Source organism: Leptinotarsa decemlineata, unplaced genomic scaffold, assembly GCF_025532065.1.
Source record: "Leptinotarsa decemlineata unplaced genomic scaffold, Ldec_3_MD MMD2_tig00002974_RagTag_RagTag, whole genome shotgun sequence".
Taxonomy (NCBI): domain Eukaryota; kingdom Metazoa; phylum Arthropoda; class Insecta; order Coleoptera; family Chrysomelidae; genus Leptinotarsa; species Leptinotarsa decemlineata.
Genome location: NW_027412578.1, coordinates 13665159 through 14678650, shown reverse-complemented (window position 1 = coordinate 14678650; position 1013492 = coordinate 13665159). Strand labels below are relative to the sequence as shown.

At 35.8% G+C, this 1013492-nt stretch overlaps 30 protein-coding genes, 5 long non-coding RNA genes, 1 other non-coding gene and 1 pseudogene across 74 annotated transcripts; 19 read left to right on the top strand and 18 right to left on the bottom strand.

Annotated features, from left to right (window-relative positions):
- Positions 1–1062: 1062 nt before the first annotated feature.
- Positions 1063–3333, top strand: LOC141483150 (uncharacterized). The gene is made up of 2 exons (XR_012465936.1): positions 1063–1264; positions 1327–3333. It is a non-coding gene; the product is annotated as an uncharacterized lncRNA (long non-coding RNA).
- A 2637-nt stretch (positions 3334–5970) lies between these two features.
- On the bottom strand, positions 5971–18177 carry LOC141483148 (uncharacterized). Of its 5 annotated transcripts, XM_074177597.1 has the most exons (10): positions 11729–11900; positions 11560–11643; positions 11223–11476; positions 10873–11135; positions 10193–10335; positions 9921–10095; positions 9242–9460; positions 7280–7429; positions 6794–6905; positions 5971–6307 (listed from the first exon to the last, which is right to left on the bottom strand). In XM_074177597.1, exons 5-10 carry the CDS (start codon positions 10223–10225, stop codon positions 5986–5988), a joined length of 1011 nt encoding a protein of 336 aa, XP_074033698.1. In that variant the 5' UTR covers positions 10226–10335; positions 10873–11135; positions 11223–11476; positions 11560–11643; positions 11729–11900; the 3' UTR covers positions 5971–5985. The 5 variants fall into 5 exon arrangements, with proteins under 5 accessions (XP_074033698.1, XP_074033697.1, XP_074033696.1 ...); XM_074177596.1 differs by lacking the exons at positions 11560–11643; positions 11729–11900 and adding an exon at positions 16887–18177; XM_074177595.1 differs by having other exon boundaries at positions 11560–11900.
- LOC141483149 (MICOS complex subunit Mic60-like) lies at positions 12265–21411 on the top strand. Its single transcript, XM_074177600.1, has 3 exons — positions 12265–12399; positions 15570–15783; positions 20994–21411. Exons 2-3 carry the CDS (start codon positions 15758–15760, stop codon positions 21169–21171), a joined length of 204 nt encoding a protein of 67 aa, XP_074033701.1. The 5' UTR covers positions 12265–12399; positions 15570–15757; the 3' UTR covers positions 21172–21411.
- Positions 21412–22899: 1488 nt separating this feature from the next.
- Positions 22900–24132, top strand: LOC141483151 (uncharacterized). The gene is made up of 2 exons (XR_012465937.1): positions 22900–23120; positions 23199–24132. It is a non-coding gene; the product is annotated as an uncharacterized lncRNA (long non-coding RNA).
- A 3995-nt stretch (positions 24133–28127) lies between these two features.
- Positions 28128–29494, top strand: LOC141483146 (uncharacterized). Its single transcript, XR_012465934.1, has 2 exons — positions 28128–28481; positions 28560–29494. It is a non-coding gene; the product is annotated as an uncharacterized lncRNA (long non-coding RNA).
- A 13864-nt stretch (positions 29495–43358) lies between these two features.
- On the top strand, positions 43359–44800 carry LOC141483145 (uncharacterized). Its single transcript, XR_012465933.1, has 2 exons — positions 43359–43774; positions 43853–44800. It is a non-coding gene; the product is annotated as an uncharacterized lncRNA (long non-coding RNA).
- A 10153-nt stretch (positions 44801–54953) lies between these two features.
- Positions 54954–64756, top strand: betaCOP (coatomer subunit beta). The gene is made up of 9 exons (XM_023157857.2): positions 54954–55242; positions 55298–56526; positions 57596–57867; positions 58152–58348; positions 58568–58903; positions 59496–59734; positions 61940–62125; positions 62181–62423; positions 64585–64756. Exons 1-9 carry the CDS (start codon positions 55152–55154, stop codon positions 64657–64659), a joined length of 2868 nt encoding a protein of 955 aa, XP_023013625.1. The 5' UTR covers positions 54954–55151; the 3' UTR covers positions 64660–64756.
- A 744-nt stretch (positions 64757–65500) lies between these two features.
- On the bottom strand, positions 65501–85208 carry LOC111503529 (fatty acid synthase). 2 transcript variants are annotated; one of them, XM_023157858.2, is made up of 21 exons: positions 84949–85208; positions 83534–83722; positions 82913–83476; positions 81830–82068; positions 80065–80342; positions 79656–80002; positions 77836–78484; positions 77216–77468; positions 76125–76390; positions 75797–76068; positions 72953–73516; positions 72319–72745; positions 71257–71542; positions 70996–71194; positions 70650–70937; positions 70044–70487; positions 69078–69400; positions 68794–68980; positions 66837–67489; positions 65731–65967; positions 65501–65670 (listed from the first exon to the last, which is right to left on the bottom strand). In XM_023157858.2, exons 1-21 carry the CDS (start codon positions 85082–85084, stop codon positions 65563–65565), a joined length of 6909 nt encoding a protein of 2302 aa, XP_023013626.2. In that variant the 5' UTR covers positions 85085–85208; the 3' UTR covers positions 65501–65562. The 2 variants fall into 2 exon arrangements, with proteins under 2 accessions (XP_023013626.2, XP_074033685.1); XM_074177584.1 differs by having other exon boundaries at positions 83534–83885; positions 84949–85087.
- Positions 85209–85824: 616 nt separating this feature from the next.
- TpnT (Troponin T, skeletal muscle) lies at positions 85825–96403 on the bottom strand. 5 transcript variants are annotated; one of them, XM_074177593.1, is made up of 11 exons: positions 96297–96403; positions 94695–94742; positions 94491–94526; positions 93798–93827; positions 91176–91551; positions 89323–89541; positions 89172–89264; positions 88961–89041; positions 88281–88359; positions 86098–86320; positions 85825–86000 (listed from the first exon to the last, which is right to left on the bottom strand). In XM_074177593.1, the coding sequence occupies exons 2-10, from the start codon at positions 94718–94720 to the stop codon at positions 86106–86108; spliced, it is 1155 nt and encodes a 384-aa protein (XP_074033694.1). In that variant the 5' UTR covers positions 94721–94742; positions 96297–96403; the 3' UTR covers positions 85825–86000; positions 86098–86105. The 5 variants fall into 5 exon arrangements, with proteins under 5 accessions (XP_074033694.1, XP_023013632.1, XP_023013633.1 ...); XM_023157864.2 differs by lacking the exon at positions 88281–88359 and adding an exon at positions 88005–88083 and having other exon boundaries at positions 96297–96401; XM_023157865.2 differs by lacking the exons at positions 88281–88359; positions 93798–93827 and adding an exon at positions 88005–88083 and having other exon boundaries at positions 96297–96402.
- A 111-nt stretch (positions 96404–96514) lies between these two features.
- LOC141483144 (uncharacterized) lies at positions 96515–98340 on the top strand. Its single transcript, XR_012465932.1, has 2 exons — positions 96515–96643; positions 96701–98340. It is a non-coding gene; the product is annotated as an uncharacterized lncRNA (long non-coding RNA).
- Positions 98341–98531: 191 nt separating this feature from the next.
- LOC111503530 (aminopeptidase N) lies at positions 98532–111308 on the bottom strand. Of its 2 annotated transcripts, none has more exons than XM_074177589.1 (13): positions 111150–111308; positions 107851–108051; positions 105164–105439; positions 104115–104572; positions 103714–103869; positions 103344–103655; positions 102741–102924; positions 101686–101924; positions 101228–101595; positions 100142–100619; positions 99253–99423; positions 98978–99194; positions 98532–98815 (listed from the first exon to the last, which is right to left on the bottom strand). In XM_074177589.1, the coding sequence occupies exons 2-13, from the start codon at positions 108040–108042 to the stop codon at positions 98666–98668; spliced, it is 3201 nt and encodes a 1066-aa protein (XP_074033690.1). In that variant the 5' UTR covers positions 108043–108051; positions 111150–111308; the 3' UTR covers positions 98532–98665. The 2 variants fall into 2 exon arrangements, with proteins under 2 accessions (XP_074033690.1, XP_074033691.1); XM_074177590.1 differs by lacking the exon at positions 111150–111308 and adding an exon at positions 108421–108556.
- On the bottom strand, positions 111150–120862 carry LOC111503532 (adhesion G-protein coupled receptor G4). Its single transcript, XM_023157868.2, has 2 exons — positions 120619–120862; positions 111150–118685 (listed from the first exon to the last, which is right to left on the bottom strand). Exons 1-2 carry the CDS (start codon positions 120724–120726, stop codon positions 115302–115304), a joined length of 3492 nt encoding a protein of 1163 aa, XP_023013636.2. The 5' UTR covers positions 120727–120862; the 3' UTR covers positions 111150–115301.
- On the top strand, positions 114129–135807 carry LOC111503533 (aminopeptidase N). Its single transcript, XM_023157870.2, has 14 exons — positions 114129–115192; positions 121708–121762; positions 121851–122119; positions 124757–125137; positions 125208–125329; positions 126608–126803; positions 126856–127006; positions 128675–128883; positions 128950–129133; positions 129997–130198; positions 130256–130533; positions 132879–133078; positions 133150–133464; positions 135451–135807. The coding sequence occupies exons 2-14, from the start codon at positions 121718–121720 to the stop codon at positions 135701–135703; spliced, it is 2805 nt and encodes a 934-aa protein (XP_023013638.2). The 5' UTR covers positions 114129–115192; positions 121708–121717; the 3' UTR covers positions 135704–135807.
- Positions 135808–136738: 931 nt separating this feature from the next.
- LOC111503534 (uncharacterized) lies at positions 136739–139638 on the bottom strand. The gene has a single exon (XM_023157871.2). It carries the CDS (start codon positions 138032–138034, stop codon positions 136784–136786), a length of 1251 nt encoding a protein of 416 aa, XP_023013639.2. The 5' UTR covers positions 138035–139638; the 3' UTR covers positions 136739–136783.
- Positions 139639–139973: 335 nt separating this feature from the next.
- Positions 139974–161748, top strand: Nrx-IV (neurexin-4). Of its 4 annotated transcripts, none has more exons than XM_074177585.1 (17): positions 139974–140162; positions 140690–140794; positions 146799–146998; positions 148507–148648; positions 148709–148912; positions 148972–149138; positions 149377–149553; positions 149612–149773; positions 151283–151741; positions 151872–152254; positions 153844–154007; positions 154512–154860; positions 156411–156746; positions 157569–157744; positions 157801–158211; positions 158274–158411; positions 160911–161748. In XM_074177585.1, exons 1-17 carry the CDS (start codon positions 140105–140107, stop codon positions 161099–161101), a joined length of 3822 nt encoding a protein of 1273 aa, XP_074033686.1. In that variant the 5' UTR covers positions 139974–140104; the 3' UTR covers positions 161102–161748. The 4 variants fall into 4 exon arrangements, with proteins under 4 accessions (XP_074033686.1, XP_074033687.1, XP_074033689.1 ...); XM_074177586.1 differs by lacking the exon at positions 146799–146998 and adding an exon at positions 143862–144058; XM_074177588.1 differs by lacking the exon at positions 146799–146998 and having other exon boundaries at positions 139985–140162.
- On the top strand, positions 141220–142881 carry LOC141483143 (L-aminoadipate-semialdehyde dehydrogenase-phosphopantetheinyl transferase). The gene is made up of 2 exons (XM_074177594.1): positions 141220–141820; positions 142158–142881. Exons 1-2 carry the CDS (start codon positions 141333–141335, stop codon positions 142513–142515), a joined length of 846 nt encoding a protein of 281 aa, XP_074033695.1. The 5' UTR covers positions 141220–141332; the 3' UTR covers positions 142516–142881.
- A 2142-nt stretch (positions 161749–163890) lies between the features above and the next one.
- LOC111503535 (valacyclovir hydrolase) lies at positions 163891–167140 on the bottom strand. The gene is made up of 5 exons (XM_023157872.2): positions 166896–167140; positions 166573–166830; positions 164504–164657; positions 164181–164436; positions 163891–164130 (listed from the first exon to the last, which is right to left on the bottom strand). Exons 1-5 carry the CDS (start codon positions 166977–166979, stop codon positions 164040–164042), a joined length of 843 nt encoding a protein of 280 aa, XP_023013640.1. The 5' UTR covers positions 166980–167140; the 3' UTR covers positions 163891–164039.
- Positions 167141–170288: 3148 nt separating this feature from the next.
- Positions 170289–171522, bottom strand: LOC111503524 (valacyclovir hydrolase). 2 transcript variants are annotated; one of them, XM_023157853.2, is made up of 5 exons: positions 171368–171522; positions 171051–171308; positions 170849–170993; positions 170546–170798; positions 170289–170410 (listed from the first exon to the last, which is right to left on the bottom strand). In XM_023157853.2, the coding sequence occupies exons 1-5, from the start codon at positions 171380–171382 to the stop codon at positions 170320–170322; spliced, it is 762 nt and encodes a 253-aa protein (XP_023013621.2). In that variant the 5' UTR covers positions 171383–171522; the 3' UTR covers positions 170289–170319. The 2 variants fall into 2 exon arrangements, with proteins under 2 accessions (XP_023013621.2, XP_023013620.2); XM_023157852.2 differs by having other exon boundaries at positions 170849–171002; positions 171368–171521.
- Positions 171523–172718: 1196 nt separating this feature from the next.
- On the bottom strand, positions 172719–180038 carry CCT1 (Chaperonin containing TCP1 subunit 1). The gene is made up of 7 exons (XM_074177591.1): positions 179879–180038; positions 179529–179770; positions 177945–178126; positions 177602–177866; positions 174179–174522; positions 173689–174068; positions 172719–173035 (listed from the first exon to the last, which is right to left on the bottom strand). The coding sequence occupies exons 1-7, from the start codon at positions 179949–179951 to the stop codon at positions 172848–172850; spliced, it is 1674 nt and encodes a 557-aa protein (XP_074033692.1). The 5' UTR covers positions 179952–180038; the 3' UTR covers positions 172719–172847.
- On the top strand, positions 174857–177343 carry LOC111503526 (uncharacterized). Its single transcript, XM_074177592.1, has 3 exons — positions 174857–175339; positions 176120–176639; positions 176696–177343. The coding sequence occupies exons 1-3, from the start codon at positions 174916–174918 to the stop codon at positions 177066–177068; spliced, it is 1317 nt and encodes a 438-aa protein (XP_074033693.1). The 5' UTR covers positions 174857–174915; the 3' UTR covers positions 177069–177343.
- Positions 180039–181521: 1483 nt separating the features above from the next.
- Positions 181522–183037, top strand: LOC111503538 (uncharacterized). 2 transcript variants are annotated; one of them, XM_023157876.2, is made up of 5 exons: positions 181522–181835; positions 181896–182010; positions 182509–182607; positions 182665–182766; positions 182816–183037. In XM_023157876.2, the coding sequence occupies exons 1-5, from the start codon at positions 181805–181807 to the stop codon at positions 182901–182903; spliced, it is 435 nt and encodes a 144-aa protein (XP_023013644.2). In that variant the 5' UTR covers positions 181522–181804; the 3' UTR covers positions 182904–183037. The 2 variants fall into 2 exon arrangements, with proteins under 2 accessions (XP_023013644.2, XP_023013643.2); XM_023157875.2 differs by having other exon boundaries at positions 181892–182010.
- Positions 182934–185083, bottom strand: mRpL32 (mitochondrial ribosomal protein L32). The gene is made up of 3 exons (XM_023157878.2): positions 184948–185083; positions 184620–184862; positions 182934–183346 (listed from the first exon to the last, which is right to left on the bottom strand). Exons 1-3 carry the CDS (start codon positions 185030–185032, stop codon positions 183084–183086), a joined length of 591 nt encoding a protein of 196 aa, XP_023013646.2. The 5' UTR covers positions 185033–185083; the 3' UTR covers positions 182934–183083.
- A 96-nt stretch (positions 185084–185179) lies between these two features.
- qless (decaprenyl diphosphate synthase subunit 1 qless) lies at positions 185180–245341 on the top strand. Of its 2 annotated transcripts, XM_074177583.1 has the most exons (9): positions 185180–185335; positions 223476–223694; positions 227184–227323; positions 234623–234764; positions 242296–242385; positions 242532–242663; positions 242737–242931; positions 242987–243224; positions 243716–245341. In XM_074177583.1, exons 1-8 carry the CDS (start codon positions 185180–185182, stop codon positions 243206–243208), a joined length of 1296 nt encoding a protein of 431 aa, XP_074033684.1. In that variant the 3' UTR covers positions 243209–243224; positions 243716–245341. The 2 variants fall into 2 exon arrangements, with proteins under 2 accessions (XP_074033684.1, XP_023013642.1); XM_023157874.2 differs by having other exon boundaries at positions 242987–245341.
- A 3252-nt stretch (positions 245342–248593) lies between these two features.
- Positions 248594–256493, bottom strand: LOC141483051 (uncharacterized). The gene is made up of 5 exons (XM_074177229.1): positions 256263–256493; positions 252896–253053; positions 249916–250009; positions 249550–249742; positions 248594–249279 (listed from the first exon to the last, which is right to left on the bottom strand). The coding sequence occupies exons 2-5, from the start codon at positions 253044–253046 to the stop codon at positions 249166–249168; spliced, it is 552 nt and encodes a 183-aa protein (XP_074033330.1). The 5' UTR covers positions 253047–253053; positions 256263–256493; the 3' UTR covers positions 248594–249165.
- Positions 256494–264106: 7613 nt separating this feature from the next.
- Positions 264107–276960, bottom strand: LOC111503541 (inward rectifier potassium channel 2). Its single transcript, XM_074177582.1, has 4 exons — positions 276811–276960; positions 274605–274745; positions 273541–273881; positions 264107–268431 (listed from the first exon to the last, which is right to left on the bottom strand). The coding sequence occupies exons 2-4, from the start codon at positions 274742–274744 to the stop codon at positions 267743–267745; spliced, it is 1170 nt and encodes a 389-aa protein (XP_074033683.1). The 5' UTR covers position 274745; positions 276811–276960; the 3' UTR covers positions 264107–267742.
- On the top strand, positions 268440–269539 carry LOC111503523 (translationally-controlled tumor protein homolog; annotated as a pseudogene).
- Positions 276961–279268: 2308 nt separating the features above from the next.
- LOC111503527 (venom acid phosphatase Acph-1) lies at positions 279269–283420 on the top strand. 2 transcript variants are annotated; one of them, XM_023157856.2, is made up of 6 exons: positions 279269–279480; positions 280923–281027; positions 281207–281446; positions 282312–282624; positions 282803–283020; positions 283092–283420. In XM_023157856.2, the coding sequence occupies exons 1-6, from the start codon at positions 279391–279393 to the stop codon at positions 283245–283247; spliced, it is 1122 nt and encodes a 373-aa protein (XP_023013624.2). In that variant the 5' UTR covers positions 279269–279390; the 3' UTR covers positions 283248–283420. The 2 variants fall into 2 exon arrangements, with proteins under 2 accessions (XP_023013624.2, XP_074033682.1); XM_074177581.1 differs by lacking the exon at positions 279269–279480 and adding an exon at positions 280665–280804.
- Positions 283421–284729: 1309 nt separating this feature from the next.
- Positions 284730–622292, top strand: Csgalnact (Chondroitin sulfate N-acetylgalactosaminyltransferase). 6 transcript variants are annotated; one of them, XM_074177577.1, is made up of 10 exons: positions 284730–284952; positions 285010–285115; positions 306856–307006; positions 392559–392622; positions 426122–426184; positions 457037–457218; positions 563714–563917; positions 600044–601103; positions 608289–608436; positions 619678–622292. In XM_074177577.1, exons 3-10 carry the CDS (start codon positions 306859–306861, stop codon positions 619888–619890), a joined length of 2082 nt encoding a protein of 693 aa, XP_074033678.1. In that variant the 5' UTR covers positions 284730–284952; positions 285010–285115; positions 306856–306858; the 3' UTR covers positions 619891–622292. The 6 variants fall into 6 exon arrangements, with proteins under 6 accessions (XP_074033678.1, XP_074033677.1, XP_074033676.1 ...); XM_074177576.1 differs by lacking the exons at positions 284730–284952; positions 285010–285115 and adding an exon at positions 304040–304152; XM_074177575.1 differs by lacking the exons at positions 284730–284952; positions 285010–285115 and adding an exon at positions 306137–306730.
- Positions 285147–304885, bottom strand: LOC111503543 (uncharacterized). Of its 3 annotated transcripts, none has more exons than XM_023157881.2 (10): positions 304722–304885; positions 304327–304637; positions 303834–304103; positions 297965–298113; positions 292548–292887; positions 289562–289722; positions 289252–289503; positions 287221–287457; positions 285609–286008; positions 285147–285441 (listed from the first exon to the last, which is right to left on the bottom strand). In XM_023157881.2, exons 2-10 carry the CDS (start codon positions 304607–304609, stop codon positions 285206–285208), a joined length of 2328 nt encoding a protein of 775 aa, XP_023013649.2. In that variant the 5' UTR covers positions 304610–304637; positions 304722–304885; the 3' UTR covers positions 285147–285205. The 3 variants fall into 3 exon arrangements, with proteins under 3 accessions (XP_023013649.2, XP_023013650.2, XP_023013651.2); XM_023157882.2 differs by having other exon boundaries at positions 304426–304637; XM_023157883.2 differs by lacking the exons at positions 303834–304103; positions 304327–304637; positions 304722–304885 and adding an exon at positions 299609–299765.
- Positions 498795–522738, bottom strand: LOC111514847 (uncharacterized). Its single transcript, XM_074177233.1, has 7 exons — positions 522613–522738; positions 520955–521012; positions 518815–519612; positions 506647–506856; positions 505600–505806; positions 501946–502212; positions 498795–499052 (listed from the first exon to the last, which is right to left on the bottom strand). The coding sequence occupies exons 1-7, from the start codon at positions 522664–522666 to the stop codon at positions 498820–498822; spliced, it is 1827 nt and encodes a 608-aa protein (XP_074033334.1). The 5' UTR covers positions 522667–522738; the 3' UTR covers positions 498795–498819.
- Positions 531073–550337, bottom strand: LOC111514846 (uncharacterized). Its single transcript, XM_074177574.1, has 8 exons — positions 550197–550337; positions 545842–545899; positions 540576–540755; positions 539471–540316; positions 537286–537468; positions 536281–536481; positions 532444–532710; positions 531073–531337 (listed from the first exon to the last, which is right to left on the bottom strand). Exons 1-8 carry the CDS (start codon positions 550248–550250, stop codon positions 531105–531107), a joined length of 2022 nt encoding a protein of 673 aa, XP_074033675.1. The 5' UTR covers positions 550251–550337; the 3' UTR covers positions 531073–531104.
- On the bottom strand, positions 563100–563171 carry TRNAG-UCC (transfer RNA glycine (anticodon UCC)). Its single transcript has one exon. It is a non-coding gene; the product is annotated as a tRNA-Gly (tRNA).
- A 6147-nt stretch (positions 622293–628439) lies between the features above and the next one.
- On the bottom strand, positions 628440–660877 carry LOC111503129 (uncharacterized). Its single transcript, XM_074177573.1, has 4 exons — positions 660682–660877; positions 656010–656344; positions 655492–655953; positions 628440–629078 (listed from the first exon to the last, which is right to left on the bottom strand). Exons 1-4 carry the CDS (start codon positions 660694–660696, stop codon positions 628928–628930), a joined length of 963 nt encoding a protein of 320 aa, XP_074033674.1. The 5' UTR covers positions 660697–660877; the 3' UTR covers positions 628440–628927.
- Positions 660878–674878: 14001 nt separating this feature from the next.
- On the top strand, positions 674879–675455 carry LOC111503126 (ferritin heavy chain-like). The gene has a single exon (XM_074177228.1). It carries the CDS (start codon positions 674886–674888, stop codon positions 675453–675455), a length of 570 nt encoding a protein of 189 aa, XP_074033329.1. The 5' UTR covers positions 674879–674885.
- Positions 675456–819737: 144282 nt separating this feature from the next.
- Positions 819738–820981, top strand: LOC141483139 (uncharacterized). The gene is made up of 2 exons (XM_074177555.1): positions 819738–820070; positions 820134–820981. Exons 1-2 carry the CDS (start codon positions 819916–819918, stop codon positions 820837–820839), a joined length of 861 nt encoding a protein of 286 aa, XP_074033656.1. The 5' UTR covers positions 819738–819915; the 3' UTR covers positions 820840–820981.
- Positions 820982–842442: 21461 nt separating this feature from the next.
- Positions 842443–1000592, top strand: CAP (Cbl-associated protein). Of its 15 annotated transcripts, none has more exons than XM_074177557.1 (27): positions 842443–842743; positions 849851–850140; positions 873400–873551; positions 875419–875492; positions 875546–875659; positions 904665–904769; positions 906070–906174; positions 913096–916425; positions 938151–938359; positions 940694–940898; positions 948284–948379; positions 949826–949959; positions 950801–950876; positions 953278–953313; positions 954355–954517; positions 954953–955067; positions 958005–958037; positions 958499–958564; positions 958860–958912; positions 958966–959138; positions 964320–964376; positions 987851–988029; positions 988347–988479; positions 991876–992042; positions 995017–995197; positions 997935–998232; positions 999439–1000592. In XM_074177557.1, the coding sequence occupies exons 2-27, from the start codon at positions 850045–850047 to the stop codon at positions 999605–999607; spliced, it is 6519 nt and encodes a 2172-aa protein (XP_074033658.1). In that variant the 5' UTR covers positions 842443–842743; positions 849851–850044; the 3' UTR covers positions 999608–1000592. The 15 variants fall into 15 exon arrangements, with proteins under 15 accessions (XP_074033658.1, XP_074033657.1, XP_074033661.1 ...); XM_074177556.1 differs by having other exon boundaries at positions 948281–948379; XM_074177559.1 differs by having other exon boundaries at positions 842444–842743; positions 948281–948379; positions 987851–988011.
- LOC141483140 (zinc finger MYM-type protein 1-like) lies at positions 976711–980753 on the bottom strand. The gene is made up of 2 exons (XM_074177572.1): positions 980233–980753; positions 976711–979816 (listed from the first exon to the last, which is right to left on the bottom strand). The coding sequence occupies exon 2, from the start codon at positions 979801–979803 to the stop codon at positions 976879–976881; it is 2925 nt and encodes a 974-aa protein (XP_074033673.1). The 5' UTR covers positions 979804–979816; positions 980233–980753; the 3' UTR covers positions 976711–976878.
- Positions 1000593–1013492: the final 12900 nt, after the last annotated feature.

Here is a 1013492-nt window from a genome sequence, read left to right as displayed (position 1 = left end):
CCCCCTCCTCCCCCTCCTCCCCCCTCCTCCCACCTCCTCCCCCCTCTCCCCCTACCCCACCCCTCCCTACCCTACCCTACCCTATCCTATCTTATCCTAGCTTGCCTACGATGGTTGATTTCTCATATATATAGTTAAATTCCATGAGCTAGTATCCGCGAGATGTAAAAGGAAGTCAACCCAATACTTTAGTCTCGTCACTACTAGATGGCGCCACTATGAATATTACTTTAGTCTTTCACTCTTAACTAGTGAATCTTCTGAAAAAGAAACGGCGCCACCAAAGAAATCGAGAAATTACAAAAACAAATATCATTTTTTTGTTTATTGAATACAATTTACTCACAGTTTTCAAATCGACAGAAAATACCTTCAACAATAAATCTGTACATGTCGTCGTCAACGTCATTAAAGAGAGCCGCTATCGAGCAATAGATGGCGGAAAGATCAGAAATTAAGAAACATCATCTTATATTACTAAATGCTGCTACCATATATTCATCCATATTTCATCAAAAATAATCATATTTTCCACTTCCAACTCCGTCAGTCTTTATAAAAAGCTTATTTTTGATGTTCTTTTGGGTGATCACCCTCGAACCAAACTGCTCAGATTACTTTTACAAAACGAACTATAGATTGCGTCACCGTACATAATTGGTGTCGTTTTTCGATGATGATGTTCAAGGTAGTCAACCCTAACCCAAAATACCGGAATTAATGGGTAGCGATTTTAAATGGATTTATTTCTCAGATGGTCATCCTTACACATCTTTTTTTTCAAAAAATTAATTATATATTGTGGCGGCATCTATTTGTTGGTAACGTACTAGTTTTCTATCGTGACTCCATTTCATTTTTTACAGTGGTATTGTAGCGTAACTTCCCTACCGCTCATGATTTCATAATGTAATATGTTTTCGTTTTTAGTTTGTCCTCCGACGTTAACCTATTTTTCATTTCATTCCGGTGTAAATGCTAGGGATTAGGGATCTGTATTGACAGAATTATCAACATACTTTGGCTTGGCCTATTCGCGCGGAGATGGCGCTGTCAGTAGCTTTCTCGGTATAATTAGAACTCGTTTTTCTTACACATTTCTTTATTTGAAAAAGTATTGTGGTAAAAAGTTTAGGAACGTTGGATCCATCTGCAAGTGGACTCGTTCTAGTTGATTTCGTCTATTGGAACTGCAAATAAGTTTTTCTGGAACCTTAGCGGTATTTGGAAAGGAAATTAATTTGAACTTTTCTGCCTGGTCTAGGTATGTAATATATCGAGCTAAACTTTAAGCATATTATTTATATTCTTCATTTTATTTTATAGAAACTTAGTCGTATTTTCAACGCAATCTGTCATACAACCGATCAACTGGGAATAAAACCTTTTTAACCCGAATTATTCTCCATGGTGTACGAACTTATTTTTCCCACCCCACTTCAGTATTAACTGTTAAAAGTTCACGAAGGACGTAACTGGGCGAGATGGAGAATTTGCCCAAAAGTATGAAGAAAAATTTAATGAAAATATCGGAAATACTGTCATTATTGAAACCTGAACAAGTTGAGAGTAAAAATGCATTTTTTAACTAACAATATTAAATAAATACACAAATTTACATTGATGTACATAAATGTATAGTAATACTCTTCTGAAAACAATACTTTGAGTATATCATCTACTTTATCACAAATAAAATATAAAACATATCATATATTTGGAGGCTTCTGATGAATTGTAAATTGAATAGCAATCAAAATATTCAGTAGAAAAATGCTAGCAAGCAGATGTCAAAGACACACACCATATTTCTTACATTTATGACCCCCTGTTTTTCAAAAATATATTGCCCCCTATTTGCAGTTATAAAATATATAGTGTTTTGAATAGACCCAAAGTAGGAGATATTAGCCTTCTATAAGTATACTGTGCCCGTCTATCCTACACGGTCCTTCAGGAAGAAATATAAATGTTCACAGGAGTCATAATTTTTTATTCATTTCAATTCAAAACATGGCATATTTACACTAGTACCTACATGCTACGAATCTACGATATCACATGCATTTATCAAATATAAGGAAATATACTTTGGAATGCACAATAATGCACATGTATATTGTCTACAGATGCCTGTGTACAACTTTTATTCCTATATTCGGACAATGGTTGGTTATAAAAATAATATCATTAGAGGAGTCACTTTTATAATAGAGTGGGAATAATGCAAGAAATACTTTGGAAGTATTTTAGATAAAATTAACTTTTGGAAGATACCAAATTAAACGTACAGATTAAAATTCTATAGGAACTGAAAATTAAAATGTTTTAAATTTTTATATAAATCTGAATTATAGTTGTACCCTTTTATGACATATTTATAGCTGAATACTTTAATCCAGTGAGTTTTATTATCAATCAGAATACTATTTTTTGTGATAAATAGTTAATAAAATATATGACTATATAAATATATGAATAATTCATTCAAACTCTTTCTCGCATTAAACCAACTCTATCATTGCACAAGCATTCTAACTTTTTATTTTCAAACCACTCGCAAGCAACAAACGTTATTGTTCTAAAGACATATTGCTCTGTATAAATTAATACTTGAAGAGAACAAGCTAAAGTAGAGAAGAAAAATGATTTTCATCGTCAAGTTCAAGTTGGACTAATATTTCTCATCACGAATATTGGAACTCCAGTTGTTCTGAAATTCCAAATCTTAACTCAGTTTAAACTTCATTTGTATAGATATTACACATTTATATTTTCAAAGGTCCCCATGTCCTTTTGTTTGAGAATCTGGTGCTCAACTTATCAGTTTTCTAATTTATTATGAAATCATTAAAAATACATTTTTAATGTATTACATGAAATATTGATAACAACAATTTTTAGTAATCCATTTTAGAAAATATTACACCAGACATCATACTCAAAAATATCATTATTTGAATGGATTTTTTTGAGACAAGAAGGATTTCATGAATATTCAAGAGAGGGCAGGTATATTCATTCTTTGCAAAGATTTAATGAGTTTTTTGTTAAAATCAACAGCCAATAAATAAGAAAAATAAATAATTTTTGGTAACATGTGCTTATAGTCTAAGAGCTTACAATGAAAATAATGATATGATGCAACAAATGAAACTCTCCTTATTACTTGAAAAGCAATCATACAAATTCATTCTTGGAGAATAAAGCGCCACCTAGCCAGTTCAGCTGAATACATTTCCACAGACTTCAAGTCAGGAATTGAAAATTTTCCGATGTCAGTGAAGTTGTATTTCATAAAAATTTGTTCAATGACAAAGAAAAACTTTGAATTTTTTCAAAAATATTATTTATCACCCAATGAAACCATATTTTTTTAATACAGATATGGATTTTGACGTATTGGCCATCTATTTTTGAATTCTTCATCAATCAAGTGACTACTTTTCCAAGTTTTATATTTTGTCAAAATATCAATTTTTTTTTAATGGCTTTCAAGTTTTGCTGTGATCTCCAAACGTTTCAAGTGCAACTGTGGCAGTCATCTTCAGTGGCTTTGTCGTTGTCAACTGAAACTCACGTCAAAAAGAGTACTTCGACCGCGCCACTGAACACTTTAATGAATTGAATAAAAACACTTTTGTCTAATTACCATTAATTAATTTCATTTATACAACCGGTTTCGAGTTCAAACCCCCCATATCAAGTATAAAACTGAAATGTGAACTTTAAAAACTCGGTTATATCGTGAGTTTTTCTGTTTATCTGTTTAAAATCTGTTTTTCCGTTAACCAGCTGTCGCACCCCTACGAACGACAACCCTCAGAAGTCGAAACTTGTGCGAGCTAAGGATTAACGAGGTCTTACCTTTTAACGTGTGATTCCTAACACGGTAGGTAAGAAGGAAGGACAGGTAGTTGAACGAACCAGGGTGCCATCTTTAAAATTCAACACTGAAGATAATAGGGGTTGTTGAACTTATAAATTCAAGAGTGGAGACTTACATATATCGAGTTGCTCGTTGCTCTGATTTTTAATTGATTTGTTAATTTCTATGGCTTCCAACAAATTTATTTTTTTCCCTTCATTACATATGTGTAGGATTTTGAGGTAATCTTTACTTATCTTGTGTTTTGATTCTTGAAGATGTTTATACATTGTAGATTTTTTGTCCAAATAGACGTGTTCACGGAGCTTTTCTTCAAAATTTCTACCGGTTTGTCCTGCAGAGCAGGGTTCACATTTCAGTTCTATACTTGATAATGGGGTTAACCCGAAATTGGTCGTATAAATAAAATTACCTAGTGGTAATTAGACAAAAGTGTTTTTATTCATTTCATTAAAGTGATCATGAATTACCACAAAATAAACAAGTCATCAATCACACCTATCACGCCACTGAAGATGACTGCCGCAGTTACAGTTGAAACGTTTGGAGATTATAACCAAAGAAGATCACGGCAGAACCCGGAAGCCAATCAAAACATTGACGCCAGCCGTGAAAGCCTACATTCCTATGTCAAATATCTGTTCTCTTAATAGTTGAACGAACGTGACAAGTTTTTTTGAAAAATAAAGGTTTCTACTTCGACAACTTCTAGCAGTATTCTCGTTTTTCAGCCATCCTTTGTCTTCTGATAATTTATATCAATATTTTTAAAGATATAAAATTGCTAAAACGGTACTTAATGCTAGTCACCCAGTAAGAGGAGTTTTCATATAAAAATGTTCAGTGCATCTTATCTTTTTTATTTTCTCTTGCTAGCTTTCACTTTTTTGCAACGCAGTAATCAACTAGTTTTAAATACTTGTACACACTAGACAATCACATGATTATAAAAATTAATGATATAAAACATAAAAAGAATTGTATAATAATAAAAATTATTGTTTTAAAACAGTATTTCAAACATTAATAATAAAAAACATATTTCATAAAAGTATTCAACAACAAATTCGAGAAAAAACGAAACAATTATAAATAGGTTTACCGATACATGCTATAAAAATTTACATTGGTATCTATACAGACTCGTGTATTACAAGTAATACACATAATATCATAATTATTCAAATCAATGAAAGTCTATCAATTGAAAATATATTTGATAAACCTCATTCTTTAACGGTTGATAAAACAATTTTTCAATAATAAAAATTCCAAATTACAGTTTTGTGTAAAAATTCTGAGTCAATAATATTTTTGGTAAATTTTCGTTATGTGGACACCCGGCGATTTTGAAAAAATGTTTGACTGTACTTACGTATTTTGATGCGTTGATTACGAATCCGAAAGAAAAAAAGCGGCGCTCTCCCTCATTTAGAAAGTTACGGCCCTTCAAAGTTCAGAAAAGGGCAACTTTTCAGCCTTCTTTTTCACTAAATAAACTATTTAAAAACACAAGCATTTATTCACTAGGTCACCTTTACACCTTATTCCTCCTTCTTTAACACTTTTCACTTCAATAATCAACATTTTTCTTATAAAAAACTTAATTTAAAAACTCATGCTTCTCCTGGTGACTTTATTCTATTTTTAGGTTAGTTACTAGTGACATTTCAGAAAAAAGCGGTTGTTATTTACCGTCGCCTACTATTTCAAATTCGTAATACACCACCAAAAATCAATTTACGAAGAATGAAGGTAAAAAAACATTTGAATTACTTCAGGAATATGGACTGCATCAGTCGTACCAACCATATCATTAATCTTAAAAACGTAAAATACAGTGATATGTAACCAAAAAGCAGCTCCGTACATTTTTTAACATTTTTATAAGAAAAATGTTGATTATTGAAGTGAAAAGTGTTAAAGAAGGAGGAATAAGGTGTAAAGGTGACCTAGTGAATAAATGCTTGTGTTTTTAAATAGTTTATTTAGTGAAAAAGAAGCTGAAAAGTTGCCCTTTTCTGAACTTTGTAGGGCCGTAACTTTTTAAATAAGGGAGAGCGCCGCTTTTTTCTTTCGGATTCGTAATCTACGCATCAAAATACGTAAGTACAATCAAAAATTTTTTCAAAATCGCCGGTGTCCACATAACGAAAATTTACCCAGACTCTAACTGGCTTCAGTATGCGTAAACGAGATATTTCACATTCAAATTTGCTGCACTTTGAACAGAATACCTGTCGGCAATTCCTACAATGGTGCTTTCTCTCATATATTGTGAATTTATTGCTGCATCCAGCACAGTAATCCGCCCCTTCGTCTTTCAACCAATGTTCGGCAGCTCTTCCCGGGATGTCACAAACACTCCAAGAAAATACTCTACCTTGAGTATCACCCACGTACACGCAACAGTGATCTCTAAAAATAAATAATAATCGAATAATTATATACAGAAACATACCCCCTACAAGACTGAAGTTCAGGGGCTATGGTACCAACATAACAATTAAAATTGTGGCAGCAGGTGCAACTTATATAACACTTTCACAACTACTATAAGAAAAACCTTTAGAGGAACTGATACAAATTTCATTTTTGAAGATATATTCAAGTGATGTTGGTAATTTTATGACAAGAGCAAAAAGACCTTAGTCAAAAATCGGTTGAACACATTTCATAGAAATGTATCGGTATCTCAAGAGTGTGCACATTATTCAGATAAATTAATTGATGCTATAAAATTATTCTACCGAGTACCAGATTTCTCAAATATATTAACATGAAAGGCCAAACTCTTGAAACAATGGGACATTTTCATCACCTCTCAAGTGATTGTATCATCAAAAAATATCTGTCTCTGAAATTGAGAGTATGTTATACAATTAGCAAAACAGTTTTACTTACTTTGATACTGCCAAAGCTGTCACAGAAGCAGGTTCGACATTATATTTTCTGTCGTAAGCTGTGTGCATGGTGAGTTTACTTTTGAATACCAACTGTCTCTGCCATTTGAAACCTGAAATGTTTAAATAAAACAATACACTGCTTCTAACAAATTTTTGCTTCAAGGTACTCTCGTACTTCAAGGTACTCTTGTAAGGACAGGAACATCTTTTCTTTTTTCCCTATATGTAAATAGATAATTTATTGATTATGAAGTAATCAATACAAAGCAGGATTGTTTACGTTTAGATTTTCCTACTGATGAATTTTCCTACTGAAAATAGTTCAATATTGTCAGCCTACATTAATAATTTGTTGAATTTTGGTTAATTTCAAACATATTTTCAGTAGAATCGATTGATGTACCATCACAATCTTTTCAATTTATGACAGATAAATATGAAAGTGTGATCAAAAATCGAATGAGCAGAAATAAAGTATCCTTACCGGGTCTAAGAGAGTTCAATGGATTAATTGGTTTCTTTTTGGCTTCAGAAATCTTAACAAAAGAATCTGTGAGGCTTGTATCTGATTTGCTAGTTCTCATTCCTGATCCATCATCCACGTCAATGCTGGCACACTCGGCGCTATTACCGCCTGAATAAAAAAAAATTAAAATTCAATTTTTGTCAACCTCGAAAAAAAGGAGTTTATCAATTTGACATATATGGTATGTAATATCATTGACACTACGATATTTTCACATTTACTTCGATAGTATTCAATGCCAGGTATGAAATAATAAATAAATAAATAAATAAATATATATTGTTATGATAAGTTTTTTATAAGATTATTCTGTTTTCAAAGTTAAAGATTTTCATATTTTAATTAGTTGAATGTTAAAAGTTTGCATTTATTTTAGTAGTTAAAAGTTAAAAGTTTGTATTTATTTTGATAGTTCGATGTTAAAAGTTTTTCATATTATTATTAATTTGATGTTAAAAGTTCACATATTTTGTTAGTTCACTGTTGAAAGTTTGTGAAAATCAAAGTTATTCTTAGATGTTCAATTTTATTAGAAAGCCAGATACTTTACCTTTATTCAAATTCTTATCTGTATAATTGGAGTAATGTTCATGCCCAGATCAGGCAAAGTTGTGACTTATCAGTATTAGAGTATTTCAGATCATTTCCAAACAGCACAACTAACCAGAAACCATCAATCATCGGGATAAATACACTGAAAACAGTAAAGACATTAATACAACATAATAACATACAATAAAACAGATTTACACTACAAATTAATAACAAAAATTCAATTAACACTGACATTAGGAATTTTATCTGAAAAATGGTAAGAACACTCAGTACATGATTTGGATGCAAGTAAAGAGTAGCCAATCAGATTGATGAATTGAAAAGGAGGTGTTAACTTCTGAAAAATGATGAATTTTGGATTCAAAATTAGAAAAATTCAAAACAAAATTATTAGTATTAGTGAAAATTGGGTAACAGAAATCGTAGATATAATATGTGTGAACAGTAAAAAGTGTCAAAATTGAAGAAATTTCAAAATTATTGTCATGAAGAGTAGCAGGCAGGAAAATTTTGTCTGGTTGCCAGGGGTGAATCAATAATGAGGAAGAGAGAAGCTTTTGAATTGTCCAGACGCGAATTTTTTTGAAGAGCTGTTAGAAATAAAAAGGGAAAAGAAAGAGACACGGCCGTTTTGCATGTTTTTATCAATATAAAACCATCAATAGGAGCCAGAGTATAAATAATAATAACGAGAAAGGATACTTACTGGAGATTTTAGAGTGTCTGGAAGAATTCAAAATTCCAATCAGGGGAAAACCAATCCAGGGAAGCTGTACCAGTTTTGAGGTATTACAATATCATTTATAATTCCCAATCCATAAGCAGAATACATTTTGAAAATCTTGAACAATTCATAACCTCCAAATCGAATCAAAAGTTTTCCAGTCACAAGGAACTTCCAGTGTGAAAATCACAACTTCTGAACTTCTATTTATCAACGAACTTCATCATTTTATTTACAAGAACTATTATTGGATTTAATATTAGGAAAATTTGAAAAATTCACTGACATTTAGCACATATATTTTAGATATTTTTAGAATCGTTTCCCACGCACGAACCACAGACATCTTAAGTTTTCAAGTAACTAATTTGCCGTTACACGTAAATTTAACTGTACGGAACACAATTCTAAGAATATTTTTGTTTCAAATTTAACATTTACTGGAACATTTCTCAGCATAAGGTATTTTTTTTAACTTTGAGACTAAGTTTTATTTTCAAAAACATAGACATACAAAATTTTATTCATAACACCTTTCCAAGAACTCTACTCTGAGAAAGAGAGCTGCATGAGCAAAATTAAAATGTCTGTTTTCAAACTGGCTTCGGCCGCGGCGAGACAATTGTTTTTCCTACTCCTACCTTCACTTTTTCTGAAACCACCATGCACCCTCGATCTTCTCCGCCTCGCAGGAGCTACAGGAGGTGCACACTCTTCGGTATCACTGCAAGTTTCCTTTTCATCTTGCTGTTCACTTCTCCATTCCTTGGTGCTGCTATCGTTACTTTTTTGCCTATCCATAGAACTTTTAACATTTTCTTCGGATAAACTGCTCTCAGAACCTGATTTCATGAGACTACCTAGAATAGGAAATTTAATGGAAACTTATAATTTGGAAATTCGTGGGAAATATTCTACATGCATATCACAATTTACAGATTTCACCATAGATTATTTTTGTATCAACTTAAAAAACGAGCGGGGGATATTTCTTGTGAAATTCTTTCTTCTACATTAATAGATTATAAAAAGGGTGTTCCAACTAAAACTTGACCATCCTTTGTGTCAGTATTGGACGTGTGATTGAAAATTTTAAAGAAGTCAATTTTCATTTCACCGGTAAAAGTCACTCTTTTTGGCGACACTTCACTAATATATCACCACAGCCGTTTAAGTAGTATGTCCTAGTGTTTACGTTTTTTTCCAAGTTAACCCCCCTTTTTGATCCAAAATGAAGAGAAATTTAGATTCCTGCAGTTTTTAACCATTCACTCAATTAAAAAAAATGTTATAATGAACTGAAACAATAAAATTACTCACTCATAGATCCAGTACTGGAAACGTTGATTTGCTTGACAAGTCGATGGTGTATGGGAGAAGGTTTAGTTGCAGTTTCCTTACAAGGTTTCGATGATTTAGACTCTACCACAGGTTTACAAGAAGTTGTAATGATTCTTTCTTCCTCAGGAACTTGAACATAATCTATTGACCACATCTATAAGTAAATGTTTAGTATATCAAGACCTACATTATTTGCCTAAATAATTATTTCTTGAAGCAAAGAAAACAAAATATATTTTACAAATTCTCACTCGAGTCACTCCATCAGTTGAACCAGTCATCATTACATTCAAGTGTACAAGCTACACACAAAATTTGTTGCATTCTATCAGCTCTTCCTACGCATGTGTTTACATTTGATAATTCATCGCCATTTATACTCCAGACATGCAAACTGAAAAAAAGATAAAAATAAAAGGTAGCATTAGAGCAATATTCATTTCAGCAATGATTTTTTTATACATATTCACACAAATAATCCATACTGTTAAAGAACACAAATGAAAAGTGAAAAAAGCAAAAAAGATATCATCATATTACAAATCGAAAATAAAGAAATTGGAAAAAAAAACTAAAAGAACCTGGAACAGAATGAATAGTGAATCAAATATAGAAAAGATGAAATCATAATTCAGCACGACATTATTATTTTTGGTTTAGTTAAATAGTATAAACAAGGGTGACAAGTTTTGTGATTTATCAACAGCAGTTACCAGCAAATTTATTGTGCTAAAAATCTACAAGAGTGGTAAGTTATGAAAGTATGATGAAGATTCCTATACAAATGCTACTTAGTCAATGCTATCAATCCTATGTAACCGCATTTTCTTGAAAGGACCCAACATCAAAATAACCCTGCATGAAATGAAGTAAAATTGAAATCAGCAGAGTAAACAGAAATTTTAGGTATACACACATGTATAGAACTAACCAAGTGGCAGCACAGGTTGCTATGTCTCCAGTTAAATCATTGATTGCGACTGCCGCCACTGGTCCTGCGTGACCTCTGAGCTGCCTGACAAAAACTCCTCGAGACAAGTCCCATATGATCGCCGTGCAATCTCTCGAACCAGATATGATGACGTTGTAAGCCGGACTAGCTGCGAGGCAAGTAATGGCATCAGTATGGGCATACAAATTATGTTTGATGCTCAGATTCTTCTACCTTGATTCATATTCCCACACTGTCACAACCTGTTTTCCAAAAATTATTGTTGAAATTAAATATTTTCGTAGTCGACACAAATATTTCAGGATTAAACAAAAAAAACTGTTGCTTACCGAACTGGTACCTGCTGTAACAATCAACTTGGGAGACGGACAAACGCAAGCTAAAATCTCCCCGTTATTTTGTATCACACTTTCTGATACAAAAACAGCTTTGTCACTTTCGTAGTTTCCTATCCTTAATGAATGGTCTGCGAAGCCCCAGGCCACATATTTGTTGAATAAAGGAGGCATCAACACCTTAGTTTGTTCGACTGCCAGGACAGTTCGTTCTATATGTAATATTTGACCTACAGATCTCTTCACTTCTGCAATGAAAATCTGAATCAGTATGGAATATTTTTCAACATTTTGTAAAAGTTATGGAAAATGAGAAATTTTCCGTAGTTACCATAGAATTATTCCCCATTTCGCGGTGTTGAAGGCATTTTTGACATCTATTAGATATATTACATCTAACCTAACCTAACGTAACCTAAAACAGTTACCGATATCAATAACGAACGTAGTTTCGAATGTTGAATTTAGAAAAAGTTTTCATTCTGAACTTCCAACCTGACCTTCAATTCAGAACGAACGTATTTTCGAATATTTCATTTAAAAAAATATTCATTTCAACATTTGACAGAGCAGATTATCCGTCACGACCTACTTTCAAGAGTGGATACATCTTAAATGTAACTGTTGTCCCGCCATCTGAAATGAAGTAGCCGAAGCTTTGGCTCCTAACACAGAAACCGTTGTTCAAAAAGAAATAAAACAGTCTGCTTTTCATGTTATTGACGTATGTTGGCATTCTCTGAAAAGAATATTTTTTTTGACATAGATGAACGTTATTAAACTCTTTCTCTTTCTATTTTAGTCAACTAGTGAACCCGAGGTCAAGCGATGAGAAATTGTTTTTCATTTTACGTTTAAGCGAATACAACGATCTTTCATATCACCTCATCCTGTTGGTTTTTCCATGTGTAAAACAATTATCAACAGGGAATTCATGAAAATTCAAGGGAGGAATAGGTTAAAGTCGGATATGCCAAGGTCACTACCACTGACGCCTTGCATCACAACGATAACACACCCATATTATCTACAAATACTTAATAATCCGATAAAACGTTCGCGTACTTTCGGCTCATCAATTCATAATTATCGTAACAGATAGGTATTCAAATGAAAGTTAATTAAGCTCAAACTGCAGACCCACTAGAAAGAAGAGTCGTTAGTTATTAAGGTAATAAAAAGAAAAATATTCGGCACATTTCTCTCCTACATTCGTTTTCTTTAAACCGGTTACCTGCCTGCATTATGTGTTTCCCGATTTCAGTCAATTCAGTGCTTGGTTGCGTGTAGGACTTGATTGTCTCTCGTACAATATTTATCTTATCATCCATCACAAACGCAACAGTTTCGTTTGTTGTAATTTTTATTTAATTCTTGAAATCATTTTATCATGAGTGCGACAATTCCGATAACATCGTTAAAATTTAATCTTCAACTTTAGAGTCAAAATCAATTTTTTAACTTTCAGTTTCGATTTTAAACTCAACATTTCGGTTTGGGCGACAAAATCAGGATTTTCATTCTCAATTTCAATATTGATATTTTGACTTCAAGCTCGTAATCTGTCGAGTATTTGGGTCGAAATTTCATCTTTAAACTTGTATTTTCGACTTCATACTCAATATTTCGACTTTCAACTCTTAATTCAAATTTCTAGTTTAAACACAATTATGTCATCAAAATCTAATTTTTTTTCTACTTCTGACTAATTGGCCCAAGGTTTTGACTCAAATATTCCACACTCAAACGAGGAGCAAAAATTTGATCAGTGAGGTAGTAAAGCAACTTATTGATTTAAAGAAGATCACATGGAGCCCAAAATAAGCATAAAATGATGACGTAGCCTGATTCAACAAAATGTTATTTCCATCAAATGAAGAGAAAAATTTGAGAACAGTAAAAAATTAGCCTGAAACTATGCTGATATTATTTCTTGAAAATAATTGCAAAAATCCAAAGTCGTTCTGCTAGCTTAAAAGATGTGTTTCTAATGGAGTTCTCATGTAAGTTTCAGTATAGTCGGCAACAAAACATAATTCCGTGACAGTTTCACGTTACTCGTGTTCTAGCGAAAATAGTATCATTAGTTCAAAATTGGAAGTAGGTACACTTTAATAAACTATTGTTGATGCTTTAAAACTGGATCAGGCTACAATTCGATATAATATTTCATCAGTCTTGAAAATTATTAGTGTGAACATAATCTTAATTTCATTGAAAGATCATATTGTCAAATGAAATGAAAACGTTTTTTTGACTATTTGATTTGAAATGATCAATCAATTCCAATTGAAAACTTTCTGAATTATCGTTAACAAAATACTCATTACATTATCATTTAGATAAATATTTCGCAATGTATTTTTTGTTGTTGTTCATCAAAAATAATAATTATGATATACGAATACTAAAATCGCATGACTTCTTCAATTTGGTATGCATGTTTGATAACAATTGATATTGAATATCTTGCATTTGTTGTTTTGAAGTTTCTATTTTCACACGACAAGAACAAATGTTGCATAACATAACGGAAAGCAGAACCGTTCTTAATCTTGATCTGGGGCTGAAGCCCTAGGCAAGACCCTATAAAGCTGTAATATGTTCAATGTTTTTAGAGATATGCCAAATTGACATTTAAAGGATTGATGATAAAATTAGCAGGTGGAAACTCGACAGAAATTATATCAGACATTTTCGATTGTTGCAATTTGTGCATATAATTTTTTTATGTTGATTCGTTTACAAGTGAAAGTATTACAAACTGAAATTTTCATAGAAATTTGAACTTTTTCCACAATGTAATGATATTCATTTTGAAATATATAAATTTACCAACCAAAATAAATATTTTAAATAGGTACGGGTAGGTACAGGTGAACTTGCCGGTAATATCAATAATAATATTTGAAAGTCTTCGCACCGTGCTGTGTTTACAATCTTCAACAAAAACGTCAATTCGGTATATCTTTGAAAGGATACTATATTTTTTCTAACTGAAATTTCCTTTCCTTTCTATCGATCTCATTCAAGATTTCTCAAAACAATAGGCTTTCGTACTAGAGTAGTACCACTGAATAAGATGTATTTCTGATCGAAACATCGCTACTCATCATTAGAATATTAAAATACCAATGCAGTGTATCCGAGTTCTATTTTCAGATAGTTCACTGTCATTGAGATGGTTAAAATAGTCATGAATTCGCTTCATCCTTATATTTCTCGTTTAAGACAGAGATTTAGGTTTAGGAACACTCTTTGCAATTGTTTCTGATGAATAATTTATCAGTGAATCATCACTTTGTAGATATTGTAACCTTTCGTGTTTTCGAATTGTTTTGTTACTTTTTTCAGATTCCACCATTCCTGAAAAAACTATTTTGTCAAAATGACCATTTTTTCTAATAATCACAAAACAATCAGAGATAAAGAATTTTTTCACTGAAATACCGAGATGAAGAAAATTTTTCCCATTTTTAATTTTTCTGCGAAAATGGGTATTTTTTCAAAACTTCATTCGTTTCAGACTCATCTGAAAATCAGTTTTTTCACTACCGAGGTTTGAACTCAATGATGAAAGTTAAATCTGTTCTGTTTTTGGTTCAGGCACAATATTTCATCATAAATAGCGGCGGACACTTTTTGAAACACATTATGGGGGTAGTAGGTTCCTTTGAAAATTTTATATTACCTATAACTCTTTTCATTCAAAAGTAATCAGTAATCTATGAAGAGAAGAGTTGAAATTGTTACTTTTCCCTGGGACGCAGATGAAAACCCAACGTAACTGGCAGCGACAGTACAAAGTCATAATGAACGTATTTTTTTGTATAAAATCTTTCGTAATTATATTTTAATAGTATTGAACTGAATTGTCTCTCGCCATTTCTCTCGGCTATATATTTTTTCATTGTGAAATTTTAATTTTTTTCACATTAAACGAATTAATGGATATCTCAGTAACTACAGATAAGTCTACTAATGCTTCACTCATGAAAAAATTTGACTCCAGTGAGAAAGTCATAGTTTTCGAGTTGTTTTTAAAAAGAAAAAAATGATAAACTTACTTAATAAATATTCTACAGCAGTAATATTTTTGGTATGTTTTAACTACAACTTCTGATATTTCTATTATTGTTCAAAATATTTTAGAACATTTCAGTGTTATAATGATTATAGATATAGACAAAAAATTTATATCTGTCTTAAACTGTAAAGAGTATAGCGGTAACAAACTAAGAAATACAATCTGACCCTGTCTGTTTCAAGACTATAATACCATGGAAGTATTTCCTCTCAGAAGACCAAAAATATTTTCAACTCTATATCTTTTTTTTTCAGAATAGCAGAAGGTAAATCGGTAACACCTCTCAACAAAGTTGAACTTTTATCCCCTATTACCAATCCAGACAAAGTTGCCTGTGTGGGACTTAATTATAGTGGACATTGTGAGGAGCAAAATATACCACTACCTCAAGAACCAATGATCTTCAGTAAATTCTCTTCTTGTATCGTTGGACCTTTCAGCAATGTCGAGATACCACCAATCACAAACGTAAGAATTTTTTATGCACCAAAGTCGAAACCGTCAGGCCAATATGTATATTCATTTCATATGCTGCCACCGATATTGGAATAGAATATTTGGTAAATTTTCGTTATCTGGACACCCGGCGATTTTGAAAAAATTTTTGACTGTACTTACGTATTTTGATGCGTAGATTACGAATCCGAAAGAAAAAAGCGGCGCTCTCCCTTATTTAAAAAGTTATGGCCCTTCAAAGTTCAGAAAAGGGCAACTTTTCAGCCTTCTTTTTCACTAAATAAACTATTTAAAAACACAAGCATTTATTCACTAGGTCACCTTTACACCTTATGCCTCCTTCTTTAACACTTTTCACTTCAATAATCAACATTTTTCTTATAAAAATATTAAAAAATGTACGGAGCTGCTTTTTGGTTACATATCACTGTATTTTACGTTTTTAAGGTTAATGATATGGTTGGTACGACTGATGCAGTCCATATTCCTGAAGTAAAGTTTTTCATAAGAAAAATGTTGATTATTGAAGTGAAAAGTGTTAAAGAAGGAGGAATAAGGTGTAAAGGTGACCTAGTGAATAAATGCTTGTGTTTTTAAACAGTTTTATTTAGTGAAAAAGAAGGCTGAAAAGTTGCCCTTTTCTGAACTTTGAAGGGCCGTAACTTTTTAAATAAGGGAGAGCGCCGCTTTTTTCTTTCGAATTCGTAATCTACGCATCAAAATACGTAAGTACAGTCAAAAATTTTTTCAAAATCGCCGGGTGTCCACATAACGAAAATTTACCGAATATTTGTTATTAACATTTGTTGGGTATTGAGCCAATAATGGAATTACACTTTCAAGCGATATATATTCATTCAAATGATGCGTTCAATATCTACCCCAGAATGATATAACATTATCTATGTTTGAATCAAAATGAAATCAATACTGATGTTTTTTAAACTATAACCTTAGAATGATCTCAGAAGTTTAATCCCTGTGTCAAATGTTCCTACATATATATGAATAATATAACACCAAGAATGCATGCATAAATTGTCATGGTGTGGAACTCAATTTGTACATGAGATTGTCGGAAGCGAATATCTACTTTATAAGTAATAAATTCTTACCTTCGTTTTTTCAAGTTTCACAACACATCCACTTACTAACAACTAACAAATAACCTAAAAATTTAATACACATGTCAACCATAAAAAGGTAACTGCTGTGAAGAACAGAAGAAGGAAGATCGGCGTTGGCGTGGTTGCGGTGTTGTATTTCCGTGGTGCATTCTCATTGTCTGTTTTGCCAACTTCTCGCTCACTTTCCCAATATTGGATTCCTAATATTTACCAACTTATAAATCATCTTAATAAGTGAATTAATCACATTTGAGAATTAGTAAGTCCACATTTCCAGATTCATTTCGAATATAATAATTATAATAATAATGGTTGTTATTATCATGAAAGAAAACAGAAAAATGAAATTAGTAATTACAATATCCGTATCTTACGTCACGTTTAAGGGCAGTCATATTATAGAATTTTCTCTGGATGTTTCGCCATCACCAATCAAATCAATATCAATGTTGTTTAAAGAATATTCACTCATCATCCATATATACTATGATTTGAAACTGGATAAATCAGCAATATATTCAGTGACTACATTTACTAGATTGGAAAGATATGAAAATAACTACCTATATAATTTTTAGGACTTATATTGGCTCAATATGTTTCTCATAATTTCAATATTTCTCTAATGGCCCAATAGGGAATTCATACTGTGGCCAATGTAGTGTGCTACTTTTGGGTTCTAAGTGGTCTACGATGTAGGCTTGTAAGACATTCATCTAGTAGTTTAACAATTGGATTTATTGTACGTATGTATACGTATGTATTTATATGTTCCATTCTTACCTGTTAGTTTTTTATTGTATTGTAATACAATAAAAAAAATAATACAAGGAACACAGGTACCGTTCTTGAATATTCTTTTGTGAATTGTTTTTTGTGTACTCGATATTTCAAAACAGTACGTGCTCAAAGTACTTGGACATGGTACAGAAATTATTTTTTTATAACAGAAAAAAATGACGCTGATCAAACTTCCAAACAAGCTCAAGTCTTGTGGAGCGCTTGTCAGGCTCTGCTCAGAGCAATAAAAGCAGGATGTCCAGGATTGCCTTGGAAAGACCAAATCAGACCTCTGGAACCAGAAATTGCAGCAGTTGAAAAGGCAGCAGGCGAGTTTCATCATCATTTTAATAAACAGCTATATACAGGCTGATTCACGGTGGATGGCACATTAGACGTTTCTGGTGAACCAGACAACGGATCACTTTGAAAATTTAATGGAGGGCATATTCGGACATTCTCTAGCCAACTAAAATATTTTCGACAATGCGGTGTTGCCGCTTCTATTAGAAAGCAGTAGCAACTTTGATTTTTCAAATGGAACACTCTGTATATAATATTATTTTTGGAATCTCCAACAATTGCCCGACAACTTTTCTTGATATTTCCCTATACCTATCTGTTACCGTTTTCGAAATAAAAATTAATTTCAATTTTTTTCTTCGAAAATCATGACTTCTAAAAATGCCGATATCTTTTAGTTAAGAAGTACTATGATATCGAAATTTGGTTTGGAGTTAGGTGATACTTGGACACTTCCCACACGTCAGCCTAATCTCCGTTACTTCAATACAGGGTGGTAAAAAAATACAGTTTTTTCGTTTGCTTGAAAAAGTTGCTGAAATTTGATTATTTTAAATGGAACACCCTGTATATTATTGAAAATTCGGAAAGCTGCTGAAATTTGCTTTCTTTCTATGTATATCATACCTATACCTAACTAGTCAAGTTTCGGACTTATGAACATTTATTTGTGAAAATGTCCCTTCAGAATGGTATTTCCATTCGGTATTTGGTAAGCAGGCCATGATTACTATTTGACAGTAGCGTTGTGACATTCTCCTAATAATATCGACATTTTCGTCACTTCAGAAGTTGCAAATACCTTCAAAACGATGGAACAAAACTATTCAAACGAAGTTCTTATGAATTTGTTTATTATTTTTGGACAGTGTGACAAAATTATCAGCAGAACATGTAGAAAGTTCAATGAAATGTATATATATATATATATATATATATATATATAATATATATATATATATATATATATATATATATATATATATATATATATATACACATCGGAAAAGTCTAGGGATATTTTTATAACATACTAAATATCATAAAAATGAATGCATGAGGTCGTTTAATTTCGATTAAATTGGTACACTCGACCACCCAGAACAAAGCCTGCAAAAACAGTAAGTAATCTTTTATCAAGTTTTTTACAAACTGTAGGTTTTCGGCTAAAATGAATAATCTGAAAGTATCGAGTTTGTACATTCTATGCAGTTCTTGCTCAGCAATTAAACTGGAAATATTGTGCTTTAACATGAAACGCCATCACTTACCATTGGCTGAGATGAATAGAGCTGTAGGGCTTCTTCAAGGTGGCATGCGACAAAATGATGTAGCTCTTCGTTTGGAGGTCTCCCAAAGTGTTATTAGTCGATTGTGGCGGCGTTTCCGTGAAACTAGCAGTCCAGCCGAACAACATCCAGGGCGAGGACGCGCTAGAACTGCAGTTCAAGACCGATTTTTGGTCTTAACCGCGAGAAGACAACCGACAATCACAGCACCTGAGTTGGTTAACGTGTTGCAACAAACGCACCAGGTAACCATTGGTCGTGATACTGTCAGAAATCGACTGCATGAAGCAGATCTCCACAACAGAAGGCCACTTAGATGTCCACCTTTGTCGAGAGGCAATCGCGGTAGAAGATTAGAGTGGTGTCAAGAACATCAAAACTGGGGTGCAAATGATTGGGCCACAGTTTTGTTTACAGACGAATCCAGATTTGGATTTCATCCAGATTCTCGTCGAGTAAGACTGTGGAGACGACCTGGAAATAATGAACGTTTGAGACACGTCCAGGAAGTCCACACATACAGAGATGGTACAGTAATGCTATGGGGCGGAATCATGATCGGCGGCAGAACCGATCTCGTTTTTCCAAATTGCTCCCTCACAGCTCGACAGTACCTCGACACCATTCTTCTATCTATCGTCCGTCCGTTTGCTGGTGCTGCTGGTGAAAACTTCCACCTAATGCACGATAATGCTCGTCCACATGTCGCGCGTCTAGTGACTGACTGGCTCACCAACGAAGGAGTTGATGTATTGCCATGGCCAGCACAATCACCGGACCTGAATCCCATCGAGCATGTGTGGGACATGCTTCAACGAAGAATTACTCCGCATATGGGGAACATTCACACAACGTTTCAATTGAGAGAGCTTTTAATCGCTGAATGGGCAAATGTACCTCAACAAGACATTGACAATCTCATTTTGTCGATGCACGATAGATGTAGGGCCGTAATAAACCAGCGTGGAGGCCATACTTTGTACTGATTCCAATTTTTTTTGTATTATGATTTTTTTTTCGGGGTGCCAAAGAAGAGCCATTTAATAAATTTTGTTGTAAGTTACATTCGTTTAATAATCACCCGTCACCTTTTTTTTCCCAAAAGCGATCTAAAAAAAATTATTGCCATTTTTAAAAATATCCCTAGACTTTTCCGATAAATATGAAAGTTATTGAGTGTCTTGATATAGAAACAGAAGTTAATATCGGACATAGCACTCAAGAAAGTGGCAAACCATAGACACGTGTTTCGGGCTTTTGGCCCATCATCCAGATGGGCCCATCATCCAGAGCTCATCCAGAAAAACAAAGATTTTGTATTTATATGATTCTATGAACTCGACTGCATGTTTTATATAATCCACTCATTTGAATTATTCTGTTTATTACGAACTAGAAAAGTTTCTTGCTAGCCCCTTCTGTGGGCTATTCGTCAAAAATAAGGCTCTGTTTTGTAGAAAAGGCAATAAATTATTGAGTTGGTGGCACCGTAAACAATTATTGCAGTAGACAACAAATATTCTCCTATTCCTACCGTTATAAGAAGAAATTACAACAGTTTTTCTTTATAAAGAATGATCCAAATATCTAAAAATTTGTATTTCAAAAGTACTTTGAAATATACAAATGAATTTTGTCTTATATGGTTATCGAGCATGCATTAACTTTTGGGTATTCTGATTTGAATTGTGCAATTTTCTCTCATAAAAATGATCTTGCACAGATACTGGTTGGATCGTGGAGACTTCGCGCAAACATTGAGGTACATGAACCTCCTGAAGGGTGCTCCGAGGTGCGTAGCGAAGCAGTGGATGGATGAGACGAGGATCCTGCTGGAAACGCAGCAGGCGGCCAACACTTTGATGGCGCACGCCGCCTCCAGCGGTTTGGCGTATCTGTGATCTTCCAAATTGACTAGTACTTCAGACTGTTGAATTATTTAATTGTCACGTTGTGATCCAGACTCAATATCAGATGTGTCGTAATCAAATATTATTTATTTTTGATCAGGAATTTTTTTAAATACATTTTACTTGTATTTTCAGCAGATGTTTTTTCGTCATTCTCGTTTTTGGTTGTCCGATTTTCCCGCTGTACCATTTTACTGAGGTTATAAATAAAACCAATTGTTGATTATTTTTTATGCTCGTTTTATTTGGTGGATGTATTACTAATGAGAGAATAAAAAGGGAGTCCAAGGCAAGATGGAAAATAATAATTATTTTCACGAATTGTTGCACAATAATCCACTTTTTTAATTTATCACTGACATAAATTTACATTTATAGTTGTCAAGTATCAATCTGAACCTGAACATTTATTATTTATCATGTCTCTTCGGGCGTCAATGACTTTTCTTTGGGTTTGGAATGCTGTTTTTTCAATTGAAAAATTATTTGAATTACCATTCATTTTGAAAAACAATTAGATAATTAATATTTTGACAATGATCTCATCTTGAAATTTAATAACATTTCTGTTATAGAAAAAAATTAGAATACTTGATAGTGACTCTTCTACTGTGCTGAAATAATTAAGAGTTAGGAGACGGAGTTTTGTTACAGTATAGTTTAACATTATTCCGTATAATTTGGTTTGGTAATCGAGATGTGATTGCCAAAAAAAATTAGGAAAAACATAATTTGACATCTCTTCTGCCATCCGTTTGTCAAGGTATGAACTATATAACTCAACATAAAAACACTCTACTGCCACAAAGATTTCTACATTTCCATTGAATCTTTATTCCGATAAGTTCAGCTGCTGAACACTAGATGGCGTCCTGGTAAACTTCATCGTCAACTAATTAGTATTTAGACTTACAACTTAATAACATTATCAACTGAATATTTCTCTATTTTAGAAATGAAAGATGATACAAGCCAGTGAAAGCATATCATTCGGTAAACGAACCAATTAGAATACTTGATAGGAATCCCATTTTCCTCAGTTACTCTTCTACAAAAAGTTGAGAGGAAGGAGAGTGAGTTTTGTTAAAGTATAGTTCCATAATTATCCATATATTGTGGTTTGGGTACCCAGATGTGATTTCCAAAGGAAAAGCCATGGGAAAAATAATTTAGCACCTTTCCTGCCTGTTTCTAAAGGTATGAGCTATATATTCCGACATACAAATATTCCACTGCCACAAAGATTTTTACATTTCTATTGGATCTTTATTCCAATAAGTCTAGTATTTCAATAAGTTCAGCTAGTGAACACTAGGTGGCGTCCGCGTGAACTTCACTTTTAACAAAATAAAATTTAGACTAGATAGAGAGAGATCATAGCTCCCAGGGTAGGCCGCCAGCTGTTTAACAGTGAAGAAGGGCGTGGATAAGATGGAGGGTAGAGCGCCACCCGCTTGATCAACCCTGGAGCTTATATAGCATACGAAACAAAAACGGGAAATTAACTGTAAACGGTAACCGATCGAATCAAACTCGAATCCAGTTAAAATATTCATAATTCCTTTCCCTAACATCTACACCTTTCTCAGTTGATTCCAAATTTGTTAACAAATCCCTTGATTTATCTGTCAGTTTATAAATTTTATTCAACCGTCATTATAGGACTCCCCCTATAATACTGGCAGGGCAAGGAGCCTTGAGCTCCTGAGGCCACAAAGTTTCAAATGTGAGAAGATTTCACTTTTCTAATTGTAAACAATACCAAAATGTTCATAAGATATAAATTATATTACACCTATAGCACAAATGTTTCAATTCTAAGGGGACTTTAATGAACCCAGGCTCCCCAAGGAAAAAAGGAGGATGTCTCTTCGATACTTGAGACGTCGCTGTTTTGAAGTTATACTTTACCTTAGATATAGCCATATCGCCAGCTTACAGTAGGTTGAGAGAATGAATTCATCTACGTAGGCATAAAAGCATATATCCTACACTAATATTCTTCCCCTTTTGGGCAGGTTTGAAGAACATAAACCGACCGTCAACATCAAAGACTATGCCCCAGAGAGATGATGTGGAACCACCACATAAGAGACACAAAATGGACTTCCACAATGAATGTTATTCTGAATGCAGCTCAAAGCCCCCAAAACGAGGAAGAAAAATAATATATGAAAAATATTCCGTACAGAGAAGCATGTTTTTAGCGGTTGTCACTCGTCCAGATATATCATTCTCAGTGAGCAGAGTTAGCAGATATTTGGAAAATCCAGGAAAGCAGCACTGGAAAGCAGTCAAACGTATTTTCAGATACCTAAAGGGTACTAAAAGTTATGGAATTCTATACAATGGTGGGAGCAACGAATATTTAAAAGCGTATTCAGATGCAGATTTTGCAGGAGACATTGATACTAGATATTCAACAACTGGCTATGTTACTTTATTATCGGGTTGTCCAGTTACATGGACATCTCAACGACAAAAGTGTTGCAACATCCACGACAGAATCTGAATATATTGCAGCTTGGGATGCCGCACAAGAAATAATATGGTTGAGAAGGTTGCTTAAAGAAATTGATGTTGACGTTTCGAATCCAACGGAACTTTTTGTTGATAATAGAAGTGCTATAAACTTGATGAGCTATGATGATCATCACAAACGAAAAAAATATCACTGTTGTTTACACCCAATCAGAAAACCAGTTGGCAGATATTTTAACCAAACCCTTACCACGAGAAAAATTTCAAGAAATCGACAAGGTCTGTGGGTAACGTCTTCGAAGTGAACAAACAGTGGGAGTGTTGAAGTAATCCATGTTCACTTCATTTCGATTGATCTTGTTTTTATGATTCCTTGGAAATCGTTGTTGATTGAATGAGTTTTAATGTCATTGTTAATACATAAAATGTATCGTTTGTATATTCATGATTAAAACCTGGTTCAGTAGAGTTTACAGTTCGATTTCCTACAAATTACAACACAGTTAATACTGCTGGACGATTCTATCTCTAACGCTCAATTCCTTCTACAGCAAATTGTCCTCTCCATTTCTCCATGAAAGCCATTTTCAATACATTCCTTTCCCGAATATTCTGAGGGAATACTATACATTCTGCACCCATCACTTCAACTATTCGAATTGATACTTCATGTATTGCTCGATGAACTGCAGTTCGACTCAAACTGCAAAAAAGTTTCCTCACCATCACCCCTTTATAGCTATATCGCCAGCTTACAGTAGGTCGAGAGAATGAATTCATCTACATAGGCATAAAAGCATATATCCTACACTAATATTCTTCCCCTTTTGGGCAGGTTTGAAGAACATAAATATTTGTTGAGATAATAGATCAAGCATCAAAAATCTAGTCTCTGATAAGTTATTTGTCCCTATCTTAATAACTGAGCTTATATGTGTGTGTGTGTGTGTGTGTGTCTCCCTCAAGGTGGCTTGCAGAACAAGAATGGTTTTAGAGTTACAAACTTAGGTCTGCAGTGCTCTGTCCGTACAACAATTGTGATCGGTACAACAGCGGTTAACTACTAACTACTGCTACTACTGTATTAGGCATTCATGCAAGGATGTCTAGTCTTATAGCAATACTAACACGAGGAAGCGGTATTCAGATGAAAGAAAGCCTAAAATGAAACAATTCATATTAGATGGAAACGGTTCACTGGAAGTGATGTCCGGGACGATACGTCTGGAGTCTGGACAGAATGATCAAGCTCATTCTCTGAATATATGAGTTGTCTCGTTGATAAATATCAACTCGCCTGTAGTGTCGTGTGGCCTATAGGTTTACTTTTGTCCCAAGAAGCCAAAATTCAAATCAGTAAGATTCTGTTCTCCATAAGCAATGGAATCCAACAAGTGAGTTGAATGTTTTACCAGCATCCAAATGCCAAGAATAAAAATTTCCTATTCTTATAAAAGATGATCATACTTGGATAATCCGAAAAATCGAGAAGTTTAGACATAAACTCGAAAATTAGCAAATGGCTACCAAAAGTATCACAACAAAATTTGAATTCGGCGGCAAGACATTCACGGAACCAAAGTCGTCAATTCACCGTTCCGTGTTCCGTCGGAGCACGGAATCCTTAAAGGGATTCGAATATGTGTTCGAATATAATTAATGCGTTCGAATATATCCTTGTATAGTTGTTTGCAAAAACGGGAAATTAACTGTAAACGGTAACCGATCGAATCAAACTCGAATCCAGTTAAAATATTCATAATTCCTTTCCCTAACATCTACACCTTTCTCAGTTGATTCCAAATTTGTTAACAAATCCCTTGATTTATCTGTCAGTTTATAAATTTTATTCAACCGTCATTATAGGACTCCCCCTATAATACTGGCAGGGCAAGGAGCCTTGAGCTCCTGAGGCCACAAAGTTTCAAATGTGAGAAGATTTCACTTTTCTAATTGTAAACAATACCAAAATGTTCATAAGATATAAATTATATTACACCTATAGCACAAATGTTTCAATTCTAAGGGGACTTTAATGAACCCAGGCTCCCCAAGGAAAAAAGGAGGATGTCTCTTCGATACTTGAGACGTCGCTGTTTTGAAGTTATACTTTACCTTAGATATAGCTATATCGCCAGCTTACAGTAGGTTGAGAGAATGAATTCATCTACATAGGCATAAAAGCATATATCCTACACTAATATTCTTCCCCTTTTGGGCAGGTTTGAAGAACATAAACCAACCGTCAACATCAAAGACTATGCCCCAGAGAGATGATGTGGAACCACCACATAAGAGACACAAAATGGACTTCCACAATGAATGTTATTCTGAATGCAGCTCAAAGCCCCCAAAACGAGGAAGAAAAATAATATATGAAAAATATTCCGTACAGAGAAGCATGTTTTTAGCGGTTGTCACTCGTCCAGATATATCATTCTCAGTGAGCAGAGTTAGCAGATATTTGGAAAATCCAGGAAAGCAGCACTGGAAAGCAGTCAAACGTATTTTCAGATACCTAAAGGGTACTAAAAGTTATGGAATTCTATACAATGGTGGGAGCAACGAATATTTAAAAGCGTATTCAGATGCAGATTTTGCAGGAGACATTGATACTAGATATTCAACAACTGGCTATGTTACTTTATTATCAGGTTGTCCAGTTACATGGACATCTCAACGACAAAAGTGTTGCAACATCCACGACAGAATCTGAATATATTGCAGCTTGGGATGCCGCACGAGAAATAATATGGTTGAGAAGGTTGCTTAAAGAAATTGATGTTGACGTTTCAAATCCAACGGAACTTTTTGTTGATAATAGAAGTGCTATAAACTTGATGAGCTATAATGATCATCACAAACGAAAAAAATATCACTGTTGTTTACACCCAATCAGAAAACCAGTTGGCAGATATTTTAACCAAACCCTTACCACGAGAAAAATTTTCAACAAATCGACAAGGTCTGTGGGTAACGTCTTCGAAGTGAACAAAGAGTGGGAGTGTTGAAGTAATCCATGTTCACTTCATTTCGATTGATCTTGTTGTTTTTATGATTCCTTGGAAATCGTTGTTGATTGAATGAGTTTTAATGTCATTGTTAATACATATAAAATGTATCGTTTGTATATTCATGATTAAAACCTGGTTCAGTAGAGTTTACAGTTCGATTTCCTACAAATTACAAACAGGTAATACTGCTAGACAATTCTATCTCTAACCCTCATTCCTTCTACAGCAAATTGTCCTCTCCATTTCTCCATGAAAGCCATTTTCAATACATTCCTTTCCCGAATATTCTGAGGGAATACTATACATTCTGCACCCATCACTTCAACTATTCGAATTGATACTTCATGTATTGCTCGATGAACTGCAGTTCGACTCAAACTGCAAAAAAGTTTCCTCACCAACACCCCTTTATAGCTATATCGCCAGCTTACAGTAGGTCGAGAGAATGAATTCATCTACATAGGCATAAAAGCATATATCCTACACTAATATTCTTCCCCTTTTGGGCAGGTTTGAAGAACATAAATCTTTGTTGAGATAATAGATCAAGCATCAAAAATCTAGTCTCTGATAAGTTATTTGTCCCTATCTTAATAACTAAGCTTATATGTGTGTGTCTCCCTCAAGGTGGCTTGCAGAACAAGAATGGTTTTAGAGTTACAAACTTAGGTCTGCAGTGCTCTGTCCGTACAACAATTGTGATCGGTACAACAGCGGTAAACTACTAACTACTGCTACTACTGTATTAGGCATTCATGCAAGGATGTCTAGTCTTATAGCAATACTAACACGAGGAAGCGGTATTCAGATGAAAGAAAGCCTAAAATGAAACAATTCATATTAGATGGAAACGGTTCACTGGAAGTGATGTCCGGGACGATACGTCTGGAGTCTGGACAGAATGATCAAGCTCATTCTCTGAATATATGAGTTGTCTCGTTGATAAATATCAACTCGCCTGTAGTGTCGTGTGGCCTATAGGTTTACTTTTGTCCCAAGAAGCCAAAATTCAAATCAGTAAGATTCTGTTCTCCATAAGCAATTGAATCCAACAAGTGAGTTGAATGTTTTACCAGCATCCAAATGCCAAGAATAAAAATTTCCTATTCTTATAAAAGATGATCATACTTGATTAATCCGAAAAATCGAGAAGTTTAGACATAAACTCGAAAATTAGCAAATGGCTACCAAAAGTATCACAACAAATTTTGAATTTCGGCGGCAAGACATTCACGGAACCAAAGTCGTCAATTCACCGTTCCGTGTTCCGTCGGAGCACGGAATCCTTAAAGGGATTCGAATATGTGTTCGAATATAATTAATGCGTTCGAATATATCCTTGTATAGTTGTTTGCAAAAACGGGAAATTAACTGTAAACGGTAACCGATCGAATCAAACTCGAATCCAGTTAAAATATTCATAATTCCTTTCCCTAACATCTACACCTTTCTCAGTTGATTCCAAATTTGTTAACAAATCCCTTGATTTATCTGTCAGTTTATAAATTTTATTCAACCGTCATTATAGGACTCCCCCTATAATACTGGCAGGGCAAGGAGCCTTGAGCTCCTGAGGCCACAAAGTTTCAAATGTGAGAAGATTTCACTTTTCTAATTGTAAACAATACCAAAATGTTCATAAGATATAAATTATATTACACCTATAGCACAAATGTTTCAATTCTAAGGGGACTTTAATGAACCCAGGCTCCCCAAGGAAAAAAGGAGGATGTCTCTTCGATACTTGAGACGTCGCTGTTTTGAAGTTATACTTTACCTTTGATATAGCCATATCGCCAGCTTACAGTAGGTTGAGAGAATGAATTCATCTACATAGGCATAAAAGCATATATCCTACACTAATATTCTTCCCCTTTTGGGCAGGTTTGAAGAACATAAACCAACCGTCAACATCAAAGACTATGCCCCAGAGAGATGATGTGGAACCACCACATAAGAGACACAAAATGGACTTCCACAATGAATGTTATTCTGAATGCAGCTCAAAGCCCCCAAAACGAGGAAGAAAAATAATATATGAAAAATATTCCGTACAGAGAAGCATGTTTTTAGCGGTTGTCACTCGTCCAGATATATCATTCTCAGTGAGCAGAGTTAGCAGATATTTGGAAAATCCAGGAAAGCAGCACTGGGAAGCAGTCAAACGTATTTTCAGATACCTAAAGGGTACTAAAAGTTATGGAATTCTATACAATGGTGGGAGCAACGAATATTTAAAAGCGTATTCAGATGCAGATTTTGCAGGAGACATTGATACTAGATATTCAACAACTGGCTATGTTACTTTATTATCAGGTTGTCCAGTTACATGGACATCTCAACGACAAAAGTGTTGCAACATCCACGACAGAATCTGAATATATTGCAGCTTGGGATGCCGCACGAGAAATAATATGGTTGAGAAGGTTGCTTAAAGAAATTGATGTTGACGTTTCGAATCCAACGGAACTTTTTGTTGATAATAGAAGTGCTATAAACTTGATGAGCTATAATGATCATCACAAACGAAAAAAATATCACTGTTGTTTACACCCAATCAGAAAACCAGTTGGCAGATATTTTAACCAAACCCTTACCACGAGAAAAATTTTCAACAAATCGACAAGGTCTGTGGGTAACGTCTTCGAAGTGAACAAAGAGTGGGAGTGTTGAAGTAATCCATGTTCACTTCATTTCGATTGATCTTGTTTTTATGATTCCTTGGAAATCGTTGTTGATTGAATGAGTTTTAATGTCATTGTTAATACATAAAATGTATCGTTTGTATATTCATGATTAAAACCTGGTTCAGTAGAGTTTACAGTTCGATTTCCTACAAATTACAACACAGGTAATACTGCTAGACAATTCTATCTCTAACCCTCATTCCTTCTACAGCAAATTGTCCTCTCCATTTCTCCATGAAAGCCATTTTCAATACATTCCTTTCCCGAATATTCTGAGGGAATACTATACATTCTGCACCCATCACTTCAACTATTCGAATTGATACTTCATGTATTGCTCGATGAACTGCAGTTCGACTCAAACTGCAAAAAAGTTTCCTCACCAACACCCCTTTATAGCTATATCGCCAGCTTACAGTAGGTCGAGAGAATGAATTCATCTACATAGGCATAAAAGCATATATCCTACACTAATATTCTTCCCCTTTTGGGCAGGTTTGAAGAACATAAATCTTTGTTGAGATAATAGATCAAGCATCAAAAATCTAGTCTCTGATAAGTTATTTGTCCCTATCTTAATAACTAAGCTTATATGTGTGTGTGTGTGTGTCTCCCTCAAGGTGGCTTGCAGAACAAGAATGGTTTTAGAGTTACAAACTTAGGTCTGCAGTGCTCTGTCCGTACAACAATTGTGATCGGTACAACAGCGGTTAACTACTAACTACTGCTACTACTGTATTAGGCATTCATGCAAGGATGTCTAGTCTTATAGCAATACTAACACGAGGAAGCGGTATTCAGATGAAAGAAAGCCTAAAATGAAACAATTCATATTAGATGGAAACGGTTCACTGGAAGTGATGTCCGGGACGATACGTCTGGAGTCTGGACAGAATGATCAAGCTCATTCTCTGAATATATGAGTTGTCTCGTTGATAAATATCAACTCGCCTGTAGTGTCGTGTGGCCTATAGGTTTACTTTTGTCCCAAGAAGCCAAAATTCAAATCAGTAAGATTCTGTTCTCCATAAGCAATTGAATCCAACAAGTGAGTTGAATGTTTTACCAGCATCCAAATGCCAAGAATAAAAATTTCCTATTCTTATAAAAGATGATCATACTTGATTAATCCGAAAAATCGAGAAGTTTAGACATAAACTCGAAAATTAGCAAATGGCTACCAAAAGTATCACAACAAAATTTGAATTTCGGCGGCAAGACATTCACGGAACCAAAGTCGTCAATTCACCGTTCCGTGTTCCGTCGGAGCACGGAATCCTTAAAGGGATTCGAATATGTGTTCGAATATAATTAATGCGTTCGAATATATCCTTGTATAGTTGTTTGCAAAAACGGGAAATTAACTGTAAACGGTAACCGATCGAATCAAACTCGAATCCAGTTAAAATATTCATAATTCCTTTCCCTAACATCTACACCTTTCTCAGTTGATTCCAAATTTGTTAACAAATCCCTTGATTTATCTGTCAGTTTATAAATTTTATTCAACCGTCATTATAGGACTCCCCCTATAATACTGGCAGGGCAAGGAGCCTTGAGCTCCTGAGGCCACAAAGTTTCAAATGTGAGAAGATTTCACTTTTCTAATTGTAAACAATACCAAAATGTTCATAAGATATAAATTATATTACACCTATAGCACAAATGTTTCAATTCTAAGGGGACTTTAATGAACCCAGGCTCCCCAAGGAAAAAAGGAGGATGTCTCTTCGATACTTGAGACGTCGCTGTTTTGAAGTTATACTTTACCTTAGATATAGCCATATCGCCAGCTTACAGTAGGTTGAGAGAATGAATTCATCTACATAGGCATAAAAGCATATATCCTACACTAATATTCTTCCCCTTTTGGGCAGGTTTGAAGAACATAAACCAACCGTCAACATCAAAGACTATGCCCCAGAGAGATGATGTGGAACCACCACATAAGAGACACAAAATGGACTTCCACAATGAATGTTATTCTGAATGCAGCTCAAAGCCCCCAAAACGAGGAAGAAAAATAATATATGAAAAATATTCCGTACAGAGAAGCATGTTTTTAGCGGTTGTCACTCGTCCAGATATATCATTCTCAGTGAGCAGAGTTAGCAGATATTTGGAAAATCCAGGAAAGCAGCACTGGAAAGCAGTCAAACGTATTTTCAGATACCTAAAGGGTACTAAAAGTTATGGAATTCTATACAATGGTGGGAGCAACGAATATTTAAAAGCGTATTCAGATGCAGATTTTGCAGGAGACATTGATACTAGATATTCAACAACTGGCTATGTTACTTTATTATCAGGTTGTCCAGTTACATGGACATCTCAACGACAAAAGTGTTGCAACATCCACGACAGAATCTGAATATATTGCAGCTTGGGATGCCGCACGAGAAATAATATGGTTGAGAAGGTTGCTTAAAGAAATTGATGTTGACGTTTCAAATCCAACGGAACTTTTTGTTGATAATAGAAGTGCTATAAACTTGATGAGCTATAATGATCATCACAAACGAAAAAAATATCACTGTTGTTTACACCCAATCAGAAAACCAGTTGGCAGATATTTTAACCAAACCCTTACCACGAGAAAAATTTTCAACAAATCGACAAGGTCTGTGGGTAACGTCTTCGAAGTGAACAAAGAGTGGGAGTGTTGAAGTAATCCATGTTCACTTCATTTCGATTGATCTTGTTGTTTTTATGATTCCTTGGAAATCGTTGTTGATTGAATGAGTTTTAATGTCATTGTTAATACATATAAAATGTATCGTTTGTATATTCATGATTAAAACCTGGTTCAGTAGAGTTTACAGTTCGATTTCCTACAAATTACAACAGGTAATACTGCTAGACAATTCTATCTCTAACCCTCATTCCTTCTACAGCAAATTGTCCTCTCCATTTCTCCATGAAAGCCATTTTCAATACATTCCTTTCCCGAATATTCTGAGGGAATACTATACATTCTGCACCCATCACTTCAACTATTCGAATTGATACTTCATGTATTGCTCGATGAACTGCAGTTCGACTCAAACTGCAAAAAAGTTTCCTCACCAACACCCCTTTATAGCTATATCGCCAGCTTACAGTAGGTCGAGAGAATGAATTCATCTACATAGGCATAAAAGCATATATCCTACACTAATATTCTTCCCCTTTTGGGCAGGTTTGAAGAACATAAATCTTTGTTGAGATAATAGATCAAGCATCAAAAATCTAGTCTCTGATAAGTTATTTGTCCCTATCTTAATAACTAAGCTTATATGTGTGTGTCTCCCTCAAGGTGGCTTGCAGAACAAGAATGGTTTTAGAGTTACAAACTTAGGTCTGCAGTGCTCTGTCCGTACAACAATTGTGATCGGTACAACAGCGGTAAACTACTAACTACTGCTACTACTGTATTAGGCATTCATGCAAGGATGTCTAGTCTTATAGCAATACTAACACGAGGAAGCGGTATTCAGATGAAAGAAAGCCTAAAATGAAACAATTCATATTAGATGGAAACGGTTCACTGGAAGTGATGTCCGGGACGATACGTCTGGAGTCTGGACAGAATGATCAAGCTCATTCTCTGAATATATGAGTTGTCCCGTTGATAAATATCAACTCGCCTGTAGTGTCGTGTGGCCTATAGGTTTACTTTTGTCCCAAGAAGCCAAAATTCAAATCAGTAAGATTCTGTTCTCCATAAGCAATGGAATCCAACAAGTGAGTTGAATGTTTTACCAGCATCCAAATGCCAAGAATAAAAATTTCCTATTCTTATAAAAGATGATCATACTTGATTAATCCGAAAAATCGAGAAGTTTAGACATAAACTCGAAAATTAGCAAATGGCTACCAAAAGTATCACAACAAATTTTGAATTTCGGCGGCAAGACATTCACGGAACCAAAGTCGTCAATTCACCGTTCCGTGTTCCGTCGGAGCACGGAATCCTTAAAGGGATTCGAATATGTGTTCGAATATAATTAATGCGTTCGAATATATCCTTGTATAGTTGTTTGCAAAAACGGGAAATTAACTGTAAACGGTAACCGATCGAATCAAACTCGAATCCAGTTAAAATATTCATAATTCCTTTCCCTAACATCTACACCTTTCTCAGTTGATTCCAAATTTGTTAACAAATCCCTTGATTTATCTGTCAGTTTATAAATTTTATTCAACCGTTATTATAGGACTCCCCCTATAATACTGGCAGGGCAGGGAGCCTTGAGCTCCTGAGGCCACAAAGTTTCAAATGTGAGAAGATTTCACTTTTCTAATTGTAAACAATACCAAAATGTTCATAAGATATAAATTATATTACACCTATAGCACAAATGTTTCAATTCTAAGGGGACTTTAATGAACCCAGGCTCCCCGAGGAAAAAAGGAGGATGTCTCTTCGATACTTGAGACGTCGCTGTTTTGAAGTTATACTTTACCTTTGATATAGCTATATAGCCAGCTTACAGTAGGTTGAGAGAATGAATTCATCTACATAGGCATAAAAGCATATATCCTACACTAATATTCTTCCCCTTTTGGGCAGGTTTGAAGAACATAAACCAACCGTCAACATCAAAGACTATGCCCCAGAGAGATGATGTGGAACCACCACATAAGAGACACAAAATGGACTTCCACAATGAATGTTATTCTGAATGCAGCTCAAAGCCCCCAAAACGAGGAAGAAAAATAATATATGAAAAATATTCCGTACAGAGAAGCATGTTTTTAGCGGTTGTCACTCGTCCAGATATATCATTCTCAGTGAGCAGAGTTAGCAGATATTTGGAAAATCCAGGAAAGCAGCACTGGGAAGCAGTCAAACGTATTTTCAGATACCTAAAGGGTACTAAAAGTTATGGAATTCTATACAATGGTGGGAGCAACGAATATTTAAAAGCGTATTCAGATGCAGATTTTGCAGGAGACATTGATACTAGATATTCAACAACTGGTTATGTTACTTTATTATCGGGTTGTCCAGTTACATGGACATCTCAACGACAAAAGTGTTGCAACATCCACGACAGAATCTGAATATATTGCAGCTTGGGATGCCGCACAAGAAATAATATGGTTGAGAAGGTTGCTTAAAGAAATTGATGTTGACGTTTCGAATCCAACGGAACTTTTTGTTGATAATAGAAGTGCTATAAACTTGATGAGCTATGATGATCATCACAAACGAAAAAAATATCACTGTTGTTTACACCCAATCAGAAAACCAGTTGGCAGATATTTTAACCAAACCCTTACCACGAGAAAAAATTTCAAGAAATCGACAAGGTCTGTGGGTAACGTCTTCGAAGTGAACAAACAGTGGGAGTGTTGAAGTAATCCATGTTCACTTCATTTCGATTGATCTTGTTTTTATGATTCCTTGGAAATCGTTGTTGATTGAATGAGTTTTAATGTTAATACATAAAATGTATCGTTTGTATATTCATGATTAAAACCTGGTTCAGTAGAGTTTACAGTTCGATTTCCTACAAATTACAACACAGGTAATACTGCTGGACGATTCTATCCCTAACGCTCAATTCCTTCTACAGCAAATTGTCCTCTCCATTTCTCCATGAAAGCCATTTTCAATACATTCCTTTCCCGAATATTCTGAGGGAATACTATACATTCTGCACCCATCACTTCAACTATTCGAATTGATACTTCATGTATTGCTCGATGAACTGCAGTTCGACTCAAACTGCAAAAAAGTTTCCTCACCATCACCCCTTTATAGCTATATCGCCAGCTTACAGTAGGTCGAGAGAATGAATTCATCTACATAGGCATAAAAGCATATATCCTACACTAATATTCTTCCCCTTTTGGGCAGGTTTGAAGAACATAAATATTTGTTGAGATAATAGATCAAGCATCAAAAATCTAGTCTCTGATAAGTTATTTGTCCCTATCTTAATAACTGAGCTTATATGTGTGTGTGTGTGTGTGTGTGTGTCTCCCTCAAGGTGGCTTGCAGAACAAGAATGGTTTTGGAGTTACAAACTTAGGTCTGCAGTGCTCTGTCCGTACAACAATTGTGATCGGTACAACAGCGGTTAACTACTAACTACTGCTACTACTGTATTAGGCATTCATGCAAGGATGTCTAGTCTTATAGCAATACTAACACGAGGAAGCGGTATTCAGATGAAAGAAAGCCTAAAATGAAACAATTCATATTAGATGGAAACGGTTCACTGGAAGTGATGTCCGGGACGATACGTCTAGAGTCTGGACAGAATGATCAAGCTCATTCTCTGAATATATGAGTTGTCTCGTTGATAAATATCAACTCGCCTGTAGTGTCGTGTGGCCTATAGGTTTACTTTTGTCCCAAGAAGCCAAAATTCAAATCAGTAAGATTCTGTTCTCCATCAGCAATCGAATCCAACAAGTGAGTTGAATGTTTTACCAGCATCCAAATGCCAAGAATAAAAATTTCCTATTCTCATAAAAGATGATCATACTTGGTTAATCCGAAAAATCGAGAAGTTTAGACATAAACTCGAAAATTAGCAAATGGCTACCAAAAGTATCACAACAAAATTTGAATCTCGGCGGCAAGACATTCACGGAACCAAAGTCGTCAATTCACCGTTCCGTGTTCCGTCAGAGCACGGAATCCTTAAAGGGATTCGAATATGTGTTCGAATATAATTAATGCGTTCGAATATATCCTTGTATAGTTGTTTGTCAGTGAATGAGAACTAAACGAATGACGAGGTATTAAAATATCCCAAAACTTTCAAGGAAGTATTCATTTCAGGTTTAAATAGTCGTCGACCTCAAAACAGAATAAATGACAAAATGAAACCGTAACACCGTATAGGATGAAACTGCAGTAACGTTAGTTACAAATAAAAGCGGTAAAAACATAAAGAGTTTCATTTCTCTTTTTTTCATTATGATTTCCTACCACGCAGTGACGGCTACATCCACCAATTTATCAATGATTCAATATCCATCTCATTCAGGAATAAACGATGATACGAGCCAGTGAATAGCATATCATTTGGGACCCGTCAGCACCCGCCACAGTTGAAACACGATTCCTGCAACAGTTCAAACTGGTCTTTTTCCTCAGTTGAAACTGAGCTCCCGTCAAAATTGAAACCCGTCATCCTTCACAGTCGAAACTTGGCTCCTGAGACAGTTGAAACTTAGATCACATCACAGTTTAAACTCGGCTCTGGTCACCGATCTACCATATTTTGGGGAGAATGACTGGAATATTTAATTACAGAATTATTACAATGTGTTAAAACAACGATAAAAATAAAATAAATACAACAATAAAAATTCATTGGCGCTCCGGGGCGACTTCATTGATTCCAGTGGCGCATTTGCTTTTTCAGCTGCAGGAAAACCCGGAAAAACCTGCAGCACCACATCATCTGAGAATTATTCCTGACATTTATTTTGTTGTATATCATTTCACAATGATTTTGATTTCTTCATTTTATTCAATGACTTCAATCTCGATTTTCTGACTTTAGACTTTGAATAACATGGGATCATTATCGATTATGAAAGTAATCATGATTTTTTGTGGGTTTTGTAAAATTACGTCCGAGTTCAGACGAAATAACTTTATGAAAAGTAAAGCTTCAGTCTCATACAAGTAAAAGAAGAGAATCAACATAGATGTACTTCTGTTGTATGTATGTAGTTCAATTATGAACTATTCGAAATTTATAAAGTATATAGTCATGTGAACCCATTTACATTGATCTGGTATCAAAATAGATTGAGAAAAAAATTAAAATGAGCTATTTTATATTACATGCGTATGACCTATTGGACCTCCTTTGCCATCTATCTGTGAAGGCGTGAACTATATAACCTCGACATGAAAACATTCCATAGGCACAAAAATTTCTACATTTCCATTGGATCTTCATTCCAGTAAGTTCTGCTAGTCAACTCTAGGTGGCGTCCGCGTAAACTTTTCTATCAACGAATCTTATTTTAAAATTCAATAACATTGTCAACTTGATATCTATCTGTTTCAGAAATGAACGATAATACAAGCCGTTGAATAGCATATCATTTCGTAAACGAACCAATTAGAATACTCGATAGGAATACTCGGTTTCTACAATGACTCTTCTGTACTAAAAAAATTCAAGGGTTAGGAGAGGGAGTTGCGTCACAGTATAGTTTCATAATGATACCCAATGCTTTGAGTAATGTAATCGGATGTAATTTCCAAAAACGAAATCACGGAAAGAAAAAAATTGATTTGGCACCTTTTTTGCCATCTGTTTGTGAGGGTACGAACTATGTAACCCCGACAATGAAACATTCCATAGCCAGAAAAATTTCTACATTTCTATTGGATCCGTATTCCAATAAGTTCAGCTAGTGAACACTAGGTGGCGTCCGCGTGAACTTCACTTTTAACAAAATAAAATTTAGACTAGATAGAGAGAGATCATAGCTCCCAGGGTAGGCCGCCAGCTGTTTAACAGTGAAGAAGGGCGTGGATAAGATGGAGGGTAGAGCGCCACCCGCTTGATCAACCCTGGAGCTTATATAGCGTACGAAACAAAAACGGGAAATTAACTGTAAACGGTAACCGATCGAATCAAACTCGAATCCAGTTAAAATATTCATAATTCCTTTCCCTAACATCTACACCTTTCTCAGTTGATTCCAAATTTGTTAACAAATCCCTTGATTTATCTGTCAGTTTATAAATTTTATTCAACCGTCATTATAGGACTCCCCCTATAATACTGGCAGGGCAAGGAGCCTTGAGCTCCTGAGGCCACAAAGTTTCAAATGTGAGAAGATTTCACTTTTCTAATTGTCAACAATACCAAAATGTTCATAAGATATAAATTATATTACACCTATAGCACAAATGTTTCAATTCTAAGGGGACTTTAATGAACCCAGGCTCCCCGAGGAAAAAAGGAGGATGTCTCTTCGATACTTGAGACGTCGCTGTTTTGAAGTTATACTTTACCTTAGATATAGCCATATCGCCAGCTTACAGTAGGTTGAGAGAATGAATTCATCTACATAGGCATAAAAGCATATATCCTACACTAATATTCTTCCCCTTTTGGGCAGGTTTGAAGAACATAAACCAACCGTCAACATCAAAGACTATGCCCCAGAGAGATGATGTGGAACCACCACATAAGAGACACAAAATGGACTTCCACAATGAATGTTATTCTGAATGCAGCTCAAAGCCCCCAAAACGAGGAAGAAAAATGATATATGAAAAATATTCCGTACAGAGAAGCTATAGGAGGTCTCATGTTTTTAGCGGTTGTCACTCGTCCAGATATATCATTCTCAGTGAGCAGAGTTAGCAGATATTTGGAAAATCCAGGAAAGCAGCACTGGGAAGCAGTCAAACGTATTTTCAGATACCTAAAGGGTACTAAAAGTTATGGAATTCTATACAATGGTGGGAGCAACGAATATTTAAAAGCGTATTCAGATGCAGATTTTGCAGGAGACATTGATACTAGATATTCAACAACTGGCTATGTTACTTTATTATCGGGTTGTCCAGTTACATGGACATCTCAACGACAAAAGTGTTGCAACATCCACGACAGAATCTGAATATATTGCAGCTTGGGATGCCGCACAAGAAATAATATGGTTGAGAAGGTTGCTTAAAGAAATTGATGTTGACGTTTCGAATCCAACGGAACTTTTTGTTGATAATAGAAGTGCTATAAACTTGATGAGCTATGATGATCATCACAAACGAAAAAAATATCACTGTTGTTTACACCCAATCAGAAAACCAGTTGGCAGATATTTTAACCAAACCCTTACCACGAGAAAAAATATCAAGAAATCGACAAGGTCTGTGGGTAACGTCTTCGAAGTGAACAAACAGTGGGAGTGTTGAAGTAATCCATGTTCACTTCATTTCGATTGATCTTGTTTTTATGATTCCTTGGAAATCGTTGTTGATTGAATGAGTTTTAATGTCATTGTTAATACATAAAATGTATCGTTTGTATATTCATGATTAAAACCTGGTTCAGTAGAGTTTACAGTTCGATTTCCTACAAATTACAACACAGGTAATACTGCTGGACGATTCTATCTCTAACGCTCAATTCCTTCTACAGCAAATTGTCCTCTCCATTTCTCCATGAAAGCCATTTTCAATACATTCCTTTCCCGAATATTCTGAGGGAATACTATACATTCTGCACCCATCACTTCAACTATTCGAATTGATACTTCATGTATTGCTCGATGAACTGCAGTTCGACTCAAACTGCAAAAAAGTTTCCTCACCATCACCCCTTTATAGCTATATCGCCAGCTTACAGTAGGTCGAGAGAATGAATTCATCTACATAGGCATAAAAGCATATATCCTACACTAATATTCTTCCCCTTTTGGGCAGGTTTGAAGAACATAAATATTTGTTGAGATAATAGATCAAGCATCAAAAATCTAGTCTCTGATAAGTTATTTGTCCCTATCTTAATAACTGAGCTTATATGTGTGTGTGTGTGTGTGTGTGTGTGTGTCTCCCTCAAGGTGGCTTGCAGAACAAGAATGGTTTTGGAGTTACAAACTTAGGTCTGCAGTGCTCTGTCCGTACAACAATTGTGATCGGTACAACAGCGGTTAACTACTAACTACTGCTACTACTGTATTAGGCATTCATGCAAGGATGTCTAGTCTTATAGCAATACTAACACGAGGAAGCGGTATTCAGATGAAAGAAAGCCTAAAATGAAACAATTCATATTAGATGGAAACGGTTCACTGGAAGTGATGTCCAGGACGATACGTCTGGAGTCTGGACAGAATGATCAAGCTCATTCTCTGAATATATGAGTTGTCTCGTTGATAAATATCAACTCGCCTGTAGTGTCGTGTGGCCTATAGGTTTACTTTTGTCCCAAGAAGCCAAAATTCAAATCAGTAAGATTCTGTTCTCCATCAGCAATCGAATCCAACAAGTGAGTTGAATGTTTTACCAGCATCCAAATGCCAAGAATAAAAATTTCCTATTCTTATAAAAGATGATCATACTTGGTTAATCCGAAAAATCGAGAAGTTTAGACATAAACTCGAAAATTAGCAAATGGCTACCAAAAGTATCACAACAAAATTTGAATCTCGGCGGCAAGACATTCACGGAACCAAAGTCGTCAATTCACCGTTCCGTGTTCCGTCAGAGCACGGAATCCTTAAAGGGATTCGAATATGTGTTCGAATATAATTAATGCGTTCGAATATATCCTTGTAGAGTTGTTTGCAAAAACGGGAAATTAACTGTAAACGGTAACCGATCGAATCAAACTCGAATCCAGTTAAAATATTCATAATTCCTTTCCCTAACATCTACACCTTTCTCAGTTGATTCCAAATTTGTTAACAAATCCCTTGATTTATCTGTCAGTTTATAAATTTTATTCAACCGTTATTATAGGACTCCCCCTATAATACTGGCAGGGCAGGGAGCCTTGAGCTCCTGAGGCCACAAAGTTTCAAATGTGAGAAGATTTCACTTTTCTAATTGTAAACAATACCAAAATGTTCATAAGATATAAATTATATTACACCTATAGCACAAATGTTTCAATTCTAAGGGGACTTTAATGAACCCAGGCTCCCCGAGGAAAAAAGGAGGATGTCTCTTCGATACTTGAGACGTCGCTGTTTTGAAGTTATACTTTACCTTTGATATAGCTATATAGCCAGCTTACAGTAGGTTGAGAGAATGAATTCATCTACATAGGCATAAAAGCATATATCCTACACTAATATTCTTCCCCTTTTGGGCAGGTTTGAAGAACATAAACCAACCGTCAACATCAAAGACTATGCCCCAGAGAGATGATGTGGAACCACCACATAAGAGACACAAAATGGACTTCCACAATGAATGTTATTCTGAATGCAGCTCAAAGCCCCCAAAACGAGGAAGAAAAATGATATATGAAAAATATTCCGTACAGAGAAGCTATAGGAGGTCTCATGTTTTTAGCGGTTGTCACTCGTCCAGATATATCATTCTCAGTGAGCAGAGTTAGCAGATATTTGGAAAATCCAGGAAAGCAGCACTGGGAAGCAGTCAAACGTATTTTCAGATACCTAAAGGGTACTAAAAGTTATGGAATTCTATACAATGGTGGGAGCAACGAATATTTAAAAGCGTATTCAGATGCAGATTTTGCAGGAGACATTGATACTAGATATTCAACAACTGGCTATGTTACTTTATTATCGGGTTGTCCAGTTACATGGACATCTCAACGACAAAAGTGTTGCAACATCCACGACAGAATCTGAATATATTGCAGCTTGGGATGCCGCACAAGAAATAATATGGTTGAGAAGGTCGCTTAAAGAAATTGATGTTGACGTTTCGAATCCAACGGAACTTTTTGTTGATAATAGAAGTGCTATAAACTTGATGAGCTATGATGATCATCACAAACGAAAAAAATATCACTGTTGTTTACACCCAATCAGAAAACCAGTTGGCAGATATTTTAACCAAACCCTTACCACGAGAAAAAATTTCAAGAAATCGACAAGGTCTGTGGGTAACGTCTTCGAAGTGAACAAACAGTGGGAGTGTTGAAGTAATCCATGTTCACTTCATTTCGATTGATCTTGTTTTTATGATTCCTTGGAAATCGTTGTTGATTGAATGAGTTTTAATGTCATGGTTAATACATAAAATGTATCGTTTGTATATTCATGATTAAAACCTGGTTCAGTAGAGTTTACAGTTCGATTTCCTACAAATTACAACACAGGTAATACTGCTGGACGATTCTATCTCTAACGCTCAATTCCTTCTACAGCAAATTGTCCTCTCCATTTCTCCATGAAAGCCATTTTCAATACATTCCTTTCCCGAATATTCTGAGGGAATACTATACATTCTGCACCCATCACTTCAACTATTCGAATTGATACTTCATGTATTGCTCGATGAACTGCAGTTCGACTCAAACTGCAAAAAAGTTTCCTCACCATCACCCCTTTATAGCTATATCGCCAGCTTACAGTAGGTCGAGAGAATGAATTCATCTACATAAGCATAAAAGCATATATCCTACACTAATATTCTTCCCCTTTTGGGCAGGTTTGAAGAACATAAATATTTGTTGAGATAATAGATCAAGCATCAAAAATCTAGTCTCTGATAAGTTATTTGTCCCTATCTTAATAACTGAGCTTATATGTGTGTGTGTGTGTGTGTGTCTCCCTCAAGGTGGCTTGCAGAACAAGAATGGTTTTGGAGTTACAAACTTAGGTCTGCAGTGCTCTGTCCGTACAACAATTGTGATCGGTACAACAGCGGTAAACTACTAACTACTGCTACTACTGTATTAGGCATTCATGCAAGGATGTCTAGTCTTATAGCAATACTAACACGAGGAAGCGGTATTCAGATGAAAGAAAGCCTAAAATGAAACAATTCATATTAGATGGAAACGGTTCACTGGAAGTGATGTCCAGGACGATACGTCTGGAGTCTGGACAGAATGATCAAGCTCATTCTCTGAATATATGAGTTGTCCCGTTGATAAATATCAACTCGCCTGTAGTGTCGTGTGGCCTATAGGTTTACTTTTGTCCCAAGAAGCCAAAATTCAAATCAGTAAGATTCTGTTCTCTATAAGCAATGGAATCCAACAAGTGAGTTGAATGTTTTACCAGCATCCAAATGCCAAGAATAAAAATTCTTCTTATAAAAGATGATCATACTTGATTAATCCGAAAAATCGAGAAGTTTAGACATAAACTCGAAAATTAGCAAATGGCTACCAAAAGTATCACAACAAATTTTGAATTTCGGCGGCAAGACATTCACGGAACCAAAGTCGTCAATTCACCGTTCCGTGTTCCGTCGGAGCACGGAATCCTTAAAGGGATTCGAATATGTGTTCGAATATAATTAATGCGTTCGAATAGATCCTTGTATAGTTGTTTGCAAAAACGGGAAATTAACTGTAAACGGTAACCGATCGAATCAAACTCGAATCCAGTTAAAATATTCATAATTCCTTTCCCTAACATCTACACCTTTCTCAGTTGATTCCAAATTTGTTAACAAATCCCTTGATTTATCTGTCAGTTTATAAATTTTATTCAACCGTTATTATAGGACTCCCCCTATAATACTGGCAGGGCAGGGAGCCTTGAGCTCCTGAGGCCACAAAGTTTCAAATGTGAGAAGATTTCACTTTTCTAATTGTAAACAATACCAAAATGTTCATAAGATATAAATTATATTACACCTATAGCACAAATGTTTCAATTCTAAGGGGACTTTAATGAACCCAGGCTCCCCGAGGAAAAAAGGAGGATGTCTCTTCGATACTTGAGACGTCGCTGTTTTGAAGTTATACTTTACCTTTGATATAGCTATATAGCCAGCTTACAGTAGGTTGAGAGAATGAATTCATCTACATAGGCATAAAAGCATATATCCTACACTAATATTCTTCCCCTTTTGGGCAGGTTTGAAGAACATAAACCAACCGTCAACATCAAAGACTATGCCCCAGAGAGATGATGTGGAACCACCACATAAGAGACACAAAATGGACTTCCACAATGAATGTTATTCTGAATGCAGCTCAAAGCCCCCAAAACGAGGAAGAAAAATGATATATGAAAAATATTCCGTACAGAGAAGCTATAGGAGGTCTCATGTTTTTAGCGGTTGTCACTCGTCCAGATATATCATTCTCAGTGAGCAGAGTTAGCAGATATTTGGAAAATCCAGGAAAGCAGCACTGGGAAGCAGTCAAACGTATTTTCAGATACCTAAAGGGTACTAAAAGTTATGGAATTCTATACAATGGTGGGAGCAACGAATATTTAAAAGCGTATTCAGATGCAGATTTTGCAGGAGACATTGATACTAGATATTCAACAACTGGCTATGTTACTTTATTATCGGGTTGTCCAGTTACATGGACATCTCAACGACAAAAGTGTTGCAACATCCACGACAGAATCTGAATATATTGCAGCTTGGGATGCCGCACAAGAAATAATATGGTTGAGAAGGTTGCTTAAAGAAATTGATGTTGACGTTTCGAATCCAACGGAACTTTTTGTTGATAATAGAAGTGCTATAAACTTGATGAGCTATGATGATCATCACAAACGAAAAAAATATCACTGTTGTTTACACCCAATCAGAAAACCAGTTGGCAGATATTTTAACCAAACCCTTACCACGAGAAAAAATTTCAAGAAATCGACAAGGTCTGTGGGTAACGTCTTCGAAGTGAACAAACAGTGGGAGTGTTGAAGTAATCCATGTTCACTTCATTTCGATTGATCTTGTTTTTATGATTCCTTGGAAATCGTTGTTGATTGAATGAGTTTTAATGTCATTGTTAATACATAAAATGTATCGTTTGTATATTCATGATTAAAACCTGGTTCAGTAGAGTTTACAGTTCGATTTCCTACAAATTACAACAGGTAATACTGCTAGACAATTCTATCTCTAACCCTCATTCCTTCTACAGCAAATTGTCCTCTCCATTTCTCCATGAAAGCCATTTTCAATACATTCCTTTCCCGAATATTCTGAGGGAATACTATACATTCTGCACCCATCACTTCAACTATTCGAATTGATACTTCATGTATTGCTCGATGAACTGCAGTTCGACTCAAACTGCAAAAAAGTTTCCTCACCAACACCCCTTTATAGCTATATCGCCAGCTTACAGTAGGTCGAGAGAATGAATTCATCTACATAGGCATAAAAGCATATATCCTACACTAATATTCTTCCCCTTTTGGGCAGGTTTGAAGAACATAAATCTTTGTTGAGATAATAGATCAAGCATCAAAAATCTAGTCTCTGATAAGTTATTTGTCCCTATCTTAATAACTAAGCTTATATGTGTGTGTCTCCCTCAAGGTGGCTTGCAGAACAAGAATGGTTTTAGAGTTACAAACTTAGGTCTGCAGTGCTCTGTCCGTACAACAATTGTGATCGGTACAACAGCGGTTAACTACTAACTACTGCTACTACTGTATTAGGCATTCATGCAAGGATGTCTAGTCTTATAGCAATACTAACACGAGGAAGCGGTATTCAGATGAAAGAAAGCCTAAAATGAAACAATTCATATTAGATGGAAACGGTTCACTGGAAGTGATGTCCAGGACGATACGTCTGGAGTCTGGACAGAATGATCAAGCTCATTCTCTGAATATATGAGTTGTCTCGTTGATAAATATCAACTCGCCTGTAGTGTCGTGTGGCCTATAGGTTTACTTTTGTCCCAAGAAGCCAAAATTCAAATCAGTAAGATTCTGTTCTCCATCAGCAATCGAATCCAACAAGTGAGTTGAATGTTTTACCAGCATCCAAATGCCAAGAATAAAAATTTCCTATTCTTATAAAAGATGATCATACTTGGTTAATCCGAAAAATCGAGAAGTTTAGACATAAACTCGAAAATTAGCAAATGGCTACCAAAAGTATCACAACAAAATTTGAATCTCGGCGGCAAGACATTCACGGAACCAAAGTCGTCAATTCCGTGCTCCGACGGAACACGGAATCCTTAAAGGGATTCGAATATGTGTTCGAATATAATTAATGCGTTCGAATATATCCTTGTATAGTTGTTTGCAAAAACGGGAAATTAACTGTAAACGGTAACCGATCGAATCAAACTCGAATCCAGTTAAAATATTCATAATTCCTTTCCCTAACATCTACACCTTTCTCAGTTGATTCCAAATTTGTTGACAAATCCCTTGATTTATCTGTCAGTTTATAAATTTTATTCAACCGTCATTATAGGACTCCCCCTATAATACTGGCAGGGCAAGGAGCCTTGAGCTCCTGAGGCCACAAAGTTTCAAATGTGAGAAGATTTCACTTTTCTAATTGTAAACAATACCAAAATGTTCATAAGATATAAATTATATTACACCTATAGCACAAATGTTTCAATTCTAAGGGGACTTTAATGAACCCAGGCTCCCCGAGGAAAAAAGGAGGATGTCTCTTCGATACTTGAGACGTCGCTGTTTTGAAGTTATACTTTACCTTAGATATAGCCATATCGCCAGCTTACAGTAGGTTGAGAGAATGAATTCATCTACATAGGCATAAAAGCATATATCCTACACTAATATTCTTCCCCTTTTGGGCAGGTTTGAAGAACATAAACCAACCGTCAACATCAAAGACTATGCCCCAGAGAGATGATGTGGAACCACCACATAAGAGACACAAAATGGACTTCCACAATGAATGTTATTCTGAATGCAGCTCAAAGCTCCCAAAACGAGGAAGAAAAATGATATATGAAAAATATTCCGTACAGAGAAGCTATAGGAGGTCTCATGTTTTTAGCGGTTGTCACTCGTCCAGATATATCATTCTCAGTGAGCAGAGTTAGCAGATATTTGGAAAATCCAGGAAAGCAGCACTGGGAAGCAGTCAAACGTATTTTCAGATACCTAAAGGGTACTAAAAGTTATGGAATTCTATACAATGGTGGGAGCAACGAATATTTAAAAGCGTATTCAGATGCAGATTTTGCAGGAGACATTGATACTAGATATTCAACAACTGGCTATGTTACTTTATTATCGGGTTGTCCAGTTACATGGACATCTCAACGACAAAAGTGTTGCAAAATCCACGACAGAATCTGAATATATTGCAGCTTGGGATGCCGCACAAGAAATAATATGGTTGAGAAGGTTGCTTAAAGAAATTGATGTTGACGTTTCGAATCCAACGGAACTTTTTGTTGATAATAGAAGTGCTATAAACTTGATGAGCTATGATGATCATCACAAACGAAAAAAATATCACTGTTGTTTACACCCAATCAGAAAACCAGTTGGCAGATATTTTAACCAAACCCTTACCACGAGAAAAATTTTCAACAAATCGACAAGGTCTGTGGGTAACGTCTTCGAAGTGAACAAAGAGTGGGAGTGTTGAAGTAATCCATGTTCACTTCATTTCGATTGATCTTGTTTTTATGATTCCTTGGAAATCGTTGTTGATTGAATGAGTTTTAATGTCATTGTTAATACATAAAATGTATCGTTTGTATATTCATGATTAAAACCTGGTTCAGTAGAGTTTACAGTTCGATTTCCTACAAATTACAACACAGGTAATACTGCTGGACGATTCTATCTCTAACGCTCAATTCCTTCTACAGCAAATTGTCCTCTCCATTTCTCCATGAAAGCCATTTTCAATACATTCCTTTCCCGAATATTCTGAGGGAATACTATACATTCTGCACCCATCACTTCAACTATTCGAATTGATACTTCATGTATTGCTCGATGAACTGCAGTTCGACTCAAACTGCAAAAAAGTTTCCTCACCAACACCCCTTTATAGCTATATCGCCAGCTTACAGTAGGTCGAGAGAATGAATTCATCTACATAGGCATAAAAGCATATATCCTACACTAATATTCTTCCCCTTTTGGGCAGGTTTGAAGAACATAAATATTTGTTGAGATAATAGATCAAGCATCAAAAATCTAGTCTCTGATAAGTTATTTGTCCCTATCTTAATAACTGAGCTTATATGTGTGTGTGTGTGTCTCCCTCAAGGTGGCTTGCAGAACAAGAATGGTTTTGGAGTTACAAACTTAGGTCTGCAGTGCTCTGTCAGTACAACAATTGTGATCGGTACAACAGCGGTTAACTACTAACTACTGCTACTACTGTATTAGGCATTCATGCAAGGATGTCTAGTCTTATAGCAATACTAACACGAGGAAGCGGTATTCAGATGAAAGAAAGCCTAAAATGAAACAATTCATATTAGATGGAAACGGTTCACTGGAAGTGATGTCCAGGACGATACGTCTGGAGTCTGGACAGAATGATCAAGCTCATTCTCTGAATATATGAGTTGTCTCGTTGATAAATATCAACTCGCCTGTAGTGTCGTGTGGCCTATAGGTTTACTTTTGTCCCAAGAAGCCAAAATTCAAATCAGTAAGATTCTGTTCTCCATCAGCAATCGAATCCAACAAGTGAGTTGAATGTTTTACCAGCATCCAAATGCCAAGAATAAAAATTTCCTATTCTCATAAAAGATGATCATACTTGGTTAATCCGAAAAATCGAGAAGTTTAGACATAAACTCGAAAATTAGCAAATGGCTACCAAAAGTATCACAACAAAATTTGAATCTCGGCGGCAAGACATTCACGGAACCAAAGTCGTCAATTCACCGTTCCGTGTTCCGTCAGAGCACGGAATCCTTAAAGAGATTCGAATATGTGTTCGAATATAATTAATGCGTTCGAATATATCCTTGTATAGTTGTTTGTCAGTGAATGAGAACTAAACGAATGACGAGGTATTAAAATATCCCAAAACTTTCAAGGAAGTATTCATTTCAGGTTTAAATAGTCGTCGACCTCAAAAACAGAACAAATGACAGAATGAAACCGTAACACTGTATAGGATGAAACTGATAGCATACAAAACAAAAACGGGAAATTAACTCTAAACGGTAACCGATCGAATCAAACTCGAATCCAGTTAAAATATTCATAATTCATTTCCCTAACATCTACACCTTTCTCAGTTGATTCCAAATTTGTTAACAAATCTCTTGATTTATCTGTCAGTTTATAAATTTTATTCAACCGTTATTATAGGACTCCCCCTATAATACTGGCAGGGAGCCTTGAGCTCCTGAGGCCTCAAAGTTTCAAATGTGAGAAGATTTCACTTTTCTAATTGTAAACAATACCAAAATGTTCATAAGATATAAATTATATTACACCTATAGCACAAATGTTTCAATTCTAAGGGGACTTTAATGAACCCAGGCTCCCCAAGGAAAAAAGGAGGATGTCTCTTCAATACTTGAGACGTCGCTGTTTTGAAGTTATACTTTACCTTAGATATAGCTATATCGCCAGCTTACAGTAGGTTGAGAGAATGAATTCATCTACATAGGCGTAAAAGCATATATCCTGCACTAATATTCTTCCCCTTTTGGGCAGGTTTGAAGAACATAAACCAACCGTCAACATCGAAGACACCTTCAACATCAAAGACTATGCCCCAGAGAGATGATGTGGAACCACCACATAAGAGACACAAAATGGACTTCCACAATGAATGTTATTCTGAATGCAGCTCAAAGCCCCCAAAACGAGGAAGAAAAATGATATATGAAAAATATTCCGTACAGAGAAGCTATAGGAGGTCTCATGTTTTTAGCGGTTGTCACTCGTCCAGATATATCATTCTCAGTGAGCAGAGTTAGCAGATATTTGGAAAATCCAGGAAAGCAGCACTGGGAAGCAGTCAAACGTATTTTCAGATACCTAAAGGGTACTAAAAGTTATGGAATTCTATACAATGGTGGGAGCAACGAATATTTAAAAGCGTATTCAGATGCAGATTTTGCAGGAGACATTGATACTAGATATTCAACAACTGGCTATGTTACTTTATTATCAGGTTGTCCAGTTACGTGGACATCTCAACGACAAAAGTGTTGCAACATCCACGACAGAATCTGAATATATTGCAGCTTGGGATGCCGCACAAGAAATAATATGGTTGAGAAGGTTGCTTAAAGAAATTGATGTTGACGTTTCAAATCCAACGGAACTTTTTGTTGATAATAGAAGTGCTATAAACTTGGTGAGCAATAATGATCATCACAAACGAAAAAAATATCACTGTTGTTTACACCCAATCAGAAAACCAGTTGGCAGATATTTTAACCAAACCCTTACCACGAGAAAAATTTTCAAGAAATCGACAAGGTCTGTGGGTAACGTCTTCGAAGTGAACAAAGAGTGGGAGTGTTGAAGTAATCCATGTTCGCTTCATTTTGATTGATCTTGTTTTTATGATTCCTTGGAAATCGTTGTTGATTGAATGAGTTTTAATGACATTGTTAATACATAAAATGTATCGTTTGTATATTCATGATTAAAACCTGGTTCAGTAGAGTTTACAGTTCGATTTCCTACAAATTACAACAGGTAATACTGCTGGACAATTCTATCTCTAACCCTCATTCCTTCTACAGCAAATTGTCCTCTCCATTTCTCCATGAAAGCCATTTTCAATACATTCCTTTCCCGAATATTCTGAGGGAATACTATACATTCTGCACCCATCACTTCAACTATTCGAATTGATACTTCATGTATTGCTCGATGAACTGCAGTTCGACTCAAACTGCAAAAAAGTTTCCTCACCAACACCCCTTTATAGCTATATCGCCAGCTTACAGTAGGTTGAGAGAATGAATTCATCTACATAGGCATAAAAGCATATATCCTACACTAATATTCTTCCCCTTTTGGGCGGGTTTGAAGAACATAAATCTTTGTTGAGATAATAGATCAAGCATCAAAAATCTAGTCTCTGATAAGTTATTTGTCCCTATCTTAATAACTAAGCTTATCTGTGTGTGTGTGTCTCCCTCAAGGTGGTTTGCAGAACAAGAATGGTTTTAGAGTTACAAACTTAGGTCTGCAGTGCTCTGTCCGTACAACAATTGTGATCGGTACAACAGCGGTTAACTACTAACTACTGCTACTACTGTATTAGGCATTCATGCAAGGATGTCTAGTCTTATAGCAATACTAACACGAGGAAGCGGTATTCAGATGAAAGAAAGCCTAAAATGAAACAATTCATATTAGATGGAAACGGTTCACTGGAAGTGATGTCCAGGACGATACGTCTGGAGTCTGGACAGAATGATCAAGCTCATTCTATGAATATATGAGTTGTCTCGTTGATAAATATCAACTCGCCTGTAGTGTCGTGTGGCCTATAGGTTTACTTTTCTCCCAAGAAGCCTAAATTCAAATCAGTAAGATTCTGTTCTCCAAAAGCAATTGAATCCAACAAGTGAGTTGAATGTTTTACCAGCATCCAAATGCCAAGAATAAAAATTTCCTATTCTTATAATAGATGATCATACTTGGTTAATCCGAAAAATCGAGAAGTTTAGACATAAACTCGAAAATTAGCAAATGGCTACCAAAAGTATCGCAACAAATTTTGAATCTCGGCGGCAAGACATTCACGGAACCAAAGTCGTCAATTCACCGTTCCGTGTTCCGTCAGAGCACAGAATCCTTAAAGGGATTCGAATATGTGTTCGAATATAATTAATGCGTTCGAATATATCCTTGTATAGTTGTTTGTCAGTGAATGAGAACTAAACGAATGACGAGGTATTAAAATATCCCAAAACTTTCAAGGAAGTATTCATTTCAGGTTTGAATAGTCGTCGACCTCAAAACAGAACAAATGACAAAATGAAACCGTAACACCGTATAGGATGAAACTGCAGTAACGTTAGTTACAAATAAAAGCGGTAAAAACATAAACAATTTCATTTCTCTTTTCTTCATTATGATTTCCCACCACGTAGTAACGGCTACATCCACCAATTTATTAATGATTCAATATCCATCTCTTTCAGGAATAAACGATGATACGAGCCAGTGAATAGCATATCATTTAGGACCCGTCAGCACTCTTCACAGTTGAAACTCAGCTCCGTTCACAGTTGAAACTCAGCACCCACCACAGTTGAAACTTAGCTCCCTTCACAGTTGATACTCAGCTCTCTCATCAGTTGAAACTCATTTCCTGTGGCAGTTGGAACTTGGCTTCCATCACAGTTGGAACCGGCTTCACGTCACAGTTGAAACTTTGCTCTCATCACAGTTGGAATTCAGCTCGCGTCACATCTGTAACCTGGCTCCCGCCACCGATTTACCATATTTGGAAAAAACACTCACGAAATCCTAACCTAATCCGACCTAACCTAACCTAACCCCTCCCCTGATGAATAATTCGGTAGTTTTTGTAACGAAACTTGGTCATGCCTAACCCAAACTGCCGAAATAAGTTTCAGAAAACAAATTATAGTCGGCGTCACCGCCTAAAATAGTGCCGTTATCGTTCTTGAATATTTCTTTCGAAAGAGTCAAGTCGGCTCTAATCCCTTTCCTGGTTATCCCCAGGTAATTACATTTTTTAATGAATCTAAAGTAGCGTTTAGGAAGTGAAAACGAAAGAAGTAGGCCCTCCTCTTGCTTGCTTCTCTCATGAAATTTTTGTTTGAACTCTTATTCATCATGAACTTCTAACCCGACCTATGAAGTCATAAACCAACCTATTTTTTAATATTTCATTTTGGGAAAAATGTTCTTACAGGAACATCTAATCTAGCCTTCTAGTTGAAATACAAACGTATTTTCGAATAATAGTTTTGAAAAAATCTAATAATAAAACTTCCTTGAAAATTGAATAATTATGTTTTGTTTATTGCTATTGGGTCGAAAAAAATCTTGTTAAAAATACTTTCACACTAGTGTTGAAATTATTTTTAATACGCTACTTTGTGAACTTCATCTTTTAATAGTCTTGACAACTGACAACCATTAAAAATGTCACTTTTATTGACATATTTTCAACGCGTAGTTTCACCTTTTTACCTTTTTTAACCCACCTTGGGCTCCTCTCTATCCCTCACCATTCTGTAAATTCGTAGGTTCTCGGGGAAACGATACGAGTTGAAGAAATATATAAAATTTGTCGATTTTCGATTTTCTTTCGCGTAGTATAGATGGCGCAACCGTCGAAAAATGGTATCGTTATTCTCTTTGTTTTTTCAAATTCAACTCGATCTTACTTTCTAAAACTTCTTCCATTTTGTGAATTATTTTTTTGCACACAAGTATTACAGGGAAATACTTAACGCGCACTCAGAGCGGTGCCTGTGTGAAGTGCTTCATTCAGAACAAAGTTCTCAGCGCTCCCTTTTTTCTTATATCAGTCAACCTTCGTACCGAAAGAGACCAGTTCCCTTTCTCTTTTTTTGGTCATCTCCCAGAGAATTGCATTTTTTCAATGGTTCTGAAGTGAGAACGTGAGAAGACCCTTCTCTTTCTTCCGGGCATGGGACCGGCATCACGGCGATGTGTCCTATCTAAAAAGTCCATATCCCTATCCAAGACAAAATTCCTAACCTTATCTAACCTAACCTAACCCATCCTAACTTAGGCTAACCTAAGTTAACCTAATCTATCATAAGATAACCTAATCATTGTCTAAATCTAATTTAACTCAACCTGAGGTTCACTCCTCTTTAAATAGATGGCGCCATTTTTTTGGTGTGGGTCAATCGAAAGTGTATCATTCAGTCGTATTTTTTTATTTTCTAATATTATTCGATTTCTTTTTTATTTTTCAATAGTATTACACTTTGGAAAAACTAGTAAGACAAACATGTAACCTAAAAAATAAGTCCCAATATAGAATTTCGAAAAAACTAGTTTCACAGTAACATCTAATCTGACCTCCGAATTAAAAAACGAACGTATTTTCTAATAATCTGTGCATTCTGTTTTGGGTCAGTCCCGTTTGTATTTCTTCTATATAAATAAATAAATTTGAAAAAAATTACCTATTCTCAAAATCTAATGTGACCTCCGAATTCAAAAAGGAACCTATTTTAGAATATTTCATTTGTGAAAATTATTTGTCCTTAACATCTAATCTGACCTCCGAACTCTAAAACCAACATATTCTTGTAACGATACTAGGCGGTAGCGCGGTAGCGTCGAAATTAGTTGATCTGAAAAACCGAGAGTGCCACCCAAAAACACGAAAGTACAGAAAAAAAAACGTATTCGATGGAACGTATGTTCAACCTATTTACGTTATTTACCCTCCCTGGACCCCTCCATTCCTCATAGTTCTCCAAGCCAATTGCATGTTGGAGAAACGATAGAAAATTGCAAAAACGACAGAAAAATTGTATGTTTGGTGAATTTTGTATGTGGTTACACCTAACTCAAACTGCCGAAATGAATTCAAATAATTTTTCATAAAACAATCTTAAAACAATAACGAACGAAAAAGACTAATATTAGGTATTGTGAAAAAAGCGACGGGCGCTTGATATACAAAAAATATGGCGCAAAGCGCCTACGTTTTTTTCCCAATAATACTAGTATTTTGCGTTCGTTATTGTTTTGAGCTTATTTAAAAAAAATTATTTTAAACTCTTTGATTCGATGTTTTTTAAAGGCGTGTTTTTTAGTTTTTTTAAACTATATTACGTCATGCGATACGCATGACGTTCCATATCGCTTAGTGTGGTCGTTCCTTATCGTGCAGTATTGTTAGGTATGCTGTGTTGCAGTTTCGCTGTATGGTATTACCTGTTCATTATTTATCGCAATATCACAGGTATAATGCTTTTAGCTTTATACTCTGCAAGATTATACGAACAGAACTGTTTATTGTGTAGAAAGGTTTCGACACTTACCTAAATCCGTTTTGAGTTGCATTCCATTTAATGGTTCAGAATCTGTCGAAAAATTGATGAGTGTGTAACAAGGCTGTTCCATGGTGCCAAGGTAGTCATTTTCAGATTATTTAAAAAGAAACAACTACTATCACAGTATTCGTAGTTAAAGAGTCATAAATAACTCCTTTGTATTAAATCCTAACACATTATACTGTTTGTGTTTTTTTGAACATACCCTAATCTGTCAGCTGATTGTGACTAATGACGTTGACACTGTGATATTGACATAAGTATGAATTATGACTTTTATCTGACACGTACAAGCCGATATTATTTTATAAAGTGAAATACTTTAAAATACACCTTCGACAATCTACACAGTGTTTATGGATGTGAAACATAGTTTTTCAGCTCTTTAACTACAAATAGTGTGATAGTGGAATTCTTCAATTGTACGTGTTTTTTAAAGTAATCTGAAAATGACTACCATGGAACAGCCTTGTTACACACTCATCAATTTTCCGACAGATTCTGAACCATATAATGAAATGCAACTCAAAACGGATTTAGGTAAGTGTCGAAACCTTTCTATACATTGAACAGTTCTTTACGAATATTCTTGCAGAGAAGGGCGATGTGAAAGTCAAAATACGAGCCTTAGAAAGAACCATTCACATGATTTTGGCAGGAGAACGCCTGCCGAACGGTTTCTTAATGACGATTATCAGGTATGTTCTGCCGATTCAGGATCATTTGGCCAAAAAGCTGTTGTTAATTTTTTGGGAAATTGTGCCAAAGACCTCACCTGACGGAAAACTGCTACAGGAAATGATTCTCGTTTGTGATGCATATCGGAAAGACTTACAACATCCCAATGAATTCCTCAGGGGGTCAACGCTGAGGTTTCTTTGCAAACTTAAGGAGCCTGAGTTGTTGGAGCCTCTGATGCCAAGCATCCGGAAATGTTTGGAGCACAAACACAGTTATGTGAGGAGAAATGCTGTTTTAGCCATATTCACCATTTATCGCAATTTTGAATTTCTTATACCTGATGCTCCTGAGCTGATTTCCAACTATCTCGATGGAGAACAAGACATGTCATGCAAACGCAATGCTTTTCTCATGCTTCTACATGCAGATCAGGAGAGGGCTTTGTCGTATTTAGCGTCTTGCCTGGACCAAGTTACTTCGTTCGGTGACATCTTACAGTTGGTAATTGTGGAGTTAATATACAAAGTCTGTCACACAAATCCCTCAGAACGTTCCCGATTCATCAGATGCATTTATAACTTGCTGAATTCCAGTAGTCCTGCGGTTCGTTACGAAGCCGCAGGGACTCTGGTAACTCTATCCAGTGCCCCAACGGCCATCAAAGCTGCCGCCAGCTGTTACATCGAACTCATCATCAAAGAAAGTGATAACAACGTGAAACTCATTGTTCTGGACAGACTGATTGCGTTGAAAGATCACCCCAGTCACGAGCGAGTCTTGCAAGACCTCGTTATGGACATATTAAGGGTTCTCTCAGCCCCGGATTTGGAGGTACGCAAGAAGACTCTTAGTTTAGCCATGGAGTTGATTTCGTCACGTAATATTGAAGAGATGGTACTGATTTTAAAGAAAGAGGTCTCTAAAACGCTTGACAGTGAACACGAAGACACAGGAAAGTACCGTCAGTTATTAGTTCGCACGTTGCATTCCTGCTGTATCAAATTTCCAGATGTGGCCGTTACCGTAATTCCAGTGTTGATGGAGTTTTTGTCCGACAGTAATGAATTGGCAGCCACTGACGTACTTGTGTTTGTGAGAGAGGCCGTACAGAAGTTTGAGAATTTGCAGCCTCTAGTTATAGAGGTAAATAGTATTTTTTCTTTGAATAGTTTTTTTTATTATTCTTTACATCCTTATGGAAAAGTAGAAGCCATAAAACTTACTTATGTGCATGTTGTTTTTCAAATTATACCATCAGCCTCAGAGATTCATTCATAATATCACAAACATATTTTACACCATTTAGACATTTTCAGAATTATATAAAATTTTCAAATTGGCACACAAGAGAATTAACTCTCCTCCCCATAAATGAATTCATAGGTAGACAATTATAAGACCGATTCAGTTACATTCTTTTTTGTTAGATATTTATCATTTGCAATCAATGTATTTAGTCATCAATTTCTAAAATTGGTTTCATTCGCCAAGATTAGAATACTTTTTTGAGTACTTTATACACAACTGCATGTTTATAGCAAATCATAAAATGGATTTATCAATAAAATTATGGGCGAATATACAAGTAAATGAAAATGGCAACACATTCAAAACAGATCATATTATAAATTAAAAAACAACAATCAAGAAATTATTACAAATTCAGCATCACTCATAGTTGTAACCCCTTATTTCACACTCTTCTCATATTCTTCATGGGAATAAAAGAAATTACAACTAAAAAGGATCGAGTGATTTTTTTAAAAACAGAACATTGTTATTTTTTCATTTTACTAGGAAATATATTATACATTTTATAGTTCAGCGAGTTATTTGAAGATTTGGTTAGCTATATCTGGGTATACTAATAATGTTTGTTCCCCGGATGGGAAACAAAAAAGAAAAGCATATTTCGCTGAGGCATTATTATTTATCTCGACACAAATGGTAAAATATCATCAGAGTGCATGTGCAAATTGGAATTTCTAGCCACACCCTAATCTAATGTTCAAACTAAGAATTATTATAATGGAATAGTTCTGAATCGGTTTGGAAAAAACTGAATTGAGAACCGAAATAAACCCTATAAGTTGATAAGGACACATAATTCATTTAGACATTAAGCCTGCCAATTTCTTCAGAATCTCACAAATTTTAAAATATTTCTCTGTTCAATATTGAACAGTGCATTCTTAGGACATTTTTCTTTCAGAAATTATTGGAAACTTTCAAGGATATCAAATCTGTAAAGGTTCACCGTGCAGCCCTTTGGATATTGGGAGAATATGCTACCTCTGTTAGTGATATAGAGATGGTAATCAAGCAAATTAATCAAACTTTGGGTGATTGCCCCCTCTTGGAAGCGGAGCAGAGACTCGTTTCTGGAGATGCAGAGGAAAATATTTCAAACATAAGTAGTACCACTACAACGTTGGTTACATCTGATGGGACTTACGCTACCCAGTCATCTTTCAATACAGTTCAGTAAGGAAGTATTTTGCTTTATTTCAGTTTTGCACATGCTACATATTTTTTGATACTTGACATATTCAACCAGATAAAACCTGAATCTTGGTATATTTTCATTATCATTTGCTTTAATGTACAATTATTTTAATTTTTTCATGGATCATTATTCATAAAATGAACTGTTGACAACTAACCTAGTCTGGGAAAATGGCTTGTTGATATGTAAAATTAAACTTCAATGTCTGATAAACCCTTTAAACTAATTTCAAAGAGTAGCTAATTCTGTGGTTTTCTTCTAGCAAATCAAGTAAAGAAAAGAGGCCTCCACTTCGTCAATATTTAATGGACGGCGATTTCTTTATTGGAGCCTCGCTCGCTTCCACATTGACAAAATTAGCTTTGCGCTACGGAAATCTCACTTCTCCCTCACAAAGGAATAGATTTGACACTGAAGTCATGTTGATCATGGCAGGAATTGTTCATTTGGGAAAATCAGGTAAGTTTCAAATAAAATTTTGAAAATGTTTTATATTATTTGTTCATTTAAATCATCAAACTGTATGAATCAATCACTCACATAGGATTTCTTTTGTGTGTGAGGATGATGTGTCCCTTTTGGTAAACAGTAGCGTTTCTAATCCATCTTGAGTAAATCCATCTATTAATATGGAAAAAGCGCATGACAATAACAATAACTACCTGTATTGTTATTTAGGCTTGCCAACGAAACCGATCACGAATGACGATAAGGATCACATCCTGTTCTGTCTGAGGGTTCTCTCCGATCGTACTTCCGCCATCATTCAGATATTCACAGAGCGCTGCCGGCTCGCTCTCAATGACATGCTTGTCGCCAAAGAAGCAGAAGAGGCGTCGACTCTGAAGACGAAAGAGAAATCCGGCAATACGATCCAAACAGATGACCCGATTAGCTTCCTCCAGCTAGAGGCCGACAAGAATGGAGAACTTGGCGAAAACGTATTTGAGACCTCGCTGTCGCAAGCCCTCGTCGGTGGAAGAGGCAGCGCGGCAGATTCTGCCACAGGAACAAGTGAGTTTCATTTCATTGATAATAATAATAATAATAATCTCTGTATTTGAAAAAATCGTTTCGACAAACTTTGGGAAATTGGCCATATTCTATTATTCATTTATCTACGGATGAATGCCATTTTATTCATTTATCAACGAAAATTCTTCAGTTTATACAATATTGGGTGAAGTATACATATACAATGAATGCAAAAGGACTTGAAACACTTGTTTAAATACTTGAGAATACCAAACTTTTGCAACATGATATCAGTTCTATTTCCGTTTTCTGTAAGTAGAACGATAGCCCTGAATACCTCTGAATTCAAAGTGATGTCTTCATCTACGAACAAACATCCCATAATCAGAACATAATTTAGTAACAATGTTTTGTAGAAAGGAATGCCAATAAATAATGACATAATTTTTAACAAAATATTTCGACTTTATGTTTGGAAAAACACACATTCAAACATGTTTTCATATGAATTAATTTTCATACAATATAAGAGGAAATCACTCACCGAAATAAATCATCACATCGAATGAATAAACTCTTTGAAAGATACCCACACTAAAGGTGCCACTACACAATTGTTTTTTTTGTGCAGATAAGTTGAACAAGATAACGCAGTTGACAGGTTTTTCGGATCCCGTTTATTCAGAAGCTTATGTCCACGTCAACCAGTACGATATTGTGCTGGACGTTTTGATCGTCAATCAAACTAATGATACTCTGCAAAATTGTACTTTGGAGCTGGCGACGTTGGGAGATCTGAAACTTGTCGAAAAACCTCAGCCAGTAGTTCTTGCTCCCAAAGACTTCTGTAACATCAAAGCCCACGTAAAGGTAATTTTTTCACTGTTATGTATTACAGAGAGTAAGGGATTTTATCATGTATATTAATAACTAATCACTGAATTCTTCAATAAAATATCACTGTATATTAATTTCTGTCGACAATCTCAAACGCAAACTTCCTATCAACTCTCTTGCTGCTTTTGCTGCAAACAAACAACTAAATAAGGCAGAAAAAAATCTCCTTTCCTGCTCTTATATTCTAATTCTAAAACATACAATGTTTCTTGGGAAAAAGGGACAAAAAAACAATAATTAAAAAAACTAACTAAACCTAACTAAGTATGAACAGAGCACATAAAAAAAAGGTAAATCAGAACTGAAACTTGAAAAAAATATATATATACATTCATATACATACATATACATACTTATACATTATTATCAACATGAACAAAAATGTACCCATCAGATAATAGTATCTACACAAACAATAAATATTTTTTCAAATTAATCTGGAATTTTTGTTTATTAAATTTTTTTAAAGCATTCGGTAGCGCATTGTAAAATTTGATACCTTTATGATAAATCGAATTTTGCCCAATATTTATTTTTATTTTCATTAATTTCAGATTGCCTGAATATCTTGTCAAATGGTTCTGTTGGTCACCATTGATTTTGAAAGTCAAATTTGAATCCTTGAGTTTATTTTTGGCCACATGAATGAAGGTACATATTTGAATTTATGTAAAGATGACAAATCTAATAGTTTTTTTAGTTTATACAAGTTGACTGGAAATTTCGAAAGATTTATTTACAACCAGATCAAGAGGAACGGTTTTCATTTAATAATTTTTTTAAATATTCAGTTTACTTTGTATTGTTTATAATTAGAAAAAGAACTGAAATGGAGAAATAACTTTAAATCACTCTTATGAGGAAATGTATAATGTTAGTGAATGTGTCTAATGAGGAAAACAATTAAAACTACGCCAAAGATTACCCGAGGTTTAAAGTGTTGGAAATATTTATTTACTCCTATAGATTGAAAAAGTATCAACCATTATTTCAGTACAGAAAATCAATAATACATGTATATATTCCAGCATTTAGGTGAATGTGTTACCAATTTATGAGAAACTCATGTAATTAGAAGTAAAAGATCAATGTATTAAATTATATTAATAATAAATTGCGGATTGTAGGGCAACGATTAATATTGTCTTGGAAAGTAGATATATCTGATAGAAAATTTATAGGGGTGGTATTTTTGGATTTCCAAAATCCATTTGAAACAGTTTATGGGAAATTATTTCTTTTGAAAATGCAAAAATATGGTACAACGAGTAAAGTTTTGAATCGGTTTACAGGTTTTTTGACAGAAGAAAGTATTAAAAAAATTAATAAATGAATAATGAAACCACAAGGTTGCACAATAACAAGACCAATTGTGTTCATAGTTTTCATGAATGAATTTGCTACAAGAATGACCAAATGTAAAATAAAGTTGTTTGCTGATGATGAAATGCTATATTATGCAGGAACTTCAGAAGAAATAGAACTCAATATAAATACTGATCTCTCAAATATGGGTGCACGGCTTTGTAATAATATTTTTTTCTTCCACTACTTGGGGGCTGTTTGATTTGTCCATTTTTTCCCAAGCCTCCGGACAACACTTCAGCTTCAGGGACTCACTGTGTTTTTCCCCCTTCTTATTCATCACACACATTGCAACAATCTTGCTTTCTTATACTGGTCCCTTATAGGATGTATTTCACATTTTTCTGAACATGATTTGTGTCGTCCATAAATTTGTTGTCTCTTATTATCTAGTTCCTCACTATTTCATTATATATAACACTCTGCCTTTGCATTGTCTGCAGATGAGGTCACCAATATAAAATCCAATTAAGTTCAGGTGGCTCATGAGTAGCCCTGTAATTGTTCTGAGCCAATCCCTGCTTTATTGTGCAGTTCTCCAGTCCTCATGTTGGGCGGTACATTCGTAAAGGTTTTCCCGAGGATTCCCGTGTATGTTTTTCCATTATTTGTGTTTTATATAGCAGTGAAATCTACCGAATGATACTGTTGGACTCGATGTGAAGATATTAGGTAAAATATAAAGTAGCGACTAATAGCAAGTCGTGTACTTCTGCTAAAAACGATCTTTTGTGCATTTGAAAAAAGTTCGGGTAACATTCACAATTATTTATAAATAAAATTTAGATCATCGAAAGTTATGTATTTCCTCAGGTTGCTTCCACTGAAAACGGAATCATCTTTGGAAACATCGTTTATGACGTGACGGGCGCGGCCTCAGACAGGAACGTAGTCGTCCTCAATGACATCCACATCGACATCATGGACTATATTGTTCCAGCGTCTTGTACCGATTCAGAATTTATGAGGATGTGGGCTGAATTCGAATGGGAAAATAAGGTTGGTGTATATATCTTGAAGTGGGATTTTTGTTGATTCAGTAATATTATTCTAGGTGACTGTCAACACACCTCTGACGGACCTTGCCGACTACTTGGAGCACCTCATTAAGAGCACCAACATGAAATGCTTGACGCCAGAAAAGGCGCTCAGCGGTCAGTGTGGTTTCATGGCAGCCAATATGTACGCTAAATCCATATTTGGAGAAGACGCTTTGGCCAATTTGAGTATAGAGAAACCGTTTAACAAACCAGAAGCACCTGTAGCTGGACACATCAGAATCAGGGCTAAGAGTCAGGTGAGTTTGCAAAGTTTCAAGGGACGGGACAGAATATCGAAGATTGAAAAAAAAATAAACCCATAATTTGTTTGAAGGTGATTGACAAGGTGATATAAAATGATTTGAAATCCCTGAAACAAGTAAAAAAGAATAATTAAAAAAGAATAGTTGAAAATAACAATTATATTAAGCAACAATAAACCTGAAATGAAGTGATAGTGAAATAACCTACAAGTAAAAATATAATAATTGAATAAATAAAAATTAAAGGAATGAAAAAGAAAATAACAAAAAATGAAAAAGTGTAGAGATTCCAAGTCACGTTAGTTCACGACGTTTCGATTGTTGGTATCTACAATCGTCTTCGGGTGATGACTGGACTGATTCCTCCGAGAGATGACTATTTTATAGGTCGTTGAAATACTTTCACTTTCTCTACTTCTTTTTTAATTATTCTTTTTTACTTGTTTCAGGGATTTCAAATAATTTTATATAGTAGACAATGGAAGTCCGAACTAGTGAAATTCAAACCCATAATTTTTAGAACTTTTTGAAAAGAAAGTCGGTCTTGTGATACTTTATCTGATTGGTATTTCAATTCTGTATCCAACAATGTATCAAATCTGTCATTCCTGAGTAACTAGTGGTTTTATATTCATTTGAAGAATTTGCAAACAAACGATGAATATGATAATTTCTATAAAAATCATTCCAGTGTATCCCAATTAATATTCGAAATGTTCACCATTTACTTTTTACAAATTTATAAAGATAGATAAAGATTGTGGTCTATCCACGAGTTCTGAAATGAACTGTACTATTGTATTGTACACTTCAGTTGTCACATATACCCTCAAAAACATCCAGAGGCGTCACATCAGGTGATATAGTGGCCTCTTCTGAAGGTCCATTATCAATAGATATTTGATAAACCGATATAAGTTTTCAAGTGATGGTGAGTTCGTGCTAGATTTGGTATTCTCTCATTACAATATTTATTGGAATAAATTCCACTGGAATGAATTTTGAATATATTTTTTCTTGAAGTTATGATGTTTATCATTTGTTTGCAGATTGTTTTCACGAATATACATTTGCTAATTACTGAAAGGGCTGATCCGATTTCCATGTTAGATAGAAAATTGGAATATTTATCAAGAGTGCCCCAATCTTTTACATCTCCCCGGAGAAAAAGACAAATTATTATTGGAAACAGATTTCAATGAAATACTTTCTTTAAAATGCATGTGCATTGTTAAGGCTATTACAAAAATGTATTATTACACAACAACCCAAACAAAACATCCATTCTACGGGCTCCACTTATTGATATATTTGAAACAAATATGCTGCTATAAACGGACTTTAAAATGTCCCTTCTCATATTGAAGTTATTATGTCATTTTTGACAACCTTCACTTATTTTCTCGTGTTTGCTTGAAAAAAGCTAAAAATGCAAGTATTACTCAAAAACTCATGAGCGACACACACAGACACCAATATGACAAATCTAATAACGCAAATTCTTAAAGTTGAAGCGTGACTTCTACAATAATTTGTGATGATAAAAAAAAACGGCTCAATATACATATAGATGTACTCACCTGTTAAAATTAACGATTCACACTGAACTATAAAAAAATGCCACAAACTCGAACATTTTCTATATCATGATATAATCTGTCACTTGTTATCACCACAGATGCGACATATTAGTAAGAATGTATAATGAAACAGCCATTATATAGTTAGAACCAGTCAATTCATGATATTATTTTCTATTCCTGCACAAGTTTATTTGAAGTTGCGCTTTTTCATGGTTGTTTCCTTGAAAAATTTCAATCACAAATATTAGAGCTATTTACCTTACTTAATCTTTGAATATTCCTTTCGTTTTTGTGTTTTTAGTATAAAAGTGAATAACGGAGTAGTTTGAAACCTTCAACTAACTAAACATGTCGCAGAAATCTAGGAGTCAAATTATTATGTGTTGCCGAACATGTTTTCAGTTGATTAGGAATACTCGTTTATTACCAAAAATAAGACAAAATAATTCTTTCATTTGAAACAAAACTTCCTGGCTAGTCAAACTCTTTGAATACTGTCAATATTGAAAAAGACAGAATACATCCTTGAATAGATATTTTTGTTTTGTAATTTTCATCAATTTTCTTTGCAGGGCATGGCCTTGAGCTTAGGAGACAAAATAAATATGACTCAAAAAGGCATACCAAGTAAGATTGTTGCATCTTGATTTGTATGTCAACTATATTTGTTATTTCGCCATTTCATTTTATAATCATGTCTAATATTAATATCTACATAGATTCTGAATAAAAAGTATCAAATAATTGTTGAATGCTTCATTTTCAACTTATTCCCCTTTTCTGTAAAATAACGATTTCAATAAATATTCCGTTACACCCATTACCTTTCATATTTGTCGGATCCTGTCCTAACTTTCCCTTTTACTCTAGTTTTTCTTATTTTTGTTGTTCTATCTGAAGAACCTAAACCTCCTCTTCTTTCTTTGTCTCAATTTTAACTCCTCGTTATCATTATAAATGGCGTATAAGAGCAATTGAGAATCAGTTAGAAATTCTTGCGCTCCATATGGAAATGAAGATTCGACGTGCAGATATTTTCAATGTCATCGACGGTAAGAAAATCAAATACCTCGAGTCGTCAACATATAAATAAGGAATTGGATGAAAATAACACAATAACCAATACTAGGAATTAGTTTAATTACTCTAATCGTGTAAGATGATGGTTCGTCCAGATGTATATAAAAGTCTAACGTAGCTGCAAGATTGGTTTTAATCATCTCCAATGATGCTAACTTGTTTTGGTGTTTTCAACAGTTGAGATCAGTGCTGTGATATAGTACTGGTAGAAAATGTCATTATAGTTAGTTATTTAACATGCGGCTTCTAGGCTGAAGTGTATGCAATATTGCAGGATGCAAAAAATATTAATAAATTTCCACTGTTATCATATGATTGAAGGTTTTATTCATATATTAAAAGGAGGAGGAGGTGACTGTGTCCCAGAAAATCTCTATACGAAAGGATGAATTTATATCATTTCATCAACTTATTTAAAAACGTTTTATTATTGTACAACAAAAGTGAGAATTTCGTTTTAGAATCAACTTTCACAAGGATTCGTTGATGACTCTGGAAATGGCCATGACATTGTCTCCTGTTAAAATCGTAAAGTGATTTCCATTCACTTTCATGACGTCCACTTCCTGTTGGCAAAACTGAAATTTATATGTGAATGAGTAAACCAGAATGCGTTTCACTTAGAACTAAATCATTACCTCCTGCAAACCGTAATCATTAGCTGCCGTATATTGGTTTTTGCATTGCACCCTGATCAAGGTCACTTTCCCTTGGATTTTTCTTCTCGGTCTGTAAGAGTACCCAGCACGTATCCTGTTGTAATACTGAAGGAGAGACGCATTGACTAGGTCCAAATCAGCACCTATTTTGCGGGCGACAATTGTACTTATATCTGGTAAGGCTTCCTCCCAAGTGTGCGCATCAATGTTATCGAACTGAAAAGAACACCACTACGTATGAATAAGCTCAAAACAGAAGCAAAAATGTGAAATCTACTCCACTAGATTTCTGTTATTGATTTAGTGATTCGAATAGAAGTAAGGAAGGGCTGAAGGCTGTTAGGTTACAAGTGTTAGATCTTTATCTCTAACGGGTAGATACAACCAATAGTAGAAAAGTCATAGAATTTCTTCTTGATAAATCTAGAAGACACGGAAATCTACGTATACATTAAGATGTACATATTTTTCGAATTTCAGAAATGATATTAATGAAAATATATAGTAATGCTGATTCGCCAATTCCAAAATGAAGATAACAAAATATTGCCGTTGGTTTATGTATCGTTCTGTTATTTCACGAAAGTAAAGACGGTCCCCTTACGGAGACGCCATCTATGGGAAAGACAAATGTCTCAATTTAAACGCGGGGCGGTCAGCTGCAAAGTTTCGATATCGACCGCTGAACTAGATTTGTTCTCGTAACTTTCGCTGCAAGTTTAAACCAGAACTCAATAACAAAATATTCGTGATCCAATATCAGAAGGCGATGTTTCGACCTGACATAGGTCTCATCAATGTTGCTAGGAGCATCCACGGCTGGACTCAACAGTCTTAAAGACCAAGTAAAGGCGATGATACCTTTCCCTACGAAGATGCCATGTATGGGATCGACAAAAGACTCGATCCACAGTCAACTCAATGAAAGCATACTGCTTATTTTTTGTTTATTAATAAGCCACCATGAGACGAAACTTGGTAAAACCCCAAGTTCGTGACAATATTTCAACAACATCCGTATCTTTTGCGGCGCGTTGATTATATGCTCGTCTGCACCAGGTTTAATGTTCTCGGACGGTACTTACTTCGCTTTGGGGAATATCGAGGATCGCCGCCCAAATTTTTTTCAGATATTCCACTGGTGATTCAAACATAATCTTCGCGGCACCCTTCATGAATTCGGACGATCCGTCCACAGCGACTATTGTTACTCTTTCCCCCGCTTCTTCCATTTGTAATGCGATCTCCTGCGACAGAACGGTCCCATAAGAGTACCCGCAGAGGTGGTACGGTCCTTTCTGTTGCTTTTCTCTCATAATTCCGATGAAGTAACTGGCAAAGGCGGGAACGGTGTCGAAATTAGTATTCTTTGTACACTGCAATCCGTAGACAGTCGCTTCGATAGCCTCTGCCAAGGCCTTCATTGAATCCACCCGGCCTATTATCGGGTGGACGAAAAAGACGATTTTATCGTCGTTTGGCACTCTTTTCAACGTCGTCAACGGTTCTGTAGATAGAATATACGATTGTCCCTTCAGAGTTGTCACGTCAAATTTTTTCACTGCGACGATCTTCTTGTCATTCTCTTCCATCGACGTCAAAGAATCGAAAGTGAGTTGTCTGATTTCGTTGACGCTCAACTCGATATGAAAGTTGCGGTATAGCGTCTGTTTAATTTCTGCCATCATCAGAGAATCCATCCCTAGTTGGATGAGCGTGGAAGATTTATCGATGGAATCTGAAAATAAGATTATATGACATTAAATCTAATCAGGACAGTGAAAACAATTAACCTACTATTTTGTATATTATAGTTTGATTTTACAAAAATCAATCACCAATTAGTATAATCTAATGTAATCCAACCTAACCTAACGTAACCTGCATTAGCTATTATAACTGTTGCATATCTCAATGCCTTGTATGTTACGAAATTTTGCTTTGAAAAATTTCAGTGGTACACAAAACACATGTGAAACTTTTATAATCATGAGCCGGCAAAGTTTGATTATGTGGGAATCAGGCATTAAGATAACTACTTGAAGGAATGTAAATTGACTACTTTATTTGTCCTATGTAAGTGGACATACTTGAAAACTGGCAATAAATCAAATCATCTAAATCTAAAGGAATAATATTCGTTCAGGCTAGTCTTCACTTACCTACGCAGTAGGTTCATGGACTGACGCCTATCAGAAAACAACTACTCCCCTGGCTAATATCACGAAGGGCGTTGGATTATATCCGACAGGCGTCAGTGTAGGATTCTTCACATTGAGAAATGCAGCTTATGCATAAATCATATGCAGGAATTTTATTCTGTCGGATACAATCCAACGCCCTTCGTGGCATCAACCATTAGCCAGGGGAGCAGTTGTTTTCTGATAGGTGTCAATCCATGAACCTACTGCGTAGGTAAGTGAAGACTGGCTTGAACGAATTGTTCCTTTAGATGATTTGAACTCTATTTGTAATTTGGTTCACTCTCTACACCGAATGGTTTTTCCAGAATATTTATAGACAAATCATTTCACGCGATTGAATTTTCATATTGAAATGTAATTTATGTTGATAGTACTGGTCCAAGAACGGAACCTTAAAAAAACAACGTTCGTGATAATCAAGTTTACATTTGCCAATATATGGACCAATCTTCGCAATAATAATAATCCAGTGGAAGTGGAGAAAATGTTGAAAATATATTTATATTTCAATTGTCACCACAAATGAATTCTATTGGTCAAATAAAGTTTTTATGTTTTGAAAGTTTAATTTTCTTACATTCTATAAGAATGTTTTCGAGTTTGAAAAAAATGAACGTTTGGTAAAATAAATGAGTTACAATTATATAATTGATGACTTTTTCAATTTCTTCGAGAATCCGAGGAAAAATGACTGGGTTATAACAGGCGAGTTTTTCATTGTGGTTTTAACCGGTTACAACCACCCGTTATATCGAGTTGGATATAACCGTGTTGACGAAATGTGCCTCATTCGATCCTCAACATATTTTATATTTCAGTGGCAAGTGCCCCTACTTACCTAATTTTGTGATTCCTAATATATGAGCTGTAGCTTCAGCTGGTGTTCGTCTTGTCGCTGAAGTAGTAGATGCGGTTGTACAATCCGGAAAAACGACACTACAACCTACAACGTGATCTCCCAACAATAATGTCTCCAGCGCCTTTAAAACGGAGATTATGTCTTGGAATACCAAACCCAATGATTCCTAAAAGACAATATCATTAGTTCATTGTTTATATTTCAGATGGGAGTTGAACGACCTCTAAAAGGATTGGAGAATATCAATGAAAATAAACAATCACCTGGTCCTCCTTTCCAGCTAAAATACCCACGTCTCTGATGGGTCCCCATTGAATTGCTAACCCTGGCAGTTTATCAGTTTTTCGTTGCTCGCACAACCTCTCTAAGGCAGAGTTCGCCATCCCGTAATTCGTTTGTCCGGCAATTCCTCTGGCCGAAATCGAAGAAAACATCACAAAGTATTCGAGATCCGGGCAGTGTTTGCGAGTGGCTGCGTCCATATTTTGACCGGACACGATTTTGCACTTGAATACATCTTCAAATTTCGCTTTTGTTTGGTTGCTCAATATTCCGTCTCTAAGCACCAGTGCGGTGTTGAACACACCTGAAGGAAATTGAAGGAATATTGCCACATAACTTGTATGCGTATTAAAGAACACTTGTTATGATATACATGTTGAAAGTTTAACAGAAAATAAAAGTTTAACACGACTGAAAATCTGAAAAACTAAAACCGTGTGCAGTTCTAATTTGTATGTAAATATCGATTTATTCCTACAGATCCAGAACCACCCACCATTTTATTTCTGAGAAGAGAATTTCAGTAGAGGATATAGAAGTTACAAAAATTTAAAAGTCAAAAATCATCGAAGATACAAAAACTAAATGATCTATAGCTTGATAAGTCTAAGAAGACACTTTGAAATTCGTACACTCTGCGCGTTCTCTGTACAATAACACAGAAAGCTCTTCCTACATTTGTAGGAGCTGTACTAAACTTTAAAATAGGTCCCTAGGAACTATAACCCGACAACCCCCCTCCGTATGCCTTGATTCATGAAATTATTGCTCACATGATACGTTTAATACAAACTTTTATTCATTACCTACAGCTTTTCGTTGCGCATTTTACAATAATCGTTCTAACTCAAAGACATCTTGATGACATTTGCATACATTTTATGAATCAATTTTTCAAAATACTAGGCGTTAACATAAACATAACTAATCGCCTGGTGATAACTTACCTCCGACAGACCCTAATTTCTGCGCCTCAAGCACCAACTGGCTGGCTCCTTTTAAACAACCAGTATCTGCATCGGAAACTTTCACGGTAACGTTTTTGAAAGACGACCATTTTTTTAAACACATCCCTTGGTAGCCGTTCAACGTCTTCCTCCTAGAGTTTAAAACGATTTTGGTGGCTCCTCTTTCAATCAACCAGTTGGCCAGTTCGAGCCCGATGCCTCCCAGGCCGCCTACTATGATGTACGTTTTCGACGGGTCAAAGTAGATTTTCGGGGTGGCGGCAACGGTTCTCGCGGGTGAAGGAGAAGACGCATTTTCATTCCGTATATTTATAAGGACTTTTCCTTTGTGGGTTCCCGTTGATAAAAACCTGAACGCGCTTTCTATCTCATTCTCGTTGAAAACGGTCGGCGGTAGAGGTTTCACCACACCGTTCTTGATACCTTGAAAAATTCAGTAAACATTAACCATCTAACGGAAACTTCTAACTGAACAAACACTTTATTTGATACTTTCAACAGTTTCGAGTGAAGAAATGCCGTCATGCGCGAGAAGTATTGAACATTTTAGAATTTTCAAACTTTCGAAAAAAATCCATCCATTACCTTCTTCGAGTAACTCGTGAATTTTTCTAGTAACTTCGTCCTTCAAGCCGAAATGATCCTCTAATTGGATTCCGTGAAAGCTGCAGTCTTTGAAAAACAAACTCGAATCTATAGGAGTCCCCCGTGTGAAGTCCATTTTTCCGATTTCCAGAAATCGCCCTCTCTTCGCTATACATTTTAAGGATGCTTGGAACAAGTCTCCAGCCAGCGAGTTCAATACCAAGTCGACGCCTCTGCCATTCGTTTCGCACATAATCAATTTGCGAAAGGACTTATCTCTGGAATTACCTGCAAACATATATGAATAGTTTACTGTTCTCGAATTATCGCCTATCACTCGTCTCACCGATATATTTGTCCAGCAATTCTGGAAACATGTTTTTCAGGAATTCCCTTTTTTCTAACGTACTGACAGTCGTGAATACTGTGGCTTCCATGCCGAGAGCTATGGAAATAGCAGCTAGACCGATTCCTCCTGTTCCAGCTTGAATCAGTATTGATTCTCCTCTTTTCATCTGCCCCTTCATTATCATTGCATAAAAACACTGACGGAAAAATGCAAAAGGTTATTCGAAATGCTTCAATGTTTTAGTTGAAAAAAACTCACCGTCGAGTATACGACCGGCACCGTTGCAGCTTCTCGCAGATTCCACGTTTCGGGCACTTCCCACGTCAGGATCGGATGAGCTCTCACTTGCAAAGCCAAACATTCGACCGATATTCCCATAATCCTTCGTCCGGTCGAAGTTATTCCGGAGTATTCAAAACCCAGATTGGTTTCGACTGCCGTCGCATTCTGATCTAGATCTATACCCAACGATGCTGTCGCAACCAATACATCTCGAAAGTTCAACGACGAATAGTAAACGTGAACCAATTCTTGATTAGGAAATCTGAAAAAATAATTTTTACCCAGATCAAAACGGCAATTTTGCTCATTACTATCTCGTGGTGGCCAGGAAACCCCATACGATTTCTTGGTTCGCCACTCTGGTTAATGAAAAAAGTTTCCATGGCTATGAATCGAACCGTGGTCGCCTTGATGAGAGGCTGGTGCTTAGCTCTGCGCTAACGCTGCCGTTAGCTATGTTGATACTGATAGTATGTATGTACAAAATTTATCACTTTACGATGAATCATGGCAAGTTCTGAAAAATTGCAGTCCACCTCTAATTCGTGCTCGGATCATGTTCAAACTGGCATCATTGTCGATGGAGACAAAACATAGCTGCTGTCGATGGCACATTGTTCACGCATCATTCAAAACGAAAAATACACTATAATTCATACTCACATATTCAAACACGAATAGCACAAAAGTGAAAAGAAAAGTAAAAAAAATCCACGTACATCCACTTATAATTCAAGAATATAGCTTTTCATGGTCGACGTCACCATGGGAGGTTGGTAGGCTGTGGTTGAATGGAACTTGTAGCAGCAAATTTTTCGTCTGCTACTGCGGAGCAGTAAATCCAAGTTGTCAGCGTTGCTGAGACTTTGTGTTCGCAGTCACGCAAATACCACTGAAGATGTCTGCCAAAGTAGCAGATGAAACGTTTGGTACTACATGGCCTAACCAGCCCAGATTTTGTTCTCTCTGATTCTCCTAATTATTAATAAGTATCTATTAACTTTCGATTTCAACCATAAAAAATTATAACGAACTCACTGCGGCAATGACAACGGCACGGGTCTCTGAATCCACTTGAACGTAGATAAATCTCCGAGAGTTTCGATTGACAAAGAAGCGTTCTCAGCATTTGTTGTTTGGCTCTCCAAGACTGGCAAATAAGAGAAAGTTCCCCACTCGAAGTCCCTCAATACGTTGATAGTAAGATTTTTCTTCAGCTGTGTCCGAAACAAGTCGACATCCATAGAAAATTTCTTGGTGTTCATGTCGATGAATAAACATTTATAAGATACATCGCTTTCAGCCAGCAAGCACTTCGTTAGGCCTACGATTCCGCTGGAAGGTTCTTCTTGGCTTAGTAGGTACACAGTGCCATGCCAGCTGCGTCGACTCACTTCTTTCAGGTCCTCTAACCATCTGAAGTCGTTGTTGCTGATGCGGATTATTTCATATTCCTTGGGGAGTTCTGAAAATAGGAGATTAATGGACAAGCTTATACAGAATTTGTGAAACTAAACAGAAGTTAAACAGCTGTGACTATATGATTGATTAGATTTTATTCGAAATATTCTGAATGTCATAACTTTGATGCCACAAAAATTCCGAATTCAGTTTTCAATATATTTATATTTTACTTTAACGAAATAATTCAGAAATCATAAACATAGTTTACCTGTTCTGGGCTTTAGAAGGTTGATATTATTTCGGTTAGAACCAGCTCGGAAAACGGGTAGAAAAAATTCATCAACCGTTTTAGAAACACTTCCGAAGTGTAGAACAAATCCATTCGGTGTCAAACTTTGAACCATCGAGTTCATCTGCATGTCGGTAGCAACTTCTTCATCCACAATGATCACGTCAAATTTAACGTTATCATCAACTTGAGAAAATTCTTTCTCGAAATACTCGTACCTTACCAACATCTGCTTGTCGAGAATCGATTTCATTCTGACCCCAAACTCGAGTTCGGGACGGGTGCCTTTCACTTGCAAAATTTTCAATTTTTTGATGAGGCCGATGGAGTTCTCTGCGATTATCTGAAAAGTAATTCTCATCGAGGTTTCAACATCGTACCGGCTGTTCGAAGGGGATTCGTAGCTGACGAAGTGAAAAGTCTCTAAATACGGGTCCGGCTGGGTTCTTCGACGACGAGGCGCTCTGGACATGCGGGTTCCGGTTATTTCTATTCCTCCCGCTCTGAGTACTCCACAGGAACGGTTCTGTTCTAAAGGAATTACTGAAAACAATATTTACTGTATTATACTAGAATCAAAATGAAGGTCAGACAAGATATAAGTTTTTTATTAAACTTGGGGACGATGCACTACTCTAGCATTGTTTGCTTCAGTGACGTAGCAAGAGATGTTGCACTTGTTGAAGATGTTGAGTTTGTTGGTTGAGAAAAATTCCAAAAATAACCGTGTGCGATCCAGAGGCTATAATTTATCTGGAAGTGTTTGACGGTAAAGTTAGGTGCTGCATGCAGCCTGTAACCTGATTTATGAATCAATCCAGGAGAGATACATACGCATAAGAAAATACATATTTCGAAATAAAATCTCGAAACAGAGCCTACTGTGTAGGTATGTTGGGCAAAGAACATATCCCTTCTCGATACAGTCTTCGGACTTATTTCGATTTCTGTTAGAGAGTTAGTACGAGGGATGTTTCTTTTTCGCTTTTGGGGCTTTGTTGACGAGAGATAGAGATCTCAGACGAAGGTTTATTACATACAGTGGAGCCGCGTTGAAGTCAGTCGAGTCCCAGCACACTACTGTTTGGGTCGGATCATTCCTGCACCGATTAGAGGTAATACCTTGACTTCTCTCTCTTGTGGAATTGGCCGTGGTGGTAGTGCGCCCGACTCACGATCGGAAGACCGTGGGTTCGATTCCTGCCTCGACCAGATACTTTTCTCGAGAGAATTTATCTGGTTGAAGCTGGGGTGATTCTGCAACCGTGTTAGGAATCAAACGTTAAAAGGTAAGACCTCGTTAGTCCTTAGCTCGCACAAGTTTCTCAACTTCTGAGAGTTGTCGTTCGTATGGGGGCGACAGCTGATTAACGGAAAACAGATTTTAAACAGATTTTTTTTCTTTTATAGGTATACAAGTATACAAGGACAACTTAGTATATTCATTTTGAAGTTTGAAATAATGGTCACATACAATGAAGTAATTTGAAAGCTATTTAGACGATTACGATATTATTCTTCATCGAATGAAACGTTAGTACACATTATAATTGGTCTTTTCACCATAAAATTCAAATCAAGTTTTTGGCCTCATTATGAAATCAAGCAAACTATCAAATCGGATGTCTATCTCTGTTTTGAAAGTAAAACTGAGAAAGACATCTGATTTTTCTCTCGATGCGAGAGTTCACACCCGTATTGAAAATGAGATACCCGAGAAGTTATCGCAAAAATGAAACAATCGCCCCAGAAAATGAATTCAAGCGGCATGACAAACGCGTTGCGTCTCAATTGCGTTGGTTGAATTGAATTGAAATTGATAGTTGCGAATATAATTTTGTTTGAATGAATTAGTTACTAGTTAGTTTACCTCGCTTTGATGAGGGAGTTGACATGCGATTGTGTGATAGTTGGAACAAAATGATGAACAATGAATCTTGCTTCATTTACTCCTACCAATGAGCAGCTCAATCCATACAATCCGTTCAAACGTTCCAGACTATTCCAGAATGTTCCGGTATGTTCTAGGATTTTGTGGGATGCTCTGGAATATTCTCGAATGATCTGTACTGTTCTAGAGATCTAAACGTTTAGCTCCTTTATCGTCAAAAGCACGCCCTCCATAAAAACGGAAGGGAGACAAAGGGCTGCTACACCTTATAACTACATTGATGGTTTCAGAATGATTTGGAGATATACCAGGATGTTTCTGAACGTTTCAAATTTTTCCCGAATATTCCACCAAATTTCAGAAAATTTCGGGATGTTCTGGAATGTTATGAAATTCTCTCAAATGATCTGTAGTGTTTCCACCACCGGAACATAAACTTACTAATAATATGTATTCTACTTTTTACTGTAAAAGGTTTACAAAACCGTAGCACGTGTTTTGCTATACAATATAGCTTTCCCAAGTATGAGTACCCTAGAACAGGAACATTTTTCATGAATAGATGAAGAGAGGGGGCTACTACACCCTTGATAGTTCCACAAGGATCCAGCATGTTGCGGGATTTTACAGAACTTTCCAGACTAGTTTCGAACACTTCACAACGTTTCGGGATGTTCTAAACTGTTTTAGAATTCTATAGAGGGCTCCGGAACTTCAAGCCCTTATATCTTGAGAAGCATGCCCTTCAGCTAGAGACGGTAATCTTCATGGACAAACTGAGGTGACAATTACGACGAAAAAAAATTTGACTAAATTTTGTGATGAGTGTGCGAAGCCGGACCGGAACCCTAGTGAAACATTATATAGGGATATGTCGCGAATATTTCAAGGCACGAAGGCAAATCTTCCAAAAATAAAAATACTTCACAAACCTCTATGAGCATTCACGACTTTCAAATGACCCACTGGATCTATAACCACTTGTTCGATACTTATCGGAAAATTCAGTCCTCTGCGATGATCTGTCAAGATCATCGGATGCAGCATCCCATCCATGAAGCTAGTGAAAGTTCCGGTCCATTCTATTTTCGCTGCGAGTCCGTCAACGTCGCATTCAGTGATCGCCTTAAACGAGTCTCTGTACATGTAACGCCTCAAATGGCATTCTTTATACAGATCTTCGCGAGACAGTTTGGGATACAGCCTGGAAAAAATTGGAATTGAATTGCTAACAAGATAAAATATTCTAACGTATTGTACCCGTTGAATCTTGAATCAACTTCGGGTGGCATCTCAAGGAATTCTTTGGAAACATCTTGAGGTACTCTTATTTTTCCCGATACCACTACAGATCCGCCCTCGAATATTTCAAAGTTCCCAGATTGTTTGAAAATATTTATGATGAATTGGATGTTTTCTTTGTCCGATAGTACTGTTGCTCGATTGAATTTTATGTCCTCGATCACTACAGGAAGTTCTTCTGTTTCTTTCATATATAATTTGGCCATCACCTTCCATATCAGTTCCTAGAAAATAAAGAACAATTAGCAATCAGAGAGTACTTTTAGATATAGATCTGACAATTGCCCACAATTAAAAATGGCGGCACTACATTTTTTGTCACCGTCTCTCGATATGCGTTCCTATAACCAAGTTAGCATCATCAGGAGATTATTATAAATCCAGTTTCTTATCTCCTGGTGATATTATACCTATCAAATAAAAAATATTGAATTGTTTATATAAATTAAGAGTGTTTGTTGATAGATTATCTACATTTACAGAAAAAAATTCTGCAGTGGTGAGTGTTCTTGGCAAATCGGCAAAATATGAATTCCTTGGCCCAATTATAGACGAAAAATTGATCTGGAGTAAATATATGACTTTGAAAAAAATTTCATTACGTTCCATACAGAGTGCGTCGTCATATGTTCTGATTCGAAATCGAAGCATCTATTTTTCTTCAACTTATTCAAAATTACATTTCTTGCATGTTTGTACATCGATTCCCAATCCACGACGGCCTACTTGTTGTTCATTCATTTCCAGAGTAATCAATTAATCGACTATCAAGTTAGTGGCGTTTATTATTCAATTCATATTAAGATTTATATTATCATCTGTATTTTTGAAGTGAGAACTAGAATTAAGTCAAAATTGATTGTGAAAATTGCATAATTACTATCATGGATAGTGTTATTCATTTTCATCAAGTAACGAGTCGGTGTATTCATAATATGAATAAATTAATGAAGAAATCGTATTACTACAAATGTTTAACGGTTTTTTACTTCCTCTTGATATCTTCACTTATTAAGATTGTTTATATTTTGCACTACAATAATACTTACCAAATATCCAGTGGCAGGCATCATGATTCTGCCGTCGATGAAATGCCCCTTGAGGTAGGAGTATTTCTCGTCAGATACGTCAACCGAAATAGCATGTCCAAAGTGGTCTGCGTGCTTCCAGAGCTCACTGAACCACGAGCTGCTGTGGTCCCATTTGACTAGTGGAGACAGCATTTTGGTTCCGCGACCAACAGGAAAGGAAACGTCTGGATAAAAATTTCTGAGGTTCGGTTGCGCCCCCTCCAGATACATTCTGAAATAAACCTTAAATTTCAGTCCTGCATCAATGATTTTAATCAACTGAAAATTATGTTTATGAAAGAGTGTCGCTGTTCATGGTTTTTACGGCCCACTTCGTTATTTCCAAATGAAAGAAGTATCCAATAAGATTCTAATGACGTACACTGATCTCAACAATTTTTATTCTATGACAGTTTTTCAAGATGTGGACTTTTCTGGTCTATGGAATCAGATATGCGCCACTTGCTCTTGGAAAAGTTTTATTAGATCGTTTAGTCTAAGGAACATACTGTTTATTACATTCCTCATGACTCATGTGATTGAGTCTTTACATGCAGTTTAGTACACACAAAATGAATCTGTTCCAATTGATTACTTACCTGCCAATAGCAGAAAGAAGAAATTGCTCATTCTCGTCGACCCATTTGCTAGCCAAGCTGACATTCACCACATCGGGACCGAATTCTGTCTTCAATATTGACTGAAACAATCCGTGGGGTGCAATTTCCACAACTAACGCGTTTTCCGGTATATGATCGTATACTCTTGCGAACAATACGGGATTCAGATAATTTCTATAGTGATACTCGGGACTATTCCACTTTGTCCACGATTTGTCCATCTCACCGTCAGGCACAGAAGTCGAAATCCATCTAGCAGATCTTGGCTTGACCGTTTTAATCGCTTTTTTGCAATACTCTAGCATCAGTGGTCCAGTGTCGGCAATATATTTCGAATGAAAAGCAATTTCGCGTGTGTCGAGCATTTTCGCGAAAATTCCTTGAGATCTCAATTTATCAAGCATGGTTGTCATCGGAGCTTGCAATCCAGATATGGTCAAATTCGATTTTCCGTTGTGGCATGCTATGAATGTGTCTTCCGGAAGTATCTGTTCGGCCTGTTGTTTCGTGAGACCGACAGCTGCCATCAATCCCTTGGGAAGCGGTACCGAAGTGCTTGCTTTCCCCCTGGCGTAGGAGAGCAGGACAGTTTCTTCGGGGGTCAAGGTTCCATCAGCGTAACCGCAAGCTATAAATATATAAAATATTATTTGATCTACTACATGTAGTATATCGCGTCGTAATTCGATGTCTGCAATTACCTAGATGTCGTAACCTTCATAACTCTATTGGATGGAGGCATAACAAAGGGCCAGAGTCACCCTTTCACCCAAAGGAAGACAAAAATACATGCAACAAATCCTAATTTTTCGTGGCAGATCAGCGGATGAACTTTACAACCTGCACTGAAAATGTTGGAGAAAGCTTTCGGCAATTATATCAAGACAGGTCACAGAAATCTATATGTTGATGAGGACTAATTGTGTGATAAGCCTCTGGTAAGGAAACTACTTATAATATCAGAACAGCTCAGCAAAAGTGCGGACCACCAATCAGGAGTTAGCATTTGCATGGATGCGTCTCTATCGTCCCTACCACACCCTGAAATTACAACACGTGTGGACACACTCGTGTTTGTTATATCTCGAAGTCTCAGTCGTTTCTGAGACTTCGAGATATAACTTTTGTTCTCGCAGTCAACGCACATACATCTGATGTTTTTTTTTTCTGATTGATTCGGCCGTTACTTCATGAATTAGTAATTAGTTTTTGAAATTACATCTGATGATGTCTGCCGCAATGTCAAACGAAACATTTGATACTTCAGGTTCCATTTAACTACGGCCTATTAAACCACATATAAATTCAACACAAACACTATCCTTACGAAAAATCAAAACTGAATAAATAGGAAAAACTCAACAGTTCTTGGGACTCAACGAAATTAAAGACAATAGTAGCAGCTAAGTAAGAAAAGAAAAGAGAAAATTTCATGCGTGTGGTGATCAGTAATGCTATGTAGATGGTAGTAAAATTGAAAAAAAATGGATCGTAAAACTCCAAATACACGGAAGCTACGATCAAAAAAGTTCGAAGAAACAATTCTGCACATATGGGTAAAAATTGTTTGCAGAAGAGAGAAGAGAGAGTGTATAGGTTTTCGTGAGAAAGTTGACGAAATCTCTACTTGAATATTTTCAGTACTTTGAGCAATTCCAAATTAGTTGGTGAACATCATAGATTCTAATGTTCGCCGGAATACCTATTCACAAAAATAACCACATTCGGTTTCCATTCAGATATCCTTTTTTTGCTTATCAAAATATCAAAGATTGTACTTCAATCAAATAACTTCTTACCAGTTTCCCCCAAGGAATGGCCAGCGATTCCATCTGGAAAAATCCCCAATGAAAACAAAACACTCGTCATTGCAACTTGGATGGCCGTTATTGAAACGAAAACGTTTACGTAATTTTCAAAGAGTTTCGGCGATCCGTTCATTATTAGACCCTCTAAGTCGATGTCAAAAGGTTTGAGAGCTTCAGCACATTTCAATAAAGTCTCTCTGAACACTTTGATGTGCATTAAGTCTTTACCCATTCCGATCCATTGCGATCCCATACCTGGGTAAATGAACCATACCGGTCTCTTTTCGGGAGTATATTTTTTGATTTCCCTAACAGGGTGATCTCCCAGAACTAAAAACCTGAAAAAATTCAATAGAAACCGGCTTCGGTCTACATCAAACAACAACATTTTGTTACCTACCCTCTGAAAGGGTGACGTTCAATGTTATTCTTGTGAATTTCGTCGACGAGTGCCAAGAACTCTTCGTCGTTTTGGCCTTCTTCAACCCCTTTCAAAAAGTGAGCAACAGCTTCTTCGGTTCTGCCGGATACTAGAACTAATCGATTTTTTGGGAGAATTGCATTCCTCAAATTCTTTTTTTCATGTGACTTCAACACAGCGTGGGCGTTTGCGCCTCCAAGTCCAAAAGAATTCACCCCCACTATTCCACCTTCCCAGTGTAAGTTTTCTGTCACAACCTAAAATTGTACACGAAATATGTGAATTGATTAGGAAATCGTCGATTCTACACAAGAAAAATATGAAACTGCAATGAGTGCGATGATTTATTTAAGGATAGAGAAATTGGTAAGGTACTGGTAATGTATTTGAATACTTCAAAGATAGAAGTGAAAATATACAAAGAAAAAAAATTCAGAACTGATATAAATTGTGTTGATAATATATGAAATTATTTTCAATATAATGTACAATTCGGATGATATGTTGATTCAATGTTGAAAGATCACGCAGATGGTATCTTTATAATGAAGAACGTCACGTATTACGACTCATGGCGGCCTGTTGCAAAGCCAAACATAAACCAATTTCTCAATTAAACCTGTGCTGTCGTTTGTAACGGCTCTATCCGTAATTGGAATCAATTGGAATTCACACTAATTTCCAACATATTTTTAACAGTTTATTATACTGGCACAGATACGTAGATAGATACGTAGTAAGTGTGTGGATTTTGTTAATTAGATTCACCCATCAATTAAATACATTTCTGAAATGGATATGACTAATTCAATACATTTTCTAAAAACGACTATTACCAAACACGATCCATGTTATACTGACATTGTCATACATAATTCATCGACACATCCCTATCAAAAATAAAGTAGCAGCATTCAAAAATATGCTTCACAGACTATTTGATATTCCACTGTTGAAAAATAATTTTCAGATATTACTGAATTTTATCCAACAACTCGACATCAATAACGGTTACTAAGTAGATCATATCGACTCTATTCTTTCCAAAAAATTACGAAATCAAGTTATTTACCAAGTCTTAGGACATTAACATACTATGGTGAACCCACCAAAAACATCGCTCGTTTTTTAAAAAGGTCAGACTTGTACGTAGCTTACATGAACCAACAACGACTGTTGAAATATTACATTTCGAAGACAATGGTTCCAAATTCAATCTTTTGGAATGCTTAGAAATTATTAGATTTAACAATTCTGAAAATCTACCGAATCACTATATAGAGTTGAATTTTCCACCTCGTCTGATCTAATGAGGAAATTGGTATTATATGTCTTTGATATTATATGTCAATTTAATGAGTTTGTTAAAATTCTTCTCACTATATTTGAATTATCAATTAGTTTTCACTAAATTCATTTAAAATTTTTAGTCAATAGGTAGGTAGAAGGTCATATGATACAAAGTGTCATTATATATAAAGCACAAATTCAGTAGAATTAACTCTTGAGAAATCTATTGTATAGCGAAACAGGTATTGCGGTTGTTTCAGTTTTGTAAACTGTCCAGTGAAAATCTCACAATGAAGTGTAACTTGAAGCCAAATTTCGCCTAATAAGAAACCCTCTTGTCTTTTCTGGCAAGCAGACCGGAACCTGAAAGCTTTGCATTTATAATCAAAACGCAGAGCTGATCTGATGTTTACATATCAGTAGTAAAGTTATTACTAATCAGTAATAATATTACCTTCAGTTTGTTATCCGATATTCCTGGTAAAGTTGTGTCCAAACTATTCACATGTAGATTTGCTGGTATAACTCCTGATTCCATCGCTATGATGACCTTCGTAAGAGAGGAAAGGGCAGCCGAGCATTCTGAATGTCCCATATTGGATTTGATGGAACCGATAGGTAGAGGTTTCTCTCGTCCTTGACAGAATATTTGCGATAAGGCTCTACATTCTTGCAAATCTCCAACGGAGGTTCCTGAATATATTGGATAGTAAGTGGTAGCAAAGGTTTTAAATAAAAATATAGGTAATCCGTTAATGTACAAAATAATAAGTAATAGGGAAGACATTCTGCAGGTGAATAGACCTTACGTTCGAAAAAAGAATGGCAAAGAGGATCCTAATGGAGCTGCTTTCAGAGTCTCATCTCTACTGTGATGGAACCTTATGAATATTACTGGAGTTTTTTCCCAAAACCAAATCGTTATTTTTAACACCTCGACACGTGTTTCGATCACCAAGTGATCATCTTCAAAGAAAAAGACACGTGAAACTAGCCTCGACAAGATTATCAAACTCATTTTCCGGATTTATTGGACGTGGTCTACAGGTTTTTTGACATTTTGTGTGTCTATTGCAGTCGTAGACGAAACTTCAGACAAAAAACTGGAGACCACGGTCAACAAACCCGGAAAATTGCTTTGACACATTTGTCTCCGATCGTAAAAGTTCACTTCAATTATCTTTTTCTGTACAGTAGAAGCAACGGTTTTAATGGAAAACTCTTTATTTTTCTTTTCATTTATTATATTTAAAGGAAGAATTTTGAAAAATTTTACACCTGTAAAAGATGGACAGTTTTCAAAAAACGATGTAGAGTGTTTTTGACGCCATATCAAATGACCATGTCTCGGACTCCCAATTTGGTATTGTCTGACGTTTCCTAACTTGACCACTGATTTAGATTGAATATGTTCCATAATTCATAAGTAAACGGCCTCTATTTTATCGTGAGAAATATAAACGTGCGACCGATGATTTTGAGAGTCATCAGTAATTATTTTGTAATATATAAATATCGATTTAGTGCCGAGCCTTACCTGTTCCGTGTGCTTCGACGTAACTGACTTTCCTGGGATCCAAACTGAGCTCCTGGTAAATTTCCTTGAGCAGTATAACTTGTGCTTCGGTGCTGGGAAAAGTCATCCCTTCTTTCTTGTAACCATCCGCATTCGTCTTCGCCCCGAGAACCGTAGCATAAATTCTCCTGCTGGTACTCTCTCGCTGTATCAGGAAACTGGCTACAGTTTCAGAGCGACTAAAACCATTCCTGTCGCTTTGGAAAACTTTGCATTTTCCATCCGGAGAGAGAACATTTAGGTCTGTGAACCCTTTGGTGTCGTTCGGGTCATAAAGGATTTGACCCACACCCACTATTGCGTTCTCTATCATTCCCATTTTCAAGTCTCTTACGGCATTTGCTAAGGCGTACATTCCGCTCGAACATCCCGTATCCAAGGAAAAACTGGGACCCCGGAAATCGAAACAGTACGAGATTCTATTTGCCGCAATGCTCGAATAAAAGCCTGTAATAGCATACCCTCTGGGGTTTTGCTTCCAGACCTCGTCCAAGCTCGTGACTGAAGTTATTCCAACGTACACACCTGAAATTTAATCGACCGTTTCATTGAACTATATATCTAGTGAATACGAATACCTACCAGTTTTAGTTCCCCTTAGCTCTTCTGGGTTATAGCCCGCATCCACAATGCATTCGTAAGTTGTCTCGAGCAAAATTCTATGGCGGGGATCCGTATAGTTGGCTTGGGTGGCGTGGATTCCGAAATAAGTATTATCCAATTTATCTATTTGCGGTATAACACCACTCCTACGAGGTGTTCCATACATTCCTGAAAATACCTTGAGTAGAAAACGGCGACGAAATCTGCCCATACCAAGACATCTAAAGACAGAAGATAGAGTCCACGTTAAAGTAGACTGTCCAAAACGGGCCGTTACGATGTTAAGCTTCGATATCGACCACCCAACGAGTTTCGTCCTCTGCAGGTTTCACTGTAAGGCAAATAGCATTCGTGTTTCAACATCAGATAACGCTGTTATGGGACATGGTTCCAACTAGTTAGCTAGATGTGAACACTGCAAGATGACGGATGTCGTTCAGCAGGCTTTACAGCAGACCTATTTGGGGGAGCCCCTTTTATTTTTTATATTCATGGGTTGAGTCGTCTGTCGATCCTATAGTGAAATTTTCAGCGGAATATGTTATTGCCGTTTCCTACAAAGGCTTCTACTTCAAGGGCAGTTGGTCCAGCAATGCATTCGCCTAGCACCACTAATGAGACCTATTTTGATCTAAACAGTGTTGTTGGTTTTAGATCACGAACGTTTTCTTTCTGGTATCTGGTTTCAATTATGTCGTGTGTTTTGATTCTGATAACGATGGAAGGTGTATTGAAATATTATTAAACGGATATACAAAACAAACGTGATTAATGGAGATGATGACTGTACTTACGAAAATGTCATCGTGTCACGAAAGATAAACATCCGATCTACAATAAATTCATAAAAAATTAAAGAAAAACCTGCTAGAATTTAGATCAGCTGAAAAACAGGTTGAGATCACCCCTTAACTCCGGAGTAATGATTCAAATTAATTGTTTCTCCCAAATGTTGAATGCGTTTCGGCCCGGTTCAGAAAAAAAAACATTATCTCTTTCATACGCTATGTTTGATGGTTTCTAATGAGTGATTTCTTTCGGTGAAACTATGTAATGAATTATTGTGAAGCACCTTCGTTAGACGGAAAAAAGATTTTAGGCCGGCAGTTAAACCTTGCGGTACTTTTTCAATAACTCACTATGTATCCTCACAGACAAAAAATAAACAGAGTAGGCTAGATTGTATATATGTATAAAAAATACTTGTATATTTATTGTAATTCTTCCTACAATTCAAAGAAATACCTATTAAACCATTATGCATTTTAACAAAATCGTTTTTTACCTATATTCTGATTAATTTTAAATAGATACTTTTTTAAACCATATTTTCAAAACACTTATAATATTCACAAAGAAATCAATGATATCCTGCCCCCTGGTAAAACACTCACCTGCGGGATATCTTTTATCGTTGTCTGTAACCAAATCAACCCCATTCAAGAGGGCCTCTTTGAACTGATCCACATTTTCACACTCTGGAAATCTGCCGGCAATCCCAGATATTACTATTTTGTCAAAAGTTTCCATTATCACTTAAAGATGATTATTTTACTTTGTCAGATAAAAACTTATTGAAAGCGTGGAAGAAGACCGACAAACGACAAATGTTTAACGGTTTCATACAATAGGAAGTAACAGTTACATAATTCTGATTGAACTTGTGTTTTGATGATGAAATGGGTCAAACCTTTTGGATAATTTATAAAGCAATTCATTCAAATGCATTGTCAATATTTAGTAGATAGAAACTAAATTCTGTAAAGTCATGGTTGAGATTCATCGGCACATGACACACTGTTGAAAAAATATCTGATTGGTTGCGGCTACTTTGCAAGTGTAGATATTGTCTTTCGATTAACGTTGAAATATTTTTTTGCCTTTCAACTTTTCTAACAAAGCCGAACTTCGACATTGAAAGCCGAACGAAATTCATTTTCTTCCTTTTCCTGCAATTTTCACTGCAAGGCAACTGATTTCAACTACGTCTCTACGATGAAATAAGTTCTAATAAAAAAATCAGCTTGTTGCATTTTCATCAGTAACAGAAGTCTAATAGTTTTGGATTATATATTTTATATTTTCAATTTATTTCTGAATGGATTTTTTCTTTGTTAATTTTATAATTTTTTTCTGAAATATGGCTCTGATCTACAATTCATTTGTAACATTTATTTATAATTTATCGGATCCTAAAAAAAAGGTATTGATAATATTCAAATGATTTATTCTCAACTTAAAACTAACATATAAATGAAACACCGGTAATATATTGTTTACGATTACAAATATAACTTTATTAAATAATTACAAATAAATGAAATAACGTTTTTGATAAAAGTTGTTGGAACAAACATTTTTTAAATATCTGCTGAAGGGAACTACCACGTCAGCCGATGAAGATATTATGATGTTATCTAATGTTGATTTCATGATTATCTTCTGCCTGAAATATAATCAAAGTTAATAAAAATATTCGAGAAAAAAAAATCAATGTTCCCTCCTAATCTTTATCATATGTACTTTTTGGCACAACTTCTTACCTTGGCATTCACTCTTCTTCTTCTTCTTCTTCGTCATCCTCTTCTTCTTCATCGACCTCGACTTCCTCTTCTTCCTCCTCTTCTTCAATTTCAGCTTCGATTACAGGCTCCTTGAGGTCGTCATCCTCATCAATGACTTGTTTGCCCTCCTCCTCGCCTTCTGGAGTTTCGGGATCTCCAGGTTTTTTGCCAGGACGTTCACCGAACCACTTGGGAAGTCTTGCTGTTAGTAAAAAAATGAACAATCAATAACAAGCGACTGATAATTCACTCGAACATTTATGGTAGTAGTCTCATCATTTTCTGACCTAAAATATCATTTGATATTCAGTTAAATACCACCCCACCAAGAGATACTACTACTAAAATGTGTAACGGTTAACTTAACAGTTCGATTGCAACAGGTGCCACTTTCAAAACGCCCTGTGGATCCCATCAGCACTGGAATGGGGTTGATTTTTTGATAAACCTGTTAGGTAAACTCTTTATAGGGTTTGGGACTTTAGAATGATTTTTTTTAATGTACTTCAAACAAATTTAGTACAACTATCCGACAATAACGATTAATTCTAGAAAATTTGTATGAAAACAAATTCAATAAGGGAGAGAGATTAACTTCTTGTTGGTCGTTTGATGAAGAACCTGATTGTTTTCTGTATTTTCATAATATAAATAGTATATTATGAAAATTTGTAATTATTATCATGAATAGTGTTATTGGATTTCCACCATGTAATGGGTCAGTGTATTTAAAATCTGATTGTTTTCGTTTACCAGGGATTCCAGCAGACCTAATTTTTGTCCTTTATTTTCTGTATGTAATATGTTGTAGTTCTTTTCGAAATCGAAATCCTAATAGGTGCAACGCATAGGTGGAATTGGTTTTATAAGTTCAATTTTTTTTGTGTTTTCAAATTCTTGTTTTGAAATTTCTAGACGTTCTTCTTATGTAAACTTTTGGAGAGACTCCTGATTTATTATAATACCATGTTTGTATTGTTCTATCATATGTCTATCAAAGATATTTCCAGTCTGGTATGTTTACTCAATAGTAGGTATTTCATATTTTCTGATGACTTTCCGTTGCATGCGTTTTGTAGATTTTTGATATACGAGGATTGAGTTCTATGTCGATCCCATAGATGGTGCCTTCAACAGTCCAGCAACGCATTTGTGGTCCAGCCTACCACCACTGATGATACCTACGGCGGGTCGATATATTACAAAAAGTTGCGAAATATCCTTGATCGAAATACTGGCAGGACTCACAAATCGAAATAACTTTCTAGCTGTCGCTTCACCATTCATTGGTTGTTATGATGAAAACGCATTGATTAGGAAATTATTCTCACTCAAGTGCTGGTAAAATCTACAAGGGCTTTTTGAAAATAATTCTATAATTATCTAGCTGAAAAAGAGACCACACCACTGACATAATAAAATAGTCCAAATTATGTGGGTCATAACGTAAACACATTTCACTATAACATAAAAAAATCAATGCAATCGAACTCCTACGTTGAAAGTTCTAACGTTCAAAAAAGTGTTCAAAGAAACGGATGAATATGAATCCGAACTAGGGGTGAATTGATTTCTCTATTCTCTATATCTTCAAAGTAAAAGACTCGCATTTGTTTTACCTCAGAATGAATTTGTGTCAAATGAAAGGAAACCTGAATTCATTTTCTTCGCAAATTCATACAGCTGAAAAGATTCTTAGACGAGTAGAAAATTAATAGATGCCGAAACATAACATGCTACATATAAAATGTTCTGATTTTCGGAAAACAATTTTTAATTTATTTCAACATCAAATAATGAAATTAAAAATTATCAGTTTCAAAAAAAGTCGGTGTTTTCCGAGAAAAAGAAACAAGCTTGAGAACATATTCTGTTAAAACATTTACCCTTTTGTCTGGAATCGAACTGTCCAAATTTCTCTTTCCAGCTCTTTTCATTGGTCTCTTTAATGATTTCTTCTAATCCCTGTTAAACAACGGAAAACACACTCAAACAAAAAAGAAATGACATTGACAAATAATAAACATATAACAGATGTTATACAAGGTACACAAGGTACTAAAAATAGTTGTCGAAAAAAGAGCAGTACTACAAAAAGACATCGTCTGACAAACAAACACCACAAGACTTTCTGGAAAACGAGTGTATTTTCATGCACATACCATGCGGTCTGTTCATGAATTCCTCGATTCTTGCTCTCCAGATTTTTTCCATTTGTTCCATCAGGACCATATCAAAACCCTGAATTAAAAAAAAATCTAGTTTGCTCTATATTTTCTATGAACCGATCTCATCAATTTTGTTCTTACGTGTCCTCGTAGTGTCTTCTTAAGACATATGCTATGCTGTCTTGTGTATTTAGTCGATTTGTAGTTTAGTGTGTGGTTTTGATTCGTTATTAAGAATCTAGAATCTAATTAAAACTAGTTGGAACAAACATGATCGAAAAATGACTTGCAATAATAGATGTTTATGAATTATTTGATGTAATCAATACATTATTCAAATAGTCTGTTGTTTTGGATTGTGTTGAACACTTAATTGAAAATTAATACGACTGAAGCATGGATTTGTATTTAAATTCTGTATATAACTTGATCTAGGTAATTTATGTGAAAAAATGCGCTATCTGGTGTCAACAAGTGAAAGGTTACATTTGCTCCATCTATTCAAGAAAAGATAGTTTCCTGCAACAATCACCTCTAATATTTGAGGTTATCCTGATCCGAATACTGAATCTTTATCGTTTTTAATGTTCATTCTGTACTTGACATTGTCTGTGTCAAGTTTTCGAAAGAAACTTAAGTATCTCATCTTGATTTAAAAGACCAGTGTGACTTACCCCTTCGAATAGCTTCTTTTTGTCTCCATACGACCTCGTGTCAACACGACGTTCATATTTGGAGGCTACTTGGATTTTAGGCTAAAATGAGAAGTAAGTTTATGGAAATAAAACAATATTGACAACATTTCAGAGAAATTTTCGGATATGATGTTTTTTTTCAATTTCATTTGAGTGGTGTACCGCGGCTTTTGAAAAATGAAACACTTACCGGGTATTTGCCGGTTAGGGCTTCTGGGTCTAGACCCTTCTTCAAGGCTTTGTGTCTCAGCTGTTGTTTCTGTCTTTCTTTCAGCTCTTTGAGCTGTAAACACGAAATAACGTTATTCGTCACCATCAAAAAACATTTAAATCGAACTTACATCGTAGTCTTGACGTTTCTGCCTCTCTTCCAAGTCGTACTTTTCAGTCTCCAACTTGACGATGCATTCCCAAAGTTCTTGTGCTTTCAGACGGAGTTTATCTACGCCCAGACCATCAACGACCAAGGGCTTGATGCGGATGGAAAGGGAAATTTTCTTCTCTTCCTCGAGTTGCTCCTTGGTCTTGTTGCGTTCCAACTGAGCGGCAGAAAGGTTAGACTGTTGGAAGAAATCGTTAGTGTATTTTCGTGTCCTTCATTTGATATATTCTGTATATTGTTAAATATTCTATAGTTTTCATTTTATTTTCTTCGACGATAGGTTTCAGTCAGTAAACAGCTTCATAATTTAACATTGACAATGTGTAAATGAATTTTAACTTTTAACGCTTATATTCAATATCCCCGGCATTGCAGATAAAAATATACTATTAAAATATTTATAAAAGTAAATTTAAACTATAATTTGATTACATTTGAAATTAATTATTTGTGAAAATCAAATACTTTTTTGTATTCAATAAGTTATGTCTGTAATTTTGAAATCCCTATTTTTTCAGTTTAATTATGGTTGTAATAAGAAATTTGGTATTCTTATTTAAAAATGATCTTCATTAAATTCAAGCCATGCATCATGTCGAGTTTCAATTCGTAGAGGTGCAAGTTCAGGTTGTAAGTATGTATAAAATGCACAATAGTTTCACAATAAAAAATTCAGTATAAAAATACAATTTACAAAACGCGACAAAAAAAGAATCATTTTTTGTTTTTTGTTGGATCACTTGAAATAGTTTTTCTTAGGGAACGGGTTTTCGTACAGACCTCTAGTTCGTGCAGAAATATTTTTTTCTTCGTGGCCTCTGAAATGAGCTACGTATCGATATAGATTTTCATTCGTGATTTTGGGGTGCAGCTCCCTGGTGCCTCATTTGCAAGGGTAAAAAAGTTGCATATGCGTAAAGAAAAAGATTCCTTAGTGATTGCCAAAATTTTGTATTTCTATTTTCTTTGACTTCGGAGATATTAGCCCGTACTGAAACTTTTCATACACCCGGTATGTAGAGGGGAACTTCTTTTCTTGTAACTTTACATATTAATGAAGCAGAAGGAAGTTAAAATTTCATCTTTCTTATATTTTGCTGTTTCATTTGACAGTTTAGTCATTAAATTGATGCGAATAATCTAATGGGTAACAATATATAATAGATCTTTCATAATATTCAAGAGTGGAATAAAAATAATTGAATCTAAATATTTGGTAAGTCGAGAATGTTCGAAGATGTTTTCTATACTTCTATTGTTTGTAAATGATAATTGTGGTTTATAATACAATATATTGTTTTTCGATATTGAATCTATGGCCAAAGACAGAGTAACAATTATGTGAAAACTGTCTGAACAAAATACTTTTCTGATATTTTCTCCAGTTGGTTTCAACATTTTTATTGGTTTTCAATTTCATCTGTCAACTAAATATGTATAGATAAAGAGATATCCAGAAGGTAGAAATAGCAGTCAGTTCTAATTCCAGCTAAATTATATTATGAATATCGTAGCTCTTATATGTGGGAGAATATCTAATTGATTCCAAAACAAAAGTTTCAGATTATTCGAAACCACACCTTTTATATGAACTGAACAGAAAGAATGTAACAGAGAACAAAAAAGGGCCAAACATCACAAAGACTGCCACAAATTAAAAAAATGAATGAGTTGGTTTATTTATTTCCACCCACAGTTGTTTTCAATGATACAACTCTAGCGATTAAAAGGCAGCATTCGATCGAATAGGCCGTTCTTAGTTACACCTCAGTTACCTCTCCTATAATAAGTATAAAGAACTTTGTTGCTTACTGAAGCATCCCTCTTGGTGATGGTGAAGTTGGGCCCCTTGTTCTTGTTCTGGTCCTTGAGGGCCTGCATCATGGCCTGGCGTTTCTTTTCAGCCTCTTCGAGGCGTTGCCTCTTCTCCTCGATGTCGCGCTGTTTCTTCTCTTCGATCTCGCGAACACGACGTTCTTCTTCTGCCTTCTTCCTTTCAGCCATCTTCCTCTCCTCATCTGCGCGCGCGATCTTGCGCTTGGCCTGCTTCTCCTTCAGCTTCTTGAGGTCGTCCTCTTCCTTTGCGCGCTGCTTGCGCCATTCTGTAATGTACTCGCGCAGCTGCTCGTCGAGGTCGGACCTCTTCTGGTCTTGCCGTTTTATGAATTCTGGATCGCCGGCTCCTTCCCTGCGGGACCCCACAACATGATCAGAACGACGAAGCAATTATAACGTTTTGGGAAACGCATTAAGTACCTACTGAAGGATTTCGGGTATCGCAGTTTCAAAAGTTTTGACTGGTCTCGCTCTCGTTTGAGAAACGAAAGATCAGATTTGAATTGAAAGGGGTTTGATTCAAAGTTACATTAGTTGTTGGCAAATAACGATTTTGGCTTTCTACCTCTCCATCTTTATAGAAAACATGTGTAGTGTACTCGTAGTTACATCTGATTAATTCCATAACGAATGTTTGTACAATTCAATGTTCGTATAAAAGTAGTTGTTTCGAAAGTACTTTTGCTTTCGTGTAATTCAATGTTTATATGAAAGTAGTTGTTTCGAGAATAGTACATATCGACGATAGTACATATGCACCTCTCATGTGGTAGCCACTATATGCAAAATACTGAGCCATAAATACAATTGAATTGAATTCATTTTTTACACTGCACATTTTAGAATATCTGTCAAACTCTTATAAAAATTGATACAATTGTCGTTTGAAGTATTTAATAAAGATAAACTTTGTTTTTTACACTAAGGAATTTGGACGAATTGAATTGATAAGTTATCACGATAAGATTAACTTGACGCAACGCAGTAAGCCATTACGCGTCGCGTCTACTGTAAGACGACGGGAGACGATGCGCGGGGATAGAGGGGGAGTCTAAGCAATGAAGCACCATCGTTGAGAACGCCACCAGAACGCGGGCAGACGCTTGAGGGCAGACGTCGTTGACGGTTGTGGTAGTTTTGCGAATTTCTTTTTAGGTAACATAATTTAATTCTCGATGCTATTCAATACTCAGTGCAGTTGGCATATTTTTTTAGTTACTGTAATTTTAAAGTAAAAATATAGTTAATAGCTGATGCTCGCGGCCTCGCCCGCGTAGAATTTGATTTGTCACAGTGACAGACCATTTCAAACAGATAGTTACAATATTTTTTTATCGACCTAAAACTGACGAAATTCAATACAGTCTTTGAACGCCTATTTCATCCTTGGGGTGGGAATTTTTTATTTCCATCATTGATGCTTATTTACGCTATACAAAGAACTTATCTACATATTTCAAGATTCTAGGTCCAGTAGCTTAGGCTGTACGTTAATATAAGAGTGTTAGTTAATCAATAGGTACCCACTTATACAATACTAGCTGTTCCCCGCTGTTTTACCCGTGATTCCGTGGAAATCTACCCTATGTGTTATGTGCCTACCCTATGTACTATAAAATGGCCTTCCAGATCTCATGATTCAATACCACTCGACTGAAGAATATCTGGAAACTGTGGCTAACTTCACACTAATTGTTTGAGAAGCATTCGAATCGAAGTGGTATATACTCGTTATCACCTTTGCATATGAAAGATGATAGTGATACTTTTGAACAGTTTATAAAGTAAGCGTATTTCTTTCAATCTTCTGTAAGTTGCTTTTTATTTTTTTTTATTCGGCAATCTTGGTGGACCTTTTGAATAATTAACAATTTATCGTCTGCCCTTTCTATTTTATTTTAGTTGGGATTGCTAAAAAGTTTCTTTACCGCAACTGACCTGGTTTTGAAATTTCCTGAAAAGGGAACTAAACCAGAAATATTCAAAATGAATATTCACCCTATTTGATGAGTCTGGGAAATCTGACCTTTGCGAGATGAAACTTTTGAAACTTGTGATACATCTTTGATTAACTCTACTTAATTCGTTTCGCCTGCGCTGTGGCAACATTCATCAAAAATCAAAGACAAAATTAAAAACAAAAATGCAATTGGAAGCAGTTTCCATTATTTTTGTTAAAAATGGCGTAGTCCACTAGTCCATCCATTCCTAGTAAAACGGATTATCACAAATTGAAAATTAGATATACATACTTTGCTGGGTGTTTTTGAAGCTCAAGAAGCTTTCAACATTCGTTTATTGATTGTTATAGAAATAACTTTTTGTACATAAAATGAATACATGAAGTGAAAAATAAAAGAAGAAACAAAATTTTAGGAATTTTCTTAAATAAAAAGAGACGTGGGAGTAATAGTTGTAAAAGTAAGAGTTGAATAATTACAATAATCATTTGAAAACCAAAAGCTCTAACGAATAAAAGTAATCATTCTGAGGGACTGAATATTCATTTTTATGTAAAAAAAGTTATTCGCGATATCTGAGAGCAGCTCCAAGCGTTTAAGCTGCAAGTTTTTTTGCTTCTTTTTCACTTAAACTTACTCGACTTTGGTGGTAGTGGTGGTAGTTGTCCTATATCGTACATCACAAGGGGCAGGGGCGGGGTTCACGGGTAGAAAAAAGGAAAAAATCAAAATGAAAAATATTTTCGTAAAAACATCAAAAATTAGAACACTAAATTACAGGGAAGCTACAAAAATTGTAACATACAAGTTTGATTACTGAAAAACACGACGTTTGGTTGTAAGAGGGGTGGGGAAAAACTTACGTTTTTCTGCAAAAGTGAAAACACAAGGTATCAATGAAAAGTCGTCAATTCGACGGCCATCCTGCTTTGAGAATCTTAGTTCAACTTATACCTTTTTCGAATGTTTCAAAACTATGTAAAATTTATTATTCTATAAATGTTTCAAAATCTCAAAGAAGGCACACCGTTCAGAACCAAATGGTGTTTCATGAAACACATGCTTGTTAATTCTTTACATCTCTCTAAACTAGACAAATATTAACATATTTTTTATCTTCAATACATCGAAGTAAAATTATCTCTTTCTTTCTATTAATTAACTTTTAGACTCTCTATATTCTGAAACGGCACGAGCTTTTCATATTTATATTACTAATACTAATTTTATGGAAGTATTATTTTCATCAGAATTAATGTTCCAATATAAGTTTGCTGTTTAACCAACATTACATCAGAAGCTTTTATGAATCTTAACGATGATTACTTACGTTTCGACGACTTCATCTTCCTCCTCCTCTTCTTCGCTAAAATTTTAAAAGAAAAATTTGAACACATGGACTAACATATTTCGTTGCAGTTAGCAACAAAGCTCAAGGGACACGAAAAAACGAAAAATAAATCAAACTAAAACAAAAAATCGTCGGGTAGGATTCATTGCGTTAAGCTGTTGGTTTTTCGTAAATTTGACTTACGAGTAAACTTCTTCTTCGTCAGACATGGTTATAGGGATTTAAGTAACTCTGTAACGAAAAAAGATGATTTATCAATGGTTGCTGTGTCAATACTGAATAAATTTGAATCGGTCCATAATATAAATAAAACAGCGGCCTAAGAAGTTCTCGAAACTTGGACGTTGAACAAACAATGTGGGATATATTTAGGCCGAGCTATGCAGATTCTGTGAATGATTGTATTTTTTTGTAGTCCCATCGAATATATTTTCGTGTTCATTCAATCAATCGAAAATTTTCGCATTCCATTATGTTACATGTAGAAGACTAAAGGGTTCTACACAAAAATATTTTATACTGTGATTAAACTCCTACATTGTTTCGTATGAACGTTGATATTCATTGTAGTTCAGAATAAATTTAATTTTTTCTTTCTCAGGTCTAATCATTAGATCTGTTACACTTTTCTAATTGTAAAATAAAATAACGTGTTTGGTACAATTACGTTTAATTGGGATTCTTTTAAAAGCTACTTTAATTTATTTTCAGTTTCAATCTCTTTTGCAAAAATTAATAAATAGTACACAATGTTTAGATTATTCATAAGTTCAACGTCAATTCGCGAATCCAGATATTTGGAAATTGGGAACGAAGTCATTATTTTTCCATCAAATATAAATGAATGTTTGGGTGGGAGTATTATGCGAGCACAAGATTCTAGCTGGGCCATCCAAAAGTGAAAATTACACCAACGGCCGACTGTGGACGTATTTGGCAGCGCTCATTGGAAGAGTTTATTCTTAGAGTCAACGTCTGTTATTTTACCCAGCTAAAAATAAAACTTCACACATAAACTAGCGAAATTAGGTTCATATTTGTATACATAGTATTGAACTCTTATTAGCTCTGTTTAAAATTATTTCATACTTGATTTACCTACACCTGAATATGTATGATATCAAAACTGATGTTTTCAAAATGTAAAAGAATAATTTTTTCACTTGATATTTTTGGTATTAGGATCTTCCACATTATACTAATATATGAAAAGCGGAAAAGAAAAGTACTGCACTGAAATGAAAGCAGTTTTTGAAAGGAAAATAACACCAAATTATTCTTCAAATTGTTAACCATAAAAAAACTGATTAGTCTCCACAATTTATGACTTTCAAATATTCCGTGTATTTTTTCTAAATATTACCTATAAATACTCAATTTGTACGTTGATGAAATTTATTGGCAGTTATTATAGAACATTATAAATGAGTCTTCTTGTGAATCTCAAGTTCTTCGTACTTTGAAAGTTTCTTTAAATGGGTTGCATATTCTATTGAAGCATTATGCATTTCTACCGTGCATAATGCTTCAATAGCTTCAAAAACCAAGACGAGCTTAAGTTGAAGAAATTTCTTTTTTTTGTTACCCGACAAAATGATATTTTGCATTTTTCATAATAATGCAGAAGATGCGAGCGGTTATAAAAATGCTTGTTTCGTCACTTGCACGAGTAGTACACAATATAAAAGTTTCGGAGCGAATATGCATCGTCAGACTCGAATTCGATTGTTAGTATGTCCTCAAAAGGAAGCGTATTAAGCTGATGGCAATGAAAAATAGACTTACAGCAGACGACAGAGACGGTCCAGGAGCACCACACAACTCAGGGAGCCCGCAGTGACTGCTTTAATTGTAGCTCGGATTCCCGGAGAAGAGTCGCAGGTGCGTGCGCAGTACACCCACACCTCGATGGGTATTTTTATTTAGAAATAGATAGAATAGACTAGTTTTACGTTTCTATATACCTACTTTTGCATATTCCTGTGTATTTTGTAAAGGCGATACCAAAGCGACACCCTATCAGGCTGTTGATCTCATTTGAAACAACGGATCGATCAATCTGATGAGAATCTCGTATGAGTACGAAGCTAGTTTTTATGGAGATGCAAAACGCTGCAGGGATAACCCTTAGGGTAAGGCTTGTGCAGAAATGCCGCTGTGAAATCGTCTTGGCACGTTCATTCTTCAAGGTTGTCATTCTCCGAATGAAGATAGTCTCAAAAAGTGTAGGGGAATGGAACTGAACCTCGAAGCGATAGACAACTCTGTAATTTTCTGCGTATTTCTGATAAATGTTGTTCTCAGATCATTAAAAGGACTAAGTGACACATTTTCTATGGTGTCTATAGAAGAGTGGAAAGTTCCTAACCTTCCATCAATTCAGAAAATTGCTTGCGATATTGGATTTCAAGCCTGGTGAAGAGTTCTACTCAAATATAATTCAGCAACTACGGGGTATACCTGCGAACATATGCGTGATACATTCAGAATTTTTTTTCGATCTGTCAATGAAAGGAACGTCTACTACAGGACAAAATTTGAAATGTTCATTTCAATTTTCAGGGCATGTTACGATACTTCCTATTATTCAAAATGGAGAGTTTGTATTAGCGATTTTTTAGTAGTTTTTATATTACACTGTACTAGCTCTAAACAATCAACAATTTCCTGCACCGTACATATGTCAGGTAGCACACTTTTTTATCTAAGATATGCGGTGGATACTCTTAAAAATTAATTCTAATATAGAATAACCACTTCTGTACATTTTTTGGTGCCATATCCACAAATCCTGGTCTTCTCGCTGTTCCATTATCCTATCTTTGTTGCCTAACATGTATTGAAGTGAACGAGCAGTTTTGAAAACTAATGTTATAAATAGATGTTAGAAAATTGCTTTCAATGAAAGTCTGTGAATGATCCTTTCAGTACCTATTTCTTTCACTGAAATGCAAACCTGATTTTTTACTTAAATGATCTTTTCAAATATTGTTTTTGTTTTCAGCCTATCTTCTTGCCAATCAACAAGATATTTGATCATAATTTTACAAAAATTTTTCTTCAAAAATACCAATTGTATAATATCCAAATCAGTGCTATTTTTATAACTTAACTGCTTGCTGCCACCAAACGAGTTGAAATAGTATCAACTGAATTTAAGAAATCTAACCAAGTCGTGATTTATGAATTTTACAAATGAATATTACTGGGATTACATTCCAGTATTAATTACTAGACCAAGTAAATTTTACAAATAGACAACTTATTTTTAGGATATTTTTAGTTTTGATGATCGGTAGTAAAACATCAGTTAAGAATAATAATCTCATTTTATTCAATAAATATGTATATATAAGGTCAACCCTATGAGTTCATCAAGAAAGTAGATTGAAAATAAATAGTATTTGGAAATAATAATGAATGAAGTAGATAAAAATGAATAATATTTCAACAACTTTCATAGAATAGACCCTCTAACACTTCACAACATACAAATAGATAAAAAATCTCATGTTAATAACAAATACTATGAATACTATTATTATCACCACTGTGTCAAGTGCACTTTCATCACGAATTATATATAAATAACAATATCGAAAATTAAACAAATCGCATATCTGCAAAAAAGTTAGTTGATTTACGCGCTCATAAAAAACTGACATGTTCGAATTGTTTCAGATGAAAATCTGGTTGTTATTTAGATTGTCTCTGATATTTTGTTATAGGCAAACAATCATTTCATTTGCTATTGTTTCAAAGACTAAACATCTTCACAATTTTTCATTAGTGATTCATATTGAGCAAGTCACTTTATTTCAATAATTTTGTATTTTTCGAAAAATTTGCTATTTGTGGGTCAATTTTGAATTTGTAAAGTTTGTCAATTATTTTTCAATTTGTTACATGAATGGATGCTACATGAATGCTCCATGGTGCTAATCGTGCTGAAAGCAGTTCTCTAATAAAAAATATACAAAATAGCTGCAAATGCCACTCACGTTAAAAAAAACGAGTGAATCAAAAATAGAATATATCACCACCGTGCACTGAGTTCATGTTTTCATATTGTTTCAAGAATAAAAATCAAATAGACCATATATATGAAGAATCGTTCCAAATGGCAACTTTCGATAACAAATTCTTCGGCCAATTCAGTATCTATTTCTTCGCAACCAGTTCACGACAGAATCAAGATGTTTTGTTTTCCAGTTGATCTTCACTTTTATCCTATCAACCGTGCTCTGAAGAACTCCGGCAATTGACTTTAGATCGTTTTGGTGCAGCTTGTAGAAAGTAGTCAGCTGAAATAGATTAGTTTGGTTATTATTTTGGTTTAACATCAATCCAAGCGAAATTAATTCTATGATATACGCAAGAAATATATTTCAGAAGATCATATGTATTTGTGAATTATGTCGGTTTGGCCATCACTGCAAATATTTCATACACAAGGTCTTACTTACATCTTCCAAATCAGCTTCTGTAGACAACTGACCAATGAAATCGTGGAATATGGAACTTAAAACCAAGTATACTTCTTCGTACTCTTTGTAGATCCTATCCCAATTGAGTCTAAGGAACTGGAAGCCCGTCCTTACCCCAACGGAATGGCTGATGGACTGCCAAACGTACGGAACGTACTCTAGACTAATGTTACCACTGAGCGAATATTCCAAATATCTAAAATAAATGGTGAATAAAGAATGAATCAAGAAAAACTGTCTCGGAGAATATTCACCTGTTAATTAACCACGGGTCATAAGAACATCCCAAACTAAGGTACGCTGTTTGCAAGTCTATCGAGGATACGCTCGGAGACAGGGTCCTATTCCACAGAAAGTCCCATTCTAGAGGTCCCCCCGATTTGATGGCGGTGCACTGTGCTATGTATCGGTAGTCTACAGATATTCTGAAACATGAAACGAAAAAGTATGCAGTGATATCAAAGAAGTAAGCAACATCTGTTTTTTTTTCATCAACAAACACCCGAAATTAGACTTGGTGATTGGTTTTTCTTTCAACTAGGAAATAATTATAAGAACACTTCTCATCATTTGTCGTAAACGAGCGCCTCACGACAGGTCTTGCATCTGGTGTCAGTGACCTATGTTATAGGTTATAGGTACCCTTCTTGCGACTACGGTAAACCAAGGTGTTGAAGACACCATCCTGGCAGGCCATGGTGAATATCTCAGTTTCCGACTCGAACCCACTTGATCTGAGGAAGGCAAAGGCCAGTTGTTTTGATAAGTTGAAGTGTTTAATTGTTAGGTGAGGAAGACACCATGCATCGGCTTATCGTTGTGTAGCTACAAGAGTGAAGTGATTATTGCGGCTTTGATGTGGGCTTTTTGCTGAACGGGTTTCACTTCCGTGACAATGTTCAGTGTGGAAATCCAAACGAAGTTCATTAGCCACTATCAAGTTGGATACAATACAGTGAACACCGAATCATTTCTCAATACATTTTTTCCGTTTTGAGAAATTCTTCGAAAATATGAATTAATACTCACTACAAATTACCTAACTAATTCCATCCATTTATTGTAAATAAGAGAAGGAGCGATAAAAAGTGTATCCGATTGATATACTGTTATGAAGATAGATTTTAATGCCGAATGACTTACGGATTGATGGAATCGGGATCGTCTTGCTGCATCCACTCGAAATACTGGTTCCTGGCCCAAGAGATGCATCTGCCGTACCGCAGCTTGCAGGCAGACGTAACGATGTGCAGCCTCAACAACTTCTCGTTTTGGGTGTCGTAAACCCTCTGCTCGGTCGTCAGCTCGTTGAACATCGGTTTGACGAGCTTCAGCAGGAAATTGTCGTACAGTCCGGAGTACTCATAGTTGCTGATGATGTCTCTGAGGTCCTCCATGTTTCGGAGGGCACTGTACCAGGGAATATAATTGGGCTCTGTTATGTAGAGGTATTTCACTAGGTCGAAGGCTATGGTGTAGTTAATGTAGCCCGCGTCGGCCAGGTGGAAGGCATCGTCGATGAGTTGACCCCTGTTAGCTACTGGTATGGAACCCGGGCTTCTTCGTAGCTGGTAAATCAAGAGTTTCCAGTTTTCTGAGTCGTAATTTACCCTGTAGAAACCTGTGGAAAATGTATAGATGAATAGCCAGTCGCGACAAATTTCAGGAGATAGCCGACGCGACGTCAAAATCCGGGGAAATCTTATAATGAATCAAACGGAGAACGAGATGGTAACGCAGTTCAATGTGTACGTTTCCTCATAAGCATTTAGACAACATTTCATGTCTGTACCAGTGTTTGTCATTAAATTATTCAAGAATTTAAACTTTTTGGATAAAGACAGAGACCGGTAAGAAAATGTCAATATTGCGCACGTTCTCAAGTACGTAATACTTCTTCTTCTACAACTAATTCCTACATCTGGAAATACTGTTTGACGAGTTATTTCAATTCCGTTGATGGTGTTTTGAAAAAGCCTAGCATAAAAATTTAATTTTTACAATCACTTATTTTATTCGAAGGAAAAGTTTGTGAATACGACAAGTTACTGACTAATTCGACTCTTATGATTAGATATGTATATATTGCATATATTGAAACATAGATTCGCAAAAAACAATTTTACCGCAAATTGATGAATTTGAACAAATTCTGTTTCCAACTTTGAAAGTAAAGGAAATTAAACAAAATCAAGCAAAAAAAGCAGTTTGTCATCATTCACAACTCACCAGTTTCATCGATATTCAACAGAATCCAAGAGTCATTTCCTACTGTTCTCAAATCCAAACTCGTTTCCCTGATGTTTTCCAGCCACAGCTGCTGCACTTTTCCGTTTCCTTCCTTAGTAAGGTACGTTATGGGTATGTACCACGACTCATCGGACGTGATGTTTGCATCTTCAGTCATTTTTGTTTGATTAATCGTTGCCATTCCAGATGCGTAGTCTCTGGAAATTGTTACAAAGGGATAACCGCTTTGAAGGGTCCAAGAATTCATGAGGGCCTTCACCGTGACGGTATCGGGAATCAGACTTTGATTGAGAGCTTCCGTCGTGTACAGAGACCAGAGGTCATCCTGAGTGGCAGTTTGGTACGCACTGAAAAGATGCATTAGCTAATATGATTTCAAACGGTATGCAAGTCAATATAAAAACGTTTGTTTTTGGAAACGAGTGATCAAAACTCACTATTTTTTGAGATATTGTTGCAATCCTCTTTTGAAGACATCCTGGGTCAAGGTGGAGTTCAGCATTTTGAGGATACTGCTTCCCTTCTGGTATATAATAGCATCAAACATCTGTTCGATTTGTGCGATATTGGAGACCTCTGTCTGAATACTGTGCGTTGACTTTAGACTGTCGTAGTAGAGGGTATTGTAAGTATCTCGAATCTTGACGCTGCTGTAGGCGTGCCATTTGGGTCTGAGCTAAAAGAAAGATTGCACTTGCGAACTTTTCATCCAGAAACTCTCCATGTAACATAAAAGATATTTTACCGTTTAGCGACACAAAATCATAAATAATCGAAAAAACTTCTTTGTTTCAGTACCTATCTACTGAAAATATATAAAGAACAAAATAACAACAAAAGCAGAACTTGATTAAGTAATTTAATATAATCATATTGCAGCTTTGAATCGCACAATCGAATTGTGTAGCTAATCAGACAACAAATAACACTTTATTGTTCAGAAACTTCTTCTGAGAAGAGGATCTTTTTCAACATATAGAGTACTGCATTTGTGAAAAATATTCAATTTTTTCAATAATTGCCCTATCTTTGAATATTTTCTTTTTCTCAAACACATTGTATGAAGAATGTAAACACTGATGGATAAAAATTTTCCAATAACTCGTACATTGATGTAGATCATACACAGGTGATACTTTCACTAAAAACACATGTACAGCGTTTATGATTGAGTATTATATTATTGCATTTTCATTTATCACCTAGAGTTGAGTTTCCCTTGATTCTAATTGTTTCAACTTTGAATATGATTAGTTGTTTCCGTTGGGCTTTCAGATTTGTATCTAACAGAGACATCTGAGGATATTGTACATATTTCTACAGTAAGTTTTCTCTGGTCTCAAATGCAAGTCGCCAAACTCCGAATGTTACGCAAAATAAAAGTGGTATTCAAAACAATGTTTCCATTAATGAATCATTTTATTGCTCATCTTTGTCACTGAGGAATCACTTAATTATTTTTGCGGTAAAGATAATGATAGCATATACTTACACTTGTTATTGCTACTTCGGATATGAAAGTCCCAAATCCTTCATTCAACCACAAGTCTGACCACCAATCCATCGTCACGAGATTCCCGAACCACTGATGGGCCAGCTCATGGGCAATTTTAGCCATTATGAAACTTCGTGTTTTTATACTATTAGACATCGGGTCGAAAAGAATTGACGATTTTCTGAAAAAAGTAATCTTTTATGCCGAAGGATGTTTATGAGCAGACTAGAGTGAGAAGCTGAATCTAATCATCTGATGGTGTCAATTCAGTTAACAGAATGTGTGTTTTTGTTCTAGAATGAGAAGGTACTGATATGCATGGCACATGTTGACTCGAAAAAAGTGCCAGTACCTTGAATATATTATTACTAGCTAAATGTCGTGTTAGTTGAGTTGAATTAACTTTTTATAGTGTTTGGGAAGCACGAAGTCAGGCCATACCAACACGATTAGTGTTGCCAAGTCATTTTCATGTTGAGCAGTAATTTGTGTCAAAAGAAAACAAAAGATCGATACAAAAACAGTACAAAATATATGAATGAGTGTTAAGTGACTTTCGTATTCATAAGTATAGATTACAGTAGAAACGGAAGCAATTACCTGAAGGAGATCAAACCCCAATTTTCCATGGCAGCCTTACCAAAGTTGGGAACTGCTAACATATCTAGTTTAGGCAGCGGATATTTCATTCCAAAAAAGTCCTCCATGAACTCCATCACCTCCAGGGTGATGTCTAGAGCATACTGTGCCATGCTAAGGTCTCCTTCAGGCGCCCAAACTTTGATCACTGTATCGAGATCGGTGGCGTTGGGAGAAATACTCTTCATGTCGCTAATGGTGAAGCCGACAAGGTAAGTCGACATTGGAGGAGTTGCATGGAAGTGGTCCCACACCCAGTCTAATGTTCCGTTACTGAAAAATCCATGTCTCTAAACACATTGATTTCTTGAACTAGCATCAATATACGTACATTGGTTCTGTTTCTTTCAAGGGCATATTGGATAAAACCGTCATGTTCGTTCTTCTTGCCACGCTAATTTCGAAGGGAGCCTTGAAATTTGGTTCATCGAAACATGGAAACACTCTTCTAGCGTACACCGGTTGGAAATGGGTTGTGGCCAACCATCTGGAATATCAGCAAACAAATCAAGATTAATTTTCAGCTCTAATAGCCAGTGTCACATGTTACGAACAGATCAAGTCAAATCAAAAGATAAATGCATCTCATCAACAAAGTCTTATGTAATAAGTAATAATTGTAGTGGCTGAAAAATATATTCGAAATACTGAATTTATTCTGTTATTAGTTTGTACATGTTTAACATTTGAAAACTCGTCAAAGCAAACTCGAAACGTTCTCACACAACTTACTTTTCATTTCCGGACAAATCTTTATAGCTCGTCTTATACAAGCCCACCAGGTTGTCCAGAATATCCCCGGAATATTTGATGTCAATTGTATATGTCCCCCCTGAAAGAAGGGGGTCACTCATAGATATCTTCAGTTTCAGGTGTTTGTTGTCTCTGATAACGCTCTCCACTCCCAAATACACTTGCTCTGTTTGAATGACTATTTTTTCGGTGGAAGGCTCCACGACGGGTGATTCGGTGGTTTCGATTTCAATTTCTTCAATGTTTGAGGCGTTTGTAGGGGTGCTTGCTGTAGTGGTGAGGGTGTTTGCTAGGGAGGCGGAGGCTTCTGTGGAGTTGTCATCTTCGAGTGCCTGTGCCAGGTTGATTGGTTTTTCGGTTTCGACTTCTCTCCGCGATATATTGTGTACTCCAATTTTTGTTTCATTGGACGTCAACGGTTCTGCATTTATTTCTACCTGAGAATAATAGTTTTTTTGAATTATTAGAAACGCGAGGCAAAAAAGAAAAATTCGACGGCAACAGTGGGTACTGTTGGAAATATTTAAAAACAATTTTCTGATAATTAAGAACTTGATCTTCTGAAGATTGTGGAACGTGAAGGTCGATAAAAAACTGATTTACCTCTACAAAAAACGATTTTTGTTCAATATATAAATAAGCTAAAAAAAGTTTCAAGAATTAGTTTACAACATCTCCTCATTGTACAAACTTGGTTAGTGAAACACTTTTAAAAAATATTAATACGGTTCTGATATGTAGAAAAAGTGTTGAAATGCAAAGAAAGAATAAATGTACCTAGGTATTACCAATGGAGAAAAAAGTGTATATAATTTAGGCCTGAAAAAAGGTTGAAAAACAAAGACGGGCAGACTATAAAAAATTGTGTAGTATTTAAAAACAAAACGATTGTTTTAAAATTTAAACTGAAAATTAGAAATTGCCATTGCACACGTTACATAATTTTAGGTGAATGGAACGAATGCATTTAATCTTAATGTAGCCACAACTATGAAGTATTTTATATAATTTTTATGGAATTTACTCACGTATTTTGTTGTATAAATCCGAATATTAGAGTCCGTTATATTCAAATCATCCCAGTGCAGTACAATTCTGTCGGTAGTTTGTGTACAGTTCACCTGGATCTGGACGTGTCCTGTGAAAGTAAAATTATTTTCGTTATTTTCGTCCAACAGAGGGTACACTCGAAGTCTGTAGTAAATCGGATACAGGAATTTAGGGAGTCTCAATTCTTCTTGTGGTTTTTCTTCATTCAATGTATCATTGAGGAGTTGCTCGATGTCATTTGATTCGATTATGATCTGAAAGAGAGTAAATGTTTCAAAAGTATTTACTTTTCCCACTGACAAAAGATAAAGCGCGGAAAACTGTTGTAGAATTGCTAATTCAACTATATAATGAACAATGCCCTGAAGATTGTCTAAATAAAATATAACATAAAAGTAATGCATTAACACATAATGTTTAAACAATGTTATAATGATATTTTGAACAAATTTGAATTTTTATTCTTGATGATTCTGAAAATATATTTCCTATTATGCAAATCAGATGCGAACTCTTAGGAAAACTGTAACTATTCAATTTCATTTCTAGTTTTTTGTGGGTCAATCTTAACATAGTAGATGCTTATCGAGTTGCTTCTTCATTATGTAATGTCCTAAATCAACGTTATTCTAATCGTCCAATGGCTGCACTTATAAGAAAATGATTGATTGAATCATTAGAAATTGTATATAATTGACATTTCAATTAGACGCCTCCATAATGAATACTTGCAAGAATTATGAGATGCATCGAACCGTGTGAAATTCATCTTTCCTGAAAAAGTGCAAATGTTACACTTGGTTTACGGAAAATTCATTTTAAAACAAAGGGAACATAAATTATACAGGGAAACTACAGAAACTGGAATTGAATAAGGAATAAACCTTAAATATTAACAGCTAATACCCGATTGGAAATAAACGACAGGCGTCGAATTTTCTCTCTGTTTAGAAATAGATTGTTGTATCAGAATTAGTTTTGAACTATCTCCTTATACGTTCGAACTCTAATTTCAACTCATTTCACGTTGTTCCTTCATAGATAATATCGGTGCTTATTGTTAACCTCGTACTTTAGTGTTAACAGATTATTATGTGACAAAAAGTACTCAAAACAGTTTCCTGGGGTATTCTAAAGATAATTTATTTTCGCCGTCTTGTATACTTGTTTTATGATTACATAAGTAATGTGATATACATTATCTAAATCTTTATCAAATTTCAAGAAGAAAATTCGGAAAGTATCTACTTCTATTATTTTTTCTTGCGAAGGTCAAAGTTAAATTTATTTGATAATTTCGAACTAACGTTAAATCATTACTATTTGTTAGTAGGTATATATTGAAGATATCTACAACCATGCTTGGAAGTTAAAAGTATGCGATAACGATAATTAGTCACAAAGTGATTAATATAAACAAAACACGTACTGAATAGAAAAATGGTGGTCGTGTCACGTATTGAACAAACACGTTTGTTCAAATGGACAATCAATCCTTCCGTATTCATCAATAAATATTTAACTAATTCGAAATTGATAGTTCAGATTAAGTGATCTCACGTTGAAAACCAATTTCCGGTATGTTCATACAAACTGCAGAGTTCTAAGAAAACTGCTCATTCAAAAAATAAGAAAAGACACATGCATATATTTCAAAACTAGCAGCAATTCTCTCGGTGAGAAACTAAAAATTCAAATTTAATTACCGATAACCTACCTAGGTTTCGAACTAAATATGTTGTAATAAGTTAGATTTCGGTTGAATTTGGATCACAACCTTTAAGTAGTTGACCTTCCTGTACTTGTTGACTGAGATGAATTCGTAATTAAAAAAAAAAGAATGCAATTTTTCCAATTGAAAAGTGCAATAATTTGTCGTGAAGTGAAACCAAAGTACAAAATTTTCGACAATTCGACCTCCTTTTAAGGTGAAGTCGGCACACTTCGGCATATAATCTACGCATAGATCGAGAAATAATAAACAAAATAGTGGATTTTGCATCTCATTTGCATTGTAATGTTGTAAAAAACCTTAGAAACTTGAGTATCCACAATATAATGAGGTTTCACGTGATGACTTTGATATGCTGTATATTTCAATGACTAATATCGTTATTATTATATAATGAATTCAAAGACCGTGACATCATATTGAAATTCTATAGTAATCTGTTGATGTTCACTCTGTTCGAGTTTCGATGATGATGAATCTCCATTTTTTTAATAAACAAGTTTTAATAATCACCTTAGTTATATTGTAAATAAATAAAGATCATTGTATTTTTCTATGAATACAAAGAGTTGTACATGAAAATGATTTATTGATTTGCGAGTAATTAAATCTTCAAGATCATTTAAAATTGACTTCTCATCGAGACAGGTCGTATCAGAGCAATCTGTTCCACTGGAAAAATAACCTCAACATCATTCTCTAGGTCATTCTCTTGAATTGGATAACTCATTCGAGAGATAAATTTTGAACTGGGAAATCATTTTTGAGTGAAATTTCCTTCTTCAATCGAAATATCGTGTCTGAGATAGTTTTCAAAATTTAATCACCCTACTAAAGGGCTTATTCGTTGAAAATTAGAAAAAAATTTCACCCTCAATAAATTTTTCTAAACTGAAATTATTCTCATTCTAGACAATATGGAGTGGCACTTACTGTCTGACTTTCGGTTTTTGGTCCATAGTAGTACATGAGGAGAACCACCGTGATCAGCGATGCTAAGGCAAAAACTACAAAAGCAATAGCCTTCTTGGTAGTAACAAAACACCCTCCGTTTCTGTTGTATTGCAAGATTGTTTCATCGGAGAGGAACTCCAATCTGTTGGAATGGTAGCCACCTCGACCCATTTTTTATTTCTGAAAAATATGAAGTACGATTCATTATGTCAAAAATCTTCGATCTTGTATTTTTCAAGAATGTGAATAATAAAACAATATTACTCAGTAAAACTATAACCTCTGACAAAGTAAATCTATCGACACCACAACTAACTACTTACATGTAAAAATATATTCTCAACGCAATTTGTGACAACCGTATTGGTTTCATTGGAAATGAAACCAATACGGTTAATGGAAAAATGATTTTCAAGTAATTTATTCAACCAAATTACCAATTAATAGTAGTAAAATTGGAAAATATTGGTTGGTTTAATATTATCATATTCGAAAGATTCAATTCGATTATAGCTGACTTTTTCAGGACTCTTGAATGTAGTTACTTACGTATTTTTTTAATAACTGCAGACGTTACTTTATTTCACTTGAACCATTTGGGATAACACTTTGAAATTCTAGGTAAAGAAATATTAGCAAACAAGAAGTTGCCTTATTGAATAGATTGAAATACACGAGGTGATTAATTTGAAAACAACGTGCACTTTTACACATGTTTATCGTTTGTCCGAGCATGTCAGTCATTCGGAAATATCGCGAAGTTTATGGAACAAGATATCTGGGTATTTCTTCTTGTGTGAATAACTCTGTTATTGGAATTTTCGTGGCAAGAATACTCCCGCTACGTACGTGGAATTCCTGTTGTCACAGGTGACAGTGAACAACCTTCAACAAATGACTAATGAAATATAAATAAAATACATGCATTAGTTTTGTCAATTGAATCAGTTGTTGTTATCTTTTCAATGTTTCTAATGGGTTTTTTCTACACCGGAGATTCCAGTTGTAGCTTTCAGAAAAATATCATTAAAAAATATGTATAGCTATTTGCTTTTTGACATGGCATTCTTGGTGCGTACCTATTCAAGAAAAACTTTATTGTGGGATTTTCACTAAGCAATGAAAAAATTTCTAGAATGGTTCAAATAGTTTTTGAGTTACCACTACAAACAAATAAATAAACAAGTAGTTTGTCTTTATAATATTAGCACAGATTGATTCGGTTTCATAATTAACCCAATTCGAAAAATATTTTTTTGATATTTTTTTTCATTGAGGATATTTTATTATGAGAGAGTTTATCATTGTGAAGTAGCTAATGACCTCTTATTATCATGTACGTATGAAAATAATTTCGTGAATATATTTATTTCAATTACCATTTGACATCACTCGTTTTTCTAGAACTGCCGAAAATAGCGATGGAGCAGTCCCATAGTCGAACAAACTTTCTATTTGCCATACCGATTAGAATGTTCAATTCTACATTTTTATGAATGGATGGTTCAGGATGGAATCTAGTTTGGCTTACGATCAAAAGTGTAAATAAATGTCAAGGACATCGTTTGATTAAGTGAGAAAAATATTAATATGGCAATAAATTCTATGAGGCAATTGCAGCAGCTTCTTTCATTTCTGGCGGAGTTACAGACATCGAATTTTCATTTTCTGAATCCATTTTCTTTTTTAATACACTGTCACGTTACTTGGTGAAAATCGATAACACTATTCATGGCAATAATTACAAATATTTCTTTGAGTAATTAATGTATCCTTTAGATGACAGCTGCGGCCTACTATACTACTAAAAATTGCAATCATATCAATGGTTGATGAATTGGAAGAGCAGTGAATAATGATTTCAATTTTAAAATAAAACTAATAGAAAATGTAATGGACAAACAATTAATCTCAGAGATTTCAATTTTACTTACCCATTATAAAAATCTCAATGAGCTCGGCGGAAATATGATCAGTTTGTTTGAATTTTCGAATTTTGAATGTTATTGTAGACCTGAGGTCGTTGCGATCATCTGGTTAGTTTGTAAATCATATTTTAAAAAAAACTTCAAAAAAGTCTGACATTTTATATCGGGAGACCTTGGCGGTCATTTATTGAATTCCTTCATCAGATATTAAATGAATATTACTGGAGTTTTATGCCAACACCAAACGGTTATTTTTAATACTTCAATAACCAAGTGATAATCTTCAAGAGGAAGATGAAGTTTAATCGTGCCGACGTGTTAAAACTAATGGTTTGGTGTCGGGATAAAACTTCAGTAATATTCATTACTACTCCAAAAGTTCCAAAAAGTGATCAGATATTGCCTGACATCTCTATCACGAAAGGAAGGAGCGCCATCGTGTTGGAATCATCAATGGAAATCAGTTCAAATATTCAATGAACAATTATTCATTTCCAAGCATACTATATTTTGAGTTTGATTTTGTCGGCAGTAACGTGGGATTTCCCAATTTCGACAATTTTGTTTTCTGACAATGTTGAGTCATCAGAAAACATTACATCGTTTAATCGGTAGAATACGATATTTTATTGATTGATTTTTAGTTGATTAATAGTAATTTCCATGCTCTAGTTAAGGCTATTCGACACAGTTCTAACTGGTACTGGATCATGATAACATAGCTGTTGAGTTTTATTATCAACCTGTTTACTTGATAAGTTCGATAGAAAATACAAACAAGTGTGTATAATGAAGAATCCTTCACAAAATCAATTGAATCCGATCTATCATCGACATAAGCCTTCCATGTCAAACAAATCGCGTTTTGGTAGATTCGGACATTGAGGTTTGGAAAAGGTAATGGGGAAAAGAGCCGACCCTTGTTGGTGACAGTTTACAAATATTGGTAAGGTGAGGGTGCTCTTTTGAGATTTTTACAAATTTTCCCGAAACATTGTATCCACTGTAATATGGACTCAATGATTTTCCTTCTTCATCACATTTGATTTCACATAGGTTTGAGGAGTTGCAACATATATGACACCTGGAGTGAAAAATTCGATAAAAAAAGGTAAACCGCAGTATGTCAAAACTCAAAAACGAATTAGAAGATCAGTAGCTTGAACTTGGTGATGATGATAAAGATAAATACTCATCTACTAATAAACGACACAGGTCCAAAAGTCAAAAACAATCACTCAGAATACCATATCGCTACTTGAAACCTATGTCGGGTGTTTTTATTTCGAAATAATATCTCATCAACTACTCAACTCGAGAATCAAAGAGGATCTACTGAAGATAGCTTACCCTTAAGCAGATCCCGTTGTCACTGAAACGACATATTCCTCACCAATAAATGTATAATAAAATTTCGCGCACAAAATACCCAATTGAATGTTCGTTCGCGACTAGGTACTACCGCGAAATCGAGGTACCTGAATAATGGAAACTATCGAGCCGTGGTAAACACTTAACAATCCGGTGTTTTTCTATCACAACTAAAAACAACTTTTTTTCGGAGATCAGTTCTACTGCGCTGCAGTGATTAATCTTCCAATGTTAGTCGCCACCTGATCGAGAAATGGTATGCAATAACGAATAAAAATCCATCGATAGGAGTACATTCGGCATATTAATGTTACATAATATGTTGCATTGAAAAATAATGATCGTGTGTTTGATGGGAGATGGGGTACCCTTGAAATCTCTAGTTGTTAGATTTGGTTCTCTCACATTCTCGACATTATTTCAGAATTTTAAATTGCTGCTGCCGACCACTATTGTTAATTACTATTGTGGCCATACTGAATGAATATTCAGACAACCGTAACGAATTGTCACCATGCTTTATACAGTGTGACCAGTACAGTATACATAATAAGGATTTTTTTTGATCAATAACTTTATTCAAAAATTGTCTCTGCCATCAATTGAGAAGTATCCTAAGATAAATTGGTATAAAGAAAACATTTTTAAGGCAAGCTTTCATGGTTCATGTTTTCATGTAACTTAATCGATTGATGGGTTTGATTCAATTTGAAGTTTATTTGGTTCTTTTGTCGCTCCGTACAATATTTGTTCGAGTATCACCAAATCCGTAACCTTTGCCTTCGAAATTGGTGTGGCAGCCATCTTGTTTTCAGCAATTTTGATTTGTTACCCTTGAACCCAGTCATTTGATATTTACATCACGAAAGTGCATATACAAATAATACACCATCTTTGGGGGTTTCCCATATTTGATTCCCTTTCATTTGATATCCATCTCATCAAGGTTCATAAAAAAACTTTGAAAACACTTTTTCGCCAGCAGAAATACTTGGTTAGTGTTTTCAATAGATTCAACTATCATCTGTCCAATAAAAACCAATTTTTAGAAAAGATAATTTTTAATCAAAAACTCTAAATGGTATAATATGGAAAAATGTATTTTAAAAGTCTTGATTTTTTTTAATTATAATTTTTTTATCATTACCAATTTTGCAATTAACATGGTCCCATCTTGACAAAAAAGGCATATTAATTTTATTTTTTGTGGAATATTTTTAGTGGTAGAGAACACAAATAACATTTTTTAGTATAGCGAGTTGCCTATACGATTACAGTAAAATAATAATCATGATGTGAAAGTTATTATCCAAAGCAAATAATATCACTGTTTGAATTGAAAGAGATATTTTTTTTAGAGAAAAAGGTTTTGGCTTTCTACGTCTCCATTAATTTCAAAATAAACTATTGGCATGATCTACATGTTTATCTTTGTGAAGAGTTTATTTTTTAAATAACGGGTTTCTTCCTTTCTCAAGTAGATTTTCACATTTTTTGTATGAACATAGAGAAGTAGAAAGCCAAAACATCAATTTCCTAAAACAAAAACAATACAACTCCTGAAAATATAACTCCTTCAATTCAGAAACAATACATTTATATTTTTTGCATGCAGTTTTGACTGAGGATGAATTCATTGATGTAATGATGATGAGAGTATGAAAAATGATAATTAAAACTTCCTAAGTTTTTATACCGCTTGTATTTGTAACTACCGTTACTACAGTTTCGTCCTGCAAGGACATTTTCAAACAAATACATTAAAATATCCTTGTAGGATGAAACTGCAGTAACGTTAGTTACAAATACAAGTGGTATAAAAACATAGAAGTTTTGATTCTCATATTTCATGTTGAACTCCTACCACGTAGTAACGCCTGCATCCAACAATTTAATGATAAAAGTAATGTAAGTAATGTTTGGAAATGCAAGTGCTTCTCAAATAATGTGATTATCATTTCATAACACTCAGAAATGAAAATAAAACACAAACTGTTGAAGAAACTGAAATATTTCATGAATTCAAAAGAACATCCTCGATACTTTTCTTGTGTTGGAAGCGTATGGAACTTTTCACAACTGCAACATACTCCTCACAGGTCGGTTCCTTCAAGATAAGGTTATGACATCAGTTGCTTGCGTGTAACTGCTCTTGAATTGTGATCTCCTTCCATCCTTCGCACATAGTTTCCTTCATTATGTATACGACCATTACTACATACTATCTGGAGTTGTATTTTTCTAAAGCGCCATGAGCTATGAGCAACTGGCTGTTACCGTAAGCCCAAATACTGAATGAATGTCATTTTTTGTTTACAAAATAGTTTCTTACTCGTTGGATATTTTTGCCTTGCACAATGTGAACGATTTGAAATTATGATTCATTTCCAGTTGACTTTCATAAAGGTGAATAGTTTGAGTTCTCCACTACAACTTTTATTATTAATTCTGATTGTACACGATAAAAACTCTTAATCACCTTTACAGGGAAGATTTATAATTTAATCCATTCCTGTAATAGTAATACGGAAAGTTTATCTGAAGCCGAGGGTTTCTGTCAAAATAAAAGTGAATCGATAAAAACACCATCTTTATCTAAAGCTCAAGCTGCACTTCAAGATAACCAAATAAAACTCTCAGAGCAAAGATATGTATAACGGTGGTACCTTATTTCTTCCATTCTAATTTGCAGTTTCGAATTTCTTGTCGGTTAAGAATCAAAATCGACAAAAAACGTTCACCTTTTATATAGCAACTTTTCAGATGAAAAATATCATCTTCAGGATGATGTGAATGATGATAAATTAAAAAATATATAATAGTGTAATGCTGTTTCAAAACAAAGTAATTTCACTATATCCGTCATCAATTGTCACTCGTCATGTAAATATAACTCAGATTTAAGAATAATGACACCGGTAGAGTCTAATTTAATAGTTAATACTAATCATCTTGTTGTCTTTTAACTGAATAATGGGCTTCAACAGAAGCATGATTCGCGGGAGTGGACAAACTAGCCCAGTAAAAATTATCTATATCATTTTGTAAAACTGCAATTGAAAATTCATTATTGATATTGTTTACTTGGTGAATTCAATTCGTTTTAGTTTTATGGGGATAATATAAACCCTACTAAATTTTTTCTACTTGATTTCTGAAAGGATGTCAGGACGATATAAAGGCTAGTTTCTCTGCCAGATATGATAGAGTTGAATTTTTCATGACGAAATTGTACATTAAATGAATTAACAAGCAAGTTTATTGAAGAAAAGAATAATGGAGGAAAAATGAGAAGTTGATATAGATCCGGAAATGCAGGGTGTTGAACTTTTCAAAAAAACTCCTTTTCATTGCAAATATCCCTTTACCCGATTATAGCCTCAATAAGATACAAGTGGCGGCTCGAGACACAGTTTAGTCAACATCATTGACCATGATTTATACATTAACCAAAATGTTGTTTTTTATATTTTTTTTTTGTTACAAAAATTAAATATTTTTATTTTTCAACTAATGCAATATATTTGAAATATGTCACAATTTCAACTTAATATACTATAGTTCCAAAATAGTAGGCACCAGATTCTGAAAGACAACTGAGGTTTTTGCCTTAATATGTTTCTCACAGTGGCCTACGAAAATTATACTAAAATCACACAATTATACAAAATAACAACCTTGTCAACAATGTTTTCGTTTCAATGCAACAATATTTCTGAAAATTTAGTGCCAACTTTTATGGAATTGTACTATAACACAATAATACATATAACTAATACGGAACACGTCGATCATCCTAGCTATGAATGGTAAATTGGAGCAATTTACAGAATTCTTATAAATTAAATCTAATTTCGGTTCCTCGAATGAACATTAACAAAGGACAATTTGACTACAGATTCAGTCGCAGTGTGAGTTTGTCTAAATGTACAAGAAAATTGCAGGGTGGTTTTGTGAACTGTGATATGATACAAGGTTGAGTGAAGTTTTTGCAAAAACTGCATACTTATAATAGCAAAGTGGTGAGTATGGAATTAATAATTGAATTTCGAATGTCACTAATGAAATGAATATTGTTGAAAAGAAAATTCAAGTTTTAATTTTTTTAACAAACTCAAAGGGTACGACCAACTATTGATGAGATCTCAAACTACTAATTTTACTACTGAAGGAAATAGTGTTGGAACTTTTGTCGGTGAAAAATTTAATCCAGAATTTTCTTGTTTCATTATTGAACACAACATAAAACAAGAATAAAATGAAACCATCAACGTTAGACATGAGAGAAAATATGTAAACTAGCGTTGTCCCCAGCCAATATATTGTAATAAATTTGGATAAAACTAGAAAAATCCAAGGTAAGCCTAGAACGAAGAACAATAAAGTTGCCAGTTGCATCTGCAGTTTCTGAATGTTGTCTTTGTTTCCATGAGATTCGACAGTTTTCGTGGTAACCTGCATCATCACCGCGAAGAAGACGAAAGTGTTTATCAAAATGATGGCACTAACTGGCATGAGGAGACCTAAATATAACGACAAACCGGAGGGGTAGCAGAAGCTATCTACCACCATTTCGTAGCTTTGGGTATTGGATATTGCTGTTAAGGAAACCGGTATAAGAGCAAAGCCCCAACCGAAAGCCAGGGAGATCGTTACTATTTTTTCAGGCAATACTGTGAAGACATTCACGAATCTTACGTACTGCAAAAAGGAGTAAACTAACATCCAAGCAAACTTCGAAATGATGAAGTAGTGAATGAACTTGCCCAAGAAACGGCAGTCGCCAACTATAGTTGTGTATCTAGCCAGTTCCGTTAACAACACTTCCAGAATTATGGCTAGACATAAATTCAACAGGATGATAGTTCCTTGTTTCTTTCTCCATTTTTTGAAAGCAATGGCTGTGACGAAGATTCCGCAAATTCCGCTTACTGACAGAAAATCGCCAATATATATCAAAACATTCAGAACAGTGTCAATTTTTTTGGTCGTTTTGTTGAGTTCTAGAATCAACAGAGCGAAATGGGTGAGATGAGAAAAGTGACATGTGTGAAAACGAATGTCGTTATCAACATTTTCAATATATGTTCCCCCAAGAGTGGACCAGTTGCCTCTTTTCCGCATGGTTTTCTTGCCGTAATCCCAAAATCCACACTCCGGGGATGAATTAGCATTAGATTTGAACATAATCGGTAACATACTGGGGAGGTAACATCCGTACTCAGGGATCATCACGCTCACTACTGGTCCCAAGGGTTTTTTAGAGTAGTTGCTGACGAAGAACCGATCGTTGAAGAAAATAGTGGTTATTATAGATATGTTGCCATCCTGAAAATATCCCAAGATATCTTCCGGTACGTAGACAGCCATCCAGAATCCTTCTTTGTACTTTACGTCATCGAAAGTGTCGTTTCTTTTCATATTCTCGACTCTCGTTCCATTAATTCCGGTGTAAACCACAACTCCTGATATGTTACTATCCATCGGGTTGCACATATGAACAATCAGATTCTCCTTATGGATCACTAACTCTCCTGAACCCAACGCAGTTTCATTTAAAATACCATCCACCAAATCTAGAATGTCGTCGGTGACATTAAGAGTCATCTGCGCTTGAGCCAATTTTTCCACTTTGATGGTTAGTAATTCATCCGTGATGTTTGCCGTGGCTCCTAGACTATCGAAAATTTCATTACCGAGGAAATTGCCTTTCCGTTGAGAGGAATAAATATTTTCCAATAGTTTCTTGATGTAATAAATGGAGATGACTGGCAGGTCTGGCTCCTTCCTGATGATGCTGCTCACGTTTGTTACGGTGTCGTTGGAGAGGGTTTGGCCTAGCAACGATTTCAGGTACAGGGTGTCTTCGGTCGGTTTTTTATCTTTCAAGCACTCACCCACTACTTGATCCCATTGGGCGCCGTACAAGAAATCACCTTTGCACAAGCGATAAATCGGCATTCCGTTTTCTTGAAGACATATTTCTTCGGGAATGGCAGTCTGGCCGATGGCAGTCAACGGCCAAGTTAAATTTCCGTCCTTTGAATACGTTGTTTCAGACAGGCAGAACTCGCTACTCCTGAAGTACTTAACTCGTATCGTCTTCCGCGATATGTTTTTCAAATTCCTTTCGAAAGCATGAAACTCTTCTTCTACATTATCTCCTTCGGAAGTTATATGCAGCAAAAAGTTGATATCCATGAAGTTGTAGTAGAAAACTTTCATAACTCTTATGTAGCTCGGTTTGAAAATTTCGGTAATGTCGTCGGGAATGAATTTTTCATACCGAATCGGCGACTCTACTTGGCACTTGGAAATCGAACAAATCTCCTTTATGACAACCCTGAGAGCGTATTCGAACCCTGCCGCTTCTTTGTAAGCAACAGCAATGTTGGATTTCAGGACATTTCCGTTCACGAATACCTTGCACCAGTATTGACCCTTGTACTTTTCCAAAGATACTTCGTACACATTAAAGTCCCCGACACCATTGCGCTGCTCGTGTACTTTGTCAACTTCCACCCGTTTCTTCAGTTCTAGGAACGAGGCATCGGTGAAACAGTAAATTGTGTCCTCATCACCGTGTCCGATAATTTTCTGTGGCGAGTAGATTATCAGATAGAGCCTTCTCTGAGCCGCATCGAAACTGAGATCCATGTTGACTTTTCCGTCGTCGATGATCTGCATGGTGTAAGACATTGAGCAGAGAGAACAGTCCAATTCTTTTTTCGTATAAAACCACCTGTTCTTGCCCAGAGCCTGCTTGGAACCTCCCAAGGCTAAAGGAGCAGCTTTGCCGCCTCCCACGGAACAAATGTCGTTCCCGGCTAAGTCGGACAGAATATTTTTGTCCACGATCGAGTTCACTTCCGCTAGTTTGGAACAATTTCTTTTCTTGCAGTAACATTTCTCGGAGTTAATGCTGGCTTTGACGCATCCCTCAGGGCAAAGATCGTTCCCTTCGCGCTTATCGAACTCGCAAATGTGCTTGTGTATAGCGTTGCAGTACTCCGGCTCCAGTTTCACTTCCTGCGGATTCAAGATCACGCAGTCCTTATCGAAAAAATCTTTTTGAAAATCAGGAGAAAGTGAAGGAGCGAAAAGGGGCCTCCCAAAGTCGCTGCCCCACGTTACGGACTCGTAGGGCCCATACTCGACGAACCTTCTCAGTGGCAGCCAGACGGATTCGTTGGCGAGGGGCTGGGAGTAGGAGTCGTTCGCTATTTTGCCAATGTTGCATTTGTCTTCCCACTGTTTGGCCTCGGACACGAAGATGCAACTCTCTGATGTTTCTTCGAAATTCGCGGGACATCTTCGATTTGCTTCGACGGTTCTCACGCACTCTGCCGGAGTTTTGGGTGTCCAAGTTCTGTTACTGCAGATCCTCACCATGAGGTTTCCTGATTCGTCTTGGCACGGCGGGATGGACAGAATGATTGCGTTGTTGTAGCTTCTCGACTTCCATAATACTTTTTTTGAACTGTTGCGAACTCTGGATTCTTCTTCAGGACATTTCTGAAAGAAATGTTTGCAAATCAGTCATCTTTGTATCAACATTTTTATGTTTGTAGAATAAAGTTTCATAAAGTGATGATTATCGAATAGTTCAGCTCTTTAATTTTTCAGGAGCATCGATATTTAATGTTACTATACCAGAAGTAGAAAGATTTGCCTTTCGTAAAAAAATCTGTAAACATATCAGAATGTTATTCTATTCTAGACAAAAATCATTTTGGTGTCTGCCAAAGTTCCATATTGGGACTTTTGATATTCTTATGCAATATAAATAATATGCTGAATCATATTACTCCTGATAATCTCACAGTACATGCAGACAATAAGACAATAATCATGAATATAGATTCTTATGAAAAACTGGTAAACACATTCCATCCTTTGACACGTGAATTCACGTCTTGGTTCCATATAAATTCATTAATTGATAGAGGCAACATCTTGATCATCAAGCACACAGAGCACAAACTTTTTAAAAGTTGATTTCGATAGTGAAATAAACTAGTATTCTATCCACTTAAATCCACAAAATTTCGTTAAATATGCGAGTACACAAAGACACAATCCAAATAATTCAAACTTTTAGGTTATTTTTGACAAGATTTTATTCATCCTGCTCTTCAAGTAATGTATACATACATATAAACATACATACAAAATGGCGGACTAGTTTTTTTTGAACACCTGAGATATGGGAATCAAATGAAGGGATTTTACTGAAAAGAATGAGAAAAATGAAATGGCGTCATCCTTAATAATACGAAAACTGAAATGACGTTATTCTAAATTCAATAAAGAGGATTCGCAAAGATAGTGGACTATATTGTTTTATGCAAACCAATGATATGAATATTAAATGAAATGGTTCAAGCGAAAAAATAAACTAAAATATTGGAAAACAAGATGGTTGCCAAACCAATTTTAGAAAGTTATAGCTGGGTAAAGGTTACAAATATTTTGATATAAATATGAGAATCAATCGTGCAACAATGACATATTAAATGAAACGAGCAGAGTAAGGAATAAGTTCATCGAAAACTGAAAAATAAATTAATAGTACCTACCTAAATATCATTTTTTGATATAAGCCTTTAATAACATGCTCTATAAGAAGAAGAAAAGTTTAAAATTGATACAAACCCATTGATTTATTGCATTACACAATTCATATGATATAAAAGCTTCTAGTCACTTCATGACAATAATGAAGTCTGTTTACAAATTTAGTCCCTACATTATGAAATGTTCCTGGGTTAATTTCGGTGCGGACATCCCTTTTTCCATCCACGATATAACGTCCTTAGATTTTTTTTGTGTGGATTCGTGAAATCGGAAGTATACGTTATACAACAACAGTCTATTCCAGAGCCGGTGGTTAATATAAGAGGTATTATTTAAAAAAAATGTTGGATAGAAAATTGGAATATCTATTTTACGAGTTATCACAAAAACCCCCTACTTTCATTTGAAGAATGTTGTTTGTGCCATAGGATGAGTTGAATGTATGCATTTTCATGATTTTTTAAGCAGTAACTGTCAAAATACATTATAAGAGAAAAAATAATTTCAGACGAGATCTTTTCTTCTTTTACACATTCTTCTGGAGATTATGTAGGTATTAACATTTCCAGTCTCTGATATCAAATATAATCAAAACACGTGGAAAAATTTCAGTTTTCACTTTTAAGAAAGCATATTCAACAAATTGTTGGTTTTTTGTCGTATTTTCTCAAAAGTTTTATGATAATCTGATTGAATCCAACTGATTTGGAGGAAAACTTTTCTACGAACAATTAGTTACAATTACGCACAAAACGTTTCATTTCGTAATGTTGTTATCGTTCGGTTATATTTGCTTTTACTTAATTTTGACATCGTCAACACATTCAAACCATTTAGGATACCGAGAATCGCACTTTGGGTGTTTGCCTACCTCTGCACCTTCGTGATAGCCACACACAATTTTCACCAGCAGCACTATCGTCAACAAAAGACTGGCACAACTCACTGAAGAAAACGAGTTGAAGCGAAATGTTTTCATCTTCACACTTTATAGCACTCACAAGTCCATTTACAACGGCAAATATCATTCAACATCATTTGTTGATACAGCTAAATTACACCTTTTCAGAACAAACACACACTCATAACAAATTCGTTAATAATTATCCCATGATCGGTACTTGTGGAAGAGAAGTGGGGATGTTTTGCTTCGGACCAATGTAATCGAAACAATAATTGCAGTTACTTGATAAGGATTTATTTTGCACTATTGATTGTTAGATAATTATTCATTAACAAGACACTAAACTGTGATCGTGATTATTCCCATTTTATGGTTTTCGAATACATTAAATGAGAGAACAAGCAGCATTATTATCCGCATCTATCTACTGGATGAAGCAATAGTTTTGTATCTCATAGAATCCAAATTCCGAAATAATCAAAATTATTCAAAATTGAATCAAATTTCAAAATGTAGCTGTGAATAGATGGATTGATATGTTACTACCTTTTTTTTTATTATCCAACATGTTTATTATCAGAAGAATCATGAAATACAAATCAATCAACAGAATTTACCTTAATGAAAGAGAGAAGGAAAGAAAACCACAAAAGTACTGCTTTGCTCCCTCCTGTTGATAAAAGAGGACATGTGCCTCCTCACTCACAAGCGAATTTGGTGAAATTGGAAACACGCGTGAATCGGAGATCCATATGACTGACTCAGAATGATTTTTTGAGGACGCTAACTTGATTAGCGAAACGCGCGTCGAGAGACCGTAATTTTTGTTCTGGTGTTGGGAAAGTGTTTTCAACAGATTCATTTTACACCAGAGGTTCCAGTATGAACTATCAAGTCCTCAAAAAATATTTTCCTTTCATTTCCGAAATATTTATTTTCTTCTGCGCATGCATCTCTCTTCTTTTTGTGGTTTGTGAACAGCAAGTTTAGCGCTTGCCTGTGAAAACATGCAAAATACATGAATAATACGTTTCGTGAAATTGAAATTTTTTTCAGGATCCTAAAAATGTGGAGAATTTGCGCTCTTCTACTTTTTGGTTGCATAATATCAGTAAGTATATCACGGTCCTTCATAACATGCTGGCTTTTAGAAACGCATTTTTCATATTATTCAACTAATCAGTTACGTTTTTCCAAAGACAAATGCGCGTCAGAGACGAAGCATAGATTTGATAGCCGCCCATGGTCTGATAACCCAAGAAAAGTTGCCTTACGATACGATGCCTGGAGGATACCACGTCTTCCTCCAACCATTCCCATCTGACGGATACTTTGAGGGAAAGATCAAAATCAACGTTACAGTTCAGCATAAAACTCACGAAATAGTCTTACATGCTCATCCTGATCTGATATTGCTGCATTGCAATATCACGCAGCTGACGCCGCCAGATGACGAACTGAGGAAGGAGTAAGTACCTCATTCGAAACCTGATATGTATTGGAATTATCAACCGTGATCATCAAAGACTCTAAAATTTCCCACTTCGAGCGTGTGAGTAAGATCGTAGATATTTATTTAACGAATATAAGTTTAAAAAGAGCACATTTTCGAAAATAGCTGCAGGTAACGTCGTTATAATTGTTTCCTAAGTCTATTTTTCAAGTGGTATTGGAGCATAATTTTTTCATTGTCGAACTTGCAAAGGAACCAATACCTATGTTATTTTGCTGCAAGGTAACGAAATGTATTGTATATTGTTTTAAGAATAGAATAGAATAGAATAGAATATTTATTTACCAATATTTGATACAATAGTGTATATTTGGCACGTCACTTAAATATCACACACAAATAAATATCACAAATGTCACAAATAAATGTAGAGTCATGTAACAAAATGAATAAAAACTGAATCATCACATTTACACACATGAACATATTTACAAATATGATTGTATAATATAACTTATACTTGTCAATTTCACAAAAAAACAGGTGTATATGAGACAAAACAAAATATTTGTCAGGTGTATATGGGATAAAACAAAATACTTACACTACACAAAAAGTTTACACAATGAGGAAATAATTTAGATTCCTCATTCCTCCTATTTTCCCTTTGACAGATCATTTATTTCTATTTATAAACTCATCTATACTATAAAAAGCATTCAGCATCAAATATTTTTTTATTTCATTTTTAAATGAAGATAACGTCATTTCTTTCATAGGCTGAGGAACACAGTTACACAAAATAATACAGTTATAGTATAGAGAGTTTTTGAATGCAGCTGTTTTATGCCCAGGTATCGACAATAATTTTTTATATCGTGTATCGTACATGTGCCTTTCCGCAGAGGTATTGAAAGAGAGTATATTAGTTTTCGCGTACACCAGACATTTATAGATGTAAATGCTAGGTACCGTAAAAATATTATTATTTATAAAAGTTTCTTTACAGCTAGCTAAGCGATTTATATTGAAGATCAGTCTCAGTAATCTTTTCTGAGCAACAAAGACGCGCTGTAAATGACTCGATCGTCCCCAGGTTAATATATTCAATGAAATATGTGAATAAGCTAATGCATAGTACACACTTACAAGACCCTGTTTGGCAATTGTGTCTTTAAGCTGTAAAATGGCAAAATAAGCTTTATTAAGCAGCTTGCAGACGTGGTCAATGTGTGGTTCCCATGTTAACTTGCTTAAAGGTGCCAAGGAACTTAGTTGTTTCAGATAGAGCAAAATTACAGCCAGGTGTTAATGGCCTCCTAAGGTTAAAGTTCATAAAAACCGTTTTCCCATGGTTTAAAATAAGTTTATTTCTTTGACACCACGCATACACTTCGTCAAGCGTTACCTGAGTTTTGTGGTAAAGTTCCTCCTCAGTAACACCCGACACAGTAACAGTGGTATCGTCAGCATACAAAGTGGTGGCACCATATTGAATATGATTTGGTAAATCATTAACATAAATTAAAAAGAGTAGTAGGCCTAAAATAGAGCCTTGTGGAACACCGAGAGTTACGTCTTGCATGTCTGATTGGCATTCATTACATTTTACAATTAGTTTTCTATTTTCCATGTAGGAATTGATATAGCTTAGGAGACATCCTCTTATTCCGATATTATATAATTTTTTAGACAGTATGTTCCTGTCCACTGAATCAAAAGCTTTCGATAGGTCAAAAAATAGAGTTAAAACATATTTGCCATCATCTAGCTCTTTATATACATTTTTGAAAAAATGTGCGGATGCTGTCTCTATTGATTTTGATGGCCTAAATCCATGTTGACAATCTGTAAAAATTTTGTTCCCTTCAATATATGCTAAAATGCGGCAGTAGAGAATTTTTTCTATAATTTTTGAAAATGCACTTAGCAAGGATATTTGTCTATTATAAGAGAATATAATAAGAGACACACCAAATTGACAATTCAATCCTCTATGATTAATAATGTAAATACATATGTGCCTGTTTTGCAGGCATGCGACAATGTTTGCAAATTATACGACATTAATTAATTTTGAATCTTTAATCTTTATCAAGAACCCCTGCTAGTTTTATCACCCGGGATCAAACTATTCATTCGGTGTATCATTGAAAACACTCAACTCTCTGGTTCTTTGAAGCTAATGATATGTATCGTATGAATCGCAGTTTATTTTTCAAATGGTTTTCCAACCATAAAAGTTTCAGCTGATGCATGTAATTTTTTGATAATTATTAAAACTCTTTCTTTCTATTTTGGAGAGAGGATTTTCTAAAAATGTTTAGTCATCTCCTGATGATGCTAACTTGGTAATCGATTGACAGCATTTTTGTTTTGGTAAAGGAAAAGCGTTTTCAATAGATATTTGATGGAATTGGCCGATACTTGTTGTACATCTATAAAATATTCAAGTAAAATTTCATTGTGAGATTTTCCAATTTACAAAACTAAAACACGTGTTGCAGTTTTGTAAAATCTCACTTGAATGCTCCTTATTAGTGTTTCCTTCTAATTGATCACTCATTATAAATATTATTATTACTCTATTTCCATCGCTGTTCCTTTGAACAAAAATGCACTATAAACGAGTTTTTCTACTTTTTGCCGAAGAAACTCAACAGATGACGGTGAACCAGATACGACTCCGAAACCTATCGGTATAGAATCTTCTGAAAAAGTAAGAAACAAGCCATTGTTCAACATCGTTCTACAAACGAACGTGAAGCCAGGGGCACTTTTGGAAATTTTCATTCACTTCACCGGAAGGCTCTTCAACGAAACCTCCGAGGGATTATTCAGAAGCAGCTATGTCGATCCCATCACCAAAGAAACCAAATGGTTCGTGTCCACTCACATGAGGCCGAATTTGGCAAGAAGCGTTTTCCCGTGCTTCGACGAGCCTGTCTACAAAGTACCCATAACGGTCTCTATCGCCAGGCATCAGAATATGACGGCAGTATCTAACATGCCTCTGGAATCGACGAAACCACAGTGAGTAGGATATAATTTGTAAACTAAAATTGAAATTGTAGCAGAGTGACATTTTTTTTTGATATTTCAGCGAAGTTATGGAAGATTGGGTGTGGGATACTTTCCAAAAAAGTCCTCCCATGCCGACATTTTCGTTCGGACTTGTAGTATCAGAATTCAGTTATCTCAGCTATAATGTAACAGATGATGAAGGTGAGGACATTCTTGAAAATCTAATTAATTATAGAGAGATACCCCTTACTAATAGCAGTAGTTATAAACCACTCAGGAAATTAGAACAGAAATTGAAAATTTTAAGGCTCCAAAGAAAATTGTCATTTTCTTGTTAGCATTTTCGAATTATATTCAATTTATCTTCAGTTCTATAAAATATGTTTGATCGATGATGTTTTCATCTCTTGTAATAGAGACCTTCATCGAGAGAAGATCGAAGTTCACGAAAAAGGTCAATTTACTAAGATTATACGAAATCGATCCACATGGATAGAAATGTATAGCCTAGTTTGAAGAAATATCAACTCTATTTTCTGAATGAGTTATCACCGTTGATATTGATATTGAACAATGTTCAATTTGACCGAATACCAACTCCAGAAAATTTGAAACTCATTAATACGTTCAATTGTACGATTTTCATTAGTGAAAATCATACAATTGTATGATCATACAATTACCTGTAGTAATGAGTTTTATTATGGATTTTCATCAAGTATCGGCCATTTCTATTCAATTCCTGAAATTTTATCAGGTTCATAAATATTCCAAGACATTTTGTCGAGGAAATTGAAGTCATTCAAAGAAATCTATTCATTATATTCGGCGTGAAACGTGCTTAACTTACCTTATCCCTTCGAAGACCGGTATCTGGGAACTATAAATTTTCAATGAGCGGAAGTCTGTATTTACTAGAATTCCGGAATTGTTTCTTTCATGTATTCATGAGCTAAAGATACTTAATCTATACATAGAATGATTAGAAATATTGGTTATCAAATAATCCACAAGAATCCTTGATTCTATTCGAGGTGTACTGATAACTCTTTCAGAATATGCATTTGTAAAGTAAAATTCACGTTTCTGCAAGCAAAAGTAAAGAGGACCAATAAACAGCAAGTGAAAAATATAGAATATAATATACATTCAATGAAAAATATTGTAATTCACATTGAAGCCACATTGACTAATTTTTGTCAATTTGGGATTGCTTCCCTCCTTTCTTTGGTAGATTTCCACATGTTTTTATATAAAGATGGAGAAGTAAAAAGCCAAAAAATTTTTTTTCACAAAATCATATTTCAAATTGTTGGAATACAGTTCTGATGGTTTAAGCTCTCAAGATGAATTAAATGTAATTCAAAATTTTCACCTAGAAAATGATAGCCTGATAATCCTTTTCCAAAAACGTTTTTAGTAAATATTAGCATTTGGATCACCAGTCTATATATAAAGATTGTACAATATGTATTTTAGATGTTAGTTTGAGGATTTGGGCAAGGCCGGATTACATTTCGGCAGTGCAAAATGTTTCTGAGAAGGTCGAAAAATCCTTGAACGTACTTGAAGAATTCTGGGGCGTCCCGTACCCTCTCCAGAAGTTGGATATATTTGCTCTGCCGAACTACCAAGCAACGAGACCAGCTGACAGTTGGGGCCTTCTCTTATTCAAGTAAGAACCCTCTTCATCTCTGCAGTCACGCACTAACCAGTATTTTATTTAGAGAAAGTGAATTGAGTGGACGTGGGTCTTGGCACTTGACCCACGAGCTGGTGTACCAATGGTTGGGGGCCCTGGCCAGCCCGTTTTGGTGGAGCGATGCTCATATCAACAATGCCCTTGTCAGATATGTTACAGCTTATGCTACCCAGAAGGTAAAAAGCTCACAATTTGCTATATCTGGGTTCATTTCTCGCCGTGTATTGCGGTATATCTTTATGCCTAGTTTGTTTGTAACAATAAAGATTACTAATCTGCAACGCACCTTGTTGAGATTGGAAGTTATGAAATATAACTTGGCTTAACTTTATTAACGATGACTTATACGACTCGAGTCGATTGATTTATATTTTCATTGGTAGTGAACACAAATAACAGCTTCTAGCGCGGTGCGTTGCATATGTAAATTTATGAAAATGTTTATGTTATTTAGTTATGATGATAAATAGTGCTAAAAATACACGCCAATTCAGTATATAAAGGATTTAGATAAATCTTTGATGAAAATAAGATGGCATTCAATACAATAATTGTGAAATCATTATTAATTTTTCATCAATATTTATCATTCATTCCTTTCAAGTATTATCATTATTAAGTGAAAATCTAATGAAATCCAATAGTAAATAAAAGAAACAATAGTAAATAATAAATATAGTTTTGAAAAACTAAAAAACACGCTTTTGAAGAACATCGAACTAAAAAGTTTCAAATATTTTTAACTATATTGATTTTTCACTTTTTAGTCCGATTTATTGCCAGAAATACTTTTTTTTTTAAGTTCTAGTCACTAGTATTATAATCTTTAACAGACGGCGCACGAAAACGGCGTAAAATTCCTCTCAAACAACATAATAAAATTTGAGCATTGGTTTTAGGTCTTAAATTCTATAGTAATACTGAGATGCAGGTAGTATAGTTAGTCTCCAACAGAGGGCGGATAGTTCTAAAATTTGTTTCGAAGTAAAGAGAAAATTTGCAATAATAATTTCAAAAAACAATTCAGTCTTCATGTTTTGATTTGAAATTCAAAATATTAATGGACTAAAAAAATTTTTTCAGTGAATAACTTAATTTTTCAAATCAATCTTTTGATTTGTTATGTATGTCAAGCACCTTATTTCTAATTTTTCGATTTTTTGAAATATTTAAGTAACTGAATTTTTTAGGTGTACAATTTACGATAAAGTTTCCATTGTTGAAATCCATATTCTGGTTTGCTTTCAAATAATCGAATTAGATTTTAAAATGTATCTTCCGTTTCGTTCAAAACTTTTTTTTTCTGTACTGAATCACGGGTAATTGAAAATATTTAAATATTTCATCTGTTGTACAATATTTCGCTAGTAGTACGAAATTTCGCTAACACTTATAATTCTTAAACTATGTTTTTTATTTTCTTTTGAACAACCTATCAAGGAGGTTACGTATAGCGCCATCTGCCCGCGAATAGATCAAGCAATAATGCCGATAATTCTGTCAATACAGATCCCGATCTTGAGAGTTACACACAAACATGCATACAATCATACATACATACATACAGGTGAAGCTAATATAAAGCGTGTAAAAAAACTTTCCTAAGAGTTTCCGAGTTAATTTCAAAGTTGATTCTTATTAGTCAAATTATTGCAAATTACTACAGTTTGCTTAAGATTTTCACTATGAGGCTTCACCAGGAGTATAACGTACAAAAGTATAATGAAATAAAGTATAAAGTATAAATGAAATATCGAAATATTCATCTCTCTCAACTACTTACCTAGTAGGTTCTGTCAAAGGCCTGTTTCAACAGATTTTTTTAACGTTTATCATGATTTCAGATGAACGAAACCGAGCCATTCAACAATTGGCCAATGACAATGCTGTACTCCATCTACTATGAGTTCAGCAAAAGATATCCCTACGGAAAAGGCACTGCCATCAAACAAGATTCCACCTCTGCTAAAACTGAACTGATCTTCAGGATGTTGAACTATACTCTGGGAGAAAGAACGTTCATGCACGGAATGCAAAGGTTTATGAACGACAGGTAACGCATTCAATATCAGTTGTGTCTTCATTGAGGCACCTTAATTTCGTTTTCGAATTATTCCAGGCAATACAAGACTTTCTTCGGCGACGATATTTGGCTCAGTTTAACGGAACAAGCCAGATTCGATGAAAAACTTCCTCAGCCGATAACTGTAAATGAAATAGCAGCCTCCTGGATAACAAAAGATAGGTTGCCTGTGGTGACGGTTACGAGAGATTACGAAAAAAGTAGTGCAAATTTGAGTCAGGTGAGATTTTTACAAATAGAACTTGTAGTTTCCACTCTGCATAATGTATTTGAAAAAAAAATCATGATTTATAATCAATGTTCAGAATGATTTGTTCAAATATGTATGAATTTAATTTTATTTCTTATCTTCACTAGTTATCAACATTCCGGAATAATAAAGTAGTTCAGCATGTTATACAGTTATGAATACTTGATATATACAAGGTGTAAGTTTGAAAGAAATCCATAGAATAGAATATGAAATGATTGTAATATCACAGCAATTTTATTATTGACCTGTTAACTATTATCAATTCTAGCTATCACTAAATATTGTACTTTAAAATTGGATCTGACCAACAACTGATTTATTTTGAAAATTAATAATAAAAATTTCACTCTCTATCTTCAAGAATAATAATAAAATATACCGTTGAATGCTCTCCTGAAATTTTTAGACAGTTAATTCTGGAATTCTCTACAAGCACAGTCTTTTTTATCCTCACAATTTCGGTGGCAAATGAGCTGTTTTTTTCGATCACTGCTGATGCTGATTTAACTATTTTTACACAGAAAAAATTATCATCACATTCGATATATTTTGCAAAATATTTCTTTCGAAATCGTAGGCAACAAGTTACTCATAAATGTTCTACTTTTGATTGAGGTGCTTTATTCGAAATACATCGAAATGTGACAGCAGCAAAACCATCATTTTCAGTAAATTTTGATTTAAAATCAAAAGAAATAGTGAGTACAAATTACTAAACAAAAAATCGATGAACCCTTTTTACAATGATTTTATTATACTATTATGAGAGAATTTATTAATCTGCCTTTCTAATGTTACCTACTATGTATCAAGTAATTACTTTTCAAAAGAGGGTCTATTTGAGAGAACGTCCCCACGATGTACCAGACCAAGAAAAGTTTTTGTGGTGGATTCCTATAGTTCTCGTGAGGCAGGACCACCTCCAATTCAAAAACACCACTCCCCACACATGGATGAGGCGGGAGAAAGACATCACCATCGAAAATCTACCAGGAAAAGACATGTTCATCATCGTCAATCCAGAGGAAATCGGTCTGTCATGCACTAATTCGTAACATTTTCGAAATGAATAACTACTCTTCGTTGCAGGTCCTTTTCCAGTTAATTACGACGCCCGAAACTGGAACATGCTGGCCCACTTTCTGTGTTCCGAAAATCGCACGAAAATTCCCGTGGCCACGAGAGCAAAACTACTCCACGACGCATGGAATTTGGCGTATGCCGGCGATCTCAGTTTCGCCACGGCCCTCAACATGACTTGGTTCCTCAAATACGAGAGGGAATATTTAGCTTGGGACCCCGTATTCACTCTGATCGATCATATAGGGCGCCACATTGATAGTTCCTCGGTCCACAAGAAGTTTCAGGTACAGAGTAATATACAGCTGAAGAACAGTTATCGTTATCAGCATCGTTTCCACTTATCATCTCTAGAATGGTTGTTAGATATTCATCCTGTGAATTAATTCTAAGGATGGATGCTAATCAAGTTAGCATAGTTTCTACATCTAAGATAGGTTTTTCCTTTTTACGTCTCCCTGCCTTTCGGGTTGCCCAAAATTTGTTGGGAAAAAGCATTTCGAAAATATTCAAACCGTAGATATTTGTTGCATTCGATACCCCGGATAGCACGCAGATATAGCTTCCCTTTTTTGGAAATTATAGTCAATTTGTTTCTTCTTGTAAGCTTCCCGAAAAAATCCCCACGATATCTCGGCTGAGCCCTTAACGGCTCCACTCATTTTATTTATACCCTACCGATCCTGAAGAAATACATAAGACTATATTAAAAGATTGCATCAAAAAAACACCGGGTATAGATAATGTACCAGGAAATGTCATGAAGGCTGTTGGTGACATTTTATCACATCCACTAAGTATTTTAATAAATAGAAGCTTTTATGAAGGTAAATACCCTGAACAATTGAAGTTCTCAAGAGTTGTTCCACTCTACAAGCAAAAGGGGTGTAGAAAGGAGGCCAAAAATTATAGGGCAGTGGCGGTTCAGTGTCACATTGGCAAAATATATGAATACTCTTATAACGTAAGACTCTGCAATTATCTCGGAAGGTTTAATATTTTAGATAGTTCACAGCATGGATTTAGAGCGAAAAAATCTACCACGACAGCATTAGAAGAAGCTATATCTCACATCCATGACGCGTTGAACAAAAAAGAAAACATAATGGGACTGTTCTTTGATATGAGCCGGGCGTTCGAATTTGTTGAAAGCTAAACTGTATCATATTGGTGTTAGAGGCACGTGTTTGGAATGGATACATTCATATCTGTCAAAAATCAACAAGTAGAAATCCACGGGGTCCGATCCGAGCCGATTGAAACTAGAATAGGCACTCCTCAAGGATCATGTTTGTCACCAACCTTAGTCAATATATTTATAACTGATTTACCCATGGAGGTAAATAAAACAAGCTATCCAATTATTTATGCAGATGACACTAATTTAATCATCACTGGACACTCAAGGGGGGAAATACAGGACAAAGCTGACGAATCTATCAAAAACATAACCCAATGGTGTGGTAATAATAACATATCTCTGAATATAGACAAGTCAATAGCTGTTTACTTTAATACAAAAAATGCCACTGTGAACCAGAGCATACTACTTAAAACTGAAGAAACATCATTAAAAAACTCGACCTGTACAAAATTTTTAGGGGTCCACTTGGATCAAAAACTCACATGGAACGATCATGTTGAACACACATCCTCAAAACTGAGCTCATATTGCTTCATTATTAGAAACTTGCGTAACACAGTGTCAATGGAAGTACTGAAACTACTATATTTTGGCCTTATTCAGTCATGCCTGTCATATGGTCTGATTTTCTGGGGAAAAGCCCATAATAGTGGTCAATTATTTATCACTCAAAAAAAATCATAAGGTGCATGCTGAATTTATCTAGCAAAACATCTTGTAAAAACCACTTTGTTGAGCTGGGTATTATGTCATTACCAAGCTTGTACATTTACTCAATAATTGTTCACATCATAAATAAACATAACTCTCTCAAAACAAGAAAGGATGTTCACAATCATAATACGCGGCAGAAGGACACCATCAATTTATGTTTCTCTAGATTGACAGGAGAATCCCAATTATATAGGAATCAAATGCTACAATAAAATATGTGAAATTAAGAAATTTAGAGAACTCAGCACAAGTTTATTTAAAAATTATCTAAAAAAGTTTTTAGTACAGAAATGCTATTATTCAGTTCAGGAGTTTTTGAATGAAAATTTTGACTCGGACCACATGAAACAGTAGTCTTTTGATTCAAATTTTTAATAAATAATCCTAATTAGTATTGATAAACTTATATTTCATTTATTAATTTTTAAAGTGTGTACATGTACCTATTTATTTATATTAATTTATTTTATTTTATGACCAAAAAGTGAAATTGTAATATTATTATAACCTACTTATTAGTGACGATTCCCATAATGTATGGTACTTGTATTGTAACATTCAGTGGAAAATAAATTGTCTTGTCTTGTCTTGTCTATCCAATATCCTCTTCGGAGAGGCAAGAGCAAATTTCAATCCCTTGTTTAGAAGATCGAGTTCTTCATTATCAGAATATTTCCTTCAATGTTCATAATTTGATTTATTATTCTCTTTCAAAAAATCAACTGTTTTCTCCAATCTCTACAAAGACCCCTTTCACAAGATTTGACGTTGCAGACGTACGTGAGAACGTTGCTGACTCCTCTGTACGAGGAGTTAGGAAACGAACCTCAAGAGGGTGAGAGCGAAGGCAGGGCACATCTAAGAAGTTCCTCGAAGATATTCCTCTGCCAGGCAGGATACAAACCCTGCATCGAAGAAGCTCAGGCGGCCTATAACAAGTGGATGGAGTCGTCCGTCCCAGACGAAGGAAACCCGTAAGTATTTCGCAAAAAGAATACCTCTACAGCTAGTCTTCTCGAGAAAAATCAATCGCTTTTTGTTGAAGGGTTGCAAACCAGTATATCTGCCCAGTTTTTAAATGGGGGACCAGGAAGGAATGGGAGTTCGGTCTTCAGCGCGTCATCAACTTCCCTCCGACGCGAAAACCGAGCGAACGCACATATCTGCTAAAGACTTTGGCAGGATGCCCGAACGACAGTAAGAAGATAGAAAGGTTGCTGGACATCGCCATTCTAGAGCAGAACGGAAACTTCACGGATAACGATTGCTATCTCATCTTCAGTATGCTTACGGGGGGTGCTAATGGTTACACTAGCCTATTTAATTTCTTGAGGAAAAACTGGGACACAATTAAAGTGAGGTGAGTTTTTTCCTTCAGTTCGACAAAGGAACATTCGCTAAGGCATGCTGCTACTTTAAACTGAAATATACTTGATAATGGGGTTAAACCCGAAACCGGTCGTATAAATAAAATTAACTAGTGGTAATTAGACGAAAGTGTTTTTATTCTCTGCATTCAATCATGAATTACCACAAAATAAACAAGTCGTCAGACACACATATTGATGGCTGTAACTTTGTGTTGATATGGATGTATGGAAGAACTATGAATGCTAATATCCGTATGAGGTGGTTTATGAAAAATTCAAAAATCGTGTTTATTATGAATTTTTGTTATTGTGAAATCCAGAATATTCATTGAATCATTTTATTTATTCCATCTCCATGGAGGACGTGGAAAGGTGCAGAGGATTCATCAAATTCAAGAACTTATACAACTGTCTATTTGTTCTCGTGCTAGAATGCCAGAATGTCATCCTCATATCAATACCAATAAACTTTCCAGCAAACAGCTTAGTGTGTGTATTTTTCGTTCCAAATTATCTATGAAAATTTCTGCCAGCAAGGAACTTAATGGGTTTTCCATTATATTAGTTGAATTGTTTCACTGTTGGATTAATTGACCTTTTGTCCAATAGATTTTCCACCATGAAGAATAAACTAATATTCTTCTTGAAGATGATCGCTTGGTGATCGAAACACGTGTCGAGGTGTTGAAAATAACGGTTTGGTGATGGGATAGAACCAGTTCCATTCAATTCCTTTCACCGAAGTTTATCTGTGATCATTTTTCAAAACTGTTACACTTTTCAGACGAAGTAAGTCCAAACCAATGTCTTCCATTTACGACTAACATTTATAAAAGAAAAATCTTTTGGAAAAATTTTAGAAATGTTTTCTGAGGGCTCATTTCTTGGTTTCAAAGAACTTTATTGTAACAGTAAAATGTAATTTGATTACCAAGCATGTATTTCCCTGTATATATAAACTGGAGCTAAGTATGCAAGGTCGTTTGAATAAATAGCGCTTTTTTGCATATCAGTATGTTTGGTAATGAGCGATTATCATTCAAAGTTTGAAATAACGAATGAACGAAAATGAATAATACCGATAAGGAGCTATTTTCTACGATGATTTGGAGGTTTTGTAGCAAATAAGTATCGATATCAAGAACATTTGGATCACGAAAGGAATACAATAAGGAAAAAAGTATATTGTTGAATCTCTTTTTTGAGATTTTCATTATACAGTTCACAAAACCGTAACACATGTTTCGATATACAAAGGATGCCTATAACGTGTTTATACTGACTTAATTAGTCTATTAGTCAGATAGAATGAACACGCCTGAGGAAGCTATAGCGAAAAACGTTTTTGCGGTTTGCGGTTCGGTTTGAATGTCTTTATGCCGATTCTTGTCTTTTTAATATTGTTTCTTCTTTATGTTCCATTGTGGTGTACTGGACTAAGTAATAAAAAAATAGGTTTATTTATTTTCAAGCAATTACAATAGTTTATCTCAAGGATCTTACTTGTTACCTTCATAACTGAACTCTGTTTGAATGCATGGTTTCTCAATTGAAACTTTGTTGGGCAGTTAAGGGCTCATAACAATTCTTGACCAATAAATAAGTGAATAAGTAAATAAGGAAAACCTCTTAATGATGTGGTTTTATAAATATTTGTTATTGGGTTGTTTAAAAAGTATTGACGGTTCAATGTCATGTGTTTTTGTAGCCTCATATCTCAATAAATATTCATTCTACTGTGTCGTGATATACACTGATCGATAGAGAATCTTGTACTCTATACATTGAAGCTATTCATTTTTTCCCAATTTCAATTTCTTGCCTCTTTTCAGCTTATATAAAGTCGTTAAGCGACTTTTGGCCAGTTTTTCTCTACGAATTCAAATTGAATCAAAGCGCTGCCGAAACATCTCGAAAAAATGTGTATGTGCAGCCTCACGCACTTATTAATTGGTTTGTTTTTGGTTTCAATATAGATTCGAAGAGAAACCTCATCTCTGGAACACCCTCGTCACTTCTGCTACGACGGTTTTCAAAACTCAGGAGGGTCTGGACATGGTCTCCGAGTTGTACGTGGAAAGGCAAAGCGAATTCGGCACGGCAGATTTCGTCATCGAAAAGGCGCTGAAAAACATCAAAGAGGAAACCAAGTGGAGCAACGAAAATTTACCAGTGATCGAGAAATGGCTTGATCATAACATAAAAACGAACGATGCAGATCGGACGTGAATATTCATGTAGTCGCGTGATATTTATTATGTTGTAAATTATCCATTATTGACTTTAACATTCTATTCATGTATCCAATCAAGAATAAAGTTTTTGTTTTTATACTACTGGCAGTTTTATCTCAACCTATACAAACCCGACCAAATAAACCCAGCTTCTTAACGAATCCGATTAGTTTCTGTGGTGAGTGATCTTTCAGGTCAGATGGTGTCAGAACTGAGGAAGACTACTTTAAAGGGGACAAATAAGGAGATAAATGAAAATTCATTTTAGTTTTTGAACAGTCAGCGTATAAATAATATTTCATCTGATGAATGCAAAATATTTGTGATTTTTGGACGTTATCACCATCTCGATATATCGAATCAACAGGTCTCTTGCTCGAGTTCCCGTATTCTTGACGACCAACTCAGAGACTTTGAGGTTTATGATAACTTGTCGTAAACAACTTTATAAGGAAGATAAAGATATTGCATTCACTAGAGATTCATTTACAAATCATTGAAGATAAAATTATTCCGGTAAGAGTCAATATAATAAAAAATAAATACAAACATCGCTTTTGATTAATGCATTTTCAAAAATTTAGTTGAGATTTGGTTTCTGCAATTCTGTTTGGTAGTTTTCACATCTTTCAAGATTTGTTAGAAATAACGTTTATAAAAATTAATGACTTATTGATCTCTGAAATAGTGTAAAATTACTTGCACGAAAAAAAATGAGAGATTTTGTACCCATTTTCAAAGTTTTTGAATCTTTTTTGAACGTGTTTTTCATTTATTCAATCACAAGCGAGTTATGAGAGATTACCCAAAAAATATTTTTTATTAGATATATAAAACATTTTCACACATCTTCAAGGTCGTATAAGATAATTTAAAAAAAATATACTTGTCAACAAACATATCAACAAAAACAATCATTGTAGTACACATTATTGATAACTATTACTGTTAATAAGTACGTATTCCAAAAAGATGTGAACAAATTTTTGCAATTACTCATAGATTCTGGTATTTCGAAGGTCATACTGAGTGGTGCTTTATAAATGTATTTTACGAATATATTCAACACATTTTTTCACAACCATCCTCTTTGAACGAGGGCCAAAACCGTATCTCTCAACTTTCGCCTATGATTGGGCCCCAGCAAATCCTTTCTGGTCCAATCGGAATCCTGAAAATTCTCTGCGCTATTCTGCACTTTATCTTTCTCGGTGCAGATGGGCTTCAACATCATCAGGATGTGGAAGATTTCAGTTTTCGCCACTTCGTCGAGTTCTTTTTGAAAGAATTCCCAAGAGAAAGGTGCCAAATCGAAATCAAAATCTTTCAGGATCATCAAAAACCTCTCGTGGTATATTTTCAAGAAGTCGTCGAAGTGTTTTTCCAAAACCTCGTTCTTCACGCTGGTGTAAAGAAAAAATACCAAGTCCCGAACGCAACTTTCATATGTAATAAGCTGCAGATCTACAATTTTACTTTTTATAGGAGCGCCTTTGTCATTCCTCAACAGCATGGTATTGCTTGTCCAAAAGTCCATATGGCATAGAGCACTCCAGGGTTCATTTGGAGGCGGTCGATCAACCGGAGGGTGTGACGCAGCATAGTTACAAACGTACTGCAGTTTTTCTTGGTATGATTCTGGAAGTAGTGCCTCCCTTGCACCCTCCATTATGGAATCATTGAAAGCTCGCTGAACTTTTTCAGACCATCTTTCCATTCCCCCGTTCTTCACAAGGCAGGGTCTGATTTTTTCATCGAAAACTTTCGGTCTGATAATTTTCAAAGCGATGGTAGAAGCGTGAAAATTGGCTAAATCTTCCAGAACAATCTTGGCGGCATCAAAATCGAACCCCTTTAGCCTGTCTTCAGTGTAAAAACCCTTCGTTTTGAGATTTTCGAAAATAAGTACTGCACCTTCGTCAACTCTGTTGCTGTTCTCGTCCAGGCTCACCCTAGCTCCGTAGCATTTAGGAAAGAGTGTGTCGAAGCATCGTTCCTGTGGCACTCCGAACTCCTTTTGGAAATCCACGATTGCCGGCATAGCTTCAGTGTAAGCTAGGACTTCTTTTTTGAATGTTACTTCTACATCAAACGCTATTCTCAGTAGCTCGCTTTTAGGTAAAAGCTTCGCCACTAAACTTAAAGATTCTGTTTCTTTCTTCTCGTTTGTCTTCATTACTATCAAATCCAGAGCCAGCATCACCGATCCATAGTGTTCTCCTGGTGCGGTAAGGGTTGAAATCCTCTGATCGACGATATCGAAATCGTAGCCCAAGGATTTGAGTAACAGGCGCTTGATATCTGTTAGTACTTTCGAATTGGACATTGCAGCTTTAGAACTGATTGCATGAGCAATCGATTCGCGGTACTCGTCGGGAATAATGGTAAAAATATTGTTACGCCTCACTGCAATTTCGATGCGATAACAGTTACGATAGTACGAATAATACACGGTGTTTCTACAAAACTTGTAGACAAAGAATGGTTCAGCACAATTTAGGGAAGGAATAGAATAAATTACAATTACTTCAGGATGTTTGCAAATTTTGCCTCATGTATCTGAAAGGTTTGTTTCTATGTCAAAAAAGTCCGGGAATCGGTCAATAAAACGCAAAATATGTATTATTTATTAATCCAAGTTTATTGTATCGCCTCTAAAATATACTCCTTCCAGAATGATACACTCAATCATCAAAACATTTTTAATCGCATTTTTTTAATCGACTCCAGTACTCGGTGCGAATTATCTGTTATGTCATCTATTGACTGAAGTGATAATTTTGATTATTGAAAAAAAATTCACAGGATCAATATTACGCAAATACGGTGGCGATAAGATTTGTTGAGGTACGAACTGATTCGAGAGATGAAGAAATTTCAGCGGCTATCTTTCTCAAACTTAAACGACGATTTTCATTTACAGTTTCCTTTACTTTGGCGATGTTAGGTTCAGTTCAAGATATCGAAAGCCGACCAGATCAAGGCAAATCTTCCATCACATATAGTCATATTCACCATAAGTCTTATGCATAGGTATGCAAATTCGGCGCTTTGGCATACGAGATTCCATTACACAATTGAATTGAATACTGTACCTAAACAAACTGATTTTCTCTCAGGGTCTGATTGGACTGCGAATTGTTTTACATTTCTTCAAAATGAATTAGCGTATTTGTTAACCAGTAAGATCGATCATCTCAGAAATGAGCTGTAGCTGTATTTCCAAGAATTGGTTTTGATCTTTCACATTTCTTTATTTGTTTGAAGACATTGTCCATTTCTTTCGATACTTTTGATTATTTTTATTTTTTTAAACGTACTGATCCGAGTATTTCGGTCCTAGTATCTCAATATTTCATTATATATCTTCTTAGATTTCAATCTGTCAACCCTTCTTCAGACAATAAAAGTTCACATTCACTGAGAAACATAAGAATAGAATAAGAATAAAATAGAACGGTTCCATGCCACAAATGAGCATCACCCGGCAGCTTTGTTTCGACCGGCATAGTTCTCATTAGTGGTGGTAGTCCAAACCAAAAATGCTTTGATTACTTCTAGCGTGAAGCAATCTGTATCAGGTGCCATTTTCACTTCGATTTGCTCTGCTACTACCCCCAATTTCTCCGTACTGAATGTAAGATTTTGCTTTTGGTCCACTATAGGCTTATTCCATGTTGTTGCTGAATACTCTGGAAATAGGTAATATATCTCTGATTGCTGAGGAATTCTTTTTTTTTCCAACTAACTGGTAACCTTTTTCCCATTTGTCTTCATTTACTCCACGTATTCCTCAAGACATCCAAGTTTTTGACTATTGTACAAGTCATACTCTACAGACAACAGTTTGAATGAATCAGAACAGTTCAAGAGATGAGAGGTAATATATAATGTAAACAGTTGATTGAAATATTTAGACTGCTCAAAATATTATTCATTATCATAGGCTGTCATTTGCGATCAAATGTTTTTGGCTTTTTTTCTAAAAATGTGTTAAAAGTAAATTTTTTACGTCGTCAACCGTATCCAAACAAAACTGGCTCAAATTGATAATTTAAAAGTAAGTAGGAGGTGTTTATTATATAAAAGAAAGAGTATCGTATACATTGTACACATAATGGCATCTCGTAGCTGAATTAAAACCACTTTTGTTGAAGACTACCATTATAGGTAGTTTCAAACTATCGCTAACATATGGCGCCACGAGGAAAAATTTGACATATGTCTATATATATTCAATCTCACCACAGAACACATCAACGTCATACAATTCTTTGAACTTATTGTTGTGCTGTACTTATTCTAGTGATTTTTTAACAGTTTGAAGTTGAAGCTAAAATTATTATTTTCCGTCATAAAATTGGGGTTGTGCCGTGTGTGTTGTCATGTTGTAGAAATGGTGGCGTTATATGTTTATTTATTTTTATGCATTTCCACTAATTTAATTTCAGCACGTAAGTAACCGTTTTGATAGGTTATAACGTATTTATTTCTGAATGGACCACAACATTTTTAAAAGTAAACTTCGCCCAATTATCATTCGATTTTTGTGATTAATGTTTTCATAATTGATATACCTATACAAAAATATTTAGTTTTATTGCTGGTTTGCGCTATTCTAATTCAATGTGAATTGAGACCAGCCCAAATCCAATGAGTCATTATTTCGTTTCAAATTAGAATTAAATTAAGTTTTTAATTAGATGCCATTAATGCTCTTGTCATGGCATACTGAAAAATGTGTCATTGCTTACAAGATGCATCAAAGGGTATTTTATTACCAACATACAATTTTTTCCAGTAAATTCTTTTCAACCTTGGTGACCTAGGAAAGTGACTCGCTTCACTATTTCAGAAAATATTCAAATATTGAGTTCCATAACAAACAGCACTAGGACCAGTTTTTTTCAATATATTTTTCAATAATCTTTTCCATATAAAATCAAAAAATATTAGTATTGAGTTCTTATTAATTTTTCAGAATATTACGATGAATACGAATGCAATACCCCTCTTTTCACTAGAGCAGCACTAAGTGCTACCTCTTCTATGAGTGGAAGAGGACCAGAAAATGCTGTTTTATATGGTGAGTCAATGGAACATTAAAACCACCTAGAATTTGTATCTTTTTATGAACATTTGTGGACCGATTCTAGCAATAGTTAAAAAATACATTTCTGATTCCATTTGAAAATCATTGCAAGGGCTGTATAAGTTGAGTTTGCACCATTACCTTATTCTTAGATGTTATAATGATAAAAAACTCACTTGTGTAAAAAAAACTGAAAGATGTTTTTGTTTACAGAAAATTCAATTAACTTGATGCTTCTTTCAAACTGATGAAATAATGAAAAAATTGGAGGTTATGTCATCAAAACAGAGTTTTTCAGCAATCAAACACTTTCCAACGGCGATAAAACTAACAGCCATAAAATTAACATCTAGGTTTAATTATTCTTGTATCATACATGATTCTCAGGGTCTAGTTATGCATCATTCATACAATTTCAGTCACTCTCAACAAAAGGAATTTCACTTCATAATTTTTGTGTAGGTGAGCAAAAGTGAGATCCTGAAGAAACTCCACCCGTTTTCAGTAAATTGATTATCAGTAGAGTCGCAAAATGAATAGAAATAATGTACGTTGGGCATTCAATATTTCCAAATGGAGACCATCCCATTCCGACATATTGCTTGCATCTTCTTGCATACAAACCGAAGAAAAAGTTCGCTTGACCAGGTTTGTTTTCAAAAAAGATCTAGAGTACTCCCTTATAGGTCTACTGATGCTGAGAAAATTAGTTTGCGAAGCATCTGACAAAAAATACAATGAAATCAAATTTATAAGAAGTGATAAGGGGAAGCCTCTCCTACATCCAGATAGTAACGTTCCTAAATTACACTTCAACGTATCACATCACGGTAACTATACGGTTTGTGCTGGAGAAAGTGGAGACATTATGTTGGGAGTGGATGTTATGAAACTGGAGTACCAAGGAGGCAAATCGATCTCAGAGTTTTTCAGAATCATGGATAGACAATTCTCTTCAGTTGAATGGGATACTATTAAGGGGGCAGGAGATGAAACAGAACAAAAAGCCATGTTTTGTAGGTGAGTGGACTTTGTGTCAGAGAAGGGAAGGGTCTCAAAATTTTCATTGACTTTCGAACTACTTCAAGTTGATTTCAGATGAAAGCAAAAACAGGGTTGAAAATATTTTGAAATTGATACCTTTATATTTTCTTGAGACATCAAGCAAGCGGAAATTTTCTGTTGAGACCTATTTTTAATTTTTATACACTGATAATTTCACTTTTCATCTCCTTTTGATGTATCCAGTATCAGTTTTGGGAAAATAATTTTTCATTTTAGTTTGTCAGTGATTTAGATTTGGATGTCTATGTTTCCTCTGATTTGCCGAAGAGTAACTCTCTTCTCTATGTTCCAGGCACTGGAGTCTGAAAGAGAGCTACGTCAAGGCAAAAGGAGTAGGGATAACATTCAATTTGAAAGACACTCAGTTCCGGGTGAAAACGAAAAAGCTCTCTTCTGTTAACTTGGTCACTGACACGGAACTGTATTTGAATGGAATAAAGTTGAACTGGCGATTCGAAGAGATGCTTTTAGATGCAGAGCATTGTGTTTCGGTTGCGATCGGTTCTGACAAGGATGAAACTATTGACTGTGACGGAGAAAGTTTGTTTAAAGAAATCAGTTTTGAACAGTTGATGGAAAATTGTGTGCCTCTCACTGAGGCCGATGAAACTTTTTGTGAGAACTATTTTAAAAAATTAGAGAAAACTTGAATTTCTTCTGTTTCATTTTTTTATTATGTAATAAAACTCTGTATATGGAAATTTTTAAGAGACGTATCAGTGTGTGGTGTTGTGTAGTTGGTTTTTTGTATTAGAGAACAGCCCACATCATTTTACTTTTTGGCTGTTAATCGGTCCACAAATGGTAGGGATTTGTTAGAAAACATATTTATATTTGTGTTTAGCATAGTACATTGTACCAACCAGTAGTAGGCACTGTGTTTATTCCTAACTAGCATGAGATGTTGTTTAGATTTAATTGATTTTGATTTCCAGTTGGTGTTTGCATGTTATTTTTTATTTTATTTTGTTTAATCAATACCTTGAGTTTGATCAATATATTGATTTGATTGAAAATGCTGACTTCTTAATGGATGTCGTCTAAATTCTCAGATTTTATTGTTGATATTAAGAAGCGAGTTATACAGGATGAAAATGAAAGTTATTTGATTTTGAACTAGAAAAAAAAATACATTATTCAATATCGAAGAAATTTGCTGAAAATATATAAGAAAAACATTTCCACTGGTATTTCATTCAATTTGAAAATAATGTTACTTGAAATAAGATGTTGATAGTCTCATTTGTTTGGTAGACTGTAATTAGTATCACTTTCAGGAAATGTTTTGATAAACTTCAATAAAATAGTATCTAATAGTATCTAGTATCAAATAAAATATAATAGTTTCAGATTTTTTTATGATGTTTTTATAGTGACCAAAGTGAAAATCTTATTATTTTTTTTTAATTCTATAAGCTACAATTTGTGGATTTCATTTGAAAGGAAACAAACCATTAAATTATTTGAATTTTTTACAAAACCTTGGTTTATGAAGCTTTTATGCATCCATCATCCTTCAATATAACTGATGATTAATAACAAAAGGCTCTTCAACAAGATGTTATTTCGACAATAAACATATATTTATCTATCTATCTGATTCTGGGAGCCCAGGAAGTCATCTGATTATATAGAGTGTGTTATTTTGAGCTTCTATCAGAAGTTTGAAGTCACCGGAGAAATTGTCAAAAATGATTCCTATATATAAGTTTTAGATATTAGTGCATTGGGCTTTTTTTTTGGTCATTCATAAATGTGTAGGTTATCAAATAGAAGCATTATATGGAAGTTAGATTTTCAAATTGAACGTCATCATCGTCTTGATTTATACATGCAATAAAACTTATCAAATACCTTTCGAATATAATTAGATTTTCCAAAAAAAGAATTTTCATAAGCAATAATTGATCTGTATTGTCAAGTCACACTCTGAAAATGATCCAAGAGAACGGTATATATTTTTGGCGTTTCTTATGAAAATTTCTACAATACAAAGGTGGTAATGCATGGAGCTCCAAGGACAATGACTTTGATCAGTATCTGATTTTTGATCTGGGACAAGTAATGAACCTAACAAGGATATGGACTCAAGGTAGGCCTCACAGTAACGAGTACGTTATGGAATATCAGATCAGTTACGGTACCAACGGTCTCGACTATGCAAATTACAAAGAATCCGGCGGAGATACTATGGTGAGATTTTATTATGATTGCCATGTTTATTTATTGTTAATTGATTTTCAAAACAAACTAACAAATACTTTTCTTCTGCTTCGGAAATATGGGCCTGATGAGTAAAGTGTTTCCCATACTCTACATTTTTTGCTATCATATGTGAAGAGATCATTGTTTACAGAATAAACTTCTTGTTTTACGCTATAGTAAAGTATAAATTAAACAAAAAATATAAACGAAACGAAAGATGACAAAAAACAACAAAACACATCTTGAAAAAATATTTTTGCATGATATAATTATTGCTTATTGCGTTTTTATAGATAATTGTTAATTTTTTTGCAATTTTCTACTTCTCCATTGCTAATGGAGAAAGCTAAAAACATGTTTTTTTTTCTATTTTTGAAACAACTTTTGGAGTATCAGTTTAGAGACATAACCATAAATAACAGTTTAATATAGAAGAAATGAAATTTTTCGTATGTTGAGAAAATTTTCTTCGACTCTGAAGGTTAATGAAATGTATTATTCTTGTTCAATTCATTGTGATTATTTTTATTGAGAATGAATTGAAATGACTTTTGTAATATGGGCATGATTTTGCTTTATTTTTTCTACTGCATGTCCGTGAATTTAACCTTTTGGTAGCTTTTTGTATTCCTGTTTTCGCGCACGATAATATCTCTTTGTAGTTAGCATTTTTCTTTCTTGTTGCAGTATGAGCATAATTTAAATACCAAAATATTCTATAGTCTTCCTGTGCCGTAGGTCAAAGTTGTTTAACTTTTTTAATTATTCAGAAAGATTAACTGTAATATTGTAAAACATTACATATAACATCATAAACCCAATGTTAGCATCCAACTAAAGAATCAGTGGCATCATTGATTGGAAAGATAATTGAAAATCTTCCTAGCAAAAAAATGTTTCATAAGAGAGAATTATAAAATATTCAATTTTATGGAAATTAATTTTATCTAACCCTATTATTTAAAATTGTTGTTTTTATCACAGAAAGCTGTACTCTTTGTGAATCATAGCAATTAGAACCTTTTTTTCTCAGTATGATGAAACTATACTGTGTGTATCTTAAAGTAATGGCTTTAATGATTCCTTTGTCATATTTAATGAAAGAGTTCATATAAATGGAATCCCAAACTTCGTTTTTATGAAATAGGGAGTAGGGTATTAAAGTTTTATTGAAAACATGTTTCAAATTTGAATTGAAGGAGTTATCTTTTTAGGAGTGATTAATTTTTGGGAAAGAAAGTTTTTGGCTTTCTACTACTCCATCTGATACAAAAAAATGAATGAGAGAATCTTCCAAAGAAAGGAAGGAAGTAATCAATTTGAAACTCTATACATGAATGTGTAGATCATGCAAAGAAGTAACTTTCAGACACAAACTGAAAGAAAGTCCTCCTGAAACAGCTACTTTCATATAAACATTGAATTATACGAAAGAAAAAATTCTTTCGAAACAAATACTTCTATATGAACACTGAATTATACAGAAGATACTTTTCTCTACTCAGTTTGTATTTCAAACATTCGTAGTGGAATAAAAATCAGATATCATTCACATGAGTTCTACTTTAAATGAATGGTAACAAATTGCACTTACTTGGAACACGTTCATCCTCACTGGTATACATCGATGTTTCGCCTTAAGACACTTACCCCAAGGCTCTTCAGTACCAAATTGGATAACATTGTGGAATTGGCCGCGGTAGTAGTGCGCCCGACTCACGATCAGAAGATCGTGGGTTCGATTCCCGCCTCGACCAGATATTTTTCTCGAAAGAATTTATCTGGTTGAAGCGGGGATGATTCTGCAACCGTGTTAGGAATCACACGTTAAAAGGTAGGACCTCGTTAGTCCTTAGCTCGCACAAGTTTCTCAACTTTTGAGAGTTGTCGTTCGTATGGGGGCGACAGCTCATTAACGGAAAAACAGATTTTGAACAGATTTTTGAACAGATTATAGAAAATACACACAATTCATTCATGAGTTACGATTTTTAATGTCACGGAATAAGCATGATCTGCTTATGCTTGGAAGATTCCCTCATCCTTTTTTTGTATCAAGATGGAGTAGTAGAAAGCCAGAAACTTTCTTTCCCAAAAATGTTTCAAATCTAAAACTCCCAACAAATTCGTCAAATGTTATGAAACTTGGCATTTTTGATTGCAATAACAATTTTTTTTTTATATTTGAAGTGTTTTCTTAGTGGCTTCGTAGAGGGTTGCATGGTACATATTTATGGAAAAAGTTATTGAATACAACTAGATTTTTGTACGTTCGAAATTATCATCAGATCAAGCAAATAAAAAAAAAATATTTTTGGATCCTCGGTTTTTTCCTTTTGTGGTTAGTTTTCAAGAAAAGTGATGTCTATTTCCATGAACTATAAAATGAAAAAATAAGATTGTGTTTAATATTTTCAAATGTCACCAAAACCGTCATTTATTGAAACCAGAAGTAAAATCTCTCTTGACTCTTGTATATTTCTTCGATTTTATACGAAAAACTCTTGACCATTCTTATTTGTGAAAAAAGAAGCACGTTATTTTATGAACTTGTTTTTCATGAATTAAAGATATCACAATACACAGAGGGGGGGTTTTAGAAAATGTCAGAAGGTTTATGATATGTATTGCATTAATATGCACAAGTCACTGATGAATTGAATGCTAATTTCACCCTGGTGGAATGTTAAACCTGTCGACTAACATTTCTTTGTTGTCCATTCACCAGGAAAATCGGCTTGGAGTCCTAAAGAGAGCACTTACTTTGAAAAACTAATCCTGGATCTCGGTAGTCGTTACGAGATCCGGTCCATGGCCACGCAAGGCCGTGGTAGCGGTTCTCATGAATACGTCACGGAGTACATTCTCGACTACTCTGACGATGGTGAAGGTTGGAAGAGTTTTCATGACTCTGAGGGAGAGATTGAGGTGCATATTAACCCCTATTCGCTTTAATATATTTTCTGAGAAGGTGACTCGAACTCGCTGGGATCAATGTGCAGTGTCAAGCATATTACTTTTTAAGTGTTTCATTACTGCTCCCACGAAGAGATTATTGTTACTTGCCAGTGATGCAAAAATAATTTCACTAAAAGTTTGGATTGGACGGTGCTCATTGCACTGAAGAAACGAGCTAAACTTTTTTTTTTTAGTTTGAAAATGTCACATTAAAATTACTTCTCACTCCATGTGTGATTATTCTTTGTTTTCTATATGTTATTATCCAAATATATTCCAGCGAGTTCTAACATCTTCATCAATTCTTTAATTTCTTACTGATCGTTTTTATCTTGTAGAAGGTTTGATTAAGGTTTCAGATACAACATTTTTCATGAGATTTCAGTAAATTGCATAACAAGTAATATTTTTTGCCGAATTAATATATGCACTTTCCGAATATTGCCTTAATTCACATCTGCATACTAATTTTTCAGTCTTAATTTATTCACATTTTGTTTCTGCTACTTATTTCATATATTGTATATAATATTAAAAAATTGCTTTGCATGTTTATCTCAATAATCGAGCACTAAAATATTCAATTACATTATTATTATCAATAATACCTTTTATCATTAATATTTAATAATGATATATGTTTCAAAATTCAAATACAATCCCTTACTTTTTAAAAATATCCAAGAAAAAAATCTACATTTCACTTACCAAACTGTTTCAGTCTTATGATTTGTTCACATACAAGAAATATTCGAGGTCTGTTCAAAAAGTGGATCAAATTTTAATTTTTCTCACAAAATATTTATTCGTCAATTTCTATTTTGTCGCCTTGAAAGTAGACCCCCTCAGATATAATACACTTGTGCCAACATTTTTTCCAATTCATCAAGCAGTTCTGATATGCAATTATTGGTATGTCCTAGAGCTTTCTCAGCGATTTTCAACATTTTCATCAGTTGCTGATGTGCTGGGCGTCAAGGGCGAGCGTCGTCATTAACAACTTCTCGACCTTCTGTGAAATGCTTCTACCACTTGTGAACCTTTTTATGATTTTATGACCCAGAGTACAATCACTGTATGCCACTGTCAACATTTCAATTGTTTTTGAGCACTTGATCTACACTACACAAAACACTCCTAACTTTTATGCCTCTCACCAACAAACTCACACTTTCTTGTATGATTTTCTCTATAAAGGGTTTTACAAAAACCGCGACACGTGTTTTGCAATACAATAGCTTTCTCGTGCTAAACAGCTGAAACTGTGAACATATGTTCGAGACGAGTATACCAACATAAAAAAATCGCTAATTGAATGTATGTAGCCCGCGAAATTTGAACATTCACCTTATTTTTTGAACAGAATTCGTATTTCATTAGTTATTATAATACATATTATTACTATACATATAATTACTATATGAATGATTAATTTCAATCTGAAAATACTTGGCTGGCAAATAACGAATGGTTTTTAGATGTTTCGGGGCAATGTAGATGGAGACACGGTCCACAAAAATGAATTTGAAGTTCCAATCATTGCTCAATGGATCAGGATAAACCCAACAAGATGGAGAGACAGGATCTCTCTGAGGGTCGAACTATTCGGTTGTGATTACGGTAATACTATTGAGGGTGTATCAAAAACTTGTTTCAAGCTCGTTTGTTATACTTTTACAGAGGCGGACGATATGTATTTCAACGGAACCTCTCTCCTCAAATACGATCTACTGAGAGAGCCAATTTCGGCTCTGAAAGAGAGCATAAAGTTCAGATTCAAAACTAGCGCTCCGAACGGAGTTGTCCTCTACAGCAGGGGAACGCAGGGAGATTACATAGCTTTGCAGCTTCAAGACAATAGGATGCTTTTGAATATAGATTTAGGTTTGTAGAGATGTGTTTGACTCGGTCATTTCAGATTTGATTTTAAAACTGGTTTCTAGGCTCTGGAACGGTGACCAGCTTATGCGTTGGAAGTCTGTTGGATGACAACTTATGGCACGACGTCGTGATATCCAGGAATAGGAGGGATATTTTGTTTTCTGTTGACAGGGTGGTTGTGTATGACAAAATCAAAGGCGAATTTCAGCGACTGAACTTGAACAGAGGGGTAAGTCTTTTCATAGTATCATAAAATAATTGAATGAGTATCGGTCTTTCATCCTACTTTGATAATAAAGTATTACTGTAGTATTTATTATATTAAGTACCAGAATAGTTAATATTATTATTAAAAATACACAAGGAAGTATTTGAGTGAACCTTTTCTTTTTACTTTCGAATTGTCTCTAAACTTAAAACTTTGCATCAAAGCATATTTGATGTTTTTTTTAACCGTTTAATTTCAGTTTTACGTTGGTGGAGTTCCCAACATACAAGAGGGCTTGGTAGTTGTTCAGAACTATACAGGTTGCATTGAAAACTTATACTTGAACTCTACAAATCTCATCAGCGAGGTCAAGATGGCGTTCAACTATGGGGAAACGTTCAAATATGAAAAAATCAATACCCTGTGGAGTTGCCCAGTAAGGAATTTGTAAACCTACTGACCATTATTTTTTTTTAACAATCTCATATTTTCAGGAACCTCAAATCATTCCAGTTACGTTCAAGACTCAGCATTCCTTCGCAAAATTGAAGGGATACGAAGGAATGTCCTCTCTTAATTCTTCTTTTGCGTTCAGAACGTTTGAAGAAAATGGATTGATGCTTTATCATGCCTTTTCTACCAGTGGTTATGTTGCTGTGAGTATTTTTTTTTGGTTATATAAGTTTATCTATTTCGAATGTAACGCAGGTGTTTGGATAAATGATGACAGTTATGAATGCTCGATTAAAATATGCCCTAATATTATATAATATATTTCACAGATGTGCTGAAGTTTGCTGCAATTTCATTTTCTTTTCTAATCAACGCTGTTTGCCCAACAAGTTCTTATTGCATGTCCTTTTGGTTACAGTAGAAATCATTATCTTAGTTGAGTTCACTACTCCATTTCTTTTCTCTTTTAAATCAACCAGTTAGCTTCAGTTTGGCTTCATCTATAAGTTGAGTAAGCTTCGTTCACTTCTTTAGTTTTTTTCTTTCATTTCATTGTCACACCAAGCAAGACATTTATTATGTACATTATAATCATATTATAAGTAAGACACCATAAACCTCTTTCATTTGATGTCATTACAGAACAATTCAGACATTACAACATTTCAGACAGTACAATAAATTATCATGATTTTGAACATGCAGATTACTGTTCTAAGAATGAATATCTTTCTAATGGAATGTACTTTGCTCGTATGATGATATCGATAATGCCAATCTCTTTTTCTATGAAGCTTTGTATAATGAAATCTAAAGAAATGAACTTTAAACGTTCAAGCCAGTCTCGTATATACCTACACAGTAGGTTGAATGGACTGACGCCTATCAGAAAACAACTACTCCCTTGGCTAATACCACGAAGGGCGTTGGATTATATCCGACAGGCGTCAGTGCAGGAATCTTCACAGAAAGTTTCCTGCATATGCAATTGGCAATACAACTGAAAAAGTCGACCTTCAATTTTGGAACGGGCACACGTGCAGACCAGTTTCGGGCTCATTAGCCACTCTTCAGTCTTCAAGCAAAGCCCACTGACTAATAAGAAAGTTTTTCTTCCTTATTCAGAGGAATCGGGATAATTATGGATACGCAATTGGTTAGTACCTTGTCCACTAGATGGAGTGACATTTTGTTGTTTCGCTCCAACTTAGGAAGAGGAGTAAAATATTCTAAAAGAATTCCGATTTTCAATTATGGAATATCATTGACTTTAGGTCGATGATGGCCACTATCTTGCACTGACGAGTGGCTAATGAGCCCGAAACCGGTCTGTAAGTGTGCCCGTTCCAAAAATGAAGGTCTACTCTTTCAGTTGTATTGCCAATTGCATATGCAGGAAATTTTCTGTTAAGATTCCTGCACTGACGCCTGTCGGATATAATCCAACGCCCTCGTGGTATTAGCCAGGGGAGTAGTTGTTTTCTGATAGGCGTCAGTCCATTAAACCTACTGTGTAGGTATATCCGAGACTGGCTTGAATGTTTAAAGTTCATTTCTGCCAGTGTTCAAGCATAGCCCACTGACTAATAAGAAACTTTGTATAATGCCCTTAATCTTCACGTGCCTCTTAGGAATATAACCCATCCCAGATTAAAACTGTGTAGATGCTTATTATGAAATTAATAAACTGAATGTGACTGTAAATTTTTCAGATTTACTTGGAACGAGCCAAACTGAAAGTGGAGTTGGTCACACCGAACAACCCGAAAGTGGTATTCGACAACTACGACGAGCACTTCAACGACGGGAGGTGGCACACGGTCGTCCTTACGATCTCTAACAATCAAGTCGTCTTCAACGTCGATTCTCGGCCCATGATGACGACCCGCCTCCTGAAGATCGTGACTGGTTCTCTGTACCTGATCGCGGGCGGCGTGAACGCCCCCCTTGGCTACTCCAACACCATATTCCCCGGCTTCGTAGGATGCATGAGGACCATACGCATTGACGGCAACAACAAGCTGCCCACAGACTGGACCAAAGAGGAATACTGCTGTGGGGAGGACGTGGTGTTTGACGCCTGCCAAATGACGGACCGTTGCAACCCGAACCCCTGTCAGCATGGCGGCGTGTGCAAGCAGAATTCAATGGAGTTCTTCTGCGTATGCAAGGTGAGCCATTTGAAATGTTTGAGGAATATAGATTGTGGTTGGTATAAACCAAATGAAGACTGGCTGTCTGATATTTAACTGGAGGTTAATCAGCCTATCTGAAATTTCTTTTGTTTCTTCTGCTACTCAGGGAACCGGCTATGGAGGAGCGGTCTGCCACACTTCCATCAACTCTCTCTCCTGCTTGGCGTACAAGAACGTTCAAGCAGTCGGGCAGCGCGCAGAAATCAAGATCGACGTCGACGGCAGTGGACCCCTCGCCGCGTTCCCTGTCACGTGTGAGTTCTATGCGGACGGGCGAGTCGCCACCTTCCTCCATCATAGCAACGAGGAAACTACCCCTGTGGATGGCTTCCAAGAACCGGGCGAGTTCTCGCAGGACATCCACTACGAAGCCGACGACGATCAGATCGCTGCGCTCATCAACAGGTCGCTGACTTGCCGACAGCACATCCAGTATGCGTGCAGGGGGGCCAGGCTGATGGGGTCCCCATCGGAGGAGATGAATTTCAGGTAACATATTTCGAGAGAGAGAGTTGAGCTTTTTAGCGGAACTTTGGTTAGCACAAGAACAAACTGAATTTTTTTGGAAATTAACAGTACGATACAATTTGTTTAATGTCGATCAAGATTTCACATTCGGTATAAATTATGAAAGAATTCCAGAAGTCCAGCAAGAAAAACTAAAAGATGAAACTGTACATTCAAATATATATGAATTATTCACAAATGCAATGTGTAATAATTTCAAAAGTTTGAGCATTCTTCAGAACTATAAAAACCGTTTTCAATTAAAAAGATTTCCAGTCTATTTCTGAATGATTTTTCTGTGGTAGCTTTCTGTATGTGTATTATCTCATTGTAATACCTAATTTCATTATGTTTAAGTGAGTTTTTAATCACTGCCGGACTAAATAATAATGATTATGAACCATTATGGTACAGTGATAATATATGTTGATTCGAATCGTAACAGAGATTAAAATAAAATATACAACCATACTTTATTTCCAAAGCATGTTTTTTTTAACGCACTACACATACATTCTAGACAACTTGCAATTTAATGCTAAAACCATCCAAACTATTTTTGGCAGTGTGCCAAACATGATTCTGAATATGTTTTGTGATGCACTGTTTGAAACCTTTGGTGTAGTAATGAATAATACTGGGGTTTTTTTTTCCCACCTGAGTTTGATCTTCATCAAGGAGTCTTATTACGGTCTAAAAGCTTTAACATTAAATTAAACTCACTATTTAACTCCATTCATTAGTAAACTTTGGTCTGAAAAATTTATAAAATAAATATAGTTTAAAAAAACTAAAAAATACGCTGAATTTTTTAGTTGTACAATTTACGATAAAGTTTTCATTGTTGAAATCCATATTCTGGTTTGCTTTCAAATAATCGAATTAGATTTTAAAATGTATCTCCCGTTTCGTTCAAAACTTTTTTCTGTACTGAATCACTGTACTGTAGAACAAAATTTCGCTAACACATATAATTCTTAAAATATGTTTTTTATTTTGATTTTCTTTTGAACAACCTATCAAGGAGGTTACGTATAGCGCCATCTGCCCGCGAATAGCTCAAGCTATATGTTATTTTCTTTCCATTAACTTGCTGAAATCACCAAATGTTAAAATATTACATTCAATTTGTATAACTTATATTCTTTAAAATAATAACACTTTGACAATAATATTTTATCTTCGACAATATATTTTAAGTTGTGCATCTTATATTTCTTAGAATAGTAACACTTTGTCAATGTGATTTCATCTTCAACAAAGTACAATTTGATTTGATTGCAATAATTAATAGTTACGAACAGCGCCATCTACCCGCGAATAGATCAAGAAATATCAATTAGGTTACGTACAGCGCCATCTGCCCGCGAATAGATCAAGCAATAATGCCGATAATTCTGTTGATACAGATCCCGATCTTGAGAGTTACATACAAACAATCATACATACAGGTGAAGCTAATATAAAGCGTGTAAAAAAACGAATGATTTGTATTATAGTAGAAACATTTTTCAACATAACATTCCCAACTAAAGTATTTTACGTTGAATAAAAATTTGTTTGTCTATTAGGCCATATTCGTGGTGGGTATCAAGAAACAATCAGAAGATGGATTACTGGGGTGGTGGTCTCCCGGGATCGAGAATGTGTGACTGTGGAGTTCTCGGCACCTGCACGGACCCGACTAAATGGTGCAATTGTGACGCTGGATCTGATGTTTGGCAAGTAGATGCTGGTGAGTGTCTCTTTCATATTTTTTCTGGGGCTGAAACATTCCAAAACTTTTATTTTTTTCATTAAAAGACAAAATTTTATAAAAAAATATTGAAATATCGATAAAAATTTATGATGTTGTTAATCGTGCACATTTTGATAGCAAATTTTTCCTTTCTTTGTAAGTTTTATACAATTTTGTTCAATTATGGAGAAGTGAATTCCAAGAAAACTTTCTTTCAAAAACTATACTTTTTGAAAAATATTCCATTTCATTTAGTACTCACGCCTTAAAAATACTTGGGCTATCATGTGAGAATAAATTGTATAAAAAATTAATAATTATCATGTATTTTCACATTTGAGATAAAATCTAATGGGTAAACTTTTCATATAGTCATTTGTTCAGCAAAATTTAGAAAATTATGAATTTGCATACTTTTCAACCAATTAAACTGTGTCAATCCTTGAATATGCTAATTCAGAGTGAATAAATAAAAACTGAAAAAGAATTTTTCTTTTCAAGGTGACATTATACAAAAAGACGACCTCCCTGTAAAACAGCTACGCTTCGGCGATACTGGCAGTGCCTTGGATGAGAGAGAAGGCCGCTACACGCTGGGGCCGTTGATATGCGAAGGAGACGATCTCTTCGACAATGTGGTGACGTTTCGAACATCCGACGCCACCATCAACTTACCGACCTTCGATATGGGCCACAGCGGCGATATTTATTTCGAGTTCCGAACCGCCGTTGAAGACGCCGTCTTGTTCCATTCGACGGGGCCAACAGATCACATCAAACTGAGTATTGTTAATGGTAACCAGCTGCAGTTCGAATATCAAGCTGGATCGGGGCCCATGGCAGTTATCAGGTAAATAATCATAAGAGATGATATTAGGCCACTACGTTCAGAATTGAAGATTTTCAAAGAAGAAAATCTGTGTGGTAGAGAACACAAATAACATCTTTTAGTATAGTGAGTTGCCTATACGATAACAGTAAAATTCTAATCATGATGTGAAAGTTATTATCCGTAGCAAATAGTATAATTGTTTGAATTGAAAGGGATATATATTTTGGAGAGATTTTTTTTTTGGAAAAAAAGGTTTTGGCTTTCTACGTCTCCATCTTTATATAAAAATAAATATAGTTTTAAAAAAAACTAACACACACGCTTTTAAAGATTATCGAACTAAAAAGTTGAAAATATATATTTTTTTAAATAAGCTTAAAACAATAATGATCGAAAAATACTAGTGAAAAAAGCGGGGGCGTTAAATATACAAAAATATGGCACAAAGCGCCTACGCTTTTGTCACAATATTATTAGATTTTTCGATCATTGTTTTAAGTTTATTTAAAAAAAATATTTTAACTTTTTAGTTCGATGATCTTTAAAAGCGTGTTTCTTTTAATTTTTTCAATTATATTTATTTATTTTGATTTTCTTTTGAACAATCTATTAAGGAGGTTACGTACAGCGCCATCTGCCCGCGAATAGATCAAGCAATCACGTGTCGATGTGTTAAAAATAACGATTTGGTGTCGAGATAAAACTCCAGTAATATTCATTGTATTTTGGTATTCCAGGTTTGTCTAACTAGAACATTCAGTGTAATTCAGGACAAATTGGAGCTGTTAATATCATCTGACAGTGATTCATAAAGAAACAAATATCTGAATTAATCCTCATTTGTTCAAGTGTTAGTAAATTCAGTATTCGTCAAATGTTGGCCCATTTTGAAAGCAATCAATAGCCAAAATGCAAAGGAGACTACATTCTATCCAAACAATGATTTAACTAAGAGAAATTGTATTTAATATTTGAAAATTTTGAAACTACTGAAAATATTTATAATAATTCAATACTCTTTGAAATTTCCTTATTGATATAACACAACAAAGGAAAAAATAATTATTTGTCAAATTGTTCGATAATTTGTAGCAAATTGACAGGAAAAATTGAAAGAATCTCAGTCACTATATTTTCTGAAAAATCAAAGAAAGATAAGGTAATAATGGATCAAATATCAATTAAATACTTGTATTTGAATATTTCCAGATGTTACATATTTTCATTTGAACATTCGTTAAATTCTTTATGAATTTAAATCAAAAACTGCTTCATTTTCGAAGAATTTAAAATTCTACCAAAAAAGCTGATCTAGAACTAAGATTCTAAAATGAAATAATAATTTTGTAATTCTGTTTTTTAAATCTGTTTTTCCATTAATCAGCTGTCGCCCCCATACGAACGATAACTCTCAGAAGTTGAGAAACTTGTGCAAGCTAAGGACTAACGATGTCTTATCTTTTAATGTGTGATCTGTCGGATCTGTCGGAAACATTTTTGGATTTGAATATTAAATTGAATCGAAAATTTTCTAATTGATATATTTTTCCATTGTTTTTTGTTGCCAGAGAGACGTCCTACAAGTTGAATGACGACCAGTGGCATTCGGTGTCGGTGGAAAGGAACCGGAAGGAGGCAATGATAGTGATCGACGGCGCTCTGAAAGCGGAAGTCCGTGAGCCACCCGGCCCTGTCCGAGCCCTGCACCTGACCTCGGAGCTGATTATTGGAGCGGCGACGGACTACAGGGACGGCTTCACGGGTTGCATCAGGGCCTTGCTGATCAACGGGAAGCATGTCGATCTAAGGCAGTACGCGCGCATGGGGCTCTACGGCGTCGCAGAGGGGTGCGTCGGAAAGTGTCAGAGCAATCCTTGTCTGAACAACGGCACCTGCCACGAAAGGTTTGTTTCAAGTTTTTGTGAATTGGTAAACACTATATGATAATAACGTTTCATTTCTAGGTTCGTAAAGAAGTGATGCACTTTTCAGTTAAATACCTTTATTCGATATATTATAGATTAGGAAAACACACCTTTGCACTTATTTGAACTCTTTAGTGAGGCCTATTTTTGTGTGAATCTTTTTATAATACATGCATGTTCTTCAAAATCCAACCTCCGGTCTACATTGACGATAATAAATGTGCTTAGTTCTTTAAAGAGTTACACTTATTGACAAAGTCTTGCAAAAAGGTAGTACGACGATTCAAAATACATAAGGAAAGAAATTGTGAATATAATAATAGCTATAGTTCTACACTAAAATTTGGATAGTATTTTTTAGGCATTTTCTTGAAATTTCAGTTGGTCCATGAAAGAAAAACCTAGATATTTCTGAATCAATATCAATGAGATTCTATATTAGAAAAAATAACATTCCTGATAAAAATAATGATACTGATGATGAAAAATTTCACGAAACTTGTATAAGATGAACAATTGAATATGATTTTCATAAATCTTTTTTTTCTGTCTCATTTCTCGGAAACAAAAGTTCCAGAAACAAAACACAATTGAATTTGAGAGGATTTTTTTTTAATGGAAATCACTGTTTTTTTTTCCTAGTAGATGATAGAAATTAGAAGCAACTCTACTAATTTGTCTATTTCAACCATTTACTGAATATTTTGACATTTCCTCACCTGAATTGTTATTTATTTTTTTTCTTTTGTGGTTCTCAAGTCACATGGAATTTTAAATTAATGAATTTGATTTTTTTGCCAGGTATGACAGCTACATGTGCGACTGCCGGTGGACGGCTTTCAAGGGCCCCATTTGTGCAGACGAAATAGGTGTCAACATGCGCCAAAGTTCCATGGTCAGATACGACTTTGACGGTTCCTTCCGATCCACCATTTCCGAGCACATCCGCGTCGGTTTCACGACCACTAACCCCAAAGGTAGGTGTTCTTCATTTAAACTTTATTCCTATCAATTGATTCGAATTTCCACAAAGGTTTTCTGCTGGGCTTCACGTCAAACATGACGGGCGAATACATGACCATTATGGTGTCCAACTCGGGCAGCCTGCGCATTGTCTTCGACTTTGGCTTTGAGCGCCAAGAGGTACACTACCCTGACAAGTACTTCGGGTACGGCCAGTACCACGACCTGATCGTCTCGAGGAAGAACGGAGGCTCGACGCTCGTAATGCAGGTGGACGGGAACGAGCCGAAAGAGTTCAACTTCAACATCAAAGCCTCGGCCGACGCACAGTTCAACAACATCCAGTACATGTACATCGGCAAGAACGAGTCCATGACGGAAGGCTTCATCGGGTGCATCTCCAGGGTCGAGTTCGATGACATCTATCCACTGAAATTGCTGTTTCAGCAGCAGGGACCCGGCAACGTCAAGTCTTTGGGAAGTAAGTAGAGAGTCGCAGCGAATGGCCCGTTGTTTTTATGATTTCGCTTCTTCAATTTGCAGCTCCATTGACTGAGGATTACTGCGGCGTCGAACCGATCACGCACCCGCCCGACATTGTTGAGACGAGGCCGCCACTCAGTGTCGATCCCGACAAGTTGAGGAAAGCGTACAACCAAGTCGATTCTGCCATTTTGGGAAGTAAGTTCGCCGATGAATTTTTTCAATCGGATATTTTCCTTTTTAACCGAAAACATCCTGTCCAAAAGTGGCGGGATGTATTCAGTACTGGTGGTCTACGTTAATTCAAAAATTAGTTTATATACTATTATTTTGAACCTGAATCTGTTTTGTTAACGTCACCCACTAGTCAACACGTTTACTTTAATAGTCCTTTATTTTTTTCGTTAACTTGAAAATAAAGGAGTGCAAGTAATTTTTAAATACAATCTATTACTATAATGCTTCAAGTAATGAGCCATCTTTTTATATTTATTTCATAATGATTTTTCATTAGAACTGAAGGTGTTATATTTTTAGGAGTGATTAATTTTTGGAAAAGAAAGTTTTTGGCTTTCTACTACTCCATCTTGATACAAAAAACAAGGATGAGGGAATCTTCCAAGGAAAGGAAGGAAGTAATCAATTTTAAAATAAGTAACTCTATACATGGATGTGTAGATCATGCAAAGAAGTAACTTTCAGACACAAACTGGAAGAAAGTCCTCCTGAAACAGCTACTTTCATATAAACATTCAATTACACGAAAGAAAAAAGTTCTTTCGAAACAAATACTTTTATATGAACACTGAATTATACAGAAGATACTTTTCTCTACTCAGTTTGTATTTCAAACATTCGTTGTAGAATAAAATTCAGATATCATTCACATGAGTTCTACTTTAAATGAATGGTAACAAATTGCACTTACATGGAACACTGTCATCCTCACTGGTAGACATCGATGTTTCGCCTTAAGACACTTGCCACAAGGCTCTTCAGATCAAGCTTATTCCGTGACATTAAAAATCGTAATTCATGAATGAACTGTGTGTATTTTCTATAATGTTATCCAATTTAGTACTGAAGTGCCTTGTGGCAAGTGTCTTAAGGCGAAACATCGGTGTATACCAGTGAGGGTGACAGTGTTCCATGTAAGTGCAATTTATTACCATTCATTTAAAGTAGAACTCATGTGAATGATATCTGATTTTATTCCACAACGAATGTTTGAAATACAAACTGAGTAGAGAAAAGTGTCTTCTGTATAATTCAGTGTTCATATAAAAGTATTTGTTTCGAAAGAATTTTTTCTTTCGTGTAATTCAATGTTTATATGTATATGAAAGTAGGTGTTTCAGGAGGACTTTCTTTCAGTTTGTGTCTGAAAGTTACTTCTTTGCATGATCTACACATTCATGTATAGAGTTACTTATTTTCAAATTGATTACTTCCTTCCTTTCTTTGGAAGATTCTCTCATCCCCCTTTTTTGTATCAGATGGAGTAGTAGAAAGCCAAAAACTTTCTTTCCCAAAAAATTAATCACTCCTAAAAATATAACCCCTTCAATTCATATATATTTTGTGTTTATACTTTTGAATGAAAGTTGCGAAAAATGGCTGACCTACTGTAAAATTTTGTGTTCATACTTTTTTTTAATACTTGTTACGCCATATTCCGGACAATAACTAAACTCATTGCATATTTTGTGTTCATATTTTTCTTTAGTGCAAGCTGCGCCATCTAACGGACAATAACTGAACTCATCGCGTGTTTTGTGTTCATACTTTTCGATACATGTTACGCCATCTAACGGAGAATAACTCAACTCATTGCATATTTTGTGTTCATACTTTTCTTTAGTACAAGCGGTGCCACCTTACGGACAATAACTGAACTCATCGCGTAGAACTCATGTGAATATCTGAATTTTATTCCACAAGGAATGTATGAAATACAAACTGAGTAGAGAAAAGTATCTTCTGTATAATTCAGTGTTCATATAAAAGTATTTGTTTCGAAAGAATTTTTTTCTTTCGTGTAATTGAATGTTTATATGAAAGTAGCTGTTTCAGGAGGACTTTCTTTCAGTTTGTGTCTGAAAGTTACTTCTTTGCATGATCTACACATCCATGTATGGAGTTTCAAATTGATTACTCCCTTCCTTTCTTTGGGAGATTACCTCATCCTTTTTTTTGTATCAAAGTAGAAAGCCAAAAACTTTCTTTCCCAAAGATTTTTCATTACATATGAAATTTATATTACCAATCTAGGTCACACTAATTTTTATATTATGTGTTTTGTACAAATATTGAATTCGAACACACTTTCATTCAAAAATACATATATTATCCCTCGGATTGGAGAACAAAATAGCACTTTACACAAACGGTTTTTAGTCAACTTAGGTCCCTAGCTGCAAAAGCTAATATATTTAAGATATGGTACTCTATTCTGGATAGTTGCAATCATTCGTCCTACGAAAACGTGCCTTCACATATAAAACCAAAGGCAAAACACGAGATTCTTGTAGACCTTTGTTATAACTGTGCTGTTTCATTTGAGATTTCAAGAAGTATGTAATTGGTAGAGTTTCGTCAGTGAACAGTAGATCTTGGGTCTAATCAAGTCGGCCACCCCTGATGTATAACAACATGTTGTCTATTCATCTATAAAAATTTTACCAACTCATTTTTCAGGTGTTCTGGCAATCGTTTTCTTAGCGCTGATCATCCTGCTCATCATCATCGGCAGGTACTTGCACCGACACAAGGGCGAATACTTGACACAAGAGGATGCTGGCGCTGACTCTGCTCTAGATCCGGATACGGCAGTGGTGCACGGCACGACGGGTCACCACGTTCAGAAGAAGAAGGAGTGGTTCATATAGCTCTGCGACCGTCGGAAAGAACGAGGCCTAATAGTACAAGTGAATATGTAATAAAGTTAGTTTCGGACACACATTTAGGGCAGATTGGATGCGGAGGCTCAACAGTAACGGGGTTGAATATTGAACGAAGCAGAAATTTGCTCCGACCGTGGTGGCTTATTCAATTATAGAATTTATATCCTCGAAAGAACACTTCTTGAGAGTACTTATCACAATCGTGTTTCCTCTGTTGAACCAAAGCTTCCAGAGTTATAATATGAAGACTTATACAGAATGAAAATTATAAATTATGAAGCTTTCCTATTGAAAAGCTACTCTGGCATTCAAAAAATTCTTTTTTTGGCGATTCTCGTTCTGTATAGTTCAGTTTAAAACCATTCCAAGTATGAGATTATGAGTAAATCAGTTTTTTTTTATATTCATTACACCAAAATGTTTACATGTTTATTTTGATTTTCTGTGGTTATTTTCCGTCCATTTTTTATTTATCTTAATTTTTATTTGTGAATTCTCTCGTAGGTTGACTTAAAAAAAATGTGTCTTTGGTATATTGTTCAAATATTCTGATTTTATAGGTCACACCCAGTATCTAATGTATGTAATCTAATTATTTGTATATCTTTTTTACATATAAAGTGTTGAACAAATTTTTAGCATTACTAAGTTACACTTTTTTCAAGTTACCGGAATAGATCCACTCTCGATTTTCACGTTTCCAGTACAATACCTAATTCCAATTTATTTCCAAGATGCAGTAGCATGTATTTTCACTTTGCTGGATCCGACAATTTATTCCTCATTACTGGAAAATAATATCCGAATTATTCTTACGTTTCTGGAGTTTTGACATTTCCAAATTATTTTCACGTTGCCCGAAGATTAACCATCACCAAATTAGTTTCACTTTGCTCCACCAGGTAAGAGAGATATCAGCTGGACACGTTTGGACACGATGTAATTATACTGTAGTTCAAGATTATATTCTGAAAATTTTCATGTTATTTTAGGTAAGGTAGGAAGTTTTCTAAAATATCACAATTCTCCGGTTATTAGGGGAATTGTGATATTTTATAATGAAATAAAATAAATATAAGATGAGTTGTTATTGGCTGGAGGATGGCACATATATCAAACACAAAAAATCAGAAAAGTTCGTTCACCTATTGCCAGCAAAGAACTCAAAAAAATCGTCGAGTTCAACCATTGTCCGCAAGATGGCGGAACTTGTATAAAAAGTATGAACAAAAAACAGGGGATGAGTTCAGTTATTGTCCAAAAGATGGCACCGCTTGTACTAAAGAAAAGTATGAACACAAAATATGCAGTGAGTTCAGTTATTGTCCGTTAGATGGCACCGCTTGTAGTAAAGAAAAGTACGAACACAAAATATGCAATGAGTTCAGTTATTGTCCGTTAGATGGCGAAACATGTATCGAAAAGTATGAACACAAAACACGCGATGAGGTCAGTTATTGTCCGTTAGATGGCGCAGCTTGTACTAAAGAAAAGTATGAACACAAAATATGAAATGAGTTTAGTTATTGTCCGGAAGATGGCACCGCTTGTATTAAAGAAAAGTATGAACACAAAATATGCCGTGAGTTCAGTTGCTGTCCGTTAGATGGCGTAACATGTATCGAAAAGTATGAACACAAAACACACGATGAGGTCAGTTATTGTCCGTTAGATGGCGCAGCTTGTACTAAAGAAAAGTATGAACACAAAATATGCAGTGAGTTTAGTTATTGTCCGAAAGATGGCGTAACAAGTATTAAAAAAAGTATGAACACAAAATATTACAGTAGGTCAGCCATTTTTCGCAACTTTCATTCAAAAGTATAAACACAAAATATATATGAATTGAAGGGGTTATATTTTTAGGAGTGATTAATTTTTTGGGAAAGTTTTTGGCTTTCTACTACTCCATCTGATACAAAAAAAAGGGGGGATGAGAGAATCTTCCAAAGAAAGGAAGGAAGCAATCAATTTGAAACTCTATACATGAATGTGTAGATCATGCAAAGAAGTAACTTTCAGATACAAACTGAAAGAAAGTCCTCCTGAAACAGCTACTTTCATATAAACATTGAATTACACGAAAGAAAATAATTCTTTCGAAACGAATACTTCTATATGAACACTGAATTATACAGAAGATACTTTTCTCTACTCAGTTTGTATTTCAAACATTTGTTGTGGAATAAGAATCAGATATCATTCACACGAGTTCTATTTTGAATGAATGGTAATAAATTGTACTCACATAGAACACTGTCACCCTCACTGGTATACACCGATGTTTCGCCTTAAGACACTTGCCCCAAGGCTCTTCAGTACCAAATTGGATAACATTATAGAATTCATGAATGAAGTGTGTGTATTTTCTATAATGATACTTCTGCTTGAAGATACTTACAAGTAGTTATTAACATAAGAATTGAGAAACAGTAACAAACACAATAATTCGTAATGCTAATCAGGTTAGCAAATCAAGTTGCACTATAGAACTTTTTTCATTGGATGCAATTTTTTTTCTAACATAATTTCAAGACATCTCAAACTCACAGGTATTTTTGAGGAAATACTTTTCTGTTGCTAAAATAAAAAATTACAATGACTTATCTTATTTGAACTCGAATGAAATTAAGATTTATTTAAACTTGTTCTTCATCTCAGTCAGCAGGCTCAAAATTTGAGAAAATCATCGAGTTTCTACTTTGAAAACCTTCTTCTTCACCTTCTGTTGAACAATATTCAAATCTCTGCTTACACTAAGTAATATAGATAAACGTTTTTAACCCAACGTTATATTTTTCGGTAAACAAATCTCCCGTTTTTACTTTTTTTTTGCTTGAATTTTATAAATTTGACAATAGCAGACAATATTATCAACTTCCGTCAACTCAATATATAAGACCACCAGAAGTAGAAAGAAATATTATAGTAAAAGGAAATCCGTAACCATCTCATTGAATTTCTTCGAGTATTTCAGATGTATGTTATGTTTTCCTTCAGGAAACCTGTACTGCCTGAAAAATAAACTCAAATAATAAGAAAAAAACTTTGAATTGATACGCACTTGGCCATTTTGATATTGGAAAACAGAAATCCAGGATGCTCAGACGCTACCATAGGATCTTTATCACCGTGGAGTATAAAAGTGGGGCACTTGATTTTCTCTAAGCAGCTACTGCACAAGTCACCGCTGTTTTGATTGTACAGAGCTGTAACAGCATCACACCATTTGTCAAACATGTCTTGCAGCCCCTTCTCTGTATAGAGTGCCACAAGAGGAGCTCTCATTTTTTCAGACCACTTGGATACATCTCTCAATTCTGAAAAAACCTCCAATCTTTGAGCAAACATTGTATTACTATAGGGGAACTACAAATTCGAACTCACTCTGGAAAGTTTCTACCTCTTCTGCAATAATGTAGGAGCTAGCACCCCATATAACCAATTTTTCCACATTATCTGGGTATTTAGATGCCATAATAATCCCAGAAATGCCACCATCACTCCAACCAAGTAATGAATATTTGTCGATTCCCAACATCTACAAAAACCGAAACATACTCTATTACATATTAATTGAATATTATTTGGGAAGGTACTTGTGTTATTCTTGATATTCAAGATTTTCCACTCTTATGAAATCAAAAAAGGAAATTTCTTATAACTAAACAAAATACATTTCAGAACAAAAATACCATATTAAATGAAAGATATTTCGTTGGGTATTTTTACCTCCCACAATCTGAAAAATATAAAAATTGTAATAGAGAACTGTATATATGTGTAGAAAGGGCAAACTTTTTATTTTACCCCAATAAGACTGTGTGAATTCAAAGTAGTTTCACAAAATAAAAAGTTCTACTTATCAGTAACTCTTATTCAATAATTTTCTCTATCAAAAAAGATATTGGAGTAAACTAAAAAGTTTGCCCTTTTTACACGTGCATAAAATTATCCATTACAATTTTTATATTTTTCAGACTGCTGAAGGTAAAAATACCCAAAGGTCGATAAAAAATACCATGTTCCTTGACTCTTTTTGGGTTTTTAAGCTTCCATAAACTGGATATTACTGGAGTTTTTTTACCCAACACCAAACAGTTATTTTTTACATATGTTAAACAGTAGTATTCATTACTACAACAAATGTTCCAAACAGTGCATCACAAGTTCCTTAACCTGAATAATAAAGTATCTCGTAACTGTTCGGAATATATCAATGTATGATACTATCATTTTTCCCCAAATTTGATTATCGTGTTACCTACTGTATTCTTTTGATCTTCAAAAAATGTCACCACTACAAAATCGTGGACTGAGAATTATTTTAAAGTTACAGTGGTTGAAACTTGTTGAAAATAATTATACTTTTAGGTAACACAAACCATACTATTATCCTTCTCAAATCTACGAAAACTTCGAAGATTAAACCTGAAACCGTTTCAAAAAATTATAGTTCAATGAATCAGTTTTTTTTCCATTTCGACATAGTTGTATCAACCGGATTGTTATCGTTACCATAAGATATGCTTTGTCAATAAAAATGTTTCTTCCTCAGTCAATAAAGAATATTTCTCTCTCCCTCTCTCTCTCTCTATTAGCAACATCTCTATATACATTTCATAATTTTAAATTGAATATGAAACTAAATTTTATGTAAAATGCCTATGCCATCAATAAGTCCGACAAGTCTTTCATTATCGCAACTTCACTTTAAAACGTCTCCCAATAATTTCAGCATCTGAAAACATAGCCTTCCATTATGTTGTAACACACATTCAGTCAAAATGTGTTTGATTCTGAGAATAGTTTGACACACTCACATCGAGTAATTTGTCACCAGTTATGAGGTGTTCATACATTAACTTAGTATGGCCAATGCGAAGGTATGCGAGGATTACTTAATTGAGCCTCTTTAACGGGGGATTTTCCATGGCAGAACCAATTTTTTTACTTCAATCACTTTGGTGATAGAAAGGTTCAATTGCAACGGCCAGTTGTCAGTAAGGATTGATGATAGTTTTCGATATGCGGGGACACTGAATATTTATTTATTTATTTGACACTTTGGTACATTGAGTACATGTGCTAAGTCATAATTAAAAAACAAAAATAAAACTACAGAAGTTGAACAATACAAAAACAATAAATATGGTTCACGTCACTCTATTTCAAATATGTGATGCGATTAGCTGATACTTGAACATCCATGATACTGTATAAAAAATGTATTGTGAGAGTTTACAAAACTGTGACATGTGTTTCACTATGCAATATATCTTCTTCAGGCATATTCAGTACCTTCGGACAAGTTGGATAAATCAACATAATATTAATTTCCTGGCAAATTAAGTAATTTATTTACCATACATATTTTAAAAATCATTTCAGAGAAGTGGAAACATACAAATTCAAAGAATACTCTTACCCATTCTATAAACTGTAATGTAAATCACCTTCATGAATTCCTGTGCACATTGTGCATCATCTTCATAAAAAGTAGTGCAGAAATTACGATCTGGAGGTCTACTGTGGCCATACCCAGGTGGATCCCAAGCAATAATTGTGAATTTACTTTTATCTAGGCCTTCGATTTGTGGTTTGAAATCACTCCAAATTGTTCCTAAAGCTCCCGGTAAACAGAAAACGACTTTCGGGCCTTCTCCTGATTTTACATAGTTAATGGTCTGATCTCCGACTTTGATTTTCTGTTCCTGAAATGGATTTTTGTAGAAATTATTCTATATTTGGAATACTAATAGCCTGAAGGTTTCCTTACTTGTACAGTGGACATTTTTAAAACTGGAAACCAAGAACGAGAAAACTGTAAAATTCGACTGTTGCGAATTATATTCATAACCATTTTTTTAAATTTCTAATTAATTCTATAGATGTATTTACAACAAATTAGTTTAAAGTTCATGGGTACAATTCAAATTGACTTGCGTAATAATACAAATTAATAAGCATGTCAATTATATCATTAAAAATATGAATAGAATAACTATTCCAAACTCAAATCACAATGTTGTCAAGTTTTCACAATCAATAAACGAACTATCGGTTAAAGACAGCAGCAGTTTGGCGCATCACTTGTCACATGATTAACTTCGTTCTTCACTGCTCCCAATAGGAAACACGCATACAGGTGTCTTTTCATGGGGAATCATAGATATTATAATATATCTATGATAAAATGTGAAAGTGGAACCTCTGGTCTAGAATAAATAAAACTATTTCCAAGAAAACCTTCATCTCCAGAAGACGCCAATTCAGTTGGTGAAACGCACCTCAAGAAAATTATTGCAATTTCTGGTGATTTGGAAAAGTATTTGTTTTTGGATAATTATGATGATCATCTAATTGATAATTGTAGTGAGGCTTTTATTTATGAAATTGGGTCTAGAGATTTATTGAAAAAGCGGTATGTTTAGAAATTTGTTCTCAAAACTGGTATTTTTACCGATTTGCTTTTCTTTTGTCAAAATCCCTCGACACAAGAAATGAGATTGACCCAACCACCCAACTTTGTACAAATAGTGGTGTAGATAGAAAAAAATTATCCAAGAATCGTTTCCAAATGTATACATTGGATCTCTCTATTTCATGAATCTGTTTCTGAATGAAATCTACTGTCGGACCTCTACGAACGACAACCCCCGTGGAAACTTGTGCGAGCTAAGGATTAACGATGTCGTACCTTTTAACGTGTGATTCCTAACACAGGTTGGACGATAGCAAGTGAAAATCGATCGTTCAGCCTGGGGCTTGAACCACCGACCACCACGGCGGTCACTTTGAGTGAGTGAACAAAGCACCCACGTCGAACCGATCGGCTACCGACCGAAGAATCAAGAGTGCCGTTGATCGAGAGTTTTCGTCAGAATATCTTACATTGATTTACGTTGTTTTATCACATCAATGGTAACATTGGTATTTCCTGCAGTTTCTGAATAGAATATTTGCCTGCCACAGAATCAGGTGTCAAGTTTTATTTCGGGTCATTGCATAATGATGTGTGTTAAAGAAAATATAGCTGTTTACACAATCGTCTTCGATTGTGGATTCTAACAATCGAAACGTCGTGACGTAACTTGGTTTGGAATATTTTAATTTTTCATTTTTTGTTAATATTTTTTAATTTTCAGCTTTTATTGATATTTTAATTTTTTATTTGTTGCTTGTATGTTATTTCTTTGTAATTTCACTTTTTTTGTTTAATAAAATTGTTATTTTCAGTTAATCTTTGTAATTTTTTTCAGGGATTTCACAGGGATTTCAGGGAGTTGCACTAGTTACTCCAATATTCAAGAAAGGAGACCCTAATACATATGATAATTATAGAAGAATAAGTTTACTATCCAGTATATCCAAATTATTTGAGTTAAATATTAAAAATCAACTGCTAACATTTTTAACAGCAAATCACCTTCTCTCATCGAATCAGCATGGTTTTACGAATAATCGAAGTACTGAAACAGCTCTATATGACTTCAATGAACACTTAATAACTTCTCTTGACTGCAAATTTCAAATATGCGGTTTGTTCATAGATTTCTCAAAAGCGTTCGATTGTGTAGATCACGAGTTATTACTTTTGAAAATGAATAGACTTGGGGTGCGGGGAATTGCTCACGATTTGATAAAGACATATCTTCAAAATAGGAAACAGCAAGTCATTGTACAAGGTGTGAAAAGACAATCAATAACAATAAATCAGGGTGTCCCTCAAGGATCCATACTGGGACCACTTTTCTTTTTAATTTATGCTAACGATCTAATAAAGTACCTTCATGATCTTACAATGGTACATATAGTTGCATATGCAGACGACACCAACCTTTTGATTAAAGCAAAAAATCCCATAGTACTTCCAGAATTAACTGAAGTGGTCTATAATAAAGTAATTACATGGGCTACTAAAAACCATCTACCACTCAACATCAACAAAACAGTGTTAATGAAATTCTCATTAGGTAATAGGAATGACCCTCTTAGTATATTTAAATATAACGATCTGGAGGTTACATCTTGCCCAACAACAAAAATACTTGGTCTCACTGTAGATCACAGACTTACGTGGAATCCACATATTGACCTACTCTGCGATAAATTGAAAAAAAATTGCTACGCACTAAGATTCATGCGAAATCACTGCAGCAAGGAAGTTCTGCTCAGCCTGTACTATGCGACCATCAATTCTCATATAAGATACGGAATTCTAAATTGGGGGAAGGGATCTTCTGCACAAAGAGTTTTTATACTCCAAAAATATGCTATCCGAATAATTGATGATCTAGAATGGCAACAGGCATGTAGAGATTCCTTCAAGAAATTGAGAATTCTCACTCTTGCTGGGTTGTATATATATGAATCATGTATTTATGTGTTCAAAAATATATCTTCATTTGAAGCGAATCGAGAAAATCATGGCTACTCAACTCGATCAAAAAATTTTTTGGTAACTGCTGCACATCGGACTGCACTTTTTCAGAAAAGTTATCTATACCTTGGCCCAAAATTTTTCAATAAGTTAGACGGCACAGTGAGAGAATCTCCTAATATTTCGATTTTTAAAGCACGATTGAAAGCCTATCTCATCCAAAAAAACTGCTATACCATCAATGAATTTTTTGCAAATCAATAATTCTTCACTCTAGACGGGCAGCTATTAGTAAACAATTTACCCTCTCATATGTATGTTGACTATAAATGTTATAAATTTGTATTGTAATATATTTATTATGTTTTACACCCCATTTGTATGTTAGACGGTAAATGTTTTTAAATTTGTATTGTTTTATATTTAATATGTTTTACACTCCATTTTTTTAATTTGTATTGTATTATGTTTATTGTGTTTTACACACTATGGACGTCTTCCTTGTTACTGTGTACTATTTTGTGAAAGAAATTTTATACTTTTTAACGAGAGAAGTTAATAAATATTATTATTATTATTAAAACAATGGAAGTCTGAACTCATGAAATACAATAACTTTATGTGTGTGAAAGAAAAAATTTGCTACCCACTTTTTTATCTTGACTAAAATGATAAAAACAAAATATTCTGTAGCAGACATTGATTTAAATTTTTTCTTAACTTTTTACAAAATTACAAATCATTTCAAGTTTGTAATGAAGATATGATAAAAGAACCATTGGGGTGTAATTTGAAAGACACAGATATGATAAATATGTTTTCAAAGTAGAAGAAAATCTGTGACCAGCTTATTGAATTCTTCTGAAAACCTCAAATGAACATTGTGCTTGCCTTCGGGAAATCTGTGTAGCCTACAAAAGAGATTCTGTCAGTAAGGTAGCGCAAATCGGATGACTTATAATGAAATAAATGAAGATGACCTCTCTAATGAAGCAGACTGCACCAATAGGCAGTGGACCCGAAAAAAGAATCTCTTTTTTACTTACATTACTGCTTTTATGTTGCGAAATAAAAATTCTGGATGCTCCGGCGACATCATGGGATCTTTGTCACCGTGAAGTATTAAAGTAGGGCATTGGATTAGCTTCAGCCAATTGCTACAAATGTTACCACCCTTGCTATAAAACTCTTCAGCCGTATCGCACCATTTGCTCCACATTTTCTGAAGTTCTTTTGCTGTGTAAAGGGCAACAAGAGGGCCTTTCATTTTTTCAGACCACCTACTTATATCTCTCATACCTTAAATACACAAATTGAAATAAAACTGAAGCTTATATATCTCAACATACTGTTATAGTATTCTATCTCTTGTTGAATGATGTAGGAGTTGACACCCCATATAACCAGCTTTTCTACGTTCTGCGGGTACTTGGAGGCCATGATAATGGCAGAAATTCCCCCATCACTCCAGCCCAGCAAAGAAAACCCATTGATCTGCAGCTTCTAAAATTAATGGTGATGCATTCTGAACCGGTTACATTTCAGAGTTACCTTCATGAGTGCATATGCATAATGTGCATCATTCTCGTAGAAGCTAGTACCGAACTGCCGGTCTGGGGGGCGACTTTGGCCATAGCCTGGTGGGTCCCAGACTATGAGAGTGAATTTGCTTTTGTCTAACCCTTCGATTTGGGGTTTGAAATCGCTCCAAATGGTTCCTAAAGCACCAGGTAAACAGAGGATGTTTGTGGTTCCTTTGCCAACTTTTATATAATTGATTATCTTATCTATTATTTTTATTTTTTGTTCCTGAAACCGAAAAATGTCTAAAAACATCTACATTCATTACTCAATTGAGTCCTACTTACGTTTGTATTGGTCATTGTCACTATAGTTGCGACACGATCATTTATACTATGAAAAAAAATTAATAAAAATACACAATGTAATTTCTTTACTGATAGAAGGTCAATATTATTTATCAAGCAATATCATAGAAATAAATCAAGTTTGATATATTCAAAACACAGAAATTGAACAGACCGTCAAATGTCTAAATTTTGTGCACAAATGGCGGCAACAAAAAGTGAAAGTGAAAAATGGTCAATGAAACTGACGAAAATCAATATCAAAACATACTAATAAAGACTACAAGATTTTCACTGTAAAAGGTTTCACAAAAATGACGATACGTGTTTTTCAAGGAGAAGTGATTATCCCTACTTGAGTAAGAAGTGTTATCTATGCATTAGGGAAACACATGTCGCGGATTTGTAAACTTCACAGATGAGAAGTCGAAATGTTTATTTGTTGTAGTAGAGCTCTTGTGCCTACTATACTTTTTATTTGTCTTTCATATGGACTGACAGGAATCGATAATGCATTCAAAAAAAACTTTCCAATAATTTCGACGGGAATCAAAGTATAAAAATAAAGTTTTATATGAACTGCAATAAATTTAGGACACAGCAGTTAAAGTAAATAGGCTTATCAAATGCTAAAACTATATGCAGTAAGAATACATTGTAAATAGAAAACAATGTTAAAACTCTGCGTTAATTTAGATGTCAAAAATGCGGTGTAGCTGTTGTTTTTAGACACTTTTTCAATGGAATGACATCTATTGAAAACACATTTGTCCGCGCCCACTTCTGTAACCAAGTCTGTTAGTCGTCAGATGACTCAAAAGTGTGGCAGAATATTTTGAAGACAGGTTTTGAGACCAACTTCTGATTCAGATTTCACTACTACTGAATAATTCGTTTTGTCTGACTCATTTTTTATTTCATAATGGCATTTATGCTTTGTCAATAAGTTATATTTTCTTGGAAAATAAAGTACAGTGGTCGGTAGAATTGGTTGCAGAACAATGCTAGTGAGAAGTGCAGACAGGCTATATCAACTATTTATTTCATCCATTTGTTTTCCTTAAATACAAATTTACTTTACTGCAAGGCAACTAGCTGAACAAAATCCAGAGCACAAATACATTTGTGGTCCAAGACCAGACACTGCTGTTTCCACCTACTATAGGTCTCACCAGTAGTGCTAAGCTGAACGACTCAAGTCATAGGACAAGTCTTGTTTGGCAACTGACTGACGTGGGAACTTCGTTTATCTCTAATATTCGAGGATAGAGTTTTCTGCCTATCCCAAAGATGGCGTCTTTGTAAGGGGAAATGTCACTTTTACATATAAAAAAACTTGAAATGAGACAACTTGTATCTGTTTGATGTGATTTATTAAAAAAAGAGATTAATCGAAAATGAATGCATAAGTTACACTGGAAAATAGCGGTGAATCAATTTGAGTTTAATGTGTAAATTAGTAATGTGAATACTAAAAATCTTAATCGTACAATTCCCCGCTTTCCATGGCTTGCTGATAATTCTTCCCTCCTTTCTGTTCTGAGTCCAGTTTAATCATGTCGTCGATTCTTAATATCGTAATGGCGGCTTCGGTGGCGAACTTCAGAGACTTTATTTTCGACATGGTCGGTTCCAAAACTCCGGCTTTCTTATTGTCCCTGACTTTTCCTAAAGAAAAAAAAAATTCGCCATTCCATCCCCTACGAACGGGGTCATTTTTCTGAACGAATAAGAAAAAAGTTTGCAAAACAAGCTTCACGATATTTCAATTTCTCACATACCTTTGGGTGATAATTGAAGACAATTTTGGATATTAACAATTAAATGTTGTGAAGCAGCTTGATTTCAAAAAATTTTCTTATTCTTTTTATTTTCCATTTGTATATTGTTGAAGTTTTATTTATTATTCGCCACATTCTATCAACTTACTATCATCTCGGATCACATATTAACTTACATATACTCCTATATTTCATAAGTTCCATTAATTTATATTTTTGTTTAAAATGCAAATCTGCCAATAACATATTTTTAGACAATAAAAGTCCAAAGTTCACCAAGAAATATTGTTGAACAAATTTGAGAAAACTACTTCTTCAAATCCATGAAAATCACACTCAGGCACTATGAGTGGTTGCTTGATTCCAAATGTTTTGAAGTTCTAGTGTGTGTACCTTCCTTTCAAGCTTTGGCAACGAGATAATGCTCGGATCGATTACTTTAAGTATATTTATCATCACCAATTTCAAAAGAAACCCCAACGAATACGGCCCCACGTTGGGCGCCAACCGAAAATCAAAAATTGAAAAAATCCCACTCACCCTCGATCAAATCCAAGCCGACGTACTTGAGGTGAGAGTGGTCCTTCTTGGTCTGACTGGAGTTATGGTAGGCCCTGAGTTTGGCGACGAGGTCGGTGGCGTCTTGCGCCGCGTTGACGGCCAGCGTCTTCGGGATGACGAGCAGGCTTCGGGCGAACTCGGCGATAGCGAGCTGCTCGCGCGAACTCAGCGTCGTCGCGAAGTTCTCGAGGTAGATCGACAGAGCCGCCTCGACTGATCCACCGCCGACGACGACGCTCTTCGACTCGAGGACGCGTTTAACGACGCATAGGGCGTCGTGCACCGACCGCTCCATCTCGTCGCAGTAGAAGTCGTTGGGGCCGCGCAGGATCACAGAGGCGGCCGTGCGGGCCTTAGGGCTGGAAACAAACATAGCATGAGTAAAAATAGGAGACAAAAAAGTATTACCCTCCATAAAATAATATCTTCTGATAACAAAGTTCTTGATAAAAAAAACATCTCGACTAACCCTTTGATGATAATCAACTCGTCGTCGGCGATCCTTTCTTGGACGACCTCGGCCGCCTCGCCTACCATGGTCGAGTCGAACGTTTCGTCGCCGTCCATGTTCGTCAGCGAGGTGAGGAAGGCGGCGCCCGTCGCTTTGGCGATGCGCTTCAGGTCAGCTTTCTTGACGCGGCGCACGGCCATGGCACCGCTCTCCACGAAGTACTTCAGGCAGAGGTCGTCAATGCCGCCGGAAACGAGGACCACGTTCACGCCCGTAGAGAGGATCTTCTGGATGCGCTCCTTCGTTATGTCCAGCTCCCGGCTGCGGATGCCTTCCAGCTGGTCTGGGTCCGTGATCAGCACCTGAATAATTGAATATAACTTTGAAATTTTGAAAATCCTATTAAAAAAGATACCTCCAACTTCTGCTCTAATTTTCAATAAAAATAAGTTTATTATTATTATTTTTTTAACAAGCTTTTATTGAAACTTATTAAGCTAATGTAGTGAAATGAATAAAATATGTTTTGCTCAAAATAGAGAATTTATTCTAGTAAAAACAAATTATCCTTATAGCGTTATTATTGATTATAACAACTGAAAATGAAAATGAATATTTTTATCAATTTGAAGCATTATGCAAAAACTCAAAGGGAAACTGAAAAAATCAATTACGTTTGTGTGTATTGACAGTAAATGTCAGTGTGATCAATACAAACAAACATTTGATGAAATTGTGAATCAATCACTTTTATAATGGAGTTGCATAAACTGAAGAACATTCAAAATATCCTGGAAAAATCCGTTTCAACGACACTGAGGAGTCATTTAAAAAATGCCCAGTATTTTCAAGACATCATCGAATATTCCAACGAAATAAACAAGGAAGCAGCTGGAGAGAAAGAAATCGTACAGCAGAAGATAAAAGAAATGCTGGAACTATTGAAACAAAAGTCTGAGTTACTAAAAGAGAACCGAATTGCGGATATAACAGACTTCAATCAGTTCAAGAGAGAGATGATAACAATCCAGGAAAATATAAAGAACCTCAAAGCAGAAGCTAGGATGAAACTTGAACTGCTACAAAGAGAATATGTAGAGATTGGTGAAGATACAGATTATTACACGAGGCTACTACCCACTTGGTCAGAAGCAACAAAAAAAGATGCACATGCTTATGGTAAGAGTGTACAGAAGATTATTAATATGGCATTGGGGCATAATAGTAATAACGATAAATATACTCTACAAAGACATTATTGGTCAGATGAATGTATAGAAAAACACATATGCAAAATAAAAAACAATACAATGATTATTCAACATTGTTAATACTCAGGACTAAACATTTAAAAAGTCAGAAGAGGTCGTTATAAAATTCCTACAACCTATATTCGGGTCTGTTACTTAATATACACTAGTCTTATTGTAGGTTGCTTTATATGGTTTGGTGGATAGTTATAATTTTTTGCATGTCCTAACAGAATGGTTCTTTAACGAGGAAAAATGTCGGAATTGACAATTTCACATGTTTTTTTTTCAGGTAATATTAGTTACATATAATTCATTATAACATTAAAATCAACAGTTCAAAAATTCCTTTTCAAAACTCTCAAAGGTGCGAATTCGTTTGCTCCTTTGAAGAGTGACATGATAGAAAAAGAAAGACTCTAATTTTGAAATGTTATTTCATATGATACGGAGTCTCTAAAAGGAAAAAAGCCACTGTACTGACCATTCGTAAAGCTGCAGCTTCACAAATGACTTTTCTGAAGCATCAACACATATTTCAATAAATAGTGGCTACACATTACCTAAAATTGTGCACCATATCTTATATTGGCCAGTTTTAGCAGTATGAGTCCCTAGTAAAGCAATGAAGTTTACAAATCTTTCTTATTGTTAAATTTTTCTACCCTACCACTGATTCAGACCCCTTCAAATATACTTTCTGTTCTAGTTAGCAGCGTAAAAGAATCGATTTCCCTGAAAGGTCCAAGATGTAAAGAAGCCAAAGATTTCATTGACTTTGTGAATCAAAGTAAAGGACACGAGAATGGTTGGCGCAAAGAAGACCATCAACTGTTTTTACGCTTTCGGAAAAAGTTTAAAAATGCCGAAGATGCAGCTCTGGAATTACACGAGACATTACCGGATCTTTCTGTAGAAGAGATAAAGCATCACGAAGAATGGTACAAGAGGTACCTGATTTTGCAAAAAAAGAAAAAAGATGCAATAAAAAAATGGAAAAAATCCAAAGCTGGAAATGAACACAGTTCAAGTAGAGATGGAACAGTGGCGGAACCAACATTCGTCCCTAAACAACAAAATACTGAAGAAGTCCGGAAGAAATTATCAGAATGGAAGCTGGAGAAACATCTTCAACAACTCCAAGTCGAACAAGAAACCCGTCAAGCTCAAGAGCAGAGACGCAAAGAGCTCCAAGCTCAGAAGCAAAAGAGAGCAGAAGAATTGAGAAAGTAAGTATTCCTTTAAAGCAAACCACGATTCCCCAAATGCTTAACATTTTTTGTAGGTTAGTGGATGAATGGAAGTCTACCAGGGCGATCCTCGAACAGAAAGAAATAGAACACATGCAACTGGCAGCAGAACAAGAGAAAAAACGAAGAGCTGCCGAAGCAAACATGATGATCAAACAGTTCCAAAGTCAAGACGATCTGTACATCTCCAAAATGCTGAGAGCAAGAAAGAAAGAAGATGCCTCTAAGCCGACGAGAAGTAAATCCAGTCAAACGGCCTCAAGAGATCCTAGGCGATTGCTCAAACCTACGAAACAGTGGATCAATAGAGTGCATGATGACAATATCTATGCTGGCGAAAGCGGCATTCTTCCTTTGAAGAATCTTCCCAAACTGAGTGTACCTGAATGGCGCAAAACGGTTCAATGAATTCTATACAGGATGTTTCAGAATGAGATGCTGGAAGATGTGAATCCTTAGATGATTTCAAGAAGAAAAGTTCCCATGAACCTATATCCTGAACCTGTTAACATTTGAGCTACAGGGTGTTGATCATCCTAACTTTGATAACATCCTAGATATTTGTAAGCATCAGCCGCCATTTTTTGATATACATTTTTTAAAATAGCCTAGATATTTTTGGAAAAATATGTACATCACTGCTCTTTCTTGAAATTAAAATCTAATTTTACAATCTCCACTTATTTTAGGCCAATTTGAATTTTTTTTTGTTTGCTTGACAATCATGATAATGTTGGCCCAATGTCGATCCATGCTATTGTTTTTCAAAACGATTGCTGTTCTGTTGTGAAAATGATTTACAGTATCCATTGTTGAATAATAAATATATCATAATCGAAGGCCTACACATTTAAGAAGAAAAAATCTTTTGACACGAAAAGAAAATTTTGCAAAACACCTTTTTCATAAACTGTGAAGCTAAACATGATTTCCCAACTTACCTGGACTCCCATCTTCATCTTGGCCTTCTGCAGGGAGAAGTCCAAGCACGCCAACTTGGCATTCACGATTTTTTTTGGCATGGCTTGACTAGCTACTGTACAGTTCAAAGCGTATCCTTGGATGAGGAAGCTCTCTCTGGCACTTTTACCATGGGCCTTGAGAACATTAACAGCCTTGATGGGGTACATCGCATTACCTCTCGAGTCCGTTACTTTGATGGCATTTGCTGCGTCTACTACTATGGATGAAAATAGGTCTGCATCTCTGGAGAATGGTTCAGGAAAATTTCAAACAAAACGGTCGTAATTTTAAGGCTAGTTGAGTTACTGTAAAAAAGGATACGCTCCGATAATTTTTGAGCTCATCGACGTTTTCGCAACATTTATAATACAATCATTTCCCAGATCCTCGACTGGTATGGTAAGACGGTCCTGTATATACCTGCAGGCTTCTTTGCAAGCCAGTCTGTAACCACTTATGATGGAAGTGGGGTGAATTTTTTGCTTGACCAGCTCATCTGCATTCTAAAAACGAGGCAACACAAGAAACTATAATTTGTTTCACCAAAAATATATTCAACTTTTCATTTCAAATATTTGTTTCAATGATTTGCACTAGTTTTTGAAAAATATTCAATAAGACTTGAGTATTTCGGTCTTTTGGTCAAGAATTTGAAGGTGAAACATGGTGCTCCAGTTTACCGTCAGAAATAGGGCCACTCAAAAGTCAAAACTGTTGAAAAATTGACTATTTCTGGAACTCACTTCTCGTAATAAAAGATGGTAAAATGATACCTTTACTTCGCGATTGCATTCTTCGAACAAATGTTCACCTTTTTCAAATATGTTCACCCAATAATTCTTTTTTATCATGCTCTAAATGATATTGTCACTTCACTAAAGTTTCTAATATTATTTGTTAGCAATTACAAGTTAAGAAATTGCAATTGTTGCTAAATTTCATCTAGAAGACAAAAAGACATTAGAGGTTGATTCTATTTACACAGAATTTTCAAAGGCATTTATCAATGCAAATCACAATTTGTTGTTGCATAAACTAAATGCTCTGGGTAGTCAGGAAAACATTCTGAAATGGATTGAAAATTATCTTGCCAATGTGTAAAATATGCTAACTCATTATCTTTCTCAATTGCAGTTCCATTTCATGTACCGCAGGAATATCACTTAGGACCATTACTTTTCAATCTATTCGTAAATGATTCAAATGATGTCATTCTCTGTAGTGAATTTCTTCTGTCTGCTAATGTTCTGAAGATGTTCAAAATTGATCATGACTCATCCAATACTAAATTATTTTAGTATAATTCAACTGAGTATGGGGGTGTACGTTTGATTATATTCTACCTGTTGGTATTAGCCAGGGGAGTAGTTGTTTTCTGATAGATGTCAGTCTATTGTGCAGGTAAGTGAATACTGGCCTCAACGAATTGTTCCTTTACATGATTTGATTTATACCCAGTCTTCAAGTATGTCCACTTACTATAGATTTAAATTCATCTTACTTTTTAATTTTTTTATGAAAATATAATTTGGTCAAACTCTATAGGCAAAAAAAAGGCTAATAACGCTAGGGTTGGAATCTAAGATTGATAATGCTGCCTCTCAGTTCAGTGCATGTATATTTTATTCAAATAATAATAATAATAGTAGTTTACCAAACTAAATTACAACTTTGCTCACTGGCTATCGAAAGTCCTTCCCCTCTATGTTTGTTTGTTTTCACAAATTAATACAGTTAGTTGGGCGAGCTTTTTTTTTAATGAAACACTATGCAAATAAGCGCCACATTTTGACTTCTGATTCCTGATCACCAACAAAAAAAGATAAATCCAATTGAAAATTTCTCAAAAACCAGCAGGGGCAGTGAAAACGAACATTTACCAATTGAATATTTCATTTCCCATACCTTCAGCAATTCAGCTGCAATGACAACAACAGAAGTAGTACCGTCGCCAACTTCTTCATCTTGAAGTTGTGCCAATTCGACTAACACCCTAGCAGCAGGGTGTTCGACCTCCAGGAGTCTTAAGATGGTGGCCCCATCGTTTGTCACAGTTACTTCTCCAACATCGTCTACCAACATTTTATCTAATCCTACGGGGCCTAAAGAACTTTTAACTATATTGGCGATGGTTGCGGCTGCCATGACTAAAGAGAAAATTGTCGATATTTATTGGTGTTTGAACCTCGTGAGTACCTTATTTGGTTAGGCCGGTATGCAGGGCCGATATATTTCAGAAAGTATTTGCATCTTACCATTTTGGGAACGAACTGAAGATCCAGTCGTTCTGGATCCCGCAACGGACAAAGGGCTGGCTAAAATCGACATTTTTCAACACATAAGTTTTCAAATCACCCACAACTCTGAAAATGGAAATGAAGGAGATCAATGACAGGTGACAAAATTAACAGATGACAGATGACAAAACAGCAGATGAGAGACACGGAAAAAAGCGCGAGTTCTTAAATTCAACAGAAAATTTCTGGCAGATCAAGATTCAGATGATGTGGTGCTGCAGGTTTTTCCTGCAGCTGAAAAGCAAATGCGCCACTGGAATCAATGAAGTCGCCCCGGAGCGCCAATTAATTTTTTTTGTTTCATAATTTGTTTTATTTTCAACTAGAAACATTAAATTTCTGATAGATTGCTTCAATCAATAGACACGCGCTATAAAGTTAAGAATGAACCAATATATGAATCTCTCGGATCCATCGATGTACTCATCGATGAATTCAAAAACTCCTAAAATGTGACAGGTGCGTTTTGTTAAAATCGATAAAGATTAGTTCTGGAATAAGTTCCAGAACAAACAGAACAGAACATATAAAATTTGTTCTTGATCAAACAACCAGATACAGAACTTTATTTTTGGCTGAAATAATCAACCTAAGTTAGAAATTTCAAAACATATTTGTCCGTTGACAATTATTACGTTACGTCTGAAATACTCATTTATTATTAACGTTTTTTTTTTTTGTAAATTCAGCTCATTTTGATTTAAATAAATATGACAATTTCATTCGTCTATGGTTGATAGTGGAAAGACAAGAAAATCCCCGAAATAATTGATATTGAATACTTAGAACTTGGAAAATGTGAAATGAGACCTATGAACAATGACAAAAGTCCTATTCTAAACGGCCCATTGTTATTTATTCTCTATTGTAGAATAACAGATTGACATAATAACTCATACTAGGAATTAATTTAGTGATCCACAATGGTTGAGGTGATGGTCCATCAAGGTGTATGTGAAAATATTGAAATAGCCCTAAGATTTGTGTCCTAAGTAGACCTAAATGGATTTTTGGTCATATATATTTTTTTGGAGCTTAATCTTATGGTTATCCTGATGTAGTCATGAGATAAAGTCTAAGTCATCTTCTGATGATGTTAAGTTAGTGAAACCCGCAGCGAAAGACAGTATTTTGTTCTGCTAAGGAGAAGTGTATTCAATATATTCATTTAAAATTAGAGGTTGCAATTTCACCTATCAAATGAATACTTTGTCAATGTAGTTTCAGTTAAATTTCATGCAATGACTTTCGACCGCGGTAACAGAATTTATTCGTCTTTAGATTCCTTTCAATTAGTTAGTCACCAATATTCATGCTGTCAACATCTTTGTTTGACATTATGAAAATTGTAATTTCGAATTTGATACATATATCTTTTTTGAAAGGGATTTCAAACAATCGTAGATATTTTTTCAGATACAGATTTTAGTATACCATTTTATTTTTGTGTGAGCACATATTTTAATGGCTGTAGTTGACATTTAAGCATCCATTATCCATATGAGTAGTTGATGTCTACGAACACTAGTAATGGAACCAATGATTCAGAATATTTTTTTGTTCCGAGTCAATACGAATTTGACAACACTGTAGCAATTTTGAATGTCACTTTGGCGGCAAAACTCAAAATTGACACTTGTATTTTGCACAAATGCTTTACACCAACCTTTTACATTTATTTATATCCTTTATTTCCTGTTCAGCTTGTTTCTCATCTCCTCACCCTATTTTACCGCACCATATACACCTAATGGAGATGAAAACATACGCTACCTACGATCAATGCAATTTTTCTCTGATTGCCCCCAAGAAAGTGATAAACCCCTACAAGAAGGAAATTGAAAACTTGGTGCAACAGAAACCTTTCGGAACATTTTGCCTGAAATGTGCAACGTGCTTGGCAGTTGCAGACCAGGTGGGTGGTAATTTATTTCCTTATCATAGATCGAAATGAGGTGTTCTTGTTTTCAGATAGCTCTTACTATAAGAAGAATATTGGAAAATTCGAAAACTGAAAACATGGGACAAGATTTTGCGAATGAAAAGCTTTCAGAAGAAATAAATGACCTGTGCACTAGTGGATTTAAAAAGTGGGTATCTTTTCTATTACGAAGACAAAGAGCAAATAGTAGTTTGATAATAATAATGCTTTCAACATAACAGAAATGATAAGATATGTTAAATATAGAATGAAATATATACATACTTTCATATTATACATACTGACAGATATACTCGTAAGTTCACAGTCCTCAAGTTGATTCAAATATTCTACTGTACTGTAGAAGCAACCATTAAATTCATATAGTGACTTGTTTTCAAAACTGATTACAAAACACCAACACGTTTCACTATATGGTAGCTTCTTTGAGTATAGTTTATTCTATATGATACTTTACTAAGCTACACATATCTACAAAGATTTCACTCGATGTCGTACAAACTCAAATCACGAGTATCCGGCTCGAAAGACCAAAATTATGTTGAGTTTCAATATACGTGGACTGTATTTCCGGTGACATGAATTTGAATGTTGTCCTTTTGAATCGAACTGTGCTTACCTCGAGAATTTCAAAACTCTGTTTCAGTTTCCATTTACGGAAGTACAATCAAAGTAATCTAGTTACCAATAAATTGAAATGTACAGAACACGTCATCACAAACATGGATGGAAATTGGACAAAAAAGTAACTTATTCATACCTTATCAAGATGGATATTATTGTTGAATATTTTTCGTTCCAGGTTACGAGAAAAATGCAAGTTATACACTTCTTACATGGACCTGAGCCATATTAGTAATGATTATGTGAATAAAACAGATGAGCTCACTAAAAACTTGTGCAGGTAGGATTTTGTAACTTCCCCATTTATGAAATTTACAAAGCTTTTTCAGTGGTTCTGGAGTTTTCAGAGATTGTCACAATATAGAATTGGGAGAACTAAAAAAAATTTTCAGTGAACTGGAATGCGGCGAAGATTGAACTTGTCAAAAATGGGTAAAGAGTCTAGTGTCACAGAATCAAAGTTATAATGTGCTACAACACAAAACCTTTTATATTATTTTCTTACAAAACTTATTTATGTAAAACTACATAAGAACTATCAAAAGATCACATCCACACAATTTTATTTCTTGTGAATTCCAATTGTAACGTATTTCTTCATCCCAATTCAGATGGTTTGACTTCAGTAGTGGTGGCTCCCTTCTGAGTACTTTTCTGAAGTAAGTTTTTGCTGAACCACGACGGCCTCTCCCTCTTCATTTCTACAATTCTCTTTCCTTCGAAGAACTCCTCTGGTTCACCATCCTTTTCGCCTTCATAGAGCACTACTACTTCTTTTTCCACGGGCTCTAGTTTCAATTCGTTTTGTATGGCATCCTGCATCGCTTTGGTTTCATCAATGACCTTCTTGTAACAAGTTGCTGAAAACACATGTAATGATAAAAGGTGAAGTTGGAACCTCCTCTTGTTTTACATTTTTGCACATACATATGACGCAGTGCAACGATAAGCGGGAAAGGGGGATAAATAGGCAAACCTACAGAAGATCAAGTCTGTGCATAGGGAATCAGACGGAGAGGTTCAATTGAATCTGGAGTTGATAATGATAATATAACATAGTACATATAAAGAATATAAAATATCTAAATAAACAATACCCAAGTCTATAGTTGATACAAGTAATATGTCTATAATATAACATTAATTATTTGAAAAAATGTAAGGAGACGAAATATAGGAATACAAATATGCTTCACCTTGTTATGGATGGAATAACTGTTTCAAATAGAAGTTAAGTTATTGATAAAATAATGATGTGACTGTCATACATGGTTAAAATATTTTACGAGTGAGTATTTCATAATTTCTGATACAAAAAGTTTATATAATGTTCTAAAATTTTAATATTAATATAAGTTACAAAAAGGATTTGAAGCTTTATAACTCCTATTTAATTATTTGCGAGCGCTTTCGACAGCTAGTCGTGCTGTCATCTACAAGGCTCTACTCAAACTGAACGTGTCACCCTCTTGTTTGTCCTTTTATGCGGTCTAAACGCCATAGTTCAAGTACTTTAGGTAAATTTGTCTGTATTTGGGTTACACCAGGTAATATTCTTTGTGTTGGATACAGGCACCTAAAGTACCTGAACTAAGGCGTTCGGACCGCATAAAAGGACAAACAAGAGGGTGGCACGTTCAGTTTTAGTAGAGCCTTGATGATGACAGCACGACCAGCTGTCGAAAGCGCTCGCATATAATTGAATAGGAGTTATAAAGCTTCAAATCCTTTTTGTAACCTATAATTATATTAAAATACTGAAAATGAAGGAAAATTAGTTGCATCATTCAAAATGTTCTAAAAGTATTCAACAACTATTCCAGTGGAATTCACCACATTTTTTAGAGTATCATTAGGGATTAGGGTTAGTAGGTGATTTCGTCACCCTCTAAGTACTCCAACATTGTTCAAAAATTTCCAAAATATTAATGAAAAATAAATTGGATCCACTCCCCTCGGAAGTAATCAATATTATAAGTTCATAAGAGCTTTTTTTATTCAAAAATTCGTGAAAATTCAACTAGAGAAAACCCTGTATGCTGATTTGGGACCATTAGTCACTCCTTCCGGAACAACAGACACTCCCATTACAATTTTTTATAAAAACAACATGAAAACATTGCAAATACTCACGACACAGTACTCCTGCTTCATGATCGTCCCCGCAAACGTTGCAAGTCCTCAAATCGGTCCTGGGAGTGAGAATTTTCATAATATAGTCGGGATGCCCATATCTCCTTTTCATCCTCTTCTCCAAGGATCTCCTGCTTTTCGGCTGGGCCCACAGGAAGCCATCGCCTATCACGTCCTTCAGCGACCATTGGGGGCCCTTCTGGGGCAGACGATCGACTTCGATACCAGCGAGGCAAAACGCATCTGTCAAAAAGTGAGGTTACGTGACAAAATTGTCGAAAAACGTATGATGATTACGAGATGTAATGTTATGTAATTGCGAGATTACCTGGCGGATGTCCGAAAGCGAATATTAAAGACTGTTTGAGTCTTTGAACGGCTACGTTGATCCGCGTAATCAGTGAGACGGACATTTTCTTGGAGGTTAGGTGGACCGTACTTCGTAATCTGCCGTAGTCACAGAGTGGGACTAGGCGGGCCTAGCGCGACCAGGTGGACTGTGGAAAGGTGGTACAACGTGCTTCTTCACAAAAGATTGCCGTCTCACAACAGTCTTGGCGATGGCTTCTATAAGGTCTGGTAGAATTTGTGCTCGGGTGCACGAGAAACTGTGTCAGTGGGGACATTCACAAATCATCACGAAAAGACCGACGTGTGTGCGCGAAAAATTTGGATTTCAAACGCCGAACAGGAACTTTGTGCAGGACACCACACAGGTTAGATTTTTTATTTTTTTTTTTTAATCATAGACGCAGTATTTCCAACCAACCCTCTTGGCTGATTTTTGTCTTTATTGGCTCATTAAAAATTGCTGGTCGATTCGATTGAAGAAAGCAGCATCGAGCAAGCGAAAATAAAAGTGAATCTTTACATTTACATAAAAATAACTTTTACTTTTTCGCGTTGTCGGCTATTCGAAAGTTTCATTGATGATGCGTTTATTGTATTAATTTCTCGTCCTAGATACTCGGCTGTATACACACAAACGAGAAAAGCTGTCTTACGAGATCGAACACCTGTTAGAGGAGATGCGTCAACTGTTTTTGGCTTTTACTTTCGATGGAAAGTGAGAGTTATGAGTAAAATACTGAATCCACAAGAGTGAATAATTCAGAAGATATACTTGTTGTGTTGAAACGTTGTTATACATACTCGTACTTAAGATCGCATTCTAAAATATCAGGCCCTGCCTTTCCTTTTGTTTTGAATGAGGCTCTGTCGAGATATTGAACCGAAGTCATTTTTTATGGAGGAAATCAGAGTTCTCTCTGGGTATTTTCACCTTCCACAATCTGAACAAATATGAAAATTGTGGATAGTGAGTGAAAGTATACAAAAAAAGGCCGATAAAAACTCCTAAAGACGTGAGAAATTCTAAAACATAGCATCAAACTGAAAATTAGAGACAATTTTAAGTACCTCAGGGAATCATATTGGGACCAGTAAAATTTTTGCCATTCATATATACATGATAGTGGCTTTAATTTACTAATAAGCGTGTTTATACCTCTTTCATTATGTTAATATTTTTTCATGAGAACGTATCAAAAATTGTGATTTATTAAATACACCGTGGATGTTTTATGCTGTTTTCAAATCCTCTTTTTCATCTATTGGTACCAAAAATAGAGGCTTGAGAATTATCGATTACAAGTTGGATCGATAAAAAATTTACTCCGAAATATACTTGTGGAAATACGCAATAAAACACTTACTTTTATACCTATAGTCTATTTTTTTATACAAGTGGAAAAGGAAAATAAAACAGTTGAAGTTTGCATCTAATCAGAGAAAGCTCTTGTTTGAATGATCTCTTTTACCCAGTACATCGAAGAGAGATAGCTATACAAATGTGGGTTTTCGACAATTTATTTATATTATGAGTTGTTTTGACAGTTTAAGTTTTTTACTTGTTGTTTATTGAAAAGTTTCCATACAACACAAATACTTGTTTTCACAATTAATAAACTGTGGATGTTTTATATTTCCCGGTAAGGACATTTTTATATCCTGATTATACCTACAATGAAACCTCAACTTTTGAATGGCTCTGTATATGTTCGGCATAATGGAATATTTAAATTGCCAGTTATCGAAGTTGAAAAAATTGAATATAAATTACGAGATAAAATATGTTTTCACAGAATAATGAATGAAGTACTGACGAATTTCAAGAAATTGGCCCAGAATTGTAATATTACTGAACTTCAAAAATAAAGCAGTTCTTCCAGAAAATGTTAGATTATTCGGAACACCCACATCAGTTGTAGACAACTGTACTTTTCTTTTTTTTTATGAACTTCAAGCAATTTTTTTCGTACAATTGTGAATCAAAGCATAGCAAAATGAGTATAAAAGTATGTGCATTGGAAATTTATATTCGCAGGCCCCTAACTAACTAACTATTTAGGTGCTCCTAGAAAAATAATATTCTGCTGCCTTTTACACTAACACCGTAAAGTCACTGAAATTGACGTTTATTGCCAAGTGAAGAAGAAATACTTTTCTGTCGGGCTGCTAAGCATACTAGTTGATGTGAGTTTCTTTATCTTCTAGAGAGAAAATTGTCCGCTCTGCTTGCTCATCCTCCTAGATTGGGCCCCGTGTCTATTTCTACAACAATTGTAGATTTTTCAAATGTTTGTTGTGTTAAGAACGCTTTCCGCTTATTCGAAACGTGTTTTTGATTACTCGAAATTTGTTCAGTATGAGAGAATACATTTCGGTGACCATCTGCCGTGAAAGTATGTTTCGAGGTACAGTGTAATAACAAAGGCAGTTACCACTCTTATTCTACAATATTCTAGGATTTTAACGAACCAGAGTAATAACTTGTCTAAAATGTAATAAACTTTCTTTAACATCGAGTTGTGCAATATAGATTCTTACACTACTTTCTTTTTTTTTTAGTTTATATTTCAATATACACAGCCTGCCTTTAATAATAAGATGAAATTTCATCTCACTTAAAAACTTTTAATTTATTCATCTATTTCTATTTTGCCAATCTTCAGAGTAGCCCCCTTCAGATATTATACACTTATGCCAGCAGTTTTTTCAATCCTTAAAGTAAATCTGATATGCACTTTTTGGCATATCAGCTCTCTCGGCAGTTTGTTCAACTTGCAGCAATACATAATTTAAAAACTAAATATAACATAACTAATACTGCTGAAAAAACTATATCACTATGGCATCCGTGGAATTACTCAGTGGTTCGAAAATTATCTCACAGGAAGAAGTCAGATTGTGAAAACCTCATCATCCTCATCAGAAGGCGAAATAAAAAATGGCTTACCACAAGGTTCAATACTGGGACCGATACTTTTCCTGCTATACATAAACGATTTAGCATCTATCGATATAAAAGGAAAATTCACCCTATTTGCTGATGACACCACAATATTGTGGCGTGATAAAACTTTATGTAATCTACACGAGAATATAAGTGCAGACATAAAAAAAATAAAAAGTGGTGCGGCTCTAATCTGCTGTCTTTCAATGTTTCCAAAACAAATTCAATATCATTCCGCTGCTTTATTGACAGCATTCCTTTACCAACACAGGACGCGGACAGGATAATTGAAAACAGACCTAGTACCAAATTTTTGGGGGTAATAATTGACAATAAACTCAAATTCGCTGATCACATTGTAACCCTCAATAAAAAGCTAGCTTCAGGGTGTTTTGCAGTGAGAATAACATGTTCTTTGGGCAATAAAGCATATTATTATTATTATAAGTACAGACATGTGTTTCCTGTGAATATTTTAAGGTGTCTCTTTTTGATTTCTGTTCAGTAATTCTGAATGAATGGAATGTCTACTTGAAATTAATTAAGGCATAAGTCACTTCAAATATAAAATTAGGTAAATATGGGTCAAATTCCAGTCATTGTTCTGGCAAAACTGTCACAAAAATAATAGTAATTAATTTTCCTACACGACTGTCTCTGTGTTCATGGAAAACAGTCGGAATTCAGTATTTTTTCCTCATTATACTTGACTGATCATTACCATTATCGTTATCATTCTCACCAAAGTCGAATTCATCAAGGTACTTAAAATATGGCATTAATTTGGCCCTATCGTTTCTTTTAACCTTCAGACAGAGATAAGGTAATATTTTTAGATTTCTCTTCATTTATATTTTGGAATTAATAAATTAACCCAAAGAACCGGGGTGCACCTTTTGCAGTGCACATGATACTGATATTTGATATTGTTCACAAGTTGAAATGGTGAAAAATAGAGATAATGGTCAGAAAAATACGAAAAATGTGCTAAAACCGTTTTTTAGCACATAAAAAATTGCAAAAGTTGTAAACAAATTAAGATATCAAAAAAAGTATTCAGGTTTTTGCAAATATTTCAAAAACTATAAAGAATCAAATAATTTGAAAATAAGATACTCGTAGAGGGGGAAATTTCCAAAGAAAAGTCTCGCTTCCTGAAACTCTATCTCTATTATTTATGATCTCAATTCAACGCCGAAAATAGGCCTCCGCGGGTGAATTTGGGGATGCGGACGCAGTATCTGAAGCGAGTTCGTCACAAAAAATACAATTTTTCATATTTTAATATTCATTTAAAAATTTACAATAATTATGATTCACGCTGAATACTACTTATAAGAAATAGATTCTTGTTGAAAAAAATCTTGGAAGTTTATTATTGAAATGGCTTTTGGAAGATTTCTGATGTGAAATGACTGCTATTTTCAGTATTTTCACCTTGTTACTTCCAGTATCTTGAATGAAACAACATAAATAAATGCTAATAGCCTACCATTATTGCAAGTTGTGAATTTTCAGTAAGTAAAACATTACGATTTGGTTTTGGCAGCTTAACGGTGAAACTAGCAGAACCCACCGATATTTAAAAAAAACAATAAGGTGAGGAATAGGGGAAAAAGGAGTCTGAAATTTACCTAGAATTATGGTGCAGTATTTTTTGTGTGGCAAAAAGAGCGAAAAATTCGAGAATTGAGTACAAAATTAACCTTGAATTATATCCAGCAGCTATATCTGCCGGTTTGAAACTTCATTCTTTCAAAATATAGGTACTGTCATCTAAATCTCCTTCAGCAACCGACGTACATCTCCATCCACCATGGCGCTAGTTTGGACTTCCATTGTCTAATAAAATGATTTGAAATCCCTAAAACAACTAAAAAAGTAGAATTAAAAATGAATAGCTGAAATTAACAATTATATTTAGCAAAAATAACCTGAAATGAAAGAATAGTGAAATAAAATACAAGTAAAAATTGATTCGATTGAACAAAAAATAAAAATAAAAATATAAAGAAATAAAAATGAAAAAAAAAAAAATTAAAAGTTGAGAGATTCTAAACCACGTTAGTTCACGACGTTTCGATTGTTAATATCTACAATCGTTTTCGGGTGATGACCGTCATCACCTTTTATTTTTATTTCCATTTTTACTTCTTTATATTTTTATTTTTTGTTAAATCGTTCTATTTTTACTTGTATTTTATTTTACTATTTTCTCATTTCAGGTTATTTTTGCTTAATATAATTGTTAATTTCAGCTATTCATTTTTAATTCTCCTTTTTTAGTTGTTTCAGGGATTTCAAATCATTTTATATATTAGACAATGGAAGTCCGAACTAGTGCAGTTCTTGTTTTTGGTCAACAGTGAGCTCGCGCGGCACCCATTTTGAACAGAGCTTTTTTATAGTCAAATGCTCATGCTATATAAAGCCAATACGTTCTTTTTATATCTTCACAATGTCAGCTTACTCACACAACTTCACTTTTCGATCATTCAAAACGATATTGTGGATTTTTTTATGTTTTCTGGTGTTACTGCCTCATTTGAACGTCCACTGTGTTCTGCATCATCGGTGTCTTTATGACCACGTTTGAAGTCAGCAAACCAACGTTTATTTGTTGTTTCTGATGAAGTGGAGTCCTTATAACACATTTCAAGCCATTGCTTTGCTTGAACGTCATTTTTTTCCATCAAAAAGCAGTGTAAAATTAAAACATGAGATTGTTTTTGATCCATTGTTTTGAAAATAACAAAAGTGGTGTCATTCTTAGCACAATTACTCACAAGCCTATCAGTACCAACTGAAAAAGCGGTTAATTCAATAAGACTAACGCCATCTATGTGTTAGCCCGAGACTTTTCAGCCCTTGTAGTATAAATAGGTCTAACTTGGATGTGAAATTCAGTCTTTACCACCTCCTGAGGATGTTGACTTAGTTAGCGAAACATGCGTCGAGACAGTGTTTTCTTTAGAACAAAAAGAACTCGAACGCATTGATTATTTGCCGGAAGATTCCGTGCTGGCATTCATTCACTTTCTCGACGTTCCATCTTTGTCATGGCGACGATGACGTCCACTTTCTTTTTCCTATTCTTGTGCTCAATCGCAAAGCATTTAAAAAGTAAAACCGTTCGGTTTACTGTAATGATGAACTCGCAATAGGTGGCATTGACCTTCAGCACGTACCGGGTGAATCTCCAGAAAGGTTGCACCGCGATCGGGACGGGCCGTAGGGACACGCACGTGTGTTTCCACCTGGAGGGTTTTTTTATGGGCGTTGCGAGATTTTTCACGCAGAGCCGGCTTCAGGACTCAAGGATACAGTGTGTGTCACATCAAGTCTCCATTGGAAGTTTGAGATGATAGAGCGAAGTTATCAAAAGGTGTTTCGAAAAGAAATTTCAGATAGTGATGCTGAATTGAGTATCTAGTTACACAGGAGTCTTTTAGGATGCAGTGACAAGAAAGGAATTGGATACACCAGTTGGAGACAATTTGTATTTCACTAAAGCAAATTCAAATCCAAGATAGAGTGGATGTAAACATTGACATGCCCTACGCACGTGATATTGAAAATCCCAAGAATTGGCCAGGGTCGTATTCAGAACCAACATCTTGTTGATCGCAAATGATATATCATACTTAGGAAAACTTTTTTTATAATAACGAGTGAAATGCACAAGTTTTGCAGTTTAACGAGAAAAATGCAGATAATATGTGTAATATAAAAAGATTTTCATTGCATTTTTCACAGCGCACTCAAGTATTATATGAAAAGAGACGTAATTATTTCCTTATTGATAATTTTTATTTTATGTAAAATCAAAAGGAATATTAATCAAAATTATTCAACTGGATGAATTTGTCTCTTCATCAGTAGTGTCATCCTCACCAATCTGAATTATCAGTGGCTCGATTTGTGCCTCTATTATGTTATCAAGCTTCCACATCTTTGTCTCGACTTCCGATATCACATGCCGAACATACTTCTCCCATTTCTCCGCTGTGACTCTTTTCGAAACCTCATCAAAAAATACTTTGAGATCTGCAAATTTGAACGTGGTGTTATGCTGAGCTACGAAATTCTTTACATCCGCCCATATTAACTCGATGGGATTGAGCTTGCAGTGGTATAGAGGCAGGCGAAGGACAATTTTGTTTTGGCCTGCTGCCATCTCATCGACTATATATTTTTGGTATTCAAGCTTGCGCTCCTTGACAATTTTTAGTAGCTGCACTCTTAGCATTGAGTCTTCAAAGCTAATATTCTTTGATCGCAGCCAATTTGGGATTTCAACCTTATTTGAAGACGTTGTCGGAATCTTCTCTAACCGTCGCGAATGATAAGATACATTGTCCATTACAATCACAGCATTATCCTCCAGATGGGGTAGAACTTTGGAAAACCACTGTTCGAAAGATTCACCGTGATAATCTCCAGTTTTCTTCGACTCGAAACACTACAGCCCTTCAGCAACAAACCCATTCTCATTGCCGATGTGACAAATAATAAGCCCTATTCCTTTACCTGAAATTATGAAGAGGTATGTAAGTAAATAAAACAAATACAAGGGTTACTTTTTTTATATTGAGATTGAGGCAGGTCTTAATATAGATAAATATAAGTTTACCTGATGGATTTGTTAATCCGGTGGATAGTCCATCTAGAAAGGCCCTCCTAGATGAGGTCACAGTTTCATCGATCCATACTTTAGGGGTAGTATGACCAGCATTAACCCAGGTTTCATCCATATAATAAATTGTTCTCTGTTGTTCCCTATAATATTTAATTTTGGTCAAATACTCTCTCCTCCATAACACAATTTCCTCTCTATCCAATAATAAACTATTGCGCCCTCGTTTTTTCCATACAAAATTCAAATGTTTCAATACTTTATGGAATGTTGACCGCTTAAAACTTGGCAATAAAACATCTTCATTTATTTCTTTGAGTACTTTGTCTATCGTGGGTATTTCATTTCTGAAAAAGTACTCATGCACTTTCCTCCTTATTGCATGTTTATCAGCATCATTTATTGATTTCATAATGGTTTGACGATTCTGATTTGTATTCGTTTTCAATGAAACCTTTCTGGCTTCCCACCGGTAGGACCTTCGCCACCACTTTCACGGATAGCATCATAATATTTCAACAAATTCAATACAGAAAAAAATTATTTTGAAATACCGTATAAAAATCCTTTCTGTATTTTTTTAATTCAGACTTGTCAGGCAGACGTGATGGAGGGCTTTGTTTTATAATATGTTGTGATGGTGGCACTTTTCTCAAAATGAGAATAAAAATTATTATTACTAAACATTACATAAATCTGAGACCGTCCATGACTTTTTGAATAAATTAATTCTGTAATCGCCTGAAGCGCTTCAAGTTATACTCGTTAACATCGTATACACTATATTATGAATAGGTCCATCCTATTTTTGTCCGATTTCACTTACGAATTAACCAAAAACGAATTCCGATCTATGACCTTGGATCGATTCAAATCGATTATTATTCTTATGAAATATTGCAAAGGAATTATCCAAGATTTTCAGTGGTTCCACATTGAAGTAAGGCCCCCACGCCTGTATCAACTTTCCATGTTGCGAAATATTAATGTAGGTTATAGAATAACTGCTCATTCGAAATGCCAAAGATACTCGCGGGCATATTTTTCCGAAGGAATACAGAAAATTAATGGTAAACAGTTCCAACGTCGCGCGCTTATCGAAACCTTAAAACTATAGAAATCACAGCCAGGCGAAAAATTCACGGATGAGTGATTCAAGTCGAGTATGTAATTAGTCGAAAAAGTAGGTTTTTGGTCGAGATGAGGCACAAGGTCGCCTTCAAGTCGTCTAATTCGTTTCCTGAAATTGTGTTTTAGCTCTACTCGACTATTTCTTCATCTCTGTTGCGACATTAGAAGGCCGTGTGGATAAACAATTGAAGACGAATACCCTTCACATATTTGTATAAGTTGACTAATAATTTCTAATGAGTGTAAGCATGAGCGAAGTGATTGTGTATTTCATGTCAATTGATACACCGTATTGTCTAGAATGTAATCGGCGGACGTGTTTGAGTTTATAGTTGTCAGTTGTCAGTTGTCATCCATCGTACGGCTGTAATATTAGCTAATTGGGACGATATTCTTTTTATACAAATGCTGTTGAAGGTCGGCTTCTCTATGCTTGCCATCAGTGTTTTGATATTGTGATTATGACAGTGGCTGGACACCAACTCCACTGAGACAACCCAAATTAATATGTTAATTAAATAAAACTCAACAATACAAATAACAGATAGAAGAGACCGAAATAAATTGCCACACTTCACTGACCCACGTCTCACAAAAATAAGACAAGAATCCTTCAATTCAAACTCATCTTTGAACACGATTTATATGTGATATTCGGAAATGTCAAGATCATAATCGTAACTTATTCGTTTGATGAAATATTTGCGATTCGAATGGAAACCTTTTTTTAATTTCAATGAATTCGAAAAGAATACGCGACGTATTGATGAGCCGCGTCAAGTAGGTCGGCTAATGTTGACAAATACGAGCTCAGTCACTTACGGACTCATACATTCATACATTGTACTTTTAAACTAATGTTCTTGCTGAAATGTCTCGTTGTTCAGGTAATTAAAGTTAATCTAATTTGAGAATTGATATTTTGTTCTTATATCCTTGCATTCAGCTGAGAATATCTCGGGAAATAATATTAATGAAAACGACCTGAAAATTTTATTAGATAAATGCCCATTTTTACATGCTTTTTATCAGCTTCACCTGCATGTATGTATGTTTGTTTGTAACTCTCAAGCTCGGGATCTTATTTGACAGAATTATCGACATTATTGCTTGATCTATTCGAGGGCAGATGGCGCTGTACTTAACCTCCTTGATATATCGACATTATAGCATACGAAACTGAAAAAAATAAAAAATAAATATAACTGATGACTTTCAATATGTCTGAAATCAGAATAAATTTATTTACAAAAAATTAATTTTTTTGTAAAAAAGCGTGGTGTGCTAAATACTCATTTTTATAAATACTTAGTTAGGAGATGTTCACCAGATTGGAGCCATAATAGAAATATAATTCAAAAATATAATACCACGCTTATTTATAAGAAAACTATTATTTTTCAAATAGATTTATACTGATATCAAACTTATTAAAAGTAAACTGAAACTTTGTTGGTTCTCGTTAAAAATCGAAATTTATCGATAAAATTTTGAGGTCTTGTGATATTACCGTTTCGATTCAATATTCGATTTTTGAGTATAGTGAAGATTATAAACAAATATACCACTTTTTTTAGACATTGTCGTTCAAATTCTGTATTTAATTTTAGATACTTTTCGTTTGAATAATTTCGAATGATCCAAGACTGAATTAGAAAGAAACCACTAACATAATTGAGTCAAACGGCTTTTTCGTCTGAAGCCTCAAACCTTATAAATATTAATGTTTTATAATATTTTTGTTACCATATAAAAAACAACACCAAATACCATATTTTGTTTAGTTTTCAATAAAGGTTCGTTTATGCATCAAAATATTGGATCAGAAGTGTTTGCTCTTCCAAAGAAAGGTGCATATTTGAAAACTGTGTGATTCATTTCCACTAAACACTTTTCTGGTTGATGTTTCGTCAAAAATCGAATCGTTATTTGGCAACTTACCGAGGAATTTCATGAGCGACTAAAACTCTACGCACGTGCGCCACAAATATTTGTCTATAACAAACGTTTGTGTGAAATGCAAATATGATTCTAGAATGAATAAAATCATCCCGTCGAGCTGACAGGTGCCGCTTTGGGTGTGTCTTTATGAACTTTCACTTCGTCTGGTTTACGACATCTAGTCGTAAGTAAATTCGACACGAGCTTTATTGATGCTGTGAGAAGGTCGTCGCCAATCGATTTTAAATCACGAAAATTGGGATATTTTCGTACGGGGTATAATAATGTAACAAATTGATAAATTAACCATCTCAAACAAATTTATTTCCAACAATATTTCACTAATCACGAACTAATTTATTTATTAGAACACTTAGCAACTAACGCTCAATTCATTTCTACTATTTGAATTTCTTGTTTAGCCGCTCGATTCACTTTCAGAACTGCCCTCTTGGGTCGGGAATCCGGGCTTACATCGGTCATGGTCCTTTCTAGAGATCTGTAGTCGGTTTGGTGCTAGAATTTTACCGGCGACTCCCGACTGCATTCTTTCGCGGTGATGTCATGTGTTTGTTCGATGAGTCGGCCGACATATCGGTCAGGGGCGGCTTCAGATTTTTACAATACTCATTAAACCATCTCATGCATCTTAACATCGGTGTGTTGTAACCATAGTTAGTGCTACGATTTTCTATGCAAAAAAATGAAGGATTTCTTGTATCGTAGGATTTTACATTGAAGTTATCAGTTTCTAAAAGATAAGGGCAGTCGACTTCACCTGACAGTAGTTTGTAAATGAACGTTGTATCATGATGAAAGCGCCGTGTAGCAAGTTCAGTTAAGTTAAGTCTATTTGAAGTATTTTGAAGATTAAAGTTGGAATATGTCTTTATTTTGAAGGATACATCCTTTAGAAATCGAATTTCAACATTTTACATTTTCTCAATGTCACATCTCTAATATGGAATGCATGCAACTGAGGCATATTCCAGTGCTGATCTGACTGAAGAACAATATGAAGTTTTGAGGGTAATTATAGACCCATATCAATAATATGCAGGTTATATCTTCATTTGAAAAATCAAATGACACGACTTCAACATGCTTTTATGAAAGGTCCCTCAACAATCACCAACCTCTTCAATGTTTCCCAATGTAACTCCGAAATCTCTGATTCTACTGATGTCATATATACGGACTTCTTTAAGACTTGATCACGGATTTCTACCATCGAAATTGTACAGGTACGGCTTTTCTCTGACCCTGATCCAACTTTTTATATCACACTCCACTGATAGGCGTCAGTATGTTATATTCAATGGCTTCAAGTCCGTGGAATATGCAGCTACCTCGGGTCGTCCACAAGGAAGCAACCTAGGTCCACTTCTCTTTAACGCCTTCATAAACGACATAGTTGAGGTTATTGACATCAACTGTTTCATTTACGCTGATGACCTGAAATTATATTGTGAGATCAATGGCATCGAGGACTGTCTTCAACTCTCCCTAATGTAATGTAATGACGGACACACTAAAAAATCGTCCATTTTCATATCAATATATAATAAATGATATTCCACTTCAACGGTCTCTTACATTCACCGATCTAGGTGTTACCTTCGACACAAAACTTTCCTTCGTACCACATATTGAAGCCATTCTGTCTGCTGCAAACAGAATGTATGGATTTATTGCACGAATCTCCAAAGATTTCACGGATCCATCTATCCATCCATCTACATCGAAAACCTTATACTATGCCTTCATCAGTTCAAAATTAGAATATGCATCCACAATCTGCAAACTATCTCATCAGTTGTATACAGAGAAAGTTGAATCAGTACAACGTCGTTTCCTAAAACTTCTCTTTTATAGATCAGACAATATCTATCTACCAATTGGATTTCCCCATGATGCATTATCAGCTAGACATGCTATGAATAGCTTGAATCGCCATCGTGATTGTCACTCCACAATTTTTCTTTTGAAACTAATTAATAATTTAATTATTGATCCAAATATTCTGCAAAAACTTAATTTCAATGTACCTAGATCAACCTCTAGAGTGGTTAATTCTTCTTATCGGCCAACAACACCTACAAATATTCTAAAACGTTCACCTCTGCATAACATGTGTGTCAAATGCAATTCTGCAAGTTGTCAGCTCGACATTTTTTAACACTGTTCCATCTCTGAGATTAGGTCTTTTTACTTCAGCTAATTCTATATGTAGAAAAGAGAAATAAATCTCTCTATGTTTCTTACCACTTTTATTTACAACTAACGTTACTGCAGTTTCGTCCTATACGGACATTTTCAAACTTATACTTTATTGTATTTGCTTAGGTTGACATACAGTGGACAACACAAATATCAACTTTTTTTTCAGTGAAGCATGAAACGTTGAATATTCGGGTAAACGTTTTTTGAAATATTTCCCAATTGCTTCTCATCACACCAGGCTTTGAACTTTTTATATGTTATATCGTACAGTTTTTTTAGCTTCTGCTGCTTCCGCAAAATTTTCTACTTCAAAATCTCCACGAATTCGTTTCCTCACTTAAGCGACGTTCAATTTTTACGTTTCTTCCGTGTATCAAAGCATTCATTTCGAAACTCTTTATACTTTTGAACAGGACAAGATATCGAGGTCGGACTGCGGTTGTCTGAACTTTAGATTTTCCGAATCCAGACAAATAAATCTTTCGTATCAGGTGATCTAGCGGGTCATTCTAGAAGAGATCACGTTTGCCTGAAACTGAAATTTAACATTAATTTTAAACGGTACGACGGTAGCCGGTCGGGTTGATGTGTGTGGTTTGCTCTACTCACTCAATCGAGTGCTGTGTAAACCGGTGGTTCAAGCCGCAAGGCCGGACGATAAATTTTCTCTTCCTATCGTCCAACCCATGTTATGAATTACACGTTGAAAGGTAAGACCTCGTTAATCCTTAGCTCGCAAAGTTTCGACTTTTTAGAGTTGTCGTTCGTAGGGGAGCGACAGCTGGATAACGGAAAATCAGATTTTTTGAAACCAGTATTGGATAGAGAATTGAAAGACCTATCAAAAGAGGTGTCGTAAGGTCTCCTTCCCATTGGAAAATAATTAAAAGCGCTCTCAGCAGCGAGCAACATTGCAGTTTTATTTTCATCAAAAAGTATACTTTTAATTATGCTTTTCCGCCTTTGATATGTCTGAGCTTATTATCTAGTCTCATGAAATAATCATTCATAATCATTCTCTCGCATAAAAATTGTTTTACTACGTACTCTACTTTCAGACTAGATCAGTTTCTTACATACTGGTTGATTCTTATTACAGTCGTTGACCAATTTCAACAAAAATTTTATTTGTAAATACTTACGGATCTGTTCAATTTTTTTAAGGACAAAACACAAGCTCTACAGGAAAATCCTCACGGCGCTCTAACAGCGGTGACTGTGAGAGCTTTTGAGCTATGTATGTCAAAATATGAAGAATAGAAACATACTTTTTGTGGCGTGTCAAACAGCACAAAATTGAAGTCAAAAAATATATAATTTTTTAAAGTTAATTATTTGAATAGAAACAAAAAACGATACAAAATTATTGAGTTTTTTGGTGCCGAAGTTATTTAATGCAGAGACATTATTTGATGCTGAGAACAATGTCTCACACAAATATGTGGCAAAGCTAAATCTTTCAGGTTGATATAAGTGTCAAACAATCTGTTTCAAGATTTCAAAATTTGTTTTCCGTAATTGTATTCATTCTCATCTTTCGAATGATTCCATTCCATTCATCTTAATTCGGCAAAATGAGCTCGCTTGTCATATATTGGTTGCCACTGTGCTTTATATAATTCACGTTCTTTATAAGTGAAAATCTCCATGTTTTTTACTCGAAACACGTCAAGAATGGAGTGTTCCAGCCTCATAATTTATTGAAAACCCCGCACTGTATTCATCCATTCTATGTAATATCTAATTATCACTTAATTGGAACTGTTCTCTCATTATTACTTCACGAGATTTTGCAAGTTCAATTGTACGATCGAGTTCGTTGAACACGGTAAACTTTTTTTTTATCTTCAATCGCGGCTGGTTTCTTTTCTTGCTGAAATCGCATTCATAAACAATTCATTGCATGAATGTGTGTTGGAATATTTATCAATAATTGTCTCTATGCGGCGTGTCTTCTGTTTCGTTTGATGAGAGGAATCGATTGGTTGGAAACTTGTTCCTTTGTGAATGTTTTCTATTGAACATTGGTAGGGAACTGAAGTGTACCTGGTAGAACTTCTTTTTTTACATTTATACCGTCAAGTTTTCCGGAGCGCAGTTATCGTTTTGTCCGAATTTTCCAAATAAAGTAGTTTTGGTTAAACATTTCTCTCCATCCATTTTCGAAAATCGTATGAAAATCCATATGGTAGTTCACGAGTTTATTGTCATATCCCACCATTGTAAAAACCACTTCTGCTTTCCAACTCACTATGAATATTTCATAATTTATCGAAGTGTTTCAATTTCGGCTGCAATTTCCGAGCAGTTCTCATAATCCGAAAGTATATCATTCAGCAATCCTAATCCTTCAAGGACACTTATTTTATCGATTTCAATAGCAAATGCTGTTGAGCAAATGCTAATTGAGTTCGAAACTAAATTAATAGCCGAAGCGAAGTAGAAATCAACAATGATACTAAAGGTACGTAATTGTATCAATTTCATTGGGTAACGTATCGTTATATGAACCGGTCTGAATTGGTGAATGAAACGCTAAGGAAATACAGTGGGTAGCAAAAGATAGAGAACAAACTCAACCAGACTAGAAGGGAAGTTCAATTAGCAAATCACTAGAAAAACTACTCAATGGAATTATCAATTGAACACATTTGAAAATCAAGTAATCAATTCCAAATACATATGTGTACCAACAATTGTCATTGATTTGGAGTCTATAATTACGGCTATTATCCTAGCCTGTTTGGAATAACCTATTACTTATATTATTTATTTCCTAAACGGATGTTGATTGACTTTTTGGACTTTAATATTTTGAAGACTTTGAACAAGAATTATCTGCAAATGAAACACTTTTTCTGCACTTCAGTATAGTACTGTTTTTTGGCCCGCCTTTCGGTAAACAAGCTAGCATCATTAGGAGATGACTAACTTGGCAGTTTTAATCATTTCGTATTCTAGTCGAGATATACCTTCGCCTTCGCCATTTTTAAAACACGCTTGAATATCTCAATTGGTGTTATCTTTAAAATAGAATGGCGAAGGAACGCGAAATCATTCAAAGTTTGTGACAATAGGTACCGGTACTTTTGGCTGCTGGCCTAATCGAAGTAGTTGGAGATATTTCTCGCATTTGGAGATGTCGGTAAACTCAATGTAACACTCGTACTCTCTGGTGATAACGAACGTAGATATTTGCTACTCGTTATCTGCAGGTATGTAATAGACAATTATTATTAGTTTGGCTGCTTGCTTGGTGGCTGGGTACTGCTAGGTATGCTAAATGTTTATTTATTTCAATATTATTTCTTTGGTGTAAGTAATTCTCATCGTTCCACTGATGCCGGTTTACAAAAAAACACATTTTATGCGGACAGGGCCATACTGACGTTAACAACGATCAAAATTAAAGAGTAAAGGGCATTAAACTGTTGACGAATCATGGTTATATGGTTACGACATCGAAAGCAAAGTCCAATCGTCCCAATGAAAGAGCACATGAGAGTCAAGACCAAAAAAAGCACACCAAAATCGATCAAATGTGTTGCCATGTGGCAAAAATGAGTTTTCGTCACATGGTCGTACGGTCAATAAGAAGTATTATGTGGAGGTTATGCGTCGCTTGCGAGAAGTAATAAAAAAAACGTTTGGTCATTGCTTGTTCGTAACACCGTAATCATGCTTCAGCCATCGTATTCACCAGATTTGGCCCCTTGCGACTTTTTCCTGATCCCAAGATTAAAGAGATCCCAAAGCTGTCATGTTACTAAATAATCAACGTAGAATTAATCCTTATTTTCTTCTATAAGAATTGGTTTAGTTACTAAAATGATAATAAATCTAATTTTGAATCTCCTGAAAGCAAAATAGAAGGCACACAAATCAACAGATGGTATTCTTTCCTCTAACCTGCTTTATTGGGTAAACATTACCAAACACAATTTTCGTTCTTAGCTACGAGAAGTTAATTAACAAATCTCGGCGTATCAGGTGTACCTACCGAGCGAAGGATAACTCTTGGGCAATAACAAAATTTGATTAACCAGTTTGTGTGTTGTCGATGGATATTACGTAAAGTCGCAGCTTGACACAGAAATCCAAAATAACCGACCAGAAGAATTTGTCTGCGCGTACGAAAATCGTACGCCAGACACAAACAATATAAAAGACTGAATAAATAGCCTACTTTGGTCCTGTCTTATACTGATCAATAGCATGAAGATGTTTGTGATTGACATGTGCTAACTTATGGAAAACAATTGCACATGTTGTGGTTTTGTGGTCCGTATCTGTTGGCAGTCTTGAAAGGTTGTACAGAGTGGTTTTTTAAGGACAAAACACAAGCACTACAGGAAAATCCTTAAGGCGGTCTTAAGAGCGGTGCCTGTGCGAAAGTAGTGATTCGCGTTGGATTTGAATCGTTGGAGATTAAGTTCAATAGGAAAATATTCTCAGGAAGTTTATTCCACCGCAGTTCTACAGTTGGAAGAGTTCTTGAGCAGTTAAGTTCGAGGTGTACTGAGTTGAACCTCAAAACGATCAGCAGCCACAGCCCATCACGTATTTCTGATATGTACCGCCCTTGGTGGAATCAAAAGTACTGGCAAGTCACTTGAACACTTCTGGTGAAAGTATCTATAGAAGAGAGACAAATCTCCAACCCTTAGATAGGGAAAGGAGGTCGAGTGGCACCTTGTTTCGAATACCTTTACATCTCTGCTAAAAGAAAATTTTTGTAACGATTAGTTTTCGAGATAATTTGAAGATTTAAAGGTATCTTTATCGAGTTCAACTCTTTTTAAAATAAATCAAATTGTTTTCAAGGTATAATTTACGTTCAGAACTTTCATAAAAAAATAAATTTTTGCTTTTTATGACAACCTGCTAATACGTGTACATTTGATTTCGTAAAAAAGTAAGAATTATTTGTTTATTACGAGGAGATTTTTTTCGGAGGATGGGGTTGGTTACCACCCTTACATTTTGGGTAAATTGAGTGGCACTTCCTTATAAAGGTTGCCTTTTGACGTGGATATTTTATGCTTCTGATAAAAAAGTGAATCATACTAAAAACTTACCTACACAACGAATACAACCTGCTGATTTCCTTGAATGCTGATGTCACAGAAAAGTTCAAAAAACTGTTTTAGGGTTGATAAATCCCAATAATTGTTCTTGAAGCACACACAAAAAAAGTAACACCTAATAAGGGTAACTCACATAGGAAATTTAGAGTAAATTTTCAAAATGTGCGCCATTTTGTTCCATGCAACAATAAAGATTTTTTTCGAATTTTGCTCTTATATTATTCAACATCTCAGGAGTTATAGCTCGGCATTCATCAATAATTCTACGACGTAATTCATCCAAATTGGCTGGTTGTGTAGCATATACTTTAGACTTTAAATATCCCCAAAAAAAGTAGTCCAGTTGTGTTAAATCTGGTGATCATGCTGGTCATTCAATTGGACCTCTTCTGCCAATCCATTGTCCTTCAAAATGATTATTCAAAAAATGTCGAACCTGCTGGGCATAATGGGGTGGTGCACCGTCTTGTTGAAAATAGATAAATTCATCTTGACATCTTAGATCCTGTTCAATTATTTCAACTATACGAGGTTGTATTGCGTCTTCAAGAAGTTGTATATAAGAATCACCGGTTAAATTTCCATCAATGAAGAATGGACCTATAATATGATTGCCTAATATTCCGGCCCAGACATTCTACTTTTGGGGATGTTGGATATGTATTTCTGCGTATTGTCTTGGGTTTTCATCCGACCAATAACGGCAATTGTGACGGTTCACGCAACCATTTAAATAAAATGAGCTTTCGTCCGAAAAACAGATGTTATAAAGCAGTTCGGGATTTTGCATGAACAAGTTTAATTTTGTAAGGATGGAATTTGTGGTTTTTAAGGATTCTCCATGCGCTCATATGGCTTATTCCGGCCATTGCTGATAAACCTCTGGTACTTAACCTGGGATTGGCGATGACTTAACCAATCACTCCAATCGCATTATCGTCATTCACTACCTTCTCTGAACATTTCTTTTCTTATTTAAAACCGAACCTGTCTCCCTGAATTTTGTGACCAAATCCAGAACGTGATTTCTGGTTAGGTGTTTACCAGGGTTTTGCTCGTTAAAAAAATTGATGTTCTATTAACATTTTGGTCGTTGCCAAAAAATAAAGCAATAACTGAAACTCTTTCAGCAGTACTGTAAGGCATTTTTAAACAAATAAAAATACACGACCCGTTTGAACAAAACAATCCAACGATGTACCAATGAAAACTGGAAGAAGAGGAGTAGGTATTGATTTTAAAAAAAGGATTTTATCTAACAAAAAACTGATAAGAAGAACTGCTCGAATTTTTTTTAGTTTAGGCATACAAGTTACCGAGTGGTCTGCCTAATGTATCATTAACATGGCAATTTTAACTTCAAATTATCTCGAAAACTAATCGTTACAACAATTTTCTTTCAACAGAGTTGTAAAGGTATTCGAAAGACCTTTAAAACAAGGTGTCACTCGCCCTACTTTCCCTATCTAAATAAGAGTCGTCGGACGCACACCTCCGAGGGGGTGCGTAATACAAAAAATCTGATTAGTCTGAAAGGTGTCCCCCTTCAATTAGAAATCGACGTGTCCGAGCTTTTTTTAAAAATCTTACTTTTTATATTCAAAAACGGCTCTGTTAAGTTTTCGTTGTTACACACTGTATAATGTGATACAATTAGATACGAAACAGATACGATATTGAGTGAATTTTTAAGGTCATTATTATTAGATACAAGTCGATGAGACCCCATGAAGTGGAAATAATTGTCGTACATACTCTATATGATTTGAAGATTTCTGTTGATACCTTTGGCTTTTCATATGTCCCAACAAAAAACTTCGAGTTCGTCTTGTAGATATAACAAATTTTTCTATAGAACTGGTACACGAAGATAGTTCGCCAGTGTCTCATTATATAAATAATGTCCCTCTACAACGGATCTAGATTTCTGTTCCCCTAATCACTTTAGGTGTGGAACGTTATCTTGTCTGTCCTCTTTGAAATATCGTCCAGTAAAATTATCTATTCAGGCAACAGACACTTTTTCAGGCAAAATAGCGAGTTTATTCGATGCCTCTGGCGAACTTGTCGTCTATTTCTTCTAGTAACCTTTAGAATCGCAATAGGTAAACGCGATAATCCTTTGTTGGTGTACAAAATTCTCAAATAATTTCCAATCAGGTTTTGTCAGAAAAAAACACGTAAGTTTATTTTTGTTTTTTTCTACTGACTCCGAAAAATTAAATAGCATCACTTGTCGCAATAAAGAATGAGAACGTGGATGCTGGATACAGAAACTGGAACAAAACGAACAAAAATAAGAGGCATAACAATTTCTAAAAATGTCAAATTTTGAAAAAATCAAATGAATGAATGAAACAATAATTCGGGAAATACGAAAATTGGAGCCAAAATATACTAAATAGTACTTACCAGTGTTAATGAAAGTAAAAGGAGAAAGAACTTTTCAAGGTTTCAAAATACCAAAATGTTGTACACAGATGATGGTTGTTATAGTAATATCATACCCCTGCAAGAATATGCTAGGAAATGAGTAGTTTCTTGTCCAACGGTTTTAAATTCATAATCATTACGCTTAACTTTGTGATTTTGTAAGGCTTTCTTTTATTGACTTTTGATTGTTATTCTAAAAACATTCCCGCATGAAAACGGTAAAAAAAAGTATAAACATGAATTGTAATATGTTTTGCAAAACTTTTCTCCAATTCATCATCGATTTTGCAATCGGAGAAGAAGCGGTTTCGCATGACTTTTCGCCTCACCTTGGCTCCGGCACCTACATTTCATCAAGGCGCATTTTTTTCGAACCTCTCATTAGCATAGCTTAGCAACAGTTGCATTTCGGCTATTTTGTTATGCAAATATTTGCTCTGGTGCAACGAAACGACTTCTTTAGTATTCAAATGTGTGACACGCAAACCCATATATATCGACATTGATAACTGGCTCGTATTCATTATTAAATTCGTAACCAATTACGATAAGTTATAATAGGCGATAGTGAACTACATTCTATGAGCTGGAGAAACCCGATCGGTATTCGATGACAATTTTTATGCTTTTTTTCCACACTTTCGCTTTATTGGCTCTTGACATTGACGAGAAATGCCGGTTTTACCGAAGGAAATAATGTCCTGTCGTCTTTTGTTGTTTTGATGTACTTGAATTGTCGTTTATAGAAACATTTCTGCGAGTCTTTTCAGCTGCGGACTTTGACTCTTACTATTAGCCCATACTTTTGATTTGAATACGTTCTATTGCTTGCCTTGACCCACATCTGACCCTTACACTCACGATTCTCTATTTGCTTCATAATCTCTGGTGGTTTTGCATCTGCAGGTGATTTACGTCTGGTAGTTGGCTTGTGTTTGGCCGTTTCATCATTTTTTTCCAATCTTCATTATTTTCTCTTTCGTGCAGGACAGCATGTTGGGAATCAATTGGTGTAGCTGTCTATAGATTTTTGTGAATATGTCTTTTCTCCAGAAGATTCCTACAAACTCATTGATGAAATGCTATACAAAAACCATGCACACCCATCAATTAATGCTGATATCCACTATCGCAAAAACACTTGGGCTGAAGAAAAGTCTCGGGCTTAAGAAAAAAAAACACGTTTTTTTGTTCAAAATTGGCTTCTTTCATCGACGTAATCCCCATCAAGAGCCACACAATCAGCAATAACCCCTTCATTCGTGCGAAATTTCTTACCACTGAGCATTTTTTCGAGGTATGCGAACAGCCAGTAGTCGCTGGGAGCCAAATCTGGCGAATACGGTGGATGTGGGAGCAATTCGAAGTCAATTTCATTCAATTTTGCCATCGTTTTCATTGATTTGTGACACAGTGCATTGTCTTGACGACGCAGTACTTTTTTTTTCTTCAAATGGGCCCCTTTTTTTTTCAATTCCTGCCTTCAAACGCTCCAATAATGCTATATAATATTCACTGTCGATGGTAGTTTCCTTCTCAAGACAGTCGTTGAATATTACACCGCTCACATCCCAAAATACCTAGGACATGAACTTTTCAGCTGATTGTTCACCATTTACTCTCCATCCACTGTCACATATTGACGCAAAAATTCCAGTTTGTTATGTTTAAATATGGCCAAACACTGCTCACAATCATTAAGTCGTTCTTGTTGTCATCGGTGTCTCTACGTTCACGTTTGAAGTGAAATTGTTGTTTCTCATGGAGTGGAGTCCTTATAACGATTTTCAAGCCATTCATTCGCTTGAATGGTATTTTTTCCCATCAAGAAGGACTGTAAAATCAAAACACTAAATTGTTTTCGATCCATTTTTTCTCAAAATAACAGAAATAATGTCACTCTTCAGTACTCTCAGGTAAAAATCAACAACAATACCTATATAATGAGTGATTTTTTTCCTGGTATCTTTTTAACAACAAACTTGTTCAGTTTGGTCTATAATTTAACCATGAATCGACTTACGAATGAACAACGCTTGCAAATTATTAAATTTTATTATCAAAATTCATGCTCGGTGAAGAAAGTGCATCGTGCACTTCTTCTAATTTATGGGCAGTTTCGTCTGCCTACTGAGTGAGCTATTCGGAAGCTTGTGACTAAATTTCGAACCCAGTTTACATTATTGGACATTAAACCACCAACACGCATACGTAGAGTGAGGATCGAAGAAAATATTGTGGTCGTATCCGCCAGTGTTCGTGGTGACCGTGAAATGTCGATTCGCTGCCGTTCGCAGCAATTGGGCCTCTGTTACTCCACTACGTGGAAAATTTGGCGAAAGGATTTGGGTGTAACACCTTATGAGATACGGCTGGTGCAAGAATTCAAGCCACACGATCTCCCACAACGTCTAACATTTGGTGAATGGGCGCTGGCAAAGTTGGAGGAAGATCCACATTTTTATCGAAAAATTGTGGCGATGAGACTCATTTCTGGTTGAATGGATACGTTAACAAGCAAAATTACCGTATCTGGAGTAAAGACCAGTCATAAGCATTGCAAGAGCTACCGATGCATCCCAAAAAAGTCACTGTTTGGTCGGTGGCATCGTCGGGCCGTACTTCTTCAAAGACGACAATGGCCGGAACGTTACGGTGAATGGCGAGCGCTACCGTGTGATGATTGACGAATTTTTGTTGCCCAAAATGGAAGAATTGGACATGTGGTTTCAACAATACAGTGCTACATGCCACACAACACGCGAAACAATGGCCCAATCAAGAGCCGCCTTCGGTGAACAGCTTATCTCACGTTTGGGGCCCGTCAATTGGCCCCCTAGATCGTATGATTTAACGCCTTTGGATTATTTCTTGTGGGGTCATATTGAGGCTCATATCTACAGGGATAAACCAGCAACGGCTGACGCGGTGGAAGCCAATATTGAAGCATTTATACGTGAAATACCGGTCGATATGTTAGAGAGAGTGTGCCAAAATTGGACCTTGCGCATGGTCCATCTGAAGCGGAGCCGCGGACAACATTTGCATGAAATCATCTTCAAACATTATAATATATTGATCGTTCTATCGAATTCAATAAAGATTTCAATTTTTTCAAATTTTTTGTGTTGTTTTGAAAATCAAATCCTATACCTCTTAAAAAATCACCCGTTAGTAGGAAGCAGATCGTGTAAGGACAGTCTACTTTCGAACACGTATATAGTAGGGAGAGGATCAAGTAAGATCGGTCGACTTCCGAACACTTAACAGAAATCACCAGTAGATTACAAATGAGACAAGTGGTGAGATCAATTAATCAATCAAAAAGAAAGTGCTGTTTCATCAAGACCGTGTCACAAATCAATGAAAACGATGGTAAAATTGCATGAGTTGGGCTTCGAATTGTTTCCATATCCACCGTATTCTCCATATCTGGCTTCCAGCGACTTTTTCCTGTTCTCAGACAAAGAACCCTCGCTGGAAAGAAATGTAGCGCCGATGAAGAGACAGTCGTCAAAACTAAGGCCTATTTTACATGCTTTATATAAGCTTCACCTGTATGTATGTATGTTTATAAATTTCAAGCTCGGGATCTGTATTGTCAGAATTATCGGCATTATTGCTTGATCTATTCGCGGGCAGATGGTGCTGTACGTAACTATCAATTATATTGCTTGATCTGTTTGCGGGCGGATGGCGCTATAAGTAACATCCTTGATGTGTTCAAAAGAAAATCAAAATAAAAAACATATTTTGAGAATTTGTACTACAAATAAAATATTTAAATATTTACAATTACTCGTGATTCAGTACAGAAAAAAGTTTTGAACTAAATGGGAGATACATTTTAAAATCTAATTCGATTATTTTTTTTTGTCGTTTTTTTTTTTATAAAAAACACTCAATGTATTGTGACGCAACTAGAAATACAAATCAATTCAAAGAACTATGATTATTAAGAAAAAAGGAAAGAAGAAAAAAAAACACATCAAAGGTGCTGCTTCGTTCCCTCCTGTTTATAAAAGAGGACATATGCCTCATTGCTCACAATTGATTTTGGCGAAATTGGGAACACCTGTGAATCGTTGTATTCATGCCATGTGCCACTATATGGGTGTCTGCAATATGTTGTGTAATGTCCGTTGTAAGTAGTCCCACTGTGATTTGAAAGTGCATATAGATTATAATGACAAGGAGCCACATTCTCTGTTGCATAACTGCTCATATCTAATCCATCTAAGAAAAGTCAATGGAAACATTCAATTTGCCACTGAACCTTTCCGTCGGAGAGAATCTTTTCAAATGAATTACTAAAATACGGGGAAACTTATAGATTGATAAGGACTTTGTACATTTTCTCCTTGCTTGCAAATCAGAATATGGATTTCAACAATGAAAACTTCATCGTAAATTGTACACCTAAAAAATTCAGTTAATCAATTATTTCAAAAAATCGAAAAATTAGAATTGAGGTGCTCAAATCAAAAGATTGATTTGAAAAAAAAATCATTCACTGATAAAATATTTTTAGTCCATTAATATTTTGAATGAAACTTCAAATCAAAACATCAAGACTGAATTGTTTTTTGAAATTATTTCAGCAAATTTTCTCTTTACTTCGAAACAAATTTTACAAGTGTCCGCCCTCTGTTGGAGACTTACTGTATCTCAGTATTACTATAGAATTTGAGACCTCAAACTTTTTTATGTTGTTTGAGAGGAATTTTACATTCGTGCGCCGTCTGATAAAGATTTATAATACTAGCGACTAGAACTTAAAAAAAATATTTTTGGCAATAAATCGGAGTAAAAAGTGAAAAATAAATATTGTTAAAAAAAAACTAAAAAAACACGCTTTTAAAGAACATCGAACTAAAAAGTTAAAAATATTTATTTAAATAAGCTTAAAACAATAACGAACGAAAAATACTAACTAGTATTATTGTGAAAAAAACGTGGACGCTTTGTGCCATTTTTTGTATATCAGGCGCCCGTCGCTTTTTTCACAATAATACTAGTTTTTTTCGTTCGTTATTGTTTAAAAATTTTTTTTTAACTTTTTAGTTCGATGTTCTTTAAAAGCGTGTTTTTTGAACTATATTCATTGAGGATAAAGAGAAATGGTTCTATAAAAATGGTATCAAAAATTGTATGACCGCTCTAATTGTTGTATCTTCCTCGAGGGCAACTATATTGAGTTGCCTACGAACTTTAAATTCCAATTGTTAATGTCGGAAGAATCGAAATCGTCAATATCAATGCAATCGAATCGTTCTTCTATCTACGGTAGCAAATAATCATTTTATTTACTCGCTATTCGATGCGGCCAGTATGTGTAATGTTGTTTGGTTCGGTTTTGATCAGGTTCAGTTCTTCCTTAGAGAGCTGCTACGTTCACTTTCACATTCCACAGTGGCTGCAAATGTGGGTTACAAGTACTTCTAGATTCGAGGACCACGCCAATAAGATTAATTCGATCAACACATACGTTTATGTGTTTTTGGTAGGATTTGTTCGCTTATTTTCATACGTGCTCGGAGAATATAAAGTAAAGTATCAGGAGCCAATATTTATGAAACATTTGAATGATTTTTCGTAGAAAAAAATCTCATAAAATCTTGGGAAATGTGAAAATCTAAACACTGTAATGAACAATTATTGTTTATGTTACATATCTCAGATGATGTTGTTTTATAATAAATTTGCGATATTAAAGAGTGACAGGATAGTCATCCTTGCTCGAAGTTACATATGGGGTGCTTCAGAGTTCTGTGTTGGTGCCCCTAATATAATGCATATTATACACCTGAAGTGAATTCCACTGAAAATCAACAACTTACAATATCATCACATTCCGACCTAGTGAAAGTGGAATGTTAATTTATTAAGTATGATTCTGAAAATAACCTGAACTTGTCTAACAGTATTAACCAATTAGGGCTTGAATTGCCTGGTTTGGTTTCTTTGAATGAAAATTATAGTTAACTATACAGGGTGATTCACGGTGGATGGCACATTAGACGTTTCTGGTGAACCAGACAACGGATCACTTTGAAAATTTAATGGATTTAGTGGATCTTCTTGAATGCGTGTCAACAACATTTCACAAAATTCTACTCTCTGTTGAGGATCTTGAGGCTTCATTGCTTGAATTTTGGTGAATTTATAATCATGCATTTTATGTCTTCGCAAGATTCTTTGAACCGATGAATATTTTATACCCAAATCTTCTTCAGCACTTCTTATCGATGACTCGGGAAATGCGTGAAAATATGCTAAGACATTAATCTGGTTGTCTTCGAAAGTTACGGGTCGAGGCAAGTTTCTTGGTGCTTTTAAAGTTGATCCAAATGCATTGAAATTGTTCTGAATTCGTATAAATTTCTTGAGGTTCATTGGCGGTAGATTCGGATACATTTCATTGAACTTTCTACATGTTCTGCTGATAATTTTGTCACACTGTCCAAAAATAATAAACAAATTCATAAGAACTTCGTTTGAATAGTTTTGTTCCATCGTTTTGAAGGTATTTGCAACTTCTGAAGTGACGAAAATGTCGATATTATTAGGAGAATGTCACAACGCTACTGTCAAATAGTAATCATGGCCTGCTTACCAAATACCGAATGGAAATACCATTCTGAAGGGACATTTTCACAAATAAATGTTCATAAGTCCGAAACTTGACTAGTTAGGTATAGGTATGATATACATAGAAAGAAAGCAAATTTCAGCAGCTTTCCGAATTTTCAATAATATACAGGGTGTTTTATTTAAAATAATCAAATTTCAGCAACCTTTTCAAGCAAACGAAAAAACTGTATTTTTTTACCACCCTGTATTCAAGTAACGGAGATTAGGCTGACGTGTGGGAAGTGTCCAAGTATCACCTAACTCCAAACCAAATTTCGATATTATAGTACTTCTTAACTAAAAGATATCGGCATTTTTAGAAGTCATGATTTTCGAAGAAAAAAATTGAAATTAATTTTTATTTCGAAAACGGTAACAGATAGGTATAGGGAAATATCAAGAAAAGTTGTCGGGCAATTGTTGGAGATTCCAAAAATAATATTATATACAGAGTGTTCCATTTGAAAAATCAAAGTTGCTACTGCTTTCTAATAGAAGCGGCAACACCGCATTGTCGAAAATATTTTAGTTGGCTAGAGAAAGTCCGAATATGCCCTCCATTAAATTTTCAAAGTGATCCGTTGTCTGGTTCACCAGAAACGTCTAATGTGCCATCCACCGTGAATCAGCCTGTAGAATTGTCAATTTGTTGCATAGCAACACCTCATGTGTTATTTTATTACGGGGAAACGACAATCGCAGAAAAAATATTTATCTTACAGAAAAAAATCAAGATTTACGGTGGAGGTTTAAATTAGAGACCAAAGTAATCCAATTTTCTTCATGCCTTCAAAACATTTTATTCACCCACATAATGCCTCATATTCATGAAAACTGAGGCTCTTATACAACACGGCGTTTAATCATGTATACCCATACAAATCAAAGATTTGTTGTGGAATAAAGCAAGTGAGAAATTTGAACATCGAAGTCAAAAGCAATATGATGAAAAAAAGAGAATTGAGTTAAATGTCCTTATTGACCAAAACTGCAGTAACGTTTTAGTTACAAATAAAAGTGGTAAAAAACATAGGAATTTTCATTTCTCTTTTCATTATGATTTCCTACCACGTAGTAATGGCTACATCCATCAATTTATTCAATATGATGAAGTTTCTACTAAAGTAATCTATGATTTTTATGTGAAAAATTATCGATTGATACAAATGACTACATAGTTTTGGGTGAACACCAAATCCTGAGGAAGAATCAGTGTGTCTACTTAACATTCTTGGGTAAATATAGATATTTGTATAAAAATTGTTATGCATTAAAAAAAATCAGAATTTGCCAAGAAAATGAATATTTTGAATATAAATTTGAAACATTTTTGAAAACATTAGTCTCTTCCAACTTTAACAGACAGTAAAGGGCCTGACAAATAACTCTCTAGTTAATAGGCCAGTCATCTCAGTAAGTTCATCCCGGACTTTGAGATATCCAGCTATAAACTCGTATAAACTTATTTTTTGACATCCTAAAAGTTGTCTCAAGATCTACATATAATAGGATGTGTGTACACACCCTACTATTAAAATCTATGGTCAAAGGTCATAGAAATCAATTTTTTCCACATTTTTTGCAAATATCTCCTTTTCTATGGGTTTTTCGCTATTTTTACTCGTTATCAATATTGTAGAGGGTGAAACTCCTTAGAACTTTTGTTTAAATTTTTTTGTCATACGTTGAATCATTTAAGGTCAATCGGTAGTCCCGATCAAAAACACCCCATATAAAGTTTATTAATTATTGATAAATACATAATTATTATTGATACTCATTCCTTATTGCCTGTTACATTATATTTTATGATTATTTTACTTACGTATTTATTTTTTATTAAGTATCAATTTATTTAATAACACTAACTTGCCCGTGTAGTTATAAAATTGTTAAGGAAAATACTTAAATTATAATTCAGTTCTAATGTAATTTATATTAATAACTTCTCAAATAAATAAATAAAGAAGGAGGACTGAAATTCCTAATCAATGCGTTTATTAAAAAATATTACTTACATTTATGATTGTAATGAAGAAAAGAGAAAATGTTTGTGTTTTTACCACTTTTATTTGTAACTAAAGTTACTGCAGTTTCGTTCTACAAGGACATTTTCAGTCTTATACATTCATACATACATTTTAATGTATAAGTAGTAAAAATGTATAAAGTAGTAAAAACATAGAAAGGTTTAATTCCTTTTTCTTCATTATGATATCCTACCACGTAGTGAAGGCTACATCCATAATTTTATTTATGATTGTGGAAATTTAAAAAAAGTAATAGAAATTACAAGAAATACAATTATAACTTTAATTATCTTCTTCAACGTCGTCTTCCGACCGCTGTAGTATTTCAAGGTCCTCTTCTTCACAGTCTTCCACGACATTTGTCTCCAGGTCTTCCTTTGACTGTGTGTGGCATGAGGGTTTGCTGGCCAAACTTCAATGCAATGGCTTGTCAGATTATTTTTCCAGCATCCCGATGGAACGTGTCCTGCAAGTGACTGTCGATGAATATCTCTCGAATACTTTCATCATCAACGCTGGTGTTCCCCAGGGATCCATATTGCCCCAACCCACTTTTTATTGTATATCAACGACTTATTGGAAAATATCAAGAATCCAATATAGTGCTTTAATGACGGCAGTACACTTGTTTCGTCATTCCACTTGGATTACAGGACATCGGCACATCTTCCCCGGCAGCAGGAGATTACATATCTTAATGAGGATCTAGAAGTGATTTCGAATTGGGGTGAAGCTAACCAGGTTCAATTCAATGCCACAAAAACCCAGGCATCGGTTTTCTCCAAGAAGATAAACATCCCAAATCGGATAATAATAATGTCAGGTCAGTCAATTCCTCTTTCTGCTTCGATAAGTTTGTTGGGGGTTAAAATGGACACCAATATATCTTGGCACAATCATGTCGCTGGAATTGTAAAGGCTGCTTCTCAAAAGCTTTGAACACAGTTCCGAACCAGAAAACTGTACACACCTCAGCAACTTTTGATGCTTTATAAAGCTCAGGTCAGACCTTCTTTGGAGTATTTTTCTCATGTATGGAGCTCTGCCTCCCAAACATACCCTGAATCTGCTTCGAAATACTTACCTAATTGACGATAATAATTGACCATCGACTGGACCATAATAATATGACGAGTACTCTGAATTCTTACAGATGCTTCTCGTTTGTCTAGTACAAATCAATCGAGTGCTCAATTTTTGAGTCTTTCTTCCTTAAAGAGGAAACTAACTTGCCCAAATGTCTGCCCAATAAGAAACAGTTTTTTTAAGAATGCAATTATTAAAATATTCATTTTCCCCTTTCTACTCCCGTTCGGTTTTCCAAACGGCAAAATAATTTTGTTCCAGTCATCCACTTAACCGAAAAGTGCAATGTAAGTATCGCCTTTTGTATTGCTTTCGTAGTCGATTAGATTTTTTTGAAACAAACGTTATTTTCCGAAGTGAAATAGGGTCGGTTATTGACATTCTAGCTATGATTAATTGCTCTGGATCTAGCATGCATTTATCATTCCTCCAAAGTCATTACACGGTCGAAGTAGCATTTAACTGAATATCACTTTAATGCACTTGCCGGGTGACTTTGTGGTCGCTTTGATATTTCGTAAGAGCTTCGAACAGAAAATATTGCAATAAATTGTGTTTTAATGCATCGCCTCAAATTATACCTTTCGACATCTGAACACAAAACCTTGGTCTTGTATTTCGCTAATTGTTTTGTCCTAATATTACTCAACTCGATATTTTCTATGACTTGATACACATATTGTTCGTTTGTGGTGATTACGGTTGCTTCACCCGTGACAGAACTAACATTCTCCACTTGTTAATTCAAGGTATCATCATCCGTCAGCTTTTCTCATCATCTGTTGCTTTTAATGATCTTTCATCGTTGCTTCATTATGAATTATATACGGCTACTTTTAATCTTTAATCTGCATTGGAGGAGAACCCAAGCGCTCTCTAACAAAATTAACTTTTCAATTAAAGTGAATGCCAAAGATTTTTATATAGTCTATTCATGTACAGCATGTTTTGTATTAATGAAAATGTTGCTCTTATAAAACACAGACTTCCAGTCACGTACGAGGTCTGTTGAAAAATAAGGTGTATTTTCAGTTCTGATATGCACTTTTTAGTATACCCTTGACCTCAGCGATTCGGCTTTCATCACCTCAATCGTCGCAAAACATCTTCCTTTCATGTGTCTCTCCAATTTTAGAAACAAGAAAAGGTCTCGGGAGGACAAATCTGGTGAAAATGGTGGCTGAGGTATGATAATGGTGTTGTCTTTGCCCAAGAAGGCAATGACGAGTACCATGAATCGTTTTTACACAATATCGGACTTTTTATTCGTATTGCTTCTCCCAAGCGGCGCGTTATTTCGAAATAATACTTCTTATTGACCTTACGACCATGTGGCAAGACCTCCTGATGCACTACGCCACCGTAATCGAAAAAAACAGTGAACCAAACCTTGACATACGTACGAATGTACGTAGCCGGTAAATTTGAAGATGATTCTTTGCAAATCGTATTTTTCACATTTCAGTAATGCTCTGCCATGTCTGCTTCAAATCTATAGAGAAAATCGACGATAATAATCAGGTCAGCTGACCTTCAATACAGACATTAATTATCTTCCCCTGCAAACACTATAAACTTCACGTTAATTAATTAGCTGTGTCGAAATTTTATCATATTTTGCTGTTTCCAATATTCACCCTTACTAAAAAAGGGTATCCACTTGTGGTTGAAAACTTCAGACAATTTGTTGAAGTAACGGTTTTCGATTTGTAACAATATTATTCCACCATGAAGAGAGAAATTCTTTATTTGAGTTTTTTTTCGAAGTTGTATTCGACTGAGAAGCAATAATATATCTTAGGTACTATGGTAAGTAGTATATCGTCAGCTTGAAATACATACGGAGTGCCTCAAGATTCAGACCTGGGACCAGTTTTATTCATCGTTTACACACTTATGATGCACTGTTTGGAACCTTTGGTGTAGTAATGAATATTACTGGAGTTTTTTCCCCAACACCAAATCGTTATTTTTAACACCTCGAGACGTGTTTCGATCACCAAGTGATCATCTTCAAAGAGGAAGATTAAAACTAGAAACTAACGCGAAGTTAACCCTATTTATGCTATATAGATATTCCATGCAGGTAAACCATCCAGGTGTACCACCCATACAGGTATACCAACCTGAATTAATTTTATATTTTTTCCTTATCTATTATTTTACAATATATGTTCAACTGTTATATCTGTATATAAAACAATTTTCAGCGCTATATATAATTTCATAATATTGCCTATCTAAATTAATTTTTGCAATGTGTCCTTATGTAGTAATCAGTAAACCCAACAATATTATTTTAACAAGCTATATAGTATGCTCTTTGATATAGGTCCGTCATCGTTATTCATAATATTATTGTGTTTACTTATTTCTACACTCTCATAGGCATCTAGTTGCCTATTGTTGTTAACTTGTCTATCTAATCTTAATAAACTGAAGTCTATGGAATGGTTTTGTTGCAAAATATGATGGGCTACTGCTGATTCTTCAGGTCTTCCATATTTTAAGTGTGCTATGTGTTCCTTATATCTTCCTTTAATAGATCTTTTTGTCTATCCATAATATTTTGCATCGCAGTCCTTACATTCAATTTCGTAAATTCCAGACTTTTCTGAATTCTCGACTTTGTCTTTTGGACTTCCCAAAAGGCTCTCTAGTGTATGACTTGTTTTAAAAACCACCTTCATACCTAATTCCTTGAACATCTTTCCAAAGTTCCTCGTATATTGGTGGTATGGAACTGAGATTTATTTATCTTGGTTTTTTTCTTTTCTGAAAGTCGAGATTTCGTTCATTCTTAATCTTAACTTCTTCTTCCTTACATTTACAATACTCCTCGAGAAACCGTTGCTATTTCCTGTATTGTACGTCTTTCTTTTATGAACCTATCATGTGTTAGAGGGAAAGTCAAAAGACGATGCACTAAAAAATTCAACCCAGCACGTTTGTGCTGTCCACAGTGATGTGAACTGTCAGTAATATACCTGTACGTGCTTGTTTCTTTTCTAAATATATCGTATTTTAACCCTCCATATTGGCTCCTCATTACCAAAACGTTAAGAAATGGTAGTTGTCCCTTATTTTCTAACTCATACGTGAATTTTATTGATGAACATCTATTATTTCAAATACTAAAACCTGGTTCCGCAATAGACAAGGTTCCAAATTCCTTAGTGAGCCACTTTGCTATTTGGTAGACAGGAGCTCCAATAGCTGACACGATGGGGCGCATTGATTATCCCGGTTTGTGGATTTTTGGGAGGCAATATAGTTGCGACACCGTTGGTTTGGAAACTTGTAACTTCCGTTTCTGTTGAGGGGTAAGTATGTTGATATAGAAATAATAGATAAGGAAAAATTGTAAAATTAATTTAGGTTGGTATATCTGTATGGGTGGTACACCTGGATGGTTTACCTGTATGGGAAACCTATATAGCATAAATAGGGTTAACTTCGCGTTAGTTTCTAGTTTTAATCTTCCTCTTTGAAGATGATCACTTGGTGATCGAAACACGTGTCGAGGTGTTAAAAATAACGATTTGGTGTTGGGAAAAAACTCCAGTAATATTCATCGTTTACACAAACGACTCACACATTTAGTATATCAGAAATGTACTCTTTTCAGCTAGTACTGTATTCATCAATGTTGGTGGAAATGTTTATTCAATGAAATATGGTAAATCAACATCAGAAGAGGCACAGTATGAAGTCACCGCAAATAGATAAGTTACGTTGTGGTGAAAATCAACCGTTGATATTTTTCCAGTCCTATATAGGTAATTAAAAATCATAGTGTTGATTTGTTAGGTGTCGTACCTGATAACAAATGAATTGATATAGATTTATTTTGGCGTAAATTATAGATTACTATTTTCTCAATACTTAGAGTGAAATTCGTTACTTTTTGACTAGAAGCAGTACTTCCAAGGCATTTGACTGTGCTGAAAGAAAACACTGAACCAATTGGAGTAATAGTTGATTTTTGATTACCCAAATGACCTAAATGACCTCGCAATGAATCATTTTATAACCTCATATATCAGTAGAGAAACTATAATTCAAAAATTAAAGACAGTTTCCAGTTGACGATTCAAAATTTAAGTGGCTCATTTGGAAGAATATTTTATTTTAATGAGGAATTTTTTATCCATTGGTAATTAAATAATTGTTTCATAACGATTTCATAACTGCGCTTGTGTATCAATAAATATTTTATTAGCATCGTGAAAGTCAAGAGTTCAATTCCAATAAAATGAAAATCCCATAACATGAACTAGGACGAAGTCACTAAATCATCGGAATTGAGGATGTGGTGTAAGCCTGTCCAAAACTTATCTGAGGTATGTTTTTCGATCTAATTGATGTGACTAGTTCTCACGTATTCAATCTACTTACCTTCTCACTCAGTATAGTTTGTACCTGCCGGAGATTTTTACCACTTAGTCATAGGACAATAGTTGTTATTTTCATTAGTTACGGTGCTCGAATCTGCTGACACGAATAGCAAACAGTGTGTCGATCGAACAATGGCAATTCTGAAAGAATTTTTGCAGTCTACAAGAATTACTAAGACATAATTTGTAAATGTATAACCACATCCATTCGAGGTGATGTTAATTGCGAAGTAACGTCACACTATTGTAAAATTCCAATCGATATACTCTTTAAAGGTCTTTGTTCGTGACTCTTCAGTTTTTCCAAAGAACATTTTGATGCTCAGTAATCAGCTGCCAATGCATGTCTTCGGCCACAACAAGAGTTTTTACATCGGAAAAGAAAGTTTTTGGTTTTCTACTTCTCCATCTCGATAAAAAAATGTGGTAATCTTACGGCACGACACTCTGTACATAGATGTGTAAACACAAACTGAAAAAAAAGTCCTCCTGAAACAGCCACTTTCATATAAACATTGAATTACACGGAAGAAAAATTATTTCGAAACTTTTATATGAAAACTGAATTACACAAAAAACACTTTTCTCTACTCAGTTTGTATTCCAAACATTCTTTATGGAATTGAATCAAATATCATTCACAGAAATCCTCCACAATATACTAAATCAGGGGTCTCCAAACTACGGCCCGCGGGCCAAATCCGGCCCGCCAGTGTCATCAATCTGGCCCGCGACAGCTAATGATTTACTGTCATCAATCTGGCCCGCGACAGCCAATGATTACCTAATTGTTGTTACTATTGCTGTGATAAGTTGAAGAAAAAAACGCAGAATGATAATTACTCGGTTTTATTTACTTGCAAGGTGAAACTTAACGAAAGAAATGATGACAAAGAATACTTAACTTAAGTATCTAAGTTTAAGCATATTAATAACTAACAAATAATTGAAATGAATCACAGTGAAACAAAAACACTAATGAGATTTATGTAATTGTAATTTTCCACCGACAATACTTTGTAGTTGTGGATCAATTTTACTTGTACCAATTATCAAAAGAGATTTGAGATGCTCATCGGTTAATTGAGATCTGTAAACATTCTTTGTGTACTTCATCTTGGAAAACGTTTTCTCACACAAGTAAGTAGTACCAAAAACATAAAACAATCCACGAGCAAATTTATGCAAATTATGAAATTGTTTCAGTGGAAGACTCTTCCACTTCTAACAAAGATGAATTTTGATATTTGTTCTTAAGCATATCACTGCACCGTAAATCAATAATTTCCATTTGGACTTCCGGAGCCAGGGTTCCAATGTCAGAATCAAAAGGATTTTGAAAAAGCTTAATTTCATTCGCAATGACATCAAAAACTAAAAAACGAGTATCAAAATTTATCTTCAAAGCACTCAAAGTTTCGATTGCAAAATTGACGGAAAATTCAGTCTCTGTAGTGTGGCTGAATATTTCACATGTTTCAAAATGTGTGAAACATTTTTTACGTAATTGCGATTGAAATACTATTATTTTCTGCCTGAAGGATTTGATATTGGTGTATAAATCAGGGAGAAGCTGATTTTCTCCTTGCAATCTCAAATTCAGTTCGTTCATATGATTTGTCAAATCGACATAGAAGGCTAACTTCCACATCCATTCACTATTTTCTAAATCGGCAAAAGGGTGCTGCTTCTCATTAAAAAAATTTAGATCTCTGCTCGAAATTCAAAAAAGCGCTTAAGGACTTTTCCGCAACTAAGCCAGCGTACGGCAGTATGATATGATAAATCATTTTCTCCAATCAGTTGAATAAACTCGCGGAATTATTGGTGATTCAGCCCAGTGGATCTGATGAAGTTAACAACTGATATGACTGGTTTTAGAACTTCAGACATATCCAAACATTTTCCGCACAAGGACTGTTGATGAATGATACAATGTAAGACTAATGGTTTTGAACCACCATCATTTTTTACAGCCTTTGACACAAGTGCAACCACTCCTTTATTTTTACCATACATATTTTTGCCTCCATCAGTTGTTATAGATTTCAAATTTCTCCATCGAAGGTTCTTTTTATTAATGGCATTTTCAACTCCCTTAAAAATATCTGCCCCAGGTGTCGTGCCGTGAATACTATCAATATCAAGAAGTTCTTCATACACTTCATAGCTTTTATCTACTCCGCGAATAAAAGTCAGTATCTGACACATCCCTTGACTCATCCAATGCTAGAGAAAACCACTCATGATGTCCATTTTTGTCAGACAGTTGAGATGATATATTTTCTGCGATGTCTTGCACCCTCCGAGCCACGGTGTTTACTGACAAACTGTCACTTTTAAATAAATTTAGCTTTTCGGGGCATATTTCTTCGGCTACTACAATCAAGCATTCTTTTATAATTCCTACATCGGTGAATGGTTTGCCACGTTTTCCGATTTCAAGAGCCACACGAAAGCTGGCGCGAGTTGCAGACTCTTGTTCAGTATTCGCTTTGTTAAACAAAGATTGCTGCGATTTGAGTCCGCGTTTCAAAGCTTCAAATTTTTCCTTCCGCAAACTTCCTGTATACTTGGAGTAACTTTGAAGATGTTTCGATTCATAGTGTCGTTTAATGTTATAGTCTTTGAGAACAGCTATGGTTTCATTACAAATTAAACATAGGCCTTATTACTGGACTCGATCACAAAATACTGAAAGTTCCATTTTTCTTGGAACGTTCTGCATTCACTGTCGATTTTTCGCTTCTTTTCCATACTAACAAATCACACATAAAAACAATAAGTCAAATCAAAATACTTTTATTGACGGGTGTTACTTTATTTCACAATAGACAGTTTCGCTTCCTTCGCCTTTCCTACGCAGACTAACTCGCAGTTGCGCCGCTAGCCTTTTTGTATGCAATTATTACTGCCATCTCGAGGTGATCGGAATACACTAGCTAGAACAAGAACTTTTTCGAACCAACGCGGTAGTTCCAAATATTCAATTACGCCTAATGCCACCTAGCGGGTAGCTGGAAAAGATAATATATAGTACCACTACTCGCCACTAGATGTCGTTAAGTGTCACAATACACAATAATAATTGAAATGCAAAAAAAGCGTAAGTTTGCTTAGGTCACGCACTTTGCGACTATCCTAGTCTAGAAATATACTTGAGGGCAGAAATTGGCCCTTGGAACAAACTGAAAAAATCATTATGACCCGAAGGCCTCAAAGTTTGGAGACCCCTGTACTAAATGAAAGGTAAAATTTTCACTTACATGGAACACCGTCATCCTCACTGGTAGACACGATGTTTCGTCGTAAGACACTTGCCTTAGGAGTCTTCAGTACAAATCTGTACAGAATTAATTCCTTTGAAATTGATCGCTTCCTTCCTTTCTCTGGAAGATTCCCACATTTTTTCATCAAGGTGGAGTAGTAGAAAGCCAAATTCCTTTCCCAAAAATTAATCACTTATAATTCTTTTAATTGAAGCTCTCATATCGTAATGAAGGTCTGGAGATGACAGAAACCAAATAGAATTTAATGTTACGAAAATTCAAGCTTCAGTGTTATTTAAGAAGGTGAATGTGATGAAATCGGATGTCATGTCAAGGCACAACATTCAATTATTTGCGTCGATTAATTTGTAGGGTGTTTAATTGGATACCACCAATATGTCTAGTCAACTTCTCAAACTAGAGGTTCAAGTTCTACCCTCCACTTTGAGACCTCTGTTTGTTATTACTAGTTAATGTTTAAGGGACGATATTCGAATAGTTTTCAGACTTTCAGCACTTCCAGTACCATGCACTCCAAAACTCTTTTTGAATGCTTCACTCTCCACTTGTAATCACAAGAGTGGTATGAAAAGTAAAATAGATTTCTGCTATGTAGACTGTCCAGTTTGTAACAGTTTTCGAAAACGTGATCATTCATAGTTCATATAATTCTCAAAGCCGTTTTTCCCTTCCAGGCCCAAGCGATAAACAATGCTGTCGCAGCAGCAGCAGCCTCCACATCTTTGACGACGGCGGGGTTTTGGCACCCCTGCATAAGGCCCGAAATAACCGGAACTGCCCGGACTTTTGCCACGATGAGGACGCAACAGCCTGGCTCTCTTCCCGACTACCAAGTCGATCCCTACGTAATACTGGAAGACGACCTCAAAGACGTTTATGACTACATCAGAAATGTAAGTATGTTGGAACGGCCCCTCAACGGAACCATGGAACACTCCACATTGGTTTATTTAGGAAGATAATTCTCCGGCATACCGGTCTTGATTATTAGTTATGTTTTAATATGTCGCATCCGTTTGTCTTTTCCTTGACCGACATCCTCACGTGTTTGTCCCAGTTGAAAATACTTAACGATCGTAAAGAATACACTGATGACACTTTTTAGTGTCTATTTAAGAAATGTTTACTCTCCCGGGTAATTTGCTTAGCGTAACGAAGTTGTAATAATTTTCACCTTGGTTTGGAGTGTGCTTGCTCACTTTGTTAGCACAAACTACCATGAAGTTTTTATTTCTTTTTGAATAGGTTTGTGCCGTATAGGCGAAATAACTATGCCATTGTGTTGATGTTCTGGAAGTATATTTGATAGAAAATAATCATAGATACTGAAAGGATACTACATTAATTAAAATAAATTTTCATACAGTTTATTGAGAGGTGAAGAAAAGAATGCACAACGTGGCAAAAATAGCTTAAATAATGGCAAACGTTCAGTAGTCATTATTGAAAACATTAGAATGTAAGAGATAGATTTAAATAAAATGATGTCGATACGAAACATTTTTTAAAGGAGAAAACACAAGTACTCGACACGTGTATCGATCACCAAGTGATCATCTTCAAGAGGAAGATCAAACACAAGTTTTATCTTCCTCTGGAACTCGCGTTCAATCTATTCCCAAAAATTACCTATTCCCAAATAACTGTAGACCAGTCGCTTTGCTATCAGTGATATCAAAAATCATGGAGAAAGTCGTAAACCACCATATCCTCAAATATTTGGAAGGCTTCAACATCTTGAGCGATCATCAATATGGCTTTCTGACACAAAGATCAACAGGCGACCTTCTATCGTATGTCACTCATATTTGGAATACCGCAATCGAGCAACATGGAGAATCAAGAGCTGTTCCGCGGCTTTTGCACGTGTGCAGCATGAGGGTTTGCTGGCCAAACTTCGAAGCTATGACTTGTCAAATTCAACTTTTTTTTTGAAAAAAATTGAAAAAGCGCATTTCTAGATCGAATTTAACAAAAAGTTACTTGAAAAAGTTGTGTCTACGGCAATTTTATATCCATATGCCAAATTTTATGCAACTAGGATAAAGTTAACGTTTTGCTTATTTTTGACGGATATTCCCTTTATTTTAAAAAACAAGTTCGGTTAATTGTCATCAATTCATGTATACATAACAAACTCATCATGGAGTTTAACTTTTCTGATACATTTTTACCTATACGGACATTTTTAGAGAGAAATTAGAAATTTGCTATAAAAATTTCAACATGACTGGTGCATAGTTTCAATCACTTGGCTATTTTCTTAAACATACTTTTGATTTCGAAAAAGCAGAGGCAACTAAAAAAATGCAAAAAATTTTGATAGAACTATTATTATATATTTTAAACAACAATAATATTATAGAAAATACAAATGGGTACAAAAATTACTTATTGATCTAAATGAGGTTGTCAAACGCTTATAGCCTACATTTTATCATCCGTCGGTTATATCAACCTTTTAAATAATGAGGTTAGTGAAGTTTTAGATAATATGCCTTTAAATATTAAATACGACCTATGGCATCAGCTTGATGGCGCACCAATACATCATACGGTTGCTGTCAAACAGTCCCTTCAACAAATGTTCAGAGGCAAAGTTGTTGGACGTAACTGGGAACATTATTGGCCACCTAGATCACCCGATTTGACGCCTTTAGACTTTTCTTGTGGGGTTACCTGAAACAAAAAGTGTACCGAAGTAGACCATTTACTGACATACAACATCTGGAAAATACGATTCGCGAGTGCTGTGCAAATATAAATCCCCGATTTATTAAAAAAACAGTTACAGATGTAGTAGAAGGACCATAATTTGTATTTTACGTGAAGGATGACATACTGAAAGGTAGCCTATAAGTGTTTGACAACCTCATTTAGATCAATAAGTACTTTTTTGTACCCATTTGTATTTTCTATAATATTATTGTAGTTTAAAATTTATAATAATAATAATAGTTCCATCGAAATTATTTGCATTTTTTTTTTAGTTGCCTCTGCTTTTTAGAAATCAAAGGTTTGTTTAAGAAAATAGCCAAGTGAATGAAACTTTGCACCAGTTATGTTAAAATTTTTATAACCAATTTCTAATTTCTCTTTAAAAATGTCCGTATCAGTAAAAATATATCAGAAAAGTTAAACTCCATGATGAGTTTGTTATGTATACATGAATTGATGACAATTAACCTTTATTAACAATAAAGGGGATATCTGTCAAAAATAAGCAAAACGTTAACTTTATCCTAGTTGCATAAAATTTAGCATATGGATATAAAATTGCCGTAGACACGACTTTTTCAAGTACCTTTTTGTTAAATTGGATCTAGAAATGCACTTTTTCAATTTTTTTCAAAAAAAAAAGTTGAATTTGACAAACACTGAACGTCAGTGGGTCGCAGTTGGCCGCATCATTTTAAGTTAAATTCAAAGCACAAACAAGTGCCGAAGTTAAACTTCATTGAAACTTTTGGAAAAAAAAGTTTCCCATATGGTGCGCACTTTAATGGTGACACTGTATATCAACGACTTATTGGAAAAAAGCAGGAATCCAATATATTGCTTTGCTGATGGCAGCACACTTGTCTCGTCATTCCATTTGAATTCCAGGACATCGGCTATGGAGTCACATCTTCACTGGCAACAGGTGGTTGCAAATCTTAATGAGGATCTAAAAGTGATTTCCAATTTGGGGTGAAAGTAATCATGTCCAATCCAATGCCCAAAAACCCAGGCATCGATTTTCTCCAAGAAGATTAATGTCTCAGAACCGGATATAATAATGTCTGGACAGATAATTCCGCTCCCTGTTTGGATAATTTTGTTGGAGGGTTAAGTGGAGACCAATATGTCTTGGCTCAATTATGCGTCGCTGGAATTGCAAAAGCTGCCTCTCGAAAGCTTGAAGCACTGTTCCAAACCAGAAAACTGTACAAACCTCAGCCAGACCTTCTATGGAGTAGTGTTCATATGTATGGAGCTCCGTCCCAAACACACCCTGAAGCTTCTGAATTCCATCCAGAAAAGAGCCATTCGCCTGAGTGGAGACGCGAACATTACTTGCAACTTTGATAGCCTGGAACATCGAAGAAAGGTTGAAGATTTGTCTCTCATCTATAGATACTTTTAAAAATACGCGACGGACAGTGGCTGTTCATTGTTTTGAGGTTCAACTCAGTACACCTCGAATTTAACTGTTTAACAACTCTTTCTTTCGGACAACTGCGTTTATAAACTTCCTGAAAACGGTTTTCCAAATGTATTTAATCTCCAGTGCTTGTGCTTGTGTTTTGTCTTTGAAAAAATAATTATTGATAGGGAGATGTCCAAGTTATTGCCATTTCTTTTTTTTTCCGGTTCAATAATTATCCGAAATTGCATTCTAGGCCTTGAGAAGAAATACATTCCAAGATAATTTATACGAAATAGCGACATACTACTTCGATGGACACGGGAAGGCACTGAGGCCCATGGTCGCCATATTGATGGCGAAAGCGATAAATTACCATATGTACAAGGAAAAAAGGTGAGTGATTCGCAGTTTTGTTTAGCTGTCGTGGTATACAGAGATTATTTATTTCACATCAACAAATCTCGGTGAAATTCTCTATAATAATAATAGCGTTTATCGCTCAACAGTTTTTCATTTATAGGGTGAAAATTAACAATTCAATTATACAAATTGTAGCTCTATTTCATTCAGACACGAAAGGAAATGAATTGCATATAGAATAAAAAATAAATAAAAACGAACTATGAATCATCAATAATTATTCATAACTCATAAATGTGCAGGAGATTTATTTTTCAGCTCGCGTTTACATGAGGCAGACAGCTGCACATCAAATTCACTGGTGATTTTAATAATAAATTGGTTTTAGCTCTTCAGCACAAAAAAGTGGTATTATTTCTAGATATTGATCTTGGTACAAGAAAATCTATTGCAGAAACTAATTCTGGGGAATCAATTCTACTAATCAACAACTTGTGTAAAAAAAGAACAGATGCCTGTTTTTTTCTTTTTTCAAGAAATACAAGATCAGATGTTCGTTTAGTTCGATAAAATTGCATTTTCTTCTTTGAGTATACACGTTGCAAGCTTCAAAACTTGAGTATTTCAAAAACTTCTTCTGGATTCTTTCTATATATACTGGTTATAAATGGGATTTCAAGTAAAGGACCCATATTCTAAAGTTGGCCTCACTAAGCTGGAATATAGGGAACTAAGAGATAAAATATTATTGAAATTCTCAAAATTTCTGACAATAAAACCATAAGAGTGTTAGGCAGAGTGAACAATAAAATTAATGTGATTATTATAATTGAGTTGATAGTCAAAATGGATACTTAGATCCTTGAAAGTGTTATTAGTTCCATCTAAGATAGTTTCATCGATACTGTATGCAAATTATAAAGTATACAATTTTCTGGTAACTGACACAATTTTGCATTTGGAAATATTGAAATTGAGACGGTTTTTGCAGCACCAGTCGTTTAAAGAGTTCAACTGCTGTTGTAATCTAGTACAGTCATCTATATCGTTAACACAGGTGTATAACTTTGAATCATCTGCAAACAATAATCCATCGCAGCATAATGTGTTGCATAAATCATTTATGAATAGTGAAATAAAGTAATGGCCAGAGATTAGATCATTGAGGAACTTCACTAGTGGCAAAACAAATATTCGAAAAGAAACCATAATAGTAGACATACTGCTTGCTTTAAAATATAGATATGATTTCAAAAGATGAATATGAATTTCATTGAAAGCCACACCAGAAAGTTTATGAATGAGAATCGCATGACTGATTTTATTGAAAGCTTTAGAGAAGTATGGGTACATCACATCAACCTGCCCCCTGCGCTCCAGTGTTTCACATAAAAATTTATCAAAAAAAGCCAAGTTACTGATTGTGGAACTATAATTCATGAAACCAAGTTGATGTTCGGAAATAATATGTCTGGTTGACAGGTAAATGCAGCTTACAGAATCACGTCTAAGAGTTTCGCAAAGTTGCCAAGAACTGAAATATGCCTCAAGTTACGACCCCGAGCGAATTTTAGAAATTTTCCAAGTTTCTGGAAAAACTATTTTCTTTTTGAGTACTGATGAACTGTCTGACTTGTCCATTTATTCCAAGTTTCCAAAACTCTGCAGCATTCTGAAATCGACTAGAACTGGCCGATACTTGATTAAAATCCATATTTAAACTAATTAATACAGTTTTTTGTATGATTTTCACTACAAAGGGTTTTACAAAAACCGCGACACGTGTTTCGCCATACAGTAGCTTATATAAAGGTCCTTGATGTTTGTCATCGTCTGCAGCTGAGATCTCCGTTATACATCTCTAGATGTATGTCTCTTAATAGACAGTCTCTTGTCCTGTGTTTATTTTGATGCGATCCCTGCTCTTAAGGAGTTCATCAGTTCTTTATTTTGCAGTCATGCACCAATAGTTTTGGTACTTTCCTGCCCATATACAGAGTTGATGCTCTGAGAGTCCTGTCCATCTTTACAGAGGCAACCCATGAATTGTTCTTCAGTTTTCTTTTGCTTTATCGACACTTTCATCATGGTTTCGAGTGAAAAATCTTCCAAACCTCTACGAGTTTCATCTTTTTTTTTTTCAGAAATCCACGTTCCTTCGTACTTTTTGCATTATTACCCTTTGAAATATCAATGGTATACTCTTTATCTTTTCAGAGAGATGTCCTGAATGTTCAGGTTCTTCTTCGGTCATCTAAAGTTGAAGACGACCGGGCCATGAATGAACCTCGCGCCTTAGATCTAGTGGTGGTGGGGGCAAGGTCGTTCGATGAACTAATACCGTTAAATCATTTGGTATTTCACGAGAAACTAATCTCCTCCTGTATGCGGCGTGAATCCGCACCTGGGCCACGTTTCACTTTCATGCTTCGACTCGCTTTCACATTTTTTGAATATTTAATCAAATGGCCCGTTATGAAAATTGAAGAGACGAAACTAACTGTGGTTTAGCTCAAACTTCGACACGTGTTGACGAAGAGATGGTCCCAAGTAGAAGGCTATTTCTCAATCCTAGAGGATATATTCCGAAGTTTTCCAAATCAGTGTACCTATGTCTGATAGAATTTGATAATCTACGTTCAGAATACGGGACTTTTCTTAAAAAGCTATTTCAACATTTTCATTATCTCTACTGCGGGGCGACTAAACGTTGATTAGGTAAATGAGTAATTCTCACAAAACATATAGATTTAAGAAAACTATTACAATATAATATTAGTTCCAGGAAAATAGGTAATTTATAAATATGCTAATTATTGTTATTTCATGTCAAAAGTTGATTAGATAAGTGATTAATTCTGACAAAACAGGTAGATTAAGAGAAACAATTACAACAATATTACTTCTGGAAAAACAGGTAATTTATAAATATGTTAATTATTGGCATATTATGTCAAAACTTAGTAAGTTATATGATTAATATCTACAATAGGTATATATATATATATATATATATATATATATATATAAATCAAAAGGAGGAAATCGTGGACATGACACTCAAGAAATATGGAGGCAAACCGCGGACACGTGTTTCTGGCTATTGGCCTCATCAGCGCGGTGCAGGCAATTGCAAAGGTGGACAACAACTGGTTACCAAAAATGGAAAAAAAAACATCACATATACACGGTGTCACCAACAGGAGCCAACCGCACATTTGTGGTTTCAATTAGAAGACCCAGCATTCCCAGGCATCATCTAACATCTAACGTGGTGATGTTAGATGATGCCTATCTCGTCTTGTGTTTGTTAATCTTTTGCTGGAAAAATCCTCACTTGGTTACTTTGTGGTAAATGTTCAAGAAGTACCGAAAACTTATGTGAATTTCTGGAACTTCATCTAGCTTTTCCTAATTTGACTAATAACCAGTCCGTGCAAAGCTTATTGTTAAATCATCTGAAAATGGAATTTTCAACAGGTGATGATCGACTGTATTGTCAAATATGCGCCAAACTAACTGACTGTTGTAAGGAAACAAGTATAGCTGAGGCACCAGTCAATCTAATAATAACACTGATGATCTTCAAACAAGACTCAACCTCTAACGGAAGCAAGAAACTCTTTGGAAGGTTCGAAATAGATGAACATTTCAACCTAGCAGACCACTATTATAATATTCATGCAGTCATTGTTCACTGTGGTTCTGGCGTTGAATTTGGTCATTATCACGCCTTGGTCGACGATAGTCGTGTCACGAAGTGTTCTGGCGATGCATTGAATTTATTGGAGCCTCTGGAGACACCCTACATTTTGTTTTATAAGAGAGGGGACATTGTTAGATCAAGATCCTCAGATGATGTGGTGCTGCAGGTTTTTCCGGGTTTTCCTGCAGCTGATAAAGCAAATGCGCCACTGGAATCAATGAAGTCGCCCCAGAGCGCCAATTATTTTTTTTGTTGTTTTTATTTTATTTTTATCGTATGCAATATAATATTAATAAATATGTTAATTTTTTTTAACATACGCTGAAACTTGATGAGATTAATGATTAATTCTGAGAAAACAGGTAGATTAAAAAAATACAATACGGCATTACTTCTAGAAAAACAGTTGAATTTATGAATATGTCAATTATTGGCATTCCATGCCAAAACTCAATTAGACAAATGAATAATTCTGACAAAACAGGTAGATTCAAAAGAAAATCAGTCACAATAATGTTTCAAGGAAAACAGTTGATTCAAAAATATTTTAATTTTGGCATTTTATGGCAAAACCTAATTATATGAATGATTCATTGAATGATTCTTGTTGAAAAAACTTGAGATGATACAGGACGGACACATCAGGACGGTGGCATTATATGCATCCCCCCCCACCAGTATGCTTATCAAACCGGAAAATCAACAGATTTAGCATTAAACAACCTCGTTGGGAAAATCTCCCATTCCCTTAACAACAAGGAGATTGCGGTTGCTGTATTTCTTGATATTGAAGGAACATTTGACAATGCACTACCTAAATCTATAGGATTGTCTCTGGCTAGAAAGGGTATAGAATCGACCATAACTGGCTGGATCTATGCCGTGCTAGTAAACAGAACTGCAACTACGACACTTCAAGGCTAGGCCATCATGTCCATTATCACTAGAGGCTGCCCTCAAGTTGGGGTACTATCTCCCCTTCTGTGGTCGCTCCTGATTGATAGTCTGCTTGATGCCCTAGACAGAAGAAAAGTAGATCTGCAAGCTTATGCAGGTGACCTTGTCATCTTGGCAAGGTCCAAAGCACGATGGACCTGGTGCCCGAGGGAGCAGATGTCTGTCAACCCCAGCAAAACTGTGATAATCTCCCTCACCAGTAGAAGGAAATTAGACGATATAACGCCACTTTCCCTCAATGGTGAGGTCATTCCATTTGGAATGAAGGTGAAATATCTTGGCATTGTCCTTGGTAAAAAATTCACCTAGAACGCTCACTTGGAAAAAGTTTTACACAAAGCCAGACTGTCCCTATGGACATGTCGGAGGATTTGTGGTAAAAATTGGGGTTTAGGTCCCAAACAAATCCATTGGATTTATGTGATGATCACTTATGGTGCAATTGCCTGGTGGCCGAAGGCTTTACAGAAAATGGCCCAGGCAGAGCTCTCTGGTTTACAGAGACAGGCTTGCCTAGCCATCAGTGGTGCCATAAGTACCACACCGTCAGCGGCCATGGAGATCCTTCTAGATCTACCTCCTCTCCACAGTTTTCTGGGGAGAGAGACTAGATGGACTGCATATAGACTTGTGAACATTGCCCATTGTACAAATCAATTTGATGCAGAGTGCAACAGACTGTTGCCTCCAACTGTCAACTACGAACTGCCTTATAAAGTACTGTTCCCGAGTAGAGAGGACTGGATCCTCCGGAAGAAGGAAATATTAAGAGCAGATAGTTGTTGGTTCACAGATGGATCAAAAACACCTCCGGTTCTGGTGCAGGTGTTTTCAGTCGAAGACCCAGGACAGATATATCAACGTGCCTAGGAACCTAAGCGACTGTATTTAAAGAGGAAATTTACGCTATTGAATTGTGTGCGGAGAACTTGGAAGCTTCCAACCTCATACACAAGTCAAGCGGCGTTGGAAGCTCCTGGCTCCTACTGAGCAATGTCTAAATTGGTAGCAAATTGCCAAAAACGACTCTCCTCGATAGGAAGACTTAACAGACTGTCTCTGGGGTCTGGATTCTTGGCCATACTGACCTGGAAGGCAATGAGGCTGCTGACTCCCTTGCAAAGGAGGGTGCTGCAATCTGCTTCATCGGACCAGAACTTGTCATTAGTATCGCTTCAGTCTTTGCCAAACAAAAATTGAACACCTGGATGGCAAGAAGATTTATGGACTTCTGGCAGATTCTTCAAGGATTGGCTCACTCCAAGGCGTTTATTCACCCTTCGAAGCTTGATACCACCAAACAGTTGTTGGACTTCAGTAGGGATGAACTACGATGTCCAACAGGCCTTCTTACAGGTCACTGTGATTTGAATCATCATATGCAGAGACTCGAACTGTCGGAAGACAGTGTGCGTCGCTTCTGTTTGGAAAATGATGAAACAGCAGAGCACATACTTCATGCCGGCCTCGCTGGCAACCGAATCAACTTTTTATAGTTAGTCAGAGCCGTACTCTTACCATTGTATATAGAAAGCTCTTACCATCTGACCTGAAAGACCACTCACCATACAAACCATACGGCTTCGTTGAGAAGCTGGGTTTATTTGGTCGAGTGTGAATATGTGTGAGCCACAATAAACCCTTGTGGGTTGCGGCGGAGGGTCGAATAGACCCACTCACTTTGGACGTAACCTAACCTAACCATATTCATAAAAACAATTAGAAATATTAGTTTTAAGAAAACAGGTAATTTATAAATATGTTGATTGTTGGCATTGTATGCCAATTCTCACGAAACATATAGATTTAGAACAAACAATTACAATACAAAATTACTTTTAGGACAACAGGTTATTTATAATTATGACCAAACAGGTATATTTATAAAAACAATTATAAAACAATTTTAGCTCTAGTAAAATAGGTCATTTATGAATATGCTAATTGTTGGCAGTTTATGCCAAAACCTAATTAGAGAAATGATGAATTCTTACAGAAAAGATATACTCAGAAGAAAACAATTGCAATATTACTTCTAAGAAAACAGATCATTTAAAAATATGTTAATTATTGTCCCTTTATGCCAAAACTTAATTGGATGAATGATATTCTGGAAAAAGAGGTATATTTAAAAAAACAATTACAACACATTATTACTACTAGGAAAACTCGATCTAGGAACATTAACGAGGTTCCCCAAAGCGGTCAGTTGTAAAGCTAAGTTTCTACATCGACCCCACCGAATGAGATTCGTCCTCTTTCTTTCAATGCAGATTTCACTGCAAGGCAACCAGATAAAATCGGAGTTAAAAAACAAATCATACAATAAGCTCGTTTCACAGCTTAGCACACTGATGAGACCTATAGCTAATCGAAATAGCGTTGTCTAGTATTGGATTACGACTATTTTATTTATTGGTTCCTGGTTTCACCTTATTGCCTGGCAGTGTTACCGATATCGAAGATTGTCCTTGCAACCGATCGTCTGGATCATCCTTATTTTCATCTTGGGCGAGCAAGGTTTCAGTTTTCTGACAATCCCATAGATGGCGTTCGTTTGCAGGATCAGGTGCTAGTTTGTGTTACTGAAATTTAGAACTAGATCTACTATTATTACAAACTTCTATGACTCATCGTCGAAGTAATTTTCTGGTTTTGATTTTTTTTAGTGGTCTTTTGTCATCGCAAAGAGAGGTAGCGATGATATCGGAAATGATCCACACAGCATCACTCGTCCACGATGACGTCATCGACCAGTCGGATTTTCGGCGGGGGAAACCCAGTGTCAACGTCAAGTGGAATCACAAAAAAGTAAGCATTCATTTCACTCAATTTACTGTTCAATTAAGCGAGGAGTTTTTTCCGAGCTTGTAAGAAAGAAAAGTGGCAGTGTTTGTTACAACAACATAATGAACTAACATTCCACTGTTTTTATGTCACATCCTGGAGAAATGTGTCCTATAAACTAGAGGTATTTTTGAGCTGCATTGTAGTTATTTATTTTTCTATTTTTTCTCAAGAAGATGAATTGATCCTTGACATTTATAGAGAGAGGATTCATTTATGTTGAAATGATTTGAGATGACTGACGTTTTATTGAATTTTGCAATTTTTCCTTGAACTTAAAACCATGGATGGACGGCTTGCAGCTGACTAATAATGTAATATGTTTCATATGTATTTTAATACCAATCCAATCCCTGTCCCATAAAACAGTATCTTTAACCCAGTTCTTCTCGAACAGCCTCTGCAAATTTAATAATATGCGTAACATTTGAACTATGTCTATCCAATATTTTAACTGTATTTTTAGTTACCTATCTGTTGCTTTTTGGCAGATTTTTGTGCGCATGTAGTTTCATAAGCACATTGGGATATAACCTAACCTAACCTAATCTAGTTCCTTCGAAACATTCTCTGTAAATTTTATTAAACAGCCGTAACATTTGAAGTATGTTCATATGAAGATTTTTACTGTATTGTTACTTAGCTGTTGCTTTTTGACAGATTTATGAGCGCTTGTAGTTTCATAAGCACATTGGGATATAACCTAACCTAACCTAACCTAGTTCTTTCGAAACAGCCTCTGTAAATTTTATTAAACAGCCGTAACATTTGAAGTATGTTCATATGAAGATTTTTACTGTATTGTTACTTAGCTTTTGCTTTTTGACAGATTTATGAGCGCTTGTAGTTTCATAAGCACATTGGGATATAACCTAACCTAGTTCCTGACCTAGTTCCTTCGAAACAGCCTCTGTAAATTTATTAAACAGCCGTAACATTTGAAGTATGTTCATATGAAGATTTTTACTGTATTGTTACTTAGCTGTTGCTTTTTGACAGATTTATGAGCGCTTGTAGTTTCATAAGCACATTGGGATATAACCTAACCTAACCTAACCTAGTTCCTTCGAAACAGCCTCTGTAAATTTTATTAAACAGCCGTAACATTTGAAGTATGTTCATATGAAGATTTTTACTGTATTGTTACTTAGCTGTTGCTTTTTGACAGATTTATGAGCGCTTGTAGTTTCATAAGCACATTGGGATATAACCTAACCTAGTTCCTGACCTAGTTCCTTCGAAACAGCCTCTGTAAATTTATTAAACAGCCGTAACATTTGAAGTATGTTCATATGAAGATTTTTACTGTATTGTTACTTAGCTGTTGCTTTTTGACAGATTTATGAGCGCTTGTAGTTTCATAAGCACATTGGGATATAACCTAACCTAACCTGACCTAGTTCCTTCGAAACAGCCTCTGTAAATTTATTAAACAGCCGTAACATTTGAAGTATGTTCATATGAAGATTTTTACTGTATTGTTACTTAGCTGTTGCTTTTTGACAGATTTATGAGCGCTTGTAGTTTCATAAGAACATTGGGATATAACCTAACCTAACCTGACCTAGTTCCTTCGAAACAGCCTCTGTAAATTTTATTAAACAGCCGTAACATTTGAAGTATGTTCATATGAAGATTTTTACTGTATTGTTACTTAGCTGTTGCTTTTTGACAGATTTATGAGCGCTTGTAGTTTCATAAGCACATTGGGATATAACCTAACCTAGTTCCTGACCTAGTTCCTTCGAAACAGCCTCTGTAAATTTATTAAACAGCCGTAACATTTGAAGTATGTTCATATGAAGATTTTTACTGTATTGTTACTTAGCTGTTGCTTTTTGACAGATTTATGAGCGCTTGTAGTTTCATAAGCACATTGGGATATAACCTAACCTAACCTGACCTAGTTCCTTCGAAACAGCCTCTGTAAATTTATTAAACAGGCGTAACATTTGAAGAATGTTCATTCATGATGTTTACTGTATTGTTACTCAGCTGTTGCTTTTTGACATCATGTAGTTTCATAAGCACATTGAGTAATAAACATGTGATTTACTGCAGGTAAATAAACAATCAGTGAAACAATAAAAATGTCAATTATAAGGCATCAAAATCGTAAATTATTGTTATTGAATGATGCCCATGTTAGCTCTCGGTTTTATAGTTGTAATTCAATAATCCCACTTTAAATCTACATTTAATTTCATAACCTATACCTTACGATTTGATTTCATTTAATACATTCAATTATCAATTTCATCATTAGAACACAAATTGAATAAATAAGAATCGTTTAATGCTATTTTATCATTAAACAATTGTTTTGAATTCTGAAAATTCTAGGAGACTGAAACAAAAACCTTTCTCTGTCAAATATAATACGTCATAGCCATGATTGAACTCATATCCTTCTGTCAAATGTAGCGTTTTCGAAGTGATACCTTCTTATGGGAGGGTAAACCGCGTCGTTACCTAACGCGTAACGGCGCCAGTTTGTCGGGCTTTCCTTTCTCTCACGCGTACGTCCGCGGATGGCAGGCTCCTCCTCTCTCGTCTGACAGACGAGCAGGGTATAGTGTGCGGTAGACATGTACTGTTAACAGTATTATAAAAATCTAACCAGCAAGCACGTAATATTCTTTCATTTCGTGAAACATGGCGTATAGATTATGATACTAATTTTATCTATGTACATTATCAGTATCATTATTTAATCCTATGAAAGTAACAGTTGGCTTATGATAGTTATAATATATATACATACACAAAATAATCAATAAAAGATTTGATTAATAAACAACCTTTTCTGACATTATCGTATTAATATGATATAATGTAATATGATATAATGTAATGTAGATTAGTTTAAGTTGTCACTTCTGTCTAGCATCCCGAGACGCACACGTTTTTTTTAAGGAGACTAGAATATAACTCCTACAAACCGTTCAGTGCAAATCAGAAGAGAAAGACAACGCTGACTATAAGCTCCGCCTAGAAAAATATTTTTTTTTAGTTTCAATGGAGCTTTGGCTCCATTATTTTTTCTTGGCTGGGTCAATTCGGGGCCAAGATGGTCTATTTCTTTTGATACGAGTACCTTTGAATTTTCACAACTCACCCATTCGAGTTGAACTCGTACACCCTGTATATGGCTGCCTGAATTGTTTCGAGTTTTATTTGTAACTTTTCGTGAAAATATGCGATAGAAATGAAAAGTATTGCTCGATTTTGTCATCAAATCGAGTCCTCTGTGCCGATTGAATTCCAATTAAAAGAAACTTCGTCGTTTCCAAATCAGTATCCGACGAATGAAGTCTCATCGAAAATTCTTCACGTTAATCCGCCCTAATTTTCATCATATTGGTTTATACAACCTTGACGAATGATTATGAAAATTTCTCGCCGGGTTAGGTCGACCGTATTTTCTATTTGGTTATACTCGTGAATCGGTTTGTTTGAGGTTTTATGTGGCCCGACAATAATAACGTGAATGAATTCTGCAGGCGTTTTTATTTATTCTTCAAAATCCTCAATAATGACATAGAATAGCTTCATGACAACTTGGCACTTTGAATTTTATCAAGATCTTAATTTGGTTTTGTGTGGTTATTCAGCCATATCGTTTATTGCTATATGCCTTGTATTGAAAAAATATTAGAGCTCGCAGTTTATAATCAACTCATTGAATATCTAGAAAACAATGATATTTTACTAAAATATCAGTCAGGTTTCAGAAAACATCATTCTTGTGAGACTGCATTACAAGTCACAATATCAAAATGGAAAGAATCAATAGATAAGGGACATTATATCATAGCCGTATTTTTAGATCTTAGAAGAGCTTTTGAGACAATTGATCGCCACATATTTCTAAATAAACTGCAGAGTATTGGTATCAGGGAGGGATACTGTTTTGTTATGCTGACTGATTATTTATCACAACGCAAACAGGTAACCAAAATAAAGGATTCAGTGTCATTGCCAGTGTCATTCAGTGTCAGTGTGATTGCGATGTCATTTTCGGGGTACCTCAGGGGAGTGTTTTGGGACCTATATTATTTTTAATCTACCTGAATGATGTATAGATACCATTCATGGTTGTGATTTCATGAACCTTTTTGCAGACGACACTTTGTTATCAATTTCAGGAGATAATTTAGAAACAGTAGCTGATCATATGAATAATGAACTAAGAAATGTTTTCAAGTACATGAATAGCAATAAATTAAAACTCAACACCTCCAAAACAAAATATATGATCTCATCAACTGGTTATAAGCTATCACTAATCAACAATCTCAACATAAGATTACAAATTGCTCATTTTGATTATATTTATAGAAAAATTACTAAAAAAATATATTTTTTCTCAAGAATTTCATCTCAGCTTTCGATGTACTCAAAAATTAATTATATAATTGTATAATCCAATCCCATTTTGATTATTGTGCTAGTCTTTTATACTCATTTGACCAAAATAAGATATCGGCTCCACAAAAGTTACAGAATCGTGGAATAGGTATTCTAGTATATCAAACATGTTAAGTACATTGCAGTGGCTGTCTGTTTCTCAGAGACTGTACGAGTTAGCAATGATATTCATTTTCAAACTAACACACAACTTGTTTCCAACTTATTTTGAAGAATTCTGTATATATAAATCTCAAATCCATAACCACTCAACAAGAGCGAGTAGCTCCCAAAAATTCCACCTTCCTCGAACTAATTTGACTAGTACGATGAAGTCTTTATTTTATAAAGGTTTAAATGAGTATAACAAACTCCCACTTTCGTTGAAAGATTCAATAAATGTTTTCCAATTCAAAACAAAAATCATGAACTGTATAAAATATCATATTTGATTTTTTTTCTGTTTGGTAATATAGGTATTTATTATGTATATCCTCATGTTGAAACCATTCTGGAATCATTGAAAAATGGTTTTTATTTTTTTTTTCTTCTATCATATCATCATTTTTATCATTTATGTCATTTATTTATATATTTTTAAAATAATGTAGGTATATTAGGATGTCCTAAAGAAATCAATACATATTATTATTATTATATATTGCTGAGATTCTATATTCGATTTTGTACTAGAACATCTGCGGCTCATCCTCACATTTTCCTGAAGTTTTTACACAGCTTAGTTGATATTTATATCTTTCTTTGGAAGTTGTATTTTCTTTACATTATAATAGATGAATTAGGAATGACAAATGTTTTTTCGATGTTTGTTGTTTTATTCTGCTCTGCGATTCATTGGGTGTATTAGTAGATGTATTTTTGATGAGACCAGAGCTCAAAAACGAATCTTTCGTCATCTTATATCACCGCAGGTTAGTGGTTTAAACGTAGCAAACCACAAACCACAACAGATTCTCTTTCGCCAAAAGGCAATGCTTTATCAACACACGAAATCCTTTTCATCCATTTGATTGAAACTAACAAAAGTTGCTTCTCTCAAAATGTTCTATTTGACAAACTAATATTCCGACAGCTGTGAAATTCGTACGTGTGTCTTTTGAAGGTTAGGGTAAACTAATATGGATTCAATGCCAGTAGCGTCATCTGTGTGTTAGTCTACGAACTGCCATCTGTGAGATGTACACCTAAGTTTGAGTTTCCTTTGACCACCCATAGATGGCGTTTTTATAAGGGGAGTTATGCGTCGTTTTGCTAAAAAGGATGAAGTGTTGATGGTCTAACTTAGTTCTGAGATTTATTCATAACCGTATGATGCGTACTTGTTGAGGAAAAGCGTTTTTATTAGATTTTTCGAGGGATGTCTGTTCTTTCATTTCGTATGGTTCAGAAGTGTTTGTTGAACATCGATACAGAGTTGAAACTATGCCGTTGTTGCATTTCGTTACTGAGGAATTACTCAGTTTGATTTTCACACAATAGCATCTCGACTTTTCCAAACCAGATGTGTTCTACTCCGACCCACATTTGCGGTCACACCCTTTATAATTCATAAATGATTCATGTAACGTACATTCGCTAAGTGAAATATTTGATATTATGCGAAAGAATGAAGCGGGGAAAAAGTGGTCAGTCAGAATATTATATCGAAGATCGCCTCGACAAAGTATGTACACAATCGGCGGTTGTATAATTTGAGACGGCTTGCAAAAGTTATACAACAAAGTACGTTCCAGCACATGAGTGAAAGTGGAGTTTAAAAAACGCACTCTTCAACCGGATTGGGCGTCGAACAATCTCAGTGCGTGGTCGTTTTTCAACTAGAGATAATCAGGAGAAACGATTTTGTTACCATCGGATTGAAAAATAGGATTGCATGAAACAAGTGGTCGAGATTGAATATGGTACTAGTTAGTATATTCTTTTGAGTTAATCTGGATCTGCTGGAAATACATCGTGGTCCTATGACTTATAATTACTTATCCAGCTTTGATGTAGTGAATGGAGACGGTGCAGAGAGCAGAACTTGATTCGGCAAAGGGCAGAGAATTAGATGTTTAGGAATTACATGAGTAACTAAGAGAACTCCACTAGCTGCAGTGGAAATACCTAGCTACTGCTTAGCTGCTTCTTAAAAAAAACTTAACGATTGCTTGTTTTATATTTGACCATCAAAGAGTCAGATCATGAGTTCAATTGATGTTTTCGTGACTGGTTTCAGCGTAGGTGTATTCGGTAGGCATTCCTGTGTATGATCTCAGCTTGGAACCACTCAATGTTATGTTGATGGGTCCAAACATGCTCTGCTATTCCTGATTTGCTGGTTTCCCCTCGCTCTGTGTGTTTCTTGTGCTCGGCAATGCGAACATTGGCCTGTTAGTTTCACCGATATAGGATTTTCCGCATTCACAGGGTACCCGGTAAATGTAATGGGGGAAATGTAAAGTTGAGTTCAATTCATGATCAAATTCACTTCGAAAAGTATTCAAATTGATGTTTCAAATGTTGGGTTTTAATTATTAAAGGGATTTGTTTCTAATTCACATATTGGCAACAGCGCCTAGAATCATTTATACGGACCCAGACATTCTACTTTAAAAAAGAAAAATTATCTTTATAAATCAACAATTAAGGCAAAATATAAATTAGAGTTCAATACCACCTCCACAAGCCACATAAACAACAGTTGTTTTGTTATTTATTTATATAGAGGTTAGGTACACAAAATGTCATATGTCACAGAATGTCTCGGACCTCGGAACATAAGTAAACAGAGCAGCACGCCTCTGAAATATGTCATATTTGTTTGTCTCATACAGGTAACAGATTTAATGTCCTTTATTAGCTATAACCGATGTTGCCAAATGGTGAAATAGAAACGAATCCCTTTAAATGTTGAATATATTATTTCACTCCTTTTTTTTAAGTATTTAAATAACTTCCCATAACTACATTTTTCTCTACTCTGAAATTAAAAAAAAAATGCATATTAATCCAACTAAGAAGGAAATAATATTCCAGATTTTTGCAGATGGTTTGAGAAAATACTCCTATTTTTTCTTTACAGGTCACAATGGCTGGTGATTTTATCCTAGCTGTAGCGTCTATGATGATCGCAAGATTGAGAAATAACGAAGTCACGTCTGTTTTAAGTCAGGTTAGTTGTCATTTCTCTCAAATTAACGTTTCACATCATTGTTTACCTGCCAATCAATATGTAAGTCGCCAAGCTCACAATAACTTTCAGATATCCTCAATGAGGGTGAAAAAATACAAACTCAACTGTTCATTATTGAGTTTCAGGTTGTAACAGATCTAGTCCAAGGAGAATTCATGCAGTTAGGATCTAAAGAAACTGAAAACGAAAGATTTGCTCACTATCTCACCAAAACGTACAGAAAAACAGCCTCGCTCGTCGCAAATTCAGTCAAGTCGGTTAGTATATACAAATAGTGGTCTCCACGGCCGCCAGATTTGAATCATCTATTTTTATCAAACTAACTCACAGGTAGCTATATTGGCCGAAGCCGACGAGGACATCACCGAAATATGCTTCCAGTACGGCAGAAACCTTGGACTGGGATTTCAGTTAGTCGACGATTTGCTGGACTTTGTTTCGTCAGCCGAAGCGATGGGAAAACCGACAGCGGCAGACTTGAAGCTTGGCCTTGCGACTGCACCCGTTCTCTTTGCCTGCGAAAAAGTACGACACTCTTGAAACTTCAAAGAACTTCTTACGAGTACTGTTTTTTTTTCAGTATCCTGAATTGAATCCGATGATAATGCGGAGATTCCAAGAGCCAGGTGACGTAGAAAGAGCTTTCGAACTGGTGCACAAATCCAGAGGGCTGGACCAGACGCAGTTCTTGGCGCGGCAGCACTGCCAAGAGGCCGTCAGGCTTGCCAACCTGATGGCCGAAAGTCCCTACCAGAAGGGACTCATCGTCACTGCCGATTTCGTGCTGAACCGCATGAAATAACGCTCAGAAATAATAGGTACGGTCTAGGTAGATTACTTGTAGTTATGAAATTCACCTGAGAGTGGTTCGTTGAGCGGTCCTGATGGATGGGATTCTGAATGTTTGATGTTTATGAGGTGAAAGGCACTGCACTGTTCCAATAGAGGCATTAAAGTAATCCAATAATAATTTGGAAAGGCTCCCTCTGTAGCTCTCTTTGTATGTCAAGCTATATATATTCTTGTGTAAATATGACGATGTTATCGAGCGTAGATGACAAACGAAACCGGTCTTGGTACTGTGCCTTGTGGAACACCTGAAAGTATTCGCCTTTGGAACAATGCAGAGTCCTTCTGTTGAAAGGTCGACCGGTAATCGCACCTATATTTTATCTACAGTAGCTTACAGTGTAACACCGTACACTTGAAACGGGATATTTTTGGTCGCTATGCACGTCGGGTGGTAGAAATGATTATGAATGTTTGATGCCTGTTCTGCGTGAGTGTGTTGATTTCGTTGATGTTTTAGGGCGGAAGAGAGCAACTAGGAAGATTAACTCAAAGATGTACAGATTTTTGTGGATATTAAATAAGTTTATATTGCTAATTACTATACAGGGTGGCAACTGATTCGAACTCTACTTTGGGATATTATTGGAGTATCAACTAAAAAATGGGACCTAGTATGATTTTTTGAATGGTGGTTCAATGAAGATATATAATATCACTCATTTTTAAATACACAAAGTGGTCAAAATACATAAAAAATCAATTAGAATTTCGAATTGGAAGTGAACAAAAACATTAGCTTTTTAGAGTTTTTATAGAATTGCTTTGGTTGATGACTATTTTCTTCATAAAAAAATTAAGCAAATTTTAATTTATTCAATCTATGAAACCACCGAAAGGTCAGTAAGATCAGTGTAATTCATTTAATGTCGTTATATCTTTTAATAATTGATGCATTTATACATGAAATTTCGGTGTAATAACCTGAAATGACTTGTAACGATAATTTTCTCAACAACATATTTCATTATAATGACTTTGCTACTTCAAGGAAAATTTTGTTAAATGTAATTTCAGGACTTATTATGGCGCTGTAATATATTACAGTAACATTGTCACTGTCACTGTAATATATTTGAGCGACATTGTTCATTATGAATATGAAATTTGGTCTATGAAATTGAAAAGTTTGTGCCTACTCATTTTAATTAATTTACTTGTGATTCTTTGAAATGTTTTGTCAAATATAGTTGATTTCAAAACAATTATTATCTTTTCACGTTATTTTCACTATAGCCCAAAATATTTCAAATTCATCCTTTTTTGTCTCTATTGAAAAATATAAGTAATTTAAATGTTTGTTTTAACCAGTTTACATGAAGATAATTATCAGCCGAAACGTGCATAGTGAAAATATATCTAATTTTGAATGTATTATAAAAAACATACTAGTGAAACCCAAATATGAAATAAGAGTTTCTTCATTGTTGTAAAACCATACTATTTCGACAAAAAAACTTTTTTTGTATTTTTTCACTCATAATAATTCCCAAAGTGTCAAACAATAATCTGCTTCACCCATTTAAACTACTCGGTTAAGGTTGGTTGAGGTAAAAGCCAAATTGAAGTTTGAGTATTAGGAATCAAATCGGGTCATCAGGATGGCTACGCCATGTAACTTATTTTTCACTTTCAGTATATTGAAAAAACATAATCATGAGGAATGAAATTTAAGTTTAGGATTTTCTTTTTTTTTGTCATAAAATGCTCATTAAATTATTCAATTGCTCGTGTAAAAAAAGACCAGTTACACGCTGTATATACTTTTATTGGATAGAACCTTGATAATGGTATCACACACTCAACCGTGGCACTGTTCGAGCCTAATTTGAATAGCAGATATCTTCTTTTTTGTGAGCAACCTGTTTCACGATTTGGTACCTTTCAGTTGTAGTTAAACTCTAAGGGAAAACTTCTTCCCGGTATCAAATTATGAAACACATTTTTGTTATCTGTTTTGTAGTAATTATTATTCTTTAAGTGTATATAAATATGTACTGTTATTTTTTTATTATGGATATATTGTTAATATGTATATTTGAGTCACTGTGTAATTTTTTAATGGAATAAAAAAGTATGACTGTTATTTTCAGACTTCCAATTATTCCCTAAACAGTCCACTACAAACCCAGCTATTTCCTATGCCTGGCATTCATTTAGTTCTAGCATTTTGAGGCTTTCAAATTGAAAAACAAAAATTTTCTTCTGTTCTTCGAAAATCACAGAAAATGTAAATTTTGTAACATTTCATTTTTCCACTTTTCATTTTATACTGTTTGCGAGACGATCTGAATACAAAGAAACCCCTTTTTGCTAATTTTTTCAACTGTTTTTAGGTAATTTGGGTCTGCTAAATCTAAAAATGCCACCAGATTTGCTCCATCAGATCGTTTTCAGAAAATACGACAACAGATCACATTTCTAACATATATGGTAATTTAACGCAGCACTACCTACATATATAGTGTGTCTCACTTCTCATGAAAACACCCCCGTATCTTCCGTAATATTCGAGGTGAAACGATGAAACTCTCTGGACTGATGGAAATGCTCAAAATGCACCTACCACCTGAATGGGGTTGGCCAAAGTGATATACACTGCCCGCCACTCGCGATGGAACGCCCCATTTTTACGGTAAAACATATTAGGGGGCAAAATAGGCTCAAAATTCCTTCAGATTCGTGATCAGGACTACCAACTTACTACGATTACACGTTTCTTCTGAAAAAACTTCAGTCCTGAAAAATCCGAATTTGTCTCACACCCCCGTATCTTTCGTAATATTCGAGTTGAAACGATGAAACTCTCTGGACTGATGGAAATGCTCAAAATGCACCTACCACCTGAATGGGGTTGGCCAAAGTGATATACACTGTCCGCCACTCGCGATGGAACACCCCATTTTTACGGTAAAACATATTAGGGGGCAAAATAGGCCCAAAATTCCTTCAGATTCGTGATCAGGACTACCAACTTTCTACGATTACACGTGTCTTCTGAAAAAATTTCAGTCCTGAAAAATCCGAATTTGTCTCACACCCCCGTATCTTCCGTAATATTCGAGGTGGAACGATGAAACTCTCTGGACTGATGGAAATGCTCAAAATGCACCTACCACCCGAATGGGGTTGGCCAAAGTGATATACACTGCCCGCCACTCGCGATGGAACGCCCCATTTTTACGGTGAAACATATTAGGGGGCAAAATAGGCTCAAAATTCCTTCAGATTCGTGATCAGGACTACCAACTTATTACGATTACACTTTTTTTGTGAAAAAATTTCAGTCCTGAAAAATCCGAATTTGTCTCACACCCCCGTATCTTCCGTAATATTCGAGGTGGAACGATGAAACTCTCTGGACTGATGGAAATTCTCAAAATGCACCTACCACCTGAATGGGGTTGGCCAAAGTGATATACACTGTCCGCCACTCGCGATGGAACGCCCCATTTTTACGGTAAAACATATTAGGGGGCAAAATAGGCTCAAAATTCCTTCAGATTCGTGATCAGGACTACCAACTTACTACGATTACACGTTTCTTCTGAAAAAACTTCAGTCCTGAAAAATCCGAATTTGTCTCACACCCCGTATCTTTCGTAATATTCGAGTTGAAACGATGAAACTCTCTGGACTGATGGAAATGCTCAAAATGCACCTACCACCTGAATGGGGTTGGCCAAAGTGATATACACTGTCCGCCACTCGCGATGGAACGCTCCATTTTTACGGTGAAACATATTAGGGGGCAAAATAGGCTCAAAATTCCTTCAGATTCGTGATCAGGACTACCAACTTATTACGATTACACTTTTTTTGTGAAAAAATTTCAGTCCTGAAAAATCCGAATTTGTCTCACACCCCCGTATCTTCCGTAATATTCGAGGTGGAACGATGAAACTCTCTGGACTGATGGAAATGCTCAAAATGCACCTACCACCTGAATGGGGTTTGCCAAATGATATACACTGTCCGCCACTCGCGATGGAACACCCCATTTTTACGGTAAAACATATTAGGGGGCAAAATAGGCTCAAAATTCCTTCAGATTAGTGATTAGGACTACCAACTTACTACGATTACACTTTTTTTCCTGAAAAAATTTCAGTCCTGAAAAATCCGAATTTGTTTCACTTCTTATGGAAACACCCCCGTATCTTCCGTAATATTGGAGGTGGAACGATGAAACTCTAAGGACAGATGTAGATGCTCAAAATGCACCTACCACCTGAATGGGGTTTGCCAAATGATATACACTTTCCGCCACTCGCGATGGAACGCCCCATTTTTACGGTAAAACATATTAGGGGGCAAAATAGGCTCAAAATTCCTTCAGATTCGTGATCAGGACTACCAACTTACTACGAATACACTTTTTTCCTGAAAAAAATGTCAGTCCTGAAAAATCTGAATTTGTCTCACACCCCCGTATCTTCCGTAATATTCGAGGTGGAACGATGAAACTCTCTGGACTGATAGAAATGCTCAAAATACACCTACCACCTGTATGGGGTTGGCTAAAGTGATATACACTGTCCGCCACAAGCGATGGAACACCCCATTTTTACGGTAAAACATATTAAGGGGCAAAATTCAGGTAAAATTTTTGAGAATCATCCATAAGAATAAATAACATCTTTCAAGGTATATATAGATATTAATTCAAAAGTTGATTATACAAAATCATTTCGAAATTGTTCATTTTAACTAATGGAAATAGGATTTCAATCATAAGTTGTAAGCTTTAGTGCATCAAACCCTAGGGTAAGTCCCTGTTCTTTGTTAAATTCCCTATTAAAGCAATCATTCGAAGGAGTACAAAATATCAAAATCTTGACACTCTGATTTCTTTATCCAGAGACATTTTATTTTTGTCGGTGATAATTCAGTATTCGATATTTGATTTCATTCACTTCAAAGGTAGGGATGCAAAACCATATACCAGTGTAACTAAGTTGGTCTACAGTGACAGGTGTTGAAAAGGGGTACAGTATTTCTGGATATGTCTGTAGATGGCGTCCGAATAAGATTTTTCAATTTGGTAACCATTTTCAGCACTTATAATTGAATTTATATGAAAAATCCAGAACCGACCTCCGCTCTTGCTGGTCATTATGCGAAGATTTTTTTTTTTATTACAACAAGATAAAGTTCAACAGAAAAGCTGTTTCTCAATGAGCACAAGAATATAGAACGCAATTTTTCAAGTAATATATTGAAGTAAACATAAAAAATCACAATTTGAGGAAAATATACATATGTTCGAAAACATCATTTTGTTTATCCTCCCCTGCTAAATGTATCAAAACGTATAAATTCAGTCCTTTATGTACAGTGAAGGTAAAAAAATCAGTATATGGATATAAAACAAACAGTATTAAATACAAATCCCCTCTTTGTAAATGTTACAATTGGAATAATCATACAATTTTATTAAAAGTTATTATTTAAATGTATATTGCTTATAACATACTCAATAAATTATGGAAAGTGAATATTTACAATGTATTCCAAATAGAAGTTATCAAAAACTATGCAAGTTTCTATACTCATAAAAGTAAGTTACATGACCTCTTATTTTTTGTAAATGTAACGTAAAAAGGACCCAGTATAAGTTCTAGAATGATGAAAACAAAAAAATAGAGGTTAGTTTACTTGCTGAATGTTATTGTATCCTGAGATACTTTTGAATTTGAAAAATATCATATCTGATAACCTCTAAAAAACCGTCGATCAGGATTTCTATCACTTTTTAAAACATTCATGAAAAAAACTGAAAAGTTTTGGAAAAAACACGTCAAGAAATATCGACTTCTGTGGTCCTCAAAGGCAATATTAATAATATCAGGAGTTTCAAACGTTGGCCCCTTCAAGTTTGATAAACCATTGAAAGAGGGTGGAATTTCTTCATTTGTCAATTTTGCTCGCGTAGAATGGCTCCTGGTAATTTTCAATCAAACCTATCCTTGCTGCTGGAACAGAATTTCTTCTTCTCGATAGGATTTCTCTCCTTTTTGATTCCTGAAAACAAATAATTCAGAAACCTGACTGTTTGCTCATATGGAATGAAATTTTCAATCTCCAGAAGATGGCAAATGAGACTTTGCCGAAACGTTGTGAAAATAATTCTTGTGTGGATCGAAAACACAGAACACACGGAGCGAAACCCGAAGGAACTGTTATGTTCAAGAAACAATATTTTTGCTGACAAAGTAGACTTATAGACTGAAATTTGAGTAGCCATGAAGATGAATTGGACTTTTGGGACACTGAACGTAAGTAATATCTCACCCTTTTTCCTTTGTGTTTCTTGCACGTGCAGTTTCTCTTGCCTCGCCTCCCATTACTTCTAGACTTGAAACCATTTTCCTCAGTACTGCCCGTCTGCCCGTGGAGACTTGAACGTCTTCTGTCTCGTATTTTTGGCGGTGGAGAGAACTCTTCCGAATTTTCGGAAGCTAACCTGAACTGCTCCAGAGCGTCCCTAAAATTCGAGACGGTATTGTTGGTGGGGATATTCAAAAATTGCCATTGATCGGTTTTATACCTAAGTTCAGGCAAAGGAAACTTTTCCACTTATACCCCCTTGGAGGTGATCTGAATACGAAAGATTTTGTGAAAGCGTCCAGAATATAAAAGTTACGATAATATGCTTACGTGTCAACTGTCCCGCAGTAGTTGTCCAACAAATAGTCCAAGGAACACTTATTGTGGCAACACTCTGTCGCTATTTGCCTCTTTTGTCGATGTTCTGTAAAAGAGTGTGAATTATGTATGAAAAAATCAGTAATTACAACTCCAGCAGTTGGGGTAGTTTTTTAGACCATAACCACAAGCAGTTTTGAATTTTTGAAAATAATACCAGCTACTGCAAAAATTTAAGACGTGGAGTTCCGCAAGGATCATCATTTGAGGCCACAACTGTTTTCGGTGAATATCACTTCTATTGAGGTATAAAGTTTCAATTGAGGGATGATATACTACCATTAAAAAACTGTACTTATAAATTTGTTATGAATATTTTATTTGGATTGAACATTGCAGAATTTAAAAAAGATGTGGAACATGGAATATATTTTTCAATATTTCAATTGCGATATTTAATTTCCTTATGAGGACATGCTGATACAGAAATTGTGAAATCATAACGAAAATTTCAAATCAAATCTAGATCTGAATGAATATTTATATAAACGGAAGAAATTGCTGAAATTTAATCAGTGGTAGATGACCGTTTGGCGGGAGTTGGCCATTTTTCGCTTGATGATCGGTTTCCATATGTTGCGTATCTCTACGCTAGCTTGGCTGAATACGTTGTTGGACAGCATGTATGCGGCTTCCTTGAATTTTCTCCTAAACCAATGTTCCTCTCTGTGTATGATCTCAGCTTGGGACCACTCGATGTTGTGTTGATGGGTCCAAACATGGTCTGCTATTCCCGATTTGCTGGTTTCCCCTCGCTATGTGTGTTTCTTGTGCTCGGCAATGCGAACATTTAATGACCTTTTAGTTTCACCAATAGAGGATTTTCCGCACTCACAGGGTATTCGTTAAATGCAATTCTTGGAATCGCAGTCCGCGTTTGGTGGCCTGGTTTTCGTGAAGTTGCTACGGATAGTGTTACCAGAGCTGAAGCAGGTTCTGATGTTTACTTGGAACCAATTCTTCTTATCTTCTCCGATAATCCTCTGATGTAGGTTGTGACGGCATTTCTTCCTTGCGAGGTTCCTGCTGTCTTTTCTACCATCGCTTTGGAGTAGCCATTCCATTGAAGATCATTTTTGATGATGTCTAGTTCCTTCTCGAGACCTTATTCGTATTACAGAGTCCAAAAGCACGGTCTAATAGAGTCTTGATGATTCCTCTTTTAGTCGATTGATGGTGGTTGGCTTCGTGATTCAGATACTGTCCCATGTGAGTGGGTTTTCGGTATACAGATGTTTCCCACTTAGTGTCGGTCCCCACTCATACGTGGGTTTTCAAATTCACTTCGTAAAGTATTCAAATTGATGTTTCAAATGTTGGGTTTTAATTTTTTAAGGGATTTGTTTCTAATTCACATATTGGCAACAGCGCCTAGAATAATTTATACGTACCTAGATATTCTACTTTAAAAAAGGAAAATTATCTTTATAAATCAACAATTAAGGCAAATTATAAATTATAGTTCCATACACAAGCCACGTATACAACAGTTGTTTTGTTATTTATTTATATAGAGGAAGATAGGTTAGGTGCACAAAATATCATATGTTACAGAATGTCTCGGAACTCGGAACATAAATAAACAGAACAGCACGCATCTGAAATATGCCATCTTTGATTGTCTCATACAGGTAACAGATTCATTGTCCTTTATTAGATATAACCGATGTTGCTAAATAGTGAAATAGAAACGAATCCCTTCAAATGTTGAATGTATTATTTCATTCCTCTTTTTTAAGTATTTAAATATTTTTTTAAAGAAAAAGGTTGAAATGATAAGTTTAAAATGCGTTGTTTTAGAGCTCTTTTATGAAAACAACTTGATTTTCGTCAGGAGGAACATTCCCCATTATCGCATAATATATCAAGAACTACTTACTGGTAGATCAAAATCATGAATTTTAAAACATTGTATCCCCGATTTTGGTGGAATAATTTCAAATGAGTTCCCAGTAAACTTGTAAAAACATGAAAAATGTTGAAAACTCCAAAGTACTTGTAATAATAACTATTAGACGAAGGTTTCAAACATGCAGTGAAGCTGCGTTGAAATTAATCGAGTCCCAGGGACTTTGCTGTCTGGGCCTGATCTTTCCTGCACTGATGAGAGTCAATACGTCGAAATCGACTGATTTCTGCATGATCCTGCTGCTGGATGAACGAGAAACGTATAAGAGAGTAACCTCTGTGAGGTATATTGCAAAAATATCAGTCAGATATGATCCAATGTATAGCGTGGTATTAGCAGAGGAAGTAGTTGTTTTCGGCAGAACCTACAAGATTTTATTTCGGAATATTCATTTTCTTAGAACAGATAAGGTTTCTTTGGAAAGCTCACATCAAAAGTAGAAGTGAAAATTGTACAAATTTCTTTCTTTCTGCAGACGTAACTAAAAACAAATATTCTTCACAAACATTTTCAACAAACACATCTGTATACAATATAATAGTATTTCTGATCTATTTTTCGACATGAAACGAGTTTATTGCCATTAACTCTATTGTAAATATTTTGAATAGGTTTTGATAATTTTCTATCACAAATTCTTCATACTTTGTACCGTTTCAAACTATTTGAATAATCATTTCTTTATTTTGAATCAATGCAAGACAGATAATACAAAACTTCGTCAAGAGAAATTTTAAATTCGAACAGCCGAACAAAGTTAGAATAGGGTGAAGTGGGGTAAATATGAAATCACTTCTTGAAATATTTCTTTCGAGATTTGGCTAATATTATGAAATAAAACATTTATTCTTTCATGTTCCTGAACCTAGAGTCTATTTACGTGCTAGTCTAAGTAATAATATTATTGAAAACAACAAATAATTTTCAACAATTATCGCAAAATGTTCTGAAACTGTCAGCAAACTGGCTTTTAACAAGGTTAATGGAAATATATTTATAATGCAGTACAATTAATTATCTCACCTGGAAATGAGGGATACATCAAGCAAAATTGCGCCATGATCCTGGTTAATTTGCTGCCGCAAAAGCTCTTTGGTCGCTTCAGAATATCCAGTCTTGCCCCAAATAATTTACCCAACAATAATACTGATATGTATATCACGAACAAGCGCATCTTTTCGCTGAAATAAAAAAAATATATAAATAAATAATCTCTAAACAAAAAATTATTTATTTATCAATTTCTATTTTGTCCCCAGTATGTTTTTATCCAGTCAATCATCTCAAAATGCCGTCCTTTCATGGGTCTCTTCAATCTTGGGAACAAGAAAAAGTCGCAGGGGGCCAAATCTGGTAAATACGATGGCTAAGGCAGGATTACTTTGTGGTTTTTGGTCATAAAATTACCAACAAACAATGACGAGGGAGCAGGTGCATAATCGTTATGCAAAAGCCAGGAACTGTTTTTCCACAGTCTCCTTATTGACCGTACGACCATGCGGAAAGAACTCCTAATGCCCTACACCATGGTAATCGAATAAAACACTGAGCCAAACCTTGACCTTTAATCGAACTAGGTGTGCTTTTTTGATCTTGGCTCTCTTGGTCTCTTCCATTGGGAAGATTGGACTTTAATTCCGATGTCACAACCATATACCCATGATTCGTCATCAGTTATCACCCTTTCAAGCAAATATGGATCATCGTTGACGTCATTCAACAATTTCTGACCGACGCTCATGCGACGGTTTTTTTTTGGTCAAAATTCACCAATTTTGGAACTAATGTCGCTGTCATACGCTTTATGCCCAAAATTTACGAAAACATAGCGTGGCATGAGCCAACTGAAATGCCGACATCCTCAGCAACTTCTCTAATAGTGATTCGACAATTATTCATAAGAATTTCCGTCATTTTCTCAATATTTCCATCGGTTGTTGATGTGCTGAGGCGTCCAGTGCGAGAGTCGTCATTTACATTTTTTTGACATTCTGGAAAAAGCTTGTATCAATCGTGAACATTTGTCTGACTCAAAAGTACAATCACCGTATGTCACTGTCAACATTTCAAGTATTTTCGAGCACTTAATTCCATTTTTTACACAACATTTGATGCAAATTCTTTGATCCATTTTTTCCGAAAGCAGAAAATCGCCGAACACGCAAAACACTTCTAACTATGCCTCTCACCGACAAACTAAACATGTTAAACAGCTGAAACTGTAAACATATGTTCGAGACGAGTATACCAACATAAAAAAATCGCTAATTGAATGTATGTAGGCCGCGTAATTTGAACACAATACAATAAATACAAGGAAATGATGATCCTGGAAAATAAGCTGTCATTTACGATCTTTAAACTGTTAATACTTCATGTATATTTACAGAATTGTGATTTTTTAGCGAGTTCCGTTTATAAAAATATCTACGCATTGGTAATGATCTTACTTGTAAGTGAATATCACTGCAGAACATTTGAATATTGAATTGTACTCGTTTCCGAAAACTTCCAGCATTTATTCCACGAAGGGGTATCAAATTTCATACACGATTTATGTTACCATGGCTGAAAACCGTTTGAAGGGGTATCTCTTCACGAAACTTCCGATGGAGTATCCAATTTTGGCCCTTTGTTGCGTAGAACTATCGAAAACGAACATTATGTTTACGTGATTTATAGGTTTGTGAAATCTAATACGGTGTCGAATTTCCCCAGAGGTAATCAGAAAAGAGATTAGATAGGTACCAAGCGTCAAATTGGCACAACTATTATTATGTTTAACATAATACTACATACTAAAATAATATTACTTTACTTTGTCGGTAATTCTTGTTGAAAAAGTCTTGTTTCGGCATATTCAACGCTTATTTTACTAGGAAATTTGCTAATGACAAAAGAGAACAATTAAAAGCCGCTTTGAATGTTGAATTATCCTTTGAAAATCCCTTCAGAAATCTACTTAGTTTTGTAGTTCAGGAGTAGGGATATCTACCTGCAACTGTACATTTCAACAAAGTATATTGTCCTTGTCTATAAATAACAGATTAAAGTATTATGCTTGTTTGAATAATTACATATTTCTGTTATCTGGTCAAAACCAAACATTACTGTCGTTTGGAATTTTCGATAACGACAGTAATCGGTAAAAACGAACAAAATTCCAGAAAGTCGGGTCTTGTGCAAAAAACTGGGAAAATAATAAAGATACTTTCTGACATGCAGCGTTGTGGTGAAAAACAAATTATCAGTCGATAATAGCATTGTTATTTACATATAACTATGTCTAGAAACGGTCAATAAATCCATTACGACCTCAATACAAAATATATTGGTAAACGATCTTTAAACTTTTCTCAACAGACATGCCGATCAAAATTTTAGAAGAACATGCTAAATGGTTTCAATATGAATAAACGCTGGAAAAAAAAATTCACAAAGTGGAGGTTTCTAGCGTTTTTTTTTCACAAGTTTTGATATTTCCACCCACCCACCTTTAATTTAACATATACGTTAATTAAAAAAATCTGAAAAACTACTAAATCAAAATAAACCGAGAAATATGTTAACTGTTATGATTTATTTAATGAAAACCATGTAAACTATCAAAACGCACATATAAAAATCACATTTTTAAGTTCTTTTGACCAAGCAACATTTTGTTTTTTTATTGTATATTTACAGTATCGATATTCATATCGATATTCAAAAGTACATGAATATTTTTTTTTAGTTTCTGAAATGATTGCGGATCAGAACTATATATCTTGCTATAATTATAAATGTGACAGTTTGTGTTTGGAAGTTTATTCCATCAGAAAAAGAAATAAATGACATGGATGGAATTTGGCATACATATTTTACATTATTATAAAATATTTGTTATTTTTTAACCTATCAATGTATAAAAAACTTCTGAAATAAAGAAGATAAAATAATAATACTATAAATATACAAAAATGTACCGGTCTCACAAAAATATTTTTTCAAAAACAACCTGGAAAATATCATAAAGTACACCTTAAGATTTTAAAATGAAATTTGTGGAGATCAAGTCATAAAATGTAATTTATGAAATCACCATGGATCTTCATCAAGGAACGGCCGAATCAATCAGAAAACCTAGAAACTCTCCATCCGTAATAACTACTTTCCATAGGAATATAGAATAACGGAGAAACCATTTCTTCGCAAAAATGAAACTTTCTAGATCGATTCGAAATTATTTTGCTTCAGTCATTGAAAAATAACAATATGTATATAATACAATTTAACGGTTCGTAACAGTAGAACATTCGTGGATAGTTTTCCCAGAAAAACAGTTGGTTCAATCTCTCTAGAAAAATTATTTTGGAATTTTCGCAGCTAGTTACAAACTGATCTTACTCACCTTCTCGCCCGTCCCGTAGAAATCACAGCCCATTTGACGAGTGTCGCCCACAAGAAAAATAACTAAGCACTTAACGGGCAGAACGGTCCTCCGAACGATCTAAGGAAGACAGTGACGTTTATCGGCCAGAAGACTTCATTTTGGACTAGCTAAAAGTGCTGACCACATTGTGAGACAGGGCAATAGAATAATATTATTCTGTGACAGGGTGGCAAGCACGTGTTGTCTCCTCCCCCGCATCCCGAGAAGTAATGAGACGTTATCATTTCTCTCAGCCAGATACGGGGTATCTTCAAAGGGTGTTGAACTTGAACTTGGAGGACACTGTATTTTTTATTGTTGTTGTTTACCGGGTCCTACGCGTTCTCAACAAAGTTATTTTTGTTGTTGCAATTCGAAAAGTAAAATTAATAGCAAAAAACAATTTTAATAACAGGCTTCTCCTTACAGGCTGCCAAAAGAAAAAAATAAACGTGTAATGCAATAAATTGATGATGCCGATAATTTTTGAAACCAAGAAAAATGTTAATAGGATGGAATCTGAATTTCACTAGTTCAGACTTCCATTGTCTACTATATAAAATGATTTGAAATCCCTGAAACAACTAAAAAAGAAGAATTGAAAATGAATAGCTGAAAATAACAATTATATTAACCAAAATAAACCTGAAATGAAATAATAGTGAAATAAAATACAAGTAAAGATAGAACAATTGAATAAATTGAAATGAAGAAATGAAAAAAGAAAATAAAAAGTGGAGAGATTCCAAGTCACGTTAGTTCACGACGTTTCGATTGTTAGTATCTACAATCGTCTTCGGGTCATGACTGGACTGATTCCTTCGAGAGACGACTATTTTTAGGTCGTTCGAGTACTTTCACTTATCCCCGCTTTCCATTTTCCGCTTTACTGGTTCCGTGGGAGATGACCTTTTGGCGGGAATTGGCCATTTTTTCGCTTGATAAAGGGTTTCCATATGTTGCGTATTTTTACGCTGGCTTGGCTGAATACGTTGTTGGACAACATGTATGTGGCTTCCTTGAATTTTCTCTTAAACCAATGTTCCTCTCTGTGCAAGATCTCAGCTTGGGACCACTCGATGTTGTGTTGATGGGTCCAAACATGGTCTGCTATTCCTGATTTGCTGGTTTCCCCTCGCTGTGTGTGTTTCTTGCGCTCGGCAATGCGACCATTCAATGGCCTCTTAGTTTCACCAATATAGGATTTTCCGCACTCACAGGGTATCCGGTAAATGCAATTCTTGGAATCGCAGTCCGCGTTTGGTGGCCTGGTTTTCGTGAGGCTGCTACGGATAGTGTTACCGGATCTGAAGCAGGTTCTGATGTTGTACTTGGAACCAATTCTTCTTATCCTCTCCGATAATCCTCTGATGTAGGGAAGTGCAAGCACTGGTTGTGACGGCTTCTCTTCCTTGCGAGGCTCCTGCTGTCTTTTAGCCAAAGTCTTTTCTACCATCGCTTTGGAGTAGCCATTTCGTTGAAGATCATTTTTGATGATGTCTAGTTCCTTCTCGAGACCTTCCTCCGTATTACAAAGCCCAAAAGCACGGTCTAGTAGAGTTTTGATGATTCCTCTTTTAGTCGATTGATGGTGGTTGGATTCGTGGTTCAGATACTGTCCCGTATGAGTGGGTTTTCGGTATACAGATGTTTCCCACTTAGTGTCGGTCCTTTTCACCAAAACGTCTAAGAATGGCAATTAGGAAACATCTGCAACAACACACACAGCGAGGGGAAACCAGCAAATCAGGAATAGCAGACCATGTTTGGACCCATCAACACAACATCGAGTGGTCCCAAGCTGAGATCTTGCACAGAGAGGAACATTGGTTGAGGAGAAAATTCAAGGAAGCCGCATACATGTTGTCCAACAACGTATTCAGCCAAGCCAGCGTAGAAATACGCAATATATGGAAACCCATCATCAAGCAAAAATGGCCAACTCCCGCCAAACGGTCATCTCCCACTAAAACCAGTGAAGCGGAAAATGGAAAGCGGGGATAAGTGAAAGTACTCAAACGACCTATAAATAGTCGTCTCTCGGAAGAATCAGTCCAGTCATTACCCGAAGACGATTGTAGATACTAACAATCGAAACGTCGTGAACTAACGTGACTTGGAATCTCTCTACTTTTTATTTTTATTTTCTTTTTTCATTTCTTTATTTTTATTTATTCAATTGTTCTATTTTTACTTGTATTTTATTTCACTATTATTTCATTTCAGGTTTATTTTGGTTAATATACTTGTTATTTTCAGCTATTCATTTTCAATTCTTCTTTTTTAGTTGTTTCAGGGATTTCAAATCATTTTATATCCTAGTAGACAATGGAAGTCCGAACTAGTGAAATTCATCATGAAACATTGTCAATCACCTTCAAACAAAGGATGGAATCCATTGAAAAGGAAAGAAAGTATGACAAAAATTAAAGGAAAAATGATTTACGGGCGGGAAGAGGAAGGGGGAGAGTTTTTGAGGGTAAAAACCGGTTAACCGCGATATCCGGCAAAACTACAAGTCTTACCTTTTCATGTCTCAAATACACTATAATGTTTTTGGTTTATGATATTCATTTTTTCTCCTTATTTTGATTCATTATCAAAAAAGTGTCCTAATTTTCAGTCGAAAATTCTACGTCAAAACATTTTTTTTTAATCGGCATGCTTCTTGTTCGCTAAAATCTCTCCTTTTTGATGGTTTGAAAAAATACATTACTATTGCAAATCTCAAAGAATACAAAAAATAGAAAAGACTTGAATCCGATTTTTTTCAATCATTATGTAAAATGTTGAGCTATTTTTGAAAATTGTTACTTTAATTACTCCATGTTGTATCGATAAACAAAAAATATGTTATTCAAAATATACCACTATAATTAAAAACCAAAAAAGTCATTAAAGTTAATTCCTTGAAATACTTTTTACTGAAAAAATATTCAACAGTCATATTTTCAGATAAAATTCGTTTTGAACTCCGTCATTAATATTCAGGAAATAAACTATTGTCGCATGTTTTTTTAATTAAAATGTTATTTGAATGTTCTACCTGTTTGACCCATGTAAAACATCAAATATGGACTAAAAAAATTTGGTATAATAAGCGTGCATAAAAACGTAGGTCACAAATGTAGGTGGAAGAAAAAACAATAATATCTTATGAATTTTATTAGATAGTGACAAATATAAATTTAGCAACATGTGCCATTTTTCAATGACAGATTTGCATGAAATTGTAGTTTGACTTAGTTTCTGCTTTGAAACTGTAATGCTAAAAAATAAGAAGGAAATGATATCTTTGACCTAGTTTCAATAAAAGTTATTTAAAAAAGTTATTTTTTATGCAATTTCATGATAGTAAACGTACCAAATTTTATTTGAAAATAAACACAGATTTTTAGTTAAATGTGATTATTTGTGATGTCATTTGAATAAAAATAAAATTACAAATCTAAAAACTCAAGCATAAGTGTGACAAAAATAAGTTTTGTTGTTCAAAAAATAACAAATGCTGATATTTGATCTAATACATATAATTGAAAAAATAAATGGTTTTCCGCTAGTTTGCCAGATCCCACTGTTGATATATTCCAATAATAATGATAAAAATATTAATAATGATGATATAAAAATGATATCGTCAAAAAAGAGGAGGAAAAACGGATAAAATATCGAGATTTTCCCTTCGAACTCCGCAGACTCTATCCAGATCACTCTGTCAAAGTGGTTGTTCTGATTATTGGAGTCCTTGGTAGAATGGTGCCCTCTCCACTCTCGAATCTTAAAATCATACCGGCTTGCCGCACTAAGGCAGAAACCTTAGCCGGACAGATGCAGAAGACTGTCATTTTTAGCTCACTGCACTTGCTCAGAGCACATGGGGGCTTCGGGGGATAGAGCCTGACCAGCGAAAACTTAAAAAAATAATAATTATAATAATAACATTTATTGATTCTTCAAACAAGTATATAACATAGACAAGACGAGTCAAAAAAGCCCGGATTGCATAATGATAATACAAATCACAAAATGTCGATAGTATACGAACGATCCTAATATATACATATATATTCACAAAGGGTGTGGTAATTGACTTGCATAGGATACATAATTCAGGGCAGCAATGCAAATTCAAAGTTAAAACAAGTATACAACTTGATATAATTAAAATCTCTCATCGAGATAAATATTCATCGAATTCATGAGAGATGAATGGTTCGATTTCAATTCGAACTGTTTATTTTCTTGGCTCATTTCAATATTCAAGAAGTACAATGACAATCCGGTAATGTTGCAAGAAAGAGAACTTTTGTCTCTTCTTTAAATACAGTTCATTTCTCAGTTCACAAATGAAATCTTTGCTGGTCACTGGATTTGTAGACGAGCTACTATGGAATGGTCGGCACGATCACCAGATTCATTTTCACTCGATTTTTATGGAGCCATGTAAAATTTATAGATTGAATTGTTAGGAAACTTCAAATTATTCAATAACTAGGAATTTGGCCACCTTCAAAATATGGTTTCGTTTGAATCTCATTGTCATGTGGTATCCCTTCCAGGCCTCTCAGGGACTGGAACTGAGAGGTACTTCACTACATATTACATAACAACATCCTTTCGCAGCATCTGTCTTTGCTTAATTCAAAAGTGTATAATTCATTAATGTTTTGTGTATATTTGTTGAAATATCTTCAAGATATAACAACATTATTTCACTACACATTATTCTTTTTTTATAGATCTACAGAAATGATAGTTGTGAACATACCTTTATACAGGGTGTAACTGAATAAGTGTAAAACATTTAAGGAGGTGATTCCTCATCGAAAAAAAGATAGGATCTTTCATATAAAGAAATTTCATTGGAGCATCCCTTGTTAAGATACAGCCCCTTAAAGGAGGTACATAAAATTTGTATTACAATTTTGTTCACAAGCACTAAAAAAGTTACAATATTGAAATTAACCTGACGTTTTGTATTACCAAAAAGACACTTAGCCAGAAATTTATTTGGTTTACCCCATGGTTGTAAGGGGTGGAAAACGCAACCTCTAAAATGTATTCCCAATGTAACTTTTTGTCTAATCATTTGTTTACCATTTAAAAATTTATTTCCGATAGCCTGTTTCATTCTAAACAAAAAATGTCTCTTGGGTTTTTTGCCCAAAATAAACCAGTTCGCAGCAAAAAATTATTTTACGAACAACTACAGAGATACGATTTGTGACTAGGAAAAAAAGGTGAAATCAAATACATATTTTCAAAATTATAAATTCGCTTGAAGATTTTCAAACATCGGCATTACAGTTATATTCGAATAATGAAATGATTTGCTTCCAGAATTTGAATTGTATTCATTAAATAATAAAAATCGCTAACAACACCACAAATGAAATCTAAACATTTTGACCTATTTTATTGCATTTCCGAGGTTTCGGACAAGCGAATTAAATAAAAACCGTCAGTTTTTCCAAACAACAAATTCATTCAGTCTGATCCCTCCAGAAAGCAAACGATTAGTTATACAAACCTTGCCTTGTGTAATTTCAAATAAATCCTTGAAACTTGAAGCTCTATTTCTGCTGATTTTCATTTGTAATCTCAGTGCTTTGACTTCGGAAATCTTTGACGGGCTATGCCGCCCTCTTCATGTTTTAGTTTCATACCTTGTAGTTTGTCTTTCCTCGAAATAAAACAAATTGAGATGAAGCAGAGCAATAGTGCTTAGCTTTCGGTTTTTTGTCGCCATGGATATCGAGCTGTTTTCATCTCGCCAAGTTTCATCTGGGATTACCCGTCAATAAACAGACTAGCATACAGGGTGATTCTTCAGTCGAATAGGTATAGCTTCAGATATGTGTGCACTCGCATTTTACTTTTCAAAAAATTGTTATAAAGGCTGCTTCAGTTCATTACAGTTTATTACTTACGTTTTTTCCTATCATTTTGTGTAATTCTAGTAGGAGAATTCAATTGCATTAATTCATAATAAGTCAGAATTTTTTTCAAATGGTTACTTAGTTTTTCAACCTCATACGAAATATAAATATATTACAGCACCTTATTTATTATTTAAACTAAAAAAGCTTTCAACGAAAACGGAATTGAACCTTCAATAGATATAATTTATTTTTTGGGAAAGAAAGTTTTTGGATTTCTACTACTCCATCTTTATACAAAAAATGTGGGAATCTTCCAAAGAAACGAATGTTTGGAATACAAACTGAGTAGAGAAAAGTATCTTCTGTATAATTCAGTTTTCATGTAAAAGTATTTGTTTCGAAAGAATTTTTTTCTTTCGTGTAATTCAATGTTTATATGAAAGTAGTTGTTTCAGGAGGGCTTTCTTCCAGTTTGTGTCTGAAAGTTGCTTCTTTGCATAACGTATTCCAAAAACACTTTATTGTGAGATTTTCACTAAATTGTTTTACAAAAACGCAACACGTGTTTCGCCATACAATGGCTTCATCTGGCGTGTCTTTGCATGATCTACACATCCATGTATAGAGTTACTTATTATACTTAGATTACTTTCTTTCTTTCTTTGGAAGATTCCGATATTTTTTGTATCAAGATGGAGTAGTAAAAAGCCAAAAACTTTCTTTCCCAAAAAATTAATCACTCCTAAAAATATAACCTCTGGGATTTATTCAAATAGGTGAATGAATGTCATTACGATGTCATAAGTAGATCGAACTCATTCCGTGACATTTAAAATCGTAATTCATGAATGAATTGCGTATATTTTCTATAATGTTATCCAATTTGGTACTGAAGAGCCTTAAGGCAAGTGTCTTATGGCGAAACATCGATATATACCAGTGAGGATGACAGTGTTCCATGTAAGTGCAATTTATTACCATTCATTCAAAGTAGAACTCATGTGAATGATATCTTAATTTCATTCAATAACGAATGTTTAGAATACAAACTGAGTAGAGAAAAGTATCTTCTTTCTTTGGAAGATTCCCACATTTTTTTGTATCAAGATGGAGTAGTAGAAAGCCAAAAACTTTCTTTCCCAAAAAATTAATCACTCTTAAAAATATAATCCCTTCAATTCATATAGATGCGCTGTAGATGCGCTAAAATATGATAACCGGCTGAGACATCTGCCCTTTGTTTCTTAAATATACGTTCAGAAAATAAGGTGCTGCTATAAAAAAAATGGATCAAAGAATTTGCAGTTTTGTGTAATTTAAGGAATTTAAGTGCTCGAAAATACTTGAAATGTTGACAGTGGCATACGATGATCGTACTCTGAGCTATGAAAATGTTTATAAGTGGTACAAGCTTTTCATAGACGGTCGAGATGTGAATGACGACGCTCACTTTGGACGCTCTAGCACATTAATAACCGATGAAAATAATGAGAAAGTGAAGAAAATCGCTATGGACAATCGTCGATTTACTATTAGAGAAGTTGCTGAGGATGTCGGCGTATCGGTTGGCTCATGCCATGTAATTGTTTCGAAAATTTTGGACTCCAAGCGTGTGGCAGCGAAGTTAGTTCCAAAATTGTTGAATTTTGACCACCGTATTCACCAGACTTGGCCCCCTGAGACTATTTCCTGTTCGCAATATTGGATAGTCTCATGAAAATACGGCGTTTTGCGATGATTGAGGAAATAAAAGCCGAATAGTTGAGACAGCTCAAGGACATACCAGGAAATGTATATCAGAACTGCTTGCACAAGTGTATTATATCTGAGGAGGGCTACTTTGAAGGGGCCGAACTAGAAATAGATGATTAAATAAATATTTTTCAAAAATAATGAAAATTCACCCTATTTTATTATCGTATTTATTATCTCTTATCAATACGACATACATTTTTCAATTTTGCATTCGACATTTCAGTATTCTGCCAGAAAAGTCACTTTGAATTAAATCAGGTGATCCGGTAGGCTAGTAGTTGCCAATAATTCTATATTACACAGTAAAAATCACTGATGATAGTGGTGTTTATTTATAACAATTCGCACATTTGCTTTTTGGAATTCAGACAGACACAGGACAACATTTTTCTATGTTTTCCTTGCCAATGCAGATATAAAATCAAACTTTATGGTTGGGAAAAAACAAACGCTCGTATGGGCACTGAAAGAACGATGGAATAAGATAAAAAACGAAAGTTCACACAGAAATAAAAAAAGTGGGAGGTATTACATAAAATGAGACATTGAATGAATATTGAGACACAGAAAATTGTAAGTGTTTTTGTATATAAGACAAAAAATTACTAGAAGATTGACGCCAAACTATCAAGCAATATCAGTAATGTCTTGAAACAATTTTTCAAGGTTTGATGGCCTCACAATTACTTTGTTAAGAATCTTTTTCATCCGATCCGCTTTTCAGTAAATGTGTTTGGTGAATTATTGTAGCTATTATATGGTTTTTTTATTGAAGATCAGTTCCAAATTTGACTACGAAATCAATTTCTGCTTCGATTGAGATGAAAAATGACCAAAATGATCACGCGACAAATGCATTTTTGTTTATTCTGTTTTTTCCAGAAGTAGAAACTGATGTTGTCACGTTGAGATTATAGTTAAAAAGTTCCTAGGGTGAGGACTTTACTGGACATACTGTATATAAAATTTATTTTAAGTTCAAGAACGTTTGCTTTTATGGCCGGAGTCATGATTGAAGAGAACAAAATATACCACTGATCACATATAGTCAGTGGGCATACTTGAAGACTGGCTATAAATCAAATCATCTAAAAGAACAATTCGTTCAGGCCAGTCTCAACTCTCTACACTGTAGGTTGATGGACTTACACCTACTCCCCTGGCTAATACCACGAAGGGCGTTGGATTATATCCGACCACTAATCACAACACAACAAAGTTTTTGTTTCGGGGTTGAAATTAGATGATTTTAATGTATTTCCACGTGTTAAAACCGAAAGTGACCATAAAAATTATATATTAGCTCTTGTTTTCAAGATATAGTATCATTATATTATATATATGTATATTGAGTTTTCAACAAATGAAATATTTCATCACCAACAGTTGGTACACATGTTTGTTTACATAACACCCCTCTCATCAGCTGTTCTTAAGTAGTAAACATAACCTATGTGAGTTTGTCAATTGTACGCACGTGGTTGTTATTGAAATTATCGTGTGAAGTTGATTTTTAAATTAATTTAAGTGCTGATCTGAAATGCCTCGAAAGTGTGTGAATTCTGTCGATAGCTTTTGCTATATATGTGGTGAAATAACATTTAAGGCTCAGAAACGTAAAATGACACCTATCGTTAAGACAGCCTATGAACATTATTTTGGTGTGGAAGTTGGGGACCAAGATAAATCATGGGCTCCTCATATATGTTGTAATTCTTGTTCCGTCATATTGCGAGAGTGGCTGAAAAATAAAAACCGGGCAATGGCTTTTGCAGTACCTATGGTTTGGCGTGAGCCTACCAATCACACAGACGACTGTTATTTCTGCTTAACTCCTCCCATTAGGCAAGGTTTATCTATGAAGAGAAGAGGAACGGTTAAATACCCTAATCTCCCATCTGCTCTTCGGCCTGTACCACACTCAGACAATTTGCCAGTCCCTTCTCCACCCCAAAACTATGAAATTTTAGAGGAAGGTGATGAAGACTGTTTAGAAGGAGCAACCCATCCTTCTACATCCTATGACCCTGATTTTGAGGTAAGCGATAGGTCTAGTGATCCGCACAGAATTAGTCAAGCAGAGTTGAGTGACCTTATAAGAGATCTTCGCTTGTCTAAGGAAAAGGCTGAGCTGTTAGGGTCAAGACTACAACAGTGGAATCTTCTAAAACATGATGTGAAAATATCTCAGTACAGACAGCGTCAAAAAGATTGGCTTCCTTTTTTTGAGAAAAAAGAAAACCTCGTAGTTTGTTCTGATGTTAATGGTTTGATGGACTGCTTGAATTTGGATCACACTCCATCTGAATGGAGACTGTTTATAGACTCTTCAAAACTAAGCTTTAAAGCTGTACTTCTGCATAATGGAAATCAGCTACCCTCTATTCCTATAGGTCATGCAGTTCACATGAAGGAAACGTATATAAATATGAAAACACTTCTCCAATCAATCAAATATGAACAACACAAGTGGCACCTCTGTGGTGATCTGAAAGTCATTGCTATACTCCTAGGAATGCAATTAGGGTTCACCAAGTACTGTTGTTTTTTGTGTCTGTGGGACAGTCGGGATAGAAAATCTCACTATAAAAAAATGAACTGGCCTACACGAGACCTAAACCCTAATGAGAAAAATGTAGTTTACGAGCCTCTTGTAGATCCTAAGGATGTTCTCCTTCCCCCATTACATATTAAGTTGGGACTAATGAAAAACTTTGTGAAGGCCATGGACCAGGAAGGACAAGCTTTTAAGTACTTGAGAGCAAAGTTTCCCAGGTTGAGTGATGCTAAAGTCAAGGAAGGCATCTTTATTGGGCCTCAAATCCGTGAAATCGTAAATGATCCTGCTTTTGACATGATTTTAACAGGAAATGAAAAAAGAGCCTGGGAAGCCTTTAAGGGGGTTGTACATGGGTTTTTAGGTAACAAAAGAGATGATAACTTCACAGCATTGGTTAAAGAGCTTCTTCAAGCTTACCACCAACTTGGATGCAACATGTCCTTAAAAATTCATTTTCTTCACTCTCATCTTAATTTCTTCCCACAAAACTGTGGAGTTGTGAGTGACGAACATGGAGAAAGATTCCATCAAGACATTGCCTTAATGGAACAGAGATATCAGGGCCGTTGGAATGAAGCAATGCTTGCAGACTACTGCTGGTCTGTGTGTAGGGATGCTCCAGAAGTGTTTTATAAAAGACAAGCTAAACGACAGCGATCTTACGATAAATCGGATGGACTTAATTGAAATTTGGTGGTACAAACTTCTTTTATTTGTCAAAACACTAAGAATAATGTTTTTTTTTATTAATTTTGTACTTAAAATATTCTAAAAGAAACATAACAATATTGTTTTATGTACTTTCACTTTTCACGTATAGTATAACTACTCTTTAAGATTAAGTACTGTGTATCTCAAACACCAGAGCTAATAAAAATTTTTCATTGTTATTTTCGTTTTTATCACCCCAAAATTAGTAGAAATTGACTAATTTAGTGTAGGAAACATTCAAAAAAAATTTTTTTGTTGTGTTGTGTGATGTTTGCCGCAGAAGCAGACGAAACTTTTAGTACTTAAGGGTCCATTCGACCAGGGCCAGGATTTTGTTCTATCCAATCGAATTGTGAGTTTCTTAGAATGTCTAGCCTAGGAATTTGGGAATTTTCAACACATCATTTTTGTCAGTATTTTTTCTGGCACTCTGATTACAAAATCAATTAATGATAAATATGAAAACACTTATAACCTAAATGTAACAAAGTTATTGTGTCTACCTAGGAATAATACAGTTGCACGTAATGTATGCCAAGATATGCGATTTTTCAAACCCTCTCGAAAATATTGCTTTGTTCCAAACGGGCCGCAGAACATGTCGGCATATCCATTCCAACAGTACTGTCGAATTTCGAAAAATCGATTTTATACCCCGACCTTGCTTCATCTGGAATCACCACAGACTCGAATCTCCTCCCCCACATAATCTCCCTCGGGAGGTAACTGGACCTGGCCTGGGTTTTCTGGTCGGTACTCTCGATGGTAGCCTCCAGCGTTACCACTATTTCGAATTTCTCCCTCATCAGATCGCTGGAGGACATATTATACAACGGAGAATTTCTGTCTATCTTGTGAACTAGCGACACTGGCCAGATGAAGAACAAATCTCCTCCGCAGTCGTCAACGCTGACCTTCAGCTTCGTCGAATAGTTGGAGAAGTACTCCCCCTCCCCGGTTCTCCTCTCCCTTATCAGCTGCGCCTTGACGCGGGGGGAGATCAACCTGCTCTTCTGCCTGACATCGGCGATGCGAATGACAAGACAGAGCACGTTGTCCCTCATGGATATCAGGGCGTGTTTGGAGAAGAGGATGGTCCTCGTCCTCAGCTTGGGTCTAGTCATCTTGGCGAAGACTATTCCTACCAAGAAGGCTTCGATTATCAAACCTACTATGTTCTGCAGGCACATCAGGAGTACGGCGTCGGGACATTTTTCCGTGGGCCTCTTTTCTCCATAACCTAAAAAGATGTTCAAGTAATAGGTCGTAGTGAAGATTCGGGTTTAGAAAGTTCAAGCAAAATACAAATCTATTGAAGACACATTTCTTCTCATCTCAGGAGACGACTCCTAATGATGCTAACTTGGTTAACGAAACGCGCGTTGAGAAAAGTGTTTTCAATATATTCGTTTTAGACCAGAGGATCCAAAATCTACTTATGAAGCAGAACACAATTTTCAGCAGGTTATGAACAAAACGTCTACAAAGGTGTTTGATGCAAATATGATTCTAGCAATGTATTTATGAAAATGAACGTTACTTCAATAGATATTTAAATTTTAGTTGAATAGATATTCAGATTTTTTTCAAGGACCAAACACAAGTACTACAGGAAAATCTTCAAGGCGCTCTAAGTGCAAAGTAGCGTTGGATTTGAATCGCTGGAGAGTAAATCCATTTGGAAAACTGTTCTCAGGAAGTTTATTTCACATTAACGCAGTTCTCCAAATGAAAGAGTTTTTAAACACTGAGGTTCGAGGTGTACTGAGTTGAATCTCAAAACGATGAGCAGCCACAATCCGTCGCGTATTTCTGATATGTACCACTCTTGGTGGAATCAAATGTGCCATGTCACAGAAAATTAATCCAACGCAAGGAAGGAGACATTCACATTTATGGAGCAAACCCTTCTGCAGAAGAAGCTGACGAGGGCACCGACGAGACTGTCTCATCCGGGGTTGTGTCGTTTTGAACCATAGATTGTGTGAATCGTTCGCTTTTGGAGATAAGAAGTCTTATACTTCATATCTTGAAGACTACATGAAAAAACTGGTTGCCAAACTGGAAGAAACCGTTCCTGAACAAGTAGATGTATTTGAAACAAATATGAACAAAGTTATGAAGAACATCTTAGGCAGGTTTTTGGAGCTGCAGTTTTTCACAGGCGAGTCTATGGAAATCAAAGGAATGGTCGGACTCATGGAATACAGGGAAATCAACGGCGATTCTGTTCCAGTCATAATGTTTTTCAAACATGGACTGGAAGAGGAGAAGTTTTAGTGATATTTTTAATAAGTTATCCACCCTTGTTATTTAATTTATACTCGTATTTGAACACTTCCCGTGAAAGTATCTATAGAAAAAAGACAGATCTCCAACCTTTCTCCGATGTTCCGTGTTAGGAACCACACGTTAACAGGTAAGACCTCGTTAACCCTTAGCTCGCACAAGTTTCGACTTCTGAGGGTTGTCGTTCGTAGAGGTGCGACAGATGGTTAACGAAAAACAGATTTTAAAACAGATCAAGGTTACAAGTGATGTTCGCGTCTCCAATCAGGCGGATGGTTCTTCTGGATGGGATCCAGAAGCTTCAGGGTGTGTTTGGGACGGAGCTCCATACATGAAAACAATACTCCAAAGAAGGTCTGATTTGAGCTTTATAAAGCGTCAAAAGTTGCTGAGGTGTGTACAGTTTTCTGGTTCGGAACAGTGTTCAAAGCTTTTGAGTAACGGCTTTTGCAATTCCAGCACTATGATTGTGCCAAGACATATCGGTGTCCATTTTGACCGCCAACAAACTTATCGAAGAAGAAAACGGGTTTGTCTGACCTGACATTAGTATATCCGGTTCGGAAACATTTATCTTTTTGCTTTATCCCCGCTAGGATAAGCAACCTTATGCTGCCGGTGAAGTTGAACTTCCGCAGCCGCGATTTCCTGGAACCTAAATGGAATGACGAAACAAGTGTGCTGTCGTCAGCAAAGCAATATATTGGATTCTTGGTTTTTTCCGTTGATATACAATAAAAAGAGGGATGGAGACAATATGGATCTCTGGAGAACACCAGCGTTGATGATGAAAGTATTCGAGATATATCCATCGACGACCACTTGCAGGGAGATAAGTATGGCACCTACATTTGAAATAACGCCAGCGAGAAACATGGACAGTGAAGAGCTATTGCGCTTGTTATTCCTAAGGTCTTTGACCGTGTGTGGCATGAGAGTTTGCTTACCAAACTTCGATGCTATGACTTACAGCGAGCCAGCAGGAGGTTGCATATCAAAATGAGCATCTAGAAGTTAATTCTAATTGGGGTGAAAGAAACCTGGTTCAATTCAATACCACAAAAACCCAGGAATCGGTTTTCTCCAGAAAGATAAATGTCTCCGAACCAGATATAATAATATCTGGACAGAAAATTCCGGTTTCTGTTTGGATAAGTTTGTTGGAGGTTTTTTTTGGTCCCTTGGGAGCTGTCTGACTCGTCCCTTTAGTCCAAGTATCCAGCAAACACTGCAGCCTCTTGGGCTTATTGCATTTATTCTCCCATCTTCTCATGACACCCATTCCATCAGTCTCGTTCCCTGTACTAGTTTGTACAGGTTCCGTGTTGGATGTTCGTCATATTCTTCTGGACGTAATTTCGTACGTCCATATATTGTCTGCCTCCTGTGACTCAGTGCGTCACATTCGCATAAGATGTGTAAAGCTGCTTCTATTCCTTCGTTGCATAATCTGCAGCTGAGGTCTCCGTTGTTCAGCCCCATTTTATTCAGGTGTCCTCTGAGCGAACAATGACCGGTTAGTAACCCTGTAATTATTCTGAGCCGATCCCTACTATATTGAAGTAGTTCTTCGGTTCTTTTCTCGGACGGTTCCCTAATGAAAGTTCTACAGTGTTTGTTGCCAGGTACTTTTGTCCAGTACTCTGTGTGCTTCTTATTGATCAATTTCCTGATGTGGTTTCTTACCAATGATTTTGGTACCCCCAGAGCTGGTTCAGGACCTATATATGAAGTTAATGATCCGTGTCTAGCGCGTTCATCAGCTTTATCATTACCTGTGATTCCTGAATGCCCTGGCACCCAGTACACAGTTGATTTGTTCCTGTTTCAGTTCTTCATGGCATTTCCAGACCAGTTTTGATGTTACCTTCGGGTTTGTCAGAGCTCTTGCAGTCTGTTAAAATATTGATCTGCTCATTTCTTTGAGGTCTCAATTCAATAAGCCTTGCACACTGCAAGATAGCATACACTTCCGCCTGACCCCCGCCGACAAGGCGTTAGCCTTTGCAGACACGATGGAACGTCAGTTTCAACTTAACGTTGAAGACGATGACGACATCGACCGCGATATGCTGCTGGAAGACCGGGTTCACCAAGATGACGATGATGTCAGCCGTCCAGCTTCTGAAGGGTTACATCAAGACCGCAAAGGCCGAAAAAGGCCCGGGGGCCGACTCAATAACCAACAAGTTGTTGAAGAGACTCCCGGAAAACTGCGTTGAATTCTTCAACTGCTCGTTGGCCCGCAGACACTTCCCCAGAAGGTGGAAGCATGTGATCGTCGTCATGCTCCCAAAACAGGGTCGGAATCCGCTGTTCCCGCAGAACTATCTTCCGATCAGTCTACTCTCGTCGGCTGCTAAGCTGGCTGAAAGAGTTGTTCTGCAAAGACTCAACGAAGAAGTTGAGGACCGAAATGTTTTGCCTAATGAACAATTTGGCTTCAGGAGAGATCACTCCACTGAATTACAGGCTCTAAGGTTGGTCGAAAACACCATCAGCGAGCGTGCATATTGTGCTACTAGATATCTCGAAGGCTTTCGACCGAGTATAGCACGGAGGCCTTCTGCACAAATTAAACGCGTTCGACCTACCTCGGGGCCTGATCCGGTGGATCGGGTCTTTCCTGAAAGACAGAACTTTTTAGGTCAGAGTAGAGGGCTCTCTGTCTGATAACAGAGAGATCCTCGCCGGAGTGCCACAGGGGGGCGTGCTCTCTCCGACGCTGTATTCCCTCTACACCAGCGACCTCAGCGAGTTTTGGAAAGTACGGAAACTCACGAAAACCCGTTAGTTAGGGAAGCCACAGATTATGCTATAGACGACCCCTCCCGATATTGAAGGCCCCGACACTCTGTCGAATGAGGCCATCATGTCCCCCGTTAATGGATGAATAGCTTTCTCATCCATCCCACCCCAGCCAGGTGGGGGTATCCCGTGAAGGACGGTACTGATGTCTGTTGTGAGGACTTCATGCCGCCATACCATCAGTCATGAACCCATTGGTCCTTCTCGAGACCAAAAATCAGCCGAAAGGGTAAGGGAGCTGGACTCCAAGCCTGAATTACATGAAGATGACTTTCCACTTTCCACTTCCGCCTGAAAGACGGATGTGTATAGTCCTAGTGGATAACTGTGGTTTAAATTTTTATCCGCTCGGTATATTCCAACTACCGTTCCATGTTTGGTCTTGTTGGAGGTCAAAATGGAGACCAATATGTTTTGGTACAATCATGTCACTTGAATTGCAAAGGCTGTTTATCAAAATCTTGGAACACTGTTCCGAACCAGAAAACTGTACACACCTCAGCAACTTTTGATACTCTACAAAGTTCAGATCAGACCTTCTAAGCATACTCTGAAGCTGCTGGATTCCATCCAAAAAAGAGCCATATATTTGTCTGGAACATCGAGGAAAGGTTGAAGATTTGCCTGTCTTCTATAGATACTTTCACGGAAGGTATTCAAGTGACTTGGCACATTTGACTCCACCAAGAGCGGTACATATCAGAAATACGCGACGGACTGTGGCTGCTCATCGTTTTGAGGTTCAACCCAGTACACCTCGAACTTCACTGCTCGAGAACTCTTTTATTTGGGGAACTGCTTGTATGTGGAATGAACTTCTTGATAACGTTTTTCCAAATGAATCCAGCGATTCAAATTCAACGTGAATCGCTACTTTAGCACAGGCATCGTTCTCGGAACGCCTTGAGGATTTTCTTGTAATGCTTGTGTTCTCTCCTTGAAAATAATAAAGTATGGGAATATCGAAAACTGTAAGGGATACAAATCTGGTAAGGTAAGGAAAAAGTTTCTCATTTTCGAGATTACTCGAATGAAGTTTCGAATTAGAACTTTGAGTATCCGAGCTAGTAGCCGTAATCCAATGGAGAGATTAACTCCAAAAATTTCGCCCATACCTACAATGGACAGCTTCAGCAGTGGTTGGCAGCAATGCGTTGCTACCTTCTCTGCTATTGGTTTCATTCAACCTCGTCCTACCAGCTCGGATTTTTTTTCTCTTGAAACAGTATATATCCTAGCATTTGTACCTTACCTGTGGTATGTTGTGTTTCAACGGAAAAAAGGAAACAAGACGTGAAATCGTAGATATCTGTCACACACGGTGTCCAATTCGAAGCAGCCTGGTTCATTGGCAGGTGATTTTCCTCCAAATCTCCATGCATGAGAGCTATCAGCCACCAACCAATAGCAAACACGGCCCAAGACCCGAAAAAGCCCAAGGAGAATATGGTTATGGTCCATCTCCATTTCATGTCGACTAAAGTTAGGAATATGTCACGTAGGAAGAGTTTTTTCGATATCTTCAAAGGGTGGATGTTGCATTCCCCGTTTTTCAGAATGGCCCTGAGTCTAGGGTTTCCAGAAGTAAATGACCTAGGAAGTGAAAGATTTCCTTTAAGCACTGTACATAATAGATATTATATATTTATAACATTTTGGTTGGATACGTGTAGGTATCGAATAATAATAATTTGCACCAAATTCGAGTGTTCCACAAAGATCCAAGCTGGGGCCCCTTCTTTTTCTATTTTTTATAGAACTGTCAACAGTTGAATTTGCAACTATTTCATAGAATTATGTTTCAGTTTTTCAGACTGCTGTTTGCATTGAACGATAAAATAATGACTATTATCAAAATTAATTAATACAGTTTATTGTGAGATTTTCACTATAAAGGGTTTTACAAAAACCACGACACGTGTTTCGCTATACTGTATCTAAAAAAACGTGTCGCGGTTTTTGTAAAACCCTTTATAGTGTAATCGAATTTTATTATAACTGTATTAATTACTTTTAATATGGATTTTCATCAAGTATCGGCCAATTATATTCAATTATTCATTGTTATCAAATTTATTGGGAAGATTTGTGTATTTTAAGCAACAACTAATCCTGCTTTCAGAAGACTGATATTTATGAAACTGAATGATGAAACATTTTCCAAAAATACACAGCTTCTTTATGATAGTAGTGCATCATTTTGTGAAATATTTCACTGGTCAAAAGTTGTTCTTTGTTTGAAATAGAATAGACAGATACAGTAAAGAACATGTTACTTCTTATAGATCTAGGTGTAAGTTAAATGAATAAACTTACTTTTCATTGGGCTTGCAGACAACTTCGTCATTCGAAGTTCCTTCGGTCTCTATTCTCAATTTTGAGTCGTTGGAATTATCGGATTCTGAACCTATCCTATTCCTTATATCAGTGTAACGATTCATACTTTCCGGTTTCATACTGAAACAGAAAAATGTTCTAGATGGATCAAATAAAAAATGGCCTGAAAAATTTGTAAGCTAACATAGAAAAAAATTTATAAAATTTGTACGATTTGTCTTTAGCCTCAAAAAAGGCCTCAGTTTCGGTGCTAAATTTCTTTCCAGCGAGCATTCTCTTGAGAATAAAGTTGTTGGGGGCAGATCTGGAGAATACGGTGGATGCGAAAGCAATTCGAAGCCCAATTCATATAATTTTGTCATTGTTTTCATGGTGCATTGTCTTAATGAAACAGCACTAGCTCTTCGTTGGATATTATACCATGTGCCTCCCAAAATACTTGCCAGTCGACCGTTGCGCCTTTGCACGTTTTGGAGTCGATTCACCACGTGAAATCCACTCAGATGACGATCGTTTTGATTCTGGTGTGAAATGGTGAAGCCATGTTTCCTCCATTGTTGCATATCGCCGGTTGAACTCGGGTTTTTAATAATGTTGTTCTTGGTTGGTTGTGAGCACGCGCGGCACCCACTTTGAACACAGCTTTCGCACACCCAAATATTCAGGCACGATTTATCCAGCACGTTCTTTTGATATTGTCAAATATGATAAATAATCATGAAATAATTTGAATGTATTTAAGCGAACACTTAAACACACCTCAACTTCAATATTCTACAACAAAAATACTGAGTATTCAGAATTCCATCTTTTAATATTCCAAGTTCAGAGACATCGAAATTGATATGATCACAGGATATAGAAATATAAAACAATCTCCAAATACGCAAACTTTGCACACTTTGCATACTGAGCATTTTTATTATTATTTATTTATTTACAGTCGCATCGACCTCTACGGTCATTAGCGACATTACATGTTCATGGAAATAAAAGCTAAGAGAGTCTGTAACAAATTGGTATTTCTGAGGAAAGCTAATAGATTATTAATATCACATTCATCTCCTAATATGCCCTTTATTGATGGTGGGAAGTCATAATTTTGTCTTTCGTTGTGATATAGCACGCACTCGGTGATAATATGTTTGACACTTTGAAGACTGTCACACACTTCACATACTGGGGGATTTTCTTCAGATAGTAGATATCCATGGGCGAGACGAGTGCGGCCTAGACGAAAATGAGATAAAATGACCTGGGCTTTTCTTTCATTGAGGTCATTTTTCCAAGGAGATACTGACTGTTTCATCTCATGAAGTTTTGCTGACGAACTATTCAATTGTGGTTGCCAACTGTTGATAATCGTTTGCTTGTATAGATATTTCAGATCCGTATGAACAGCAAGTGACACTGTATTAGTTAGCGGGTTAGTAATTGCTTCTTTCGCTAGTTTGTCAGCTCTTTCATTTCCAACTGTGCCAATCTGTGAAGGGACCCACATAAAATGGATGCAAATATGTTTTTGATGTAGTGAGTGGAAAGACTGTTTTATGAAGCAAGATGGGATGGGATGATTGGTGTATGTGTAATTGCTTCGAGAGCGTTCAGTGAATCTGTGACAATCAGGCAGTTTGGGATGTTCTTTTCCTCCATGTACTTTATTGTTGTCCAAATAGCGTATAATTCGCCTGTGAGTATTGTGTTTTCTTTCGAAAACACAATACTCACAGACAAGACCGTGCACGGGTCTTTTGAAGGTTAGGGTTGATTAAAAGTCATATTTATTTTATACTAATAGCGCCATCTGTATGTTAGCCTACCTACTTTTCAGCCTATCTAGTATATAAACGAGAATCTCAAAACACCTTCAAAATATGCTCGCTATATATATTGAAACATTTCAATCTACATGTCCTGCATTTCTCAAAATAGATATGTTTTTTGAAGAAATTTCACTTTCATTCTTGTTATACCATCCTTATAATTCTGTTTTATATTCTCACTAATAGTTTGCATCTGTCACTCCAGGTGACAGACGTAAATGCATGTAGTGATTCATTAAGTAAGAAAACACACAAAATAACTGATTTTTGTCGAATTGCTGCATTTCATGATGAGTAATATATTTATATATCAAAATTGTGTACCCCGATACCGAATTGATATTAATAATGTAAGTGCTTACGCGTTCTTCGAGAATCCTACATGATACGACCCATTTTAACACCTCTCCTCCGTGGAACACCTCTGTCGCACTTTTTCTGTACTGAAATGCAGGCCTGCGTGCTCTCCAATAACAATTTTGCATTCCTTCATTATCTTGTTAACTCAATTCCGCCATTATAAGATGAAGAATGGCAGTTAAAGCTCGTGGTCATTCCAAATCGAGTGGGCGATGAGCGGCACTACATTTATATCCCACAATATACTTAAAATTTGTTTGGGAACAAAGGCGTCTTCCGTTTATCCAATCCTTGATCCAGATTACGACCAATTTGGAACTGGGACAATGTTTAATAGAACGATACTGACCGGCAGATTTGTTTCCAAGCGAATTCTATATTCAACGTAATTTAATACTGCGAATGGGAGTTCCACAGTGTTCAGTTCTGGGCCTGTCGATCAAATTCATTCGAGTGTAAATGAAACTCACATAAGGTTTTTTATCGTCACTGCATATTACAAAACAAAGTTCCCCCGACGCTTCTCTCTGTCTCTACACGATAAAATCCGATATTATCAAGCTGATTTTCATACGATTTTCACAAACACGCTGTCTGTTTATTCATTCATCGATTTCTATTTTGTCTTTTCAAAGTAGTCCCATATACCCATGATTTGCCACCTTTCAACAATTCCTGGGCGATGCTGATGCAACGGGTTTTTTAAAGTCAAAATTCAGCAATTTTGGAACGAAATTTGCTGCCACACACTCCATGCCCAAAATTTCCGAAAAAAACAAATGGCATGAGCCAACCGATATGCCGACATCCTCAGCAACTTCTCTAATAGCGATTCGACGATTCAAATAACAATTTTCTTCACTTTCTCAACATTTTCATATTCTCGATCTTCTGTGAAAAGCTTGTACCACTTGTAAACAATGTCAACATTTCAAATGTTTTTGAGCGCTTAATTCAATTTTTTACACAAACTTTAATGCAAATTCTTCATCCATTCTTTTCAATAGCACTTTTTAACTTAGATACAGCAATAACCTCTTCAGAAGTCGCTAGGAGCCAAATCTGGCGAACACGGTGGATGTGGGGGCAATTCTAAGTTCAATTCACCTAGTTTTGCTATTGTTTTGATTGACTTGTGACACGGTGCGTCGTCTTGATGAAACAATTTTTTTCTTTGCCATATGCAGTCGTTTCTTTGCAATTCAGGCCTTCAAACGCGCCAATGACGCTATATTATATTCACTGTTGATGGTATTGCCCTTCTCAAGCTATTCAAATTCATTTATTCCTAATTGCAACCGCAGCCATTTATAAGATGGATATACACCTAACTTAATGTTTTATAGATATATATGCATGGAAAAGTCAATATTTTGTTGTCAATAAATATAGTCTTGCAGCTATCTTCGGATCTTCGGATTTCATACTGAACATAGGCCTCAGGATGCGTTTTTGGCAGAAAAAATTCTTTCAGCATTAGTGCAATCTTCCCATAGAATGACGGTTGTATGTAAGGTGGCAGTATACCAGTGAATAGTACATGTCCAATAGAACAGCTTTGTCCATTGTTTTTTTTTTAGTTTCAGTATAGCAAAGAATCCAGAATAAATGTTTTTTGTATGTGTTGAATATGGTTGTCCTATGATATATATTGATCTAGGTGGAGTCCTAAGAATTTGGTGGACTCTGAGTTCTGAATTACGGCAAGAGAAGAACTGGGACTATTTCTCCTGCACTTAAATTGAATATATACAGTTTTTTCAGTGTTCACTATCAAATTATTATCATTGCACCAATTTCTGAAAGAGTTTATGACTTCATTTACAGTATTTTCCAGTTCCTTCAGGGTCTATGCAGAGGCCACCACCGAAGAATCGTCTGCAAACATTGTGACTTGTCCAGTCGTGATATGGTCGGGCATATCATTGACGAATATCAATATAGTCGATGAATAAATATTATACCATGCGCATCCCTTTGGACGAGGTTCACCAGTTGCTCTCCATTCAGATGACGATCATTTTGATTCAGGAGTGAAGTGATTGTCGCATATCGACGCAAAAATTCCGGTTTGTCATGTTCAAACAGGACCAAATACTGCTCAAGAACCATCGAGAAGTTCTCGTTTTTGGTAGCCCGCGAAATTCAAACATTCACCCTATTTTTTGAACAAACCTCGTATTGAATAATATTATGCCAATATTCAAGTGATTCCTTGAATGTCGATGTTTTATGTTTTGGAATAGTTAATATATATCTATTTCGTGTTGCATAGTCATGAACAATTGATTCATCTCTTAGATTGGGTACATAAAATTTCACATGAAGCAGAGCTTTATATATACCTATTCGAACATTTGTCAACCATGAAACGTGGTCTATCACATTGATGGAATAATTTCCAACAAACGTAAAAAGGAAATTCTCGGAGACGCGTCTGATTTGTATCTTCCGTAATTGAAAGGTCGTTGATAAGTTGAACGGGTCGCAAGTCATAACGAGATAAAATATCGCATACCAGGTATTGTTGAAGTTCAGCTACATCCGCGGAGACTACAGTGTTTCGGCGAGTTTTCAACGAGATGGAACGAATTATTTTCATTATACTTTTGGCTTGGTGTATAGGGGTTTCTAGGCAGTCTGATAGTGACACTGTTGAATTAGTACATGTGGTAAGCATATAAATACTGATAAAGCCAAATACTTTGTCAAGAAACTACTAAAAAGCAGATCTGTATTCGGAATTTACTAGAAAAGGGCCTCTAGATATCTAATATATTCTAATCTATTCAAATATTTTAAAACTACAGGACATTGTTGATTCTTTCAGCTTCTGTATCGACCTCTCAAAAAATAATTGGAAAGGATCTTCTTTCAATTCTGATTTGTGAAAAAGGGAGGCAGCTAAAAATAATTTTGTTTTGAATTGCCGAAATGGTGTAAATTTTATCATTATTAATTAGTTTTATAATATTAATATATATGAGATTCGATTACCAAAATAAAAGATAAAAATACTTCTGTAAGAAATTGTATGTTGTGAAATATTTCGTAATCCAAAAAGAAATTATTCTCTTTGAACAAGTTTGATGATTTTTCTTGGACCTTCATGGATAGTTGAAGGGTAACGTTCAAAGAATATTTCCCCCAAAAATAATGACATACTCAATATACAATTTCAAAGAAAACATCTAAGCAGTCAAAATTTCAGATAGGATTGCACCAGAGCATCATTTTTATCGACGCGCGTCGTTGGCGTCATCAGGGGATGAACTATGATCAGTATGGTAGATTATGAAGTATACTCGGCATTCACAACTTCAAATTTTTTATGGGAACAGTACTGTGTTGGAAATATGTATGTGATGACAGTTTTCAAACTGTAGTAAATGTCAAAACACCATAATTTTTGCAATCGTACTACGGAGAGTTAACTGCACATTTCCATTAGGTAAATATAGCTAGTCAAAGTTAACAAATTAGTTCAAGTTGTCAAACCGACAAGTCTGATATTTGATCATGGGAAAAATCCGTAGGATTGATGACTTTCTAATTTGAATAATGAAAAAATATTTTCCAATTCCATTAGACTTTCCACAGAAATCATGTTGGTTACTCGAAATGAAAGTCTTCCTAATTGTAAAACTTCTATGAAAACGCCATCTATAGGATAGACAGAAGACCCAATCCAGAAGATAAACTGATGGCTGAGTTCCATTCAGCAATGATATCAACCCAGAATTCTCACAATTTGTGCTGTTTATTTTGATTGTCATCTTGGTTTAGAAATTCATATTCACCTCTTCCTTTAACACCTATCGAATTGTCCGATGTTTCAGGGTTCATTATTTCAAATTCTTTATTGGTGCTAAGACACAAGAGTGTTTACAAATGTCATTTCAAGTTGTACATAAAACAATTACAAAAGTAATAAGTACAAAAAAACTTGGAAAAGAAGATAAAGTCGCAAATTAGAAGTCTGACAGTTAAAATTAGGTCAAAATTTGGTCAGTGGTGCTAGGCTAAACCACTCCTAAACGGTAACACAAATAGTTTTCATATTACATTAGCTTCAATTGATTTATTTGGAAATAAATCTTGAGTTTGTTATTAGATTTTCAGGCACGGCGCTAGAACACCAGCCGCCATTGACCTCTATCCCAATGATCCTTATAAATTGGATGCTTTTCTGCCTATGGGCTACGGAGAACTAACAAATGTAAGTAGCAAAGTATACCTACAAAAACAGTCTGAAATTGAAGACACCTTTCAAAAATTGTATTGGTTCGAAAAAAAAACACACCTTCTCAACACGTTTTATTGTCAACTTTTCAATTTCACCTTATTTCTTTCTATCCAATGAAATGAATCCTTTCGTTATTTTTAACGCTATTTCAGGAGGGTAAAAAACAGGAATACAAACTAGGCAAGATGTTGAGAAAGAGGTACAATACCCTACTGGGTGAAATATTCTACACCGACATGATTCGTCCTCTCAGTACGGATTATTCCAGAACGAAAATGTCAGCTCAATTACTCTTAGCCGGACTATTTCCTCCTGCTCCTTCTCAAATGTGGGATGAGGATCTGCCTTGGTTACCTGTTCCTGTTGAGTACGAAAAGTACGATGAAGATTACGTAAGTTGAATCGGTTAATACCCTTGTTAGGTGTTATTTTGTTAAGTGTTCTCAAATGATAACTGGTTTCATTTAGTTTCATAATATTGAATCTCGATTGGCTACTTTGAAATGAAAATATCACTGAGTGGTGATATGATGACATTTACACTGAAATTAGGACAATCGCATAGGTGAAAACTACCTCTATTTATATTTTAAACAATTTTTTTGTCCATACTTTTTTCAAATTCGAGTGAAACTGATGGCCTTAATGTCACTAACTTTCATGAACTTGGCAACATTGTAAAACCTATTGCTTGATTTAATCTTCTTCTTGTATTCTTATTGTTTTGACTGTTCGTGCGACATTGCCAACTTGCTTAAGGTCGATTTGATGTTTAGTTCGGAAATTGAAAAGCATTTCATATTCCACAACGAAGATTTCATACTTGAAATTTTGGTTGAAGAGATTTGATTGAGTAGGACTCATTGAATAGGTATGTCCTATATTCAATCGTGCACTTTTTTCTGCTTTACTTGCAAAAAGTATATATATTTTGAAACGAGGATAAGGGGGGTAAGTCCCAATGGCAGTGGCATCACAACCATTTTTTGAAACAACTTCGAATTTCCTCTGATGAATGGTCCATTTTCTTATGGATGTAACAAATAATATTGGTTTCCTAATTTTTTTTTTTAGTGTAAGTTCTATTGGTCGATACCTCCTAAAAATCCATAACAAATTTATTGTGAGTTTTTGCTTGAATACAAAACCTTTTGATTATTCATAGACAATAAAAAAAGCTTTCAGACCTCAAAAATATCAACTTGTTCTTTTTCTTTTTGTTTCTCTAGCCCAACTCACTTTTCTTTCATTCAACAGCTGTTGATAAGGCCAAACAAATACTGCACTAAATATGGTAGAGAATACAAAGACGTTCTTCAGTCTAACGACTCAATTTCGTTTCTGAAGCAACATCATGATTCTTTGGAATATATCAGCAAACATGCCGGCAAGGAATATAAAACGGTTGAAGATGTATTTGGAATCTTCCACACTTTAAACGCTGAGTACACAATGAATTTGACGTTGCCAGAATGGACAAAGAGAATTTTTCCTGGAGTAGTGACGGAGTTTGCCATCAAAAGAGGCGAACTCGAGAATTTCACACCTTCTATGAGAAAACTTAACGGAGGTAAGATGTTCTTTTTATATCATTCTCCTATATTGAGCTTCTTCAATCACCTTCAGCTGATGATAAAAAACTTGATAAATCCCTTGTCAGTGTGATTAGTACCTTTGGCCAAATAGCCTAGAGTGCCAAAGCCATCGACTGAAGTAAGAAGAAGTTATCAAATCTACTTCTTTTGTAGGACGAGTTCTTCAGCAGGTTGTGAAACACATGGTCGCCAAATCCAAGAACATCTTGGAGCCTTCACGACGAAAAATGTACCTCTATTCTGGTCATGACTACAATGTTGTCAATATACTAAAAGTACTTAACTTATTTGAGCCACATTTTCCAAACTACAGTTCGTCTGTGGTGATCGAATTACACCATTTTCCAGATAAAAATGACTACGCTGTCAAGGTAATAGGTATAAACACGCTGTTGCTCCAAATATATAGGTATATAGATAATTTTATGAATTGATGTTGTAGATTCTTCATTCTAAATCAGCCGGGGAAGACTATGAAGAAAAACAATTAAACGGATGCGAAGTAATGTGTCCCTTGGAGACATTCTTGAATATTACTCAGAAGTTAGTTCCTGCTAACTATACGATTGAATGTGAATCATCTTTTACCCTAGATTGACGAAGAAAGTGCATATACTCCGGATGAATGAATTAAATGAATTATTTATTAGTTAATGTGTTGCTTGTAGTGCTTTTGTTTGTATCTTTTCTGTATCAAATCATCATCGAATTCGAATTAGGTAGTTATTAAGTGTAATTTATGATTTCTAAATAGTATGTTTTCTCTGATGATCAACTTCTTTTCCTATACTTTTCCAAAAACTAATGGAATATGTATAACTAATAGCTGACGCGGCGAACTTCATACTGTTATGGAATTGATAAATGGTATGTCAATTAGCAGAGTTATATTCTCTGTTTCATAGTGTGTTTGTGACGCACGAAGTCGACTAGATAGAGTACTTTGTCACCAAACTAACAAGACCTGTGTTGTACGGTCATTCTCATGCTTAGTAGTAGATTTTATGTTATGAAAACAGCAGAAGATGTTACGAAAATAGTCGAAGATATATTTTATAGATACATAATATATTCATGGTAATTTCCACTATTTACGGTCATTCATTAATCATCTATCTATCTATAGAAAGTGAGCTGAGTCATCTTGCCCAAAACTTGAAGATGTTTTTTGGAAATATGCCTATTCCTTTAGTCAAAAATCAAAAGAATGGCATGTTCGATTCTCAGTTTACCTATATTTGCCTTTGATGCAATAATCGCACACGCAATTTAAACAAATTCAATTGACAAATAACACTGCCTGGATTCAGCCGATATGGACAGGCTGTTCACGAGAAAGTGCTCAATTACAAAAAGGAAACCTGGAATTGACGGCTCTCTACGTTGGTGTCCAGGCCGGATGACAACGTATTTGACGTCAGTGCCATAAAATTACTAATGGTATAAATGTGAACAATTAAATGAAAATGGTGAAATGAAAAATGAAGAAGGAGCATAGTATTATGTAAAGCAAGATAATTGTGCTCTCCGAAAAAAGTTGCACTGAAAGGAAGATGGAACCATCAGTCAAAGGAACATGCAAGCAAATATTCCTTACAAATATATTCAAACAAGACTCAACCTCCAACGGAAACAAGAAACTCTTTGAAAGGTTCGAAATAGATGAACATTTCAATCTAGCAGAACACTATTATAACATTCATGCAGACATTGTTCACTGTGGTTCTGGCGTTGAATTTGGTCATTATTACGCCTTGGTCAAAGACGAAACGGACTGGTTTAAGTTTGACGATAGTCGTGTTGCGAAGTGTTCTGGCGATGCATTGGATTTATTGGAGCCTCTGGAGACACCCTACATTTTGTTTTATAAGAGAGGGGACATTGGCAGATCAAGATCTTCAAATGATGTGGTGCTGCAGGTTTTTCCTGCAGCTAAAAAAGCAAATGCGCCACTGGAATCAACGAAGTCGCCCCGGAGCGCCAATTAATTTTTATTGTTGTTTCTATTTCATTTTCATGTTGTTTTAATCACAGAATTAAATATTAATAATGAACTTGAAATATTTATTTTATTCTGGTTGTTAGCCATGACATATACCAGGTATCAATGCAAAGTTGCTGTTTTCTTCAGACAATAGTTATTCTTACCCAAACCATAATATTCTGTGATTCTTACCCAAATCAAGATATTCTGTGATTCCGTGCTACTTTTAATGGATAAAAATTGGGTTTGAAAATTATGAAATTCGAATTGTGTATGAAAACTATAACAAATAATGGCAAAATTCAAAGTAATGAAGAAGGTAATTAGTTTAGGATACTTTTTGCTATTAATTTAAAAACTCTCATCTTCTGTACAGAATGGACTTGTTAGAAACAAATCTTGATCATGACATGAAGGAATAAATTGGAAAGAAGGTGAAATCTCTCCCTGCCTGCTATTCGCATTCATCAAATGGTAATCAAGTAAGTCAATATTCAATAACACTCCACCAAAAAAAAAGAAACGAAAATAATTTTATTAATAAAAATATATACATATATATAACAAAAACCCTACGCGGGTAACAGATCAAAATCGTCAGAAACGTGAACCATCGGCACGTGTGTCTCATCGATCTTGGGAGTGGACTTGCGGTCGCAGAGGCTTAGCTCCTTCATCTTCCACTCCCAGTCCATTTTCTGCACGGCGTGCAGAGACTCTGCCTCGTTGTGGTGCCTCAGCAGCATGTGCTCCTTGATCTTCTCCCACTTGTCGTCAACATCCTGCAGCCAGCTCAAAAAGAGGCGACCTACGAGAAACAACCGTTCAATACGTTACTACTTGCTTTCAAGTTAAGTGAACAGAAATGAGTGAACTCTAAATTAACCACGCTTTTCTTTTATGTCACGCCTGTTTTAAATTCACATTCGTCAGAAGAAAGACCAAAAATCTTCAAAACCTTCGCTTGAAACTGACCGTTATATCGCGACCGCGCATTCCTGTCCTTCTCCTCCTGTTCGGGTGTGATGAGATTGTACACCTCCTCGTCCCTCAGGATGGTGCAGACTGAAAAAGGCAGCGCCTGGTTAGCCAGAGCTCGAGCAGCCCTGCCGTGCACCCTCAGGATCTCCTGCTCCACGGACAGTACGAGCTTTTCCTTTTCTATGACGTGCTGCGTCCTCAGCCTGTACCTCTCCTTTTCCTGTTCGGTGAAGAGATCTTTGAGTTGCGTGGGCAGGCTTTGGGGGTGGGTTACGTTGGGGGTGGTGGGAGCGGTGCCGGCCAGGACGTACGTGCAGCGGTTCATCAGGTAATCTTTGAAACCTTGAGGCGGCTTCGGTTGAACGGGAAACAGTCCCCTGCGTCTTTTGGCAATCTGATGAAAGAATTATTTATTTTAAATTTTTTAAATACAATACAATGAATTTCACATTTCAAAAATCACCCAAAATCAACAGTAATCAGGTAGTCTCCAGTCATCCATACTAACTCATCATAAATCAACGAAATCAATAAATCGAATTGTACTTTACGTATCTACTCTACTTAGTGTTGCAACACTCGAACAGCAACCTCAGTAAACTTTTTTCTCTCTTTACTTCCATTCTGAAAATGTAATACTCCGCCTAAGATTTTCATTTAAATTGATTTACATTTGGACCAAAATATTTGTATCTAGTAACTGAAAATAATAAATAACGTTAATTATTGTGTCGAAAATATTTTCCAGGTTTTTTCGACAATGGCCTGCCTGGCGTTTCGTCTACTACTGCGTCTACCCTAACGTTTCATCTACTACAGCGGTAGACACAGTAGTAGATGAAACATCAGACAGACTACCATAAAAAATCACGGCAGTAGTCTACTAGTGTGTCTACCGCAGCAGTATACAAAACGCCAGTAGGTAAACTACTACGGTAGACGCAGTAATATACTACAGTAGCCTACTACTGCGTATACTGCAGACGAAGACGAAACATCAGGAAGTAGACTACTGTGGTAGTCGCAGTAACTGACTACTGCGGTAGACACAGTAGAAGACGAAACTTAAGACAGACCACGGTCAAATAACGCGATAGTAGACCATTGCGGTAGATGCATTAGTAGACTACTGCGGTAGGCGCAGTAGCAGATCACTGCGGTAGACACAGTACCAGACGAAACGTCAGACAATCCGCGGCAAAAAAACACTGCAGTAGCCTATTACTGCGTATACCGCAGTAGAAACAGTAGTAGACAATCCGCGGCAAAAAACAAGACAGTAGCCTACTACTGCGTATACCTCAGTAGAAGACGAAACATTAGCAGGTAGACTACTACGGTAGACACAGTAGCAGACGAAACGTCAGACAATCCACGGCAAAAAACACGGCAGTATCCTATTACTGCGTATGCCGCAGTAGCAGACTACTACAGTAGTGACACAGTAGTAGACGAAACGTCAGGCATAAAAACCTGAAGACCACAACCAAAAAAAATAGCTTCGAAACAGTCATCTCCGGCCGTGAAAGTTTACTTTGATTATTATTATCTACTCAGCTCAACAATAAAGAACAAATTTCGTTATTGATCTCGACTCAGTACTCACCTGCTTTCTAATATTCAAATACAGCTGGTAGCAATTGGTGATGGGCTGTTCGTGCGGATGTACCTGTGCTTCGGCGGGCGTCTCCTGCGTCTCTACGGGCGGCACCGCTTGATCCTTATTCTGCTTCATCTTCCTTTTGCGGGGATGTAGCTCGACGGGAGCTGGTGCAGCTGCAGTGGTTGTCGAAGCTGTTGACGACGTGGACGCCTCCGTCTCGTTGCTCGTTTGAACCTTAGCCTAAAATATAATTACGGTTTAGTTTCGTCTAATAATAATATTTATTCGTATTAGCATACAGCAGCTATCTGTAGATGGATATACACACCGTGCTACGCTATACAGGCGTCACAATACTGTTTGAACAAGTTCCATGTCTTCCTTCTATAGTAAGTTGAATCATAATGACTATTGCTACCTGACAAATGCTAAATCAGTTACCTAAACTATTTACCTTTCTAGGAACAACTTATAGAATTGGAGAATAATGAATACAATTTTTACCTGTGTCATCATTTAACCTTGTTTTGATCACTGAGCAATATTCTGGAATTTTCATATCTATTGATTTCTAAATATTCCAAAATTTGAGTTTTGAACCTTCCTCTTCTAAATGCAATACGTCATAAATGTGCCCCTCTGGTTTGCAAATGTTGAATTGGTCTTCTCATTAAAAAAACTATTTTTTTATTCTTTTGGAAAAAGTTATTCCGGTTTGTCCAATATAAAATTTTGGATGACAACCACAAAAGTACATATCAGAACTGCTTATAGCAATGCTTTCGCTTCTCAACGAAGGTGATAAAAAATATAACTCCCCATATATCTGGGATTATAGCAGATATAATCAATTTTTTAGTTGAAAAGGCGTCATTTCTTTCTGACTTGAAGATAGGAATTGCAAGTTCAACTTTCAAGAAAGGTAATCAACTGTCTCGAAAATTTTCGCCCCATACCAGTACAGTGTGTAATATGTAAACTAATAAAAAATGTAAATATACGCAAATGCTTTCCTTTCTCTCAAAATATAATGTCATAACAGGACACCAAAATGGTTTTCTGCCAGGAAAATCAACAGAGAGTGCAACTATTATGATGTGGAGGCTGGTGTACCTCAAGGATCGATTCTTGGACCGCTAATTTTTCTACTATATGTTAATGATCAGCACAAAAAACCAAATTCTATATGCTGATGGTACCACTTTGGCAACTGAAGCAGGAACGTCTGAAGAGTTCATTGCAAAAATAAATATCTGAGAATAGTAGAATCTCAGTAAATGACCGTGAAGTCTTTTTTGCAAAATCCACCAAATTTCTAGGCGGGATGGAACAGCAATGCCAATCAAATTTGCAAGAAAGAACACGCTTTTAAAGAACATCGAACTAAAAAGTTAAAACATTATTTTTTTTTTTAAATAAGCTTTAAACAATAACGATCGAAAAATACTAGTATTATTGTGAAAAAAGCGACGGGCGCCTGATATACAAAAATATGGCACAAAGCGTCCACGCTTTTAAAACTTTTTTCTGTACTGAATCACGGGTAACTGTAAATATTTAAATATTTCATTTGTAGAACAAAATTTCGCTAACACTTATAATTCTCAAAATATGTTTTTTATTTTGATTTTCTTTTGAAAACATCAAGGAGGTTACTTATAGCGGCATCTGCTCGCGAATAGCTCAGGGAAAAATCGATAGTTAAGTACAGCGCCATCCGCCCGCAAACAGTTCAAGCAAAAATCGATAGTTACGTACAGCGCCATCTGCCCGCGAATAGATCAAGCAATAATGCCGATAATTCTGTCAATACAGATCAGGAGCTTGAGAGTTACAAACAAACATACATACATACAAACATACAGGCGAAACCAATATAAAGCGTGTAAAAATGAACACTAACTTTATTATTTGAACAGACACCCTATTTTTGACGTGCATTAGTTCAAAATGTTGACCGTTTCAACTTGAAAATTAAATTCCCGATTCTGCTCTATCAATGTGTATATCAAAATATAAATAATAATGAAGTACCTCTTCCGGAGCACCGCCAGTACCGCCATCTTTCTTCTCTTCGCCTTTTGTAGTCGAAGTCGTTTGTTCTGCGCTTGTGCTGGCCGCCTGCGAACAATCCTTTTCATTGTTCGAATCGGAACTGTTCGAGGTGGTGACAACATACGGCAGCGCAGGATGTGCCCTCTGAGAATTACTCTTGCCGTTTCGCCCTGCACCCGTGTCTTGTTCGCTGCTGGTGGTTTGCGGGATGACTATTTTCAGAGGAGGTACCTACACAAACGAAGAATTTCATGATGTTATGTTTTAGACTCTGCATTTGTAGACTTACCTTTAAATCCGTTTTTCCATCCTCGACTTCGGCGTCTGAAATTGCGGGTTTGGGACTGGAACAAGGGCTCTTTTTGTCTCCGATGCCTTTGACTGAACTTAAAAGTCCCGATTTGTTTTGACCTGACGCCGACTGTTTGCTGTTTTGTCCTTTGTTCTGTCCTACAGTACAATATAAATTTTAAACAACTGAAGCGAAACCTTGGCTTCTCTTTATAAACATAAGCAATGCTTTTTCAACACGAAATTCTTTTCTATCCATCTTCAAACTATCCTATAACAATTTTCAATTGAAGGTGATTTATTAGCAACGTCGCATTTGAAGTGACCAACCTCCTTACCAACCTCTTACTAACTCTGCAGAGGCGTACAAAAATAATATTTTTATTTATTTAAACACATAGGTAATTACGTAAAAATTGTTATAATGGATGGCGCTAACTGGTCAATGATAAAACTGATTACATTTTCTTATTATGCTTAATACAGTACTTCAAAAAAAAAACAGAAAAATTTACAAAATAATTATCATGTTCCTTTTACATAGAAAGAGAACTACAAAGCAAAGAAATAATTATCTATGTTATGCTTACGAAGTTTCAGAATCCATTGACTTGTCCGAAGAGTAATCCCCAGTCACACTCAAATCTATTGTTATTTGGTCGAAAACAGTGTCTACCACCCCGTCCAATCTCTACATTTTCTCTTCTTCCTTGATCACATGGGCTACAGCATTAGCCCAATCTTCTTTCCGTTCCATTGCGAGTTCTAATAAACGTTGGACATCAGAAATTTTATGTCACGTTTTCACGAGCTACGTAACCCTTAATTTGAGCCCAGATTAATTCTATCGGGTTAAACTCGCAATGGTAAGGAGGAAGTCTCAAAATGGTGATGCTCCACCACATGCTGCAATATCTGTCACCATGCTGTTTAACGACACTCATAAGCTCGGCCTTAACCATGTCATCGGAAAATGGAATTCCTTTTTGTCCTAACCAACTCTGCATGTCTGCTTTTTTGGTGGTCATAGTTGGCAGCTGTTCCACTAATTGGCTGTGATAAAAAGCGTTATCATTTACTATTACCGAATTTGGCTCGACTCGTGCAAGAAGGGATTCAAACCATTCTTCAAAGCGTTGGGCGTCCATGTCTTCGTGATAATCCCCCGTTTTTTTGGATGAAAAAATTAGTGCACTATCGCCTAAAAAGCCACTCTCGCTACCTATATGGGCGACAATTAGTCGTTGCTCTTTACCCGTTGGTCCGCGTAACCCTGTTGATAAACCATCCCCAAATGCTTGACGATAACTAGTTACAGTAGTATCTTGCTAGATCTCAGATACATTCACCCACGTTTCGTCCAGATAATAAATCTTTTTGTGAGCAGAACGCATTTCTCTAATAGAGCGAAGATATCTCCGTCGCCATGAGACTATATCTTCTCTTTCTATTAAGACAGATTTACGGGATCGTTTGGCATATATAAATTTCAAATCTTCTTTTATTATTTTCGTTAACTTCTCATTTTTGGAATGACATCATTATCTATTACCTTTGTCCTAGTGGATTCAAGGGTTGGCGCTTTATTCTCAAAAAAGAAAGAATGAATGGTTTAGCGTACAAAATTTTTCTGGTACTCGTCCAATTCAATTTTTTTTCTACCACGACAATGTACTTTTGGATCTTGCACAATCCCAGTCACTTTTTTTTCACGTAATGCGTTCAATTGTCGACACGGATATTCCCGTTAAAAATTAACACTGGGCTACAGCTTCCACTGTACGGAGTGTATTTTTTAAATTTTTGTACACTCTACAGACAATCTGTTTTTCTTCTAACGACATAAACTTCCGCTTTCTTTGTACATTACTTGGACCTGCTACGGCATCCAAGCACTTGGGGCAAGTGTCTTAAGGCGAAACATTGGTGTATACCAGTGAGGGTGACAGTGTTCCATGTAAGTGCAATTTATTACCATTCATTTAAAGTAGAACTCATGTGAATGATATCTGATTTTATTCCACAACCAATGTTTGAAATACAAACGGAGTAGAGAAAAGTATCTTCTGTATAATTCAGTGTTCATATAGAAGTATTTGTTTCGAAGGAATTTTTTTCTTTCGTGTAATTCAATGTTTGTTTATATGAAAGTAGCTGTTTCAGGAGAACTTTCTTTCAGTTTGTGTCTGAAAGTTACTTCTTTGCATGATTTACACATCCATGTATAGAGTTACTTATTTTGAAATTGATTACTTCCTTCCTTTCCTTGGAAGATTCCCTCGTCCTTGTTTTTTGTATCAAGATGGAGTAGTAGAAAGCCAAAAACTTTCTTTCCCAAAAAATAATAAAATATATTTAATAAATACAAAACAAAGTCACCTTCACAAGAAACAGAACACACTATGCCTATGCAGATAAGGACGCTCAATAATGAAGAAACCGAATGACTAGTTATGGCATTTTAAGGACGCAAATATAAGAGAACAGTTTACCGATTTTTCAAAGTATTTACCGAACTGGTTCACCTATTCGCTCGTACACCCTATCGATATGCAGAAGCTATCTTGTTACGGGGGGCAAACTTTATGAAATCATCCTAATTTTCAATTATTTACAATGGCGATGCATAGACAATAAAAATGACCCTGGTAAGAATTTAGTTCTAACATTTAACATTGTTGCTGTTAGCTCTCAGTTTAATTTGTATATAAGTTATCTTCAATTGAAAATTGTTATACTATAACAAAAGTTGTTTCACTCAAAACGTTCTATTCCACAAATTAATACTCCGACAGCTGTGAAATTTGTTCACGCGTCTTTCGAAGGTTAGTATTATCTAATAATCATATGGATTCAATACCAGTAGCGCCATCTGTGTGTTAGCATACGAACTTTTCAGCGCGTCATAACATTCATGTTTTCACTTTTACATTTCATATCTGTGTCATGCCCAGTCTGACAAAACTCTACAAATGAAAACTCACCAGCATTCCTCAAAACGGCCGACTTCCCCTCTTTCGTATTATCCTCCTTACGTTTCTTCCGGCGTGTTTCATCATCGGCTCCGGCAGCACTACCGGGCGCGGCTCCGGTCTCCTCGAGCGGGTCGGTCGCCTCCGAGTATCCCCTCTTGACGGCGGTCGTCGGAACGGCGACGTCATCGTTGGTAGGCTGCGACGCAGACGCCGATAGACTGAGCGGATCGGAAACGTCCAAATCGCTCGCCGACGCGTCCGTCTGAATGCCGGCGCCGCCTTTGAGGTCGTCCGAAAAGGAATCGCCAGCGTCTTTCACGGATTTGAATTCGTATACATCATCGGTGGCCTAATTAGATAATTATTAAATTCAATTCTCCATCATAACTACTGAGCGTTTCAGAATGGATGCTGATCCTTAATCGAAGCTTTTAAGAAGAAAAGGTCAAACAAACCTATTTTCTCTTAATTTTTGTGCTACAAGAGGTTAAATCCTAAAAAAGTTGTTTTTTCATCACAACTTCAAGAACTTCTCATACTGATCCTAATAGTAAAACGTTATGACTGCTCATTATGAATGCTAAACGCTAATAGAGTGCCCAAACAAAATTTTGTGGTTTCGTTATGATTTGCCACAGCTAGGATAGGAAGGTTTATAGTACTTTACCGGGCTCACTCTATTTTTGTATCACAAACAATAGTATATTATGCAACGATCATGTAATGATGGTTATTAAAACACGAGCATTAACCGGGATACGAAACGAGCCGAAGGCGAGTTTTGTATGGTATATGCGAGTGTATTAATAACCATTACATGACAGTTGCATACGCTATTTTTTCTAAACCCGATAAATAATGAAAAACTATAAATATTATATTTGTATTGAACACATTTACAGTAATTAACTCATATTTTTTTAAAAAAACACAAACTTAATGGTATTATCATGGATATATGAAAACTATAAAGATTCTAATTATATTTATATTGAATATTACAACTGTAATTAATCTGATCTTTTAAAAATATTGGAGTCGATGGTATTCCTTCTATATCGCTGTTTTCAGACATTTTGATAATATAGGTAGGTAATATGAAAGTTGATTTTGACAAATAAAGCAATTAGTTACTTAGGTTAGAATCTAGGACAAATAAAGGAACATGATTCTTGATTGAAAAATTATGGGTTTCTATTGGTTGATAATCTGTATCGTTATGAAAAATCTGTATCATAATGGATATCATTATGAAACGGATTATGGTCATATAAGTGTATTGTTAGAGTACGGGTGTAGAAAAAAGATTTCATGAGCGTTCAGGTGGTTTTTAATAAAAACATACTTGTTGAAACTGATCACTACAATATAATTATTGCTATAATTTTAAATTAAGAAATTAATGAAAAATGAGAAACCTTCCCTTGTTTTATAAGTGTATTTATAAGTGAAACATTACTGCAGTTCCGTACTACAAGGAAATTTCCAAACGAATGCAATAAACTGAAATAATTAACAACTTTAACCCTTATATACAGTGCGGTCCATATGTATGGATTAAATTCATTTTTAGCGTTATTATGTACTATGTGAAAAGAACCTGAAACAGGTCGATTTTTATTCTTAGATTGACAATTTACAGTATGAAAATATTATCCCCCCTCCAGCACCCCTTCTGAATTATAACCACCCCCTCGAAAATTTCAAAAAGCAAAGGGGGTCGTGTGGCACCTTATTGGAAAGGGATTTTAGTCCTCTGTTCAGCAATATACAGTTTTTTAAGTTTGATGCAATCATAACTGAGAAAATTAATTTTTACAATTAAATTAAATGTTCAAAATGACCACCATTATTCACTTCTTGACAATAACCTGATCTCCCTGTAACACGCTCCTTACTAACCTTGAATCCTGGAAAAAATCTTTGATGATACTAAAATATTAAACAAAAAGCCAAATAAACAATTGATATGAATCTAGTAGGCTGCTGTCATATAGGTATGTAAAGTTATTAAAAGATGTCAGTATAATATTTGTGGGCATATTAAATTTAATTATGGCTCATTAGTCCGAGATTCAATGAATAGACATTTTAATTATGATTGGTTGTGGTAATAAAACAAGAACTCAAAAGGAGGTTTGTGAAATGTTTAATAATAAATACCCTGGTCAACACGTGTCGCAGGCTACATTTAGCAAAATTGAAAAAAAGTTTCGTGAAACTGGACATGTAAAAAATATTGGAAAACCAGGTAGAAATGTTCAATTTACTGTTGAAAAAAAGTTAGATCTACTTCTAGAGATTGAGGAAAATCCACATAAGACAACTCGAGAACTTGCCGCCGACAATGATGTAAGTAAATCATATATTTTGAGAGTTTTGCATAAAGAAAAATACCACCCTTACAAAGTTCAGTTGGTTCAGGAGTTAAATGAAGATGATCCTGATAGAAGGCAAGAATTCTGTGAATTGATGATGGACAGAATGAACGCAGATTTGCAGTTCATAAACAAAATAGTGTTTTCTGATGAAGCGACGTTTCATTTAAACGGAACAGTTAACAGATAGAACTGTAGATATTGGAGCAGAGAAAATCCTCACTGGATGTGTGCGACTCACACTCAATATCCTAAAAAAGTTCACGTTTGGGCTGGTATCATTAACAATAACATTATTGGCCCTTATTTTTTTGAGGGCACTGTTAATGGTTTAGTGCCTACATTACAAATACATTTTCCTGATGTTAATCATCCAAATGAGATAGATCGAACTATTTACTACCAACTTGACGAAGCTCCACCGCATTTTGCACGTACAGTTAGAAATATTTAAACGAGGTTTTTCCCAACAGGTGGATTGGAAGACGTGGAACGATCGAATGGCCGACTAGACCCCCCGATTTGACTCCTCTCGATTACTTCTTATGGGGTTACTTAAAATCTAAAGTATATTTTAATAGGCAAAACAATATTGCTGATTTAAAAGTTAGGATAACGGAAGAAATTAACAAAATAACCCCGAGGTCATACAAAATGTTGTACTTGAATTCCAAAATCGCCTCGGTTATTGTCAGGAAGTTGATGGTGGTCATTTTGAACATTTAATTCAACTGTAAAGTACATTGAAAAATACATTTTAAATATTATGTGGGCATTATTAGCTTCATTCTACGTAAAGTTTTGTGATACCTAGAGACATTATCAAAATTTCACATCCTAAAAATCAATTTTCTCAGTTATGATTGCACCAAACTCAAAAAACTATATTGCTGAACAGAGGCCTAAAATCCCTTTCCAACAAGGTGCCACACGACCAACCCCCTTTGCTATTTAAAATTTTCTAAGGGGTGCTTATAATTCAGAAGGGGTGCTGGAGGGGAATAATATTTTCATACTGTAAATTGTCAATTTAAGAATAAAAATTGACCTGTTTCAGGTTTTTTGCACATAGTACATAATAATGCTAAAAATCAATTTAGTACATACATATGGGCCGCACGGTATATCTATACATCACTGAGCTGAATAACTTTATTACCTGAATGTTGTTTACCTGTGACAATGTTGATAGGCTAATCCGAAAATCAGCGAGTCGACCAGGTCGATTTGGTTATTTAGTAGGTTACATCAGCAATGCTTATGCATTGGGGTGGAAGCACTAACTTGGAATGCATTTTCATTATGCAAAAACGAATAATAAAGAATATGCTTAACATGAACTTAACAGACTCCTGCCGCGGAATTTTTAAAAGTAATAAATTACTTACTTTATATGGGATCTATATTTATGTTTGTGTTATTTTCGTTTATGACAACAAAGAAAAATTCATTATTCATAAAAACATTCACGAGTACTATACTAGGAACAATTCGAACCTCGTTCTTCCTAAACATAGATTGAGAAATACAGAAAGAGGTCTACGCTATATGGCCATCAAACTATACAATCATTTACCACTGACAATCAGAGAAGAAGGTAGACAGCATACTTTCAAAATTCTAGTTTTACGATTTGTTGTGTAACACGGAACTGTATTCGATGCAAGAATTTTTTATGGCAACTTCATGACTATTGCAGAAAACAGAAGAAAGATATTAGTATTAGCCATCAACATTTTTATAATCCTAACAAATATAGACATGATATATGCGAGTGTATATTTACATTTTCATTATATTTTGATATCTATATATTTTAGACTAATGCGTTTATATCTGTGACACTTATCTTATTTTTTGTTCTCTTTTTTTTTTTTTTTTTCGAAATTGAATTATACTAAAATGTACTCCCACGAATGTATAAACCTGTGGTAATCTTTTGATATCTTTTGTTGTATTTTAGTTATATATTTATACCATACTGACTTAAGTTTTAATATGTTCAATTTGAAAACTTCAATAAAATCTCTTTATCTATCTATGAGTTTCCAAGGATTCTAAATAATTGAGTTTCCAACCCTTGCTTGCATAATGCAAAATTCCCTTATCGTTTAAGTTCGGCAACTTGTGGTTACATTCCAAGGAATGGTTTGAAAATGTCAAATCATTTTTGCCTAGTCTGAAAAATCATTAATGTTTAACATAGCGTTTTGTGAAATTTCGGCCACATTGTCCCACACTCCGGACACTTGAGCTTATAATCTCCAGATTTATCCATGTTGTCCACTTTATCTTTTGGCATCAAACAGGAAATTAGGTAGCCTGGCACCTGGCCTGAATGCCATTTTCATATTGTTTAAAAAATCCTGCAATTGTCTCTGGGTTTTTACCAAAATATGAAGTTACAAATTTTGGTAAAAGAACACAGACAATTTTGGTAAAAGGACAGAAACAATCGCGGGATTTTTCAGAAAAAACAATGTGGAAGTGGCCAGTAATATTTAGTACCCCAATGATTGGTGCTAACTTTTTCCAAATTACATCAATCTGGATATAAAAAAAAACTGAAAATTAGCGGACCTTCCAATTTTGTTGTGTCCTAATAATGATTTTGAATTTGCTGTCTGACAGAGCTTTTTATAAAAAAATTAAAGTGGATTTGTGTGTGTATACTGAGCCAAACAACTATTTGTTTGAGGGTAGCTTCCATTTATTAGTATATTTATTAGTTATTATATTATTAACGGGGGCGACAGCTGATTAACGAACGAATTAAACAGGTTTTTTAAAGAAAGCTGAAATTTCGAAATGGATTTTATGTAAATGAGAAAGGGTAAAGGTCCCAATATAGATCCCTGCGGTACTCCGGAAACAATGTTCATTAATGAACTTCATAGACTTTCAGTCTGCGGTCACGGTAATCTTTGACATTTCTATTCGTCCCAGAATTGTTCAGAGTGAAAAATTTTCATTTCAAAATCTTGTAAAGGTACAATTTCTGTTATTTCGTCACCGCAGTAAACCAGTGTACTATTATTTTATACTAACCGTTAAAGACGAACTACTTTTGGCGTCCATCGCAGAGTCCTTCTGTTGTTTTGAACCACTAGAGGAAGGGGGGGTGGGGCAGTCGCCGATCGAAATTTTTTTGTCATCCCTCGACGCTCTAGCTTGCGGTCGGTTGATCGGCGTGTTTTCTGCAAAATTTAACGTTACTCAAATGCTTGAGGGTTATTACAATTATTACTATATATAATATTTTGCGAAACTTCGGTAAATTAGTAAAACTGATTTTCTTTCAAACCGAATTGATTTCCAAATAAAAAAAAGTGATTCCTAAAAAGCTTCATCCTCTTCTTAGTGACTGATGATACTTCTGTTGCTGGAGAAACGCAGAATCAGCAAAACACTTACTTCTATGGCTCTCGCCAACAAAGTAAACATGTCTTTTTGAACAAACCTCGTATCATACATGTAGATATCAGTCTTTACCAATTCCTGATGATGCTAACTTGGTAAAAGTGTTTACTTTAAAGCCAATTTAGTATTTTGAAAGTTTGCAATCGAGAAAAAATTATTTTGCAAATTTGCACTAGAATGAAAAATCTTCGGTCGGATTTATTTGTACTTTTCAGGGGTTGTTCTCCAAAACAAAATTTAATGGAGATTTGATTGACAAAACTCAGTCCGTTGTAATTGCAACAGAGGTCTGATATTTTTTCAAGTTTCAGTTCTGATTTATCTTTTTTTGGTGCTTTGTACTTGGTTATGTTATAGTTAGTTTTTGAATTATTGTTTTTCCCTGCTATAAACATTGTATGTTCTTGAGAAAGTTAATAATCATCATTATTATCATTACATAGGTAGTCTTGAATTATCTGCAATAATACAACAATCAAAAAATCAGCAACAGTCATGAGCCCGCTCATTACCTGAATCTCAAAATTGGAATATGCGAGTAAAAAATTAATGAAAACAATAATCTCCGTAGAGGTGAGATGATAATTTTTGAACTTTGGAATGCGATATCTCGATACCTGATTAAATCAAGATACAATTACAAAGAATATTGGACGGGTTTTGAAACGACGAGTTGTACAATCCTGTTTTAAAGCATCTTTCCCTTTTTGTATCTGATACAGAGCGGGGGGGAGTTGTTGAGGGCACAAAACTTCAAAACTGATCGAAAGAAAAAGCACCCTCGTCGTTTCTAATCTCCGTTCCACCTAGTCGAGTCTCAGATATGTCATGTTCGCGAAGGAACGTCATTTGTATATTCGGTAGACCGGAAAAGTAACTCCTCCCAGCGAAATTAAAGCAATTTCTTAATATCTCCACACGGTTTAATTTTATTCTGAATCAAGACTGGATATGACTGGAGTAACTCGAACACTTCGCATCATCTTTCTGGAAATCGCTTATCGACAAATCCGGCGGCACTCATCTTTCAAGAGAGAAAAAAAGAAAAAACAAATAACAAAATACACTCATCGATCATAATAACACTCAAATGCAACATACCTCTGCGTCAAAAATCGTGTAGCAATGAATCTAACGCATAAAAATACCACTTTTGTGTCGGGACGATCGCAACAGCGAAATGGATGATAACCCAACAAAAGGCGGCCATGAAACGAAATGTCGAATCGTGGCCGCCTAGACTAGCCGAAATGTGGACATTATCTGACATACCTTTATGTAGATTCGATGCCCGACGCTGCATCTGGCCGCCTGCTTGATTGAAACACTTGCCGTGCCGTCGTCACTTCGAGCAGACTCGGACTGCTTGTTCGGAGACGAGAACAGAATGGGGCGGCGTTGCCAATGTTGGCACGCGTTATTTCTCCATTACGGTCGTGAATGAATGCGAAAGTTACAAGCAACAAGCGATAGTGACCACAGGCACATGCTACAGAAAATTAGCATGTTCCTCTAGACACTTGCGTCTAACTCAACTTTAGTAATGTTTGATAGCTCTATCTCTGATCTGGTCTTTGATGCAGTGTTAAATTTTACATTTTTTGTGTTCCTCCATAACGTAGACATGAAAAATAACATGTTTTTTTTCGTCGTTCATCATTGTCAGTGCCACAGAATAAATACCTCAATACGTAAGATTCAAATCAATCACATCTTCAATTTCATTGGTTAGTTACCGGAAACGACATATTTATTTTCCCGAAATCTCATCACTCATTTCTTATCTCTTGTGCTCTATCATTTGGTTCCGTGTTGGACCATTAAATACACGCAACGAATTTTTATTATCTCAGAAACTTAACCTGTTACTTTGTATCCCGTCACTGCCTTAATTAACGATATTCTGCTATCGAAAAAATTTATCAAATAATTTGCATTAACTTTTGTTAACAAAATGAAATTAAGTACTCAAAAACACTTGAAATGGTTAACAGTGGCGTACTGCGGTGGTTGGGAAAGTGAAGAAAATTCTTATGGTTTTGTAAAAGAAAATGTCATCTCTTTACTATCTCAGAGTTGCTGTAAGTACAACTGAGTCCAGTTGTACTTACTGTTGCTGAGTTCGTGGCTCAGCCACGAGCTGGCCCTATGCCTCAGTCACATTGTCTGCAGCTAAGGTCTCCAATAATTCGTTTTGTTCAGAGGTCGTAATCACCTTCAAAGATGAAAACCAAGCTGTGTGTATGGTTATACCTAATGCCAATCCGTTGTTAAGACCTACAGTCGTAGGTTCACATGGGAGGTCCTTCTATGGTTTTTTCACCTAAACTTGAGCATGTTATATGCACCTCTCTGGAAGATTTTAAATTATCATTCTGACTCCCACCCTGGAGTATGTATTTGTCGAGTTGTTTCCGGACTTGGTCAGCATATGGCGCAGTGGACATCCTACTGAATCAACTACAGATAACTTATGACTAGTTGGACTTAATTTTGTTTGTTCGGGATACACAGTCGTTTCACGCCGTCTGAAATGACCTTCCCAGTATTGACGAGGAATAAGTACTCCGAAACCGGTCTATTGGTGGTCGTCCCTACCAAATGAAAATCAAATTAATTTCTGCTTTCCATATATATGAAGTTACTTGCGAATGATGGTTTTACTTCAGCTTTCTGCACGGCATTAGCTGGGTTAGTTGTTGTTTTTCCGTCGGGTATCTGCCACACGTAACTACAGAATCGTAGGTTCACATGAAAGGCAAGGATATGGTGTACTTATGGACAAGGTACGATTAGCTGTTTTTCCAGTTTTCAATCCGTGTTCGAGATAATAGCGTCTTCCAAGATCACACAGAAACAGCATAAAACCCGAGATACACGAGTCATAACAACCATATTATCATATATTGAAGAAACGACAGACAAAATCAGCAGAATTTTCTGCCAACACAATATAGCAACATTATTAGTACCAGAACTTACATTATTAGTACCATGTCAAGACTGACAAGACTCACATCGGTCAGACCAACAAGCGAATCAACATACGCAAAGTAGAACACAAATTTGCAGTGAAAGAAAAAATCACCACGTCTTCTCCCTTCCAACATCAATTTCAACAACACAAAAACACTAGCAAGCAACGAAAACTTCTATTCTCGAACAATCAGAGACTTTACCGAAATTGAAAAAAGACATAGTAGTATGAATAAGAGAGATGACACGCAAAGATTGCTAGCAAGATGGAGATCCGTCTTATCACTTCACAAAAGCAAACACAACCCTAGAAGCAAAACTTTGCACATGATAATTCAGGTATAATAACAAAGGTAGGCGAGACAGCACAGGTAATCGGGTCAAAACAGGCAGTTGAGCAAACACAGGTAGTGGCAGCAACCCAGATCAATGGTAACATCCATCCTTATGAACTGAGACACAGAATTCAAATAAATCAGTCTACTTCTAAACTACAGACATCACCACCAGATAATTGCAAATGAGACTTTGCCGAAACGTTGTGAAAATAATTCTCGTGAGGATCAAAAACACAAGAACACTGAGCAAAAAAAACAGTTCATCATACTTTCCGAAAATCGCGACAATTTCAACAAACTGGCAACATCGGCATCAAGAATCCGACTGGAGCCCGAGAGGATACCTGGAAAAGTACGCTAGTAGTAGGACGTCATACGAACTGAATGTTACCAGGCAATATAGACTTCCACTTGACGTACAACACCGACCACTATACTTTTCCGATTCCTACTTTGCCAATCTTTATCAGGATCCAGTAGCCGGCCGCGCGACGTTGCCGTTCATTTTCCGTAGCGACGGGAGTAGTCAATTAGTGATACAAGAGATGTGACCAGGGCCGGATCTAAGCGAATTTCCGCTTCAATAGTTTATTTCATGATATAATTTTCCAATTTTTCATTTATCTTTTGGGATATTTTGAGCAGATCAAACCAGAAAAGACCATATAGAAAAACAAAAAAGAAAAAAACTGGAAACTCGAAAATGTGAACTCAAAAATAAATATTTTTGTGAATTATCCCCTGAAAAAAAAAACAGCGGCCGCCGCTGGCCTTTGTCAATCGATTGTGACTTGACTAAAGTCCCGGTCAACTTGACTTGCGTTTCTCGATCGTTCTAGGTGTCGCGTCGCTTTAAGAGACTTCTCTATCGGCTTCCAGATACTTATATTACCATATATAAACACTACCAACTGGCAGATCGGGAAAAATCTCGAAGCGACGCGACACCTAGAACGACCGAGAAACACAAATCGAGTTGAGCACGACCTTGGCCATGTCACAATCGATTGGCGAAGACCAGCGGCGGCTGGCGTTATTTTGTCGGGGTTTAATTTAGAACAGTATCAAACTATCGGCAATGTCTCGTTGGGGTATAATTTGCTGAAAGTTATTATTTTGATTATGATTTTTTCTAACCAAACGTCGTACAAAAATGGCGTAGAAAAAATTTCAATTGCACTAATTGCAAAGTTTATAAATTCCTGTACAGCTTTTATAAAATCATTTTCTGAAAAGTGGCCACTAATTGCGAAGTTCCTAAATTCGTGTACGGCTTTTATGAAATAATTTTCGGAAAAGTGGCCACTAATTGCGAAGTTTATAAATTCCTTCACGGCTTTTATAAAATCATTTTCGGAAAAGTGGATACTAATTGCGAAGTTCACAAATTTTTGCACGGCTTTTATAAAACCACTTTCAGAAAAGTGGCCACTAATTACGAAGTCCATAATTGCTGTACAGCTTTTATAAAATCATTTACTGAAAAGTGGACACTATTTGCGAAGTTCACACATTTTTGCACGGCTTTTATAAAACCACTTTCAGAAAAGTGGCCACTAATTACGAAGTCCATAATTGCTGTACAGCTTTTATAAAATCATTTACTGAAAAGTGGACACTATTTGCAAAGTTCACAAATTCTTGCACGGCTTTTATAAAAAATCACTTTCAGAAAAGTGGCCACTAATTGCGAATTTCATAATTGCTGTACAGCTTTTATAAAATCATTTACTGAAAAGTGGACACTAATTGCGAAGTTCACAAATTCTTGCATGGCTTTTATAAAATCACTTTCGGAAAAGTGGCCACGAATTGCGAAGTTCTTTTATAAAATCAGCGTTTTATTTCAAAAGTGTAATTTTTAGTGTCATGCTGTATACATTGGAGAAGTTAAAATAATAACCAAAGTTGGGCATAATTTGATGAAAGTTCTTATTATGATTCTTTCTAACCAAATGCCGCACAAAAAATGCAGTAATATGTCAGTATGGATCATATGAGGATCATCTATTTTATATATTTTTTTGCCCAAGGTTTCATCACCTGCATACAATTTAGTTTCTATGTCTGACGAGTTCATCACGTGAGGCAGGTCGTTTATATAGATTAGAAACAAACACAGAATATAGGCCACAGAAACGTGACCCCTCAACATCAGTGCTACCTTCTGTCGTAGTACTCACCAGGTAGAGGCAAATTGGTGTTGAGAAGATAAGGCTTGATAACCGGCGGGGCTACATCCAGGGGAGTTTTTCCTTTGGAGTTTTTAGCATGGATGTCTGCACCACGTTCAACTAGAAGCTTAACGAGTCTGAAGTGACCGTTTATCACAGCATCGTGAAGGGGTGAATCATTATCTAGTCCTCTCGCATTTACGTTGGCGCCTGACTGTACCAATCTCAGGGCTACCTCGTACCAACCGTGGTTGCAAGCTTCGTGCAAAGGAGTCCAACCTTGAATAGAATACTAGCGTTTTACATCCCTGATTTAACACATGAGATGGTGAGTGCACTTAGTTTCTGAATTACAGCACTTAAATGATGCTAATATCAAAATTGAAAGGTCTATCAACTAACACGGTCAATTATTTATTATATTTTATCCCCCAAAATAGTCATTGTGGACCTAGTTACCCACATCACCTACAGTTAATGAGAAATTAGTCAATAGAATTACCAGCGAAATCAGCAGCATTCGGATCGGCACGATGTGCCAACAATTTACAGACTTGCTCTACATCCCCCTTAATAGCTGCTAAATGCAATGGAGTTTCACCTCTTTCGTTGCGCTCTCTGGACCGCGAAGTGCTCGAACTGGGGCTCCTCGAACCTGCTTCGTTGATGCCGCTGGAAGAAGTCATCTGCATCAATAACGCCATTTGTTGCCTCTCGGACATGGGGGTCACCGCGGCGCTCCTGCTTCCGCTGCCGGAGCCCTTAGGCCGCACTGGTGCCGGCATCTTTTGTTCATCAAAGTCCCTTCTCGACCTGAAAAGCCCGACTTTCAGATAGTTGTTTACATAACCTAGTTGGATGGTATTTTGATTCCTAGTTTGGAGTCATTTACATTACCTTGTTGGAAATGAATAAGTAGTTGAAAGTATGCCAAATGATTATGCTGAAGTCGGTACGAGTGGATGAAAATTGAACAAAAACACTGATATTTCAATTCTAGTTAGGACTTTTTGCCAAGCGTTAAAAAGCTATCACCATGACACCACAGCAACATCGGTGTTGCCAGTGGCGTCTAGGAACAGCCTTTGACTTACGGCGGGCGAGCTGATTGAAGTACAGTGATTGTGTCTAGAACAAAAGAGCAGAAAAAGATGCACTGAACCGCTTTTTGAATCGCTTTAATTTTATACAACAGCTGGATTTAGTTATTACCGTTTACCTCTTTCGATACTTTAACCGCTGAATAACTTTAGAAAATAACATTTCGTAGTATTTATTAAAATAACGGTAAGTTACTCATTGTATTAGCACTGAATTTTCAATATTCAAATTGGAGTGGACAATGAATATGATGAATTTTCATCTGTCGCAAACTCAATGGTCTATGCTACATACTTGATAAGTAGAATTTGGAACCTCTGACGTGGAATGAATCTAATGAAAACACTTTTTCCCCTATCAGAACAAAAATGCTTCAGTCATGACTTAGTCATCTCCTGGTGATGCTAAGTTGGTTACAAAACGCGCGTCAATAGACGCGTTAGATCCATACTGCATAGTAAAAACGTTTGTTGAACTTCCACTATTTCTGGAATGATGGAGCGCTTTTCATGATGAATTATTTTCTTCAAAACCTCAATTTTTTCAGGTTGAATAAAATGAAACTCCACTTCCCAAAAGGAGACAATGACAATAGTCCAACAGTAATCAATATGCTCATTGAACAAGTGATCCTGATCACGTATATCTAATTCATCGATTTGGATCGAGTTATTTTGTAAATGGACGTGCATAATGGAAGGTGCGAATCGAATGTTCTGATGGAGTGCATCAGGATATTCTGAATAGACCATATCGGATACAGGTTTCATTTAGAGAACATGACATTTTTTATATTGGCTACTCTTTATATTTGTCATTAATGTCAACTGTCATCTGTAATTGATTATCCAAGAAATTTAATTGTGAGATTTTTAATAGAAAGTTCTTCAAAAACGCATTACTTGTTTCGCTATATAATAGCTTCAGGCGTGTTGCGTTTTTCTTGAACTGTTTAGTGAAAATCTCACAAACAACCTATTAAAAATTTGAAGTTGAATTTGAATAAATGAACTCGCCCATTATCAAAACTGTCAATAAGCTTTCCAGATCAAGATGAGATAGCTGACTTTAGAAAATGATTTTTAGAGCGGTAATTTTCAAGTGAATAAAAAAGTGGATGACAACTTATATTTTATATTTAATGAGAAAATATTATATGTATATTGAATGTATATTCTCAGAAAATAATGTTGACAAAAATACTTCAAATGTGAAGCTCTGAAAAAAATAAACACAAAATGAATCATTTGGCATTCCTTAACAAGAACTTCAGATTTTGCCTCATAAATCTTCGGTTTTGCTACAAAATTCACTGAATGCTGGACATTCTGCTTAGAGATATTTTCGATATAAGTCGGGCGTTAAAATATTATCGTTTATATTGGTAAAGGAAATGACAGCAGAGTAACCATGCATATGTCTATAATTTCCTCTTTATTTTCATGCTGAATTTCAAATTCCGATTACATATTTTCTGCGAAATTCAAATTAAAATTGACGACAGTTGTGGCCTTGAAAATCATTAAGATTTATTCTACAATGAGTTGATACATATGATTGTTAAGCAATGATATTTTATCGTTTATTACTTTATTGGTTTCATGTCTGTTAATTTACTGTAATATTCACAGACAGTGCAGTGGCTTATTTTTAATTGCTTATTGTGCAATGTTTAAAGAATGTTGACAATAAAGTTTGAACCGGTTAATTATTAGACGATTGTGATGTATCATTTTCAACTAAAACATTCTTTTAAATCAATTTTTTCAAGGCAACACTCTATAGTTAACCTAACTTTTTATATGGTTAGTTTTATCTAGTGTATTTTTGAAAGTTGAATTTAATCAGGAGTAGGAAGTTTATTTGCTATAATATTTTCAGAAATATGTGATGGTTTTAGAAGTAATGACATTTTTTGGTGTGATTTCAGGTCATGAGCAGTATTCCGAAATATAAAATTTGGTCACCATTCAAAGAACTGATGGATGAAATCAAAGAGGAAAGCTATGGTATCCTCATTCTCAATAGTCCCATCAACTTCAACTTTGATCCTGAGTTTGTTTTGCGCTTGTGGAATCAAGGTACTTTTATCCTATGCTATAACAAGAGTCAAGAGGAAGATCAAAGTTTGATCTTCCTTTTGAAGATGAGCACTTGGTGATCGAAACACTTGTTGAGGTGTTAAAATAACGGTTTGGTGTTGGAAAAAAACTCCAGTAATATTCATTACTACACCAAAGGTTCCAAACAGTGCATCACAAGTAGATCGTGCTCTGTTAGAACGTTGAGAGAGATGAATGTTTTGATAATTCATTTTTAATGTAAATACATAGTGTTATTATTGATTAGTAATACAAATTGTCAAAAAGGTACCAAATTTCACAACTAGTTTATTAGTAGTTATTAAAAATAGTTCAAGTGTTGAAGTTGTGAAATGTGCAACCTCTTCGACTCAGTAAGTAAATAAGGAAGAAAAATGTTGTTTCCTGGTAAGTTGAATATGAATATTTTTTGACAATTTTCTCAACGTTTTTTAAAGGTGTTTGAATCGAAATTGTCTTTGGTATGAATTAAAGAAACACTATATTCTGAAATTTTTACTAAACAGTTTCATTAAAACGCAACACATGCTTTGCTATACAATTTCTTCTTCAGGCGTGTGGCTAAATCGTTTTATTCCTCTGAGATATCAATATCAAATTCTTCCAAGTCTTAATACTATTTGACATAACTATTTTTTCAGCTAGAGTGAAGATTACAGTGGACGGAGGTACTGAAAAATGGATTCAATGGCTGGCATCCTATAAATTTGACTCAGATAAAGTTCCTCTGCCAGATTTGATCACGGGCGATATGGACTCCGTTCCCAAAGATGTTTTGAATAAGTTTCGAGGTACTTCGACGGAGATTATCATAACACCTAACCAGGATGAGACTGACTATGTGAAAGCACTGAGAGAGATGAGGAAATACTGCACAAGACAGAATGCTAACGTAAAAATTAATGTTGGGCGTTTCAAAACTGATCTTTATGTTTTTAATCGATTTCAGGTGGAGACCGTGTATGTAATTGCAGACACCTGTGGACGTTTTGATCAAATAATAGCTAATATCAACGCTTTATACAAGAGTCGAAATATTTTGGAAAAAGTGAAACTTTTCCAGCTAGCTTCCACATCTCTGACTTGGCTCTTGTGCGAAGGGCACCACGAAATAAATATCCCCTTGAGTTTGCGAAGCAATAGGGAATGGTGTTCTCTCATACCTATAGGATTTCCTTGCAATGTGACTACCACCGGGTTACAGTGGAACTTAGGTAAGCACGAAAAATGTGTAAGTACCAAGTAGTCTTAGAAAAGTAAGTTGGTGAATAAGGGTTGTCAACATTTTTTGATGTTAATGTATGAGTAACTTTTCAAATCAGAGTTTGTCAATTCCTAAACGGAGACAAATTTTGGTTTCAGAAACGTAAAGTACCTGTACAATTCATAAGCACTTGTTAAATACTTTTTTTGCTAGATCTTTTTTTATAGCTTTTTTTGATAGCCCTTTTTTTCATACCTTATTTGATAGAAGCTAAAACTGGAATCCAAAACATGCACTTCCCCATCACCAGAAATGCGTGTCTGGAAGAGTATTGCATTTTTGGTGATTGAGAAAAGTACTTGCGTTGTACTTTTTCTGATAGTAGCTGTTTTTGATAGCCTCTCTTTCTGATAGCATTTTGTTAGCCCTCTTTTTGATTAAACTTTTTTGAAAGCCCTTTTTTTAATACTTCTTTTTATTCCTCCTTTTTTGGCATATTTTTGATACCCCCTTTTTCGTAGCTTTTGTGATATTCCTTTTTTCCAAACCTTTTTTTGATAGCTCTTTTTTAAAAGTTTTTTTGACAGCCCCTTTTTCATAACTTTTTTATGATTTTTTTAATATCCCTTTTTGATAAAAAAAAACTGGAACCTCTGACGTAGGGTGAATCCCAAACATGCACTACTATCACCAGAAATGCAATACATTTCTCAACGCACGTTTCACCAACCAAGTTGGTGTCTTGTTCATCTCCTGAAGACGCTAACTTGGTTGGTGAATCTAGTCGAGAAGAGTATTGAATTTCTGGTGATTGGAAAAAATGCTTGTGTTGGACCTTTTTGATAGCTCTTTTATAGTTTTTTGATAGCCCTTTTTCAGAAGCCCTTTTGATACCTCTTTTTTTGAGAGCTCTTTTTGATAGCCTTTCCTTGATAGGTCTTTTCAATAGCCTTTCTTTGATAGCTCTTTTTAGTAGCTTTTTTCACACTTTTTTGTAATATCTTTTTTACGTATTTTTCATTGCTCTTTTTCTGATACCTTTTTCATAACTTTTTTGATATTTTTTCTTCAAATCTTTTTTTGATTTTTTTTCATATCTTTTCGATTTTTTTTTCATATTTTTTAACTCTTTTGCTAATAGCTTTTTTCATAGCTTTTCTAATAGCCTTTATTAGTACCAATTTTATAAAACGCTTTTTTGATAGTCCCTTTTTGATAGCTCTTTTTCTGATAGCTCTTTCCTAGCTTTTTATAGCATTTTTGGGTTGCTTTTTTCTGATAAAGTTTTTCGTTTCTTTTCTTTAAGATTTTTTGATAGCCATTTTTGACAGTCCTTTTTTGAAAGCTCCTTTTTTGATAGCATTTTTTCAGACAGCTCTTTTTTGGTAGCTCATTTTGAAAGCTCTTTTTTTGATATTATATATGAATAAGATATAGTTGATTATTGTAATATCCCTTGACAAAAATGGTGAGCTAACTAATTGTCAACTATTAAGTTTGCTAACAGCTTTCCCTAAGTTATCATATAAGTTCAAATTATAGATTTTTTCAATCAGTGGAAATAATTTGTTTAATAATTTTCAGCAAGGTTTTCTCACAGGAAAAGTCTTGAAACAGCATTATTTGAGTTTGTCAAACAAATTCATCGTTTATTTTCTCAGATCTGAGCAAGGCTTTTGATACTTGTATACGAGTAACGTTTGAATTTCAAAAAAGTACTTGAGGTAGACCTAAACTCGTTTTTTTTCAGAATTATCATAGAAAATTATTTTTATCTGAACTCTTGTTTCTGAGCTGTGTGTTACTCTGGTACAAGTCAAGTCGGTTGTTGGGAATGTTTATATTGATTTCAGATAATAGTAAAATGGAATTTGGAGGTATGGTCAGCACATCTAACACTTACGATGGCTCGACAAGTGTTACTATCAAAACAGACCATCCCATTATTTGGTCTATGGGCATTAGCAGTCTGTACAGTTCTAAAAAGTATACGGATATTTGATGAATGAGCCAAAAGCTGAAACGACAATTTTCTCTTCTACTGGTCCTAGGTGGCGACTTTTACCAGTATAGGTTGATTTTTAAAACGGCAACTTCTAGACTACTCTCTAAGCTTTTCCGAATTAGACTATGATCTGAAGGCTTTTTTATTTCAATGGGGTGCGACGGGTATTATTTAGGAAAGTAGTACTTCCGCCTATTACTTATTCTTGTTCCTGGATTACGTTGAATGTAAACTGTTTTTCTTGTGACAGGCAGGAAGGTGGGGTTACTTAATTATATTTGAAGGTGTTTCCTATTTTTTGTTGACAATTGTTTTATGTCTTTGGAGTATCTGTTTTCAGATGCGGGATGGTAATGGTTATTTTGTGATATTTTTAATAAAGTCTTGATGAACTGTTGATTTTTTATGGTACCTTTCTTTAAACGATGCGTGCAAAGTACAAAAATTAAATAATTACAAATTCATTGTTTTCATTGAGTTGTTTCCAAAGTTTGGTTCAATCAAAATAGGCGTCATTTAAATCAGTACACTTTTGCCAACGTAATACAACTCATTTCATCACTTCGAACTTCCATTGTCTGATATAATATAAAATTGATTTGAAAACCCTGAAAAAAATTAAAAAAGATTAACAGATTACTGTAGGTCGCCCACTTCAGAGCTCATCTTCGAGGGTAAAATCTCCGGAAATCTCCGGAACACTATTATTGCCAAATGCCTAGTTAATTTTTTGGTCTGTTTCGACAAAGTTCGGGTTCAATTTGGATTCGTAGAGAAAAATTGGCTGAAAATCGATTAACGACATCATGAACATGACATTAAATCGTACAATTACCATTTCTTCAATAATTGAATAGAACTGTCCGATACTTGATGAAAATCCATATTTAAAAAACTAATAAATAGAGTTTATTCTATGATTCAAGCATCTTGAAGAAGCTATTGTATAGCGAAACACGTGTAGCGGTTTTTGTAAAACCCTTATAGTGAAAATCATACAATAAACTCTATTTAATTTTTTTTACCATTTCTTCAATTTCACTAATTCAATTTCACTTCCAGCTGGCGTTTGTCAGAAGGAAAAATGGGTCATAACTGATCACGGGATGGCGGCATGAATGTCCTTAGACATTAGTACCGCCCTTGACGGTGAAACCCCTGCCTGGCTGTTATGGATGAAGAGATTATTCATTTGTTAACGGGGACATGAAGGCCTCATTCGACAGAGTATCTGAGCCTTCTATATCGGGACGGGTCGACTACAGCATAATCTATACCTTCCCTAACCAACGGATTATCGTGGGTTTCTGTGCAAAGACTTGCCGATTACTCGACTGGATGGACTGCTGAATGGAAGGCAGCTGCAAATCTCTGCGGATGGCTTCATTCCGTTCGAACCACGGAGCATTCACAATCGTCCGTATCAACTTGTTTTGCAATCTCTCCGACCCTCGATCTTTGCCTTCACGGTTAAGATGTGCAGGTTCTAGGTGAGCCTATGGTCTTTTAGAAGGCCGAGGTACTTTACCCTCGCTTGCCAGTCGATCTACCTTCCAGAGATCCCCACTTTTCTCTTTTTCTTCGGTTTTCTGGCCGGAGAAGATACTGACTAGTCATCCTGATTTCATCCAGGTTTGGAGACCAGCTCCCCTACCCTTTTGGCTGAAGATATAGTTCTTTTCTTCAATTTATTACTCCTCAGCAATACATGTATGAGCTGAATAATATTCTTACTGTGAAGAATTATATAGTGCCCTCTTTCGGTGGGAAGCCGAACATGTTTGAAATCGCTCCCTATAGAATTTTCCGTGAAAAGAAGCATAATTAGTAACTGGAATTAACAAATTCGATGTTCTCCAAGTGTGGTTAAACTGCGTTTATTACTTCAATAGTTCCAACCACTTGAGGCTGATTGAACTGTTGATAGATAGACTATTTTAAATGCTGTGTATAGTCTATATACAAAACGTTTTGTAATTTTGTGCTGCCATCTCTTGTAAAAAAGGTGAACGTATGTAAGATACTTTGCAAATTACAAAACCTCGATGAGAAGGTAAGATTGTCGATGTTCTAACTGTTCCAAATAATCTTTCAACTTTTAAAAACGTCCAAAAGGTGTTTCTACTTGAAGCTTGGCTAATTCAAAACGGTTTATGTTTTTCTTCATACTATAATATCTCTTTGCCAAGAAGAAAACATCTAGCGGTTTCCTCGCCATTATTGACTGAAAGGAGATATAAAATGAGCGTGAGCACCATCTAGATTATGTAGTTTAAACCGAGTGCAACCTGGCTGTAAGAGTAGGTCTTCATACAATGCTGTGAGCATATTGATTTTCTGATTTCATTGAGGCATTGCAAGAAAGCGTACACTTCCTCCTGAAAGACGAATGTTTGTCAACCTATCGGGTAGCTGTGATTTAATTGTCTAGCCGCATTCTTTATGCCACGTGTTTCTGCAAGCATTCTTCTCATTTCAACCATGAAGTGTGTTTTTGAGGTGAATTTTTGGGTCATGTGGCCAGTGAACATGTTTATTTTTTTATTAATTTCACACAAAATGAGAATACGCTATGATTCTCAATATTTATTTATTCATTTGGAACATTGAGTACATGTGCTAAGTCATATTAAACTACAAATATCTGTTTAAATATTGGTCAGTTTTTCCGCTAATCAGCTGTTGCCCCCATACGAAAGACAACTCTCAGAAGTTGAGAACTTGTGCGAGCTAAGGACTAACGAGGTCTTACCTTTTAACGTGTGACTCCTAACACGGATTCCTAAATAAAAACATAACACTACGAAAAGAGGTGTAGATGAACTCACAACACAAAATTTGTCTCAATACAAAATTTCTGATGGATTGGGCCGTTACTTGATGAAGATCCGTTGTAATTTTATAAACTACACCTACCACAAACTTTAATTAAAAAAATCACGATATGTTTCGCTAGCACAGTAGGTTTTTCGTAGTGAATACCATACTGAAAGTTAATTCTTTACTCTAATTTTTATATACCACATGTAATAACATGTGAGAGCTATCTACTTAGGTACTTCTTCGATCATGGTTACCTAGATCATCTACTCAACTTTTATATATCTAAGGTACATCCTCAAATTATGATTAACTAGAACCTAGAGTATATTATATCCTTTCTATATCAATGATACAATGTCTACGAAGATTAAGAAAACAAGTTCAGTAATGGCGATCTATTTAAATCCAATGGACGATTCCCTATTCAGTGTTGCCACTACACAATTTTCGGGTCTAAATCGACTGACATTTTCTAGGCTTTTTTAATAGTGGTAATTCTGTCATTTTACCGTCATATGTCATAAACCATATGAATTTTTATTGTAGTATTCACTCAATGTTTATAGTATTCAGTAGAACAGGATCGTTCTGATAGAAAAAGTCTAACCATCTTTGGAGTTCTGCAACTGAATGGTCTTCAATCAATAAGTTGTCTTTCACTAGGGCACATGGAACATCCTCTGGCAATAACAATGGTTTGGAAAATATATCATACAACACCTACATAATACACTATCAAAACGTAAGTACTCGGCAAAAACAAACTGAACACTGAAATGCTATGTTTGTGACAACAGGTAAACATATATAGGTGACAGGTTCTGAACAATTGAACAACCTAAAAAGTAAAATTCCCTAGGATTTTTTATTTTTGTTCATATCAACTTCAGTACTTCGATTCATATATCCGGGAACATCCAGGAATCTATAAAGTTACAAATTCTATCTGTTCCGACTTTGAATAATCCAAAAAAGGCCTAGAAAATGTCAGTGGATTTAGACCCGAAAATTTTATAGTGGCAACACTGAATAGGGGTATTGGAATCGCCCATTGATCATTCAGTGAGATGTTGGAATTTTCAAGCTCATTAATTTCCATTGCTTCCAGATAATTTAGCTTCAAACCTTTATTTTCCGTGTATAAAATTTCGAAATCTCCGTTGAAGGTATGATTTTTTCTGAACGATGATCTGAATATGTTGAACTTGTTCTCTCGTTTACATAGCTCATATGATGTTCATGGATGCGATTCCTAAATGTTCTGCCAGTTTGACCAATAAATATCTTAGGACAAGTTCCACAATTTATTCGAATTTGGATGTTTTGTCTTTATTCCTGGGACACCTGAAGGCAGTGTTCTCGATCCACCTATATTATTCTTTAATACACAGTATTATTAGTAGTAACATCATTGTGTGGGGAAGAGCTACAGACACATGGATAATTTTCATATCACAAAAAAAAGGTTAATATATATGGTTTGGACTATAGAAAAACGTGCAGAAACACGTTAATTGAAAACAATATCCTAACACTAACTATCTATCTCTACAAATTATTAATATATACCTATCAGAATGCTAAAAACATGAATAGAAAAAGTGACTGTCATGAATATGATACCAGACAGAAGAATGACTTCCATTTGCACCACTTGCAAAAAAAGCAACATATAAAGAGCCCTCTATATGAGGAGCACATTTGTTCAATTTTTTGCCTGAAGATTTGAAACTCATTACCAATATGAAACATTTCAAACTATCTTTGAAAAAGTTTCTCATCCGCCATGTCTTTTATTTATTAGACGAGTGTAAACAATTTAGCGACTAGACAGTTATGTTCAATGTATTTTAACATCTACCTAATCAGATTTATCATGCATCATGACGCATAAGGGGTTCGCATTTGAAAACGAAAAATCTAGCATTGCACAAAACAATACAAAAACAGCGAAAAACCCAATCCCAACTCTCCGAAATGAGCGTAATAAATTTCTGGCCGCGGATAATTACATTCATAAATAAAAAAAATCTGGAGTAATCGGGCAAAAGGCAAGATCGCAAAAAGGGAGAAACAAAAAGAGGACATCGAGCGGCGGGCATTTTTAACAGTGCTTTACCGACTAAATTGCCGAATATAATGACCGGCATCGGTGACAGATGGCGCTAGTGGCGCTCTACTATTCATAACTCAGTGCGGTGTGCACAGATTGGCTCGGCGATCGCCATTAGTAACGATTTTACGCTTCCCGGTCTTCCCATTTTTATATTCGCAACGGATGCCCTCTGCGACTTTTGCTCTTGTTCGGTTTGTTTTTATGGCGATGGTTCATCGCGCGAGGAAACAACTGAAAATGGATAATTATACGGTTTGTTTTTCATGTTGCATCGAGGTAGTGACGCCTGCCGGATCATCTGGATCAAAACGCATAGAATATCCATGTGGTGATCACTTCCACCATTTCCCCATGTGAAATATAAGGTTGTTTTAAAATTTTGTTCGTTTTAATTTCATGTGTTTTGTAGTTCCATATCTCAATGAATATTTATTCTAATGTGTCGTGGTAGAGAGCATTTTGCACTTTATACCTTGATGCTGTTCATTTTTTTTTTCAAATTTTGAACCAAAGCGCTACCGAAATAGTCCGAAAAATTAACCAGGCATTTGGCAATGATGGTGTTAATGAACGCACTGTTCAACGTTGGTTTGCGAAATTTCTTTCCAGAGATTTTAGTCTAGAAGATGAGCACCGAAGTGGCCGACCTGCAGTAATCTAAGACGAGGATTTGAGAACCCTGGAGGAGACTGGCCTATCACAAACGGTGCTTGGGATGGCGGAAAAACTGGGTATCACCTCCCACGTGGTTTTTGATGGTTTAAAACGTTTTGGAAGTGTCAAAAAGCTCAAAAAGTGAATCCCTCACGATTGGAACTATCAACAAGAAAATTCACGTTTCAAGGCCTGTTCTTTGCCTTCGCACAACCAAAACGATCCTTTCAGTGTTGCCAACTGGAAGAACTATAAGTCGCTACACATGTACCAAAATTCCGCTATATTGCTTCATACTCCGCTACGCTTGTATATCTGACGCAATCATTTGGCGTCCTATCCAAAACTGAATACCACAGAACACAAAACTTACATTTTGTAGTTTGTGTACCGTTCAGATACCATAAAACTGAACTGTCACTAATTTACGGCAATTAATTTTTGAAAGCTGTCGTCTCGACCAAATATATTTCTTAGCTTGAAATAATGATTTTGAAATGTAAATATAAAAATCAATTTGTTCACATACGTATAGTCACACTGAGCTCTTGAGCGATCATTCACGACAGATCTAATCCATCCTTTCAAGTTGGAACAGGCAACCAATATTGAGAAAAAGTTTGTTTTCGAGACTTCCTGTATTTTTTGAACATGTCCCACTCCCATCAATTTCAACTGCGGTAGCTCTATCGCTCGAGTTACAATCAGATGAACTATCTTCCATTTCCACTGTAATTTGTTTCATATAATTTATAATACTCGAGACAGTTGAGACTTTTAGTTTCAAGGTATTATAGGTTATATGGTTTATGATATGAATGAAAATGTCCAAAAATATTCTTCTTCTCGTTCATCATGTAATGGCCTCAGCTACTAAGACTATAACGTATCAGCTGTCAGCTGTCAATTTCGAGTGCTGGCAACTTTGGATCCCTTTTGGACAGTGGTTGGACACCGATGAGCAACCATAAGAAACAATGGTTACTGTATGGTGGCCAGCGGCCAGTATAACGTTCCGCAACCGGGCTGAGATATTACAGTTCAAAGTAGACTTATAAAAACGGAGAAAACTTTTGAAAAAACCTGATATTATGTCAAAAACTTTCGACCTACGGTACTTTTTATTAGGAAGTGGTAAAGGGATTCAATAAGTTTCAGCATTCCATTCACAAAGGTGTTGAGTACAACTCAAGTGACATAACTTGACAATGTCGAGTTGGCACTTCAAGTTTAAAAAAAAATCGAACTGATGCATATGGGAATAAATCAATATTATCTGAAGACTATTGAGAAGAGATCAGCACGTATAAGAAAATAAATATTTGAAAGAAAATATGGAAATATTCATCTCTTCTAAATACCCACACCGTAGTTTCTGGTAAATGACTATCGGGAAACAACTACTTTCTTGGCCAATACCAAGCTGGATATTGTTGTTGTATTTATTCATCTTTCAGATCATTATGATATTAGACATGTCAATAATAAAATTAACAATAAATAACTATATAAATATAAATAAATAAACATATATCTATCAAATAAAACAGGCACTGTACGAAACACTACAAGCGACATACTGATGCACATTTTAAAATCATAGACAAACTATTATTAAACAACATAATATAATTATATACAATTGAAAGGTTTAACATAAAAATATAAGGAAACGCAGTGATAACAAGTTATATCAAGACATCCCTTTGCAGGAACTCATTTAAGCTATAATAACCCCCGTTCGTCAATAATTCTTGAAACTTACTAAGTATAGGTCCTTGACATCCTGTGGCAATGAATTATAAAGTATGATGCCTTTATACCTAAGATATTCCTCGAATGTTGAAGTTTTGTGTTTTGGGATGGTCAAGTGTTTAGTTCGTGTTGCATAATTATGAGTGACTGACTCGTGATTTAAATGAACTATGTTGTAAAGCTTTATAAATATAGATACAGGGTAAAGTTAATATTTTATATTTCGATAATAAAGCTCTACAGATATATCTCGGTGTAATGTCAAATATGATTCTCATGATTATTTTTTGTAGAATAAATACACGCCTTGCGCCAGTAGAAGTACCCCACATTAGTATATTTTGAGCCATGTGAGAATAGGCCAAAGAATAATAGACCATCTTGATACCATCTAAGTCAAGCAACTCTTTGAGCTGGCGTATTGCAAATATTGCCTGATTCAATTTTTTACACACATGATCAATGTGAGGCTCCCAAGACAAGGTTGTATCTAAGTACATACCTAATATGTACTAGGCTGTATCAGATATTTGGGCGTTATTAAGATTCAATGTCTTTCTCAAGGAAAAACCCATGTGAATTATTTTATTTGCATTCAGTTTCAGTTGGTTTCTGTCACACCAAGAAATCAAAGCGTCCATGACTGAGTTTATATTGAATTCTAACTCATTTATTGTGTTACCAGACACTGATATGGTAGTGTCATCTGTGAACATTACGGTGTAACCATGTTTGATATATTTCGTGAGATCATTTATATAGATTGAAAACAGCAGCGGTCCCAATATCGAACCTTGTGGTACACCAAGCATAATATCTTGAATGGATTAAGTCATTCTTATCTGTCAGATAAGAATGACTTAATCCATTCAAGTACGAATCCTCTGATACTGATCATAATTTCATTTCTTACTGAATCAAAGGCTTTCGCTAGATCAAATAAGATTCAGACTACATACTTTCCCTTATCAATGTTATTGTAAATGAACTCAAATTTACTAGCAATAGCTGCAACCAATCTAGCTTTTCTAAAGCTATGTTGCTGATCAGATAAGATTTTGTATTCTTCAAGAAATAGAACAATTCTATTTTCAACTATTTTTGCTAGTAGTTTTGATGACACACTCAATAATGAAATTTGACGATAGTTGTCATAATATTGAATTATATCTGACTAAATAAAATGTCCGTGACAGATTTCGAATCTTGTCAAGTCCAAACCAGTCCAAATTTGCAACACTTTTTTAGTTTTACAGAAGATATATCCTATTTTAGGTCTATTTTCTAATCTATGGTGAAAAAGTTAACAATTCAATGGGCGAACAAGTAAGCAAATGGTTGAACACGCTAAAATGAAGACTAGTGAACGGGTGATGAAGTGAATAAGTTGAGGAAAATCCAGTAGAACACGATAACAATGCAGTTATCGAAAAAGGAACTCGATGAGAAATGTGGACGAGAAATCTGTTATACACAGAATATACCACCCTCAATACAGATATTTTGGAGCTAGTAAGCAAGAAAACAGATGGAAATGGACAAGAGCACAAACCAATGAACAAACAGTGAACAAGTGAACAAGTTGGTGAGTCAACAGTAGGAAAGTGAACAAGAGAACATGCGAACAGTGAACTCTTGTGAGAACGGAACACGGAAATCTAGAAAAAAATATTGAACACCAATATTGAATTTTCCACACAATGAAATTCAAAATTAACCTCAATGCCTACAAATTGGAAATAGTTTGAGTTCACATAAAGCAAACAGATGAACAAATAATGAAGGGACTATTAAACGAATGAACAACCAAGTGAACAGTGAACAAGTGAGCCAGAGAGCAAGTCAACAGACAAATGAGCTAACAAAAGAGTTAGCGAACTAGTGAAAAGGGGAACAAAATAGAGAAGAGCAATGAGGTGAAGCGAAAGAACAAGTGATTGAGTCAACAAGTGAACAACTGAACAAACGAGGGTGATTAAGCGAATAGTGAGTAAGAGAGCAAGTGAACAAGCGGGTAGCTAACAAATGAGCGAATGAACAAGCTAACAAATGGGTTGTTGAATGAGTGAACAAGTGGGGAAGTAACAAGCGAATGATGAAGTGGACAAGCCGCGCCCGCTGTAAGAAAAATCTGTCAAACGGGAGAAGATTTTTTTAGGAAACGGAATTCAAATTTATTTTGATTTTTACCACACAATGAATTGCCGGGATCACAAAATAGCGAATAATGAACAAGTGAGCAAGTGAACAGGTGGCATATGAAGTGGCATATGAACAATTAAAAAAATAATAGATGAACTCTTCAAAAAACAATCGAAACAGTTAGGGATTAGTAAAAGGAGTGCAAGCGAGCAGGTAAATCAAGGAACAAGTGATATATTATCCAGTGACTTCATTAGCGTCAACAGGAGACTATAGAGGGTGGTCCCAGAAGTACAGCCCCAATGAAGAAACAAAAATTTTGGAAAAAAATATATTTATTTTTCAAATAATCTTCTTGCAGCTATCAAAGAGTTTGATCTTCCTCTTGAAGATGATCACATGGTGATCGAAACTCCTGTCGATGTGTTAAAATAACGGTTTGGTGTTGGGAAAAAACTCCAGTAATATTCATTACAAAACAAATACAAAACAACGCAGCGTCTTCAAACTTGAAATATATTCTTTATAGATTGTGTACTTTCTAATACAGCGATATTTTTCAAACAATTACCGCCATCTTTAGGTCAATTATGAATAATAATAATACACGTTTATTAGAAATGAAATGAAAGGTACATAAATATAAGCAGTAAATAAACATGTGAAAAAACCACTATAGGCGGGGCCTGTGCGTGGATGAAATGGGGAAAGGAAATATACATATATATTTCAATATTAAATTCTACAAAAAGGATTTGAAGCTTTATATCTGCTATAAATTATCTGCGAGCGCTTTCGACAGTTGGTAGTACTGTCATCATCTGGCACTCCTCAAACTGTTTGATATGTGGTTCCACTAACGCCTGATATAACGTTCTCATTGCTTTGAAATCTAGAATATACTTAACATTTTTGAGTTTATAAATTAAAAACTGTATTTTCTTAGTGATGTATTCGATTTGTTTATTCCATTTCGGGTTATTGTCTATCATAACACCAAGGTATTTGATCTTATTACAGCTGCATATTGAGATGTCTTCAGTGATTTGCAGGCTATCATAAGAAGGAGTACTTCTCTTATCAATATGTATGGGTAGAAAAAAATGTTTTTTTAAAGTCAATTGTTAAAAGTCTATAGTTGAAAAAGGCTTGAATATTACGGATATCGCTTTCTGCTTGAATTTCAACTGATAGCCACTCTTCATGACTGTAGAAAATTGCAGTATCATCCGCATAAGTAATAATTTGACCACTTGCCTTTATTCTAAATAGATCATTCAAATATATATTGAACAGAAGTGGTCCCAAAACAGTTCCTTGGGGTACACCGTATTCCATTCTTTGAAAATTGCTCCTCACCATCTTCAGTTCAACCCATTGAAATCTATTGGAAAGAAAACTTTCGAATAATTTTAAGGCCACTCCCCTTATGCCGATGTTTTCTAAGCATTCCAGAAGCAAGTCATGACTGACCGTATCGAATGCCTTTGAAAGGTCTATAAATATACATAGAGAGGGTTTTCCTGTAATGTATAACAGAAATAATTTCCATTTTCGCTTCGATGAACTTGATGATGATTTTTTCGAAGTTGAAGAGAAAATCTCGCCTTTTTTTTGATCTTCAATGTTCTGTCCCAAAAACGATACTAGGCTGGATCACGGACACGAGTTTTCGATTCAGATATTCCTGAAGAGAACAAACGAGAGTAAAAAGACGATACCGACCTCTCTTAAAAAACTGACAACAAACATGAAAATGCCATCTCGCTCTGTTTCCGCCAATCCCCTCTATACAGCGTATGCATTCAAGTTCCGAATATCACAGGAAAATTCTCCGAAGGTAAGCATAATCCGCGATTCCCGCGCAAGCTCCAAATTTCGCTATAATGGAGCCTCGCGTTCTAACAGTCCACCTCCAAAATTCGCACGAGCAGTCACTAAAAGGACGGCAGGCATCGCGCGCGTCTTTTTCACAAGGACGCCTCTTCGCGACATCAATATTCGCATAAACAACAACAGTTTACGTAGTGTTCAGGGGTGCTTTGCTTTCGTAGCTTGTTTTTTTTGAAGTACGATGGAAAGTGATGCGAATTCCTCTCCACAGATTACTTGTCGCTTTCATTTATAGGTTAGAATGTGTTGAGCAGAAACACTGGCCGGTTTTGAACTTTGTGCCGTTCCTGCATTGCTGCATCGGCTGAGGTAAGCTTTAGTCGGGTCAATAAATACGTAAAACAGACAATTTTTGGGAGTCCTTTGAAAAAGCTCCAAATTTGAATTTTTTTTTCAGAATTTTTGTTTTTTTAAACAGTGTTTGTAATCAAGAACCTGTTCGAGTGGGGAAAGACATATTTTTGATAATTAAACAATGTGCACGCTTGGTTAAATAGTCTAATGGTCAAATTATCTTTGAAAAAAAAGTTTTTTTTTGCCAAAGTCTCGAATTTGATTGAATTCTTTTTCGAGACTCTGTAACAATTAATTTTATAAAACATACCTGCCACAAACTTTATAACTGTCGACGACAGTGTATGTTTCTATATACATGTATATATATATATATATATATATATATATATATATATATATATATATATATATATGTGTATATGTGTATGTATATATGTGTATATATGTGTGTGTGGGTATATTTATATGAATTTTTCAAGAACACGAGTGTGAATATGTTCCTATTTGACTTGCTACAAATATCTCATGTATATAACGTAAATATCTATCTATCTATCTATCTATCTATCTATCTATCGATTTTAATGTTCTGAAAAGTAATGATAATGAACCAAAAATGAAATTTGTAAAATATGTTCAGGAAAAAGTGGAAAATAATCTAGAATTTCACCACGTTGTCTTTGGACCTTTCATAGTTGGTTGGATGGAAGAGCAATATCTGCCTTGATTTATCATGATATTGAATTCTGCCATTTGTAAGGTTAGGTTAGTCTTTTACTTAGTAACCTCTTTCATTATTATTATAGATTATTTTGAATTCCGTATTGACTCAAACTAACTCTGTTGCAATGGATTTTTTTTTAAATAAATTTTTGGATTGGGGCCGCGTGGCATGTCATCCATTTATGCAGATCTGCAAAATATCTGCATCGAAGAGTTGTCATTTTCATTGCCATTTTCTATACGGTATGTTGACCATATTTTTACTTCCATTCCGGAAATAAACAATCAGAAATATTAGACACTTTTCATCCAAAATTGAGGTTCACTCCGACACCAAAATTATTAAAGATGTAAACCGAATTTCAAAAGTAAACTGGTAACATAACCAACTTTTTCTGAGAGATTTCTGAATTATTACCCTAAACACAGTGAAATCAACGTTATAAGAAAGTTGAATTCAAAAGCAATAATTACCGTTAAGTATTGTTAGTTCCATAACAAAAATCTTCAACTAATCGAGTTTCCTCGTAAAAAATAATTTTCAGGGAGCCCTTATCCAAAAAATAATCAAGGAAAAATTCCTTTCCTCAAAATATCAAGTCATATTTATTATAATTTATGAAATATTCAACATGAACATTGAAAAAAAAAACTGTTTTTTATAAAAAAAGAGCTTGAATTTTGGGCTAAATTTGTTCTTAAATTAATAGAGTATGATTAGGTCGCTAGTTTTTTTTTTTATCGTATTTCAATTAGTTTATAAGCTATGCCTAAAGTTTAAACATGAAAAACCAGGTGAAAATGATGAAGTGAAGGAGAACAAAATTTCTAAAATTCTCTAATAAAGTATACATTTTTTTCCCAAGAAATAATACGTGGTTGTTTTTGTTACACTGTGTAGAAAGAGAAAAAATATATAAACAAATATAACAAATTATTCATTGATTATAAATTATGAAAATTTAAATAAAACAATTTTTTTTATTTATCGAACAGCAAAATAAATTATGAATTTGAAAAAATGGTTTCTTAATATTAATAACAAATGGTAATAAAATTTGTTAATGCACAAATCCGTTTTTAAGCATTAAAACAATTTTTTTGAAAATGTTTTTTTTCAAAATTTTAATTTGCATCAAAAATTATGTTTCCAAAAAATTTTTGGAATCATCTTATAAACAACGCGGTTATTTATAACAATTTTTCAAACAATAGCAGATTCAAATTTTCATCTAGCTACTGGTCATAAAAAACGGATCGATAGTAATATTAAAAAAATATCCCCAGTGAATAATAAAGCTTTTCAATTCTTAAACTGTGTAAATTTTTGATGACAAATTGAAAATTAATAACTTTGTTATTTCTCCAACGGGAATCTAACGAAAAAATCTCAGATTCAACAATTATCACACTTGCAAAGTTTGTGTTTGAGTAAAAAAAAAAACTGCAAAATCAATTTTGATATTTAATAGGTTGAAATGATATTTTTTCGTGAAGGTCCAAAGTTGGCGGGTCTTGCTCAAGCTATAGTACCCGTTTTAGGTCGTATATTCAATCCTGTGAGGAAACTATAAATGTTGGGCCTATAGTTCGGAAAAGTAGGACATTTTATGAAAATTTCCTTCTATTTTTGAATCTTTTTTGAAATTTGAAAAATGTCTGATAGTTTTTGAGATATTGCAAAAAACCAAACCCCATTTTTTCTTCAGTTAATTGTTCATAAATAAATCAATGAAAACCTTGAAATAAGAAAGTTGAGGTTTATTGATTCTTTCCCAAACTTAAGTAAACATTTAACATCAATTCCCAAAGTCAGGTACTTGAAATTGAGGTATTTCAATTTGTAAAAACATATATGAAGCATTGAATATGTAAATTTAAGTTAGTACAGTTAGTGAAAAATCATCAAAGTCTGAGTAGTAGGTACCTGAGGACTTATGAGAAAAAGAATTTAATGGTGCGACTATTTGTTTCGGTGTGTCAGCCGAGAATGACCTTGAAATTGAACCGCGCGATGTTTTGTTTCTAGTCTAGCAGACCGTGTGTAGAAATTACACGGACTTTAGTCGATGTCAGCATTTGATTTATGGACTTCATCAAGCGGGATCTTGTATTAGATAATACCTGCGTGTTGTGCAAATGTCACCGGCGAAAATAGCTATCTCGAAATTTCCTAGATTATTTTAAAGATGTTTGTTTTATTTCCAGCCCGTACGTGCTTGTGTCTCAGACGTCAAGTAGAAAAATTGAGAGTAGAGAGTAGAAATAGAAAAGTATTATTACAATGTGAAGTGGCTGACCTTGAAGTTGGAACGAACTCTTCGTCAATAATTTTATGAGAATAATAAAAATAACGGGACTGATAAAACGATATACCAAAGAGCACATTGCGGAACACAAAAAAGCACTGGGAAATAATTCATTATCAAAGACTAATGTTGATAATAGTAGGTAATAATTTTTTTTCAAGGTAGCACGTCTGTCTTGATAAATTGAAGTGGCTCATATTCATTTACTCATTATACTTCGAAGGAAACAAGTTTAATTCGAAACTAAACTAGCACTTCTCAGTTTAATATTCTTTAAATTATTTCTGCTGCTATAATCATTAGAACTTTGTTGATAACGTTTGTATGCGTTATATGTTTATTAGTGTTTATGTGCCATATTAGTTCATGTTATATAATTACTATATGTTCTTTGGAGTTCTCTGATATACGCAAGTCTATGGATCTTTTCATTGTCGAATAAACATTATTATAACTGTTACTTAGCACAGATTCTATCAAATTAACTCAATACTTATGAAAATGTCAACTAATCTTGTTATCAAACTTTTAGTATCCAATTTGATCAATATTCCAGCTGAACTGCCTTCACCTGATGTCTGTCCCTAGATAGAAAACGCATTCCTCCTTAAACTAACTGTCATCTGTCAACTGTCAAGTGTTTTCTTGACAGAAGTGCTTTGATATACTCGCTTTTATTATCAATAAACTGATGCGACATTGACTTTTTGAAGTTGTCAGATCTAAGCATAAGGTGAAAATTATATTTCCTCAATTTCAGAGATAGAAACCTAATATTTATTTTGCGAAAAGCCGAGTAATTTGAAATTCTTTCTGAACTTCGCGTAATTTCGAATGAGATCCCCGGCATAAATTCAAGAACCAATAAAAAATACTTCTGAAGCGGGAATACTCACTTATGCAAATTTACATTATGAAACGGATTTTTCGAGAACGGCGTCTTACCTGATTTTTATACCGGCTTTCCGGTAATGAACGGATATATTTGATAAATATACACAACTGATGAATGATTGCCCTACAAGGAATTTCTGTTCCGTTTGGAGTTTTGTTGGGGTTATTACGTAATTTAAACGAGACGCCGGAGTTTTATTAATCTTTTACTTTTTTTGACGAGATTAATGGGACTCGTAAAAGTTTCATCCGCGTGCAAAAAGACTATAATTTCGAAATATTCCGCAATATGCCTGCAGAGTATCGCAAGAAAGTAAGATTTATTTGTGTATTTCGTTTTTTGATTTAAGGACTGAAATTTGTTATAAACTAGGAAGGAAGAAATTGAAATTACCGTTACGAATAAACAAGTTGAAACAAGAGAAATAATATTGCGAACAGAAACCATGGTAATGGTAATGATAACCTGCTTTCATGAAAACCATACTTACTTTCCCCATGCCCCCTCCCGGGTTGTGTGCCCAGGTCGCAAGCTCCCTCCTTACGGAATCGTTTCCGCAGGTTTGGACCTGGCGACCCTTTCCTTCCATCCCCGTTTCTTAAGGAAACGGTCCTCAATCCAGCTGCTAGGCACTTCAGCAAGATTGAAATCTAACCTCTTTTGGGTTGGAAACCAGCCTTTAGGTGCTTTCCCTATCTAACTTCGCGTTTTAATTATTATTTGGCTCTTGTTTGTCGCGGTATTCCTAACTGAATTTTTGCATGGGGGCCCCCAAAACTAACGGCGGCCAGAATTATGGTAGACTGGCGTTCCTCAGTGAAGCTGAGAAAATATGATTTGAAAAGTGAAATCGCGGTTTTTGTTGAAAGAGAATATGTGGTTAGTACACTCTAGAATATTATACTTGCCGGAGCCGCCTGACGGCGACTCGTGGGGGCGGTCTCTGGTTTTGTTTCGTCGGCCTTGGATGTTTGTCCCTTTCTCGGAACCTGGGGTCATCCATGTTCAACGCATCGTGTAGATACGAAACGCTGGATTTAAGTGCGATCTGATTCTATCGAACATGCTTTCTGCATGTTCTCTCATATACATGTCCACATATTGCATGTCCAGGTCTAGATCTCTGTATATGAATCTCTTTGGTATATAGTAAGGTGCATTTACGGCGGCCCTTACGCTCGTATTCATAAATGCTTGGATCTTCTTTCTGTATGTCTGCGCACATTGGCCCCAGGCAGTGCTTGCATACAGTATTATTGGCATTAGAATCGTTCTGATCATTAGCAGCTTGACTTTCACTGCCATATTGCTACTTCTTCCTATGATCGGCGCCAGGCGTCTTCTGGCCTGTTTGGCCATTCCTATTCTCTGCTGTACGTGGTCCTGGAATGTTAGTTTCTTGTCTAGGATGACCCCGAGATATGTCGCTTTGTTTGTCCACGGAATCTCTTGTCCGTTGAAGATGACGTTGCCTTCCGGTTGTACGAACCTGCGGGTGAACAGTATCGCCTGACTCTTGTCAGGGTTGATACTGATCTTCCACAGGTTAGCCCACTCCTCTAATCTGCCTGCTGTTGTAGGTATCTCGTAACGAGTGCTTGACTCCTGGATCTCGACAGCAGGCCCGTGTCGTCCGCGTAGAGTGCCAACTTGTTAAAGTTGTTCTCTGCCGTGTATACGGAGTAGAGGTGTGGTGAAAGGACTGCACCTTGCGGGACTCCTGCCTCCAGTAGTCGAACTGTTGATAATTCGTCTACTACTTTGCAGCGGCATCGCCTGTCAGCTAGAAAAGACTGAATTAATCTTACCATTGGTTTTGAGTATCCAAAATCGCTCATCTTGGCTAGTAGCCCGTCGTGCCAAACTCTGTCGAACGCCTTGGAGACGTCTAAGAAGATAGCTCCGGTATTGTGTCCTTTGCCAAGGTTGAAGCCTTCTGTCGCAAAGTCCACTACCCTCAGAACTTGTAGCTCTGTTGTCTGATCTAAAACCGAATTGTTCGTCGGGGAGGATCCCTAACTCTCTGGTTTGTTCTTCTAGTCTCTTCAGGATGACGCGTTCCGCCACTTTGCTTACGGATGGCAGTAAGCTTATTGGCCGGTGGTTCGCTGGAAACAGGTGGTTCTTCTTGGGCTTTGGTATGTGGATTACCGTTGCCTCTTTGAAATGGTACGGGAAGTGTTGCAGTCTGAGTATAGCATTTATGATGTTGGTTATGGCTGCTATACCCTTTCGTGGCAGCACTTTCAGTGCTCGATTTGTTATATTATCTGGGCCTGGTGCTTTCCGAGTAATAAGGCGTCTCAGAATGTCCTTCACTTCCTCAGGCGATGTCGGGGCCAGGGGTTGCGCATTATCTGTCCGTCGGTTGAGCCTCCGTACCGTTCTTTCCACCTGGTTTTCTATTTCTTCTACCTCGTCTGTGAACGGGACGTCATTCTCTTTGCACTGCCTTTCGAAGTTGTCCGCGAATGCTTCCGCCTTCTCATGGTCAGTGTAGACAATTCCTTGCTTGCCATGTATTGGTGGGCAGGGTTGTCGAGGTCCGTTTCTGAGTTTTTTCTGCATTTGCCACGCAGATCTATCTTCTGTGCTCAATTCTTCCAGACGGGTGGTCCACTGTCTTTCTCGGATCGCTTTCAGCTCTTCTTTCAGTATCCTGTTTGCTCTCTGCATGCACCTTTTGTCCATCGGTGCACGTGTTCTTTGGTACTGCCTTTTCAGGCGTCTTTTTATTCTGATAAGTTCCATCGTTTCTGGTGGAAGGTGCTCTTGGAAGTTATAGCGCGAGGCTGGGACTTCCCTCGCGCTTCTTTCCGTTGTTTGTATGATCGCCTGCTGAAGCTGGTCCGTGGCGTTCTCCAGATCTGTTTTTGTCTCGATGCGTGGTATTTCACCCAGCGCGTCGTGTATGGCTCGCTGGAATCTTGTCCAGTCTATGATTCGCTTTGTTGGGTTGTCTGTTTCCACTTCTCCCCTTCCTATTGTGAATAGGATGGGGTTGTGGTCTGACGAACCTTCATCTAGTACTTCCATCTCCGTAGTATCGACCGTACTTACTTTTGGTTGGTTTCCGGGTTTTGCAGCGGTCTTCTTTGGTTACAATATCCAATCGTTTCAACTGCAACTGCGGTAGTCATTTTTAGCGACTGCAGACTTCTCGGTCTGTCCCAATCGGCAGCTCCGCTTGTGCTCGACTAGGCGGGTAACCATACTTACCAAGGTTTCATATTTACAATGTGATGTGACATTTTCCGGACTAGGCCGGAAAAAGCGTCCGGAAAATTGGCTCTGGAAGATTCAGCCAGAGGTCCATAAATCTTCTTGCTATCCATATAATTGTATAGCAACACTGTCATCAGAATAATTGACAAGTGACAGCTACTGCATGATGCAAAGATGGATTGATGGAACGAAGCGATGTTTGTTTGTTACAAATATATTTATTTTATTACTATTTGCATTGATATTAATTGTAAATTCTGCATTCACTGATCTAGCTTTAGCTTATATTATGTATCAAATCAGATGACAACACAAAGTCTCCTTAAACAAAAATCAAGAGGGGTGAGGTGAATGACCCAGGCAGTTGAAACCGCTACCGGTAATAAAAAAAAGAGGGGGTTCAATAAAAATATAACTTTTTTCCTGAGAATAAAAAAATAAAACTCTGAATTATTATCACATATCTGATTAATCATTATAAGGTACATTATCAATTGATTCTTTTTTGTATCTCAGCAAAGCCTTGTCAAGTTTCCAAGCAAAGGATCCCTCTTCATACAATCCCATCCTATATTTAATTGCAAGTATTGCCGAACAAGTCTTTACTGCAAAACAGTTTCTAGTTGTGGATTTCATTGAATTAAGGCTAGAAAATACTCGGTCCACTGCAGCAGAAGGATGTGGCAAGGACATAATAATACGAACAATTATCATTAAATTTGGGTTCACCTAATACATTTTTCTTAATTTGCACTGCCCTTCAGAATGTTTCTCACGGTGAATTAATTTTTGTTTTAGCGCCAGCGGTTTTCGACAGATTTGACATTTGACTGATCTGAAAATTAGGTGTTTTGTGCGACGTGATTGTGATCTATGACTTCTATGAGTTCTATGACAGACGGACACGCGGAACACGCCTATCATAATGAGACGGAAGACAGAGAAAGACAGATTATTCGACTATCGAAGGACGAAGTGATTGAAATTTGTATCAAGTCAAAATGTATGCTTTCCGTCAATGTGGTATGCGTGTACGAAAAAATATTGAATTGTATAGCAATTCGTATAATTGTATAGCTAGGGGCAGCCCTGCTTCCACCAGAAACGTACATTATGTTGTATATGCCAACTATCACTTTAAGACGATTCATTTCCAAAAGTTTCCCAGTGTATATTAAATTCCTAAGAATATAAATGACCCTGATTGAAAATTGCAGCACAATGCACCGAAAATAAAATAAAAACACTCGCCTTGAATACTTTTCAGCGTAATGCATCGTCTCCAAGTCCTTCGAAACAGTGCCCGTAGCAAATTGAATTTCCTCGCAAATACATTTCAAACTATTCTTAAACTATAGAGAAAAACACGCCGCATTCAAAAATATGCAGTTGCCTTTTGCCCCAGAAGAGGGAATTCTAATTTATTCGTGGAACTAATGAAATCGGGGAGGAACTTCGTTAAAAAACGTTAGTTACAAAGGATGTGGATCCTCGCTGCTCCTTGAGAGAGCGGGATTCTGTTAATCATGTCGAATAAAAAGCTCAAAAGATGCCTGACGAGATGGTGGTATGATTATATAAGAGTAATATCTCGCGGAAATGTTCAAAGTCAAAAGAAAATTTATATTTAAGTGGAAATTCTAGAAATATATTCGAAATACATCGTTGGCGTTTCCTGTGTTAGTAGAATTTTCTTTGAAAACTCGTATTCTACTCTTTATTTTTCTTTCTTCTACTTTATTCTACTCTTTTTTGTTATAATAAGACTATTGGGAAAAGTTGTATATAAGAAGACATTAAAAAATTTTTAACGAGGTCTCATCTACATATCCTAGCGTGTTTCAGACGATATACAATGAAAATCAAAAATTCCACCGTTAATACATACCACAATGATACTTTCCGCAGTTTTCGTAATTCCAAAATATCCGTCTTCGACAATCATCCAACTCTACGATAGGATTTTTATTTCATTTTGTCACTCATCAGGATTATTATGGATCTGCAAAAGTTTCTGTCAAACATCCAGTATAAAGTCGATTATCTGCATAATAGCTCAGCTGTATGCGTCGTTCTGTAAGCAGCTTCTTTGAATTTCCTTTCAAACCAATTTCTCCTCGTCGATTATTTTTTGAGCTCGATAGTACGGACTCTCAGGGGCCTCTTCGTTTTATTGATATATCCACATAGTATCCGGTTGTGAGGAAGAGATGGCACTGGTTGTGGCGAATTATTTCTCTTGCGATGCTCTCGTTGACTTCTAGCCAAGGTTACTCATCAGGATCTTTATTATCAAGTATGAAGTCGATTCTCTCCATAATATCTGGATCCACAACATTTTCATCCATTATTTTTGCAACTAACATTACAGAAAATATTTCGGGATGGTTCTTGTACTCCCATATTCAAAAAGTTATTTCTCCTACTCAGCATGGTTTCGTACAACAAAGATCATGTATGACAAATCTTGCATGTTAAAATCAATATCTCTGTACGTACCTGGACAAGCAGAAACAAGCGATGTTGTTTATTTGGACTTTCAAAAAGCCTTCGATCAAATATACCATTATGTTCTTCTCAGCAAATTGACTAAATTGGGACTCTCTCACCAACTGCTTACTCTAATTGAATCATATCTAGTTAACAAAAAACAATTCGTCTAATATGAATCTTTCTAATCAGCTCAGTACATAGTTACATCTGGGGTACCACAAGGTTCTAATCTTGGACCTCTTTTATTTTTAATTTTTATTAATGACTTGGCAACCTCTTTGAATATTCCTAGCCTAAAAATCGACGACATAACTGTCTGCCAACGTGTAGATGTAATCAAATTTTGGTGTAATAATAATCGTTTACAATAGAACGTATCCAAATGTAAAATAATACCATTTACAACAAAAAAGCGAAGTTCAATGTACGATTATTCAATTAACAAAACTACAATCAACCGCGTACACGAGATGAAAGATCTTGGTACAACATACGACAGTAAATTAACATTTACAACACATATAAGGAATATGACTGCTGATGCAAATAGAATTCTTGGATTCATTTACTGAAATGGCAAAAGCTTCAAAAGTATTGCCACCTCAAAATTGCTATATTTTGCGTATGCCAGATCTAAGTTAGAGTATGGCTCTTTGTTATGGAATCCGGTTTACGACTACCAAAAACATCAATTGAGACCGTGCAAAGGAAGTTCCTAAAATACTTATGTCCAAAAGTTGATGGTCAATACCCCACGAGAAGCATCGATCATAACATTTTGTTGACACGATTTGATATGACTTCTTTGGAAAATAGGAGAGTTATCTTTGGTATAAAATTCCTGCATCAATTACTAAACAACAATATTGACAGTACGGTTCTTTTACCCAAGATCAATTTCTTAGTGCCAAGAAGTGAAGGTCGACACAATCTGAAATTCTATTGCGAAGCATCACGCACAGATATTATGCTACGATCACCACTGAATTTTATGTGCAGTAGCTTCAATAAAATCTGTGAACCCTGCGATATTAATTTCGACCCTCTAAACGCCTTGGTATCTTGTATCTACAATCACTTTTAATAATACTATAAATAACTTTTGTGTCAGTACTGTTAAATTGCATGATTTGTAACTTTTTGTATTATGTACTGAATTTTTCAGTCCTCTTTTGTAATTCTACTTGCAAGAATATTTTATATATGTGTATATACTTTGTTTTAGCATTTACTTTTATACATTCCATTATTTTTAATATCTATTTATTCCATATACAGGGTGTTCCTTAAACACATGCTAATATTTAAGGAGGTAATTCTTAGACCCATTTTAAGGAAAAAACGTCCTATGGAGATATGTCCTAAACGCCTTAACTTTTGAGATACAGGGTGGCAAAGTTTTCAAAAATAATCAGTTTTTTAATAATAACTGAGATAATTTTGTAGACATCTTTGGCATATTTGGTACATATGTTCCATGCCTCAAGGCGCCTTTTCTGATGGTACAATTTTCTTAATTTTCTCTGCCAGTGGCGTACGTACGAGTTTTGAAATGTATATTTTTGGCGAAAAAAATACTACGCCACTGCATTATCTTGAATTAAAAATTATTTTTAAAATCTCCATACATTTTTGAGCACATTTGATTTGCTGGGTTTTCTTTGTCCGACGCATGGTTTTCGCTCAAAAAATTAAAAATCGCTTTACTTAAGGATAAATTCCTTAAAAATCTGATGCGGTATCGTGCATCGACTGAAAGCAAACTAAGAGATCAGATTTGTTGCAAAATAATTGAGAATCTAAAGGGTATTTGTTTGTTGTCAGATGCACTGTTCTCAATTAAAATTACGTCATAACGCAGCACCGCTTAATAATTTTTGAAAACATAAATTTAGTTATCCTGGAACAAATGACGTGTAGCAGAATTTATTTACTGCACCTCTTGGAAATATGGAGTTTGTCGATATGTGTTTTCTTTTAAAGATTAAAAGCAGAAAAAACAGCGTACCCACCATAGCAATAAAAAACGAATTATCTGTATGTACAAACGTCAGTAGCTAATATTGATGTTGGTTTAAAGTAAGGTGTTGGTGTTAAAAACTGTCACAGCGCGTTTTGATTGATTTTGAAGTGTTATTGAAGTTATTTTGGTAGTCCGCTGTTTTTCTGAATATCAATAAATATGGTAAATTATACGAATGCGGAAATGGCGCAAATGCATTACGTATGTGGCCTTGCCGATGGTAATGCAACAGAAGCCAGGCGCATTTATCAGGAAAGATATCCTAATCGTGCCTTACCAGATAGCCGAACCTTTTCAAATATTCATCGTCGACTTGGGGAAACTGGTAGTTTCAAGAAAGGGACTCCGGAAGGTAGACCTCGTGTAGTAAGAACTCCTGAAATTGAGGAAGCGGTGCTGCAAGAAATTGAGGAACATCCTGAGACGAGTACGAGGAAGATCGCTAGAACTCTGGATATTTGTCATCAAATTGTTTGGCGTATTTTGGTTGATTTTTTGTTATACCCATACCATATTTCAAGAGTGCAGGCATTACTCCTCAGAGATTTTCCACAGCGTGTGAACTTCAGTCAGTGGTATCTACAAAGTATTGCACTAAATCCGCAGTTTGAGACACAAATTTTGTTCACAGATGAAGCAAATTTTTCTCGGAATGCCATTCAAAATTTCCATAACAATCATGTGTGGGCTGAAGAAAATCCCCATGCAATAACCGAAACCCATTTCCAACACCAATTTTCGGTTAATGTATGGGCAGGAATTATAGGTGATCATCTGATAGGCCCATTTTTTCTACCAGGACGTCTTGATGGTCGTTCTTATTTACACTTTCTCGAAGAAGACTTACCTGGGTTATTGGAAGATGTGCCACTTGCGTTAAGGAATCGAATATGGTACATGCACGATGGCGCCCCTGCTCATTTCAGTGTAATTGTCCGAAACCATTTAAATACAGTTTATCCTAATCGTTGGATATGTCGCGGAGGACCTCAGCAATGGCCAGCAAGATTCCCCGATCTCAACATTTTAGATTTTTTTATGGGGTCACCTTAAAACTCTTGTGTATAAAACTCCCGTTGATACTTTAGAAGATTTAAGAGAGCGAATAGTTGCCTCGTGTGAAACTATACGAAATACGCCGGGAATATTTGAACGGGTGCGTAATTCCATGCGTACAAGGACGGAAGCATGCATACTAAGTGCAGGTGGCCACTTCCAACAATTTTTATAATCAGTTTTGGTATTATTACCAATTAACAAATTTGTGCTATTCGTTTAGACTTACTGTCACAAAATAAAACAAAACTCGTTTTTGTGAAAAATTATTTTTTTTGCAGATTATGTTTTCAAATATTATTAGGGAATTGGTAATGCGTTATGAAGCAATTTTCAGATTCTCATTCATTTTAGAATTGATCTAATTTCTTAATTTGCTTTCTGTCGATTTTTATTTTTTTGAGTGAAAATCATGCGTCGGACAAAGAAATACCAGGAGATCAAATTTTCTCAAAAATGAATGAGGATTTTAAAAATGATTTTATTTTGAAAAGAAAGCATTGGCGTAGTACTTTTTCCCCAAAAATATTCAATGCGAAACCCGTAGGGATGCCACTGTTTGAAAAAATACGAATTTGTGTACATCAGAAAATGTGCCTTGAGGTATGGAACATATGTACCAAATATGCCAAAGATGTCTACAAAATTATCTCAGTTATTATTAAAAAACTGATTATTTTTGAAAACTTTGCCACCCTGTATCTCAAAAGTTAAGGCGTTTAGGACATACGTCCATAGGAAGTTTTTTTCTTAAAATGGGTCTAAGAATTACCCCCTTAAATATTAGCATGTGTTTAAGGAACACCCTGTATACTCTGTAATAATAGCATTTCCTGTAACTGGGTACTCCAGTTGGAAATGAATCGCTTTTTTTTAAGTCATTTTCATTAGAGGTCACAAGGAATCGTCTCCGTTCCTAAAGATCTTGAAACTTTATATAAACGAGACTAAACTACTTTCATTTACACTTATATAATAATTTCTAATTCCACTCAGATATCTCATTGCCGTAATTCAAAATTCATTCAACAGGAATATCGGTAACAGAAACAGAATATGCTTGAAACATAAACATCGGTCCAGATATTATTGCAGCGTTTACAAATATTTCTACTGCAATGATGAATATTTGCTTGTAATGAAGCGAACAGATTGCAATTACAGAGTGATGTAAGAAAAACAGTTTGTAATATCTAAAGTGACAAACATTTTTATCACCATGTAGGCATGATAATTTAAGAGTTTCTTCACGAAGAGAGATTATTCTTTAAATTAAAAGGGGGTATATTTTTAGGAGAGATACTTTTTGGGAAAGAAAGTTTTTGGCGGAATTTATTAAAGCGCGGCAGGTTAATATACAGAGGGATACCTTCTACCCGGTCAAGAACCTCCTTCAAATATGAGCCCCATATATAAGGCCGCCTGTGAGGAATGAAGGATCAGATTAGTAAAAAAAATTGATCATCAGAAATTCTCGAGCGCGTCAGATTAAGGTAGGGTGAGTTAATTACCTGCTAAAAAGTGTATATTCCAGTAATCTGACAATTTGAGAGTGACGTAAAGAAAGGGGAGGGCAGCAAAGTTGTAAAAAAATAACGTCATTTCGACATTCTCGAGCGTAGCTAATTTTTATTTATTTTGAAGGAAATAATTCAAGGATAACAAAAAATATATAATCTGACGATTTCCGCAAGCCGGAAATGAAGTCGATACAGTTTAATGCCTGCAGCTGTGTGATACCTATATTTCCCTCTCCGAGTTTCTATTCTTTATTCACTTTTTCTATATCTATTACTCTCTCACTCCGTCCCCACGCTGAATCCTGTTGCCATGACGCCATCACAGCTGATCACAGATACACGTTCGTGATGAAGATGATGATTAATTAATCAATTAATAGATGGATTTGTCCTACGTGGTAGGAAATCATAATGAAATAATCTTTCCTCCATTAATTAATCAATTAGAAATAATTAATTTTTTTTGAGCATTAAAAAAATATTATTTTCTTATAAATACAAGTATTCTAACTTAAAAAACATACACTTATTTATTTGCATGCTGTTTCTTGAGCTTTTCAATTAATTGAGTTCAATGAATTAAAAAAAAAAAATTAAAAAAATATTCTTTTTGTCAGATTAAGCGAATCCCTCTAGATAATCGTCAGATTATGAGACAGCACGTCTAAAACATAAAGATGAACCATATATATCTTAATCTGACGCGCTTGAGTATTTCAAAATGGCGATTTTTTTTGCACATTATAATAATGGCCGCGAGTTTGCGTCAGATCGAAATCGTCAGATTATTGAATGAAAGCTTTTTTTTGTTGCACTTAATACCCCCTTAGAAAATCTGACGCGCTCGATTAAATTTTATTTCTTTTCACTTTTAACCCTTACGTACAACCACCCACATCATGCTAACGATCAGATTAACATACCAACATTATTAAAAATACGTAGGACATTGATGCTATCAATATCTGACGCGCTCGAGTATGTCCATGCCACCGTATTTTTTTACAAATTTAAAAATCTATAGCGGCTTCCCCCACCGATGAAAAGGTATATATTATATAACATTTTTTTCTTTTTATCATCTAAGCTTTGCAACCTAATATGTCTCAATGACGCTCGAGTAAATCCCCATTTTGCATCGTGGGCTCCCCTGCTATAATTGGTTTTGATAGAGGCGAAGAAACTACCCCAATAACAAGGAGAGAACTATTGGTAGATTGGTAGAAACACTGTCTTCATCCTCTCGGAGGCTTGAATCAGAATCAAGCAGATAAGTCCTCCAGGACGGAGCAATTTGAAGAGGAGGTTAATGTCACGCCGTGGTTGAAGTGTATGCCACTGGCATGAAGAACCATGTAACTAGGCATCGTATCGCCCCAAGCTGCGTGGAACTACCTCCGAAAAGTTAATGCGAAGGTCGAAGTAGAAGCAACAGTGATGCAAGCAAAGCATCGAGTTGTGACTTGTGTTGATGAATGGATTTATTGAAATTTCATACACGTACCACTTATTCATTCATTTATTGGGAACCCAGGCATCGGAATATCACCAATAAAATTGCATGTTCGTAACAATAGTAATTTTAACATGTGTCATTAAGAAAAATAATGATTTTTTTGAATATCACCGTAGTTTTTTCCAGTAATATTCATTACTGTAGTATGATGGGTCGGTGTAACAAACACAGAATTATACTGTGAGTAAAACCACAGTATACTATATACAGTAATCCTACTTCGGGTGATTTTTGGTTTGAATTTTCTACACGCAGACCCAGGAGTTGCAGTCTCAGGTCTGCGCAAACGACGAGTTCAAGACAGGCACGCAACCAAATCGTTTAAACACTGCTCAACATAACAAATATTCATATAAACTGCTCAAAAAAATACAGTCGATGAAAACCATTTCACAAACTACACTTAAACGATTTGATCTCCACTAACTTTATTGAAAATAATCATAACATGTTTCGCTAAAACATTAGCTTTTTCAAATGATTAATAAAGCTAATGTTTTAGCGAAACATGTTATGATTATTTTCAATAAAGTTAGTGGAGATCAAATCGTTTAAGTGTAGTTTGTGAAATTACTATGGATCTTCATCAAGTAACGGCCGAATCATTCAGAAAAAAAAAAGATGAAAACCATGTTGGGCACCTAAGAAAATTGTACAAATGATAGTTTTGCATTTGTGTAATATTCAAGTAACCCAGATTATTTCGACAACGATGAACTATGTTTCGAGTAGATTTTAAAAATTCATGGGATCGGATGTGACAAAATATATTTTAATTTCAACAAGAGAAAAGACAAGATGAAGAACGAGTTTTGTTATTCATGAACCATGGTACTGTGCAAGAGCTCTCTAGGAGGAATACCGTGATAGCATGGTCTGCATTGATAAGGAACACTTCAAAATGGTCCGCAGTTGGGTCCTTGTTCGAATCAGGCGAAGTCCCACTATTTGCAAAGTTGTTTCTCCAAAGTGAGAAGCTTTGCACTTATGTCTGAGGAGACTTGGATTCCGAAACGTAAACAGTCGTAAGGTATTTTTGATAGTCAAATTTACATTATATAAGAAGTTGCTGACTAATAGGACATGTTTCATTTAGAATAACTGTTTTTAATCTACGCAGCAACTTTTCAGGGTTGATTAGACATCTAGACTTGTATAGATTCAAATATCAACATTTGTCAATATATGTCGAGTTATTAGCTAAAGAAGTAGTTGTTTTCTGTCGGAAAACATATATAATGGTATAGTCAAAATGCATTTGGACTTGTCAGTGATTTTATTATCAATTTTTACTTGGATAAAAGCTGGAAGCAGCAAAACAACCTATTATCTCCGAAAACTCTCACATACATTTATAGTTAGTACATACATACAAAAAAATTATTTTTGTATGATTGAACACTACATACTTAATTACTTTTTTACTTCTTCAAGTCCTGAATAGTAACTACATAATTCAGAAAGAATACGCTCTACAGATTGCTTAATCTTGAGTGATGAATTCGATTAGGAATATTTTTAATAATTGGTCCTTAATATAATCGAATCGGCAAACTCGTCCGCCTTCTTGAATTCTCCAATCAATAAATGAATATGCTATATTTGGAGCCAAAAATCACTACAAAGAAATTTCGCATGTATTCGTACCATGGTTCATGAATAACAAAACACGTTCTTTATCTTGTCTTTTTTCTTGTTGAAATGAAAATATATTTTGTCACATTCGAATATGAACATCTGCCGATTCCATGAATTTTTAAAATCTACTTGAAACTTAGTTCATCATTGCCCAAATGATCTGGGTTACTTCAATATTACACAAATGCAAAATTATCATTTGTACAATTTTCTCAGGTGCCCAACATGGTTTTCATAGACTGTTTTTTTTTGAGCAGTTTATATGAATAGTTGTTATGTTGAGCAGTGTATACACGCTTTGGTTGAGATTGTAGTAGGGAGAAATGTCATTAGTGTCAAATACGTCATCATTATAAAAAATGAAACTCCTGGACACCGACATCAAAGGGACCGACGCTGAGTGAAACTACTGTATACAGAAATACTGTGGTAAAACTGTATTCACAAACTGTTTACAACTAATTAACGAGTGATCTAATCCTGTTTCGACCAACGTGTCAGATCGACTGATTGTATTCGCCGCACAGACCATAAACCCTAGACGGTTCACGTAGGTTACTTCACCTTGAATCCCTTTTTTAGTACCGATACAATTCTTAAGATGGCACTGTAAATTTGTTCTTTGGTTTTATGTCACGGACCCACATATATTCTTGTGGTTTGTGATGTATGTCAAAAATAAGAAGAAGAAGAACATGTGCATAATATATAAAAGATGATCATGTGACTCATGTCCAGTGCTGCCGTTAAGGTACTATTGTACCACATTCGGTACTATTCTATGAGTTTGATACGAAGATACTACCCGGATCAATATGTAGACTATTCGGTACTATTTACTATAATCCCAATTTTTTACATTTTCACGTTGACTCCCATCGAGTACAGTAAAAAATAACAACAATATGTGTGGCAACAATGCAATTCCGTGTTTCAAGTTCCAGATCAGCAAATACCGTACTTGTGTCAAAATTGCGAGATATCATCATAACTCTGCATTATTTAATCCTGTGTTCTGTATTGTGCCTGTGAACTGTGGTTCTGTCATCTGTCAGTCAGTCAGCAGAACAGCAGTTTTAACTTCTAACCTCACACCTCACCTTTGAGAAATTGGTTTTATTGTTTTGTCAAAATAAATAGGAATATGGACAGGTAAAAATGAATTTTCGAATTTAGCTATTTAAAAACGTCTTTAGTATTGTTCATTCTATTGTGACAGAAACCTAATTAAAACAAAACACATTTGCAATCATGAAAGAGCAATTCGAAGAAGGAAAAAGACACCTTTTTATCAAATGTTCTGATTATGATCTTTCTCTTAAAGAACATTCCTTAGTTTCCAGCAAATTTTTTACTCCATATATTTTCTGAATTTAAATGGATAACATTACACGTTTGGCATTACTGGCATTTGGTCTGAAATGACTTATTCGCATGTGCCATGCCTAGTCTTGCGCAGTACATTTTGGGTACTATTTTGTAAATTTCGGTACTTTTTGAATTGACGTTGCGGCAGCACTGCTCATGTCACTCATGTGTTGTTGGTCTGTGGTGTTGTTTGACTGTGTACGCTAGTGACTATTTATTTCGTTATTTTGATTGTTTTACAATGGTTTAACACAACAAATGTTGCGTTCCTTATTGCAAAAGTATATCTAGTATAAGACATGCGTTTCCTAATCCAGATAAAGATAGGTTTAAGAAATGGATACTGGTAATTAATAACTTGGAACTGATGGAAATGGACCCAAAAGAAGTTTACGGTTCTAGAAAGCTGTGTGATAGTCATTTTGAGGCAAAATACATTTCTGCTTGGTCTCACAAGTTATTTGGGAACGCCGTTCCAACTCTAAATCTTCCTGGTGAGTAAAAATTCACCATAACAACTATCACACATAATTGGTGCAAGCGTGTAAATCAAATTATACAGGTAAAATCGAAACTGTATACAGGTACAAATGTAATTAAATTACAACTCAATAAAATTCGTTTGAACAGAATAAAGAAAAATAATTCTAAGCAACCTCAACATATAATCACACAAAATGTTCAATGTTGAAATGTTCTGAATAATAAATCTATAATAACTCAGCTGTTTTTTTTAAACCTCATTGCCCTGCAACATAAAGCAGTGGTTAAGAATTTGTTCTAACTATAATTTTTACATTGTTTTTGGAAATTTCAGCGTATTTTTAAAGTCCACACAACACTCAACATAAAGTGTAGTTTGAGACTCTAAACAATACGCTGAAATTTCCAAAAAACATTTGAATAAAATGAATATTCCAGCTATATACAACATTTGAATATCCCGCGTCCGTCACAATGGTACTGATACAAATCTTCAGATGGCGCTTTTTTCCGTCTCTGTTTAGCATTGCCGTGAATCGTCTAGGGTATATGGTCTGTGATTCGCGGAAGAATGTCACTCGGCTGTTCGCCGCAGTGTTGCCAGACTCAATCAGTGATACCACAATTACTACACTAAAGATTCCAAACAGTGCATTACAAAATGATTTTATTGTATGTTCTTCATGCACAAATTAAATATAACTGCTGCGGAACTTATCTCGAAACACAAGTTAATCCTGTATGGAAGCCGTTTGGTGAAAGCACCCCCTGTCGCCACCTCATTATACCGGAAACCCATTGACCTTCGAACCGAATCGAGCGTTTATCCGGGGGCAAGTTTACCCTCCGCCGATACACGAACAAATTCCGGAATTGAAAAGCGGCTCGTGTGAAATTTCGCGTGAAATTCGTAAAAAGAGAAAAAGAAAAGTGCAGAAACGCGGGTAGAATCCGCAAAGGAAAAAGTCTTATCAATTATCGATGGAAAACTGGAAACAAGGGGCGGGGGGAGTTTGGGAAACTTTGACAGCTAGAGTGAAATGCTGCGCTTAGGCTCGAGAGTCCGCTTCTTTTCTTGGGATTTCTGCATCGATGGGTTTGGAACTGGAATGGATGGACAGTAGCGTAGTTAGTCCTATATTAATAATAATAATAAGTATGCTTTATTGCCTCAAGGGCAACTTGTTGACAAAGCTTGAGCAATAGGACAATTCATATAACTTATTAATATAAGTAAAATCGCAAGTCATAGTAGATAATAAAGAAATTTCGTTTAACTAGTAAAATACGAACATAAGCTTAAGCAATAAGGACAATCAAATATAACTAATCAATATAAATAAAGATCAAGTTAAAAAGATAATAAAAAAAAATTTAGTGAATAAACTTGAAAAATAATCAAGTTATAATATAACTTTTCGTCTAAAATCCACACATGATACATGGTCAAACCATAACATATACAATAAACATGCTAAAAGGTGTCTACAAAGTATTCTTGTAGACTGTAATAGGGCTTATCTACTAAAAATTTCTTTACAACCTTTCTAAAACGCTTGCCTGTCAAATTAGAGGACCTTACATCGACTGGCAGATGATTGTAAATTTTAGCACCATTGTAAAATATCGAATCCTTGACTGGGTTAGAGGTGGGAATTGGGAGCCTGAGGCTAAACTCCGTATTTCGAATTGAATAGGGTAAGGTCGCTACATTATATCTTGATTTGTGTTTATTCACCAAGCATACTGTCTCCAAGATGAGAAGTGCAATGACAGTTAATATTTGATTCACAACACAACAAAAAAATATTTTTTGAATGTTTCCTACACTAAATTAGTCAATTTCCACTAATTTTGGGGTGATAAAAACGAAAATAACAATGAAAAATTTTTATTAGCTCTGGTTTTTGAGATACACAGTACTTAATCTTAAAAAGTAGTTATACTATACGTGAAAAGTGAAAGTACATAAAACAATATTGTTATGTTTCTTTTAGAATATTTTAAGTACAAAATTAATAAAAAAAAACATTATTCTTAGTGTTTTGACAAATAAAAGAAGTTTGTACCACCAAATTTCAATAAAGTCCATCCGATTCATTGTAAGATCGCTGTCGTTTAGCTTGTCTTTTATAAAACACTTCTGGAGCATCCCTACACACAGACCAGCAGTAGTCTGCAAGCATTGCTTCATTCCAACGGCCCTGATATCTCTGTTCCATTAAGGCAATGTCTTGATGGAATCTTTCTCCATGTTCGTCACTCACAGCTCCACAGTTTTGTGGGAAGAAATTAAGATGAGAGTGAAGAAAATGAATTTTTAAGGACATGTTGCATCCAAGTTGGTGGTAAGCTTGAAGAAGCTCTTTAACCAATGCTGTGAAGTTATCTCTTTTGTTACCTAAAAACCCATGTACAACCCCCTTAAAGGCTTCCCAGGCTCTTTTTTTCATTTCCTGTTAAAATCATGTCAAAAGCAGGATCATTTACGATTTCACGGATTTGAGGCCCAATAAAGATGCCTTCCTTGACTTTAGCATCACTCAACCTGGGAAACTTTGCTCTCAAGTACTTAAAAGCTTGTCCTTCCTGGTCCATGGCCTTCACAAAGTTTTTCATTAGTCCCAACTTAATATGTAATGGGGGAAGGAGAACATCCTTAGGATCTACAAGAGGCTCGTAAACTACATTTTTCTCATTAGGGTTTAGGTCTCGTGTAGGCCAGTTCATTTTTTTATAGTGAGATTTTCTATCCCGACTGTCCCACAGACACAAAAAACAACAGTACTTGGTGAACCCTAATTGCATTCCTAGGAGTATAGCAATGACTTTCAGATCACCACAGATGTGCCACGTGTGTTGTTCATATTTGATTGATTGGAGAAGTGTTTTCATATTTATATACGTTTCCTTCATGTGAACTGCATGACCTATAGGAATAGAGGGTAGCTGATTTCCATTATGCAGAAGTACAGCTTTTAAGCTTAGTTTTGAAGAGTCTATAAACAGTCTCCATTCAGATGGAGTGTGATCCAAATTCAAGCAGTCCATCAAACCATTAACATCAGAACAAACTACGAGGTTTTCTTTTTTCTCAAAAAAAGGAAGCAAATCTTTTTGACGCTGTCTGTACTGAGATATTTTCACATCATGTTTTAGAAGATTCCACTGTTGTAGTCTTGACCCTAACAGCTCAGCCTTTTCCTTAGACAAGCGAAGATCTCTTATAAGGTCACTCAACTCTGCTTGACTAATTCTGTGCGGATCACTAGACCTATCGCTTACCTCAAAATCAGGGTCATAGGATGTAGAAGGATGGGTTGCTCCTTCTAAACAGTCTTCATCACCTTCCTCTGAAATTTCATAGTTTTGGGGTGGAGAAGGGACTGGCAAATTGTCTGAGTGTGGTACAGGCCGAAGAGCAGATGGGAGATTAGGGTATTTAACCGTTCCTCTTTTCTTCATAGATAAACCTTGCTTAATGGGAGGAGTTAAGCAGAAATAACAGTCGTCTGTATGATTGGTAGGCTCACGCCAAACCATAGGTACTGCAAAAGCCATTGCCCGGTTTTTATTTTTCAGCCACTCTCGCAATATGACGGAACAAGAATTACAACATATATGAGGAGCCCATGATTTATCTTGGTCCCCAACTTTCACACCAAAATAATGTTCATAGGCTGTCTTAACGGTAGGTGTCATTTTACGTTTCTGAGCCTTAAATGTTATTTCACCACATATATAGCAAAAGCTATCGACAGAATTCACACACTTTCGAGGCATTTCAGATCAGCACTTAAATTCATTTAAAAATCAACTTCACACGATAATTTCAATAGCAACCACGTGCGTACAATTGACAAACTCACATAGGTTATGTTTACTACTTAAGAACAGCTGATGAGAGGGGTGTTATGTAAACAAACATGTGTACCAACTGTTGGTGATGAAATATTTCATTTGTTGAAAACTCAATATACATATATATAATATAATGATACTATATCTTGAAAACAAGAGCTAATATATAATTTTTATGGTCACTTTCGGTTTTAACACCTGGAAATACATTAAAATCATCTAATTTCAACCCCGAAACAAAAACTTTGTTGTGTTGTGATTAATAAAGAGTTCTCTGCAAGAGTCTTTTGGCTTTACCTTACAGAGATATCTTACAGCTCTTTTCTGTATAATCAATATAGAAGACAAGAGGGTTGGACAACATACTCCCCAAAAAGGTATCCCATATCGAATTTGGAAGTCAATTAATGCATAGTAGGCCGTTTTTGCAGTACTGAAATTCAACTCCTTAGAAACTACCCTCACTGCATAACACCCAGAGGCAATTTTACTTCTGAGCTGTCGGACGTGTTCATCAAACTTAAGCCTATGATCAATCAATACACCCAAAAATTTTGTGTTAGATTTATTTTGCAGGACACCACCGTTCACAGGAAGTTCGTCAAGAACGCATTTGAATGATATTATATTTGTTTTAGTAACATTCAGAGAAAGCAAATTAGCGTCACACCACATTTTAATTTTCTGACGAATCACTCAAATTTATTCTGTGATTTTGACAACAAAAATGTCAAACTTTCAAAAGTGAATAGGTATTTATCGAGTATTCACAATCTTCAGGTGCTACTGAATTATGCAGATCATTTCGATAATGATATTCCTATGACAATTATTGTGCTATGATGAAAATGCTGAAAAGTTGAAACAGAAATAAATTTGTTTGGCTTTATTTCCTATTTGATTTGAGATTGCGCTGAAAGTGGGGTTGCATCTTCAGTTTCTTCAAAAACTGAGTGTATTCGAAAAAAATCTACTGATTTACGATGTATTGGAAGAGTGGGTAACACAAAAATGATAATGAAAAAAAATCTGTTTATGTAAACTCGTTAAAGAGGTTGATGTTTTTCATATAGATATTTTCTTTCATTTGTTATTCTTGAGAAATGTTCATTATTTCTCCAATGCTACCTCAAAAAAATTATTCCTCTCAAACTCGTGATTTTATGTGAAAGGATTCTTGTTGAATTTATTGAATTTTGAACCATTCTAAAAATGAGATTTCATAAAAAATAATTTTTGAAAATGTAATAAACGAATCACTTTTTGGTAACGGGTACCGTTTTTCAAGATAAACGGAAGTATTTTGAGTACTACGTTTCTTCAGTTGTTCATTTACATATTGTTTTTGAACTTTGATAGCTATTTGTTTCCCAATTTCTTTTTAGAGTCAGAAGTTATTATTTTATGTAGTTCGATTTCATTTTTCTCTTTCCACAAGATGGTGGTGTCATCCGCGAAAAGTGTAAAGCTGCCCGATATGTTGATCTTCGTCCAATCATTTACATATAATAGAAAGAGAACAGGTCCCAGCACGGATCCTTGTAATACACCACTATCGATTGCCCTTCTTTCTGAGATTTCTGTTGTTCGGACCATTTGATCTCGTCCTGTGGGATATGATTCAAACTATTTATAAGTTGTGCCCTTGAACCCGTAACGATTGAGTTTTCTAAGCAGTATATTGTGATTAACGCAATCGAATGCTCTAGAGAGATCGAAGAAAACTGCTGCGGCTGCATCACCAGCATTTATTTCTGAATAAAGATCGTACGGAAAAGAAAAAATTGCATCATGAGTGCTTTTTCCGGCCTGGAACTCAAATTGATCTTTACTTATGATATGATGTGAAAACAAGAAATCATTCATTCGAATCTTAACTAGTTTTTTGATGACTTCCTGTACAGACTGTACAGGTTACAGAAGTAAAACATCTGTACTGGTGAAGCTACAGTAGTTTGGAAGATACAATTCCGTTCCACTCGTCACTCTTCATATTTTTCTTTGTTGATTCCATTGGATCTTGTATGTACGTGGAGTTCTTGCCACATGGTCGTACGATCAGTAAAGACTACTATCTTGAAGTTATGCGCCGTTTGCGAGAAGCAATACGAAGAAAACGTCTGGTATTGTAGAAGAACAATTCATGGCCTTTGCATCATGATAAGGCATCTGCTCACTCGTCATTTTTTTACCACTAACAAAACCATAGTCATGTCTCATTCACTATATTCACCAGATTTGGCCCCTTGCGACTTTTTCCTGTTCCCAAGATTGAAGAGACCCATGAAAGGACGAAGTTTTGTGTCGATTGAGGAGATAAAAACCTCCTCTCCACATTTTTCTGGAAAGAGAGGTTGGATCCTCCGGGAAAAGGAAATATTAAGGGCAGATAGTTGTTGGTTCTCACATGGATCAAAAACACCTTCAGGATCTGGTGTATTTATATATTCGGGATACAAACAGAAAAATCCACTACAGTATCCACACAATGGAATTATTATCAAATTGAAAGTATAACATATATATACACATATATATGCATATCATAGTGTCTAAAATTGAGGATGAATTAAAAATATTGAATTTACTCATGGGGTACCTATACTCAATATAAATCAAATATTTAAAAGTTGCTGAAGAACTAATTTCCACCAAGATATCGATAGCGTCCCTTGAATAACTAAACAAAAATATTCTTACTAAACATAACTAAAATTTTGAAGAATTTTTCAAATCTGTGATTAGGAATCGATGTCAGCTGGTTGTTTTTAAATGCTGCATTTTATTCTTGGTGGCAGCAAATATATATTAGCAAAAGCAATTTGATTTTATAACAGTTATATAAGTGTTTTTGAATTGTAGTTAATATTATAAAATAGTTGGGAAATTATCATTGAAGTGACATTATGGTAATGAAAATAAAATAGGATCTGAAAACATTCCAATAAAATAATTTCATTATAGCTACAGGAAACAGTTATAAAATAAGCTAAGAATAGTTATATAACTATCATAAAAATCTCACAGAAAAGTGTTATAAAACTGCTACATAACAATTTACTTTTATAGGAAAATGAGTTTTATAGGTTAGTTGCAAAAACGTTTCTGTGATAATTTCCTGACTATTTTATAATGGTTTTTTAATTTTATTTCATGAACGTTTCTATGACAAATTTATAAAACACTTTTATTGCCAACAACCGTATTGTGTTCACCGATCATCTAATATAATCAATTAGCATTTTGGAAGTAATTATAAAATACTAATAAAATAAAACTGTTGCAACACCATGGAATTATAAAACAACTTTGCTGGTTGGGTAAGTATTGAAATTGACATTCACGCACAGAGATTGAGTTACGTTATATTTTTCAACTTTAGATGGCACAGTATAGATGACATCAACTAGTCCTCACCTATACACTCTTAAAAATCACAGCCGCCATACCTGCCTCATGTCGGAACTCTAACATAGACGCTGAAGATGCCTACATCAGTCTGGACAAATTTTCCATAAGCACCTTTTTTTCAGAGGTGAATAGCTCTGCTACATGCTGTCACTTTTGAAAATCTTCCCTATGAATTAATTAGTTATCTGTTATCAGATCACTCTTTCGAAAGTATCATTTCTGCGAACATTCTGCGAATATTCCGCAGAGCTCAGAACCCCTCGTCTCCTCGACGTCTCAATCCTCCCTAGAAAAACAATCATTTAGACAGTTTCCAAAGTGTAAATTTCAACCGAATTCCCACGTTGAACAATCCTCTCTTAAATTCCGTCGGTTTTCTTTTCTCCATCGGCAATCCCCCAGGCAAAGTTGTCTTGGTCGGTCCCAATAAACACCTGAGGGCCCGCGTATTATCTTCCACATGGATTTTCGCGGGATGATATAAAGTAGAGCTGGAAAATATGAGACCGGAGCTTGTTTAAAGGTTCTTTGGGGGATTAGGTGTGTTTTTGCCGGAGTGTGTATCATAAAATATACATCGTGGTAGTTTCCTCAGAAATATGAGGATGAAGTTCGTTAATGCGGTTCATAATGGAGTAGCAAATAATGGATGTATTCTACGGGGTTAGAACTTTGTTGGATGCGATAATTTATTGGTGATTCTTTATGTGGGATGACTTGATCGTCAATCATGGAATATAAAGAAGCTTGAGAAAGGTCCACACATGGCTCTGTGAGGCTGGTATTAAACTGTTCAGTTCCCATTATAGAAAATTTAGTTCTGAATTGGAATAAGTCAATAGAAACTCCCTTTAACATCATACTAAAACCTCCATACGAAAGAAAGCTTGGTACAGTACTTGTGGCAAGATTCAGAATAGTGTCTGATACCTCACACCTTTGAATGGATATTAATATAATCTAATTTATACATGAGCGACATGAGGTAGAAAATCTTCGGTTGGTTTTTGACGAGAACTGTTTTTTGCTTCATCAATTTGTCTCTTGGTTTGTGGAAAGGGCCAGTAGTACAGCAGACTATGCTCAACCAGTTCGTTTACTGATCGAAAGCTGTCTAACCAATTTGGAGAATTACTAGGTGATTCCTTTTGGGGGTTTCTAGTTCTGAATATTTTCTGAGCTTTGGTGTTAGATCTATGTCGTCTGACGCTGGAAAAAGCACTCGGTGAAGATTCTTTCGGTTTTTATCTACTCTGATTGTTTGAAGAAAAAATAGATTCCAAACATATCTATCTATCTAACTATCTATCTATCTATCTATCTATCTATCTATCTATCTATCTATCTATCTATTTGTTTTAAAGACTCATGCAGAAGGTTGTCTCACTCGTGACAGATGTTCAGTCAACCATTCCATGTTCGATGTTGGTAGAGATGATAATTCCCTGTGACCAGGCATCTGATGATTTCAAATCTATAGAGTACCTTATTTCAAAACTGATCTGAAATAAGCAAGTTTCTAAGTCTGCCCTAAAGGCTCTCTAGTTCGCTTTTCGGGGGGTAGATGTGATCAGAGTATGATTTCGATTACAAAGTATTGATGTTTGAACGTAGTCACTTACAAATGTCATAGGTACGGAAGGGAAGGAAAGATATGGAATGGAATGAGATGGGATGGGATGGGATGGGATGGGATGGGATGGGATGGGATGGGATGGGATGGGATGGGATGGGATGGGATGGGATGGGATAGGATGGGATGGGATGGGATGGGATGGGATGGGATGGGATGGGATGGGATGGGATGGGATGGGATGGGATGGGATGGGATGGGATGGGATGGGATGGGATGGGATGGGATGGGATGGGATGGGATGGGATGGGATGGGATGGGATGGGATGGGATGGGATGGGATGGGATGGGATGGGATGGGATGGGATGGGATGGGATGGGATGGGATGGGATGGGATGGGATGGGATGGGATGGGATGGGATGGGATGGGATGGGATGGGATGGGATGGGATGGGATGGGATGGGATGGGATGGGATGGGATGGGATGGGATGGGATGGGATGGAGAGGAGAGGAGAGGAGAGGAGAGGACTACATTCTATGGAGAACAAAGTATTAAGATCTTGCTGATCAAAAATATTTTCAGGTTTTGTGTCACGAACCCAGGACAGATGTATCAGCTATATTCCCGATAGAAAACTAGGTCATTGATTCACGCAGATATTTTGGCGGAAACCAACCAATCTTGCACATAAGTCAATAAAAATAATCTTGGATTGCTAAGAGGATCTGAAAACGGAATAGGGTAAACACCTACCAATTTACGTTTATGGTCGGTTGAAACTTTTATCTATCACCTAGTCGGCCAGTAACATCCGAGCCAGACCCGACTGGGACACCCGTTCCATGCCAGACCGCAATCTCTTCCGATCAATCGCTTTCCATCGCAACACAAAGAACTATTTTCCATCACAGCACCGCTCACTCCTTTATGCACACAATGTAGGGCCGGCTTATCTCTAGGTAATAATCTGGCGCGGTAATTTAGGGAAATCAAACACATAACGTTGATTTATGGCCGGCGAACGATCCATTCACAGAAAATTGAAATGGAGCCGATCAATTTTAGCATATTGTTGTTGATTGCGTGATCGAGTCGGCCGAATGGAAGGGAGCGGGCGGAGGAAATTAATAGTAACGTAGGGGAACGTCGAGTTGGCAGCGAATCTAAGGTGGCTGTGATTAATTTTTCGGATTGCCGTTCCCGCTGTGGCCCGCGCGTAGCTTTGTCAGTAGGCTATCGATTTTTTTCGAGAAAAAAACATGTACAGAAAACGTCATCAGGTTTGTAAGATATTGACTGATTTTTCTTGTTAAATATTGAAACTATCCATGGTACTAGTTATACAATTTTCACACTATTCATTTCATTTGAGACGCGTATCTTTCCACGATAGTTTCATCAGTTATACTAGTACATCGAACTATTCACCAAAGGTTTTTTTATATCAGTGAAACAGTGAAAAACCAATTACAATGCAATATTACTTCAAGGAGAACAGGTGATTTAATCATTGACGTTTTATGCGTTTTCAGCATTAGAAAGGTGAGGAAGTTGCCTCTTGAATCACCGACCAACTAGTCTATGATCCAACGGATCTATCGCTATCCTCATTTCATTCAAGATGGAGTCTGGATCCCCAACCCTTAAGCCGTGTTGTCTGTTTCAAGTCTGTTTTTCCGTTAACCAGCTGCCGCCCCCATATGAACGACTACTCTCAGAAGTTGAGAAAATTGTGCGAGCTGAGGACTAAAGAGGTCTTACCTTTTAACGTGTGATTCCTAACACGGTCGACAAATGAGACATAACTAACTGGAGTTTTTGAGGGTTAGAAGGTCCTCAGCCATCCGTACCGGCCATCACGGTGTACTCCTACCTGGCTGAGGTGTTTGGTAAAAACGTTATTCATCCTTAATGAAGAGAAAGAGGACCTCACTCGGCTCAGTGTCGGTGCCTTCTATATCGGAAGGGATCGTCTACACTGTCTACAGCATAATCTATAGCTTTCCTGACTAATGATTATCGTTACTTTCTGTATCATCAAGAACTCGCCACGGAACCCCAGATGCCTGAAGCATACATGATGACAGGCTTGACAACGTGCTGTGAATCATGACCTTGTTCTTAAGGTCAAGTTTAGAGTTTCGTTCCATCAGAGGGTACAGATTTACAATCCGCCCCTGAATTCTGGTCCTCTCGTTTTCGATGTGTGGAGTCCAGCTGAGCCTTCGCTCTATCAGAAGATTGAAGTACTTAACCCTCTTCCAGAGATCCTCACTTTCATGGTCGAAGAAGATACTCTTCTTTCCATGCTCATTGCCAGAGTTTTGTCCGGGTTCACGCGGATCTTTCAATAGAGGTACCAGCGCTCGAGGTCGTCCAGTGCGCGTTGCATGAGGACAAATCCGAGGTCACAACCCATGAAGAAGACGAGGAGAGTCAAATCCTCGGCGTACAGGTACACCTACACACGCTCAGACCTCGAAAAGTCAATGGTGAGAAGGAGAGAGAGCACTGCCCTCTGTGGCACTCCAGCGATGATCTTCCTGCTTCTGACAGGGAGCCTTTTACCCTGAACTGAACGGTCCTACCCTTTAGAAAGGACCAGATCCACCGAAACAGGCCCCGAGGCAAGCCGAACTAAAAAAAGTTTGTGAAGAAGGCCTTCGCAATGTCCCAGAGGTTTAGGTGAACGTTTTTGTTGTTATTGAGCCCCTTAATGGTGTTTTAAACCAATCTCGGTGGAGTGGTCAATCCGGAAACTGATTTGCACATCAGGCAGAACATTTCGGTCCTCAACTTCTTCGTTGAGATTGTGCAGGACGACTCTTCCTGACAGCTCAGCTGTCGAGGAGAGCAGACTGTTCAGGCGGTGAATCTGTGGAAACAACAAGGCCTGATCCTGTTTCGGGATCATCACGATGACTATATGCTTCTGGGGTGGTATCTGTGGGCCAATGAACTATTCCCAGCGTATTACTGTAGTTTTTCGGGGGCCTCTTCAACAGACTGTTGGTGATTGATTCGACCCCCAGAGACTTTATAGCCTTTAAGGCTTTGATGTACCTTTTTCAGTTCTTCAACAGAAGATGGGTGGATGTTGTCATCGTCATCTCTTGAATATTACGGTTGATGTCATCATCATCATCGTCGCTGTTAAGCTGGAATTGACGTTCCATCTTGTTGGCAAAGGTCAACGCTTTGTGAATTTGTGCGAGACGGAATTCTCAACTTAAAATGAAGAAAAGTTGGCATATTTGCGACAACTTTTAATCGGTAGTGAACTGAGATATTTTCCCTTCTCGGAACTGAATACTTAAAGCGGAGGCCTGGATGAAAAATGCCGAATGTCCTTTTGTGAGTTGAGTTTCCATCAAACTCGACCAGAGTGGAACACTTTTGTGAGTTCGATTCGAATTATTCATCGGTGATTGAGGAAATCTGTTTTAAAATCTGTTTTTCCGTTAATCAGCTGTCGATCCCATACGAACGACAACGCTCAGAAGTTGAGAAACTTGTGCGAGCTGAGGACTAACGAGGTCTTACCTTTTAACGTGTGATTCCTAAATACTTCATGAAAATATATTCAGAAAGAGCCATTCAGTCAATCAATCTATAAATCTGCAAACGATCATATTAACTTACGAACATTATTAAAAATACGTAGGACATTGATGCTATCAATATCTGACGCGCTCGAGTCAGATATTGTCCATGCAACAGTTTTTTTACATATTTAATAATCTATAGCAGCTTCCCCCACCGATGAAAAGGTATATATTATATAACATTTTTTTTTCTTATCATCTAAGCTTTGCAACCTAATATGTCTCAATGATGCTCGAGTAAATCCCCATTTTGCATTGTGGGTTCCAAAAAAGAAAATCGGTTGTAAACAACAAGTTATTTGAATGTAGGTTAAATAATTTTCCTACATTTGGGAACATAAAAAATTATTGTTATAAGGATATTACAGTAAATATAAATAAATAATTGAATATGCATATACAGTGTGTAACAACGAAAACTTAACAAAGCCGTTTTTGGATATGAAAAATGAGATTTAAAAAAAAACGTCGATTTCTAATTGAAGGGGGACACCTTTCAGACTAATCAGATTTTTTGTAGTACGCACCCCCTCGGAGGGGTGCGTCCGAAGACCCTTATTTAGATAGGGAAAGTAGGTCGAGTGGCACCTTGTTTTAAAGGTTTTTCGAATACCTTTACAACTCTGTTAAAAGAAAATTTTTGTAACGATTAGTTTTCGAGATAATTTAAAGTTGAAATTGCCATGTTAATAATACATTAGACAGACCATTCTGTAAATTGTAGGGCTAAATAAAAAAAATTCTAGCAGTTCTTCTTATCAGTTTTTTGTTAAATAAAATATCTTTTTCAAAATCAATACCCACTCCTCTTCTTCCAGTTTTCATTAGTACATCGTTTGATTGTTTTGTTTAAACGGGTCGTGTATTGTTATTTGTTTAAAAATGCCTTACACTACTGCTGAAAGGGTTTCAGTTATTGCTTTAATTTTTGGCAACGACCAAGATGCTAATGGATTATCAATTTTATTTAACGAGCAAAACCCTGGTAAACACCTAAGCAGAAATCACGTTCTGGATTTGGTTACAAAATTCAGGGAGACAGGTTCGGTTTTTAATAAGAAAATAAATGTTCAGAGAAGGGTAGTGAATGACGATAATGCGATTGGAGTGATTGTTCAAGTCATCGCCAATCCCAGGTCAAGTACCAGAGGTTTATCAGCAATGGCCGGAATAAGCCATATGAGCGCATGGAGAATCCTTAAAAACCACAAATTTCATCCTTACAAAATTAAACTTGTTCATGAAGTCAATGAGGATGATTTTGACCGAATACAGGAGTTTTGTGAGGGCATGACTGAGATATTGATGCAAAATCCCGAGCTGCTTTATAACATCTGTTTTTCGGACGAAAGCTCATTTTACTTAAATGGTTGCGTGAACCGTCACAATTGCCGTTATTGGTCGGATGAAAACCCAAGACTATACGCAGAAATACATACCCAACATCCCCAAAAGTGGAATGTCTGGGCTGGAATATTAGGCAATCATATTATAGGTCCATTTTTCATTGATGGAAATTTAACCGGTGATTCTTATTTATAACTTCTTGAAGAGGCAATACAACCTCGTTTAATTGAAATAATTGAACAGGATTCAAGATGTCAAGATGAATTTATCCATTTTCAACAAGACGGTGAATAATAATTTTGAAGGGCAATGGATTGGCAGAAGAGGTCCAATTGAATGTCCAGCACGATCACCAGATTTAACACAACTGGACTACTTTTTGTGGGGATATTTAAGGTCTGAAGTTTATGCCACACAGCCAGCCACTTTGGATGAATTACGTCGTAGAATTATTGATGAATGCCGAGCTATAACTCCTGAGATGTTGAATAATGTAAGAGAAAAATTCGAACAAAATCATTATTGTTGCATGGATCACAATGGCGCACATTTTGAACATTTACTCTAAATTTCCTATGTGAGTTGTTACTTTTTTTGTGTGTGCTTTAAAAACAATTATTGGGATTTATTAACTTTAAAACGGTTTTTTAAAATTTTCTGTGTCATCAGCGTTCAAGGAAATCAGCAGGTTGTATTCGTTGTGTAGGTAAGTTTTTAGTATGATTCACTTTTTTATCAGAAGCATAAAATATCCACTTCAAAAGGCAACCTTCATAAGGAGGTGTCACTCGATTTACCTAAAATGTAAGGGTTGTAACCAACCCCATCCCCCGAAAAAATCTCCTCGTAATAAACAAATAATTCTTACTTTTTTACGAAATCAAATGTACACGTATTAGCAGGTTGTCATAAAAAGCAAAAATTTATTTTTTTTATTAAAGTTTTGAACGTAAATTGTACCTTAAAAACAATTTGATTTATTTTAAAAAGAGTTGAACTCAATAAAAATACTTTCAAATCTTCAAATTATCTCGAAAACTAATCGTTACAAACATTTTCTTTTAACAGAGTTGTAAAGGTATTCGAAGGAACTTTAAAACAAGGTGCCACTCGACCTACTTTCCCTATCTAAATGAGGGTGCATACTACAAAAAATCTGATTAGTCTGAAAGGTGTCCCCCTTTAATTTGAAATCGGCGTGTCCGAGCTTTTCTTAAAAATCTTACTTTTTATATTCAAAAACGGCTCTGTTGAGTTTTCGTTGTTACACACTGTATAAACGCACATACATACCACACACATACATATTTATATACATCCTAGATGAATGAATAGTCAGACATTAACAGGTAAATAAGGAAGTAAATAGATAAAATATATAAGTAAATAAAATAATATGACACTGTTTTCGACATTGCAGGAGCTATTAAAAATCAACATGAACAATGATTGAACAGGGAATAATTTTATATCAGAATTCCATCCATATCTTCATCAAAGTACTCTTGAACACTATAAAGCACCTGATCAATGAGAATAAGCTTTACAGACTTCCTGAACTAATACGGTGCCGGTGATTGGATATCTTTAAAACTGCTTCGATAAGTTTGTTGGGGGTTGATATGGACACCGATATGCCTTGGCACAATCATGTCGCTGGAATTGCAAAGTCTGCTTCTCAAAAGCTTTGAACACTGTTCCGAACCAGAAAACTGTACACTCCTCAGCAACTTTTGATGCTTTATGAAGCTTATATCAGACCTTCTTTGGAGTATTGGAGTACTGTATGGAGCTCCGCCCCTAAGCATATCCTGAAGCTGCTGGATTTCATCCAGAAAAGAGCCATCCACTTGATTAGAGACGTGAACTCCACTTGCAACTTTGATAGTCTGGAACATCGGTGGAAGGTTCGATATCTGTCCCTCTTCTATTGATACTTTCACGGAAAGTGTTCAAGTGACTTGGCACATTTGATTCCACCAAGAGCGGTTCATATCAGAAATACGTGACTGACTGTGGCTGCTCATCGTTTTGAGGTTCAACTCAGTACACCTCGAACTTCACTGTTTGAGAACTCTTTCGTCTGGAGAATTGCGTTTATGTGGAATAAACTTCCTGAGAACGTGTTCTCGAATGGATTCAATCTCCAACAATTCAAATACAATGTGAATCGCCACTTTCGCTCAGGCACCGCTCTTAGAGCGCCTCGAAGATTTTCCTATAGTGCGTGTGTCTTATCCTAAAAAGGAATGTATCCCAATTACCGATACCTCATTCTTTTCGAACGAAATCAAGAAATAAAAATCTAAAAATGTTTTCCATGAAAAACAGTCTTCTATTAAACGAAAGCGATATCATCCAACCACTTTTCGGGCGACGACGAAAAGTCTCGGAAAGTTAGGGACCGCTACAAATCCCCGTAATTTAGGATATGTCTTCTTGAATAATAGTCTCCTAGTTGGAGTCTCTTCCCGCTTACATCAGCATGAGCGTCCCGTGATCCCGAGGGAGCCGCAACCCTGATTACAATCTAGGGAATGCAGAAAAGACACCCCAGCAAGGTGGGAAGAGGACCTAGAAGACATGACGATTGTCATCTACAGGGTGATACATAAGACGGAGTCGTTTAAATTAAGAAGTAGAGATATCGCCACACTTTCGGGGTCGTCCAGTAAAATCAGAGAAGTATGCCAAAAAAAGGAAAATAACCAGGCTAGTCTACAAAAAAAATGATATCCAAATGCGCAGAAAAGTGAAGTTCTGCTGTGATAATCCCTGAGAGAAGTTGGGAGGGGCGCCACGTGATTTTTCTTTGATACTATACAAATAAAAAAACTTCTTTAATCTTAGTTCCTTTCATTGAATTAAAATTGTCTCTTGATGCAAATTTATTTGAACTCTTCTCTTCTTTAAAGAATTACCTTATATTATATTCATTTATTTATTGCACAACTAGGGATACAAACAGAATAAATCCAAATATACAGTGTCACCATTAAAGTGCGTACCATATGGGAAACTTTATTTTCGAGAAGTTTCAATGAAGTTTAACTTCGGCACTTGTTTGTGCTTTAAATTTAACTTGAAATGATGCGGCCAACTGCGACCCACTGACGTTCAGTGTTTGTCAAATTCAACTTTTTTTTTTGAAAATGTGCATTTCTAGATCGAAATTACATTAAAATTTCAATATTCAGTATTTACAGATCATTTATAAACACTAACTAGGGCGGTAAGGATGCTTAATCACGTTGAATAAAATTTTTAAGTAGGTCTTGACAAACAAAATGCATGCTATGGTAGTGTCAAGTTGTTGATTTACTTGTCAAATTTTTAACAGTTATTGTTGCAATAATGTTGTCTCTTCAGGAAAGAATAGAAATAGTTTTAATATGTGGTGAGAATACACCATACCGGCAAGTAGCTAACATTTTTAATGAACGGCATCCAGGAAAAAATGTTCAACATACTACTGTGTCAAGGATAATGTTGAAATTCAGAGAAACAGGATCCGTAGCAAATCAATTTGAGAAAAAGCACACTCCAAGTAAATATGATGAGGAGGCCCAACTTAACATTTGTATAAAAGTTATTGAATAAAATAAAATAATACCGATTACAAGAGAGAAAGTGTTAGAAAAATTTTATTAAAGAATAAATTTTGGCCAAAACTTATTAACAAATTAAAAGAACGAGATTTTGATATCCATTTGGGGTTTTCATTCTGGTTTCAAGGAGAGAGAGAAGAAAATGTAAAGTTTCCGTATAAAATTTCATGAACAGATGAGGCAACGTTCTCTTCAAATGGAACGGTAAGTTCTCAAAATTGCCGATGGTGGGCCCAAGAAAATCCCAATTTCACAGTTGAATGTGGTGATCAGTATTCCTTTAAAACTAATGTATGGTGTGGGATACTTAACGACCAAATAATTGGGCCATTTTTTTTTAGGGAAAATTTATCATCCGTCGGTTATCTCAACTTTTTAAATAATGAGGTTAGTGAAGTTTTAGATAATATGCCTTTAAATATTAAATACGACCTATGGTATCAGCTTGATGGCGCACCAATACATCACACGGTTGCTGTAAAACAGTCCCTCCAACAAATGTTCAGAGGCAAATTATTGGACGTAACTGGGAACATTATTGGCCACCTAGATCACCCGACTTGACGCCTTTAGACTTTTTCTTGTGGGGTTACCTGAAACAAAAAGTGTACCAAAGTAGACCATTTTATGATATACAACATCTGGAAAATACCATTCGCGAGTGCTGTGCAAATATAAATCCCCGATTTATTAAAAATGCAGTTACAGATGTCAGTAGAAGGACCATAATTTGTTTTGAACGTAGAGGACGACATACTGAAATGTATGCTATAAGTGTTTGACAACCTCATTTAGATCAATAAGTAATTTTTTGCACCCATTTGTATTTTCTATATTATTGTTGTTTAAAATTTATAATAATAATAATAGTTCTGTCGAAATTATTTTCATTTTTTTTTTAGTGGCCTCTGCTTTTTCGAAATCAAAGGTTTGTTTAAGAAAATAGCCAAGTGATTGAAACTTTGCACCAGTCATGTTAAAATTTTTATAGCAAATTTTTAATTTCTCTCTAAAAATGTCCGTATGAGTAAAAATGTATCAGAAAAGTTGAACTCCATGATGAGTTTGTTATTTATACATGAATTTATGACAATTGACCGAACTTGTTTTTTAAAATAAAGGGGATATCTGTCAAAAATAAGCAAAACGTTAACTTTATCCTAGTTGCATAAATTTTGGCATATAGATATAAAATTGCCGTAGACACAACTTTTTCAAATAACTTTTTGTTAAATTCGATCTAGAAATGCACTTTTTTCAATTAAAAAAAAAAAAAAAGTTGAATTTGACAAACACTGAACGTCAGTGGGTCGCAGTTGGCCGCATCATTTTCAGTTAAATTTGAAGCACAAACATGTGCCGAAGTTAAACTTCATTGAAACTTTTCGAAAAAAAAGTTTCCCATATTGTGCGCACTTTAATGGTGACACTGTATAAACACTAAGTACATTACACTAGTAACGAATATGAGAAAAAATGAAATAAACAATATACGAAAAACCGATAACTAATTATGAATAAAAAAGGATTTCTCATAATTTTTAAATCTAAGGAAAGGTTACTTCAGTTTTTCAGTATCACTGTAATGGGATCGAATCTTCCACCTTCAAACAAACGGAATCGAATCAGATATCATTCACAAGTTTTCTACACAATATAATTATAAGAAGAAATACTCAATTCGTTCACCTTGAAGGATCTGACAATTCTGCATAAAGGAGAGTTTTTATCTGAATTGTTTTTTTCTAAATGGGGTAGGAAAGAAATCATGGTTTTTGCAAGTATTTGCAAGGAGTATTCAATGAAATTTTTGTTATCAACTTTGGACAATCGACACGATTATTAAATATTTTGTGCGACATTGATATACCTGATATTTTTCTCCTATCTATAAGAGATAGCAAAGAATATATTTTGAAAACTGAACAATGATTTTCATTGAAATGTCTGTTCCACAAGCTAATTCAACACTTTCAATTTTCTGTTGATAAATTGCGGACTCAAAAAATTAGATCATGATTACGATGTATTGGAATTGGAAGAGAAATGTTCGAAATTGAATCTTCTGGAGTGCTTAGATATCACTAGTTAGGAGAAATCAGGATTTTTGCTCAGTGACAAAATAGATTCGAGTAATTCCTCTTCATAAAATCATTTTTGTAATTATGGAAGTGGCATTAGAGTAGAAGAGTAATTAGATGTTATTCATTATATGTCCACTTTAATGAGCTTGTTCCTGCGGTAAAAAGTTATACAAACTACCTAAAAATTTCATCTCTGCCGCAAAGAACATATTTGATATTTAAGATTTTCATTTCAGTGATTTGGTGCCAGGAATGACTGAATAAAATCAAATTATTTGGGAGATTACCGGTAGAAATGATTATAGGAAGAATTCTGTAAAAAATGAAATTCGATAATGTGAAACTGAATAACAATATCTATCAGCAATGGGAATTCAGGAAAAAACATATATATGTGTGAAAGAGTTAATAATTCGAGTAGAAATTGCATCAGACCAAGCTGTGGAAATACAAAAGAAATTGGTTTATTTGTTTTTTGATGAAGAAAGCATAGACTTTCATCTAGCTGCTTTTTTTCTTGGTAGTCTTCTTCTTGGTATAGGCTCTTTCATATACGGATCTCATTCTTGACTATGTGAAGGTTAAACTCTTCCATAAGTACAATATAAAATCGTTTAGAACTGAGAAACATTCAAGTCAAGCTCAAGTCTGCTGAGACATCTAAATCCTTCCAGAAAAGGGGAAAATATTACAAATGAAACCTAAGGAACTTTAAAACTCATCAACTAACGTTCGCGAAAGAACGTGCTGAAGAACACCAGCTGATAATACTATCCATGCTAGTATAGGTTACAAATCTCCGTCAGCAACTTTTTGGTATCCAACTAATTCTACCCTTCACCCCGTACGGGAATTATTGTGCTGAAGCGGACCATATAACATAACGAAACTTTGGTGATTATGAAGTTTTGCAGCCTCCAATTAAACTTAGGATTTAATATCCCCTCTATAACCATTGTTTAACAGAAACTGAATTGTAATAAGTCTTGACAAGTTGTAGAAACAGGCAGCCATTGCATTATTCGGCTTTATATCTGGTTTGCTAGGTATTTCGTGGAAGGACGGGTGTTAAAGTTTCGGATCTACATTCTGCTTCGTCTCTTTCACTTTTGATATCATGGCTGTTTTTGTTCAATTGAAATGAAAACGTTGAAAACACTTCTCAACTGGATTAAACGATATCTCTCAAATCTTCTATATAATCCAATAACTAGAAAGTCAACAAAATGTCTTATGTACATGAATAATAACACGCCAATATTCCTCTAGATGATTTTGTACAACCATACCTACTGCTCAATAAATGGGACATCCATATTGCCCATAATACCGGCATAGAAGTGGCTTTGTCAAGAAACATACTGCACAGTGTTAAAAAAAATTGATGATCTGCAAATCATAATGATTCAAGACGGAAGTGGTTGGTTTTTCATGACGCATTTCATTAAAACATGCAGAGTCGTAAATTACAACTTCGACACATCATTATAATAAAATTCAAATGAAATAGCAAATAATGATATTTTCATATTGTATATCGTCATAGGTTCAATCCAACAAAATATCGAATGATAAAATGACACAACCAGAGAAATATTCAGGTTACTGAATAATGGGTATTTCATTGTACGCTTTCTAACATAAAATTTACATGAAACAAAGTGTGTGTGAGATATCATCAAATTTTTCTATTCGTTTGAAAGACCTATTGATATCATTATGTTGCGTTTTTATTTATAATTTTATTCTATTATTAGTATAATTATTATTGGCATGCGGCGACTCCTAAGGGCGCAAGCCTAGATTGAAGTATGCTTATCCATCTAAAACATATCAATATAGATCTACCTACGATCTCATGCTACGTACAATAAACGTGAATCGCTATTTTTTTGCTAAATACTCATTTCATTTCGCCGTGTGTGCTCTAGACTCGGTGCCATCTTCGACTGTTTGGTAACTCATTTTAACTTCCTGTTTTGTTGTACAATCCAGTAAACCTGAAGAAAGAACACTCAAGGAAAAGAACATTTCAAAAGCAGGGATTTGTGCGAGGTTTTCGGTGAGTTCGCTTTATGTCACAATTCTCACAATTCACTCTTGTTTCATTTTCATAATTTTTTCGAGTTTTCCAAGACGCGACACATTATGTATGGAATATAACATCGTTCGAATGTCCACGACAACTTCGCTCGGTGAAGCGAATCCGAAACGTCCAATTTTCCATGACTTTGGCGCATAAACGTCATAAACAATATCATTACCTGCTCTCAATTGTTACATATGTTGAATTTTTGGGTTCCTAGACGGTCATCTTACACAGAGAGGAACATTGGTTTAGGAGAAAATTCAAGGAAGCCGCATACATGTTGTCCAACAACGTATTCAGCCAAGCTAGCGTAGAGATACGCAACATATGGAAACCCATCATCAAGTGAAAAATGGCCAACTCCCGCCAAAACGGTCATCTCCCACGGAACCAGTGAAGCGGAAAATGGAAAGCGGGGATAAGTGAAAGTACTAGAACGACCCATAAATAGTCATCTCTCGGAGGAATCAGTCCAGTCATCACCCGAAGACGATTGTAGATACCAACAATCGAAACGTCGTGAACTAACGTGGCTTGAAATCTCTTAACTTCGTATTTTTATTTTCTTTTTTCATTTCTTTATTTTTATTCAATTTTTATTCAATTGTTCTATTTTTACTTGTATTTTATTTCACTGTTATTCTATTTCAGGTTTTTGCTTAGTATAAATTTTATTTTTGGGTATTCATTTTTTAATTCTTCTCTTTTAGGTGTCTCAGGGATTTCAAATCATTTTATATATTAGACAATGGAAGTCCTAACTAGTGAAATTCTCTGGGAGTCCTATTGCCTTATTATTTTGATTTTCCATTCTCTTCTTTTTATAAATCATCATGAAATGAATTTCCTCGCAGAAATTGTCCATGGAGGAACTCTGTAGCTCTGGTATTATTTTCATTCCTACATACACATTTTACTATAAAATACTTCAGAACAGTTTTATCAAGATCTCGTTTCTCTGTTCTCGTTTTCACATGAAAGAAACGTCCTAAAAAAAAAAGAAAAATGCCACTAATGCACGTTATATCGCTCCCGTTTCCTTATCGTGGAACTCTGTCGGCGGCAAAATTAACATACAAGCTACGTTATTTTTCCATTACACGCAAAAATTAAGCACCGGTTGTAGGTGAGAATTGGCTTGGAAGTCGCTTTAAATGTCGGGTATTACAGAAATTGCAACGGTGACAAAGTGAGAAGGTTTTAATGCAGCTTTTATTATGAGACAACTTCAATTAACAGGCATACAACCTTATTTTTAATCAGACTCTAACATGATAATAATGGAAACTCGTTATAATATAAGTTTTCGATGATCGAGGTTCAATGTATATTTCATCAGTTCGGATTTCCATTGTCTAATTTGATACTACTACTAATGCCTAGATGATGACAGTACGACCAGCTGTCGAAAGCGCTCGCAAATAATTAAATAAAAGTTATAAAGCTTCAAGCAGTCAAAATTGCTGGGCTGTTGTTTAAAGAATACTCTCTGTTATATGGTCGAGCTTTCGAGAATGTTTATTCCCTTTATCAAGACATCTACAATAAATTGATAACTTTGAAGCAAAATTGTAAAACAATAGATAAAAAGTACTTACTAACTTGAGGTTATAGTAAAAAGTCGAAAGTTTCACTGAGAAACACAAACTTAGTTCTTTTCATTATTCCGTATTTCTCCTTAACTAGTCAGTCAAGACTACCCATCGCTTTATATATATATATATATATATATATATATATATATAATCTAGAAAGGTTAATGCAGTGAAGCTGCTGGAAAATAATTCCATGAAAATCAAAAAATAAATAGATAAGTACTCTTTGATCATTCCCATATTGATTTCAATTTAAGAGCCACCGGTAGACAGCTGTTTCAGCCTATTGGGCATCGTCAGTACCGGGCAGGCGGTCCTCGATTGAAGACAACATGAGAAAAACCTAGAAAGTACTTGATAAAAATAGCTGCGTAAACGCAAGCGAAACATAAGTGGAACCACCTATTGGTGTGACACCCAAGTCAACTTGCCAAGTTTTCATGTCAGTGTTGGTGGTTTGACCAATCAATCGACAACTGCGGTAGCGGAAATTTGGGAAGCTAACCTGAAATGCCATCGGAAAACGAATCCACATGTTTCTAGAAATGATATGAAATCTAGAACGGTTAATGCAGTCAAGCTGCTTTAGGTAAATTTGCCTGTATTTGTTCTGCATCAGGTACTCTTCTTTGTGCTAGATCTTCTCTAGGAATGTGTATGGTTTTGTTTAATATATTGAATGTGAGGTCTTGTTGTGTTTTGATTTGTACTTGTTCCTCGATAAGTGATTCATGACTGTTAAATAAAATGACTCAAGTTTTCCTAAATGTCCATGCGGTTTCCCTTGTTGACTTGTTTTATGAGTTTTATGTTCTCTGGTGGGGGGAAATTATGTTTGTTTTGTATGGCGTGTGTTGCAAGGTTTGATTTATATACTGTTGGATTTATGTATGCCTTTTTGTGCTCATTGTACCTTTGGATCAGTTTTTTCTGGGTTTGGCCGATATAGAATTTGTTGCAGTCCGAGCATTGTATACTGTATATCCCGTTTTGGTCTTTGTCTTCTTCTTTTTCATAGTTGTTTTTTTTTGTGTTATCTTCGTGTTCGGCCTGTATGTGATGTTGATGTTCAGTGGTTTGAAGATGTTTGTTAGTTTTTTGGTTTGGTGTCCTACGTACGTAAATGCTCTCCATCGTTGTGTTGTTTTGTCTGTTGGGGTTGTTTGATCCTTGTTCTGTATTTTTTGTTTGATTCTGTTTTCTAGGTTATCTATTGTCTTTTGGGTGTATCCGTTTTCATTCGCTATTTGGTATATGATTTTCCGTTCTTTGTTTCGGGCTTCATTGCTGAGTGGTATCCTTAACATTCTATATATGAATGCGTTATAGGCAGCAATTTTGTGTGTGAACAAGCTCCAAATAATCAATCCAGTTCGCATTTATGACGATGTATCTCTGTAGTTGTTCGTAAAATAATTTTTTGCTGCGAACTGGTTTATTTTGGGCAAAAAACCCAAGAGACATTTTCTGTTTATAATGAAACAGGCTTTCGGAAATAAATTTTTAAATGGTAATCAAATAATAAGACAAAAAGTTACATTGGAAATAAATTTTAGGGGTTGCGTTTTCCACCCCTCACAACCATGGGGCAAACCAAATGAATTACTGGCTAAATGTCTTTTTGGTAACTTCTTCAGTGCTTGTGAAAAAAATTGTTATACAAATTTTATGTACCCCCTTTAAGGGGCTGTATCTTAACAAGTGATGCTCCAATCAAGTTTCTTTGTATGAAGGATCCTATCTTTTTTCGATGAGGAATAACCTCCTTAAATGTTTTACACTTATTCAGTTACACCCTGTATATATATTGGCTATAACTGGTGAAAGTGGCGATCCATTGGCAGTCCTCCATCTTGCGTAAAGAAATCGTCTTTCAGCAGGAAGAAGCAGTTTCGTACACATCATCCTTCTTCTTTATGATTTGAAGTCCTTCTTCGACAGGAACGTTGTCTTCAGTTCACATGCAAAATTCGCCAAGTTGTGATCTGCGAAAGGCCAAATTCTTGTGAGCGACGCCAACTCGACTGCTTCAAATTCTCCTGCTCACTCTCACAGACATCGGCGATGTTTTCGGCAGATCTAGCATTTTGTTCGATCGTTTACTGAACCAGTTGACTCAAATTTATCCACTACATAAAAGAATAAGAAAATAACCTCTTCAAAATAAAATGAGAGTGCAGTGTCAATAAGTTGTGATATTCAGGAAGTTCGATATGTTGTTAATAAAATGCGACAAAAGCTATTTTAATTTTTCTGTCCAAAAATTGTTCAATATACTATGGAGCATTTCAGTAATGATATGTACTATCATCATCCCTTGGAGAAACGTTTCCATACAAAAGACAACCGTCGAATTTGAATAATAAGTCCATGAGGATTTCAGCGGGTCCGACATCTTCTACGAAAGAAATGAGGACATCCGAACAGGGTAGAAAGGGTGGATCTATTTCCGGAAATATATATTTATTTGAATAGAGCCTCGGGTCTGCAACCGTAAAAGCTTCCTATTGAAATATGTAGGCTGTTTCGGAAATATTTTCATTGAGAATATGAATTATTGATTCGGTTAATACAAAAGGGGAGATTTATGTGGGTCGGGACGGGGTGCGAGCTGAACCCAAATGGAAATCTGGGGATGTACTGTATTTGTCTGATGTGGGCCTTTCAAAAGCACCGCCCTGTGCCTTGCACAGTGTCGCTGAAGGGTTGATGTACTTGTTTAGATATTAATCAACAAACAACAATTCCACCATTTGGAAATTGAATTAGCGGATATCTCATATATTATAGACGAAGATGCCGATTCAGGCAGAATTCAAAGTTCTTCTATACGTAACCGTTTAAAAATCTGGTTCCGAAGATATCATTCTGTATGAAAACAGTCCTAGTAGTGGAAAATGATTTGAGTAACACTCCTCAGCTCATATCTGTCAACCGATCACCTGTCCGTTGAGAACTGTCACTTATCGGTTGATACCTCTCGGTTGTCAGCTGTCACCTGCCATTTGCCAGATGTTGTCTGTCATATGTCACTTGTCAGCTGTCATCTGACACTATTTAGATTTCAACTGTCATTTGCCAGCTATTACTCGTCCCCCGTAACTTGTCAGCTGTCACATGGCAGCGGTGGACAGTCACCCGTCATTTGTCAGTTGTGACTTGTCAACCGTCACTTGTCATCTCACGTTCGTTACTTATTAAAGGTTACTTGACAGTTCTTACTTGGCAGATGCAACCTGTCACACGTCGGTCAGCTGACTCTTGACCAACAGACATTTAATGACCTCCAGTCAACTATCAGTTGTCAGCTGTCATTTGTGACCTCTCACCTATCACCTGCCACCTGATTTTCTCAATGTTTACACCTACTATTATACAGTGTGTAACAACGAAAACTCAACAGAGCCGTTTTTGAATACAGAAAGTAAAATTTAAAAAAAAGCTCGAACACGTCGGACGCACTCCCTCGGAGGGGTGCGTCCGACGACCCTTATTTAGACAGGGAAAGTAGGTCGAGTGGCACCTTGTTTCAAAGGTCTTTCGAATACCTTTACAACTCTGTTAAAAGAAAATTTTTGTAATGATTAGTTTTCGAGATAATTTGAAGTTGAAATTGCCATGTTAATAATACATTAGACAGACCACTCGGTAATTTGTTTGCCTAAATAAAAAAAATTCCGAGCAGTTCTTCTTGTCAGTTTTTTGTTAAATAAAATCCATTTTTTAAAGTCAATACCCACTCCTTTTTTTCCAGTTTTCATTAGTACATCGTTCGATTGTTTTGTTTAAACGGGTCGTGTATTGTTATTTGTTTAAAAATGCTTTACACTACTGCTGAAAGGGTTTCAGTTATTGCTTTATTTTTTGGCAACGACCAAAATGCTAATAGAACATCAATTTTATTTAACGAGCAAAACCCTGGTAAACACCTAAGCAGAAATCACGTTTTGGATTTGGTCACAAAATTCGGGAAGACAGGTTCGGTTTTGAATAAGCAAAGAAATGTTCAGAGAAGGGTAGTGAATGACGATAATGCGATTGGAGTGATTGGTCAAGTCATCGCCAATCCCAGGTTAAGTACCAGAGGTTCATCAGCAATGGACGGAATACGCCATATGAGCGCATGGGGAATCCTTAAAAACCACAAATTCCATCCTTACAAAATTAAACGTCTTCATGAACTCAATGAGGATGATTTTGACCGAAGACAGGAGTTTTGTGAGGGCATGAGTGAGAGATTAATGCAATGCATGGAGAATCCTTAAAAACCATAAATTCCATCCTTACAAAATTAAACTTGTTCTATTTATACGAATGTGACTGTTGTGCCTAGTAGAATGGTGATGAATGTCCTTATTGAAAGTTATTATTGATAGCAAGTATGGTGGGGTCATTTTGTTTAACATTCTATAAATGAAAATCATGGAACAATAGAATAATCTTTTGGATACTGAGAGCCATTGTAGAGCAGTTAGCGTGATAGAAATTGATGTATACCTATTACATTTCAAAATTATTCTCATTCCTTGATTTTGTAGTTTTTGTATTTGTTGCACTTTGTTCAACTTGAAAGAGAATAAAATAGATGCACAGTAGTCAAAATGGGGTTGGATTATTGATTTATATACCATAATGTTTGTATGTGTTGATCTGTTATATAAACAAGCAGTATATAAACATACATTTATCAATTATAAATTTTATTCAATAGAATAAGTCAATAAATAAATAAAATATCAATAATAAAATGTTATTTGAACATTTTGTCAATTTTACGACTTATGATTTAACATTCTAATTGAGTATCCTTTACAGTACCCCCAATAAATTACAGATGACAGTTCACAAATTCACTGAAAGTTGTTATTGTAAAATTCTTGCAAACTATAATAGGGTCTGCTCGCGAGAAGTTATTTTGTGTATTTTCTAAAACGGTCATTACTATCGTGGTTATTTCTAAAATGAGACGGTAAGTGGTTATACATTTTAACACCGTTATAGAAAATGGAGTCCTTTACTGGGGATGAAGAAGGCAATGGTTATTTAAAATTATTTTTAGATTTTTTGCGAGTGCTATGACACGAAGAAATATATTCAAATTTTGACGTGTGTCTGTGTATAAGACACGCAGTTTCCATTACAAAGAAAGCCACAACTGTCAATATATTTTTCTCTGCAAATAACTGCCTACATGAATTGTGCGGTCCCAGTTTGAACACATATCTAATGGCTCTCTTTTGCAGTTTAAGTACTGAATCTGGCAGACTAGAGTTACATACCCCCCAGAAAGGAATGGCATATCTCAGTTGAGATTCAATTAATGCCTAATATGCGTTCATAGCCGTGGCAGTACCAAGTTCCCTTGAAATAATTCTCAAAGCATAGCGCCCTGAGGAGATTTTATTCTTCAATTGGTTGACGTGTGCTTCAAACTTCAATTTACTGTCAATATAAAGGCCCAAAAATATTGTGCAATCTTTATTTTCAATCCTCTCATTTTCTAAAGGCATATCTTCTAGAGTACATTTGAAATTTACTATATTTGTTTTTCTTATATTGAAAGAGAGAAGATGCGAGTCGCACCAAGACTTGACTACATTTATGTATCTGATTATTTTATTATTCAGATCTTCAACAGTTTTACTATGCCATAAAATGGTGGTGTCGTCTGCAAATAAGGTAATTTTTCCAGAAGTGTTTAAACTCAGTGAATCATTTATGTATACGAGAAATTATACATGTGTGTCAAATATACATATTGAACTATCAATGTTGTTTCGATGGAAATTCACTAAATTTCCGGTGTTTTCGGGAAAAAAAACTAGTTTGTAATCGACTCTGTTCATCGTTGAAATTCCACATGTAAATTCCTAACTGTTCGATGTTTGAATTCCATCTTGATTCCATTTTATTCCTGCCGAGTTGCAAATTCACAACAATTCAAACCATTGTCACGAACCGAACGAAAAATCTATCTCGTTCAAGCAAATAATATTCAAATTCATCCAATCACAGCTTTCGATGGAAAAAGCTGCATTGGGATTCCAGCACTCCCAATAAATTCACAGCAGGCAATTATACACGATCGTTTTTCACGATCGTAGCGATTTTTCAACCCCAGGTGTACAGCAGGCTGCCACAACATTCCACGAACGTTTGGCGTTGACCGAGAAAAAATTGCCTGAGCAAACGTTTCATTACCTCGCGGATGTCTTCGAAATAGCTTTAATTTACTGTTCGCCGCCTCGATCGAATTCATGATGACGAATAAAGTTTGATTGAAAGTGTTGATTAGACAACATTCAAATCGACACGGTCAATGAGACTGCTTGCTAATCTAATCATAATTGATATAATCCTGCATGAACTGATTGTTTCGTTTGCTCAGATCAATTCAAATGAACATACTGTCTCAACAGTCAGTAAATGATGCTAATATTGCAGTTGTTTGATGAGTGAAAAAACTATCATCACATCGTGGACTTTTATATGACATATTACGTAACATACCAAGTTACATACTTGGTATGTTATGTTAGAAAAATAGAGTGAATTTTCATTTTTAAAAACAACAATAAAAATTAATTGACGCTCCGGGGCGACTTCATTGATTCCAGTGGCGCATTTGCGTTTTCAGCTGCAGGAAAACCCGGAAAAACCTACAACTCCACATCATCTGAAGATTTTGATCTGCCAATGTCCTCTCTCTCTCATAAAACAAAATGTAGGATGTCTCAATGCATCGCCAGAACACTTCGTGACGACACGACTATCGTCAAATTTAAACCAGTCCGTTTCGTCTTTGACCAAGGCGTAATAATGACCAAATTCAACGACTGAACCACAGAGAGCCATGACTGCATGAATATTGTGATGGGGGTCTGCTAGATTGAAGTGTTTATCTATTTCGAAGCTTCGAAAGAGTCTGATGCTTGCGTCAGAGGTTGAGTCATGTTTGAGGATCATCAGTGTTATTATTAGATTGACTAGTGCCTCAGCTATACTTGTTGTGTTGAAATAGTCAGTTTGGCGCATGTTTGGCAATACAGTTGATCATCACCCGTTAAAAATACCATTTTCAGATGATTTAACAAGAAGCTTTGCACATACTGGTTATCAGTCATATTAGAAACGCTAGTAGCAGTTCCAGAAGTTCCTTCTGTCCATAGTAAATAGAAGATGCGTCCGGGGGCGCAGCTAGCTTGGTCGAGGCAATGCTGCCACTCTAAGTTTCCTCATTCGCTGTTTCTTTCAACAGAAACACTTTACTTTTTACTGGTCGTCTTCTTTTCGGGAGACCTTCGGATAAAAATTACACAAAAACATATATTTCATCAGTTCAGACTTTCATTGTCTAATATAATATTTTTTTTTGTTTTTTTATATAATGCAATTTATTCTGGATTATTATAATGTGTTAAAACAACGATGAAAATAATATAAATTGATTTGATAACCCTAGAAAAAATCAAAAAGATAACAATTTTATTAAACAAAAAACTGAAATTACAAAGAAATAACATACAACAACAACCAAACAAATAAAAATTGGAATATTAATAAGAGCTGGAAAAATTGAAAAATTAAAAATATTATTAACAAAAACTGAAAAAATAAAAAAATAAAAATTAAAAGATTTCAAACCAAGTTATGTCGCAACGTTTCGATTGTTAGTGTCCACAATCGTCTTCGGGTGATAACTGGACTTATTCCTCCGAGATGTGACTAATTATAGGTCATTCGAGTGCTTTCACCTATCCCTCGCTTCCCTCTTTCCGCTTCATTGGTTTTGGCGGGAGATGAAAGTTTGGCGGGAGTTGGTCGGTTTTCGCTTGAATAGAGGTTTCCATATGTTACGTACCTCTACGCTAGCTTGACTAAATGCGTTGTTGGACAACATATACGCGGCTTCTTTGAATTTTTTCCTGAACCAGTGTTCCTTTTTGTAGATGATTTCAGCTTGACCCCACTTGATGTTATGTTGATGAGTCCAAGCATGCTCTGCTATTCCGAATTTGCTGGTTTTTCCTCGCTGTGTGTGTTTCTTGTACTTTGCAATGCGAACTTTCAATGGCCTCCTAGTTTCATCGATGTATGATTCTTCGCAATCGCAGGGTATCCGGTAAATGCAGTTCCTGGAATCGCAGTCCGCGTTTGGTGGCCTAGTTTTCGTGAGGCTGCTACGGATAGTGTTGCCAGATCTGAAACAGGTCCTGATTTTATAATTGGATCCAATCCATCTTATTCTTTCCGATAATCCTCTGATGTAGGGAAGTACAAATACTGGTTGTGGCGGCTTCTATTCCTTGTGGAGTTCTTGCTGTCTTCTAGCTAATGCCTGTTCTACCATCACTTTGTAGTTCATTGAAGGTCATTTTTGATGTTTGTTTGAAGGTGATTGACTATGTTTCATGATGAATTTCTCTAGGTCGGACTTCCAATGTCTACTATATAAAATGACTTGAAATCCCTGAAACAACTGGACTGATTTATCCGAGAGATGACTATTTATAGGTCGTTCGAGTACTTTCACTTATCCCCGCGTTCCATTTTCCGCTTCACTGGCTCCGTGGGGGATGATCGTTTTGGAAGGAGTTGGCCATTTTTCGCTTGATGATGGGTTTCCATATGTTGCGTATTCCTACGCTGGCTTGGCTGAATACGTTGTTGGACAACATGTATGCGGCTTCCTTGAATTTTCTCTTAAACCAATGTTCCTCTCTGTGCAAGATCTCAGCTTGGGACTACTCGATGTTGTGTTGATGTGTCCAAACATGGTCTGCTATTCTTGATTTGCTGGTTTCCCCTCGCTGTGTGTTTCTTGTGCTCGGCAATGCGAACATTCAATTGCCTCTTAGTTTCACCAATATAGGATTTTCCGCACTCACAGGGTATCCGGTAAATGCAATTCTTGGAAAATCGTAGTCCGCATTTGGTGGCCTGGTTTTCGTGAGGCTGCTACGGATAGTGTTACCGGATCTGAAACAGGTTCTGATGTTGTACTTGGAACCAATTCTTCTTAACCTCTCCGATAATCCTCTGATGTAGGGAAGTGCAAGCACTGATTGTGACGACTTCTCTTCCTTGCGAGGCTCCTGCTCTCTTCCAGCCAAAGTCTTTTCTACCATCGCTTTGGAGTAGCCATTCCGTTGAAGATCATTTTCGATGATGTCTAGTTTCTTCTCGAGACCTTCCTTCGTATTACAGAGCCCAAAAGCACGGTCTAATAGAGTCTTGATGATTCATCTGTTAGTCGATTGATTGATTGGATTGGATTCGTGGTTCAGATACTGTCCCATATGAGTGGGTTATCGGTATACAGATGTTTCCCACTTAGTATCGGTCCTCTTCACCAAAACGTCTAAAAATGGCTATTCGTTGTGGATTTCCTTCTCCATTGTGAAATTGATGGAAAGTCTCACGCTGTTGATGTGTTTCAGGAAGGCGTCTAGTTTAGTATTCCCATGGTTCCATATTGTGAAGGTGTCGTCAACATATCTCAACCAGACTCGAGGTTTCTAGTGGGCTTCTTCAATGGCCAGAGTTTCAAACCACCCCATATATATGTTGGCTATGACTGGTGAAAGTGGCGATCCTATTGGCAGTCCCTCATCTTGTGTAAAGAATTCGTCCTTCAGTTGGAAATAGCAGTTTCGTACACAGCATCCTAGTAATTCCATGATTACTCCTATAGGTGGATTCGTTCTTTCTTTCAGGTTCCCGTCGTCGGACAGCTTTCTCTGTATGATTTGGAGTGCTTCTTCGACCGGAACGTTGGTGTAAAGGCTTTCCACGTCGAAACTAATTAGTTGATCTTCCTGTGTGACCTCAATTGACCGTAGAAGTTCGACAAAATGCCTTGAATTCTTCACAAAAGACGATGTTTTTCCTTGTAATGGTTGTATTGAGGGAAGTAAAAATCTAGACAAGTTTTGAGTAGCCGAATCTCTGGAGCTGATGATCGGTCTAAGCGGAACGTCCTTCTTGTGGATTTTGGGTAGTCCATACAAGTGAGGGGGCTTACTGTGATGCGGTATTAGCGATGATCTTTCCTTTTCCGAAAAATAGACTTGGTGTTTTTTCTTGGCTACTTTGGAGTAGCCATTCCTTTGAAGATCATTTTTGATGATGTCTAGTTCCTTCTCGAGACCTTCCTTCGTATTACAGAGCCCAAAAGCACGGTTTCATAGAGTCTTGATGATTCCTCGTTTAGTCGATTGATGGTGGTTGGATTCGTGGTTCAGATACTGTCCTGTGTGAGTGGGTTATCGATACACAGATGTTTCCCATTTAGTGTCGGTCCTCTTCAACAATACGTCTAGGAAAGGCAATTCGTTGTGGAATGGAAGTCCGAACTGATGAAATACACCACGAAACATTGTCAACCACCTTCAAACAAACTTTATTTTTAGCTTACACCTTTTAGACTCCACTCCGACTACGAAATCCACGAGCCATATTTATAAAGATGACATCCGACAAAGTATTGCTGGACAATGTTACTTTTAGGAATCGAGATGGAGATCCCTAAAAGCACCCACGTCGTTTCATTTCCATTTCTTTGTCTACTCATTTCGGAGGCACAAAATAATATCTCATTTGTGCGGATCCATTCATTTTACTAAAAACACTTTCCTTAAATATTCGTCTCTTTTTCATGAGTGGAAAATCGGCTCTGCATCCTTCAATTTCCACTGACCCTCGAACCGTCGCTCGTCCCCGCCCGTGGGCTCTGCTGCGGTTCGAAACGACGTTGACCCACATGCTCGCCTTCGAGTCCATTCTTTCCTTAATGGAGCTCGTGACGGAATTTCTTGAAACTCGGAAGGACTTTCAGGACTCGAATAAAAGGGAATTGTCGGTCACTGTAACTTCAGAAATTAGGATATTGAGAATCACGCTCGGGTGGCGGCTGGTACCCTTGAAGTTTCCGGGGGATTTCTAATTCTTCTAAAACAAGACCGTGCTGCTGACTCTCCAAATGTGTCGACCTTCCCGGAATGAGTTCTGCTGATTAATTCAGAGGTGATCCTCTCCCTCATCGCCGTTTCAGCAATCGATCGCCTTAGCCGCGGAACGTGATCGTTGCACCGCTGTTGTTCGCGGTCGCGTTTTCTCATATCTTGCCGATTTCTCTCAGGTATGCATGGCTGCGTGTTTCGCAATGTTTCGGCTATTCTCCGCCACACCGCTATCGGATCCCATTGTTTCTTATCGGCTTTTAAAGAAAAAGGTTGAAATAATGAGTTTGAAATGCGTTGTTTTAGAGCTCTTTCATGAAAACTACTTGATTTTCGTCAGGAGGAACATTCCCCATTAAGAAGACACCATTCCATTCGGCATTAGAGACGTGAGTACACCAGACGGTTCCAACTAATGGTTACTTCCATTGATTTTGATTAATCCTCGCCTTCTCTATCACCCGTCCATTTTTCCGGACATCTCTGCTAACAAGCTCCTCCGATTCCTGTTCTCGTTATCCTCCAATGCTCCGGGAATACCACACGGCTAATAATGACAACGAGAACGTTCTCGTTTCCAGTAAACTAGCCTCGATAATCCGGGTTTCGGAAATAAAGACGAGCAGACATAATACCGACTTATATTCCGCTTATATCTTCCGGTAAGAATGGCGAATCCCCGGAGGATGGAATGTAATCAAATGGGGATATTTGCTCGTACTCGATTCTCAAACGGCTCTCTTCGGATCATCCGGATAAATATTGGAAGAAGAAGTCTTATTATTTTTGGTGAAAACTAATTCCGTTATAAGCTCCCTCTCTATAAATAAAATATGTTATGACGTTCTTTCTATTGTTGCTTTGACGAGTCTTTCGACAGCGAAATTACTTTTCTCGGTTGGTAGATTTGAAAAATACGATCGGCTGTAAAAAAAATCGATGAAGATTTCTCGATTGGAATATGACAAGCTTCTAGAAGTAGGATGTTTTTATTTAATACAAAATATAGTGATATAAACAAACTTTATTCAGAGCATAAAAAAAAATTCAATACAACAGAATATATAAATGAAAAGTCACTGGTGCCGTCAAATGAGTGAATTTTCTCTCAAGGAATATTTCTGTCGTTTCTATGTATGCTGTACACTCCGTACGGAGTGTACAGCATACAATGCTCGGACTGCAACAAATTCTATATCGGCCAAATCAAGAAAAAATTGATCCAAAGGTACTTAAAACACAAAAAAGCATAAATAAACCCAATAACATAAAAATCAAACCTCGCAACACACGCCATACAAAACAAACATAATTTTCCCCCACCAGAAAACATCAAACTCATAAAACAAGTCAATAAAAGAAGCCGTATGAACACCCAGAAAAACCTAAACATCCATAAGTTTAAAAGTCATAATTCACTTATCGAGGAACGAATACAAATAAAAACACAACAAGACCCAACATTCAATATACTCCACAAAACAATACCCATTCCCAGAAACAATGAACCTAGAAAAACATCAACACAAAGGATATTAACTTATGTAACCTAAGTACAGGCAAATTCAAAGAGACATCCGGATGAGAGGAAATGGCAAATACCTGCACTAAGGCGATTTATCTGTTTAAAAGAACAAACAAGAAGATAAAACGTTCAGTTTGAGTAGAGCTATGAAGATGATAGCACAGTCTGCCATCGAAAGCGCTCGCATATGATAACACAGGCCAACAAAAAAACTTTGAAAACTTTGTTTACTTTAATAGCTGATTTTTATAGATTTTTTTGTGCTGAATGCAAATCTGGACTTAGTTTTTTGTATCACCCATGATTTTTATTCACAGTAGGTTACTTGAAATAATGATACAGCGTTGTAATCTAGGTTTCACTAGTCAGATAGAATTGGTTTAGACTTCCTTTCTATTTTTACTTCGAACATTCTTGTGTAGCTTTTCCTGCGATGAGTCGCTTGTTGAGCTTCACGGTGAAGTGACCAACAGTAGTCTCCCATCATGTTGATGTTCCAGTGGCCCTAGTAATGTTTTTCCATCAATTTAATATCTAGTTGACAACGCTCACCTTGCTTCCCACTAACATTTCCCAAATTTTCTGAGGAGTAATCAAGATGACTCTTCAAGAAGTAGGTAGACTTTCAGGCTCATCAAACATCCTAGTTTCTTGAAGCTCTTTCACATGTTAGCTACAATGGTACAATATTCTGGGTCTTTTGCTTTTCCAAAGAATTTTGTAACAACTTGTTTGAACGATATCCATGCTTTTTTGGTCATTGTGGTTTCAAAGTTTACGTCGAACATCATTTTTCCAATGTCGGGTCCTACAGAATGGCCAAAAGGTATAGTTGTATAAGTGTTACTATTGTGTAATGAAACAGCTTTCAAACTAGTTTTGGAAGAATCAATAAACATCCTCTAGACTTCTTTTTTGTATTCAACACCAAACTCTTTTATCAGACCTGGAATGTCTGAGCAGTACACTAAATCACCTTCATGTTAAAAAAAATTTGAAAACTGCTGCTCTCTCTTCCTATACACATATATGCTAGTTCCAACTGCCAAAAAGTTCTTTTCTTTCAGTCTAGAATCAAGCAATTCAGCTTTTTCTTTTGTTAACCCAAGATCCCGAACTAAGTCGTTAATAAGCTCAATGTGACTGAATATTTTAGGTTCTATAGTTGCTGTAGCACATTGGAACTCTTCATCATCTTGCAAATCTATATCTGACAGTACATCAGAAAACATTTCAGTTTGAACAGAATTCAAATCATCTGGAGGTTCTGAGACTGGTAAATCTACATTGTGCCCTACTGGTCGGATGGCGGAAATTAGGTTAGGGTAGCTTATTACTTTCTTGTTTTTCGAGTTATGGCCAGTAATATCAATACTACAAAAGTAGCAATCATCAGTGTGGTTTCTAGGTTCCCTCCACACCATAGGAGCAGCGTACTTTTCTCCTTTTTTGGCCATTTTCTAAGATCTTCAACATAAATATAACATAACTTAAGCAGCGTTTGCTTGAAGGTGATTGACAATGTTTCATGATGAATTTCACTAGTTCGGACTTCCATTGTCTACTATATAAAATGATTTGAAATCCCTGAAACAACTAAAGAAGAATAATTAAAAATGAATAGCTGAAAATAACAATTATAGTAAGCAAAATAAACCTGAAATGAAATAATAGTGAAATAAAATACAAGTAAAATAGAACAATTGAACAAAAATAAAGAAATAAAAGAAGAAAATAAAAATAAAAAGTTGAGAGATTCCAAGTCACGTTAGTTCACGACGTTTCGGTTGTTAGTATCTACAATCGTCTTCGGGTGATGACTGGACTGAGTTCTCGGAGAGATGATTATGGGTCGTTCGAGTACTTTTACTTATCCCCGCTTTCCATTTTCCGCTTCACTGGTTTCGTAGGAGATGACCGTTTGGCGGGAGTTGCCCATTTTCCGCTTGATGATGGGTTTTCATATGTTGCGTATTTCTACGCTGGCTTGGCAGAATACGTTGTTGGATAACATGTAAGCGGCTTCCTTGAATTTTCTCCTAAACCAATGTTCCTCTCTGTGCAAGATCTCAGCTTGGGACCACTCGATGTTGTGTTGATGGTCTGCTATTCCTGATTCCCTTCGCCTCTTAGTTACACCAATATAGGATTTTCCGCATTCACAGGGTGCTGATTTCCACATTCCCTTCTGTAAATATGTTGTATCTTCGAAATCTTCTGAATATTTGAGTCTGAGGATTTTTAATAAACTGCCTAAAGAAATAGTTAGTTGCGCCAATATTTCTATTTTTAAAACTCGCTTGAGGAAATATTTACTCGACAATGCTTTTTATACATTAGATGATTTTTTTATTTTTTAGATTTTTAGATTATAAGTGACTATTCCTATATGTTTTATCATCTTTGGGAAAATAAATTTATTATTATTATTATTATTATCCGGTAAATGCAATTCGTAGAATCGCAGTCCGCGTTTGGCGGCCTGATTTTCGTGAGGCTGCTACGGATAGTGTTACCGGATCTGAAGAAGGTTCTGATGTTGTATTTGGAACCAATTCTTCTTATCCTATCCGATAATCCTCTGATGTAGGGAAGTGCAAGCACTGATTGTGACGGCTTCTCTTCCTTGCGAGGCTCCTGTTGTCTTTCAGCCAAGGTCTTTTCTTCCATCGCTTTGGAGTAGCCATTCTGTTGAAGATCATTTTTGATGATATCCTCTCTCTACAGAGAAAGCTATTCGAAGACGGGAACCTCAAAGAGAGAATGAATCTACCTATAGAAATAATTATGGAATTACTAGGATTCTGTGTACGAAACTGTTATTTCCAACTGAAGGACGAATTCTTTACACAAGATGAGGGACTGCTAATGGGATCGCCACTTTCACCAGTCATAGCCAAAATATATATGGCGTGGTTTGAAACTCTGGCCATTAAAGGAGCCCACAAGAAACCTCGAGTCTGGTTGAGATATGTTGACGACACCTTCATAATATGGAAACATGGGAATCCTGAACTAGACGCCTTCCTGAAACACATCAACAGCGTGAGACCTTCCATCACTTTCACAATGGAGAAGGAAATCCACAACGAATTGCCATTCTTAGACGTTTTGGTGAAGAGGACCGACACTAAGTAGGAATCATCTGTATGGCGAAAACCCACTCACACGGGACAGTATCTGAACCGCGAATCCAACCACCATCAATCAACTAAAAGAGGAATTATCAAGACTCTATTAGACCGTGCTTTCGGGCTCTGTAACACGAAGGAAGGTCTCGAGAAGGAACTAGACATCATCAAAAATGATCTTCAACGGAATGGCTACTCCAAAGCGATGGTAGAAAAGACTTTGGCTAAAAGATAGCAGGAGCCTCGCAAGGAAGAAATGCCATCACAACCAGTGCTTGCACTTCCCTACATCAGAGGATTATCGGAGAGGATAAGAAGAATTGGTTCCGAGTACATCATCAGAACTTGCTTCAGATCCGGTAACACCATCCGTAGCAGCCTCACGAAAACCAGGTCACCAAACGCGGACTGCGATTCCAAAAATTGCATATACCGGATACCCTGTGAGTGCGGAAAATCCTATATTGGTGAAACTAAGAGGCCATTGAATGTTCGCATTGCCGAGCACAAGAAACACACACAGCGAGGGGAAACCAGCAAATCAGGAATAGCAGACCATGTTTGGGCCCATCAACACAACATCGACTGGTCCCAACCTGAGATCTTGTACAGAGAGGAACATTGGTTTAGGAGAAAATTCAAGGAAGCCGCTTACATGTTGTCTAACAACGTATTCAGCCAAGCCAGCGTAGAAATACGCAACATATGGAAACCCATCATCAAGCGAAAAATGGCCAACTCCCGCCAAAACGGTCATCTCCCACGGAACCAGTGAAGCGGAAAATGGAAAGCGGGGATGAGTGAAAGTACTCGAACGACCTATAAATAGTCATCTCTCGGAGGAATCAGTCCAGTCATCACCCGAAGACATTTGTAGATACTAACAATCGAAACGTCGTGAAATAACGTGACTTGGAATCTCTCAACTTTTTATTTTTATTTTCTTTTATCTTCTCTTCATTTTTATTCATTTTTGTTCAATTGTTCTATTTTACTTGTATTTTGTTTCACTATTATTTCATTTCAGGTTTATTTTGCTTAATATAATTGTTATTTTTAGCTATTCTTTTTTAATTCTTCTTTTTTAGTTGTTTCAGGGATTTCAAATCATTAAGTTATCCTGATAACCAATTACAATGAAACCAGAACGTAAGGTTAGGTTGACAATAAATAAAACATCAGTTGTGAACATAACAATATAATTCTCCTTTTTCTGGACAATAAATGTGTTTCAGCAGTGCTGCCACAATATATTGATGTGCAAATGTGAAAAACTGGTAGGTGATACGGCTTAATAAGTGTCATATTTGGATTCAGTATCCTAAAAAACAGAATAATGAGGTGTTTTAAGTAAAAACATTTTTTCATCGTTGGCCTGTGCAATTAGAAGTTATTGAAGCTTCAAATCCTGTTCGTGAACAAATCTTCCCATTTTGCTTTCATTTTCCACACACATATATTTTTTAAACTCCACGAAGAATAACTCCGGGGCGTCTTTCATTAACTGAACTCCCTGCCATTCGTCACGAACTTCTGTAGATTCTCCACGACGTTCCCTCGAAGAGCGGTCCCAAGGTCATGCAATAACAAGGGATAATCCCCCAAATCTTCCGTTCCGACGGAATGAACTTTTAATAAACGCGTAGGCTCGCAATCTTCCGAGCTATATTTTCAGAAGCGGGATAAAAAGGAAGCCACGCACTCATTTGACGGTGGACAGTTCCTGGACTACGTTTTTTCCATTAGAAGAGTCCACAATGGGGCCTGTACTCGGATCGCTATTGTCGGCACCGTTGTCTCGTGAGATAGGAAGCCTAATTGCCGCGGTGAGCTTTTTCAAAAAGTTGCCGGCGGAAACTGGCGACTGGGAAAATGGATAATGTTCCCGCTCGTTGATCTGCGTTAGTCATTCTGCTTGAATTGTGAACGTGTTTTTTTGTTAGTTCATTCCATCCTGTTCGAGATTTTCTGTCTCAGTCGAACAGTTTTACAAGAACAAGCAGAAGAGGTGACTATTTTTTTTTGAGTAATCTGTGTTAGTACTAGAAAACCACAATATTTCCACACAAATTTAATTTATAATAATGACCGTCTAGAATCTGAATTTCATCGTAAACCGTTACAAATTTGTGAAAACATTAATACCTGTCCATTGTACGGTAGCCAAAAACCCTCACTTTGAAAAAAATCAATATTACTGGAGTTTCTCCCCAACAACAAACCTTATTTCAACACCTGGACACGTGTTTCGATCACCAAGTGATCATCTTTAAGAGGAAGATCAACCAGTTTGATCTTCCTCTGAAAGAGGTAACCAACTGCATATCTGAAATTTGCCCAATTCCTCGTATAAGGAAGAAAACTCCACAAATTGAGTCGGCATACTTGGAAACAGACTGTTAATCATGATTTACAGTCAGTCTTCAAGCATAGAGATTTTTAGCCAGTCTCTAAGTATGCCCACTCAATTTTTGTAGTTCTTTCAATCCTGAAATAATTTATTATGAAAATACCGTTTTTGAGATAGAGGGCGTAGAACTCGTAGCGCTCAGCCATACTTTCTGTAACTACAATGTATCAACTCGGTCAGAAATTACAAATCTAGCACCGGAGTCCTGGGCGACTTCAGAACTGGAGACCCCGAAAAGGGAATCCAGGGAGGACTGACAAATGACAAAGAAGGTGATAGGTCTGGAGAAATTTAAATGGGCTGTAAACTCATTTCAATCCTATAAGTCGCCGGAACCTGATGGCATATAGACAGTAATGATTCAAAAGGGACCGGAAGTTCTTTTCAAAAAATTGTGTATAATTCTCAGGGCAAGTTTAGCACTGGAACACATACCAAAAATTTGGAGACTGATCAGGACCACCTTCATTCCGAAACCTGGGAAAAACGGACAGGACTCGGCGAAGGCCTTGAGACAGATCAGTCTCATGTCATTTGCGTTGAAAACGCTAGAAAAACTACTTGACAGGCATATCAGGGACGTATCACTGGCTATCAGACCATTACATCGAGACCATACAGGCATACAGGTCAGGTATTTCAACAGAAACGATTTTATGTCTGGAAACAGAAGAAGTAGAACATACTGTCAAAAACAGGAAAGTACTTTTAGCTGCTTTCTTAAACTTCGAGGTGAAGAAATACAAGTGTCGAGGGGGGTTAAATATCTGGGACCAATACTTGGACAGGATAAAGAGGAAAGGGGAGGTAGCACTGATGCTCGCCAGACGCACCTATGGAAAAACATAGGTGCTAAAACCAGACATGGTATATTGGCTATACACGATGGTGGTTAAACCCATGATAACATACGCATCTCTGGTCAGACGGCTCCCAAGGTACAAAAAAAAAGTATCAACTGATAAATGATAAAAAGTATTCATTGTTAATAATATTTCATCAGTTTAACAACTCCATACAAGATATTATTTACTGAGATTCACGGTTGAACTTGCATTACAAAAACCGTCGGTCGTATAAAAAAAATGTTTCAATACAATTTGTCGCAAATTTTATCCTCTACAATTTTCATAATGAAAGCTAACAGCATTGGTTCTATAGAAACTGACATAATCGCGAAAAACTGTTTTTTGTGACCTTTGACCTTGAATAACTTCCGGCGCAGGCATCAAAGCTCATGAGACTTTTGGGACAACTTTCATAACACCACAATGAAGGTGTACAAGCGTTTACAGCTCATTATCTCTCACTCTGAGATGGGACTACTAATATGAGACTAAAATGGTGATAGTGATGACTATGATATGGATATCAAAATCCCAGTGTTGATTTCAGAACTGATGTCTCTAGTTACATTACCGAATCTTCAAATATTCTACCCAAAATTGCAGCTCAACATTTGCCGTATTCGTAAAAGCCAATGTTGACAAATCGAAATCAGGAAAATATCGAAGGAAAATCCGGAAAACGTAGAAGGGAATTTACGTTTCGAAAAGTTAAACAACTTCCATACAATGAACCGGCAGTTCTACGGAATGCAAAGCCCCGTCGGTAAACCGACCACATGAGAAATTCGCAAATACGAGCGGGCGCTTTGTTTGAAGAGGAAATGGTCAATTCTCCATCGTGAATGGAGCTGTCGGTTGTTTTGTGCTTATGGTCGAGGGAACAAGTTCTTCGACTATTTATGTAGTGGATTTATTTGCAGACTAAACGTGGAAAACGGGATTAAAATTTCAATGTTTTAGTAAACAAATCATCAACATATATTACGTCGAACCTCAATGATGTTCAGTTACTATCCTCATTTCGGAAAATGGAGATGACATTCGAAATAACCTTCTAACAAGTCTCCCAAATTTCATAAAACAGCACCATGAGGGTTCAATTGAACTAAATTTCATTAGTTCGGAGTTCCATTGTCTGGTATTATGTAAAATGATTTGAAATCCCTGAAATAACTTAAAGAAAGAATAAAAAATTGAAGAAGAAAAATAAAAATGAATAGCTGAAAAAACAATTATATTAAGCAAAAAACCTGAAATGAAATAGTAGTGAAATAAAATACAAGTAAAAATGGAACAAATTGAACAGAAAAAGAACATTGAAGAATTAAGAAATTCCAAACCAAGTTAATTCACGACGTTTCGATTGTTAGTATCCACAATCGTCATCGAGTGATGACTGGACTGATTCCTCCGTGAGCTGACTATTTATAGGTCATTTGATTACTTTCACTTATCTCTGCTTTCCTTTTTCCGCTTCACTGGTTTTAGTGGGAGATGACCGTTTGGCGAGAGTTGGCCATTTTTCGCTTGATAATGGGTTTCCATATGTTGCGTATTTCTACGCTGGCTTGGCTGAATACTTTGTTGGACAACATGTAAGCGGCTTCCTTAAATTTTCTCCTAAACCAATGTTCCTCTCTGTGCAAGATCTCAGCTTGGGACCACTCGATTTATGTGTTGATGGGCCAAACATGGTCTGCTATTCCTGATTTGCTGCTTTCCCCTCGCTGTGTGTGACATTCCTTGCGAGGCTCCTGCTGTCTTTTAGCCAAAGTACTTTCTACCATCGCTTTGGAGTAGCCATTTCGTTGAATATCATTTTTAATGATGTCTAGTTCCTTCTCGAGACCTCCCTTCGTGTTACAGAGCCCGAAAGCATGGTCCAATAGAGTCTTGATGATCCCTCTTTTAGTTGATTGATGGTGGTTGGATTCGTGGTTCAGATACTGTCCTGTATGAGTGGGTTTTCGATATACAGATGTTTCCCACTTAGTGTCGGCCCTCTTCACCAATACGTATAAGAATGGCAACTCGTTGTGGACTTCATGTTTTAATCTTCCTCTTTGAAGATGATCACTTGGTGATCGAAACACATGTCGATGTGTTGAAAATAATGATTTGGTGTTGGAAAAGAACAGGCTTCTAGCTAAAGCCTGTTCTACCATCACTCTGGAGTAACCACTCCGTTGAAGGACATATTCTAGACCTTCCTTTGTATTACAGAGCCCGAAAGCACGGTCTAGTAGAGTCTTGATGATTCCTCTCTTAGTCGATTGCTGGTGGTTGGATTCCTGGTTCAAATACTGTCTTGTGTGCGTGGGTTTTCGATATACAGATGTTTCCCATTCAGTGTCGGTCCTCTTCACCAATACGTCTAAGAAAGGCAATTCGTTATGAACTTCCTTCTCCATTGTGAAAGTGATGGAAGGACTTACGTTGTTGATGTGCTCCAGGAAAGTGTCTAGTTTTGCATTCCCATGGTTCCATATTATGAATGTGTCGTCCACGAATCTCAACAGATTTTTTCAGGGATTTCAAATCAATTCATATTATATCAGACAATGGTAGTTCGAACTAATGAAATGCATCACGAAACATTGTCAACCACCTTCAACCAAATGATACTGTAGTAAACATACCACTGAGAAAAAGCTGTTTTTCAATACAGAATTGAAGATGCTTGAAAAAAGAAGTATATAATGAAACAGGTATAACGATGAGATTGGAACCTTTGGTGTGAAAGTTGTGGTGTGAAACCTTTGGTGTGAAAGTTGAAAAACTTTCACACACAAAATTATCAGTTTGGTGTTAGGGCAATTGATCTAGAAAAAAGTTATTCAATGAAACGGGTGTTACAGAATTATAAATATCACGATGGAGTGTTATTGGACAAGATAATCTGAACTATTATAAATTCGTGTGTCAAAAAGAATATTACTGCAATTCCGTTACCGTACACCTCATTATCAACCCTTTCAACTCCGAAACTGTAAATCCTGATTCGACTTCCATTGAAACTGACATGGCAGTCCTGGTCTAGAGCTGGCCATATCAGTAAATCTCCATCCGGCGTAAGTCTATTGATTTCTAATTATTTTTATTCCAACATCTAAAAGCTTTCTAGGTAGATTGGGTATAAATTTCTCGAAGGACAGACATATTTTAGGTGTTGGAGTGGTGATGCTTTATGTGTGTATTCGAGAGAAGATTTAGGGGAGTCTTAGAATTACGAGCTGTTGGAAAAGGGGCGCGGGAATTTTATTAACTCGTTCTTTTGTGCGTTGAATCGCCATCCGGTCGTTACTTCCATTTTGGGGATGACTAAATGAGAATTGCCTTCAATAATTTCTATTGCCTCAGGAGTACATGTTTAGACAAGGCGTTTATTTTGTGAACTTTCAGTGGATTCATCTCTGAAGTCAAAAAAATCAGTGGAGGCATCTACAGGACGGTTCAAATTTGAATTTGCTCATTACACAACTGTTACACAGCTGGAAATATGGTCAACAGCAAATACTCATACTCGTGAATGAAAACATTTGTGAGAATTCGACATAATATAGCCCGATTTACGAAGTTATGACATACCAAACTTATCGAATTTCTGAAATTATCTCATAATTTCCTTTTGTAAATTATAGAAGTTCTGTATTGTTGATAGGGTGCCAATTAGAATGAATCTATGTCTGTTGGATTAGAAGTAAATTAATATTTATCTAGAAGTGAAGTAATCTTGGTTTTACAGATGTACATAAGAGGGCGCCACTAAGGTAACTGATCTTACATCACATTATCAACCATATATTGCAGTAATGTGTGAAAGTAAATAATAGAATAGTGAGTAAGTGAGTAAGTGAGTAAATTCATTAATTTCAGTTATAAGACAGATACATATTCATCTATGACAAATGAAACGACAAATAGATACATTAAATTTGGAGATTATACAAGCCCATGAGAACTAATGAAAGTTACGGCTACCTAACCAAGCAAGTAATCAAAGAAATAATTCTAATCTTATATAAACAGACATACAAATTTTGCAGGATGGAGAAAAAAACAGATAGAAAGAAGAAGAGAAAGAGAGGGAGAGATCTGTTTATGATGCTCCATGAAAGGCGCCTCTAATAATGGTTATATCTTACTCAAGTATCAGTAGAAGCATATCATAAATAATGTCACCGAATTTTTTTAACACTCTTTTGATTGTGAGTATGTTTTCTATGCCTTTCAATGATTCAGGTAGAATGCTGTGATGTTTAGGTCCACTGACACTCAATAAATTTGAACTCAACCAGTTGAAAATAATTTTAATGCCTATTTTAGCCTAAGTCTATACTTCTTCCCACGTTTTTCCAACAAAAGGGAAAGATGTGTCACCATTGAAATTAGAAATTTTGAAGATGCTCTTCATATATATTGGAAAAAGATAGGTTCTAATACAGTTCCTTGTGGTACGCCCTGGGTAACAAGTAATAGGTCGCAAAGAAGTCGTTTACCTTGACAATTTCTGTTCAATTTGCCAAAAGTCCTCAATTTTTCCAAAGCACCACCCCTCACACCAATATTAGCTAGACGTTGAAGGAGTATATCATAATCGATAGTATCAAATGCTTTTTCCAGGTTCAAAAAACAGATATATTTTGTTGATTTGGTTAACAATCTCAAAAACTGCGTTCTCTGTCGATCCGTTTTCCAGGAAACCATATTGTGATTTAAAAAAAATATTTTTACTATTGTTACTATTAGTATAACCATATCATGATTTTGAAATACTATTGTTACTATTGCAAAATTATACAACTCTATTTTTGAGACATTTTTCGAATATTTTAGAGAATTGAAGGGGTTATATTTTTAGGAGTGATTAATTTTTGGGAAAGAATGTTTTTGGCTTTCTTCTACTCCATCTTGATACAAAAAATGGATGAGGGAATCTTCCAAAGAAAGGAAGGAAGTAATCAATTTGAAAATAAGTAACTCTATACATGGATGTGTAGATCATGCAAAGAAGTAACTTTCAGACACAAACTGAAAGGAAGTCCTCCTGAAACAGCTACTTTTTTATAAACATTGAATTACACGAAAGAAAAAAATCTTTCGAAACAAATAATTCTATATGAACACTGATTAATACAGAAAATACTTATCTTTACTTAGTTTTTATTTCAAACATTCGTTATGGAATAAAAATCAGATATCATTCACATGAGTTCTACTTTAAATAAATGGTAACAAACTGCACTTACATGGAACACTGTCATCCTCACTGGTATACATCGATGTTTCGCCTTAAGACACTTGCCCCAAGGCTCTTCAGTAACAAATTGGATAACATTATAGAAAACACATACATTTCATTCATGAACTACGATTTTTAATGTCACGGATTAAGCTTGATCTGCTCATGTCATCGATGACATCGTAATGACATTCATTCACCTATTTGATTCAATTCCAGCCAAGAGGAATCTTATTTGAATTGAAGGGGTTATATATTTAGGAGTGATTAATTTTCAGGAAAGAAAGTTTTTGGCTTTTTACTACTCCATCTTGATACAAAAAATGGATGAGGGAATCTTCCACAGAGAAGTTATCAATCGTTGTTATGGGTCGTAAGTTTGTTACTAATTTTTTATCGCCAGTCTTGACAATTCGTATTGTGATTGAGACTTTGAAAGATTTGAGTATTTTTCCATCGGTAAATATTGAATTCAAAATGTGGCATACGGTTTCTATGAAGTATAGTCTTTTCTCAAGAAGAATTTATTTATTTATCAATTCCTATGTTTTCCCTCCAAAGTAGTCCCCTTCAGATATAAACGTCGTATTTTCATGGGTAGCTTCAATCGTGGGAACACCAAAAAGTCGCAGGAGGCCAAATCTGGTGAATACGGTGGCTGGGGCATGATTACGCTGTTGTTTTTCCACAATGCCAGACGATTTGTTCGTATTGCTTCTCGCAAACGTCGCATAACTTCAAGATAATACTCCTTACTGACCGCGCGACCTTGTTGCAAGAACTTCTGATACACTACGCCACGATAATCGAAGAAAACAGTGATCAAAACGATCGCTGGTTTCGATTTCATAACCATATACCCATGATTCGTCAACAGTTATGACTTTTTCAAGCAAATCTGGATCACCGTTGATGTCATTCAACAATTCCTGAGCAATGCTCATGCCACGTGTCAAAATTCAGCAATTTGTTGCGGTTGTTGTGGAGGGGAGGATTATTTTCATGTAGAAATTCCTTCATGAAAACTAAAGTTGACGTCTTTTTCAATAACGACCAGCTCCTTTCAACTGGAATGTACTGTATGCCTACTAATTATTATTGTTATTATTTTTCTATAGAAATTTTTTGTCTGATTCACTGTCTTCCAGACTGTTTTTCACATAACTTTTTCTGCCCTCGGAAAATCAAGCGCTACTTGCCGTAGGCCTTTATTCTTCGTGTAATCCTTTCCGGCTCCTGGAAAAAAGTTGTAGAAGTTGTCAGTTGATCGGTATCTAGACAGGCGAGTGGAACGCCGGACAATCAGATAATTAAATCACCATTTGCCGGACAAACGGGCTGATTGAGGGGCCAAACAATCAACGAGAAAAGCGGAAGAAAAGTTCGGATGGGACTGCACGAATTGGAGCGTTTGGCTTTCCTCAGTGTTGTCATGAGTGCCGATTTTACAGAGTCAGAACTGATTGAGACTAATATTGATGAATAATCATGCTATGTTTACTAGGTCGCCATTTTGGTTTTTACAAACGATCATTTTGGCGGATTTCCACCAATTCGACAAAACCACAACAGCAACAAAAACTTGAGTCGTCAAAATAAGAAACATTTTGAAGGCTTTGTATTGTATTACGGACAACTTTTTTGTCAACAATGTAATGACCAGCAGATAGGCGGAAAGTAAACTAGGATTCACGGTTGTTCGATACCTGGCTCATTCGCCATATTTTTCAACGAAGAAAATTTCAATATTGATTGATTTTAATTTAAGAGCCACCGGTAGACAGCTGTTTCAGCCTATTGGGCATCGTCAGTACCGGGAAAGCGGTCCTCGATTGAAGACAAAATGGGAAAAACCAAGAAAGTACTTGATAAAAATAGTTGCGTAAACGCAAGCGAAACATGAGTGGAACCACCCATTGGTGTGACACCCAAGTCAACTTGCCAAGTTTTTATGTCATTTTGTCTTCAATCGAGGACCGCTTGCCTGGTACTGACGATGCCCAGTAGGCTGAAACAGCTGTATACCGGTGGCTCTTAAATTGAAATCAATATGGGAATGATCAAAGAGTACTTATCTATTTATTTTTTGATTTTCATGGAATTATTTTCCAGCAGCTTGACTGCATTAACCTTTCTAGATTTCATATCATTTCTAGAAACATGTGGATTCGTTTTTCGATGGCATTTCAGGTTAGCTTCATCATATATTCACCATTAATATGGAAGTATCCAATCTCCATATAGTCTTTTTCAACTGATTTTTTTTAAATCTTTTTCTGCCAGTCTTCTTCGATAATATTAGATACTTCTTCTTTAACTAGCTCTATTACCTTCTTACCAAATTTTGCAAAATTATTTTTACGCCTGGTGCTTTGTTTTAATTTTCCCCAAATCAACTCGATGAGATTGAAAACACAAAAATAGAGGGGAAGTCTCAATATGCTGTGTCCATACTTTTCAGCAATTCTCTCAAGGGCAAACACTCTTTCAAATGTTTTTGTCTGTAAAACTTCAAGCAGTTGGTTTTTGGTATAGTAATCTTCAAAATACAAATTGTTATCCATTGAAAAACTTTGTATTTCAACTTTTTTTTGGTACTTTGATAAGCTGTCGCGAATGATAGGAAGCGTTGTCAAGAACTATTAGACTATTTGTATCCAAATTTGGGACCAATGTGTTTTTAAACCATTCCTCAAAAATATTAGCTTCCATGTTCTTATGATAATGAACATTACAGTCCCAAAGTTTTTTTCCACATAATTTCAAAGAATTTGGAACCCATCCTTTACTTCCTCTGCAATGGACAATGATTAGTAGCGGTTCTTTTTTTGCAGGCATGTTAGGTGTACACATTCTCGAACTATCAGTCCCCACTTTCGTAACTGTGTCGTGATAGAAAATTTGCCGTTGTTCTTGTCTATATTCAGTTATTTGTTCTAAGTATTTGTTACGCAATTCCACCATTCTTCTGCTTTCCATAACAGCTTGACGCTTGTTTATTATTTTAAATCTAAATCCCAGTTTCTTTATTCAATTCTGAATAGTTTTATTCATAGTAACATGACTTCAAATTCAATTTTATGACTCTTCAGTCAATCATAAAACCTGGTTGGTAAAAATTATCCAAAAAGAACCGCCAATTCTTCAGTCCACGTGGACTAGTTCGCCGCGTCATCATTTCTCTGTATTGTTTTTTTGGGTTACTTCGACTATACAAGGTATTGTTCACTGGGATTCACGGTTGCTAGAAACCCGGCTCATTCGCCATATTTTTCAACTTAGAAAATTCCAATACTGGGAATAATATCTGCTTTCCATGACTGCTTGACGCTTGTTTATTATTTTAAATCTGAATACTAGTTTCTTTATTCAATTCTGAACACTTTCATTCACCGAAACATGACTTCAAATTCAATTTTATGACTCTTCAGTCAATCATAAAACCTGGTTGGTAAAAATTATTCAAAAAGAACCGCCAATTCTTCAGTCCACGTGGACTAGTTCCCCGCGGCATCATTTCTCTGTATTGTTTTTTTGGGCTTTGAGATGCCGATAGCTTTAAGTACTCACAATAAAGGTTACTTCGACTATACAAGGTATTATTCACGGGGATTCACGGTTGCTAGAAACCCGGCTCATTCGCCATATTTTCCAACTTAGAAAATTCCAATACTGGGAATAATATCTGCTTTCCATGACTGCTTGACGCTTGTTTATTATTTTAAATCTGAATACTAGTTTCTTTATTCAATTCTGAACAGTTTCATTCACCGAAACATGACTTCAAACTCAATTTTATGACTCTTCAGTCAATCATAAAACCTGGTTGGTAAAAATTATCCAAAAAGAACCGCCAATTCTTCAGTCCACGTGGACTAGTTCGCCGCGTCATCATTTCTCTGTATTGTTTTTTGGGCTTTGAGATGCCGATAGCTTTAAGTACTCACAATAAAGGTAACTTCGACTATACAAGGTATTATTCACGGGGATTCACGGTTGTTAAAAACCTGGCGCATTCGCCATATTTTTCAACGTAGAAAATTCCAATACTGGGAATAATATGTGTCAGATTTTCCATTAATCTCTTGTCTCTTTCCAGGATTGGACCATGGATATTGGGGACTGAATACTAACCAGCCAAATCTGGCTTTCCAGTTGTCAAGGTAAATATTTTCACTTTTTAAAATTCTGTTATTATTCACTAGAGAGAAGGAAAGTGGCAACGGTAATTATTTTGAAATCGTGAAAGCAAGAAATTTTTGTCAAAAGTGTGCTGATCGCAGAATGAGAAATTTCTTTCCATTTTCCGCTATAGCTTTCAACTCGAAGCTACTAGACGATATTATTGTTAATTGTGATATGATTTTGAAACCTCATGGTTTTTCATCAACGTGAGTCATTCCTAATTATAAATTGATTTGTTTTTCATATTTTTTGCAGAGATCGCAGAGTTGAAATATTGATGCAGCAGCAATTCTTTAACGGTTGACGTCTTGATCTCAAATATTCCTCTATCTCTGTCTGGTATTGAACTACGGCCCCGAGTGGTGAATTCTCAGAGATTTGATAAGTTTTAAATTAGTTAAGGGCGCTCAAAAGGCCTTAAACGATATAATTACCCGCGAGCGCGATAAAACAGATCTCTTTGTTTCCAAAACCGCTAGAAGTAATTTTATTAAAATCGAGCAAATTAAAGGGGCGCGGGCTATTTCGATTAACTCTCGGATGGGAAGTCGGGAATTTTTGAATAATCTTTTGGGAGATTCGTCGGGATGGTTTGTTTGAGAATGCGTGAAATTGAATATTTAGAGAAATTGAGAGGCAAAGATTTGAAACTTTTGATTGAAACAATACAGTTTCAAGTCTACATGGATGGATGAGTTTGATTTTTGAAATACTCAAGTGCCGAATGGTTCATTCTTCATCAGAAAATAATGTATTGCTGACAATTCTATTTTTCATCTTTGTTTGAAATATTATATTAACGTAGATATTTTTCATACACCCGAACAGATACCATTATCTTTCGAAATCACTTCTCCCACATCAGAACCAAAATACGGTTTTTCGACGCGCGAGTTTCGCTAATCAAGTTAGCAACATCAGGAGATGACTATCAATTGATTTACTGAGGACTGTCAAATCATCCGATTATTGTACAAACATTGTTTTCAATGAATTCCAATCCTCTCCTTCATAAATAACACCGATGTCATCAGCGAAACAGATAATTTTCCCTTCCAAACTTAATTCATATAGATCATTCAGATAGATTTCGAAAAGGATCGGTATCAGAGCTGTTCCTTGGGGAATTCCATAGTTCATTGATCTGTTTTCACTCATTTCATTAGCTTCGATTATTTAATGAGTATTTCCTAGCATTAGGACCATACTAAATGTTGAAAACTACTGATTATTACGTAAAAAAGTAAACAAGAAATGTTTTTCAATTTTGTATCCCCGGTTCAATGCAGTTGGAATGATCAATAATAAATTGCAGGTATTTCATGAATTGTTCATTTGCAAAGAAGATATTCATGGATGTTCACGTATGTGCAAATTGCACAATATAGATTACGATTTTGACCCAATAAATACCCAACCCTACCCTACCGTTAATATCTTATTGTCTCTATTTTCTAATTTCTTATATTGATTGATATAATATTTATAGCCAACATATTTGATATTCAGTATTAAGTATTTACTATTTAGTATTCAATTTTCAGTAATCAGTATTCAGTATTTAGTATTCACTATTGAGTAATCAGTATTCAGTATTTAGTATTCAATATTCAGTAATTAGTTATCAGTATTCAGTATTTAGTATTCAGTATCTAGTATTCAGTATTCAGTATTTATTATTCAGTATTTAATATTGAGTATTCAGTATTCTGTATTTAGTATTCAGTATTCAGTATTCAGTATTTAGAATTCAGTATTCAGTATTCAGTAAAAGCAAGGTTTCGGCTTCCTACTTCTTCATCTTGATAGAAAAATGTGGGAATTCAGTATTTAGAGTATTCATTATTTAGTATTCAGTATTGTGTATTCCATTTTCAGTAATCATTGTTCAGCATTCAGTATCTACTATTTATAGGTTTTCAGTATGCAGTATTTAGTATGCAGTATTTAGTATTAAGTATTTAGTAAAAGGAAAGTTTCGGCTTTCTGCTTCTCCATCTTGATACAAAAAATGTGAGGATTTAGTATTCAGTATTCAGTATTTAGTATTCAGTATTTAGTAATCAGTATTTGGTATTTAATCTTTAGTGTCCAGTAGTAAGTATTACGTTTATTATTCAGTTTTTAACAATTAATATTCAGTTTTCAGTATTTAGTAATTTGTGTTTGGGCTCTGGTTTTCAGCTAGTCAATGCGTAGTTTAATTCATTATAATTCAAATCATTACATGAGAAGCTCTGTTCGAAATTGAGTTCACTATTGAATACATTCAAAGAAATCAACATGAAGCGAAACCAATAGTTTCGTGAACTTCCGAGTGAAAATTTTACGTCAAATATCGGATCAGTTTCAACACATAACTCTTTATATATGAACTTTTTAGTTAGTCAAGTTTAGTGGCATCATTTCTTGATTTGCATTCGTAGGTGTAGACTTTTTTTGTTTGAACTAAACACATTCCTGAAGCACATCAACAACGTAAGTCCTTCCATTATTTTCACAATGAAGAAGAAAGTCCACAACGAATTGCTTTTTTGACGTATTGGTGAAGAGGACCGACACTTAATGGGAAACATCTGTATATCGAAAACCCTCTCACACAGGACAGTATCTGAACCAGAAATCCAACCACCATTAATCGACTGAGAGAGGAATCACCAAGACTCTACTAGACCGTGCTTTCGAGCTCTGTAACACGAAGGAAGGTCTCGAGAAGGAACTAGACATCATCAAAAATGACCTTCAACGGAATGGTTACTCCAGAGTGATGATAGAACAGGCCTTAGCTAAAAGACAGCAAGAACTCCACAAGGAAGAGAAGCTACCACAACCAGTACTTGTACTTACCTACATCAGAGGATTATCGGAAAAGATAAGAAGGATTGGGTGCAAGTTGAACATCAGGTCCTGCTTCAGATCTGGGAACACTATCCGTAGCAGCCTCACGAAAACAAGGCCAACAAACGCGGACTGCGATTCCAAGAATTGCATTTACCGGATACCCTGTGAGTGCGGAAAATCCTATATTGGTGAAACTGAGAGGCCATTGAATGTTCGCATTGCCGAACACAAGAAACACACACAGCGAGGGGAAACCAGCAAATCAGGAATAGCAGACCATGTTTGGACCCATCAACACAACATCGAGTGGTCCCAAGCTGAGATCTTGCACAAAGAGGAACACTGGTTTAGGAGAAAATTCAAAGAAGCCGCGTATATGTTGTCCAACAACGCATTCAGACAAGCTAGCGTAGAGATACGTAACATATGGAAGCCTCTAATCAAGCGATAAAAGACCAACTCCCGCCAAACGGTCATTTCCCGCTGAAACCATTGAAGCGGAGAGAGGGAAGAGGCGATAGGTGAAAGCACTCGAATGACCTATAAATAGTCAGATCTCTGAAAAATAAACATAACCATGTGAGTGCAACAGCAATTGGCTACCTTGTCACAAATATTTCAAAAGAAAACTTCAGTGTATTCTTATATGATACTTTATTAGCCAAACATCTTGCCCATATTTTCTCATGCAATCTTATCAACTCTTTAGCGAATGATTCTCTGGCTACAACTACCTACTTCAATAGAAAATTTACAGATGAGAACTTACAAGAACTTAGGACACGACTAAGTAATATTGATTGGACTTGTGTAAGTGGACTTACTACACATAATGCATTTGAGGCCTTAATGAAGGAATTGACGTGTCATGTCCTAAAAATAGGATAAATGTAAAACAAAAACAGAAAGTTAAAAAAAGTTGGGTAACGAGAGAAGTTAAAAATGAAAGCAGTCAGTTGAGAGAATTGCACAAAAGAATAATAGATGGAGAAGTGAGTGACGAGATTTACAGAAGGGAAAAAAGAGAATATACAAATAGATTAAAGAAGTTAAAAACAGGATATTACGCAAATCAAATAGAAACAGCTGAAAACAAACAGAAAGCTACAAGGGATATTGTGAATAGTTTCAGAGGGAAAATCAAAATTGACAATAAAAGGGAGATTCATCTTGAAGCAAATGGTATCCGGATCAATGATGGGACAGAAGTTGCCAATAATTTTGCTTGCCACTTTGCCAGAGCAGCCTCGGCAGGTCTGTTAAGACATGTAGGTCAGAACATGTCACTACCACATACGGTCTCGGAATTTAACGAAAACTCAATGTTTTTTGAAGAAGTGCTAGAACCTGAACTAGTTTCAATAATAACCGAAATAAAAAATAAAAAATCGAGTGGCCTAGACGATATAACAATAAAAGTTCTGAAATATGTCATTCCATTTATATCTGAAATTCTATTGAATCTTATGAATCACTCTATAATGGAAGGCGTGGTTTCGAGTGTCTTCAAAACAGCCAAAATTATTCCTATTCATAAAAAGGGTTCACATGAGGATATAGATAAGTATCGCCAAATATCATTACTGAGTATTCCATCTAAAGATATTGAAAAAATAGTAACAAATAGAATTATTGCGTTTCTCGAAAAATACAAGATTCTAACCGATCATCAACATGGTTTTAGAAAAGCTAGATCATTTGAGACTGCTATTGCTAGAAAATTCGAGTTTATTTACAATGAAATCGATAAGGGGAAGTACGTAGTTTCAATATTATTTGGCTTGGCTAAGGCGTTTGATTCAGTAAATAGAGACATGATGGTTAGTAAGTTATAGAACATTGGCATTAGAGGGTTCCTTCTGGAATGGATAAAATCTTTTATGGAAGATAGGAAAATGGTAGTGACTGTGAATAATGCAGTATCTGATATTCAAGATATTATCCTTGGGGTACCACAGGGGTCCATTTTAGGCCCACTGCTTTTCTCTATCTATATAAATGATCTTCCGAAGTATATAAAACAAGGTTTCATTATCCTATTCGCAGATGACACTACCATAACAGTTTCCGGAAATACTGCGGAGGAGTTAGAAAACAACATTAATTCAGTCATGGATGACATGATTTCTTGGTGTGATAGAAATCAACTGAAACTGAACGAAAGTAAAACAGTACATTTAAGCTTCGTGTTAAGGAAAACAGTGAAACTCGACAACATCCAACTGTCGAAAACAGCCAAACTCCTTGGTATGTTTATAGAAAAAACCTTGTCTTGGGAGGCCCATGTCGATTATGTCTGCAAAAAATTGAATCAAGCGTTATTTGCAATACGACAGATCAAAGACGTGCTTAGTTTAGGTGGTATCAGGACTGTTCACTATTCATTGGCGTACTCACACATGGCTCAAAATGTATTAATGTGGGGTTCTTCTGCGGGGGCAAAAACGTGTTTTTATTGTTCAAAAAAGAATAATTAGAATTATCTTTAATATACCTGTAGACCTGCTTTATGACATGTCTTATATCATGTAAATGATCGAAAAGGCGAATAAAGTTATTATTAATATTATTAAATAAGTCCAATTATCACCCGAAGACGATTGTGGATACTAAAATTCGAAACGCTGTGACATAACTTGGTTTGGAACCTTTTAATTTTCATTTTTAATTTTTTGTTACGAATATTTTGATTTTTTTTAAATTTTCAGCTTTTATTAATATTTAAATTTTTTTGGTTGTTGCTTGTATGTTATTTCTTCGTAATTTCAGTTTTTTGTTTAATGAAATTGTTATTTTCGGTTAATCTTTTTAATTTTTTTCAGGGATTTCAAATCAATTTATATTATATTAGACAATGGAAGTCCGAACTAATGAAAACCTTTTTCTTAGGGGACGATGAAAATTCGTTACACTGTATTCAAGAACAGTTTTCTCATTCAAGTCATTCAAAACTTTCCACAGTTCGTCGAATCTTTCATCGAGTGGCATTCCATTACCGGATCGATTAGCATTTTCGTGCCCATTTGTATGTATATGTGTAGCTCGAGTGCAACGCCATTTAGAAAACTCATTTACCGGACTGTTTAGCGTTCGAATGAAGAGCTGTCGCGAGGACTTGGGTCGAGGATTTATTCAGGGCAGTAGGGCTATTAGCTTTCGAGATCAGACGGCTCAGACGATTTCTGAAGCCCTTTGTGAATATTCGAGTAATGCACAAAAGAAACGGTTCGTTCGTGCTGCTTAATGAAATACGAGACGAAAATGTCACCTTTCATCTCGAGCGTGGGTTCGTGGGAGACTCTACAGTTCCGAAAAATCGACAGTTTGTGCGATCGGTTTGGAACAAGAAACTTTTTGACGTTTCATATAATTGGTAGGTTTGTAGGATGTGGAGAAAGGAGAAAGAAATTGATTACATTAATAAAAACTCTTTACAAAGATGTGATTATACGCTCAGGATTTTTTTACAGATATAAACTGAAGGAAAAATATATCAGAAAAAGTACTGTCAAATATGAATATTGAATGTAATATTTTTTTAATTCAGTGGAAAAATTAACGGTATAATGAGAAATTTCTGTTGATGGAAGACTTTGATGTTCCAAGCTTCTATTCAAATCTCAATGACCAGTTTAAAAATGTTCTCGATATTATTAGAAATCAATTGGATTTGGAGCATTGTTGATGACTGTAATTCATCATTTTGGACTTCCATTGCATAATATAATATAAATTGATTTGAAATTCCTGAAAAAATCTGTAAAAAAATTAAAAAGATTAGCTGAAAACACAATTTTGTTAGGCAAAAAAAAATTACAATGAAATAACATACCAGCAACAACCAAAAAAACAATAAAAAAAATTAAATCAACACGAGCTAAAAATGAAAATGAAAATTAAAAATATAAAATTAAAAGATTACAAACCAAGTTACTTTCCGATGTTTCGATTTCCTACTGAGGATGGGCAAAATTTTTTGTCTCCAATACGCCTCCACAAAATGCGAGAACGAGAAAGAGCTCCATTGCACCCATAAATTCAGTCAAACATCATGGCGTGAAAGAAATGACAGGCATAGAAACAATAAATAAAAAAATTAGTATTTGTCATGTAAATGTCCAGGGTTTTCTAAATAATTACACTTCAATTGAAATATTTGTTCATATTAACCAAATTAATATTTTATGTGTATCAGAACACTGGATTACCAGAGAACACTCAGATTGTTTTAATAATACTTTCTTTGGGAACTATAGAATAGCAGCTATCTATTCAAGAAATAATAAAATTCGTGGTGGTTCTCTCATACTCATAAAGGCAGAACACAATGAAACTGTGATTAGGGCCATCGCTAATTTGTCCATAGAATGTGAAATTGAAATATGTGCCATACGTTACAAAATGAAAGACTGTACCATTTCTGTTATAACCGCATATAGACCACCAAATGGTAATCCCAATGTAGCAGGCCCTGAATTTTATAACAAGATGGGCCGAAGAAGAAGGGCTTAACATAAGCCCATCCAAATCGACCATAGTAGCAATCACCAAAATGACTAAAACGGTGGGTCTCCGACCTCTTAAACTTCGAGGTGAAGAAATACAAGTGTCGTGGGAGGTTGACTATCTGGGAGTAATTCTAGATTCTAAACTGACCTGGAACCAATACCTGGACAGGATAAAGAGGAAAGCGGGGGTAGCACTGATGCTCGCCAGACGCACCTATGGAAAAACATGGGGACTAAAACCAGACATGGTATATTGGTTATACACGATGGTGGTTAAACCCATGATAACATACGCATCTCTGGTTTGGTGGCCAAAGATGAAGCGGGCGACCGACATCAACAAACTAGGCAAGGTGCAAAGATTTGCATGTTTGGGAATGACGGGAGCAATGAGAACCACCCCAACAGCTGCATTGGAGACACTCCTGAATCTACCTCCTTTACACTTTGTGATAATGGGGGAGGCCAGGATGGGTCAATTCAGACTGGAAAACTCACCGAACTACAAAAGATCGGACCGAACAGAAATTTCGGAACAAGTGGGGGAGCACATATTGAATATGTGAACGGAACACACGACACCGAAGTACACCTTCAACACAAACTTCACGGCCAAAATCATAAGCCGTAAAGAGTGGAAGACCATTAGTCATTCCGAAAACATGTTTGTAAAAAACACCTGGTATACAGATGGATCGAAGACCAAACATGGAACGGGAGCTGGAATATACTGAGTGGATAGAAATTTAAACTACAGCTATTCGCTAGGACGATACACATCCGTCTTTCAGGCGGAAGTGTATGCTATCTTGCAGTGTGCAAGGCTTATCAAATTGGGACCTCAAAGAAATGAGCGGATCAATATTTTCACAGACAGCAAGAACGGCAAACCCGAAGGTAACATCAAAACTGGACTGGGAATGTCATGAAGAACTGAAACAGGAACAAATTAACTTTGAACTGGGTGCCAGAGCATTCAGGAATCACAGGTAATGATAAAGCTGATAAATGCGCTAGACGCGGATCATCAACTTCATATATAGGTCTTGAACCAGCTCTGGGGGTACCAAAATTATTGGTACGTAACCAGTTTAGGACATGGACCAATAAGAAAAACACAGAGTACTGGACAAAAGTACCTGGCAACAAACACAGTAGAACCTTCATTAGGGAACCGTCCGAGAAAAGAACCGAAGAACTACTTCAATATAGTAGGGATTGGCTTAGAATAATTACATGGCTACTAACTGGTCATTGTCCGCTTAGAGGACATCTGATTAAATTGGGGCTGTACAACGGAAACCTCATCTGCAGATTATGCAACGAAGGGATAGAAACAGCTCTACACATCTTATGCGAATGTGAGGCACTGAATCACCGGAGGCAGGTAATATACGGACGTACAAAATTACGCCCTGAAGAATATGACGGACATCCAACACGGAACCTGTACAAACTAGTACAGGGAACGAGACTGATGGAATGGGTGTCATGAGAAGATGCGAGATTAAACCGCAATAAGCCCAAGAGGCTGCAGGGTTTTCTGGAGACGGAGTAAATGAACAAGTCAGACAGCTCCCAAGGTACCAAAAAAAAAAACACAAATGTCAACGACGTCTGCCCTCACGCATCTGCCCGTGTTCGAGTCGCACTCTCGGCGATGGCGTTTTATTGCTTAGACCGCCTCTCTACCTCCACGCATCTTCACCCGTCGTCTTACAGTAGACGCGACGCGTAATGGCTTATTGCGTTGCGTTAATCTTATCGCGATAACTTTCAAACGATTCGTCCAAATTATTCAGTGTGAAAGACAATGTTTATCTCTATTGAATACTCAAAACGGCTATTTTTTGAACACACCTCGTATTTGTGCTTCACTACTATAGTTAATTTCCTCACTTCAAACGTTTTAATAAAAGTGGCAATGTTTTTAACCTATAAAACAAACCTCCGATCCCACTCACCATTCCCTACTTTTAATTGATTTCCCATGCCTTGAAAAAAGCAAAATAAACTCACCGATTGCTAACGACGCAGCTATTGTTGCGGAAAATCCTGCGACGAAACAAGAGAAAGTTGCGGGTATATTCTAATTGATTCCTGAACGAATGAATATGCATTTTCGCTTCTGAAATTCCGAGGATCCATTAGAACCCATTGTCTGTTCGTTGGCTCGAATTCCGGCCGATTTGCGAATGGGAAAATGGAAAATATGGAAAGGAAAACAATTTGTAATGCGTTGGAGATGATTGATCTCTTTTCGCGTCATGTTCCAGAACAAATATCCATTAATAATATAAATTATGTATCTGGATGAGTTCATGAATTCGATGTTGTTGCTTCACTGAAATTTGATGCTCCAACGTAATAATTACTCTCATGAGGGCTGGTTAAACACAGTAATTATTTTGTTGGAATACAACTTCATTATGGAATGAAGTGAATGAGAAAATGAAAGGTCAAACTGAAGCCTCTGGCGGGAAATAAATCCAATACCAAGAAACAAAACTCTTGATGCACTTGACTTTTCAAAAAAAATGGATTCAAAGTTTTTAGCACACCGGTAGCAGGTGATTTCGAATCGGGGTGGAAATACCCAGGTTCAGTTCAATGCCATGAAAACTCAGGCATCGGTTTTCTCCAGAAAGATGAATGTCTCCGAGCTGGATATAATAATGCCAGGACAGACACTCCCGCTTTTTACTTCCATGAGTTTGTTGAAGGTTAAAACGGACACCAATATGTCTTGGCACAAGCATGTCGCTGGAATTGCAAAGGCTGCTTCTCAAAAGCTTGGAACACGGTTCCGAAGCGGAAAACTGTATACACCTCAGCAACCGTTGATGCTTTATTGAGCTTAGGTCAGACCTTCTTTGGAGTGGTATTTCCATCTATGGGATATACAGCAAGGATATCAACGCTCGAGGTAAGTCTCTATATGAATATATAATTAAGAATGATCTAACAATCTTGAATAGAGGCACGGAGCCGACATTTATTAACGCCCGTAGCCAAATATTAATAGATATCACGCTTACTACACCCAAAATATCATACAAAATCCAAGACGGACCATATCTCAATGTTAGACCACCGCTGACTGACCTATATGGTAAACCAGGATCTCAGGACCACTGTAAAATCTCGTGACCCAAAGAGGACGGATGTAGCTCTCTACAATCGACTCTTAAGAGAAGCTCTGCGGGAAACAGAGGTCCTGACTCCTGGCAACAATGAAGACCTGGAAAGGTACACGGTATCTATCCGCAACAAAATAGACACTGCCTACAAGAAATCCTGTGAGATGAGGATGGTTCAAACAGATGGCACAACCAACACATGGTGGTGTCCTGAATTGGAACACCTCAGGAAGACAGCGAGAACGACTTTTAATAAGGCAAAACGTACAAGACTCGAAGAGGATTGGGGTATATATCAAGCCAACCTCAGAGAGTTCGAAAAAGTTTGCAGACGAAAGCAAAGAGAAGCCTGGAGAGCCTATTGTGAGGCAGTCGAAGACTTCCCACTAGCTTTTAGGCACTCTCAAATGACCACCATAAGAGTATCGGCATCCTGACGAGGGAAAATGGCGACAAAGCCGCCAACCTCCAGGAGAGTGCTGAGATTCTTATGGAAACTCACTTCCCAGGTTCTGTCTTTCCTGGAACGACGAACTGGACGGATGTACCAACAATACCCTCACAATGCGACTGGCTATCTGCTGCAGTCATTGATGAGGACAAAATAAGATGGGCTATATCGGGCTTTTCCCGCTTCAAGTCACCAGGACCTGGTGACTGAAGTGTCCCGTCCCCACTGAAGTTGGACTGACCAGTCCAACTTCAGTGGGGACGGGACACTCTTATGCCGCACCTGGTTGGAATATTCAGAACCTCTCTAGCTCTGAGGTATATTCCCAGTGAGTGGAGAGAAGTGAGAGTAGTATTTATACCCAAACCATCTTGTCCACTTTATCTATAGCATTGAAAAGGATATTGGATAACCTGGAAAGTGACCTGAATGCCACTTCCACATTGTTTTTTATGAAAAAACCCGCAATTGTCTTTGTTCCTTTGAAAGAATATAATCACATATTCTTCTTCACTGTCAGTGGAAACTCGCGTAGAAGCATTTGTATCTGTTGAGTAACAAAACAAGTGCAGCCCCAACGACACAAAACAATTCCATTAAAAAATCCATTATCAATTCAACGTATTGCATCATGAAGATAGACTCGTTTTCAAAGGAACGTTAATGGACGAAAAGCTCCTCGTTTAATTTTCGATACATTACGTCGAGAATGAGCTATTGTTATTGAACGAGGAGTTGGGAGAACTCCCTTTCGTTGGGACTTCATTCTCCATCGTTTATTACATACAGTTATTCAGTTAGACGAAATTCCTAAATGGTGCTAACTGAGTTTCGAGTTAGTTTGAAATTGTATTTGTGGCTTTTGACACTGACGATTGAGGTTCAAAAATTCCTTGCGTCACAGAGATATTACTTCGGGTGTTCAGAGCTTTGCTGAGGTAGCGAATTCAATAAATTGTTTGGCTGTATTGTCGTCGGGAGGAATCCGAGAGACTGTCTGGAAATTAATAAAGCATTCGATGTATTCAGGTGAGCAACATCCTGAATAAGTTTGGTAGTTGAGTTGGTTGATTCTAGGTCTGAACTGATGAATCTTCTCCAACGAATCGACTGGCGAGTAAGATTGAAAGCGTTCTCAACATCTTTGGAAAAGACAAAGAATCAAATTGTTGTGAAATACCATTGGCACTGTAGGAACTATCCAGTGGTGATGGTTTTTTTACGTGCTTTTTTCCAACAGTCACTATCAATATGCATCCATTTGAAACTCAAGAAACAGAGTCCAAAGCGTTCAGCTTTATCCTTGAAAGTTCAGTTTTATCGAATGAACTGGGGAATGAGCTATTCAACATAGTTACTTTCGAGGGCGATATAACGATTACAGCGGTCATACAATTATATAGTTCGCCTCAAAAAAGACTTCAGTTTCGACCATTACCTTTCCATCGGCGCTAAATTTCTTTCAAACTAACATTCTCTTGAGGTCTGAGGACAGGAAAAAGTCGCTGGGCCAAATCTGGAGAATATAGTGGATGCGGAAGCCATTCAAAGCCCAAATTATACAATTTTGCTATAGTTTTCATTGACTTGTGACACGTTGCATTACCTTGCCGGTACATCATTTCCTTTTTCTTCAAATGGGACTGTGTTTTTGCGATTTCACCTTCAAACGTTTCAATAACGCCATGTATTAGTCGCTGCAGATGATTTTTTCCTTTTCAAGATAGTTGATGGAAATAAGACCATGCGCATGTCAAAAAACTGATAACTGATACCATAATCTCGGCAGCCGACTGTTGCGTGTTTGCACGCTTTGTAGTCGGTTCACCTTATGCAGTCCCTTCAGATAACGATCGTTTTAATTCGGGTGTGGAATGATTGAGCCACATTTCATCCATTGTCACATATGGACGCATAAAATCGGGTTCGATAGCTCAGAAATTTGTATACGTCTCTTCTGAAGGTTGATGTCAACTGAAAATCATATGGATACTAGTAGCGCCATCTATTTCTTAGCATACGAACTTTTCACTCATCCAATATTTTTGTAAAGAGTTCATATTGAAGGTTTTTACTCTTCTCCTCCCGTTTGAAAGTACCCGCATTTTTCATATGATATTGGGAAATTAGAAAGCCGAAAAGTTTAATTTTTCAAATACTGAGAAATGTTGAAGAACAATTTGAACTGCGCAAAGCTCGTATACTCTGCTGAATGGGAAGACAGAAGATCTTCCGATAGTTTCTGAACTTTTTTCTGGTTAGACGTCAACAGGTGCTACAGGAGTGGATCAGATTTGAATAAAATCTTCTTTTTGAATAAAAAGTTGATCTAAGAGAAAAAAACTTTGAAACAAGTAACTTTATACTGACTTCCATTCCAGTGACAACATTCAATGACGTATGACTTAGCTCAAGCTCAAGGTCATGTATCGAAGAGAGAGTCAAGCGCCAAGGTCGAACTCCATGTTCAAGTGCATATGACGTACATATAGCTGAAGGTCATGTGGTGCCATTCAAGGTAAAGTCCAAGTGGTGGGGGAAGGTCGAGACCTGGCATTATCCTTCTACTTCTCACAGTCAGTCAGATATCAAACAAACAATCGAATATTTGAAATTGATAAAGAAGGACCCCAAGTTGAGGACATCACTCTTCCTGGAGTAAAGGTGTTCAGTGTTCGTGTGGCGAAGGCTGAAGCGAAGTCCAGTTGAAGTCTTGATATTTCCTCATAGTCTTTATTTCAAACTTGAATATTTCTATGCATCAACTCGTCTGTTATTACTCCCATTTAGTCTTCTTCTCTTGCTAATCGATACTACTAAAAACACTATCGACTGCTACAATTCTCTCAGGGAGATCGTTCAAACGGGAGGAAATCTAATTGCTCGAAACAGTCATTAAACAAACAATCGCAATTCTTTAATGAACAGGGTTTTCCGTTTTCGAGGAGATTTACGAACGAATGTTTTTAATGATCGTGCCAGTCGAGTGGATTTTCGAGTACGCCCTGATCGAATGAATCTTTTCGTTAACAACGAATTCTTTTTATCTCCAGGAAGCTAACGAGCACTGTAAACAATAAACAAAACTGGACGAATAATCAGTAACATTTTGTACATTTTTCATTGTATAACTCCACTAATTTTACCAGTAGAAGCTTGCCTCTACATATTCATTCCTTGAAAAGATAATTCATTACTGATTTATTAGAATGTTTCAAAATTATTGTCCGTTTTTATGAGTTTACTTTGTTTGTGATATCACAGAGAATATTCAATAAATCCAATCGAAATAAGTGTCATTCGAATCATTACACGACGGGCTATTTTTACCTGGTCCTGATTGGCGAACGTCCTACCGGAATTTATTTATTCATTTATTTATTTTTAATACAATACTCTACAGGACATAGCCCAATTACAGAGCAGGAAATAACAGAGTATAATAAATACATCACAAACAAGTGACTGTAAAGTCTATAAATACTACAAACAATACAAACAAGTGACTACACATTTTATATTTGTTATAGGTGACGAAATAATTATTTTAGGAAGTGGGATTTTATATTTGACAATTTGCAACTGAATATATCTAAATTATCGGTAACAGAATTTGTCACTTTACACATGGTATGGATCGGAGAATTCTTCAGAACTCGGGTGTCTGGAACAGATTCTAGGAATGTAAATATTAAACTTTTCCAGTAATGTTGGGCAGTCAACTATGCTTTTGATAATTTTATAGGTTAGTGCAACACTATAATATTCACGCCTTTTTTCGAGACTGCAAAAGTTATGCTTTTGTAGAGTGGGTTGTTCCTTTTGGAGGATAAATGCCATCGGTTTTCAGGCTTAGCAGTTTCAAAAATCGTCGTTGAATTGCTTCTATTCTATCAATGTGATATTGATAAAAGGGGCTCCACACAAATGACGCGTATTCTAACTTTGATCTTATGAAAGAATCGAATGAAGTTTTTTCAAGGTCGAAGTTTCTTTGAAATCACTACTGTTATGTGCAATTAGTCCGTACAAACGACAGGAGGAGGTTACAACATTATCGATATGCCTATTAAATGATAGTGCAGTGTCAAATGTGACGCCAAGATCAGTACATGTTTCTGGTCTCACCAGGGAAACGTTTTCTATTGAATAATCAAAGATCAAGATATTCGTTTTCAAACTGTAGGACATGACCTTACATTTATCGGGATCAGTGACAAGTTATTTCGATAACACCCTTCTACCAGCCGTCCTACGTTTGCTGAGAGGTTCACACAATCATCTATGTTCTCAACGAGGCAGTATAGTTTTAGATCATCGGCATACAAAAGGTAATACACATCTATAACATCTGCAATATCATTAATGAATATATTGAAGAGCAACGGTCCCAGATTTGAACCTTGTGGAACACAGAAAGAAGCACTATATTCGGTAGATTTGAAACCATTGAGCTGAACATATCGTTTTCGATCCCGTAGAAAGGACTGAAAAGAGTGCGATTAAGGATGGAGATAATCCAAAGGCTACTAGTTTGTTCAGTAGAATGCCATGGTCAAGCCTGTCGAAGGTCTCAGAAAAGTCTGTGTAAATATCATCAGTTTGGGCCCTATTGTCAATAGATTCAGTAATATGTTGGGTTACAGTCAGAAGATTGGTGACCGTTGAACGATTTTTCATGAAACTGTGTTGGTTTATACTTATATTGCAACTAACATGCCGATATATAACAGCAGAATCTCAATAATCTTTGCAAAGTTGCAAATAATAGAGATAGGCCGATAATTTTGAATATCTCGTCTATCTCCTTTCTTGAAAATGGGACAGACTTTTGATGATTTCCAGATCCTTGGTATTGTAGCCGATCTTGAGCAGATATTAATTAGTATAGATAGAGGACGAGCAAGCACAAGTGCACAATCTTTTAGGATGAAAACTGGAATGTCATCTGGACCAGTGGTCTTTTTAGGCTTGAGCGACCTTAGTGCCTCGTATACTTCGTTTTCACTGAAGCTTGATATATCAAGAAAGTGATTATTATCAATATCAGAGTTTGGATGAAAAGGGGAAGAAGCGGTATACGATTGTTTGAAAAGATTGGCAAAACCGTTTACGATATTAGAGGGACCCTCCAGCAATTGACCTTCAAAATTCAGTACTTGTGATATTTTGTGGAGCTTCCTCGTTTATCATTCATAAATTACCAAAATCTGTTGGGATTGATATGTATTTCTTCCTCAGTTTCACCTAAAAATTTTTTATATGCCACATCAACATCATGCTTTATTTTTGCTCGAAGATTTTTGAAATCTTCAAGGGCCTACAGATTACACTCACCTTTGTATTTGCGCCAGATTCTGCTTTTAGCCTGCAACTCTCTAATAATGCTTCTATTATACCAAGGAGGATATTTATTTTTTGATTCAACTGTATACTTGGGACAGCAGCGATCATAAACATTATAAAGTTTTCTATAGGAATATGTAGATGCATCTTCTGAGTCATCAAGAACTTCCCAGAAGGTCCAGTCAATGTGAGATATTTGCTTATACAGTTGTGGATAGTTGGCTCTTTTGAAATTATAATTATTCTGGAAACAGGAATGCAGTTTATTTTTGTAGTTAGCCTTCGTTTCAAGTACACAAGTAATATCCAAGGCAGGATGATGCTGATCTTCGACTACGAAAGGATCCATTGATTTCTCCACATGACACTCTCCATTAAAAAATACCAGGTCAAGAAGTCTATTGAGTTTATTATATACAAAGTTATTTTGAGATAGGTCAAGGATTTGTAAAAAGTTATTGAGAATAGTAATTTCCCTATTAGTTGTACCATGATTAAGATGGCTAGCATAATCGCTAATATTAGAATAGCGAAGATTAATTTCTGAAGAAATAAAGTCTTCATGTACTCCAATGAGGAGGAAGTGCGTTCAAAATTACGATCCATTCTATATATGTTAAAGCTATCCGGAAATAATTCTAAATTAGTGATGGATGAGTCGAGCCACGTTTCGGTCAGTGCAAAAACGCGATAGTCGCTTCGAAATACAGAATGTAACACGACTCTTTATTGTAGAAACAGCAGTATCTAGTTTGGCTTCGATAACTTTATGCAAACGCTCCCCATTTATTACAATACATGAGTTCATGCAACTCGGGCATTTCCAGGATAGCCCCGGTACATTCTGCAAAATTTCTATCAGGTTGTCCGTTTTTGTGATGCAGATAGCGTGAAACAAGTTTATACAGCCTTCTCAAGAAACGCTGGGTCTCGTTCAGCTGATCGCTGAGCGACACGTACTACAATTAACCATTATGAGAAAGTCGTATTAGACAACCCTTTGATCGTCACCAATTGTTTTTGCTTGGACACACAAACTGAGCATTTAACAATTCACCACATCTGGCATCGGTAAATGATATTGTGGGTGAGAAGGTCTAACTGACAAAATTGGCTGAATTTTCAAAAAACAGGACATAAAAACGGTATTCACCACCAACAATCACACTTCCACATTCCCCCGTTCCCCCAAGGATAAAATTGTCAACGAATCCCAGGGTTTGCATGAAATTCCATGCTCCGATTGCCCCAGAACATATGTAGGCCAGACCAACAGACGTGTGACAGGGAGAGTACAGGAACATCAACTTGCTGTCCGCAACTCAGACCCATCCTCAGCCCTAGCCAAACATCATCAAGTGAATAAGTGTTTTTTGAATACGGTTCAATTTTCAAGTTGAAAACACTATATTTTCCTTCAACATTGAGCTCGAGCTCGTTAAAAATATTATACTAATGTGCGGTACGTGACTGAATGCTCCACAAACTATTAGACCTAACTTGAGGTCTTAACTTGGTATATAATTCATATTATATTCTAGAACATCCACTGGCGCCTGGACTATAAAATGCGCCCTTTGTTTGCCCTGAATTCCATATCGTTATATTCATTATAGTTCTCGTAATAAAGCTCACCACAACAGCGCCAGAATTATGGAGAGTGTTCCTCGTAGGACTTTTTATAGCAGCAATTCGAAGTGTTTCTCTATTGTGGTGTTATTGCTTTTTGCTTTCATTCGACAATTCAAAGCTTTCAGATTCAATTGGTTCTTTTTGTACGATTGTCAGTTCGATAATTTGCCTTCGTCTGGTTCGATAAAAAGAGGATATTGATAATGAAGTCGTATATTGATTAGCTTAGAGACAGCAAGATGTTAATTATTGATCAGTGTTTCTTGGAAATATGTGTTTGGAATGACTGAAACTTCTAGATAATAATGAAGATGATTGGGGAATTAAGTAATGCAATATCTGCAGTGCAAGAAGAGCAACAAACTCTGGATGAGCTTTCTGAGAAATGGACCACTTTTTTACTGAACTCAATGGAATGTGAGCTGGATCAATTACCGTAAGGTATCTATTATAACACAACTCTGCTTGCATTTGTCCTGATGCTGTGCGAAACTTGATGAACTAGAGAAATGCCGCCAAAGCCAATATCATTATTCAAGAATAGCTGCAAAATGACATCTTAATAACTGGTCTGAACAAGAAACGTTACTTAAAGGAGATTGTTTCATTCGTTTTCAGTATCAAACCACTTTGGCTGAAAAGTCTCGGGTCTAACACACAGATGGCGCTAGTGTTATAACATTCACCGCTTTTTCAAATAGTACTAACCTTCAAAAGAAAGCTGTTGAAATTTCATGATACTCCACTCATGAGTTTGTGAGTTATTGTGCTAAGAATGACACTACTTTTGTTATTTTCAAAACAATGGATCAAAAACAATTTCGTGTTTTCATTTTATACTGCTTCTGGATGGAAAAAATACCGTTCAAGCGAAACACTGGCATGGAAAGTATTGATAAAGATTCCACTTCATCAGGAAAGAAGCTGAGTTCATTTGATCGAGTGTGAATGGGTGTGAGCCACAATAAACCCTTGCGGGTTGCGGTGAAGGTCGAATAGACCCACTCACTTTGGACCTAACCTAACCTAACCATTCCATCAGAAACAACAAATAAATGTTGGTTTGCCGAAAATGCTTGAGCTAGCAGACATTGAAAATATATCAAAGAAACGTGTTAGGTTTATATTGCATGAGCATTTGACTATGAGAAAGCTCTGTTCAAAGTGGGTGCCACGCGAGATCACAGTAGACCAAGAACAAGAACATTGAATGTTATATAGCGTTACTGAAGAGTTTGAAGGCCGAAATTGCAAGAAAACGACCACATATGGCAAATAAAAGAATTTAGTTCAATCAAGATGACGCACCGTGTCACGAGTCAATCAAAACAATGACAGAACTACATGAATTGAAATTCAAATTGCTCCCACAGCCACCGTATTCGCCAGATTTGGCTCGCAGTGATTATATTGCGCAATTTTTTGCGCACTGTTAATGACTGTTTTGATAGGGAACAACAAATTAAAATCGGCGATAGTGTCAGCTCAAGAAAAGATATTACATTAGATATACCCCAGGGTGTGATTCCTGGTCCTTTGCTCAATATATATATATATATATATATATATATATATATATATATATATATATATATATATAGAAACAGAAGTTAATATCGGACATAGCACTCAAGAAAGTGGCAAACCATAGACACGTGTTTCGGACTTTTGGCCCATCATCAGTATGGTGCAGCCAAGTGTAAGGATGGGCAACACTTGGTTACCAAAAGATAGAAATACAAATGCACGGAGCCACCAACAGGAGCCAACCGCACATTTGTGGTTTCAGTTGATAGATCTCGTGTTCACAAGAAAACTATCAAAATCACCACGGAGGCAGCTATAGCTACCTGCGTGACATCCGGGTCCAGGAAATTATACAAATATGAAAGTTATTGAGTGTCTTGATATAGAAACAGAAGTTAATATCGGACATAGCACTCAAGAAAGTGGCAAACCATAGACACGTGTTTCGGGCTTTTGGCCCATCATCAGTATGGTGCAGCCCGAAACACGTGTCTATGGTTTGCCACTTTCTTGAGTGCTATGTCCGATATTAACTTCTGTTTCTATATCAAGACACTCAATAACTTTCATATTTGTATAATTTCCTGGACCCGGATGTCACGCAGGTAGCTATAGCTGCCTCCGTGGTGATTTTGATAGTTGTCTTGTGAACACGAGATCTATCAACTGAAACCACAAATGTGCGGTTGGCTCCTGTTGGTGGCTCCGTGCATTTGTATTTCTATCTTTTGGTAACCAAGTGTTGCCCATCCTTACACTTGGCTGCACCATACTGATGATGGGCCAAAAGCCCGAAACACGTGTCTATGGTTTGCCACTTTCTTGAGTGCTATGTCCGATATTAACTTCTGTTTCTATATCAAGACACTCAATAACTTTCATATTTGTATATATATATATATATATATATATATATATATATATATATATATCTGTATGGTCTATTCACAATCAACACAGGAGACCAAATGATAGAAATGATAGAACAATTAATAACAACCAATTTGGAAAATCAAATTGATTCGGCTGATTTTGCAAGACGACCTCATTTACTTTCAATAAAATGAAACTCCACCACACTACTTCCTTTCAGTTAGATAGATGGCAGATAGATTGGTCGAAGAGGGGCAATAGAATGGACAACACGATCACCCGACTTATCGCCTCTAGATTTTTCCCTGTGGGGCATCTGAAATTGATTGTTCAGAAAACACAGCCTTGAGATTTGTAATAGTTGCAGAGAAGAATAATAGCTACCCGTAGAAAACTTCAGGCAGGAGTTTTTTAGGGGTAGCTTTGTGAGCGGACTTCATCACTATCTGATTTTTTATGTTTTATTGCAGAAAACTTCACGGTTTCAATTGATTTCTTCAAAAATACTAAAAAGAAAATCCAAGATTAGGGTATTTTTGAAAAAAATTGCAATATTGTGGAATATTTTCTAGCTAACTTGTGTATATCGTGAAGAGAAGGGGGCCAATTATTGATCCCTGGGGGACGCCCGACTTCATATTCAAATGTTTGGAATGTTTTCTATCAAGAACAACTTCCTAATGCATAATGTGTTTCTAATGCCTAGTTGCAAAAAACTGAGTTACCATGCAAACCTATATATAAGGTGGACTGAAAATTTCACAGGCCAACACACAGATGGTGTTAGTAGTATTAAAGTCGCATGATTTTTAGTTAACTTCAACCTACAAATTTCACAGCTGTTGGACTATTAGTTTTTGGAATAGTGAAGCAACTTTTACTAGTTTGAAGAAAATGTATAAAAAGGAAGTTCGTGTGTCAATAAAGCATTGTTTTTTGGCAAAAAACACTGTCGAAGCCAACGCTTGGCTTGATAAACATTATTTGGACTTTGCACTAGGAAAATAAACTGTTGAGAAGTGGTTTGAACGTGGTGGAATGACCGCCAAGGATGATGCACGCAGTGGACGTCTCAAAGAGGTTGTTACCGACGAAAACATTAATAAAGTTCACAAAATGATTTTGCATGATCGTAAAGTGAAGTTGCTACAGATGGTTAAGGCTCTAAAGATATCAAAGGAACGTGTTGGACAAATAGTCCATGATGATTTGGATATGCCAAAGCTCTGCTCAAAGAGGGTGCTGCTGGAGCTCACAACCAACCAAAAACAACAACGAATTGATGATTCTGAGCAGTGTTTGAAGCTGAATCATTAAAAACCAGAGTTCAACCGGCGATATGCAACAAAGAAGGAAACATGGCTTCATCATCTCACGCCAGAATCGAAACGATCGTCATCAGGGTAGACTGCACCTGGTGAACCGACTCCAAAGCGTGCGAAGACGCTACAGTCGGCTGGCAAGGTTATGGTATCAGTATTTTGGAATATGCATGGTATCTTGGAAATAAACATCAACAGCGACTAATACATAGCGTTATTGGAGCACTTGAATAACGAAATCGCAGAAAAGCGGCCCCATTCGAAGAAAAATAAAGTGTGCTTTTTCACCAAGACAATGCACCATGTCACAAATCAATGAAAACGATGGCAAAATGGCATGAATTGGGCTTAGAACTGCTTCCACATCCACGGTATTCTCCAGATCTGCCTCCAGCGACTTTTCCTGTTCCCAGACCTCAAAAAAATGCTCGCTAGAGAGAGCACTGATGAAGAAGTAATTGTAAAAAATGGGACCTGTTTTGTAGCTAAAGACAAATACTAAAAAATGTTATGACCACTATAATCGTTGTATCGCCCTCGAAAGCAACTATATTGAATCAAATTGTATCTAAAATGTTTCTTCCTTTGTTAGCCTACGAACATTTTAGTCCAAAGTTGGTGCAAAATGGACGTTGAGAGTTAATGATTGTTTGTATCAAATGTCCTGCTCAAATCTAGAAGAACCAATACTCTACATTGATTTGATCTCTTGCTTTAAGTAAAATCAAAAATCAAACTAATTTATTCGCACCCACTACATAGCAGCCATCCTTAGGATGGATGTACACGTCAGATACTGTTACATTGAACGAAATATAATGAAATGTCACAAACACTAATAGTTCTAAAGGACAGACAAACATGTGTAACTCTCGGACAACAAGTAAATTAAAAATCATCATTCAGGAATTCACTGATGGAGTAATAGGCTTTTGAACACAAAAATGTTTTCAATTCTTTTTGAAAATGAGACGGATAGTTCGCTTTTGACATATGAACGCTCCTCCAGAATTTACACAACCCCCCCATAAAATGCATAGTGAGTATCAATAAGAGTCATCTGATTCACCGTAGACTTCAGTTTTAAAATTGTATAGAATCCTGAGCTTAATTTCTTGCAAACATGCTGCAGTTGGTCACTCCATGTTAAACACTGATCTAGATAGGCCCCTAAAAATTTTGTATTGGTACTGGTTGATACAGCATCCATAGTTTTGTTATTGTGAATTTCTCGGCATTTGAAATTGATATTTACGGTTTTATTCAAGTTAAAGATGGGATTATTTCTATTACACCAATTTCCAAATGAATATTTGAAGTGCCTGTGCTGTGAGCACTACTCGTCAGCAAACATCGTGACAGATCCTGTTGATAAGAACTCAGGCATATCGTTTATAAATATGATGAACATTAGTGGCCCCAGTACAGACTTCTGAGGCACCCCAATATAATTCAGCATCTACTTAGAACAACAGTTTTCAACTTCAACCTAGGATTCTCTATTAACTAGGTATGTCTGCATAAGTTCAAGCATATTTCCTCTAATTCCATTTGTGCACAGTTTTTGTGAAATAAAATCTAATTGTAGACTATCGAAGGTGCAAGAAAGATCGAAGAAGATACATATTGTCCTGAGTCAATATCTTCATAGACCTGACCCATGAAATCGCACACGGCATCCTCTGTCGACCTTCCCGCACGAAACCCATATTGGGCAGAAGGAAAAACTCTGTTCTTGCCCAAATATATCGGTCAATTCCAACAGAGCTGTGGTACAGACTCAAATCAGACTGTGCTGTTGTTTGCATGTTATGACTAATGCCCTTTTAATTGTAAGCGAAATTGTTGTTCTATGATTTATAATAGTAATTTCGTTCAAGCATGAAGAATGCTGGTAACCCGTAGATCTAATAGTCCTCATAGAAAATAATGCCTTTCCTACTCCCGAAACTTGAGATGCAGATGACTGTCATTCTTGGTTCGCTACGTCTCCTCAGGATACAGGATTTTCAGCTCCAATGATCATTCATCTCTGTAATCATATATGAATGGTACAGGCAAACCCTTGGCAAAACATTACTGAATTATTATTAAATTAAATCATGCAACCCTTCAAATCAGAATGCTTCAGCGTTTCATTCAGAAAACTCGATAACATTCATCACTTTTTAATGGGGTCCACTTGGCCTGGAAGTAATCCTAATTATCCTGAACAAATTTGAACACTAGCATAGTTAGTTTTGAAACTTCACCATATAAATTTCAATTAGAAACATCGAGGGAGCTTCTCTCGAAATGCATCATGGAATGTTGGAAATCTCCTGGAGATTTGCGACGCTGTCCACCTACAGAAGATTTGAGTCAACTAATCGTGAAGGCATTATGGGTGATAAAAAAGGAAGCGTTTATTCACATATCCTCGGATGTTTCGAGTGAAAATTGAATGAAGCGAACTTATTAACCCAAATTAATCTTCAACCTTCCACCTGATTGGTTCGAATCAATAATCGAACTTCATTTTTCAAAATAAAAAAAAAGTCAGTGACAAACATTATAGTTCCCACGGTAGAAATTGTACAGGAAAATATAGTAAACCCGTGTTAGGAATTGCACATTGAAAGATAAGACCTCATTAGTTCGCACAAGTTTCGACTTTTGAGGGTTGTCGTTCGTAGGGGGCGGCAGCTGGTTAACGGAAAAACATATTTTTGAATTTTTTTTTCAATAAATATTACTGGAATTCTTTCCCAACACCAAAACGTTATTTCCTCGACTCGTGTTTCGATCACCAAGTAATCATCTTCAAGAGAAAGATCAAACCAAACATATTTACAAAGGTACAAAGGTACCTCCCCTGGGTACCTGAGTCTTAAATTAATTTCAAAATATTGCCTTATCTACTAGTCTTAAATTAATTCTACAATGTTTCCTTATGTAATAGTCAGGTGGATCTAATAATTAAAATATTATTTCAATAAGCTATATAGTATACTATAAGGTATTGGTCCACCATCGTTATTCATAAAATTAATATGTTTACTTATTTCTACACTCTCATAGGCATCTAGATGCCTGTTGTTGTTAACTTGTCCAACTAATCTTGATGAACTGAAGTCTATGGAATCTATTTGTTGCAAAATATGGTGGTTGATTGCTGATTTTTCAGGTCTTTCATATTTTAAGTGTGCTAAGTGATCCTAATATCTTATTTTAATAGATCTTTTTGTCTGTCCATAATATTTTGCTCCGAATTCTTGACTTTGTCTTTTGGACTCTGTAGTGTATGACTCGTTTAAAAAAATACCTTCATACCAAGTTTCTTGGAAATTGTTCCAAAGTTCTTCGTGTATTGGTAGTATTGAACTGAGATATATTCATTTTGGTTTTTGTCGTTTTTAAAAGTCGAGATTTCCTTCATTTTCAACCTAAAATTTTTCTTCCTTATTGTATCATCAACGCTACCCCTCGAAAACCCGTTAGTGGCTGCTATTTCGTGAATTGTACGTTTTTCTTTTGTGAACCTTTCATGTGCGAGAGGAAAAGTCGAAAGACGATTCACTGGAAAATAAGCCCAGCACACATTTCACAAATTCAAACTATTTCATCACTTAATAAGATGACTTTCATTTTGTCAATTCAGGAGGCTTTCAGTTTCTGTATGCTGATACATTAGAAAATTTTGTGTTGAATGCAACTGTGAAGGAAAAGCTTCGTGACATCGTTGATTATAAATTGTAGATTTCTCATTATCAAAATCTTGATAATACTTTCATTAGTAGTTGTTGATTGAAGATAATACAGATTTATAATGAATTCGTCTCATTTGATTATGGAATTGAATAACCACATCCTCCTTCAATAGTGTTTTTCACACTTTTCCTTTCAAAATATTATTGTCAATGAAGAACTTACTGGTGATAAAAAAGAAAATGTAAGAAAAGTAACCTAAGTGAAAATTTCAAGTTTTCATACGACTGAAGATATTCTAAATAAAAGTTTGATGAATATAATATTTCATATGTATTGAATATTATTTCAATACTGAAGTACTTCGAAAAATTGCTTACAAAAAAAGATCAGAAACGATAATTTATGATTGACTCGGCCATTACTTGATGAAGTGGACAGCATACTCGTGTTATTCACTACGGAAAAGCCACTGTGATAGCAAAACATGTCGCCTTGGGCGCCCTGAATGTCCCAACATCTCAACAATCGATTACAAAGTTGAGAAACTGAGAAAAAGTGTTATGGAGTAGCGTCGAATCGCTATTAGAGAAGTTTTTGAGGATGTTGGCATATGACAATCGAAACAAAAAAATCACGCCAATTTGGATCAAATGTCGAAGTTTTGCTCATTGTTTTCTTCGATTAGCGTTGCGTAGTGCATCAAAAGTTCTTGCCACACGGCCATACGGTCAATAAGGAGTGTTATCTTGAAGTGATGCGTCATTTGCGAGATACTATGAAAAAAAACGTCTGGTATTGTGGAAAAATAATACATAACGATAAGGCTCCTGCTCACTCGTTATTGCTTATTCGTAATTTGTTGGCCAAAAACCAAAACATAATCGTGCCTCAGCCACCATATTCACCAGATTTGGTTCCCTGCGACGTTTTCTAATTCTCACGGTTGAAGAGACCCGTGGAAGGGCGACGATTGAGGATATAAAAACAGTCGCTTAGAGAGCTCAAATCAAAAAGTGTATATCAGAACTTCTTCGAAGAATGGGGAAAATGCTGGCACAAGTGGGGGGGACTACTCTAAAGGGAAATTGATGAATAAACGAATAATTTTTGATTAGATCTCGTATATTGCAGGAATGTGACATTCTAGAATAACTTTAATCGTCAATGAATATAACTATAACACAATAACCTGAGTGAGAGCTTCGCTTGACTTTGATAAATGTGAACGGATTGTTGTTGACCCCATATATTTCATCTTCGCCACTACATACTCAGGCTTCTTCTCCAAGGACAGTCGAGTCCAGCAAGCGCTCGTGGATGTTTTGACATTTTCCAGGACTTTGAAATATATTTTCAGGTGCTGTGAAAATGAAGATCATTCGTGACTTCAGCGTTACCCTTTTATGAATTTGCCTTCAAGATTATCTCCCTTCTGCTAGCGAAGGCGTCGCCATGAAGGATTAGCCGTCCAGCGTGGTGAATCGCGCAAATGGATACTGCAAACTTTGCATGGAATATATGTTTATATGATTCCGTTAATGCGACTATGTGCATTACAGCGGTTCTATTGGCACAGACATGTAGGAAATTATTAGACGGTAGTTTTGGTGCGGTCAGTAATTCAATTATTCCATTTTAGATTATCCGGCAGGAACGAGTGATAGCAGAATATTTTTGATAGTCGTCATCACCCGAAGACGATTGTAGATACTAAAAATCGAAACGTCGTGAAGTGACTCGGATTGGAATCTCTTAATTTTTTCATTTTTATTTTTTTTAATTTTTTGTTCACTTGTTCCATTTTTACTTGTATTTTATTTCACTGTTATTTCATATCAAGGTTTTTTTGCTTATTATAATTGTTATTTTCAGTTATTCTGTTTTATATCTTCTTTTTTATTAGTTCTTTCAGGGATTTCAAATCATTTTAAATAATATCAGACAATGGCAGTCCGAACTAATGAAATAAAACTACCTATAAATTGTTGTGATATAAATTAATTTTATTCCAGTTTGTTTCATTTTTTGATTTTCATAACTCTATATTATTAAGTAACTAGCTTTTACCCGCGGCTTTGCTCGCATTTGTGCCATTAAATAAATGTCAGTACAATAGAAATTAATCAATATGAGAACTATATTTTAATGTTTGGCTGGGATTATCAATTATCAAAAATCATTACCTAACATAACCTACTCTACTCTATTCTACTTTACTTCACTCTCCTCTAACCTAACCTAACCTAACCTAACCTCACCTAACCTAACCTCACCTAACCTAACCTCACCTAACCTGACATAACCTAACCTAAACTAAACTGATATAAACAATTTTTTTTTAAAGTATGCTATGTTACATTTATAGTGTTAGTAGGGATATGTAAAATCGTAGTCTAGGTAAATATATTGTGATCTTTCGATTTTGTGTACGGATTTTAGATATATAACTTATTTCCAAGCATGGTTTTCGTGTGCATTTTATTCCATGTGAACATTTTTTTCCCTAATTTTCACGTTAACGGGTTCATATACACTTCCATTATTGAAATTTCAATGATATCAACGTGAAAATGTCTACTGAAGGAGATATTTTAAAAATAATGTTTTTATTGCGTTTTGTGTTATTTGGACACCATGTATACATAATTCTCCCTTCTAATGAATTTCTTGCACTTGTTTCTTAGATTTAGTTGTCTAAAATGACTGATTCCACTTTGAATCACGAATGAATCAGAAACTGTTCATATGCTCCGTGAATTGTTCGATTTGGCAATGTTGATTATTTGTATTGTTCCTATTGGTCAATCGAACAAGACGCGGGACTAGATCCGTGACGTCACGGGCCCAAAAAAATCCAATTTTTAATAATGTTTGTTTGAAGGTGATTGACAATGTTTCGTGATGAATTTCACTAGTTCGGACTTCCATTGTCTATTATATAAAATGATTTGAAATCCCTGAAACAAGTAAAAAAGAATAATTAAAAAAGAATAGTTGAAAATAACAATTATATTAAGCAACAATAAACCTGAAATGAAATGATAGTAAAATAACCTACAAGTAAAAATATAATAATTGAATAAATAAAAATTAAAGGAATGCAAAAAGAAAATAATAAAAATAAAAAAGTGTAGAGATTCCAAGTCACGTTAGTGACTAACTAACGTGACTAACTAACGTGACTTGGAATCTCTACACTTTTTTATTTTTATTATTTTCTTTTTGCATTCCTTTAATTTTTATTTATTCAATTATTATATTTTTACTTGTAGGTTATTTTACTATCATTTCATTTCAGGTTTATTGTTGCTTAATATAATTGTTATTTTCAACTATTTTTTTTTAATTATTCTTTTTTACTTGTTTCAGGGATTTCAAATCATTTTATATAATAGACAATGGAAGTCCGAACTAGTGAAATTTTAATAATGTATTACGGAAAAACAACGGTATTCAGAGAAGCGAAACAAAGTGCACTGTTTTTCAATTTGAAATCACTATCAAATGAACTGTATAGGTACCAAAAATATTGAAACAAGACCATTATTGGATTACAGCGGGTGTACATTCTCTGAATCACATCAAGAGACTTGGACAGACGGAAGTTTCAGAGGGTGTACGCCACACTGAATCTTTGTGGGTTGCAATGGAGATTCGAAGATATCCATTCACGTCGAACCTGACCTGTACATGACAATTGAATTAGCAAAAAATGTGGAACAGACTGATTCACACTTTCATTGAAAGTGAATTGTTATTTGAAATCAACTCTGTTGCAAATGAACACAATAATTCAAGCAACATAAAAATTGGATCCAGGGCCTCAGCAAACATTTCAGAGCTTCGCTGTCACACGACTCCTGATAATTGATCGCCGTTGTCTATTACCCGCAACAATGCACAGAAGATTAGCTCGAAATCCGCCAAAGCCAGCCTATCTCGACTAGGTTAAACATATTAAACTAATAAATATTATCCATTTCACTTCTCCAGTGAAACGCGTAACACTCCGAATTAATTCACATTGAAATTATTCCATTGCCGCGGGTCAAACAATAAATTTGGAGTGATCATTAGTTTGGGTATGCGTTTTAAAACGAATATGTTCTGTTTGGAATTCAATGGGTTGGAATTATTGCTCAAAAAGTGTTGTTGATTAGGTGGAGGGTGGAGTTTGTTGGGGGTTATAATGGACACCAATACAGAAGAGACTTTTCTATACTCAGCTTGTATTTCAAACATTCGTTGTGGAATAAAATCAGATATCATTCACATGAGTTCTACTTTAAATGAATGGTAACAAATTGCACTTACATGGAACACTGTCATCCTCACTGGTATACATCGATGTTTCGCCTTAAGACACTTGCCCCAAGGCTCTTCAGTGCCAAATTGGATAACATTATAGAAAATACACACAATTACGATTTTTAATGTCACGGAATAAGCTTGATCTGCTTATGTCATCGATGATATCGTAATGACATTCATTCACCTATTTGATCCAATTCCAGCCAAGAGGAATCTGATTTGAAGATTCCCTCATCTTTTTTTTTGTATTAAGATGGAGTAGCAGAAAGCCAAAAACTTTCTTTCCCAGAAATTAATCACTCCTAAAAATATTGCTCCTTCAATTCAAATAAGATTCCTCTTGGGTGCACGATACGGGAGTTCCTTTTGAATTAAGGCTGCAAACATTCTTATGTATATGTGATTATGTACATGTATAGGTGTGTGTATCTGTGCATACGTGTATACATAAATAAAAGTTATATATTTATATTTCTATTTCATTATACACGTGACTAATCACTGTCCTATTTTAATAACATGTATTACTTTTACCTTTACTATCATTAAGTATGCTATTTTCTATATATCTGACGATTTCTATACGTGTTCAATCATGTCAAAAAGAAAAATAAAGATTATTATCATATACATACATATTCACACATACAGGCTGATTCACGGTGGATGGCACATTAGACGTTTCTGGTGAACCAGACAACGGATCACTTTGAAAATTTAATGGAGGGCATATTCGGACATTCTCTAGCCAACTAAAATATTTTCGACAATGCGGTGTTGCCGCTTCTATTAGAAAGCAGTAGCAACTTTGATTTTTCAAATGGAACACTCTGTATATAATATTATTTTTGGAATCTCCAACAATTGCCCGACAACTTTTCTTGATATTTCCCTATACCTATCTGTTACCGTTTTCGAAATAAAAATTAATTTCAATTTTTTTCTTCGAAAATCATGACTTCTAAAAATGCCGATATCTTTTGGTTAAGTTTAGTTTAGTTAAGTAGTTTGGTTTGGAGTTAGGTGATACTTGGACACTTCCCACACGTCAGCCTAATCTCCGTTACTTCAATACAGGGTGGTAAAAAAATACAGTTTTTTCGTTTGCTTGAAAACGTTGCTGAAATTTGATTATTTTAAATGGAACACCCTGTATATTATTGAAAATTCGGAAAGCTGCTGAAATTTGCTTTCTTTCTATGTATATCATACCTATACCTAACTAGTCAAGTTTCGGACTTATGAACATTTATTTGTGAAAATGTCCCTTCAGAATGGTATTTCCATTCGGTATTTGGTAAGCAGGCCATGATTACTATTTGACAGTAGCGTTGTGACATTCTCCTAATAATATCGACATTTTCGTCACTTCAGAAGTTGCAAATACCTTCAAAACGATGGAACAAAACTATTCAAAAGAAGTTTTTATGAATTTGTTTATTATTTTTGGACAGTGTGACAAAATTATCAGCAGAACATGTAGAAAGTTCAATGAAATGTATCCGAATCTACCGCCAATGAACCTCAAGAAATTTATACGAATTCAGAACAATTTCAATGCATTTGGATCAACTTTAAAAGCACCAAGAAACTTGCCTCGACCGTAACTTTCGAAGACAACCAGATTAATGTCTTAGCATATTTTCACGCATTTCTCGAGTCATCGATAAGAAGTGCTGAAGAAGATTTGGGTATAAAATATTCATCGGTTCAAAGAATCTTGCGAAAACATAAAATGCATGATTATAAATTCACCAAAATTCAAGCAATGAAGCCTCAAGATCCTCAACAGAGAGTAGAATTTTGTGAAATGTTGTTGACACGCATTCAAGAAGATCCACTTTGGACTGATGAATCGAAATTTTCGAGAGGAGGGATTTTCAATAGAAAAAATCGTCATTATTGGTCCAGTGAAAATCCTCACGTCACAAAAGAAGCCGGATTTCAAGAAAAATTTAGTTTTAATGTCTTCTGCATGTTGATGGACAACAAATTGAGGTACGTGATATACGAGGAGTCATTAACATCCAGAAGCTACCTGAATATTTTGGAGAATACTGTAGACAGTTTCGTGGATAATCTGCCACTCGAAGATTATCGAAACTGTTGGTACCAACTAGACGGAGCTCCTGCACATTGCACAAGAGAAGTGAGCGCAGAACTGGATAGACTATTTGACGATCGGTGGATGAGGCGCTTGGGCCATGGAATTGGCCAGCGAGATCACCCGATCTTAATCTATTAGATTTTTATTTGTGGGGAATGTTTAAAGAAAAAGTTTACAAAATACCCGTGCGTTCGAGAGATGAATTGTTAGAAAGGATTGCCCAAACATTTGAAGATTTGGATCCCAATGAAATCAGATCTGCCACCACGAAAGCAGTCAACACCCGCATTTTAAAGTGCTTGGAAGTGAACGGCCAGCGATTCGAACATATTTTGAAATATTCCACATGATTGTTTTACTTTTTTATAATTATTCATATCAATATTTCCAATTTCAAGTTTCTTGGTGCTTTTTTAAAGTTTATCCAAACATATTGAAATTGTTCTGAATTCGTATAAATTTCTTGAGGTTCATTGGCGGTAGATTCGGATACATTTCATTGAACTTTCTACATGTTCTGCTGATAATTTTGTCACACTGTCCAAAAATAATAAACAAATTCATAAGAACTTCGTTTGAATAGTTTTGTTCCATCGTTTTGAAGGTATTTGCAACTTCTGAAGTGACGAAAATGTCGATATTATTAGGAGAATGTCACAACGCTACTGTCAAATAGTAATCATGGCCTGCTTACCAAATACCGAATGGAAATACCATTCTGAAGGGACATTTTCACAAATAAATGTTCATAAGTCCGAAACTTGACTAGTTAGGTATAGGTATGATATACATAGAAAGAAAGCAAATTTCAGCAGCTTTCCGAATTTTCAATAATATACAGGGTGTTCCATTTAAAATAATCAAATTTCAGCAACTTTTTCAAGCAAACGAAAAAACTGTATTTTTTTACCACTCTGTATTGAAGTAACGGAGATTAGGCTGACGTGTGGGAAGTGTCCAAGTATCACCTAACTCCAAACCAAACTACTGAACTAAACTAAACTTAACCAAAAGATATCGGCATTTTTAGAAGTCATGATTTTCGAAGAAAAAAATTGAAATTAATTTTTATTTCGAAAACGGTAACAGATAGGTATAGGGAAATATCAAGAAAAGTTGTCGGGCAATTGTTGGAGATTCCAAAAATAATATTATATATAGAGTGTTCCATTTGAAAAATCAAAGTTGCTACTGCTTTCTAATAGAAGCGGCAACACCGCATTGTCGAAAATATTTTAGTTGGCTAGAGAATGTCCGAATATGCCCTCCATTAAATTTTCAAAGTAATCCGTTGTCTGGTTCACCAGAAACGTCTAATGTGCCATCCACCGTGAATCAGCCTGTATACATATATACATACACACACACACACATATATGCATATATAAATATACACAACACACATATATACATATACACATAATGACGTCAGCAAAGCAATATATTGGGTTCTTGCCCAGATGAAAAAACTAGCAACTTCTTCATGTTCCATGCATAAGAAGAATATTTCAATTCTGAGCTTGCATTTGTGAATGAAGATAAAATTGGCACTAGATGGTATATCGGAAAATCCGGCTATAAAAAGGAAACTTTTTGAAATGCTTGAAAAAAATTGTTCTAGATAATACTTTCATCTCTCTGCATGAATTTCATTGCGTGCCGCTAAAATTGTGTTCGATAATGCATATTGATCAACCAATAAAACATTGACATTTGTTTTCTCTTTCAGAAGGATTTTCCCTGGTTCCAGATCACATATGACAGATGTACTCATCACAGAAACACCCACTAGGTGAGTAATTTCCAGTTATTTCAATATAATAATTGGTAATATAATTATGGTAATACTAGTTTATTTATAATAATAATGTTGTACACTGTGATACAAGTGGGTTGATTATTTTATTGTGAAACCTATTTTGCTTGCATTTTATCTAGACCTAGAATTTATTTGTATGTTTATACCTTTGTATGTTTAGCTGTATGCATGTTTATAACTGAACTACAACTATGACTTATCCCATCTACACATTATGTAGCAGAAAGAATCAATAAAATATATCTATCTATCCACATAATACTCTACTATACAGTGTGACCCATTTTTAATGGAAACACCCCCCTAAAATTTGAAGTTGTAAACCGATTCCAATTTTTTTTTTTAAATGTCAAGTACTAAAAGGTCTACCTTGGGACAAAATTTGAAATGTTTATTAAAGTTTCAGGGCATACTATGATATTTTTTCTTAGTCGAAAATCGGGATTTTTCATTAGCGATTTTTTTATTGGAAAAATCACTACACCACTGGATTCAGAGTGCCTCTAAACAGGTGTGACCAAAATTTCATAAAAAAATATTCATTGTTAACAAAGTTATGACAAGTGATGATACTGTCAAAACATTGGAACAGCATCGATACAGCAACATAGTACTAGTATTACATATTTATATCTGTATACAGTACAGTAATATATTATATATACCTGTATAAATAATTTATATACCTACAGTAATATATTATATATACCTGTATAAATAATTTATATACCTACAGTGAAAAAGATTAAGAAAACTTCAAGTTGAAAGAATTCTTCGAAAGAGTATTAATTTTTTTGTTATATGAGTTGTTGTCTCATTGTTTTAAACACATTTTCTTAAGGACAGAACACAAAGACTAAGGGAAATCCTTAAGGTAAAGTATTCGATAGATATCCATTGACGGCCACTTCCAGGGAACAGACAAACCACGGCCATCAAACCCTCTGCCACACACGGTCAAATGCCTTAGAAATATCAAGCGCAAAAGATCTTCACTCTTCATGTTTCTCAACTGCGTTATTCCAAATATGGGTAATATCCGATAGAAGATCTTTGTTTGCGAAAGCCATATTGATCGCTCAAGATGTTGCAGCTTTCCAAATATCCAAGAATATGGTGGTTTTCTCCATGATTTTTGATACCATTGATAGCAGCGACTGATCTATAGTTATTTGGAAGATTTTTCTTGCCATTTTTGGGAACATGCTCAACGCGAGCAATTTTACAACAAGAAGAAAAAACACTTTCTTGTGTCAGTGGTGGAGTTTCGGATTTTGCAAAGTTTTGATTATATGTTTCAACAGTGTTCCACAATCTCGGCAAAATAGTTATTGAAAAAACAATGTCTGTTTTGAAGGTTAAGGAAATGGTTCACGAAAACTGAGATTCTCTCTCCCTTCGAAAATATTCACCCTTTATTCTAGAAAGACCTGCCGGTGTCACCCCGAATATTGGATATGAGATCTTTGAAGGAGAAAATAGCTTGTCTTTGTCGGTTGCACGTTTCAATTCAAATTACTTGTCTAAAAAAGTGACAACCTTGTCTGGTTGCCATCGTGTGATTTTCTTATACCAAAACTTCTTCCTTCATTCACATGATATCGGACAAATAAGGACTGGAACTGGTTTAGTCAGAGGGCTAATAAAACCTCTGTCTCTGTTCCAGAAATATATTTTGGCATTGGAAAATATTCCTCTGATAATTTTTCAACGCTGAAGGTCAAAGTGAAAATCTATTTCATAGAGAGTTGCGATAGTGTGGTGGACGCTGGGAGAAAAGAGAAAGAAAGGAGAAGTTGAAAGAAGAAAGAAGGGAGAGGGACTGGACGAGATTCTTATTGATCCTATCTTCCACAAGCAATGAAATGAAAAGTAGTGATGAAGAACTTTATATAGTTACAGTTATAGTTTACTGCGATGAGATTTTTTGTGAAATCATTACATTTTTCTCAATGAAAAATGTTCCATATGAGTTACTCATAGATACCCTATAAAATTCTTATAGAATTTCTGATACACAACGAAAATATATCAACTTCATACTCAGTAACATATCGGGGTAAACTGGAAGTCTGCCTTTTCTACACCTGTATAATAATAGTAATATAATTTTTATTCCTCAACGAAGCAATTTAGCATCTCTTTTATTCTCACTCTTCACTAACGACACAGGAAATAATCTCTCTAGCAATTTCTTACTCTTTGCAGATGATTTGAAAATCTTTCTGCCCATTATATCACAGGAGGACTGCTCAATCTTACAAAAAGACCTTGACTTTTTATATATTTTGTGTTCCAAAAATAATCTTCCCCTCAATACAAATGAATGTAAATAATCAAAATACACCCTTGAACATAATGTTATTTTTCATGATTACTGCATAAATAACACACCTCCTCAAATAAGCACTCATCAAAGGGATCTTGGTGTCACATTTGACCCTGAACTGAGTTTCTCCATTCACTATGACACAAAAACATGCTCAGCCTAACGGATGCTAGGGCTCATTTATCGTAACTGCAAGAACTTTCGTAGTAGATACAGTTTTTTAACTCTTTTCAATGCATACGTCAAATCTCAGCTGGAATATGCCTCCCTCATATGGTCACCCATATACAATGTCCATATAAACAAAGAGACTTCATGAAATATATGACTTACAAGCTAGAAGGAGTTTACCCTGAACAAGGCATCGACAACAGAATACTACTGAATGAATTCAATCTATTATCCCTTCAAAACCGAAGAACCTACTACTCTATAATCTTCATTTATAAACTTCAACTTTCATATTCCACGAATCAAGTCTAGAAATGAACTGACTTTTTATCTACCAAATTCTAGAACGAACATATCACTCAAGTCACCAGTTGTTGCAATGAGCAAACTTTACAATCAACTCTGTGAAAATCTCGACATTTATTATGAACCTATTGGTCAAGTTAAAAACCACGTTGACAAATTTTTACACTCTAGTCAAAATACATGAGCCCAAATTGAAAGTTATTCTACCATGTGAACTTATTTCTACTACTGAATTACTGCTGAATTATGTTTTTTTTGTAATACACCTGAACTATGTTTTTACTTGTTAGCTCTATATCTGACTTATGGTTTTTTTTTTCAATACTCTCCTATCTTGCTGCACACAACTTTTCCTCCTAGTTTTTTGCTTAACTCTCCTAAATGTTTACTTTATTTTGTTTTTTGTTTACTCGCTTCAGGTGTTTCTAGTTGATAAATAAGTATTCTATTCATGTATATTTGTATGTATGTATGTATGTATGTATGTATGTATATATGTATATATGTATATATGTATGTGTATTGTGTGTATATAGGCAGATATAAAACTGTAACATGCTTGTTAATAATATTAATATGTCTTGTTATTGTTCAGACATTAAACAAATACATACAACCTCACAAGTTCTTGATCACTAATTTTGATTTCTCCAGATTGTGAAAGATAAACAGTCCCAGGAAAGGTTTTGAATACTAAAACATAGTGTCTAAAACAACTGGAACGACAAGAAATGAGAATAAAAGTAGAATTGAAGAATAGAAAGAAAAAGAAATGGAAGAATACATGTATTTGACAATATTGTGTCATCTATAAAATTGTAGCATGTTAAAGAAACCTTCTCTGAAGCATGACAGAAGTTTGGTTTCTGCCCGATAGATGTTATCTGTGGAATCATTCATTATCATAGATTTCTATTAATAATTCTATGTTTGAGTAGTTAATGCAGTTATCCTGTTAATGAAGAGAAATCTGTAAATATTACTCGGTACAATAATTGTTTTAATAATTTTAAGATGAAGAATTTTCATGATGGAGTTCGTTAAATCCATATAGCCTCTCACTTGGACCATTTTTGAAAATTTCTGTTAGTTTTTACACCCATTTTCTGATCGATTTCACCCGATGTTAATGTTTCGAAAACGGATTATTTTCGTGGCCATGATGTTTCGAAACTTCTGGCTCCCCTTCCACTTTAGTGTCAAGATGAAAGGAAGATAACCCATTTTTGATGTCTTTTGTCATACTCCCGAGCTGAGTTATCTTCTCTAAAGTTTCATATTTCCCGTTTTTATGACCAAGAAAGTAGTCCATCTTCTGATTACTATCAATTTAACGCGGAAGCATAGATCCATCTAGTATAACCAGATCAGTATATGCTGTCGGTTGAAAAAATAAGGTAAATTTTCATTCTTCTCAAAAAATATTAATTTATTCATCAATTTCTATGTTGTCCCCTCCTAAGCAGTTCCTCAGATATAATACACTTGTGTAGCTTTGCAAAATGTCATCCTTTTATGGGTCTCTTCAATTTTGGCAACAGGAAAAAGTCGTAGGGGGGCAAATCTGGTGAATACGGTGGCTGAGGTATGATGATGGTGTTTTTGGTCAAAAACTTACGAGCAACCAATGACGAGGGAGCAAGTGCATTATCATGATGCAAAAGCCATGAATTGCCCGCGAAATTTGAACATTCACCTCAATTTTCTAACAGTCCACGTGGTTACTTTTCGATTTTAGAGAATTTTCAGTGTTATTACCTATAATGGATATTTCAACTTGGTCTCGCATAAACACAATCCTCCGTCGATAATCAATTTTCCAAAACAGAACTTGAAACTTCATCAACGTGGGTCAACTTTCACGATAACATTGACAAGTTTTTTCTGTGAATAATTGATACTGAATATACTTGAACATCATAAGAGGTTAGAAGTATGGTATTTGTTTTCTTTCAGGCTCTCTCTGTCCACATGGATTTTTTATTACTGGAGTGTACCATTTAACTTTACACGCCGTGTACTCTAACGAATATAAATATCTTGTTTTCCCAGTTTAGGCCAGATTTGTTTGAAATGTATGACTAGAATTGAGTGGTAAACCACATTTGACCTTTTTAAACCCAAAAGGTTACAGGATAGCGATTGCTATTCATGTCTTAGGTGATAATTGATTGATGATTGTATATATGTCTCCAGGTTAACAAACACTTCCGGTCCGCAATTTCTCTACTTATCGCCAAAACTCAATAAAGGTTTCCGTGTCCTGGCCCTCGGACTATAGAAAAGGATATCGCATATCAGCGAGCGACGGTTTCTTTTGACGACACATTTTATATTCACAACGTGTGAAGTATATTACTTTTTTCCCTTCGGATTTTATTGGAAGAGTAACATGTCGGTTTTATGATTGTTGCATAGAGATATGTCGTTATTCCAAAGGAGACCTACAGGGAAATACAGAAATGGAAAAATGGAGTTATTGATGAAATTGTCATTGACAAGTTGACGAACTAGCAATATTGTTGGGGAGAGAGTGTCTATGTGCCGCTATATTTCATTCAGTTTTCCAATTGGTATATTTCCGTGTGAATACAGGGCTTTTCATGATGAGCGTTAATTAGCCGTTTCTGACAAACTATTCAACGGAACAACCTGAAAATTTCACACTATGACCTACACGCCTAAAATATTTCAGATGAAGCGGCGTTGTCGCTTCTACTATAAAGTAGCGGCTTCTTTGATTTTTCAAATGGAACACCCCGTATATAATATCATATCATGATTCATTATCACTTTGTCAACAAATTCATATACTATTTTCCTATACCTATCTATTACCGTTTAGAAGATATAAATTAATTTCGATATTTTTTTTACCAAACATGAACTTTTATAAATGCTGATAATCTTGAACTCTTTTGTACTAAAACGATCAAATTTTAAATGGAGTGGAGTGATACTATGAGGATCTTCACTCCGAGTCATATTTTCATTTACCTCATACAGGGTCTTCAAAAAATGCAGATACTTTGATCTCATATAAAAATGAGTGGAACTCAATTTTTTCAAATGGAACACCCTTTATATTTCAACATTTTTGAGCTCTACATCCAATTTCAGATTTACTTTGTTCAGATAATACTATTTCTATTTTGAACCGTTTTCGAGATAAACTGTTTCAAACGGAAACTGACGTGGTTTTCTTGCTCGTTTTTTTGAATTCATCACTTATTTTGGATATTCAACATTTTTTTTATACTCAGTAATATTTCTTTTTGATCCAGTTTTTTAACTGTCGCAGATCAGTCAATTCGAAATTGGTATGTACCTACCTTAGAAAAAGTTACAGTTTGTATACATTGAGGAATTGGTCTCTAACGTACAACAGTACACATTAATATTTTTTAATAGTGTGCTTTGGAAAAATAAATAAACCAATTATTTAACGTCAGACTTTCGTTGGTGGTTTTGACTGATTGTGATAGCTACCAATTATAATAGAATAATGTCAAGATTAGGTTACAGTAATGAAGATTTCTTGAATTTATTAATAATTTATGGTGAGTGCAATAGAATTGCAAGTAGAACATGCTTAGTATTTCATGAAAGATATCCACAACTTCCGAAGCCGAATAATAATGTGATAAATCGACTACTAAAAACTGTAGGTTGAATGGAACCTTCCGTCCAAAAATCATTCGTAAGAAGACCAAAGTGGTTGATGATGACAATGGTATAACAGTTTTGGGATACTTTCATGCATTTCCACATGCTTCTCTGCACGAGGCTGAAAGGGAGATAGGTATACCCTACGTGACAATTTGTCGAATTCTTAATAAGCATAAATGACATCCCTATAAGTTCTACTGTGTCCAACATTTGAAAGAGACTGATTCACCTCGTAGAGTGGAATTCTTTGAATGGTTACTTGTCAAGACTCAAGAGGATGAACATTTCCTTGACAATATTATATGGACGGATGAGGCCAAGTTCACAAAAAATGGATGATAGTTGGATGAAAACATATCTCCAAAACAGAACACAACGTGTTTAATTGTATGTAAATGCAAATGTGCACTATTCTGATCCTCTTGTTGTCACCACCGGTGTCCCCCAGGGAAGTGTTCTGGGACCAACATTATTTATTTCATTCTTCAATGACCTCCGCACTATCAAAAAAATAATTTCACTGCCCAATTCGCTGACGACACATTTTTTGGTGTGCACGCTGATGATATCATTGTAGTCTCAGAAAAAGCCGAAAATTCGGTTAGTAATATGAAATCCTACTGCTACAGATATAGAATTGTTTTAAATAATTCTAAAAGGAATATCATTCTATTCACTCCAAAAAATATTGATTATAGTGTTCTATTAAGATACGACCATACTTCAATAGAACAAAAAGAAGTCATTAAGTTTCTTGGGGTATAAATCGACTCACACCCCACTTGGGGGCATCACGTAGACTATATAACTAACAAGCTATCTAGACACTATTATGTTCTATGGGATCTTAGAAAAACTGTTTCTCTGAATATCCTACTCAATTACTACTATGCATATGTTCACTCCACCCACAATTATTGCATCATTCGTTATGGAAATTCAACCCGAATCAATGAAGTAATAGTTCTCCAAAAGAAAATCCTGAGTTATGACTTCCACTTCATCACTCATCTAATGTTTCAAGAGGTCCCCACATTATTGATACCTCATGTAATAAAATTAAGAAAAGCTGCTATTCTACTAGATTCATGTCAAATCATTGCAGCTCAAGTATACTCTTAACTTCTATTCTGTTGAAACGATATTTCTCCTCCAGAAATATGCAGTTAGAATAATAGCTAAGCTAGGGTATCGTGATTCATGTAGAGATGTTTTCAAACAGCTAGAAATTCTTCTAGCACCTACATACTAGAGGCTAGTGAATACGTTTTCAAAAATGAATCTAATTTTCAGTCCTCTCTTCCAAATCATAACCACAATACTCGTTCGAAAGATCTAATCATACCAAACGCTCATAGAACTTCTTTGTATGAAAAAATCGTAGAGTACAGTGGATGTAAATCATACAATATGCTTCCAATAGCTCTTAAGAATTCCCCAAATAATAATGTTTTCAAAAGTCAGCTGAAAAAAATGCTACTTCAAAGGACTTGTTACACCATTCAAGAATTCACCAATCAACTAACCGGAGATCCTGAGCTTTAGCACATTTGGTTAAAGTGTTTACTTTCAATACTTGGGAAATTGTGTGTTGATTATATTTTATTGGCTTTTTTATAGTCTATAACTAGTTACATTTACCTACATGTTACTTTTATTACTTATGGATGTTTATCACTGTTCGTGTTATTGTGTTGGTTATATTATTTTGACTGACTTTTAATATGGTTACATATTATTTGGACTGAGTTTTATAAAATGGTTATAGGTAGTTATTTACATTCAAATGTTTTTACATTTACTTTTATAATTGACATTTTCTTTGTTTATTGTGCATTGATTTCTGTCAACTTTACTTTTTATCCAAAGAAATAAATATTATTATTATTATTATTATTATTATGTCAATGAAATTATATATTAATGTTCCTATCGACATTAGAAACCTCACAAGTCTGAATTCATCCAAAAATGAGGGAAAATTGTTTTTTTATTAAGGAGTACTTTAACCTACACTTATCGATTTCTATGTTTATTTGTATAAACCTGGAGAAATAAAGAAATACTACTACTACTAAAGAAACGCCCTGTATATCGATCTGCCATAGGTCGTTATAGAAACGCGTATCGAGAGAAAGTTTTTTCACTCCAGTTGACTTTTCAGCCATACCAGTGTGGTAATCTTGTCTCCTTTTCTCAAGTGATATTGATTCTCATAAAAAAATTAATCAAACACTTTCACAAGATAGATCTACAAAAGTAAGTGGAAATTACTTCCGGAATGTGTGGAACATCCTTCCAGCTTTTCATTGAATAACACGTTACTGGCCACATAAAAACATAACACTGGGGTGGAATTTTTACGAGCGCCAAATCGCTGATGTGTTATTGCACATTTTTTATCAGTCGAAAATGCCAAAATCGAATATCCCATCTCAGATTTACGAGTCCCGTAATAAGAATTCCGAAAATATGTACCACATTAAAATGTTTAATGAAATTTTCAAGGGATTTTATTGCTTCGAAAACATCGCGGTTCGGCAGTTTATGGATTCTTTCGAGAGATGAATCCAAGTTATTTTCTAATTTTTATGAAATTTCAAGGGTTCAGATACTAAATAATATTTGGCTGCTAATTGCTGAAATTAAAGAACATATTGTTCAAGTGTTTTTGGGGATGGACAAATTGATGTGTTTTAAACGGATGATTAAAGAAATGTTTCAAAAATGAATGAAACATCAATGGAAAGCTAACATATTTCCCCAGAAATTGGTGTGCATTTCAATAAAAATCAGATAGAGGTTCATCCAACACGTCAGTATCACTTCCTTTCAATAATTTTGCATGTGTACGAGGTCTATTCAAAAAATAATGTGGATTTTGATTTTTCTTGATTGATATTTATTTATTCATACATTTCTTTTCCCTTCAAAGAGAGACAATTGTGTCGGCGTTTTTTCCAATTCTCAAAGCAATCCTGATGAGCACTTTTTGGTATGTCCTTGAGCTCTCTGCAATCTTGGAAACAGGAAAAAGTTGCAGGGGGGCAATACTGGTGAATATGGTGGCCGAGGCATGATCATGGTGTTGTTTTTGGGTATTGCTTCTCTCAAGCGGCACATAACTACAAGATAACTGTCATTATTGACCGTACGACCATGCGGCAAGAACTCCTGATGCATTACGCCACGGTGGTCGAAGAAAATATTGAGAAAAACCTTGACATTTAATCAGGTCAGTTTTTTCTATATAACAGCAAATCACAAAGTTGTACGAATAACGCCATATCACCCGGATTTCGATTCAATTGAGTTGGTTTGGGCTGGACTGAAAGATTATGTGGCTCTTCTTCCAGTTTGTAACACATGGGCCTAGGATAGGAAACGCGCTTTTTCTCTTCAAAATTGACTTTTTACATCAACGTAATCTCCATCAATATTACAAAAACAATAAAACATTAATTACAATAAAACCTCAAAATAGGCCTCAGTTTTAGCAATAACCTCTTCATTTGAGCGGAATTTCTCACCAGTGAGCATTTTTTGAGGTCTGCGAACAGCAGTGACCAGCATCAAGACAAGGTGCTTTGTCTTGATGAAAAAAATTTTTTTCTTTGCCATATGCGGTAGTTTTTATGCAATTTCGGCCGTCAAATGCTCCAATAACGCTTTATATTATTCATTGTTGGTGGTACCTCCTTCTCAAGATAGTCAATGGATATAACACCACGCATATCCAAAAATACGGTATTTTTTCCCATCAAGAGTTAGTGTAAAATCAAAACATGAAATTGTTTTCATCCATTGTTTTGAAAATGACAAAAGTATTGTCACTCTTAGCACAATAATTCACAAACTTATGAGTAGAATATCATGAAATTTCAACAGCTCTCTTTTGAAGATCAGTACTAACTGAAAAAGCGGTGAATGCATAGCGCCATCTATGTATTAGGTCTTGACGTTTCAGTCCATGTAGTATCTGAAAGTAACTTCTATGCATGGTCTACTCATCTTTGTATAAAGGTAATTTTCTGAAGTTGATTGATTTCTTTCTTTCATCTCAGTACAAATTTTTATATTGAGACGGGGAACTGTTTCTTTTCTCAACACAAGACACTTATTCACTTAATGACTCAATTCTTCCTCACTTGAACATATTCGAGAATCTGTATAACTGCAATTCTCCTGATTATACAGACTAACATCTTTTTCAATTTCACTTATTCGGACTTCCATTGTCTACTATATAAAATGATTTGAAATCCCTGAAACAACTAAAAAAGAAGAATTAAAAATGAATAGCTGAAAATAACAATTATGTTAAGCAAAATTAACCTGAAATGAAATAATAGTGAAATAAAATACAAGTAAAATAAAACAATTGAACAAAAATAAATGAAGATAGAGAAATTAAAAAAGAAAATGAAAATAAAAAGTTGAGAGATTCCAAGTCACGTTAGTTCACGACGTTTCGATTGTTAGTATCTACAATCGTCTTCGGGTTATGACTGGACTGATTCCTCCGAGAGATGACTATTTATAGGTCGTTCGAGCACTTTCACTTATCCCCGCTTTCCATTTTCCGCTCCACTGGTTCCGTGGGACCGTTTGGCGGGAGTTGGCCATTTTTCGCTTGATGATGGGTTTCCATATGTTGCGTATTTCTATGCTGACTTGACTGAATACGTTGTTGAACAACATGTCAACGGCTTCCTTGAATTTTCTCCTAAACCAATGTTCCTTCCTGTGCAAGATCTCAGCTTGGGACCACTCGATGTTGTGTTGATGGGTCCAAACATGGTCTGCTATTCCTGATTTGCTGGTTTCCCCTCGCTGTCTGTGTTTCTTGTGCTCGGCAATGCGAACATTCAATGGTCTCTTAGTTTCACCAATATAGAATTTTCCGCACTCACAGGGTATCCGGTGAATGCTATTCATAGAATCGCAGTCCGCGTTTGTTGGCCTGGTTTTCGTGAGGCTGCTACGGATAGTGTTACCGGATCTGAAACAGGTTCTGATGTTGTACTTGGAACCAATTCTTCTTATCCTCTCCGATAATCTTCTGATGTAGGGAAGTGCAAGCACTGGTTGTGACGGCTTCTCTTTATTGCGAGGCTCCTGCTGTCTTTTAGTCAAGTTTTTTTCTACCATCACTTTGGAGTAGCCATTCCTTTGAAGATCATTTTTGATGATGTCTAGTTCCTTCTCGAGACCTTCCTTCATATTACAGAGCCCAAAAGCACTGTCTACTAGAGTCTTGATGATTCCTCTTTTAGTCGATTGATGATGGTTGGATTCGTCGTTCAGATACTGTCCCGTATGAGTGGGTTTTCGGTATACAGATGTTTCCCACTTAGTGTCGGTCCTCTTCACCAAAACTTCTAAGAAAGGCAATTCGTTGTGGATTTTCTTTTTCATTGTGGAAGTGATGGAAGCTCTCACGCTGTTGATGTGTTTCAGGAAGGCGTCTAGTTTAGTATTCCCATGGTTCCATATTATGAAGGTGTCGTCAACATCTCATCTCATCTCATGAAACACTGTCAATCACCTTCAAACAAACATTTTTTTCAATCTGCTGAAAATATCTCAATGATCAAGCACAAAACTATTGAAATCCTTCATCGTACCCAATACAGCTCTAATACCCTTTGACTTGTTGTCCACAGAATCAACAAATTCCTCTCGTATTTTCAATCGACCCATCACCACTTTGCCTTTCCATTGACGGCCATAAATCACGAAATGGCCACCGGACATGCCTTTATTGACAGCGTCCGCTCGAAAAATACATTTTTTAATTTGGATCGTTGGAAAATTAATTGTAGGTCCGTTTTAATCCATTCAAAAATTAATATCGCATCTGCATCACCCATCTGTTCATATGACCGGTGGAAATTGTGAAAAACAGCCTCATTGGGGAATCGTTTTTGAAACTTGTTCAATTAGTTTTATGGAATTTCCGATGAAAATCGTTTAACGAGTGATGGAAGTTGTTGGAGCAAGTGCGGAATTTCTGATGATGCACTGGTCGATGTACGCCACTGAGCTGTAATCGGAAAATCCTCTATTCGTTAAGAGTTGATGGTTTGAACTGGAACCTCTGGCGTACGATGAATCTATTGAAAACAGTTTTCCAACACCAGAACAAAAATTACGTTCGCTCGACGCACATTTGACTAACCAGGTTAGCAATCTCCGGAGATCATTATGACTTAATTTCACTAATATATTAGTGTTTTCATAGGCTAGTGGCCTAACTACCACTGGTTAGTATTACCCAATCACTACCTAACTACTACATAGGATCAATAACAGGTAGTTGTCAGGCCAATAGCACATAACATTTTATTCTGGTGTTGGGAAAGCGTTTTCACTTGAGTCCTAAAAGAAGACTGAGTCTAAAGCATCTATTGAATATCTCTCTTTTGAGAATACGAAAAAAACTTCCAACATCCGATAGTGTTATGTTAGGTTAGGTTCACGAGAACGTGGTTTTTCGCAGACCTAAATTTTGCGTCGTGACTCCAGCCTGCACCCGTACAAAATTCATCTGACCCAGGAACTGAAAGTACACGACCATATAGACAAAGACATGTGTTTGCTGAATGGGAGTTACCATTCTGTTGAAGATCTCATACAGATAATTCCGAATTGTCGGTCATTTTCACCATAAAATCTCCATTGCAGAAGTTACGAAAGATGTCACGCTGTTTATATGCCGCAAAAGACCGTCCAGTACTTCAATAGCCAACCATTTTATCTCTGTTCCTCAGACGGAAAAAGCAGTAACAGTTTTTGATGTAGCTTTTTTTTATATAGATATTGTTTGGACTTTGTCATTAGAACTTTCATTGTTTTGTCACTATTGAATATGATTATCACATTCTTGTATAGTATTTCCAATACCAATTGGAACAGCACAGAGAAGGAATTCCCGCCTCGACATAGGCGTCAGCATATTATTTTTCAGTGGTAGTTTTTCAGTTTATTCTTACAATTATAGCAATTGATCACCCCATGGAAAAATTATCTCAACTGAATTTTTCCACCATGGGTAATTATGAAAAACTTCCAAATTTAAGGTAGTTGATTTCCGAGTCCAAAACTCTAAAATACAATGAAAACACAAATAATCACACAGAATTATCGTCAAACATATATTTACAAAATAATAGAGGCCAAAAAAATTGCTAGAAAAATCAAAATTCTTCTTTACTATATTCGGATGAGGTGGAATCATCATCGGGTTGAATAACGATCGGATTTATGGAACTTTGCACATAATATTTGTTCTTTTCTTTTATAACGTCACACAATTCTTCATCACTATTACCTATTTCATTCACCACTCGCCTTATATTGTCAAGCACTACAGCATTCAAAGTCGGTGACTGATTACATTTCCGCAAGCTTTCTTTCATTGTGGCCCAAACCATTTCAATTGGATTGAGCACACAATAGTATGGAGGCAAACGTAAGAGAATATGACCACGTGTTTCACACATCGAATCAATAATATACTCTTTTTTGGAATTACGTTGTTTTATGGTCGCCAGTAATACCTTTTTCGTAGGAATCTTTCCGGGTATTTCCGTGTCATGATTTCGCATGAAATCAACAATATCTGCTTTTTTTGTGTTATTGTTTGGTATTGTAGTCAATAACCGAGAATAATATGAAGCGTTATCCATAACAATAACAGAGTTTGGAGGAATATTTGGGAGAAGCTGCTCACTGAACCAGGTTTCGAATAAAGCTGCAGTCATATCTTCGTGGTAATCAGCAGACGAATCTTTTATATTTTTGGCCGACAGAAGCAAAGCGTTAGGTACGAAACCACTTTCATTCCCGGCAAGCAAAATTATAACACGCTTTCCCCTTGAAGAAGGTGTGTTTAAAGCACAATACTTGGTTTCGTCTACCCAGCCATATTTGACAGCATCATGGGTGTCAAACCAAGTCTGCTGGATTCTCGGTAGCTTTTCATTCGCCTCAAATATTCTTGTCGGAGTTGAACAATGCGTGTCGATTCCATTAGGACCATTCAATTGTTCAATTTTTTATATTTGAAACCACAAGACAATAAGACACCTCGTAGAGTTTCTAAAGATTTGTAATTGTAATCGGGATAGTCGAGTAATTTATATCAGATCATTTCCGAGGTTGGTACTTAATTTTTTTGGTATATACCATAAATTGTTCGCTGAATCACATCTTTTGTAGCACCATCAACGTTTGCGAATTTTTTATTCCTTTGTTTTCGTTTCATTGCATGGTCAATGGCATCCCCTATTTTAATAACTCGAACTGTCGAACGAGATAGTTTCGTTAACTCGCATATTCTATTCACAATAGCATTCTGTGAAGTGTGACAGTTTTCCTTCTTCAAGCATTCACGAATATTTAAAATTACTCGCTGAACTTCAACATCTAAGTCCTTATTTTCAAATTCCGGATCCCTGTCGATTGACACAGATTCCTCACACGTAATGTTATCATTTGTTTCAAAAGGTCTCCAGAAAGCCATATTGATGAAAGTACCCAAAAACACAAGATTTTCACAAAAATCGGTTCAGACGATGAGATTGGAACCTTTGGTGTAAAAGTTGAAAACTTTTTCTAGAGATCAATTATCCTAACACCAAACTGATATTTTTGCACTCGACGCGCGTTTCGCTAACAAAGTTAGCATCTTCAGGAGAAGCAAATTGATACTTAATCTAAAGACAAGGGTTAACTGATTATATACCTGAAGATTTTTGGTCCGATGTGGACTTTGTTTGTTAAATGATGATTATCCTAATTGATTTATCAGTAATTAATTAGTGGAACCACTACCTGCAAATTGATTTGTCCGCTTTTTAATCTATTGTTGACAAATTAATTTGCAGGTAGTGGTTCCACTAGTTAATTATCGAAAAATCAATTAGGATAATCATCATTTAACAAAGTCCACATCGGACCAAAAAACTTAAGGTATATAAACAGCTAACCCTTGTCTTTAGATTCAGTATCAATTCGCTTCTCCTGAAGATGCTAACCTTGTTAGGGAAACGCGCGTCGAGTGCAAAAATATCAGTTTGGTGTTAGGGTAATTGATCTCTAGAAAAAGTTTTCAAAAATCGGTTTGCAAAACCACACACTACCTCACCTAACCCCACGAACACACGGCACTGATAGAGGAATTTTGTGAAACGGACAAAAATCAGTATTCAGCCAGTCCAGCTAGCCGAGCCTTTACTCCTCGACTACATTTGATAGCACGTTTACTAACTATCTGGGCGACTAGGGGCTACAGGCAAGAAATGTTTATGACTGTACTCTTATTTTTATTGCCGTTCCAATTGGGAATGAATAGACTATACAGGTTGTAGTCGGAATTCTAAATGTCCAACACGGACCTGCAATTTTTGTGTAAATATTTTGATCGGTAACTTGTTGTGATAACTTGAAAGCATACTCCAAAAATCTCGCCTACCGGCAGTAACGCAAAAATTCCAGTGCCGAAAATCGAACTAGGTTTGTTGATGCTCGCAACAGCTGCAAACTTGACCCAGGCATCGGTTTTTTCCAAAAAGATAAATGTCTACGAACCAAATATAATAATATCAGGACAGACAATTCCGTGTTCGGTTTCGATAAGTTTCTTGGGGGTTGAAATGGACATGTCTAAGCACAAGCATGTCGCTGAAATTGCAAAGGCTGCTTCTCAAAAGCTTGAAACATTGTTTCGAACCAGAAAACTGTACACACCTCAGCAACTCTTGATTCTTCATAAAGCTCAGATCGGACCTTTTTTGGAGTATTGTTCTTAAGTATTGAGCTTCGCCCTTAAGCATACCCTGAAGCTGCTGGATTCCATTCAGGAAAGAGCCATTGTTTTGAAACTCAACTCAGCATACCTCAACTTCACTGTTTAAGGACTCTTTCATTTAGAGAACTGCGATCATGTGGAATAAACTTACTGAGAACGTCTTAACAAATGGATTCATTCTCCAGCGACTCAAATCCAATGTGAATCGCTACTTTCGCAAAGACACAGAGCGCCTCAAGTATTTGTCTGAAGTGCTTGTGTTTTGCCTTTGAAAATAACAGCGTAACAAATAAAAACTTGGTAGAAGTCAGACAAAAGTATCCTATATTGAATATGAATTTCTACAAAATGAATAGGTCATCAATCGAATGAGTGAAATATCTTGTCTACAAAAGGAAATTAAACGTGTGCTGCTGCAGTCATGAAGTGATTGATAACTAGCAACCTGGAACGCAATTTATGTGATTGATTAGTGGATGCATTTGAGTGTAAAACACAGAGTTAACTTCCCATGGGAACTAAAAAAATCCATGTTCCTAGAAAAAAATCCAGGAAAACACCACAAGCGATGATCCAACGAAATGTCACGCCGCGCTTGAACTAATTGCCTTTTTGTACACTACTATAAATTAGTCGGTCCAGCAAGTGTCAAAAGTTAAAGTTCATGGCAGTTTTTATTCATTTACTAATATATCTGGGGCAAAGAAGGTTCAACCACCGAACAACGGTTGTGAGCTCGCTTGTCGCAGATGTGATCAGTTTGTTTTTCGAATGTACGAGGTTTTCCCGAATTCCGCCAAAAGCGCAAATATCAGTAAGTTCATGACAGTCATATAGATATTCTCAAAATAAAACATATAAATGGAGAGCCGAGAATCATAAAAAACCACTAAGCTCGTCTAAACAGGAGTCCCTCATCAATGTACAGTGCTACTATCAAAATGTCAGAGGTCTCAATACAAAAACAAATGACTTTCACAAATCTATCTCTGGAGCCGATTTCCATATCATTGCGATCACAGAATCCTGGATCCAACCCAACGTTTACAACTCGGAACTCTTTACTGATAATTATGTGGTCTTCAGAAAAGACAGAATGACAGAGATGACAGTCAGGCGGTTAAAATTAATATTTCTGAATTCGAGGGAACTTCTTTATTATTGATGTCATAGATTGTAAGTTTGTATTCAAGCACAATTTTTTTTTCATGTTTGTGATTTACATACCTCCAAGTACTAGCGAAGCTCATATCCTGAAATTATTCGAAACTCTAGAGTCACTTGAATGTTCATACGATAACAAAATTCAAATTACAGGTGATTTCAATATACCAAACTATTCAAACGAAAATCTCATAAATGGGAATCACAACTTGGACAATCTCCATCAATTCAATAGTTTTTATGATCTAAACCAATTCAATTCTCTGCTCAATATTTCAAATCGTTTACTTGACCTTGTCTTATCTAATTTTCAATGCTCTATATCCCACGATGAACTACCCCTTCTAACCGAAGATGGCTGTCACCCAGCACTGTACATAATTTTTGAATTCTCATCACCAGAACAAGCAATACCATATAACTCATCAGAAAGCAGGTATAACTTTCGTAAAGCCAATTTTCCACTTTTATATACTCTAATGCAAAATGTTGACTGGTCGCCCATCGACCATTGTACAGAACTCAGCTACAGAATTATTCCATTCATTATTAACCCCAATTATTAGTCAGTGTGTTTCTGTTAGTCACAACTTCATTAGAAAATATCCTCCCTGGTTCAATAATGAAATAATCAACGATATTAAAAAAAAAAATAAATTTTTAGAAAACTGAAAACTACAGACTCAGGTATTCTCAAAGAAGAATTCCAATCTCTTCATCGATCGTTCAAAACAAAACAAAAAAAAATAAGAAAGGTACATCAAGAATTCCTAGTATTCTATTCTGGGACGATGTTGAATACAACGATGCCTCCGAAATCGTTAATGCATTCGCACAATTTTTTGAAAGTGCATATTCTACAATCATATGAACACACGAATGTTACCTCAAACAATTCTATCATTTCTTTAAAATATTTTTCACTAATTGAAATCTGTTATTTTCTCATCAAACTAAAACCAAAACTCACAAGCAGGGATGATAACATACCTAGCTTTTTCGTTAAAGATTGTGCACACCTCCTAGCCATACCATTACAGTCAATCTTCAATCTAGCACTGAGCACAGGATGCTTTCCTAACAATTGGAAAATATCAAAAATTTGCTCAATTTTCAAAGCTGGTGCAATAAACAATATCCAAAACCACCGACCTATAACCTTGTTATCAAACTTTGCAAAGGCTTTTGAGATGTGCTTGTACAACAGAATCTTTCCTGATGTTGAGAATTTAATTTCAAACAATCAACATGGTTTCTTTAGCAAAATATCAACAATAACTAACTTAATGTGCTTCACACGATCAGTAAGTAATGCACTTAATAATAACCTACAAGTAGATACTGCGTCTACACAGATTTCTCGAAGGCGTTTGACAAGTTGGATCATAACATTCTTATCAATAAACTTCACCAATATGGATTCGACTACCAACTTTTAAACCTTTTCCGCTCATACTTAACGAAACGTATCCTATTCGTAGATTATAGGGGTCACAAGTCGTTCCAATTTATTGCAACCAGTGGTGCCCCTCAAGGAAGGAATTTAGCACCTCTTTTATTCTTACTCTTCATTAAAGACAAGGGAAATACTCTCTCTAGCAATTTCTTACTCTTTGCAGATGATTTGAAAATCTTTCGGCCCATTACATCACAGGAGGACTGTAATTATCATTCTGTGTTTTCTTCTTCAACTTATCACAGCAATAGTAACAACAATTAGGTAATCATTGGCTGTCGCGGGCCAGATTGATGACACTGGCGGGCCGGATTTGACCCGCGGGCCGTAGTTTGGAGACTCCTGCCGTAGATGAAGCGGAGACAAGAGTTTTGGATTTTTAGCGTAAATGTTGCCTTAAGACAACAACAATAGATCGTATCGCAATAAGTAGAGGAAGAAAGAATTAGAGACTTGCAAAGTATTTTTTAAGATTCAAATTCAAAGTTGCACGAGATCCAAACAGAATTTTCAGTTTTCATATACTTTTATGAATGCATTCTCTTTGAATCGTAAGGAGGAAACTTTCCAGAGCCCAAGATTCTCCACCACATCACAAATCTGTACAGGAATGTTATTGATGGTAACACAAGTATTTTTTTTGATGCATTGTTCGCCTCACGAACAGCATTGCCTTAGATTTGTTTGGATTCAATGAGAGAGAAGGATCGTTGGATATTTTGAAAATTCTATCGAGGTCTTCGTTAACGTTGTGAAAATTGGCCCCGAAATGGATCGCTGTGGAATCCCACAAATCAGTTCACTTGTTAGAGAAACTCTAGTATTGAGTACAACTCGTTGCTTTCAATAACTTAGACAGCTGTCAAAAAACATAATTGAGAGTATCGATTTAGGGTATCGAAAGCTTTCGAATAGTCTTAAGAAAACTAGAATAGTTGACATTCCTGAGTCGGTTGCCTGAAAGATACGATTTGTGACATTCAGAAGGGCTGTCGCGCAGCTGTGTTCTTTTCTGAGTCCAGACTGAGTATCCAGCAAAATATTATATGTTTTCAAGAATTCCACAAGTTGAGACCAAGATCTTTGAGCTGATTGACAATTTTGTATTTCGCTAACGTAGTTCCACTACCGAAGTGTGTCCAGAAGTATCACCCGAAGACGGGAAACTAACAATCGAAACGTCGTGTAGTAGCTAGGTGTATTTTCTTAACTTGAAATTTTCGAGATTTGGAAAAACATTTGTTCGTTTCCGTTTTCCACTGTAGTAATGATTTGTTTTCCACAATATTTGGTGAAAAGTTGAGCTTATATTAACTTCCCTACACATCAGAAGAATTAAATTGCATCCGCTGAAAATCGCAACCCTAAGTGTAACTTTTCAGTGGACTATTACACCAGAGCCATTTTTTAAAAATCGTGAAATAGGGCGAAGTTGGAAAAAGAAATAGTGGAAACGTGCATTGTTCGAGATATCAATTTCGATAACTTCCATTACACGAGTCCCAATTCCCAGACTTGGGAAACAAATTAATTGTTACATTGTTCTTTTCTCGAATCCGATCGGGATTTCCAGATCCGGACAAACGCAACAAAAGTTCCAATACTGCCAACTTTGCGAGAGTTTTGCAACAACCCTAAAAACTTCGCCGACTCGATCACAATCACCCGAGGAAATGTTGGTGTGGAGATTTAACGACGTCTGAAATTGAAAATTACGAACGGTTGAAGGAAAAGTGCATAAAAGGGATTCATAATGCGCAATAAAAGAATCTAATCCCTGGGTTGATTTTTGCTTATGTACCTAAGTGGACGTTTCTAGGAGAAAGTTAATTTTCTGCGTTGTGGAAAAGTATGAAACTAGTCAAGTAGCTATTCATATTGGATTTGAATCGCTGAAGATTAAATCCATTCGGAAAAACATTCTCTGGCCGTTCATTCCACATAAAGGCAGTTCTCCAAATGGAAGAGTTCTTAAACAGTGACATTCGAGGTGTACAGAGTTGAATCTCAAAACGATGAGCAGCCACAGTACATTTCGAACTTCAGTGTTTAAGAACTTTTCCATTTGGAGACCTGCGTTTATTTGATATAAACTTCCTGAGAAAGAAAGTTTTTCCTGTAGTGCTTGTGTTTTGTACTTACAGAAAAACGTTTTCAGAATTTCGATGAATGTACACAAGTATCAATGAAAAACTTGAATAAAATGATCACAATTTCTAGTTGATTTTCAGTTTGTAAGATGCTTAGGCTGGTACAGTTGAGGAAACATTTTCTTGTTAACTTATTTTCATTCACAATTTATGAAATGATATATTTGAAGTAAAACTGATAACTTTTATTGATGAATATACGTTGGATAAAAAGTTATATTGGAGGTATAGTATCACTTTTTGTTACACTAAATGATATTTTTGTAGCAGAAAAGTAATCAGTAGTAGACCTAAATTTGTCTGACCATTACTCACAATTCTTGAAAATTGCTTCCAACTTACAAAATGAAGCCAGCAATGAAACAGGACAACTATGAAGTTGCCAACGTCATCAACATGAGTTCCCGCCCGCTCACGGGAATAGAGGAATCCTTGTTGAGGAAAAGCCTGAATTTCGCCATTACGCCAACATCTGTACCCACTTTGGAGATAATTACTGCAGTCAAATCCACCAGTTCCCTTATTGACCAGACCGAGGCAGAAGAGTACAGATGGAAAATTAGAGATCAGCTGGATCGAGAACCAGTTCCAACATCATCAGCAATGAAGAACGTAGAGTTCTGAACGGCCTACGTAGAGACAACATCATCAAGATCCTACCTGCAGATAAAGAAAACGCTACTGTGGTAATGGATACCGTTCTCTACGAACAGAAGATCGAAGAGGTTCTTCAAGAGGGATGATACACAAAGATCGTATGGGACCCTACTGCATCAATCGAAAGGAAGTTGTATCAGATTTTGAAAAAACATCAATTTATTTTTCGGACAAGGAAAGATAATCGCTAACACCTCACCACAGTAAGCCCCCTCACTTGTATGGACTGCCCAAAATCCACAAGAAGGACGTTCCACTTAGACCGATCATCAGCTCCAGAGATTCGGCTATTCAAAACTTGTCTAGATTTGTACTTCCCTTAATACAACCATTACAAGAAATAACATCGTCTTTTGTGAAGAATTCAAGGCATTTTGTCGAACTTGAGGTCACACAGGAAGATCAACTAATTAGTTTCGACGTGGAAAGCCTTTACACCAACATTCCGGTCGAAGAAGCACTCCAAATCATACAGAGAAAGCTATCCGAAGACGGGAACCTGAAAGAGAGAACGAATCTACCTATAGAGAAATTATTAGGATTCTGTGTACGAAACTGTTATTTCCAACTGAAGGACGAATTCTTTACACAAGATGAGGGACTGCCAATGGGATCGCCACTTTCACCAGTCATGGCCAACATATATATGGAGTGGTTTGAAAATCTGGCCATTGAAGAAGCCCTCAAGAAACCTCGAGTCTGGTTGAGATATGTTGACGACACCTTCATAATATGGAGATCTTGCACAGAGAGGAACATTGGTGTAGGAGAAAATTCAAGGAAGCCTCTTACATGTTGTCCAACAACGTATTCATCCAAGCCAGCGTAGAAATACGCAACATATGGAAACCCATTATCAAGCGAAAAATGGCCAACTCCCGCCAAACGGTCATCTCCCATGGAACCAGTGAAGCGGAAAATGGAAAGCGGGGTTAAGTGATGTAGAATTTAAATCTAAAATAACATAAAAATGAAATGCTATTTGTTTTGTTTTCTTGATATGTGAACTATTCAATACCATGAGATAAAGTTCAACAAAATAAAATTTATAGCTTTATTTGTGAATTGATATAGTGTCACTATGTTTCCCTTGATGAATCTACTTCCTAGTAGTACAGTGTTGTGATAATCTAAAATAAGATCAAAATTCATTTATCAATTCTTCAATTGAATGATATTCTAGAGCTTACCTGCTGTCACCTGGAAGTACACATAAATTTAGCTTTCTGTATCTCATATGCAGAGTCTAAACCATTTTCTGTAATGAAAAGAAATAGTTTTATAATTCAATCGTAATTACCTTCATTTGATGAATTTGTTTAGTGCTATACTATCTCACCCACCTGATGTATTATACCATGTATATAATTGTTTATTTCTTTGTATTATTGTGATAATCATAACATTTGATGTTCATGATCTTACTGAATCTCATGTAATCTTTCCGGAGTGGTGTTCATTGCTTACATTTGAGTCACATGTTATTTACCTTCAAGGTTGACCTAATTTAGTTAACATTTCTATACCGTCCTCTGCTCTTGCGTCAGTATGAAATCATCCAATCCCGTTCATCCAATGTTCATGGTGCGACCTTTAATTGTTTATAACCTTGTACTTATTCTGGACTCATTCTGACATGTATTGAAGTTTCAACTGAAGCCGAAGGTTTTAGAGTTCAAGTTAGTTTTTTGTTCAACAAAAACAGTTTTGAAGATTGCCATTTTTATGAGATTGTGGAAAAATGAAAAGTCGTGCAGTATCTGTTGAGAGGATCAGACCTCATTATAATCTGCTCTATTTTTGGTGTTTGATGATATGTCTATCAAGTACAGGCAATATTCCATTCGTTTATTTATTTGAAGACGTATCGTGGTTTGAAATCCCTCTAGAGTCAGGAGGTATGTAAAAAAAAAACTGTTTTGAAAAAAACCGTTCTATATCGGAATGACAATTTCAAATTACTTCCGTTCATGCAAAATAATAAACATGAAATGGGTAGTAAAATGTACCTATTTCACAGGGTCTTTGTTTTGGGATGTACTTTTGGAGCTTCCTGGTTTCCAAGTTTCCATTTTTTTTCAATGCGAAAGGCAGCAGATTTTGATGGATCATCGTTTTGCTGAACACTCCTCAATCGCTGAGATGCTCAGTTGCTGAGACCATTTGGTTTTGAGCCCATATGTTGACGAGTCCAGTTCATTTTGATCATTCCTGATTCTATATTTTCGTCTGAGTTTCCATTCAGATGAACGAAAAACATTATATCCAATTGAATGTCACCACTACCTTGTGAAGATTATTGAGGTCAGTGTCACCTAGTTTTAAGTATGTTCTGAAGTTATTTTATATATGAATATCATCTGATTGAAAATTATCATTTTCCTATTTTCATTATATCACATTAATAATATAAGGTGGTATCATCAAACCGGTTGAAGATCGAACAATTTATTTTTGTTCAATTGTTCTATTTTACTTGTATTTCATTTCACTATTATTTCATTTCAGGTTTATTTTGCTTAATATAATTGTTATTTTCAGCCATTCATTTTTAATTCTTCTTTTTCAGGGATTTCATATCATTTTATACATATAGTAGACAATGGAAGTCCGAACTAGTGAAATTCATCATGAAACATTGTCAATCACCTTCAAACAAATATACCTTTTTTATTAATACAAACGTAGGATTAGGAACTACTATATTTTATATTTATACTTCATATTATTTTTAGTAATTGTTTGTGACGTGGATGTCCTATACACATCCAGAGATATTTAATTATTCTAGTCATTTCATATGTCGTTTTTCGCTTTTTTATTTGCATTATCACAATGCTGATGTGCAAACTGATTTGTGGAAATAAATAAATTATTATTATTATTATTATTATTATTATTATTTTTCAAAACCTACATCTCACGATGTAGAGTATGAATACGAAAGCTACTTAAGGAGATCAAATCGTAGGTGTAGTTTATGAAATTACTATGGATCTTCATCAATTAACGGCTGAATCAATCAGAAACGTAATCAGATATCTTATTCGATTAATATAAACCATATTGCGCTCATTCGACGTTGATATTAACTGATTTCTAAATGGAAATACACATTTTTCAACACTCCCTATCAATATCAGACTCACGAAAGCGATTGATTCCTTCCTGCCAGAAATTGTAGATTGAGTAAATTCAATAAATTTATCCCTGCTCATTTTCCACGACTGATTACATCGTCAGACAAACATACCAATATCGAAAATGCCTCCATTCCCAGCCAATAAGGCAGACTTTTTTTGTGAAGAACAACTTATATCCACTTCTGAACTTCCCGATATTACGAAAGTCATTTTGTGGGGAAAACAACGGTTTTCCCGCAAAACAATTTGTCATATACGCGATCTGGATGCTCGAGGGTATATCTCTACGACTTTTCGAAACTCTCTAACTTTTGATGAAGTCGATATTAGATCGGTGGAGATTGGTTAAAAAAGATTTATTCCGGTCACAGGAAGTCTCTCAGGTTCAGAAGTGGCGATAGGTATTCAATTAAAGAGCAGTTCAGGGAGTACAAGAGAAGTTGTTCTCGAATGTGGTGTTTGTTTATCAATGGGTACCAGCGAGATTTGATTTAATAATAACAATAATCTTTATTTCAAAAATATGTCGACTATTACAGCTTGTACACAGACAACATAGAATTAAATAATGTCAACAAAAAAAAAAGACTACATATACTCATAAATATATACATTTTTATAATTCGGTTTGGTCTAAATCACCGGTCTCTAAACTACGGCCCGCGGGCCAAATCCGGCCAATGATTACCTAATTGTTGTTAGGAAAGTTTTTTCTCATAGCTAGAGAACTAACTCTACATCCATCTACTCTGCTGTCTTCACAGGTAGCCATTTAGACCTGTATGTATAATCCTGGAGTTGCATCTCGATCTATGTACATCTATGTACCCTGTACGGCAAGGGTCTCCAAACTACGGCCCGCGGGCCAAATCCGGCCCGCCAGTGCCATTAATCCGGCCCGCGACAGCCAATGATTACCTAATTGTTGTTACTATTGCTGTGATAAGTTGAAGAAGAAAACACAGAATGATAATTACTCGGTTTTATTTACTTGCAATGTAAAACTTAACGACAGAAATGATGACAAAGAAAACTTAACTTAAGTATCTAAGTTTAAGCATATCAATAACTAACAAAAAATTGAAATGAATCACAGTAAAACAAAAACACTGATGAGATTTATGTAATTGTGATTTTCCACCGACAATACTTTGTAGTTGTGGATCAATTTTACTTGTACCAATTATCAAAAGACATTTAAGATACTCACCGGTTAATTGAGATCTGTAAACATTCTTTGTGTACTTCATCTTGGAAAACGTTTTCTCACACGAGTAAGTAGTACCAAAAACAGAAAACAACCCACGAGCAAGTTTATGCAAATTATCAAATTGTTCCAGTGTAAGACTCTTATAAAATTCCAACAAAGATGAATTTTGATATTTGTTCGTAAGCATATCACTGCAACGTAAATCGATGATTTCCATTTGGACTTCCGGAGCCGAGGTTTCAATGTCAGAATCAAAAGGATTTTGAAAAAGCTCAATTTCATTCGCAATGACATCAAAATCTGAAAAACGAGTATCAAAATTCATCTCCAAAGCACTCAAAGTTTCGATTGCAAAATTGACGGGAAATTCAGTCTCTGTAGTGTGGCTGAATATTTCACATGTTTCAAAATGTGTGAAACATTTTTTACGTAATTGCGATTGAAATAGTATTATTTTCTGCCTCAAGGATTTGATATTGGTGTATAAATCAGGGAGAAGCTGATTTTCTTCTTGCAATCTCAAATTCAGTTCGTTCATATGATTTGTCAAATCGAAATAGAAGGCTAACTTCCACATCCATTCACTATTTCCTAAATCGGCAAAAGGGGGCTGCTTCTCATTTAAGAAAAATTTGATCTCTGCTCGAAGTTCAAAAAAGCGCCAGTGGATCTGATGAAGTTAACAGCTGATATGACTGGTTTTAGAACTTCATACATATCCAAACATTTTCCGCACAAGGACTGTTGATGAATGATACAATGTGAGACTAATGGTTTTGAACCACAATCATTTTCTACAGCCTTTGACACAAGTGCAACCACTCCTTTATTTTGACCATACATATTTTTGCCTCCATCAGTTGTTATAGATTTCAAATTTCTCCATCGAAGGTTCTTTTTATTAATGGCATTTCCAACTCCCATTAAAATATATGCCCCAGTTGTCGTGCCGTGAATACTATGAATATCAAGAAGTTCTTCATACACTTCATAGCTTTCATCTACTCCGTGAATAAAAATCAACACCTGAGCAGTATCTGACACATCCGTTGACTTATCCAATGCTAGAGACAACCACTCATGATGTCCATTTTTGTTAGACAGTTGAGATGATATATTTTCTGCGATGTCTTGCACCCTCCGAGCCACGGTGTTTGCTGACAAACTGACACTTTTAAATAAATTTACCTTTTCGGGGAATATTTCTTTGGCTACTGCAATCAAGCATTTTTTTATCATTTCTCCATCGGTGAATGGTTTGCCACGTTTTCCGATTTCAAGAGCCACACGAAAGCTGGCGCGAGTTGCAGACTCTTGTTCAGTATTCGCTCTGGTAATCAAAGATTGCTGCGATTTAAGTCCGCGTTTCAAAGCTTCAAATTTTTCCTTCCGCAAACTTCCTGTATACTTGGAGTAACTTTGAAGATGTTTCGATTCATAGTGTCGTTTAATGTTATAGTCTTTGAGAACAGCTATGGTTTCATTATAGATTAAACATAGCTCCTTATTACTGGACTCAATCACAAAATACTGAAAGTTCCAGCTAGCGGGTAGCTGAAAAAGATAGTACATAGTACCACTACTCGCCACTAGATGTCGTTAAGTGTCACAATACACAATAATAATTGGAATGCAAAAAAGCACAAGTTTGCTTAGGTCACGCACTTTGCGACTATCCTAGTCTAGAAATATAGTTGAGGGCAGAAATTGGCCCTTGGAACAAACTGAAAAAATCATTATCGCCCAAAAGCTTCAGAGTTTGGAGACCCCTGGTCTAAATAGTCACTAAAACTATATGGTTCTAAATCTATTAAATATTTTTTTATTTCTTTCTTAGATTTCTTTATGCTCCTCAAATCTTTGATTCGATTAGGCAATTTATTGTACAGCTTCATTGACCTGTAATGAGGTGTTTTTTCTGTTATGGTTAACCTATGTAAAGGAAGCATGAAATCATATTCTCTTGTTCCATAGGAATGTTGATTACTATTGTTAAAGAATGGATACCTATTTTTTAATACATTAAGCATTCATAAATATAAAGAGCATATATATCGTCATTATCCCATTATTCTTGAAGACATATCTACACGATTGATTATACTTCAAATTACTCATCATTCTGATTGCTCTTTTATGAATTCTATTTATTTAACTCTTGCTTCCCCAAAATATGATTCCATATCTAGCTGCAGACTCAAAATACCATTTAGTTGCTGGATTCCATCCAGAAAGAGCCATCCTCCTGATTGGAGACGTAAACGTCACTTGCAACCTTTATAGTCTGGAACATCGAAGAAAGGTTGTAGATCTGTTTCTCTTCTATAGATACTTCAACGGGAAGTGCTCACACGTTGAATATAATACAACGCTCTTCGTGGTGTTAGCCAGGGGAGTAGTTGTTTTTTGATAGGTGTCAGTCCATCAACATACAGTGTAGGTGAGTTGAGACTTACCTGAATGAATTGTTTTTCCAGATGATTTGAATAGTGTTGAAGCTCTGATATACGAAGTAAACGTTAATGCTGGACTAGTTTCACGTAAATTATCCGTTGTTTTCTCAAAAAGTGTGACCTTTCACTTCTGCCACTACATCTACTCGAGCTCATTGTCACCCACACTTACCGTTAATCAGAGGTTAATTATTCCTAATGAAGTGAATTAATTTCAGTGAACGATGGCCGTTTTACTGTCGCCTCAACGTCGAACGTTTGGCTCGACGTGCACAACCGACTCTGCATGCGGAATTAAATTATGAATATTTGATGCACCGTCATGACGCGGTCGCGCTCTATTATTCATTATCGAATTATGGTTCGAGAACGACATTTAGCCGTACGAGATGACAATTAATATGTCATGATTAATACGCCGGGATGAGGAATTGTCTCTGATCGAGCTTATGTCCGAGAATCGCTTCCAAGGGTGTTACGCTTTGGGCTCTAGCAAACTACAATGGTTATTCGTTCTGTTGGCTTTCACAGGTGATATATTGTGGAGAAAAGTATTTTTGTTTTGAGCTGAAATGAATCTTGCTTCACATATTTGTACAATCTTTGGTCCCACGTTGGGCGCCGGAAGGCCAATGGAGTATATCTCACTGTCTACGTTGAAATTATCGTATTTCATCACTGAAATAAACTCCATCTTTTCAGTCTACTGAGAAGCGATCAAAATTTGATCATTTAACATTCTCTTCTCTGCAATGGAAACATTTATTACAGCGAACTTTCAACGCTTCTGACCTTCAAAAGCGTTTTATCTCACTCACAACCTTCGATCTTTTTTTATCGATTGACGAAAGACATCGGAGTCGGGCGGAGTCAAATCTGGTTAGTGGAGGGAAAGCTCAAGTAATTCAAACTTTGAATCGTGAATTGTTTGCAGGGATATTACCATAGTAAAAATCAACCAGTAAGTCCACTCCCACTACTTTCAGTCATGAATTCACAAAGTTCTCGGTGACCTTGAAACGAAGTGTGGAGCCGAGTTTGTTCTTTTACCATAGGCGTGCGCTCATATAAAAACGAAATTCAAGGATATTATAAAAGGTTTTGTGGAAAGTTACTTATAAAGGACCTTCGTGCAATAAGCATTTTACCCACGGTGTCAAAAATTGTTGATCATCAGCTGACGAATTACCTGAATGAAAAATCGATTTTACCGCCGACACAATCTGGATATAGAAGAGGATGTAGTTGCACTACCGCCTTGCTACATATAGTCGATAATGTTTGTTTGAAGGTGATTGACAATGTTTCATGATGAATTTCACTAGTTCGGACTTCCATTGTCTACTATATAAAATGATTTGAAATCCCTGAAACAACTAAAAAAGAAGAATTAAAAATGAATAGCTGAAAATAACAATTATATCAACCAAAATAAACCTGAAATGAAATAATAGTGAAATAAAATACAAGTAAAAATAGAACAATTGAATGAATAATAATGAAGAAATGAAAAAAGAAAATAAAAATAATAAGTGGAGAGATTCCAAGTCACGTTAGTTCACGACCTTTCGATTGTTAGTATCTACAATCGTCTTCGGGTGATGACTGGACTGATTCCTCCGAGAGATGACTATTTATGGGTCGTTCGAGTACTTTCATTTATCCCCACTTTCCATTTTTCCGCTTCACTGGTTCAGTGGGAGATGACCGTTGCTGGGTGTGTTTCTTGCTGGGTGTGTTTCTTGTGCTCGGCAATGCGAACATTCAATGGCCTCTTAGTTTCACCAATATAGGATTTTCCTCACTCACAGGGTATTCGGTAAATGCAATTCTTGGAATCGCAGTCCGCGTTTGGTGGCCTGGTTTTCGTGAGGCTGCTACGGATATTGTTACCGGATCTGAAGCAGGTTCTGATGTTGTACTTGGAACCAATTCTTCTTATCCTCTCCGATAATCCTCTGATGTAGGGAAGTGCAAGCACTGGTTGTGACGGCTTCTCTTTCTTGCGAGGCCCCTGCTGTCTTCTAGCCGAAGTCTTTTCTACCATCGCTTTGGAGTAGTCATTCCGTTGAAGATCATTTTTTATGATATCAAGTTCCTTCTCGAGACCTTCCTTCGTATTACAGAGCCCGAAAACACTGATATAGACTTAACCGGGGATTAGGGGACCGGACTCGACTCGTTTAACCTTCGGGAAAATAATAACAGTAATAAAATGGACCATTTTCAGATTCATGAAGTAATTCTGTTTCTGGTAATTCGTGGTGGTGATCATGATAGTGATGATCATTCTTTTGTTTCAGAAAACGGCGAACCAGGGCGGCTATGATACGGCTCCTGGGAACACGGCTTTTCACCCGTCTTTTGTTACTAGTCTGTTCCCTCAGTCTGATCAGTTTACTTTTCCTCAGCCGGTGCGGTTTCAACGGACTGGAATCGACATCCACTGCAGATGACACTGAAATTCAAGCTTCTTTCCTTTCCGGTGAGTGAATTTGATTTTTTCCATTCTCCTGGGTTACTGTGTACATTTTTACGACAAACAAACAGTCAGCAAATATTATATTTCTTGTTTCACTTTAGGATTGAACGATTGTTAGCACAATGGATTTACTAAAATACCAACAGTTTTTTCCGGAGGGATACTTATAAATTTTCCTGTGAATCTTATTCAATGTTTTACATAGGTCAGACTGGATCAACAATCAGAACTCGCACAAAAGAAGATAGAAAAACCTACCATCTTCTTACATGGATACGAAACTCTTCATTTCCGAGTAGAATAAAAAATTCACAATGATTAAATTGATTTGATTGTTGGCCGCTGTTTAATATTTCATTGATATCAATTCTAATCAATCAAGTATTAGCCAGTTTCATCCAATATTTCAAAAAAATTTTCATCAAACATAGAAATTCTACCGAGTAACACTGAACAATTTGCTTTGATTTCTTCTATTTTATGTTCTTCAAATAAAATCTTTGAACTCATTATAGATGAGCACTCAACTCCACTAGAAAATTTGGTGGCGGTTAAATTAAACTCAAATAATAACTCGTATCGGAAACTACAAGAGTTCAGCATTATGGAAACACGTTATCAACTTTTTGATTATTTTTTTTCATTCAACAGAAATTTTGCACTATAAATTATGGATTTTTATGGAAAAGTGGATTTGACGTATGCATACAAAATGAAAGAAAAACTGAATTGAAAAAATGTGACCAGCAGGGATTCGAATCCGGCTCTGTTGTTGGTTGTTCTGGCGAATCAACCAACTACGCTATCAGAACCACCAAGCAGAATGACAGTCAAATACGAGAAATATTTCCGAAACATATACTTTTATAAGAACGAAAAACACTTTTCTCTATTACGTTTGTATTACAAATATTTGTATGGAATCGAATCAGATATCATTCAAAGGATTCCTACACAATACAATTAATGAAAGGAATAAAATTTCACTTAAATGGAACACTGTCATCCTCACTGCTAAAAATCCGATGCCGTAAAACACTTGCCTTATCGTCTCTTCAGTAGCAAATACGGATAATATTATAAGTTACCCGGATTTGCTCATAACAAATCCGGGTAACACCCTGTCACACGGCGAAAAATCAGATGTCTAGCAGTGAGGATGACAGTGAGGATTCATGTAAATGAAATTTTACTTCTTTCATTAATTATATTGTTGAGAAATCCTGTGAATGATATCTGATGCAATTCCATTCGTATGGAATTGGAATACAAACGGAATAGAGAGAAGTGTTTCCCGTTCATATAAAAGTACGGGATGAACCATCTTCAATGTATTCTCGCCCTTCTTAAAAACGGGGTGAGTGGCGGGGGATCACTGTCTCTTTCTTATGGGTGTTAGACAGTCCCCCGGTGCAGACCACACGGCACTCACCCAGTAAAGTTACCGGTCAACCACCCAATCCCGCACCTGCGGGTAACAGGCGTTGGCCGGTTTCAAGCTAGATGTGTGGGAGAGGTGTCTCGCAAGAGCCCTCGGCGGTTACTCATCCAACGCTGGAAAGGTAACTTTCCTAACATGAGTGCCCCTCGGCGTAACGTAAGGGTATGCGGTGCAGACCACACGGCGTACACCCAAAAGTTATTGATGAACTGCCCTATCCCGCACCTACACGGGTAATGGGCGCGACATCTTCGACATATGATGTGTGGTAGAGGATGCTCGAAAGAGTCCTCGACGGTTACTCATCAAACGTTGGAAAGGGAACTTTCCTAACATGAGTTCTAGGGGGGAGGTGAGTGCCCGCTCGCGGCTGGAGGCTAGTGAGCCTCATCTCCAACTGGCGTTGGCCTCTTAGGGGCAGCGGCTCCGCTAGCGGGTAAAGGGATACAGGGTTGCGGTAATCCATTCATGGGTGCATTGCAGCCCCATACTGAGGCACTGGACGGCTTATGCTGTTCCGTGATCCTCGCCTGCTTCTGTACGGATCCGAGCGTTCGAGGTGTCGGGGCTCGTGGTTCTTCCGGGCTCTAGTATCCGAGTCTAGTCTTGGAGGGCACCAAGGCAGACGCTTGAGGTGTCGGACCCCGGTTGGACGGAGCTACTAGTATCCGAGCTTAAGACCCCGACCAGCCACTTCCAGGACCATATTCCCAACTGATTTGGCATGGTTGGCGGGGGCAGGTGTGCGACGCGAGCACTCTCTGGCGAAAGAAGAGCTTAGTTAACTTGTACGAACGTTCGGTCGAACGCTGCCGATGGTCCTGTCTCTTGGTTAGCCACACTAAGTAGATGTAAGGAGGCAACTCCGGGTTCGGTGAGCGGGAGGAAGCCCTGCGAAATCCTGTTGGTGTGGGGTGAGGGGCGGTACTCGCAAGGATTTCCCGAAAATCCACCCCTCCACACCCGATCGCATCCAACGCCAGGGTGCGTCTGGGGGGCCTAACCGGCCCCGAAGCCCCCCCCGGTGCGGTCGTAACTATGACTCTCTTCCCACTCAAAAATCCTAGTGGATCCTTCCCCATATACTTATTTCAGGAAAAAGAATATGTCTCTGTTCACATTGATATGTTGGTCAATTACAAGGCCTACTATTTATTCGACCAGTGGCAAATACACAGTCCCACACGACAAACGGTCTGATCCAACTGAGCAAGCTAGTGTCGTCAAACCGGCTGGAATCTGGAGGGCGGCTTTTAGATGACTCGGGTGCCAAGCCTGAGGATCAGGATCATTGCTGGTATTATCGAGCAGTGCTGGTATTATCGGGCATTGTGAATTTTACAGTGGAAATATTGTTTTTTCTGAATTTTATTCAAAATATATTATCACAAGAATTGTATAAACAAATTATTGTACATAACAGAAACCTAGAAACTCGAAACCCCAAAGTTTCTTCTAACCATAACATTCTCGCAGTCGACAACAAAACTTCTTCGTGGAAAAAGAGGCATATCGTTGACAGAAATACTGTCGTCATGAGAATATATGATTCAATAAGGCTCAACGTCTTTTCTCGCGTTTCGCCGCCAAATTTTAATCGGGAATTTGAATTGCTAAGGAAGGCGGAGAGATTAAAAACATCGATATAAAAGGCAATACGGCTGAAAAAGGAAATCTCCAGCTTGCCTCCGAATGATGGAACCGAAATTCCATATTATATTTGCATATTTTTTTAATTTTCTCCCGCCTCAGACGACTGTCGAGCGATAAAGGCGTTCTCAGGTTTTATCTCGAAAAGGGATACAGAATCCAATTCGGGCTGTTCCGGAAGCTGGGAAAAGGAATTCTGAGTGACTAATATTAGAGTTGGGTGGATATTTGGGAAAGTATGTGTGACACTCCAGTATTGAGACAATTGTAATGATAATGAGTGATTGCCAGTTTGGTTTCCAAAAGTAAAAAAACACTTCCGATGCCATATTTTCATTTCTTTACAATGTTTATTATAACATAAATGCCAAAGAAACATTGGCTGCGGTCTTCTGTGATACAGCCAAGGCATTTGATTGCGTGAATCATAAAATTGTTTTACGGAAACTCAGTAGATACGGTATAACAGGAATAAGTCTTAAGTGGTTTGAGTCACACTTAGCAGATCGCACCCAGATGGTCAAAACCACTACATACCTAAATGAAGATAAAATTATTTGCGGCGTCCCACAAGGTTCAGTACTGGGCCCACTTTTATTCCTAATTTACATTTCGGGGTGAGTGGCGGGGTGATCACTGTCTCTCTCTTATGGGTGTTTGACAGTCCCCGGTGCAGACCACACGGCACTCACCCAGTAAAGTTATCGGTCAACCACCCAATCCCGCACCTGCGGGCAACAGGCGTTGGCCGGTTTCAAGCTAGATGTGTGGAAGAGGTGTCTCACAAGAGCCCTCGGCAGTTACTCATCCAACGCTGGAAAGGTAACTTTCCTAACATGAGTGCCCCTCGGGGTAACGTAAGGGTATGCGGTGCAGACCACACGGCGTACACCCAAAAGTTGTCGATGAACCGCCCTATCCCGCACCTACACGGGTAATGGGCGCGACATCCTCGACATATGATGTGTGGTAGAGGATGCTCGAAAGAGTCCTCGACGGTTACTCATCAAACGTTGGAAAGGGAACTTTCCTAACATGAGTTCTAGGGGGGAGGTGAGTGCCCGCTCGCGGCTGGAGGCTAGCGAGCCTCATCTCCAACTGGCGTTGGCCTCTTAGGGGCAGCGGCTCCACTAGCGGGTAAAAGGATACGGGTTGCGGTAATCCATTCATGGGTACATTGCAGCCCCATACTGAGGCACTGGACGGCTTATGCTGTTCCGTGATCCTCGCCTGCTTCTGTACGGATCCGAGTGTTCGAGGTGTCGGGGCTCGCGGTCCTTCCGGGCTCTAGTACCCGAGTCTAGTCTTGGAGGGCACCAAGGCAGACGCTTAAGGTGTCGGACCCCGGTTGGACGGAGCTACTAGTATCCGAGCTTAGGACCCCGACCGGCCACTTCCGGGACCATATTCCCAACTGATTTGGCATGGTTGGCGGGGGCAGGTGTGCGACGCGAGCTTTCTCTGGCGAAAGAAGAGCTTAGTTAACTTGTATGAACGTTCGGTCGAACGCTGCCGATGGTCCTGTCTCTTGGTTAGCCACACTAAGTAGATGTAAGGAGGCAACTGCGGGTTCGGTGAGCAGAAGGAAGCCGTGCGAAATCCTGTTGGTGTGGGGTGAGGGGCGGTACCCGCAAGGATTTCCCGAAAATCCACCCCTCCACACCCAATCGCATCCAACGCCAGGGTGCGAAATGACCTATCGTCTATAAACATCCAAGGAAAATTTACTTTATTTGCTGATGATACTACAATTTTATGGCATACAAATGTAGTGTTCCATCGTTGCCAGATTCCAGCCGTACATCTAAATAATATTCAAATTGACAACGTACCAACTCCTAAATTCCTTGCCTTGTTCATTGACAGTGATTTAAAATTCAACAAACATGTAGATACTTTGAAATCGAAGCTCTCATCTGGATGTTATGCAATACGAGTAACTGCAATTGAGCTCGTATCTGCAGAAGCTAGAATGCTTTATCATTCCCTTTTTGAATTCCATTTTCGTTATGGTATTTGCTTTTGGGATGTGTGTTCTACCACATGCCTTCAATCAGTATTACTCATAAGGAAACAAGTATAGCTGAGGCACCAGTCAATCTAATAATAACACCGATGATTTTCAAACAAGACTCAACCTCTAACGGAAGCAAGAAACTCTTTGGAAGGTTCGAAATAGATGAACATTTCAACCTAGCAGACCACTATTATAATATTCATGCAGTCATTGTTCACTGTGGTTCTGGCGTTGAATTTGGTCACTATTACGCCTTGGTCGAAAAAGAAACGGACTGGTTTAAGTTTGACGATAGTCGTGTCACGAAGTGTTCTGGCGATGCATTGAATTTATTGGAGCCCCTGGAGATACTCTACATTTTGTTTTATAAGAGAGAGGACATTGTTAGATCAAGATCTTCAGATGATGTGGTGCTGCAGGTTTTTCCGGGTTTTCCTGCAGCTGAAAAAGCAAATGTGCCACTGGAATCAATGAAGTCGCCTCGGAGCGCCAATTAATTTTTATTGTTGTTATTATTTTATTAATATGAAACAAAATATTTTTTTGTATTGAAAATTTTTACAATTTAAGTGTAATATTCATTAATGTTGGTGTCATACAGAGATAGGTTCTCATCCACGCCCAAATTTTCTATATGTACCAATGGATCATGAGGGCTAGTAATATTTTTACTCATATTTTCTGCAATAGAGCAGTAAAAGTCATTTATAGTATCAGGACTTAGAGTCATGTTACATTTTCGTTTTTTTTGAGTTTCTCAAGTCATTTATAATTGACCAGGACTCTTTTATCTCATTGTGAGACTCACTGAGTCTATTATTATAAAATATTTCTTTTGCTCGCTTGATTGTCAATCTATAAAGTCTACGGTAATTATTAAAGTAGTTTAAATAATAAAGATTGTTTGTGAATTTCTGAATATAATGCATCGACCGCATATTAATATAAAAAACTTTCAAACCTTTTGTCAACCATGGTTTTTTGGTTTAATTTTGATTTTTTGTATAGGGAATGATGCCTCAAATACATCCATTAAGATGTTGTGAAATAAAGGGAAAGGATCATTATGTGATAGAATAATTTCCCAGTCAGTCTGAAGACAACTCTGATAGAACCTATTATAATTTGCCTTGCTAAATAGTCTTCCATATTTACATTTGTCTATTTGACCTATGGGTACTTTCCCCCGATCATGGATATCACATTTGGTTGATACGGGAAGCTATATCCATAAATATACGGAAAACTGCAACAGAAACTGAAAGATGCTAAAGTAGCAACAGCGCAATACACTGATAGTCTCGGCCGCGAAAGCCTCAACCAATTTATCATACTTACTATTATTTTAATTCGTTGATTGATTCTGCTCAGCCAGGCTTGTTTGACGCCTCCAACGAGAATCAGAAACAGCTGTCGCCTTTACGTAACATGAATTTCAATGACGAATATACTCGTAATTCATGTCCCCCGACTGAATCTTTTTCGAAAACTGGTAAATATTAGCATAAATCAAATCGAACGTGGCTCAACATCACCATTAATATTAATATCGCTTTGATATATTGTGTGCACTCCAATGAATAACTAAATATATATTACATCGAATTCTGTCACGAGCTTTATTCTGTCGTTGTCATTGTTTCCTGTGATGATTGCACGATTTATGATTTTGATTTTACATAATTAACGAAGATTTATTTTGTAAGTTTGATCCAGTCGTGACAAGTTATGATGCATGTGACAATTGGAGGGTAAAAATGACTATTCACTTCCAACATTTCATGTTGCACTAGTTTTTATTGTCATTGGTTGAATGAAATCTACCATTTGGGGTTGGTGTTCAACCTCTGTACTATTGCACTTCAAATCTACCCTCATATTTTTTAGAATACGTAAAGATATTATCGTTTTTTTCTAAGGACATTTATATTATATGCTCACAAAAAAATTTGCAACTTCTTCAATAACTATCAACGAAACAAAAATAGCAAAACTGCTACTCAACAACAATTTGTATGAATAAATGAAATAAGTCAAGGTAGAATTGGTTTCTATTAACGCATTCAGGAATAATCGAAAAATATCAATACTCCCAAGTTGAAATTCAAAAATTTCACGTTGCTGAAACACTGGCCGCTTCTGAACTGTTTTTCTCTGCCAGAATGCTTCTTCTATAACAATTTCTCCTTGGAACATTAGCCATTCCGAAAATATTCTTCCGTTGCCGGAACATTAGTTAGTCCAAAATTATTCTCACTTCGTAGATAGTAATTTATGGAATACACGAAGGACTGAATTCACGAATATCAACAAGGAAGGAGGCTCTGCTATATGGAAGCTTTTTTTTGGCTCTGATTTCAAGTAGTTAGGTTAGGTTAGGAATCACACGTTAAAAGGTAAGACCTCGTCAATCCTTACCTCGCACAAGTTTCGACTTCTGAGGGTTGTCGTTCGTAGGAGTGCGACGGCTGGTTAACGGAAAAACAGATTTTAAACAGATTTTTTTTTAACAGGTACTCTGCAGTTACAGCTACAGAGAAAGAAGACTTGAGGGTTGTTGATTCTTTAAATTTTTTCCTGACGTTTCGTTGACGCTAATGGCTAGTTTCTTCAAATGACATAAGATGTATAAACCTCTGAAGAAGCTAGCCACTCGCGCAGCGAAACATCAGCAAGAAATTTAATAAATCGACGTCCTTCAAACCCGACTAAAAATAGTGACGCTGAGAAGAGTCAATTTATCTCATGTGGTGGTCGATGTTGAATCTTGGCATTGCAAGTGACCGCCTTTGGGATCTTTGTTCAACATTGATATTTGAAGTTTGAATTGCCAGTCGATCAAGTACATGACTTTAATTATCGAAAATCATCGACTTCATGTTGATGATAGACACTACCTCGACGAGTGGCCAAACAACCCGAAACCGGTCTGATAATAACACATAAAGAGAATGAGCCACAAAATAATTAAGAAAGGTTTCTTCGACATTTCAAAACACAATTCAGAAGTGACTGAAATTCAGATTACGTGAATATATTTCGGTATTTCAGCAGCGAATGTTTCAGCATAATTCTGAAGTAACTAATCATGCGAGTGTGTATGATTTCGAATGTTTATGATTTGAAAAGGGGCACTCATTCTAGAGAGACAAAACGTGAAAATAGTTGAGATGACCACCGTACAGTAACCATGATCATTTTTGGCGTTCAAATCGTGGATTACCCACTTTTCGAGCTTGCAACCTTTCGAATACGTTTCAAACCATCAAATCCGCATGGGAACTGACGACCAGTTCTTCCGCCATCCCAAGCACCGTTTGTGATGTGTCAGTCCCCATAAGGGTCCCCAAACCCTCATCCTGGTTTACTGTGGATCGACCACTTCGAGACTAAATTCTCCGGAACGAAATTTCGGAAACCAACGTCGAACAGCGCGTTTATTAACATTGCCAAATGCCTGCCTAATTTTTTGGGCTGTTTCGGCAGTGCAAAACGTGCCACGAAAGCCAAGCATTCGTGGTTGAACATCAAACAGTGCTGTTTCACAAACCTACTGTTGGATTATCATATATTTCTAGAAAATTCCACGTGGCTTCAATATCAACAACTACCAAATTATTTTCAAGTCGTTGGAAATTTCAGCCACTCTGATATAATAATCACGTTAGCGGAATATTAATCACTTTCAAAATATGTTCTTGTTGTTAAAACATCACATTATGTTCACGTTTTCAGATTATTAGTAATTTTCGAATTATATCCACGTTGCGAAATACGAGTAATAATCACTCCAAAATTATCTTCAAATAGTGGAAATGTGAGAATCTCCTGAGCATTTTCACTCTCTTGGAATATTATTCACTCCTAAATTATCGCTGTCGGGGTATCAGCCACTCTTGAATTTTGTTCATGTCGCCAGAATATTGGCGTTAACTCGAGATATTAAAATAAAAATTCATTCCCAAATTCGCCTCTCGATACGCCACTGCCTGCAACCCCTCACCGCCGAATTCCGCAATCCGGCCACCCGAACCAGACTAATACCGGATCCTTTGACAAACCTAATAGCATACCGTAAAATTATCCGATATAATTTCGGGGTTTTATTCGTTCGGTGTGGATTTTCCCGATGAAATTAATGTGATTGCGAAGATTAGTATTCGGGAGACGGTCCGAGGAGGGCCGAAACAATTTAATTACACGGAAGAATTGCGTGACTCTACTAACAATTGATGGCCGCGACACGACACGATTTTTTTTCGGGATTTTTCTTCTATATTGCCAGCCGAGACACTGGATTCGTTTGTACTTTCTCAGGAGGGAGGGATCGTTTCGCTGTGACTAGAATGACTATATTGTTCTTGTCACTTCAAGAGCAAATCCAAGGCTGATATTGATGGCTTGAACAGTTGAATCCACAGTCCAAAACAAATGATTCATCATGGTATTCTAAACAGAGGTATTCCGAACTGTCATAGCCAACAGAAAAAAAGAAATTAAAAGGGTCAACAGAATGGAAATGGAAATTAGAATGGAAATTATTCGGGATAAATAAGGTATATTATGGTTCCGTTCTTACTTCGGAGCTCTTTTCTAACATTGAAAGGTGTGGTTAATGTTTAATGGTTATTCGTACCTGAAAAGTCGAATTGACTTTCGATTTCGAATGTTTTACCTATCTTAAGGGGATCTGCTATGATTGATTCAGAAGAGTATTAAGGTTGTCATTCTCCAAACAGAATTTCTCAGTTCCATGGCTCACCAAGAAGTTGAGGTCTTTAATTCGCCTTTCCATACTTCATTCTCTTCATTCATTTCCTTCATTTTATCATCATTGGAACGGCTTTAGGTCTGGTTAGAATATACTTCTGAGGAAATATTTGTGAATGTAGGTATACTAGAGGGGCATAATATTTAATTTGGTATAGATTCATAACCATGATACTTCATAATAATCGTTCACCATCTATGCCAGATTCCAATCGTGTTATATAATTTACGTTGTTTATATAATCAAGTTGATAATATGCAACAAAAGTTATGTTTTGTGGAGGTAATCAGAGTTTTTTCATCAGTATATTTACCTTTACCTTTCTCTATCCTCAAGGTAACGTAGCAAGTTCTCCTATAGAAGATTTTTTTTGTCAGTTCAACTTTTGTCAACTTGGATGTTGCTCGGTGAGAAAACTTACTTGTCTGTCACCATTTGTAATCATACGTTTTACTTCTTTGTCACTATTTATAGCCATACCACTTACTTGTCTGTCACCATTTATAACCATACGATTTACTTCTCTGTCACCATTTGTAGCCATACGACTTACTTGTCTGTCACCATTTTGTAACCATACGACTGACTCATTTGTCTGACACCATTTGTAACAATATGATTCAGCTAGTTGTCACCATTTGTAACAATATGATTCAGCTAGTTGTCACCATTTGTAACCCTCTCGCTATGCCGTGAATAAGTTGTTGAATATATGTATGGAGCTCTGTCCGCAAACATACCCTGAAGTGGCTGGATTCCATCCAGCCTGATTGGAGACCGGAACATCACGTGCAACTTTGATAGTCTAGAACCAAAGAAAGGTTGGAGATTAGTCTCTATTCTATAGATACTTTCACGGGGGGTATTTAAGTACTTTGGCACATTTGATCCGACCATTTTTTTGGAACAAAATACAAGCACTACAGGAAAATCTTCAAGGCGCTCTAAGAGCGATGTCTGTGCGAAAGTAGCGATTCACATTAGATTTGAGTCACTACGAATTGAATTCAGGAAGCTTTCCAAATAAATGAGTTCTTAAACAGTGCGTTGAACCTCAAAACGATGAGCAGCTACACGGAGATTTATAAGAGAGTGTTATTGACATTTGAGGCATTATCGGACGATGATTTGTGAAACTTGCGAACTGGCGTTGTCGTGGAGCAGGATCTGACCTCTTCTGTTGACCAGTGCCACCATTTCGTCGTCGTTTTCAGTTTCATCACGCTAACCGATGACCACCGTACAGTGACCATGATCCCTTTTGGCGTTAAATCGTGGAGTACCCACTTTTCGAACTTGTAAACCTTTCGAATACGTTTCAAACCATCAAAAACCGCATGGGAACTGACGCCCAGTTCTTCCGCCATTCCAAGCAACATTTGTGATGTATCAGTCCCCAACAGGGTCCTTGAATCCTGATCCTGGTCGACCACTTCGAGACTAAAATCGCCGGAACGAAATTTCTTAAACCAACGGCGAATAGCGCATTTATTAACACCATCATTGTCAAATTCCTGTCTATTTTTTGGGCTGTTTCGGCAGTGCTATGATACAATTTGAATTGGTTAAGGAAAATTGACCGAATATTTCTCAACGACATCATTTAGTTATGAGCTGAAAAGAGACAAAAAATCAAAATTTGGGAAAAAAAATTAAACAGCATCAATATATAGAGAACAAAATTTCCTATGGACATGGTAGAATAAATATCTATTGAGATATGAAGCTACAAAAATGCATGTCATCTGAACGGCCAAACGAGATATGGAGCTACAAAAATCCATGTCATCTGAACGGCCAAACGAGATATGGAGCTACAAAAATCCATGTCATCTGAACGGCCAAACGAGATATGGAGCTATAAAACTGCATGTCATCTGAACGGCCAAACTTTTGAAATAACCAGTAAGAAAGTATTATTGGCATTTGAGCGGAAATAGAAGGACACGCTAATAGTCTTTTGTGTAAACTATATTCTATAGAAAGTCAAGTAGAATAATACGGTTTTGTAGAAGATTGGCTCATTCGAAAACATTTGTTCGAACCTCATCGTGACGAGCCACACATGCCTTTATACCGAACAAAACATGGCGCTCTACGATTAATCAGCGGAACTCGCAATCCCGAAACAGTTGACATGGAACACTGAAACAACCGATCTTCCAACAAGACATATATTTAATGATGTGTCAGCCTTCACTTGAACAAACTCGTTGTTGTTATGTTATCGTAATGTTGGACTTGTTACCTCAGTCCGTCGTCGTGGTTTATTAATACCCCTCTTCATTATATTATTAGGAGGCCTCTAGCAATTTCGGAGATCGATATATATGTGGAGGGTTAATAGAATTAGGGTTGATTGATACATTTGCTGATTGGTCAGGAGAGGATGGTGAGGTGGACTAGACAGCGATGTACGTCACTCGCGGATCTGAATTAATCAGGGTAATAGTATTAATATCGGATGAATTCAATGGCAGATGAGCTTCATTATTGGTCATTAACAGAGTCAATATTGATTGGGCGACTGTAACGTTATTGGAACGTTGTTGCATTTCCAGAGACCTGCCTAATCTATCAAACGTATTATTGAAGCTTGACAAATTAGTTAAACGAGGTAGGTGCTGATTTATTCCAACTATCAGAGAAATTTCCGGAAAATTTGCAACAAATAACGTAGACTGATCTTTGTTTGTATCAATGCAGATACGTCAACAACATTTCAGGGAATACATCACTTTGTTAATGTTTTTGTTGATATTAAGTTCTTCAAATACAGCAGATTCAGAAAACAGGAATGACTAACTATAGTATCAACGATATACGTTGACCAGAGATGCCTATGTTATCATGGATTTAACCACCATCGTGTATAGCCAATATACCATGTCTGGTTTTAGCCCCCATGTTTTTCCATAGGTGCGTCTGGCGAGCATCAGTGCTGCCTCCGCTAGACGCACACATAGAAAAACTGCTATCGACAGTTGCAAAACAAGCTCTTTCAGAGGGCCACCATGACATTGCCTTTGAACCGTTAGAAAGAGAGCCTAAACATCGGAAAGGCTTGGATACCGGCACTTCATGACATAAAGAGGGTTCCAATAATTGAAGCAGGACCAACAACTAGTCCCATTATAAATACAAACGCATCAGAATCATTTTCAGTGTCCTTGAGTTCGACCCGGTCCGGTGGACCTGGTCTTTTCTGAAGGACAGGACCTTCCAGCTCAAAATACAGAACTCCCTGTCTGATAGCAGGGCTGATATCTTGAGGCAACGTATTGAATAATATTATGCCATTATATGCAAGTGATTCCTTGACTGTCGATGGTTTATGTTTTGGGATAGTTAATAAATGTTTATTTCGTGTTGTATAGTTATTAACTATTGACTCATCTCTCAGATTGAGTGCATTATTTTTGACATGGAGCATATATATATATATATATATATATATATATATATATATATATATATATATATATATATATATATATATAGATAGATAGATAAATACAAGGTAACGTAAGCATCTAGTTGTTGCAGAAAGCAGGTCTACAGCTATCCCTGGGTGCAACATTGAAGATAGTTCTAATTATTCTTTTTTGAACAATAAAAACACGTTTTGCCCCCACAGAAGAACCCCACATTAATACATTTTGAGCCATATGTGAGTACGCCAATGAATAGTAACAGTCCTGATACCATCTAAACTAAGCACGTCTTTGATCTGTCGTATTGCAAAAAACGCTTGATTCAATTTTTTGCAGACCAAGACAAGGTTTTATCTATGAACATACCAAGGAGTTTGGCTGTTTCCGAGAGTTGGATGTTGTTGAGTTTCACTGTCTTCCTTAACGCGAAGCCTAAATGTACTGTTTTATTTTCATTCAGTTTTAGTTGATTTCTATCACACCAAGGAATCGTGTCATCCATAACTGAATTAATGTTGTTTTTCTAGCTCCTCCGCAGTATTTCCGGAAACTGTTATGGTAGTGTCATCTGCGAATAGGATAATGAAACCTTGTTTTATATACTTCGGAAGATCATTTATATAGATAGAGAAAAGCAGTGCGTCTAAAATGGACCCCTGTGGTACCCCAAGGATAATATCTTGAATATCAGATACTGCATTATTCACAGTCACTACCATTTTCCTATCTTCCTTAAAATATTCTATCCATTCCAGAAGGAACCCTCTAATGCCAATGTTATATAACTTACTAACCATCATGTCACTATTTACAGAATCAAACGCCTTAGTCAAGTCAAATAATATTGAAACTACGTACTTCCCCTTATCGATTTCATTGTAAATAAACTCGATTTTTCTAGCAATAGCAGTCTCAACTGATCTAGCTTTTCTAAAACCATGTTGATGATCGGTTAGAATCTTGTATTTTTCGAGAAACGGAATAAATATATTTGCTACTATTTTTTCAATAACTTTAGATGGAATACTCAGTAATGATATTTGGCGATAGTTATCTATATCTTCATGTGAACCCTTTTTATAAATAGGAATAACTTTGGCTGTTTTGAAGACACTCGGAAACACGCTGTCCATTATAGAGTGATTCATAAGATTCAATAGAATTTCAGATATAGATGGAATGACATATTTCAGAACTCTTATTGTTATATCGTCTAGGCCACTCAATTTTTAATTTTTTAGTTCGGTTATTGTTGAAACTAGTTCAGGTCCTAGCACTTCTTCAAAAAACATTGAGTTTTCGTTAAATTCCAAGACCGTATGTGGTAGTACATGTTCTGATCTACATGTCTCAACAGAGCTGCCGAGGCTGCTCTGGCAAAGTGGCAAGCAAAATTATTGGCAACTTCTGTCCCATCATTGATCCTGATACCATTTGCTTCAAGATGAATCTCCCTTTTATTGTCAATTTTGGTTCTCCCTCTGGAACTATTTATAATATCCCATGTAGCTTTCTGTTTGTTTTCAGCTGTTTCTATTTGATTTGCTTTTGGGGAGGTTTGGTTCCCCTCAACATTCTCATTTCTGCCACTGACCAGGTGTCTGGCGACCCCGTCCGTAAGGTCACATTGGCTCCCGGACAGGGCTTCCAGTCCCCTGGCCGTTCCCCTATCCGCAACCTGGGGACGCTCCCGATAGGTAGCCGAACCCACGGGGATACTTTTGGTAATTTAGATCCCATTCGATCACAACCTACTAGCTTGGATTCCGTTTTTTTTTAAGCAAAGCTCCGTTCAATTTTAAAATTATGGAAGTGAGAAACAACGCATGAGTTAATTATTCAAGGATCTGACAAAAAGGTGCCCATAATTATGCCTCTCAATCTACTTTGTTGAATACGTTTTCCATCAATCGATATAAGTTGATTATTCTATCGAATATATCTTTCCATGTCGCATACATGGGAATCCCCATTGAATTCCGCAAATGTTCGCCGTCGTGTTTCCAGATAATCATGCCAGTCGATTGGAGCGGAACAAAACAACGAGCTCGGTTTTCCGGGCATGTTTCGCCAGAGAAAAACGGCCGTAAAAAATTTATGAGCAAAGGGATGTACAACTCGGGAAGATTTGTCGAAGGGAACCGACGAATTCTGAGCACCGTACGAATTATGAATACGAATTATACGCGCGGCGTTGAAGTCTCCGTAATGAAAAATGGGGTGGCGAAATTAATTCGGACTTTTATTCGCATTTTCGGCATTCCCGCATTGCAGTTTTCTCAGACGGGCCCTCTTTTCTCGCCTACTTGATTATTATTGTTGTGAACAACGAAAAGTAGCAAAAAACATCTTTGAGACGGTTCGCTAATCTAATTTTTCGATCGTTTACAGTGCCGAGGAAAAATTTAGTGCCCAATTGTTATTTTGTTGAAACTTGAAAGTAGCGGGAATGAGAAAAATGAACCTTCATAATATTTATGGTTAAAAGTTATATTCTCTCAAGCAGCTAAGTAATGAATCATCTTCAAGTCACTTTTCAATAGATGAACATTCAATGTTGTATTATTTGATATAACGAATCCCTAAAGACTTCTTACAGACATATGCATACGGAGGAATTTGATGAATTAGAGGAAGAATTGATGGACGATGAAGAGAAAGAGGAGGGAGCTGAGGAAGAAGACGAGTAAGAAGAACCAAAAGCAAAAATAGCCAAAACTGCAACAAATAGTAAGGGCAAAACACCAGTAAAGAACAATGCAAAGGCTGCTGCAAAAAAATACACACAGCGAGGGGAAACCAGCAAATCAGGAATAGCAGACCATGTTTGGACCCATTAACACAACATCGAGTGGTCCCAAGCTGAGATCTTGCACAGAGAGGAACATTGGTTTAGGAGAAAATTCAAGGAAGCCACTTACATGTTGTCCAACAACGTATTCAGCCAAGCAACATATGGAAACCCATCATCAAGCGAAAAATGGCCAACTCCCGCCAAAACGGTCATCTCCCACGGAACCAGTGAAGCGGAAAATGGAAAGCGAGGATGAGTGAAAGTATTCGAACGACCTATAAATAGTCATCTCTCGGAGGAATCAATCCAGTCATAACCCGGAGACGATTGTAGATACTAACAATCGAAACGTCATGAACCAACGTGACTTGGAATCTCTCCACTTTTTATTTTTATTTTCTTTTTTTATCTCTTTATTTTTATTCATTCAATTGTTCTATTTTTACTTGTATTTTATTTCACTATTATTTCATTTCAGGTTTATTTTGCTTAATATAATTGTTACTTTCAGCTATTCATTTGATGTAAATGAATAGCTGAAATAAATAAATGAAATGGCTTTAAGTTTTCTTAGTAAAAATGTGTACTTTTGCTGTTCACGGAAAGATTATTATCCTTTATGTATATGACGCTCATAAATCAAAATCCTTCGTATACTGTTGATACTCTGATGGAAATGTATTTGCGAATGACGAGAGTTTCAAAATCATCGATATATAAATTAAAGAATTAGAGAAAATATGGAGCTGTGAAAAAACGAAAACCATTTTCAGCAAAAAATGTGCAATTAGAAGAACACTTCATTATTTTGACTTTATGGAAAAAATACCGACTCTCAAAAAAATAATGGGAGACTTGGAAGAACATCAAAGTAGGGAAAATCAAATCAAGAACGATGAAATTATTACCTGAAGTAAATAAAAGAGGTTCAACGTGTTTCAGGTTTATTTTGGTTAATATAATTGTTATTTTCAGCTATTCATTTTCAATTCTTCTTTTTTGGTTGTTTCAGGGATTTCAAATCATTTTATATGGTAGACAATGGAAGTCCGAACTAGTGAAATTTATTATAATCTCATTAAACCCTTTCACCCCTTTCATGTTTCCCAACGCACTGAATCATATAAAAGGCCAAGGGATTTTTTAGGGAAACAAAGCGCAAATCGCAATTACAACTCTGAAACTGTCTTTCCGTATCAAAGTCGACAAAACAAGATCTCAAAGTGGCAACCTGTCGTAGTTTGTCTTCAACTATTACCCTCTAGCCTTTATCTAGCATCCAGTAATCTCGGAATTTCGTTTAATTACGCTCGAGTCGAGAAAAGACGCCCCGTCGAGTTGAACCCTTGTCGACAACAAGTAACTAGTGGAAATTATTAGTTCAAGAGTTGAATTAGAGCGAGAACTGACTCCTAATGACGACGGTGGAGCTAACAAAAGAAAAGATTCCGGTGTGCTCCAAGAATGATTCAATGGGAACGAAGGCAATGGTATTCAGCGCTTTCTCGCTTCACAGCATGAACGTTGAAAGAGAGGGGACATGGGCGTTCCACAGTTGATGTGCAAAAGGGCACTTCGGTGAGATGTTCGGAAAAATGTCGCTGGCGGAAATTTGAACATCCTTTTCCAGCAGATTGAACTTCGGACCCTTAGCTTTTATATGGAGTATGTCTTTTTGAAATTTCTTGAAGTCCTTTCTACATACACTTTGGGGAATGATCCGTATGTTTATAGACACCTGATCTGTGTTTCATCGCCAAAAGTTGAACATAGCGATTCTACATATCTTTGTTGTTTCAGACTTTCCTGAAATCGTGAAAATGATGCATCGAATACCTTCTTCACGAGCGATTTTATCTTTTTCATCCGCATGATTTCTCTGTCAATTGATTGCAATGTCAATTTCCAAACTTATACTGATAAAAGGGTAATTTCACATTTCCGCAACGCCATCTTTTGATGGTTTGCAAAAATATAATCAGCCCTCGTATAAAGAAGTGTCAATGACAATGAGGAAAATGTTTCAGCTTGCTTTACTGTCAATTGATTACAATATCAATTTCTGAACTCCCACTGATTCAAATAAAAGGGTAATTTCACGAATATCGTCACATTTCCGCAGCGCCATCTTTTGATGGTTTGCAAAAATATAATCAGCCCTCGTATGAAGAAGTTTCAATGACGATGAGGAAAATGTTTCAGCTTGTTTTTACTGTGATTGATTACAATATCAATTTCTGAACTTCCACTGATTCGAATAAAAGAGATAATTTCACGAATATCGTCACATTTCCGCAGCGCCATCTTTTGATGGTTTGCAAAAATATAATCAGCCCTCGTATAAAGACGTGTCAATGACAATGAGGAAAATGTTTCAGCTTGTTTTTACTGCCAATTGATTACAATATCAATTTATGAACTTCCACTGATTCAAATGAAAGGGTAATTTCACGAATATCGTCACATTTCCGCAGCGCCATCTTTTGATGGTTTGCAAAAATATAATCAGCCCTTGTATAAAGAAGTTTTAATGACAATGAAGAAAATTATTCAGCTTGTTTTTACTGTGATTGATTACAATATCAATTTCTGAACTTCCACTGATTCAAATGAAAGGGATAATTTCACGAATATCGTCACATTTCCGCAGCGCCATCTTTTGATGGTTTGCAAAAATATAATGAGCCCTCGTATAAAGAAGTGTCAATGACAATGAGGAAAATGTTTCAGCTTGTTTTTACTGTCAATTGAATACAATATCAATTTCTGAACTTCCACTGATTCAAATAAAAGGGTAATTTCACGAGTATCGTCACATTTCCGCAGCGCCATCTATTGATCACACGCAAAATATAGAGAAGGTTGAATGCCAACGCGGAAAATGTTTCAGCCCAGACTTTTCATTTGGAATTAACAACCGGAAGAATAGAAAATCGTTGAAAGTAATTCTAGGATCTGACGTAGGTACCTTTTGGCTTCCTAATTGAGAATAATCATTTCGAGCGTTTAATTAGTATTGTTGGAATTGGGCCATTCATCAAAGGGACGGCTTTGGCGAGTGACGTCTCCTGTATCAACCCTGACTCGAGGGCAGAAAACGGAACATATTAGCCCACTATGTTACTGGGTCGGTTAATTAGTGAGAATGTGGACGTTCCTCCGCATCGCGGAACTCAATTACAACCTGAGGAGATGCGGTATGCTGGTGATAATTATTCATATGCCGTACAGGGAGATTTTCCATATGGCAGCAGTGATGATTTATTTATTTGCCTTCCGAACATGGACTTGTATTGGACTCACACTTGAATTATTACACCAATACTGTGATTTCTATAAGAACATATCTGTATTGAGTTTTGTGAGCCCAGGGATATTTCAATAAATTGATAGATTGTATTTGTAACTAACGTTACTGCAGATTCGTTCAACAAGAACATTTTCAAACGAATACTATAAACTGAAATAATTACCAATGTGCAGAATGTGTAGGCTATTCCCAAATAGAGAAGCCCTCTTTTTATTGTATATCAATGGCTCATTGGAAGTCTACTAATTTTCCGGAAAAGGAAATAAGATATATAGGAAACCTTAAACCAAGAGACTCCTGTAGAACCTTCTTCAAAAAACATAATATTCTAACGGAAACTGCATTATTTATACTGGAATCTACACTGTGTCCGTAAAGTATGGAACAAATTCATTTTTAGCTAAACAGGTCATTTTAAGAAATAATCCTGAAACTCGTCGATTTTTGATGTCAATTTACCGTATTTTAAAATAATAATCTAATATACAGGGTGAATTTCGTTCGAGTAATGACGTCACCGTAATTTTTTTTAAATGGAACACCCCCATTTTGTCTGAATTTTCGGATTACTCTAGCTGAGCTGATTCCAAAAATGTATCACATGTCGATTCCAATTGGTACAGGGTGGACAAAAATACAGTAGTTGTGTGTGTGCTAATAAAGTAACGCGTAACATTCTTTATAAGGTAAATTAACAATATTATCAAAAATACTTATTGTCTAGCGGCAATTGGTTTAAATGTAACACCCCGTAGTTTGCTACATGTTTAGAGTAATAAAAATTAGCTGTTTCCAAACATGTTTGGTACTTGTGGTCTAGCAGACAGAATATGAAAGAAATTATTTCTTATCTACTTTTATAAAAAACATAGTCGTCTAGTTTTTTGTGAATATCATTATTTGTTTAGTAATTTATTGATGTTCAGTGATAGTTTAGTACTACAATATTTTTGGTATTCGTGAATATTCGAATGATTGCTTAGATTTAATTGGAAGTAGAAATGGAGTTAAGTGTAAAACAAAGAATTGAAATACTTATGATGATTGGGTATGGAGACAGATCGCGAACTCAGATGGAAGTGTGCAATTTGTTTAATGATAATTATCCAGAACGACCTATAACGCGTTCAACAGTCAGTAAGCTGTAAACGAAATTTCGAGAAACTGGTACGGTTGCAAATGTACGCAAATCAGGTCGTCCCCCTGCAAATGCTGATACAGCATTAGATGTTTTACTGAGTTTTGAAGAAGATGCGCACACTTCTGTTCGTAAAGTTAGTCGCGAAATCGGTGTTGGCAAAACAACGGTACACAAACTATTGAAGCTTGAAAAATGGCATCCTTATAAAATCAAACTTGTGTAAGAATTAAACGAAGATGATCCCGATAGACGACTCCAATTTTGCGAAGAAATGATGAATAAATGTCACCGAGACCCTCTCTTGATACGAAACATTATTTTTTCTGATGAGTCCACTTTCACGTTAAATGGTGAGGTTAACCGTCAGAATTGTAGATACTGGGCAAAAGAAAACCCCCACTGGATGCGTGAGCATCATACACAATACCCTCAAAAGGTAAATGTATGGGCTGGAATTGTACGAAATCGAATCATTGGACCCTACTTTATCGAAAGTAATTTAAACGGGGCAAAGTACCTACTTTACGTAATTTATTTCCCAGTAGACGTAATCCTGGAGGTTTTGATGAAAGTTTATGGTTTCGACAGGATGGTGCACCTCCACATTATGCTGTAGATGTTAGAAGGTACGTAGATGAAATTTTTCCGAACAGGTAGATTGGTAGACGTGGGCCCATTGAATGGCCAGCGAGGTCACCAGATTTAAATCCTTTGGATTATTTTCTGTGGGGCCATCTGAAGAATGTTATTTATAAAACGAAACTAGCAAATATTGAAGATGTACAAGTGATTCGAACAGAAATAAACAATATTACGCAAGAAACCATACACAAGGTGTTCCATTTAAAAAAAATTACGGTGACGTCATTACTCGAACGTAATTCACCCTGTATATTAGATTATTATTTTAAAATATGGTAAAGTAACATCAAAAATCGACGTGTTTCAGGATTATTTCTTAAAATGACCTGTTTATCTAAAAATGAATTTGTTCCATACTTTACGGACACAGTGTATGTGTAATAAAATTTTGCTGCATCATCTTCCCATTATAACACCCAAAAACAGCAGACACACTCTGAAACTCACTATGCCAACTAAAAACATTACCAGAGACTCCATATTTTACAACGGTGGAAAAATGTACAATTATTTGCCCATGGACATAAGATCTGCCAATATAAATGACTTCCAATTCATAATCCAGTCATTTTAGGGGGTTTGCCTAGGAAAGTGGACATACCCAGCTGTAAATTTGTATAAACTTTGTATTTTGGCGTCATAAAAGTATTCTCAAAATTCATATATGATTCGACGGTCGCAACTTCAAAAATTGGGGGGTCAAAAGTCAAAAAAACCGACTTTTTGCACGATTTTTGCCAATATCCCGTTTCCAATGGGTTTTATGCTAATTGTATTCATCGTCAATATTGTAGAGAATTAAATTCTCTACAACTTTTGTTTCGAACATTTTTTCATACGTTCAATCGTTTTTGATATAGAGGGCAGCGCGAGCGTTGAATAAATATTATTTGAAATCAACTGGTTGTCCCGATCGAAATCAGCTCATTTAAGGTTCATAAATTATTACCTAATGAATAGTTATAAATCATTTTCATTTTTCATTAACAAATACAACACTAAACAGACCAGAGATGATGCGGATGTTCTCATTATTGAGACAGCTATTGAAGAATCTAAACGTCAAAGAACAGCAATTAGTCGGTGAGGATATTGATTTACTTGTGATTTTAATTGGGCGTACACTATCTCTTGAACAAGAAATTTTCTTTAAAACAGTTGGCAAAGCAAATGTGAAAACGGAAATATACTCGTCTTAAAGTTGGGGCCGTCGAATCATAGGTGAATTTTGAGAATACTTTTATGACGCCAAAATACAAAGTTCATACAAATTTACAGCTGGGTATGTCAACTTTCCGAAACACAGGCCTGAATCGACCTAAAATGACTGGACAATCAGTTAGTCAAACATAGGTTGATGCTTCTATGATGAGATTGAAACCACACATGACTAAAACTGTTTCGTTCATCTTCTAATGACTCTCTCTACATGGAAAACGAATTCTTGTCAACATGGTTCTCTCATCTATTACTATCTGTAAACAACGCATCCAAAAAAAACTGTAATTCGTAGAACAGGCATGTTAATGGGACGGTCCATCAGCATCCATTATTTCCGCTTGAATCCAACTAACACCCATCCATTGTACCTCTTGATTACTTTTATCTGTTCACTAGAACTCACTATTTAGTGCGAGAGTTTCATGTCCATATCTTCATGTTGAGAGCGACGCGACGGCAGCTTTAATTAAAATTTCGTCCGCTCAAATTTTCGGGGACGTTTCCATTTAACGTTTTTGAATGTTTCAATTTATGCCTTATCCAGCGGTATTTCATTTCCACTGCGAAAAGAATGATTCACAATGCGCACTTTTTTTTCGGGAAGAGTCGTATATCTTTATGATCGTAAATTCGGACATTTCCAAGGAACTTTTATGGTTCACCGCGAGCGAACCGCGCGGAATACTTTGCCAAAGTCAGACTTTGTTTAATTAAATTTGCATTCATGGGGTCGGTTGATGCGTTTTGAGATATTTTGAATGGAATTAACATGATGTTCAACATTTTTTGAAAGTGATCAACAAAGTTTCATGGTGAATTTTACTAGGTTGGACTTTCATTGTCTAATACAGTGGTCGCCAACCTCTTGTGTTGAGGTACTTTGTTAATTTTGGAATGAACAGCAAGCTACCCACACGGAAGCCACGTAACGCAACGTAAATGAAATAATCCACAGTTAATTTATCATTTTATGTATTTATTTTACTAATTAACTGGTAATACATAATACATAGGTACTAATAATAAACTAATAATAAAATAACTAATATTACTAGTACGTACTTGTTCATAGCTACATTCCTACCTACCAAACGAAGGTGTTTGAAAAATAAACACAAACTTTTATCCAGCCACAACGGCATGTCACGTATGATTTAAAAATAGTTAATAATAACAACAAAAAAGTAACGCACTATCATGAGCATAAACATTGAAAAATAAAAAAGCACGTTCAATGAGAAGGCTGATACTCAGACTCATCGATAATTTTTTTAATGTTTGCAGTATAATTTGATGCAGCCATTCGAATACAATTATCCAAATGTTCATCTGTAAGTCGATTGAGATATTTGTTCTTAATAAACTTCATATTGGAAAAAGAAGATCCACACAAATAGGTTGAACTGAATAATGCTTTCACTTTCAAGGCAACACGGCATAGAACTGAATATTTGTCTTTACTCACAATAGGCCAGATACATTCAGTACTTGAGACTAACGATTTTAAGGCTAAATCATTTTGAAACTCAATGACTTCCATTTCTGTTGCAGCGATGTCTTCGCCAAAGTTCTGCATAACACAAGTTGCAAACTGTTGGATATCAATTTCCATAAAGGGTGAAACAACAAACCGCGCTACTAAAGCCATTTCATTGAAATCCTTAAAACGATTTTTGAAGTTAATCTTCAGGGTAGAAATTATTTCTACATGATATTTGTTGTCATAGGGTTCTAATGGATTTTGAGATATTTTTTCTGAAAGAATAGGAAAATACTTGGCATCGCTGTTAATTAGGTTTTGTTCCCAAAACTCCAGCTTTTTAATAAATGCTTTTATATAAGAAATCATTTCCGCTAGTTGTTTGTCTCTCCCCTGAAGCTGCAAATTAAGTTCGTTTAATTTCTCTGTAATGTCCACGAGAAAACCAAAATCTCTCAGCCAGATTGAATTTTTTAGTTCCGGAGTCGGTTCATCGCGTTGTTTGAAAAATTGAACTATGCCAGATAGGACATCATTAAAACGTTTCAGCACCCGTCCTCTACTTAACCATCGGACTTCAGAGTGAAGGAGTAGGTCCCCGTATTGACAGTCAACTTCATCGGCCAAGGTTCTGAATAATCTTCTTTGTAACGCTTGAGCTCTAATCTTGTTCACAATTTTTCCACCAGTTTCATAACGTTGTTTAGTTTTAGGAAATTTCAACATGATGCTTGCTGATGGATGATGCAGTGGTAACAGAGAAATTGCGGAAAAGTTTCATCTTTACGACATAACGCCACCAGGCCCTTATCACAACCCACCATAGCTGTAGCGCCATCGGTTGTCAAGCCTACCATTTTCGATATTGGAATTTTCTCGGGAGAAATAATATTTTTTAAATGAGAAAACAACTCATGTCCAGTGGTGTGTCCTTTCAGTGGAATGAACTTCAAAAGATCTTCTTTAATCGTAAAATCACTAAAAACCATCCTGACGAACACGGCCATCTGTGCAGTGTCAACGACATCTGTCGATTCATCCAGTTGAAGTGAAAAATAAACACAGTTATATAAGTCAGTTCTTAACTGTAAAAAAATATCATTGCTCATTACTTCTACACGTCTCATCACTGTATTAGCAGGAAGTTGCATAGATTTTATAGCTGAAACTATCTCGTCTTTATTTCTAAAGTTGGCAAATAACGAATCAGCAGCTTCTAAAAACGCCTGTTTCATCATTTCCCCGTCTTCATAAGGTTTCTTTTTTTGTGCAATTATCTGGGACACACGGTACGATGCTTCAGTTGCAGCCTTATTTTTGTCGACTGTTCTTAAAAATATTGATTGTTGTCCAATTAACTGCTTTTTTAACTGTTTCAGTTTCTTCTTTCTGGCGGCAGAATGTAGTGGGAATGATTTCTCAAAATTAGAATGTACAGTTTTATGATGTCTCTCAATATTTCCTTTTTTAGCAACGGAGACCGAAGTATTACATAACAAACACACATTTTTATCTTTAACTTCTGTAAAAAAGTATTGTTCTTCCCATTCCGAATGAAGTGGTATGTCTTTACCTTCTTACAACTGCTTGTCATAATATTATTTTTGTTTTTCTCTACTAACCCAACCGCTGGACGTTGGTTACGCGTTCAGTTTTAAACTAAGCGCAATGTCGCCGCGCAGTGCGTATTTATCCCGTTCAAAGCAATCCAGATCGTTCTCGAACACTAACGCGCTGGTCCGGCTGATCGGTTCTAGCCGATTCTAGCTTGATGGCGTCAGCGGCAGATCGCTCACCGCAACGTTGCCGCTGTTTATGTTTAATATTATGACAATTAGATTTTTTTGTGGAATTTTCGGAAGCTTCTCTGATTTTTGCAGTTTGTATTTTTTAAATTAAAATCGTTGTGAGAGCTACCAGAATTGCCTCCGCGAGCTACCGGTAGCTCGCGATCGACAGGTTGGCGACCACTGGTCTAATATGATATAATATGATTTGAAATATTTGCAAGGACAAGTAAATTTAGAATAAATGGCTGAAAAATCAATTATATGAAGCAATAAGTAAGACTTAAGACTTCAGGTGTCTGTCTGTCAGTGAAATTATTGTGATAGAAGTTGTGATCTGTTTCAAATAGCCGATAGTTAGGATTAGTGTTCAACTCAATAAGACTTTACTGTTCGAAGAAAAATCTTGTTGACAAAGTAAGTAAATATAAAATAAACTACATTAATGTCCTATGAATATAAAAATGTAATTAAAATATAGTGTACACTGAACTAAAAAATGAAAAACACTGAAGAAAACAACAAACAATGGTTGAAACAAGTACACACATAAAACATGCTAGGTTAAAAATGATCGGTATGGAACTTAGTCGAACTGTAATAGGGTTTACTACTCAAAATTTCATTGATTATTTTCCTGTATTGATTGTTGTTAATATTTGCCTCTTTAGAGTAACTTGGCATATGGTTATACATCTTTACACCATTGTAAAATGAGGAGTACATACTGAATAGAAAACGTGTTTTTTACATTTTGCATTTAAACGTTTCTAATCGTTAGGCTTATATTACAATTCGTTTCAATATATCTAAATGTTTTTACCAGGAATGTAAGATAACTGTAATGAAGCGTGATATGAAAATACAATAAAATGAATAAAATAAACAAGATAAAAGAAGAAAATGACTACAGAAAAAAGAAACAAAAATATCCACAGTCGTATTCGGGTGATGACTGGACTATGTCTCCCTCCAAATGAAAGAGTTCTTGAACAGTAAAGTTCGAGGTGTACTGTGTTCAATCTCTAAACGATGAGCAGTCACAGTCCGTCGTGAATTTCTGATATGTACCGCTCTTGGTGGAATGAAATGTGCCAAGTTGCTTGAACCCCTCCCGTGAAAGTATCTGTAGAAGAGAGACAAAATTTCTTCGTTTCAATCAGGCGGATAACTCTTTTCTGGATGAAATCCAGCAGCTTCAGCATATGTTTAGAGGCGATGCTTCATACACGAGAACAATACTCCAAAGAAGGTCCAATCTGAGCTTTATGAAGCATCAAAAGTTGCTGAGGAGTATACAGTTTTCTGGTTCGAAACAGTGTTCCAAACTTTTGAGAAGCAGCCTTTGCAATTCCAGCGACATGATTGTGCCAAGACATATTGGTGTCCAATGTCCTGGAATCGAAATGGAATGACAAGACAAATGTGTTTTCTTCAGCAAAGCAATATGTTTCTTCTCTTCGTTGACCATTTTCCGCTTCATTGCAGACTTTCATAAGTTGCGTATCTTCACGCTAGCTTGGCTGAATGCTTCGTTAAACAACATATATGCAGCTACTTTGAACTTCTTCTTGAACCAGTGTTTCTCTCTTTGAATAATCTCGGCTTGGGGCCACTTGATGTTATGTTAATGAGCCCAAACAAGCTCTTTTGTTCTCGATTAGATGGTTTCTCGTGTGTTCGGCAATGCAGACTGGCAATGACCTCTCAGTTTCACTGATGTAGGAGTTGTCGCCCTCGCAAGGTATTCGGTAAATGCAGTTCTTGGAATCGTTATTTGCGTTTGGTGACCTGGTTTTCCTGGTGGTCCGTTTCGTCTTTGACCAAGGCGTAATAATGACCAAATTCAACGACTGAACCACAGAGAACAATGATTGCATAAATATTGTAATAGGGGTCTGCTTGATTGAAGTGGTTATCTATTTCGAAGCTTCGAAAGAGTCTGGTGGTTGCGTCAGAGGTTATTAGTCATATTAGGAAACGCTAGATGAAGTTAATTATATAGTTAACGAATGCATACCTGAACTTCTCAGGTAGATTCATTCATTAGAAAGTAGACACAGGAATAAATAATATGTTACAGTATCAAATAGTTTTAATTTAGACACGAAACACGTGTCGCGGTTTTTGTAAAACCGTTTATAGTGAAAATCATACAATAAACTGTATTGATTAGTTTAAATAGGGATTTTCATCAAGCATCGACCAGTTCTATTCAATGATAGAATCAACGTAAAATCGTCATCGACGAAACTGTGGAAGCCACACTAATACTAATGAGTCAACTAGTTGATAATATTATTATTTCAAAAACCATCTGACATATTAGATACATATTTAAAAAATAAAAAAAATCATTGCAACAACAAATATCCACTAACACAAACCGACATGTAATTTTGTGTTGTGTTGTCTCGGAAATTAGTTTGTTTTTCAATATTTATTAGTTTCGTTTTTCAAATATGTATCTTATATCTCTAATGGTTTCTGAAATAGGAATATTAACAACACGAAAATACTACTTTTCGAGCCCTGAAGAAGAATGTAATTAAATTCGAAACTTCGGCAAGAATTCAATTGTTTTTTTTAAGAAAAACATTGATCCTGTCACTCAACCAACTACTTAATACTAATCACAATCTGACATTTATTATACGCATCAAAAACCTTTCCGCTCCACTCTCCCCCATTAAAGTGACTTCTCCAGTCACCTGGAACATTCTCGATATGAAGTTCGAGCTCGGCTGATGCCATCAATCAACTTCTATAAGCCGGTCTTAAGTTTTCCTCGTCTCCGTACTTATTACATATTACACGTGTGACTAAAAGGCTTCTCAAAGTTATGGAAGTTGAATACCTGCCTCGAACTCCATTTGTCGAATACCTTCCCGGATTATTTGTTAGGCGGAAGATGTGAAAAAGGGAGGAACGTGCTCTTTGAACATACAGCTTTGCAGGGAGCGAGTTCAGGTAGTTGTTCAAATTTGATTTAGTAGTTTTGGACAGAATAGGAAAATGGAATGACATGGTTTGAGAGAGAAAAAAACGTACAAGAACATATGATGCACAGTTTGGAGCCTCTGTTGTAGTAATGAATATTATCCCAACACCAAATCGTTATTTTTAACACATCGACACGTGTTTCGATCATCAAGCGATCATCTTCAAAGAGGAAGATTTAACTAGTAACAAACGCGTAACTAACGTAATTTATGCTATATAGATATCCCATACAGGTAAACCATCCAGGTGTACCACCCATACAGGTATGCCAACCTGAATTAGTTTTACAATTTTGCCTTACCTATTATTTTACAATATATGTTTAACTGTTATAGCTGTATATGAAACAATTTTCATCTATATAAAAATTAATTTCACAATATTGTCTATCTGAATTTATTTTCGCAAGGTGTCCTCATGTAGCAATCAGTAAATCCAACCAAAAATATTATTTTAACAAGCTATACAGCGTGACTCACGGTCGATGGTAGGTTAGACGTTTCTAGAAAACGTAAAGCATGATTTTTCTGAAAATTTCACCTCTCACATTTCCTTACCTGATCTATCGATCTAAAATATTTTCAGCATTGCGGCGTTGCCACTTCTATCAAAAAGTCCTAGCAACTTTATTTTTTTAAATAGAACACCTCGTATATTAATATATTTTTTGAATCGCTCTGGTATTTTTATACTTTTTTGTTAATAATGTCCCATACCTATCTCTATCTGTTTTCGAGATAAAAAATAAATTCTGCTAAATATGGTCCAAACATAGCCTTAATTGAAATTAAGTACATCAGTACTCTCAATTCATGAAAAGTTGATATTTTGATGATAGTTTGGACAAACTTGAAATATTCAAATAACATCAAGAAATTGACTCCATATCATACAGGGCGTGCTAAAATTACTATTATTTCCATTGTGCATAAAAGTAGTCAAAAGTTCATTTTTTCAAATGAAACCCCCTGTATATTACTCCATAAATTGAAAGATGGTGAAAAATGCTTCAAGATTATATATCATGTCCCTATACCTAAATCGTCAAGTTTTCTCAATCAAGTCGCTTCTTCTAGAAACATTATTTTTATTTTAAAATTTGGATTCAGGTAGCAGTGGAATTATCAAGCTTATAGCAGTTCGGTTACTTTTATAAGTAATTTACAAAGAGTTATCGACGGTGTTTCGAATCATCTTCCAAAATGAATGCAAATATCGATTATTCAAACGAAGTTCTTATGAAATTATTTATTATACACATGAACAAAGTGATCAAATCATTGTCAGAACGTGTAAAAAATTCAACCAAATGTATCCTGAATTAACACCAATGAACGAGAGGAAGTTTGTAAGGTTACAAAATAATTTCCTTAACTATGGCTCAAAGTTTCCAGGAAACAACTGTAGTAAAAATCAGTCATTTCTAGGTGAAAAGTAAGATTTTGTGGGCTAAAACATGTGAAAGTACAGACAATAACAGAATAGGATGATTCAAAATAACAAAATTGTAAACAAAATATCACATTTTCACAATAAATGCTGAAAATGTTGTCCATTACAGTCTAAATACTTTAAAATATTTTTTTGTACGCGACTTGTGGTTGCTTTTTCAATTTCCTGGGGATCCAGATCTTCAATACTCCGCACTATTCGCCGTCGCAATTCTTCTTTGGTAGGCACTGGAGTACTGTATACCCTTTCTTTCAAAACACTTCATAAAAAAAGTCAAGTGGTGTGAGATCGGGTTATCTCGGTGGCCAATCCCACGGCCCTAAACGCCTAAACCAACGATCATCGAAGAGTTCGTCAAGTTTCCTGGAAACTTCCTGGGTGGAATGAGCTGGCGCTCCGTCCAGTTGAAACTACGAATTTCTATATTCCTCTGAAGGCATATTTTCAAGAAAATCGATCACAGTCGACTTTAATATTTAGAGATATCTCTCTGCATTCAGTGTGTCTTCATAAATAAAAAAGCTAATTTTATTGTTCTTCAGAATACAGAAAACATTCAGGTCAAATTTTTCTTGAAAACCCATTTCTTTTGTAACATGAGGATTATGATCAGCCCAAAAACGTTTATTCCTTCTATTGAAAATACCACCCCTCGTAAATTTTGATTCGTCGCTCCAAATAATTTTTTACAAAAATTTCTGATCTTCCTGTGTATGAATCAAAAGGGATTCACAAAAATGCATTCTACGTTCGAAGTCTTCTGTTTTTATAGCTTGAACTTTGGTAAATTTATACGGATGCATTCCGTGATTTTTCAAAATTCGTTGTAGTGAAGCATGTGATACACCTAAATCTTTTTCTGCACTGCGAATGGAAGCTTCTGGATATGCATGAAAATATGCCAAAACATCAGCAGTATTGTCCTCATTTGAAATAACAGGTTTTGGTAATGTTGAAGGCGCTTTTAACATGGAGCCATAGTTAAGGAAATTATTTTGTAATCTTACAATCTTCCTCTCGTTCATTGGTGTTAATTCAGGATACATTTGGTTGAATTTTCTGCAAGTTCTGACAATGATTTGATCACACTGTCCGTGTATAATAAATAATTTCATAAGGACTTCGTTTGAATAATCAATATTTGCACTAATTTTTAACGATTTTTTGAAACACCGTCAATAACCATTTATCAATTACTTATAAAAGTCACCAAACTGTCATAAGCTTGATATTTCCACGGCTACCTAGAAATCAATTTCTTTAAAAATTATTTTTTGTACAACTGTTACTGAAAATCTCTTTGACAGAAACACTTCAATCAGAACACCTACCAAAAAATCATTTAGAAAAGTTCACACATGCAGTTCGTGCTATTGGTAATATTAAATCCCTGTGAAGTTACTGACGATGACGAAGTAGTATTCAGTCCAACTGTAGAAAGTCCTTCATGACTAACCAATAATCCTCTTTAAAATATCGTGAGTTGGCGTATGTAGTTGTAACATATGCCTTGTAATCCAAAGATCGTGTGTTCAAATCCCATGGACCCTATAATTTTTTTATTATCAGCAGTAACGTTATACAAAAAAAATTGTATGATACATTATTTGTTAAAAGTGATTTTTTTTTCTCGTGAGTTTGCTCCACTTGCTCACGCTCGTTTTGCAATAATCCCCACTCACAAAATAAAATGCCATTTTCAACACATATTTTGTAACAAAACCATTCCATAGACTTCATTTCATCAACATCAGTTGGACAAATTGACAACAACAGGCATCTAGATGCCTATGAGAGTATAGAAATAAGTAAACACAATAATATCGTGAATAACGATAGTGGACCAATACCTAATGGTGTACTATATAGCTTGTTGACATACTATTCCAATTATAAGATTTATCTGACTATTAGATAAGGGCCCATTGTAAAGTTAATTCAAGACCATTAAAACGCAGGTACCTTGCAGAGATATCAATGGTATGAATACGGATAACATTGTATGTATATTTAGTTCAATCTTCCTCTTGAAGATGATCGCTTGGTAATCGAAACACGTGCCGACATGTTGAAATAACGGTTTGATGTTCAGGAAAAACTTCAGTAATATTCATTACTACAAATCTGCAGATGTCATCGACAACAAACAACTGCCAAATGGCCAAGCTAATCATTTTTGAAAAGTAATTTGCATCATAATGAAGTAAATTGCCACTATCGCCCCCGTCTTCCTTTCGCCATGAGAATTGTTATGGAAAAATCTGCATATAAGAGCGATGGAAGGTTATTTCCATTCATCAGACTTTGGAAACGAATGCTGGCTCGTCTGACATGAATGGAAATGAAAAAGTATGACTGATGGGCTGTTTTCCTTTTTGGCGAGTTAGTATTTTCATTGAGTTCGAGGATTTCGGATCCGCGGGAGTTGCGGTGTTTGTTTTAGCGGACGGAAATCGGCATATGATGGGAATATACTGCTGGAGATACAATGACGACAATAGATTTTGGAATGGAGAGCTCCGTCCGTTGGAGTTTTGTTTTTCTGTTTCGTTGTGAATGTTTTTCGTTACCTGTATTTCATGTGGAATATTAAGCGGAAGCTCTGTTGTTACATCTCTCGGGATGCGTTTCGTTCAGTATTTATTGCAAACTCGGCAACTGTGCCGGAAATATTATTATTTGACACGGCATTGTTGCGTTTTTGTACGTTGGTCAAACTGAGCGAACTACAAAAACGCGTATCTCAAAACATGCTCCACATAGTTGCGGAAACGTTTCGGAGAAACAAATTATAAAACTGCATAACTCCCAGAAATGTTTTCAATGTGTTTATAAAACTGCTATAAATAGAAAATTGGCACCGTTTTATAAAACATCATAGTTATTATCAATATTTTGTAAGGCCTTTTACAAACACTACAAAACAGTTTTATATACATTTTGTCAGTAACTATAAAATTTGTCTAACACTCTTAAAAAGTAGTTTTGCAAAGACTTTTGCAACATATTTAAGCGATACTTATAAAATAATCAGAAGACAGTTTTATGAGAGTTTTTTAGTAGTTCCAAGTAGGCGTTATAAAATATAATACAGCCAAAAACGATAACAATAAAATAAAAAAGTGTTGAAAATGTTTTCTTGGAAACGCAAGAAGTAATTTTGTATTTCGGTCGGTAGCCAAGCGGTTCGGCGTGGGTGATTTGTTCACTCAAGCCCTAGTCTGAACGATCGATCTTCACTTGCTACCGTCCAACCCGTGTTAGGAATCACACGTTGAAAGGTAAGACCTCGTTAATCCTTGGCTCGCACAAGTTTCGACTTCTGAGGGTTGTCGTTCGTAGGGGTGCGACAGCTGGCTAACGGAAAAACAAATTTTTAATTTTTAAATTGGACACTAGGAAAATATAATAGATATGTCTCCAACTGAAAACTAACAAATAGAAAGGTTGAAGCCATTTTGAAATTTCACTTTTGCACTTATAAAACTGTTAAAGACATGGTTTGTGTTTCGAAGATTGATATTTTTACTGTAAATGAAATTTAATTGACAAATATATAGCCTATTATTAGCAAAATTTAAGCGCGCCGCTCATTTATAAATGTTTTCGGTAAAATTATTAATTATATGAAAATTCACTCTGTCGGCGTAATAATTTTCTAGTCGCAAATTCAACTCACTTTATTCTAAATAATATAATGTTATGATATTTATGTTCTTTTCAGCTGTATTTCATATTTTCATATTGAAATTAACGTTATCATTATCATTTCTGCTTGGATAATTATTCATTTCAAATAATGGTGGACGAGCGGGTTTGATGTCGTCGAGTAGAACTACATTTTTATCAAGACTCGTTGCTCCGATCGACTTTCCACACGAGTACTTTTATTCATAAAATTGTCCAAGTAACCTTATTTTGTTGAAAAATATTGAAAAATATCTGTCATTTCAAAGTTTTGGGGTGTGGACCATCGGGGGTAGTCCGTTCCTGACTTTGTAGCAAAACAACTGACTCCTGCATGAAAGCTCATCGACGGAATTCATTTGTTTAGTCAATTACCAAAATTTGGATGATTTTGAATATTCACTTGAAAAGTTATCAAAGAAAAACATTTTTCATTTTGTAACTTCGAGGGCCCGTAACTTGGTTACGAAGACTTTTAGGAAAAAAAGTTATATGAAGTACTGGTAATATTTTGACCCCATCTATACATTCCCGAGAGGAAAAGAGGAAGTCCAGGGACACCCTGTATATGCACATCATCGTGTCTAAAATTAAGGATGAATCTGAAATGAATACAGTAACAATGAAAACTGAAGAATTTTTCAAAGCTGTGATTAGGAATCGATGTCAGCTGGTTGTTCTTAAATGCTGCATTTTATTTTTGGTGGCAGCAAATATATATTAGCAAAATCAGTTCGATTTTATAACAGTTATATTGGTGTTTTTGAATTGTAGTAAATATACTGTATTATAAAATAGTTGGGAAGTGACAATATGGTAATGAAAATAAAATAGTATCTGAAAGCATTTTAATAAAATAATTTCATCAAAGCTACAGGAAACAGTTATAAAATAAGCTTGAAATAGTTTTATAACTATCATGAAAATCTCACAGAAAAGTGTTCTAAAACTGATACATAACAATCAATTTTTATAGGAAAATAAGTTTTATAAATTTGTTGCAAAAACGTTTCTGTGGTAAGTTCCTGGCTATTTTATAATGGTTTTTAAATTTTATTTCATTAACGTTTCTATGACAAATATATAAAACACTTGTATTGCCTACAACTGTATTGTGTTCACCGATCATCTAATATAATCAATTAGCATGTTGGAAGTGATTATAAAATACTAATAAAATAAAACTGTTGCAACACCATGGAATTATAAAACAACTTTGCTGGTTGGGAAGCCATACACTTTTTTCAGTAATATTGTTGGATGATTCAACTTCTACTAACTGGCCGCATAGACCACTGTTCCATTCCATTACTAAAATAATGATTAAAACAGGACGACGCCAGAGACGCATCAAAGGATACATTTTCGTAAGGCAAATTAAATGTGTCGTACCCCTTTCAGCTTTTGACGTCTTAGTGAACACTAATTCCGCTGATTTGTTTGTTCTGTTGTGTTGCAATTAATTAATCTCGAAAGGGTCGCTGAAACGGTGGTAATGAGGGGGAACGGATGCTTTGAATTCAGTCCATCGCCACTGATTTGACATACTGGATGAATGAAAGGAATGGTTGGGTTACTACCCCAATAGAGCACTCGACACACAAAACAAATTTACCCCTCTTTTCATGAATGGATGAGCATGTTTCAAATGTGTTGTTGAATAAATCAACTGTGTTTCAATATTTTCGATACGGGCATCACTGAAAACTTCCAAATGTTTTCAGTAGATACCTGATTTTTTCGTAACATGTTCAATCCTCTGCGCTGGAGACTTCAATGTAAATTTTTTAGACAATGATGATATTAGGAAAGACAAAATTAAACAATTATTCCTAACTTCAGGTATGAATCAGAAGACTATTGTTTTGAACGTTCACGATGCTCTGGTTTCTCAGAATCCCACAAACACTGTTCAGAACATAATCAAGAGTTGTGCCAACATGACGGGCGTAGGGTAGTCAACAATATATAGGTTCCTATCAGAAAGAAAAAAAAAGGTATAGCTAACCCAAATACAAACGAATACTTAAAGAGGGGGAGAAAACCTATTGAAATTGATGAATTTGCCAAAAATGGTATTCGAAGGAAAATTCACGAATTTTTTTACAAAAAAGAAATACCCAACTTAAACAAAATTTTACAAGAAGTTAGAGACGACCCGGATTTGCCTCATGTCGGACGAACCAAATTGTGGCAAGTTTTAAAAGAATTAAATTTCCGGTGGGAGAAATCAGACCGAAAATCACTTTTGATTGACCGGGAAGAGATAATATGTTGGAGAAGAAAGTATCTAAGATCTATATGAAAATTTCGGGCTGAAGGAAGGCCAATTTACTATCAGGACGAAACGTGGGTAAACGCAGGTCATACTCTCACAAAAATTTGGACAGATAAAAATATATCAAGCTCCAGGCAAGCCTTTATGGAAGGTTGGTCTACTGGTATTTCCCCACCCTCTGGTAAAGGCAGTAGATTAATAGTTTCTCACATTGGCAGTGAAAAAGGATTTGCTAAGCATGGTTTGTTGGAATTTGAATCCAAAAGCACAAAAGACTATCACGAGGAAATGACAGCTGATGTTTTCGAAGAGTATTTTGAGCAGATGATGGAACATATACCACCAAACTCAATTATAGTATTAGATAATGCACCTTATCATTCACGACTAGTTGAAAGACTTCCAACGACTGCGTGGAAGAAACAGGATATCATTGACTGGCTGCGGAATAAGTCCCTGCCTTACGAAAATGGAATGGTTAAAGCAGAACTTTTAGAAATTGCCCGGCAACACAAATCTAAGTTCAAGAAATACGTAGTTGACAAAATGGCGGAAAGACGAAACATCACAGTCCTTAGACTTCCACCCTACCACTACGAATTAAATCCAATTGAACTCATTTGGGCACAAATGAAAAGCTATGTGGCTAGAAAAAATACGTCATATAAAATACAAGCTGTACGTGAATTGTTATATGAGTCTTTACAACATATTACAGAACAAAATTGGCGAGATGCAGTAAGACATGCAATAGAAGAAGAACAAAAAATGTGGGATCTTGACAATATAATTGATGCGACTGTAGAGACACAACCGCTAATTATTAACCTGCGAGACGACTCGGATTCCGAAGATGATCCTGTTTATTTTGAATTTGAATAGTTTTGTAAGTAATCGTAGTTTATATCATTTAAAAATAGGTATTGATTAAATAAATGTATCTTTTACAAATTGCAAGTAACTTATTATTTTTGAATAAAATAAAGAAATTTTTTTAAAATAAAAATACAGTTTACAGTACCTACAGTTTAAGAATATTAATATATTCATTTATTTAAAGTAACTAATGTTTTAATCATATACTCTACGACACTGGTCACTCATTTCCACTCAAAATACCTACATAATCGGATCAAAAGTTTTATAGCTGTATTGTATTTTTTCAGATACAAGGTGGGTTAGTCGAAAACATCTTAAACTGCCAGTTTTAGTTTGGTTTTTGTTATTATATCATATTAGCTGTCCTCTCTGTATTTCAGTTCTCTAATGAGGGTCAAACTTGCAGTGAGCTATCAACAAATTATGAACGGACTATAGGTTTGTCTGATCATAATAGCGAATTATTACACATTCTACTAGCAAAAAAAGTTACACTAATGATAAAATTGACACATTTCTAAATTATTTAAGTAAGGAAAATAATACATTTTTATATTATCACTATATCGTAATTAATTTCATTGCCGCAGTTGGTGTTGTTCTCATGGTTCCTGTGATGTTTTAATAAGCCAGTCGCTGTATTTGATATAATTTTTGGATGACCATTGCTTGTAGAACTTTCGGTCTCCATGCAATGGCTCCGTACGTTAACATAGGTCTTATTATTGCAGTGTAGATCCAGGTGACCACACGGGGTGAAAGACCCCATGCGCGTTCCACTATCCTCCGACATTGCTCATAAGCTACATTTTACTTCATATTCTGTATTATCTCTCTTGAATTTCAGTGTTTCATATGTTGACGAATACTGATCAAATTAACTGAAAAGATTTCATTGTCTTCCTGATATGTAATGTCAGTATCATCCGCGAAAGACACAATATTACATTCTGAACCTAGTTTGAACAAGTCACTCATGTATAAATTAACTATGATCGGACCCAATACCGTTCCTTGTGGTAGGTACCCCACATTAAATCATCCCATTTTCATTCAATAAATTATTTATTGCAACGCACTGTTTTCTGTTCAATAGATAACTTGTGATGAGTTGAAAATCTTCATTTTCCTTGGTTCTCAATAGTTTTCAATAATACACTGCATCAAATGCCTTGGCCAAGTCAACAAAGACACAATGATGGAAGTTATTGATGAATTGTCCGATGTGTTCGGGTTTATTAGCCATGGTCTGCATGATTTTATACTTGATATTTCGTCTGCTACTGCGGCTATGGTCGAACCATCACCTTTAATAATGTCTGTCGCAGTAACAGACTGAACGTGAGCTATAAAACCAGTAGACTATGACTAGTGAATCCAGACACATTGTCGAATTTGGAGCGATACCAATCCGCGTGTGGATTTTGGACTAGCGGTGTCATTGATCTATATTTCTTCGAGAATGACGTTGGCTGACGTTGGATGTCCACTATTGGGAATGACAGTGTTCCATGTAAGTGAAATTTCACCTCTTACATATAATATTCTGTGTAGTAATCCTGTGAATTCAATTCCATAACGAATATTTGGGGTACAAAGTGGGATCACAAACATGATACAGAAAAAGTTAACAAATATTATAACTATGTATCGTCACCACCTCCCTGTATAGTGTGTTTGTCTGATTAAGTAGAGTTTTTGTTTTCATTTTTTTTTTTTATATTCTTATCGCGAGAAGACTGTGGTTTTCTGTCTGCCGCGAGAGGAAGAACATATAGACAAAAGGTTCGATTCCGGAGAAAGAACCGAAAGTGCTCGAGAAAACTGCAGTTGTACTGGAAAAGTGCAGTTTCTTATCTCTCTCTCTCTCTCTCTATTCACCGATTTCTCAAGTGCCGTTGTGACCAAAATCAAGGTAAGGAAATCACAGACACGTTAAATTCTCTCTTTTTGATATCATTATTATTGTTAGTTAATTCTCATTCATTAGCACCACTGAACAGAACGAACTACTCGATAATTTTCAAAGACCTATTAAAACAGTCCACTAAGTTACCCAATATATAACAAACTAGATTCAAAAAATCTCTTTTTTTATCTATATAATAACTACATAGTATAAATAATGTCCTAAATCTAAAAGATTTTTTTTTGAAAGTCTATCCAAACAATTAGACTCTAGCATAAACCACCTACTTCTACTAATTGTGTTAACAAACCCTGTTAAATCTTTGTGCTGCTCCAGGTTGTTATACAATAAACCGCAATAAATCCATTGCCAAACATTTGCATCTTTTTCATTTTTGAATACTGTTTGAAAAATCTCTTTTGGATCACCACTATTGTTTACACTAGCTGAATTTCTCATTTATTTTTTCCTTACACAATTTTCATGTTTCGTTCGAAATTCCGCAATCACGCAACCGATGTGGAATGCTATCTATTTCATTGCATTTCAAACATAAATTGAAGTCACTTATTCCATGTCTCACAGTTTTTGAAACCACCGTACTATTTCGTTTATTGTTTTGTATTTTGAGGAAATGTAATAAAATTGGGCTATATTTATGGGCATGAATTTCAACATAAATAATTTGAGGTAACTTCAAACTTTCTCAAGGTATTCAAATATGTTATGAAAGTATTAATTTTTACCATGTTACTATTCTCATACAGTCTGGTGCAATAACTATGATTTTTGTTGTTCTTATCAAAAAGTTCAAATTGAGTTTTCATTACAATAATGACCCGAACATAAATATAGAGGAAATATTGGAAAATTGTCTTCTACATGAATTTCACTAGTTCGGACTTCCATTGTCTACTATATAAAATGATTTGAAATCCCTGAAAAAAACTAAAAAAGAAGAATTAAAAATGAGATAATAATGAGATAAAATTAATAATTATATTAACCAAAATAAACCTGAAATTAAATAATAGTGAAATAAAATACAAGTAAAAATAGAACAATTGAATAAATAAAAATAAAGAAATGAGAAAAGAAAGAAAATAAAAATAAAAAGTGAAGAGATTCCAAGTCACGTTCGTTCACGACGTTTCGATTGTTAGTATCTACAATCGTTTTCGGGTGATGACTGGACTGATTCCTCCGAGAGATGACTATTTATAGGTCGTTCGAGTACTTTCACTTATCCCCGCTTTCCATTTTCCGCTTCACTGGTTCCGTGGGAGATGACCGTTTTGGCGGGAGTTGGCTATTTTTCGCTTGATGATGGGTTTCCATATGTTGCGTATTTCTACGCTGGCTTGGCTGAATACGTTGTTGGACAACATGTAAGCGGCTTCCTTGAATTTTCTCCTAAACCAATGTTCCTCTCTGTGCAAGATCTCAGCTTGGGACCACTCGATGTTGTGTTGATAGTCTGCTATTTCTGATTTGCTGGTTTCCCCTCGCTGTGTGTGTTTCTTGTGCTCGGCAATGCGAACATCCAATGGCCTCTTAGTTTCACCAATATAGAATTTTCTGGTTTTCTTGAGGCTGCTACGGATAGTGTTACCGGATCTGAAGCAGGTTCTGATGTTGTACTTGGAACCAATTCTTCTTATCCTCTCCGATAATCCTCTGATGTAGGGAAGTGCAAGCACTGTTTGTGACGGCTTCTCTTCCTTGTGAGGCTCCTGCTGTCTTCTAGCCAAAGTCTTTTCTACCATCGCTTTGGAGTAGTCATCCCGTTGAAGATCATTATTACAGAGCCCAAAAGCACGGTCTAATAGAGTCTTGATGATTCCTTTTTTAGTCGATTGATGGTGGTTGGATTCGTGGTTCAGATACTGTCCCGTATGAGTGGTTTTTCAGTATACAGATGTTTCCCACTTAGTGTCGGTCCTCTTCACCAAAACGTCTAAGAATGGCAATTCGTTGTGGATTTCCTTCTCCATTGTGAAATTGATAGAAGGTCTCACGCTGTTGATGTGTTTCAGGAAGGCGTCTAGTTCAGTATTCCCATGGTTCCATATTATGAAGGTGTCGTCAACATATCTCAACCAGACTTTACACAAGATGAGGGACTGCCAATGGGTTCGCCACTTTCACCAGTCATAGCCAACATATATATGGAGTGGTTTGAAACTCTAGCTATTGAAGAAGCCCACAAGAAACCGCGAGTCATTTTTAATTCTTCTTTTTTAGTTTCAGGGATTTCAAATCATTTTATATAGTAGACAGTGGAAGTCCGAACTAGTGAAATTCATCATGAAACATTTTTTGAGTGATGAATATTCGCTTGGTATTGTATGTATTGTCCCAGAAGACCATATGATAACAAATTCGTGAATATATCAAAGCGTAATATACATTTAAAAGTATCAAACTATATCTGAACACCCAACAACGTTTCAGAATATACCTGCATGTTTTGAAACGTTATTGAATACTCTCGAACGTTTTCGAATATTCTAGACTGTTCTAGAAATGTCTAAAAGGTAAAATTCACAGCATAGATATCTTCAAAATCACGTTATCAGATGAAGATAGGAACTTTCATTAACATGCTGATGACTGAATCGCTAGTTCCTTTACAAAATTGATTCGATGATATGAATGGAATGAAAAATAATACGATACGGTTCAAAATCTATATATTTATGAAATGCTTAGAAAACATGTTCTTTTTGGAAGCACTCGAGAGATGTTTTTCCAAATGTGTATAGTTCCGACGCTACTCCAGTGATAGTTCCACCAGCAAGGCAAACTGACAGTGCTGCTGGCGTTGCCAGTAATTGTACCACCTTCAACAGGGTTGTAGCGAGATGTGGTATCACATCGCCAACGTTTACACCAAAATGACTCACAGCATCAACGCGACACGACATGTTCACACAATCGTCTGAAAAATCGATATGGGTAAGAAACAAGTTTAAATTGATCCAAATCTGTAAGATAAATTTCCATCATTACTTCAACTTCGAGCATTTGAGATCAATGAATGACGTATTCAAGAAACACTTTATTGTTTTCCGGTTTTACAAAAACGCAACACGTGTTTTGCTATGTAATAGCAAAACACATGTAAGGGCACGCCTGAAAAAACAGGAATTTGATGTTTGAGAGCACCAGAATGTTATCTCTAAAATACTAATGATTGATTTCATCGAAGCTGTTCAAAACTTCTCATATTTGTCATAAAATGACCCAGAAATAAAACACTCAGTCAACAATAGTCAATATTATATATATGTATATTGAGTTTTCAACAAATGAAATATTTCATCACCAACAGTTGGTACACATGTTTGTTTACATAACACCCCTCTCATCAGCTGTTCTTAAGTAGTAAACATAACCTATGTGAGTTTGTCAATTGTACGCACGTGGTTGCTATTGAAATTATCGTGTGAAGTTGATTTTTGAATTAATTTAAGTGCTGATCTGAAATGCCTCGAAAGTGTGTAAATTCTGTCGATAGCTTTTGCTATATATGTGGTGAAATAACATTTACGGCTCAGAAACGTAAAATGACACCTATCGTTAAGACAGCCTATGAACATTATTTTGGTGTGAAAGTTGGGGACCAAGATGAATCATGGACTCCTCATATATGTTGTAATTCTTGTTCCGTCATATTGCGAGAGTGGCTGAAAAATAAAAACCGGGCAATGGCTTTTGCAGTACCTATGGTTTGGCGTGAGCCTACCAATCATACAGACGACTGTTATTTCTGCTTAACTCCTCCCATTAAGCAAGGTTTATCTATGAAGAAAAGAGGAACGGTTAAATACCCTAATCTCCTATCTGCTCTTCGGCCTGTACCACACTCAGACAATTTGCCAGTCCCTTCTCCACCCCAAAACTATGAAATTTTAGAGGAAGGTGAAGAAGACTATTTAGAAGGAGCAACCCATCCTTCTACATCCTATGACCCTGATTTTGAGGTAAGCGATAGGTCTAGTGATCCGCACAGAATTAGTCAAGCAGAGTTGAGTGACATTATAAGAGATCTTCGCTTGTCAAAGGAAAAGGCTGAGCTGTTAGAGTCAAGACTACAACAGTGGAATCTTCTAAAACATGATGTGAAAATATCTCAGTACAGACAGCGTCAAAAAGATTTGCTTCCTTTTTTTGAGAAAAAAGAAAACCTCGTAGTTTGTTCTGATGTTAATGGTTTGATGGACTGCTTGAATTTGGATCACACTCCATCTGAATGGAGACTGTTTATAGGCTCTTCAAAACTAAGCTTAAAAGCTGTACTTCTGCATAATGGAAATCAGCTACCCTCTATTCCTATAGGTCATGCAGTTCACATGAAGGAAACGTATATAAATATGAAAACACTTCTCCAATCAATCAAATATGAACAACACAAGTGGCACATCTGTGGTGATCTGAAAGTCATTGCTATACTCCTAGGAATGCAATTAGGGTTCACCAAGTACTGTTGTTTTTTGTGTCTGTGGGACAGTCGGGATAGAAAATCTCACTATAAAAAAATGAACTGGCCTACACGAGACCTAAACCCTAATGAGAAAAATGTAGTTTACGAGCCTCTTGTAGATCCTAAGGATGTTCTCCTTCCCCCATTACATATTAAGTTGGGACTAATGAAAAACTTTGTGAAGGCCATGGACCAGGAAGGACAAGCTTTTAAGTACTTGAGAGCAAAGTTTCCCAGGTTGAGTGATGCTAAAGTCAAGGAAGGCATCTTTATTGGGCCTCAAATCCGTGAAATCGTAAATGATCCTGCTTTTGACATGATTTTAACAGGAAATGAAAAAAGAGCCTGGGAAGCCTTTAAGGGGGTTGTACATGGGTTTTTAGGTAACAAAAGAGATGGTAACTTCACAGCATTGGTTAAAGAGCTTCTTCAAGCTTACCACCAACTTGGATGCATCATGTCCTTAAAAATTCATTTTCTTCACTCTCATCTTAATTTCTTCCCACAAAACTGTGGAGCTGTGAGTGACGAACATGGAGAAAGATTCCATCAAGACATTGCCTTAATGGAACAGAGATATCAGGGCCGTTGGAATGAAGCAATGCTTGCAGACTACTGCTGGTCTGTGTGTAGGAATGCTCCAGAAGTGTTTTATAAAAGACAAGCTAAACGACAGCGATCTTACAATGAATCGGATGGACTTAATTGAAATTTGGTGGTACAAACTTCTTTTATTTGTCAAAACACTAAGAATAATGTTTTTTTTTTTATTAATTTTGTACTTAAAATATTCTAAAAGAAACATAACAATATTGTTTTATGTACTTTCACTTTTCACGTATAGTATAACTACTCTTTAAGATTAAGTACTGTGTATCTCAAAAACCAGAGCTAATAAAAATTTTTCATTGTTATTTTCGTTTTTATCACCCCAAAATTAGTAGAAATTGACTAATTTAGTGTAGGAAACATTCAAAAAATATTTTTTTGTTGTGTTGTGATTTGTTATACAAAATAGATGAAAAGTTAAGTGAAAGAACTCCACAAGAAGAACATTATGTTATTCACAAGAGTAATCCACTGGTAGTTCAACTGGAAAAACTGGCTTCCTATAATGGTGAAGAGTAACTAACTAATTCACATGGCAGTATTTCGCTGCTGACCCCCCAAATGCGTGATTGTCAAGATTACTTCCATTCCAGAGGCTCCATTTTGAAATTTCATCACATCTTCATTCGAAATTTTTTTAACCGAGCTACCATTCGAAACTAAGTGAGGTGGTTCATTACAGTTATAAGAGTGATTTCATCATATTATTCATTATCAAAGTGAGCATTTTCATACTTACAGAATACTTTGTTCGAAACGTTTCCAAATCCACTAACAAGCAAACGAAAGCTTTCCACTATCGCCTTAAGAATGTCGATAACTTTGTTCGCCGTTTCTGCAGGACAATTCACCAGAGTTTTATCAACTTTATCAGGAAGATCTTGGGACGAGTCGATTAAACAATTCAATGTTTTGTTATTTGCGTCCAAGATACTTATCATCAATCCATCTCTGTAGAATACATTCCTTATTATGAGGCCTGTACCTTTGAGAATTTCTTTGAAACCTACAACAGAATGTGAAAGGAATAGAATAAGCCACATATATTCACAAATCGAATTGAACAACTACAGAAATATTTTAGGTTTCGTAGTGTTGCCCAACTTTTTGTATGTATTTGAAGTAACGTGTTATATTTATTGTTATATTATCCAATGATGGGTGTATTTTTGGGAGAGACAAGTTGTTGGGGAAGAAACGTCCCCTTCTTCTCCATATTTATACAAAAAATGTGGAAAGCTTTCACTTTTCTTTGTATAGAGATGGAGAAGTAAAAAACCAAAACCTTTCTTTCCTAATAATTCATCACATATCCAATAGAGCTTGTTATCCAAAAATACAGTGGCGAAAATTTCAAGTAAATAAGATTATTCGTTTTTGAAATACGCGACTTGCGGGATTATCAAAAGCTAGTGTGACGTCACGAGATATGTGCGATTGTCGGTACACCGGTTGAATTGTTATAAAATGAAGAATTGAACGTTGGGCAATCGTTGCATTTCGGCTTCGATAAGTACACTCTATTATACAGCGTGACTCACGGTCGATGGTAGGTTAGACGTTTCTGGAAAACGCAAAGCATGATTTTTCTGAAAATTTCACCTCTCACATTTCCTTACCTGTTCTATCGATTTAAAATATTTTCAGCATTGCGGCGTTGCCACTTCCATCAAAAAGTCCTAGTAATTTATTTTTTCAAATGGAACACCCCAGATATTAATACATTTTTGAAATCGCTTCAGTATTTTAATACTTTTTTGGTAATATCTCTATCTGTTTTCGAGATAAAAAATAAATTGTGCTAAATATGGTCCAAAACATAGCCTTAATTGAAAGTCATGAAGGACTTTCTACAGTTGGACTGTAACTTCACAGGGATTTAATATTACCAATAGCACGAACTGCATGTGTGAACTTTTCTAAATGATTTTTTGGTAGGTGTTCTGATTGAAGTGTTTCTATCAAAGAGATTTTCAATAACAGTTGTACAAAAAATAATTTTTAAAGAATTTGATTTCTAGGTAGCCGTGAAAATATCAAGCTTACGACAGTTTGCTGACTTTTATAAGTAATTGATAAATGGTTATTGACGGTGTTTCAAAGAATCGCCAAAAATGAATGCAAATATTGATTATTCAAACGAAGTTCTTATGAAATTATTTATTATACATGGACAGTGTGATCAAATCATTGCCAGAACTTGTAGAAAATTCAACCAAACGTTTCCTGAATTAACACCAATGAACTAGAGGAAGTTTGTAAGATTACAAAATAATTTCCTTAACTATGGCTGCATGTTAAAAGCGCCTTCAACATTATCAAAACCTGTTACTTCAACTGAGGACAAGACTGTTAACGTTTTGGCATATGTTAATGCATATCCGGAAGCTTCCATTCGTAGTGCAGAAAAAGATTTAGGTGTATCACATGCTTCAGTACAACGAATTTTGAAAAATCACGGAATGCATCCGTATAAATTTACCAAAGTTAAAGCTCTGAAAGCAGAAAACTTCGAACGTAGAATGCATTTTTGTGAATCCCTTTTGATTCATACACAGGAAGATCGGGAATTTTTGTCAAAAATTATTTGGAACGACGAATCAAAATTTACGATGGATGGTATTTTCAATAGGAGGAATAAACATTTTTGGACTGATCATAATCCTCATGTTACAAAAAAAATGGGTTTTCAAGAAAAATTTGACCTGAATGTTTTCTGTATTCTGAAGAACAATAAAATTAACTTTTTTATTTATGAAGACACACTGAATGCAGAGAGATATCTCCAAATATTAAGGACGACTGTAACCGATTTTCTTGAAAATTTGTCTTTAGAGGAATATAGGAATTCTTGGTTTCAACTGGACGGAGCGCCAGCTCATTCCACCCAGGAAGTTTCCAGGAAACTTGACGAACTCTTCGACGATCGTTGGTTTAGGCGTTTAGGGCCGTGGGATTGGCCACCGAGATCACCCGATCTCACGCCACTTGACTTTTTTCATGGGGTGTTTTGAAAGAAAGGGTATACAGTACTCCAGTGCCTACCGAAGAAGAATTACGACGGCGAATAGTGCGAAGTATTGAAGATCTGGATCCCCAGTAAATTGAAAAAGCAACCACAAGTCGCGTACAAAAAAACATTTTAAAGTGTTTAGAATGTAATGGACAATTTCACCATTTATTGTGAAAATGTGATATTTTGTTTACAATTTTGTTATTTTGAATCATCCTATTCTGTTATTGTCTGTACTTTCACATGTTTTAGTCCACAAAATCTTACTTTTTACCTAGAAGTGACTGATTTTTGGTACAGTTTGAGCCATAGTTAAGGAAAGTATTTTGTAACCTTGCAAACTTCCTCTCGTTCATTGGTGTTAATTCAAGATACATTTGGTTGATTTTTTTACACGTTCTGACAATGATTTGATCACTTTGTTCATGTGAATAATAAATAATTTCATAAGAACTTCGTTTCAATAATCGATATTTGCATTCATTTTGGAAGATGATTCGAAACACCGTCGATAACTCTCTGTAAATTATTTATAAAAGTAACCGAACTGCTATAATATTGATAATTCCACTGCTACCTTAATCCAAATTGTAAAAAAAAATTATGTTTCTAGAAGAAGCGACTTTATTGAGAAAACTTGACAATTTAGGTATAGGGTCATGATATATCATCTTGAAGCATTTTTCATCATCTTTCAATTTACTGAGTAATATACAGGGGGTTTTATTTGAAAAAATTAACTTTTGACTACTTTTATACACAATGGAAATAATAGTAATTTTAGCACGCCCTATATGATATGGAGTCGATTTCTTGGTGTTATTTGAATATTTCGAGTTTGTCCAAACTATCATCAAAATATCAACCTTTCATGAATTGAGAGTACTGATGTACTTAATTTCTATTAAGGCTATGTTTTGGACCATATTTAGCACGATTTATTTTTTATCTCGAAAACAGATAGAGATAGGTATAGGACATTATCAACAAAAAATTGTTAAAATACCAGAGCAATTCTAAAAATGTATTAATATACGCGGTGTTCCATTTAAAAAAATAAAGTTGCTAGGACTTTTTGATGGCAGTGGCAACGCCGCAATGCTGAAAATATTTTGGATCGATAGAACAGGTAATAAAATGTGAGAGGTGGAATTTTCAGAAAAATCATGCTTTGCGTTTTCCAGAAACGTCTAACCTACCATCGACCGTGAGTCACGCTGTATAATACAATACATCAACAGAACATTAAACTTCCACACCATCTACGTAGAATTGTCTGAATCTTCAAAATATTTTCTGAACCGTTCCTTTGCGACTGTTCTGAAACAACATATATACTCGGAGACTATTTTTTTTCGCTCTTATTAGATTGATACTCACCAGATTGTATCATAGAAATTCCAGTTTTTTGTGATTTGGTGACGTAAAGGAGTAATTTCTTCATTGTTTCGTCTATATCTCCCTTGAAACTCTCCAAATAATTTTCAATCCACTTCATAAAATCTGACCAGCTATATGACTTGAAGGCATTAGCCAAATTGGAAATTGTGGGATCTAAATGAATCTGCTCTTTAATAGAACTATTTCCTAAAAAACCATTAAAATAAGGGAAATATTATTTTGTTACATTACATTTTCATTCATTACAGTCAGTGATATTTCCAAATATAATGGAATGGTTTTGTGACATGTTTTGGTTTTGCATACTCCCCGTTTTGGGGAGTATGCAATTCATCAGCAGTTCTGTCTGTATTAGTACTGCAGAAACGGGCTATCAGGTATATGTCTAAGATTAAACCTCGTGATTCGTGCAGACACAAATTCGCTGAGTAAAACATTTTAACAGTGATTGCTTTGTTCATTTTGGAAACGGTTTGCCTCATTTACAAGACTATGTCTCTATTTGAGGCTTCTTGCTATTCTTACCCATTCCACCGCGTTGAAATTGCCAATTCCTTTAACACATTTGGTCAGGAATTCTATTCATTACAATGGGGTCAAGATGTTTGATAACTTGCCCTCAGATATGAAACAGGCAAATTCATTTCCGTTTCAATAAAATTAATTTAAGACAATTACGACGAAGGTACCTAGCAGAGGTATCTATTGTGTGAATGAAGGCAATCACTTGGTGATCGAAGCACGTGTCGAGGTGTCAAAAATAACGGTTTGGTGTTTGGAATAAACCCCAGTCATATTCATAGATTGTTATGATTGTCTGGTACTTTTAAATTTCCGGATTTCATTCGTTTCTCAGTCTAAACACCAAATTTCCTCATTGGAAAACCCTGGAATATGACTCCTACAGATCGTTTCTGTTCCAATCAAGATAACGTAATCGACGATGTGATTGTTTGATCCAACATTCACATAATTTCGGGCAAAAGTTTATTACCATCACATTGTCGGCTTGAATTGATTCATTACCTGTGTCCGCATCGTTATCAGGACTTCCGAACTCAATAGAACCGATTAAATGGGTACCACCGTGAACTCCACTTTTACCTCCACCATTATCTCCACCTTGACCTCCTGTATGAGCTCCAGCTTGACTTCCACCTTGACCTATACCATCAGTTTCTTCTTGATTTGCACTCTGATCTCCATCCAAACCTACGATAATAGATTTTTTATACTCTGAAATATCAAAGTGCAGCCTATTGAAGGCATTATTGGTCAGTCATTCAGTTTCGTATCATTGTGAAACACGTTCCTTCTGCCCAAATGGAATATTTGAACTGAGTAAGTACCAAAATCCATATTCGAACCAGATATACAGTGTCACACATAAAGTCCGCATCAAATGGGATTTTTTTTGTTCATCTCTTCAAGCAACTTTTGATATCTCCATTAGGTTGTGCTTTAAAAATGAAGCCAAATGACATGCATATGACCGATCGAGTGATTTTCCTTCCACGTCCAATTTGACATTTTTCCAAAAAAATTTCAGAAAAGCAGTTATTGCTCCCATTTGATACGGACATTATGTGTGACACTGTATGTATTGCCTTCTCGAACTTTTCTCAAATCATTGCCAACTTGGGGTTTTCTGAAATCAGTTGAATAACTTTATTATTCAACTGATTTCAAAGTTATTCAACTGAATAACAACTGACTAACAAAGTTATTGAACTGAATTTTTTTAGAAAAGAGCAACAGAAATTGATGATAACCTGACATGAATTTCACTAGTTCGGACTTCCATTGTCCACTATATAAAATGATTTGAAATCCCTGAAACAAGTAAAAAAGAATAATTAAAAAAGAATAGTTGAAAATAACAATTATATTGAGCAACAATAAACCTGAAATGAAATGATAGTGAAATAACCTACAAGTAAAAAATATAATGATTGAATAAATGAAAATTAAAGGAAAAAAATAATAAAAAATAAAAAAGTGTAGAGATTCCAAGTCACGTTAGTTCACGCCAAGACATGGAGAATACCCACAACAGAAAGTGGGGGAAGTTAGTGAGGAAACAATGCCCAAATACAGACCGAAAACAGGACAACTATGAAGCCACCAACGTCATCAACATGAGTTCACGCCCGCTCACGGGAATAGAGGAATCCTTGTTGAGGAAAGGCCTGAATTTTGCCATTACGCCAACATCTGTGCCCACTTTGGAGATAATTACTGCAGTGGAATCCACCAGTTTCCTCATTGACCAGACCGAGGCAGAAGAGTTCAGATGGAAAATTAGAGAACAGTTGGATCGAGAACCAGTTCCAACATCTAACATCAGCAAGGAAGAACGTAGAGCTCTGAACGGCCTACGTAGAGACAACACCATCAAGATCCTACCTGCAGATAAAGGAAACGCTACTGTGGTAATGGATACCGTTCTCTACGAACAGAAGATCGAAGAGGTTCTGCAGAAGGGACGATACACAAAGATCGTACGGGACCCTACTGCATCAATCGAAAGGAAGTTGTACCAGATTTCTGGTACAAGTCTATTTTTCGTACAAGGAAAGATCATGGCTAACACCGCACCACAGTAAGTCCCCTCACTTGTATGGTCTACCCAAAATCCACAAGAAGGACGTTCCGCTTAGACCGATCCTCAGCTCCAGAGATTCGGCTACTCAAAACTTGTCTAGATTTTTACTTCCCTTAATACAACCATTACAAGGAAAAACATCGTCTTTTGTGAAGAATTCAAGGCATTTTGTCGAACTACTAGGGTCAATTGAGGTTACACAGGAAGATCAACTAATTAGTTTCGACGTGGAAAGCCTTTACACCAACGTTCCGGTCGAAGAAGCACTCCAAATCATACAGAGAAAGCTATCCGAAAACGGGAACCTGAAAGAGAGAACGAATCTACCTATAGAAGTAATTATGGAATTACTAGGATGCTGTGTACGAAACTGTTATTTCCAACTGAAGGACGAATTCTTCACACAAGATGAGGGACTGCCAATGGGATCGCCACTTTCACCAGTCATAGCCAACATATATATGGAGTGGTTTGAAACTCTGGCCATTGAAGAAGCCCACAAGAAACCTCGAGTCTGGTTGAGATATGTTGACGACACCTTCATAATATGGAACCATGGGAATACTGAACTAGACGCCTTTCTGAAACACATCAACAGCGTGAGACCTTCCATCACTTTCACAATGGAGAAGGAAATCCACAATGAATTGCCATTCTTAGACGTTTTGGTGAAGAGGACCGACACTAAGTGGGAAACATCTGTATACCGAAAACCCACTCATACGGGACAGTATCTGAACCACGAATCCAACCACCATCAATCGACAAAAAGAAGAATCATCAAGACTCTATTAGACCGTGCTTTTGGGCTCTGTAATACAAAGGAAGGTCTCGAGAAGGAACTAGACATCATCAAAAATGATCTTCAGCGGAATGGATACTCCAAAGCGATGGTAGAAAAGACTTTGGCTAAAAGACAACAGGAGCCTCGCAAGGAAGAGAAGCCGTCACAACCAGTGCTTGCACTTCCCTACATCGGAGGATTATCGGAGAGGATAAGAAGAATTGGTTCCAAGTACAACATTAGAACTTGTTTCAGATCCGGTAACACTATACGTAGCAGCCTCACGAAAACCAGGCCCCCAAACGCAGACTGCGATTCCAAGAATTGCATTTACCGGATACCCTGTGAGTGCGGAAAATCCTATATTGGTGAAACTAAGAGGCCATTGAATGTTCGCATTGCCGAACACAAGAAGCACACACAGCGAGGAGAAACCAGCAAATCAGGAATAGCAGACCATGTTTGGACCCATCAACACAACATCGAGTGGTCCCAAGCTGAGATCTTGCACAGAGAGGAACATTGGTTCAGGAGAAAATTTAAGGAAGCCGCATACATGTTGTCCAACAACGTATTCAGCCAGGCCAGCGTAGATATACGAAACATATGGAAACCCATCATCAAACGAAAAATGACCAACTCCCGTCAAATCGGTCATCTCTCACGGAATCAGTGAAGCGGAAAATGGAAAGTAGAGAAAGTGAAAGTATTTCAACGGCCTATAAAATAGTCATATCTCGGAGGAATCAGTCCCTTCATCACCCGAAGACGATTGTAGATACCAACAATCGAAACGTCGTGAACTAACGTGACTTGGAATCTCTACACTTTTTTATTTTTTATTATTTTTTTCCTTTAATTTTCATTTATTCAATCATTATATTTTTTACTTGTAGGTTATTTCACTATCATTTCATTTCAGGTTTATTGTTGCTTAATATAATTGTTATTTTCAACTATTCTTTTTTAATTATTCTTTTTTACTTGTTTCAGGGATTTCAAATCATTTTATATAGTGGACAATGGAAGTCCGAACTAGTGAAATTCATCACGAAACATTGTCAATCACCTTCAAACAAACCTGACATAAGTCTGACATTGATTCGAATTTATTTTTTTCTGTTAATGAATTCTTTATTTTCATCTTCATTCTTAGTAATATCCAATTTGTAATGGACAAAATACTTCATTCAATATTTTGAAGTGATTTTTGAAGACGCAATTGTTATAATTTTTCTTACCAAAAAGTTTGTAGAGGTCGACATTTTCCCTACAGTGACGTGAGTAGACGTAGAATCCAAAACTGACCTGCTCCGAGTTACTTGATGAAGATCCATAGTGATTTCATAAACTACACCTTACGATTTTATCCCCACACATTTTATTTGAAAAATACATCAATATATCTCGACATGTTTCGCTAGCACAGTAGTTTCTTCAACAGTGATTTGAAGACTACAATTTGCTTCTCACGCTAATATTTATATTCCACATGTAACTATAGTTGGGACTACCTTCATAAAATTACCTTATCCTCTACAATTCTTAGGAGATACCCCAGATATACAGTGTGTCAATTTGAAAACTTCCCACCCTCAATATCCCCCTTCCAGTACATAATATGAAAAAATGGTCAGACAGGTCAACTTTATTTGCAAGGGGGACACTCTGAATGAATATTTTCAACCCTCGGGGTTCAACCCCCTAGGAGGGGTGGATGTTACCCTCAGAATTTCAAATGGAAAGGGGGGTCAAGTGGCACATCATTTTGAAGGGCATTCAATTCTCTTGCCAATGATACCTTTTTCATTAGTTTTTGATGAGCAGTTTTTGAAAAATAACGTTCCAAACGAACGGTGATTAGAAGTGAATAAGAATAAATGATTAAATCTCGCCCGCACTAGATGTTTGGTATTCAGGTTGGTATTCAAAACAAATGATTGTAATGGACTTTTGAAAAAGGTGAGCATCGTACTAGGTAGCATCGTTCCAACCCTTGAGTAATATTCGAATTCGTGGATGTGAGAGGAATGTAGAACTACTTAGTTAACGAAATACGCATCGAGTGCAAACAAAAAATACTAAATTGCAAAAAACAAATTTCAACCATCTTGTTACGCTTTATCTGATAATATGTTCAAAATGTTGTCCATTCTGCTCTAAACAGTAATACAGTCTGTTTTCGAACTCCTCTCGAACATTTCGGAAAACTTCACCACTAATTGACCGGCATGCTGCTGTAATTCGTCCTTTGAGGTCATCCATATCAGTGGGCTGTGTTTTATAAACGACAGATTTGAGATATCCCCAAAGAAAAAAATCTAATGGAGTCAAATCCGGTGATCTCGGTGGCCACTCAATTGATCCCCTTCTGCCAATCCATCTCTCCCGGAATCGCTCGTTCAACCATTGTCGGACGGGGCGAAAATAATGAGGTGGCGCACCGTCCTGTTGGAAATGTAACAAATCTTCCTGCAACAGTAAATTACCGTGTGCATCAATTTGAGTTTCGAGCTCGTGAGTTATAAGTGGATCGATAGGTGCTTGAAGCATATCTAGGTACAGATCACCATTCAAGTTTTCTTCAAAAAATAAAGGTCCGATAATGGCATTTCCAAGAATACCAGCCCAAACATTAACTTTTTGTGGGTGTTGTGTATGTCCTTCTCGAAAATTGTGAGGGTTTTCGTCACTCCAATAGCGACAATTTTGCCTATTAACATTGCCATTCAGGAAAAATGAACATTCATCACTGAAACAGATATTGAACAGAAGATTAGGTAAAGCATTGATTCGAAGAGTCATGATTTCACAGAATTCTATTCTTCTGTCATAATCATCCTCATGGAGCTCGTGGAGAATCTGCATTTTATATGGATGAAATTTGTGCATTTTCAGTGCTTTCCTTACAGTCTCGTGTGACATTCCCGTCTGTTCTGCTACTGATCGTAAGGAGCTAGTCGGCTCTGCAGCAAATGTTCCCAACACCTCAATTTGAGCATCCTCATTCAGTACTCTGGGGTTATTCCTTTTTTTATTCTTCACCGAACCAGTTTCGGAAAACTTTGTCACCAAATCAAGCACATACCGGTGACTTATATTAAGATTTGGATTTCTTTCATTAAAAAGAGATGCCGCCCTTCGTGCGCACTTGCCCACCTCTCCATAAATAAAAATTATTTCAATTCGGTCTTGGATAGTGTAAACCATTCTTACAATTTATACACTTTCTAAGGTATCGCTGATCAGCTCAACAAATGAAACTGAAATGATAGTACTACCAAATGGCTTGAATGCGATGAACACCTTTTTTGCTCAAAAAACGATACTTTTTATAGCAGAAGTAACAAAAAAGGGATAAGAGTTTTAAATCCGATAATAAACCCAAATGAAACTCACCGAAATCAGATAACTAATTAATGTAAATTTTTTGAGGCTTGTCTAATTTTACCCCTGATGGAAAGTTGAAAAGCTAACCCGTCATCACAAGTTTTACTTATAAGATAGTCAATAAATTGTATTTCTTTGCATACTAACTTGATAACCAGGCATTTTAGTATAGGCCAATTCTAATTACTTCTATTAGTTTAGAACTACATTTTCGGATACTGCTGATCGGAAAATAATAAATGAGGGCACCGTCGGCAAGCGAATTGAATGCCCTTCAAAATGATGTGCCACTTGACCCCCCTTTCCATTTGAAATTCTGAGGGTAACATCCACCCCTCCTAGGGGGTTGAACCCCGAGGGTTGAAAATATTCATTCAGAGTGTCCCCCTTGCAAATAAAGTTGACCTGTCTGACCATTTTTTCATATTATGTACTGGAAGGGAGATATTGAGGGTGGGAAGTTTTCAAATTGACACACTGTATAGGATATCTCCTTAAATTTTTCATGAAAGAGGAAGAGAAATGGATCATTAACCAATTGGATCGCCACTTTTACCAGTTATAGCCAACATATACAGGGTGTTAATTAAGTATGTACCGTAAATTCAACAGACGATTCTTCAGGTAATTTTAAGACGAAATGTTCATATAAACATGGGTCCGCAAATCCTTCGTTCTCAAGATACAGGGTGTTAAAATAAAAATAAGAAAAAAGTTATTCGTAGAATATCCTTCACCTAATCTGGTTGTAATATGGCAATAGTATTTATAACATTGGGGAGTTAATTTAGCCCGAACGTGATTCAATTTATCAAGTCCAGTTATATTAAGTTATATTTTTGACTTAAAAATGTACGCCACTGACTTTCGTGCAATTTTTATCTCCTCTTTGGATTGAGCAATTAGAAATACAACTTTTTTGTCTCTTGAATTTTTTTCGTATCTTGCTTAGTTTTTAAGAAAAAAAAGTCGACCTAATTGCATATCCCTGGACCTCACAAGGAATAATTTGGGGAATTATATATTTCTTTTGGAAATTATTATTTTTACAATTTTTCATTACTGATTATGTAACAATAACAACAAATATTAAATAACATTAACATCTAGACTAACGAATTGCACTAAATTAAGTGTTGCAAATGGCCTTCTTCGGCTTCAATACAACCGTCTAGCCCCGCATCATTGAATTTCGCACTCTTCTGAAAATACCATAAATACTAATCAAAGGTTGCCTTGGAAAACGATCGCAGCATTTAATAAACAGTTTGACAGTTACTGTCAACTTTATAAGCTTTTAATTTATAATTGTTATGAAAAGTGTGTTTAGTGGTTATTTTTCGAACCATTTTTGTAAAACATGGTTCAATTTACTAACAGTGAAATGACAGATACGCATTTCTGTTATGGAATGGCTCACGGAAACTCGAATGCTGCGAAACGCATTTACCATGAAAGATTTCCTCAGCGTGTTGTGCCTAATAGAAGAACTTCTGTACGTCTCCATGCACGACTTTCTGAAACAGGCAGCTTTGAAAGATCGACGGTTGTCATTGGGAGGCCTGCAACGGTACGAACAGTTCAAATTGAAGAAGCTGTTTTAAATGAGATTAAAGTAAATCCTGATACCAGTACTCGGAAAATAGCTGAAGAACTGAATATTACCCATGTCACAGTGTGGCAGATTTTAAGAGCCCAGCAGCTATATCTCTATCACATGCAACGTGTGCAAGCTCTATTGCCCAGAGATTTGCCTGAAGGACTAGCTTTTTCTAATTGGTTACGCGGTAAAATAAGAAGAAATCCAGGTTTCCTAAGTCGAAAATTGTTAACAGATGAAGCTTGTTTTCTCACAATTCAACAATCACATTTGGACCGAAAACAATCCACACGCCTTGATAAAAAATAATTTTCAAAAACAGTTTTCTTTTGATATTTGGGTTGGAATTATCAGTGACCATCTCATTGGGCCTCACTTCCTTCCACCTAGACTTGATGGAGAAGAATACCGAAGGTTTTTAGAATTTGTTTTACCTGGACTTTCAGAAGAAATTCCAGTCATGAAAAGATTACGTATGTCGTACATGCACGATGGTGCTTCACCACCCTTTAGTGTAGTGGCACGGCAATTTTTGGATGAAAGTCACCATAATCGCTGGATTGGGAGAGCAGGCCCACACCCATGGCCACCTCGCTCGCCCAAAATGAATCCCTTAGATTATTTTCTCTGGGGACACCTTAATGCGTTGGTATACAAAACTGCTATTCAAAGTGAAGAGGATTTACGGAATAAAATAATTAATTCATGTGACATAATAAAAATACGCCGGTTATTCTCAGAAGAGTGCGAAATTCAATGATGCGGCGGCTAGACGGTTGTATTGAGGCCGAAGAAGGCCATTTACAACACTTAATTCAGTGCAATGCGTTAGTCTAGATGTAAATGTTATTTAATATTTGTTGTTATTGTTACATAATTAGTAATGAAAAATTGTAAAAATGATAATTTCCAAAAAAAACATTCAAGTCCCCATACTATTCCTTGTGAGGTCCAGAGAGATGCAATTAGGTCGACTTTTCTTGAAAACTAAGCAAGATACGAAAAAAATTCAAGAAACAAAAAAGTTGTATTTCTAATTTTTCAGTCCAAAAAAATTATAAAAATTCCTTAAAAGTCAGTGGCGTACATTTTTAAGTCGAAAATATTCGTTCAAATCACAATCGAAACGCCACTGGACTCAATAAATTGAATCACGTTTGGGCTAAATCAGATCCTTAATATTATAAATATCATTGCCAAATTACAACAAAATTAGGTGAAGGGTATTTAAGATATTTACGAATAATTTTTTTTTCATTTCAACGCCCTGTATCTTGTATATTACTGGAGTTTTTTCCCAGCACCAAATCGTTATTTTCAACACCTCGACACGTGTTTCGATCATCAACTTCAACTGTTTTAATCTTCCTCTTTGAAGATGATCACTTGGTGATCGAAACACGTGTCGAGGTGTTGAAAATAACGATTTGGTGTTGGGAAAAAACTCCAGTAATATTTATTACTACACCAAAGGTTCCAAGCAGTCCATCATAAGTACCCTGTATCTTGAGAATGAAGGATTTGCGAACCCATGTTTATATGAACATTTTGCCTTAAAATTACCTGAAGAATCAACTGTTGGATTTATAATATATACTTGATCAACACCCTGTATATGGAGTGGTTTGAATCTCTGGCCACTGAAGAAGCCCACAAGAAACCTTGAGTCTGGTTGAGATATGTTGACGACACCTTCATAATATGGAACCATCAGAATACTGAACTAGATACTTTCCTGAAACATATCAACAGCGTGAGACCTTTCATCAATTTCACAATGGAGAAGGAAATCCACAACGAATTGCCATTCTTAGACGTTTTGGTGAAGAGGACCGACACTAAGTGGGAAACATCTGTATACCGAAAAACCACTCATACGGGACAGTATCTGAACTACGAATCCAACCACCATCAATCGACTAAAAGAGGAATCATCAAGACTCTATTAGACCGTGCTTTTGTGCTTAATAATACTAAGGAAGGTCTCGAAAAGGAACTAGAATCATCAAAAATTATGGCCGAGCAAAAGAAACACACACAGCGAAAGGAAACGAGCAAATCAGCAACAGTAGAGCATGTTTTAACTCATCAACAGAACATCGAATGGTCGCAAGCTGAGATCATACACGCATACATGTTATCCAACAATGTACTCACCCAAGCTAGCGTAGAGATACGCAACATATGGAAACCCATAATCAAGCGATAAATGGCCAACTTCCGCCCCCACCAAACGGTCATCTCCCGCTAAACCGGTGACGCGGAAAGAGGAGATAAGTGGAAGTACTCGAATGACCCATAATAATAATAATTCATTTATTTCGCTTGTTAAAAAGTACATAACAGTGGATAATTCTATCAGTACAGTAACAAGGAAAACGTCATAAGATTTTGTCATGGTTATAATAAAAAGTTTGAAATAATGGTAATGTCAAATAGTGACAAGAACATTAAAGAAGACAAAAAAAACACCTAACCTAAAATTCCTCAAGGGTGTAGCAATGTTTTTCTATGAGAGCAGCTTTCAGTCTTGACTTGAAAATATTGACATTTGGCGCATTCTTTACCGAATCGTCAAGCTTATTGTAAAATTTTGATCCAAGAAAAAGGTGGCTTTTTTGGTATATGGTGGTTCGATGCATATGGGGTATTAATAAGTTTTTAGAGCGGGTAGGGTGTTTATGCTGATTAGATATAAAATTATGACCATTCTTGTACAAATATATGCATAATTCATAAATATAAAAACCCGCGACGTATTTTGAGTTCTTCGAAAATGTTTCTACACGATTGCCTCCATCTTATACGAGCAATAGTTCTGATGGCATATTTCTGTAGTGTAAAACCCTCACTGCAGACGATCCAGTGCCCCAGTTCAGTTTTCCAAATCGTATATGACACTGTATTGATCCATAGTACAGATTCAACAACACTTGTTTACAGCAATGGTTTGACATACATCTTAGAGCATAGCAATTTCTGCGGAGTTTGTCGCAGAGTTACAATGTGAGTGATCCAGGTGAGCTTGTAGTCAAGTGTGAGGCCAAGCATCTTTGTTTTTGAGCAAGATTCAACATACAACTCCTCGTTCTAATAAATGCTAAAATTGTCATGAGCAGAATTCAGCGAGAATTTCATCAATGATGTTTTCGTGATGTTCAGTGATAGTTGATTTTTTCGGCCATGTTACTACCTGCTCATAGACATTCTCTGTTTTCTCTGCAAGTGCTATTGCATTGCTCTCCTTTATGAGAAAATTGGTGTCGTCTGCATAAGCAATGACATGTATTTCCGTGAGACTATTCATGAACTGCAACAAGTCATTCGCATATATAAGAAACATTAAGGGGCCAAGAATTGAGCCTTGTGGAACACCCTGTTCAATGGTTGCTGACTGACTTACAGTTTTCAGAATCACTACTTTTTGGGTCCTGCCATGCAAATAAGACTTCATTAATTTCAATGCGGTTCCCCTCACGCCATATCGTTCCAATTTCTGATAAATAGTCATCCCTTGGAGGAATTATTCCAGTCATCGCCCGACGACGATTGTGGATATTAAAACGTCGTGAAGTAACTTGGTTTGGAATTTTTATTTTTTGTTTAATTGTTTAATTTGTTACTTTTTTTTTAAACAACGATAAAAATAAAATAAAAACAACAATTAAAATTAATTGGCGCTCTGGGGCGACTTCATTGATTCCAGTGGCGCATTTGCTTTTTCAGCTGCAGGAAAACCCGGAAAAACCTGCAGCACCACATCATCTGAAGATCTTGATCTAAGAATGTCCTCTCTCTTATAAAACAAAATGTAGAGTGTCTCCAGAGGTTTGTTTGCCTAATATAATTGTTACTTTCAGCTATTTTTTTTTATTTTCAATTTGTATTGGTTCTTCAAGGGATTTGACATAATTTTATATATTAATAGGCAATGGAAGTCCGAACTGATGAAATTCATCATGAAACATTGTCAATCACCTTCAAACAAAAAGCAAAAAATTAAATTATTCTCATTCACTTCATATGGATATTTTTTCAATATTTAGCATCTGATGAGTACATTTGTTGGGTTGATCAAACTTCCAAACAAATATTCATCCACGAATGATCTTTATTAGGAATTTTTCTGTTAGTGATGAATATTTTGAAAAACACTAACAATGCTGATGGTTGACGTTGATTTCAATAAAATGACTGTTACGAATATGAATAGGTGATAATTATAATATTTTCAATCCCCTTATCACCTAAAAAATTCAAAATTTCAAGACATTATAGCATACGTATCTCAACTGATAAGAGGCTAATGATCGTCACTGCCAAAATTTCCAAAATAAAAAAATTAGGTATCTCAGAAATGCGAAACTTTCATGAATATTCGGTTATGATTAACATTGAGAATTATTGAGTTATTATTATTCAAGTGCCCATTTTCAAAATACGTAGTCGATAAGATAAATTCTCGATATTTCGACCTAGATATTTTTCAAACTGTACGAAATACATTATTTTTACCTCGCAATAATGTTTCTTTTCCCTAAAGGGTGAATTTTTGGAAAATTCACCTTCCGGAAGAAGAAGAAGAAAAAACCTTGCACCCAAGGTCTTTTTCTTTAGTGTTATTGCAAAATTATATACCCATTGTTCTAACCATATTTTATTGGCGTAATAATGTTGAACTCTCCAACAAAACTTCGACATTCTGATCAGCCAATTCGTTTGGGTGTGCTTAATAAAATTTTCAAAACTTTTCGTTTGCCCAGCAAATAGACAATACGGAAAATCATTCATATGTACGTTCAACGTGAAAATTACCTCCATTAGATCCATTGCTCGGAGATCCAGCAGAGTCACTCGATCCATCACCATCGTTATCTTGAGAATTGTCATTTGTACCGGAAGGTAAACCATTAGTATTTGGATCAGGAAATGTTACTGGTCCTTCGCTTCCTGAACTACCACTTGTAACGCTTCCGGAATTTGGACCAGATCCGGAGCCTGAACCATTTAGGGACCCAATGAGACCTCCTATAATAGAACCATCTCCCGAACTCTCAGGACCGGAATCTTCCGAGCCGGATTTTCCAGAACCAAAAAGACCACCAAAGAGACCTCCCAGGGATGAGACAATATCACCAACTCCTGAGTGTTTAGATCCAGAATTTCCAGAGTCCGAATCATGACCATCAGCACCGACACTAACGGATCCAGATCCTTCGAAACTACCACCTCCAGCTCCATTATCTCCGTCACTAGCCCCTACATTTCCTGAACCAGGACCAGAACCTTCTGGAACAGAACCTCCCAGACCAACATCTCCTTGATCGGAGCCTGCTTTCGAATCTTCCGAACCGGATTTTCCAAAACCAGAACCAAAAAGACCACCCAAAAGACCTTCCACTGATGAGATAATATCACCAACTCCTGAGGGTTTGGATCCAGAGTTTCCAGAACCGGAATCATGACCCTCATCACCGACAGAAACGGATCCAGATCCTTCGAAACTACCACCTCCAGCTCCATTATCTTCGTCACTAACACCACCATTTCCATCAGCATCACCAGAAACTCCAGCACCAATACGAGCGGAACCGTTTCCCTCAGCTGTCAAACCTACAAAAAAGACAATTTTCATTGTTAGTATATCATATTCCATATTTTTTTATCGAAATATATTTTTCTACTTGAAAATATATGTCACAGTCTTCAGGTATCATTTTTGAAACTCCAAAATTTTAGCAAAGATGATTTTTTAGCAACGGTGTTCCGCAAGGGTGCATATGGGGCCCACTACTATTTTTATTATATACACCACATTTTCCAGATTTTTTTCAATATTCTTGGGTCATCTGCTACTCCGATGATACTCAAATCTACATAGAATGCGATGAAGATACTTCTGACATAACACAGAAAAAACTTAATGATGACTTATGTTCTCTGATGAAATCATCAACCAAATATTGCTTAACTTTCAATCCCTCTAAGTCAGTAGTTATGCTCTTTGGAAGGATATTGTCACGTAATCTAGACAAGGTTTCTATAACTGCAAACGGAGTTGAGTTACCTCTCAAGGATATTTCTAAAAACTTAGGACTATACCTCAACAGTATATGGTCCCAATCTCCTTCAAGCTGACAAGAATAGATTACAAACACTACAGAATTCATGTGTGAGGCTGATAACTGGAACAAAAAGACGCGACCATATATCACACATTTTGAAAGATACCGGATGGCTAAATATGGAGTCGCCACGCATTCTACATTCTACTGTCTTGTTTCATAAAATAATCAATGAAAAGAAACCAAGTTATCGTTATAGAAAAATCAGTTACAGGACGGATATACACAACCTCAATCTTCGATGCCGAAACCACATCAAAACATAAAACCTCTCAATTCAGAGGCTCTTTTTTATTTTTTCTACCCAGGCTATACAACCGCTTACCGAATGGTCACACAAAAAATGTCTGCTTGCAAGAAACTCTGAATTAGCTTACATATAAGCTCCATTTTCAAATCTTCTTTGAAGCTGCTTGAATTTTCAAATTCGGCACCCATGATATACCTAATCCTACGGGGTAATGCTAATGAGAAAATCTAAATTCAATGCAGATAGTTGTATTTCTGTATTGTAAATGTTTATATCTAATATTAATCTGGGGGTTGAAAAAGAGATTGAAATGAGATTCAAGTTGATTTTTCTTGATAGTAGTGATAGTCAGTAGTGGAAAAATGAGTATTAATATCTTATTGATTTTACATTTCTTTCAACATCACTCTAAAGGAGTTTTATATTGTGCTTCATGAACTTAGCTTACAAAGAGATTTCATTTCCTTTACACGTTTTTTAAATTTTATTTCTTTTGTTAACTTATTCGAATAAAATTTTCTGTGGCTAAAATTGTAACTGTGAATCAGTTACACAACTATTTTTGAATACTCTCACTTACCAGGGTCCTGTATTGTATCACGTTTACATCTCAGACATTCCCCTCTTGCCAGAGTTATCTGGAAAAAATTCTAATATTATTGAATATAATTATAGTAAACAGCAAACCCATTCAATTGGGTTATCCTCTCCAGGTATGAAATTAGGTATAGATCTTCCAAGAGGAACTTTGTAACTTTGACAATTGATAACGGTCATCAGTCAAATCAGCTGTCGAATCGCTGTGTCAAATGACCGTGAGAGTGTGCAGGAAAATCCGAAGTAGTCGATTACACGTCACTCACAAGAACTCGGCCTTTCGCAGACCACAACTTGACGAATTTTGCCTCGTGACTTGGTCCTGCACCCGTAAAAAAATCAACTGGGCCAGGAACTAAAGGTAAACGGTCATCGAAAAAACATCAGAGAAAGGATTTGAAAATCGCGATTAGTATTCGCAAATATGACAGAAAAACTAAGAGTAGAGCTTTCTAAAGTAGTGATCAGGGTGGATTGGTGGGTAAAAAGAAAGTGGTAGACGTAGAAAAGACTTAAAACTGCTGGAAAGCTGGAAAAAAGACGAAACTTCCATTCCAAAAACTGAGAGTAGACCTTCGAGCAAATTCGATTCTGGAATGTATACCTGAAACATGGACATTGATTGATGTCACCTTCAGGATTTGGAGAAGTCTTTGAGATTCATTATTTTCATTTCATTCACATTGTAAATATCAGAAAAACTACTTATCAGGCATATTTCAGAGGCTAACAGACTATATCGTAGCAAGATGTACCAAAAGCCATAGTATAATTCGCAGAAAAGACCGAGGTAGATGGACTATGACCTCAAAATTCAACAGATGCATACGTGAAGGAAGGTAAAATATCTAGATTGAGTTTGGTGAATTTTCAGTAATTGTTTCTTGCTAAGAAACTCTCTGAGATTCAAGACAAAATTCTCGGAATTTCAGTGAGTTTTCCACTCCAGAAGTTCAACAAGATGGACTCCAAGAAATATAACAGGTGAATAAGAATTTCTTACTGTAAATTACCAATTTTCATTGCGTTTTGACACATTGTTTGAAGAATCTGTGGATCTGTGAAGTGATCTGACATACCTACAATTTTTGTTATACGTGTTTTCAAAAGTTTTCGTTGATGGTCAAAAAAGAGCTCATTTTACCATTGATATGAATTGTTTTCAGGTAAACATAAAAAGCTGACAAAAACAATTGAAAAAACTCCATCTTCAACACAAAGATTATGTGAAAGTTGCTGTTTTGGGAGGGATTTTTTCTTCCAGTTTGTGTCTGAAAGCTACTTTTTTGCATGATCTACACATCTATGTATAGGGTTACCTTTTTAGAAATTGACTGCTTCCTTCCCACTTTTTTGCATGAATAAAATTATTCATTCCTGAAAATAAGCTTTTCATTTTGAAATAGGCTTTTTTTGAATCGCCTTCTATTCAAAAAAATAGTCGAAACTTCAGAATTCCCACCCTATCACAATAATAGAGTTATCAAACATATGTTTTCATTCAAATATTCATTCAGAAAAATATATAAAACAGAAAAAACTACTTTCACTGATTTATTGCGGCATTTTTCGAAAATTTCACCTATTTATTGGTTTATGGTAACTACAGTGGTGAAATGAAAAGTAGAGAAAAAAACTCACCCCAACATATCCTAAAACTGCCACCAACAGCAAAACTCGTCCTACAGCCATCATTTTCCAACTCAGATTGTTCCAAAATCTGAAGTCCTCAAACTTTTTACTACTAATGGTACACTCGTTAGCCGCAATTTCAGCTTAAATAATTTTTTTCTTATTGAAATTTTCTGCTTATCTAATATTTTTGTTGTTAATTAGCGCCAAAAGCTTGAGATTCATTTCTTTATTCAGAGGTTGTCCCCTCCAGGTGATATGTGGCGGATATTGTACTTGGTGATAGGGAATTCTAATTAAAGAAAGCTTATTGAATTTTGAAATTCTGAAGTTATTTTCATATCATTATTTCATGAACGAAAATAAAAAAATGATAAACCAACTAGAGGTTCTTACTGCGTATCTTTATTCTGAAAATTTGTGATTATATCATGAACAGTGTTATTGATTTTCCTCAACCAACGTATCAGGGTATTCAAAATTCATAACTTTAGTTTCACTATTTTTTTTTGGATACCCAGGAAATGTCATCAGCCTCAAATAAATATTGCAGATTGCAATCAAAACGGTCCTGCAACTTTTTTCTGCCATCACCAAATATCCAAACTCCAAACATGGGGGATTGAGATCATCAGTACTAGCCAAGGGTTGTACTGAAGACTCGCAGATACAAATGTTACTGAAAGATTTTTCTCGGATCACAAAAAATTTAATACTGTCGATTGTGGCAGTACTTCACAAATGAATAAATGGTATGTGGACTGAAGTAATGTTGGAAAATTGTTCGCACATTACTATAAATATCCACAACAATCATTTATTTCATTCATCTAAAAGAACAATTCGTTCAGGCCAGTTTCAACTCCCTACACTGTAGGTTGATGGACTTACACCTACTCCCCTGGCTAATACTACGAAGGGCGTTGGATTATATCCAACAGGTGTCAGATACAACTGCCGCAATAGATTTTCACTTATTGGAACACACTTGCAGACCGGTTTTGGGCTGTTTGGCCACTCGTCAGTGCGAGGTAGCGTAACAGGTGATTTTTCAAGACGTATAGGATTTGACTTTCAAAACAACACAAAAAATTTGAATAAATTGATGAAATCTTAATTGGAATCGATAGAACGATCAATATAATTTGATGTTTGCAGATGATTTCATGCAAATGTTGTCCGTGGCTTCGCTTTAATTAGCCCATGCGCAAGGATCAATTTTGGCACACTCTCTCTTACATATCGACCGGTATTTCACGTATAAATGCTTCAATATTGCCTACCAGAACGTCAGTCGTTGCTGGTTTATCCCTGTAAACATGAGCCTTAATATGACCCCACAAGAAATAATTCAAAGGCGTTAAATCGCACGATTGAGGAGGTCAATTGAGGGGTCCCAAACGTGAGATAAACTGTTCACCGGAAGCGGCTCTTAATTGGGCCATTGTTTCGCGTGCCGTGTGGCATGTAGCTCTTGCATTGCTTGTGGCTGGTCTCCACTGCAGATACGGCAATTTTGCTTGTTAATATATCCATTCAACCAGCAATGAGCCTCGTCGCTGAACACAATTTTTCGATAAAAATGTCGATCTTTATCTAACTTTGCCAGCGTCCATTCACTAAATGTTAGACGTTGAAGGAGGTCGTGTGGCTTCATTTCTTGCAGCAGCTATATTTCATAAGGTTTTATACCCAAATCCTTTCGCAAATTGTCCACGTAGTGGAGTAACAGAGGCCCAATTGCTCCGAACCGCGGCGAATCGACATTTCACGGTGACCACGAACACTGGCGGATACAGCCGCAATATTTTCTTCGGTCCTCACTCTACGTATGAGTGTTGGTGGTTTAATGTCCAATAATGTGAATTGAGCTCGAAATTTGGTCACAAGTTTCCTAATAGCTCCCTCAGTAGGCCGACGGAACTGCCCATTAATTGGAAGAAGTGCACGATGCACTTTCTTTACCTAGCATGAATTTTGATAATGAAATTCAATAATTTGCAAGCGTTGTTCATTCGTAAGTCGATTCATAGTTAAATTTTAGACCAAACTGAACAAGTTTGACAATGACACAAGACACGATTCACGCGTGATCTGTCAAAAACAGTGTTGCCAAAAAAAAATCACCAAAAAATCACTCATTATATTATCAACATAAAGTCGATGATTTCCGACAATTAAAAATAGAATTCCTTTAGAACTAAGCTAGAGCGGAAAACAAACAACAAGTTTGTCATCGCCCCATCTGCCTGTGAACGAGGTGATCAACTGCATATCCGAAATTTGCCCAATACCTCGGAAAAAAAACTTCTCACATATATTCAGTGGGCATACCTCAAGGCTGGCTGTAAATCAATATATGTAAGAAATAATTTACTTCATAGAATTTCAGCTTCCTCCATTTTTGTTATGTTTTGTGTCATTTTTGTATTTCAATTTTAATATTTATGTTGGAATTACAAAAAATATTCAGAATTTTGCCTTTCTTTCAATAAGTATCTGCTTTTGATTGAATTTTTCACAAAAATATTCTCACAGTATCTTTGTTCATTGCAGTATTTTTCAGTCGAGTGTTTATGCAGAGCAATATTTCTAAAAATGACACTTCTATAATCAATGAATATCACTAAAACTGTCGTTCAATCGAAATATTTTTCATCGAATAAATAGGGTGATTTTTCGTTCAAGTATTTATGTATTCATCAATTTCTTTGTTGCTCCATTTGAAGTAGTTTTCCTCAGAGATAAAACACTTTTTCCAGTATTTTTTCTAACCCTATAAACAGTTCTGATATGCACTTATTAGTTTGTCTTTGAGCTCTCCTCAATCGTCGCGAAACGCCACCCTTTCAGGAGTTTCTTCAATCTTGGGAACACAGTACAATCAATGTATGCCACTGTCAATATCTGAAGTGTTTTTTGAACACTATATTAAATGTTTTATACAAAAACTAATGCAAATTATTTGATTCATATTTTTTCCACAGCAGAATATCGCTACTTATGTTTTCCAGAGACGGAAAAGCCGTTTTAGGAATAATTTTTTATACACCTCTCTTGAGGTCTTTCAGGTGGTTGGTGTCGGACTAACTGTTGCTTGTATTTGTATATAACAAAGATCAAAAACCATACTAGGATTATAGCATGTGCTGAAACTGTCCAAATATAACCTGATGATGGATGAATATGTGTTGTCAAAGGTAATAAGCGGTCGGCCTCTCTATGGCTTTCGTTTAGCTTGTCTAGAGGGACGTCTTGAAGTTTTAGGACTGGTACCACCTAGGTTGTTGGGGTTTGAGGAAGCTTGTGTCTGGTAGAAGTAGGGGTTGTTCTATTTCTGTTGCTTGGTTGACATATTCGTCCGTGAGGGTTTTGAACTGACATCCAAGAGGTATGGTGATCAATTATGCTCCCTTGAGAATGGTTATGTATGTTGTTCCACAAATAGTCTAGATGTCAATATAATAGGCTTCATCTACTTGTTCGATAATGTTTGAATCCTGTTGGATTGGTATCAGCTTGCAGTTAAGTAGGTTACTGTCGATGCTCAGGATTTGGAAGATTCAACCGCTCGTGGTGGATCCCGGTCGGAGGTTGTTCCAAAGGCAGTAATGGACATCGTGCAGGTTCATGCAGGGTGTTGTGGAATATTGAAAATACACCTCATTCATTGACAGATAGGGTGAAGGTGGTATAATGGTGGTTCCATTCAAGGTAGGGATCGAGTATAGATGGTAAAGGGTAAATATATGTAGAATTGCCAAAGGAAATTTGATGACAAAGACGATTTTATTATTTTCTTGATATGTACCTATATCATATATCTATATGATATCATAATATCGAGATGTATTTACTGCGTCTAATCCAAAGAACAAATTCTCAAAAAAAATAATGCTCTGATAAAAATGTTATCATTGTTTCGAGATCTTTTATTTTCAAAACGCTAGGGTGCGTAGTATGTATTTTTGCAAAAGTTATTGCATTTTCTAGATCTGTTGATATTTGAATCAAGAGGTAATTTTATCGATTCTATTTGCAATTAATTGTTGATTAGGTTTCACCGTAGCAGTTGTTTCATTAAAAGTTTCAATTATATGTTTTGAGAGTGATCATTCACCCTAGAAATAATGTTGTCCCGACTGTTTTTCAATCCTATAATGGTTTGGTCATACTTTTCAGTGTCTTGAGAATCTAGATTACCACTAATACTCTTAATTATACTGCCTAGTCCTTTTATGAGGTCTTGTTCCGATCTTCTGATGGATGTAAGTGAATAAAATTCAGCAAATGTCAACTGGAGCTGAAAGAATATCAATTGATTGATCGCTTCCAACTCTTGAAAATATGGGTGTGATAGCCCGATATTGACTGCTTCGGGTAATTTTGAATATTGATATTGTATAAGGATAAGTTCATCAGCGATAGGAGTAAGGTCAAAGTAATGAATAACGGTGTGGTCATTACTTTTGACTCGTGCGGGTCCTGATTGGAAGGGTAGGAAACCTGGATTTTTATTTAGTGAATGTATTTGCACTTCCTGGCTCATCATCAGCGATAGGACATACCTTAAACAATGGTCTTTTGAAACTTGATTTTTTTAAGGTATTCTTGGGTAATTTAAATTTTGTCTTTTGCTCTTTTAAAACAGTTACTTTTTTAGATTGTGGAACCAATTTGTAACGTGCCTCAGTGCGTTTGTATGCCGGTGTCTTTTCTTTGTTTTGCGTTCCGTTTTTCAATTACTTTTTGTTTCGATTTGTTGGGTTTTTCATTGAGGTGTCTATAGACCACGGAAGTCTTGTTTTTATGAGCTGCCATGTAGGCGCTTTAAATATTGATATAGAAAGGGTCGGAGGTGGATAGATGTCCAGTTATTACATGAATGAGTATCATTTCTTCCTGTTGCGTAATGTATTGAATGGTTATATCCCATGATTGCATAAGGCATTTGTTTAATCATGTCAAGGTGTAGTGTAGTGTGTAGTTTGAAAAATCCTCAAATGTTCAATAATCTTGGAGTGGAATCGTTTCACGATTTTCTTAGATTCAGGATGATCGAGGGTAATTTTATGTTGTGTTTGCAAATTCTTGGATGAGTTCTTTCATCAGTTCGGTTCCGTTATCTGAGCTGAGTGATTCAGGAAAACCATGATGATTGATATAAGTGAGTAACTTATTAGCAACTTCAACAGCGCTGAGGTTGAGAAGGGGGTATTACAGGACAGTTGTTGGATGTATGGGCAGGTATCGGCCAATAGTAAGTTTCTTTTATTCGTTTTTCCGTTTTGACTGTGCCTCTATGGTTTGTTCTGCCTTCGTGATATTCTTGTATTGTTAATTGTTAGTCGTCAAACGTCTTTCAGCACTTTAATATATTCAATGAATTTATACGAGGTTGTTTTGAATGTATTTTGTATCATTTCAGAAAATCGGGGTATCATATTTTTGTCTGGCTAATATATTGCGTACATATATTTTGGATCAAGAACATCCTTGAGCAGTTTGATAACGTCTTGTTCAAAATTTTGCAATGATAATTGAGTATATATTCTCTTTTCATTTTCAAAAAAGTCTTTAGCTTTCAGTCCAGCTGGTAAATAGAACACGAGATCATTTTGGAGTTGGTGGTCAAAATTACTCAAGGGTTTTTCCGAGATTGGAATGGTGAGTACGGGATCTTCGGCGTTTTTGTCACTATCGACTTGGGATTTTCATCAAACTGAGGGATACTTTATCTGTTGATCATTTCGGTCTAATAGGTATGTTATTGAAGATATCCAAAATGTCCAAAATTTCACGATGGTTTTCGTTGAAATCATCTGTAAAATTTTGTAATTCGTTTGTATGTATTTCCTCTCTAGATCTCGTAATCGAACTCCTCTAGTTTGAGGCGTCATCTCACTAAGCGTGAGTTGGGTTCTTTGAGTGACAAGAGCCATTGAAGGGGCTTATGATCAATGAAAATTTTGAATTTTCTGCCATACAAGTATGATCTGGAATATTTAGGAGCCCACACGATTGCTAAGAGCTCCTTTTCGATAGTAGAATAATTTTATTCAGACTCATTGAGGGTTCTAGACGCATATGCGACTGGTTTGTCAGAACTAATTAGTCCTTGTGAAAGGAATGTTCCTAGGGCTAAGTTGCCTGCATAGGTCGTTAAATAGAATGGCCGTTCGAAGCTTGGATATATAAGGATTGGTTCATTGATAATCAATGTTTTGCAATGTTCAAAACATTGTATGAACTGAGAATTGTAGATTAGTTTTGCACCTTTCCTCAGGCACATTGTGAGATGTTTCGTCCTAGAAAGCTTTTATTTGTTTTGTTGTAGTTGGTATGGGACATTCCTGCATGGCCGATATTTTGCTGGGGTTGGGTTTGATTCCATAGGTCTTATCACAAATAGGCGTTTTTTTTTTGAGAAATTCTGATTTCTCCATCTGAACTTTAGAATTTGCTTTCTTCAAGCATTTAAATATTTTAGAGAGGTTGTCTGTGTGCTCCTGGAGCGATGTTGAGAACACAATAATATCATCTAGGTAAACTAAACAAATTTTATTAACATAATTTCTGGGGATGTTATCCATACAGCGCTGCAACGTTGCTGGACTGTTCTTGAGGCCCATTGGCATCCTCGGGTACTCGAAGTGACCTCCTTCAATATTAAAGGCTGTCTTCTCAAAGTCAGAGGCATTCATTTGAATCTGGTGGAAGCCAGATGCCAAATCAAGTTTAAAGGTGGTTGACAATGTTATTTTCGGTATATCTTTTTAACTTTTTTTCAGGGATTTCAAATCAATTTATATTATATTAGACAATGGAAGTCCGAACTGATGAAATACGCCAAATCAAGTGTTGTGAAGTATATTTGTATATTTGTGAAGTATACTTGTCATCGATATTCTCATCATTGAGCTCACGATAGTCTGTGTAATTGATGACTTGTTTATTTTGTGGCAATTCATGATCACTTTAATGAAATGAGTAAAAACACCTTTGTCTAAGTACCACTAGTTGATTCTATTTATACAACCGGTTTCGGGTTTGACACCATCATCAAGTATAAAACTGAGCTGTAAAGTTTGAACACTCGAATTCATCAGGAGTAAGGACAGGTATTTGATAGACAGGTAGTTGGGCGAACCAGAATGTCAACTTTAAAATTCACCCCTGAACATTCTAGGTGTTGTTAAACTTATAAATTCAAGAGACGAGATCTACATGAATCGAGTTGCTCGTTTAGGGGTATATATTTCTGGGTTTTATTTGATTTGTTAATTTCCATGGCGTACAACGAATTCATTTTCTTCCATTTATTACATAGGTGTAGGATTTTCAGGTAATCTTTATTTACCTTGTATTGTGATTCTTGATGATGTTCGTTCATTGTAGATTTTTTGTCCAAACAGACGTGTTCACACAGCCTTATGTCAAAATTTTCACCGGTTTGGCCTGTATATACTGTCAAGCAAACGCCACACTCTATTCTATATATACCAGATTTTTTCATTTCATCCCGTTTGGGTTTGGCATTGAACAGGGTTCTACCTAAACTATTATTACTTATGAAAGCTGTTGATATTTTGTATTCAGATAAATCATTTTGAATTCAGAATTATTTCTCTGAATATATTTATGGGCATGGACTTTAACATAAATAAAGTATTTGAGGTCAAATATTCTTAAGGTATTCAGAGATGTTATGAAAGTATTATACTGAAATAAAAATAGTGTGTGACCCGTTTCATTTTTCAAAATCAAAGGTGAAGAATTGAAAATATTTATTAGTATGTTACTATTCTCATACAGCCTGGTGAAGTACCTATGATTTTGTTTGTTTTTATCAAAAAGTTTAAAATGAGTTTTCATTAAAATAATGTTTCCGAACATAAATTTATAGGAGATGTTGAAAAAATATCTGTTACATGATTATTTTAGGCGGAGATCTAATTATTCTGAGTGATGAATATTCGCTTGGTATTGTATGTATTGTCCCAGAAGACAATATAATGAAAAATTTGTGAATATATCAAAGCATAATATATCTTCGAAAGTTGTGATGGGATGAGATATTCCAAAGATGTGATATTCCAAATTACCTTTATCAAAACACCCAACAACGTTTCAGAATATTACTGCATGTTTTGAAACTTTATGCAATGCACCCAAACGTTTTCTAATATTCTAGATTGTTCTAGTAATGTCTAAAAGGCGAAATTTACAGCATAAATATCTTAAAAGCAAGTTCTCAGATGAAAAAGGAACTTTCTCTATGAACAAGCTGATGAAACACTATGCTATCTTTGCGAATATTACTGGAGTTTTTTTTTTCCAAAACTCAATCGTTATTTTCAACACCTCGACACGTGTTTCGATAAGTCTATCTTTGCGAAGCCTTATCAAATGGGTAGTCCCTTTTGCAAAATTGATTCGATGATATGGATGGAATGAAAAATAATACGATACGGTTCAAACTCTATATATTTATGAAATGCTTACAAAACATGTTTACTTGTGAAGCATTCGAGAGATGTTTTTCCAAATCTGAATAATTCCATTCCTACTCCAGTGATAGCTCCCGAAACAAGGCAAACTGGCAGTGTTGCTGGCGTTGCCAGTAATTGTACCACCTTCAACAGGGTCAAAACGATATGCAGTACCACATTGCCAATGCTCACACCAAAATTACCCACAGCACCAAAGCGACACGACATGTTCGAACATACGTCTGAAAAATCGATATGGGTAAGAAACAAGTTAAAATCAATCCAAATCTGTAAGAAAAATTTCCATCATTACTTTAACGTTTTCAAAAAACACTTTATTATTTTCCTGTTTTATTAAAACGCAATTACACGTGTTTTGCTATGCACTAGCAAAACACGTGTAAAGACACGACTGAAGAAACAGTTTCAACGGTATACGAAGAAATTTGATGTATGAGAGCACCACAAATACTAATAATTGCGTTGGATTCTATTCGACAGGTATTAGTGCAGTATTCTTCACTGAAGTTATTCCTGCATATCCTGTTGGCGACACAGATGCCGCACAACTTCAGTGAAGAATCCTGCACTGACACCTTTCGGATATAATCCAACGCCAGTCGTGGTATCAGCCAGGGACAGTTGTTGAACGTCTCTGGAAAAAGTGTATAGAGCTTCAAGGAGGTTATGTTGAAAGGTTAATGAACTTTTTGCCAAAATGTTTGTGTTTCCTTCATTGGCCCGGATGTAACCCTTGCGAAAAAGAAAAATTCCGACCATTATACTGTAGGGAAAAAAATAAAATATTTGACAGGTTTGGACGTATTCCCAAAAACAGATCAAAACGTAAGTGAGAAAACCCCACATGTATCACAAATTGTGAAGTCAATGATACACCAGGAAAAATGAGAGAAAGTGAGAAAAATGACGATCCCTGGCTGGTTTAAGGCTACCATTGAGATGAAACACGACTTGATTAGCAGTTTCTATAGAAGATTTGTCATACAAAACAGATCAAAAGTTAAGTGAAAGGACCCCACAAGAAAAACGTTATGGTATTCACAGAAACAAACTAATGGTAGTCCAATTGAAAAACTGGCTTCCTAAATTGGTGAAGAGTTGGCTATAATAGACTAGTTAACTGATTCACATGGCAGTATTTCGCTGCTGACCCCCCAATGCGTGATTGTCAAGATTACTTCCATTCCATAGGCTCCATTATGAAATTTCATCGAATCTTCACTCAACATTTTTTTATCTGAGCTACCATTCGAAACTAAGTGAGATGGCTTATAACAGTTATTATATCACATTTTTCATTATGCAACGTGAGTATTTTTATACTTACGGAATACTTTGTTTGATGCGGTTCCAACTCCAGTAACAAGCAAATGAAAATCTTCCACTATCGCCGTGAGAATCCCCATAACTTTTTTCACAGTGCCTGCAGGACAATTCACCAGTTTCTTACCAACTTTCTCCGGAAGATCTTGAGACGAGTCGATTAAACAATTCAATGTTTTGTTATCTGCTTTCAAGATACTTGCCATCAATCCATCTCCGTAGAATAAATTGCTTACTACGAGGCTTTTACCTTTGACGATTCCTTCCAAAGCTGTAACGGAATGTAAAAAGAATAGAATAGGCGAAATATATTCAAAAATTGAATTGAACCTCTACAGAAATATTTTAGGTATCGTAGAGTTGCCAACTTTTATGTTTTTTTTAAAAGAACATGTTATACAGGTTGATTCACGGTGGATGGCACATTAGACGTTTCTGGTGAACCAGACAACGGATCACTTTGAAAATTTAATGGAGGGCATATTCGGACATTCTCTAGCCAACTAAAATATTTTCGACAATGCGGTGTTGCAGCTTCTATTAGAAAGCAGTATCAACTTTGATTTTTCAAATGGAACACTCTGTATATAATATTATTTTTGGAATCTCCAACAATTGCCCGACAACTTTTCTTGATATTTCCCTATACCTATCTGTTACCGTTTTCGAAATAAAAATTAATTTCAATTTTTTTCTTCGAAAATCATGACTAATCTCCGTTACTTCAATACAGGGTGGTAAAAAAATACAGTTTTTTCGTTTGCTTGAAAAAGTTGCTGAAATTTGATTATTTTAAATAGAACACCCTGTATATTATTGAAAACTCGGAAAGCTGCTGAAATTTGCTTTCTTTCTATGTATATCATGCGTATACCTAACTAGTCAAGTTTCGGACTTATGAACATTTATTAGTGAAAATGTCCCTTCAGAATGGTATTTCCATTCGGTATTTGGTAAGCAGGCCATGATTACTATTTGACAGTACCGTTGTGACATTCTCCTAATAATATCGACATTTTCGTCACTTCAGAAGTTGCAAATACCTTCAAAACGATGGAACAAAACTATTCAAACGAAGTTCTTATGAATTTGTTTATTATTTTTGGACAGTGTGACAAAATTATCAGCAGAACATGTAGAAAGTTCAATGAAATGTATCCGAATCTACCGCCAATGAACCTCAAGAAATTTATACGAATTCAGAACAATTTCAATATGTTTGGATAAACTTTAAAAAAGCACCAAGAAACTTGAAATTGGAAATATTGATATGAATAATTATAAAAAAGTAAAACAATCATGTGGAATATTTCAAAATATTTTCGAATCGCTGGCCGTTCACTTCCAAGCACTTCAAAATGCGGGTGTTGACTGCTTTCGTGGTGGCAGATCTGATTTCATTGGGATCCAAATCTTCAAATGTTTGGGCAATCCTTTCTAACAATTCATCTCTCGAACGCACGGGTATTTTGTAAACTTTTTCTTTAAACATTCCCCACAAATAAAAATCTAATGGATTAAGATCGGGGGATCTCGCTGGCCAATTCCATGGTCCCAAGCGCCTCATCCACCGATCGTCAAATAGTCTATCCAGTTCTGCGCTCACTTCTCTTGTGCAATGTGCAGGAGCTCTGTCTAGTTGGTACCAACAGTTTCGATAATCTTCGAGTGGCAGATTATTCACGAAACTGTCTACAGTATTCTCCAAAATATTCAGGTAGCTTCTGGATGTTAATGACTCCTCGTATATCACGTACCTCAATTTGTTGTCCATCAACATGCAGAAGACATTAAAACTAAATTTTTCTTGAAATTCGGCTTCTTTTGTGACGTGAGGATTTTCACTGGACCAATAATGACGATTTTTTCTATTGAAAATCCCTTCTCTCGAAAATTTCGATTCATCAGTCCAAATAATTTTATTTAAAAAAAGTGGATCTTCTTGAATGCGTGTCAACATTTCACAAAATTCTACTCTCTGTTGAGGATCTTGAGGCTTCATTGCTTGAATTTTGGTGAATTTATAATCATGCATTTTATGTCTTCGCAAGATTCTTTGAACCGATGAATATTTTATACCCAAATCTTCTTCAGCACTTCTTATCGATGACTCGGGAAATGCGTGAAAATATGCTAAGACATTATTCTGGTTGTCTTCGTAAGTTACGGGTCGAGGCAAGTTTCTTGGTGCTTTTAAAGTTGATCCAAATGCATTGAAATTGTTCTGAATTCGTATAAATTTCTTGAGGTTCATTGGCGGTAGATTCGGATACATTTCATTGAACTTTCTACATGTTCTGCTGATAATTTTGTCACACTGTCCAAAAATAATAAACAAATTCATAAGAACTTCGTTTGAATAGTTTTGTTCCATCGTTTTGAAGGTATTTGCAACTTCTGAAGTGACGAAAATGTCGATATTATTAGGAAAATGTCACAACGCTACTGTCAAATAGTAATCATGGCCTGCTTACCAAATACCGAATGGAAATACCATTCTGAAGGGACATTTTCACAAATAAATGTTCATAAGTCCGAAACTTGACTAGTTAGGCATAGGTATGATAGACATAGAAAGAAAGCAAATTTCAGCAGCTTTCCGAATTTTCAATAATATACAGGGTGTTCCATTTAAAATAATCAAATTTCAGCAACTTTTTCAAGCAAACGAAAAAACTGTATTTTTTACCACCTTGTATTGAAGTAACGGAGATTGGGCTGACGTGTGGGAAGGGTCCAAGTATCACCTAACTCCAAACCAAATTTTGATATCATAGTACTTCTTAACTAAAAGATATCGGCATTTTTAGAAGTCATGATTTTCGAAGAAAAAAATTGAAATTAATTTTTATTTCGAAAACGGTAACAGATTGGTATAGGGAAATATCAAGAAAAGTTGTCGGGCAATTATTGGAGATTCCAAAAATAATATTGTATACAGAGTGTTCCATTTGAAAAATCAAAGTTGCTACTGCTTTTTAATAGAAGCGGCAACACCGCATTGTCGAAAATATTTTAGTTGGCTAGAGAATGTCCGAATATGCCCTCCATTAAATTTTCAAAGTGATCCGTTGTCTGGTTCACCAGAAACGTCTAATGTGCCATCCACCGTGAATCAGCCTGTATTTATTGTTATATTATCCAATGATGGGTGTATTTTTGGGAGAGACAAGCTGTTGGGGAAGGAAGGTCCTCTTCTTCGTATTCATACAAAGTATGTGGCAAGCTTTTTTTTCTGTATTAAGATGTAGAAGTACAAAACTGAAACCTTTCTTTCCCAATAATTTATCACATATCCAATAGAGCTTGATATCCAAAAATTTCTCATGCGGAATACAGTGGCAAAAAATTCAAGGCAATAAGATTAATCTTTCTTGAAATACGCGACTTTGAAACTGCGCGATTGTCAGAAGCTAGTGTGTCACGAGATATGTGCGATTGTCGGTACACCGGTTGAATTGTTGTAAAATGAAGAATTGAATGTGGAGCAATTGTTGCATTTCTGTTTCGATAACTACACTCTTTTATATAATACAATACAACAGAAAATTAAACTTCCACACCATCTACGTTGACTTGTCTGGATCTTTAAAATATTTTCTGAACCGTTCCTTTGCGACTGTTCTGAAACAACAGATATACTCGGAGACTTTTTTTTTCGCCAATATTCTTCAAAGTAGGTGTCGATTACATTTCTGAATTAATTAAAGTGAGTCTATCGAATATTACTTCATGAATCGTTAAACGTACATATTTCTTCCTCAAGTTGCAGTCTTCTCAAAAAGATCCACTGATGGAATTGTATACGTGAGAAAAGTGCCCTTATCAGATTGATACTCACCAGATCGTAATATAGAATATCCAGTTTTCTGTGGTTTGGTGATGTAATAGAATAATATATTCACTGCATCGTCTATAGATCCGTCGAAACTCTGTATATAGTTTTCAAGCCACGTCAGAAATTCTGACAAGCTTTTTGACTTGAAGACATTACCCAAATTGGAAATTGAGAGATCTAAATCAGCCTGCCCTGAACCATTTCCTAAAAAATCATCAAAATAAGGGAAATATTATTTTGTTACATTACATTTTCATTAATTACAGTCAATGATACTTCCAAATATAATGGAATGGTTTTGTGACACGATGAAGAATGAGCTACTTTCACGTTAGTTTCTGTTTTACTGTGTTTAATTCTGCTTCATTGTGTATTATAATCCAGATGAAATTGTGGCTAGCTCTTACTACAACAACTCTTACTACAAGAAAATTTGTTCTGATCGGTGAAGTTCCTACAAGTAGTTGCTTCGGAATTCCACAGCAGCTCCTATTATCCTTGCACTCACAGAAACCAAAGTCAGTACTTCAACGAGAGATAATGCGGGAACCCCAAAACTTTGATGTGGTTTGAAATAGTGTCAAAGAAGAATAATAAATTCATATGCTGCGTTCATCGACCACCAAGCGATACACCATTAACTTTCTGCAAATCAATCATGCTAGTGCGGAAATTTCCATATTCGGTTACTTCAAGGTCCACAATATCGAATGGCTCAAATTTTCAAAGATCAACGACGAACAAGGTCGCACAACTGAAGCTTCTGCAATAAACAGCGGACTTACTTATAAATGAGCTAACCAGGATTCTTGACCGTGATGAAGGATATGCTAGTCTCCTGGATCTACATGCAACAACCAATCCAGAAACTTACACAGTTACCTTAAGGTCTACATTCAGATCTTCTAATGACAAACTCATTTCACATCGACGATGTGACTGTTTGTGACAACATTCAAATAATTTCGGGCAAAAGTCGGGCAATGTCGCCCTGGATTGATTCATTACCTTTCTTCGAATTGTCACCGAAGCTACCACTATTTCCAAAATCAATTGAACCGCTTATGAGGATACCATGATTACCTCCAACATCATCTCCAACTTGACCTCCTGTTTGAGCTCCAGCTTGACTTCCACCTTGACCTATACCATCAGTTTCTCCTTGATTTCCACCACGACCTTCGACCAAACCTATGAGAATAGATTTTTTTACTCTAAAATATAGTGCAACCTATATAAGGCAATAATAGTCAGTCATTTAGTTTTGTATCATTTTGAAACACCTTCCTTTTTTCTAAATGAAATATTTGAACTGAGTAACTATCAAAAGCCCTATTCGAACCAGATATATGTATTGCCTTCTCGAACTTTTCTCAAATCATTGCCAACTTGGGGTTTCCTGAAATCAGTTAGATAACGAAGTTATCCGACATTGATTTGAATTTATTTTTTTTCTATTAATGAATTCTTGATTTTCATCATCATTCTCAGTTTGTTCGGAGGTGACTGACAATGTTTCATGATGAATTCCACTAGTTCGGACTTCCATTGTCTAATATATAAAATTATTTGAAATCCCTTAAGAATTAAAAATAAATAGCTGTGAATAACAATTATATTGAGCAAAAAAACTGAAATGAAATAATAGTGAAATAAAATGCAAGTAAAAATAAAGCAACTTTTAGATACCGTTCAAAAAATCACAAATTCTACAACAAGGACTAAAACATTCATGAAGAACCGCCCCAGTGACAAATGGTTTAGCCTTTTTTTAAATAGACATCCCGAAATCTCCCAAAGAGTATCACAAAATTTAACTCCAAGTCGAGAGAGTGTGACTGAAAATCAAATTCGAAATTGGTTTACTGAGATTGAAGAATACCTAGAGTCGAAACATTTGTTTGATATCACCAGAAATCCAAACAGAATTTTCAACGCTGATGAAAGCGCATTCTATTTATCCCCAAAAGAGGGTAATGTTTTGGCCACAAAAGGAAATAAAAATGTTTACCGTTCTGCTGGAGACTAGAAAGAAAACGTAACGATATTGCTTACAGCCAATGCTGCTGGAAAAATTGCTCCGCCAATGATTGTTTTGGCATGTGAAAGAATTCCAGCGGCTATATCTCAAAGTGTTCCAACAGGCTGTGGCTTAGAAACTTCAGAAAATGGTTGGATGTGTTCTAGTGTTTTTTACGAATACATGACTAATATATTTTCTCCATGGCTAATAAAAGAAAACATTGAAAAACCAGTTTTGTTTTTTGTGGATGGGCACTTTTCTCATTTAACCATGCATGTGTCTAACTTTTATGCCCAAAATGGAATTGAATCAATAGCCTTATATCCAAATTCCACGCATTTACTCCAGCCAATGGATGTATCTGTTTTCGGCCCTTGAAACTGGCATTCAGAAATGAAGTACAGAAGTGGCGTATGGATAACTATGGCACCAACCTCAGAAGTGTAATTCTGCTGCAGTGTTTGAGAAAGCTTTGTCTCATATTACTGAAGAAACTATTTAAAATGGGTTTAAGGCTTCCGGGTTACATCCGTTCAATGTTAAAAACGATACAGATAAAATTGATTCAGAGTCTTCTGTCACATCACCAGTAGATGTTCATGAAGCATAGATTTCTTTCAACTTTTGATATCAATTTTGAAATCAAAAATATTTTTTGTGAGAGTTCCTTTTTCAGTTGCTTTTTTTTATTTTTGTTATTATTTTTATGGCTTATTTGTCTTTTATAAACATTTTCTATAAATGATTATCAATGAAAATGTTTTATCAGTAAGTAAAATGTAGCTGCTAATTCATGCTTGATTGATGGCAACCATTGGTTTTGTTAAAAAATTAGTGGCAATAATTGGTATTTTCGGATACCATGTATTTTGCCTTTAAACTTCTTATAGTGGCAATGACTGGTCGGTTACCTTACCTCACTAGATTATTTGGACTGCCTGTTTACTTTTAAATCACTTTTCTCTTGTACTCAAGGGTCTTTTTGTTTTGTGTTATTGCTGAATCATCTACACATTGCTCTAACCATATTTTATTGGTGTAATAATGTTGAACTCTCCAACAAAACTTCGACATTCTGGCCAGTCAATTAGCGTTTATGTGTGATTGCGTTTGTCCAGCAAATATAAAATAGGGAAAATCATTCATATGTATGTATAACGTGAAAATTACCTCCATTATATCCATTGTCTGGAAATCCACCAGAGTTACCCGATCCATCACCATCGTTTTCTTGAGAATCGTCATTTGTTTCGGAAGGTAAACCATTAGTATTTGGATCAGGAAATGTTACTGGTCCTTCGCTTTCTGAACTACCACCTCTGGCGCTTTCGAAATTCGGACCAGATCCGGAGCCCGAACCAGTTTGGGACCCAATGAGATCTCCTATGATAGAACCACCCTTCGAACTTTCAGAACCAAAATCTGTCGAACCGGATTTTCCAGAACCAGGACCAAGAAGACCACCAAGGAGACCTCCTAGGGATGATCCAATATCACCAACTCCTGAGTCTTTAGATCCAGAATTTCCAGAATCAGAATCTTTTGAATCGGATTTTCCAGAACCAGAACCAAAAAGACCACCAAAGAGACCTCCCAGGGATGAGCCAATATCACCAACTTCTGAGTCTTTAGATCCAGAATTTCCAGAACCAGAATCTTTCGAATCGGATTTTCCAGAACCAGAACCAAAAAGACCACCAAAGAGACCTCCCAGGGATGATCCAATATCACCAACTGCTGAGTCTTTAGATCCAGAATTTTCAGAACCAGAATTATGACCCTCAGCACCGACACTAACGGATCCAGATCCTTCCAAACTACCACCTCCAGCTCCATTATCTCCATCGCTAGCTTCTCCATTTTCTGAACCAGGATCAGAACCTTCCGGACTAGAACCTCCCTGATCAAAATCTCCTTGATCGGAGCCTGCCGGACTGGGTTCTCCTGGATCGGAATCTCCCGTTCCCGAACTTCCTGAACCAGGTTCTTCTGTTTCGGATTCTTCGGAATCAGAACCTGATAAGAAAAGGAAACTGTTATTCCGAAACTCCATGATGGTTGTAACAGATTCCTTCAGAACATAAGAGTTTTAGAAATCATTAATCATCACAACCATATATTGTTCAGTTTTGCATTCTACCAATCTGCCATCGCTATTTCCACAATTTCATCTGGGTGTAAAGAGTCATTTTCATTTCGAAAGGGATCAATGATATCAAGAATATTCCCCTAGTAGTGCTATTACCAAAATATGATTTCACCGGTTTATTATTACCTTTACCGAGTCCACTTCCTATAGATCCGCTGCCACCTATACTGATTCCATTTATTCCTAAAGTAGCAGATCCGCCTAGGTTTAAACCACCACCATCACCACTAACACCAACATCTTCATCAGCATCACCAGAAACTCCAGCACCAATATTAGCAGAACCACTTTCCTCAGCTGTTAAACCTACAGAAAAGACAATTTTCATTATTTGTATATCATACTAAATACTCCAGAAATCTAGCAAAGATGGTTTTTTGGCAAGGTTAACATTAATTCATATTGTTACGACAGGGAGTATACTACATTTGAGATATTCGTGTCATGTTTCCGAAATTGCGGAAAAACGACCCCATTTGGAGAAAAAGGAAGTGCTGCTTCAGTGCTGTTGCACAGTTTCACAATTCAATGAAAACTTCAATTCAATGAAATGCAGAGGTTATTGCTGAAATTGAGGCCTATTTTGAGGCAGAAGATAAATCGTTCTACAAGAGTGATATTAAAATGTTGGAGCGGCAAAAGAATGATTGTGTGGCTTTTGATGGGAATTACGATTACGATTAAGAAGGTTTAAAGTGTAAGAGTCTAAAGTTAGATAAATATTGCATTGAGAAACACTTTGAGGTTTGTGGTGTCTCCTGGAAAGCAAATAACCGAAGTACAATCATTGTAACTTGTTATAGGTCACCTTGTGGGGATCGTAATATTTTTAACCAACATATTCATCTTCTTTTGGAAGAGTTATACAAACCGAATGTAGATATCATTTGGAGATTTTAATATTGACTCAACTGCAAATGCAAGGGATAGCAATAACTTCAGTAAAGATATTTGTTCTTGTTTCAATTTACATCCAGTAGTTAAATGGCCGACTAGAGTTACCTCACATTCATGTACTATTATTGATCAGATTTTCACGAACGTGAATGATTCTGTCATTTGTGTCGTTGATGACGATATTTCTGACTACAAAACTGTACTCTTTGAACTTTTCAAAAGAGGAACTTCCTGTAGGCGAAGCTTTAATGAGCATGCAATTCAAAATTGTGTAGAAGCGTAGCAGCGAGAACCGTGGAATGATGTTTATGAGGCTAATAACATGAATAATGCTTTTGAAGCGTTCCATAATACGTTCATATATTATTTCAATCTATATTTTCCATTGAAGAAATATTGGAATATTGGTAATACCGCAAATAAGAAATGGGTAACAGATAAAGTAAAAATATCCAGTATGAAACTGAGAGATCTGCATACTTTGAAGTGTGCAAATCCTGATACTGTGATAGCTTCTTACAAATAAGCCAAAAAGGCTTCCAAAAAGGCTTCAAGAATTCCAAAAGAAATTATTATCGAAACAGAATAACGGGTTCATCAAATGCTAATAAAGCAGCTTGAAAAGTAATATCTGAACTGTCAAACAGAAAAGAAAACTCTGGGAATATTCAGATTAAACAAAATGAAATCGTGTATGATGATCCTGCGACTATTTCAAATCTATTCAATAATTTTTCCATCAACACACCGCAGGAAATAGTAAATAATATTATCACCGAATAAAATGTAAGCGAAGGGAGACTCATAAATATTCATCAACATTCTATATTTCTTGAACCTTTTATTCCGGAAGAACTACTCTCTCTATTGAGAAAAAATCTCAAGAACAAACATTCTTCTGGTCATGATGAGGCTCCTTCTTTCCTCATAAGTAAATGTCTCACCAGTATAATACAGCCTCTAACGTACTTGATCAATCTGTCATTTGTAACAGGGTCATTTCCGAAAGAATAAAAAATTGGGAAGCTAGTTCCAATACATAAAAAGCAGGACCGAGAAAAACTGGAAAATTATAGACCAGTAACAATAACTTCTAGTTTTTCAAAAATATTCGAATATTCTTACTTGGATAGACTCATTAACTTTTTGAGTAAGAATAAAATTCTTACTGACCAGCAACAAGATTTTCGATTAGATAAATCTACGAATACAGCAGTAATTAATTTTGTCGAGCGTTTGATATATTATATAGAAGCAGAAGAATGTCCTGTAGGCATTTTTTGCGACCTAAGCAGGGCCTTCGATTGTGTTGACCAAATAAATCTCGAAAATAATTATCGAAATTGTCTTCTTATGGTATAAGAGGGGTAGCATATGATTGGATTCAATCGTTTTTAGAAAGCAGAAAACAATATGTGAGTATAACACATAGCAATGAAAATACAACTCTTATACATCACTCCGATTATGCGGAGATTTTCATGAGTGTGCCACAAGGATTGGTATTAGGTCCGGTACTGTTTTCGCTTTGCATAAATGAAATGGACACAGTCATGAGAGATACTTTTGTGACGAAAATTCCGTACTTTGCCACCGATTCGAAGCTGGAATGATATATTATTTTCATTGAGTTTGGGTGGAGATATTTGTTGAGAGATCTTATAGCATAAAGCACCCTATTGAGTTTCATACATAGATCTTCTATATGTTCTGACCAGGTCAGAAATTCATTGATATATAAACCAAGAAACTTTGATTTTGATGTTATTTCTCTGTCTTTTGTAGCTATTTTGATTGTCGGTGGACATTTCAACTGCAACTGAGCGAAACAATACTGTGTGGGTTTTTGATTCGTTAAGAATTAATTTGTTGCTATCAAACCGTTCTTTTGTTATTTTAAAGAGATTTTCAGTATTTTCTATGATTTTTGGGAAATTTTCACCGCCAATCAATATATTTGTATCATCAGCATAGCTTGTTATGAACTGATAATTTCTGGTATTCGTTGAGCATAAGTCATTGGTAAAGATTATAAATAGAATCGGTCCGAGAATGCTACCTTGCGGTATTCCAATATTTGATTGAAGTATCTGTGATTTATAAATCATTCCCTCACGTTTAATGGAAACTCTCTGATTTCGATCATTCAGGTATGAACTAGCCCATTTCAAAGCGTTTCCCCTAACTCCATACTTCTCTAATTTATACATCAGAAGAGATCTGTCCAAACAGTCATATGCTTTAGAAAGATCTAAAAACATTCCTAAAGATAAATATTTTTTTTTCAATGAAATTCAATACCTGTTGAGTGAATTGGAAAATGGCTGACATTGTAGATCTACCTTGGATGTAACCATGTTGATTCTTACTGAAAATGTTACATTTATTAAAGAAATCTATCAGTTGTTCAGAAAATGCTAATTCAAACAATTTTGAGAAACCAGGAGGTTCACTTATTGGCCTATAATTTTCCATGAGTTCTATATCACCGTTTTTATATATAGGTGTAACTAAAGACAACTTCATTGATCCTGTGCCACGAGTCAGGAGAAGTTTTAGCTGACAAATGTAAAAATGTGATACAGGCACAGTTACACAAATTTTCTCTCAACAGAGTTGTAAAGGTATTCGAAAAACCTTTGAAACAAGGTGCCACTCGACCTACTTTCCCTATCTAAATAAGAGTCGTCGGACGTACCCCTCCGAGGGGGTGCGTACTACAAAAAATCTGATTAGTCTGAAAGGTGTCTCCCTTCAATTAGAAATCGACTTGTCCGAGCTTTTTTTAAAAATCTCACTTTTTATATTAAAAAGCGGCTCTGTTAAGTTTTCGTTGTTACACACTGTATACACATATATGTACATTTATAGTGCGTGTGCTCATGATTTTATGTGTGAAATTTGATGATTCCATTACATGTATATGTCTAATGGAAAATAAAGATTACTATTATTAATGAAGTCAATTTCGAACAATAAAAACGCGTTTTTCTCTTAGGTCCGGAACTTTTCTGTTACAATTATTTTATACATTCAAATCGAGTTACCTGTTATTGATGAAGCAATTTCAACAAAATCTTCAAATAAATGAAGGATTTTCAAATTGATGAGCTGTGAATTGAAGATAATTACTTTTTGGTTGAAACAACACGAAATAATGAATAAAAAAATGAAATATGAAATAATGAGTTTCAATAAATCAAACCAAAAGTAGGAGGTGATCTGAGTAATTTAGTTTTTGTTAACTCCTGACGGTGCGAAACGCATATACAGAAAATGTTCCCTTGTTCTAGTGTGTTTTCATCAGATTCTGAGCTTCTGAATCTACCTTTCAGAATTTTGGCGAGTGTTCCATTTTCTAATGGCTTGCACATGTTTGTCACAATCGTAGTTATTTCATTAATGAACTTTGGTTGTGTTTCCATACTTTTTTCATATTGGAATAATCTACTTCGTTCGATTTTATTGGTTAATGAGTTTCCTGAAATTTCAATAACTCAAGTTTTCTTACCTAGATTCCAGTTAATGATTGCTTTCAGGAATTCCTTATCATATTATTAATTTTTTAATTTGGAGCTTATCTGAATTTTGACAATAACGAACCTTATCATATGGAAATTATTCTATTGTTTCCATATTTTGATAACAAACTATTTTTTATCTTGGCTGCTTTTTTGAAAATGTTTCCTTGTGAGAAACTTTGAATTAACTTGAATACAAGGTCCATTTTTGAATCTCTACTGAAAAATCTAAATTCCATTTCTTATAAGAATAAAAAAATAATACAGTATTGGTACTTCTTGGTTTTAGTAGAGCGTTCGATACTATTAACTTCGATTTAATGTTATTAATTCTTGGCTATATAGGACTCTCTAAAATGCTATATCACTAATCAGATCATATCTCACCAACAAAAGGTTACCATAGAAGGAAACTGCTCACAATATTTAAATTTGATATTTTGAATTATGCTGATGTTTTGTATGGTCCATGTTTGACCAACCAATTCAAGAAAAAGATACAAAAAGTTCAGAATTCCTGCCTACGATTAATTTTTGGTATTAGAAGAAGAGAAAGAATATCACATAAACTGAAGGATACCGGCTGGTATCCTTAATTTTGATTCATTGTTAATATAAAAAAAGCTGCTTCAACAAGAGTTTTTTTTCCGGTTTGTGTCTAAAAGTTACTTTTTTGGACGATCTACACACTTTTGTATACAGTTGATTTTTGAAATTGATGCTTCCTTTCTTTCTTAGGAAGATTCCCTCATTTTTTTGTATAAACTACCAAAAACGTTCATTCCTGGGAATCAATCTTTCCTGAACATATACCCTCAGCGTTGCTCACACATATATTTCATCTCCTTCACAAGATTTTTTTCAATTATTCAGTTTGTTTACTTATTCGAATGAAATTGAATTTTCTGTGTCTATAATTGTAAATGTGAATTAGTATAGATTCTACGCAACTATTTTCAAAGACTCCCACTTACCAGGGTCCTTATTTGTTTGACGTTTACATCTGAAACATCCCCCTCTTGCCTGAGATATCTGAAAAAAACCGAATATTGATGGATATAATTAGAGTATACAGCAAACCGACTACGGAAATAGCATTCAACAACGCCTGCGAATGATAAAATTGTTTTATCAATATAGGTGTTCTGTTTGGGCAACGTACCACGTGCTTCGCCCAATTTACGGTCGCCCTCGTTCTATTGAAAGGACTATTCACAATGTGGTGGATAAATTCTAGTCCACTGGTTCAATAAACGATCTATTAACACCCGTACGTCGACGAAACGCCGAAAACATCGCCGCTGTCTGTGAGAGTGTGCAGGATAATTCGATGAAGACGATTTCATGTCTCTCTCAAGAACTCTGCCTTCCGCAGACCAAAATTCTGTGAATTTTGCGTCGTGACTTGGGCCTGCATCCGTACAGAATGACCCAGGAACTGAAGGAAAACGACGCGTGTTTGCTGAATGGGTTTTGGAGCAGATGGCAACTGACCCAAATTTTCATCAAAAAATCGTCTTCGAGGTGAACGAATGAAATTGGCGGACGATGCCAATCCACATGAGATTCAAGAGCGTCCAGCTCATTTCGAAAAGTCACTGTTTGATGTGGATTTTGGGCTGGCGGCGTAGGCCAAGACATCACTGTCAACGCCGATCACAAACTCTTTTTGGTCTAAATTGGGAGATCTGGACAGCAACGATATGTGGTTCCAACAGGACGGTGCCACATTGGATATTCTGCACGGGCGATTTGAGGTTATGGTCATCTTTCGTGGAGGTGATGTGAACTGACCATCGATATCGTGTGATTTGACACCGTTAGACATTTCCTTTTGGGGTGTATGCGAATAAGCTAGAAACCACAGCGGTCTTCAAAAGCCAAGTCAACCTATGCCATCGGAAGCGCTTAATGAAAGACCCTGTATATGGAATCAGTACAAAAAGTCTTTATCTGGGTAATTAATCCAACAAAAGCTCATGGACGTTGAACAGACTCAAGTATGGGGTGAAGATGCCGCAAGTCAAGTTATAATGAAGATACTGGGAATACATATTGAGAATAACAAACAGAAACTGGAGAAAGGACCATAAAATTCGGACCAGTATTCACAAATATGATAGAAGAGTCAGGACTGGAGCTTCCCAAAATAGTGATGAGGGTTTATTGGTGTGCAAAAAGATGATGACAGAGGTAGAAAAGACTTAAAACTGCTGCGAAGCTGCAAAAAGAACCAAAACTTACACTTCTAGAACTGTGAGTAGACTTAAAAACATGGAAACATGGATAATGATTAAGGCTGCGTTAAGAATTCAAAGAAGGCTTTGAGATTCACCATTTTTATATCAATCACATGGAAGATATTAGAAAAACTACTTACCAGGCGTATGACACAGGCTAACAGGTGTACCAAGAGCCATTATATAATTCGCAAAAAAGACCAAGGTAAAAAACCAAGCACCACAAAATTCAAAGAAGAACAGATTCACACGTCAAGGAAGGTAAAAATATCTAGATTGAGTGTGGTGAATTATCAGTAATGGTAACTTGTTGAGGAACTCTCCAAGATTCAAGACAAAATTCCGAGGATAACAGTGAGTTTCCCACTCCAGAAGTTCATCTAGCTGGACTTCAAGGACTATGACAGATTCATGAGAATTTGTCACTGAACTTCCAATTTTTATTGCGTTTCGACTTTTTCCTATCGAAAAAAGAAGTGAATTCAATGAAAAAGCCTGATTCACACCAATGATGAATAATTCGCGCGTGCAAAGTGACTACTTTTCAAATAACCAGTCTCAATGATCTACAGAACAAAATAACACGGGTCCTAAGACAGAACCTTGTCGGACACCCATATCAATAGAGGGATAGAGATAGCTTGTCACATTTTCCAGGGATTTTAATATTTCGGTGACATATTTGCAAATATGGAAAGCTACAAAAACAAACATTTACTTGATAGGATAAATGTTCAACCCAAAGGATGATAATATGAGTTTTCATAAATCCCATACGTCAAAATGTTGATATAATTCTACGTACAACATGGGTGTAGGCATCGGATTATCTTACTTGTGTTTGAAAATATGAAACAAAAGTTATATTTCACAAGTTTATTTTTTTCACAGACTGAGAATGAAGTTATCATTCTTTTTTCAGTACTGTTCATTTTTGTTGAACCTTTTTGTAGCTTTATATTCGCAGAAAATATGTGACTAATCAACACATTTTTCTGTAAACTCCATTGTGGTTTTTGTTCTTTCTCCTTTGAAAGTTCATATTGTTTAATAGAAATGATGAAATATCAAATGTATTAATTTTCCTAATCCATATGTGATAAAAAATACAACTATTGCGTCACATACGACTTTAGAATAATTTATGTTCAAGAACAACATTCGATATATTATTTTTAAACTTCGAAATTTTGCATATTATATTTGGAAAATTCATTACAAACTGTTTTTATTTTTATAAACTATTGGTTATTGAAGGTGAAACTGGATTAACTAACGTAGAATTAATCCAGAACAAGCTCTTTTTCCAATCACCAGCAAAGCAATACTCGACGTTTCACCAACCAAGTTGGCGTCTTCAGTTGAAGAAAACTGAATATTGCATTACTGGTGATTGGAAAGAGTACTTTTTATTGGAATGATTGAGGAACCAGAAGAGACTTGTTTCAAATGAAGCTATATGGTTTTGTTTTGTACAGTAGATATTTTGTTTCAATAATAATAGTCAAGTACAACTTTGGTTTTGTGGTAATAATAAGAATTATATAAGACTAATGCAACCCTGAGAGCAGTACTGATTAATTTTTTTCTGAATGGGTTTTTATTCGATATTGAATATCACAACTTTCGTGCTATTTAATATTTTGTACTGGAATCAAACCGAAATTTTTTTGGAATTCTGAAGTTCGTACAGGATTTGAATTCGTTTCTGTTCAGTAATTTTAAGTATGGATAACAATTTTTTAGAAATCGATGAAAACGACTCAATTTTTTCAGGAATTTCAAAAAAATTATTAACTGTCTTCACGAGTGAAAAACTTTCTGAAAAACATATTTACATAAAAAAATAGCCTCTACAAACGACTACATGAACGAGTATGTCTATCTGAAGAATACCTATATAGAGAAAACTTTCGATGTGAAACAAACAACCGATTGCTGGTATGGCGACGGGTCGCCACGCGCAAGCGACTGTGCGATTCTCCTCCCAATGGTTTGGCGTGACGCTATCTTTCTCGTCATACTGAGATCGAATTCCTACAGTGTATACAGTTGTGTTTACTAGAGAATACATAACTGTGTGATAAGCACACGTTCATTTGGTCTGTCTCAAGGGTCAGTAAATGTAGTCTCTCTTGGTAGATTAAAAGTTACACAATTTTCATAGCATATAATATTTTTAAATCAAATAATAAAATAGATTTCAATTCCATTTTGTGAAAAATAATGCACTAAAACACTTGTTTGAAGAATCACTTTCATAAAGACTGACAAGATTGTAGTTCAGAACCAGCTAAAAGCAAGTAGTGCACGAATGTTTGATATCTTCAGTAATATATTGCAATAACTCGAGTTCACTATTGTTAAAGCCACCATGTATATTTCATAATTGATATTTTACATCGCCAGGCATCCTGTGACCACTCACATTTTTTTTGTATGCAAAAATATCAAACAAATATCCTAAGATTTAGATAATATCCAGAGTTTATCTTGATTAATTCAAATCGAGGTCTTATTCCACAGAAAGAGTAACTCCAAATTTTTTTAAGAATATGTAGATATGTGAAGCAATCTGACATCAAATTTTTGTTATACGTGTTTTGAAAAGTTTTCGTTGATGGTCCAAAAAGAGCTCATTTTGCCATTGATATCATTTATTCTCAGGTAGATGTAAAAAGCTGACAAATCCATTGAAAAAACTCGATCTTTAACTCAATCATTATTTGAAAGTAGATGTTTGAAAAGGGCTTTTTCCTTTCAGTTTGTATCTGAAAGTTAGGTACTTCTTTACATGATCACAACTTCTACACTTCTTCTTCACTAAAAAATTTTCGTTTCCATTTAAAATAGGCTTCTTTTCAATCGCCCTCTATTCAAAAAAATAGTCAATATTTCAAAATTCCCACCCTATCAAAATTATAGTTATCAAACATTTGTTTTTATTCAAATATTCGTCCAGAGAAAGATAGAAAGCAGAAAAAAGTACTTTCACTGAGTCATTGCGAATTTTTCGAAAATTATTATACCTTTTTATTGGTTCATGGAAACTAAAGTGGTGAAATAAAAAGTAGAGAAAAAAAACTCACCCCAACATATCCCAAAACTGCCACCAGCAGCAAAACCCGTCCTACAGCCAACATTTTTCAACTCAGATTGTTACAAAATCTGAAGTCCTCAAACCTTTTACTGCTAATGGTACACTCGTTAGCCGCTATTTCAATTTAAATACTTCTTTGCTAATTAAAATTACCTGCTTATCTAATATTTGTGTTGTTAATTGGCGATAAAAGGTTGAGATTGCTTTCCTTAGTCAGACGTTATATCTTCCAGGTGACATGTGAAGGATATTGTACTTCAAATTTGGTGATAGGAAATTCCAATTAAAGAAAGCGTATTGAATTTTGAAATTTCAAAGTGATTATCAGATCATCACTTCATGAACGAAAATCAAAAAATACTAGAGGTTTATACTGAAAAGTATTTCAAAATGCCATAACTATCACTATCTATGATACGACTTAATTGATAGCAAATTGCCAATCAAACTTCGAACACCTGGATTGCAAGAAGATTTATGGACTTCTGGCAGAATCTTCCAGGTAATCCCAGGAGAGAGAGCCAAACGCATATTGGAACGCCCCAGCCGAGCACTGATAAAGTCTCAAATTGATTATCACCGTTGGAAGAGGTCAACTCTGATGCAGGATGCCACAGAACGATTTGAAGAAATAAGAAGAAAGACCTTGGAAGAGGATCATGGACCAATCCTGCCAAGATTGAAAGCACGTGCTCGAAGATCCGACAAGACATGGAGAATACCCACAACAGGAAGTGGGGAAAGTTGGTGAAGAAACAATGCCCAAATGCAGAACGAGAACAGGACAACTATAAAGCCGCTAACGTCATCAACATGAGTCCCCAGCCCGCTCACGAACATAGAGGAATCTTTGTTGAGGAAAGGTCTAAACTTCCCCATTGCACCAACATCTGTGCCCACTTTGGAAATAATAACTGCAGTAAAATCCATCAGTTCCCTTATTGATCAGATCGAGGCAGAAGAATTCAGATGGAAGATCAGAGAACAGCTAGATCGAGAACCAGTTCCAACTTCTAACATCAGCAATGAAGAACGAAAAGCCCTGAACGGGCTACGTAGAGACAACACCATCAAGATCTCACCTGCAGATGAGGGAAATGCTACTGTTGTGATGATAAAAATAATAATAATAATATTTATTCACACACAAGGATAATAGTACAAAATTGTAATTTGAAAACAAATTTCTAAAACTAACGGTGAATAAATTTACAGCTTACCAAGTACAAGTACTTGTTTGTAAGTTTTAAAAGAAACACATAAGACATTACTAATTGAAACGGAATATACATACACAGAGTGTATAAGTTCATCTAATAAAATGATCTAAAATTAAAATCTAAAAGCAAAAACATACTAAAATATCTACATTGAAGAATTCAATGGTAAAAATGTCATTACTTTTATTATACTTTTTTTTATTCTATTCATTTTAATCCATTGCCTATTTGATTCAACTCTCTATAATTTCATGAGGATAGTTTGTTTCTGCTTGTATTTTGTACATAATGTTTAAGAATTTTTTTTAAACCGTTTGGGGAGACCTCATTTTTGATATCATTTGGCAATGTATTAAACAACTTAGGCCCAAGATATGGATAGCTTTTTTGCCCGATCGACTTATACATAAGGGGTGATTTGTAATTGGGAACACGTGTGAATCGTTGTATTCATGTCACGTGCAACTATATGGGTGTCTGCAATATGCTGTGTAATGTCCGTTGTAAGTAGTCCCACTGTGATTTGAAAGGGTATATAGATTATAACGACAAGGAGCCACATTGTCTGCTGCATAACTGCTCATATCTAATTCATCTGAAGAAAAGTCAATGGAAACATTCAATTTGCCTCTGAACCTTTCCGTCGGAGAGAATCTTTTCAAATGAATTACTAAAATACGGGGAAACTTATAGATTGATAAGGACTTTGTACATTTTCTCCTTTGCTTGCACCTCGAACACATTGGTTTTTCATCTCCATCCAGAGTTTCCTCTCTTGTGAAAGAATCCAAGCAATGTGACAAACTCACTTGGCCAGATCTTTGTGGTATGGAAAGTTTGGAAATGGAGTGTCCACAGTGTGTGCACTCCATAGTGGATTTTAACTGACCAACGAAATAGTCTACAATTTTAGAGTTGTTCATATTCAAATATCTCTGCCAGGACTCTTGTTATAATTAACGTTAAACTTGGGATAAACATTTTTTGACTGCGGATTATTGTTCATTGATGTATCCCAACATTACGTAATTTTTTTCATTCCTTAATATTTACATTTGATATGTTTAAATAATTTTTTTTGTTTTTATGTCAGAGTGACGAAAGGCGCGCGGAAGCCAGACTACCCGCTTCTGGCTCTATTTTCAGGGCTCTGTAAAAATTATAAATAATCGAGATACAGTTTCGGGAGTCGGGACTTTTTTTACGCAAATTCATTGATCTTTTCAAATCTAATTTGAAATTTCCAAAATTTTGAAAATTTTCCGAGATATTAAGAAAAAACTAAAGCCCCATTTTTTTCTTTCACTCAATTGTTTATAACTTTTGTAATTTTCATCGGCGCGTTTTCGGACCTTTCCTTAAACTTTCTCGGCAAAAATACGAATCGAATGACACCTTGGTCGTAATTTTTGGACAGGGCTGAAAAATGTTACAAAAAAAGTACATGCGAACTAGACTATTTGTTCTATATTAGTTTATTAGATTTGACAGAACTGATGTTAACTATCGAAGAGGAGGAATAGGAATGTATATCCATAAGTCTCTCAATTACAAGGTTGAATATCAAAAAATCAATTCTAATATTGAACAATGTTAGATTTCAGTCACATTATCACGAAATAAATTCATTATAGTCGGTGCCTACAGGCCTCACATCTCCAATGTACTTGAATTTTTTAATGAACTGGAAGAAGTTAATTAAGAAAATTGTAAATTAATATTGTATATGTGATGGAATCGGCCGATACTTGATGAAAATCCATAACTAACGTATTCCAAAAACACTTTATTGTGAGATTTTCACTAAATTGTTTTACAAAAACGCAACACGTGTTTCGCCATACAATGGCTTTATCTGGCGTGTCTTTCAACTAATTCTACACATTCAATACTAAATATATATATAGTTTATGGAGTACCTGAAATCAAAGTACCTGTAAACGAAGTACCTGAATTTTGAGTAGCTGATATTTTACCTGAGTTTCTAACGAATTAAATTACCTGCACTTATGTTCCATTTTCACATTTGAAAAAATATATTCAGTAACGGAGAGTTATTGAGTTCTAATTGATCATTCAGTAAATTGCCCGAATTCCTGAATCTATTGATTTCTAAACATTCTAGAAGATTAAGTTTCAAACTCTTCTCTTCTGAATGTAACACCTCGTACACATGATTGAACTCATGTCCCACTGCTAAAAGATGGTTTGCAAATGTGGAATTGGTCTTTCTATTTACAAAACTATGTTCTTTAATTCGTTGGAAAAATGTTTTTCCTGTTTGGCCAATATACAGTTTTGGACAAGAGCCACAAGTCAGCTTATATACTCCTGATCTATCCGACACCAAAGTTTTGTCCTTATTGTTTTTAATAAATTTACTTAGGTTATTATTCGTTCTATAAGCTACGTTTACGCCTTCTTTCTTCAAAAAACGGGCAATATTCCTGTTTGGTTCCCCCACATATGTCAATGTCTTATAACTAACGTTATCGCATCTTGAATATAGGTAGACCAGATCCATGGCTTGCTTTTGTCGTTTTTTGGAAAGAATGGAGTTTACAATATCTACCTTATAACCGTTATTAATCGCGATTTGTTTGATCAAATTCAGCTCTTTCTGGAAATCCCTATCAGACAGTGGAATATTCAATAATCTGTGAAGCATACTATTGAATGCAGCAACTTTATGCTGGTACGGGTGTGTGGAGGAATTATGTATGATAATGTCCGTGTACGATGGTTTGTGGAAAATTGCAAACTCATGTTTATCTCATGTTTACCTCCTCTCAGTGGGAGGGAGGTAAAGAGGGAGGTAAATAATTCAATAAATTACCTGGACTTAACCATTACGAAAAATAACAATAAACAACAATTAGTTGAAAGACAAGCCAGATGAAGCCATTGTATGGCGAAACACGTGTTGCGTTTTTGTAAAACAATTTAGTGAAAATCTCACAATAAAGTGTTTTTGGAATACGTTAATATTGTGTTTCTATGGTTAAGTTGAAAAAATCCTCGGCTGACACTTCGCCACTTTATCTTTGTTGGATACCTGTTATTGTTATCTCTACATGTGTGTTTGAAGATGAATAAAGGCGATTTATTATTATGATTATTATTATTGAATAAGTAGTTACTGAGATATTACAGTTTGAAGTGCCAACGGGCAACTTTTGGAACAACCAATAAAATCTTTAATAAATTGATGGATGCAGCCGTTACTACGTGGTGGAAAGTCATAATGAAGAAAAGAGAACTGGAACTTTCTATGTTTTTTATCACTTTTATTTGTAACTAACGTTACTGCAGTTTCGTCTTATACGGACATTTTCAAACTTATACAATAAACTCTAGTTTATTGTATAAGAAATTTTAATATTCGCCTTGTTTTTGAACAGATTTCAAATTAATTTCGTTTCTAATTCTTCTTCTACTATCTGTTCAATTCAGGGAAACATCAAAGAACTTGGGCCAATCCTGCCACAACCCAATTCTGTAATCTAGCCCTATTTTCCACCTTCACAAATTCTCCACCTTGCGGTCTTTAGTCAGATGTCGCGAAACCGACACCTCGACTAACCTTCCAGGAAGGGTTCGTTTACTAAATAAACACCCCCGTGAAATGCAGAGCAACCCTTCCTCGGGCCATCACCTCGTCAGCGTCATTACGACGATAAAATCTTAATCCTCGAAAGGACGATTCCCTTGTTTATTGCCTCTTTGTCACGACGTATGTCAGCCCTTATCGGCGGGCCCTGCAGCACCGAGCCTCCCATTCCGGTTATCTGCCGACACCAACGACACATTATCTTGTTATTTTTGCTCACTTCGGAGCTCACCTTTTCGGAGGGTGACGTCCATCAGCGGAATAGAGCTCAACGAGTGATTACTTCTCGTTGAGGGTTTCAATGTCATGTTTCAACGAGGTACGTTAGTGTGAAATTGTATTATAGGACCGCTACAGTTCGTTACGTTATTAGTCCAGCAGGTGACTTATTTCAGTACGAGTGGTTTTACAGGCGAGACGGCGTGGGAGCCGACTCTGGAATCTATATTACTGGAGTTTTTTCCCAACACCAAACCGTTATTTTAACACCTCGACACGTGTTTCGATCACCAAGTGATCATCTTCAAAGAGGAAGATTAAAACTAGAAACTAATGCGAGCTAACCCTATTTATGCTATATAGGTATCCCATACAGGTAAACTATCCAGGCGTACCACCCATACAGGCATACCAACCTGAATTAATTTCACAATTTTGCCTTATCTATTTTACAATACAGCGTAACTCACGGTCGATGGTAGGTTAGACGTTTCTGGAAAACGCAAATCATGATTTTTCTGAAAATTTCACCTCTCACATTTCCTTACCTGTTTTATCGATCTAAAATATTTTCAGCATTGCGGCGTCGCCACTTCCATCAAAAAGTCCTAGCAACTTTATTTTTTTAAATGGAACACCCCGTATATTAATACATTTTTGAAATTGCTCTGGTATTTTAATACTTTTTTTGTTGATAATGTCCTATAGCTATCTCTATCTGTTTTCGAGATAAAAAATAAATTGTGCTAAATATGGTCCAAAACATAGCCTTAATTGAAATTAAGTACATCAGTACTCTCAATTCATGAAAAGTTGATATTTTGATGATAGTTTGGACAAACTCAAAATATTCAAATAACACCAAGAAATCGACTCCATATCATACAGGGCGTGCTAAAATTACTATTATTTCTATTGTGCATAAAAGTAGTCAAAAATTCATTTTTTCAAATGAAACCCCCTGTATATCACTCGGTAAATTGAAAGATGGTGAAAACTGCTTCAAGATGATATATCATGTCCCTATACCTAAATCGTCAAGTTTTCTCAATAAAGTCGCTTCTTCCAGAAACATTATTTTTTTTTAGAATTTGGATTTAGGTAGCAGTGGAATTATCAAGCTTATAGCAGTTCGGTTACTTTTATAAGTAATTTACAAAGAGTTATCGACGGTGTTTCGAATCATCTTCCAAAATGAATGCAAATATCGATTATTCAAACGAAGTTCTTATGGAATTATTCATTATACACATGAACAAAGTGATCAAATCATTGTCAGAACGTGTGAAAAATTCAACCAAATCTATCCTGAATTAACACCAATGAACGAGAGGAAGTTTGTAAGGTTACAAAATACTTTCCTTGACTATGGCTCAAAGTTTCCAGGGAACAACTGTACCAAAAATCAGTCATTTCTAGGTAAAAAGTAAGATTTTGTGGGCTGAAACATGTGAAAGTACAGACAATAACAGAATAGGATGATTCAAAATACCAAAATTGTAAACAAAATATCACATTTTCACAATAAATGCTGAAAATGTTGTCCATTACATTCTAAACACTTCAAAATTTTTTTTGTACGCGACTTGTGGTTGCTTTTTGTGGTTGCAATTTCCTGGGGATCCAGATCTTCAATACTCCGCACTATTCGCCGTCGCAATTCTTATTTGGTAGGCACTGTATACCCTTTCTTTCAAAACCCCCCATAAAAAAAAGTCAAGTGGCTTGAGATCGGGTGATCTCGGTGGCCAATCCCACGGCCCTAAACGCCTAAACCAACGATCGTCGAGGAGTTCGTCAAGTTTCCTGGAAACTTCCTGGGTGGAATGAGCTGGCGCTCCGTCCAGTTGAAACCACGAATTCCTATATTCCTCCAAAGGCAAATTTTCAAGAAAATCAGTTACAGTCGTCCGTAATATTCGGAGATATCTCTCTGCATTCAGTGTGTTTTTATAAATGAAAAAGCTAATTTTATTGTTCTTCAGAATACAGAAAACATTCAGTTCAAATTTTTCTTGAAAACCCATTTCTTTTGTAACATGAGGATTATGATCAGCCCAAAAATGTTTATTCCTTCTAATGAAAATACCATCCTTCGTTAATTTTGATTCGTCGCTCCAAATTATTTTTGACAAAAATTCCCGATCTTTCTATCTATGAATCAAAAGGGATTCACAAAAATGCATTCTACGTTCGAAGTCTTCTGCTTTTAGAGCTTGAACTTTGGTAAATTTATACGGATGCATTCCGGTATTGCAAAAATAAATTTGGATAGGCAATATTGTGAAATTGATTTTTATATAGCTGAAAATTGTTTTATATAAACATATATTGTAAAATAATAGATAAGGCAAAATTGTGAAATTAATTCAGGTTGGTATACCTGTATGGGTGGTACGCCTGGATGGTTTACCTGTATGGGATACCTATATAACATAAATAGGGTTAGCTCGCATCAGTTTCAAGTTTTAATCTTCCTCTTTGAAGATGATCACTTGGTGATCGAAACACGTGTCGAGGTGTTAAAAATAACGATTTGGTGTTGGAAAAAACTCCAATAATATTCATTACTACACCAAAGGTTCCAAACAGTGCATTATAAGTCTGGAATCTATATTTATGAATACGAAACTCACACAACTCATTCATCTCTGTTTCTCTGGTGAGTCTCAGGAAGCTAACATTCGGTATATAGGTGCTTCTTAGGTCTTAGATGGGCACTAATTGAGGATTTTCAAATATTCCAACTGGGGCTCCCCCCGTGGGGGCGTAAAAGGCACGTTTACATACAGTATGTAAAAGCCAAATGAAATAAATTCACTATTATTTCGGTTACTGTACATATGTAAAAAAAATCCGAAACACGACAAATATAAATTATAATTTGACATTCTTCAACGTAAAAATGCCACCCCCAACTTCAACCCCCTTCGAATGACAGGTACAACCCCCAATTTTTCAAATGGGAAGTATAGATTTGTGATATATCGTTTGAAAGGTCTCTTCATTCTCTATTCAAAATGTAATCGCTTTCAAGTTTATTGCAAAAATTAAGACAAAATAAATTAACAACACCATCAAGATCCTACCTGCAGATAAAGGAAACGCTATTGTGGTAATGGATACCGTTGTCTACGAACAGATGATCGAAGAGGTTTTTCAGAAGCACGATACACAAAGATCGTACGGGACCCTACTGCATCAATCGAAAGGAAGTTGTGCGAGATTTTGAAAAAACACCAAGTCTATTTTTTGGACAACACATCGCTAACACCGCACCACAGTAAGCCTCCTCACTTGTATGGACTACCCAAAATCCACAAGAAAAGCGTTCCGCTTAGACCGATCATCAGCCCCAGAGATTCGGCTACTCAAAACTTGTCTAGATTTTTACTTCCCTTAATACAACCATTATAAGGAAAAACATCGTCTTTTGTGAATAATTCAAGCATTTTGTCGAACTACTAGGGTCAATTGAGGTCACACAGGAAGATCAACTAATTAGTTTCGACGTGGAAAGCCTTTACACCAACGTTCCGGTCGAAGAAGCAAACCAAATCATACAGAGAAAGCTATCCGAAGACGGGAACCTGAAAGAGAGAACGAATCTTCCTATAGAGGTAATCATGGGATTACTAGGATGCTGTGTACGAAACTGTTATTTCCAACTGAAGGACGAATTCTTTACACAAGATGAGGGACTGCCAATGGGATCGCCACTTTCACCAGTCATAGCCAACATATATATGGAGTGGTTTGAAACTCTGGCCATTGAAGAAGCCCACAAGAAACCTCGAGTCTGGTTGAGATATGTTGACGACACCTTCATAATATGGAACTATGGGAATACTGAACTAGACGCCTTCCTGAAACACATCAACAGCATGAGACCTTCCATCAATTTCACAATGGAGAAGGAAATCCACAACGAATTGCCATTCTTAGACGTTTTGGTGAAGAGGACCGACACTAAGTGGGAAACATCTGTATACCGAAGACCCACTCATACGGGACAGTATCTGAACCACGAATCCAACCACCATCAATCGACTAAAAGAGGAATCATCAAGACTCTATGAGACCGTGCTTTTGGGCTTTGTAATACGAAGGACGGTCTCGAGAAGGAACTAGGCATCATCAAAAATGATCTTCAACGGAATGGCTACTCCAAAGAGATGGTAGAAAAGACTTTGGCTAGAAGACAGCAGGAGCCTCGCAAAAAAGAGAAGCCGTCACAACCAGTGCTTGCACTTCCCTACATCAGAGGATTATCGGAGAGGATAAGAAGAATTGGTTCCAAGTACAACATCAGAACCGGTAACATCAGAACCGGCTTCAGCTCCGGTAACACTATCCGTAGCAACCTCACGAAAACCAGGCAACCAAACGCGGACTGCGATTCCAAGAATTGCATTTACCGGATACCCTGTGAGTGCGGAAAATCCTATATTGGTGAAACTAAGAGGTCATTGAATGTTAGCATTGCCGAGCACAAGAAACACACACAGCGAGGGGAAACCAGCAAATCAGGAATAGCAGACCATGTTTGGACCCATCAACACAACATCGAGTGGTCCCAAGCTGAGATCTTGCACAGAGATGAACATTGGTTTAGGAGAAAATTCAAGGAAGCCGCATACATGTTGTGCAACAACGTATTTAGCCAAGCCAGTGTAGAAATACGCAACATATGGAAACACATCATCAAGCGAAAAATGGCCAACTCCCGCCAAAACGGTCATCTCCCACGGAACCAGTGAAGCGGAAAATGGAAAGCGGGGATAAGTGAAACTACTCGAACGACCCATAAATAGTCATCTCTCGGAGGAATCAGTCCAGTCATCACCCGAAGACGATTGTAGATACTAACAATCGAAACGTCGTGAACTAACGTGACTTGGAATCTCTCCACTTTTTATTTTTATTTCCTTTTTTCATTTCTTTATTTTTATTTATGGAATTGTTTCAGTTTCACTTGTATTTAATTTCACTATTATTTCATTTCAGGTTTATTTTGGTTATTATAATTGTTATTTTCAGCTATTCATTTTCAATTCTTCTTTTTTAGTTGTTTCAGGGATTTCAAATCATTTTATATACTAGACAATGAAAGTCCGAACTAGTTAAATTCATCATGAAACATTGTCACATTGTCAATCAGCTTAAAAATAAATTAAAATAATGTGGTTACCGAAATTCGACAAAATACACTCAAAAACCAAAATATAATGCAAAACGTAATGAAATGTAGAATACGAAAAAAGAACTATGGATGTTAACGAAGTAGATGTTCAAAATGTTCACCGCGAACGTCTTGGCAACATCCTCATCTCAAATAAAACTATCTTCCAACATTATTCATCATGTTAGGCGTGACCGACTTAATCGCAAGCATTATTCATTCTTTAAAGTCATTCAAATCTGAGGGTTCAGTTTTGTACACATTGCTCTTCACATATCCCCATAAAAATAAATCTATTGATGAAAGATCAGGTGATCGCGCTGGCCGTTCAATCCATCCTCGCTTCCCTATCCACCGACTGGAAAATGTTGTATCGAGGTATTGCCGGACATTAACTTGGTAATGTGGTGGTGCTACATCCTGCTGAAACCATATCGTATTCACTGGAACTTGAGGGTTTCCTGGATCAAGATATAAATTTGTTAAACTTGGAAGGACATCATTTTGAAGTAGTACCAAATATTTGTTGCTATTCAAGTTGCCCTCAATGAAAAAGGGACCATTGATATAGTTTTCTACAATCCCCACCCAAACATTAATCGTTTGAGGGTATTGCGTGTGTTCTTCTTTCATCCAGTGAGGATTTTCCGTTGACCAGTAGAGGCAACTTGGCCGACTAGCATGACCGTTAAGAGACAAACTACACTCATCAGAAAACATAAAAGTCTTCTAATTGGATGATATTGTTATTCAATATGTCTATCATTTGCTCACAAAAATAAGTTCTACTATCAAAAGCATCTTCCATGAGCTCCTGAGTACGTATCATTTTATAGGGATGCATTTTCTTTTCTTTTAATATGTTTACTATAAAAGTATGGTTAACATTGAATGTTGTGGATGCCTGTCAACTCGATGTATGTGGGTTTTCCTCAAACTCAACCATCACATCTAATTTGAGTTTAGTACTCATTGCAATGGCAGCTGCTTTCTTTATCTGCTCCACATAATCAACCTCGCGAAACTGCTTCTCTATTTTGCTTTTTGTTCCTTGAGATATGGCCGGTATATTAGTAAATTTCCCATGAAATAGGCGAGCAACTTCCTGTTATGTTCGGGTTTTATCTCCGTAACCAATTATTTCTAAAACTGTTATCTTATGCATTTCCGTTGATCTAACCATTCGTCAGACTTGAAGTTAACGAACTTTAAACTCAAATTAAAATACTGACAACTATTGTTGTAAGATACAGAACAAGTTGACAAGGCGTTTTAAACTAATGTTGCCACGGAAATTGATTAGAGTTTTACAACATTGGTATAATTTTTGCTTACTTTCTTATGATCAATACCTCAACATGAAATGAGTTTTGACCATATTGCAATAAGTTTTGAGTGTATTTTATGGAATTTCGGTAACCACGTGATTTTAATTTACTTTATCTTGATTGTTGCAATAAATTCGAAACATTTTGAATAGAAAATAAAGAGACCTTTCAAACGGTATATCACAAGCTTATACTTTCTATTTAAAAAATTGGTGGTTGAAGGTAGGGATAACGTTTTTAAATTTAACTTTTTTCGGGATTTGCATTAAATATGTACAGTAACCGAAATAATGAATTTATTCCATTTGGCTTCTACACATTGTATGACGTTTACTTTTCATCAATGATTCTCCGTACCGCTATATTTTCAGAGGCTGAAATTTTGAGATTCGTTTTATGTTGTAGATGTGAAATAAGATGATATTCTTGAATATTCCACATGAAAACGGAATTGGTCATGTGATTCTATTCTGCTCATATTTTCTCAGTGAAATGTTTTTTTTTGTGTCATCAGCATCGACTACATTGGTCGTTAGCCTCGTGTCCTGGGTAGGCCATGTTTTTAACTCGCCGAGCCACCTAGGGTGTATCATGGCAATTGGCTGTCCGTCGGCCATGTAACGTTGCAGAAATTAGTGAAATGTTATCATTAATATTATTATTATATAGTGAAAATATGAAATATTATTTTGAGCAGTTGGGCTCCCAGAACGAGCCCTAATATTGTCCGGGTTTCTCAAAAATATAGTTCTGAGCGTAGGGCATATGCAAATTTTGGAGTAACCGTGACGAAATGTATGATAATATACTGAATAATACCTGTTTTTCACCTTTCTAGTTGTTTCCTAATAATTATTTCAATTTTATCACCGATTTATGTTAATATACACGATAAAACACCAGAAATTATGAATATTGTAGTAGTATACGTCTCTCAATAGAAAAATTCAACTTTTCATCAATCTCTGACAAAAATTTCGCAATCATGCATGCATAACCTCAAACCCAAAAGTATTCTCATTTGTGAATAGAGAAATGTAAAATCCACATGTACGAATCTACAATCATTTCAACAGGGCCCTCCCTCATCTCCTAAAATACGTGGAATAGCAAGAACAAAGTATATGTGGTGAAGGAGGGTTTTTTTCCGACTTCTAAATAATAGAAACTGAAAAATTGATCAACGTACCTAATGCCTAGTGCAAAAGATGGATAAAAAGTTGATCCCATATTTTATAAGAATGATTTCATCAATCCGGTATACTTTCCACATTAAAAATTAAGTCAAATCGATGAACAAAATATTATTTTAGTGTGGTTGAAAAAAAAAAATTGCGATGGCCGGGAATCGAACCCGGATCAACTGCTTGGAAGGCAACTATGCTGACCATTACACCACCATCGCACTATATTGAAAGCTATGAATTGAACAAACATAATAACTTAATGACTATAGAAGAATACGTTCGAATTATCTTATCATGACATTGACCTAGTCTCTAACCCTTTTGATATTTTTTCTGACTCTCCAATTTCCTTTCTGTCTGAGAGAAAATAAATCAAAAACCCTTCAACTGTACCGAAATTCACAGCTCAAGCTTTTCAATTCTAGCTTTTGGGGGCTGGGTAATACATGGCTCCTTAATTGGATCATTACGACTTCTAGCTAGACTAACTCGACAGTAGGATAATGTTCCCCTAGACTTTCGAAGGCTCATTTTTCTTTCGCAATAAGGCAATTTTCAACTAATCATTTTCAAGGAAGGTGCATAGCAAGAGAAGGAGGAATTTTTCCACCACACTCACCAGATTGGAATTCATTGGGTTTCATCTGCGGAGCTACAGTTCATCAGGTGCTACAAGCTGAAGGAAGACATTTTGAATAATTATTATATGATATAACATAAAGTCTACATTCTTATTCATTCACTCAGTATTTTGTTGCAGGATCCACCCTATTCAGCGGTTCCCAGCAGGATATCAACAGCGTCCAGTTCCAGCAGCAGCAGCAGCAGCAACATCAGCAGCAAGACCGAGGCTACTCCCTGCAACAACTACTTCAGCAACGTGAAGAAGAAACGCGAGTAGAAGTTGAGAGACTCACCGCGGAGATTCGGGCATTGAAGCTTCAACTGTTACAGTACACAAATGGTAAGTTAGTCGCATTTTGTAGAGAAAAAAATGGACGTGGAATATTCTCAGATTCAGTTCGGCAAACTATTTGAGGTGTTTATGATGATACTAAAGCAGCTTCTGATGTTATACTCGGACCTAATTCTTCTTATCCTTTCCGACAATCCTCTGAAGTAGGAAAGGGCAAGCACTGGTTGTGACGGCTCCTCTTCCTTTAGAGGCTGTTGCTGTCTTCTAGCCAAAATCTGTTCCAACATCACTTTGGAGTAACCACCTCGTTGAAAATCCTTTCTGATGATGCCTAGTTCCTTCGCCATTTCCTTTCGTATTACAGAATCTTGATGATTCCTGTTTTGGTAGATTCATGGTGACTAGATTCGTGGTTCAGATACTGCTCCGTTTTTTGGTATACAGATGTTTCCCACTTAGTGTCGGTCTTGGTTCTAGCTAGTGTATTCCGATCACCTCGAGACGGCAGTAATAATTGCATATATAAAGGCTAGGGGCGCAACCGCGAGTTAGTCTGCGTAGGAAAGGCAAAGGAAGCGAAATTGTCTATTGTGAAATAAAGTAACACCCGTCAATAAAAGAATTTTGATTTGACTTGGTTTTATGTGTGATTTGTTAGTATGGAAAAGAAGCGAAAAATCGACAATGAATGCAGAACGTTCCAAGAAAAATGTAACTTTCAGTATTTTGTGATTGAGTCCAGTAATAAGGCACTTTGTTTAATTTGTAATGAAACTATAGCTGTTCTCAAAGACTATAACATTAAACGACACTATGAATCGAAATATCTTCAAAGTTACCCCAAGTATACAGGAAGTTTGCGGAAAGAAAAATTTGAAGCTTTGAAACGCGGACTCAAATCGCAGCAATCTTTATTTACCAAAGCGAATACTGAACAAGAGTATGTAACTCGCGGCAGCTTTCGTGTGGCTCTTGAAATCGGAAAACGTGGCAAACCATTCACCGATGGAGAAAAGATGAAAGAATGCTTGATTTCAGTAGCCGAAGAAATATGCCCCGAAAAGGTGAATTTATTTAAAAGTATCAGTTTGGCAGCAAACACCGTGGCACGGAGGGTGCAAGACATCGCAGAAAATATATCATCTCAAGTGTCTGACAAAAATGGACATCATGAGTGGTTTTCTCTAGCATTGGATGAGTCAACGGATGTGTCAGATACTGCTCAGGTGTTGATTTTTATTCGCGGAGTAGATAAAAGCTATGAAGTGTATGAAGAACTTCTTGATATTGATAGTATTCAGGCACGACAACTGGAGCAGATATTTTTAAGTGAGTTGAAAATGCCATTAATAAAAAGAACTTTCGATGGAGACATTTGAAATCTATAACAACTGATGGAGGCAAAAATGGTATGGTAAAAATAAAGGAGTGGTTGCACTTGTGTCAAAGGCTGTAGAAAATGATGGTGGTTCAAAACCATTAGTCTTACATTGTATCATTCATCAACAGTCCTTGTGCGGAAAATGTTTGGATATGTCTGAAGTTCTAAAACCAGTCATATCAGTTGTTAACTTCATCAGATACACTGGGCTGAATCACCGACAATTTCGCGAGTTTATTCAACAGATTGGAGAAAATGATTTACCATATCATACTGCCGTACGCTGGCTTAGTTGCGGAAAAGTCTTCAAGCGCATTTTTGAACATCGAGCAGAGATAGATTTTTTTTTAAATGAGAAGCAGGGCCCTTTTGGCGATCTAGAAAATAGTGAATGGATGTGGAAGTTAGCCTTCTATGTCGATTTGACAAATCATATGAACGAACTGAATTTGAGATTGCAAGGAGAAAATCAGCTTCTCCCTGATTTATACACCAATATCAAATTCTTCAGGCAGAAAATAATACTATTTCAATCGCAAATACGTAAAAAATGTTCCACACATTTTGAAACAAGTGGAATATTCAGCAACACTACAGAGACTGAATTTCCCGTCAATTTTGCAATCGAAACTTTGAGTGCTTTGAAGATACATTTTGATACTCGTTTTTCAGATTTTGATGTCATTGCCAATGAAATTAAGCTTTTTCAAAATCCTTTTGATTCTGACATCGAAACCCTGGCTCCGGAAATCCAAGTGGAAATTATTGATTTACGGTGCAGTGATATGTTTAAGAACAAATACCAAAATTCATCTTTGTTGGAATTTTATAAGAGTCTTCCACTGAAACAATTCGATAATTTGCATAAATTTGCTCGTGGGTTGTTTTCTGCTTTTGGTACTACTTACTTGTGTGAGAAAACGTTTTCCAAGATGAAGTACACAAAGAATGTTTACAGATCTCAATTAACCGATGAGCATCTTAAATTTCTTTTGATAATTGGTACAAGTAAAATTGATCCACAACTACAAAGTATTGTCGATGGAAAATCACAATTACATAAATCTCATTTGTGTTTTTGTTTAACTGTGATTCATTTCAATTATTTCTTAGTTATTAATATGCTTAAACTCAGATACTTGAGTTAAGTTTTCTTTGTCATCATTTCTGTCGTTAAGTTTTACCTTGCAAGTAAATAAAACCGAGTAATTATCATTCTGTGTTTTCTTCTTCAACTTATCACAGCAATAGTAACAACAATTAGGTAATCATTGGCTGTCGCGGGCCAGATTGATGACAGTAGATCATTGGCTGTCGCGGGCCGGATTAATGGCACTGGCGGGCCGGATTTGGCCCGCGGGCCGTAGTTTGGAGACCCCTGCCGTACAGGGTACGGCAGGGGTCTCCAGGGCAGGGGGTAGATGTACATAGATCGAGATGCAACTCCAGGATTATACATACAGGTCTAAATGGCTACCTGTGAAGACAGCAGAGTAGATGGATGTAGAGTTAGTTCTCTAGCTATGAAAAAGAACTTTCCTGAAATACTTGACCGGCGGTCCTCAATAGTTTGGGCACCATGGTTTGGCCTAAAATGTTACTCACTGAATGACGTAGTCGTTTTCGTTGGAGAACTAGATTCATCTGTCCGAGTTTTAACATTCGAATAATATAGATTCACCCAGTTCAGACCTACACCCTCAATTATTTCCACCACCCTTGCCTTCCTTGGTCTGTCCATGTCCTGTGAACCTCACTGAGTCCCACTTTCCTCCCAATCATGTAAACACTAAGAGATATCTTCGGCCTGTTTTAATTAAAGGCGGCGAGAAGCAGAAAACAAAAGAATTAACGGGAAAGAAAACCGGCCGATAGAGTCATTAAGCGATGTTTTAAATTGCTCTGGTCACTTAATTCCCAGCGAAAAACCGGGCAATTCTCGCTCGCCGTTTGTTTCCTAACCCGCCGTGTTGTTTTTGCTAGGGCGGTAATGGCCGAAGAGGCAGTTTTGTCGGAAGATTCGAGCACGAGTGGGAATTCAGGGTGATGCTTCTTGGGATATAATCGAGTTCTCGTACAATGTTTCATTTGAGTGCGAGATCCTGCATTTCTGATGAATGATTCATTCAGTAGGGTAGGTTTCTATTTGTATCAGGTCGATTCAAAAGTTTCGTTCGTTGTGCCCGAAGACGATTGTGGATACTAACAATCAAAATGCTGTGAAGTAACTTGGTTTGGAATATTTTTACACGCCTTATATTAGGTTCACCTGTATGTATGTATGTATGTTTGTTTGTTTGCTTGTAACTTCCAAGCTCGGGATTTGTATTGACAAAATTATCGACATTATTATTGCTTGATCAATCCGCGGGCAGATGGCGCTGTACGTAATCACTTTGATATTTCTTGATCTATTCGCGGGCAGAAGAAAATCAAAATAAAAAATGGATTTTCAGAATGGGGAATGTTCCTCCTGACAAAAATCAAGTAGTTTCCATATAAGAGCACAACGCATTTAAAACTCATCATTTCAACCTTTTTCTTTAATGCTCAAAAAAGAGCATTGAAATAATACATTCAACATTCAAAGGGATTCGTTTCTATTTCACCATTTGGCAACATCGGTTATAGCTAATAAAGGACAATGAATCTGTTACCTGTATGAGACAAACAAAGATGACATATTTCAGAGGCGTGCTGCTCTGCTTACTTATGTTCAGAGTTCCGAGACATTCTGTGACATATGACATTTTGTGCACCTAACTTATCTTCCTCTATATAAATAAATAACAAAACAACTGTTGTTTATGTGGCTTGTGGAGGTGGTATTGAACTATAATTTATATTTTGCCTTAGTTGTTGATTTATAAAGATAATTTCTTTTTTTGAAATAGAATATCTAGGTACGTATAAATTATTTCAACTTGATATATGCGCTGTTGCCAATATGTGAATTAGAAAGAAATCCCTTTGAAAAGTAAAACCCAACATTTCAAACATCAATTTGAAAACTTTTCGAAGTGAATTTGAAAAACTCATGAATCAAACTCAACTTTATTTTGTTCAAACTTGCATTTGCTATAATAACCCAAATTGAGGAACATTTCTCATTATAAATCTTAGCGAAATTTTGTACTACATATGAAACATTCAGATATTTAAATATTTTCAATTACCCGTGATTTAGTACAGAAAAAAGTTTTGAACGAAACGGAAGATATATTTTAAAATCTTATTCGATTATTTGAAAACAAACCAGAGTATGGATTTCAACAATGAAAACGTTAATAACGTTATCGTGAATTCTACACCTGAAAAATTCAGTTAGTTGAATATTTCGAAAAATCGAAAAATTAGACATTCTTGACATACATATCAAATCAAAATATTGATTTGAAAAATAAAATTATTCACTGAAAAAATATTCCAAGTCCATTGATATTTTGAAACAAACTTCAAATCAAAACATCAAGACTGAATTGTTTTTTGAAATTATTACTGCAAATTTTCTCTTTGCTTCGAAACACATTTTACAACTGTCCGCCCTCTGTTGGAGACTAACTGTAGTAACTGCATCTCAGTATTACTATAGAATTTAAGACCTCAAAATTTATTATGTTGTTTGAGAGGAATTTTACATTCGTGCTTAGTTTGTTAAATATTTATAATACTAATAACTAGAACTTTAAATCGCACTAAAGAAAGAAAAATAAATATAGTTCCAAAAAACCAAAAAAAAACGCTTTTATAGCATGTGAAATTAAAAATTAAAAAAATATAGTTTTAAAAAACTAAAAAACACACTTTCAAAGAACCTCGAACTGAAAAGTAAAAAATATTTTTTTAAATAAGCTTAAAACAATAACGAACGAAAAAAAAAATTTTTAACTATTCAATTTGATGTTATTCAAAAGTGTATTCTTTAGTTTTTCAAAACTATATTTTTGTTTCACTCTTTAGTTTCATATGCTATAAAAGCATGTTTCTTGATTTTTTAAACTATATTTATTTAATATATTTTTTACCTTTTTGCTCATTTTAATTTTTAATTTGTTTTCTACTGTGTGATCATTTTCATTTTCGGTATCTTCATTATTTTATTCGTTTAATAGTATTTTAATTTCACTTTTTATTGTTTGATATTATTGATGTTTCAGCTATTCATACTGATTTTATTTGTTCTTTCATATATTTCGACTGACAGTACAATCATATTAGACTAAGTCCGAAATAATAAAATTGAAAGCATAATTATCACACACATTCTCATTTCATATAATAATTTTGGCGCAAGAACTGACGCGAAGAGAATAACGAGAAGAGATTAAAAGAAATGTCATATCAGAATTCAACATTGACCTAAATGATGGAATTGGCCAATACTTGATGAAAATCCATAGCAAACGTATTCAAAAAACACTTTGATGTGAGATTTTCACTACACAGTGTTTTGCCGGGCGTGCCTTAACTCAAAATTGACCCTTTTCGGGTCTTTTCAATAATACAGTTCATTCAGCTGATGCCTTGGCTTATTTTTTTGTTACATTATAGACAGGATGAAGTCATATTCTGATATGTGACTCAGTGATTTTGTTACGTTTACTATTTGTCTCATTAGGTATTCATTACCAACTTATTTTTATCGCCTTTTGTGAATATTGTGGGGGTAATCCTTGGTTGAAAAAATACGTAGATTTTAGCTAAAATTAAATTCAATGTATAATGGAGATAATCACACACAAAAACCTATGAATATCCAATCACTGTCATAAATGAATATAGAAAAGGTTATTTTTGATTTGCTTACGTCAGTCATGGTTGACGAATTTTGTTAGATATCGTATTTGAATTGCTTTAATTGTTTTTTAATACATATAATCTGATATTCATATTGAGTTTGTTATATGGAGTGTCTCATAGAATCAACTCTAAATCAGAATGCTGTCTGTCGCACGTGGGACTTACTGCAAAAAATCAGCCTAGTTCAACTTCAAACTGAACGTTTCAGATGATTTCTGTCATTAACCAAAACTGTACTAACCACCAATAAAGTTAGCGTTTTCAGTACATGATTGAAACCAAATCCTAAATTGTAGGTTAACCTATTGATTTCTAATGTATAACAACCACTTTCATTATTATTTTGCACTGTTTCGAAAATTTTTATCTCATTGGAAGAAGCATGGATTGAACGAAAAAAGAAAGACGAGATCACTAAGAAATGAAAATAATATGAAAGCATACAGATCGAGTAGAGATACATACGTTTGAGATAATGAATATTTCAAAATGAAATTTCGAAAAATGTGTATGTCTCTCAACATACCTGCACAGTATATTCTGGTTGATGCTTTCTGGACAACAACTACTTTCCCGACTAATACCACGCTGGACATTGAATTATTCCTCAAGATAGATTTCTTGATATAACATTTCATTGCGCCCCTCGAAGTATGTATCAGTTGTTCCAACAGAACTTCCGAACTTTGACAATTGATGACGACCATCCTGCATGGCCTGCCCCTTCTCTGGATGGTCTGCAACCACGAGAGAGCAGGAATTGGAGCATTTCTTTTCAGGGCAGCTGATGAACTCAGTATAGTTTTCGACAGTGAACGAGGGGATCACAACTCTGTCAACGAGTTGGAACCCGTTCAGCTAAAAGCTCATATAAAAGCCTCAGAGATCACCTCACTTCTGCGGAAACACAAGGATAAGCCAATGCATGGGGTCTTCTTCAATAACATTGAAGACCTTGGCTTATCAAAGCGCCTGACCTTTGCTTTTCTCAGGTCGAGTGGGCTGAAGTCGGAAACTGAGGGGTGTCTTCAACACCTTAGTTTACTTCAGTCGCGTAATGGGTATAGAGGTTCCTGACACAAGATGCAGGGCCTTCCGCGAGGCGCCCGAGACCCTAATGCACTTGCTATCAGCATGTCCAGCTTTGCGGTCTCGGCCTGTATCCATCGACGTAACGCGGCCCTAAGAGTGCTACATCTACGGCTCTATTACGGTATAGACGAGACATCGGTGTTGTCTTACGCTATGGGAAATACTGAATCCGTTGTAAGGAACGAGAAGGGAACTCTTCGTTCTCCACCGTTACACTCATACAAGCTAATACGCCTGATGTAGTCCGAAAAGAAGAAGAAACATGGATAGAATATCGAGATTTTATCTTCGAACTCCGCAGATTCTATACAGACCACTCTGTGAAGATGGTTGTTCTGATTATTGAAGTCCTTGGTGGAATAATGCCCCTCTCTACTCTCGAATCTTAAAATCATACCGGCTTGCCGCACTAAGGCAGAAATCTTAGCCGGACAGATGCAGAAGGATCTCATTCTTGGCTCACTGCGCTTGCTCAGAACACATGATTTTTGGACCCAATGATCACTCACCCCACGATGTGGAAAGTGCACGTTGGTTGATAATGCTGGCGCGCCCTTCCGAATGTATCTGGGCTTCGGGGGATAACATTAGAGAGTGGATGAGTAATGCTTGTTAGGTCTGCACCAAATATCTTTCATTGAATATAATGTATATAGTGTTCCTAATGATACGTGAACAACAAATATACTTATGAGGCACTGTTTGGAACCTTTGGTGTAGTAATGAATATTACTGGAGTTTTTTCCCAACACCAAATCGTTATTTTTAACACCTCGACACGTGTTCCGATCACCAAGTGATCATCTTCAAAGAGGAAGATTAAAACTAGAAACTGTTATGTATTTTTGGATACAGACCAAATACTTTTAGATCAAACTTTATTACAAAGAATTATCTGACATTACAACTTCATTCCTCTTTGACAGTAAACCGACAGTTCTCCAAACCCGTATTCTAATGTTTTCTAAATACCTTACATGATTATAATATATAATAGAAACTAGTGCGAGCTTGCCTATTTATGCTATATAGGTATTCCATACAGGTAAACCATACAGACGTACCACCCATACAGGTATACCAACCTAAATTAATTTTATAATTTTGCCTCATCTATTATTTTACAATATATGTTTATATACAATTTTCAGCTATATAAAAATTAATTTCACAATATTGCCTATCCAAATTTATTTTTCAATGCGTCCTTATGTAGTAATCAGTAAACCCAACATTATTTTATTTTAACAAGCTATGTAGTATGCTCTTTGGTATAGGTCCGTCATCGTTATTCATAATATTATTGTGTTTACTTATTTTTACACTCTCATAGGCATAAAGTTGCCTGTTGTTGTTAACTTGCCTAACTAATCTTAATGAACTGAAGTATATGGAATGGTTTTGTTGCAAAATATGATGGGCGACTGCTGATTTTCCAGGTCTTCCATATTTTGAATGTGCTATGTGTTCCTCATATCTTACTCTAATAGATCTTTTTGTCTGTCCATAATATTTTGCATCGCAGTCCTTACATTCAATTTCGTAAATTCCAGACTTTTCCGAATTCTCGACTTTGTCTTTTGGACTTCCCAGTGTATGACTTGTTTTAAAAACCACCTTCATACCTAGTTCCTTAAAAATCTTTCCAAAGTTCCTCGTATATTTGTGGTATAGAACTGAGATGTATTTATCTTGGTTTTTGTCCTTTCTGAAAGTCAAGATTCCGTTCATTCTTAACCTAAACTTCTTCCTTATTATGTCATCTACAATACCCCTCGAGAAACCGTTGGTGGCTGCTATTTCCTGTATTGTACGTCTTTCTTTTGTGAACCTATCATGTGCTAGAGGGAAAGTCAAAAGACGATGCACTATCCACAGTGATGTGAACTGTCAGGAATATACCTGAATATACGTGCTTGTTTCTTTTCTAAATATATCGTATTCTAACCCTCCATATTGACTCCTTATCACCAAAACGTCAAGAAATGGTAGTTGTTCCTTATTTTCTAACTCATACGTAAATTTTATTGATGGACATCTATTATTTAAAATGGAAACAAAGTCGTCAATATTCGATTTTTTGGTATTGAATATCGCGAAAATATCACATACCTTAGTCAAATCCTAGGAAAATACTTCGACTTTTCTTTGGTTTCCATTTCGAAGTTGCTCATGAACAGGTCTGCCAGGTAGGGGGACAAGAGGTTTCCCATGGCCGTTCCTTCCTGTTGTTCATAAAAGCTACCTTCTACCTGGAACCGATTTTGTTTCATATACAAATTAGTAAAAGAAACGAATTCATCGATTTCGTTATAATTGAAATTATTTTTCTCTAGTAATTCCCTGAGGTATTGCAAGGTCTGTGGCATTGGGACGCTAGGAAATAAAGAACTAACATCAAAAGAAAACAAAATCTCACCTTCTTGCAGAACCACGTTTTTTGTATGTTGTATGAACTCTAAAGAGTTTTTTATACTGAAACTTGGTTCCGCAATAGACAAGGTTTCAAATTCCTTAGTGAGCCACTTTGCTATTTGGTAGGTAGGAGCTCCAATAGCTGACACGATGGGGCGCATTGATTTTCCCGCTTTGTGAATTTTTGGGAGGCAATATAGTTTCGACACCGTTGAGTTGGAAACTTGTAACTTCCGTTTCAGTTGAGGAATGAGTATGTTGTCGCATTTCTTGGGGACGTCTTTTACTTCGGCGATCATCTTTGGTAACGAGTTCCTGAACAATTTCGCATACGGTCCGTTAGTAATGAGAGTATTGCCCCTTTCGTAGTAGTCCGATTTATCCAGAATTACTACTTTGTTACCTTTGTCGGCTTTCAAATAAAAAACGTCTTTTTCTCTCAATCGTTTGATGAGTTCCTTTTGGTTTTTATTGTTGTTTATTGAATGCTTCCGTTTATCTGTTACCTTGTTCTTAGAGATTTGATTCCTGACTTTTTCTCAAACTAGTCCCTTCGAGGAATCGGGCATATATTGAATCGAACTTTCAACACTAGCAACGATATCCTCCCGAACTTTTTCGGAAGGCGGGATGCCAAATTTCTAACCGTTGTTCAAAAGGTTTATCTCTTCCTTATCAAACGATTGTGATGAATGATTTTCAACAATATTTATGACTTTCGGAGTGGTTTCTTTCGGTTTATTCTTAGATATGACGGTTTTGAGTTTCTTATTGAGCGTACACATTTTTCTGATATATTTTGATTCAATCATCCAAAACATTCCTGTCTGAAAGTCATTCCCGTGTCGAGGTGTTAAAAATAACGATTTGGTGTTGGGAAAAAACTCCAGTAATATTAACAACAAATATGCAGTATCTATACCGGATATCCCACATTTTATGTGACAGGCAATATCTGGTTTGTTGAAGGAGATACACAAAAATGTTTCATACAAAAGTTTTAGGAGTTCATGAGAGCTATATTTTGATATAATTTTTAAATATACAGGGTGTTTGGTGTAGGTGCTACAGACCAAAATTCCATTTTTTGAAATAGAACGCCCTGTATATCATTACATATTCAGATGCTACGTTAAATTCTGATATCATTTCATGTTTGGTTTTTGAAATTCGGTTACGGCGTTGTTGAGTTATTGCACTTTTCCTTAAATATAAAGTTTCAAAAAAACTTATTTACTCGTACACGAATCCAGTCTATATCTTTTATTAAATTGAACTAGACTACTACTGAATACAAACCATTATTCTCACTTCTACGATACGATATCGATATCAGTTGAATATAATATTGAAATTCTTGAGAATGTGACTAACTTGAGGGTGAATTGCTTTATATTGCACAGTTTCATCAAGTAGCTTATGCTTGTTGATGCCATAGTAACAAATGTTGTTGAATTGTATCTACTTGTCAGTTCGATTCAGTGATTCTTTGCAAAACAGTAACTGTGTTCTTTGTGCGAAAACTCCAGTATGCCTTTCGCGTTTAGTCCAAGTGATTGCATTGATATGTTATTAATTTTTGGGGAATGTCAGAAAAACTGCCGTCAAGCACAACGTCTATACCAAGAACGTTTTCCAGACAGACCCATTCCATCACGAATGACTTTTTCGAGAGTTGTAGAAAAATTGCGAACTGGGTCATTTCCTTCTACTATAAAGCATCGTCATCATATGAGATCTGTTAGAACTGAAGATTTAGAGATCAATGTGTTGGCTTATATTATTATTCATCCACATGTTTCTATCCGTACTCTTGCAGAAGAAGTCGGTGTGAGTAAATCTAATGTACAGAGAATTCTGAAAGAAAATAAATACCACCCATTCAAAATTCAGTCGGTACAAGGTTTGAAACCCACGGACTTTGAACGACGACTTGAATTCATTGCTTGTATTCAGGTAATATTACATGAAAGTCCTAACATATTCAGTCAAATTTTGTGGAGCGATGAATCGCGATTCCACAATAGTGGAGTTGTGAATCGACATAACAGTCACTATTGGTCTCAAGAAAATCCCCACTGGGTCCGCGAAAGTAATTTTCAAACTACTTGGGGTATTAATGTATGGTGTGGATTGTTCAATGGCCGCATCATAGGATCTTACTTTTTCAATGAAAATCTCAATGGATTGCGATATTTACATTTTCTAAAAAATGATTTGATCCAGTTGATGGAAGATATTCCCATAGCAGAACGACAAGGAATTTGGTGGCAACAAGATGGTGCTCCTCCTCACAATTCACAGGTTGTTACTGAATATCTGGATAGAACGTACCTAAATAGATGGATTGGTAATAAGGGTCCAATTCGGTGGCCGGCTCGTTCCCCAGATTTATCATCGCTTGATTTTTTCCTAGGGGGTTATTTAAAAGATACTGTTTTCACTACTCCCCCTTTGAATGTGAATGATCTGAAAATGAAAATTCGACTAGCGTGCAGTGATATTACGCCTGATATTATGAGAGCGACTTGTACGAGAGAAGTGATTCGACGTTTCGAAGCCTGTATAATATCTAACAAGTATAATGAACAATTTTTATGACTTATTTCTAGGTACCTACCATTCCTATGAAATGATTTATCAAGTTATATTATATACATTGTTATTAATTAAGGATTTGTTTTCGAATACACCTCTTTCAATTTCGCAATTGTTTCATATTCAAAATGATTCCTGACTGAATTCCACAACTCAAAATTGAAACCATTACTTCGAACACCTAAAATTTTGACTAATTTTCATGTGATCTGATGCAGGGAGAATAATTGTATGAGATATTTTTAAAAATAATAGTCGTTCTCAAGACTTTACATTTTAAGCAATAACTCAACAACGCCGTAACCGAATTTCAAAAACCAAACATGAAATGATATCAGAATTTAACGTAGCATCTGAATATGTAATGATATACAGGGCGTTCTATTTTAAAAAATGGAATTTTGGTCTGTAGCACCTACACCAAACACCCTGTATATTTAAAAATTATATCAAAATATAGCTCTCATGAACTCCTAAAACTTTTGTGTGAAACATTTTTGTGTATCTCCTTCAACAAACCAGATATTGCCTGTCAGATAAAATGTGGGACACCCGGTATACAGGTTATATTTATTCCTTGAGTACTGATGGAAACATCGCCGCTGTCTGTGAGATTGTGCAGAATAATTCCAGGCAGTCGATTTCACGTCGCTACACATCAAACTTTACCACGTTAGAAAACTCTTTCATTCGGGGAACTTCGTTTATGTGGAATAATACTTGAAAACATTTTACCGAATGAATCTACTGTGCTCTACCTGTAAATCTACTTTCACAGGTACCGCTCTCAGAACGCCCTTAGGATTTTTCTGTAGTGCTTGTGTTTCATCCCGAAAAAAGTGAAAAATGATTGATTTTTCCACCAATCATTTTTTATCCAATTACGTTTTGAATTGGATAATGGGAAACACAAAAAGAAAGTCGTAATATCAATTCATTAGCAACTGCTAATAAGATTCAGAAATAATTTCCTCCGCCCCGAGCTTCAACAAAGAAAATCGCTTCCTGCATCAAAAGAGAGGGCACAGCGGGGTGAAAACACGAGCGAAGAACATCACTGCCAATTTGTACAAGATATCTAATGAACTCAGGCGATCAGTTCACAGGAAATCTAATCAACGACTCTGGATCCGTCTTGGCATGAAGATAATGAAAACATCTGATAAATATTCAATTATTTTGAGAGAGAAGACAACGCCGACGAGGGTTCGAAAACAAAATACAAGGTCGCTAAGCTGGTTATCCTGACAGGAAAACGGGACTTTTGAATCTAATTAGTTCGTTTTGGTTTGGACAGGGGATTCATTAGTTGAACGTTCTCGCTGCTCGAGGGCTTGTAGCTTTATTCATCTCAGGGATGGTTTTTCACCCGAGCAACACCATTGGTTTGTGTGTGGGGTTTTTCTCTTTCTGTCATGCAGTCATTTTCAACAACAATGTTCGGGTAGGAATGATTGATGACTATCTAATTGGTTAACATTTTCCACCAGCAAGATTAATAGTTGAATCCTACGAGAATACTTCGAGATCATTTACCCATTCTCTCAGAAGGAGTGCCTGTAGGAGGCAACATGTGGTGTATGCACGACGAAGCTTCAGCTCATTTCAGTATTCTTGCTTCTCAGCATCTCAATATCACCTACACTAATCGCTGGATGGGACGTGCAGGACCTCGAAATTGGCGCTGAACTACTTTATGACTTTCAGACCTTCAAGCGTCGTTGTGGTCATGTTAAAGTTGGGCTAGACCAGGGGTCTCCAAACTTTGAAGCCTTCGGGCCATAATGATTTTTTCAGTTTGTTCCAAGGGCCAATTTCTGCCCTTAACTTTATTTCTAGACTAGGATAGTCGCAAAGTGCGTGACCTAAGCAAACTTACGCTTTTTTGCATTTCAATTATTATTGTGTATTGTGCCACTTAATGACATCTAGTGGTGAGTAGTGGTACTATGTACTATCTTTTTCAGCTACCCGCTAGGTGGCATTAGGCGTAATTAAATATTTGAAATCAGCTCGTTGGTTCGAGAAAGTTCTGGTTCTAGCTAGTGTATTCCGATCACCTCGAGATGGCAGTAATAATTGTATATAAAAAGGCTAGCGGCGCAACTGCGAGTTAGTCTGCGTAGGAAAGGCGAAGGAAGCGAAACTGTCTATTGTGAAATAAAGTAACACCCGTCAATAAAAGTATTTTGATTTGACTTATTGTTTTGATGTGTGATTTGTTAGTATAGAAGAAGCGAAAAATTGACAATGAATGGAGAACGTTCCAAGAAAAATGGAACTTTCAGTATTTCGTGATTGAGTCCAGTAATAAGGCGCTATGTTTGTAATGAAACCATAGCTGTTCTCAAAGACTACAACATTAAACAACACTATGAATCGAAACATTTTCAAAGTTACTCCAAGTATACAGAAAGTTTGCGGAAGGAAAAATTTGAAGCTTTGAAACGCGGACTCAAATCGCAGCAATCTTTGTTTACCAAAGCGAATACTGAACAAGAGTCTGCAACTCGCCAGGTTTCGTGTGACTCTTGAAATTGGAAAACGTGGCAAACCATTCACCGATGGAGAAATGATAAAAGAATGCTTGATTGCAGTAGCCGAACAAATATGCCCCGAAAAGGAAAATTTATTCAAAAGTGTCAGATTGTCAGCAAACACCGTGGCTCGGAGGGTGCAAGACATCGCAGAAAATATATCATCTCAACTGTCTGACAAAAATGGACATCATGAGTGGTTTTCCCTAGCATTGGATGAGTCAACGGATGTGTCAGATACTGCTCAGGTGTTGATTTTTATTCGCGGAGTAGATAAAAGCTATGAAGTGTATGAAGAACTTTTTGATATTGATAGTATTCACGGCACGACAACTGGGGCAGATATTTTTAAGGGAGTTGAAAATGCTATTGATAAAAAGAACATTTGATGGAGAAATTTGAAATCTATAACAACTGATGGAGGCAAAAATATGTATGGTAAAAATAAAGGAGTGGTTGCACTTGTGTCAAACGCTGTAGAAAATGATGGTGGTTCAAAACCATTAGTCTTACATTGTATCATTCATCAACAATCCTTGTGCGGAAAATGTTCATTCAACAGATTGGAGAAAATGATTTACCATATCATACTGCCGTACGCTGGCTTAGTTGCGGAAAAGTCCTTAAGCGCTATTTTGAACTTCGAGCAGAGATCGAATTTTTTTTAAATGGGAAGCAGCGCCCTTTTGCCGATTTAGAAAATAGTGAATGGATGTGGAAGTTTAGCCTTCTATGTCGATTTGACATATCATATGAACGAACTGAGTTCGAGATTGCAAGGAGAAAATCAGCTTCTCCCTGATTTGTACACCAATATCAAATTCTTCAGGCAGAAAATAATACTATTTCAATCGCAATTACGTAAAAAATGTTTCACACATTTTGAAACATGTGAAATATTCAGCCACACTACAGAAACTGAATTTCCCGTCAATTTTGTAATCGAAACTTTGAGTGCTTTGAAGATAAATTTTGATACTCGTTTTTCAGATTTTGATGTCATTGTCACTGGAATAATTCGATAATTTGCATAAATTTGCTCGTGGGTTGTTTACTGTTTTTGGTACTACTTACTTGTGTGAGAAAACGTTTTCCAAGATGAAGTACAGAAAGAATGTTTACAGATCTCAATTAACCGATGAGCATCTTAAATCTCTTTTGATATTTGGTACAAGTAAAATTGATCCACAACTACAAAGTATTGTCGGTGGAAAATCACAATTACATAAATCTCATTAGTGTTTTGTGTTTTACTGTGATTCATTTCAATTATTTTGGTAGTTATTAATATGTTCAAACTTAGATACTCAAGTTAAGTTTTCTTTGTCATCATTTCTGTCGTTAAGTTCTACGTTGCAAGTAAATAAAACCGATTAATTATCATTCTGTGTTTTCTTCTTCAACTCTTCACAGCAATAGTAACAACAATTAGGTAATCATTGGCTGTCGCGGGCCAGATTGATGACAGTAAATCATTGGCTGTCGCGGGCCGGATTGATGACACTGGCGGGCCCGATTTGGCCCGCGGGCCATAGTTTGGAGACCCCTCGGCTAGACTAAACAAATGAATATATTACATCCTGCCGATGATCATACGCTTGGTAAAGTTAAAAAACGCTGAGATGAGGTATTTGTGGCTAGCGCTGCTGACGCGAGAGCTTGAGAGTTTTTGCGGGACGCAGAAAAAGTCAGTCACCGGATCCCGTCGAGACGAGATCGGGGGTCTCATCCCTCAGCCTTCGAGGCTGAGGGGGGTGGCCTAAATAAACCGGTAATGGGTACAGGGGAGTTTGAAATTAAAGTGTTGGTGTTGAAGACACATCGGGTCAACGGAACCTATGGTTGACCATGAACCACCCAAAGAAGCGTTATGTAAGAGTTTGTTTTTTTTTCTGACCAGTTGATATTGAGAGAGAGTTCACATATTATTTTGTCTGAGTTCACTTCATGTTTGCAAAAAGGTTATATATTGTTGGGTTCCTAGTGCTGATAATTTAGCTACAGTTCATATTACAATTACAAAAAAAAGGGCGAAAATTTGAAGTTTACACCACTCTCCCTAAAGTAAAAGTAAAATTTACAGTATTTTGTACTAAGTTGGTGCATATGTAGTTATTCAACAGGTTAAATCACCAGTAAATAGCAGGGTCACATTGGCGGAATTTCCTTTGTTCCAGTTTCTTTTATTTTATAGAATTTTACATTTTTTTTGTTACAATATTTTACGCGTTGTTCTATCCATGGAATCGTTGTTTTACTTATTGAACTTTATATTTGGTTTAAAGTTCACTCGATAGAAATTTTAAATTGAGAAACACTGCATTTTGTTTCATCTCTCTAAGTACCGTAGTTTTCCCGTAATTAATTATTGAAAATTGAATAAGGTAGGATGGTGACGTCACGCCCCTATTCCCGCTTCTTGTTCGATTGGCCAATAGGAACAATAGAGATGATCAACATTGCCACATCGTAAAATTTACGAAGCCTATAATTATCAATTCAATTATGGAAGTGTATATGAACCCGTTGACGTTTCAACGGGTTCATATACATTTCACACGGAATAAAATGTACACGAAAAATAATGTTTGCAAATAAGTTCTGTATCTAAAATGAGTACACAAAGTCGATATATCACAAAATCTTTACCTAAACTATGATTTTATGCATTATTTGATACCTAATATACAGTTATGAAAATTAAAAAATATAGCAATCATTTCAAATATTCAATTTATTCTACAATCCTCAATCCAGTTATGAAAATTGAAAAATATAGCAATCATTTCAAATATTCAATTTATTCTACAATCCTCAATCTGTACAACTGCAATTTATAATAAAAAAAAACGATTCCTACATACATACCTCTTTCTAATATAGCTACTAAATTCAAGCGTAATAGGCTCGCTTGGGTAATCTGATATGTATTATGTTGTTATATAACATATTGTTATCTAATTTGGTACTGAAGAGCCTTGGGGCAAGTGTCGTAAGGCGAAACATCGATGTATACCAGTGAGGATGACAGTGTTCCATGTGAGTGCAATTTGTTACCATTCATTTAAAGTAGAACTCATAGGAATGATATCTGATTTTCATTCCACAACGAATGTTTGAAATACAAACTGAGTAGAGAAAAGTATCTTCTGTATAATTCAATGTTCATATAGAAGTATTTGTTTCGAAAGAATTTTTTTTCTTTCGTGTAATTCAATGTTCCTATGGAAATAGCTGTTTCAGGAGAACTTCTTTCAGTTTTTGTCTGAAAGTTACTTCTTTGCATGATCTACATATCCATGTATAGATTTACTTATTTTCAAATTGATAACTTCCTTTCTTTCTTTGGAAAATTCCCTTATTATTTTTTTGTATCAAGATGGAGTAGTAGAAATCCAAAAACTTTGATTCGTTATCTTCTAAAACAAAGCTTGATATGTAGACTGATGTTAGAAGGACACTGCTGACTGTCAGAAATAATGGTTTTCGAATAACTTCTGCGGGATGATGCCCCCGAATCAGCCCCCACCTGGAGATCCGATTGAGGAGCTATTTTTTCTCGAAATTTGTCCCTAGGAGCGATATCATGTGATTTTTCTACTATTGAAATATGATACAGCTGGCACACCAACGAAACGTTAGCCTGAAAACAACTGCACGCTGCCTAAGCCGTTGCAGTGGTATATCACCGGGCGATGCTTGGTGAAACTAGTATCTACCATTTGGATACCGTCCCTTCATAACACAAAGATTTTCCCAATAATTGAAAAAGAATCAGACCAATCAGGTACAAGAGCAGCCGGTTAAGCACATCGCAGCAGGGCAGATCACTTCGACCATTGCCACATTGCCTTTGATATTATCTACCTCAGTAGCAGACGAAACGTCGCATACAAACTTGCAGACCACGGCTGATGAACCCGGAAAACTGTTCAAGACACTCGTAAATTATCCAGGCGACCCAAAAATGATTATCAAATTCCAACAAGAGAAGTTTCCGATACAAATTTTCAAAAACTCATGAAACACAATTGAAATAAAACACGTCAATGGAAAAGGGACTCGACACCTCGAAAGCAACCGTTGAAAAGTTTTCCCTCGGGTTTAATATCTCCACTCCCGCTGAATGCTCATCAATGTTTCCGAAGTAATCATCTGCTAATAAATTCTCGAATGGAAATTAAAACTTCGCCCACTTCCACAGACTTTTTTATGTTCGCTTTCAGCCAATTTATTGCCGAGGTTAAACTTTCGCAGGAAAATATACGATTCTGGATACAAGTCTGAAAGAGATTGAGAAACGAAATGTTTGCAGGATTTTGTGAACGATTTCACAATGTTACATTAATTTTGATTGGATGAAATTGTATGAAATATAGATTTTTCATCAACTGATTGTGTATTATTGTTACAAATGCAGAGTTATTTTGAATCTGTTTAAAATCTGTTTTTCCGTTAACCAGCTGTCGCACCCCTACGAACGACAACCCTAAGAAGTATAAAATTGTGCGAGCTGAGGATTAACGAGGTCTTACCTTTTAACGTGTGATTCCTAACACGGGAATAGTGATAAATATTTGGATATGTTGTACAATTTAATAATACAGTGCATCAATAGTACAATTGAGGAGGATATGAATTTATTCAAAAAAAAATAGTTTTTCAACAGGATGGTGCACCTCCACATTATGCAGCTCCAGTGCGACAATTTTTGAATGATCATTTTCCTGGTCGCTGGAGTGGTAGTAGAGGTCCTACAGAATGGCCACCAAGGTCTCCGTTTCTCACCTCTATAGATTTCTTTCTATGGGATCATTTGAAGTCTAAGGTGTATGAGATAGAATCAACAACACTAGAAGATTTGAGAGAGAATATCATGAGGCATCGCAGAGAAATAAGTCCCGAGATTCTCAACCATGTTAGGGTGGCAATGAAAGCTCATTTGTATCATTGTATGGAAGTTGGTGGAAACGTTTCTGAACATTTACTATACAGGGTGTAACTAAATAAGTGTAACGCATTCAAGGAGGTGATTCCTCCTCGAAAAAAAGATGGGATCTTTCATATAAAGGAACTTCATTGGAGCATCCCTTGTTAAGATACAGCCCCTTATAAAGGGGTACATAAAATTTGTATAACAATTTTTTTCACAAGCACTAAAAAAGTTACAATACTGAAATCAACCTTACGTTTCGTACTACCAAAAAGACACTCAGCCAGAAATTTATTTGGTTCACTCCATGGTTGTAAGGGGTGGAAAACGCAACCCCTAAAATTTATTTCCATTGTTACTTTTTGTCTTATTATTTGCTTACCATTTCAAAATTCATTTCCGATAGCTTGTTTCATTCTAAACAAAAAATGTCTCTTGGGTGTTTCGCCCAAAATAAACCAGTTCGCAGGAAAAAATTATTTTACGAACAACTACAGAGATACATCGTCATAAATGCGAAAATACGAAACTAATCTATCTAGTAGGTCGTTATTAGAGACCTACTAGATAGATAGTAACAATTAAATTGGTATGACGCTGTCAGTTTGTGAATTTTCGAAATTGAATTAATTCTAATTGTGTGTTGTTGTTCTGTTCTTAATTCGTTACTTCAATAATTCATTTGTTATTAAAACGGCATACACAAATGAGGAAATGGCTGATATGCATTACGTTTACGGTCCGTCGCAGGGGAATGGGTTAGAAGCTTCTGGAAGATATGCTGAAATGTATGCTCAACGGCAGCATCCTTCACATAGAATATTTGTTCGACTTCATCAACGATTACGAGAATATGGTTCATTCGACAAAAGAACGCAGGATTGTGGTCGCCATCGAGAAGTACGAACACCACAGCTTGACGAAGCAGTACTTAATTTAGTTGAAGAACAACATACTACTAGTACTAGAAAGATTGCTTTCCAGCTAAATGTAGATCATATGACGGTATTTCGAATTTTGAAGGAACAAATCTCATACCCTTACCATTTGCAATGAGTACAGGCACTGTTACCGCGAGACTTTCCGAACCGACTTGAATTTTGCAATTGGACGCTGGAAATGATCAGAAGAAATTATGACTTTCTGAAGACGATAGAATTCACAGACGAATGTAGTTTTTCTCGGGGCAATATTATTAATTTTCATAATTACCATATATGGGCTGATGAAAACCCTCACGTTGTCGAAACTAACCACCAAGAATAGTTTTCTCTTAACGTGTGGCTCGGAGTTATTGGGGATGATTTAATTGGGCCTCATTTTCTACTTCCTCGATTAAATGGTCAGGCATACAATCAATTTTCAAGAGAAGTGCATCCAGTACTACTGGAGGAAGTTCCTTTGGGCGTCAGAAATGATATGTTTTTTATGCATGATGCAGTGGATAGGTCGAGAAGGACCACAGAACTGACCCGCTCGATCCCCGGATCTCAATCCTCTCGATTTCTCTATTTGGGGCCATTTACAGCATTTGGTTCATCGTACTCCTATTCGCGATGTAGAGGACTTGTGAAACCGCATCATCGATGCGTGCAGGGTAATCAGAGAGACTCCAGGAATACGTGGCTCAAAGCGCCGACGTCTAGACGCATGCGTAATGTCTGAAGGTAGACATTTTGAACATTTACTATGATTACTACATATTGTGTGTTTTGTTATTGATAAATTAGTTTTGCTTATCACCCTTCAATCGTTTAATGCAGGTACTAACTACTAAATAACAATAAATCCAGTTCGCATTTATGACGATGTATCTCTGTAGTTGTTCGTAAAATAATTTTTTGCTGCGAACTGGTTCATTTTGGGCAAAAAACCCAAGAGACATTTTTTGTTTAGAATGAAACAGGCCATCGAAAATGAATTTTTGAATGGTAAACAAATGATAAGAAAAAAGTTACATCGGAAATAAATTTTAGGGGTTGCGTTTTCCACCCCTTACAACCATGGGGTAAACCAAATAAATGACTGGCTAAGTGTCTTTTTGGTAGTACAAAACGTCGGGTTGATTTCAATATTGTAACTTTTTCAGTGCTTGTGAAAAGAATTGTTATACAAATTTTATGAACCACATTTAAGGGGCTGTATCTTAACAAGGAATGCTTCAATGAAGTTTCTTTACATGGAAGATCCTATCTTTTTTCGATGAGGAATCACCTCCTTAAATGTTTTACACTTAATCAGTTACACCCTGTAGAAAAGTTTTGATTTTGATTCAAGAATTAATAAAACCTCTCTTTTTCTGATTTACTACTTCCATATTCGTCTCTAGAACGAATATTTCAAAATGTGGCCTCCGGTATAATCGTTGACCAGTTTTTTAATATTTCCTGCAAATCATTGTTTCAAAAGGTATTCAGGGTGGCTCGTTTCCAACTCAAATAATTTGTAGCGCACGAATCACAAGCTTCAGACCATATTTTCTATACTTTATTGAAATCTGGTCATCATGGAGCATCTGATAATGCGAAACAATATAGGGTGATCAAAAAAAAATTGGTGACATGCTCTGGAGTTGCGATGGGAAAAGAAACATAAAATTTGAATATGCCAAAATGTTTCCCCCTGTATACTATTGTCGAAGTGTTTTCTATTTTTTCTGAAAATCATTGTACCAAAAGTTATTCAGGATGGTTCGTTTTGAATGGAAGCACTGTATATTCATTCCATGAAGACTCCTCTACGTTTTCTATTTCGATTATAAACTTTATGGGATTTTCATCCAGCCTTATGCGTGAAACAATCAAACCCGCAAATGATTTATGACTTTTTTTCAATAACGTCCGCCGTGAATTTATTGTCCCGTTTGCTTCCCAGAGTATAATGGTGCCTTCTAACGCGTCAAATGATTCGACAGGGCCACAATAACATTTTTGCCACATCAGCATGCCTGCCCTGATGGATTTCCAGGATGCATTTTCTATACAACGCTGTCGATGAAAATACAACAAATGCTTTGCGGATAATCTCTCAATTTCCGACAGGGCTTCGGGGCAATTACTAGATTTCCGTCTCCCGGGTATTTTTCGTTTACATCACGTACACTGGGTTTTGTTTTTCTAAAGGTCGACTTTGGCGTGTTCTGATTGGCGAATGGAGGATTTGTTGTCTGCATTCGTATCTGTGACGAGATGCACGGTTGGTCTGAGTTCGGATGAATATGGCGCAGCAGAAGTTAATTTATTTTATCAGTTCGGACTTACATTGTCTGAAATAATATGAATTGATTTGAAATCCCTGAAAAAAATAAAAGATTAACCGAAAATAACCATTTTATTAAAACAAAAAACTGAAATTACAAGAAAATACATACAAGCTACAACCAGAAAATGAAAAATTGAAATATTACTAAAAGCTGAAAATTAAAACTATCATTAACAAAAATGTAAAATAAAAACTGAAAGATTCCAAACCAAGTTACGTCACGACGTTTCGATTGTTAGTATTCACAATTGTCTTCGGTTGCTTTCAGCTTTCACATATCCCCTCTTTCCTCTTTCCGCTTCATTGGTTTTAGCGGGAGATGACCGTTTGGCAAGAGTTGATCGTTTTTCGCTTGATAAGAGGTTTCCATATGTTACGTATCCCTACGCTAGCTTGACTAGATGCGTTGTTGGACAACATATACGCGGCTTCCTTGAATTTTCTCTTAAACCAGTGTTCCTCTTTGTGGATGATTTCAGCTTGAGCCCACTTGATATTGTGTTGATGAGTCCAAACATGCTCTGCTATTCCGAATTTGCTGGTTTCTTCTCGCTGTGTGTGTTTTTTGTGCCCAGCAATGTGAATTTTCAATGACCTCTTAGTTTCATCGATGTATGATTTTCCGCACTTACTTCTTGGAATCGCAGTCCACGTTTGGTGGCCTGGTTTTTGTGAGGCTGCTACGGATAGTGTTCCCAGATCTGAAACAGGTCCTGATGTTATACTTGGACCCAATTCTTCTTATCCTTTCCGATAATCCTCTGATGTAGGGAAGTGCAAGCACTGGTTGTGGCGGCTTCTCTTCCTTGTGGAGCTCTTGTTGTTTTCTAGCTAAAGCTAGAGTAACCATTCCGTTGAGGGTCATTTTTGATGATGCCTATTTTTTTTTTCGAGACCTTCCTTTGTATTACAGAGCTCGAAAGCACGGTCTAGTGAAGTCTTGATGATTTCTCTCTCAGTTGAATATTGGTCACTGAATTTCTGGTTCAGATACTGTCCTGTGTGAGTGGGTTTTCGATATACAGATGTTTCCCGTTTAGTGTCGGTCCTCTTCACCAATACGTCTAAGAAAGGCAATTCGTTGTGGACTTCCTTCTCCATTGTGAAACGAAAAGACTCTCTTTGTTGATGTACTTCAGGAAAATGTCTAGTTCTACATTCCCATGGTTCCATATTATGAAGGTGTCGTCTACGCATCTCAACCAGACTCGTGGCTTCCTGTGGGCTTCTTCAATGGCCAGAGTTTCAAACCACTCCATATATATATATTAGCTTTAATCGGTGAAAGTGGCGATCCCATTGGCAGTCCCCTATCTTGCGTAAAAAATTCGTCCTTCAGTTGGAAGTAGCGGTTTCGTACACAGCATCCTAGTAATTCCATGATTACTTGTATCGGTAAGTTTGTTCTATCTTTCAGGTCCCCAACTTCGGATAGCTTCTTCTGTATAATTTGAAGTGCTTCTTCGACAGGAACGTTGGTGTAGAGGCTCTCCACGTTGAAGCTGATCAGTTGATTCTGCTCTTTGACTTCGATTTCCCGTAGTAGTTCAACGAAATGTCTTGTATTTTTCACAAAAGAAGATGTTTTACGCCTTGCAGTGGTTTAATTATTGGTAGTAAAAATCTGAACAAGTTCTGAGTGGCTAAATCTCTGGAGCTAATGATCGGTCTGAGCGGAACATCTTTTTTGTGGATTTTGGGTAGTCTATACAAGTGAGGGGGCTTACTGTGGTGCGGTGTTAGCGATGATCGCTCTTTTTCCGAAAAATAGACGTGGTGTGTTCATTTTTTATTTTCTGGTTATAGCTCATATGTTATTTCCTTGTAATTTCAGCTTTTTGTTTCAATAAAATTGTTATTTACGGTTGATCTTTTATTTTTCTAGGGATTTCAAATCAATTTATATTATTTTAGACAATGAAAGTCCGAACTGATGAAATACACCACGAAACATTGTCAACCACCTTCAAACAGAAGTAAATTTGTTTTGTATCATCCCGATATGAAACAATGTGGAAATCTTCCAAACATGGAGCAGTAGAAAGTCAAAAACTTTCCCTCCCAAAAATTAGTCACTCCTAAAAATATAGCCCTTTCAATTTGATGTATTATTACATGTTGACAAAGTGTCATGGTGAACTTCATCAGATATTACTCGAAGTCACCACCCGAAGACGATACAAACGATCGAAATGTCGTGAAGTAATCTCTCTGCCGACTCTTTAATCGAGGAGGCGGCTGCACCAAGTATCCGGTAAATGCAATTCTTGGAATCACAGTCCGCGTTTGGTGGCCTGGTTTTCGTGGGGCTGCTACGGATAGTGTTACCGGATCTGAAGCAGGTTCTGATGTTGTACTTGGAACCAATTCTTTTTATTCTCTCCGATAATCCTCTGATATAGGGAAGTGCAAGCACTGGTTGTGACGGTTTCTCTTCCTTGCGAGGCCCCTGCTGTCTTCTAGCCAAAGTCTTTTTTACCATCGCTTTGGAGTAGCCATTCCGTTGAAGATCATTTTTGATGATGTCTAGTTCCTTCTCGAGACCTTCCTTCGTGTTACAAAGCCCAAAAGCATGGTCTAATAGAGTGTTGATGATTCCTCTTTCAGTCGATTGATGGTGGTTGGAATCGTGGTTCAGATACTGTCCCGTATGAGTGGGTTCTTGGTATACAGATGTTTCCCATTTAGTGTCGGTCCTCTTCACCAAAACGTCTAAGAATGGCAATTCGTTGTGGATTTCCTTCTCCATTGTGAAATTGATGGAAGGTCTCACGCTGTTGATGTGTTTCAGGAAGGCGTCTAGTTCAGTATTCCCACGGTTCCATATTATGAAGGTGTCGTCAACATATCTCAACTAGACTCAAGGTTTCTTGTGGGCTTCTTCAATGGCCAGAGTTTCAAACCACTCCATATATATGTTGGCTATGACTGGTGAAAGTGGCGATCCCATTGGCAGTCCCTCATCTTGTGTAAAGAATTCGTCCTTCAGTTGGAAACATCCATTTCTATATATTAGATTAGATCATGTAACTAATGGAATTCAATATATTGCATAATATAAACAACTCAAATATAATGTGTTAATCATTAGGCTACATACGGATACACAATAACCCTGTACAAATTATGATCGCCCTTCAATCTCAGCAGTAACCGCAAAATCAAAACTATCGCGCGAGAAAATGAATTCAAGCGATCTGACAAACGAATGCGACCAAGTCGTGTCATTGTTTTGTGATATCTTCAGGTAGATAGATACTTACCAATTCCAAGATGCAAATTACATACTCTTATTTTATTGAATTTTATCCATCATAATTTTTAAGGCTTTTGGCCGTGTCTGGCATGAGAGTTTGCTGGCCAAACTTCGATGCTATGGCTTGTTAGATCATTTTTATGTATGGCTTTTTAGCTTCCTGAAACAACGTTCCCTGCAAGTGGCCGTCGATGGATATCTGTTGAGTACTTTCACCAGTAGTGTTCCACAGGGATCCATATTATCTCCAACCCGCTTTTCATTGTATATTAACGACTTATTGGAAACAAAAGAGCTACTGGATTCCATGGATTTCATCCAGAAAAAAGCAGTTTTCGTCATCTCCTGAATATGTCAACTTGGTTGGTGGAAGGCAGGTCAAGAAGGGTATTACATTTGATCAACATGTTGTAGTTCAAGCAAACTTTTCAGATTAATCTCCCAAATCAAACATCACCTTGACGCATAACGCAAATAAAATCCTTATTATAATAAATTATATCCTGCTGAATATAATTAACTTTGACAGTACTTTTGAGCTTATGGTATAATACCAAAAATTCCAATTTCAATATTCAATTTCCCGATTCCGGCATTGCGAATTGCCAAATAAATAGACTGTTTATCATTATCCGTTAGATCGCATTCAACTAGATGATTAATTTCCCGTACTTCACCGGCCACTCGATGCGTTTCCAGATAGTGAAACTACATTTGCATCACTACATGTTTCATATGTGCCTCTACAAATTTCCAGAGGAAATTATACTACTCGCATATTTATCAGCTCTAATTAATGACTGGAAATTAATGATGGGTTTCTTTGAACTGTTATTAAAAGTTTCTCTGTTGCTTTAGCGTGTCGCAAGGGCAAAAGCAGAGAAAGCTAAAAAAGGCAAGAAAAATCAGCCAAATAACTATACAGTGTGTAACAACGAAAACTTAACAGAGTTAAATGAAAAAAATTTCGAGCACTTCTTATCAGTTTTTTGTTAAATAAAATCCCTTTTTTAAAATCAATACCCACTCCTCTTCTCCCAGTTTTCATTAGTACATCGTTCGATTGTTTTGTTTAAACGGGTCGTGTATTGTTATTTGTTCAAAAATGCCTTACACTACTGCTGAAAGTGATTCAGTTATTGCCTTATTTTTTGGCAACAACCAATATGCTAATAGAACATCAATTTTATTTAACGAGCAAAACCCTGGTAAACACCTAAGCAGAAATCACGTTCTGGATTTGGTCACAAAATTCAGGGAGACAGGTTCGGTTTTAAATAAGAAAAGAAAAGTTCAGAGAAGGGTAGTGAATGACGATAATGCGATTGGAGTGATTGGTCAAGTCATCGCCAATACCAGGTTAAGTACCAGAGGTTTATCAGCAATGGCCGGAATAAGCCATATGAGCGCATGGAGAATCCTTAAAAACCACAAATTCCATCCTTACAAAATTAACCTTGTTCATGAACTCAATGAGGATGATTTTGACCAAAGACAGGAGTTTTGTGAGGGCATGAGTGAGAGATTAAAGCAAAATACCGAGCTGCTTTATAACATCTGTTTTTTCGGACGAAAGCTCATTTCATTTAAATTGTTGCGTGAACCGTCACAATTGCCGTTATTGGTCGGATGGAAACCCAAGACAATAAGCAGAAATACATACTCAACATCCCCAAAAGTTGAATGTCTGGGCCGGAATATTAAGCAATCATATTATAGGTCCATAGTATAGTTGAAATAATTGAACAGGATCCAAGATGTCAAGATGAATTTATACATTTTCAAAAAGACGGTGCACCACCCCATTATGCCCAGCAGGTTCAAAATTTTTTGAATAATCATTTTGAAGGACAATGGATTGATTGGCAGAAGAGGTCCAATTGAATGCCAGCACGATCACCAGATTTAACACCACCGGACTACTTTTTGTGGGGATATTTAAAGTCTAAAGTTTATGATACACAGCCAGCCAATTTGGATGAATTACGTCGTAGAATTAAGTTTTTAGTATGATTCACTTTTTTATCAGAAGCATAAAATATCCACGTCAAAAGGCAACCTTCAAAAGGAGGTGCCACTCAATTTGCCTAAAATGTAAGGGTGGTAACCAACCTCATCCCCCGAAAAAATCTCCTCGTAATAAATAAATAATTTTTACTTTTTTACGAAATCAAATGTACACGTATTAGCAGGTTGTCATAAAAAGCAAAATTTTTTTTATGAAAGTTCTTAACGTAAATTGTACCTTAAAACAATTTGATTTATTTTAAAAAGAGTTGAACTCAATAAAAATACCTTTAAATCTTGAAATTATCTGGAAAAATAATTGTTACAAAAATTGTCTTTCAACAGAGATGTAAAGGTATTCGAAAGCTTCAAAACCAGGTGCCACTCGACCTACTAAATAAGGGTTGTCGGACGCACCCCCCCGAGGGGGTGCGTACTACAAAAAATCTGATTAGTCTGAAAGGTGTCCCCCTTCAATTAGAAATCGACATGTCCGAGCTTTTTTTAAAAATATTATTTTTATATATTCAAAATTGGCTCTGTTAAGTTTTCGTTGCTACACACTGTATACCAGTCGCTTTGCCATCAGTAATATCAAAAACCATGAAGAAAGGTGTGAACCACTATATCCTCAGATATGGTGGCTTTGGAAGGTGGCTTTGGATTCGAATCCAATGTGAATCGCTACTTTCGCCAGACACCTCTCTTAGAATGCCTTGAGGATTTTTCTGTAGTGCTTTTGTTTTGTATTTCAGGAACATAACATATACTTGATAAAGCATTCAATGGAGCAATCAAAGAGTTTGTTAGATGAATATAAATAAGGTGAATTGTATAGACAAGACACGTATACAAGATAAAGATAATACATGGATCAAAAATGCCTGAAAATTGATGAATACATAAAATCTGGACTGCGGAAAATTCAAATGGAACCATTATAAAATTTCTGCACACTGTTGAAGAAACTATTACTTCATCTACTCTCCTTTCAGATCCTGAAACGATCAGTACTTCAGTTTTGAATTCCTAGAAATGTTTTGGTGAAGGTTTATACATTTTCATGACATGACATGACAAAAAAAGAGGTCTCTACAGTCCATATATTTTGATTAATACATTTTTAGAAGAAAACCACACTAGCTGATTGACTAACTAGCTAACTAAGCTAACTAAGTATTATATAAATCATTTGGGCCTGTTGAACCTATAAAAAAGTCTGTTTCATTTAAGTTCCACCAGGAAGATTTAGAGTTGGAACAGCGTTCCCAAATAACTTGTGAGACCAAGCAGAAATGTATTTTGCTTCAAAATGACTATCACATAGCCTTCTAGAACCGTAAACTTATTTCGGGTCCATTTCCATCAGTTCCAAGTTATTAATTACCAGTATCCATTTCTTGAACCTATTTATATCTTTATCTGGATTAGGGAACGCATGTCTTATACTAGATATATTTTTGCAATAAGGAACGCGACATTTGTTGTGGTAAACCATTGTAAAACAATCAAAATAACGAAATAAATAATCACTAGGGTACACAGTCAGACAACAACACCATAGACCAACAACACATGAGTGACATGAGTCACATGACCATCTTTTATATATTATGCACATGTTCTTCTTCTTCTTATTTTTGACATACATTACAAACCACAGGAATATATGTGGGTCCGTGACATAAAACCAAAGAACAAATTTACAGTGCCATCTCAAGATTTGTATCGGTACTACTAAAAAAGGGATTCAAGGTGAAGTAACCTACGTGAACCTTCTAGGGTATATGGTCTGTGGGTAGCGCTGCCGAAGACTGCTCAGAAGAATCCCAGATCTGTGAAAATAAAAATAAGAATTTAGATAACGGGTATGTTAAAGTTCACAATTTGAGATTGAAAATGAAAAGGTTTATTTTTGTGTTCAGATTTTGTCAAGCAGTATGCAACTACTAATGGAAAAACGGAACGTTACATAGTCCAAGATTATTCATTCTTATATTGTCTCTCTTCCTTGTGTACTGATTAAGTACATTGCTTTGACTTTTTTATTGACTAATATTTTCACGTCCATATCTCTACAAATATTTATTATTCTCTGACGTATATCCAATATTGAAGCAGGTCCAGTTTCGTTCACCTGTTGCTTCAAATAGCCTCATAAAAAAGTCCAAAGGTGTCAAATCTGGCGAGCGGGCTGGCCCCCCAGTCGCCATCTTGAAAGATTCATCTGTCAATTCCACTTCAAAATAAAGTATTCATGCATTAATTACCTCAATTTTTTGAGTAGACTAGTTCGAAAAGTGCGGGGGGGACGTTTGAGAAATGCACTGCATATATCTTGAAGGAATTGTCATGATTTTGAGATCAATAAACTTTTGTCTTACATAAAGGACAAGTTTTCTACTTCTCTATCATCGGAACTTCTAAAAATATTGAATAAGACCAAACTATATAGAAAATTGAATAAAAGATACTTCAATTTAGCAATTTGAGCAAATTCATGTAAGCGATAACTTACCAATAAAAACACAATACGTAATGACAATAATATGACACGAAATTCATTATTCAACACTTCTTATCCCTGCTGCTCCCACCCTTCTCTCTCACCACGAGACCGTAGTAACTAGGAAGTTGAAATATGACGTCGGATTTTCGTTCGAGATATTGGTTTTGTACAACGTGATAAATTACAAGAGGAAACTTTCTTTATATGACGCCATAAAATTTCACACGGCGCTGCCATCGGACTCGCAAAAGGGCTCTTAAGTGATTTATTTAGACCTGTAATCGTTTCGGATTTCGACTTGGGGTCGACGCCACCTGCTATGAAGTCGTCCAAGGAATCAATTCGTTTTTCGTTTGTTTGGCGACGAACTCAGGGAACAAAAGATGTATTAGTGCTTATTCTGAAGTGGTGTTTTTGATTGTTGGTTTAGCTTCAATAAAGAATAATAAGCGTCGCAGGACATTGACATACTTCGGTGAACCCACCAATAACATCGCTCGTTTTTTGTAAAAGGCCAGACTTGGACGAAGCTTACTGGACAAATGATAATTTTGATTGATAGAGAAAGATAGTCTAACTTCATCCAAAATCTGCATGCATATACTCCGCGGAGGTCTACTGATTCGGCCCTTCCCCATTTGGTTGGCAGAATCGTGAGATCATTGGACAATAAAGAATCCACCCTGGGTATAATCATAGATATCGAGGGAGCGTTTGATAAAACAACCTTTCCAACAATTACCCAGCAACTACATTCCAAGAATGTACCCCTGGTAGTAGGAGAATGGATACTCAAAATGCTCTCTAGTAGAGCAATAAGTATCAAAGTAGAAGACATCACAGTGAAAGGACTGGTCATGAGGGGATGTCCACAGGGAGGAGTCTTATCACCCCTTTTCTGTAACATAGATAGATGGATAGATAGATTTTATTGAAGTTTTCAAATTGAACATATGAAAACTTAAGTCACTATGGTATAAATATATAATTAAAATACAACAAATCAAAAGATTATCACAGGTTTATACATTCGTGGGAGTACATTTTAGTATAACTCAATATTGAAAAAAAAGAGAAAAAGTGTCACAGATATAAACGCATTACTCTAAAATATATAGATATCAAAATATAATGAAAATGTAAGTATACACTCGCATATATCATGTCTATATTTGTTAGGATTATAAAAATGTTGATGGCTAATACTAATATCTAACCTTCTTCTGTTTTCTGCAATCGTCATGAAGTTGCCATAAAAAATTCTTGCATCGAATAGGGTTCTATGTTACACAACAAATCGAAAACTAGAATTTTGAAAGTATGCCGTCTGCCTTCTTTTCTGATTGTCACTGGTAAATGATTATATAGTTTGATGGCCATATAGCGTGAACCTCTTTCTGTATTTCTCAGTCTATGTTTAGGAAGAACGAGGTTCGAATTGTTCCCACTATAATACTCGTGAATGTTTTTATGAATAATGAATTTTTCTTTGTTGTCATAAACGAAAATAACACAAACATAAATATGGATCCCATATAAAGTAAGTAATCTATTACTTTTAAAAATTCCGCGACAGGAGTCTGTTAAGTTCATGTTGAGCATATTCTTTATTATATGTTTTTGCATAATGAAAATCGTTAGTGCTTCCACCCCAGAACATAACTCCATACTTGAGGAAAGGATATACGATTCCATAGTATGCTGTTTCCCTCTGAGTCAAACGGTAGCTATCCCTGCAGCGATGTCTACCGACAGTACCAGAGACCAGCAAAAAAGGCGGCTAAAGGAAAACATCAGATAGAAAGAAAGTTATTCACTTTCAATTAACACTAAATTACAGGGAATGCTGAATTCTAATATTGGGTCTTCCAAGAGGGTGTTCCATAGACAACGACGTGTATTCGCTGAATGGGCTCTGAAGCAGTTGGCAACTAAGCCTAATTTTCATTGAAAAATCACCTTCAACGATAAGGCCATTTCTGGATGCTATGGCTTTGAAGGATTGTCATATAACTGGCTTTACAGTTATCTAACAGGTAGGAAGCAGTTAGTAAAACTCCAAGGAAATACATCGCATATTGAGAATAATACATCAGCTGTAGTAGTAGTAATCTTTATTATAGGATACATCCTAATCTTACAAGACATAATAACTAATTAACTATTTAAATTTCCACAGTGCCAAAAATATTATTAAAATTCAAATCTGTATGTAGATAATAACAATAATGAAGATAAACTAAATAAAAAGAAAAACCCAATGTTGGAAACCAATATTGATATAGTAACTATATATAATATACATATTTTCCAACCAACTAACGCTCTAAGTATTCCAATAATTTACTTTTGAACCCTCTTACAGTATTTTCCTCTTTAATGGCATTTGGTAAATTGTTAAATTCCCGTAGTCCCTTGTAGAATAAGTTTTTCGTTCCGCCACCAGTGTGAGTTCTATATATGTATATGAAAATTATCATAAGATTTTGTCTCATGTTCATGTATTTGATTATTAAAAACCAAAAATTCATTAAAATACGTTGGTTGGGGTTATTTTAAATATAAAAACCATTGTTAAAAAGAATAATCGATTTGAAATCGACAGCCATTGTAGTATATTTACCACAAGGTTCGGTTCTGGGTCCTATCCTACTTCATCAAATTCAGCCTGATTTATTCACGGAAAATTGGACGTTTCGGATGTGCTGTACCCATAGAAGCCGTGACGGGCATTTAAACTATGTTATATTCCACACATAATTGCATCGATAGGTCTTTCAAAAGAATACACACAGTTTATTTTGTTTAAATTTAAAAGTGAGAAGCGCTTGATGAAAGACGGCAATCAGTCCAGATTTCGTTCTCTCTGATCGTCACTCTAACTTCGAAACCCTATATTCTTTCATTCAAACCAAACTTGTCTTGAAAAACATCAAACGTTGTTCAAAGACCTTCTTTCAGCTCCGGAAACCTCTCAGATGCAAGAAACTTCTCACGAGCTCTTGTTTGCAGACTCTAACACGACGATCACCAGGTAAACTTTCGTTACACTCACCGCAGATGGTTGCCAAAATCGATGTTAATTAAAATACAAGACGAACTTCGGGTCTTGTTTACTCTTCCCGGTTTGTTTTTCCTCTTAACGTTTCACTTTATGTGAGTGGGTTAAACCGTGTTTTCTTCCACGATGCTTTCGAGGTTGAAAGCAATCGGTCCCGATTCGTTCGGGTGGAGAAGGGTAGTGCTTTTGAAACTATACAAAGTGTTTCCAAATGATATTCGAGAATATTACTTTTGGGTCCATTTGGTCTCAACTTTTTACCTACAGGGTGCTGAAGTTTCAAGAAAAATTATTCTTTTAAGAAACTTACATGACACTCTAGATATTTTTATGAACGCTGTACGCATTAACTATATTTTTTTCTGTAGAACATAATTGTTCATGCCAGTGACGTCCAAGGAGGATCAGGACTGGATAGTTTCAGAGGGGAAAGTGATACGCAACTGTTTTTTCACAAAATAAAGACCATCATGCAAATTTTGTTCATTTGTTTCGTTTTGGAGTTCATCAATTTTCATTTCAGGAAAAAATGACCTGTGTAACTTCTAGCAATGTTATTCAGGATAATAATTTCTAGGATAATAAATCTCTAGAATAGTTATTTGAAAAATACAAATGTTTTATCGACACTCCATACAAATCAATCAAAGTATTCATTAACCTCCACAAACTTGATAATAATAATAATATTCATTTGACTACGTTACATAATACAATATGTTTGTAGCAAGTCATGCTTGGCTTTACATTTAAAACTTGTAAGTTGAAATTTACACGCAAATAACAACAATCACATATGTAAGAATTTTCACTTGTAAGTGTTCAGACTGAGTTCTTTGAAATCTTGGGGCAAAATATTGTACAGAGAGTAATCTATGGAATTTTTTGCTTTAAGTGATAATGTGGTGAGCGAACAGGAGTACGATAAACCAAATGCTGTAAATTGCTACAAATAGAGAAACCGAGAAGATTGAGATCCGGGGATCGAGCAGGCCAGTTCTGTGGTCCTCCTCGACCTATCCACTGATTTGCATATGTTTCAGTTAAATGCTGACGTGCTACTTGACTAAAATGGGCTGGAGCCCCATCATGCCCAAAGGAACTTCCTCTAGCAGTACTGGATGCACTTCTCTTAAAAATTGAACGTATGCCGCACCATTTAATCGAGGAGGTAGAAAATGAGGCCCAATTAAATCATCCCCAATAACTCTGAGCCACACGTTAAGAGAAAACTGTTCTTGATGATTAGTTTCGACAATAGCGTGAGGGTTGTTCCTTTAAAATTGGAAATACCGTCATATGATCAACATTCAGCTTGAAAGCATAGTTTCTTGTACTGGTAGTAGGTTGTTCTTCAATCAAATTGAGTACTGCTTCCTCAAGCTATGGTGTTCGTATTTCTCGATGGCGACCACAATCCTGCGTTCTTTTGTCGAATGAACCATATTCTGGTAATCGTTGTTGAAGTCGAGAAAATATTCTATGTGAAGGATGCTGCTGTTGAGGATACATTTCAGCATATCTTCTAGAAGCTTCTAACCCATTCCCCTGCGACAGACCGTAAACGTAATGCATATCAGACATTTCCACATTTGTGTATGCCATTTTAATAACAAGTGAATATTGAAGTAACAAATTAGGAACAGAACAACAACACACAATTAGTAATAATTCAATTTCGAAAATTCATACAATGACAGCGTCATACCTATTTAATTGTCACTATCGCTAATAGCGACCTACTAGATATATTAGTTATTTAGTTTAGTTCATTACCCTTTAATCGTTTAATGCAGATACTAACTACAAATTAAAAATAAATCCAGTTCGCATTTATAACGATGTATCTCTGTAGTTGTTCGTAAAATAATTTTTTGCTGCGAACTGGTTTATTTTGGGCAAAAAACCCAAGAGACATTTTCTATTTAGAATGAAACAGGCTATCGAAAATAAATTTTTAAATGGTAAACAAATAATAAGACAAAAAGTTACATTGGAAATTAATTTTAGGGGTTGCGTTTTCCACCCCTTACAACCATGGGGTAAACCAAATAAATTTCTAGCTAAGTGTCTTTTTGGTAGTAAAAAACGTCAGGGTAATTTCAATATTGTAACTTTTTTAGTGCTTGTGAAAAAAATGGTTATACAAATTTTATGTACCCCCTGTAAGGGGTTGTATCTTAACAAGGGATGCTCCAATGAAACTTCTTTATATGAGAGATCCAATCTTTTTTTAGATGAGGAATCACCTCCTTGAATGTTTTACACTTATTTAGTTACACCCTGTATATATTTTCACTATTAAATTAAATTTTTTGTTCCAGGAGGAACCAACAGCCTCCAAGCTCCACGCCAACCCAGTTCTTCCTTCTTGGTCACCTTCAACTCTTCCACCAATCCAACCATCACCAACGCCGAATGCTTCAACTTCATCAAGAAGCAAATAATGCAGGCCGAAATTTTCCACGGAACCCCATTGAACAACGAATACGAACTGATCCCCTTCAACCACTTTACCTACAGCAGAGTATATCCCATAGACTTAGGTCTGGGCAAACGCGTGGTTGAAAAACCCATAGGCTACAAGCGGAAGGACCTCCTGGAGGCTTTGATGAAAGGCCTGGACGCACTGAATAAGAATATCACGGAGAAGGTCGGAAGGTACACGTTGGATGACTTCCTGGAGGGATTGTACAGAGTGGAGCCTACCACAGGGACGCAGTACGAGCTGTATTTTAGGACAAAAGTGTCGGGGTTCACTAAAGTGATCGTGATGAGGCCCTTCGCGCCTCTGCAAACAATCAAGACGGTGCCTCTGTCGGGGCCTAAAGAGAAAGAGTTGATCCACATCATCCTGCCGCTGTCAGGGAGGACTGCGACTTTCCAGAGCTTCATGGACAAGTTTGTGAAGATAGCCTTGAAGAACGACAGGAGAGTGCATCTCACCGTGGTGTATTTCGGCGAAGAGGGGCTCTCAGAAGCGAGATCCATCATGTCCAGGGTACTAATGACGAAGAACAGCGGAGGTAACGCCAACAACCTGAGGCTACTCGCCCTCAACGAAACCTTCTCCAGGGGTAAAGGACTACGTGTGGGGGCGGAAAGGACGTGGGGGTTAGACGGGAATGTCGTCGGTGAACGGGACGTTCTTTTGTTTATGTGCGACGTTGACGTAGTGTTCAGTGCGAGGTTTTTGGACCGGTGCAGGTGGAACACCAAGCCCGGTAAGAAGGTTTACTATCCGGTGGTGTTCAGTTTGTACAACCCCCACGTGGTGTACACGCTGCAAGGGAGGGACGTCCCGCCAGAGAACGACCAGCTTGTCATTTCCAGGGATACGGGGTTCTGGAGGGATTTTGGATATGGGATGACGTGTCAGTACAGGTTAGTGATTGTATATTATACATGACAGTCGAGATACTTCATGCGCTTGAAACTCTCGGGCCTAACGCGTAGATGGTGCTAGTCTTATTTTGCATTTACCGCTTTTTTTGTTAATACTAACCTCCAAAAGAAAGCTCTCAACATCTCATGATATTCTACTTGTAACTTTGTGAGTTATTGTGCTAAAAGTGGCACAACTTTTTAGAACAATGGATAAAAAACAATTTCTTGTTTTTGTACTGCTTCTTGATGGATAAAAATACCGTTCAAGCGATGCAATGGCTTGAAATATGTTGAAAGGACTCTGCTCCATCATAAATAACAATTAAATGTTGGTTTGCTGACTTTGAACGTGGGCGTAGAAACACCGATGGTGCAGAACACAGTGGACGTCATGAAGCAGTAACACTAGAAAACAAAAAAAAATCCACAGACTCGTTTTAAATGATCGAAAAGTGAAGTTGCCTGAGTCAGTTGGCATCGTAACGATATCAAAAACGTGTTGGCTCCATATTGCATGATCATTTGACTATGAGAAAGCTCTGTTCAAAGTGGAAGACGCGCGAGCTCACTGTTGACCAAAAACAAGAACGTTTTGATGATTCTGAGCCGTGTTTGGCCAAGTTTAAACATGTTTTTGTGTAGATATTATCATTTCTAGATAGATATTATTTTTTCTCAAAAATAAAAGCAATGCTGATGGAGTAATGTCTGCTACATTTTTTAAATCACCATTTTTTACACTTGGATTTCATATCCTAAGAGGACATTGTTAGATCAAGATCTTCAGATGATGTGGTGCTGCAGGTTTTTCCGGATTTTTCTGCAGCTGAAAAAGCAAATGCGCCACTGGAATCAATGAAGTCGCTCCGGAGCGCCAATTAATTTTTATTGTTGTTTTTATTTTATTCAAGGCTCAGTTGAAAATATACAGCGTGACTCACGGTCGATGGTAGGTTAGACGTTTCTGGAAAACGCAAAGCGTTTTCGGCGGCGTTGCCACTTCCATCAAAAAGTCCTAGCAACTTTATTTTTTCAAATGGAACACTCCGTATATTAATACATTTTTGGAATCGCTCTGATATTTTAATACTTTTTTGTTAATAATGTCCTATACCTATCTCTATCTATTTTCGAGGTAAAAAATAAATTGTGCTAAATATGATCCAAAACATAGCCTTAATTGAAATTAGATACATCAGTACTCTCAATTTATGAAAAGTTGATATTTTGAAGATAGTTTCGACAAACTCGAAATATTCAAATAAAACCAAGAAATCGACTCCATATCATACATAGCGTGCTGAAATTACTATTATTATGAAACCCCCTGTATATTACTCGGTAAATTGAAAGATGGTGAAAAATGCTTCAAGATGATATATCATATTCCTATACCTAAATCGTCAAGTTTTCTGAATAAAGTCGCTTCTTCTAGAAACATTATTATTTTTTTAGAATTTGGATTTAGGTAGCAGTGGAATTATCAAGCTTATAGCAGTTCGGTTACTTTTATAAGTAATTTACAAAGAGTTATCGACGGTGTTTCGAATCATCTTCCAAAATGAGTGCAAATATCGATTATTCAAACGAAGTTCTTATGAAATTATTTATTATACACATGAACAAAGTGATCAAATCATTGTCGGAACGTGTAAAAAATTCAACCAAATGTATCCTGAATTAACACCAATGGAAGAGAGGAAGTTTGTAAGGTTACAAAATAATTTCCTTATCATTATTCTTTTTATTTTTGACATATATATTTTTTGTCGTTTCCTATTGTTCACAATATTCAAGAATATACATCTATCCTCAATACCTTATTCAAAGATTCTTCACCGTGACTCACTGAATAGTTCACGAAACCGCAATACTTGTTTCACTTTCCAGCAGCTTCTTCAGCCATGTTCGACATTTTTTTCATGGAGGAAATAATGTTTTTCAATTGAAACTTGGGAACATGCCAGACTCATTCTGACTCCTACAAAGAAATTTCCTCCACACATTTTTATCAGTACAATGAAATTCATTTCGAAACTCTGAAAAATATACACAGTATTTGTAGGCAATGAATGTTTTTTGAACAATGTGACCGGACATTTAATCCTCGAAATGCCACGTCATTTTCCAGTATGCCATTCACCACAAATTTCAATTATTCTCGATGTTTCCAACCAAATAACGATGACAGCACAACATGATCGTACAGTTGGTCGCAGCTATAAAATTCAACAAGCTCATATGCTTTTACTTTTATGGAACCATTCAAAAACAGTGCATAACACCGATCCTAGATGTCCTGTAAAAAGTTATGAATACAAAACATTTCACTCGATCGTTTTTCAGTTACGATCTAGATGTATGGAATATTATATTTCAGTTTGATAGAAGGGGATTTTTTTTACAGTCCATTGCAATTTGGAAGCTTCCTTGATTGATTACACTAGTTCACAGCTAATTTATGACTGAATTTCACTAGTTCGGACTTCCATTGTCTAATATATAAAATGATTTAAAATCCCTGAAACAACTAAGCCGACTAGATCGACTAGAACGATCATCAGCTCCAGAGATTCGGCTAGATTTTTACTTCACATAATACAACCATTACAAGGAAAACCATCGTCTTTTGTGAAGAATTAAAGGCATTTTGTCGAACTATTAGGGTCTATTGAAGTCACACAGGAAGATCAACTAATTAGTTTCGACGTGGAAAGCCTTTACACCAACGTTCCGGTCGAAGAAGCACTTCAAATCATACAGAGAAAGCTATCCGAAGACGGGAACCTGAAAGAGAGAACGAACCTAACTATAGAGGTAATTATGGAATTACTAGGATGCTGTGTACGAAACTGTTATTTCCAACTGAAGGACGAATTCTTTACACAAGATGACGGACTGCCAATGGGATCGCCACTTTCACCAGTTATAGCCAACATATACAGGGTGTAACTAGATAACTGTAAAACATTCAAGGAGGTGATTCCTCATCGAAAAAAAGATAGGATCTTTCATATAAAGAAATTTCATCGGAGCATCCCTTGTTAAGATACAGCCCCTCAAAGGGGGTACATAATATTTGTATAACAATTTTTTTCACAACCACTAAACAATATTCAAATTAACCTGACGTTTTGTACTACCAAAAAGACACTTAGCCAGAAATGGATAACTATCGTCCCATAACAATAACGTCAAGCTTCTCAAATATCTTTGAATATTCTTTCCTTGAACGGTTGTTGAAATTTTTGGATGGGTTTAATATTTTAAGTGAAAATCAGCATGGGTTTAGAATTAATCATTCAACAAATACGGCTGCAATTTCGTTCTTTAACCAAGTTATTGAATATTTGGAATCAGGAGAATGCCCTGCTGGGGTCTTTTGTGATCTCAGCTAGGCATTCGACTGTGTTAATCATCAGCTTTTATTATCGAAGTTGTACAACTATGGAATCAGAGGCTCTGCTTTTAATTGGATTTCTTCCTTCTTAACTGAACGTACTCAGTATGTACAAATTTTGGAACGTATTTCCGGAGCAAACACATTCGTTAATTCTGTCGAAACTAACCATCAAGGACAGTTTTCTCTTAACGTGTGGCTCGGAGTTATTGGGGGAGAAATAGGGCCTCATTTTCTACCTCCTCGATTAAATGGTGAGGAATACGTTCAATTTTTGAGAGGAGTGCATCCAGTACTGCTGGAGGAAGTTCCTTTGGGCGTCAGAAGGGATATGTTTTTATGCATGATGGGACTTCCGCCCATTTCAGTCAAGTAGCACGTCAGCATTTAACTGAAACATATGCAAATCAGTGGATAGGTCGAGGGGGACCACAGAATTGGCCCGCTCGATCTCCGGATCTCAGTCACAAAATTGTTAATCCGGATATTCCTTCTGCAAAAAGGCCGGTTCTTCATGGAGACGGTTTACTAGTTCCAACACCCCCGGCAAATTGGGAGGAAGATTTGGGAATGTATGATGACTTGGCAGGTTCCCGTGATGTGCCAGAAAAAGACGGTCTTTACTTTCCCGAGGTTGAAGGAAGAACACCCCGTTTAATCAAACAAATTAGAGAACTACTAAGTGATCAACAGTTTGATCAAAAATTAAGTGTAATGTTGAATTAGCTGCGTGGAGTGCTTTCAAAAGAATTGTTTCGGAGTTGTTAGGGAACAAGAAACTAGAAAATTACGAAACACTTGTAGAAGAATTACTTGAAAACTACTGCAGAATGGGATGTCGCATGTCTCTCAATTTGTTGCACTCCTATTTGAATTTTTTCCCTGAAAATTTGGGTGCTGTCAATGGAGCAACGTTACCAAGGCAGATGGGATGAAGCAATGATGGGGGATTGTTGTTGGTTCCTTATGAGGGAAAACGATGAAACATTTAAACGAAAGTCAACATTTGCTAAAAGGTTATGCTAAAAGGTTTGCTAAGAGGTTATTTGAATGTTTTTTCATGTGTATTGGTTGTGTATACCGGGTGTCAACGAATCTATTAGACAAGTCGTAATTTCTAGACTATTAGGAGAATTAAAATGAGATTTGGTATAGTTGAATGGTATGTGGAGAGGAATGTTTTCACATATTTTTCACTTTCCGGTCACTTCCGGTTTCAGCGGAAATGGCTCCGGTTCTGAATTTTTAATTGGAACACCCTGTATATTGTAACATTTTTGGATTTCTGAGACAATTCTGGATCAGAAACTGACATTTCCGGAAGTTTTTCAGCCTACTTGATTTTTTCAGAGTCACTTTTAAAATTGCATCTAGGTGGCCATGATCGGACGTAAACTAATCTATGGACCTCAGGTGATATCAGAAAATTGCAATAGCGGAGTTTTAGTGACTAGTGTGTTGAATATGAATGAGACAAGTTTACAAAATAACATTTTCGTGTCTAACTATTATTTTTCAAATGGCGACCATTTTTTGACAAGCAATTTCCGAAAAAAGGAATTTTTGACGAATCTAACGTTACTAATTTATTTGCGATTGGATCAACAAATTTAACAAATTTAACTAATAATTTCAGCGATGCACTTAGATTTTTTGCAATATCCTAAGTTCTTGAAAATTCCACTATAGTAAATTTTCAAAGTGCATCCCTCCTTGTTCAAGACACATTTCAGCTCGTTCAGTTGTTTCTCTCAACACGTTTTGTAACATTTGAGGCGATATACTTCTAAATGCCTGTTGAATCCTTTCTTCTAAGATTTCGAGAGTGGCTGGGGCTGTTGCATAGTAGACCCTTTCTTTTACATATCCCCAAATGAAGAAATCTAACACAGTCAGATCCGGTGAGCGGGCAGGCCACCGTACTTGACCGTTGGTTGCAATAACTCTATTATTAAAATGCTCTATTAAAAAATCAAGTACGTCTCTGCTATTATGGGGTGGTGCTCCATCTTGCTGGAAGTAAATTTGCCGTAAAACTTCTAAAGGCATATCATTAAGATGATCCTCGATTTCATTTTGAAGAAAACCCAAGTATCTAACCCCTGTTAACTGACCTTGAAACAATATTGGACCAATTATTCTGTTTCCAACGATACCAGCCCAGACATTGACGCCAAACCTTTCTTGAAAATTGCCCTCTCTCATTGCATGTTGATTTTGTTGGGCCCAGTACCGACAATTATGCTTATTAAACATGCCATTATTTGTAAACCGTGATTCGTCGGAAAATAGAATGAAGTTGATAAAATTTGGGTTAACTCTATGATTTTGAAGCAACCAATCACAAAATACTACTCTTCTATTGCCGTCGTCAGCATACAAATGTTGATGTAACTGATATTTAAATGCTCGATATCCGTGCTTTTTCAGTATTTTTCTTGCTGATTCGTGACTTATCTGCAATTCTCTACTAATTTCTCTTAAAGAAACCGTTTTGTCAACTTCTACCTTAGCAAGAACGTTAATCTCAGTCTCCTCATTTATGACAAACCTCTGTTCTGCGTCTCGTTTTCCCTCTTGCCTAAAACGACTCTCAACATAGGGAAAATACTGATGAGATGGGTGTTGCCGATTGGGATATCTCTGAGCATACAACTCAGCAGCTTTCCTTGAATTTCTGTGGCATTCTCCAAACAATAACAACATATCCACTTTTTCACTTTGAGAATACATTATTTCGATGAAAAATTAAACTAAAATTAACGAAACTTCTACTTTCTGCTCATAAAGCTTATGTCACTGTCATAACCTAGGTGAGCGTTTTGTTCTCCAAAGTGGACTTGATGGAAATAACCGCAAAATATTATGCATCATTCCTATCCATGGCACCCTTGACAAAAGTAAATGAATTTGTATCGAGTATTTTCCTCAGTAATATTTAATTTACTTTCTTATTTGTAATCCAATCGATTTGTCAAAAAATCCTTTTTTCGGAAAGTGCTTGTCAAAAAATGGTCGTCATTTGAAAAATAATAGTTAGACACGAAAATGTTATTTTGTAAACTTGTCTCATTCATATTCAACACACTAGTCACTAAAACTCCGCTATTGCAATTTTCTGATATCACCTGAGGTCCATAGATTAGTTTACGTCCGATCATGGCCACCTAGATGCAATTTTAAAAGTGACTCTGAAAAAATCAAGTAGGCTGAAAAACTTCCGGAAATGTCAGTTTCTGATCCAGAATTGTCTCAGAAATCCAAAAATGTTACAATATACAGGGTGTTCCAATTAAAAATTCAGAACCGGAGCCATTTCCGCTGAAACCGGAAGTGACCGGAAAGTGAAAAATATGTGAAAACATTCCTCTCCACATACCATTTATCTGTACCAAATCTCGTTTTGATACACCTAATAGTCTAGAAGTTATGACTTGTCTAATAGATTCGTTGACACCCGGTATATTGGTTTTTCCTTGTTTTGATCTTATATTTTCCAATAATATGTGTATAAAATAAAAATAACTATAACTCAAAATCTTTACCTGGAGGAAAATTTTTGATGTCAAAGTCGCAGTCAGGATGCTTCAAACTCTCATGTATAGTAATTTTAATATCAGTCGCAATTTTTTTTTTATGGCTAGTGTTATTATGTTCGAATTCAGACTGAACATCAAAAAAATTGTACTGACCCTGCTGGCTAAGAAGCCTGGTAATATAACGAATAAAAAATGTTTCCCGTAACTAGACACCAACAAAAATGTTTTTTGTTTTTGTTTCAGATCTGATTTCTTGAAAGTTCGCGGTTTCGACGAGGACATCGTCGGTTGGGGTGGGGAAGACGTAATGCTGTACAGGAAGTACGTCAGAAGCAGCATGAAAGTAATTCGAGCGACAGATCCCGGAATTTTTCACATTTGGCATCCCAAGGTCAGTATTGAGGCGAAACAGTATATTTCCTTGGTGATACTCAATATTTTCATACATTTCCACTAGTTGCGTAGAATTTGATTTGTCACATTAAGTTTCGTGACAGACCATTTTAAACAAATAATAATAATAATATAGTGTTGTTCAATCGGTTTCCGAATCGGAAGGACCAAATCCCGGCCTTGCGGTTCGGGAGATTGAACGACGTGTACACAAGATAGAGGCTAAGATCACGTCGGCGAGACAACACGCGTCTCGTATCCAAAGCAATGTGTGATGGATTACAGGGCGGCCAACAGGTCTTTCACGCCCGCAGTGCGGCGAATAGCCGCCAAACTAAGACGTATCCATCATACTTTAAGCCAAGGCGTGCTGCTGACCACCAAACAGCACTGCCTTAATAGGATACGAATGCTAGTGGCTGCTAAGAAGTCACTACTGAGGCGGGCGAGAAGTATCTAGGAAAACCTTATTCCACGCTCGCTTATTCCACGTGTTGTGGATAATCCGCCAACCGCTGATCAGGTGGAATCCTTCTGGAAGGATATCTATGAACACCCGCCGCTACTCAACTTAGACACTACAGCCCTAGCGCAGTTCGAAGCTTCCAACGGAGAGCTTCGACAACCTGAGCTCAATGAACTGCGCAACCCGATAACCCCGGGTGACATTCGAAGAGCCCTTGTGGGTTCCAAGAACTTTTCTGCTTCAGGCCCAGATGGGCTGAACACTTATTGGTGGAAAAAACTACCAAGCACCCACCGCCATCTGGCCATCTGGCCGCCATCTGGCCTTGTGCCTCCGGAAACCGGAGGCACAAGGTCACCCATTTGTTTTATATGGATGATCTTAAACTTTATGCCTCTGGAGACAAGGATCTCCATCAGTCCTTGAGGGTGGTGGAAGAGTACACGCATGCTATCGGGATGAAATTCGGAATAGACAAATGTGCAATGATCCATCTCAGAAGAGGACGCTGTGGGGACTACGGAGAGGATGTGCAGCTCGTAGATGGAAGCATCCTATACCATCTGGATGTCGGAGAGACGTATACTCACCTCGGGGTGGAACAACGCCACTCACAAGAGGTAACTGCAGTGAAAAACTCTCTCCGCGGCAAGTATCAGCACAAACTTTGACAGATCTGGTCATCGGAACTTTCGGGGAAGTACAAAGTTGCTGCAACAAATATGCTTGCCGTTCCAATCTTACTCTACTCGTTTGGAGGAGTGAAGTGGACTCGGGAGGAGCTGTATCAACTCGACGTAAAGACCCGAAACATGATGCATCTCTATAGGAGTTTGCATTCCAAATCGTTCGTTCCACGGTTGTACTTCCCCCGACAACAGGGAGGCCGTGGACTATTGAGTTTGGAGTGTCTACATGACAGAATGGTGCTGGATATAGCCTGTAAAGTCGTCAGGAGTTTTGATCCCCTTCTCTGCATGGTCTGTGACCATGAGAGAGCAGAAATTGGAGCAATTCTCTTCAGGGCAGCTGCCCGAGCAGCTGATGAACTCGGTATAGTTTTCGACACTGACCGAGGTGACCACAACTCTGTCACCGAGTTGGAACCTGTTCAGCACAAAGCTCAGATAAAAGCCGCAGATATCACCTTACTTCTGCGGAAACACAAGGATAAGCCAATGCGTGAGGTCTTCTTCAATAATATTGGAGACCTTGGCTTATCAAAGCGCCTGCCCTTTGCTTTTCTAGGTCGAGTGGGCTGAAGTCGGAAACTAAGGGGTTCATTATGGCTTGCCAGGATGGTGTCTTCAACACCTTAGTCTACCGCAGTCGCGTGATGGGTATAGAGGTTCCTGACACAAGATGCAAGGCATGTCGCGAGGCGCCCGAGACCCTAATACACTTTCTATCAGCATGACCAGCATATGCGGTCTCGGCCTATATCCATCAACATAACGCGGCCCTAAGAGTGCTATACTACCATATACGGCACTCGTACGGTATTGACGAGACATCGGTGTTGCCCTTCCCTCCGGGGGATATTGAATCCGTTGTGGAGAACGAAAAGTGCCGAATTTATTGAAACTATTCGTTCCCCACCCTCAGGCTCATACAAGCTAATAAGCCTGATGTAGTCCTTCTCGACCACCAGACTAAGACGATATTTGTCGTGGAGTTTTCAGCTCCTGACGAGATGAATATCGTCAGAAAAGAGAAGGAAAAACGGATAAAATATCGAGATTTTCTCTTCGAACTCCGCAGACTCTATCCGGATCACTCTGTCAAGATGGTTGTTCTGATTATTGTAGTCCTTGGTGGAATGAAGTCTTCTCTACTTTCGAATCTTAAAATTATACCGGCTTGCCGCACTTTTAGCCGCACAGATGCAGAAGGCTGTCATTCTTGGCTCACTGCGCTTGCTCAGGGCACATGATTCTTGGACCCAATGATCACTTACACCACGGTGTGGGGAGTGGTCATTGGTTGATAATGCTGGCGCGCCCTCCCAAATGTATCGGGGCTTCGGGAGATAGGGCCTGACCAGCGCACACTACAGTGAAAAAAAAAATAATAATATCGTTTATTATGCATAAAAATACATTTATACATAAAAGGAAAAGGGTTATCCAAAGGCTATTTTCCACCTCTCCCAAAAATTATACAGTGAGTGTAAGAAAATAATAATAAAAATACTTATTTACTATCATAACAATGATAGAGAAGAGAAAAAATAATACATTATATAGTTGCTAATATCTCTTGATATTCCTAACATTATTTTTGTCAATTTAAAAATTTCATTGCACCACCATACAGGGCCGTAGCGAAAAGAAATACCAGGAGGGGGGAGGGAATCCAAATTTTCCCAACCCCACCAGCAAAATTTCCCAACTTTCAAAAAAAATGAAAGTCTAGGGATTAGTTACTACTATAATATATTAGTTTTCTTACTTAGCTATCCAAAGATTGGCTGAATGCTTATGCCCGGTAGATTATGCAGAAACAAAAATAAATTTTGGTAGTTATAGAAATAATAATAATGGAAATTATTCTACTTTGGATCAAGGTCCTTGGTCTTCCACCATAAGCACCATGTATAGGAGGAATATTCAATACAAATGAAAGGAAACAACACTTAAATGATATTGTGTTTGTTTTTTTCTACTATTATTTTTTTTATCTTGACGGCCCGAAATTCCCCAACTTTTCCAAGTCGAAAAAACAGCGAAAAGTTGCGAATTTTGTAAAATTGTCACTTCAAAATTTGTGAACTGTTTTCAAACAACTCAGAATTTCAAAGCATGGGATCTCCAAGTTATGCATATTGGGAAATCCCAACCTTCTCCCGGTTCTTTACCTTTTCTTATTACCTCACCCTTTCTTTTCTCTCATTTTTTATTTTTTTAATTTTCATTAATTTTTTTACTATTATTTTTTTCTATCTTCACGGCCCAAAATTCTCCAACTTTTCCCAACTTTTTCCCAAGTCGAAAAAGTAGAGGACGGAGACTCCCCCCCCCCATGGCGACGGCCCTGCTACCATACATTGAAATTAAAATGTTTCAAATCAGCACTGACCAGTAAGCATCTGTGATTTTATTTCTTTCTCAAATTGATGAATATTATGATTCAAAAGGGGTAAAATTTTATTCAGATAAGAAGGGGCTATATAAGAAAAACATCCTTGAAATTTGGAAGTACGGTGCTTAGGTCTGTTGAATGGGTTAATTCTTAAATTGACCATCTGTATGTCTGCCTGCTTAATTAACTATATGAATAACCGGGTGTTTTAGTTTGAAGCAACTTAAACAAAAACATTTTTATCAAATATTGGACTCCGTACCTCATATTCAGCTCCCTTCATTTTTAACAAAAATGAGGTGACATGTTCACCATATGGTATACAGCATACGAATCGCATGCAAGCATTTTGTATACGTTGTAACTTCTGTTTGTTATATTGCGGCAAAAAATTGTAATACACCGAACAACAATACTCGATATGGGGGTAAATAACAGTTTCAACTAACCAGAGTTCCATTTCTTCTGATAACTGATACTTGAATTTATATAGCGATTTGAGTTGAATCTTCTTACCATCCAGGTGTTCAATTTTTGTTTAGCAAAGCTCAAAGCGATGCCAATGACAGGTTCTGGTTCGATGAGGCTGCTTGCAGCACCCTCCTTTGTAAGTACAATCACCGTATGCCACTGTCAAAATTTCGAGTGTTTTTGGGCACTCAATTCTATTTTTTTTTTCAAAAAATTTGATGCAAATTCTCTTATCCATTGTTTGAACACGCAAAACAGTTCTAACTTTTATGTCTGTTCGTAGCCCGCGAAATTTGAACAATCACGTTATTTTGTGAACAGTTCACGTATTTGTGTTCTGAAATTAAATTTGTTCATAAGGGGGTTTCAAGTCTTCTTTGGATCTACTTTGTGGAATTTCAACAATCCATCCCTTTTCGTCGCCCAATACATCACTTTGTGTCTATTGTTTTCGTCTCAGCGCCAATTTCAAGAAGAAAAAACATTCCCAAGGCGATAATGCAAGATGTTTTCCCGTCTCTGATGACACAAGGATCCATCATAGAAGCGGTCCACCCAGCTCTTATCTGACAGTTTAATACGGCCCGAAACACCCGTGATATACGCACTTTAATATATTTCCCGGACCAATGTCTCATCTTGACCCGGAACAATTCATAAAACTCAACTATCGCGGTCGTTGGATATAATAAATAGCGGAGAGGATGGAAAAACAAGGGCACTAATAGGAAAAACTCGATAATAAATCGGAAATCCGGAAGGGCTACCATTAGAGTGATTTCTCAAAGCCGCAACATCGTCTGAATTCGTTTTGGGGCTTTAATTTTCCCAGATATATCGGAAAACGCGATAAATTCGGATGGATGTGAGGGAACTAGGAGAAAACAATTTATGGGGAGGTCAGAGTAAACACGGGAGTGTCTCTGTGGAAAGTTTAGTAGCTGCGTTCACTGCTTTGGTGATTTCCAATGTTCTGAGTGTGGGCGACCACGATATACAGGGTGGCGAATATTTAATTGCTACCTTGTTACCTGCAGAAGATACTGTAATGGATCTGAAGCCGGCCCTGACCGATATCTCAGCATACGCATGACTCATCGCGAAACACCGCGAAAGGTGTAGATGAGTCCCGAAATCCCTACAGAGATCTGGAGCAATCGTTGCCTATATAAAAAGGCGCCGCTTCTAGTCAACCAGGCAGTCTGTACCTGGAAAGTGAATCATGCGTTTCAATAAAGGATTCGAACTGTGAAGATAAATTAAGCGTTAGTTGCAAAAGTGTTGTATATAAATTAGTTGTGATAGTGAAATATTGGAAAGTGAATCATGCGTTTCAATAAAGGATTCGAACTGTGAAGATAAATTAAGCATTCGTTGCATAAATGTTGTATATAAATTAGTTGTGATAGTGAACTATTGTTAAAAATAAATTTGTTTAAGACAGTTAATTCTTTAATTCGTTACAATACGATGTTGGTTAAATTAGAAAAACATGTACCTTTGAGAATGAAGCGGAATTATGTTTGGAAATCCAGTTTTTGTGAGATGATATAATTAGTTTTTTTACACAAGCACTATAGGAAAATCATTAAGTAGCGATTCACTTCGGATTAGAATCGCTGGAAATTAAATGCATTCAGGGAAACGTTCTCGGGAGATTATTTCTCATTTACACAGTTCTCGATATTAGGAGAAGTACATCCTAATTTATATGTATTATATGGTATATACATATATATATATATATATATATATATATATATATATATATATATATATATATATATATATATATATATATATATATATATATATACATTATTCTTCTGACGCATATTTATTATGTTTTTAACAAGTTCAACAAGTTAATAACTTGAATTTTTCGAACCAATTCACACATGAATAGGTACTAGATACTTTTGCAATTGTTCTAATGATTCTTTTTTGTACCAAGAAAATTGGGAAGCATATGCGGACCAGCCCCAGAAAATTATTCCATATCGTAGGCGTATCTCAATTTGTGCATATTTTACTACAATTGCTAATACTATAATTGCATAACTTCCCATTGATAAAGACATTCCTTCAATCTCGCTTGTAATATCGGCGTGTAATAATGTTTTACAAATGATTCATTGTCTACTTTTTGGGTGCCTTGTTGTACTGTACAGCTATTTTTTTTAAATTCAAGTTCACTCGCATCAACCATATGGGTTATTAGCGGGGTTTGATACATTTTATATGTCACACTTCCATTCATTTTATAGATTCTAATCGAATTTTAAATAATCTCTCATACTTGCTACAAATGTTTCATACATATGTCATAAGTTCAGGTAGAAACTAATTGAAAATTTAGGCATCGTTAAAGAAAATATTTTAACAAACTCATCAAATGGACACGTAATCAACTGATTACCAATCACATGTGCATTTAATGAGTTTGTTAAAATTTTCTTCTGCGATGCTTAAATTTTCAATTAGTTTTTACCCATACTCATGTGAAATTATTTGTCATTGAGTGTGTTGAAATTTTAATTAATTTTAATTAATGATTACCTACACTCCGGTGGGATGATATTATTAGTTGTTGCGTAGGTGAAAGGTTATTCAATTCGAATTGTTATAATATGAAGCACAAATTGAGTGAAAATTATTCAGTATGAAAAAGCCTGAGGAAGGTATTTAATAGCAAAACACGTTGTGCAGTTTCGTGAACTGCCCAATGTGAATTCAACAATGAGGGTTACTCGAATATATTTATTTATATCTTCTAGCACAGTCGATTTAGATCAAAAAGGGGTCAGCGACGCAACAATTTTTACTGGTAATTTTCTTTTGGAAATCTTTGGAAATAGAACACTGGCAGTCTGAATCCAAGTTTCTGGGGTACCAGACCTGTTTCGTCATCCGCATTCTTGAATTTAAAGGTTGATTTTTGTTCATTGAATGACTCAACTATTTTCAATTTCACAAGAAAAATAGTTATAACAAAAGTTGTTCAAAATGAAATTTTCTAAAATTTTGATTTACATAGTTTCTTCCTGTAATCGATGTTTTTCGATTTTTACCAGAATAGAGAGGGCGCTTTTTTTAAAGAGCAACTCAATTATTTTCCATTTTACGAAAAAGTTGTAACGAACAAAGTTGTACTAAATAAAATTTTCTTCAATTTCGGTTACCATCAATTTTTTCGTATGATCGTTATTTTTCGATCTACATTCAAAAAGAGGGGGAAAATTGTCGTTCATTGAATTACTCATTGAATTGAGGTTAAGTAGTAGAACAAACCTGTATTGTTCTACACTGCAGTTTTACGTTCGCTAGTTGGTTGTTATATTCTATTCCATCCACCTCTGAGCTTCTGGATGTTTCCCTCAAGAATTACGAGGGAATCAAATGACGAAAGCTTGGCTGGACCATCAGCTGAAGGTTCCAATCAGACATAATTTCGAAAGACTACCAAAAGTGTATTGAAAACTAAATGAAAGGTAATTTTTTCAATTTGGAAAGTTATACTGTTCGAACAACTAATTGTTTATACCCCTATTTCTTTACCGTGAGCTCCGAAAATATGAACCCCCAAACAAATTACCATCAAAATTGTGGCAAATTACAATATCAACATATTGGATTTCCCTGAAATTTTAACAGAAACAAAAGAAAAAATAATAAATCAAAAACATCGATGATAAACGTGATAATAAAATACTTAGGTCCAATTCCACATTTTCTCACGTATAAATCGAAAAATAACGATCCTACGAAAAAATGTATCGGAACCAAAATTGTACGAATTATAATTTGTACAACTTTATCGATTACAAATTTTTTGGCAAAATTGAAAATAAACGTGATAATACAATGATAGATTTCACCCCCTCCCTTACTCGAGTATAAATCGGAAAATATTGATCCTACAAAAAATTGATGGGAACCACAATTGTAGAAAATTCGATTTTGAACAACTATGTTGGTACTTCTGATGCACTGTTTGGGACCTTTGGTGTAGTAATGGATATTACTGGAGTTTCTATCCCAACACCAAATATTTATTTTCAACACCTCGACACGTGTTTCGATCACCAAGTGATCATCTTCAAAGAGAAAGATTAAACTAGAAACTAACGCGAAGCTAACGCTATTTATGCTATATAGGTATATCATACAGGTAAACTCTACAGGTGAACCACCCATACAGGTATACCACCCTAAATTAATTTTACAATTTTGCCTTATCTATTATTTTACAATATATGTTTAATATATAAAACAATTTTCAGCTATATGAAAATTATTTTTCAGAATATTGCCTATCTAAATTTATTTTTGTAATGTGTCCTTATGTAGTAATCAGTAAAAGTATTTTAACAAGCTATATAGGATGCTCTTTGGTATAGGTCCGTCATCGTTATTCATAATATTATTGTGTTTACTTATTTCTACACTCCCATAGGCATCTAGTTGCCTGTTGTTAACTTGTCTAAATAATTTTAATTAACTGAAGTATATGGAATCGTTTTGTTGCAAAATATGATGGGCCACTGTTGATTTTTCAGGTTTTCCATATTTTAAGTGTGCTAGTTGGTTGTTATATTCTATTCCATCCACCTCTGAGCTTCTGGATGTTTCCCTCAAGAATTACGAGGGAATCAAATGACGAAAACTTGGCTGGACCATCAGCTGAAGGTTCCAATCAGACATAATTTCGAAAGACTACCCATATTATTTTGCATCGCAGGCCTTACATTCAATTTCGTGAATTCCAGACTTTTCCGAATTCTCGACTTTGTCTTTTGAACTTCCCAAAAGACTCTGTAGTGTATGACTTGTTTTAAAAACCATCTGCATATCTAGTTTCTTGAAATTCTTTTCAAAGTTCTTTATATATTGGTGGTATGGAACTGAGATGTATTTATCTTGGTTTTTGTCCTTTCTGAAAGTCGAGATTTCGTTCATCCTTAACCTAAACTTCTTTTTCCTTATTATGTCATCTACAATACCCCTCGAAAAACCGTTAGTGGCTGCTATTTCTTGTATTGTACGTCTTTCTTTTGTGAACCTATCATGTGTTAAAAGACGATGCACTAAAAAATTCAACCCAGCACGTTTGTGCTGTCCACAGTGATGTGAACTGTCAGGAATATACCTGTACGTGCTTATTTCTTTTATAAATATATCGTATTCTAACCTTCCATATTGGCTCCTCATTACAGAACGTCAAGTAAGGGTAGTTGTCCCTTATTTTCTAACATCTATTATTTAAAAAAGAAACAAAGTCCCCAATATTCAATTTTTTTGCATCTAATATCGCAAAAATGTCATCCACAAACCCTTGCCAAATCCTAGGAAAATACTTCGACTTTTCCTTGGTTTCCATTTCGAATCTGCTCATGAACAGGTCTGTCAGGTAGGGGAACAAAGGGTTTTCCATGGCCGTTCCTTCCTGTTGTTCATAAAAACAACCTTCTATCTGGAACAGATTCTGTTTCATACACAAATTAGTAAGAGAAACGAATTCATCGATTTCGTTACTATTGAAATTATTTTTCTCTAGTAATTTCCTGAGGTATTGCAAAGCCTGTGGAATTGGGACGCTAGGAAATAAGGAACCAACATCAAAAGAAACCAAAATCTCACCTTCTTGCAGAACCATGTTTTTTGTATGTTGTATGAACTCTAAAGAGTTTTTTATACTAAAACCTGGTTCCGCAATAAACAAGGTTTCAAATTCCTTAGTGAGCCATTTTGCTATTTGGTAGGTAGGAGCTCCAATAGCTGACACGATGGGGCGCATTGACTTCCCGGTTTGTGTATTTTTGGGAACTATGTTGGGAACTATGTTGGTAACAATTTTTTCGTAAAATTGAAAATAAACGAGTTTTTCGAAAAAATATAATTCACCCCCCTTTTTTCGAGTATGAATCGAAAAATATCGATCCTAGGAAAAAATTTACACTCATGAAAATTGTAAAAAACCTAATTTTAAACAACTTCCGTAACGACTATTTTTCGTGTAAAATTGAAAATAAGTGAGTTCTGTATCTGTATCTGTAGAGTAGGGAGGGTGAGTGGTGACCCATAGCACTTAGGCCACATGTGACCCATTGTACATCCTCCAGAGGAGTTGCCCTCCTAGGTCATCGTCCATCCTGTCCTTTACAGGAAGGTAAACAGGTCACTAGGAGACATCCCCTTTATATCGGCAGGTGAAGGCCAAGACTCGCCGACCACACACTCTCTCTGGTAACTTCGAGGTGTCTCACGGCGGCCTTCGTGAAGGTTTTGGAGGGTGCAACCACTTTACTGTCATTGCGCGGCTTTTTGGGGTCCCCTCCGTGGAGGTGTTAAAGTAAGGGCGCTTTCCTGCAGGGGCAGCTGGTTCCTTGCCTTTATTCAAGGCGGAGCTCTTAGTAGCCGCCGCAGGAATTGCTCTTGCTGTTGGAGGTGGAGTGGGGGAGAAGGAGGGAGCACTTATAGTTGCTGCCACTCCTGCCTCTATCGCTCTTTTTCTCCTTTTGGCCTCGGAGCCGCAAATGCGCTTACGCCTTGGCCTTTGTATAACATCACGAGGTGATCTGCTATGTCCAGCCTCATTTCAAGCGGTAGATTGGGGTGTTCATCCCCAGCCACTACCATAGATTGAGGTGGGCATTTCTGTCCAGCCTCGGGATTGGTTTTTGTTGTTTCTGTGTCTAGTTTTGTGTTTGTTTCATTCATATGTGTTTTCACGAGTAGCAGGGGAGGAGTTGGTCTCCCTGGCAGAGCCCCGCATTACCAGAGGAAGGCTGATCACAATGAAGTTCCGCCCGGTTCCCCAAGGAGATCGTTCGTAATCGCATATCAGCCTGCGGCCATTCAGCTGTCGGCATAATTCGTTACACCTCACCTTGAGTAGGCTGGTCCACGGTGGCATATTTCGCAAAGGCTTTTGGGAAGTTTTGCTTCCCCTCATCCTACTTCACCCGAGTTTTTCAGTAAACAAAAATCAACCCCTAAATTCAGTATGGTGGATGAGGCAATGGGTTTGGTGCCCCGGGATCGTAAATTTAGACTGCACGGAAACCCCCGTCAAGAATACCGAAAAAAAAATTTACAATAAAAATGTTCACGTCATGAAATCCTAATTCGACTGTACTAATCAGGAAACATGTGCAACAATTCACACTTGATCAGACTAGACTGCGAAGGCCACAAACTCATATTATCATTTTTTTCCAGGTCTGTTCGGGTGGTCCAGGAGGCCAAAAACTCTCAGCTGACCAGTACCGAGCTTGCATCAGATCGAGAGCCTTGAACGAGGCATCCCACGCCCAGTTGGGCTTCCTGGCATTCAGGGACGACATTGCTGCCAACAACAGCCCCGCGAAATACCCGGCGCGCCAACTGAAAACGCTGAAATCCCCGCCGAAAAAGTTGAAAACCAAGACTTAGTAAGAAACCCGTTTTATATTATTTGTGTAGGGCCGTTTTGTGATTCGAAGCCAAAAAGACAATCCGAGGTGGTGGTGGAGTTGTGTTAGCGATGGGTAGGTGGGGGTGATGCGTTTCGATTTGATATTTGTCAGTGGCGTGGCAGGAGTGTGGAGTTGGGGGGTTACGATGCGGGAACTGAGGATGATACAGTAAACGTTCAGAATGGTTGTGGTAATATCATGGGAAAGCCTAAAAATCTATCTACATAATGTGGATATTAAATAAAATATTGGCTAGCAACAAAAGTATTAGAAAGCTACATTTTCGAATTGGAAAAGGGTTTTAGAGGTACCTGTCGCTACTGGGTTATTATCAGTTCAATCTTCCAACAAGAATCACAAACAAACCATGATTCTGATGCAAAATCTATTCCAAACACATTTTAGTTTGTTATGTAGTATTTTGCGAATAATTCCTCCACAGACAGCTATTTTGCCATCAATCAGTTCGGGGGTGGAATAAGGTTTTTATATGTTGCGTTTCTCTACGCCAGCTTGGCTGAATGAGTCGTGGGACAACATATATGCAGCTTCTTTGAACCTACTCTCGAACCAGTGTTCCTCTCTGTGGATAATCTCAGCTTGGAACCACTTGATGCTATGTTGATGAGTCCAAACATGCTCTGCTATTCTCGATTTACTGGTTTCTCCTCGCTGTGTGTTTCTCTCGTGTTCGGCAATGCCGACTTTCAAAGGTCTCTTAATTCCACCGATTTAGGATTTGCCGCACTCGCAGGGTATTCGGTAAATGCAATTCTTTGAATCGCAGTTCGCGTTTGGTGGCCTGGTTTTCGTGAGGCTGCTACAGATAGTGTTTCCGGATCTGAAGCAGGTTCAGAATTTGTCCTGGGACCCAATTCTTTCCACAATTCTCTGACCTAGAGAGAGGTAAGAACTGGTTTTGATGGTTTTGTGGGTTTCTTAATATATTTTAGCCACAATCCGTTCCATGATCACTTTGAATTTCATCATCACTTCAATGAAGTGGTTACCCTAAAGAAGACAGCAAGTGTCCAAGAAGAGAAGCCGTCACAACCAGTGGTTGCCCTTCGTTACATCAGACGATTGTCGGTGATGAAAAAAATTGGGTCCAAGTACAATATAAGAACCTGCTTCAGATCCCGAAACACCATTCGTTGCGGTCTCACGAAAACCTGGCCACCAAACGCGGATCTCGATATTATAAGTTGCATTTACTGGATACCTTGCGAGTATGGTAAGAACATCGGAACTCTCAGAAAGCAGGGCAATCACATCTGGTGTGCCACAGGGTTCTGTGTTGGGTCCAGTTCTGTTTTTGTTGTATATTAATGCTTTGACTATGATAGATATATCCGGCAGCTTTAAACTATTCGCGGATGATACAACAATATTGTTGAAAGAGAAAACCCAGCAGAGCTACATGAAAAGATATCATCTGATTTAGAAAAGGTGAAAAATTGATATGATTCTAATTTATTATCCTTGAATATCTCCAAAACAAATATAATAACATTTAAATGTCTGCTAAATGAACTGTCAATAGACAATGATATCTATATCGCTGAAACTGAGAGACTATTGAGAGTCCGTTTTGCCGAATACAAGAAACACACACATCGAGGAGAGACTAGCAAATCGGGAATAGCAGAGAATGTTTGGACTCATCAACATACCATCAAGTAGTTCCAAGCTGCGATTATCCACAGGGAGGAACGCTGATTCAAGGGGAAGTTGAAAGATGCTGCATATATGTTGTCCAACGACCCATGCAGACAAGCTAGGATATGATTGTTATTATTAGCTATTCATTTCAATTTTATTTGTTCTTTCGGAGATTTCAAATCATATTATATTAGACAATTTTCAACCACTGTATTATCTTTCTGAGACTACTACATTCTGAGAGTTCTGAGTTCCAAACTCAAACATCCCAAATGCATCAGAACTCTTCACTCCAAAAATGTATATGACGTACTATGCCTCTTATGGACTCGAAATGCAACATTTCCCATGAAAGATAGTTACCGAGATACTCAAAAATTTGTGATTTTTACCATTGCCGATATTCCGAAAATAATAGTGATTTTTACTGTTGATTTTTGTTGTATTTATTGACAGTTTTTCTATTGTTAGTGTTAATTCTAAGACTGTTGAATGGCTACATCGAAACTTGTTACGGATATCAAAAATGCAAATATTCCTGAAAAGTTCCCCGCAATTGTGATTTTGTTTGTTGGGAGAATATATTCCTCTGGCTTTGTGAGCGTTAAACAAGAAATGTTTCTAGTTTTATGACTGGGTGATAATATTACCTTCTAGGTATTTATTGAAATGTGAGCCATTTTTTAAAATAAACTCTATAAAAAACTTGGCAGTTCATATATTTACCCGATCCTAAGCTTTTCCACTGCTTTTCATAGCATTCTTGATAGTGTGATAAGGAAATATAAATTCTCTGCTTTCCCATAGCAAGAATTTGATTTTAATTAATTGTTTTCTCGAGAAAATACTGTAACCAAACTGAAGCCGCCCCTGACCAATACGCTAGCCAAGTCATGGAACAAACACATGACATCCGTGAAAGAATGTAGTCGGGAATCGTCGGTGAATTTCTAGTACCGAACCGACTACAGAATTCTAGAAAGGACCGTTATCCATAGAAGCACGTCTTCCCGACCCAAGAGGGCAGTTCCGAAAGTGAATCGAGCGGCTAAACAAAAAATTCAAATAGTGTAAATAAATTAAGCGTTACGTTCAAAACAGTATCTTAATGTATCTTCCCAACATACATACGATAAGCTACTTGAAAACTCTGTGTAAACATGAGAAAATGAAACCGAATCCTCCACTGAGACTCCCTTTAACTTCTTGTTCTTACGTTGTTATATCCTGCGGCATGAAAATTGCAAAAGGGCGAAAAGGATTACGTTAAATAAGTGATGTGCCAGTTTCACTGAGAATATTCAGGGAGAAATGTAAGCCCGCAGACACGTTTTCCTGAATAATGGATGTAATTTCTGGAAAGGCTCGTTTTTCCACGGCAAAATGGGAGCCCGATTGTCAACTCTATGCTCATGGGAGAGAGTGTCGTTTTGGGGATAAGTGGAGGACTCGTGCAGGTCAAAGACACTTTCAATTTTTTCAGGATTTACAAAGTTCATGAAATGTGGAAAAGGACGAAGGTATATGATGGAAAGTAAGGATGGAATGTAATGATGGAGATGAAGGTACGATGTTATAGTTATACGGTGTATGTCATATCGAACAAAACACCTTAAGGAAAATCCCTAAGGTGATCTGAGAGCGGTACCTGTGTGGAAGTGGCGATTCTCGTCGAGAAACCTGATACAACTATATCGCTGGTACAAAGAAGACATCCGTTCCGCCGGAACTGCATGGGTAATTGAATGTGTCAATCTGAATTTGATGACCCCAGGAGAGTTATAGATCATGCAGTACAGTACCTGATGTAACCCAAATACAGGCAAATTTACCTAAAGAACCTGGAGTACCTGTATTGAGGCGTTCGACCCGTATAAATGGACATAGAACAGGATGACACGTTCAGTTTGAGTAGAGTAGGCTCTACGACCAGCTATCGAAAGCGCTCGCATGTAATCAAATAGAAGTTATGAAGCTTCAAATCCTTTTTGTGACTTACATTAATATTAAAATACTGAAAATGAAGGAAAATTAGTTGTATCATTCAAAAATATTAAATTTTGCAAAAAGGATTTGAAGCTTTATATCTTCTATTAATTATATGCGAGCGCTTTCGACAGCTGGTCGTACTGTTATCTTATAGGCACTCCTCAAACTGAACTTGTCATCCTGTCGTCTGCCTCTTCATACGGTTCGAACGTCTCAACTCAGGTATTACAGGTACTTTAGGTACAATTTCACCAGAACACCTTCATACAAAATTTCTACAATCATAGCCGACGAACTGAAAAACAAAATCAACAGGAACAACGACCACAGCATCAAAAATTCAATGGAACTCACAGACAGAATCTCTACGACAAATGTCAGTCCGAACACTAAACTGTACTCGTTTGACATAAAAAACATGTACTCCAACATACCAGTCAACGAAAGTATAAACATCATATCTGAGAACCTAAAACACCAAAACATAGACAAAACTTACATTAACCAAATGGAACACAGTCTAAATACAATACTTAATCAAAATTATTTCGAATCTGAAGGGAAAATTTACAAACAGATGGACTAGCGATGGGATCCCCACTATCTAGCATTATATCCGAAATATACCTGCAAACCATAGATGAGAAAATCTGAACAATAATAAGAAGACATGATGAAAAAGGAGAATGGTTCAGATACGTTGACGATGGACTGTACATATCACAAAACAATGGAATAAGAATAGAACAAATAACAAAAGAAACAAATTAAATAAATCAAAAACTATGTTTCGGCATTGAGAAAGAACACAACTCAAAACCTAACTACCTGGACATAATCATAGGATATAACCACAATAAAACACAATTTCAAATGGCAATATATAGGAAACGTACACAAACAAGCTCCACGATACCCGCAAGTTCAAACCATACACCATCACACAAAATGGCTGCCTATAACGCATTCATATATAGAATGTTAAGGATACTAATCAGCAATGAAGCCCGAAACAAAGAACGGAAAATCATATACCAAATAGCGAACGAAAACGGATTTATCCAAAAGACAATAGATAAACTAGAAAACAGAATCAAACAAAAAATACAGAACAAGGATCAAGCCACCTCAACAGACAAAACAACACAACGATGGACAGCATTTACGGACGTAGGACACCAAACCAAAAAACTAACAAACATCTTCAAACCAGTGAACATCAACATCACATACAAGCCGAACACGAAGATAACACAAAAAATAAACAACGGGAAATAAACAAAACGGGATATACAGTATACAATGCTCGGACTGCAACAAATTCTATATCGGCCAAACCAAGAAAAAACTGATCCAAAGGTACAATGAGCACAAAAAGGCATACATAAATCCAATACTATATAAATCAAACCTTGCAACACACGCCATACAAAACAAACATAATGTCCCTCCACCAGAGAACATAAAACTAATAAAACAAATCAACAAGGGAAACCGCTTGGACATTTGGGAAAACTTGAACATCCATAAGTTCAACAGTCATAAATCACTTATCGAGGAACAAGTACAAATCAAAACACAACAAGATCTCACATACAATATATTAAACAAAACCATACACATTCCTAGAGAATATCTAACACGAAGAAGAGTACCTGATGCAGAACAAATGCAGGCAAATTTACCTAAAGTACCTGAAATACCTGAGTTAAGACGCTCTGACCGTATAAAGAGGCAGACAACAGGATGACCAGTTCAGTTTGAGGAGTGCCAGATGATGACAGTACTACCTTTTACCTTTTAGGTACGATTTGAACCATTCAAGACATGTCCCTCTTATGCCATGAAGTTACTGTACCACATAACGATGAACAATCCACCGAAAACGTTCGCTACTGATGGCTACCAAACAAAACAACGCAGCGTCTTCAAACTTGAAACATATGCTCTATAGATTGTGTACTTTCTGAATCAGCGATATTTATCCAAGAACTACTGCCATCTCTTGGTCAGGCCGGGTACTTCTGGGACCACCCTCGTGTTCATGTCAAAGAAGGGATCTGACCATTCCGCGATTTTCGACGTGCCCTGTACATACCAAATTTGGAAAAAAATGTTTCGCAAACAACAGACAACCGGGATTTTTACTGTACTCTGCGTTTCCCATTTTTGGATAAAAACACTGATATGCAGTTTTTTTTCTCATTTCCTTCGTCTTTCTCATCGGCAAACCCGGCCAAATCCTTTTTCGATATATTTCAGCGGAAACCGCAACAAACACGGAAAACCGAACCGAGAAGAACATCAGAGGGAGACGTGCTGAAGCGCTTCGGTGGTAAATTAGAATTCTTGTTTGCAAACTATCCACCGACTGCTCCAACAAACACTTTTTGTTGGCATTATCTCTTGGAAATTCGCGCATATTGGAAGTTACCACACCGCTGAGCTACTCCCGTCTGCGGGAAGCGAGGCGGCCGTGGATTATTGAAATCGAGATATTTATTCGCGGATGAGGGAAATTTCAATTCGGAAGTGATATTCTTGAAGTATGGGGTCGCGAAAGTGAATATTTTTGGTAACACTGTTGATAACAATAATAATAATAATGTTCATTTATAAATATACAACAGCACAAGATAAGTAACATGTAAACAAAGCAATACAAAATGAACATGGAGAAACTCACTAAAACCGAAGTTGTGCGTGAGAATTCTTTAGTTGCGCAACGCATAACTGATGTGCAGAATTGATTTTACATTTAAACATGGCGATAAATTTAATATTAAACTAAGACTAAAGGACACAAATGATGATTAATTTTTCAAGAAGAAAGGTAGGTTATGTTATGTATATAAATGAAAATACATTTAGCAGTAAACGAGTATGACCGAAAATTGACAACGTAGATTTAAAGTACAAACAAGGATTATTTATTCATTCATGAGTATATCATGAACAATGTCTCTATCAGTATTATATACATACTTTTTGAAGATGGTTTTCTTCACGTTAATATTATTTATTTTATGAATGTATGTTTTGTACAGATCAGGTAAGTAAATACAAATTTTTTCACTGTGGTATTTGTAAGAGTGTTGGCCAATTGACTTTTTTGTCGCGTTTAGCTGTACATTACCTTTTGTTTTAGTACGAATATCATAATTATGACCGATTTCCTTAAGAGATATTTTTGAAGATATACAATATTATATTATACATATATAACTGTCGTACATCAAGTAGCCTTGAATCTCTGAAAATATAATTAGAGGGGTAGTCATACTTTCTATTGTACATAACTTTAATTATTTTTTGTTGTAATATTTCAAATTTTTTCAGGTGGATGTCTAATATGACACCCCAACTGAGTATGGCATATTGGAGCCTAGATTGTACCAATGCATAGTATATTATTTTGAGGTTATTGATATCGAGAACGGATCTCAAGTACTTGAATTTATACAATAAACATCTCAATGATTTAGTTTCAATATGTTCATTCCATCTGAGATGTGAATCAATTGTAACTCCCAGATATTTAATATGGTCTGTTTTTAGGACTTCTATTTTTTTCCTTGGATATTTATTATTAATTCATTATAGTTGGGTAGTTGATTTTCGTAGCTTGCAATAGGTAGAAATTTTGTTTTTTCAAAATTGATTGTAAGTGACTTATGATCAAACCAGTCTTTCAATACATTAATTTGGGTTTCAACTTTCATTTTCAATTTTTCCCAATTATCATCAGTATATATTATGGCCGTATCATCTGCAAAACTGTAAATGGAACCATCTATCTTCATGGTAAATAGGTTGTTGATATATAATGGAAATAATGTAGGTCCAATCACAATACCCTGTGGTATACCATAACTAATTTCTTCTTTTTACCGAAAGCTCCACAGTTTATTTCGTAAATTTCAGCCTTTTGCTTCTCCTTCGTCTCATTTTTCGGATTGCCAATCATTTGAATTTTATAAGCACTTTTGAAAGTCACTTTGAAAGAATTTATGAATTGTAAGTTTTCGTCTCTTTGAAAAGTCCAGAATTCACAAAGACACTGTCTAAGTTATCATTTTTCAATTGACTTATCCACGATGGTTGAAGAATACCTTTCACTTTCACCTGTTCTGGATAGTGATCAGAACTTTCAGAGATTTATCTGGAAGAATTAGTTTTCTTTCTATAAGTATACATCAAATTTCTATAAAGAAAATCCAAGACTTATAGCTCCGTATCTTTTCAATGCTGTATATCCTCAAGAAATTGCAGTTGTATCGATTCATCATGAAAATTTTATTTTGTATCTCTAGAAAAATGAAGAAAACAAGCATTTCTTTGATTTTCGCTTAACTTTTTGAATGTTGGAATTGACACTCTGAAATTATTATTATTATTATTATTATAAGTTATTGATAACTATTACTGATCTGTAATTCATTTCCTATCGTATCTTACAGAATAAGTGCTTTCAGAGGTTTTTGACCGTTGCGTTGTTAATGAATAAACAATCAGGTGTATGAAAAATTTAATTTCCGCCTAATGAAAACTTTTCAATATACAAAGATAATGTGAAACCTCCAATTGTTTGCAGTATCCAGTAACATATCCATAACATAACATGCCCATGTTGAGGTGACCTACTTATAAATAGAATCAACGCGATGCTTTATGGATTCCAGTAACAACTTTGGAGGAAACCTCATGTATTTTTAATGGAGTTTGTTGTGATGTCTTTTTCAAATATTCATATCGAGATGTTTCTTTTTTAAATATATTTGGTCGTCTGGGTACACAAATCGTTTCTACTTTTTCAATTTCGAAAACTTACAGTGATGGAGATCTGAGTTCCTTCACCCAAAGAATAATAAAACATCATGTCTAACTGTTTTAATTATAATACAAAATCTATTCTACTTTCACAAAAATTTGCAACAATCTTTGTCTTCGGTGTTCTCATCTTTAAGTCAGCATCAACTTTAAGAAAAAAAAAATGAATTGCACGTAACCTATTGCCATCTATAAAAAGAAGATATATACAACTCTAGTCAAATATTGTTAATTCGAGGAAATCTCAATTGAAAGTCAAGTTTTGAATCAAGAGGTGATCAAGATGATACAGTTATGATAAAACTTGAAGAAGTTTTATGCCCTGAAGCACTAAATAAATAGAACAAGAATCATGCGAACATATAGAAGGAACATTTTCCGGACATAATTCATCAACAATAACCTCACACAGAGATCTTCTCGAATCAGAAGCTGTTTTAATGGTGATGAAATGTTCAACATTGTTGATGAAAGTACAGTTACTCGTTATGTTTCATATATAATTTTTTTATGCTAGACTATCTATAAAATTTCTATCCAGAACTTTCTTCGGGTGATTGGGTGTTTCGCTCGTCTTCACTTGGCGGTTTAAGAGTGGTTGAAGAAGGTCTACCATAGAGATAGCTGGTCTGCCTATATCCATCGTAGGGGTCTCTCGGTCTGTAGCTGGCGTAACCACCATGACTGTAACAAATTTTCCTGTGAAAGTTTCGAATCAAATTGAAAAATATCACATCAGAGTTGTCAAAGAAAAACTAATTCAATGAGAGGAGAAATGGAAGTAGGAAGAGTGGTAGCTATAATAGCACCGATGATTGGATGCTGCAAACCAAACAGGTTTCAGTCAGTTTAGATTTCCAACTGACTTCATGGATAGAAAATCTCTCTTTTGCGGTGCAGGTCGCATTTTTAGGAAATTAAAATTACAGATGCCAAAGATAAAAAAAAACATTCAAAATGCGGTTGAAGTCGAAGCTTTGCTTGGTAAGAGACTGTTTTGAATAATTATCCCCAACCAGCCAGGTACAAAATTTGGAAAAACGGGCGCCAAAAAGAGTATTGCAGTTCTAGTTTTTTTGAAACAGTGTTTCTATTGGATTCATTAACTGTATAGTTTTATAATTAATCATTATTTTATTCAAATTTTAAACATTATCTCGCAGTTCACTGGTCCCAAGAAGAACCATTTTCAATTTTGTGGGATTTCTAGTCAGTCATCAATCTTCAGAAATGTGCCAAAATATCTATCAAGTGAATCACGTCTTGAAGAGAAAAACTGTCAGAAGTTTAGTGCCATCTGTATAAAAGTGACTTTAAGATTGTCATAGATTCCTGGGGGGATTGCAAAAATACAGAGCAACCAGTATAGGGCCCAGAATTGTTCCTTGTGTCACCCAAGTTTCCAAAGGTTAGTGGTGTGATGATCTGTTATCAATGACTATTTTCTGGGACCGGGCTTTGCAGAATTCGACACTATGGGACAATATGGGATAACATGCTTGGCAATAGTGTGTATGCATTACATCAATTATTGGTTGTTATTGGTTATTATTCCTGATTATAATCTAACGAATTTTTGTAATATCCAATCAGACATTCCCTTTGTTAATTTCTTTTTTTTGTACATTACCCCACTGCATTCGTGAAATAGTTCTTGTCCGAGTTTGACAGATGAATTTTTAAAATTTCTGGGCAAACCAATTTGCCGTACTGCTGCTGAAATCTTAGCCGGTCCTATTTTTTTTTCTTACAAGCATATATGACTCTCGAGCATAACTGTAAAATATGACACTGGTGTGAAATATGCTAGATAAAATGAAAATGACCACAAAGTGGAAGACGAGAACCTGGAAGACAGAACGAACTCATCTATGGAAGTAATCATGAAATTACTAGAATGGGATAGGAAGAATTGGGCCGAAGTGAAACATCAGAACCTGCTTCAGATTCGGAAATCATCCATAGCAGCCTCACGAAACCCAGACTACACGCGGACTGCGATTCCAATAATTGCGTTTACCCGATACATTGTGAGTGCATCAAATCCTACATCGGTGAAACTGAGAGGTCATTAAAGTCCGCATTGCCGATAACCAAGTGATCATTTTCAGGAGGAAGATAAAATCTGATGATTAAGCTATCCATTCTGAGTTCATTGGTTCTTTTATAGATTTCGAATCATAATAGACAATGTAAGTCCGAACTAGTGAAATTTATCTTGAAACATTGTCGACTACTATAAAAAAAAATTAGAATAGTGTGATGATAACTATTTAGTATAAATATAATGATAACACTTCCAAAATACAAATCATGAAATTATAAAACAACAACACAAATTAATTGTAGTTCCGAGGCGACTTCATTGATTCCAGTAGCGCTTTTGCTTTTTCAGCTGCAGGAAAACCCTGAAAAACCTGCAGCACCACATCATTTAACGACATTGTCCTGCAAATGTCCTCTTTCTCATAAATCAAAATGTAGGGTGTCTCCAGAGGCTCCAAGAAATTCAATACATCGCCAAAACACGACTATCGTCGAACTTAAACCAGTCCGTTTCATCGTTGGCCAAGGCGTAATAATGACCAGATTCAACGCCAGAACCACAGTGAACAATGACTGCATGAATATTGTAATAGTGGTCTGCTAGGTTGAAATGTTCATCAATTTCGAACCTTCGCAAGAGTTCTCAGATAACCCCACTATATTTAGTTATAATTATAAGCATATGTCAGTATATATTTCCGATTTGGCACCATCCGGTATATGTTTATTTCCTCGCGCCTGTCGTCAAGGTGACTAGCCAAAAAATTGGTCTCCGCGATAGACGAACAGAATGTTTGAGTTTGACAGTGACAGTACGGATATAAAAACGTAAGAGCCGGTGGTGCTATCGAGTATCCAAGAATCAAAGTGCCGATTTACATGTGCTTCTTTATACCTATAAAGCAATCAACCCCTTACAGTCCACTATTCGCTGTTGGTTGGGTGGATGCATCCTCTTTACCCGGAAGAAAACACCTTCTGGTTCTGGTGTAGGTGCTTTTAGTCGCAGACCCAGGACAGAGTTATCTATCTGCCTAGGAACTTATGCGACTGTACTTCAAGCGGAAATTTACGCTATTGGAGTATGTGAGGACAGTCAAGCGGCGTTGGTAGCTCTTGACTCCTACTGAGCAACGTCTAAATTGGCAGCAAATTGCCAAAAATGACTCTCCTCGATAGGAAGACTTATCAGATTGTCTCTGGTCTGGATTCCTGGCCATACTGGCCTGGAAGGCAACAAAGCAGCTGAATCCCTTCAAAAGAGGGCGCGTCAAGCAGCTTCATCGGACCAGAACCTGTCATTGTCATCGCTTTAGGCTTTGCCAAACAAACTTTGAACATCTGGATGGCAAAAAGATTTATGGACTTCTGGTAGAATCTTCCATGATTGGCTCACTCCAAGGCGTTTATTCACCCTTTGAAGCTTGATACCAAACAGTTGTTGGACTACAGTAGGGATGAACTACGATGTCTGACAGGACTTCTCATGGAGAGACCTGGACTGTCGGAAGACAGTGTGTGTCGCCTCTGTTTGGAAAATGGGAAAATAGCAGAGCATATAGATAGATAGATAGATATATTTATTTGACAACTTCACACTTGAATGTTTGTTGCAAGTCAGTTAAAATGTACACAGAAAAAGAAAAAAAAACTAGTCACGAGTTAAAAATATTGGATCATAAATTGTGAATATTTTTTGAATATTTTTGAAAGTGTCAAAAAACAAATATTATGTATAAACATGAGCTTCACATATCAGATGAAATAAAATCAAATCCAAATTGACATAATTGAAGTGCTTAAATAATCCTGAGTACTATAAAAACAGTTTTCCAGGAGAATAGTTCTGACCCTGTTTTTGAAGGAGCTATGTTTGAGCACTTTGAAGGAATATGATTGTAGAGATTGATATTCAATGATTGTGTTCTTTTCAGGGTTAAGTGGAAGAACATTTTTTCTGATGCATTGCATTACAGACGATGAACTTCGCCCTTTATTTCATTTCGTAGGTTAAGGATATAATTATGTTGATTTCTGTTTCTTATTTTTTGTTATGAAATTATAAAGACGATATTATTATTATTATTTACCCGGAAGCTGGGATACATCCCAAACTCAATCAATCACTGTTATTAAATCAATATTCCCGTTTTCGAATCCCTTCCAATTTTCTCTCAACCATGGAAATGAAGCCCTCAATAATGGGAAAGTGGAGGACTAGTATAAAGTTACGTAACTTCGCTGGGGACCGTATGTAAATATTTTGGTGAAAGTGAAAATCGCGTGTGACTGTATTTGGAATCTGGCGCGTTCATTTTCCGGTTATTTTTTTTGTGCGGACGGATATATTTCACGTGCTGATTAACACAGAGCGCATTGTGATTAATTGTGTTTTCGTGGGTCTTTTCATGTCCGGCGTGGAATACGCTTTTGCTTCGCGTTCCGGTAATGATGTACTATTTTTTCACGCGGTGCGCCGGAAGAATGTTCGCGGTTCATTGAAATTGATGGATCTAGCCGGAATTTGTCATGATTTCACAGGTAATTGCAGGCTGGATGAAAAAATTTTTGATGAAGCCGAGACCATCAGAATGATTGGTATTCGTGAAAATGCCTGAATGATCAATGCTGATGATGCTTAACCATTTAGTGAAAAAAACTTGTTGGAAATCTATGATACTTTTAAGTACCTTTATCGTTCACAAAAATTGTTTATTGCTATTTCTGATCTCCTACAGTCTGAAAATACCTTACAATCTACAAAAAACCTGGTCAAGTATAATCTCTATAGCGTTTAATTAGTGACGACTAGTTGTTGTCCGCTCGCGTTGAATTTGGTTTATCACATCGAATTTCGCAACAGACCATTTTAAACGAATAGTTACAATATTTTTGTATCAACCCAAAACTTTAGGTACACAACTTCAAAACAGACAAAAACAATACAATCTTTGAATCCCTATTTTTCTTCCTTGAGGGTGGAAATTCCTGATTCCCTTTCTTGGTGCTCATTAACGCTATACAAAGAATCTACCTGCATATTTCAACATTCTAGGTCCAGTAGTTTCGGCAGTACGTTGATATAAGAGCAGGCAACAATTAGAAATTAATATTTTTACTTGAAAAATACAATAGCTAAAAAAATATGTCAACTGCACTCAGTAATACATAGCTTCGAGATTCAAATTATGTTACCTAAAAAGAAATTCGTAAAACTAACAAAACCGTCAACGACGTCTGCTCTCACGCGTCTGCCCGCGTTCGGGTTGCCTTCTCGGCGATGGCGCTTCATCGCTTAGACTGCCCCTCTGCCCCAGCTCATCGTCTCCCAGTGTCTTACAGTAGATGCGACGCGTAATAGCTTACTGCGTTGCATCAAGATGATCTTATCGTAATAACTTTTCAAGGATTCGTCCAAATTACTTAGTATTAAAGACAAAAGTTTATCTATATTGAATACTTGAAACAACAATTGTATCAATTTTCATAAGAATGTTCGTGTCAGTTCGTCTGAAACAACAACATTTTTGGGATCATATTTGGATTCAAATATGAGATGGAAAACGAAAAATATTTAATTTCGAAAAGAATGAACAGTGGATACTCTGCTATTCTACAACTTGAAAATAACATCGATATCTCTAAGCTACTTGGCGTTTATTATGCTCTAATGTATATATCAGACTCATCACAGAACGATTGGCTGAGATACATTATTGCACAAGCTGGTCTCTCTAGGATTTTTTAAAAACTTTAAAGCCACGTTTCGAGTCAAAAATCTCTCATCGACAATTTGTTCAAAACAATTACTAGTTAAAATTGTTTGAAATTTTCATCATATCTCAATCTCAAATAAAACCTCTTATCCTTTGCCTGGGATCATCAAGCTTTCAAAACTTGCAAAAATAATATTTTGTATACTATTCCAAATTCACTGAATTCAAAAAATGGGACAGTCAACTTCAAAACTCTATAGCTACAACATTGTTGAGTTTTTCATGGAAAATTTCAACAGTTCCATGTATTTATGTTTTCAAATGTATAATGTTATTTATGCAACATGTTGAGATGTATCAAACAGTTTCTCATTGCCATGGTTACCCAACTAGAAATGGAGACCTTAGCAGAATTCCTGCTCACCACAACTGATTATTCTATGAAAAAAGCCTCTCATATAGAGCTATAAAGTTTTTCAATCATCTTCCCGTAAACCTTAGAGAGCAACGGAATGAAAACTTCTTCAAATCAAAATTGAAAGTATAGTTGCAAGACAAATGTTACTGAAGTATCAAAGAATTTCTTGATGCAGAATGAAAATGTGTTTGATCATATGTAATGTTTTCATGTATTTGTGTACAAATCCATCAAATAGTGATATTTCAAAATTGTTGATTATAAATTCGTCTCCCATCACAAGGTTTTTTATTTGTCCTATATCGTGCTGTATGTGATTTGTAAGGATTGAATAAATATTATTATTATTATTATTATTTGAGAACTCCAAATTATCAACAAATTTATTGCACCGTATAAAAGTCTTCAACTTTTTTTTTCATTGACAAATAGCTGTTTTATTCGCTTTTTTGTCTCTTGAAAACTTTGCTGGAATTGACAACTAGACACTTCAGACATATACAACTGGTACGTCCGCAATGCAAATTTTCTTGCTCGAAAAACGCTACAGAAGCCAATGCAGAGTCGAAATCCCTTAATCCTCGCGGATTTTCCCACATTCCCGCCACCGAAAAACTAATTTCCATCACGGAAAATATCTGAACAACGCCGATAATAGAATCCGAATTCAATTCGTTCAATCCCAGGCTATTTCAACGTAAGCCCCGAGGTGAGAAGGAAATTTAGCCCAGGTAATCCGCAACGGGCTCAAAACTATGGCTACGCCTAAACCACGTACCTATATTTTTTCTCAGTAGTATTGTAGCGATTACATTCGATAACTATTTGTTGAGTTTTATGGCAATTTAAAAGTAGACAGCGAGCAAATGATAGTCTGGTTCACATGTACTCGATTTAGCTCTTTTTGGTGACTTTTTCAGCCCTGTCCAAAAATTACGACCAAGGTGTCATTCGATTCGTATTTCTGCCTAGAAAGTTCAAGGCATATCGATTATTACACTCTTTCATGCAGGCACAATTAACCTGCTCAAGTAAGTCGTCAGGCGCCAGTTTTTCCGTTGTTTTTATCAGCAGGAACATTGTTTCAGATTTGATCCAACCCCAATCTTCCGGATTCAAATTATGGTTACCAATCCAAAACCGAACTTGGTTATACGTCCGAAATGAGTGTAAATGTGCTGCTATTGTTGTTGGAGGTAAAGTTGCTAAGTTGATCGCAGTCTTTGATTTCGCAATCATACTTAAAAATCGAGAAACACGACACTGGCCTGATGTTGAATTAGTATCGAATTGACCGTACAAGGCCAGCATAATTCGCTCTCCAGCTACTTCGATATCTTGACGAGAGGCATCGGGATTGTAGAAGACTTCCACGTAATGCATCAGCTGAGGATTTTTATCTATAATATCCAGCAATTTTTCCCTTTGCCGAAAATAGCGCTCATTGTATCGCACCCTGTAAAGGCATGAGCAAACAGAATGATATTTTTCAAGTGCTTATTATTTCTGGTTTCATAAATAACATCCAACTGTTTGGTAGATGCTCGTAGTTTCCACGTGACTGATTGCTTCATTTAATTTTCTTAAACTCCATACAAATATGACAATAAGTGAATGTTAATGATCCTACAACTACTAAAAGTGCAAGTAATAAAATCCTTATGATTTATTGTTACATGACACGAAGTAGATGTTGAAAAGACTTAAAAATTTTTCTTTTTTCAATAAATAACGATCAATAATTAAATAAATAATAGGACTACAATTTTGAAGACTTGAAGCATATTTATCAAAACTGCAATAGTTTGAAAGTTATTATAATTATAAAAGCGAAGGAGCGAATGAAAAAGACAAGTATCAAGGTATCACAATATTAAAAGTTTCATAAAAAATAGAATAAATAAAAAAACACATAGTTACTTTTATTATAGAACAAAGTATTGAAAAAAAAATTGTTTGTAACAATTTTTTTTAAATAAACAATTGAAAAAAAAATAAAAAAAAAGTTTTTTCAAAACCTTGAAGACCAATAGAATTTATGATTTAAAAAAAAACGGTTCCTTATTTTAATATTTAGTTGCAAAAAACGATTGTTAATTAACAAACGCATTTTTTAGCAACAAAGAATTTTTTTAAGAAACCATGATTTTTTCAATTAACATAATGCGAAAAAAAATTCGAATTGCTTATAAACAATGTGTTTGTTTATAATAAATTTATTAACAATAGCTGTAAAAAATTAAAAGAAAAATATTGATTAGTTTTCAGCCATGAGACATTAAAACAATGAAAAATTGAAAAAAAAAATTGTAATGTATTTTTTATAAAATTATAATTTTGAATTGTCAATAAAAGAATTCAAAATAACATTTTTTTCATTTTGACAACGATAATCTATTTTTTTGCCTATTAAGAATAACTTCACCAAAGGAAAAAAATACCAAGGTTTTAGTTTAATAATTATAGGATTTTTTATATTAACTTTCAATTCAGAAAAAGTTATTAATTAACAAATTTATAATTAACGTTAAAATTGGGATAAAAATTTTTTGACCGCGGATTATTTTTTATTGATGTATCCCAACATTACATGAATTCTTTCATTCCTTAATATTCACATTTAATATGTTAAAATATTTTTTTTTGCTTTTATGTCAAGAGTGACGAAAGACGCGCGGAAGCCAGACTACTCGCTTTTGGCTCTATTTTCAGGGCTATTTTCAGTTTCGGGAGTCGGGACTTTTTTTATGCAAATTCATTGATCTTTTCAAATCTTTTTTCAATTTTCCAAAATTATGAAAATTCTCCGAGATATTAAGAAAAAAGTGAAGCCAAATTTTTTTTTCACCTAATTGGTTATAACTTTTGTAATTTTCATCGGCACGTTTTCGGACCCTTCCCTAAACTTTCTAGGCAAAAATACGAGTCGAATGACACCTTGGTCGTAATTTTTGGACAGGGCTGAAAAATAATAATAATAATAATAATGATATTTATTTTCCATTAGACACAGAAAATATGTATTGGAATCGTCAAAGTACACATAAAACAATATCACAAAATTCACAGTGTGAGTGACACTGTTGTTATTAAAACAACAACAACAAAAATAAAATAAAATACAGCACAGATACACTTACATATTACGAATTGTAAAATTCTTGCAAATTATAAAAACAATTCTCAATCAAATAATTCTTCAACAAGTTACTGAATTTATTGAGGTTTGTTATATCTTTTAAACACCTAGGGAATTTATTGAAAATTGTAAGACCTACCACTGATGGACAATTTAGCGTTGTTTTATACTGACGAAACGGAACATGGAAATCTATTCTTGTTTTTGAAAATATAGATTGACAGTTCAAAAATGTACAAACAGGTTAGGGTTGAGATTCTAAATTTTCGAAATATATCTACAAGAAGATGTACTAGGAACTCCTGCTACTATACGAATATTCCTTTTCTGTACAATAAACACATCTGAAGCTAGTGTAGAGTTACCACATATTTATATGCCATGTCGCAACCTTGACGCAACTTGCGCGTGATATAATGTTAATAGTTGTTGTTCTGTTAAAACGCTTCTGAGGTTTCTGACACCAAGGATATAGCATTAGCGTACATTGTTATGAATGAATCTGTGATGAAGTTATCGATTTCATTTATATAAAGAAGGAATAATATTGGACCTAGCACAGATCCTTGTGGTACACTCATCGTGACGTCCAAGCACTCAGAATCAAAGGTAGTAGTAGTAGACTCACAATGATATTTCTGCTGTCTATTCTTCCGAAACAAACATCCTACACTTTTTATATTGATCGATGTTTATGAGAAAGAATTTGGTACGTCTTCATTCAAAATCGTGAATGCTCTTTTACATTCTCCTTTCAGGAAATAATTCTCCACAATCTCTTGAGTATTCCACGGATGACTCGGTACACAAGCTTGTTCAATGGTCGGCATAATGAAAAACCCTGAATAGGCCACAAAAAACGTTCAAGTAGTGCTATCTTTTCGATTTTCCTTCAATATAACTGCATCTCTGGGAGATGTAACAAAGAAATAATCATCAGCATTGCTAGCATAAATATTGCTTCCAAGATTTAGTCTTGAACTAACAAGCTCAATTATGGAGGTACAAAGAACCTGACCATTTGGAAGTTTGCTTCCATTTCACGTTTCATGAAAAAATTCTATCACCGGGAAGTAACGAGTTTTTCTTTGATTGGTTCCAAAATAGTGGAATCTTTGGATATCGAATGAAAATTCAGAAAACTACGACATCCCGGCTATTGAACACTAAATGAAATCTTCAGCCAATATAAAAGTGAAGCAGTGTATATTTCTCGAGATCTTGAGGCCAAAGTGAAATATATCGTAGATAATCTGTTGACGGCTTAAAAATGCTAACCTCGCCGTAGATCCTAGGATCATGGGTTTTTCCTATTAAAAATTAACTCAAATAGGGTCTGAGTCGAAACAAACGACCGGGAGACTGAAAAACGGCACTTTTGATTATAAATTAAGGGTTTGCCGAGAAGGCTAGACAACGGATCAGTGTCGTATCCAGCACTATAATTGCTGGGCTTAGAATATAAATATTTGGAATTATAGTTCTTATGCAGTAGGATTTGGTGGAGGTTTGCTTTAAAATGAAAACTGCCTTAGGTCATAACACGACAGATATGTTTTCAAGTTTTCAGTTGAAGTTCTTGCAGATGTTTCCCGTGCATAGAGGATTGATGGAAAGAAGGAATGTTTTCAGTTTATATCTAATCGAATATACAGGGCTTCGTGAATATTTCGAAGTGGACAAGATATCAAGGTCGAACATAATTTTCATGAGAAGGACATTCCTCGAGAAAAGGGGCTAAGAACCTTTTCCAAATGGAGAGAAGGGTCTTGTGGCACCCCGTTCAAAAATTATTTCAAATCTCTATCCAGACTAGCTTAGATTTAGTATACTAATACCGTTCTCTTATATATTATACGGCTACCACGGACAGTGTCTTGGTTTTGTAGATTTCTCTTTGTATTTTTGCCATAGTTTCTTTACCAAAGGCAACCATTTGCCTCCGTGGATATTTCTTTCATTCGCATAAAAAAGCTCACCAAATAATTTTGGTTAACCTCAAGTAGAAGTTGATCGAGATAGCTGAAGCTCAATAATATGAAAGGATTATGTTAGATATTATTCTGTATGTATATTAGAGTGTAAAAGCTCTGTTCGAAGTGGATGCAGTGCAGGCACACAAACGATAAGTGTTTGGAAGTGTTCCACTACAAAAATCCGAATTTCTGCGTCGAGGATTAGAATCAATTTGTTAATGTGTCGAAGAAACATGCCCTAGAAGTTGATAATTCCAAATGCTCTGAAATTGTATTTGTAAGAAATGTCACAAGTTCGAAATTCAGCCATCTGGTCATGAAAATTGATGAAACATTGATTCAATGAGCATTTGGGAAAATGAAAGAAGTAAACCCTCATAGGCATGTCTTGAGCCTAAAGACCAAATTACTCATTTGTAGTTCGTTGGTACTATACAATTTCAACCATTGCAACGTAGTGTATCATTATTTTGTGAACAAAAATTAGCAACAATGTATTCAAAGAGTTCAAAACTCTTGTTTGAGATTTTCGTAAGGTATCCAAAAAGAAAACCGATTTCTCGTACACTCAAAAAAGCCAGGTGGCTGAAAATGTACGATAGGCGTATGATGATGATGATGATTTTACGACTGATGTTCATAATGTAAACATCAGGCGTAAAATGATCCACGTTGTTGGGCACTCTATTGAAGTATTCAAAAGGTCATTCATATTTTTTCATCAACCTATTTTGTCTATTTTTCACCTTCCACAAACTTTTCAGTTTACCCCGATAAGTTACTGCGTTACTATTTTTCACAAAGAAACATGTTCTATTTACCAGTAATTCGTCGTATTCAACAATTTTACCTATAAAAAAATATTACTAGAGTTTTTTCCCAACACCAAATCGTTATTTTTAACATCTCGACACGTCATCCGATCACCAAGTGATCATCTTCAAAGATGATTGATTTTCACTTGCTATCGTCCAACCTGTGTTCGGAATCACACTTTAAAAGATAAGACCTCGTTAGTCCTTAGCTCGCACAAGTTTCGACCTCTAAGGGTTGTCGTTCGTAGGGGTGCGATAGCTGGTTAACGGAAAAAACATATTTTAAGAATATATTGTGTCGTTATTTCTGCTGTCAATTTTATTTATAATTATGTTATATGACAAGGGTATATGACAATGGTATATGACAAGGGTATCAGTATTTTGGAATGCGCATATTCATCGTATATCTTGAAAAAGAAGGAACCTACAACAGCGACTAGTACAGTGCGTTATTGGAGCATTTGCAAGACGAAATCGAAGAAAAAACGGCCCCATTTAATGAAAGGCGGTGCTGTTTAATCAAGAAAATACACCGTGTCCCAAATCAATGAAATCGATGGCAAAATTGCATGAATTAGGCTTTGATTGGTAGCGCATCCACCGTATTTTCCAGATCTAGCTCCCAGCGACTTTTTCCTATTCTCGTATCTCGAGAGAATATTCGCTGGAAAGAAACTCAGCATCGCAACTGAGGCCTATTTCAAGGCTAAAGACGAACCGTATTATGGAAATGGTACCAAAAATTGTATGACCGCTATAATCGTTGAATCGCCCTCGAATGCTACTATCATGGATAAATAAACAAATTTTATCAATTGTTTCGGTTTCGGTTTAATTTCGGTTTAGTTTCTGTTTCGGCGGCAAACCTGCCGATCGTAACCGAAACTGCATTCGAGAGTTCTCGCGCTGTGATCGGTCATGTTCGGCGCGTTAAATTTCATACAAGCGACGAAGACATCCTGCCAATTTTTTGTTTAATATTTTTGAAAAACCATTAATAATATTCAAAAGAAGGATCTACACTTACTCAAATGAACACCTCACCTATTTTAATTATTTTTAAGGTGCAAATGATATTTTTTCTTATATAAGGGGTTGTTTTGTTGATTATCAATAAGTGGAAATGTCGAAGACTGCATTAAGTTGTGATTTAAAGATCAAAAAATAACAACTGAGTGATTATTATTATATTCCTTGCAAGGAAGTTTCGGTTTCGGCCGAAACTGAGACAGTTGCCAAAATTCGGTTTCGGTTTCGTTCGTAAAAACCAGTTTCGGTCGGACACTGAATTTTTTTTTTATGTTAGCCAACGAACTTTTATGCCCAGTTATTATTTGTAGGAAAACTGTTTATCACAAAATATATTCAATATCAAAGCAGTATAAAATCTTGAGGACCGACAGTAAAAAAAAATGTTTCAATAGAATATTACAGCGAAAAGTTTTTTGAGAATTTTTACTCCACCCTCCAGTAACTTCGATTCCTCCTAATATTTTCCGTGACTAAACTTCCTAATATTTTCTTAGGTTGGTTTTGTTAATCATTCTTAGGACATTGAATCGTCCCTAGTACGCCACTGCTGAAGCCCTGTCCTGCCGTGCAAATACTGGAGCTTTTATTGGTGATATACTGTTTTGCGGCAGAACTTCTAAATCCGATGGCTTATTTATAATTTACAAGACTACGGTCACCATGTTGCTAGTGGAGGGCTTTTGTTTCGGAGGACAACAAAAGCCCCTCGAACAATGGAGTCAGGATGAGTTGTCAATACTATGTCGATATTTGTGGCTGAATGGAAACTGAAAACCCAAAACGGATATGTTTTGTCGACGGGTTCAGTTGCTTCTCATGAACAGTCACTCACTGAAGCTGAAAGATTGGCGAGAGTGGAAAAGGGGAAGTCGATGATGGAAGCTATGGAAAATTACTGTTTGTTTTCTGGATTTGACTTCCTTTGGTTGAAAAATGGAACCCGCATATCGAACGAAGTTTCATATGACTTTTATATAGCGTGAAGCACAACATACAGGCTATTCCTCATACGCGGATATTCAGGGGGGTGAATCTACATTTTTTTAAGACAAAACACAAGCACCACAGGAAAATCCTTAAGGATTTGATTCGCTGGAGATTGAATCTATTTAACTCCAGGTGATGGCTGTCATCACCCGAAGACGATTGTAGCTACTAACAATCGAAACGTCGTGAAGCAATTTGGCTTGGAGTCTCTTGATTTTTTATGTTTTCATTATTTGTTGAATTTTTCAATTTTTTACTTGTGTTTCATTTCACTGTTATTTCATTTCAGGTTTGTTTGCTCAATATAATTGTTATTTTCAGTTATTCTTTTTTGATTCTTTTTTTTTCAGTTCTTTCAGGGGTTTCTAATCATTGTATACAGTGCATTTCCTTAATGCCCCCACTCCCCCATTTTATTTTTTGAAGGGATCAACTCGGAAATTTGAAAATTGGGATAATGAAATTAATGCTTAAATACTTTATTTTGTAGTGAAATTGAAAGATGAAAATTTCAAGATGGCGACTGGGAGCCATCTAGAAAAAAAAATTAAATAGGAAGGGGGGTCTTGTGATACATCTTTTTGAAGCTCCTGACAAATGCTTTACAGCCCTAGAATAAAATGGCGAAACTTTGAATAATTGTCTGAATATATTAATATTTAACTATATAATATAAGGTAACAAGCTTTTTGATACATGAATAGTCTATCCGATATTTCACGCCAAACATTTTCGAACACAGTAACGTCAATATCTCTACAAATATTTATTATTCTCTGCCGTATATCCGATATTGAAGCAGGTTCAGTTTCGTACACCTTTTGCTCCAAATAGCCCCATGAAAAAGTCCAAAAGTGTCAAATCTGGTGAGCGGGCTGGCCATTCTGTAGGACCTCGACGGCCAATCCAACGACCGGGAAAAGTAGTATCCAAAAAGTTTCTTATATGTCGGAATACAATATTCATATCGAATTCATTAGGGAGATTTCAGTGATGAGAGGATCAACAGTAGTTTCCAGCATATTCAAACACAGTTCTCCCGTTGAATTTTGATCAATAAATAGAGGTGCTGCAATATGGTTTCCCAGTATTCCTGCCCAAACGTTGATTTTTTCTGGATATTGGGTATGTTTTCCCCGGAAAACGTGAAGGATGGTGTCACTTCAATAACGGCAATTTTGTCTGTGGACATTGCCTTTCAAAAAAATGTACATTTGTCACTAAAACAAATATTGTGGAGATAGGTAAGATGCCTTGCAGTTGTTTCCGTCATGATTTCGCAGAATTCTGTTCTTCTATCAGGGTCATCTTCAGTTAATCGGTTTACCATTTTAATGTTGTATGGATGATACCTATTCCCCTTCAAAAGTCTCCACACAGTAGAAGGAGACATCTAACAAATATTTCCGACGGAATAAGTAGACTGTTCAGTTCAGGATTTACTACGTCCTTCTGGAATGGACGGATAACCGGGGGGCTTTTTGTTATGTACACTACCGCTAGTTGAGAATTTGGATACAACTTCCCTCAAATATTTCAAACAGATAGGATCATTTGGAAAACGCTTATTGAAAATCATTTCGATCTCGTGAAAGTTACGCGTCGCACCGTGAATAAAAACCGCTTCAATTTTTTCTTTCAATAATCGAGAACTGACCATTTTAGAGATTGTTGACGTGGTAACTTTCTACCAGTAAAACCAAAAACTAAATGGGAATATTCTAACTGAACAATGATGTACATTGTCGTATTGACATTTTTTGTCGTTTTCATGAACAAAAAAATAACTTCACAAACCTTACCGGGTTTTTGGAATTGACATATGTCAGATAAGAAGGAATATTTCTAGAAATATCGATATTAATGTGTTTGTCTACAGGAACTTATTGAATGTTCCGCCATTTTGTAGGAGGTGAAGAAATTGACTACATATTCTAGGGTTGTGAAGTATTTGTCAGTAGCTTCAAAATGATAATGTGTCACAAGACCCCATTTTACGTTTGTTTGAAGGTGGATGACAATGGTGATAACTGGACTTATTCCTCCGAGATCTGACTATTTATAGGTCATCCGGGTGCTTTCTTCTTTCACCTTTCCCCTCTTTTCTCTTTCCGCTTCATTGGTTTTAGCGGGAGATGACCGTTTGGCGGGAGTTGGTCGTTTTTCGCTTGATAAAAGGTATCCATATGCTACGTATCTCTACGCTAGCTTGACTGAATGCGTTGTTGGACAACATATACGCGGCTTCCTTGAATTTTCTCCCAAACCAGTGTTCCTCTTTGTGGATGATTTCAGCTTGAGCCCACTTGATATTATGTTGATGAGTCTTAACATGCTCTGCTATTCCGGATTTGCTGGTTTCTCCTCGCTGTGTGTGTTTCTTGTGCTCAGCTATGCGAACTTTCAATGGCCTCTTAGTTTCACCGATGAATGATTCTCCGCACTCGCAGGGTATCCGGTACATGCAATTCTTGGAATCGCAGTCCGGGTTTGGTGGCCTGGTTTTTGTGAGGCAGCTACGGATAGTATTGCCAGATCTGAAACAGGTCCTGACGTTCTTATCCTTTCCGATAATCCTCTGATGTAGGGGAGTACAAGTACTGGTTGTGGCGGCTTCTCTTCCTTGTGGAGCTCTTGCTGTCTTCTAGCTAAAGCCTGTTCTACCATCACTCTGGAGTGATCATTCCGTTGAAGGTAATTTTTAATGATGCCTATTTCTTTTTCGAGACCTTCCTTTGTATTACAGAGCTCGAAAGCACGGTCTAGTAGAGTCTTGATGATTCATCTCTTAGTCGATTGATGGTGGATGGATTTCTGGTTCAGATACTCTCCTGTGTGAGTGAGTTTTCGATATACAGATGTTTTCCATTTAGTGTCGGTACTCTTCACCAATACGTCTAAGAAAGGCAATTCGTTGTGGACTTCCTTCTCCATTGTGAAAGTGATGGGAGGACTTACGTTGTTGATATGATTCAGGAAAATGTCTAGTTCTGCATTCCCATGGTTCCATATTATGAAGGTGTCGTCAACATATCTCAACCAAACTCGAGGTCTCTTGTGGGCTTCATCAATGGCCAGAGTTTCAAACCACTCCATACATATTAGCTATAAAAGGTGAAAGTGGCGATCCCATTGGCAGTCCCTCATCTTGCGTGAAAAATTCGTCCTTCAGTTGAAGTAGCAGTTTAGTACACAGCATCCTAGTAATTCCACGATTACTTGTTCTATCTTTCAGGTCCTCATCTTCCGATAGCTTCTTCTGTATGATTTGAAGTGCTTCTTCGACAGGAACGTTGGTGTAGAGGCTTTCCACGTCGAAACTGATCAGTTGATCCAGCTCTTTGACTTCGATTTCCCCTAGTAGTTCAACGAAATGTCTTGAATTTTTCACAAAAGGTGATGTTTTACCTTGCAATGGTGTTGTCTTCTGTGCCCACTTTGGAAATAATAACTGCAGTAGAATCCACCAGTTAGCTCACTTATGGATCAGATCCAGGCAGAAGAATTCAGATGGAAAATCAGAGAACAGCTAGATCGAGAACCACTTCCTACTTCTAACGTCAGCAATGAAGAACGAAGAGCTCTGAGCGAGCTACGCAGAGACAATACCACCAAGATCTTACCTACAGATAAGGGAAACGCTACAGTTGTGATAGATACTGATCTCTACGAACAGAAGATCGAAGAGCTGCTTCAGAAAGGAAAATACACGAAAATCGTAAGAGACCCTACTGCATCAATTGAAAGGAAGTTGTACCAGACTTTGAAAAAATACCAAGTCTATTTTTCGGAAAAAGAGCAATCATCGCTAACATCGCACCACAGTAAGCCACCTTACTTGTATGGATTACCCAAAATCTACAAATAGGATGTTCTGCTCAGACCGATCATTAGCTCCAGAGATTCAGCCACTCAGAAATTGTCCAGAATTTTACTACCATTTTGTTGAACAACTAGAGGAAATCAAAGTCAAAGATCAGGATCAACTGATCAGTTTCGACGTGGAAAGCCTCTACACCAACGTTCCTGTCGAAGAAGCACTTCAAATCATACAGAAGAAGCTATCCGAAGATGGGGACCTGAAAGATAGAACAAACTTATTGATACAAGTAATCATGGAATTACTAGGATGCTGTGAACGAAACTGCTACTTCCAACTGAAGGACGAATTTTTACCCAAGATGAGGGACTGCCAATGGGATCGCCACTTTCACCGATTGAAGCTAATATATATGGAGTGGTTTGAAACTCTGGCCATTGAAGAAGCCCACAAGAAGCCCCGAGTCTGGTTGAGATACGTAGACGACACCTTCATAATATGGAACCATGGGAATGCAGAACCAGACATTTTCCTGAAGCACATCAACAACGTAAGTCCTTCCATCACTTACACAATGGAGAAAGCAGTCCACAACGAATTGTCTTTCTTAGACGTATTGGTGAAGAGGACCGACACTGAATGGAAAACATCTGTATATCGAAAACCCACTCACACAGGACAGTATCTGAACCAGAAATCCAACCACTATCTATCGACTAAGAGAGGAATCATCAAGACTCTACTAGACCGTGCTTTCGAGTTCTGTAATATAAAGGAAGGTCTCGAAAAAGAAATAGGCATCATCAAATTTGACCTTCAATGGAATGGTTACTCCAGAGTGATGGTAGAATAGGCTTCAGCTAGAGACAGCAAGAGCTCCACAAGGAAGAGAAGCCGCCACAATCAGTACTTGTACTTCCCCACATCAGAGGATTATCGGAAAGAATAAGACGGATTGGGTCCAATTATAAAATTAGGACCTGCTTCAGATCTGGGAACACTATCCGTAGCAGCCTCACGAAAACCAGGCCACCAAACACGGACTGCGATTCCAAGAATTGCATTTACCGGATACCCTGCGAGTGCGGTGAAACTAAGAGGCCATTGAAAGTTCGCATTGTTGAGCACAAGAAACAAACACAGCGAGGAGAAACCAGCAAATCCGGAATAGCAGAGCATGTTTAGACTCATCAACATAATATCAAGTGGGCTCAAGCTGAAATCATCCACAAAGAGGAACACTGCTTTGGGAGAAAATTCAAGGAAGCCGCGTATATGTTGTCCAACAACGCATTCAGTCAAGCTAGCGTAGAGATACGTAACATATGGAAACCTCTTATCAAGCGAAAAACGACCAACTCCCGCCAAATGGTCATCTCCCTTTAAAACCATTGAAGCGTAAAGGGGAAAGAGGGGAAAGGTGGAAGAAAAAAGCACCCGAATGACCTATAAATAGTCTCGGAGAAATAAGTTCAGTTATCACTCGAAGACGATTGTGAATAATAACAATCGAAACATCGTGACGTAACTTGGTTTGGAATCTTTCAACTTTTATTTTTATTCCTCAGTTTTGTTAATAATATTTTTAAATTTTCAGCTTTTATTAATATTTCAATTTTTCATTTTCTGGTTGTAGCTTGTATGTTATTTTCTTGTAATTTCAGTTTTTTGTTTTAATAAAATTGTTATTTTTGGTTAATCTTTTATTATGTTTGATCTGGGATTTCAAATCAATTTATATTATATTATACAATGCAAGTCCGAACTGATGAAATACCCCCTTTCTATTTAATTTTTTTCCCAGATGGCAACAAGTCGCCATCTTGAAAGTTTCATCTGTCGATTTTACTTCAAAATAAAGTATCCTCGCATTAATTTCATCTTCTAAATTTCGATTCTTTCAGTTAACTCGTTCAAAAAATAAAAGGGGGGGACATTAAAGAAATGCACTCTATGATATCAGAAAATGGAAGCCCGAACTAATGAAATTCATCGTATTATTCTTATCAAATGTTATTTATTTTTCCCCATTCATTCCTACGGGAACGAAGGAATTTTTCTCAAGAATCAATAAACCCTCATACACGAAAAATCCACTGACGCAAATACATATCGGAAATTGGGCCCCTCTCTTCGCCGTCGGTTCTGTTTACCAACGCCAACGACATGAAAACAGAAATTTGGAGCAACTTTCTAGTGCAAGAGCGACGGTGTTTGCCGGAAAAATCGGGGCGACGGCATGTGGGTCGAGAGGTCGCAACCAGAACTGATTTGGCACAATAACTCGATTATGATGAATTCGAGCAATTCTGTCTATCGGGGGTCTATCCAATGAGAAGAGTTGTTCTGCTGGAAAAATTTTACTTCGTCATAGCTCGAGTATCAGAAAAAAGAAATGAGTAGGGAGAAGTGACAGTTTGAATAAGCATTGAAATATCATGAACGGCAAGTCCGTGCTGAATTTCAAGAAAGGCATTTGATACCTCTGACGAATGTATGATGTTTATAGTTCTGAAATGAAAAATGAGTTTCAGAAGCAGGAGGTGAACTCAAAAACTATTGTAGGTTTCTTATAAATTTTAGATACTATACAGATATATCTCGCTTAAATGAAATAAAAAAAATACTTTCGTCTAAATACCACTGAAGTTTGAAATGTCTGTTATATTAGACTTTTCAGGTATCCTGCAAGGACAGGTATTTGAGAGACAGCTAGTTGGGCGAACCAAGATGCCAACTTCCACGCTGAAAATTCGTGGGGTTGTTAAACTCATAAATTCAAGAGGGGAAACCTACATAAATCAAGTTGCTCGTTTAGGGGTATATGTTTCTGGCTTTTAATTGATTTGTTAATTTCCATGGCTTTCAACACATTCATTTTTCTCGCTTTATTACATATGTGTAGGATTTTGAGGTTATCTTCATTTATCTTGTGGTTTGATTCTTGCAGATGTTAGTACATTGCAGATTTTTCATCCAAACAGACGTGTTCACGCAGTCTCATGTCGAAATTTCTACCGGTTTGGCCTGTATATACTGCACATTATTCTATATATACCTGATTTTTTCATTCTATCTCGTTTGGGTTTTGCATTGAACAGAATTCTACCTCTAAATTATAATGACTTGAGGAAGCTGTTGAAATTTTGTATTTAGAGAAATAATTTTGAATATTTTCTGAATGATTATCTGAGTAATTGATGCTACTGTACTTGACTATATTGTGTTCTCGACAGTTTGGGTATAATTCGCTCATAAGTGTTTTGTGAGTTTCACCTGATATTATATTTTCTATTAGAGAAACTGGTACCTGACCATCAACTGCAAATTGCTTAATTATTTTTATTTCATTTTGGAAATTATTTTCCGGTGAAGGGATTGCGAAAGCTCTGTGTATAATTGACCTAAACGCGGACTGAAAGAGTCAAATGGAATTGTACAGTCTGTGAACGTGTTTTCCCGGTAGATATTGAATTGAAAACCATTAATAACTCTTGAAATATTCAAATCTAAGAAGTTAGGCTCCTTGTTTTGCTCGATTTCTACTGTGAACTTAATTTTGTTATGCAGACTATTGAGAAAATTTAAAACTTGATTGATTTGTCTGTTTGAATCATCAAAACCAACCAGTACGTCATCAACATATCTGAACCAAAACACAATGTGTTTCTGTGAAAGGGGGTTATTAAGGATGCGGATGTTTTCTAGTGTGTCCATGAAAATGTCTGCCGGAATGGGACTTAATGGTGAGGCCATAGTGAGACCTGAGTTTTGCAGGTAAAATATATTATTATATTTGAAGAAATTTTGTTTCAGACATGTACCAAGGAGATTGCAAAATTCGTTAGTTATATATGGATTTGTATGACTCTTATCTAATATGTATTTCACCAGAGGAAGACATTCGTCTGTTGGGATGTGGAAACATATTTTTTACGTCGAACGATACTAGTTTGATATTATTTTTGATATTCAGACTCGATAGTTTGTCAGCTAGGTCTACTGAATTTAGAACTGCATTTGAAGGATTAAATTTTGGGGGTCTCTGAATCTTGAATTTAAAAATTTAGACAACTTACTGGTTGGGACATCTACAGTGTCACACATAAAGTCCGCATCAAATGAAATTTTTTTTTGTTCATCTCTTCAAGCAACTTTTGATATCTCCATTAGGTTGTGCTTTGAAAATGATGCCAAATGACATGCATATAACCGATCAAGTGATTTTTCTTCCCTGTCCAATTTGACATTTTTTCCAAAAAATGTTCAGAAAAGCAGTTATTGCTCGAAATTTTGAAAATCGGTAAAGAAAAAAGATGATCATTTTTTTATTTTTGACCCATATACCAATTTTTAGCTCTCTAGTACAAATTTAGTTTTTTTACAGTTTTTCGAAAATTTGACATTTGCCGATTTCTCAAATTTGGCCAAACCTCAACAAAGTTAGTGCTTTATGCCTAACTTATCATTCCAACGCATTTTTATTACCAATTGCAATTCTGAATACAACTTATTTCGCAAAAATTTAAAACACCAGAAAAAATTATGCCAAAAATGATGCAAAGTTGATACAGTTTTTGAAAACAGATGAATATTTCACTTTATTTCTACTTTTTGCGAAATAGCTTGATACATAAGCATATTTAAAAAACAATATCAATGAAAAATCAATAAGTTATTCTTTACTGCACTTTTCAAACAGTTAAAGTTTCATTTACTAATTACGAAAAATTACAACGAAATTAAATTAAGGGTACTGTGGAAACAATTGAACTGAACTGAATAAGCAAAATATTTTATTGTCATATGACATTTGTTGAATAACTCAAAATAGTGTTTATCAGTTTTAGATTCAAAATAGTTTATTCGTTGTCTAGTGTGTTGTTGAAAATGCTGAATCTTCAAGAGAAAATTGAAATCGTTTTAATATGCGGCGAGAATACCGGTCACCGACAAGTAACTGATATTTTCAATGCCAGACATCCTGCAAGAAATATTCATCAGTCAACAGTTAGTAGGATAATAGCTAAGTTTAAATCTACTGGCTCGGTTGAGAGTAGTTTTAGAAAAGCACATCAGCCTTCTAGACATACTGAAGAAGTGGAATTTGAAATATGTTTGGATGTCGTAGAACATAAAAAAAACAAGTATTCAAGATATTGCACATAGAACAGATGTTAACCGAGAGAGTGTACGACGTATTTTACACAATAATAAATTTACGCCTCATAAACAGAAATTTATCAATACATCAAAAGAAAGGGACTTCGATATGCGCTTGTATTTTTCTTTTTGGTTTCAAGGGGAAAAAGAAGAAAATTATCATTTTCCTTATCAAATTTTATGGACAGATGAAGCGACCTTCTCTTCAAATGGCGTTGTGAGCTCGCAAAACTGCAGGTGGTGGGCAAAAGAAAACCCACATTTCGTAATCGAATGTCAAGATCAATATTCGTTTAAGACGAATGTATGGTGTGGCATATTAAACGATCAAATTATAGGACCATACTTTTTTAGACATAATTTAAATTCTGCGGACTACCTACACTTGGTGAATACCAAACTATCTGAAGTTTTGGATAATATGCCACTTCAAGTAAGAAATGTTGTGTGGTATCAGTGTGATGGTGCACCTATTCATACTACAAGGGTGGTTAAAGAGCGTCTTTTGGAAATATTCAGGGGCAAAGTAATCAGTCACAATATGGAACACTTTTGGCCGCCTAGATCTCCTGATATAACCCCACTAGATTTCTTCTTGTGGAGTTACTTGAAACAAAAGGTGTATAAGCAAAGACCTTTTCGAGATATAAACCATTTAGAGGCAGTTATTCGAGAATGTGTTGTAAGCACGAAACCCCGTAGTATAAAGAATGCAGTTAAAGATGTTTCAAAAAGGACAATTTGCCATAAACGCTGGTGTTTTCCAACACTCTTTTCATTGTATATCAACTACTAATTGGAAAAAAATAATTCAATGTATTGCTTTGCTGACGACAGCATACTTTTCTCGTCATTCCATTTGGATTCCAGGACATCGGCTGCGGATGACATCTTCACCGGCAGCAGGAGGTTGCATATCTTAATGAGGACCTGGAAGTAATTTCGAATTGGGGTTAAAGTAACCAGGTTCAATTCAATGCCACAAAAACCCAGGCATCGGTTTTCTCCAAGAAGATAAACGTCTCCTAACCAGATCACATCTCAACAACTTTTGATGTTTCATAAAGCAGAGATCAGACCTTCTTTGGAGTATTTTCCTCATGTATGGAGCTTCGCCCCTAAGCATACTTGAAGCTGGATTCAATCCAGGAAAAAGCCATCCGCCTGATTAGAGGCACGAACATCGCAACGTTGATAGTTTTGAGGTTCAACTCAGTACACTTCGAACTTCACTGTTCAAGAACTCTTTCGTCTGGAGAACTGCGTTTATGTGGAATAAACTTCTTGAGAACGTTTTGCTTGAACTTGTGTTTTGTCGTTGAAAAAAATAACCACCGCTAATAATTTTAATGTTTGATAAAGCAGCTCCAACTATTTTCTCCTCACGTGAATATGTTCGCAAGTTTGACGTAACCGGCCCGTCAGAAGTTCAAAGTTTTAATTAAATTTTACGAAATGTACGTCAAACTTTTGATAAAACTTTCCGCAACGTTTGCTATCAAGGTGCCACTTTTTAGTTTATATTTCAATCATGTGTGAGTGCATCATACGTGTGGGAAATGTCTAAAAACTTCAGTTTTTAGCGGTACCGGTGAAATGTGTAACTATTGAGAAAATATTTGGAAAGAATCTAAGACAGGTTAAGGAAAAAAACTTGCTGAATCAACTAGAAATATTTTGCGATTAATCTGCAAATACTACAGTTCTGATATGCACTTTTTGGTATATACTCGAGCTACCTCGGCATTCGGTTTTCATCTCCTCAATCGTCGCAGAACGCCGTCCTCTCATGGGTCGCAGGGGGCCGATTCTGGTGAATACGATGGCCGAGGCATGATTAAGGTGTTGTTCTTTGCCAACAACAAATCTCAGCAACTACCTAATAGTGGTTCGTCGATCCTCCATAACAATTTTCTTCACTTCCTCAACATTTTTATCGGTTGTTGATATGCCGAGGCGGCCACATGATGTATTTCTCTACGTCGAAATCGTTCTGTAGCTTCCTTTGGACGTTACTGAGTGTCGACTAATGAAGTTATTTCTGACAAAACTTCGACGACTCATCAGCTACAATTGTAGCCATATGCGCAGGTTCTTTGAAGGAGGTTAGCTTGAGACTGTGCCACCTAGTTTATTGTCGATCCTATATGATTTTTTCATGTCAAAATCGCTCTGTAGCTTCTTCTGTTTAGGATCAGGTTTGTCGCTTTCTATCGCCTATTAAGACAGCATGACTTTGTAGGTTTCAGTCACTTTTTATTCCTGCCTGTGATTTCATGGCAAAGGTGACATGTGCTTCCTCAGAGATTGACTACTTCTCTAAGTTCCAGTACATTCTATTCCATAATGACTCGCTTAATATCCCTCGCAATTACCTACCCGGTGTACTGATGAAAGAGAAACTCATTAGCAGCGTAGTACAAATAGGTAAAGCATTAACAACCGAGTGAACGAGTAACGCGTTCTAACATTTTTCATCTGAGAGCTTTCACATTTAATTTTTAATTAGGTCCTACTACGGAACGCGGTGACATTCATTTGGAAATGTATTTCCTGACACGTATGTTGAGCTGGTTGTGAGCGAATCAAGGTTTTTATTTTCAGTGCATGAGATACTGAATTAGTTGCCGGTGTAGGAAGCACAGCTGTGGGAGTTATTTATTATGAAGCGACTTGAAGGGAACAAAAAAAACACATTACTGTTATTGGTAGTGAGAAACACGAAATCTATTCATTTCAGGAAAGCATTAGGAAGTATTGCATGTCAATGGTGTCAGGTGTGGGGTCAATTGAAGTTTGGTGTCAGGTGTGTACCACCAATTTCACAGTTTTCAGATTTCTAGATATGTATATGTATAAATTCGAAATGGTGGAAGTGTTTATTTGTAAAATTTCTCAACATTCTTTGAAAAATTATTTTATCGGAATGGTTGTACAGTTTCGTTCCAAATTGCCATGGCAATTTGGATGAGCTTCTTTGCTATTCGAATATCAAAAGTTGGGAATGCCCTGGGGGGATAAGGGATTTCAGAATGATATTGCTGAATAGAAATTCCAAAACAAGAATATATTTGTCTGAGAATTTTCCAGAAATATTTTTTGTCAAGTTTCATTTCACAACCTAAGTACTGTGTTCAAGGAAGTTGTTCAATATGAAATGATCAGGACTATTGACGGGCCCATCTTTTCGTTGAAAAAGAATGAGAACCAGTTATTTAACTAATTTGGTGTCAGGTGTGGATTGGAACTGAATTTGGTGTCAGGTACGGTTTTCCAGTATTCATATCCGATCTCAATTACAAGTAGTCGTGACCAATTTTTGATTAACCATTAGGGCATAGAATTTCAGTATTGGGTGTTGAATTGAATGAATCATAATATCGCCATTTATATCGTTCATTCAGTTGTTCTAAAAAGAAATTTATTTACCATCACCCAATATTTACCCCAGCTCATCAGTTATTTGAGCAACTGCCTTGAAAATAAATGCGTCAATTTATGTTTATTCATGGTCGAAATTCATGCAGTACAATTCTGTTACGTAGAAATTCCAAACTCGAAGGGTCATGGCCTCTTTGTCACTAGAACTCTGACCATTGGACTGCACATTCTCCTCGCTGAACCCAAGTCATCTCATTTTGAAAATAACCATTATATATTGAATTATCCTGAATTTCATATCGATAAAAACTCATGGTGATCATTTTCTTTCGAGTATGAAGTTTCAGGTTTTCCTGGGAGTGTCATACTTATATCCTTCAGTTTTTCAAATGCGATGGATAATGGCAATAGTGAGATAGAGAACAGAGACAGAGGAAATATCCCTAAAATACACTTCGAAACAGACTTGCTGCAATGATCTTTTCAACGAATTATTTCTTTGAAAACTGAGTGGAATGAAGAAACTTCAATCAGAATTCAATTCAAGCAGAATCGAGATTTCCAACGTTAATTTCGAATACTTGAAAACAAATTCACTCACCCCCTGTCCTTATAGTAATCGTCTTTCCCCCCAGCACTGCTTCCATAGTTCCACCCGCTAGCATACCCCCCACCTCCGTACCCTGCGTAGCTCCCTGCGTTGTATTCCGGCCTCCCCGTGGCAAAGTAGTACCCCCTCCCAGCACCATCGAATCCGGAACTACCCCTATACGTCTCGTCCCAAGGCCTGTAACCCCCGTAGTCTGATCCCCTGTAGTCCGATCCCCTGTAGTCATATCCTCTGTTGTCGTAGCCTATACCTCGCTCGGAAAATCTATCGTAGCGATCGTAGTATGGGTCGTAGCGGTCGTAGTCGCTGTAGCGGTCTCCGCCGTAGCGACCTCTGCTGGAGTATCTATCGCGGTCGGCGTAAACGTCGTAGCGATCCCTGTCTGAGTAGCGGTCCTTGTCGTAGTATCGGTCTCTGTCGTAGTAGCGGTCTCTGTTGGAATATCTGTCGTATCTGGAAAAAAAGGAACGTATAATCATATAAAACCATATCAGTCTTAACTGTCTCACCTGTCATAGTATCTATCCCTATCATCGTATCTATCGTAGTCCCTACTCCTATCGTCGTAACTCGACGGCCTGTAGTAGCCTCTATCCCTGTCCCTGTCGTAGTACCCTGTGTCACACCTGATGCACCTCTTTCCAACGGCAGCCGAGCTGCTTCCCACGTCCGGGGAGTCCTCCGGCTTCAAGGACTTGTCGGTGGTAGCGCCGGCGTATCTTGAGTATTTTCCATCCCTTGGGATGCGTGTGAGGGGAGATTCGGGGGTGAAGATGTCCTTTACCGTGGCAGTGAGGGTTTGGTGGGAAACCAAGGCGAGAGTGAGGAGGGCGAAGTTCAGATGCTGCAAATTGTGAGTATGTAAAGACGTGCCAGAAAAATAATATAGATACACCAAGTTTATTATTATTGGTTGTGGATAGATCATTCAGGTATATATTTTGAACAGTACAGGGCTCAAAACCGTTCCCTGGGGGATAACAAATGTAACTGAGCTAAGAATATCGCCGATTTCAACTCGTTGAATACTCTCAATTACGTTCATCAGCTCATCATGATACAGTGTCGAAAGATTAACGGAGCTCAAGAAGTTTGAAATGGAATAGAAGAGCATCCAGAAAATAGTTGTAGAGAATCTGACGGTTATCACATTATTTTTAGAAAAATTTCAATCGATAATTTTCTTCATCTCTGCCAAGTTGCTAGAGCTTGGAAACACCTTTGCTGGGGGTGTTTCCAGGCTTTGGTTGCCTTTTATGTTTCGGGATTTAGCAACGCTAGTGTTGCAATCTGGCAACTGGCAATTAAATCGTGAACATTCTCGTGCGATTATTTTTTACAATTTTCCACGTGGATTAACTCAGCAACAGTGCATAGATGAGCCCAATTCAATTTTTGACGAAGAAGTTTCACCAAAGACCAGTGTTTATCAATGGTATGGTGAAATAAATCGTGGTCGTAGTTCACTCCAAAACGAATTTCGTGAAATTTGTCCAAAATCAGTTGTTGTTCCGGAAACCAATGATGCTGTTCGCGAGCTGCTATTGAAAGATCGACATGTGACCTGTCGTGATATTGAGACAACTTTAGTCATTAGTGGGACCAGCATACATTCAATAATGAATAAACATTTGATTATCAGAAACATTTGTTCGCGTTGGATCCCACACAATTTGTCAATCGCTCAAAAAATGGCTCGTGTCGATTGGTCGAAGGGAATGCTCAAAAAATACGAATGCGGTGCTTCGAATAACGTCTATGACATCGTGACAGGTGATGAATCGTGGATTTACGCGTATGAGCCCGAAAGCAAACAGCAGTCGACTGTAAGGGTGTTTAAAGAAGAGCCAAATCCAACAAAAGTTGGAAGCAAATGATCGCCTGTTTTTTGGGAAAAACTAGACATGTCGCAACCGTACCACTAGAACAACGCAGAACAGTCAATTCTGAGTGGTACACAACCATTTGCTTGCCAGGTATCTTCCAAGAAACCAGGAAAACCAACCACCGAAGACGGATCACTCTTCACCACGACAATGTGAGCTCTCACACATAGACTCAAACAACTGCTTTTTTGAGTACCCAACACATCGATTTGATGAGTCATCCGCCGTATAGTCTTGACTTGACACCGAATGACTTCTTTTTATTCCCGCACGTAAAAACCAAACTGAGAGGTCAACGTTTTTCGACATCTGAAAAAGCGGTTTTGGAGATACCTCAATCAGAGTGGCAAAAGTGCTTCGACAATTGGTTCAAACGTATGCAAAAGTGTATAGATCTTCATGGAGAATATTTTGAAAAACAATAAAGTGATTTTCGATAATTGATATTTGTTTTTGTTCTCAAATCCCGAAATATAAGAGGCAACCCGTACATAAGTTATCTGTGGGAATGGAGCTAGCTTTTTACGAAATGCTACCATTAATTTTTCTGACCAGCATCGTTGGTGTAGGACAAATCCACATGCCATTGTGGAAATTCATCATAGACGGCAGTTTTCTGTTGATATCTGGGCCGGCGTTATGAGTAATGAGCTAATTGGATTCTTCTTCCTCTCCAGTTGTTCACATGTTTCTTCAGTGTCCACAAAGAGAATGCCATTTTGATGCTTGGACACATTTTACTTTGCATGATGGAGTGTCCAGTCCACTTCAGAATTATGGTCTTATGTGAATAGATCAGGTGCATCTACAGTACCGGCCACCTAGGTTACCAGACCTGAATTTTCAGACTTATTCACATGAGGAAATATTAAGTTCCTGGTGTATACAACACTGATGCAAGATGTTGAGGAATTGATGTAGCTGGATGTCAGTATATGATCAATATATCCGGAATATTCAAAAAGAAATGCGATTCAGTAACAAGAAGAGTGAAGGCGTGATTCTCTCAAAAGAATATTGGTTCCCAATATTTCTATCTAAATCTATGTTCCTCATAAATAGTAAGTAAAGAATACGTGATGGAAATGTAATTCAACCATTGAGAAACCTTCCAAAAAATTTACTATAAGAAGTATTTCTTGAACAAGCATTGGTGAATGACCGTGTTCATACATGAGCTAAAATTTTAGTGGAAATCACAATCAACTAATCTTTATATGAACAGATGAAAACTGAACGCATTGATTGAAAACCAATTTTACTAGACTATAAAACTAATAGCAAAAGAATGACACACTAACTGATGTTAAATGAGAATACTTGGAATTTAATATCAAACAATATGAGTACAGTCTGCATTATCCATATGAACTGTATGCTTCATAAAATTGCCCTCTAGGAAAGTATTCATTCTTTTCATTGAATAGGAATTCCTCTTGAAACTGGAATACATCAATTTCCAGGAGAAATTTTGCCTCGTACTCAGAAATAGCTTTGTATTGCAATAAGTCTGGAAATATATTGAAGTTACTAGGTATTGAATGAAGGTTCGAAGAGACGATATGAACAGTTCAGATCTTATAAAAGAAAACGGTTAGAGGAGAGCAATGAATTTTTGGTGACTGGAAAAGTATTTGTTTAGGATTTATTATGCGCCAGAGGTTCCAGTTTCATTTTCTGAAAATTTTCTCTTCATGATCTTCATTGAAAACGATTTTTACTGCACAGTATCTTTCTCAATTGAACTGGTTTCATTTAGATTCAAATGTACTTGAATCACCTTATAAAGGATTCGACTTATTAGCCCAAATGTCCTTTGAAAAATCAAAATCGATTAAAGGACACGCGTGCTTGCATACAGTACATTTTTTGAGAAAAGTGGCCAGTGGCGCAGTACAAAAATTGGAATAGTTGAAAAGATTAGGGCTCGAGAACATATAGAAAGCTTAATACTGTCTTTCTAATCATTTCCTGGGCATTGACCAATTGTGGCAAGTTTCAATTCGATAACTTGGGAAATATATGAGATATATAATAAAATTTAAGGGAATACTGAGTTATATTGCTTTGTTATATCATGAACGTAGTCTTTTATGTTATTGATTTTCAACAGGTTTCAAAATCAGTCACGCTTTACAAATATTTACATGACATTTAGAAACACCTTCTATTTTATTTATTTTAATAAAAAATCACAGTATGTTTGCGTTCCCCAAACTTTTCTCCCTGAGGACCCACCTTCATCGTGGAATTTTTTTCGCCACCCACATATTGAATAATATCAAGTATAATTATCATAACTAATAATATTTTTATTATTATAATCGTGAAAATTCACTATTGATAAAAAACATCTTTAAAAGAAAATGGTGAAGATAATGATAATAATGGAAACGTTTATTCACTTTTGTTTTTTTCTCACATGGTTTTTCATCTTAATTTAGTCTAATTAGTAAATAAACAAAGAGAAATCCCATTTAAGGCCTTACGGTTGCGCATGGGTCATCTTATTTCATAATTTCAAAAACTAATTGATGTTGAGAAGTGGTATATTTAAATATCAAAACATACTTGAATATGAAGGATATATATATATATATATATATATATATATATATATATATATATATATATATATATAGTACGGTAAAATAGATTAACAGGGTCTTTCAGTCAAAAAATCAAAAATCAAACTCTGCTTTACTTTACCAAGCTTTCGCTTCTAATGGGAAGCTTCTTCAGGGCAGTGAAAATGAGCGAAAAACAATAAATTGAACATATAAATTGACGAGAAAGTTATACGTGTATAGGATTTTTTGTGGGTTTGACAAATGTCATTAATGTTGGCTCCTGCTGGTGGCTCCGTGCATTTATATTTCTATCTTTTGGTAACCAAGTGTTGCCCATCCTCCCACTTGGCTGCACCATACTGATGGTGGGCCAAAAGCCCGAAACATGTGTCTATGGTTTGCCACTTTTTTGAGTGCTATGTCTATATTCATATATATATATATATATATATATATATATATATATATATATATATATATATATATATATATATATATATAGTTTGTTGCTATTAAAGCATGCTATTTCAGTTTTTTGATCTATCATTTATTCAATGCAATTTCAAGTTTACTACAGCCTTATTCGAGTGGATGAATTTTACCCTTATATCTCATGCATTCTGTTACTGTTCCACCTTGAACTGAAGCAACAGTTGCAGAGTTTTTCAAAGAATTTACAAACAATTGTATCAGGAATTGAAAAATGCAGAGCACAGATTTCTCACCTTTTGAAGTCCCATCGCAGCTGAACTATGAGATCAAATATGAAACCGAAAAAATAGCGACACTACCCGCGATCACCTATTTCGAAAACTGTCACTTGGTTACCATCAGAAACTGGTTGTGTCGATTAGAACCCACCGGTGGAGGTACAGAATCGGAATGACTAATAACCTCTGGTTATGGTGAAATATAGTGGACCGGCCATCCTTTGTATTGTACGGCGCTTATACAGCGTGTTTCCGCTGTGGAAGACACCGCGGGTCATTGTATGTGGTAACCTTGGTGGAAATATCAGAGTGAGGGAACTATTCACACGAAATTCGCCAGGTTTTGGATGTTACGTGGTGTACTGGGTGAATCAATAAACTTTCATCGCCTTGATTATTAGGATGTTTCATTGAAGAAAAACGGTCTAGTACAGTCCCATATTAACTAATGAGTAATTGTGAGGAGATGTATTACTCAGAATCATCCCAAGGTCATTGATGCCACACAAAAATGACTCATCAGAATACAAGTATTAACAAATTTGTTTTAAATGTGGCTAATGGGTGTAATAATAGATGACATACTGGAAAGGAAAAACTGAAGCAGTCATTCAGAAAGAAATACTGTTTCTATAACCAGAAAGAGCTAGAAAGTTTCTGTACCGTTTCCTTACTCTTTTCTGGATCTTGAGCAAGAAAGCATTACATTTACTCATTTCGAATGACTAGCTCTTGAATTGAGGAGGCAAAAGCCTAAGTCGGTTCTTGATTTTCTATAGAAATTCAAGTATAAGTGCTGAGAAGGGTTACCAAATTGAAAACTCTCATTCGGACGCCATCTACAGAAGCTTCTAGAAGTACTGTACCCCTTTGCAACACTTTCACTGTAGACTTACCTAGTTACACTGGGAAAGGAGACTTTTGAGCATAGTAATAAAACAAAGAATACAATTTACTTGAGAGTTTCGATATGGTTATCAATTCCTAACCTTGAAAGGAATGGATCAATAAAAATACTAAATCGATATTGAAAATGAATGTTCATGGTATAAAAAAATCGAAATGTCAATGATCTGAGATTTTCTACTCTTTTCAGTGATGGCCTTTATAGGAAATATAACTGATAAGAGGGTCTTACCCTTAGAGTTCATTTCCAAAAACCATCAAGAAAACTGTTGAATTTCACTAGTTTGGACTTCCATTGTCTACTATATAAAATTATTTGAAATCCCTGAAACAAGTAAAAAGGAATAATTAAAAAAAGAATAGCTGAAGATAACAATTATATTAAGCAAACAATAAACCTGAAATGAAATGATAGTGAAATAACCTACAAGTAAAAATATAATAATTGAATAAATAAAAATTAAAGGAATGAAAAAAGAAAATAATAAAAAAGTGTAGAGTTTCCAAGTCACGTTAGTTCACGACGTTTCGATTGTTGGTATCTACAATCGTCTTCGGGTGATGACTGGACTGATTCCTCCGAGAGATGACTATTTATAGGTCGTTGAAATACTTTCACTTTCTCTGCTTTCCATTTTCCGCTTCACTGATTCCGTGAGAGATGACCGTTATGGCGGGAGTTGGCCATTTTTCGTTTGATGATGGGTTTCCATATGTTTCGTATTTCTACGCTGGCCTGGCTGAATACGTTGTTGGACAACATGTATGCGGCTTCCTTAAATTTTCTCCTAAACCAATGTTCCTCTCTGTGCAAGATCTCAGCTTGGGACCACTCGATGTTGTGTTGATGGGTCCAAACATGGTCTGCTATTCCTGATATGCTGGTTTCTCCTCGCTGTGTGTGCTTCTTGTGCTCGACAATGCGAACATTCAATGGTCTCTTAGTTTCACCAATATAGGATTTTCCGCACTCACAGGGTATCCGGTAAATGCAATTCTTGGAATCGCAGTCCGCGTTTGGTGGCCTGGTTTTCGTGAGGCCGCTACGGATAGTGTTACCGAATCTGAAACAGGTTCTGATGTTGTACTTGGAACCAATTCTTCTTATCCTCTCCGATAATCCTCTGATGTAGGGAAGTGCAAGCACTGGTTGTGACGGCTTCTCTTCCTCGGGAGGCTCCTGCTGTCTTTTAGCCAAAGTCTTCTCTACTATCGCTTTGGAGTATCCATTCCTCTGAAGATCATTTTTGATGATATCTAGTTCCTTCTCGAGACCTTCCTTTGTATTACAGAGCCCAAAAGCACGGTCTAATAGAGTCTTGATGATTCCTCTTTCTGTCGATTGGTGGTGGTTGGATTCGTGGTTCAGATACTGTCCCGTATGAATGGGTTTTCGGTATACAGATGTTTCCCACTTAGTGTCGGTCCTCTTCACCAAAACGTCTAAGAATGGCAATTCGTTGTGGATTTCCTTCTCCATTGTGAAAGTGATGGAAGGTCTCACGCTGTTGATGTGTTTCAGGAAGGCGTCTAGTTTAGTATTCCCATGGTTCCATATTATGAAGGTGCCGTCAACATATCTCAACCAATATTACTGGAGTCATTACTACACCAAAGGTTCCAAACAGTATATCACAAGTATATCTCAACCAGACTCGAGGTTTCTTGTGGGCTTCTTCAATGGCCAGAGTTTCAAACCACTCCATATATATGTTGGCTATGACTGGTGAAAGTGGCGATCCCATTGGCAGTCCCTCATCTTGTGTAAAGAATTCGTCCTTCAGTTGGAAATAACAGTTTCGTACACAGCATCCTAGTAATTCCATAATCACTTCTATAGGTAGATTCGTGCTCTCTTTCAGGTTCCCGTCTTCGGATAGCTTTCTCTGTATGATTTGGAGTGCTTCTTCGACCGGAACGTTGGTGTAAAGGCTTTCCACGTCGAAACTAATTAGTTGATCTTCCTGTGTGACCTCAATTGACCGTAGTAGTTCGACAGAATGCCTTGAATTCTTCACAAAAGACGATGTTTTTCCTTGTAATGGTTGTATTAAGGGAAGTAAAAATGTAGACAAGTTTTGAGTAGCCGAATCTTTGGAGCTGATGATCGGTTTAAGCGGAACGTCTTTCTTGTGGATTTTGGGTAGACCATACAAGTGAGAGGGCTTACTGTGGTGCGGTGTTAGCCATGATCTTTCCTTGTCCGAAAAATAGACTTGGTGTTTTTTCAAAATCTGGTACAATTTCCTTTCGATTGATGCAGTGGGGTCCCGTACGATCTTTGTGTATCGTCCCTTCTGCAGAACCTCTTCTATCTTCTGTTCGTAGAGAACGGTATCCATTACCACAGTAGCGTTTCCTTTATCTGCAGGTAGGATCTTGATGGTGTTGTCTCTACGTAGGCCGTTCAGAGCTCTACGATCTTCCTTGCTGATGTTAGATGTTGGAACTGGTTCTCGATCCAACTGTTCTCTAATTTTCCATCTGAACTCTTCTGCCTCAGTCTGGTCAATAAGGGAACTGGTGGATTCCATTGCAGTAATTATCTCCAAAGTGGGCACAGATGTTGGCGTAATGGCAAAATTCAGGCCTTTCCTCAACAAGGATTCCTCTATTCCCGTGAGCGGGCGGGAACTCATATTGATGACGTTGGTGGCTTCATAGTTGTCCTGTTTTCGGTCTGTATTTGGGCATTGTTTCCTCACTAACTTCCCCCACTTTGTGGGTATTCTCCATGTCTCCATGTGTGGGTATTCTCCATTCCTTTGATTTTTATTTATTCAATTATTATATTTTTACTTGTAGGTTATTTCACTATCATTTCATTTCAGGTTCATTGTTTGCTTAATATAATTGTTATCTTCAGCTATTCTTTTTTTAATAATTCCTTTTTACTTGTTTCAGAGATTTCAAATCATTTTATATAGTAGACAATGGAAGTCCGAACTAGTGAAATTCATCACGAAACATTGTCAATCACCTTCAAACAAGAAAACTGTTGTTCCACAGTTTCTCACCTTTTCTTGAGATCCAGAACTTTGGCAATCTCCACTACTGCGGCGCCTATTTCCACATCAGTTTTTGAGGAATCTGTGTACATTTCTTTGCACCCCTTATACTTGATGAATGAGCAGTTGTCTAAAGTTCTGGATAATGACGTCGGTATTTGCAGCATATTTTTCAAACTGGGACAGTTGATAGTTGAATATGGGTAGGTTTATAAGCCAAGGTGGTGGAGTACTAATATCATATGATATTGATATTATTGAAGACAAGTTAACGATAAGAAGATATGAGTTGAGGGTACTTTTATATGATTCTAGTCGGACAGAAAAATCTAGGAATGAAATAGATTCTGAAATTCATGTCATGTTTCATTGATTTAAAAAAATATATATTCAGATTGTTAATATTCTTTAGCTCTACTGAAATCGGAATGATTTAAGCTTATATAGTAGAAGCTTTTTTTGCTACTAGCTTTATAGTCATTTACTTTTTCCTTGTATCATAGATTTGGTCATAGATATATATTTTTCATTTTTATTTTACTGCTGATGGAATGGAATGGGAATAAAATCTATAAACGGAATTGAAAGGCCGGAAATATAAAATAGGAAATATATTTTCAATGTAAAGATGTCAATAAAATGTCACTGACATTGATCTCTGTAAATTCAATGAACTTTTTGTAATGTGTGCGGTTCCGTGAGAAATCAGTTAAATTGCTAACAACAGAGTGACCGACGAATCAGTGAAGATTCCAAGGTTATGAGAATAGTTTACAACAATTTCAGACAAAAATTACATAAGAATAATTCAGATGAAAAATAACAATTTGAACAATATGTAGAATAGGCGTGCTTTTAAGATATAATGGCTGGAAGTCTTGCCCCAAGAAATTTCTGGATCAATCTAGGAAATTCAGGAGCCGTGTAAAACATTGTAGAATGTTGTGTAATAGTTTTGAACATTCTGGAACATACCGGTATATCACAAATCATTGAGAAATATTGCACAATACTCTTGAATGTTCTGGAAAACTGCGCCTCTTATGTATGGATGGGACTACCCATGTTTAATTTGTTGGTGAGAGGTTTTGTGAGTTAGTGTTTTGCGTGTTCGGGTATTTTCTTCTATAAAAAAGAGAATGAAAACATTCCGTATTGAAAATGAAGTTGATGATAATATCTAATTAACGAAACGTCGCATTGCAAATTGGTTCATATCAGAGTATAACAAAAAAACAATAATGAAACAGTATTGAAAGTTCCTCTGCCTTTTTTATATCATTCGAAATGGAGGCGGCAGAGTCACAAAACCGAAATTCAATAATTCAAATTTTTTGAAATATTTCAAAATCAACCACTGATATTCTAGATTTGAAAGAGGATTATTGTGGTTCCTTAAAATAGATTATTATAGTTATATTTCCTATTTCAGATAATTGATAGTCTGATTTTTTTTATACAGTGACCATTTATTTTCAATATTGATTTAGTATTTTTACGCAATTCGATCTGTATACAAGATCTGTAGATCTGTAGATGTAAGTTTTATAAATTCATTTTTGAGCAAATAAATTATCACAATATCGTTATTATTATTTTTAATTTTTTTATCGAAGTATGCGCTGGTTCTATCCCTCGAAGCCCCGATACATTCGGGGGGGGGGCGCCAGCAATATCAACGACCACTCCCCACACGATGGGGTAGGTGATCATTGGGTCCGAGGATCATGTGCCCTGAGCAAGCGCATTGAACCAAGAATGACAGCCTTCTGTATCTGTCCGGCTAAGATTTCAGCCTTAATGCGGCAGGCCAGTATGATTTTAAGGGCAAAATTCCACCAAGTACTCGAATAATCAGAACAACCAACTTGACAGAGTGATCTGGATAGAGTCTAAGTTCGAAAATAGAAAATCTCTATATATTATTAGTTTTTCCTCCTCTTTTCTGACGATATTCATCTCGCCAGGAGCTGAAAACTCCACGACAAATATCATCTTGCTCTGGTGGTCGAGAAGGACTACATCAAGCTTATTAGCTTGTATGAGCCTGAGGGTGGGGAACGAATAGTTCCAATAAAATTAGCACTTCTCGTTCTCCACAACGAATTCAATATCCCCCTGACCCCTGAGCGTTGGGCAACACCAGTGTCTCATCAATATCGTAGGAGTGTCGTAGATGGTAATATAGCATTATTATCAGTATTATTATTCGCATCGATTTCTTCACTTGAGGTCCCCTTCGTCAAGAAATTCTGATATTCTTCACATATGAATCATTGAAGTTTTCGTTTTGGTTGGTTTCCACGCTTTGTCGTGGTCTTCCAGGGTTACAATCTCTCAACGTTTCGACTGCAACTACGGCAGTAATCTTCAGTGGCGTGGTAGAAGTACTCTTCTTGACGTGCTCGACAAAACCCGGAAACTAAACAAAACATCGACGCCAGCCGTGAAAGCCTATATTGAAGTTTTCAGTTTTGTTTTTCGACAGACTTTTCCAAACTCTCCTCATATTTACGATTCACAGTATTACATGTCTTAAATCATCATTTCACTTCAATCATTTAAGACGTAAGCATGACTGTTATTGGAGTTGTCGAAAACCATTCATTTCAATAATGAAATATCACAACAACTACAACAAGCACTGTTATTAACTCTTATTTCATTAATTTAATAAACAATCATTATCTTATCTGATTTCCACAACACGAATTCACTTGTCTCATGCTTGGTTGACTTCGAAGAATGATCCTTGTTCATTCAATTGAAAATTAGGAAATCGCCAAAAACATATATAGAAACAGAAGGTTGAAATTTGGTTGGCAGTAATGATATTTTTTCATTCATTCGAATCTAAAATTCAAATTTTTATATTAATCTCGAGTTGAGCAGCTAAAAACTGTAAATGCTACACAAAAAAAACTTTCAAACTAATATATCATACAAAAAGAAATGAATTTCCCTTGCTAGCTACTAGCAGAGTTACACAAGGAACTAATCTTGGCCCCCTCATTGTTTTTAATATTTATTAACGATCTGAGCCACTTTCCAAACTTCAATTCATCAGTGTTTGCTGATGAACAGATAATCCGGGATTTAATAATAATAATAATAAATCGATTGATAATACAAAAAAAAATACAAAGATATATTTGAAAATGAAAATAGGTTACAGGAGATTGTAGTACTCCTTGACGAAGTCTAGCTCAAAGCTACCCTAACTCAACCAAGAAGCACCACTCCATAATGCACGCAAACATACAAAAATAAAAGCAATTAACAGTGATGGTACCACGAAATGAGAACCGTAAATAAAATAATAATTTGTGATTACCTTCTAAAGATAGTTGATAAATAATTTAATTTAATTGATCTGTTGTTTAAAAAGCAGAAGTTGATATTACTGACTATCATAGATATAATTTTCATATTTGTATTTGAATTTCCTGATATTGAGTCTCTTCAATTGCTCGGGTAATGAATTATAGAGATTTACAGCACCAAAAATAAATGTCTCTGAAACTGTGCAGTGCGATGTTGTGGCATAGTTAATTTGTTTTTATGTCTAATATTTCTTGAGTGAATATTTTCACGCAGAATTAGTTTTTGTATTAAAAGAGGAGAATAGGAAAGGGTGATCAATTTATGAACAAAACAACCCAAATGATAAATCATACGGTTTTTCATATTGTTCCAGCGGGAGTTTTTGAAGGCTTCAGAAATTGAATCATACTTACGAAGTCCATAAATTAGGCGGCAATAAGAATTTTGCACAGGCACCGCTTTAAGAGCGGTGCCTGTGCGAAACTATCAATTCAACTTGGATTTGAATAGCTGGAGATGGAATTAGTTTGGAAAAACGTTTTCAGAAAGTTTACTCCACATAAAAGCAGTTTTCCAAATGAAAGAGAATCATACTTTTTTATGCAAAAGGTGACAAACGAACTTGATGCTGAAGTCACTAAACTGAATGTGTCGTAATGCAAACAAGTTCTTTTATTATCCATATTTTTTGTTCTAGCTTATGTGAAATTGAAAGTGAGTTTCCTGAGACTCTATGGTCAAAGAATATAGGAACGGTCCCAACCTTTTTTTATGTTTTTGATTCAACTTATGTTTTCTTGTTCTAACGTATATTAAGCGATATATTTTTTATTAATCATATATACTTCGCTCTGTGAATGAAAAACTGTTGGGCTGTGAACGCTATTATTACTGTTATTGTTATCAAATTACTGGAGAAGAGGACAGTTCTGAGAAACTACCTTAGCAAAATCAATATAAATATTCCCATATGCAAAGTTCTTCCGCTACACTGGTGTTTTCAGAATAAATATTCTCGACTCTGGTAAACATCCACCATATCCCGGTTCCCACATCACGGAATCTCATCATATCTCGCAGATCGTTGATCAGAATCCTTCGAGAACATAGGCGTATCCTGGAAAAATATTTCTTTCAAAATTCTCTTGGAACTATTAATGTATCGATTCATTTATTTACTATGTAAAAGGGTGACCCTCTTTTTAAGCAGAAAACATGAAAGTCCCTACATTACGACAGTCGCTAGTCGCTAAGTCGCAATGTGAATCGCTACTTTCGCACAGTAATAGGGGAACCCAAGCGGGGATTTCGGGATTTACTGAAGCGCGGCAGATTAATATACAGGGGGATACCTTGTACCCGGTTGAGTACCTCCACCAAATATAAGCTCCATATATAAGGCCACCTGTGAGGGATAAAGGATCAGATTAGTAAAAAAAAAATTGATCATCAGAAATTCTCGAGGGCGTCAGATTGAGGTGGGGTGAGTTATTTAACTGCTAAAAAGTGTATATTCCAGTAATCTGACAAATTGAGAGTGACGTAAAGAAAGGGGAAGGCAGCAAAGTTGTAAACAAATAAAGTCAATTCGACATTTTCGAGCGTAGCAATTCATTTTTTATTTTGAAGGAAATAATTCAAGGATAACGAAAAATATATAATCTGACGATTTACGCAAGCAGAAATAACAAGAATTCGTCGATAAAGTTTAATGCGTGCAGCTGTGTGATACCTATATTTTCCTCTCCGAGTTTCTATTCGTCTATACTCTATTCACTTTTTTTCTATCTATTACTCTCTCACTCCGTCCCCACTCTGAATTCTGTTGCCATGACGTCATCACAGCTGATCACAGAGACTCGTTCGTGATGAAGATGAAGATGATGATCAATTAATCAATTAATTGATGGATCTAGCCGTTACTACGTGGTAGGAAATCATAATGAAGCAAAGAGAAATTAAACTTTCTATGTTTTTTACCACTTTTATTTGTAACTAACGTTACCGCAGTTTTGTCCTATTTTCGTCAGATTGAGCGAATCTCTTTAGCTAATCGTCAGATTATGAGACAGTACGTCTAAAACATAAAGATGAACCATATATATCTTAATCTGACGCGCTTGAGTATTTCAAATGGCGATTTTGCACATTATAATAATGGCCGAGAGTTTTCGTCAGCTCGAAATCGCCAGATTATTGAATGATAGCTTTTTTTGTTGCACTAAACACCCCCTTAGAAAATCTGACGCGCTCGATTGAATGTTTTTTTCTTTTCACTTTTATCCCTTACGTATAACCACCACATCATTCAAACGATCAGATTAACATATCAACATTATTAAAAATACGTAGGACATTGATGCTATTAATACCTGACGCGCTCGAGTATGTCCATGCAACAATATTTTTTTAAATATTCAAAAATCTATAGCCGCTTCCCCCACCGATGAAAAGGTATATATTATATAACATTTTTTTCTTCTTATCATCTAAGCTTTGAAACCTAATATGTCTCAATGGCGCTCGAGTAAATCCCCATTTTGCATCGTGGGCTCCCCTGCTACAGGCACCACTTGTCATAGAACCAGAAACAGACATTCATCTGAATAATTCTACCAAAGCGAAAAAACTCCTCGTCAGACTTGAACAAAATTATTGATCAATATTTTCGTTCAACAGAAACATTTTGAAACTGAAATATCAACTGAATAATTTCTTTCACAATCATGTTAATATAGTTGTTATTGATTTTCAATGAATGTTGAGAGTTTCAATATGTTGTACTACTGTACTATTTTTTCTATTTCGATGGAGAGAGTTTATATTTGACTGCTGCTCCTCCTGGTGAGATCTGAGAAAATAATCGTGTTCATCAACTAATTTAGAATTTCAACATCTCAATTTTCTATAACGTTTATAATTTATGTAATTTTCCTTCAATGAAGTACTATCTCATACGTCATTTTTGAAGCCTTTTCCGAAGAAAATTTCTGGGTGAGCGGTTTCCAAGTTTTTTCGCGATGAAAATTCAATACCAAATCAGCAGACACACTTGTTTTTTGAGTTGTTCAACGTGAATCGACAGAAAGAGAAAAATGTTGCCTGATATGGAAATCCCACACCTGACACCACATTACTTATCCAAGCCAATCATATAAAATAATACTGAATATACTAAAACTGGCTTGACTCATGTTCGTTGGCCGCGAATTCAGCAATATTTATCCTATTCTTTTCCGAAAAAGTTCATCTACTCCGCTAATGTGGAAACACAGTATACGAAGAACAAACATCAACTATTAAACCTGCGGTGAATTATCGCCGACAAACAAAGTCTAATCAATAGACCCGCTTATCAAATCCGAAGAGACGGCGAACGAGAACAGCTAGTTGCTTTGATTGAGGGCTCTATCAATATTTACTGCGTTCTGAAGAATCGATCACAATCAAATTAGCCAAGGAAAAGGTGCTTTGCGAAATGGATGTTTGGAAAAGGAAAAATATTAGATGGAAAAAAATGTTGTTGGAGAATCGAATGAGATAGGCTGTCGTCCACTTGGGAAAATGTATTTGTATAAAGGGAATGGGAAAACAACCAGGTCAGGTGGATCAACTCGCAGAATTCTTCTGTCAAAAAATGATACTGACACAGTTTCAGTTGATACGTCAAGAAGAGTATCTCGACCATGCTACTGAAGATGATTGTCGTAAATCAACCGAAACATTGACATTACTTTGTCTACGTAACCGTAAAATGTGCCATCAGTACCACAATGTCAGCGGCCATGGAGATCCTTCTAGATCAGTGGTCGCCAACCTCTTCAATGTGTTGAGCTACTTTGTTAATTTTGGAATAAACAGCGAGCTACCCACACGGAAGCCACGTAACGCAACGTAAATGAAATGATCCACAGTTATTTTATCATTATATGTATTTATTTTACTATTCAACTGGTAATACATAATACATAGGTACTAATAATAAACTAATAACAAAGTAACTAATATTACCAGTACGTACTTGTTCATAGCTACATTCCTACCTATCAAACGAAGGTGTTTGAAAAATAAACACAAACTTTTATCCAGCCACAACGGCATGTCACGTATGATTCAGAAATAGTTAATAATAACAACAAAAAAGTAACGCACCATCATGAACATAAACATTGAAAAATAAAAAAGCACGTTCAATGAGAAGGCTGACACTCAGACTCATCGATATTTTTTTTAATATTTGCAGTATAATTTGATGCAGCCAATCGAATACAATTATCCAAATGATCATCTGTAAGTCGATTGCGATATTTGTTCTCAATAAACTTCATATCGGAAAAAGAAGATTCACACAAATAGGTTGAACTGAATAATGCTTTCACTTTCAAGGCAACACGGCATAGAACTGAATATTTGTCTTTACTTACAAAAGACCAGATACATTCAGTACTTGAGACTAACGATTTTAAGGCTAAATTATTTTGAAACTTAATGACTTCCATTTCTGTTGCAGCGATGTCTTCGCAAAAGTTTTGCATAACACCAGTTGCAAACTACTGGATATCAATTTCCATAAAGGGTGAAACAACAAACTGCGCTACTAAAGCCATTTCATTGAAATCCTTAAAACGATTTTTGAAGTTATTCTTCAGGGTAGAAATTATTTCTACATGATATTTGTTGTCATAGGGTTCTAATGGATTTTGAGATATTTTTTCTGAAAGAAAAGGAAAATGCTTGGCATCGCTGTTAATTAGGTTTTGTTCCCAAAACTCCAACTTTATGATAAATGCTTTTATATCAGAAATCATTTCCGCTAGTTCTTTGTCTCCCCCCTGAAGCTGCAAATTAAGTTCGTTTAATTTCTCTGTAATGTCCACGAGAAAACCAAAATCTCTAAGCCAGATTGAATTTTCTAGTTCCGGAGTCGGTTCATCGCGTTGCTTGAAAAATTGAACTATGCCAGATAGGAAATCATTAAAACGTTTCAGCACCCGTCCTCTACTTAACCATCGGACTTCAGAGTGAAGGAGTAGGTCCCCGTATTGACAGTCAACTTCATCGGCCAAGGTTCTGAATAATCTTCTTTGTAACGCTTGAGCTCTAATCTTGTTCACAATTTTTACCACCAGTTTCATAACGTTGTTTAGTTTCAGGAAATTTCCACATAATGCTTGCTGATGGATAATGCAGTGGTAACAGAGAAATTGCGGAAAAGTTTCATCTTTACGAAATAACGCCACCAGACCCTTATCACAACCCACCATAGCTGGAGCGCCATCGGTTGTCAAGCCTACCATTTTCGATTTTGGAATTTTCTCGGAAGAAATAATATTTTTCAAATGAGAAAACAACTCATGTCCAGTAGTGTGTCCTTTCAGTGGAATGAACTTCAAAAGATCTTCTCTAATCGTAAAATCACTAAAAACCATCCTGACGAACACGGCCATCTGGGCAGTGTCAACGACATCTGTTGATTCATCCAGTTGAAGTGAAAAATAAACACAGTTATCTAAGTCAGTTCTTAACTGTAAAAAAATATCATTGCTCATTACTTCTACACGTCTCATCACTGTATTAGCAGAAAGTTGCATAGATTTTATAGCTGAAACTATCTTGTCTTTATTTCTAAAGTTGGCAAATAACGAATCAGCAGCTTCTAAAAACGCCTGTTTTATCATTTCCCCGTCTTCATAAGGTTTCTTTTTTTGTGCAATTATCTGGGACACACACGGTACGATGCTTCAGTTGCAGTCAACTGTTCTTAAAAATATTGATTATTGTCCAATTAACTGCTTTTTTAACTATTTCAGTTTCTCCTTTCTGGCGGCAGAATGTAGTGGGAATGATTTTTCAAAATTAGAATGTACAGTTTTATGATGTCTCTCAATATTTCCTTTTTTAGCAACGGAGACCGAAGTATTACATAACAAACACACATTTTTATCTTCAACTTCTGTAAAAAAGTATTGTTCTTCCCATTCCGAATGAAAGTGGTATGTCTTTACCTTCTTACAACTGCCTGCCATAATATTATTTTTGTTGTTCTCTACTAACCCAACCGCTGGACGTTGCCGTTGGTTACGCGTTCAGTTTTAAACTAAGCGCAATGTCGCCGCGCCGAGCGTATTTATCCCGTTCAAAGCAATCCAGATCGTTCTCGAACACTAACGCGCAGGTCCGGCTGGTCGGTTCTAGCCGATTCTAGCTTGATGGCGTTAGCGGCAGATCGCTCACCGCAACGTTGCCGCTGTTTATGTTTAATATTATGAGAATTAGATTTTTTTGTGGAATTTTCGGAAACTTCTCTGATTTTTGCAGTTTGTATTTTTTAAATTAAAATCGTTGTGAGAGCTACCAGAATTGCTTCCGCGAGCTACCGGTAGCTCGCGATGGACAGGTTGGCGACCACTGTTCTAGATCTACCTCGTCTCCACATTTTTCTGGGGAGAGAGGCTAGATGGATTGCATATAGACTTGTGCACATTGTCAGTTGCACAAATGAATCTAATGCAGAGTGCAACAGACTGTTGGATGACACTGGAAGTCACAGCATTCTGGAAATGACCTCTGACTTTATGCCTCCAACTGCCACCAACGAACTGCCTTATAAAGTACGGTTCCCTAGTAGAGAGGACTGAATCAAAAACACCTTTCAGTTCCGGTGCAGGTGTTTTCAGTCGTAGACCCAGGACAGAGATATCAACCTGTCTAGGAACCTATGCGACTGTATTCCAAGCGGAAATTCACGCTATTGAATTGTGTGCGGAGAGATTAGAAGAATCCAACATAATACACCTGGATGACAAGAAGATTTATGAACTTCTGGCAGAATCTTCCAGGATTGACTCACTTCAAGGCGTTCATTCACCTTTCGAAGCTTAATACCAAACAGTTAGTCGTTAGTCCACCTTCTGCACCAGTGAATGTAAAGGCAGGCTACGTATAGATCGAATTGATTTGGTTATACAGATCAGGCGAACCATGAGATCCATTATCCTCGCAGTTTTCTTCGTATGTGCCATCGGCCTGGCCTCGCCAGCCTTACAATGTTCCCACAAAGAACTAGACACTCTCAAAGATTGGATAGACATGGACCAACTCTGTATCCAAAAAATGGGAGGTCAAGTGGACGAGGAACTGAAAACTACCATGCAGTACATGACAATGGGTGCTCATATCTCCAAAGATACTGTTAACAGACCTGGTTTTGCCGATATGTTCTTCAAATCGGAAAGTCAGGAAAGAGAACACGCCATCAAACCTATCTCCTACCTGCTTATGAGAAGAAAACTCACTTTCAAAGTTAGCAGTCTCATCAAAAGAAATCTTATGCCAGCCCAAACAACTTGGATCAACGGAGTCAGTGCTCTCAGATTACAAGGTTCTGTGACCAGGAAAATTCGTGATGTCCTCAAAGTATGTGAGGAAGCAACTTCTTATAATGACTATCATCTTGTTGATTACCTTAGTGAAGACTTCTTTGAAGAACAGAATTATGGTCAACGCGACATCGCGGGAAAAGTTTCTGCTCTGGAAAAGATGACAGAGTAACATGGCGCCTGGAGAATGGTTGTTCGATAAGAAGCTCCAGGTAGAGTTGTAATTGTAACATTTGAAATTCAATATTTGTTCAACCATCTAGAAATAGTTCATTGAAAATGTTGAATACCTACTTACATACCATTCATTTTGTATTGATTTTGTAGTTATTTTTGAGTATTGTTTGAGTGGAAAATTAATGAGATAAAAGTTGTTGAACTACAGTAGGGATGAACTACGATGTCTTAACAGGCCTTTTTACAGGCCACTATCATTTGAACATCATATGCAGAGACTTGGACTGTCGGAAGACAGTGTTTACAAAATAATGAAACAGCGGAGACCATATTTTGTAGTGCCATATTTTGTAGTGCCTCGCTGGGGACCGAATTAGGTTACCATCTAACCTAAAATTACACTCACCATACAAACTAATCGGCTTCGTTAAGAAGCTGGGTTTATTTGGTATGTGAATAGGTGTGAGCCACAGTAAACCCTTGCGAGTTGCGGTGGAGGGTCGAATAGACCCACTCACTTTGGACCTAACTCAACATAACCTAACCTAACCGAACCGTAAAATATATGGAATAATCTGTTGAAAAACCTGCTGAGGTAGCTAAGGAGCATACTCAGTGATCATAAGGATTGTCGTTTATGCAGAAAGAAGTAGGGAGCCATCAGAAGAGAAATACGCAAACGTACTGAAGAAAAACACATTCACTTTTTTTAGTGAAATTTGAGGCTTGATGCAGCGAAGAATGGGGTTCTGAGTCCAATATTTTGAATTGACATTCTCGGATGAATAAAACGGAGGAAGTTTTTGCACACAACGGAATACAAGAAAATTATTAAGAACAAGCTAATATCTCTCTACCAATGATGTGTCTCAAAACTTCGAAAGTCATAATATTCCTCGCCTATTCGCAGAGTTTGAATCATGAACTGAACACGCTATGAATAATACACTGACAATGAAAATAATACACCAGCAAACATATGGAATTTTTCATGGTCCGCTACCTCTGCTCGTAAAACGTGTTGATGATTTTTCATTGGCAACATCAAAATAATATAGAAAGGCCGTTAAAGTCATTTCAATTCAAGCCGCGAATAATGGCTTCAATTTCAGCAAATTACTCTGTTTTACGGCATTGCTTTAATAAAACTAATGAATGGCTGAATAATATACTGGAATTTCATATAGTTGGTATTTATGTGCTGTTCCGAATCCAATATGGACAGTAAGCCGGTTGTGTTTTTGCTTGTTGTGATTGATATCACACTCAAAATAGTATTGCCAGTGAAATTCATGGACATGAAAAATAATTCAAACAAACGGTCAATCTTCAATCTCATTATGAATGCAAACAGTCCTTTTATAAATGCGGAATGGCCCATTATAAATGCAAACAGTCCTATTATAAATGCAAACAATGCCATCATGAATTCAAATAGTCCTGAAATAAATAAAAACAGTCTCATTATAAATTAAAATAATCCTGTTATGAACTCGAACAGTCATATTATGAATGCAAACAGTTTAAAAAATAAATTTGTGTGAATGATGAATTGTTTTCTTGTGGAAATTCATGATCATTTTAATGAAATGAATAAAAATACTTTTTGTCTAATTTTCACTAGTTATTCTATTTTACCACCGGTTTCGGGTAACTGTATTCAATTTCATACTTGATTTTGGGATAAAACCCGAAACCTGTCGTTAAATTGAATAACTAGTGGAAATTAGACAAATAGTTTTTTATTCATTTTCTAAAATGAATGCAAACGATCCTATTATAAACGTAAACTGTCTTGTTATTGATGCAGATATTTATATCACAAACGAAGTCATGTCATGAATGCGAACAGTCTGATTATGAATGCAAATAGTCATATTATAGACGCAAACAGTCTCAATATCGATGCAAACAGTCCTATTATGAATTCAAGCAATCCTTTTATGGATACATACAGTCCTATTATAGATGAAAATAGTCTTATTATAAATCCCAACAGCTCTAATATGAAAGCAGCTAGTTATATTATAGATGCAAACAGTCCTAATATAAATGCAAATACTCCTATAATTGATTTGAATTGTTCTTACATAAATGCATACAGTTTCATCATAGATGCAAACAGTCCTATCATGAATGCAAATAATTCTGTTATAAATGCGAACAGTACTATTATAAATGCAAATAGTCGTTTTTTGAGTGCAAACAGTCCCAATATAGATGCAAAAAGTACTGTTATGAATTCTAAAAGTTCTATTACGAATACAGTCCTTCTACAATCACAAACAGTTCCATCTCAAATGCATGATTACGAACAGTCATATTATAAAAGTTCCATTTTAAATGTAAAAAGTCCTTTCATGAACGCAAACAGTCCTGTTATGAATGCATAAAATCTTGTGATACCTAAATTTGAAAAGTCCTGTTATGTATGCAAACAGTTCTATTATCAACGAAAACAGTCCTATCATGAATACAAACAGTCCTATTATGAATGCAAACACGTTGGAATTATTTTCAATTTTTGTATCGCAGAAGAGTAGATCAATTTGACCACAGCCACGCTGCACGTCGTCTTCGATAATAATAATAATAATATTTATTTTCCATAAGACATGAACATGTATTGGAATAGTCAGTTATATGAATGAATACAATCAAGAAGATCATACAGTCACATTAAAAAATTCTTGCACGGTGTAAAAACAATAATTCAATAAAAACATTTTCAAATTGAATTTAAAAACATGGATTCTGTCAATTTCTCTGAGAAAAGAAGGTAACTTGTTGAACATTTTCAATTCCAAGTTAAAAGGGGACCGGCCAGTTAGGTTGTATTTATAGGGTTTCACATAGAAATTATTACGATTTCTTGTGTCAATACTATGATAGGAGCTATGTCGTTCGAACTTTGATTGATTTATATAAATATAAACACACATTTCAAATATAAATATATCCGCAAGAGTTGATATTTTGTATTGCTTGAAAAGGTCTCTACATGATGTTTGAGGTTCAACTCCTGCCAAGATTCGGAGATTTTTTTTTTGTGCGACAAAAACACTTTGCGCTGATGAAGAACCACCTCAGAGACAAATGCCATATCTAATTCGCGATTGAGCATGAGCATGAGTATGGTAATAATTCAGTATTTGATCACTGGTTAAAATCATTTTGAGGTTTCTCATTGAATATGTGGTAGATGATAATTCGGGGGTAAGTTGGCTACAATGTCCTTTCCAGTTCAGACAGTGGTCTAATGTAAGCCCTAGAAATTTACATTCAGTGACATTAGAAAGTATCCTGTTGTTGGCATTTATTTTGATGTCAGAACAAGTTTTTTGTCGATGGTGAAATCGAATAGAAAAGGTTTTCTCAGAGTTAAAAAACAGAGAATTGGAATTGCACCATAAAACTAAATTACTTAGTGACCGGTTACACTTCTCCTTCAAAGAAATGTCGCATTTATCAGACACTAATAATGACGTATCATCCGCATACATAATGCATGTATACTCAGCGACTGCAGTATTCATATCATTACAATATAATATAAATAATAAAGGTGCCAAAACAGAACCTTGAGGGTCCCCAATTTCCAGAGTTTGGGTTCCAGATTTGAATATACGCTGGTGATCGGTAAATGAGACAAACTGTCTTCTGTTTTCAGTAAAGGACTCAATCCAATTGAAGGCATTACCCCTAATGCCATATGAATACATTTTTTTTAACAGGATCATCTGGTCGACGCTGTCAAATGCCCTACTGAGATCACAGAATATCCCAACAGGGCATTCGCCGCATTCTATACTTTCCAAGATTCTCCCATAGAATGCTGAGATGGCAGTTATGGTGGATTTTCTAGATTGGAATCCTTGTTGAGAAGAAGAAATAATTTTATGACTCTCAACAAAATTCATTAATCTCTCTAAGTATGCATACTCAAATATTTTTGAAAAACCTGTAATTTTCTAAAAGATGAGCGTCAGATTTCTTATAAACTGGTACAACTTTACCAATTTTCAGTTTTTCAGGAAAAACTCCAAACGTAAAAGACAGATTAACTAAGTGAGTGAGTGGATATATAATATATGGCAGACTTTTCTTAATTAGAAACATTGGAACGTCATCAGGTCCAGACGATCTCTTATTTTTGAGTTTGTTCATTAAGAGTGATTAGAGTTCTGTTTCTGAAAAAGGGACAAGAAATATAGTTTCTGAAATGTTAGGAGGATTTTTATACTTATTTTTTAGGGTATTACATTTGAGATCATCGGTGATTTTCTTAAGTATAGAGAGAAAGTATTCATTGAAGACGTCTGACATTTCTTGGGGATTCGTGACATACTCACTATCATGAAGAATAGTTATATTTCTTCCCACATTTGAGGAACCATTAATATCATTTATCACTTTGCCGCAGTTGAACACGAAAAGTTTGGTCACGGTTGAAAACAGCAAATGATTTGGTTCCAAAAACATTTTTCCTACTTTCTGAAGGAACTTCAAGAAAATATACGATCACGAACACTGCTTCTCAAGGACATTCATCTTAATTTCCGTGAAATTCTCCAATGAGAAACATTTCACTTCCAGTCATCAAGCGCCCTGGATCCAGCATCCACTAACTTCCGCTTGTCTTATTAGATTTCCTTCCAACCCAAATACTTATCCGAACATTTAATCAATATTCTAATTGCAAGGAACAACTCCATAACCCGTCCCAACCCTGACCCAATTCAAATCAAATCTCCCTATTGTCACCCTCCCCCTAATTTGTTTCGTTCTAATAGCGTGAATTCTAAGATTGTTTTGTCCGCTGTGAGTAACACCCCTTTCTGTGAGTGTTCCGAATTCCTTTGCCGTTCTCCCTCGACATGAAATAAGAAGAGAAGGTTGCGTAGCTACTGATAGAAAATAAATAACTTTTTCAGTGATGATGGATATTGTCAAATATGGAAGATAATCATATTTCATCAGTTTGGACTTCCATTGTCTAATATAATATAAATTGATTTGAAATCTCTGAAAAAAATAAGAGATTAACCGAAGATAACAATTTTATTAAAACAAAAAACTGAATTTACAAGGAAATAACATACAAGCTACAACCAGAAAATAGCTTCCATATGTTATGTATCTCTACGCTAGCTTGACTAAATGCGTTGTTGGACAACATATACGCGGCTTCCTTGAATTTCCCCTAAACCAGTGTTCCTCTTTGTGGATGATTTCGATTTGAGCCCACTTGATATTCTGTTGATGAGTCCAAACATGCTCTGCTATTCCGGATTTGCTGGTTTCGTTTCTCCTCGCTGTGTGTGTTTCTTATGCTCAGCAACGCGAAAATTCGATGGCCTCTTAGTTTCACCGATGTATGATTCTCCGCACTCGCAGGGTATCCGGTAAATGCAATTCTTGGAATCGCAATCCGCATTTGGTGGCCTGGTTTTTGTGAGGCTGCTATGGATAGTGTTCCCAGATCTGAAGCAGGTCCTGATGCTATACTTGGACCCAATCCTTCTTATCCTTTCCGATAATCCTCTGATGTAGAGAAGTACAAGTACTGGTTGTGGCGGCTTCTCTTCCTTGTGGAGCTCTTGCTGTCTTCTAGCTAAAGCCTGTTCTATCATCACTGTGGAGTAACCATTCCGTTGAAGGTCATTTTTGATGATACCTATTTCTTTTTCGAGACCTCCATTTGTATTACAGAGCTCAAAGGCACGGTCTAGTAGAGTCTTGATGATTCCTCTCTTAGTCGATTGATGGTGGTTGAATTCGTGGTTCAGATACTGTCCCGTATGAGTGGGTTTTCGGTATACAGATATTTCCCATTTAGTGTCGGTCCTCTTCACCAATACGTCTAAGAAAGGCAATTCGTTGTGGACTTCCTTCTCCACTGTGAAAGTATAATGTATAATGTATAAATTCAGATTGGGTACAGTGCAATTATATAGTACAATATTTGTAAACAATAAATTTCCATTTCGAGTGGGGCGACATTACCTAAGCATGTGATATGCTTGTGCTGCTTTGTCAACCCACCTCGAAGTGGACTACACACTAGTTATAATTCGTCGAGCGAGAAATTAATAGAGGGTGTACAACTGAGTACAATAATAAACTAATACTTATTCAATGAGATGTTAAGAAAAGAGAAAAAAAAGTAACAAAATAGAAAAAAAAAATTAAATTACATAAAGAAATGGAGTTGAGAGAGAGAGAGAGAGAGCGAGGGAAATAGAGACTGGAGTCTTTCTTATGAATTGAGTGGGGAGATCAGATAATGCAAAATATATTTGGGTTTTCACGTATACAAGTGACGGAAGAACTTATGTTGTTGATGTGCTTCAGGAAAAAGTCTAGTTCTGCATTCCTATGATTCCATATTATGAAGGTGTCGTCTACATATCTCAACCAGACTCGGGGCTTCTTGTGGGCTTCTTCAATGGTCAGAGTTTCAAACCACTCCATATATATATTAGCTTCAATCGGTGGAAGTGGCGATCCCATTGGCAGTCCCTCATCTTGCGTAAAAAAGTCGTCCTTCAGTTGGAAGTAGCAGTTTCCTACACAGCATCCTAGTAATTCCATGATTACTTGTATCGATAAGTTTCTTCTATCTTTCAGGTCCCCATCTTCGGATAGCTTTTTCTGTATGATTTGAAGTGCTTCTTCGACAGGAACGTTGGTGTAGAGGATTTCCATCCTCTCCATCCTGCTCTTTGACTTCGATTTCCCCTAGTTGTGACGTAACTTGGTTTGGAATCTCTCAATTTTCATTTTTCATTTTTGTTTAATGATATTTTTTAATTTTCAGCTTTTATTAATATTTCAATATTTCATTTTCTGGTTGTAGCTTATATGTTATTTCCTTGTAATTTCAATTATTTGTTTTAATGAAATTTTATTAGACAATGGAACTCCGAACTGATGAAATACACCACGAAACATTGTCAACCACCTTCACATAAATGAAAATAATCATGAAATAATTCAAATTCATTTAAGTAAATACATGAATTGAAAGATGTTCCAACCTCAACTTCAATATTCCAAAACAAAAACACTCAGTATTAAGAATTCCATCTTTCAATATTCCAAGTTCATAGGCATCGAAATTGATACGATCACGAGATATAGAAATATAAAACAATATCCAAATACGCAAATTTTGCACCAGATTGCTTGCTGAGCATTTTACCTTAATACAGTGACCGGATCAAAGTTGCAATGTAGCATATGAATCTTCATAATTATTGAGGAAGGTCAAGATCATGAACAGACAGTATTGAGGAATTCAATCAGTATCTATTGATCTTCAGAAAAGTCAATCGGTGAGTTGTGATTCATATATGCGTCTACTAATTCATCTTGAATGTATTTTCAATGGATCTCTGTCCGAATTCTGAATCAAGAAAATTCTACGTTTGTTTTCACTTTCAAAATGAGGAATGAAGAATAACGAAGACCTTGTAAGTGAAGAATTCTGTGACCACCTGGATCACTGATGACCTGAACATTTCTGCAATAGTTCTTTTCTCTTTGTAAGATCTCCACTTTCAATATACCAATGAGCAAATGGAAACTCAAAAGATATTTCCCAAGGAATCCATCTCAGCATATATCCTTTCACTTCGTCCGGCTCACTTGTAAACCCCCATTTCCCCGCCCGACTGATAATAAAACCGAAGCAAGTGATAGCTTACAGTACAACTTCAATCCAACTTCGTGAAACTTCAAGCTACCAACTGTTCTTATTCAAATCTTTTACGACCCTCTTGATCCCATTCTACATAAAATTCGAGTGTTTTCACAGATCATTTGGTTTCAGTGTTAAAGTTGGAAAAGGTATCCAATTTTTCGCGAGTAAGAAATGGCATAAGAAGAAATCCTTCTTTGCAGCAGCAATAAAATCTACAGGAGTTGTCATACTCTCCTTTAAGAGCTCCGTAGTTGCTGATTTTATTCGAATGAAGTAGCAGACGGTTGTCAGGAACGGAGAAATGCTTTATAATTTACTATTTAATTTGGATGAAAATGAATTCTCAGAATAAGACTTGGAGAAGGAAACATTGCTGCTCTCTGAAGGAATAAAAGAAATAATAATAGTATAACAAAAATAATAAATTGATGGATGTGAGCGTTACTACGTGGAAGGAAATCATAATGAAGAAAAGAGAATTGGAACTTTCTATGTTTTTACCACTTTTATTTGTAACTAACGTTACTGCAGGTTCCTCCTATAAAAACATTTTCAAACTTATACATTAAACTAACAATGGTTGATTACATCAGCCCTCGTATAGTAGAGAAACAGGCATAATGAAAACTATACAACAAAAAATAAGAAAAAATGATCTTGTTTCCACGAAAACTGATAAATCGAATGCCATCGTTATCCTTGAACGAGACACATATGTTCAGAAAATTGAGTCAGTTATTCAAAATGAAAACTGTACTGTCATCAAGGAAGACCCGACGAAAAATAATCAAAATGAACTGAAAAATTTCCTCTCAGGTACTAAAATCATTTTCACGGAATCAGAGAAACGGAGAATCACCGACATGAACCCCATAAGACCGGTAGTTTCGTATATAAATAAAGTCTATCCAAATCCAAGATAGAGTAAAACAAAACAAAACCGAAGCGTGATGTTCACGTGATCGCCCAGTGTCAGATGGAAAGGGCAGCGTTCATTGGTGAATTCGCTTTCTTGGTACGAGTTCGGTACCAGCACAGGGTTGTAATCAGTCGTTTGCGTGTTTGTGTGGCGTGCGTTGTAGTATATTGTTTGAAATTGTTTTCCAAGATGTCCAGTACAGACACTGCTGATGACACTGTGAGCTATCCTCTGAGTCCAGCCAGGAAACGATCCAAAAAAAGACATTTGAGTGTTGAGATGAAAGAAGTGATTTTAAATGTGTTCAAGGAAGAGATGGAAGAAATTGAGACATCGACTGTCGACGAAGTCGTATCGTAAGTTTCCGATAAAGTTGGAGTGTGTTGCGCTTCGATTTACAATGTTTTACGGGAATATAAACAAAATCATACATTTTCCAAACCGAATACAAATCATAGTCGTCAAACCATTATGAAATCAATAGATGATGCTGATAAACATGCAATCAGGAGGAGAGTGCATGAGTACTTGATGATTTTTTCAATTTGTTCCAGGGGCCAATTTCTGCCCTTAACTATATTCCTAGACTGGGATAGTCGCAAAGTGCGTGACCTAAGCAAACTTACGCTTTTTTTGCATTTCAATTATTATTGTGTATTGTGACACTTAACGACATCTAGTGGCGAGTAGTGGTACTATGTACAATTTTTTTCAGCTACCCGCTAGGTGGCATTAGGCGTAATTGAATATTTGGAATTACCGCGTTGGTTCGAGAAAGTTCTGGTTCTAGCTAGTGTATTCCGATCACCTCGAGATGGCAGTAATAATTCCATATAAAAAGGCTAGCGGCGCAACTGCGAGTTAGTCTGCGTAGGAAAGGCGAAGGAAGCAAAACTGTCTATTGTGAAATAAAGTAACACCCGTCAATAAAAGTATTTTGATTTGACCTATTGTTTTTATGTGTGATTTGTTAGTATGGAAAAGAAGCGAAAAATGGACAGTGAATGTAGAACGTTCCAAGAAAAATGAATCTTTCAGTATTTTGTGATTGAGCCCAATAATAAGGCGCTATGTTGTAATGAAACCATAGCTGTTCTCAAAGACTATAACATTAAACGACACTATGAATCGAAACATCTTCAAAGTTACTCCAAGTATACAGGAAGTTTGCGGAAGAAAAAATTTGAAGCTTTGGAACGCGGACTCAAATCGCAGCAATCTTTGTTTACCAAAGCGAATACTGCAACTCGCGCCAGCTTCCGTGTGGCTCTTGAAATCGGAAAACGTGGCAAACCATTCACCGATGGAGAAATGATAAAAGAATGCTTGATTGCAGTAGTCGAAGAAATATGCCTCGAAAAGGTAAATTTATTTAAAAGTGTCAGTTTGTCAGCAAACACCGTGGCTCGGAGGGTGCAAAACATCGCAGAAAATATATCATCTCAACAGTCTGACAAAAATGGACATCATGAGTAGTTTTCTCTAGCATTGGATGAGTCAACGGATGTGTCAGATACTGGTCAGGTGTTGATTTTCATTCGCGGAGTAGATAAAAGCTATGAAGTGTATGAAAAACTTCTTGATATTGATAGTATTCACGGCACGACAACTGGGGCAGATATTTTTAAGGGAGTTGAAAATGCCATTAATAAAAAAAACCTTCGATGAAGAAATTTGAAATCTATAACAACTGATGGAGGCAAAAATATGTATGGTAAAAATAAAGGAGTGGTTGCACATGTGTCAAAGGCTGTAGAAAATGATGGTGGTTCAAAACCATTAGTCTTACATTGTATCATTCATCAACAGTCCTTGTGCGGAAAATGTTTGGATATGTCTGAAGTTCTAAAACCAGTCATATCAGTTGTTAACTTCATCAGATCCACTGGGCTGAATCACCGACAATTCCGCGAGTTTATTCAACAGATTGGAGAACATGATTTACCATATACTGCCGTACGCTGGCTTAGTTGCGGAAAAGTCCTTAAGTGCTTTTTTGAACTTCGAGCAGAGACCGAAATTTTTTTCAATAAGAAGTAGCGCCCTTTTGCCGATTTAGAAAATAGTGAATGGATGTGTAAGTCAGCCTTCTATGTCGATTTGACAAATCATATGAACTAACTGAATTTGAGATTGCAAGGAGAAAATCAGCTGCTCCCTGATTTATACACCAATATCAAATCCTTCAGGTAGAAAATAATACTATTTCAATCGCAATTACGTAACAAATGTTTCACACATTTTGAAACATGTGAAATATTCAGCCACACTACAGAGACTGAATTTCCCGTCAATTTTGCAATAGAAATTTTAAGTGCTTTGAAGATAAATTTTGATACGCGTTTTACAGATTTTGATGTCATTGCGAATAAAATTGAGCTTTTTCAAAATCCTTTTGATTCTGACATTGAAACCCCGGCTCCAGAAGTCCAAATGGAAATTATTGATTTACGGTGCAGTGATATGCTTAAGAACAAATATCAAAATTCATCTTTGTTGGAATTTTATACGAGTCTTCCACTGGAACAATTTGATAATTTGCATAAATTTGCTCGTGTGTTGTTTTCTGTTTTTGGTACTACTTACTTGTGTGAAAAACCGTTTTCCAAGATGAAGTACACAAAGAATGTTTACAGATCTCAATTAACCGATGAACATCTTAAATCTCTTTTGATAATTGGTACAAGTAAAATTGATCCACAACTACAAAGTATTGTCGGTGGAAAATCACAATTACATAAATCTCATTAGTGTTTTTGTTTTACTGTGATTCATTTCAATTATTTGTTAGTTATTAATATGCTCAAACTTAGATACTTGAGTTAAGTTTTCATTGTCATCATTTCTGTCGTTAAGTTTTACCTTGCAAGTGAATAAAACCGAGTAATTATCATTCTGTGTTTTTTTCTTCAACTTATCACAGCAATAGTAACAACAATTAGGTAATCATTGGCTGTTGCGGGCCAGATTGATGACAGTAAATCATTGGCTGTCGCGGGCCGGATTGATGACACTGGCGGGCCGGATTTGGCCCGCGGGCCGTAGTTTGGAGACCCCTGGGTTAATGTATAAGTTTGAAAATGTCCTTATAGGATGAAACTGCAGTAACGTTAGTTACAAATAAAAGCGGTAAAAAACATAGAAACTTCCAATTCTCTTTTCTTCATAATAATATTTATTCACCTTGAATATATAATAAAATAGTACAATAGAGAAAACACATTGAGTGGTAAATGAATACATACTATACAATAGTAGTGAGAGTAGAACTAACCCATAAGTAAATATTCTAAAGTGGTATGAAATATTTTTTATAAAAACAGATAAAAGTGAAAGCGATGCGTTAACTTGAGAATTAAGAATTTTGAACAGAGATTATTGTCATGCCTCCATGCGATACTGTAAATGAAGGAACACAACAATATCAGTTCACGCAATCATGCATCACTGTAAACTTAGCATCCAGTCCTATCACATTTCGTTGTCCACTCTGCGTTGTGAAAAACACTCTATCAAATTTTCAATTCGATTCTGACAGTAACAGCTTTGGCAAATATCGCGGAATGATGAAAAAAGCATTTTCCAAACAAAACGTTCGGTAACAGAGGATAAACGACAGTTATTTCCTTTTCCATTCACCTCCTCTTTGAAGTCATCTGAATTATATCGGCCAATTTCCGTTTTGATCAGGTCGCTGCCCTTTTTTGTACTCATCAAACTTTGTACTGAATCCAATCGATCATGATCCGTGTATTGGCAGGAATTTGTAACAGTGCGATCCACTTTTAGTTTTTGACGATAAAGAGATGATACTCCATACGTAAAAGTTGGAATTGACGCGTGTGCACTGTGAAATATAATGAAAGCAGAGGGAAATACATTTTTCATTTGCAGTGAAAATATTCTTTCGCGTTGATATCAACACTTTTAATTGAGAAGCAAGTTATATACAGATCAGTCTCTTTTGAAATTTGTCGAAATTCAAATCAACTCGATTATGTATGAGATATTGGAAATTTCTTGATTTTACTAATTGAAACTGGGTTTATTTTTCCATTTTTGGAAACTGTTTCTATTTTCTATGCATAATTCAAATGTTGCTTGATTTTGACCTAGTTGAAACATCTGGTATGATTCACACAAAAGCAAGAGCTTGGTGTCAGATATATCAAGAGTTGATGAATTTTTATATAGGTCAAGTCGAAAAAACATCAAAAACACGTATGAAAAAACACAAGAACAGTATAACATAAAATAATGATTTCAAATTGTTATTTTCATCCTATTACAGAGGCACATGATTTTAATTATGAACCCTCCATTGCCTGGAATAGGTTCATCAACGAATCTGTGGAAGATAACATTTTTCCATATATTTTGAAAGTAGGAAAAATTGTTCCTCTCTTGAAAAGAAATGATCCCTTGTTGATTGATTGATTACCGCCCAGTAACTATTTCCAGTGTGTTGAGCATGTATCTATGAACAACTACTTCCTTTCTTAACGAAACATAATGTAATTAACAAATGTCAAAATGGATTTTGCCTCGGTAGATCGAAGGAAAGTGCGACTACAGCTTTCTTGGAAAATATCTATAGAGGAATTGACAAAGGAAAGTTTGTGGCCGCACTCTTCTTCGATTTATCAAAGGCTTTTGATTCTATAAACTTCAATATACTGGCCAAGAATTTTAGTGCAATTGGAATTCGAGGTAAATTTCTATCTAGGATTATGTCTTTTATGAAATTTCGAAAGATGTACGTAGAATGGGATACTGTAAACTCGAATACGTATGACTTGGAAGTTATAGTTCCACAAGGCTCAGTCTTGGGACCATTAATGTTACTCCATTACTCGGCACTACTTCGATAGTTCTTTTTGCCGATGATACTTCTATTTCTGCAGAAGCCGACAGTCCTTTGGAATTTCAAAAAAAATTGGATGTAATAAGTCAAAATTTCTCAAAGTGGTCTCAAAGAAATAGACTTATGATCAATGCAGAAAAAACAGTATTGGTACAGTTCTCTACAAGAAAATCTGTGGAACATCCCATAGACGTTATTATAAATGACACGAATATATACCCTTCAGAATCCACAAAGTTTTTAGGAGTTCACTCATTGAATTGGCAATTTCAAGTCGAGTACGTGGGTAAAAGACTTAATAGCAGTTTCTATGCCTTAATGCAGCTTAAAAAAATACTGTTAGATGTTCTCTATGCTCTTGTGAATTCTGTTCTATCTTATAATGTAATCTTATGGGGAGACGCAACAAATATCAGCAGAGGAAGATATTAACAGTACCTTTTCTCTATATTAATAACTGTCTGCTCTTTGTGAAAAAACGCGAACTCGAATTAGAAACTAACTCCCAATGCCATAATTACGCTGGGGAACAACAGCGTTCACGGTAAAAGTATCACCATCAAAACAAAATGGATATACCAAATTTCAGATCAATTTCATTAGTTCAGACTTTTATTGTCTAATATTATATGGAATGATTTGAAATCCCTGAAAGAGCAAATAAAAAAGAAAAATTGAAAATGAATAGCTGAAAATAACAATTATATTAAGTAAAAAAAAACCCTGAAATGAAATTACAGTGAAATCAAATACAAGTAAAGAATAGAACAAATAAACAAAAAAAAAATTAAGAGATTATAAGCCGAGTTAGTTCACGACGTTTCGATTGTTAGTATTCACAATCGTCTTCGAGTAATGACTGGGAAATGTCAGTTCAAATATCGGATTAATCTGTCAACAGAAAGGAGGTCAAACTTCTATTACTAAATTTGACCCACACACATAAACAAAATAAACAAACAGGGCAAGCTAAGTAAAACCGTTCAACAATGTGTTTCAATGTGAATTTTCTTCAAGTACCGACCAATTTCATTGAAATTATTTTCCATACTTATTTACATTGTAACATTGGGGATTGAATTTAAAAAATGTGAACGTGAACAAACTGAATAATTTTGTCCCCAAGTCAGAAATTCTCACATGTCACTCTACAGCGTGACTCACGGTCGATGGTAGGTTAGACGTTTCTGGAAAACGCAAAGCATAATTTTTCTGTAAATCCCACCTCTTACATTTCCTCACCTGTTCTATCGATCTAAAATATTTTCAGAATTGCGGCGTTGCCACTTCCATCAAAAAGTCCTAGCAACTTTATTTTTTTAAAACGAACACCCCGTATATTAATACATTTTTGGAATTGCTCTGGTATTTTGATACTTTTTTGTTGATAATGTCCTATACCTATCTCTATTTGTTTTCGAGATAAAAAATAAATTGAGCTAAATATGGTCCAAAACATAGCCTTAATTGAAATTAAGTACATCAGTACTCTCAATTCATGAAAAGTTGATATTTTGATGACAGTTTGGATAAACTCGAAATATTCAAATAACACCAAGAAATCGACTCCATATCATACAGGGCGTGCTAAAATTACTATTATTTCCATTGTGCATAAAAGTAGTCTAAAGGTCATTTTTTCAAACGAAACCCCCTGTATATTACTCGGTGAATTGAAAGATGGTGAAAAATGCTTCAAGATGATATATCATGTCCCTATACCTAAATCTTCAAGTTTTCTCTATAAAGTCGCTTCTTCTAGAAACATTATATTTTTTTTTAGAATTTGGATTTAGGTAGCAGTGGAATTATCAGTTACTTTTATAAGTAATTTACAAAGAGTTATCGACGGTGTTTCGAATCATCTTCCAAAATGATTGCAAATATCGATTATTCAAACGAAGTTCTTATGAAATTATTTATTATACACATGAACAAAGTGATCAAGTCATTGTCAGAACGTGTAAAAAATTCAACCAAATGTATCCTGAATTAACACCAATGAACGAGAGGAAGTTTGTAATATTACAAAATAATGTCCTTAACTATGGCTCAAAGTTTCCAGGGAACAACTGTACCAAAAATCAGTGATTTCTAGGTAGAAAGTAAGATTTTGTGGGCTAAAACATGTAAAAGTACAGACAATAACAGAATACGATGATTCAAAATAACAAAATTGTAAACAAAATATTACATTCTCACAATAAATGCTGAAAATGTTGTCCATTACATCCTAAAAACTTTAAACTGTTTTTTTGTACGCGACTTGTGGTTGCTTTTTCAATTTCCTGGGGATCGAGATCTTCAATACTCCGCACTATTCGCAGTCGCAATTCTTCTCTGGTAGACACTGGAGTATTGTATACCCTTTCTTTCAAAACACACCATAAAAAAAGTCAAGTGGCTTGAGATCGGGTGATATCGGTGGCCAATCCTACGGCCCTAAACGCCTAAACCAACGATCGTCGAAGAGTTCGTCAAGTTTCCTGGAAACTTCCTACTTTCCAGAATACAGAAAACATTCAGGTCAAATTTTTCTTGAAAACCCATTTCTTTTGTAACATGAGGATTATGATCAGCCCAAAAATGTTTATTCCTTCTGTTGAAAATACCATCCCTCGTAAATTTTGATTCGTCGCTCCAAATTATTTTTGACAAAAATTCCCGATCTTCGTGTGTATGAATCAAAAGGGATTCACAAAAATGAATTCTACGTTCGAAGTCTTCTGCTTTTAGAGCTTGAACTTTGGTAAATTCATACGGATGCATTCCGTGATTTTTCAAAATGCGTTGTACTGAAGCATGTGATACACCTAAATCTTTTTCTGCACTGCGAATGAAAGCTTCTGGATATGCATAAAAATATGCCAAAACGATAACAGTATCGTCCTCATTTGAAGTACCAGGTTTTGGTAATGTTGAAGGCGCTTTTAACATGGAGTCATAGTTAAGGAACTTATTTTGTAATCTTACAAACTTTCTCTCGTTCATTGGTGTTAATTCAGGATACATTTGGTTGAATTTTCTATGAGTTCTGGCAATGATTTGATCACACTATCCGTGTATAATAAATAATTTCATAAGAACTTCGTTTGAATAATCAATACTTGCATTCATTTTTGGCGATTTTTTGAAACACCGTCAATAACCATTTATCAATTACTTATAAAAGTCACCAAACTGTCATAAGCTTGATATTTCCACGGCTACCTAGAAATCAAATTCTTTAAAAATTATTTTTTGTACAACTGATAGATAGATAGAAACACTTCAATCAGAACACCTACCAAAAAATCATTTAGAAAAGTTCACACATGCAGTTCGTGCTATTGGTAATATTAAATCCCTGTGAAGTTACTGACGATGACGAAGTAGTATTCAGTCCAACTGTAGAAAGTCCTTCATGACCAACCAATAATCCTCCTTAAAATAACGTGAGTTGGCGTATGTAGTTGTAACATATGCCTTTTAATCCAAAGATCGTGTGTTCGAATCCTATGGACCCTATAATTTTTTTTATTATCAGCAGTAACGTTACACAGAAAAATTTTTATGATATATTTGTTCTAAGTGATTTTATTTTGCTCGTGAGTTTGCTCCACTTGCTGACGCTCGTTTTGCAATAATCCCCAGTCACAAAATAAAATGCCACTTTCAACACTTGTAGGTAAAACGTAAATAACTATTTTTCCACAAAAACGGCTTTATTAAGAAAACTTGACGATTAAGGTATAGGAACATGTATATCATCTTGAAGCACTTTTCACCAGCTTTCAATTTATCGAGTGATATACAGGGGGTTTCATTTGAAAACATGAATTTTCGACTACTTTTATGCACAATGGAAATAATTGTATTTTTAGCACGCCCTGTATGATATGGAGTCGATGTCTTGGTGTTATTTGAATATTTCCAGTTCGCCTAAACTATCATCAAAATATCAACTTTTCATGAATTAAGAGTACTGATGTACTTAATTTCAATTAAGGCTATGTTTTGGACCATATTCAGCACAATTTATTTTTTATCTCGAAAACAGATACAGATAGGTTAACAAAAAAGTATTAAAATACTAGAGCGATTCCAAAAATGTATTAATATACTGGGTGTTCCATTTAAAAAAATATAATTGCTAGGACTTTTTGATAGAAGTGGCAACGCCGCCAAGCTGAAAATATTTAAGACCGATAGAACAGGTAAGGAAATAAGGGAGGTGAAATTTTCAGAAAAATTATGCTTTGCGTTTTCCAGAAACGTCTAACCTACCTTCGACCGTGAGTCACGCTGTATAATTTGAACTAGAGTGAACTTCAAGTTGATAATCAGACGAACAGGCACATTTCCAAATGCAGTCAGTGGAATTAACAAACCCACTCTCTCTAAATCCGTCTCACTCTCTCAAAATGAAAAGGTATGTTTCAAGTTGGGTAAATATTTCCTCGACAAGCAATTCTTTCCGTTACAACTTTCTGACGCATTGTTGTACTTCAGTGAAGTTTGCCTTTCACATCATGTTGTTCTCGGATTTTCGTTGAAAAATAGGTTTTCTGGAATATTCCTGCTCTCAATGCTGCTTTTGTTTCTCTGTTTCATTGAAACATAATCTGTATGTCGATGTAAGAGTGGATTCGATGCATGGATTTTGATCAGAAGGGGACTTTTGCATTCGGGATTTTTATGTAAATTCAGAGTGACTTCAGTTTTTATTCACAGGTATTTGTGGAGCATTCGGTATAGGAAAAATGAAAAAGGTTTTTTCAATCGTCACCTGAAATCAGTCTTTTCCAAAAGATTTGTGAAAAAAAAGGAAGCATTACAAGTGCGTCATTTTTTCTATGGACATTGTTCAAAATTATCATCAACACTGATATCAATCAGTGTTGACATCATCAACTCGTGTTGGAAGTTTGACATGGAGTAACTTTCAGAAAAGACATATAGATTTGAGGAAAAAACTACATTGCTTCAAGTTAATCTTATCGTGATAACTTTCCAACGAATCTAAAGCAAATGGAACTTCAAACGTTCAAGCTAGTCTCGAATATACCTACACAGTAGGTTTAATGGACTGACACACTATCAGAAAACAACTACTCCCCTGGCTAATACCACGAAGGGCGTTGGATTATGTCCGACAGGCGTCAGTGCAGGAATATTCACAGAAAATTTCCTGCATATGCAATTGGCAATACAACTGAAAAAGTCGACCTTCAATTATGGAACGGGCACACTCACAGACCGGTTTCGGGCTTATTAGCCACTCATCAGTGCAAGATAGTGATCATCATCGATCTAGATTCAATGATATTCCACAATTGAAAATCGAAATTCTTTCAGAGTATTTCATTCCTCTTCCGAAGTTGGAGCGAACATCACAAAATGTCACTCCATCTAGTGGACGAGGTACTAACAAATTGCATATCCGTAATTTGCCCGATTCCTTTGAATAAGGAAGAAAAACTTTCTTATTAGTCAGTGGGCTATGCTTGAAGACTGGCAGTAAACAAATCTAAAGCCTAGCCCACTGACTAATAAGAAACTCTTGAATGATTCGTCCAAATTACTTAGTGTAAAAGGCAAAGATTACCTATATTAAGTACCTAAAATGACCATTATATCCATTTTCACAAGAATTTTACAGATATTCTGAAATGTGCATTGTAATAAAAGTATCCAATTTGATTGTATTTATGGCTCAATATTTTGCATATATTGATAATGTTGAACTATTTTATATTATGGTATATTTACTACAATTTCAAAACAATAAAATAACTGTTATGAAATTGAATTGCTCCCGCGAATATATCTGCTGTCAGTTTTCTTCTAGCAGTCGAACGATACAGTCGACTGGCTCGTGTAAAATTTCACAAAAAGTGTTCAAACAGTTTTTATCATTCGGTCTAAACGAAATCTCCTATTGATAAAACGACCTTCGGTCAGGTTCCAGTCAACCTAACCAATTCGTTGCCAAGCGTATATTTCAGCAGGACCGTAATCTAAACGAAGCAAATGTCCTTTCATTCGAACGTACCTCCGTAAACGTTTCAGATGACAGACATATTCAACGAAGAGGGTATTTCTATGGAAATATCCCAACCCACAACCAACAATCAAGCTGAAATTCCAGAAAGACTTCCTACATCATATTCAGGTGCAGTAAACCAATTTAAATTTCCATCTAAAGATCAAGCCATTCTTTTTCCGGCCTCAGGAGAAGCTAAATTGCAGGAGTATATACTTGCTCTCGGTGAAAAAGTTCAGCCTAAAAATATTATTTTTTCGTCTCGTATCTCAAATAATAGGATATGTATTTACCTATCGAGTAAAGCACATGTCGATAAATTTTTAAGTGAACATGGGCACATAACAATTAGTGGCGAAACTATCACAGCCCGTAGACTAGTTTCACCATCAAATCGTCTACTATTATCGAATGTCTGCCCCTTCATTCCCCACAATGTTATAGAAAGAAAACTGAAAGAAATTGGTTTAAATATACTCTGCCCCATCACCTTCCTGAGGGTTGGAATTCCTAATCCCGAGTACAGGCACGTACTCAGTTTCCGAAGACAAACCTATTTTAATCCTGATAACACTCCGGCCATCCCCGAATCCATCGTTCTTGAATACGATAATACGTTATACCGTATTTTTCTATCCGATGACAACCTCAACTGCTTTAAATGCAAAAAGCATGGACACATTGCATCCGCTTGTCCCGAGGGGAACCCACAGCAAGTGGAAAACCAGACAACAACAGAAAACAGCAACATCGCTCCGGAAAAAATTCCAACAGAAGACACTCCAGAAATTTCTGAAAAAAGTAACCCACTAATTGCTCCCGAAAATACATCGAAAATTATTATCCCTTCCACTGCTCAGAAACGAAGCATGTCCGATACACCAAGTCCTACCGTTGAAAACGAGATGAAGAAAGACTTCATTAAACCTCTCAAACCGAAGACAAAGAAACAAAAAAAATTAAGTAAAGAAAATTCTTCAACAATGGAATCCCTCATTATGCCAATCAAAGCAACAATTGAAAATGAACTACCGCCATTCACCCTCAACTTTGATCAATTATCAGACTTTCTGGAGAACTCAGTTGGCGCTTCGGACATCCTTTGTATTGCAAAAAATTATACGGAAGATATTCAGGGTCTGCTAGATATGCTATTGAAGATATATCCTTTACTCACGGATCGTAGAATCAAATCAAGAATCACTAAGATTAAAACAAAAATTCTTAAACAATTAAATGCAGAATTGGAAACCAGCTCCAATATTTCAGTATCAGATGAAAGCGAATGCTCGCTAGAGACTTACTGATTGATCTCTCGATATCAACTCTAATTTATAAATTATCCCACATTCATATTACAATGGAATATCAATGGGGTTTTTACCCATCTAGAGATGCTGAAATTGCTAATAAGCGAACAGAAACCTTCAATAATTTGTTTGCAAGAAACCAATTTCAGTAATAAACATACATATGCTCTTAAAAATTACAAATCCTTTCACAAAATCAGAACAACGGGCTTCAAAGCAAGTGGCGGTGTTTCTATTTACTGCTCGGCATCTATAGAAGCAAGAGAGATCCCTCTCCTGACTGAAATAGAGGCAATGGCAGTGTCAGTAATATCGCCACGGCGCATAAACATTTGTAACATTTACATTCCACCTAACAGAGATATTTCTGTAATGGAAATGGATAATCTAATCCAACAAATACCAAAACCTCGAATAATATTAGGTGACTTCAACAGTCATAATCCTATATGGGGAAGTGTTTCATTGAATAACAAGGGGGCAGTAATAGAGGAATTAATGGATATATCCGGTCTAATGCTTCTAAATACTGGTGAAGTGACAAGATGGAATCCAGTTACTGGAAACCACTCCATACTCGATTTGAGTCTATGTGATCCTGAACTTTTCCCACTTCTTAATTGGGAGATTTCATCATTTTCCTACGACAGCGATCATCTGCCCATTTACATTCGGGATGGTCGTAGTCCCGGAACTCTGGAGGGGGTCACCCCGAGGTGGAGGCTGGGAGATGCTAGCACAGAAAAATGGAATATGTATGAAGAAATCGTAGATAATAAACTAAACCAGATGACATTGTCGACAAGAGAAAACATCGACAATTATGTTAAACAGTTTAACGACATCATCACTGAAGCAGCCAATGCTTCAATAGGAAAAACAGCAAAAGTAGTGGGACACTTTCCTGTCCCCTGGTGGAACAAAGAGTGCGAATCAGCTATCAGGCAGACAAAGACGGCTTTTAACAGACTAAAAAGAAAACACACTGAAACAAATCTCATTCAATTCAAACAACTGCGGGCACGAATGAGATATATAATAAAACAGAACAAAAAGAAGTCCTGGAAAGAGTATGTCTCCTCCATCAATTCTTCCACCCCTATGTCGGATATTTGGAAAAAAATTAAGAAGATAAAAGGTGCCAAGACGAATACGGAAATATCTGCGTTGCAAATGGGAAATTCAGTAATTTACGACAAGGCTGAAATATCCGATATACTGAGCGACACTTTTCAGAAACACTCGAACAGTAATGCATACAGCCAAGAATTCCAACAAGTGAAGAAAATCCAGGAACTTGACGAAATTAAAATTGAAGAAGACCCCCATCACCAACTGAATGTACCTATCACAATCGTGGAGCTGAACGATGTTCTCTCAAAGACAAACGATTCTAGCCCCGGACATGATACAATACCATATATATTTTTAAAAAAACTCCCTCTATCAGGAAAACATCATCTTCTCAACATTATGAACAGAATATTCCTCTCAAATCAGTTTCCATCCAGCTGGTCAGAAGTAATTATAATTCCGATACTGAAATCAAATAAGAACAAAACAGACCCACATTCGTACAGACCTATATCCCTCATCTGTACCATGTGCAAAATGCTGGAAAAAATAATCAATGCAAGATTAACCTTCTTCTTAGAACAGAATAATCTTGTGATTCCTGAACAAAGCGGTTTCCGAAAGTACAGATCCACTCTAGACAATCTTGTGAATTTAGAAACAGATATCAGGGAGGCATTTGCCAATAAGCAAAACCTAATAGCAGTCTTTTTCGATCTAGAAAAAGCGTATGAGCGGGTATGGAAATATAAAGTCCTTAAACAACTGAAAAACTGGAAAATTGATGGAAACATCTTGGCATTCATACAAAATTTTCTGGGAAACAGAACCTTCAGAGTGAGAGCTAATGGAGTACTTTCTGACCTCAAGACACAAGAAAATGGTATTCCACAAGGTTCATCTCTGAGCGCCACCCTTTTTCTGGTTGCCATAAACGATATTTTGGAAAATATTATAGCTCCGATTAAAGCTAACATTTATGCTGACGACTTAGTTTTATACACTAATGGCAAAAATATGCAATCATCAACCAAACTTCTCCAACATGCCATAGGACATCTAGAAGAATGGTCCAAGCGAACAGGACTTCAATTCTCTGCCAAAAAAACTAAATGCATGGTATTCACTCAAAGTTCCAATGTGCAGAATCCATCCTTAAGCCTGTACAATCAACAACTGGAATTCGTTGATAACATGAAATTTCTCGGACTCATCTTCGATAAAAAACTTCAATGGAAAAAACATATAGAGAAACTCAAACAGTCATCCCAAAATGGTCTTAACCTACTAAAAACTCTAGCTAGCCATTCCTGGGGGGCAGACTACTCAACCCTGATGCACCTGTATAAATCAACAGTGAGATCAAGATTAGACTACGGAGCTATAGTGTACTCAAGTGCCAGAGAAACAATTTTAAAACTATTAGATAGCGTTCATCATGCTGGTATAAGAATAGCATATGGAGCGTTTCGGACTAGTCCAGTGGAAAGCTTGTATGTTGAGTCAGGAGAACTCCCATTACAACTGAGAAGAAACTACCTCAGTATGACCTATGCTTCAAGAATTTCATCCAATCCTAAAAATCCTACTCATAGTCGCATTTTTCCCAAGCATATAAATAAAATATACCAACAAAAGACCCACATTATGCCGCCCATACATACCCGCATCCGCAGAATACCTGTCACTATCAACCTCTCATCTACATATCCCATTTCCTTAAATACTCCTCCTCCATGGTTAATCGATATTCCACCCTGTAACACAGAACTGCTTATACTCCCAAAAGATGAAACTCCTGCTGCACTGATCCGAAAATCATTCCAGGCCATTTCTTCTAAGTTTTCTAACTTCAATCACATCTATACCGATGCTTCTAAATCAGAAAAAGGTGTGGGAGCAGCCGTATTCAGCAAACATGAGAGTAAAAGTTACAAACTACCTAGCGTCAGCAGTATTTACACTGGAGAGGTTTATGCCATCGCACAGGCAATTATACATGCGAGACAAGTAAATGAAAACTCTGTAATATTCACAGATTCATTGAGTGCAATAGAGGGAATCCGCCAATTATATCCTAAACATCCTCCTCTACAACAAATTAAGATTGAGCTTTTCAAACTTCACCAAGAAGGAAAAAGAGTCGAGATAATCTGGATACCTTCACACATTGGGATACCAGGAAATGAGAAAGCCGACATGCTGGCACGTAACGCTCTCTCAAACACTAGTGCAGTGACATTCGAAAAAACACTACACACAGACATATATCGTCAGATTAAAACTTCCATAAACACTATCTGGAAGCAGAAATGGCAATCTTCAACTGCCAATAAACTGTACAAAATAAATCCCAACATGGAAATAAAAAATTATGCTGCCCTTAGTCGAAAAAATCAAATAACCATAAGTCGCCTAAGAATTGGACACACTCGTATCACTCACCAACATCTACTAAAAAAGGAAGCTCGAAGTAAATGTGAAAATTGCAACATGGACCTAACTGTGGAACACCTATTCAAATGTCAACAGCACCAACAAGAGATAAACGAATTGAAGCTAACAGGAGACATATCCACCATTCTAAATAGAGAATGGAACAATGTAATAAAATATGTCAAACGAATCCATATATTTAATTCAATTTAATGTATACCGATATACTGTATCTCATATGTACCGCCGCTAATAACCCTATGTGGTTGATGCGGTTTTAAATCTAAATAAAAAAAAAAAAAAATATCTGCTGTCGTCAAGAATGAAATTCAGCATTAAAGAAGAAGCTGACATTGATTTTAGAGGACGTATAATGAAGTATAATTTGTCAGTTTTATTTGACTATATACCAAATAATGTCGTGTGATATTGGTGATTGGAAAAAAATTATGAAAAGTGGTGTGTTCAGACGAAAACCAACGTAACCTAATGCTTCAATTTTGTTCTTGCTAAAAACAGGAAAATGTTATTAATGATTAAAATTCGTCGATTTAAGTGGAGCACCATTTATATAAACCCTCACATCATTAGCTCGAAACTCCTTCAAATTTTAGCCTTTATAACGATGGAAGAAGCTTCTTAGCCGGAACATCCCCATACATAATATTTATCCAAACTATACGCGATAAATCCCATTTTCATAAAAGTTGGAATCTATAGCTTTGAAAGTAGTCCGACTCTGGCGCAATACCATCATTCCTAAAATTAAGTAGTTCTTAACAGTTTCATTTTAGCTAAAATACATTCGATTACCAAATTATTTTATAAAACGACGCCATTTTAAAATGATAGCAATTCTGAATACTGACATTAGATGAGTTGAAATTTTTAAATACCGCACATAAAGTGGTATTTTCAGCTGAAAAGTAGTTACATATACGATTATATTATTTAGAACAGTGTGAATTTTTGTATATTTAATGATTTGTTCCAAAAACGATAATAAATTAGTGGCGCCCTCAAATGTTGCTAATAATAGGCTATAATTTTGTCAATGATATTTCATTCGCAGTGAAAATATGAATCTTTGAAGCACAAATAATGTATTTAACATATTTATAAGTACAAAAGTGAAATTATTAAAATTGCTTCAATCTTTCAATTTGTTAGTGTTTAGTAGGTGAAATATCTATTACATTTTTGTAGTGTCCTAAACAATATTACTTCTTGTGCCTTTAGGAAAATATTTTGAACACTTTTTTATTTTATCGTTATCGTAATAGGCTATATTATATTTTATAACGCTTACTTAGAACTACTAAAAACTCTTATAAAATTGTCTCTTAATTATTCCATAAGTATATTTACAAAACTACTTTTCAAGAGTGTTAGAAATTTTTTTTATAATAACTGTCGAACTTTTTATGAAACTGTTTTGTGTGTTTGTATAAAGTCTTACAAAACAATAATAAAGACAATAATGTTTTATAAACAGTCCAATTTCCAACTTATAGCTGGTTTATAAACACATTGAAAACATTTCTGGGAGAAATACAATTTTATAATTCGTTTCTTTGGAACGTTTTCGCAACTATTCAAAAATATAAAATTGTTTCCCAATTTAACACATTTTCTTTGACAACTTACGTCCTTGGGAGACTTTCGGTGACATTTCATAAGCGAACAATTCTTTTAATTCGATTTTTCTTCATCGATGGTAAATACCGGATGCGTCACGCTTCCGCGCAGGCTTCCGTTGGTCCAGTGGGTTCTACCAGCTGGAACTGCCGAAATATTTGACAGCTATTACGATTTCCACCTCTAACCCTGACCTGGGTTTTCGGCAGGTGTAACCTTGAATACCTTGTTTAAACTTTCAGTTGGAGTGATACGTTTTTTAACGTTGTTCTGTCTCGCATTTACCGATTTGAAATGAAAATGGTGTGTGTGTACCGGCACCTTCGCCATAAATCGAATTTATTTGTGTTTAAAATTTACGTCTTTGCATGATGGTATCGTGAATATTAAGAAATTGGGGAGTCACTTGAATAGGCCAAAGTTGACTATTTCAAAATTCTATTATTGGAACCAAAGGAATACAAAGGGCACTGTTTCAGAAGGTCTTCTGCTTCTTTACTAGCAGAATCCAGAGCAAATATAACGGATATTGAGACGCACGGAGGATGGAAGTCTACAACAGTAGCTGAGGGTTACATCGATCAATCTATTTCTTATAAAAAGGCTATTGCTGAAAGAATAATCTCAAGAGCTAGGCTCCAGCGTCACACGATCGTCTTCTTCACTTCAAGAATCAAATGTTAATGCCCATGAAATTGTCAACTCAGCTAGTTCAAATATATTACGAGGCTCTTCAACATCGCAAAGTAATAATATCAGCAGTTGTTCCATATCTATTGTTCACAATAAAACTTCCTTGAAAATTGAAAAATTATGTTTTTTTTTTGTTTATATTTGTTGAAAATACTTTTAAAGTGTTGAACATAATTTTAACACGCTACTTTGTAAACATCATCTTTCAATACTCTTGACAACCATTAAAAATATCACTTTTGATGAGAGTTGTACTAAAAATAGTTGATTGATTGACCAGTAACCCGAAAAATAATTCTTGACCATTCAAATCATACGAAGCCACTTATTAGTTGCAAACTTCAGTTTATATTCCAACGTGAAAAATTCATAATAATTGTAACCCAGTTCACAAACCTTATAGTAGAAAATAGGTGGAACCCACTGAATAATAATATTATTTCGTAGTATTTGAATTGTAACGAATAATATTAAGCCGAGCTGTATAAATCGAAGTGAATTATTGATATTACTATTCCAAAATTATTCCATTGGTGATTAGGTTTTCGTGTACATTAAATTATTAACAGTGAAATGATTTCATTTATTCGTTTCATGTTGATTATTGCTGTGCCATATTCTGAATAATTCCAAAACCAACGATAGAACTGAATGCAATTTTCTATTTATGTATTGTTGATTTATGAATTATAAAATTTCAACTCCATTTAGGTATTTGGAAATTCATTAATGTATGATAAATTGCATTAGACATCTTAGTAATTTCATTCCTCAGTAATATTTTGAATCGAAACTAAATCACATCTACGAAAGTAATTCCAAGTTTTTCCACAGACATTATTGATAGATTTATTTGTACTGTACCAATAAGCATATTACAAAAATTCTTGATCTGTAGAATTAATGCGAGGAATGATAACTCATCAATTAATAAATGGTTCAATGAACAAAGAATTTCACAATTTCTTGTGACATCTACACTGAAGAGGTTATTTACAAATGTTATGGGCGTGTTGATGCTTATCAAAACACTCAAAAATTTAGAAATCATTAAGTTCCAAAAACCGTATCTAGAGACAAAGATATGTGGAAAAAAAGACTATCAGAAATATAGTTATCTGATTTTTTACCGATTTCACACTCATCAGTAGTATGTAACATTACACCTGAAAGAAGATAATTTAACCAAAATGAAAATTGTTTCCAGGACATAAGTATTTTGGGCTGAAAATGAGGTATTTTTTCAAGTTCAACATCAAAATAAAGTATTCTACTCTTTATGAACAGGAAGGAAGTGTGATATTCCTCTTGAAGATGATCACTTGGTGATCAAAACACGTGTCGAGGTGTTGAAATAACGGTTTGGTGTTGGCGATACTACTGCCACAATAGATTTTCAATTATTGGAACACACTTGAGATAGTGTCTATCGACACTATCTTTGCACTGACACAGTGCACTGACACAGTCCATTTTCGATAATTCAAAATCGAATTCCTCCAGAGTATCATTTCTCGAACTAAGCTGAAGCGGACAACAAACAACAGATTTGTCATCGCCCCATCTGCCTGTGAACGAGGCAACCAACCGCATATCCGAAATTTGCCCAGTTCCTCGTTTAAGGAAAGAAAACTCCTCACATATAGGAACGAATTGTTCCTTTAGGTGATTTGATTTATAGCCAGTATTCAAGTATGTCCACCGACTATATGTGAAAAGTAGATATTGGTGAAATAGGATGAAAATTGGAAGGCTCATCTAATTCACTCCTATTCAGGACTAATAACAATGAAAACTGGACAAGAGAAACTAGTTTATAATTAATTGTAGACCGATCAGCTTTCTGAGATTATTTCTGAATTTTTAGATTGACTAATGTACTTGAAATTCTCAATCAGCCATAAAACATTAGCAGATTGCAATACAATACAGTACTTTATTTTTCCTGAGACTTTTTTACGTCATATACACAGTAAAGATTGGAGTTGAAAAATATCAAGTGATAAAATATGGAACAAACATAAAAAAAAATCAAGTCAATAGTAGATGTAGGAGATAATTATATAAAACAATTTGAAAAATATACATAGTATAAACAGTAGAATATTAACAAGCAAACAATCGTGATGTCAAGCAGCCAGATCAGTTTGAAAATATTCATCAAGTGAATAAAAGGCGTTTGTTTGAAGGTGATTGACAATATTTCGTGATGAATTTCACTAGTTCGGACTTCCATTGTCTACTATATAAAATGATTTGAAATCCCTGAAACAATTATCAAATCAATTATCACCGTTGGAAGAGGTCAACTTTGCTGCAGGATGCCACAGAACGATTCGAAAAATAAGAAGAGAGACATTGGAAGATGATCATGGACCAATCTTTGCCAAGATTGAAAGCACGTGCTTGAAGATCCGCCAAGACATGGAGAATACCCACAACAGAAAGTAGGGGAAGTTAGTGAGGAAACAATGCCCAAATACAGACCGAAAACAGGACAACTATGAAGCCACCAACGTCATCAACATGAGTTCCCGCCCGCTCACGGGAATAGAGGAATCCATGTTGAGAAAAGGCCTGAATTTTGCCATTACTTCAACATCTGTGCCCACTTTGGAGATGATTACTGCAGTGGAATCCACCAGTTCCCTCATTGACCAGACCGAGGCAGAAGAGTTCAGATGGAAAATTAGAGAACAGTTGGATCGAGAACCAGTTCCAACATCAGCAAGGAAGAACGTAGAGCTCTGAACGGCCTACGTAGAGACAACACCATCAAGATCCTACCTGCAGATAAAGGAAACGCTACTGTGGTGATGGATACCGTTCTCTACGAACAGAAGATCGAAGAGTTTCTGCAGAAGATACACAAAGATCGTACGGGACCCTACTGCATCAATCGAAAGGAAGTTGTACCAGATTTTGAAAAAACACCAAGTCTATTTTTCGGACAAAGAAAGATCATGGCTAACACCGTATCACAGTAATTCCCCTCACTTGTATGGACTACCCAAAATCCACAAGAAGGACGTTCCGCTTAGACCGATCATCAGCTCCAGAGATTCCGCTACTCAAAACTTGTCTAGATTTTTACTTCCCTTAATACAACCATTACAAGGAAAAACCTCGTCTTTTGTTAAGAATTCAAAGCATTTTGTCGAACTACTAGGGTCAATTGAGGTTACACAGGAAGGTCAACTAATTAGTTTCGACGTGGAAAGCCTTTACACCAACGTTCCGGTCGAAGAAGCACTCCAAATCATACAGAGAAAACTATCCGAAGACGGGAACCTGAAAGAGAGAACGAATCTACCTATAGAAGTAATTATAGAATTACTAGGACTGTGTACGAAACTGTTATTTCCAACTGAAGGACGAATTCTTTACACAAGATGAGGGACTGCCAATGGGATCGCCACTTTCACCAGTCATAGCCAACATATATATGGAGTGGTTTGAGACTCTGGCCATTGAAGAAGCCCACAAGAAACCTCGAGTCTGGTTGCGATATGTTGACGACACCTTCATAATATGGAACCATAGGAATACTGAACTAGACGCCTTTCTGAAACACATCAACAGCGTGAGACCTTCCATCACTTTCACAATGGAGAAGGAAATCCACAATGGATTGCCATTCTTAGACGTTTTGGTGAAGAGGACCGACACTAAGTGGGAAACATCTGTATACCGAAAACCCACCCATACGGGACAGTATCTGAACCACGAATCCAACCACCATCAATCGACAAAAAGAGGAATCATTAGACTCTATTAGACCGTGCTTATGGGCTCTGTAATACAAAGGAATGTCTCGAGAAGGAACTAGACATCATCAAAAATGATCTTCAGCGGAATGGATACTCCAAAGCGATGGTAGAAAAGACTTTGGCTAAAAGACAGCAGGAGCCTCGCAAGGAAGAGAAGCCGTCACAACCAGTGCTTGCACTTCCCTACATCAGAGGATTATCGGAGAGGATAAGAAGAATTGGTTCCAAGTACAACATTAGAACCTGTTTCAGATCCGGTAACACTATCCGTAGCAGCCTCACGAAAACCAGGCCCCCAAACGCGGACTGCGATTCCAAGAATTGCATTTACCGGATACCCTGTGAGTGCGGAAAATCCTATATTGGTGAAACTAAGAGGCCATTGAATGTTCGCATTGCCGAGCACAAGAAGCACACACAGCGAGGAGAAACCAGCAAATCAGGAATAGCAAACCATGTTTGGACCCATCAACACAACATCGAGTGGTCCCAAGCTGAGATCTTGCACAGAGAGGAACATTGGTTCAGGAGAAAATTTAAGGAAGCCGCATACATGTTGTCCAACAACGTATTCAGCCAGGCCAGCGTAGATATACGAAACATATGGAAACCCATCATCAAACGAAAAATAACCAACTCCCGCCAAAACGGTCGTCTCTCACAGAATCAGTGAAGCGGAAAATGGAAAGTAGAGAAAGTGAAAGTATTTCAACGACCTATAAAATAGTCATCTCTCGGAGGAATCAGTCCAGTCATCAACTGAAGACGATTGTAGATACCAACAATCGAAACGTCGTGAACTAACGTGACTTGGAATCTCTATACTTTCTTATTTTTTTATTATTTTCTTTTTTTCATTCCTTTAATTTTTATTTATTCAATTATTATATTTTTACTTGTAGGTTATTTCACTATCATTTCATTTCAGGTTTATTGTTGCTTAATATAATTGTTATTTTCAACTATTCTTTTTTAATTATTCTTTTTTTACTTGTTTCAGGGATTTCAAATCATTTTATATAGTAGACAATGGAAGTCCGAACTAGTGAAATTGAATAAAAGGCATTTTTGTAGAGAATCTTTTTAACGCTATTTTTGAAATCAATGGGATTTGAAATTTTGATATCACAGTTAAAATTTGTAACTCACTAAATAACTGCTTACAAGAATCACCATTTTTTTAAAACACATGGTTCTTAGTATCTTTTTTTGAGTAATTAACAGATCATTCAATTTGCTGCTGTTACTGTAGCAGACTAAGCAATAATTTAGACTTGAGTGAACATAGGCATAGTAGTAGCTCAATAAAATATTTATAGGGACAGAATTTCTGAGATTCCAAATGACGAAACAATGCTTGGATAATTTTATAGAAATAGAGTCAATATGATCATTCCAGGATAATTGGGAGTCAATGTTCAACCCTAAGAATTTGACTGATTTTTTATGCACAATAGATTTAGTATTAGCTCTAACCAATATACTGCAGTCCATTCCTCTAAGCGAGAAAACAATGGTATTAGATTTATTGCTATTTAGTACGAAGCCTTTTCTGGCGCAGTATTAAGCATATTAGCAACTGCAATATCAGCCTGGTCAGATAACCCTTCACAAGAAGAAGAACTCAATAAGAAGGACATATCATCAGCAAACTGTACAGTACATGTTGTTGATTAATATTAGAGATGTCGTTGACGAATAAGAGAAAGAGGGTAGGACCCAGGACACTACCTTGGGGAACACCTGTTAATATGTTACGATTTTCAGAATGATATATTCCAGCTTTGTGCCTAACTTTAACAGATTCTGATCTGCCAGTCAGATGAGTCTTAATCCATTTTAGACTTTGGCCGCGAATTCCAGTATCATAAAGTTTATCGAGGAGAAGTTGATGGTATCAAATGCACGTGACGAATCAAATAGAATTCTGATCGATTTTTCGCCATTTTCAAATTTAGATAAAACATGATTGACCAGAGAAAGAGTAGCATCTTGGGTGGATAAACCAGATTGGAATCCATATTGGCTCTTTGCGAGTAGGTTATACTTTTTACAGAAGGATACAAGTCTGATGAGATGGGATTTTTCGAAAATTTTTGAAAATGAAGACAGCAATGCAATACCTCTGTAGTTGGAGATTAAGTGCTTATCATTTTTCTTGGGAACAGGAACAACAATAGCATGTTCAAGACACGAGGGAAATGAACCATCAAAGAAAGAGAGATTAAATAGGTACGTACCACGTAAGTGGTTCAATGATTAGTTCAGCATACAACATCCAACAATACTCTACCTGATAATTCATCAATGCCAGTAGAGTTCTTAGACGATATGGACTTGATGATATCAAGAAGTTCAGTTTCGTCTAAAGGATGAAGAAAAAAAGAGTTTGTTTTTATATCGTGATGATGTTCACCAGCAGGTTCGGAATCATTATTTAGAGAATTTACAGAGTCAATGAAATAATCATTAAAGACTTGAGGAATAACAGGACCACCATGAAGCCAAGTTCCATCATCAGTTTCAAAATAATTCTGAAAACAATTGCTTATATTATTGGATGGTGTATTCTGTTTAATTATATTCCAGGAAACTTTAGATTTGTTATCAGCTTCAAGGGATTTGTTACTGAAATACTCTTTTTTTGAATGGTCAATTTTTTTTCTATGATTCTTCAACATAATTTTGTACCGCTCATTACATTGAGTTCTGTTCACATCACGAAGAAGTATACCTTCATTGATGATCTCCTGGGTGATCCAGGGTTTGCCTTTAGGAAGGTGGGTGTTGCTGATTTTTCGTAAAACACCCGGAAATGCTTTGTCAAATAGATTGAGGAATAAGGAGTAGAATTTGGAAAATTTTGTGTCAAACTCAATGTTGTTGAGATATACGAAGTCCCAAGATTCACAAAACAGTAAGGTTTTGAAATAATAGATGTTTTGGTCATTGAACGCTCGTTTGAGAGTGTAGTAGAGCTCATCAATAGAGCAGGATTCAATTAAAGGTTTGATAATTTGGAGTGCATGGTCAGAAAAATCAGGATGAATGACAATAGAGGGAATTTGGCAAGAGGTGGACGAGAAAATATTATCGACTCTAGACATACTGCTTCCCTTTATTCTCGTGTAGTCAAAAATACATTGACTCGAACCATATGAAGCGAGAAGATTGCGAAGGTACTTTGCGTTTCTGTCATTGGAATTAAGGTGGAAGTTGAAATTGAAGTCACCACAGATAAATGCCATTGATTGATACTTGTTCTCAAGAAATTAAACTGAAAATGTATCCATTTTTGTTTCCTCAACAAGGAATTCATAGCAAAATAAAATGCTTTTTGTGTGAAACAAACGTCTAACAAAAATAAAAATATTGTCAAAAACAATAACGAAACAAAACTCTCATCACAAAATTCGGCAATGAAAACTAGTTCATAATTAATCATGAATAACTGATGTAAGTACAATATACTTATGGAAAGCTAATAAGTCTATAATAACTATAAACTAGTTCTCTCTGTCCAATTATGTGTTTTATATTTGTTATGTTATTGGCTTGGTCAATTTTTTCCTTCTTGTTCACTCACTGTTTTATACAGTCTCTTCAGCAATGTACAAGCTGATTGTTTACTCATTAGCAAAGCATTGCCTACTCATCCCATGTTTGTTTTGAATCCTTGTTGAACGTATTCGCCTCCACTGCATCAGTGAGACTTGTCTACTGGAGAATTCAATTACAAAGTTCGTTTTTCTGTAAGATACTGTCTGTGTTATAATCTATAGCAGTACTACAATCCACATTTGAATTTGTGAAGCACAAAGTTTTCACGGAGCTTTTGTACTCAAGTTTACGAAAGCAGCTCCTCGCACTTCATCGACGACATCTTCTAAGACATGTTTATCTGCACACATTTACAGCAAGTCATGCAACAACTTTTGATAAGCTTTGCACGTAGTTCCTATAGAAAGCCTCGTCCATGCCTGCTGTGAGTATTCGGAAACATATGTTTGTTATCGGCATGAGCCAGGGCCGCATCTAGGGAACGTCTTCACGTTGAAAGATCAATATTGGACCTAATGAGTTGTTTCTTCAGGAAACATTGATCAGGGGTTTCTATGGTGTGAGCTTCTTTCCTTAGTACTGATGTTAGATTAGATCAGCAAGTTAGCACTGACCTCCAAAAAGTATTCGTTGAAGCAGTCAGCAATACCCTCAGAGCCGGTTACAAAACAGTCGATTGAAATGATCGCTCCCAATTTTCTTCTGAAAATATCGCAACAATAAAATATCCATTATCGCCTACACGAATACTCAACAACTAACACCCGAATTTGACTTAAAAATGACGGTAGAGATTTTTTTGTGGGACAAACTGGTCGATGTCCACATGACACGAATGTCAGAACACACATGAGATCTAAAACTTTTAATGTAATGAAATGAAACCACCAGTCATTGGATTCGATAGGTGGCAGATGAAGAATACTTTTATGGTTTCTTGTTCACTTGTTCACATTAATTACTCAATGGTGTAAGAGGGTTATGGAGGAACTGAAAAGAAGTGAGCATAATGGAGTAGGTTTTGTAAGAATCCAATTATATTGTATTTTCAGAAAATTTCTTAGTGAATAGATTTACTCAACAAATCTTCATCGGAAGCAGGAGATTGTACATCTCAATGAGGATCTAGAGGTGATCTGTGGCTGCTCATTGTATTGAGGTTCAATTCCGTTTACCTCTGAATTCTTGGGAAAGAAAGTTTTTGGCTTTCTACTACTTCATCCAAAAACTTTCTTTCTCAAAAATTAGTCACCTCTGAAAATATAACTCCTTCAATTCACCTCTAAATTCATTGTCTAAGAACTCCTCCATTTAGAGAAGTGCGTTTATGAAAACGTTTTACCAAATGAATTCAATCTCTGGCGATTCGAATCTACTACTTCTATCTTGATACAAAATCTACCACTCCATCTTGATACAAAAAAAAATGACTGGGATTAAATCAAATAGGTGAATGAATGTCATTACGATGTCATCGATGACATAAGCAGATCAAGCTTATTCCGTGACATTAAAAATCGTAATTCATGAATCAATTGTGTGTATTCTCGATAATGTTATCCAATTTGGTACTGAAGAGCCTTGGGACAAGTGTCATACGGCGAAACATTGATGTATACCAGTGAGGATGACAGTGTTCCATGTAAGTGCAATTTGTTACCATTCATTTAAAGTAGAACTCATGTGAATGATATCTGATTTTATTCCACAACGAATGTTTGAAATACAAACTGAGTAGAGAAAGGTACTTTCTGTATAATTCAGTGTTCATATAGAAGTATTTGTTTCGAAAGAATTTTTTTCTTTCGTGTAATTCAATGTTTATATGAAAGTAGCTGTTTCAGGAGGACTTTCTTTCAGTTTGTGTCTGGAAGTTACTTCTTTGCATGATCTACACATCCATGTACAGAGTTATTTATTTTCAAATTGATTACTTCCTTCCTTTCTTTGGAAGATTCCCTCATCTTTTTTTTGTATCAAGATGGAGTAGTAGAAAACTCATTCATACGTTTTGTGATGTACTTCTACTTAGTTCTTTTCGAAAGTAGTCATTTTGTCGAATCATATCCGCCTGTTGTTTGTCTTATAACTTGCAGAAGCTATCTTTTTGTGAGTCGCTTGTGATGAAGAAATTATTGAATTTGGAACGTTACGATGAAGGATAACAGCGCTTTTCTATGTTACAGTTTATCCCAGCCTCAACCAGTTTTCATGAAAGTTACAACACAATCATCAATAGTTGTCTTTGAGGGCGATGCAGTGATTATAGAGGTTATAAAATTTCTGATAATATTTTTATAGTACGTTTCGTATTGAGCCTCAAAATATGTCTCAGCTTCGACGACTACCTCTCCATCAGTGCTTATTTTGTGCCAGCGAGCATTCTCTTGAAATCTAAGAACAGAAAAAAGTCGCGGGGGGCCAGATCCGGAGAAGACGCAGGACGCGGAAGCAATTCGATGCCCGATTCATGCAATGTTGCCATATTTATCATTGATTTGTGACACAATGCAACAGCACTTTCTTTTTCTTCAAATGGAACCGTTTTTCGCGATTTTGACCTTCAAACACTCCAATAACTTCGTGTAATAGTTGCTGGCCTTCGGCCACCAGGTAATTGCACCATAAGTGATCATTGGTCTGACAATCATCACGTAAATCCAATGGATTTGTTTGGGACCTAAACCCCGAGTTTTACCACAAATCCTTCGATATGTCCATAGAGACAGTCTGGCTTTGTGCAAAACTTCTTCCAAATGAGCGTGAAGCTTTTATCAAGAACAATGCCAAGATATTTCACCTCCGTTCCAAATGGAATGACCTCAGCATTGAGGAAAAGCGACGTTAGATCGTCCAATTTTCTTCTCATGGGAAGGGGATTATCACAGTTTTGCTGAGGTTGACAGACATCTCCTCCCTCTGGCGTCAACCTGTGAACAACGTCCAACGGGCTTTGGAGGATATTACAACCTACCCTTCCCGACGTGGACCTTGCCAAGATGACAAGGTCGTCTGCATGAGCTTGCAGATCTACTTTCCTTCTGTCGAGGTCATCAAGCAGACTATCCAGTAGGAGCGACCACAGTACAGTCCACTCATGTGTCTATTCTTTTGATTCTGGTGTTGAATGATGGAGCCATGTTTCATCCATCGTCACACATTGACGCAAAAATGTGGGTTCTTCATGGTGGAACAGCTTCAAACACTGCTCAGAATCTTCAATTCATTGGTTTTTGGTCGATTATGAACTCGCGCGACATTCACTTTGAACAGAGCCTTCGTAAACCCAAATATTAATGCATGATATGTCCAACACGTTACTTTGATAACTTTAGAGCCTCTGCTTTCTCGAACAACTTCACTTTGGGGTCATCCAACATTATTTTGTGGACTTTTTTGATGTTTTGTCAATAACAACCTTGTTGAGGCGTCCACTGCTCGGTCCACGTCTCGGTGCTCATTTCACATCGTTAAAACTCAGCAAACCACTTCTCCACTGTTGATTTTCCTAATGAAAAATCCGAATACTGTTGATCAAGCCAATCCTTGGCTTCAACAGTCTTTATATTGCTTGATGTTTCTTCAACTCACAAAAATCATTTTCATCCATTTTTTCTATACTAACAATAGTTGCTTCACTCAAAATGTTCTATCCTACAAACTTCTAGTCCTACAGCTGTTAAATTTGTACACGTGTCTTTTAAAGGTTAGGGTTAAATAAAAATCATATGGATTTAGTGGAAGTAGCGTCATTTGTGTGGTAGCTTACGAACTTTCTAGCTAATCTAATAAGTGTATTCAAACACTGCGAAGCTATGTGAAAGTCTTCAACTTTTTCATTTTTTCGTGCATTGTTAGTCACATTTATTTCAGTACGGCTCTGTCTGAAATATTGGAACCTAACTCGGGCATTTGCATGCAGGAGCTTGTCGGCTTGTAGTTGGATTCGGCGGCATAAGGTTACTAATAGCCTCGATATCGATAGCCAGTAGGGCTGATTAGCCAACATTCTTGCGGATATTGTTTGAACTAATTGGGAAAATCATCTCCATTCCGATGTATGTGAAGCTGGATCTCTCTGCGAGCAGACGATTTCCCAAAGCGGGATGCTTGTTAGCGAGGGTGGACTACGAGTCCAACATATTTAACCACGGATAAGTATGTATAACAACTTTTTAGCAATTGAAGAGAGTAGGAGTCTGCCGAACCTAGTGAACCGAATGAAAGTGCTCAAAATTCTTCAAAAAAATCCGAAAGATTTGTGGGGGTAATACAGTTTTCATCGACCTATTTAAAATGAAATTCATAATGATCTAAACGATTTCTTGAATCATCATAACGAAGAAATAATGTACAAGATAGAAATCGTAATACACAGAAATTTACCCCATCATAACGTCAAATGATAGAAATCGCAATTGTTTTTTAGTTTTTTGAAGTACATTTATTTATAATATAATTGGGGTACTTTATTCAATCTGTAACTGTTAGTATTTTGTGAATTGTGAATGATTTTTTTCACCCTACCTATTTAATAGAGATCATTGAACAAGTTAATCAACTTCTTTTCATTGATGTTATGTAAAAACAGTCGTCAGATCATTTTGTAGCAAATCTCTATCGAAAAAAAACTACTACACATAGAAATATACATTACATAATAAAATTATGAAAATAAATATAATATAAAATTAAGGTACTTTGATAGCAGGTATATTTGAGTGATAAGTGCAGATGTGCAACGGTATCAAAGAAAAGTATGACAGATTCTGAACTCAGGGTAACTATTGTCGTCTTTATTTTTATATAAGGATGTTATGAACGCTGCCTTTATTGATATTGAGTATTTATTTGAAGATGTTTTTGAGTAGAGTATTATTATTTATTGTATAAATGTAGGTCTTCTACAAGTCCGGTAAGAAGTTGAAGTTTTTCTCACTGTGGTATTTGTATGAGTGTTGAACAATGGATTTTTTTGTTGCGTTCACTTGAACATCACCCTGTGATTTAGTGCGGGTATTATAATCGTGCCTAATTGGTCGAAGTGTCATTTTGTTTTTGTAGATATACGAGATTGAGCTGTACATGCATATTTGTCTGATATCGAGTAACTTCGAGTCAATGAAGATTTGATTTGATAGTCATTTTTTGTGGTACATGATTTTGAGTATTTTTCTCTGTAGCCCCTGTAACCCCAGCTTAGTATAGCATACTGGAGTCGAGATTATACTAAAGCGTAGTATATTATTTCAAGGTGAGGATGAATCTCAAGTATTTAAATTTATGTAGTTAGTATGCATCTAAGCGATTTCAAGATCTGGGTTATATGTTCATGCCTCCTAAGATGAGGATCTATTGTAACTCCCACGTATTCAATTTGATCTGCTCGTGTAATTTCCATTTTTTTTTGTGATCATCCAGTATTAGTTTATCATAGTTTGACAAATGACTTTTGTAGCTTGCGAACAGCAGAAACTTGTTTTTTTCAAAGGTAATCGTGAGTGACTTGTGATCGAACAAATCCTTTAATGTTCCGATTTGATTTTCAACTTTGGTTTTCAAACTACTCCAATTTTCGTCGGTGTGAAGTATTGCCGTGTCATCAGCAAAACTGTAAATTGAATCATGTATTTCTATAGTTAGTAGACTGTTAATATACAGTGTGTAACAACGAAAACTTAACAGAACCGTTTTTGAATATAAAAAGTGAGATTTTTTAAAAAAGCTCGGACACGTCGATATCTAATTGAAGAGGGACACCTTTCAAACTAATCAGATTTTTGTAGTAAGCATCCCCTCGGAGGGGTGCGTCCGACGACCCTTATTTAGATAGGGAAAGTAGGTCGGGTGGCATCTTGTTTTGGAGGTCTTTCGAATAGCTTTACAACTCTATTAAAAGAAAATTTTTGTAACGATTAGTTTTCGAGATAATTTGAAGTCAAAATTGCCATGTTGATAAAACATTTAGACAGACCACTCGGTAACTTGTATGCCTAAATGAAAAAATTTTCGAGCAATTCTCCTTATCAGTTTTTTGTTAAATAAAATCCCTTTTCTAAAATCAATACCCACTCCTCTTCTTCCAGTTTTCATTAGTACATCGTTCGATTGTTTTGTTTAAACAGGTCGTGTACTGTTATTTGTTTAAAAATGCCTTACATTACTGCTGAAAGGGTTTCAGTTATTGCTTTATTTTTTGGCAACGACCAAAATGCTAATAGAACATCAGTTTTATTTAACGAGCAAAACCCTGGTAAACACCTAAGCAGAAATCACGTTCTGGATTTGGTCACAAAATTTAGGGAGACAGGTTCGGTTTCAAATAAGAAAAGAAATGTTCAGAGAAGGGTAGTGAATGAAGATAATGCGATTGGAGTGATTGGTCAAGTCATCGCCGATCCCAGGTTAAGTACCAGAGGTTTATCACCAATGGCCGGAATAAGCCATATGAGCGCATGGAGGAATCCTTAAAAACCACAAATTCCATCCTTACAAAATTAAACTTGCTCATGAACTCAATGAGTATGATTTTGACCGAAGACAGGAGTTTTGTGAGGGTATGAGTGAGAGATTAATGCAAAATCCCGAGCTGCTTTATAACATCTGTTTTTCGGACGAAAGCTCATTTTATTTAAATGGTTGCATGAACCGTCACAATTGCCGTTATTGGTCGGATGAAAACCCAAGACAATACGCAGAAATACATACCCAACATCCCCAAAAGTTGAATGTCTGGGCCGGAATATTAGGCAATCATATTGTAGGTCTATTTTTCATTGATGGAAATTTAACCGGTGATTCTTATTTACAACTTCTTGAAGAGGCAATACAACCTCGTATAGTTGAAATAATTGACCAGGATCCACGATGTCAAGATGAATTTATCCATTTTCAACAAGGCGGTGCACCACCCCATTATGCCCAGCAGGTTCGAAGTTTTTTGAATAATCATTTTGAAGGACAATTTACAAGTTTACAAGATTTACACCACTGGACTACTTTTTGTGGGGATATTTAAAGTCTAAAGTGTTCGCTACACAGTCAGCCAATTTGGATGAATTACGTCGTAAAATTATTGATGAATGCTGAGCTATAGCTCCTGAGATGTTGAATAATGTAAGAGCAAAATTCGAACAAAATCATTATTGTTGCATGGAGCAAAATGGCGCACATTTTGAACATTTACTCTAAATTTCTTATGTGTGTTACCCTTATTAGGTGTTACTTTTTTTGTGTGTGCTTCAAAAACAATTTTTGGGATTTATTAACCCTGAAACAGTTTTTCAAACTTTCCTATGTCATCAGCATTCAAGGAAATCAGCAGGTTGTATTCGTTGTGTAGGTAAGTTTTTAGTATGATTCACTTTTTTATCAGAAGCATAAAATATCCACGTCAAAAGGCAACCTTCATAAGGAGGTGCCACTCAATTTACCTAAAATGTAAGGGTGGTAATCAACCCCATCGCCCGAAAAAATCTCCTGGTAATAAACAAATAATTCTTACTTTTTACGAAATCAAATGGACACGTATTAGCAGGTTGTCATAAAAAGCAAAAATTCATTTTTTTATGAAAGTTCTGAACGTAAATTGTACCTTAAAAACAATTTGATTTATTTTAAAAAGAGTTGAACTCAAAAAAAATACCTTTAAATCTTCAAATTATCTCGAAAACCAATCGTTACAAAAATTCCACTTTAACAGAGATGTAAAGTTATTCGACAGACCTTCAAAACAAGGTGCCACTCCACCTACTTTCCCTATCTAAATAAGGGTCATCGGACGCACCCCTCCAAGGGGGTGCGTACTACAAAAAATCTGATTAGTCCGAAAGGTGTCCCCCTTCAATTAGAAATCGATGTGTCCGAGCTTTTTTAAAAATCTTACTCTCTATATAAAAAAAACGGCTCTGTTAAATTTTCGTTGTTACACACTGTATATTGAGAAGAGCAAGGGGGCCAATTACAGTTCCCTGTGGTATACCATAGATAATTTTCCTTTGTGAGCTGACAGTATTACTAATTTTATCCACTTGTTTTCTACCAAACAAATAACTTATGAAAAGTTGTAAAGTTTTCCTCGTTTTCCAGAATTCTCCAGATAATTTGATTTACAGCCAGTCTCCAAGTATGACTCATTTTGTTCACAAACTTGTTCAGCAGACAAGTGTCTATGATGAACTCCTCCCATCAAACATAAACATTTCATGTTGACTAAAATCTTCAGGACAAACATTCAATTGTTTCCTAACAACGGAGCTCTCAAGTTCTTCATCTCTACGTTCTCTCACAACCTCACAACTACAATCTCACTGCAAACTCAAGGATAATATCCCATCTCAAGCCCATGGCTTCTGCACAACGTATAAGCCCATTCATCCTTAAGTGCTCTTTTGATATGAATTTATTTATCCCATTATTTATTCCTTTGAAAGGACGTGTACGAGGATGCAATCCTTGCTGGAGGTCCTTCACGACTCGTAAACAAATCATTAATCTCTGGGAGAACGTTTCTGGGCCGAACGCCGAACGGATGCTGAGAAGTTTGATGAATCACTTTGAAGAAAGAAAACTATAGATAATTTCTGGCTGGAACGATATGGAATAGCGATGGTTTGAGGCTTTTTCAGTGGAATCAGAGACGAGGAGGATATACATTCGATTGTGAGTTCTCACCGGCGGAATATTAAGTTTGTCCAAAAGTCTTGTCAGTTTTTATGAGACTACTTCAAAGTGTAATATCTCAGTGAATAGCCATTCAATTCAATCGAAATAAGCCCATTTCGAATCAGTACACTTTTCCAACGTAACACGAGTCTATTCATTTCGCCAGCGTAAAAAATGTGTGCTTGGGATTCGATGAAGTCGACAAAGGTCGTTTATGCCTCGTCCTGATTGGCGGAAATTCTACCGGTTCGAAAGTAATTTGAGTGATTGAAAAAATTGTAGTCGATTGGCGAGAGGTCTGGGGTGTATGGTGGTTGAGGCAAAACTTCGACGCCCAATTCATTTAATTTTTGGACGATGATCTGTGAAACGGGTGGTTTGAGGTTGTCGTGGAACAGGATCGGATCTCTTCTGTTGACTAATGCCGACTGCTGCAAATGGTCGGGATGACCATTAGTCATCCCGAAAACATGTTTGGAAAAAACACCTGGTATACAGATGGATCGAAGACCAAACACGGAACGGGAGCTAGGAGCGGATAGAAATCTAAACTACAGCTATCCGCTAAGACTATACACATCCGTCTTTCAGGCGGAAGTGTATGCTATCTTGCAGTGTGCAAGACTTATTGAATTGAGACCTCAAAGAAATGAGCGGATCAATATTGGTCTGGGAACGCCATGAAGAACTGAATGAACTTGCAAACAGAAACAAAGTAACTTTGTACTGGGTGCAAGGCTATTCAGGAATCACAGGTAATGATAAAGCTGATGAATGCGCGAGATGCGGATCTGGCAAATGTGATATATTGTCCTTAATTTGAAGGAAATCACAACAACAAAAATGATACAAGAAGTGTATTACACAAGCCTGCAATAAAAGTTGATAAGAATTCATTATGAATTTTTTAATGATTTATGATTTTTTATAACTATTGCAGAATGAAAAATCTAAAAATTGTTGATACATTTTTCTTTCAATTGATATTTAGCTATGTCTGTTTTCACAATAAACAATGGCAGTTATTAACATAGTACCTATATGAAGTTTTTACGTAATTTTTTTATTAATTTTTTTTAAACAAATAGAGAAATTCAATATTTTGGAAAAAAATGTTCTGCTATTTTGCTGTTTAGAGATAATTATGATTAAAAAAAATTTTTTTCTTGATTTCAATTTTTAATTGTTTAAAATCGATTTTTTTATATTTCGATTGTTTAAATAATTAGTTAAGAAATAATTCTGCTTTTAAAAATCGTAATTTACACTTTTAAATAGTTTGGCAAAAAAAGGATTCATTATTTAATTGTTTATTAGTTTAACAATTTGTTATGAACAAATATTGATCAACGTTATATTTTTTTTCTGAAGCAGAAAAAATTTATGAAAATAGCTATATATGAAAAAGTGCCACAAAAATTTTTTTTTCATTTATTATAAGAAAGTATTATAATATAGCAAAAAAAAGTTTTTTTATTCATTATAAGAAAGTAATATAATAAATAAAAAAAAATTATGGCACTTTTTTATATATAGCTGTTTTTATAATTGTTTTCTGCTTCAGAAAAAAAATATAACGTCGGTCAATATTTGTTTGTAACAAATTGTTAAACTAATAAACAATTAAATGATAAATGAAAAAAAATGTTCTTGATAAACCATTTAAAAGTGTAAATTATGATTTTTGAAAGCAAAATTATTTTTTAACTAATTATTTAAACAATCGAAATATAAAAAAATCGATTTTGAACAATTGAAAATCAAAATTAGAAATTTGTTTTCAAATCATAATTACGTAAAAAAATCATATCCTATGTTGATAACTGCCATTGTTCAATGTGAAAACAGACATAGCTAAATATCAATTGAAAAAAAAAATTATCAACAATTTTTAGATATTTCATTTTGTAATAGTTATAAAAAATCTTAATTAACAAATTAATAAATTTTTATGAAATTTTATCGCAGGATCGTATGAAGTATATATATCAAAAGGGCTCCACGAAGTTTAAAATTTATAGGCCAATTATTTATATATTTCATCCCATTATTTACTCCAACGGAGATTGGGAAAAAATTTGTTAGTTAACAATGGAATAACTTTTTGAAAAATGGTGATAATTTTTTTTCTATGAGACTCGATTCATTCAAGTGTTAGGAAGATACTAGATTTTTTTCAAATTTTTAAAATGACATTTAATGTTTTAAAAAAATTATTTCTTTTGATAAACTCTCTTTAGCAGCAGCGCGCGCATGCATAAACAGCCGCGCGGAACCCTATTTTCAACGTCAAATTAAAATTATAAATAATGAAGATAGAGTTTCGGGAGTCGGGACTTTCTTATCGGAAATTTCCTCCTCTTTAACGAGCTCTTTCCAAAATTGTTTAAATATTAATATTTTTTGAGTTATTAATGAAAACTAATTACCATTTTTTCAAATTTTATTTTGTTAATAACAATTGCAATTTTTTACCTGCACCAAAATCCTTCAAGAAAATTTTTCTAGAGGTGATTCCGAATCGAATGAGGTATCGCCTATATTGTAGGACTTCTATCTCTATTTTTCATGTTTTCGAACTTGTTGATTAGACTACAGAACACTTCTCCCCTTCTGCAACTGAACATATCACTGCAAATCCTCGAAGGATTCCACATCCATCTTTGTTACCAATACGCTCTATATTCCGCATTGCCAATAAGGGAACCGTCATCATTCACTAATACTCCATTATTTTCGATGTTGTCAGTCAGATCCCGAACTGAGTATCGCGACAAACAACAGGATTTATCTCTCCAATTAGTTGAGCAATATTTCAACTGGAGGTTCTCTCTTTATCGCTTTCGAATTTCCCGAATCGGTATAACTGATACCAATTTTGAGTTCATGTTTACGCAAACATTCATCACGAAGCATGTTTTCCGAATCGCTTTTTTTCTTCCATCACTGGCCGGAGTTGATCATTTTGCAGTGAAATGACGTAAAATCGAAGCTAAATGTACGTGCATGATGGCTAGACTGATGAAACAGATGATTTGCATCGGTAATGTATTAGGAATGACATGGAAATGAGAAAAACTTTCAGTATGGTAATTCATTCACTGTTTTCAGGGAACTGACACTTATGAAAATGACACACCAGAACTGATGCACTAACGTACCAAATTAGTATAAATGAATTGATGATGAAAAATGGAAATCAAAGCTTCGCTTTGAAATCTTGACAGCTTCCACTGTATGCAAGAATCAGAAATACTTACAGTTCAATAACAAATTTAATGAATAGTAATCAGGTTTACCAATGGGCTCACCCCTTAGTCAACTTGCTCAGACATATTTTTGAACAGCTTGGAAACCACTATAGTAAATTCCGACCTGGGTGAAAAAAATATTCATTTCTGGCACAGATCTGTAGGCCAGGCCAAACTTTGAAGCCTTCGGGCCATAATGATTCATAATGTTCCAAGGGCCAATTTCTGCCCTTAACTATATTTCTAGACTAGGATAGTCGCAAAGTGCGTGGCCTAAGCAAACTTACGCTTTTTTTGCATTTCAATTATTATTGTGTATTGTAACACTCAACGACATCTAGTGGCGAGTAGTGGTACTATGTACTATCTTTTTCAGCTACCCGCTAGGTGGCATTAGGCATAATTGAATATTTGGAATTACCGCGTTGGTTCGAGAAAGTTCTGGTTCTAGCTAGTGTATTCCGATCACGTCGAGATGGCAGTAATAATTGCATATAAAAAGGCTAGCGGCTCAACTGCGAGTTAGTCTGCGTAAGAAAAGCGAAGGAAGCGAAACTGTCTATTGTGAAATAAAGTAACAACCGTCAATAAAAGTATTTTGATTTGGCTTATTGTTTTTATGTGTGATTTGTTAGTATGGAAAAGAAGCGAAAAATCGACAGTGAATGCAGAACGTTCCAAGAAAAATGGAACTTTCAGTAGGTATTTTGTGATTGAGTTTAACTTTAATTTGTAATGAAACCATAGCTGTTCTCAAAGACTATAACATTAAACGACACTATGAATCGAAACATCTTCAAAGTTACTCCAAGTATACAGGAAGTTTGCGGAAGGAAAAATTGGAAGCTTTGAAACGCGGACTCAAATCCCAGCAATCTTTGTTTACCAAAGCGAATACTGAACAAGAGTCTGCAACTCGCGCCAGCTTTCGTTTGGCTCTTGAAATAGGAAAACGTGGCAAACTATTCACCGATGGAGAAATGATGAAAGAATGCTTGATTGCAGTAGCCGAAGAAATATGCCCCAAAAAGGTAAATTTATTTGAAAGTGTCAGTTTGTCAGCAAACACCGTGGCTCGGAGAGTGCAATACATCGCAGAAAATATATCATCTCAACTGTCTGACAAAAATGGACATCATGAGTGGTTTTCTCTAGCATTGGATGAGTCAACGGATGTATCAGATACTGCTCAGGTGTTGATTTTTATTCGCGAAGTAGATAAAAGCTATGAAGTGTATGAAGAACTTCTTGATATTGATAGTATCCTATCCTATCCTATCCTATCCTATCCTATCCTATCCTATCCTATCCTATCCTATCCTATCCTATCCTATCCTATCCTATCCTATCCTATCCTATCCTATCCTTTCCTGTCCTGTCCTGTCCTGTCCTGTCCTGTCCTGTCCTTTCCTGTCCTGTCCTGTCCTGTCCTGTCCTGTCCTGTCCTGTCCTGTCCTGTCCTACCCTACCCTACCCTACCCTACCCTACCCTACCCTACCCTACCCTACCCTACCCTACCCTACCCTACCCTACCCTACCCTACCCTACCCTACCCTACCCTACCCTACCCTACCCTACCCTACCCTACCCTACCCTACCCTACCCTACCTTACCCTACCCTACCCTACCCTACCCTACCCTACCCTACCCTACCCTACCCTACCCTACCCTACCCTATCCTATCCTATCCTATGATATGATATTTCAAGATAAATTTCCAAGATCAGGTATAGATTTATGAGAAAATTTGATAGGTGAACTATTGTTGCATACATTTCTGTTGATTACATCAAAATTTGTATTACTGCCAGTATTGAAAATTATTTTCAATACTGGCGTCAATCAGCTTCACAAAATTTTTGAAAAACACTAAAAATATTTGTATTTGACAGTAAAACCACTTCCTCTTCAAATAATTTTCCTGCACCACTGTCTTCCGAATGGTGTCGCCAACGATTTCCCCGGCTGATTTCCAATTTTCCTCTGACACAGAAAGGCTTTTCAATCATATTTCCACGTCTCTCACAGCTCCGGACGAAACTGAATGCGGAAGTCTCTGATAGAGTCTTTACCAAAAAAATTGAAGTCTGGAAAATGTATGTGAACCGAATGAAGAGAGATTTCCCCCGACTTTTTGTTTGGTCAACGCGAAAGCCGTAAAAATATCGGCGTTGTGGAAAATGCTGCTCGGTCATTACTTTCCTCTTTCAAGCATCTTGAAAAGACTTGTCGAATGGTCGAGAATATTAGTGTGAGTGGTAAATTGTTTGGAGAGAGACGATATTAAAGTGCTAAGGACCGCATAATTTGGTAGGCAGGTTTAGTCATCAACTGATGATGCTTTGTCAGCGGAAGGCACGTCGAAAGAGAGTATTCTTGTTCTGGCGTAGCAGAAATGTTCTCAAAAGTCGTCATGTGACGCCCGACACATGTGAAATATGTGATAATTGTTGGGCACTAAAATATTCCTGAAAAGTATGTAATTGAAAAATACATAAAAAATGTTGATTGATTTTGGTTCAATATACTAGCAAACTCAAACTAGTTATTGCAAAATACTTCTGAAGATCTCAAATTATGAATATCAATAATGAATGTTTCAATACAGGGTTATTCAAAAGTACTTTGACAAACTTCAGGAGGTGATTCCTCACAATATTCTAATATGAATTGTCCAAATAAATAAATGTCCGGAAACGTTTCGTTTCCAAGATTCAGGATGTTGAAGTTTTATTTTTATTTTCGTTTTTTACAAATAACTTTTGAAATACTGAACTTAATTAAACGAAACTTGGTAATAGGAGGTTTTTGAGATGTTGAATTCGAACCTGATGTTCTTATTGCTCTTACTCGTAGGGGGCGCCACCTACACGTCTTTTTCTTTTTTAAAGATTCATAACTTTTTTGGGCGTACTTTTAGCACATTTTTCAGTAAAAAAATCGATTCCTCTATCATATCTACGTAAATAAGCTACCCTTGTTACTAGTCGCTGTAAGCAACCGTTTTCTGAATATTTGGACTTGAAAACTTCAAGTCGATTATTTGATAATCGATGCATGTTGAAGTTATAACGAATATTTTGCTTTTTTCACAAGAATGCTTTGGAAATGAATTTGACGTTTTACTCGTTTGAAGAGGTCATTACTGTTGGGTACGTTCCATTATGACATCTTTAAGCGAAACAGTTATTTTTGTTTCAAGGGTGCATAATCAGTATTTGTTTTAATAAAATTTGCAAGAAATGTCAACATTTTATTTCAGGAAATTTTGAATATGTAGAATAAACTAAAATAAACGAAACTAAATTGTATTCAAATAATTTGTTGGAAGTGTCCTCCTTCAGCGAGGATACAGGCAGTCAGTCGTCTAGTCATTGAATCTCGTACCCGCTCAAAAATTATTGGTGTGTTTCATATTGTTTCACAGGCGTCTACTATTCGGTTTCTTAGATCTTCCTCGTTCACTACTGGAGTCTTATAAACTAGTGACTTCAAATGTCCCCGAAAATAAAAATCTATCGGGTTCAGATCTGGGGAACTTGGTGCCCACGCCTGGTTAGGTTCTTCTACACCCGTACCGATCCATCGATTTGGATAGACTGTGTTAAGGAATTCCCTGGCTACGACGCTAAAATGGGCCGGAGCCCCATCATGCATAAACCACATGCGGATACGAATTTCTAATGGTACATTCTGAAGTAGTCCCGGCAATTCATTTTCTAAAAAGTGTCTGTAAGTTGCGCCATTCAGTCGGAGCGGAAGAAAGAAAGGACCTATCAAGTAATTATCAATTATTGCCGCCCATACATTTACAGAAAATTGATACTGATAATGCCTTTCACTAACTGCGTGCGGATTTTCGAGAGCCCAAACATGGTTGTTATGAAAGTTTGTGATAGCATTTCGGGAGAAGTTTGCCTCGTCCGTGAAGAGTACATATCTTAAATATTGAGGATTTCCAGCCAATTTTCTCAAAAACCATTGGCACATAGTAATGCGTTGGGGAAAGTCTCGTGGCAAAAGAGCGTGTACCCTTTGAATATGGTATGGATAAATCTGTTGATCGTGGATAATTCTCCAAACTGTGGACTGAGTAGAATTGACAGGTTCAGCAATTACTCTTGTGCTTGTTTCTGGATTCTCCTCGAGAGCGTTCAAAACAGCTTCTTCCAATTCTCGGGTTCGGACTGCTCGTGGTCTTCCAATAATATCAGTTGCCCTCTTGAAGCTACCTGTTTCTGCCAAACGACGGTGGAGACTAGCAAATGTTGGAACTGAAGGCAGTACTCGATTAGGAAATCGCTCCTGGTAAATACGTCTTGCTTCGCGCGCATTGCCAACAAAACGTCTAACTGTCACAAAATATGTAATTACCAAAACTACTCACAAACTACCTATTTACTCAAAAATTAATATTTTCTATTTCAAATTTAAAAAAAATATATAGTTATTTTGAAACTTGGTATCTGTGAAGTGAACGAATACAATTTGAAAAACCATCTGAAAATGGAACTTTCATCAGGTTGTCAAACATGCGCCAAACTAACTGTGTGTTATAAAAAACAAGTATAGCTGAGGCACCAGTCAATCTAATAATAACACTGATGATCTTCAAACATGACTCAACCTCTGACGAAAGCACCAAACTCTTACGAAGCTTCGAAATAGATGAACATGTCAATCTAGCAGACCATTATTATAATCTTCATGCAGTGATTGTTCACTGTGGTTCTGGCGTTGAATCTGGTCATTATTACGCCTTGGTCAAAGACGAAACGAACTGGTTTAAGTTTATTCAAGTTTGACGATAGTCGTGTCACTAACTGGCGATGCAGTGAATTTAGTGGAGCCTCTGGAGACATCCTATATTTTGTTCAAGATCAAGATCTTCAGATGATGTAGTGCTGCAGGTTTTTCCGGGTTTTATTACAGCTGAAAAACAAATCTGTTTGAAAAAATCTGTTTAGAATCTGTTTCTCAGATTCCGTTATTCAGCTGCCGCCCCCATACGAACGTCAACTCTCAGAAGTTAAGAAACTTGTGCGAGCTAAGGACTAACGAGGTATCACCTTTTAACGTGTGATTCCTAACACGCCAATGGAGTCAATGAAGCCGCCCCGGAGCGCCAAATAATTTTGGTTTTGTTTTATAATTTCATGATTTGCATTTTGGAATTATTAAAAGTTTTTTTAATTCAGATATATATCTCATAGTAGTTGTTTTTATAGTAGTTTCGTTTTTGTTGGGCTATCCTGTACATTCTTCCCAACATAGTCTATAAGCTTCATATTTTTTTTATCACCGAAGTGAAGAAATAATTCACATACTCATGAATGCTTTTACTTCCATAGAAAATTTCATGTGCCGGTGTTCTTGAAAAAAAAAAACTGAGTACATAAAAACCGAATCCAGCGTCTAGACTGCTGACAAACGGCGAAAAACTGAAACAAAATTCGTTCTGTGTTCACGAACATAAGTCACATTTGCGAGATGACGGGAATTTTTCGTTTCCAAAATGGCCCTATTCGCAACCGCTTAGAACCGCCAACCTTGTTTGCAGCCTTATGAAACTTTTTTCGAGTGTTAATAAAAACGTTAGGGGTTGCGCGGGATTTATGTTTTTCGTTGTTTCTGCGGCAAGAATAATATACAGGGTCAGTCAGGAAGCGGGAAGTCAGTCAAAGAATGGAGATATTTTTTCAAGAAAAAACACAAGCACCACAAAAAATTCTTGAAGCGCTCTGAGTCAAATATAATTCGATTCCACCACTACCAAAAACAATGCGAAACTGTAACAATAAAAACTGATGAAATCTCGATTGAGCCTACTTTATCAGTTAAATTTCTTGGAATTTTCTGATTGATTCGGCCATTACTTGATGAAGATCCATAGTAATTTCAAAAACTACACCTCAACGATTTGATCTCCACAAACTTTATTTGAAAAACATGTTTCGCTAAGACATTAGCTTTTTCAAGTGATTTCTTGGAATTACTATAGACTCTGGTTCAATCTGAAAGAACATTGTACCAACTTGATCTCAAAATTGAACTCATCATGTTTTATGTTCCGAAATCTTAAGAACATTTTGTTACGTGAACAATTAATCGTATTATATCATGCACAAGTAGCCTCCCGATTACGATATGGCATATCACCCGAAAACGATAATTTTTTATTTGTTTGGTTGTTGCTTGTATGTTATTTCTTTGTAATTTCAGTTTTTTGTTAAATAAAATTGTTATTTTCAGTTAATCTTATTAATTTTTTAATTGTTTTTTTTAGGGTTTTCAAATCTATTTATATTATATTAGACCAGGGGTCTCCAAACTTTGAATCCTTCGGGCCATAATGATTTTTTCAGTTTGTTCCAAGGGCTAATTTCTGCCCTTAACTATATTTCTAGACTAGGATAGTCGCAAAGTGCGTGACCTAAGCAAACTTACGCTTTTTTTGCATTCCAATTATATTATTGTGTATTGTGACACTTAACGACATCTAGTGTCGAGTAGTGGTACTATGTACTATCTTTTTCAGCTACCCGCTAGGTGGCATTGGGCGTAATAAAATATTTGGAACTACCGCGTTGGGTCGAGAAAGTTCTGGTTCTAGCTAGTGTATTCCGATCGCCTTGAGATGGCAGTAATAATTACATATAAAAAGGCTAGCGGCGCAACTGCGAGTTAGTCTGCGTAGGAAAGGCGAAAGAAGTGAAACAGTCTATTGTGAAATAAAGTAACACCCATCAATAAAAGTATTTTGATTTGAATTATTGTTTTTGTGTGTGATTTGTTAGTATGGAAGAGAAGCGAAAAATCGACAGTAAATGCAGAAAATTCCAAGAAAAATGAAACTTTCAGTATTTTGTGATTGAGTCCAGTAATAAGGCTGTTGGAAATGGGTTTCGGTTATTGCATGGGGATTTTCTTCAGCCCACACATGATTGTTATGGAAATTTTGAATGGCATTCCGAGAAAAATTTGCTTCGTCTGTGAACAAAATTTGTGTCTCAAACTGCGGATTTAGTGCAATACTTTGTAGATACCACTGACTGAAGTTCACACGCTGTGGAAAATCTCTGGGGAGTAATGTCTGCACTTTTGAAATATGAAATGGGTATAACAATAAATCAACCAAAATACGCCAAACAATTTGATGACAAATATCCAGAGTTCTAGCGATCTTCCTTGTACTCGTCTCAGGATGTTCCTCAATTTCTTGCAGCACCGCTTCCTCAATTTCAGGAGTTCTTACTACACGAGGTCTACCTTCCGGGGTCCCTTTCTCGAAACTACCAGTTTCCCCAAGTCGACGATGAATATTTGAAAAGGTTCGGCTATCTGGTAAGGCACGATTAGGATATCTTTCCTGATAAATACGCCTGGCTTCTGTTGCATTACCATCGGCAAGGCCATATACGTAATGCATTTGCGCCATTTCCGTATTCGTATAATTTACCATATTTACTGATATTCAGAAAAACAGCGGACTACCAAAATAACTTCAATAACACTTCAAAATCAATCAAAACGCGCTGTGACAGTTTTTAACACCAACACCTTACTTTAAACCAACATCAATATTAGGTACTGACGTTTGTACATACAGAGAATTCGTTTTTTATTGCTATGGTGGGTACGCTGTTTTTTCTGCTTTTAATCTTTAAAAGGAATCACATATCGACAAACTCCATATTTCCAAGAGGTGCAGTAAATAAATTCTGCTACACGTCATTTATTCCAGGATAACTAATTTTATGTTTTCAAAAAGTATTAAGCGGTGCTGCGTTATGACGTAATTTTAATTGAGAACAGTGCATCTGACAACAAACAAATACCTTTTAGATCCTCAATTATTTTGCAAGAAATCTGATCTCTTAGTTTGCTTTCAGTCGATGCACGATACCGCATCAGATTTTTAAGGAATTTATCCTTGAGTAAAGCGATTTTTAATTTTTTGAGCTCAAAAATGTATGGAGATTTCAAAACTAATTTTTAATTCAAGATAAAGCAGTGGCGTAGTATTTTTTTCGCCAAAAATATACATTTCAAAACTCGTACGTACGCCATTGGCAGAGAAAATTAAGAAAATTGTACATCAGAAAATGCGCCTTGAGGCATGGAACACATGTACCAAATATGCCAAAGATTTCTACAAAATTATCTCAGTTATTATTAAAAAACTGATTATTTTTGAAAATGTTGCCACCCTGTATCTCAAAAGTTAAGGCGTTTAGGACATACGTCCATAGGACGTTTTTTCCTTAAAATGGGTCTAAGAATTACCTCCTCAAATATTAGCATGTGTTTATAACATCAGACAATAAAGGTTCGAACTAGTGAAATTCATTCATATTTCTGTTCCATATTTTCATGGAAGATGTGTTTTTCCATCCATTTCTTTATGTTACTTCCATGTGTTCAGCATTGAAAAATTGTATCCTGTCTAGATTCTTTCAATTCCTTCCTCGTATCCTTCGACAAGTTCACAGAATAAGAAGTCCGTTTCCTTGTATTCCAAGAAACAGCTCCATTAGATTCCATTTAGTGTCTGCTTCAAGTCTGATTTGGAACGAATTTGTCCGGAATACACAACAACTTGATATAAAGGAAGATGTGGCATACTATTGATTTGTGACCGAATTCAGATGGTTGGTCCACTGTTTTTATTTCTAATGAAATAAAAATATGTTCTTGAAGTGATTTGATGAAAACGATAATCTAACATTAACATCGTTCAACACACCAGATTTTAACATTCCATTGTACATGAGTTTCATCATCATCATCATTAAACTGTATTTTATTGTCCAAACAAGTAAAGTATTTCCAATACCAATTGGAATAGCACAGAGAAGGAATTCCCGCCTCGACATAGGCGCCGGCATATTAAATTTCAGTGGTAGTTTTTCAGTTACTTATTCTTACAATCATAGCAATTGATCACCCCAAGAAAAAGTTATCTCAACTGAATTTTTAACTAGTGGAACCACTACCTGCAAATTAATTTGTCCGCTTTTTAATCTATTGTTGACAAATTAATTTGCAGGTAGTGGTTCCACTAGTTAGTTACCGAAAAATCAATTAGGATAATCATCATTTAACAAACAAAGTCCACATCGGACCAAAAAACTTCAGGTATATAAATAGCTAACCCTTGTCTTCAGATTCAGTATCAACTGATTCAGTATCAACAACAAAAAATATCCAAATAATGACACACTGAAAAAAGAGTACCGAGATCACAAAAAACAGGTCGAAATATCAATTTTAGAGGCAAAAAAGGCATTTTACGGAAAACTGGTTGAAAAAGAACAAAACTCATCAAAAAAATTATGGAAAACCGTTAACGAGATAGTCGACAAACCAGCTAATAATAAAGAAATCAATGAAGTAAAAGACAAAAATGGTCAAATGATAACCGAAACCAAAAAAATTGCCGAAACCTTTCATGAATTTTTCATTTATGTAGGAAAACAATTATCAAGTTCAATAAATAGACCCAGTAATTATAAAGAAAAGAAAACTGTAAGTTGTCACTCCCTCTTTCTCGCCCCCACAGTCCCGATTGAAGTGAAAAACATAATAAATGAATTGAAATTCAAAAAATCACCTGGACATGATGGTATAACTGCAGAAACATTGGTTTTAATGTGCGACGCCATTGTACTACCACTAACATTTATTATCAATAAATTATTGGAAAAGGGTGTCTTTCCTGAAACTTTCAAACTATCGATTGTTAAACCAATCTATAAAAATGGCGAGAGGAGTGAAGTGACAAATTACAGACCAATATCCCTTATTCCTTGCTTAGCCAAGATATTAGAAAAAGTTGTGAAAGTTAGGCTTAATAAATTTCTTTTAAAAAATATAAACTTTTGTCAAATTCTCAGTACGGTTTTCGTGAGGGAAAATCCACGCAAGACGCAATTGCCATTGTGTCAAACAATATTTATGACTTTCTAGGTAAAGGAATTCCGTCGATTGGTGTATTCCTAGACCTAGCCAAGGCATTTGATACCGTGGATCATTCCATTCTTCTGGACACACTTGAAGATTTGGGAATAAGGGATACAGCATTCGTTTTCCAGAAGTTATTTGAAGAACAGAAAACAGAAAGTACGAATTCAAGATAGTGAAAGTGAAGAACAAGAAATCACATGTGGTGTACCCCAAGGCACGGTATTAGGGCCTGTATTGTTCTTGATATATCTGAACAACATTTTTCAATTGGAGAGAAACGGAAAGATCGTTAGCTTTGCGGATTATACCGTCATAATATATAATGACAATAATTGGTATGAACTTAAATAAAGAATTGAAAATGACCTGACAGAAATAAAATTGTGGTTTGATCATCGCTTATTGTCAATCAATTTCAACAAAACAGTTTACTTACCCTTCAGTAGCTTTGAAAATGCACTCCCCACCTTTGATATCATGATCCAAAAGAAATATAAAATAAATCAAGCCAAAAATATCAAATACCTTAGTATTGTATTAGATTGTCACTTTAAATGGGACCAACATGTGAGATTTCTGACTCAAAAGTTACGCTGTATCCTGTACAAATTCAAACAACTGACGCAATATCTCAATATCAAGCAGAAAATAATGATATATAAGAGTTTAGTAGAATCTCATTTGAATTATGGAATCATTGGTTGGAGGGGTCTTTCGAAAAGTTATTACAATATACTGGAAATCTCGCAAAAACGGTTCCTCAAAATTCTTCTCAATAAGAATAGAAGATATTCTAGTGACTTGCTGTTTTGTGAAGCTGGTGTTAATGATGTTAGACAATTATATTACATACAAACAAATCTGAGACAATTTATATACAGATCTGAGTTGATAATGCAAAACCATAATTACTCAACTAGGCATAAATATAATTACAAATCACCCCTTATGTATAAGTCGATCGGGCAAAAAAGCTATCCATATCTTGGGCCTAAGTTGTTTAATACATTGCCAAATGATATTAAAAATGAGGTCTGCGCACACCGTTTCAAAAAAACTCCTAAACATTATGTACAAAATACAAGCAGAAACTATTTTCATGAAATTATAGAGAGTTAAATCAAATAGGCAATGGATTAAAATGAATAGAATAAAAAAAAAGTATAATAAAAGTAATGACATTTTTACCATTGAATTCTTCAATGTAGATATTTTAGTATGTTTTTGCTTTTACACTCTAATTTTAGATCATTTTATTAGATGAACTTATACACTCTGTTTATGTATACTCCGTTTCAATTACAAACATGTACTTGTACTTCGTAAGCTGTAAATTTATTCACCGTTAGTTTTAGAAATTTGTTTTCAATTTACAATTTTGTACTATTATCCTTTTACTATTATCCTTGTGTATGAATAAATATCATTATTATTAGTAACTTGCTTCTTCTGAAGATGCTAACCTTGTTAGCGAAACGCGCATCGAGTGCAAAAATATCAGTTTGGTGTTAGGATAATTGATCTTTAGAAAAAGTATTCAAAAATCGGTTAAAACCACTCACTACCTCACCTAACCCCACAAACTCGCGGCACTGATAAAGAAATATTGTGAAACGGACAAAAAATTTGTGTTCAGCCAGTCCAGCTAGCCGAGCCTTTATTCCTCAACTACAGTTTATAGCACGTTTACTAACTATCTGGGCGACTAGGGGCTACAGGCAAGAAATGTTTATGACTGTACTCTTATTTTTATTGCCGTTCCAATTGGGAATGGATATACTATAAACTTCTGTTCAACTTTTGTTCAACTTCCATTGAAATATCAGTATAGTTCAATCTGATAAATGATACATCATTTCAAGCAGCTACTTAACAAGATTATAATCTACGAATGGTGCACCACTAGATTCATCTTCATCTTCCTATACCGCTCATCCTCCCCCCACTATTTTCCCAAGGAAAATTCTGGTGACTTTCTAGCGAGTTTTAAAAGGAAAGCGCAAGATCGTAACTCATTTTCGGTTCATTAAGAAAATGGTTTCCAGTTTATTCTGGAACAAAGGAGAGCATTTTCGCCGTCTTCTGAAATTACCGGAGATACGCGGTGTACTTATGATAATAAGAGAACGACTTCGCGATACTTATCCTGAGATAGATGAAAAAGTGTCCCTCCGTACCTGCGATTTTCAATCGGGAGAGGCGCCTGGGTTCTGGATTGTTTGAGCTCGGATGGATTTCGATGATGGCAGGATTAATATCCTGATGGCGAAGTCTTCATTTGAAACTCGTTTGTCAATCCTCGGTTCATCGTAGATTTTTCGTTCTTTCTGTGGAAGCATTGACGTAGAAGGTTTATTCCGGTGCGAAATAAATGAACATACGACAGATTCGGGCAGATACCGTCGACGACGAAATAAAACACCTAACAATTGAGTAACAACAAAACGGTAATGACAGTAAAGATATTTTCAATTCAATTCAAATATCCTTTATTGTCTGAAAAATAAATTTTTATTGACAAAGCCTTATGCGAAATATAAATAACATATACATGAAATCACAAAAGTTTCACAAAAGTAAACTCACTAAAAGTGACTGATAACATGACCTGAAAAGAGACATGTAAATAATAACAAACGTTTAGGATATAAAAACATGGTCAATAAAATTAAATAAATCAATTTAAAATAAATTGAATAAAATCAAATCAATAAAATACCGTAGATATTACAGTCAGTCTTCTTAATTAAAATTATCATCGTAGAATTCTGCTAAGCTATAATAAGTTCTCACAGAAAGCAAGTCTTTCAACTCTTTTTTAAGAGCTCTTAGGTCATTTTTGGTTCTTATAGCTTGAGGAAGGTGATTGAATATTTTGAGACCGTTGGAAATAATGAAATCTTTAACTAGGGTTGAAGAAGGCAGCGGTAATTTAAAGCTGAATCTTTGCCTGCTTTGATTATTTTGGAGAATTATTTTGGACAAGAAAATCTCCAGAAAATCAATGAGTTTGATCCGAAATACGTATTTTATTTTGATTTTCGTGATTTGATATTATTGAATATTGAGTTCTTGTTACAATACAGTATCATTTTGAGTAATTTTCGGTATTAACAAAAAATAAAAATAACCTTGCTCCAAAAACTTTGAAAATTATTTTACTCTTCAAAAAAATTGACCGTGGTCAACATCATAGTTGTGTGATTCGCAATATCACAGGATTTGAAATAAACCGTCATATACAGGATGTTGTCCATTAATCGTTTTAGCAAATTAATTTTTTTCGTAGTCCCCATTAAAAAAAAGGGGGTAAAAAAATAAAACTTCGCTTAGATGGCCATGACTTCAAATCTAGATGTATTTTTTAAAGTTGAACAACTTTTTTAATAACGTTTCTCGAGATTTTCCAAAATAAGAGTACTTTACTTGTGTCTCAAAATCAAATAGTTGAAGGCTCCTCGTATACAGGGTGATTCAAAAGTACTTTGACAAACTTCAGGAGGTGATTCCTCACAATATTCTAATATAAATTGTCCGAATAAATAAATGTCCGGAAACGCTTCGTTTCCAAGATACAGGATGTTGAAGTTTTATTTTTATTTTCGTTTTTTTCAAATAACTTTTGAAATACTGAACTTAATTAAACGAAACTTGGTAATAGGAGGTTTTCGAGGTGTCGAATTCGAACCTGATGTTCTTATTGCTCTTACTCGTAGGGGGCGCCACCTACACGTCTTTTTCTTTTTTGAAGATTCATAACTTTTTTGTGCGTACTTCTAGCACATTTTTCAGTAAAAAAATCGATTCCTTTATCATATCTACGTAAATAAGCTACCCTTGTTACTAGTCGCTGTAAGTAACTGTTTAGTTTTAGAGAATGCACAAACTTTTATCAACAGTAACATATTGTCGAAAAACCCTTAATAAATAAGTTTTCCATACGGTGCATACTTTGGGGATGACACTGTATGTATCGACCAGAATGTGGTGAATGCCCCGCCATATATACAGGTCGTACTGTTAGAATTTTGATATAAGGTACCATGAACATATCATTTCGGATAAAAAATCATTAATGTACGAACATCTTCAAAATTCTAAGCATATAATGAATAAAGATAATTTAAAGATCCTCCATATCTGCGACAAAGGGAAAATGATGAATCTGTTGGAATCTATGGAAATGAACAAGTTAAACTTAATCTAAACAACTTGATCCAAACAATAGTCCTTTCCTGAACCTATAACACACTTCCCAAAACCTACATTTTATAAAAAAGAAATGGTTTTTTTATGCAGTAAATTCATGATTACTGCTATCAATTGAGGTTATCTCAGGTATAGACAATGTAGGTATCAAATTATTTATTCTAGGTATAGGCAATGTAGGCATAACTTATTCCGATTTAAATGTAATCTAGTTACTTTTGAAAATGGTGTAGTGACCGAAACTATACAACAAATATAAAATTATTATGGAACAACGCTCAATTCAACAGTTCGAGCTTAGAATGTTCAAATTTGTCACGAGCTCAACTAGATCTCAAAGTGAAACGAGTCCTTTTCAACGAACTGTATGAACTTGTTTGTTACTTTCTCGTTCCTTTCAAAGCGGTCGTTTTCAATATATGAATCCAAATCACGAAATAACATTTCCTCTCACACTCTGAAGCACCAAGGAAAACACCGTCATAAACTTAGTCGTTCAGCCGTCGCCATAATGAGAAATTTCCATGACTGCGGCTCCTTTCACGAAAATCCGGAATTATTCGCGTCGCCCTTCCAAATCTCGTAAGTGGAGCAGAACGAAACAAAAATTAGTGAATGTCGGAATATTTAGTAAACTTCTTGACGTTCCGCGTCGTTGGAAGTTTCCGTGTTTCTTGACTGTGAGTGACAATTTATTCGGGCAGTGTTTAAAGACCCCGAACTTCGCATTTGCCCTGAACTGAAAGCAGAATCCTCGCTAGTAATCATTCAGCTGATATACAAACTAGCGATCCGTACGAGTAGCGGAATATACAGCGTGACTCATGGTCGATGGTAGGTTAGACGTTTCTGGAAAACGCAAAGCATGATTTTTCTGAAAATTTTCAGCGTTGCGGCGTTGTCACTTTTATCAAAAAGTCCTAGCAACTTTATTTTTTTAATGGAACACCCCGTATATAAATACATTTTTAGAGTTGCTCTGGTATTTTAATACTTTTTTGTTGATAATGTCCTATATCCGTCTCTATCTGTTTTCGAGATAAAAAATAAATTGTGCTAAATATGGTCCAAAAAATAGTCTTAATCGAAATTAAGTACATCAGTACTCTCAATTCATAAAAAAATGTTATTTTGATGATAGTTGGGACAAACTCGAAATATTCAAATAATACCAAGAAATCGACTCCATAATATCATACAGGGCGTGCTAAAATTACTATTATTTCCATTGTGCATAAAAGTATTTGAAAGTTCATTTTTCCAAATGAAACCCCCTTAAGTGCTGTAGGCTAACACTCATTCTCGCTACTCTACAGAAACAGACAGAGACTGGTGGCCCACTAGATCAGTAACCAGGCTGGGTGTCGACGAATTCAAGAAGGTCTTCTATAACGGATGTTTTCTCCGAAGACCTCTCGAGAAGGAGGCGATCAGGAAAAATGAAAGTGATGTTTTTTTTCCTGAAGAAAATGAGAATACCAATTTTCACCCAAGTGTGGATGGATTTGTGTCTGGCTCACTTAAAGTGACCACACTTGATTATGTATAAGTGAATTCCGTTGAAAACTGGCCGGATAAATGAAGAGGGCCATGGATAATGTTTACGTTTATACCGTTTATATCTACGATTTCTGAACAAACGTTGACGTTCTTACTCATTGGTTAAAAAATGTCACCATGCTATTTGGATTCCCTTTCACGAGTCTAAGAGTAAATAGTAGGAGAGCTCACGACGCAAAATGAGGATTTACTCGAGCGTCATAGAGACATATTAGGTTGCAAAGCTCAAATGATGAGAAAAAAAAAAAGTTATATAATATATACCTTTTCATTGGTAGGGGAAGCGGCTATAGATTTTTGAATATCTAAAAAAATACTGTTGCATAGACATACTCGAGCGCGTCAGATATTGATAGCATCAATGTCCTGCGTATTTTTAATAATGTTCGTATGTTAATCTGATCGTTTGCATGATGCGGGTGGTTGTACGTAAGGCTTAAGTGAAAAAAAAATTAATCGAGCGCGTCATATTTTCTAATAGTGTGTTAAGTGCTCTCATTCGATAATCTGACGATTTCGATCTGACTCAAACTCGCGGCCATTATTATAATGTGCAAAAAAAAAATCGTCATTTTGAAATACTCAAGCGCGTCAGATTAAGATATATATGGTTCATCTTTATGTTTTAGACGTGCTGTCTCATAATCTGACGATTATCTAAAGGGATTCGCTTAATCTGACAAAAACAATATTTTTCTTTATTTTTTGATTCATTGAACTTAATCAATTGAAAAGCTCAGGAAATAGCATGCAAATGTATAAGTATATGTTTTTCAAATTAGACTACTTGTATTCATAAGAAAATAATGAAAAAAATGCTAAAAAAATTTAATTTTTCATAATCAATTGAATAATTAATCGTCATCTTCATCACCAACGAGTTTCTATGATCAGCTATGATGGCGTCATGGCAATAGAATTCGCAGTGGGGACGGAGTGAGAGATTATCAGATAGAAAAAAGTAAAAGAGGAATAGAAACTCTGAGAGGGAAATATAGGTATCATACAGCTGCACGCATTGAACTTTATCGACGAATTTTTGTTATTTCGGCTTGCGATTTTCGCAAGCCGTTTATATATTTTTTGTTATTTCTGAATTATTTCCTTCAAAATAAAGGAAAATTCACTACGCTCGAGAATGTCGAAATGACGTTATTTTCTCACAACTTTACTGCCCTCCCCTTTCTTTACGTCACTCTCAAATTGTCAGATAACTGGAATGTACACTTTTTAGCAGTTAAATAACTCACCCCACCTTAATCTGACGCGCTCTAGAATTTTTGATGATCAATTTTTTTTTACTAATCTGATCCTTTATCCTTCACGGGCGGCCTTATACAGGGTGTCCCTGGACTTCCTCTTTTCCTCTCGGGAATGTATAGATGGGGTCAAAATATCACCAGTACTTCATATAACTTTTTTTCCTAAAAGTCTTCGTAACCAAGTTACGGGCTCTCGAAGTTACAAAATGGAAAATGTTTTTCTTTGATAACTTTTCAAGTGAATATTAAAAATCATCCAAATTTTGGTAATTGACTAAACAAATGAATTCCGTCGATGAGCTTTCATGCAGGAGTCAGTTGTTTTGCTAAAAAGTCAGGAACGGACTACCCCCGATGGTCCACACCCCAAAACTTTGAAATGACAGATATTTTTCAATATTTTTCAACAAAATAAGGTTACTTGGACAATTTTATGAATGAAAGTACTCGTGTGGAAAGTCGATCGGAGCAACGAGTCTTGATAAAAATGTAGTTCTACTCGACGACATCAAACCCGCTCGTCCACCATTATTTGAAATGAATAATTATCAATGCCAATTGGTTCATGGATAGGCAAAGAGAGGATATGACTTTTATTAATCGAGTTTTATTCACTGATGAAGCAGGTTTCAGTAGAGATGGAGTTATCAACTCTCATAATCTCCATATATGGGCCGAAGAAAATCCCCATGGGATATTGCAAACCAAACACCAACGGAAATTCAACGTGAATGTTTGGGCTGGTATCATAAGAAACCATCTTATAGGACCATTCGTTCTACAGGACCGATTGAATGGAGAACGTTATTTGGAGTTCATTCAGAATGATTTGAATGGACTTTTGGAACATGTTCCATTGCAAACCCGAAGAGATATGTGGTTTATGCATGATGGCGCTCCTCCTCATTTTAGTTTGATTGTGCGTGACCATCTGAACCATATTTTCCACAATAGATGGATTGGTAGAGGTGGGCCATATTCATGGCCATCGCGGTCTCCGGATTTAAATCCATTGGATTTCTTTTTGTGGGGGCATCTAAAAAGCCTTGTTTACGCTACACCTATTCACACAAGAGATGCATTGTTGAATAGAATAACATTACATTGTGAAGCCATACGAAACGACCCTGGAATGCTATTTCAAGTACAGAGAGGGTGTCATCGCAGACTAAGAAAATGTATAGAGAGAGAAGGTGGTCATATCGAGCAGTTTCTGTAGCGGATTTTTCATTTCTGTTTGCTCTTGAGGCTCTTGAGTTTCGTTAGTTAAACGTGTTTGCATTATAAAAATTCGTTATGAACATTTTACCTATCATTTCCATTTTCCTTAAAAACTAATATTTTCGAATAATGGTAGACATTTCAGGATAAATGTTGTTGAATTAACGTTATCATTATTATTTCTGCTTTGATAATTATTCATTTCAAATAATGGTGGACGAGCGGGTTTGATGTCGTCGAGTGAAACTACATTTTTATCAAGACTCGTTGCTCCGATCGACTTTCCACACGAGTACTTTTATTCATAAAATTGTCCAAGTAAACTTAATTTGTTGAAAAATATTGAAAAATATCTGTCATTTCAAAGTTTTGGGGTGTGGACCATCGGGGGTAGTCCGTTCCTGACTTTGTAGCAAAACAACTGACTCCTGCATGAAAGCTCATCGAAGGAATTCATTTGTTTAGTCAATTACCAAAATTTGGATGATTTTGAATATTCACTTGAAAAGTTATCAAAGAAAAAGATTTTTCATTTAGTAACTTCGAGGGCCCGTTACTTGGTAACGAAGGATTTTAGGAAAAAAAGTTATATGAAGTACTGGTGATATTTTGACCCCATCTATACATTCCCGAGAGGAAAAGAGGAAGTCCAGGGACACCCTGTATATAGGGCTCATATTTGGTGAAGGTGCTCAACCGGGTACAAGGTATCCCCCTGTATATTAATCTGCCGCGCTTTAGAAAATCCCGAAATCCCCGCTTGGGCTCCCCAATTAAAAGTAACATTCACTCCTCGTAGGTTAATAATATTTTTCGAAACTCTTCTTTAACATACCACGTCACTGTGGATAAAATTTCAAATCGACACCCCGTACATCTACGAACATACTCACGCCAACTCGTTAGTACTAATTACTCGTTGAACTAGAAACAACTTTCATAAATGACGTATTGAAGTGGATTCTAAGCTGCTGTTCCTTGTCAAGACGCCAATTCGGCACAACTAACGCCAACTCGATCATTATTTCTTAATGAAAACATACGACGACTGCTGGGAACAAAACACATTCCGCTGCAATCTAGATATTCGTGATAATGCAATCAGAGTCCCGCTCCTAATGCGGATCCGGGAACCCGGGCCCGGATTCTCGAAACTGAAACAATTCGGAATCTTGGCGCTTCGGGAGATAAGGGTAATCACCCTATTCACGAACTAACTAAGAGCACAATAATTATGGATGTTCAGGCTGAATTGTATTAGCTCACAATGGGAATTATTGATGTCGGAGGTAAATAGAGCTACTGCTGGATTTACTGGATCGAGAGGGGATTCGTGGATAAGGGGGGATTTTTGGCAGTTATATTGAAGCAACCACATCCTACTTAAGTAAATTATCCAAAAGAGACCGATGTTCATCATAATTGTTGGGTTCTTTCAAAAGTTTGGTCCAGTACATGTGGTGCAGCAGATGAACCAGGCGTCAGCTCCCAGACGGTTTTTGATGGTTATAAACGTATTGAAAAGATCAAATGGCTGGTCTTTCCTTCTTTGCTTCCGAGCAAACAAAACAACCCCTTTTCGGATCGCATCGCTGCATATGATAAAAATTGAATCCTTTACGACGACGTTCAGGAAGTGGGTGTACATCGATGAGCCATCTAGACGCTTCCCAAAGGCAAAACCCACTGTATGGTGGCTCATGAAGAAACTCATGAAGGAGCTGCCAATGGTAGGGATACAGAGCAGGTAGCATGGAATGTAAGAAAAAAAGAAAACCAAATTGAGGAGGAAAAGAGGATTAGAGAGAGTATCAGGAGAAAATGGTAAAAGGAATCGGAGAGAGGTAAGACTGGGCGACTGTTCTACATATTCTGCACAACAGTGGGATATGAATCATTGGATCTGTCGTGTTAGGATGTTCAGGGGGAATGAATGGATACCTGAAAAGATTCTGCCCGGGTCCGGAGGCAACTTGTCGCTGTGACTATGGGGGGCCTGAAACGGCAGAGCATGTGATTGATAGATCTATGGACGGAGACAGGATTATATGGTGAGAATGGAAGGGGAAGACGGAAAAGACGAATGGTTGAATAATCCTAAGGAATGAGAATGGAAGAAGGATTGAATAAATACTGTTCGCAAAAGAAAGGGGTGATAGCTGGCATGGTGAGGGATGAAAGGGATGGATATAAGGTAAACTGCCACTATTATAGAACTGACACATGGAATTTGAGAAGAGGTCGTGGTCTCCCTATTCAGGGCAGATCATGGAGATAGTAGTATGTTTTTAACTTCGATGATGCCCTGGGTATATTCATAGATATCGAGGGAGCGTTTGATAAAACAACCTTTCCAACAATTACCCAGCAACTACATTCCAGAAATGTACCCCTGGTGGTAGGAGAATAGATACTCAAGATGCTCTATAGTAGAGCAATACGTGTCAATGTGGAAGACACAGTGAGAGGACTGGTCATGAGGGGATGTCCACAGGGAAAGGTGTTATCACCCCTTCTCTGGAACATAGTTCTCAATACCCTGATTAATCACCTCAACAGTAATGGATTCTACACAATTGCATATGCAGATGTCATAGTTATCTTACAGACTGACAAATTTGTGAACACACTGTGTGATAGAACGCACGATGGGATCAAATTAATAGAAACATGGTGTGAGGAACAATCACTATCGATCAATCCCAAGAAGACTGAGATGGTCCTTTTCACCAGAAAAAAAAGTTTATCGGGCTAAAACCTCCCGAAATATTCGAAAGCAAACTGAACTTTTCTGAAGAGGTGAAATACCTCGGTACTATCCTCGACAGGAAGCTAACATGGAAATGTCACCTACAGAGTGAAGCAAAAAGAGCATATGTGGCTTGTGAGCCATGTCGGGGAACACTGGGCCGCGCATGGGGTCTTTCATCCCGTGTGGTCACCTGGATCTACACTGCAATAATAAGACCTCTGACAACGTACGGAGCCATTGCATGGGGACCGAAAGTTCTACAAGCAACGGCCATCCAAAACTTATATTAAATACAGCGACTGGCTTGTTTAAACATCACAGGAGACATGAGAGCAACACCAACCGGGGCAAAGGAATTAATTACTGGTCTGACCCCTGTACGTCAAGGAGGTTGAGTTAATGGCCATGGTACGATTGCGCAGGGCTGATGTAAACCTCGAAGTAGAAATGGATCAATTGAGGCTGAGCTTATGGCGAGAAGCACTTACTGCGCAACCTCTGCTGCAGGCAACCAGTGATGCAGTTGAACCCAGGTTGGTGTTTAATGAACTCTGCGAAATATAGTGGCACCTACGGCCTGATGACTTCGACAATTTCGGAACTAGCCGAATGTTACAGCCATGATCAATACCTGAAGAGATGGGATGATATCAAAGGATGCAATCTTGCCAGGATCAGCTTAAGCGACCCTGGGAAGCTGGCGCCGAAGAAATATCTGGCGATGACTAGAAAAAATCTACGCTTAACAGTAGGATTTCTGACTGGCAACTGTCAACTACGGAAACACCTCCATAATATAGGGCTAGTGGACACACCTCTATGCAGGATCTGTGAACAGGAAGATGAGACTGACAGGCATGTCCAATGCAAGTGCCCGGAGTTATCGTCAATGAGACAGTGTGTGTTCGGCGAGTCTTGTCCTACACCTGCTGATATAAAGGAGATGTCTCCCAGTGACTCATCCACCTTCCTGGAAAGGATAGGATGGACAATGACCTAGTAGGACAACTCCTCGGGAGGATGTGCAGTGAGTCACATGTGTCCTAAGTGCTGTTGGCTTACACTCACCCTCCCTACTCTCCAGATACAGAAATTTGATGATGTATCCTTTTTATTTATGTTCTCTGGGGATATATAGGTTGTGATTATCACATATGGGGAGTACATATCAAGTTATTTTTGTTTTTATAATCTCCTGGTAGTTAGAGCAGGAAAACTGTGAAACTAGTAGTAGTTTGATCATTGTATTTCGATTATTAACCTCCTGGTAGTTAGAGCAGGGGAACTGATAGAATAGTATCACTTATTTTTCAATAATAGTCGCATTAATATTGATTATTGTGTATAATGAAATTGTAATATAATGGGAGATGAATGAAATGGGTCCTCTACCCCGCTGATTTGTCCCTCCGTGTGACCGGCGTTACGTGCGGTTGCACGTGGGAGGGGAGAGTTTGGAGGAGTGAGGGGTTCCCTTAACAGTGGAGGGCTAGACAGAGAAAAAATGCCAGTTGCAAGGCCTACGGGCTAGGCAAATGCATTATTCATGTATGATGGTCGGCGGCAGTGTGATTTTCTATAACTTTCTGCAACTAGGCCAAACCAACACAGCAGAGTCCTATTGCGAGGAAACCGACAAAATATACCAAAAATTGCGTTAGCAGCAGCCAGCACTGGTCAACAGAGGAGGTGCGATCCTGCTGCACGACAACGCCTGTCGGCACGTTACACAAATCATCGTCCGAAAGGTAGACGAATTGAGCGTCGACGTTTTGCCTCACCCGCCATACTCCCGAGACCTTTGTCCAGTCGACTACCATATTATCAAGCACTTCGATAACTTCCTCCCAGGTAGAACCTTCGCCAATCAGGACCAGGCAAAAACGGCCTTCGTCGATTTCGTCGAATCCCGAGAATATTTTATGCTGACAGAAAGAACCGAATTGCGTTACATTAGTATAAAAGTGCGGTAAGCTCTCACCTCCATAGGTAATACTTCACCCAGGGTGAATGTAGATCCACAGCACTTAGGCCACATTTGACCCATTGTACATCCTCCAGAGGAATTGTCCTCCTAGGTCATCGTACATCCTGTCCTTCACAGGAAAGTGGACAGGTCTCTGGGAGACATCTCCTTTATATCGGCAGGTGTAGGCCAAGATTTATCGAACAAACACTTTCTTATTGACGATAACTCCGGACAGACGCATAAGGACATGCCTGACAGTTTCATATTCCTGTTCACACATCCTACATAGAGGTGTGTCCACTAGCCCCATATTGTGGAGCTGTTTCCTTAGTTGAAAGTGGCCAGTCAGAAATCCTACTGTTAGGCATAGATTTTTCCTGGTCATGGCTAGATATTTCTTCGGCGCCAGCTTCCAAGGGTCGTCCAGGGTGATCCTGGCCAGATTAGTAGATGAACAATGCATGTTCGAGCCCAAAATCCCATGTATACGATACGACTTAGTATCCTTCTGACATGTTGGAACGCACTCAAAACGTAAGAGCCCTCCTAATCATTTTCATCGAGTCGTTCACGCCTAATTTTGAAACCGGCAACGCTACATTGCCCCATAAACAACGATTTATTTTACAACCGGCAACGCCGAACCTGCCATGCTGGCATTGGTAGCGTATAACCTCGATATCATCTGCGTCTCTCTTTGCGTCGATTACGTTACACGTGTCTCTCACTCTCACACACACATACATACCTTCATATGAAATAATAATTCTTTCCCAAATCTAAGTATATTTTCCTTCTACGAAGAAATAACGATTACAATTTCCCTAACATTCCACGGAAACCAAAAAATGCGGTCAAGTATAATGATTGAGTCAATTTCGGTCTCGACAAAACAAACGCTATAAATAAATACTTGACAACTTTGAATTTAAATTGTGAACGCACTATTTCAATAATCATCTAATTGTTGCTTTCTTTTGTTTCAGTAAACTTAACATTTTCATTATGGTAAAGTACACGAACGAACAACGTTTGGAAATTATAAAAATGTACTACCGAAATTCGGAGTCGGTGACCGCAACTTTAAGAGCGTTAACTCCAATTTTCGGTCGTAATTCTCGCCCCAGTAGACAAGCAATAACAAGTTTAGTGCAAAAATTTGAGTCTACATATTCATTGTGTGATGCTGTCGTGCCAGTGAGACAACGGGCTGGTCGAAGTTCCGAAAATATCGCTACCGTTAAGGCGTCCGTAGCAAATGATCCAAATCAGTCGATTCCGCAGCGTTCTCAAGAACTGGGCATCGCCAAGACCACTTTATGGCGAATTTTGCGTAAGGATCTGGGTTTACACCCATACAAGATTAAGCTGACTCAAGAATTGAAGCCGAGGGACCATTTGAGTCGACGTACGTTCTCCGCTTGGGCTCTGGAGAAGATGCACCAATATGATGAATTTCATCGCAAAATCATTTTCAGTGACGAAGCTCATTTTTGGCTCAATGGGTTCGTCAATAAGCAAAATATGCGTTATTGGTCTGGTAAAAATCCACATGTGCTTCACGAGTCACCACTTCATCCACAAAAAATTACTGTTTGGTGCGCTTTGCATGCCGGCGGCGTCATTGGGCCATATTTTTTTGTCGACAATAACGATCGTCACGTTACTGTGAATGGCGATCGTTATCGCGCCATGATTACCGATTATTTTTGGCCCGAATTGGAACACATGGACTTGGATGACATGTGGTTTCAACAAGACGGTGCCACAAGCCACACAGCGCACGTTACAATCGATTTATTGAAGAGTAAGTTTGGCGAGCGTGTTATCTCAAGAAATGGACCAGTCAATTGGCCGCCTCGTTCTTGCGATTTAACGCCTCTAGATTTTTTCTTTGGGGCTACGTCAAATCATTGGTCTATGCCAACAAGCCGACAACGTTGGAAGAACTTAGAGCCAACATTGGACGCGAAATAGCGGCCGTTCCGGCCGAAATGTGTGACCGAGTCATTCAAAATTGGGTCCAACGAATCGACCGCTGCCGACGTGCCCGCGGTGGCCATATGAACGAAGTCGAGTTCCATTCATAAATGTTTTGAATGTATTTCAAGTCGGTAATAAAGTTTTGGAAATATCTCAAATGGTTTGCGTTTTATTTACAAAAAAAGTTGTCAAGTCCTTATTGGAAAACCCGATACCAACCATTTGCATTTACTTTCAATATTCCACGTTGGTGTCGAGGCTAAGGACAACATCTACCACGCCGGTTTTTTTTAATTAGGACCACGTGACAAGGGGCCCGAAGGGTGATGCGGAGTCACCTGGTGGCCACTTTGAGGGGCGGAGTACTGAGGAGAGCGAGGGGCGGAGCTCCACGCTGTAATCTCTCCGATACTCATTCCATTCTGCGTCGATGACGTCACACGTTCTCCCACTCCTGTTTGAACCAAAAATTGCAAAAAGTTTAGCTCTATAAGAAAATACATGGGATTTTGGGCTCGTATATACATTGTTCATCTACTGAGATTGCATCCCTTGATTTCATCCAATCTCTTTAGGGATTGAGCATGGGTGTGACGTTGGGCTAGGTCCGCAACTCTCGAACTCATCAGGCCGTAGGTGCCATTGGGCCCCAAAATTCTTAGTCCAGCCGCTTCCTTGGCTAAAGAGTCGGCAATGCGATTACCTTAACTCCTGTCGTGTCCTTCAACCCACCTCAGGATAATGTTATTATCTACCGAGGTTTTACTCGGTACGGATATTCCAACACCCCCCGCTGCAGGGGGATGTTTCACTCTACTATAATTACATTCTTCTTTCAGCATTCAGCCTCACATAATATTTTCTGAGCTATTTCCATATTTAGAAATATCATAGCCGAGTGGGTTAATCAAGCCAATATATCAATGGAGGCGGAACTAATATCCCGCGGAGCGCTTCATAACTTCGGCGGATTTTTCCGTGTGTAGCGACTCCGAGGTAAATGAGATCGGGGAGCGATTCATTAAAACATCGCCCCCCGACCAACCTGTGCCACTTCTTCTTCTATCTTGCTTCCTTGCGCACTTATCCCACACCTGGATATTCGGTATCCCGCTTCTGGAATATGCACGATAGAGAAAATGTTTGGCGTTATCAAGAGTGGCAATTGCGACCGGTTGGCGATTAAAAATTTCGTGATTTCGCTCACGTGGAAGGGTGACCGGAGTTGAGCGGATTTAATGAAGTTCGTGAGATCCGGAGTAAAAATGATAACGAAAAGTTTCGTTAACGGCATGTAACCCGTAATTTGTTGGAAAGTCGAATAAAGGGATTGTGAGCCGTGTATTCATTCGGCTCAGTATCTGCCTTAATCGGAAAAATGGTAAAGTTTATTCAAACTGTAATTAACTCTAAAGCTCTATTTATAACTTTGAGGAAGGTTCGAGTATAATATTTGTTGAAACCATTATCGTCCCAAATGAGTCATCTCTCTCAATACAATTCATTACCCTGATTAAACTAAATGAGTTGGCGTTATCAGAAAAGGAACTGGAACATTCTCACTTACCACTTACGTCTAATTACCACTAGTTAATTTTATTTGTTCGGCCGGTTTCGGTTTATACGACGGGTTTCGAAAATGAGAAAAGTTTACAGGAAATAACTTGCGTGGCTCTAGATTATTCGTAACAGGTTTCTTTTGAATCAATCCTGGAGAATACATGAAAGTGTTGGTTGTATTGAATTTTCCCCAAATGTGTTTCATATACAGTGTGACCCATTTTTAATGGAAACGCCCCTCTAAAATTTGAAGTTGTTGTGAATCGATTTTAATAATTTTTTTCAATGTCAAGTACTAAAAGGTCTACCTTGGGACAAAATTTGAAATGTTTATTAAAGTTTCAGGGCATACTACGATATTTTTTCTCAGTCGAAAATCGGGATTTTTCATTAGCGATTTTTTTATTGAAAAAATCACTACGCCACTGGATTCAGAGTGCCTCTAAATAGGTCTGATCAAAGTTTCATGAAAAAAATATTCATTATTAACAAAGTTATGACAACTCCAAAATTCGAAACCTCACACAGCTAACAGTCACAATATATCATTTTTTTATGATTTCAACAATGAAGTGCCACCAGATGAAAAAAAAAACGAATAGCGTAAATATTTTTAATGAAAATAACGGAATTACATTCACACAATTCAACTAAGAATTAAGCAAAAAATTTTAACAAACGTAACTAATAACTAATTATTGAAATGTTTCGATTCAGTGCAACAATTAACTCTAACTCATATTCTAGTAGCCTCTACTAATCCACCACGTATTTCGATACATGTATCGTAGCGCTTACGAATGTTTCTGATTACGTTCCTTAGTTCTTGAGGGCTAATATATGCATGTACCTGTCGAATTCTTGCACAAAGTTCATTTCTATCTCTTGAGCGGTTTCTGTAAACCTTTTGTGTGGGAAGTCCCCAGAGAAAAAAGTCCAAAACTGTGAGGTCTGGAGATCTGGGTGGCCACTCTATAAACGGACTACCACGGCCTATCCATCGGTTTGGAAAATGTTCGTTAAGCCATTGCCTCACAGCTCTGGCATAATGAACTGAACACCCATCTAACTGGACAATTGAATTTGATCGTTCATTGATTGGCAGCTCGTGAATAGCATCCCAAAACCCTGTGTTTAAAAATTCTAGAAACCTCTGCGCATTGATGTTTTCCTCAAAAAAAAAGGACCAATAATTCGTTCGTTCAATATCCCACACCAGACGTTGATTTTTTGGGAATACTGGCTTTTACAGTTTATTACCCAGTTAGGATTATCCGCTGCCCAATAGCGACAATTCTGTGATGACACTACTCCATTTGTAGTGAAAGTGGTTTCGTCGGTATATAAAATATTTTTTAGGAAATTTCCATTGTTTAAATATTCCCCTTGGGCCCATAAACAATATTCCAGGTGTCTTGCTTCGTCGCCTTCTAGAAGTGTGTGTAAAAATTTTGGCTTGAAAGGTTTAATATTCTTCGCCTTGAGACATCTCCGAATAGTTTCTCGTGGAATATTCAAATTTAAATTGGCATTCCTTATACTGGCATTAGGATTATTTCCGAAATAATCTAAAATGATTTGATCATTCCTGTCATTCCTGTTTCGTCTTTGTGCAGGATTACTTTTTAACATCATTTTTAATACTGCACCAGTTTCATTGAATATTTTATTTATTTTATTTACCGTACCGCAGCTAATACGAGGACGATCTGGATGTCTCTCATTAAATACTCTACAAACCTCCCTAGCACTTCTAACGTCATCTCCCGAAAGGCGTACAATTTCAATTTTCTCTCTTACGCTCAATCTTGCAGTCATGACACAAAATAATTCGAAGAACTGTAAGATGAATATTGTTGACAATAGTACACTTAAATCTTTCACAAGTGTCAAACTGTAATGTCATTTTCATGGCAACTAAGATTTGAATTGAAATATCAGGTCTTAGTTTTAGTTAATTTGCGTGAAAACTTGAATCTAATTCCGTTATTTTCATTAAAAATTATTACGCTATTTGTTTTTTTTTTCATCTGGCGGCACTTTATTGTTGAAATCATAAAAAAAATATTCTCATGACTATATCTGTTGATATAGGGTGTTTTTTGTAACTGTTAGCTGTGAGAGTTTTCGAATTTTTGAGTTGTCATAACTTTGTTACTAATGAATATTTTTTCATGAAATTTTGGTCACACCTGTTTAGAGGCACTCTAAATCCAGTGGCGTAGTGATTTTTCCAATAAAAAAATCGCTAATGAAAAATTCCGATTCTCGACTAAGAAAAACTATAATAAACATTTCAAATTTTTTCCCAAGGTAGACCATTATTGAAATCGCTTCACAACTTCAAATTTTAGGGAGGTGTTTCCATTAAAAATGGGTCACACTGTATGTATATGAAGATGCTTTCAGAATGTTGTGTGTCTTAATGGTTCAAGAGGAATTCCCCGCGTTCGTACTCATTCCCAACTAACTCAAGTTTTGTTAGATGATTGTTCTGAACACATTCAAACTCTCCCCCGATCCCACTTCTGAATCCACTTCTGACACCATTTCCACTCGACGACCCTCCAGCCTTCGGCGACGCATTCTGATGTTGAAACAGAATTCCAGTGCAACTAAATAAATTCCACGGCAAACGGCGATGTTTAAATCTCGCAGAAACACTCTTATTTCCATACCACCCACTGTAATTTGTCGAAGTTTATCTAGCCGTTTAGGATAACAAATGAATAACGGCGCTGCTTTCGCGGACATGGTAATCTATGCACATATATTTGTAGCCTGACTCCTTATGAGTCAGTAACAGGACGGGAGGGGGCGCTGCCAACTCGAAAATGTACGACGGAGCGATTTGTTAGGTCGTTCTTCGACAAGATACTTGACTCTGCTGACGCGAGAAATCGAGGATCCGTGATCGTTACACCGACAAAGTGGGGTCGTTATTTTTTTGTCCAATCTACAACGCGACCCGGACGAACTGGAATTTACATCAAACTGATCCGGGTGAAGGTGGCGGTTTTGCGGTTAAACGCATTTACAGACGGTGATTTTATGATCTGGGACGCCAATTCATTTAAGAGCTATATGCATTGATACAGCATTGCATTAGCTCATTTTGAATGTTCTCAAATGCCTTGCGGTATCCGACAAATTAGTGAGATGTTTCGAACGACTGATACCTCTCTCGGGGACTTGTTTCATCGTAAAATCTGTTCAGGCTAGATCCCAAACAGACTGAGTCACTTCCAGAACGGGGGTACTTCAGCGTGATTTCCTCAGTACCTTCCTTTTCTACATCTTACTATTGCAATTATTCGTTGCGCTTAGAAATCCTCGAGGGTACAACTGTAGGGTACAACGTCTTTGATGATGGTGGAAGAGTACAAGCATGCTCTATCTCAAACGACAACGATGAGGGGACAAGAATCCTGCACCATCTTGATGCAGGAGAGGAGGATATTCACCTGGGGGTGGAACAATGTCACTCACAAGATAACTCCCTCTGCGACAAGTATCAGCTTACACCCCGACAGATCTGGTCTGTTCTGTCGAGGAAGGGCAAAGTTGCTGCTTAGAATAAGCTTGGAATTCCAATCTTCCTGGATTGGGAAGTGGACTCGAGAGGAGTTGTATAACCTCGACGTAAATACTCGAAAAATGATGCATCATCAAAGAAGTTTCCATTCCAAATCGTTCATTCCACAGTTGTTCTTTTCCAGAAAACAAGAACACCATGGACTCCAGAGTTTGGAGTCTGTACATGACAGAATGGTACTGGGTGGAACCTGTAAGATCATTAGGAGATCGAATTCTGCTCTCAGCTTCAGAGCAGCTGACCGAGAGGCTGATGAACTCGGATCAGTTTTCGATACGGAACGAGGTAATCACAATGCTGGAACCCGTTCAGCAGAAAACTGCATAGATCACTTCACTCCTGCTGTAACACAGGGATGAGTTAGTGCATGGGATCTTCTTCAACGATATTGGAGACATTGGCTCATCAAAGCACCTAACCATCGCTTTCGTTTGGTCGAGTGGGCTGATGTCGGGACTGAAGGTCCCGACTGAAGGAACAAACCTCAGTAGCTATTTCCTCAATGGAAGCTGAGATAGAAGCTGCAAGTGAAGCTTCTCGTGAACTGGTTTGGTTGAAACAGCTATATGAAGAAGTTTTGGAATAGGAATGTAATCCCATGTAATGTATACCAGTGAGGATGACAGTGTTCCATGTAAGTGCAATTTGTTACCATTCATTTAAAATAGAACTCATGTGAATGATGTCTGATTTTTATTATGCAACGAGTTTGAAATATAAACTGAGTAGATAAAAGTTTCTTCTGTATAATTCAGTGTTCATATAGAAGTATTTGTTCCGATAGATTTTTTTTCTTTCGTGTAATTCAATGTTTATATAAAGTTTCTGTTTCAGGAGGACTCTCTTTCAGTTTGTGTCTGAAAGTTGCTTCTTTGCATGATCCACACATCCATGTATAGAGTACATTATTTTCAAATTGATTACTTTCTTCCTGGAGAACACTAGGGTTGAATGTGAAGGTATCTGAGAGAGAATCATCTGTGGATATTTGAAAATGGAATGAAAATCATAACGTAAATTCATGAAAATGTTATTCACATGTTTATCCTAATTTTCTGTTTCGTTTCTTGGGTTTTACTGTGTCAAATGCTGAGGAAGACTTCTTGAGAATAATGCTCTGGTGAGATTAATCCCCACTGTACATAAAAAATCGTTGAAATTATCTACAAGTCGCTAATACAAAGCTTATCGCAACTTTCAAAGAGAGAATAAAAGTCAATTTGGCTTGCGAAAGCTCTTTAAAGCACCTAAAAGAACTTCACATTGAGGAGATTGCAAACTCCCAAGTAGAGTACGGCTTTGGAAAATATAACATCAATCAGAAGCTGTCTGACAAAAAGAAATGTTTCCCAGCTCCTACGAGATAATATATTTTCCTTTTGTTTATTCCAATTTGAATTCGGAATTCTTGATGTGGCATGGGGAGAGGAAAACGACCGGAAATAAAGGTAATGTGATATGAGGAATGTTCTTTTGTGACTTCCTTCGATGTTTATCTGGCATACGATGACGGGGGGAATGGAAATCAAGGATGTGCCCTGAAAAATGAGTCACATTACGTTAGCAGTATATGTAATTTCTCAACCCGTTATACTTATGAATGTGGGATATGGAGATGTTATTATAATTTTTTTTCATAGGGGGTTAGAGAGGCGAAATATCTTCAGCGTGATGAATATGGGAAGAAAAAAAATTTGAAGAATACCTTGTGATTCACTGTTTATAACTTTTGGTGTAGTAATGTTTATTATAGTCTAGTTCACATGTACTTTTTTTTTAACATTTTTCAGCCCTGTCCAAAAATTACGACCAAGGTGTCATTCGATTCGCCGATAAAAATTACAAAAGTTATAAACAATTGAGTGAAAAAAAAAAATGGGGCTTTAGTTTTTTCTTAATATCTCGGAAAATTTTCAAAATTTTGGAAATTTGAAAAAAGATTTGAAAAGATCAATGAATTTGCGTGAAAAAAGTCCCGACTCCCGAAACTGTATCTCGATTATTTATAATTTTTCAGAGCCCTGAAAATAGAGCCAAAAGCGGGTAGTCTGGCTTCCGCGCGCCTTTCGTCACTCTGACATAAAAAAAATTAATTAAACATATTAAATGTAAATATTAAGGAATGAAAAAATTCATGTAATGTTGGGATACATCAATAAACAATAATCCGCAGTCAAAAAATGTTTATCCCAATTTCAACGTTATTTATAAATTTGTTAATTGATAACTTTTTCTGAATTGAAAGTTAATATAAAAATCCCTGTAATTATTTAACTAAAACCCTGGCATTTTTTCGTTTGGTGAAGTTATCCTTAGTAGGCAAAAAAATAGATTACCGTTGCCAAAATAAAAAAATTATTATTTTTTTTCATTAACAATTGAACATTATAATTTTATAAAAACTACATTACAACTTTTTTTTTGTTTCAATGTCTCATGGCTAAAAACTAATTAATATTTTTTTTTTAATTTTTTACAGCTATTGTTGATGAATTTATTATAAACAAATACATTGTTTACAAGCAATTTGAAAATTTTTTTGCATTATGTTAATTGAAAAAAATCATGAGTTTTAGAAAAAAAATGGTTTCTAAAAAAAATTCTTTGTTGCTAAAAAATGCGTTTGTTAATTAACAATCGTTTTTTGCAGCTAAATATTAAAGTTAAGGAACCGTTTTTTTTTTTAATCATAAATTTAAAGAAGGTTAATGAGTAAACTCATTAAATTTAAATTACCAGAATGACTGATTGCTTCATTTAATTTTCTTAAACTCCAAAGAAGAAAAAAAATTTTTTTTTCAAAACCTTAAAGAACAATGGACATTTGGCATTTTTTCTTTTGGTGAAGTTATCCTTAGTAGGCAAAAAAATAGATTACCGTTGCCAAAATAAAAAAATTGTTATTTTTTTTCATTAACAATTGAAATTTATAATTTTATAAAAAATACATCACAACTTTTTTTTATTTTTTATTGTTTCAATGTCTCATGGCTGAAAACTAATTAATATATTTTTTTTAATTTTTTACAGCTATTGTTGATAAATTTATTATAAACAAATACATTGTTTACAAGCAATTTGAAAATTTTTTTTTGCATTATGTTAATTGAAAAAAATCATGATTTTTAGCAAAAAAATGGTTTCTTAAAAAAAATTCTTTGTTGCTAAAAAATGCGTTTGTTAATTAACAATCGTTTTTTGCAGCTAAATATTAAAATTAAGGAACCGTTTTTTTTAATCATAAATTTAAAGAAGGTTAATGAGTAAACTCATTAAATTTAAATTAACAGAATGACTGATTGCTTCATTTAATTTTCTTAAACTCCAAAGAAGAAAAAAAATTGTTTTTTCAAAACCTCAAAGAACAATAGAATTTATGATTGAAAAAAAAAACGGTTCCTTAATTTTAATATTTAGTTGCAAAAAACGATTGTTGATTAACAAACGCATTTTTTATCAACAAAGAAATTTCTTTAAGAAACCATTTTTTTCTAAAAATCATGATTTTTTTCAATTAACATAATGCAAAAAAAAAATAAAAAAATTTTTCGAATTGCTTATAAACAATGTATTTGTTTATAATAAATTTATTAACAATAGCTGTAAAAAATAAGAAATAAATTAATAATCAGTTTTCAGCCATGAGACATTGAAACAAATGAAAAAAAAATTGTAATGTATTTTTTATAAAATTATAATTTTCAAAAAAAATAGAAAATAACAATTTTTTTATTTGGACAACGGTAATCTATTTTTTTGCCTATTAAGGATAACTTTACCAAAAGAAAAAAATGCCAGGGTTTTAGTTTAATAATTATAGGGATTTTTATATTAACTTTCAATTCAGAGAAAGTTATTAATTGACAAATTTATAATTAACGGTAAAATTGGAATAAAAATTTTTCGACTGCGGATTATTGTTTATTGATGTATCCCTACATTACATGAATTTTTTCATTCCTTAATATTCACATTTGATATGTATAAATAATTTTTTTTGTTTTTATGTCAGAGTGACGATAGGCGCGCGGAAGCCAGACTACCTGTTTTTGGCTATATTTTCAGGGCTCTGTAAAAATTATAAATAATCGAGATACAGTTTCGGGAGTCCGGAATTTTTTTACGCAAATTCATTGATCTTTTCAAATCTTTTTTCGAATTTCCATAATTTTGAAAATTTTTCGAGATATTTGGAAAAAACTAAAGCCCCATTTTTTTTTCACTTGATTGTTTATAACTTTTGTAATTTTCATCGGCGCGTTTTCGGACTTTTCCTTAAACTTTCTAGGCAAAAATACGAATCGAGTGACACCTTGGTCGTAATTTTGGGACAGGGCTGAAAAATGTCAGCAAAAAGAGCTAAATCGAGTACATGTGAACCAGACTATACTGGAGTTTTTCCCCAACAACAACGTTATTTCAACACCTCGACACGTGTTTCGATCACCAAGCGATTATCTTCAAGAGAAAGATCAAACTTCCTCTTGAAATTGATACTTCATTAAAAGAGCAGCTCATCAAAGAACCAAAACAAAAAACCGTCATGGAGAAAGTGAGTTATTTCTCCTTCATTCAATTTACCTCAACGCCATCATTGAATAAAAGAAAAACAAGCGAAATTCACCTGGAACTCTTCAAACCAAACTGACCTTTGTATCTATGAATATTCCAGAAATTAAGTATTCAGTTTCACGTCGAAAATCGACCTCGAGACATAAATTACCTCGGAGCACTTGCGTTCCAAATATTTTCTCTTCAATCTCGTTGACATTCGAAGACAAGACATCCTTAGACGGTAATTTATGGAAAATTGCGATGACCGCGCCTCTAGCGGAGCAGATGAGCTTGAAACTCGATTTGTCTTTGTCTGGAAGAACAGCCTCCTCAGGAAACATCCATCGTGATAAAACTGATGACAACCTTCGTTTGACTCGGTGTCGGGTGTCCAACATAATTAGTCGGGGGCACTTGTAGCGCAAAAACGGATGTTTGATGAGAACCAGAGTTGCTTTTGTCTGGAGAATGGCAAGCAGAAGAGATGTTGCACCTGATGGCAAGTACCTCGCATATACGTCAAACAGGAAAATAAAGATTGTTAGATGATACTGAGGCCCTGGCTGAGAAAGCAATCACAGTATACAGGGGGACACATTTTGACATATTCATATTTGATTTAACTGTCCCTATCACACCCCTAGAGCATGTCACCATTTTTTTAAATGGACCAATCGTTTTGCGTTATCAGATGTTCCACGACAAACAGATTTCAACAAAGTAGAATACATTATGGTCTGAAGCTTCAAAAAAGTCATATTTTGCCTAGTTAAGTTTGAATTCGATATTCTCTTTATTTTGTATTCGTCTCATTCTACAATAACGATTACCTACCAGGTGAAGTTACAATTGGTGTTTCTGTTTTGATGAATTCTTGAGAAGCAATGGTATATACGCTTCGAGAACGGTGTATATACGCCGGCGTATATACGCAGCGTATATACGCTGAAATAGTGAGTTTGTACTACCAGAATGGAATTAGTACTAGAGCTGCTGCCTGTAAGTTGAATGATAATCATCCAGGAAGAAATGTACGACACAAATATTCGGAATTATTGAACAAATTTATGGAAACTGGATCTGTTACAATGGAAAGCATACCCGTCCAGGAGTTGTCAACGGTGAAGCTATTTCTACTGCAGTTTTGGGGGAGCCTAAATCAGAGCTACCTACAGTTCAACAAACAAATTTTATAAACAGGATTCCGGTTTACCAATGGGCTCACTCCTTAGTCCACTTTAGCAGACATATTTATGAACAACTTGGATACCACTGTAGTAAATTCCGACCTGGGTAAAAAACATATTCACTCCTGGTACAGATATGTAGACGATGTTCTCGCCTGTTTCAAAGGTATAGTATTTCCAATGCCAATTGGAACAGCACAGAGAAGGAATTCCCGCCTCGACAGAGGCGTCGGCATATTATTTTTCAGTGGTAGTTTTTCAGTTACTTATTCTTACAATCATAGCAATTGATCACCCTATGAAAAAGTTATCTCAACTAAATTTTTCCACCATGGGTAATTATGAAAAACTTCCAAATTCAAGGTAGTTGATTTCCGAGTCGAAAACTCTAAAATACAATGAAAACACAAATAATCACACCGAATTCTCGTCAATCATATATTTACAAAATAAGAGAGGCTAACAATATTGCTAGAAAAATCAAAATTCTTCTTCGCTACATTCGGATGAGGTGGAATCATCATCGGGTTGAATAACGATCGGATTTATGGAACTTTGCACATAATATTTGTTATCTCCTTTTAGAACGTGCGCCACACTATTACCTACTTCATTCACCACTCGCCTTATATTGTCAAACACTACAGCATTCAAATTCGGTGACTGATTACATTTTCGCAAGCTTTCTTTCATTGTGGCCCAAACCATTTCAATTGGATTGAACACACAATAGTATGGAGGCAAACGTAGGAGAATAGGACCACGAGTTTAACACATCGAATCAATAATATACTCTTTTTTGAAATTACGTTGTTTTATGCTCGCCAGTAATACCTTTTTCGTTGGAATCTTTTCGGGTATTTCCATGTCATGATTTCGCATGAAATCAACAATATCTGCTTTTTTGTGTTATTGTTTGGTATAACAATGAAACAGCAGACGAACTTTTATATTTTTGGCCGACAGAAGCAAAGCGTTAGGTACGAAACCACTTTCATTCCCGGCATGCACAATTATAACAAGTTTTCCCCTTGAATATTTGCCATATTTGACAGCCATATTTGACAACATCATGGGTGTCAAACCAAGTTTCGTCGAGATAGCTTATATGTCTGCTGGATTCTCGGTAGTTTTTCATTCGCCTCAAATATTCTTGTCGGAGTTGAACAATGCATGTCGATTCCATTATGACCATCCGATTGTTCAATTTCTTATATTTGACACCACAAGACAATAAGACACCTCGTAGAGTTTCTGAAGATTTGTAATTGTAATCGGGATAGTCGAGTAATTTATACCAAATCATTTCCAAGGTTGGTACTTCATTTTTTTGGTATATACCATAAATTGTTCGCCGAATCACATCTTTTGTAGCACCATCAACGTTTGCTAATTTTTTATTTCATTTGTTTTCGTTTCATTGCATGGTCAACGACATCCCCTATTTTGATGACTCGAAGAACTGTCGAACGAGATAGTTTCGTTAACTCGCATATTCCATTCACAATAGCATTATGTGAAGTGTGACCAGTTTTCTTTCTTCAAGCATTCAAGAATGTTCAAAATTACTCGCTATACTTGAACATGTAAGTCCTTATTTTCAAATTCCGGATCCCTGTCGATTGACACAGATTCCTCACACGTAATGTTATAATTTGTTTCAAAGATTTTTACAAAAATCGGTTCAAACGATGAGATTGGAACCTTTTGGTAGAGATCAATTTCCCTAATACCAAACTAATATTTTTGCACTCAACGCGCGTTTCGCTAATACTGAATCTAAAGACAAGGGCTACCTGTTTATAAACCTGAAGTTTTTTGGTCCGATGTGGACTTTGTTTGTTGAATGATGATTATCCTAATTGATTTTTCGGTAATTAACGAGTGGAACCACTACCTGCAAATTCATTTGTCCGGTTTTTAATCTTCTGTTGACGATTTATTTAGAATCCTTGGAAAGCATAAACATTGCGAGTGCAACCTGTTAAATGATCAAATCGATTTAGTTTACTCGCCGGTTTTGAAATTGGCAGATCCGCATTGTAAACCGTAAATTCAGGTACTTAATCAAGCCAAGTACCTCTATTAGTACCTACAGGGGTGGTATATAATGGCTAATGTAATGAATCATTTTTAGTTCAATGTATAAGTTTGATAATGTCCTTATATAGGACGAAACTGCAGTAACGTTACTTACAAATAGAAGTGGTAAAAAACAAAGTTTCATTCCTCTTTTCTTCCTTATGATTGCCTTCCACGTAGTAACGGCTACATCCATCAATTTATTAGAAACGTAGTAGTTTATGCACACCCACTCACCCATCAATTAGGGGGTTTCACAATGTTTTTCAGGCTAAACTCTGACAAACTTGATGTGCTCTTAATTTTTTACAAAAAAAGTTTCCGCATAGTAGCTTTGCCTTGCGTTGAGTTTTTAAGGACTCACCATATATATATTTTATGTATATTAGTGAACAAATATTCTGCAGTGTCGCCCTCTGTATAATACCGTTGAATTCCCTTTCCATCTACATCCCTGCCGGACTGAAAAACCTTAATTGAAAAGCAACTTTTCGACCCCCGTCAGCCCTTTCGGCCTGATTTGTTAGCGGAGTCAAATCCAGACGGCGACAACAGGACAAACTTATCAAAACTTCTTCGCGGAAGTCGTATTTTCAGCTCGGAAAATTCTGAGAAGTAATTAAGTTGTTGGCGGGGTGGCGGAGGGTTTAAATGACGACGATTGTTCTGCATCGGACAGGGTGCTAATTAGCGATCCACAAATTTTGTAAGGTAACACGGCAAGCAGGAAGTTGCGTTTGCAACGCCACCTGCAACTTGGAGATAACTTTTTGAATTTATCGCCTTTCGCGATTTATGTGCCAGGAAAATAAACTACTGCACTGTACTGCGCAGAGTGTGAAATGGGTACATGATCGGAGAGGTCATTACTTTTAGGGTAGCGCCAATAATGGTAATTTGCGTCTATTTATTTCCAGCGACAAACAATACAGGACACTATTTCCTTCAAATTGAAAGGGGTATATTTTTGGAAGACACTAATTTTTGGAAAAAAAGCTACAAAAAAATGTTGGAATCTTCCAAAGAAAGGAAGAGAACAAATAATGATTCCAGAATGAAATCTATACAAAAATGAAAAAAAAAACTAACTATTACAGTTTACTGTATGATTTTCACTAGGAAAGGTTCTACATAACCACACAATATAGTTTTTGTAAAACCCTTTATAGTGAAGATCATACAATAAACTGTATTGATGAGTTTTTTAATACGGATTTTCATTATCATTTCAGTATCGGCCAGTTCTATTCAATTATACAAAAATATGTAGGTTTGTTTGAAGGTTAATGTTTCCTGATGAATTTCACTAGTTCGGACTTCCATTGTCTACTACATAAAATTATTTGAAATCCCTGAAACAAGTAAAAAAGAATAATTAAAAAAGAATAGTTGAAAATATCAATTATATTAAGCAACAATAAACCTGAAATGAAATGATAGTGAAATAACCTACAAGTAAAAATATAATAATTGAATAAATAAAAATTAAAGGAATGTAAAAAGAAAATAATAAAAAAAAATAAAAAAGTGTAGAGATTCCAAGTCACGTTAGTTCACGACGTTTCGATTGTTGGTATCTACAATCGTCTTCGGGTGGAATCAGTCCAGTAATCACCCGAAGACGATTGTAGATACCAACAATCGAAACGTCGTGAACTAACGTGACTTGGAATCTCTACACTTTTTTATTTTTTTTTATTATTTTCTTTTTACATTCCTTTAATTTTTATTTATTCAATTATTATATTTTTACTTGTAGGTTATTTCACTATCATTTCATTTCAGGTTTATTGTTGCTTAATATAATTGATATTTTCAACTATTCTTTTTTAATTATTCTTTTTTACTTGTTTCAGGGATTTCAAATCATTTTATATAGTAGACAATGGAAGTCCGGACTAGTGAAAAATATGTAGATCATGCAACAAAATATAACTTTCATAAACGAACTGAAAGAAAGCGCTTTCTCTAAACAGATTTATTTCTGAAGAGGCAATGAAGCAAGTGTCTTATTCCGAAACGTCGGATGTCCGCCATTAAAGATGTTTGTGTTCCATTGGAGTGAAATTTCACCTCTTTCATTTCCTGTATTGTGTAGCAATCCTGTAAACGATATCTGGTTCAATTTCACAACGAATGTTTGGAGTAAAAACTGAATGGAAAGAAGTGTTTTTGCATAATTCAATGTTCCCCTCACCCTACTTATTTCTGCCACTGACCAGGAGTCCGGCGATCCCGTCCGTAAGGCCACATTGGCTTCCCGTACAGGGATTATATACCGGGGTCTCAGATGTTATTCTAACAACTTTTTTTTAAATCTATCTATGTTTCCTCCGCCACTTTAAATGAAAAATCATTTGAAAACACTGTTTGGTTATGAAGATGTTCGGAAAAAGTGGTTTTTTCATTATCGAATGACGATCAAACCAACAAAATTTTCACTGATACAGGATGAATCAAAACTAGCAATTCTATTGTTGATAGGTATATCATATAAACAGATAGCGAGTAATTTCATATTTTTATTGATGGGAAGTAACTCGACTGATAAACTGAAAACCTCAATTGTTGAAAACATTATTGTGCCTGCTTGAAACTTTCTTCCATATTCTAGAAACAGTTGATCGTCTGAAGAAATGTCAATTCGTGTCGAATTTATTTCCATCAGCAATTCCGTTTATTTTTACAAGAGCAGTTCCATTTTGGAAATAATATATCAAATTCATGTATGTAGCCGCTACTACTTGGAAAGAGATCGTAGTGAAAATGCATGGTAAGTGTTATTTCCCATTTTCCAGAATAATATATTCTTGAAGTTTTTGTTATTATTACCTTTGAACCACGACTTATCTGCCTGTACATCTCCACATTTCAGAACAAAAATTCAAAGAAAAATTCACATTTCGAATAAAGCATTTGGCGTCATTTGAAAACATCACATTTTTTGGATGGAAATAGAGAAGATGAAATCCAAAAACTTCGTTTCCCAAAAGGAAACGGACTTTCACTGCCGTCGTAGTTCCACCGATATTGGATATGCCGCACCCACTGGATACTCGGTAAATGCAATTCTTTGAATCGCAGTCCGCGTTTGGTAGCCTGGTATTCATGAGGCTACTACAGATAGTATTCCCAGATCTGAAGCAGATCCTGATGTTGTACTTGGACCCCATTCTTCTTATCCTCTGTCGTAGGGAACTGCAAATACTGATTGTGGCGGCTCCTCTTCCTTGCTGTCTTCTATCCAAGGTCTGTTCCACCATCACTTTGGAGTAACCATTTCGTTAAAGGTCATTTTTTATAATGCCTAGTTCCTTCTCGAGACCTTCCTTGTATTACAGAGCCCGAAAGCACGGTTTACTAGAGTCTTGATGACTCCTCTCTAAGTAAATTGATGGTGGTTGTATTCCTGGTTCAGATTCCTGGTATACAGATGTTTCCCACTTAGTGTCGGTCCTCTTCACCAATACTTCAAAGAATGGCAATTCGTTGTGGACTTCCTTCTCCATTGTGGAAGTAATGGAAGAACTTACGTTGTTGATCTGCTCCAGGAAGGTGTCTAGTTCGGCATTTCCTCAACGTATCTCCGGGGCTTCTTGTGGGCTTCTTCAATGGCCAGAGTTTCAAACCACTCCATATATATATATTAGCTTCAATCGGTGAAAGTGGCGATCCCATTGGCAATCCCTCATCTTGTGTTAATAATTCGTCCTTCAGTTGGAAAAAACAGTTTCGTACACAGCATCCTAGTAATTCCGTGATTACTTCTATAGGTAAGTTTGTTCTATCTTCTAGTTCCTCGTCTTCGAATGGCTTTTTCTGTATGGTTTGAAGTGCTTCTTCGACAAGACGTTGGTGTAAAGGCTTTCCACGTCGAAATTAGGCTAAAACTTTTTTCCAGTATTTTGTATCTTGGAAAAAATCTATTTATGAACTGATATTCATGAATTTTCTCCATAAAATGAGCTCTCATATTTTTAGCCGCAATCAGAAAACACCCTGGAAAATCAGTAGTGGAAATTTTTCGAAATTATATATTTCTATATTTGTTGTGTTCATACATTTCACTTTGACTACCTATCATGAGAACTAATGAAATGATTTTCTTTCACAGCATTACAATATATTTTTTTATTATTAACAATTGCATCAACATCTTCCGAACCCCCAAACCGAACTCTTATGATTGGTAATTTCTCATTGGATGTTTTTTAATGAATATCTTTGATCAGTTTTTAGGGTTTTCTGTTGAAGTTTATTTTTCCGTTGACTAGCTGTTGTCCCCTTATGAACGACAACTCTCAGAAGTTGACCTGGGGATTAACATAGTCTTACCTTTGAACGTGCGATTTGCAAGATATTGAACCAAGCTGTTTGACTGTAGGTTTCTATTACGCTACATTTTCGTTTAATTCACCTCCTCTTAACTTGAAAAGGAACAGAAAGAAGAAGTTAAAAACTTTCCCCATTTTATTTTTGATTTCTGAAGACTTCAGGCGTTTTCAAGAAAGGTGCAGTTACTAAATAAAGTACGTCATAACAGTCGACTGCACGTCCAACTTCGAGTTGAGTATACCGTCATTTGAGTATAAAATACTCCTAAACGATAGTTCGAAAAGTAGAGTTCACAGCTCAGAGCAAATTTTAATTTCTGTTGTAATTAACCCTACTCAAAAATAAATGAAGTTTCGTGAAACTTCATGAGTAGAGATTAAACGCGCAATTCTAACGCCAAAGAAAACCAGCAATTAAGATTTTAAAATAATTTCGCCATATTAAAATGGTTCTGTTGTAATGAGGTTGCTGATTTATTTCACATTCCGAAATGAGTTTTTGAAAAATTGTTTATCTTCACATCATCCCGACATTCTCAACTAAAAAGTTATGTCAGTATTATTCGACAGGCGGGAAGTATGGCAAATATTCGCGAGGAGAACTTTTTCTATGACTTTCATTGGGGAAATTCCAAAATGGATTCATTTGTGGAAATCGCACCGAATGGAAGTTTAGGTTGTTTCATAAGTTTTATCCGTTTTAATTTCAGGTGTTTTTGTCCTTTTCTGAAGACGGAGGCAGATTTTGGCCTCCGAAACGGTAAGATTTGCATTTATTTGATAAACAAAATCGTTAAATACGAGAAGTTACTGATAAATAGAACATTTTTCTTTATGAAAAATACTTTGATTTCACACAGCAACTGAAAATTTTGCCCTTTCTACACTTGAATAAAGTTCCCTATGGTAATTTTCATATTTTTCAGACTGTGAAAGGTTGAAATACCTAAAAAAGGTCGATAAAAAACAGATTTTCTTCCACAAATAATGGCTTTTGTTCAATATCAACAAATTATATAACTTAAATCATAAATATTAATTTGTTCCATTCATTTGGTAAAAATTCAAATTGAATATAGAATAAAGAAAATAACTGTTGTTCAATTTCCACCAAGTTTATTATATGTAACGACCGATTCCGGTTTGTTATATGGATCTCAAGTATTAAACTTACTACAAAGTTAATTTCTTCATCCTATATATAGTGAATATTGATGAAAAAAATTTCAATATAAATTCCATCATCATAAAATTTATTATTTATTTAATTTTTTGATGTTCCTGTTAATGTAATGCAATTTTGTCAATCTTTATGAAATGTATTTTTCAAGCAAGTGGTTTAGTGTATTATTTTTCATAAGGATGACTTCAAAACTGATCAATAAATGATTTAAAAATATTATGTACCATGAAAATTGTGTGAATTTTTATCTACCAACATAGTATAGTGTACATTCACTAACCCTTGAAACACAGATAAATGCATACTTCAATTATTAAATATAATTAACTCACTGATGACTGAATAGTGTGTCGTAGTGTGGTCCTGCTTTCTTTGCAGGAAGCTGCTCATTTTCACTTTCTGAATTATCACTGTCAGACATATTTCATTTCTAATTACTTTCAAAGAGTATTCATTTAGTAAAACACAGGTTATGTATAGTGTAGTAAACACAACTGTATACAACATAGGTATCCGAACTTATTGTGGCGAGGGAGATAGCTTAGCGCCGAACCAGTGGTAATAGAATCGCACAGTCGCTTGCGCATGGAGACCCGTCGCCACTGCATTTGTCGCCATGCCAGCAATCGGTTTTACGTGCGGCTATAGATGTTTCACATCAAAAATTAATTGAAACGGAGCTGTTCCTGGGGATTTCCAAAGAATGTCTGTCTGTCTGTCTTATGTATTCTTTGACTCGACTTGAGTTACTTCTTGAACTATTTTCCTGAATTATTTTTCAACTTCGGAATTCAATGAATTTTTTTTAATTCTTCAACTTGAGTTATCTTCAACACAGACATCAGTATCATCTTCATGCTGAGAAGTTGTCAACTTCAACCTCTGCACCTGCAGAGTGCATAAATCATATTTCCAATTAAACAGTCGGAGCGATAATGGATATGACAATGCCGCGCTTGCAGTGAGCAGACGCAAAAAAACGAAAGAAATTGTGTAGAACATGCCGCAAAACAGTAGCCGAAATTCTTTTATTTTCCATTGTCCTGACATTTAATGAAAACCAACCCATTATCAGACATTGTAAATTTCAGTCTGTGAGCAAAATTGGATCACTCTCTTATTCGAGAAGAATCAGTAGCGTTCTGCTCTGAATATTATTGAAAATTATTAGTTACATTGTCTGATATGATTTGAAATCTCTAAAAGAACAGATATTTGAAATCATATAAGAACTATATTAGACAATCGAAGTCCGAATTATCAAAACCCACTATGGGTTAACTACGTTAACCAGCTATCGCACCCCTACGAACGACAACCCTCAGAAGTCGCAACTTGTGCGAGCTAAGGACTAACGAGATCTTATCTTTTAACGTGTGATTCCTAACACATTGTCAATTACTTTCAAACAAACGCTGAATATTTTAGTTTCTACTAGAAATAGATTTGGAAAGCGCTTAAGATTTGCTCGTGAGTTCGACGTTGAGTTTGTTTTAACACAAGCACAAGTTTAGTATTTTCTACAGGTGGTTACTGTTCGGACTAGTCAGTTCTACTGTGATTTCATTTGATTTAAAGTCGAAATAAACCAGGAATCAAACGTTTCAAGTCAATATCTTTATTTTATGTCTTTCAAATTATTGTCAATGTCAAATCGTCTTTTTTCATCAACAAACCATGATCAATTATTTTAACATACAAAGTGAACGAAAGTGAAAAAAACTAATTGAAAGCAACAACATTCTCCCCCTCGTGATGAAATCACGTTCGTTAAGAACCTGTACCACTCATTAAATTACAGATCTTTGTAACTGGCCGTTTGTAGGTTCCTGATTTTGTTTTTTGTGTTTTTTATGTTTCTTCGAGTGTTTCTTGTCTTTTTTCCTTTTCTTTGTATCCCCTTCATCATCGGAATCGCTTCCCGACTTTGCTTATGTTTTTTTGATTTTTCTCTATCAGTTTCATCAGAACCATCTTGTTTCTTCTTTTTCTTAGCGGGAATGTCACTGTCACTAGAATCCTTCTTTGACTTTTTTCCTTTTTCTTAACTGACTGACCTGCGCTTCTTCTTCACTCTCTTTTCTCCTTCCAAGTCGGAGCTCTGATGTCTTTTTTTGCTACCTTCTTCTCACTACTGTCACGTTTCTTCTTTTTCTTCTTCTTTTTCATCTCCAGCTCTCTAGAAGGTCGGTCTTCATCATTCTTCCACAATAGACCTATTTCCAAGTGATTTCCAACTCGATTAATGGCATTTTCCATTTTTTTTCAACGCCTCATCATCTTCTTCAGACCTTCCATTTTCTTCCGGGCTTTTTATGCCAAAATTATCAATTTTGAACGAGTATGTCACTAGATCGTCAATATCTTCATCAATTTGTTCTTGAGATTTTCAACAAACGTGAAATATTAAAGACGATTTATCAGCAACTTTCTCCATCTGCCATGTACTACCCATCCCAGTAATGTTTTTGATACAAACGGTGCATTGCAGTAACTTTGATATATTTTTCTTGCAATAGTCAAAGCACATTGATCCTGACCAATAAGAATTGTTGGTTGTGCATCATAAAAGGAAAGTACAGGTGCTTTTTTGATGTATGGATAAATTCTACTTAGGTATTCGACATCAATAGTTTGTCTTGGAAGTGAGAGTCCACTTACTGTTCGAACTTCATTCATTTTGTATGTTTTTGAGTTCTTTTCCATTGAAGATACCTCTAATGTCACTCTTTTGGAGTTTTCTTCATTTTTAGTAACATTGTTAAGCCACTGGTAGCAGAGTGACTCAACTTGTCCATCCAGACCTTATTCATGGGCAATTTTGCTGTCTATCATTGTTGTCGTAGCTGCCTCGTCTAGTAGAGCAAAGGTAGAAATTTGTTTGTTAGGTCCTCGAAGTTTCACCGGAATTATTCGAAGAACGATTGTGGGGTTATCTCGTTGGAAAAAATGTTTTTTTTCATCTTGACTTTCCGGTCCGACATCTCCATTTGGGTTTGAACAAGAACTTGAGGCTTCGTTTTCCTTTTTTGTAGAATCAAGGTTTTGTAATATGTTGTTGTGGAATTTTGGACAATTTTCAATTCCAAACTTTTTTTTCAATCTACATGAGTAGATATTATGACTTGCTTTCAAACAGTAAAAACAGAGTTTCTTCAAAGTCACAATTTTCCATTTTTCGTTGATATCTAGTTCTTTAAAAATTTGGCAGTCAGTCAAATCATCATTTTTTTGACATTTGGTTTATTTCTCATATTTTTTGGTAGAAAATATTTTAGCATTTTTCCTGGAGTGGAATTTCTCATTTTCGTTCATTTTTCTTTCTGATAAATGGTAACTACTGAAGTCAGCACAACTTGATGCAGCTATTGCGATTTTTCTCATCCATACAGAAAAGGTTTTCAAAGTAATTTCATTTTGTATAGAAGATTACTCGGCCCATTTGAGTCTCAGGAATGGGGGTAATTTAGTAACTATTTCATTCAAAATTGATGGATTTTTCATATGTCCCGTATTTTCAAAGAGTTCCATAGTAGTTACTAAGTTTTTCGATAACATTAGAAAATGGTAGGTATGTCTCAAACCGTCCCTTCCTCGGAGGAGAGGCTCGACGAACTTTCTCTATTAGATTTGAAATGATAAATTCAGGTCGTCCAAATGTAACTTACAAAGTTTCTATTATGTTCATAACATTATTTGGTGGAACAAGAAGAGGTTGTATTGCATCTCTAGCCCTTCCTTTTAAACATCTTTGTAGACGGATTATATTTTCATCTTCACATAAATCAAATAGTTTGGTGGAACGTTCCAACTGACTGTAGAACAAAGGCCAGTCCTCTGGATTCCCATCGAAAATCGGCAAATTTGTTTTAACATTGTCTGTTTTTTCCGAACGTTTTGATTTATTTATCTTCAGAACATCTAAAATCGTAATAAAATTGTTTGTCGGTATGAAATCGGTTTTATTTTCTGTTTCTTCGATTTTCCACTCAGCAACTTTTTCTTGTAGCGTCATTTCTTTCAAATCAATGATGTTTTTGCCACTTGAGATTGTAGACTTTTTATATGAAGAATCTTGAATTAGTTCACGTTGTAGTTGTGCTTCTTTCCTTATTAGTTCAGCATCAATTTCGGCTCTCCTCTCAATTTCGGCTCTTCTTTTCTCTACTTCGGCCAATGTTCTCGTTTCTCCCAATTCTATTTCCAACATTTGTCGTCTAGAGCTTGGAGATTTCGTAATTTCTGATTTGTCTTCGGGATTAGATGGGTCTTCTAATGAAAAACGTTTCTACAACTCCGAAACTTGTCGTGGGTTATAACATACGTCGCTATATCTTTCACGAGGAACTCCATCAGTTTTCCTCTCACTCCTCCTCAGGTTAGGCATAGACATTTGTAATTGATTACTTCTGGTCCTTTTTTTTTGCTCGAAGGACCAATGTTTGGACTAGTCAGTGATTTCTTTTGATTTGAAGTCGAAATAAACCAGGAATCAAACGTTTCAAGTCAATATCTTTATTTTATGTCTTTCAAATTATTGTCAATGTCAAATCGTCTTTTTTTATCAACAAACTATTATCAATTATTTCAACATACAAAGAAACTATTTAAAAGCAACAACAGTTACTATTTCTTTGCAACAGAACAGGGCCATATAGCAGTGGTATTTGAGAAAAACTAGTTGTTCAAAGTTGCTAAAAACTTCTCCCAGATAGTAATTCCGATAACTGAAACTTCTAAACGCCACTCCTGAACCAAACTTGTTTCAAGAATCATAAATCATAAATGAATCTTGACATCAGAGACAAATTTGATGTACATCCATACAGATTATGCCAATTCAATCTATGTACTGGCACTTCGGAACAATTTGAATATATTCAGAAAGCCGCTGATTCTGTATCATGTTGATTTCCGCTCCAACAAAAAAGTTGAAACTGAATCCAAAACAATCTCGAAATGCATTTCTGGTGTTTGTTTTGAATTTTCACTTTGACCTGAAATGTGTCTGTGGACAGAAATATATCATACGAATTTCGAATGAACTCGTTTCTAGAAACTCTAAAAGAAATCAAAAATGAAAACTATCGAGTAGATACACATAGGTATAAAAAAATGAATAATTTGAAGTAAATTTCGAAACATAAATCTCTTGTGATGCACTATTTGGAACCTTTGGTGTACTAATGAATATTACTGGAGCTCTATTCCAACAACAGATCCACTTTAATGACCTCTATCATACTCCTGATTTTCCACTCATCCAGTAACATCTGCCAATTCGACGGTCGACGGGTTTATCCTGGCTATCCATCATGGAACAATCAACGTCAAAACAAATTTCTGATGGCCTCTATTGAAACATCAATCCGTCAAATTCATATCTATCAAACCGCAGAAGCTACACACTGAAAGTTAATCTATTAACGAGCCAGTAAGGGCGTGTGGTATTTGAGGACAATGTCCAAAGTGGTCGAATTTCCGAAATTTCGCTTGTTGATATTAGAAACTAATAGCAAACGTCGGGAGCATGGCTTTGGGTATCTGCCCGAAGATATCTCAGTCATAATAAATACAAATATGAGAGCATCCATTTCTTGAAGTGAATAGGTTGAATCGAAAATTTTGTAAAGAAGGAGGATGTGCACAAAAAATCGACAGAGCATCGTATGTCTCACGTAGGAATTATTCTTTAAACATGTTAATCGCCAAGAATATTACTGGAGTTTTTTCCCAACACCAAATCTTTATTTTTAACACCTCAACGCGTGTTTCGATCACCAAGTGATCATCTTCAAAGAGGAAGATTAAAACTAGAAACCAATGCGCGCTAACCTATGTATGCTATATAGGTATCCCATCCAGGTAAACCATCCAGGCGTACCACCCATACAGGTACACCAACCTAAATTAATTTTACAATTTTGCATTATCTATTATTTTACAATATATGTTTATATAAAACAATTTTCAGCTATAAAAAAAATGATTTCACAATATTGCCTATCCAAATTGATTTTTGCAATGTGTCCTTATGTAGTAATCAGTAAACCCAACAACATTATTTCATTTCAACAAGCTATACAGTATGCTCTTTGGTATAGGTCCGTCATCGTTATTCATAATATTATTGTGTTAACTTATTTCTACACTCTGTTGTTAACAGCAACAGGCATCTAGTTGCCTGTTGTTGTTAACTTGTCTAACTAATCTCAATGAACTGAAGTATATGGAATTGTTTTGTTGCAAAATATGATGGGCAACTGCATACTTACCCCTCAACTGAAACGGAAGTTACAAGTTTCCAACCCAACGGTGTCGAAACTGTATTGCCTCCCAAAAATCCACAAACCAGGAAAATCAATGCGCCCCATCGTGTCAGCTATTGGAGCTCCTACCTACCAAATAGCAAAGTGGCTCACGAAAGAATTTGAAACCTGGTCTATTGCGGAACCAAGTTTCAGTATAAAAAACTCTTTAGGGTTCATACAACAAACAAAAAACGTGGTTCTGCAAGAAGATGAGATTTTGGTTTCTTTTGATGTTAGTTCCTTATTACTAGAGAAATATAATTTCAATAATAACGAAATCGATGAATTCGTTTCTCTTACTAATTTGTGTATGAAACAAAATCGGTTCCAGGTAGAAGGTTGCTTTTATGAACAACAGGAAGGAACGGCCATGGGAAACCCCTTGTCCCCCCACCTGGCAGACCTGTTCATGAGCAGATGCAAATAATTTCGATAGAACTATTATTATTATCATAAATTTTAAACAACAATAATATTATGGAAAATACAAATGGGTACAAAAAAATACTTATTGATCTAAATGAGGTTGTCAAACACTTATAGCCTACATTTCAGTATGTCGTCCTCCACGTTCAATACAAATTATGGTCCTTCTACTGACATCTGTAACTGCATTTTTAATGAATCGGAATTTATATTTGCACAGCACTCGCGAATGGTATTTTCCAGATGTTGTATGTCAGAAAATGGTCTACTTCGGTACACTTTTTGTTTCACAAGAAAAAGTCTAAAGGCGTCAAGTCGAGTGATCTAGGTGGCCAATATGTTCCCAGTTACGTCCGATAACTTTGCCTCTGAACATTTGTTGGAGGGACTGTTTTACAGCAACCGTGTGATGTATTGATGCGCCATCAAGCTGATACCATAGGTGGTATTTAATATTTGAAGGCATATCATCTAAAACTTCACTAACCTCATTATTTAAAAGGTTGAGATAACCGACGGATGATAAATTTTCCCTAAAGAAAAATGGCCCAATTATTTGGTGGTTAAGTATCACACACCATACATTAGTTTTAAAGGAATACTGATCACCACATTCAACTGTGAAATTGGGATTTTCTTGGGCCCACCATCGGCAATTTTGAGAACTTACCGTTTGACTTACCGTTTGACAAGTAAATCAACAACTTGACACTACCATAGCATGCATTTTGTTTGTCAAGACCTACTTAAAAATGTTATTCAACGTGATTAAGCATCCTTACCGCCCTAGTTAGTGTTTATAAATAATCTGTAAATACTGAATATTGAAATTTTAATGTAATTTCAACTCTAGTAATTTTATTAATACTTATTGCAGTTTTTGAGTTGTGTCTGCTTTTTCAAAATTGAAGGTACTGACGTTTGTTCAAGAAAATAGCCAAGTGATTGAAACTTTGCAACAGTCATGTTAAAATTTTTATAGCATATTTTTAATTTCTCTCTAAAAATGTCCGTATAAGTAAAAATTTATCAGAAAAGTTGAACTCCTTGATGAGTTTGTTATGTATACATGAATTGATGACAATTAATCGAACTTGTTTTTTAAAATAAGGGGGATATCTATTAAAAATAAGCAAAACGTTAACTTTATTCTAGTTGAGTTAACTTTTTTAGGATATTGAATGTGAGTCGCACACATCCAGTGAGGATTTTCTCTGCTCCAATATCTACAGTTCTATCTGTTAACTGTTCCGTTCAAATGAAACGTCGCTTCATCAGAAAACACTATTTTGTTTATGAACTGCAAATCTGCGTTCATTCTGTCCATCATCATCCTATCAGGATCATTTTCATTCAACTCCTGAAACAACTGAACTTTGTTATAAGGGTGGTATTTTTCTTTATGCAAAACTCTCAAAATAGATGATTTACTTACATCATTGTCGGCGGCAAGTTCTCGAGTTGTCTTATGCGGATTTTCCTCAATCTCTAGAGGTACGTTTACCTTTTTTTCATCAGTAAATTGAACATTTCTACCTGGTTTTCCAATTTCACGAAACTTTTTTTCAATTTTGCTAACTGTAGATTACGACACGTGTTGACCAGGGTATTTAATATTAAAAATTTCACAAACCTCCTTCTGAGTTCTTGTTTTATTACCACAATCAATCAGAATTAAAATGTCTATTCTTTGAGTCTCCGACAAATGAGCCATAATTAAGTTAAATACGCCCACAAATATTATACTGACGTCTTTTAGTAACTGTCAATACCTAAATGACAGCAGTCTACTAAATTCATATCAATTGTTTATTTAGCTTTTTGTCTGATATTTTAGTATCTTCAAAGATTTTTTTCAGGATTCAAGGTTAGTAAGGAGTGTGTTACGGGGATGGTCTGTTTAATAGATCAGGTTATTGTCAAGAAGTGAATAATGGTGGTCATTTTGAACATTGTATTTATTTGTAAAAATTAATTTTCTCAGTTATGATTGCACCAAACTCAAAAAACTTCATATTGCTGAACAGAGGACTACAATCCCTTTCCAACAAGGTGCCACACGACCCCCTTTGCTATTTAAAATTTTCGAGGAGGTGCTTATAATTCAGAAGGTGTGCTGGAAGGGGATAATATTTTCAGACTGTAAATTGTCAATTTAAGAATAAAAATCGACCTGTTTCAGGTTTTTTTCACATAGTACATAATAACGCTAAAAATTAATTTATTCCATACATATGGACCGCACTGTATGTGACCTACAACTCCAGCCTGAAATATGAATAATTCATGACCTGGAAGATATTTTCTTTCCGGTCTGTAAGTAAGCGGCCCACAAGGCATCAAAACCAATCCATCAACATCTGAGAAATTACCTCGGCAAATTTCTCTGCATTTGGTTCGTGCAGACCACCATTCAAAGTCCATCGAGAGGAGTGAATAGCAAATCGATTGGGGTTTAATTTATCAAAATTCAATGGTCGGGCACTCCGTATCGTCCGCGTTTACAAGACTCGGGAGAATTCGAAATGTCGAGTTTCTCAGCTCCGCATTCAAGACACATCAAAGGCTTGTTCCGTAAATCGGAGGAATTCGATTCCGGGGCTGAGTGAGGAATGGAATTACGTTCTTGGAAAGTCGTCCAGAGAAAAGTCTTCGGGAATCGCCAGCTTGAATAGAAGTGATTGCGTTGTGTACACTGTGAGACTGTTGAGGAAACATAACTCAAACACACACCAAAGGAATTATTGATACCTTCATAGCAGTGTTTCTCAAACGTTTCGAATTCACGGCTTCCTTATGTTTTTTGAAGGTTATCCAGAAGATTTTTATTAATAGGGACTGACGTATTACCTTTACTTTCAGTTATTTATGTTGTTAAACGTTGTCCCTTGATACTCACCCGTGGCCCACGGTGCCCCAGTAAAGTTTTCACGGCGCCCAAGGTCGCCGCGGTGCACACTTTGAGAAACACTGCTTTATAGGAACAACAAGTGTCTTGGTAGATTCTTCTCTCACTGTAACATTTCAATCAAAGTAGTAGAAATGGGGATCCTCCACAGTAGGAAGTGGAACCTCAAAATTCGTCTGTGAGTGATCTGCTAGATAGATTTGTTCCTGCTGCTAGTTGTACCAAAAGCATATGCAATACAATCCCGTGTGAATTAATTAGCATAAATGATCATTGTGGTACTGTGGTATTAGCCGGGAAGGGTAGTTGTTTTACGGCAGGCATTCACTAGAATATAGTTTTCCTATGTCGTATAAATATAAGAGATTCCTGTAGAGGAGCCTTTAAGATCAACGAACTACTTACTGTATCAGCAATCTATATCTATGAATCAATGAAATTTATCATCAATCATCCAGGCCAGGGGTCTCCAAACTACGGCCCGCGGGCCAAATCTGGCCCGCCAGTGTCATCAATCCGGCCCGCGACAGCCAATGAGTTACTGTCATCAATCTGGCCCGCGACAGCCAATGACTACCTAATTGTTGTTACTATTGCTGTGATGAGTCAAAGAAGAAAACACAGAATGATAATTACTCGGTTTTATTTACTTGCAAGGTAAAACTTAACGACAGAAATGATGACAAAGAAAACTTAACTTAAGTATCTAAGTTTAAGCCTATTAATAACTAACAAATAATTGAAATGAATCACAGTAAAACAAAAACACTAATGAGATTTATGTAATTGTGATTTTCCACCGACAATACTTTGTAGTTGTGGATCAATTTTACTTATACCAATTATCAAAAGAGATTTAAGATGCTCATCGGTTAATTGAGATCTGTAGACATTCTTTGTGTACTTCATCTTGGTAAATATTTTCTCACACAAGTAAGTAGTATTAAAAACAGAAAACAACCCACGAGCAAATTTATGCAAGACTCTTGTGAAATTCCAACAAAGATGAATTTTGATATTTGTTCTTAAGCATATGACTGCACCGTAAATCAATAATTTCCATTTTGACTTCCGGAGCCAGGGTTTCAATGTCAGAATGAAAAGGTTTTTGAAAAAGCTTAATTTCATTCGCAATGACTTCAAAATCTGAAAAACGAGTATCAAACTTTATCTTCAAAGCACTCAAAGTTTCGATTGCAAAATTGACGGAAAATTCAGTCTCTGTAGTGTGGCTGAATATTTCACATGTTTCAAAATGTGGGAAACATTTTTTACGTAATTGCGATTGAAATAGTATTATTTTCTGCCTGAAGGATTTGATATTGGTGTATAAATCAGGGAGAAGCTGATTTTCTCCTTGCAATATCAAATTCAGGTCGTTCATATGGATTGTCAAATCGACATAGAAGGCTAACTTCCACATCCATGCACTATTTTCTAAATCGGCAAAAGGGCGCTGCTTCTCATTTAAAAAAATTCCGATCTCTGCTAGAAGTTCAAAAAAGCGCTTAAGGACTTTTCCGCAACTGAGCCAGCGTACGGCAGTATGATATGGTAACTCATTTTCTCCAATCTGTTGAATAAACGCACGGAATTGTCGGTGATTCAGCCCAGTGGATCTGATGAAGTTAACAACTGATATGACTGCTTTCAGAACTTCAGACATATCCAAACATTTTCTGCACAAGGACTGTTGATGAAATGATACAATGTAAGACTTATGGTTTTGACCCACCATCATTTTCTACAGCCTTTGACACAAGTGCAACCACTCCTTTATTCTTACCATACATATTTTTGCCTCTATCAGTTGTTATAGATTTCAAATTTCTCCATCGAAGGTTCTTTTTATTAATGGCATTTTCAACTCCCTTGAAAATATCTGCCCCAGTTGTCGTGTTGTGAATACTATCAATATCAAGAAGTTCTTCATACACTTCATAGCTTTTATCTACTCCGCGAATAAAAATCAACACCTGAGCAGTATCTGACACATCCGTTGACTCATCCAATGCTAGAGAAAACCACTCATGATGTCCATTTTTATCAGACAGTTGAGATGATATATTTTCTGCAATGTCTTGCACCCTCCAGGCCACGGTATTTGCTGACAAACTGACACTTTTAAATAAATTTACCTATTCGGGGCATATTTCTTAGGCTACTGCAATCAAGAATTTTTTTATCATTTCTCCATCGGTGAATGGTTTGCCATGTTTTCCGATTTCAAGAGCCACACGAAAGCTGGCGCGAGTTGCAGACTCTTGTTCAGTATTCGCTTTGGTAAACAAATATTGCTGCGATTTGAGTCCGCGTTTCAAAGCTTCAAATTTTTCCTTCCGCAAACTTCCTGTATACTTGGAGTAACTTTGAAGATGTTTCGATTCATAGTGTCGTTTAATGTTATAGTCTTTGAGAACAGCTATGGTTTCATTACAAATTAAACATAGCGCCTTATTACTGGACTCAATCACAAAATACTGAAAGTTCCATTCTTCTTGGAACGTTCTGCATTCACTGTCGATTTTTCGCTTCTTTTCCAAACTAACAAATCACACATAAAAACAATAAGTCAAATCAAAATACTTTCATTGACGGGTATTACTATATTTCACAATAGACAGTTTCGCTTCCTTCGCCTTTCCTACGCAGACTAACTCGCAGTTGCGCCGCTGGCCTTTTTATATGCAATTATTACTGCATATTAATCGAGGTGATCGGAGTACACTAGCTAGAACCAGAACTTTCTCGAACGAACATGGTAGTTCCAAATGTTCAATTACGCCTAATGCCACCTAGCGGGTAGCTGAAAAAGATAGTACATAGTACCACTACTCGCCACTAGATGTCGTTAAGTGTCACAATACACAATAATAATTGAAATGCAAAAAAAGTGTAAGTTTGCTTAGGTCACGCACTTTGCGACTATCCTAGTCTAGAAATATAGTTAAGGGCAGAAATGGGCCCTTGGAACAAACTGAAAAAATCATTATGGCTTCAAAGTTTGGAGACCCCTGTTTTAGATGATTTCATTCATCTTCAAGTATTCCCACTGACTATATGTGAAAAATTTCATGAAATATTTTGAAAACGCGACTGTCAAGATTTTCGTTTTCGGCATTGAGAATACTATTAAAAATGCTACTAATTTGCCCGTTTGACTGAATTCGTACCAACAATAATAACGGAGTTGGCAATGGTGCCAACTTAATTTGGAACACCCTGTACGGTGTCCAAACGGTTTACTTCACTTTATTGTGTGTGATGTTAATTTTAGAAATAGTGTATTTCAACCTTTTTTTATGTGAGTTTTATTTTAGAATACTACTTTACCTACTAAATGACAATTCATATACACGAAAGCCATATCGAAAAATGGAAATAAATATCAACGTATTCTAAAAACACTTTATTGTGTGATTTTCACTAAATAGTGAACACGCAACACGTGTTTCGCCATACAATGGCTTCCTCGGGCGTGTCTTAATAACTAATTCTACACATTCAATGTTATATATACCTTATTCTACAATTTGAAGTACCTGAATTTCAAGCATCTGATTTTTCACCTAAGTTTGTAATGAATCAAATTACCTGAGCTTATGTTCCATTTTCCACATTTGATAAAATATTCAGTAACGGAGAGTTATTTAATTCTAATTGATCATTCAGTAAATTACCCGAATTCCTGAAAAGATTGATTTCTAAACATTCTGGAAGATTGAGTTTCAAACTCTTCTCTTCTAAATGTACCACATCGTATTCCTGATTAAACTCATGTCCTTCTGCTAAAAGGTGGTTTGCAAATGTGGAATTGGTCTTTCTATTTACAAAACTACTTCTATGCTCTTTAATTCTTTGCGAAAATGTGCTTTCTGTTTGGCCAATATACAGTTTTGGACAAGAGCCACAAGTCAGGCGTTTACAATATCTACTTTATAACCGTTATTACCCGCGATTTGTTTGATCAAACTCAGCTCTTTCTGGAACTCCCTATCAGACAGTGGAATATTCAATAATCTGTGAAGCATACTATTGAATGCAGCAACTTTATGCTGGTAGGGGTGTGTGGAGGAATTATGTATGATAATGTCTGTGTACGATGGTTTGTCGAAAATTTCAAATTCATGTTTATTGTTATTTTTGGTAATGGTTATGTAAGAAATAAATATTGATTGATTGATATCGAAACCATCCCTCTCTCTAGTAAAAAAAAATCTCAAACGACAACCCCATTCCGGACGCCTCGAAGCGAATATCTCAGAGTGGAAAGTGAAATAGACCGTGGGAAAGTGGAAATCGTGCGGGGGAATTCCGACATTTCAGGTGGTTCAAGGGGCGTGTAGCATCGGGGTGGTTCTGTGAGAAACCGAGCTCGAGGAAATCATTTACATGAGGACAAAGAGTCATTTCGGGGTGTTGGATGTTATTCGATTCCCGAAATTACAGAGCGGGCCGCGGGGAAATTGCAGGTATTCAGGTGTGGCTCATCCGGAGGTGCAAAGGGATTGTGGTATACAGGATGTCCCGGTTTTGTGTGGTCATGGGTGGTTGAGAAGGGACGATTGACGGGGGTGCTGGAAATCGTCACTGCCATTACAGAGTTTTTATTATATTTATTCATTCGTTTGTTCATTTACAAGCAACAAGTCGAAACACATTCACAGGAAGTACATAATTATAATAATAATGTCATTTATTCATACAGTACTGTTATAAATGTTATAAATGAATGAATGACTGATTATTGAAGATATGAAAAATCTGACAGAAGTATGAACAATTTCCGTGTTTTTGAATACACATATACGTGGACTGTTGAAAAAAAAAGGTTGATGTTTCAAATGTGTGGACTTCGTAGATTCGATTATCGATTTTCCAATATTTTATGTTGCTACACTCGTTTCGGCCAGGGAAGTTAATTCCAAAATTGCTGAATTTCAACCAAAAAATCCGTCGATTAGTGCTCAGGAATCGCTTCAATTTCAAAATAACGACTTTTATTTCGAAATTACGACTTCAATCACGAAATTTCGACTTTGATCTAGAAATAATGACTTTATTTTCGAAATCACGACTTGAATCTCGAATTTTCGTCATTAGTTTCGAAATTTCGGCTCCAATCTGGAAATTCGATTTCGATTTTGGAATTATCACTTTAAATTCGAAATTCCAACTTCAATTTCGAAATTTAGACTTCAATTTCGACATAACGACATAAATTTCGAAATTATGATTTCAATCTCGATATTTTGACTTTCATCTCGCTTCAATATCAAAACTGCGAATTAATTTTTGAAATACGTCTTACAACACGAAATTTAAATTCCAATCTCGAAGTTTAGACTTTAATTTCGACTTAAGGACATCAATTTCGAAATCACGACTTCAATTTCGAAATTTCGATTTTCTTCTCGAAATTCACACTTCGATCTCGAAGTTATGAATTTATTTTTGATATAACGACTTTCAACTCGAAATTTTAATTCCAATTTCGAAATTTTGACATTAGTTTCAAAATTTCGGCTACAATCTGCAAATTCAACTCAAATTTTGAAATTACCACTCTGAATTCGAAATTCCAACATTAATTTCGAAATTTATACTTCAATTTCAGAATAACGACTTTGATATCGAAATCACAACTTTTATCTGGAAATTCACACTTCAATCTCAAAATTGCGAATTCCAATCTCAAAATTCAGACTTTAATTTTGACATAGGGACATCAATTTCGAAATTACGACTTCAATTTCGAAATTTCAATTTTCATCTCGAAATTCAGACTTCAATTTCGAAATTACGAATTTATTTTTCATATAACGACTCTCAACTCAAAATTCCAAGAACACACTTTTGTCTATTTTCCACGATATTTCTTTATTGTTGACTAGTTTCGGCTATTACACCATTTTCAAAACTCGTGAAAAATAGACAAAAGTGTGTTTTTGTAGTGTATACTCTGTGAACATGAGTTTTCACAAAATAAACAAGTCGTCAGTCAAAGAAGTGAGAATTTAGACCCTAATCTCGAAATGAGAACTTTATTTTCTAAATCACGACTTTAACCTCGAAATTTCGATTTTCATCTCGAAATTCACACTTCAATTTCGAAATCACGACCTTTATTTTGGAATTAAGACTTTAAACCTGAAATTTCAACTTCAATCTCGAAATTCAGGTTTCAATATCGATATAACGACTTCAATTTCGACTTCAGTCTCAAAATTTTCGACTTTCATCTCGAAATTCACACTTCAATTCCGAAATAAATGGTATATTTTCAAAATTACGACTTTCAACTTGAAATTACCATTCCAATCTCGGAATTTAGACTTTAATCTCGAAATAAGGACTTTATTTTCGAAATCCCGACTTTAATCTCGAAATTTCGACTTTTATCTCGAAATTAACACTTCAATCTCGAAACCACGACCTTAATTTTGGAAATTTCAAGTTTCATCTCGAAATTCAGGTTTCAATATGGAAATTACGACTGAAAACTCGAAATTTCGACATTAACCTCGGAATAACTACTTCAATTTCGAAATTACGACTTCAGTCTCGAAATTTCGAATTTAATTTCAAAATTCAGAGTTCGAAGTACTATTTTCAAAATCACGAGATTGAAGTCACAATTCCGAAATTACGAGAATAAATTCGAAATTTCCAGTTCAAAGTCATAATTCCGAGTTCAAACTCGTAATTTTGAGCCAGAATGATGACATCGCTTCTCACTAAGGCGCCATCTATGGGATCGACATAGAACCCAATCTTCGAATATCAAAGATGAACGAGACTCCCTAAGACGATCAGTTACAAAGCAAAGTTTCGACATCGAAACTTTTGTTGATTTTGTTATTCTCTACAATATCAAAAGTGGCAAATATGCAGGATGAGAATAGAAAGAAAATGGCTTTGACACAAACTTTCTTTTCTTAGATTTGCTTTACGCTTAGAAAGATATTCAATATTCGATTGATAAAACCCAAACAAATCCTCCTACTTATTTTCCCTTCTCCACCGCCACTGGTCTCGCTTTAAGAATTGATCTTCGGATCTGAAAGAAAGCAAAGCCTATTCTTTCCATGCCGATTATTTTGAACATGGCTTTGAAGTACGATACACAGCTGCGTTTTTACACTGTCGGCACGTGTCGGGTGTAAATCCTGCAATTTCGTCCACGTGGGGATCCTGTAAAGTATTTGTCGAAAAATATTCCGACGATGCGATGGCACGATAAAGATAGATGGTCGAGAATGGGCTGCGAATCGAAATAAATGCGAATTCGTCTGCCAAAGCTTCATAAATTGAAAGAAAAAGTGAAAGTTTATACAGGCCGTTTCTTTTATCAGGTGGTAGGTAACATTGCTATATTCTTAACCTTAACAGATACCAAGACGATTAAATGGTAAAAAAAAGGTAGCATCGGGAACAATACAATGGTCGAAGAAAATTTATCGAGTTATACGTGGAAAACCAAAAATGCTGTTTTTCGTTTTTGTTCGAATGGATTTGTTATTTCAGAGGATATCAAAAAATGGTGAAAAAAAATATGTATTCGAAGTGAAAATGACGATATAATAATAAACATTCGATAAAATGTTTCGTGTCAACATGGCCACCATCAACTTTTTTTTTTAAATACGGACCTGCCCTTTTTATTACAGATATTTATGAAGCGATAAATTCACAATCCAAGTTTAATATTTTTATAGTGTTTCATTTGAAATAACTACCAACATCAGCTATATTGCTTGCCGTTGATAGTGATGATCTGGCCAACGTCGTTCTCAAAGAAATATGGACCAATGACGGTGCTACCCCAAAATCCACACCAAACAGTGACTTTTTCGGAATGCAATGGACGCTCTTGGAACTCAAAGTCGGACCTCATTGCTGAAGATGTTTTTTCGATATAAATCAAAGACCCTATAGGGGTTCTCATGATGCTCTGTTTGGAACCTTTGTTGTAATAATTAATATTACTGGAGTTTTTCCCAACACCAAATTGTTTGGTGTTGGGAAAAACTCCAGTAATATTTCCTATAGGGGTTATCAGATTTGGAACCTTAAGCTTCTGAAATACAGTGAAACCTCTACAAAGTGTTTCCCATTTTCGGTAAGAAATCTAGAGGCTCAGGAGCTAGGTTTATGAAAATAGTGCATATAAACATTGTCTTTGAGATTATGTTGAAAAAAAATCATTATGAAGAAAAAATAATTAAAATTTTCTATATTTTTACCAATTTTATTTGTAACTAAATTTTGATTTGATGTGTAACAAACATGTTCATAACCTCTGCTATCTCTCTCACTTTAAATCTAAAGCAAATGGAACTTCAAACGTTCAACTCAGTCTCTATATGCCTACACAGTAGGTTTAATGGACTGACGCCTATCAGAAAACAACTACTCCCCTAGCTAATACCACGAAGGGCGTTGGATTATATCCGACAGGCGTCGTTTCATATAACGACTTTCAACTCGAAATTTTAATTCCAATTTCGAAATTTTGACATTAGTTTCAAAATTTCGGCTACAATCTGCAAATTCAACTCAAATTTTGAAATTAACACTCTGAATTCGAAATTCCAACATTAATTTCGAAATTTATACTTTAATTTCAGAATTACGACTTTGATATCGAAATCACAACTTTTATCTGGAAATTCACACTTCAATCTCAAAATTGCGAATTCCAATCTCAAAATTCAGACTTTAATTTCGATATAAGGACATCAATTTCGAAATTACGACTTCAATTTCGAAATTTCGATTTTCATCTCGAAATTCACACTTCAATTTCGAAATTACGAATTTATTGTTGACTAGTTTCGGCTATTACACCATTTTCAAAACTCGTGAAAAATAGACAAAAGTGTCTTTTTGTAGTGTATCATCCTCAGTGAACATGAATTTTCACAAAATAAACAAGTTGTCAGTCAAAGAAGTGAGAATTTAGACTCTAATCTCGAAATGAGAACTTTATTTTCGAAATCACGACTTAAATTTCGAAATTTCGACTTTCATCTCGAAATTCACACTTCAATCTTGTGGAAACGTACTACCTCTGTTTTTTCCTTATTAAAAAATAAAGAACGTTCATTGAAAAAATTTGATATATTATTCATCACATCACTACAAATAGCATTTAGTAAATAAGTGTCAGGTAAAGACAATACCAAAGGTAAATCATCTGCATAGGCAGAATGATGACAACTTTTTAAAATACAATCAATCTGATTAATGTACAAAATAAATAACACGGTTCCAAGACGGAACCTTGTGGGACCCCTCAAACTATATAGTTCTAACAATTCTAATAGTTTTCCATGGTTTACACAGTCAAACGCTCGGCTTACATCGCAGAAGATTGCTGCTGGACATTCATCAGCAGTAATATGTTCGATTATTTGGTTGAGAAAAGATAATATAGCGGTTGATGTTGATTTTCCGTCCTGGAATCCATGTTGTTCATCAGATAAAATCTTATGCTTCCCAATGAAACTCCAAAGACGGTCGAGAAAGGTATATTCAAATAACTTGGAATAGTTATCGGTTTGTAATTTTCTGATATTTAGAATCATTTTTTTTGTGAATCGGTATGACTTTTCCAATTTTAATAGCATTTGGAAATGAATCTGTTTGTGGAGCAGTAATATCCTCGAGGACGTCCCTCACAATAAATCCTGGGATCTCATCTGATCCAGCAGCATTTTAATTTTTTTGTCTTCTCTTCAGAAGTAAAAGAAGTTCTCTTTCGGAAAACAGTTGCAAGAACATGATCACCTTACTGAAATCGTTGTTACGCTTGAGATGAATAATTTTAGGAATATTGTTCGATAGATTAATAGGAGTGTTGATGAAGAATTGGTTGAACTTTGGTGAACTCTGTCGATAGTTGCAGTTTTTGGACCTCCCGAACGTGCAGAGTCTCCATAAAAAGAATCCAACTCATCTTTGATATACGTAGGTGTACTGTCTTTCAAAAACAAATATTTATTAACATCCCGATGGTCGATTTTGTCCATTTTCATAAAAACACTTACATCAACTCTCTCAAACGACTGTTACATAACATCAGCGCGTCGAAAATGGCAAAAACTTTTGAGAGTAACTGTCAACAGATGAACAAAGAAGTTCACCAGCTTTTATTTACGAGTGCTGCTCTCTTCATGTTGAGTTCGGAAACGTTTCATATCACCCTCGTATATGAATCGAAAAACGAATGGACTCAGCCTCTCATACCGTAGTGGTATGATCCTTCAGAATCTGAAAATACCATCGAACGCTTTCAATGCCAAGGGGAGATATAGACCCCTTTTCCTTTTTTCAACTAACGTCCACCTTGGATTTACTTAATTTCCCCGACCCCAACCAATTCTACGGCGTACAGCGTAGCAAAAGAGAACGTTATTCAAACGAAATATGCCTTTCAGAATGTCTTCCACGGTTTGGATATAAGAAAACGGCACCCCGCTTTGTTCTGTTATACACACAACATTACACAATGAAGTGGGTCCCTCCGTAACCTCGAAGATACACTTCGCTTGTCATAAAATAATCGCGAGAAGAAAGCCGTCTTTCACGATTATCAGCAGCTGTACCAACTCGGTTGCTTGCCGTGGCCCGGAGGGAGATAACAAGGTGTATTTTCGAAAGGGAGAAGCAGGGAAGAGCAATTACGATTGTGCGAGTGTATGTTCGAATTCGAAGGGAAAATGAGACTGATTTTATTAAAAAATGGACGGGTTATTTGCTGCGAAGCTTGTTGGAATGTAATGTCTGTTGTCTGTATTGAAAAGTGTCAATTGACTCTCATGAATCTGTGGACATTGTAAATGTATCAATGTAGGATTAAGAAACTAACTGTTGTGTAATTTCCACCAAAAATTTATATTGGTCAAGACTGGTTTCGGTTTATTAAACAAGAGTTCACTTGAAAATGGTTTAATAAACCGAATCCGGTCGAAACGTTCTCCAGTATCAATCGAAACCGGTCATAACATTCTCAAGTAAACAAGAATTCACTTTAGAATAGTTTAATAAACCGAAACCGGTCGTAACATTCTCAAGTAACAATAGAAACGGGTCAAGTGAACAAGAGTTTATTTAAGAATGGTTTACTAAATCTGAACCGGTCGTAACATTCTCAGGTAACAATCAAAACAGGTCGTAACATTCTCAAGTAACAATCGAAGCTGTTCGTAATATTCTCAAGTGAACAACAGTTTATTTGAGAAAGGTTAAATAAACAGACATCGGTCGTAATATTATCAAGTGAACAAGGGTTTACTCAAGAATGGTTCTATAAACCGAAATTGGTCATAACATCCTAAAGTGAACAAGAGTTCACTTGAAATTGATTTAATGAACCGACCGGTCGTAACATTCTCAAGTACCATTCGAAACTGGTCGTAACATTCTAAGTGAGCAAGAGTTCCCTTGAGAATGGTTCAATAAACCGAAACCGGTCGTAACATTCTCAAGTAACAACAGACACTAGTTGTAACGTTCTCGAGTGAACAAGAGTTCATTTAAAAATGGTTTAATGTACAGAAACCGGTCGTAACACTCTCAAGTACCATCCGAAACTGGTCGTAACATTCTCAAGTGAACAAGAGTTTACTTGAGAATGGTTCAATAAACCGAAACCGGACGTAACATTCTCAAGTAACAACAGACACTAGTTGTAACATTCTCGAGTGAACAAGAGTTCACTCAAGAATGGTTTAATGAACAGAAACCGGTCGTAACACTCTCAAGTACCATCCGAAACTGGTCGTAACATTCTCAAGTTAACAAGAGTTTACTTGAGAATGGTTCAATAAACCGAAACCGGACGTAACATTCTCAAGTAACAACAGACACTAGTTGTAACATTCTCGAGTGAACAAGAGTTCACTTAAGAATGGTTTAATGAACAGAAACTGGTCGTAACATTCTCAAGTACCATCCGGAACTGGTCGTAACATTCAATAGTGAACAAGAGTTCACTTAAGAATGGTTTAATGAACAGAAACTAGTCGTAATATTCTCAAGTGAACAAGAGTTCACCTGAGAAAGGTTTATAAACCGAAACCGGTCGTAACATTATCAAGTAACAACAGAAACTAGTCGTAACATTCTCGATTGAACAAAAGTTTACTTAAGAATGGTTTAATAAAACGAAACCGGTCGAAACTTTCTGAAGTAATCAAGAGTTCACTTGAAGAACGGTTTGATAAACCGAAACCGGTTGTAACAAATGAAAATCTAAGTGAAAATTAGACAAAAGTCATTTTCTCTATCCTATATTCAATATAAATTTCCCCAAAATAAATAAGTAGTCAATCGAACAAGTTAGATAACTTTCAAATGTACCAACTGTCATTTGAGAATTATAGAGAACTATTTGCTCGTATATGAAAGATAAACGAGGCTCCCAAAGGCAGTCACTTGCCAAGCCAAGCTTTGACATCGACAGACGAGGCAGTTGAGTCCTGTTTGTACAAGTTCTGTGCCATGCTTTTATATTGATTTGAATCCTTATGAACATGACGAACTATCTAGGAACAACTCATAAGACTGAAAAATAATGAATACAATTTCTACCTGAGATATAATTTTACCCACTTTTGAGACCTGTCCTAATTACCAATTTCCTCGTTACAAACTGGATTCAATTAAGTAATTCAAATCTATTTGATCTTTCAGCATTCATTCTGAATGTATATATTTATTGATTTGTAAAACATTCCTGAAGGTTGAGTTTCAACCTTTTTTTCAAATGCAAACATCATAATCGTGACTGAACTTGTGCTCCTCTGTCAAGAGATGATTCGCAAATGTTGAATTGGTGTTTCCATTCGAAAAACTACTTCTATGCTCTTTTATCCTTTCGAAAAAAGTTCTTCCGGTTTGTCCGATATAAAATTTTGGACAAGAACCACGAGTCAACTTGTACATTCACGATCTATTCGACACTGAAGTTCTATCTTTATTGTTTTCAATGACTCAGTCAAATTATCATTCGCTCTGTAGGCGATATTATTAGTAGGATTAACCTCAATGTCGAGGTTGTCAAATATTTATAGAGCTATCTGGAAAGAAACTCCTCCCGACTATCCCCACAGAGCTGTCACTGATTGATTTTCACGACCGTAGAGTTCAATAAGCCTAAATAACGTTCCGCCGCCAATATTTCTAAGTTAACGACCTGTCGCAACCCCGACTTCCAATAACTACCTCCGGAATATCTATTTGAATCTCAGGAGTTGACAAAGGGCCCAATACGAACCCCACGTAAAAGCCCATCCAGTTGTAAGGTGATATTTCCCACGGGACCCCACCGCTTATCGTATATTCACCTGAGAAACTGGTCGCCAAGATGCCAATCTGAGGGGAAGGCAGATCCTTCCCTTCGGAATAATTGATGTTTTTGCGAGTGTAACCGAATTTTCATTCAAGTGGACAACGGTACAGATGAGAAGAATGACCCGATGTTATTATCCGGTCAAATTAGACTAAAAAATAAGAATGAAGGTACATAAATTTACAACAAGCTGCAAATGCGTGTAATTGTTCAAAACATAGTTAAAAATAAGATTTTAAAATTCCGAATGATTGCGATGCCTGGAAAAAAATTTATTCGAGGTCAAAGGTCAGAAATCTCGAAAAAAATTGGTTTTTCGCGATTTTCAGGAAAACGGTGAATTTCACCATAAAATAACTTCAGGTAAAAATTGTACATCATAAAATTCTCTATAAAAAATGTATCAATACTTTTTTTTCTTAGAGCTACCGTTTCTGAGATACGACGAGTCAAAAAGTTGTAAAAGTTGTAATCGTCATTATATGCATAAGTATGCCACGTATATACATCTCTGAAGTTGTAATTCAAGTAAAAATATTTTCCTATTGGTATATATAAGTATAAATATAAAAATATCAAGTAGAATAAAATTTCTGAAACAGCTATAGAGCAATACAATTATTGTTGTTGGTGAAGATGTAGACTTACTCGTAGGTACTTCTTACTGCTCGAACTTCACCTGAAAAAACTATTTTCTTTTTGAAGCCAGGAAAAGCTCAAAGTCAAACCGAAATATATTCGTCAAAAAGTGTATCTACTTTTGTAATGACGCTCGAGTAAATCCCCATTTTGCATCGTGGGCTCCCCTGCTACTAGAGCAGCGTTTAAAATAGGAGTTATAACATCAGTACATAGAAGAGGAGAAGAAACAAGAAATTCTTCTATCAAATTATAGGCCAATGTCATTGATATTGAAGCTAGCTAGATTAGAGAAAGCTATCCAGAATCGACTGTAATCTTTAGAGAAGAAATGAGCACATAAATAAATCAACACAGTATAATCATCATTAGTGTTTTCTTAGATGTAAGAAAAGCTTTTAATACAGTTGACCACACCAAGCTACTCGATACTTTAGAAGATATTGGGATTAGAGGTATTGCACAAGATCTTTTCAAGTTACCTCACAAATAGATAGTGAAGAGTTTTGTTTTAGTTTCACTCCTCCCGGTAGGAGATCATAATGAAGAGAGAAATGAAAATTTCTATGTTTTTTACCACTTTTATTAGTCCAGATAGGACGAAACTGCAGTAACGTTAGTTACCAATAAAAGTGGTAGAAAACATAGTAATTCTCATTTCTCTTTTCATTGTGTCTATATATTTCTATTGTTGCTGTTGTGGTTGATTTGGATTTTGTGAATCCACTTTGTTCATCTGGTATCAGATCAAATCTCACAATAAAGAAGGTCAACCTCTCTAACATACAATACTCAAGTAGTTTCACAAACACTGATGTGAGAGACGATGGTCTATAGTTTTCTGGTAAATTGTTCGATTTTTTTTTTCATATAAGAGGATCACCTTCGCTATTTCAAGGACTCTGGGAAAATTCATGTTTATATCGAGGAGTTCATGATTGAACAAAATGGTTCAACTAAGTCTTCCGCAAATTCTTTAATTATATTATTAGGCAGATCATCTGAGCCAGAAGAACGCTTGTTTTTGAGTTTTGTAAAAATATCTTTAATTTCTGATCCTGTAAATCGGATTTTTTGAAAACAAAACAAACCATGTGAAACCTTTCTACAGTTTCATGAAATTATATATATGTCCGCCAAATTCTTTGAAACTCTACTATTTAAGCTCAGTTAATATACACTAAAAATAGATTCCCGGAGAGAAATCAAATACTTGGGTGTCTACATAGATAGAAACTTAAGGTGTTACTCTCATATAAAATATATAATGAAAAAAACTCCAAACAATGCTTCACAACTTCCGTTCCTTGGAAAATCACTTACATCACAAAGAACTTAAACATATAGTTCCTTAGTGGAAAGCCAATTGAGATATTCTGATTTCATGCACTTGACTATGTTCACCAAAGCTTTGTCAATAAGAGCTTTTCTTTGGATAATAAAGCATATTTATTATTATTATTATTATATGGTATAACAGCATGGGTATCAGCTCTGTGTGCACACCTCAATTCCTTAGAAGTATTACAAAGAAGATTCATAAAATTGATTATGTCTAGAAACTCACGTTTCTCATCAGATCTCCAGTATAAAGAGTGTGAAGTTATGGATATGAGACAATTATATTACTATTGTACAAACGTGAAGAATCATTTCAGCAAAAGTAAAGCATCATCACGAAACCACGACTATAACACACGACGTCGCGACCAACTAACCTACTGTTAAAGAGTCAATTTCACAATGAGCATATTTTTTCATGGCAACTAAATTATAACATTGTACCTTCCAAAATAAAAAACTCTTATTCCAAACCAATATTCAAAAAACAAATAAGAAAACAAATTCTCAAAACAGATAGACATTTTTTTTTAAATCTTTTAGAGTGAAATAAGTTAGTCCTAGTCAAAATCATCCCAAACCCGTGTTATACTATATTGTAAGTAGCATAATCTTATCCATATTGCCAAAGATTTCATCTATTTGTACATTAATATTTTATACTTATAGAACGTATAATATTTGTCCAAGGTTTTATCTATTTTTCTTATTTTTTGTTTGTCTAGTTATATATAATTTGTTTAACTATGATACCAAATTCACAAAATTTAATTAAATGTTTTGTAGTTTCTATATACTTGAATATTCTTTATAATTTCTTGCGAAACAAGAGTTCTGCTCTTATCGCCAAACCATTTTATTCACATATTTTGTTTTAATTGTACTCTAATCTGTATACGTTGTGAATAAAGTTATTATTATTATTATTATCAATTTTATCTCCGCCATAAACCAGACCCACCCGCACAGCGCCCTGTTGCGTCCATCCACCCCTAACGAAAAATTCAAATTGACTCTCATCACTATCAATTGCCGTAATGGTACTCACGCAACAAACAAAACATTGATTGAAGGCATGTGGGTATCGCCAGAAATCATCGGAAAAGATAGGGGTCACGATTTGGTTATTAAAACCCTTATATACGGGCCGCGGCACGCACCCCACGCTCCGAGGGGTTGATTCGATTTTTTAATTGCCTGATGAATGAGTCAAGAGATATGATTCGGATTGTGGCATTGGATAATTGTTGCTTTATTATGCTGGTGGCGTATTGGATGTGGAACAGTGGGAAAGAGAGATTTTGTTTGGTTGAAGCTTTTTTGACGACTATTTTATGAAATAATAATAATGATAATACTTTTCAACATTCTCGATACATCATGTGAAAATGGTATGTCTTCAAATAACTAAATGAACTACTAATTGACAATTTCAATTGGGAATATATTTTTAGAAGAGAGTTTCTGAGAAAAAGGTTTTTGATTTTCTATTCCAGCATTTTTATACAATATGGAAAACCTCTGAAGGAGTGAAGGAAGCAATTAGGATCAAAATAATCTCTTCACAAGGATGTGTAGTTCATGCATAGAAGTTACTTTAAGAAACGAACTGGAAGAAAAGCCCTAAATGGTTGCATGAATTTACTGACGTCATTAACATGAATTATAAATAGCAGGGGTCCCAGTACTGACCCCTGCGGAACGCCATACTTCACATGTTCAAATTTTGAAACTTTGTTGTTTACACTAACGGCTTGATATCTACTTGACAGGTATGGTTCCATAAAGGAAAGTGCAACTTCCCTCACTCCATAATAGCTTAGTTTTTCTTACAGTATTTCATGAGAAATTCAGTCAAAGGCCTTTGAAAGGTCACAGAGCTTAATTGCTGTGAGATTACCTTGCTCAAGACCCTTGACTACATTAGTGACCACGCTAAAAACAGCCTGAGCTGTAGAACAATTTCTGCGAAAACCAAATTGTAACTTGTCAAAGAAGTTATTTGTCTCAAAATATGCATAAATACGTTGTTTCAAAATTTTCTCGATGATTTTAGAAAGTATAGATATGATGGAGATAGGTCTATAGTTTTCAGCTAGACTTGGATTGCCATTTTTAAATAGTGGAAGGACTTTAGAAAATTTGAATGCATCCGAAAAAATGCCGGTACTAAATATCAAGTTTACAAGTAGGGTGAAGGGTTTCAAAACAATGCTGGTAGTTTCTTTAATAATTGTACTATTTTTTTCATCGGAGCCTAAACATTTAGAATTTTTTAGGGAGATTATTGCATCTCGAACGTCTTCTTCAGTGAGTGGACCAAGAAAAAACGAGTAACAGGGCGCTGGAAAGTTTCTGAAGTTCAGAACTTTTTCCTCTGTCACAGATGGAAAAGACTTTATGATGTTTTCAGCAACACTAGCAAAGTAGTTATTGAATTAGTCGGGGGTTATATTGCATGTAGAAGTACTGGTTTGTTCATTTCTTTCAAAATTTATGACTTGCCAGCATAATTTTGATTTATTTCCCGATAAACGTATGAAATCATCATAGGCTAATCTTTTAGAATTTTTTAGTTGGGCTATATAGCACTTTTTCATCAACTCCATCAATATCCCATTCTCTAAACCCGCATCCGATTGTTTTGAAGAAATCGCAAGATACTTCTTCTGTACATAAATCATTACAGTGAAACTGAAGGAGACTCGTAATGTCCGCTTGTCTCCGTCTATTTACAATATGGCTGCCGAGAGATATTTTGTTTATGGGTCAATAAAACTGGGAAAATACCTTTTATGTTGGCACTATTGTAGCCACCACTTGCATTAACTTTAATGGCCAACCAGGATCTATCGAATTACTGGGATTTGAAAGTAATGGGTCGAAATGGCAGACATTATGCCGGTATTCGTTGAAAATTTCACTTTAATTTGATTCGTATTTATGGAACGGCTTCTGGCAATTGGGTTCATTTCAATATAATGCTTAGTATTTATATCTAAACATCATAGTTGTTTTATAATTTCAGCGTGTTGCAACAGTTTCATTTTATTAGTATTTTATAATTACTTCCAAAATGCTAATTGATTATATTAGATGATCTGTGAACACAATACAGTTGTAGGCAATGGAAGTGTTTTATAAATTTGTCATAGAAACGTTTATGAAATAAAATTAAGAAACCATTATAAAATAGTCAGGAAATTATCACAGAAACGTTTTTACAACTAACTTATAAAACTTATTTTCCTATGAAAGTAAATTGTTATGTAGCAGTTTTATAACACTTTTCTGCGGGATATTTATGATAGTTATAAAACTTTTTCAAGCTTATTTTATAGCTGTTTCCTGTAGCTTTAATGAAATAAGTTTATTAGAATGCTTTCACACACTATTTTATTTTCATTATCATATTGTTACTTCAATGATAATTTCCCAACTATTTTATAATATGGTATAATAACTACAATTCAAAAACACTAATATAACTGTTGTAAAATCAAATTGCTTTTTCTAATATATATTTGCTGCCACCAAGCATGAAATGCAGCATTCAAGAACAACCAGCTAAGATCGATATGCATATATTAGTGTATTAAACGTTATACTTTCAATTTGATAATAATTCCATTGTGTGGAACTGTAGTGGATTTTTCTGTTTGTATCCCGAATATATAAATAAAAATAAATAATAACTCAATGGCGGCCATTTTCAACATTTATTGGGGGTATATAATAGTTTTAGATTCAGTTCGAAGTACTTCAAATAGACGAGGAAATGACTTGGTGTTCCATAAAAAAAACTTTTTGGAAGCTTTTTGAGTCGCCCTGTATGTTGGATATACTAAAAAACATTTCAAACTATCACACCCAACCTAGTGCTTCAATTTTTTTCTTGCGAAAAACAGGAAAAGTTTATTATAACGGTTAAAGTTTAGCTTTTATAATCGATCTGTAGAAACTTTTTAGCCAAAACATCCTGACAGATAATATTTATCCAAACTATATATGAGAAATCTTTTATTCATACAAGCACTTTTGTAGAAACCTATAGCTTTAAAAATAGTCCGACTCTTCCGTAATACCATCACTCCCAGAACTGTTTCTTAACAGTTTTATAGGGGTAACATAGTAGCTAAAGTATGTTGAAATGCTTGCTACTGCTACCAATTTATTTTATAGAACGACGCCATTTTAAATTATAGCGATCCGGAATACTGAAACTAGATGAGTTGACAATATGAAATACCGCACATATAGTGATATTTACAGCTGAAAAGTACATAAATATTTCAACATTATATTATTTAGAATGAAGTGAGTTAAGTTTGCGACTGAAAATTAATACGTCCACAAAGTGAATTCTTGTATAACTAATAATTTTACCTAAAATATCTATAAATAAGTGGCGCGCTTGAATTTTGCTAAAAATAGGCTATATATTCGTCAATGCAATTTAATTTTCAGTAAAAATATCAATCTTGGAAACACAAACAATGTCTTCAACAGTTTTATGAGTGCAGAAGTGAAATTTTAAAATTTCTTCAACCTTTCTATTTGTTAATTTTCAGTTGGTGACATATCTATTATATTTTCCTAGTGTCCAATACAAAATCACTTCTTGCGTTTCCAAGAAAACATTTGTAACACTTTTTTATTTTATTGTTATCGTTTTCGACTGTATATTTTATAACGCATACTTGGAACTACTAAAAAACTCTTATAAAATTGTCTTCTATTTTCAACAACTCCTAAAACGACTATTACTTCCAACTTCTCATCCCCTCTTGATTCATACTGTTTTGACCCACGATTATTTTATCGTGAGTAGAAATACTCAATACAAACAAGATTTGTAATAACTGGCAAGATGTACCGTAGACAAGACAAGATTTATTCTCTGACTGTACTCTTAGAAGGTTCAAAATGTAATGAATATAATTTTACAAATACAATATTTCACCTAGCTAGTTATTGAGGGGGTCAGCTTGGTCATTAGAGAAAAGATGTTTGTATTAATATAAGTAGGAAAGGTCTTAATAGCCGGTTAATCCCAAGATAAGGGGCACAATGAACAATAAAAGAATTTAAAACCTAGCTATTTGTAGCTTAAAATATTTACATGGAAAAAGGCCTAATATATGGGTTGCTTGGGTAAAGATATTCGGGAATATTAAATTTCATGAGGATTTGAAAAGACCTATACATTAGAAGACCAACTGGAAAACCCAGATTGGGAGACCCTTGAGAATAATGAAAAACTAAATGACTTAAACAACATTAGTTAACAGTACCTGAAATAAATATAATGCAATAAAACAATCTGCTTTGTTGTAGAAATTTTAAGGACAAACTCTAGGCTAAATACTAAAAATTCAACATTCACTGTTTAAAAAAGACCGAACACATATCATTTTGGCCTTTTGTTTTCAAATTGACCACCATATAACCACCTTCCTAAATAATATTTGGGCAATATTTACTGTTAGTATGATTGAAAGAGGACTTTATGAACTATATGACTATACTACAAAACATATTTTTGTAGCCGACTGACCAAAAGGGGGTATAATTTTTGTATTTTTTGTCATATAACCATAAAATATTTTCTTATTCGAAGTTAATTGTGGAAAGCAATGGAAAAAATATGAATAGATACCTGAAAATGAAAAAAAAAAAACTCTCGAAAAACCTTACGGTACATAATTGTTATTCAACTCAGTTAACCAATTTCTAGGGCCGTAATTTAAAAGAGAATAATTCACCCAATTATAATCAAATATTACCGAAACATCTCGAAAAATAAAATATAATTTAATTTTTCAGTATAAAGTGAACGTCTACAATCCAAAAACTACAACAAAAAATACAGGTCCGTATTCAAAAATTCAAAGATGGGGGTGGCCCAAGTCAGATGACACCCTATATAAAAGATTCTGATAGCTCACATCAAGTGCCAATAGCAAAATGTGTACAGATTTTCAATATGTCTGCGAATAAAGAAGATATAGGCAAAAAAATAATTTGGGATTTTATGGTTTTTTCTGAATATCTCCAGAACCCAAAGAGCTACAAACAATTTTTCTGAACAAAATTTGTAGAGAATTTTGTATTCTACAATATTGGTTATAAATACAAATAGCAAAAAACCCATAGGAAATGAGATATTTCCAAAAATAGCGAAAAAAACTGATTTTTGTGACCTTTGACCTTGAAATTTAATAGTTGCTTACACCCTACCATATGTAGGTTTTGAGACAACTTTTAGGGTGTCAATATACAAGTATTTACAGACTTACAGCTGGGTATCTCGAATTCCGAGGTGAACTTACTATAATGACTGGACTATAACGTGGTTCACACAATCGAACGCCCTGCTCAAGTCACAAAATAATGTAGCTGGACTTTCACCTCCTTCAATATGTTCTATCACTGTGCTGTAAAAGGAAACTGAAGCCGTTATAGTCGACCTTTCTTCTCGGAAACCATGTTGGTTTTCGGTTTTGATTTCAAATTTCTCAATAGATGTTATAAGACGGTCCAGAAAAGAGTATTCGAATATTTTTAGAAAACAGAAAGGTACTGGTCTGTAATTTTCCAAATTATTTCGACTATTTTTTTGTGTACTGGAATCACTTTCCCACATTTTAGTCCTTTTGGGAAAGCGCCATTAGAGAAAGACAAATTCACCATGGAAGTGAGAGATGTTATTATCGATTCGATAACTTTTTTTAATAAAAAAGGAGGAACGTCATCTGGACCTGTCGAACATTTATGTTCTAGTCTATTATTTAATATGCTGAGTAACTAATTTTCCTGAAATGGACTCAGAAAAATTTAATTGAGATTAAAATCTGTATTTTCTGTTGGTTCTATGCTTTTTTTGTCTAATTGAGAAATCAGATCATTTGGAGCAGTAACAAAAAAGTTGTTGAAAAGTGTTGCCAACTCAGAGGGATTTTCAATTATTTCATCTCCCATTTTTATTTTTATGTTTTGGAAACCTATAGATTTATTTGACAACTCCGCAATCCCTCCAGCATGTTTTTGCAGGGTCATCTGATGCAAAAATTCTGTTTTGTTTCTTTTTGGTTTTTTCTACTAAGGCTTTATCTTTCTTTTTTGAGATACGATACACATCCGAGAATAGTGGGTTATATTTTTGTAGTATGTAAAGATCACTGAGATTATTACTGAGATTATTAAGGATATCTCTTTTCAACTTCATAGTTTTTGAGATATTAGCAAAAACCTTAAAACTTTTTTTCACGTTTTAATCTGTTTATAACTTTTGCTAAAAATCGCACAATTTTTCTAAATAATATTCCTGATATTCCTGATCCATTCCACGTATTCTTACTATCATTATCTCTATTTTTCACATTTTCGTCTTGTGAATCTAAATTTATCTCTGCTAAGTACAAACGAATCATAAAACTCGTACACACCACCTTTGCTTGGTGATTCATATTCCTGCAGCGCAAATATCCAACTTCAAAGCCCACCTGAACCAAAAAAAAACGACCAACTGCCGCGAAAAGCGACCCCTTACGTTCCCACCAAACTAGTCCTCAAACAAATCAAAAGAAATCAGCGCTGAATGCATAAGAAAGGTCCGATTCGGAAAGGGAGAATAAGTGTGAGAAATTATCCCATGAGGGTGTCCATTATACCATGTCGGGAGAGGGGCGATGGGTTCAGTATAAAACTCGGCTGATTTTCCAAAAAGACACATTCCCAGATTGCGCTTCGACAGAAAAGGTCCTCTGGGCCTGCCAAGGCTTTAATTTTTGAGTTTGTTGTTATTGTTGTTGTTATATCGTTGAGTTTTTGTTAAGTTTGTGGTGATGGAGCTGAAGCTGCTGCCTACAGAGAAGAAGCTGCAAAGAAAAGCCTTGGGATGGAGTATCAGGTAAATTATTTTCCCAATTGAAAAAAATCAGATCATTATTATCATAATTGTTCTTAGTACACATATTTCTTCACTGATTCTCACACAAAACTTTATTTTTCATCAAATCGTTTCTTAACATACCTTTCAATATTTGTTATAACTTCAAAATGATATTTCTAGTTATAAACAAAACAAATTATTCATAAAAATCTTAACTATTATTTAAAAACTGTTTTTGAACTGATAATCTATATGTTGTATGCATAAAATAAACATATTCAATATATCATTGTCAGTTCAAGAAATATAACAAAATTTACTAAATTGAATTTCAAAATCAGGTTATTGGTTGTTCAAAAAATATTCAACAAGTGTTCAAGAAATTCTCCACTTCTTCATAATTTTACAAGAACAACAGAAATCCATGACAACATGGATTCACGAGTATATGAAAACAAAAATAACATAAATACAATGAAAATTTTGAATAGATGAAATTTTTTGATTTTCCGAAATGAATGTATAAATTTCACGAATACTGTTAAGGCCTGATCTTTTATTCATCGCTTGTTCTCTTTTACTTTCTAAAAATGATCTTTCCGAAGGATTCTCTGCAGTATGTAAAATTTTAGTATTATTATTATCGATATTATGATCATACTGAATAACATGCTCTGCCATGACACACGATTTCAACTTTTCCCCAACAATCACTCTTATGACAGATAATGCGACTATTCAATGTTCTAGATGTCTGACCAATATATGACTTTTCATAATTTTGACAAGGAATTTTGTGAATAGCATTTGATTTATTTTTGTTTTCTATAGGAGTTTTAATTTTACTATGATATATGTATTCATGTATTGTGCTTTGTTTCACCTGTTGGTTATTCAAATATTACTCAAATTTCAATAATAAAAATAATTTATATTATTTTATAAAAATAATTTATATTATGAGTTTCAAATATCATGTTCCATTTTCAATATTTCGCCGTTGTTTCTACAAGAATTTCATCTACTCTCTCATGTGCTGTTTAGTAAATACCAATTTAAACACGGCTAACCTCAGAGACAGTAAGTTATACTTATCTTATCGATAATATCTTCAATTTTTTTCATATATAATGGAGTTGTAGCTATTCCCCGATGATGGTAATGAAAGTCAGATCAATCTTTTTTTCAAATTCATCACAACGTATTCCATCATTTTTCTACAATTGTAAAAGATTACTTTCACAGACCGAATTGATTGTTAATTGGTTGTAAGACGCTATATCCCTATAAAACTATATTGAATATTCTTTTGGAATATCAATATTATCATGTGAAGATTTCATATGCCATCAACATTAGCAAACAGAATAAGTCTGACAAAAGTAAACATTTCTATCGGTGTTCCGCAAGGCTCTTTGTTGGGACCGGCTTCAAAAACTAATAATTTCAATGAATCAACAATTCTTTTGACTGTTCGTGGCACTCAAAATGGAAAAGTACGGTTGACGGCTGTCAACTGAATAAAGAAATGTAATGCACTCAATATTGAAACATCTGAAAATTGAGTGACACAAAATACTCACGTCGTGACTGTTTGTTATCAATTTCGAAAACTGTAACAAAATCTCAATTCTCAATTCGATTCACTAGTAAATTCACAAAAATGAATATTTATAACTGCTGAGCCCAATGAACTTTGACGTGTGGTTTGTATTATCCGGGTTGAACCTTGAAATAATATGTTTGCTGAAACAAAAATTTAGAAATGTTTCCAGGTGATTCAAAAAAAACTTAACTTTCACCATTTTGCTGAGAGATCTGACACTATTCATGAAGATTGATATTTTCATTATTGAATGTCAAAAAAATCAGAAAAAAATCATCTATACCTCATTTCAACTACACAGAGCAAATGTTAGGTTAAATCCTGACCGAATAAGGAAATCAAATCGAATTCAAAAATGTATCAGCTATATCTTTGACTGAACTAACAAATAGAAACAAAAGTGACATGACAAAAATATTCCTTTTTCAATTAATTCTACATCCATATAAACTACAGAAATTAAAATAAATTATGAACTTTCTTAGTTGAAACTCCGAAAGCAGAAAGTACTCATATATTCTCATATATTTATTAGAAAATCTTTCAATAAACTGTGTGGATTCATTACTTGAAAAAATTTATTGATATCCAAATGACTGAAGAATTTCCATTAAAGGTCAGCACATTTGATTTCTTTTCAGACAGCAGGAAATTCTCATGTATCCATCTGTCTTTAATTCACCAGGAAATCGTTTATAGCATAATTGAAAAAAATTTTCAAAAGCTTTTCATCTCAACTATCCTTCTGATCAACTTCTGTATCTTTCAAGCCCGTATCACCCGGTAGAATAGTTTCCGTGTGTAATCGAAAGAATTCCCCATTTCAAGTATACCATTGAAGATTTTTCTTTGAAGTATTTCCTTTGAAAACGGAATTTTCCGAGTATTTTCTTCAAACACGAAGAATTAAGTTCTTTTGTAGGAAACAGTTGGCATGAAGGGTTGTTTGTGGAAATTTGGATCGTGATTGTGCGTCTCAAAAGTATCACTGAAAGAAAGAGTTCCTTTGAGAAAAACTGATACCAAATGAGTATACAGGGAAAGTAACACATATTCAAATGAACATTTCTACATTCGTATATAAAATATAGTGAACTAACATTTGTATCAATCCCTTCTATTATGAAAAAAATGCAAATAATGCAATGTGCAAAGTCCGTTATTAAATCAATTGATGATTCAGTTTGTGCAAATAAATAGTTTCTAAATATACAGGGTGTACCATAAGTACGTTGAAATATTCAATGACGTATTCCTGAGACAATTTTAAGAAAAAAAGTGTATATGAACTTGTGTCCGAAAATGCTTTGTTTCGGAGATACGGGGTGTTGAAATTGAATTTTTTTGTTCGCTTTTTGAAAATAACTCTTGCAAAAAATAATTTATTTGCACGAAATTCGGTACCCGGGGTTTTTTTGACGTGGGAAATTATAATTTCGTATTAATGAAAACCTTTGAAAAAGTGAATGTCATGAAAATCTATTACTATAACAATCTATTTTTCAAAAACTTCTCCAGAATATCACAATAAATGTAGAGTATAAACAATGATGGAAAATAATGAAAAATTGAAATAGAAGTTTACCCTTGAGCTATGGTGTGTTTAACAATAAACTTTTCCAGATTGAATACACCAAATCATCAACCAACGTAGCAGATGGTTTAGAACATCAGGAAAAGGCCAAACCTTCATCGTGATTAAAAACATGTTACGTTCACCAAATGGATAAATTTCATCACCTCGTTGAGCCGATTTACTTCGGAGGCCTCACTGCAGAGAGAGAGAAAGCAAGTGGTCACAATAACCACCACCTACCAAATCGACCAGCAATGCAGTGCAAAGTTACCCGAATTCCAAGTAAGGAAATTGTTGGGTGTTCAATGACGTTGCCGTTATGTTGACCGTTACGTTTGTGGTACGTTTTTTCGTTACGTTTATCGTTAAGTTTGCTGTTACGTTACTTGTTACGTATACCGTTACGTTTTCCGTGATTTTTCCTGTTTTGTTAACCTGTTGAGTTTTGCTGTTACCTTAGCAGTTGATTTTTACGTGTTACATAAACCGATTAAGTTTTGACGTTACGTTTTTGTTTGAACTGTTGTTACTGGAAACAGAACAGAAGTTACTTCTTCACTGTTATGTTTACCGTTTTACTCAACCAGACTTCTTGGATGTTTCGTGTTGAATAGGAGGCTGTGTTGAGCTTATTAGCTGTTGGATGGAACCGTTACGTTTTTATTTAGCCGTTGCCGTTACAGATATGGAAAACCTGGGAGAAATTTAGGAATATTTTCTAAAGTTATTGTTAACAATCCATTGTTTATATCTGTTCAATCTACTGTTCAATTGTTACTTGTTGATATGGGTGAAATAAGCCGATAATGTTGTTTGTTATGTTAATTATTGTTACAAAAGATCGCCAATGATTATTTATTCTCGAAAAAATAATATCCACTTTGTTTTTTGAAACATCCAAGTTGCATTAGAGTTTTTGTAGTAACAGTTGTGGAAATCAAGTTTTTGTTACCGTATTTTGTTTTCCTGTTATTGTTATATGTTGTCGTTGATTTTTTCGTTATTTCTCATTCCTTTTCACATTCATCTCAGTTAAAGAACAAGAATTCGATACAGAAATATTACCACTGGTGTTTGTTACTTGTTTCTCTCCACTAGTAATATTTGCTATTGTAGAAATTTCTTGTGTTCCATAGTAATTGCAGTTTTGTTATTGGTTGCTGTTATTTGTTTTGTTGGATTGTTTTATTCACAACTGTTACTATTAACGTATAATGTTAATTTGGTTCCCTCTCATTTTTTTTCTGTTAAACAGTATCTCAAATTGAACACCACTAAATAACATTTCTACTGTTATATTTTTTTATTCATGAATTCACCTTTTTACTTTCACTAGTAATAACTTCACAATATTTGGTGGGTATTATTTTTATCGAATGTAGAATTATCATTGAGTGGATCACCAGAAATATTGTTATTTTTTTATTTTCTTTGTTTCAATTAATATTGTTCATTTTCAATTCTTAGATTTGTTTTTTTTTTTGTTTCGTTCTCGATTATGTTTTCAGTATGTTTCATCTAAACTTTCATACGAAACCATCACTGATGTTTCTCAATCGAATACATTTTTGGATCACATCACAAATAGGAAGTAAACTACATAACTAAGTATCAATATCGTTTTCTGAATGTGTTTCAGAAAATTACCGACTCATTTCTGCTCATTTGCAAATCATTTCAATCGTCTTGAATATCGTTTTTTATTTTTTTCAACACACACTTTAGCTGAAACATGAGATAACATAAAATGAAATGGAGTCAACACTCTTTACAATAATATGCCAATTCACAAATATCTCGTTATTTTCATATCATATCCTTTGAAATTTTCTAGTGAAGGAAAAAGTCAATCAGAAACAATTATGAATTTGTTTTCTATTCCATATTACTTTTCCACTCAATTTGGTTGAAAGAACTATAGAAAAATTCTGTTGATCTTGATTCTGAGTCGTCCAATAGTTATTTTCGAAGATTCATAATATTTGTATCCTATTTTGTTCTTGCTAATATGGAGGAAGTTACCAAAAAAATTTATCACCTATAGAAATCCACAATTAAAATTCGATATCATCTTCAACTTGAGGTATATTTCATTTTTCACTACAATTATTTAAAAATGCTCAAAAATACCATCCATTGCACCAACAATAAAAGTACATCATTCAAAATTGAAAGGAATGTTATAAAAATTGAAATCAACACCATTTTTCATTTCTATGAAGTTATTGCAGTTCAGTTTTGCTCTACTAAATTCATTCAATCTTTTTCAAATTATATGAAATGACATTATCATTATCTTATTATATAAAAAGATTTTTGATATCAAAATATTGCCCGTGTCAATGAAGAATTTTTAAAACTTATGTCAAATTGCGGTTCAATAATTATTGTTCCTTCTATTTCGTGGTTTCATAGTTTTTCAGTAATATTTCCAAAAAAGAAGCAGTTACTAGCTAAAACTATTGTTATCTTTTGTTCACATCACTTTTTCTCTCTTTCTGTCTTTGTGGAATTCTCCTTCCCCAAAATGAAACAAAAAATCTTCATTCGATTATTTGAAAATGAGTTTTCAATTTATTTTGAACGGTTTTTTTTAATTTTTTTCTCACCGAAGTTCACAAAAAATATATCATTTGATAAAAACATATCGTCTATCAAAATTGCGTAGTTCAAATGTTGGAGAACTATTTAAATTTTTTCATTTATAAATTATTCGTGAGCGATAAATATAATGTGATTTTGTTTGAAAATATACAAGTCGTAGTTTGACAATTCCTCTTTTTTTTACATATTTCTTTATTTTATTTTATGTTTTTTTTCTACTACTTTTTATTTATTACATGCATAACCCCATAATTGAAAATATACCGCTTTCAGAATTAATTCAAAACTTTTACCTTAATTTTAAAGTTATTTTCAAAACTGTTTTCGATATATTTTAATACAAAATATATTTTCAGTTACAGTAGTTTTTGATAAATTGCTTTGAATAACACACAACATTAAAACTTCAAAAAGAACGAAAATGGAATCTGATTTTCAAACTTCCTTGGACAGTTTCTTAAAATATATACTCGAAAATTATGATAGAATTCGACTTTTCCAATTAATGAAATAGTATTGGATCGATATAAAAACTATTCCATATTTGTTTCTATTACTGTTTGTTAGTTTCATAAGAACCCTCCAAAAATTGAAAATTCTCTTCTTAAATCATTAAAAACTTTCATTTTGATTCTGAAGGTACTTTTTTTGATTTTCTCATTATTTACTTCAAAAAGAATACATAAAATACACAGGATTATATCATGAAGTGATATCAAATAACTTTCATTAATGACTCCCTCGAAGTGTGTTTATTGAATGTTTAATTATTCTGAGAGCAAATGAAATTATGTTACTATGTTTTTTTTTGTTTCCACAAGTTTTCATTTGTTCATCCATCTAATATCAATAACATTTTCCTTGAGAAAACCATAAAAAACGGAATTTTCAAAGTAACTCAATAGTATTCCTCGGAGTAGAAGTGACTGCAACAATTTTTAGTTCTCTTTATTTATTTGATCTAAATATTTTAGTTATGACCAGAACATTCACCATAAATTATCAATATTATGGGTATTATAGAGCATGTATAGTTAGATGTTCATTACACCGAAAATAATTAAAATTTTTGTCTCCACAATAGATATTATTTCAGTAAGCATTTTCATGAATGTGTTCCCAAATCAACCGACCGAATGTTTATTTTTTGTTTTTTTTTTCGATTGAGAATATCAGTTCTGGAACTGAATTCAACCGTTTTTTTTATTTCTTTATTTTATTTTTTTATGGAATACCGAAAATTTGGAGCCAAAGTATATTTCTTCCGCTCCAAATTTTCAGTTGACCTGTGTGTTTTTATTATTTTTGATTTTGTTTAATTTTTGTTTTTTTTTGTTCGTTTTGATTTTTTTAAATTTTTTTCTATAAGAACCCCCCAAGAAAAAAAGAAAAAAAATAGAGCCTTCACATTTTATTCAAATGGAACCCTGTTTCATACATTTTTCTTTTATTTTGAAGGCGTTTTTAGTTTCTTTTAATACATAAATTCATAAAAAACCACTGAAAAACATAAAAATCAACTATACATCAATGAAAGTAAATTTCAACTCCAGCAGCGACCTTCATTTTCTATTATTTTCATTTCGATTGAGGATATGAGTTCTTGAATTGAATTCGTTATTTGTTTTTTTTAAATTTAGTTTTTCATTATTTCTTTGATATAATTCCAAAAATTCGGAGTCAAAAAATATTCATTTCGCTCGAAATTTTTAGTTTACTTATATGTTATTTATCATTTTTTATTTTGTTTCATTTCTGTTTAGTTTTGTTCATTTTTTATTTCATTTATTTTTCATAAGATCCCCCCAAGAAAAAAAGAAAAAAAAATAAAGCCTTCACATTTTACACAAATGGAACCCTGTTTCTCATACATTTTTCTTTTATTTTGAAGGCGTTTTTAATTTGTTTTAATGCATAAATTCATAAAAAACCACTGATAAACATACAAATCAACTATTCATCGAGTAAATTTCAATTCCAGCAGCGACATTCATTTTCTGTTATTTTCATTTTGATTGAGAATATGAGTGCTTGAATTGAATTCGTTATTTGTTTTTTTTTAATTTAGTTTTTCATTATTTCTTTGATATAATACCAAAAATTCTGAGTCAAAATATATTCATTTCGCTCCAAATTTTTAGTTTACCTATATGTTACTTATCATTTTTCAATTTTTTCATTTCTGTTTAGTTTTGTTCCTTTTTTATTTCATTTATTTTTCATAAGAACCCCCTAAGAAAAAAAGAAAAAAAAATAGAGCCTTCACATTTTACACAAATGGAACCCTGTTTCTCATACATTTTTCTTTTATTTTGAAGGCGTTTTTAGTTTGTTTTAATGCATAAATTCATAAAAAACAACTGATAAACATACAAATCAACTATTCATCGAGTAAATTTCAACTCCAGCAGCGACATTCATTTTCTGTTATTTTCATTTTGATTGAGAATATGAGTTCTTGAATTGAATTCGTTATTTGTTTTTTTTAAATTTAGTTTTTCATTATTTCTTTGATATAATTCCAAAAATTCGGAGTCAAAATATATTCATTTCGCTCGAAATTTTTAGTTTACTTATATGTTATTTATCATTTTTTATTTTGTTTCATTTCTGTTTAGTTTTGTTCATTTTTTATTTCATTTATTTTCAATAAGAACCCCCCAAGAAAAAAAAAATAGAGCCTTCACGTTTTACACAAATGGAACCCTGTTTCATACATTTTTTTTTATTTTGAAGGCGTTTTTAGTTTGTTTCAATGCATAAATTCATAAAAAACCACTGATAAACATATGAATCTACTATTCATCAATAAAAGTAAATTTCAACCCCAGCAGCAACATTCATTTTCTGTTATTTTCATTTTGATTGAGAATATGAGTTGTTGAATTGAATTCGTAATTTGTTTTTTTTAATATAGTTTTTCATTATTTCTTTGATATAATACAAAATTAGGAGCCAAAGTATATTAATTTTGCTCCAAATTTTCAGTTAACCTTTATGTTATTTATTATTATTTATTTTGTTTCATTTCTGTTTATTTTTGTTCAGTTTGATTTTTTAATTTTTTTCCATAAGAACCCCTTAAAAAAAAGAAAAAAAGGAGAGCCTTCACATTTTACTTCATACATTCTTTTATTTCGAAGGTGTTTTCAGTTTTTTTTTATTTATTACTCCAGAAAAAAGCACTAAGGAAAAAATCTAATATTTATCAATAAAAGTAAATTCCAACTTCAGCAGCAGCAGCATTCAAATGTTTCGAATATCAATTCTTTATTGAAAATTGTATCTTGTTTGAGTTTTTTGTTTTGTGTTTGTATTGAGTTTTTTATTTGTTTCAATTGTGTGTTTTATTTCTGTTTTTGTGTGTTTCAATAAGAACCCCTCAACGAGAAAAAAACAAAAAAAAATATATTTCAACTCAAACACCACAAATGAAAATAGTTATTTCACATCTTTCACAGAAATAACATAAGTATTTGAAAATCAAATCAAGTTTGAGGGTTAGGTTAGGTATATTTTGTGTTTCATTGTGTTTTTGTAGTGATGTAGTAGAATTTTGTGTGACATAATTTCGTAATTCAAAAAATGTTAATTTTAAGTTAGTTCTAAGTTTTTTTTGGTATATGTGTGCCTTTCTGTTTAGTGTTTAGTTGTTTTCTTTTGGAACAGTCGACAAGTGGAATCGATAAGCCACAGTAGTGGATAATATCCCAAAACAAACCATAGTCAAATGAAGAAAATTGTTATATTCATGAAGCTTCCTGATTGAACTTATCGATGATTTCACCCAAAAGAAAAAACTCCTAATCATATTTTCTATTTCATTATTTTTCCATGAATAATAAAGGACTAAAGAAACACTTGAATAGTACAAGATGACAATTCAAAAATAGTTTTATACCCTTTCTTAAGATTTAGCTTAAATTTCTCTACTGCTTTTTCCATGTTCATTTTTGTTTTTGTTGATTTTTTTTTGTTTTTGTTAAGTTTCAATCTTTACTGTAAATAGTGTACATTTGATGTGTGTCAGAATAAATGAAAATTCAAAAAAATGTCATTCGATTATTTCAAGGTCCATCCTCATTTACGTGCCCTTATAGTTATTTGAATCCCACTGACTAATACTACCTGTCAAATTTTAACATGATAAATTCATCACATAAAATATTTAGGTACTTTTCTAGGAACATCTCATCAAAGTAAAGAATAATCAACACAAGTTTTACCTGATACCTTATTTACCCACTATTAAGAGCTATATCAATTACCAATATCATATTTGCAAATGGAATTCAATGAAGGGGAACAATTCAAATCTATTTGGTCATTGAGCATAATCCTGAGCTTTTAAATCTATTGATCTTCGAGCATTACAAAAGGTTGACTTATCAACCTTCCTCTTCCAAATGTAATACGTCAGAAAATAGTTTTCAAATGTTGAATTGGTCTTGTCATTCAAGAAAATACCTTCATGTTCTTTTATTCTTTTGGATACAGTTCTTCCGGTTTGGCCAATATAAAATTTAGGTCAAAAACGTTATAATGGAGAAAACTGGTACTATTTTGATATTTTGTACGTCCAATTCGTTAAAAAATAATTGAGATGATAATGAAAACTCAGATGAGAGATTACCTCGAAAGGGTTTAGCCAAGGTTATAAATCATAATATTCTTCTCTTAATGTTACACTATTTGAGCTTTGATCAATCTTAAATACTTCATACTTACGTAACAGAACAAATTTGGTGAACCTGGATGATAAAGAGTCAACTTGTGGAAAGTTTCTTTCAGGAGTTCCTCAGTGGAGCATCTTAGGGCCACTTTCATTTGCACTGTTTACTTCGAATTCTGTCAATGTTTTAAGATATGGTAGCTATTGTCTCAATACGGACGACACTCAAATATATTATTTTTTCAATCTAACAGATCTCGAATTATCAGTAGAGCTTATCAATGATTTCAGTACGTGATTTAAAATTTCAGCTGATCATGCTATCAAAATAATCCAAAAAAATGTGTGGCTTTGTTATTTAGTAATACAAATGTATTGAACTTTCTGAAGAATCATGTAAAGTTAATAATCGTGATGCAAAAATAGCTACAGAATTATCTCATACAAGTTATCTATTATTTGTTATCTGAACCGGATTGCCATTTATTTACCAGGAACATTTTATGTATTGTCTCATGGGTTATCACCTTACATTCAATTCTCAGTTACAAAATTTGTGACTTGTAGTAATGGTTATATATTATTTAAATGGTATTTCGCATTTGTCTGTGGAGGTATTAGTTTCAATACCTTCATCGCCATCTATTGCTGAGTAGTCAAACGTAAACACACTGAAGTACAGTGTTCTACTTTCTTTTCTGAAGAAAAATGTTTCCATAAATAATTTGAAAATAAACTATTTTAACTTTGTAATACTCATTGAGCATAAAAAGCAATGATCCTGAAAACTCTGACAATGACTTACCCGATGATCAATAGTAAACATAAGATTTTATTTCTCAAACACAATTGAATTTATTGATTTTCCAGACCAGTTTGAAGAAAATGGCGAACCCCGGAATTGTGTTTATATTTCTGTGTGAAAAAATTCGGGACAGTCTGATCTTTCCCTTGATTAATTATTTTGTGTTATCATAGTTTGAAACTCAACCGAATTTAAAGAAAATTAAATCGTTTACTATCAGATTTTCGTAATATATAATAGTTGTTTTTCAACTGCCGGAAATAACGAGATAAAGTGAGTATTGCATAGTTTGTTAGATAAGGAATCAATGTAGAATGAAGGCTAGATATTCTTACCACTAGTGTTTCACAAAAAAATCAGCAGTCGTGTATTTTTTTATCAAGAAAAATGAATTAACACATTGAGAAAACATCTGTATTCAATCCATGGCCCTCAGAATGTAACAAAAGTACAATTATTTATAATTATTTATAAAATAATTACCACATACTTAAAACACTATAAGTTCCAACAACTACAAGTGCCACACATGACTATTAATCGGTTTTTTAACGGTTTCACTAACCTAACCTATAAAGTCAATGAAATCTAACATAACCTGTGACGAGCAAATGAATAATCTTATCTGATCTAGAACAAACACCAAGCATCCAATGTTGAGGTGGAAAATTAACTAATATCAACCCAGAAAACTACTGGCCCATTAAAATTGTACCATTCTCTAAAACACGATCTGAGCTTGATTGAAACGGACCGAGCAGAGGTAGCGAGTAACTTTTGGCGGGGAACTCTCAGTCTGGAATAGGTTTAAGTACCAACAGAAGATATCTACTAACAGATCCCAAATATAACCACGAGTAGTAAATAAAGCACATTTACATTCTGAGTAATGAAAACGAATGAAAAAGAAAGGAAGCTATCCCTCTCTTTTGCTTGAATTTCTATGCTTTTATATTTTCTCTGTTCTTTTTCTCCGTTTCTATCGGGGACATTTTTGTCTAAATTTGATATTTTTTATTCCGGTTGAAGTAACATTGTTTCAGAAACAATTTTTCTTGTGGTTTGAAAACAAATTCAATTCAAATGTACACACCTCTTTTGCTAAACTAATGTCGGAGCTAATCTAAGAACTAATCACATGTCTAACTTGAGATCTAAATCCAGAATGCACCATATTTCCAGAGCTGAACATTACGTGGATAATGAAAACTAACCCACTAACTAAATAGTTATTTAGAACCGTTCAAAAATATATTCTTTACAACTCTTTTCAAATGAAAGATTGAATGCTTTTAGTGACTACCCTGTATATTCTCAATCATCATATTATTTTCATCTAATTCATACTTATTCGTCACCATCCATTTTTAATATAGCGAATTCGATACTGATTCGATAAACAGTATTTATGCTATCATGATCAACGCTAACAGCAAAGTTGTTCCTCTTGAATAATTCATTATTTCTGTCAGGCTAAGATTGATAGTGAATAGGAAGATTTCATTATGATAATGCGAGCATTCACATTTTGGCATTTCCTGGTGACATTTTACTAAAGGACAGCTTTTAAAGGTTACTATCGCAAATGATTATGGTTTTATAATTGTCTATGGTTCTCATTTTGTTGTTTTATCATGATGAGGTTCCTGTCCATAACAAGCCTCTATCTTTCAGTATTATCAGTACCTGAATACAGGGTGATATATTCAGAATGTCAAAAAAATATGTTGAGTGACTAATCAAGTCAACAGTTAGAGGTTATTTCTCTCCATACAAAGGAAGCTAGATGGAAAATAAATAGTTGAGAAAAAAGTCTTTGAAAGAATTTGAAATATCGTTTGCAAGATTGAAGAAAGAATACAGTTATAACACTATTAGTATTGTTATGAAAACGAGACATATGAAGAAAGTGACATTATGGAGGAATAATTTTTTATTTTTATCAGAATTACTGAAAGTAGAGGTCGCATGTAAAGACAAGAAATATAATCGAAAGTCGAAGAACAGAAGCCATAGCAAACATCCGAGAAGAAAAAGCCCAAGTAGTAGAAAAAAATTAAAAAATCACAATCAAATCGTTAACGTAACTAGATATACTTCGAGACATTTTTTATAGTGCTTGTGCAAAAGTTACGACTCATGTTGTAGATTGCAAAGCGCAAAAAGGTCTTGAAAAAATACATGTTGAAATACCGAAAAATGAAAGATGTACACATACGTGTAGACAAAGTATTGTCGATCCATTTCCAGAAAATGAACTCGACTGGAATGAAAAAAATCATGTGAATTGAAACTGTACTACAGAGTTTCTCTCAGTTCACAAGTTATATCTCCATAGATCAAAATGGCCTGTGCCATTATCGGTAGCTTCAGGTGTCTAACAAACCATTGAGAATTTGAAAAAATTAAATACCCACACATTTCTACTCAAGGGCACGAACACTACGATTAATTCAATCAGATTTCTTGCTTCAATCTCTATCCCGTTCAATACAATTAGCGCTACCTTCTACTTATTTCACGCCAGGTGCGTACCGAGTTCTACCACATGGAAGCAGTTGTTTTCAGAAACATATCAGAATGTGAAACTCGTACTTTTGACGTTTCAATTTTGATCAAGTCTAGAATCCTTATTTAAGTCTAGAATCCTTGCTTCCAAACGTTCCTCCACCAAAAATCACACGGAAGTTGAAGTTGCAGGTCAAGCTGTATGAAACATTTTTTGACGCAGTGTCAAAGCTAGTTTTTGGTGGCCCAGTCTGCATGTTTTCATACCAGATGTTCCGTCAACGACTACGGTGGATATTATCAAGTTATCGGGTTGTTCTCATATTAGCTTACAATCAAGTTTGGGTCTTCGGTTTTATTATATCGACGATATTAAATGACATTTCTGAGTGTAATTCAGTGCAGGCAGCCAGACTTTATTGATGTTAATTCCCTCTAATTTTCGTTGAAATTTTTATTGTTGATGTGTTTTTGAATTCCTCTTCTGGATGATTTTCTTTGTGTTTCTCCGGTATTTTCTTTCCAGTATATCGGTACATGTAATTGAAATGTCAGCGGTGGATTGCCGCAGTGGTAGTGCGTCTGCCAAGCGATCAAAAGGTCGTGAGTTAAATCCCCACCTCGACCAGATAGTTTTCTCGAGACAACTTTTTTAGTTAAATTTGAAATGATTCTGCGACATTACATATCCGACAGACTACGAATAGTCATGATGATCTCCATGTGGCTCCAATAGTTATTAACATTGCCTACCCAGAACACGAGGCTGTTGACCAAAGTAGTCAATGCCGTGACACCAACAAAAATCAAAATGTAACTGATTTCTGTGTAGTTAGAGGATATTCAAGAAAATATATTATTGGGAGTCTTTATTAACGCAATGGAAAGTAAAACAATGACTGTTAACATTTTTTCTATTTGCCTGTTTGTATGTGTGTTTGTAGGCTGATCTCAAAAACGGCCGGACCGATTGCGTTTGTTCCAAAAAGTTGTGATATACCTTGCCGGTAAATCTTCCTGGCAGCCCAAACATGGTTATTGTGGAATTTCCTGCAGGGAGAAGTGCCTGAACTCGTTGTATTTGGTATGGGTACAACAAATAGTCTCTAAGAATGTTCCAAATCGTCCCGTTACTTACATTTAAAGCATTTGCAATGTTTCAAGTGGAGGTACCTGGATATTTTTCTATCATGGCCAGCACATTTTTTTCTACTTCTACCGTTCTTAGTGTCATTGACCTTCCTGATCCTGATTTCACTCCAATGCTTCTGTTTCACGGAGTCGTTGATGTGTACTTTGGAAGGTTTTTCTACTAGGCACATCACGATTAGGAAATCGTTCACTACACAACCGCCTAGCTTCCAATGAATTGCTATCAGCAAGCACATAAATGAAATGCATGTATGCCATCTTTGCGTTACTATAGCTATTCATGATGGAGCACTTCACTAACAAGATTAAACATAGAAAATACACGTCAAATAAACAGTTTGACACATACAAATGATAACTTACGAGACATAATATTCAAAGTGAATGTATGCAGCCGTTTGTAGTAATCGGAGTGTTGCTTGTTTCAATAAATTGATGGGTGTAGCCGTTACTATGTGGCAGGAAATCATGAAGAAAAGAGAATTGAAACTTTCTATGTTTTATACCACTTTTATTTGTAACAAACGTATACGTATAAGTTTGAAAATGTCCTTATAGAATGGAACTGCAGTAACGTTAGTTACAAATAAAAGTGCTAGAAACATAGAAAATTTCAATTCTCTTTTCTTCATTAATCGGAGTGTTGTTGATAGGTAGCAACGGAATAGTTAGATTTTTTATCACTTGGTAGGTCCAGTGCAGTGCGCTATACGTTAATAATTTTAAAATTACCAAAATTGTTACTGTGGAAATTCTATTTCGCCCCGTATCTTTAAAACAAAGCGCCCTAACAAACATTTTCAAAGAAAGAAATATCCTTAGAATAATCCAATTGTACGATGTGCTTTAACGACACAAAACATATGGTTTTTCAACCAATGTATAAAAAATAGAGTGTACCCCAAATTTACCAACAACAGAAGTAGAGCAGCCCAAGAAGGAATCAATTATGGAAGAAACAAATGGATGAAGGTAGAAAGAAAATTCCTATATGGTTAGAGAGATATATTCAATGTTTGATATATTCAATGTTTTTCACGTATAGTCAGTGGGCATACTTGAAGACTGGCTATAAATCAAATCATCTAAAAGAACAATTCGTTCAGGCCAGCCTCAACACCCTACACAGTAGGTTAATGGACTGACACCTATCAGAAAACAACTACTCCCCTGGCTAATACCACGAAGGGCGTTGGATTATATCCGACAGGTGTCAGTGCAGGATTCTTCACTGAAGTTATTCCTGCATATGCTGTTGGCGATACAACTGCCGCAATAGATTTTCAATTATTGGAACACACTTGCAGACCGGTTTCGGGCTATTTGGCCACTCGTCAGTACAAGGTAGTGTATATCATCAACATAAAGTCGATGATTTCCGATAATTGAAAATCGAATTCCGTCAGAGTATCATTCCTCGAACTAAGCTGAAGACTACAACAAACAACAGGTTTGTCGTCGCTCCATCTGCCTGTGAACGAGGTAACCAACTGCATATCCAAATTTGCCCAATTCCTCGTAAAAGGAAAGAAATCTTTCACGTATAGTCAGTGGGCATACTTGAAGACTGGCTATAAATCAAATCATCTAAAAGAACAATTCGTTCAGGCCAGCTTCAACACCCTACACAGTAGGTTAATGGACTGACACCTATCAGAAAACAACTACTCCCCTGGCTAATACCACGAAGGGCGTTGGATTATATCCGACAGGTGTCAACTGCCGCAGTTGTATCGCCAACAGCATATGCAGGAATAACTTCAGTGAAGAATCCTGCACTGACACCTGTCGGATATAATCCAACGCCCTTCGTGGTATTAGCCAGGGGAGTAGTTGTTTTCTGATAGGTGTCAGTCCATTAACCTACTGTGTAGGGTGTTGAGGCTGGCCTGAACGAATTGTTCTTTTAGATGATTTTATTCAATGTTTATTTGAAAGTAATACATTCTGAATTATTATGTAGATTGCAATATATAGAATTCCAAACTTTGGACACAGACGCTCGTGAAAAAGTTAACGACATAATTCACAAAAAATATTTGATACAAAAGAACAAAAGAACTCCAACGATTGATTCAGTTTAGACTTCCCGAGAAACGGGCCCAAAGTTTGGAAAACTATTCTAATCATAAGTTTTTCGACAGATTTGTAAATCTATCCGACACGAAATTTACACTGAATGAAACGAGATTATTACAAAAAGCAGATAAAGATCGAACGGTTATTACATTACATAAAAAGGACTACATAGGAAAAACTCTAGATTTCCTTAATTCTGAGGAATGACCCTATAACTATGTACCAGAAAAAGTTTAAGGAAACTCTCAAAACGATAGAATTGGTTATGAATGGAAAGGTTATTCAATTATAGTAGGAGATTTGAGCCGGTTCTAAGCCTCCCCCCACCACTATGACGTATTAATTGCTTTTTTATTGGTTGTTGTTTGGTGAAGTCACTGTGATGTGACCTTGAAGGGTGTGGTGTATGGATTGTTCAGAAATTTTTTCCCGGTTCTAATCCTCCCCCCACCAATATGACGTGTTATTTGCTTTTTTTTGTTGTGCAGTGAAGTCAAGGCGTTGTGACCTTGAAGTGTCTGGTGCATGGATCGTTCAGATTTTTTTTTCATATGAGATTTTGTGTGTGTATGTGTGTGTGTGTGTGTGTGTGTGTAAGAGAATGCACGGTACAGGGTTTCATCATGTGCTTGTTTGTCTATGTACAAACATACGTCTGCATACTTCGAAGATCCTCCAAGTAATGAATGCTCCATCGGTGTGAGGGCACCAAGTTAGTAGTGGAGTGACGTCACAGCAATAACCGTTCAACGGCTAGAGAGCGACATGTTCACTCCACGACGTGTGGCAGAGTAATGCGTATTCATCGGTCTGCTCTCACCTCCCTCGATGTAGTGAAGGATGTGACGTAACGCCCCAGACTCGCCATCAATGGTGACACGCAGGCGGGCGAGGACTGTGCTAACGTCTGTCCTCTCCGAGAGCGCAACGACAATTGCTTGTTCGGCTATCGCTCTCGAAGCAGTGAATGATGTGACGTAACGCATCACCCTACCCTCGCTATTGATGGTGACACGCAGGCGGGCGAGGACTGTGCAAACGTCTGCCCTCTCCGAGAGCGCAACGATCACTGCTTGCTCGTGCCGGCAACTGTTATCGCATCAAATTGGGAGATGGGCTTGGCTGTGACGTCAGGCATCTCTAGTGGATAGCAACTAGCAATGTGAACCTTTCACGGTTTCATGGTGGGGGTGACTCGCACTGTTTAATATAAAAGAAATGCTTGGCACACTATGAAATCAGTAGACGAATATATCTGCAGCAGTTAGCAATTGGTAGAGTGTTATTCAGTTCGTAATAGAAGGAAGACGGTGAGTGTATTTGTCTGTTGGAAATTGTTTATATTTTCATATATATTATCATCATGTCCGTTTCAAAAGTAGACTTGAATAAAATTAATAATTTGATTGTACAGGAGGTGGAAATACTAGAGCAAAAGGCCTTATCATCATTGCCAATTGATGAAGTGTACATAATTAAAAATATGTCAACTTATTCTACACGATTTGGTAAATCAATTTTATTAACTTTGCAAGATGTGAGCAATGATAAATTATTTAAAACATGGCTACCAAAACGTATTTCGTTGCAATTCAGTGATGACGATATATCTTGTATCAACTCATCAGGTGGTAAATATACGATGGTGTATTTAGGACAGAGCCAACAAAGTTTTGCTGGCATGAAAACGCGATCTCTAGTTAAATTCAATATGATTGAATAATAATTGTAATAATTTATAGCGAATTTCTTTAGGTCATAGCTTACAAAGTTTTTTGGTGTGAAAACGCTAACTCTAGTCAAATTCAATATGATTGAATAATAATAGTAATTATAATGAATTTCTTATTGCTTCATTAATATTCATATATTAGATGATAATTATATGGAAATATAAACATTACTAACTTAGTTGAATACACCCACTTTGTAACTACAAGTAAAATGGGAATGTGAGTATTATATCACTGAAAAATTGGAGGTTGCTTATTGTTTTTTTTTATTCGATTTCAGTTCCACCATTTAAAGATGTGGATGCAGTACGCAAGTCAAGATTGGGTCGATGTTGTAGATCTCAAATCATCGGTTCAACATTTGTCGTCTAAATTGAAGGTGTTGGGTGATGGAGCCGAACATGCAAGCAATTATGATATGAGTGTATGCTATGATGAAAAACAAATCGAATTATGCCTTCGTGATGCTGAGAACTATTGGAGTGGTGCAGAAGTGATGACATCGAAAAACTGAATCATCCAAGACTTCCAACCAAAAATCAATTTTATGATAAACTCAATTGTGAACATGTATCAGATAATGATTATGGGAGAGCTCAACTTGTTTGGAATTTATTCGAATGTCAGGATTTGGGTGAATACTCTGATTTATATTTAAAGTCAGATGTGTTACTATTATGTGACATTTTTGAAAACTTTAGAAATATATCTGTTGATAAATATAAATTGGATCCGGCACAATACTTCACTGCACCCGGATTATCGTGGGATGCCATGTTGAAATATACTAATATTGAATTGGAATTACTAACTGATATTGATATGGTTCACTTCTTTCAAAAAGGTATTCGTGGTGGAATAAGTCAATGTAGTGAAAGGAAACATAAAGCAAACAATAAATTTTTACCGGATTATAATCCAAATGAACCATCTTCATTCATTTCATATTTGGATGCAACAAATCTATATGGTCATAGCATGTCGCAACCATTACCAACAGGTGAATTTTCATGGTTAGCACCTCATGAAATTCTCAATCTTGATATAATGAATGTGGATATCGAGAGTCCTTATGGATATGTATTGGAAGTGGATATACATTATCCCCAAGAACTTCATGATAAACATTCCGATTTACCATTCTTAGTTGAACGTTTGATACCTCCATATGCAAAATCGAAAGTTCCCAAATTAATTCCAAATTTAAACGACAAAAGAAAATATATTGTTCACTATAGAAACTTACAGCAAGCTGTCAATCATGGTTTGATAGTGATGAACACACATAGAGTATTGAGGTTTAAGCAATCATGTTGGATGAAGCCTTATATAGATTTGAATACTGAAATGCGTAATAGGTCTAATAACAAATCTGAAAAAGATTTCTACAAACTAATGAATAATGCAGTCTATGGAAAAACAATGGAAAACGTAGACAATAGAATTGATGTTAGACTCATTACACATTGGGAAAATATAAAAAGAACTATAGGTGCTAGTTGTCTCATATCTCGACCAAATTTTAAAAAATGCTCTATTTTTACAGAAAATTTTGTTGCCATTCAATTGGCTAGAGTAAAAGTTCATTATGATAAACCACTATATTTAGGATTTTCCATTCTAGAATTATCTAAAACAGTTATGTATGATTTTTTCTATGGATGTATCAAACAACAGTTTGGAGAAGATGCGTCCTTACTCTACACTGATACCGACTCCCTTATTCTCAAAGTAAATACAGACAATTTCTATGAATTTATCAAAAATAATATAAATAAGTTCGATACATCTAATTATAAAATAGGAAACCAATTCAATATTCCAGTGACAAAGTCAGTTCTGGGTAATTTCAAAGATGAATTCCCAAATGATCCAATAATCAGCTTTTACGGTACAGGTGCTAAAGCGTATTACGTGAAATCTGTTGATGGTGAACTGAAGAAGGCCAAAGGTGTGAAACGATCTGTTATAAAGAATGAATTGACATGTGAAGACTATGAAAAAATCATTGAAGAGGGAGGTATGATATTCAGGAAGATGAACTCGTTCAGAAGCGTATTGCATGATATTTACACTGAATTGAAAAATAAAGTCGCTTTATCGTATCATGACGACAAGAGATTCATCATTCCGAATACCACTCGAACTCTTCCATGGGGTCATAGCGATATAGAATTTTATCGAAATGATCCTAATGATAACATTCGTTGGGTGTCTGAAATCGTTCATTCTTTTTCTCAAGAGAGCGCCTTAGACCAACTAATCAATTTGTTGACTGTAGAGATGAATAATTGAATTATAATTCGAAGTATTATTGCTTATTCCTTCAAACCGGAACATTCTTATTTGTGATTATTTGTGATTATTGTATTATGTATTGTATATGTATCACTTTTACCAAGTTACTTAGATGAATAAAAAATGATAAAAATATTATTTGTTTCATTTCTATTTTCCTAACCAATTACTGTAAAGTATATAACATAATGTAAATGAAAGAAATATCAGTTTGAAAAGAATCATCGTAGAGTGCACAATGTCTAAAACAATCGATAAGTTTGGTAGAAAAAGAAAATTGGGTGGTAATGTCATTCGAGGTCCTCCCGGGATTGGTTTTAAATTAACAAAAGATGGTCATTATGACATGCAAACAAAAATATTGAAAAATATAAGCGAACCAATTGACAAGAGTGATTGTGTAACTGTATCATATCTTGAGGGGGAAATTAACGGAACAAAGGAGGTTATACTTCTAGCCCTACAAGCTGCAATACAATCCACAATAGGTAATATTGCTCGCGATGCCCGTCAAGCATTTGACGATAAAATTGCAGAGGCTCGGATAACTTTCACTCGTAAATTTGACAAACTTACAAATGATGTGGACATAAAAATGTCTGACATAACAGCGTCTACAAATAAAAAATTTGATGCTATGTCAAACATAACAGGGACTACAATGAAAAAGTATGATGTACTAGAAGAGAGAGTTGAAGTTTTGGAGAAAAGCCATAAAGTCAGGCCATCAGGTGGACTGGGATATCCAGGACTGGACATTGATCCAAATGTTAGAATAATAGAACCAAAACCAAAACCAACAGATGACGTATTAATTGAACCAACATGGTGAATTTACTCCCGCGTTAGGTTAGATTAGATTAATACATACTGTAGGTTAGGGTCATAGGTGTTAGGTTAGGTTAGGTTTCACGGCGCGCGAAGCGCGCGGGTGGGGGTGGGGGGCGGCGGGGCCGCGCGTAGCGCGGCCCCGCCGCCCCCCACCCCCCACCCCCCCCTCCTCCCCCCGGGGTGGTGGGTGGGGGGCCACCGCGCCAGCGCGCGAAGCGCGCCGGCGCGGTGGCCCCATTACGCTCGCGCCGGCGCGCGAAGCGCGCCGGCGCGAGCGTAGCGAATTGGGGCGTAAGCCGCGCGGAGCGCGGCCCGCTTTCTTCCCACCATTGCTCACCCCGCCCACTTCCTACCATTTCTCGCCCCACCATATTCCAACCATTGCGCATGCACGCCCCCACCTCATTCCCTCCACTCCCAATGATGTTGATACCCCGAGGAGCACGTTCTTCTACATTCAGTACGACAACTCCAGTCATCCAGAGCAGTCCAGCCATACTCAACCAGAAGCAGTGTACTATACGACGAGGAGCTAAGTTTGAGTAAGTTAACAATGTACTTTAATTTTTTACATCTACTAACTTTGTATTATTTTACATTTTCAGAATGGCATCCAACACTCAGGAATTAAATAACGCTGTGGCATCCATCATGCCTATGACAGAGCAGGAGAAGGCATCCACTTCACGAGTTAGGTGCAGATCCACCAGCCCTGACTTATTCGAGGAGGAGGAGGAAGTCAGGCCTGTAAAGAAGGTTTGCCAACGACCTGCAGCGAAGGTTGGTCCTATTTCTAAGTACCGAGCTACTTGCAATAGGACTAATCCTTATGCAGGTAGTTGGTCGACCGCTCCAAACAGCTTAAGGCCCTCCACACCACCCGCAGCAGTAGTGGAACAACCTAGGGCGCCTTCTCCGGAGGAGCCACCAGTTGTATTGTCCCCATCGGAGGAGGCTCCCATCGTATTCACTCCGTCGGTGGTGCCGCTTTCGCCGATGCTGGCAACACCGGTGACGAATCCTGAAGTGTTAGTGCCACAAGTGCGACAGCCTATCGGAGAGGTTAGTGAAATGTTATACAGTTTTCTACAGAGATGTAAGGAAGCAGAACATGCTTCTCGAGCTAGTGAGGCCGCGTTGGTTAAAAGGAAGCGCGAAATGGCTGAAATTGTTAACCGACGGAGGGAAGCAGAAAAAGTAATAGCCGAACTAGATCGGAAGTATGCATCTCTGGAGAAAAAGTGTGAAGCAGATACCTCTTCGATAGAGACTTATAAAAAGTTAGTGACTTTTATAAAAACTTTCCCATAGATTAAGTGTAAGTGTAGTAAGATTAGTTTTAGGTTAGTTAGGAATATTTAATTAAGATAGTTTTAAGTTTATGTTTGTAATTTTAGGAAATAAAAATAAAATAAAAAAAAGAAGTGAAATTAAGGGTGTACATTGTTTTGGTTTGGTACACATTGAACAATGCGATGGTTGGAGCATTTTTCTTCACTTCGTCTCATTATTATTTCCTTTTTTTATTTCAATTACAAGTTCTTCTATGCAAATACCTCACATCAATTTTTGTGTTCTCTAATCTATTGTAAATAATCTCTTGGGAAGAAAATATGTTTCATAATGAAATCAATAAGTATATTTCATATAATTCATATAGTATTTTCAATTTTCTCTTTCATGGAATATAGCTCATGTCATTTTTGAAATTCATTCCCACTTAATCCCCTCTCCTCCCCACTCCTCCCCCACTCCCTTTCAAAAGTATAAAAGTAGGAATTATCTGTTGGAATATTCAGTTGATCAACCACCTTCAACATGGAACCTGATTCAACTACTGAGCCGTACAGTGACCCAGCGCATCAACATCCTTACTGGGCTTCTATCCATGAAGGTTTCGTTACCTCCACGACTGCACCTCACTCGATGAATTATGATGACATAATTTATGATGATCGGATACAAGTGCTTCACGTTACTGGAACCGATCAAGCGGACCTGTCTGATGGGGATTATCCAGATCCCTATGATTGGCGGAATGATTACGAATGGGATACACAGTCCGGAAACACAGACGACGACGACAGCGATGACGATGATGACGGTGACGCTGACAATGAGTCCGATGATAGTCCTCCACCATCCCCTATCCTGATTGATGAAGTCCTGAATTCAGACGATGATATGTAATCGTTTCCTCATTTCTCCCATCCTTTCTATTCCTTTCCTTTCCTTCCACGGAGTACACACTTTTTGGTTGGTGTACACGAGGCACTGCGAGGTTGGGGCAGTGTCTTTTTCCCTCTCCCTTATTATTTTTTTTTATAATAATCACTCAGAGTTTCTAATAATAATAATCACTTAGAATTTCAAGAAAATTGTCATTCTTATTGCTTTCGAATTTCAAACACTGAATTGTTCTACATTTACACTTCACCCCCTACTTTTTTTTCCAATATAAATAAAGCATCAATCCCAGTTCTATATCATTCTTCCACAATGTCGAGTGCTGATTCCACCACCGAACCGATGAGTGTACCAGAGTGTTCTATGACGAGTACAGGCCCCATCCAAGTACATAGAATAGATTCAACGTTCGATCATTTCAGTACAAATTTTGCACAAATGCTGCAACGTATCTATGATCTACCTGATGATTTCCCGGCACGTATGGAAGAAGGTATGCAAGAGGAAGTAGAGGCAGAGTTAGAGATGGATGTCAATGAGTTAGACGATCTAGAGGATAACGAGCTAGATAATTATGCTAATGATGATGCCATTAGTATATCGTCTGATTCAGATGATTATGAGGATGACATCATCAGTATATCATCAGATACAGATGATGATACAATCATCATTGTTTCTGATGATGATGAGGAGCGTTAGTCCATACCATTGCATGGATTAATAAAAAAAACAGCCCTTTTCAGGGCTACAATTGAAGACTGAAACAATAAAAAAATAGCTCTTTTCAGAGCTATCATTATACTTTCAAACAGAAACAGGTTCATACCATTGTTAACATTATAGTCTCAAACAAAATGTATGTATGTAAAAGTATTCATCATTATATGCATACAATGATTGACAAAATGCCAACTTCAACTTTCATTTAAAGTAGTACTCATCATATGCATAGATATTCAATGACTATCAAATTCCAAATATCGACTTTTCAGTCAAAGTAGTAATTTATTTGTCATATAATGTATAGATATTCAAAGACTAACAAATTACTTAGACTTTTATTAGTCAAAGTATTCATTTGTCATATAATCTATGAATACTAATACAACTAACTACTGTTTGTGTGAATAATGTAGCCCTGAAAAGGGCTGTTGTTTTTTTGACCAGTAGGTCCACGGTTATTGTGCCACAGGTTGGACATTATTACATATAATACATGTAGATACTCGGGTGAAGTTTGTTAGTGGCCTCTCGCAAGCTTCACACCAATTCTGTCCCATTTCCATAATTGAGACAGTGTTGTGGGTGTTGACATGGGCATACCACCCTCCATTATTGTTTCTATGCGAATAAAACCGAAAGCAGCACCAACATAGTTTTTTGTTCTCTCCATCTATTGTGCTGATCAATACGTATGCATCCATTGCACAATACAAATCCAAGGGATCTTCCAGTGTCTCACTGACATTGAGCGTTCGCATACCGATCCTCAAAGCACCATCGCCTTCAGTTGTGTCAGCTTCTATCCCTTCATCATCTCCTTCTTCATCCATGACCCTCTCAAACTCCATCACGTCATCATCTTCGTCGCTTTGGTTGGCCTCGTTTTCAACTTCGTCTATCTCATCTTCATCGACTCCAACATCTTCTGCTTCAACTATCACTTCCTCTAGCGGAACATTGACATCCTCATCATCTGATTCGTCTATCCAATTGTTTTCATCAACAGCAGATATTCTATTTAATGCAGCATTTATTTTTGCAGAATTCATCTTGTTGTTGTTTGCTCACAGTTGTAGAGAGTGAATGAATGAACTCTAGGTTTGCAAGTCGACTTATATAGGAGGTGATGCGACTCCCACTTGACTCGTTTAGAGTGGAATAGTAGGAGAAGTTATCCCACTATACTTTCACATGATGTTGATTTGTATAAATAGAGATCGTAGGTGTAGGAGAGAGCATTCAGAGTTTCTGTAAGTCATCTCTTAATATTTCTAATCGAATTAGTAAAATGCCGTTTCCAAAAGAGTGGAATGAAAAACCAAAAGTGTGTGTCTACCCAATGATGATTGCAGGGGCTATTGTGTGCTACTTTTGTCAAATAAGTAGACCTAAGGATTCAATCAATCCATGTACTGGTATGTGTAGTGATTGCGTGTTGCGGATTCAACTATCGCCTCCTTCTCATCCACCGAAGCGAACAAAATCGGATTATCATCAACAACAGTTACAGTGTCTGAAGTGTTCCGAACCTATAATATTTAACAATATAGGTATCTGTAGAAATATTTGCGGTACCTGTGCTGCCGTTCCAACTCCACTGCAACGTTGTTTGCGTTGTGATACATATTCCATGAATTGTTGGAATCATGTATGCAATGCATGTAGAAGTACTTGGGATCTGTGTGAGAAGGTTGGTCAACTCTACCCCAATAGGAGAATCCATTTTTTTCAATGTTGGTGTTTGACGCACGAGCAACAACTATTGAGGAATAGAGTCAAAGAACGTTCCACATCCACAGAGACATATTAACATTTTTCATTTTATATTTTTTATTATCGTTATTGTCCTCTATTATTAATAAATATATATATATATATATATATTTTGAATTTATTTGTATTATTTTCTAACATTTAAAAATACATGCATGCAACACAAAGTTTTCCTCTTAAATGACAAAGATTGTTACATGCGTGAATAGTTCAGTGAGAGAGCGCATGTGCCAGTTGATGAAAGAGCGCATGCGCTAGTTTATTTTCTTCTATAAATGGTGAGGTCTCAGTAACATCATCACCTTTCCTATCCACATTCTATTGCTATCACATATCATTCCTCAGACCTTAATAATCATGAGCTCTATGCCGCTATTGATTGCTGAAGATGGTTCACCACTTGTTGATATCGATCAGACTGATTTTGAAAATATTCCAGTATTACATTTATCGAGTCAAGATTCGATAAATGATTTTGATATTAACGACTTCGTTAACTTTGCAGATGTGCCAGAACCAAATGAGCAAATTATTATTGAAAATCCGATCGTTTCGCAATTATCATCACTCAAACACTCTTCATCTACCCTTCCTCTTGGTGTTGATAAGAAATCTAGAACAATCAAGAGGAAGGTTACTAAGGCATCTTCATCGATTGTCACTGACTTTAAAGAAAAGAAAGAATCCAAAAGTGTTGTGCGACAGAAAAAACCCGCAACGAAAAGTGACAGATCGAAGAGGAAGCCAAAAGGTACTCCTAAAGAAATGAAGAGTGATTTGAAAGCTGAACCGCTATCTTCTTTCAGTCCCCTCCATCGGTTTGGGGAAATGAAAAGGAAAGCAAAATACCGTCTTGTAAAGGCACAGATGACTATTGCTGAACTTGAAAAGAGTGAGCGAGCTATTAATGCTAATAATGAAACTCTTGAAGCATTAGATGCCAAGATTGCATTAGCGAAGGTTGAATTGGCTAGAATGTCTAAAGATGCTGATGAACTCCGTTCAAAAATAGGTAAAGATAAGCAATTCCATCAACGTTCGAGAATGCAAGCTCAGGCTGAGCTTGAGGAGTCGACTAAGCTTTATGAGACGGCATTATCAGTGAGAGATAATTGGCAAAAAGAGTTGGATACTGCATTTCAAAGTGACGGCGATTAGTTTTGGGAATGATAATGTGTTTTCAATATCGTGAGTTGAAAAATATTAGCGGGAATGGAGTATACAATTAATTTGGTTTGGTATACACAGAACATTGCGAATGGCTGGGGCAATGTTTACCGCTGCAATATTTTTCAATTCACATACTTATAATTGAAATGAAAACAATAATGAACTTTAATATTACTTTATTCATAAAAGTCACTATTAGATACATTTAAACCATATTTGATTCATGAATCCAAGAATTTTGTTCGCTAGGAAGACCTAACCACTTTACATATACTTTATTTTTTCTTCTCTTCAACACCTTCTCAATCAGATATACGTCAGGATTCTCGGTTCGTAATAACTCTTCTTCGTAAAAACATCCTCTAATCGGCTGTTCATTCATATCTTCAAGATTATAAGTCGTTGGGATGGTTTTATTAATTTTAACAATCTTGAATAGCTCCGTGGTAAAATTCGCAGTGTAAGACTTTTCAAAAATATTTTTGTATTTACTTATACGTACAATATCATTCAATTGGAATTTGGGTTTACTTTGTCTTCCTCCAATTTCATTGATACCCTTGAATTTCAATTTTGTTGTTGAATCAACATTGATGGGTGCCATACCTATTGTACGATGAACTTTATTATTATATCTACTAGTTATAATTGGAAGAATATCAAGCCATTTGTGGTGACCTCTCATCGAAAATTCCTTGTAGAGCCATGCCTTTATTGTACGAATCACTCTTTCTGCTATAGCTGCCTTCTTTGTGCTGAATGTTGAATAATGATTGATATTATATTCTCGCATGAGAGATGAGAAGCTTCTATTAAAAAATTCTTTCCCTTGATCGCTTTGTATATGTTTAGGGGAAAATTTGGCTTTCTTCAGTACATATTTCATTGCATTAGTTATTGTACTACCTGTTTTATCTTTAACTGGCACAGTCCATAGATATTTTGAGTAACAATCAATTACTATAAGTATATATCGGTATCCTTCATTACTTTTTGCATAAGGTTGTAGTTCAGCTAGATCTATTTGCCATAGATCTGCAAAACCTTTGATGGTAGTTATTCTTCTGCGAAAATTACGTCTTGCAGGTCTGTGTAATTCATTAACAACTTGTCGTTTGATATCACTTACTTCATTAGTCATTCTATTTCAATATGATTAAAGAGAAAAAAAGTGATAATGTTACTGCATTGAATGATGATGTGACAGTGATCATTACTTGTGGATATATATTAATATATTATACCTTCTTCACGTAATTCTTCAATTATTGAAATTATTTCATTATCATGTCCGGTATGTCCAGCTGACTTTGATGCTACCAATAGTCGTAGGCGAGCAACTAACTCTTTCGGTGAATTCCAGTACACATAATTCGCAGGTTTAGAATTATATGTTTTCTCCATTTTCACTCGTTTGAGTGCTCCACCAATTTTACTTCTACTCCTAATTGGATATTGTCGTGAGTCTAATAGTGGTTTGATGACTTCACGAAATTTTTTAGAATTTGTATTTTTAAAACCATTCTTCAGATGATATTGTTTATATGGAGCATTCGTTATTTTCAATATTTTGGAATATACTTGACGAGTTTCTTCATTATCAACATCTTGTGGATTCTTCAAAAAGATCATATCATATAATTCTGGACTACCTGCGCATTCATATTTTTTCACTTTATTAGCATCCCAAAATGAAATGTTTCCATCTTTGAAATGTACCACTAGACTTCCCATTTTCAGCTTTTGTGTAATTGGATCCATACGTACGCCAAATGTTCCATCATATGCTGGATTTCTAGATTTTACATTATTCAAATGTTTCATCAAAACATCTTCACCACTTTCATTCATAACAGGTGAGATGTCAGGATCCGAGGAATCGATGTGGGACGATGATGGTGTTTCGAATAGAGTTGTTCTCATATCGTCTTGAAGTGTGCTCGTGTCACTATTCACAGATGATACACCATCAAAAGATTGTTTTCTTCTTATTGGAGTACTCATGGGATAATTTGAAGTAGATTGAACAGATCCACGATTTGGTGATAACACTGCTGATTTAGAAGTAGCGTTTGATGATAAAACATTCAATGGTTTCATTATGGGCTCATACAATCTTTCAAGTGTCGAACGATTTTCAATATTATCATTCTTGATAGAGTTGAATTTCTGTCTGACAGCTTCTGTTGTCTCTACTAGTTGACGTTTCAAATTCATTTCATTGTTTTTATGTTCAGAATCGTTTTTTGTATTCATAATGCCCTTTTTAAATTATAGCTCAATTCGTTGATGAAGTGACCTCTACAATATTCAGTGATCGAATAAGTTTCAAAAACAAGATCATGGGTATATAAAACTATCGAATCCTTTGCGATATCTACCTTCATCTATTTTTCTATCCTTATCAATTACTAGAAATCCATATTGATCCTCCCAGCATTTAACACACATCAATTGGAATTGTTTGAATGTTACATCGGGTGAAACATGATCTGAATAAATGTGATGTAAATTCGTCTCATCTTGTTTGAACATTATAATGAAATTGGTATTGTCACGCACTAACTGTTTGGGTACCCGTGAATATGTCTGTGCTAGATAAAAACAATCAACATCCTTATGACGTCCCATACAGAAATATGATCTAATAATATCTTGCTTTTCACATATCACATCATCGAAAATGAAAACAGAATTAGGCTTAGCGTCGGAGGGTTCCACTATTTCTGCATTATTGCTGAATGTATAAAAACCTAATCCTTTTATAGGTTCCAAAACACTTCGCAAGTACTGATATTTAGGTTGATTGAGTGACTTCGAATAGAGATACACATTTCTAAATCTCAATCCTTGTGGATGTGTTAATAGTGATATCATTGCATTCGTCTTTCCACAATTTGAAGGTCCTATAATGAGTCCTCGAACTGATGATGGAAGTAGTGGACCATGTCTGAATACTCTTTGTCCATTCAATCCACACCCAAATTTCTCATCTAGATTATCTACAGCAAACTTTTCTTTCTGTTTTACAATGCGCATCGTGCCGTGGTTGGAGACTATATAAATGTTATTAGCTTATTCATTTCAATGTGTACCATCAAACGATACGGACGTATTGAAAGTGATCGTAAAATTAAAAGAGGTTGTGGTTTTGTTAATGATTTAATAAACAAACTTCCTTTCGAATTACATCTACCTGGAGGATATCAATACTGTGGACCGGGTACAAAATTGAAACAACGTTTAGCTCGTAACGATCCTGGAATCAATAAATTAGATATTGAATGCAAAAAACACGATATTCAATATTCTAAGCATCCATCTGATCTTGCAGCAAGACATTTAGCCGACAAAGAACTTGAATACAGCGCTTGGGATAGGGTTAAATCAAAGGACGCGAGTATTGGGGAAAGAGCAGCTGCATTACTTGTCACCAACATTATGAAAGCGAAAAGACATATGGGCATGGGTTGTAGTACCAATAAGAAAAAATGTAAGAGGAAACAATCGAAGAAAAATAATATTAAAAAAGTTGCATTTGGTGCTGGGATAGTCCATAAAGTGCGAAATGTATTGAAGAAAGCTGGTGGGAATCAATTTGTGACGAATAATAGCAAAAAAGCTATCACTGTGGCATTGCAGGCGGCACGTAAATACCTTAAAGCTGCCGGTGGAAAGAAGAAAATCCGCACACCACGCATAATTCCTGTTCCCAAGATCGGTGGACTTTTACCATTGATACCAATTTTTGCTGGACTATCCGCACTAGGAAGTTTGGCGGGAGCCGCTGCTGGTATTACCAAGGCCGTGAATTCGGCAAAAGCCAGCAGAGCGGCTTTAATGGAAGCCAATCGTCACAATAAAACCATGGAGGCTGTAGCATTAGGCAAACACGGAAGTGGAATATATCTCAAACCATACCGTAAAGGTTTAGGACTATATTTAAAACCATACAAAGCCACAAACAAAACAAAAAACTGATTGAACCCCTACCTCAGAGGCCTCTTACTGATCTCGATCTCAGTTATTATGCACAAAAAATGAAAATTCCACATTTTCGTGGTGTTTTTATGCGTGATAGATTACCATCTTCAGGTCCAAAACAAAACGAGACAGCTATTGTTAATTTAGATGGAATAAGTGGACCAGGAACACATTGGGTGGCATATAAAAAATGTGGGAAAGAAGTCACATATTTCGATAGTTTTGGAGATCTACCCCCACCATTGGAATTGACTCGATTCTTTCGAAAATGTTCGAATGTAAAAATCAAATATAACTATGATCGACAACAGAAATTTAATACAGTTCTCTGTGGTCACTTGTGCTTGCAGTTTCTCTCTAAATAATTTTCCAAATAAAAATGGATTCAACACCAAAACTGGATCGGGAGGCTATCAAGGGAATGGGGTTTTCACTTAGAATGTTTTCAAAATATGGTACCTTGAAAAAAATGGATAAAGTGATGCTTGCAAATATGCCTAAGGAAGTGATACTTGCATGTGTTGCACATGAGATTGCATATGTTTGGGAAAAGTTGCCTAAGCATCTGCAAGATGACATCGATATAATGAAACATAGATATTGTTATGAGCACCACCACGATCAAAATTCAGATTCGGATGTTAATGATGGTCCTATACCTCGAAAATCAATGTGTTGTATTTGTAATATAGAGGATGTGAATATTGGTATCAATAAAAATGATACTTATTACAATTCAACACCTTCCAAAAAGTGTAAATTGTCTCAAATGTGCTGTTGCTGTGTACAATAATAAATTGAAATGTGTTTCAAAATATTCATCAGTCATGTCACGAAAGTTCGAGCTACAAGCTGTCGGGACAAGTGTCTTGAGTGCGGATTTTTTTCCACCAATTGAATTGGATAGGAACAGTCGTTATGGATTAGGACTTTTGGGATTCTATGGATGCAATACAATCAATAATATAACTGAAGCTAATAACTTAGTTAGTTTTAGAATCAGTAATGACAACTCATCGATATCCCAAAAGTTGACAATTGAAATTCCATGTGGTGCTTACGAAATAGAAGAGATCAATGCCGTCATACAGAAACATATCATGTTCAGATTGTTTCATGATAAAAAACCAAATGATGTCGTTGCAGATGATATTTTCTATCTACACGCCAATAATAATACATTCAAATGTGAAATGCGATCCAAATATGAAATTGATCTGACACATCCAAATTCTATAGCAGAAATGATGGGGTTCGCTCATGGAATATTTCCACCAAATCAGATACATGAATCATCATTACCAATAAACATTACAACTGTGAGACTTATCCGCTTAGATTGCAATATAATATCTGGTTCATATATAAATGGTGAAGAATCTCACATTCTTTTCTCATTCGATATTGATGTTGAACCTGGCTACAATCTTACTAAAGAACCACACAGTATTATATATATGCCTGTCAGTCCAGAAGGTCGTCAATTGATTCACAACATTACAGTGCGTATTTTGGATGAAAAAAATAACCTTATCGATTTTGGAAGTGAAGAAGAGATTTTCATTATTTTGGAATTGAAGAAAATCGAATAACTGTTGTTATGGGTTTCATTTACAATAGACAAAATCGCATTGAACAATCCCAAACGAGTTGTACTATTAAAAAGAAAGGTGTGCATAAAAAGAAAAGTGTGCATAAAAAGAAGCTCATTCCACAAGTGTATGCTAAACAGTTAGCACATAACGCTCTGTCTGTGAGTGATCTTAAATTTTTGAAATCGATTGGATTGAAAGTGAGAAAATAACAATGGTGCTCGAAACAAACAGTGAAAAGTTGAATATATTCAATGAACCAGTGCTCGATCATTCTCTCATAAGTTTACATGAGCACACATATAAGCCCTATGGATCACCGCTATTCAGGAATTCGGATGAAATCAGAATTGCAATCAATAATCAAGATGTTATACTAGATATTGCCGACAGCTTCATTTACATAGAAGGTAAATTCACCCCCAAAGATGTAGCGAAAACATGCTATCTCTCGAATAATGCAATTGCATTTCTCTTTGACGAAATTCGTTATGAAATGGGTGGTGAACAAGTGGCTGTTGTTAGAAAACCTGGGATAACATCTACAATGAAAACCATGATATCATTTGGACAATCTCATGCTAACACATTATTGACATCTGGTTGGGGACTTTCACAATTGAAGCAAGATATCTTGGATACAAGCAGTCATGTTTTTAGTGGAAAACTACCACTGAAATATTTGATGGGTTTTGCTGAAGATTACAACAAAAGTATCTTGAATGCCAAACAGGAATTGATTTTGATTATCGCTCGATCATTCAAAAACTCGTATATAGGTGAGGTTGATGCTGATTTGGAAATAAATAAAATCGAATGGAAAATAAGACATATTGTACCAGATGATAAACACAAGCTCAAACTTTTGAGTAGAATAAACAAAAGCGGTCTGAATGCCAAAATCAAATTGGCATATCGTATGTGGGACCTCTATGAACTACCATCATTACGTGGGACTTCTTCAGACATATGGGCCATCAAAACAACTAATGCATTGGAAACTCCTCGTTTTGTCATCATCGCATTCCAAAGTACTACCACATCTGAAGATAGAACACAGGATATTACAAAATTCACAACTGCTGATATCAATAGTATTCGAGTATACTTGAATTCTGAAGTTTATCCATATGAGCGTTGGAATTTGAATTTCGATAAAAAACTTGATGCTCCTGCTTATTATGCTTTTGAGAGTTTCCAGCGAAGTTATTATGATAAAGATATGAGTGAACCTCTGATGGACATTGGGCAATTTAGAGAGAATCCACTATTCGTCATCGATTGTTCCCATCAACCGAATGCAACAAAATCATCAACTATTGATATAAAGATTGAGTTTGAGACGAGGAAGACCAAGTTTCCAGACAACACTAAAGTATATGCATTAATTTTGCATGATACAGTTTTAACATACAATGCATTGGATGGTTCAGTTCATAGCAGATATTGACACTTTTTTTCACTCTATCATATACTGTTTTATGATCTTTTTTTTATTTGTAACTGACTTATATCACGTATTGTATTTTATATCATATTTATTGTTTTGTAATCATTTTCTATTGTATTTCATGAGATTTAAATAAATAAAACATGAAAATAATACAAAGTTTTTTATTTGACATCATTTATGATTTACAGGAACATACAGACTATCTAAAATAACTTCTTCCTCATAATCATCATTTTCGCGACCATCTTCAATTTCCTCTCGATTTTCATCATTCAATTCAAAGTGATGAATAATCCATTCTGGCAAGTATGGTTGGAGGCTATACAGGAATCTTCTTAGGTTCAGTTCAATCATAACCTCACAAAGTTGCCACAATTCCAATTCATTATCCAAAAATTTGTTACAAACTTCTGCACCACTCCAATAGTTCTCAGCATCACGAAGGCATAATTCGATTTGTTTTTCATCATAGCATACACTCATATCATAATTGCTTGCATGTTCGGCTCCATCACCCAACACCTTCAATTTAGACGACAAATGTTGAACCGATGATTTGAGATCTACAACATCGACCCAATCTTGACTTGCGTACTGCATCCACATCTTTAAATGGTGGAACTGAAATCGAATAAAAAAAAACAATAAGCAACCTCCAATTTTTCAGTGATATAATACTCACATTCCCATTTTACTTGTAGTTACAAAGTGGGTGTATTCAACTAAGTTAGTAATGTTTATATTTCCATATAATTATCATCTAATATATGAATATTAATGAAGCAATAAGAAATTCATTATAATTACTATTATTATTCAATCATATTGAATTTGACTAGAGTTAGCGTTTTCACACCAAAAAACTTTGTAAGCTATGACCTAAAGAAATTCGCTATAAATTATTACAATTATTATTCAATCATATTGAATTTAACTAGAGATCGCGTTTTCATGCCAGCAAAACTTTGTTGGCTCTGTCCTAAATACACCATCGTATATTTACCACCTGATGAGTTGATACAAGATATATCGTCATCACTGAATTGCAACGAAATACGTTTTGGTAGCCATGTTTTAAATAATTTATCATTGCTCACATCTTGCAAAGTTAATAAAATTGATTTACCAAATCGTGTAGAATAAGTTGACATATTTTTAATTATGTACACTTCATCAATTGGCAATGATGATAAGGCCTTTTGCTCTAGTATTTCCACCTCCTGTACAATCAAATTATTAATTTTATTCAAGTCTACTTTTGAAACGGACATGATGATAATATATATGAAAATATAAACAATTTCCAACAGACAAATACACTCACCGTCTTCCTTCTATTACGAACTGAATAACACTCTACCAATTGCTAACTGCTGCAGATATATTCGTCTACTGATTTCATAGTGTGCCAAGCATTTCTTTTATATTAAACAGTGCGAGTCACCCCCACCATGAAACCGTGAAAGGTTCACATTGCTAGTTGCTATCCACTAGAGATGCCTGACGTCACAGCCAAGCCCATCTCCCAATTTGATGCGATAACAGTTGCCGGCACGAGCAAGCAGTGATCGTTGCGCTCTCGGAGAGGGCAGACGTTTGCACAGTCCTCGCCCGCCTGCGTGTCACCATCAATAGCGAGGGTAGGGTGATGCGTTACGTCACATCATTCACTGCTTCGAGAGCGATAGCCGAACAAGCAATTGTCGTTGCGCTCTCGGAGAGGACAGACGTTAGCACAGTCCTCGCCCGCCTGCGTGTCACCATTGATGGCGAGTCTGGGGCGTTACGTCACATCCTTCACTACATCGAGGGAGGTGAGAGCAGACCGATGAATACGCATTACTCTGCCACACGTCGTGGAGTGAACATGTCGCTCTCTAGCCGTTGAACGGTTATTGCTGTGACGTCACTCCACTACTAACTTGGTGCCCTCACACCGATGGAGCATTCATTACTTGGAGGATCTTCGAAGTATGCAGACGTATGTTTGTACATAGACAAACAAGCACATGATGAAACCCTGTACCGTGCATTCTCTTACACACACACACACACACACACACATACACACACAAAATCTCATATGAAAAAAAAATCTGAACGATCCATGCACCAGACACTTCAAGGTCACAACGCCTTGACTTCACTGCACAACAAAAAAAAGCAAATAACACGTCATATTGGTGGGGGGAGGATTAGAACCGGGAAAAAATTTCTGAACAATCCATACACCACACCCTTCAAGGTCACATCACAGTGACTTCACCAAACAACAACCAATAAAAAAGCAATTAATACGTCATAGTGGTGGGGGGAGGCTTAGAACCGGCTCAAATCTCCTACTAATTATTATTCCCTTATTAAATTACACAAAACCAATTTCCCGATTAGACCAGTGGTGTCGTTTGTAACGGCACCTACCGTAAAAATCTCAAACCAATTTCAAGCCAAAATTCGGTATAAATGATTCTTATCAATTAGTGGATAATATTAAAAACGTAATTCTTCCGGATAAGGCAAAATTAATATCGTTTGATGTCCAAAATTTATTTCCCAGTATTCCGCCAATTGAAACAATTGGACTAGTTGAGTGTCTCTTAGACAAAAACCACGTAAATCCACTGATAAAACAGGAAATTGTAAATTTACTCACCATTTGTCTGTCCCAAAATTATTTCCAGTTTGACGGAAAATTCTATTCATGCAATGAATTTCATGGATAACATAGAGTATGAAATCCATAATAATCAGTTAGCTAACAGTTTTTTGTACTTGTACAGATACGTAGATGATATCTTAGTATGTTTTACTGGTACCGATAGGCAATTAGGCAAGTTCATTGAATATGCCACCCGTCAATAAAATTCACCACTGAGAGGGAGGTAAATAATAAATTACCTTGACTTAACCATAACGAAAAATAACAATAAACATGAATTTGCAATTTTTCACAAACCATCGTACACAGACATTATCATACATAATTCCTCCACACATCCTTACCAACATAAAGTTGCGGCATTCAATAGTATGCTTCCCAGATTATTGAATATTCCACTGTCTGATAGGGAGTTCCAAGAAGAGCTGAATTTAATCAAACAAATCGCGGTTAATAACGGTTACAAAGTAGATATTATATACGCCATTCTCACCAAAAAACTTCAAAAGCAAGTCATGGACTTGGTCTACCCATATTCAAGATGCGATAACGTCAGTTATAGGACATTGGCATATTTGGGTGAACCAACCAGGAACATTGCCCGTTTTTTGAAGAAAGAAGGCGTAAATGTAGCTTACAGAACGAATAATAATCTAAGTAAATTTATTTAAAACAATAAAGACAAAACTTCGTTGTTGGATAGATCAGGAGTATATAAGCCGACTTGTGGCTCTTGTCCAAAAGTGTATATTGGCCAAACTGGAAGAACATTTTCCCAAAGAATTAAAGAGCATAGAAGCAGTTTTATAAATATAAAGACCAATTCCACATTTGCAAACCACCTATTAGCAGAAGGACATGAGTTCAATCAGAGAAGAGTTTGAAACTCAATCTTCTAGAATGTTTAGAAATCAATAGATTCATGAATTCAGATAATTTACTGAATGATCAATTAGAATTAAATAACTCTCCGTTATTGAATATGTTTTCAAATGTGGAAAATGGAACATAAGCTCGGGTAATTAAATTCATTACAAACTTAGGTAAAAAATCAGGTACTTGAAATTCAGGTACCTCAAATTGTAGAATAAGGTATATATAGCATTGAATGTGGAAAGCCATTGTATGGCGAAACACTTGTTGCGTTTTTGTAAAACTGTCTAGTGAAAATCACACAATAAAGTATTTTAGAATACGCAAGGAATAATCCCTGATTTTTATGCCGCATGTTTAATAAACACCCTGTATAAACCACAATATTTTATACACTCCTCATATAAGCAATATTTAAACAAATTGGCGAAACATGACGTGTATGCCGTAAAATAAGATCTGTTTCATTCTATGTTATGGAAACTTCTTTCATAAATACCGATGAAAGATCTGAGAATTTTATCAATGACATCATGCGTCCAGAAAAATGACCTGTTTATTCTCTGGTAAGCCACTGTGTTATTTAAATTTCAGATTAATGTCTTCGTCCAAGAAATCGCACTTGAACGGCATTTTATGGAAATCGATAGAAATGTGTTATTAATTGTGTTGCCGTGTAAAATTGTTGTGGTTTGATAAACAGCTTCATTATTATATCTTGCAAGTGCCGCTGAATTGAGATTATGAAAAAACGACAGGCTTATTGAAAGAAAGAGTTGTTTTTAATTACACGAATTGGGCGGTTCAATAATGTCCAAAATCGATAATTGAATTGATCAAAATGGTATTTCAAATGAACCGACTTTTGAAGGATGTCAATTAGCTTTTCGAAAAAAATAATAAAATAAATATTATTCATTAGTTCTATGAGAAAATTGTTTATATCAGCAATGACTGCCGTAATTACTATTGAGACTTATCCCCCTTTCAAATCACGTTCCAAAATTTCTTCAACCAAATTCCAAATATAAAGTCTTTATCACCAACAATGAAAGCAATACTTTATTGTCAGAAAGATCAGGAGGATATTAAGTGAATTGTGGTTTTTGTCTCCAACTTCATTTTGGTCAAATTGGAAGCACTTTTTCCCAAGATTCAAAGAACATGAAAGTAGTTTCCCAAATAAAAAGACTGAAGAACTATTCGTGAACCAACTTTTGACAAGTGGGTATGAGTTTAATGATGTATTTTGACGTATGCCAATGAACACTGAAAGAAAGATAAATCCAGAGTCAAAGTACTAGTTGATGAACCAAGATCACGTTCATCGAAGAAAAGCTGAATACAGAATATAGAAGGTAGTAAAATCAAGTACTATGATTTTTGGGATTCCTCACAAATGCGAGAGAAAAGTTACAAGTCATAGGCAACCATAATAATTCAGTTATGTGAGAAAAAAGTAGGCCACTGCTACCTACAAATATTAATAGCTCATGATGTATAGCGACTGCATTTAACAGTTTGAATATGTGAAGTATCAGAAATTCGCAAAAAGATTCGCCAAAACGTGCCAAATATCTAAAAATACATTCTGCGGTAATAAAAGTGGTGTCTTATCCCGACAGGTTAAAACATCAAGAAACGAAATAAAAATTCAAACATATTGTACGAATACTTTCTTGGCGTTATAAATAGCATCTGAAATAATAAATAAAACGATGAGGCGCAACACTTTCTATTGCAATTCGTGTTTTATGGAGCATCTACTTGAAGAAAACCATACGGTGAGGTCTACATACGTTTTTGTGTGCATTGCAAAATCAACGTAGAAATTTGAAAAACTCCTCACTCTTGGTATTTTCACTTCAGGAAAGTGGCACACCATTTTGAACAACATTTTTCGTATTACATGTAATGTAATGAGGTAAATAACTGAATCAATTTAATTTTTATGTTCATGAATTCTTCAACGTCATTTTAACAGGATCAATTAAAAAAAACAATTGTATCCTTGCCGACATTTTAAATTTAATAAAATTCTTCTTCAGGGCTAGAAAAGTAGTTTTTTGTATTGATAATATTACTATTTTAAAAACCATTAGACATATTAGATACATAGTTGAAAATTAAAAATTAAAAACATTGCAACAACAAACTTCCAAGCCAACACCAACACAAAAAAACAAAACACATTATATTTCGGAAAGAATTGAATTGACAGTTCAGTACTAAATGTACCGTTACGTGACAAAAATAAGAGGTCAACCTCGGACTAAGTTATACACTTTTATTTTGGTGCCCTGAAAGTTGTCTTGAAAGCAAGTCGTTATTAATTATAACGTATCAACTGATAAATAATACAAATTATTTCATTTTTCATAATATTTCATCAATTCAACAACTTTATACGAGGTATTATGCACTGAGATTCACGGTTGACCTTGCATTACAGAGAGTATGGCTGAGCGTTGCGGGTTCTCCGCCCTCTATCTCAAAAACGATTGGGGGTATAAAAAGAATTTCATCAACATTTGTCGCAAATTTAATGCTCTACTACAGGGGTCTCCAAACTTTGAAGCCTTCGGGCCAAAATAATTTTTTCAGTTTGTTCCAAGGGCCAATTTCTGCCCTTAACTATATTTCAAGACTAGGATAGTCGCAAAGTGCGTGACCTAAGCAAACTTACGCTTTTTTTGCATTTCAATTATTATTGTGTATTGTGACACTTAACGACATCTAGTGGCGAGCAGTGGTACTATGTACTATATTTTTCAGATAGCTGCTAGGTGGCATCAAACATAATTAAATATTTGGAAATACCGCGTTGGTTCGAGAAAATTCTGGTTCTAGCTAGTGTATTTCGATCACCTCGAGATGGCAGTAATAATTGCATATAAAAAGGCTAGCGGCGCAACTGCGAGTTAGTCTGCGTAGGAAAGGCGAAGGAAGTGAAACTGTCTATTGTGAAATAAAGTAACACCCGTCAATAAAAGTATTTTGATTTGACTTATTGTTTTTATGTGCGGTTTATTAGTATGGAAAAGAAGCGAAAAATCGACAGTGAATGCAGAACGTTCCAAGAAAAATGTAACTTTCAGTATTTTGTGATGAGTCCAGTAATAAGGAGCTATGTTTAATATGTAATGAAACCATACTGTTCTCAAAGACTATAACATTAAACGACACTATGAATCGAAACATCTTCAAAGTTACTCCAAGTATACAGGAAGTTTGCGGAGCTTTGAAACGTGGACTCAAATCGCAGCAATCTTTGTTTGCCAAAGCGAATACTGAACAAGAGTCTGCAACTCGCGCCAGCTTCCGTGTGGCTCTTGAAATCGGAAAACGTGGCAAACCATTCACCGATGGAGAAATGATAAAAGAATGCTTGATTGCAGTAGCCGAAGAAATATGCCCCGAAAAGGTAAATTTATTTAAAAGTGTCAGTTTGTCAGCAAACACAGTGGCTCGGAGGGTGCAAGATATCGCAGAAAATATATCATCTCAACCATCTGACAAAAATGGACATCATGAGTGGTTTTCTCTAACATTGGATGAGTCAACGGATGTGTCAGATACTGCTCAGGTGTTGATTTTTATTCGAGGAGTAGATAAAAGCTATGAAGTGTATGAAGAACTTCTTGATATTGATAGTATTCACGGCATGATAACTGGGGCAGATATTTTTAAGGGAGTTGAAAATGCCATTAATAAAAAGAACCTTCGATGGAGAAATTTGAAATCTATAACAACTGATGGAGGCAAAAATATGTATAGTAAAAATAAAGGAGTGGTTGCACTTGTGTCAAAGGCTGTAGAAAATGATGGTGGTTCAAAACCAATAGTCTTACATTGTATCATTCATCAATAGTCCTTGTGCGGAAAACGTTTAGATATGTCTGAAGTTCTAACACCAGTCACATCAGTTGTTAACTTCATCAGATCCACTGGACTGAATCACCGACAATTCCGCGAGTTTATTCAACAGATTGGAGAAAATGATTTACCATATCATACTGCCGTACGCTGGCTTAGTTGCGAAAAAGTCCTCAAGCGCTTTTATGAACTTCGAGCAGATATCGAAATTTTTTTCAATGAGAAGCAGCGCCCTTTAGCCTATTTAGAAAATAGGAATGGATGTGAAAGTTAGCCTTCTATGTCGATTTGACAAATCATATGAACGAACTGAATTTGAGATTGCAAGGAGAAAATCAGCTTCTCCCTGATTTATACACCAATATCAAATCCTTCAGGCAGAAAATAATACTATTTCAATCGCAATTACGTAAAAAATATTTCACACATTTTGAAACATGTGAAATATTCAGCCACACTACAGAGACTGAATTTCCCGTCAATTTTGCAATCGAAACTTTGAGTGCTTTGAAGATAAATTGTGATACTCGTTTTTCAGATTGGCGATGACTTGACCAATCACTCCAATCGCATTATTGTCATTCACTACCCTTCTCTGAACATTTCTTTTCTTATTTGAAACCGAACCTGTCTCCCTGAATTTTCTGACCAAATCCAGAACGTGATTTCTGCTTAGGTGTTTACCAGGGTTTTGCTCGTTAAATAATATTGATGTTCTATTAGCATTTTGTTCGTTGCCAAAAAATAAGGCAATAACTGAAACCCTTTCAGCAGTAGTGTAAGGCATTTTTAAACAAATAACAATACACCACTCGTTTAAACAAAACAATCGAACAATGTACTAATGAAAACTGGAAGAAGCGGAGTGGGTATTTATTTAAAAAAAAGGGATTTTATTTAACAAAAAACTGATAAGAAAATCTGCTCGAACATTTTTTCATTTAGGCATACAAGTTACCGAGTGGTCTGTCTAACATATTATTAGCATGGCAATTTTAACTTCAAATTATCTTGAAAACTAATCGTTACATAATTTTTCTTTTAACAGAGTTGTAAAGGTATTCGAAAAACCTTTAAAACAAGGTGCCACTCGACCTACTTTCCCTATCTAAATAAGGGTCGTCGGACGCACCCCTCCGAGGGGGTGCGTACTACAAAAAATCTGATTAGTCTGAAAGGTGTCCCCCTTTAATTAGAAAACGATGTGTCCGAGCTTTTTTGACAATCTTTCTTTTTGTATTCAAAAACGGCATTGTTAAGTTTTCGTAGATATTTTCATGGGAGGTGTTCAAGTGATTTTGCACATTTGATTCCACCAAGAGCGGTTCATATCAGAAATAGGCGACGGACTATGGCTGCTCATCGATTTTAGGTTCAACTCAGTACACCTCGAACTTCACTGTTCAAAACTCTTTCATTTGGAGAAATGCGTGTATGTAGAATAAATTTCCTGAAAACGTTTTTCCAATTGAATTTACTCTCTAGCGACTCAAATCCAACGTATATCGCTACTTTTTCACAAGTACCGCACTTAGAGCGCCTAAAGGATTTTTTTGTAGTGCTTGTGTTTCGCCCTTTAAAAGAAATGTGTATGAAATTGAAAAATTTGGAAATTGTTAAAAGAATTGATTTGAACAATTAGATAAATGCCAATAATATACGAAAAATAATAGTTATTTATGTATCAAGGGAATTTAAGAGGGCCTTAATTACCGATGGCAAAGTTTGCGTCCCGAGGGCCTCTGGCCCGAGGGACAGCAATTGCCTGAGGTTATTAAGGCTCATTAATTCCCGTGGTACATAGATAATTTTATTTCTGACCGATTTCAATAAAATTTTGTTCATTTTTGAAACGGAAAAATGTACCAATTCATTACTTTCCCGGTATATTTGAATCAGGTACCGTTGATTATAGTAGAGTTTTCTTGTTGCTAGGTTGTTGCTATGTTACTTGTTTATAAACAGAACTTTGTTATCAAGCTGTGTTTGCGGTGAAAACGTGTTTTCTACCCCAAATATAATGGAGGATATTTTGAAAAAAGCTGAACAAGCAAGAGAATCATTAATTCCATCGAAATGTGAAGCCGTATACCAAAAAGAATACAAGATATATCTGGACTGGCTGACACAGTTTTCATTTCTATTTATTTTTACTTGTGAAAGGTAGAGGGAATTATAAAATCTATAATGTCCCAAGGGAGTTATGACCCTCTTTATTGATAGCGTAACTATGACGATATAAGCTTATAATATCCCGGTCAGAAATAAAAGTGTTAATAGATATTGTAGACGAATGTTAAAATATTGTTGAACAGTAGCTCCAAAGAAAATAGTAGAAAAGTGTTTTTATTGAACACAAAACATTTCGGATCATGAACAACTCGTCACATGGACATTATTGTTATCGTCTCAACAATAATTCCCAAATCTCAAAGCAAACAAATTTCGATTCGATAACAGTTCACTTCTTCTTTAATCGAATAATCCCTAATTCCGCAATAACCAGCTCAATCCGATGTAAAGGTCTCCTCCTCCCCGGAATCCTTGTAATCCTTGACGGTCGGAAGTTGGCAGGCTTCGCTAAATGGAGCAGGACCTTTCCATAACCACGTTATCATCGTAGCAGGCAGTGCTTTGAAACAATCGTGGAACGCGCACGCGACTGAAAAGGTCGACCAGAGTCGAAAGCGTTTCAAAAGCTCGTTACAGTTTTATTCAGACGCAGAAGACTTGATATAGATTCTCGGGTTCAGTGAGTGCCTGAGTTTATTTGTTACTGAGTTTATTTGTTACTGAGGGTGGTGTTGCAGTACAAAACGCTGTCGTTGAGTGATAATTGCAATAAAAACTTATTTGTTTTACGGAAAAGTCGCTAGGTGGTGTTGGTGTGTAGATTGGAGAACTTTCAGAGTTTTTTTGTTGGTAAGTAGGTAATTTTTGTATCAAAACATGGACTGGAAGGTAAAGATTTGGGAATAACATATATGCATATCCATAATATGGTTAAATTGGGAAATCTTGTGTTTACAAACATAAATACTATCAAAATGCTCTTCCAATTCTCAGTTAGACCCATGTTAGAGTTTGCATGTGTAATTTGGAGGGAAAATATCAATCTACACTGAAAGAAGTCAAAAAAATATAGAATAAATTTCTCAGGCATCTGTATTTTGAATATTATCATCGAGAAATATTCGAAATGTTGTCTCTGGAAAATAGACGAAACCTGGCGGTTTGTTATTTCTTTATATCATAAATAATGAAATCAAGTCACCATTGATGTTATCTTGGATACCATTTCATGTGCTTTGTCGTCTTACTGGCTCCTCTGCTATGTTCAATGTACCTTTAGTATTACGTATTAAGAATCCCTTTTTAACCATGCTTCGACTAGCCAACAATATCAATTTATACATTACGTAGAATGGACATTACCACAAACTACCTTTCGGCATGTCATCCTGTAAGTTGAGATTATATTTAATGCATGTTATGATGATATCGATATTATTTTTCATTGAATATTATATTTATTTCATCCATGTAATCGGACCTGATTGGTCTGTTTGGACACAAAATATTAAAGTAATAAATAAATAAATGGTACATGAAATACTACTACTACTAAATAGACACTAAACAAAAATTATAAACGGTTCACATAGTTTTTTTTGCCTATTATTGATCAATACGGGGTGTTTCTTCATACGGTACGAAACTTCAAAGAGTGATTCTTCAGGTCTTTTAAAAAAAATTCTCCTGAACATTTCCGGAGTTGCTTTGTTTCAGATATAGAGGGCGTTGAAGTTTGAAAAAACGGTAGTTTTGAAATATCATAAACATCCTTACTCCGCCTATTTAGCCCGAACTAGATTGAAATTATTAGGTCCAGTGGCGTCTCAGTGGGCACCACAGCCAACAATATTGAAAAAAAAGTCCGCCACTGACTTTTTTGTAATCTTTCATTTTTTCAGATTAGCAATTAAACATAATTTTTTATCGCTTGTGTTTTCTTCATATCAAGCTTCGTTTTTATGAAGGTGATTGACAATGTTTCATGATGAATTTTATTAGTTCGGACTTCCATTGTCTACTATATAAAATGATTTGAAATCCCTGAGACACCTGAAAGAGAAGAATTGAAAAATGAATAGCTGAAAATAAAAATTATATTGAGCAAAAACCTGAAATGAAATAACCGTGAAATAAAATACAAGTAAAAATAAAACAATTGAACAAAAATTAAATAAAAATAAAGAAATGAAAAAAGAAAATAAAGATACAAAGTTAGGAGATTCCAATCCACGTTAGTTCACGACGTTTCGATTGTTGGGTGATGACTGGACTGATTCCTCCGAGAGATGACTATTTATAGGTAGATCGAGTACTTCCACTTATCCCCGCTTTCCATTTTCTGCTTCACTGGTTCCGTTTTGGCGAGTGTTGGCCATTTTTCGCTTGATGATGGGTTTCCATACGTTGCGTATCTCTACGCTAGCTTGGCTGAATACGTTGTTGGACAACATGTATGCGGCTTCCTTGAATTTTCTCCTAAACCAATGTTCCTCACTGTGTATGATCTCAGCTTGGGACCACTCGATGTTGTGTTGATAGGTCCAAGCATGGTCTGCTATTCCTGATTTACTGGTTTCCTCTCGCAGTGTGTGTTTCTTGTGCTCAGCAATGCGAACATTCAATGGCCTCTTGGTTTCACCAATATAGGATTTTCCGCACTCACAAGGTATCCGGTAAATGCAATTCTTGGCTACTCAAAACTTGTCTATATTTTTACTTCCCTTAATACAACCATAACAAGGAGCAACATCGTCTTTTGTGAAGAATTCAAGGCATTTTGTCGAACTACTAGGGTCAATTGAGGTCACACAGGAAGATCAATTAATTAGTTTCGACGTGGAAAGCCTTTACACCAACGTTCCGGTCGAAGAAGCACTCCAAATCATACAGAGAAAGCTATCCGAAGACGGAAACCTGAAAGAGAGAACAAATCTACCTATAGAAGTAATTATGGAATAACTGTTACGAAACTGTTATTTCCAACTTGAGGATGAATTCTTTACACAAGATGAGGGACTGCCAATGGGATCGCCACTTTCACCAGTCATATCCAACATATATATGGAGTGGTTTGAAACTCTGGCCATTGAAGAAGCCCACAAGAAACCTCGAGTCTGGTTGAGATATGTTGACGACACCTTCATAATATGGAACCATGGGAATACTGAACTAGACGCCTTCCTGAAACACATCAACAGCGTGAGACCTTCCATCACTTTCACAATGGAGAAGGAAATCCACAACGAATTGCCATTCTTAGACGTTTTAATGAAGAGGACCGACACTAAGTGGGAAACATCTGTATACCGAAAACCCACTCATACGGGACAGTATCTGAACCACGAATCCAACCACCATCAATCGCCTAAAAGAGGTATCATCAAGACTCTATTAGACCGTGCTTTCGGGCTCTGTAATACGAAAGAAGGTAGAAAAAACTTTGGCTAAAAGACAACAGGAGCCTCGCAAGGAAGAGAAGCCGTCACAACCAGTGCTTGCACTTCCCTACATCAGAGGATTATCGGAGAGGATAAGAAGAATTGGTTCCAAGTACAACATCAGAACCTGTTTCAGATCCGGTAATACTATCCGTAGCAGCCTCACGAAAACCAGGCCACCAAACGCGGACTGCGATTCCAAGAATTGCATGGATACCCTGTGAGTGCGGAAAATCCTATATTGGTGAAACTAAGAGGCCATTGAATGTTCGCATTACCGAGTACAAGAAACACACACAGCGAGGGGAAACCAGCAAATCAGGAACAGCAGACCAAGTTTGGACCCATCAACACAACATCGAGTGGTCCCAAGCTGAGATCTAGCACAGAGAGGAACATTGGTTCAGGAGAAAATTCAAGTAAGCCGCATACATGTTGTCCAACAACGTATTCAGCCAAGCCAGCGTAGAAATACGCAACATATGGAAACCCATCATCTAGCGAAAAATGGCCAACTCCCGCTAAACGGTCATCTCCCACGGAACCAGTGAAGCGGAAAATGGAAAGTGGGGATGAGTGAAAGTTCTCGAACGACCTATAAATAGTCATCTCTTGGAGGAATCAGTCCAGTCATCACCCGAAGACGATCGTAGATACTAACAATCGAAACGTCGTGAACTAACGTGACTTGGAATCTCTCCACTTCTTTTTTCATTTCTTTATTTTTATTTATTCAATTGTTCTATTTTAACTTGTATTTTATTTCACTATTATTTAATTTCAGGTTTATTTTGGTTAATATAATTGTTATTTTCAGCTATTCATTTTCAATTCTTCTTTTTTAGTTGTTTCAGGGATTTCAAATCATTTTATATAGTAGACAATGGAAGTCCGAACTAGTGAAAATATCAAAAATTCTCTGGAAAATGAGTGCTTTCAGTTATACATTACATTGACCCTCTGGCTGAAAAAATTACAAAATTCCTCAAATCAAGATTTGTGACGTTTGCTCACAAAATACAAAGAGAACCATGAATATACAGTTTGACACTAGCTTGTCTTAGTTCCTTGAATTGATTTGTATTTCATGATTGTTCCAAATTTCATTATTTATTGTAATATTCAATATGAATAAGCTTGTAATGAATGTTATTTTCCTAACTAAGACACTTTGCAATATCATTTCACGCAGTTCTGTCTTCTTGTAACTCACTGGCCCCAATATTTGAAGTTTTGACCTGCTTTCAAGAATATCAAGTCCTTCAAAGTCGACTCATTCCAAAGATGACGAAATTCGCCAGGCAGATTTATTACATTCCGCAAGTTATTCTCCATGGCAATTTGAATTTCAAATTAATTCCGCGTCATTGGATACATACCGACGAAACTATTTACTATCAGTATACTTTTGAACTAATGAGTAACGCACAGAAATAGAAATAACGCTAGATAACAAAATATTTATTATCTACTTCGAAATCGTCAGAATCATTGGTGGAGGAGGTGAATTTGAATTTCAAAAACTGTTGAACTATGAATTTGCCACCACCCTGTATATGTTTTTTATTTCCTGGTCAAATAAAACGCAATAAAAACCGACAAACGTGCCACAGTTCATATTAATATAGGTATATCCGATGCTATGTAACCTTGTGGAGTGCTATTAAAAAGAGTTTACAAAGCCATAAAACACACAAACTACCCAAACATCATAATCGCAGTTTAAATTTATCTTTCGACTATATTTCGGACATCTTAGTTTATTAGAATGTTTGTCGCCTAATCGTTCCTTCCACTTTTTGTTAAAGAACAATAATGGTTGACTCTCATAGAGCGTTCGATATACCGGGTGTCCCACATTTTATGTGACAGGCAATATCTGGTTTGCTGAAGGAGATACACAAAAATGTTTCATACAAAAGTTTTAGGAGTTCATGAGAGCTATATTTTGATATTTTTTTTAAATATACAGGGTGTTTGGTGTAGGTGCTACAGACCAAAATTCCATTTTTTTAAATAGAACGCCCTGTATATCATTACATATTCAGATGCTACGTTAAATTCTGATATCATTTCATGTTTGGTTTTTGAAATTCGGTTACGGCGTTGTTGAGTTATTGCTTAAAATGTAAAGTCTTGAGAACGACTATTATTTTTAAAAATATCTCATACAATTATTCTCTCTGCATCAGATCACATGAAAATTAGTCAAAATTTTGGGTGTTCGAAGTAATAGTTTCAATTTTGAGATGTGGAATTCAGTCAGGAATCATTTTGAATATGAAACAATTGCGAAATTGAAAGAGGTGTATTCGAAAACAAATCTTTAATTAATAACAATGTAAACAATATAACTTGATAAATCATTTCATAAGAATGGTAGGTACCTAGAAATAAGTCATAAAAATTGTTCAAAGTGATGCCCATTAGATATTATACAGGCTTCGAAACGTCGAATCACTTCTCTCTTACAAGTCGCTCTTATAATATCAGGCGTAATATCACTGCACGCTAGTCGAATTTTCATATTCAGATCATCCACATTCAAAGGGGGAGTAGTGAAAACAATATCTTTTAAATAACCCCATAGGAAAAAATCAAGCGGTGATAAATCTGGGGAACGAGCCAGCCACCGAATTGGACCCTTATTACCAATCCATCTATTTGGGTACGTTCTATCCAGATATTCAGTAACAACCTGTGAATTGTGGGGAGGAGCACCATCTTGTTGCCACCAAATTCCTTGTCGTTCTGCTATGGGAATATCTTCCATCAACTGGATCAAATCATTTTCTAGAAAATGTAAATATCGCAATCCATTGAGATTTTCATTGAAAAAGTAAGGTCCTATGATGCGGCCATTGAACAATCCACACCATACATTAATACCCCAAGTAGTTTGAAAATTACTTTCGCGGACCAAACATGAAATGATATCAGAATTTAACGTAGCATCTGAATATGTAATGATATATAGGGCGTTCCATTTTAAAAAATGGAATTTTGGTCTGTAGCCCCTACACCAAACACCCTGTATATTTGAAAATTATATCAAAATATAGCTCTCATGAACTCCTAAAACTTTTGTATGAAACATTTTTGTGTATCTCCTTCAACAAACCAGATATTGCCTGTCACATAAAATGTGGGACACCCGGTACAGTGCATTTCCTTAATGTCCCCTCTTTTATTTTTCAAACGAGACAGCTCAAAAAATTGAAATTTGGGATAATAAAATAAATACATGAATATTTTATTTTGAAGTGAAATTGAAAGATGAACTACGTTACGTTCCAGACATAATGTCATTAACAGGTCATTGAAAATTTCGACGTCTCACACACTTTTTGTTTTATTCAAATGAAAGATGGGAAGCGCTTCATATAAGACCCTATATCAATGAAGATAATTACAAATTTATCAGTTCTCTAATGCAATTTTCGTTAAATAGGCACCTACAAAATTCAGCTCAACTTTCTTTCTGCTAGACCCAACTTTCACACATAATTTCAACAGTTTTCCATTATTTTCTAAACATTGATAAAGTCTGCTTCTCAAGTCATCTCTAATATTCCGAATAACTTCTTCTTGAAGTTCTGCACAGGCAGCTGTTATCCTTCTCTTCAGTCCTGATAAACATTGAAGCAAAAATCGATTTTAGAAGCCTCCATAGAAAAAAATGTGGAGAAGATAAGTTTGGTCATCGTGGTAGCTATTTTGTTGCTCCTCTTTTACCAATCTATCTGTCATCTGTTTGACTGGAAGAGAGTAGCATGGTGGAGCTTCATCTTGTTGGAAGTGAAGGAGATAGTCTTGCAGAAACCTGTAACCAGCCGCATCAATTTGATTTCCCAAACTAGTTGTTCTAGTGAAGGGGGCTATAATTTCTCCAAACAGATTAAGGTATGCCCTAGAATACCAGCCCAAACATTCACTTTCTCTGTCCACTACGTATGACCTTCCCTGAAATCTCGCAGATTTTCATCATTCCATTAGAGACAATTCAGTTTTTCAACATGCTCATCAAGAAAAAAACGTACAGTTATCTGCAAAATATTTTTATTTTCAAACATAAAATCCTTCAATGTTTACCCTAATTCAATTCTTCTGTCAAATTCGTCGTCATATTCGTAAACCTGTTGTAGATTTTTCATTTTATGCGGGTAAAATTTACTTAACTTTAGTACTTTCCCCACTGATGAGATATTCCTACTTTGTAAAGTGATGTAAAGGGTTCCGCTGTCTAGATACTGAAAACTAGGTACTTTGGGCATTGTTGACCTCCAAAAGTGACTCCAACTTTATCTAGGACCTCAATGGAGTACTTTTAATTATTCATGGAGAAGAAGGTTTCTCCATGCTACCCCTGCCTTCAACCCCCGTCGAATGACAGGTACAATCCCCAATTTTTCAAATGGGTTACACAAGCAATTCACTATATCCGTGAATAATTTCTCGAAAATATTCATAGTTTCACCCATCAAACGACTGACCTAACCCCATTTTCCTCTTTCAGCGACCCGAAGCGCCAGCAGGCCGGAAGATCTAATTAATTCTCATCTCGTCAAGCCGTCTATTTTGATCGATGACCGGCCCGGCAAAAATTATCAGGCCACGGACGCCAAGCAGCAAACAATCGCCTCTCGCTGAACTCCATGAAATCTAGTTGGCGCCGTCCCAACGCTCGCCGCCGTCCACATCGAGTGGGCTATGACGACGCGCGAAGTCCTGCTCGAAGGTGGTGCTCCGTGGGGTTTTCGCATGCATGGAGGAGCCGATTCGGGACAGCAGTTGAGGATTTCGAGGGTGAGTGGTGTGTTGAGGGGTTTGAGTTGAAGCTTGAGGTGGGCGACTGGTTTTTTGAGGACTTTGCGTGGGAGGGATTGACACGTGTTGTCTAGGGTTCGGTTAAAACAGCGTGATGTGTTGCTATTAGCGGTTTGTTGGTTGTGTGCGCAAATAGGTTAGATTCATTGAAGAATATTGTGGAAGTTCATTGGAATTCCGTGAATTTTTCAATCTTTCTCAATCCTGAAAATGAGTTATTGTGAATCAACAGAGAAACTGCACGAGTGAATTAGAAAGTGAACTAAAACATTTAGCTCGAAAAGTTACTACGTAACTCTGAAGTTGTATTGAAGAATTAAAAGTTGATACTTATCTCTTTAAAGGTAGCCAACGTTGCTGAAAATAGTCCTTTCCGTTCTTGAAATGGTAAATTCATTAGGTTGGAAAAACATTCAACTAATTTATATGAGAACAGTCCATCCTACGTAGGAGCAAAGCTTTTTAATAATCTTTCCGATTACATAAAAAGCGAAAATAAAGAAATGAATTTCAAACAAACCCTGAGAAAATTCCTAATCAACGGTTCTTTTTACAATGTCGCTGAATATCTAAGTCGATGAGAGTGTATTGTATAAATATTTAATATACTTTATTCTTTTTGTCCTTGTGTTTGTGTGACGCTTTCATGTATTTATTTATTGTATCCCACGTTTGTTGTATGTATAATGTCGACGTATCCTATATCAACTTGTGATCATGAAGGATTTAATAAATTATTATTATTAACTTAAAATACACGTGTATTCTAAATGAGCCATCACCTACCCGCTGTCGAACGCGTAATTACTAGTTTCAAATGAAGGGAGTAGAAAAATACCGTCACAATAACATAGAACATAGAAAAATCATTCTCATAATCATTTTGGTTTCTGAAATATTCAGAGTAAATTTTTCCAATGAACACATTCCAGAAAGGAATTAATAAAATGATCCATTTACCTTCCGTAATTTACGAGGATTACCAAATTTTCGTCGTACCTGTAAATAAACAGAATAACATAAAACAGAAGTAGAAAGAACGTCTTGTGCATTCATTTGGATTGAAATAGCGTCTGGTAGGTATATGTCAGCATCTGGAATGTTTATTGAAGAAATTGTATGATAATGTTCTATATTTGAATAATGTATCTATAATTTATTTCCACTGAAATAAGAACAAACTGCAACACATTTTTCACATTGTAAATGGATGTTAGAACCGTTCTAGAACTTTAAGCTGTATATGAATAGTTATATTTGAATAGGAATTTGTTATTTTATATAGACTGTTATGTTTGAATAAGTTAAATGACAATTGTCTGATATTTCCGAGCCTTCATAATTTTTCATAAAAGTTCTTTCAGCCTTTGTTTTGTTTTTCACAAAACTTTGATTGATACGTTATAATTTTTTGGGAAAGAAAGTTTTTGGCTTTCTACTACTCCATCTGATACGAAAAAAATGGATGAGAGAATCTTCCAAAGAAAGGAAGGATTAATCAATTTGAAAATAAGTAACTCTATACATGGATGTGTAGATCATGCAAAGAAGTAACTTTCAGACACAAACTGAGAGAACGTCCTCCTGAAACAGCTACTTTCATATAAACATTGAATTACACGAAAGAAAAAATTCTTTCGAAACAAATACTTCTATATGAACACTGAATTATAATATAATAATAATTATAACCCTTTCAAAACGTTATAATTATTTTTCCAAAACAGTACTAATTAATTCTGTGTAATAAAGTTCAATCTCATAAATAAAAAACTGACACTTTATACACCGATTCCACTATATTTATGTTATGTTTTCATAAATACCATTTTCATTCATCCTAAAGGTGGCAGTTCGATCTCTCGGAACATTGCTATTTTTGCCACTGCAGCATTACAGAGTTATGAATCAAACGGTAGTGAAAATAGATATTGGCAAATGTAAAGCAGTTAGCCAACTCTTGTTTTCATTATTTCCATGTTTTGTTCATTTTGTTTCGACTTTTTCGTGAAGCTATGGAAACAGCCACTAGATTTCTCATTTCAATTTAAATCAAAAATCAAATTCTGATAATACAGAGAAAATGAAACATTGTTTCTTAGTACGAATGTAATATTATAGAAGGTTAAAGTATAGTTCAAGTAAAGGATATAGTGCAACCTACCTACCTAACTAATTTCGTTATTCAATAATCATTTCTAATTATATAAGAATCGCAATGACTATATAATATATATTTATATAATGAATATGTATATTCACTTCCTCCGTAATGCACAATAATTAGTCGCGATCCTTTGTTTGCAGGCATATTAGGCGTACACAATCTCGAACCATCAGTCCACCCTTTAGTAACTGTGTCGTAAGTGTCATACCAAGTTTCGTTCAAATAAAAAATTTGCCGTTGTTCTTGTCTATATTTAGTAATATGTTCTAAATATTTGTTACGCAATTCCACTATTCTTCTGCTTTCCATAACTGCTTGACGTTTGTGTATTATTTTAAATCTAAATCCTAGTTTCTTTATCCAATTCTGAAGAGTTAAGTCACAGCAGCTTGCGTTATGGCCGGAAGTATTCAATTTTTTTTTATGATTTCAGTTGTAGGAATCTCATTACTTTTGTAGCAGTCGTATATCGTTTTTTAATGATTTTATTAGATGAACATCTAAAGGTTTTGGTAATCCCGTATCACATCGCGTCTTGCGTTCATAAGGTTTGTTTTTGACTATTTTACGTACTGTTGAAAAAGGAATTTTGGTCAAATCTAATGTTGCTTGTAATAGTTTGTTTTCCTCAAAACCAAACTTGAGATGTAGATTTTTATATACATTGAAACATTCTTTTTATGTTTCAATATTCAAATGCACCCGAATCTTATTCACTAGTATTTCCTTTTCGCTTTGTTCACCATCCGCTATTGGAATTACTACACTGGAAAAAGTATGCTTTGTTATCGCGCTCATTATTACTATTAGTACTTGAAAAAATCTGTTTTTCCGTTAATCAGCTGTCGCCCCCATACGAAAGACAACTCTCAGAAGTTGAGAAACTTGTGCGTAATTATAACTGCACCAATATCGAATTTCAACACTCAAATCGCGATCAGTTCCTGAACTGAACACGACGGCGATAACCTTCCCCGATTTCTATTCTTCACCGTAACATGACTTCAAATTTACTTTTATGACTTTTCAGCGAATCATAAAACTAGGTTAGAAAAATTATCAAATACGAACCGCCTCTACAGTCCACGCTGTAGTTGGCTGCCGGTTCATTTCTATGTATTGGTTTTTTTGGCCTTCGAGAGTGCCGCCACCTTTAAATGTGCACAATATCGTTTACTTCGACCATACAATTGAATAGTTGGTAGAGTTTTGCCAAAATTGAACCAAATAAAACTTCATTGTGAAATATTTACTGAACAGTGAAAAATCTCATCATATGGTGTTATTTATTTCCATCAAGTAACGGTCTCTTCTATCACATAAAATTGAACCAGTAAAATCCTCAACTTTTAACCATTTTTACTTTTTCGTTGCGTCAGATTTCAGATTCGAGATCACAAATTTCCCCACTCCTCCTAACCTATGAACGAAAGAAGATATCAAGGTAGGACAAAATTCACATGAAAAGGTATCAAAATATATTTATCATCCGCTTCCTGACAATGATAAAGTCTGCTAACAATTTTTCTTCTTAAATTACGTTCCAGTGGTAATATCGTAGCAAGGATACATACAATGCACATGTTAAGTATTCCTTCAAAAACATCTAGAGGATCCATATCAGGTGATCTAGTGGGCTCTTCTAAGGAACCACGTTTTCCTCAGTACCGGTTTCAAAAATTCTCAGAGCCGATTGAGTATTGAACCAATGTTAAGTTTCAGCGAGATGAAGTTCGTCTAAATAACATTGACCTGGTTTGAAAGTGGCTAGATTACAATTAGACAAACGACTGGGTAGGTAAAAGTGGGAATGACCCGCTGCATTACCTGATATGACACCCTTAGATTTTTATGAAGATTGGTGAAATATTGAGTTGACGGTAGACAACCACAGTCTACTACGAAGCGCCAAAACTCATAGCGAATCTTCTAACGAAATTATTCCAGAAACGTTCCTTAACGAATAAGGAAGTGAATGGAACATTTACTGAAATGAACTATAGTGAGTTCCAAATAAATTTTTCTTTCAAATTATAAAATGAATCGTTTGTCTGAAAATCCTCAAAACTGATATAAAACTACCAATTACTCCGGAAGGGCTGCTCCGATTTTGAAAAATTAAAAAACTCTGAATAGAGAATTGAAATACCTATCAAACGAGTTGTTACAAGTCACCTTTTCCATTCCAAAAAAAAAGCAAAAAAAAGTTGGTAGCGCCCTCTAGGCGACGAGTGACGCAACACTATTGTATCGTTTATCAAACAGTAGTTGAGATGATACCTATACCTGCGCGTCAGTTCAGTCTGATCTTGAGTTCTTCTTCTGTTCAGAAATAAGAGGCGCGGACTATCAACGTCCGCAGTGTATAACACTTTCCGACATTCCCTGTATAAGAATATTTCAATTCATAATTTCTCCAGCGATTTTCATACATCGCGTGCTCTCAACCGTCCCAACACGACCTCGATTAACCCTCTCCAAGCCACAAATTATCCTAATGAATCGACGCCAACGCATTAAGCAGACTCGCGACATTTCGGCTTTTCGCTAAATTTTCTAGGCAGCGTATCCCTGTCTAATCATTCACTTGATCCAATAAACGACTCCGACCTTGGCTCAACCCTGGTGTAATAACGGATGCATGCAAATTGTTAACTCAGAGTAAACAAGGATCGCGGCGGGAAAGTCAAGGGTTTACAGGGTTTTTTTTCAACACGTTTTTATTAGCTTCACCTGTATGTTTGTTTGTTTGAAACTTGTAACTTTAACTTGTAACTGACCAGAAAAAAATTGCTAACAAATTTGTTGAACACGATAGCGAAATTAGTAGAATCTTGGCGGATGAAATACAAAAAAAATAAACCAAAAACCAAAATTATGAATTCTTTTTTCCTGAAGAAACTGATGAATGTGAAGTCTTGCAAGATATTCAGAACTAGAAGAACAGAACATCCCCCGGAATTGACACTCTTCGAGCTGAAACTATTAAACTAATAGCAAAAGAATATTACTGGAGTTTTTTGTCCCAACGCCAAATCGTTATTTTTTAACACCTCGACACGTGTTTCGATCACCAAGTGATCATCTTCAAAGAGGAATATTAAAACTGAAAACTAACGCGAGCTAACCCTATTTATGCTATATAGATATCCCATACAGGTAAATCATCCAGGTGTACCACCCATACAGGTATACCAACCTAAATAAATTTTACAATTTTTCCTTATCTATAATTTTACAATATATATTCAACTGTTAAAGCTGTATATAAAACAATTTTTAGATATATAAAATTATTGTCACAATATTGCCAATCTAAATTTATTTTTGCAATGCGTCCTTTGTAGTAATTAGTAAACCCAACAACATTATTTTAACAAGCTATATAGTATGCCCTTTGGTATAGGTCCGTCATCGTTATTCATAATATTATTGTGTTTACTTATTTCTACACTCTCATAGGCATCTAGTTGCCTGTTGTTGTTAACTTGTCTAACTAATCTTAATGAACTGAAGTCTATGGAATGGTTTTGTTGCAAAATATGATGGGCGACTGCTGATTTTTCAGGTCTTCCATATTTTAAGTGTGCTATGTGTTCCTTATACCTTACTTCAATAGATCTTTTTGTCTGTCCATAATATTTTGCATCGCAGCCCTTACATTCGATTTCGTAAATTCCAGACTTTTCCGAATTCTCGACTTTGTCTTTTGAACTTCCCAAAAGGCTCTGTAGTGTATGACTTATTTTAAAAACCACCTTCATACCTAGTTCCTTGAAAATCTTTCCAAAGTTCCTCGTATATTGGTGGTATGGAACTGAGACGAATTTATCTTAGTTTTTGTCCTTTCTGTAAGTCGAGATTTCGTTCATTCTTAACCTAAACTTCTTCTTTCTTATTATGTCATCTACAATACCCCTCGAAAAACCGTTAGTGGCTGCTATTTCCTGTATTGTACGTCTTTCTTTTGTGAACCTATCATGTGTTAAAAGACGATGCACTTAAAAATTCAACCCAGCACGTTTGTGCTGTCCACAGTGATGTGAACTGTCAGGAATATACCTGTACATGCTTGTTTCTTTTCTAAATGTATCGTATTCTAACCCTCCATATTGGCTCCTCATTACCAAAACGTTAAGAAATGGTAGTTGTCCCTCATTTTTTAACTCATACATGAATTTTATTGATGGATATATATTATTTAAAATGGAAACAAAGTCCTCAATATTCGATTATTTGGTATCGAATATCGCGAAAATATCATCCACATACCTTAGCCAAATCCTAGGAAAATACTTGTCTTTGGTTTCCATTTCGAATCTGCTCATGAACAGGTCTGCCAGGTAGGGGGACAAGGGTTTTCCTATGGCCGTTCCTTCCTGTTGTTCATAAAAGCAACCTTCAATTCTTCTTTGAAGAATCTTCTCTAATCGTCGCGAATGATAAGGTGCATCATCCATCACAATCACAGCATTATCCTCCAGATGGGGTAGAACTTTGGAAAACCACTGTTCGAAAGATTCCCCGTTCATTTCTTCGTGATAACCTCCAGTTTTCTTCGACTCGAAACACCACAGCCCTTCAGCAACAAACCCATTCTCATTGCCGATGTGACAAATAATAAGCCGTTTTCCTTTACCTGAAATTATGAATAGGTATGTAAGTAAATGAAACAAATACGAGGTTACTTTATATTGAGATTGTGGCAGGTCTTAATATAAATATAAGTTTACCTGATGGATTTGTTAATCCGGTGGATAGTTCATCTAGAAAGACCCTCCTAGATGAGGTTACAGTTGCATCGACCTATACTTTAGGGGTAGTATGTCCAGCATTAACCCAGGTTTTATCCATATAATAAATTGTTCTCTGTTGTTCCCTATAATATTTGATTTTGGTCAAATACTTTCTCCTCCATAACACAATTTCCTCTCTATCCAATAGTAAGCTATTGCGCCCTCGTTTTTTTCATACAAAATTCAAATGTTTCAATACTTTATGGAATGTTGAACGCTTAAAACTGGGCAATAAAACATCTTCATTTATTTCTGTGAGTACTTTGTCTATCGTGGGTATTTCATTTCTGAAAAAGTACTCATGCACTTTCCTCCTGATTGAATGTTTATCAGCATCATCTATAGATTTTATAATGGTTTGACGATTCTGATTTATATTCGGTTTGGGAAATGTATGATTTTGTTTATATTCCCGTAAAACATTGTAACACACTCCAATTTTATCGGAAACTTTCGATTAGACTTCGTCGACAATCGATGTCTCAATTTCTTCCATCTCTTTCTTGAACACATTTAAAATCACTTCTTTCATATCAACACTCAAATGTTTTTTTTTGCATCGTTTCCTGGCTGGACTCAGAGGATAGCTCACAGTGTCATCATCAGTGTCTGTTTTGGACATCTTGTAAAACAATTTTAAACAATATACTATAACGCACGCCAAACAAACGACTGATTACAACCCTGTGCTGGTACCGAACTCGTACCAAGAAGACGAATTCACCAATGAACGCTGTTCTTTCCATCTGACACTGGGCGATCACGTGAACATCACGCTTCGATTTTGTTTTGTTTCACTCTATCTTGGATTTGGATAGACTTTTTAGAGCCCTATGATTTGAACGCTTATCTCACTGGAACATTCATTTAAAAATATTTATAACAAAAAAATCTGTACCTTCTTGTTTGACGTCATTTCATTCTGTTACCAACCTTTTGCAATAAAAGTTTGTGATCTACTCTGAAAAAAAGCTGTTTATTATCATTATTACCAATGTGGCATGAGCTGTGTGGCACGTAGCGTCATCTTATTGAAGCCACATGTCTATGGTGTCCAGAATATCCACTTCAGGCCGAATTTTTGTGAGCAACGCGAAATCGACTGCCTCGGATTATCCTGCACACACCGGCGATGTTTCTGTTGGAAGCCCCCGTAGATTTCTTTTAAGAATCTGCAAACAAACGATGAATTACATAATTTTAGGAAACATTTCTTTCAAAACTCACTTACTGTAATCAAATTTGAAGGTTTTCAGATGTTTTCACCGATTTCAATAACACTTGATTGGTGTTTACACTGGAGCATTGTTTACTGGTTTCTCAAAGTTAATTTTGGCCTCCCTGTATCTGCGGATACACCTCAATAGCGTTCACTAACAAAAGTCAAGGGGGTCACATGTGGAGGTCAAGCCACTTCAATTCAATAGATCCTCAGTACCGCGCTTAATGTAATGGAAATAATGGCATTAATATTAATAATTATGCATTTCAAGAGTGTAAATAACCAAAAGGGAGTGGAAGATCGGATGATAGTCATCATTTGTTCGTAATTAGCGTTCTCAAGAGGAGACATCTAAAGATTAATTTTGTTCAGTTTATTCAAGACTTATCCTACTCTTCTAATTTGTAGTGGCAGATGTGAGTCAATTATCAGTTTCACAAGTTTTCTTCTTGCTGAAATACTGGTTTAAGAAATGAAGTAGAAAAAATAGATTGATATGATTATTATTACCTGACACTCTGACTTCCACCATAATACAAATTCATGGATATAGAAGATTACAATATTAAACTTTCAATTTAAATCGAAGTTTTCTGTCGCCATCTATGAAATACACAAAGAACTCCCCAAGACAGTTAGTTGCAAAGCCAAGCTTCGACATCGAGATTAATAATAATAATAATAATAAAAATGCAGGACATGTATAGTTTGTCAAAGTATATTGGATTCTTGTTTTTCTCCAATAAGTCGTTGATATACAATAAAAAGAGGGTTGGAGACCTGGGGTAATACCAGCGTTGATGATGAAAGTATTCAAGAGATATACGTCGAGGGCCACTTGTAGGGGACGTTCTTCCAGGAAGCTATATAGCCATACACAGAATTGATCCGAAAAGCCAAGACATCGAAGTTTGACTAGCAAACCCTCATGCCACATCCGGTCAAAGGCTTTAGAAATATCAAGCGTAACAACCCTTGATCCTCCATGCTTCTCGATTGCGCTATTCCAAATATGGGTGACATTCGATAGGAGGTCGCCTGTTGATCTTTGTTTCTGAAAGCCATATTGATGATCGCTCAAGATGTTGAAATCTTCCAAATATTTGAAGATATGTTGTTTCATGGCTCTCTCCATGAATTTCACAAATCAACGTTCATTAACACTATCATTGCCAAAAGTCTGGTTAGTTTTTCGGGCTGTTTCGGTAGCGCCTTGGTTCAGTTTGGATTTGTAGAGAAAAATTTGTCGAAAAAAACGAACAGTATCAATGTTCAGAGTACGAAATTCTCTATCGATCAGTTCACACCGCGACACAGTAGAATACATATTTAATGAGATACAGATTTAAAAAACACGAACGGACATGATGATTATCGAATTGATCCCGAGTAACTTAATACTAATTTGGGGGCGTTTCAATGAAGCGAGTCAAATAACAGCATATTGTGAAGGTATAGGATATCGAACATCTCGACATCTGACAATTTTATTAAAAAGCCCTCAGTATATTCAGTAAACGTCGCTCGGTTGGATTGAAAGAAACGTCCACAGTTCGTGGAAACGAAAGTGCGGTAGTTTTCCAGTGAAAATGAAAGAAATTAGTTAAAGTTAGTGAATACGGGAATTCAATGTTTGAAACAACTCTGTTTCATTTTATTGTTGTGATAAATTTTGTGGCTACTCAGTGTTCACAGCCCTGTAGTCGGGAATAATCTTTTCAGACTACAAATTTGATCATAAATAGACTAAGGTCAGATTATCGATATCGTTACCCATAGTGGGTCATGGGTCTCCCAAAATGGGCGAACAATCTCCGAAAATGGGTCAACTTTTTAATATTCCTGAAAAACGGTTCAAACTTGTTTCTGAAGTTTTTCAAAGCATCATTTTACAAATCTTGGGTCCGACTGACCTATAATGGGTCAATAGTCTCTCAAAATGGGCGAAGAGTCTCTGAAAATGGGTTTATTTTTGAATATTTCTATAAAACGGTTCAAACTTGTTTTTTGGGTTCTTGAGAGCACCTCTTTTACTAATCTGGAGTCATATTGACCTATAGTGGGTCATGGGTCACCAAAATGGGCGAAGAGTCTCCGAAAATGGGTCAACTTTTTAATATTCCTGAAAAACAGTTCAAACTTGTTTCTGAGGTTTTTTAGAGCACCCTTTTACTGATCTTGGATCCGACTGACCTTTAATGGGTCATTAGTCTCTCAAAATGGGCGAAGAGTCTCCGAAAATGGGTCAACTTTTTAATATTCACGAAAAACAGTTCAAACTTGTTTCTGAGGTTTTTTAGAGCACCCTTTTACTAATCTTGGATCCGACTGACCTTTAATGGGTCATTAGTCTCTCAAAATGGGCGAAGAGTCTCTGAAAATGGGTTCATTTTTGAACATCTCCATAAAACGGTTCAAACTTGTTTTTTGGGTTCTTGAGAGTACCTCTTTTACTAATCTGGAGTCATATTGATCTATAGTGGATCATGGGTCACCAAAATGGGCGAAGAGTCTCCGAAAATGGGTCAACTTTTTAATATTCCTGAAAAACAGTTCAAACTTGTTTCTGAGGTTTTTTAGAGCACCCTTTTACTGATCTTGGATCCGACTGACCTTAAATGGGTCATTAGTCTCTCAAAATGGGCGAAGAGTCTCCGAAAATGGGTCAACTTTTTAATATTCACGAAAAACAGTTCAAACTTGTTTCTGAGGTTTTTTAGAGCACCCTTTTACTAATCTTGGATCCGACTGACCTTTAATGGGTCACTAGTCTCTCAAAATGGGCGAAGAGTCTCTGAAAATGGGTTCATTTTTGAACATCTCCATAAAACGGTTCAAACTTGTTTTTTGGGTTCTTGAGAGTACCTCTTTTACTAATCTGGAGTCATATTGATCTATAGTGGAGCATGGGTCACCTAAATGGGCGAAGAGTCTCCGAAAATGGGTCAACTTTTTAATATTCCTGAAAAACGGTTCAAACTTGTTTCTGAGGTTTTTGAGAGCACCTTTTTACTATTCTTGGGTCCGACTGACCTATAATGGGTCATTAGTCTCTCAAAATGGGCGAAGAGTCTCTGAAAATGGGTTCATTTTTTAATATCTCCATAAAACGGTTCAAACTTGTTTTTTGGGTTTTTGATAGCACCCTTTTTACTGATATGGAGTCAAATTAACCTATAGTGAGTCATGGGTCTCCCAAAATGGGCGAAGAGTCTCCGAAAATGGGTCAACTTTTTAATATTCCTGAAAAACAGTTCAAACTTGTTTCTGAGGTTTTTTAGAGCACCCTTTTACTGATCTTGGATCCGACTGACCTTAAATGGGTCATTAGTCTCTCAAAATGGGCGAAGAGTCTCCGAAAATGGGTCAACTTTTTAATATTCCTGAAAAACGGTTCAAACTTATTTCTGACTTTTTTTAGAGCACCCTTTTACTAATCTTGGGTCCGACTGACCTATATTGGGTCATGAGTCCCTCAAAATGGGCGAAGAGTATCTGAAAATGGGTTTGTTTTTGAATATTTCTACAAAACGGTTCAAACTTGTTTTTTGGGTTTTTGAGAACACTTTTTTCACTAATCTGGGGTCATTACGACCTATAGTTGGTCATGGGTCCCAAAAAATGAGCGAAGAGTCTCCGAAAATGAGTTATTTTTTTTTTATATTCCTGAAAAACGGTTTCAATTCGTTTCTGAAGTTTTTGGGAGTACTCTTTCACTGATCCGGAGCAGACTATCGATATCGTGACCTATAGTGAGTCATGAGTCACCAAAAATGGGCGAAGAGTCTCCGAAATTGGGTTGATTTTCGAATATTCTTTAAAAATGGTTCAACCTCTTTTCTAAGAGCATTCTTTCACTGATTATCGATATCGTGACCTACAGTGAATCATGAATTTCCTAAAATGGGTAAAGAGTCTCCGAAAATGGGTGGAAGTGGGCCATGGGTCTCCCAAAATAGACGAAGAGTCTTCGAAAATGTGTTAATTTTTGAATATTCTTCAAAACGGTTCAAACTCTTTTCTGAAGTTCTGGAGAGCACTTTTTCACTAATCTGGGATCAAATTATCGACATCATGACCTATAGTGGGTCATGGGTCTCCCAAAATGGGCGAAGAGTATCTGAAAATGGGTCGAATTTTGAAATTTTCCAAAAAACGGTTTAAACTTGTTCTGGGAAATTTAAGTACACCCCTTTGCGAATCTGAGGTCAGGTTATCGATTTCGTGACTCATAGTCGGTCATGGGTCTCCCAAAATGGGCGAAGAGTCTCCGAAAATGGGTTCATTTTTGAAAAGTCCTGAAAAACAGTTCAAACTTGTTTCTGAGGTTTTTTAGAGCACCTTTTCAGGATTCTGATGATACATATTATTTGAATACATTATAAAAAGCTTGATCAATTTTTTATTTTGGAGCTTTTTGACATTCACTCTTCACTACATATTCCTAGCGTTTTTATAAGTAATATTTTGTGTTTTCAAAGTTCTACAAGTTACCTTTCCAATAAAGAAGTGTTCCTTCAATTTCTAATCCATTTCTGCTGTCAAATTTCCCAACTGAACAAGAAAATATTTTTAAATACTTATGGGAAGACTGCATCTCACCTCTTGTCCATTAATGGCTTTTGAATAGAATATTGTTATTGAAATCACCATATGAATTGAAAATATACAATTTTCCATAGAATTATTTTCAGTATATTCATCATGTGCTCAAAACAATCTCGTTTTTCTGTGTTAAATCGTTACCCCTCCTTAGTATTCACTTTCTCGGAATCGTCCTACTCGTAAATGAGGAATTTCGGCGAACAGAAGAGTCTTTCTTTCATAACTCTATCGGTGATTTGATATTCAAGAGCGTTACTTTACAATCTTTGAAGTTACAATGCTTACATTATGTATTAAAAGCCACCACTTGAATGCCAAGCGCCAAGAAGAATAGTGGCCACATTAAAGGCATACTAATATTTTCTCGATATTCACTTGTTCACCCCAGTCAAAAACCAAGCGGTTAGGAAAGAAAAGGTGTGCTCACTTCATGAATGATTCAAAATGAAGGACCATGCATAAGTGCATGACGGTATAAAACTATTGTAACAATTTGAAGTGAATTTTCCAATATCAAGCAGATAATAAAATCTGATTTCACGAAAAAACTATATTTCAAATGATTATCATGTTAAATGTTAAATGTGAAGAAATAAAAAAGGTATTTCAGTAATCCAAGTTACAGTAAAAGGTTACCCAAAGCAAAGAATAACGAATACGTCTTTTAGAAAAACTAAAGAGGAAATCTCTGTATGAAAGTCAAAAATATAGCTGTGCGTGACAAAAAAGTGGACATATCTCACGACGGGAATGAGGCAAAAATAGAGACGTTATTTTTTTTGAGAAGAAAGATTTCTGGCTTTTCATTTCTCCATCTTCATTTACAAAAATCAAGGTTCTCATCATTCTCAAATATCAGTATCAGTATATTCATTTTGTGCACGAAATGTTTACAAGAACACTGTACAAACTATATGAGATTTATGGAAAGATTGAGCTAAAAAAAATTACATTGAACATGAAATGCATACATAAAATTATTATTGATATTGAGTCATTACTTCTTGAATATTCGAGACTTCAGAATAAATTTTGAAAACAATATTTTTTTTGTTATTCTGAACAAAGTTATTCTTCTTTACTCAATCTAGAGTTCAATTTATTTTTTCTATGTTGTTCTGCATTTTTTTTTCAGTGTTTTTATACGATACGACAAGTAGTATACTCAGAAAGATAAATTACAATTACAATCCATTATGGATACATGACATACATTATAAAAGATAGATTAACTTGATATCGTCTTTCAAAAAACATATTACTGTGAGCTATTCATTATTTTATATTCAATTTATTTGTTATTTTCAATTTTTTTCACTTGCCTGGCTCAATTTCCATCTGAGATAGCCAAAACAACTCCAATATATGTATGAGTCTGAAATTACTTGAAAAATTAGATTTATTCATCATTAATTTTTGATTTTCTTTCATTTCCTATATCATCTATTTGGACTTCTACCTTGATGAGAAAATTATAAATATGAAAAATAAGATTTTTGTCTTTGAAATAACAAAGACATATTTTGGTAAAATTTTGGTGTAGTAATGAGCATTACTGGAGTTTTTTCCCAACACCAAATCGCTATTTTCAACACCTCGACACGTGTTTCGATCACCAAGTGATCATCTTCAAGAGGAATATTAAAACAGTTTTAATCTTCCTCTTAAAGATGATCACTTGGTGATCATCTTATTAAATGGTCAAAAATACTGAGTGCGCATATGAGCAAAACTAAAAAAAAATATGGCTCTTCTTTGGCACCCCGAAAAAAATCATAATACAAAAAAAATTGGAATCAAGTATGGCCTCCACGCTGGTTCATTACGGCCCTACATCTATCGTGCATCGACAAAGTGAGATTGTCAATGTCTTGTTGAGGTACATTTGCCCATTCAGCGATTAAAAGCTCTCTCAATTGAAACGTTGGGTGAATGTTCCCCATATGCGGAGTAATTCTTCGTTGAAGCATGTCCCACACATGCTCGATGGGATTCAGGTCCGGTGATTGTGCTGGCCATGGCAATACATCAACTCCTTCGTTGGTGAGCCAGTCAGTCACTAGACGCGCGACATATGGACGAGCATTATCGTGCATCAGGTGGAAGTTTTCACCAACAGCACCAGCAATCGGACGGACGATAGGTAGAAGAATGGTGTCGAGGTACTGTCGAGCTGTGAGGGAGAGATTTGGAAAAACGAGATCGGTTCTGCCGCCGATCATGATTCCGCCCCATAGCATTACTGTACCACCTCTGTATGTGTGGACTTCCTGGACGTGTCTCGAACGTTCATTATTTCCAGGTCGTCTCCACAGTCTTACTCTTACTCCACAGTCAGTAAACAAAACTGTAGCCCAATCATTTGCATCCCAGTTTTGATGTTCTTGACACCACTCTAATCTTCTACCGCGATTGCCTCTCGACAAAGGTGGACATCTAAGTGGCCTTCTGTTGTGGAGATCTGCTTCATGCAGTCGATTTCTGACAGTATCACGACCAATGGTTACCTGGTGCGTCTGCTGCAACACGTTAACCAACTCAGGTGCTGTGATTGTCGGTTGTCTTCTTGCGGTTAAGACCAAAAATCGGTCTTGAACTGCAGTTGTAGCGCGTCCCCGCCCTGGATGTTGTTCGGCTGGACTGCCAGTTTCACGGAAACGCCGCCACAATCGACTGATTGTGGCGGCGAACACTTTGGGAGACCCCCAAACGAAGAGCTACATCATTTTGTCGCTTGCCACCTTGAAGAAGCCCTACAGCTCTATTCATCTCAGCCAATGGTAAGTGATGGCGTTCCATGTTAAAGCACAATATTTCCAGTTTAATTGCTGAGCAAGAACTGCATAGAATGTACAAACTCGACACTTTCAGATTATTCATTTTAGCCGAAAACCTTGATAAAAGATTAGTTACCGTTTTTTGCAGGCTTTGTTCAACCCATAGAAATCTACAGGGTGGTCGAGTGTACCAATTTAATCGAAATTAAACGACCTCATGCATTTATTTTTATGATATTTAGTATGTTATAAAAATATCCCTAGACTTTTCCGATTTTTAATTGCTAAGCAAGAACTGCATACAATGTACAAACTCGACACTTTCAGATTATTCATTTTAGCCGAGAACCTACAGTTTGTAAAAAACTTGATGAAAGATCAGTTACCGTTTTTGCAGGCTTTGTTCAACCCACAGAAATCTACAGGGTGGTCGAGTGTACCAATTTAATCGAAATTAAACGACCTCATGCATTTATTTTTATGATATTTAGTATGTTATAAAAATATCCCTAGACTTTTCCGATGTGTGTAAATAAACATAGAAAGAAATGAGTATTATAGAGGAGAAATGAGAAATTGTTCAGATTCAAGATGTAAGATGGTCCTAAATACACACCTAATTGAATCATTTGATGAAAAGGCACTCGAAAATTAGACATTTTAAAAAGAAAATATGCTGTTGAACAAAAAGATGTGGTTTTCTGAAGAAAATATCAGTATGCTTCGATTTCACTCACTTAACATTTTTTTTAATCTGCTTACATTCTTTTCTTCTCGACAACTTTTCTTATATTCGTTTCTTGTATGAGGTTTTTGTCTTATCTTATCTCTCAATGAAATATATGAAAAATAATAATGAAGTTATTTAAGAGAAGCTAAAAAATATAATTTCTCCCTAGCCCTAACCACAGAAAGATCATCCTTAATCTTCCTGTAAACGCTAGAATAGAATTATTGACGTCACAGAGACACTCCGCTTCTTCATTCACCCCGACCTTCGCGTCTTAGCCCCTTGTCGACAGTAGAAGAACACGAAGGCGCACATTTAAATGAACGATTGTAAATAGTTAGTGACCTATGAAACGACATTTGTTTGTGTCTGGTGCCCCGAGTGGATACGGTCTTTCTAACTGAAGACTTCGAGGAACTGTAGTGCGGGTGTCAGTGTCGAATATGCTGAAGTTCTGCTCGCCACATGGGAAAAGAAGGGAATACTTGGTAGGTCTCGAAAGATATTCTTTTTAGATGTAACATTTTACGCAAAAAGCTGCATGTTAACTATTGTTGAACATAAAGCTCTTGAACATTTCGAAGAAAGTCCCGTTGGAAAAAAGTATCGTGATTTTTCAAAAAGTTATACCAAGAAATTTCTCACCGACCTACGATTTGACAAATTGCAACATGAAAATACCAAAGAATGAGGTGAATTTTCATTTTTCCCAAAAAATATTGATTCGGTTTTTGTCTCCTCAACCGTCGCGAAACGCTGTCCTTTCAAGGGTCTTTTCAATCCTGGGAACTAAAAAAAGTCTCGTGGGGCCAAATCTGGTGAATACGGTGGCTGAGGCATGATTACGGGGTTGTTTTCGGTAAAAAATTACGAACTACAAGAAATGACGAGTGAGCAGGTGAATCATGGTGATGTAATAGCCATGTATTCATTGTTTTTTCGCAATTCCGGACGCTTTCTTCGTATTGCTTCCCGCAAACGGCACATAATTTCAAAGTAATATTCCTTATTGAACGTACGACCATGTGTCAAGAAATCCTGATGCACTAGGCCACGATTATCGAAGAATACAGTGCTAATATTTAAGGAGGTAATTCTTAAAACCCATTTTAAGGAAAAAACGTCCTATGAACGTATGTCCTAAACGCCTTAACTTTTGAGATACAGGGTGGCAAAGTTTTCAAAAATAATCAGTTTTTTAATAATAACTGAGATTATTTTGTAGACATCTTTGGCATATTCAGTACATATGTTCCATGCCTCAAGGCGCATTTTCTGATGTACAATTTTCTTAATTTTCTCTGCCAGTGGCGTACGTACGAGTTTTGAAATGTATATTTTTGGCGAAAAAAATACTACGCTTTATCTTAAATTAAAAATTATTTTTAAAATCTCCATACATTTTTGAGCACATTTGATTTGCTGGGTTTTCTTTGTCCGACGCATGGTTTTCGCTCAAAAAATTAAAAATCGCTTTACTTAAGGATAAATTCCTTAAAAATCTGATGCGGTATCGTGCATCGACTGAAAGCAAACTAAGAGATCAGATTTGTTGCAAAATAATTGAGGATCTAAAAGGTATTTGTTTGTTGTCAGATGCACTGTTCTCAATTGAAATTACGTCATAACGCAGCACCGCTTAATAATTTTTGAAAACATAAATTTAGTTATCCTGGAATAAATGACGTGTAGCAGAATTTATTTACTGCACCTCTTGGAAATATGGAGTTTGTCGATATGTGATTTCTTTTAAAGATTAAAAGCAGAAAAAACAGCGTACCCACCATAGCAATAAAAAACGAATTCTCTGTATGTACAAACGTCAGTTGTTAATATTGATGTTGGTTTAAAGTAAGGTGTTGGTGTTAAAAACTGTCACAGCGCGTTTTGATTGATTTTGAAGTGTTATTGAAGTTATTTTGGTAGTCCGCTGTTTTTCTGAATATCAGTAAATATGGTAAATTATACGAATGCGGAAATGGCGCAAATGCATTACGTATATGGCCTTGCCGATGGTAATGCAACAGAAGCCAGGCGCATTTATCAGGAAAGATATCCTAATCGTGCCTTACCAGATAGCCGAACCTTTTCAAATATTCATCGTCGACTTGGGGAAACTGGTAGTTTCAAGAAAGGGAGTCCGGAAGGTAGACCTCGTGTAGTAAGAACTCCTGAAATTGAGGAAGCGGTGCTGCAAGAAATTGAGGAACATCCTGAGACGAGTACGCGGAAGATCGCTAGAAATCTGGATATTTGTCATCAAATTGTTTGGCGTATTTTGGTTGATTTTTTGTTATACCCATACCATATTTCAAGAGTGCAGGCATTACTCCTCAGAGATTTTCCACAGCGTGTGAACTTCAGTCAGTGGTATCTACAAAGTATTGCACTAAATCCGCAGTTTGAGACACAAATTTTGTTCACAGACGAAGCAAATTTTTCTCGGAATGCCATTCAAAATTTCCATAACAATCATGTGTGGGCTGAAGAAAATCCCCATGCAATAACCGAAACCCATTTCCAACACCAATTTTCGGTTAATGTATGGGCAGGAATTATAGGTGATCATCTAATAGGCCGATTTTTTCTACCAGGACGCCTTGATGGTCGTTCTTATTTACACTTTCTCGAAGAAGACTTACCTGGGTTATTGGAAGATGTGCCACTTGCGTTAAGGAATCGAATATGGTACATGCACGATGGCGCCCCTGCTCATTTCAGTGTAATTGTCCGAAACCATTCAAATACAGTTTATCCTAATCGTTGGATAGGTCGCGGAGGACCTCAGCAATGGCCAGCAAGATCCCCCGATCTCAACAGTTTAGATTTTTTTTATGGGGTCACCTTAAAACTCTTGTGTATAAAACTCCCGTTAATACTTTAGAAGATTTAAGAGAGCGAATAGTTGCCTCGTGTGAAACTATACGAAATACGCCGGGAATATTTGAACGGGTGCGTAATTCCATGCGTAGAAGGGCGGAAGCATGCATACTAAGTGCAGGTGGCCACTTCCAACAATTTTTATAATCAGTTTTGGTATTATTACCAATTAAAAAATTTGTGCTATTCGTTTAGACTTACTGTCACAAAATAAAATAAAACTCATTTTTGTGAAAAATTTATTTTTCTGCAGATTATGTTTTCAAATATTATTAGGGAATTGGTAATGCGTTATGAAGCAATTTTCAGATTCTCATTCATTTTAGAATTGATCCAATTTCTTAATTTGCTTTCTGTCGATTTTTATTTTTTTGAGTGAAAATCATGCGTCGGACAAAGAAATACCAAGAGATCAAATTTTCTCAAAAATAAATGAGGATTTTAAAAATGATTTTATTTTGAAAAGAAAGCATTGGCGTAGTACTTTTCCCCAAAAAATATTCAATGCGAAACCCGTAGGGATGCCACTGTTTGAAAAAATACAAATTTGTGTACATCAGAAAATGCGCCTTGAGGCATGGAACATATGTACCAAATATGCCAAAGATGTCTACAAAAGTATCTCAGTTATTATTAAAAAACTGATTATTTTTGAAAACTTTGCCACCCTGTATCTCAAAAGTTAAGGCGTTTAGGACATACGTCCATAGGACGTTTTTTTTCCTTAAAATGGGTCCCAGAATTACCTCCTTAAATATTAGCATGTGTGTAAGGAACACCCTGTATATTTGTTTCCTTTACCATATAATTGCAAAGTGAATAAACGAATATCAATACTTGGATCCCTGGTTTTATTTATATTTCTGGCTGTATCCAGCCTGTAACGTATGCAACGCTCACTGCACGTGTGAAGTTTTGTTTGCTGCGCGCAAATAACGGACTGATGAATCTTTTCGGTTTTGTTTTTCGGTTTTGAACCAGGCAGTCGCGTACATTCGTAAGTCGACTGGTGGTAAAACTCCGAGAAATAAATTAACTACTAATTATCCGGCCAAATTAGACCAAAAAATTGGAGTGAAGGTACAAAACTTCGGACCCAGCTCAGAAGAGGTGGAATTGTTTGAAACACTATCATAAATGAAATCGAAAAAACTCTCATCATTCTGGTACGTGGGAAAAAATTTATCGGACTCAAAAGTCACAAGAAAAGGGTTTTTCGCTAATTTAAGCAAAATGGTGAGTTTTATCATATAATTAGTTCAGGAAAAAATTGTAGATCAGATAATTATCTATAAAAAGTGTCCAAATCCTCTCCTCTCCTCTCCTCTCCTCTCCTCTCCTCTCCTCTCCTCTCCTCTCCTCTCCTCTCCTCTCCTCTCCTCTCCTCTCCTCTCCTCTCCTCTCCTCTCCTCTCCTCTCCTCTCCTCTCCTCTCCTCTCCTCTCCTCTCCTCTCCTCTCCTCTCCTCTCCTCTCCTCTCCTCTCCTCTCCTCTCCTCTCCTCTCCTCTCCTCTCCTCTCCTCTCCTCTCCTCTCCTCTCCTCTCCTCTCCTCTCCTCTCCTCTCCTCTCCTCTCCTCTCCTCTCCTCTCCTCTCCTCTCCTCTCCTCTCCTCTCCTCTCCTCTCCTCTCCTCTCCTCTCCTCTCCTCTCCTCTCCTCTCCTCTCCTCTCCTCTCCTCTCCTCTCCTCTCCTCTCCTCTCCTCTCCTCTCCTCTCCTCTCCTCTCCTCTCCTCTCCTCTCCTCTCCTCTCCTCTCCTCTCCTCTCCTCTCCTCTCCTCTCCTCTCCTCTCCTCTCCTCTCCTCTCCTCTCCTCTCCTCTCCTCTCCTCTCCTCTCCTCTCCTCTCCTCTCCTCTCCTCTCCTCTCCTCTCCTCTCCTCTCCTCTCCTCTCCTCTCCTCTCCTCTCCTCTCCTCTCCTCTCCTCTCCTCTCCTCTCCTCTCCTCTCCTCTCCTCTCCTCTCCTCTCCTCTCCTCTCCTCTCCTCTCCTCTCCTCTTCTTATTCTCTTTGTTTTTCTTCATCCTGGGTGCAAGTAAATTGTTTCAATAGTGTGTTTGGAGGTGATTGACAATATTTCATGATGATTTTCATTAGTACGGATTTCCATTTTCTGATAAAATATAAAATGATTTGAAATCCCTGAAAGAATTGAAGAAGAAGAAGAAAATAACAATTATATCAAGCAAAAAGACCTGAAATAATAATAATAATAATAATAATAATACGTTTATTGGTCCTTAATATGAGCATACAAGAAGCTATAGGGCAAGTCAAGGTATACAAAATTGTAGTAAAATATATTAATATAGGTGTACTTATATATAAGTGAATAAAATAAAATAAATAAATGTTAGCGGACAGCACAGTATATTTGAAGACGTGACAAAAGTTAGCACTAGCAATTGCGACAGTATTCAAAATACTCATTCAGATCGGACGGTGTAATATGAAGTAAGAAATCTTTAGTTTTTTTCCTTAAAATGTGTGCCTGATTTATTAACTTCAATTCAATGAAATAATAGTAAAATAAAGTACGAGTAAAAATAGAAAATTTCAACAAAAAATAAAAATGAAAAGTTAATAAATTTCAAGCCAAGTTACTTCTCGACGTTTCGATTGTTAGTATCCACAATCGTCTTCAGGTGATGACTGGACTTATTCCTGAGAGATGACAATTTATGGGTCATTCGAGTACTTTCACTTATCCCCGCTTTACTTTTTCCGCGTCACTGGTTCAGTGGGAGATGACCGTTTGGCGAGAGTTGGCAATTTTTCGCTTGATGATGGGTTTCCATATGTTGCGTATCTATACGCTAGCTTAGACGAATACGTTATTAGACAACATATATGCGACTTCTTTGAATTTCCTCCTAAACCAATGTTCCCCTATGTGTATGATCTCAGCTTGGGACCACTCGATGTTATGGTGATGGGTCCAAACATGCTCTATTATTCCTGATTTGCTGGTTTCACTTCCTGTATGTGTTTCTTGTGCTCGGCAATGCGAACATTCAATGGCCTCTTAGTTTCACGAATATAGGAAATTCCGCACTCACTGAGTATCGGGTGAATGCAATTCTTGGAATCGCAGTCCGCGTTTGGTGGCCTGGTTTTCGTGAGGCTGCTACGGATAGTGTTTCCGGATCTAAAGCAGGTTCTGATGTTATACTTAGAACCAATTCTTCTTATCCTTTCCGATAATCCTCTGATGTAGAGAAATGCAAGCACTGGTTGTGATGGCTTCTCTTCCTTGCGAAGTTCCTGCTGTCTTTAGTCAAAATCTGATCTACCATCGCTTTGGAGAGCCATTCCGTTGAAGATCATTTTTGATGATGTCTAGCTCCTTCTCGAGACCTTCCTTCGTGAGACAGAGCCCAAAAGCACGGTCTAATAGAGTATTGCTGATTCCTCTTTTAATCGATTGATGGTGGTTGGATTCGTGGTTCAGATACTGTCCCGTATGAGTGGGTTTTCGGTATACAGATGTTTCCCACTTAGTGTCGGTCCTCTTCACCAAAACGTCTAAGAATGACAATTCGTTGTGGATTTATTTCTCTATTGTGAAAGTGATGGAAAGTCTTACGCTGTTGATGTGTTTCAGTAAGGCGTCTAATTCAGGCGTCTAGTTTTAATTATTTCAGGGATTTCAAATCATTTCATATAATATCAGACAATGGAAGTCCGAACTAATGAAATTGTTTCAATAGTGATACATCGCATGTCTCCTCGTTGATATCAAACGAATCCTCAACTGTTGGTGATTCAAACTTGGAGCACGAACCACCTTTTTTGCAACCACATTTACCACTTCGTCCCTTTTTACAGTTGCCGTTTTTTTAACGAACGATGTTATTAGTAGAGTCGCATAATGTTTGCTATTCTTTTTTGAAACTAGGTAGACCTGATTCAGAACTTGTTTTTGCAATTGAGAATTTTATCAAACAAATTGCTGTCAACAACGGTTACGAGGTGAATATCATTGACTCAATTCTTTCTATAAATTGCATATTTGCCCGACAGAATTACTCAAGCCAAAATGTAAGGTTAGTCATTTGTTGTTGCAGGTCAACCCAGGAAGTAAAGCGGCGCAAAGAGGAATCAGGGAAGGTGACTTGATATCTTCAATAAATGGTCAGAACACCAAGGACTTGTCCAACTCAGATGCCCACGGGCTACTCAGGAAGTCTGGGGACGTTTTGAAACTTGGATTGAATGAGTAAGTATTGCTACCACCCACTTTGGCCATTTTTTCTTCGAATAGTTGATAGTTTGGTTAGTAGCAACAAAAAAATTACTGTGCAAATTCTCGTATAATCTGTTGTAGAATGAAGAAAAGAGAATTGAAAATTTCTATGTTTTTACCACTTTTATGATAATATTAATCTTTATTGAAATAGGAAACCTAATATACATATCTATGAGTGTAATAATAACACTAGCACAATGTAATATCAAAAAAAAATGTATGTAAAAAATTTTAAACTCAAACAATTTGTATGTAGACAGACAGTGAACATCACATATAAAAATTTCAGTATCATATGTTAGGTAACTTTCAAATAGATAATGAAATATATGCACATATATACATTAAATTATTATTGAAACAGTGATATTTGGTTTCATTACAGAAACAAATACCCTAGTGAACAATTGAAAACAATTAAAAACAATATATGATAGCCAATAATGTCCCAAATAATCCCACATAGCTATACAATTTGTATTCTATTATTTTTTTATTAATCCCTCAAATGCTCTTTTAAAATCTTTCAAAATGGATATTTTTTTATTTCTCCAGGTAATTCATTGAACTCGTGGAAGCCCTTAAAAATTAATGAATTCATGGTACTTCTGAATGCCGGTCTATTTATATGTATATTATTGGAATTTCTTGTGCTATAATTACGAATGTTTTTATTGAATTTCATGTAATCTTTAAAATATTCTGGTGCTGCGAACTGGTTTATTTTGGGCAAAAAACCCAAGAGACATTTTTTGTTCAGAATGAAACAGGCTATCAAAAATACATTTTTAAATGGTAAACAAATAATAAAACAAAAAGTTACATTGGAAATAAATTTTAGGGGTTGCGTTTTCCACCCCTTACAACAATGGGGTAAACCAAATAAATTACTGGCTGAGTGTCTTTTTGATAGTACAAAACGTCAGGTTAATTTCAATATTGTAACTTCTTCAGTGCTTGTGAAAAAAATTGTTATACAAATTTTATGTACCCCCTTTAAGGGGCTGTATCTTAACAAGGGATGCTCCAATGAAATTTCTTTATATGAAAGATCCTATCTTTTTTTCGATGAGGAATCACACCACGTTAATTGTTTTACACTTATTCAGTTACACCCTGTATACTGTCAGACTTGTGATAATTTCTTCTACGTCTCTTGCTCGATTTTCTAGGGTCAAATGCCATCTTTTCCATCGTCGAGCTCAAGGGAAATCCACTAGGAAATAACATATAGAATAAGTGTATTATCGTGTCACCGCGATAGGATTTCTGCATGAAATATCTTGATGCCCTCGCGCCAAATAACCGAACCATCGACAGGATGGCGAGGCCCAAAGGATGGTATTGGACGTGGGCTAGTAATGCACCTCACTAATTTGTTTACTGAGAGAGAGAGCTATTAACTGGAACTAGTTATTACATACGAGTATGATGAGATAAGCGGGAAATTTTGTTGTCGTTGGATTTATCTGATAGAAGAGTGTACAAGGGGCATCGAAAAAGTAGGATCTTCAGAGATGTGGAGCCCGTTGTTTTGACGATCCCAAATCATGTCTTAGATGCCATTGCGAATGAAGAACTTACAGTGAAAATTTCTCAATTCCTTTCTTCGAACGTAAAACGTGTTACGTTTTTGTAAAACTCTCCCAATAAAGCGTTTCTTGATTAAATGCTTTTTTCGCCTTCTATTAGACTCGAATAACGCGTGCTATATGTTCTTCGTTCTACTCTGTAGGTCATGTATTATCATTCGTACATTTTTCAATAAATTCTGAAATTTTCCTATCAAAAATGTGTTACAAGCCGGCAGATTGTAAACATAGATTTCCATTTCTAGAGAAGCAAGCGGGTCGCCCAAAAGGAGACAGTATAGGACTGTACACCAAGAAACTCTCCAGGAAACAGTGAAAAGTGAGTTTTTCTGTTCATCGTTAATCATATTGACTGATCTCATATTCTACCAGGATCGAGCGTAACGACGTACTCGGTGAAGAAGACAGTTGAAACGGTTGAGTCCCAATCGGAAAAAAACAACGAAAATTCCTTAACGAATGTAGAAGACAACCCTCGAGTCAACGGTGAGTATTGTAGAAAAAATCAGGATATAATAGTTGGAGATGATGTCGTATAATAGAAAACATTCTGTTTCAACTTTGGACTGAATATGGCCTAAAATATAGTGACTATAGTTTCAACAAAAAGATTCAGAAAGGTTATGGTATCCACCGGGATTAGTTTTCAAAATATAACTACCAGAATAGTCAATTTTTTGTCGACGTGTATGAGAATTCAAAGTGCTGAATAAAAAAATGTCTTCTCAAACTTTGCGAAGAAAGCGCAAAGAAATCAAGTCATGGTTATCATGAGCATCGAATAAAAGGTCATATAAACATCATTTTGAAATGTTCACTAGAACTTTCTATTTTATAGTAAGTAGGCTAGGCATCTTCGAAGTCCAAATTTCATGTATTTTCTTATGGAGGTTCAATTTGCACTTTTTCACACCTCCAATCGGAACCTTGTAGTACATGCTGCCATATTTGTTTTTCATCCATCCCTTTCCATTTCTGGAAATGCTGTACGTCACGATCCGACTAATACTAACGAAGATACGGCTTAGTGCCGCTTAGGAATGCCGCCATGTTTGTTTTTTCTCTACTCCACATTGAAGTCATCGCCTTCTCCCTCATACGCACTCATATGGCATCACCTTCCTCTCACACACGTCACACCTACCTCAAGTTGGGTGTTCCTTAAAGTTCCAATCGAAGTGCAAAATGAACCTCCATAAGAAAAGGCTTGGGATTTGATTTTCAAAGCGGCCTAGCCTGTTAAATTCCCTACTAGTCCAGTCATTATAGTAAGTTCACCTCGGAATTCGAGATACCCAGCTGTAAGTCTGTAAATACTTGTATATTGACACCCTAAAAGTTGTCTCAAAACCTACATATGGTAGGGTGTAAGCAACTATTAAATTTCAAGGTCAAAGGTCACAAAAATCGGTTTTTTGCGCTTTTTTTGGAAATATCTCATTTCCTATGGGCTTTTTGCTATTTGTATTCATCATCAATATTGTAGAATACAAAATTCTCTACAAATTTTGTTTAAAAAAAATTTTTATACGGTGAACCGTTTTCGAGATAGAGGGCGGAGAGCACGCGGTCACAGCATCACTTCAGGTCAACCGGTGCCTCCGGTCGAAAACGTGCCATATATAGTTGATGAACTATAGATAAATCAATGATTATAAATATTTGTCAATTTTTATTAACTATTATATTATATTTTATCAGTTTTTTCCTAACTTATCCACTTTTTATTCAGTATTAATTTATTTAACAACACTTACCTGCCCATGTAATTGCAGAATTGTTAATGAAAATATAGGAATTATATTTGAATTTCAACTTAATTAATATTTATAACTTCATACATGATGAAAAAAAAACAAAAAAATAATGAATTAATCTTTTCATTAAAAAATATCATTGAATACATTTATTTTTATTGAAAGTAAAGAAATGGAATAAAGGGTACAAAAACTACAATTTATAATTTTAATCACCTTCAAACAAACATCTTCTTCCTCTTCATCGTCGTCTTCTGGCTGCTGGTAAATTTCAAACTGGTCTTCATTATCGTCTTCAACGACATTTGTCTCAAGTTCTTCCATGATTTCGGGATCAAAGGTTCCATCTTCGTTAATGTCGCTCTGATATGGTAGAGCATTGAGGCAAGCTTGCCCATTACATTGGCCACAAGCTAAAGAGCATTGCAAGCCCGCTTTTCTGCATCCGCATCGCGAACCACAACCACTCTTGCAGTTGCAGAAAATTGTATTTAGCAAATCTTCTGGAGCAGGTGGTAAAATTGTCATGATAGGCTCCAGAAAATCGTTTCGCATTGCCCAACCCCATACCTGGGGTTCCAAATCATGCCCTAACCAAGTTTGAACTTGATAATATACACGTTTGAAATGTTGATGAGCAGCTGCATTTGTTGATGGAATATTTGAAAGCTGCACAGGTTTATTAAGATTTGTAGACTTGACGTAATGCATATAACGAAGATGATCGAGACTTTTTACAGATTTCGGAGCATTATAGACTGCCAATAAGGTTTGAGTTCCACTCTCTAATAATCTCTGGGTCGAACAATTTTCTTCCTCAAATGCTGCAGCCAGTTCATCCAAATTTGTCAGTTCCTCAAAAACTTTTAAAAATAATTTTCTTTTAGTCGAGTAGGTATATCTTCGTTTTTACATTTCCTTTCGCAACTTTTTTAAAGAAAATTTCTTGTTCGTAAGACAGTGTACGCCCAATTAAAATGACAAGGTGAATCAATATCTTGTCCTATTATAACTAAAGTTTTTCAGACTTTGATTCTTCAATTGCAGTTTCAACAATAAGAACATCCGCATCATCTCTGGCTTGTTTAGTAGTAATATTTGCAGCATGTAATTTTTCCTTCAACATGTTAATGAGCATATCTTTGTTATTTCGATTTGATAAGAATTTTTCTTGAATAACTGGTACAACCATTGTTTCATCGAAACAGAATTCATACGTTTTCAGCAGCAGTTCTTCTCTGCTGCTCCATAGCTTTTACGTTCTTACTGTAGTCTGAATATCCGTCGAATACAACTATTATTTTGGATGAATTTTACTAGTTCGGACTTCCATTGTCTACTATATAAAATGATTTGAAATCCCTGAAACAAGTAAAAAAGAATTAAAGAAGAATAGTTGAAAATAACAATTATATTAAGCAACAATAAACCTGAAATGAAATGATAGTGAAATAACCTACAAGTAGAAATATAATAATTGAATAAATAAAAATTAAAGGAATGAAAAAAGAAAATAATAAAAAAATTAAAAAATGTAGAGATTCCAAGTCACGTTAATTCACGACGTTTCGATTGTTGGTATCTACAATCGTCTTCGGGTGATGACTGGACTGATTCCTCCGAGAGATGACTATTTTATAGGTCGTTGAAATACTTTCACTTTCTCTACTTTCCATTTTCCGCTTCACTGATTCCGTGAGAGATGACCGTTTTGGCGGGAGTTGGTCATTTTTCGTTTGATGATGGGTTTCCATATGTTTCGTATATCTACGCTGGCCTGGCTGAATACGTTGTTGGACAACATGTATGCGGCTTCCTTAAATTTTCTCCTGAACCAATGTTCCTCTCTGTGCAAGATCTCAGCTTGGGACCACTCGATGTTGTGTTGATGGGTCCAAACATGGTCTGCTATTCCTGATTTGCTGGTTTTTCCTCGCTGTGTGTGCTTCTTGTGCTCGGCAATGCGAAGAATTGGTTCCAAGTACAACATTAGAACCTGTTTCAGATCCGGTAACACTATCCGTAGCAGCCTCACGAAAACCAGGCCCCCAAACGCGGACTGCGATTCCAAGAATTGCATTTACCGGATACCCTGTGAGTGCGGAAAATCCTATATTGGTGAAACTAAGAGGCCATTGAATGTTCGCATTGCCGAGCACAAGAAGCACACACAGCGAGGAGAAACCAGCAAATCAGAAATAGCAGACCATGTTTGGACCCATCAACACAACATCGAGTGGTCCCAAGCTGAGATCTTGCACAGAGAGGAACATTGGTTCAGGAGAAAATTTAAGGAAGCCGCATACATGTTGTCCAACAACGTATTCAGCCAGGCCAGCGTAGATATACGAAACATATGGAAACCCATCATCAAACGAAAAATGACCAACTCCCGCCAAAACGGTCATCTCTCACGGAATCAGTGAAGCGGAAAATGGAAAGTAGAGAAAGTGAAAGTATTTCAACGACCTATAAAATAGTCATCTCTCGGAGGAATCAGTCCAGTCATCACCCGAAGACGATTGTAGATACCAACAATCGAAACGTCGTGAATTAACGTGACTTGGAATCTCTACATTTTTTAATTTTTTTATTATTTTCTTTTTTCATTCCTTTAATTTTTATTTATTCAATTATTATATTTCTACTTGTAGGTTATTTCACTATCATTTCATTTCAGGTTTATTGTTGCTTAATATAATTGTTATTTTCAACTATTCTTCTTTAATTCTTTTTTACTTGTTTCAGGGATTTCAAATCATTTTATATAGTAGACAATGGAAGTCCGAACTAGTGAAATTCATCACGAAACATTGTCAATCACCTTCAAACAAATATTATTTTGGAACTGTAAATAATTCATGTATTTTTCAAAAATGGTAGAAAAAGTATCTTCTCTGCTCCATTCAACATGATGAAGAAGAAATCCGCCATCGATGATGAACGTCACATTATTTTCATTAAGAACAAAATCAATTGGGCTCATGTTGTCATACAATGACAATTTTGTTGTTTTTCTCATGCCATCATTATCAAATAGAGCTGTTCGATACGGACTCAATTCATATCGAAGGTTGACCTGAAGTGATCCTGTGACCGCGCGCTCTCCGCCCTCTATCTCGAAAACGGTTCAACGTATGACAAATTTTTTCAAACAAAATTTGTAGAGAATTTTGTATTCTACAATATTGATGATGGATACAAATAGCAAAAAACCCATAGGAACTGAGATATTTAGAAAATGAGCGCAAAAAACCGATTTTTGTGACCTTTGACTTTGAAATTTAATAGTTGCGTTCACCCTATCATATGTAGGTTTCCAGACAACTTTGAGGGTGTCGAAATACAAGTATTTCCAGACTTACAGCTGGGTATCTCGAATTCCGAGATTCTTACCTGATTTAAGCCTAAATGACTGGAGTTCGTGTTTATTCCAAAATTAACAAAGTAGCTCAACACATTGAAGAGGTTGGCGACCACTGAACTACAACAACACCAATTTTACAATTCGTAATCTTCAAATATTTCATCGCAGACTGCAGATATAATTGCTGTCGCTGTCTATGACAAACACTTCCCATATCGACACACCCCGAACTTTAATTAAACGCAAAGCAATATCATAACTGCCTCAAGGTGTGCCCCGAGACATTCATCTGTTCCGCCACCAGCATATTTTTTCTAATCGTAGCACTTTTCGATGTTCAGAGGCCGTATCTTCCGTTGTGTCGTCGATTCTTTCTTCCGCATTAGTCACCGAATGGTCTTTGTCGAGTGAAAAGTGAACTTTACGAGTGAGTGTGCTGAAAGACGAGGGTGGCTTTGAAGGGGTGGAAGGTTATCTCTGAAATGTCAAGCTGAGAGCCGGTGTTGTGTGAAACTAAGAGAAAACTCAGTAGAAACTCAGTGGAACAGAATATTTTGATAAAAGCAGCTCATGAAATAAGGGTACACTTGGGACAACAAAAGTTTACACATGCGTCGTCCAAAATGAATAGACGAAACGACGTCACTAATGCTCTGATTAACTTTAGCTTCAAATGTAGGATTTCGTTTTTGACATTTTTTGAGAAGTAATCCAGGCAGATTTTAGGCTAATTCCACTGTTGCTATTTCGGAAATGGTTGGATTTGACAAAGGTTTCCTATTTTCGGCAACTAGGACAATATTTTCTCAGATCGAGAATATCAGGAGTTGTTTTTGAAATATTCGCCAAAAACCTGAATTAATTGAATAGAACTGCCCGATACTTGATGAAAATCCATATTAATACTCATTATTACAGTTTATTGTAAAAAAACCTTTTATAGTGAAAACCATACAATAATAGTATATTATGCAACGATCATGTAATGATGGTTATTAAGACACGAGCATTAACCGGGATACGAAACGAGCCGAAGGCGAGTTTTGTATGGTATATGCGAGTGTATTAATAACCATTACATGAGAGTTGCATACGCTATTTTTTCTAAACCCGATAAATAATGAAAAACTATAAATATTATATTTGTATTGAACACATTTACAGTAATTAACTCATATTTTTTTAAAAAAACACAAACTTAATGGTATTATCATGGATATATGAAAACTATAAAGATTCTAATTATATTTATATTGAATATAACAACTGTAATTAATCTGATCTTTTAAAAATATTGGTGTCGATGGTATTCCTTCTATATCGCTGTTTTCAGACATTTTGCTAATATAGGTAGGTAATATGAAAACTGATTTTGACAAATAAAGCAATTAGTTACTTAGGTTAGAATCTAGCACAAACAAAGGAACAGGATTCTTGATTGAAAAATTATGGGTTTCTATTGGTTGATAATCTGTATTGTTATGAAAAATCTGTATCATAATGGATATCATTATGAAACGGATTATGGTCATATAAGTGTATTGTTAGAGTACGGGTGTAGAAAAACTGTATTAATGAGTTTTGAAAACCTGAATTGTCAAACGTATTCCAAAAACACTTTATTGTGAGATTTTCACTAAATTGTTTTACAAAAACGCAACACGTGTTTCGCCATACAATGGCTTCATCTGGCGTGTCTTTCAACTAATTCTACACATTCAATACTAAATATATATATAGTTTATGGAGTACCTGAAATCAAAGTACCTGTAAACGAAGTACCTGAATTTTAAGTAGCTGATATTTTACCTGAGTTTTTAACGAATTAAATTACCTGCACTCATGTTCCATTTTCACATTTGAAAAAATATATTCAGTAACGGAGAGTTATTCAGTTCTAATTGATCATTCAGTAAATTACCCGAATTCCTGAATCTATTGATTTCTAAACATTCTAGAAGATTAAGTTTCAAACTCTCCTCTTCTAAATGTAACACCTCGTACTCATGATTGAACTCATGTCCTTCTGCTAAAAGATGGTTTGCAAATGTGGAATTGGTCTTTCTATTTACAAAACTACTCCTATGTTCTTTAATTCGTTGGAAAAATGTTCTTCCTGTTTGGCCAATATACAGTTTTGGACAAGAGCCACAAGTCAGCTTATATACTCCTGATCTATCCGACACCAAAGTTTTGTCCTTATTGTTTTTAATAAATTTACTTAGGTTATTATTCGTTCTATAAGCTACGTTTACGCCTTCTTTCTTCAAAAAACGGGCAATATTCCTGTTTGGTTCCCCCACATATGTCAATGTCTTATAACTAACGTCAAATTTCCTTTTTGGCTCTACCACCTCCATTTCTAGTTATTTGATATAAAAGTTTGCAATGCGACATTTCGTTAATTAGATTTCATCATCAATTTTTATATTTTTGAATACGGACCTTCAGTTTTTCTCCGTCGATTTTTATAGTCACTGTAATAACAAATTCAGCTATGTATCAAATACATGTGTTGTGATAAAAAAATAAAGTTGATGTTGACATTTAATGAACGAAACGTCGCGTTACAAATTTTCATATCAGGTTATAACAGATAAGATACAGAATTGAAAGTTCCTCTACCTTTTGTCGATATGGAGGCGGTGGAGTCATAAAATGAAACTCAACAATTCTAGTTTTTGGCGGATATTTCAGAGACAACCACTGATATTTTGGAACCGAAAATAGATTATTCTAGATTCCCAAAAAAGAAAACTCTTGTCCAATTGAACCGATATTGGTGGACAGTTAAAAAATAATATGAATGTACAGATGTCTGTCAAACCCAGCAAAACTGTGTTAATTCCCTTCACCAAGAGAAGGAAATTGGACGATCTAACGCCACTTTCCCTCAATGGTGTTGTCATTCCATTTGGAACGGAGTTGAAATATCTTGGCATTGTCTTTGATGAAAGACTCACCTGGAACGCTCACTTGGAAAAAGTGTTACACGAAGCCAGACTGTGTCATGTGTCATGGTCATGTCGAAAGATTTGTGGTAAAACTTGGGGTTTAGGTCCCAAACAAATCCATTGGATTTATGTAATGACTGTCAGACCAATGAACACTTTTGGTGCAATTGCTTGGTGGCCAAAGGCTTTACAGAAAACAGCCCAAGCTTCGCTTGGGCCGTACCACACCATCAGCCGCCATGAAGATCCTTCTAGATCTACCTCCTCTCCACATTTTTCTGGAAAGAGAGATGGACTGCATACAGACTTGTACTATTCTCGAGTAGAGAGGACTGGGTCCCGCTGGAGAAGAAAATATTAAGAGTAGATAGTTGTTGGTTCACAGATGGATCAAAAACACCTTCTGGTTCTGGTGCAGGTGTTTTCAGTCGCAGACCCAGGACAGAGTTATCTGTCTGCCTAGAAACTTATGCGACTGTATTTCAAGCGGAAATTTACGCTTTTGAATTGTGTGCGGAGAGATTGGATAAATCCAACCTCACTCACAAGTCAATAAAAATATTCTCGGACAGTCAAGCGGCGTTGGTAGCTCTTGGCTCCCACCGAGCAACGTCTAAATTGGTAGCAAATTGCCTAAATAGATTCTCCCCGATAGGAGGGCTCAACAGATTGTCTCTGGTCCGGATTCCTGGCCATACTGTTCTGGAAGGTAATGAAGCTGCTGACTCTCTTGCAAAGGAGGGTGCTGCAAGCGCTTTGGGCTTTACCATTTCCAATTTGAGGATTAAAAATATGAATACGATATAAAATTTACTTAAAATATCAAACGAATGTAATACGTCTTAAAACTTGAGAAACTGACGATAACTTATGTTTGTATACTATCTCTTGTTGCTATACCTGTTGTTCTGATTGAACACAAACATCAACTGTTTTTTCCTCTTCTTTCACTTGTAGAAGAAAAGAATAATGTATAGAGGTGTGTGTTCTAGAGCGTATTTTATAAATGATGCATGTGTATCTAATCTTTTGTTGCCCCAACTATATATCTTTGTTTGAAGGTGGTTGACAATGTTTCGGGGTGTATTTCATCAGTTCGGACTTCCATTTTCTAATATAATATAAATTGATTTGATAGCCCTGAAAAAAATCAAAAAAATAACAATTTTATAAAAAAAAACTGAAATCACAAAGAAATAACATACAATAACAACCAAAAAAATACAAATGAATATATCAATAAAAGCTGAAAAAATTAAAAAAATCAAAAATATTATTACCAAAAATTGAAAAAATCAAAATTGAAAAGTTAAAAGATCTCAAACCAAGTTATGTCACCAGCTTCTATTAATATTTCAATTTTTATTATTTTTTTGGTTGTTGTATGTTATTTCTTTGTAATTTCAGTTTTTTGTTTAATAAAATTGTTATTATCGGTTAATCTTTTTGATTTTTTTCACGGTTATCAAATCAGTTTATATTATAATAGACAATGGAAGTCCGAACTGATAAAATAAACTATATATCTTGTTTCAACATAGCAACTAGCACATTAATGCATTTTTTCACAGTTGTAAAAAAGCCTATTTTCCAAAGCCTATATATTCCAAAGGTCCAAAAGACATTTGCTTTTATAATATTTTATAATTTGTTTTTTATCAAGGCAAGCCCTTCGCAATCGCTAAAAAATTATAATCAAAGTTTGGTTTTACTACATCAGTACTTTCTATCCGTTTTTTTCAAGTAATACGTTCTTGTGGCAGTCTTTTCAGAACTATACATAATTGATATTCCGCCTAAAGATTGTAAACACATCAAGGTATGACTTGTCTTATGTACTAGCCTATATTATTTTGGTACTAAGTTTTATAGGCTTTTCAAAATAGTGGATATAATAACAATTTGTGTGACATTTTCATCATTTATTTTTCAATCTGCTAGTTCTGTCATTCGTGTTTGAATCGTCAATCCGGTAAACGTTTGTAAACACTTCACCCTGTATATATCCTCTCGGAATGTTTACAAAACATCTATGTTTATGCTTTTATCTGGTGTTCTCAGGCAAAAAGTTGAAATCAGTCCCTTCAATCATTGAAAAATAAATGTATTGGCATTTCAAATGATATTCCTTCAACTCAATTGGTCCACGTCATCAACCATTTTTGAATGCACCGAACTCTTTCTGAGTGCTACAAAGAAAAAGCATGAAACCGCCTTGGTTTGGTTGTTTGAAGGATTTAAGGACACTTTCCAGGAACGGTATAAACTTTGAACGAGTGAAAAAACAGAGAAAGAGGGTGTGGAGTTCAGTTGTGAGACCTTTTCGTGAGTGGAGAACAAAAAATAGGAGTAAGTGTTGATTTCAACCGTGATTTTTTTTTCTCTCGATGAATGGCTGGCATATTTCTAATGTGAGTTTATGTAATACACCCAATAGAAAAAAATGAATCCTTCTCGAGATAATAATCACTCGTTTACTCAAAAAAAAGGTACATTTTCGGCTCTCGAGTGATTCCCCCATAAAGTTCCAAATTTTGATTGAGCACATAAATAGGCTCTTACTGATTCATCAAAATACTCCATTTCATCGTATTGCAGGAGTAACACTACCAAAATGTTATACAAGGTGTTTCGAATCGATGACTAATTCTGAACATATAAAAATGGACCAAAACTCAGGTTTTTCCAACGGAACACCCTGTATTTTAAGATAGTTTTGAAATTCCGAGACGATTGTGACTCATTTTCTTCAAACGTTCCCTATGAATATTACTGTAGTTTTTTCCCAACACCAAATCGTTATTTTCAACACCTCGACACGTGTTTCGATCACCAAGTGATCATCTTCAATGAGGAAGATTAAACTGAAAACTAACGCGAAGCCAACGCTTCGCAAAGTCGAGAATTCGGAAAAGTCTGGAATTTACGAAATTGGATGCAAGGACTGCGATGCAAAATATTATGGACAGACAAAAAGATCTATTGAAGTAATATATAAGGAACACATAGCACACTTAAAATATGGAAGACCTGAAAAATCAGCAGTCGCCCATAATATTTTGCAACAAAATATTATAGACTTCAGTTCGTTAAGATTAGTTAGACAAGTTAACAACAACAGGCAACTAGATGCCTATGAGAGTGTAGAAATAAGTGAACACAATAATATTATGAATAACGATGATGGACCTATACCAAAGAGCGTACTATATAGCTTGTTAAAATAAAATAATGTTGTTGGGTTTACTGATTACTACATAAGGACACATTGCAAAAATAAAATTTGGATAGGCAATAGTGTGAAATTAATTTTTATATTGCTGAAAATTGTTTTATATACAGCTACAACAGTTAAACATATATTGTAGAGTAATAGATAAGGCAAAATTGTAAAATTAATTTAACTAGGTATACCTGTATGGGTGGTACACCTGGATTGTTTACCTGTATGGGATATCTATATAGCATAAATAGCGTTAACTTCGCGTTAGTTTTCAGTTCAATCTTCCTCTTTGAAGATGATCACTTGGTGATCGATACACGTGTCAAGGTGTTAAAAATAACGATTTGGTGTTGGGAAAAATCTCCAGTAATATTCATTACTACACCAAAGATTCCAAACAGTGCATCATAAAAACGTTTCCTATATAAAAAAATCAATTGTTCACCAGATACTTCAGTTTTTATTGAAAAATTAAAGCATGCGCATGTCCACCATAAAAATAGGGGCTACAGCCCCTTCATTTCGAACGGTTGCAGCAAGTTTATTGGAGTTATTGATTTGCCATCAATTTAAAACCTATTTCAAAGTATGTTAGAAGACATTTTCGTTTAACTTCCAGGTATTCTTGAATACAGGATGTTTCTCTGGAATAAACTGAGTTCTGGCCCATTTCTATATTGAATAACTTTTTTCGAGATCAATTGCCCTAACACCAAACTGATATTTTTGCACTCGACGCGCGTTTCGCCAACAAAGTGGGCATCCTCAGGAGAAGACAATTGATACCTAGTCTAGTCTGGTTGATCCTTATATACTAAAATTTGTCACCTGAGGTTGTATACCTGAAGTCCAATATGGAATTTCTCGGTAATTAATTACCTGCAAGTTCTTAGTAATTATTCTCTTCCTAACAGAAGATTAAAAAGCGGGCTGAACGGGATGGGTCCCTTATCGCCATTTATGCTGTTCTTACATTTTACTATTTCTAAACTCTCACATGCATCGAGTAGCCTGGTGTCATGCACATGCTTAATCAGTTTCAGATTGTTTTCACCAATTCTGTGGTTCTTGTCTAGAGCATGTTGGGCGACACTGGATTTTTCTATCCTTCCGTATTTCATGTGTGCACAATGCTCCTTGAAGCGGGTTTTAATCGCTCGTCGGCTCTGGCCGATGTATTTGCTGTTGCAATCTTGACAACTGATTTCGTAAAGGTCGGGATTTATGAATCACACGATTCAAACATATCAAATTATTTTTTTTCCATGTGGTTGTCCTACTCTTGATCATAGTGGTGTATGTAAATCTTCCTATAATACAATCAATGAATAATTTCCTGCCAAAAGAAAATCATGTGTCAATGCTGTGAATTTTTTGACATTTGCTGTATATTCCGACGATGTTTTACAATCCTATAGAGATAAATTCAGTTGCTATTTCAACAATATATCACCAGCACACTGTTTCCAACGATCAATTTGTCTCGGTACGTGTATTTTCAAGTATTGTTCACGTTTTCATTCAAACTTGATTCCCACTTCCGATATGCATGTAACAGTAATTTGAGTTTGAATAAACCACCGTATATCCCTTACGCATCGATTATTTTGTTTTCTCAGCTGTTTTTTTCAGTTACGAGCTTGTTACTAATAAATTAATAGTTGAAAGAACATTTTTTGCTCATGAATATACAGAATCGTTCTGTCTCCAGTCCTGAGTCACGAATTTCGAGTAATAGGGGATGTTTCTCAATTTGGGTTATTACAGCAAATGCAAGTTTGAACAAAATGAAGCTGAGTTTAATTCATGAGTTTATCAAATTCACTTCGAAAAGTATACAAATTGATGTTTCAAATGTTGGGTTTTAATTTTTGAAGGGATTTGTTTCTAATTCACATATTGGCAACAGCGCCTAAAACTTTACCTGCCATTCCTGAAAATATTTCACCTTGCATATAATATCAAGTTGAGATAATTCCTAGATATTCTACTTTAAAAAAGGAAAATTATCTTTATAAATCAACTATTAGGGCAAAATATAAATTATAGTTCAATATCACGTCTACAAGCCACATAAACAACAGTTGTTTTGTTATTTATTCATATACAGGAAGATAGGTTAGGTGCACAAAATGTCATGTCACAGAATGTCTCGGAACTCGGAACATAAGTAAACAGAACAGCACGCCTCTGAAATATGTCATCTTTGTTTGTCTCATACAGGTAACAGATTCATTGTCCTTTATTAGCTATAACCGATGTTGCCAAATGGTGAAATAGAAACGAATCCCTTTAAATGTTGAATGCATTATTTCATTCCTCTTTTTCAAGTTTTTAAATAATTTTTTAAAGAAAAAGGTTGAAACGATAAGTTTAAAATGCGTTGATTTGGAGCTCTATTATGAAAACTACTTGATTTTCGTCAGGAGGAACATTCCCCATTAGAATTCATAGTGGCTTACATTTATTCCTTTCAAAAACCTACGACCCGTCCATGAATATTGCTCAACTTCACTCTCAGCTACCGTATTTACCAGATTTGGCCCCCTGAGAATCTTTTCTGTTTCCAAGATTGAAAAGCCCCCATGAAAGGAAGGCGTTTTACGATGAATGGGAATGAGAAAAACGGTGGCCGAAGTGTATTATATCTGAAGGACAGTAGTGTATGAAGTGTACAAAATAGTATTGCAGTTCAGTACTCGCTTTGCTTATTTCGAGAGGTTTATTCGCTGTTTCATCCTAGTCTCATTCATTCAAAATAAGGAGAGAAGTCTTTCAGAAACTCAATAAAATATTTATTGTAAAAAAATGAGTAAAAATACGGTCATGAATGAACTAACATTGAGTAGTTGAGAGAAAGATACAAAGAATCACCAGAAACTGCTACCCAGCAGGATCGACGAGAAGAAGATGTGCTTGCATTTTAAAAATGCTCTGGAACTGTTTCTGAGGAATGACCAATGAATACTGAATCAATTTATCAATACTTCTTGATGATCTGGACCCCCCTCAATATTTATAAAGATACCGTGTTAGGAATCACACGTTAAAAGGTAAGACCTCGTTAGTCCTTAGCTCGCACAAGTTTCTTAACTTCTGAGAGTTGTCGTTCGTATGGGAGCGGCAGCTGATTAACGGAAAACCAGATTTTAAACAGATTTTTTTAAAACCTATGCTGAGGTTGCAAGTTTGCTCAGGTCACCGTACCAAGGCAAAATGCTTGATGGGCATCCGTGCAAGTTTGCGTATTTAGAGATTGTTTTATATTTTTATACCCTTTGTTTGAAGGTGGTTGATAATGTTTCGTGGTGTATTTCATCAGTCTATTACAATATAAATTGTTTTGAAATCCCTGAAAAAGTCTATAGAAAAATTGAAAAGATTTGCTGAAAAAACAATTTTATTGAGCAAAAAACTGAAATTACAATTAAATAACATACAAGCAACAGCCAAATTGAAACAAAAAAGTTAAACTATTAGCACGAGCTGAAAAATTAAAAAAATATTAACAAGAAATGAAAATTAAAAATATAATCTCAAAAGATTCCAAATCAAGTTACTTCACAACGTTTCGATTGTTAGTGATAACTGGACTTATTTCTTCGAGATCTGACTATTTATAGATCATTCGACTGCTTTCACCTATCTCCTCTTCCTTCTCTCTGCTTTATTGGTTTTTAGCGGGAGCTGACCGTTTAGCGGGAGTTGGTCGTGTTCCGCTTGATTAGAGGTTTTCATATGTTGCGTATCTCTTCGCTAGCTTGGCTAAATGCTTTGTAAAACAACATATATGCCACAAAATGGTTTAGACTTTCACGGCTGAGGTTTTCAGTGTCTTTGCTTTTCGAATTTGAAAGCCGTGGAAGCCAGGAAGAAATTCCAAAAATCCACGGCTTTCAAACTCGAAAAGCAATGACACTGAACATATTTGCGGCTTCTTTGAATTTTCTCCTAAACCAGTGCTCCTCTTTGTAGATGATCAGCCTGAGCCCTCTTGATGTTATATTGATGAGTCCAAATATGCTCTGCTATTCCGGATTTGCTGATTTCTCCTCGCTGTGTATGTTGAAGGTTATTTTTGATGATGCCTCCTTTCTTTTCGAGACCTTTATTTGTATTACAGAGCCCGAACGCACGGTCTAGTAGAGTCTTGATGATTCCTCTCTTAGTCGATTGATAGTGGTTGGATTCGTGGTTCAGATACTGTCCCGTGTGTGGGTTTTCGATATACAGATGTTTCCCATTTAGTGTCGGTCCTCTTCGTCAATACGTCTAAGAATAGCAATTCGTTGTGGAGTTCCTTCTCCATTTTATACCCTGTAATCGCATCAATTCTGATTTCTATAAACTAAGAGGATTTAAAGATGGCTTTGTGAATACTGTATGTTTTTGTTTCAGAATATTGAAGATGAGGTGTTCAAACATTCTTCAATTCATGTATTTGCTTGAATGGAATTGAATTATTTGACGACAATTTTCCATATTTCACAATAGAAAGTGGAATTTTTTTGAGATAAATTAAAATTTGCTTCATTTTCTGAACAGACCTGGTATGTAGCGAACTTTTGTAGTTACTGTAATTACCGAAATAGTTCGTTAAATTGAAACACGATGCCAATCAACTCGAATAAAGCGTCTTTGTATCGAAAATTCACCCAAATTGAGTCGCATTCAACATAACCCAACCAAATTACCGTAATCCAATTTCCATTCCGTGTAAACAAACGTGGGAGATGTTATTCGAACGTACCCATAGTATTTTCGTACTACGTTCAATTTGGTAAATGATCCGATCGATTCATTGTATTCGCAATAGTTACGTAACGACATTGAATCAGCTCAATTAGCCGATTATGTAAAGACGACTCTCAGTTCGATTATGGTAAAGAGGAGCGCCAAATCAGTTACGGTTGAAAGGAATCAGGTGAACATGGAAGTAGAAGAGGTAAAGGAACTTCAGAAAATTCACGTAGGTATTCAAAAAAACTCACATATGACATAATCCAGAAACATACATAACTCCTACAACGGCAGTATACATGAAAGGTCGTTTCTCTGTTTTGATTCCACGATGCTCTCAGGTCCAGTGTTATTGGACTTGTATATAGTTATCCATCAACTATAAAGTACTGTTCCCGAGTAGAGAGGACTGGATCCTCCGGGAGAAGGAAGTATTAAGAGCAGATAAAATTGTTGGTTCACAGATGAAACAAAAACACCTTCCGGTTCTGGTGCAAGTGTTTTCAGTCGCAGACCTAGGACAGAGATATCAGCCTGCCTAGGAACCTATGCAATAGCGAAAATTTACGCTATTGCCATATAGCACACTTGCAGTTTTCCTTGAATACTGATGAAAAAAGGCAATTTTATTGCATATTATAAAGAGGGCCATGAATAAGTCAAAATAAATGCAATAATACGAGTTTGATAAAATGAATCCATCAGCTATGATTTCATTGTCTGTTCAATTTTATCTATAGTCCGTTCATAATTTGTCGATAGCACAAAATGAGGGCCCAAGTCATAAAACGGTCGTAAAACTCGTAAAATCATAGGCGGAGGTTCCTGAGGTGTTTATTCATTAAATATAAAGCTTCAGTTTATATTCGAAACTTGCCTTGAAAGGGTGAAGTTGTTACGAACGAAAATAATTTTTGGTTTGGTACATTTTTTAATCGCATTTAATTTACGGCTCGTTGGTGTTTCGGCGTCTACGGCAGTAATTAACGTCTCTAATATTTATTTTGCGAATTTTGTGCAGTGCGTGAGTAACTTTTTTTCATATTCCTACAAACATATACGTACCTTTCGTTCCTGCTTGTTTTGTTTGATTGCTTGCGATGGCTTCGTCATCAGCATCAACATCATCAAGTTTTACACCGGTACTGTTGCGTACAGTCAGTAAGTCTGTCTATTCACCAAGAGAGAAGACTATTGTTTTGAACGTTCACGATGCTCTGGTTTCTCAGAATCCCACAAACACTGTTCAGAACATAATCAAGAGTTGTGCCAACATGACGGGCGTAGGGGAGTCAACAATATATAGGTTCCTATCAGAAAGAAAAAAAAAGGTATAGCTAACCCAAATACAAACGAATACTTAAAGAGGGGGAGAAAACCTATTGAAATTGATGAATTTGCCAAAAATGGTATTCGAAGGAAAATTCACGAATTTTTTTACAAAAAAGAAATACCCAACTTAAACAAAATTTTACAAGAAGTTAGAGACGACCCGGATTTGCCTCATGTCGGTCGAACCAAATTGTGGCAAGTTTTAAAAGAATTAAATTTCCGGTGGGAGAAATCAGACCGAAAATCACTTTTGATTCACCGGGAAGAGATAATATGTTGGAGAAGAAAGTATCTAAGATCTATACGAAAATTTCGGGCTGAAGGAAGGCCAATTTACTATCAGGACGAAACGTGGGTAAACGCAGGTCATACTCTCACAAAAATTTGGACAGATAAAAATGTATCAAGCTCCAGGCAAGCCTTTATGGAAGGTTGGTCTACTGGTATTTCCCCACCCTCTGGTAAAGGCAGTAGATTAATAGTTTCTCACATTGGCAGTGAAAAAGGATTTGCTAAGCATGGTTTGTTAGAATTTGAATCCAAAAGCACAAAAGACTATCACGAGGAGATGACAGCTGATGTTTTCGAAGAATATTTTGAGCAGATGATTGAACATATACCACCAAACTCAATTATAGTATTAGATAATGCACCTTATCATTCACGACTAGTTGAAAAACTTCCAACGACTGCGTGGAAGAAACAGGATAGCATTGACTGGCTGCGGAATAAGTCCCTGCCTTACGAAGATGGAATGGTTAAAGCAGAACTTTTAAAAATTGCCCGGCAACACAAATCTAAGTTCGAAAAATACGTAGTTGACAAAATGGCGGAAAGACGAAACATCACAGTCCTTAGACTTCCACCCTACCACTGCGAATTAAATCCAATTGAACTCATTTGGGCACAAATGAAAAGCTATGTGGCTAGAAAAATTACGTCATATAAAATACAAGCTGTACGTGAATTGTTATATGAGTCTTTACAACATATTACAGAACAAAATTGGCGAGATGCATTAAGACATGCAATAGAAGAAGAACAAAAAATGTGGGATCTTGACAATATAATTGATGCGACTGTAGAGACACAACCGCTAATTATTAACCTGCAAGACGACTCGGATTCCGAAGATAATCCTGTTCATTTTGAATTTGAATAGTTTTGTAAGTAATCGTAGTTTATATCATTTAAAAATAGGTATTAATTAAATAAATGTATCTTTTACAAATTGCAAGTAACTTATTATTTTTGAATAAAATAAAGAAATTTTTTTAAAATAAAAATACAGTTTACAGTACCTACAGTTTAAGAATATTAATATATTTATTTATTTAAAGTAACTAATGTTTTAATCATATACTCTACGACACTGGTCACTCATTTCCACTCAAAATACCTATATAATCGGATTAAAAGTTTTATAACTGTATTGTATTTCTTCAGATACAAGGTGGGTTAGTCGAAAACATCTTAAACTGCCAGTTTTAGTTTGGTTTTTATTATTATATCATATTAGCTGTCCTCTCTGTATTTCAGTTCTCTAATGAGGGTCAAACTTGCAGTGAGCTATCAACAAATTATGAACGGACTATAGTTGCGTATTTCTGCAAATTAAAGTAAATGTTTCAAATTACCAAAAAATATGTTACTTCGACCATAACTCGACTAACATGATGATAACGAAATCAATTAGTGATAACAAGAATCATTTTAGTAAGTGTTCGAACTGCCTCCCTTCACGTAGAATACACATATTGCATCTTTTTAGTAATTCCCGATTCGTGACAGCTAAAAGCGTAGTTATGGAAGCACAAACATTTGTGATACTATGTTTCAAATTCTCTACATTTTGTGGACGTCGCATATAAACTTTGATATATCCCCACAAAAAGAAATCTAGTGGAGTAATATCTGGACTTCGAGCTGGCCATGGGATTGGATCCTTATTTCCAATCCATTTCTCATTAAAAGTATCATCCAAATATTGGGTAACCATTCTATTATAATGTGGAGGTGCCCCATCTTGATGAAACCACATATTCAGTCGAGTTTGTAGTGGTAAATTCTCCAAGAGATTAAGCAACACATGTTGTTGAAAAACTAAGTACCTCTCCCCATTGAGAATTCCTTCGAAAAAATGAGGTCCTATCAAATAATCATCAGTGATTCCGCACCAAACATTAACCTCCCACACAGACTGAAATCACGTTTCTTGCACCCAATGAGGGCTCACGTGAGACCAATAGTGACAATTATGTTTGTTTATTATACCGTTGTTATGGAAACGGCTTTCATCACTCCATAAGGTCTGACAGGTCTTCTGACAGATCGATTAATACATTATTGCATTTATTTTGACTTATTCATGGCCCTCTTTATAATACGCAATGAAATTGCCTTTTTTCATCAGTATTCAAGGAAAACTACAAGTGTACTATATGGCTAAATTCAGGACTTGATGCAAAATTCAAAAACCAATTGAAAACACTGGGTTGCCATTTAAAAAAATTGACGTCGGTGTCGCGACGCCCTAACGGACGCCTAGTGCTGGATCTCTACGTAAGTAAGAGGACCCTTTGACATCAAAATTATCTGCTTGCACAAAATATGGATATTCTTTTTCATTTTTTAGATAGTTGCCGGCAGAGTTTTATATGGGACACTCTGTATACTGCTGATATGATACATTTGTATGGAAGAATTTTTATAATATTGTTATCAAACAGGTTTCCAATCTATTATTATTATAACCTCGGAGAAATATATATATTCACTTTTCATTCATTCATGAATTAAGAGTATCAAAACTTTTGAGATAAATGTAGTCATTGACGAAATTATTCGTTTTTTCCCCAATTTGTATTTTATCAGAATCCCACTTAATTTACTCAAATAGTTTATCTGAATGTTCAAAACATTTCGTTTTGTGACGAGATACACACGAGACCCGAGTTATCTACAAGCAACCTGACATGCCCTTACCAATATACTTAATTTTTTATCTAATCTCATAAGTCGAATAGAGATTACAGCATCGGCATTCCTTGAGAAAACATCATGAAATGATGTTAGTTAAAAAGAATTTTATGTGAATGACTGAATGGGATAATGTGGGTGAGACTGAAATCAACTGTTTATTCCAAGTTAGAGATAACAAAACTTTTCTTTACTTCACATTCTGTCTATGTCTCCCTTCAATCGTGTAGGAAAGTCCGTGTTTAAATTTCTATCGAATATATAGTATCTGCTATACAATAATTCCAAAATAGTAGACACTAAGTTCTCAGAAATGACTGACATTTTTGCTTTAGTCTATCTCTTGCACTAGCATACGGAAATTATACCTAATAAATAGATGAGGAAAATTGATGGTGAAATATATAGAATCACAACCAAGACAACAATGTTTTCGTTTTGGTGCAATAAAATTTTTGAGAATTCAGTGCCTACTATAATGGAATTTTACTGTAATACTTGACACTTTCACATCTACTTTTGCAGAAAGTAACTTGAGTTTTCTGTGTCGTGAACTCGGATTTTTAGCAGCAATAAATACATACTATTCACTTATGGAGAGTCATCTCCGGTATGGCATTCCTTTCTGTGGCTCAGACAGCCAGATTTTGATGCACAGTATATTCGTTATCCAGAAAAGAGCTTTGAGAATAATATTCAAAATGAAGATGCTTGACTCGTGTAGGCCACGTTTCTGCAGAAATAAAATATTAACAATATTTGAAATACTTATTCTAGAGACTGTCTGCTCAGTTCACAAACATAAAGAAGATATTGAAAGCCATACAGAAAGGTACACGTGTAGCGATGAAACACTTGCCCTTCCACGGCTCACATCATCTTGGACCAGGAAGTCTCAAATCTATAGAAGTAGACAAATATACAGAACATTTCTTTAATGCCAACCCCTTTTATTTTTTGAACCGGTCAATTTAAAAAAATGAAATTTGGGATAATGAAATTAATGCATGAGTACTTTATTTTGAAGTGAAATTGACAGATGAAACTTTCAAAATGGCGACCGGATGCCATCTAGGAAAAAAAATTAATAGAAAGGGGGGTCTTGTGACATATCTTTTTGAAGCTCCTGACAAATGCTTCATAACCCCCGAATATTATGTCAATATCTCCAACTACTACAACATAATATGAGGTAATAAGCTTGAGCTCAGTTCAGAAGATGCTCGAAATGGTTGCCTTGAACTTCTTGACATATGAACAGCCTATCAGATATTTCACGCCGAACATTTTCGAACACAGTAACGTCAATATCTCTAAAAATATTTATTATTCTCTGCCGTATATCCGGTATTGAAGCAGATTCAGTTTCGTACACCTTTTGCTTCAAAGAGCCCCATAAAAAAGTCCAAAGATATCAAATCTGGCGAGCGGGCTGGCCATTCTGTAGGACTTCGACGGCCAATCCAACGACCGGGAAAAGTAGTACCCAAACAGTTTCTAACTTGTCTGGAGTAATTTGGTGGTGCTCCATCTTGTTGTAATTCAATATCCATATCAAATTCATTAGGATTCGCTTCGACGATTTCAGCGAAGAGAGAATCAACAGTAGTTTCAAGCATATTCAAAAACAGTTCTCCTGTTGAATTTTGATTATTAAATAGAGATCCTACAATATGGTTTCCCAATATTTATGCCCTAACCTTAATTTTTTCTGGATTTTAGGTATGTGTTTCCTGAAAAACGTTATGTTCATTGTCGTACTGACATTTTGTGACGTTTTTATAAACAAAAAATAACTTAACAAACCTTATCGAATTGTTGGAGTTGCCATGTGGCAGATAAAAAGGAATATTTCTAGAAATATCGATATTAATGTGTTTATCTTCAGGAAATTATTAAATGTTTCGCCATTTTCTACTAGTTGGAAATATTACTTATGATGCCCTGTTTGGAACCTTTGGTGTAGTAATGAATATTGCTGGAGGTTTTTCCCAACACCAAATCGTTATTTTTAACATCTCGACACGTGTATGAACTGAAGTCTATGGAATGGTTTTTTTGCGAAATATGATGGGCGACTGCTGATTTTTCAGGTCTTCCATATTTTAAATTGTGTTGTGTTTAATATGTTCCTTATATCTTACTTTAATAGATCTTTTTGTCTGTCCATAATATTTTGCATCACAGTAATTACATGCAATTTCGTAAATTCCAGACTTTTCCGAATTCTCGACTTTGTCTTTTGGACTTCCCAAAAGGCTCTGTAGTGTATGACTTGTTTTAAAAACCACCTTCATACCTAGTTCCTTGAAAATCTTCCCAAAGTTCATTGTATATTGGTGGTATGGAACTGAGATGTATTTATCTTGGTTTTTGTCCTTTCTGAAAGTCGAGATTTCGTTCATTCTTAATCTAAACTTTTCCTTCCTTATTATGTCATCTACAATACCCCTCGAGAGCCGTTAGTGGCTGCTATTTCCTGTATTGTACGTCTTTCTTTTGTGAACTTAAAAAATTTAGAAAAATCAGTAAATAACCTTTTTTCGGAAAAGTGCTTCTACAGTTTGGGAAAGTATTTTGCATAAAAATTCTAGTCTTTCGGTTTACCACGATGTATAGTACGATTTATGTCAATTAATTTTAAAATTGTGTTGTTTTATTGACATATTTGTACATTTTTTATTGTTTTTTTGTCTGTTATTTTTAATCTTTACTGTATTTTCATGAATACTATATAGTCTTGAAAAAACCAACATTTTATATATTTTTAACATTTTATGTATTCATAAACATGACACCCTTTGTCGACAAATTGTATTACATTTTAGACATTGGAGATCTATCTATCTACGTGAAAAAAAATTCCGATGCCTGATAAAAATCCGTGATAAACGTTTTCAATAACACTTTAAGGTGAGTTTCATTGTTCGATGAAGTTCAGTTCTATTTGAAAATTTGAACTTCAAAATTGCCTGCCTGAGGGAGTTATTGTCAAAACTATTTTCTGGGTTCCTCTAGCAAAAGGACCAAAAGATCAGTATCTTGACCCACAACCTCGAGGTGTCGAGGGTTTAAAATACCCGCACCAGCAGCACTGACGTGACCCGGATCGAAACAACGCGGCTCCAAATCGTGTAGGAAAATCGGAAAAAATATTTACACTGCCTATACAGTACTTCAACAAGTTTTTCGGAACCAGCACGCCTCTGGCTCCACTCCCTCCGGGCTAACTCCGGATCCGGAAACGCGGCACGACCCAGCACATCCTTTGATCCGTTTTGATCTGATGGTATAGTTCGCTATCGGCTTTCGCTGAATGGGCGCTCCATCATTTGTTTTTCATTTCCATCTCGCAGACTCATTAGTGAATAACGAGTAGGCAGAGTCGTTAGTTAGTCGTTTGTTTGGGCGCGTTTTCCTCCACTCGAGGAGTGTGTTTAGTGCCTCTGCGGCGACATGTAGCGGAAAAGAGATCAGGTTAGTGGAGATTTTTGCTGAATTTGTTTCGATGTCGCTTATCACTACATCTCATAAAACACAATCCCCCCTCTCTCTGTCGAGTCTAGTTCTTAAGGTGAAATGAAAAGTGGCGAACGACGCTAATGAATTTAAAATCAATTCAAATTTGTTTGAATTTGTGTTTTCGGTAACCAGCTGTCGCTCTCCTGCAAACGACAACTCTCAAAAGTCGAAACATGTGCGTCTTTAAAAAGGTCTTACCTTCTAACGTGTGATTCCCAACACGGGTTGGACGATAACAAGTGAAAATCGATCGTCAGGCCTTGCGACTTGAACCACCGACTCACACAGTGATCGATTGAGTGGGTGGAGTAAAGTTTTCGGAAAGAGTATCCACTAAAACTGGTATATCCAAGAGAGATTCAATATCCATCTATGGATAATATTTTTGTTCCAAATCATTCGTGATTCATATCACGAAAGAAATAATGAAAACCTCTTTGTTATTGTGTTCAACAATTTGTTAAACATTGTTGAACAATGATACTATATATTGTATCGACAAATGACTCCATCCTCGAAAAGTAAAGGCTCCTCAAAGCGGTTAGTTGCAAAGCCAAGCATCCACATCGACCGAATGAGATTCGTCCTTTGTCCGTCGAGCAGCTTTAACTACAAGTCAACTAGATGAACTTGTGATCCAACACCAGCGCTGTTTCGACCCACTAGGTTCCATCAGTGGTGATAGGCTGAACCAAGGAACTGTCCTGAAAAGAACAAGCCTTTGCTTTCATACCTTCGGGTATGCAAGGCTTATTTGATCATATCTTCTGGTTTGCAAAACTTACTCCTTGATAGCCTAAACTATTTTGATTCAATCTTATTCCATTCAGAAGGTAGAACGTTAGCGTGTCATTGAACGAAACAGTGTTTCCTTTTCGCAACAAGTCAATTTGCCGTCACTATAAATTGCAATAAATTTTGTCCAATCAATCTCGCAGTTACGAGTTTTCATAAAAACTTTCCATATTTTTTGGGCGCAACAGTTAGCTGACATAAGTATTTTTATTTATTTATTTATTCAACGGGTAGTCCCAATTACAATTTGTTATAAAAAAATTGTGAAATCTTAACTAAATCAAAGATAATAAATACAATAAATAAATAATACAATTCAAAACGCAATACAGTAATATAGTGATAAAATCGCAGTATTTTGTCATGAAGATAAAAGAAAAAAAAATTGTAAAATCTTAAATTGAACTAAAGATAATAAATACATAGCACAATACTAATTATATGATATATAGTATAAAAAGAAAACAATATAATGATGAAATAGTACAGAATAATCAAAGGAAAGGTTCCAGGAAATAATGCGACTCAGTTCAATTTTGATAGTATTTGTGAAGCTGTTGATACATATTCCCATTTCTGAGCATTCGAGTGACAGGAGAGATAAAACCATAATTTGTGTAGTGGATCGGTATTTTAAATGTTTCGGTACTGACTCTGGTCTGTCTGTTGACATTCAAATTAATTAAAGATACAATCTCCTCACAGTTAATGTTGCCAGTAAAAATTTTGTTTAAAAAACATACATCTGAAATAATTCTTCTATTCTTTAAAGATAATAGATCCATCTTATCTCTAATGTTGTTGTATGCATATTATCCCCTTCTTAGAGCTAACTTGTATGCAAAGACCCTTAGGAAAGTGTTTTGTACAGTTTCAATTTGGTTTATGTGTATCTCATAACATGGGCACCAAATTATTGAAGCGTACTCCAATAATGATCTAACTAATGAACAATATAATAACTTGGGAGTGTTCAAACTGAATTCATCTATTAATGAAGCCCAACATCTTGAGTGATTTAGCTACAATATACTCATTATGAGATTTGAAGTTCAATTCACGATCAAACATAATTCCTAAGTCCTCTATCACTGATTTCCTATTAAATCATCTAAGAGAACAATTCGTTCAGGCCAGTCTCAACACCCTACACAGTAGGTTAATGGACTGACACCTATCAGAAAACAACTACTCCCCTGGCTAATACCACGAAGGGCGTTGGATTATATCCGACAGGTGTCAGTGCACGATTCTTCACAGAAAACTATGTTCCAGGCTAATATCACGATACACATTGGATTATATCCGATAGACATTTGGGTGGGATTCGATCATACACAGACCGGTTTCGAAGTAGTACTTCTCATCAATGTAGGACAGATTCAACCAAGACAGTGGATAAATGTCGTCTGGTACCGTTTATAAAAAAATCGTCTGAGAATGGAGCTCTTTAACACACCGATGAAGATCTTCCAGCACGTTTGAATATTCATTTTTTTACGAGACTGTAAACATTTGTGAAATTCGAACCTTCATTCATAGAACTGGTCACGCTTGAAACAAACAGCATACTCTTTTTGGATCGCAATATCTCGACACATTTACTTGTTTTGCGTTGAAGTCAAACTGCGTATAAGTGGACTATTTGAATTGTTCGTTTTGTTTTGTTGTTCTATTCATTTGTGGACTTTAATTCAAGCAGTCATGCTTGAAAGACGTTGCGGTATCTTCGTTGAATCGAAAGGATCAGTGACTAGGGTCAGGTATGTTGATGTTCGCTTTTAATTTAAAGCATAATGATAACTTTCGAAGTTCGGGGGTTTTCAGCTGTTTGTATTGAATAACATGCCGCTGCTGTATTAGTGATTCATGGTTATGTAGTATCTGTATGTTTATGATGATGTCGGGAATACTGTGGAGAACAGAGGCGATTATTTCTTCACATCTTAATTTTCGGTTGTGATAATTTTCATAGAAAAACTCCATTCACCATTCCTTCTGATGAATCGACATTGTTGAATATTACAGAAAAGGCAAGACTAATCTCACAATAAGTACCATTTTATTGTGATATTTTGACTATATAATTTACAAGACCGCAAACCCGTGTTTCTCTGTACACTAGCTTAATTCTTTATTATTCCAAAAGAGGAAATTTCAGACCTCTTCCACATATGGTACGTCATACCTTTCTATGTGTCACATTTCAATGAAAACGATGACAAAATTGCATGAGTTGGGCTTCTAATTGCTTCCGTATCCACCGTATTGTCCAGATCTGACCCCCAGCAACTTTTTTATATTCTGAGACCTCAAGATAATGCTCACTGGAGAGAAATTCAGCACCAATGATAAGGTAATCGTCGAAACGGAGGACTATTTTGAGCCTAAAGACATATCATACTATGAAAATGGTATCGAAAAATTGTATTATTGCCACAATTTTCGAAACGTCCTCAAAGGCAAATATATTAAATAATGAAATCAAATTTCATTAAAAAAAATTTTTCTATGTTAGCCTACGAACTTTACAGTCCAATCATTAATTAGGTACAATATCTAATTTACCTAATTGTTTATCAATTGTACTGACGAAACGGTTAAGGCTTTCGCAGCCTAAAAATAATAACTCTAACTGTGCTTTAAGTATATACCTAATTATACCTGATTGATTATTGAAACCTGCATGTTTCACCTGGTTTAATGAATAATCAACATTTTTACACAGTATCTGTTTTTCTAAAAGTAATATTGAATCAACTGTTCTGCCAGAATTGATCATTCATCTACGTTTTGACATAAAATGCCAATATTTCACCTGTTTTCCCAGAAGCAATATTGTATTGTACCTGATTGTTATCTCAAAATCTACCTGTTTTACCTAATTAGGTACAATTAGGTATCACACTTAATTGTAATGCAGGTGCAATACATAATTGTACCTGATTGTTCGTTCTAATAGCACTGTAGGAACAATACCTTGTTCATTCAAAGTCTACTTGTTATATCAGATTCAAACATTTATCTAATTAGGTTTCATTTCACCTGTTTTCTTAGATGTTTTTTCAAAATCTTTCTGTTTCGTCTAATTAGGTACGATTAGGTTTTGCACCTAATTGTAATGCCGATACAATACATAATTGTTCATTCTAATTGCACTGTGGGACCAATACCTAATTGTACCTGATTGTTTATTCAAAATTCAACTGTTATATCAGATTCAATCATTTATCTAATGGGGTTTTGGCATAAAATGTAATTATTTCACCTGTTTTCCCAGCAGTATTGTATCGTACCTAATTGTTTTTTCAAAATCTACCTGTTTTGTCTAATAAGGTACAATCAGGTACCTAATTGTAATGTAAGTACACTAAGTTATTGTACCTTATTGTATATTTCAATTGTACTGTGGGTATAATACCTAATTGTACATAATTGTTTATTCAAAATCTACGTGTTTGTCTAATTAGGTACATTTAGGTATCGTCTTCAATTCAATCTTCTCCTTGAAGATGATCAATTGGTGATTGAAACACGTGTCGAGGTGTTGAAAATAACAGCTTGGTGTTGCGAAAAAACTCCAATAATATTCATATAGATTGTAGAATAGTTTGATATACCATCCCAACTAATGAAGCTACCGTAGCATGTTGAATAAAATTTATTATGATGGATAATGTCACTCTTATCAGAACCGAGTCGCTAGTGTCTCAGAAAAACCGCCAGAGCGAAGAAATAAGACAGTTGATGATTAGATGAAAAGTTTGGATACTTGAAGAAAAAACAAAAATGATATAATAAGAGATAATTTATGGATAGATCAAGTTGAATCCAGAGTAGGAAAGACCATCAATGAAATGAGCTAAACAGTAAAAAACGAAAACAAAGAACAAATAACTTTTCAACGATGAGCCAAAAGAGAAGTTTTCCTGGAATACAATTCCTGAGTGAAAATATTGGGGATGTTTCTGCGTTTCATCCTTTGTTTATAATCTTCTGGAACAGCTATTTTTTTTTCGTTGAACTTTGAGAAGAAAAATTAAACCACTTTCTGTTGGCCTTCAATTTGCACAACATGTCAGACAAATGGAATCTCAATCTCAGCATCTACAGTGAATTTCTCAATGAAACACCTGTTCTGTCGAAACAACTAATATAAATATTGTTGAATGTAAATATCCAAGAATGCGATTTGCCTAGAGAATTTGCATAGGCCCCAAGGTTGACAACTTGTCGTTGGGATACTTCATTCAATTGTCGGCAGTTTATAAAAAACAGTAGTGATGACATAATGGAAGCATTCAGGTTCAAAAAGTGAAAAGAGGAAGCTGTTAATGTTACAGTCGAATCTGACACGCCAACTTTGGCGATTTTGTAATGTCATTGGGAGTTCATACGGGGTTTATACAAAGTGTTGGTTTCGAGGCAAACAATTCTCACTATTTCCAGTAGGGTCAGGTAGAATAAGTGCAGACATTGGGCAAGTTGCTCACACATTCTGATCTTGAATGAAATCTAGTGGCGGAGTTTGGAGCTGTATATTAGTTCACAAGACAATATTTTAAAGATCATATAAAACTCAACCGTTACTTAACAGTAACGGTTGAGCCTTTCCCCTAGTACAAAAAAGCTACTTTCCCAATCGCTTATCCTTTCGATCAACAATTATGGAGACTCTGTCTATGATCCCCTCTTGGATTCGGCTAGTCAATATAAAATACGACACAAAACCGACAAAACTTTGAAACAACTTAATATATGATCTGAATGACTTGTTTGAAGATACTGAACATAAAATCAAAAAGTTTTCGTTTATTTCCAGGTACATCGAAAAACTTTTCCCAAAACAACAACAATCTAGTGACAAAAAAGTCACCGTTGCCTTCGAGTTCTTCGAATCAATCTTCTCCAACACTGTTCAAAGAAGGTAAGTGTACAACAGTTCATAGCAAATCTATCAAATAATATGCATACTTCTTTCTCTGTAACAACTTTCTATAACCCTCTCCATTTTCACTAACCATAAACTGTCAGCTGTCAAATAGTTTTCCAGCAACTTACTGCGCAATTGGCGGCAAATTAAAATTTTGCGTTAATACTGTGACACTCCTTGTCATATATTACCAGCCTTTTGATGAAGATGAAAAATCCAACTCACACTGACAGCATAAAGCAGGGGTCTCCAAACTTTGAAGCCTTCGGGCCAAAATGATTTTTTCAGTTTGTTCCAAGGGCCAATTTCTGCTCTTAACTATATTTCTAGACTAGGATAGTCGCAAAGTGCGTGACATAAGCAAACTTACGCTTTTTTGCATTTCAATTATTATTGTGTATTGTGACACTTAACGACATCTAGTGGCGAGTAGTGGTACTATGTACTAGCTTTTTCAGCTACCCGCTAGGTGGTATTATTAAATATTTGGAATTACCGCGTTGGTTCGAGAAAGTTCTGGTTCTAGCTAGTGTATTCCGATCACCTCGAGATGACAGAAATAATTGCAAATAAAAAGGCTAGCGGCGCAACTGCGAGTTAGTCTGCGTAGGAAAGGCGAAGGAAGCGAAACTGTCTATTGTGAAATAAAGTAACACCTGTCAATAAAAGTATTAATTTGACTTATTGTTTTTATGTGTGATTTGTTAGTATGGAAAATAAGCGAAAAATCGACAGTGAATGCAGAAAGTTCCAAGAAAAATGGAACTTTCAGTACTTTGTGAACAACTCTCTCATCCATCCCACCCCAGCCAGGTAGGGGTATCCCGTGAAGGGCGGCACTGATGTCCAAGGACTTCATGCCGTCATACCAAAAGTCATGAACCCATTGGTCCTTCTCGAAACCAATAATCAGCCGAAAGGGTAGGGGAGCTGGACTCCAAGCCTGAACGAAACGAGGATGACTTTCCACTGCAGCGGGACACTCGCCTGAGTCCATAAAATATATCAAGTCGTCGGTCGTACTAAAAATATAACGTTATGATGTCAGTTCTTATTGAGTAATTAATTTTAATACATAGTGATGTCAGAATTCATGATTTTGATAGACGTTGAATTGGATAACAGTGCATGGAGCACTCACTGACGATTTGTCCCTCTTAAGTTGATATTTAGCCCCCTTAATTCCCCCAAGAGCGGTTCATATCATAAAATATCTGATGTGAGCAATGAGCTCGAATCAACTTGAGAGAAATCCCAAGCCAAATCGTCTAATTCATTTATTAATTATTTTCAGGTGATTTCAGATACACTTCCACAGATTTCGCCGAGGCATCTCCAAGATCCTCGTACACAAACTGTACTCTGAGTCCTTCTAGTCCATCGATTCTTTCAGAAGACGGTATGTATGCAAAATCAACATTTTTGCTACAGATTTAATGAGTTTTCTGTACGTGACAATAGCGTTTTTCGATCAAGAATCGAAACACAAATTGTATACCAAACATATGTTAATAGGGAGTCAAAATATGGCTTTACTTCCGTCACTGTTTACATCAGAACATAGGCGTACGTAGTTTTATCAAAAAAGGTGCTCTTTTTCAGTAGTATAGAATCTCGAGAAGTTTATAATTTTACGTTTAAATTTTGTCCTAGAACAAGTTGGTCTTGAATAATTTTCAACTAACACAAACTTTTGAAAACACGAAAAATCTATTAAGAAAGAATGTTACGTGATACGATTGGTCTATTTTGAATACCAGTATATAGTTTTGTTGTAACTAAAATATATTTAAGAGCACTGATGAAACTTCTATTGAACGAATGATCAAATCAAAAGACAGTTATCGATTTCTCTATTACGGCATAGTGCGTTTGAGGTTATGTTATGTTCTGAAAAACATGTTTGTTGACTGAAGGTAATTAACAACGGAATTTATATTCAGTGCAAAATCTGATAAGAATGGTGATGGTGGAATATTCTTCAAAGGGGTTGATAATTTCATAATTTCAACTTTGGAAAAATTGAGCAATCAGTTGAAAAACTCTTACCGTCACTAGATTGGACAGAAACAACAGAACAAACAACAAAAGTTATCTATTTCGTATATATTTCTGCAGGAGATTGATAAATCTGTACTTACTTACACAGATGGATTCAATTTTACATCTTATTTAAAAGTTCTACATTTTTTTTCATTTTGCAGATATTCAGATAGATGGAGTTAGTCAGTCTCTCTATCAATAACAAGGCTGTACACTCTCTATGTCATCGTCCTTTCTAAGAATAGTCAAGGTGCGTCACATCGGGTCTTCACGCAGGTCATTTCCCACGCCCGGGTGAGAAATGAAAAAAAAATTATTCGTCCTTCAAATACACTGTAGAAAGTTTTTCAAAAAAAATTGATCATTTTCCTATTGAAGTGAAGAAAAAAGTTTTGATAAACGTCATTAAAATTCGAATTCAAATTCATTTTGTCGAAAATATGGAACATAAATCAATGAAGGCTGTTCAAGGTCGAACCCAAAACACTACCCCAAGGTCACTTTGCCTGCGTTGTGTGAGTAGGTCGAAGTCATTCAAAATCAAACCCAAAACACCACCTCGAAGTCGTCTTGTCCCTATCGTGTGATGTTGGTCAAGGTCATTCGATGTCAAACCCAAAACACTTCCTTGAAATCACCTTGACTACATTTCGCGATATAGGTGAAGGTCGTTTCAAGGTCAACGTTGGTGTGGAAGGTTCCGAAATCAGCTCAAACCAACTACTACTAAGCCTGAAGTTGCTAACCATTCATATCAGCGAACCCTACCCAAGCGAATAAAGTTGATAAAGTTTTGATCCAGGTATAAATATGCCAAATAGAAATGAGGCCAAACAGTCGCTTGACAATACAAATATGACAATTGAAACATTTGAAAAGATTCAAAGCTTTTTATTTTTGATCACCTGAGCTAAAAAACTCATCACTTCAATTATTTCTCTCAATGTCAATACGCCAAGTAGACGTTTGGTGTGAAATATTAATGACTTCTTTCATTTTCTGAAGAAAAATCTAAAAAAGTTCTATTACATTAAAAAAATTGAACATAACATAACCTCACCCTGAAGACCACCCCGCGTCGACGCCTATGTTCTAAAAAGACCCGAAACGATTTGCACGTTCTTTTAATGTCGTGATATCCGTCGTCGTAAAGTCAGTACCAAGTACCGACGCTTCCTAAATACGCCTCTAACAGTGTCCAGTGGCTCTCGAATAGTGACCTAGTGCTAAAAAGTCTGTGTCCGTGTGTGCTTGCCTAAAAAAATAACAAGTGCTTTCCGGCTGACCCGTTTCCCTCCAAAAAATACCTTAAAATGTGTTACTGGTGTATTTCAAATTTCTAGACGAATACGGAATAGCGGTTTTCAAGGTTGAAAAAATTACTGGTTGTTTACTTCTCATACTAATTTTGAAGCCACAGATAAGCGCAGCGAAGTTGGATAATGCTTATTACTTTTATGTAATGAGCGAGGATAAATCCAACAAATAAAGATAGCGAGACGGGTGGTTCGAAACGGACTTGATTTTCTTGGGTTTCATTTTGGAGAATACTACATGAGTGATTAATTTCATTCATAAAACAATTGTGGAGATACTTTGCTATAATAATTTTCGTTGCTGTCAGCTACATAATCATATAATTTAGGTCATATTTCATATTAAGCCATTATGACATTCAGATAATCAGCGGCGGCTCGTCAGAGGAGGCAAGGGAGGCTTAGCCTCCCCATAAAATTTGAGGTCATTCATCGCAATAAATCAAAAAATATTGACAAATAATTATGATTATTTTTTTCTAAAAATGCTTGGTTATCATTACTTTACCACAAATTTTTAATATAAACACATAATATGCCCGAAAAAACACTATTACTCACTACTTAGTACGTACCACACTGTATCCTGCATCAACAAAACTCAAACGCACCGCCCATGAACAAATAACGAATAAACCATCAACACGAAATGATAAATGCCATACGTTGCAAGGGAGCCAAGCCTCCGACCGCTTTAAAAAACACAGGCTGCACGAGACCGATCCAACCAGCGACATTCGTCCCGATTTGTAATTTCAGTCGCAGAAATTATAGCGTTAGAGGAGGCTAGCCTCCAGTTGGTCTCCGTTAGTGTATGACTGCGTTTTTTTTTATTTAATTATTCGGATGGGATGTCGTGACGGACCGGGAATGAAAAATATTTCGGTAAATCGTTTTAGTGTTTCTTGATAATGTTGATGTGTTTTGAAAGTGTTTCCTTTCAATTTCAAGGTGTTTTCAGGTTTTCACTTTTCGATAAGTTATTTTCCATTTATTATGGATAAGTTGGACGAAATATAAAATCTGACGATATAGTCGATTGGTTATGACGAATATTTTCAAGTTTTTATCTTATGATCATAAATTTTACATTATTAAAACTCTGGGAAAGCCACAACCAAATTTGTTTCAATTAAAACGTCAGATAATCGACAAAATCGAGGATTTAATATTAGTTGGTACGATAAATGCGACTGATTAACTGGCTCCGCTAAACGAGAAAAACGTTTTTGTTGGCCCTCTGTTGGATACTCTGATTTAAAAAAATTTACTTCGTTCTACAGAAAGACAAGGAGCAAATCTAAGGAGCATATATTTTCGTCTTGTAAATTAAAATTGTTTAGCAAACAAAATATAGCAACAGCTTTAGATACACCTCAAAAAAAAGCCATAATTTCTTTTAATAATCAGGTTAGGGAAAATCGGTCGAATTCAAAAAAACTTATCGATATTACGATTTATTACCAGTGTGAAGGCAAGCCATGAAGGTGGGTTTCAGCCACGAATTGGGGGAATTTACCATTAACGGAAAAGAGTGCGCCAAGCCACCAGTGGTCGTTAAAATGCATTGCTAGCCATGAAAAGTTGTCTTTTATAACAATAATTTCATGGCCAGCCATGGAAATTTTAACAATACGTTTACAATTCTCGATTTTGTCGCGGAAAAAAACATTTCCTGTAACTCCTTCCATCATTTTGATTGAAAAAATCATATATTATGAAAAATGTGTGCTGCTGGGGTTATTTTCACGTGAAACGAAAATATTCGGCGTATTCTATGATACCTATATGTTTCTCGATTCTGTAGCTTGAACTTATAGTCCACAGTGAAATATTATTCACTCAACGTCAAAAAAAAGTGTACCACTCACCATCTTTCAACCTTTTTCTATAATGCCAAGAATTATTCATATTCAAAATTCACCTACTGTCCAAGAAGTCCAAGGGATCATAGAATACGCCGAATAATAATAATAATAATATTTATTCACCATTTGTGATACATAGCGTATATATGGTAGGTCAATGATTATTTACAAAAAACAGTACGTCACTTATGAATAAAATTGTGGAATCAAAGCTTGAATAAAAATTAATATTTGCATATACAAAGGTATAGGTACATATAGATATATAAAATGCTAATTAAAAAATGAATAAAAAATGTGACAATTTTGCTTGCCGTAGTCAAATAAATATACATATGTATATATTTACATATATACATATATTTACAAACATGTACATACATATAAAAAAAACGATAAAATCGCCAGTCAGAACACTGAAACTAAAGCAAAACAGCAAGTGAAAATTTAGAAAGATTATATATCTTATTATCCTTCTGTGAAAGAATCCTCTAAATATTCCTTATGACTGTAGTAACATTTGTCCAGTAATAAGTTTTTAACTTTCTTACTGAACAAAGTTGAAGAATTCAATCTCTTTATAGAAAGTGGCAGTCTGTTATAAAAATTTATGGCATTATATAATGGAGATTTTTTGAAATGATCACTCTTATGTGAAGGGACCCTCAGAGCAGTAGCATATCGAGTATCACGACCGCGAATGCTCAAGTTCGTCATATACAAGTCAATGTTCCAGTGCACAAAAATAACACATTTCATTATATAAATTGCGGGTGCAGTCAACAAGCGTTCTCTTTTGAAAACGGGTCTACAACTTTCTTGGTACCCCAGGTTGAATATCAATCTTATCAGTCATTTTTGAGAGATGAAAACTCTAGAAAATTCCTTTGGACATCCCCAAGCCATTATGTTGAAACTAATGTGGGAGTATGCATTCGCAAAGGAAACATTTAGTAAACCAAACCTATCTAAACAATGTTTCAACTGTTTGATCGAATAATAAGCGGAATTGAGTTTACTGCACACTTTTTGTATGTGACTTCTCCAGGTGAGATTCTCCTCTAAAATAATTCCAAGAAAATCATTTTTTTTTAATATTTTCATATCATTCAAAGTGACTAAATTACAACAGAAATCCCTCCTAACAAATGTTTTCATCATCACAGACGATTTATTTAAAATCAGTTTGTTACGTTGACACCAACTACTGAATTCGTCAATGACTAAATTAATTTTCATCGATAATTCATTCTCATTTTTTCCAGAAATAGTGATTGTAGTATCGTCAGCGTACATAGTTTTGTGACAATCTGATATGAATTCAGGCAAGTCATTGATAAAAGTCAAGAATAACACTGGACCCAGAACAGACCCTTGTGAAACACCCAGTTTCACCTTCGTTTTATGTGAAAATGTTCTCAGCAGCACAAATTTTTCATAAGATATGATTTTTTCAATCAAAATGATGGAAGGAGTTACATGAAATGTTTTTTCCGCTACAAAATCGAGGACTGTAAAGGTATTATTGAAAACGTTGAAAACTATCGTTTCATGTGAAAATTTCCATGGCTGGCCATGAAATTATTGTTATGAAAGACAACTTTTCATGACTAGCAATGAATTTTAACGACCAATGGTGCCTTGGCGCACTCCTTTCCGTTAATGGTAAATTCCCCCAATTCGTGGCTGAAACCCATGGCTGCCTTCACACTGGGCGATTTATTTGGGTTCCCAAGAATTAGCTTTTCGTGGACACGATGAAACTGAAGATTCGATGGGGCAAATATGATTCACAATTTGGCACTTTTTTAAACGGTAGCGTTTTTTCGGACACCTCAAAAACCATCCAAAATTAGCTTATAGACAGTGTGGCATATATTATTAAGGAAAATATAAGCAAGGAGATTGAAAGCGTTTCTTTTTTTGCATGGGAAATTGATGAAACTACCTATATTACCTGTACATCACAACTTTCAATCGTTTTTAGATATGTCAATTCTCACCTAAAAATGATTTTCAGCGAGGAGGCTCATTTCTTGAGGAATGGGTACGCGAACAAAGAAAATTTTCGAATTTAGGACGATACCCCGAAAAGGTCTCTGTTTGGTGTGGATTTTGGGCGTGCGGCGATCCATTTAATACACCTGCTCACTCTTTATTGCTTGTTCGTAATTTTTCAGCTAACAAGACCGTAATCATGCCTCAGCCTCCGTATTCACCAGATTTGGCCTCCTGCGACTTTTTCCTCACCCCAAGATTGAAGGGGCCCATAAAACGAGGCCTTTTTCGCGACGATTGAGGAGATAGAAACCGAATTGTTCAGAGAGCTCAAGGATGTACCAAAAAGTGCATATGAGATCTGCTTCAAAGATTGGAAGAAATGCAAAATAGAAATTGATGAATAAAGGAATATTCTCATAACTCCAGCTGTTCCCTACTCTTTCTCAATGTCTTACTGCAGAAAATTGAATATTCCGTCAATTTTCACATTTAATAATTGAAAATGTCTCTTTCAACTTCGTTTAAACGAACAAAAAGTTGAATTCATTTTGAAGAAAGGTAAAAACAAAAATTTTTTTCCAAAATCATTCACTTAAAAATTTATTGTTACAATGATATCCAGTTTATATTAATTACACTGGTGAGCTGCCCCGGCTCCGTACGAGTGCAATGCTGATAGGTAGTTTCAAAGATCTAAGCATACATAGGGACAGACAGCAAGAAGCATATTCATTTCAGTTGAATATATCTCCAAACAAATTCCGTAAAATTAGCTTATTCTACATTGTTAAATTATTCCCCATCCAAACTTACATCATATCGAATCCTCATCAAACCTATTTTCTGAATAGAATGTTCACCCAGTAAATCACTGTTTATCCAAAATAAATATTCATGAAACTCATGTTATACGATCAATCATCAAGTTCGTTGCGCATTATCTCAAAAGATTAGATAGCCCTCTCGAAATTCTCAAAAATAACACCAGTAACACATCGAACCGTTCTTCTCGCTGTGCCGCTTCTCACTCTCCCATCGATGTTTACCTTCGTCAATCCCGCATCCCTGTATCAATTCGGAATTCCCGTACAGGAACCTGTGACGTGACGTCCGATAAAGAAACAGCACTAGAAAACATGAGCGACACCCAAACCAGCTCAAAGTCGCAAAGGCGCAGGCAGCGGAGGAAAAATCGTAAGACGCACGATAATAACCAAAATACTCAAACATTCTGTGATGGTAAACTAGTGCTAGAACCCTGTAGAATCCTTCAAGAAGAATATCTAGTTCAATCACCAGCTGAACTCGTTAAAAAGTCCACCAAAGCCAAGCCTGTGAAGAGCAGAAGCCTCGACGACGACGACATGGTGAAAATCCAAGAAGTCTCAGAAACTAGCGAGGTAGAAGACAAAGAAAAAGACACACAAGCCATAGTTTCAGAAGCATCTGAAAGCGAGGTGGAATGGGAAGAAACCATGAGCTTAGCAGCGACTTCAACTCCGCTCCAAGGGTCGATGAGCACTTTCACTCTACCTCTGGAAGGTTACAGCACGGACCAAGTCACCCTGATATCCCCTGAGGAGGAAAAATCGCTGCGAAACTTTCTGGAAAGTCTGAACCTGGTGAACGGTCCTGAAGAAGCAGCATTACAAATCTACGAGAAGAGCACCGTAGAAAGTATAAAGCAACGCAAAGCCAAGAAAAGAGCTGCATTGGAGCAATACTTCACCCCACTTAGTCAGAACTCTAGATTCTTGGACGCTATAAGTGAGGAAGCTAGCGACAAAGACAGCGACAAGGAGCAGCCGAGTCTCACCAGGCATTTGAAACAAGGAACGCCAGAACTCGATGTGCCTCCAAAAGTTCCTTCCAGGACTAGCAGGCAGAGAAGGCAGGCTTTACCTCCAAAATTCTCCGCTCCCGTGGAGCAGGCTCCAGCCGTCTTAGTTGATGCAAAAATCCTGGAAAACCCGTCAATGTCTGAGGGATACTGCAGTACTGTCAGAACCGAAGAAGCCTCAGCGTCTACTGTGGAGGTAGTTTTCCTTACTTCGTCTGGTACCAACTCTCCAGAAGAAGTGGAAAGTAGAAGTAGTGACAGCTACGAGTTGGAAGCTGGACAGGATGATAAAGGAGAATCTGAAGTTGAAGCAGAAACTACGGCAGAAAAATACGGCAACACAGTCAAAAGTGATCACCTTAACGAGAGTTGCGTGCTTCAAGAAGTTTCTGGCTGCAATGAAACCACTCAAAGCACCTCCTCGACGCAATATAGCTTCACATTGAAAACTGACAAGGTCGAAGAAAATCAGACAATAATGCTCTTGTCCCAACTCACTCCACCTCCTACACCAGAAAACTTGTCACCCAAGTATAAAAATATACTGGGATCAGAGGCAGTTGAAGATTCCCTGCAATCTGATGTACATAGCTGTGCTGTAGAAACTCAGTACACCAAGTTTGCTGATACAGATCTGAATACCAAACCCGAAGATACTATTCTAGACCAGAAAATCAAACTGGACCCTAATGTGGAAACCAGTGAAGTATATACGAATGTCATAACACCCCCACCGCCATCTAGATCTTCTTCCAGCAGCAGAAGTTCGAGCAGAGAGAGCTCCCTATGTACCGCCAAGTATAATCCATCAACGTCCTCTATAATTGAGATTTTATCAAGAGAAGAAGATGATGATAGCTGCACCCAACCACTTACTCTTCGCGAGCTATGTTTAAAGCTCTTACTGACGCTTCCCCATGGCCAAGAGATGCTACAAGAGCTAGCTGAAGTCTCCAAGCAAATAGATTCCTTCACTAGATCCCTTCCCAGTGCCTTTTTACCTCAGATAGTCCCTATAGCACACTTCACAAGTACTACAATTACAGACGTTAATAATAGTTCTTATAACCTTTCAGTCCAAAAATCCCACAAACGATTGCCTTCCGAAGAGGAAAGGAAACAAGAACAGAAGGAAAGTACTGAAGAATCGACGAAAACGAGTGTGGGAGTGACTTTTTTGAGTAGGGGTACCATAGGGGGTGAGAAAGACAAAAGTGATTCACTGTTAGGGCAAGATAGTTTGAAAGATCTGAGTCAGGTGAAGGAAGAACAATCCAAGCAGCAGAGTAGTTTGAGTGTTGAAACGACCAAAACAGCAGATACAGGTGAAAGAGAAAAAATTTATATTCACGAACCAACTTCAAGAGAAACAGTCATTCCAATTCAACTTGAAGTGGAAAGGGATATACCAATTGTCATCGAGAAAGCTATTTCCAAAAGTAAAGAAATTGTTATACCAATACAAAAAGATTGGTTAGATCTAAAGAGCGAGGAATTCTCCCAGTCCTCAACAGCCTCTGCTGAAGACAAAATGAAACAGAGACAAATGACGATGAAAAATGATTGGTTTGGTTTGGCTTCTGGTGGTGACCTTTTGCCTCAGAAAGGGCAAGAAAAGGGGGGTGAGAAGATTCCAGACGGGTCCAATAAACTTCTGAAGCTGCACGAGAAGTACGTCAACACAAAAAATAGCCAAGAGGAAGTCAAACAAATAGAAGAAACAAGCCTGAGTAGTCCTGGATGCAACAGGCTGCTGACCATCATAAAGGAGGAACCTTCCACAACTGTGGAAGACAGTAACTACATATATTTCGTAGAAAAGGAGCCAAAGGCTGCTTCTACGTTGCCGAGAGAGACAGCAAGGCTGCATGCCAAAGATCTATCAGAATGGCTGAATTTAGCCAGAAACAAGAGCATGAGTGAAAGCAATTTGAGTGCTGTTCCAGCTATTCCCGAAAATAACTTGAGGAGCTACTTTGTTATGCAGTCAACGCCTGCAGCACCTCGTCGACGCACGTCTCTTCCCCAGGTTCTCTACGAGAAACAACTGCTCTACATCCAGGAGAAGGAAAGAGAAATCCAGCGGCAGCTTGAACAGTTAGAGGAGGAGAAGCGGTTGTTAAATGCCGAAATGGAACCCTTGAGGGAGTTTCAAGCCGAAGACTTCTACTTCTCTCGCAAGGGTGACTTCGCTGAGAACAGACAAAGGCACTCCATGCCTGCCATCCCCACTGAAATTTTCCGTCAGCAAATGTACGAGGAGTACATGGACAAGTTCGCGGAGCGAGAGGAACGTAAGCAGCATAAGGTCATCAAGGTTACCTCATCCAAGGACTTAAATCCGGTCGGCGAGAAAGCCGGAGCTAAGGAAATTGTTCATCCCATCCAGATTGAGGATGAGTTCATGGACAAGGTGAAGCAGAAGCAAAAAGAGGGGAAGTTGGAGAAAGTGAAGAGTTTGGACAGAGACGGGAGTGTCGCGTTCGTGGAAGAAGGAGATCCTGTGTTGGTGATCGACGGCGAGAAGCTGAAGGAGGCGAAAGCGTTGCCGAAACACCTGCAAGAATTTGTAGGAGACGACGGTGAGTCTTGATGTGATGTGAATTAGATATTCGGACTAATATCGCTGTATCACCTACTAATGTTGAATAAATAACATTCTGAATGCGATTGATTTGTTTTTATCGATAACGTACATGTGTGTGTGTGTGTGTGTGTTTCAATCGTTATTTGTGTTGTTTCTCTCTTGTCGGTGACGCAATATTTCACCGCGGCAACATTCAAATTTCGGTTCTAAATATAAAACTTTAAAATTAGGTTATATCGTACAGACGTAGGAAATGTTTCTTTCATAAGTTATTTATCCAAGGAACTTGTTAGCTACTCAATATTTCAAAACGATTGTGATGACGTCAAGGTTGTTGAATTGATTTCAAATGGTTCATTGGTTAGGTACTGGAAAATATCGTTTGTGCAGAGGAAAATGTTGCAAATACGCGAGGAGATTGAACAAAGTACTTAGTAAAAATAGAGGACATGCTAAAAGTAGCTTGTTACACGAGATAGATTGTTCGCTAGTGTTGGCGAGAGGATTTTTGCTGCAGAGAGGTTTGTTTGTATCGAGTATGGTAGATAAATCATTCATAAGATCACTTCACTGAAAAAGTATGGGATATTTCAACAAAAAACATATAATTGAACTGAAAGGAGTCGGGAGTTCATCTACTGAATGTAAAAACAAATGAATATTTTATTTTCAATCAGAAACTCATATTTCAGACAAAAATGAGGCAATTGTGAACAAAAGTCTCACGTGTACAAGAATAAAGTGATTTTTTATAATTGCATTTACTTTGCAATGTTAGTTTTAAATGTATTGTTCCAAGCTCTGTTCGAAACTTATGTATTCTATCATCGGTTTCCCAATATCAGAATCTTATGGTCAACCAAGAGTAATTAATTTTCTGTACTAATTCAAAAATATTGAAAAGTATATGGTGTGTTTTAAAATTCCCCATGGTTAATAATCGATATCATATATGCGACTCATCAATCGTGTATAAAGTAAACAGGATGATTGCCTTATGTTCGTTTTGTATACTATATTGCCAGAATATTAAAAATTTTCGGTAATTTCAATGCACTTCAGTATTGTTAATGTTTTTTATTGAGACGTGCCATATATGAAAACATTTATATAAGTATATTCCCAAAAATAGTTCAGGGTCCAATCTGACGTAGAGATATCCTTACTTGGAAATGACAAAAGTATGGTCCACCAAAACATCATCATTTCTGCATTTTTATTTCGTTATCCAATATTTGTAATTAATTTCAGTTTTAATTGCATGTGAATTCATAATGTGTTATGTCAGTAACTGTATCATCATGAATAATACTTTGAGAAAAGAAAAGAACGAAGTTACAGGTTTTGACGAGCAATATCTACTGAAAACGAATGTTTTCAGTAGGGTTGAGAAAAACTGACAAACTGCAGAAGAATTCAACATAGCGGTTATCGTCTCTATGACTATTTGTTTATGCCCACTCCGATCTTCTTGAAAACTGGGGTGAAACTATTTCTATCATCATCAAATCAGGATACTGAAGAGACAGATATATTTCAAATCCTCTTTCAGAGCAGATTGTGAGATATTTCAAAATGCAACATTAATCTAGAGTAAATGCTAGTAGAACTAGTTCAGTTATAAAATATTCAATATTGTACTTTGATATACAGCGTGACTCACGGTCGATGGTAGGTTAGACGTTTCTGGAAAACGCAAAGCATGATTTTTCTGATAATTTCAATTCTCACATTTCCTTACCTGTTCTATCGATCTAAAATATTTTCAGCATTGCGGCGTCGCCAATTCCATCAAAAATGCCTAGCAACTTTATTTTTTTGAATGGAACACCCCGTATATTAATACATTTTTGGAGTCGCTCTGGTATTTTAATACTTTTTTGTGTAATCTTAAAAACTTCCTCTCGTTCATTGGTGTTAATTCAGGATACATTTGGTTGAATTTTTTACACGTTCTGACAATGATTTGATCACTTTGTTCATGTGTATAATAAATAATTTCATAAGAACTTCGTTTGAATAATCGATATTTGCATTCATTTTGGAAGATGATTCGAAACACCGTCGATAACTCTTTGTAAATTACTTATAAAAGTAACCAAACTGCTATAAGCTTGATAATTCCACGGCTACCTAAATCCAAATTCTAAAAAAAAATAATGTTTCTAGAAGAAGCGACTTTATTGAGAAAACTTGACGATTTAGGTATAGGGACATGATATATCATCTTGAAGCATTTTTCACCATCTTTCAATTTACCGAGTAATATACAGGGGGTTTCAATTGAAAAAATGAACTTTTGACTACTTTTATGCACAATGGAAATAATAGTAATTTTAGCACGCCCTGTATGATGTGGAGTCGATTTCTTGGTGTTATTTGAATATTTCGAGTTTGTCCAAACTATCATCAAAATATCAACTTTTCATGAATTGAGAGTACTGATGTACTTAATTTCAATTAAGGCTATGTTTTGGACCATATTTATTTTTTATCTCGAAAACAGATAGAGATAGGTATAGGACATTATCAACAAAAAAGTAATAAAATACCAGAGCGATTCCAAAAATGTATTAATATACGGGGTGTTCCATTTAAAAAAATAAAGTTGCTAGAACTTTTTGATAGAAGTGGTAATGCCGCAATGCTGAAAATATTTTAGATCAATAGAACAGGTAAGGAAATGTGAGAGGTGAAATTTTCAGAAAAATCATGCTTTGCGTTTTTCAGAAACGTCTAACCTACCATCGATCGTGAGTCACGCTGTATAAGATGAAAAACCAAGTGACAACATTTCAATGTGACATTGAGAATAGATATCACAAAAAATAAGAACCTCTTGACAATAATTATTACCTCAAATCAATAATTCATAATGCACCTGTAAACTAATTTATTCTGTTAGATTAATCACAGCAACCAAAGAGATAATGAATCGTGACCGATTCTTTCATGTCTGAATCGAATATTAATGGAGTTCATAAATGTTATTGAAGTTTCAACAAGCACAACATTTGAAGGTGGAATTTTTGCTAGTATAACATTTCTTTTTCTGATATTAACTTATAATCCACAGAAAATTAGTTTGAATTATGAAATAAGTCGGGTAAAATTAGTTTCTGGAAAGCGTCCAACTGTTTTAGAGTAGGCCAAGCAAATAAATAACAATACAGCGTGTTCAAATGAAATTGTTTGAATGATGTTTCCATTCAACATTTTACTTTTTGTTTTGCGATTCCGTGATTAACCATGATATGAATTGAAAGACATTTTCGAGCTGAGAATTCAGTAATACAGAAGGTTTGAGTGTGTAGTAATTTCAGTTAAATTTCACATATATTTGAACTACAAAGCGATTATCACTATAAAATAATTCAAATAGTCAATGAAAATTTCTGTGTACGTCAATCTGATATCATGGCACCACATTTACGTCACAAAATGCTACAGATCTCCAGCAACTGACGTACAAGTATTCATTTCGAATCTCTAAACTCATCTAGAAAGAAAATTTGAATTGTTTACTGGAGTTATGAATAAATTGAAGATAGTAGAAGAAAATCAAGTGTTTTGATACAAAATAGGGCAAACTATAGACACGGGTTTTGAGCTTACGGCCCATCATCAGAATGATTCAGCCAAGTGGGAAGATGAGCAACATTTGGTTTCCAAAATGAGTATAAATGCATGAAACTATCAGCAGAAGTCAGCCGCATATTTGTGATTTAGGTTAACAGATCTTCTGTCTACAAGAATACTACTGAAAATACCATAGAGGCAGCTATAGCTACCTGCCTGACATTTGGGTCCAGGAAAGCATACACCTATGAAGAATATCGAGTGTCTCGATGTATCACACGTGTTTCGAATCTTTTGTCCATCATCAGTATGGTGTAGTGTGTGCGGTTGAGCAACACGAATGTGCGGCTGTCTTCTGCTGATGGCCAACTTTAGACAAAAAGAATCAGAGAAAAAAGTCACAGAATATATTTGAAATGAAGAAAAAAAGAGATTCAAGTTTCTGATATATAGCGTACCACAAGGTATTGCTCTTCGCCCAGTCCTTTCCTACTTCTTTATTAACACTGAATTCCAACTGAATTCTAATTAGGCGATTTAGAAAAGTTGTTGGAAACAAATCTATGGAAAATACTTTTTGATAATCAAGTAAGCATCATTTTTATTATCATGGAAAAGAAGTAGAGTTTCCAAATTCCACTTATCATGTGCGAAACAGATTCAGTTCTCAGAAACAATGGGTATTGTGCTTCTGCCACTATGAAAACAAAGTTTGGTAACTTCAGCTACAATAAATTGAAGCCAACATTCTTGGAAATTACTATTTCCATGCAGAAAGCAGAAAATTGCTTAAAATTAATCATCAATCAATATTTAAGATAAATTTCAGCACCAAATTGAAAACCTGTACTATGCTTTCATTACGAATCAACTAAAAAACCCTCTTACTTCTTAGTAATTCTAAAATCGTTATTTCAACGTCAGATTTCAATTTCCCTATCTCAAAACTATCTACTCTTGAACTGTAGCTCATATAGCTATAGCTATTGTTAGTAATCACACGTTGAAAGGTAAGACCTCGTTAATCCTGAGCTCGCACAAGTTTCAACTTCTGAGGGTTGTCGTTTGTAGGGGTGCGAAGCTGTTTAACGAAAAAATTGTTTTTTTAAACTATAGCTAATGAAAAACGCAAAAAGCTTCAGGAAAATTCACTATAAAATGATTCCTAAGCACAACATGCCAGTTTCAAATCAACGCCTCAATGATTCCGATGAAGAATTTCAGAGAATTCGTTACATATGTTTTGTTTAAAATTCGCTTCAAAGTAAAGGTATGAGTCAAGGTTTTATTAATATACAACTAGAACTCATCGCATTGACAGGTTTATCATCTCAATTTTCCGGTACATTTGACGCTAAACATGTGGAACACATGATTGACATATATTTTGATGAAAAGAGAATATCCAACATCACGATGTTGAAACTGAAATACCATGCGGTGGATAATTGTGTGTATTACAACTGTGGAATTATGAAAAAAACTAGATTTCATTTGGGATCAACAAGATTTTTGTTTTTTTTTTATTCAGTTTATAACAACCTCAGAATCTCTATAAAAAAATGTGGGACACCTCCAAGGAAAGGAGGTGTCCCACAGAGAACAAAAAAAACGGTCCAGTTTTTTTGCAACTACGTTTAGCACTGCACCCCTTTTTGCAGTTGCAAAAATTTGTGTTCAGCAGTTTTTCCGGCGCAGGTGGAAGTAAAGTTCTAATGAATTGTCGACCAACTTCCAACCCCAGTCTGTATGATAACCAAGCCACACTTGAACTTGGTAATATACCTGAAAAAGATATTGATGAGCAGCAACTGAGGTTGGAGGAAGACAAGGTACTTATCTAAGCAGGTAATTTTACCCCTTCTGTAAAATACAGATGTATCACAGCCAGTTATTGCGTGTAAAAATATTACATGATTTTGACATTTTGACAAAAGTAGATAAATTGTTTGATAAATATATTTCCTATTGATGTTGAGCTTTCCCTGGTTTTTAGAAGAAAATAGTTTTTTCAGTTGGAGTTCGAGCAGTGAGTAATACGAGTAAGTCTACATCTTCACCAACAACAATAGTTGTATTTGTCAAATTAAATTGCTCTATTGCTGTTTCAATTATCAATGCATCAGCATCATTATTAGCTTGTTTTACCAATATATTTTCAGCAGTAAATTTTTCTTTCAACATTGAAATGAACAGAGACTTGTTGTGAGCATTTGCAAGAAATGTTTATTGACTGGTTGGAACCGTCATATTTTCATCATATAAAATATCAATTGATGTAGACCGATACAAAAATATTTTAACATATATTACAACTACAGAGTCAATATGACCTACACGCCTAAAATATTTTAGACGAAGCGCTTCTACTATAAAGTAGCAGCTTCTTTGATTTTCCAAGTGGAACACCCCATATATAATATCATATTATGATTCATTATCACTTTGTCAACAAATTCATATACTATTTCTCCATACCTATCTATTACCATTTAGAAGATATAAATCAATTTCGATATTTTTTTTACCAAACATGAACTTTTATAAATGCTGATGAGTGATGAACAAAGAAACCACGTCAATTTCCGTTTAAAACAGTTTATCTCGAAAACGGTTCAAAATAGAAATAGTATTATCTGAACAAAGTTAATCTAAAATTGGATGTAGAGCTCAAAAATGTTGAAATATACAGGGTGTTACATTTGAAAAAATTGAGTTCCACTCTTTTTTTCATGAGATCAAAGTATCTGCATTTTTTGAAGACCCTGTATGAGGCAAATGAAAATATGACTCGAAGTGAAAATCCTCATAGAATCACTCCACTCCATTTCAAATTTGATCGTTTTAGTGCAAGAGAGTTCAAGATTATCAGCATTTATAAAAGTTCATGTTTGGTAAAAAAAATATCGAAATTAATTTATATCTTCTAAACGGTAAAAGATAGGTATAGGGAAATAGTATATGAATTTGTTGACAAAGTGATAATGAATCATAATATGATATTATATACGGGGTGTTCCTTTTGAAAAATCAAAGAAGCCGCTACTTTATAGTAGAAGCGACAACGCCGCTTCGTCTGAAATATTTAAGGCGTGTAGGTCATATTGACTAATGAATACTGTGGATTTTTCAGGTTGATCCGTCAAATAGTTTGTCAGAAACGGCTAATTAACGCTCTTCATGAAAAGCCCTGTATACATGGCGTACTCATGCATATTATGACGATTACAACTTTTACAACTTTTTGAATCGTTATATCTCAAAAACGGTGGCTCGTAGGAAAAGAAATGTTGGTGATTTTTTTGTAGATAATTTTATGGTCTACAATTTTTGTCTGAAGTATTTCCATGATAATACTTTTGGTTTTGCTGAAAATCGCGAAAAACTTGACTTTTGACCTTGAATAAAAATTTTTCCATACAGGAGAAAGATGGGGAACTTTCAACTTTTATTTTCAATCATATTTTGAACAATCTTACTGTATTTCAACTTGGTGGGAATTTAGATAGCTTTACTCTTATTTTTTGGTCTAATTTGACCGGACTAAATACAAGTCACAATAAAACATGGATAGTTTCATTTTTTTTCACCGCTGTTCCCGCACCGTTACCGCCCGATCAGTCTACTCTCTTCGGCGGCTAAGCTGACTGAAAGAGTTGTTCTTCAAAGGCTTAACGAAGAAGTTGAGGACCGAAATGGTCTGCCTGATGAACAATTCGGCTTCAGGAGAGATCACTCCACTGAGTTACAGGCTCTAAGGCTGGTCGAAATCACCATCCGCGAGTTAAAGACCAACAAAAAAGTGCACATTGTCCTATTAGACACCTCGAAGGCCTTCGACCGTGTTCGGCACGAAGGTCTTCTGCGCTCGACCTGCCTCGGGGCCTCGTTCGGGTCTTTCCTGGAAGACAGGACATTTCAGGTTAGAGTAGAGGGATCTCTGTCTGATAACAGAGAGATCCTTGCTGGAATGCCACAGGGGGCCGTGCTCTCTCCGACGTTGTACTCACTTTACACCAGTGACCTTCCGAGGCCCGAGCGTGTGAAGATATCTCTGTACGCCGATGACACGGCTCTCCTCTCATCTTCCATGGGTCGAGAGCTCGGTGTCGTCTATATGCAACGTGCATTGGACGACCTCGAGCGCTGGTACCTTGATTGAAAGATCCGAGTGAACCCGGATAAGACTCAGGCAATAACCATGGAAAGATTGAAATCTCCGGCCAGGGAAGTGAGAATCTCTGGAAGGGAGATTGACTGGCAGGTGCGGGTAAAGTACCTCGGCCTTTTAATAGACCGTAGGCTCACTTGGAACCCGCACATAACGAGCGTCAAATCTAAGATCGAGGATCGGATAGCACGTCTGTACCCTCTGATCAATAGAAAATCTAAAATGAGTTTCAAAAACAAAATTAACATCTACAATACGATGTTCAAGCCTGCCATCATGTATGCTTCAGGTGGGGACAAGCGGCGAAATATAATATCTCCATTCTGGAGGTATTGCAAAACAAGCTAATAAGGATGATTGTGAATGCTCCTTGATTCGTGCGGAATGAAGCCATCCGCAGAGATTTGGCTGCCTTCCGTTCGGCAGTCCATTCAGTCGAGAAATCAGAGAGTTTTCGATGGTGCAGAAACTCATGAAAACACATTAGCCAGGAAAGCTATGGAAACCTGATTGAAATCAAGACGACGTGCAGGTTTCTCATTTTTCATTCGTTATGAACATAATTTGGATTCAATCATTTCCTGAGATCCAAGTTATCCTTCTACTGCGTTTGTGTTGTCATTTTTGAGAATTTCAATTTGAATGTCGAATCACCAAAGACCAAGACATAAGACAATCGGCATCTTCCATCTGTGACATTCCAATTTCGTAGTAGTCATCAAAACGTCTTTTTTTCCTCAATTCCACCCCGTCAAAGCCTTCAATGCCTGGCTTGTCACCCTCTCCACCACTTGACAAGTAACAGTATCCACACCCCGTCGAACAAACATGACAAATCCGTTCATCAATCCGCGTCACGTCGCTACAGCCTTTGAAAATTCTAATTTCGGCTGGCTCATTGAGCTGGTGGTTGGAAGGCGTCGCGGCGTCAGTCCGCGGCGTCGTTCTTCGGGCGTCGCACGCGTCCAACCACGTGAACCAATCCGGAAACTATGACGTAGCTCTCAAGTGCATTTTCTCGTGCAGTTTTATTTTCAGTTTGTGCTAGAGGATTCACACCACACTCTCCAATTTTTTTTGCATCATTTTCTGATGTAGTTGTGAATTTTGTGATCAGTTGTGCGATTGCAAGAAAGGAATATGATTGCGCCTGCTCCCACGTTCAAAGCGAAAGCCCTAACAAACAGTACGTGTACTTATAGTATTATTTTTCTGGCACCGATTGAAACGCATACAAATAGTTGTCAGAATGTTTTGAGTTGGTGATTTGCGTTCTGAGTATTTGAGCAAAATAGGAAAGATCATGAGTCATCATCTCACTAGTTTGCAACTTGAAAGTTATTTGACTTGTCTATGTCTTTCAAGTCTCTGAAAAACACTGAAGCCTCAAAACGTGCTCTTCCATCTTTCCATAGCAATCTATTTCAGCAATCTTCTTTCCTTCACTAGTTTGTACAGGTCTTTGAGAGGGTAAAGTTCATGATATCCCCCTTAGAGAAAGGTCATCTATGGGTTTCGACAGAAGACCCAATTCACAAATAGGTTACTAGGTTATCAGAACTCAAAAACGTATGACGACTCTTGCTATTTTGTTATTTTTTCCAAGAAAATAGTAGTACTTTCCAGGTGGAAATGATTAGGTATTGAGTTTGCGAAAGCAGGGGCAAAGTTTGACTCTCGATTTTTATAAGGATCTAAAAAGAGCTCTCCAAATTAACTGGTCTCATTTGGACGCCAACTTCAGTATATTACAGAAATATAGTACTCTCTTTTCAATATTCTTTGCTGTAGATTAACTCATTTTCACTGACACAGGAGGTAGATAGATAGATAGATCTTTATTTAAATAGGATATCCTAATAATATACAAATCAACTAGAATGGTAGAAATAAAAAAAAAGGTATGTGTTACATCTAGAAATGACTTAAATGTATGACAAACATAAGTTCAATAAAATATTTTGAAAGACATTACTACAAAAACAGCAACATTATACATTCGAAAAATTTCAATGCAACATGTAGAAAGATAAATTACATAATTATTTGAAATATATAACGAACATTATGGAATTATACAAATTACAGCTACAGGTAACAAAGACATAATACATATCATATTTGTTAATTTAAAACAAATTTCTTCAGTTCATTTTTGAACATGTTCAGAGATGGGCTATTTTTAATTGCATTAGGTAATTTGTTGAACCGATCAAAACCCTTGAAAAACAATGAGTTCATAGTATTTTTGTTTTTTGTTCTGTTAATATATAAGTTATTATTATTTCGAGTGAAGTGGTGGTGAATATCGTGATGAAAGACAATATACTGATTAAAATAAGATGGTCCTAAATTGTTCAATATTTTGTATACGAAGATCATTGTGAAGTATAGCAGTCTTTGGGAAATGGATTGCCAATTTAAAACATTGAGCATAATAGTGATAGGAGTATCTCTACGGCACTTCAAAATGATTCTCATACCACGATTCTGAAGTTTTTGGAGTTGAGACAATTTATTCTGATTGAATAGATATAGGATAGAGGAACAATAGTCGAAGTGTGGCTGAACAATTGACTTGTAAACTGTGATACTTGACTCCGTTGAAAGATTATTGGCAATTCTAGAAAAAAAGAATAATTTCTTTGAAATTTTTTTATGAATATACTCAAAATGTTCATCATTCCAGAATATCTGGGATTCCAGATATTCAACTAAATATCTGGAATCCCAGATATTTAGTTGAATTCACTATTTCAATTTTGTCATCATCAATGTTGAGATTAATAGTTTAAGAGTCTATTTGGCTGTATTTAAACTTGGTGGTGATTATCATCGCTTTAGTTTTCATCACATTCAGCTTGAGTTTATTAATTTTTAAATACTTGTTGACACTTGCTAGAGTATTATTCATTTTTTGTATAGCCATCGTAAGGTTCACATCGCTACATGCCAATAGAGTATCATCAGCAAAAAAGTTCATAAATTCACAGTCGACAAACAATGGCATGTCGTTTAGATATAGTATGAATAGAAGGGGTCCCAGAACACTACCCTGGGGAACTCCAACGTAATTGTCAATTTCACAAGAGAACATGTCTTTAACTCTTACCCGTTGTTTTCTGTTGGTCAAGTAATTAGATAACCAATTATACACTTTGCCCTCAATTCCATATATATTCAATTTGGCTAGTAGTATAGACCTATCAATGGTCTCAAATGCTCTTTTGAGGTACCACAATAAAACAATCCAACGGAACAATGAATAAGGTTTGCCTGGTTATTTCAATATAATCAAAAAACATTAGAGAGTCAAATATTCAAAAAAAAAGATTCTATGCTTCTCATCTGTTTCCTCGATAGAAATATCAATCAATCGATCTGTAACAAAATATAGGGGCTTACCCCAGTGTTTAATGCATCAAACCTCCCAATTCCTGATCATAATAATATGTCTTAGAACCATGAAGGAACCAAAGATTCCCTTCTTTTCACTCCTTTGATATGCTATCCAGAATTCCGGCAATCTTCATCAGCAGTTATGGTCCGATATTCTAGGCCGATTTTTTTAACTTTGGGGACCGTCCAGGTCCACGTCTTGGAATTTGAAGTACTTTTTTGAAAGGAACGTCGAAACTGACTAATTGGTTACGTTCTATAAGTTCGATTTCCTTCGGTACCTCTAAGAAAGGCGCTCGACTACGTCCCAAATGAATTTCTCTTGCAAAATCTTAAACACTACGAAATTGGAGGTATTACATTGAATTTTTTCAAGTCATATTTTACCAACAGACAACAAGCGGTTTACTGTGACGAAAATAAATCTGGTTTTCAAATGGTCAAATACGGAGTACCTCAAGGGTCGGTCTTGGGACCTACTTCATTCATTATGTATGTGAATGATATGTTGTGTAATTTACAGCCTACCCCATGTTCGCTGACGATGTAACGCTATGAATCAAGTAATGATAAAGACCTCTTAGAGTTTTTTATCATGTCAATTGAGTAAAGAGCTGATGCCTGGTTCGTACTGAATGTAGCAAAGAATTAGATTTTCGTGTAATCTTCTGAACTAAATGGGTAGAAAAGCCTAGTTTCTAGGGCTCACATTAGATAAGTGTGTCATCGACATACCGACTTCTAAGCTTCATAACCAGTTATACATATAAACACAAATCAAAAAAGTTACAACAGCCTTTTTTCTCTATTTCGTTCCCATAACTGTTACGGTATAAGTATTTGGAGTAACTTCAGCCTATCCAGAATTTTCAGGTGTTAAAAAACTATACTTGCCACAAAAAAATCTATATTTGCCAGTGTTGGTTTTCGTGGTTCTTGCAGAAATTTGTTCAGTGAATTGAAAGTTACAAATTCATAAGAATATTGCAAAATTTCAATCTCATGCTAAGTTACATGACTGGAACGCGAAAAATAATAATCATCTGATATTGAAAAATATCAATCAAATGATTTTTCATTGGGATTTCTTACACTCTTGAGGAATGTAAACTTTGCCACCCGTATTGCTACAACAATTGATTATTATTCAGCACCTATCATCAAATGTACCAATTTTAAGATAGTTTTATCATGCTTGTGTTATCAGCAACCCTATTTATATTATTTTTCTCGTGTTTATAAACACTGTGCACCATCGGATGCCTGCTTCCACGTAGCCCCGCTGGATACGGGAATGACAGAATCACTTGTGGTTCTGTTATTCCCTAACTGAATGGCACTCCAACGATGGCTTGATCCTAACTAAGGTGTGTGTATCCATGCCGAGAGAATGAATGACACTGAGCCTATCAGCTGTCTCTGCGGTACGTCGTAGCAGCGCCTTGTCACGGTAACGCTGGGTTCTGCCGTGATTGACCTTGTATCAATAAACCCTTGCGGGTTGCGTTGGAGGGTCGAATAGACCCACTCACTTTGGACCTAACCTAACCTAACCCTCTCGCTGTGTATGTGACTTGCTAAAAATAGTTTCAACATGTTTTCAACGTAGCCAAATAAAGTATCTATCTAAGAAAGTACCTTGAGTACCTTTTCGACAGCGCGGGCGTCTAGTCAAGCCGATTTTGAAACAGCTCAATATCAACAAGACGTCTGGCCCTGATGAAGTGCCCGTCATCGTACTTGAAAAGTGCGCCAGTATTTTGCAGACTTTTCAACCTGTCTTACAAGAAAAGGGTTTTCCTTTCTTGTTGGAAGATGGCTCACTTTCAGCCTATTCCCAAAAAGGGCAAGAAAAATCTTCCAAACAACTATAGACCAGTCGCTTTGCTATCAGTGACATCAAAACTCATGGAAAAAGTCGTAAACTACCATAACCTCAAATATTTGGACGGCTTCAACATCTTGAGCAATCATCAATATGGTTTTCGGAAAGAAAAATCAACAGGCGACTTTTTAACGTATGTCACCCATATTTGGAATAACGCAATCGAGAAATATGAAGAGTCTAGAGCTTTATCGCTTGATATTTCTAAGGCCTTTGACCGTGTGTGGCAAAAATTCGCTGCTATGACTTGTTCGATCATTTTTGTGTATGGCTCTTCAGCTTCCTGAAAAAACGTTCCCTGTATGTTCCACAGGGATCCATATTGTGTCCAACCCTCTTTTTAATATATATCAACGACTTATTGGAAAGAACCAAGAATCCAATATATTGCTTTGCTGCAGATTTTCATAGACAATAACTGAAAACAGTCATTATTTTAAGTTTCACAAATATTGGTCGACACTTCTCATCATAATTGGCAGATATTATGCTTCTTACTGCAGATTTTTGAATGACAAATATTCTATTAATGTGTACCTTTGATGCATTATTCCAGTTGGTTATACCATGCCTAAGGACTGAATGAAAAAGTGAATGATATGTTGCAAGTGTCGCACTTTGATTTACAATTTTTTTAATTCTTCTGATAGCAAAAACTGTCTTACCAAGTTTACTACACATGCTATTTATATGGTCTATCCATTTCAGGTTGGAATCTATTTGTACTCCATAAAATTTGGTAGAATTTTTGTTATCTCGATTTAAGCAAATAGTTTCGAAAGTTAAGAGTTTCTGTTTTTCGTTCATTGAGAATCAAGTCATTTGGTGTGAACCATGACCGAGCTTTCTCTAATATGTCAGTATGGATCATATGAGGATCATCTATTTCATATATTCTTTTGCCCAAGGTTGCATCATCTGCACACAATATAGTTTCTATGTCTGACGAGTTCATCACGTGAGGCAGGTCGTTGATATAGATTAGAAACAGAAGTGGCCCCAATATTGACCCTTGTGGAACTCTTCTCAATATTTTTCTTTTTTCACTTTTGGTATTTCCTAGATCAACAATTTGATATCTTCCGTTGAGGTATCACTTCATCATGTCCAGGCAGACACCTCTCACTCCGTAAAAATCAAAAATTCAGGAATCGGTTTTCTCCAAGAAGATAAATGTCTCCGAACCGGATATAATAATGTCAGGTCAGACAAATCAGTTTTCTGCTTCGCTAAGTTTATTGAGGGTTAAAATAGACACCAATATGTCTTGGCACAATCATGTCGCTGGAATTCCAAAGTTGCAAAGGAGTTGGAAGTTGCTGGATTCCATCCAGAAAATAGGCACACAGGCACCGCTCTGAGAGCGTCTCAAGAATGTTCCTGTAGTGCTTTTGTTTTGTCCTTGAAAAAACCTTTTTCGACAATGAAAGTCCAAACTTCTAACATTCAACTGAACTAATATAAAAAATTCTCGTTTGTCACTGTAGAATCAATGAACCACCGTTAATAACTCTTCTGAATATCCATAACGAACGGAACAATGGAACACCGTATGGACGTGTGTGGACTTTTCCGTCAAACGCTATTCCTGCCGAATTTCCGGTGTTAGGTAATTTCAGAATCGGCGCTTTATTTCGGTGTTATTTATGAAGTTTCTCGGATTGAGTGATTTCCTGTGTAACGTTGCCAACTTGGAATAACTGAGTCGGGAATGAGTTTGCTTGGAGGCAATTATATGCGATATGCGAGCGAGATCTGCGAAATTAGGGAGCACTTAATCAGGATTAGTCGGTTTCAGAATTTCATGACGAATCACCACGATATTAGAATTTGGAGGAAGTTACGGTGAATTAAACCGGAGTTGCTTAGGAAGACACCCTTTGAACAAATTGCTTAACAAACTTTCAGGGTATAAATATAATAATAATAATAATAATAACTCTCTCCACGGCAAGTATCAGCACAAACTTCGTCAGATCTGGTCATCGTAACTGTCGGGGAAAAACAAAGTTGCTGCAACAAATATGCTTGCCGTTCCAATCTTACTCTACTCATTTGGAGTAGTGAAGTGGACTCGGGAGGAGCTGTATTAACTCAACGAAAAGACTCAAAAACTGATGCATTTCTATAGGAGTTTGCATCCCAAATCGTCCGTTCTATGGTTGTACTTACCCCGACAAGAGCGAGGCAGTGGACTTTTGAGTTGGGAATGTCTACATGACAGAATAGTACTGGATACAGCCTGTAAAGTTGTCAGGAGTTCGGATCCCCTTCTCTGCATGGTCCGTGACCATGAGAGAGCAGAAATTGGAGCATTTTTCTTCATTGAGTGGAACTCAATTTTTTCAAATGGAACACCCTGTACATTTCAACATTTTTGAGCTCTACATCCAATTTTAGATTAACTTTATTCAGATAATACTATTTCTATTTTGAACCGTTTTCGAGATAATCCGTTTCAAACGGAAATTGACATGGTTTCCTTGTTCATCACTCATTTTTGTAAAACAGATTTCGTCTGATGTTTCTGAAACACGAACTGAAAATAATAAACCCATAAATTAATGAGTTAATTTAATCGTCAGTGTATTTCAGAATATGTTCAAACACACCTCCACCTCTACTTAAACAAACATGTAATCTCTTCAAAAGATTGTAATGTGAAGCACTTCTGATCAAGTCTGGAGTCAAACTATCGAAAGCAGTTGCAACTCTCGATTTCATATCTTCCATTGTTGTTATTGGAGTAGAGTAAACCATATTTTTAATGAAACCCCACACGAAATAATCTAATGGATTGTCATCTGGTGTTCTAGGAGGCCAACGAAAAGGTCCATTATTACCAATCCATCTGTCTTCGAAGATTTCGGTTAAAGCTTCGCTGACTGAATGAGAATTATGGGGTGGAGCACCATCAATTTGGTACCATACACGTTCTCTTCCTGGTTTATTATTTAAAATCATTTGAATTCCATTCCTCAGTAAATCTTCATATTTTGATGCATTCAAATTATCACCATCAAACTCGATATAAAAAATTGACTCATTCTTAATAGCACAAAATGTATTGAATTGCCATCTTTCTTGAAAACCCCTTTGGCGGACAACATGGGGATTTTCTGGTGCCCAATAATGACTGTTGTGTCTATTGAAAACTCCATTTTTTGTGAACTTGGCCTCATCTGTCCATATGATATTGTCAAAGAAATGTTCATCCTCTTGAGTCTTGACAAGTAACCATTCAAATAATTCCACTCTACGAGGTAAATCAGTCTCTTTCAAATGTAGGACACAGTAGAACTTATAGGGATGCCATTTATGCTTATTAAGAATTCGACAAATTGTCACGTAGGGTATACTTATCTCCCTTTCAGCCCCGTGCAGAGAAGCATTTGGAAATGCATGAAAGTATCCCAAAACTGTTATACCATTGTCATCATCATCCACTTTAGTATTCTTACGAATGATTTTTGGACGGAAGGTTCCATTCAACCTACAGTTTTTTAGTAGTTGATTTATCACATTATTATTCGTCTTCGGAAGTTGTGGATATCTTTCATGAAATACTCGGCATGTTCTACTTGCAATTCTATTGCACTCACCATAAATTATTAATAAATTCAAGAAATCTTCATTACTGTAACCTAATCTTGACATTATTATATTATAATTGGTGCTATCACAATCAGTCAAAACCACCAACGAAAGTCTGACGTTAAATAATTGGTTTATTTATTTTTCCAAAGCACACTATTGAAAAATAATAATGTGTACTGTTGTACGTTAGAGACCAATACCTCAATGTATACAAATTTTAACTTTTTCTAAGGTAAGTACATACCAATTTCGAATTGATTGATCTGAGACAGTTAAAAAACTGGATCAAAAAGAAATATTACTAAGTATAAAAAAAAATGTTGAATATCCAAAATAAGTGATGAATTCAAAAAAACGAGCAAGAAAACCACGTCAGTTTCCGTTTGAAACAGTTTATCTCGAAAACGGTTCAAAATAGAAATAGTATTATCTGAACAAAGTTAATCTGAAATTGGATGTAGAGCTCAAAAATGTTGAAATATACAGGGTGTTCCATTTGAAAAAATTGAGTTCCACTCATTTTTTCATGAGATCAAAGTATCTGCATTTTTTAAAGACCCTGTATGAGGCAAATGAAAATATGACTTGGAGTGAAGATCCTCTTAGTATCACTCCACTCTATTCCAAATTTGATCGTTTTAGTGCAAGAGAGCTCAAGATTATCAGCATTTATAAAAGTTCATGTTTGGTAAAAAAAATATCGAAATTAATTTATATCTTCTAAACGGTAATAGATAGATATAGGTAAATAGTATATGAATTTGTTGACAAAGTGATAATGAATCATAATATAATATTATATACGGGGTGTTCCATTTGAAAACCAAATAAGCCGCTACTTTATAGTAGAAGCGACAACGCTGCTTCGTCTAAAAAATTTTGGGCGTGTAGGTTATATTGACTTATGCATACTGTGGAATTTTCAGGTTGATCCGTTAAATAGTTTGTCAGAAACGGCTAATTAACGCTCATCATGAAAAGCCCTGTTTTGTGTAGCGATCCCATGAATTATACGTTTTCAAAAAACACTTTATTGTGAGATTTTTACTAAACAGTTTTACAAAATCACAACACGTGTTTTGCCATACAATGGCTTTTTTGGGTTTTTGTGAAACGTTATTAGAGTTTTTCCTGATACTTCCTGATTCAAATAGTGAATTGCCTTTCTGATGTGTGGCAGATATATTTTCGTTGGATTAGGTTATTCATCAAATCCAGCCGTATTTTTCATCGAACCGGTCCGTCTGCCAAACACTCACGTCGTCAACAACCATAGAACCCAATCCGCCAGAACTAATAGCCGGACCGCTGCCAAATTCACCTGTCTTAACACACCTTGCGTCTCCTGCACATACGAAAACAACAGACCGACTTCATGGTTAACGTTCATCTCCAGTTCTATTTTCAGGACTCGTCCCCCCAATGAATCATCTCGATTTCTATATTTAGGGCTGTTAGTTTGTCAGCCAAAAAACTGAATTTTTCGTTTTCCATTTTATAGGGCACGTCCTCCACCCACTTTTGTGTACTTTGCGCGTTGATATAAACAAATTGATAAAATTAGATGAAGCCGTAAAATATGTCGTTAATGATTAAAATAGATGTCGCCTGAATAAGTAAACATAGACTCGTAAAGATCATGGTGATTATGTGTTGTGTAACACATTTATTTCAGGAGTGGTGATACTGTTCAATTAGTTTGTCACATCTCCACCGCATGTTAATACTTTTACTCCCTCTGGAAGAAAACCACTCAATTCGAGAAGAAAATACCAAAAATTCAGTGTTCCTGGTTCATTTTTGGAATTAGAAGAAAAGAGAGAATCTATCTATATTGATATAAGTTGTGTGACGACTGTCTAAGTTAAGGAAGAATCTTTTATAACTTTCGGGTATGCAGTCAACAAGCTGTTCTAGCTTTCGAGTCTTTATTGGCTCTTCATCAAAAGCTCTACAATAAATTGATAATTCAATATTTATTTGACACATTGTGAAACGTGTGACACTTGCCGCGTTTGTAAACATAACATTTCCCAAACGACAAACATTCTTGGTAAAAAACAACATAAAAATAAAAACTTTACATTATGTGATGATTGATTAGATTATTTGAAATGAGCTGAATAATTCATAGAAGAGTATATCAAGGATATATCGTCAGCAAATAGTACACTGTGACATGGCTTCATATAGTTGTAAAAATCATTGATGTAAATAACGAACAAAAGCGGGCCTGAAACCGATCTTTGCAGTACACCTAGGTCAATCGGCCTCAGCTCAGAATCATCAAATCCTTTCGAAAAATTTCCCACGTAGTGGAGTAACAGAGGCCCAATTGCTGCGAACGGCGACGAATTGACATTTCACGGTCATCACGAACACTGGCGGATACAGCCGCAATATTTTCTTCGGTCCCCACTCTACGAATGCGTGTTGGTGGTTTAATGTCCAATAATGTAAACTGGGTTCGAAATTTAGTCACAAGCTACCGAATAGCTCCCTCAGTAGGCCGACGAAACTGCCCATGAATTGGAAGAAGTGCACGATTTCCATCTCCAAGAGGGAAAAATAGGCTTTCAAAGATTGTATTGAATTTGGTCACTTTGTAACTATTTCTTTGAAATGGTCTGTCACGAAACTTAATGTGGCAAACCAAATTCTACGTTCTATGAACGATAGAAGAGTATTACATGCTGCAACTTTGTTTCACAAGATAATTAATAGTGAAGTGCCGTCCTAGTTACATCAGAAAATTACTTTTAGAACTGATGTGCATCATATCAATGTGAGGTATAAAATCAGCCACCCTTCCGAAAAGATTTCTTCAGGAGGAGTTTCAGCTATAAGATCTGTGCAATTTCGAACGATTCTAACGACTCGTATTAGAAATTTATAAATATTCATTCGAGATAATTTTTGTTTTTTGTTCATTTTTTTGCGTACTAGGCGACATTTTTGAGGTTGAGTGGAAGAGCAATTGAATGATGACTTGTTATCATGCATATGAAACTACGTTTCATGTGTTTTAACAGATTGAAGGAAAGATGCAGAAATGGATCAGTATACTATTGCAGTATTTCTTGACCTTCAAGGGGCATTTGAAACTGTGGATAGATGCAGACTGATAAGAAAGTTCGAGAGCGTGGGTATTGACGGAATAGCACTGAACTGGATCATAAATTATCTGAGCAATAGAGAGCAAAGGTTGAAAATAGAGAAAGTTCATTCGGATAAAATGCAAAGTAATATAGGTGTACCCCAAAGGTCTATTTTGGGACCATTGGTATTCCTTATATATTTAAATGACATTGTAACCATAGCAGAAGAATGTATAATTCACTTATTTGCCGACGAACCCCTACTGTACTTCAGTAGTGAAGATGTACATGAGTGTATTGATACTATAAACGCTAGTCTTGAAAGGGTGTATAGATATTGCTTTGCAAATCTGCTGTAGGTGAACGTAAATAAAACAAGATGGATGTTATTAGAGAAACATAGAGATCATAATAATGAAAACCTACTTCCGCGATTGAATGACAGTAATATAGAGAAGGTAAACAAATTCGTGTACTGGGAGTGTAACTATTGACAGCAACATGAAATTCAAGGAACATGCTAATCAAGTTATCAAAACGATAGCTTACAAAATCAACTATTCAAGAAGATGTTCCCCATATATGAGCCAGTGGTCTAAATTATTAGTCTACTACTCCATGATCCTTCTATATTTGAATTATTGTTCTACCATTCTGTTCTTTCTCAATCAAAATGAAATAGACAGACTACAAAAGATGCATAATCGTGCTATGCGAATAATCTTACAATGTTTGAGAATAACACCCTTAGCAAATAAGTTGCAAACCCTTCAATGGCTACCAGTGAAGGAACTCTTCGACTACCAAAAACTAATTTTTATTTTCGAAATCAAAATTGGATATTCACCTGTATATCTACAGAATAAATTAACTTATGTGGCTGAAATACATAGGTATAATACTAGAAACAGAAACAACATAAAAGTTGTTGTTGTTGCTGCAGATTTTCCTGCAGCTGAAAAAGCAAATGCGCCAATGGAATCAATGAAGTCGCCCCGGAGCGCCAATTAATTTTTATTGTTGTTTTTATTTTATTTTTATCGTTGTTTTACTACAGTATGTTCCAACTAATAGTTACAGTAGGAAATTATATAGGCATGGTGGTGCCTAAAAAAAATAGTACACATAATTCTTTATTTTATAAAGGAGTAGGTTGTTTTAATGACCACCCTCAAGAAATTGAAGATAGTGGTTCGATAAATATATTCAAAAGACAATTGAAGGATACCTTGATGAGAATATAGTATATTCCTATGTATGACTTTCTTATGAAACATTTTATTTATACATTTATAATTTTATCCAGAATGTTTGTATTTTTTCATATTGATATTACATGTTCTTTAAATCGCAGTATGGTAGTTCACTCAATTTGACCAATATCATCTTTGTTGAAACGCCCATCGAGAGACAGTGTTTCTGTTCTGGTGTGGGACAAATGTGCATATACACTGAAAACAATTTTAATTTTTTCAAATATATAATTCAATTAATGAATTATATTTGTTTATAAAGCAACGTTTAGACAAGAAAAAAATAAACAAAATGAAATTTTGCATTTAAATTATTTATTGAAAGGATCAATACTACAACATTAGTACAGAAGTTACAGTTTCATCTAATGAGAATTCTTCAGTACTGCAGTAGGCTTTTTGAATAAGACCTTTCTTCATTATCCTCAGAAACCTTTCAGTAGGGATGTTTCTGGCAAACAGAGGGATCATATTCAGAAATGCCAAACCATTATTATTTTCCTAATTTCTGTTTTTTTCAACTGTTTATATTGTTTCATGGAAGCAACTAAGTGGAGACTCATCTGTAATACATGTTTTTGTGAGCATCAAGTAGAATCAGTTTGTTTTTTTGTATAACAATCATCTCGATGACATCAGAATAATCCGCATCCGAATGTGTTTTTGTTTTTGTAAACGTCCTCACTAACCTTCCAATTTTTTCACAAAATGAAAATGACCAACCGAGATTCCTTCCAGGTATATGGTCTCCAGGTCAAAAGTTTGACCCGCCGCAGGAACTGCATTTTCAAGAGAGGGAAAGCCAAAAGTCTGGCCAGGATGACTCAATTCCTCCGGTTTGGGCACCCAAAAGCGCTAGTTCCAGTCCAACAGTCGAAAGGAAAGAGTTCAAATCGGTGAACTTCCAGTCTCCGGTGCTGGGAAGGAAAACTAGAACGAAATCTGAGGTAATTTCTCGAGATGACAGTAATAATAATGAATGAATTCACCGACAGGTATCATCAATGAAATATTACCATTCGTTCAATCTACCTCTTGTACCTGCAAGAAAGAAAAAATACACACTCAAGCATATATAAACATACATATGAATCTCACGTCGAAAGGTAAGACCTCGTTAAACCTTAGCATGGCACTAGTTTCGACTGTTGAAGGATGTCGTTGAAATTGTATCAAATATTTTATCTTTCAGTCGTTCTATGCTCATTCTTCAAAGGAGTTTTGATAATTCGTTTGATCCGGCCAATATATTTCTTATCACAATATTCACAGCTTTATCCATATATTCCTGATTTTTCATTCCCCACCATCTTGTTTTCAAAGTGTATGAACAGTTTCGAAAGCTACTCTCATGTTCAGCTTTTCGAACTGGAAACTAATTCGTTCCTGTATCCACAAAATCTTGACAATTTGTCAGCATGTTTATTTACTGCAAAAGATTTGAACATTTTCCTCAATTAGTAGTTTTACTTACTTTGGACTCCTCCATAGTCACATGGACCAATCATCGGACCCGAACCTGTCATTGGCGTTGATTTAGGTTTTGACAAACAAACAACAATCACCTGGATGGCAAGAAGATTTAAATACTTCTGGCAAAACCTTCCAGGATTGGCTCACTTCAAGACGTTCATTTACCTTTCGAAGCTTGATACCAAACAGTTGCTGGACTACAGTAGAGATGAACTACGATGTCTAAAAAGCCTTCTTACGCCACTCTCATTTGAATCATCATATACAGAGACTCGGACTGTCGGCAGACAGACCGAGCACATACATACGACAGCAGAGCACATGCGTTGTACCTGCCCCGCTGGGGACGACCGAATGAGGTTTTTAGAGTTCGGCAGAGCCGTACTCTAACCATCTGACATGAAAGACCATTCACCATGCAAACTAATCGGCTTCGTTAAGAAGCTGGGTTTATTCGGTCGAGTGTGAGCCACAATAAACCCTTGCGGGTTGTGGTGGAGCCCACTCACTTTGGACCTAACCTAACCTACCTTTCAACATACTCTAAAAATGAATTTTTGAGTTTATTTGTTTACAAATCTTAAGACGGATGCATAGTTTAGCCTCTTAGCTCTCGAGTACTCAATTACAGTTGTTTTTCGTGGAGAATACATTGAATTTTCGCAATAATTCATCGGGTCGTACTGAAAAGTTCTTCTGCACCTAAACTTTATCCATTACTAGTATCTTTTCTTGTCACATTGTGAAAAAATTACTTTCGTTCAATATGTCGTATGTTGTTGTGTCTGGTAATTTGCAGGTATGGTTTTTTCCAATATTACGATAGTGTGCATCTGTTCTATACATGGACGTCTCTGCTTGAGTAGAAGCATCTATAGAATGGTCAGAAAACTAAAGTTTAGGTTTTTCAAGAAAAACAAGGACACGTAGGTCTATTTCAAAGCCAAGCTTCAACATCGGCAACTTATTGAGAAATAGCTATGTCTTTCATATTCAAGCTTAGACTTTCGTCAAACAAAAATATTCCAAAACATTTTCATATCAGTCCGGGTGTTCTTCAAGGTTCCATTCTAGGACCACAACTCTTCAGTATCTATACTTCAAATCTGATTGGGAGCTTGCACCATTGCGCCGTCCATTTCAACACTGATGACAACTAAAAATGTCCATCACAAATGAATGAGGAGGCAATGCGGTTGATGAATAGCGAACTCTCTTCTTTTATAATTTCAACTACTGACTATTATCAGTAGAGAAAAAAATATTAAGAGAGAATCAGAATTAGTTTACCGTAAGTAAGAGTGACAAAAAATTTTGTTTTAATGGACAACTCTTTAAGAATCGTAAATTATACTACGAAACTTATTCAGCCTCTATTGTTCAAAAAATAAGGTTGCTTTTTATTTCTTCTATGACAATTTTCTTCACTTTCTCAACATTTCTATCTGTTGTTGATGATTTGGTGCGTCAGGGCGAGCAGCGTCATTCATATCTTAGCGACCTTCCGTGAAAAATCTGTACCACTCGTAATCGTATGTCACTGTCAACATTTCAAGTGTTTTTAGATACTGAATACCATTTTCCACACAAAATTTGATGCAAATTGTACCCTGTACCAGAATAAATGATAAAAAGATCGCTAATCGAATATACAAAGCCGGCGAAATTTGAATATCCACCTCATTTCTTTAAACATACCTAATATAGTCCAACACAATTTTCGTTATCAATTTACATTTCCGAATCTGGAGAAATACAGATTACTCCAATGACGATTCCGTTAAATTTCCATTATTCTTTCCATACAGAATCTCGGTTCCGAAGATCCATCTTCAGCGCCTCGCTGGAGGACCTCCGACTACGGCAGTGACACAGGACTGACCCCGTCGAGTTCAGAGAGAAGGATTCCAACTAGCTTTTCGTCTCCTGCTTCTGGATTCACGGAACTCTCCATATCCCCTCGTCTTCCAAAAGCCCAGAACCCCACGATAACGTTGCTCCAGAAAGCTAGAGGTGAGTTCGTAGATTTTCTAGGAATAATTTCGATTAATATTTATACAGTGTGATCAAGCTCAAGTCGACACCATTCCAGCCAGGTCGGCAGAAAGTGAAAGATGCGGTAACTCCATTATTTTTGTTTTGGAATAGCTTCAAAAATAGTTTTGAAGACGTTAGCAATAGTGTCAACTTCAGTTTAATAACACTGTATACTGTATAGTAGTTTCAGTGTTTTGGAAGAGCATAATGAGTACTATCAGCAGAAAAGATACATTTCAAATTTTTCATCCGACGTTATCTAAAGTTTCAAATTCTCAGGGTTATACATTTTGCTAAGTAAAGTGTTTCAAAACTGAATATTGTAGTTATTTCGATTTTTTCATTTTCATAAACTACACCTTACGATTTGATTTCCTTAAACTTATTTTTTTTTTAATATCACGACATGTTTCGCTAACACACTAGCTTTTTTGTAGTCAATTACGTACTAAAAGTTCATTCTTACTCTGATATTCATACAGTGTGTAAAAGCTTTGACATTCTTCACAGTAAAAATGTCACCCCTACCTTCAACCCCCTTTGGATGACAGGTACAATCCCCAATTTTTTAAACGGGAAATGTAAGGTTTGTGATATATCGTTTGAAAGGTCTCTTCATTCTCTATTCAAAAATGTTATCGCTTTCAAGTTTTTAATTAAGACAAAATAAATCAAAATCATGTGGTCATCGAAATTCGATAAAATATAAGGTAAGTTGGGGTAAGATCGCACGCATTTCAAGTGAGTACAACTTTAAGTAAACTTAGTATCTAGCAAGAGTGAACAGTGAGCACAATTTTTTAGCAAATCCTTCTTTAATATACAGGCTGATTCACGGTGGATGGCACATTAGACGTTTCTGGTGAACCAGACAACGAATCACTTTGAAAATTTAATGGAAGGCATATTCGGACATTCTCTAGCCAACTAAAATATTTTCGACAATGCGGTGTTGCCGCTTCTATTAGAAAGCAGTAGCAACTTTGATTTTTCAAATGGAACACTCTGTATATAATATTATTTTTGGAATCTCCAACAATTGCCCGACAACTTTTCTTGATATTTCCCTATACCTATCTGTTACCGTTTTCGAAATTAAAATTATTTCAATTTTTTTCTTCGAAAATCATGACTTCATGATGACTATGATATCGAAATTTGGTTTGGAGTTAGGTGATACTTGGACACTTACCACACGCCAGCCTAATCTCCGTTACTTCAATTCAGGGTGGTAAAAAAATACAGTTTTTTCGTTTGCTTGAAAAGTTGCTGACATTTAATTATTTTAAATGGAACACCCTGTATATTATTGAAAATTCGGAAAGCTGCTGAAATTTGTTTTCTTTCTATGTATATCATACCTATACCTAACTAGTCAAATTTCGGACTTATGAACATTTATTTGTGAAAATGTCCCTTCAGAATGGTATTTCCATTCGGTATTTGGTAAGCAGGCCATGATTACTATTTGACAGTAGCGTTGTGACATTCTCCTAATAATATCGACATTTTCGTCACTTCAGAAGTTGCAAATACCTTCAAAACGATGGAACAAAACTATTCAAACGAAGTTCTTATGAATTTGTTTATTATTTTTGGACAGTGTGACAAAAGTATCAGCAGAACATGTAGAAAGTTCAATGAAATGTATCCGAATCTACCGCCAATGAACCTCAAGAAATTTATACGAATTCAGAACAATTTCAATATGTTTGGATAAACTTTAAAAAAGCACCAAGAAACTTGAAATTGGAAATATTGATATGAATAATTATAAAAAAGTAAAACAATCATGTGGAATATTTCAAAATATGTTCGAATCGCTGGCCGTTCACTTCCAAGCACTTTAAAATGCGGGTGTTGACTGCTTTCGTGGTGGCAGATCTGATTTCATTGGGATCCAAATCTTCAAATGTTTGGGCAATCCTTTCTAACAATTCATCTCTCGAACGCACGGGTATTTTGTAAAATTTTTCTTTAAACATTCCCCACAAATAAAAATCTAATGGATTAAGATCGGGTGATCTCGCTGGCCAATTCCATGGTCCCAAGCGCCTCATCCACCGATCGTCAAATATTCTAAACAGTTCTGCGCTCACTTCTCTTGTACAATGTGCAGGAGCTCCGTCTAGTTGGTACCAACAGTTTCGATAATCTTCGAGTGGCAGATTATCCACGAAACTGTCTACAGTATTCTCCAAAATATTCAGGTAGCTTCTGGATGTTAATGACTCCTCGTATATCACGTACCTCAATTTGTTGTCCATCAACATGCAGAAGACATTAAAACTAAATTTTTCTTGAAATCCGGCTTCTTTTGTGACGTGAGGATTTTCACTGGACCAATAATGACGATTTTTTCTATTGGAAATCCCTTCTCTCGAAAATTTCGATTCATCAGTCCAAATAATTTTATTTAAAAAAAGTGGATCTTCTTGAATGCGTGTCAACAACATTTCACAAAATTCTACTCTCTGTTGAGGATCTTGAGGCTTCATTGCTTGAATTTTGGTGAATTTATAATCATGCATTTTATGTCTTCGCAAGAGTCTTTGAACCGATGAATATTTTATACCCGAATCTTCTTCAGCACTTCTTATCGATGACTCGGGAAATGCGTGAAAATATGCTAAGACATTAATCTGGTTGTCTTCGAAAGTTACGGGTCGAGGCAAGTTTCTTGGTGCTTTTAAAGTTGATCCAAATGCATTGAAATTGTTCTGAATTCGTATAATTTTCTTGAGGTTCATTGGCGGTAGATTCGGATACATTTCATTGAACTTTCTGCATGTTCTGCTGATAATTTTGTCACACTGTCCAAAAATAATAAACAAATTCATAAGAATTTCGTTTGAATAGTTTTGTTCCATCGTTTTGAAGGTATTTGCAACTTCTGAAGTGACGAAAATGTCGATATTATTAGGAGAATGTCACAACGCTACTGTCAAATAGTAATCATGGCCTGCTTACCAAATACCGAATGGAAATACCATTCTGAAGGGACATTTTCACAAATAAATGTTCATAAGTCCGAAACTTGACTAGTTAGGTATAGGTATGATATACATAGAAAGAAAGCAAATTTCAGCAGCTTTCCGAATTTTCAATAATATACAGGGTGTTCCATTTAAAATAATCAAATTTCAGCAACTTTTTCAAGCAAACGAAAAAACTGTATTTTTTTACCACCCTGTATTGAAGTAACGGCTGACGTGTGGGAAGTGTCTAAGTATCACCTAACTCCAAACTAAATTTCGATATCATAGTACTTCTTAACTAAAAGATATCGGCATTTTTAGAAGTCATGATTTTCGAAGAAAAAAATTGAAATTAATTTTTATTTCGAAAACGGTAACAGATAGGTATAGGGAAATATCAAGAAAAGTTGTCGGGCAATTGTTGGAGATTCCAAAAATAATATTATATACAGAGTGTTCCATTTGAAAAATCAAAGTTGCTACTGCTTTCTAATAGAAGCGGCAACACCGCATTGTCGAAAATATTTTAGTTGGCTAGAGAATGTCCGAATATGCCCTCCATTAAATTTTCGAAGTGATCCGTTGTCTGGTTCACCAGAAACGTCTAATGTGCCATCCACCGTTAATCAGCATGTATACTCCTTGGAATTAAAATGTCGCTATATGTTTTGAACATCATAGAAGTTTACATGAACCTTAAAAGCTGCTGATGTTCTGGTTTCGGTCATACCCCATGTTAAGGGGCAAGACAAGGCATTTAAACAACTCCATATAAATATAATAGAAAGCGGCGTGGAGCTAGATCGAATCCGAACTTTCCCTATATTAAATTCCCGTCAAAATTTTTAAACAAAGCCACAAAAATCTTCTGCCCTAATACCTTAAAAATTCAAACTTGCCTCGCGTAGACAAAACAACTAGTTACCAGCGAACATTTTATTATCAGAATGGTAAGACATGAAGAAGCATATCAAAAACTTAAAATAGGTACGCTTACTCAAAGTCATTAGATAAAAAACTAATATTATTAGGCTTATAATATGCTCAAACTTATGTTTAGCATACATTTAGCATACATTAACGTGTTAGGCATCACACGTTAAAAGGTAAGACCTCGTTAGTCCTTAGCTCGCACAAGTTCCTCAACTTCTGAGAGCTGTCGTTCGTATGGGGGCGACAGCTGATTCACGGAAAAACAGATTTTAAACAGATTTTAAACAGATTAAGACCTGCAAAATTCACTGCAAATGAAAACATACTGCCACGGCGGTCTTCTAGGATATTTGGCAAGAACATTTCAATGTTTTCAAAAACAATGGTGTCGATGTCGTCTACTGGAGGCTAGAAGAACTTCTCAGTTGCAGTGTTGTACCTTAAAAACTCAACTTCACATTCGTGGTTATCTGTAGGTTGTTGTATGATTTGCCAAGCGTAATACTCAATTGTTCTTTTCGTACAATACTTGACCAACACCCAAGCATGTAGCTTAAAATTTTCAAAATGAGAGGCTGTTTTTTCTTCAAAGCTGCCATCACTTGGGAGGTCCAGGTCATAATCCGATTCCTCGCAAAACGGTTCAGAGTTGCCTTCGTCGCTACTTTCACTTCTGATTTCTTTTTGCTTCCTTTTTTTGTTTCTTTGCCTTGATATTTCCTCAAGACTTTGTTTGTTAGATTCCTGCTGTTGTATCCTTTCCTCAGCTTCTTGATGGGTGATAACCCGGCAGCTGTTGCTACTCGCCTTTTTTTCTTGTTTAAGACATTCAACATTCTGTCGAACCGTTTCTAGCAGCAACTCTTCAAATGAAATATTGCTTGTTCCAGCTTCCAGCTCGTCTTGAGTTGCTTTGAAGTTGACCTCTTCATTAGGAATTACCCTTTGACTGTCCTGTATTTCATCCCTTGCTACTTGATCTGCTTCTAAGTTGTTCTCTTCATTAGTGATGCCCTCAGTTTCGGTATCTTCGGTAACTTCTCTATCTTTTTCATTTTCCCACCTCTTCAGCGCTTCTGGATGATATTTCTCTTTTGGAATGATGGTGGAATTGAAGGGAATATCTCTGGTTTTGAAGTATTCGACGCTTTACGAACTTCCTCAGAAAATATTTTATTCGGCAACTTGATTCCTTGATTTTTCCTTTGTCAAGAGACCAACTCTTCATCACATGCTGTTTTGAAAGACCTGAAAACAGCTAAGTCCAGTGGCTGCAGTAGGTGTGAAGTATGGAGCGAAACTTTCAAGATTGTAATGCCATTTTGACGGGCAACTTCTACAACCATATGATCTATATGAGTACTATGACCGTCGTAGATTAATAGTACTGGTCTTGCTTCTTTTAATGCCAGTATGAATGTTTCAGTAATATAATTTACGAATATGTCTGACTCCATCCAGCCATTACTGCTGGCGGCGTACACCAATCCAGTTCATCGGCTGATTTTTCTGCCATCCATTGATCCCACACATTTTTGCCCTTAAAGACAATCAGTGGGGGGGCTTTGTCGCCGACGGCATTAACTGCAGACAAGATTGTTATATTTTCCTTTTCCAGGCCGCTTGTAGTACGGGAACATGCAACACCTTTAGCGCCAACCACTTTTGTTCTGGACGGATCGATTGCTAAACTAGTTTCGTCTAGATTCCAGATTTGTTTTGGACACTCAACTAACTGGAGGTCGGTTAAAGTTTTCTGCAAGAGTTTGAAATAGTTGTCTATTAGGAATGGATCAGTAATTTTTTGCTCGAGTATTCAACGGACTGAAGCTTTTTCATTGACAGGTAATGCATCTTCTTGAAATTTAAAAACCAGTCAGCGCCAGGAGTATTATTTTTGAATGGCGTCTTCAGATTGTTTTTCGTAACATATTCAGACACCACAAGCAAAACTTCCTTTCTACACAGTCCAAATCCCCATTTTTCAAGGGTCTTTAGACCACCTGCCAAAATATTTTCGTGATGGATTGGAATAACAGTTGCTTTTCCAAGTGACTGGCTTTTCTATCCGTGGGTAATGTGGTTGGTAATGTGGTGGTTCTCCATCCAAACGTATCGTATTCACTGGAACTTGAGGATTTCCTGGAGCAGGATATACATTTGCTAAACTTGAAATAACATCATTTTGAAGTAGAGTGCCAAATGATTATCGCCTTTCACGTTTTCCTCAATGAAAAAGAGGCCAGTGATATGGTTTTCTAAAATCCCTGCCCAAACATTAATTTTTTGAGGGGATTTGAGTTTATCACTCATTGCATTGGCAGCTGCTTTTTTATCTACTCCACATGACCAAGCTCGCAAAACTGCTTCTCTATTTTGCTTATTGTTCCTTGAGATATGTGCGGTAAATCAGGAAATTTCTCATGAAATAGGCGAGCTACTTCCTGCTGCTCGGGTTTTAACTCTGTAACCAATCATTTGTTACAGAGTTAACTGTTATTCTTTGCATTTCCATTAATCTAACCATTTGTCAGACTTGAAGTTAACGAACTTCAAACTCAAATTAAAATACTGACAACTAATGTTGTAACATACAAAACCAGTTGACAAGGCGTTTCAAACTAACGTTGCCACAGAAATTATTTACAGTTTTTTTTAAAGGATACCATCTAAAAAGAACATTGCTCTGGTTTTTGCTTACTTTCTAATTATCAATACCTTAATATGAAATAAGTTTTGAGTATATTGCAATAAAAGTTTTGAGAATATTTTATCGAATTTCGGTAACCACGTTCCAATTTTCAAACGATTTATCGTAAGCCTATACTTCCCATTTAAAAAATTGGGGGTTGTACCTGTCACTCGACGGGGGTTGAAGGTTATTATATATATTATATACTATCAATTCTACATCAATAATAATGCTTCATCGGTTTTTAAGAAAACAGGTTCAATAATGGTGATCTATTTCAATCAATTTGGTCATGCATTAGAATTTTTGAATTTTTAAGTTGATTAATTTCCATTGCTTCTAAATGATTCAGCTTCAAACCATTATTTTCTACGTATGACATTTCGAAATATTCGTTAAAGATATGATTTTTTTTCAAAAGATGATTTGAATATGTTGAACTTGTTTTCTTATTTACATAGCTCATTAGATGGTCGTGGATACGATTCCTAAATGCTCTGCCAGTTTGACCAACATATACCTAAGGACGAATTCCACACTTCAATTTATATACTCCTGATTTCTCGAATTTGAATGTTTTGTCTTCATTATTTTTAACTAACTTTCCCAGCGTATTACCTATTCTGTATACAATTTTAATATTTCGTTTATTCAAAAACGAAGCCACTTTTTCTGTTGTTCGTTCAAAATATGTTGGAGCTCTATAAATTTGATCTAACTCATCAATTTTTATGATGAAAATGTGATCATTTCAGAAGGGCAGCTACCGAAAGGAGCACACTATATCGAACAGGAACAAAGACAATACAGACCTAAGCACGATAGACCTCCTATAGCAGGACCTGGTGACATTTGTAAGTAATATTACGTCTTTGGAACACTCTTGCTATAAAAATATCGTAGTTGTGATGCACTGTTTGAAACCTTTAGTCTAGTAATGAATATTACTGGAGTTTTTCAGTCAAATTATATACGAATTTAAATACTATGGGGTGATTTACGTCATATTTTCAATAACTTTGTCAAATATCTCTTTTTTTTTTTGAAATATCACCTTTATTCACGATAAATAACGTTTTCTGTGTCTTTTGTTACCGGTTGACCAAAATGTGGTGAGATATTCAATGCGAAAGACGATATTAAAAATTGAAATTTAAAAATGAAATTCTTAAAAATCAACCTTGTGGAAGGCCTAAAAGGCTGTATCAATTTAATAATTATTAATTTCCACATTAGGCCAGGCGTACTATGTTGAAAAATACTGATTTTTCAGAAAAATTCCTTACAGGGTAAACTCAACGGAAATGAGTTGGGAAGGTAGTCAGTAATGTTGGGGCAGAAATTCAACTGCTGAATGTTTGCAGGGGCGGAGGGGTGGGGGTGAATAGGGGTGAAAAACGGTTTTTCACGGTTTACGGACAAAATAATTGTTTTAGAGAAAAAAGTTGAATGAATTTTTCAGTTTTTTTGCATTTTAAACGATTTTTTTTTCTTGAAGTAGTATATTTTTATTTTTTCATCTGAAAGCTGATGTAATTACGAAAAAAATGAGCGGTGTAAAAGTTGTCTAGGCCAAAAAAAAACCTTTTTGACTAACTTGAAAAAAATGCTTTTTTTTCGAAAAACGCGAATTTCTCAGAAACTAATTAACTTATCGCAAAAAAAAATCTACTTATTTGTGATAAAAAATAGTACAATTGCTCAAATTTTCATAGTGGTACGCTTCTTTTTCGTGATATGAAAAATAAAAAACGAAAAAAGTGGTTTTTCGCGTTTTACTCGAAAATTTTGACGTGATGTGAAAAAAATATGGATACAAAAGTTATAGATTTTTCCATTATCTACAACTTTCTCCCTCAACTTTCTTCTCTAAAACAATTATTTTGGCCGCAAACCGTGAAAAACCGTTTTTCACCCCTTTTCTCCCCCACCCCTCCGCCCCTGCAAACATTCAGCTGTTGAATTTTTGCCCCAATATTACTGACTACCTTTCCAACCCATTTCCGTTGAGTTTGCCCTGTAAGGAATTTTTTCCCCAAAAAAATATAGTACGCCTGGCCTACATACCGTTTTTTATTTTGAAAATAACTGGTAATATTGACCTCCTCGAATTTCAGTACCGGAATAGCTCTTACCTAGAAAACAATGTATCTGCAAAATTTAATCTAGTTTATGATCGAACAAAAAAATTGTAATTGGAGATGAGGGTTATCTATTTATCACCGGTTATCTTTACTTTTGAAGTAGGTCTATCTTATTAAATTTGGATTATTGACGTATGTTTCGAATGTTATTTCCAGTATATCAAATAAAAAACGAATACACGAGCGAATCTGAAAACGAAAACCCCCGGAAAATGGCCGATTTAAGCCCCAGGAAATACGAAGGAATCGGTCCTGTCAGCAAAGATGGAATGCCTCTGATTCTCAGATCTGTAAGTAGAACATCAATGAAAAAAATCCAGTAGAATTTGTGAGGAAGAGGCTCACGTTTGAATTGATTAACTGAATATTTATCTAGCCGTTATAGTTTTATTTTGAACCTACAAGATACGTGGTCACTTTGTAAGCACATAGATTTTTTTGTGGATACTGATTATTCTATTTGGGAGAGACAAATTTTGACGTTCTAGTCTCCATCTGTATATAAAAAAGTGAGGGAATTTTCCAAAGCATAAACTATTTACAAAGATGGGTAGATCATGTAAAGAAGTCAATTTCAGACACAAACAAGATTCCTATGGCTGGGATTGAATCAAATAGCCTTTGCGCCCAGCGACATGATTGTGCCAAGATTTATTGGTGTCAATTTTAACCTCTAAAAAACTTCTCGATGCAAAAAGCGGAATTAATTGTCTGCCCTGACATTATTGTCCAGTTCAGAGACATTTATCTTTTTGGAGAAAACCGATGCCTGGGTTTTCGAGGCATTGAGTTGAACATGGTTACTCTCACCTCAATTCTAAATAAACTCTAGATCCTCAATCAGATATTCAACCACCTGCTGACGGTGAAGATATGCATCAGCAGTCGATGTCAAGGAATCCAAATGGAATGACCAGACAAGTGTGCTGTCGTCAGCAAAGCAATATATTGAATTCTTGGTCTTTTCAATAAGTCGTTGGTTGGTCGTTTCCCAAATATTAATCTCTCCTGAAAATATATTGATTATTCTACTTCCAAAATTTCATCCAAGGAATAAGCCCGAAATTAGATCATAGAGGAATATTTTAAATGATTTCATCAATTCAGAGGTTACTATTTTCAATTTTTCAGGAAATCAAAGACCAGAATCAATCCAAATGGTACAAACGGATGTACGACACTATACATAAGCAGAAACCACATAGCGGTGAGTATAAAATCATAAAATAATTGAATAGTTTACCAAAAAGTATCAGGGCAAATGCCCTGATTTTTATCAGGCACATTCTTCAACCTACAGGAAATTGATTGCGAAAATTGTTAATTGGTAAAAAGTTAATTGGTTTTATTGATTCCATTGATTTAATTGATTTGAATTATTTGATTGATTCGATTGATTTGGCTGATTACACTGATTTGATTGATTCGGTTGATTTGACTGATAAATAATATCAACAATCAAGATTAATTTGATTGATTCCGTCGATACGATTGATCTGCTTTATCTATTTGATTTCATTGATTTGATTGACTCGGTTGATTTGAATAATTTGATTGATTTTATTGATTTGAATAATTCTATTGATTTGGCTGATTACACTGATTTGGTTATTTCGATTGGCTTGATTGATTTGATTGATGTCTTATCGAATTTATTGATAAATAATATTGATAATTCAAGATCAATTTGATTGATTTGGTCGATTTGATTGATCTCCTTCATCTGTTTGATTGACTCGATTGATTCCATAGATTTGAATGATTTGGATAATTTGATTTATTTGGTCGATTCGATTTATTGCTTTATCTGTTTTATTTGATTGACTCAATTCATCCGATAGATTTGATTGATTTGAATAACTAATTTGATTCGATTGATTTGATTGATTTGATTGATTTGGCTGACTTCATTGCTTTGGTTGATTTGATTGATTTGAATTATTCGATTGATTTGGCTGATTACACTGATTACAATAATTCATTGAGTTGGTCGATTCGATTGATCTGCTTTATCTGTTTGATTTGATCGATTTGATAGATTTGAATAATTTGATTGATTCCATTCATTTGGCTGATTTCATTGCTTTGCTTGATTTGATTGGTTCGATTGATATGAATTATTTGATTGATTTGGCTGATTACACTAATTACATAATTCATTGAGTTGGTCGATTCGATGTATCTGCTTTATCTGTTTGATTTGATTGATTCGATAGATTTTATTAATTTGAATAATTTGACTGATTTGATTGATTCGATTGATTTGGCTGACTTCATTGCTTTGCTTGATTTGATTGATTTGATAAATCTGCAATGGGGTGCATCGATCTTCATTTTCACTTTCCTTAATTGAAGCACACTTCAAAAATTTATAAATCAATTTGGAAAATGGAAAAGTTGGAATATTAACTGAGTACTTTGTCACCTTGATATATTGAATAATATGCTTATCGATCAATTTCCGAAGACTGTTGAGTGCCAGATATGCTTTATGGTCAACAATTCAAGATTTCGTAGAGTGGATTTATACACCACCTCGAGTTATTTCTATTATTTTTCACAAATATACTGGGTGTTCTGATTCTTCTTGGGACTCAAAATTATAAAGGTTTGAAATAATATATGTTATGGCAGATAATTACCTAAAATGTAACGTAGAACAGAAAGTGATTATAAATAAATTGATGGTAGGCAGCATACTTTTTTTAGTGATGTTTCAAAAATTCTTGAAGGTATCAATTTAGGAGTACTGGGTATTATATACCACAGTAAAGTTAATTATAACAACAAGTTCATTCTGAAATGTATTTTTATACTGTTATGAATCTGTAAATATTGATTGAGAATTTTTTGAGGTAATAATTTCGACATTCTCTAGAAGTTTCAAATTTTATTTCTCTTTGCTCTCTACTCTGCTTCTCCTGTAATTATTTTTCTACGTATTTTTTCAAAATTCCTCTAATCTCACTTTCTCAGAGAGTTTTTCTACCCTTTCTCTCTTCTACTTCATGATTTCTATAAATTTTTTCTTCTTATTCTGCTTGTTTCAATTCCATTTTCTTTTTTCCTCTGATATCATGTTTCCAGCTTTCCTGATCTATTTCTTTCAGATTTCTCATATCCCTATTACCATGCTTTGTTTTTTTTCCTCGAGCATATTTCTATTTCTCTTGTTCTTCTTTTGGAGAGTATCTTGCTTTTCTAACATTGTTTTTAAGTGTCGCCTAAACTTTTTATCGTCATTCTTCCGTTATTTGATGTGCTTGAGATATGAAAATAAAAATTAACCTGCCCTCAAAGAGCTTCTAGGTAATAAAAAAAACTTCTTTCTTTTCTATAACTTTTTGTTTCGAATCTTGCAACTCAGTTCATACAGAAACCTTTATTTAAGTTTCTAATAACTCAGAAGATAAAATGATATTTTATTCTGGAAGACGACCAATCCTGGCTGAATATGAAAAAAATTAGTATAGATTCTACTGAAAAATAAAATCCGTACGAATTTATTTAGCCCGTTCTTGCTTGGCCCCCTTCGGAACGCGAAGTTTTGGAACATCCAGTATTTCAAATTAACACAAATTATGATTATTTTTTCCTTATTTTTTCAGACGAATTGGTCACGGTTCGATATAGACAAAAAAGAGGTACTTCCGCAATTTTGTTTCGCTTTCGATTACAAACTGCTTCAACAGCTTCACTTCACCCTGTATCACATAACCCAGCTAACAATCATAAATTTGAATTTTTCAAAAAATTAGATTAGATATGTCTTGACCTTTTCCGGTAAAATTTAACGATCTAGAACCGCTGTTATCGCATGATTTAGTAATTAAGATATTTCCTAAAGAATTGCTTTGTTTGAGCTTGTTATTGTTCGGGCTATAAGTGAGAGTTTTGCTTTGTTTCGAATTCTGTGAGTATCATTAGTTTCTTTGAAACCATTTTGATTGAGAATTATAACATTTTTAATCTCTTTCATGTGCATGTGAAACAACAGATATTTCCTGCTACATTTCTGTGTTTCAAAAACGACGTAGCTGTTGGGGTTACATTTCTAGTTGATAAAACGCGCTCTCTGTTCAAAGAATAAGGTGAATTTTAACTTTTCTCAAAACTTACTTAGTCATCTACGTGTGCAGCGCGTTTTTTTCAATTCCCGAAGCAGTTCGGATATGCATTTTTTATGGCCTTGAGCTCTTTCAGCTCTCAGCTCTCTATTTCTTCAATCTTGGGAACGGGAAAAGTCGCAGGGTGGCAAATCTGTTCAATACGGTGGCAGAGACATGATTACGATGTTGTTTTTGGCCAGAAACTTACTGAATAACGAGTGAGCAGGTGAATTATCTTGATGCAAAAGCCATAAATTGTTTTTCACAATACCGTTTTCTTCTTCTCGCAAAAATATCATAGAATATCACCTTCTTAAATATCTACATGACATTAAGGTTAAGGAGCACCTTGTATACGCGTTTGAATTCCGAAAGATTGCTACTTCATTCAATTTCATGCTATCATGTTACTCCCATTAACATTTTTCACATTTTGTACATTCCGCTTTGATTTTGAACATTCCTTCTGCATTATAATCACTGTGAAGCTAATAACCGCTTTCCGCATTCACAAAACCTTAACGAAACACATCATCCGAAATATTTTATCAAGTACAATTCTATCGAATTTTTCAGCACAATATCCGTACACTTCCGGTTACCTGTCGGAACCGGAACCAGGGGCGTACGATAGCGACTTCACGGATTACAAGTACCAAACATTGGATAGGAAAAGGCCGCAGATGCAGGAAAAAGTACCTTATGTCACGTCTACCATGCCCAGGCCTTCCACGCAAAGGTGAGGAAAATACGAAGAAAGCGTTTTGGTGCTCTAAAAGTACTCTCAATAGAGAAAGTATGGGTTTGTAGAATAGAATTGGATATTATTTTATTTCCTGGAGACAGTACATGCTGTATGGAAAAAGTCAAACAAAGGGTCAAACAAAATGCATACCTATACCAGCAACAAATGAATGGCAAACACCTCATAAAAACATAAAAACAATTATTATAGATAATTAAAAGCAAATCAGTACTTAAAAATGAAATAAACATTCCCTCAGAAGTGATGCTCAAAAAACTGTTCTGAGGAGTAGTTGCAATTTTGCACTGGAAAGTGAATATTGAATTGCTATGTTTTCTGGAATCGAATTGAATATTTCTGGAGCCTCGATGTTTGGGGGTTTTTGAGTCCTTTGAGGATACACTATAAAAACTATAATTTTGATTTCAGATCATCATCGTCGGACATTCTCAGAAGTTCACATGATTTCTACAAAAACCAACCCGGTAGGATAGAAAACTATACTCCAGGGCATTCATCGATTTCTGAAAAGGAAGCAAAAGAGGTGAGTTTAGAACTCGCAGTAAAATCTTGTGTTACTAAATTAACTACATCCAAATGAAGGCAATGACATATCTCTTCACGAAGAACGCCATCTATTGGCTTGGGTCAGAAATGCAATGTTTTTGGACTGTTGTTTCAACGTAATACAAACATTTCAATATGAGTGTCTTATCGATTAATATTTTTTCAGCCTTCGTCATTCAAAGAAAAACTTTGCAAGATACTAGATAATTTGAAGTTACATTTTTCCTTTCAACGGTCACTTCAAGTTTTTCATCTTATTAAATATTAACTGGTTCTATTTTTTGCAATATATAACGCCCAGGAGTTATAAATATTGCCAATGAGTTTCAATCCACCTCGTTTGGTCACAAAATAGTTATTTATTATACAAGGGAAAAAAGTATTAGACTTTGTCCCGTGTATAATACACAATTTTTTTCTGTGACGGGGAAAACGACGATTCAATATTGAAAAATTTAATTTCTACCTTTACTTATGTGTATACAGGGTGTAACTGAATAAGTGTTAAACATTTAAGGAGGTGATTCCTCATCGGAAAAAAGATAGGATCTTTCATATAAAGAAATTTCATTAGAGCATCCCTTGTCGAGATACAGCCCCTTGAAGGGGGTACATAAAATTTGTATAACAATTTTTTTCACAAGCACTAAAAAAGTTAAAATATTGAAATCAACCTGACGTTTTGTACTACCAAAAAGACACTTAGTGATTTATTTGGTTTACCCCATTGTTATAAGGAGTGAAAAACGCAACCCTTAAAATTTATCTCCAATGTAACTTTTTGTCTTATTATCTGTTTACCATTTAAAAATTTATTTTCGATAGCCTGTTTCATTCTAAACAAAAAATGTCTCTTGTATTTTCTGCCCAAAATAAACCAGTTCGCAGCAAAAAATTATTTTACGAACAACTACAGAGATACATCGTCATAAATGCGAACTGGATTTATTGTTATTTTGTAGTTAGTACCTGCATTAAACGATCAAAGGGTAATAAACAAAACTAATTTATTAATAACAAAATACACAACATGTATAAATCATAGTAAATGTGCAGTTCTTGCTCAGCAATTGAACTGGAAATATTGTGCTTTAACATGGAACGCCATCACTTACCATTGGCTGAGATGAATAGAGCTGTAGGGCTTCTTCAAGGTGGCATGCGACAAAATGATGTAGCTCTTCGTTTGGGGGTCTCCCAAAGTGTTATCAGTCGATTGTGGCGGCGTTTCCGTGGAACTGGCAGTTCAGCCGAACAACATCCAGGGCGAGGACGCGCTACAACTGCAGTTCAAGACCGATTTTTGGTCTTAACCGCAAGATGACAACCGACAATCACAGCACCTGAGTTGGTTAACGTGTTGCAGCAGAGGCACCAGGTAACCATTGGTCGTGATACTGTCAGAAATCGACTGCATGAAGCAGATCTCCACAACAGAAGGCCATTTAGATGTCCATCTTTGTCGAGAGGCAATCGCGGTAGAAGATTAGAGTGGTGTCAAGAACATCAAAACTGGGATGCAAATGATTGGGCCACAGTTTTGTTTACAGACGAATCCAGATTTGGATTTCATCCAGATTCTCGTCGAGTAAGACTGTGGAGACGACCTGGAAATAATGAACGTTTGAGACACGTCCAGGAAGTCCACACATACAGAGGTGGTACAGTAATGCTATGGGGCTGAATCATGATCGGCGGCAGAACCGATCTCGTTTTTCCAAATCGCTCCCTCACAGCTCGACAGTACCTCGACACCATTCTTTTACCTATCGTCCGTCCGTTTGCTAATGCTGTTGGTGAAAACTTCCACCTAATGCACTATAATGCTCGTCCACATGTCGCGCATCTAGTGACTGACTGGCTTACCAACGAAGGAGTTGATGTATTTCCATGGCCAGCACAATCACCGGACCTGAATCCCATCGAGCATGTGTGGGACATGCTTCAACGAAGAATTACTCCGCATATGGGGAACATTCACATAACGTTTCAATTGAGAGAGCTTTTAATCGCTAAATGGGCAAATGTACCTCAACAAGACATTGACCATCTCATTTTGTCGATGCACGATAGATGTAGGGCCGTAATAAACCAGCGTGGAGGCCATTCTTTGTACTGATTCCAATTTTTTTTGATATTATGATTTTTTTCGGGGTGCCAAAGAAGAGCCATATTTTTTTTTAGTTTTGCTTATATGCGCACTCAGTATTTTTGACCGTTTAATAAATTTTGTTGTAAGTTACATTCGTTTAATAATCACTCGTCAACTTTTTTTCTCTAAAGCGATCTTAAAAAAATTATTGCCATTTTTAAAAATATCCCTAGACTTTTCCGATGTGTGTACATATAAATATATATATCCGTGAAAAAAGTACTCACTTTTTTCACGGGGACCGGTGAAAAAAGTAGTTTCATGAAAAGTGACATTTTGTTGCCTGTCATCAGAGATAAAATGTTAAACTTTTTTTCCGTCACAGAAAAAACATATTTCGTTGATTCTAATAATTCCCAAATGGTCACCTCAAAACATAATATCATCAACTGTAATCTCATTAGAATTTAGAAATCAGCAGGGACCTTGATTCGTGTAAAACAATCTGGAGATTTTTCAAAACGTTACCAAAATGACAAATCCTCTCAAATCTAACCAACTAACTTCAATGTACAATATAATGGATTAAAAGTTTTTAGGCACCATAAAAACATCTGGAAATATGCTGTGTTGCTAATGTCCATGTGTATGCAACTTGTCGTACAAAAGTGTGAATTTTAACAAACTTAACCTATGTTATGCTTATAGTAGTTCACACATATCTAGAAACTGTATACTAGGAATGCTAGTGATATTTTATCATGTTTATAATTGGATACATGTTTTAGTAATCCTTCATTTTTGTTTCTCATTTTTTTTTAGTGGTGGGACGAAGTTATGGATATATTCGACGGGGTACGATATTTTGAATAGATTTCACGATTTTTTTTTACACTGATACTAAAATTTTCACTGAAAATAGGTCCTTCTCAAAGTAGTACTAAGTAACGTATACGAAAACAGTTATTGAATAATATCAATAACATATAAAAGTGAATCTCATAGCAATGTAGTACCAACTCATGGGGTTACACAAAGCTCCAACTTAGAGCCTCTCACGTGTTGTTTGAGAAGGATTCTATGAAAGACAAACAGAAACCCCTTTCAATTGCTCCATGTAGATTTCTGCAATGAAACAGGTTTCATTCTTGTTGAAAACCCACTTTCCAAGTATGTAGTGTCCAAAATGTATGATTGAGAGTCGGGTCTACAGCTCAAATACTATTTTTAATAAAACCATACTTGTTGGACACTATTTTCTAACTGATTTGGGTCACGGTTATTTCTGTACTAACACTATTTTTTTTCGCAAAAAGTGGCTGGATGATAACTCCGCTTTGCCAAGTTACGAAGCCATGTTCGCCACAGCTCTCTCAAGATCCGTAAGGCAAAAGAGCATGCTTCGAATTCATGTTTCCTCTCCCAAATCTCTCCACTAACTCCGTACCCAAACAAAATGTCAGAAACTTTGATTCCCAACCCAATGTTCTGATTTTTTTGAGCAGGTACATTACCCACAAGCACACTACAACACTATCATGGTGTATAGCATGTTTTCCAGCATGGTCGACGTTTTGGGACTTTCTTTTATGGCAACACTACTGCATGGACCGATACACAACCCACTAACCACTCAACCAAACCTAGACTGAAACTCATACCTCATTTCATTTACAGCACCTGGAGCAACAAAAACGGATGCAACCCCACCCCAGAAGTTTCATCAACCAGTAAGTTACTTATCCCTTCTTGACATCATTATTCAATTGGTTTTTACTTCAAGGGCACTGAAGGAATCTGGTTACGAAAGCGACTCAACTCTAGTATTCAGGAGGAAAGAAAAAGGCGACCTCCAACTCAGTCCCAAGGAACAGAAGGAGGCGTATAAGGTGATTCAGAAAGGAGGCGATGTACCACTTAAAGGTTTGAGAAAGCTTGCACCGGAAAGACCAAAAGGTGAGTTTGAAGCTGAATCAACTGGCCTCTACTGACTCAAATATACTAAAACAGATAAGGTGGAGGTAAAGCATGATATTTCTCTTACTAAAGCCAACTACAAACAATGGAGGCAAGAGTCAGTCTCCTTTCGCCAAAGGTGGTGGATTTCTACTAAAAACAGGTTTGTTAACTTCAAGCTTGAGCTGATCCATTAACTGCTGAAGTATTTGAGCTTCCCTACATGCATTTCTTCCTCATCAACACTAGACACATATTTTTTTCCAGATCACTTGAGCACAGTTCATTAACGACTGGTATACAAACTAATTTTCGAATTTTTCGCAGAAACGGACTTTGTGGAGTTTTTCCCGATTTCCCCCACCCTAACGCGAGTAAGAATTCACAAAAATATCAAACCGCAGAAGGAAATACTCTGCTACCCCGTTACAGTCCATCATTCTCAAGGCTCCTCTTTAGACTACAAAAGAACCGGTCCATCCTTTGCCATACCTGCCCCGCCTCCAATTCCACCCCCCTCCCCTCCTAGAAGACGATCTTCCAGGAATAACCCCACTTTGAGATTCGTTTCCACGCTGAAGATCAAGTCCGACAAGTCTCCCGTTTGCAAAAGACACGAGACGTGCTTCACCACTTCTTCCAGCACCGATAAATCAAACGTCAAATATCTCAAGGACAAAATAACTTGCAAGCTCTCACCAACTCTGAGTAAACGCAGCTCCAGCCCGAAGATGAGCATTTCTAAGAAAATCACTACCACTTCTGACATGAAAGGCAGAATAACTTCGAGCGTAACTACTTCCAGGGATGGTAGGTCATCCTCGAGAAATATCCAGAGCAAGACGAATGTTCATAGCGCCATAGGCAGATCTAAGTCCACTGACTCTGTGAGGAATCTTGCCAAGTTGTCCACGCCTAGGAAAAGTCCTAGCTCTTCAGTGGAAAGCTTGAATTTGGTGAAGGTAGTACCCAAAACTTTTGCGTCAGAGAAACGTAAGTTCAACCTGAATATAAGGGCTAGTAAACTCGCTAAGTCACCAGATCTCTTATCCCCCACAGAGGTGAAGAAAGCAACGATGACTCTCCCTGCTGGTGCGCATTACAAGAAATCTAACCCAGTGGTAGCTTCAGGTAGAAATGTCAAAGGTAAAGAGGCTGTCAAGGGTAAAACCAGCACTCCTTCTTCTCCGAAGCTTCCAAAAAGATTATCTCCGAGTCTTTCTACGTCTTCTGAGAGGTCAAAAGTCATCAAGTCATCCCAGGAATCTCTAAGCTCCCCCAGAATGGCTAGAAAGGGCAAAGACATCGTTAAACCCTCCGTTAAAGCTGATATTGTAGTTAAAGGAGAGAAGGCGAAGAAAGAAAAAATAAACGATGAAATAAAAAAAGATAAAAATATCCATAAAAAGGATGTGCTTTTAGATAAATCGATAACAGCAGCCAGTAAAGCAACCGTAAGCAAACATCAGAATTACAGTGCCTCTACCCTGAATGACCTCAGAAAACATAGAAGCGCCATCCAAAGTGACCACTTTTTCCAACATCTTCTCCTTAGAGATGTATCTCCAACTCCCTCTAACATTAGCAGAAACTCTTGGATAGTCCAGAAAACCAACCAACTTGCTAGAAGATCGTCTTTCTCGGAACCCAGCATCAGCGCCATGAAAGTGTACCTGAAACATACAAAACCCGTAACCGATTCCAAATTCATCAGTCTGGATATGGCCACGATACGCTCCAGATCTGCCAGTCCAAAATCAGTGAGCTTCGGCCAGAGCGCCAAGCCGAAAGATACAGCTCCGACTAAGCGCAGTTCAAGTTTACCCCCCAAGCTAATATTTTCACAGACTAGCAGACCGGTGTCTCCCTTGGTGCAACGCAAAAAACTAGTATCTCCTCCCCCGTCTCCTAAGCTGTGCAGATCTCCGTCTTGCCGGAAAATCATGCAGTTCAAGCATCTCCAGCTGGACAAAAAACCGCCGGAGTACAGCTTGTATATGTGTCCAAACTTGAACCACAGCACCACGTCTTTGGACTCTTTGAAGAGCGAGGATTATCAGAAGTATTTCCATGATTTTGTCCAGTCTGGTAAGCAAAGTGGCAAGTTCAAAGACCTGAACCAGTTCTACTCTGAAATAGAGAAGGTAGGGAAACTTGAACGCTCCTGCAGTTTGAAGCCCAGAAAGAGATGTGAGGGCGAGATCATAGATTTTGAGAGATGGAGAGAAGTCCGAACCAGGGAACGAGCTGAACAAGAGTTGGGGTTGCTGTATAACCAAATTAGGGCGGAGGAGAAGGAAAAGGGATTCCTGTACCTACCCAAAGATGTTGCCAAATACAAATGGAAGAGGGAGTTCGACAGAGGGCTGAGAATCAAAGAGAAGTCTGTTGAGGATATCAAGGAAGAATTCGAAAAGATAAAAGAAGAAGAATCGGAACGGGAGAACTCCAAACGCAGGGAACTCTCCGCTCTGAAAGATACCTACAAACCTCTGTGGCGAGGAACTTCCGTGGTGGACATAGCAAATACCATAGTAGAACGCCGATCACAGTCTGAGGGTAGAATCAAGACGGCAAGGCAGAGGCTGTTGGATTCAGAGAAGCTGCTAACTCACGGAATCGGTAGCAGAATCTGGAGCAGCTTGTCTATGGAGCAGGTGAACATCCTGAAGGAACAGCTTGCTGAGATATACAACAACGTTCCCAAAGAGAAAGAAGATTACTCCATTGATGTCCCTAAAGACAACAAGTTGACTTATGTTCCAACCCTTACAGTGCGGAGAAACTCAGATTCCTCCGAGCAGATGTTCAAAGCACCAGTGCAGAAAAGCTCTGACATGTCTGAAGACGACAAGAAGATAATCTCTCAGAGTTTGAGTAAAGAACTGCTGCAGAAGTTGGGAAGTTACCGCAGAGAGAATAAATCCGCCTTACCCGTAGTTGTTGGAAGGGAAATATTAGGCGCTGTAGCTGCCGCAGATGCTAAAGTGAAAACTGAGCTACCTGCGAAAGCTCTGGTGAAAAGCGACGCTTTAAGTAACAGAAAAGTATCTTCCACAAGTGAAACTGAGAGTGGGAGTACCGACGAAAGTACTAGAACTGTTATCTGCGCAGATAAGAGTGATGAGATCAAGAAGAAAGTGGAGTATTTTGAAAAAGCTAAAGAGCTGGAAGCTTACACTCCAACCATATACAAGCCTGCTGACAGCTACGATATTTCTGAGCCTCAATGTGAGGAGAAAGCTGAAGTACCCGGAGAGAAATCCAAGTTATTCCAATCCAAGTCATGTCAGAGCCTCAAGGATTACTTTGGTGAAAAGGATCTTGTTAAGTTCGCCACCATACCGCTTTCAGCTACGAGGAAGCAAAAGTTCACACCGAAAAAGCCTGAGTTGCGCGCCACAGATATGAGCCCCTTGAGATCAGAGCTGTCAGCAACAACTAGCAATGACAGTCTTTGCAGAAGCAGGTCCATTTCCCCTTATGAAAAGCAATCTTCAGGAATGACTGGTGAAGTGAGTCGTCTCAAGCATAGATTTGAATACATAGAAGATATTTTTGGAGGAAGCACCCTCAAACGATCCAGAAGCGAATCTGATCTGCATAGAATCTACCCCGACATCAACGTAGGCTATGTTGACAGTTTGAGGAGAAAGTACGAGTACCCCGCATACTCGGGGAGGGGGAGAAGCCGTACGAGAAGAGGGGGTGTCGTTTCCCCCCTCTTTTTGAGGGCTGAAGACAGATTCATGCCACATATCAATATCATCAGCAAGATAGCGAGTTTGTACACCAAAAAAGGAGCAAAGGGCGAGGGACAGATCAGAAAGAGTGTTGAAGAGTTAGCAGAGATACTAGGGTGTCCAGTTGGTGAAGTGGAGAAGCTGAAAGAAAAGTATGATAGTCAGGATGATATTTCTTTGGTGGGGCATATGTACACCTCCTCTCCCAGCATTCGGGAACTGAAAGATATTGCTCCCTATCTCACAGCTGATTGGACAGCCCATCGTTATCCTAAGTTGGAGGATAATACAAGATCCCTTTCGTCTCCCGAGCATTCTGTGGCTTCTAGAGATACCTCCCTAGTACGCAGAGATAGAGCTAGACCCAAATCCATCTCCCCACCACCTAAAACAAAGAAATCCCCTTCCATTCTCAAACCTGTCCACCAGAAACATCGGTCTGCGGATTTTTTCCAAAATCAGAAGTATGATCCGAAGATTCACGAACCCGTTGCCCGATACCGGCCGAAAGACGTGGCAAGGTACAAAAATGGGTGGAGTTTTTGCTCGAAACCGACGGTTTCCTTTAAAGGTGTTGTATTTAGGCTAAGAACACACGGAATGGTAGATTCTTGGCACCGTTACCGACAGTAGGAAGGTTCAAATGCTTTCATTTGAGTCGTTCGTAGCATGATATTATGTTATTGTTTTTGTTCTTTGTGGTAGTGGTGGTGGAAGAAGAGTTAGTTTATATGCTCCTCGACATTTGACCCATCAACTTTCTCAAAATTGAATTATACAGGGTGTAACTAAATAAGTGTAAAACACTCAAGGAGGTGATTCCTCATCAAAAAAAAAGATAGGATCTTTCATATAAAGAAATTTCATTGGAGCATCCCTTGTTAAGATACAGCCCCTTAAAGGGGGTACATAAAATTTGTATAACAAGTTTTTTCACAAGCACTAAAAAAGTTACAATATTGAAATTAACCTGACGTTTCGTACTACCAAAAAGACACTTAGCCAGATATTTATTTGGTTTACCCCATGGTTGTAAGGGGTGGAAAACGCAACCCCTAAAATTTATTTCCAATGTAACTTTTTGTCTTATTATTTATTTACCATTTAAAAATTTATTTCCGATAGCCTGTTTCATTCTGAACATTCTAAGGAATTCACAATGTCTTTAAGAAACTGTTATTTGTATCAAAATTAGGTGAGATCAGATGTCGAAAACCGCGCTGGTTTGGTCCAGTTTGGAATCTTGAGGTACACCAGTTATTTTATACCATATAATATCAAGAAATAGATTTGAAAAGTCGTGGACTCATATAAACAGCTCTTCATTGAAATACACATAGTTTTCATATTGTCATATGCACATAAAAACAAACTTATCATTTTGCACTATTTTGAAAAATATTATGCATTTCATCCTGCATTTTTACGTATTTGTTAGACCCAGAACCTCCAATACCGCCACCAAAGGGGCACTATGCAAGAAGTCTAGATCCAGGTGAGTCGATGAAGAATTCTCAGTAAACTTAACAATAATCAACTTTGAGTGTTTGAGCTATGATCTTTAGCACTAGCCTACTGGAGTTCCCAAAGCGAACCCAAACTTATGTATTTGCCGAGACAGGTGAAGAAAGTGAAAAATTTCATCTGTCTATCTGCTCATCTGTCTGTCGTGTGGCATTTCCTTCAAGATTAGATTGTAGCTCAAACTCGTCTGATCTAATAGCCTCACCAGTTTTCTTTCGTACAATACTCCGAATTGTTTTTTGTGATATATTGAATTTTCCCTGTACGAAGCACTCATCACTTGGCAATATAACCTCTCCCAGATTTATTTACGTCTCCTTATCGATTTTCTTGCAACCTGCTTCGAAGTTGTTTATATTCGCGGGAAAATAGACGAGAAATGAGCAGGATTCGCGTGCCTGCCTCCAGTGAACGAGGAATTTCTTACTGATTGAATTTTCGTATGTCTACGAATTTTCCTTCAGTTGTCACATCAATATTCAACGCAAGGGTGCTTTCAGAATCGAGTTTGTGGAAACGTAAGTTTGTTTAATTATGAACAAAACCATGATTTATTGTATGCACCTATTTTACAAGTTTTGAAAGGACTGTTTTGAAAGGAAACAACCCCATTTAGCACCCTTAATGTAACAGGCCCTCTTTTTGTAACGAAATAAGGGTTTGATTTGATTGGTGAAACACAATATAATCAGTAGCTATCAACATGGAAACTGCCCCAATAAGTCGACGGAAGGAGCGGCTGCAACTTTTCTGGAGCATATTTATAGTGGTTTTGACAAAGGTAAATTTGTAGCTGCGCTTTTCTTTGACTTATCCAAGGCATTCGACTCCATAGGTTTTGATATACTTATAAACAAATTATATGCAATAGGTAGATAAATAGATATTTATTTTACTACATTATGTACAAAGATACATTTATAGCAAGTCAGTTCCTTAGTACTAGGTTACAATAAAAGATTTAAAAATATAAATACTAATCTAACATTCAGATTAGAAAAACAAGTATACTTTTGGCATAAATTCAGCTATTTGTATAACATTACAACACACAAAATTTACACATATACGTTATATACAGGGTGTTCCTTAAACACATGCTAATATTCAAGGAGGTATTTTTAGACCCATTTTGAAGAAAACACGTTCTATGGACGTATGTCCTAAACGCCTTAACTTTTGAGATACAGGGTGGCAAAGTTTTCAAAAATAATCAGTTTTTTAATAATAACTGAGATAATTTTGTAGACATCTTTGGAATATTTGGTACATATGTTCCATGCCTCAAGGCGCATTTTCTGATGTACAATTTTCTTAATTTTCTCTGCCAGTGGCGTACGTACGAGTTTTGAAATGTATATTTTTGGCGAAAAAAATACTACGCTTTATCTTAAATTAAAAATTATTTTTAAAATCTCCATACATTTTTGAGCACATTTGATTTGCTGGGTTTTCTTTGTCCGACGCATGGTTTTCGCTCAAAAAATTAAAAATCGCTTTACTTAAGGATAAATTCCTTAAAAATCTGATGCGGTATCGTGCATCGACTGAAAGCAAACTGAGAGATCAGATTTGTTGCAAAATAATTGAGGATCTGAAAGGTATTTGTTTGTTGTCAGATGCACTGTTCTCAATTAAAATTATGTCATAAAGCAGCACCGCTTAATAATTTTTGACATAACACAAATTTAGTTATCCTGGAATAAATGACGTGTAGCAGAATTTATTTACTGCACCTCTTGGAAATATGGAGTTTGTCGATATGTGATTTCTTCTAAAGATTAAAAGCAGAAAAAACAGCGTACCCACCTTAGCAATAAAAAACGAATTCTCTGTATGTATAAACGTAAGTAGCTAATATTGATGTTGGTTTGAAGTAAGGTGTTGGTGTTAAAAACTATCACAGCGCGTTTTGATTGATTTTGAAGTGTTATTGAAGTTATTTTGGTGGTCCGCTGTTTTTCTGAATATCAGTAAATATGGTAAATTATACGAATGCGAAAATGGCGCAAATGCATTACGTATATGGCCTTGCCGATGGTAATGCAACAGAAGCCAGGCGCATTCATCAGGAAAGATATCCTAATCGTGCCTTACCAGAATGCCGAACCTTTTCAAATATTCATCGTCGACTTGGGGAAACTGGTAGTTTCAAGAAAGGGACTCCAGAAGGTAGACCTCGTGTAGTAAGAACTCCTGAAATTGAGGAAGCGGTGCTGCAAGAAATTGAGGAACATCCTGAGACGAGTACGAGGAAGATCGCTAGATCTCTGGATATTTGTCATCAAATTGTTTGGCGTATTTTGGTTGATTTTTTTGTTATACCCAAACCATATTTCAAGAGTGCAGGCATTACTCCCCAGAGATTTTCCACAGCGTGTGTGGTATCTACAGTGGTATCTACAAAGTATTGCACTAAATCCGCAGTTTGAGACACAAATTTTGTTCACAGACGAAGCAAATTTTTCTCGGAATGCCATTCAAAATTTCCATAACAATCATGTGTGGGCTGAAGAAAATCCCCATGCAATAACCGAAACCCATTTCCAACACCAATTTTCGGTTAATGTATGGGCAGGAATTATAGGTGATCATCTAATAGGCCCATTTTTTCTACCAGTACGCCTTGATGGTCGTTCTTATTTACACTTTCTCGAAGAAGACTTACCTGGGTTATTGGAAGATGTGCCACTTGCGTTAAGGAATCGAATATGGTACATGCACGATGGCGCCCCTGCTAATTTCAGTGTAATTGTCCGAAACCATTTAAATACAGTTTATCCTAATCGTTGGATAGGTCGCGGAGGACGCTGGGAATATTTGAACGGGTGCGTAATTCCATGCGTAGAAGGGCGAAAGCATGCATACTAAGTGCAGGTGGCCTGGATCGAGGGGTCTCCTTTTTTTTAAAATGGCAATTACCCTGGCGATTTTTAATGATTCCGAAAATACTCCAGTACTGAAACACAAATTTATGAGGTATTAGAGGGACATTTCTTGCATGGGTAATATCATATATGAAGTTCAGGAAATTATATATGACATGGGATAATACGAACTCTGTTTCATTCAACGTAGACACTGGAGTTCCACAGGGCTCAGTTTTGGGACCACTAATTTTTCTGATTTATATCAGTGATTTACCTCAACATCTAGGTACAAAATCACTATCACTTTTTGCCTATGATACTGCAGTCTCAGAAGGAGCTGATAGTCCTGCGGAACTGCAGTTGAAACTGAACACAATAAGTTGTAAATTTACGAAATGGTGTCAGACAAATAAACTTATAGTCAATGCCGACAAAACGGTGTTAGTTCAATTCTTCAACCGAAGACACTTAGAGTCTATACAGGTTGATGTAAATAATGTCACTATCTATCCGTCGGAAATCACAAAATTTTCAGGACTTCATATAGATTCTGGGTTGAGTTGGCAAGTTCACATAAATTATGTTTGCAAGAGAATCAACACCAGTTTTTAAGCATTGGTACAACTTAAAAATGTTATGAATGAAGAATTATTTATTAACTCCGTATTATACATCTACATGTTTTTTTTACTTGACGTTTCCTATGTCATTGTTAAATGATCATTTCAAAGGAATAAAATCATTATTATTATTATAAGGCAGTTCGTAGCGAGAAGAAAAAAACCTCTCTAGTCTGAATCAGTTGTGAATATATCAGTAAATCTAAATCAGCCTTCATCATCTTTTCCTCTTCCCCTCGTACACGAAAACTATTTGTTGTACCGCAAGACTGTACCGAATAATCATTACGGATTCGCTATTGTTATTTCTCGCACCTACAGAATAATTAATGCTTTTTTTAATGCAAACTCGGCTGGCTGGAATGGCGGAAGATTGAAAAAACCGTTCAAGCAATTTAGTCTTTCACCGGTCTCGGTTTCGCAGTAGGCCAGGCCCTAAAGGCCGACGCTCGCGTTTGATGCGCTTTTGTTTCCCAGTGGAATACATCAGAATTTCTTCTCAGTGAGTAAATGATTTTTTAGTGCGAAAAAAAGTGTCAGGAAACTTGAATCCATCGGATGTTCAGAGTGTGTTCTCCATTGATTGGGTGGTTAACTAATACATGTGACCCAAGGAGAAAGATCAATAATTGGTTTATCAAAACCTGTGACAGTGTATGCCGGGGTTCCTCGGGGAAGTCATTGCGGGCCTCTGGTTTCTAACTTGTTTATAAGTGATACTGTGGAATAATTATCCAAATTTAAGTGCCTAGATTTTGCTGATGATCATAAGAGTTGCCGTATTATCAACTCTAGAAGATGATTTTGACTTTATTTGAAGCAAATTCAGGCAAATGGAATAGACAAATAGGTGTTCGACTTCAACTGCTGCCATTTTGTTTACTCGTTTTCATTTTTCCATTACTCTCGAATATTAGATGAACCGTTTGTCTTTGAATTTAGTCGTGGTGGTGGAAGATACTTCGATCACAAAACTGTGGTTCGAAAAACACATCCAAAGTAGCTTATTCCATAGTACTTGGTTATGTTCACAGAACTAAAAGAGACTTGTCATCTACCAATTTCAAAGGTTCTTCATTGTAGATTGATTCACTCTGAGATGAATTACTCTTTCTGAATTGGAAGGAGTATATTTTAAGGAGATATTAAGTTTTGGGAAAGGAAGGATTTGGCTTTATAAACACATGGGCTAAAAAGTACCGGGTCTGGGAAAAAAAGCGTTTTTTATTCAAGATTAGCTTTATTCATCAACTTCATCCCTATCAAAAGCCGCTATAACATTTCAGTATCACTTTTGAGGACCGATTTATTTATTGCCTCAAAATAGGCCTAAATTTCAGCAACAACCTCTTCATTCGAACAAAATTTCTTACCGTTGATTATTTCCTTGAGGTCTGCGAACAGCCAGTAGTCACTAGGAGCTAAATCTGGCGAACACGGTGGATGTAGGAGCAATTCGAAGATCTATTCATGTATTTTTTTTTCTGATTGATTCGGTCATTACTCGGTGAAGATCCATAGTAATTTTATAAACAACATCAAATTACCTGAACTTCTGCGATTTTTATATATCTGAGGTACCTCTTCAATTATGATTGCCTGAATCATATTATCTAGAGAAGCCGATTTTTAAACATCCTTTGATGTTGATTGGTATCGGTATGTTTTTACTAAGAGACAATTAGATACTTTTCATAAGGATATTAACAAAATTCATGAGAACATTAAATTCACTATTGAAGTAGAAGCAGACAAGTCAATAAATTTTTTGGACTTAACAATCAGTAGATTGAACAACAAACATGATTTTTCAATTCATCACAAACCGTCCTATACGGATATTATTGTACATTACGATTAGCTGTCCTTGTTCATCTTTCACTACCTTAACCACTGTGCATGCCGTTTTTGGCGGCCATCGGATACCTGCTTCCACGTAGTCCGCTGGATACAGGAATGACAGAATCACTGTTATTCCCTAACTGAATGGCATCCCAACGATGGCTTAAGCCTAGATGTGTGTATCCATGCCGTGAGAATGAATGACACTGAGCCTATCAGCAGTCTCTACGGAACCTTCAAAATACCGGGCGTCCTCTCGTCACGGTAATGCGGGGTTCTGCAATGATTGACCTTCTTTTCCCAGATACTCTCTGAGGGTGAGTCTATAGAGGAGATGGATGTCGAGTTTACGACTCCAACTGACATTCCTGTAAGTTTAGTTCAGGATCCTGATCCTGATCCAATAACTGAACCTGGAAAAAAGGTTTAGTGTGGAGCCAGGAAACGACTGAGTAGTCTTTCCAAGAACGGGGTACCTTATAAAACCGCCTTGCACTAAATTCTTGAGCAGCGTACGCAGAATCTGTCTCAGGTGGAGGAACAAACCCCCCATGAGCAGGTTAGCGAACGTTCAAGTGATGATTCACTAAAACTAGAGACAAAAAAGCCCTGCACGGTCGAATCTAAGGCATCGTCAGGTGTAGCTGACGTGCAAAAACCCTCATATGGAAAGGTTGTCGCAGGTATCAAGGTGGAAATCTTGCACCTTGACTACCTCATTAACGATGAAACAGCTTTGTGTCAGACCCCCTGGGGACCGATTCAGGTTTTTGGAGTTCGGCAAAGCCATACTACCACCATCTGATCTGAAATACTCACCATACAAACTAATCGGCTTCGTTAAGAAGCTGGGTTTATTTGGTCACTTTGGAACTAACCTAACCCATCCATATAAAGAACTTAATATCATCAAGTATATTGCAGTAAATAATGGGTTTAAAGCCGAATTACGCCGAAACGTCGTATGTCCACCAGTGAGGATGACAGTGTCTCAAGTAAGCGAAATTCACCTCTCTCATTTAGGTAAATTGTGTATCAATCCTATGGCTGGTATCTGATTCAACTCCACAACGAATGTTTGGAATACAAACTGAATAGAGGAAATTGTTTCTTTGTATAATTCAGTGTTCATATAAAAGTATTTGTTTCCGAAGTTTTTTCTGTTAGTATAATTCAATGTTTATATGAAAGTAGCTGTTTCTGGAGGGTTTTTTTCAGTTTGTGTCTGAAAGTTACTTTTTCGCATGACCTACACGTCTTTTTATAGAATTAACTTTTTTGCAATTGATTGTTTCCTTCCTTTCTTTAAAAGATTGCCACATTGTTTATGAGGATGGAGGAGTATAAAACCGAAACATTCCTTTCCCAAAAATAAATCTCCCCTAAAAATATACCCTTTTCAATTTAAACTTTCCGTGATTGAATATTTTTTGGAACTTTCACACAAATACAAGTCAATGAGTTGGATTATTTGAATAGGGTGATATTTTGCTGACATATGACAAGTGTTGAGTATTCTCGACGCGACGGTCAAAAAGTGATAAATCTTCAGATTCACAATTTAGGTCATTCATTGGGATCTTGAAAACTGTAGATGCAGAATTTTTGGAACTGGTGACCGTTCTGAAAGTATCATTGTATTTACTATTGTTCGTGTTTCTATTTCAGAAAATCATCTGCAAACTTTATCTTGTATATTTTGGTACCGTATTAATTTCTCCATCGGTAGTATGAAATCCATTGAACCTTGAAGATGATAAAAGTGAAAAAACATCATGTTAGCATTCATTTTTGGGTAGCATTGCCTTGGTTCCAAATTCCACCCAGACTTTTTTAGATAAAAAAATTATAAACCGCATCGATCATTAGACACAATCGACATAATTACCAATATCTGAGTACTTTTACGTATACGAGTATTTATATCTAATCTAATTGTCGCCTTTAGACTGTTCCATCCAGTCGTTCTGAAATATGGATTTTTGTTCCTCAAAATAGTCGTTCTGGTGACCTTCGCCGAAGGTAAATATTTATTTTCGCACTGTCGTTCATCGGAAAAAATCGAAGTGCGGTAATAACAATAGAAATAGTGCACGTATCGATGTTCAGTGATTCGGTGAAACTGTGTACGTAGTAATTGTCGGTCGTAATGGACGTGAACATGAGGATCAAATCCACGAGCCAGGTGGAAAAACAGAGACGTAACGTTTTCAACAGGCACACCGTCGCTTCTTTTCCCATCGTTTACGGACCGTTGCCATACAGTTAGTATATTCAGTAAAACTATATTTCTACACAGGGTGTTCCTTAAACGCATGCTAATATTCAAGGAAGTAATTCTTATACCCATTTTAAGGAAAAAACGTCCTATGGACGTATGTCCTAAACGCCTTAACTTTTGAGATACAGGGTGGCAAATTTTTCAAAAATAATCAGTTTTTTAATAATAACTGAGATAATTTTGTAGACATCTTTGGCATATTTGGTACATATGTTCCATGCCTCAAGGCGCATTTTCTGATGTACAATTTTCTTAATTTTCTCTGCCAGTGGCGTACGTACGAGTTTTGAAATGTATATTTTTGGCGAAAAAAATACTACGCCACTACTTTATCTTGAATTAAAAATTATTTTTGAAATCTCCATACATTTTTGAACATATTTGATTTGCTGGATTTTCTTTGTCCGACGCATGGTTTTCGCTCAAAAAATTAAAAGTCGCTTTACTTAAGGATAAATTCCTTAAAAATCTGATGCGGTATCGTGCATCGACTGAAAGCAAACTAAGAGATCAGATTTCTTGCAAAATAATTGAGGATCTAAAAGGTATTTGTTTGTTGTCAGATGCACTGTTCTCAATTAAAATTACGTCATAACGCAGCACCGCTTAATGATTTTTGAAAACACAAATTTAGTTATCCTGGAATAAATGACGTGTAGCAGAATTTATTTACTGCACCTCTTGGAAATATGGAGTTTGTCGATATGTGATTTCTTTTAAAGATTAAAAGCAGAAAAAACAGCGTACCCACCATAGCAATAAAAAACGAATTCTCTGTATGTACAAACGTCAGTAGCTAATATTGATGTTGGTTTAAAGTAAGGTGTTGGTGTTAAAAACTGTCACAGCGCGTTCTGATTGATTTTGAAGTGTTATAGAAGTTATTTTGATAGTCCGCTGTTTTTCTGAATATCAGTAAATATGGTAAATTATACGAATGCGGAAATGGCGCAAATGCATTACGTATATGGCCTTGCCAATGGTAATGCAACAGAAGCCAGGCGTATTTATCAGGAAAGATATCCTAATCGTGCCTTACCAGATAGCCGAACCTTTTCAATTATTCGTCGTCGACTTGGGGAAACTGTTAGTTTCAAGAAAAGGACTCCGGAAGGTAGACCTCGTGTAGTGAGAACTCTTGAAATTGAGGAAGCGGTGCTGCAAGAAATTGAGGAGCATCCTGAGACGAGTACGAGGAAGATCGCTAGAACTCTGGATATTTGTCATCAAATTGTTTGGCGTATTTTTGTTGATTTTTTGTTATACCCATACCATATTTCAAGAATGCAGGCATTACTTCCCAGAGATTTTCCACAGCGTGTGAACTTCAGTCAGTGGTATCTACAAAGTATTGCACTAAATCCGCAGATTGAGACACAAATTTCGTTCACAGAGCAAATTTTTCTCGGAATGCCACTCAAAATATCCATAACAATCATGTGTGGGCTGAAGAAAATCCCCATGCAATAACCAAAACCCATTTCCAACACCAATTTTCGGTTAACGTATGGGCAGGAATTATAGGTGATCATCTAATAGGCCCATTTTTTCTACCAGGACGCATTGATGGTCGTTCTCATTTACACTTTCTCGAAGAAGACTTACCTGGGTTATTGGAAGATGTGCCACTTGCGTTAAGGAATCGAATATGGTACATGAATGGCGCCCCTGCTCATTTCAGTGTAATTGTCCGAAACCATTTAAATACAGTTTATCCTAATCGTTGGATAGGTCGCGGAGTACCTCAGCAATGGCCAGCAAGATCCCCCGATCTCAACAGTTTAGATTTTTTTATCTAAACTGAACACGACAGCGATAACCAAGGCCACATTCCCCGCATTCTATTCGTCACGGTAACATGACTTCAAATTTAATTTCATGTCTCTTCAGCCAATCATAAAACTCGGGTAGTAAAAATTCTCCAATACGAACCGCTTAGTCTACAGTACACGTGGACTAGTTTGCTGCAGGTTCATTTCTGTGTATTGGTTTTTTTGGCCTTTGAAAGTGCCGACAACTTTAAGAGTAAACAATATCGTTTACTTCGACTATACAAGGTTACACCCCTGTCACTCAGACCAGTGGTCGTCTCCCCACAAATGACAACTGTGAAGTCTAAAATTGTAGTTGTAAATGAAATTAACGATCTAGAAACTTATTCCAATCCACATTTGTTATATTTAGTAATTGTGTCTATGACCATCTGAATGTTAAACTTTGAGCTTCTGTGACTTGAAAAATTATTCAACGTGTTTGAAAAAAGTTAGAGGCACTTTTATTTTCGTAGAAGTCGAACGAATTCATCAAAACGGCTGCAAGTGTGATAGAAATTCGCATAGAATCACAGAAATCATGTCGCTTTTTGAATCACTAGCAAGTGTATTGATTTCAACTAATTAGAAATCTTCGATTAGCCGGTCCGTGCGCTTCAAAAAGAAATGGAAAGTAGTTACACCCAAAACGCACCTTGAAGCTATAAAACGACTTTTACTTTCCTCGGAAAAAAGAGACGATTCATTGAAATATCCTTTCTCGGTTCCCACGACATATTCCAGTCATTATAGTAAATTCACCTCGGAATTCGAGATACCCAGCTGTAAGTCTGTAAATACTTGTATATTGACACCCTAAAAGTTGTCTCAAAACCTACATATGAGCAACTATTAAATTTCAAGGTCAAAGGTCACAAAAATCGGTTTTTTGCGCTTTTTTTGGGAATATCTCATTTCCTATGGGTTTTTTGCTATTTGTATTCATTATCAATATTGTAGAATACAAAATTCTCTACAAATTTTGTTTGAAAAAATTTTTTATACGGTGAACCGTTTTCGAGATAGAGGGTGGAGAGCGCGCGGTCACAGCATCACTTCAGGTCAACCGGTGCCTCCGGTCGAAAACGCGCCATATATGGTTGATGAATTATCGATAAATCAATGATTATAAATGTTTGTCAATTTTTATTAACTATTATATTATATTTTATTATTTTTTTTCCTAACTTATCCACTTTTTATTCAGTATTAATTTATTTAACAATACTTACCTGCCTATGTAATTGCAGAATTGTTAATGAAAATATAGGAATTATATTTGAAATTTAACTTAATTGATATTTATAACTTCTTACATGATGAAAAAAAAACAAATAAATTATGAATTAATCTTTTTATTAAAAAATATCATTGAATACATTTATTTTTATTGAAAGTAAAGAAATGGAATAAAGGGTACAAAAACTACAATTTACAAATTTAATCATCTTCTTCCTCTTCATCGTCGTCTTCTGGCTGCTGGTAAATTTCAAACTGGTCTTCATTATCGTCTTCAACGACATTTGTCTCAAGTTCTTCCATGATTTCGGGGTCAAAGGTTCCATCTTCGTTAATGTCGCTCTGATATGGTAAAGCATTGAGACAAGCTTGCCCATTACATTGGCCACAAGCTTAAGAGCATTGCAAGCCCGCTTTCCTGCATCCGCATCGCGAACCACAACCACTCTTGCAGTTGCAGAAAATTGTATTCAGCAAATCTTCTGGAGCAGGTGGTAAAATTGTCATGATAGACTCCAGAAAATCGTTTCGCATTGCCCAACCCCATACCTGGGGTTCCAAATCATGTCCTAACCAAGTTTGAACTTGATAATATACACGATTGAAATGTAGATGAGCAGCTGCACTTGTTGGTGGAATATTTGAAAGCTGCACAGGTTTATTAAATTTTGTAGACTTGACGTAATGCATATAACGAAGATGATCGAGACTTTTCACAGATTTCGGAGCATTATAGACTGCCAATAAGGTTTGAGTCGAAGTGAAGCTGTGACCGCGCGCTCTCCGCCCTCTATCTCGAAAACGGTTCACCGTATAAAAAATGTTTTGAAACAAAATTTGTAGAGAATTTTGTATTCTACAATATTGATAATGAATACAAATAGCAAAAAAACCCATAGGAAATGAGATATTTCCAAAAAAAAAGCGCAAAAAACCGATTTTTGTGACCTTTGACCTTGAAATTTAATAGTTGCTTACACCCTACCATATGTAGGTTTTGAGACAACTTTTAGGGTGTCAATATACAAGTATTTACAGACTTACAGCTGGGTATCTCGAATTCCGAGATTCTTACCTAATTTAAGCTTAAATGACTGGATTAACAAGACACGAAACAAAATTGATTCGCCAAGAATTTACAAGACGCATTCCTACAGCTCAAACTAAACGTGTCGAAAGCGAAAGCTGAAGAGAGTAGATAGTTATTAAAATCGGATGTTACGGTGAATTTGATAACGAGGAAATGGTGGGAAATCACCATGTACGGGGGTGCTTTGAAGTGTAGTTCGCTCAGGCCCGTGCTGGACCCTTTCTTAGGGCGGTGGACGGCCATAGCCAAAGGGCGCCAACACCCCCCCCCCTCCACCATTCCTAACCTCTGTTTTTTTAGCGTGTTGATCGCTCATGACGCTGGGTTCAATTTGCTATTCTGGCATCTGGTCACCGTACGAGCGAACGATCACACTTACACAATCGTACCAGTATTTGTCAAACAAAATGGCCATTTATTGTTTGCTCAAGAATAACGGTAATTTTAAATATTTGCAATGCGGAATGGGAAAATAACTGTCGTACTTATATCGTTTGAAGAAATGTTTAAGCTTAAGCTTTTAAGCTAAAATAAAATAATTAAAAGAGAAAGTAGGAGTTGAAACGTAATAAGTGTAATTTTCGGTAAACATTTCACATATAACATGCAATATATACATTTAAAAAAAAGTTACCACTTATTACATAATTTTTAAGGAAATAAAAAAATATATATAATTCACAAATGTAGGTCTTCTTTGAGTCAATTTGCAAACTGAATCTAAACCTGAAGAAGTCTTTTAAGTTCGGAGCTGGAGTTGCAAAGATAGTCAATAACGCTGTCTGGATCTATGGAGTTCAAAATATCAGCTTCTGATTGCATCAACAGTAATGATTCTAAATTGTCATTTGTCAAAGACGATCTTAATCTGGTTTTGATAAGTTTCAACTTTGAAAATGCTCGTTCGCAAGAGACTTGAGTCAATGGGATAGTTAGAAGAAACTTATACACTTTTGAAAGTTCTGGGTATTGTAAACAGTACATGTTATATTCTAATATAACTTTATATGCACACTTGATACAGCTATTGCATGATGCCGACTCTTTGCACTGGACCTCGTGGTCTTCATCATCTTCTTCTTCTTGCGCATCGATTTTCTCGTCTGAGACATCTTCATTCTCATAGTCGGCGTTCAAACTTGCATTTGAAATCTGGGGCCATACATTTACGAATGAGATAAGTTCTTCTTTCAGCTTTTCTTCATCAACGTTCAAAACTAATTCTCCTATTTTCTTCAATGCTTTAGGTGGAAGAGATTCTTGGGATTTGAATGTTTTTGGGTCAAAACATGCCAGATCCAAGTATAGCGATTTGTGCTGCACAAAACGGCTTTCCATAGTTTGGACAGCTCTCTCTACAATTACGAAGAAGATCTTTATTTTGAATTCTTCTTCCGGAGAAGTTCCAACACTGTCGTCTTCAGCAAGTTCTCCTGCCATTTTCTTTACTTTCTTCTTTCTTTTCTCAGTTATTGCTTTGCCAATAACAATCTCATTAAGAGTTTCATCGGCCTTTGCTCTTTCTTCGAGTTTCTGCGTCATTTTCAAAACAAAGCGTTGTGCTGCATTCAAAGTCTCATCAAACTTCTCCCTTAGGTGTTTTAGCCTACTAAGAGAAGACTCAATATTCCTCCACGCTTGGGCGTAGTCCAGATTCTTTGTTTGGAGGTAATCCGATAGTGGCGTAGTGATTTTGAACAATTGCAAGAATATCATGCCAACAAGTACTGTTTCAAAATCCAGATACTTCTTAAGTAAAGCAGTTGCTTCATGTCTCACTTTGGCGTTGAAATCAGCTGAATGTGAAATTTTGAACAGAGCCAATACCAACTCCAGATAAATGTGTTTGTTAGGTTTAGCTGTGTTTGAAGACTGTTCTTCAGAAGAGGTCCACATGTCTATTCTGCCGAATATTTTCGTTGCTGCATTGCTGCGGCTTCGCCATCTGGTAGCCCCAATGGCTTCCAACTTGTACTCAGGATTTTGCTTCCTAAACATATCCAGTCTTTTAATTGAATCCTTCAAAAAAACCTGGGTCTCTTGCATTATGCTGAAAAATGAGATTGTTACAGTGAGGCATTGAGCTGTATCAGATATTACGAGATTCAAAACGTGCGCGTAGCACCACGTGTGAATGTGATTTGGGATTTTGCTGGCCATTTGTGCAGTCAAACCATTATACTGACCGCTCATGTTAGACGCACCATCAAACGCATTTGCGACGCAATCACTCAAAGGTATTTCAAGTTCTGTCAATACACCAGAGAGAGTGTCAAATAATGCCTCTCCTGTAGTAGAAACCACACTTTTTAATGCCAGTAGTCTCTCGCACACTTCATGACCTTTAACATACCTGGCAACTATTGCACATTGATCATTGCTACTTATGTCTATCGTCGTGTCCATCAAAACTGAGTATTTGCCGGCCGATTTGATTTCATTTGCCACGACAGATTTGATTTCTTTTGTCATACAGATCATTATTTTTGCTACCGTGTTGTTACTTAGAAATGTCACGGCACTTCCTCTGCCCACCCTTTTGTTTTTGCCTTTTTTTTCGTGTTCCACGTCTGTTTTTTTTGTTGACCTCTTAGACATGCGCGTATCACTTTCTTCAATAGCCTTTTTCAAGTGTTTCTCTAACTGTGGATCATACTTGGACATTAACATAATAATTTCTAAGAAGTTGCCATGGTTGATTGTGTCATCTTTAAGAGAGTAAGCAGCTTCCTTTGATGCACGAAAAGCCAATCCTTGCTTTCCTATAAGCTTCAAGACATCTATTACAATTTTCACCACATGTCTCCTTTCTAAGACTTCTTGTTTCCTCTTATCTAGTTGATCACAAAAAAGAAGGTCACGAGTACTTTTCTTACGTTTGGCTACCATAAAAGCCTCGACGGATTGAAAATGAGCTTTGGACATTTCATGTTCATTAACTCTTTGGTGGACATGTTTCCAGTCTTCAAACCCTGTACAAAAGGTTGAATTGGAGTTGCTGCTGTAAACGATGCAAATAAAACAGAACAGTTTCTTTGAATTTTCGTCATATGAAATCCAATGTCTCTGAAAGGTTTCTCCATCGTTTCGTTTTACAGTGTATAAGGGTTTTTTGTCATTAAAAGGCAACTCTCTTTCATCAGGTTGTATTGGATGATAATCAAGATATGCCGATAAATGTCTTTCGCTTGGTTTTTCGAAGTAATTGATTATATGTACTTGAGATTCTTCTACTGAAGAATAACATCTTCGAGCCGAATTTCCTGTGTCAAGTGAAGGTGCTTCCAGTTTACGAGGACTAAGATAATTCGGGTCTTGCTCTTCAGTTTGTAAATTTTCAACTAATTTGAACCCCTGAAATCTATCAGAACTGAGATCGGAAAACTGATTATCATAAATCATTTTGGAACAATCAAGATTTGATGAGCTTGATGGTGAAGACAAGTTGAAGCTAACAAATTCTGCTTCCTCAAACGTTTTGTTTTGTGCATGTGATTCAAGATTTTCATCTTCAGATGGGCCGTCTGGTTTTTTAAACAAAGCTGTTATTTTTGAACATGATATTGCAGACTCGAGTAGAAGTTTGTTTTTCTTTTCTTGACGAAATTCATGTCCACTTTTTTTCCTTTTATTTTTCTTGTCCATGATTTGTAACCCGCTAAAAAAAATTTAACTGATCACTTTATGTATTTAAAAAAACAAGATTTAGTTTTAAATAAATGCAAGATTAAAAGAGCATACTTTGACAACATGTGGCTATTTGACAGTTCGAGTAAAAGATAAACAAACATAGTATGTTACCAATAATAATTTTAATGTGATCTGTATAAAATATTTTGATGAGATGATTAGTAAAAGTAAATGCTTTGGCCAACTTAGACGCCCCTTATATATACTCTGTTTTTTTCTCAAATTTACCAGCCACTGTTCCACTGTTGTGAGAAAAGGCTTAGGTCTATGCTATGCAGAAAAGGCTTAGGTCTATGCCTAGTATTTTGCTTTAGGTTATCTATATCTATGTGCTTTTTCCACCTCAAACCTCAACTCACTAATAAGAATAATAACAACACTTACCTTTAACATTAAGGGTTTGAAACTTGCACGGGAAGAACAGTAACAGCACCGAATAACTTGAAATAAAACACTAATACAATACTACACAAGTACAAGTTACAATCAGGCCGACTGCATGAGTTTACTGACTAGTGAGTAACATGTAACATACAAGCATGAACAGGTAGACGAAATTGGGACTCTCGTACCGCCCCCACTCCCCACACTTCCTGAGGGCGCTGTCGTAGTTCATTCTGTGTAGCCTACAGCCGCAACACTCAACCCGGCCGCTCGGCAATATCGACGATAAGCTTCGTCTTATAATGATCCAAATTTAATTATATTTATTATTTAAATTTTCTGTTTACTTAAACGGTGTTAATTATGCTGTTAAACATTTAATGTTGGCATTCTAAATGTAAAATTTGTAAGGTTCGGGGCCGGAGGGTGCCAGAAAGGTCCGGCCAAAGGGCGCATCCGGCCAAAGGGCGCACCGGGACACGTTCCGGTGTCCCGGCGGCCCAGCACGGGCCTGGTTCGCTGAAAAAATAGGATTTCCAGACAAAAATTCCTGGCTTTCCAGTAATTTATTAGTTTTTCAATGGTACTGACGGAATTTCTACTTGACAATCAATTTGTTTCACAGTGTGGTTCATTGCATTAGCCACAAAGTACCTTCTGGTTGATAAACATATTAGGTGCATTTAGAAAGGCTTCAAAATGGCCTCCAAGGAATATTGAATTCGTTCAAGAATAAGTTATCTTCTTTGAATTGAAAAAGGTGTATTTTTGGGAGAGATTAACCATTTCGGATATTTTCTTTACAAGTCGTTTTCATGCTGATTTTGATGTTTTTTTTTGGTCCCTTGGGAGCTGCCTGACTTGTCTATTTAGTCCAAGTCTTCAGAAAACACTGCAGTCTCGTTTCCTGTACCAGTTTGTACAGGTTCCGCGTTGGATGTTTGAGGTTACATTATCTGAATATCTAAATATTTCAGAAGAAAACCTTTCCACTTTCTCCATTAAAATATGAAAAACGAAGAACTTTCGAAGGAAATCTAATAGTACGTTGACTCTTTCGAAGTGATTTACGAATGCATTAACATCAAACTTCCTGGAGTTTCGGCAGAATATAATTGGCATCACTTATGATCACTGGAATCTTTTACACACCACTGTAAAAGTTTGTCTGCCATCATAAATTATTGGCCTAGATATAGTCTGGTGATCGACAATGTCCACAAGCGTACAGTGACACTTGTAACCGTTTCTCTAGTAGAATGAGTAAGGGGGGTATTGAAACTTTCTTTGGAAATTGTGAAGAATACTGGACATCGATTTATCAATTGATAGTCCGTTCTTGGTGTTTGCCGCGTGAAAGCGGATTTTTAAACGATATTACTCAGTGGCGTTCGTTTTTAGAGGATTAGTATTAGTTTTTTGACTTAGTGGAGTTTTCTTCCGGAAAATGATGATCAAAAATGCCATGAAGTTGTTGATGGGTATGTGAATTCTAATTCTGTTATATTTCAAGTATTTATTCGTGAGATTCTCCAACACCCGTTTTGGGCACAATGGGCTTCATCAAGAAATGATAATGAAGACTATTAGGTGGAACAAACTGTTTTGGATATTGTTTGGGGACTACAAAATATCAAAATTTTGCAATTTGGTGAATCGAATTCGTAATAATTTTGAAAAATCTTTCTAAGAGAGATATACAGGGTGTCCCTGGACTTCCTCTTTTCCTCTCGGGAATGTATAGATGGGGTCAAAATATCACCAGTACTTCATACAACCTTTTTTCCTAAAAGTCTTCGTAACCAAGTTACGGGCCCTCGAAGTTACAAAATGAAAAATGTTTTTCTTTGATAACTTTTCAAGTGAATATTCAAAATCATCCAAATTTTGGTAATTGACTAAACAAATGAATTCCGTCGATGAGCTTTCATGCAGGAGTCAGTTGTTTTGCTACAAAGTCAGGAACGGACTACCCCCGATGGTCCACACCCCAAAACTTTGAAATGACAGATATTTTTCAATATTTTTCAACAAAATAAGGTTACTTGGACAATTTTATGAATAAAAGTACTCGTGTGGAAAGTCGATCGGAGCAACGAATCTTGATAAAAATGTAGTTCTACTCGACGACATCAAACCCGCTCGTCCACCATTATTTGAAATGAATAATTATCAAAGCAGAAATAATAATGATAACGTTAATTCAACAACATTTATAACAGGAATAGTACAAAGTATGCTAAAATGAAGTCGTAAACAAAAAGTACAGTACCTATATGGAAGTTTAAGTCACAATTGTGATAGCAGATATTTTTTCAAAAGAAATATCAAGTTCTGTAGATTCGTGGTGTTTTTAAACTAACAAGCTACTCTACTATGAAATATCAAATTCATTCCATATTTTGTATGTACATAATACGTGTGGAATAATCACGTTTCGTGTTGATCAGTTATCTGAATCTCATGAAACTCAACATTCGAATGTTTCAAATTCTTCTCCACAGCTAAACTGTTGAGGAGTTTCACTGATAATTATAATTTTATGGGAGAAATTCTTTAACACGAATCTAAATTTAGCTGAAAAAACGCACATCGGAAAAATTATTTACTATACTAATAAAAAGCAAACGAATGAACTACAAAAACGGCTGCACATGATCAGGTGAAAAATATCCAGGGAATAATTATGTTCCATTTCTTTCACAGATGTTGACAAAAAAACCTTTTAGAAAGTTTTGATAAAAAATGAGAAACTGGAATGCGATTTTGTTTTGTTGAGTGGTGCGTTGTCATATGACTATCATTGTATTGTCAATATTCTATAGGATATTTTGAATTTTTTTGATATGGCCGAACAGTTTACATTCAATGAATATGCAGATATGCATGTATTTTATGGACGAGCATTTTGTAATGCTGCAGAAGCTCGTCGTCTGTATTCCGAGCATTTTCCCAATCGAACAGTACCGTCAAGAGAAACATTCGAGCGTGTCGATCGCAGCTTGAGGGAGACAGGTAAGTAATAATTGATAATTAATTTGAGCACGTTGTTTTATTTCGATATTATTGTAGGTACAGTTTTGCCAAAACGAGGTGGTGAGGGCGCTCCTAGGACTGTACGTACCGTTGTATTGGAGGAAAATATTTTGGAAGCCGTCGCTGATGATCCTTCAATGAGCATCAGAAATCTATCAGAACAGTTCCATACATCCAAGTCCACTATTCATAGAATAATTAGGGAACAACTGCTCCACCCATTTCACATCCAGAAGGTACATGCCATGACACCTCAAGATTTTCCAGCACGACTGGAATATGCCAATTGGTTCATGGATAGGCAAAGAGAGGATATGACTTTTATTAATCGAGTTTTATTCACTGATGAAGCAGGTTTCAGTAGAGATGGAGTTATCAACTCTCATAATCTCCATATATGGGCCGAAGAAAATCCCCATGGGATATTGCAAACCAAACACCAACGGAAATTCAACGTGAATGTTTGGGCTGGTATCATAGGAAACCATCTTATAGGACCATTCGTTCTACAGGACCGATTGAATGGAGAACGTTATTTGGAGTTCATTCAGAACGATTTGAATGGACTTTTGGAACATGTTCCATTGCAAACTCGAAGAGATATGTGGTTTATGCATGATGGCGCTCCTCCTCATTTTAGTTTGATTGTGCGTGACCATCTGAACCATATTTTCCACAATAGATGGATTGGTAGAGGTGGGCCATATTCATGGCCATCGCGGTCTCCGGATTTAAATCCATTGGATTTTTTTCTGTGGGGGCATCTAAAAAGCCTTGTTTACGCTACACCTATTCACACAAGAGATGCATTGTTGAATAGAATAACATTACATTGTGAAGCCATACGAAACGACCCTGGAATGCTATTTCAAGTACAGAGAGGGTGTCTTCGCAGACTAAGAAAATGTATAGAGAGAGAAGGTGGTCATATCGAGCAGTTTCTGTAGCGGATTTTTCATTTCTGTTTGCTCTTGAGGCTCTTGAGTTTCGTTAGTTAAACGTGTTTGCATTATAAAAATTCGTTATGAACATTTTACCTACCATTTCCATTTTCCTTAAAAACTAATATTTTCGAATAATGGTAGACATCTCAGGATAAATGTTGTTGAATTAACGTTATCATTATAATTTCTGCTTTGATAATTATTCATTTCAAATAATGGTGGACGAGCGGGTTTGATGTCGTCGAGTGAAACTACATTTTTATCAAGACTCGTTGCTCCGATCGACTTTCCACACGAGTACTTTTATTCATAAAATTGTCCAAGTAACCTTAATTTGTTGAAAAATATTGAAAAATATCTGTCATTTCAAAGTTTTGGGGTGTGGACCATCGGGGGTAGTCCGTTCCTGACTTTGTAGCAAAACAACTGACTCCTGCATGAAAGCTCATCGAAGGAATTCATTTGTTTAGTCAATTACCAAAATTTGGATGATTTTGAATATTCACTTGAAAAGTTATCAAAGAAAAACATTTTTCATTTTGTAACTTCGAGGGCCCGTTACTTGGTAACGAAGGATTTTAGGAAAAAAAGTTATATGAAGTACTGGTGATATTTTGACCCCATCTATACATTCCCGAGAGGAAAAGAGGAAGTCCAGGGACACCCTGTATTATCGCATACACCTGCGACTGAAGAAAACCCCAAAGGAAAAAGTCTAACTGGATCAAATCGTATGTAATTTGACAGATGTAGCTTCAAGAAGATGACCGTCGTCAATTGTCAAAGTTCGGAACTGAACTGTAAGAAAGGCACACTTCTGGAAAAATCCGATAGATGTCAGGCTATGTATTTTGTTTATCAAATATTACCGCCGCACTTGAGAATTGCTTCTTCTTACATAACGTCTTGCATAATTCTTATCAACTTGTTTGCATTGCCCTTGGTAGATAAATTTAGCTATATCTGCGTATCAACAAAACGAATTTGAGTCGCAGTTGATAAACATTATTTTAACATCAATTCATCAAATAAATATGTACTGACAAATATTGGGTGATCTTTTTTGTTGCTTTAGTTTGATAATGCCTATCATGGAAAATATATTGACTTGACTGCGGTCAGTTTTTTAATCATAAACAATCGACATTTGCGAATAATTCAACAAATATTCCAACCAGCGTGCCTCCCGTGGGGGTAAACGTGTCGTGTTCACATGTTTCTCCGTACTGGTTTATTTTCGGAGGCTGCAATTTTGTATGTATACATTTTGTAGTGTATTTAGTATCAGCATTGCACCCGTGCAGAGCCGAGGCGGTTCGCTAGTGTCACATAAATACAAATTATCTGTATGCGGACTTCCCAATAATTGATTTCATTTATCAATCAGAGAAAGAAGTGAGAATCGCTCGGAAAATAAACAAAGTACACAAAATAAGACTACGCTGTAGTTCGAGTTACTTTACATACAGATAACCTCAGGATTTTCAGAATTACCAATCAGTAATCGCTGCAAAGAATTCAAAAAATTATCTTAATGAAAATGATACGAGTAAGTTTACATTTGAAATACCAAAAACTTGACTAGTCATTCTCAAACACTGAGTAATATGAGACAATAGATATGAAAAGTATTAATTTCGCTCAGGTATTAAGTATTAGAATCTGTGAGAGAATATCTGAACAGCTCAAAAGTACAATTTTTTTCACATCATACTAATTTGCATTAACAAAATGCATACAATATGGCCCCTTTCAAAATTGAAGCACCGATTGCATTAAGTAGACATTAAAAAAAAATCCTAGAACAACAAATTCCATAAATGACTCGTCGTGTTCACTGCGAAGTTTTATTATTTTTCAATGTGAAAAATCTAAGGAAATTTTATGGTTTTTGTTTCACGTCTAGTGTTTCACTTGAAGTGATCATGAATTACTACAAAATAAACAAGTTATCAATCACACAATCAAATGGTTCACGCCAAAATTTCAATGGCATGGGTTCGTCACCAAAAAGGTTTTGGTTAATCACTGTTCAGAATTTCTCAGAAAATATGTAAACAGCAGACACATGTTGACACTTGTTCTGGCTTATCAGCTGTCATCAGTACGGTATAGCCAAGTGCGAGGTTAGGCACAGAAACAACCCAAATACATGGGGTCATCAACAAAAGCCAGCCGCACTTTGTGAGTTCGATCAGGTTACCTCGAGTTAGAGATAACTAAGCAAGTGGATTTGATGTAATTAAAAGCAGGGAAAATTCATGGACCAAGACACATATCGACACGTGTTTCACTCAAATCGACCGCCTGTTGGTCGGTGGTTTAAGCCCCAGGCTGAACGATCGATTTTCATTTGCTATCGTCCTTAGTCCTTATCTCGCACAAGTTTCGACTTCTGAGGGTTGTCATTCATAGGGGTGCGACAGCTGGTTAACGGAAAAACAGATTTTAAACAGATTTTTTTTGGTAGCCAAGAGCAAGGTAAGGCAACAATTGTTTCGATTTCTGGTGCGGCTTGATTAAAAATGAATCTTTTCAATTCTTTATCAAAAGTGGATGAAAAATTATCTCACATTTGAAGAATATAGATATCTATATTTCCGTTTTTATGAGTAAAATTACTGTTGGTGAATATTTTCATTTCGATGATTGAGATATATGTACTCGAATACTATCTCAGTAACCTCGTTGAAGAAACGCTATAAATTATTCACGTGTTCAAGAAATGAGACTAACCGTTTGAGTTTCCATAAATTCTCTCACATCAAACGCCGAAGCATGCAGGTATGTCTGAACCGATGACGAACTTCTCATTGAAATGTATAATGAAGAACACACCAGGTTTTTTTCGTATTATACATATCTTTCCAATAAGTAGTGAGAAAACTGTTGAGAAGTTTATCTAACGAGTTTTTGGTTTTTGATTGCCTTTCTAGTTAAATGAAATTTCACGTTTTTATTGTTTAGTTACCAACTATATTCATATTTTATGCCTTCTCCAGCCAATGCCACGCTTGATATTGAATTATATCCGTCGGATATATTATGTCAGTCGGATATAAGTCAATGTCCAGCGTGGTATTAACCAGAAAAGTAGTTTCGAGATTTTATTTCGAAATATTTATTCATAGATTCCAGACATGTTCACGCAAAGAGCTTAATTTTTTTTGAGAACATGGCTAAATATATCACCAGGAATGTACTTGGTGTTAAATCGTTTCCTGAAGTCAGTACATACAAGGATATCAACTAATAGTTCACATTGACTGCAATCTTGAATTTCATTTCTATTTAAAAGCCTCTTGAAAAAAATAACTTCTGACACTTTTTCTTCATTGTGATATCCCGTCACAAACAGAACACATTAAGCACACTGAGTAGTCAGAGACCATTTGTTCATAAAATCAATAGAAGAGACCCCAACACTGAGCCCTGTGGAACACCACGGGGGATTTGCTACATGGACAATTTCATATCATTTTCCAAAGCACACTGAATACTATTACCCAAGTAGGATCTGTAGAATTTCAAAGAAAAGCCACGTATACTCAATGTCTCTCCATTCGAAATAATAATAATGATTATTATTATCGTTGAATATTTCCCAATTGTGACATACCTACTCTTGATCTTTCCAGAATCTCCAAGGAAGTATGTGGAGAACGAAGTGACCATCCACTACAAAACCCCGGTACGTCAAGAAATCAAAGAGTTCTTAAGCGAAGACGAACTAGCTCACCGTCAGGCGGAAGCAATGAAGAGAATCTACGAAGAAGAAAGGCAGAGGAAACATCTACAGGTTAGCAAGTCACTTCAAGTAAGTTTCTGTCGATAGGTTTCAGGTCGGGCCGGTGTGTCGGCAGCAGCTTGCAAATAACACCAAGGGCAGTGAGCTAGAGCTGGTTTCTCAACTAACATGTACAGGGGGAGGTAAACAGGCAGTTACAGTAAATTTGATGAACAGAAGAACCGGCTACGTGAAGTGGGTTTGGTCTGTGGGGTTCAGGTGTGGTCCATACGTAGACAGCAGCTTTCATTGATAATGAATGTGTGTTATATTTGTGTGGATATTTTAACTGCCAAATATCTGTTGATTGAAGATTCATGGCTGAATAACAACTTTTTTCTCAATAGGAACTTCGAGATATGCACTCCAGAAGACACACCGACAACTTCATTCCTTCTCAAAAGTCTCCAATCTCTCTTAACCGATACGACGATTTCGATGATTTAGCGCCCTCTCTTAAACTACTGCCAAAGTCGCCAGGTGAGTTTTTTACACGCTTTATATTAGCTTTACCTGTATGTATGTATGTTTGTAACTTCCAAGCTCGGGATCTGCATTGACAGAATTATCGGCATTATTGCTTGATCTATTCGCGGGCAGATGGCGCTCTACGTAACCTCCTTGATATATCTTGATCTATTCGCGGACAGATGGCGCTGTACTTAACCTCCTTGATAGGTTGTTCAAAATAAAATCAAAATAAAAAACATATTTTAGGAATTCTAAGTGTTAGTGAAATTTTGCACTACAGATGAAATATTTAGATATTCCAATATTTTCAATTACCCCTGATTCGGTACAGAAAAAATGAAATAAAATAAAATGAAATAAAATATTTGGGATTGATATTCGACCAGTCACTGTCATGGAAAACCTATATTGAATATCTTGTCACAGTGTGTCAAAAAAGGCTAAACCTGTTGAAATGCTTGACAAATAAACAGTGGGGCGCAGATGGTAGGACATTATTGACTTTATATAGAACTTTGATAAGGTCAAAATTAGACTACGGCTGCATATGCTACTCGTCTGCTTCCGAGAGCACTCTCAAAGCTCTGGATACAATGCATAATAACGCACTCAGAATCATCTCTGGAGCATTTATTACAAGCCCGGTTGACAGCGTACTCTGTGAACTTGGAGAGTTACCTTTAAAGCTTAGAAGACATGAACTGACACTATTATATGTAGCTAGGCGACAAGACCATCAACTTCGACAAACCTTCATCGTCCCAGTCACTCCCACTACAAAAGCAAATATTCCATTTCATGAACGAAAAATGATTTCCCTCAACCTCATACAGACAGAATTCTCCAAAATACCAAGGAATTCTATGTTATAACCGTTTCAATAGGATCTTTGGTGGAATAGTCCAGTCATTATAGTAAGTTCACCTCGGAATTCGAGATACCCAGCTGTAAGTCTGTAAATACTTGTATATTGACACCCTAAAAGTTGTCTCAAAACCTACATATGGTAGGGTGTAAGCAACAATTACATTTCAAGGTCAAAGGTCACAAAAATCGGTTTTTTTGCGCTTTTTTTGGAAATATCTCATTTCCTATGGGTTTTTTGCTATTTGTATTTATTATCAATATTGTAGAATACACAATTCTCTACAACTTTTGTTTAAACAAAATTTTTATACGGTGAACCGTTTTCGAGATAGAGGGCGGAGAGCGCGCGGTCACAGCATCACTTCAGGTCAACCGGTGCCTCCGGTCGAAAACGCGCCATATATAGTTGATGAACTATCGATAAATCAATGATTATAAATATTTGTCAATTTTTATTAACTATTATATTATATTTTATCATTTTTTTCCTAACTTATCCACTTTTTATTCAGTATTAATTTATTTAACAACACTTACCTGCCCATGTAATTGCAGAATTGTTAATGAAAATATAGGAATTATATTTGAATTTTAACCTAATTAATATTTATAACTTCTTACATGATGAAAAAAAAAACATATAAATTATGAATTAATCTTTTTATTAAAAAATATCATTGAATACATTCATTTTTATTGAAAGTGAAGAAATGAAATAAAGGGCTTCTTCCTCTTCATCATCGTCTTCTGGCTGCTGGTAAATTTCAAACTGGTCTTCATTATCGTCTTCAACGACATTTGTCTCAAGCTCTTCCTTGATTTCGGGGTCAAAGGTTCCATCTTCGTTAATGTCGCTCTGATATGGTAGAGCATTGAGACAAGCTTGCCCATTACATTGGCCACAAGCTAAAGAGCATTACAAGCCCGCTTTCCTGCATCCGCATCGCGAACCACAACCACTCTTGCAGTTGCAGAAAATTGTATTTAGCAAATCTTCTGGAGCAGGTGGTAAAATTGTCATGATAGGCTCCAGAAAATCGTTTCGCATTGCCCAACCCCATACCTGGGGTTCCAAATCATGTCCTAACCAAGTTTGAACTTGATAATATACACGGTTGAAATGTTGATGAGCAGCTGCACTTGTTGGTGGAATATTTGAAAGCTGCACAGGTTTATTAAGTTTTGTAGACTTGACGTAATGCATATAACGAAGATGATCGAGACTTTTCACAGATTTCGGAGCATTATAGACTGCCAATAAGGTTTGAGTTCCACTCTCTAATAATCTCTGGACCGAACAATTTTCTTCCTCAAATGCTGCAGCTAGTTCATCCAAATTTGTCAGTTTCTCAAAAACTTTTAAAAATGATTTTTCCCCTTTCAAAAAAGCGCAGAAGTTGTGTCACAGCCACTTAATGCGTGCAGAAATAAAATATGTTTTTTAGAATGAGGATAATTATCAAAACTTTTAGTCGAGTATATCTCCGTTTTTACATTACCTTTCCCAACTTTTTTAAAGAAAATTTCTTGTTCGTAAGACAGTGTACGCCCAATTGAAATGACAAGTAAATCAATATCTTGTCCTATTAATTATAACTGCAGTTTTTTTAGAGTTTGATTCTTGATTGATTGTTGTTAAATAAATTAATACTGAATAAAAAGTGGATAAGTTAGAAAAAAAATGATAAAATATAATATAATAGTTAATAAAAATTGACAAATATTTATAATCATTGATTTATCGATAGTTCATCAACTATATATGGGCGCGTTTTCGACCGGAGGCACCGGTTGACCTGAAGTGATGCTGTGACCGCGCGCTCTCCGCCCTCTATCTCGAAAACGGTTCACCGTATAAAAAATTTTTTTAAACAAAATTTGTAGAGAATTTTGTATTCTACAATATTGATGATGAATACAAATAGCAAAAAACCCATAGGAAATGAGATATTTCCAAAAAAGCGCAAAAAACCGATTTTTGTGACCTTTGACCTTGAAATTTAATAGTTGCTTACACCCTACCATATGTAGGTTTTGAAACAACTTTTAGGGTGTCAATATACAAGCATTTACAGACTTACAGCTGGGTATCTCGAATTCCGAGATTCTTACCTAATTTAAGCTTAAATGACTGAATTGAAATAAAAAATTGTAATACCTTCAAAACAACATTATTCAATTACCTTAATGAAAATACGTTTTATACAATAGAGGAGTACCTCATTGTTTGATGCACTGTCTGTGAGTTTTTCACATTTTCTTGTGAGATCTATAATGTTTTTATAAGTTGTAATACTATAATATGTTTTGACTAGTCTGATAAGTTTTGTACCATCGTGTAAAAAACTTCAGTGATGAATAAATTATATGTATCTGTATCAGTAATTTCAAGTAATTTTATACTTTCACAACGTCAAATGTATTAAATTTGAATATCTGTTTTGTAATGTTCCAATTCATTGATTTCATAAGTTTATTTTATAAGTAATATTTATGTAGGTACTATTATTTCTTTTTTCTGGAAGCATTTTTTTTCAGATCCACGTCTCTGTGCTCGAGCCCTGTACAACTTTGTTGGCCAGACTGCAAGAGAGTTAACTTTCAGAAAAGGGGACATAATCTACATAAGAAGACAGATCGACAAAAACTGGTACGAAGGAGAATTAAATGCCATGGTCGGTCTGTGTCCTACCAACTATGTTGAGGTAAAATACAAAGTTTTTCGGAATAAATATTGAAGATGATTTCTTAATTACATTCAACATCATAATTCATAACTGGATTTTCTAGATACTTCATTAGTCCATTAAAAACACTATAATATAAAATACTATATATGTTCCTGCGTTATCATCATCAGGAGACAATATTTCTTTCGTAGGAAAAAAGATTCAATATGTTCAGAAGTTACAATTCTACCTATAAAATTCTTCAACAGTTTCCACAGGGCTGAAGCCAATAAATTTTGCAGGTTTCCTCTTACAAACACAATTCCAGAAATGAATATTAATAACAACATAAGTATAAAATGCATAAAATGTAAATGATTGAATTAAAATATAAACTATATATATTTATAAAACGATGAGATTGGAACCTTTGGTGTGAAAGTTGAATAACTTTTTTCGAGATCAATTGCCCTAACACCAAACTGATATTTTTGCACCCGACGCGCGCTTTTCCAACAAACTTAGCATCCTCAGGAGATGAAAATTGATACCTAGTCTAGTCTGGTTAATCCTTATACACTAAAATTTGTTACCTGAGGTTGTATACCTGAAGTCCAATATGGAATTTCTCGGTAATTAACTACCTGCAAGTTCTTAGTAATTATTCTCTTCCTAACAGAAGATTAAAAAGCGGGCTAAACGAGATGGGTCCCTTATCGCCATTCATGCTGTTCTTACATTTTGCTATTTCTAGACTCTCACATGCATCGAGTAGCCTGGTGTCATGCACATGCTTAATCATGTTGGGCGACACTGGATTTTAATATCCTTTCGTATTTCATGTGTGTACAATGCTCCTTGAAGCGGATTTTAACCGCTCGTCGGCTCTGGCCGATGTATTTGCTATTGCAATCTTGACAACTGATTTCGTAAATCCCCGACCTTTCTGTGTTTTCTAGCCTATCTTTTGGATTACCAAGAAGCTGTTGCAATTTATAAGAAGTTTTATATGCAACTTTCATGTTTACTTTATCGAATATCTGTTGAAGCCCTCTCATGTATGGGGGTTCATATGGGATTACTATAAACTTGCTATTACTCTCCTCTTTTTGAAAAATCGAAGATTTACGAAGTGCTTCCCTAAACTTGCATTTTCTAATTATCTCGTCAACTATATCTGGGTTAAAACCGGTTGCTTCAGCTACATACCGAATCACTCTCTTTTCATTGTCGATATATCGATTTCTTGTTCTTACATCATATCATAAGTAAAGATCAATTTGGGTTCCAGGCCGGAAAAAGCACTCATGATGAAATTTTTTCTTTTCTGTACGATTTATTCAGAAATAAATGCTGGTGATGCAGCCGCAGCAGTTTTCTTCGATCTCTCTGAAGAATTCGATTGCGTTAATCACAATATACTGCTTAGGAAACTCAATCGTTATGGGTTCAAGGGCACAACTTATCAATGGTTTGAATCATATCTCACAGGACGAGATAAAATGGTCCGAACAACAGAAATCTCAGAAAGAAGGGCAATCGATAGTGGTGAACCACAGGGATCCGTGCTGGGACCTGTTCTCTTTCTTTTATATGTAAATGATTGGACGAAGATCAACATATGGGGCAGCTTTACACTTTTCGTAGATGACACCACCATCTTGTGGAAAGAGAAAAATGAAATCGAACTACATAAAATAATAACTTCTGACTTGGAAAAAATAAAAATGTGGTGTGACGCTAATTTGCTTTCTCTGAATGTTACTAAAACAAATATAATATCATTCAAATGCGTGCTTGACGAACTTCCTGTGAACGGTGGTGTCCTGCAAAACAAATCTAACACAAATTTTTTGGGTGTATTGATTGATCATAGGCTTAAGTTTGATGAACACGTCCGACAGCTCAGAAGTAAAATTTCCTCTAGATGTTATGCAGTGAGGGTAGTTTCTAAGGAGTTGAATTTCAGTACTGCAAAAACGGCCTACTATGCATTAATTGACTCCCAAATTCGATATGGGATACCTTTTTGGGGAGCATGTTGTCCAACCCTCTTGTATCCTATATTGATTAAACAGAAAAGAGCTATAAGATACCTCTGTAAGGTAAAACCAAGAGACTCTTGCAGAGAACTCTTTATTAATAATCAAATGTTAACTGTCATTGCACTTCTCATCTTGGAGACAGTATGCTTGGTGAATAAACACAAATAAAGATATGATGTAGCAACCTTACCCTATTCAATTCGAAATATGGAGTTTAGCCTCAGGCTCCCAATTCCCACCTCTAACTCAGTCAAGGATTCAATATTTTACAATGGTGCTAAAATTTACAATCGATGTAAGGTCCTCTAATTTGACAGGCAAGCGTTTTAGAAAGGCTGTAAAGAAATTTTTAGTAGATAAGCCCTATTACAGTCTACAAGAATACTTTGTAGACACCTTTTAGCATGTTTATTGTATATGTTATGATTTGACCATGTATCATGTGTGGATTTTAGACGAAAAGTTATATTAGAACTTGATTATTTTTTAAGCTCATTCGCTAAATTTTTTTTATTATCTTTTTAACTTGATTTTTATTCATATTGCTCAGTTATATTTAATTGTCCTTATTGCTTAAGCTTGTGTTCCTATTTTACTAGTTGAACGAAATTTCTTCATTATCTACTATGACTTGCTATTTTACTTAAATTAATAAGTTATATGAATTGTCCTATTGCTCAAGCTTTGTCAACAAGTTGCTCTTAAGACAATAAATCATATTTATTATTATTATTACGGATAGGTGTCACTAATGCTTCCTTCCATAAGTCTGGAAACGTATTTGATTTTATTGTAAGTTGTAGGTCATAATAGGTTTTATCACTAAATAGTTTTGTACATTTCTTTCTGAATATGATAAAAGCAGTATCATTGGGAGATTCATTTGAAATCATGCTGGATCCTATTGTGATACTATGACTGTTGAACAAAATGTGGTTTCAATTTTGAGCGTTTTTTTCTTCCAGATCATCCCCTTCGAAGGAAGCAAACCGACTCCCCGTAAGGCCCACGAAGGCAAGGCTCGGGCAAAGTACAATTTCGTGGCCCAAACTCATCTGGAATTGTCCCTTGCTAGAGGTGAATTGGTTACCATAACCCGAAAAGTCGACGACAATTGGTTCGAAGGAAAAATCGGTGGAAGAAAAGGTAATTATTATTTGAATCGAAAACGGTGTATTTTTAGAAGACATCAATTTTTGAGTGCTGGCTTACTACTTCTTCATCTTTATACACAATATAAGAATGATAATAATGATAATAATACTCCCTCATTCGTCATAAAAAACCAATTAAAATGGATGGTGTGGTGTTGCAGGTTTTTCCGGGTTTTCCTGCAGCTGAAAAAGTAAATGCGCCACTGGAATCAATAAAGTGGCCCAGGAGCGCGAATTAATTTTAATTGTTGTTTTTATTTTTATCATTGAAACAGATCAATGGGAAAAAAGGAAACAGCTTCCAATATAAACGTGAATAGGCAGAGTATCAGCCAAGGCTGCTTCTTAACTCAGCCTGGAAAACGCAATAATTAAATAACAATAACAAAAAAGTTAACAGTGATACCGAGATTTGTCATCTCAGATCGAGAAGTTAGGTTATACAACCGCTGTAGAGCATTCCTTTTGAAATATCAAGGTCAGGATCGGACAAGAAACTAGACAGTTGAGTAGGTTATGTTACGTCTAAAGTAAGTGGGTCTGTTTGACCCTCAACCGCAACCCGCGAGGGTTTATGGTGTCTCACACCCATTCACACTTTACCATACAAACCCAGCTTCTTAACGAAGCCGATTAGTTAGTATGGTGGGTGGTATTTCAGGACAGATGGCAGTATTAATTGCTCAATCACAAAATTCTTTCAGTATTTTGTGATTGAGTCCAGTAATAAGGCGCTATGTTTAATTTGTAATGAAACCATAGCTGTTCTCAAAGACTATAACATTGAACGACACTATGAATCGAAACATCTTCAAAGTTACTCCAAGTATACAGGAAGTTTGCGGAAGAAAAAATTTGAAGCTTTGAAACGCGGACTCAAATCGCAGCAATCTTTGTTTACCAAAGCGAATACTGAACAAAAGTCTGCAACTCGCGCCAGCTTTCGTGTGGCTCTTGAAATCGGAAAACGTGGCAAACCATTCACCGATGGAGAAATGATAAAAGAATGCTTGATTGCAATAGCCGAAGAAATATGCCCCGAAAAGGTAAATTTATTCAAAAGTGTCAGTTTGTCAGCAAACATCGCTGAAAATATATCATCTCAACTGTCTGACAAAAATGGACATCATGAGTGGTTTTCTCTAGCATTGGATGAGTCAACGGATGTGTCAGATACTGCTCAGGTGTTGATTTTTATTCGCGGAGTAGATAAAAGCTATGAAGTGTATGAAGAACTTCTTTATATTGATAGTATTCACGGCACGACAACTGGGGTAGATATTTTTAAGGGAGTTGAAAATGCCATTAATAAAAAGAACCTTCGATGAAGAGAAATTTGAAATCTATATCAACTGATGTAGGCAAAAATATGTATGGTAAAAATAAAGGAGTGGTTGCACTTGTGTCAAAGGCTGTAGAAAATGATGGTGGTTCAAAACCATTAGTCTTACATTGTATCATTCATCAACAGTCCTTGTACGGAAAATGTTTGGATATGTCTGAAGTTCTAAAACCAGTCATATCAATAGTTAACTTCATCAGATCCACTGGGCTGAATCACCGACAATTCCGCGAGTTTATTCAACAGATTGGAGAAAATGATTTACCATATCATACTGTCGTACGCTGGCTTAGTTGCGGAAAAGTCCTTAAGCGCTTTTTTGAACTTCGAGCAGAGATCGAAATTTTTTTAAATGAGAAGCAGCGCCCTTTTGCCGATTTAGAAAATAGTGAATGGATGTGGAAGTTAGCCTTCTATGTCGATTTGACAAATCATATGAACGAACCGAATTTTGAGATTGCAAGGAGAAAATCAGCTTCTCCTTGATTTATACACCAATATCAAATCCTTCAGGCAGAAAATAATACTATTTCAATCGCAATAACGTGAAAAATGTTTCATACATTTTGAAAAATGTGAAATATTCAGTCACACTACAGAGACTGAATTTCCCGTCAATTTTGCAATCTAAACTTTGAGTGCTTTGAAGATAAATTTTTATACTTGTTTTTTAGATTTTGATGTCATTGCGAATGAAATTAAGCTTCTTCAGAATCCTTTTGATTCTGACATTGAAACCCTGGCTCCGGAAATCCAAATGGAAATTATTGATTTACGGTGCAGTGATATGCTTAAGAACAAATATCAAAATTCATCTTTGTTGTAATTTTATAAGAGTCTTTCACTGGAACAATTTGATAATTTGCATAAATTTGCTCGTGGGTTGTTTTCTGTTTTTGGTACTAGTTACTTGTGTGAGAAAACGTTTTCCAAGATGAAGTACACAAAGAATGTTTACAGATCTCAATTACCCGATGAGCATCTTAAATCTCTTTTGATAATTGGTACAAGTAAAATTGATCCACAACTACAAAGAATTGTCAGTGGAAAATCACAATTACATAAATCTCATTAGTGTGTTTGTTTTACTGTGATTCATTTCAATTATTTGTTAGTTATTAATATGCTTAAACTTAGATACTCAAGTCAAGTTTTCTTTGTCATCATTTCTGTCGTTAAGTTTTACCTTGCAAGTAAATAAAACCGAGTAATTATCATTCTGTGTTTTTTTCTTCAACTTATCACAGCAATAGTAACAACAATTAGGTAATCATTGGCTGTCGCGGGCCGGATTGATGACACTGGCGGGCCGGATTTGGCCCGCGGGCCGTAGTTTGGAGACCCCTGTTCTAGTTTATTATCATCTGCAGCATCACTACTTTTGCAGGTATTTTCCCAGCCAACTACGTGGAAGTCCTGATTGATCCCCAAACGCCTCCCGCTCCCAGTGCAAAACCAGTGGCGGCACCGGCTGCCCATTCTCTCCTCCTGAACGGTTCTTCAGGCGGAAAAGAATCCATGGGCTCCCACTGTTACACCCCCACCCTGCCCAACGCACAGCTGACCACGAGTTACCATGCCAAGCCCGTCCAAGTAACCAGCAGCCAGTCTTACGGATCTTTGAGCAGGAAAAATCTGCCCATGAGTCAGGCGCTGCATATCGAGACGCAGAGTGATCCCATCCCGTAAGTAAAGCCTCTTTTTCGCACAAGTTACGACTTTTGAGGGTTGTCGATCGTAGTGGGTGAGGGCTGGTTAACTGAAAACTTATTTTTAAGCGATTTTTTGAAGTCAACAGACATACATTTGAAGAATTTTCTTGGTTTCACTCTTTCAAAGACGTCCCTCTTCAAATACCTCATGGTGCAAGTCCCAAAACAGGAATCCTGGTGAAATCATAAAGTAACAAAGTGATGGATTTGGTCGAAACATAATGAACATTCATAACGTTTTCGAGTATATACAGTGTCACCGATAAAGTCCGCATCAAATGGGAAACTTTTTTATTTATCGTTTTAAAAAAATTGTTATTTTCAGTTAATCTTATTAATTTTTTAATTGTTCTTTCAGGGTTTTCAAATCAATTTATATTATATTAGACAATGGAAGTCCGAACTGATGAAATAAACCGTTGCGGGTTGCGGTGGAGAATCAAATAGACCCACTAACTTTTAACCTAACCTAACCCCCGAATAACCAGATTTCTTATTTATTTAGTCTTTTTGAATTCGAGTATATGTAAGCGTTGACAAAGACTGGCTTATATAGTCTTCTTGAAGTTTCTAGAACCATCAGAAAAGAGTATACTATAATTTCAGAATATTAGGTACTAAATTACCAGAAATGACTGACTTTTCTGCCTTAATCTTTCTCTTGCAGTGGCCTACAAAAATTATACTGAACATATGAGAAAAAATGATAATAAAATCTATAGAATCACAACCTTAACAACAATGTTTTCGTCTTAATGCAATCATATTTTTGAGAATTTAGTGCCTATTATTATGGAATTGTACTTGAAGTACATAAATTAATAATCGAGAGTAATTGACACCAAAACCCAGAAAGAAACCGTTTCTAATCCAACTTCAGGCAGTGCTGTTGGTGGTGGTAGGGTATTTTTGGACTCAAATTCTCAAACTATGAGCCCAAATACAAGTAACCAAGAAGAAAGACTTGCTTGTTTGGGAATAACTGACGCAATGAAAACTACACTAACAACATACTTGAGTCTTCCTCCTTTGCGTCTAGTTTTTTAATAGTCCGTCTACGAGAGCCTGTTTTCTCTTCATAAAAAGGGATAGTCACTTGTGGCTGAAAATAAATAAACTCATCTAAGCTAGAGGAATATCAAAGACAGAAAACTTATAACGAGTTATTTTCTCTTGCAGGTACCGAGCCTTGTACAAATACAATCCTCAGAACGACGACGAACTAGAGCTACTAGAGGGCGACACGGTCTACGTCCTGGAAAAATGTGATGATGGTTGGTATGTGGGATCCAGCAACAGAACAGGAGCGTTCGGTACCTTTCCAGGCAACTACGTGGAAAAAATATAGCAGAAGATACCTCTTCATCTCTTATAGACATAAGAGCCGATTAAAAAATTGGTGCTTCGGTTGGAAAATTAACTGCCACTTCGAGAGAATTATATCCTCTCAATGCACAATTTGACCAGAAATAGTCGCTTGAGATTGAGGACAATTGATACTCCAGAGGAGTTGGATGTCAGAGGAAATGTTATTGCATGTTTCAGATTCGTGGAAAATTGAAAGGAAATACTTTTGAAGAATCGATAGTGGAGAAAACACAGTAAAGTTGTGCAACAAAGCTGAAGATGACAACCGACTCTCGTCTCTAATTCTTCTGGAGTGTCGACCAACTGTCATGACGTTTCGCAAAATACTTGAAAATTCAATACAACAAGGCTAACTGAATGTCATTGCCATAATATAACAGCCAATAATTAAAAATACCAGTGTACGTGTTTTGAAACCAGTTTTAGCTACTAACTTGGGCTTGTAGATAATATTTTAAATAACCTAAAAATAGTTCTGTAAGCGTTCTAGTCATTAGCCAAATGATAATTTCTAGGTTAAGTAATAGCGTAGGTCATGTACGATATTTTATTTGCACCAAAAATATTCGATATAGTCTTAACGTGTTCTTCCATAATGTTCAATTAGTCGGCTGTACATATAAGAGAATGTCGAAAGGCTTCCGGAAAACGCAATTTTCCAGATATTTTTGGATTAATGGCATATCACGATGTACCTCCTGTAGATCGTTTTTCCTGTTTTAGTAACCCCTCGAGGAGTGCCTTCTTGACCCGTAGTCGATTATCTGACAATAAACTGTCGACGTAGGCGTAAAATCTATGAATTTAGGATCGTCGCTGTTTTTGTCTGTTGTTATTGTTTCCAGACTAATACTGATTTATATTTACACTGTTAGATAAAAACTATATTATTAGCTTCACCAGAGAGCCTGATGTCACCTTTGTTTGTAACATTTTTGTTTTTCAATAAAATATTTAACGTTGAACGATTCTCATTTGTTGTATTTGGCAGTGATGATGGTATTTTGGAAAAAATTGGCGATATTGTTCCCTTAGGTTTCGTTGTGGGGCTGTTTATATTTTGCTGTTCTTCTTGACAAGAAAAATATATGTAATATATATAATATGAGTATAAGTGTTTCAAAGAGCAGTAATCAGATGATTTCTGTCCACTATACAGCCTGACTCACGGTCGATGGTAGGTTAGACGTTTCTGGAAAACGCAAAGCATGATTTTTCTGAAAATTTCACCTCTCACATTTCCTTACCTGTACTATCGATCTAAAATATTTTCAGCATTGCGGCGTTGCCACTTCCATCAAAAAGTCCTAGCAGCTTTATTTTTTTTAATGGAACACCCCGTATATTAGTACATTTTTGGAATCGTTTTAGTATTTCAATACTTTTTTGTTAATAATGGCCTATACCTATCTCTATCTGTTTTCGAGATAAAAAATAAATTGTGCTAAATATGGTCCAAAACATAGCCTTAATTGAAATTAAGTACATCAGTACTCTCAATTCATGAAAAGTTGATATTTTGATGACAGTTTGGACAAACTCGAAATATTCGAATAACACCAAGAAATCGACTCCATATCATACAGGGCGTGCTAAAATTACTATTATTTCCATTGTGCATAAAAGTAGTCAAAAGTTCATTTTTTCAAATGAACCCCTTGTATATTACTCGGTAAATTGAAAGATTGTGAAAAATGCTTCAAGATGATATATCATGACCCTATATCTAAATCGTCGCTTCTTCTAGAAACATTATTTTTTTATAATTTGGATTTAGGTAGCAGTGGAATTATCAAGCTTATAGCAGTTCGGTTAGTTTTATAAGTAATTTACAAAGAGTTATCGATGGTGTTTCGAACACCAACACCAATGAACGAGAGGAAGTTTGTAAGGTTACAAACCTTAACTATGGCTCCATGTTAAAAGCGCCTTCAACATTACCAAAACCTGTTACTTCAAATGAGGACAATACTGTTAACGTTTTGGCATATTTTCATGCATATCCAGAAGCTTCCATTCGCAGTGCAGAAAAAGATTTAGGTGTATCACATGCTTCGGTACAACAAATTTTGAAAAATCACGGAATGCATCCGTATAAATTTACCAAAGTTCAAGCTCTAAAAGCAGAAGACTTCGAACGTAGAATACATTTTTGTGAATCTCTTTTGATTCATACACAGGAAGATCGGAAATTTTTGTCAAAAATAATTTGGAGCGACGAATCAAAATTTACGAGGGATGGTATTTTCAATAGAAGGAATAAACATTTTTGGGCTGATCATAATCCTCATGTTACAAAAGAAATGGGTTTTCAAAAAAAATTTGACCTGAATGTTTTCTGTATTCTGAAGAACAATAAAATTAGCTTTTTTATTTATGAAGACACACTAAATGCAGAGATATATCTCCAAATAATAAGGACGACTGTAACCGATTTTTTGAAAATTTGCCTTTAGAGGAATATAGGAATTCGTGATTTCAACTGAACGGAGCGGCAGCCCATTCCACCCAGGAAGTTTCCAGGAAACTTGACGAACTCTTCGACGATCGTTGGTTTAGGCGTTTTAGGCCGTGGGATTGGTCACCGAGATCACCCGATCTCACGCCACTTGACTTTTTTATGGAGTGTTTTAAAAGAAAGGGTATACAGTACTCCAGTGCCTACCAAAGAAGAATTGCGACGGCGAATAGTGCGGAGTATTGAAGATCTGGATCCCCAGGAAATTGAAAAAGCAACCACAAGTCGCGTACAAAAAAACATTTTAAAGTGTTTAGAATGTAATGGACAACATTTCCAGCATTTATTGTGAAAATCTGATATTTTGTTCAAAATTTTGTTATTTTGAATCATCCTATTCTGTTATTGTCTGTACTTTCCCATGTTTTAGCCCACAAAATCTTACTTTTTACCTAGAAATGACTGATTTTTGGTACAGTTATTCCCTGGAAACTTTGAGCCATAGTTAAGGAAATTATTTTGTAACCTTACAAACTTCTGACAATGATTTGATCACTTTGTTCATGTGTATAATAAATAATTACATAAGAACTTCGTTTGAATAATCGATATTTGCATTCATTTTGGAAGATGATTCGAAACACAGTCGATAACTCTTTGTTATCGACGGTGTTTATATAAACTTGATAATTCCACTGCTACATAAATCCAAATTCTAAAAAAAATTATGTTTCTAGAAGAAGCGACTTTATTGAGTAAACTTGACGATTTAGGTATAGGAACATGATATATCATCTTGAAGCATTTTTCACCATCTTTCAATTTAACGAGTAATATACAGGGGATTTCATTTGAAAAAATGAACTTTTGACTACTTTTATGCACAATGGAAATAATAGTAATTTTAGCACGCCCTGTTCGATATGAGGTCGATTTCTTGGTGTTATTTGAATATTTCGACTTTGTCCAAACTATCATCAAAATATCAACTTTTCATGAATTGAGAGTACTGATGTACTTACTTAATTTCAATTAAGGCTATGTTTTGGACCATATTTAGCACAATTTATTTTTTATCTCGAAAACAGATAGAGATAGGTATAGGATATTATTAACAAATAAGTATCAAAATACCAGAGCGATTCCAAAAATGTATTGATATACGGGGTGTTCCATTAAAAAATAAAGTTGCTAGGACTTTTTGATGGAAGTGGCAACGCCGCAATGCTGAAAATATTTTAGACCGATAGAACAGATAAGGAAATGTGAGAGGTGAAATTTTCAGAAAAATCATGCTTTGCGTTTTCCAGAAACGTCTAACCTACCATCGACCGTGAGTCACGCTGTAAACAATATCAAAATTTGGTGTTTCAAAGTTACTTATGTCGTCCACTTTCCATGATTCCGAGAGAACAATTATATCTAAATTGTTAATAGACCGAATAGTATTGGGGAGTAAATAATCCAATATAGATGATCATAAACATTGTATGACACAACATTTTTGATAAACTTTTCAGTTTGTTTTTATTAAACTCCTCCGGTTTTCAATTCAACTTGAATTGCTGATTATCAAATAGTGAACAGTGGATATTATTCGAAATCGGTACATGACAATAGACTATTATTTTCTTCGAGAGTTTGAAAGAAGCACAAAACCATCAAATCAAAATACAGTCGATGCTACTATATTTTTCCACTGCTGAACATGGCAGAACTTTAAAAATATACATGTAATTTCCAGGTCAGCTCCATGTCAATTATTTTGCAGCGTAATTGTGTTCTCAGTCTATATTTAGCGAGCAAAGTGGGAATTCCAACAGTTCATGATGTCAAAAATATGTTTGAACTGAGTTATCTCCAGTTTCTTTTCAACAAAACAATCTGAAATAATACACAGTTCTCAACAAAAGAAATTTGAGATGTATTCATGTGCATAACAAAATAGGTACACATTGTTACGTATGTGGTGAAAATTGAATATGCAAATGGAAAATTGGGTGAGTGGTAGAGCCAGGGCCGGATTTAGGAGATGACAGACGGGGCCACCTCAAGGATGGGCTCCCAATTAAGATAAAAAAAAAAACAAATTTTGACGGGTCAACAACTTTAATATTTTTCCTCCCAAACATTTTTTTTGCATTGTACTAAGAAACGCCACTCCCAAGAGAGGACCTGCTGGAACAAGACGAGGCGCAAGGCGAATTTCAACTATGGAAAGGTTAGTTTCCACACGCGGGAGCCAGAAACCTACTTACGGAATTCTTGTGGACAAGAAACACTAACCGGGTTGGACCTAATGACAATTCACAAAGATGTCATCGTCCCAACTGACGATGTAATGCTTAACTGGTAATTTGAGGTTTATAGTAAAAAAAACGAATGTGTTAGTGCAAGTTTTTCAGTGGGGGGCTTTTCCCATGCCAATGTAATGGTAATTAATTAAATTTGAATTAGCAGACATTTTTCATTGAGACCCCCCCGGAACAAAAATCTGGGGACGGCCTTGTGATGCTCCATTCTGATCAGTTGGCCTTGAAACATTTTTATATTCTCATTGATATATTACATAGGGGTTTTCCATTTATAAATAAATATGTAAGGATCAAACTGCGTTGGTATCGTGAACAATCCCAAGCAAAAATAGCGATCTTAGTAACCGCACGCTTGCCCATTAGAAAATCCAGAATCCTACTCCGAATAGATGTCTTTGGCAACACTGCCGACTGTCGAGACGACACAAACGTTGATCGTGCTACCGGTGAACATAAGTTACGATTTTAGCACGTGCGACAAAGCGCCTGCTAGTCGTGTTCCACGATTTTCGCTGATCTAGCCTACTTTAATAAATCTCATTTGTTTGTTTATCCACTCCTCCTTTTTATCTCGTTGTGCGTTGACTATGAGTTTGTTAATTGTCAGACCAGTGGTTGATCAGAAAAACCTTCGAATCAGCAGAATTGTGGCGACAGTTGTGTCGTCTACAAACTACCCATTCAATTTCAATGCTTGCGAATTCATCGGATTGTAGAATTGGATGATAAGCCGATTAGAAAAATGTATGCGTTTGTCGTAAACTTCGCAGCAGAAATGTTTATACTAGCAACTGTCTAAACTAGATATCAAAGATATGAGGTTGGCACGACTAAAAAGAATTTTAAAAGAACGAGCTATGTCGATGGATGTCGCGAATCGACAATACAAATTAGCAAAGGCGTCGCCAACGGGGGGCAGGGGAGGGCAGTTGCCTCCCTAGAAATCAAATGTAGCTAGCCGCAAAGCCACCAAAGTGTGAGCAATTGACTTCCTTAACTATTGATAAATTCCGTATTGCATGACAATACGTAAATAAATTTACAAGGTTTAATGTAAACAGGGCTTTTCATGATGGGCGTTAATTAGCTGTTTCTGACAAACTATTTAACGGATCAACCTGAAAATTTCACAGTATGCATAAGTCAATATGACCTACACGCCTAAAATATTTCAGACGAAGCGGCGTTGTCGCTTCTACTATAAAGTAACGGCTTCTTTGTTTTTTCAAATGGAACACCCCGTATATAATGTCATATTATGATTCATTATCACTTTGTCAAGAAATTCATATACTATTTCCCTGTACCTATCGATTACCGTTTAGAAGATATAAATTAATTTCGAATTTTTTTTTACCAAACATGAACTTTTATAAATGCTGATAATCTTGAATTCTCTAGCACTGAAACGATCAAATTTGAAATGGAGTGGAGTGATACTATGAGGATCTTCACTCCGAGTCATATTTTCATTTGCCTCATACAGGGTCTTCAAAAAATGCAGATACTTTGATCTCATGAAAAAATGAGTGGAACTCAATTTTTTCAAATGGAACACCCTGTATATTTCAACATTTTTAAGCTCTACATCCAATTTTATATTAACTTTGTTCAGATAATACTATTTCTATTTTGAACCGTTTTCGAGATAAACTGTTTCAAACGGAAACTGACGTGGTTTTCTTGCTCGTTTTTTTGAATTCATCACTTATTTTGGATATTCAACATTTTTTTTTATACTTAGTAATATTTCTTTTTGATCCAGTTTTTTAACTGTCTCAGATCAGTCAATTCGAAATTGGTATGTACTTACCTTAGAAAAAGTTACAATTTGTATACATTGAGGTATTGGTCTCTAACGTACAACAGTACACATTAATATTTTTCAATAGTGTGCTTTGGAAAAATAAATAAACCAATTATTTAACGTCAGACTTTTGTTGGTGGTTTTGACTGATTGTGATAGCTACCAATTATAATAGAATAATGTCAAGATTAGGTTACAGTAATGAAGATTTCTTGAATTTATTAATAATTTATGGTGAGTGCAATAAAATTGCAAGTAGAACATGCCGAGTATTTCATGAAAGATATCCACAACTTCCGAAGCCGAATAATAATGTGATAAATCGACTACTAAAAAACTGTAGGTTGAATGGAACCTTCCGTCCAAAAATCATTCGTAAGAAGACTAAAGTGGATGATGATGACAATGGTATAACAGTTTTGGGATACTTTCATGCATTTCCAAATGCTTCTCTGCACGAGGCTGAAAGGAAGATAGATATACCCTACGTGACAATTTGTCGAATTCTTAATAAACATAAATGGCATCCCTATAAGTTCTACTGTGTCCAACATTTGAAAGAGACTGATTTACCTCGTAGAGTGGAATTCTTTGAATGGTTACTTGTCAAGACTCAAGAGGATGAACATTTCCTTGACAATATCATATGGACAGATGAGGCCAAGTTCATAAAAAATGGCGTTTTCAATAGACACAACAGTCATTATTGGGCGCCAGAAAATCCCCATGTTGTCCGCCAAAGGGGTTTTCAAGAGAAATGGCAATTCAATGTATTTTGTACCATAAAGAATGAGTCAATTTTTTATATCGAGTTTTATGATGATAATTTGAATGCATCAAAATATGAAGATTTACTGAGGAATGGAATTCAAATGATTTTAAATAATAGACCAGGAAGAGAACGTGTATGGTACCAAATGGATAATGCTCCACCCCATAATTCTCATTCAATCAGCGAAGCTTTAACCGAAATTTTCGAAGACAGATGGATTGGTAATAATGGACCTTTTCGTTGGCCTCCTAGAACACCAGATGGCAATCCATTAGATTATTTCGTGTGGGGTTTCATTAAAAATATGGTTTACTCTACTCCAATAACAACAGTGGAAGATATGAAATCGAGAGTTACAACTGCTTTCAATAGTTTGACTCCAGACTTGATCAGAAGCGCTACACATGACAATATTTTGAAGAGATTACATGTTTGTTTAAATAGAGGTGGAGATGTGTTTGAAAATATTCTGAAATACACTGACGATTAAATTACCTCATTAATTTATGGGTTTATTATTTTCAGTTCGTGTTTCAGCGTTAATAAAACTATTGTTTGAAGAGAAGTTTCATTCGACGGTTGAGGAGTATTTTTATTAATTATCTTTTCATTTTATTATCTGTGACTAATTGAAAAACATCAAACGAAATCTGTTTTACAAAAAATCAGTTTATCTCGAAAATTGGATGTAGAGCTCAAAAATGTTGAAATATACAGGGTGTTCCATTTGAAAAAATTGAGTTCCACTCATTTTTGTTTTATGATTTACCGAACAGAAAGAATGAAATCAAACTTTGGCAGCAACTGTGGCACGATGGGCTTAATCCAACAAATCTTACAGTTGTTGATGTCCTAAAATAAACAAATTCCTTCTTTCCCGAAAAGGAAAAAGCATTGAACATTTTGATCGCTTTACCATGCACGACCTGTACAGTAGAGCAATCCTTTAGCAGCCTCAGGCTAAGAAGCACCATCGCAGAAGATCACCTTAATGGTCTTACCATGATGAGTGTACACAGAGCTTATAATTAATAAAAACCTAAATAATTTTAATGATAAAGTGGTTGAAAGTTTTGCAGAAATCCCCGAAGGTTATGTTTCAATTAAATATTATTTTTGTTGAAATAAATAATTAATTATTACTGTGATTAAAATTTTGATTAAGTTATTGTGCTGTCGAGGGCTGATGAAGTTTTATATAACATTGATATCAGAACCGTTCTTATTACAATCGTCATCGAGGCAAAGACTTCCAAAATGTAGGTGACGCTTGATGCTTTCGACTGTACCAGGCGTTCATATTTTTTATCCTTCATAATATTGCCCCATTGCCCCCCCTTGTCATAAGCTGGCGGTTTTCAAAGTCAGAACCATCATTGAGAATCAATAGCACCTGAAAGAACACCATTTGTCATACAGCTTCTTTTGTTCTCTAAGCACCTTGGACATTTAGCTTCTTCAGGACGAATAGACTTCAACTTACAATACGTCAAAGGTGATCCTGTTGTCCTAACCTAACCTAACCTAACTCCACTACACGAAGCAAATCTAGACTCTCTTCGAAGAAAAAATTTCTTTCCCATTATTTTTGATACATTTCTTATCAATTGCATTATTTTTTCTGTTTTGCTTGTACTTATCGTCACAGGCCAGAAATGTTTGCATAAAACTATGCCCCACTTCTTATTATCACTGTTATACACATGGAAAAACGTCTAACTCGACCTTTACGAAACATGTTTGTTGTATTTTCCATACCCTTATCGAAGAAATTGGTGTAAAGTGACCTCGTGAGAGGGAAAACCCGAACTCCACCCGGATCTGATTACGGATTGTTCGTTTTATGGCTCTACTTGCATAAGCCATGTTCTGATTGAAATATAGGTTACGTTTCTGATAAGATCAAACTTCATGCAAAAATATTAGTGAGTTCCAATAATTGTTGGAGTTTTCTGATTTTCTAATGTTATGTTATGGTGTTCTGATTGGCCTTACGAATAGTGGCAATACAAATCACATTCAAATATCTCTATTATTTATTGAAAAGAGAACGTTTTTCAAGAATGTTCAGTTTTTGGAACAAATTCTTTTCTGCTTTCTACTTCTCCATCAATATATAGAAATTAGAATGTTTGCAAAAAAGGGAAAACAAATGCAGGAAGCTACAAATAAATTTATTTCAAAAATGAAACGAAGCAAGTGTGTTTTATTTATCGAACAACAAATATTCGTAGTAGAATTGAAACAGAAATCATACCCAGAAACAATACACACATAATCTTTGACGCAAATTATGATTAAAAAAAATAGTTTTCTAAAAATAAGGTTATTGCTTAAAAACGGACTTTTTGAATTACCATTTTTTTCTTCCACTTGTGATTAATATTAAGGACCATTTTTTAAATCATAATTTATCTTGCTCTTAGATAACTAAAAAAACTTTGGTTTTATGTATTTTTCCATTTTACTTTTTTCTATGTATTTTTTCTCTTTCTACACAATGTGACAAGAACAACCATGTATTATTTCTACAGAAAAAAATATGTACACCGAGTATTTCCTAACTACGGTACACCCCTGACTTTTTTGTAGTTTTTTCGTAGCTTGTGTTTTCTTCATATCAAGCTTCGTTTTCGAAAAATAAATCACCTCTAAGAACTCCTAAGAACACCCTGTATTTTATATCGAATAGTGAAAATTCTGTTTCTTTCATTCCATAATTGTCACCTGGTTTTTCATGTTTAAACTTATTATAACTTATAAACTAATGGAGATACAATAATGAAACTCGGGACTTATTTATTATCTATTAAGCAAAGAACAAGTTTAACTCAAAATTCAAACTTTTACCCAATTGCCAAATGTATATGGAGCTGCTTAGGGTCTGATCTGAGCTTCATAAAGCATCAAAAGTTGCTGGAGTTTGTAAAGTTTTCTGAGCTTTATAAAGCTTCAAAAAGATAAGAAACGATAGTGTCCGCTATAGGATATTTTCATATCTTGGTAAACCCACAAATAATCTGAGGTTACGTGGAAGAACAGTTGAGCAGTTATTTGCATAGCTGCGAAAGTTAAAATAAATTAGCCTTTTGCCATAACTTTTTATATGTAGATCAGGAATATAGGAGTTGATTGCGGCTCTTGTCCAAAACTTTATATTGGCCATACAGGGAGAACTTTCTCTCAAAGAATTAAAGAGCATAGAAGTAGTTTTTTGAATGTTAAGCTCAATTTCACATTTGCAGGGACATGAGTTCGATCACGATTGTGATATGTTACATTAATAGTGTTTAGAAACAAATATGAGTTTGAGAATTCGGGTCAATTACTGAATGTCTACATAGAATTAAATAACACATAAGCTCAGTTAATTTCATCCATTTCATGTTTATTCACACGAGTTGTACACGTTCTCTTCTTTTTCTTTTTATTCTCAAAAGGTATACATTTTTTAACATTAAATGGTTAGGTAAAACTCAGGTACTTAAAATTCAGGTACTTCAGATTGTAAAAATACAGGGTGTTCCTTAAACACATGCTAATATTTAAGGAGGTAATTCTTAGACCCATTTTAAGAAAAAAACTTCTTATGGACGTATGTCCTAAACGCCTTAACTTTTGAGATACAGGGTGGCAAAGTTTTCAAAAATAATCAGTTTTTTAATAAGAACTGAGATAATTTTGTAGACATCTTTGGCATATTTGGTACATATGTTCCGTGTCTCAAGGCGCATTTTCTGATGTACAATTTTCTTAATTTTCTCTGCCAGTGGCGTACGTACGAGTTTTGAAATGTATATTTTTGGTGAAAAAAATACTACGCCACTGCTTTATCTTGAATTAAAAATTATTTTTAAAATCTCCATACATTTTTGAGCACATTTGATTTGCTGGGTTTTCTTTGTCCGACGCATGGTTTTCGCTCAAAAAATTAAAAATCGCTTTACTTAAGGATAAATTCCTTAAAAATCTGATGCGGTATCGTGCATCGACTGAAAGCAAACTAAGAGATCAGATTTCTTGCAAAATAATTGAGGATCTAAAAGGTATTTGTTTGTTGTCAGATGTACTGTTCTCAATTAAAATTACGTGATAACGCAGCACCGCTTAATGATTTTTGAAAACATAAATTTAGTTATCCTGGAATAAATGACGTGTAGCAGAATTTATTTACTGCATCTCTTGGAAATATGGAGTTTGTCGATATGTGATTCCTTTTAAAGATCAAAAGCAGAAAAAACAGCGTACCCACCATAGCAATAAAAAACGAATTCTCTGTATGTACAAACGTCAGTAGCTAATATTGATGTTGGTTTAAAGTAAGGTGTTGGTGTTAAAAACTGTCACAGCGCGTTTTGATTGATTTTGAAGTGTTATTGAAGTTATTTTGGTAGTCCGCTGTTTTTCTGAATATCACTGAATATGGTAAATTATACGAATGCGGAAATGGCGCAAATGCATTACGTATATGGCCTTGCCGATGGTAATGCAACAGAAGCCGGGCGCATTTATCAGGAAAGATATCCTAATCGTGCCTTACCAGATAGCCGAACCTTTTCAAATATTCATCGTCGACTTGGGGAAACTGGTAGTTTCAAGAAAGGGACTCCGGAAGGTAGACCTCGTGTAGTAAGAACTCCTGAAATTGAGGAAGCGGTGCTGCAAGAAATTGAGGAACATCCTGAGACGAGTACGAGGAAGATCGCTAGAACTCTGGATATTTGTCATCAAATTGTTTGGCGTATTTTGGTTGATTTTTTGTTATACCCATACCATATTTCAAGAGTACAGGCATTACTCCCCAAAGATTTTCCACAGCGTGTGAACTTCAGTCAGTGGTATCTACAAAGTAATGCACTAAATCCGCAGTTTGAGACACAAATTTTGTTCACAGACGAAGCAAATTTTTCTCGGAATGCCATTCAAAATTTCTATAACAATCATGTGTGGGCTGAAGAAAATCCCCATGCAGTAACCGAAACCCATTTCCAACACCAATTTTCGGTTAATGTATGGGCAGAAATTATAGGTGATCATCTAATAGACCCATTTTTTCTACCAGGACGCCTTGATGGTCGTTTTCATTTACACTTTCTCGAAGAAGACTTACCTGGGTTATTGGAAGATGTGCCACTTGCGTTAAGGAATCGAATATGGTACATGCACGATGGCGCCCCTGCTCATTTCAGTGTAATTGTCCGAAACCATTTAAATACAGTTTATCCTAATCGTTGGATAGGTCGCGGAGGACCTCAGCAATGGCCAGCAAGATCCCCCGATCTCAACAGTTTAGATTTTTTTATGGGGTCACCTTAAAAGTCTTGTGTATAAAATTCCCCTTAATACTTTAGAAGATTTGAGAGAGCGAATAGTTGCCTCGTGTGAAACTATACGAAATACGCCGGGAATATTTGAACGGGTGCGTAATTCCATGCGTAGAAGGGCGGAAGCATGCATACTAAGTGCAGGTGGCCACTTCCAACAATTTTTATAATCAGTTTTGGTATTATTACTAATTAACAAATTTGTGCTATTCGTTTAGACTTACTGTCACAAAATAAAATAAAACTCTTTTTTGTGAAAAATTTATTTTTTTTGCAGATTATGTTTTCAAATATTATTAGGGAATTGGTAATGCGCTATGAAGCAATTTTCAGATTCTCATTCATTTTAGAATTGATCTAATTTCTTAATTTGCTTTCTGTCGATTTTTATTTTTTTTGAGTGAAAATCATGCGTCGGACAAAGAAATACCAAGAGATCAAATTTTCTCAAAAATAAATGTGGATTTTAAAAATGATTTTATTTTGGAAAGAAAGCATTGGCGTAGTACTTTTTCCCCAAAAATATTCAATGCAAAACCCGTAGGGATGCCACTGTTTGAAAAAATACAAATTTGTGTACATCAGAAAATGCGCCTTGAGGCATGGAATATATGTACCAAATATGCCAAAGATGTCTACAAAATTATCTCAGTTATTATTAAAAAACTGATTATTTTTGAAAACTTTGCCACCCTGTATCTCAAAAGTTAAGGCGTTTAGAACATATGTCCATAAGAAGTTTTTTTCTTAAAATGGGTCTAAGAATTACCTCTTTGAATATTAGCATGTATTTAAGGAACACCCTCTATAGTATTCATGCATTAATTTCATCTCTAATTTAAATTTTTTGAGTTGGCCCCTTCAAAAAATGAAAGGGGGGGCATTAAAGAAATGCACTGTATAAAGCATTGAATATATAGATTTCAGTTAGTATAGACAGTCCTGAAGAAGCTATTGTATAGCGAAACACGTGTTTCGTTTTTTGTAAAACCATTGAGTGAAAATCTCGCAAAAAAGTATTTCTTAAATACATAATTTTCTGTGAAGGTAAACTGGAATTTTGCGAAATAGCACTTATCAACTGGACTAATTTGAGATGAAGAGCAACAAATTTCCATTGATAATTATTATAATTATTATTTGTTTTCTTTTTATTTCCCTTAAAATTTTGTATTCTTCATTTCAATTA

Bases quoted from the DNA above. Each gene is read 5' to 3' on its own strand.
- LOC141483148 (XM_074177596.1), bottom strand. From the start codon at position 10,225: ATGATGACTGGTTCAACTGATGGAGTGACTCGA. The intron at 9,461-9,920 runs GTGAGTAATTTT...TTCCTATTCTAG, and splicing joins TTCCAGTACTGGATCTATGA to GTAGTCTCATGAAATCAGGT. The intron at 6,906-7,279 runs GTAAGGATACTT...TAAACATTTCAG, and splicing joins ATTGAACTCTCTTAGACCCG to GTTTCAAATGGCAGAGACAG.
- LOC141483149 (XM_074177600.1), top strand. From the start codon at position 15,758: ATGTCGAGATACCACCAATCACAAAC. The intron at 15,784-20,993 runs GTAAGAATTTTT...GATCTTGCACAG, and splicing joins AGATACCACCAATCACAAAC to ATACTGGTTGGATCGTGGAG.
- betaCOP (XM_023157857.2), top strand. From the start codon at position 55,152: ATGACTACCATGGAACAGCCTTGTTACACACTCATCAATTTTCCGACA. The intron at 55,243-55,297 runs GTAAGTGTCGAA...ATATTCTTGCAG, and splicing joins GCAACTCAAAACGGATTTAG to AGAAGGGCGATGTGAAAGTC. The intron at 62,126-62,180 runs GTTGGTGTATAT...ATATTATTCTAG, and splicing joins AATTCGAATGGGAAAATAAG to GTGACTGTCAACACACCTCT.
- LOC111503529 (XM_023157858.2), bottom strand. From the start codon at position 85,084: ATGGAAACTTTTGACAAAATAGTAATATCTGGGATTGCCGGCAGATTT. The intron at 82,069-82,912 runs GTAAGGCTCGGC...CAATATATTCAG, and splicing joins CGTCGAAGCACACGGAACAG to GAACCTCCGTTGGAGATTTG. The intron at 80,343-81,829 runs GTAATATTATTA...GTACAATTTTAG, and splicing joins TATCGGATAACAAACTGAAG to GTTGTGACAGAAAACTTACA.
- TpnT (XM_074177593.1), bottom strand. From the start codon at position 94,720: ATGTCTGACGAAGAAGAAGTTTACTC. The intron at 89,265-89,322 runs GTAAGTTCGATT...TCGTGTTTACAG, and splicing joins AGAAACGTCAAGACTACGAT to CTCAAAGAGCTGAAAGAAAG. The intron at 86,321-88,280 runs GTATGTGCATGA...TTTTACTAACAG, and splicing joins ATTCATGAACAGACCGCATG to CAAGACTTCCCAAGTGGTTC.
- LOC111503530 (XM_074177589.1), bottom strand. From the start codon at position 108,042: ATGGGTCGAGGTGGCTACCATTCCAACAGATTGGAGTTCCTCTCCGAT. The intron at 103,870-104,114 runs GTAAGTTGTGTG...CTGATATTCCAG, and splicing joins GATTTGTCCGGAAATGAAAA to ATGGTTGGCCACAACCCATT. The intron at 103,656-103,713 runs GTACGTATATTG...TGGATTTTTCAG, and splicing joins TTGAAAGAAACAGAACCAAT to TAACGGAACATTAGACTGGG.
- LOC111503532 (XM_023157868.2), bottom strand. From the start codon at position 120,726: ATGAAAACATTTCGCTTCAACTCGTTTTCTTCAGTGAGTTGTGCCAGT. The intron at 118,686-120,618 runs GTAGGCAAACAC...CATTTCTTTCAG, and splicing joins GCTATCACGAAGGTGCAGAG to AAATGTCCTGAAGAAGAATC.
- LOC111503533 (XM_023157870.2), top strand. From the start codon at position 121,718: ATGTGGAGAATTTGCGCTCTTCTACTTTTTGGTTGCATAATATCA. The intron at 130,199-130,255 runs GTCTGTCATGCA...TCTTCGTTGCAG, and splicing joins CGTCAATCCAGAGGAAATCG to GTCCTTTTCCAGTTAATTAC. The intron at 130,534-132,878 runs GTACAGAGTAAT...TTGACGTTGCAG, and splicing joins CGGTCCACAAGAAGTTTCAG to ACGTACGTGAGAACGTTGCT.
- LOC111503534 (XM_023157871.2), bottom strand. From the start codon at position 138,034: ATGTCCAATTCGAAAGTACTAACAGATATCAAGCGCCTGTTACTCAAA.
- Nrx-IV (XM_074177585.1), top strand. From the start codon at position 140,105: ATGGTGGCGTTATATGTTTATTTATTTTTATGCATTTCCACTAATTTA. The intron at 148,649-148,708 runs GTAATACTATTG...ATACTTTTACAG, and splicing joins ACTATTCGGTTGTGATTACG to AGGCGGACGATATGTATTTC. The intron at 149,774-151,282 runs GTGAGTATTTTT...TAAATTTTTCAG, and splicing joins CTACCAGTGGTTATGTTGCT to ATTTACTTGGAACGAGCCAA.
- LOC141483143 (XM_074177594.1), top strand. From the start codon at position 141,333: ATGAATAGAAATAATGTACGTTGGGCATTCAATATTTCCAAATGGAGA. The intron at 141,821-142,157 runs GTGAGTGGACTT...TCTATGTTCCAG, and splicing joins CAAAAAGCCATGTTTTGTAG to GCACTGGAGTCTGAAAGAGA.
- LOC111503535 (XM_023157872.2), bottom strand. From the start codon at position 166,979: ATGGTTATGAATATAATTCGCAACAGTCGAATTTTACAGTTTTCTCGT. The intron at 164,658-166,572 runs GTGATTTACATT...CGGTTTTTGTAG, and splicing joins GTGCACAGGAATTCATGAAG to ATGTTGGGAATCGACAAATA. The intron at 164,437-164,503 runs GTGAGTTCGAAT...AGGTTTTTTCAG, and splicing joins AGAGGTAGAAACTTTCCAGA to AATTGAGAGATGTATCCAAG.
- LOC111503524 (XM_023157852.2), bottom strand. The intron at 171,003-171,050 runs GTAACTCTGAAA...CATTAATTTTAG, and splicing joins ATGCATATGCACTCATGAAG to AAGCTGCAGATCAATGGGTT. The intron at 170,411-170,545 runs GTAAGTAAAAAA...TCTCTTTTGTAG, and splicing joins CGCAACATAAAAGCAGTAAT to GCTACACAGATTTCCCGAAG.
- LOC111503526 (XM_074177592.1), top strand. From the start codon at position 174,916: ATGGAGTTGCATAAACTGAAGAACATTCAAAATATCCTGGAAAAATCC. The intron at 175,340-176,119 runs GTAAGAGTGTAC...TTTCTGTTCTAG, and splicing joins AAAAGATGCACATGCTTATG to TTAGCAGCGTAAAAGAATCG. The intron at 176,640-176,695 runs GTAAGTATTCCT...CATTTTTTGTAG, and splicing joins AGAGCAGAAGAATTGAGAAA to GTTAGTGGATGAATGGAAGT.
- CCT1 (XM_074177591.1), bottom strand. From the start codon at position 179,951: ATGTCGATTTTAGCCAGCCCTTTGTCCGTTGCGGGATCCAGAACGACT. The intron at 178,127-179,528 runs GTATGGGAAATG...CCTCGTTTTTAG, and splicing joins TTGCAGCTGAATTGCTGAAG to AATGCAGATGAGCTGGTCAA. The intron at 174,069-174,178 runs GTTAGTCGAGAT...GTTTGTTTCCAG, and splicing joins GAGTTGATTATCATCAAAGG to CCCTAAGGCCCGCACGGCCG.
- LOC111503538 (XM_023157875.2), top strand. From the start codon at position 181,572: ATGCTTTACACCAACCTTTTACATTTATTTATATCCTTTATTTCCTGT. The intron at 181,836-181,891 runs GTGGGTGGTAAT...TCTTGTTTTCAG, and splicing joins GCTTGGCAGTTGCAGACCAG to ATAGCTCTTACTATAAGAAG. The intron at 182,011-182,508 runs GTGGGTATCTTT...ACTCTGTTTCAG, and splicing joins TGCACTAGTGGATTTAAAAA to TTTCCATTTACGGAAGTACA.
- mRpL32 (XM_023157878.2), bottom strand. From the start codon at position 185,032: ATGTCCGTCTCACTGATTACGCGGATCAACGTAGCCGTTCAAAGACTC. The intron at 184,863-184,947 runs GTAATCTCGCAA...ACTTTTTGACAG, and splicing joins CGCTTTCGGACATCCGCCAG to ATGCGTTTTGCCTCGCTGGT. The intron at 183,347-184,619 runs GTGAGTATTTGC...ATGTGTTTTCAG, and splicing joins TGAAGCAGGAGTACTGTGTC to CAACTTGTTACAAGAAGGTC.
- qless (XM_074177583.1), top strand. From the start codon at position 185,180: ATGGCTTCTATAAGGTCTGGTAGAATTTGTGCTCGGGTGCACGAGAAA. The intron at 185,336-223,475 runs GTTAGATTTTTT...TTTCCCTTCCAG, and splicing joins TTGTGCAGGACACCACACAG to GCCCAAGCGATAAACAATGC. The intron at 242,664-242,736 runs GTTAGTATATAC...ACTAACTCACAG, and splicing joins TCGCAAATTCAGTCAAGTCG to GTAGCTATATTGGCCGAAGC.
- LOC141483051 (XM_074177229.1), bottom strand. From the start codon at position 253,046: ATGCGCTTGTTCGTGATATACATATCAGTATTATTGTTGGGTAAATTA. The intron at 250,010-252,895 runs GTGAGATAATTA...ACTCTTTTACAG, and splicing joins GATGTATCCCTCATTTCCAG to AACATCGACAAAAGAGGCAA. The intron at 249,743-249,915 runs GTAAGCATATTA...CTCGAATTTTAG, and splicing joins TACTGCGGGACAGTTGACAC to GGACGCTCTGGAGCAGTTCA.
- LOC111503541 (XM_074177582.1), bottom strand. From the start codon at position 274,744: ATGAAACCGGAAAGTATGAATCGTTACACTGATATAAGGAATAGGATA. The intron at 273,882-274,604 runs GTAAGTTTATTC...TTCACTTCCTAG, and splicing joins GTCTGCAAGCCCAATGAAAA to GTCATTTACTTCTGGAAACC. The intron at 268,432-273,540 runs GTAAGGTACAAA...ACATCTTTTTAG, and splicing joins TGAAACACAACATACCACAG to GTTATGGAGAAAAGAGGCCC.
- LOC111503527 (XM_023157856.2), top strand. From the start codon at position 279,391: ATGGAACGAATTATTTTCATTATACTTTTGGCTTGGTGTATAGGGGTT. The intron at 282,625-282,802 runs GTAAGATGTTCT...CTTCTTTTGTAG, and splicing joins TATGAGAAAACTTAACGGAG to GACGAGTTCTTCAGCAGGTT. The intron at 283,021-283,091 runs GTAATAGGTATA...TTGATGTTGTAG, and splicing joins AAAATGACTACGCTGTCAAG to ATTCTTCATTCTAAATCAGC.
- LOC111503543 (XM_023157881.2), bottom strand. From the start codon at position 304,609: ATGCCGGCACCAGTGCGGCCTAAGGGCTCCGGCAGCGGAAGCAGGAGC. The intron at 304,104-304,326 runs GTAATTCTATTG...ATTCTATTCAAG, and splicing joins GAATGCTGCTGATTTCGCTG to GTTGGACTCCTTTGCACGAA. The intron at 287,458-289,251 runs GTACTTCATTAT...ATTATATTTTAG, and splicing joins CTGGCGGTGCTCCGGAAGAG to GCTAAGGTTCAAACGAGCAA.
- Csgalnact (XM_074177575.1), top strand. From the start codon at position 306,650: ATGTATCATTTTCAACTAAAACATTCTTTTAAATCAATTTTTTCAAGG. The intron at 306,731-306,855 runs GTTAGTTTTATC...GTGTGATTTCAG, and splicing joins TTAACCTAACTTTTTATATG to GTCATGAGCAGTATTCCGAA. The intron at 608,437-619,677 runs GTCAGTATTGAG...ATTTTTTTCCAG, and splicing joins TTCACATTTGGCATCCCAAG to GTCTGTTCGGGTGGTCCAGG.
- LOC111514847 (XM_074177233.1), bottom strand. From the start codon at position 522,666: ATGATGGCTGTAGGACGAGTTTTGCTGTTGGTGGCAGTTTTAGGATAT. The intron at 506,857-518,814 runs GTAATTTTCACG...TTGATATTTCAG, and splicing joins GAGCAATGGATCTAATGGAG to AGTATAAAAAATCTATTATC. The intron at 502,213-505,599 runs GTGAGTATCAAT...ATTCTGTTGTAG, and splicing joins AATTTCTATGATACAATCTG to GTTTCAAAGAAATTCTCAAA.
- LOC111514846 (XM_074177574.1), bottom strand. From the start codon at position 550,250: ATGTTGGCTGTAGGACGGGTTTTGCTGCTGGTGGCAGTTTTGGGATAT. The intron at 545,900-550,196 runs GTGAGTTTTTTT...GGTTTTTTTCAG, and splicing joins CAGTTTTGGGATATGTTGGG to ATATCTCAGGCAAGAGGGGG. The intron at 537,469-539,470 runs GTAATTTTCACG...CTATTCTCATAG, and splicing joins AGACAATGGATATAATGGAG to GTTTGGTCGAAGGTCGTGGT.
- LOC111503129 (XM_074177573.1), bottom strand. The intron at 655,954-656,009 runs GTGAGACAGTTA...CTTTTTTTCCAG, and splicing joins AGGGATAGATACTATGACAG to ATACGACAGATATTCCAACA. The intron at 629,079-655,491 runs GTGAGTGAATTT...AATTTGTTACAG, and splicing joins GATTACTATAAGGACAGGGG to TCATGGTGGTTACGCCAGCT.
- LOC111503126 (XM_074177228.1), top strand. From the start codon at position 674,886: ATGAGATCCATTATCCTCGCAGTTTTCTTCGTATGTGCCATCGGCCTG.
- LOC141483139 (XM_074177555.1), top strand. From the start codon at position 819,916: ATGCACGCCCCCACCTCATTCCCTCCACTCCCAATGATGTTGATACCC. The intron at 820,071-820,133 runs GTAAGTTAACAA...TTACATTTTCAG, and splicing joins CGACGAGGAGCTAAGTTTGA to AATGGCATCCAACACTCAGG.
- CAP (XM_074177556.1), top strand. From the start codon at position 850,045: ATGACGACGCGCGAAGTCCTGCTCGAAGGTGGTGCTCCGTGGGGTTTT. The intron at 906,175-913,095 runs GTATGTATGCAA...ATTCCCGTACAG, and splicing joins ATCGATTCTTTCAGAAGACG to GAACCTGTGACGTGACGTCC. The intron at 988,030-988,346 runs GTAAGTTTCTGT...TTTTCTCAATAG, and splicing joins AGGTTAGCAAGTCACTTCAA to GAACTTCGAGATATGCACTC.
- LOC141483140 (XM_074177572.1), bottom strand. From the start codon at position 979,803: ATGGACAAGAAAAATAAAAGGAAAAAAAGTGGACATGAATTTCGTCAA.